This window comes from Lithobates pipiens, unplaced genomic scaffold, assembly GCF_037356315.1.
Source record: "Lithobates pipiens isolate NorthernLeopardFrog02 unplaced genomic scaffold, aLitPip1_a1.2 Scaffold_13, whole genome shotgun sequence".
NCBI classification, from domain to species: Eukaryota; Metazoa; Chordata; class Amphibia; order Anura; family Ranidae; genus Lithobates; species Lithobates pipiens.
Genome location: NW_027507718.1, coordinates 292811338 through 293964770, shown reverse-complemented (window position 1 = coordinate 293964770; position 1153433 = coordinate 292811338).

Sequence of the window (1153433 nt, the reverse complement as noted above, 5' to 3'; positions counted from 1 at the left end):
TGAAATGAAGACATCAGTTTCATCACAAAATATACACCAAGCTAGACAAGCTAACATAAAGGAAAAAGTAGGGGTGGAGCTTGGTGATGGACCAAAGGGAACATGCAGACTAAGAAGCTCCTGCATCACTGGCCTGTTTTTTACACCAGAGTGCCCACACAGTGATCTGCCAGCCACACCATGTATCAGGGAAAAAAACCAAAGCCCCAGAACTCCCATTTAGCCATTTACCTGTCCAGGATGAGGCTAAGATGCTATTTCCATTGCTTTATAGCGTCGGCAGGTGGCTCCTAGATGGTAACAGAATGGAAGGAGATGGAGCTGCCTTCTCCCTTGAACATGCTGGCTCCCTGGGGGACCAGGAGTCGCAAGTCTCAGATGAAAAGATGGACTTTCAGGACTATAAAGATGCATTTAAGAAGTATTTTGAAGTGCTCCCCACTAAGAGTGATGGTCAGGGTATGTTTTGTCACATGGAGCAACAACATGCTCAATGTGTCACAGAGCTCTATACTGACTTACATGGCTTCAATCAGCGCCTTGGCATTGTTGAGTCTGCTGTTACATCTGCCATCTCTGCTATTGTACAATTACAGGAAACAGAGAGTGTCCATTCATCAGTTTATTCAAGGTTTGTGGACTCAAATGGATGATATGGAGGACAGAGACTGGTGCAATAATGTCTGACTGTGTGGTATTCCCGAGGCAACTGGCCAGGAGGACAAGCTGGAAGCTACAGTCCAGGCCATCCTTAATTGTTTCCTAGATGACCCAGATGGCTCTCAGCTGGATTTTGATTGGGATCATAGAACCCTGAGCCCACTTAGTACAGACCCCTCTAAAGCCTGTGATGTCCTATGAAGGATTAATTTCTTCAAGAAAAAGGAACAATTCTTGCATAAAGTACATAAAAAGAGCACATTTGATTTTGATAGGGTCATTGTCCCTATTCTACATGCTTTATCTCAGAAACGGGGCAGGACCCTGTGCCCCCTTAGATGGTTGTTGAGGGAGATGGACATACTTTACAGCTGCAGCTATCCCTTTAATTTAGTAGTTCATAGAAATGGCAAGATAACCTTTCTCTCTACCAAAGACTTGCAGCTGGGGTCTGCGGACTTGGAGCTATAGCTGGACCCACCAGTTCTCCAATGTCAAGAGCTTTATGTTCCTGACCAATGGACTCCAGTCAAACCATCCAGAGCAAGAAACCTCTTCTGGGATTGCTACTTGAGCGATGTGACACTAAAGGTAACCTGGTTTACCTGTGTCTATTTTTATTTCAGTGCCTACTGTACCCTTTTGGGCTTGGACTGTTTTGCCCTATGGGTGACTTTATTTTGATGTTATAGGTTCTCTTACAAAGACCATTTTGTAGCTTGCTGCTTTGGATGCCAAAATTGTCTATTACTCTTAGTCCACATAACCCTTTAGTTGTGGCCTTCAACTGCTACATACTTTTCCCTGGGAAATTTTTTATTACAGTTTTGTCAAAATACAAAAAACAAAACAACAATAGAAGTACACAGTAGTGGTTAGAATACCACGTATATTTAAAGTTCATAATCAGTTCACACAGAAGAGGGTGTTAGATAAATTACCACTACCAATAGCCTGAGTAGTATAAAAAAATAAACAACAGATAGATTGGTTAGTTACTACAGGGTCCAAATAAGGTAAAAATCCGGTCGGCCAATATGGCGACCAAATGAGGCTATGGTTAGACAGGTGGAGTTCCTAATTTGATTCAGCTAATTGAACGACACATGGGATATTTATATCCCTCACACTGGCAATTCACTCTGCTTACTACAGGATAGCATTAGCACTGACTTTAGGCGCAGGGTAAGTCACTGGATTATTTTACTGAATGCTTTACTACTCTCCTTACTGCCTATATATAGCTCTGCTTGCAGGAGTTTAATACTATCTCTTGTTTATTTGCAGATAAAAGGTCTTTTCTGTCCTATGACAGTATAAGTATCTGAGGGGTCTGATTGGAAAGCTCATTATTTCTAATCAACCAATATGGCGACCAAATGAGGCTATGGTTAGACAGGTGGAGTTCCTAATTTGATTCAGCTAATTGAACGACACATGGGATATTTATATCCCACCTCCTCACACTGGCAATTCACTCTGCTTACTACAGGATAGCATTAGCACTGACTTTAGGTGCAGGGTAAGTCACTGGATTATTTTACTGAATGCTTTACTACTCTCCTTACTGCCTATATATAGCTCTGCTTGCAGGAGTTTAATACTATCTCTTGTTTATTTGCAGATAAAAGGTCTTTTCTGTCCCATGACAGTATAAGTATCTGAGGGGTTTGATTGTAAAGCTCATTATTTCTAATCAACTACTATTCTCTAGTGATGGACGAACTTCCGACGGGACGTTTCGCGAACGCGAAACGCGAACGGACACAAACGTTCGCGAAAACGACCGTTCGCCGCGGGCTCCATTGACTTCAATGGGAGGCGAATTTCGCAAACCTTTAGGTCGAATTTGCGGCCACGGGGTAATTATTAGGGGGTAGCACGTAGTCCCACCACCTGGACAATAGCATAATACATGTATGAGGTGAATTTGGGATCGATAACTACAAGCATTTTTTTTTTATTTGGGAAATTGTTCTGACAATTCAGGACTATGGAGCTAATGAAGGCAATGGAGGAGAGGGAAGGTCAGGGACCAGGGTAGGCAAACAAGAGGGTGCAGGAGATACAGAGCACTGACAGCAGCACCGTAATACAGAGCACTGACATCAGCACCGTGACATACAGCGCTGACAGCAGCTCCGTGACATACAGCGCTGACAGCAGCTCCGTGACATACAGCGCTGACAGCAGCTCCGTGACATACAGCGCTGACAGCAGCTCCGTGACATACAGCGCTGACAGCAGCTCCGTGACATACAGCGCTGACAGCAGCACCGTGACATACAGCGCTGACAGCAGCTCCGTGACATACAGCGCTGACAGCAGCTCCGTGACATACAGCGCTGACAGCAGCTCCGTGACATACAGCACTGACAGCAGCTCCGTGACATACAGCGCTGACAGCAGCTCCGTGACATACAGCGCTGACAGCAGCACCGTGACATACAGCGCTGACAGCAGCTCCGTGACATACAGCGCTGACAGCAGCTCCGTGACATACAGCGCTGACAGCAGCTCCGTGACATACAGCGCTGACAGCAGCTCCGTGACATACAGCGCTGACAGCAGCTCCGTGACATACAGCGCTGACAGCAGCTCCGTGACATACAGCGCTGACAGCAGCTCCGTGACATACAGCGCTGACAGCAGCTCCGTGACATACAGCGCTGACAGCAGCTCCGTGACATACAGCGCTGACAGCAGCTCCGTGACATACAGCGCTGACAGCAGCACCGTAAGCAGCCCCAGGAGGAAGTCAGCACAGCACAGGGATGGTGTGATCCCCTCATAATAAGAACCCCCAGGAGGAAGTCAGCACAGCACAGGGATGGTGGGAGCCCCTCATAATAAGAACACCCAGGAGGAAGTCAGCACAGCACAGGGATGGTGGGAACCCCTCATAATAAGCAGCCCCAGTAGAAATATGACACCGCTCAACCTCTTCAAAGAGGAGGGTAGGGGCATATAGTACGGTGTGCTTTTTTGGGTCAGGGAAGTGAGCCAAATGAATTAAGAAGGTCTGTGTGCTTGATTCCAAAAATTGTTTATAGACATATACATGGTCTACTGATCACATGTGTTGAATTCCTCCGAGATCCATGCCTCATTCATTTTTAGAAATGTGAGGTAGTTAACACTGTGGTGAGCTAGGCGAGTACGCTTATCGGTCACAATCCCCCCTGCTGCGCTGAACGTCCTTTCGGACAGGACACTGGATGAGGGGCAAGCCAACAGTTCGATTGCAAATTGGGCAAGCTCTGGCCAGAGGTCAAGCCTGCCCACCCAGTAGTCTAGGGGTTCATCACTCCTCAGAGCGTCCACATCGGCCGTTAACCCAATGTAGTCGGACACCTGACGGTCTAGGCGTTCCCTGATGCTGGATCCGGATGACACCTGTCGATGGGTCGGCTGAAAGAATGACCTCATATCCGAAGTCACCAACACATCTTCAAACCGGCCTCTTCTTGCAGGCGCTGTTGGATTGGTACCCGCAAATCCTTCTCTGGGAGTGGGAATTGCTCCTCTGCCAGCGCACGCAAAAGCAGAATGCAGCATTTCTCGAAGCAAGGCCTGGAAGTGCTGCATTCTGACAGCCCTCTGCGACGGCGGTAACATTTCCGCCATTTTGTGTTTGTACCGGGGGTCTAAGTACGTTGCCACCCAGTACTGGTCCTTGACCCTCATGCTTTTTATACGGGGGTCCCTATTAAAACACTGGAGCATGAAGGCCCCCATTTGCACTAAAGTGGAAGCGGTGTGGTGGCCTGGCTCCTGCTCATCATCCAGGATAATGTCGTCCTCTTCATTCTCCTCTCCCCATCCTCGCACAACAGGGATCCCAGAAAGGTTTAAAGCATGCTCTTCTTGCTCCTGCTCATCCGCCCCGGCACCATCCTCCTCTGACTCCTCATCAGACTCCTGTTGTTGACTTGTCTCAGATAGAGTAGCCCCCCCTGGGAATTCATCCAGCATTGCGACTTCCTCATCTTCCCGCTCCTGCTCCTCCACAGCCTGATCAATGACACGACGCAATGCACGCTCCAGAAAGAAGGCATAAGGTACCATGTCACTGATGGCGCCATGGCTGCGACTGACCAGTTTGGTGATCTCCTCAAATGGCCGCAGAAGTCTGCATGTGTCGCGCATGAGCAGCCACTGGCGCGGTGAAAAAAAACCCAGCTCCCCAGAACCGTTTCTTTCGCAGAGTTCATACAGGTAGACGTTAACTGCACGTTTCTGCTGGAGCAGCCTATCAAGCATATAGAAGGTTGAGTTCCATCGCGTCGGGCAATCGCAAATAAGACGTCTGACCGGCAGATGGTGTCGCCGCTGAATGTCAGCAAGGCGAGCCATGGCCGTGTAAGATCTTCTGAAATGGGCCGAGATTTTCCTTGCCTGCCGCAAGATGTCCTGGACCCCAGGGTATTTGACAAGGAATCGCTGCACGACCAAGTTTAAGACGTGTGCCATGCACGGCACGTGCGTGATTTTGCCCTGTTTCAATGCGCTAAGCAGATTGGCACCGTTGTCACACACCACTTTACCAACTGTCAAATTGAGCGGTGTTAGCCACTCATCTGCCTGTGAACGCAAAGCTGAAAGGAGTGCCGGGCCAGTGTGGCTCTTTGCTTCCAGGCACAACAGACGCAGCACGGCATGGCAACGTCTCACCTGGCATGTGGAATAGGTTCTGGGGAGCTTGGGCGGTGCAGTGGAAGAGACGCTAGCAGCGGAAAAGGAGGAGGCAGCTGAGGAGGAGAGGGAGGAGGATGGAGTAGGAGGAGGAGAAGAAGAGTCAGGCCTGCATGCAATCCGTGGCGGTAAAACCAAATCTACACGGGTGCCACGGGTTACATGCTTGACGGCCGTCAGAAGGTTCACCCAGTGGGCAGTAAAACTGATATACCTTCCCTGCCCGTGTTTGCTAGACCACGTGTCTGTGGTCAGATGTATCTTGGCACCGACACTGTGTGCCAGAGATACATTCACTTGCCGCTGAACATGGCCATATAGCTCTGGGATGCCCTTCTCTGAGAAATACTTCCTTCCTGGGACCTTCCATTGTGGTGTTCCAATGGCCACAAATTTGCGAAAGGCCTCCGAGTCCACCAGTTTATATGGCAGTAGTTGGCGGGCTATGAGTTCTGACAAGCCAGCCGCCAACCGTTGGGCAAGAGGGTTATCCGGCGTCATCATTTTTTTACGCTCAAACATTAGGCCCACGGAAGCCTGCCTTTTTGCAGAAAAATGTGAGCTTGGCGTGATGGAAGGTGGAGTGGAGGACAATTGTGAGGAGAGAGGAGAAGGAGAAGTAGAAGACGAGGCTGGACGGTGAGAGCCTGCAGTGTGGCTTTGTGTGTTCCGTTGCTCCCACTGGGCTCGGTGATGGCTGCTCATGTGCCTTCTTAAGGCGGTCGTCCCTAGGTGAGTATTGGGCTTACCGCGACTAACGCGTTGACTGCAAAGATTGCAGATGGCAACGCTATTGTCAGCAGCGGACACGTTAAAAAAAGCCCACACTGCGGAGCCATGTGCCGGTGTCCTGGGAGCGCCAGATGTGACCGTACATGGTCGATGACTCGCTCCTGATACATTTGCAGTCTGCTTTGTCCCTGCTGTGCAATGTAAGTCATTGCTGCTTCTCCTCCCTATCTGCTGGTCCATATCTCCCTCTGAACTCCCCTCCTCTTCCTCTCTTGTGGGCACCCACGTGACATCACTAGACACGTCATCATCAACGTCACCTTCCCCACCGCTATAAGTAGAGTAGGCAGCAACACCGGGGACCAACCTCCTCCTTGGGCTGATCTGGGTACTGGCGTCAGACTGCTGAGTAGCGCTTGTTGCTACCTCCTCTTCCTGATCCAATACCAAGAGTGGCTGCGCATCAGAAATGTCCTCTTGATATGGATCGGAAAATAATTCCAGTGACTCAAGCGGAAGGTATGTGGTGGTGGTGGTGGTGGTCGTGTTGTTGGTGGTAGTGTCTTTGGGGGTGCACATAGCAGAGAGTGAAGAAGAGGGTGCAGATCGAGAGGATGAGGAGGGTGCAGAAGAGTAAGGCTGAGCGAGCCACTCAACCAAGTCTGGTGCATCCTTTAAAGTAATTGAACGCACCTTCTGCAACTTCCCACTTTGGCTCAAGCCTGTTGCTCCTGCCCTACCCCTACCACCCCTGCGGAAGGGCCTGCCTCTTCCTCTGCATGTCATTTTTTAAATGACCCTGTGACAAAACTCTTAGTCCCTATACCGCTGAAGGACTGCTGCAGTATAGGTGAGCGGTCAGCAGTGGTGCACGTCAACCCTATCTATTGTGGACCTATAGCGGTCCTTACAGAACAGCAGACTGTACCGCACTCAAGCCTATGTACCGTAGCACCCTATACCAAGTTACCAGTCCTTATAAGAACTTTTGTGGACCAAGCAGGTTGTGTATTAGTGTTTAGCAGACTGTACGTCAGTCCCTATACCGCTGAAGGACTGCTGCAGTATAGGGCAGCGGTCAGCAGTGGTGCACGTCAACCCTATCTATTGTGGACCGATAGCGGTCCTTACAGAACAGCAGACTGTACCGCACTCAAGCCTATGTACCGTAGCACCCTATACCAAGTTACCAGTCCTTATAAGAACTTTTGTGGACCAAGCAGGTTGTGTATTAGTGTTTAGCAGACTGTACGTCAGTCCCTATACCGCTGAAGGACTGCTGCAGTATAGGGCAGCGGTCAGCAGTGGTGCACGTCAACCCTATCTATTGTGGACCGATAGCGGTCCTTACAGAACAGCAGACTGTACCGCACTCAAGCCTATGTACCGTAGCACCCTATACCAAGTTACCAGTCCTTATAAGAACTTTTGTGGAACAAGCAGGTTGTGTGTTAGTGATTAGCAGACTGTACGTCAGTCCCTATACCGCTGAAGGACTGCTGCAGTATAGGTGAGCGGTCAGCAGTGGTGCACGTCAACCCTATCTATTGTGGACCGATAGCGGTCCTTACAGAACAGCAGACTGTACCGCACTCAAGCCTATGTACCGTAGCACCCTATACCAAGTTACCAGTCCTTATAAGAACTTTTGTGGACCAAGCAGGTTGTGTATTAGTGTTTAGCAGACTGTACGTCAGTCCCTATACCGCTGAAGGACTGCTGCAGTATAGGGCAGCGGTCAGCAGTGGTGCACGTCAACCCTATCTATTGTGGACCGATAGCGGTCCTTACAGAACAGCAGACTGTACCGCACTCAAGCCTATGTACCGTAGCACCCTATACCAAGTTACCAGTCCTTATAAGAACTTTTGTGGACCAAGCAGGTTGTGTATTAGTGTTTAGCAGACTGTACGTCAGTCCCTATACCGCTGAAGGACTGCTGCAGTATAGGGCAGCGGTCAGCAGTGGTGCACGTCAACCCTATCTATTGTGGACCGATAGCGGTCCTTACAGAACAGCAGACTGTACCGCACTCAAGCCTATGTACCGTAGCACCCTATACCAAGTTACCAGTCCTTATAAGAACTTTTGTGGAACAAGCAGGTTGTGTGTTAGTGATTAGCAGACTGTACGTCAGTCCCTATACCAATGAAGGACTGCTGCAGTATAGGGCAGCGGTCAGCAGTAGTGCACGGCAACCCTATGTATTGTGGACCGATAGCGGTCCTTACAGAACAGCAGACTGTAACGCACTCAGGCCTATGTACCGTAGCACCCTATACCAAGTTACCAGTCCTTATAAGAACTTTTGTGGACCAAGCAGGTTGTGTGTTAGTGATTAGCAGACTGTACGTCAGTCCCTATACCAATGAAGGACTGCTGCAGTATAGGGCAGCGGTCAGCAGTAGTGCACGGCAACCCTATGTATTGTGGACCGATAGCGGTCCTTACAGAACAGCAGACTGTAACGCACTCAGGCCTATGTACCGTAGCACCCTATACCAAGTTACCAGTCCTTATAAGAACTTTTGTGGACCAAGCAGGTTGTGTGTTAGTGATTAGCAGACTGTACGTCAGTCCCTATACCAATGAAGGACTGCTGCAGTATAGGGCAGCGGTCAGCAGTAGTGCACGGCAACCCTATGTATTGTGGACCGATAGCGGTCCTTACAGAACAGCAGACTGTACTGCACTCAGGCCTATGTACCGTAGCACCCTATACCAAGTTACCAGTCCTTATAAAAACTTTTGTGGACCAAGCAGGTTGTGTGTTAGTGTTTAGCAGACTGTGCGTCAGTCCCTATACCGCTGAAGGACTGCTGCAGTATAGGGCAGCGGTCAGCAGTAGTGCACGGCAACCCTATGTATTGTGGACCGATAGCGGTCCTTACAGAACAGCAGACTGTAACGCACTCAGGCCTATGTACCGTAGCACCCTATACCAAGTTACCAGTCCTTATAAGAACTTTTGTGGACCAAGCAGGTTGTGTGTTAGTGATTAGCAGACTGTACGTCAGTCCCTATACCAATGAAGGACTGCTGCAGTATAGGGCAGCGGTCAGCAGTAGTGCACGGCAACCCTATGTATTGTGGACCGATAGCGGTCCTTACAGAACAGCAGACTGTAACGCACTCAGGCCTATGTACCGTAGCACCCTATACCAAGTTACCAGTCCTTATAAAAACTTTTGTGGACCAAGCAGGTTGTGTGTTAGTGTTTAGCAGACTGTGCGTCAGTCCCTATACCGCTGAAGGACTGCTGCAGTATAGGGCAGCGGTCAGCAGTAGTGCACGGCAACCCTATGTATTGTGGACCGATAGCGGTCCTTACAGAACAGCAGACTGTAACGCACTCAGGCCTATGTACCGTAGCACCCTATACCAAGTTACCAGTCCTTATAAGAACTTTTGTGGACCAAGCAGGTTGTGTGTTAGTGATTAGCAGACTGTACGTCAGTCCCTATACCAATGAAGGACTGCTGCAGTATAGGGCAGCGGTCAGCAGTAGTGCACGGCAACCCTATGTATTGTGGACCGATAGCGGTCCTTACAGAACAGCAGACTGTAACGCACTCAGGCCTATGTACCGTAGCACCCTATACCAAGTTACCAGTCCTTATAAGAACTTTTGTGGACCAAGCAGGTTGTGTGTTAGTGATTAGCAGACTGTACGTCAGTCCCTATACCAATGAAGGACTGCTGCAGTATAGGGCAGCGGTCAGCAGTAGTGCACGGCAACCCTATGTATTGTGGACCGATAGCGGTCCTTACAGAACAGCAGACTGTACTGCACTCAGGCCTATGTACCGTAGCACCCTATACCAAGTTACCAGTCCTTATAAAAACTTTTGTGGACCAAGCAGGTTGTGTGTTAGTGTTTAGCAGACTGTGCGTCAGTCCCTATACCGCTGAAGGACTGCTGCAGTATAGGGCAGCGGTCAGCAGTAGTGCACGGCAACCCTATGTATTGTGGACCGATAGCGGTCCTTACAGAACAGCAGACTGTAACGCACTCAGGCCTATGTACCGTAGCACCCTATACCAAGTTACCAGTCCTTATAAGAACTTTTGTGGACCAAGCAGGTTGTGTGTTAGTGATTAGCAGACTGTACGTCAGTCCCTATACCAATGAAGGACTGCTGCAGTATAGGGCAGCGGTCAGCAGTAGTGCACGGCAACCCTATGTATTGTGGACCGATAGCGGTCCTTACAGAACAGCAGACTGTACTGCACTCAGGCCTATGTACCGTAGCACCCTATACCAAGTTACCAGTCCTTATAAGAACTTTTGTGGACCAAGCAGGTTGTGTGTTAGTGATTAGCAGACTGTACGTCAGTCCCTATACCAATGAAGGACTGCTGCAGTATAGGGCAGCGGTCAGCAGTAGTGCACGGCAACCCTATGTATTGTGGACCGATAGCGGTCCTTACAGAACAGCAGACTGTACTGCACTCAGGCCTATGTACCGTAGCACCCTATACCAAGTTACCAGTCCTTATAAGAACTTTTGTGGACCAAGCAGGTTGTGTATTAGTGTTTAGCAGACTGTGCGTCAGTCCCTATACCGCTGAAGGACTGCTGCAGTATAGGGCAGCGGTCAGCAGTAGTGCACGGCAACCCTATGTATTGTGGACCGATAGCGGTCCTTACAGAACAGCAGACTGTACCGCACCCAAGCCTATGTACCGTAGCACCCTAGACAGACCAAGTTACCAGTCCTGATAAAGAGCTTTGTGGAACAAGTGAGTTGTGAATGATTAGCAGACTGCAGCAGAAGGGCAGCAGTCAAGTATAATATTCTTTCTATATTTGGAAGAAAGAATATTATACGTGTACAAGCCTATTACCGTACCACTGATACCAGTCCTGAAAAGAACCTTTGTGGAACTAATAGTAACAGCAAGTCTTTAAAATTATCCTCACTGCCTGACACACTGCTTCCTGCCTGTCCCTATACAAATTGGCAAAAAAGAGTAGGCTGGAACGATTAGCTGGAACAGCTCTTTTGTGGACCTGATAGTAACAGCTAATGATGATGATGATGATGATGATGAAGAAAGACTAATCTGGCTGAGCTGTCCCTAAAATAGCAGCATACAGCGCTCTGTCCCTTTATCTAAACTGACAAAAGAAACTCAGGCTGCTGACCTAACACCTATACCAGTCCTGAAAAGAACTTTTGTGTACCAAATAGCTAGCGTTTTCTCTGTCCCTACTCCACACAGGATCCTTTCCCTACAGTGACAGAAGAAAGAATGTAAAATGGCCACCGGATCGGGTGTATTTATAGGTTAGGGGGAATGTCCAAGTGTCCATGAGCTGTCATGTCTCAATTGGTTGTCCTGTAACACATGATAAACGTGTCACGAAAGGTTAAAGTTCTTGTATACATTAAACACGTAAGTCCGCCGGGGCGAACGACGGAAAAAGGCGTTCGAACCCGCGGACGGCGAAAGTCGGAAATTCGCCGCGAAACGACCGCCGGGCGAACCGTTCGGCCATCACTACTATTCTCATTATATTGCCCCTTTTTGGGCTCTGCTACATAATGTGCACTTACTTGATATTAACCACAGGTATATATATACCACCTTCTTCCACACTTACTTTTGTCACGCTGGGGCACGTTGGACTCCAGAACATGGTGTATTCTTATTTTACTTTTCACCATCTTACTTTCACCACCAGTCACGCTGGGGTATTAGATTTTGCACATGCTGTGTCTTTATTTCACTTATTTTCTTCTTTGTCATCTGGCGTTGTCTGTCGTTGCTGACTCATCACTGGGCACTTACAATGATCTTTAGCTTTTATTATCATCTGCTTAAACTCTAATCGTGTATGGCATGCTACACTCAAGTAGTATGGCTTACCTCTATATTTATATACCCGTCATATTACATGTGGGTATATTTTCTGTCCCCCTACACAGGGGGGACAGCCCCTGAATAGGGATTTTTCATATATATATATACATCCTTATATCTTCTTTTGTTTTTATTGTAGGTTGTCCCCCTCCCGACTTCTGTCTACCTATACCTATACCCTCCTCCACTATTTTATATTGGAGGTAGCAATAGCGATGTGATCCCCTGTAAGCTATTTATCCCTTGAACTCCGTTCCCTTGCTCTCCCTTTTCGGTAGAGCATAGCGACCAATTTCAACTATACAAGTTTGGCGCATCTGTGAAGGATATGGGAGAAATGGCGGAGCTTATTTCTGTCTTTTAAAGAGGATCTCCTACGTGAATGATATAGGTATCTATTATGCAATGTATACCAATTGACTGTTAATTATGTAACCATGCAATGTTTGGTGTATATTCTGCTTACAGCAGATTATTTCTAGTACAGTACAGTGCACCATGTATGGATATGTATTTATGTTTGTCTTCCTTCTGTTACAATAGATAAAAACCTTCTGAAGAAGACCCAGAGAGGGTCGAAACGCGTAAAGGGTCCACATTATCTATTTTTTATTGTATCTACAGTGGTATTATGGTCTAGGCATTATAATTGTATTCTGTTTATCCATGTAATATCATATATTCTTATTCACATAGTGGAGCTCAGTCCCTGACCACTGTGTCACCTGTTCAATCCTCTTTTTTACTAATAAACATTTGTATTATTAGTTTCTTGCCACATGTCAGTATTTATTTCCATATATACATAAACTAGCCTCCACAGGTAATTTACGCTGTTAAAAAACCCCACTTTGGGGATATTTTCGTTTTTTGTTTTCAACATACCAGGGGTGATCAGCGCCCTCTGACCCTGCATTGGGGTGTTACCGTCCATTTTTTCAAATAAGGTAAAAATAACCAATCACTAGTGTTACCCATAATCAGGAAATACAGCAGCAGAAATCACGTTGGGTAATTTGTAGGGACGAACAAACCTCAGTTCGGTTTGCACCAGAACTTTTGAACATTGCAAAAGTTTGAACCGAATAACAAAACCCTATTGAAGGCTATGGGACCCAAACATGAAAACTCAAAAGTGCCCATTTTGAAGGCGTATATGCAAGTAATCGGGGATACAATGGTTATGGGGTCCGGGTACTTTAGGGAATACAACACAATGTACCATAAGATTAGGGGTGGCAGATCTGCACATCAAATATAGTAAAGCTTAACTGAGGTTTGGGAAGAAGAAGTTGTAAAATTACTCAATAATTGAACAATCCCAATTTTCCAATATTTTTCTAAGGTGTCTCCCAAGGTGTCTCCCAAGATGGCAATTAGGTGCTACAGCACTCTCACCCCGTATATCTCCATAGATTTCCAATAGCATGGAATTCATCTCTTGGCCGCTGTTAATATATGAGCACTACGTGTTTTTAGAACTTGTAGATATGCCTGTAAAAGGCAGTCCCAGAAGACAGTGTAAACAGTCTACTGGCCTGGAAACCTCTAGGACCTGTTCCAGGACCTGTTGAATCAAAGCCCAGAATCTTTGGATCTGAGGACAGAAATGGAAGATGTGGACTAATGTGCCTCTATCCCCATCACACCTTCAACACACTTCTGATAGAAAGAAAAGGGGAGCAAGTGGGACTTTAAACGAAGCATGTCAATTGAAAATAACAATGTATGAATACATGTGAATAAAATGATTTAGATTTAATTTATAATCAATAGCCACTAGGGGTTGTCCAAGATCAGAATGCATACAATAGTAGTACAGTAATATAAATATGGATATACACTCAATATATTTTCATAATAGTAATCAGAGAATCTAGAAGTATAGACAAATCAATGGACATACATGGATGCAGTTCATAACAGAAATGCATAAATCAAAAATCATAAAATCACATGAACGAGTGCAAACTCAATAGGACAAAAGTTGATATTATCAAGAATTAAAATAAGCTTAGGTAGGCATCCTTAGTTTGAGAACCCGACGCGTTTCTTGGCTTCTTGCCAGTCATCAGGGGTGGGATGCATGTTTTTACTAAAAAAGCAAATAAATATGACAAATGTTAATATAGGTGGAACCTCAGTTAAATAGAGAAAGTATCAAATTGGTCCACTTGATTGATAAAGTGACTTACAAAATAGCCCAAAGATTGGGCAGAACTTCCAGCAATGGGAACTGCTAGAGCTGGGATAAAACCGTCTCATCCGGGGTTGAGGCAGGGTTCAGACCATCCCCCAACAATGTCAGGGGGCAGGCCAGGGGGAACCGAAACAGACATCCTCAACACAGGTCCACTAGGTACTAAATGTATATGTGTGTTACCCAAATCTGCGAAAAGAAAAAAAAAAAAAAAAAGGGAAAAGTGTGATGGGTCACAAAAAAAAAAAAAAAAAAAAAAAAAACCCAAAAGCAGGACACTGAGTGTTGGATTGAACGTGTTGAATGAATATAGCTAATTGCTGAAAAGTGTGTGTGAATGAGATATACATGAATGATTGGGAAATAGGAGAAGGCTAAATGTGTGTTAAATAAGTGGGAATGGATGATGGGGAAATACACAATCATCCAATTCAAATGTGTAAAAAAGTATGTGCAGTGCTCTGAATGAAACAATGTATGTGCAAAAAGGAGAGAAGAAAAAAAACGAAACAAAAACAAAAAAACATGCATAAAACTATTACCCATGTGTAGAGTTAAGGAGTGATCTCTTCCTAGTGGAGCACAGTGGAGGAGTGAACTGTCTGTCTGTCCCAGCTCATATACCCCAGGCCCTGGGCGGATCCCCGCCAGCGTCATGCATGATGTCTTTTGCAGCTGTGAAAAGATGAGGGAACACTCACAGCTGAGGATAATCCATACCTCAGTGGGTGCCCCTCCATCTTAGCTGCAGCATCAGGTGGAAAGACAGAAAAAAAAAAAAAAAAAACAATAGACTCCCACCTTGCAGTGTCTGTTGACACCACTCGAGGGGCCCCTTTATGCATGGCGCCGATGCGCTGAGATCGAACCCCACCACCCCCTGTGATCCACAAAGGGAGGTAGGGAGGGAGCTGAGCGCATCGCAACCCCGGAAAAATGACTGCAACATACCCAGCAAAAACAGCCCATATGTTCAATTGATTGATAGATACATTCCAGGAAAAACAAAACTGGAAAAAATAATATTAAAAAAGTTCTCAATAACTGATGGAAACACATATATAAATAATTTCAAACCGCAGGTTTATAAACCCAAAACTGGGATTATAAATGAATAGGGATATACATACAGACGAATATTTACTAAGGATAAGGATAATGAGTAATTGTGCAGCATGGTCACCAAAGGAGCAGGTGTCTTCCACCCAAATTATATAGTTTTAAGAGAAGTGACCTGCTGCAGTATCAAGTAGCAATGGCATGCTTCCATCCCGGGTACATTATGTAAAAAGAAAAGGGGAGCAAGTGGGACTTTAAACAAAGCATGTCAATTGAAAATAACAATGTATGAATACATGTGAATAAAATGATTTAGATTTAATTTATAATCAATAGCCACTAGGGGTTGTCCAAGATCAGAATGCATACAATAGTAGTACAGTAATATAAATATGGATATACACTCAATATATTTTCATAATAGTAATCAGAGAATCTAGAAGTATAGACAAATCAATGGACATACATGGATGCAGTTCATAACAGAAAGAAGCCAAGAAACGCATCGGGTTCTCAAACTAAGGATGCCTACCTAAGCTTATTTTAATCCTTGATAATATCAACTTTTGTCCTATTGAGTTTGCACTCGTTCATGTGATTTTATGATTTTTGATTTATGCATTTCTGTTATGAACTGCATCCATGTATGTCCATTGATTTGTCTATACTTCTAGATTCTCTGATTACTATTATGAAAATATATTGAGTGTATATCCATATTTATATTACTGTACTACTATTGTATGCATTCTGATCTTGGACAACCCCTAGTGGCTATTGATTATAAATTAAATCTAAATCATTTTATTCACATGTATTCATACATTGTTATTTTCAATTGACATGCTTCCTTTAAAGTCCCACTTGCTCCCCTTTTCTTTTTACATAATGTACCCGGGATGGAAGCATGCCATTGCTACTTGATACTGCAGCAGGTCACTTCTCTTAAAATTCTTAACACTTCTGATAGAGTCTGGTTAATTCAGCGTAAGACAGCTGGGGGTTTGTACCAGTTCATCAGGATTTTGTGAATTTTTTCTTCATGGGTTACACATCTAGATGTCTTGGCTGCTGTATCCTAGATTCTTTGCCAGCAATCCAAAGGTATGGGGTGGTTAAAGGGCCTTAGCCTATTTCCACATACTGCATATGGATGAGTATCTTTAGTCAAAGAAGAAGCCTCAAGCAGTAGCTTATATATAGTAGCTATTACAGTATCTCACAAAAGTGAGTATACCCCTCACATTTTTGTAAACATTTTATTATATCTTTTCATGTGACAACGCTGAAGAAATTACACTTTGCTACAATATAAAATAGTAAGTGTACAGCATAACAGTGTAAATTTGCTTTCCTTTGAAAATAACTCAACACACAGCCATTAATGTCTAAACAGCTGGCAACAAAAGTGAGTACACCCCTAAGTGAAAAAAAAAGTGGGCCCAATTGCCCATTTTCCCTCCCTGGTGTCATGTGACTCGTTAGTGTTACAAGGTCTCAGGTGTGAATGGGGAGCAGATGTGTTAAATTTGGTGTTATTGCTCTCACTCCCTCATACTGGTCATTGGAAGTATAACATGGCACCTAATGGCAAAGAACTCTTTGAGGATCTGAGAGAAATATATTGTTCTCTACATAAAAATGTCCTAGGCTATAAGAAGATTGCCAAGACCCTGAAACTGAGCTGCAGCATGGTGGGCAAGACAAAGGTTTAACAGGACAGGTTCCACTCAGAACAGGCCTCGCCATGGTCGACCAAAGGAGTTGAGCGCACATGTTCAGCATCATATTCAGAGGTCGCCTTTGGGAAATAGACGTATGAGTCCTGCATTTTTGCAGAGGCTAAAGGGGTGGTGGGTCAGCCTATCAGTGCTCAGACCATATGCCGTACACACTGCATCAAATTGATCTGCATGGCTGTCAGCTCAGAAGGAAGCCTCTTCTAAATATGATTCACAAGAAAGCCTGCAAACAGTTTGCTGAAGACAAGCAGACTAAGGACATGGATTACTGGAACCATGTCCTGTAGTCCGATGAGACCAAGATAAACTTATTTGGTTCAGATGGTGTCAAGCGTGCGTGACGGACACCAGGTGAGGAGTACAAAGACAAGTTTGTCTTGCCTACAGTCAAGCATGGTGGTGGGAGTGTCATGGTCTGGGGCTGCATAAGTGCTAACGGCACTGGGGAGATACAGTTCATTGAGGGAACCATAAATGCCAACATGTACTGTGACATACTGAAGCAGAGCACAATTCCCTCCCTTCGGAAACTGGGCCACAGGGCAGTATTCCAACATGATACTGAGTGCAAACACACCTTCAAGATGACCACGGCCTTGATAAAGAAGCTGAGGGCAAAAGTGATGGACTAGCCAAGCATGTCTCCAGACCTAAACCCTGTTGTGCATCTGTGGGGCATCCTCAAACGGAAGGTGGAGGAGCACAAGATCTCTAACGTCGTCCACCAGCTCCATGATATTGTCATAGAAGTGTGGAAGAGTACTCCAGTGGCAACCTGTGAAGCTCTGGGGAACTCCATGTCCAATAGGGTTAAGGCAGTGCTGAAAAATAATGGAGGACACACAAAATATTGGCACTTGGAGCACAATTTGGACATTTTCATGTAGGGGTGTACTCACTTTTGTTGTCAGCGGTTTAGACATTAATGGCAGTGTGTTGAGTTATTTTGAGGGGCAGCAAATTTGCACTGTTATACAAGCTGTACACTCGCTACTTTACATTGTAGCAAAGTGTAATTTCTTCAGTGTTGTCACATGAAAAGATATAATAAAATATTTACAAAACTGTGAGGAGTGTACTCACTTTTGTGAGATACAGTGAGTGCGTCTGAGCAGGGCCCTATATGCAAATAGATTCAAAACCAGTGGGGCAATCAAGTGCTAATGGGGGCTTTAGGGTGGAGAAGAAGTGTCAAAATTGGAGGTAAGAATACAAAGTGCCAGTAGGAAAAGATTTGATCTTAGCCTTTTGTTCTTTGAAGGATAAAAGCTTTTGAGACACTGGATTAATTACGTGTCACAATTTGAATATTACAGCCTGCACCCATGAGAGCATTTGGACTTATGATAAACTAACAAGGGTTGCTGGTCCCAACCATGACACTACCTAACTGGAGTTTGCATGCTCTCCCTGTGCCTGCATGGGTTTCCTCTGAGCACTCCGGTTTCCTCCCACACTCCAAAGACATGCTGGTAGGTTAAATGGCTTCTGTCCAAAATTGGCCCTAGTATATGAATGTGAGTTGGGGACTTTGGATTGTGGGCTCCTTAAGGGTAGGGACCGATGTGAGTGAGCAGTGTATGTGTAGAGTGCTGTATAAATTGACAGCGCTATATGGGTACCTTAAATAAATAGGGATAATTGTAGACATTCACCCACACTCACACTCAGGTTGAACTGGATGGACTGGTATCTTTATTCAAACTTACTATGTAACTATGTAACTATATAACTACCTGGCAAGGCATTATTGTACAAAACATTGGTCAAATACAAGCAGGGTATAGCAAGGTTGTATTTGTTATTATTATTGCCAAATCTTGACCAATAAATATAATTTAGTTTGAATGCAGGAAAGAAATTTAGTCACCTCTGAGTATGACAAATCTGTGAGGAGGAATGGGTGGGGCATAGCTGACACATTTCAAACTTCGACCATCTATTACTGGGCGGGGAATGACCGGATACTCTAGAGGGTGGACGTGTGTGACCCAGCCCCACCGTAGCTCCAGAAGAGATCCTGTCAGCTGCTGGTACTGATGGTGCTGATGCACAGACAAGGGACGGCTAACCCTTGGTTTAGCAGCCCTGACACTCCACTGTTCTGCTAGGGGAATCAATCCCCACAGTAGGATTGAGGGACTAGAGAGAGAGGAGAGCCGCCAATGCATCCGCAGTACATGCAGTACCCTTTTCCATAGTTTTTGGGACACCCCAAATACCCCAGTGCAGCATGGAAGTTTGGACACTGAGCAGGGGGAGAGCTTGCACAGCCTGGACACTAGGGATGAGCTCGGTGTTTGAGTTGAACATGCAGTTGTTCGCCCGTTCGGCGAAGCCAGAACTTTGTGGGCCGCTCGCACCATATTTGTGTGCCGCTCACAGCCCACAATGCACTGCAGCATTGCAGTGCATTGCTGGCTGATGATTGGCCAAGCATGCACTGTGACTCGCATGCTTGACCAATCACAGCACCGGCAGCAAGGAGAGCCATAGTTGGCCACAGGCAGGATGCCTGTGGCCAATTATAGATCAGAGGTTTAGTACAAGACCCACACTATATAAGGCCACCTGCACGGCAGCCTTGTGTAGTGTGTTGCAGCGTTCATAGAGAGACAGATCGGCAGGGACAGTGTCTTCATTTCTTGTGAACCTATCGCAATTACAGTTGGTGTATTGTGCCCCCTGCACAGTGTACACCTGAAGCTACCCCAATTGCTAGTGTTGTTCTGGTCCTATACCACAGGCAGGCAACTGCAGTAGTTACAGTTAGTGTACTGTGTCATCTGCTCAGTGTGCACCAGTGTGCACCACCCCATGTTCTCATCTCCCTGCAGGCCATTAATATGTCTGGAAGGCCAACAAGGAGAGGCAGGCAGTCACGAGCCAATAAAAGAGGGCAAGCAGGCTCTGTGTCTAGAGGCAACAGTGCTGGTCATGGACGTGGTGCATCGTCATCAGCACGTGGCCATGGGACATGCTTGTCCTTATTTTCGGCAGCTGGATGTGTTGAGCCGCAACATGCCGAAGACTTGGTAGAGTGGATGACCAAGCCCTCCTCATCCTCTCTCATCCAGGCTCAGGGTACTGGCAAAACAGCTCTTCCCTCGTCTCAATGCATCAGTCACTCCTTCCATAGACCCACCATGTCCTCCTGAGGAGTGCCACAAACTGTTTGAGCACAGTGTTGGGTACATGCTCCAGGAGGATGCCCAGCATTTGAAGGCTCTGATGATGATACCCAGCTAGAGGAAGGCAGTAGCGTGAGCCCAGAGAGAGGGGATGCCCAAGAAGGACAGCAATCTGGCAGTCATGTTCTACCAGCTGCAGCATACTGCCAGGTTTGCTCCAGTGATGAAGAAGGAGGGTATGATGAGGTCACCGACTCCACGTGGGTGCCTGATAGGAGAGAGGAGAAGGAGGCACATCTCCAAAGAGGCAGGATGCCCTCCAGGGGCCAGCTTAAGGACAGCACACCGACTGAATCACACCGCAGAGCTCCACCTGTGCAGGGCGCTGCCTCTGTGCATTATTCCAAAAGTTCTTTGGTGTGGGCCTTTTTTGAGACGAGTGCATCAGATAGCACCGCTGCTATTTGCAACATATGTCTCAAGCGTATCTCTCATGGCCAAAACATCAGCCGCTTGGGCACCACATATGTTAGCCTGCTATGCAGTTCATTGGCAAGCGTACCTTAAAGACCCACACCAAAGAAAAAAGCACACCTCTCCTTGCTCCTCAATCAGCTGGGATCTCCAACCCCACTATACCTTCAGTCCTCTCTGAAACCTGCACTAAGAGGAATGAAGGTGTAGAATTAGGTGTGAAAGCTTGTGATTTGATCTGCGCAGTGGAACTACTATGATACAAAAACCAATGAAAAAATCAGCCAGAACTGCCGCCCCTACTTACCACCACCCTAAGGTGGAGTAAAGAGAAAGGTATGATATAGTAGGTCTTGGCGCTGCTCCTTAGGCTGGTGAGAAAATATATTTTATATTCTTTATAAATTACAATTTTCACGAGGGAAAAAAACTTCTTTATTGGGTTAGGAAAATATCTCATAAACAATAACTCATTCCAAGGTTCCATATACCCTTATCTTACTTCCAATAGAGAAAAAAGGGATTGTGTACTCTAAGGTAAAAAAAAAACTATTCTTATTTATATTTTTATTTGTGTTAGAGCCTCAGCCTGCATTTGGCTGTTGCCCAAAAAGTATTTTAGGGCCTTTCCCTTATATTGGATTAAAGCTAGAGGCATCATTCAGATATCCCCGCACAAAGTTAAGGACGTCATATGACGGCCGACGGGCAGGAAGTGGTTAAAATGCATTTTTTAACACAAAGTTGCCCATTTATACAGTATTTCTAACACATAGCATGTACATACCAAAAATTACACCCCAAAATAGATTCTCTTACTCCTCCTGAGTACGGCGATACCACATGTGTGAGACTTCCACAGCCTGGTCACATACAGAGGCTGAGTACAGCCAAGAATGGCTGTGTATCACCGAGTATTGCAGGGTATCACCGAGTATGGCTGGGTATTGCAGGTTATCACCGAGTATGACTGAGCATGGCAGAGTATGGCTGGGTATTGCAGGGTATCACCGAGTATGACTGAGCATGGCTAAGTATGGCTGGGTATTGCAGAGTATCACCGGGTATGGGTGGGTATTGCAGGGTATCACCGAGTATGGCTGGGTAATGCAGAGTATGGCTGGGTATTGCAGAGTATCACCGAGTATAGCTGGGTAATGCAGAGTATGGCTGGGTATTGCAGAGTATCACCGAGTATGGCTGGGTATTGCAGAGTATGGCTGGGTATTGCAGAGTATGGCTGGGTATTGAAGGGTATCACCGAGTATGGCTGGGTATCACCGAGTATGGCTGGGTATTGCAGAGTATGGCTGAGTATTGCAGGGTATCACCGAGTATGGCTGGGTATTGTTGGGTATGGCAGTTTATGACAGAGTATTGGCAGGGTATTGCAGGGTATTGCAGAGTATTGGCAGGGCATTGCTGGGCATTGCAGAGTATTGGCAGGGAATTGCAGAGTATTGGCAAGGTATTGCAGAGTATTGGCAGGGAATTGCAGGGTTAATTGTTGGTGAGCAGTGTTGTGGGCACTGCAGATCCAGCCCACAGCGCTGCTGACACCAATCTCTCCCCTCTCACTTTTTCCGATCGGTACAGAGAGGGGAGGGAGGAACCGACACCGGTTTGTTTACAAGTGATCGCTCCGCCATTTGAACAAAAGGGGTTGCTATGGGGCGAAGTATGCCCCCAGTGTGGCTAACTTGTTTCTGAACCGCTGGGAGGAGGAACAAACATATAGCGTGCCAAGAAAGAATATCAAGTTGTATAGGCGATACATAGATGATATCATCATTATATGGAAAGGCACAGAGGACGAATTACAAAACTTCTTCAACGAGATTAATAAAATATTTATGGCATAACCTTTTCAGGGAATTGGAATAAACAGAGTATTGATTACCTGGACCTAAAAATATATAAAAATAATGGGCTCATTAACACTAGGACATTCTTTAAATCTACCGATAAGAATGGATATATTCCAACCAGCAGTTGCCACCACCCGTAGTGGATTAACAATATACCGAAGGCACAGTTATTGAGGATATACAGAAATTGTAGTGATCCAAAAGATTATGAGACCCAATCTAATACCATAATAAACAGATTTATAGAAAAAGGATATAAGAAGACTGAATTGGAAGGGATAAAATTAAGAAATTGGAGAGAAATAAAATAATTGAAGACAAACCAGATGAAAGAAAAAAGAAGAAGAAGAATAAAAACATAGATATGGCATTCATCACAGGTTTAGCAGACAACATAAATCTATGGAAGCAATAATTAAAAGACATTGGCCCATATTACAATCAGACAAAGTGCTAAGGCCTATACTACCAGGAAAACCTAGCTTCATCTATAGGAGAGCTCCAGCGTTAAGGAACAAATTAGTACATAATGCTTTGGATCCACCCAAAGAGATAAAAATATTTAATAGTCTGAAAGGTTTTTTCAAATGTGGCAGGTGTCTACCATGTAGAATTAGCAAAAAAACTGAAAAAAAGAAAACACATCTTAGTTCACAATCCAATGGTAGGGAGTTTAGGATTAGAGATGGCCTTGCGGTTCGCCCGGCGGTCGGTTCGCGGCAAATTTTGCGTGTTCGTGACTCGCCAAACCTTCAGACTTCTGGCGCTGTTCACCCGGCAGACATATGCATTTATATTGTGAAAGAACTTTGACCCATGATGACATATCCATCATGGGGTACAGGACAGCCAATTGAGACATTTCAGCACATGGACAATTGGACATTCCCCCTACCTTATAAATAGACCTGATCTAGCGGCCATTTTACATTCTGTCTTATGTCAGTGTAGGGACAGGACGCTGTGCGGAGCATGGAGAGACTGCAGTGACACAAATCACTAGCTATTAGGTCCACAAAAGTCCTTTTAACCACTACAGCCCCGGACCAATAAACACCTTAAGGACCAGAGGTCTTTTTCCAATTTCGCACTGCGCTGCTTTAACTGGTAATTGCGCGGTCATGCAATATTGCACCCAAACAAAATTTGCGTCCTTTTCTTCCCACAAATAGAGCTTTCTTTTGATGGTATTTGATTGCCTCTGCGATTTTTATTTTTTGCGATATAAATGGAAAAAGAGCGAAAATTTTGAAAAAAAAAGATATTTTCTTCTTTTTGTTATAAGAAAAATCGAATAAACTAAATTTTAGTCATACATTTTAGTCATACATTGAGGTCAAAATGTATTCAGCCACATGTCTTTAGTAAAAAAAATGTCAATAAGCTTATATTTTTTGGTTTGTGCAAAAGTTATAGCGTCTACAAACTAGAGTACATTTTCTGGAATTTACACAGCTTTTAATTTATGACTGCCTATCTCATTTCTTGAGGTGCTAAAATGGCAGGGCAGTACAAACCCCCCCCAAATGACCCCATTTTGGAAATTGGCCCCCCCTAAGGAAATTGCTGATGGGTATGTTGAGCCCATTGAATATTTATTTTTTTTGTCCTAAGGGATTGAATAATGACAAAAAAAACAAAAAACTAAATGAAATATTGCTCACACATGCCATGGTTATATGTGGAATTGCACCCCAAAATATATTCCGCTACTTCTCCCGAGTATGGGAATACCACATGTGTGGGACTTTTTGGGAGTCTAGTCGCGCACGGCCCCCCCGAAAACCAATCACCACCTTCAGGATTTCTAAGGGTGCACATTTTTGATTTCACTCCTCACTACCTATCACAGTTTCGAAGGCCATAAAATGCCAAAATAGCACAAAACCCCCCAAAATGACCCCATTTTGGAAAGTAGACACCCCAAGCTATTTAATGAGAGGCATGTTGAGTCCATGGAATATTTTATATTTTGCCACAAGTTGCGGGAATATTACAAACTTTTTTTTTTGCACAAAGTTGTCACTAAATGATATATTGCTCACACATGCTATGGGCATATGTGAAATGACACCCCAAAATACATTCTGCTGCTTCTCCTGAGTACAGGGATACCACATGCGTGGGACTTTTTGGGAGCCTAGCCACGTACGGGACCCCGAAATCCAAGCACCGCCTTCAGGATTTCTAAGGGCATACATTTTTTATTTTACTCCTCACTACCTATCACTACCTATCACAGTTTTGAAGGCCATAAAATGCCAAGATGGCACAAAACCCCCCCAAATGACCCCATTTTGGAAAGTAGACACCCCAAGCTATTTGCTGAGGGCCATGTTGACACCATTGAATATTTTTTTTTTGTCCCAAGGGATTGAATAATGACAAAAAATAAAATTTTTTTTTTTTTTACAAAAAGTTGTCACTAAATGATATATTGCTCACACATGCCATGGTTATATGTGGAATTGCATCCCAAAATATATTCCGCTACTTCTCCCGAGTATGGGGATACCACATGTGTGGGACTTTTTGGGAGTCTAGTCACGCACGGCCCCCCCGAAAACCAATCACCACCTTCAGGATTTCTAAGGGTGCACATTTTTGATTTCACTCCTCACTACCTATCACAGTTTCGAAGGCCATAAAATGCCAAAATAGCCCCATTTTGGAAAGTAGACACCCCAAGCTATTTACTGAGAGGCGTGTTGAGTCCATGGAATATTTTATATTTTGCCACAAGTTGCGGGAATATTACAAACTTTTTTTTTTTTGCACAAAGTTGTCACTAAATGATATATTGCTCACACATGCTATGGGCATAAGTCAAATTACACCCCAAAATAAATTCTGCTACTTCTCCCGAGTACGGGGATACCACATGTGGGGGACTTTTTGGGAGCCTAGCCATGTACGGGATCCCGAAAACCAAGCACTGCCTTCCGGATTTAAATATAAAATGCTACCAAAAAAACTGTTAGCGATCGCAGGGATCAGGCTTGACTCTGCGATCGCTGCAGTTATGTGTTTAGTGTTTTGTAAGTGACAGTGATCGATCGATAATGCACTTGGGTGGGCTGGTTAGAGGGGCAAAACGCAGGTGCTAGCAGGTATCTGGGCTGATCCCGCTAACAATGCATTTTTTTGGAACCCTAAACTGCTGGGGACGCTAGTATAGATCTGATCAGATCAGATATTGATCTGTTCAGATTCTATACCACTAAGGGAGGTTTATGCTTTGCGTGTGGGTGTTAGCGGTACTGGCACTAACCTAGCGCTGCCTGGGGTGACGCAGACCCTGACCCTAAAACCTAATTGATATCACCTGCCGGGTGATCAGGGGGTTAAACCTTTATTGGGTAATAAATGGTGGGTGCCCTGATGCTATAAAAAGCAAACTAACCAGAGTCACCCGTAACACTTATACGGTGATCACTGGTGAAAGAATTAACTAGGGGCAATCAGGGGGTTCAAATTTTTATTAGGAAGTATATGGGGGTCCCTGGCGCTATATAAAAACCTGACGGGGAACCTAAATAACTAACTGGCTAACCAGCGTCACCAGTGACACTTATACTGTGATCCCTGGTGAAAGGGTTAACTAGGGGCAATCAGGGGGTTAAAACCATTATTGGGTAGTATATCGGGGTACCTAGCACTATAAAAACCTGGCGGTGAACCTAAAAAAATAACTAGCTACCTAACGACACTAGTGACACTAATGCAGCGATCAGAAAAACGATCGCTTAGTGACACTGGCAAAAGGGGGTGAAAGGGTTAACTAGGGGCAATCAGGGGGTTAAAACCATTATTGGGTAGTATATCGGGGTACCTAGCGCTATAAAAACCTGGCGGTGAACCTAAAAAAATAACTAGCTACCTAGCGACAGTAGCGACACTAATGCAGCGATCAGAAAAATGATCGCTTAGTGACACTGGCAAAAGGGGGGTGAAAGGGTTAACTCTAGGGGCAATCAGGGGGTTAAATCTTTATTGGGGGGTGATAGGGGGCTACCCTGGACCTAACACTAACTGCCCTGACAGTTTTTACTGTTACAACTGACACTGAATGCAGTGATCAGTAAAGAAATGATCGAGGGGCGATGGGGGGGGGGGATCGGGGGGGTTTGTGTGCCTGTGTGTACCTACATGTCAGTGTAGTGTTGGTGTACACTTACTTTTAGTCTTCTCCTCGTAGTCCGGTCAAAAAAAACGCCCCGAGGAGAATGACATCACTTCCTCCTTCCTGTGTAAACCCCCACCCGCTGGAAGGCAGGCACGTACATGTAATGACGTACAATGGCAATACGGCGGTCCTTAAGTGGTTAAGGACTGGTATAGGTGTACAGTATATAGGGTTGTGGTGCACTGCTGTGCTGGTGATTGCTGAGTGCACTGCTGCCTGATTCTGCAGCTGTCTTTTGTCAGTGTAGGGACAGGGCACTGTGTGGAGCAGGGACAGTCAGTTTAATCACTAGCTATTACTATTAGGTCCACAAAGGTCCTTTTAAGGACTGGTATAGGTGTACAGTATATAGGGTATTGGTGATTGCTGAGTGCACTGCTGCCCGATTCTGCAGCTGTCTTTTGTCTGCAAGGGACTGGGGGCCAGTCTGCAAATCACTAGCTACTAGGTCCACAAAGGTCCTTTTAAGGACTGGTATAGGTGTACTATTTGGTGTGCAGTATACAGGTGTGTAATACACGTATAAAATACTTGCACATATAGAACGCATAGTATAGTGCATTTCCACTGTGCAGCATTGTGACTGCTGAGTGGTTCTGCAGCGATACTACAAAGAGTGACAAACACAATAAAAAAAAAGTATTATAACTGGTGTGCCCCCCAAAAGACACTACCACCAACACCACCACCACCATATACCTTCCGCTTGAGTCACAGGAATTATTTTCCGATCCATCACAAGACATTGCCGATGCGCAGCCACTCAGGATCAGGAAGAGAAGGTAGCAAAAACCGCCACTCAGCAGTCTGACGACAGCACCCAGATCAGCCCAAGGAGGAGGTTGGTCCCGCTGTTGCTGCCTACTCCGAGATCTCTAATTATAGCGGTGGGGAAGGTGACGTCGATGATGTCACAAGGGTGCCCACAAGAGAGGAAGAGGAGGGGAGTTCAGAGGGAGATATGGACCAGCAGATAGGGAGGAGAAGCAGGCGGAAATTAGATTGCACAGAAGGGACAAAGCAGACTGCTAATGTATCAGGAGCGAGGCATCAACCATGTACGGTCACATCTGGCGCTCACAGGACGCCGGCACATGGCTCCGCAGTGTGGGCTTTTTTAAACGTGTCCACTGCTGACTATAGTGTTGCCATCTTCAATCTTTGCAGTCAACGCATAAGTCGCGGTAAGCCCAACACTCACCTAGGGATGACCGCCTTAAGAAAGCACATGAGCTGCCATCACCGAGCCCAGTGGGAGCAACGGAACCCACAAAGCCACACTCCAGGCTCTCACCATCCAGCCTCGTCTTCTACTTTTCCTTCTCCTCTCTCCTCACAATTGTCCTCCACTCCACCTTTCCTCATGCCATACTCAAGTTTTTCTGGAAAAAGGAAGGCTTCCGTGGGCCAAATGTTCGAGCGTAAAAAAATGATGACGCCGGATGACCCTCTTGCCCAACGGTTGACGGCTGGCTTGTCAGAACTGATAGCCTGCCAACTACTGCCATATAAACTGGTGGACTCGGAGGCCTTTCGAAAATTTGGGGCTATTGGAACACCACAATGGAAGGTCCCAGGAAGGAAGTATTTCTCACAGAAGGGCATCCCAGAGCTATATGGCCATGTTCAGTGGCAAGTAAATGTATCTCTGGCACACAGTGTCGGTGCCAAGATACATCTGACCACAGACATGTGGTCTAGCAAACATGGGCAGGGAAGGTATATCACTTTTACTGCCCACTGGGTGAACCTTCTGATGGCTGTCAAGCATATAACCCGTGGAACCCGTGTAGATTTGGTTTTACCGCCACAGATTGCATGCAGGCCTGGCTCTTCTTCTCCTCCTCCTACTCCATCCTCCTGCCTCTCCTTCTCGGCTGACTTCTCCTTTTCCGCTGCTAACGTCTCTTCCGCTGCGCCGCCCAAGCTCCTCAGAACCTATTCGACATGCCAGGTGAGACGTTGCCATGCTGTGCTGTGTCTGTTGTGCCTGGAAGCCAAGAGCCACACTGGCCCAGCACTCCTTTCAGCTTTGCGTTCACAGGCAGATCAGTGGCTAACACTGCTCAATTTGACAGTTGGTAAAGTGGTGTGTGACAACGGTGCCAATCTGCTTAGCACTTTAAAACAGGGCAAAATTACGCACATGCCATGCATGGCACATGTCTTAAACTTGGTCGTGCAGCGATTCCTTGTCAAATACCCTGGGGTCCAGGACATCTTGCGGCAGGCAAGGAAAATCTCGGCCCATTTCAGAAGATCTTACACAGCCATGGCTCCCCTTGCTGACATTCAGCGTCGACACAATCTGCCGGTCAGATGTCTTATTTGCAATTGCCCGACATGGTGGAACTCAACCTTCTATATGCTTGATAGGCTGCTCCAGCAGAAACGTGCAGTTAACGACTACCTGTACGAACTCTGCGACAGAACAGGTTCTGGGGAGCTTGTTTTTTTTTCACCGCGCCAGTGGCTGCTCATGTGCGAAGCATGCAGACTTCTGCGGACATTTGATGAGATCACCAAACTGGTCAATCACAACCATAGCGCCATCAGTGACATAGTACTTTATGCCTTCTTTATGGAGCGTGCATTGCATCGTGTCATTGATCAAGCCATGGAGGAGCAGGAGCAGGAAGATGAGGAAGTCGCAATGCTGGATGAATTCCCAGGGGGGGCTACTCTATCTGAGACAAGTCAACAACAGGAGTCTGAAGAGGAGTCAGAGGAGGATGGTGCCAGGGCGGATGAGGAGAAGCAAGAAGAGCATGCTTTAAACCTTTCTTGGATCCCTGTTGTTGTAGGTGGATGGGGAGAGGAGAACGAGGAGGACGGCATTATCCTGGATGATGAGCAGGAGCCAGGCCACCACACCGCTTCCAGTTTAGTGCAAATGGGGGCCTTCATGCTCCAGTGTTTTAACAGGGACCCCCGTATAAAAAGCATAAGTGTCAAGGACCAGTACTGGGTGGCAATGTACTTAGACCCCCGGTACAAACACAAAATGGCGGAAATGTTACCACCATCACAGAGGGCTTCGACAACTGCTGCATTCTGCTTTTGCATGCGCTGGCAGAGGAGGAATTCCCACTCCCAGAGAAAGAGTTGCGGGTACCAATCCAACAGCGCCTGCAAGAAGAGGGCGGTGTGTTGGTGACTTCTGATATGAGGTCATTCTTTTAGCTGACCCATCGACAGGCGTCATCTGGATCCAGCATCAGGGAACGCCTAGACCGACAGGTGTCCGACTACATCGGGTTAACGGCCGATGTGGATGCTCTGAGGAGTGATGAACCCCTGGACTACTGGGTGGGCAGGCTTGACCTCTGGCCAGAGCTTGCCCAATTTGCAATGGAACTGTTGGCTTTCCCCTTGTCCAGTGTCCTGTCTGAAAGGACATTCAGCGCAGCAGGGGGGATCGTGACCGATAGGCGCACTCGCCTAGCTCACGACAGTGTTGACTACCTGACATTTATAAAAATAAATGAGGCATGGATCTCGGAGGAATTCAACACATGTGACCAGTAGACCATGTATATGCATAACTCTATAAATTATTTATTTAATCGAGCACACAGACCTTTTTTCTACCTTTGGCTCACTTCCTTGTACAAAAAAAGCACACCAGTGCTCTCTATCTCAGTGCTGGTGTCAGTGCTCTCTATCACAGTGCTGGTGTCAGTGCCCTCTATCACGGTGCTGGTGTCAGTGCTCTCTATCATGGTACTGGTGTGGTGTCAGTGCTCTCTAACTCGGTGCTGGTGTCAGTGCTCTCCATCAGGGTGCTGGTGTGGTGTCAGTGTTCTCTATCTCAGTGCTGGTGTGGTCTCAGTGCTCTCTATCACAGTGCTGGTGTGGTGTCAGTGCTCTCTAACTCGGTGCTGGTGTCAGTGCTCTCCATCAGGGTGCTGGTGTGGTGTCAGTGTTCTCTATCTCAGTGCTGGTGTCAGTGCTCTTTATCACGGTGCTGGTGTGGTGTCAGTGCTCTCTATCTCGGTGCTGGTGTGGCCTCAGTGCTCTCTATCAAGGAGCTGGTGTGGTGTCAGTGCTCTCTAACTTGGTGCTGGTGTCAGTGCTCTCTATCTCGGTGCTGGTGTCAGTGCTCTCTATCTTGGTGCTGGTGTCAGTGCTCTCTATCACGGTGCTGGTGTGGTGTCAGTGCTCTCTATCTCGGTGCTGGTGTGGTCTCAGTGCTCTCTATCACGGTGCTGGTGTGGTGTCAGTGCTCTCTAACTCGGTGCTGGTGTCAGTGCTCTCTATCACGGTGCTGGTGTGGTGTCAGTGCTCTCTATCTTGGTGCTGGTGTGGTGTCAGTGCTCTTTATCTCGGTGCTAGTGTGGTCTCAGTGCTCTCTATGACAGTGCTGGTGTGGTGTCAGTGCTCTCTATCTCGGTGCTGGTGTGGTGGCAGTGCTCTCTATCACGGTGCTGGTGTGGTGTCAGTGCTCTCTAACTCGGTGCTGGTGTCAGTGCTCTCTATCTCGGTGCTGGTGTCAGTGCTCTCTATCTCAGTGCTGGTGTCAGTGCTCTCTATCACGGTGCTGATGTGGTGTCAGTGATCTCTATCTCCGTGCTGGTGTGGTCTCAGTGCTCTCTATCACGGTGCTGGTGTGGTGTCAGTGCTCTCTAACTCAGTGCTGGTGTCAGTGCTTTCTATCACGGTGCTGGTGTGGTGTCAGTGCTCTCTATCTCAGTGCTGATGTCAGTGCTCTCTATCACGGTGATGGTGTGGTGTCAGTGCTCTCTATCTCGGTGCCGGTGTGGTGTCAGTGCTCTTTATCTCGGTGCTAGTGTGGTCTCAGTGCTCTCTATCACAGTGCTGGTGTGGTGTCAGTGCTCTCTATCTCGGTGCTGGTGTGGTGGCAGTGCTCTCTATCACGGTGCTGGTGTGGTGTCAGTGCTCTCTAACTCGGTGCTGGTGTCAGTGCTCTCTATCTCGGTGCTGGTGTCAGTGCTCTCTATCTCGGTGCTGGTGTCAGTGCTCTCTATCACGGTGCTGGTGTGGTGTCAGTGATCTCTATCTCCATGCTGGTGTGGTCTCAGTGCTCTCTATCACGGTGCTGGTGTGGTGTCAGTGCTCTCTAACTCAGTGCTGGTGTCAGTGCTTTCTATCACGGTGCTGGTGTGGTGTCAGTGCTCTCTATCTCAGTGCTGATGTCAGTGCTCTCTATCTCGGTGCTGATGTCAGTGCTCTCTATCATGGTGCTGGTGTCAGTGCTCTCTATCATGGTGCTGGTGTCAGTGCTCTCTATCACGGTGCTGGTGTGGTCTCAGTGCTCTCTATCACAGTGCTGGTGTGGTGTCAGTGCTCTCTATCTCGGTGCTGTTGTCAGTGCTCTCTATCACTGTGCTGGTGTCAGTGCACTCTATCACGGTTCGGGTGATCATCTCCTGCACCATCTTCATAGCCTGCCCTGACCTTTCCTCTCCTCCATGGCCTTCATTCGCTCCTGAATTGTCAAAATTTCACAGATAAAAAAAGAATGCTTGTCGTTGTCGATCCCAGATTCACTTAATACTTTTGTTATGTCAGTGTCCATGTGGATGGACTATGTGTGCACATCTAGTAAGTATTTTGTGGTTGAAAATATGACCTGTAGGTTTTTAAGATTCGCCTGCCATTAAAGTCAATGGGGCCCGCTGCAACCTTTGCGGTTCGCAAACTTTTGACCGTTTGTCCATCACTATTTAGGATCAAAGAATTAATCACATGCAATAGTACACATGTAACATACGTATTGGAATGCCCATGCCACAAGCAATATATAGGCAGGACTACCCGACAGTTACATGTTAGAGTTATAGAACATATATCTAACATAAAAAACGGATTAAAAAAACACAGTGTCTCGAGACATTTTAGAGACCACCACAATAGGGATCCCACTTGTCTGACTTTTTATGCCATAGACAAAATTAAAGGCCACTGTAGAGGAGAAAATAAGAGAATAAAAATTTTGCAAAATGAAACAAAGTGGATCTTTTTAATGGACACCCTCCAACCAAAAGGAATGAACATTGATGTCGATTTAAATTGTTTTCTCACACATTTTTAACTTATAGAAATATGTGAAAGAAAAGAGAGGAGAGAGAAAGGGAAGAAAAAAGAAAGAAGGAAAAAAACATTAATTTTTTTACTATTATTTCAGAATTTTTAGTTGAGATATTTTTATATTTTTTCTGAGATATTGATTTTTTCTGAGATGTTGATTTCTGAGAATTGGATAACAAATTTCTTTAGAGTAAGAAAACAGTATAAAGGACACTAAGATAAAGGTTTGGAGATTTCCCTATCAGGGTTTTTTCCCTCACAGATCCCCGTAATAAGTATTCATTTAATTATAATTTTTTCCAACTTTTTAAAAAAATGTTCAAATTTTTTCAAATTTTTCCCTTGAGCTTTTTTAGCGTGCAGCTTAATTAAAATTAATTATATGATCCCCTTTCAATAGATCAAGGGCACTCGGCCCAATCACCGCCGTAAAAAGTTTTTTCTGGAGTTTAAAATTTAAAACAAAAATTAATTATAAGGGTGTTGATGCATATATTTTTATAAATAATTTTTTACTTTTCATTAATTTTAATTTTTATTATTTATTAATTAATTTACAGTTTTTAGTATTTTTTTCCATTAATATATGGTATTGAGACTAATCGATTATATGTAATCAAAAATGCGGAGACCACACTTAATTTAGCGATGTCAACTTTTGGCCGATAAGTTGTTAATATATTTTGCTTCCATGGGTAAAATTACAAACCTTTTTTTTTCCTATTTATTGGCGATGGTTAATGTATAGGTAAAAGAACGACAGACTTTGGTCCTCAAAAGCTCACAACAAAATGGACTCCGCCAGCGCTGTGCAGGCGCAGTGAGGTCTCCCCACGCTATGTAAAAAAAGGAAGTGTAGCAGTGTTATGTTACAGTCGACGTCTGATGACGAAACACGTAGAACGGCATTGCGTCACTTCCGGTTTTCGCTGATACAGCGCTTATGTTTGATTATCGCTTGTACTCTTTTATGGAAATGTGAGTAGATTATTTTGCTAAAATAAATTTCAATTTAAAAAAAAAACGGAATTACGCTATGGGCATCCCCTTCTCTTTTATATGGTGAATACATGAGACTAATACTTAATAGTGCCACCACACCGAAGCCGGGGAATCCTTAAATTGCTACACAGTGGCACATACTGTGATGGTGCAATACCCCGGGAGGGGTTAGAGTTTCCAGGGAGTGCATTGGCAATAGGAGCACGGATCATATCACCACGCACGATTTATACGTGAACGAATCCTCCCTAAGAAGCTGCTTTTTTGCTCATGGGACTATTCTTAGTCACTTAGTCACTTTTTTGTCCTGTTGGTTTACATAGAGCACCAGTCACTTTTTACAAGCACGAGTCACTTTATGGTTTTGCTGTATGGTTTGTTTATGCAAAAGCTGCAACATTAGTTATGTTTTTTCATGATAGCACATAGTCACTTTGCTTATTGTATTGATGCGCCAGTCACTTTATATGAAAATATAGGGGGGTAGACGTGCTGTTGCTATCGTATTTGCATTTATATTTTTTCACAAAGGGTTTTAGCATTATTAATTACGTTTATGGTAGGCCCTTTTTGGACCAATCCCCAGTGACAGTATCAATAGAGGTGAGGGAGAGTTCTCGACCCAGGGAGTGGAAAATAAGCCCTTTTTGGATGGAACTAATGGGTGACCCAGATGAGGTGTTAGCAGACTTGAGAGAGTTTGCTGACTTGAAGAGAGGAACTGCCCAGTAATAGTAATCAGGGACACCTTGAAGGCCTTCCTTCATGGAATACTGATACAACAAGCATCAAAAAATCTATTACTGGGCGTTCTAACCGACCAGGAGAAAATTTGCTGTAGGCGAGAAGATAAGTAATACTTATTCAGGTCAGGTACTCAAATGCCCCCTCTTGAGCTGGGACAAAGAAGGACTGAACAGGACATCCTATGTGTCTTAAAATTAAGGAAAGATGTTTGTAGGGATGGAAGTTGATAGATAGGTACCAGGACAGGCAGCGTCTCGAATAAATATAACCATTTCGGCGTAATGGACATTTTTAATTCCAATCATTTTTATTAGGATAATCGGTATTTACACAATATCGGAGAATTGTACATACAATGAAAGAGCAAGAACATGAGCAAATCACTGTTTTGCGTGTTAAACAACATTTGTAAAGGAGTATAGCAAGAAGGAGAGGATTTCAAGCTTGAAAACTTCTATAAGTATTGATACGGGGCGTGGCTTGGCGCCGATCCGGAATGGCCGCCTAACTGCAGAGCTCCAGCAGCCAGAGACCCAGATTGAAGGCTAGCCGAGGGTATTAGCACCGCAAACATGGGGAAGCAGAAGGGGAAGAACTCCCAATCCCGCTCCCGTTCCCCGAGGGGACCCGAAATCGGCGCCGGGCGCAATATCCCGGACATGTTTAGAGCGCACTCACGCGAGGCCGGGGCTCCGTCTGCGGCCTACTCGGCCGAACGTTCGCCCAGCAGAAGTCCCTCAGAGAGGAGAGGCTCCCAGAGACAGGACAGCCCGCCCGCAGCACGCACGATTACGATGGCGGATCTAAGGTCAGTGGCTAATGACATTAAAGAGTCCCTCACATCGGTAATTGCTGACCTGAGGAGGGACGTCCAAGCCATGCATATACGCACGTCGGAATTAGAGGAGGCCGCAACCCGCCATGAAACCGCCATCCACCACCTACAGCAGACCTCCCAGGCGCACAATACACACATCAGAGAACTCCACAGACACATGGAGGACTTGGATAATCGCGGACGCCGCCACAACATCAGGGTAAGGGGCATACCTGAGTCGATTGAACAACCGCATATCACCCAAGCCACCACTCATATCTTTAATGACCTATTGGGGAGACCTCCAGAAGCTCCGATTGATTTTGAAAGGCTGCATAGAGCCCTTAGACCGAGGGGCAGAGACTCAGACCCCCCGAGGGATGTAATCTGCTGTGTGGTAAACTTCAAGTTGAAAGAAGACATCCTGAAAAGGGCCAGAGACAGGCGCAACCTGACCTTTCAAGGTGCAGAAATTAAGATCTTCCAAGACCTTTCCCCAATTACCCTGCAGCACAGAAGGGACTTACGCCCTCTCTTGGAGGTCCTACGCCGCAAGGAAATTCAATACCGCTGGCGTCACCCATTTTGTCTATCAGCCACAGTGGCGGGACGCACAGCACATCTCAGGGTCCCAGAAGATCTTAGAGAGTTTTGCTCTACGCTCCAAATACCCCTGATTGACTTACCGGACTGGTATAAAGCGTTCCGTACCCCGCGAATGCAGCGATCAAATTCCATGGATACCATCCCAGAAAGAGATGATTTTCAAATTCGGAGACGAAGATCCGCTTCCCCAAGACCGCCGCCTCAGAGGGAGCGTAGGGAAAGACCACATCTTAGCCCGACATCCTCCCCTGCACACAGGCGTGCACGACCGGACAGCTCCTGAACAGCTCCGCATTCCGTGAGTCCGCCCGGGCACTTGGCTAATGTGCTCCAATCGTTGTGCATACCACCCCTTACCGTTAACAGTGCATACTACTCCCCTGGCTTCTACAACAGCAAAATTCCGTAAAACAACCCCTTGTACTCTTACCCATTGGTTCCATGTCCTTCTCAAGAAAAGACTTTCAACACAGGACGGGCAACATGGACACCCACTACCTGCCAATCGCTTTAACAGGACGATTGACTAAGTATTGACCGCCTACGGTAACGTATAAATAGCCCGTCCAGTTTAGACGGTGTGGGCTAGCTACTGTTGCTGCTGCAAACCAAGGTAGACTCCTTACCTCTCCTGCAATCTTGTTGGCATACAGCAGCAGTTTCTAATTGATGGTGCATGGACACACAAGTCAGAGGCTCTACGGTTTTTGTTTCAGTCAGAGCCGCCTCTAGGGACCTGAGATGTCCCCTTAGCCCTTTCCTGAACAATGACAGAATGTATTTGAGGCATTGTTTGTTTCCTATAGTTTTGGGGGATTGTTTACATGCTTAAGGGGTTCTCCTCCTTGATGAACAGGGCTCCCGCATCTTTACTGTTAATGCTTGTTTGTCGGGGGAGGAGGTGCGGGAGGAGGGTCGCCTTGATCTATGGAGAGAAAAGGCCTGAATCCTGGGGTCACTGCCTCACAACCTTGCCTCCTCGAAGCATTCTATCGCCTTGGAGTCTTGAAGGGCAGTCATGCCTTTGTGAGCGTTGCCTGGCCCATCAGTGAGGCATTGGCCTCTTTTCCGCTATGCCAGTACTCCGTTCCTCCAAGGTGGAACGGTGTGCCTTGCTGTTATCTACTCCTTCGATAACCTCGGGATCCCTGATGCCTTATGGTGAACCAGGGCGGAGGCTTATTAGACGCCTCGCTACCCTCCTCCCGTCCCTCTACCACTCTCGCCTCCTCCACTTTTTTCTTATTTTATAGATGACATGAGTTATACGGGGTTCTAGCTTTCCACTTAGCATCTTCACAATGCTTAGAAACGTATATTTGCAGCTTACCAGTTCTTATTTTGTGCTATGTTGGTACAGTTTGGCCTAAGTTTTTTATTATTTTATACATGGCCTACCACATGTTGTACTACCCAAATGCTTAACAAACCTCTCCTCTCTACCCTCTCTCACTCTCTGTTCTCCCCCTACTACAGTAAGCAATTAACTCTTGAAAGTGAACTGTTTCACATGGTCTCGACACTGACTGGACATCGCAAGAACTTATATCGGACGACCTTCCACTCCTCCACAAAACGACAAAGAATTTCTTTTCGTTGACTTACACCGGACGCCAAGGTACATTTGGGTAAGGCAGCAGGTCTACACACCCCCGGTATCGTATAATGACTCATACCACCCCTATTCCTCTTTCCCTTCTTTCTGACCCTTCCTTCTGGCATCCACCCCCCCCCTCCCTCTACCTGTAGATATCCTAGTTCACATTTCTTTTCATTGCCTCTCCGGCTTTCGCCGGAGTGTGAACCACGGTTCCTTAATGGAGACTTCTAGAGTCTGACAGCCGGAAAAGGGCCCCACACGCTCGTAGAATTCAGGAGTCTCGTCCTTGCACGTATCGGAAACCAGAGCGTGCTCTTTCCACGCATACACCACTTTAGCTAAACTACACGAACATGCCTACTAATAACTCCTGCACCCACGATGTAACACTGAAGGTGGTCTCTCAGAATGTTAAGGGTCTAAATATCCCAGAAAAAAAGGTCCCAAATCCTGAACATGCTATCGAAACTGAAATCGGATGTGGCGTTTCTTCAGGAAACGCACTTCCACTCCAAAAAAATCCCTAAATTGTCCAACCACAGATTTCCCACTGGCTTCCATGCCACAAACCCACTGGCCAAGACGAAGGGGGAGTCCATTCTGTTGTCCAGAAACATTCATTGGCAGCTGGAAGATTCCCTGACAGACCCGGAAGGCAGATACATTTTTATAAAAGGTCTTATTAATGGCCATAGGTGCACATTAGCGAACATTTATAGTCCAAACACAGCCCAGGTTAGCTTCTTCCGCGCAATAACAGAACTTTTAGCGGGATTCCAGGCGGGTATCACTATTCTGGGAGGACATTTCAATGTTGCACTCCAGCCTCTGTTAGACTCTTCATCAGGCACCGCATCACTACCATATAGATCTCTGAGTAAGATTAAATCCCAACTGCAAGATCTCTGTCTCCATGACTCATGGCGCATAGCACATCCGAGCGAGAAGGATTTCACTTTTTTCTCGGCCCCCCATACTAAATACTCACGCTTAGATTATATTTTTCTCTCTCAAAAAGATTTACCACTATTACAGTCAGCAACTATTGAACCTCTTATACACTCGGACCACAACCCGATCACAATTACCCTGACACTTCCACAGACGAAAATGACCACTAAAATATGGCGCTTGGACTCCACCCTACTGTCCTCGGAGACTGACATAAATTACATTAAAACGAGCCTTACTAACTACTTCAGAGAAAACACTGATCCGGATCTCTCCCCCTTCACGATCTGGGAAGCACATAAATGTGTGATCAGAGGCGAGTTTATGACTCTCAAAGCTATTCGGAAACAAGCTCACACAGGGACTATTACTGACCTGATTAGTAAAATTAAAAGATTAGAACGCGCACATAAGCAATCGCAGGCTCAGGAAACTCTTCTGGCCCTCACGGACACTAGAAAACAACTCCTTGAACTCCTTAATTGCAAAACCAGACGTAAATTTATCTTGACCCAGAAACTCTTCTATGAGCAAGGAAATAAAAGCGGGAGACTATTGGCCAGGGCTATCCATTCAAGGAAATCCAACACCATAGTACACACCATAAAGGACCATGCGGGCGTCTCCCACCCGTCAACTGTAGATATAGCAGCCCAATTTGAAAAATACTATAGGAAGCTTTATCATATATCTGGGCAACAGGACAGCCTATCGGGTAACGACGATAGAGGAACCCTACTTAAGAAATTTTTACAAAAATTTGGCCCTTCCCCTATATCTGATGAGACAGCCAGTGATCTTAACAAATTTATAACTGAGGAGGAACTGAAAAGGGCAATTAAACAACTGAAACCGGGCAAAAGCCCTGGCCCAGATGGTTTGTCAGCCCCATATTATAGAACTTTCTCTGATATACTCAATGCCCCGCTTATGGCAGCCCTCAATACACTAGCCATCTCTCCCACCCCACCCACTAACACGCTTGCAGCACACATAACGGTCATACACAAGGAAGGTAAGGACGCCACCTCAGTCACAAATTACAGGCCAATCTCACTACTAAATGTGGACCTGAAGCTATACTCAAAAATTCTAGCTAACCGCCTCCTCCCCCTCCTACCCTCGTGGATTGGGAAGGACCAGGTTGGATTTGTCCCTGGCCGTGAGGCCAGAGACAACACCATCAAGGCAATTAACATTCACCACTGGCTATCTTCTAACAAGATGAAAGGCTTCTTCCTTTCCTTGGACGCGGAGAAGGCGTTTGACAGGCTGGCCTGGGACTATCTGGAAATGACCTTACGTCACCTGGGTATTCCTACTCACATGTTGAACTACATCCTATCTTTATACTCCTCCCCAACGGCGAGAATTAGAGTCAACGGCCACCTGTCAGACGCCTTCCCCGTGAAATGGAACGAGACAGGGGTGCCCCCTATCCCCTATACTGTTCATCCTCACGCTTGAGCCCCTCCTAAATAGCATAAGGGCGAACGACAACATCAAGGGGATACCCATCGCTGACCACTCATACAAGTTAGCGGCTTTTGCGGACGACATATTGCTGTTCCTCAGAGACCCCCTAACCTCAATTCCCAATCTACTGAAAGAATTCGACCTATTCCATCGTATTTCTAATTTAAAAATCAATTTTTCCAAATCCCATGCCCTCAATATATCCCTCCCGCAAGATGTCGTCACACTATGCCAAAATAACTTCCCATTCATATGGAAACACAACTCAATTAAGTACTTAGGGATACAACTCCCCTCGCACCTGTCAGACCTTTATACGAGGAACTTCGGCCCGCTTACTCAGGCTATTGCTTCAGACTTGCGCAACTGAGACAAATCACACTTTTCATGGTTTGGTCGCGCAGCTATATTGAAAATGAATGTCCTTCCTCGCATTCTATACTTATTCCAAACAATACCCATCAAGCTCCCTCGTTCCTTTTTTCAAGTAATGAGAAGATTGACCCAAAAATTTCTCTGGCATCACAAACGCCCCAGAATTAGTTATTCTCAACTTACTAAACCGAAACCAAAGGGGGGCATCGGTCTACCAGACCTCACAAAATACGCACAAGCCAGCCACCTATGTAGAGTAGTGGATTGGGCGGTTCACGATAACACTAAAGACTGGGTGAAACTAGAAGACTCCCTAACGGAGCTCCAAATCAAAAGTACCCCTTGGATACCCCCACACTGTATCCCCAAGACACTGAAAGAACACCCACTTATCAGTGCAACGTTATTCAGTTTCTGAGAAGCAGTCAAATGGGGTAAGATCTCCTCAACCCCGGGACCTCTCACCCCGGTAAGGCTAAACCCGGACTTCCAACCGGGAATGTCTACCCACTTCCTCAGGAATAGATGGCCATTTACTGACTTACAAGCCCATCAATTTTTTCAAAGTGGTAAATTATTAGAGCGCGACGCAATACCCAAGACTCCCGAAGCAGACCCCCTCCCCTATTGGGTTTACTTCCAAATTCGACACTTCCTCCAGAAGACAAACACGGACAATTCACTTGGACGCTCACTCACCCCATTTGAGAGTCTTTGCTCCCAAACCACGCCGCAACAGCATGTAATCTCAAACACATACTCACTTCTTTTTTCCTCGATCTCACCGAAAGAGGGGACAGCATGCAGGGCTTGGGAGAGGGACTTGCAGATGGAATTGACAGAGGAAAACTGGGAGAAGATATTCATACTTGCTCACAAAGCATCACTCAATGTCACAACACAGGAAAACAACTATAAGACAATCTCAAGGTGGTACAGGACACCAGCTCTGGTCATTGAAATAGGCACATTTTTGCATGTCTGGTGGTCTTGCCCCAGAATACAGACCTTTTGGGTTCTAGTTCACAACACCATATCCCAAGTCACGAGTGCCCAGCTAGACTATTCGCCCGCGAGCTTTCTACTCCACCACTCTGATATACCTGCTCTAGTTTACAAAAAAATCACTGTCCATGCATATGCTTAACGCAGCCAAATTATGCGTACCAGCTCACTGGGGATCCCCGGATATCCCTTCTATTTCAGAATGGTTTAAATGTATCGAGAAGATAGCAGAAATGGAAGAACTAATCCACATTGCGAAAGATACCCCACATAAGTTTGCCAGAACATGGGGACAATGGAACAACTTTAAAAACTCAGAGAGATATAAGTTGAGCCTGAGATCCACGAATTAAGTAACGAAAATAGCGCCATATTAAGGACTAGTACACTGACACCCGCACACCATATTTGGGTGCACACATAGACAATATCCCTCCTCCTCCTAATCTAGGACAGACTTGAAACTACACTGCTCCCTCCGCAATGCAAGAACTGCAGAGACCCAGACAGGCTGGGCCCAAGTGCCATGAACGGCGGAGGCCGGAGAGGCAATCATATACTCTATATCCTTCCCTCCTCTACCTCTCTTCTTTCTCTTTACCCCCCCTCCCTTTACCTCTCCCCTCCCTCCCTTCCTCTTTCTACCTGCGTAGATAATCCTCCCTTCATACTTAGCTACTCACTTTTCACTTCCAGTAGACTATAATAATTTGGATGGTCTAACAACTTGCCCACAAACGATCTCACGCGTGATGACTGACTGACTTTAGGACAGAACTCTATCTTACTTATTAGACATGACAGAGGATTTCCTACTTAATCCTATTCCAGTGAGGCATGTCAAGGATATCTATGACAGCTGACTGGATGGAAAGGGAAAGGCTGCTTTATAGATGATAGCAGAAGGTTAGACCTTCCCACGGTCTGAGTAGGTTCTGTTCCAGAAACTCAACCACAAAAACAAGATGTAGTAGGATGCATAATGAGAGTGCTTTGTTTCAATATATGCTATGCTCTGGACTGTACTGTTTTTGCACGCACGTTACGTGCTCTGTTACTGTAACCATTATATATTTCTAATAAAAAAAAAAATGTAAATGGAAAAAAAAAAAAGTATTGATACATCAAACCATGCAACCAAAATCAATGAGAAGTTGTGTTCACTAGCAAACTTTGGGACGCGTATCATACAGTCCACTTTGACCATTTAATGCTCATCTGCAGAAAGTTACCCTGGGAGGCTGCAAAAAGAATTTCATATGTGACATGTGTATTCGTTGTCTCAATGACTTCTTGGAAGGAAGGGGTGTTAGTCTCTTTCCAATGTCGCAGTATTACTAATCTAGTGCTAAGAAGAATATGTGTGGCTATAGTTCTGGTTTGTGGTGGTAATTGTTCTATACCCAAGGATAAGACCGCCATAGCTGCATTAGGAAAGATTAATTTCCCTGTGAGGGTAGAGATCAGATTAAATGTTTTAGACCATAGTTGCGGTAACTTCGGACATCCCCATATGACATGATAAAGTGTGCCAATTTCTCCACAATTTCTCCAGCAAAAGGGGGAAATCTGAGGAGAGAACCTGGAGATCCTGTAAGGTGTCAGGTACCATCTCAGCAGTAATTTATGGGTAATTTCCCAAAGGTTAGCACTTTTAGTCGCCTTAAAGGTAGTTTGTAAAGCCTTAATCCATTGGTCTGCAGGAAATTCTGCACCCAATTCATGCTCCCACGCCTTAATGTTAGTGGATTTTTCTAAATTTGTCTTAGAATGTAGAAGACAATAAAACATGGATATGCCCTTAATAGCGGTGTATTGGTTAGTAAGATAAAGAACTACTCACCACGGTAATTTTATGTGGAGGGTGGGATTTCTTGTAAGAAAGTGAGATACCTGCAATTATCTATAGCGGTCATTATCCTCTTGATCATATTCTGCTTGTAGTGCATCAAATGTTTTAGGGAGAGAACCTGCCATCAAGTCTGTTATATTATTGATGCCCCTGGCCACCCATCTGCTCATATTCAGATCTGGTATTAGCCATGGAATACAGGAGAGTGGGAGTGGTATTGCTTTTAAGACCTGTTCCGAAAAATTTGAAGATGCAAACTGCTTCCAGACGTTTAAGGTGGCCTCCATGGTGATCGATAAATGTGCGTGAATCTGAGAGGAAAAGGTGGAAGACAAAAGCAGGTCCACCAGTTCCTTCTCATTGATCTGTGATTTTTCCAACTCTACCCATCTAGGACTATGCAAGTGGGGGAACCAGGCCCTAGCTTGTGCAAGGACAGCAGCAGAATAGTAGTCTTTCAGTATAACATGACCTATACCCCCTGCATTTTTAGCCTTGATCAGTTTTTTAAAGGCACATCGAGCCTTTTTACCTTGCCATAAATATTTGTTTAACATAGATTGTGCTTTGGTAAAAAAAGGAGTTGGGGATTATGATAGGCAACGCTAGGTACAGGTACAACAGCTGCGGAAGCACTAGCATCTTAAAGGCTGCTAAGCGTCCTGTCCAAGATATTTCCACTTTTGAGACTTCCTGTACTTTTGCACTAAGGGCATCTAAAAAGGGAGAGTAGTTGGCTGCATATAAATCCGCTGTGGATGCCGTAAGGGTTATTCCTAAATATTTGATCCCATCTTGTTTCCATACGTAGGGGAATTCTGACATGAGTTTCTTTCGGACCTGTGGGTCCACCCCTAGGTCCATTATGTATGACTTAGTATCATTGACTTTGTAATAGGATATCTCGTTAAACATAACGAGGGATGAGTGTACCGAAGCCAGGGAAGTTTCCACATCTGTTAAAATCATTATGATGTCATCGGCAAATAAACTGAGTGTGTGGGTTGAGTTAGTTGTGCGAAAGCCTGAGATATCCGGGTGAGATCGGATATGACTCGCCAGGGGTTCCATCAGTAGGTTAAAGATTACAGGGGATAGGGGGCAGCCCTGCCTAGTGCCGTTCGTAATATCAAACAGCCTAGACAGGACTCCAGATGTATAGATTCGAGCTGAGGGCTTAGAATATAGGGCCAAGATGGCATTCAGGATACTACCAGAAAAGCCAAATTTCAGTAATACCTGGGTGAGGTAACGCCAATGAATGCGATCGAAGGCCTTCTCTACGTCCAAGGCCAGCAGCAGAGAAAGCCTCTTATGTATCCTGGCCAAATGAATAATGTTTGTCAATCTACGAGTGGCATCAGATGTCTGACGTCCCTTAGTAAAGCCTGTCTGATCAGGATGTATAAGCGAAGGGAGAAGATCTAATAATCGGAAGGAAATCATTTTAGCGTCAATTTTCAGGTCGATGTTGAGGAGTGAAATGGGTCTAAAAATTTGAGGGGTATTGGGATCCTTACCTGGCTTCAGCAATGTCACAATAACAGCAGTTAGCATCTCAGGGGGGAAGGAGGCAGAGGCAGCAGCAGTGTTAAAGATCTGTTCCAAATATGGGGTCAATACGAGTTTAAAGGTTTTGTAATAATCCCCTGAGAACCCATCTGGACCTGGTGATTTATTACACGGAAGGGAGTTAATAGCTCTATGTACTTCCTCTGTGCTGAATGGGCGATTTAGAGTTGTTAGGTGTTCCTGTGAGATAGTAGGTATGTTTAGTTTGTCCAGAAATGACTGAATTGCTTCAGGAGTGGGTTGGGCGGTATGCGGGTCGTTTTTCAAATTATATAGGGAGCTGTAATAATGGCTGAAAGCGTCCGCTATCTCCTGGGGATGGTAAAGCTTGCTACGGGTGACGGGATGTAGTATATATGGAATCCTAGTCTTTTGTCTCAACCCCTTTACTCTGTTCGCTAAGTTTTTACCTGCCCTATTCCCTGTAACGTAATAAGACATTTTGAGTCTCCGGGAAGATTTCTCAAAATCTCCCAAGAGAAGCATTCTCAGCTCATGTCTTAGCTTTCTAAGTTGATTGGAGATCATACAAGATGGGTTATGTTTGTTAAGAATTTCTAACTTAGCCCTTGTACACACGGTCGGAGAATCTGTCGGAATGAGTCTTATCGGACCGTGTCGTCAGATTATCCGACTGTGTGTGGTATGCATCGGACTGATTCCATCTGAATCTCCGTCCGACCCAATTTTCCAACATGTTGGAAATATTTCCCGACCAACTGGGCCGGACGGACCTAATCCGATCATGTGTAGAGCATTTTCATCGGACCAAGTGCCACGCATGCTCAGATCAAATTCCTACATCAAAGCTATTGGCTACTAGCCTGAATGTAGTCCCATCGTAACAAAATTACATCATCACGTTCTGAAAGATCGGATTTTTTGCCAACTTGGCCCGACCGTGTGTATGCAACAGTTTCGGACACAATCCGTCGGACTAAATCTGTTGGGCAAAATCCGACGGATTTGGTTGGCAAAATCTCAGACCGTGTGTACATGGGCTTAGAGATCTGCTCAGTTAGGTCTGTAATCTGTTTACGCTGCCTCTTAATCCTCGCCCCCATTTGCATGAATATACCTCGAATGAATGCCTTATGCGCATTCCAAAGTACAAAATGATCCTGTACAGAAAAAGCATTAAGATCAAAAAATTCCTTCAACTGCGATTCAATTCTTTCTCTATAGTCCTTCTTTTGCAGAAGAAATGAGTTAAGCCTCCATAATGGAGGTGGACCTCTTGTCAATGTCCCTGACAATGTCAATGTGATAGATGCGTGATCAGACCACGTAATGGTATTGATGGTCGTGGAGGCCACATCTGCTAAAGTATCCCGATCCACTAAAAATAGGTCGATGCGGGAATACGATCTGTGCGGAGACAAAAAAAAGTAAAGTCCCTTTCTTCAGCGTGAAAGCACCTCCAAGCATCAAACAGCTCTAGCCTGTGAATTGAAGGTAGTAAGGATGGGCCTGTGCGCCTGGAACCTGAGGTGGAGTCCGTAGTCGGATCAGGAGTTGCATTAAAGTTGCCGCAGATGATAAGTTTCCCCTTTTGATGTGCTCTCACTTTCCTCATCAAGCGATGGAAGAAGCTAACTGGGCGTCTATTAGGGGAATAAGCATTCACTATGGTGAAAGTGGCTGAATTAAGTTCGCAAATTAGTATGAGGAATCGGCCCTTAACGTCTTTAATGACCTAGAGTGGCGTAAAGGCTATTGAGTCCTTAATCCTTTAGTTTTAGTGGGAGCATTAGCAGTAAACACGTGGGGAAAATTTTTGTGCGAACAGTGTGGTGGAGCTGACAAAATAAAATGTGTCTCCTGGGTGCACAGGATATCAGCCTTGTTGGAGATTGCTTCTGTTCACATGGATCTCCTCTTAACTGGGGGGTTGAGACCCTTCGTATTGATGGAGATAATTTTAATACCCATAGTTAACTTCTGAGGGGACCTGTAGTGTAGCTGTAAACCTTAAGTCTATAAGGCGGTGAGTTCCCATCCCAAGGTCTAGTGTGGGAGAATACTTAAGGGTACTCGAGAGCTGTGTAGTGGATAGTAAGTACTCACTGTGCAGGGTGGATCTGCATTCTGTGTCTTTCAGCCGTTTGCGCTAGGAGGTATACTTGAATAGAAGACTCATCCTGGAATCTCCGAATTCCGATTAGTGTAACTTTAAGCAAAGAAGAGTAAGAAAAAACAGAGTAACATAAAAAAAACAAGAAAACCATAGAACCAGGTGACTTATCGTGAAGCCACATAACTTGACCACCCCTAACGGGGGCCGAAAAACTTATAGCACCGGTATGCAGTATCACACTGCTCAGAATCAAGAGGGGGAAAGTTATTTAGACTAAAGACAGTCCTGAGAGGCCCTTCAGGGATAATGTAGTAATCATAATACCCTTTTGGGCTATGCGTGGGAATGTGCATTCTTATGTGTGACGGTTTTCCACGTGAGGCTTGGTGTGCGTCTTGGGTTGCTCGCGGCTTCATGCGCTGTTCGCTCAGGGAGTATCTTCCATTGCTCCAGGAGGGACAGCCCCTTTTCCAAAGAGTCAATGATGTGCGTGCGGCCATCTTTCAGGATTGAAAGCTTGGTGGGGTATCCCCATTGGTAAATGATTTTATGGTTCCTGAGCACCTTGGTTATGGTGTTCAGATTTTTCAGTTTTTATAACGTATATTGCGAGAAGTCTGCAAAAAACTGCAAGTTGTGATATTGTGCAGGTATGTGCTCACCTTTGCGCATCAACATTGATAATTGTTCTTTCACATGGTAAAAATGAAGGCGCAGGATCACATCTCTCGGGATTTGATCCGACAAGAAAGATGGTTTGGGTAAACGGTGGATCCTATCAATAGTCAAATCAAGATCAGAGATATTAGGGTCCAGGGCTTTGAACAATGAGGAAACATAGGTGCGTAATTCATTCTGTTGGATCGACTCCGGGATCCCTCTGATTTTCAAATTATTCCTCCTGTTCCTATCCTCAATGTCAGCAAGTTTTGCTTTAATCCACTCATTATCCCCCCTCTCTTTCCTCATGTGAATCCACCAGATCGTTAATAGTGTTAGCAAACTCACCCATTTTCTGTTCAATGTGCTCTACCCGGGGTTTCCACTCCCTGTATAGATGAGTGAAACTTATGCATGCATTGTGCCATGTCGGATTGAAGCAAACTTCTCAAGGATAATAGCATATCTTTCAGCACAGTGTCCATGACAGGCTGATGCTGTGTTGGGAAAGATTCGATGGAGTCTGGGAGTTCATGTGTCTCATCTCCTGAGTCTGAGGCATGGCCGGTCTGCCGATTGCATCCATCGCCATCCAGTTTAAATTTAGCCTTAGCTGGGCTGCCTGATATGGGAGAGGGAGAGCTGAGCTGGGAGCTTGCCGAGGAGCTATCATTGTGATGACCATTAACAGATGAGGGGAGCGAGGAGGCCGCATTGTTCAGTGGTGTGGAAGATGGCCGGTGGCCATTTTGCTTACCCTCCTGTAGTTTGTGCGGGTAAAAGTCCGTCAGGCGCTGAGGCTTGCGCAATTCCTTGCGCTTCCGAGACGTGCCGCGGAGGTAGTTGCGGGTGTCTGGCTGTATATGAGGAGCGAAAGAGTCCCGGTGAGTCAGTTTGTGCCGCTATTTCCCCGATGTGCTCTGGAGCTCCGGTCTCAAGCTGCCATCCGCTACGCGTGCAGGCCACGCCCCCCCCGTAATGGACATTTTTAAGACATTAACCCTGCTTTAGAAGGAGATGTCATAGGAGTCCCAGTGTTTCAATAGAGTATAAATATCCCTGAATAAAGATGGAAAGCTGGCCTCGTATAGGGAGAAATAAGAAGGTGTCATTTTGGTACCCAAGTACTTAATGGAATGAGAACACCAGTGATAGTGATTCAGTAATTGTGTTGAAGCTGAGCAGGGGGCTATTAAGTGGGAGAGCTTCTGTCTTAGAGGTGTTAATTTTATAACCCAAAAGGGCACTGCAGTCATAAAGTGACTGATACAACACTAGCAGATAAGTAGGGGGCTCAATAATAGTTAGCAAGATTTTATCAGTGAATAGCAAAATTTAAACTCGTTCTGTCTTACCATAACCCCTTGGATATCAATCTGTAGTCTTATCGCAGCATCTAGGGGCTATAGGCATAAAATACACAAATCCCTACACTATGTAGGATTCCTTTAGCATGCATATGGCCACTAGACGGGTGTGCCTGTTTTCTCCTCTCCTATTTGTTTTATGTAATCAGGGGATTTTTTACTGTTGTAATCCAAAAACGAAGGTTACTGCATGTTGGGAATGAGAAATGCTACTAACTCTGGAAGTTATTTTATGTTATATTAGTTAACATTTCTTCATTACGTCTACCCACACAATAATAAGGCAATTATAGTTGACAGGTGTGAAACTACTAAGTATGTTACCAAATATCCCAGTTGACAATGTAATTCTAATTCTAACTAACAAAATAAAATTACAAATGACAAGTTGAGGAATTTTGGAGTGGACTTATGCCTGTAAAGTGCATGAAAATTGGCAAGTTGCCTTCAATTGACCCAACAAACAAGCCACAAATCTCAGTATACTTTAGTAATTTAATTTTACAAAATTATATACAAAATTACTCCCAGATTTACTTTATGTTTAATTGGCATTTTATACATGTGTTACTAATGAGACAGAGCACTTAGCTTTGCATGCTTTTCCTTATTTGTAAAATGTAATTTCTCTGATCAGTCACTAGATGGTAGGACACTAATAGAGATAAGCTATATTTGGTTAGCTTGTGCATTTGTTAGAAGAGGAGTTGTAATTATACATGAAAGAAAATCTCTCTAAAAGCACTATTTTCTCTTTTTCTCAAATCACCTTTACATTTAAAATGTATACATTTATACATTAATCGAAAATAGTTGCACTGGTTACAAAGCACAAACCTGTAGATAAAATAGTTTGACCGATTGAATGTACACACTTATTCACTGCAAATGTTACCTACAATTATTATGCATCAGCCAAGACTGTTTATGTGCATGACTATCCGTAAATGTTATTAGTTATCATACTATTACATTGCAACACATTTGAACCAGAACTCCAATCAAAAATGTCAAGATAAAATGAATAGGCCATTGAACCAAATCAACTTTGTGACCCACTACAAATACAGATAATCCAAACCAATATGCATAATTACAGTTACCTTTATTTAGTCAATTGAAGTTGATTTGATCACTACTCCTAATAGTGACTACTAAGATAGTCTTAAAGGGATGTAGAATGTAGAAGGGCTGTAAAATACAACCTACACCCAAGTTTGTTCTTATGAGCTTATAAAACATTAAACTGTATTTTTGGATGTCACTAAGAAGACTCAAACCATTCTTTTCTTATCCAATAAAGGATAGCCCATGAATTCTTTCACTTCAGACAGTATAAGGATTACATCAGTGCAGGGCCGATGCTACCACTAGGCAAACTAGGTGGCCGCCTAGGGTGCACTGCTGCCTAGGGCGCCCAGCCACTGATTTCCCTACTCTCTGTCTCCGCTCTATGTATGTTTTCGGGTGCTGTATTATAAATACCTTTGTAATAAATGTTATAACCTCTAGTGAGCGCTGCTGGGATAAAGTGTGCACATCTAGGGGGATGCAGGGAATGCCTCTGCTGCATGTTACTCAGGCAGCCACTCTGTAGTGTCAATATAGAGGTGCAGCACTGAAGGACATGTCCTGATGGAACGGAAGCAAACATTCCCTGTGCACCTCTATGGTCAATGCTTTCTGTTGCATCCGCATGCTTCCTCTAGCGCCAGCTCCTGTCACACTGATGCTCGGGCAAAGGGGGTGGATTCAGGGGTGGAGCCAGAGGGGGGTGTCAAAATGAGGTTTCGCCTGGGGTGACAAAAATCCTTGTACCAGCCCTGCATCAGTGGCAGCACCAAAATATTAACAGATGCTGGTATTGTCAATTTACCTTTTTACACTGAGCTGACGTGTTTCCTGTAGATGTAATTTGGTTCTAAAGCCCCTGATCACTTTTACATGTACAGTCATCTAAAGCCCCCCCCTCCGCAATGTGTGCTGGACTGACTTGTCCCTGTTTGGTGCCCAGGGTCTCCATGATGGGTGCCAGGATGGAGAGTAGGGGGATATGTTCCCTCTGAATAATCAGTACTTCTGGGTTCATAGCTATCAATAAGGGATGAGCCCGATGTTCGATTCATTCGTAAGTTCACCCGGGTGACCCCGTCCCCTCTGATGCACGGGGACATCCCTATGGATTTCCCGTAGCATCCGAAGGGGTGAGGTCACCCAGTGGCATCATTGTGTGGCCCCGCCTTCAGTTATAAAAGAACTATCACCTGAGAGACCAGTCATTATGGCGGGTGCCACCCATGGAGGCAGATCGGTGGCGGCATGCGTTTTTTTTTCTGTCCATCGCAGTGAGAGAAGAAGATGAATGGACTTTGTGGGACACAAATTTTTACATTTTTTAATAATTGTCCCAAGCCGTGTCTTGTGTTTTTTTTTACCATTTTCACACTTTTTTGTGAAATGGTAACGGGGTACATTTGTACCCCGTTACCATTTCACACAGGGGAAGGCCAGGATCTGAGGGTTCCATTGTTAAAGGGGGCTTCCAGATTCCAATAAGCCCCCGTCCGCAGAACCCCACAACCACCGAGCAAAGGGTTGTGGGGATGAGGCCCTTGTCCCCATCAACATGGGGACAAGGTGTTTTGGGGGGTACCCAAAAGCACCCTCACCATGTTGAGGGCATGTGGCCTAGTATGGTTCAGGAGGGGGGCCTCTCTCTCGTCCCCCCTCCTTTCCTCCTGCCTGCCATGTTGCTTGCTCGGATAAGGGTCTGGTATGGATTTTTGGGTGATCCCACACCATTTTTCTTTAAATTTTGGTGTGGGGTTCCCCTTAATATCCATACTAGACCTGAAGGGCCTGGTATGGAATTTGGGGGGACCCCCACACAATTTTTTTTTAATTTTGGTTTGGGGTTCCCCTTGATATTCATACCAGACCCGAAGGGTAATTGAATGTGGTGGAGTCCCATGCTGTTTTTTTCAATGAATTTTATGTGTATTGCTGGGGCCGACAATTCATTATAGCCACGAGTCCTTTTAAATTACTTTTTTTCCTTTAGAAATGTAATTTTGCTCTTGGACTGTTCTAAACACAGGAAACACCCCCAGGTACCAAATTTAAAGGAATATTTCACTTTTATTGTTTCACTTAAGCATTATTAAAATCACTGCTCCCGAAAGAAACAACCATTTTTAAAACTTTTTTTTGCATTGAATCATGTCCCCTGGGGTAGGACCCAGGTCCCCAAACACTATTTATGACAATACCATGCATATAAGCCTTTAAAATTAGCACTTTTGATTTCTACCACAGACAATTCATTATAGCCGTGAGTACTTTTAAATGAATTGTTTCCTTTAGAAATGTCATTTTGTTCTCTGAATGTTCTGAACACGGGAAACATGCGTCACTTTACAGGCTTACTATAGACAACCACAGGTATGAAATTGAAAGGAATATTTCACTTTTATTATTTCACTTTAAGCATTATTAAATCACTGTTCCCGAAAAATCGGCCTTCTTTAAAACTTTTTTTTGCATTGATATACAGTCAAGGCTAAAATTGGGGGGGGGGGGGGGGGTAAAACCGTGCTAGACCTAAAAAATAAATATAACAAAAAAAATTAAAAATCACAAGGCTGCTGCTCAACTGTGAGATACACACACAATCAATAGAAAAGGAAAATAGAGCTGCGCCAACAAATAAAAGTAACTGTCACAATTGTCAGTAAACAGTACTACATTCACCATAAAGTCTATCACTTATTGGGTTAATAAAAGTCCACAGTAAAAATACATTTTTTGTGTTGAAAGTGAATCTCTCAGCATCAAATAAATGCACCACGGTGATTCCACATAAGTATCAAAATGTGCCCAGCCACCGACAAAAGATTGTGCTTACCAAATGGTAAAAGCGTAAGGAGTGTTAAGGTATAAGCCAATCACAACCTCTCACTTGTACCAGATGTCTTGCTTTCCCAGGGGCGAAGCTACATATACTGTAGGTCACTACGGTGCTCCACACTCCCACTACCAAGCAATGAATATGCTCAGAAAAGAAAGAAAAACGTCCCATAGCATAAAACCATTAATATTTTTTAATCATAAAAAGAGATGCACTTACATAGAAACAGTATATCCAATAGTATAAATAAAAGCTGGCCGGCAAACTCGGGAGCCCGTCCTCCTCTCGTACAGCGTGGTGACGTCACAGTGTGCCCTGATTCATGGCTAAAATTGTTGGCACCCCAGAAATTTTTCCAGAAAATAAAATATTTCCAGTAACACAAGTTTTGCTATACAGATGTTTATTCCCTTTGTGTGTATTGGAACAAAACAAAAAAAGGGAGGAAAAAAAGCAAATTGGACTTATTTTCACACAAAATACCAAAAATGGGCTGGTCAAAATTCTTGGCATCCTTAACTTAATATTTGGTTACACACCCTTTGGAAAAAATAACTGAAATCAGTCTCTTCCTATAACCATCAATAAGCTTCTTACACCTCTCACCCAGGATTTTGGACCACTCTTCCTTTACAAACTGCTCCAGGTCTCTCTTATTGGAAGGGTGCCTTTTTCAAACAGCAATTTTAAGATTTCTCCACAGGTGTTCAATGGGATTTAGATCTGGACTCATTGCTGGCCACTTTAGAACTCTCCAGCGCTTTGTTGCCATCCATTTATGGGTGCTTTTTGACATATGTTTGGGGTCATTGTTCTGCTGGAAGACCCAAGATCTCGGATGCAAACCCAGATTTCTGACACTGGGCTCTACAGTGTGACCCAAAATCCTTTGGTAATCCTCAGATTTCATGATGCCTCCACCATATTTCACTGTAGGTACTGTGTTCTTTTCTTTGTAGGCCTCATTCCATTTTCGGTAAACAGTAGAATGATGTGCTTTACCAAAAAGCTCTATCTTGGTCTCATCTGTCCACAAGATGTTTTCCCAGAAGGATTTTGGCTTACTCAAGTACATTTTGGCAAACTGTAGTCTTGCTTTTTTATGTCTCTGTTTCATTTCATTTAAACGTAGACGGATAGTTTGCGCTGACACTGATGCTCCCTGAGCCTGCAGGACAGCTTGAATTTCTTTGGAACTTGTTTGGGGCTGCTTATCCACCATCCGGACTATCCTGCGTTGTAACCTTTCATCAATTTTTCTCTTCTGTCCACGCCCAGAGAGATTAGCTACAGTGCCATGGGTTGCAAACTTCTTGATAAGTTGCGCACTGTGGACAAAGGCAAATCTAGAGCTCTGGAGATGGACTTGTAACTTTGAGATTGTTGATATTTTTCCACAATTTTGGTTCTCAATTCCTCAGACAGTTCTCTTCTCCTCTTTCTGTTGCCCATGCTTAGTGTGGCACACACAGACAAACAATGCAAAGACAAAGTGAAATTCGCTCCTTTTTATCTGCTTTCAGGTGCGATTTTTATATTGCTCACACCTGTTACTTTCCCCAGGTGAGTTTAAAGGCGCATCACATGCATGAAACAATTTTATTTATCCACAATTTTGAAAGGGTGCCAAGAATTTTGACCAGCCCATTTTTGGAATTTTGTGTGACATTATGTCCAATTTGCTTTTTTTCCTACTTTTTTTTGTTTTGTTCCAATACACACATAGGAAATAAACATGTGTATAGCAAAACGTGTTACTGCAATACTTTTCTGTGAGAAATACTTGATTTCCTGGAAAAAACTATTTCGGCCATGACTGTATGTCCCCTGGGGCAGGACTCAGGTCTCCAAACATTTTTTTATGACCATAACTTGCATAAAAGCCTGTTCGTCTCCCATAGACTTTAATGGTGTTCATGTGTTCGAACAAATTTTTTGTCCTGTTCGCATGTTCTGCTACGAACTGAACCGGGGGTTGTTCGGCTCATCCCTACTGTCAATCTCTGGCTACTCTGCGAGAAAAGAGGCTAATCAAGCTTAGTCAGTGTTCAACTGCTTTCAACAGAGTTAAAGCATTAGTAAAGTCTGCTTTTTTATTTATACATACAGGTAAGCCTATAATAAGGCTTACCTGTAGGTACAGTAAATATTTACTTTAGTAGCAGCCAGTGACATCACCAGCTCATGCGCACTGGGCTTTGAATGGACGATGCTGTCCATTCAGAGCACTGTGCCATGACCGTGACTCCTGTGCACATGTAGGGGAGTGACGTAATCGAAGTTCAGCCATTTAAGCGGCCAAAGCCTTTGAACCCGGAAGACTGTTGGAGGACATTTAGCCATGCTTTTAGCCATTCATGAGAAGGCTAGTTTGCTTTCTTTAACCGCTTCATTACCCCACCTGGGGGCTATACCCTCAATCAGATGGTGACTACTTTTTTTGCGTATGCTCTTTTTTGATCATTTGGCAATAACCTAACAGGTTCAGCAATTAAGCACCCAAATTGTAGTGAGTTATATATCCCATGTTTTTTGTTCTTGTTTTGTCTTTTTACAGCTTACACCAGCATTCTGAGCTCTCCCAGACACAACTTGTCTGTTCCCCAGGGGAGAGGAGCAAATTCCGACCTGGACTGAAGATCAGAGATCTCTAAATGTGTATGAGAGAATCCTCTGAGATGTGTAAACCCCAAACAGGACTTTTCTAAGCTCCCTCTGAGGCACTTTGACATATCCCCTCTCCGTTGTTTCAACCCCAGGGTTGGAACACCTGTGGCCCAACACGAGTCAACCTGTGATATGGCATCTACATTTCCCATCTTAACACCTGGTCTGTGTTTTACTGTGATGGAATAGTCTTGTAAGGCCAACAAACACCAGTTTACCCATTTATTCTTTTGCCCATCCATTTGAGGAGAGCATGATCAGTTATTAGGTCAAACTGACATTTCCTAAAAAATTTGTATCTTAGAGCATCCAAGGCCCACTTTATGGCTAAACTTTCCTTTTCAATTATGGCATATTTATGTTCCTGTTCATTTAGTTTTCTGCTCAGCTACACTACAGGGTATTCTTCCCTGTTGTGTACCTGTAACAACACTGCCCCAATACAAACATCAGATGCATCTGTCTGAACCATAAAATACTTGGGAAAATCAGGGGAGCATAGTACTGGCAGTGCACAAAGGACCTTCTTCAGGACTTGGAAAGTCTCTGCTTCTGGGGACCATTTTACCATTACCTAGTCTCTCTTTTGTAAGGTCAGTCAGGAGCTGCTAGAGTTACAAAATTGGGATAAACCTTCTATAGTAACTCGTGAAACCAAGGAAGGCTCTGGCTTCTTGTTTATAGGGCATTGCTATTCTTGGATGACTTCTATTTTCTTCATCCAAGGTTTTACGACTCCTTGTCCAATAGCGTAGCCCAAATAATGGGCTTCCTCTAAACAAATTGCAATTTTTTAGGTATTTGCCCTAAAATGTTCCTTAAAGAGGGAAACCAAGACAGCCTGGAAACGGGGAAGTCAGGGGGATTTGCCAGTATCCTTTTGTCAAGTCCAAAGTGGTCAGATAACGGGCCTTCCCAAATCTGTCTATGAACTCATCTACCCGGGGCATTAGGTAGGTGTCAAATTTTGTCACTGAATTAAGCTTTCTAAAGTCATTACAAAAGCTCCAAGTACAGTACAGTAAAAAGACGGTACTAGACCAGTCACTATTGGCTCCTCAATGGTGTCTAGCGCGAGCATCCTTTTGACTTCATCAAATATGTCCTTTCTCCTAGCTTCAGGAATTTGGTACTGTTTGAGTTTAACACAGACCCTATGCTCAGTAATAATATCATTCTGAACCACTGAAGTTGTGCCAGGTAGCTCTGAAAAACTGTCCCTGTTCGTTATCGGGAACTCTCTAGCTTCCTGCTTTTGGTAATGACACAGTGTGTCTGGAATTGTAACTTTAGGGACCAGAGGGGAGTATTCCCAGCAGTTACAGGGGCAGACTCCACAGTTGCTGCAATCTTATCCTTTCAGGGCTTTGACAGGTTTACATGGTATATCTATTCAAGCTTACTCTTACCCAGTTGATATATTTTGTAGTTCACCTGTTCAACTCTTTCAACCACTGTCAAGGGACCCTGCCACATAGCCACTGCTTTTCAACAGTATGAACTAAAACCAGGACCCTATCAGGTGAGAAAACATGGAATTGGACCCCCTTGTTGTATTTCTTTGTTGGGCTTCTTGGGGCTGAACTAAGTGTTCTTTTACAATGGGCATGATTGTTGCAATTCTGTCCTGCATCTGAGCAATATGCTCAATAACACTTTTGTGGGGTGTCTGCTCCCCCTCCCAGGAGTACTTGGCTAGGTCTTGGAGTTCCTGATGGTGTCTCCCATAGGGCAACTCAAATGGAGAGTACCCCATAAAGGACTGGGTAACCTCCCTAGTGGCAAACATCAAGTATGGAAGCAAAAATGTACAGTTTTTCCCATCCTTGATAACAACCGTTTTCAATATACTCTAACCGCTTGCCGACCAGCACGCACCGATTCACGTCAGCAGAATGGCACTGGCAGGCAAAAGGGCATACAGGTACGTCCCCTTTAAGAAGCAGTGTCTGACGGGTGCCCATGATCGTATCACGGAGAGGAAGAACGTGGAGATGCTTTTGTAAACAAAGAATTTCCCTGTTCTGACTAGTGACAGGACAGTGATCACAGCTCTCTGTCATCGAGAGCTGTGATCACTGTCCTGTGTGTTAAAGTTCAGCCCCCCCACAGTTAGAATCACTCCCTAGAACACACTTAACCCCTTCACTGCCCCTTATTGGTTAACCCCTTTACTGCCAGTGTCATTTACACAGTAATCAATGCATTTTTTATAGCATTGATTGCTATATAAATGACAATGGTCCCAAAATAGTGTACAAAATAACTGATGTGTCTGCCATAATGTTGCAGTCCGGATAAAAATCAAATTTTTTTTTACATAAAGATTTTATTTAGTGTAAAGGTAACAGTTAACAATTCACATTAAATGACGCGATAAGGTACTTAGGAAGCATTGTATAAAGACAAAGACAAAAAGAGCACAGGATACAAATTATGTAGGTTATAATAATAGAATAACCTGCAACATAACCAGATAAACATTGTGGTAGAGGTGGGGTGGAGGGTCATTGTCCATTTTTCCCTCCCTATGTGGTATGGCCCAACTGAGGAAGGGAGGTGGCTAGTACGGTTGGGTACAGTAAAAACATCTTAAATGAGGTATACGTGAGGGTATGTGGGTAGGGCCTTGGTGAGATGTGATTGTGATGGTCAGCCATCAAGTAGCTAGCCAACAAAGAAAAGGTAAAGATACGGGGTATGGAGGGAAAGGGAGAGGAAGGGGCAAAAAGGTTAAGACAGCAAAGGTAGGACAAGCAGGGAGAGCAGGGAAAGAAAAGAAAAAAAATGGGGTGGAAAAGGGGGAAAGGGGTCAGGGAGGGGAGGGGTCGAGCAGGCGTGGCAGTTGATGCCCCTCGGAGGGCCCACTCCCCATCACATCCCCCTGAATGATAAGAGTACACAGTTAGGGTTAAAATTCATGTGCCCTCCTTTACGATACATGTTGGCAAAAGCGTTCAGTGGTCATGAAGTGGATCCAGCACGACCAGGTGAATGAGAATTTGTGTGTTCTTTCCTGTGAAATATGGATCAGTTCTTCCATTTCTTTTATTTTAAATATTATCTAAAACCATTCACCAATGATTGGAGTGTGTGTGGAGCTCCAGTGGATTGGGATACATAATCTGGCTGCATTCACCATATGCATAGCCAAGGACTTATAGTATTTTTTCTTTGATAAAGATGTGTGATGTAGGAGAAACTGTGCGGGGGTATAGTCCAGGGTATATGTAGTAACATGTGAAATAATTTCACTGAACCCTCTCCAAAAGGGTTGAAGGTGTTCGCAGTACCACCAGATGTGGAGCATAGTTCCTTCTTGTCTTCCGCACCTCCAACATGTGTTGGGGACGGAAGGGGAAAATTTATGAAGCCACAAAGGGGTCCTGTACCATCTTGTGGCAATTTTGGAGCCATTTTCCTGAATGGCTACATTTAGGGAGCATTTGTGGGCATATGCATAGATGGTATCCCACGTTTTCGCGGTGAGGTGTGCTTGAAAGTCTCTGCCCCAAGCCATCTGTGAGGAAGCTGGAGATGGGGTCAGCGTGGATGAAAGGAGAGCATAAAGGGTGGATATTAGGTGCCTTTGTGATGTTTTGTGATAGCAAAGGGATTCAAAGGGAGTGAGTTGTCTGGTTCAACAGGACCGGTGTAAATAGGATGAGAAAAAATTACGAATTTGTCTATATGACCAAAAGGAGAATGAGACAGTTTTGGAGATGTTTACGAGACTTTCGAAGGGGAGAGGGGCTCCCTTCGAGAAAAGTGGTGCGCTAGGACATCATCGTGTGGCCATTCGTGGAGCAAAAAGGAGCAAGAATCCCCCGGGGGGGAAGCTGGGTTCTCTTTTAGGGAAGTTAAAGGGCACTGAGGCAGATAACCTGGACTTTGTCACTCCACTAAAGACCAGAAGGGATGGGTGGATGAGAGAATGTGTGAAGGTCACCTGTGGCCAGTGTTTGTGAGATAGCCAGGGAAGTAGATGTAAAGGACCTGGTATAAGAGACTTTTCCAGGGCCACCCAGGTCTTTCTAGTGGTGTGTACATTCCAGTTCACTATCCTATCACTGACACGCAAGGTAGTATTTATATAGATCTGGAAGGCCGATGCCCCCATCCTTTTTCTGCAGCAAAAGGTGAGAATATTTTATGCGAGGTGGAGAGTTTTTCCAGATAAAGGCAGAACAAGCTTTGCTGTAGGCTGAGAAAAAAGCCAGGGTGAGATGGATGGGGATAGTTTGCGTAAGATAAAGTAATCTCGGCAGAATGATCATTTTAATCAATGTAGAACGACTAGACAAAGGAAAACTTTCAAGCCCATCCACTCCTTAAAATTGCTTAGAATTTTGGGGAGGGCTATGTGCAAGTTAGACATATAGAGGTCTGACAACCGGGTGGTAATTCTGATTCCTAAATATGTGATTGCCTCCTTCTCCCATCGGAATGGAAAGACATCCCGACATTGAAGTATCTCCTGAGTATGAAGCGTTACATTCAGAGAGTGTGATTTTGAATAATTGATCTTGAGGTTGGATAGACTGCCAAAGAGCTCAAGATCTTTCAATAAATTGAGATGCGGGGCAATTTCAGAGACAATAGGATATCGTCCACATAGGCCACAACCTTCAATTCTCTCCCATCGACTGTCAGACCCCCAATGTCAGGATTGGTTCTAATTCTGTTGAGAAGGGGCTCCAGAGTCAAAATGTAAATTAGGGGGGACAAAAGACATCCCTGGCGTGTACCATTACTGATGGAGAAGGCATTTGACAGGTGGCCATTAACGTTTACTTTAGCGGAGGGGATCGAATATAAGGCCAGCACATGTGAGAGCATGCGGGTGCCAGGCCTACTGCCACTAGCACTTCCTGCATATAATCCCAGGCCACTCTGTCAAATGCCTTCTCAGCATCAAGAGAGAAGAAAAACCCTTGTAAGAGGATTTGAGCCAGTGGTGGAGATTTAGGGTACGGATAGTGTTGTTCCTGGCCTCCCTACCAGGGACAAAACCTAGCTGATCTAAGGAAATGAGTGCGGGAATCAGAGGGAGCAGTCCGTTGGCCAAGATTTTTGCGTAATTTTTGATATCCACGTTCAGAAGAGAAATAGGACTGTAGTTTGAAACTTGGGCAGGATCTTTACCTTCCTTTGGGATTATGGCATTGTATGTCATAAGCATTCCTTCTGGCAGCACCTGGGGGTCTGCGAATGTATTAAAAGTGGAGAGAAGTCTAGGGGCAAGGGGGTCTGTGAATGATTTGTAATACTGGAGAGTGAAGCTGCCTGGGCCTGGACTCTTACCAGTTTTCATCTGTTTAATTGCCAGCTCCATTTCTCCTATAGTAAGGGGGGTCTCCATGTCCTGGGCTTACTGGGGTGATATTGGATTCGGAGAGTATTGTGAGAGGAATTCTTTAATGCGTTCGGCACGTGGCTAACGGAGATAATCCGGTATGATTCTGGTGTAAGTTATATAAGTTATAAGTTATATAAGTCAGAGTAAAAGCTCTCAAATTCCTTAGCTATATCATCGTTCCTGGACAAGAGTGTTCCGTGAACATTTCGCAAGTGGTGAATTGTGGATGAGGATTTGGAAGCTTGGATCGTACAGGCCAAAAGGCATCCGCTTTTATTCCCATGCTCGTAGAAGGCCTTTTGACTGAGAATATAGCCTCTTCTAGTTTGTTTGCCTAATTCCTCCAGGAGGAGAGAATGGGAATGTAATAATTCTTGTAAGGTAGACTGAACTGTTTGTGGGATGTTTCTAAATTTTAGATTTTCCTGATCAGAGAGGTAATGGTTCCTTGGTGAATCCTTTTGGCTTTCCCCACTAGTGTAATAAGTTCACCGCAAATTACACACTTGTGCGCTTCCCACAGGGATACAGCAGAGATGTCTGGAGTGGTTTTTCCTTAAAGTAAAGGTTTAGGCGGGTTTTCAAATAGTCTAGTCTCATTGGGTCATTGAGTAGAGAGGGGTCCAGTCTCCATCTTTTGGTTCTGGTGCAGGACTCGTAGTAGCAAAGGGTGATCGTGATGGAGTGATGGTCAGAAAGAAACATTGGTTCTATAGTTGTTTGTTGGAGGAGAGGTAAATTTGACTGGGAGAAAGTTCTGTAGTTGTAATTTAATTTGCCGAAGGGCTTGGTATGGCAAGGAAGAGGTTCCCAAAGAAGAGTCCAGAACCGGATTCAAAGGAACATTAAAATCTCCTCCTAGTAGAACCAGGCCTGATTGAAAAGATGAGAGAAGGTCGCATATTTTCCTAAAAAAGGAAACCTGGCATTCATTGGGGCAGTATATGTTGGCGAGTGTTATTGATTTTGAGGTGTATGTACCTTTGATAAAAACAAACCTGCCTTCTGGGTCAACAAGTGAATCAGTCTGGTGGAAGTTGGCATGTCTAGAGATTAATCTAGAAATGCTCTTTGTTTTAGCTTCTGAGTTAGTGGCATGAATTACCGTACAGTAGATGTGATTAGATAGCTTAGGAACCGCATCAGAGCGGAAATGTGTTTCTTGAAGGAAGGCGAAATGAGCTTTATGTTTGGTAAGGGAGGTCAAGATTTGAGACCTCTTTCTGGGAGATTAAGGCCCTTCATGTTTAGCGACACACACACACACACACACACACACACACACACACACACACACACACACACACTTCAATGTTAGGGATGGAGTGGGAGCCATGTTCTTTCTCATGGTTATGATGGGGGGGATTAATCAGGAAAGAACCTATGAGAGGTTGGGAGATCGGTGGGTGTGGAGCTCGGTCAGCCGGGGGGATATTCAGGGTGGGGGGAGCGAGACCTCCTCAGCGCTAGGGGAGGGTGTGAGGGGGAAGGACAGGGTAGTAGGGACCAGAGACGTGTAGGAGGGGTAAGGATTGGAAAGGATCTAAGGGGGGAAGGGTAGGGGAAAGAGGTGAGTGTATATAGAAGGCGTTAAGGGGAAGCACAGGGTCTAGGTATATACCAAAGGTGGAGATAGAGATACTATTCCACCTATAGAGGGGAGGGCTGGTACGTCAGCAAGGGCTCAAATGGGACCACTGTGACGGGACAGAAGTATTAATGGAAAAACCCATAGATAGTTATGCAATCTAGGAACCGTGGGAGATGAGTAATGCATGAAGTAGAAAGAAGTAGCATTGGGGAGCTACTACAGGTTATGAATGCATCTTTTAACCAGAAAAAATGGACATAAAACATATAACCAGTACCTTCATTTTTAACCATTGAAACAGAAGAATAGTACCTCTAAACCTTGTTTAAGATTTCGGCAAAACTTTGAGGGTTCAAGGGTGACACTCTGCCTGAAGGTTTTGTAGTATGCTTAAACTGAAATGTTTCATACCTAATTGAAACCTGCCCCAGGATCCACAGTGTCTTCCCCCCCAAAAAAAATATATATATGGGAGAGAGAAGGGGAATCAAAAATGGGGGATTTATATTGGTAGGATTGTATGCCCTGCACCCGATCCAGAACACTTGTTCCCATCAGTGCAGATCCTCATTTGATCTGTGATGCTAGACTTACATCTGCAGTTACCGCCACCATTATTGGTCTGGATGGGAGGGGCTGTACATGGTGTATCCAAGAATCCAGAGTGCTTAGGAAGGTCTAGAGGAAGAGTATCATTGACCAGCCCTGAAATATAGCAAGTCTAAATAGTTACGAGTGGACAAATGGGGCAGTCACAGATTCTCGGAGCACACCACGCCCCAATTGTCTGTGTAAAGTGTATTAACTGTCAGCAATAATTATAGAAAATGTACCATTACCTGTTAGTCCTGTTAGTCTAGAGTACATGGGCAATTTTCTCGCTTACTCATGGTAAAGCAGGATGTAAGGGTTAATAGGGTAAGGCATCCCACCTAATTCAGACTTAATGGGTGCCACGGAGAGCGTGCGTGTGTCCACATATTTTAAGCTTAGTTCATAAGAAGGTCACAGACAATATATATGGAGGTGGATCCACACATAACCCTGTGAGATCCTGCATTTTTTGTCATTATGCCTAACGCACTTATCCAAAGCAGGATAATTGAGATCAGTCCACGATCGTTAGCTTATGATGATGATGACCAGGGCAACTTTTAGATGGTTAATGGAGGTTGAGACTGTTAATGCGTATTAAATTCCTTGGGGTGATGGACCAGTGCCATAGGGTAAGGAGACAGGTCATCAAAACATGGGCCCACATTGCTGTAATTGGAGGTGAGTGCATCCAGCATTATGGCAACACTTCTCCGGCATTATGGCAACATTTCTCCTATCTTGATGAAACCGCTACCTAGGGGGAGGGAGGGATATGGTCTGATGGGGAATGCAGATTAAGACATCCTGGATGCAAAGTTCATCAAAGCTTACCTTCCCAATGCGGTTGTCTTACATAGGGGCAGATTGTAGCGCACATGTAGAAGGCTGAATGCCAATACCCAAAGTAGCCACAACTAAGTCCCGTGTGGCTGTTCCGTCTCTTCCAATCAGCAGCCGGCTGACCAAGCTAAAAAAAAAAAAAGGAAGGGGGGGGAGACAGATGTGATGACTGGTGTCCGGGGGCAGTTACATCGAGTAGGTTACTTCAAGGCAGAGTCAGAGTGGAGGTGTCAATTTTTAAGCCTCCATGCGATCTCTTCTGACTGATGGAGAGCCGTGGTTATGTTGATATAGGTCTCGGCGTGATAATTGATTGTTTGGAGCATATGGAGCATCCCAATGCCTCCTGAGTCTTTGTCGCTGGGCTTTCGGCGATGGGTTGAGAGTGACTGGTAACCATGGTTCCATTGGGTAGTAAAAGGAATACCATTCCAGAAGTTCGATGCGGGGGAGATCGAGCTGATCACAAAAGGCATGTAGGTCTTCCGGCATACGGAGCAGGGCCGTGCGCCCCCTGGCTGCCGCAGCTAACCCAAAAGGAAATTTTCAGTGGTATTGTATGTTCCGAGACCGTAGGGCTTCCAATAGGGGGCGCACAGTCCTCCTGTTCTGCAAGGTTATCTGGGATAAGTCCTGAATCAATTTAATTTCAGCACCATTGTGAATAATTTAACCTTTTTCCTGTGTTTTTCTAAGGAGTTCTTCTTTCAGGGGGAACTTCACAATGCAACAAATTATATCCCTGGGCGGTTTGTTGTCCTGGGGTTGAGGGCATTATGCTCGGTGAATTATTTCCATCACTATTGGAGAGTTTGTTTTTACAGTTTGTTGAAGGATCATTATTCTCAGGTACCCCGCATACCCTTATATTATGTTTGCTCCCACGGTTGTCTAGATCTTCCACATGCCTGTGGAGATCCAGAAGGTGTATGAGCTGTGCATCATACTGTATGTTCCCCGGACCTGACGAATGGCTGCAGCATAGATCTGTGTAGTTTCTTCCACATCACTGATGCGGTGTGTGCAACTGCCTGTATATCTGAGCGGAGGTCAGCAATACCGACCGTCATGGTGCTCTTGATATTTGTGGCGAATTTCTCTAGATCTAGTAGGCTGGGCAGTTGAGTCCACAGGAGGGAGGGTGTCTCTGCTCCTGACATCTGCGATGCGGGTGTCTCACCAGGTGAGGTCGGAGCTTGGACCTGTGAAGCCGTGTGTGTGGCAGCATGTGCCAGCTGGCGCTGGGTCCAAAACAGCTGTCAGCTTATAGTTTTCAAAGAAGTTCATTGATTCTTCCTGGCAACATGTATCGGCTTGCTCGTACGAGGTATGAGCAAGCAGATACACCGACGGGTCTGCAGGAGACCTGTATAGCATCAGCAAACTGCTTATTGCTGGTATAATGCTTTACAGTCCCCTGCAACAAAAAATAATAAATGCACATTTTTTGTCAAAAGGTAAACTTATCTTTTAATGTTTTATTAATGCGTTCCACCAAGCTATCAGTTTGAGGGTGGTCCACGGAGGCTCACAAATGTGTCACCTTAAATAATTTGCACAACACTTTGAATGGGGTGCCCTGGTCTGTAAGGACATCCTTAGAGACTCCATCGTGACTGAACACCATGAGCCACTCCTTGGACATGTTCTTAGAAAATGTGTTGTGTAAAGGAACTGCCTCAGGGTAACGGGTAGCATAATCCATAATCACATGAATATGCTAATGGCCTCGGACAGATTTTGGCAGTGGACCCACAATGTCCATGGCAATCCTCTCAAAGGGAAATTCAACAATTGGTAATGGCACTAGAGGACTGTGAAAGTGGGACAGGGGTGCTGAAATTTGACATACCAGACAGGATTGACAATAATTCTTAATGTCTTTCTGTACCCAAGGCCAGTAAAACCTTTGTAACTCTCTTCCAGTGTTTTTCTCAACAACCAAATAGTCTTCCAACAATTGTCCTTGGGCAAGTTCCAGTACCACCCTTCTGTACGGCTTAGGGAACACCAACTGTTTAATAATTTAATCATTGTTTTTATACACATGATACAGTACATTCTCGTTGCTACTGAAATAAGGAAAACAGAGCCTGTCCCCTTGTTTGACAGGTACATCATTAACCATTATCACATTTTCCTAAACCCTGGCAAGGGTAGGGCCCTTTCTCTGCTCAGTATTAAATGTTTCCTTGTGCACATTAAGATCAGCAAATTCTATTGCAGCCTCAGTGTCAGCAGAAGGCTGTCCACTCCCACTAGCTGTGGGAATTTCCTCAGTCTTCTCCAGTTCCCTGCCATAACAGAGAAAGGAAAACCTGGGGAGCCCTGAGAGGAGTCACCTGAGCCCACATTGTCTGTGCTTGCCAAGGATTCTTGCTCCACCTCTGCTTCAGCTACCGTGACTGAGTCTGGACAATCCCACAGTTCCCAAAATTAGGTAAATCCCTACCAATTATGGCCTCATGCACTCAGTGGGGTATGACTCCAACCAGATGAGTCACAGTACCTAACTCAGTTTCAAACTTGACAGTGGCTTTAGGATATTCTCAGATATCACTATTTACACAAATCATAGCAATTTTTCTAGCACGAAAATTCACAGCTTCCATCATATCAGATTTAACCAAAGTAACCAAACTTCCTCTGTCCAGCAAGGCCATAATAGGCTTATTATTTATAGTCATTTGACACATGTGCTTTCCTGTAAGTGGCACTGAAGTGCATTAAACAGCAGCAAACAGACTGCCGTCTGAAAAATACATCACATTGCATAGGTTCATCTGTCAATGGACAGTTTGCTGCAACATGCCCCAGTTCCTGGCAACCAAAACACACTTGTCATTGGCTCAGTTTGGTCTGCTGACAGGTATTGACTTCCCTAGTTTGGGATGCCCAGCTTCGGACCTGGCACCAAAATTTCTCCCCCCTGTCTCCTTGCCATGCTTACCACTCGCTTCCCCTGGAATAGTCTTACCGGTTGCCTGAGGAGACTGTGTCTTTGGGTGGAAAGTGAAGTTGTAGAGTAGGCAACCAGGCTTTCACTGGCAAAGTACCTCTCAACAAGCTCTACCAGATTATTAGCTGACTGGGGGTCCCCTTGGGCCATCCACTTCAACAGGGGAATAAGTAAAGACTTCAGGTAAAGGTCCATGACCACACACTCCAGTATTTGTGGCCCAGATAGAGACTATAGCCATTTTCCCTCCAGATGGATAAGGTCGACAATCAGTGATTGTGGAGGCCTCTCAACATGGAAGGACCAGTTGCTGACCCACTGTGCACGTACCACCAATGTAACACCTAGTCAGGCCAGAATTTCCTGCTTGACTTTTTCATAATCCCGTGAATATGTAGCTTCCAAATCATAATAGGCCTTCTGTGATTCTCCAGTCAATAAGGAGGAGACTAGTCCTGCCCACCTGGATTTTAGGTCAGCCTTCCTTCTCTGCAGTTCTTTTGAAGGTAAAAAGAAAGGCTTCTGGGTCATCATCAGCAATCATCTTGTATAAGAAGCAACCCACATGGATGGATGAAGAGCAGCCCAGAATACCTGTGGCTTTTTCCAGACACCTCTGTGCAAGCATTTGCACTTCCTCCATCAATGTCTTATAGTAAGTTTCCGCAGCAGTTACTAACTTTTCAAACAGCATCTGTGTCTATTCCTGAATGCCCTGATCTGCTGTTTATTCTGCTACATGCTACATAAGCACCTGTGTTTGCTTCTGCACTCCTCTGACTTGTTGTTTGTGGTTGTACAGTATTAGACAACATCAACTGTTTTAGGAAATCCTTCATGTTTAGTCACTCCAGGTACTGCCCCTTTTAAGTAGTAGCTTCTTGCGAAAACTGCTCGCAGTCCTCCATCATTTGGGAGCTGGGGATAGGCAGCAGGTACAAAGCTCCATGGGGTGAGCACACTTTCAGGAACAGACACAAGTCCAGTAAGGTAGTGACAAACAGTGATGTGTATTTGTGCTATTTACAAGTCTATTTACAGGTGCTGTACAGCATTCCACAAAGTAACAGGGCAAAAACTTCAAAACCAAAACTATAGCAGTGTCCCTGAACTAGTTAAACAAACAAGAATCCTATCAGGCTGAGCAAGCCTAGTGCTTGTCAGTCTCCATAGTTGCAGTTTTACAGCTTACACCAACCATTCAGCTCTCCCAGACACAACTTTTTTGTTCTGCAGGTTTGAGAGCACTGACTGTAGGTTCCAGGTGAGTGTAAACTTCCCCAGGGAAGAGGAGCAAACTCCAACCTGAACTGAGGATTAGAGATTCCTAAATGTATATGAGAGGAGCCTGAGAGATGTGTGAACCCAGAATAGGACTTTCCAAGTTCCTTCTGAGACACTCTGCTACAATATATATTATAAATTGTGATAATGTTAGTCCATGATGTACATAAAAGGCAAAGACAACACTGGGTTCTCATGTATGCAGAGTGAGGGGCACCAGAGAGTGTGGAGAAAGTTGTTGTTTTTCATGTCTCCAACCTTTGTAATTCCCAGATTAGGGTCTGGAGTCAAGAGGCTTTGAAGTGCTTTGGGAGGGAAGAAGCCTGCGATCCAGTGTTGTCAGGGACCAGCAGGCTGTGCAGGTGTGCAAACCTATTTTAGGACTTGATAGAAGGTCAGAGTTCCACCCCTCCCCAGGAGTCCACGAGGCTGCAAGAAGGAACCAGAGCTGTGGATCTCTGCAGCTCCTCCAGAGTTACCATGGGCTGCTTCCCCGAATAATGCTCTCCTTACCTGGCCTGTCAGTTTAGGTAGACAGCCATGTCTTGGTAGGTTTACAGTTGTGCCATAGGCTTCCCATTTTCGAATGATGGATTGAACAGTGCTCCATGAGATGTTCAAAGCTTGGGACATATTTTTTTTTATAACCTAAGCCTGTTTTAAACTTCTCCACAACTTTATCCCTGACCTGTCTAGTGCTTTCCTTGGCCTTCATGATACTGTTTGTTCACTAAAGTTCTCTAACAAACATCTGAGGGCTTTACCAAACAGCTGCATTTATACTGATATTAAATTACACACAGATGAACTCTATTTACTAATTAGGTTCCACTAGATTTTAGTTAGGAGTATCAGAGTAAAGGGGACTGAATACAAATACATGCCACACTTTTCAGATATTTATTTGTAAAACAAATGGGAAACCATTTTTCATTTTCTTTCCACTTCACAATTATGTGCCACTTATGTGCCTGCTTCCTCCTTTAAAATATTGTGATTAATGACTAAAATATTCTGTATATGTATGAATTTGTAGGATGTATCAGTTTTATCAAAATGTTTTATTTTTATGAGTTGCTATTTGTAATTTGGATTTAAGGAACCTATTCTTATTTAATCTCAGGAGATACGGAGGGTTGGTCCTGGTTAGTATGAAAGATTTCCATGAAATCTGATTTCCAGGGGCTGTCATTTTTTTTTTACTTGAATATACTGTTCTAGCGTTTATGAGGTCGGTATTATGCAAATATATTACGCTTTTCAAATAAATCTAACATAATCACCCACTAGCCCTTAAAGATGAACGATTGACTGAAGAGCTTTGGGGTAAGGAGTGATTAGGGATGAGCTTCGAGTTTGAGTCGAACTCATGTTCGACTCGAACATTGCCTGTTCGCCTGTTCAGCGAACAGTGAACAATTTGGGCTGTTCGTGGCAAATTTGAAAAGCCGGAACACCCTGTACAAGTCTATGGGAGAAGTCTAAAGTGCTAATTTTAAAGGCTAATATGCAAGTTACTGTCCTAAAAAGTGTTTGGGGACCTGGGTCCTGCCCCAGGGGACATGAATCAATGCAAAAAAAAGTTTTAAAATGGCAATTTTTTCAGGAGGAGTGATTTTAATAATGATTAAAGTGAAACAATAAAAAGTGTAATATTCCTTTAAATGTCGTACCTGGGGGGTGTCTATAGTATGCCTGTGAAGGGGCGCATGTTTCCCATGCTTAGAACTGTCCCTGCACAAAGAGTCATTTGTGGAGGAAAAAAAGTCTTTTAAAATCACTTGCGGCTATATTGTCGGCTCCCGTAATACAGAGAACACTCAATGAGTGTTCTCTGTATTAGCCGACAATTCATTCATTCATTGATTAAAAAAAAAAAAAAAAAAAAGCGTGGCGGTTCCCCTAAATTCAATTACCAGGCCCTTCAGGTCTGGTATGGATATTAAGGGGAACCCCGTGTCAAATTAAAAAAAAAATAGACGTGGGGATCCCCCTAAAAATCCATACCAGACCCTTTATCCGAGCACGCAACCTGGCAGGCCACAGGAAAAGAGGGGGGGACGAGAGAGCGTCCCCCTCCTGAACCGTACCAGGCCACATGCCCTCAACATTGGGAGGATGCTTTGGGGGTCTGTGACCCCTCAAAGCACCTTGTCCCCATGTTGATGTATAGAAGGGCCTCATCCCCACAACCCTAAGTGGTGGTTGTGGGGGTCTGCGGGTGGGGGACTTATCAGAATCTGGAAGCCCCCTTTAACAAGGGGACCTCCAGATCCCAGCCCCCCTGTTTGAAATGGTAAGGGGGTACAAAAGTACCCCTACCATTTCACAAAGAAAGTGTTAAAATGGTTAAATAAGACACACACTTTTGAAAGATTCCTTTATTAAAAATAAAAAAAAGATTCCAGCGGTGCTAATCCACTCTTGCTATCCAGCGACGGATCTCCAGGGTCCAGCGATGGATGATCATATCCAGTGGCGGGGGATCTCTCAGTCCAGCGCTGTCCATACATCCGTCTTCTGTGTCCACTGCAGAGACACTGCAGGGATCCCAGCGCTGACATTTCTTATATTAGGAGGGCGGGCCACCCGTCACCTGACCCCGCCCCTCTGAAGCTGGTGAGGGGAGCCAGGGATTCCCTAATGACGTATGGGTGACCCCGCCCCCTCTGATGTAACGGAAACCTGCGTTACATCAGAGGGGGGCGGGGTGCCCCATACGTCACTGGGGAACCCCATAGCTTTCCTCACCAGCATCAGAGAGGGTGGGGTCAGGTGACGGGTGGCCCCGCCCTCCTAATATAAGAAACGTCAGCGCTGGGATCCCCGCAGTGTTGACAGAAGACGGATGTATGGATAGCGCTGGACTGAGAGATCCCCCAGCGCTGGATATGATCATCCATCGCTGGACTCCAGAGATCCATCACTGGATAGCAAGAGTGGATTAGAACCGCTGGAATCTTTTTTTTATTTTTTTTATTTTTAATAAAGGAATTTTTCAAAAGTGTGTTTGTCTTATTTAACCATTTTTATACTTTCTTTGTGAAATGGTAGGCCCTTACCATTTCAAACAGGGGGGGCCGGGATCTGGGGGTCCCCTTGTTAAAGGGGGCTTCCAGATTCTGATAAGCCCCCCGCCCGCAGACCCACACAACCACCACTCAGGGTTGTGGGGATGAGGCCCTTCTCCACATCAACATGGGGACAAGGTGCTTTGAGGGGTCACAGACCCCCAAAGCATCCTCCCAATGTTGAGGGCATGTGGCCTGGTACGGTTCAGGGGGGGTGCTCTCTCGTCCCCCCCTCTTTTCCTGCGGCCTGCCAGGTTGCGTGCTCGGATAAAGGGTCTGGTATGGATTTTTAGGGGAACCCCCACGTCAATTTTTTTTTTTAATTTGATGCGGGTTCCCCTTAATATCCATACCAGGCCTGAAGGGTCTGGTATGGATATTTAGGGGGACCCCCACATCAATTTTTTTTTTTATTTGACAGGGGGTTCCCTTTAATATCCATACCAGACCTGAAGGGCCTGGTAATTGAATTTAGGGGAACCCCCACGCTTTTTTATTTTTTATTTTTTTTAAACAATGAATGAATGCATTGTCGGCTAATACAGAGAACACTCATTGAGTGTTCTCTGTATTACGGGAGCCGACAATATAGCCGCAAGTGATTTTAAAATACTTTTTTTCTTGCACAAATGACTCTTTGTGCAGGGACAGTTTTAAGCACGGGAAACATGCGCCCCTTCACAGGCATACTATAGACACCCCCCAGGTACGACATTTAAAGGAATATTACACTTTTATTGTTTCACTTTAATCATTATTAAAATCACTGCTCCTGAAAAAAATGCAGTTTTTAAAACCTTTTTTTTGCATTGATCCATGTCCCCTGGGGCAGGTCCCAGGTCCCCAAACACTTTTTAGGACAGTAACTTGCATATTAGCCTTTAGAATTAGCACTTTAGATTGTGAACGTTCGAGTCCCATAAACTTTTATAGGGTTCTAAAGTTCACAGGAAGTTTAGGTCAGTTTGCAGGTTCTGGTGCGAACCGAACAGGGGGGTGTTCGGCTCATCCTTAGGAGTGATATCAGTTGCTGGAGTAACGATGTGGGACTTATATCTATGCTGGGTAATTTTATTATAAGAGGTGATGTTTCACATCTGGATTTCTGTTTCCTTGTTCTGCCCTTGGGGTGATTAATCATGGGCAGAGTGTTGCCTTTGCTAAAACTGGTGGAAAGGGAGGCTAGATCAAGGTGGGTGACTGCAGAGGAGATACCACTGAGTCCAATTGCTGATTACAAAAATAAGCACTTTATGACCTTCACATGCGAGGTCTTGCAATCTGGAAAGCTGCTTTGTGTGTTTTTGTGTGGAGTGCTAATAAAGCAGTTCTTGGTAGAGATATACATTAATATACCTTTTGGACTTGTATATTAAATTCTTAGTATTGTATGTGTCTTGATTTAGAATATTTAACCTCTCTCCCTACTGTGGTAACATTCTGTAGAACTGTGAAAGTGGTTGTCACTGGAACAGAACATGAGAGGAAAATGTGAGGGTACAAAAAAATGTAAAGTACAATATGTAAGCACTTAAAGTGTACCTGTGAAGACAAAATTGGAGAACTATCATCACCAACTCTTGCCGGTTTCAGGACTGTCTTCCAAATCCTGATTTCAATACCTAAATAATCATTAGCACAGAACCAGAATGCAGGACAAAAGTTCAAACATTGAAGATTTCATTGGCTGCCCACCATAGGCCAGTGAATTACTAGCCCCCAGAACCTACACCTTTTTTTAAGCCAAGTCAGCAATGGCACTCATATTTTATATCCCTGAAGACCATTTCATTTTCACCAAACATTTTTCCTAATCATTTGTATGAAAGAAGGAAATCAACATGAATATAACTTATTTGACCTTGTGTTATAATATGTTATAATATTCTTGTGTTATGTTATTCTTGCACTACAAAAATATCTTTATAAGTAAATATCGTATTTAATGTAACACAGTTAATAGAAGCCTCCTGTAGCATATACAATTGTAGAAGGAAGAAAAATCATCAAATATTAAAACCTCCTAATAATTTATTGCAAAGAAAAAAAATACAAAAGAAATATCAGCATGCTTCAAACATTGATCTTATATTAATACTGCTATATTAGATGGATTGATACATCTGTTACAGGGATAGCAAAACCAACACATGCTATTCTATATTTGTCATAATGAAGACAACCAATGTGTAATAATTCCATAATTAAGGAAAAAAAGCAATTGCAAACTAATGATCTTGCCTATTATCAGAATAGTTTGTAATAATTCAGTCTATCTTTGCTTGTTTGTAGACTTAAAATGGACACAATATACTAAGTAATTTGAAAGCCACTTTATTTCTTGTTTGCACAAAATTAAATACATACATCATTCTAACAAATCTTTGCCACCAGATCATGAACTCTGGGAATGGGGGAAAAGAATTAATGGCAACGTATTTTATATTTGTGTTCCTACATTTACCAACTCAATTATTTTTCCTTACAGAATTTATAGCTTTAAAAAAAATGTTGGTCAACCTTTTATCCAGGCAGTGGAGCTATAACTGGAGGAATGACCTTGAAGTGCACAAAAACAAAGACAGAACCTATTATTTCTACAAGAGGATATCTGAATGGCAACAGGCCAGGTTGCAAGATATTTTTGATTCTCTAGCCGGGGGGCTGGTTTTATAAAGGTTGCACAAAGTCAAGAAAGCATCTGTAAAGAGCTTATATGACAAAACTTTTGTTGCATTAACCATTGTTTACCAAAATAAAGAAAAATTCCTTGCACAGTTCCTGTTTTTAAATCTTTGTGTCTGTATATGTTGACATGTTCTACTCTATGGAACAAAATCTTTTCCTGGCTTCTGGGCACTTGCACAGCTTTGTTACTGATACACAAGATACAATGTCCGGTTCATAATCAGTCCAGGTATCAAAAGTCTCACACATGTGATATTGCAATATTCGAGAGGAGTAGCAGAATGTTCCCCAATTCTCCAAAACATGCATTAGTCACCCCCATATTTAAAAAGCTTTCCTTGGACCCCACCATTCTGAACAACCCACACACCATGACCACCACATTTTGAATAACCTTCTTGATTCCCTTCAGTCTGGATTTCAACTTCAACACTCCACAGAAACTGCTCTCCTAAAACACACCAACAATTTACTAACAGCTAAAACCGACGGATGCCATTCTATACTCCTACTTTTGGACCTCTCAACTGCATTGAATACTGTTGACTAGGGATGAGCCGAAGACCCGATTTGGCTCGCAGCAGAACATGCGAGCAGGCAAAAAATTGGGCAGAACACACGAACACCTATAAAGTCTATGGGACACAAACACAAACAATTAAAAGTGCTAATTTTAAAGGCGTATATGCAGGTTATAGTCATAAAAAGTGTTTGGGGACCTGGGTCCTTCCCCAGGGGACATGTATCAATGCAATTTTTTTTTAAAATGCCTGTTTTTTGGGAGCAATGATTTTTTTTAATGCTTAAAGTGAAACAATAAAAATGAAATATTCCATATCGTGCCTGGGGGGTGTCTATAGTATGCCTGCAAAGTGGCACGTTTTTCCCGTGTTTACAACAGTATCACAGCAAAATTACATTTTTAAAAGAAAAATGTGTCATTTAAAACTGATTGTGGCTATAATGAATTGTCGGGTCTCGGCAATATAGATAAAACTCATTGAAAAAAAGAGCATGGGATCCCCCCAGTCCATTACCAGACCCTTTGGGTTTGGTATGAATATTAAGTGCAACCCCGAACCAAGATTTAAAAAAAAAATTGTGTGGGGGTCCCCTAAAATCCATACCAGGCCCTTTGGGTCTGATATGGAAATTAAGGGGAACCCTGCACCAAATAAAAAAAAGGGCATAGGGGCTTCCCCGTGGCATCAGAGGGGGATGGGGTCACCCGTTTACGTCACCATGTGGCCTCACCCTCAGTTATATAAGAACAGTCACAGAGAAAAAGTGTCAGTCAGCGGGAGCCTCCCATGAAGGCGGATCAGTTGCGGATTTTTTTTTCTTTCTTTTTCAGTCCATCTGGCAGCATGAACTTACATCATGGGACTTTTTTATTTTTTAATAAAAGACTTGTCCCAAGCTGTCTCTTGTCTTTTTTACCATATTTTACACTTTTTTTGTGAAATGGTAGGAGTACCCCATTACCAGTTTCACACAGGGGAGGCCCATATCTGGGGGTCTCCTTGTTAAAGGGGGCTTCCAGATTCCAATAAGCCCCCCACTCGCATACCACCACAACCACCGGGCAAGGGTTGTGTGGATGAGGCCCTTGTCCCCATCAACATGGGAACAAGGTGCTTTGAGGTCAGACCCCAAAGTTCAGGAGGGGGGGCGCCCTCTCCTCCCCACCTCTTTGGTATGGAATTCAGGCGGATCCCATGCCATTTTTTAAAAGATTTGCCACGGGGTTCCCCTTAATTTCCATATCGGACCCGAAGGGCCTGGTAAGGGTTTTAGGGGGACCCCCCACGCAATTTTTTTTTTACATTTTGGTTCGGGGTTCCCCTTGATATTCATACCAGACCCAAAGGGCCTGGAAATGGACTGGGGGGAAATCCCATGCTCTCTTTTTCAATAAGTTTTATCTATATTGCCGAGACTAAACAATTCATTACAGCCGCGATCAGTTTTGAATTAAAATTTTTCCTTTAAGGCAGGAAAATGCGCCAATTTGCAGGCATACTATGGACACCCCCAGGCACGATATTTAAATGAATATTTCATTTTTATTGTTTCAGGCATTAAAAAAAAATCACTGCTCCCAAAAAACTGACATTTAAAAAGATTTTGCATGTAAAAAGATTTTACATGTCCCCAGGGGCAGGACCCAGGTCCCCAAACACTTTTTATGACAATAAATTGCATATAAGCCTTTAAAATTAGCACTTTTGATTTTTCATGTTTCGTGTCCCATAGACTTTAACGGTGATCTGGCAGCTTTCGAATGTGCTGCGAACACCACATATTGTTTGCTGTTCGGTGAACACCCGATGTTCGAGTCGACCTTATGTTTGACTCGAACATCGGGCTCACCCCTACTGTTGACCACCCCCTTCTCCTCAAAAAAGTTACACCTGTGATTTCCATGACTATACTTTTGGTTGATTCTTATCCTACCAGCCCACCACACCTTCAGTGACACTTACAAGTCCACATCCTTTCTCCGGAGGGTTCCTCCAAGGTTCTGTTCTTGGACCTCTCATATTCTCAATCTACACCTCCTCCCTGGGTCAGCTGATAGCCTCCCATGGCTTTCAATATAATTTCTACCCAGTACCCAAATCTATCTATCTACCCCTCTGCTCACATCAGTCTCCTCACGTATCACAAATTTACTGCTAATCAGTCAGGATGTCACACCACTTCCTCAAACTCAATCTATCCAAAATCAAACGCCTAATATTTCCTCCCCCATGTGCCCCCTTCTCCTGACTTCTCCTTCAAGATCAATGGCACAACCGTCAACTTGTCCCCCCATGCCAGGCTGCTAGGTGTAATCCTTAACCCTCCTTTTTGGCTTCACATCCAGTCATGGTCCAAAGCTTGCCGCCTCAACCTCCGCAACATCTCCAGAATACGACCGTTCATAACCAATGATACTTCTAAGCTTCTTAATTCACTCTCTGGTCCTCTCTCACCTCGACTACTGCAACTCTCTCCTCATTGAATTACCTTTACATAGGCTGTCCCCTCTTCAGTCCATCATAAATGCTGCTGTCAGTCTCGTTCATCTACTACCCCTCTCATGCAATCTCTCCATTGGATGACACTCACCCAAAGCCAACCACAACTCGACCCTCAGCTATATCACTAACCTAGTCTCAAAATACCAACCATCTTTCTCTTTATTCCTTCTTCAAGCTCCTTCTTGGACACCTCCTGCTCTCTAGCTCCCTTGTCACCTCCTCCCATACTTGCCTCTAGGACTTTTCCCAAGCCTCTCTCACCCTATAGAACCCCCCTACCTCAATCTGTCTGGCTATCTCCTATTCTATCCACTTTTAGGCGCCCCCTGAAAACATTTCTCTTCAGAAAAGCCTATCTCACCTCCACCTAACAACCGTACTTCCACTTTCTCCATCACCTCACCCTCCACAGGTATCACCTTTTGTATCAATTGACCTTCCCTTTTAGATTGTAAGCTCTTATGAGTAGGGGCCTCTGGTCCCTCCTGTGTTGCATTTTTTGTAACTGTACTATTTGTCCTTATGTTGTAAAGCTCTGCACAAACTGTTGGTGTTATATAAACCCTGTATAATAATAATAACAATAATAATAATAATAATAATAATAATAGTATTATTAATGCATTTTGGGGACTAATTTTAAGTATTTCCATGCTACATGTGAGAAATATCTTATTAACCACTTCCTGCCCAGCCTATGGTCAACTGATGGCAAAACGGGACGTTTGTCATTCTGGCTGGTTGTCATATGCCATCTTCCATGCTGTGGCATGATCTGTCACCAGCCATGTCCATCGGACACAGCTGATGACTGATCAGTGTACCAGTACCATGTGATCATTGTAACCAATCACAGCAGGTCACATATCAATTGCAAAGAATAGGTAGCTTCCTTTCATACCATTCATTGTGCACAATCATGTTGCTAGCTGTAATTTGGTCACATTAATCACATGCAGACAGGGCCAATCATAGCCACATGTACCATGTGACTAGCTGTTTTTTTTTTCTTCTAAATTTCTTGGCTTTTTATTTTGTTTATTTAGCAAAAAACAGTGGCAATTAAATACCACAAAAATAAAGCTTTATTTGTGTGAAAAAAATGATAAAAATTTCAAATAGTTACAGTGTTACATGACAACGCAATTGTCAGCCACCAAATATGTATATAACACACTGCGCAGCACTGATTTATATGGAAGCAATACTAATATAAAAATATGAATCCAATAAAAACTATATATAACATAAATGTCTAAAGCATAACAACATATAAACACTATAAATAAAGTGCTTGTGCTCTGTGATATTGCACTCAGTACTCAATGAGGTTATTAAACTAAACAGCAACAGCTCATATATATGAAATAAAAAAAGTGTGCTCCGTGACTTTCAATTAATCCTTGATGAGTGGTTAAACTAAACAGCAGAAGTTCATATTAACTTATGACAAATAACATATTTTATATTAAGTATCAGAGAGTGAGAGCAATAACACCAAATTTAACACACCTGCTCCCGATACACACCTGAGACCTTGTAACACTAACAAGTCACATGACACCAGGGAGGGAAAATGGCTAATTGGGCCCAATTTGGACATTTTCACTTAGGGGTGTACTCACTTTTGTTGCCAGTGGTTTAGAAATTAATGGCTGTGTGTTGAGTTATTTTGAGGGGACTGTTATACAAGCTGTACACTCACTACTTTACATTGTAGCAAAGTGCCATTTCTTCAGTGTTGTCACATGAAAAGATATAATAAAATATTTACAAAAATGTGAGTGGTGTACTCACCTTTGTGAGATACTGTATATGAGGAGAGTCTCTGAACATACCAGGAGAAAATAGTGACCTCTGAGCTGGGTTATTATCTGAAGTAGCAGGTGGCCTGTGTTCCATACAGGGGGTGAATCCAGAGTCCAGTCTCGGCAGGGGCACTGCTATAAAATATGTTTTTTTGGGGGCAATTTATATGGGAAATGGCTGGTATTGGCGCTTCAATCATTACGGCACCATGGTTGTTATGGTGTCAGGATGATTGAAGGGCATCATTTCTATTATTACATTGTAATATAAAATTAAATGGTTCAACTCACCATAATGCAGAATCAGTGGGAGCCCTGAGGGTGTCACTTGCCATGTCCCCTACCACCAAATGCGGATTGTCACTTGCCACGTCACTTGTCACCAAATGCGGATTGTCACTCGTCACCAAATGCGGATTGTCACTTGCCACGTCACCTGCCACACATTGCGGATTGTCACTTGCCACGTCACCTGCCACACACTGCGGATTGTGACTTGCCACCTCACTTGTCACCAAATGTGGAATGTCACTTGCCACGTCACCTGCTACACATTGCCACTTGCCACGTTGCCTGCCACACATTAGATTGTCACTTGCCACATCGCCTGTGGTGGGTGGAGCAAACACTAACTCGGGGCGGTGGAGGCCTGTAGCGTGAATAAGATGGAGGGAGGAGGGTGCGTGCCAGTGGTTAGGGCCAACACAGTCAGGGGCGGACTCAGCGGAGAAAGAAGAATGCTGGCTCTGCAGTCACAGAATGACTGTGGATGTGGATGCCAGCCGCTGGATATGTGACTGCAAGTAACTTCTCTCCTCTCCCTCCCTGGCCTGTTCTCCAGCAGCTCCAATGCTCCATACAGTGACTGTGAGTCAAGTCGGCTCTGAGAGTGAGACTGGAGTCCGACGTGACTCACTGACGTCACTCGTTGCTAGATGCCAGACGGCCCAGGCGTTAGCAACGAGTGCAGGGGAAGAGGCTCCACCCACCTGTTTCTCCTGCTGTTATCAAGTCTCTCACTCTGCGCCGCTGATCGGCTGATGTGAGAGAGACTCAGCAGAGGCAGCGGCAGCCGCAGAGCACCTAAAGTGCGACTCAGACATGGCATGTCACTGTTGTCACATCAGTCAGTGCTATTTGGGGGGGGCAATTGCCCCGTTGTCCCCCGGATCTGCCCCTGGTTCCATACAAGTGTCCCAAACCTGCATAGGATAAAGGAAGCAAAGGAGGATCTCTGCAGGCTATTGCTATCAATTACAGGCCTGTTTTTTAAGCCCCCAAGGTTAGGGTACACCCAGTGGGGGTTGTGTGTGCACAACACATGAAGACACAATTATCACATGGTTGATGTTAATATGGACTTTTGCTGTTTAGCTTAAACACTCATCAATGAATAATTGAAACAGAGCATGAGCACTTTATCTTCATATATATGAACTGTTGCTGTTTAGTTTAATAACCTCATGGAGAACTGGAGTGCAATAACACAGAAAACACAAGCACTTTATTTATAGTGTTTATATCTTGTTATGCTTTAGACATTTATGTTATATATAGTGTTTATTTGATTCATATATTTATATTAGTATTGTTTTCAAATATATATAAATGTGCTGCACTATTGCATTATCACAATCTGGGGAAGTGTGGGAAGTGCGAGCCACTGATTATAGTTATATCTCCTGTGTTTATTTTAGGTTAATTTAGGCTTAGTGTGGCATCTCACAAGGTTTTTACCCATAATCACCAAATATGGTTATGACCATATTTGGTCAATAACCTCACCTGGGATTCCTGGCCTGTTTGTTGATATTCCCTTGCCTGGCAGAGTAGCTGTCACTTGTGATGGAATCCAATGACAAAAAGGTTATCCAAGGGGTTCTGGGACTTTGAAATTAGTTTAAACAAGATAGTGAGAGAGTAAAAAACAAAACATGACAGACAAGGCTACCCTCCAGTGAGTACTGCAGCAGATTACCTTGAGTGGAATCAAAGTAAGGCTTCCCCGTTTGAGTCTGTGCAGGGAAGCTGATTGCTGGATTAGGATCGTGACCTGCAATATCTACAGTATATCAGCATTCAAAATAACTGCTAACTGTTTTCAATTTCCTGACTCCATGACTACTCTGTGCCCCCTTTTAAAGTTACCAAATTAGCTTAACCAAGGAGCAATTTTTTGGGCATTTTAAAGTGTATGTAAAAAGAGGTGTTACACAAATTAATAAAATATGCTGGCCCTTCTAAGCCTGATGGACATAGTTCAGAGGCCATGCAGTGTAGTAATGTTCAGTTAAATTTACTCAGTAAAAAGACTAGTGCACATTATCTAATAATATTCAGGTTCTGTCATTTAAGTTCTTTTGTTTCTAGTTGAGAATTGCCCTCTTTAATTGTCCTGTGGACCCTTGTCATTGAGATAGAATGTGATTAGGGATGAGGTTTAGGTTTACTGCTACCATGGGTTGATGGTGATGCCATTCACAGACCGCATATTTTGGCCCGAAACTTTTGCATATTTACCATTAAAAGAAACAATAATTTGAAGGAATGGATAACCCAGCCCTTTTTCTATAAAAGAATGAGCTCACATAGCTATGTTGTCAGTGTTTGCTGGAGTTGTTAGGGAAAGCTTCCAATTCTGTTCAGAGAGAGATATTTCTTTATTTATTTTTTTCTATTTTGGAAATAGAACATGTCACTAATGGCACAGGTTTCCATGGCCTTTGACAACAGCTTGATTATTAGCACCTATACATTTCAGTGGGGCTTGCCACAAAGTTTGTGAGCTTAACAATTTGAGAAAGATTTTGCAAAACTAAATCCAAGAAGAGTCACTAATTCCTAAGCATAAGGTAACATATAAAATATTGGAGTTGTAAGCAGAACCTGAGGTGAGGGAATATCTTCCAAAAGGAACAACTGTCAGGGAGTCAAAGGTGTGAATGCCCCATAACTTTGTAGACATTTCTACAACCCGACAACCCTTTCCTTCTGTATCCAAAACTATTCTTTAATAGAAACGACCAACATATTTTAATTTGAATGTTACAATAATAGTTTTTTTTGTATTTCAATTTAGAAAAAGAAATACATTGAACACAATATATAATAACATATTGCTTGAGAAAAAAAAAAAGAGGTTACCTATAAATCTGTACAAATCCGTCTCTATTTTATTTACACTACCTGTAATGGATTTAACACTATCATTTTGGATAATTGTATTCATAGTATGTCATATACTCTAAACTGATTTATTACTTTGAAACAATGATACTTCTGGGATGAATTTTCAGACTTTATTGGAAGCCGTGTGTCTGCATTACATGGGGAGCTCATTAAACTAAGATAATGTATCATGAAGTTAAAGACATATAGAGTTAAAAAAAAATTTTTAAAACTCCTTTTTTTAACTAAAAACTTTAATATTTCTATGAACTTGCAGAAACACTTTCAAAATTGTGTTTCAAATGCTATCCAATGCATTTATTTCAATTTAAATAATATAGGAAAAATGTTAGCTATCTTTATCTCTAGTTAGAGTTGGGCAGAACATCCCCCCCCCCTCCCCAGTTTGATTCATGCCAGACCCCTCAAACTGGTTCGGACTCAAACAGCAAAACCCTTTTAAAGTCTATGGGACCCGAACTTGAAAAATCAAAAGTGCCCATTTTGAAGGCTTATATGTAGGTTATTGGACATAAACATGGTATGGGGACCCTGGTACTGCCTTGGGTGCCACATTTGTACCATGTATAGAACCTGCTGCAACAAAACTGATATTTATAAAGAAAAAAAAGACATTTAAATTCCTGGCAATACAATACCATTCCTGGCAATACAAAAATGTTAAAAAAAAAAATGGTGTGAGGGTCCCCCTCAATCCATACCAGGCCCTTTCCGTATCTTCCAGATGCCGATAAGCTCCCTGCCCTCAGCCTCCACAACCGCCACCCAGGGTTGTGGGGAAAAGGCCCTTGTCCCCATCAAACATCTATTCCTATGTATACAGGGATTGCAAGAAACCTTGCTTTAGGTAACAGGAGAGAAGGGACAGAGTGTCCCAGACAGAGAAGAGCAGAAAACGTGTGAAGGAGAAAGGAAAGAAAAGATAGTGTTAGAAAGTGGGTTCATGGTTTTCCAGAATCCGCTAACACTCTAGGTGGGATGCCTGGGAAGATCGAGATATTGCTATATGAGGCCCAGAGTTACCAGATGGCGTTACATTTCCCTACTGTATCGTGAAATTTTGCTATTATATTTTCTCGTGCCATTAGCCAAGAAACTTTCCGCTTGAACCCCTGGAAACATACTGTGGGGTTTTTTCAGGCTTTGGCTAACTTAATTTTAGCACCTAGTAAAACACAGAAAGTCAGTGCCTGCTGATGTTTTGGTAACCCACATATGGCGTGGTTTAGCAGTGCTATGTTGGGGTCTGGAGTGGCCGTGGTATTTGTCAGGACCCTAATGGTGTGGAATACCTTCCTCCAGAAGGATCTGATGCAGGGACATGTCCACTATACAGTATGTGGAACATTGAGCCCTCCATCTCACAACTCCTAAAGCACAAGGGATAGGTCCCTGGGTATATCCTTGCCAGTCTGGAGGGGACATAATACCACCTGGTCAGTACTTTGAGGCTGGTTTCTATGAGAGAAATGTTGAGGATACCTTTAAATGAGTGCTGAAACAAGTTAAACCAGTCCAATGCAGTCCAGGAGCAGCTGGTGTCTTCCTTCCAGGCCTGAGCATATGAGTGTCTTCATTTTTTGCCAGGGCTGAATAGATCAGTGAGATCCCTCCTCTATGATCCACCATGTTTGAGCACCAGTGTTCATATGGGGTAATCTGTTTTATTGGGCCAAATGGAGTGTAGGAAATGAGATATTTGGGAGAATTGAAATAGTTCCAAATTTGGCATTTCTAATTTCTTCCTGCAGTGAGTTAAGGTAAGAGGTGCGGCCTGGGAGAAAAAATGTCTTATTCGGTAAAGGCCTTTGAACGTCCACCATTGGAAGAATTTAATATTTAGGCCCAGGGGGAATGGAAGATGTGCAATAATTGCTTCAAGGGCAAGATCATAGAGTTTTGTATGTAGAGTGTGGAGCACAGGGCAACAGAATGGGAGCTGGTAGGTGACATGATTACAGGTCTGGATTTTGGTTCACACCAAAGTAGGTAATCTATGATACTTAAGGGAATGGCTTGACTTTTCCATGGATACCCAATCAGGCTTCGGACCCCCAGAAAAAACTGTGGATATTTGGGACAGTTGAGCGGCTTGGTAATACCACCATGGGTTCGTCAGGCCCACCCCACCCTGAGAAAGTGCACAAAAGAGGACTGGAATTTAGTAAGGACATTTTTCTATATAGGGATCGGGAAAGAGCGAAATAAATACAGTAAGTGGGGGAGCAGTCATCTTAACCACATGAACGCTTTCCAGACAGGATAGACCACACTTCGACCACCTCTCCAGGTCACCCATACATTTATGTATCATTGGGGGATAATTTGCTTGGAAGAGATTGTTGATATCAGAGGTGAGTTTGACGCCAAGATACGGTATCACGGTGGGTGCCCGGGAAAAGGCAAAGTTGTGTGTAAGCTGTTTAAGCAGGTCTGGGTCTGATATATTTAGAGCTATCAATTTAGACATGTTAACCCGCAACCCGGAAATCTTACTAAAGTTTTGCAATATTTTATAGACCGTAGGCATAGACGTCAGTGGGGAGGTGAGAAAAAGCAGTAGGTCATCCGTATACAGTGCACACTTATGTTTCTGGTTTCCGTAGAGTACCCCCTTGACGTCAGGACTCGTTCTTATTGCTATGGCCAAAGTTTCTATGGCTATCGTGAAGAGGAGGGGGGGCAGGCATCCCTGTCTGGTACCCCTTCTAATAGGGAAGGGTTCAGAGTATCTGCCCATTAGGTGAGTGTATTATGTTCAGGAAGTATGGGCCGAAGCCCTATTGACTCAGTATCCCAGAAATGTAGGCCCAATATACTGAATCAAAGGCTTTATGAAGGTCTATTGAGAGTAATAAAAAACCTTTTGAGGGGCCCTCCATCCCACTATCATTGTGGTAATGAAAATATATCTATTGCTCTCCAGATCTGATCCGTTCCTTGTCTCCCAGGGATGAAGCCCACCTGATCTCTGTGATTGTAGGAAGGTATAAAACTTGTTACTCTATTTTCAAGAATCTTGGTCATAATTTTTATGTCATTGTTAAGTGAGATCGAATGGTAGTTTCTGACCTCACTTGGGTCCTTTCCTGGTTTTGGGATGACCGATATATAGGAAGAGTTGAGATCAGTTCCTAGAGGGGCTCCATCCCTGAGAGAATTGAAGAACCAGGCCAGGTGCAGGGCCAGAGATTGTCCAAATTTCTTGTAATAACCAGTGGAGAACCCATCTGGTCCAAGTCAGGATCCTAATTTAACAATTTAAGGGACTTAATGGTGTCCGATACCTCCTTGGGAGTAAACAAGCTCTCCAATAGTTCTCTATGATCCTTGGCCAGTGACAGCAAAGGGAGGTTATCCAGGAAAGTGTCCTAAAGTGGTTGGGGGGGGGGGTGCCATAGCTTTGTACAGGTCAGAGTAGAATTGTAGAAATGTGTCCATTATTTTTGTCAGATTTTTGTCCCGAAGCCCGAAGCTGAGCAAATGTTTGGAAACGCTAGTGTTTGCGGCGATGTTTAGAGCTCAGCTTGATAGTAAGTCTGGAGCCAATCCAGTCTTTCAGAGAATAGTATGTAGCCCTAGACCATTTGAGGTGTTTCTCTGCTGCGGTCATAAGGGACAGATTGAGAAGTGCACAAGCTGTGTCTAATTTCGCCAGTAATTCTGGGGAAAGGTTGTGTTTGTGAGCTTTCGCTAGATGACGGATTTCCTCCGTCCATTTCTGGGTATCTGCCCTGTGTTCTGTTATAAGTTTTGATGTAAGTTGAATGACTTTCCTCCTGACTACCGACTTGTGTGCCGCCCAAACAGTCAACGGAGAGACCTCATTGTTGTCATTGTCCAGAAAGTATTTTTTAATAGCCTGCTCAAGTAAGGAGCATTGTACTCAGGAGGACCTCATTCAGACAGCAATGATAGGGCCCCCTGATTTCCGACGGTCTTTGCAAAATCAGTGTTACTATCCAGTGATCTACATGATCGATGATCCTCTGATTAATGGGATTGTTGTGGAGTGTGTGAAGATGTGGTCTATCCTGGTGAAAGGGCAGTGGGGAGATGAAAAGTGGGTGTAATATTTCATATGGAGATTCAATTTTCTCCAGCTATCCACTAGCCCAGCCGAGTGTAGCAAGTGGGAAATTGCTGTGCTTTGTTTAGAGGGGCATTTGGGTTTTGGTTTCCCGCCTGAAGGTTTGTTTAAGGAGAATTTAAAAGTGACATTAGAGTCTCTGCCAATGAAAACTATACCCTTAAAGTGCTTCTTTAGTTTAAGAAGCAGAGTTTCAATTAAATGTTTTCGGCCCTTGTTGGGGGTGTAATAGGTAACAAAAGTATATGTCTCCCTATTCATAGAGCCAGACACCTGAATTAAACAGTCATAATATAAACCATACAGAGTGCCCTATATCAGATGCTAATAATAGAAGAAGAAAAAAAACCCTCCCCAGCCTGTCGCTATCCAGGCCCCCCCAGCCCAAGGGGTGGGGGATTCAGGAGGGCTCTCAGACCCAACGATTAAACCCTTTTAGCCTATATCGGGCTGGCCCCCCATTAGTATAGTTGGTACGAGCTATTAACCGTAAAATAACTGTTTCCACCTAACGGTGGGTAAAGGCTGAGAACGGCTAAGAACTCCCTCTATAGGGGCAAGAAAACACACACAAAAAAAACAAGAAACTATGTTAGAGTGGGATGCCTTCTAGTACAGCCAGTCAGCAGTCAAAAGGAGCCCACACAGGGGCTCAAGGGGTAAACTCCTTATCCCTTAGCAAAGCCCAGTACTGGAGTTCTCATTCATCCTATTAGATCAGGATCTATAGGGAAGAAGGGAGAGAATTCCTGCTGGGTCAATGGGTAGGGTCAATCCTGGAGGGGGAACCACTGAAGTGTAGTCCCGGGATCTTACCCCAATCATGTGAGGAGATAAATTCACAGACCAGAGCCCTGGTCTAATTGGGGTAGCTTGCTCATCATGTTGGTATGTTTTGTTTGGATCTCTGAGTGTTGTTTGAGCCAAGTGGGTTTCAGCGTGCTTGCTGGGGGTGACCTCTTGGTGGAAGAGGTGGGTCCCTTGTTGGTGTGGATGGGGGGATTTCTTGAGCGATCAGGCCAAGGTGTAGCAGTATATGCTCTCGCTCTGAAAAAGAGAGAAATTGTAGCCTTTGTTCCTATAGGAGAAGTTCAGGCAGAGCGGGAATGACCATCTGTAAGCGATTTCCTTGTTGATAAGGATCTGGGGTAGGGGTTTAAGCAAACGTTTTTTTCTGCACTGTGTAAGGAGAAAGATCTGCGCATATCTGAATTTTGTGTCCATGTAAACTGAGAGGGTCAGAGCTTCTGGACTTCCTCATCACTTCCTCCTTTACTTAGTAAAAATGGGGCTTTACAATGAGGTCTCTGGGGAGGCCGTCACCCTGTCCAATTCCAGACAGTGCTCTGCAATATCTGGGATGAGACCTTTAATGAGTGATCTGACTGCTGATTGCATCTCCTTTTCAGATTCGGGGAGTCCCCTAATCCTAAAGTTATAGCGTCTTGATCTGTTCTCGAGGTCATTGATCTTTGTGAATGCAGTTTCTAATTAATTCTGCACATCCTGGAGTCTGGCAGAGTTTTGGTTAATTCTTTACATCAATCCTTATTCCTATTTGCTGAAAATCGACGTGAATAGATGAGGTGATTTAGGCTGCATTTAAAGCTAGGCTCTTTGAAAGGCAGCCAGTAGCAGGCCTGTGTGTGGGTCCATGATGGGGGTGGAGGTGAGCCCTGAGTTCAGTCTGCCCAGTAGGGATTCAGTGGATGAGGGAGAACTATTTGGGTGTAGGGGAGGCTGACTGGTAGCTGGAGATGATGGAGGGATTAAGTCCTGGTCCGCAATGGAGTCCTCCACATCCTCTTCGGAGTGTCCCCCTTCGTGGAGTGGCCACCATTTTGGTGTAGCTGTGCCGGTCAGCCGCAGCTGTCATCTGGCGATGGAGGCTTCTCATGGCTTGCGCTGATGACATCTGTGGATTCCCGGGGCTTTCCCCCACTCGGATGTCCCAGTGTGTTGTGCGGGCAGGTGCTCTGAGAGCTCCGGTGGCTGCTATGGGGCCGTGATGGAGCGGAGCTCTAGATGCTCGTGGCCATCTTAAGAGCTGCCGTGTATGCACCTCTGATTGACAAGGAATTTAACCTCCCACCATTCAGCCCGTTGGCAAGAGCACCTGAAAGCCACATAAAAAGGGATGCAATTCTTCTACTCCTCCTCACCTTTCAGGTCTACCCCCACTATATCTCATGACCTCTCAACAGCCTCCACTGACAGGGATGATGGTATAGTGAACAGCATCACAGATCCTTGCAGCATGTCTGCCAGCAGCACACCACCTGCTGTAGAGTAGGCAAATCTCTCTGCTACAGCTGCTGCAGTAAAAAGAAAAATACAGTCACTGCCACCAGCTGCTGGCTTTAGAACTTCTACCTTTCCATCTGGTGGTTTCTGCCCCTTCTGTGATTTTGCAGAACATGCTGTACCACAATGGCAAGTTCCCAGAAGCTATTTCTTTGCACGTAAGGCCATTCCAGCTATGTACCATCACGAATAAGGCAATTTTGTGGTATCATTGGGCAAGGCAGGCAGCCATCCCCAAGGTCCACTTTACTGCTGACTTGTGGTCAAGCAAGCACGGCCAGGTATGATATATTTTGTTCACAGCCCACTGGGTAACTTTGCTTGCAACTAAGAAGGATGCAGGACAGGGCTCAGTGCCAGTGCTTGTTTTGCTGCCATGTCTCCATACAGCTGGTGGTGATGATGTGAGATTTGTCAGTTCCACCCCCTCCTCTTCCTCCATGCCCTTCTCTGATGAATCGTCCTTAGAACCACCAATACCCCCTAAGCATTTAAGGGGCTATTCAATGAGTCAGGCTAAAAGATGCCATGCAGGGCTTTAGCTGGTCTGTCTATGGGACAGGAGCCACACCGGATTTGAGATTCTTTCAGCTCTGCAGGGGCAGGTCCAGAGGTGATTCATGCCATGCCAGCTTGAGCCAGGAATGGTGGTGTGTGATAATGGCTCTTGCCTCCTGTCCGCCCTTCGACGGGGAAAGTTGACACATGTGCCATGCCTGGTACATGTCCTCAATTTGGTGGAGCAGCTTTTCTTAAACAGGCACCCAGGGTTGCAAGATCTTATGAAGCAGGCCAGAAGAGTTTGTAGACATTTCAGGTGGTCATACACAGCCAGTATTTAGTTGGCTGAAATTTAGCAGGAATTTCACCTGCACATAAACAGACTGATTTGTGACATGTCTACCAGGTTGAACTCAACTTTGGCAATGCTACAGCGGCTGCGGGGTTCATTGTTCGGCTCTGAAACATGAACCCTAATAAAGTCTATGGGACCTGACTTGAAAAATCAAAAGTCCCTGTTTTGAAAGCTTATGTGTAAATTATTGGCCATAAAAAGTGTATGGCAGACTAGGTACTGCCCTGGGGACATGAATCAATTCAAATGTTCTTTTTTAAAAAAAAGAGTTTTTACATGAGCAATGATTTTAATGATGTGTAAAGTGAAACAATAAAAATGAAAAATGTCTTTAAATAAATATAGTGTCTAGAGGGTCCCCTAATGCCGCGTACACACGATCAAACAATCCGGTAGAAAAGTCCGGCGGACTCGGACTCGACAATCCCCCCGTGTGTGGGCTCCGGCTGACTTTTTTTACCCAAAAGTCCGGCAAACTAAGAAAGTAGTTTTGCACCAAAATATGTCCGCCGGACTCGCAGTCCAGCGGATAATATGGCCGTGTGTGCGCTATGTGCTAGTCCGCCGTACTTTTGAAATGAACAGACTTTTCCCGCACGAAGAAAAGTCAGTTCATTTTGAGCGTGGCTCCAGGTAGCCGGGACTAGTGAAGGAAACGTCGCTGGCCCCGTCACCTGGTATGGACTTAAAGGGAAAACCCTACACCGAAAAAACAACGTGGGGGTCCCCCTCTAGGTCCATATCAGACCCTTATCCGAGCACGCTACCCGCCCGGTCAGGAAAGGGGGTGAGGATGAGCCAGCAGCCCCCCACCTCCTGAGCCGTACCAGGCCGCATACCCTCAACATGGGGGTTGCTTTGGGGAAGGGGGGGCGCGTGCCCCCCCCACCCAAAGCCCCTTGTCCCCATGTTTATGAGGACAAGGGCCTCTTCCAGACAACCCTGGCTGTTGGTTGTCGGGAAGAGGCCCAGAGAATCCTCTGGGACTGTGACATCATAATGGGCGGGGACATCATCCGGCAATGTCCTATATAAGTCGCTGCATGCCGCGTGCCTGCCATTGTGACCGGAGACATCGACGAGTCAACAGCTCAAGAAGAGCAGAACAGAAGAACAGAAGGCGGTGACGAAGACAGCAGTGACAAAGACAGCAGCGACAGCGGCAATCGAAGACCAGGCCACGTCTTGTAAAAGAGCTAGAAGAAGGCGCGGAGGCCCGGCAAGAAGAACCGAAGAGGGGAACAAGGGGGACAAGACCCCCGAAGTCAGAAGAAGAGGGCGGCGACGAAGAAGAAAGCCGGGCTCCTCCGCTAGTAAAAGAGCTAGCAGAAGATAGCGGAGGAGTCCGGTGAGAAGACCCCCCAAGACGGAAGAAGCTGTGCAATAAACTATTTTAACCCTTGTGTGTTGTGTTTTTTTTACATTTTTTTTCACAGGTGAATGGGTAGGGGTACAATGTACCCCATACTCATTCACATAGGGTGGGGGGCCGGTATCCGGGGGCCCCCTTATTAAAGGGGGCTCCCGGATTCCGATAAGCCCCCCGCCCGCAGACCTCGACAACCAACAGCCAGGGTTGTTGGGAAGAGGCCCTTGTCCTCATCAACATGGGAACAAGGTGCTTTGGGGTGGGCGGCACACGGCTGGTATGGCTCAGGAGGGGGGGGGGGCGCTCGCTCTTCCCCACCCCCTTTCCTGACCGGCTGGGTAGCGTGCTCGGAAAAGGGTCTGATATGGACCTAGTGGGGGACCCCCACGCCGTTTTTTCGGCATAGGGCTTCCCCTTTCAGTCCATAACAGGTGACGGGGCCAGCGACGCTTCCTTCGCTAGTCCCATCTACCTGAAGTCGCGTCCAAAATGAACGGACTTTCCTCCATGTGTGTGGGCAAGTCTGTTCATTTCAAAAGTACGCGGATAGTCCGGCGGGCTAAGTCCGCCGGACCTAGTCCGCCGCAAAAGTACCGTGTGTGGGTAGGTCCACTCGTTCGGACAGTCCGGTGGACAGTCCAACGGTTTGTCCGCCAGACTAAGTCCGCCATATAGTCTGATCGTGTGTATGTGGCATTAGTCTACCTGTAAAGTGACACATCTCTATCATGTAAAGAACCAACTGCAGCAAAACTGATATTTATAAAGAAAAAAAAATAATGACATTTAAATTGCTAGCAAAACAAAATCATTGCCAGCAAAAGAAAAATGTATAAAAAAAAAAAGGCGTGGGGTCCCCCCAAAATCCATACCAGACCCCTATCCGAGCATGCAGCTTGATAGGCTGAACCATATCAGGCCACATGCTCTCAACATGTGACAAGGAGATGTCGCCAGATGACCCCACCTCTTACCTAAGAACTTTCAAATGGTGGAGCCTGCAGTCAGCGGTAAGCCTTTGTCATAGGTGACTTTATTTTTGACTATTTTTTAGGTGAATGGGTAGGGGTACGATGTACCCCATACTCAAGGGAAAACAAATAAAATGCAAAATAGATATCAACAGGTCGGACTTTTAAGGCATGGAAGCAAATAGGAAAGTGGAAAAAAATATTTATTTTATTGAAAAATACAATATCATAACAGTGTTCAGAACAATATAAAAATCATTTGAAATGATAAAATTTGTACATTGAGCCCTTGTGCGTCGCGTCTACGTGTTTCGCCATAAAGGCTTGAGATCATTAAAGATCTCTATTTATTTGCTAGGAAACTTACCTACAAATTTATGTTCGATGATGACAGACGAACTAAACAAACGGAAATCGCATATCAAGAGATCTGGAAAGATTTCACAGTGACGGGACCAGCGACGCTTCCTTCGCTAGTCCCATCTACCTGGAGCTGCGTTCAAAATGAACGGACTTTCCTCCGTGTGTGTGGGCAAGTCCGTTCATTTCAAAAGTACGGCGGATAGTCCGCCGCAAAAGTACCGTGTGTGGGCAGGTCCGCTCGTTCGGACAGTCCGGCGGACAGTCCGGCAGTTTGTCCGCCAGACTAAGTCCGCCGGATAGTCTGATCGTGTGTACATGGCATTAGTCTACCTGTAAAGTGACACATCTCTATCATGTAAAGAACCAACTGCAGGAAAAAACCATACTCATTCACATGGGGGGCGGGATCTGGGGGCTCCCTTTTTAAAAGGGGCTTTCAGATTCCAATAAGCAGCCTACCCACAGACTTCCCAAACCACATCCCAGGGTTGTGAGTAAGAGACCCTTGTTCCCCTCAACATGGGGACAAGGTGCTTTGAGGTAGGGGGATGCCAGGCTGCATGCTTGGATAAGGGTTTGGTATGAATTTTGGGGGGCCCCACACCCATTTTTTTTAATTTTGGCGTGGGGTTTACCTTAACCACTTGCCAACCGGGCCATAGCCAAAAAGCAGCTCACTGAACACTGAAGTGATCATATTTATGGAAGATACTGCTGCACAATTTACTTATCAGAACCTATGACGGAGGTGTGCTCCGTATGGTCGCTGCTGTCCCTGGTCTATCATTGACGTTTGATCAAGGAAGGGTGATGCCAGTGATTTGAATCCGAAATGTCTCTTGCCGCATGAAGAATAATATCCAGGTGGTCAGTGGAAGTGCTTTTACTGGGTTGATGTTTGGATCTATACAGGCTTCAATTAAGCTTGCTTCTGGTATTGTGGATTGTGATTAATGACTAAAATATTCTGTATATGTATGAATTTGTAGGATGTATCAGTTTTATCAAAATGTTTTATTTTTATGAGTTGCTATTTGTAATTTGGATTTAAGGAACCTATTCTTATTTAATCTCAGGAGATACGGAGGGTTGGTCCTGGTTAGTATGAAAGATTTCCATGAAATCTGATTTCCAGGGGCTGTCATTTTTTTTTTACTTGAATATACTGTTCTAGCGTTTATGAGGTCGGTATTATGCAAATATATTACGCTTTTCAAATAAATCTAACATAATCACCCACTAGCCCTTAAAGATGAACGATTGACTGAAGAGCTTTGGGGTAAGGAGTGATTAGGGATGAGCTTCGAGTTTGAGTCGAACTCATGTTCGACTCGAACATTGCCTGTTCGCCTGTTCAGCGAACAGTGAACAATTTGGGCTGTTCGTGGCAAATTTGAAAAGCCGGAACACCCTGTACAAGTCTATGGGAGAAGTCTAAAGTGCTAATTTTAAAGGCTAATATGCAAGTTACTGTCCTAAAAAGTGTTTGGGGACCTGGGTCCTGCCCCAGGGGACATGAATCAATGCAAAAAAAAGTTTTAAAATGGCAATTTTTTCAGGAGGAGTGATTTTAATAATGATTAAAGTGAAACAATAAAAAGTGTAATATTCCTTTAAATGTCGTACCTGGGGGGTGTCTATAGTATGCCTGTGAAGGGGCGCATGTTTCCCATGCTTAGAACTGTCCCTGCACAAAGAGTCATTTGTGGAGGAAAAAAAGTCTTTTAAAATCACTTGCGGCTATATTGTCGGCTCCCGTAATACAGAGAACACTCAATGAGTGTTCTCTGTATTAGCCGACAATTCATTCATTCATTGATTAAAAAAAAAAAAAAAAAAGCGTGGCGGTTCCCCTAAATTCAATTACCAGGCCCTTCAGGTCTGGTATGGATATTAAGGGGAACCCCGTGTCAAATTAAAAAAAAAATAGACGTGGGGATCCCCCTAAAAATCCATACCAGACCCTTTATCCGAGCACGCAACCTGGCAGGCCACAGGAAAAGAGGGGGGGACGAGAGAGCGTCCCCCTCCTGAACCGTACCAGGCCACATGCCCTCAACATTGGGAGGATGCTTTGGGGGTATGTGACCCCTCAAAGCACCTTGTCCCCATGTTGATGTATAGAAGGGCCTCATCCCCACAACCCTAAGTGGTGGTTGTGGGGGTCTGCGGGTGGGGGACTTATCAGAATCTGGAAGCCCCCTTTAACAAGGGGACCTCCAGATCCCAGCCCCCCTGTTTGAAATGGTAAGGGGGTACAAAAGTACCCCTACCATTTCACAAAGAAAGTGTTAAAATGGTTAAATAAGACACACACTTTTGAAAGATTCCTTTATTAAAAATAAAAAAAAGATTCCAGCGGTGCTAATCCACTCTTGCTATCCAGCGACGGATCTCCAGGGTCCAGCGATGGATGATCATATCCAGTGGTGGGGGATCTCTCAGTCCAGCGCTGTCCATACATCCGTCTTCTGTGTCCACTGCAGAGACACTGCAGGGATCCCAGCGCTGACATTTCTTATATTAGGAGGGCGGGCCACCCGTCACCTGACCCCGCCCCTCTGAAGCTGGTGAGGGGAGCCAGGGATTCCCTAATGACGTATGGGTGACCCCGCCCCCTCTGATGTAACGGAAACCTGCGTTACATCAGAGGGGGGCGGGGTGCCCCATACGTCACTGGGGAACCCCATAGCTTTCCTCACCAGCATCAGAGAGGGTGGGGTCAGGTGACGGGTGGCCCCGCCCTCCTAATATAAGAAACGTCAGCGCTGGGATCCCCGCAGTGTTGACAGAAGACGGATGTATGGATAGCGCTGGACTGAGAGATCCCCCAGCGCTGGATATGATCATCCATCGCTGGACTCCAGAGATCCATCACTGGATAGCAAGAGTGGATTAGCACCGCTGGAATCTTTTTTTTATTTTTTTTATTTTTAATAAAGGAATTTTTCAAAAGTGTGTTTGTCTTATTTAACCATTTTTATACTTTCTTTGTGAAATGGTAGGCCCTTACCATTTCAAACAGGGGGGGCCGGGATCTGGGGGTCCCCTTGTTAAAGGGGGCTTCCAGATTCTGATAAGCCCCCCGCCCGCAGACCCACACAACCACCACTCAGGGTTGTGGGGATGAGGCCCTTCTCCATATCAACATGGGGACAAGGTGCTTTGAGGGGTCACAGACCCCCAAAGCATCCTCCCAATGTTGAGGGCATGTGGCCTGGTACGGTTCAGGGGGGGTGCTCTCTCGTCCCCCCCTCTTTTCCTGCGGCCTGCCAGGTTGCGTGCTCGGATAAAGGGTCTGGTATGGATTTTTAGGGGAACCCCCACGTCAATTTTTTTTTTTAATTTGATGCGGGTTCCCCTTAATATCCATACCAGGCCTGAAGGGTCTGGTATGGATATTTAGGGGGACCCCCACATCAATTTTTTTTTTTATTTGACAGGGGGTTCCCTTTAATATCCATACCAGACCTGAAGGGCCTGGTAATTGAATTTAGGGGAACCCCCACGCTTTTTTATTTTTTATTTTTTTTAAACAATGAATGAATGCATTGTCGGCTAATACAGAGAACACTCATTGAGTGTTCTCTGTATTACGGGAGCCGACAATATAGCCGCAAGTGATTTTAAAATACTTTTTTTCTTGCACAAATGACTCTTTGTGCAGGGACAGTTTTAAGCACGGGAAACATGCGCCCCTTCACAGGCATACTATAGACACCCCCCAGGTACGACATTTAAAGGAATATTACACTTTTATTGTTTCACTTTAATCATTATTAAAATCACTGCTCCTGAAAAAAATGCAGTTTTTAAAACCTTTTTTTTGCATTGATCCATGTCCCCTGGGGCAGGTCCCAGGTCCCCAAACACTTTTTAGGACAGTAACTTGCATATTAGCCTTTAGAATTAGCACTTTAGATTGTGAACGTTCGAGTCCCATAAACTTTTATAGGGTTCTAAAGTTCACAGGAAGTTTAGGTCAGTTTGCAGGTTCTGGTGCGAACCGAACAGGGGGGTGTTCGGCTCATCCTTAGGAGTGATATCAGTTGCTGGAGTAACGATGTGGGACTTATATCTATGCTGGGTAATTTTATTATAAGAGGTGATGTTTCACATCTGGATTTCTGTTTCCTTGTTCTGCCCTTGGGGTGATTAATCATGGGCAGAGTGTTGCCTTTGCTAAAACTGGTGGAAAGGGAGGCTAGATCAAGGTGGGTGACTGCAGAGGAGATACCACTGAGTCCAATTGCTGATTACAAAAATAAGCACTTTATGACCTTCACATGCGAGGTCTTGCAATCTGGAAAGCTGCTTTGTGTGTTTTTGTGTGGAGTGCTAATAAAGCAGTTCTTGGTAGAGATATACATTAATATACCTTTTGGACTTGTATATTAAATTCTTAGTATTGTATGTGTCTTGATTTAGAATATTTAACCTCTCTCCCTACTGTGGTAACATTCTGTAGAACTGTGAAAGTGGTTGTCACTGGAACAGAACATGAGAGGAAAATGTGAGGGTACAAAAAAATGTAAAGTACAATATGTAAGCACTTAAAGTGTACCTGTGAAGACAAAATTGGAGAACTATCATCACCAACTCTTGCCGGTTTCAGGACTGTCTTCCAAATCCTGATTTCAATACCTAAATAATCATTAGCACAGAACCAGAATGCAGGACAAAAGTTCAAACATTGAAGATTTCATTGGCTGCCCACCATAGGCCAGTGAATTACTAGCCCCCAGAACCTACACCTTTTTTTAAGCCAAGTCAGCAATGGCACTCATATTTTATATCCCTGAAGACCATTTCATTTTCACCAAACATTTTTCCTAATCATTTGTATGAAAGAAGGAAATCAACATGAATATAACTTATTTGACCTTGTGTTATAATATGTTATAATATTCTTGTGTTATGTTATTCTTGCACTACAAAAATATCTTTATAAGTAAATATCGTATTTAATGTAACACAGTTAATAGAAGCCTCCTGTAGCATATACAATTGTAGAAGGAAGAAAAATCATCAAATATTAAAACCTCCTAATAATTTATTGCAAAGAAAAAAAATACAAAAGAAATATCAGCATGCTTCAAACATTGATCTTATATTAATACTGCTATATTAGATGGATTGATACATCTGTTACAGGGATAGCAAAACCAACACATGCTATTCTATATTTGTCATAATGAAGACAACCAATGTGTAATAATTCCATAATTAAGGAAAAAAGCAATTGCAAACTAATGATCTTGCCTATTATCAGAATAGTTTGTAATAATTCAGTCTATCTTTGCTTGTTTGTAGACTTAAAATGGACACAATATACTAAGTAATTTGAAAGCCACTTTATTTCTTGTTTGCACAAAATTAAATACATACATCATTCTAACAAATCTTTGCCACCAGATCATGAACTCTGGGAATGGGGGAAAAGAATTAATGGCAACGTATTTTATATTTGTGTTCCTACATTTACCAACTCAATTATTTTTCCTTACAGAATTTATAGCTTTAAAAAAAATGTTGGTCAACCTTTTATCCAGGCAGTGGAGCTATAACTGGAGGAATGACCTTGAAGTGCACAAAAACAAAGACAGAACCTATTATTTCTACAAGAGGATATCTGAATGGCAACAGGCCAGGTTGCAAGATATTTTTGATTCTCTAGCCGGGGGGCTGGTTTTATAAAGGTTGCACAAAGTCAAGAAAGCATCTGTAAAGAGCTTATATGACAAAACTTTTGTTGCATTAACCATTGTTTACCAAAATAAAGAAAAATTCCTTGCACAGTTCCTGTTTTTAAATCTTTGTGTCTGTATATGTTGACATGTTCTACTCTATGGAACAAAATCTTTTCCTGGCTTCTGGGCACTTGCACAGCTTTGTTACTGATACACAAGATACAATGTCCGGTTCATAATCAGTCCAGGTATCAAAAGTCTCACACATGTGATATTGCAATATTCGAGAGGAGTAGCAGAATGTTCCCCAATTCTCCAAAACATGCATTAGTCACCCCCATATTTAAAAAGCTTTCCTTGGACCCCACCATTCTGAACAACCCACACACCATGACCACCACATTTTGAATAACCTTCTTGATTCCCTTCAGTCTGGATTTCAACTTCAACACTCCACAGAAACTGCTCTCCTAAAACACACCAACAATTTACTAACAGCTAAAACCGACGGATGCCATTCTATACTCCTACTTTTGGACCTCTCAACTGCATTGAATACTGTTGACTAGGGATGAGCCGAAGACCCGATTTGGCTCGCAGCAGAACATGCGAGCAGGCAAAAAATTGGGCAGAACACACGAACACCTATAAAGTCTATGGGACACAAACACAAACAATTAAAAGTGCTAATTTTAAAGGCGTATATGCAGGTTATAGTCATAAAAAGTGTTTGGGGACCTGGGTCCTTCCCCAGGGGACATGTATCAATGCAATTTTTTTTTAAAATGCCTGTTTTTTGGGAGCAATGATTTTTTTTAATGCTTAAAGTGAAACAATAAAAATGAAATATTCCATATCGTGCCTGGGGGGTGTCTATAGTATGCCTGCAAAGTGGCACGTTTTTCCCGTGTTTACAACAGTATCACAGCAAAATTACATTTTTAAAAGAAAAATGTGTCATTTAAAACTGATTGTGGCTATAATGAATTGTCGGGTCTCGGCAATATAGATAAAACTCATTGAAAAAAAGAGCATGGGATCCCCCCAGTCCATTACCAGACCCTTTGGGTTTGGTATGAATATTAAGTGCAACCCCGAACCAAGATTTAAAAAAAAAATTGTGTGGGGGTCCCCTAAAATCCATACCAGGCCCTTTGGGTCTGATATGGAAATTAAGGGGAACCCTGCACCAAATAAAAAAAAGGGCATAGGGGCTTCCCCGTGGCATCAGAGGGGGATGGGGTCACCCGTTTACGTCACCATGTGGCCTCACCCTCAGTTATATAAGAACAGTCACAGAGAAAAAGTGTCAGTCAGCGGGAGCCTCCCATGAAGGCGGATCAGTTGCGGATTTTTTTTTCTTTCTTTTTCAGTCCATCTGGCAGCATGAACTTACATCATGGGACTTTTTTATTTTTTAATAAAAGACTTGTCCCAAGCTGTCTCTTGTCTTTTTTACCATATTTTACACTTTTTTTGTGAAATGGTAGGAGTACCCCATTACCAGTTTCACACAGGGGAGGCCCATATCTGGGGGTCTCCTTGTTAAAGGGGGCTTCCAGATTCCAATAAGCCCCCCACTCGCATACCACCACAACCACCGGGCAAGGGTTGTGTGGATGAGGCCCTTGTCCCCATCAACATGGGAACAAGGTGCTTTGAGGTCAGACCCCAAAGTTCAGGAGGGGGGGCGCCCTCTCCTCCCCACCTCTTTGGTATGGAATTCAGGCGGATCCCATGCCATTTTTTAAAAAATTTGCCACGGGGTTCCCCTTAATTTCCATATCGGACCCGAAGGGCCTGGTAAGGGTTTTAGGGGGACCCCCCACGCAATTTTTTTTTTACATTTTGGTTCGGGGTTCCCCTTGATATTCATACCAGACCCAAAGGGCCTGGAAATGGACTGGGGGGAAATCCCATGCTCTCTTTTTCAATAAGTTTTATCTATATTGCCGAGACTAAACAATTCATTACAGCCGCGATCAGTTTTGAATTAAAATTTTTCCTTTAAGGCAGGAAAATGCGCCAATTTGCAGGCATACTATGGACACCCCCAGGCACGATATTTAAATGAATATTTCATTTTTATTGTTTCACTTTAGGCATTAAAAAAAAATCACTGCTCCCAAAAAACTGACATTTAAAAAGATTTTGCATGTAAAAAGATTTTACATGTCCCCAGGGGCAGGACCCAGGTCCCCAAACACTTTTTATGACAATAAATTGCATATAAGCCTTTAAAATTAGCACTTTTGATTTTTCATGTTTCGTGTCCCATAGACTTTAACGGTGATCTGGCAGCTTTCGAATGTGCTGCGAACACCACATATTGTTTGCTGTTCGGTGAACACCCGATGTTCGAGTCGACCTTATGTTTGACTCGAACATCGGGCTCACCCCTACTGTTGACCACCCCCTTCTCCTCAAAAAAGTTACACCTGTGATTTCCATGACTATACTTTTGGTTGATTCTTATCCTACCAGCCCACCACACCTTCAGTGACACTTACAAGTCCACATCCTTTCTCCGGAGGGTTCCTCCAAGGTTCTGTTCTTGGACCTCTCATATTCTCAATCTACACCTCCTCCCTGGGTCAGCTGATAGCCTCCCATGGCTTTCAATATAATTTCTACCCAGTACCCAAATCTATCTATCTACCCCTCTGCTCACATCAGTCTCCTCACGTATCACAAATTTACTGCTAATCAGTCAGGATGTCACACCACTTCCTCAAACTCAATCTATCCAAAATCAAACGCCTAATATTTCCTCCCCCATGTGCCCCCTTCTCCTGACTTCTCCTTCAAGATCAATGGCACAACCGTCAACTTGTCCCCCCATGCCAGGCTGCTAGGTGTAATCCTTAACCCTCCTTTTTGGCTTCACATCCAGTCATGGTCCAAAGCTTGCCGCCTCAACCTCCGCAACATCTCCAGAATACGACCGTTCATAACCAATGATACTTCTAAGCTTCTTAATTCACTCTCTGGTCCTCTCTCACCTCGACTACTGCAACTCTCTCCTCATTGAATTACCTTTACATAGGCTGTCCCCTCTTCAGTCCATCATAAATGCTGCTGTCAGTCTCGTTCATCTACTACCCCTCTCATGCAATCTCTCCATTGGATGACACTCACCCAAAGCCAACCACAACTCGACCCTCAGCTATATCACTAACCTAGTCTCAAAATACCAACCATCTTTCTCTTTATTCCTTCTTCAAGCTCCTTCTTGGACACCTCCTGCTCTCTAGCTCCCTTGTCACCTCCTCCCATACTTGCCTCTAGGACTTTTCCCAAGCCTCTCTCACCCTATAGAACCCCCCTACCTCAATCTGTCTGGCTATCTCCTATTCTATCCACTTTTAGGCGCCCCCTGAAAACATTTCTCTTCAGAAAAGCCTATCTCACCTCCACCTAACAACCGTACTTCCACTTTCTCCATCACCTCACCCTCCACAGGTATCACCTTTTGTATCAATTGACCTTCCCTTTTAGATTGTAAGCTCTTATGAGTAGGGGCCTCTGGTCCCTCCTGTGTTGCATTTTTTGTAACTGTACTATTTGTCCTTATGTTGTAAAGCTCTGCACAAACTGTTGGTGTTATATAAACCCTGTATAATAATAATAACAATAATAATAATAATAATAATAGTATTATTAATGCATTTTGGGGACTAATTTTAAGTATTTCCATGCTACATGTGAGAAATATCTTATTAACCACTTCCTGCCCAGCCTATGGTCAACTGATGGCAAAACGGGACGTTTGTCATTCTGGCTGGTTGTCATATGCCATCTTCCATGCTGTGGCATGATCTGTCACCAGCCATGTCCATCGGACACAGCTGATGACTGATCAGTGTACCAGTACCATGTGATCATTGTAACCAATCACAGCAGGTCACATATCAATTGCAAAGAATAGGTAGCTTCCTTTCATACCATTCATTGTGCACAATCATGTTGCTAGCTGTAATTTGGTCACATTAATCACATGCAGACAGGGCCAATCATAGCCACATGTACCATGTGACTAGCTGTTTTTTTTTTCTTCTAAATTTCTTGGCTTTTTATTTTGTTTATTTAGCAAAAAACAGTGGCAATTAAATACCACAAAAATAAAGCTTTATTTGTGTGAAAAAAATGATAAAAATTTCAAATAGTTACAGTGTTACATGACAACGCAATTGTCAGCCACCAAATATGTATATAACACACTGCGCAGCACTGATTTATATGGAAGCAATACTAATATAAAAATATGAATCCAATAAAAACTATATATAACATAAATGTCTAAAGCATAACAACATATAAACACTATAAATAAAGTGCTTGTGCTCTGTGATATTGCACTCAGTACTCAATGAGGTTATTAAACTAAACAGCAACAGCTCATATATATGAAATAAAAAAAGTGTGCTCCGTGACTTTCAATTAATCCTTGATGAGTGGTTAAACTAAACAGCAGAAGTTCATATTAACTTATGACAAATAACATATTTTATATTAAGTATCAGAGAGTGAGAGCAATAACACCAAATTTAACACACCTGCTCCCGATACACACCTGAGACCTTGTAACACTAACAAGTCACATGACACCAGGGAGGGAAAATGGCTAATTGGGCCCAATTTGGACATTTTCACTTAGGGGTGTACTCACTTTTGTTGCCAGTGGTTTAGAAATTAATGGCTGTGTGTTGAGTTATTTTGAGGGGACTGTTATACAAGCTGTACACTCACTACTTTACATTGTAGCAAAGTGCCATTTCTTCAGTGTTGTCACATGAAAAGATATAATAAAATATTTACAAAAATGTGAGTGGTGTACTCACCTTTGTGAGATACTGTATATGAGGAGAGTCTCTGAACATACCAGGAGAAAATAGTGACCTCTGAGCTGGGTTATTATCTGAAGTAGCAGGTGGCCTGTGTTCCATACAGGGGGTGAATCCAGAGTCCAGTCTCGGCAGGGGCACTGCTATAAAATATGTTTTTTTGGGGGCAATTTATATGGGAAATGGCTGGTATTGGCGCTTCAATCATTACGGCACCATGGTTGTTATGGTGTCAGGATGATTGAAGGGCATCATTTCTATTATTACATTGTAATATAAAATTAAATGGTTCAACTCACCATAATGCAGAATCAGTGGGAGCCCTGAGGGTGTCACTTGCCATGTCCCCTACCACCAAATGCGGATTGTCACTTGCCACGTCACTTGTCACCAAATGCGGATTGTCACTCGTCACCAAATGCGGATTGTCACTTGCCACGTCACCTGCCACACATTGCGGATTGTCACTTGCCACGTCACCTGCCACACACTGCGGATTGTGACTTGCCACCTCACTTGTCACCAAATGTGGAATGTCACTTGCCACGTCACCTGCTACACATTGCCACTTGCCACGTTGCCTGCCACACATTAGATTGTCACTTGCCACATCGCCTGTGGTGGGTGGAGCAAACACTAACTCGGGGCGGTGGAGGCCTGTAGCGTGAATAAGATGGAGGGAGGAGGGTGCGTGCCAGTGGTTAGGGCCAACACAGTCAGGGGCGGACTCAGCGGAGAAAGAAGAATGCTGGCTCTGCAGTCACAGAATGACTGTGGATGTGGATGCCAGCCGCTGGATATGTGACTGCAAGTAACTTCTCTCCTCTCCCTCCCTGGCCTGTTCTCCAGCAGCTCCAATGCTCCATACAGTGACTGTGAGTCAAGTCGGCTCTGAGAGTGAGACTGGAGTCCGACGTGACTCACTGACGTCACTCGTTGCTAGATGCCAGACGGCCCAGGCGTTAGCAACGAGTGCAGGGGAAGAGGCTCCACCCACCTGTTTCTCCTGCTGTTATCAAGTCTCTCACTCTGCGCCGCTGATCGGCTGATGTGAGAGAGACTCAGCAGAGGCAGCGGCAGCCGCAGAGCACCTAAAGTGCGACTCAGACATGGCATGTCACTGTTGTCACATCAGTCAGTGCTATTTGGGGGGGGCAATTGCCCCGTTGTCCCCCGGATCTGCCCCTGGTTCCATACAAGTGTCCCAAACCTGCATAGGATAAAGGAAGCAAAGGAGGATCTCTGCAGGCTATTGCTATCAATTACAGGCCTGTTTTTTAAGCCCCCAAGGTTAGGGTACACCCAGTGGGGGTTGTGTGTGCACAACACATGAAGACACAATTATCACATGGTTGATGTTAATATGGACTTTTGCTGTTTAGCTTAAACACTCATCAATGAATAATTGAAACAGAGCATGAGCACTTTATCTTCATATATATGAACTGTTGCTGTTTAGTTTAATAACCTCATGGAGAACTGGAGTGCAATAACACAGAAAACACAAGCACTTTATTTATAGTGTTTATATCTTGTTATGCTTTAGACATTTATGTTATATATAGTGTTTATTTGATTCATATATTTATATTAGTATTGTTTTCAAATATATATAAATGTGCTGCACTATTGCATTATCACAATCTGGGGAAGTGTGGGAAGTGCGAGCCACTGATTATAGTTATATCTCCTGTGTTTATTTTAGGTTAATTTAGGCTTAGTGTGGCATCTCACAAGGTTTTTACCCATAATCACCAAATATGGTTATGACCATATTTGGTCAATAACCTCACCTGGGATTCCTGGCCTGTTTGTTGATATTCCCTTGCCTGGCAGAGTAGCTGTCACTTGTGATGGAATCCAATGACAAAAAGGTTATCCAAGGGGTTCTGGGACTTTGAAATTAGTTTAAACAAGATAGTGAGAGAGTAAAAAACAAAACATGACAGACAAGGCTACCCTCCAGTGAGTACTGCAGCAGATTACCTTGAGTGGAATCAAAGTAAGGCTTCCCCGTTTGAGTCTGTGCAGGGAAGCTGATTGCTGGATTAGGATCGTGACCTGCAATATCTACAGTATATCAGCATTCAAAATAACTGCTAACTGTTTTCAATTTCCTGACTCCATGACTACTCTGTGCCCCCTTTTAAAGTTACCAAATTAGCTTAACCAAGGAGCAATTTTTTGGGCATTTTAAAGTGTATGTAAAAAGAGGTGTTACACAAATTAATAAAATATGCTGGCCCTTCTAAGCCTGATGGACATAGTTCAGAGGCCATGCAGTGTAGTAATGTTCAGTTAAATTTACTCAGTAAAAAGACTAGTGCACATTATCTAATAATATTCAGGTTCTGTCATTTAAGTTCTTTTGTTTCTAGTTGAGAATTGCCCTCTTTAATTGTCCTGTGGACCCTTGTCATTGAGATAGAATGTGATTAGGGATGAGGTTTAGGTTTACTGCTACCATGGGTTGATGGTGATGCCATTCACAGACCGCATATTTTGGCCCGAAACTTTTGCATATTTACCATTAAAAGAAACAATAATTTGAAGGAATGGATAACCCAGCCCTTTTTCTATAAAAGAATGAGCTCACATAGCTATGTTGTCAGTGTTTGCTGGAGTTGTTAGGGAAAGCTTCCAATTCTGTTCAGAGAGAGATATTTCTTTATTTATTTTTTTCTATTTTGGAAATAGAACATGTCACTAATGGCACAGGTTTCCATGGCCTTTGACAACAGCTTGATTATTAGCACCTATACATTTCAGTGGGGCTTGCCACAAAGTTTGTGAGCTTAACAATTTGAGAAAGATTTTGCAAAACTAAATCCAAGAAGAGTCACTAATTCCTAAGCATAAGGTAACATATAAAATATTGGAGTTGTAAGCAGAACCTGAGGAGAGGGAATATCTTCCAAAAGGAACAACTGTCAGGGAGTCAAAGGTGTGAATGCCCCATAACTTTGTAGACATTTCTACAACCCGACAACCCTTTCCTTCTGTATCCAAAACTATTCTTTAATAGAAACGACCAACATATTTTAATTTGAATGTTACAATAATAGTTTTTTTTGTATTTCAATTTAGAAAAAGAAATACATTGAACACAATATATAATAACATATTGCTTGAGAAAAAAAAAAAGAGGTTACCTATAAATCTGTACAAATCCGTCTCTATTTTATTTACACTACCTGTAATGGATTTAACACTATCATTTTGGATAATTGTATTCATAGTATGTCATATACTCTAAACTGATTTATTACTTTGAAACAATGATACTTCTGGGATGAATTTTCAGACTTTATTGGAAGCCGTGTGTCTGCATTACATGGGGAGCTCATTAAACTAAGATAATGTATCATGAAGTTAAAGACATATAGAGTTAAAAAAAATTTTTAAAACTCCTTTTTTTAACTAAAAACTTTAATATTTCTATGAACTTGCAGAAACACTTTCAAAATTGTGTTTCAAATGCTATCCAATGCATTTATTTCAATTTAAATAATATAGGAAAAATGTTAGCTATCTTTATCTCTAGTTAGAGTTGGGCAGAACATCCCCCCCCCCTCCCCAGTTTGATTCATGCCAGACCCCTCAAACTGGTTCGGACTCAAACAGCAAAACCCTTTTAAAGTCTATGGGACCCGAACTTGAAAAATCAAAAGTGCCCATTTTGAAGGCTTATATGTAGGTTATTGGACATAAACATGGTATGGGGACCCTGGTACTGCCTTGGGTGCCACATTTGTACCATGTATAGAACCTGCTGCAACAAAACTGATATTTATAAAGAAAAAAAAGACATTTAAATTCCTGGCAATACAATACCATTCCTGGCAATACAAAAATGTTAAAAAAAAAAATGGTGTGAGGGTCCCCCTCAATCCATACCAGGCCCTTTCCGTATCTTCCAGATGCCGATAAGCTCCCTGCCCTCAGCCTCCACAACCGCCACCCAGGGTTGTGGGGAAAAGGCCCTTGTCCCCATCAAACATCTATTCCTATGTATACAGGGATTGCAAGAAACCTTGCTTTAGGTAACAGGAGAGAAGGGACAGAGTGTCCCAGACAGAGAAGAGCAGAAAACGTGTGAAGGAGAAAGGAAAGAAAAGATAGTGTTAGAAAGTGGGTTCATGGTTTTCCAGAATCCGCTAACACTCTAGGTGGGATGCCTGGGAAGATCGAGATATTGCTATATGAGGCCCAGAGTTACCAGATGGCGTTACATTTCCCTACTGTATCGTGAAATTTTGCTATTATATTTTCTCGTGCCATTAGCCAAGAAACTTTCCGCTTGAACCCCTGGAAACATACTGTGGGGTTTTTTCAGGCTTTGGCTAACTTAATTTTAGCACCTAGTAAAACACAGAAAGTCAGTGCCTGCTGATGTTTTGGTAACCCACATATGGCGTGGTTTAGCAGTGCTATGTTGGGGTCTGGAGTGGCCGTGGTATTTGTCAGGACCCTAATGGTGTGGAATACCTTCCTCCAGAAGGATCTGATGCAGGGACATGTCCACTATACAGTATGTGGAACATTGAGCCCTCCATCTCACAACTCCTAAAGCACAAGGGATAGGTCCCTGGGTATATCCTTGCCAGTCTGGAGGGGACATAATACCACCTGGTCAGTACTTTGAGGCTGGTTTCTATGAGAGAAATGTTGAGGATACCTTTAAATGAGTGCTGAAACAAGTTAAACCAGTCCAATGCAGTCCAGGAGCAGCTGGTGTCTTCCTTCCAGGCCTGAGCATATGAGTGTCTTCATTTTTTGCCAGGGCTGAATAGATCAGTGAGATCCCTCCTCTATGATCCACCATGTTTGAGCACCAGTGTTCATATGGGGTAATCTGTTTTATTGGGCCAAATGGAGTGTAGGAAATGAGATATTTGGGAGAATTGAAATAGTTCCAAATTTGGCATTTCTAATTTCTTCCTGCAGTGAGTTAAGGTAAGAGGTGCGGCCTGGGAGAAAAAATGTCTTATTCGGTAAAGGCCTTTGAACGTCCACCATTGGAAGAATTTAATATTTAGGCCCAGGGGGAATGGAAGATGTGCAATAATTGCTTCAAGGGCAAGATCATAGAGTTTTGTATGTAGAGTGTGGAGCACAGGGCAACAGAATGGGAGCTGGTAGGTGACATGATTACAGGTCTGGATTTTGGTTCACACCAAAGTAGGTAATCTATGATACTTAAGGGAATGGCTTGACTTTTCCATGGATACCCAATCAGGCTTCGGACCCCCAGAAAAAACTGTGGATATTTGGGACAGTTGAGCGGCTTGGTAATACCACCATGGGTTCGTCAGGCCCACCCCACCCTGAGAAAGTGCACAAAAGAGGACTGGAATTTAGTAAGGACATTTTTCTATATAGGGATCGGGAAAGAGCGAAATAAATACAGTAAGTGGGGGAGCAGTCATCTTAACCACATGAACGCTTTCCAGACAGGATAGACCACACTTCGACCACCTCTCCAGGTCACCCATACATTTATGTATCATTGGGGGATAATTTGCTTGGAAGAGATTGTTGATATCAGAGGTGAGTTTGACGCCAAGATACGGTATCACGGTGGGTGCCCGGGAAAAGGCAAAGTTGTGTGTAAGCTGTTTAAGCAGGTCTGGGTCTGATATATTTAGAGCTATCAATTTAGACATGTTAACCCGCAACCCGGAAATCTTACTAAAGTTTTGCAATATTTTATAGACCGTAGGCATAGACGTCAGTGGGGAGGTGAGAAAAAGCAGTAGGTCATCCGTATACAGTGCACACTTATGTTTCTGGTTTCCGTAGAGTACCCCCTTGACGTCAGGACTCGTTCTTATTGCTATGGCCAAAGTTTCTATGGCTATCGTGAAGAGGAGGGGGGGCAGGCATCCCTGTCTGGTACCCCTTCTAATAGGGAAGGGTTCAGAGTATCTGCCCATTAGGTGAGTGTATTATGTTCAGGAAGTATGGGCCGAAGCCCTATTGACTCAGTATCCCAGAAATGTAGGCCCAATATACTGAATCAAAGGCTTTATGAAGGTCTATTGAGAGTAATAAAAAACCTTTTGAGGGGCCCTCCATCCCACTATCATTGTGGTAATGAAAATATATCTATTGCTCTCCAGATCTGATCCGTTCCTTGTCTCCCAGGGATGAAGCCCACCTGATCTCTGTGATTGTAGGAAGGTATAAAACTTGTTACTCTATTTTCAAGAATCTTGGTCATAATTTTTATGTCATTGTTAAGTGAGATCGAATGGTAGTTTCTGACCTCACTTGGGTCCTTTCCTGGTTTTGGGATGACCGATATATAGGAAGAGTTGAGATCAGTTCCTAGAGGGGCTCCATCCCTGAGAGAATTGAAGAACCAGGCCAGGTGCAGGGCCAGAGATTGTCCAAATTTCTTGTAATAACCAGTGGAGAACCCATCTGGTCCAAGTCAGGATCCTAATTTAACAATTTAAGGGACTTAATGGTGTCCGATACCTCCTTGGGAGTAAACAAGCTCTCCAATAGTTCTCTATGATCCTTGGCCAGTGACAGCAAAGGGAGGTTATCCAGGAAAGTGTCCTAAAGTGGTTGGGGGGGGGGGGGGTGCCATAGCTTTGTACAGGTCAGAGTAGAATTGTAGAAATGTGTCCATTATTTTTGTCAGATTTTTGTCCCGAAGCCCGAAGCTGAGCAAATGTTTGGAAACGCTAGTGTTTGCGGCGATGTTTAGAGCTCAGCTTGATAGTAAGTCTGGAGCCAATCCAGTCTTTCAGAGAATAGTATGTAGCCCTAGACCATTTGAGGTGTTTCTCTGCTGCGGTCATAAGGGACAGATTGAGAAGTGCACAAGCTGTGTCTAATTTCGCCAGTAATTCTGGGGAAAGGTTGTGTTTGTGAGCTTTCGCTAGATGACGGATTTCCTCCGTCCATTTCTGGGTATCTGCCCTGTGTTCTGTTATAAGTTTTGATGTAAGTTGAATGACTTTCCTCCTGACTACCGACTTGTGTGCCGCCCAAACAGTCAACGGAGAGACCTCATTGTTGTCATTGTCCAGAAAGTATTTTTTAATAGCCTGCTCAAGTAAGGAGCATTGTACTCAGGAGGACCTCATTCAGACAGCAATGATAGGGCCCCCTGATTTCCGACGGTCTTTGCAAAATCAGTGTTACTATCCAGTGATCTACATGATCGATGATCCTCTGATTAATGGGATTGTTGTGGAGTGTGTGAAGATGTGGTCTATCCTGGTGAAAGGGCAGTGGGGAGATGAAAAGTGGGTGTAATATTTCATATGGAGATTCAATTTTCTCCAGCTATCCACTAGCCCAGCCGAGTGTAGCAAGTGGGAAATTGCTGTGCTTTGTTTAGAGGGGCATTTGGGTTTTGGTTTCCCGCCTGAAGGTTTGTTTAAGGAGAATTTAAAAGTGACATTAGAGTCTCTGCCAATGAAAACTATACCCTTAAAGTGCTTCTTTAGTTTAAGAAGCAGAGTTTCAATTAAATGTTTTCGGCCCTTGTTGGGGGTGTAATAGGTAACAAAAGTATATGTCTCCCTATTCATAGAGCCAGACACCTGAATTAAACAGTCATAATATAAACCATACAGAGTGCCCTATATCAGATGCTAATAATAGAAGAAGAAAAAAAACCCTCCCCAGCCTGTCGCTATCCAGGCCCCCCCAGCCCAAGGGGTGGGGGATTCAGGAGGGCTCTCAGACCCAACGATTAAACCCTTTTAGCCTATATCGGGCTGGCCCCCCATTAGTATAGTTGGTACGAGCTATTAACCGTAAAATAACTGTTTCCACCTAACGGTGGGTAAAGGCTGAGAATGGCTAAGAACTCCCTCTATAGGGGCAAGAAAACACACACAAAAAAAACAAGAAACTATGTTAGAGTGGGATGCCTTCTAGTACAGCCAGTCAGCAGTCAAAAGGAGCCCACACAGGGGCTCAAGGGGTAAACTCCTTATCCCTTAGCAAAGCCCAGTACTGGAGTTCTCATTCATCCTATTAGATCAGGATCTATAGGGAAGAAGGGAGAGAATTCCTGCTGGGTCAATGGGTAGGGTCAATCCTGGAGGGGGAACCACTGAAGTGTAGTCCCGGGATCTTACCCCAATCATGTGAGGAGATAAATTCACAGACCAGAGCCCTGGTCTAATTGGGGTAGCTTGCTCATCATGTTGGTATGTTTTGTTTGGATCTCTGAGTGTTGTTTGAGCCAAGTGGGTTTCAGCGTGCTTGCTGGGGGTGACCTCTTGGTGGAAGAGGTGGGTCCCTTGTTGGTGTGGATGGGGGGATTTCTTGAGCGATCAGGCCAAGGTGTAGCAGTATATGCTCTCGCTCTGAAAAAGAGAGAAATTGTAGCCTTTGTTCCTATAGGAGAAGTTCAGGCAGAGCGGGAATGACCATCTGTAAGCGATTTCCTTGTTGATAAGGATCTGGGGTAGGGGTTTAAGCAAACGTTTTTTTCTGCACTGTGTAAGGAGAAAGATCTGCGCATATCTGAATTTTGTGTCCATGTAAACTGAGAGGGTCAGAGCTTCTGGACTTCCTCATCACTTCCTCCTTTACTTAGTAAAAATGGGGCTTTACAATGAGGTCTCTGGGGAGGCCGTCACCCTGTCCAATTCCAGACAGTGCTCTGCAATATCTGGGATGAGACCTTTAATGAGTGATCTGACTGCTGATTGCATCTCCTTTTCAGATTCGGGGAGTCCCCTAATCCTAAAGTTATAGCGTCTTGATCTGTTCTCGAGGTCATTGATCTTTGTGAATGCAGTTTCTAATTAATTCTGCACATCCTGGAGTCTGGCAGAGTTTTGGTTAATTCTTTACATCAATCCTTATTCCTATTTGCTGAAAATCGACGTGAATAGATGAGGTGATTTAGGCTGCATTTAAAGCTAGGCTCTTTGAAAGGCAGCCAGTAGCAGGCCTGTGTGTGGGTCCATGATGGGGGTGGAGGTGAGCCCTGAGTTCAGTCTGCCCAGTAGGGATTCAGTGGATGAGGGAGAACTATTTGGGTGTAGGGGAGGCTGACTGGTAGCTGGAGATGATGGAGGGATTAAGTCCTGGTCCGCAATGGAGTCCTCCACATCCTCTTCGGAGTGTCCCCCTTCGTGGAGTGGCCACCATTTTGGTGTAGCTGTGCCGGTCAGCCGCAGCTGTCATCTGGCGATGGAGGCTTCTCATGGCTTGCGCTGATGACATCTGTGGATTCCCGGGGCTTTCCCCCACTCGGATGTCCCAGTGTGTTGTGCGGGCAGGTGCTCTGAGAGCTCCGGTGGCTGCTATGGGGCCGTGATGGAGCGGAGCTCTAGATGCTCGTGGCCATCTTAAGAGCTGCCGTGTATGCACCTCTGATTGACAAGGAATTTAACCTCCCACCATTCAGCCCGTTGGCAAGAGCACCTGAAAGCCACATAAAAAGGGATGCAATTCTTCTACTCCTCCTCACCTTTCAGGTCTACCCCCACTATATCTCATGACCTCTCAACAGCCTCCACTGACAGGGATGATGGTATAGTGAACAGCATCACAGATCCTTGCAGCATGTCTGCCAGCAGCACACCACCAGCTGTAGAGTAGGCAAATCTCTCTGCTACAGCTGCTGCAGTAAAAAGAAAAATACAGTCACTGCCACCAGCTGCTGGCTTTAGAACTTCTACCTTTCCATCTGGTGGTTTCTGCCCCTTCTGTGATTTTGCAGAACATGCTGTACCACAATGGCAAGTTCCCAGAAGCTATTTCTTTGCACGTAAGGCCATTCCAGCTATGTACCATCACGAATAAGGCAATTTTGTGGTATCATTGGGCAAGGCAGGCAGCCAGCCCCAAGGTCCACTTTACTGCTGACTTGTGGTCAAGCAAGCACGGCCAGGTATGATATATTTTGTTCACAGCCCACTGGGTAACTTTGCTTGCAACTAAGAAGGATGCAGGACAGGGCTCAGTGCCAGTGCTTGTTTTGCTGCCATGTCTCCATACAGCTGGTGGTGATGATGTGAGATTTGTCAGTTCCACCCCCTCCTCTTCCTCCATGCCCTTCTCTGATGAATCGTCCTTAGAACCACCAATACCCCCTAAGCATTTAAGGGGCTATTCAATGAGTCAGGCTAAAAGATGCCATGCAGGGCTTTAGCTGGTCTGTCTATGGGACAGGAGCCACACCGGATTTGAGATTCTTTCAGCTCTGCAGGGGCAGGTCCAGAGGTGATTCATGCCATGCCAGCTTGAGCCAGGAATGGTGGTGTGTGATAATGGCTCTTGCCTCCTGTCCGCCCTTCGACGGGGAAAGTTGACACATGTGCCATGCCTGGTACATGTCCTCAATTTGGTGGAGCAGCTTTTCTTAAATAGGCACCCAGGGTTGCAAGATCTTATGAAGCAGGCCAGAAGAGTTTGTAGACATTTCAGGTGGTCATACACAGCCAGTATTTAGTTGGCTGAAATTTAGCAGGAATTTCACCTGCACATAAACAGACTGATTTGTGACATGTCTACCAGGTTGAACTCAACTTTGGCAATGCTACAGCGGCTGCGGGGTTCATTGTTCGGCTCTGAAACATGAACCCTAATAAAGTCTATGGGACCTGACTTGAAAAATCAAAAGTCCCTGTTTTGAAAGCTTATGTGTAAATTATTGGCCATAAAAAGTGTATGGCAGACTAGGTACTGCCCTGGGGACATGAATCAATTCAAATGTTCTTTTTTTTAAAAAAGAGTTTTTACATGAGCAATGATTTTAATGATGTGTAAAGTGAAACAATAAAAATGAAAAATGTCTTTAAATAAATATAGTGTCTAGAGGGTCCCCTAATGCCGCGTACACACGATCAAACAATCCGGTAGAAAAGTCCGGCGGACTCGGACTCGACAATCCCCCCGTGTGTGGGCTCCGGCTGACTTTTTTTACCCAAAAGTCCGGCAAACTAAGAAAGTAGTTTTGCACCAAAATATGTCCGCCGGACTCGCAGTCCAGCGGATAATATGGCCGTGTGTGCACTATGTGCTAGTCCGCCGTACTTTTGAAATGAACAGACTTTTCCCGCACGAAGAAAAGTCAGTTCATTTTGAGCGTGGCTCCAGGTAGCCGGGACTAGTGAAGGAAACGTCGCTGGCCCCGTCACCTGGTATGGACTTAAAGGGAAAACCCTACACCGAAAAAACAACGTGGGGGTCCCCCTCTAGGTCCATATCAGACCCTTATCCGAGCACGCTACCCGCCCGGTCAGGAAAGGGGGTGAGGATGAGCCAGCAGCCCCCCACCTCCTGAGCCGTACCAGGCCGCATACCCTCAACATGGGGGTTGCTTTGGGGAAGGGGGGGCGCGTGCCCCCCCCACCCAAAGCCCCTTGTCCCCATGTTTATGAGGACAAGGGCCTCTTCCAGACAACCCTGGCTGTTGGTTGTCGGGAAGAGGCCCAGAGAATCCTCTGGGACTGTGACATCATAATGGGCGGGGACATCATCCGGCAATGTCCTATATAAGTCGCTGCATGCCGCGTGCCTGCCATTGTGACCGGAGACATCGACGAGTCAACAGCTCAAGAAGAGCAGAACAGAAGAACAGAAGGCGGTGACGAAGACAGCAGTGACAAAGACAGCAGCGACAGCGGCAATCGAAGACCAGGCCACGTCTTGTAAAAGAGCTAGAAGAAGGCGCGGAGGCCCGGCAAGAAGAACCGAAGAGGGGAACAAGGGGGACAAGACCCCCGAAGTCAGAAGAAGAGGGCGGCGACGAAGAAGAAAGCCGGGCTCCTCCGCTAGTAAAAGAGCTAGCAGAAGATAGCGGAGGAGTCCGGTGAGAAGACCCCCCAAGACGGAAGAAGCTGTGCAATAAACTATTTTAACCCTTGTGTGTTGTGTTTTTTTTACATTTTTTTTCACAGGTGAATGGGTAGGGGTACAATGTACCCCATACTCATTCACATAGGGTGGGGGGCCGGTATCCGGGGGCCCCCTTATTAAAGGGGGCTCCCGGATTCCGATAAGCCCCCCGCCCGCAGACCTCGACAACCAACAGCCAGGGTTGTTGGGAAGAGGCCCTTGTCCTCATCAACATGGGAACAAGGTGCTTTGGGGTGGGCGGCACACGGCTGGTATGGCTCAGGAGGGGGGGGGGGCGCTCGCTCTTCCCCACCCCCTTTCCTGACCGGCTGGGTAGCGTGCTCGGAAAAGGGTCTGATATGGACCTAGTGGGGGACCCCCACGCCGTTTTTTCGGCATAGGGCTTCCCCTTTCAGTCCATAACAGGTGACGGGGCCAGCGACGCTTCCTTCGCTAGTCCCATCTACCTGAAGTCGCGTCCAAAATGAACGGACTTTCCTCCATGTGTGTGGGCAAGTCTGTTCATTTCAAAAGTACGGCGGATAGTCCGGCGGGCTAAGTCCGCCGGACCTAGTCCGCCGCAAAAGTACCGTGTGTGGGTAGGTCCACTCGTTCGGACAGTCCGGTGGACAGTCCAACGGTTTGTCCGCCAGACTAAGTCCGCCATATAGTCTGATCGTGTGTATGTGGCATTAGTCTACCTGTAAAGTGACACATCTCTATCATGTAAAGAACCAACTGCAGCAAAACTGATATTTATAAAGAAAAAAAAATAATGACATTTAAATTGCTAGCAAAACAAAATCATTGCCAGCAAAAGAAAAATTTATAAAAAAAAAAAGGCGTGGGGTCCCCCCAAAATCCATACCAGACCCCTATCCGAGCATGCAGCTTGATAGGCTGAACCATATCAGGCCACATGCTCTCAACATGTGACAAGGAGATGTCGCCAGATGACCCCACCTCTTACCTAAGAACTTTCAAATGGTGGAGCCTGCAGTCAGCGGTAAGCCTTTGTCATAGGTGACTTTATTTTTGACTATTTTTTAGGTGAATGGGTAGGGGTACGATGTACCCCATACTCAAGGGAAAACAAATAAAATGCAAAATAGATATCAACAGGTCGGACTTTTAAGGCATGGAAGCAAATAGGAAAGTGGAAAAAAATATTTATTTTATTGAAAAATACAATATCATAACAGTGTTCAGAACAATATAAAAATCATTTGAAATGATAAAATTTGTACATTGAGCCCTTGTGCGTCGCGTCTACGTGTTTCGCCATAAAGGCTTGAGATCATTAAAGATCTCTATTTATTTGCTAGGAAACTTACCTACAAATTTATGTTCGATGATGACAGACGAACTAAACAAACGGAAATCGCATATCAAGAGATCTGGAAAGATTTCACAGTGACGGGACCAGCGACGCTTCCTTCGCTAGTCCCATCTACCTGGAGCTGCGTTCAAAATGAACGGACTTTCCTCCGTGTGTGTGGGCAAGTCCGTTCATTTCAAAAGTACGGCGGATAGTCCGCCGCAAAAGTACCGTGTGTGGGCAGGTCCGCTCGTTCGGACAGTCCGGCGGACAGTCCGGCAGTTTGTCCGCCAGACTAAGTCCGCCGGATAGTCTGATCGTGTGTACATGGCATTAGTCTACCTGTAAAGTGACACATCTCTATCATGTAAAGAACCAACTGCAGGAAAAAACCATACTCATTCACATGGGGGGCGGGATCTGGGGGCTCCCTTTTTAAAAGGGGCTTTCAGATTCCAATAAGCAGCCTACCCACAGACTTCCCAAACCACATCCCAGGGTTGTGAGTAAGAGACCCTTGTTCCCCTCAACATGGGGACAAGGTGCTTTGAGGTAGGGGGATGCCAGGCTGCATGCTTGGATAAGGGTTTGGTATGAATTTTGGGGGGCCCCACACCCATTTTTTTTAATTTTGGCGTGGGGTTTACCTTAACCACTTGCCAACCGGGCCATAGCCAAAAAGCAGCTCACTGAACACTGAAGTGATCATATTTATGGAAGATACTGCTGCACAATTTACTTATCAGAACCTATGACGGAGGTGTGCTCCGTATGGTCGCTGCTGTCCCTGGTCTATCATTGACGTTTGATCAAGGAAGGGTGATGCCAGTGATTTGAATCCGAAATGTCTCTTGCCGCATGAAGAATAATATCCAGGTGGTCAGTGGAAGTGCTTTTACTGGGTTGATGTTTGGATCTATACAGGCTTCAATTAAGCTTGCTTCTGGTAAGCGTGCAATCTATTTGGTGGTGGATCACGCATTGGTGGTGTCTGTACAATCACAGTTTTCATTCACCTCTTACTTAATTGGACTTTATTGGACTCTTTTTTTCACTATTGTATATAATATTGGATTGTTTCTTTATTATAGTATGTATATATATAAGCTAGCACAGCTTTTTTCCGTTATTACATTTAGATTTGTGCATATCTCACAAATTAGAGCTGCTGTTGGTAGGGGGTATTGTGTCTGTTTTGGTTTATCACTTTTTAGGTTTTTATTTTTATTTTTTGTATTTTTTATTTTTGTAGCGCAATTTCTTCTTGTTTGTTATATACAGAGTCATTGGGCTTGTCTGCTCCCCTGGCTGCACGATGTGGTAGAGCTGACAGTGCACCATCTTGGTGATTCAAGGTTGCTACCTCATTATTTCTTATAAGTCATTGTGCAGGTAGTGAAGGTCTGCAAAGGATCCAGGAGGATCTCTAAGCAGCTAGGATCTGGGCTGGTCTGGTAGCCGAGGGAAGGATCAATTTTGGATCTTCAGCGGGAGCTCTGTGAGAAGCAGCCGCTCACATGTTGGTCAAGGCCACACCCCCCACATTTTTACTTTTCAGTGTGTGTTCATCATTACTGGAAAACATGTTGGCCCAGCCAGAAACAAATGCATTCAGGAGTAGCATGAAAAGAAGGGAGGTGGTCCTTGCTTTGCTGTCTTGTGTACTTTTGCCACAGGAACGTGTAATTTGGTTGCATATGTATGATGACCAAGGAAGTGTGTAGATGTATATCTGATGTGTAGCTGAACTGCTGCAGCTTAGTCTTTGTTAGCATGCTTTACAGAAACATATAGCAATATTCTGAAGGAACATACAAAAAAGTCAAAACTAGAGAATTACATAATCCACCATACATGTTTTACAATAGCCCATGCCTCTTATGGGCCATACACATGATAGAATTTTCCAAAAAACAAATGTTCGAAGTGAGCTTGTTGTCGGAAGGTCCGACCGTGTGTATGTTCCATAGAACATTTGTTGTCGGAATTTCAGCCATCAAATGTTTGAGAGCAGGTTCTCAAATTTTCCGACAACAAGACTTGTTGTCGGAAATTTTGTGCGTGTGTACACAATTCTGACATACAAGTCCAGGCGTGCTCGGAATCAAGCAGAAGAGCCGCACTGGCTATTGAACTTAATTTTTCTCGGCTCGTCGTATGTGTTGTACGTCACCACGTTCTTGCAGTTCGGAATTTCCGACAACATTTGTGTGACCGTGTGTATGCATGACAAGTTTGAGCCAACATCCTTCGGAAAAAAATCCACGGTTTTGTTATTGGAAAATCCTATTATGTGTACATAGCATTACTTGTGGAGCAGAATATAACAATGGGATTGGTACGAGAGCCATCCACTTCCTGGTAGTATTTCCCAGTTAAATCTCTACTGAAATCTTTACTATTAGAATGTATGCCTATTCAAATGTCCAACATATATTTTGTAGTATACTGAGCAAATAAATGGATTATACCAAAATATGCGTCTAACATATTGTGCATGCTATCTAAACACTGCTAAAAATATTACCTTTTAAGTTCTGCAGCTGTCATAATGTAGACCTTGTCAGTCACTGTTATTAGTAAATAAACAGCGACAGATGCAACATCTTGCCTTTACATGCATCACTTGTTGTACAGTATATCATTAAAAACCAAGATGCTCTAGTTATGGCTGAGAAATACTCAAGAGTATATTTAAGCAAAAATGTGTTCAATACATAAATCTTATAGAAAACATATTTGTGCAAGTTGTACAGTACAGGGAACATTTTAAATTATATAGTACCATTCATAGCTTAGTGATTGAAAAATCAAATTTTTGTTCCTATAAAAATAAGAAACATGTTATACTTACCTGCTCTGTTGCAGTGGATTTGAACAGAGCAGCCCGGATCTTCCTATTCTTGGGTCCCTCTTCTGTGATCTTCGCCCCTCCCTCCTGTTTAATGCCCCCAGAGCAAGCAGTCCCCAAAGAGTCACAGCTCCCTGTGTTCATTCAGACATGGAGCTGTGGTTGGGCTCCGCCCCTCTCTCTCCTGATTGGCTAACTGACTTTGACAGCAGTGGAAGCCAATGGTGCCGCTGCTATGTCTCAGCCAATCAGAAAAGAGAATCTCAGATGGCTGAGACACTCGTGGACATCGCTGGACAGAGAGGGACCTCAGGTAAGTGTTAGGGAGGCTGAGGGGTGCTGCAGCACACATAAGGCTTTTTATCTTAATGCAGTATATCAAGTACTCAATAGGGATGAGCCGAACACCCCCCTGTTCGGTTCGCACCAGAACCTGCGAACAGACCTAAACTTCGTGTGAACTTTAGAACCCTATTAAAGTCTATGGGACTCGAACGTTCACAATCTAAAGTGCTCATTTTAAAGGGTAATATGAAAGTTACTGTCCTAAAAAGTGTTTGGGGACCTGGGTCCTGCCCCAGGGGACATGGATCAATGCAAAAAAAGTTTTCAAAAACGGCCGTTTTTTCAGGAGCAGTGATTTTAATAATGATTAAAGTGAAACAATAAAAGTGTAATATTCCTTTAAATTTCGTAGCTGGGGGGTATCTATAGTATGCCTGTGAAGGGGCGCATGTTTCTGGTGCTTAGAACTGTCGCTGCACAAAGTGTCATTTGTGCAGGAAAAAAAGTCTTTTAAAATCACTTGCGGCTAAATTGTCGGGTCTCCGTAATACAGAGAACACTCAATGAGTGTTCTCTGTATTAGCCGACAATTCATTCATTCATTGATTAAAAAAAAAAAAAAAAAAAAAAAAAAAGCGTGGGGGTTCCCCTAAATTCAATCAAAAGGCCCTTCAGGTCTGACATGGATATTAAGGGGAACCCCGTGTCAAATTAAAAAAAAAAATTGACGTGGGGGTCCCCCCAAATATCCATACCAGACCCTTCAGGTCTGATATGGATATTAAGGGGAACCCCGCATCAAATTTAAAAAAAAAATTGACGTGGGGGTCCCCCTAAATATCCATACCAGACCCTTTATCCGAGCACGCAACCTGGCAGGCCGCAGGAAAAGAGGGGGGGACGAGAGAGCGGCCCCCCCTCCCTCCTGAACCGTACCAGGCCACATACCCTCAACATTGGGAGGATGCTTTGGGGGTCTGTGACCCCTCAAAGCACCTTGTCCCCATGTTGATAAGGACAAGGGCCTCATCCTCACAACCCTGGCCGTTGGTTGTGAGGGCCTGCGGGCGGGGGGCTTATCAGAATCTGGAAGCCCCCTTTAACAAGGGGACCCCCAGATCCCGGCCCCCCCCCTGTTTGAAATGGTAAGGGGGTACAAAAGTACCCCTACCATTTCACAAAGAAAGTGTCAAAATGGTTAAATAAGACAAACACACTTTTGAAAAATTCCTTTATTAAAAATAAAAAATAAATTCCAGCAGGGCTAATCCACTCTTGCTATCCAGCGACGGGTCTCCGGGGTCCAGCGATGGATGATCATATCCAGCGACGGGGGATCTCTCAGTCCAGCGCTGTCCATACCTCCTTCTTCTGTCTCCACTGCGGAGACACTGCAGAGAGCCGAGCGCTGACATTTCTTATATTGGGAGGGCGGGGCCACCCGTCACCTGACCCCGCCCCTCTGACGCAGGAGAGGGAAGCCAGGGGTTCCCCAGTTACGTGTGGGTGACCCCGCCCCCTCTGATGTAACGGAAACCTGCGTTACATCAGAGGGGGCGGGGTCACCCACACGTCACTGGGGAACCCCTGGCTTCCCTCTCCTGCGTCAGAGGGGCGGGGTCAGGTGACGGGTGGCCCCGCCCTCCCATTATAAGAAATGTCAGCGCTCGGCTCTCTGCAGTGTCTCCGCAGTGGAGACAGAAGAAGGAGGTATGGACAGCGCTGGACTGAGAGATCCCCCGTCGCTGGATATGATCATCCATCGCTGGACCCCGGAGACCCGTCGCTGGATAGCAAGAGTGGATTAGCACCGCTGGAATTTTTTTTTTATTTTTTTTATTTTTAATAAAGGAATTTTTCAAAAGTGTGTTTGTCTTATTTAACCATTTTGACACTTTCTTTGTGAAATGGTAGGGGTACTTTTGTACCCCCTTACCATTTCAAACAGGGGGGGGGCCGGGATCTGGGGGTCCCCTTGTTAAAGGGGGCTTCCAGATTCTGATAAGCCCCCCGCCCGCAGACCCTCACAACCAACGGCCAGGGTTGTGAGGATGAGGCCCTTGTCCTTATCAACATGGGGACAAGGTGCTTTGAGGGGTCACAGACCCCCAAAGCATCCTCCCAATGTTGAGGGTATGTGGCCTGGTACGGTTCAGGAGGGAGGGGGGGCCGCTCTCTCGTCCCCCCCTCTTTTCCTGCGGCCTGCCAGGTTGCGTGCTCTGATAAAGGGTCTGGTATGGATATTTAGGGGGACCCCCACGTCAATTTTTTTTTAAAATTTGATGCGGGGTTCCCCTTAATATCCATATCAGACCTGAAGGGTCTGGTATGGATATTTGGGGGGACCCCCACGTCAATTTTTTTTTTTAATTTGACACGGGGTTCCCCTTAATATCCATGTCAGACCTGAAGGGCCTTTTGATTGAATTTAGGGGAACCCCCACGCTTTTTTTTTTTTTTTTTTTTTTTTTAATCAATGAATGAATGAATTGTCGGCTAATACAGAGAACACTCATTGAGTGTTCTCTGTATTACGGAGACCCGACAATTTAGCCGCAAGTGATTTTAAAAGACTTTTTTTCCTGCACAAATGACACTTTGTGCAGCGACAGTTCTAAGCACCAGAAACATGCGCCCCTTCACAGGCATACTATAGATACCCCCCAGCTACGAAATTTAAAGGAATATTACACTTTTATTGTTTCACTTTAATCATTATTAAAATCACTGCTCCTGAAAAAACGGCCGTTTTTAAAACTTTTTTTTGCATTGATCCATGTCCCCTGGGGCAGGACCCAGGTCCCCAAACACTTTTTAGGACAGTAACCTGCATATTACCCTTTAAAATGAGCACTTTAGATTTCTCCCATAGACTTGTATAGGGTGTTCCGGCTTTTAGAATTTGCTGCGAACAGCCCAAATTGTTCACTGTTCGCTGAACAGGCGAACAGGCAATGTTCGAGTAGAACATGAGTTCGACTCGAACTCGAAGCTCATCCCTAGTACTCAAGTTAAAGTGCACCAAAACCATCTTTCCATTGATTAAAGTGCATCCAATTACATATTTTCACATCTCTATTACATTTTGGTAATAAGCCTTCCACCCCCATCATGTCTGGGAGGCCAACAAGGAGAGACAGACATTCCCATGGCACTGTGAGTGGGCCAGTAGCGTATGTGTCCATCTATAGACAGGGCATCATTTTCTCTGTTTAGTAATGTTGCCCATGCTATCTAGCCACTGCATGCAGAGAAGGTAGTGGACTGGCTTACTAAACCATCCTCATCCTCTATGACCCAAGCTGAGACTAGTGTGCAGTCTGCCAGAGCTGCTTATTCTGCCTCCTCCTGCCATAGCCCCAGCATCACGTATGGTGGAGTCAGCTGAGTTATTTGAACACAGTATCAGCCACTTGTGCATTGATTCTGATGTTGTTTCTGACTCTGAGGTTGGGGAAGGTAGGAACATGAGCCAACAGAGAGAGGAGAACACTGATAAATAAATTGGCAGTCATGTTCACCTAGCCGAAGCGAATTGTCAAGTTGGCTCCAGGGATGATGAGGATGGAGGGGGTGATGACAAAGAAGTGACTGACATGGCTTGGGTGCCAGATAGAGCAGAGTAGGAAAGTGAGGGTGAGGCACAGCCCTAATGAGGCAGGATGTCCTCCAGAGGTAGCCATCATGGGGAAAAAAAAATAGGGAGTGGCCACCCTATTCCATCAGATTGTAGGCGCTGTTATCTCCAGGTGCATTTCCCACAGCTCAGCTGTCTGTGCCTTTTAAAGCACATATGTAGCTGATCATATTGTTGAAATTTGCATACTTTGACTGATGCAGATCAAGCATGGCAAAAACAACAGCCATTTGGGTACCACATGATTGACAAGGCATTTAACCTCCCACCATTCAGCCCGTTGACAAGAGCACCTCAAAGCCATACAAAAGGGATGCAATTCTTCTTCTTCCTCCTCACCTTTCAGGTATACCCCCGCTATATCTCATGACCTCGCAGCAGCCTCCACTGACAGGGATGATAGTAGAGTAAATGGTGTCACAGGTCTTTGCAGCATGTCTGCCAGCAACACACCACCAGCTGTAGAGTAGGCAAATCTCTCTGTTACAGCTACTGCAGTGAAAAAGAAAAATACAGTCACTGCCACCCACATGTCCAACTGCTGGCTTTACAACTTCTACCTTTCCATCTGGTGGATTCTGTGATTTTGCAGAACGCGCTGTGCCACAATGGCAAGTTCCCAGGCACTGTTCCTTTTCACGTAAGGCCATTCCATCTATGTACCATCACATGGAAGGCAATGTTGTAGGATCATTGGGCGTGGCAGTCAGCCCCAAGGTCCACCTAACTGCTGACTCGTGGTCTAGCAAACATTGTCAGGGATGATATATTTCATTCACAGCATACTTGCTAACTCTTCTTGCAACTAAGAAGGATGCAGGACAGGGCTCAGTGCTGGTGCTTGTTTTGCTGCCATGTCTCCATACAGCTGGTGGTGATGTGAGATTTGTCAGTTCCACCCCCTCTTCAATGCTCTTCTCTGATGAATCGTCCTATGAACCAATACCCCCTAAGTGTTTAAGGGGCTATTCAATGAGTCAGGCTTAAAGATGCCATGCAGTGCTATAGCTGGTCTATCTACGGGACAGGAGCCATACTGGATTTGACTTTTTTTTCAGGGGCAGGTCCAGAGGTGATTCATACCATGCCAGCTTGAGCCAGGAATGTGATAATTGCACTTACCTCCTGTCCGCCCTTTGACGGGGAAAGTTGACACATGTGCCTGTCAGAAACCATGAATCAGACTGAGACAGAAGTACAGTTAAATCACACTTGTTTAACCACTTGCCGCCCGCCCTATAGGCAATTGACGGCTGCAAAGTGGTTTCATAATCCTGACCGGATGTCATATGACGTGATCAGGATTATGAGCCGCTGCGCGCCCCCGGGGGCGCTTCGCGGCGATCGTTGTTGCAGGGTGTCAGTCTGACACCCGGCAACTACGATCTCGGTAAAGAGTCTCCGACGGAGACTCTTTACCACGTGATCAGCCGCGTCCAATCACGGCTGGTCACAGCGTAAATGGGAAGAGCCGGTGATCGGCTTTCCCTCACTCGCGTCTGTCAGACGTGAGTAGAAGAGAGCCGATCGGCTGCTCCTCTGACAGGGGGGGTCTGTGCTGATCGATTATAAGCACAGCGCCCCCGAGGATGCCCACACTGGACCACTAGGGATGCCACCAGACCACCAGGGAAAAGGTAATCCTCCCTAGACCACCAGGGATGCCAGTCAGCACAATGGAAGCCAATCAGTGCCCATAATGGATGCCAATCAGTGCCCACAATGGGCATCACTGATTGGCATGCATTATTGTTTGGCACTGATTGGCATCCATTACTATAGTATAACACCAATGCCGCCTATGAGTGCCCACCTGTGCCGCCTATGAGTGCCCACCTGTGCCGCCTATGAGTGCCCACCCATGTCCATCTGTGCCGCCTATCCATGCCCATCTGTGCCGCCTATCCATGCCCATCTGTGCCGCCCATCTGTGCCGCCCATCCATGCCAATCCGTGCCAGCTATCAGTGCCAATTTGTGCCACCTATCAGTGTCCGTCCGTGTCGCCCATCCGTGTCGCCCATCCGTGTCGCCCATCAGTGCCGCCTATCAGTGCCACATATCAGTGTCCATCAATGCCACCTCATCAGTGCCACTTCATTGGTGCCACATTGGTGCCCATCAGTGCCGCCTTATCAGTGCCCATCAGTGTAGCCCCATCAGTGCTTATCAGTGAAGGAGAAAACGTACTTATTTACAAAGTTTTGAAACTGAAACAAAAAAAACATTTTTTTTTCAAAATTTTCGGTATTTTTTTATTTGTAGCGCAAAAAATAAAAACCGTAGAGGTGATTAAATACCACCAAAAGAAAGCTCTATTTGTGGGAAAAAAAAATGATAAAAATTTCATTTGGGTACAGTGTAGCATGACCGCGCAATTGTCATTTAAAGTGCGACAGCGCTGAAAGCTCAAAATTGGTCTGGGCAGGAAGGTGTTTAAGTGCCCTGTATTGAAGTGGTTAATAATAATAATAAAAGGTAAACAGAGTAAATGTAGTCAAAACATAGCCAGAGTTCAGGAACCGAAATGGATAGTCAGACAAGCCAAAACGTCAGAGAGCCAGAGATGAGCGTAGTAGAACAGCAAGCAGGATTTGGAGCCAGAAGGAATGTCAGCCAAGCAAGTCTTTAACAGACAGATGTGACCAAGGCGAAGGCAGAGATAATCTGGAAAGGACAGCTTAAATAGGCAGGACTGATAAGCAGGATATCATCAACAGGTGAGTCACTGTGGAGAGAAAAGCTGGCAATTAGCCGACAGCTGACAGCTGACAGCGCTGAAAGCTCAAAATTGGTCTGGGCAGGAAGGTGTTTAAGTGCCCTGTATTGAAGTGGTTAATAATAATAATAACAGAGTAAATGTAGTCAAAACATAGCCAGAGTTCAGGAACCGAAACGGATAGTCAGACAAGCCAAAACGTCAGAGAGCCAGAGATGAGCGTAGTAGAACAGCAAGCAGGATTTGGAGCCAGAAGGAATGTCTGCCAAGCAAGTCTTTAACAGACAGATGTGACCAAGGCGAAGGCAGAGATAATTTGGAAAGAACAGCTTAAATAGGCAGGACTGATAAGCAGGATATCATCAACAGGTGAGTCACTGTGGAGAGAAAAGCTGGCAATTAGCCGACAGTTAAGCAGCCAGCTCAGAGAAGGAAGGGCTGAGCCCAGCCTTGACAGTACCCCCTCCTCAATGACCCCTCCCCCTCAGTGGACCACCAGGCTTGAGGGGAAACATCTATGGAAATCAGGGTGGAGGACAGGGGCATGTAAGTCCATGAATGAGACCCAAGAACGTTCCTCCAGACCATAACCTTTTAATTGCACCAGGTACTGTATGTACCCATGGAACCTACGGGAGTCGACAATGGACTGTACTTCATACTTCTCATGGTTATCAACCTGTTCAGGGTGAGGACAAGGCACGGAGGTGGTAAAGTGGTTTTAGACCAAAGATTTTAATAAGAAGAAATTAAATACATTCGAAAATACCCATATTAGAAGGAAGGTCTAATGCGTAAGCCACTGGGTTAATGCAGTGAAGAATATGGAAAGGCCCAATAAACCAAGGTGAAAACTTCAGAGGGGGAACACGAGGTCGAAGGTTGCAAAATGACAGCCAGTTTCTGTCCTCAACCTGGTAGGAATGCGCAGGCAGGCGCCTGTGGTCAACATGGAGTCTGTACCTATCATTAGCATGTCACAAAGCCTCCTGTACTTGTGCCCAAGTGAAACGAGGACTATGGAGATGTTCCTCCAATACAGGAATACTCTTTGGAACAAATGAGTCAGGCAAGGAGTCAGAATTCAAGGCACTATTGTGAGCAAACTCCACCCAAGGTAAGAGGTCTGACCAGTTGTTATGATGATAAAGCAAATAAAAATCCTAGAACAAGACAATAGGCTTGCCGCCTCCCCTAGTACGCCCCCTGCTGAGGGCTAGGAAATAATTAATGACAAAAAGAATGGGGTTTTTGGCGCTACCTATATATTCCCTTAACCACTTAAGCCCAAAGGACCGAGCCCCTTTTTGCGATTCGGCACTGCGTCACTTTAACTGACAATTGCACGGTCGTGCAACGTGGCTCCCAAACAAAATTGGCATCCTTTTTCCCCACAAATAGAGCTTTCTTTTGGTGGTATTTGATCACCTCTGTGGTTTTTATTTTTTGCGCTATAAACAAAAATAGAGCGACAATTTTGAAAAAAATGCAATATTTTTTACTTTTTTCTATAATAAATATCCCCAAAAAATATATAAAAAATTTTTTTTTACCTCAGTTTAGGCCTATACATATTCTTCTACATATTTTTGGTAAAAAAAAAAAAAAATCGCAATTAGCGATTATTGATTGGTTTGCGCTAAAGTTATAGTGTTTACAAAATAGGGGATAGTTTTATAGCATTTTAATTAATATTTTTTTTACTAGTAATGGCGGCGATCAGCGATTTTTATTGTGACTGCGACATTATGGCGGACACATCGGACATTTTTTAAACATTTTTTGGGACCATTGTCATTTATACAGCAACCAGTGCTATTTAAATGAGGTCACTGATCATCTTTCCCTATATCAGGGAACAGACGATCGGTGACAGCCACAGTAGGAAGCACCGGGAGAGGTTTGTTTACACAGACCTCTCTTCGTTCTTCAGCTCTGTGACCCGATCGCGGGACACCAGCGGCGATCGGGTCTGCTGGTCCCGCGGCCACGGTCACGGAGCTCAGGACCGGGTTGGGAGCATGCCGGCGGCGGCACGCTCCCGACCCACGGCTGGGCACTTAAAGAGCAACGTACAGGTACGTGCTTGTGCCCAGCCGTGCCATTCTGCCAACGTACATCAGTGTGAGGTGGTCCTTAAGTGGTTAATAACAAACCATACCCAAATTAAAGTGCATACAGTGAATGAGATTAAATTCCCATAATTGAAGTGACAGTAGTGTTAAATAATATGTGCTGCCTCCACTAAAAGGAGTGACCTGTGTTTGTATAAGATATAAGTAAACGTGATAAATACTGGAAAACTGTAAATATATGGTGCAATGGCAATGACCATGAGTTCATATAAACCAGAACAAAAAACTATATATATGACCAGTCCAAGAGTTCATAGGTGCTGAAAAAAATGTATATATCAAAAAATATATATATATTAGAAAAAAAAGTGACCAATGCTTGTAAATAAAGGGGTATCCAGGTGACTTTCATGCTCCCCCTCATGGGTCCCCACTCACCAGCTCCACTAACCCCTGCAGGGGTATCTCGCATGTAGGACAGACTTGGTGTACAAGTATAGATGATCCTTCCAAAAGCCGGTCAGTCAGCCAGAATCCTTCCTATTTCTCTATTTCCCTTCGATATCCAGACAAGGTGGTTCCTTCTATTGCTTTCAGTATTAAATATTCATGCAAAAAACTAGATATGGGCTCCCATAGTGTAGTATTAAAAAATTGGGAATGTTTTTATTTAAAATTTAAAGTTGATTAAAAACAAAAAATATATATACAAACATAAATTCCATGCAAGGAAAACTTCCCAGAAGAAACTACAACTAAGGGGTAATAGTCTCAGAGCTGTGGTGTTTCCCCCTTGCAGTGTGCGCTCCACTTGCATTCCACAGGCTCAGCGAGCGGCTATCATCTATCACACCTGGAAGTAACGTGTGTGCGTGGCTCCGCCTTACACGTTTCATCATTGACATCGTTTGAGGCGGCTCTTTTTGTTTTGTGAACTTGTTTTTCATTTTTTTAAATAACAAACATGTCATACTTACCTGCAATTGGTTTTGCACAGAGCAGCCTGGATCCTCCTCTTCTTGGGGCCCTCTTTGCTCCTGGCCACTCCTTCCTATCGAGTGTCCCCACAGTCAGCAGCTTCCTATGGGGGCACTGGAGCTGAGTCACAGCTCTGTGTGCCCATTCAGACACAGAGCCCCAGCCCAGCCTCGCCTCGCCCCCTCTCTCCCCTGATCGGCTGACTGACTTTGATTGACAGCAATGGGAGCCAATGGTGCTGCTGCGTCTCAGACAGACAATCAGGAGGAGTGTCCCGGACAGCTTAGACATTCATGGACATCGCTGGAGAGAGATGGGGCTCAGGCAAGTAATTAGGGGGGGTTCTGGGGAGCTGCTACACACAAGTTTTTTTTTTCTCTTAATACAAAGTGCACTTTTACTGCAGTATATTAACCGCTTCGTGCCCGCCCTATAGCTGAAATACGGCTGCAGAGCGGACGCTAACTGCCGGGAGGCCATTCCTGAACGGCCTCCTGTTTACTTCCGCAATGCGCGCTCCCGCGAGTGCGCATTGGGGAAGTTCTGTGCTGGCCATATGCCTCGGACACAGCCAGTCACAGATCGCTGTAAAAGGCCAATCACAGCGGCCGTTTACAGCGCGATCGGCATGTCCAATATGAGATCATCTCTCAGCGCAGCTCTCCCTCCTCACACAGACAGCGTGTGAGAAGGGAGAGATCAACGGCTGCAGCAGCCGTAAGTTAAAAAAAAAAAAAAAAAGTGCCATCCGCCTCAAGTGCCATCCGCCCCAGTGCCATCCTCGCCCAGTGCCATCCTCGCCCAGTGCCATCCTTGCCCAGTGCCATCCTCCCCAGTGCCATCCTCCCCAGAGCCACCTGCCCCCAGTGCCACCTGTTAGTGCCATATGTCCTCAGTGCCACCTGTTGTCAGTGCCATTTGTCCCCAGTGCCATCTGTCATCAGTGCCACGTATAAGTGCCATCTGTCATCAGTGCCACATAGTGCCATCTGTCATCAGTGCCACGCATCAGTGCCATTTGTCATCAGTGCCACCTATCAGTGTCACGTGCCATCTGTTGTCACTGTCACGTGTCATCAATGCCACTTATCAGTGCCATCTGTCATCAGTGTCAAGCGTCATTGGTGCCACGTGTTAGTGCCATCTGTCATCGGTGCCACGTATTAGTGCCACGTATTAGTGCCATCTGTCATCAGTGACACGTATTAGTGCCATCTGTCATCAGTGCCACGTATTAGTGCCACGTGTCATCAGTGCCACGTATAAGTGCCATCTGTCATCAGTGCCACGTATTAGTGCCATCTGTCATCAGTGCCACGTGTCATCAGTGCCACGTGTAAGTTTCATCAGTGCCACGTATTAGTGCCATCTGTCATCAGTGCCACGTGTCATTGTCCTGGTGCTCCAGGGCCTTCAAAAGTTTAATAGGTAGTCAACAAGTTAGATAATGTAATGTAATGTAATTTATGCTCCTAGAACATGTGACATGCTCCCTGCATGTTGGGCCTCTCTATGTGGCCAGGCTGTGAAAAAGTCCCACACATGTGGTATTGTAATACTCAGGAGGAGTAGAAGAATTTTTTTGGGGGTGTAATTTGTGGTATACACATGCCACGTGAGAGAAATAACCTATTACAATGACAATTTTGTGGAAAAAAAAAATCTTAATTTTGCAAAGAATTGTGGGAAAAAATGACAACATCAAAAAGCTCACCATGCCTCTCACTAAATACATTGGAATGTCTACTTTACAAAAATGGGTCATTTGGGGGGTATTTGTACTTTCCTGACTTGTTTGGGTCGCAAGAAGTGAGATAGTCCACCAGTACATCAGATGTGATCAATTTTGTGCGATTCGCACCACAGCTTGTGGACTTTCTAACTTTCTCAAAGACCAAATAATATCCACTAATTTGGGTTATTTTTACCAAAGACATGTAGCAGTATAAACAGTGGCCAAAATGTATGACGAAAAATTAATGATTTGCATAATTTTGTCACAGAAACAAAGAAATATGCGTTTTTTTCAAAATTTTCGGTCTTTTTTCATTTATAGCGCAAAAAATAAAAACCGTAGAGGTGATCAAATACCACCAAAAGAAAGCTCTATTTGTGGGAAAAAAGGACAACAAATTCATTTGGGTACAGTGTTGCATGACTGAGTAATTGTCATTCAAAGTGTGAGAGCACCGAAAGCTGAAAATTGGTCTGGGCAGGAAGGGTGTTTAAGTGCCCAGTAAGCAAGTGGTTAAAGTCCCTTAGTGCACTTTTACAGAAGTATATTAAAGTACCTTGGTGCATTTTGTCCTGCAGTATTTTGAAGTGCATTAGTGCAGTATATTGAACTGCAGTTTACTGCAGTATATTGAATTGCGCAAGTGCACTTTTACTACAGTAGATTGAATTGCATCAGTGCACTTTTATATTGAAGTGTGTCAGTGCACTTTTACTGCAGTATATTGTAATGTGTCTGTGTAGTGAGTACTCAAGTTAAAGTGCATCCACATACACCTTACTCCTTCTTTATTACATTTCAGTAATAATCCCCCCATCATGTCTGGTAGGCCAACAAGGAGAGGCAGATAGACACTGCTGGTCCCCTCACAGTGCCATGAGAACGTGTCCACAGGCAAAGATGGAAATGGTCTGTCTTTAGGCAGGGCACCATTTCTGCTGTTTAGTGATATTGTGCATGCTATCCAGCCACAGCATGCAGAGGAGGTTGTCGAATGACGTATTAAACCATCCTCCTCATCCTCTGTCATTCAAACATAGACTAGTGTACAGTCCACCATGATGATGATGCCAGAGCATCTTATTCTGCCCCCTTGTCCACAGCTACTCCTGCCATAGCCCTAGCATCAGGCATGGAGGAGTCAGCTGAGTTGTTTGAACAGTGTCAGCCACTTGCTCCTTGAAGATGCACAGGAATTACTTTGTTCTAATCTTGGTTCTGAGGTTGAGGAAGGTAGGATAATGAGCCTACAGAGAGGGGAGAAAAGTGGTAAATAAGAATTGGCAGTCATGTTCCCCCAGCCTCAGCGCATTGCCAAGTTGGCTCTAGTTGGCTCCTTTGATGATGAGGATGGGAGGGGATAATTATAATGAGGTCACTGATGCAACTTGGGTTCCAGATAGAGCAGAGGAGGAAAGTGAGGGTGAGACACAACCCCAATGAGGCAGCCATCATGGAAGAGTAGAGAGCAGAAACCCTATTCCAGCACATTGTGGAGCTGTTATCTTCCGCTCCACTTCCCACACTTAGCTGTCTAGGTCTTTTTTACACTTGTGCAGCCAATCAAACTGTTGCAATTTGCAAACTTTGCCCCGAGCAGATCTAGCGTGGCAAAAAACAAACAAACAGCCATTTGGGTACCAAATGCTTGACAAGACATTTGACCTCCCACCACTCAGACCATTGGCAAGAGCACATGAAAGCCACACAAAAGGGATGCCATTCTGCTCCTCCTCACTCCTCACCTTTCAGGTCTACCCCCTATATCTCATGAGTTCTCAGCAGCCTCCACTGACAGGGAGTATGGTATAGCAAAGGGTGTCACAGGTCCTTGCATTACGTCTGCCAGTAGCACACCACCAGCTATAGACTATAGCAGGCAAGTTTCTCTGCCCCAGCTGTTACAGGAAAAAATAAAAAAGTCACTGCCACCCACATGCCCCGTGTCTAAATTCAAGCTAGTCAAAGCTGATGGCTTTACAACACCTGCCTTTCTGTCTGGTGGATTCTGCCCCCTTTTCATGATTTTGCAGAATGTGCTATACCACAATGGAATGTTCCCAGTCACTATTGCTTTACACGTAAGGCCATTCCATTCCAAGGCAGTAAGTCACAAGGTCGAAGTTACTGCTGACACGTGGTCCAGCAAGCATGGTCAGGGATGCTATATTTCATTCACGGCACACTGTGTAACTCTGCTTGCAACTTGGAAGAATGTAGGACAGGGCTGTGCTGCAGCTTGTTTTGCCACCATGTCTCCATACAGCTGGTGGCGATGATGCAAGATTTCTTGCGAACCGCCAGTACCCCCTAAGCGTTCAAGGGGCCATGCAATGAGTCAGGCTAAAAAGATGCCATGCAGTGCTTCAGCTGGTCTGTCTAGGGGACTGGAGCTACACTGGTGCAGAGATTCTTTCAGCTTTACACAAGCAATTCGCCAGTTCATGCACTAATCAAAAAAGCTCCCAAGTCAAGCTGATGATCTTTGTTAAATAAAAAGAGCCTCTTCTGTCACTGCAGCTCTCTTTTTAATCCACTGGAAGTAGATCTATAGATCTATACACGCAGAAAAAATGAAAGAGCTCACGTCCACCCTAGTGTAATACTGTTTAATAAGGCACATAATAAAAACTTTTTGCAAGTTGCATTCACATTTGGAAGCACATATGAAGCCAGGTTATAAGCCACCTGACAACACCTCTGGCGTGCGCTGCGGACTGTGCAAGCGGCCGGGCCAGCTGGTGCCGCACTGTGATGATGTGACCCACAGCACAGGGAAAGTTGATAGAGATGGAGACCAGTACATCAGTCTGCAGGGTGGCTTTGACAATGGATTTCGAAGGCATGGAATCCTTTATCAAATCATGCCCATACCTTCAGTATATTGCTATTTTTTGGGAGTTGTGTTACCTCCCATCTATCCCATCTTAAAAAGGGGCCATACCAGGAGAGGAAAACTCATATAAATAACAGTAAATGAGGCTATAAGCAACCTTATCTCTACTGAATTCCTTCCAAAAAAGCACACACACAGATCTCTAGCTCTATCATAACAATTCTAAATAAAACCATGGCAGCTCAGCTACCTCTACCTCATTTTTATTTCCTCATTATTCTTCTATCATAGCAGTTTCCAACACTTACCGCCCACAGCATCTATTAGTGGAAATTGAAAAACATAAATAATATTACAAAATAAACAAATTTTTTAGAAAAATGTGATAATGATAATTCACCAAAACATTTTACAAAGAAGGGGAATGAAGTTGGAACCTGACCCAACCATTTGCCATAACCCCAATTCTGTGTAGATGGAATCCAGGGGTTATCCTAATTACTAGACATGTGCAGACTGAAATATTTTGTTTCAGAATTTTGTTTTCATCCGAAAAATTTATTTATTTAGTTACTCTCGAAATTCATTTTTATTTATTTAGTTTTTTGTTAAAAAATTGCATTCGTCCGAAAATCCAAATGAATTAAGGTCGAATCTGTCATTGAAGGCTTATGGTGTCTGTCGAATGTTTAAAGAAGATTTGACGGAGCAGCGAAACTTACTGTATGATGCCGCAATTAGTAGGATTAAGTTATAGTAGGATTCTAATGTTGTACATCTCCTATGGGTTTTTTAAGGCTATTTGCATTGCACACAGGTCATGTTAGCATTAGCGTTAAGAAAAAAAAAAATTAAGAAAAAAAAATGTGTGGGGGTCCCGAAGGGCCTAGTATGGATATTAAGGGGAACCCTGTGCCAAAAAAAATGGCATGGGGGTTCCCCTCAAAATCCATACCAGACCCTTATCTGAGCATGCAACCTGGCAGGCTGCAGGAAAGAGGGGGGACGAGAGAGCGGCCCCTTCCTGAACCGTACCAGGCCACATGCTCTCAAAATTGGGAGGATGCTTTGTGATCCCCCCAAAGCACCTTGTCCCCATGTTGATGAGGACAAGGGCCTCATCCCCACAACCCACAACCCAGGGGGCTTATTGGAATCTGGAAGCCCCCATTAACAAGGGGCCCCCCAGATCCCGGACTCCCCCCTGCATGAAATGGTAAGGGGGTACCCCTACCATTTCACCAAAAAAGTGACAAAAGTGTTAAAAATGACAGGAGACGGTCTTTGGACAAGTCCTTTATTAAAGTCTTCTTTCATCTTCTTTCTTCTGGTCTTCTTCCTTCTTCTTTTCTTCATCCTTCGGTTTCTTCACCTTCCTCCATCTTCTTCTTCCTCCAATCTGCTTCTTCTTGCTCCGGTGTTCTCGTCTGGCATCTTCCTCCATGGCATATCTTCTTCATTCTCGGGCTGCTCCATGTAATGGGAGGCTCCCGCTGTGTGGCGCTTCTCTTCTTCTAACAGTTCTTATATAACAGAGGGCGGGACTGTGACAAATGCGGGTGTCAGATCCCTGCCCTCCTCGCTAACTGGCAACGAAGGACCGCCCAACCTCACACTACGTTGTCACTTACGTAACAATGCCACACTCAGCTGCACCCAGCACAGCGATTTTCCAGCTAGCGGGACCACAATCTAGGTGCAGGCAGCCTGAGAGCAATTGTCACTGGGCTAATTACATAATTAACCCTTTAACTGCCACCATCCCCATTTTAAAAGACAGAGCCGAGGGGACTCGTAATTTTAGCAATACCAATTATAATTTTAGAATAAGCACCTGCAACACACACTGCCACCACAGACAGGCCTGCTCAGTGCCTTACTCTACCACAGTAGCGCCCTTTTAGAGACAGGGTCATTTATAGTTTGCATCAAGAGCTTTAAAGACAAGGTTAACACTTTCCAGCATAAGGATTTATTATGAAAAGGTCAAGGTTGGTGCGAATAAAACATTTACAGAAATAGGATGTTTCAAAAAATAAAGACAATATACAGCCACATGGAAATAAGGTAGAATTGGGAAGGAAGAATACTTGCAATTAATGTCCGAGGGTTGATCAGAGTTCGATCGATGAGCAAAGGTAATCGGTTCTCAAACTTAGCAGATGTTCCTGCTTGGATGGTAAAAGGAAAATTGACCATTGCCTTGGCCTCTCCTCTTTTCTGTCAAATCCAAGGGGGTCTTGACAGCAACCAGTGACCAATCGTCTGGTCATCTTGTTTAGGGGTTGGTTGCTGGGAGGTGCTTACACTCATGACCCTGTCCCAGGTACACTTTGTGATACATATTCATATCTCTGCCTCTCTACTGTTTATAGACTGCAGATATCCATTTTAGTGATCAGCGTGATATTTGCTTCAAAACAAGTACACACATGACAGGTTTCCCATTTCAGGGTTACTTAGGAGGAGTAAGGGGTCCCAGTGGATTCCCATATGACCTGACGTAGGGGTGTCTGGACTTAAAATGTTAGAAATTATCTGAAGAAACGAAATATGTCCATATTATGGCTGTGCTATGATTACTTTGGAAGTTATAAAACATGTTGAAGTTTCAAAACTATACTAATCTGTCTGCACTCTATGTGGTTTGAGGTATTTACAACAGGTATCTGTTGGTTCTCTGAATGGAGAGGGTGACAGTTTTACTACAGGCCTGAATATCTTGCCAGGCAACATGAGCCTTGTTTATTGACCTAGCCTGATTCTGCTTCCTCTGCTGAGATAACCTTTCTTTCCTTTTGAAAATTTAAAAGCTTTGGATTTCTAAGACAGGGAGGAGGAAGTTCAGATTCTTCTGTAATGTTACAAAGTAGCCAAGCTGTCATGGCTGCGTTCCACACAACATGGCAACTATTTACAACATTTCCTGTCCTGGCGTGATATCGTTACAGGGACCACCCGGTTCCATGCATCAGAGGGGGCGGAGTCACCGGGTGGCCCTGCCCTCCATTATATAAGAACTGTCAGAAGAAGAGAAGCGTCATACAGCGGGAGCCTCCCATTGCACGGAGCGGCCCGAGAACGAAGAAGAGATGCCGTGGAGGAAGATGCCGGACAAGAACACCGGAGCAAGAAGAAGTGAATCAGAGGAAGAAGAGGATCGGAGGAAGAAGAGGATCGGAGGAAGAAACTGAAGGATGAAGAAAGGAAGAAGGAAGAAGACCAGAAGAAAGAAGATGAAAGAAGACTTTAATAAAGGACTTGTCAAAGACGTCTCCTGTAATTTTTAACACTTTTGTCACTTTTTGGGTGAAATGATAGGGGTTCCCCTTACCATTTCACACAGGGGGAGGCCAGGATCTGGGGGTCCCCTTGTTAAAGGGGCCTTCCAGATTCCGATAAGCCCCCGCCCACAGGCCCCCATAACCACCGGCCAGGGTTGTGGGGATGAGGCCCTTGTCCTCATCAACATGGGGACAAGGTGCTTTGGGGGGACCCCAAAGCATCCTCCCAATGTTGAGGGCATGTGGCCTGGTATGGTTCAAGAGGGGGGCGCTCTCTCGTCCCCCCTCTTTTCCTGCGGCCTGCCAGGTTGCATGCTCGGATAAGGGTCTGGTATGGATTTTGAGGGGGACCCACACGCCATTTTTTTTTTGACACAGGATTCCCCTTAATATCCATACCAGACCTAAAGGGCCTGGTATGCTCTTGAAGGGGAACCCATGCCGTTTTGTTTTTACATTAAAGTTGTGTTGTAAGTTGCGCTGTGATTCACACTTAAGTCGTGTCCAAGTTGCCTCCCAAAGTCATGCTGGAAGTCGTGTTGCCCCTGTGTGAATGGACTGTTATGATACAAGTTCAATAGACACAGATTGTTATTGTCAGAGTCACGTCGAATCTCCTATCTGTATCGAACTGTGTCAAAACGAAAACGAAAATAAAGCATTTATTTATGTCAGATCTTTTGTTTTTCGGACTCTTTGCTTTCATTATCGTTTGTCAAAACAATAACGAAAATACCTGAAATTCAGACGAAAATTTATTCAGACGAAGACAAATGTTTTCATGTCTACTAATTATGTAGTACATGTCTACTAATTACTGACTCACCTCATTATTGGAAAACAACCATAGTTTTGGTATGTGTGGCCCTGGCTGAGGGGCAATACAAGCACTAGCCATGGGAATGTCTAAGCTATTTTAATTTTCCAACACCTAACCAAACCTAGATTCGATTTAGCTGCCACCTAGCTTTGGGGAGGATAGAGGTCTCTCGAACATCGATACTTCTTGCAGTTACAATCAGGGAGAGGGAAACATCCAGGAGAGGGGAACATGTGTACTTCATGCCTTCGTGCTTCCAAATGTGAGTGCAACTTGTAAAATGTTATTATGTGCCTTATTAAACAGCATTACACTAGGACGGTCGTGTGCTCTTTCCATTTCCATTTTTTCTGCCTGTATTCTTTCAGCTTTGCAGGCCAAGAAGTGGTTCATGCCATGCCAGCTGGAGCCAAGCATGATGGTGTGCGATAATGGTACTAACCTCCTGTTTGCCCTTAGACAGGGAAAGCTGAAATGTTCCCTGCCTGGCACATGTCCTCAATTTGTTGGTGCAGCATTTCTTAAGCAGGTACCCAGGGTTGGAAGATCTGATAAAGCAGGCCAGAAGAGTCTGTAGCTATTTCAGACAGTCATGCACAGCCAGTGTTTGGTTGGCTAAAATTCAGTGGGAATTCCACCTGCCCGTAAATCGCTTAATTTGTGATATGCCCACCAGGTGGAACTCAACTTTGTCAATGCTGCAATGGCAGCACATGCATCAGAGGGCAGTCAGTGAGTACCTGTGTGAGTATGGCACCACGATAGGTTCAGAGTGGCTCTGTTTTTTTTTTCACCACACCAATGGCTGCTGATAAAGGATCCATGCACTGTACTGTCACCATTTGAGGAGGGGGCAACAAGGATGGTGAGCCGTGACAATGCATGCATCAGTGACACAATCCCTGTTGTGTTCCTGTTGGAGCAGACTCTGCATGGCATTATGGACAAGGCCCCCAGAGCAGCGGGAGGAAGGGAATGACTTCCTTTCCTCTCAAGGCCCACTTTATGCAGACGCCATTCTTGTGATGCCATATAACACACAGGAGGAGGAGGATTCTGGCAGTTTTGGTGACATTGAAGCAGAGGAAGACTTACATCCAACTTTAAGAGATGGTTTTCCATCTCCAGAACCCATGGGAATAGTACATGGCCGGGAGGAGGAGGCAGTTCCAGATACTGTAATCCTCAGTGACCCAGAGGAGTCTGGTTCTCATGCCTCTGCAAACTTCTGGTGCATGGGCTCCCGCATTCTTCAAAGCCTGCTAAAGGACCCAAGAATTTGCGGCATTGAGGAGAAAGATTGCTATTGGTTGGCAACCCTCCTTGACCACTGTTACAAGGAAAAAGTTAGGGCCAAAAATAAGTTTAAGATGTGTGGGAATGAAAACATTTTAGCTAGTCAATTTCCTCAGCCCAAGAAGTTTGGATTTTCTGCAAGTCTTTATGGCTTCACTCTTTTATTTTCCATTTTAAAAATATATTATGCAGTGGGTAACAATAGATAGACGTACAATACTTTTGAATGCTATATGAATTTTGTAGTGTTAAAATAATGAGTTGTTTGTGTGGTTTAAAAAGAAATATAATCCTCATGGGCTGGAAGATTGTCAGCTTTCAAAATGCTAACCCTTCCTAAGCTGCTATACTTATACAGAGATTTACAGAAAAAGATCCCATCATCTTATTTTAAAACACTAAAACAGATGCTGAGATCCTATATCTGGCAAAACAAAATAACCAAGATGCTAATATAACATTTTGATCCAACACAAACGAGCAGGTGGTATGGGCTTCCTTGACACTCAAGATTATCACAGGTCAACAATCCTAGACCAACTTAGACACTGGTTTATGGCTAGCTCTGACAAACAATGGTAATACATACAGCAAACCTTCATTCCAGAAGGATTGGTGCAATCTATGCCAAATCTCCAACTTGTCACTGAGTATTCTACCATTGCCATTATCAGGATGGAAAATATTCCTTAACTCCTGCCCTGACAAACAATCCACCATAAAAGTATCCACCCCACTTGAATTTTTTTAATTTCTTATACCCAACATATCCCTTAAACATTAGTCAACACCAAGACATCATACCCTACTAGGAATGCTCTTAAAGGACAATAAACTTCCGCATTTTGCAGAACTACAAACTAACTTTCAAACTTCCCCGTCAAAGTTTGTTTGCTTAGAGACAAATAGCGTCATACCTCAACAAACACCCAACTCCAGCAGGTAACATACTGAATAAAGCATGGTCCTTTTGGTCATCAAAGTCCCCCAAAGTTGAAAGTATCACACTCTTTTACATGTTATAAGCTAAAGACAACTTTGCAAAGTCTTCTACCCCAGAGAGATGGGAACGCGAGTTAAACATATCCATCTCTGACACTCAGTGGCAACAGGCCATTCACTATAACCAAAACACCTCTAAATGCATAAACTACTTGGAACTGTCCCAACAACTCCACCACAAATGGTACCTAACCCCAGTTCAAATGCATACATTTGCCAATGTAGATGATGTTGGCGCGGATATTCCCAAACAGGATCCTTACCCCACGTATTGTGGAATTGCCATCACCTATGTAGGTTTGGAACCAGATAGTTACCTTTATATCTGGAGTAGGGATGAACACCCCCCGGTTCGGTTCACACCAGAACTTGTGAACGGACGGATAGTTTGAGCAAACTTTTGAACCCTGTTAAAGTCTATGGGACTCGAACGTGAGAAACCAAAAGTGTGAATTTTAAAGGCTAGTATACAAGTTACTGTCCTAAAAAGAGTTTGGGGACCTGGGTCCTGCCCCAGGGTACATGTATTAATGCAAAAAAAAGTTTTAAAAATGGCAGTTTTTTCAGGAGCAGCGATTTTAATGATGCTTAAAGTGAAAAAAATAAAAATGAAATATTCCTTTAAATATTGTTCCGGGGGGGGAGGGGTTATATAGTATGCTTGTTAAGTGGCACATGTTTCCCATGTTTAGAACTGTCCCTGCACAAAATTACATTTCTAAAGGAATAAAAGTCATTTAAAACTGCGGCTTTAATGTAATGTCTGGTCTGAGCAATATGGATGAAAATCATTGAGAAAAAAAGGCTGGGTACCCCCCCCCCCCCCCCCAGGCCATTACCAGCCCCTTTGGGTCTTGTATGGACATCAAGGGGAACCCTGCATCCAAATTAAAAAAAGGAAAGGCGTGGGGCCCCTATGCCCTATATACTCCGAACAGTAGTATACAGGCAGTCCAAACAAGACAGGGACTGTAGGTTTGTTCTTAAGTAGAATCTGTTTGTAATTTTGAACTGGTACATTTTTGTACATTGTGTAGCTAAAGCCAAAAAATCTATTTTTACGCTTTTTGGAAAACATAGGGAAGGTTTATCACACCTGTAAACTTTGTTTTGCAGTCTGTGCACCTATTCAGAAGATTTCACCTTTATGTCCCAATGACAATTGGATTTTGAAAATGTGTGTTTTTTAGTGAAACAAGGAACTCTTACAGGAGAGAATTTCCCTTCCTAGGGGTAGACTTCCTCTCACTTTCTATTGTATCCTTCTGTTTGAAAGTAGGAATCTTTGTAAGTTGGATGTTTGAAAGTAGGGGCCTGCCCTATATGCTCTGCAGAAATTTGGGTCTTAGGTGTTGGTATTGCCGCAACACTGTAAGCCCTCACAGTTACTCTTGGTGGGCGCAGGAATGGCCCCTGCTGTGATATATTAGATCAAGAATTGTAATTACAGTGGGGCAAAAAAGTATTTAGTCAACCATAAATTGTGCAAGTTCTCCCACTTAAAAAGATGAGAGAGGCCTGCAATTGTCACCATAGGTATACTTCAACTATGAGAGACAAAATGTGGAAACAAATCCAGACAGACAATCACATTGTCTGATTTTCGAAAGAATTTATTTGCAAATTATGGTGGAAAATAAGTATTTGGTCAATACCAAAAGTTCATCTCAATACTTTGTTATAAATCCTTTGTTGGCAATGACAGAGCTCAAACATTTTCTGTAAGTCTTCATAAGGTTGTCACACACTGTTGCTGATATGTTGACCCATTCCTCCATGCAGATCTCCTCTAAAGCAGTGATGTTTTGGGGTTGTCGCTGGGCAACACGGACTTTCAACTACCTCCAAAGGTTTTCTATGGAGTTGAGATCTGGAGATTGGCTAGGCCACTCCAGGACCTTGAAATGCTTCCCACGAAGCCACTCCTTCATTGCCCAGGCGGTGTGTTTGGGATCATTGTCATGCTGAAAGACCCAGCCACGTTTCATCCTCAATGCCCTTGCTTCCCCCCAAAGTCCATAGCAGACCCTTATCCGAGCATGCAGCCCGGCCGGTCAGGAAAGGGGGTGGGGATGCGCAAGTGCCCCCCCTCCTGAGCCATACCAGGCCGCGTGCCCTCAAAATGGGGGGTGCTTTGGGGAAAGGGAGGCCCTGCGGCCCCCCACCCCAAAGCACCTTGTCCCCATGTTGATGAGAGCAAAGGCCTCTTCCTGACAACCCTGGCCGTTGATTGTCAGGGTCTGTGGGCTTATTGGAATCCGGGAGCCCCCTTTAAAAAGTTCAAACAGGTGCCATTAATACAGGTAATGAGTGGAGGACAGAGTAGCCTCTGGAAGAAGATACAGGTCTGTGAGAGCCAGAAATTTTGCTTGTTTGTAGGTGACCAAATGCTTATTTTCCACCATAATTTGCAAATAAATTCTTTAAAAAAATCAGACAATGTGATTGAATTTGTTTCCACATTTTGACTCTCATAGTTGAGGTATACCTATGATGACAATCACAGGCCTCTCATCTTTTTAAGTGGGAGAACTTGCACAATGGGTGGCTGACTAAATACTTTTTTGCCCCACTGTACATGCCCCTGTTGAACAGGGGCAGAAAAATTGGGCCTTAGCCACTGGTGCTGGTGCCACAACACTGCAACCCCTCACAGATACTATAGTTGGAGCGCAGGAATGAGCCCTCCTGCAAAATATTGCATCAAAAATTGTAATTACACGCCCATGTTAAACAGGGGCTGAAAAATTGGGCCTTAGCCACTGGTGGCGGTGCCCAGAACCAAAAATGTTCTTACAAGCTATCAGCATGATCATAGAGGAGGAAGAGGATAGCCACTCAGCATAACAGGAAAGTCACTCAGCATCAGCATAGGCAGTCTTGAAGGGATCTGACATTAAAAAAAAAATTATTTGGTTACATCATCTTGGTGATCCAAGACGGATTCATTTTTATGAAGGTCAGTCGATCGACCGAGTTGGTGGACAGGTGCACCCTGTGATTGGTTAGAAAGCCTCCAGCAGCACTGAATGTAAGTTTGGAAAAAACGCTGGATACAGGACAGGCCAGTAGCTCAATTGCATAATGTGCAAGCTCTGGCCAGTGATCCATCCTCAAGACCCAGTAACCCAGAGGATTTTTGGTGGGAAAGGTGTCCAAGTCTGATCTTGCCCCTAGGTATTCCTGCACAATGTAAATCAGACACTGGCGATGGCTGCTGGAACCAATCATACCTTGGGGCTGCGGACTAAAAAATTGTCTGAACGCATCGGTCAGACAGCCACCTTCTCCACCGCTCCTTCTCTGACTAAAGCCTCAGCAACACGTGGTCCAGGACCAGAAATTTGTAACCTCCCAGCCTCTGGAAAAGCATTGCACAAACCTTTCTGCAAGGCCTCCCGAAGATGTTTCATCCTCTGCTCTCTCTGCGACGACAAGATAAGGTCCGCAACCTTACCCTAATGTGGATTAAGAAGGGTTGCCAGCCAGTAATGATCCCTCTACTTGATACCACGAATACGAGGATCCTTCTGCAGGCTTTGCAGAATCAGGGGGGCCATGCAGCGTAGGTTTGCTGAGGCATTCGGTCCGAAGTCCTCTGGGTCACTAATGATGACATGATCCGCAGCCACATCCTCCCAGCCACGTACAAGTCAATGGGTTTCTTGGGACTGTAAATCATCCCTTGAAGATTGCTGCTGATGCTAAGTGCTAGGCCCCATGCTGACACAATCTTCCTCCTCCTTCTTGTCTTCTTCCTGTGTGATCGGCAGACCAGCAGGAACACTGTCTGGATAAAGGGGGCCTTGAGAGGTAAGGTCCTCCTCTTCCTACCTCTGTTCTGCTTCAAGTGCCCTGTCCATTATTCCATGCAGTGTGTGCTCCAACAGGTGGACAAGAGGGAGATTGTCACTGATGCATGCACTGTCACTGCTCACCATCCTCGTGGCCTTCTCAAATGGTGACAGGACAGCGCATGCATCCCTGATCATGACCCACTGGCGTGGGGAAAAAAAGAGCTCCCCTGACCCTGTCCTGGTGCCATAGTCACACAGGTACTCATTGATGGCCCTCTGCTGCGTGTGCAGCCGCTGCAGCATGGCCAACGTTGAGTTCCACCTGATGGGCATGTCACACATTAGGCAGTTCTTGGGTAGGTTAAATTCCTTTTGGAAGTCAGCCAACAGTGCACTGGCATTATATGACCGGCGAAAATGCACAAGACTCTCCTGGCCTGCCTCATGAGATCCTGTAAGCCCTGGTACCTGCCCAAGAACTGCTGCACCACCAAGTTAAAGATGTGAGCCAAACAGGGCACATGGGTCAGGTGTAGGGCATAGAGGAGGTTGGTGCCATTGTCGCAGACCACCATTTCTGGCTTAACCTGGCGTGGCATCAACCACCTCTGAGCCTGCCCCAGTGTGGCTGTCCCCCAAGCACACCAGCGCAAGCATCGCATGGCATCTTTTTGTCTGCGCACTTGCGTAGCCCCTTAAACGCCTACGGATAACCGCTGGTTCCGAGGACAAATCAGCACAGGTAGAGGCCATGGAGGAAGAAGAAGATGAGGGGGTGGAGGAAAGAGGTGTGTCAGAATCACCACTAGTAGTATTTTGGAGTGGTGTGGTGGCGGAACAACCTCCAACAATACTGTACCCTGTCCTGCATCCTTCTCAGCTGCCAGCAGAGTCACTCAGTGGGCCGTGAAAGATAGGTAACGTCCCTGTCCATGCCTGCTGGACCATGAGTCAGCGGTAATATGCACCTTACCGCTGACTGCCCTGTCCAGCGAGGCAAAGACATTACCTTCCACATATCGGTAGAGAGCCGGAATCGTCTTCCGTGAAAAAAAGTGGCGTTTGGGAACCTGCCACTGAGGAACAGCACATTCCACAAACTCACGGAAGGGGGCAGAGTCTACTAACTGAAAAGGCAGCAGTTGAAGAGCTAGCAATTTAGTCAAGCTAGCATTCAACCGCTGGGCATGTGGATGGCTGGGAGCGAACTTCTTTCAGTGGTGCAGCAGCTTTGGCAGGGAAATTTGCCTGCTACAATCGGACGTTGGTGTACCGATAGCAGATTGCCTGCAAGTACTTGGCAGTGACACACCTAATTCTGCACCTTCATTCCTCTCAGTGCAGGTTTCTGAGAGGACTGAAGGTATAGTGGGTTTGGAGATCCCAGCTGAGGAGCAAGGAGAGGTCCGCTCTGTTCTTTGGTGTGGGTCTTTTATGTAAGCTTGCCAACTGACTGCATGGCAGGTCGACATACGTCTGGTCAAGCATGTGGTGCCCAAGCGCCTGCTGTTTTGACTGCGTGAGATATGCTTCAGACATATGTTGCAAATAGCAATGGTGCGACCATTGGGAATTCCCAGTCAAGAAGAAACTTTATGAGGTTGCTTATGAATTATCTTTACCTGATTCACTTAAGATACATCCTGTCTTCCATGTTTCTCTCTTGAAACCCGCAGTCCCTGACTCTTTTCCAGATAGAGTATCCAGCCCATCAGAACCTGTGAACATCAATGGCGAAGAGGAGCATGAGGTAGAGGCCATCACAGACTGTAGGAAAAGAAGGAATCAGGTACAGTACCTAGTTATGTGGAAAGATTATGGCCCAGAGGATAATTCTTGGGAGGCTGAACAGGATGTGCATGCCAGAGACTTGGTTAATGCCTTTTTCGCAGTCATCCACAGAAGAGAGACCTGCTGGGCACCCAGAGGTTGCCCGTAAGACGGGGGCAATGTCATGGATCATCTACCTAGGGGTTAAAATAGTGCAGACTAATTTCAGTGATTGGCAACAGGCTGCCTCATTTAAACACCTCAGCAGCAGTGTGTCTTTGCTGTCTGATCTGCAGCTCATACCTGTTCCCGTGACTTCCTGTTCTTGTGATCCAATCTTTTTCTTGTGGTTAACCCGGCTTGTTTGACTACAATTGATCTCTGTTATCCTGACCCTTGCCTGCCTTTTAACCACGCTTAGCTCTACACTGCTTGATATCCTGTTGCTGAACTTTGCCTGTATCCTGACCATTCTCTGCCTGTCGTCTATATCTACATCTGATCATCAGTGTCTCCCCAGCTTACCAGCCTGCTTCCTGTTTCCTGCTGCACCAGCTGAACTGACAAGACCAAAGACGAACCAGGCACACATACACCGCCAGTCTCTTGCAGCCACTGTTGCAACACCAGTGGCCCTTGAGCTGGGGTTGTACGAGACAGCCTTCCCACTGCATGTCAGGCTCATCTGGCAGGTACGTAACAAATGGGGAGATGCTAATGTAAACAAACATCTCCCCGTTCTGCCTAGTGACAGTGTCACTGATCTCTGCTTCCTGTCATCAGGAGCAGAGATCAGTGACGTGTCACACACAACCATGCCCCCCCCCCACAGTTAGAAACACGCCCCAGGACACACTTAACCCTTACACTGCCCCCTAGTTGTTAACCCCTTCAATTCCAGTCTCATTTACACAGGAATCAATGCATTTTTATAGCATTGATTGCTGTATAAATTACAATGGTCCCAAAAATGTGTAAAAAATGTCCGATGTGTCTGACATCGCCGCCATTACTAGTAAAAAAAAAAAATTAATAATAATGCCATAAAACTATTCCCTATTTTGTAAACGCTATAACTTTTGTGCAAACCAATCAATAAACGCTTATTGCGATATATATATATTTTTTTTTACCGAAAATATGAAGAAGAATACATATTGGCCTAAACTGAGGAAAAATATTTTTTTTTTTTATATTTTTGAGGATATTTATTATAGGAAAATGTAAAAAATAGTGCTTTTTTTTCAAAATTGTTGCTCTTTTTGTTTATAGTGCTAAAAATAAAAACCGCAGCGGTGATCAAATACCACCAAAAGAAAGCTATATTCGTGGGAAAAAAAGGACATCAATTTTGTTTGGGAGCCATGTCACATGACTACGCAATTGTCAGTTAAAGCGACGCAGTGCTGAATCACAAAAAGTGATCTGATCTTTGGCCAGCCAAATGGTCCGGGGCTTAAGTGGTTAAAATGTATGTTTTATTTTTATTTTTGTCAAACCTAAAAAAAAAATCAATAATACTTCAAAAAAAATAAAAAAAAAGAGCAAATCCTACAGACACATAAGAAAAGTTAGGTGTGTATGACGAGAATTGTTGCACGAACAAAAAAGTAGCATTCAAGTAAAGGATGCTAGAATTTGTAGTTTCACGGAGACAGAAGGAATGTAGATATTCCATGCTGGTTATTTTTTACAGAAATAGAACAGATGTGGGTATGTTATACTGGGTCAAAAGTGTTTCTGCTGTGAACTTTGATTGCATCTACAAAGGTCGGTGGGCCAGTGAAATACGTGTTTTTGGCAGCACACCATGATTTTGATTTTAAGAACGCTAAAATCACAAGAAGTAGTGATCTGGCAAGATACAGGATAAATTGACAGATGGTAGGGTTTCTTGTAAGGTGGTTGGATAATTATATGGAGTGGACTGCAAACATTCTGATTTGATGCTGGTGTCAGCATGACAGAACAGTAATGTACAGTATGTTCTCATATTATCTGAAAGTTTGGGCCTCTGCAACTATAATAGCCATTTATAAAGTTACCTTCTTCTTTAACCAATCTTATTATTGGTCCCATCAAAAGTTTACATTATCTATAAACGTCTATAGGTATTAAACACTTGATAGCAGTGTGAAAAGTGTTATGTGAACAATTAAAAAAAACTATGGAATTCTTACAACCCCCATGACCCTAACCCCCACTGTTATTAGGAGAAACTGTCAATGAAGTATCCTAAAAATCCAGCATTTCCAGGACTGTAAATTTCTGTTATGTTGCTTCTCCTGCCAGCCCGACACAGCTCTGACCGAGGTGCTGGTAGATTTAGCCACTGAGTGGAACTGGGTGCTACGAATCTGACACTCTTGAAGTGTATTTTAACCTCCATTTGACTAAACCAATTATTTTTCATATTTAAACAGTTCAGCAATTATGGACTCTTTAAACTTTTTTGGACATTTTAGCACTTTTTAAAAGGAATCATGCTTGATAGACGTAAATTTAAAGTGTATGTAAATTATATTAACTTGATTTACTTGCTTCCTTTTTATATATAAACTGTATATTAATACTTGAGTGTCTGGATCACTAGCCAGTAGGGATGAGCTTCGAGTTTGAGTCAAACTCATGTTCGACTCGAACATTGCCTGTTCAGCGAATAGTGAACAATTTGGGGTGTTTGCGGCAAATTCGAAAAGCTGGGAACACCCTGTACAAGTCTATGGGAGAAATCTAAAGTGCTAATTTTAAAGGATAATATGCAAGTTATTGTCCTGTTTGGGGACCTGTGTCCTGCCCCAGGGGACATTGATCAATGCAAAAAAAGTTTTAAAAACTGCAGTTTTTTTGGGAGCAGTGATTTTAATAATGATTAAAGTGAAACAATAAAAGTGTAATATTCCTTTAAATTTCATACCTGGGGGGTGTCTATAGTATGCCTGTGAAGGGGCGCATGTTTCCTGTGCTTAGAACTGTCCCAAAAACTGTCATTTCTGCAGGAAAAAAAGTATTTTAAAATCACTCGCGGTTATAATGAATTGTCGGCTCCCTTAATACAGAGAACACTCATTGAAAGTCATTGATAAAAAAAAAAAAGTGTGGGGTTCCCCCAAATTCAATTACCAGGCCATTCAGGTCTGGTATGGATATTAAGGGGAACCCCGCGTCAAATTAAAAAAAAAAAATTATGTGGGGGTCCCCCTAAAAATTCATACCAGACCCTTTATCCAAGCACGCAACCTGGCAGGCCGCAGGAAAAGAGGGGGGACAAGAGAGCGCAGGTTTCCGTTACATCAGAGGGGGCGGGGTCACCCATACGACATTGGGGAAGCCTGGCTTCCCTCACTAGCGTCAGAGGGGGGCAGGGCCAGGTGATGGGTGGCCCCGCCCTCCTCATATAAGGAACATCAGGCACCGGCATGCCGCAGTGTCTCCGACAGTGGAGACAGAAGATGCATGGATGGACTGCTCTGGACTGAGAAATCAACCGTCGCTGGATCAGATCAGCCATCGATGGACCTCGGAGAGATGATCATCCGTCGCTGGATAGCAAGAGTGGATTACCACCGCTGGAATCTTTTTAAAAAAAAAATATTTTTAATAAAGGAAATTTTCAAAAGTGTGTTTGTCTTATTTAACTATTTTTTACACTTTCTTTGTGAAATGGTAGGGGTCATTTTGTACCCCCTTACCATTTCAAGCAGGGGGGGCCGGGATCTGGGGGTTCCCTTGTTAAAGGGGGCTTCCAGATTCTGATAAGCCCCCCGCCCGCAGATCCCCACAACCCTGGCCATTCTCCACATCAACATGGGCACATGGTGCTTTGAGGGGTCGCAGACCCCCAAAGCATCCTCCCAATGTTGAGGGCATGTGGCCTGGTACGGTTCAGGAGGGGGGGCGCTCTCTCGCCCCCCCTCTTTTCCTGCGGCCCGCCAGGTTGCGTGCTCGGATAAAGGGTAAAGGGTCTGGTATGGATTTTTAGGGGGACCCCCACGTCAATTTTTTTTTATTTGACGCAGAGTTCCCCTTAATATCCATACCAGACCATGCGCCCCTTCACAGGCATACTATAGACACCCCCCAGGTATGAAATAGGAATATTACACTTTTATTGTTTCACTTTAATCATTATTAAAATCACTGCTCCCGAAAAAACTGCAGTTTTTAAAACTTTTTTTTGCATTGATCCATGTCCCATGGGGTAGTACCCAGGTCCCCAAACACTTTTTAGGACAGTAACTTGCATATTAGCCTTTAAAATGAGCACTTTAAATTTTGAACGTTCGAGTCCCATAGACTTTAATAGGGTTCTAAAGTTCACACGAAGTTTAGGTCTGTTTGCAGGTTCTGATGCGAACCGAACAGGGGGGTGTTCAACTCATCCTTACTAGCTAGCTGTTAAAAAAAAAAAAAGTATCTTCAGCATGAAAAAAGCAAAACAGTCCATAATTCTGGTACACAATATACAGTAAAACTTTTGCTCTCCACCAACAGTGGAGAAAAGAAAGGGTTTAAAGTACCTGCTTGCTTCAGGGGTTTAGAACAGTGATTGCCAACCAGGATTTCGTAGAACCCTAGGGTTCGTCCAACGGTTGCTTGGGGTTCCTTCAGCATTGTGCCATTTCTGCCTCTCCGATAAGTTCCCACCGACACTAATGATCTTTTTAGCTATCTGTAAGGAGGTAATTCTTCCCAATGACCACAAGTGTAAGGATCATTCTTCCCACTGACTATCAGACTAATGTATCATGAGTTGTAGATTTCAAATTTTTAGCAGGGGTTCCCCGAGACTGCAGAACTATGTCAAGGGTTCCTCTGTGTTGAAAGGGTTGAGAAAGGCTGGTTTAGAAAAAGCACAAGAGCCCAGAAGCATCTGAGTAGCCAGACAGTCTACAGCCCTCTAACAGCTGTATGCTGTTTCACACAAAACCTCATGGACACCTGCTGGCTGCTTCCTGATGTTTTCAGCTCTCTCTCACAAGCAGGCTAATGCCCCATACACACGGTTGGACATTCCGACCACAAAATCTGTCTGATATTGTCCAATGGATTTTGTCTGAAACTGGAGTTGTCGGAAAATCCGATCGTTCGGAACGTGGTGACGTTCGTTGCGTACAATGGGACTACATAGTAGCCAACAGCTTTGGTCTCGTAAGTTGATCTGAACATGCATGGCACTTTGTTCATCGGAATTCTCTACAAACGATCGGAAAAAGTCAGATCTGATTTTTTTGTCAGAAAATTTTAGATCCTGCTCTCAAATTTTTTCCGTCTGAATTGCCGACGGAAAAAATCCAATCGGACCTTTTCCGTCAGAATTTCTGACCGTGTGTACAGGGCATTACTCTTTCTCAGCCAAAGTACCCATAGTAAGGATTGAAGGCTCTTTCCCACCCAGTATCTCTCTGAGCTTCCACATTTCATGACCAATATCAGGACTTAAAGAGGAGGGCCGGGTGCGCATGCGCGAGCGCTCCGTGATGGCCGCTTAAGCCAGGAGCTCCGCATCACCCCTGCTCCATTATCGTTCGTGGCACCGCAGCAACAACCCGAACGGCTCCTTTTTACCCCGTTCGCTTCGGGGAACCCGACGGGAACACCCGCAGATGCCCGGTCCGGCGGCCAGACGAGATCTGGGTCCGGATTTCAGTAAAGAAAAATGGAGAGGGTGTACCAAGATGGCCGCCGTCCAGATTACCTCACAGCCTCACACAGCCACAGGGGACAAGCAAACTGAACACAGGCAAGTGTTAACCCCTGCAACTCTGTCATATTCACAAGTGGCCCAGGGCAGTCACCACTATCCCCAGACTCCGTCCCCAGCCTCCACAGAATCCCTCCTGAGCCGTCACATTGAGGATAATGCCCTGTCTCCATTAGGGCCTTTATCTCCGTGCCTCATGGCTACACCTCCCCCTCCCAGGCCTACACAGGACTCTGTCTCCCCGCAGGAAGACCTTTTTGTTAAATTGTCAGCCCTCCTGGAAAGGGGCCTGGCGAACACAGCAGCACAGATTACTAATGACATGAGGTCTGATTTTGCCAACCTAGGTTCTAGGATGGAAGCGATTGAAAGTAAACTGGACATTACTGTCTCACGCACGAATCAAAACGCAGCGCATATTCAAACCCTTCAGGAGCAACTAGATATGGCCCTATCTAGGATCGATGACCTCGAAAATAGGTCCAGGCGTTATAATATTCGGATCCGGGGCCTTCCTGAATCCTTTTCGGATGTATCGACAGTTGTCCAGGAACTGATTAAAGAATTGATTCCAAATATTCCCTCACATAGACTGGAACTAGACAGGGCCCACAGAGCCCTTGGACCCCTGAGAAAAGATGGCTCCCCCAGAGACATCATAGTGAAGCCACACTTTTATGCTGTTAAGGAAGAGGTCCTGAAGCAGTCGAGACTGAGGCAACAGCTCCAAATCTTTGCGGACCTGCCCCCTTCAACCATTCAGAAGAGACGAGCCCTGAAACCACTTCTCATGGCCCTCTCCAACCAGGAGATCAAGTATCGCTGGGCTTTTCCCTTCGCAGTCAAATTTACTCACAAGGAACGCACCTACTCGTTTTCCAGTCTGCAGGAAGGTGAAAAGCTTCTCCTCCACCTGAAGATTATCTCCCAGGAGGCTCCCATGGAAGTGTCGGCCAACGCAGCAGCTTCAGCCAAGCGTCCACAACCAACGAGCCCAGTCTCCCCCCTTTGGGCATCCGGAAAGAACAAGAAATCAAGGGATGGCAGACCCCCCTAACAAGGACTTCAGGAACCCCACACTTGTTTCCTCCATGTTTGGAATCTACTTCGGGACAGGTTTCCCTCTGTTGTTGTGAGCCTTAGGCTCCTATTACGCCTTGTCCCCCTACTGGACCTCTTCTGGCTCCTCCAGATTAGGTTTTCCCCCCTTCCCCTTTTTTTCATTTTTTAACTCACCTGTTTTTCATCTCAGTTTTTTTTTTTTTTTATTTTTTTTCTCTCGACGGCCAGGTCGGGTGTTTTTTCCCTTTTCTTTTCCCCTTCACAGGGGAGGTGTGGAGGATCTGTTCAACTGCACACAATCGTTCTCTTCATAGCCCCTCCTTCATGGTTCCTCCACGTTTTGATCTACCCATCGAACGTTTTTTCCTTTGGGCAGGACTGAATTGTGACTGGTACATTTTGCTAGTTTTGCCCTTTTTATCGCAGGTTGTTCAGGTTTACTTTCTGTTTTATACGACCTCTCATAAGTGGTGCCTTAAGCATATTTGTTTGATTTTTTTTTCTAATGATTTTTCAGTCAGGGGCAGGGGTGATCCCCTTGCGCCTCCATCCTTCCCGCGAAGACAAGTTTTTGTATTTGCGGGACGGACAGCCGGCCCTCAGTTAGGGAGCCGGCTCCTTTGACCGTTGGTCTATGGGGGGTAATTCCCCCGACCTTTACTGTACTTATTTGTCGTTGTCTTCTCATGTATGTTTTTTTTCTTTCTTTACCTTTCCTCCCGTCTTCCTTTTTCCCCGGAGCCAGCCGCCAGGTCATGCAGGGACCACGGAGCCAATTCTGCATTGGTCTACCTCCTCGACTTCAGCCAGTCCTCAGGGTGTGGGATCGACCTCGGGTAAGAGCAGCCTGCTTACACATCTCACCTTCCACAGGTTTCCATGACTGATTCCAATTGTCCTTCAGGGGCTCTCCGTTTTGCCTCTCACAACACTCAGGGACTAAACTCCCCCAGAAAAAGGAGATTAGCCTTTGACCACTATCGCTCCCTCAAACTCGATATAGTTCTTCTTCAAGAAACACACTTCCCAATTCGGTACAGCCCTAGCTTCCTCCATCCACACTACCCCAATTTCTTCTTAGCAAATGCTGAGAACAAGACTAAAGGGGTAGCCATCCTCTTTTCTAAAACGTGCAAGTTTGAACACTCTTTTACATATAGCGACCCCGGGGGTAGGTTTATACTGGTCAGGGGACTGATTGAGGGCAACATGTACTCCATAATATCGTATTACGCACCTAATACAGGACAATTGAAATTTTTTCAAGACCTCCTCAAAACCTTGCTCCCCCTGACGGAGGGGAAGGTGATTTTCGGAGGAGATTCGAATGTTGCCTTTGATCAGGGCCTAGACAGATCCAAACCTCCTAGTTCTCAATTAACGCGCCCCACCAAACTCAGCTTATCTATTGCAAGGTACCTCCACAAGCACAACTTAGTGGACATATGGAGGGAATTGAACCCTACCAAACGGGATTTTACACACTACTCTTCACCACATCAATCCTACTCTAGGATAGACCATATTTTGGTTCCTCCGGAGCTGATCCCTCCCACCCGTAAGGCCTCCATTATCGATGTGCCCTGGTCGGATCATTCAATAGTTAGCATCTCCATGGACAATACCATTACAAAAAGGCCAGGGACACACTGGAGACTCAACGAATCTCTCCTAAATGATTCTCTGATTACCAAAGAAATTGAGAGCTCCCTGAAAGAATATTTTAGCCTTAATGAGGTGGGGGGGATCTCTCCGGAGACCCTTTGGGCGGCTCATAAAGCTGTGGTTAGAGGTAAAATAATAGGTATAGCCTCGCGAAACAAGAAAGCTAGGCAGTTCGCCATACAGAAACTTGAAACTGAATTTAAAACCCTAAAGTCCCAGCATAAGAAACATCCCTCTCGGGCACTAGCCGAGCAGGTGGATGCGACCAGATTAGAACTAAACTTGGCCCTAACGGTTAGGACAGAGAAAGAGATCCGTTGGAGCAGTGCAAGATTTTATCACCAGAAAGACAAAATAGGATCCATGCTAGCGACCAAATTGACCCCTAAGTCTCGTTCTCACTACTTCCCCAAAATTAGGGTGGCAGGGCAAACGCTTTCAGCTAATCCTGACAAAATACTGAGGGCCTTCCGAGACTTCTATGCCAAACTTTACAGTTCAAACCAAGCAAGAGACCGCCAAGCCTGCAATGCCCTCTTCCGGGATTTGCCCATGCCTAAACTGTCGGCTGACCATAGAGATGTAATGGAAGCGGAATTCTCGACTGAGGAGATAAGGGAGGTGGTGAAATCCCTCAAAACGGGTTCGGCTCCGGGGCCTGATGGTCTTTCTGCCATATATTATAAGACATTCATAGACCCCTTAGCTCCTTACATGGCAAAATTCTTCAACTCAATCGATAAAGGTGCCCCATTAGATCCTCAGCTGAATTCCGCATTCATTACGGTTATCCCAAAGCCGAATAAAAGCCCGGAAGAGGTCGAAAATTACAGACCCATTTCTCTAATAAATAATGACCTTAAGATACTTACAAAGATCTTGGCCAACCGGCTAGCATCCTTTATTGGACGATATGTCCATAAGGACCAAGTGGGATTTATCCCTGGAAGACAAGGGCCGGATCTGACTAGGAGGGCAGTAGACATCATTTCTGTTCTTCAATCTAACTGGATAGGAGGTCCTAAACAAGAGGGTATGCTGCTGTCCATTGACCTACACAAAGCTTTTGACTCCATCGAATGGCCTTATATCTTCTCACTCATGACACAATGGGGATTTGGCAACAGATTTATGGGCATCCTTCATGCCCTATACTCGAATCCGACCGCATCTATTCGATTGTTGGGCCACTACTCCCAACCTCTCACCATAGCCAGAGGCACTAGGCAGGGGTGCCCCTTATCCCCCTTGATCTTTGCCCTAGCTATCGAAACTCTAGCCATTGCCATCCGCATGAATCCTGATATACAAGGGGTCTCCTGTGGCGCCCAATCTCATAAATGCGGTCTGTTCGCAGACGACCTACTGTTCTTTCTCACCTCTCCACTCACCTCGCTGCCCGTCCTCTATAAAACCCTAAAGACCTTTTCATTAGCCTCAGGCCTCAAGGTCAATTTCGCCAAATCTCATGCCCTTAATATTTCACTCCCAGGGCGGATTGTAAGCAGCCTTCGGGACAACTTTGAATTTGCATAAAAAGACACGTCCCTGGATTATCTAGGGATTAAACTCACTCCTAAAATAGAACAATTATATTCGGCCAACTTCCCTCCCACCTACAAGAAGCTAGAACTAGACTTACGAAATTGGGCTAAGCATGGTCTTTCATGGCTGGGCAGGGTTCATTCCCTTAAAATGACTCTCCTTCCCAGACTTCTCTATCTATTCAGAGCAATGCCAATTGCCATCAGGACTGATCACCTTAAATCTTTTCAGAGGAAGGTAACTCACTTTATATGGGGGAAAAAAGGTCACAGACTGCCCTGTAGCGCGCTTTTTCGGCTGCGAAAACAAGGGATCGGAGTCCCGCGGCTGCTTTGGTATTACCAGGCGGCCAGAATTGCACAATTATCCACTGTTTACTCCCGGCTTGAAAAACCGGAATGGGTGAATATAGAGCGACAGGCCGCCCCATTACATACCTTAGACTTCCTGCTCTGGGTCCCCGCCAAGGAGAGACCCCCCATTCTCTCGCCCACCCTATCACAATCCCTCTCCCTTTGGGATAAACTTAAAACAAACAAATCCTTAGTGTCAGACTCCCACCCGCTTGCGCATATTTTTAATAATCGGGACTTCCCTCCGGGAATGGATATTAAGTCATTCAAGTGGTGGTTGGATAAGGGGCTGTACCGAATTGGTCATTTCTTTACTCCCTCGGGCCCGATCTCCCTGCAGTTTTGTAAAAAGAAGCTAGAACTCCCCAATAAGGAACTATTTAGATTTTCTCAGATTCAACATTACCTTCATGGGCTCTGGAGGGAGAAGCCGGGTCCTCCGCGCTTTTCTTATTATGAAATTTGGTGTGGTCAAGCCACAGATCAGAGAGGAGGGATCTCGATTATTTACCAAGCTCTTGCCCAGAATGGTAGTAAATCACCCTTCATGATAGCCTGGGAAAAGGATCTTCTCATCCAATGGAAACCGGAGTCCTGGTTCTCCTCCTACTCCAGAGCCTATAGGGGAATTAAGAATGTTTCCCTGATAGAAGCTAACATCAAAGTGTTGACCAGATGGTATTTGACCCCGAACAAATTGGCCCGAATGTTTCCCTCGACCAGCCCCTTATGCTTTAGAGGTTGTGACATGGTAGGAACAATGGCCCACACTTGGTGGGAATGCATCAAACTCAGGCCATTCTGGCGGAAGATGTTCAACCTAATCTACCAGGTAACAAAAACTCAGATTCCTAGAACCCCTTCAGTGGCTCTTCTGAATGGCCCCATCCCACAAACGGGCAAGTATACTAGCATCTTGATCCACTTTATGCTGCTTGGAGCCAAGATCACCATAGCCAAATCCTGGAAACAGCCCAGGGTTTCCCTTCGGGCAGTCAAACATAAAATATCTTGGATTATGACCCAGGAGAAATTGACTAGCATTTTATTAGACTATAAAGACAAATTCGAATCAGTCTGGGAACCATGGGCCCAACATGTGGGCATCTCCCTCATCACTGGCATATGATGTAATCTGGATTTTTGGGCGCCTAGGTCCTGGCACTGGCTCTGTCGACTGTCTCTCTTCTCCTTCCCCTACCTCGGCTTTACCCCCTCTACATGATGAACACCTCCTCCTGTCAAATATACCAGGCGATTCTTATCTATTGACACCCATTGGGTGTTTATCAGCCATCTCTATCTTTCCTTTGTTGCCTTTTCTACTCTCTTCTGGGTCCCTTCACCCCACTGTCCCCCTGTCTTCGTCTTCTTTCAGACCCATAACATTTTAATCTCATGATAGATTCTGAAGATAACGGTATTTTTTTTCTTTTTTTGACTGGTCTCAAGAGTGTATAGGCCTTATCTATGTAGGTCTTAATCCGGTTTTATAACCTCACTAATCCCTCAGACCCTTCTGGTATTTTTTTTTAATACGGGGGGGCGGGGGGGGCCTGGGTTGGGCTTGCCTTGCACAGCAAGTTCCCGTAAGGGGTGCTGGGCTGGCCCCTAGGCCCTCTGGTCCTCCTGACCTTGGGATAGCCAGGGACTTTTATAGTCATACAGCATGTACTGTTAATGTTATGTTCCCTCTTTCTATTTGTATTGAGTTGGGACCCCCTGGGGTCACGACCTTGCTTCATTGTTCATAATATTTGTTTCACTGAAGGTCGATCAGTCTTTGATGTCTATCTTGAGATATTACTGGTACTTCTTTCTTGATTGTATACTTTTGTAACCAATAAAAACTTTGAAAGAAAGAGGAGGGCCGGTTTTGAATTTTTTTTTTTTAAAGTCAGCAGCTGCAAACACTGTAGCTGCTGACTTTTAATAAGTAGACTTACCTGTCCAGGGCGCCCGCGATGTTGGCCGCCATAGGCTGACCCCTCCCTCGGTCTCGGGTCCCGGCGCCACCATTTTGGGTAAGGGAAACAGGCAGTGGAGCCTAGCGGCTTCACTGCCCGTTTCCTACTGCGCATGCGCGAGTCGCGCATCACTTTGTGAATGGGACGCGCTGTGTTCTGGGACACACAGTTCCCAGAATACACAGCGCCCCATTACCCAGAAGACGCCGCACGGAGGAGAGAAGAAAGAAGATCTCCGCGTAGGAGGAAGAGGCAGATTAGGATGATGTGCCTAGCAACAGGCATTTCTGGTAAGTAAAAAAAAAAAAAAAAAAAATCATTTTTTTTATGATTTTTTTCTAATTTTTAATGTATTTTCTTTTTTCAGGGTGGCCCTCTACTTTAACAGTCCTGGGAAGACTGCAAATCAGCCTTCCCCTTTCTCAATGGATCAACCCAGAATGCCTCATCCTGCACAGGTGAGAATCCCTGAGCACTCCGTACAGTCTCTTATATTATACCTCCTAATATACTGTGTGTGTGTGTGTGTGTATAATATATATATATATATATATATATATATATATATATATATATATATATATATATATATATATATATCATTTTTTTTTTATTGTACAGTATCTCACAAAAGTGAGTACGCTGCTCACATTTTTGAAAACATTTTATTATATATTTTCATGTAACAACAAATGACACTTTGCTACAATGTAGAGTAGTGAGTGTACAGATTGTATAACAGTGTAAATTTGCTGTCCCCTCAAAATAACTCAACACACAGTCATTCATGTCTAAACTGCTAGCAACAAGTGAACCCCTAAGTGAAAATGTCCAAATTTGGCCAAAGTGCCAATATTTTGTGTGGCTACCATTATTTTCCAGCACTGTCTTAATCCTCTTGGTCATGGAGTTGACCAGTTGCCACTGGAGTCCTTTTCCACTCCGCAATTATATCACAGTGCTGGTGGATGTTAGAAACCTTGCGCTCCTCTATGTTCTGTTTGAGGATGCCCCACAGATGCTCAATAGGGTTTAGGTCTGGAGACATGCTTGGTCAGTCCATCTTTTACCCTCAGCTTCTTTAGCAAGGCGGTGGTTGTCTTGGAGGTGTGTCTTGAGGTTGTTATGTTGGAATACTGCCCTGCGGCCCAGTCTCCGAAGGGAGGGGGATCATGCTCTGCTTCAGTATGTTACAGTACATGTTGGCATTCATGGTTCCCTCAATGAACTGTAGCCCAAGACCATGACACTTCCACCATAATGCTTGACTGTAGGAAAAACACACTTGTCTTTGTACTCCTCACCTGGTTGCCACCACACACGCTTGACACCCAATGAACCAAATATTTATCTTGGTCTCATCAGACCACAGGACATGGTTTCAGTAATCCATGTCCTTAGTCTGCTTGTCTTCAGCAAACTGTTTGCTGGCTTTTTTGTGCACCATCTTTAGTAGAGGCTTCCTTCTCAGATGACAGACATTCAGACTAATTTGATGCAGTGAGCGGCGTATGGTCTGAGCACTGGCAGGCTGACCCCCACCCCTTTAACTTCAGCATCAATGCTGGCAGCACTCATGCGTCTATTTCCCAAAGACAACCTCTGGATATGACGCTGAGCACGTGCAGTCAACTTCTTTGGTTGACCATGGCAGGGCCTGTTCTGAGTGGAATCTGTCCTGTTAAACCGCTGTATTGTCTGGGCCACCATGCTGCAGCTCAGTTTCAGGGTCTTGGCAATCTTCTTATAGCCTAGGTCATCTTTATGTAGAGCAGCAGTTCTTTTTTTTAGATCCTCAGAGGGTTCTTTTCCATGAGGTGCCATGTTTAACTTCCAGTGACCAGTATGAGAGAGTGAGAGCGATAACACCAAATTTAACACACCTGCTCCACATTAACACCTGAGACCTTGTAACACTAACGAGTCACATGACACCAGGGAGGGAAAATGGCTAATTGGGCCCAATTTGGACATTAGGGATGTACACACTTTTGTTGCCAGCAGTTTAGACATTAATGGCTGTGTTGAGTGATTTTAAAGGGAAAGCAAATTTACACTGCTATACAAGCTGTACATTCACAAATTTACATTTTAGCAAAGTGTAATTTCTTCAGTGTTGTCACATAAAAAAAAAAAAAAAAATATTTATAAAAATGTGAGGCATGTACTCAGTTTTGTGATATATATATATATATATATATATATATATATATATATATATATATATATATATATATATATATATATATATATATATATATGGTATACACACACACACACACACACACTATAGATGCAATATACCAGTGTTGTGTTGAAAGACTTTTGTTATATCCATTCAATAAGTGCAAAAATAATACCCGCTAGCCATGCTAAAAATTCACTGAGCTAATAATTTTGTGTGTGTTCTGCCTGTATAGAGCTGTTATCAGATAGCATTTGTTCCCAGCTCTCCCACTGCAGTACAAAACACCTTCCACCACTATGCTAGGCAAATGAAGAGAGGCAGAGGTATCCTATAGTCCTGTCCTTGGGGGACAACACAGCTCCTTTATGAATAACCAGAGAAAATGATCTCTTCAACTCACTGCAGTTCCCTTTACTGCTCTGTATTAATAAGCATTAATAATAGGTCCAGGTGAAGATAAGGGGGGGGGGGGGGGGGGCTTGACAAAAGAAACCAAATAAAGTCAGCACATCTAAGGCCTAGTAGGCTGCAATGTATGGCATACAGTATTTGTTCTCAGGTTTAGATACACTTGAAATCTTCCCTTTTATGTTGCTACGTTACCAGTTCTAATAAAATAAGAGGCCTAACTGGTCTAAACTCATCATAGATCTTAGTCATAGATAATAAGAGATAACATTTTGGTAATACATGGCCTTGGTGCTACAGTAGGTGGATTCCAATGTGACTCCAAGACACATTGGGCTCTCTATATGCAAAGTTTTGGTCTGTCGATTGTATTTAAAAAGAATTTACGAAAAAAGTGTGTCTTATCTCTTCTACATGTAATGTAGAGAATAATATGACTCCACTCAGCAGTCCTCATGCCCACCCCTTTGGTTATGTAGCACTGACCCCCAAAGGAGTGGCTGAATCTTTCTGGGCTTACTGATTACCTCAGCCAGCTCGTACTCATTGTCCTTGTCTAGAAGTTCCCAGGGTTGATAAGCCAGTAACTGTAGAGACTGACACTTAAATTCCTTGTTAGAGATTGAGTTTTTTTCAACCGTTTTATGCAAAATAAAAAGCCTAAGTTGGGAACAGAGGGTATCAGGGTAGAGTTTAGCTCAGGTGCTTGGAACTACTGACTTCAAATACAGTCCCTCTCTATGTACACAATCCAGGGAACAGCCACTCGCAACTGGACTCTTTAACTGTTGGATAAATCCTTAAGTTTTGGGTTTAGCAGCCAACAGGTAATTCTAGCTCTTCAAAGTCTCTCACACAGACTTGGTTGGAAACTTGGTTACAACTGGAAGGATAGAAGTAGGAACTTTTCTTACTGTACCAGAATCTTTCAGCCGGTCCGGCAATACCGAAAGAATTGTGGATTCAATCAATGTCCATGGAAGCTCAGCTTCCAGGCTCTTAACAAGTAGCCAGCCTTGTGCGTGGCTCTCATACCGAACAGTCCTCCCATGGGCGCATGTAGAGTTGCTGGGCCTCTCCAAAACCTGAGATGGCACCGGAACACCTTAGAATCCTCCTTCCAGTTACTGTGCCTCGAACTAGCCAGTTCTGAGGCTCAGAAACAAATAGACCCGCACCCCAGGCCATGAGGGTCCCTGGGGGCTGGTCAGGAGGACCAGTCAGCAACAACTTCTGGACTGGAACCCCGAATCACTGACTTCAGCACCTTAAGTACCCCTTCCCGGATTACACAGTGAGACAAACTCCGACTGATTGGTACCCAATGTGTCCAACTAGACTGCATTCTCCAGCCTCCCACAGGTGTAAAACCCCACCTATGACCAGGCAGAACTTCTATACAGCCCAGCCAAACTGATGCCAAAGTAAGATTTAGCGCAATTAGTCCCAAAACTCATTACAGTTTTTGGCAAAAACTAAATTTAAACATATATCGCGTACTCCTTAGGAGTACCAGCGCTACAGTTATGATGCCAAATTTACATACAAGCATCCAAAATCCAAAGGCTGATATAGCTTAAGCTGGTTAGATTTAAATTTGGCCAATTCAGCAGGAACTGGCTGAATTTCAAATCATCTATGGACAGGCTGTTTGTACTGAAGTTGATCTATAGTACAACCAGCCTGTCAGGTTTTTTCATGCAATTACTAGACATGTGCATTTCATTTTGTTCCGAATCGAAATTCAGACACATTTTCATTATTCAGACATTCGGATGCATCCGAATTACAATGCTAACGAATTCAAATGAAATTCGGATCAAATTCGAAAAATTTAATTTTGTGACCGGAATTTGGGGACACGTATCTCGGGGTCACTTGTAGCTAGAGACACCAAATTTGGTGTGCAAACACAATAGAACTAGCACTACAACCTCTCTAAATTTGGGGTTTCTAGCACCAAGTGACCACGAGATACATGGCCCTAAAGTCGGGTCGCAAAATATTTTCGAATCCGGTTGAAATAGTTTCAAATGCGGTTGAAATAATTTCAAATCATGTTGAAATCATTTCGAATCCGGTAGAAATATTTTCGAATTTGGTTGAAATAACCCCAACTGGTGATTTTCTAGTGCTAGTTCTATTGTGTTTGCATACCAAATTTGGGGTTCCTAGCTACAAGTGGCCCCGAGATACGTGGCCCCAAAGTTGGGTCGCAAAAGGTCATTCTCTTCTGCAGAAAAGTACTTAACATATTGTCCATATCTTGGGGTCACTTGGTGCTAGGAACCCCAGAACTTGTGGCAGGTGACGTGGCAAGTGGACAATCCACAACTTGGTCATGTGGCAGGTCACGTGGCACTCATGGCCAGTCACGTGGCACTCGTGGCAGGTGTCATGGCAAGTGGACAATACACAACTTGTGGCAGGTGACGTGGCAAGTGGACAATGACATACAGCATATGTATTTGCCTTACGATCGACATTCGTGACTTCTTCAATCAGGCATGCTGACAACTTCATTGATGTGATAAATATAAATGAAATAAGATATGTGTGTTGAAGTTGATGTGACAGATGTATATAAGTAAGTAACTAACCATCTTCCAAAATTTCTAATTCAAATAGAAAAGATTATAAAAAAATATAATTTAATAGCATAAAATAGAAAGAATATACAACCATCTTCTGAAATTCAAATTTCAAATAGAATAAATTAGAATTTCGAATAGTATGAATTCAAATTTTTTAATTAATTCATTTTAAATTTGGATAGAAAAGATTATGATAAAATAGAAAATAGACTAGAAAAACGATAGAACAGAATAGAATATATTATATTTTATTCTGTTCTATTGTTTTTCTAGTCTATTCTTTTATATTCTATTAAAATCGAAATCATTATATACTAAATTTGAATTTCGGAAGATGGTGGTTTTATAATATATATATATATATATATATATATATATATATATATATATATATATATATAATATATATATATATATATATATATATATATATATATATATATATATATATATATATGTATTCATTTATTTACGACATTCGAATTTCATATAGAATGAATTCGAATTTGAATAGAAAAGATTTGAATAGAAATAGAGAATAGACTAGAAAAACAGTAGAACAGAATAGAATATAGATACTATCTATTTCATTTTTAATTTCTTTTGCAGATTACTATTTGTTACTATTAGACTATTAGCATCTATTTCATTTTTTGCAGATCTCCCTGCAGACTATTGATATCTATTTCGTTTTCTCACCAGATCTCCTGCAGACTATTAGCATCTATTTCTTTTTTTAGCAGATCTCCTGTAGACTATTAACAGCCATTTCACTTCTTTTTTTGCACATCTCCTGCAGACTGTTAGAATCAATTTCATTGTATTTTTTTTGCAGATTACTATTTATTTCCATCAGATCTCCTGCAGTATATTAACATCTATTTAATTTTTTTGCAGATCGCCTGCAGACTATTAGCATCTATTTCATTTTTCTTTTCTTATTTTGCATTAGAGCAGCCATTTCCTTTATTTCAGCAGATCTCCTGAAGACTATTAGCATATATTTAAGTTATGAATGGAGGAACGGTATGAGGAAGAGACAACTAGAAAGACATCACCGCTTATATCTCTATACACACGGAAATGGCTGCTAATAGTCTGCAGGAAACCAGTAAAAAATAAATAGATGCTTATAGTCTGCAGATCTGATGAGAAAATTAAATAGATACTAATAGTCTGCAGGAGATCTGCAAAAAAATATATAAATGCTAATAGTCTGCAGGAGATCTGATGGAAATAAATAGTAATCTGCAAAAAAAAATGAAATATATGCTAATAGTCTGCAGGAGATCTGCAAAAAAATTAAATAGATGTTAATATACTGCAGGAGATCTGATGGAAATAAATAGTAATCTGCAAAAAAGAAAATGAAATGTATAACAGTCTGCAGGAGATCTGCAAAAAAAATAAGTGAAATGACTGTTAATAGTCTACAGGAGATCTGCTAAAAAAAAGAAATAAATGCTAATAGTCTACAGGAGATCTGGTGAGAAAAAAATATAGATACTAATAGTCTGCAGGAGATCTGCAAAAAATGAAATAGATGATAATAGTCTGCAGGATATCTTATTAAAACAAATGGTAATCTGAAAACATTTTTTAAATGAAATAGATAGTATCTATATTCTATTCTGTTCTTCTGAAATTCGAATTTAGTATATAATGATTTTGATTTTAATAGAAAAGATTTTAATAGAATATAAAAGAATAGACTAGAAAAACGATAGAACAGAATAGAATATATTATATTTTATTCTGTTCTGTTCTAGCGTTTTTCTAGTCCATTTTCTATCCAAATTTAAAATTAATTGAATTCATACTATTCGAAATTCAAATTTATTCTATTCAAGTTCGAATTTAAGAAGATGGTAGTATATTCTATTTTATTCTATTAAATTATATTTTTTTCTATTCTGTTCTAAACTTTTCTATTTGAATTAGAAATTTTGGAAGATGGTTAGTTACTTACATATATATATATATAGATATATATATCGGTCACATCAACTTTTCATACTTGTCATTGTCCACTTGCCACAAGTTGTGTATTGTATTTGTCCACTTGCCACATCACCTGCCACAAGTTGTGTATTGTCCACTTGCCACGTCACCTGCCACAAGTTGTGTATTGTCCACTTGCCATGTGACCTGCCACGTGACCGGCCACGAGTGCCACGTGTCCTGCCACGAGTACCATGTGGCCTGCCACATGACCTGCCACAAATGCCACATGACCTGCCATGTGGCCGGCCACGAGTGCCACCTGGCCAGCCAATGGTGCCATGTGACCAGCCATGAGTGCCACATGGCCAAGTTGTGGATTGCCCACTTGCCATGTCACCTGCTACCAAGTGACCTCAGATATGGGCAATATGCCAAGTACTTTTCTGCAGCAGAGAATGACATTTTGCAACCTGACTTTGGGGCCACATATCTTGGGGCCACTTATAGCTAGTTACCCCAAATTAGGCATGCAAACACAGTAGACCTAGAACTACAACATCTCTAAATTTGGGGTTTCTAGCTCTAAGTGACCCCGAGTTACGGGGCCCCAAATTCAGGTTGCAAAATGTCAAGCACTTTTCTGCAGCAGAGAATGACATTTTGCGACCCAAATTTGGGGCCACATATCTTGGGGTCACTTATAGCTAGAAACACCAAATTTGGTATGCAAACACAATAGAAAAAGCACTACAACATCTCCAAATTTGGTGTTTCTAGCACCAAGTGACCCTGAGATACATGGCCCTAAATTCAGGTCGCAAAATATTTTCGAATCCGGTTGAAATAGTTTCCAGTGCGGTTGAAATAATTTTGAATCATGTTGAAATCATTTCGAATCCGGTAGAAATATTTTCAAATTTGATTGAAATATTTTCAAATGCGACCGATTTTTCGAATTCAGTAGAAAACGAAACGAAATCCAAAAACGAATTTAATGAATTTAACAAATATAACTAAACTAAATTAATTAATTAACGATTAAAACGAAACTAAACAAATGTTTTCCTTTTGCACATGTCTAGCAATTACCTGTGGTAACTTTAGCCGCCAGCAGTGCTCATTATATTCTGATGGTGGGGAAACCTTCTGCTGTTAGAATACAATAACACAGTGGGAGTGATTCCCCCCATCAACGCTGTGCTGATAGGGGAATCAAGCAATTTTGCGAAATCTATGGCCCGCCTTAGATTGAAAAAAAATAATAATAATGATATTCAAGGCTGATATTGTGCTTACTAACTCTCTTGGCAGTAGCACCACTAGTGCTTTATCATGAGTCCCAAAAAAGTTAACAATGCTGCAGAAAATGACCATGAAGAATAGCATAGTGTATAATTATTTTTCTTAAAGTAAGACCCATTTACCATTAACTTCCAGCCACTAATGCTGAACAACACAGGTATCCCTAATAAAGTAGCAAAGAACAATAGTAATAGGCATAGTATAGACAACCCTTGTAAATAATAAGATATGTTAACGCAATCTAGATCAGTAAAAGAAGAAATCTGTCTGGTTACTTTGGATTGTTATTGTTTAATAATTTAGTCGTGTCCAACTTTGCGTGACCTCGTGGACCATAGCACAGCAGGTTTTTCTGTCCTCCATTGCCTGCTGGGGCTTGCTTATTTTCATGTTCATTGTTTTGATGATATCTATCCATTCTTCGCATTAGGTGGCCAAAGTATTTGAATTTCAGCTTTAGGATCTGTCCTTCCAGTGAATAGTCAGGGTCGATTTCCTTCAGGATTGACTGGTCTGATCTCCTTTCCGTCCAAGGGACTTTAAAGAGTCTTCTCCAACACGATAGTTCAAAAGCATAAATTCTTCGGCGTTCAGCCTTCCTTATAGTGCTTTGGATAACTGTACTTAAAACATTGCTACTACTTTATTTAACACACATGATAGTATCATAGAAAGTTACACCAAATATAACAGTGAATTTAGAGCAACATTAGGCAGAATGTTGCAGATTTCCTAACTCCCAGATCTTGGTGCAGGATCATTGTTAAGGCTAAAACCAGGGCTCAAGTCCTGCGGGAACGCATGGGAAAGGCGTCCCTGCACTATTTTCACAGCAGAAACGTCGTTCCCTTTGCAGGACTAGAGCCGCCCGAATGAGATGTATGCAGAGTAGCGCAATAAGCTGTAGTAAGTTCTCCCTCACTTCACGCAGTGCTGTTCGCTCCCCGGCGGCCCCTCCTCTCTTCTCGTCTATCCCAGATGATGTCACAAGCCAATGGGGATAGACGAGAAGAGAGGAGGGGCCTCCGGGGAGTAAACAGCACTGTGTGAAGTGAGGGAGAACTTACTACAGCCAAACGCTTGCTGTGCTACTCTGCATACTGGTTAGTAAGATGTGCCCTATAATGTGCCCCCTGATGTGCTATGTGCCCCATGCCCTGATGTCCTATGTGCCCCATAATGTGCCCTGATGTGCCCCATGCCCTGATGTGCCATGTGACCTGATGTGCTATGTGCCATGTGCCCTGATGTGCCATGTGCCCTGATGTGCCCCGTGCCCTTATGTGCTATGTGTCCCATAATGTGCCCTGATGTGCCCTGATGTGCCCCGAGCCCTGATGTACCCAATGCCCTGATATGATATGTGACCCATAATGTGCCCTGATGTGCCATAATGTGCCCCCATGTGCCAACGTTTCCCCATGCCCTGATGTGCCATGTGGCCTAATGTGTCCCATGCCCAGATGTGACATAATGTGCCCTGATGTGCCCCATGCCCTGATGTGCCCCATGCCCTGATGTGCCATGTGCCCTGATGTGCCATGATGTGCTATGTGCCCCATAATGTGCCCTGATGTGCCATAATGTGCCAACGTTTCTCCTATGCCCTGATGTGCCCCATGCCCTTATGTGCTATGTGCCCCATAATGTTCCCTGATGTGCTATGTGCCCCAATGTAAATACAAAAAAGGGGGGACCTTTGCGGCAGCAAAAATCATCTCCTATCTGGCACAGTAAAAGGATCCCTCTGGTGGCTGAATATGAGGAGTGAAGTGGGATATCTTCTGATTTTGTGATGAGCCTGATTTTCCTTTTTTAAGGTGAGAGTTCTGTGAGCCCTTTCTTCTGGGATTGTTTACCACCGTTTGTTCATCCATTTTTCATCGTTGGTGTTTATGAATATATGGACTATTTATTTACACTTACATTGATTTACACGGTTTTTGCACTTAGCAATTTCTGGACTTTATTATTTTGACATAATTTGCGCAGGACTTTTTTTCATTTATCAATATTCCCCAATGTGCCACATAATGTGTCCCATAATGTGCCATAATGTGCCCCATGCCCTGATGTGCTATGTGCCCCATGCCCTGATGTGTTATGTGCCCTGATGTGCCACGTGGCCCGATGTGCCCCGTGCCCTGATGTGCCCCGTGCCCCATAATGTGTTCTGATGTGCCCCATAATGTGCCATAATGTGCCCCATGTCCTGATGTGCCATGTGCCCTGATGTGTCCCGCACCCTTATGTGATCACGAAAGCACAGAATCCGAAAAACGAAAGATCCGACATAAATAAATGCTTTATTTTCGTTTTAGTTGTTACAACAGTTCGATATAGAATAGGAGATTCGACGTGACTCTGACAATAACAATCTGTGTCTATAGAACCTGTTGTCGAATGTGCCTAACCTTACCTCTATTAGTCCAAGATTATATGGAGAAAATATTCAACGGAGAAAAAAAATTTGACAGAGAGAAAAGATTATGCAAGTTACTGTTCTAAAAAGTGTTTGGGGACCCGGGTCCTGCCCCAGGGGACATGTATCAATGCAAAAAAAAAGTTTTAAAAACTGAAGTTTTTTTGGGAGCAGTGATTTTAATAATGATTAAAGTGAAACAATAAAAGTGTAATATTCCTTTGAATTTCGTAGGGGGGGTGTCTATAGTATGCCTGTGAAGGGGCGCATGTTTCTGGCGCTTAGAACTGTTCCTGCACAATGTGTCATTTATGCAGGAAAAAAAGTCCTTTAAAATCACTTGCAGCTATTATGAATTGCCGGCTCCGTAATACAGAGAACACTCATTGAAAGTCATTGATAAAATAAATAAATGAATAAATAAATAAAAAAAGTGTGGGAGTCCCCCAAATTCAATTACCAGGCCCTTCAGGTCTGGTATGGATATTAAGGGGAACCCCGCGTCAAACTTTAAAATTTTTTACGTGGGGCCCCCCCTAAAAATCCACACCAGACCTTTTAGCCGAGCACGCAACCTGGCAGGCCGCAGGAAAAGAGGGGGGGACGAGAGAGCGGCCCCCCTCCCTCCTGAACCGTACCAGGCCACATGCCCTCAACATTGGGAGGATGCTTTGGGGATCTGTGACCCCTCAAAGCACGTTGTCCCCATGTTTATGTGGAGAAGGGCCTCATCCCCACAACCGTGGCCGGTGGTTGTGGGGGTCTGCGGGCGGGGGGCTTATCAGAATTTGGAAGCCCCCTTTAACAAGGGGACCCCCAGATCCTGCCCCCCCTGTTTGAAATGGTAAGGGGGTTTAAAAGTACCCCTACCGTTTCACAAAGAAAGTGTAAAAAATAGTTAAATAAGACAACACACTTTTGAAAAATTCCTTTATTAAAAATAAAAAAAAATAAAAAAAAGATTCCAGCAGTGGTAATCCACTCTTGCTATCCAGCGACGGATCTCCGGGGTCCAGCGATGGATGATCATATCCAGCGCAGCGAATCCATCCATCTTCTGTCTCCACAGAGGAGACACTGCGGGGATTCCGGCGGCCTGACGTTTGTTATATGCGGTTGGGCGGGGCCACCGTCACCTGACCCCGCCCCCCCTCTGACGCAAGGGGAAACCTGGGTTTCCCCGTGACGTATGGGTGACCCCGCCCCCTCTGATGTAACACAGGCAGGTTTCCATTACATCAGAGGGGGCGGGGTCACCCATACGGCATGGAGAAACCCGGGTTTCCCCTTGCATCAGAGGGGGACGGAGTCAGGTGACGGGTGGCCCCGCCCTCTGCATATAACAAACATCAGGCCGCCGGGATCCTGCAGTGTCTCCTCAGTGGAGACAGAAGATGGATGGATTTGCTGCGCTGATTCAGATCAGCTGTCGCTAGACCCCGGAGAGATGATCGTCCGTCGCTGGATAGCAAGAGTGGATTACCACCGCTGGAATCTTTTTTTCATTTTTTTTTATTTTTAATAAAGGAATTTTTCAAAAGTGTGTTTGTCTTATTTAACTATTTTTTACACTTTCTTTGTGAAATGGTAGGGGTACTTTTGGGGGGCTTCCAGATTCTGATAAGCCCCCCGCCCGCAGACCCCCACAACCACTGGCCACGGTTGTGGGGATGAGGCCCTTCTCCACATCAACATGGGGACAAGGTGCTTTGAGGGGTCACAGACCCCCAAAGCATCCTCCCAATGTTGAGGGCATGTGGTCTAGTATGGTTCAGGAGGGGGGGCGCTCTCTCATCCCCCCCTCTTTTCCTGCAGCCTGCCAGGTTGCGTGCTCGGATAAAGGGTCTGGTATGGATTTTTAGGGGGACCCCCACATCAATTTTTTTTTATTTGACGTGGGGTTCCCCTTAATATCCATACCAGACCTGAAGTGTCTGGTATGGATATTTAGGGGGAACCCCACGTCAAATTTTTTTTTTTAATTTGACGCAGGGTTCCCCTTAATATCCATACCAGACCTGAAGGGCCTGGTAATTGAATTTGGGGGACCCCCACGCTTTTTTTTAAAAAAAATTTTATCAACGACTTTCAATGAGTGTTCTCTGTATTACGGAGCCGACAATTCATAATAGCTGCAAGTGATTTTAAAGGACTTTTTTTCCTGCATAAATGACACTTTGTGCAGGGACAGTTCTAAGCACCAGAAACATGCGCCTCTTCACAGGCATACTATAGACACCCCCCCCCCCCCCCCGTACGAAATTTAAAGGAATATTACACTTTTTTTGTTTCACTTTAATCATTATTAAAATCACTGCTCCCGAAAAAAACGTCAGTTTTTAAAACTTTTTTTGCATTGATACATGTCCCCTGGGGCAGGACCCGGGTCCCCGAACACTTTTTAGGACAGTAACTTGCATATTAGTCTTTAAAATTAGTACTTTAGATTTTGAACGTTGGAGTCCCATAGACTTTAATAGGGTTCTAAAGTTCACACAAAGTATGCTATATACTAGCTCCGTCGAATCTTCTTTATACATTCGACAGACTCCATAAGCCTTCAAAGACAGATTCGACCGTAATTTATGTGGATTTTCGGACGAATGCAATTTTTGAATGAAAATTGAAATAAATAAAAACGAATTTCGGGAGTAACTAAATAAATTAATTTTTGGACGAAAACAAAATTCCGAAACGAAATATTTTACTCTGCACAATGTCTACTAGCTACTGTGTGCTTCACCAATAGCAGCCCCCTTTCCCTTAAGACAAGCAAGCCTACCGGTACTTGATTGCCCACAGAAATACTCAATGCTATAGTGCCTGGCCACCACACTAAAGCAGACGTGAACAGAGCAAACAGACTACTTGCAGTTTAGCAGACAGATGGTGTGGTTCTAAGATGGTCCTGGTTAGGGATGAGCTTCGAGTTTGAGTCGAACTCATGTTCGACTCGAACATTGCCTGTTCGCCTGTTCAGCGAACAGTGAACAATTTGGGCTGTTCGCAACAAATTCGAAAAGCCGGAACACCCTATACAAGTCTATTGGAGAAATCTAAAGTGCTAATTTTAAAGGGTAATATGCAGGTTACTGTCCTAAAAAGTGTTTGGGGACCCGGGTCCTGCCCCAGGGGACATGGATCAATGCAAAAAAAAGTTTTAAAAACTGATGTTTTTTCAGGAGCAGTGATTTTAATAATGATTAAAGTGAAACAATAAAAGTGTAATATTCCTTTAAATTTTGTAGCTGGGGGGTATCTATAGTATGCCTGTGAAGGGGCGCATGTTTCTGGTGCTTAGAACTGTCCCTGCACAAAGTGTCATTTGTGCAGGAAAAAAAGTCTTTTAAAATCACTTGCGGCTATTGTCGGGTCCCGTAATACAGAGAACACTCAGTGAGTGTTCTCTGCATTAGCCGACAATTCATTCATTCATTGATAAAAAAAAATAAATAAATAAATAAAAAAAAGCGTGGGGGTTCCCCTAAATTCAATTACCAGGCCCTTCAGGTCTGACATGGATATTAAGGGGAACCCCGTGTCAAATTAAAAAAAAAAAATTGATGTGGGGGTCCCCCTAAATATCCATAACCAGACCCTTCAGGTCTGATATGGATATTAAGGGGAACCCCGCATCAAATAAAAAAAAAATTGACGTGGGGGTCCCCCTAAAAATCCATATCAGACCCTTTATCCGAGCACGCAACCTGGCAGGCCGCAGGAAAAGAGGGGGGGACGAGAGAGCGCCCCCCCTCCCTCCTGAACCGTACCAGGCCACATACCCTCAACATTGGGAGGATGCTTTGGGGGTCTGTGACCCCTCAAAGCACCTTGTCCCCATGTTGATGAGGACAAGGGCCTCATCCTCACAACCCTGGCTGTTGGTTGTGAGGGTCTGCGGGCGGGGGGCTTATCAGAATCTGGAAGCCCCCTTTAACAAGGGGACCCCCAGATCCCGGCTCCCCCCTGTTTGAAATGGTAAGGGGTACAAAAGTACCCCTACCATTTCACAAAGAAAGTGTCAAAATGGTTAAATAAGACAAACACACTTTTGAAAAATTCCTTTATTAAAAATAAAAAAACGATGGATGATCATATCCAGCGACGGGGATCTCTCAGTCCAGCGCTGTCCATACATCCTTCTTCTGTCTCCACTCCGGAGACACTGCAGAGATCCCAGCGCTGACGTTTCTTATATTAGGAGGGCGGGGCCACCCGTCACCTGACCCCGCCCCTCTGACGCTGGAGAGGGAAGCCAGGGGTTCCCCAGTGACGTGTGGGTGACCCCGCCCCCTCTGATGTAACGCAGGTTTCCGTTACACCCCCGGAGACCCGTCGCTGGATAGCAAGAGTGGATTAGCACTGCTGGAATCTTTTTTTTATTTTTTTTATTTTTAATAAAGTAATTTTTCAAAAGTGTGTTTGTCTTATTTAACCATTTTGACACTTTCTTTGTGAAATGGTAGGGGTACTTTTTTTTTATTATTTGACACGGGGTTCCCCTTAATATCCATGTCAGACCTGAAGGGCCTGGTAATTGAATTTAGGGGAACCCCACGCTTTTTTTTATTTATTTTTATTTTTTTTTATCAATGAATGAATGAATTGTCGGCTAATGCAGAGAACACTCATTGAGTGTTCTCTGTATTACGGGACCCGACAATAGCCGCAAGTGATTTTAAAAGACTTTTTTTCCTACACAAATGACACTTTGTGCAGGGACAGTTCTAAGCACCAGAAACATGCGCCCCTTCACAGGCATACAATAGATACCCCCGAGCTACAAAATGTAAAGGAATATTACACTTTTATTGTTTCACTTTAATCATTATTAAAATCACTTCTCCTGAAAAAACTGCAGTTTTTAAAACTTTTTTTTGCATTGATCCATGTCCCCTGGGGCAGGACCTGGGTCCCCAAACACTTTTTAGGACAGTAACCTGCATATTACCCTTTAAAATGAGCACTTTAGATTGTGAACGTTCGAGTCCCATAGACTTTAATAGGGTTCTAAAGTTCACACGAAGTTTAGGTCTGTTCGCAGGTTCTGGTGCGAACCGAACAGGGGGGTGTTCGGCCCATCCCTAGTCCTGGTAATAAAGCAGGCTGAGTTCAGGGAATGGTCCAATGTCCGATTCAATGACAGTCTAGGTAATAAGGCAGGCTGAGCTCAGGGAATAGTCCTATAACCGATCCAGGTCATACACAAGGAGATCAAACAGCAAAGCAAGGCAGACAAATGGGAGGCTTGACCAGGAACAATGCAGGTAACTGTCTCTGTCACAAGCAAGGGATAGAGTGTTCGGTTTGCTTATATCAAGTGACTGATCAGATCAATCATCTTGCAGGTGAACATAGACAGAGGAATGCAACAGCCAAAACCCAGGTGCTGGGATGAGGAACAGGGGCACTAAGCGATCATGACATACTGCCACCCATGGACATTAACAGATGGGAGCAAATAGAACACTTTTTGTGAGCTGTCCACAAGAAATAAGGAAGGTAGGCAACCCTAATTCTGCCTTTTGATTAAACAAATACAGAACTTCTTGTGTACAGTTCAACATATCACATGGATACACAAATGAGGTATATATACTGTATATGTGTGTGTGAGAAGGAGGGCAGCACAGAGTGGGGGCCTAAAATGTTTAATCTGTCTTGGGCACAATTTTGGATTAATGTGGCTCTACTGAAGTCCAACTTTCTGATGCAATCATGAGATTTTGTAGAAAGGTTATGTTTAAAAATCCACATAATGATGTTTATAATTCTAGATGGTTTCCAACTCTCCCTGGCTTAAACAAAGGAGATGCTTATGTGCACAACTCCTGACAAGTACGGTATGCTAGAGAAGAGGTGACAGCATTCAAAACCTTTTTTTCTTGATCATACATCACGGGACACAGGAGCTTCATTACATAGTGGGTTATATAGGCACCTCTGGTGATTGGACACTGGTTGACCCCAATTAAGGAGAATTCCTCCCCTATATAACCCCTCCCATATGGGAGGCACCTCAGTTTTTTTCGCCAGTGTCTATGGTGGTTGGTCACGTAAAACTTTAGCTCTATGCAGGTCCCTGCGGGGGCCTAAGGGCTACAACAAAACTGGATCCATACCTCAGGCCGATATTTGACTCCCAAGATGGCATGGTACCCAGGCCTCGTCAGCCGAAGAAGCGAGGTTTGGCCTGTAAGTCCTCTCCTATTGGAAGACTTGGCTCTGGGAAAACCAGACTTGGTGTACTGTTTACACAGAGTGCACGAAAGTTTCTGGCAGAGTCTTTTACATGGTCCAGGTAGGAGGCTCTTCCGAGAAAGAGCCCCAGATAAACCTGAAGGTTGGCTAACACTACCCGCCGTGATGGGTGAAGGCTGGAATTTGTCTGTTTCAGCAATTCCTGCGGCGAGGACAGGTAAAGGAAGTTAATCCTATATACATAATTATGTGATGGATTTCTTTGTTTTGAGTAGTTGTATGTCTTACCTGGTTTCCACCACTAGAGGGAGTAAGAGCAGCCTGATGCATACTTACTTGCCTTTCAATACACACGCTCAGTGAAGCCTGGTTCTCCAGCCGTCTAACGTCTCCATTGCAGTCCCTGCCACATCAAGGTAAACACAGGGGTCCCACATAGTCTGGGGGTCCCACTCAGCTCCGGTGGGGTTCTCCTTTCCCCCCTGGATCCCGTGGTCCTCGTGCACGGGCGCGCCCCTGGCATAATGGAGGAGGGGGGAGTGTGGTTGTGAGCCGTGCATGTCAGTGTGCACGGCGCTGTATTGCGCAGGCGCCAGGCAGCAGTTTTAAAAAGCCCAGATTGTCAGGGGGCTGTAATTGGAGACACAGGAGCTGTGGGCAGTAAGCGTCTGTGGGGATTGGATCCAGGCAAACCTTAGCCACCTACTCAGCATCAGGTTGTGCAGTTTAAGCATTTATATTTATTGTGAGACTTTAAGCACAACAGTGATTGCACTTGTACTAGTACCTCTGCTTTGTAGCTTAGGACTATGTCTCCTCGTAAGAGGGTCTCAGGGGGAGGTAGCAAAGGCACTGGTAAATCACCGCCTAGGTCCAGGGGTTCTAAAAGTGCCTGTAAGTTACCATCCCCCCCTGCAAGACTGGAGCCAGCCTCTCAAGACGAGTCAGTGCCCCTGTCAGGTTTTGCAGCCTCTCCTAATGTGTCAGCCCCTGTTTATGTCACTGAGAACTCCCTTAAGGCTACATTGGAGGGTTTTGAAGGGAGAATAATGAATTTTATTTCTGCTTCCCTGAAAGATAGCAGGAAAGGGGGTAGATCCCCTCCCTCTGCTGAAATCCCTCTCTCAGATGATTCTTCTGGAAATGAGGGGAGATGCCTATCTTGGGATAGGGATCATGAGCAGTTGGATGAATCAGAGGAAGAGGAGAGAATCCCCTCCTCCCAGGCACTCAGAAAACAGGTGCAGTATTATACTGAATTGGTGCATACCACATTCAGAATGCCTGCTGCTGAAGTCGCTACATCCTCTGTTTCTTCCCTGGGAGTCAGGAAAGCCCCACAGACTGCCTATTCCTTCCCAATTCATCCCTTAATGTAGGAATTGTTGTATGAGGATTGGGGACATCCCGATAAACTGTTTTCTCCTCCTAAAAGGTTTTCTATGCATTATCCTCTGGAGGAAAGTTTCACCAAGAAGTGGGGGGTCCCATCTGTCGATGTGGCTGTTTCTTGCGTGAATAAAAACCTGACTTGTCCGTTGGATAATGCACAGGTATTTAAAGATCCAACTGATAAAAAGCTGGAAACCTTATTAAAAGCCTCCTTTTCCATGACTAGCGCCGTAGTGCAACCTACAGTCGCAGCCGTGGGGTTGTGTCAGTTCCTCAAGGAACAGGTTAAGCAGATGCTTGGGCTCCTTCCCAGTGAGGAAGTAGAAAATTATGCAGAATTGCCTCACATTCTGTGTTTCATGATTGATGCGATTTTGGATTCTGTCCAACAAGCATCACATTTGTCTCTCATGTTGGTTCACATGCGAAGGGGCCTATGGCTAAAGAATTGGGCAGCTGAGCTGTCATGCAAGAAGCATTTGATTGGATTCCCGTTCAAAGGGGAATGTTTGTTTGGAGAAAAATTAGATAAATTCGTCCAAAAAATCTCAGGAGGTAAATCTACTCTCCTTCCAGTCAAAAGGAGCAAGCATCCTTCATTCAGGTGTGCTCTCTCTCCCGGAGCATCAAGCTCTAAGCAGTGGCGACGGCCTTCTCAGCCCTCCTCTACAGGAAAGGCTCAGGGCCGAGCTCAGGGGCAGAAAAAGACTTGGGGGCGAAAGCCTGCCAAGCAGAGCCCAAAAGCTTCCTTGTGAAGGGGCGCCCCTGCTCGGCCGAGTGAGGGGAAGGCTCCTGCAGTTTGCAGGAGCCTGGCAGGAAGAGATCTGGGACAAGTGGGTAATCTCTTCGGTATCTCTGGGCTACAGGCTAGAGTTTTCAGGAGATTCCACCTTCTCGCTTTCTAAGGTCAAGGATCCCCAGGGATCCAGTAAAGCATAAACCGCTATTTCTGGCCTTGGATCACTTACTATCCCAGGGGGTGATAGTAGAAGTGAACCCAAAAGAACAGGGTTCAGGATTTTACTCGAATCTCTTCACCGTTCCGAAGCCAAATGGAAGTGTCAGACCTATCCTAGATCTGAAGGATCTGAACCGGTTTTTACGCGTCCGGTCCTTCCGAATGCAGTCAATCCGCACTGTAATTTCCTCCCTGCAAGGGGGAGAATTTTTGGCATCAATAGACATCAAGGATGCATATCTCCATGTGCCAATTTTTTCCGCAAACCAAAGATTTCTAAGGCTCGCGGTAGAGAAGCGCCATTTTCAATTTGTGGACTTGCCGTTCGGGCTTGCTACGGCCTCACGAGTCTTCACAAAGATTCTGGACCCTCTCTTGGCAAACCTAAGAGCTCAGGGTATAGCCGTCATGGCTTATCTAGACGATTTACTTCTCATGGAGAAAACAGTAGCGTTCCTGAACTGCAGCGTTACCAGAATGCTCGAACACCTGGAATGCCTAGGTTGGATTATAAACCTAGAAAAGTCATCCCTACAGCCTGCCTCCAGGTTGCCTTGGCCATTGAGCATCTGGTGCGCCTAATTCTGGGCAGGAGATCATCCCCCATTCGATTATGCATGAGACTGTTAGGGAAAATGGTCGCCTCCTTCGAGGACATCCCATTCGCCCAGTTCCACTCAAGGCCTCTGCAAAGATGCATCCTTGCGGCTTGGAACAGGAAGCCCCAATCCTTGGATCTTCCTATGCGTCTATCCCCAGGGACACGCAGGAGTCTCGTATGGTGGTTACAAACCAAGAATTTGCTGAAGGGCAAAACTTTTCTTCCTCTTCCATGGAAGATAATCACGACAGATGCCAGCCTGACGGGCTGGGGAGCAGTGTTGGAGGAGACGTGCTCGCAGGGGAAATGGTCTGCGATCGAGAGGCTATTGCCCATAAATGTCTTGGAGATCGGGGTAGTTTATATGGCTCTCATAAGGTGGTCTTACAGGCTACAAGGTCTCCCTGTTCGGGTTCAGTCCGACAATGCCACAGCAGTGGCTTATATCAATCACCAGGGCGGTACCAGGAGTCTGGTGGCCCAAAAAGAGGTGAATCGCATACTTGTCTGGGCAGAAAAGCATGTTCTGTGTCTTTCTGCAGTCTTCATTCCAGGAGTGGAAAATTGGCAGGCGGATTTTCTGAGCCGCCAGCAGTTGTGCCCAGGAGAATGGGCTCTACACCCCGACGTGTTTCGGAACATATGTCGCAGGTGGGGTACTCCAGATGTAGATCTGTTTGCATCCAGGTTCAACAGGAAACTGGACAATTTTGTGTCAAGAACAAGAGATGCACTTGCTCAGGGGTCAGATGCTTTGACAGTTCCCTGGGATCAGTACAATCTGATCTATGCCTTCCCCCCGAGCCCGCTTCTGTCGCGGTTCCTGGGAAGAGTCAAGAGGGAGACAAAATCGGTCCTTTTGGTGGCCCCGGCTTGGCCCAGGCAACCATGGTATGCAGAAATCATGAAGTTGGCAGTAGGCAGGCCATGGATCCTCCCTCTCCAGCCAGATCTGCTCTCACGGGGTCCAATTTACCATCCTGCTTTACGCAGTCTGAATTTGACGGTCTGGCTGCTGAGACCCACATTCTGAGAGATCGTGGCCTTTCGGGGCCAGTCCTTTCTACTCTGGTCAATGCCAGAAAGCCGGCCTCCAGGCTTATTTATTACAAAATCTGGAGGGCGTATGTTTCCTGGTGTGAACTCGCATCCTAGAAGGTATGTCATTAGCAGGATCTTGGCCTTTCTCCAGTCAGGCCTAGAAATGAATTTGGCCATAAGCACTATCAAGGTGCAGATTTCGGCCTTGTCAGTATTTTTCCAGAAGCCACTTGCATCGCATTCCCTGGTGCGGGCTTTCATCCAGGGGGCCATGCGGATAAGACCGCCAGTCAAACCTCCGGTATGCCCATGGGATCTGAATTTGGTTCTCTCGGCTTTGCAGGGTCAACCATTTGAACCTTTGCATCTGGCTTCATTAGTTCTCCTGACTAAAAAATTGGTCTTCTTGGTAGCCAAATCCACGGCTAGTAGAGTATCAGAGCTAGCAGCTCTCTCCTGCGAGGAGCCGTATCTAATTATTCATAAGGACCGGGTGGTCATGCGCCCCAACAGGTCCTTTCTACCTAAGGTGGTTTCGGGATTCCATTTGAATCAAGACGTAATCCTACCGTCCTTTTTTCCGGACCCACAGTCCGCAGAAGAAGAATCTTTGCACACTTTGGATGTGGTTAGAGCAATTAGTATATATCTTCAAGCAACTGCTCAGATAAGGAAAACTGATTGCTTGTTTGTTTTGCCAGAAGGCCCTAGGAAGGGCCAGGTGGCGTCAAAATCCACTCTCTCAAGATGAATTAGACAGGTTATTTCAGGCCTATAGTGTAAAAGGGAAGATTCCCCCTTTTCAAGTGAAAGCGCACTCAACGAGGGCTGTAAGTGCTTCTTGGGCAGTGCATCACCAGACCTCCCTGGCTCAGATCTGTAAGGCTGCAACTTGGTCATCAGTCCACACATTCACCAGATTCTATCAGGTGGATGTCAGAGGGCAAGAGGATATCGCCTTCGGGCGCAGTGTACTGCAGGCTGCAGTTTAGGTCCTCCGGTCCCTGGCGGTCTATAATTATGATCTGTGTCTCCCTCCCCTCAATCTGAGCATTGCTTTGGGACATCCCACTATGTAATGAAGCTCCTGTGTCCCTTGGTGTATGATCAAGAAAATGGGATTTTTATATACAGCTTACCTGTAAAATCCTTTTCTTGAGAGTACATTACGGGACACAGGGCTCCCGCCCCTCTTGGGTTTTACATGGTTTCTTATTGCTTTGCTACAAAACTGAGGTGCCTCCCATATGGGAGGGGTTATATAGGGGAGGAATTCTCCCTAATTGGGGTCAACCAGTGTCCAATCACCAGAGGTGCCTATATAACCCACTATGTAATGAAGCTCCTGTGTCCCGTGATGTACTCTCAAGAAAAGGATTTTACAGGTAAGCTGTATATAAAAATCCAATTTTTAACACAAAGCTTCACCCAGCAGAAATGTTCAATGTGTTTTATTTCTATTCTCAAGTTATGAAACCATGACAACATTGCAATAATACAATGCTATATATATATATATATATATATATATATAATACTATATTTCACTGTTCATTGATTTTGTAGCCTGAGAAAGGATGCACAGTGCTAAAAGTATTTTGTGTTTCTGAAACATTATATAATAGCAATTGTATGTGAACCAGCACTCTTTTTCACCCCATATCAACTCCTACTGCCTTTTCCGTTGTTAATCTTTATAAAATTAAGGCATTTCTGAGCCAGTCCAAAAAAAACATTCTTTATTGTTTCTGTGTTGTATAATTTTTCTGTTGTAGATGTATATTTCCATACTGAAAAAGAATACTACAGTTTTAGTAATGTCAAAAATGTAGGTCTCACCAGTAAAATATCAGCATCTGTCCCTTAAGACAACAAAGGTATTCATGGGATTTTCAAAGTGCATGATCTCTCAAATAATCAGCACACAGTGTTAAAATCCAGGTGTTAAGTTGGTCATATTAAAAAAAGAAATATAATATATATAAAATATAAATGATATTAAATCTTCATGAACAGAACCCGATAAGTAGGGCAGCAGAGTAGGCACCAGGTCCAATCTTCAAAAAACAAATCAATGACTACATTTGGTCTATTTAATTTTATTATTAAACAAGTGGGATTTAACTGTACTTCTGTCTCGGTCTGATTTCATGGTTTCTGACACTTTTACCTGGACCGTCATTGGATCAGATATTGGACTATTCCCTAAACTCAGCCTGCCTTTTACCTGGACTGTCATAGAACCATGCTTTCTGTCTGCTAAACTGCAAGTAGTCTGTTGTTTTCTCTGTTCATGTCTGCTCTGGTGTGGTGGCCAGGCACTATAGCATTGTGTATAAGTCCTGGGGGTAACCAAGTACTGTTAGGCCTGCTTGCCTCAAGGGAAAGGGGGCTGCTATAGGTGACACACACAGTAGCTAGATGGATTCTGCACAGGCTCGCTTATTTGCTGATTAAATTTGCAAACTGACATGTCGAGGTACTGTCTTTGCATGTAAATGCACCTTCAGTAGTAACACAGGAGCCAGAGCCCAAAGTTAACCTGCCTGACCATTTTTCTGGTGACCCTGATATGTTTCCCAGCTTTAAAAATAGTTGTATGCTATACTTTAAGCTTAAGCCACACTCCTCTGGTTCTGAAGCACAGTGGGTCAGCCTGATTATTACATGGTTGCAGGGAGATCCCCAGTCTTGGGTGTTTAGTCTCCCCACAGATGACCCAGTCAGAGGGTCAGCCTTTTTCAAAGATTTAGGTTTACTGTATGATGATCCTGACTATGCCCATTCAGCTGAAGCTAACCTTAGATCATTACGTCAGGATAAACACACCGCTGAACAATACAGTTCTGATTTCTGCCGCTGGGCACCTGACTCTGGATGGCATGACCCAGCTCTAAGAAACCAGTTCAGGTTAGGTTTATCAGACTCCATCAAAGACATACAGAGAGGTTTGTTTCTTTGCCCCCTAGTACGATGCCCACTTTTTCTTAATTTCCTGAGCCCTCTAAGTCTCCCCAGGAGAATGAGCCCATGCAAACTGGTGCTACCCATTTATCCTCTGGGGTAAAGGCTAGAAGGAAATCTCAGGGTCTCTGCTTATATTGTGGCAACCATTTCCATGTTGTTGCTAGCTGTCATAATAAGCCGAGAAACCCCAAGAGTCTAGTGCGGGTGGGGTCTGCTTCTATAGACCATACTGTGTCTGTTTCCCTCAGAGGTGGCTTATTTGTTCCTGCACAACTTAGTTCTGCCAAGTTTTCTCACCACCTCTCCGCTTTCATTGATTCTGGTTCTGCTACCAATTTCATTGATAGGGACCGAGCACACAGTCTATAGATTTGGGTGACTAAGGGGCACAGACCCTTCCCAGTCTTAGCCGTTGATAATTCTCCCTTGTCCATGGGTCTGGTGACCTTGTATATGGTACATATTACCCCTACCATTGGGGAATCTCACATGGAGACAATAGGCTTCTACCTGATCTCCTCTCTTATCCTCTTATCTTGGGATATCCCTGGCTTAAACTTCACAACCTGCACATAGATTGGGCTGCAGAGGAGATTGGGTAATTACATTAAAACTGCTGACCAGTTGCCCATGTATAACTCTTGTGTGGCCATTACCAGTCACATGCCTTTATTACAGCCCTATTCAGATCCTGATCATGACAACGTTTCCAAATGTGACTCCAGTTTACATAACCATGTGCCTTTATATGACTCTGTTATAACAAAGGAAGCTGACAAGTCTATTGAATGCTCTACAGGTTACTTCTCCAGCCAACTGCCACAGCCTAAACCCTCTCCTCCTAGAAACTGAGCTTATCTGTTGTCTCATAGCTTTGAGCCCTGTTTGTAAACTTCCTCTAAGTCCTCTGAAGTCAATCCCCTGTATTACCCATACCTTTGCCTGTCGCTAAACTCCCTTGGACACACAACCAGCCTAGCTTGTCCTCAAGTTCCACTGTGGCTACACCTGATGATGTGACTCAGACAGTTGCTAAACCGGGTGATGCGATTCAGAGAGTCGCTACACCTGGTGATGAGATTCAGACAGTTGCTATGCCTGGCGATGTGATTCAGACAGTTGCTACACCCGGCAATGTTGCCCAGTTGGCCACGGCATCAGTTATGCCGCCCAGCCCATGCCCATTGAACTTCCTGCTTTTTCTTATTCAGGACCCTCCCAGATGATGTGATTCAGACAGTCCAGCCCATGCCCACTGAACTACCTGCTTTTTTTTATTCTGGACTCTCACCTGACCATGTGGCCCAGTTGGCCACTTCATCAGTTATGCCAGTCCAGCCCATGTCCATTAAACTTCCTATAATTTCTTATTCAGGACTTTCTGGTGATGTGATTCAGACAGTCACTGCACTTTGCTATGTGGCTCGGTACGCCACTGCATCATTTGTGCCAGTCCAGCCCATGCCCATTGAACTTCCTCTTTTTTCTTATTGGGGGCTTTCTGTAACCAGGCCTCACCCTACTTCTACTACACCCATTCTGACCAGTCTAAGCCCTTGTACACACGGTCGGAGATTCCATCGGAATGTTTCCTATCGGAGCATTTTGTCGGATATTCCGACTGTGTGTGGTCTGCATTGGACTGTTTCTGTCGGAATATCCGATGGACCAACTTTTCCAACTTGCCGGAAATATTTTCCGACAAAATGCTCCGATCGGACATACTCCGATCATGTGTAGCCTACTCCGACGGACAAGGTGCCACGCATGCTCACAATCCAATTCGGACACGGAAGCGCTCGCTCAGGTAAAACTACTGCTCGTAATCGATATAGCACATTCGTCACGCTGCAATGTTAAAAATTCTTCCATGAAGCGCATTCTCTTGTTCTTTACAATGGTGTAAGAAGGAACTTCTTTTGATGCTCATAGTCACACACACTTCTCCTGAGCGTATTTCCTGACTCTTTTTTTACTCATTTCAGCAATACAATTTTTGAATTCGTCACATCTACACAATTTTATTTTTGGTTTATTGTTTTTTGGGTGAATTTTGTGTTTGTTTTTTTCATAAACATCTCCTTTTTTGACATTTTGCTCATCTTTCCATTTTTTGGGGTGTGTTTTGTGTGTAAACTTACCACAACAACATTATTATATTTTTTCTATTTTCTTTTTCTTTTTTAATCTACAGGAGGTTGTTTAGTGTTGGTGCCCCTTATTATTCATTTCACTTTGTATTTTTCAAATGTACCTGCCTGTTCACAAATAAACTGTCCTTTTGGAAGGAAAACACATACGCAAATATTTCTTCAAACAAGAAAAAACCTTTATTTAGGCCTCAAACAACTAAAAAGAGGAAGGCAGCGCTGGAGAAACTTGTTACTTTGGCGCAGCCTTTGGCCCCCAGGGCAGACATGAACTAATTAGAAAAAGAAAAATTGGTGGCCTGAGGAGTACATATCTCAGGGAGAGAAGTCTGGTCCAGAAGTCCTAGAGATCAGGAAAATCAGATGCCATCTATGTCCCCAGGATTTGGTTCTTCAAGAGGATGCATCTTCTTTCAGACCAGACTGAACCCAGGCCATCACTCTCTCGTCTTCCTTAGGCACTTCCCTCCAGACATCCTTCGAGGCTGTGGCTGGGCTCCTGTAGTTGTGGCAGGAGGAGGAGAAGGAGGGTGTTGGTCGACCTCCTGGCTGCCACTTGCCACAGCCTCCCCCCGACTGAGGTCTTCCTGTGTATGAAAATGGGACAAAGTTTTAGTTTTTTGCTCATCAATCACACTATTTTTAGCTAATGACTTTTGCAAATTGAATGTTACTAAATAGAACAGACTATCATTCTGAGAGCAGAATTTTTCATTCTCGTCCCAATCATTTTTGGTCACTACTGTCTATTGATATGTAAACCACTTTGTTAAATCACAACTTACTGATCAATAAAAACATCTAGTTAACATCATTAAATATACCACAAGAAATATGTTCAACAATGCAATACCTGTCTCAAGCTGGGCCCCACCACATGTTGCTGCCTGGAAGGCCCAGGTTGGACGTTGGAAGCCTCAGCTGGGGTGAAGGAAGCCTTGAAGGAAGACTGGAGAGTGGTGGCCAGGGTACCCCCTGGTCTACCAGAAAATGCAGCCTCTGGAAGTAAACCATCCTGGGGTAATAAATGGCATATGGATCTCCTGATCTCAAGGACTCCAGGTGCTTCTTTCTCTCCCTGAGATATATACTCTTCATTACACCAATTTTCCTATTCACATAGGTCATGTCTGCCGTGGGGACCATGATCCGCACCAAAGAAAGAAGTTTCTCCAGCGCTGCGTTCCTCTTTCTTCTGTCGTGATAAAACTGGTTGTTGATCTGCCACAGGCAGGGCATCTCCCTATACAGTTCCAGGAATAGACCCAAAAATTTGAGTTTTGGAAGGGATCCATCTTCTCTGCAAGACACAACACAAGACAAACCCTAAAATACTAATAATGCCATGATAAACCCTCATAATCTTGTCCCAACATCGGCCTAGATAGAAGCAGTCTAGTCTAATGATGTACCAAGTTCAAAATTTTACCTTCGTTTGCACGATCGTCGCGTCAGCTCCTCACTCACAGATCGTACGGACAACACACGCGTGTTGCGTTTTATATACAGTGCGCATGCGTGAAACTCCGCCCGCCCCTGACGTTCTTTCTAGACTATTCCCCGCCCCTTCGCTTTCGGCGTATTGGGGAGAGCACATGGCGGAGAGAACGCAGGTGCGCAATCAGAGTTCCACTAACGAGGAGGAGGGTGAGGAAAGCCCAGAGCCCGAAACGTCCCAATCCAGGAAGAGAAGATTTAAGGCCTCAAATACTGTATGTCTTTTGGAGAGATGTTGGAGATGGTGGACATATTGAACAGGACCGACTATGATGGGAAGTATGGACCTTACCCAAACCCAAATATCAGAAAGGCCAAGATCATGACTAAAGTTGTGAAGAGTCTTCATAAGAATTTTGGGGTACGCCGATCCAAGGATCAACTGAGAAAACGCTGGTCAGACCTGAAACTGAGGGAGCACGATCAGTACAGAAGGATCAAGCGTGTTCTTCAAAAAAGTAAGTAGTTGTCGTGTGTTCATATCATTATTCTTGCTTGCATACTGCTCCATGTGCTTTGATTTCATGTTGTGCATTTTAAAATGGCCACTTTCAAGTTTATGGTTTCAGTCGTTCGTAAGAAACATCGTTCTGCAGGTAAGTATTCCAGCTTAACAAAGTGTCCACAATAATGTTCTCACCTTGGAACTCGGCCAAAAAACACAATTGTACAACTCTTCCAAGCAATGTTTCATATTCCTATTTCTAATTATTCTTTTTTTACATTCTCATAGGGGAGAGAAGACTCGGCAAGTATGAGGACACCAGGGACCACACCCCTCCCAAAGAAGGCAAAATTCCAAAACCAGAAGCAGAGGAGCAGGAGGAGGAGGAGGAAGGAGAGATCATTGAATTTGGACAAATTGTCGCCAGAACAGGTGAGTGTCGGAGAACACAGCTTCCGGTAAGCTCATCAATGTATGTCACCATATTTATAATACATTGTGTGTTTTTTTGCTTTGTTTTGTAGGTGATGTGGAAGAAGAATCCCATTTTACCAGTGAAAGTGCCCAGATCCTGATTGGGGAGATAATGGGGTACAATCGGGATTCACAAAATATACAGCAAAACATCAATGATGTTAAAAATAAAATGAAGAACATCATTGATGTTTTGGGGAGAGTGTGAAACAGCCCAAACTAGCTAGGGTTTTATTTTTTGGCTTTTAAACCACAACTTTTGTATTTTTTGTAAATCCAAATTTGGAAGATGCACAGAGTGTGTCAACATGCGCTATCTCCCATCATGGGGGATCAATGTACGTGTTTTGTGGAAAGTGGCTGAGATGAAGGGGTTGCAGCCCCAAAACATGTACATTGATCCCCCATGATGGGAGATAGCACACATTGACACACTGTGTGCATCTTCCAAATTGGGATTTTCCAGGGGTGACACCCCATGTCATGAAGGCAATATCAGCCCAGTTTGTACATACTCATGTCTGATATCGTCTTCACTTTTCAAAGTTGAACTTTGTAAGTTCCTGTGTTCTGTATGTTACGCTTTGATATATGCCTGTTTACACAAAAACACCAAGTAAACAAAAATTACCCGAAATAATGTTTTGATACACCCAATTTGTTGGTTTGTTGTAAAACCCTTTTCTAAACGCACATGTGAGTGTGCTTTGATTAAAAATGTAAATTATCAACAATGTGTGGCTTTCTTTTTCATTGCGCAAATGATGTATTTGGAGTAAAATTGTTGTTTTCGGTGACAATGGGTGTTATTTACTAAAGGTAACTCCACTTTGCACTCCAAGTTCAGTTTCAGGTGCACTTTTGCAGTGCACTTGTAGTGCATAGTGGATGTGCCTTTAGTAAATAACACCCACAGTGATGTGTTAATTTTCACAATCATGCCATTTTCCTGCCATGGTGCTGAAAATGAGCATGATTTTGGTCAGTAATGCACTACATACATTAGTTACCAAAAACAAGGTGTGTAGCAGACCCACAACATAATAACATTATCTGAAGAAGAGACTGTCCCCTCATCTCACTCAGAACTTGGGTTTGCACTGTTGGTGAAAAAGGCACAACAAGAAAAAACATAAATTTACCTAGGAGACACCTAAAACCAAGCCAAGCAGTAAATGTAAACAAATATTGGAGTTTCAAAGAAAAATGTATTCATAAAATGCCGCTCAGACATTGTCTGGCATATCAATGGCCCCCCTACCCACAAAGTAGCCAATGTATTGGGTTCTAACCTCACGGGCGCTTTGGGGGGGCAAGCCAGGATGAGCAGCTTCAAGGCCCATGAGGTTATCATTTTCCAGAAAGTCTGCTTCTTGGACAACTGAGACCGCATAGTTTGCAGAATGTCTGTTTAGGAAATTGTGAAGAACACAGCAGGCCAGCACAATGTGATTTAGTTTGTATTCCGCCATATGGATAGGCGTTAAAAAAAGGCGGAACCAGCTGGCCAGTATTCCAAAGGTGTTCTCCACTACTCTTCAGGCTCTAGACAGGCGGAAATTAAAAATCCTCTGGTGCGGGGTGAGGGTCCTCATAGGGAAAGGCCGCATCAGATGGTTCGCCAGGGCAAACGCCTCATCCGTGACGAAGATGAACGGGAGCCCTTCCTGATTCTCCTCTGGGGGTGGCAAGCCCAGACTGCCACTCTGGAGACGCCAGTAGAACTCTGTCTGTGAGAACACTCCACCATCCGACATCCGTCCATTTTGCCCCACGTCCACATACAAAAACTCATATGTCGCAGACACCACCGACAACATCACGATACTATGAAACCCCTTGTAGTTAAAATAGTACGACCCCGAGTTGGGTGGTGGGACGATGCGGACTAGGCTTGTGCTTGTTTCGTAACGAATCGAAATTCAGCCGAATTTTGCATCTTTCGGACATTCGGATGCATCCGAATGTCCGAATAAAAAAATAACGAATAACAACGAATACGAAAGAAATATAACAAATTAATTTGAATGAATTCGAACGTATTCAAATGAATTAGATAATTCTTTAAAGATCTAATGAAACAAAAGGTCAGCTCAAAGTAAATCTTATAGTCCATTCAGCTAATTAATTTTGTGCCGGAGGACGGAATACTGGCAAAGTGCATTCCTGAGAACTGAGTTAGAAGGGTGTTGTGTTGTATTTGAGCCGAGGAGAAGAGATGTTGTCATTGTGTGTGTTAAAAGATTCAATAAACAAACAACTTTCCAAACTACGAATCATTATCACGAATGTCTATACATACATAAATAGCGAATTTCAGCGAATACAAACGAATGAATTCGACACTCTACGAATAATAACGAATGATCCGAAAACGTATTAACGTAACATAACGCATATAACAGAACGAAATGATGTATTTTACGAATGACAACGAACCAAAACTAAACGAAATTTTCCATTGTGCACAAGTCTAATGCGGACGTGCTTCCCATCAATTGCACCTCCACAATTGGGAAAGTCCCAACGACTGGCAAAGTGGGAGGCCACAGTCTGCCATTCCTGTGGCGTTGAAGGACACTGTTGAGTGAAACAAGACCAAAAATTAGTAATTTTACAAATCAACATTGCAAGCAGATTAGACACAAACATTTTTAGCCAAGATTAGTATAACATTTTGGGAACTGAGTATTTAAAGCCTAAAGTATAAGGTCCCCTTATCAGAGTCATCACCCCCCATCTGATGGGCCCTTGCTAAAAAATGAGGGGGGGGTGTTTTGGACAGGTAACCCTCTCCACTTGATTGAGAGCTGAATGCCTAAATAATGTGTGATACTTTACGAAGCCCCTTCTTACTTACACTATTGGCAGCCCACCGGACAGGTAATAAGTGTCATAATACCAAAAAGGAAACAAAATGGAAGCACATTTTGACATTCTGCTATTACATAGCAAGATAATAATAGGGTAAAAATTTTTAAAAATTATAGCATTTGAAAGTATTGAAGCAGGCCCTTGCACTACATGCTTTGGTGAATTCATCCATAAATGTGACCATAAAAAAGGTAGATATAGTGTGTATTGGGTTTTGGTGAAGTCAGCAGATATAGGATTGCTAGCAGCTGAGCTAGCAGTTGGGGGGGAGGGGGGTTCCTAATGAGTTTGGCACAACCAAAAAAAATGTCACTCTGCATGAATTGAAGCACACACATCACATTTGTAGACATTTTAGGGGGTGTTTAGGGGAAAGCAATACTATGGAGCTGACAAAAGACATTGGTAAGTGACTAGACTATAGTTTTATGGGCCAAGAAGAGCATGGTGTGGAAGTTAGTGAGGCAAATATGCATGAGGACAAAGGGGCAGAGTATATGAATTAGAGCATATTGCAATGATGGTAATTAGGGAATGAGGAAAGAAATGCAATACATTAGCAATCATTAAATACATAGGATGTGATGTTAAAGGATAAAACTTGCCTTCATGTAGTCCTTCTGCAGGACCTGAATGATGGCAGAACAGGTCTCTGGAATAATGATTCCCAGAGCCTGGGGGGAGATGCCTGTAGAAAACTTGAGGTCCTGAAGGCTTCTCCCAGTCGCCAAGTAGCGCAACGTGGCGATGAGCCTCTGCTCCGGAGTGATGGCTTGCCGCATGCAGGTATCCTGCCTGGTGATATAAGCGGTCAGCAAATTCAGCAGACGGTGAAAAACGGGGTCCGTCATCCGGAGATAATTCCTGAAATCATCAGGATTATTCTCCCGGATCTCACGGAGCAAAGGCATGTGCGAGAACTGGTCACGCTGTCGCAACCAATTCTTGGTCCACAAACTCCTCCCCTCCCTGTTCATGGACCGGGCTTGTGTCAAAGTAAAAACCCCAACATGAAGCCCCTGCACAGCACAAACTCTACGACGAGTACGTAGACGAAACATGGTTTGAAAACAGTCGGCTGGTCAGAACGGACAACAGAAAGCACCGATAAACAGCAATGCCTGAAAGAACGAACTGAATAGCAGAAGCAAGCAGACAATAAGCAATGCAAATCAAAGCGTACTATACCAAGATAAAGTCCACAGTGCGAAACAAATACTTACTGACTACACGCACTGTTTATCAGATACGCAAAGACAAGCAGAAACTGAAGAGCAGTAGCGAACTGAATCACAAATCTTAAAAGCGCGAATCGTCTCTCACCAAACTTCTACTAACATGCGATGCACATGAGATCAGCAGAAGGAGCCCAAAGGGTGCCAGACGTGGTGCTGAACTTCCCTTTTCTAGTCCCACCGTATGCAGCTTACGTCACCGCGTTCTTGGCAACCGGAAATTCCGACAACTTGGTCCGACTGTGTGTATGAAACATCACTTCCGGACCTCGCCCGGAATTAATCCGTCGGAATAACTCTGATGGATTTGGTTGTCAGAATCTCCGACCATGTGTACAAGGGCTAAGACGTTCAATCCACCCTTTGAATAATAAAGTGTGGTCCCTCGCACTATTAAAGTCAATCTATTAAATGAACAATCATATATCTAAAAATTGCAGCTAGATCTAAAGTGTATACAGTGCACTCATAACAGATAAATTATATAAAAAGTGATCAGCGCAACTATTTAAACTAAACAAAATTACAATCATGAGGTATAAATATAATCACTGTGCAAATAATTCTTGTATAAATAATCACTGTGCAAATGAAGCTAGTGAACAATGTAATAAAATGACTAAATATGTGTACCAGTGTCCAGTCAACCTGTGCAAAAATCAATCCAATAATCCTGTGCAAATTTTCTAAAGAGTGCACATATTGTGCATGATTTTCTTGTGGATGCAAGACTCCTAAAAAATCGTTTATTAGAGGCTATAGCCATAGATGCCTGAAGAGGGCGTTCAATAAAGTGAACAATAGAGACAGACGGGAACGTCTACACACACATAAAAAACCTCCGCCAGACAAACATACCTACACTAGGATTATAACTACGTTCTCTAATGAACATGTACAAATTAAGAAAATCTTAGACAAATACTTGCACATGCTGACCTGCGATCCGGTAATAGGCCCGCTTGTCCCTTCAAACCCGTTGATAACGTTTAAACGCAATACATCAGTAGGTGATCTCTTAGTAAAAAGTGAATTTAAAGGTCTGAGGCCACGTACACACGCGCGGACTGTTCGCCCAACTTTGTCCGTCCAACAGTTTCAGCAAACAGTCCGCTCAAAATTAGCATGGACGGACATGCCCACACACGACGAACGAACAGTTTGCTGAAACCGTGCGCGATGACGTGAACAGCACGTACGACGGGACAAAAAATACGACGTCCTATACACTGCATTATAGCTTTCGGCGTGAAAATCCTTTCTGAGCATGCGCGCAACTTTGTTTGACGAACAAGCCTACACACGAGCGGGCTGTTCGCTGAAACAAGGTTTCAGCGGACAGTTTTTCGGAATTTCCGAAAAACCTTGTCCGTCCAACTGTCCGCTGAAAGCCCACACACGAGCGGACTGTCCGCCCAAACACTGTTCAGCGGACAAAGTTGGGCGAACAGTCCGCGCGTGTGTACGCGGCCTAACTCTGGGCGATCCTTGCAATACCCTAGGCACGTTCCCTTGTGGAGCTTGCGGCTACTGCCGCTATATCAATACTGATAGAAATCCATGCCTCCCCAATGGCAATACACTAACATATAAACACTATGCTAATTGCCAAACAACCTTTGTCGTCTATCTAATACAGTGTGAGTGCGGATGCTACTACATTGGTAAAACAATTTAAAAATTGTGGAAACGTTTGTATCACCACATAACGGCTATGCAAGCTGCAGACCCTGTTTTCCCTTTGGGTCACCATGTTGCAACGGCTCACGATAGCCGTATGCCCAAAATCAAAGTCTTAGTGCCTGACAGACTGCACCAAACCTCTAGAGGTGGAGACCTTAATAAAAATTTTCTACAACGGGAAATGAAATGGATTTCAAATTTAAATGCAACTTTCCCTCCTGCCCTAAATGAAGTCCTTAGTTTCAAACCCTTCTTACAGGGCTTTTCATCAGGGGGTTATGAAGGTGATCTTTGAGAAGAATATTTATAAATATATAAATGTTTTTTTTTCTCGTTTTTTTTTTTGTCATTTATCCATTTATTTTTTAATATCTATGTATATTTATATATGGTTTTCTCTTTTTTCTTATTTTTTTGTACAGGGGGTCTCCATGGTCATAGCATCCAGAGTTGCTACATTAAGGACATGTTTGCATTGTTATGCTAAATTACTTTGAATATGAATATGATTTGACCTGGTTCATGGTGAGATTTCCTCTTGCAGGTAGCCTCAATCTTTTCCGTGTCCCCGGACACGCGGGGGCCCTGGGGATGTGTGTACATATGTCCCCGGGGCTACTTCCGGCCACATCTTCCACTCTGTGGGGCCACCATCCGCATTTAGGGGTGTGTGCACCCTGGAGGGGGGTGACCTTGCGACTGTTTTTTCCCGCGTGTTGGCGGCGCTCCGACGTCTGATGTCATCGCGCCGCATTAACTGCAAAATCCGGTCGTACTTAACGTGATGACGTTATTTCGTTAGGACGGGACTACGTTCAGGCTAGTAGCCAATAGCTTTGGTCTAGGAATTTGATCTGAACATGCATGGCACTTTGTCCGATCGGAATTCTCTACACATGATCGGACAAAGTCCGATCGGATCATGTTGTCGGAAAATTTTATAGCCCAGCTGGAAAACTTGGTCTGTCAGATACTCCGACGGAAACAGTTCAATGGAGCCCACACACTGTCGGATTATCCGACCACACGGTCCTATCGGACATTGTCCATCGGAATGTCCGACCATGTGTACAAGAGCTTAGAGGTTCAATCCACCCTTTGGATAATAAAGTGTGGTCCCTCGCGCTATTAAAGTGAATCTATTAAATGAACAATCATATAGCTGAAAAATTGCAGCTAGATCTAAAATGTATACAGTGCACTCATAACAGATACATTATATAAAAAGTGATCAATGATTCAGCACAACTAATTAAACTAAACACAATTACAATCATGAGGTATAAATATAATCACTGTGCAAATAATTCTTGTATATATAATCACTGTGCAAATGATGCTAGTGAAAAATGGAATAAAGTGACTAAATATGTGTACCAGTGTCCAGTGATCCTGTGCAAAAATCAAATCCAATAATCCTGTGCACAATTTCTAAAGAGTGCACATATTGTGCATGACAAATAAAATGACTGTTACTAAATAATCTGTCTGAGTGAATCAATAACAGGTGGATAGTCAATTCAGTCCCAGATGATCACAATCAAAATCAGAAACTATCAAAATGGATAGGCTTGTAGTCAGCTAATCCATAAAAGAGGAAAATAGGAGAAAAGGCGCAAATGTGCAAAAAGTGCATAAAGTGCATTCAATCGATATCTTCAGTGAATAATCTCCAATGTGGCATTTTCATATGTACCACACAGTGTTCTCTCTACACTCTTACCTCCATGCAGATGGTATATGGCTTTAAGGTTAATGCGACTGGGGGGGGGATCCCAAGATTCAATGATAGTGAATGGTGCCTCTCCTAGGCCTGCGTTCAAGTGCTGGCTCCCAGTTTATCAGCATGGATGTTCACACACAGTCAGTATCTGTAGGGGAATCTCCCATAGCATAGTAATGTATGAACAAGCAGGTTTATTAATTTAAAAAATGGCCAAGTGGGTGCTTACAATTATATAATAAAAAAACAGCAGATCTGTAATAACTACGGTGTTGGGCACACGCTGGGCCAATCACAGTGCCTGCAGCGAGGAGAGCCCAATTATAGCTCAGGGGGTTTAGTACATGCCCCACAGTATATAAGGCCGCCACCGCAGGGCGGTCTTGTGTAGTGTGTTCTGGCGTGCAGGGAGAGAAGGATAGGCAGGGAAAGGTTGTTATTTTCTAAGGCCTCTGCAGGAGTTAGTGGGTGTTGTGTGCCTCCAGCGCAGTATACACCTGTATCTACCCTGTATTGCTGTTGTTCTCTAATACAGCCATCTGCAGGAGTTAGTTGGTTTTGTGTGCCTCCAGCGCAGTATACACCTGTATCTACCCTTTATTGCTGTTGTTCTCTAATACAGCCATCTGCAGGAGTTAGTGGATGTTGTGTGCCTCCAGCACAAAACAATATACACCTATATCTATCCCTTGTTGCTGGTGTTCTATAATAAAGGCATCTGCAAGAGTTAGTGGGTGTTGTGTGCCTCCAGCACAGCACAGTATACACCTGTATCTACCCTGTATTGCTGGTGTTCTCTCATACAGCCATCTGCATGAGTTAGTGGGTGTTGTGTGCCTCCAGCGCAGTATACACCTGTATCTACCCTGTATTGCTGTTGTTCTCTAATACAACCATCTGCAGGCTTAGTGGGTGTTGTGTGCCTCCAGCGCAGTATACACCTGTATCTACCCTTTATTGCTGGTGTTCTCAAATACAGACATCTGCAGGAGTTGGTGGGTGTTGTGTGCCTCCAGTGCAGTATACACCTGTATCTACCCTTTATTGCTGTTGTTCTCTAATTCAGCCATCTGCAGGAGTTAGTGGGTGTTGTGTGCCTCCAGCACAGCACAATATACACCTGTATCTACCCTTTATTGCTGTTGTTCTCAAATACAGGCATCTGCAGGAGTTAGTGGGTGTTGTGTGCCTCTAGAGCAGTATACACCTGCATCTACCCTTTATTGCTGGTGTTCTATAATAAAGGCATCTGCAGGAGTTAGTGGGTGTTGTGTGCCTCCAGCACAGCACATCACACACCTATATCTACCCTTTATTCCTGGTGTTCTATAATAAAGGCATATGCAGGAGTTAGTGGGTGTTGTGTGCCTCCAGCACAGTATAAACCTGTATCTACCCTTTATTGCTGGTTTTCTATAATAAAGGCACCTGCAGGAGTTAGTGGGTGTTGTGTGCCTCCAGCACAGCACAGTATACACCTGTATCTACCCTTTATTGCTGTTGTTCTCTAATATAGCCATCTGCAGGAGTTAGTGGGTGTGGTGTGCCTCCAGCATAGTATACGCCTGTATCTACCCTTTATTGCTGGTGTTCTATCATACAGGCATCTACAGGAGTTAGTGGGTATTGTGTGCCTCCAGCACAATATACACTACCCAATTGCTGGTTTTTCCATCTCCCTGCAGGCCATTACTATGTCTGGAAGGCCAACAAGGAGAGGCAGACAGTCACAAGCCAATAAAAGAAGACAAGCAGGCTCTGTGCCTAGAGACAACAGTTCTGGTCGTGGACATGGTGCATCATCATCAGCACGTGGCCATGGGGCACGCTTGTCCTTATTTTCGGCAGCTGGATGTGTTGAGCCGCATCATGCCGAAGACTTGGTAGAGTGGATGACCAAGCCCTCTTCATCCTCCTCATCCTCTCTCGCCCAGGCTCAGGATACTAGCAAAGCAGCTTCCAACACATCCTCTTCCCTCGTCTCAATGTCATCATCAGTCACTCCTTCCCTAGACCCACCATGTTCTCCTGAGGAGTCCCCCGTACTGTTTGAGCACAGTGTTGGGTGCATGCTCTATGAGGATGCCCAGCGTTTTGAAGGCTCTGATGATGATACCCAGCTAGAGGAAGGCAGTAGCGTGAGCGCTGAGAGAGGGGATGCTCAAGAAGGACAGCAATATGGCAGTCATGTTCCACCAGCTGCAGCATACTGCCAGGTTTGCTCCAGTGATGAAGAGGGAGGGGATGATGAGGTCACTGACTCCACATGGGTGCCTGATAGGAGAGAGGAGGAGGAGGCACATCTCCAACGAGGAAGGATGCCCTCTGGGGGCCAGCTTAGGGGCAGCACACCGACTGAATCACACCGCAGAGTTATTCTAAAAGTTCTTTGGTGTGGGCCTTTTTTGAGATGAGTGCATCAGATCGCACCGCTGCTATTTGCAACATATGTCTCAAGCGTATGTCGCGTGGCCAAAACATCAGCAGCTTGGGCACCACATGCTTGACCAGACATATGTTGACCTGCCATGCAGCTCATTGGCAAGCGTACCTCAAAGACCCACACCAAAGAACAAAGCGGACCTCTCCTTGCTCCTCATCAGCTGGGATCTCCAACCCCACTAGACCTTTAGTCCTCTCTGAAACCTGCTCTGAGAGGAATGAAGGTGTAGAATTAGGTGTGTCACAGCCAAGTGCTTCCGGGCACTCTGCTAGCGGTACACCCACGTCCGATTTTAGCAGGCAAATTTCCCTGCCCCAGCTGCTGGACCGTCAAAAGAAGTTCACTCCCAGCCATCCACATGCCCAGCGGTTGAATGCTAGCTTGGCTAAATTGCTAGCACTTCAACTGCTGCCATTTCAGTTGGTAGACTCAGCCCCCTTACGTGAGTTTGTGCAATGTGCGGTTCCTCAGTGGCAGGTCCCCAAACGCCACTTTTTCTCACGGAAGGCGATTCCGGCTCTCTACCGGCATGTGGAAGGCAATGTCCTTGCCTCGCTGGACAGGGCGGTCAGTGGTAAGGTGCATATTACAGCTGACTCATGGTCCAGCAGGCATGGACAGGGATGTTACCTGTCTTTCACGGCCCACTGGGTCACTCTTCTGGCAGCTGGGAAGGATGCAGGACAAGGTGCAGTAGTTTTGGAGGTTGTTCCGCTACCACGCCTCCAAAATGCTACTACTGGTTGTGACACACCTCTCTCCTCCACCCCCTCCTCTTCTTCTTCCTCCATGGCCTCTTCCAGTGCTCTGTCCTCAGAACCAGCGGTGCTCCGTAGGTGTTCAAGGGGCTACGCAAGTACGCAGGCAAAACGATGCCATGCCGTGCTTGCGCTGGTTTGTTTGGGTGACAGGAGCCACACTGGGGCAGATATTTTGTCAGCTCTGCAGGGGCAGGCCGAGAGGTGGTTGACGCCACGCCAGCTTAAGCCAGGAATGGTGGTTTGCGACAATGGCACCAATCTCCTCTCCACCCTCCGACAGGGACAACTGACCCATTTGCCCTGTGTGGCTCAAATCCTTAACCTGGTGGTGCAGCGGTTCTTGGGCAGGTACCCAGGCTTACAGGATGTCCTGAGGCAGGCCAGGCAAGTCTGTGTGCATTTCTGCTGATCATTTAATGCCAGTGCTCGGCAGGCTGAGCTCCAAAAGGATTTGAACCTGCCCAAGAACCGTCTTATATGTGACATGCCCACCAGGTGGAACTCAACGTTGGCCATGCTGCAGCGGCTGCACATGCAGCAGGGGGCCATTAATGAGTACCTGTGTGACTACGGCACCAGGACAGGGTCAGGGGAGCTCGGTTTTTTCTCACCACGCCAGTGGGCCATGATCAGAGATGCATGCACAGTCCTGTCACTGTTTGAGGAGGCCACAGGGATGGTGAGCAGTGACAGTGCATGCATCAGTGACACTGTACCTCTTGTCCACCTGTTGGAGCATACACTGCGTGGAATAATGGACAGGGCACTTGAGGCAGAACAGAGGCAGGAAGAGGAGGACTTCCTTGTCTCTCAAGGCCCTGTTTATCCAGACAGTGTTCCTGCTACCCCACCCATCACACAGGAAGAGGAGGAGGAGGAGGATTGTGTCAGCATGGAGGTGGAGCATGGCACTCAGCTTCAGCAGCAGCAGTCTTTTAGGGATGATTTACAGCCCCAATAAACCCATGGACTTCTACATGGCTGGGAGGAGGTGGCTGCAGATCATGTTGTCCTTAGTGACCCAGAGGACTCTGGACCGAATGCCTCAGCTATCCTACGCTGTATGGCCTCCCTGATCCTGCAAAGCCTGCGGAAGGATCCTTGTATTCTTTGGATGAAGGAGAGGGACCATTACTGGCTGGCCACTCTCCTTGATCCACGGTACAAGGGTAAGGTTGCAGACCTTATCTTGCCGTCGCAGAGGGAGCAGAGGACGAGACATCTCGGGAGGCCTTGCAGAAAGGTCTATGCAACATGTTCCCAGAGACTGCGAGGTTACAAACTCCTGGTCCTGGACAACGTGTTGCTGGGGCTTCGGTCAGTCACAGAAGGAGCGGTGGAGAAGGTGGCTGTCTGACCGATGCGTTCAGACAATTTTTTTAGTCCGCAGCCCCAAGGTATGATTGGTTCCAGCAACCATCGCCAGCGTCTGATTTACATGGTGCAGGAATACCTAGGGGCAAGGTCAGATTTGGACACCTTAATAGGGATGTGTAATTACAATTTTTGATGCAATGCTTTGCAGCAAGGCTCATTCCTGCACTCCAAATAGAGTATATGGGAGAGGTTGCAGTGTCGTGGCACCAGCAAGCAGTGCATAAGGCCCAATTTTGTCAGCCCCTGTTTAACAGGGGCATGTAATTACAATTCTTGATATAATATTTCACAGCAGGGCCTGTTCCTGCGCCCACCGAGAGTAACTGTAAGGACTTATAGTGTTGTGGCACCAGCACCACCACCACAACCACCAAAGCCCCAATTTTTCTACCACTGTTCAACAATGGCATGTAATTACCATCTTGGTATAATCGTTCACAGTAGGGTGCTCCACCGCCCACCAAGAGTCACTTTGAGAGCTTACAGTGTTGTGGCAACACCAACACCTTAGGCCCCCATTTCTGCAGAGCAGATAGGGCAGGCCCCTACTTTCAAACATCCAACTTACAAACGTCTCCTACTTGCAAACAGAAGGAGACAACAGGAAGTGAGATGAAAAAAGCCGGATGGCAAAAAAATTAATACAGGGGTGATAACCCTTCCCTAGGTTTTCTAAAAAGCTTAAAAATAGATTTTTTTCACTGGAGCTACACTTTAAAAATGTACCAGTTGAAAATTACAAACAGATTCTACCTAACAAAACAAACCTACACAGTCCCTGTCTTGTTTGCACCGCCTGTATACTACTGTTCTGAGTATATAGGGCCTGGGGGCCCCACGCCTTTCCTTTTTTTAATATGGGTACGGGGTTCCCCTTAATAACTGTACAAGACCCAAAAGGGCTGGTAATGGGCAGGGGGGCTACCCATGCCATTTTTCTCAATGATTTTCATCCATATTGCCAGAACCAGATATTACATTAAAAACGCAAGCATTTTTAAATGACTTTATTTCCGTTAAATGTCAATTTGTGCAGGGACTGTTCTAAACACGGGAAACACGTGCCACTTCACAGGCATCCTATAGACACCTCCCAGGCACGATATTTAAATGAATATTTCACTTTTTTTCACTTTAATCGCTATTAAAATCGGTGCTCCCGAAAAAACGGCTGTTTTTAAAAACTATTTTGGCATTGACCCATGTCCCCTTGGGCAGGAGCCAGGTCCTCAAACCCTTTTTATGACAATATCTTGCATATTAGCCATTAAAATTAGCACTTTTTATTTCGAACGTTCGAGTCCCATAGACTTCAATAGGGTTCTAAAGTTCTCAAAAATTTTTGGTCTGTTCGAAAGTTCTGCTGCAGACCGAAATGGGGGGTGTTTGGCTCATCCCTATCCAAGAGCTAATTGGAGTGAGGTGTCATGCAACTAGAGTCCAATCAATGAGATGAGATTGGAGATGTTGGTTACAGCTGCCCTGCCCTATAAAAAACACACAGCAGTTCTGGGTTTGCTTTTCACAAGAAGCATTGCCTGATGTGAATGATGCCTCGCACAAAAGAGCTCTCAGAAGACCTATGATTAGGAATTGTTGACTTGCATAAAGCTGGAAAGGGTTATAAAAGTATCTCCAAAAGCCTTGCTGTTCATCAGTTCAAGGTAAGACAAATTGTCTATAAATGGAGAAAGTTCAGCACTGCTGCTACTCTCCCTAGGAGTGGGCGTCCAGGGAGGATGACTGCAAGAGCACAGTGCAGACTGCTCAATGAGGTGAAGAAGAATTCTAGAGTGTCAGCTAAAGACTTACAAAAGTGTCTGGCATATGCTAACATCCCTGTTAGCAAATCTACTATATGTAAAACACTAAACAAGAATGAATTTCATGGGAGGATACAACAGAGGAAGCCACTGCTGTCCAAAAGAAACATTGCTGCACGTTTACAGTTTGCACAAGAGCACCTGGATGTTCCGCAGCAGTACTGGCTAAATATTCTGTGGACAGATGAAAACAAAGTTGAGTTGTTTGTAAGAAACACACAACACTATGTGTGGAGAAAAAGAGGCACAGCACACCAGCATCAAAACCTCATCCCAACTGTGAAGTATGTTGGTGGGGGCATCATGGTTTGAGGCTGCTTTGCTGCATCAGGAAAAAATGAATTCCCAAGTTTATCAAGATATTTTGCAGGAGAACTTAAGGCCATCTGTCTACCAGCTGAAGCTCAACAGAAGATGGGTGTTGCAACAGGACAACGACCCAAAGCATAAAAGTAAATCAACAACAGAATGGCTTAAACAGAAGAAAATACGCCCAGTCAGATTCCTGACCTCAACCCGATTGAGATGCTGTGGCATGACCCAAAGAAAGCAATTCACACCAGACATCCCAAGAATATTGCTGAACTGAACCAGTTCTGTAAAGAGGAATGGTCAAGAATTACTCCTGACTGTTGTGCACGTCTGATCTGCAACTACAGGAAACGTTTGATTGAAGTTATTGCTACCAAAGGAGGTTCAACGGTTATTAAATTCAAGGGTTCACATACTTTTTCACCTGCACTGTGAATGTTTACATGGTGTGTTGAATAAAAACATGGTAACATTTAATTCTTTGTGTGTTATTAGTTTAAGCAGACTGTGATTGTCTGTTGTTGTGACTTCGATGAAGATCAGATCACATTTTATGACCAATTTGTGCAAAAATCCATACCATTCCAAAAGGTTTTTTTGCAACTGTACAATGGGGTGGATTTATTAAAAGAAAATAGTTTGTGCACTGCAAGTGTACTGCAATTTCAGTTGCTCTAGATCCAAGAGGAACTGGCAAGGAAAAAAAAAAAGCATGTTTGCTTGCATGTGATTGGATGATAGAAATCAGCAGTGCTTTCTCTCATTTCAAAGCTTACCCTCAGATCTTGCGCAACTGCACTTGCAGTACACAGTATATTTCTCTTAGAGGTGAGCTTTGAGTTCGAGTCAAACTCATGTTCGACTCGAACAATTTGCGCTGTTCGTGGCAAATTTGAATAGCCGGAACACCCTGTACAAGTCTATGGGAGAAATCTAAAGTGATAATTTTGAAGGCTAATATGCAAGTTACTGTCCTAAAAAGTGTTTGGGGACCTGGGTTCTGCCCCAGGGGATATGGATCAATGCAAAAAAAAGTTTTAAAAACGGCCATTTTTTCAGGAGCAGTGATTTTAATAATGATTAAAGTGAAACAATAAAAGTGTAATATTCCTTTAAATTTCGTACCTGGGGGGTGTCTATAGTATGTCTGTGAAGGGGCGCATGTTTCCCATGCTTAGAACTGTCCCTGCACAAAGTGTCATTTCGCAAGGAAAAAAAGTCTTTTAAAATCACTTTCTCTGTGTTCTCTGTATTAGCCGACAATTCATTCATTGATAAAAAAAATTTAAAAAGCGTCGGGGTTCCCCTAGATTCAATTACCAGGCCCTTCAGGTCTGGATATTAAGGGGAACCCCGCATCAAATAAAAAAAATTGACGTGGGGGTCCCCCTAAAAATCCATACCAGACCCTTTATCCGAGCACGCAACCTGGCAGGCCGCAGGAAAAAAGGGGGGATAAGAGAGCGCCCCCCCTGAACCGTACCAGGCCACATGCCCTCAACATTGGGAGGATGCTTTGGGGGTCTGTAACCCCTCAAAGCACCATGTCCCCATCTTCCTCCAACCCTGAGCGGTGGTTGCAGGGGGTCTGCGGGCGGGGGGCTTATCAGAATCTGGAAGCCCCCTTTAACAAGGGGACTCCCAGATCCCGCCCCCCCCTGTTTGAAATGGTAAGGGGGTACAAAAGTACCCCTACCATTTCACAAAGAAAGTGTAAAAATGGTTAAATAAGACAAACACACTTTTGAAAAATTCCTTTATTAAAAATAAAAAATAAAAAGATTCCAGTGGTGCTAATCCACTCTTGCTATCCAGCGGCGGATGATCATCTCTCCGGGGTCCAGCGATGGCTGATCTGATCCAGCAACAGGGGATCTCTCAGTCCAGCGCTGTCCATACAAGCATTCAAAAAAGTGAATCTTTTAAAAAAAAGTGCTCTTGTAAGACCACTGCGCAAATACTGTGTGAAAAAAAGTATTGAGATAACCTCCATTTTTTTCTCTAGGGTGTTAGAAAAAAAAAACAATATATAATGTTTGGGGGTTCTAAGTAATTTTCTAGCAAAAAAAAACTGCTTTAAACTTGTTAACGCCAAAATCTGAAAAGGAGGCTAGTCCTTAAGTGGTTAAGAGATAATACACCTTAAAAATCCCATATACCCCTTTGCTATTTTGAGGGACAGATGTTGATGTTTAACATTGTCGGAGTGAGGTGATTGGTAGCTCTTGTTGAATCCTTGGAATTTGACATATATCTCACCAGTGAAATGTTAATAGAGAATGTGGCTTTGCTGTTACATTTACATGGAAGTCTATACCGTTAAAAGCTATGCAAACAGTTTTGCAGAAAAAACACCAAGAACCATTATTGCCTATCAATGTTCTAACAAGTGTATAAACAAGAGCAAAAGAATACTGACACTTGATGAAGAATGATGTTCATTTTAAAATAAATATTTTACTGTCAGAAAATTGGCATGCAGAGAATTGTGTGTTCTTTTGAAATTGTGTTATATATATACAATTATCTTTCATAGCCTTGGGATATAATATTAAAAAAAGAGAAACAGATGAAAACAAACAATGTAAAATAAACAAATTGGAAAGCAAAAAATGAAAATATTATAAAGTTTGAATATTTGAATATATAGATGCTAGAGGCATAATATTTAAACTGCGACAAATAAAGCTTAAAATCTGAATAAAATCGTACATAGTGAAAACAGAACCTAGATTATAGTAGCTCAGCATAGCCAAAGTTTGTTTTAAATATGTAGAATATTACTGACATCTTCAAAATCCACAAGAAAAGCACAGAAATCTCAGCTATTTTCTGTGGAGAGCAGAATATTGGTAGCAGTCCAGCCTCTAATGGAAATACACAGCAGGTATTTCTAAAGCAGTTCCCCCCACTGTGTTATTGTATTCTGACAGCAGGGACTCCCCCCTACAGAGTACACTGATCAGATGGTTTTCCAGCAGGACTGACAGATGACAGCTTTTAGACCAGCTTCTGTTAAATAGACAGACAGTGGTACACACAAAGCAAAAAGTTGCCGATTCCTGCTGAACCAGCTAATTTTGGCCCGTGCATACCCAACTTAAACTATTAGAAACTGACTGAAACTCAGCTTTAGAGTATTTGTTGTGATCTTCGAGAGTTAATTAAATTGTTTTAAAACTTCTTTATTGCTTGTTAAGATTATTTAAAGAATAGTGATGGACGAACTTCCGACGGGACATTTTGCGAACGCGGACTGCGAACGCGGACCGCGAACGCGGCCGATAGTTCGCAAACCGTAACGTTTGCAGCGGGCCCCATTGACTTCAATGGGAGGCGAACTTTACAAACCTACAGGTCAAATTTGCAGCCACAAAATAATTACTAGCTGTGCACACATAGCCCCACCACATGGCCAATGACATAACACATGTATGAGGTGAATCTGGGATCGACAACTACAAGCATTCTTTTTTTATATGTGAAATTGTGACAATTCAGGACTGTGGAGCGCATGAAGGCAATGGAGGAGAGGGAAGGTCAGGGTAGGCAAAGAAGAGGGTGCAGGAGATGATCACCAGCAGCGTGACATACAGCAATGACACCTGCACCGTGATAGAGTGATCTGACACCAGCACTGTGATAGAGAGCACTGACATCAGCAGCGTGACATACAGCAATGACACCTGCACCGTGATAGAGTGATCTGACACCAGCACCGTGATAGAGAACACTGACATCAGCAGCGTGACATACAGCAATGACACCTGCACCGTGATAGAGTGATCTGACAACAGCACCGTGATAGAGAGCACTGACATCAGCAGTGTGAAAATACAGCAATGACACCTGCACCGTGATAGAGTGATCTGACACCAGCACCATGATAGAGAGCACTGACATCAGCAGTGTGACATACAGCAATGACACCTGCACCGTGATAGAGTGATCTGACACCAGCACCGTGATAGAGAGCACTGACAACAGCAGCATGACATACAGCAATGACACCTGCACCGTTATAGAGTGATCTGACACCAGCACCGTGATAGAGAGCACTGACATCAGCAGCGTGACATACAGCAATGACACCTGCACCGTGATAGAGTGATCTGACACCAGCACCATGATAGAGAGCACTGACATTAGCAGCATGACATACAGCAATGACACCTGCACCGTGATAGAGTGATCTGACACCAGCACCGTGATATACAGCACTAATACCTGCACCGTAAGCAGCCCCAGGAGTAAGTCAGCATAGCACAGGGATGGTGGGAGCCCCTCATAATGAGCATAGCACAGGGATGGTGGGAGCCCCTCATAATATGAACAGCAGAGGTACAGCCCCCGGAGTAAGTCAGCATAGCACAGGGATGATGGGAGCCCCTCATAATAAACAGCCCCAGGAGGAAGTCAGCACAGCACAGGGATGATGGGAGCCCCTCATAATAAGCAGCCCCAGGAGGAAGTCAGCACAGCTCATGGGTGGTGGGAGCCCCTCATAATATGCAGCCCCAGGAGGAAGTCAGCATAGCACAGGGATGGTGGGAGCCCCTCATAATGAGCATAGCACAGGGATGGTGGGAGCCCCTCATAATATGCACAGCAGAGGTACAGCCCCAGGAGTAAGTCAGCATAGCACAGGGATGGTGGGAGCCCCTCATAATAAGCAGCCCCAGGAGGAAGTCAGCACAGCACAGGGATGGTGGGAGCTCCTCATAATAAGCAGCCCCAGGAGGAAGTCAGCACAGCACAGGGATGGTGGGAGCCCCTCATAATGAGAATAGCACAGGGATGGTGGGAGCCCCTCATAATATGCACAGCAGAGGTACAGCCCCAGGAGGAAGTCAGCACAGCACAGGGATGGTGGGAGCCCCTCATAATAAGCAGCCCCAGGAGGAAGTCAGCACAGCACAGGGATAGTGGGAGCCCCTCATAATAAGCAGCCCCAGGAGAAATATGACACCGCTCAACCTCTTCAAACAGGAGGGTACGGGCATATAGTATGGTGTGCTTTTTTAGTACAAGGAAGTGAGCCAAATGAAGAAAGAAGGTCTGTGTGCTCGATTAAAAAAATCGTTTCTAGACATATACATGGTCTACTGGTCACATGTATTGAATTCCTCCGAGATCCATGCCCCATTCATTTTTAGAAATGTGAGGTAATTAACACTGTCGTGAGCTAGACGAGTACGCTTATTGGTCACGATCCCCCCTGCTGCGCTGAACGTACTTTCGGAGAGGACACTGGATGAGGGGCAAGCCAACAGTTCGATTGCAAATTGGGCAAGCTCTGGCCAGAGGTCAAGCCTGCCCACCCAGTAGTCCAGGGGTTCATTACTCCTCAGAGCTTCCACATCGGCTGTTAACCGGATGTAGTCGGACACCTGTCGGTCTAGGCATTCCCTGATGCTGGATCCGGATGACACCTGTCGATGGGTCGGCTGAAAGAATGACCTCATATCAGAAGTCACCAACACATCTTCAAACCGGCCTCTTCTTGCAGGCGCTGTTGGATTGGTACCCACAACTCCTTCTCTGGGAGTGGGAATTGCTCCTCTGCCAGCAAACGCAAAAGCAGAATGCAGCATTTCTCGAAGCAAGGCCTGGAGGTGCTCCATTCTGACAGCCCTCTGTGACGGCGGTAACATTTCCGCCATTTTGTGTTTGTATCGGGGGTCTAAGTACGTTGCCACCCAGTACTGGTCCTTGACCCTTATGCTTTTTATACGGGGGTCCCTGTTAAAACACTGAAGCATGAAGGCCCCCATTTGCACTAAACTGGAAGCGGTTTGGTGGCCTGGCTCCTGCTCATCATCCAGGATAATGTTGTCCTCTTCATTCTCCTCTCCCCATCCATGCACAACAGGGATCCCAGAAAGGTTTAAAGCATGCTCTTCTTGCTCCTTCTCATCCGCCCCGGCACCATCCTCCTCTGACTCCTCTTCAGACTGCTGTTGTTGACTTGTCTCAGATAGAGTAGCCCCCCCTGGGAATTCATCCAGCATTGCGACTTCCTCATCTTCCCGCTCCTGCTCCTCCACAGCTTGATCAATGACACAACGCAATGCACGCTCCATAAAGAAGGCATAAGGTACCATGTCACTGATGGCGCCATGGCTGCGACTGACCAGTTTGGTGATCTCCTCAAATGGCCGCAGAAGTCTGCATGCGTCGCGCATGAGCAGCCACTAGTGCGGTGAAAAAAAAAACAGCTCCCCAGAACCTGTTCTGCCGCAGAGTTCATACAGGTAGACTGCACATTTCTGCTTGAGCAGCCTATCAAGCATATAGAAGGTTGAGTTCCATCACGTCGGGCAATCGCAAATAAGACGCCATGGCCGTGTAAGATCTTCTGAAATGGGCCGAGATTTTCCTTGCCTGCCTCAAGATGTCATGGACCCCAGGGTATTTGACAACGAATCGCTGCACGACCAAGTTTAAGACATGTGCCATGTATGGCACATGCGTAATTTTGCCCTGTTTCAATGCGCTAAGCAGATTGTCACCGTTGTCACACACCACTTTACCAACTGTCAAATTGAGCGGTGTTAGCCACTGATCTGCCTCTGAACGCAAAGCTGAAAAGAGTGCCGGGCCAGTGTGGCTCATGGCTTCCAGGCACAACAGACGCAGCATGGCATGGCGACGTCTCACCTGGCATGTCGAATAAGTTCTGGGGAGCTTGGGCGGCGCAGCGGAAGAGACGCTAGCAGCGGAAAAGGAGGAGTCAGCTGAGGAGGAGGATGGAGTAGGAGGAGGAGGAGAAGAAGAGCCAGGCCTGCATGCAATCCGTGGCGGTAAAACCAAATCTACACGGGTGCCATGGGTTACATGCTTGACGGCCGTCAGAAGGTTCACCCAGTGGGCAGTAAAAGTGATATACCTTCCCTGCCCATGTTTGCTAGACCACGTGTCTGTGGTCAGATGTATCTTGGCACCGACACTGTGTGCCAGAGATACATTCACTTGCTGCTGAACATGGCCATATAGCTCTGGGATGCCCTTCTCTGAGAAATACTTCCTTCCTGGGACCTTCCATTGTGGTGTTCCAATGGCCACAAATTTGCGAAAGGCCTCCGAGTCCACCAGTTTATATGGCAGTAGTTGGCGGGCTATCAGTTCTGACAAGCCAGCCGTCAACCGTTGGGCAAGAGGGTTATCCGGTGTCATCATTTTTTTACGCTCGAACATTAGGCCCACGGAAGCCTGCCTTTTTGCAGATAAACGTGAGCTTGGCGTGATGGAAGGTGGCGTGGAGGACAATTGGGAGGAGAGAGGAGAAGGAGAAGTAGAAGATGAGGCTGGATGGTGAGAGCCTGGAGTGTGGCTTTGTGTATTCCGTTGCTCCCACTGGGCTCGGTGATGGCAGCTCATGTGCCTTCTTAAGGCGGTGGTCCCTAGGTGAGTGTTGGGCTTACCGCGACTAATGCGTTGACTGCAAAGATTGCAGATGGCAACACTATTGTCAGCAGTGGACACGTTAAAAAAAGCCCACACTACGGAGCCATGTGCCGGCGTCCTGGGAGCGCCAGATGTGACCGTACATGGTCAATGACTCGCTCCTGATACCTTAGCAGTCTGCTTTGTCCCTCCTGTGCAATGTAAGTTATTCCTGCTTCTCCTCCCTATCTGCTGGTCCATATCTCCCTCTGAACTCCCCTCCTCTTCCTCTCTTGTGGGCACCCACGTGACATCATTAGACACGTCATCATCGACGTCACCTTCCCCACCGCTATAAGTAGAGATCTCAGAGTAGGCAGCAACACCGGGGACCAACCTCCTCCTTGGGCTGATCTGGGTACTGTCGTCAGACTGCTGAGTTGTGGTTGTTGCTACCTCCTCTTCCTGATCCAATGCAAAGAGTGGCTGTGCATCAGAAATGTCTTGATATGGATCGGAAAATAATTCCTGTGACTCAAGCGGAAGGTATGTGGTGGTGGTGGTGGTGTTGTTGATGGTCGTTTCTTTGGGGGTGCACATAGCAGAGAGTGAAGAAGAGAGTGCAGATCGAGAGGATGAGGAGGGTGCAGAAGAGTAAGGCTGAGTGAGCCACTCAACCAATTCTGGTGCTTCCTTTGACGTAATCGCACGCACCTTCTGCAATTTCACACTTTGGCTCAAGCCTGTTGCTCCTGCCCTACCCCTACCACCCCTGCCGAAGGGCCTGCCTCTTCCTCTGCCTGTCATTTTTTAAATGACCCTGTGACAAAAGTCTCTCGAGAAGTGCAGTATGTATGTGGAAGAAGGTATATAACACCCCACTTCAATCTGTTGTTTTTGTGGGCCACTGGTCTGTCACACCAGTTACAATACTTTTTTTTGGATTGCGTTTGTCACTCTTTGTAGTATCGCTGCAGACCCACTCAGCAGTCACAGTGCTGCACAGTGGAAACGCACTATACTATGCTTTCTATATGTGCAAGTATTTTATACGTGTATTACACAACTATATACTGCACACCAAATAGTACACTCTTACCAGTCCTTAGAAGGACCTTTGTGGAACTAGTAGGTTGTGATTAGCAGACTGTACCTCAGTCCCTATACTGATAAAGGACTGCTGCAGAATAGGGAAGCAGTCAGCAGTAGTGCATCTCGACCCTATATATTGTGGACCTATACCAGTCCTTAAGGATTAGCAGACTGTACCTCATTCAACCCTATATACTCTAGTACGCTATACCTTACCAGTCCTTAGAAGGACCTTTGTGCAACTAGTAGGTTGTGATTAGCAGACTGTACCTCACTCAACCCTATATACTGTAGTACACTATACCTTACCAGTCCTTAGAAGGACCTTTGTGGAACTAGTAGGTTGTGTTTAGCAGACTGTACCTCAGTCCCTATACTGATAAAGGACTGCTGCAGAATAGGGCAGCAGTCAGCAGTAGGGCACCTCAACCCTATATATTGTGGACCTATACCAGTCCTTAAGGATTAGCAGACTGTACCTCACTCAACCCTATATACTCTAGTACGCTATACCTTACCAGTCCTTAGAAGGACCTTTGTGCAACTAGTAGGTTGTGATTAGCAGACTGTACCTCACTCAACCCTATATACTGTAGTACACTATACCTTACCAGTCCTTAGAAGGACCTTTGTGGAACTAGTAGGTTGTGATTAGCAGACTGTACCTCAGTCCCTATACTGATAAAGGACTGCTGCAGAATAGGGCAGCAGTCAGCAGTAGTGCACCTCAACCCTATATATTGTGGACCTATACTAGTCCTTAAGGATTAGCAGACTGTACCTTACTCAACCCTATATACTCTAGTACGCTATACCTTACCAGTCCTTAGAAGGACCTTTGTGGAACTAGTAGGTTGTGATTAGCAGACTGTACCTCAGTCCCTATACTGATAAAGGACTGCTGCAGAATAGGGCAGCAGTCAGCAGTAGTGCACCTCAACCCTATATATTGTGGACCTATACCAGTCCTTAAGGATTAGCAGACTGTACCTCACTCAACCCTATATACTCTAGTACGCTATACCTTACCAGTCCTTAGAAGGACCTTTGTGGAACTAGTAGGTTGTGATTAGCAGGCTGTACCTCAGTCCCTATACTCATAAAGGACTACTGCAGCAGAAGGGCAGCAGTCAAGTATAATATTCTTTCTATATTTGGAAGAAAGAATATTATACGTGTACAAGCCTATTATCATACCAATCCTGAAAAGGACCTTTGTGGACCTAATAGTAACAGCTACTGATTAAACTGACTGTCCCTCACTGCCACACACAGCTTCCTGCCTGTCCCTATTTAAACTGACAAAACACAGGCTGCTGCAACAATAACTTGAATAGCACTAAAAACTATATCCTGTACTACTACACCATACCAGTCCTGAAAAGGACTTTTGTGGACCTAATAGTAACAGCTAATGATTAAACTGACTGTCCCTCTCTGCAATACACAGCGTCCTATCTGTCCCTCTCTCAGCCCTGACAAAAGACAATCTGCAGCAACAATGACTTGAATAGCAGTGCCTCAACCCTATATCCTGAACTACACCTATACCATACCAGTCCTTAAAAGAACTTTTGTGGACCTAATAGCTAGCGATTTGGGTCACTGCAGTCTCTCCCTGCTCCACACAGCAACCTCTCCCTATAGTGACATAAGAAAGAATGTAAAATGGCCGCCGGATCGGGTCTATTTATAAGTTAGGGGGAATGTTCAAGTGTCCATGTGCTGTAATGTCTCAATTGGCTGTCCTGTACCCCATGATGGATGTGTCATCATAGGTCAAAGTTCTTTTACACAGTAAACACGTAAGTCCACCGGGCGAACAGCGGCAATAGTCCGCCGATCGGGCAGACCGCGAACAGCCGAAATTCGCCGCGAACCGACCGCCGGGCGAACAGTTCAGCCAACCCTATAAAGAATATCACTTGCTCATACCATGTCCACATTATTGTCTATAACAAAGTCTGTCTGCTATGTTAACCTTGTACTGATCTCTGTTGTTGTTCCTTGTATTCCTTCTGCAAATTGCTCCTCCAAATTCATTCTTTGATCTACGAGTACGTTTATTAGTATAAAACATATTACAGGTTGGCCCTGGGCGAAGTACACATTTTTATACAGTACATCGACTGGTGCAAAGATTTGGTGCACAATTAATGGTTTTTTTTTTACTTTTGGTGCATTAACCTTGACAGGGTTTTAGGATGGTTTTTTGGTTGGTTTCCTCTTTCTTTTTCGTTTGTAGTTACTGTCACACAACCTTTGTAGGTGCCTCAGATTAGGATCAGAGGCCAACCTTGTAGTAGTGTATTGATTTGGCAGCACCAAAGAGAAAGGTGTGGTGGTAGTCTGTGTATATAGTTCAGTTTAAGTGTGTAAAGTACAATATATAGATCAGCAGCACATCTATTAAAGCAGAGTTCCTCCCAAAAGTGGAACTTTGGCTCATTCATCTCCTCCCCTCCTCCGGTGCCACATTTGGCAACTTTCAGACGAAGCTACGTGATCCATTTGCAAAACACGTTGACGTCACCAGCGTCACATGACTCCTCTTTCCAGTGATCACAATACACTGAGAGTAATTATCTGGGGCATTTGGTCATTCAGTAACAGGAGTAAAGAGCAATAACTGTGAAAGTATAGTTTGGCCCTGGTGCTTGTGGCTGGTGAGATGCCAATAAGTGTGTATGACCTTTACATGAGGCATTTGGCTCTCGGAAGCAGCTTGTGTGTTCACTTGGTGGATGAAAGTGCACAAAAGTAGATGTGAAGAGGCGGCAGTAGATTCACTTTCACAGATGATCAGTGGATAGAGTTTATAATATGAAGTTTTAATTTATTTACAGCATAGCGCACCTAATCAAGTTTTACAGTACTTATTTCCTATATAGCCTGTTTTACATTTTATTAAATACTCACCAGTTTATAGTGGACAAAGGGAGTATTTTACAAAGGAAAAGAATTTGACTGTACAGAAAATAAATACTTGAGGTGACAGGATTTTCAGAAAAGGTAATATGCAGCATTTACAGAAGGGGCTTGATAGTTGTTCCTGATCCAGGACTGGTTCATTTTAATAAATGTTAGCCTCTATGTGTCCAAGGAGAGATGGATTCTTTTGTCTGTCACAAAGCCCCCCATAGCACTAAATGTAAGTTCAGAAAATATAGGGCCATATTTGGCCAGTGGTCCATCCTCATTACCCAATAATCAAGAGGGTCATCAAGTGGAAGTGTGTCACATTGTCCATAAGAGTGTACATTTAGCCTCCAGAATGGAGGTTACTTTGTCCTCCCAGGTGTTTTCATATTTTGCTTCCTCTGTGAGGACAAGTGACTTTTCCCTTGTAACATGGAACCAGGAGGGTTGACAACCACTAATGGTACCTCTCTTTGAGTCCACAAATTGCAGGCTTTGGAGCATTTGCCAGAAGTGGAGGAACCAGAATCCTCAGGTAGCCGCGGATGACACTGTAATCAGCTACCATCCTGCAGCCATGTACACTCCCTGAGGGAGAAACCCACTTCTGGAAGCCTGCACTACATCCTTCCCCCACCTAAATGCTGCAATAGCACCCATTCCCCTCCTCCTGATGTTCCTCCTGTACCTGCTGAGGTCTCACACGAACAGTATCTGAATATAGTGGGACTTAGACATCAGGAAGTCCTTCTCATCCTCCTGCTGCTGTGACTCCAGCAACCTGTCTATGTCATGCAGTGTCTACTCCAGCAGGAAAATAACAGGAATTATGAAATTGAGGCTGGCATTATCACAAGTCATCATTTTGGTTGCCTCCTCAAACAGTGACAATATGGCACATGCTTTCCTTATGAGAAGCCGCTGATGTGGGAGGAAGAACCCCAGCCCCCCAAGCCTTTTCACAGGTACTTATTTATGACCCATTAATGGATGTGAAGCTGCTGCAGCATGGCCAAGAGTACCCCTGTCCAATATAGGTGTAGCTTGGGGCAGTGCCACAGCATGTGGATCACGTCCCCGTGGTCCTTCGGACACTTAGAGTCTGGTCTTGCCCCCATTATGGCCAGCCTGGCTGGTGTATTATGCACCCTTAATATAATGTACAACTGAGATAGGCGCTGTGCTACATTTAGGGGTGACATTTGTACCGCCTGAAGTGCCTCTTCCCACTTTTTCCCCTCTAGGGCACCCACCTCATTCTCCCACTTAGTCATCTCCTTTAGGGGGAACCCTGTCAGGAATACCCAGAGTAGCATCGAGTAGCAGTTAAAAATAAAGCCTTTAATGAAATATAGGGGTCAGGGATAGAGTCCACGGAGTCCGGGTTTGAGCCCTCATCATGTGTTGTAGTTGAAGGTAATAGAAATGAATCCCCTGTCGGAGCTGGAATCGCTCTCTCAGATCGGAAAAAGGTGCTCAGTTTACCTGCCGTAATAGTGTGGTGTTAGTGTGTAACTCCATGCTTCCTCCACCGAGCCCCACACGTCAGTATCTGTAGTTCCGGTTAATACTCATTGTTCCATAGTGGGCTGTGTTTGGTGAAGCCTTCTACTGCCTGTATCTGTCTGGCCTTGTTCCATACTTTTTTGACTAGGACATATGTGGAAAACCTCTTATCGGACTTTGCGTAGGCCAGGCCTCTAGGCCCTCCATGACATCTGGGATCCCTTTAGCATGACACATCAGGGTTCTAATGGGGTTTGCCATGGTGTGGCCCTCCCCATCCAGCGGGTTAAGGGCTCAGGCCACATGCTACAGCTGGGCTACAATGTAGTAAAGCCATGGGTTAGGCAAAGCAAGACCACCCTCATCTTTGGGTTTCTGAAATTGTTCAAACTTAACTTTGGGGGGCCTGTCCTGTCACAGGAAGGACCTAAAAATTTAGTTTATTATGCAAAATAATTTAAGGGGAATCACCATGGGATTGTTGTGCAGTATATAAAGGAGCTGGGGCATGAACATCATTTTAATAAAGTTAACTCTTCCTACCAGGGACATTTTTAGTCTCGACCATACTTTTATTCTGATCTGGATTCGTCTCAGCAGTGGTGATAGGTTAAGGGGGATGTACTCTAGTATTTCCGGGGTGACCTGAATTCCTAGATATTTAAAATGAGATGTTATCAGTATTTGGAGTGCCGCAAGGTCCTGGGCATTTGGGTCAGCATCTAGTACCATTAGGGAAGATTTAGTCCAGTTGATTACCAGCCCAGAGTACGTTCCAAATTGTACTATGATCGACATCACTGTTCTCTGGGAATCTGATGTGTCTCCCAATAGCAGCATTGTGTCATATAGCATGATTTTTCTCTTGTAGTTCCCCAAACTTGAATCCCTGAACCTGTGGGTTAGACCTGATCAGGGCGGCCATAAGCTCAATTGCCACCACAAACAAAAGTGGGGACAATGGGCAGCCCTGTCATGTCCCCCTTTGGAGTCTAAAGGGTGGGGAGATGTGTCCTGACTCTCTTATAACCGCCTGTGGGGAGCTATAAAGTAGCTTGACCCAAGACAAAAACATGTTCCTGAATCCGAACTTTCCCATAACTGACCAGAGGTATTGCCATTCTATGCTGTCAAATGCTTTATGGGCATCTAATGACAGCAGTGCCCTGTCCCCCATATTATCTGGCTAGGCTTGAAGGTTAAGAAAAGTCTGCGGAAGTCTGGGTGTATGATGGAGGGGATCACCTTGTTAAGTCTAAGGGCTAAGACCTTTGTCAGGATTTTTATGTCACTTTGTAAAAGAGATATTGGCCTATATGAGCCCGGGTCTAAGAGGTCTTTCCCTGGTTTCAATATAAGGACAATATTTGCTCTTGTCATGGAATCTGGTAAGCTTTGGATGGTCCTAGCTGATTTAAGCACTCTAAGGAGATCGGGCAAGATAGAATTGGCATATTGTTTGTGTATTTCATCGGGAGAGCGTCGTCTCCCGGGGCTTTAGAGTTAGGGGAGAGGGCGATCTTCTCCTGTAGTCCCTCTATGGTAATAGGGGTGTCTAACAATGCTTTTTGTGAAGCAGAGAGGCATGGCAGCTCTACCTTCTCCAAATATGTCCCCAGTTCTGCCTCCATATAACCCACTCTGGACCGATAGAAGTCTGAATAGTATTCCACCAGCTCTTGCATGATTAGGTTAGCAGTGCTCACCATCTTCCCTGCTTTGTGCAAAGAGCACCAATTGAAGGGGAAGTCTGGGAAGACTTCACAATCTTTGCCATCGGGCGACCAGTTTGTTCCCCCTCCTGATAGTAAGCGAGCCTGTTAAAAAAGCTTATTTGTCAGCTGCTGATCTGGTGACCTGGACCACCGATTCCTGCGCCGTTAGCCATCCCTCCCTGTTTGAGCCCTTACAGTTATCAGTATCGTCTCAAGTTGGTGTACCAGCTGTTCCGCTTGTTCCCCTTGTGCCCTCGTTTTGGATTTAATGGTTGTCACTGCCTTAATGAGAAAGCCCCTCATGGTCACCTTAAAGGCATCCCAGGCGGTATTAGAATCAGGTCCACATTTTGCTCCCAGAATTCTCTAATTGACTCTAGTAGGACTTCATTGGAAGGGAGTAGGCTCAACCAAAAGGCATTGAGTTTACAGGGGGCCCTTTTCAGGGGCACGGTCTGTTTAGTGATTAATTGGATCAGGATGGGGGAATGGTCAGAGATGCCTCTGCCAAGGTATTGGATATCCTGTAGGATGCGGGACATTTGGGCTGTGCATAGGCACAGATATATTCTGGAGAGGGATAAGTGTGTGTTGAGAAACCGTCTGCATTGGGGTTACGGTTCTGCCATGGGTCCAACCATCCCACCTCCTCAGTGAACTTCCACAGCGTCGTTCAAGCAATTTTGCGTTTGTTCCCTGGGAGCGGGTGCTTGTCCAGGATGGGGTACACGTAGCAGGTCAAATCACCCACTGCTATTAGTGGAAGGTCAGGGTGGCTTAATTGGAAGGCCAGGAGGGCTCTCAATGGGGGGTGGGATATATAAAGCAGCTAAAATACATTTAAGTTGGTACACTTTACATAGTCTAACATATCTCCCTTCAGTGTCAATCAATTGGTCGTATACCTAAAAGTCCACCGACCTGTGCACTAGTACGCTCACCCCCCTGGAGTAGGAGGTGTGCATAGAGTGTTACCCCCCTCCCAGTCAAGCATATTTTACACATGATACCGTTTCTGAAACCAAATGAGTCTCCTGGAGGCAGTAGATTGCTGGGGTGTGTTTCCTAAGAACTGTGGATACCATGGTGCATTTGAATGGGTCCTGGAGACCTCTAAAGTTCCAGAACAATATTGGGACAGTATTCATCGGTAGGTAAAGAAGTCAACAATGAGGTAGTAAGGGGAGACCCAGCCCTCTAGTTCTCAGGGTGGTACTTGCTCTTGCGTGGCCACTAGTAGAGCAGCCGTAGAGTAGTCATTGGGCATGCACAACATTGTGGTACAGGCACGGTGGGTAGAGGTGAGGTAGATAGTTTTGGAACTGTAGCATTGGTTTGATTTGACCATGAACTGGATTATTAGGCAAAGAACTTTAGAGTCATCATCACACACGTCACACAAACTGTCGGCTGCCTGCGATTTCTGATTGAATCCGGCGGCTTGAACTGTATAAAAAAGCAAGGTGGAAGCCCAAACAACAAACTTAAGGTTTCCCCGGTTGGCATAGCTGCCTTCCCTCGTGGGGGGCCAAATAGTGCTTTCCAATTAAAGTGGTTGTATACTCAAATTTTTTACTTTTACCTACAGGAAAGCCTATAATAAGGCTTACCTGTAGGTAAAAAAAATATCTCCTAAACCTGTACGGTTTAGGAGATATTCCCCTCGGTATGCGCCGCTGACTGCAGCGGCGCATGCGCACAAGGGGATTCTCGGCCTGAAAATCCGGCAGTGGCCGGCCGGCCGGAATGAAATCTCTCACGCGCATTCACGGGAGTGACGATATCGCGGCTCCGGCCACTCACAGCGCCGGAGCCGCGATACCCGGAAGAAACACTGAAGGAGCATGTCAGCTCCCTCGGCGCGGATTGGGCCAGATGTCGGGGCCTCGTTCTAAGGTAAGTATTTCATAATGAGCTAGTATGCGGTGCATACTAGCTCATTATGCCTTTTGCTTTGCAGGTTTAAAAAAAAAAAAAAAAATTTGCGGGTTTACTACCGCTTTAAGGTTGTGTTAATTGCACAATTCACATTGCTCAAAACGCTTAGAGGAAAAGAGTTTTGAGGCTCCCAGCTGGGTTGTCGGAATCTTGTGCAGGAAACAGAATAAAGACATGGTCATATTGCTCACCTCTCTTTCAAGGTCCTGTTGGCAGTCAGTTACCCTCCGCTGCGACTCTCCTGGTCTGGCGGATGGTGTGTTCATTGGCATCTATCCATGAGGATGTGTCTGTCGCTGATTCAAAGAAGTGTGCTTGACCTCTAGCTGTGATGTGAAGTCGTGCCGGGAACAGCGTAGCGTACGGTACTTGAAGCTGCTGAAGTCACCTCTTAATGTCTCTTAGGCCGCGTACACACGCGCGGACTGTTCGCCCAACTTTGTCCGTCCAACAGTTTCGGCAAACAGTCCGCTCAAACTTAGCATGGACGGACATGGCCACACACGACGGACGAACAGTTTGCTGAAACCGTGCGCGATGACGTTTCGGCACGCACGACGGATCGAAAATTTCGACGTCCAATACACTGCAATGCAACCTTCCGACGTGGAAATCCTTTCTGAGCATGCGCGAGACTTAGTTGGCCGAACAAGCCTACACACGAGCGAACAGTCCGCTGAAACCTTGTTTCAGCGGACAGTTTTTCGGAATTTCCGTAAGACCTTGTTCGTCCAACTGTCCGCTGAAACTGTCCGCTGAAGCCCCACACACGAGCGGACTGTCCGCCCAAACACTGTTCAGCGGACAAGGTTGGGCGAACAGTCCGCCCGTGTGTACGCGGCCTTAATCTCGCTCTGCATCTCTGCACTTCTGCTAAGTAGTCAGGGTAAAAAAGAGATGCGCACCACATTAAAAGTGATAGTGTGTCTTTCCCTTGCTTAGCAGAGTATGATTTAATTGCCCTAATTGAGGAGCTTGGCCAGTAGTATGCAGGGTGGATGGCCAGGTGGGAGAGGTCTGGATGGTACCCTGTGGGCTTTCTCCACTGAATAAAGTGAGGTGAAAGCTTCTCTCCCAAAGATCTCCAGCAGACATGTTTCCATAAATTCTGTGGGGTCCCTGCCCTCCGTTTTCTCTGCAACCCCACTATGTGCACATCTTCAGACTTGATCCTTGGCCAATCTAGCTGTATTCTGGGAGTCCCTGAGTAATGGGTTCATATTATCTTCAATGTCACTGATGCGATGCTCTGCTGCGGTGGTGCGTTCCCTCATTTTCTGAATTTCATGGCGGATGTAGCCCAGTTCCTCTTTCATGCCTCCAAATTGCTCCTGTAATGTGTGCACAGAGGCTTTTCAATTGTGCACCCCTCTGAGGATGTCAGCAAGAGTGGGTTGCAAGGGTTCCTCTTCCGCCCTTCTTCCATGTCAGTGTCAGGTGTGCCAGAGTCTCCAGAATTTGCTTGTGTCTGTGAGCTCAGCTTTATTGCTAGAGCTGCATGCAGTATGGCTGGGGTGATATCCATGTCTTCCTCCCCTCTCTGTGTTTGCCCCACCATCTTCTGTGTGTAGTATGTCATGTCCCTGGGAAGTCTTTCCCGGGTTGTTTGGGGGTTTTGGGAGGCTTACTCACTTCTTTCTGCTTGTCAACTCCTCGTGAGGTCCTGGGGAGCAATGGCCTCCATCTGTTTGGGGGTCATCATAGCTGCCAGGGTGTCCAGAAGAAGTACCAATGCTTTCTGGGATAGGTCCTGCATTGTTTTGGGCCGAAATCCAGCGTTTTAGCTGACTGGGAGAAGGATCTGTGGAGGATTATGTGGAGTGCTCTGAAACACGTCCTCTCACATGCCACTCCTGGCCATGCCCACCAAGGTTTTTTACCTTAATGCATTCTCTGCATTAATATAAAAAACTTTCTGAGTGCAGTGAGGCTGTAAGTCACAGCCAGTGAGTGGGGAGAGGGAGGTGATGCCGAATCACTCTGTTTGTCTGTGGACAAACACAGGCAGCTCAGGAGCGAGCCCACACAAGTGCTACCATAGCAAGTGGCTTGCTATGGTGTGCACTCGGCGAGGGAAGGAGTCAGGAATGCCAGTGGGGAATTTAGGGAGAGGAGGATCTGGGCTGCTCTGTGCAAAAGGAAAAAGGTATAAAAAGGGAACCTGTCGTTTACCCACTCACTGCATTAGAGTGGGGCTCTATGACCAATACAAAGCATTAACAAAAGGCGTTGTATTATGCAAATATTATACTTACTTGCTCTGTACAATGGTTTTGCACAGAGCACATACAAAACAAAGGCAGATAAAGAACTGCCAACAAGACCATAATAATGAGCCTCCAGGGTATAATTTAGCATTTGCAAAAGATATCTTAGATTTCTTTGTATATACAATATGTTTTGTTTGAAAGGACTGTATAAATGTGAGTTTGGCATCTAGATGCACTTTTTTTTTTTTTTTTTTTTTTTTTTTAGACAATGTTGTCTTTTTTTAGGTGATGGAAAGTGGTTTTGTCTTTGTATTTTTTAGTCCCTGATTTGTGTAATTAAGGCTTTTTGTATTTTTATATATGGTTGTTTAAGATATCTTCATGCAATATGTCAATTATACCCTGAAGGCTCATTATTATGCTCCTGTTGGCAGTTCTCTTTATCTGCTTGTGTTTTGTATCTGTCATTGCACAGAGCAGGCACGTATAATATATTTTTTATTAAATAAAATTAAAGGTTTACAATAATTTAAACATGGCTGTTACCAGTACTTAGAGCACACGTTTCCCCTGAGCAGGGGCTAGGAACTGCTCCCCAATTAGTTGACATACTGTATGTGGGAAAAGGCAGCAGAAAGAATGTGTCATCCACCAACACTGCAGGGAGGAAATGCTAGGAGAATTAAAGAGTGTAGATGTTATGTGGAGAGAAAAGGCAGGGGAATTAAAATCAGGTAGGCTTAAAAGATGCATAGACTGATGAATGTAGGTGAAAAGTAGGTGAAAGCTAGATGGCAAATTGCTGTGAGTGGAAGTATCACCACATTATTTAGGTTAATTGATGTTTAAATTGTTTAAATTGTTTTCAACAACAGACAGTTTGCTTAACAAGTTAGATAATACTAGTCAGCAAGTTAAATGTGCTTTCCATTTTCTAGAACTTTAAATATAAGAGATGCAGGGTTACTAAAAAAATAAATACAACATATATAAATTATAAAAATTATAGTAAAAGATAAACACCAAAAACCTACCTATCCCAGAGGAGGTGAGCCCCTTTTCAGATCTATGGTGGCCATAGAGTATTCAACATCCAACACACTTCTTGGATCATTGTATGCCTGTGCCCCCAACTGCATGCTATGGTTTCACTCACCAGCTGTTATGCCAATACTATATTCTGTAGTGATGTGGTAACAGGTGAAATCGCAGCATGCAGGGGAGTATATCAAGTGTTGTAGCTTTACAAGAAAACCAAGAAAGGGGTCACAGCTTGCTGAAACATCTCAGTATTAGTCTATCTTAGTACCTTCTTTTGCAGGATGGCTTTTGACTGAGGCAGATTACTCAGTAAAAAACTCAAACTCAAAAAATAAAGCATTATTTTTCTATTGTGTTTTTTTTTTTTCTATGTCTTCATTTCTGATACCAACTAGGTCTGACGTTAATACACCAAATATATCCATATATGTAATTTGTGGAACAGTCAGTCATTTAAATTATGTGGTTTGCCTTAATAATTGTTTTGTTGGTGTTGTAGATGAAACACACACACACACACACACACACACAGTACAAAACAAAATAAAACAAACAAAAAATGCCTGATACATCTTTTACGGCTCAGATGTAAAGCAGTCATCTCTGAAATTTAAGGAACAAGTTTGAATTTCTTCTATCATTCCATTTTTCAATTCAGTTTATTTCTTTTGTTGATATTTCCATTCTCTGCGAAATGCATGTAAGTAAGGTTATAAGACACTGAACCAAATTACAGCATGTTTGCTTAGAAAATCTTGACACTTACAGAAAATGCACACATTTTCCATTTTCTGTACATGATCTAATTTCACAGAGCATTTACTTCAACAAAGAATAGACAGACAAAATATTAATTCAATTGTGCAACCAGAATCTTTGGAAATAAAGTAGACCATATAATTGCTCAGAGAATGAAAAGATTTCAGATTAACATGAGAAAAATGTAATTGCATTGGTAGGAGACTTGAGCAGATATATAGCTGAAAGGAAATATGATATAATAATAGTAATAACTATTAGTAGTAGTAGTAGTAATAGTAGTAATAGCGTTGCTATTTCTGTTATTTCTATTATTTATATTTGTGTTATAATTATTATTATTATTGTCGGGACAGGTGTATGGAAGGATGTTAGAACACAATCAAAGACCATAAACTAAAACATTTTTGTACTTTTGGAAAGAGTAGAGCAGATAATTTAACTAAATGTTAGATAAAAAAAAACAACCTGATTATCAGTAACCAGTATACAGAAGATCCCAGTGTGGGAACTTGAATGGAATAGTAGAGTGGAAGTGATGTGCTCTAATTACCACACATCTCACCCACTTGGGTCTAAAATGTAACTTTTATTTCAAAAACAAATTAAAAATAAATGTGAATATTTGTTTTATACCTATTAGGCTCCTCCCAAAAGAGTAATCATTTTAAAAAAATGCTCAAAATATGCTCAAAACATCCTCCAAATTTTGAAAGATAAACCCAACATGTTTTGTTTCCAAATAGGAGGCTTTGTCATGGGTGAGTCTTTTTAACAAAATAAAAAAGAACAATAAGTATCACAAAAGCCACATGGCAAATGACAGCTCCCTATTATGTTGCATTTGTTTTTTTATGTAGTAGCATGTGAGTGATGATGTCATCATATTATGCTATTATGTCATTACGTATTTCTTGTGCAATGTACGTGATGACATCATCACTCTACATTGCACTGCTTCAGCATACATATGCAATATCATCATCCCTTGCTAGAGGAATCTGCTCAGCAGTTCATCGCTGAGAGAGAGAGACATATAATATCTCCATAGGCATATGCAGGTGGCGTGCCAGGTGTGCCTTGGTCCTTCCTAATTACCCTGTGCCTCAGCAATTTCCCCTGCTGCTTGGAACCCCTCCCTCCCCGCAGCACTGCTGGCTTCCCTTCTCCCCCTCTCCTGCTGGCTGCTGTGGAGGATGTGTCAGGATGGTAAATATGTACTTTACCACTTCCTTCATTTTCTGAATGAATACAGTGAGTGATCAGTATCAATCTATCACATACCTGGTGCTGGAGACCAATAGAGAGAGGGCTTCCCTTACAGCTAATAATCAGATCCCCCCCCAAGGTTTGAGACAGGAGAGGTCAAGCCCAAAGTAGCATGGGTCGCCTGCTGAACTGTTAGCAGGGAGCTTCTGCATACAGCTGAGGTGCTGGAGAGGATTCAGCAGACAGGTGGCGCCTGTGAGACGTAGCAGATCTTGTGTAATGCGGAGCCATATCCATAAATTTTCAAGCCAGACTACAAGTTTAGCAATCTGACATATAAATGTAAACATCTTAGAATAGTTTATAGTTTTTTTTTAAAGGTTATTTAACGAGATTTTTGACATGTTAAAAAACATTCCAATATCATTTATTAGCCTGTAATGCCACCTTGTGGTAGTGGTGTAAGGTTAAACATTTGCCCTAGTAGTAATTATGTGTAAGGGCCCGATATTACCCCTATAGGTATGGTGCAGGAAATGACATGTATTTGGCATCATTCATGACGTGAAAGGCATAGCTAAAATTAAGTGTCCCTCATGCTACTTATGCCGCGTACACACGATCAAACAATCGGGTGGAAAAGTCTGGCAAACTCAAGTCCGCCGGACAATCCCCCTGTGTGTAGCCTCCGGCAGACTTTTTTGACACAAAAGTACGGCGGACTTAGAAATTAGTTTTGCACTCCAATCCTCCCGCCGGACTCGCATTTCGGCGGACAATCCGGCCGTGCGTATGCCAGTCCGCCACATTTTTGAAATGAACATACTTTTCCCGCCCGGAGAAAAGTCTGCTCATTTCGAGCGGGTCTCCAGGTAGGCGGGGCTCGCAAAGGAGACGTCGCTGGCCCCGCCACCTGGTATGGACTTAAAGGGGAACCCCAACGCTGAAAAAATTGGCGTGGGAGTTCCCCCAGGTCCAAATCAGACCCTTGTCCGAGCACGCTACCCGGCCGGCCAGGAAAGAGGGGGACGAGCGAGCGCCCCCCCCCTCCTGAGCCGTACCAGGCCGCGTGCCCTCAACATGGGGGTGCCTTGGGGAAGGGGGGGCTGCTTGCCCCCCCACCCCAAAGCACCTTGTCCCCATTTTGACGAGGACAAGGGCCTCTTCCCGACAACCCTGGCCGTTGGTTGTCGGGGTCTGCGGGCGGGAGGCTTATCGGAATCCGGGAGCCGCCTTTAATAAGGGGGCCCCTGGATACCAGCCCCCCACCCTATGTGAATGAGTATGGAGTACAATGTACCCCTACCCATTCACCTGTGAAAAAAAGTACAAAAAAAACACAACACAGGGTAAAAATAGTTTATTGCACAGCTCCGGGGGTCTTCCGTCTTCGGGGTTCTCCCCCCGGACTCCTCCGCTATCTTCTGCTAGCTCTTTTCCTAGCGGAGGAGCCCGGCTTTCTTCCTCGCCGTCGGCCTCTTCTTCCGACTTCGGGGGTCTTGTCCTCCTCTTCTGGGGTCTTGTCCCCCTCTTCGGTTCTTCTGCCGGGCCACCGCGCCATCTTATAACTCTTTTACAGGTGGTGGCCCGGTCTTCTGTTGCCGCTGTCGTTGCTGCCGCCTTCTGGCCTTCTGTTCTTCTCTTCAGATGTTGACTCGTCGCATCCTTCACTCACAATGGCTCCGACGCAATGCGCGGCAACTTATATAGGGACATCACCGGATGATGCTGGGACTGTGACATCATAATAGGCGGGGACATCATCCGGTGATGTCCCTATATAAAACTAGAGCTTGTGGTTATTGTCTCATGATCTGTATTACTCATATTATTTTTTTTCAATACATTTTTATTGGGTTTTTACATTTAGTACATGAATACAAATTCAATGCAATGGTAAGAAAGTAAGAAAATATTTGTGCGTCATAAGGTGGTATAACAACGCCATGTACAAGTTCGAGGTAGGTAACCGTACAGAACCTACATATTTGCATTCCTCATTGAACATCAGTATATGTATTAACTTATTGCAGTAAAATAGTGAAGGGAGGAACTGGTTCCCATCCCAGGCACCGCTTATGGGATCAAGCCTGTGCCCGGGACGGAAGCCAGCCCGCCCATCTTGAGATATAATTCAATCCATTTGAGATATAATTTAATCCATCATTAGTAAATTGTCTGGAAAACAAAGTACGAGAGTAACAATACAACTGTATCTAAGAAATGTATTGGAGAGGGTGAGTCTGCACCTTGACATCTGTATCTATGTTTATGTAGGTCAGGCTAATGATACGGGTATCACAGAGTTTCCATTGAACCATGCCGACCATGGGAGCCACATTAAAGGGGAACTCCACACTCCATTCTCCAATGCTCTTGTCTCCCCCTCTAATACACATGATTTCCTTGGGCTATCTTTTGCTTTTAAAGGGGAACTCCACACTCCATTCTCCAATGCTCATGTCTCCCCCCTCTAATGCATAAGATTTCCTTGGGCTAGCTTTTGCTTTTAAAGGGGAACTCCGCACTCCATTCTCAGAAGGCTGTGAGCTGCCTTCACCAATCCAAACCACATCCTTTTTCAGAGCATACAACAGGGCCAGCTTGGAAAGGTACTAGAATGGCGAGTGCCCAACCCCCTCCTGAATCATACAAGGCCACATGCACTGAATATAGCTGGCTGCATTTGGAGCATGTTGGGCTCAGCCAATACCAACCACAAAGCACCTTGTACCCACTAGTTTAAAGGGGGCTTTCCACATTCTGTAAAGCCCCCTGTCTGCAGCCCCCCACAACCTCAGCCTAGGGTTGTGTGGAAGAGGCCCTTGTCCCCCTGAATATGGGAACAAGGTGGTTGACTTTTGGGGTGTCCGAGCACCTCCTGCCCCCAAGCATCCATCCCCCTTTTCATGGGCTTTCTTGCTGTGTGTTTGGCTAGGGGTTTGTGGGAGGGGCACAATATTTTTTTAGTTTGGGGTGGTATTTTTCACGCAGCGGTTCTCATTTTATGCCTTAACAGACTTAAATGGGCTTGTATGTATTGGGGGGCAGGCTATTTATTTATTTTTTGGAGGTTAAAATCTTGCAGATGCAATGTAGATTTGTAAGTTTTCTCTAAAGCCGTAAATCTTTGAAGCAGCATTTTGGATACATGCTACAGATGCACCACTTAACAGGCAGAGTAAGCCCCTCCCCCCCCCCCAAGTTACAAGCTTTTAAGCAATTTTGCATTTTTAAAGGCACTTATCCTTGTTCTGTTTTGGGGTTGTCCAAATTGGTGACATTGATATATGTCCCTCAGGGTGGGACCTGGGTCACTATTCCCATTTTAAGGCCAATTGCTAGACTATAAGCCAGCCAAGTGGGGACTAGTAAAATTAACACATCAGTTCCCATAGACTGCAATGGTATTTGTTGTTTAACTTTTGCCCATGTTAGGCTCTTTGTTTGCCCCCCTGGACTGGGGGGGAGGGTTTTTCAATTCTGTAGCTTTGTAGCATGCTGGATGATGTGCTTAATTTTGGATGGGGGAGGCTTATTTTGTGCTGGCTGCATTTGGGTTGGTCTGGGCATGCTCAGGGACTTTTTTTTGTGTGTGAACAACGCTTGGACTTTTCTGGGCATGCTCAGAGAGTGTTTAATTTAAGGACATCCTTAACATATATACCCACTTTGAAGTAATGTCTCTACACTGGGTGAACTTGAATTTTGTGTGTTTCATGGGCTGTGCATGTGTTTTCAATTGCCTCATTAGCACACAAACCTATGTTATATAAAGCTTGCAGACGGCATTCTTTACCTTGCCCTGAAAAGAGGCAAGATTGCTTGATGGCCTGAATTTTCTTTGCTGAGCGTGATGGAGTGAGGGGGGATTCAGAATACCTTGCAGATTCAGATTATGCCTGGTCATTTGCATAAAGTGAATTTGGAGTTCCTTGTGCAGGATTTGCTGGAGAAATCGGTTGGAGTGGAAGCACAACACATCTATTGTATCCAGGACCATGCAACACCAAGGTATTATGATGTTTCTTGTGCATAGCAATTTTTGCACAGGAGTTTTTAAGAAGTTTAAGGAATTGATAAAAGCTAACCATGAGTCCATAAATCTTTTCATAGTGGAACCCTTGTATGCTATGGAGGAGAAGCCATTGGTTGTTCAACTGTTTAACCCCTTCATGGACATTGCCTTGGTACTGCTCTTCAGTGAATGGAAGCTGCAGGCTGACTAATCGTCTGGGGATCTGTAATGGCAAATTTAAGTTTTTTGTCAAACTGGATACCAGAGTGTGGAGGAGTGTGGATGAGAGAGTGGAGATGAAAGTAGAAGTGCCACCCACCAGTGTGGAGCGATTAACAACGGATAGTGGAGAAGAGGTGGAGTGGGCAGTGGAGTGGGCAGTGGAGGAGGCTATGGAGGAGTTGGCAGTAGCCTTACAATGGGAGCCGGGGGTGCAGGAAGCCCAAGAAGAGGAGGTGAAAAAGATGGATACACTGGGTGCCAAGACCGAGGTGGATGCTTTGGAGAGCCCTAAAAAGAGAAGGGCTAAGAAATTGAAAGTAGAGGCAGCTGGAATTGAAACAAGTGACCCCTTGTTTTGAAGACTTGAGGGTCAATGGAGGAGAAATCACCTGTTTACAGGTGGATTACATATGGTCGGCAGTTGGGGACAATAGGAATGCTGGGGTAGGCATTATCATTACAAATATAAATGTTTGCATTATGTCACATGTTGTGTTAGTGCCAGGAAGATTAATTATGGCAGATTTCGTTTTGTCTAACCAAAAGTTTAGGCTTTTTAATTTATATGCTCCTGTGAATAGACAGGAACATCTTGAGTTTTTTTGAAGTTTTGAAGTTACATGCAGAGGGAAGGAGACCTACTGTGATCATGGTTGATTTTAATATGATCTGTTTTTGTGAAAGATCGGATAGGAGTAGCGGAGACTAAGTTAGATGTAGGTAGCACCATGCTGAATGGGGTAAGTCAGGACTTACATTTCAATGATGCTCATAATGTTCTGGGTTTGGTGGATCCGTATTTCACTTTTTTTTCAGAGTGTTGGCGCACCAAATCCAGAATTGATTTATGTTTGTTTTCTGATGCGTTCAAATGTACTAATGTTAAGCACAGGCCGGTAATTTTTTCTTACCATGGGGCAGTGTATGTTGATTTGATTATGGGGGATAGTATTAGGTTTGGTTTAGGGCTATAGAGGTTAAATAGTTTATTGTTGCAGGACGAGCATGTCAAAGCCCATTTTAGTAATGTATATAGTAGATGGGTTAATATGAAAAAATATTTCAGCAATATTTTGAAGTTGTGGGATTGGCTCAAAAGGAAAATTAAATATTTTTTTCAAAAAAAGAGTAGGGATTAAAGTAGCAGCGAGAAAATAAGATATTCTAGGTTACAAGTCAGGTTGGCTACATTATATTCATTAAGTAATATGGGCTTTGACATGGTCGATGAAAAAGACCATGTCAGAAAGAGTATTAAGTGAAAGAGGAAAACTATATAAATTATTTTTCAGGCGAGAGTAAAACATCTGGAGCAGGATGAAAAATGCTCTAGATTTTTTTTCAAGAAGGTATATAAGGAAAAAGGAGTGTTTGAGGGTGTGTATGGTGAAGGGAGGGAATGTAAGGTTGAGAATGTGCTGGAATGCATGATTACATTTTATGAACGGTTGTATGAGGGAGTGTGTGTTGATGAGTCAGATACTAGAATGATTGATATGGTAGAGGATAATTCAGATGAGGATGATAAGGTTTTTTTGCAGAAAGAAGTGAACGAGGAGGAGGTATGGGAAGCTGTGACAAGCATGAGGGCTAATAAAACTCCAGGAGCGGATGGCTTACCAAGTGAGTTTTTTTTAATTGTTTTGGGATATTATTAAGAGGGAAGTGGTTGAGTTATTTAGTTACATGATGAGGGAAGGTATTATATCCGAATCTATGAGAGAAGGGGGTAGTGGTATTAATTTATAAGAAGGAGGACAAGAAGGATATTCGAAATTGGAGGCCTATCTCCTTGTTAAATTCAGACTACAAGGTATTTGCAAAAATGGTGGCGAGGAGATTATCTAAGGTCATTAGAAGGATAGTTAGCGAGACACAGACCTGTGCAGTGCTGGGTCGAATGATCTCAGAGAATTTAATTTTAGTTAGGGATATATATAATTTTTGTAAAGGTAGGAATAGTTTGATTATCCTGACATCTTTTTACCTAGAGAAGACATATGATAAAGCAAATCATGGGTTTTTGTGGGAGGTTTTGAAGCAGATGGGTATACGACAGCAGCTCATTAATGTAATAAAAGGGTTATATTGGGGGATCAGTAGTCGGGTTCTGGTTAATGAGAATTTGGGGCGGGCTTTTTTGGCTAAATCTGGGGTGAGACATGGGTATCCCCTCTCTCTTATTCTTTTCATTTGTTCTATTGATCCGCTGTTAAGGATGATACAGAGGGATAAGGTGGTGAGGGGCTTTTTGGGAGTTGGGGGAAAATTGTGAAATGTTTAGGTTATATGGATGACATGGTGGAAGTGTTTCAGTCGGTGGTGGGCGTAAGGAAGGTGAAGTTTCTTTTGTTTACTTTTTGTGTATGTGCGGAAATGAGTGTGAATTAGAATAAGTGTAGTTTGGATGTGTATGGTAGACAAGTGGAATGTGTGGATGATTAGATTGGGAAGGTTGAGGATGGAGTGAGGATTTTGAGTATTGTGTTTGACCATGGAATGAAAGGGGAAGCATGCGGGAATGAAGTGGGACAAAAGATAGCGAAGAAGTTGAGGTTTTGGTGTCTAAGAAAATTTTCAATTTATGGGAAAGTTTTGGTAGTCAAGGCAGTAATCTTACCTATAATTTTGTATGCAAGCAATATCTTCCCTCCTGGGGAGATGAAATTTAGGAAAATGAATGTTATTGTTTACTTTTTTATGGGGGTCAAAAATGGAAAGAGTCAAGAGAGAATATGTGTGTAGACGTGAATGTAATGGTGGGTTGGGTTTTCTGAATGTGAGAGTGTTTATGTTAATGCATTATTGGTTTTGCATGGTGAAAATTTTGAGGAATGGTGGAGTGTGTGCTAGGATGATATCTTTTTCGGGTGGGTGGTTGTTTAGGAGATAGGGGTAGGAAGGGATTCAAGGATACCGATGGCCTACATGGTGGTACACGACTACTGGATATTGGAAAAGTTTAGGGTAGAGTTTAAGTTGGCAGATTTAGGAGAAGGGGAGAAGGAGAAAGTAAAGGTGAGAAAGTGGTTGATAGTGAAGGAGTATGTGTGTAACCTTGAGGGAGTAAATTTGTCAGTGGCTGGGGAAGTATAGAAGAAAATTAGTGTATATGGGGTGAAAAATGTGCAGAGACAGATAGTATGGATGAGTTTGCATTAATGTCTAGCTACAAGGCTATTTATGAAAAGGAGGGATTTGTGTGCGTCTGATATTTGTCCATAAATGAATTGTGGGGGTGTAGAAGACAGTGAGCATGTGTTCTGGGGGTGTAGTGTAGCGAAAGATGTGATCAATAAGAGTCAAGATCTGGTGAAAGAAATAAAAGGAGTGAAGGTGAGTGAGTGGAAAATAATGATGTATGGCTTGGGGAAACTGGAAAAAGATAAACAGAGAGTATTGTGGTTAGTGTTATGAGCATTAAAGGAAGTGTTGTGGGATGACGCAACTTGTATGTATATAAAAAGGTTTCATTAGACAGTATGTGTATAGGATTATGGCTAAGAAAGCTATATTTCTTTTTTGTGCTGGATAAAAAAAAAGAAGGGTGTGGATGCCGAAGGCATCTGAAAGTTTAAAAAAATGGAAGATGTTGATTAAAAATTAAGTCTCTTCCACGATGATGTAAGACCTTGTTGGAGACAGTGAATGAGCGGCAAGCTGAATAGTCTCTTGATAGAGTTTTCTGAGGTGAAAAAAAAAAAGAGAGTACATTTGGATGTCCTTATAGAGTTTGTAACACATGTATTTTCTCTTTGTATTTTGTTTGTCTTTTCAAAACAGAAGTGTTTTAGAGCAAGTATTTTTTTACTTTTGTTTATTTTATTTTTTTGGGGGGTATATTTCCCTGAAATATTTTTGATGTTGTTAATGTGTGTCGTTTGTAGGTTGTAAGTTTCACTTTGATTTAATTGTCTGTGCCACATTATTTTGCCAAATCTTCTTCAAGATGTGACTAATAAATGTTTAAATCCTTAAGAGACTGTCCATTTGTGGGCACAGTCCTTTTAACGCTTCTTAATTTCCTCTGAAAAATGGTCAGACCTCAAAACCCTATTCTGTTAGTGTCTCAAATTAACATACATGTATGTTTTGATTTCCTTGCTCTTTTCCAGGTCCTGTTTTGTTGACCAATAAAACTTGTAGCAATTTTTTATTTTTTAAGTGTTTTGTTAAAAATGTATTTCGCAGATGCATGCTCAATCCAAGTAATGCATTTTACAACCCCCTCCCCCCAAACAATTTTCATGGAACAGATTTCCCAGCTGCAGCTTAACTAGGCTGACTGGCATGTCAAAACAAAAAAAAGGTATGATCTGTCTAAAAGCTGCTTTCCTGGTGCCTAATCCATGTGTATGCTGTCATGGATAGGCACCAGGAACGGAAAATTATGGAGAGGTAAGTTTCCATTTTAGCACAGTGGTTCTCAACCTCAGTCCTCAAGTACCCTCGACAGGACATGTTTTGGGAATTTAGCTTAGCTAAAATAGCTGTCCAAAATACCAAGCCATTGACTCTGATCTGCTTTTTTTTATTTCCCCTGCATGCCCCTCTCAGATCTCCAGCAACTGCACTTCCAAGTGCACTTGTAGTGCAAAGTGGATTTGCCTTTAGTAAATAAACCCCAAAGTTCAAGATACCTAATAACTTAAAGTGTACAGAAAAATGCTTGAGTGCCATTTGCCTAATGGGGAAATGATTTAGATTGACCTGTGTATCCCCAAGGAAAGGCATTGGTACAGTTTTACCCTCACTTCCTGTTTTGCTATGTGACAGGAAGTGAATAAATTTGAAGGAGAAAATGGAAACATTTGGACAGTTTCTTCACCCTATCAGGGGTGCAGACATCCCCAAAAACTGACTAAAGACTTCTAATCCCTCTGCACTCTATCCCCAAGCAGAAATAAGAAAGAATTTCATTTAGTTTAACTTTGTAAAGACACATTCCTAAGTTCAACTGCTGTGCATGTTAATGGCCCATTTAGACCTTGTTTAATAGAAAACATCAGTTGCCTTTCACTAGAAACATCTGTTATTCCAGTCCTGGAAATTTGCATCTGCTTCACTATTAATTTTCATAAAAAATATCTATATATCTATATATATATAGATATATAGATATGTAGGAAGGCCAGTATGGTGGCCTGAATTTATGTGAGGAGCCCGGGGGGTATTTAACCAGCCCGCTCGCCTGTGGTCTTTGTCGGTTTCCTGTGCACGGTACAACGTCACTAGGCCGACTCATCGAAACTCATCGATCGCATGATCGATTCGTGCCTCTGTCATGGCAATCAAAATCATTTCACTGTCACATATCGTGCTCTGATTTGAATCTAGTTGCATCCGTGATGCACCGATTCGTGTGCCCCAGTTGTCTGGCCTCATTTCAGTACATGCTCCAGAAATCTGGTTCTCTGTCAGTTGCAGATACGGTGCGACTGATCCGTATCTCTTTCATGGGAATCAAGTACCATTCATTTCACTCCCATGTATCTTGAATTAGGGTATCCCCGCGCTGTCGTCAAGGGCCTAAACTATTTATAAGGGTAGGTTGCAGCAAACTACCGGCAGGGGTATGAACCCTAACCCCCAGATAGTAAATTAGAAATCAAACAGATGGTGTTGCGCTACCTGAACTAAATAAAATTAAAGTGTCTTGTACTAAAAAGATATAAATTCTATCTAAAAACCAGCTACCCTATCTTAAGTGCAAATTAAGGTGCCTAGTGCTTTGTTGATAGTATTAAATGGGTGACATATTTATAGCAGCAAGAGAGAAAAAAAAAAAAAAAAAAAAAAACCTTTTTAAATTAAATTGTATCACCAAGTTAATCCAAATAACAAAGAGTATCCAATGTGTTATAAAACATAAATTCCAGAGATCATGTGTTATATATAAACATAAATAACTTCAAGTAGAAGGAAAAAATATTCCATAAAGTAAAAAATATCTTATATTAAGACGTGCAATTCATTATGTATACTTAAACACAAAAAGTTTGTAAAATACAATCTTTAGTGAAATTAAATAAAGTGACCAGTGATTGTTAAATCCGTAATCTTCTTAATAGATAAACAAAATTATATATAAGTAAATAAAGCAGTCTGTATGTGAACTGGAAAAAAGTGCTCAGTGACTTATTCAGTGCTTCTCAAAAAACAGGTGTCAGCAATCGTGTTTTGTGATTCCTGTGTCTCCAGTATACACGGCACACCAGGTAGAATGGCCCCTTACCTTACTGCTGTAAGGTAAACAGCAAATCAAGCAGTCAGAGAAAGGGGGGGTCCGGGGATTCTATCCCAATTCCTAGCCGATGAATATTGGCCCCCTCAATTAGGTTTTTTCCTCAGATAGTTTCCATATGGATCTTTGACTTCAATGTAACTCCCAGAGGTCTGCAATCCCCTAAGAATCCAGATCCACTGCCACCATATTGTTAATGCAGCTCATGTGTGCACACCAGAAGAACCTGGGAACGATCATCCTCCGAGGATGATCGTTCCCAGGTTCTTCTGGTGTGCACACATGAGCTGCATTAACAATATGGTGGCAGTGGATCTGGATTCTTAGGGGATTGCAGACCTCTGGGAGTTACATTGAAGTCAAAGATCCATATGGAAACTATCTGAGGAAAAAACCTAATTGAGGGGGCCAATATTCATCGGCTAGGAATTGGGATAGAATCCCCGGACCCCCCCTTTCTCTGACTGCTTGATTTGCTGTTTACCTTACAGCAGTAAGGTAAGGGGCCATTCTACCTGGTGTGCCGTGTATACTGGAGACACAGGAATCACAAAACACGATTGCTGACACCTGTTTTTTGAGAAGCACTGAATAAGTCACTGAGCACTTTTTTCCAGTTCACATACAGACTGCTTTATTTACTTATATATAATTTTGTTTATCTATTAAGAAGATTACGGATTTAACAATCACTGGTCACTTTATTTAATTTCACTCCCATGTATCGCTCCCCGTTTCGAATCCAGTCGCATCCGTGATGCACCGGTTCATCCGGAGAGGGCCCCAGTTGTTTTGGCCTTATCCAGTACCTATACCTCCTGATTCAAATCTTGGGCATTCATGAGGCATCGATTCTTCCCAGTAGGCCACAATGATGATTTCATGCCAGGCCTCAAAGTTTGATTCGTAATTATCACAGTCACGACATACCGGTTCGTGCCTATATCACGGCAAACATTTCATTCATTTCATTTCACACACTTGTCGCTTGAGTCTAGTCCACTCATACCAACAACCCATCGTTTCAGCATTACAGGTATCGTTCTCATGTTGCCTGTCATTCCCCCCAAGTCCGGAAGTCACTACAGAGCGAATCCTTCGTGCATTTCCTTTTTTTCAGAAATATGAGGCCACGGAGCTGCGACCTCTGACGCCCCTACGACGCTAAAAAGAAAAAGAAATAAAATACATTTTTTTTTAATAAAACCCCACACCCAGTCTTTCTTCAAAGTTCAGCCAGGGTCTCGATTCATTTGTTAAAAACCTTCGCCTCACTGCTACTTCCCCTTATAGTCGCACAATCCGATGCATGACGGTTTAGTTTCATCCACTTTACAACCGATTTGTATCAGGATTCATTACATACTTTTACAAAAGCTTAGTATTGGTTTCATTTCATACACACTATAGCCCGATTCTAATTCTAATTTCATACTGTCCACAGTCCGATTTATATCAGATTAATTTCATACACTCTGCAATCAGTTAGTATCAGATCCATTTCATACAACCGATTTGAATAGGATTAATTTCATACAACCGTTTCATATCGGATTCATTTCATACACATCCAAGAATCGTTGAAAGCACACATCCAATCAAAAACTTCTTGCAATCACTGCAAGTAGGCACCCAAGCCTAAACTCTCAGTAATTGTTGCAAACACATATCCAAGCAAAAAATTCTTGCAATCGCTGCAAGAACGCATTCAAGCATAGGCTTCTTGCAATCATCGCAAGCACGCTTTCAGGCATAGACTTCTTGCAATGGTTGCCAGCACACATCCAAGCATAAGCTTCTTGAAATCATCGCAAGCAGATGTCCAGGCACAAACTTATTGCAATCACTGCTAACATTCAGTTCTGGCTAGCTCAGTGGATTTCTTTGGGAAGGGACCTGGATGCTTTCCTAGATGTGCATAATATAGCGGGGTGCTGATATTTGTGGATGGAGTTGATCCAGGGAAAAAACTGATTGCCTCTCGAGGGATCAGGGAGGAATTTTTTCCTCTGCTGTAGCAAATTGGAGCATGCTCTGCTAGGTTTTTTTGCCTTACTCTGGATCAGCTGTGGGTGTAGAATTGGGTATGTTGGATTGTACGATATTTTATTTATTTATTTCAATTTTATGGTTGGACTGAATGGACTTGTGTCTTTTTTGACCTGACTAACTGTGCATCCTAGCATAACTTCTTGCAATCGTTGCAAGCACACATCCTAGCATAACTTCTTGCAATCGTTGCAAGCACGCATCTGAACATAACTTTTTGCAATCGTTGCAAACACACATTCAAACAGAACTCCTGCAGTCTTCGCAAGCACATGCAGTAATACAAACTTCTCACAGTCACTACGAACACATCTCCAGTGATATAAACTCCCTCGCAATCATTGCAAGCACATATTTAAGCACAACTTTTGCAAACGTGACAAGGCACGCAACTCAGCATAACTTCTTGCAATCGTTGTAAGCACATTCCCAGTGGCACACAAACAGCCACACATCATTTTAGCGGTACTTAATTGGCCACTTGTCTCCAGTGGCATTTTCATGTGAGCCACTCACCGTTTCCTGTCTGTCATTTCTCTCTTAGGACAGTTGAGTTCAGCTTCCGTCCTGCACCAGGTATCGAGTTGTCACACACAGCTGACTTCTTCTCGTAACACTATCAGGCTATACCTAGCCAGCGGCCAGCATTTCCTACCCTTACAGGACCCTGGAAAGCCATCTGTCTTTACGGCCCATACAGTAAGATCCCCTCTACATGGCATCCAGAAGCATCAGCCCATAGCCTACGGCAAACGCTCACCCATCACAACTGCCATTTTAGGGCCCTTTCAGATATTTAATTTAGACCCTGCAGCAATAGTGGACCTATCAATGTAAGGTTCCGTTCTATGTGAATCTGTATATCAATGTTTATACCATCTATGTTGCCCCTATCACCCCTGGTAGTGACAGATGCCGCAGCCTCCACAGGCTGCGCTGCAATTTTTGGTCACCATTGGTTTACAGCACCATGGCCTCAGAGATACTCCTAAACTCCGGGTTTACCAAGACTTCCTCCCTCTTCAAGCTATACCCATTCATGGCAGCTGTTCAACTCTGGGGTCATTTCTGGACAGGACAGGTCGTGGCTTTCACCACTGACAACCAGGCCGAGGCCGATCTTGTTGATGAAGCCAGGTCTGGATCGCTCTCAGTTATGTCCTTCCTGCGCAGGCTGCTGCAAATATCTTGGCAGCACAAGTTTAACATCCACTGTGCATTCATTCCAAGCTGCCATCTTCCAGGACATGTCTACTATCTTTACTAGTTCGCCATTTGGCCTTCTCCCCAGCCTGCTCCTACAAGCAGCCATTTACTTTGCCTACTATGGGTTCTGACGGCGTAGAAAATTCATCTGCAGCAATCCGCAGGCCAAGTTCTGCGTAGTGGTCACTTGCCTCGCTACCAACACCATTTCATCCTTCACCCTGCAGTGTCTAAAACCCAGCAATTAGGCTCCAGGATAGACATCCATCTCTATAAAACAATGTCTGGTGTCCAGTAACCATACTTGACCACCTACTGTCACTCCTACCGGAACACTCAAACTCTAGTCCCCTATTACCTTTTCCGGGCAAACCTTTGAGTGCCTGCCAGTTCATTAAACATGTGGGGGTTCTTCTACGCAACCTACACCTCGACCCCAGTCAATATTCCGGTCACTCTTTAGTATTGGAGTAGCCTTGGCAGCATCTCGGCATGGGTCCCAGATCACGTCATTAGGAGACTAAGCAGGTCGAACTCTGCCTACCTCGCCTGGGACATCCCCAATCCCCAGGTGGAAATGACACAAGCATTCACCAAACTTACTCAAAAATAAAGCTAAAACTAATGAAACCACACCCCTACCTGAATGTTTTTGCCCCCTTATTTTGGTATATCGACCATCAGACCAGGGCACACTTCAGGTCCATTTCATGTTGTAAGTCTCATGGAAAGTCTATTTGTTCATATCTGTATCGGCCATAGGGCTTTGACCATAAGTAGAAAGGCCAGTATGGTGGCCTGAATTTATGGGAGGAGCCCGGGGGGGTATTTAACCAGCCCACTCGCCTGTGGTCTTTGTCGGTTTCCTGTACGCGGTATCAACCCTCCCATCCCCTTTTCAGGGCATTTCTTAGAGAGAGAGAGAGAGGGAATATCTCTCTATAGATGTAGGTTCTTGTGTCCACCAGCAAAGAGAAGTAGGGTAGATGCCACACTTCCAATTCTGGAGGCATAATAATAGTCTAGCACAGGGGTCTTCAAACTATGGCCCTCCAGTTGTTCAGGAACCACAATTCCCATCATACCTAGTCATGTCTGTGACTGTCAGAGTTTTACAATGCCTCATGTGTAGTTCCGCAACAGCTGGAGAGTCGTATTTTAAGATTCCTTATCACTCTAGCGTGTCTTGAAAAAAAGGTGGTTTCTCATGTTCCTTGTATAATGCCCAATATTGTTTGGAAAATACAAGTGGGTCATGGCACATCTACATTCCAAATTTGGCACTTAACCACTTGCTTACTGGGCACCTAAACCCCCCTCCTGCCCAGACCAAGTTTCAGCTTTTAGTGCTGTCACTCTTTGAATGACAATTACGCGGTCATACAACACTGTAACCAAATGAAATTTTTATAATTTTTTCCCACAATAGAGCTTTCTTTTGGTGGTATTTGATCACCTCTGGGTTTTTTTTTGTTAAAATTATTTTAAAAGACTGAAATAAAAAAAATACAAAACCGTTTTATATTTTGTTAATACATTTTTCAAACAGGTAATTTTTCTCCTTCATTGATGTACGCTGATAAGGCTACACTGATGGGCACTGATGAGGCGACACTGATGGGCACTGATAAGGTGGCACTGATGGCCACTAATAGGCAGCACTGGTTGTCACTGATGAGGTGGTACTGGTGGGCACTGAGATGTGGCACTGATTGGTGGCACTTATGGGTGGCACTGAAGGGCATTGATAGGTGACACTGAAGGGCACAAATAGATGGCAATGATAGGTGGCACTGATGAGTGATAGTGATGGGCACAGCTGGGTGGCAGTGATTGGCACAATGGGATGCACTGCTAGGTGGTACTGATGAGCCACTGATTGGCACCACTGGTGAGCATTGCTAGGGGGCACTCATAGCCATTGATAGGTGGCACTGATGTACTGGTAGGCACTGATTTGTGGGAACTGTGGGCACTGATTGGTGGGCACTGTGGGCACATATGAGGCAGCTTCGCCTCACCCTGCTGGGGACCGATGTCCCTTCAACAGAAGCCGGTGATCAGCTTTTTTTTCTCCTCATGCTATCAGCGTGAGAAGAAAAAGAAGTTTACCAATCCTCTGTTTACATCATGTGATCAGCTGTCATTGACTGATTGACCCCTTACTCCGGTCTGTGACTCGGGTGATCACAGCGTGTGCGCTGTGCATGCCCTGCAGGGGGGTGTGGCCAGCTTGCAAAGGGGAGGATGTCTATTGACACCCTCCTGGCAAAGCAGATCCACACTGTAGCCGTCATTCGGCTATAGCGTGGATCTGAAGTAGTTACGATGGTCATGCACTATGCAATCTGATTGGCCAATCTCTGTACAACTTGATATTTTGGCAAAATGGGTAATAGGAGGATGCACTTGAACAATTAAGTCAAATTCAAATATAGGAAATCAAACAAACTCTTGTACTAAATCTAATTTATTTAAGATCTAACTAATTGCAGTGTATGGTCACCTTTAAAGATCAAGATCTGAAAATATAAATGTATTGGGTTTAGAAACACTTCTCTGTTCTTTGTAATGTATTGAAAGATTTTGGTAAATATATATTAAAAAAACACATTTCAAAGATATATTAGAAGTGATAGGAAAGGAATGAGATTAGCATCAAAAGGGTTAATTAACTGAGAATATCTACTAATTGCCTAACAAGACACATCCAATTAGATTAACTTAACCAATTGTATTGGGTGTGCGCTATTATCAATGAGAAAACCACAGTTACCCTAGCGCCAGTTGCAGTTTATATTTGCAGGTATTAATTATTGCTATTTGCGCTTCAATGTACGCCAGTTTGTACGTTTGATTAATGACTTTTCCAGCGCACCAATTAATGTATGAACTGGTGCAGCGCCCTCTTCTTAGTGAGTGACCCTCAATATCCTGCTATACATAACTTCCCCACAAAGCTCCCTTTCCAACCTGCTCATGCTTTTGCCATGGTTTTCAACTCTATGGAAAATCCACTCAAAATCCATAGCACTAAATGTTACTCCAATCCCTCCCCTGCTCCACTTTTTTGTTTGTACCTACAAACCCAATTCTCTATCAATGGACTCTCACCCTTCCTAATATATCGTTCCTGCCTAAACTACTTGGTCTTTTCATGCCCTGCTTATCTTTAATCCTTTATAGATACCATGGACCTTCCAATAATGAATCTTATAATTTATTTGGGACCATGTTAAATTCAGCATCAACAAGGCCGGTCTTTATAAACCTAAATTAAATGCAGGTCTGGCACTACATAATATTCCTCACTATTACACAGCAGCCTGAATTGCACCACTAATTCAGTTACACTATACTTCAGATGAGCCTCTGTAAACCTTCTTAGGCCCCTTTCACCCTGGGGCGGGGCAGGCATCGGTGGTAAAGCGCCGCTATTTGTAGCAGAGATTTACCACCGTTTTAGCGGCGGTCTGCGGCCGCTAGCGGGCCGGTTTTAACCCCCGCTAGTGGCCGAAAAAGGGTTAAAACCGCCCGCAAAGCGCCGCTGCAGCGGCACTTTGCCGGCGCTATAGCCGCGCTGCCCCATTGATTTCAATGGGTAGGAGCGGTTTAGGAGCGGTGAATACACCGCTCTTTTCACCGTTCCAAAGATGCGGCTAACAGGACTTTTTTCACCGTCCTGCTAGCACGCCGCTCTAGTGTGAGAGCCCTCTGGCTTTCACACTGGAGTGAAAGGGACCGTTTTTTTTCAGTCGCTACACAGGCGCTATTTTTAGCGCTGTAGCACCTGATAATTGCCCCAGTGTGAAAGGGGCCTTAGACATCCTAGTAGGGATGAACTAAACACCCCCTGGTTAGGTTTGCAGCAGAACATGAGAACAGGCAAAACATTTGTGCGAACACCGTTAAGGTCTACGGGACACAAGCATGAATAATCAAAAGTGCCCATTTTAAAGGCTTATATGAAAGTTATTGTCATAAAAAGTGTTTGGGGACCTGAGTCCTGCCCGAGGGGACATGTATCAATGCAAAAAACGTTTTAAAAATGTTTGTTTTTTTCAGGAGCAGTGATTTTAATAATGCCTAAAGTGAAACAATGAACATGAAATATTCCTTTAAATATCATGCCTGGGGGGTCTCCTTAGTCTGCCTGTAATGTCTTTCCCATGTTCCTAACAGTACCACAGGAAAATTACATTTCTAAAGGAAAAAAGTAATTTAAAACTGCTTGCATCTGTATTGTCAGATCTCAGCAATATAGATAAAAATCATTGAAAAAAAACAGCGTGGGTTCCCCCCCAAAATCCATACCAAACCCTTATCCGAACATGCAACCTGACAGGCAGCAGAAAAAGGGGGGGTGACAGAGAGCCCTCCCTCTCCTTAACCATTCCAGGCCATATGCCCTCAACATGGGGAGAGTGTTCCCCCCAAAACACCTCGTCCCCATGTTGATTGGGACAAGGACCTCTTCCCCACAACCCTTGCCCCATGGTTGTGGGGTTCTGCGGGCAGGGGGCTTATCGGAATCTGTAAGCCCCCTTTAGATCCGGCCCCCCCATGTGAATGGATATCAGGTACATTGTACCCCTATTCATTCACCAAAAAGTGTCAAAAAAGTAAAAATGACAGGAGACAGTTTTTTACAAGTCTTTTTTTTTTTTTAAAGTGACCCGCAATGTAAATCCATCTTCAGTCATATCGCAGATAAACCAAAAAATAAAGGAATAAAGGAAAATGTTTTTCCATTTTTTTTTTCTCGGAACGCTGTGATTGAAGATGGTCTCCCCTCCCCCCAAACACTTTCCTGCAGCCTGCCAGGTTGCGTGCTCGGATAAGTAAGGGTCTGTTATGCATTTTGGGGGGGACCCCCACGCCATTTAAAAAAAATTGTTGCAGGGTTCCCCTTAAAATCCAGACCTGAAGGACCTGGTAATGGATTGGGGGGGCCACACCGCTTTTTATGTATATTGCCAGGATTATGGCCGCAAGCAGTTTAAAATTAAATTTTTTCCTTTTTAGAAATGTCATTTTGCTGCTCTCATGTAAGGCCACTATGTAAGCAACCTTACCTTGTGGGACATGGACTTAGCCCCCTGAGCCATGATTGGGAAAAGGCACCCTGCCTTTGGCCAATCATGGTTCTCACAGCAGAGCGCACTGTGATTGGCCAAAGCATGCAGGTCAGGTGTATGCTTTGGCGACCTCACAGTGCATTATTGGGCTTTCCGCTGGCTCTTGAATTCCCTGCTAGTGTCCCATAATGTTGTAAATTCGGCAAACTGGCGAACACCCGATGTTTACGTTCGACTCAAACATCCAGCTCCTCACAAAAATCCTTGATGTTCACTCGATCCTATTCTCCTCTCTAATCTTTAACATCCAAAATCTCTTAAAGCTGAATTTTCTGCCTTTCCCTAAAAATCACTCTGTATGCTGATATGAAATCATCTTCAAATCATTGGTCAAGCAAACATTTTTACTTTTACCTACAATTACTGTACTTTTTCTTACTTCCCGGCCCTATGTTTATGATGTAACAGCTGTATCCTTGGAAGTTCCTGTCACATGTTCAAGGAGACAGAGCAAGAGTTTCAGAAATAAAAGGGATATTAACTCATCTGCCCCTAGTATAAATGGCCACGGTGATAAGAATGGGGAGGAAAGAAAAAGTATACAAATAATAAAAAACCTGCAATTACTGAATCTATACTGTAAGTATCTATTGTATATTGCCATTACTAACATTTCTAAATCTTCCTTTGTTGTAATGTTTGTGGTAAGGGAGACATTAATACAATAATGGCTCCAAACATTAACAGTCTGGGTTTCTGTTAAATATTGAATGGGTCTTATTTCCTCACATTTCCCCTTGCTCTACTTACTCCAATGTCCCCTGCTTCCTCTCTGACAAGATGATCCCCACAAATTTTGTTGGTTGATCTTGCAGGACTTTGGCTCCCTTATCACTATACAAGAGGTTCACACTTTCAAAAATGTACAACTTCACACAATTCTCAGAACAAGGGTATGGGGGGGGGGGGGGGGGCGGAAAGGTTCTGCTCTTAGGGACAAGTATCAATTCAAAAAATGTTTTTTAAAAATATTGTTTTTAAAGGAGCAGTGATTTTAATGATGCTTAAAGGGGTTGTAAAGTCAGATTTTTTCTTATCTTAATGCATTCTATGAACATGTGACATCCGCCCCCACATGGTCCGGTTTGTGGAGAAAACCAGCACCTGAACGCAAACGGCCTTGACGACGACGCAGGCCCAGACGCAAATCAAGGCTCCGGTCTCGGCCTACATGGACCCTCCTGCAGACATCCTGATGGCAGAAATGGAAGTAAGCGGCTGCTCGGCCTCCCCCTCCTCTCCACATGCCTCCCTACCACAGCACACTGGGGACAACAACACAGAGCGCATGGCGCAGGCTGTGGCTGCTCTCCTATCCCCCATGATAGCTGCATCTGTGTAAAAAGCAGTAAATGCAGGGATGAAACAAATCAAGCCCCAGCTAGGGAACACACCACCAGACTTAAAGCGGGGTTCCACCCTAAAGTGGAACTTCCGCTGATCGGAACCCTCCCCCCTCCGGTGTCACAATTGGCACCTTACAGGGGGGAGGGGGGTGGAGATACCTGTCAAAGACAGGTATTTACACCCACTTCCGGGCATAGACTCCCATGGGAGTCTATGTCATTTCCTGTCCTGCTGTGCTGTCTGCTGGGACACACACGGATCCCAGTGACAGCGCAGACAATTCCTATTGCGCTGCGCGACTCGCGCATGCGCAGTAGGGAACCGGGAAGTGAAGCCGGTTTGCTTCACTTCCTGATTCCCTCACCTAGAATGGTGACGGCAGCAGCCGAGAGCCGAGCGATCGATCGGCCTCGGCTGCCGGCATCGCTGGAACCCGGGACAGGTGAGTGTCCATTTATTAAAAGTCAGCAGCTGTAGTATTTATAGCTGCTGGCTTTTAATATTTTTTTTTTAGGTGGAATCCCTCTTTAATGATTTATGCCGCGTACCCTCAACCGGACTTTTCGAGGGACTAGGTCCGACGGTCTTTCCGACGGACTTTCAGCAGAGTTCCGACGGACTTTCCGAATGAACGGACTTGGCCACACACTAAAATAAGGAAGTTCATAGCCAGTAGCCAATAGCTGCCCTAGCGTCGGTTTTTGTCCATCGGACTAGCATACACACGAACGGATTTCTCAGTCCAGGGTAGTTTCGGTGGAAAAATGTAAAACATGTTCTATTTCTAAAGTCCACCAGATTTTTGGCAAGCAAAGGTACGATGGAGCCCACACAAGATCGAATTGTCCGACTGACTCATTCCGTCGGACCTTTGCTGTCAAAAAGTCTGGTCGTGTGTACGCGGCATTAGAGCACCGCTTATCTAGCATGGAAGGAGGCCGCGGAACAAGCTCAGGAAAAAACAAATCAATAAATGATTTAAAAGCTGGATGATTTAGAAAATAGGTCCAGAAGAAGCAACCTGCGATTCGTGGGCATCCCTGAATCTTTGCAAACACCTGCTCTCTGAATTCTGCTCCAGATGCATCCCGGAAGCACTAGGCCTTCTAGAGCCCTGCACAGTGGAACAGGCCCACCACATGGGGTCTTTCAATAATGAGTGCAAAACACCCCGACCAATGATCGCCCAATACCTGAACTATTCTGACAAGGCCCTTATTTTACAAAAGTTTTGACGATCCCGCTCCCTCCAAATAAGGGTCCTGATATTTGCAGACTATTCAATTGAGGTCTCAAAGAAAATGAAAGAGTTCTAGCAGGTTTGCACGGAACTTTATAAACAACAACTCAAATTCACTCAGGCGTTCTCGGCCACTCTCTGCCTCAAGGTCCCAAATGATGAACAATTATCTTTCCAAGACCCTCTGAAGCGGAAGCCTTCTTAGGTCTTTGCATGTAGGCCCACATCCCCACACTCCATCCAAGGCCGCACCAGTCAATCACTCACTGAACCAAAGGGGCCCGCAAAAATACTCCCATAAATGCTTCAGTCCTTCAGGCCCAGATCCTCAACACGTTACTCTTTGCGGAGATGGGAGTCGCAACTCCTGTTCATGTCTCTTACTCCCTCAACACAGTACCTCAGGTTTGACTCTGTTCTGTATCTGCATCTCAATGTTACTCCCTTCTTCCACCAGCTTTAACTGTTGCAGCCACTACCGTTATGGTGGCCACGTGTCTACTACTGTGCTCTATGTTATACTGTTTAACTAGTAATATCCTTTCTGAAATGTTTCCAAAATGTTCTACTACCCCTCCTGAACTCACTGTGTACAGCCTCATGATCTTGCCCCCAAACACGACCCAAGCTGGCTGCATAAAATCTTTCTTTAGAAATGGGCTCTCATATGCCATATTACCAGGGTCCTGTATTGGGAGCTGGCTTACACAGTGACTCCATGCGGAGAAAAGTGAAGTTTTTTTGATTGGATGTATTGGGTTTTTTTCAGGTTCCCCCCAACCTCTCTCCCCACCTCCTGTTATCCCTGGGCACATGTGTAACACCAGACTCCCTGACACCACACTCCTATTGTGAGAACAGTATCTTACCTCCTGCTATAGTAATATCCCACAATGCCAACTACATTGTGACAAATCTGTAACACCGGCCCAAATCTTTTTTTCAACCCCCCCAATATGATAATCATTTCCTGGAATGTAAAAGGTCTTAGATCCCCTAACAAAATAATGAAGATCCTCCAACATCTCAAAAGAATTAAAACTGACATTGTCCTGCTTCAGGAAACCCACTTACTAACCCCTGACTTTCATCGTATGAAAAAGCTCTGGGTAGGCACAGTCATAGGCTCAGATGCCATTAGGCACAAAGCAGAAGTTCTCCTGCTGACACAAAAACCTCCTCTGCACAGTATTATCTGTACAATATGACAGTCGGGGACATTTACTTTCAGTGCATTTACAAATAAGATCCAGGGATCTAGTGATATCAAATATTTACACTCCCAACAACCCCGGTAAACATTTTTATAGTGAACTATCTACATGGTTACTTCGTAACACACATCTCCCACACATAATTGGAGGATATTTCAATGACATCCTACACCAGACTGATGACAGATCATCCCCCAAATGCCCAGGTCGAGATCCAATCCTACCATTCCTACACACTTTGCATCCATCATGGAATCCCTCCACCTCCAAGACCTTTGGCACCTAACGCACCCAACTGACAGGGAATTCACCTTTTATTCCAACCCACATAATGTCCTCACCAGAATCGACTACTTCTTTGACTCTGACAACCTAATCCCCATCTTATCTTGTGCAGACATCCATGACATTGCCATATCCGACCACACTCGACAATCTTGACTTACCTCCACACCCCAAAATATGGCGCTTTCCTTCATACCTCCACAATAACACCGACTTCCAGCAATTCATGGAAAAAAACATGGACGGAATACTCCACGGCCAATGCACCCCACTCTGATGACCCAAACCTCTTCTGGGATTTCGGAAAAGCATACCTCAGTGGACGGATCATCTCTTGTGCCAACTCCTGTAAAAGGAATACTTTAGTAAATTACAAAATGGCCAGCTCGCCACTACATCAGGCGCAACAATCCTTATACACCATAGACTCCCCTGACAGTAGAAATTAATGGCTGGCAGCCGAGAGGGCTTTTGACTCCTGGGCAGACACCCTTGAGTTAACTAAAAAGGCACACTTGGATGCCACCCTCAAAAAATTCAGGAACAAAGCAGGCAAACTACTAGCCAGGCTATATAAGGGATCTTTCTGCCCGGACACACATTACCTCTCTGTGAGACACCAACAGCAACATAAGTACCACACCACAAAGGATAAACAGAGCCATGCTACAATACTACTCAGCACTATACGCTCCAGACCCCATAGACAAACAGACAGCCGGCTCCTTTCTTGAGAAAATAGACATACCTAAACTCACTCCCTTACAACTAGAGGCTCTTAATGCTCCTATCTCTCTATCCGAAATCTCAACCACCATCCGCAACTTAACACCCTCCAAGGCTCCTGGCCCTGACAGATTCACTAGTGAATGCTACAAAACCCTACAAAACATCACAGGACTCATTCTCCACAAGGTCTACAATGGCAAATGGACCGGTGGCCCATACCTACAAATGAGAAATCAGGCCATTATTAAACTACTCTCTAAGAAAGGTAAAGACTCCCAGGAAACAGACTCATACAAACCCATATCACTACTAAACCTGAATGTCAAAATCTAAAATCATCACCACTAGGCTTGCTGCCATCATCCCCTCTCTGATACACCCCGCCCAATCAGGCTTTGTGAAAGGTACAACAGCCACCATGAATATTCACAAAGGTCATGTTAGCCCTGGAACATGCTAAACATAACCCAGGTGAAGACTATTCCATCATCACGTTAGATTCTGAGAAAGCCTTTGACAATGTCAGCTTCAAATGGCTCTCCATGGCTATGTCAAAAATGGGGTTCACGGGCCCCTTTTGCCACCTCATCAACACCATGTATACAACCCCTGCAGCTAGGCTGGTGGCAGCAGGCCTACTCTCAGATGAATTTCACCTCCGCAAGGGTACACAACAGGGATGCCCCCTAACCCTGCTCCTCTTCAACATCGCACTAGAACCCCTATCCAGGTACCTAGCTCAAATAGCCCAATTATATGGCATTAAAATGGGCTAAAATGATTTACATACTTGCCTCTTTGTGGATGATGTCCTTATATTTTCCTCAAAGCCCTCCTCTGACATGACCACCATCAAGAAGGTATTTGAGGAATTTAGATCCTGCTCAGGCCTCCGCATTAATTATGGCAAGAATGAAATCCTGTCCATGGGAACTCTCTCCAACCCACCCTGGGCCCTACACTCCATCTTTTCAGTCGCTAAATTCCACATCACCTACCTAGGAATCAAAATAAGGAAACTACCCTCCTCTTTATACCATCTCAATTACCCTCCTCTGATCACAAAAATCTCTCAAGAATTAGATAACTGGATGGATCTGCCCCTCTTGCTCCTGGGAAGATGTCACCTGGTGAAAATAGTCAGTTTTGCTAGATTATTGTATCCACTGCAAACTATTTCTCTACTCCTTCGCCATAAAGATATCAAACGTCTTAATTCAGCCATCTCAGAATTCCTATGGCAAAACAAAAGCCCACATATAGCTTTAAAGAAACTATATCTTGCCAGATGCGAAGGGGGTATTCGTCTCTCAAATGTTAGAACTTATAATTTGGTGTGTTTACTGAGAACTGGCCTGGACTGGATATCGCAATCCTCCCGTTATTCCAACTATCCCATGCAGTCTGGAATATCCCACCCGTATTCCTTAGTGGCCCTTCTTCACTGCAAGTGGAAATCAATTCCACCTTTATACCAACACAACATCTTGCTGAGAGACACAGCTATTGCCTGGAGAGAAGCCAGGAAGAGCCTCAAGCTCTCTCCTTTCATGTCTAGACACTTACCAATACAAGGGAATCCTAACAACCCCCTGCACTGGAACAGAAACCATTCACCATCTGGCAAGAAAAAGGTCTTACAAAATTTTCCTCTCTATGCAACATGGAAACAGGGCGACCTCTATCCTTCTCAATAGGACCATAGTCTTGACTGGATACAACATGCCCCACATGTCTTTCACATGTTCTTCACCCACCATTTACAACCTTCTCTACCAACATCATGAAAAAAAAACGACTCCTCACAATAACTTTGCAACAAGCATGGTGCCCCCCCTCCCTCCCTTTACCTACATAACAAGAACTTATCATCCATCCCACCCCTCCCCCCCTCCCCTTGTTCAACAACCCTCCCTCCTCTTGTTGTTCTCTTTCAATCCTAGGGAATTTCGTAAACAGATCCATCCAGGTATTTATTGATGATAGTTACTGCTCTGATGTGTTATGATATATTTCTTTAGCTATCCCACCCAGGTACATATGTCCACGACCCCTAGATTACTTGGTTTACCTAAAATGACTCTGTAAAATGATCTTACAAATGCTGTTAATGTTATATATGGTTTTTATATCTCAATAAAAACTTTTTGAAAAAAAAGATAAAAAGCCTTCTGTGCATCCCTCCTCAGCCCCACTAATACTTACCGGATGTCCATCTCTGTCCAGCGATGTCCACGAGTGTCCTGGTAGTCTGAGACTCTCCCTTCAGTTTGGCTGAGACACAGCAGCAGTGCCATTGGCTCCCACTGATGTCAATCAGAGTCAGCTAGCCAATCAGGAGAGGGAGCGGGGATGGGTCACAGCTCTATGTCTGAATGGACACAGGGAGCTGGGACTCAGCTCAGGGGCTCCCAAAGCAAGCTGCTTGCTGTGAGTGCACTCGACAGGAGGGAGGAGCCAGGAGCACAGAAGAGGGACCCGAGAAGAGGAGGATTTGGGCTGCTCTGTGCAAATCCACTGCACAGGGCAGGTAAGTATAATATGTTTGTTATTTTAAAAGGAAAAAGAAAAAAAACTTTACAATTACTTTAAAGTAAAAAATTAAAAATTAAAAATTAAAAATTATTTTAAATATAGTGCCGGGGGGGGGGGGGGGGTACCATTAATATGCCTGTAAAGTGGTGCATCTGTACCATGTATAGAACCTTCTGCAGCAAAACTGACATATAAAAAGAAAAAAAAAAGACAATTAAATAGATGTTCCTGGCTGTAAGCTTTCTTTCCTATGCCACAATTTAAAAAACAATGGCATGGGGTCCCACCCAAAATCCATATCAGACTCTTATCCAAACATGCAGCCTGGCAGGCCAGGAAAGGGGGAGGACAAGCGAGCACCCCCCCCCCCCCCTCCTGAACCATACCAGGCCACATGCCTTCAGCACAACATGGCGGGTGCTATGACCCCCCCGCCTCAAAGCACCCTGTCCCCATGTTTGGAGCTGAACCAATGCTCAGCCTGAACAGTTTGCCCATCTCTATTTCCCATTAAGCCCCTACCTTTTGTACTTGTCAGGGTTTTAAAAATGAAAAATTCTCTTTCTCTCAATAATGGGACTGTGATTTGGCTCACAAGTCCTAGAAGTTCTTACAATGTGCAGACCCTAGAGAATTCCTATAAGTTACCAGACTATTACCTATGCGTGGGTGCCCCAAACTTTTTTTTATTTTTATTTTTACAAAAAATTGAATCTAGGGTACTCAATAAGAAACTGACTGCAATATTCTATGACAACCATAACAAATTGCTCTAGGTATAACAACCAGGTAAGGATTATACATCAACCAAGAAGCGTGCTGTACCTCTATTTCATTTATGAGTCTAGGTTACTGAGGCCTTTTTATGTTTCCTAACCCTGGGTTCCAGCCTCCCTCCCCTTGATAGCATATTTTCCTTCCTTGCTTCTGCTGTGTTGATGATACAATTAGTAATAGTGTAATAGTAAATGATAATAATATATCTTTAAAATATTAATATTTAAAGTAATAAACATAAAGGCTTATTTAAAAAATATTTTTTATTCAAGATAATCAAATAACGCAATTACATATGACAAATAATGAGCAGAATATATTATACAGTGTTGTCCCTAATTCGTTTTAATGGCCATAATGCCTTTATGTTTTCATGCATTCAAGAACATTCGGCATCCAATGTGTGATTAGCACAATTTAAAGAGAGATACATAAGAAAATATATTATTTCAATTAATTTTAATGACAAGAATTTAGCCACAGATGTTGAAATATTCACATAAGAATGACTTCTTTGTTGGTTAAAATTACTATTTTATACTAGCCTCTCTGACAAAACATCCAAGTAGATTTTGTAAGCACTGCAGTTGTGAAATTAAAACAATAGGCCATATAACTGTCCCATGTGATTATGTCACTTACATAGGTTACAATATGTCACTGGCTGAATTTCTGAATAATCTCACAAATTGCAGGTCATTAATTGTTTTGTATAATGTGCTTAATGCCTCCTTGACTGATTAAACATAATTAGGATCCTTCTTAAAATTGAAGTGTAATTACTTATGCACACTAATCACTTTTTATTGCTGACTATGTTTCTGATTGTTATACAATATTATGCTAGTTTTTCTGTTTTTATTAAGTTGTTAAAAATGTTGCATGTACTGAATATCTAAAAAATAGCTTGATTATTTGCACTCTATTGTACTGAAATTTTAATGCTTTTTCAAAATAGTATGTAGATGGTAAGTGGGTTGAAAATGCACTATATTATATTTCTATTTATTCATTTGTATGTCTGTGTATGTCTGGTGGAAAATTATGATCACATAATCTATTAAAAAATAAGCTTGTAAAAATGGTTACCACTTCTCCCCCCCCCACCCCCCCAAAAAAAGCCAATTACTATCAGTGAATTTATTGAATCAAGTATTATTATGTAGTAAGCGTAAGCAAACCTCAAAAGTCTTGATCAAATGATTTAAGTATTACAAGAATGAGCAGGAGGGAGGCAAGCAGGTGAGAAATAAACTTTCAATGAAACTATAGAGACATGTGGAACAGGAGGCTAGCTTTGGTGGGCATCATAGGTTGAATGTTCTCATGTCCTGAAATTAGGTGCACAAAGAATACATTTCTAAAGTAGAAATTGCTTGGGAGATTGGAGCAAAATCTTTAGTTTGCAGTCCTGTTTCCCTTCCCAAACATTTATTATTAATATTATGATCAGGATTTACATAGTGCCAACAGGTTACACAGCATTTTACAATATAAATGGGAGACAGTTACAATGCAATAAAACACAAGAGGGTCAAGAGGGCCCTAATCATAAGAGCTTACAATCTATCAGGGTGAGGCAAATGGTCTAGAAGGTTATAACTGTGTGGAATGAGCTGATGTAAATGATAAAAGATTACTTGAAGGCGTGATGGGCTTCCTTGAAGCAATGAGTTTTCAGGGATCACCTGAAGGCAATCAGAGTAGGAGATAGCTGGATAGTTAGTGGTGATTAAAGGTGACGGGTCCCACGTGGTCAAGTATATTATTTTTATTCAATCAAGTCACACTATCTGTTGGATTTTTTTGATACTTCTATGGACATTTATTTATGATTTATGGACTCATATATGAATACTTTTTTTATTAATTTTATTGCACATTTATATGTTAATATTGATTTCGTTTGAATGACACTTTATTTTGGTTTTGGATTATCTCTATTTTTGCACATTTCACTTGTGTGATTATTTAATCATTATTTGTTGAATAAGCGCTGCACTTTATTTTTTAATTTTTTTATTTTTTCATTACTGCAAGTTTAATGCCAAGTATTTCAGTGCATTGGTGCAAGTTTAATGCCATATACTTCAGTGTGTTATGTGCCATTTAACAAAGTATATTTCTGTGCATTAGTGCACGTTTTACGCAGTATATTTCAGTGCGTTACTGCAAGTTTAACATTGTACATTTCAGGTGCGTTACATGTCATTTAGCGCAGTATATTTCTACGTGTTAGTGCATGTTTAACACAGTATACTTCAGTACGTTCCTGCAAGTTTAACGTCATACAGTTGCAATAAAAAGTTTGTGAACCCTTTTGGAATGATATGCATTTCTGCACAATTTGGTCATAAAATGTGATCTGATCTTCATCTAAGGCCGCGTACACACGCGGGGACTGTTCGCTGAAACTGTCCGCTGAAACCAAGTTTCAGCGGACAGTCCACTCGTGTGTGGGCTTTCAGCGGACAGTTTCAGCGAACAGTCCGCTGAACAAGGTTTTTCGGAAATTCCGAAAAACTGTCCGCTGAAACCTTGTTTCAGCGGACAGTCCCCGCGTGTGTAGGCTTGTTCGTCAAACAAAGTTGCGCGCATGCTCAGAAAGGATTTTCACGCCGAAAGTTATAATGCAGTGTATAGGACGTCGTATTTTTCGTCCCGTCGTACGTGCCGTTCACGTCATCGCGCACGGTTTCAGCAAACTGTTCGTCCGTCGTGTGTGGCAATGTCCGTCCATGCTAATTTTGAGCGGACTGTTTGCCGAAACTGTTTGACGGACAAAGTTGGGCGAACAGTCCCCGCGTGTGTACGCGGCCCAAGTCACAACAATAGACAATCACAGTCTGCTTAAACTAATAACACACTAAGAATTAAATGTTACCATGTTTTTATTGAACACACCATGTAAACATTCACAGTGCAGGTGTAAAAAGTTTGTGAACCCCTAAAATAATGAGATCTACAAGAGCTAATTGGAGTGAGGTGTCAGCCAACTGGAGTCCAATCAATGAGATGAGATTGGAGGTGTTGGTTATAGCTTCCCTGCCCTATAAAAAAAACACACACCAGTTCTGGGTTTGCTGTTCACAAGAAGCATTGCCTGATGTGAATGATGCCTCGCACAAAAGAGCCCTCAGAAGACCCACGATTAAGAATTGTTGACTTGTATAAAGCTGGAAAGGGTTATAAAGTATCTCTAAAAGCCTTGCTGTCAATTAGTCCACGGTAAGACAAATTGTCTATAAATGGAGAAAATTCAGCACTGCTGCTACACTCCCTAGGAGTGGGGGTCCTGTAAAGATGAATGCAAGAGCACAGCACAGACTTCTCAATGAGGTGAAGAAGAATCCTAGAGTATCAGCTAAAGACTTACAAAAGTCTCTGGCATATGCGAACATCCCTGTTAGCGAATCTACGATACGTAAAACACTAAACAAGTATGGATTTCATGGGAGGCTACCACAGAGGAAGCCACTGCTGTCCAAATAAAACCATTGCTGCACGTTTACAGTTTGCACAAGAGCACCTGGATGTTCCACAGCAGTACTGGCAAAATATTCTGTGGACAGATGAAACCAAAGTTGAGTTGTTTGGAGGAAACACACAACACTATGTGTGGAGAAAAAGAGGCACACCAACATCAAAACCTCATTCCAACTGTGAAGTATGGTGGAGGCAACATCGTGGTTTGGGGCTGCTTTGCTGCGTCAGGGCCTGGATGGATTGTTACCATCAAAGGAAAAATGAATTCCCAAATTTTTCAAGACATTTTGCAGGAAAACTTAAGGCCATCTATTCACCAGCTGAAGCTCAACAGAAGATGGATGTTGCAACAGGACAACAACCCAAAGCATAGAAGTAAATCAACAACAGAATGGCTTAAACAGAAGAAAATATTCCTTCTGGAGTGGTCCAGTCAGAGTCCTGACCTCAACCCGATTGAGATGCTGTGGCATGACTTCAAGAAAGCAATTCACACCACACATCCCAAGCATATTGCTGAACTGAAACAGTTCTGTAAAGAGGAATGGTCAATAATTACTCCTGACCGTTGTGCACGTCTGATCTGCAACTACAGGAAACGTTTGGTTGAAGTTATTGCTGCCAAAGGAGGTTCACCCAGTTATTAAATCCAAGGGTTCACATACTGTTTCCACCTGCACTGTGAATGCTTACATGGTGTGTTCAATAAAAACATGGTAACATTTAATTCTTTGTGTGTTATTAGTTTAAGCAGTCTGTGATTGTCTATTGTTGTGACTTAGATGAAGATCAGATCACATTTTATGGCCAATTTGTGCAGAAATCCATATCATTCCAAAAGGGTTCACATACTTTTTATTGCAACTGTATATTTTAGTGTATTACATGTCATTTAACGCAGTATATTTCTGTGCACTACTGCACATTTGACACAGTATATTGCAGTGTGTCAGTGCAGTTTTACTGCAGTATATTATAGTGCATCAGTGGAGTGTGTCTATGTAGTGAGTACTCAAGTTAAAGTGCACCAAACACCACTTTCCATGACTTAAGGTGCATTCACGTTCACATTTCCACATCTTTATTAGCAGAGTTACCCAGTGTGCTGTGAATTAAATATATCATCCCTGACCATGCTTGCTGGACCACATGTCAGAAGTAATGTGTATTTTGCGGGTGACTGCCTTGTCCAGCGATGCCACAACATTGCCTTCCATGTGATGGTACAGAGCTGGATTGGCCTTAAATGAAATAAAATAGCAACTGGGAACCTGCCCTTGTGGTACAGCACAGTCTGAAATTTCACAGAAGGGGTCAGAATCCACCAGACAGAAAGGCAGAATTTGTGGAGCCAGCAGCTTTGACAAGCTTGCATTTAGACACTGGGCATGTAGGTGGCAGTGACTGTATTTTTTTTCCGCTGCAGCAGATGGGGCAGAGAAATTTGCCAGCTATATTCTACAGCTGGTGGTGTGCTACTGGCAGATGTGCTGCATGGAACTGGGACACCCTGTGCTATAAAATCATCCCTGTCATTGGAGACTTCTGAGAGGTCATGAGGTATAGTGGGGGCAGATTGAGGTGAGTAAGGAGGAGGAACAGAACTACACCCCTTTTATATGGCTTTCATGTGCTTTTGCCAATAGGGTGGTGGTGGGAGTTTAAATGCCTCGTCAAGCCTGTGGTACCCAATTGGCTGGTGTTTTTGCCACGCTTGATGTGTTTGAGACAAAGTTTGCAAATTGCAACAGTGCGACCGGCTGCACATGCCTCACCAATCTTGTTTCCAAATATCATCCAAACTGTCCTCTCCGCTCCTCTCAAGATCTCCTGCTCTCAAGCTCCCTTATCTCTTCCTCCCATGCTCATCTCTAGGACTTCTCCAGAGCCTCTCCCATCCTCTGGAACTATCTACGTCAATCCATCCAGCTATCTCCTATTCTGGTTGCCTTCAGGCGATCCTGGAAAACTCAAAACTCATCTCTTTAAGGAAGCCTATCATGCCTCCAAGTAATCTTTTATCACTTCCATCCGATCATTCCCCACAGTTATAACCTTCTGTACAACTTGCCCCCCCCCCCCCGATAGATTGTGAGCTCTTATGACCCCTTGTGTTTTATTGTATTGTAACTGTACTGTCTCACTTTTATATTGTAAAGTGCTGCGTAACCTGTTGGCACTATATAATTCCTGTATAATAATAATAATAATAATAAATGTTCTGAAAGGGAAACAGGACTGCAAACTAAAGGTTTTGCTCCAATCTCCCAAGAAATTTCTGCTTTAGAAATGTATTCTAAGAGGGAAAATGGAAGGGAGAGGGATGTATTAAGGGAAGGGAGGAAAGAATTGGAAAGGAAAAAGGAGGAGTAGGAAGAGGTAAAGGGAGAAAACGGGAGGGAGAGGACGTAAAGGGAGAAAAACGTGGGGTAATTAGAGAGAAAGGGAAAGGGAGGAAGGGAAAGGAAAAGGAAGGAGAGAGAGGGGGGGGGGAGGAAAAAGGAAGAGGGGAGGGGGGAAACTTGGCAAAGAAAGGAAGGGAGGGAAGGGGAGGGGAAAAGGAGAGAAAAATAGAGACAGAGGGAATGTGGAAATAGAAGAGGCGGGAGGAAAGGGAGGGGGGAAGAGGGAGAAGAAAATTGGAGAAAAAATTGAGGAAAAAAGGGGAGGAAAGGGGAGGACATAAATTAATATAATTATCCATCCAATAGAAAACCAACCTAGTATGTCTAGGTATCCGGTATAACACCCCAGGGATCGTAGATAAAAGGCTCAGTAGAATAATTTAAATTATGTTTGAGAGAACTTTCATGGTGTTATGATGTGAAGGTGCCACCAACACCCAAAGACCAGCTTTTCCACTCCTGTTCGACAGGTGCATATCATTTACATTTTTGACAGCAAGGCCAATTACTTGCATATAAGACTTTAAAATGGGCACTTTTGATTTTTCCAGTCAGGGTCCCATAGACTTCAATGGGGTTTGTTATTCAGTTCAGAACTTTCACAATGTTCAAAAGTTCTGGTGCAAACCGTACAGGGAGTTGTTCGGCTCATCCCTATAAAAAGCAAAAGTTAGTGATGGCCTTGTAGATGTTGGCCGGTCTTTTATAGTAGATGTAAAGCCTAACTGAATGTTTTTAGGTAGCAAAATTTTGTGTATCTTGGGGATGCTGGGGCAAGGGAAGAGAATAGTTTTAACATCATAATTCTGCTAATTTCTTACAGCCTCTGTGCACCCAGTCCCCATCCACATTTTCAACAGTGATAACAGGTTACATGTGTTTAAATGGCATATTTCCAATAGATTTTTTACAGGCTGTGGACATGCAGTAATTAACTGGCTGAATGCGCATTTTCACAGAGCGTATTTCATAACTGATGGTGGCTGCAATTTGTTCAACAATCTTTTTTCTTTTTTTTTTTACACAATGAGTGACAACAGAAGAATATGCTTGCCTGTGGAAGGTGTATCAGCAAAGAAATTATATGATATTTCCTTGGGGAGAGCATTGGACAGGCTGATATAAGTATGTAGAAGCACAAAAAAGAATGGTGACAGAAAAAAAGAAAAAAGTGGTCCGTTGAGTCTGCCTTTTTTCTTTTATTAAACTTACATTAACATTTATACATGTTTTTGTTATTTTTTTCTTTACTTACTTTTTTTTCTGCCCATTTTGTAATCCTCTGAAATAAGTACTCCCAAATCTTTTTCTGCTGTAGTGCTTGCTAACACTGTATATACTGTATACCACTTAGACAGGGGTGGACTGACAACTCACGGGGCCCCCAGGCAATAGGAGATCATGGCCCCCCCATGTGTCCCTGCCACACTGCCCACATTACATACATTGGTCTCTACCCCCTTTAGCTGCAGAGGCTGCAGCTGAGGATGTACACATGCTGCAGCAGGAATTATACCCCCTGTTGCTTTTGGTGGGTGATTGTGACCCAATCAAGCGAATAGGGCCACTCTGCAAACACCCAGCAACCATGTGTAATGCACACAGTAGCAGCATGCTAGTGTGGTATCCAGGGGTTAAAGCAGGTTATGTGATGAGCCAATACAATGCCTTCTTATAGCCTGCTTTAGCCCCTTGGTCACTGTACTGCATAAGGTTGCACAACCTTTTGCAGATCAAGCCCCATGCCAAGCGTGACAGGATGTGTAATTTCTGCTGAGGCTGCAACATGTGCACACCCCTGGACCCCTAGGATGGGGGCAGATAGGGACCCTTGGGATGGGACAGAGAGAGATCCCTGGGATGGGAGCAGAGAGGGGCCCCAGGATGGGAGCAGAGAGGGGCCCCTGGGATAGGGGCAGAGAGGGGCCCCTGGGATGGGGGCAGAGAGGGGCCCCTGGGATGAGGGCAGAGAGGGAAAAGTGGCAACTCTTTACTTTCCCTCAAAGACCCCCCCAGCACATTTTTTACTATACTCCCCTTCTCCATGCATTACCTGCCCTCATCCCCCTCCCCTATACACAAACTATACACAGACCTCAGAATCAGTGCAGCTCCTCCCCCTCCTGTCTGTGTACTGTGGAGCTGAGGAAGAGGATCTTCAGTGAGCCGTGTTCAGACTCAAGAGGGAGAGATGTCGGCTTAGCTGCTACAGTCAGAGGGAAATCACTGTGGGAGGGAGCCCAGGTAGAGAAGATATCCTGACTCACTGCCCGACACTAGCAAACCCCTGTCAGCCTAGATACCGGAGCTCAGTGCTGGGATTTGTTCCGGCACTTGACTCTGGGATAAGCAGAGATTGGGACTGACAGGGGGAGTCTCATGGGGCCCCAATGTTGCCAACCCCCCGAAGTGAAATTTACTGGTAAAACGACAAAATTTACAAACGGCACCAATTTTTTATTGGCAAAAAATCATGAAATTTACTGGCAGATCCACATTCTTTACTGGCACTGCAAAAAAGTACCTAAAATAACTGTTTTTAGTGCTAAACAGTGCAAATATCAATACTATAAACACATAGCTAATGATATTAGCAATGTGTTTACCGTATATACTCGAGTATAAGCCGAGATTTTCAGCCTCTTTTTTGAGGCTGAAAGTGCCCCCCTCGGCTTATACTCGAGTCATCGCTGTCTGCCCGCTCGATCAGCGTGTCGAGCAGACAGACAGCGGCCATTCTATTCAAAAGCCGCGCCTCCGGCTCCGCCTTCGCCTGTGATAGGCGGAACACTGAATTTCCCAGCAGCCTGTGTTCCGCCTATCACGGACATCGTATCATCCTCGTACTACGGACGAGGATGATACGACGTCTGTGATAGGCGGAACACAGGCTGCTGGGAAATTCAGTGTTCCGCCTATCACAGGCGAAGGCGGCGGCGCAGCTTTTGAACTTTACAATGGCCGCCGACGAAGAGGGCACGGGACGGAGGCAAGGGAAGGCACGGCACGGGACGGGACGGGACGGCGGCGGCAAGGCACGGCACGGCACGACACGGGACGGATGCAAGGAGGCAAGTCACGGCACGGGACGGAGGCAAGGAGGCAAGGCACGGGACGGAGGCTCGGGACAAAGGTAGGCTGGACACACACACACACACACACACACACACACACACACACACACACACACACACACACACACACACACGGATGGAGACACACACAGGGATGGATGGATGGATGGATGGAGACACACACACACACAGGGATGGATGGATGGATGGATGGAGACACACACACACAGGGATGGATGGATGGATGGATGGAGACACACACACACAGGGATGGATGGATGGATGGACACACACACACACAGGGATGGATGGACGGACACACAGGGATGGACGGACACACAGGGATGGACGGACACACAGGGATGGACGGACACACAGGGATGGACGGACACACACACAGGGATGGACAGGCATGTCTCACCCTCGGCTTATACACGAGTCAATAAGTTTGCCAGTTTTTTGGGGGGTAAATTGGGGGCCTCGGCTTATATTCGGGTCGGCCTATACTCGAGTATATACGGTAAGTTAAACAAAAGTCAAAAAACATATTTCTCAATTTACATGAAGGTCAGGCCATCCAGCACAGAATTCCCCCTTACATCAGAGTCTGCAGGATTCCCCCTTATACTGCAAGAGAACTCTTATGAAAAGGGGGACACTGCAGATCATGATGTAAGGGGGAACGCTGATGTGGAGGGGGGCTCTGGTGAATAGAGTCCACCTTCCACAGAGTGAATACACTATGGTAAGGGGGGTTTACTAATATAGGGGGAAACCTTTATATCAGTGCCCCCTTACATTATTGTATTTACTCCCTTCCTTACATCAGTGACCCCCCCCCCCCCCCAGACTGGTCTGGTGGCGCTGTCACTCTTGACTCATTTCTAGGATCCCCCTCAGGGACTGCATACATGACAAAAGACAAGAGATGGCTGCGGACATGATACATGAGGTGGACAGAGGCTGCGAAGTGCGAACATGATACAGGAAGTGGACAAAGGCTGCGGACATGATACAGGATGTGGACAGAGGCTGCAGACATGATACAGGAGGTAGACAAAGGCTGAGGACATAATACAGTAGGTGGACAGAGGCTGCATGCACGATACAGGATGTGGACAGAGGTTGCAGACATACTACAGGAGGTGGACAGAGGCTGTGGACATACTACAGGAGGTGGACAGAGGCTGTGGACATACTACAGGAGGGGGACAGAGGCTGCGGACATACTACAGGAGGTGGACAGAGCCTGCGGACATACTACAGGAGGTGGACAGAGCCTGCGGACATACTGCAGGAGGTGGACAGAGGTTGCGGACATACTACATGAGGTGGACAGAGGCTGAGAATATGATAGTGTCCTCCTCACCCCCTCACAGTAGCCTCCTCCTCTGTCCACCACCATATTACTTCTCCACATCATCAGTGTGCTGTGTCTTCCTCTTGTGCCCCTATCACCTCTCCACAGGTCAGGGCAGCACAGTGCTGCCCTGATCTGTGGAGAGGTGAAATGGGTACAGGAGGAGGACACAGCACTGATGATGTGGAGAAGTAATATGATGGTGGACAGTGGACAGAACACAATTTAGTCTCTGTCCCTCCCCTGTATGCCACAGCTTCACCCTCCATCGCCTCTGGGCTCCCAGCGATGTCATCCGCTCTCACTCCCCACAGTTTTACTCTCCTCCTCCTCAGTCCTCACCCCTGCTCTGCTCCTCTGTCTGGACTTCTGCCTATGAGGAGTGCACTGCACAAGCCACCGACTGCCATAGTGTCTCAATCGTCTATTTGAAAATGGCTCCAGGAGGCACTATTATGTTACTGCGTGTGCACCACTTGGCCGAGCGCGTACAAGCTTTCCCGAGCCCGGCTGGCTTCAGAGCGGCGCTTGCGCAGTTCCATGGTCGGCTCATGGCCATCTTTTTTATGGGCACCAATGCTCATAACAAACGGGGTTAATTCTAAGGGCAGTTGGCAACACTGTGGGGCCCCCTGCTGGACATCGGGCCCTCTGTCTGCGCCCGAGTGCCCTAATGGTCAGTTCGCCCCTGCACTTAGAAACAGATCACTCGTGTGATGTTGTGCTCTATTAAAACAGTATTAATCCCAAAACCAAAAATGCTATATATTGCAGCTCACCAATCAGATGTGGTAGCTGCAATCATATTTTTTTAAGCTTTTTCCATCAGTTTTCACCTGGTGATCTGGCCAGTAACATACCTCCCATAAAAGGACGAAGGAGCACAGGAGCTAGCTTTGCACGGCAGTATTGTTTTTTGTGGGGAAACGGGAGTGTTAGATGGACTAGCATATTTAGATAAATTAATAAATTGAAGTTGAACTTCAGCTCACACTTTATAAACAGTTACAGTACAAACATATTTTTTCTTTTGAGATAAAGGTTTTACATAAATAAATAAGCATTGATCATTATAAGCACCCCTGTCAGTAGTAAAGGGTTTGTCTCAATCCTATAACAGCAGTAGAGTTTGCTCTGTTAAAAAATAACAGACTTACTGGCTGGATCACCAGTGAAAATAAAGGAATCAAACCCTAAAATGAAAATGAATGCAGCCATCACATCACGAAACAGAATTTCTAGTTGAATAAATGTTTGCTTTTGGGTTTATTATCATTTTAACCATTTAGGGACTGGAAGATATGTCCCCTTAAAGACCAAGCCATTTTTTGCGATGCTGCACTGCGTAGTTGTAACTACGGTAGTATTTTATCACCTCTGCGGTAAATTTTTTTGCTATAAACAAAACAAAACTACAAATTTTGAAAAAAAACTACTTTTTTTCTACTATAAATATCCCCAAAAAAAAAGTAACAAATAAATTTCTTCATCAGTTTTGGCCAATATGTATTTTTCTACATATTTTTGGTAAAAAAACAAAAACAAAATCACAATAAGCCCTTGTACACACGGAGATTCCGTCTGAATGTTTCCTATCGGAGCGTTTTGTCGGATATTCCGACTGTGTGTGGTCTGCATCGGACTGTCCATCGGACCACCTTTTCCAACTTGCCGGAAATATTTTCCAACAAAATGCTCCTATCTGACATACTCCAATCATGTGTAGCCTACTCACATGGACAAAGTGCCACGCATGCTCAGATCAAATTCCTAGACCAAAGCTATTGGCTACTAGCCTGAACGTAGTCCCGTCGTAACGAAATAATGTCATCACGTTATGTACAATCGGATTTTCCGACAACTTAGTCCGACCATGTGTATGCAACATCACTTCCGGACCTCTTCCGTTTGACGGATTTGGTCGTCGGAATCTCAGACCGTGCGTACAAGGGCTAAGTGTATATTGATTGGTTTGAGCAAAAGTTATATCTTCTACAAAATAGGGGATATATTTATGGCATGTTTATTATTATTCTTTTTTTTACTAGTAATGGTGGTGATCTGTGATTTTTAGCGGGACTGCTACATTGCAGCGGACAGATCGGACACTTTTGACACTTTTTTGGGACCACTGACATTTATACAGCGATTAGAGCTAAAAATAACCACTGATTACTGTATAAATGCCACTGGCAAGGAAGCGGTTAACATTAGGGGGTGATTAAGGGGTTAACTGTTCCCTAGGGAAGTGTTTCTAACTGTGGGGGCAGTGTACTGACAGGGAGTAGAGGGAGATCGCTGTCCCTGATCACTAGGAACAGCAGATCACTCTCGACTTTCCTGACATAACTACGATCTGTCTGTTTACATTGATAGATCCCTGTTCCGTCTCTCTCAGAAGCGATCACGAGTCGCCAGCAGACATTGCAGCCATGTGCAGCGGCTTTGATGTCATGCGGAAAGAACGAGTGCCTTGCCCCTATACCCCTTAAAGAGGCCGCCGTACATCTAGAGCGATTCACGCAGGGGAGCAAACCTGCCGCCGTATAACTATGGCAGCTGGTCGGCAAGTAGTTAAGGGATTATTTTTCCTTTGGTGCATTATTTCACATTTAGAAATACTAACCTGCCATTTCCACTGCTATGACCAATCTTTCAGCAGTGTCAAATCACTTTCATGTTACAGACCCCTCCAGGCATATTAGCCCTATTGTGCACCTTTGTGTCATCAGCAAAAATACCTTACCCAATAAATCTTCGGTTATAAATAGATTACATAAAACAGGGCCTAGTACAGAGCCTTGTAGTACACCACTAATGCCCAGTCGAATGACCAGTCTCTGTTCTAAATGAACCCAACCACACTCTGGTGTCTATCCAGCCAACTACATGTCCACTGAACCACCAAAGGGTACATTTTTAGCTTGTTTAGATCATTAGGTGGAAATGTACCAAATGCATTGCTGAAATCAATATAGACTACATTCACATCACAACCCTGGTTTAAAACATTAGTTATATAATCAAATGTTTAGGCAGATTAGTCTGACATGATCTGCACTCAGTAAAGCCATGCTGCTTTGGGCTCTGCAAACTGAGTTTTTAAGTGATCTATGAGCCTTCTTTTCAGAAGTGATTCCATTAAATTGACTACAACAGATGTCAAACTCACTGGCCTGTAATTGCCAGCTTCTACCTTGCTTCTTGCTTCTACCTTGCTGACCTTCTGGTGTATAGGTACAATATTAACTGTTTGCTGGACATGTTAGAAGAGATTGATTAAAAAGATTAGTTAGAGACTTCCAGTTTCAGAGCCACATGTGAGTACAGAATGGCAGCTCGGGGACAAATTCTATGCAAAACCGACACACAACGCCCATGGGCAGTGAACGATCCTCGGTCCCCCCTCTCTCTGTCTTTGCAGCCACGCCGAATGGACAAATTCCTGGTCCACTGACCCACTGCAGCCTCCCGTTCTGAGCGCTCACCGCCAGGCTCCCACACAGCTAACATGGCGGACGAGGCTGATGTCCCAGCACTGCCTCCTGCCACAGCAGACTCTGAAATACGTGTGGACGTGGCTCCTCTCTTTCCTGAAGATTAATATGTGAGCCTGGCACAAGCTGTGGCCACTCTGCTGTCTCCCACCATAACAACAGCGGTAGACAGGGCAGTAGCTGCAGGGATAACCCTGCTTAGGGAAGAGCTGGAAGACCAATCTAAGAGGCTTATCTGAGCAAGAATTCCACATGTTTGACCTGGAGGATGAAGTCCAATCCTCTTATACAGCCAATCAGCAATCACAACAGACACAGAAATACATATTAGATAAGCCAGATGACCTTGAGAACCCCTCCAGATGTAATAACCTCGAGTTACTGGCCTCCCAGTATCTATTATTGAAGGATTTTTACATGACATCTGTGCCTCATATATTCTGGGTGCACTGGGAATATCAGCGCCATTTGTACATTGGAGAGGGCTCACCGGCTGGGAACACCCTCAAATGACAGGCGCACTCCAAGACCTGTCATTGTCATTGTCACTTTTTGAACTATGCTGACATACTAAACATTCTGAAATTGTTCAGAAATTCTAATTCTCTACAGCTGGACAGACACAAAATGGTACTATTTGCAAACTATTCTCAAGAGGTCTCCCGAAGATGCAAAGTGTTTGAACCCATATGTGCTGCTCTTTACCAAAAAGAAGTGAAGTTTACTCTGGCCTACATGTGAGGGAGTACAGAATGGCAGCTCTGGGACAAATCCTATACAAAATCGACACACAGCGCCCGTCAGCAGTGAACGATCCTCGGTCCCTCCTCTCTGTCTTTGCAGCCGTGCCGAATGGACAAATTCCTGGTCCACTGACCCTCTGGCGCTACTGCAACCAAAAGTCAGGGAAAACGCCTATGGAAATCATGGAGGAGGACAGGGGCATGTACAACTGAGGATAAGGCCCAAGAGTGTTCCTCCAGACTGTACCCTTTCCAATGCACCAGGTACTGTATGTTCCCACGGAACCTATGGGAGTCAACAATGGACTGTACTTCATACTCCTCATGATTCTCAACCTGTACAGGGTGAGGACGTGGCACCGAGGTGGCAAAGTGGTTGCAGACCAAAGGTTTTAATAAGGAGACATGAAATACATTCAAAATACGCATATTAGAAGGAAGGTCTAATGCGTAAGCCACTGGTTTAATCCAGCGAAATATACGGAAATAAACCGAGGTGTGAACTTCAGTGAGGGAACACAAAGTCGGAGGTTGTGAGATGACAGCCAGACCCTGTCCTCAACCTGATACACAGGCAGGTGTCTGCGGTCAGCGGAGTCTGTACCTATCATTAGCATGGTGAAAAGCCTCCTGGACTTGTGCCCAAATGGAACGAAGACTACGGAGATGCTACTCTAATGCAGGAATACTCTGAGGAACAAACGAGTCAGGCAACATGGAAGGTTGGAAACCATAATTCACCATAAACGGGGACAATCGGGAAGCAGAATTCAAGGCACTGTTTTGAGCAAACTCTTCCACGGTAATAGGTCTGACCAGTTGTTATGGTCAGAAATATAGCAACGTAGGAATTGCTCCAAGGACTGATTGGCTCGTTCTGCAGCCCCATTGGACTGCAGGCGATATGCAAAGGAGAAAGCAAGCTGAATTCCAAACTGTGCACAAAGGGCTCATCAGAACCAGGACACAAACTGACTACCCCTTTCCGAGACAATCCCCTTGGGTAGTCCATGTAAGCGAAAGATCTCCCAAGCAAAAATTCCAGTTCCTTAGAAGTGAGCAACTTCTTAAGTGGAATACAATGACACATGTTTGAGAACTGGTCAACCCCCATAGGAATAACAGATAACCGTGTTGCCTTGGGAGTTGGGTAACTCCACAATGAAATATATAGACAGGTGGGTCCAGGGCCTCTCTCCATTGGGTATGGGTTGTAGGAGGCCCACTGAAAGGCATCATGGAGTCTTACTCTGAGCACACACAGAATAGGCAGCTATGAAGGCAATTACATCAGCACGTAGACTAGGGCACCAGAACTGTTGGAAAATTGTCCAAATTAGTTGATTCTTCCCAAGGTGGCCAGCTGCCTTGGGAGAATGGTAAGTCTGGAGCAAAGCAATATGGAGACTCTCTGGGACAAAGCAGTGGTCACACAATTTCTCAGGAGGAGCATGGACCTGAGCAGCAAGAAAGGAGAAGTGAGACTGGTACGAACCATAGCCAGAATACGATCAGGAGGAATCACAGGAACCGGAACCGACTCCAACTTGGAAGTGGAGGAAAATCGTTGTGACAAGGCGCGAGCCCTTACATTCTTAGTACCGGGTAAGAATGTAATTGAAATGTGACAAAAAAAAGAGCCTATCGCACCCTTCTGGGAGAGAGGTGTTCAGCCTCAGACAAAAATGTGAGATTCTTATGGTCAGTAAGAATGAGAACCAGCACAATGGTACATTCGAGAAGATGTTTCCATTCTTTCAGAGCTAAAATGATTGCCAACAGCTCTCTGTCACCAATCTCTTAATTGCACTCCGCAGATGACAATTTCTTGGAAAAGTAGCCACAAGGATGCATAGCGCTCTCAGAGATAGGACATTGAGACAGAATGGCGCCAACACCAGTCTCTGAAACATGAACCTCATGGATAAAAGGATGTATCAATACAGGAGCAGAAAGGGGCTTGATCAGAGATGAGAAGTTAAACGTCAATAAACTTCCGATAATAGTTGGCAAAGCCCAGGAAACGCTGCAGAGGATGTAGACCCACAGGTCAGGGCCACTATAGGACTGCTGAAAGTGTCTCAATGTCCATCAAAAAACCAGCAGTGGAAATGACATAGCCCAGGAATTGAACCTGTTCATGATGGAACTCGTACATCTCCAGTTTACAATGGAGATTGTTCTCTCTTTGTTTCTTAAGCACACAACAGACATCTGTCTGGTGGTTCTCCAGAGACTTGGAAAATATGAGGATATCATTGCGATAAACCACCACACATCTCAGAGGACATCGTTAATAAATTCCTGGAAAACTGCCGGGGCGTTACAAAGGCCAAAGGGCATTATGAGGTACTCATAATGGCCTGTTCTGGTATTAAACACAATTTTCCACTCGTCGCCCTCCTTAATACTCATGAAATGGTATGCCCCTCTCAAATCAAGCTTCATGAAAACCATTGCTCCCTTGAGGCAGCCAAATAACTCTGTAATCAAAGGAATCAGATAGGCATTCTTAATCGTGAAATGATTGAGACCCCTATAATCAATACAAGGTCTCAGTTCACCACTCTTCTTCTTCACAAGGAAGAAACCAGCACCAGCAGGAGATGAGGAAGTGCATCTGCAACATACTCCTCCATAGCCTTATCCTCCAAGACTGACAAAGGGTAAACCCGACCACGAGGGGGTATGGCATCAGGTTGAAGGTCAATTGTACAATCATACAGCCGATGTGAGGGCAAACTAGCGGCTTGACCTTTGTCAAAGACATCACTAAAATCGCAGTACTCCTCTGACAGAGAGGAGAGTAAAGAGGTGCATAGGACCTTGGCTGCCTTCTGGAAGCATGTCTCACTGCATTGTGGTGACCAGGAGAGAACCTCAGCATGGAGCCAATCAAAAGAGGGGTGGTGCCTTTGTAACCAAGGATAACCAATAACCAGCGGAAACTTAGGCGAGGAAAGAACTTGGAATTGGATTGTCTCCTGGCGAAGTGCCCCTACAGCCAAGGATAAATGAACCGTCTCATGAGTCACATGGGCAGGCTGTACAGGTCTCCCGTCAAGAGCCTCAATAGCAAGTGGAGTGTCACACAGCTGCAGTGGAATCGCGTGCTTCGATACACAGGCAGCATCAATGAACAGGCCTGCAGCCCCAGACTCGATTAGAGCCTGTATCTCAATGGATGACTCAGCCCAAGAAAGGGTAACTGAAACCAGGGGCTTATCCTTCTGGATAACTGGGGATGAAACAATGCCATCTAAGGTCTGTCTGTGAAAGGACATCAATGTTCGGGCGTTCCCTGGATGGGTAGGACAGGACTTCAAAAAGTGACCTGCCTGGCCACAATAAAGGGACAATCTCTCTCTCCTCCTAAAGGCTCTCTCATCTGCAGAGAGACACCTGAAACCCAAGTGCATGGGTTCACCTTCACTGTCCAACTCGGTACCAGGAGGCATGGGAGGTGAGGGAGGCACAGGTGGGACTGCAAAGCTCAGAGACAAGCGTACAGGAGGCTTCTGCAAGCACTCCTTAAAAGAGAGTCTTCCTTTGAGTCTGGAGTCAATGAGGATAGCAAATGTGATCAACTTCTCCAGCTCAGTGGGTATATCTCGGGCTGCTATCTCATCTTTGATGGTATCCAAGAGACTATGAGAAAAAGCAGCCATGAGGGCCTCATTGTTCCACGCAACCTTTGCTGCCAGAGTATGGAATTGGCATAGTGGAGTAGTCAGCAACAGTTCTCGTACTCTGTTCAATGGACATGAGGCACTGGAAAGTAGAAGCGGAGCGTGTGGGAACGTCAAGTACCCTTTTAAACAAAGCCACAAACTCAGGGTAACTCAAGAAAACAGGTTTTTGTGTCTCCTATAGAGGGTTTGACCAGGCCAAGGCTCTCTCAGAAAGCAAAGATATCACAAAAACTACTTTGCTTCTGTCCGTGGGAAATGCCTGTGGCAACATCTGAAAGTATATCTCAACCTTGTTGAGAACCCCTCTGCATTGGACTGGATCGCCACCAAATCTCTGGTGAAGCAGACTGGAACCAGAGATACCTCTAATAGAGGTAATACTCAAGGTGTGTGCCTGCACAGAGACTGGAGCAGCAGCAGGGTCGGCATGCAACATAGGTTTTATCGGGGTGGCCACAGTGGGAGATTCCAGGTGAGCCTTGTAGTCCATGGAGCAGTTTGTGACGCCATGGTGAACTGATTCAATCAGTGATCCAGTTCATCCAATCTGGAGAAAATATTACCAATAAGTGGATTGACTGCATCTTCTGAATTCATGGCCTTCGCCTACTGTCAGAAACCATGAAAGCAGACCGAGACAGAAGCACAGTTAAATCACACTTGTTTAACCACTTGCCAACCAGCCACCACAGTTTTACTGTGGCAGAATGGCACGGCTGGCAGAAACAACGTTATATAACGTCGCTTTGCCCTGTGGTCACTAGGGGCATGCGTGCGTGCACCGCCGGAGGCATGTGCTAGCGCCTGCTGCTTACACCTGGAGCCAATGTGAGTGCCCGGCGGTAGCGATGACCGACAGGCTTCCGCGATCGCTCGTGACACAGAGAACCGGGATCTGTCTGGGTTAACACACAGTTTCCGGTTCTCTGAGGGGAGAAGTGACGGATCGTCTGTTCATGCAAAGTGTGAACAACAATCTGTCATCTCCCCTAGACAGTCCCACCACCCTTCAGTTAGAACCCACATGAGGGAACACAGTTAACCCCTTGATGGCCCCCTAGTGTGAACCCCTTCCTTGCCAGTAGGGATGAGCTTCGTGTTCGAGTCGAACATACGTTCGACTCGAACATTGGCTGTTCGTCCGATCGGCGAAGTCCGAACATTTTGGTCCGTTCGCGCCAAATTCGTGTGGCGCTCACGGCCCACAATGCACTGCGATGGCGCAGTGCATTGCTGGCTCATGATTGGCCAAGCATGCACTGTGACCCCGCATGCTTGGCCAATCGCAGCGCCAGCAGCGAGGAGAGCCATGATTGGCCACAGGCAGGATGCCTGTGGCCAATCATAGCTCAGGCTGTGTAGTGCACACCCCACACTATATAAGGCCGCCAGCGCGGCGGCCTTGTGTAGTGTGTTGGCGTCTGAAGCAGTGGGTGTTCTGTGTACCTTCAACACAGTACACACCGATCGTTTTCGGCCGATTTTCGATCTTGCTGTTGTGTAGTGGTTGTTGTCTGCGTGCCCTGACCGTAGTATACACCGCTATATTCACCTCACCTATATAGCTAGTGATCTATCTTTTATAATAGAGCTTGCAGTCAGTAGTGTTAGGAGATAGTGCGTGCTGTCTGCGTGCTCTGTACCCAGTACATACCGCTATATCCACCTACATAGCTCTTCTCTATTTGAGACCACTTGCCATCTGCAGGAGTTATTGGAAGTTGTGTGTGCCTCCAGCACAGCACAGTATACATCTGTATATACCCCTTTATCTCTGGTGTTCTATAATAAAGGCATCTGCAGGAGTTAGTGGGTGTTGTGTGCCTCTAGCACAATATACACTACCCAACTGCTTTTTTACCCAACTCCCTTCAGGCCATTACCATGTCTGGAAGGCCAGCAAGGAGAGGCAGACAGGCGTGAGCCGATAAAAGAGGGCAAGCAGGCTCTGTGTCTAGAGACAACAGTGCTGGTCGTGGACGCGGTGCATTGTCATCAGCACGTGGCCATGGGACACGCTTGTCCTTCTTTTCGGCAGCTGGACATGTTGAACCGCAACATGCCAACGACTTGGTAGAGTGGATGACCAAGCCCTCTTCATCCTCCTCATCCTCTCTCACCCAGTCTCAGGGTACTAGCAAAGCAGCTGCCAACGCATTGTCTTCCTTCCTCTCAATGTCATCATCAGTGACTCCTTCCCTAGACCCACCACGTCCTCCTGAGGAGTCTCCTGAACTCTTTGAGCACAGTGTTGGGTACATGCTCCAGGAGGATGCCCAGTGCTTTGTGGGCTCTGATGATGACACTCAGCTAGAGGAAGGCAGTAGCGTGAGAGCAGAGAGAGGGGATGCTCAAGAAGGACAGCAATCTGGCAGTCATGTTCCACAAGCTGCAGCATACTGCCAGGTTTGCTACAGCGATGAAGAGGGAGGGGATGATGAGGGCACTGACTCCACGTGGGTGCCTGGAAGGAGAGAGGAGGAGGAGGAGGAGGAGGAGGCACATGTCCAACGAGGCAGGATGCCCTCCAGGGGCCAGCTTAGGGGCAGCACACCGACTGAATCACACCGCAGAGCTCCGCCTGTGCAGAGCGCTGCCTCTGTGCGTTATTCTAAAAGTTCTTTGGTGTGGGCCTTTTTTGAGACGAGTGCATCAGATCGCACCGCTGCTATTTGCAACATATGTCTCAAGCGTATCTCATGTGGCCAAAACATCAGCCGCTTGGGAACCACATGCTTGACCAGACATATGTTGACCTGCCATGCAGCTCGTTGGCAAGCGTACCTCAAAGACCCACACCAAAGAACAAAGCGGACCTCTCCTTGCTCCTCATCAGCTGGCATCTCCAACCCCACTAGACCTTCAGTCCTCTCTGAAACCTGCTCTGAGAGGAATGAAGGTGTAGAATTAGGTGTGTCACAGCCAAGTGCTTCCGGGAACTCTGCTAGCGGTACACCCACATCCGATTATAGCAGGCAAATGTCCCTGCCCCAGCTGCTGGACCGGCGAAAGAAGTTCAATCCCAGCCATCCACATGCCCAGCGGTTGAATGCTAGCTTGGCTAAATTGCTAGCACTTCAACTGCTGCCTTTTCAGTTGGTAGACTCGGCCCCCTTCCGTGAGTTTGTACAATGTGTGGTTCCTCAGTGGCAGGTCCCCAAACGCCACTTTTTCTCACGGAAGGTGATTCCGGCTCTCTACCGGCATGTGGAAGGCAATGTCCTTGCCTCGCTGGACAGGGCGGTCAGCGGTAAGGTGCATATTACCGCTGACTCATGGTCCAGCAGGCATGGACAGGGACGTTACCTGTCTTTCACGGCCCATTGGGTCACTCTTCTGGCAGCTGGGAAGGATGCAGGACAAGGTGCAGTAGTGTTGGAGGTTGTTCCGCCACCACGCCTCCAAAATGCTACTATTGGTTGTGACACACCTCTCTCCTCCACCCCCTCCTCTTCTTCTTCCTCCATGGCCTCTTCCAGTGCTCTGTCCTCAGAACCAGCGGTGCTCCGTAGGCGTTCCAGGGGCTACGCAAGTACGCAGGCAAAACGATGCCATGCTGTGCTTGCGCTGGTTTGTTTGGGGGACAGGAGCCACACTGGGGCGGATGTTTTGTCAGCTCTGCAGGGGCAGGCCGAGAGGTGGTTGACGCCACGCCAGCTTAAGCCAGGAATGGTGGTTTGCGACAATGGCACCAACCTCCTCTCTGCCCTCCAACAGGGACAACTGACCCATGTGCCCTGTGTAGCTCACGTCCTTAACCTGATGGTGCAGCAGTTCTTGGGCAGGTACCCCGGCTTACAGGATGTCCTGAAGCAGGCCAGGAAAGTCTGTGTGCATTTCCACCGATCATTTAATGCCTGTGCTCGGCTGGCTGAGCTCCAAAAGGAGTTGAACCTGCCCAAGAACCGCCTAATATGTGACATGCCCACCAGATGGAACTCAACATTGGCCATGCTGCAGTGGCTGCACACGCAGCAGAGGGCCATCAATGAGTACCTGTGCGACTACGGCACCAGGACAGGGTCAGGGGAGCTCGGTTTTTTCTCACCACGCCAGTGGGGCATGATCAGGGATGCATGCACTGTCCTGTCACCGTTTGAGGAGGCCACAAGGATGGTGAGCAGTGACAGTGCATGCATCAGTAACACTGTACCTCTTGTCCACCTCTTGGAGCATACGCTGCGTGGAATAATGGACAGGGCACTTGAGGCAGAACAGAGGCAGGAAGAGGAGGACTTCCTTGCCTCTCAAGGCACCCTTTATCCAGACAGTGTTCCTGCTGTGCCACTCATCACACAGGAAGAGGATGAGGAGGAGGAAGAGGAGGAGGAGGATGATTGTGTCAGCATGGAGGTGGAGGCTGGCACTCAGCATCAGCATCAGCAGCAGCAGTCTTGTAGGGATGATTTACAGTCCCAAGAAACACGTGGACTTGTACGTGGCTGGGAGGAGGTAGCTGCGGATCATGTTGTCCTTAGTGACCCAGAGGACTCCGGACCGAATGCCTCAGCTAACCTACGCTGCATGGCCTCCCTGATCCTGCAAAGCCTGCGGAAGGATCCTCGTATTCTTCGGATCAAGGAGAGGGACCATTACTGGCTGGCCACTCTCCTTGATCCACGGTACAAGGGTAAGGTTGCCGACCTTATCTTGCCATCGCAGAGGGAGCAGAGGATGAGACATCTCCGGGAGGCCTTGCAGAAAGGTCTGTGCAACACATTCCCAGAGACCGGGAGGTTACAAACTCCTGGTCCTGGACAACGTGTTGCTGAGGCATCAGTCAGAAGGAGCGGTGGAGAAGGTGGCCGTCTGACTGATGCATTCAGACAATTTTTTAGTCCGCAGCCCCAAGGTATGATCGGTTCCAGCAACCTTCGCCAGCGTCTGATTTACATGGTGCAGGAATACCTAGGGACAAGGTCAGACTTGGACACCTTTCCCACCGAAAATCCTCTGGCTTACTGGGTCTTGAGGATGGATCACTGGCCAGAGCTTGCACAGTATGCAATTGAGCTACTGGCCTGTCCTGCATCCAGCGTTCTTTCGGAACGCACCTTCAGTGCTGCTGGTGGCTTTGTTACCGATCACAGGGTGCGCCTGTCCACCGAATCAGTTGATCGACTGACCTTCATCAAGATGAATCAGTCTTGGATCACCCACAGCTACCAAGCACCTGAAGCTGATGTAACAGAATAATTTTTTTTGAAATATCACATCCCTTCAAGACTGCCTATGCTGATGCTGAGTGACTGTCCTGTTATGTTGATTGTCTATCCTCTTCCTCCTCCGCTGATATGTTGGAAGAACATTTCTGGTTCTGGTTGATGCCATCAGCCCAATTTTTCTGCCCCTGTTTAACAGGGGCGTTTAATTACAATTTTTGATGCAATGCTTTGCAGCAGGGCTAATTCCTGCAATCAAACTAGAGTATATGGCAGAGGTTGCAGTGTGGTGGCACCAGCACCAGTGCCTAAGGCCCAATTTTTCTGCCCCTGTTTAACAGGGGCGTTTAATTACAATTTTTGATGCAATGCTTTGCAGCAGGGCTAATTCCTGCAATAAAACTAGAGTAAATGGCAGAGGTTGCAGTGTGGTGGCACCAGCACCAGTGCCTAAGGCCCAATTTTTCTGCCCCTGTTTAACAGGGGTGTTTAAGTACAATTTTTGATGCAATGCTTTGCAGCAGGGCTAATTCCTGCAATAAAACTAGAGTATATGGAAGAGGTTGCAGTGTGGTGGCACCAGCAGCAGTGCCTGAGGCCAAATTTTTCTGTCCCTGTTTAACAGGGACATGTAATTACAATTCTTGATATAATATTTCACAGGAGGGCCCCTTCCTGTGCCCACCCAGAGTAACGGTGAGGACTTATAGTGTTGTGGCACCAGCACCAGAACCACCAAAGGTCAATTTTTCTACCACTGTTCAACAATGGCATGTAATTACAATTCTTGATATAATCGTTCACAGCAGGGCGCTCCAGCGCCCACCAAGAGTTACTTTGAGGGCTTACAATGTTGTGGCAAAACCAACACCTTGTTCCGCCATTTCTGCAGAGCATATAGGGCAGGCCCCTACTTTCAAACATCCAATTTACAAACATCTCCTACTTGCAAACGGAAGGAGACAACAGCAAGTGAGATGAAAAAAGATGGACGACAAAACAAATTATACAGGGGTGATAACCCTTCCCTATGTTTTCCAAAAAGCTTAAAAATAGTTTTTTTGACTGGAGCTACACTTTAAAAATGTACCAGTTGAAAATTACAAACAGATTCAACTTAACACAACAAACCTACACAGTCCCTGTCTTGTTTGCACCGCCTGTATACTGCTGTTCTGAGTATATAGGGCCTGGGGGCCACACGCATTTCCTTTTTTTAATATGGGTACAGGGTTCCCCTTAATATGCGTTCAAGACCCAAATAGGCTGGTAATGGGCAGGGAGGGCTACCCATGCCATTTTTCTCAATGATTTTCAACCATATTGCAGGAACCAGATATAACATTAAAACCGCAAGCAGTTTTAAATGGTGTTATTTCCGTTTAATGTCATTTTGTGCAGGGACTGTTCTAAACACGGGAAACACGTGGCACTTCACAGGCATACTACAGACACCCCCCAGGCACCATATTTAAAGGAATATTACACTTTTTTTTTCACTTTAATTGTCATTAAAATCAGTGCTCCCGCCAAAACGGCCATTTTTAAAAACATTTTAGGCATTGACCCATGTCCCCTGGGGCAGGAGCCAGGTCCCCAAACCCTTTTTAGGACAGTATCTTGCATATTAGCCGTTAAAATTAGCACTTTTCATTTCGAACGTTCGAGTCCCATAGACTTCAATGGGGTTCTAAAGTTCGTTCGAATTTGGGGTCCGTTCGAAAGTTCTGGTGCGAACCGAACCGGGGGGGTGTTCGGCTCATCCCTACTTGCCAGTGACATTTTACAGTAATCAGTGCATTTTTATATCACTGATTGCTGTATAAATTCCAATGGTCCCAAAAATGTGTCAAATGTGTCTAATTTTTCTGCCATAATGTCGCAGTCCCTATAAAAATTGCAGATTGCCGACATTACTAGTAAAAAAATAATAATAATAAAAATGCTTTCAATTTATCCCCTATTTTGTAGACGCTATAACTTTTACGCATGCCAATCAATATACGCTTACTGCAATTTTTATTACCAAAAATATGTAGAAGAATACATATTGGCCTGAACTGAGAAAAAAAATAGCTTTTTAAAAAAAAAATATTGGGGATATTTGTTATAGCATAAAGTACTTGACTGCTGTATTGTTATTTTCCCATAACCATATAAATTTTTATAAAAAAAAAAAAAAAAAAAAAGATTAGTTAATGGTCCAACAACTATACTTCAAAGTTCTCCCATTGCTTTTTTAAGCTTTATCCCAGACACTTGTTATGCTACCTCCTAATCCTGAAAATTAACCCTCATTACCATAACCAATATGATCCCCCAAATTATAATTGTTAGTTTCATTTATTTCTGAGAAGATTGAACAGAAGTAATTGTTTAAATGGTATGCTACATCCCTCAACATAAGTGTAATGGCCAGTTTTCAATTTTGTGATCACATTGTATTTTTTCTTTCCATTACTGATGCACTTAAAGAAAGGTTTTGTCTCCTTTCATTTTGTTATTTCCTCCTCTTTCTGTGCTGTGGCAGCACTGATATTATGTTTGGTCTATTTTATATTATGTTAGTTCTCTTTATCTGCTACACTTTCCGTTTCTTTCAATCTTTTATATCCTTTTCTCCTTCACAATCTTCTTACCTTTTTGGTGAACCAGATGTTTTTTTTCTTCCATTTATGCTTACTGATTTGCCTGATATGTCATCTACAGTAGTTGCCTCCAGGATGGTAGACTTTAACACTACTGATAACTGACTCCTGTCATTTTACTCCAAACTTTTCAGTCAGTACTAGGTCTAGAATATGATCACCTTGGATTGGACTTTTTACCAACTATACCAGAGAAACAGCATTTGGCACCTCCGTTACATCCTAGGTTGTAATTGCAGTTTGCGAAATCCAGTTAATGTCAAGCATGTTGACGTCACCCACAATTAAAATTCTCCCTTCATTGTCATTTAAGTTGTCTTGTCAATTACCAAGCTATCATAAACTTCAGTCTGTCTTGGGGTCTGTATACTAGACCAGTTCTAAGGGAAGATTCTTCTATGGTTGGAAGGCAGACCCAGATGGTTTTTAGTATTTTTTTTATAATAATGTTGGCCTAATGCTATTTTTGACATACATGGCAACTCAACCCCCCCCCCTTTCCCACTCGGTCTTTCCTATATAATGTACCCTGGTATAGCTATTTCCCAGTCATTTTTAACCTTTGAACCATGTCTCTGCGATCACAACAAACTCCAAGTTGTCCCTAGACATAGGAGCTGTCAGCTCAATAAGCCTGTTGCCTAAGCTACCAGCATCAGTGCACATAATATGACAAACCGTGTATTGCTGTATTTTTAGCACCAGAAGCTTTAGCCAAATTAATTACCCTATTAACCAAGTTTTTAGTAACACAAACCCTCACAACAATTTTAACCTGCTGGGGACAGAAATGCTCCTCATCAATTAAAACTCTACCCCTGTTGTCAGGTTAAATTAATGATCAAAAACAGTTTCTTACTAAAACACTCTTTGCCCTTTCATATGGATTTTAGACCATCTCTTTTGTACAGCTCAATATCAGACCATCCACTAACATCATGACTAACATAACCAAAGCCTTTAGCTTTGCACCAATCTTTTAACCACTTCAACAGGGCACATTTACCCCCTTCATGCCCAGACCAATATTCAGCTTTCAGTTCTGTCGCACATTGAATGACAGTTGTGTGGTCATGCAACTCTGTACCCAAACTACATTTTTATCATTTTGCTTACACAACTAGAGCTTTCTTTTGGTGGTGTTTAATCACCACTAGGTTTTTTTATTTTTGCAAATAAACAATACTTCTTCATAAATTTAGCCCAAAATGTATTCTGCTACATTTCTTTGGTGAAAATAACCCAAATCAGTGTATATTGTTTAGTCTGTAGGAAAGTTATAGAGTCCACAATCTATGGTATATATCTGAAAATTGATCAATCCTGATGTACCGATGGACTATCTTATTTCTCGAGGCCCTAATATGCCAGTACAGTAAAAAATACCCCCCAAATGACCCCTTTTTTGGAAAGCAGACAGTCCAAGGTATTTAGTAAGAGGCATGGCAGGTTTTTTTTGTCATAATATTTTTACATATTGTCACTAGTGCAGAACAGTGTTATCATATACAGTAACTGGTGTGGCAGTGATCAGGGACACTGACTGGTGACAGTATGAAAAAAATGGGAATCATTTTTTTTAATACTTTTTTTTTATTTTTTTATTTGAAGATCCTAGAAAAAATTCTGAAAATCCTTCTGTACAAAATGCATTTCATTTCGAGTCAAATCATTGGCACCAAGAGGCACAACAACATTGACATTGCACTCTTGACTAGCTTTCTTGATTTAAAATTTAAAATGCACATTTTATCTCTCCTGACAGGAGCACCCTGTAAACACCAAATTTTCTTTGACACTTTCAGATGATTTCCTAAAGAAACACCTCTTGCAACTGAATCACAAACAAGAAGATGACTTCTCATTTTAGGAATCTTATCCACAACACTTGCCTGATTTGCAACATCATATACAAAATTTACTTTTGGCAAAGTAATTTATTTCTTCTGGACCTCCTTCTTATGGATAGAAGGGTTGTCGTTCCCTCAAACAGCTATGTTTGCAACCTTTATGTCTGATTTTAGCTCATACATAACATTATAATGCCCTGTACACTCGGTCGGACTTTCCAACGACAAAATCCATCAGATTTTATCAGACGGATTTTGACCCAACTCGTCTTGTATACACACAGTCGCACAAAGTTGTCAGAAAATCCGATCATTCAGAATGAGGTGACGTAAACCACATATGGCGGGACTATAAAGAGGCCAGTAGCTTTTGTCTCATAATTTATTCTGAGCAAGCATGGCACTTTGTGCGTCGGAATTGTATACACACGATCGGAATTTAAATGATCGGATTTTATTGCCGTAAAATCTTAGATCCAGATCTCAAACTTTTTGTGATAGATGGATAAAATCAAGTCATAGGTTGTCTAGAGGGTGATTTAACTGAAATAAGTTGAAGGCTTATTGATTTTAAAGGGTTCTACTTATTGATGAGAAAGTCTGAGAGTGAAGTATCTAATGAATTAAGGCATCCCTACTCATGCATCATAAAAGTCCTTGCAGGACTCTTTCGGTCTGGTTTTAGTATAGAAAAGTCGATTTAAAGTTTGTTGTTAGTATTGGTTGGGTGTGTGGTTTGAGCATGCGAGACCATCCCTTGGGTTCGCTGGGAATTTGTGGTGTAGTTTTTCACAGTTGTGTTAAGGCTTAGTGTGTGTGGTTTATTTTATTTAGGAAGTTAAAATCTAAATGCGCGATTAGGTTTCTGTATGACATTGAGTTGGATGGATTCCAGAGGGACCAAAAGGAGGGGGGGGGTCTCTCTCCCTCCGTAGAGTTGGGTGAGGGGATAGTTGGGTGTTTTGAATTCATATTTGCTAATGGTGGGTCATTTTGAGGATGGGGATATTTAGGTAGAATTATCCGTTTTGGAGTTGGTCTTGGGGAGAGCTAGTTTGTAGTATTATGCAAGAATAAAATAAGTGGGGTCGGGACATTATATGAGGCATGTCGGTGTGTATAATGATATATAAAATAAACATAAATGAGTTGAATGTCACAATCCCTTAGGGGTACATCGTAATAGATGTTAATAATTATAATAAAGCCGATAGTAACAAAACTGTTATGATACAAAATGTAATCATAAAGAGTCAATATATAATAATACATTTAATAATCAATGATTGATTAGAGAACATGATTTGTGCCAAGCAAAGTGAATAGTAAGCGATCAAATACATACAACTAATTCGTACATGATCAACATGATATAGGCAATTGATACAGATTGTAATATTGTAGTTATTAGGGCAAACTTGTATTTGGCATCCATAGATGAACACTCAACGAGTTTCATGGCCTCTTGCCAATCGTCAGGAGTTGGATGCATGAATGAACTAAAAATTAATAGATAGATAAATTATTATATTGTCTATAGGGATTCACTATTCCCCATAGTAAAAAAATAAATAAAAATAAAGCAAAAGGAGCACTATCAATGATACTTACAAGGAAGACCATAAGTTATGGTCAGTACCAAGGTATGAAATTGAGCGGTGGCCCAGCATAGATGGTCCCATGATGATCTACACATCAACATGGCTCATGTAAAGTCCCAACCCTACTTCTTTTTTTTCTCGCATAGCATTTAGAGATGGAGGCATCTTGGTGTTTCTACCTCAGGTTAAGACAGGCCTCATTAATTCCTAGTTTTCGATAACTTAGGGTGGAAGACACCGGCTCCTTTGTGACCTGTGTCACCTTATTTAATATTCATCCCCCTTTCCTTCCTTTTTGTTATTATTTAATACCTATATATACACCATTTTATTTTTATTAGTGCTCTCATCATTAGTACTTTCAATTGATCATCAGTCGATGAACCATTGTCCCATATATTTATCGCCATATAGACTATTCCATCAAGGAGTTTTCTCATGCACTCCAGTCTACCAATTACCCAGGTAATGAGGGGCAGGTCTGGTTTACTGTGTCTCATGCTTCCGGGGTTGTGATGAGCCCAGCTCCTTTCCCCCTGCTCATCTATTCTTTTCGATGGGGCGGGGTTGGACCCCAGCTCATCAACGTCATATCAGCGTTCCCCGTGCTCGGCACCATGTGGCGTCGTGGTGCAAAAGCGCACCTTTTCCATCCCATGTCTCAGCGGAAGGGAGCAGTGGTACTGGAAAAATGTGAATTTGTAAATGTCCTTCCCAACTCAGTAACCAGGCACTTCTCAGGATGCCACTTGCTGGCCCTCCTCCGAAGAGTCCTCCCCGGTCACTTCCACGAGCTGCGGCGCCTCTCCAAGCCGAGAGCACACCCGGACACCTTGAACTCTTTCTCAGTTACCGAGCCTCGGACCAGCAGGTTCGAGACTCGGGAACAGACTGTTATGTCTCTGGATGGTGAGTCTGACTTGGTGGAAGGAGACCTCTCTTACGGCTCTGGTTCAAGTCTCTCTGAAGTGGGGAACAGAGGAACAAGAGCACAGCGGGGTAGGAGCGTCTGGCCAGATGCAGCAGCGGACGCTGATGAGATGGAGATCTTCCAGATGCAGGAACTCTCCGCAGCAGATGGCAGCCGAAGATGGTTGGCAAGCTGGCTGTGAGATGGACAGTCCACGGACCTGGAGAGGTAGTAGCAGGCTCGGAAGGGTCTCTGAGCAGGAGGAAAAGCAGGACCAGCAGCAAGCAGGAACCAGCAGGGGAGAGGCAGAAGAATAGTCAACAAGCAGAGGTTCAGCAACAGGTATCAGTCCGAGAAAGGTCAAGCAAGCCGGGGTCAGAGCAGGAGAAGGCAGCGGAGTCAAACAGAAGCTGGGTCGGGTATCAGGTAAACTTTCAGGCAGATTAACAGGTTGCTTCAGGTACTAGCTACAGACGAACAGCACAGAACATCTGCAGCTGTACCTTTAAAAAGGGCCACTAGCGCCAATCGCGAACGGCGTGCACCCACGCGCGCCGACCCGCGGCGCGAGTGCACATGTGCGAGCGCCGATCCGCTCGCACAGAACGGACGGATCCCTGACATTGCCCCCCACACAAGGGGCAACCTCCGGGTGCCCCTAGCGACTCTCTTTTCCGGATGTGCAGAAAAGAAGGCCTGAATTAATCTATCAGCATGCAGGTTAACAGCAGGTTCCCATGAATTATTCTCCGGGCCATAGCCCTTCCATTTGATCAAGAACTGACCTTGTCCCTGTCGTCTTCTGAAGTCCAAAATGGCCTCCAACTCATACTCTTCATTGCCATTAATCAACACAGGCTCAGGCGGTCTCGTTCCTCTACCGGGAAAGAGATCAGGTACAGCAGGTTTGAGCAAAGATACATGGAAAACTGGGTGTATTTTCATGGAGTCAGGTAAGGACAGTTCATATGACACTTCATTAATCCTCCTCTTAACTGGAAAAGGCCCCAACAATTTGGGTGCCAGTTTCTTGGAGGGACAAACTAATTTCAAGTTAGAAGTGGAAAGCCATACCTGATCCCCGACTTGAAGAATCAATTCTCCTCTTCTTCTTTGATCGAAGTTCCTCTTACTGTCCGCCTGAGCCTTAGCTATGGCTTCTTGTAGGATCCAGTTGTTATGATGGAGAAAGGACACCGTGTCCTGGACTGCTGGAACATGGGATTCTGAAAGGATATCAGGAAGAAAAGACAGATGAAAACCATAGTTAGCAAAAAACGGTGACTGCCCTGTGGTAGCATGACTGGCGTTGTTATAGGCGAATTCTGCCAGGGGTAAAAGGGAAACCCAATCGTCCTGGACAAAGGACGTAAAGCATCTAATGTACTGTTCGAGGGTTTGGTTGGTACGCTCAGTCTGCCCATTGGTCTGGGGGTGATAGGCGGAGGACAAGGCCAGTTCTATTTTCAAGGTCTCACATAGGGCTCTCCAAAAACGAGAAGTGAACTGGACCCCCCCTATCTGATACGATATTAGCGGGTACCCCGTGAAGTCTGATTATCTCCCTAATGAAGATGTGGGCCTTCTCAGATGCGGAGGGGGTTCCCTTCAAGGGTAGGAAATGGGCCATTTTGGACAAGCGGTCACAAACCACAAAGATTGCTGTACAGTTTTCAGAGGAAGGAAGTTCTACAATAAAATCCATTGTAATCATCCGCCAGGGTCGATCAGGTGCGGGAAGTGGTTTAAGCAGACCCCAGGCCCGGTTTCTGGGAACCTTACTTCGATTACACACGGGGCAAGAGTCTACATATTGTTTGCAGAATTCCCTCATGCCTGGCCACCAGAAGGTACGCTGTACAAGCTCCAGTGTTTTGCGGAAACCAAAGTGCCCTGCGAGAGGGTGGTCATGAAGGAAACCCAGGATCCTCATTCGGACGTCTTCAGGAACAAAGATTAAATTGTCTTTCCAAAGCAGCCCCTCTCTGGATACCAACGTAATTCCTGGGGGACAGGAGGATATGAGGGAAGCTCCTCTTAACTGGGACAACAGGTCTGGCTGGACGAGCAAAAAGGTGTTGGCAGGAAGGATGGTGTCTGGAGGTGCGATGTCCTTGGAACTATCAAACATGCGAGAAAGCGCATCCGGCTTCACATTTCTTGAACCAGGACGATAGGTAATGTGAAAGCAGAACCGGGAGAAGAAGAGGGCCCAGCGGGCCTGCCGAGGCTTCAGGCGTTTAGCGGTACGGAGGTACTCAAGGTTCTTATGATCAGTGTAAATGAGTACGGGGTGGACCGCCCCCTCCAGTAAATATCTCCACTACTCCAAAGCAGACTTGATGGCTAGTAACTCTCGGCCCCCCACGTCATAGTTCCTCTCCGATGGATTATGTGCCTGAAGCCACGGTATGCCTAGGATCACTGGAAACAGTGGTGAAGAGATAACATCGAGTGTTAGCAGTTCCGTGTGCTGGCAGGAGGTGGTAGCTAGTAGTGGAAAGGTCTCCTGGGTGACTTGACCGGATTTAATTTGAGAACCGTCGGCCAAGAAGATGGAAAGTCCATGAGATTTTTTCCGAAGAGGTATGGAATGCAAGTCGGTGAAGGCAGAGTCAATGAAACAACCGCAGGCCCCGGAGTCAAGGATAGCGTTGACGCGGACTGTTCTTTCCTGAAGCTGAAAAGAAAGTAGAAGGGCAATATGGGAAGTGTTGGCAGGCAAGTTTACGGAACTGTTGGACACAGAAGAAAGGCACTTACGTGTCTTAACAGGGCAATTGGTCACGTAATGTCCGGATCCGCCACAATACAGGCATAAGTTCATCTGCCGGCGTCGGGCTCGCTCTTCAGGTGACAGGGTAGGCCGCAGTAGTCCGAGCTGCATGGGCTCCTCAGAAGTTTGAGCAACACTGGCAGGCCCCCCTTGAGGGGAAGGGGTGAAGAAAGGTGCCGGAGTAGGGGTTCTAGCGGTCATCCAGGCTGGTCTTTGGGGTTGAGAGGAGCGTTCGGCCCTACGCTCACGAAGTCTCCGGTCAATCTGAATGGCCAAAGCAATTAGACCTTCCAAAGAGTCTGGGGTACCAACACGGGCCAGTTCATCCTTAAGACCCTCAGACAGGCCCATACGGAATTGATGTCTCAGGGCCGACTCGTTCCACTGGGTGTCTGCGCTCCAGCGTCTAAAGTCCGAAACATAGTCCTCAGCCATCCTACGGCCTTGCTGGAGCGCAGATAATGCAGATTCCGCGGTGGCAGTCCGTTGGGGATCGTCATAGAGCTGAGCCATTCCCTCGAAGAAAGAAGAGAGGGTCTGGGTAAGAGAGTTGTCGTTTTCCAGAAGGTGATGGGCCCAGGACTGGGGTTCTCCTTGCAGAAGGGAAATAACGAATCCCACTTTAGTTGCTTCCAGGGAAAAGGTCCTGGGCTGAAGGGCGAAATACAACTGGCAGTTGTTGCGGAATGCCCAAAATTTGGAAAGGTCCCCTGCAAATCTTTCCGGGATGGGGACCCTTGGTTCAGGTGGAAGCATCATAACGGCAGAGTGGGTAGCTGGCTGAGCAGGAGGAGGCTGAGGTGCTGTGACTACTGGACTGGAAGCAGATAGATGCTGAACCCGCTCTTCCAACCTGGTGTAACCGTCCTGAAGGGATTTCACGGCCTGGGTGAGAGCCGCAAGGTGCGAGCAGATCTCCTTCATGACAGAGGCCCCTTCCGCAGACTCAGTCATGGCTGGTCGTACTGTTATGTCTCTGGATGGTGAGTCTGACTTGGTGGAAGGAGACCTCTCTTACGGCTCTGGTTCAAGTCTCTCTGAAGTGGGGAACAGAGGGACAAGAGCACAGCGGGGTAGGAGCGTCTGGCCAGATGCAGCAGTGGACGCTGATGAGATGGAGATCTTCCAGATGCAGGAACTCTCCGCAGCAGATGGCAGCCGAAGATGGTTGGCAAGCTGGCTGTGAGATGGACAGTCCACGGACCTGGAGAGGTAGTAGCAGGCTTGGAAGGGTCTCTGAGCAGGAGGACAAGCAGGACCAGCAGCAAGCAGGAACCAGCAGGGGAGAGGCAGAAGAATAGTCAACAAGCAGAGGTTCAGCAACAGGTATCAGTCCGAGAAAGGGGGTCAGAGCAGGAGAAGGCAGCGGAGTCAAACAGAAGCCGGGTCGGGTATCAGGTAAACTTTCAGGCAGATTAACAGGTTGCTTCAGGTACTAGCTGCAGACGAACAGCACAGAACATCTGCAGCTGTAGCTTTAAAAAGGGCCACTGGCGCCAATCCCGCTAGCGCGCACACGTGCGCGCGAACAGCGTGCACCCGCACGCGCCTGGGGCGCCCGGCGGCGCGAGTGCGCATGCGCGAGCGGCCAACCTGCTCGCACAGAATGGACGGATCCCTGACACAGACGGAGCCCTACCCCAGACCAGGCGGGTCTACTAGGGGCCTCTGACAGAAACATGTTGCGGGATATCAAACGCTCCGTGACCGGGACCCCTCACGGGGCTACCCCGGTCCTGGAACCAGAAGAGACCACACGGCCTCACAAACTCCTCTCCCTGAACACGTGACCCACACATTTTAAGTACCCCTTCCCAGACTCCCCAGCAGGACCCAGCACTCCCACTGATTGGTTCAGAGAAGTTTGATACTCAAAATGTCCAACCAGGCCTCGTTCTGGCCTGTCATGTGCACCCCACTGCTCACATGACCAGGCAGAACTTCCAACACAGCCCGGCCAGATTGATGTCAAGGCCAACCTACGTAATTAACCCTCAGAAACCCTACTGTTCTGAGGCAAAAGCTAAATTTACATGCATATGGCATTTTGTCCAAAATGCCATCCGCTACACTTATATACCAATAAATACACTCACTCACACTCACACACATACTGTATACACACATTTACACACACCTATACACACAACACACACTTACCGTATTTACTGGCGTAACACGCGCCGGCATATAACACGCACCCCAAGTTTAGGAGCGAATTGCCCCAGTGCAGCCTTGCCCCCAGTGTCTATTGCAGCCTTGTCAGTGCAGCCTTGCCAGTGCAGCCTTGCCCCCAGTGTCTATTGCAGCCTTGTCAGTGCAGCCTTGCCAGTGCAGCCTTGCCCCCAGTGTCTATTGCAGCCTTGTCAGTGCAGCCTTGCCAGTGCAGCCTTGCCCCAGTGCAGCCTTGCCCCCAGTGTCTATTGCAGCCTTGTCGGTGCAGCCTTGCCAGTGCCGAGCGAACGCCGCCGAGATCGCAGGGACTGGGCAGAGCCGAGATACACATAGCCGAGTGTACTCAGCTCTTCTCGGCTCCACTCACAGTCACACCCAGTCCCGCCCTATAATGGACATAACACAGGTCCAATGGTGGGACTGGACGAGACTGTAAGCAGAGTCGAGAAGAGCCGAGTGCACTTGGCTATGTGTATCTCGGCTGCGATCATTCCGCTCCACTCACAGTCAGAGGAGATTGGCGGGGGATCAGTGGGGATCGGCGTATAACACGAACCCACGATTTTCCCCTGATTTTAAGGGGAAAAAGGTGCATGTTATACGCCGATAAATACGGTACATACATTTACATACACATATATTAATATGCACACACATACCAGCACACATTTCCACTCTATGCATATCAATTACAGTATCTCACAAAAGTGAGTACCCCCTCACATTTTTGTAAATATGTTATTATATTGTTTCATGTGACAACACTGAAGAGATTACATTTTGCTACAGTGTAAAGTAGTGATTGTAAATTTGCTGTCCCCTCAAAATAACTCAAAACACAGTTATTAATGTCTAAATCGCTGGCAACAAAAGTGAGTACACTTTTGTTGCCAGTGAAAGTAGACAGTGAAAATGTCCAAATTGGGCCTAAAGTGTCAATATTTTGTGTACCCACAATTATTTCCCAACACTGCCTTAACCCCAAGAGGCATGGAGTTCACTAGAGCTTCACAGGTTGCCACTAGAGCCCTCTTCCACTCCTCCATAATGACATCACGGAGCTGGTGGATGTTAGAGACCTTGCGCTCCTCCACCTTCCATTTGAGGATGCCCCACAGATGCTTAATAGGGTTTAGGTCTAGAGACATGCTTGGCCAGTCCATCATATTTACCCTTAGCTTCTTTAGCAAGGCAGTGGTCTTCTTGGAGGTGTGTTTGGGGTCGTTATCATGTTGGAATAATACCTTGCAGCCCAGTCTCCAAAGGGAGGGGATCATGCTCTGCTTCAGTATGTCACCGTACATGTTGGCATTCATGGGTCCCTCAATGAATTGTAGCTCCCCAGTGCCAACAGCACTTGTGCAGCCCCAGACCATAACACTCCCACCACCATGTTTGACTGTAGGCAAGACACAACTGTCTTTGTACTCCTCACCTGGTTGCCACTACACACGCTTGACACCATCTGAACCAAATAAGTTTATCTTGGTCTCATCAGACCATAGGACATGGTTCCAGGAATCCATGTCCTTAGTCTGCTACTCTTCAGCAAATTGTTTGCGGATTTCTTGTACATCATCTTTAGAAGAGGCTTCCTTCTGGGATGACAGCCATTCAGACCAATTTGATGCAGTGTGCAGCATATGGTCTGAGCACTGACATGCTAAACCCCCACCCTTTCAACCTCTGCAGCAATGCTGGAAGCACTCATATGTCTATTTCCCAAAGACAACCTCTGGATATGACGCTGAGCATATGCACTCAACTTCTTTGATCGACCATGGAGACGCCTGTCCTGTTAAACCGTGGTATGGTCTTTCAGCATCTTGCCAATCTTCTAATAGCCTAGGCCATCTTTATGTGGAGCAACAATTTTTTTTTCAGATCCTCAGAGAGTTCTTTACCATGAGTTGCCTTGTTGAACTTCCAGTGACCAGTATGAGAGAGTGAGAGCAATAACACCAAATTTAACACACCTGCTCCCCATTTACACCTGAGACCTTGTAACACTAACGACTCACATGACACTGTGGAGAGAAAATGGCTAATTGGGCCCAATTTGGAAATTTTTACTTAGGGGTGTACTCACTTTTGTTGCCAGCGGTTTAAACATTAATGGCTGTGTTTTGAGTTATTTTGAGGGGACAGCAAATTTACATTGTTATACAAGCTGTACACTCACTACTTTATATTGTAGCAAAGTGTAATTTCTTCAGTGTTGTCACATGAAAAGATATAATAAAATATTTACAAAAATGTGAGGGGTGTACTCACTTTTGTGACATACTGTATCTATTGGCACACATTTTTGTACAGATATGTACATCTATATATAATATATATATATTAATTAACTCAATCAACTATCATCACTTCTGCACACACACTCACATTCACCTCACACTCACGACAATAATGTAGCATCTTTACCAACTTTCTTTTTGCTTTGTATTTATTTATATAAATATTATGTATTTTTTGTTGCACATTTTCACACAGATTTGGGCAGTAGGCATACATTCACATATTTCACATATATACATATCAATGTGCAGTAGACATGTGCGCCATCAATAAATTTGTTTCGTTTCATTTCGTTCCATATTAGAATTAATTTGTATTTCGTAATTCGTACGAAATATGAATTTTCATTAGGTTTGTTAACTTTTTGTAACAATTACAAATGTTGGTTATGATGAATTTATCATTTATAACTTTTTGTAAAAATTACAAAAAAAAAAAGTTGTTGTTCATTCCAGAGGGGAAATCAGGGTTGGGGAGGAAGGGGGTCAATGGGCCTGGTACTGAAGATAAAGGTTTATAAGGGAGTAGGAATTTCATGTTTCATAAAAACAGCTTAGAGTTGGGCCGGTTAACGGGCGAGTACAGATTCAATCAGTACATGTTTCGGGAGCATCCAAGGCATTTAATGGAGGGGGTATAGAAAAAAGGAGGCCTCCAGATTGAGCCAATGTTTGATTTTGTCATAGATATTCCAGTTTAGGATTCTGGAGATTTGACAGGCATTTTAGTAGTTCCTTAGATCTGGAAGGCCTATCCCACCTTTGTGCTTGGGAAGGCACAGGTGAGAGTAGTTAATCCTGGGTCTTCGGTTTCCCCACAGGAACCTAATGCATAGGCTTTTGTAGCTTTGGAAATAGGTGGAAGGGGATATGAGTTGGTATGGCTTGCAAGATGTAGAGGAGGTGAATAGGGCATTAATTTTTTTTGTTTACAAACGATTTTTATTATTTGCAAGGTCAGAGTAAAAGTGAAGGTACAGGTATAAAAGTATATAATAATAACAATAAATGTAGTACAGGAATATAACAAGGATTATGGTTAAATGAATAATAGAAAAGAATCTGTAAATTTGCACATTGTTGTATTATTGACTATATATAAGTGGTAGAAGTGGGAAGGGTTATATAGCGATTAATACTTAAATGTTGCGACGGGGGAGTGGAAGCTGAGCCTAGGTTCCCCTTTTCTCACCCTATATCTCCCATTCTCTCTTAAATTAAAAGAGCGGTATCCCATGGCATCCACTTCTTTTGGTAAAGGGGCATTGAGTCGTATAGCATGTGGTGAATTCTTTCTGAAAGTTTGATGTCCTGGGCATTAATTTTTAAGATGGTTGCTCTGCCATACCAAGAGAAAATGTGTTTGTTCCAACGTTTAAAATCAATAGCTAAGTTTTGTAGGATTGGTAGTTTTTGGGGTGTATGTCTTTAAGGTTTAGAGGGAGTGGTATTCCTAGGTAAGTTATTGCATCTTCTTTCCATTGGAAAGGAAAGTTTCCATGGCATTGGGTGGCTTTGATTAGGGAAGGAGATAGGGCAAAAGATTTGAAAAAGTTTATCTTTAGGTTGGAAATTATTCTAAATTGACCAAATGCTGTTAGGGGGTTGTGGAGAGAGATATGTGGCTCATTGAGAAAGAGAAGGATATTGTTAGTGAATGCAGCTAATTTGTATTCTTTTTTGGGCGTTTTAATACCTCTGATTTCTGGGTTGTTTCTAAGGCTGCATAGGAAGGGTTCTAGGGTGAGTGTAAATAATAGAGGGGAAAGGGGGCAACCTTGCCTCGTACCATTGTGGATAGGGAAGGCATTTGGCAGGAGACCATTGACTCTGACTTTTGCCATAGGGTTGGTGTAAAGGGCCATTATAAAGCCTAATATGCGATTACCCAAACCCATGTGTGTAAGAACTGCTTCCATTTAGTCCCAGGCCACCCTGTCAAATGCCTTCTCCACGTCCAGGGAAAGGAAAAAGCCTGCTTGATTAGAAGAGGACAGGAGATGGTGTAGGTTTATAGCTTTGATTGTGTTATCCTTGGCTTCCCTGCCAGGGACAAAGGTCACTTGGTCATGGTCAATGATGGATGGGAGAAAAGGGAGTAACCGTTTAGCTAGGATTTTTGCAAAGATTGTAATTTCTTGATTCATATATTTGTATATATTTGTCTATAGCTTGCTGTGTTGGAGGGGTCTTTTCCTTCTTTAGGGATGACAGAGATATGTGCTTCTAGTAAGCCTAGGGTAAGTGGGTTGTCAGCAGAGAAGGAGTTGAATGCTTTGAGGAAGGGGGCGGAAAGTGTATCTGAAAAGGTCTTGCAGTAGACAGCTGAAAGTCCGTCTGGGCTTTTCCCTGGTTTTAGATTTTTGAGAGCGATATCCCATTCTTGTGGTGTTAAAGGGAGATCTAGTCTGTCAGTGGTGCCTGAGGAGAATGATTCGGGACAGTTTTTCTCTATGAAGCTCTATATGAGGGCCGGTCTAGATGTTGACCTTTTTAACCATAATATCTGTTTCACGCTTGCCTATCCAGTTATGCTTAATTTCCAGTTATCCAATGGTCAGAAATATTCTTTTAAGGATTCAACTGTAGCAGAGAAACTCCTGAACAGCCTGCCACTACAAACATAGGATCCTTCACCCATACCAAGACTAAACCCAAGGACAAACCTCAGACCGTGACACAAAGGAGGAGAAAACTCCCATCTGACCCACTGACTCCTTCGGTTTATACTCTTCTGCAAGGCCTATTACTTGTAGTGGATAAATATACAACACTTTTGACTCTCATGTTTAAATAGTTTACAAATTTATTTTTCCCTTCATTTTACAAGCACTTGGTGGCTCCCTAGAAACTCTATTCTACAGGGCTATAACCATTCTATTTATTCTCATATTCACACCAGTGTTTTCCCCCAGAATAAGGGAAATACTTTGGTCTGCTCACCTACTGAGGAAAAAAGTGAAGTCACAATATGCCTTTAGTTTCTGTTCAGTTGTTTGTTGTACCATGGACTAGGCTCTCATGTGCTTTGCTCTCTATGTTATTCTGTTCTTTATTTACTAGTTTTTACTTGACTTTAGACACATTTGTATCTGATATATTACCCAAGTTTAATCTGGGGAGATCAAATCTATTCCATCCAATTAAGCAGCTATCTACTGACTTCATCACTTCCACTCCATTTAAATGCTGTAAAATATTTCCCAGTAATGTTATGAAATGTTAGGGGCCTTTGATCACCCACAGGCAGTCCCTGGGTTACATACATCTGACTTACATACAACTCATGCTTACATATGGAAGAAGACCACAGAGGAAGTGTGAGGAAATCTACCCCTAGGAAGGAAAATTCACTTGTATAAGAGTTATCACAGGAAAAAGGTGTCTCCACTGAAGATTTATCACCAATCCTAGTTTCCACCACAACCCACAATTTTTTAAATTCAATTGTCACGGAACAATAAGTGAGGTGCAATCTTCTGAACAGGGGCACAGACAGCAAAACAAACATTACAGGGGTGTTAACCCTTCCTTATGCAATCTGTTCAAAAGGCAATGTTATTTTTTGGCCAGAGTTACAGTACACGTAATTAAAATACTAAGACACTTAAAAAGACTTTATGCTGACATGGCCTTATTGGAAGAAACCTACTTATTAACCATTGCATTTGTAAGATATGGGTAGGTTAGGTGAGAGGCTCCACTTCAGACAGCAGTAGGGATGAGCTTGATGTGCGGGTCAGATATAAGTTTGACTTGAACATCAGGTGTTCGCTGAAGAGCATGAGGCGTTTTCAGCAAATTTGAGTGTCGCGGAGCGCCCAATAATACACTGTGAGGTCGCAGTGCATTGCTGTATGATGATTGTCCAAAGCATGCACCTGACCTGCATGATTTGGCCAATCACAGTACTCTCTGCTAAGAGAACCTTAATTGGCCAAAGGCAGTGTGCCTTTGGCCAATCATGGCTCACGGGGACTAAGTCCATGCCTTACACTGTGCTTAAACAGCGGCCGTGTGTAGTGTTGTTGGTGTGGACAGAGAGATTGCTTAATCTAAATCAAGCTGGCAGGTTATTCAATATATATATATATATATTGTAGACATGTCACTGGAGAAGTGATCGAGGGGGTGTACATCTCACCTAGGTTGCTACACAGTGTGAGATGGTAAATCCAGGATGGATCAGTTTCTCAGCAGCGATATGCTGCTGAGTTGTTATTTAATTTTGCCGGGCCTGGGTTTATATGGAATGGCAGGTAGGTTTGGTAGAGGGACCTGTCATTCCACATCCCCCGATCCAGTTCTGGGTTTGGGATCAGGTGAGCTTTGATCCTAATTAGCCTGGGAAGCTAAAGGCTCTGTAGGGTCTGCAGGTGATTGCTCTCAGCCAGGGAATGAACAATCTGTGTGTTGAAGGAAGCTGCAAGCACAGCCACTGCTGGAGCTAAAACTCACCCTGCGATATCCAGGCGAAAGACGCTGTGTTTGTAAGTGTCAGATAGGTGAGCAGAACCTGTTAGTAAGCGCCCAGCCGGGCTAGGTCTTTTATTTTTGTTGTACTTAAAAGCACGGTGTTGCTGTATACTTTTGTTTGCTGGACTGTTTGTACCACGAATAAACGCCAAGATCTGCTTTATAAATTCCAAGTCTGCTGTGAACTGTGTCCAAACACACCCTACCCCGGGAAGATCCCTTACAATTGGTGGAGGTAGCGGGCAACACGGTTGCTAGGGGCAACGGTGTGGACAGACTTGGCTACAGCTGCTGATGTCCTGGGTGAAAGCTGCAACTACACTCCAAGAACAGTCCAGCAACATGGAGGAGATGCTGAAGCAGTTTATACAAGTGAGTTTGCAACAACAGCAGGCTCAGACAGAGGCCAATAGACGACATGAACAGTCCATGGCGGCACAACAGCAGATGCATAAGGAAGAGTTGCAAGCTTTGCGCCAAAGCCAACAACAACTTATCGAGCACCTGATAGTAAATCGTGAGGCGCCTGTGGTTACTAATCCACCCATAGTGATGGGAGCCGCTCCAGAGATTTTTTTTGGGAGAAGGACTGTGCAGAAAGCGCTGCAAAAGATGACTGCTGAGGACGATGTTGAGGCCTTTCTAACAGTATTTGAGCGCGTGGCTGAGCGAGAGAAGTTACCAGCCGCTGAGTGGGCAGAGGTAATTGCGCCCTATTTAACAGGTGAACCCAAAAGGCCTACTATGACCTCAGTGAGCAAGAGGTTAAGGACTATACTCGGCTAAAAGAGGAGATATTTGCCCGACTAGGAGTTACTACTGCAGTCCGTGCCCGGAGGGTACGCAACTGGAGCTACAGTCTGGACAAATCAGCGAGGTCCCAGATGTATGACCTAATCCATTTGGCAAGAAAGTGGTTGGAGCCAGACACTTCTACTCCTGCACAAATCCTAGAGAAGGTCGTGATGGATCGCTACCTCCGAGCGCTTCCTACTGACCTGCAACGCTGGGTGGGACAAGGTGATCCTAAGAACGCAAACGAACTTGTCAACCTTGTGGAGAGGTTCCAGGCGACTGAGGACTACCTCCGTGATGTTCCTGCAGCATCTTCACCTCCCCGGAGCGCCAGATCTGTGCCGTCAGCTGGTAAGAGACTTCCATCTATTGGGGGAGTGTGGAGGGGTGCTGATGGGGGGAAAAGGGCTCAAGTGGTGTCTCAGGGACAAAAGACTGGTGATGGTCCCGGGTGGCTAAGGGGCTCTGAAAAGGACTCCTTGCCAAAGAGACCAGGCCCTATCCAGTGTTGGAGATGCCATGAGGCGGGACACGTGTCGGCCCATTGCCCTCTTACCTCTGAACCCATGGAATGTGACGCTAGCCGGCGTCAGTCGCTATTTGCGGAACCATCTTGTGCTGCAGTTCCTGGACTAGAGACTGAACCGCAAATCTGCGATATTACAATCAATGACTTTCCTGTTAAAGCGTTAATGGACTCAGGAAGCCTTGTAACCTTGGTGCATGCTAGCCTGGTGACTGGGGACTTAGAGTCTAAAAAGCATATGAGCGTTGTGTGTATACATGGTGATACAAAAGTGTACCCTATAGTGCTGGCTAAAGTCGGGACTGAACAAGGCACAGTACAATATGAAGTGGGTGTGGTTAAAAACCTCATGCATAATGTAATATTGGGGCGCGATTTTCCTTTATTCTGGGCTCTCTGGGAAAAAAGAAAAATCCCCAAAAGGAGTGAGGATACCTCTAAGGTGGTTGCCTTGTCCACTGTGAATGATAAAAGTGTACAGGATGAAAATGATTGTTTTCCTTTGCAGGTCCTGGCTGGGGAGGAGGAGGCTCCCCCCACTGAGCAAAATATACTAGACTTAGAGGTGTCTAGAGATAATTTTGGGGCTGCACAATTACAGGACCCCACTCTCAAAAATGCGAGAGAGCAGGTTGCTGTAATGAATGGGGTACCTCAGGAACCAGATGCTGAAAAAAGATTTCCACATTTTTCGGTGACTAATGATCTTTTCTATAGGGTTAATAAGGTTAAGGATGAGATTGTGGAACAGCTTCTGGTACCTAAGCCGTACCGGCATCAGGTGCTTGACATGGCACATAACCATGTTCTTGGGGGACACTTGGGGACTGACAAAACGCGAGAGAGGGTTCTCCAGAGTTTTTTTTGGCCGGCCATATATGATGACATTAAAAAATACTGTGAGTCGTGCCCCACATGTCAGGTTAGTGCCCCAGTGTCACATTTTCGCAGTCCTTTGGTTTCGCTCCCTATTATAGAGGTGCCTTTTGAGCGTATTGCCATGGATTTAGTGGGTCCCATTGTAAAGTCAGCTAGAGGACACCAGTATATTTTGGTAGTCCTGGATTATGCGACCCGCTATCCTGAGGCTGTACCCTTAAGAAACACTGCATCTAAAACAATTGCACGTGAGTTGTTTTATATGTTCTCTAGGACTGGGATCCCCAAAGAAATCCTAACTGACCAAGGTACGCCATTTATGTCGAAAGTAATGAAGGAATTATGCAGACTATTTAAAATCTCACACATCCGTACCTCTGTGTACCACCCCCAGACGGACGGATTGGTGGAGAGATTTAATAAAACTTTGAAACATATGTTGAAGAAAGTGGTGGCAAAAGATGGTCGTGACTGGGATCATTTATTACCCTACCTCATGTTTGCTATTAGGGAGGTGCCCCAAGCGTCCACAGGGTTCTCACCATTCGAGTTGGTCTATGGTCATCACCCTAGGGGTCTACTAGACATTGCAAAAGAGACATGGGAGAATGAGTCCACCCCATACAAGAGTGTTATTGAGCATGTAGCACAAATGCAGGACCGTATAGCCACTGTAATGCCCCTGGTAAGGGAACACCTCCAGAGGGCTCAAGAGGCCCAAAGTAGAATTTACAACCGGTCCGCAAGAATCAGGACATTCAACCCAGGCGATAGGGTCCTTATACTAGTCCCCACTGTTGAGAGTAAATTCTTGGCGAAGTGGCAAGGTCCCTATGAAATTGTTGAAAAGGTCAGTGAGGTGAACTACAAGGTGCATCAATCAGGTAGAAGGAAGCCTTTCCAAGTTTATCACATAAACTTGATCAAGCCCTGGAAAGACAGGGAATCCTTGGTGGCGACAAATACTGTTAATAATTTGTCACCACCAATCCCTCCAGTCAAGGTAGGTGATACTCTATCAGTGTCACAGAAACAGGAGGCTCAGGAATTTTTACAGAAAAACAAAAACAAGTTCTCTGACCTCCCAGGGCGTACACACCTCATCCATCATCACATTGAAACTGAGCCTAGAAGCAGAGTAAACCTTAAGCCCTATAGGATACCCGAGGCACGTAGGGAAGCCGTATCTGCCGAGGTAAAACGTATGCTTGCTCTGGGGGTAATTGAGGTGTCACAGAGTGAATGGTCCAGCCCAATTGTGCTAATCCCAAAGCCCAATGGAACTTGGAGGTTCTGTAACGATTTCAGAAAGTTGAATGAGATCTCCAAGTTCGATGCGTATCCTATGCCCAGGGTAGATGAGTTGATTGAGAAGTTGGGTAACGCCAGGTACATAACCACCCTCGATCTCACAAAGGGCTACTGGCAGATTCCACTTTCTGGTGAGGCTAAAGAGAAAACTGCATTCTCCACCCCTGATGGGCTATTCCAGTATGTAGTGATGCCATTCGGGTTACATGGAGCGCCTGCAACTTTCCAGAGGTTGATGGACTTGATTCTGCGACCACATCGTGATTACTCAGCTGCCTACCTCGATGATGTGGTCATTTTTAGCCCTGATTGGGAAAGTCACCTCTGTAAGGTACAGGCCGTGTTGGATGCCATAAGTGATGCGGGGTTGACCATAAATGCCGAGAAGTGTGCTCTAGCCCTAGAAGAGGCCAAATATCTAGGCTACATTATTGGGAGAGGGTTGATTAAGCCACAGCTAAATAAAATTGAGGCAATACAGAATTGGCCTAGACCCCTGACAAGGAAACAGGTTAGAGCTTTCCTGGGTATTACGGGGTATTACCGTAGATTTGTGCCGAACTTTGCCTCAGTTGCTGCTCCACTAACTGACTTGACAAAGGGCGGAAAGACAGCAATGGTCACGTGGACCCCAGAGGCCGAGAAGGCTTTCCAAAGCCTTAAGTCTGCCTTGTGCCAACCACCTGTCTTAGTTACCCCCGATTTCAGGCGAGAATTTCTGGTCCAGACAGATGCCTCTAACACAGGCTTAGGTGCAGTACTCTCACAAGTAGTGAATGGTGAGGAGCATCCAGTGACGTACTTGAGTAGAAAACTAACCCCGGCCGAGAAAAATTATGCCATTGTGGAGCGAGAATGTTTGGCAGTAAAGTGGGCCCTAGAATCGTTAAAGTATTACTTGCTAGGCAGGAAATTCAAGTTGGTGACAGACCATGCCCCCCTAACATGGATGAAGTTAAACAAGGAGAGAAATGCAAGAGTGACTAGATGGTTTCTCTCCCTACAAAACTTTAATTTCACTGTGGAACACAGGCCAGGGAAATTACAGGCAAATGCTGACGCATTGTCAAGGGTAAGTTGTCTGTGGGGACAAAAGGCTCAGCCCTCCGGTCTGAAAAAGAGGGGGGGGGATATGTAGACATGTCACTGGAGAAGTGATCGAGGGGGTGTACATCTCACCTAGGTTGCTACACAGTGTGAGATGGTAAATCCAGGATGGATCAGTTTCTCAGCAGCGATATGCTGCTGAGTTGTTATTTAATTTTGCCGGGCCTGGGTTTATATGGAATGGCAGGTAGGTTTGGTAGAGGGACCTGTCATTCCACATCCCCCGATCCAGTTCTGGGTTTGGGATCAGGTGAGCTTTGATCCTAATTAGCCTGGGAAGCTAAAGGCTCTGTAGGGTCTGCAGGTGATTGCTCTCAGCCAGGGAATGAACAATCTGTGTGTTGAAGGAAGCTGCAAGCACAGCCACTGCTGGAGCTAAAACTCACCCTGCGATATCCAGGCGAAAGACGCTGTGTTTGTAAGTGTCAGATAGGTGAGCAGAACCTGTTAGTAAGCGCCCAGCCGGGCTAGGTCTTTTATTTTTGTTGTACTTAAAAGCACGGTGTTGCTGTATACTTTTGTTTGCTGGACTGTTTGTACCACGAATAAACGCCAAGATCTGCTTTATAAATTCCAAGTCTGCTGTGAACTGTGTCCAAACACACCCTACCCCGGGAAGATCCCTTACAATATATATATATATATATATATATATATACTCTGCATTTAGCATAGATTATAATTCAGTGTTTACTCTGTATTCAGTCAGTCAGTGTATTAATATATATAATAATAATATATACTGTTTCTAATACACTTCAGGCGGTGTATTTTATATATATATATATATATATATATATATATATATATATATATATATATATATATATATATGTAGCGGGGTCTCTTTAAGGACTATAAAACTACTGTTCCCAGAACCCCGCTTGTTCCCAGGATGTTTTGAGTTATGCCCCAGAGACTTATGGGGGAGGGCATATAAGGAGGGGGAGAGGCCTAGTTCTCTCTCTTTGGACACCCCCTCTCTCCTAGCAAGAGGAGGTCTGTGCTGAGCTGCTGGAGGGACAAGGCCTGAAGCCTGGACCTTATGCTATTTTCCAAAGAGCTCTCTGCCAGCCTAGTTGCACCTGAGAGACATTTTCTCTTGCTGCAGTACACCAGAAGGATTGAAGACTCGGAGGTCGGTGGATTCCTGTTCCTTGACGAAAAGGCAGAGAAAACGGACTTGGACTTGTCCGGGTGGTGAGAGCTGTTTAAAGACAGATGCTTTATCTTTATTATTCGTTTGGATTACAAAGTTGTTCTTCAAGTGCACCACCGAAAGATTGCTAGCGAATATTGTTTCACTGGACTTCCATCTAGACCAGTCAGGCCTGACTGCATAGGTAGATAGTGCTGGGTGTTAGTTTACCCATGTGGGGAAGTAGCTGAAAAAGGGCAGCGTTAGAGTTGCATAGCAATACTTTATTATGCTGATTACTCTGTTTATCTTTATTACTGGTTACTGCAGGGACCTGCTTATGTGTTGCAATCCAAATGTTTGATTCATGTTATTCCTTTTATAAAAACAACAAGTAAAGTCAGTTATATACTTTCAAGGATTGTCTATGAGCTTGAGTTATCCACCCACGCACACACATATTTAGAGTATAAGTGATTTAATGTGTATTGCTAGATACTAACTGTGCCAAAGTGGGTAGAGCAGATTGCCGGGGGGTTGGCGGAGCTGTGCTCAGGACCCAAACCAAACTTGCGGCCCTCTTAAGTGAGGGTATCGCTATACGTGGGGGCTCGTAAATCCGGGATTTCTGAGACAGCGGTGAACACGCCAGAGGTACCGGCATGGACCCACAGGGAGTCAGAGCGTGGTGTGAAGCAGCTAAGGCCGACCCAAGTCAGTCAGTGGTCATTAGCCTCCCAGGGGAGAAATGGTCGACTGAGACCATAGAGGAGTTAATGAAGTCAGTGTCCCCAGACCATGAACCATGGGTGATGGAGATAAAATCAGACCCAGACGTCTCATATCAGTACGCGCTAGTGGAATACTGGGATGGGATGCCGGAGGCTTGCAAGCGCAACCGTGTACGGACACAAGACAACAGATCCTTTAGGTTGGCGCACGCAATAAAGGAGGAGCCATCGCCAATGGGATCACCGCAGGCTGCGGCCCGTACCTCACCCGAGAGTCTCAGATCAGCACCGGCCACCCTTAGCGCAGAACTGTGTGCTGTCCTGGGGGAGATTGTGGCCCAGTGCAAGAAGGATCCCACAGATTACCCGATGTCGGGGTACAGAAAACTCCAGATGTTTTCAGGGAGGAAACCTGTACCTTCAGAGAAGAGGGATTTGAAGATTGGTTAGATAGCGCAACTCAGGCACTAGAGGAATGGGAAGTTCCAGAGCGCAGAAAGAAGCAGAGGATTGTGGAAAGTCTAAAGGGGCCTGCTCTAGAGGCCGTACGCAACCTGAAGATGAGCAGGACAGACTGTAATGCGCAGGAGTACCTAGATGTACTACAGCCTGTGTTTGGTGGGACAGAGAAAATCTCTGAGCTTGCTTATCAGTTAGAGCATTGCTACCAGAAGAAAGGTGAAAAACTATCAAACTACATGGGACGTTTAGATAAAATCCTGCATAGGATGATCCTAAAGAAGGGGATCAGCCCAGGAAAAGTAGATGAGGCCCGTGCTCAACAGGTACTGAGGGGAGCTCAACCCATGGATCCTATTGCATGGACACTGCGTGCCCGACTGGATGGGAAGAATCTGGAGTACACTGACCTCATCCGAATGATCAGAGAGGAAGAGGCCCTACTGGAAGAGAAAAGGGAAGAACATCTCACCGAGCCTGTCAAACAACCGGTAGCAACCGGAGGTGGACACTTTGAAGTTACAGATGTCCCAGGTGATGGAGATGTTGACTGCTATGATGGCGAAAGGTCAAGGGGGAGCCGAGAAACCAAGTCCTAGGAGGGAGTTGTTTCCAGATACACCAACACCAAGCCCCACTCGAGACCGAGGAGAGATGCTATGCTACAACTGCGGGGGCAGTGGCCACTTCGCCAGTAGATGTTCCAGTCCCAAGAAGAAGAAGATAGATAACCGCCAGCCGGCGGGAAACTTCAGAGGGCCCCGGTGAGGGAGTCAACCGGGTGCCCATGCCTTTCAGTGAACTCCAAACTGAATAGAAGGAAGAGAGAGAGAGAAAACCAGACCCCTCAGAAGAAATGTCTACAAATAAGAGACAATAACATCCCTCAGCGGGTTTGTACTCCCATTACTGTGGGGAGGGTCAATGCATACCAGGCTCGAAAAAGAGTAAAGTCAAAAACCAACTGGATGAAGACGGGTCCCCAGAAGAGGGTGGCCTCAACCCGGCCCTACCCAGAAGAATTGGTCGGCCCGTCCCCCACTGTCTCCATCCAGGTGGAAGGAGTCTACACGAAGGCCCTCCTGGACACTGGAGCTCAAGTGACTTTGTTGTACAGAGACTTCTATGATAGGCACTTGAGCCAGTTGCCTATACAGAAGATAGAAGAGCTGGAGATATGGGGCCTGGGAGCTCAGAGTTTCCCCTACGATGGTTACCTGCCCATAAAGCTGACCTTCGATCCCTCTGTGGCGGGGAAAACAGAGGTATTTGACACCCTGGCAGTTGTGTGTCCTAGACCGCCCGGGGCCAGCAAGATGTCCCTCATCATAGGGACCAATACGGATCTGGTGCGAAGACTTCTGACCCCTCTAGTGGAGACGAGTAACCATCAAGATCCCAATATCCATCCCATGCTGAAGACAGCCTACCAACGGTTGGTCCTAGAGCAGAAGACCCCAGGAGAGGGGATAGGGAAGGTGTGGAGACTTGGGAGAGAGGGAGTGGTGCTGCAGCCCGGAGAGGTAGCCTGCCTCAGGGCCACGGTGAAGCTTACCTGGGAGCACTCAGACTCAGACCACTCAGGCCTGGAAGTGATACCGGAAGTGATTTCAATCAAGGCCCTGAAGAAGGCTCGAGGAAGAGTCCCAGTGAGTGTGAGAAACCCTACGGAGAGACCCATAGAGATCCCTGCCAGGATGCTGTTGGGGCAAGTGAGTCCTGCGGCCCCAGTCAGCTGGTCAGAAGTAAAAGGAACGGGTGAAGGAGGAGATGTTTGGGAAAAACTTTCCATGGAGAACCCGGACCTACCTGGAGCCTGGAAGGAGAGAGCCAAGGCCCAGCTGACTAGATGGGAGAGGATTTTCTCAAAGGATGAGTTTGATGTGGGATGTGCCAGGAGTGCCACCCACCGAATCCGCCTCCAAGAAGACAAACCCTTCAGGGAAAGGGTTAGGCGGGTCCCTCTAGCTGACCTGGAGGATCTGAGGGAGCAGCTTGCGGAGTTGAAAAAGACTGGTGTGATTCGGGAGTCTAGAAGTCCCTATGCCTCCCCCATAGTGGTGGTCAGGAAAAAGAATGGGTCGTTGAGGCTTTGTATTGACTACAGGACTCTCAACAGGAGGACCATCCCTGACCAGTATACCACACTGAGAATAGAGGATGCCCTACAGAGTTTGGCTGGTGCCAAGTGGTTCAGTGTAATGGACCTCAAGAGTGGGTACTACCAAATCCCCATGCACCAGGAAGACCGAGAGAAGACAGCTTTCATAACCCCAGTGGGATTCTTTGAATTCAACAGAATGCCTCAGGGCCTGTCTGGAGCCCCTGCTACCTTTCAACGCCTCATGGAGAAGACCGTTGGAGACATGAACCTCATAGAAGTCCTTGTGTACTTGGACAATGTCATTGTCTTCGGGAAGACTTTGGAAGAACATGAGGCCAGGTTGGAGAAGGTGTTGAGAAGACTCAGCGAAGAGGGACTCAAGCTTTCTCCCGAGAAGTGCCGGTTTTACCAATCCTCTGTGAACTATCTGGGACACATAGTGTCTGAAAAGGGAGTGGCTACAGACCCTGAGAAGTTGGAGGCAGTTACCTCTTGGCCAAGACCGACAACAGTCACAGAGCTCAGATCTTTCCTGGGGTTCTGCTCCTATTATAGAAGATTTGTGGATGGGTTTGCCCGGATTGCCAAGCCACTAAACGAATTGCTCAAGACTGAAGGAGAAGAGGATGGCTTGGGACCTAGGAGGGTCGGTGAGTCGGTTCAAGATCAGTGGAACCCAAGGTGTGAAGAGGCTTTCCGAACCTTGAAGAGGAGCCTTACCACGGCCCCAGTCCTGGCCTATGCCGACCCCACCAGACCATATAAGCTACATGTCGATGCCAGTCATGAGGGCCTAGGCGGAGTGCTCTATCAAGAGTATGAAGAGCAGCTGCGACCAGTGGCCTATGTGAGCCGGAGCCTGACTCCCTCGGAGAAGAACTACCCCACTCATAAATTGGAGTTCTTGGCCCTCAAATGGGCAGTAGTAGACAAACTGAAGGACTATCTCTATGGGGCGGAGTTTACCGTAAAGACAGATAACAATCCTCTGACCTACCTCTTCACTACTGCAAAGTTAGATGCAACCGGACACAGATGGTTGGCTGCATTATCCAGATTCAACTTCAGTCTAAAGTACAGACCAGGGGCTGGAAATAGGGATGCAGATGCCCTGTCCCGAAGATCTCATGTCATGGTCGATGACTGGGAAGACTGGACTCAGGTAGCACCGGAAGGAGTGCGAGCACTCTGTCAGGGTGCTGAGTTTCAAGCAAGAGGGGGCTCCAGAGCAGAGGAGATAGGAGTCACCGCAGTGGGAGTCCCCCAACCCTACTGTGGGGTAATTCAACTAGCAGAGGAACTCCTGCCAAAGCTGTCCAGAAAGGAGCTGAGCTATGACCAATTGGAAGACCCCATGGGGAGATTGGTCCTTGAAGCTTTGGAGAACAAGAATCCAGAGGGACTTCGACATCACCCTTCCAAGGAGGCTCGCCTGCTGAGGAAAGAGTTGGATAAGCTACAAGTACATCAGGGAGTGGTCTACCGAAGGGGCCCCTCTGATAACTCAGAAGATAAGTGGCAGTTGTTTCTCCCAGAGAAGCACCGAGAGACGGTACTAATTGCCTTACATGACCAGCATGGCCATCTAGGGGCGGAGAGAACTTTCCAGCTTGTCAGAAGCCGGTTCTATTGGCCCTGTATGAGGGCAGAAGTGGAGGAATATTGCCGTTCTTGTGCACGATGCATCCAGAGGAAGACTCTACCCCATTAATCTGCCCCAATGGGCCACCTACAGAGTCAGGGTCCAATGGATCTGGTGTGCATTGACTTTCTCTGCCTCAAACCCGATTTGAGTGGATTGGGAAATGTTCTGGTGGTAACCGATCATTTCACCCGTTATGCCCAGGCTTTCCCCACCAAAGACCAAAAGGCCTCCACTGTGGCCAAGGTGCTCATGGAAAAATACTTTGTCCACTATGGATTACCACAGAGAATCCACTCAGACCAAGGAAGGGACTTTGAGAGTCGTCTGATCCGGAACCTACTGGACTCATTGGGAGTAGAGAAGACCAGGACTACACCTTATCATCCACAAGGAGATGCCCAACCTGAGAGGTTTAATCGGACCTTACTAAACATGCTTTGGAACTCTAGAGACAGAGAAGAAGCAACACTGGAGCCAACACATATCAGCTTTGGTGCACGCTTACAACTGCACCACAAGTGATGTGACGGGTTACTCCCCCTACCGGCTCATGTTTGGGAGAGAAGCAAGATTGCCGGTGGATCTGGCCTTTGGCATTTCCCTAGACCATGCCTCTGCTACCTGCCACAAGGGATATGTGGACCGACTTAGACACAATTTGAAAGTGGCCCATGAACGAGCTCAGGCGGCCTCGGACCAAAGGGGAGCCCGCAACAAGAGGAACTTCGATCTGAAAGTTTGAGTGCAAGACCTGCAGCCTGGGGACCGTGTACTGCTACGCAACCTGGGGATCCCTGGGAAGCACAAGCTTGCTGATAGATGGAGATCGGAGCCCTATGTCATTTGCAGAAAGCTACCTGGATTGCCTGTGTATACGTTAAAACCAGAGGGGAAAGTCGGGCCCTTGAAGACTTGGCACAGGAATCATTTGCTCCCGCTTACTGAAGCAGTCAGAATACCTCCAGTGAGAAATCCACCAGAATCTGTTTCCATTCTGGATACCCCGGGACCTAGCACTCGGTCTCAGACCTCCCGGGTTAGAAATGGACAAGATTCCCAACGAGGTGAAGGTGGAAGAGGAGAGCTTGAGTGGCTGTGGCCTTCATCAACTCCAGGAAATTCTGCCATAGATCTCCCAACTACTGAGGATACACAGGATGGGACACTGAACCCAGAAGCTACAGAGTTCATTCCATCTGGTGGTGTGCCTGAAGGCTGGGAGGACTTCCCTAGCATTTACTCAGAAGAGGAAAGGACCGATGTTCCAGAACCAGTGATGCTGTCAGAGTGTGTTCCTGAAGTAGAGCCTGTGGCACCAGAGCCTGAAGTCCCAAGAGAACAGAGAGCTCGCCGAGTTGTGAGACCCCCCAAGAAGCTAACCTACTCTCAAATGGGGGAGAGCTCTGAGGACTCTGTTGTGACTGCTAGAAGAAGTGCTGAACGCTCTAATCCTTCCACTGACCATTTGGTGGAGGGCAACCCCAGCTCACTCTCTGGCACAGTTAGGCAGGCCACTCATGTCAGTGTGACCTGTGGGACAGGGAATCCCACCTCTGAGTTCTGGTGGAAATTCCCTGTACCAACATCATACCCAGCACTTTCAAAATTGGTACAGGATATGTGTTAAAAGTTTATCTTTGGGGACCAAAGAGTTTAAGTGGGGGGAGTGTGTAGCGGGGTCTCTTTAAGGACTATAAAACTACTGTTCCCAGAACCCCGCTGGTTCCCAGGATGTTTTGAGTTATGCCCCAGAGACTTATGGGGGAGGGCATATAAGGAGGGGGAGAGGCCTAGTTCTCTCTCTTTGGACACCCCCCTCTCTCCTAGCAAGAGGAGGTCTGTGCTGAGCTGCTGGAGGGACAAGGCCTGAAGCCTGGGCCTTATGCTATTTTCCAAAGAGCTCTCTGCCAGCCTAGTTGCACCTGAGAGACATTTTCTCTTGCTGCAGTACACCAGAAGGATTGAAGACTCGGAGGTCGGTGGATTCCTGTTCCTAGACGAAAAGGCAGAGAAAACGGACTTGGACTTGTCCGGGTGGTGAGAGCTGTTTAAAGACAGATGCTTTATCTTTATTATTCGTTTGGATTACAAAGTTGTTCTTCAAGTGCACCACCGAAAGATTGCTAGCGAATATTGTTTCACTGGACTTCCATCTAGATCAGTCAGGCCTGACTGCATAGGTAGATAGTGCTGGGTGTTAGTTTACCCATGTGGGGAAGTAGCTGAAAAAGGGCAGCGTTAGAGTTGCATAGCAATACTTTATTATGCTGATTACTCTGTTTATCTTTATTACTGGTTACTGCAGGGACCTGCTTATGTGTTGCAATCCAAATGTTTGATTCATGTTATTCCTTTTATAAAAACAACAAGTAAAGTCAGTTATATACTTTCAAGGATTGTCTATGAGCTTGAGTTATCCACCCACGCACACACACATATTTAGAGTATAAGTGATTTAATGTGTATTGCTAGATACTAACTGTGCCAAAGTGGGTAGAGCAGATTGCCGGGGGGTTGGCGGAGCTGTGCTCAGGACCCAAACCAAACTTGCGGCCCTCTTAAGTGAGGGTATCGATATATATATATATATATATATATATATATATATATATATATATATATATATATATAAAATAGAGAGAGAGAGAGAGATACTGTGCATCCAACGTAGCCTATATCTACAGTGCAGCCATAGTATGGTTGCTAATACAGTGCAGGCGGTGTACACAGTATCTAATACAATGTTTACAGTTTCTACTACACTTCTGGACTACACTTCTGGTGGTGTATACAGTACACAATACAGTGCAGCCATAGGACAGTTGCTAATACCGTGCATGTGATGTACACAGTATCTAATACAGTGTGTACAGATTCTACTACACTTCTGGTGGTGTAAACAGTATATAGTGCAGCCATAGTACAGTTGCAAATACAGTGCATGTGGTGTACACAGTATCTATTACAGAGTATACAGTCTCTACGGAGGACAATGCCCACCCTGCTCAAACTAAACCCAATGCAGTTCAACTCATTAGTAAAAGGCAATGTTAAAAAGCACAATTTCTTCAAATACCATTCTTTAACCTGCCTATGAAGTGGTTTACCTAAACGATGTACTAAAGCCAAAGTGACAATTATGATGTTTAAAACACAGTGGCCAGGGATTCTCTTCAACATACATATCATGATTAGGGATGGGCGAACGGTTTCATCTTTACATTAGTGTGAATATAGGGATAGTTCAGTCAGTGTATTGGTTTTATACACACCACTTCTTCAAATTCAACTTGTCCAAAACCGAGCTTATAATATTTCCTCCCCCATGTGACTTATCTGTCAAGAGCAATGGCACAACCATCCACCCATCCCCACATGTCAGTGTACTAGGTGTTATTCTGGACTCTGAACTCTCCTTTCCGCCCCACATCCAATCACTTTCCAAAGCTTGCTGCCTCAACCTCCGCAACATCTCTAATCTATGTCCCTTTCTTTTTTCAAATATAAGTTTTATTAAACACCAAACCAGGGAAGGTCCCGACAGAACAATCAAACAGAAGGTACAATCATGCGTAAATATCAGATTCATCAGTAGAGTAAATTGGCACATAGTACCCAAACGGTACACATTGCCTAACTAGTATCTAATAAACCGGTAAAGGCTATGTAATACCCTTTTTCATCAATATGGCTAGGGTCAATCGAGGTACCTCCCTACATTTTCCAAATTTTTTCTGTGAATCAGGGATGGAGAAGATAGGGGAAGGAGATATAAAAAGATTATGAATTGAAGTGGGGGAGGGACTGGGGGAGGGACAGAGGGAGGGTTGGGAGGGAAATGGTGGGGGTGAAGGAGGGAAGGAGGGGGAGTCTCAGCCGGAGTACAGGTCATCGCGGGCGAACGGCGTACTCTTTCCTGTGTCCTATTTGATAAATGACCACTTATGACCCTAACAGGGACTTTCCCTCATCCGAATATATAAAAATGTTCCAAATGGCCCAGGTAGAAGCATATTTGTCACTTTTTTGTTGTGCAGTGAGGACTAGGTCCTCTAGTTCCTGATTTTCTCCACCTTACGCATCCACTCTGATGCTTTGGGCGCACATTGTTGCTTCCAGTAAAGTGGAACGCATGCCTTTGCTGCGTTTAAGAGGTGGCAGAGCAACGATTTTTTGTATTTTTTAAGGGGAATCTGCGATAGGTGGAGGAAGAAGAATGCAGCGGCATTCGGTATTTCATAGTCTGTAAATTTGTGAGTAATATGTCTGACTGTGCTCCAAAAGTTCTGAAGATTTGAACAGGACCAGAAAAGGTGACGCATTGTGCCCTCCTCCTCCCCACAGTGCCAGCATCTATCTCAGGTATTGGGAAAGCATTTGTGTAGTCTGAAAGGTGTAAGGTACCAATGGGTCAGAGTTTTATAGTTTGTCTCTTGAATTCTAGCACATATGGATGTTTTTATAGCGCAACTAATAATTTTCTGTTTTTGTATGTCAGAGAACGTCCGTCCGAGATCTCTCTCCCATTTATCTACTCCAAGTAGGTGGGGCTGAGTCGAAGGAAAGTTAAGAAGTGTGTACATTTTGGAAATGATTTTCGCCAGGGGTTCTGTACCTGTGCAGTGCCCTTCAAAGGATGTCAGTTGGCGGATAAAGTCTTGGGATCTGGGATCGAGCGAAGAAAGTGGTGAAGCGGCACGGCCTTCCAAAAAGGGAGGCGATACGTGCCTGTCACTTCAGTCAGTTCCGGCAGGGTGGGCCATCGTTCCGTCACTGCAAACTTGGCAGCATGATCAAAGCCTGTACTCCTCAGTGGCCCGAACTCAGTAGAATGAAGGCCCGGGGTAAAGTCTGGGTGTCCCAGTATTGGATAGAGTGGGGACTTGTTCGAGGGGAGAGAGTATTGTGTAGTCGTTTGTTTTCCATGACGTAGTGTGGTTCCTAGGAGGGAGTGGGATTTCAGTGTCGAAGGGAGGGAGTCACAACAGCACAACGCACTCTTAAGTGGGATACCCGTCTGCGCTTGTTCTACCCGTACCCACAGCTTAGTTGTTTCGTTACATCTCCAGTTTAGTATTCGGCCTAATTGAGTGGCCTGGAAGTATTGTCGAATATCCGGTATCGCTAAGCCTCCCTGATCTTTGGGGAGTAACATCTGGTTTCTATTTAAACTAGGCTTTTTGTTGGCCCAGATAAAATGTATAAAAAGGTCTTGTATTTGTTTTAAGAATGAAAGTGGTATGTGGACGGGAAGGGCTTGAAGTAAATAAAGAATTTTGGGAAGGATACATATTTTTATGAGGTTGCATCTGCCGAACCAGGAGTGTAAGCCACTGTTCCACTTCTCCAGCAGGGAGTGAACCCTAGCCAGAATGGGAGGGAAATTCAGCTCATATGTGTATTTAATGTTTATGGGGATGAGGGTCCCCAAGTATTTTAGAGCCACCTTTGTCCATTTAAAGTGGAAGCGGGTTTGCATGGAGTTCATGGCTAAGGGAGGTATGTTTATTCCCATGTCTGCTGACTTACAGAAGTAAATTTTTAAGTTCAACAGCACACCATATGCGTCAAATTCTTTAAGAAGATTAGGCAGAGAAACCGTGGGATTGGTCAGGGGGCATAGCAGTTTGTCCGCATATGCTGATATTTTACAATCAATGTCCCCTATGCAGAGGCCTTGAAAGTCTGGGTTCCCTCTGATTTTGCATAAGAAAGGCTCTAGCGAGAGTGCAAAAAGTGAGGGTGATAGTGGACACCCTTGTCTTGTACCATTTGAGATGGGGAAAGGTGGCGACAAGAGGCCATTTGCCTTTACTTGTGCCGTTGGGCTAGAGTAGATTTTGTTAATCCAGGTAAGCATCCTGTCCCCTAGACCAATATGATGGAGTACTGAAAGCATGAAGTTCCAATTCACTCTGTCAAATGCTTTTTCAGTGCCCGTGCTTAAGAATACGCATGGGGAGCCCTTGGTGCTGGCAACGTGAAGGAGATTTAGAACTTTGATGGTATTGTCGAGTGCCTCCCTAGTGGGTATAAAGCCCACCTGGTCTAGGTGGATTAAAGACTGCAGATTATGTGCCAGCCGGGTGAAAAGTATTTTGGTAAATAATTTTAAATCTGTGTTCAACAGAGAAATAGGTTTATAACTTCCGCAGCTGGCAGGGTCCTTACCCTCTTTGGGAATTGAGGAGACTTGAGCTTTCAATATCTCCCTGGGAAAGACTGCTTCCAATCCGAAAGCATTAAAAAATGCCACAATATGCGGGCCAACCATGGGGAGGAACTTTTTGTAATATTGGATGGTGTATCCATTTGGGCCCAGGGCTTTACCTAGTTTCATGGTTTCCGATGGCCATCTGGAGCTAAATTAAAGTTATCGGTGCCTCCAGCTCATCTTTAACATCCGTGGGGAGGGTTGGCATTTGGGAGGTCCTGATGTAGTCGTCTACAACTGTTTGAGAGGGCCGTTTGTGTGGCAAATTATACAGCTTAGTATAAAAGTCGCTGAATTCTTGTGAAATTTGTTTCGGGAGAGCAACTCTCTGTCCATTTGGGTCTGCAATATGAAGGATGTAGGCGGCCTGCCTTTGTTCTCGGACCACTCTAGCTAACCTTTTTCCACATTGGTCACCAGATTCGTAAGTAATTTGTCGGCTGCGTTGTATTGCCGCCTTGGCCCTATAGTGCAACAAGTCTGTAATCTGTTTGCTTATGGTTCCTAATTCTGACTCCAGAGTTTGGGAAGGGGCATGTTTGTGCCTTTCCTCTACAGATGTCAAAGCAGTCAAAAGTTGGGAGAGCTATGCAGCCTGCTCTCTATTGCTACATGCTCCATGGCTAATCAAGAGTCCCCTAAGGACTGCCTTATGAGCCTCCCAAAGTGATCCAGGATCACAATCTGGGGTATCATTCTCCTAAAAGTATAGATTAACCACTTCAATACAGGGCACTTAAACACCTTCCTGCCCAGACCAATTTTCAGCTTTCAGCGCTGTCACACTTTGAATGACAATTGCGTGGTCATGCGATGCTGTACCCAAACTAAATTTTTATCATTTTGTTCCCACAATTAGAGCTTTCTTTTGGTGGTATTTGATCACCTCTATGGGCCTGGGAGAGAAAGTCCAGAGAGGCACTCGGTAGCTAGATCCCCAAACCAATGAGGGTAGAGTCAGCAAAGTCGGGGGGACACACATCCAGGGAAACAAAACAATTCTGCCAGGCAATAAGAGAGAAGCTGAGATTACCTGATGCGGCCGGGAAATAGAGAGAGGATCCCAATAGCTCACGCTTCTCGTCCGTCCTCTGGGGATGGAGCCCGTGACCGACGTCGGTTCCTCGGAGGTCTGGGGGGGCAGTCCTCCATTCGTGGTAGCGTTATTTCTCTGACCCTGATAACCAGGAAGCTAATCGAGCCAGTTTGTAATTTCTATGGGCTCTGTCCCAAGGAAAGTGAAAAGAGCCGGTAGGGAGTCCGGGGAGCGGAGTGTGAATGAACGCTGGTCGCTCCGAAAGGTCACAGAGAGGGGGAAGCCCCATCGATATGTGACAACACCTCTCCATGCCAGATCCAGAAGGGGCTTCAGCAGAGCCCTGTGTTGTAGTGTAGCCCTGGAGACATCCGGCAGGATCTTGAGGGGTGCCCCATCCAACTCCAGGTCTCAGACGTCCCATGCTTTGTGGGCCATGATCTCTTTATGGGAATAATGATGTAGCCGGCAAATCACGTCCGGTGGTCTGGCACGATCCTCTGATCTCGGGCCCAGCGCCCTGTGAATTTGGTCAAACTCCAATCGACCCTGCAATTGGTCAACTGCCACATGGCGAAAGATATCTGCCACTGTCACCTCCAGGTCAGAGGGGCCAGTAGCCTCAGAGAGGCCACAAAGCCACAGATTGTTCCTGCAGCTTCCGTCCTCCATTTCTTCCAAATGGAGCTGTAAGCTCATCGATCTCTCTGTTTGCAACTGGTGGAGTGCCTCTAAGTTGGAGACCCGGCGATCCAGTATCGACAGGGAGCTCTCACCTGCTGTGAGTCTATCCGACAAAAGATGGACTTCTTGCTTTACTGTATTAAGTTCTTTGCGGTGTGCTGCTTCCACTCATCCGACCAGCGCCTCTATGTCAGCTTTCATGGGGAGTGCTCGTAGAATGGCCCTTATCTCCTCATCAGCTCTGTAAGTCAGAGGTAGCCGTGGTGATTTCTCCAGGGCCGAAGAGAGAGCGAGTGGTATGCTGGGGTATATAACCAGGCTTTGGGAGCCTGAAGGAGAGGTCGGTTGGGTCGAGTGCTCCTAACTCAGGGAGTGTGAAGCAGGCGGCTCTGTCATTTTGGAGTCAAGAGAGCCTGATTGCAGCATCAGGAATAAGCATTGAATATCCCCCGGGGGAGAGGTCGAAGGGGTCTGTTTGGTGGTCTTCCTGTTTCTCTTAGAAGAGCGCTTCCTAGAAGGGGGCATCCTGTGGTCAAAGGAGTGAGTTAGCTCGGGTGGGAAAGGAGATGGCCGGGAGCTTCACACAAATGCCTCTCTACTCTGCCATGTCCAGGCCACACCCCTCTACGTCGCTTTCTAACCAACTAAACCACAAAGCTCATGATTCATTCCATAGTCATCTCTCACCTTGACTACTGCAACTCCCTCCTCATTGGCTTGCCTTTAAATAGACTACCCCCCCTTCAGTCCATCATGAATGCTGCTGCCAGACTCATCCACCTTACAAACCAAACAGTGTCTGCTACCCCTCTCCGCCCATCCCTCCATTGGCTGCCACTCACTCAACAAATTAAATTCAAAATACCAACAATAAGTTACAAAGCCATCCACAACTCTGCCCCCAGCTACATCACTAGCCTAATCTCAAAAGACCAACCTAATCACCCTTTTCGTCCCTCCCAAGACCTCCTGCTCCCTCATCACCTCCTCCCATATCCACCTCCAGGACTTCTCCCGAGCCTCGCCCATCCTCTGGAATTCCCTACCCCAATCTGTCAGACTGTCTCCAAATGTATCCACTTTTAGGCAATCCCTGAAAAGTTTCCTCTTTAAAGAAGCCTATCTTGCCTCCATCTAACAACTGCACTATTTTCTCCATTAGCTCATCCCCCACAGCTATTACCCTTTTGTATAACCTGACCCTCACTCCTAGATTGTAAGCTCTAAGGAGCAGGGCTCTCTGATTCCCACCTGTATTGAATTGTAGTTTAATTGTTCTGTCTGCCCCAATGTTGTAAAGTGCTGCGTAAACTGTCGGCGCTCTATACATCCTGTATAATAATAATAATAATAATAATATACAAGACAGGGAGGCAAGGGATAATGCCATCAAAGCCATCAATATCCATCACTGCCTATCTTCTGCCCACTACACAGGCTTCTTCCTTTCTTTGGACGCTTAAAAGGCATTCAATAGAGTGACCTGGGACTATATGGAGGAGAAACTAAAAATTTCATTACACAGACGAATGTTGGACTTCATCCTCTCGCTGTATTCTACTCCAACAGCAAGAGTTTGCTTGAACGGCCACCTATCGAATTCCTTCTCAATCACGAATGGAACGTGCCAAGGCTATCCCCTCTCTCCCTTGATTTTTGATCTCACGCCCCTACTTTTTCAAGATCTCACGCCCCTACTTAGTAGACACTGTACATTCGTTTTCATCCGAATGCATTTTCGTCCGAATTTCGGGTATTTTCGTTATCATTTTAACAAACGATGCCGAACGCACAGAATACGAAAACCAAAAGATCCGACATAGACAAATGCTTTATTTTCATTTTCATTGTGACAACAGTTTGATATAGATAGGAGATTTGACATGATGCTGCCAATAGCAATCTGTGTCCATCAAACCTGTGGTCGAATGTGCCTAACCTTAGCTCTATTAGTCCAAGATTATTCTACATAGAGAGAAAAGATTCGACAAGAATCGACATAGAGAGAAAAGATTCGACATTATAGAGACAATAGCAAAAAAGGTTGAATGTGCCTAACCAACTCTATTAGTCCAAGATTATTTGACTTAGAGAGAAAAGATTCGACATGAAGATTCGACAAAGCAGTCGCAGTGAGTGGACATTTATGGTCAAATGCTCCACCCATAGGCTATAGAAGAATTCTAATGTTGGTTGACTAGTAATAATAATTTAATAAATATAATTATTACTAGTGTCATACAACATTATAATTCTACTATAGCTTGTAGGTGGAACATTCGACTGGAAATGTATGATTGCAGCATTGTACAGTTTAACTGCTCCGTCAAATCTTCTTAGAACATTCGACAGACACCGTAAGCCTTCAATGACAGATTTGACCTTAATTATTTCGGATTTTCGGACAAATGCATTTTTTAACGAAACAAAATAAATAAAAACAAATTTCGGGAGTAACTAAATTAATGTATCTTTTGGACGAAAACGAAATTCCGAAACAAAATATTTCAGTGTGCACATGTCTACTATTTAGATGCCTTAGAACCAATCCAAACATTAAGGGCATATCAATAGCACACCAAACTTATAAACTGGCGGCATTTGCAGATTATGTCCTGCTTTTTCTTTCTGAACCATTAGTTACAATCCCCAATTTGCCTAAAGACCTTGCCGATTTTAAACTCCTATCCAATCTGCAAATTAACTTTTCAAAATCCAACGCATTAAACATCACATTACCCCAGGAAATACTCAATGTCAGGCTAACGTTCCATTTAAGGTAAACAGAGACACAATTACCTAGCTTGGTATTCAACTACCTTCTGTACTCTCAGATCTGTATAACAAAAACTATCTTCCACTAATACAGAACATACAACTTGACTTGAGATCATGGTCCACTGGTCTCTTTTCCTGGTTTGGTAGAGCTGCGATTATAAAAAAAATGAATGTTCTCCCTAGAATATTATATTTGCTATAGACCATACCTATTAAATTACCTACTTTTTCTCCATATACCGAAGAGCCTGTACAGACGTTATATGGAGCACCACTCGCCCCAGATTAAGCTTCCAGAGACTGGTGATGCCTAAATTAAAAGGTGGTATCAGCTTCCCAGACATCCTGAAATATGAAAATTAGCAAGAGTAATTGACTGGAACATCAACTCTGACATCAAGGCGTGGGTCCAGTTAGAACATACTATGTCCAAAATCCCACAACGTCATATCTCATCCTGGACCAGACAATAGACTACAAATTTTGAATAAATGTGCCTAAAAACAGAACCCCAAAGGTATTTGATCTCTGACATGTATTCTCTGCTATTTGCGGATCAAAACCCCAAATCTTATCTAGCTAGCTGCAAATGGGAGCAAGATCTGTCCATTGACCTCTCAGAAATAGACTAGGAAAATATCTACCCATACATACATAAGGGGACGGTCAACGTCTTTGTACAAGAAAATGCAGACTTCAGTAAATATTACCCCCCCCCCCCCCCGAATGCAGACGCTGTGCTAAGGAGTTGGGATCGCTCCTCCACATATGTTTGTCCTGCCCTCTCATACAACTGCTTTGGAAAAAAGTACACAGACTCGCAAACCAAATCACTACCCTTACCCTAGACTACTCTCCAGCCCAATTTCTACTGCACCATTCTACAATGCCAAAAGTTGTATACTTACTTTTGCTAGCCATTCATATGTAAAAAGCATCCAATATGTGCACTTCTGCCAAATGGTGCTCCTCAGACCCTCCAACCATAACAGATTGGGTCAGACATATACAGAAAACCTCGACAATGGAAGAACTAATTTATCAAGCGAATGATACCCCTTCCAAATTCAGGAAAATATGGTCCTACTGACAACATTTTATCACTACTGATGAATATACCAAACATACGGCGTAATCACTCCCAAAAGGGGCAGACAGGATTATAATTTAGAACTCTGGACCTAATATCTTTCCTTCTTCCCCCTCCATATAATGACCACTAAGGAAACCACCTACTCCTTCAAAACCTAATATAACCACTGTCACCACTCCCCTTTATCACTGGTGTTATAACCCTACTGGACCATACAAACAAATATATTTACGCTCTGGACACCTGTATGAAGACAAAGAATTTCACACCAATAAATGAGTTGAGGCAATGACAACTGCTATAATCAGCAAATCTTAGTTCTTTCTGGGGATTTTGTGTTTATTTTTTTTATGTTTTTAGTTTGACATGCACCATTAGGGAGAAAACTTAAAACTAGGTATACTGCCTATACCTTAACTACATCAAGACATTGGCTAATATGTTTGACAAGCTCTCTAATGAGATTTAACTCTTTTTTTGTTCTTTTCCTCTGTTACTATAGTGGCTGCATACACAACACTATGATTTTATGTATGCACCTTTTTATAAATAACAACACTTCTAATTAGAAAGGTCATAGAAACAGGGCATTATGGGGGGGGGGGGGGGGGTTAAATCAAACTTTATGAGGTATGTAAATGGCCTACACTTGTAGTAGGGGCATTATTATTCAACCTGGGTCAAAGCTTCACAGTTTGTTTTAAATCTACAAATGGCCCTTATCTGCATAGGCAGTTTTTGACTAAAGATGAACTATTCCTTTAAACCATGTGCTTAATAAGGACAATCACATAATGCAGTTATTTGTGTGTTAGTCATTTAAGTAGGATTTACTTGTATTACTGTTTAGTTTATGATCACACTGCAGTTTAGAGACACTCATGTCAAGTGAAGTACAGTAAAGGAAAGCTCATCCAAAGGTGTTATTACTCTCTTGATAAAATAACTATAGATTCATATGTGTATGGTCATTGATAGGCTAAAAGCACATACAACTTCCTGATGAATTTCTGTGATGAATGGTTTGGTGTCTTAACAAAACTCAGCAAAGTCAAATTTGGGGTATCATGACTCCTATGTAAATTGCATAGATGATACACCCAGAGAGCTACAATTCAAGAAACGAAAAAACAAGCATAATCTTCCTTTTGTATTTGCAAGATCAGAGAACTGTGAACAACTTGTATTATAATTATTACAGAGGTCAATGACTTGCTTGACATTGAGTTGAGTTAGAGTGTGTCATTTTTAAAATATAAAAGGGACATGCTACACTTAAAATATAAGAACACAAGCAGCACTGCTTATGTGTACAATTGTGTAAAAATGGCAATGGATGGGATAATTTGATGGACTTTAGAATATTCCATTTGATGTCAAATCTGTTGTGTAGGGCAAATATGTTAGCTCTGCTGCTTGCAAATTTAATTCTATAACAGCTTTCAAGAACTCTCTTTTCTTCCCAATTGAAACAGCTATTACAAAGGAAAATGAAGAGTCCAATTTCTTGATGGATTCTTTGTAATGTGAAATATTTCAATAAAGAACTGATACATTCACCAGCAATAGGTGACACCTTTTAAACCTGACACAATTTACAGAAAGAAAGTTTCCAGGCTAAAGTCTTTGAAAGATTTAAAAAGTCAGTGAGTGATTCAATCCATTGATAGCAACCCAAAACTCATTTTATGGGCAGGTTTTTAAAATGTACTGTCATAGCTTTTTTTTAACACTGTTTTAACTTCCACATCAAAGATAAATAGCTTTTTCTGCAACATACATGTATCATTATAAAGTTTAGATATTAATATTTTCATGAACTAAATTTGAAGAGCCAGTGTAAATATTTACTTTGAGTTTTTTACATTTGTGTCAATTGAATTGGGAATCCTACTTTATGTGCATTACCAAAGCTTGAAATGCATAAATGCTTTTGTAATAACCATCAGATATGCTTATTAGTGCTGTCTTCCTTTTTTAGTTTCAATATTTCTTCTTTTATTAAAAATATAAATGTAACATGTCCAAAATGTAATGGCGACAATGGCATTTTTAAACCGTATATCAAGTTATACAAAAAAATGAGACAAAATGCCTCCTCTTTCAGTGAACAGACCATCAGGGTAGAAGAGACTGTGAAAATTGATTACCTGAGTATAGTTATAGGGATATGGTAAAGTTAGGCCGCGTACACACGGGCGGACTGTTCGCCCAACCTTGTCCGCTGAACAGTGTTTGGGCGGACAGTCCGCTCGTGTGTGGGGCTTCAGCGGACAGTTTCAGCGGACAGTTGGCCGAACAAGGTCTTACGGAAATTCCGAAAAACTGTCCGCTGAAACAAGGTTTCAGCGGACTGTTCGCTCGTGTGTAGGCTTGTTCGGCCAACTAAGTCTCGCGCATGCTCAGAAAGGATTTCCACGTCGGAAGGTTGCATTGCAGTGTATTGGACGTCGAAATTTTCGATCCGTCGTGGGTGCCGAAACGTCATCGCGCACGGTTTCAGCAAACTGTTCGTCCGTCGTGTGTGGCCATGTCCGTCCATGCTAAGTTTGAGCGGACTGTTTGCCGAAACTGTTGGACGGACAAAGTTGGGCGAACATTCCGCGCGTGTGTACGCGGCCTTAGGGTTGTGGTTCCTGACTGAGGTGTATTTTGGAGAACATAAGATTTGAGGTATGCATGGTCATTTAGTATTTGTACAGTTGTTAGATGGGTAGGAGTTGTGGGCTATAGATAATCTGACTGCTATGAACAGGTAGGTAAGAATGATGCAAAATTTAGAGGGCATCTGTCTTCATTTTTGACAACCTTGACAAAATTAATTTCAGAGAGATGACATGATGATGACACAAATGAAAACATAAATAATTAGGTCATAATTAACTAAAATAATGGCATGTGAACTTTTGCAAAGGCAACTTATATAAACCTAGATGACTTCAACATAAAAAAGAATGCACTGTAAAATATATATTTTTAACAATGATTAAAATGCTGACATGTAGTAGCTTTAATACACTGGGCTGGAAAGAAATTTAGTGCAAAAGTATACCAGTTTATGGTGAAATCCATATCTACCAAAATAAAAACAATAAACAATAAATCTTTTCTTGAATAACTTTTTACTTCTAGACATTTTACTTTTCAGTTTCAGAATTTATAAATCTCATATATACAATAACATTCTAACTAAAAAAAATGTGAGTTATTTTCAACAAAAATATATTTTTCGAATCAGTTTCTCATTGCTTTGCACGTAACGTAACATAAAAGCAGTAGGTATTTAGGGATGAGCCCAATATACGTGGATTTGATTTGAGAGAGATTCCACAAACTGAGATGAAGTTTGAGCATAAATCCTAACCCCATTAAATGTTTAAAAGTCACTCTGGCCATTTTTAAGGCTAATAGGCAATATACCATTAAACTAGGATCAAACTAAGGATGTGGGGAGCTGAGCTATGTCAAGGTGAACATATACCAATAAAAAAAATGGAAAAAGTAACATTCAATGCTCAAAGAGTCATTTAGGTGGCTTAACCATTTCCTAACCCGCACACGATGATGTACATTGGCAGAATGGCACGGGCAGGCAAATTGGCGTACAGGTACGTCCATTTGTAGTCCGGCCAGTGTGTGCGCGCCGGCGGCTCGTGTGCGTGCCGGTCGGGGCCTCCCGTGAGTCCGGAAACGGGTCCTGCGGTCTCGATTACCGCGGGGATACCCGCGATCGTCTCACGGGGAGGCTGAACGGGGAGGTGTCGATGTAAACAGCATCTCCGTTCTGCCTAGCAACAAGTGACACTGATCTCTGCTCCATGTGATTGGAGCAGAGATCAGTGTTCACTAACACACAGCCCAGCCCCCCACAGTTAGTAACACATCCCTAGGACACACTTAACCCCTACACTACCACCCCCTAGTTAATCCCTTCACTACCAGTGTCATTTACACAGGAATCAGTGCATTTGTATAGCATTGATTGCTGTATAAATGACAATGGTCCCAAAAATGTGTCAAAAATGTCCGATGTGTCTGCCATAATATCGCAGTCACAATAAAAATCGCTGATCGCTGCCATTACTAGTAAAAAAAAAAAATGATTAATAAAAATGCCATAAAACTATCCCCTATTTGTAAACGCTATAAATTTTGTGCAAACCAATCAATAATCACTTATTGTGATTTTTTTTTACCAAAAATATGTAGAAGAATACGTATCGGCCTAAACTGAGGGAAATTTTTTTTTTTATATATTTTTGGGGGATAGTTATTATAGCAAAATGTAAAAAATAATGAGTTTTTTTCAAAATTGTCGCTCACTCCGCAGGGGTGATCAAATACCACCAAAAGAAAGCTCTATTTGTGGGGAAAAAAGGGACATCAATTTTGTTTGGGAGCCACGTTGCACAACTGCGTAATTGTCAGTTAAAGTGACGCAGTGTCGAATCGCAAAAAGTGGTCTGGTCTTAAGCCAGCAAAATGGTCCAGTCTGAAAGTGGTTAAAAGGCAAGACTGAAAATGCATAAATCATTTAACTGCTTCCCATCCAATGTATGTATGTATATATACAGTATCTCACAAAAGTGAGTACACCCCTCACATTTTTGTAATTATTTTATTATATCTTTTCATGTGACAACGATGAAGAAATTACACTTTGCTACAATGTAAAGTAGTGAGTGTACAGCTTGTATAACAGTGTCAGTTTGCTGTCCCCTCAAAATAACTCAACACACAGCCATTAATGTCTAAACCGCTGGCAACAAAAGTGAGTACACCCATAAGTTCCCTCCCCAGTGTCATGTGACTCGTTAGTGTTACAAGGTCTCAGGCATGTTAAATTTGGTGTTGTTGCTCTCATTCTCTCATACTGGTCACTGGAAGTTCAACATGGCACCTCAAGGCAAAGAACTCTCAGAGTATCTGAAAAAAAGAATTGTTGCTCTGCACAAAGATGACCTAGGCTATAAGAAGATCGACAAGACCCTGAAACTGAGCTGCAGCACGGAGGTCAAGGCCATTACAGCGGTTTGGCAGGATAAGTTCCACTCAGTCAGGCCTTGCCATGGTCAACCAAAGAAGTTGAATGCACATGCTCAGTGTCATATCCAAAGGTTGTCTTTGGGAAATAGACATATGAGTGCTGCCAGCATTGCTGCAGAGGTTGAAGGGTCAGCCCATCAGTACTCAGACCATATGCTGCACACTGCATCAAATTGGTCTGCATGGCTGTTGTTCCAGAAGGAAGCCTCTTCTAAAGATCATGCACAAGAAAACCCACAAACAGTTTGCTGAAGACAAGCAGACTAAGGACAGGGATTACTGGAACCATGTCCTGTGGTCTGATGAGACAAGATAAACTTATTTGGCTGCAACCAGGCGAGGAGTACAAAGACAAGTGTGTCTTGCCTACAATCAAGCATGATGGTGGTCTACAGACCTCAACCCTATTGAGCATCTGTGGGGCATCCTCAAATGGAAGGTGGAGAAGCGCAAGGTCTCTTACATCCACCAGCTCTGTGATGTCATCATGGAGGAGTGGAAGAGGACTCCAGTGGAAACCTGTGAAGCTCTGGTGAACTCCATGCCCAAGAGGGTTAAGGCAGTGCTGGAAAATATTGTGGCCACAAAAAATATTGACACTTTGGGTCCAATTTGAACATTTTCACTTAAGTATGTACTCACTTTTGTTGCCAGCGGTTTAGACATTAATGGCTGTGTGTTGAGTTATTTTTGAGGGGGCAGAAAATCTACACTGTTTTACAAGCTGTACACCCACTAATTTACATTGTAGCAAAGTGTTGTTTCTTCAGTGTTGTCACATGAAAAGATATAATAAAATATTTACAAAAATTTGAAGCGTGTATTCACTTTTTTGAGATATTGTACATCCTGGAAGGAAGCAATTATACCAGCTTTCAGGTAAAGCTGATCTGAGAGGGTTTACAGCTGTCTGATCACTTTTAAAGGGCTTGGAAGGGGGCCTCCTGCCACCATTCTCAGACTCTTCCATTCCCCCAGGGAACCTGAGAACATTGTAAGTGGTCAGGACAGCTGCCCACAGAGGAGATTGAGGGACGTTCCCTTCTGATCTCTTCTGTGAAGAACAATGTGGATTTAGCAATGAGGGTTTATTCACTTATGGTTCATTGCTGTGTTCTGGCCAGGGAGGCAGCTGGTCAAACAGATCTCTGCTTTATCAGCTTCCTTGGAGGGCAGAGGAGGGATCAGGGGTCTAATAGACCCCAATCTCTCCATAACTAGTACACGTTACTGTCCAAAGCTATCATAAGGGGTGTGCAACAAATTTTAATGAAGAAAACATTTAAAAAATCTCAAATTAATTTAAATCACCCCAGTCCCCATGTGCAAATGCAAATGCCTATGTAGGCCCAGCATGCATATGTAAACAATGTGAGGAATCACCACAAACATCAGAGTGAGAGCAATAATTCTAGTGTCATAGATCATAGTTAACCCTTAACCTATAAAGTATTTTAAAACCTATGGATAATTGGAGGTACCATAGCTTCTTGCCATTTCACAGGAGTGCACAATTTTAATTCTTAACACATTTGGTATCTACTGTATTTACTTAGCACAGCGCCATCTTTTATATTTGACAAAACAAATGGGTATGAATATTGTGCTACATGAAAAATTATGAACATTATTTTCTCTAGGGCTTCTGCTTTCAGAAAATATACCATGTTTGTGGGCCCAAAGTAATTTTCTAGCAACAAATGCTAATACTGGCATGCACGTGAAAAGTGTCAAATAGTTAACATGCATAGATGATACCTTAATGATGTAGATGGTTTTTCAAAACATTCTGGAGTTCTTTGGGACAACATCAGCAACAGCATTTTTCCTTCACTTACATACAGCAGAAGCAATCCAATATGACTAAACTGTATGTTGCCCCCTGTGTTACCTGGTAGTGCTATTGTTACATAATTGTTTTAAATGATAACTGCAATCAAAACGAAAGCGTGGAAAAACAAGAAATAGAAAAAAAGAATGCTGCAATACCTAATGTGTTCATAACTACACACTTTAGAAATTGTTTAATGTTTAAGCGGGAATAGCAGGTGCGTGTGCGCCACCGAACTGCGGGGGTGCCGATGCGAGTGGTTGGCAGTTGCGATGATTTACAAGGGGTGTTTTATGTGGCGCTAACTAAATTAATACTAAAAAGTAGTTTTACTAAAATAATAAATGTGTAGATGAAAAATAAATATATGTAAATTCATACAGTGCATAAAAATGTGTAAAAAGTAGCAAAACTAATACCGGCAATAAAGTGCATAAAATATCAATATGACATGAATAATAAAGTGCATCAACAATAACGAAATACAAATTATATCAGTTACAAAATGCATGCAGCAGTGCAAATAGTGCAAAATCACCTAACATATTACTGGCAAAATTCTAAAAAATATTAAATAACCAGGCAATGGAAATGAGGTGTATCAAAAATAACAATATAATAAAAAAATTATATATCGATCGCAAAGTCCATGCAGCAGTGTGAAATAGTGCAAAATAACATTACGACACACCAAATTTTTTTTATATATATAAACATTAAATATCCAGTGCAAAGTGAAAAAAAAAGTGTAAACAGTCCACTCAAAAATTGTGCAATCCGTTTAACAATTGATGGTATTCATGCAATGTGAGCAATCAGTATGGTGTTCACTCTTCCTTTAACTTTCAGTGCTTTACATGCACCCCTTGTTTCCCCCAGCCTCTCACCTCCAATAAAGGTCCCTACGGACCGGGTCACGCTTGAGGGGTGGTTAGTAAGTAAGTAATCTTCCACCATTAGCAATATAACCTCCAAAACCTCAGCTAATTCCTCCAATATCCGTAATTCAGGCAATATATAAAAGAGTAAGGGGGGGGCTCCAATGAGTAGTAACGCACAAAAACTTTATTTTCAATAAAAAATCCAAACTTACATTACAGTAAAATGATTCAGGAATGTAAACAGCGGTGCTTCCGGTCTCGGCCGCGACCGAAAGTAACAAACGACACTTCAACTCCTCCCTGACACGTTGTGTCACAACCTCGATGATTGCTGGCCACACGCAATAGCGGGTACGAGAGTCAGAACAGGGACTTGTGTGTGTGTGTGTGTTTGTCTATGTAAACACACACATCTCTGTTCTGTGAGGAGAGGAGAGGAGAGGAGAGGCAGATCGTGTGTTCCTTCTAGCTAGCAACAACGATCTGTCATCGCCTCTAGTCTGTCCCATCCCCCTACAGTTAGAACACACATGAGGGAACACAGTTAACCCCTTGATCGCCCCTAGTCTTTCCCTGCCAGTGACATTTATACAGTAATCAGTGCATTTTTATAGCACTGATCGCTGTATAAATGTCATTGGTCTCAAAAATGTGTCAAAAGTGTCCAATCTGTCCGCCATAACGTTGCAGTCCTGGGTGTGGAGCTGGACGCGCTTTATACAAAGGATTTTTCATGATATCCTCCTCTCTATCCACACGGATGGGTGTAACCTCTATGTTATTGTTATAACACATGTATTTGCTCCAATGTCCTATACCAAAACAAAAAAAATACAAAAATACACATCATGTGTCTGTAAAATACTAATATTGTATTTTTTGTGGCATTTTTTGCATTATAGAAATCAATTGACATAAAAAAAAAAAACTCTGAAGAAGGACATTAATGTGCCCATAACATGTAGGCGGTCTGCACCAGTATAGTTTATGACTAGTCCAATTTCGTCCAGGGCAGTGGGTTCACATACCATTGTGATTCTGGTTACCATGTTTTTAATTAAGTCATCATTGTTCTTAATTATATTCATTCTTGTTTATTGTATCTCTAATAAAATAAATACATTTTACAAACATACCTGGTCTGTCTATAATAGATCTAATAGGGATTTTCACAGTGCAGTTGTGCAGTTGTTCCAATTGTTTCATATCACCGGATCGGTCAGACCAGGTGTCTTGGTATACATACACCAATACCTATTCCATTGTTCAGTTAATATACACTTGTTAGGATTTTGTTTTACCAAAGACATGTAGCAGAATACAATTTGGCTTAAATATATGAAGACATTTGATTTTATTTGTGTTATTACAGAAATGAGAAAATATTGTTTTTTTGTTACAAAATGTTAAGGGTTTTTTCATTTATATTATAAAAAAAAGCAAGTGGTGATCAAATGCCACCAAAAAGCTTTATTTGTGTGAAAAAATTATATAAATTAAATTTGTGTACAGTGTTGCATAACCACACAATTTCCAGTTAAAGTGCTACTAAACCCACAACAGTAAAATGAGTCTGTATATGCAGTAAAGCATGCTTATTATACTCACTGTGGAACCTAACTTACTAATCCTGTGCATTGTGTAAAAAGGCTGTTTGGTCTCATCTCTGATCCTCCCCTTCTTTTACTGTCCCAATCCAACTGCTAATAGAATAGGGCCATAGGAGGCACTGTGCACATGCACAGTTTGGTGTGTATTGCTAGAGAGCTTTTTTTTGGTGGAGGGGGTTCCATGTAATCCGCACTCGGCCACTCCACACTCTCCAGACAGAAAGTCAGGGCTCAATAGGACAGTCAGAGAAGCTTGGATGGACACTGATAGAAGTCACAAGACTGCTATGTACTGCTGATGAGAAAATCTGTACCTTGTATAGAACCTGCTGCTGTAAAACTGACATGTATAAGGAAAAAAAATGGCATTTAAATTGATTTTACCTGCAAGCTTTTTTTTTATTTTGTGAACAGCTTGGCGATCCAGTATGTATGATGAGGCCACAATTTAGTGCCATCGGAACAAGCTTAGAGTTTATTTGGCAAATTCTGGTGTTTTTTTGGCAGACTTTGGTTGGAAATAACAAAGTTTTGCATCACAGTAGGCAAGCCTTATGGCAAGAAGCCAAATTATAGTACACTCAGGCCAAGATTAACATTTTTTCTTTAGATAAAGTCTGGTATCTTTTTTGCAGACTCTGGAAAGAAGTAACAGGTGCAGAAAAATAGGGCCTTGGGTGTTGTTGGTGCTTTCACAATGTAACCATATAGAAGCACTCTTGATGAAATCAAGAATTCGCCTTGCTGTAAAAATTGAAAAATGATGTCCTGATCAAACAGTTGCAGAAAAATTGGTTACATTGTTACATAGTTGGTAAGGTTGAATAAAGACAACAGTCCATCCAGTTCAACCTTTGTGCGTCTGGAACATAGTGTTTGGGCTTTAATTTATGTTGCCATGTCCAAGGTCAAGATGGGCCACTGTGGGACCCCTAAAAAATCCCTACTTGAAGGACAGTCCCCTACTGTTGCCAGGATTGCAGTTTATGCAGTGCTCCATCCTATCACAGCACAGAGCATCTCTGGGAATGTGAACTGACAGAGACATTGTTTGCTGTATTCCCCCAGAAGATAACCTATGAGTGGCAGTGCATAATCTGCTATGAACACAAAAATATTCTTTTTAACCACCTCCTGCTTGACCTTTAAACAAATGATGGTCAGACAGGAGCACTTGTATCCTGGGTAGATGTCATATGATGTTCTCCCTGCATTGCGCTTTATGCATGGCCCACAGGACACACCGGATGACAGATCAGTTTACCTAGCCTCTGCTGGTACCATGTGATTGTTGTGACCAGTCACAGCAGATCCATGGCAATTGTACACAAAGAATGGCTTCCATTCATATCATTCATTGTGTACTATTGTGTTGATCTCATAGTGATCATATGGTACAGACATGGCCAATCACAGCTCATCTGCCCAATGTGATTAGCTGTGGCCAATCACAATTAATCACAGTAGTACACACCGAATGAATGGATGTCATTTAAAAAGAATGATTGAACTGTGTTATTTATCTTTATTTCTGAATGCATTCTTTATGGACACTTTAATATGTCAGTTATTCACAACTTTATATATGGTTTTTATAATTGTAATTTTAAACGTATGTCACGAGTAGTTAATTGAATTATTTGCGCTGCTCTTTGTTTGCACTAAAAAAAATGCTTATAACAGTGATTATTATTGTTGGAAGCAACCATAGTGTGTGACATGGACATTCACTGTACTGTTCATTTAAGCACGAGAGACTCCATTTTGTTCTCGCTGCTGAAATGTATTCTGTAACCTTCACCTAACACACAGAAACATCTCCTGCTAAACACTCTCTACTCCCCCCTCCCTTCTCAATGTTTTACTTTTGCAATTGTTCTATTCGCTAGCTTTTAATAATATATTTCTATTTGATAGTTTTTAATAACATCTCACACCACCCTATATCTATATATAAAATAACATGTAATAATACATTTTGACACTGAACGGACATTTTAAACACAGTGATTGAGTCCTGTGAATCTGTTCCTGCAGCTGCAGTATAAACTTTATTTTAGAGTCCCAATCAGAAATTAGTCATAACAGTTTTGGCGAGTCAGATATCAGGAGGTTGGCAGAGTTTCCAGAAGGAAGCGCGCTTTGATCGGGATCATCGGGAACGCAGACATCTAAATGCCGGCTAGGTAAGCTGTCCTTAAGCTTGTTATATTTCTGCCTTTCCTATGTATCCTATCTGTCGGTTCTCAAGGAAACCAGACCACTCTCGGACCTTTCTAGTTGGGTAACGTGTGTGTGTGAATGTGTTTGTGTCCCCCTTCACGGGTTGGACTGTGTGTGGATAGGGAGAATCCTCTGCAGTTCCCTGCGTTTACTCCTTGTGGGCGACCTGGGTCAGAAGCGCATGGTAGAGTCAGATAAAAATCACAGAGAAGAAAAGAGACAAGGAGGGTCTCTTAATCAGTGTTTTGTCTATTGTCATAAACCCCTTCTATCCACGTAGATAAGTGGAGACTTTTCTTGTAAATCTGCAGATTTGCTGTACTATTTTTTTTTAGAGGCAAGAGTGTATAGGCACAAGTAGAGAAGACTGGCCAGTCATTATCAAAATGCTCAGCGCAAGATGAGCGCTAGAGAATATATGAACCGAAGGTACGGTTCCGCCTATACTGAGCCCCTAGATAAATGGGTAGAATAGACAAAGGGAACAGCTAAACCTTTAAAATCTGAAGAGACTTTTGATTTACAAGTATGGCAAACTTTTCTGCATGATTATGGCCCACTACTGTGCAGTGAAGGAACGTGGAGAATAGCTTGCACATGGGAGACAGAAGCTAAAGTAGATAATCAAACTGGCTTGATGGAGATGTTTAATAAATGTACTGCACAAATTTACTACATTTGGCCAGAAGACTCTATAGAGGAGGACCCCCCACCTTATGTGGCTGCCAGTTTGGTTTTAAGGGGTCCACGCACAAAAGCAAAAGAATTAGATTACATGGAACACACAAAAGGTGAGCTGGGCAATATAGTAGAGAGCAGAGGTTTAACAGCCCCATATCAACCTACAAAGAGGGATTGGGCTCGTATCCTAGAAACAGAAGATTGGCATAAATCCAAAGGCACATATGCAAAACTAGATCTCTCTGAACTTAAGGCTTTGGCCAGAGAAAGAGAGATAGAGTCTGAACTTCCGGAGCAAACCATAATTTCCAAATTGTGGCAACAAGATGAAGAGAGAAAGAAGGGAGATGCCACCCTTTCTGCCCTGGTCACAGAGCAATCTGTTGCAGTTTATCCTGTCAGAACCCAATTAGTTTTTGAAGGTAATGCTATTGACAGTAAGTCTCAAATTAAATGGCATGTACCTTTTAGTCCCCAAGATATGAGATCCATATTAGAGGGATTGGGAGATCCTAGAAAGAATCCAATTGGGTTTGCAAACAAACATAGCACTGCACAGGAAGCATATGAGGCTTCCGTTACTGACATTCATCAGCTTCTTATTAAAGCAGCGGGAAGCAACATGTTTGGCTATATACTCAAAGAATGTGGTGTAGATGTTAAAAATCTAGGTAAGATGATTAGTGGACGGGAGGTTTGTGATAAATTGAAGGAAAAATTGCCCCAAATATATGGACTAACCAGACATGCTGAATTTATGAATGCTAAGCAAGAGAAAGAGGAGGCATCAGGGGCTTATTGGAGGAGGTTAAGTGATATGGCTGAGGAAGCAGGCATTAAAATAGAGGAAGATAAGGCGGGAGAAACTGCAAGTCCATCTACACAACTGGTGAAACAAAGGTTTCTTGATGGTTTAATACCCCAGTTGAAAGAAAAGTTGTTCAAAGCAAGGCCTGAGGCAGGCAATATGTCTATTCGAGACGTCCTGCCCATCCTGTTATCCATAGAAAACAGGACTAACCAAAAAGACAGAAAACCCAAGGTTATGTACGTGGGGAAGCAGAGAGGGAGAGGAAGAGGCAAAGGCAATTTCAGAAATTGTGGCAATCGGGGACCAATTATATGCTACAATTGTGATGGGGAAGGACACATTCTGCCATCTTCCTGACCGTAGACTGGAAAAGAGCTTAGAAGCACCTCATGCCGATCCCAGTTCTCTGCCAAAAGCAGTGGATCAGGCATAGGAAAATGGCATACAAGTATCAAGCATGTTAAATAGGGGAAGACAATGGTCCAGAGGCCAGAGTAAAAGTATTTTTACAAGAACTCCCCTATCCTGGAGGAGAAACAGAATTAACCTGTTTAATAGATACTGGTGCAAGCCGAAGTGTTTTTAATATAGATGACTTACCTCCAGGATCATTATCTACAAATGTTATCTCTGGTGTTGGCCTAACCGGGCCATCTACTGATTTGATTGAGTCCAAGCCCCTTAAACTCAGGCTAGGACAGCAAACAGAAATTGTCACTAAAGTTTTAGTTTCAGATACAGTTCCTACCAATCTTTTGGGAGCTGACATTTTGAATCAAATTTTAGCAAACATAGACTACACTCCTTCAGGAGTCCAAGTGGTCAGTAGTCTGTCAGAAGAAGTTTTAAATACTGCGTGTGGAGTATTTTTAATCCAAGACTCCACTCCGCCATTTCCACCAGAATTGAAAGTGATTCCTGCTGAATTATGGGCCACCAGCAAATATGATGTAGGTCTGCTGGATTGCACCCCAGTCATGATAATTAAACCAGGAGCCCATCTCCCACAGATTAAACAGTACCCACTGAGTATTGCTCAGATTGAGGGGATAAAGGATCAAATCACTCAACTGAAAGCAGCAGGGGTTGTTGTACCAATTAAGTCCCAAGTCAATACACCCCTGTTCCCAATTGCAAAGAAGCCAGACAAGAAGGGTGGGCAGGTGTCATACCGCATGGTGCATGATTTGGGAGCCATTAACAATATAATTGAGGCAGATAACCCGATCGTGCCCAATCCCCACACTTTACTAAGTGGAATACCTGCCTCCAGCACCTGCTTTACAGTGATTGATCTTGCAAATGCTTTCTTTTTGGTGCCCCTACACCCAGATTGCTGGCACCTTTTTTCTTTTACCAATGATGGCCAAAAATTAGCATGGACAAGACTGCCCCAAGGCTGTGTGAGTAGCCCCTCTGAATATAATACTGCGTTAAAGCAACTATTGGACCAATGGTCCCCCTCACACCCAAACAGTCTTGCTTCAGAACATAGACGATTTGCTTATTTGTTCTGATACAAAAGACATTTGTAGCAGAGAAACAGTAAGCCTTCTCATGTTTCTCTATAACAGTAACAACAAAGTTAGCAAAGATAAGCTACAATACTGCCAAGAGAAAGTGATCTTCCTGGATCACTGCATTTCATATGGAATCTGTCACCTAAACCCAGATAGAGTTAAAACTCTACAAAAATTTGAAAAGCCAAGAAATGTACGGCAACTACGTGCCTTCCTGGGGTTAGTGGGATATTGTAGGGACTGGATTCCAAATGCATCAGAACTTATGGCTCCTCTATATGAGGCTACCATTAGAAACCCTTTCAAACTCACATGGGACAATGAATTGCAGATGAAGGAGCTTATTAACATCTGAAGCTCCCACCATTGGACTTCCTGACTATACTAAGACTTTCTTGTTGTTCTGTCATGAAGTCAATGGATTGCTGCAGGTGTACTCACCCAGCTACATGGAGACAAACAGAGGCCTGTGATGTATGTATCAGCCTCAATGGACCCTGTCATCAAAGGCTCCACCAGTTGTATGCGAGCCATAGCAGCCTGCATTTTGCTGCTAGACAAAGTAACTGAGCTTGTACTAGGTTATACTCTGATCCTGTATGTGCCACATGCAGTACAGAAAATCATGAATCAAGTAAATACCAGACATGCGTCTGCCAGTAGATTTGACAAGTACCAGTCTGCTCTTTTTGCTCCATCGAATTTAACAATCAAACGGTGTGTTACTTTAAATCTGGCTACTCTTCTTCCTATAATTGATGAGGAAGATGCAACAAATGGCACTGATGTAGAATCAGGAGAGTTTTTCTCATGATTGTATGGCTCTGATGGAGGTAGAAAGGGCCTCTGTCACACCAGCAAAAGAGGAGCCTTTATCAGATTGTGACACACACTTATTTGTAGATGGTTCCAGATTTTACACCGATGATGGTCAGCCACACACAGGTTTTGCTGTAACCACTACAGACACCATTTTACATCAGGAAGCATTGACACCCCAGATGTCAGCACAGGAAGCAGAGTTGTGTGCTGTAGTCAAAGCATGTCATCACCTAGTGAATCAAAGGGGAAACATTTACACTGACAGCAGATATGCATTTGGAATCGCTCACGATTTTGGACCTATTTGGAAAGCACAGAATTTCCTGACTAGTGCAGGGAAGCCAGTGAGACATGCAAAACGCATAGAGCGGCTATTTGAGGCCTTTCAGAAATCAGCAGAAGTTGCCATCTTGAAGGTAAAAGGGCATGCAAGGGGAAATGACATGAAAGCCAGAGGAAACGCTTTAGCGGACCAAGCGGCAAAGGATGCTGCCCTTATGGCATTTGGAGTCACACCCACTGTAGGGGTTGCCCAGGTAGCGGGGACAGATTCCCCTAATCAAGAGCAGTGGGATGTAGAAACTCTAATTCAGTTGCAGAACCAGGCCCCTGATGAAGAGAAGGATAAGTGGATCAAATGTAATGCTACCCAAAATCAGCAGGGCGGAGCGCTGACAACAGGTGGTGTCTACCCAGGAGTTTGTACCCAGTTTTAGCACAACTGGCACATGGCGTCAGTCATCTTGCTAAGGGCGCGATGGTGGCACTTACTGACTGCTATTGGATAGCACCTAGATTTAGTGCATTTGCATCCAGGTTGTGTGCTTCATGTCTCACTTGTGCTCTGTACAATGCAGGGAGGCCTGTCCATGTTCCCCAAAAGCATTCTCCTCAGCCAGATTTCCCTTTCCAAAGAATTTAAATAGACTACATTCAGATGTCCAGAATAGGCACCTATGAATTTCCTTTAGTTTGTATTGACATGTTCTCAAACTGGCCAGAGTGCTGGCCGGTAGCTAAAGAAAATGCAAAAACAACAGCAAAGAAAATTTTGAATGAAATAGTTTGTAGATATGGAGTTCCTGAAACTATTAAGAGTGACAGAGGAACCCATTTTACTGGGGAAGTAATGAAAGAGATAATGGAAGCCCTTCACATACAGCAAGCTTTCCATACAGCTTATCATCCCCAAAGTAGGGGTAAAGTTGAGAAACGTAATGGAATTTTGAAAAACAGATATGCAAAAATGAAAGCAGATACAGGAAAAGGATGGGTGGAAGCTTTGCCATTAGCTCTATATTCTGTACGAACTACCCATAAACAACCACATGGGCTGTCCCCCTATGAGATTTTATTTGGAGGGCCACCCAAAACAGGGCTATATTTTCCCCAACAGTTGCAGGCTTCTCACTCTAGTCTGTTAGAATATGTTCAGATTTTGCAAAGAACTTTGAACAAAATACATGAATGTATTTATAAATCTATCCCCGACCCAGATTCCGTTTCAGGTATTCACAGAATTCAACCAGGTGACTGGGTGGTGATCAAGCGGCACGTCAGAAAGCCGCTAGAACCAAAATTTAATGGACCACATTTGGTGCTTTTGACAACCGGTTCCGTTGTCAAGTTGGAGGGAAAGCACACCTGGATTCACACCAGTCACTGCAAGAAAATCCTGAAGTGATGATATCCTTTAAAAAAATGATGATGTTGTTCCTTTTCTTTTTGTTGTTTGTGAGAACTGAGACATGGAAACATAACCCTTTCATCCAAATGATAAAATTGTATGCAACCCATAGCAATGCTAGTGACTGCTGGGTGTGTTCTCACTTACATCCCCAAACAGGAACAATACCCATGATAGAAATGCAAATTCACTGATCTAAACAGGACCAGAATAAATGGCTCATACATCGTCTCCACAGCTAATGAGCACAGATCAGTAACTTTGATGGTTTCAAAACAGATAGATACTGCACAGATTTGTTTAAACATTACATGCCCGTTTAACACTAAATGTACACGGTTGGGCAATTCAGATTGCACCGGAGCAAAGATTACAGTTTATGGAGGAAACCATGGTCAATATTATATCCCAGATCCAGAACTAAATAGAACCCTTTTTAGTACAGATTGCTCACAGTTCCCAATATGTGAAAATATTGGTTACCTGAGATTCCATGTTATTGCTTCCAGTTTTTTAGGCACAGGCATACCGTCCATACGTAGAGGGTTATATTATATATGGGGAAATAAAGCTTACGCCTGGCTTTCTACTAATGTTACAGGTACATGTTTTATCGGGAAGTTAGCACCTGCTTTGGCTGTTCGCAAAGATACAAAGTCCGGAATACCCTTTAGTGTTCAAAAGAGAGATGTTCACTGAAGGTGACATGGCATGGTCATGGTTCCCTTCCTGGACAAGATGGGGAATTGAAGCAATGGAAAGAATAAATAATTACACTAGAATTGTAGATGAGATTATTAACCTTACTACCACTGATATAGGTTTATTAAGTGAAGAAATGGCTCAGATTAAAACGTAGTCTTAGAGCACAGATTAACGCTAAATTTTCTCACTGCAGCTCAAGGTGGGATGTGTAAGTTATTTCGCACCTACTGTTGTATATACATTTCTGATAATGAGGACATTATTAAAGGACATCTTGCTAAGATAAGAGAACTACAGCATAAGGCCAGAGATATTTCTAAAGATGGATGGAACCCCTTTAAAGGTTTAGGAGGTTTTGGTGACTTTTTATATGTCATAGCAACGTGGTTACAGAAACTAGTCGCTTACATTGTGATGTTCCTATTTCTCATATTTGTTATTTACTTCCTCATCAGGCTGTGCCTCTGTGTGACTACCCCCTGTACCAACAAATGGTCCACCAGCCCTGATGAACCCATTATTGTGATAAAGTTAGGAAAGAGCTGAACAGGACACCGTCTTTCTGCGCCAATGTAACTGGAGTTACCAGCAATCGGCTGAATGTAACGCGGAGAAGAATGGTGTCAAATAAACAAAAGGAGGGACATGACATGGACATTCACTGTACTGTTCATTTAAGCACAAGAGACTACATTTTGTTCTTGCTGCTGAAATGTGTTCTGTAACCTTCACCTAACACACAGAAACATCTCCTGCTAAACACTCTATACTCCCCCCTCCCTTCTCAATGTTTTACTTTTGCAATTGTTCTATTCGCTAGCTTTTAATAATATATTTCTATTTGTTAGCTTTTAATAACATATTTCTATTTGTTAGTTTTTAATAACATCTCACACCACCCCTTTCTTATCTATGCATAAAATAACATGTAATAATACATTTTGACACTGAACGGACATTTTAAACACAGGGATTGAGTCCTGTGAATCTGTTCCTGCAGCTGCAGTATTAACTTTATTTTAGAGTCCCAATCAGAAATTAGTCATAACATGTGTAAAAAAAAAATCATGTATATATACAGCGGGGCAAAAAAATATTTAGTCAGCCACCAATTGTGTTCTCCCACTTAAAAAGATGAGAGAGGCCTGTAATTGTCATCATAGGTATACCTCAACTATGAGAGACAAAATGTGGAAACAATTCCAGACAATCACATTGTTTGATTTTTGAAAGAATGTATTTGCAAATGATGATGGAAAATAAGTATTTGGTCACCTACAACAAGATTTCTGTCTCTCACAGACCGGTGTCTTCTTCTTTAAGAGGTTCCTCTGTACTCCACTCATTACCTGTATTAATGACACCTGTTTGAACTTGTTATCAATATAAAAGACACCTGTCCACAACTTCAAACAGTCACATTCCAAACTCCACTATGGTAGAGCTGTCGAAGGACACCAGACCAAGATTGTAGACCTGCACCAGGCTAGGAAGACTGAATCTGCAATAGGCAAGCAGCTTGGTATGAAGAAATCAACTGTGCGAGCAATAATTAGAAAATGGAAGACATACAAGACCACTGATAATCTCCCTCAATCTGGGGCTCCACGCAAGATCTCACCCCGTGGGGTCAAAATGATCACAAGTACGGTGAGCAAAAATCTCAGAACCACACAGGGGGACCTAATGAATGACCTGCAGAGAGCTGGGGCCAATGTAACAAAGGCTACCATCAGTAACACACTACGCTGCCAGGGACTCAGATCCTGCAGTGCCAGATGTGTCCCCCTGCTTAAGTCAGTACATGTCCAGCCCATCTGAGGTTTGATAGAGAGCATTTGGATGATCCAGAACAGGATTGGGAGAATGTCATATAGTCCGATGAAACCAAAGTAGAACTGTTTGGTGGAAACGCAACTCGTCGTGTTTGGAGGGGAGAGAATGCAGAGTTGCAACCAAAGAACACCATACCTACTGTGAAGCATGGGGTGTCAACATCATGCTTTGGGGCTGTTTCTCTGCAAAGGGAACAGGACGACTTATCTGTGTACATGAAAAAATGAATGGGGCCATGTATCATGAGATTTTGAGTGCAAACCACCTCCCATCAGCAAGGGCATTGAAGATGAAATGTGGCTGGGTCTTTCAGCATGACAATGATCCCAAACACACCGACTGGGCAATGAAGGGGTCGCTTGGTAAGAAGCATCTTAAGGCCCTGGAGTGGCCAAGCCAGTCTCCAGATCTCAACCTCATAGAAAACCTTTGGAGGGAGTTGAAAGTCCGTGTTGCCCAGCGCAAGCCCCAAAACATCACTGCTGTAGAGGAGATCTGTATTGAGGAATGGGCCAACATACCAGCAACAGTGTGTGACAACCTTGTGAATACTTACAGAAAATGTTTGACCTCTGTCATTGCCAACAAAGGATATATAATAAAGTATTGAGATTAAGTTTTTATATCGACCAAATACTTATTTTCCACCATAATTTGCAAATAAATTCTTTCCAAATCAGACAATGTGATTGTCTGGATTTGTTTCCACACTTCGTCTCTCATAGTTGAGGTATACCTATGATGACAATTACAGGCCTCTCTCATCTTTTTAAGTGGGAGAACTTGCAAATTGATGGCTGACTAAATACTTTTTTGCCTCACTGTAAATTACATACTGTCATCAGTCAGTGTCCCTGATTACTGTTATGCCAGTTATGTGATGACACCATACTGCACTGGTGACAGTAGGTAAAAAAAATAGTGAAAAAAACACATTTCCATATTCATTTATTTCTTAATTTCTCAACACATTTTGAAAAAAAAACAATAAAAAAAAACTTACTATGCCTCTCACTCTTGCCTCGTACATTGGACTGTAGACTTTGAAAAATGGGTCATGTAGGGGGTATTTGTGCTGCCCTGGCATTTTTGGGCCTTAGGAAAAGAGAAAGGCTGGCAATTATTCAGGATTGATCAATTTTAAGATACACACACACACGAATATATCAATATCAATCATAATTTGTGTACTCTATATCATTCCTACAGACTGATAAACTATAAACCGATTCTTTTTTTTTTATCAAAGAAACGTAAACGTATACATTTTGAGCTACATTTATGAAGATTGTTTGCAACATTTTATGAAACAAAGAAAAACAATTTTTTTTTAAATTGCTTTAGTTGATTCATAATTTTTTTTTAAAGAGCAACAGTGATTAAATATTACCTAAAAAAGACAGCTATATTAGTGTGAGAAATAAAATGAAAAAAATAAATAAATAAAAAATTATGCACAGTGTTGCATGACTGAGCAATTGTCATTCAAAGTGTGATCGAACTGAAAGCTGAAAATTGGCCTGGCCAGGATGAGGGTGAAAGCGTATTGAAACTGATAATTACAAGTTTGCTTTTCATAAGAGCCTTTAGAATTAGTGAACTGATTTAGCTATCTGTCAATGCTATATGTTTTAAGTGTAACATATGTTTTGTAATGTGGATTTTTTTATATATGTTTTATTATATGTATATTGATGGCAATAATTGTCAGAATGTGTTTGGTTTGAGATCTGAAGCTAATAACTCTTGACGTTTCATTGAGAGAGAGAGAGAGAGAGAGAGCATGCTGATTGCAGTGATATTGAGAGATCTAATCCACACCAGGTGAGGTGTGTTATTAACACTCCCAGGCTGAGTGGTGTTAAGGCATTTTTTATTAGAAATTAATCTCATGTTCACCTTCACTTCAACTGACTTCAAATATTAATAAACCAGAGCCCACATTTTAAAGATCCTGAGAGTTGCAAACCGTTCTTTACACTTTTACCACCATGTAAAATAAGCAAAAGCTATACTGTTTAATATCATACACATACTTTACTTACAAGATTAAACAAAGTAAAAACCTGGCTTTTTGAAGGTAAAATTTGAAGCAGAAATGCATAAAAGATACTCATTTTTATCCCCTCCTAATTCAAGGGAAAATAAATGCAGTACACAGTCCCTTAGGTATGACATGTTTTTCTGACAAAGTATAACATTTCTATGATTTACAAAGATATTAAGATGGAAATGATGATGTTGAACAATATTTTCAATAGCTGTAAGTGTGTTGTGGGAATCATGATTTCAGAGAAAGAAAATTAGTTATGTAGGTAACATTATTTTATAATTTCCCTTAGGACATTTACACTGGGAAGCATTTTATTATACTGTAAAATAAAGTTGTCTTGTGCTCACTTTATATATAATCTAGTACAGAACTATTCTCATCAAGGCAAATCACTGTTCAAGGAATACATTGTCAGTAGCATGAATTGTTAAAAAATGTGATGATGAAAAGATTCAGGTAGCAAAATAGTGTATGCTAATGCATTTTTTATTGCAAATGTTGTCTCTTATCTTCATGGTATAGTAGTTTGACTTTAAAATGTTTACTATGAGTCATTTTTAATATGTATATTGCAGTCAAAGGTCACTGGGTATAGGTTAATTTAAATATTTATTGCATGAGCAATAACTAATAAGAATTAAGCTAAATAAATTTGTATTTCTTGTTCATACCACATGGGACACAGATGCTTAGTAATTACTTTGTGGGTTAGATAGTACCTTCAGGTGATTGGACACTGGTAACCCTAATTGCAAAGGGAGTTCCTTCCCTACATAACCCCTCCCATATGGAGAGTACCCCGTTTTTTTTGCCAGTGTCTAAGGTGGTTGGTCACATTCAAGATGTGCTAAGAAGAAAGCTCTGCTTTATGGTCTCTCTGAAGGCCAAGGAGCTATACAACCAGATCCATGCCTCGGGCCTATACTAAAATGCCTAAGATGGATGGTCCAGGCATCATGATAAGCAGAAACAAGGTTTTGCCTGTAATGTCTCTCCTTGGAGGTCTGGGCTCTGGGATCCAAACCTTGGTGTACTAATATAACAGTGGCACGAAAGGTCCCTGGCAGAGTCTTTTACAGGTCCAGGGAGGAGATTCCTGTAAATAGGAACCCAGAACCCTGAAGGTTGGCACAACGCTACCCACCATGATGGGCGAAGCCTGGTATCTGTCTGTTCTCAGCAGTTCCTGCGGCAGGGATAAGGTAAGTGAAGACAATCCCAAAGTTTAAACATTATGGATTATCTTCTGTGAGTAGTTGCATGTCTTGCCAGGTTTCCGCCACTAGAGGGAGTAAGAGACAACCTGGTGTATACTTATATGCCTTCTAGGATACACGTCAATGAAGCTTTTCTGTGAATGCTGCTCACCTCCTCCGCTGCGGGCTCTGCCACATAAACACTAAAGAGGCATCCCACGCAGTCCAGGGGTCCCACGCAATCCTCTGATGGTCTCCTTTCTCCCCCCTTGCCCAGGCCACCGCCATGATGGTCCAATGCGCGCTTTTAAAGCGGGGGGCAAGGTTTCGGCATGGTGCGCCAGTGTACAGGCGCAAAGTGTCTTTTTTGAAAAGCCTAAAGCGCCAGAGCTCCTGTAAGCCGTGAGACACAGAGCTGTGGACTTAGTAAGCATCCCAGTGGATTGGATCCTGGCAAACCTAAGACACCTACTCGGCATCAGGTTGTGCAGCTAATAGCTAATGTTTATATTATAAGAATATAGCACAACAGTGATTGCACTTTACACTAGTACCTCTGCTTATCCCAGCTTAGGACTATGTCTCCCCATAAGAGGGCTTCAGGGGCAGGTAAGAAATCAGGCCTTGATCTAAAGGTTCTATCTGCCTGAAAGAATGGAGGCAGCTGCACTGCATAAGCCATTTCCCCTGGCAGGCTTGCAGCCTCTCCCAACATTGCAGCCATGCATAGGTCTTTTAACCACTTAAGGACCAGCCTCTTTTTCAGATTTGGCATTTACATGTTTAAAACAGTTTTTTTTTGTTGCTAGAAAATTACTTAGAACCCCCCTAACATTATATTTTGTTTTTTTTTCTAACACCCTAGAGAATAAAATGGCGGTCATTGCAATACTTTTTTTCACACCGTATTTGCTCAGCAGTCTTGCAAGCGCACTTTTTTTGGAAAAAAATCACTTTTTTGAATAAAAAAATAAGACAGCAGTAAAATTAGCCCTTTTTTTTTTATTTTGTGAAAGATAATGTTATGCCGAGTAAATTGATACCCAACATGTCATGCTTCAAATTTGCGCCCACTCGTGGAATGGCGTCAAACTTTTCCCCTCAAAAATCTCCATAAGCAACATTTAAAAAATTCTACAGGTTGCATGTTTTGCGTTAAAGAGGTGGTCTAGGGCTGGAATTATTACTCTCGCTCTACCGATCACAGCGATAACTTGCATGTGTGGTTTGATCGCCAATTTCATATGAGGGCGCTACTGTGCGTGAGCTCGTCGGGCCGGGGGGGTTTTAAAATTTTTATTTTTTTTTATTATTTATTTTACTTGATTTTATTTATTTAAAAAAAAAAAAAATGGATCACTTTTATTCCTATTACAAGGAATGTAAACATCCCTTGTAATAGAAAAAAAGCATAACAGGTCCTCTTAAATATGAGATCTGGGGTCAAAAAGTCCTCAGATCTCATATTTGGACTTAAATGCAATCAAAAAAAAAAATGTCATTTGAAAAAATGACATTGAAAAAAATATACCTTTAAGAGGTATGGGCAGAAATAACGTTTTGACGTCGCTTCTGCCCTCCTATGGTATAGAGACGAGTGGGGGCCATCTTAGCCTCACTCGTCTCCATACCCAGCCATCGTTAGGACCCGATCGCCTCAGCCGCTACCGACGGCTCCGGTAAGTGGCGGAGGGCGTGGGAGAGTGGCTGGAGGGGGGTGGCACCTCTCCTGCCGCGGAGAACACCGTTATCGTACACAGGACCACCTCCTGTAAAGAGAGATACCTCTGTTGTGGCAGCAGCTGCTGCCGTTACCGAGATATCCCTCTTCAAAAAAACAACGTATATTTACATGAGACGGTCCTGGTTGTTTGCATTTGAGAGAGTGGTATATTTGAGAAGTTAACTGTTTAATCACAGCATCCTCTCAAGAGGGAAAAAGATTGGGATAATTCCCCTTTCCTGCTCTAAATGCTCAATCAAGAGGATCTACAATCTGATGATGAAAGATCACCATCAGGGAACAGGTGCAATCTGATGCAGCAGAGGTATCACAGGCCTCGCAGGCTCAGGAGTTGTAGCTGCAATCTTATACAGAGATTCAGGATGTGTATAACTTACCCTCAGCCTAGACAGCCTCTGCCTCTGGCTTGGTTTTTTCTTAAAATTCCCATAAAGCTTCTTGTACCTGTCCAAGTCTGTCATCACTACAAGGTGTGGAACCTCTAAAAAATCCTCATGCAGGTGTTTGCTTATAAACTAGCCAAACGCACAACTGCTGAGCTGCCTACGGCTACATCACCCTGAGAAAGCCTGCTCTCATCTGATCTCATAAGCTAAGCAGGGGGAGGCCTGGTTAGTACCTCTATGGGAGATCACCTGGGAATACCAGGTGCTGTACATGGTTCTGGCCACATTGTTTCTAGCCCAAAATTACTAAACGCATGAGTGCGGGAACGCACATCAAGCAGAGGACAAACTTTCTTTGTATCAATCCATATTGCATGAATTATCTGAGTATGAGAATGTATAAAATGCATGTGTCAGAACATGTAATATTTAACACAAAGAGATACTTTTTTTGCTGTTTGTGGTGGACTTACATAGTCGCATGAGAATGTGCTTAAAAATAGCATGAATGCCTAAAATCGCATAATTGCCTAAAAAACGCATGAATACCTGTTTGTGTAAGGTCGCACAAGAGTGCTTAACCTCACAAGAGTCCTTGTTTGCCCGGGATACCTGCTCACACAGAAAGGCTTTTTTTCACAGAAATGCCTAAATTAGATAAGAATGCTTGGATGCATAATGTTGCAGGGTCACACAAGGATGTTTGACCTCTCAGAAGTCCTTGATTACCCAAGGATACTTGGTCACCCAGAGAGGCTTGTTTTACAGAAATGCCTAAAAAACGCACTGAGATGCATGAGTGCATAAAGATGCTGGATCGCACAAGGGTGCTTGAATTGGCAGCAGTGTCCAGGAGAATGGCCTCTACACCCCGACATATTCAGGAGAGTGCCCCGGATGTAGACCTGTTCACGTCCAGATTCAACAGGAAGCTGGAATGCTTTGTGTCAAAAAATAAAAAAGTAGGACCTGCTAGCTCAAGGGTCAGATGCCTTAATGGTTCTGTGGGATCAGTAATCTCTGATCTATACCTTTCCTCCAATTCTGCTACTTCCCTGGTTCTTTTGGAGGGTCAAAAGGGAAGCAAAGTCGGTCATTCTAGTGGCTCCGACTTGGCCCAGATGAGCACGGATGAGGTGGCACTTATGAGGAGGCACGAATATGCCACACTTATGGGCACTGATAGGTGGTACTGATATGTGGTACTGATAGGCGGCACTCATGGGTGGCACTGGCGGCCACAGGTAGGCAGCACTGGTGGGCACAGATAGGCGGCATGGATAGGCGGCACTGATAGGCATTGATGGACAGCAGTGATAAGCATTGATGGGCAGCTGTGATGGGCAGCACTGATAGCCAGCACTGACTGCCATCACTAATGACCACTAATTGCAGGCATTTATGAGCACTGATTGCTGGCACGTGTGGGCACAGATTGGTGGCAATTGTGGGCACTGGTTGGCACTGATTGCTGGCAGTAGTGGGCAATCATTGCTGGCACTGGTGGGCACGTAATTGTAATCAGGGCACTGATGATCAGTGCCCTGGTTATATACCTAGCTGTCCCCTGTGAGGAGATGCCGCACAGGGGACAGCTTGGCTCTCCTTCCCTCACACTCTGTCAGTGTGAGGTGAGGTGAGCCGATTACCATTATCTCAGTGTTTACATGTGACCGTCTATTTACACAGATCGGGATCGCGCTGTGTCCTAGCAACTCGGCCAGGCCACGCGGGAGCAGTCATTCTGGAAAGCCATCATATGACGTCCACCCAGAGCCGCACCGCCCAGCCATCATTTCACGGTTGGTGGGTGGCAAGTGCTGAATGAGCAGTGATTTTTAGATTTTTAAAGCGAAAGAATAAAAATGAAAACATAATTCCAATATAGTGTCTGGTGGGTCCCCTTCGTCTACCTGTAAAGTGGCACATCTTTATCATGTCTAAAATCTGCTGCAGCAATAATTGCATTTATAAAGCCAATGTAGTGCACTGGGAACAAGATTAGAGATATTTTGGATACATTCTGGTGTCAATTTGACTTTGTATAGAAGTAACGGGTGCGTAAAAATTGATCTTAGGGTGTCGGCGGCACAATTCCACCATAAACCTATAGAGGTAATCTTGATAAAAGCAAGAATTGGCCTTTCTGTAAAAACTTGCAATAATATGCACCTGTCAAACAGGTACAGAAAAAAAAAGTCTTTGGGTGTCTGTGGGGCATTCCCACCATAACCTTATAGAGGTACTCTTAATGAAAGCAACAATTGGCCTTGCTGTAAAAAATTTCAATGATATGCACCTGTCAAACAGGTGCAGAGAAATGACGTTTTGGGTGTCAGGGGCGCCTTCCCACTGTAACCCTATAGAGGTGCTCTTGATGAAGGCAAAAAAAAATTGCAATGATATCTACCTGTTAAATAGGTGCTGCAAAATTGGTCTTTGGTGTTAATTGTGCCCATGAAACCTGTACCAAAAACATTCTTCTAGATGAAATGATTGAACACCCTCAAAGCTAGGCAGCCTCGAAGTCCTGCGGAGATTCCACATCCCAAAAGACTCACTGACATCAGCATCAGGGGCTTCATAGCTGGTAATACAGGACTGATTCATTTTTATAAAAGGCAAATGGTCCACGTAGTCTGAGGACAGACACATTCTGTGATCAGTAACGAAACCTCCTGCAGCACTGAATGCCCATTCTGAAAGCACGCTGGATGCAGGGCAGCCCAACATCTCAATAGCACACTGGGCAAGTTCTGGCCAGTGGTTTATTCTCATGACCCAGTAAGTCAGTGGATCGTCGTCAGGAAAGCACTTCATCTCTGTTTTGGCCCCGGATAATCGTTCACTATATGATGCAGATGCTGCTGATAGGATGTGGAAGCTGACAGCCCTGGGCACCAAGGATTAAAATTTTTTTCGAAATGCCTCACTTAGGGGGTGTGGCCTGGAGCCGCATGAGATAGGATGCTAGAGACCTGAGCTCCGCTGGCAACACATCCTGTATCGCAGATCCTGACACCCCACACATCGCTAAAAGCCCACCGATCACAGTCGCAGCATGGGGACCTATCCGGAACATGTCTCCCACAAAAAAAAGTACAGATGCAGGGGCTAAACTGGGAAAATACCGGTGACTGGAACAGGACTCCTCAGACCTAAATAGCGGTGACCCGCCGGAGGAGGACACATCCTTGAGGCCAGACACTGCCAAGGTACTAGAAGCTATCACAGCCTGCCAGGCGGCGGTCACTGCTTGCCAAACAAATCTTACCACTAAGATAGAGGAGGTGAAGGTTGATATATCCCTAGTGTGGCTGGACTTTCAGAAGCAGAGGGAAAGAATCACAGAGGCAGAGGTTCATCTCGGCAGTGTGGAGGGTTTACTCCTCCCCCTCCAGAACTCCACAGACGCCATTGCAGCTACAGGTGAACCAGATCCTGCAGAAGCAGGACAACATTGAAAACAGATTGCGCAGATGTAGTTTCTGGTTCATTGGCATGCCTGAGGGGGAAGAAGGGAGAGACTCCCCTACATTTCTTGAAAAGCTGTTGTGTGACACATATGGAAGAGAGGCCTTCTCCTCACGTTTGTTATTGAAAGAGCACACCGTATGTCCGGCAGACCCCCCTCCTGGAGCCCCCCCCCCCCACACCCTCATTCCAAAGTTTCTCAACTGCAGGGACAGAGATGCCATTTTGCTCCTCAGTAGAGAGAAGGGGAATATTCCCCATGGAAACAAAATGATTGCCATATTCCCTGATTTTTCAGCAAAGGTTCAACGCAGACAGAAATCTTTTACTGAAGTTAAAAGGCGCCTTTGCATAAAAACTTCAAATATGCCATGCTATTTCCTGTTCGACTACGTGTGGAAGGGGAAGACAGAGCACACTTTTTTGAGGATCCTGAGACTGCCCTGGCATGGATTGAACAGCGGGAGGCGCACAGATAAGTACGCCCACACCACCATCTTCAGTTTTTTACTGTTTATGCTAGCCGCACTTGTGGTCACAGTTAGTCCGTTTAAAGTGAGGAGACATCTCTGATTATACTTCCCTCACTATCCTACTGTTAATACTGGATATCCCTGAAGCTCAATACTACTTGCTGCTATGTTTTCATGTATAAGGATTGAGCATGGAGGCATATTCTCTATATGTAAGGCTGATCAACAACACATACAATTTTCACCAGATCTGTGTTGTCACCTCTGGATATATGCATCCTAGCATAGGTCATGCCTAGCACCCTCAACACTGACATACGCTCTTCTTACTCACCTTGCCTTGCCCTTTTACCATTCCAGCAATAACTGTCAGCAAACGCCCGCCTAGGCCGGTGGAGAAAGACACTTACCTAGGGAGCTCACTAAGTAATGTGAGCAAAAGTCCCTCAGAATGCACCATTATGCAGCGAAGTTTCACTCCATTTTTTTTTTTTTATATACTTTTTCAACCTGAATGGAATAACAGGATCTAGCACCAAGTTGTACAGATTCTATGTACATGACACTGTGCAAACTACCTCTATACTAGAATCGCATATGTTGATAATGTTAACTCCTATCCCTTTTTTCACAGGTTGGACACTGTTCATGCCATGTTGGCAGTTAAGGGTACAGGCCCGCACAAGTTTGGGTTCGTGCAGGGCAGGAAGGGGGGCTGTAAGCCTAATTATGTTTGAAGACGAGTGCAGATGTTGTGATGCGAGACTACCTGTGTATGGTAATGACAATCTAGCTAAAATGTATGTACATGCTTTGAAAAGATATACGCAATCTGTGGGGCTGCTGAGTCCTGGATCTTTGCACTTTATTTACCACCAAACAATATGGCCTCCTTGAAATTTATAACGTGGAATGTTCTTAAGCGTTCTGCTATTTTAAAAAAAAAGAGCGGGCAGTTGTGACAATCTTGGTGGAGACTCATGCTGAGGTCCAATGTTGAGGGTGTTTAAGCATCTATGGGTAGGCTGAGCGTACCACTCAGTATATACTACTAGGGGTGTGTCAGTGCTTCTTTCAAAATACACGCATTTTGAGCTCCAGGACTCAGTGATCGACCCAGAGGGTAGATACGTACTCTTGAAAGTAAAGATAAATGGGGATGTGTTTCCACAAATTTTTTTTATTTATTATAACAGGCAGTACATAGAATAACATACGCAGAAAACTGGCACGAGTACATAAATCAGAATCAGCACTGTAGTAGTACAGGTAGCCTTAATAGTCCTTGGCTGTGCAATAAGTGCATCTCCTGTAACTTAAACTTGCGGACTCAAGAACCAAGTGATCTCGTGCATAGTGACTACGTGTGGTAGAGAGTCCCAAGTTTGTATTGTGTAGCAACAATTGGCGAAAAGAAGTAATTGGGTGTATGTGGAGATGGTAAGGTGATGAACTCGTGAGCCAAGCTCAATATTTGAAGTTGTGTGTAAGTAGTCTGAAGGAAAGTATAGTAGCTAAAGTGGTAAGTATACAGCTCAGTCGGATTGGGGGGGGGGGGGTGGGGTAAGGGGGGAGTGGTATTGACAGAAGGATAGGAGGACTAAGGGAAGAGGAGAGGGAGAAAAAAAAGGGTAAGGGGGGGTTTGTCTCTGACTAACTGTTTGCGGATAAGAGAATCTATTGTCCGGTTAACTAAAAGAATAAGGTGTAGGGTTAGGTGCCCGGATTTTTTTTTTTTTTAAGAAGGGATTGGAGAGGAGGGGATCGGCAAGTTATGGGTGTTGTTGATGATGTGAGTTATACGAGTTTTCAATCGCCCGCCCTTTGTTTCTCAAGTGTCGTAAACGATCTAAGTGGCGGAGTTACTTAATGTATCAAATTCAGTTGTTGTTTGGAAGGATATCCAACCAGCCCATCTTTTACTAAATTTGGTTGGGGTGTCATGGGCCGTGTGTATGAGCTTTTCTATGTCAGCAATTTTCCGGACTCTGGTGATCCATTCTTTGAGCGATGGTGTACGTGATGATTTCCAGTGTATGGGTATACATTGTTTAGCTGCGTTTATTTAGTGCATTGCTAAGGATCTATGATACTACTTATGAGGAAGTGGCGAGCGGTGAAGGAGAAATTGTACTGGTAAAAATGGTATGTCAAGGCAGGTAGTTTTGGAAATAATGTGATGGACTTCTTTCCAAAATGTCTGAAGAGATGGACATTCCCACCATATATGAAGTAGGGTACCCTTTGACTGCTGACATCGCCAGCAGGTATCAGAGACAGTCGGGTTAAATTTGTTAAGGAGAGTCGGTGTGCGATACCATCTGGATTGAAATTTATATCCATTTTCTTGCGCATGTACGTTTTTTCGAGCCCTTGTGGATGTTAAGGAAAATTTTGCTCCCAGTTCTCTTCTGAGATCGGGATCGAAAGATCCTTTTCCCATTGTCTACACGCTCTACTGTCATTCGCTTTTACATTCTCATAAATGAGATTGTGGGTGAGAGAAATAAGATGAGACTGGGGCGTCTGTTGCATACATAATCTTTCGAAAGGAGATAGTTGTCTTGAGTATTGTGCGTCTTTATCCTTTGATCTAAGATATTGCGTGAGGAGTAAGTAGCCCCACGGGGGGATTGGTGGGCATTCCACTGTCAGGGAGAATTGGTGAGCTAAAGGGAGTTTGCCTCAGAGGTACATTTGATGTGCCCTGTGGCATGTTCCTGGCCAGTATTTGGTCAGGTAGCGTTCGTGCATCCCCGGGGGAAAGTCAGGGTTTCGTTTTATTGGGGTCATAGGACCTGGAGTTGATGATAAAAAAGTTTTCCTACATGTTTGGTGGAAATAGGTCAGAGTTGGACCAATCAAAGGATGTTTGCGCACATCCTGTGGAATATGGTTTGGAGGTATCCAGGGGAGGGAGTTCAGGTTTAAGTCAGTGAAGGATGCTTCTAGATTAACCCAATCTTTGCAGGCTGAATGGAGATTCCAATCAAGTATTCTTGTGAGGTGTACTGCTGTGTTGTAGTTATGGAGGTGAGGGAGGCCTATTTCTCCTAGGTGTTTTGGACGGGTGAGTGTGAGATAATTTATTCTGGGTGTGTGGCCACCCCAGAGGAATTTGGAGCAAATACTGTTGTATGTACGGAAATAGGAGGGGGGAATCCTTATGGGAATAGTTTGCAAAATATATAATAATCTAGGTAATGCGTTCATTTTTAGAACTGCAGCCCCACCGAACCATGAGATGGTTGGTTTATTCCATAATTTGAAGTCAGACTCCAGCTTGGAAAGGAGGGGAAGGTGATTTTTGGTATATAAGTCTGAAGCCGCGTACACACGGGCGGACTGTCTGGCCAACTTAGTCCGTCGAAACACATTTCAGCGGACAGTCCGCTCGTGTGTGGGCTTCAGCGGACTTTTTCAGCGTGCAGTCTGGCGTACTAAGTATTTCGGAATTTCCATAATACTGTCCGTCATACTTTGGTTTCAGCGGACAATCCGCTCGTCAGTAGGCTAGTTTGACGGACTAAGTATGGCGCATGCTCAGAAAGGATTTACACGGCGAAAGGTTGCATTGCTGTGTATTGGACTTCCTATTTCTAGTCCCGTCGTACGTGCTGTACACGTCATCGTGCAAGCTTTCGACGGACTGTTTGTGCATCCGTGTGTGGTCAAGTCCGTTCATTCGAAAGTAGGACGGACTGTCCGTCGGATTGTCTGACGGACTAAGTTGGCCATACAGTCCGCCCGTGTGTACGCGGCTTGAAAGTTGTGAGGGGAGTTGAATCCCTAAATAAGTAATTGCGTCTTGTTTCCATTGAAAGGGGAAGTTAGCCTTGCATTGGTCTAAAATGTGTTGCGGGAGGGATATGTTAAGGGCAAAGGACTTTGAAAATTTTATTTTGAGATTGGACAGGACCTGGAATTCTTTGAATGTCTTTAATAGGATAGGAAGGGAGGTTATTGCGTTTGTTAATAATAGCAATATGTCGTCCATGAAGGGGACATACTTATATTCTTTGTTGGGTGCTTTCACACCTTGGATGTCAGGATTGAGTGTAAGCTGTCTGAGGAGGGGCTCGAGTGTGAGGATAAAGAGAATGGGGGAAAGTGGGCAGCCTTGCCTTGTTCCATTGCCGATGGGGAAGGCATTCGACAGGGTATGGTTGACTCTGACTTTGGCGGTTGGGTTTGCATATAGCGAAAGAATCAATTCTATCATGTGAGGTCCTAGACCTATCGCTCCAAGCACTGCCATATAGTCCCATGCTACCCTGTTGAATGCTTTCTCAGCATCTAGTGAAAGGAAAAGGCTCTTCTGTCTGGTTCGAGTGATAAGATGGTGTAGGTTGATGGCTTTAACAGTATTATCCCTAGCCTCCCGACCAGGGATAAAACCCATTTGGTCTTGTGAGATTAGGGAAGAAAGGTAGGGAAGTAATCTATTAGCCAATATTTTTGAAAATATTTTTATGTCTACATTCAAAAGGGAGATCGGTCTATAATTACATGGGCGGCTGGGGTCCTTATCTTCTTTGGGAATAACTACGACATGGGCTTCTAGCATTCCCCGTGTTAAGGGGTTGGAGTGGGAGATGGAGTTGAAAGCGTGTAGAAATGGTGTTTGTAAAATTTCCGAAAAGGTGTTGTAGTAGGTGGTAGGGAGGCCATCCGGGCCAGGGCTCTTGGCCACCTTTGATTGTTCCAGGGAGTTTTTCCATTCCTGTTCTGTGATCGGTGAGTCAAGGCTCGTGGCAACATCATCTGATATTTTGCCTGGAGCAAAACGTTCTAGGAATGAGTTTATAGCATGACACCTCCGGGATTGTGAATGCATGTTGGGTTCTGAGTTATGCAGGTTATATAGAGAGGAGTAGTACCATTCTAATTTGGCTGCAATGTCCTTATTATGTGTTATTTGGCTACCAGTAGGGGATTGGAGGTGGTGGATGGTGTTATTGGCTTTTTTTTGCGTAGCGCTTGCGCGAGAAGATGACTGCTTTTATTGTCGAACTCGTAAAATAATTTTTGGGAGAGGGCATAGTTTTTCTTAATTGAGCTGTTCAATCCTTCCTGTATGAGCTGGCGGGTTTCTATTAGGTCTAGAAAGGTTTGTTGAGCTAGGGATCGCTTATGGGAGGATTCTAGTTTCGCTAATTTTGCAAACAGTGCCGTAAGTTTGGCTCTTCTCTCTTTTTTAAGTGAGGCAGTAAGGGAAATCATTTTGCCACGAATTACACATTTGTGGGTCTCCCATTGGGTAATCCTAGATGTGTCAGGGGTGTCATTTTCCCTAAAGTAGTTTGAGGCAGTCGCAAATCTTTTGTTCTAATGAGGGATCCGTGAGAATAGTCGGGTCTAGTCTCCAGACATGTGATTGCTCAAGTTTGTCAGGGAAGGTGAGCGTCATGGTGATGGGATGGTGGTCAGAAAAAATCATCGGTTCGATAGTGGCTGTTGTTAAAGACGGTAAGTCTTGTTGCATAACAAAAAGGTAGTCTAAGTGCGAATATTTGTTGTGGGGTGTGGAAAAATAGGTATAGTCTTTTACAGCGGGGTGAGTGGTTCACCAGGAGTCGTGTAGCAGTAACTCCCAGAGACATTTTTTTATTTGTTTGAGTGCCCTGTAGGGTAAGTGCGAACTACCGGAAGATGGGTCTAGAAGGGGGTCTAGGGGGGCGTTCAGGTCCCCTCCAAGGATCAGGATTCCTTCTTGAAAAGAGTGTAATTGTCGCGTGATGGCTCGAAAGAAAGGGACTTGGCCAGAGTTTGGGCTGTAAATGTTCACTAACGTGATTGGTTTATTGCCTATATTGCCTTTGAGGAAGATAAACCTTCCTTGATCATCAATCAGTGTGTCTGATATCCCCATGGGGACTTTTTTTGAAATGAGGATGGAAACTCCTTTAGATTTAGAGATGGGTGAGGTCACATGAAACCCGTGGGGGTAAAGGCTGTTAGTGATGTTAGGGATTTTCTTGGAGCAGAAGTGGGTCTCTTGTAGGAAAACCACATCAGCTTTTTTGCAGCGCAGGAGAGAGAATAGTTCGGAGCGTTTTTCTGAGGTATTCAGTCCCTTGGCGTTAAGAGATAGTATTTTCAGCGATTGGTTTAGAGTATTTGTCTTCTGTGGAGGCATGGTTACGTGAATAGCGTCTAAATAGTAGTGTTGAATTGAGTTGGGTGGAGCCAGAGACAAAAAAATAAAAAGGGGGGGGAATCAGAAGATGAGATGGATATGTGGGGGGGATGGGTGAGTGGTATAAAGAGGGAGTGGTTAGGGAGCAGGGGGCTTTCCCGGTATGGGGAAGCACAGAAGTCGGAAGTGGGTATTGGCCTGCAAGCCCACTATATACAGATGGGGTACCGATGGGGGCAGCGGTTTCTGTTAGAGACCGCTTTGTGGGAGTATGGTAGGATACGTTCTACAAGATGGGTGAATTCCATGTTCCTATGAGGTCAAGGGGTTTAAGATGTGGGTTGATATACTAGTGCTGTAAGGGGCCAACCGAGAGACAAACCCTATGGTTGGTGTACCACAAAGTATGTTAATTAGGTGCCGTCATGGCGAGAGACCGGGGGATCATATTAGAGGTGTTGGGTGGGTGGCAAGGAGGTATGCCTCGAGGTGGAGGCAGGAATTAAGAAAAGTGTGGGTGATCTCAGTGTTGCTGAGTGTATCCCAATATAATTTGGTGGACCTACTAGCATAATGGATGAGGGGCGTAGTTGGAGTATAAGGGGTCTCAAATGAGTAAACTTGGGACAGCTGAGACCTGTTGAAATTGTATATTGTAACAGAATATAAAATCACAAACTGCTGAAAGCGACAACATGTCACAGACACTTAAGAGACCATACGGAAAGCTTTTAACTAAAGTATGGAATGGAACAGGCCATACACATATGAGTTAAAAACAGTCATAAGAAAATAACTTTCTTCAGGAGGGTGTGTGGACCCATATCAAGTTCTGTCAGCTTCAATAAACATTTAGCATCAACATTGGTAGTATCGGGTGGAGGGAGGTCTTTATAAAGCGAATTAGGGATGAACTCTCCAAATGGAGAGGTTCATGCCCATTCTGAAGGGCGAATGTAACTGCCCAGAGATATCAACTCCCCCCAACCGATTATAGGCAAAATACACTGTGATGGAATACCAGAAAGATTATCGCTTCCACCAGAGTGGGGTCAAACACAGGCAGTAATGATAGATACAGTATACCTGAAAAAAACATTTTCAAACATGTTTTACCAACCCTGTGAGTAAAATGAATAAGAGAGGTTGAGAGCGAAGAAGGAATATCAGGAGAGCAGGAGCAGGTGTGATTTAGAATAGAAAAAGAAAAGGAAAAGAGGGAGGTACTCGGTTAGCAAAGAGGGAAAAGTGGATATGGAAACCTTCTTGGGGAAGACATGAGGTTATAAGTGAAGTGGTCTACAAGGTTTGTATCGGAGAGTTAGATGAATTACCAATGCCTCAGGTGGCTTTGAGTCTCAACAGCGTAAACGTACACTTCAGAAAGGGGTCAACCAGTGTGACAGTATCAGATACATGGTCTCCGCTTTGGGTGTGTGGGACCAGATCTGGGATTAATATTGTGTGGAACGGAGCAGTACTAAAAGGTGTCTGGAGGTACCTCATAATATGGATCAGAGGAGACATCTCAATCCGATCGGAGCGGGGATAGTGGGCCCCTGGGGTAAAGTCTTGGTGGTAGGGGGTACAGCAAGAAGTATTCCCTCTGAGACAGGCGTGGGTAAAACATACGCAGGGGGAAAATACAAGAGTATCTCGGTGTGTCATGGGGCTAAGTCAAAAGGGGGACCAGATCACCTCAATGTACATGGGTTCCATAACACAAGTAAGCGTTTACTGTATAGTGGGTAGTGAGTACCTCCCTGAATTAGACGAAGCCATTTGCATGGTTAGTGGAGACGTGCTCTGCGATGTTCCGGTGAGGCAAAGGGACTGCCATTCCTCGGAGCACTCAGTTCTTTTGGTGGCGTGTGGGGCAATGGAGGGTGGGATCTCCTGCGACCGCCGCTGGTGATGCCCTCCTCGTTGATACCTTCCATGGAAGCGGCTCTCCTGGGTACCGGTAGGCGGAAATCACTATACCAGTCTGTTAGTTTAACAGGCGGTATGCCCACTACCTCACAGAAATGATCGATGTCTTCCGGTACTTTAAGGTTTGCGGTGCGGCCTTGGTGTGTCACTGAGCGGCAGAAAGGAAATTTCCAGGGGTAAACAATGGATTTGGACCATAGAACTTCTAGGAGAGGCTTCAGTTCTCTTCTGCGTTGCAGTGTATTGCTGGAAAGATCTTAATAGATTTTAATGGAGGCCCCTTGAAAGGACAACTGATTGCGGCTCCTCACTTTACGGAGTATTTCTTCTTTGAGAGGGTAATCCAAGAGACAGCATACTGTGTCTCTAGGTGGATCAGAGTCTCTGCCTCGTGGGCGTAAGACTCTGTGGATATGCTCAAATGAGACGGGGATATCAAGGGGTCTTTCTAGGAGTTCATTAAATAAGGTAGTGACTGACTGTGACAGCTGAGTGGGATCTATGGTTTCCGGGCTGCCTCTTACCCTGAGATTGCAACGTCTCCCGCGGTTATCAAGATCTTCCATGTGGCGATTAATCAGGTGGATGGAGTGAGAGTCAGTCAGTTGTTGTACATGACACAGCGTGGTATCATGGCGGTACTGTGCGGCTTCCACTTTTCCACCCTGATGGCGATGGCTTGCATATCCGCTCTCATGTCTGTGATAGCCGCCATCAGGGTGGATTTTATATCCGCCGCTACGCTGCAGAGGTCCTCTATGCTGACAGCTGGAGGGTGTGGATACTCCATCTCTGCTCCTAGGGATCTGCAAGCACCAGAGCGGAGCATGCTGCAGCTGGAAGCGCACGCACTCTGAGGGGAGGCTGTCTGTGAGACCTGTGACAGAGAGGCTTGTGCACTGTCTCTGGGCCGCGATCTGAAAATCGTGGGGATGTGGCGGCCGTGAGCGGTGTTGGGACCCAGCGGGGATCTAGATCATGTGGTGGAGGTGCTGCGGGCAGTTCTCACCATGTCTGACACGTTTGGCAGCTGTTCGCTAGTAAAGTTGGACCTCATGGAGCGGGAGCTCAGCACTTACGTGTCCATCTTGGAATGGCTCCAGGCCACGCCCCGTCCCCACCATTTAATTCTACCATATTGCCTGCAGGATTTGACTTTATGGCCGCCCACCCTTCCACCCGGCAATCTGGGAGGGAGACTTTAATAATGTCCTTGATCCCGGTTTAGATTAGGCTGTGTGGGGCCGCGTCCTTTACACCACCTGCCCGCCAGACTCGATTTGCCAGGATACAGTTGGGTTTCGGTCTGGTGGATACTTGGAGGATTGGAAACCCCACGACAAGGGCTTATTCATGCTTCTCACCTACCCACCACTCTATGTCATGTATAGATTTAATCCTTATCTCCAAGTCCCTCCAGCCAAGACTGATTGGAGCAGGATTCTCCCCTAGATCATTATTTGATCATTGCCCCTATTGGGCTATAATCTCCTTACCCCAAGAAAAGCCACCTACTACATGGCGACTGAACCCCTTCTGGTTGACTTTGCTCCCGGAGGAAGATGACATGGCCACAGACTGGAAACAATACTTAACTTTAAATGAGGGCATCTGCCCCACCACAGTCAGTCTGGGAGGCGTTTAAACTACATGCTCGCATGACTCTTACCATGCATATTAATCAGATTAAAAGAACCTCCACGCTGGCTCCAGACAAGGTGACAGAGGACCTGAGTATAGCTGGGACTGAATACCTCAGAAACTCCACCTTAGAAAAAGCCGCTGCTATTAAGCTAAGATCTAGGATGGCCGACCTACTGCATTATGAGAAATCCAAACGCAAAATGTTTTTTCATAAACAAAACTCATTTGAGCATGGGGAGAGGGTGGGGAAACTCCTAGCATACTTGGTGCATTGTGAGGAATGTCCTCCGGTAGTGGTCTCCCTGCGCTCCCCTGATGGAAACCTAGAGACAGAGCCTAGGAGGGTAACCGCACAATTTAAGGTTGAATGTTTGTTATTGTTAAAGTTCAGGTAACATTGAACACAGTAAGATATAAGGGAGGGAGGGGTGTACAGAATAAAGAAAGTTGGGGAGAGGGAACAGGGTGGGGAATGCATTGCATACATGGCATCTTCTAAGCATGTTAACAATTTGTACAGATACTTGACCAGTCCGAACTGTTCAGAAAGGTGATACATGTGAGGTCCACCCACGCAGTGTCATCTATCTATGGACACTACCTGGGATAATTGCTCCCTGGACCAGTTTTCAAGCCTAGGAGGATATAAAACAGGTATGGGGTAGGTCAACTGGACGTATCACATTGCGGGTCAAGGGTGTTGGGTGGGGAAGGGTAGGGGAAGCTACGAGACTCAGCAGTGAGAGTCTCGTAGCCTTATAATTAGTACATTCCATTTTGGATCATTTGCAGGGTCCCCAGGGTGAGGGGATTGTGTTTTTCAGTCCTCCGATACACCACAATTGTAGGGCTTCCCTCTCATGCAGCCATGCTGTTGAGAAAGGGGACCGATGAAGAGTGATGATTATTAAATGGGGTGTAAGTTGCGCTATGGAACCTTAGAATTAAATATGAGTAAAGATGAATAAAAACTGAGTACAAAGTAAAGGTAAGAGCAGCCTCTATTGATTTCCACCCAGATGGGTGGAAAGGTGCAAAAACAAAGAGAGAAAATGGATATGGCGCATCTGGAGGCTCCAGATGACGTCCGTGTGACGAAACGCGTTGGGGCGTGGCCAGGCAGCGTACACCTCGAGCTCAGACGGAGATAACAGAGCAGGAATTTTAAAGTTATATGCACTACCGCACTTTTAAACAGCCTGTTTGTAAGTAGTTTTAATCTATTTGCTGCAATAAAAACAAAGTTTTAAAACGGTATCACACTATGGATGTGCCTCTTCTCTACCTTATATAAACGTGGCACATTGCACTCACGGAGGAACGAGGGATCCCTAACTTTTACAGCTGAAGGAAGCCAGAGAGCGGCACAATAGCTAATATTGTGAAAGTTGATCCACCCCGAATGGGGTCCTTTTTCCGGTGAGAGCATAACAATATAACACACTAATAGCCACCGAATGTGAAGAACACAGCTGGAAACCATCACCCCCCTCCTTTTTTCACTTGCGGAACATTCCGTCACTTACTAGAGACTTGTTTCACCACGTTTAATGTTCACAATTCACCTGCATTTTTTGCACATCTTTTGCACATTTTTTGCACATTTTTATTATTTTTTATTTTTATTTATTTTTTATATTTTTATTAACTTTTTTCGTATCATATCTTTTTATTGCATTTACATTTTATTGCATTTAGTTTTTATGGTATTTTTATGTTTATTATATAGCATCACAATTGGACTAAATATTAGATTGTGCCATCACTGTGATATTCATCTTTGTATTTTTGCATATTAGTATAACACTCACGGTTATTTCACCAGTTACCACACCTAGTCCTATTTTCAGCTTTATATCTTTTTAAGGCACATATGAATTCATTTGCACTTGCACCTTACTATTAACCATATACTGTTATGATATAGAGATAAGCATTTCATAATAGGGTCACAAGGTTTTGTGATATCGTGACCTTTATTTTGTGTTTATTTTGTGATTTTTTTGTGGTTTTGGGTTTTATGAACCAGCACGCTGAGAAATATATACAATACGTGTTTCTGTGCTAAATCAACCAGCACGCTGAGAATTATATGTGCCCCCACTTATGTGATACTCACCAACACAATATAGCACATTTATGTCCACACTCTATTTGCCAGCATACTGAGAGTCCTCACATACCGGTATAGCGCCATATCTATTTTCTCTCTTTGTTGATGAAGAGTGATGAACCCAAGGATACCAAAGAGATGTATATTTATCCCACATATTTTGTTTTGCTTGCAATTCTTCCATGAGCATAATATCGTTTGTGGTTTCTGCCCACCTCGTAATTGGGGGATGGTATCTGTCTTCCAGAATTGCGATATAACATGTCGAGCTGCAGACAGAAAAAACTGAAATAGGCACTTTCTGTGTGAGCTTAGCGGCCCTGGGAGAATGGATAGCAATGCTATTTGTGGTGACGGTAATATAGCGACATTATGAAGATTATTGTAAATATTAAATACCTTATTCCAAAATGGGCGAACTCGGTCACAGTCCCACCACACATGTTTATATGTGCCCTCTCTTCCGTGGCAGTGCCAGCATCTGTCCGAAGTTCCCGGGTACATTTTGCTCACCGTGACTGGATCCCTGTACCATCTTGTCAGCAGTTTATAATTTTTTTCTCGTGAAAATCCGGATATGGAAGATTTGTGAGTTAGTATGAATGAGGTGTTCCATTGTGCAAGAGATATTTCCATTCCGAGATCTCTCGACCATTTTTGTGTAAAGTTTGGTGGTGTGTTGCATGTGTGTAGTTGTATGTCTTTATAAACCAGTGATAGCAAATGTTTAGGCTTTCGAGAGAGACCACACATATCCTCAAAGGTTATAGGAGGTCTATGGACCTGTCCAGAGAGATGAAGTGATTTACAGTGTTGTGTTAGGGCTAACATGGAGAGCCAATCTATTGGGGTGGATGGTTGGGAGTCTGCTTGTGATTGGAATAGACCTGTGGAGGCCTGTATGAATTGCCTAGTTGTGGTCCATTGTTCTCTAGTGTATGAACCACATTGCCTTCCCGCATGGTATGTCGGGAGTGCCAGGCTGTTAAATAAAGGCGGTAGTGGGCTAGGGTCTGTGGAGATAAAGAAGGTGGTTTGTTTGAGGTACCAGATGGTTAGCGCTGCCACCGTCAGTGGGGAGAGTCCAGTCATGTTGCGAAATTTTGTGTGGTAGCCCCATAGGAGAGCTCTAAGGTCTACCTGAGCCATGTTTTGCTCGATGATTATAGATGGTTTAGTCAGGGGGTGCGGGAACCATTCAAGGAGTCGTGAGAATACGGCCGACGTGTGGTATAGTTGAAAGTCCGGGGGACCGATGCCCCCTTTGTCTTTAGGAGCACACAGGATTCTATATTTGAGCCTAGATGGATGGTTCTGCCAAATAAACCTGACCGCTAGGGAATGGAGAGTGCATAAAAAAGCAGCGTGAAGGGTTATGGGTAACGTCTGAAAGAGATACAGTAACTTAGGTAGAATGTCCATTTTGAGTACATTCATGCGTCCCCACCAGGATAATTTGAAGTTATGCCAGGATTCCAATGAATGTCAGATTTTCGCCAATATAGGGCTGTAATTCAAGGCATAAATGTCATGTAGATTCCTGGGTATCTCAGTCCCCAGGTATTTAACTGAGCTTGGTTGCCACTGAAATGGAAACCTCTTCTTTAATAGTGATACTGTATGCGATTTCAGAGATATGTTCAAAGCTTCCGTCTTTGTAATATTTAGTTTGAAGTTACTGTCTGCCCCGAAGCGGTCAAGTTCCTGCAGTAAAGCTGGGATGCTGGTTACATAAGAGATGGCAAAAGGGGGGCTAGGTGGGTGGCTAATATTTTTGCGAATAGTTTGATATCGACGTTTAGGAGGGATATGGGTCTGTAATTGCTACATTGAGAGTGGTCTTTTCCTGGCTTGGGTAGTACAACTATCTAAGCTTGGAGGGCGTGAGAAGATAGGGGGTGTGTGTTGTCAATTTCTTCAAATGTGTGAGTTATTATGGGGGATAATTGCTGTGCGAATGTTTTATAAAACTGTGGAGTGTACCCATCCGGGCCCGGGCTTTTCCCCTTTTTTAGGCGCTTAATCGCTGTCAGAAATTCTGTTGTAGTCACGGGTAGTCCTAGGTTGTCGACCTCTGTGAATGGTATGGTTGGGAGGGCTGTATCTTGTATATAGCCATGTAGGTCAGGGGGCGCCAGAGTGTTTTGTGTGTCCTGGGTATTGTGCGGCTGGATGTTATAGAGAGAAGAATAATAATCTCTGAATTCTGAGACAATTTCGAAATTTTTGTATCTTTTTTTTTAGTTGGGGTCACTATGTAGGGGATATTTTGCCTCTGTTGCCTGGGGTGTAGGGTCCTGGCCAAATGTTTCCCGCATTTGTTCGCTTGTGAGTAATGGATATGATGGCCCTGTCAGTGAGCACCCTGTCAGTAAAAAGTTGCAATAGGTCACATCGTGCGTTCAATAGTTCCACTAATGTCTTGGGATCTAGCGACTTTTTATGTGTGGATTTGAGTGTGGATATCAGCTGAAATGGGCGTTTAATGTCATCCGTACGTGCTTTTTTCAGTCTGGTCCCATGTTGGATAAAGATCCCCCTAAGTACACATTTAAGAGTTTCCCATTTGTTCATGGCTGAAGTCTCGTTGTTAGCATGTGTTCGGACAAAGTAAGTGATGGGTGTCGACAGCGCTGCAGTGCAGACGATGTCCGTCAGCAGGTTATCGTTTAGTCGCCATGTAGTTCTGCCTGCATGTTGTGGGATTCTGCCCAGAGTGACATGTACGGGGGGAGTGGTCTGACCACAATTTCAAGCTTATGTTGTTCTGGGGTTCCAGGTCCAGTAGTGGCTGTGACAGAAATATGTTGTCAATCCTACTATAGGAGTTGTGAGCTGGTGAGTAATATGTGTAGTCTCTCTCGGAGGGATGTAGAAGTCGCCAAGTGTCCACTAAAGATAATTCCGCTAAGCGGGGGAGGTGACCGGATGTGTGTGGGGTGTAGTGTGAGCGGCGAGGATGGGGCTGGGCTGAGGTGAGTGAGACACCGCTGCGCTGTCTCCCCCTCGTCCTGTCTTTGAGTGCCACGCTGTGGAGGACTTGATGAATAGCCAAGGGAGGAGCTCGGTTTGAGGGCCCCAGGAAAACGGAGGAGCCGGCACATGCCGAAGCTGGCCGAAAGTGATGTAACCCGAGCCCGACCGAGGATTTCCCGGACAACGCGGAAGCGAAGGCGATGGTACACGCGCCGGCCGTTAGCGGCCGAAGATATACACATATAATACAAGTCGGCCGAGATCGATTTAGACAGCGCACGGATGCCGGCATCTCCCAGCTACCTGTAATGGTATCCGTGAGTAACCCCAGTGGGGGAAAATAGCTAGGAATAGCCCCTCCTGAGTCAAAGATAGTATACTGAATGTGTTTGTTTAAAGGACTGTGGTAGCTGTTTTGCTTGTTTTCTACCTGGCACATAGGAGTCAAGACAGCAGGATGTAATGTACACCCTTTATGCTTCTTATGTTATGCTATCCACCTCCTGCTGATGGGATTGAAATCATATATACGCCTATATTGCTATTTACTGAACTGCCATTAGATCAGTTATCTTTGATGTTGATAAAAACTTTTTTCATTTATAAACGTTCTGAATGAAACTCCGTGACACTCTAAAGAAGGAAGAGAAAGGGGAATATATATATATGTTTTTTTTTTCTCTCCTTCTTTTTTTTTTTTCCCCTCCAATTATAAGTCTATAACGACATGTCCACATTACATATAAAAGATTTTCAGATGCACCAACGGTGGATACAGCCAGAAACGTTTTAAATAAATATAGGGGGAAAAAGGGGGGGGGGGAGGCGGGGGCAAGGGGGCAAGGAAGGGAACGGTAAGGGAAGGAAAGGGGGGTAACAGGGAAGGAAAGGGAGAAAGGAAAGGAAGAGAGACTTGGTTATTCCTTGGGGGTAAGCTTTAGCATCATAATTTTCTCCCCTCTACGTAGTACGGATCTATGGGACTGTTTGAAAGGTCTTAACTTTAAGCCTCCATTTTCCCTGCTTTATTTGGGGTAACGGCCTCTATAAGTTAAAATGTCTAGGCGACGAGGGGAGGAACAGTCGCAGCATGAGGGGGCGGGGACACAACATCTCCGCTCCTCTAAAGAAAAAGAAAAAAATAATCAGGCAGCAATATCAGCTGCTGCAAAATTGGAACGGTTCGTGCATACCCCAGTGCATACCCCAGCCCAAACACCAATAAAAGGAGGACAGACGGCACAAACTAAATCCCATACTGGGGGTCCTGGCGACAGAAAAAGCCAAGGCCAAGCGGCCCCATTGACCATGCTGGCCCCAGAGGGTAAGAGCAAAAAGAACATGGGGGACCCCCAGGGTGACTTGGAGTCTGCTAGGCCTAGTAGGCCGCAAGAGGAGGAGGCCCCAACATTGAAGGATGTATTACAGGCGGTTAACGCATGTCAACAGTCTCTGGGAGACCTGGCAGCTCAGCTAATTGGAATGAAGGAGGATATATCGGTAGTGCGTCAAGACATCCAGAAAGTAATTGAAAGAACAGCAGAGCTGGAAGTGAGAATAAGCCAGCTGGAGGATGATTTAAACCCAATACAGCATACGGTTAAGAATATGCAAATGAATCAGGACAGCTATGCTACTAAAATGGATGAGTTAGAAAATAGATCACGCCGGGTTAATATTAGGCTGCTGGGCCTACCCGAGAAAAGCGAAGGCCCTGACGCAATACAATTTTTGGAGACATGGTTATTAGACAAGTTCGGAAGGGAGGGCTTCTCACCTTTCTTCTCGATAGAACGAGCCCACCGATACCCCTCTAGAATACCACCACCTGGGGGGCGTCCCAGACCCCTGATGCTGAAGCTTCTTAATTACAAAGATAAGGTGACATTAATGCGTAAGGCAAGGGAGATGGGGGACATTTCTTTTAATGGTTCAAGGATTTCTCTTTATCCAGACTACTCTCCCGAGCTGCAGAAACGTAGAGCGGAATTTCGGACAATTAAAGCCACTTTTCAGTCATATAATCTAACATATGCACTTTTATACCCAGCAAGACTGCGAGTGGTAACCCCGGTTGGGGTACAGATCTTTGACTCGGCAGCTGGAGCATCGCAATGGTTGGAGGATAATAAGGAGTCTTTACGGAGTAGCCGAGGAGAAAGGGAGGGGAGACAGTGAAGGAGGGCGACTGTAAGCGGTTTTGATAAACCCCTGGTTGGATACCGTAGTTAAAATTTTCAGGATGGGGGGGGGAATCACTGCTGCGGTGTTTGTGTGATAGGGTGTGAGGAGGGTTATGGATGGTCCGGTCACGTTAAACTCCCGTAGGGAGCACCTTGTTAGGTGGGGGGGAGGAAGGGAGGGATTGGTATTAAATAGCTGGGAAGGAGGGTTGGGGGAGGGACGAGGGTTTGGGGGGGTTGGGGTGGGTGGTCAGGAGGGGGGAGCAGGGTTGGGTGGGTTTGGGTTGGGTGGGGGGGTGAAATCATTTGGAAAATGTAAACATTTGAAGGTAAAACTCGAAAATAGCACAATAACTACACAAGAGAGTAAACATGAGAAGGGAAAATATGAAACTCACAGGATAAATGCACAAGAGAGAAAGAACACAAACACAAGCACTATTACAAGATATTTTTTTTTTTAGGGTCAAATTTAATTGTGAGTTATTAATGTACAAAGCTGGGAAACTTCAATGGATTATGATATTTTGTTGGGTGCACTTAATGAAGATAGGTATCCTAGTAGACTTTACATTCGATAAGCATCACGTAGTCGCTCCTTGTTTAGCCATGTGGCGTTTTCTGCTTGTTACCCTGCCTTCTTTTATAATAGATGGTAAATCTGATGCAGTGTAAATCTATTAATATCGGGTCCTGGAACGTAAGGGGCTTGGGCTCCCCGGCAAAAAAAGCGATAGTCTTTGCTATGTTGGAGAGATTTGACATTGGACTGGCATGTTTGCAGGAGACCCACCTAACCAATATGTCTAAATCATTGTTAAATAACAGGAAATATCAACAACAATACCACTCAGTTTACTCCTCCTACTCAAGAGGGGTAAGCGTGATAATAAAGGAGGGGGTGAGTTTCTCCTGCAACCAGGTCAGCATAGATGAGTTGGGGCGTTATGTTTTCCTGTATGGTAAACTTGAGGGCAATAGCTGCATTCTGGCAAATATATATATACCTCCACCGTTTAAAATGGAAGTTATGTACAAATTGATGGAATTTATTGGGGATAAAGAGGACATCCCAATTATCGCAATGGGAGACTTCAATGAAGTCCTAGATGTAAAATATGATAGGTTCCCCCCTAAGGCGCGGTCCGGGGACTTAGGCGAAACCAGGCTGAGTTGCTTCCTGAATGAAATAGGTTTGAGGGACCTTTGGAGAGAGAGGCACCCGAGAGTTAAACAATACTCCTGCTTGTCAGGATCATATGGTACCCTGTCTAGGATTGATATGGTTATAGGAAATATGGAAGTGGCACAAAACATAAGGGAGATAGAATATTTGCCAAGAGGGATCTCAGACCACTCTTTGGTGAGGGTTGTGTTTAACACGGGGATTAAAAAAATTCAAGGGTGTTGGAAGATTAGTCCCTTTTGGTTGGAACTTATGAAGGATGAAGTGGAAGTCAAATTAAGATTAAGAGAATTTATAAGCCTCAATGCGGGCTCGGCGCCAATGAGTGTGGTCTGGGATACCCTAAAGGCGTTTATTAGGGGCGTGTTGATCCAACAGGTAGCAAGAATGAAGAGGAAATCCAGAATATGGGAGGAGAATATTAGGAAGGATCTATTAGAAGCAGAGAATGCCTATGTCATGGACCCAACTCCAGAAAATCAAAAAATTTGGTTAAATAAACAACAAGGTTATAAAATAGCGATTGTAAAAAAAGAAGAGAGTAAACAAATTTTTGTGAAACAACGCTATTTTGGAGAAGGAGAGGGGGTGGGAAGATTGCTTGCACAGTTGGTTAAGACAAATTCTTCACCTTCACTCATCTCAAGCATTAGAAATTTAAATGGGGTGATAACATGCAACAGTGAGGAGATAGTAGAAACTTTTGGAAACTACTACAGGGAGCTGTATCAGTCACAATATACAGGTGAGGTAAGGGCAATGGATAATTTCTTGGAAAATCTAGAAATGGCGACCCTTACTCGGGAGGAACGGGATATTTTAGACGCCCCGATAACCTTTAGCGAGCTTCAACAGGCAGTGGCCGGGATGCCAAATCATAAGGCCCCCGGCCCGGACGGGCTCCCGGTAGAAATATATAAATATTATGGAGAGCTGCTACTCCCTGAGTTGCATAAAACTTTAATAGACTCAGTTGTAGGTAAACATTTACCTGCATCAATGACAGAGGCAACGATTATAGTGATCCCCAAAACGGATAAGGACCCGCTGGAAGTAGCCTCGTACAGGCCAATATCACTACTGAATGCGAATGAAATTTTTTTAGCTAAAGTACTTTCAAATAGGTTGAATCAATTCATGACAAAGTTAGTACACCCAGATCAAACGGGGTTTATTATGGGAAGATCCACTAGTATGAACATCAGAAGAACCTTCCTAAATATGCAGATCCCAGCAGAGAACGTAGGGGAGAGGGCTATAATGTCTCTGGATGTAACAAAAGCTTTTGACAGCTTAGAATGGAACTTTCTGTGGCGGGTGTTGGAGAAAGTAGGAATGGGCCCCATCTTTATTGGCTGGATTAAAAAAATGTATAACGCCCCTAGCGCTAGGGTAAGAGCCAATGGCAGGTATTCTGAAAAGATCGAAATGAGCAGAGGGACAAGACAGGGCTGTCCCCTGTCCCCTCTGCTCTTTGCGTTGGCCATAGAGCCTTTGGCCATAGCTATCAGGGCCAACTCTGGGATAAGGGGTTTTCAAAGAAGGGGAGAGAGACAGGAAAAGATCGCTCTATACGCAGACGATGTGTTACTGTTTCTGGGAGATACTGGTCCGTCTCTGACGCAGGCAGTCACCCTAGTAGAAGGTTTTGGAGATTTTTCAGGGCTGGCTATTAATTGGGCGAAATCCGAGCTGCTCCGGGTTGACCCCCCGGATGCTGCACTTCCGCCGCCGGGGATAAGGGTAAGAGAGGTAGACGCGTTGAAGTACCTTGGCATATATTTGACACGGAACCCTGATCAATATATTAATAAAAATGTAATTCCCCTTCTGCATAAATTTAAGTGCAAATGTGACGTCTGGAGTAAACTTCCGCTTTCAGTAATGGGTCGTTGCAGCCTGATCAAGATGATTTGGTTGCCGCAGTTGTTGTATGTTTTGCACAACGCGCCGGTATGGATTTGTAAAAAATGGTTTAAGAAGTTGGAGACCCTTTTTCGGGAACTTATCTGGAAGAAAGGCACGGCCCGGATACGACTCCAGGCGCTGCAGATGCCAATAGATAGAGGAGGTCTGGCAGTTCCTCATCCTAGGAACTACTACTTGGCGGCGCAGGTGCAGCATCTGGCGGGTTATGACTCGGAGCAGGGAAGGAAGCTAAAAGGAGGGATTAGAATGATAGGAACCCCACATGAGTTTATAGCTGAGGCCCTGGAGGCCGACTCCTTTCGGCATAACAACTCGATAACTAAAATGTTAGTTAAGGTTTGGAAAGCGGTGAAATTAAAATTGGGCTTTTCAGGGATGTTAGATTCTACACCCCTCTGGGACAATAAAAACTTACCTGAAATACTTATTATCGGTAAGATTAAATCATGGGAAAGGAAGGGTATAACTAAACTGATCCATCTCTATGATGGAGGGGTCTTAAGGACATTCTCGGATTTAAAAAAAGTATATGATATACCACAACATTCATTCTTTAGCTACCTGCGGGTGAGACACGCCCTAGCAGCACAATTTGGGAGAAATATCCTACCGTGGGATAAAATACCTCTACTTCAGAAGTTGCTCACCTCAGATGGGGTAAAGGGGTCTATTTCAGGTGTTTACAATCAACTGGGTATGGATCTTAATCAGGAAATTGCCCATCCGAACTTGAAGAGGAAATGGGAAGAGGATATAGGAGAAATATTAGATACACAGTGGAGGAGAATAATGGAATTAGGGCCAGTGAGCTCGATTTCCCCTTCCCAAAAGATCTCACAGTTGATGCTGGTGCATAGGGCTTATTATACTCCTAAAAGACTACATCAGTTTGGTAGGAGGATAGACGATAGGTGCCCTAGATGCCAGGGACAGGGAGATCTCTTACACATGTTGTGGCGTTGCCCGAAGCTTTTTCGTTATTGGAGAGAAGTGGTGGCGAGTATCAATGGGATCTTTAAGTTAAGAATGGTAATGGATCCGATTTTGTGCATATTGGGGTGTAGGCAAGAGCCGAGAGAAGGGAAATATATCACGGTGGCAGTGGTAAGATGCCTGTTTCAGGCACGTAGACTGATTATGCAAAGATGGCAAGCTGAAAGAGCCCCTACAGTAGGAGAATGGTCCCAAAGTATCAATGAACTAATCTGGAAAGAGAAGACATTGTATGTAAGGAGAGGAAACTATAGAGAGTAGAAGGCAATATGGACCCCATGGATAACCGAGATGGGATATCCCATAGACTAGACCGAATAGGAGATATAGTGGTAGCATAGTGATGTGTTTGTGCATATGGGCGCTTGGGAGGGGTATGGAGGGGGGGGTTGGGGGGGGGATTTGGACGAGTAGGGGTAGGGCGGGTAAGGGGTAAATAATATTGGTAGAGCGTTGCCGTTTAGATATGCTTTAGGAAGGTTTGTAACTTTTGTTGGATTATTTAAAGGAAAAAAAATAATAAAAAAAACAGTGAAAATAAGAATCATAAACCACGATGATGAGATATGGTGCTGAGATATAAATGAGAGGCAATATGAAAGAGTCTCTAGCACAGGACCTCTGACGTGGCAAAAAAAAAAAAAAAATAATAAAAAAATAAATAAAAAAAAAAAAAAGATAATTCCGCTAAGACTTCACGTAATTTAGATAAGGAGGAGGGGGTGATGTGTGACTTACCGATAGAGGAATTGAGCCTTGGTATGAGGGGAGCGTTAAGATCGCCTCCCAGGATTAAATTGGGTGAGCTGAAGGTCTGCAGGCGGGTCGCCACGGAGGAGAGGAATTGGAGCTGATCCTGATTCGGAAGATAAACATTGACAATAGTTACAAATAATTGTTGAATGGCAATTTTTAAGAACAAAAATCTCCCCATGGGGTCTATGTCTGATTCTAATACCTTAGGTGAGAAAGATCTGTGAAACGCTATTGACATCCCTTTTGTTCTAGCTGTGGGATTGGTGCTATCAAACCATGTGGTGTAGTGTTTGTCTGCAATTGTTGGAATGGAATCGGTGCAAAAGTGAGTTTCCTGCAGTAGCAGTATTGATGTTTTGGATTTGTGAAGTGGTATAAGTTCTGTCTGCATTTTTCAGGCATGTTAAATCCTCTGCAGTTAAGCGAGGATACCTTGAGTTCTAAGGGGGTCGCCATAATGTGGTGATGTGGGAGTGATGTGTCTTGTGAGGTCCGTCTAAAAGGCTAGTGAGCCTGGTTGCAAAGAAGAATGCTCAGAAGGATAGGAGGGGAAGAGGGAGGTAAGTGAGGCAGAGGATGAGGAAGGTGGGTGAAATTTTGTAGTAAAATGTTGTGGTTATGAGCATGTTATGCCCTTGAGAAGGGCTTAGAGGGGAGTTCTGTATATATTCAGGTATTCGTGTGTTATATAGCATACTATGGAGATGCTTGGGGGAATGGTTCCCTCCAGTGTCCATTTTGGGAGGGAGGACACCCTCTTAAACACTAAATTAAGTTGTAAATACAGAGTCAGTAAAGTCTCTGCTAGTCCTAAGGGGGGAAACGTGGATTGCTAACACAAAATATCCCACCCCCGTCTATGTCTAAACAATTTAAAGAAAAATCCCTACAAACAAGTAGGTAGGTAGTTAAGGCAGCACAAAGGTGCTAATGAAAGTGAGAGTAAAGGATAACTATGCATCGTTCAAAGAAACAGAGAAACACAAAAAAAATAAAAAGAACAGAAACACATTTCAAATGCTAATAAGGTCTAAGCTTCTGAGATGCATTGCATCAGAAATGATTGACTTGTTAACCTCCAACTTGTCCCTGAGAATCGTGGACCGAGAAAAACTAGATAGCAAGAACCCCGCCGGCCAGTGGGGAGGTGGGAGTCTCAACCCGCTGGAGATTTGGAAATGCGGGAGTGGGAGCGTTTTTTCTTGGAGACTGTATTCCATCCAGATGAGATGGGGAGGCATGACCTGGCAGAGTGAAGAGACCAGTCTGGGATCCGGATTTGTGGCAGTTCAAAAGTTCCAAGGAAGGTGGCTAGGTCTCCCAATGTGCGAAAAGTCGCAGTGTTGCCATTCTGAGTTGCAGAGAGCTGAAAAGGGAACCCCCAGTGATACTTGATCTGCTTGGCTTGTGGGGCATCAGTAACAGGTTTCAGGGCTTTCCTCATCAGTAGGGTTTGTTTGGAGAGGTCAGTCAACAACATGATAGGGGTATCATTGAACAGGATGGTCTCCTGATGTCGGGCTGCTTGCATAATGTCCAACTTCACATTGAAAAAGACATCTCTGGGGTAAGCTGTGTTAGGGTTGCGGGGACCCAGTGACCTGTGGATTCTATCTATTTCGATCGTGGTGTCAGCAGGATTATTTAGAAATTGGTTGAACACTTTGGTGGCTGCTGCGGCCAGAGTCTCTGGTAAGCCGTGCATGCGAATGTTATTATGTCTGCTCCTGTTTTCCTGGTCGTCTAAGCCATAGAATAGCTGCTGAATTTGGTTAGTGTGTTCCTGAAGTATGGCGTTATGTTCAGATAGTCTGGTTGTAGTCTCCTCTACTGTGTGTTCAATGTCCTCAATTCTGTGCCCTATATCTTGGTGGAGGTCATTCATCTTTCTCTCATATGATCTCTCCAGCCTGCTGATATATGATTCTATGTTCTGCTAGTAGGGAGAGCTTTGATGTAGGCCTCCATATCTCAACTGTCCCTCTGAGTGTGGCCATGGGGGGATGGGCTCCTGGGTTGTAAGGGGCTTCTGTGGGGGTCATATTCCGGGTCCGAGGACCTTGGGGAGTGGGGTGATTTATCCAGGGACAGTACCTTAGAAGTGGCCTGCACCGCATGTGCAGCCACGGAGCGGGTCGCCGCCATCTTAGGTGTTGAGGCTGCTCTGTTTCCTGCCCCCAGCTGCAAGTGGCTACTCTCTGGGTGATATTAGAGACTTTCTGATAACTAGCAGTTCAAGGTGCCTTCAGCCTTGCCCTCTGTTCCCCTACGAGACTGTGTTTATTGGATGTTACCCCTGCAAATAAAAACCTTTCTAAAGGACTTTTATGGTGTCAGCATCCAAAGTTGTTGGGCACTAACCCTGGGAACCCTTAGACGTGGAAGAACCAGCCAAGCGGAGGTAACCGGTAAGCTCAAAAGTCAAGGCCTCCCTGCCAAGGGTTATGGCCGCTACATATGCAATTTTTATATAGTTAATTTTTATCTCTTGAATTTTTTTTTTCCATTATGGGAGTGAGTGGGGCCCCATGTCTAGGTTTTGCCTAAGGCCTCACAAAGCCTAGAACTGCCTCTGCCAGGTAGCCTGAACTATCTGCATAGCTATACAGTGAGTGCAGACAATACAACATAAGGGATGAATTCAGTGGCACCCCACAAGCGCTTGGTTATATGCATGTATTCTACAATATTATATATATATATAATTTGTCTAACGTTACTGAACCTATTTAAAGGGACAGATTTGTATTTACAATAGTTAAGAGTTTAGCTTAAACTTTGTTGCACAAACACACAATACATAATAAAGGATTTCAATAGCACTATGGGCAGCTCAATGGGTGCTTCCTGTCCTGATGCACATATTATCTAACTGAAACATTGGACAAAATCATCTGATAAGGGATGGGCTACTGCTGCATTGACCTTTGTAAAAAATAGGCTTCTTAAATCAAAGAAACAAATTGGGGCACTTTAACTACCTCAATAGTGGACACGTTCACCCCCTTCCTGCCCAGGCCAATTTTAAGTTTTCAGTGCAGTCAAACTTTGAATGACAATTAATTAGTCATGCAACACCCAAACAAAATATTTATTATTTTTTTGAAAACAGGTAGAGCTTTCTTTTGGTGATATTTAATAATCACTTTAAAGATAAAATTGCTATATAAATAAAAATACCAAAAATGATGAAAAAAAAAGTTTTCTATTAGAAAACTTTACAAACAAATCTTTCCTCATAAATTTAGGTCAAACTGTTTACTGTTATATTTAAACAGACCAACTTTTATCTTCCTGGCTTAAAAGCAGAAACAAAAAGGCCTTAATTTGTTACAGTACCTAAATAAAAAAAAAAAATATATACATGTACATGTATTTTTAGTCACAACAAGAATAAACAAATAAATAAAAGATGTACTCTCTATAAAGTGATTGTGAAGTCAATTTTTTTATTAAAATAATAAACAGGTTTATATTTACCTGCTCTGTACAATGGTATTGCACAATGCCGCCCCAAACCCCCTCTTCTGGAGTCCCCTGCTGGCGATCTTGGCTCACCCTCTTCTGTGTCTGCCTCATTGTTGCCAACCTCAGTATTTTTACTGGCAGCCAGTAAAAAACTGTCACCTTTCTCCTGCCAGTAAATGCCAGACACAGGAAAAGGTTGCCAGTAAAAAATATGGCTGTGACTCTTGGCTTGGAACTGCATATGCGCAGTTCTGGTCCGGAGATGGCCAAGACCATCTGAGTGCCTGCTACAGTGTGTTCGGGTGGCACTAGTGGGGGTGGGGGGGGATCTGGTGGAGGCGGTTCCTGAGCATGTCTTGTGATGTCATGCAAGGGAGCTGAGTGGAGCAGTCAGAGCATCATGTATGGGTCTGCGAGACAGGAGTCAAGCCAGGAGCGAGACTGTCAGTGCTGTTTGGACTGGAGTGGACTGAAGGGACCACCTGCCCTGGAGAGAGACTGTCACTGTTACTCAGGAGGGGAAGTGTTGTGTTGGTGAGATGTCATCTTCATCATCTGTGCTGCTGCACATTGCTGTCAGTGTCACTGTGAAAATAAATTTCATGTGTGTGTGCACCCTTTCTAATTTCTGGCCCTCCTGTCCTGTCATAAACCTGCTTACTGGATGGCAAGCAAAAAGGGCGTTTGGCTGTAACCCAGCCATGGCTTTTAGCTTGCACCGATGACCACAGGGACCAGACCTTTAGATGGAAACATACCCTAGGCATCTCACAGGTTCGTTACGGTACTTGAATGATGTATTCAAAGTGTGCTCAGAGGAAAGAAAAGCAATGAATAGTGATGGATGAACTTCCAAAGGGACGTTTCGTGAACGAGATCCGCGAACGTGCCCAAATGTTCGCAAACCACAGGTTCGCGGCAGACCCCATTCACTTTAATGACAGGCAAGCCTTAAAAACCTCCAGGTCATATTTTCAGCTAGAAAATACTTACTAGCTGTGCACACATAGTCCCACAATGTGGACACAGACATACTAGAAGTATTAAGTGAATCTGGGATCGACAACGACTAGCATTCTTTTTTTATCTGTGAAATTTTGTCAATTCAGGAGCGCATGAAGGCCATGGAGGAGAGGCAAGGTCAGGCCAGGCTATGAAGGGGGTGCAGGAGATGATCAGTGCCACAGTCAGGGCAGCTCAGTCTTGTGCAAGTGTCCCAGTGTCCCAGTGTACCAACCTGTGCTTGAGCCCCTGACCCCTCCCTCTGCCAAGCCCTTACCCCCACCTATGCAGGGCTCCACTGCGGTGGTCCGGAGGTGCCAGTCCAGTGCTGATCCTCAACCATGGTGCTGGCACTGCCTGCTGATTGGCTTCTCCGCTGCTATCTCCCTCACTGACACCAGCACTGAGATAGAACACTGAGAACCAGCAACGCGATAGAGACTGAGCACCGACACCAGCACCGAGATCGAGAGCACTGACACCAGCACCCAGAAAGATAGCACTGACACCAGCACTGAGATAGAGAGCACTTACACCAGCACTGAGATAGAGAGCACTGACACCAGCACCATGATAGAGAGCACTGACAACAGCACCATGATAGAGAGCACTGACACCAGCACCGTGATAGAGAGCACTGACACCAGCACCAAGATGGAGAGCACTGACACCAGCAACTCACTGCGGGACCCAAAAATATGACACCGCTCAACCTCTTCAAACAGGAGGGTATGGGCATATAGTACGGTGTACTTTTTTTGTACAAGTGAGCAAAGGTAGAAAAAGGTCCGTGTGCTAGATTATATAAATCGTTTATAGAGTTATGCATATACATGGTCTACTGGTCACATGTGTTGAATTCCTCCGAGATCCGTGCCTCATTCATTTTTATAAATGTGAGGTAGTCAACACTGTCGTGAGCTAGGCGCGTATGCTTATCGGTCATGATCCCCCCTGCTGTGCTGAATGTTCTTTCGGACAGGACACTGGACGAGGGGCAAGCCAACAGTTCCATTGCAAATTGTGCAAGCTCTGACCAGAGGTCAAGCCTGCCCACCCAGTAGTTCATCACTTCTCAGAGCGTCCACATCGTCTGTTAACCCGATGTAGTTGGACACCTGTCGGTCTAGGCTTTCCCTGATGCTGGATCTGTCGGTCTAGGCTTTCCCTGATGCTGGATCCAGATGACACCTGTCGATGGGTTGGCTGAACGACTGATCTCATATCAGAAGTGACCAACACATCTTCAAACTGCTCTCTTCTTTCAGGCGCTGTTGGATTGGTACCTGCAACTCTTTCTCTGGGAGTGGGAATTCCTCTGCCAGCGCACGCAAAAGCAGAATGCAGCATTTCTCTAAGCAAGGCCTGGAAGTGCTCCATTCTGACAGCCCTTTGTGACAGCTCCATTTCTGCCATTTTGTGTTTGTACCAGGGGTCTAAGTACATTGCCACCCAGTACTGGTCCTTAAAATGTATGCTTTTTTAATGGGGGTCCCTGTTAAAACACTAGAGCATGAAGGCCCCCATTTATATTAAACTGGAAGCGGTGTGGTGGCCTGGCTCCTGCTCATCATCCAGGATAATGTCGTCCTCCTCGTTCTCCTCCCCCCATCAACGGACAACAACAGGGATCCCAGAAAGTTTTAAAGCATGCTCTTCTTGCTCCTCCTCAACTGCCCCGGCACTATCCTCCTCTGACTCCTCTTCAGACTCCTGTTGTCTCAAATAAAGTAGCCCCCCCCCCGGGAATTTATCCAGCATTGCGACTTCCTCATCTTCCTGCTCCTCCACGGCTTGATCAATGACACAACGCAATGCACGCTCCATAAAGAAGGAGTAAGGTACGATGTCACTGATGGCTCCCTGGCTGCAACTGACCAGTTTGGGGATCTCATCAAATGGCCGCAGAAGTCTGCATGCGTTGCGCATGAGCAGCCACTGGCGCAGTGAAAAAACCAAGCTCCCAAGAACCCGTTCTGCCGCAGAGTTCGTACAGGTAGTCGTTAACTGCACGTTTCTGCTGGAGCAGCCTATCAAGCATATAGAATGTTGAGTTCCATCACGTCGGGCAATCACAAATAGAATATCTGACCGGCCGATTGTGTCGCTGCTGAATGTCAGCAAGGCGAGCCATGGCCATGTGTTACGTACCTGGTGGAAGGAGCCCGGAGTGCAGGGAGCGGCCTCTCGTAAGCCTCTGGCTCGAGATCCCCTGAGAGTGGGAACAGGGACTCTAGAGGTCAGAGGGCACAAGTGCCAAGTCAGTGATGGTAGGTTTGGCCCTGGAGCTGGCGTCAGACAGCGGCAGGTGCAGGCAGGTGGTTCTGGAACAGCTGGTGAGCAGTCAGCGGCTGGCAGCAGGTGCAGGAGATAGTACAGGAACGGCTGGCAGGCGGGCAACAGGCAGCAGCGGTCACCGAAGGCAGACTGGAGCGGCTGGCAGGCGGCAACTGACGACAGCGGTCACAGATGGCAGACTGGAGCGGCTGGCAGGCGGCAACAGGCGACAGCGGTCACAGATGGCAGACTGGATCAGCTGGCAAACAGCAGGGTCAAACACAGGCCGGGTCGTCAACGGGCAGGCAGCAGAAGTACCGAAGGAGAAGGCAGAAGCGTGGTCAGGAAGTCCGAGGGTCAAGGCTGGCAGCAAGCAGGAGTAATCAGGAACAGGCCGGGTAGATCAGAGGCAGGAACAATCAGGTTAGCAGAGGTAACTCACAGGAACGCTGTAGACAGAACAGCACCGGGCCCCTAGAACGGATTCCTTAAAAAGCCCTCTGGGCGCCAAGAACGGTCGCACGGCGTGCCCGCGCGCGCCCACGTGAAACCGTGCAACCGTTCGTGACCCCACGCACCCGCGTGCGCACGTTCGCAACCTCGCGCACCCGCGTGCGCTCGTTCGTACCTGCTCGCACCCGCGTGCGTCCGTTCGCGCTAACGCGCGCCCAGGGAGACCTATTAGCGCTCAACGAACCAATTCTGTGAATAGGTCTTCCATGGGCCGCTGGATCTCGAGAACGACCATGACACCATGTAAGATCTTCTGAAATGGGCCGAGATCTTCCCTGCCTGCCGCAAGATGTCCTGGACCCCAGGGTATTTGACAACGAATCGCTGCACGACCAAGTTTAAGACGTGTGCCATGCCATGCCATGGCACATGTGTAATTTTGCCCTGTTTCAATGCGCTAAGCAGATTGGCACCATTGTCACGCACCACTTTACCAACTGTCAAATTGAGCGGTGTTAACTACTGATCTGCCTATGAACGCAAAGTTGAAAGGAGTGCAGGGCCAGTGTGGCTCTTGGCTTCCAGGCACAACAGATGCAGCACAGCATGGCAACGTCTCACCTGGCATATCGAATAGGTTCTGGGGATCTTGAGCGGCGCAGCGGAAGAGACGTTAGCAGCGGAAAAGGAGGAGTCAGCCGAGGAGGAGAGGAAGGATGGAGTAGGAGGAGGAGAAGAAGAGGCAGGCCTGCATACAATACGTGGCAGTAAAACCAAATCTACACAGGTGCCATGGGTTACATGCTTGACGGCTGTCAGAAGGTTCACACAGTGGGCAGTAAAAGTTATATACCTTTCCTGCCCGTGTTTGCTAGACCACGTGTCTGTGGTCAGATGTATTTTGGCACTGACACTGTGTACCAGAGATACATTCACTTTCCGCTGAACATGGCCATATAGCTCTGCGATGCCCTTCTGTGAGAAATACTTCCTTCCTGGGACCTTCCATTGTGGTGTTCCAATGGCCACAAATTTTCGAAAGGCCTCCGAGTCCACCAGTTTACATGGCAGTAGTTGGTGGGTTATCAGTTCTGCCAAACCAGCGGTCAACCGCTGGACAAGAGGGTTATCCGGCGTCATCATTTTTTTACACTCTGACATTCGGCCCACGGAAGCCTGCCTTTTTCCAGAAAAACGTGAGAATGGCATGATGGAAGGTGGAGTGGAGGACAATTCTAAGGAGAGAGGAGAAGGAGAAGTAGAAGAGGCTGGACGGTGAGAGCCTGGAGTGTGGCTTTGTGGGTTCTGTTGCTCCCACTGGGCACAATGATGGCAGCTCATGTGCCTTTTTAAGGCGGTCTTCCCTAGGTGAGTGTTGGGCTTACCGCGACTTTTGCCTTGACTGCAAAGATTGAAGATGGCAACACTATTGTCAGCAGTGGACACATTAAAAAAAGCCCACACTGCGGAGCCATGTGCCGGCGTCCTGTGAGCACCAGATGTGACCGTACATGGTTGATGCCTCGCTCCTGATACATTAGCAGTCTGCTTTGTCCCTCCTGTGCAATGTAAGTTCTGCCTGCTTCTCCTCCCTATATGCTGGTCCACATCTCCCTCTGAACTCCCCTCCTCTTCCTCTCTTGTGGGCACCCATGTGACATCCCTAGACACGTCATCATTGACGTCACATTTCCCACCGCTATAATTAGAGATCTCGGATTAGGCAGCAACAGCGGGGACCAACTCCCTTGGGCTGATCTGGGTACTGTAATCAGACTACTGAGTGGCGGTTGTTGCTACATCCTCTTCCTGATCCAATGCCAAGAATGGCTGTGCATCAGAAATGTCTTGTGATGGATTGGAAAATAATTCCTGTGACTCAATTGGATGGTATATGGTGGTGGTGGTGTTGGTAGTAGTGTCTTTGGGGGTGCACACAGCGAGAGTGAAGAGGGTGCAGATCGAGAGGATGAGGAGGGTGCAGAAGAGTAAGGCTGAGTGATCCATTCAACCAAGTCTGGTGCGTCCTTTGACGTAATCGAACGCACTTTCTGCAATTTCTCACTTTGGCTCAAGCCTGTTGCTCCTGCCCTACCCCTTCCACCCCTGCAGAAGGGCCTGCCTCTTCCTTTGCCTGTCATTTTTTAAATGACCCTGTGACAAAAGTCTCTAGAGAAGTGCAGTATATGTGGAAGAAGGTATATAACTGTCACGTACCTGGTGTTGGAGCCCAGAATGCAGGGAGCGGCCTCTCATAAGCCTCATAAGCCCCTATATAAGCCTCTGGCTCGAGAACCCCTGGTAGAGGAGACAGGGACTCAAGAGTTCAGAGGGCACAAGTGCCTGATAGATGGCAGGTGTGGGACTGGTCTGGACCTCTGAAGTAGCAGCAGAAAGGCCGGTAGGAACAGCAAGCTGGAACTGGTGACCGGAACACCGCCGACCACTCAGAGGAGTTCTGTAGTACAGCAGGAGCGCAGGATCTTCAGGCTGCAAAGTGGTGCACAGAAACTTGGCAGGAACACTGGAACAGCGGAGATATAGAGATGTCTGAGCTTGGCAGAAACTCTGAAACAGCTGAAAGCGAGGAGGTATCCTGTAGTATGGCAGGAGGCTGGAACAGCAGGTAGCAGGAAGGTACTCAGAGGTCAGGCAGGAAGACAGGTAGGGGTCAGACAGGCCGGATCAATACTAGCGGGCAGAGCAGGTACCACACAGAGGCAGAAGGGTAGTCGAGGTACGGGCTGGGTCGGTAACAGGCGGGCAGTGATCAATCCAAAGGAAGAGGCAGAAACATAGTCAGACAGGCTGGGGTCAGAGGCAGGCAGCAAACAGACGTCGTCAGGAGAGGGCCGGGTAGACAGGAATCAAGTAAACTGGTAACAGGTAGTAGAATCACAGGAAACGCTGTAGACAGGACAGCAAGGAGGCACAGTGACAGATTCCCTTAAATAGCCTTCTGGGCGCCAAAAACAGTCACACGGCGCATCTGTGCGCACCCACGTGCGTCCGTTCGTGTCATCGCGCACCCGCGTGCGCCCGTTTGCGCCATCGTGCACCCGCGCGTGCCCGTCCGCGCCATTGTGCACCCGCGTGCACCTGTTCGTGCCATCGCGCACCCGGATGCGCCCGTTCGCGCTAACGCGCACCCTTGTGTACCGGTTAGCTCTTAGGATAGGGATTCTTCGGGCAGGTCTTCCATATACCACTGGATTACCGGGACGTCCTTGACAATAACACCCCGCTTCAATCTGTCGTCTTGGGGGGCCACTGGTCTATCACACCAGTTATAATACTTTTTTCTAATTGTGTTTGTCACTCTTTGTAGTATCGCTGCAGAACCGCTCAGTAGTCACAATCCTGCACAGTAGAAATACACTTTACTATGCTTTCTATATTTGAAAGTATTTTATATGTGCATTACACCCCTATATACTGCACACCAAATAGTACACCTATACCAGGCCTTAAAAGGACGTTTGTGGACCTAATAGTAGCTAGCTAGTGAATTACAGACTCTCCTTGCTCCAAACAGCAAACTCTATCCATACACTGAGAAAAGACAGCTGCAAAATCGGTCAGCACTGCAATGCACTATAATATGCTTTCTAAATTTGAAAGAAAGAATATTATAAGTGTATTACGACCCTATATACTGTACACCTATACCAGTCCTTAAAAGGACGTTTGTGGACCTAATAGTAGCTAGCTAGTGAATTACAGACTGTACCTGCTCCAAACAGCAAACTATATCCCTACACTGAGAAAAGACAGCTGCAGAATCGGTCAGCACTGCAGTGCACAATAATATGCTTTCTATATTTGAAAGAAAGTATATTATAAGTGTATTACAACCCTATATACTGTACATCTATACCAGTCCTTAAAAGGACGTTTGTGGACCTAATAGTAGCTAGCTAGTGAATTACAGACTCTCCTTGCTCCAAACAGCAAACTCTATCCCTACACTGAGAAAAGACAGCTGCAGAATCGGTCAGCACTGCAGTGCACTATAATATGCGTTCTATGTTTGAAAGAAAGTATATTATAAGTGTATTACAACCCTATATACTGTACACCTATACCAGTCCTTAAAAGGAGTTTTGTGGACATAATAGTAATAGCTAGTGTTTACAGACTGACTGTCCCTGCTCCACACAGCATCCTTTCCCTACATTGACAAAAGACAGAATGTAAAATGGCTGCCAGATCAGATCTATTTAAAAGGTAGGGGGTATGTCCATGTGCTGAAATGTCTCAATTGGCTGTCCTGTACCCCATGATGGATGTGTCATGGGTCAAAGTTCTTCACAATGTAAATGAATATGGCCGCCGCGAACAGCGCCATAAGTCTGCCGGTTTGACGAATCGCGAACGAGCAAAGTTTGCCGCGAACCGACCGCCGGGCGAACCACAAGGCCATCTCTAGCAAAGAACTCCCTCTCCAATGAGGCGTAAACTTGTCAATGCCAAGAAAGAGGGTCTTAAATGGATCCCTATTGTGTGCAAGCAAGTAATGCTTGGACACAGAATGTTTCTTCCTAAAGCAACACCTTTGGCTTGCACACAATAGGGATCCGTCTAAGACCCTCTTTCTTGGCATTGACAAGTTTAAGCCTCATTGGAGAGGGAATTTATTGTTTTTCTTTCTTCTGAGCACACTTTAAATACATCATTCAAGTACCGTAACGAACCTGTGAGATGCCTAGGGTGTGTTTCCATCTAAAGGTCCAGTCCCTGTGGTCATCAGTGCAAGCTAAAGGCCGTGGTTGGGTTACAGCCAAACGCCCTTTTTGCTTGCCATCCTGTAAGCAGATTTATGATACGGTGGTTGGGCACTTTCATATTGTGTGGAGTCATTGCGGTGTCATTAGAGGATTAATCTATATGGACTATTGTTTTAATTAATGACTGATCTATATGGACTGTTGTTTGTATTAATGACAGTTTTACTTATTTCTATTGATGCAGCTCTTCTCTTTACTTTTTCTGATTTATTTGGGTGTATCCCACATTTGAGTTGCTGCCTGTGTGTTGTTGTTTTATAACATTTTGAGTCTAGCGCAGTTTTTGTTCCCTTTAGTTAAATCTGTGTTTTGGGGTATTTAGTCAAAAAAGGTAGATTTTCCACCATTTCAAACAGAAATCACATGGATCAGATCTGATTGACCTTTTAGCTCTGAAAAAGGTTTAGCCCATTCCAGAGAATGGAATATTTTTTTTTATCAGACAGGCCATTGGCCCCTTCTCCAAAGTCACCTGACAGGACTCTGGATGATGAAGCAATACATAATCTAAAAAAATTTCAAACTGCTTGTTAAGTAAAAATATGTAAATTTTGCAAGTTAGCTAACCTAGGTATAGAATAAAAGGCTTTCCTGCTGATAAGATTGCTACAGCTGTATCCCAACCTGCCTCCACCAAAGCCCCAGGCTGCTTTTAAATTCTATGCAACTCATTCTTATACGTTATTCCCCAAATTGTTAAACATATTCAACAATATTTTTGAATCCACTGTCCTCCCAGCTTCTCTAAGAAAGACCCTTATAATATAAATTATTATATAATTTATATATAATATTAAACCCACTGCTCCCAGAATCACATAGACCAATCTCCTTGCTCCAGGAGGACATCAAAATCCTAGCAAACGTGCTCACCACATGTCTTAGCCAGGTAATTTTGTCATTAATCCACCCGGACCAGACTGACTTTATGCCTGGTAAGAAAACTGGAATTAACATATGGCAGTCATTTATGAACCTTCAAGACACAAACAGTGGTGGTGGTACTGGATGCAGCCAAGGTGTTTGAATTGGGGGTGTTTGGTTACCTTTGGGAATGTTTAAAATGTTTTGGTTTCAGCCCTAACTTCCTCAAGTGGGTGAAGTTGTTTTACCAAACCCCGGTAGTGGCAGGTGTTTTACCGGGTACCTTATATCATTTACTATGAGCTTGCCCAGTAATTCAGTAATTTTGGCTTCAAGTGGTCCAATTCCTACATGCCCAAATGTGTTCTATGTTGACCTTACACCTTAAAAAATGCTTGCTAGGCCTTTTCCCTGTTCCAGATAAACACATGGCACATTTTTACATGAAACTCTCTACTGCGCAAGGAAAGTGATAGTTTGCAAATGGATGCAGAAACTTCACTCCATGTTCAAATCCTGGCTGGCAGAAATAAACTCCACTCAAATCCTTCCTGTGTCATGACCTAACATCTGTCCATAAAGTAAGACAGAAGCAATGGATATGTGTTTTTAAATTTGAAATAAGGTGATCTCCACGCTACAATGTGTTTTTTGCTTTATATAGACTGCTGCTGATAAAAAGGCATGTGTGTTCCTTTAAGGCAGGGGTCTTCAAACTATGGCCCTCCAGTTGTCGAGGAACTAAAATTCCCATCATGCATAGTCATGTCTGTGAATGTCAGAGTTTTACAATGCCTCATGGGATGTGTAGTTCTGCAAAAACTGGAGGGCCGTAGTTTGAGGATCCCTGCTTTAAGGTGTTCAAGTATATATAACCCGTGCTGTCTCTACAAAATAAAGAAAATTTATAATCTTAGATATGTTTAATACTTAAAATCCTGTGATTTGTTTTTAAACACCCATGAAGACAGTGAGGTAAGGGTGTGTAGAATAAACAGAACGCTGTTTTATATTTGCAAAAGAAGTACATTAATGCTATATTGATACATAGGAGAGCTGGGATTGAAAAAAAAAAAAGATGAACAAAGGTAAACTTAGCCTTTAATATTAAGTCATTATGTGTGTAAATCTGGATCACATTATACAATTTGAATGAAACGTGCAAGTATTTTGTTTTCTTATATTTTTTACTGGTACACTAACTGTTATAAAATATAGCCTGCGATTTTGCTAGTCTGTATACAACCCCTTAAAATTATCTAACACTGTTTCCATTTTTTTTTTTTAGTTCAGTGTTTGTGTTACTTAGTGACTCTGGCAAACAGCTTAGTTAACACTATTTTCCAGATTTATTGTTTCCCTATCTGTAGCAAAATAGGAGCAATGTCTCAGCACATAAGCATACCTCATGAATATGATAACGAAGCCAGCTGTTATATAAAAGGGTATGGAATCCTATAACAGAATTATACTGCTTGACAATGAAAGACCAGTTGAAAAAAAAGTGCAAATTTCCACTCTGCTTCTAATGTAGATATTGCATTGGCTATATTCCTGCTAAACATCTGTGTCATTCTGGGATAAAATGAACCCAACAATGACTGTCAACAACATTCATAAATTGTCTTGCCTTGGCTTAATGCCTAGATTACTGTAATCATTGTAGTCATTTAACAGAGGGAAAGTTAGTTGGATTTTCTATTTGAAGCAGTAGGACTGTCTTTGTATGCAGTGTGCAGAGGAGCTGATCTGTAGTCTGGGTTAATTTTCTTTCTACCTCCTGTTGCACTGAGCTTATAGTTCATATCTACTGCTGCAGCTGTGGCTCTATTATTCTTCAACATGCATTATTCGTTAAAACTTTAACTACAGGCCATTGCTTCTTAACCTGACTTATAAACTCATTGAGGTACAGGGACCAGACTCTTAATTTCATTTTAATTACATTGCTCTGAGAACATGCATGCTAAATATTGTATGTGGTTTTTATTAAGACTTTGCATTGCAAAAAAATATATTATACTATATTATTTACATCAAAGGGTACATTTTTCTGTTTTAAAGGTCTACGGGATAGAAATTATTTTTAGGATTTAATTCCAGTATGTGCACCTTTTGGGGAGATTACCAAATACTTCCTAGAAAAAAAAATATCTGTTGCTTCTTCATGATTGGATAATGGAAGTCAGCAGAGCTTCCCCTCATATATTAAGCTCTGGGGAAAACTTCCCTGCAAAGTTCAACTCCCTTGTAAATTGAACATTTTCCTTTAGTAAAGAAACCCCAGAATCTCTTTAATAGGGTTGGTGAACCCAAATCTTTTATTCCAGTTATTATTGGTGAATTCATTTGTATTTAATAACCAATGACTAGTTATTTCAGTAAGAAAAACTCCTTGCAAAAATTTCTAGCTTTTCCCAAAAATAGGAACAGTAACATTATGTATTCTGCATGTTAATCATAACAAAACAGAAAGCAAATTATCAAGGGTGACTTCTTTGCACTTTCCAGAGCAGGTTCTCGGGCCTGCAAAATCTTCCCACAGAACTATCATTGGTGGTTGATTCAGTTCATGGATACTGGAAATATAAGACTTTGGTGAACCGACCATATATACAGTATAACATTTGTACATTCATTCTGTTATTGTACAGAATATTACTTTTTAGATGTTTTTTCAACTAGTGCAAATTTATATGTTTGACCCACAGAATAATTCAGTGCATCCTTTATTATTTCAATATAAAATCTATGCATTATATTTTTTCTTTCCATAGCCATTTAAAATAATTAAATGTACAGTACTATGTACCATATTTTTATGTGTTTCATTACAAAATGTTTTTGGTTATTTTCAGATTTATGGTGATCACTCAAGTATGCAGAAGTCACTGCCTATCAACTACAATGGTACCCAACTGTATTGCATTGGGAAATAATACAAGCTTAAATTAGACAGACTACTTTACTGGTAGGTATACTGCCCAAGATCTGTTGGTGCAAGACAATTGTTGATGAGCATTTTGGCTCATTTACAATGATAGGATGGTCTCAACAACAGTGAAGGAAATATTAACCTCATTATTTAAAAAAAAATACTTTTTCTAAAAAGTAACATATTTGAAGTGGTTTATGCTCTTCAGCATTCTTTGCTTCTTTCTTAATTTTGTACTCATAAAATCAAAATGCATTTTTATAGTATTTTAGTATTTTTTAAAGACAAGCTTAGCTAGAAGGAAACATTCCTATGGGTTAATTAAATAACTAATTATCTCACAGAGAAAGACTTACATTATACCTTAGAGAAAGGCTTACATTATACATGGAGTGTTGCATATTAATATTTTAAAAGCATATTAAGACAACTCTACTTAAATTTAGGATACAGAAATAAAGTATACTGCTCTCTAAATGCGTAAGTTCATAAACAATTTTATATTTTAAAAAGATATTAAAATAATTTCAATCCATATTTTGTTATTGTAACTATTAATGCTTATTAGCCTACAGGGAAAAAGCAAATCCTATTTAGCCCACTGATATTAAAGTAGAACACATAGCAAAGATCTAAATACATAGTTGAAATGCATACAGTGCCTTGAAAAAAAATTCATACCCCTTGGCATTTTCCATATTTTGTCATGTTACAACCAAAAACGCAAATGTATTTTATTTGGATTTTATATGATAGACCAACACAAAGTGGCACATAACTGTGAAGTGGAAGAAAAATGATAAATGGTTTTACAAATATGTGAAAAGTGTGGAGTGCATTTGTATTCAACCCCCCTGAGTGAATACTTTGTAGAACCACCTTTCACTGCAATTACAGCTGCAGGTCTTTTGGGGTATGTCTCCACCAGCTTTGCACATCTAGAGAGTGACATTTTTGCCCATTCTTCTTTGCAAAATAGCTCAAGTTCTGCCAGATTGGATGGAGAGCATCTGTGAACAGCACATTTCAAGTCTTGCCACAGATTCTCAATTCGATTTAAGCCTGGACTTTGACTGGGCCATTCTAACACATGAATATGCTTTGATCTAAACCATTCCATTGTAGCTCTGACTGTATGTTTAGGTCCTGCTGGAAGATGAACCTCCACCCAGTTTCAAGTCTTTAGCAGACTCTAACATGTTTTCTTCTAAGATTGCCCTGTATTTGGCTCCATCCATTTTCCCATCAACTCTGACCTGCTTCCCCGTCCCTGCTGAAGAAGAGCATCCCCACAACATGATGCTGCCCCCACCATGAAACATTTCTGCCACACATAGTGTTTTGCTTTTAGATCATAAAATTACATTTTAGTCTCATCTGACCAGAGCACCTTCTCCCACATGGCCACATGGCTTCTCAAAAAACTGTAAACAGGACTTCTTATGGCTTTCTTTTAACAATAGCTTTCTTCTTGCCATTCTTCCTTAAAGGCCAGATTTGTAGAGTGCACAACTAATAGTTGTCCTGTGGACAGATTCTCCCACCTGAGCTGTGGATCTCTGCAGCTCCTCCAGAGTTACTGTGGGCCTCTTGGCTGCTTCTCTGAATAATGCTTTCCTTGTCCGGCCTGTCAGTTTAGGTGGACGGCCATGTCTTGGTAGGTGTGCAGTTGTGCCATACTCTTTCCATTTTTGGATGATGGATTGAACAATGCTCTGTGAGATGTTCAAAGCTTGGGATATTTTTTTATAACCTAACCTTGCTTTAAACCTCTCCACAACTTTATCCCTGACCTGTCTGGTGTGTTCATTGGCCTTCATGATGCTGTTTGTTCACTAAAGTTCTATAACAAAACTCTGAGGGCTTCACAGAACAGCTGTATTTATACTGATATTAATTTACACACAGGTGGATTTTATGTATTAAGTGACTTCTGAAGGCTTTTAGTTCCATTAGATTTTAGTTTGGGATATCAGAGTAAATGGAGATGAATAAAAAATGCATGCCACACTTTTCAGATATTTAGTTGTAAAAAAATGTGATAAACATTTTTCATTTACAGCACAGCCTTAATCATTTTCCTTTTCTGTTGGCTGTATTTGGGATTTATTTGTGTATTACCTGTATCATTAATAAGTAATTTCTTAGCTGTTGTGAGTTGTACTGTTTGCAAAGTATATACCTAGTTGGTTACATTTTTTGTCAGTCACCTTACGAAATGGGTCATTTTGGGCTCTAAAACATTGGTTGAAGCTATGTGGAAGCTACAATATGTGCCTGCTTATCCTTTTTTTCTATATGGTCAGTATAGCATTTTGATAATTTTTCTGTTTTGATGGTGTGCTGGTTATTTTTGTGAGTACATGAATCTGTTGCACACACCTACATTTGTTGCACTATTAAGAGACAGAATTAGAATGAGTATGTAGGACACTAATGGTAATTGTGCAGAATGCAGCAACTCAAGACAATGTGATTCAGATTGTATTTGGCCATATTAATGGCCATAAGGAAAAGCCTGAACCGACTGGCTATTATGCCAAAGTCATTCTCAACCACTTTTCTGGTGGCCCATTGGAAAAATGTTATGGTGGGGGGGATAGATGTTTTGGGCAGGTAACCCTCTCCACTTCATTGAGAGCTGAATGCATAAATAATGTGTTACTTTGGCCAGCCCCTCCTTACTTACAGAATTGGCAGCCCACTGGACAGATAAGAAGTTTCATAATCCCAAAAAAATTAATACAAGCTGTCCAAATTGAAGCACATTTTTACATTCTGCAATTACCTATCAAGATAATTGGAGAACAAAACTTTAAACAGTACCATTTGAAAGTATTCAGACAGGAACTTGCACTGCATGCTTTGGTGAATTCATCCATGAATATGAACACAAAAGAGGTAGGTATAGTGTGTATGGCTTTGGCGGAGTCAGCAGATAGAGTATTGGTATTGGTTGACTTAGCGGTTGGGGAGCAGGGTGGGTTAAAAATGAGTTTGGGCCCCCCAAAAAAACCTCTTGCACTCTGCCTAAATTTAAGGACAACAATAACATTTGGACACATTTTCGGGCTGTTTAGGGTAAGCACTACAATGGAGCTGACAAAATACATTAAGTGACTAGACGAGATTTGTATGGGCCCAGGATAGCATGCTGGGGAGGTTAGTGAAGGAAAATATGCATGAAGAACAAAGCAAGAGCATTAAAAGCTTACAGCATGCATGAGGACAAAGACAACATTCACAGCAAATTACAATCATGGTAATTATGGAATCATGAAATTAATACAATGCATTAGCAAACATTAAATACATAGAATGTGATGTTAAAGGATAAAACTTACCCTAATATAGTCCTTCTGCAGGACTTGAATTATGGCAGAACAGGTCTCTGGAATAATGATTCCCAGAGCCTGGGGGAGATCCCAGTTGTGAACTTAATGTCCTGGAGACTTCTCCCATTGCCAAGTACCGCAAGGTGGCGACTGGCCTTTGCTCAGGATAGATGACTTGCCGCATGCAGGTGTCCTGCTTCATAATATAAGGGCACAGCAAAGCCAATAGATGGTGAAAGATGGGGTCAGTCATCCAGAGATAATTCCTGAAATCATCAGGATTATTTTCCTGGAGCACCCACAACAAAGGCATATGACAGAATTGGTCACGATTAAGCAATTCTTGGTCCAAGAACTCCTTCTCCCCTGTTCATGGACTGAACTTGGGTCAAAGCAATAACTCCAACACCAAGCCCAACAACAGCACAAATGCTCTGACAAGTACGTAACCGCAACATGGCTAATAAACGAACGGCTGCTCAGAATGAACTGACAGAATGCACTGAAAATCAGAAAGAACCTGACAAGAACAAGCTGAAAATCAGAAACAACCGGATAAGCATGTACTGAAAATCAGATGCGAACTATTGATAGAATGCACTGAAAGAGAGAAACAAACTGACAAGCACACACTGAAGAACAGATACAAACCGACAAGTATAACCATGAAAAGCAGAAACCTACTGAGAAACGTGAATCGTCAATCACCAAACTTCTACCAACACGAGATAAACACGAAATTAGCAGAAGGAGCCCAAAGGGTGGCACGGTGGCTATTTAACTTCCCTTTTATCGGCTTCTTAAATGTCTTGTACGTCACTACGTCCGTAATTGTTGGCCAATTGTGTGTGACTGTGTGTATACAAGACAAGTTGGAGCCAACACCCTTCAAACAAAAATCACAGTTTTGTTGTCGGAAAGTCTGATTGTGTGTACGGAGCATAATGCCGCGTACACACGAGCGGACTGTATGGCGTACTTAGTCCGTCTAAACACATTTCAGCAGACAATCCGCTCGTGTGTGGGCTTCAGCGGACTTTTTCAGCGTGCAGTCCGGCGTACTAAGAATTTCGGATTTTTAGAAATTCTGTCCGTCATACTTTGGTTTCAGCGGACAATCCGCTCGTCAGTATGCTAGTTCGACGGACTAAGAATGGCGCATGCCCAGAAAGGATTTACACGGCGGAAGGGTGCTTTGCTGTGTCTTGGACTTCCTATTTCTAGTCCCGTCGTACGTGCTGTACACGTCATCGCGCAAGCTTTCGACGGACTGTTTGTGCATCTGTGTGTGGTCAAGTCCGTTCAGTCGAAAGTACGACGGACTGTCCGTCGGATTGTATGACGAACTAAGTATGCCATACAGTCCGCTCGTGTGTACGCGGCATAAGACTTTTTTATATATTCCCCAGTAGTCTTTGGAAAGTAAAATTAATTCAATAAATATCCACGCTAACTGCAATATAAATCAAATCCTGTGTATAGTTGAGTACAAAAAAATATAAAAGTGCAAACACAACTGAGTGCTAGTGTTCAAATATTATAACGTTCAATTTATCAAACAGATGTGTATTAAAAATATATATTCAATTTTATAAAAGTTCACCAAAGGTGAATATTGGTACTATTCCACTTTTCTCAAGTTATAAATGTCCTATTTACCACCTATCTTATTCAGAATTCCCCACCATCCAAATTGCTCACTCACTAAAATGACATATATTATGAGCGTAATCATCCAGTACACCAGGGATCCTGTGTCCACTTAAATGAGATGTCCCCTCTCATTAAATATTTATTAATTTATGCATAAAACACCTACTAATCAATTGCCAACTCACATTCAAAAGTACCTCCGACCGGCACTAAGTCTATCCAGCGGTCCATATCGATGGCTTGCAAGCCACTCGGTGCATAGGAACCGGTATGTATATCAGATCTCAAATTCTGTGATACCAAAGGCAGGAAGTGACTTTTGCGTTGCACCACTATGCCTCAATGCATTTTGCATAAATAATGCATCATCAGGAAGCATTATTCCTGATGACTTCCTGATGATGCATTATTTATGCAAATAATTAATACATATACATGTATATACACTATAATATGTATGTATATACACAGATCAGCCATAATATTCTGACCACTAACAGGTAAAGGGCATATATCATTACAATGGCATCTGAAAATTGGTGGTATATATTAGGCAGAAAGTGAACATGTTGTCCATGAAGTTGATGTGGTGAAAGTAGAAAAAATGGTTAAATGAGAATTGGAACTGGACTACGGAGCAATGGAAAAAAAATTCTGTATAAAAGGCATGTCATCCCTTTTGCTAAAAGCCCAATTTAATGCCACTAGTGCATACTCGTGTTGTATTATCGTGTACAACGATGACACGTCAGCAGTAAAACTAAAAACTTTTCAATGTCTTTGGTATAGTAATATTCCTTATCTTCTGTAGCAAACTCGTAGTGACTTTAAGATATGCCTTTGTGGTTATTACACTAGTTTGTAAAAAATTATTCAGATACTGGCTTAAACGAGATGTAACTGAGTCTATGTCATCAACTATCAGTCTAGCTGGCGGGTTTACCTGTTCCTTATGAATTTTAGGGACCGTATAAATTGTAGGTATTAGATTAAAGCTCGGACATAGGTACAATTTCTCTTTCTTCAAGATCATGTGCATATAATAACCATACTCTACTAAATTCAGCATGTCTATCCTGTATTGCTGGTGGGGTCCTTGTCCAATTGGAGATATGTATTATCATCAGTAGATATGTGCATTAGTTTTCGTCTGAATGCATTTTCGTCCAAATGCATTTTTGTCTGAATTTCAGGTATTTTCGTTATTGTTTTAACAAACGATAACGAAAGTGTAGAATCCAAAAAATGAAAGATCCAACATAAAATATGCTTTATTCTTGTTTTCATTGTGACAACTAGGGATGAGCCGAACACCCCCCGGTTCGGTTCGCACCAGAACTTGCGAACGACCCCCGCGTTCGGTACGAACGTTAGAACCCCATTGAAGTCTATGGGACTCGAACGTTCGAATTGGAAAGTGCTAATTTTAATGGCTAATATGCAAGATAGTGTCCTAAAAAGGGTTTGGCGACCTGCCTCCTGCCTCAGGGGACATGGGTCACTGCAAAAAAAAGTTGTAAAAACTACCGTTTTAGCGGGAGCACTGATTTTAATGACGATTAAAGTGAAAAAAAAAGTGAAATATTCCTTTAAATATGGTGCCTGGGGGGTGTCTGTAGTATGCCTGTGAAGTGCCACGTGTTTCCCGTGTTTACAACAGTCCCTGCACAAAATGACATTAAGCGGAAATAACACCATTTAAAACTGCTTGCGGTTTTAATGTTATATCTGGTTCCTGCAATATGGTTGAAAATCATTCAGAAAAATGGCATGGGTAGCCCTCCCTGCCCATTACCAGCCTATTTGGGTCTTGTACGCATATTAAGGGGAACCCTGTACCCATATTAAAAAAAGGAAATACGTGTTGCCCCCAGGCCCTATATACTCAGAACAGCAGTATACAGGCGGTGCAAACAAGACAGGGACTGTGTAGGTTTGTTGTGTTAAGTTGAATCTGTTTGTAATTTTCAACTGGTACATTTTTAAAGTGTAGCTCCAGTCAAAAAAACTATTTTTAAGCTTTTTGGAAAACATAGGGAAGGGTTATCACCCCTGTATAATTTGTTTTGTCGTCCATCTTTTTTCATCTCACTTGCTGTTGTCTCCTTCCGTTTGCAAGTAGGAGATGTTTGTAAATTGGATGTTTGAAAGTAGGGGCCTGCCCTATATGCTCTGCAGAAATGGCGGAACAAGGTGTTGGTTTTGCAACAACATTGTAAGCCCTCAAAGTGACTCTTGGTGGCCGCTGGAGCGCCCTGCTGTGAACGATTATATCAAGAATTGTAATTACATGCCATTGTTGAACAGTGGTAGAAAAATTGACCTTTGGTGGTTGTGGTGCTGGTGCCACAACACTATAAGTCCTCACAGTTACTCTGGGTGGGCACAGGAAGGGGCCCTCCTGTGAAATATTATATCAAGAATTGTAATTACATGTCCCTGTTAAACAGGGGCAGAAAAATTGGGCCTTAGGCACTGGTGCCATCACACGGCAACCTCTGCCATATACTCTAGTTTTTTTGCAGGAATTAGCCCTGCTGCAAAGCATTGCATCAAAAATTGTACTTAAACGCCCCTGTTAAACAGGGGCAGAAAAATTGGGCCTTAGGCACTGGTGCCATCACACTGCAACCTCTGCCATACACTCTAGTTTTATTGCAGGAATTAGCCCTGCTGCAAAGCATTGCATCAAAAATTGTACTTAAACGCCCCTGTTAAACAGGGGCAGAAAAATTGGGCCTTAGGCACTGGTGCCATCACACTGCAACCTCTGCCATATACTCTAGTTTTTTTGCAGGAATTAGCCCTGCTGCAAAGCATTGCATCAAAAATTGTACTTAAACGCCCCTGTTAAACAGGGGCAGAAAAATTGGGCCTTAGGCACTGGTGCCATCACACTGCAACCTCTGCCATATACTCTAGTTTTTTTGCAGGAATTAGCCCTGCTGCAAAGCATTGCATCAAAAATTGTACTTAAACGCCCCTGTTAAACAGGGGCAGAAAAATTGGGCCTTAGGCACTGGTGCCATCACACTGCAACCTCTGCCATATACTCTAGTTTTTTTGCAGGAATTAGCCCTGCTGCAAAGCATTGCATCAAAAATTGTACTTAAACGCCCCTGTTAAACAGGGGCAGAAAAATTGGGCCTTAGGCACTGGTGCCATCACACTGCAACCTCTGCCATATACTCTAGTTTTTTTGCAGGAATTAGCCCTGCTGCAAAGCATTGCATCAAAAATTGTACTTAAACGCCCCTGTTAAACAGGGGCAGAAAAATTGGGCCTTAGGCACTGGTGCCATCACACTGCAACCTCTGCCATACACTCTAGTTTTATTGCAGGAATTAGCCCTGCTGCAAAGCATTGCATCAAAAATTGTACTTAAACGCCCCTGTTAAACAGGGGCAGAAAAATTGGGCCTTAGGCACTGGTGCCATCACACTGCAACCTCTGCCATATACTCTAGTTTTTTTGCAGGAATTAGCCCTGCTGCAAAGCATTGCATCAAAAATTGTACTTAAACGCCCCTGTTAAACAGGGGCAGAAAAATTGGGCCTTAGGCACTGGTGCCATCACACTGCAACCTCTGCCATATACTCTAGTTTTTTTGCAGGAATTAGCCCTGCTGCAAAGCATTGCATCAAAAATGTTACTTAAACGCCCCTGTTAAACAGGGGCAGAAAAATTGGGCTGCTGGCATCACCCAGAACCAAAAATGTTCTTCCAACATATCAGCGGAGGAGGAAGAGGATAGACAATCAACATAACAGGACAGTCACTCAGCATCAGCATAGGCAGTCTTGAAGGGATGTGGTATTTCAAAAAAAATTATTCGGTTACATCAGCTTCAGGTGCTTGGTAGCTGTGGGTGATCCAAGACTGATTCATCTTGATGAAGGTCAGTCGATCAACTGATTCGGTGGACAGGCGCACCCTGTGATCGGTAACGAAGCCACCAGCAGCACTGAAGGTGCGTTCCGAAAGAACGCTGGATGCAGGACAGGCCAGTAGCTCAATTGCATACTGTGCAAGCTCTGGCCAGTGATCCATCCTCAAGACCCAGTAAGCCAGAGGATTTTCAGTGGGAAAGGTGTCCAAGTCTGACCTTGCCCCTAGGTATTCCTGCACCATGTAAATTAGACGCTGGTGATGGGTGCTGGAACCAATCATACCTTGGGGCTGCGGACTAAAAAATTGTCTGAAAGCATCAGTCAGACGGCCACCTTCTCCACCGCTCCTTCTGACCGATGCCTCAGCAACACGTTGTCCAGGACCAGGAGTTTGTGACCTCCCAGTCTCTGGGAACGCGTTGCACAGAGCTTTCTGCAAGGCCTCCCGGAGATGTCTCATCCTCTGCTCCCTCTGCGATGGCAAGATAAGGTCGGCAACCTTACCCTTGTACCCTGGATCAAGGAGAGTGGCCAGCCAGTAATGGTCCCTCTCCTTGATCCGAAGAATACGAGGATCCTTCCGCAGGCTTTGTAGGATCAGGGAGGCCATGCAGCGTAGGTTAGCTGAGGCATTCGGTCCGGAGTCCTCTGGGTCACTAAGGAAAACATGATCCGCAGCTACCTCCTCCCAGCCACGTACAAGTCCACGTGTTTCTTGGGACTGTAAATCATCCCTATAAGACTGCTGCTGCTGATGCTGAGTGCCAGCCTCCACCTCCATGCTGACACAATCATCCTCCTCCTCCTCTTCCTCCTCCTCACCCTCTTCCTGTGTGATGGGTGGCACAGCAGGAACACTGTCTGGATAAAGGGGGCCTTGAGAGGCAAGGAAGTCCTCCTCTTCCTGCCTCTGTTCTGCCTCAAGTGCCCTGTCCATTATTCCACGCAGCGTATGCTCCAAAAGGTGGACAAGAGGTATAGTGTCACTGATGCATGCACTGTCACTGCTCACCATCCTTGTGGCCTCCTCAAACGGTGACAGGACAGTGCATGCATCCCTGATCATGCCCCACTGGCGTGGTGAGAAAAAACCAAGCTCTCCTGACCCTGTCCTGGTGCCGTAGTCGCACAGGTACTCATTGATGGCCCTCTGCTGCGTGTGCAGCCGCTGCAGCATGGCCAATGTTGAGTTCCATCTGGTGGGCATGTCACATATAAGGCGGTTCTTGGGCAGGTTCAACTCCTTTTGGAGCTCAGCCAGCCGAGCACAGGCATTAAATGATCGGCGGAAATGCACACAGACTCTCCTGGCCTGTTTCAGGACATCCTGTAAGCCGGGGTACCTGCCCAAGAACCGCTGCACCACCAGGTTAAGGACGTGAGCTACACAGGGCACATGGGTCAGTTGTCCCTGTCGGAGGGCGGAGAGGAGGTTGGTGCCATTGTCGCAAACCACCATTCCTGGCTTAAGCTGGCGTGGCGTCAACCACCTCTCGGCCTGCCCCTGCAGAGCTGACAAAACATCCGCCCCAGTGTGGCTCCTGTCCCCCAAACAAACCAGCGCAAGCACGGCATGGCATCGTTTTGCCTGCGTACTTGCGTAGCCCCTGCAACGCCTACGGAGCACCGCTGGTTCTGAGGACAGAGCACTGGAAGAGGCCATGGAGGAAGAAGAAGAGGAGGGGGTGGAGGAGAGAGGTGTGTCACAACCAATAGTAGCATTTTGGAGGCGTGGTGGCGGAACAACCTCCAATACTACTGCACCTTGTCCTGCATCCTTCCCAGCAGCCAGAAGAGTGACCCAATGGGCCGTGAAAGACAGGTAACGTCCCTGTCCATGCCTGCTGGACCATGAGTCAGCGGTAATATGCACCTTACCGCTGACCGCCCTGTCCAGCGAGGCAAGGACATTGCCTTCCACATGCCGGTAGAGAGCCGGAATTGCCTTCCGTGAGAAAAAGTGGCGTTTGGGGACCTGCCACTGAGGAACCGCACATTGTACAAACTCACGGAAGGGGGCCGAGTCTACCAACTGAAAAGGCAGCAGTTGAAGTGCTAGCAATTTAGCCAAGCTAGCATTCAACCGCTGGGCATGTGGATGGGTGGGAGTAAATTTCTTCCGCCGGTCCAGCAGCTGGGGCAGGGACATTTGTCTGCTATAATCGGACGTGGATGTACCACTAGCAGAGTTCCCGGAAGCACTTGGCTGTGACACACCTAATTCTACACCTTCATTCCTCTCAGAGCAGGTTTCAGAGAGGACTGAAGGTCTAGTGGGGTTGGAGATGCCAGCTGATGAGGAGCATGGAGAGGTCCGCTTTGTTCTTTGGTGTGGGTCTTTGAGGTATGCTTGCCAACGAGCTGCATGGCAGGTCAACATATGTCTGGTCAAGCATGTGGTGCCCAAGCGGCTGATGTTTTGGCCACGTGAGATACGCTTGAGACATATGTTGCAAATAGCAGCGGTGCGATCTGATGCACTCGTCTCAAAAAAGGCCCACACCAAAGAACTTTTAGAATAACGCGCAGAGGAAGCGCTCTGTGCAGAGGAAGCGCTCTGCGCAGGCGGAGCTCTGCGGTGTGATTCAGTCGGTGTGCTGCCCCTAAGCTGGCCCCCGGAGGGCATCCTGCCTCGTTGGACATGTGCCTCCTCCTCCTCCCTCCTTCCAGGCACCCACGTGGAGTCAGTGCCCTCATCATCCCCTCCCTCTTCATCGCTGTAGCAAACCTGGCAGTATGCTGCAGCTTGTGGAACATGACTGCCAGATTGCTGTCCTTCTTGAGCATCCCCTCTCTCTGTGCTCACGCTACTGCCTTCCTCTAGCTGAGTGTCATCATCAGAGCCCACCAAACACTGGGCATCCTCCTGGAGCATGTACCCAACACTGTGCTCAAAGAGTTCAGGAGACTCCTCAGGAGGACGTGGTGGGTCTAGGGAAGGAGTCACTGATGATGACATTGAGAGGAGGGACGACGATGTGTTGGCAGCTGCTTTTCTACTACCCTGAGCCTGGGTGAGAGAGGATGAGGAGGATGAAGAGGGCTTGGTCATCCACTCTACCAAGTCGTTGGCATGCTGCGGTTCAACATGTCCAGCTGCAGAAAAGAAGGACAAGCATGTCCCATGGCCACGTGCTGATGACAATGCACCGCGTTCACGACCAGCACTGTTGTCTCTAGACACAGAGCCTGCTTGCCCTCTTTTATCGGCTCGCGCCTGTCTGCCTCTCCTTGCTGGCCTTCCAGACATGGTAATGGCCTGAAGGGAGTTGGGTAAAACAGTAGTTGGGTAGTTTATATTGTGCTGGAGGCACACAACACCCACTAACTCCTGCAGATGCCTTTTTTATAGAACAGCAGAGTTAAAGGGGTATATACAGATGTATACTGTGCTGTGCTGGAAGCACACACAACTTCCAATAACTCCAGCAGATGTCAATCGGGCCCAAATAGAGAACAGCTATGTAGGTGGATAATAGCGGTATGTACTGGGTACAGAGCAGGCACACAGCACGCACTATCTCCTGAGTGACACTACTGACTGCAAGCTCTATTGTTAAAGATGGACCACTAGCTATATAGGTGAGGTGAATATGACGGTGTATACTGCGGTCAGGGCACGCAGACAATAACAAGAGAACAGCAGAGTTAAAGGGGTATATACAGATGTATACTGTGCTGTGCTGGAAGCACACACAACTTCCAATAACTCCAGCAGATGTCAATCGGGCCCAAATAGAGAACAGCTATGTAGGTGGATAATAGCGGTATGTACTGGGTACAGAGCAGGCACACAGCACGCACTATCTCCTGAGTGACACTACTGACTGCAAGCTCTATTGTTAAAGATGGACCACTAGCTATATAGGTGAGGTGAATATGACGGTGTATACTGCGGTCAGGGCACGCAGACAATAACAAGAGAACAGCAGAGTTAAAGGGGTATATACAGATGTATACTGTGCTGTGCTGGAAGCACACACAACTTCCAATAACTCCAGCAGATGTCAATCGGGCCCAAATAGAGAACAGCTATGTAGGTGGATAATAGCGGTATGTACTGGGTACAGAGCAGGCACACAGCACGCACTATCTCCTGAGTGACACTACTGACTGCAAGCTCTATTGTTAAAGATGGACCACTAGCTATATAGGTGAGGTGAATATCACGGTGTATACTGCGGTCAGGGCACGCAGACAATAACAAGAAAACAGCAGAGTTAAAGGGGTATATACAGATGTATACTGTGCTGTGCTGGAAGCACACACAACTTCCAATAACTCCAGCAGATGTCAATCGGGCCCAAATAGAGAACAGCTATGTAGGTGGATAATAGCGGTATGTACTGGGTACAGAGCAGGCACACAGCACGCACTATCTCCTGAGTGACACTACTGACTGCAAGCTCTATTGTTAAAGATGGACCACTAGCTATATAGGTGAGGTGAATATGACGGTGTATACTGCGGTCAGGACACGCAGACAATAACAAGAGAACAGCAGAGTTAAAGGGGTATATACAGATGTATACTGTGCTGTGCTGGAAGCACACACAACTTCCAATAACTCCAGCAGATGTCAATCGGGCCCAAATAGAGAACAGCTATGTAGGTGGATAATAGCGGTATGTACTGGGTACAGAGCAGGCACACAGCACGCACTATCTCCTGAGTGACACTACTGACTGCAAGCTCTATTGTTAAAGATGGACCACTAGCTATATAGGTGAGGTGAATATCACGGTGTATACTGCGGTCAGGGCACGCAGACAATAACAAGAAAACAGCAGAGTTAAAGGGGTATATACAGATGTATACTGTGCTGTGCTGGAAGCACACACAACTTCCAATAACTCCAGCAGATGTCAATCGGGCCCAAATAGAGAACAGCTATGTAGGTGGATAATAGCGGTATGTACTGGGTACAGAGCAGGCACACAGCACGCACTATCTCCTGAGTGACACTACTGACTGCAAGCTCTATTGTTAAAGATGGACCACTAGCTATATAGGTGAGGTGAATATCACGGTGTATACTGCGGTCAGGGCACGCAGACAATAACAAGAAAACAGCAGAGTTAAAGGGGTATATACAGATGTATACTGTGCTGTGCTGGAAGCACACACAACTTCCAATAACTCCAGCAGATGTCAATCGGGCCCAAATAGAGAACAGCTATGTAGGTGGATAATAGCGGTATGTACTGGGTACAGAGCAGGCACACAGCACGCACTATCTCCTGAGTGACACTACTGACTGCAAGCTCTATTGTTAAAGATGGACCACTAGCTATATAGGTGAGGTGAATATCACGGTGTATACTGCGGTCAGGGCACGCAGACAATAACAAGAAAACAGCAGAGTTAAAGGGGTATATACAGATGTATACTGTGCTGTGCTGGAAGCACACACAACTTCCAATAACTCCAGCAGATGTCAATCGGGCCCAAATAGAGAACAGCTATGTAGGTGGATAATAGCGGTATGTACTGGGTACAGAGCAGGCACACAGCACGCACTATCTCCTGAGTGACACTGCTGACTGCAAGCTCTATTGTTAAAGATGGACCACTAGCTATATAGGTGAGGTGAATATGACGGTGTATACTGCGGTCAGGGCACGCAGACAATAACAAGAAAACAGCAGAGTTAAAGGGGTATATACAGATGTATACTGTGCTGTGCTGGAGGCACACACAACTTCCAATAACTCCAGCAAATGACAATTGGGCTCAAATAGAGAACAGCTATGTAGGTGTATATAGTGGTATGTACTGGGTACAGAGCACGCAGACAGCACGCACTAACACTACTGACTGCAAGCTCTATTATTAAAGCTAGATCACTAGCTATATAGGTGAGGTGAATATAGTGGTGTATACTGCGGTCAGGGCACAGACAGTAACCACTACACAAGAGCAAAATAGTAAATCAGCCAAAAACGATTGGTGTGTAACTGTGTTGAAGGTACACAGAACACCCACTGCTTCAGATGCTAACAAACACTACATGAGGCCGCCTGAAAGGCAGCTTTATATAGTGTGGGGCGTGCACTACACAGTCTGAGCTATGATTGGCCACAGGCAGGATGCCTGTGGCCAACCATTGCTCTTCCCGCTACTGGCGCTGCGATTGGCCAAGCATGCGGGGTCACAGTGCATGCTTGGCCAATCGTGAGACAGCAATGCATTGCGCCATCGCAGTGCATTGTGGGCCACACGAATTTTGCCGCGAACGGCCCAAACGTTCGGAATTCGGCGAACGCACGAACGACCGATGTTCGAGTCGAACATGCGTTCGACTCGAACACGAAGCTCATCCCTAGTGACAACTATTCAATATAGATAGGAGATTCGACATGACACTGACAATAACAATCTGTGTCTATCTAACCTGTGGTCGAATGTGCCTAACCTTAACTCTATTAGTCCAGGATTATTCTACATAGAGAGAAAAGATTAGACAGAGAGAATAGATTTGACATAGAGAGAAAAGATTTGACATAGAGACAACAGATTTGACAGAGAGAAAAGATTTGACAGAGAGAAAAGATTTGACAGAGAGAGAAAAGATTGCTGTTGGAATTGGGTGGGGGAAGTAAAATAAAAATAATGATGATGATGAATGTTATTGGCTGATTGTAACCAAAGAGCTAAGAACACAAGTACAGCCAACTTACTTTCACTAACGATTGCTAGAAGAGAGAGACACACACACACTAAATCATTTCAGAAGACAGTCAATCTTAGCTGGTCCGTTTGTCAGAGAACCTAAATTATTTAGCAATTAAGCATAAGCACAGCAGCAGAACAATAGTGAAGCAAGCTACAGTTTAACTTAACTTTTTCATAATAATCTGCTGCTATTGTGTTAGTGTTGTGAACTTGATAGTGATACTATTGTTGCTAGTGTTGTGATAGCCTCAGAGGCTGCCCTTGTTGTGGGGAGGGGGGGTTATTATTATAGATTCTATATTATAGTTTGAGATTCTATATAGATTCTTTATACCCTATCTTGTTACCTGTCTGATCAGTGATCACTATCATCAGTACATTTTCTGTTTGAACTATATAGATTCAACATGAACGACAAAGATTCGACAGAGCAGTGAAAAACATACAAACGTTGAATCTTTGGCTTATGGTGCCTGTTGAAAAGAAGATTCGATGAAGCAGCTAAACTATATGGAGTCATACGGTTTTGCTGCTCCGTTGAATCTTCTTTGAACAATCAACAGACACCATAAGTCTTCAATGACAGATTCAACCTTAATTCATTTGAATTTTCGGACGATTGCAATTTTTAACGAAAAAATAAGTAAATAAAAACAAATTTCGGGAATAACTAAATAAATGTATTTTTCGGACGAAAACGACATTCCGAAACAAAATATTTCAGTGTGCACATGTCTAATCATCAGTCAACATGTCCATTAGCTGGGAGTGGTAAAATGATTTGTCCATAATCACCACTCCCCCTCCTTTGTCTGCCGGATGAATGACCACCTTTTTTCTATTCTCCAAAGCTTTAATTCCATCCCTAATGTGTTTGGGATTTAGACTTCTCTTTGATGCTACTGCTTCTAAATCTTTGAGTGCCAATTATTTAAACACCTCAACCTGGTGGTTAGCAGGTGGTGGATTGAAGAATGATCTATTCTTATATGCGCTGTCAATTCCTACTGTCTCTGTAATTTTTTTGGTCCTTAAATTAAAATTATTAGACAAAAAGTATTTTTTTATATTCAACTTTCTAACATATGTATGTCAATATAAACATTGAATTTGTTCATCTGCTTTGTGGATGTGCATTACAACCCAGAATTTAAACATTTGTTTCTTTTTGTGTAAGTGTGACTTTGGAAAGATTATAAATTCCACTTAGTCTCGTTCCCTGCGCCTTTTTTTTTTTGCTGGATTCTCCTCTCAGCTCTGCAGCCTCTTCATGTTTTCTCGAAGTCTGGCTGGACTGTATTGCTCCTCCCATTCTGGAGGGTTCCACCATTCCTGTACATTGCTGGGATAATGTGATTGCATTGATCGGTCTCTCCAAGGTCGATTGCCTCGACTGCAACCCCTGGAGTGACCTCTCATGCCTCTCCCTAAAAAAAGGAGGTGGACGGGGAAACTCTGTGTTATATGCATTACTCATATTCATCTGGTCATTAAAGTGGAAGTAAACTCCCCTATCGTTTTCAGCCAAGGAAGCTGCCATCTTTGCCTCTGTTTAATCTTCAACTGCTATGGTGCTGCACATGTGATTTGTTATGACATCAGCCATTGGATGGGTTGATAGTTTGGCTGAGAGCACAGCCAATGTGCAGTTAGCATTCCCGGCATGCCTTTTTTTTAACTGTTTAAATCAGTGGGTTTACTTCCACTTTAATGTCTAAACCGCTGGCAACCAAAATACAAGAGTACACCCCTAAGTGAAATTGTCCAAATTGGGCCCAAATAGCCATTTTCCCACATGACTCGTTATTGCTACAAGGTCTCAGGTGTCAATGGGGAGCAGGTGTGTTAAATTTGGTGTTATCGCTCTCACTCTCTCATACTGGTCACTGGAAGTTTAACATGGCACTTCATGGCAAAGAACTTTCTGAGGATCTGAAAAAAACAACTCAACACACAGCCATTAGACATTAATGGCTGTGTGTTGAGTTATTTTGAGGGGACAGCAAATTTACATGGTTAGACAAGCTATACACTCACTACTTTACATTGTAGCAAAATATAATTTCTTCAGTGTTGTCACATGAAAAGATATGATAAAATATTCACAAAAATGTGAGGGGTGTACTTACTTTTTTGAGATACTATATTTACCTTAAAGGGAAATATTGTTTATAACAAATACAAGTATTTTCCACACTTGCTTGTTTTCAGGCTTAAAAATAATAATAATAATTTAGGACAACCCCTGTACCATTAAAGAAAAAACATCTTATGGAACTCAACAGATTATTGAGAATACGGATATGGCAAAACATGAAACCCCGCAGCTACCACACTCAGCTCCTAAAACATAAATATGCAGGAGGTATGATTGACCTGTAAAATGATTGGGTAGTGACACATATGTCCCAATTACATTGGTGGTTCCAACCTGATACGGACAAGAGATGGGTTGACATTGAAAAATCCTACACCTCCACCCAGTTTCTCAAAAATGTATTGATAGTAGATACCTGGAAACCTGGCTCATTAGAGCAGATGCTTCTCTCCACCCGGGCATCAATAGAAGCTTGGAGGATTTTCCAATCTCTAAAGTTTCCCCTAGCACAGAAAACCTTAATCTCCACTCCATTAGAAGCCCTGGAAGGGGCAATTCCAAATTTACCCCTAAATAGGTGGAAGGTGAAAGGAATCCTTAAACTAACCCAGATACTCAAGGGTATGTCCCTGCGACCTTTCAAAGAGATACAAACCCAGTTCGCCATACCTATCACAGAACATTTCACATATATTAGAATTTCATACTTTCTGAACTCTCTCACTTCTCCTGACATATACAGTATGTGCATACACAAAGCTGGCAATATCTCACAAATGCAATCTGTGCAAAAAAAGGAACCTCCCTCTTCTATAACCTTTTGCAATATAAACTTGCCTTCCACAAATCGACTCCATACTTAAAATGGGAATCAGACTTGGGAGCCTCGTTTACCGATGCCCAGTGGAAAGCAGCTTCTAAGTCTATCTATCAGGAATCTAAATGTGCCAACCACTGGGAACTTTCTCATAAGATCGCCTTGAGATGGTATCTCACACCATATAGAATTTAAAAGTTTGTCCCATCACACTCCCTACTGTGCTGGAGGGGCTGTGGAGGAGTAGGACAAATAATGCATATCTTTTGGTCATGTAGGCATTTAACGAGTTTCTGGAATAAATTGTTTTGTACGATCTCTGAGATAACTATGATAATCACCCCCCCTACAGCAACCTAAGCAATTCTCAACATTGGTATAGACTTTTTCCCTCCTGACTGTCGCAGAATAGTTACTCATATTCTGCTGGCTGCAAGGATGCTTATAGCCAGGAAATGGAAGACGAACCTAGCACCTAATATATCAGAAGTAATAGATATGGTGAAGTACAATTTTACTTTTGAGCACATACTGGCATGTAGACAAGGTACAAAAAGGTCCTTTGACTATCATTGGAAACTTTGGTTGTCCTAGGTGGAACGTCAATAGATTATATCATTTGGCCCAAAATTAGGGTAAGGCAGAAGCTCCCGAGATTGCCTGTGCAAACTTTCATCCTGAAATGTCGAGACTTCTTCAATAGTTTTAAGTTATGTTAATTGACTTTGTTATACTTTTCTTCTTTTTTTTTGCACCAATCAATGTTTTGCAATGAGGTCAGTGTTGTCACAAGACACCAATGGACATAACACCCTTGATGGAAATGTGTATAGCAAAATCCGAACAGTGTCCATTATAACCATATGAATGTGAATCACATGTAAATCCTCAATGTTTATGGTTTTGTTACTGTATGCACAAATTCTTTCAATAAAAACAAATGTTATTAATAATAATAATAGGGGGCGTGGCTTGGACTAGCTCGATGGCGGACGCATAACTCGAGAGCTCCGGCACCTCAGGCTATCTTACATCAGCATCCCGAGGTACAATCGTATCATTTACCCCCTAACGATGGGTACCGCTTCCCGGAACTCCTCGGCTTCACGGTCCTGCTCCCCGCGCGAACATACAGGCGGGCAGAGCCATATCATCCCTGAGATGTTCCGCTCACAGAGGGGGAACATGGCGCCGTCCCGTCAGGGTGCCTCACAGGCCTCCGCGACACATCCTCCCCCGCAGGCAACTATTGTCCTGTCAGAGACTTCTCCTCATATGGCCGCATCTGCACACAGGCCCAGCGGCTATCAGCGCTCAGGGGACACATCCTCACCTCAAATCAGCATGCAGGATTTGCGTCTGATTGCCTCAGACATAAAACACACCCTGTCGGCGGCCATTGCAGAGCTGCACTTAGACATTAGGGCTCTCTCCGATCGTGTGCAGACTGTGGAGAAAATGTCTGACCAACACGACATTGTACTGCGCAAAACAACCAGGAAGATAGATGGGCACACCTTACAACTTAGGGAGATGCAAAGGAGCATGGAAGATTTGGACAACAGGGGGAGACGCCATAACCTCAAGGTCAGAGGCCTCCCTGAGTCCATAGAAGGTGAGCACATCTCCTCAGCCGTGGTTTCCATTTTTAACAGTGTACTAGACAGACCCCCGCAAATGGCTATCAATATGGAAAGGATTCACCGTGCCCTGCGGCCTAGAGGGAGAGACACTGACCCCCCGCGTGACATACTATGTTGCCTGGTGGATTTCCAGCTCAAAGAAAGCATCTTAAGAAACGCCAGAACCAAGTCGCCAATTAAGTACAAATCTGCCCTTATTCAAATCTTTCAAGAACTCTCTGGTATCACACTACAACAACGCAGAGACCTGAGGCCTCTATTGGAGACGCTGAAAACCAGAGGTATTGTTTATAAGTGGAGGTTCCCATTCTGCCTCACTGCTTCTCATCAAGGCCGCACTGCGCACCTTAAAATGCCAGAGGATTTACCCAGCTTTTGTGCAACACTGGACATCCCAGAGATTGCAGTCCCCAACTGGTACGCCAATTTTCGCCCACTAGCTTACAAAGCGACCAAACATCTACCGGAGAGGATGGAAACCCAAGATTCCGGACACCGCAGGAGAAGATCACCCTCAAACTTCAGAGGATGCCGATACAGTGACCACGCTTCCAGAGACCTCAGCCCTTCTACCTCTCCACGTTCCCGGAGAGCTAGGAGGGATCGCTGAGTACCACAGCTCCTTTGAATAGAAGTGTTTGATTTCCTATCTGCCCGGAGCCTAATTCCTTTCCTAGGAACTCAGACACAAATGTTTCTTCGATGAGGACTCGCATTGCTATACCACCTCCCAGAGTCTTATATGTCCTGTGGCCTGCTTTATTATTATTCATCATTTTCCTCATGTGAATGTTGGCAAATACTATAAACTACACTTCCCTGATGGCCCCTGATAGGGGCGAAACTCTATTATATACAACCCCAAGAGGACAAGGTGAGGTTTGTCTGCTTTACCTTGCCAACCTCCAGAGTGATCTCCAGTACCGTTTGTATGGGCGGTCATGGCTACCGCAACACGCAACATGCCTTTCCTGACATCACATATTTTGGAGTTGTGGCGACACTTCTCTCTCGCACATGAACTTTGATCTAGTGAGCTCCATTTAACATATATGCAGAGGGATACTACAACCGACCGCTCGGAGTAGTTGTGGGGACCAACTCTTATAATGGCTGCTGTATATAAATGCTTACTCCACACAATTTATTTTGGCCACAACCCCCCCCTTTTTTTTTTTTTTGGGCAAGTTTCTGTCACGACCAGCTCCCCTTAAATGTGGCCTGACAGGAACCATTAACTTGTCCCCAATGGATTGAGTGGGCCAACCGCCTCCCCATCTAGTTGTGATACTTATGCTTAGTGGAGCTTAGCTGAATGAATGATGATTCGTGATCTAGTTGACCACCCTTGGCTCGACGCACTATACCCCTCTCTTTTTTTTTTTCCCATCCTGAGGGATGGTGGTCCATTGCAATGTGTGTCCTCATTATTGTGATCTTAAATAAGTTAATTACACCAGTTTTTGTTGTTGTAACACTCCTGTTCACCACGTACACGGCTTCTACCCAGTGATGGGCAGGAGTGCTGTTATACATTGACTAGCGGGTTATGTCAAACAAGTGTATAATATAGTTTGATAAACATGTGGTTTACTTTATTTACCTTGTATGTGGTGCAGTTTAACTTGGTTGATGCCATGGTTCTTGCCCTTGATTTTATATAGTAAAGGAATTTACCGGTATGAGGGGCACATGGGGAGTCCCCTGACCGCACGGACTATTATAGCCTATTACACACGCAGGTTTGTTATGCTACCAGGAGGAGAGCCCACATAGGGTTACCTAACTCAGGACTAAACCTACAGTGACGGACCTTAGGCCCCATAACATATATTCTAGGGGATCACTTTTAATTCCTACATACACAGATTATACCCCATCACATTTCCCATATCTCCTGAATCCTGGGGGGCCGAGCCACCAATCCATCTATTACTCTACTTTCCATCAGAGAGTATTGTACTCGCCAACCCCCATGTCTGGGTGGCCTGAAGAGATCCCAGCCCATTTTGGTGTGGGACCCCTTTAACCACTCGACATCCTGTATTGTACAAAACCACCTCAGACGGTGGTAAACTCTGCCATCTTGTGAGGATTATTTCCTCTTCTGCACGCTATCTTCCTGGATAGCCCTTCACCCATTATTAAGCGCCTCCACACCTCAGTCCCCTTTCCCTTTTCCTTACCTCCCCCCTTCCCAACATGACGGACGTTACATCTTCTAACTGCCCTTCCTCATCTCATGCTAGTATGCACAGCACCAATAACCTTTACTCACTCAATATTAGAGGCCTCAATACGCCCGAAAAGAGAGCTCAAATGCTATATACCTTACGCAAGGCTAAGGCTCATATAGCTCTTATACAGGAAACACACTTTAGGACAGATGTGGTTCCCAAGCTCCATAACAACTATTACCCGACGGTTTTTCATGCAACAAATGCCCAAGCAAAATCTCAAGGGGTCTCGATATTGATTTAGAAAGATTGCCCCATTACCATCGCAGATACTCAACGAGATCCACTGGGTCGTTACCTATTCATCAAAGGTACCATATATCAACGGCCCATCACTATAGCTAATATCTATGCCCAAAATTCTCACCAAGTGACCTTTTTTCGTGAGGTCATGCCCCAACTCACTACCTAATCAACAAGGGATTCTCCTCTTAGAGGGAGATTTTAATGTTCCGCTAACCCCTTCTCTTGACACATCCACTGGCACAACGTGCTTGAAATACAGCGCGTTGAGGGCCATAAAATTACAACTGCAAACATTGACTTTACACTACACGTGGCGTACTCTACACCCAACGGAGAAGGATTTCCCCTTCTTCTCTCCCCCACATCATAAATATTTGAGACTTGACCACTTTTTTATTTCCCAGGCTGACATTCACTGCCTAGAAAGGGCCACGATTGAACCTATGCTCCTATCTGATCATAACCCAATCACTATTTCACTACATCTTACCCACAGCCACCCCCAATCTAACATTTGGCGGTTGGACGACTCCTTACCGTTAGATGAGGAAAACAAAGCTTCCATTGTGGAATGCCTTTCTCATTATTTTAAGGAAAATTCCTCGGCTGAGACACCCCCTGCATCGGTCTGGGCAGCACACAAATGTGTAATACGAGGTTTATTCATATCCTTAGCGGCAAAAAGAAATAGAATTAGGAAATCGCGCGTGGACTCGCTCTATGCACGCATTCAGTCACTGGAACGAGCTCACAAACGCACATTAGCCGATACATGTCTCACTGAACTCACTAAAACCAGAGAGGATCTTTTAGACGAACTTCAAAAAACGTTGAAGCGAAAATTCATTTTATCAAAAGAATTGTTTTATGAGTTTGGCAATAAATCTGGTAAGCTCTTAGCGAGAGCTCTTCAAAAACAGAAGGCTAATCACACTATACATAAGATTGTGACCCCCACGGGAGATTCCATCATTGACTCTTAGACGCTTAAACGTTATTGCTCAGCACTTTGTGACCTATTTTCATCCATTGTATAACCTTCCACAACACCCGCCCGCAGACAGCAGGAACACTAGAGCCGACTTAATAACAGCCTTCCTAACTAAATATTCCCCTCCTCCCATACCTCCCGCCTCGCGGGCTAGTCTGGATGCCCCTTTGACTGTAGAGGAAGTGACTTGCGCCCTGAAACAACTAAAAGCGGGCAAGAGTCCGGGTCCAGACGGTCTAACAGCAGCATACTATAAATCTTTTTCGGAACAATTAATACCAAACTTGCTCAAGACCTTCAACACCCTCTCTTCTTCTACCAGACCCACGACTGACCTTCTAGAAGCACATATTACATTAATCCCCAAACCAGGCAAAGACACCACGCTGATTCCAAATTACCGCCCCATTTCCTTACTCAACGTGGACATCAAGCTATATGCGAAAATATTGGCGAACCGTATCTTGCCCCTCCTCCCGGAACTCATATCAACAGATCAGGTTGGATTCATCCCTGGCAGGGAAGCCAGGGATAATACCATAAAAACCCTGAACATTCACCACTGGCTAACCTCAACTCACACCAAAGGATTTTTCCTATCATTGGACACAGAGAAGGCGTTCGATAGAGTGGCCTGAGACTACATGATACCGGTATTGACACACCTGGGACTCCCCCCAATGATGGTCCAAATGATATCGATCCTATATTCGTTCCCTACTGCTAAAATACAAGTCAACGGCCGCCTATCGAACGCCTTCTCCATTGTCAATGGAACCCGTCAGGGTTGTCCCCTTTCCCCGATCATATTTGTGCTTACCATGGAGCCGCTCCTTCGCATGCTTAGGGACAATCCAAACATTAAAGGGATTAACATTAAAGACTCGCACTATAAAATTGCCGCATATGCGGATGATATCATGCTATTCCTCTCTGATCCCATAATCACTTTACCTAATCTTCTGAAAGTCTTAGACACTTTTCATATATTTTCCAATCTCAAAATAAATTTTGAGAAATCGAAAGCGCTGAATATCTCCCTACCTGACAATATTGTGGATCAATGCCGCCAAAACTTTCCCTTTAGCTGGGAACGACATGACTTAACATATTTGGGCATCACAATCCCTTCTGACGTATCGCAGCTATATGCTAAGAATTTTGGTCCAGCACTTTCCAAAATTCAAGAAGACCTTCAGAATTGGCACAAGGGTCACCTTTCCTGGTTTGGCAGAATAGCGGTTTTAAAAATGAATATCCTCCCTAGACTACTTTATTTGCTCCAAACTATCCCTATCTCGCTCCCTAAATCCTTTTTTAACACATATAAAACTATTTGTAGAAAGTCTCTTTGGTCCCTTCATCCCCCAAGACTGAGCTGGCCTAAACTAATCCTCCCCAAACAATGTGGTGGACTAGGTCTACCAGACATTCACACCCACTATAATGCCAGTTTACTCAATAGAGTAGTAGACTGGCACATACATCACGTAGATAAGGCATGGATTCATCTCGAACATGCTGTTACACACATCCCACTTTCCACTCTTCCTTGGCTCTGGAAACACACAATCCCTACAGATTGTTGGTCGCACCCTTTTATAGGCCCCACTCTTAAGGCATTCATGAACACATGTAAATCACTGAACATGACACAGCCGCACGGGCCTATGACCCCACTCTCGCGAAATCCTGACTTTCCCCCGGATCTTATGAGATATGACTCTAGTCTCCCATATCAGGATCTAACCTATAGAGCGTATCAATTTTTCGAACGGGGCAAATTACTCTCACACCCCGCAATGGTTGCTAAATTTCCAAATTTAAACCTCCCGTTTTTTAAATTTCTCCAAATTAGACACTTTTTGACTTCAGCGAAACCCCTTTCACAATGGCACCGGGATCTAATACCCCCTTCGAAACATTATGTAACATCTTGGAACCCCAAAAACACTTGATTTAGCTTATTACAAAACTATTGAGCTCTGACATCTCACCACATAAGCCTACTCTACGGCTCTGGGAAAAGGACCTAACGACCACGTTGACTGATGATAACTGGAGTATGATCTACGAACATACACACAAGGGCTAAATGTGTTGGCGCAAGAAAATAGATACAAGATCTATTCCAGATTGTACCGCACTCCTGACAAAGTACATAAAATTCTCCCGGAGGTTCCCCCAACATGCTGGAGATGCCAAGTTGCCCACGGTTCCTTCCTGCACATTTGGTGGGATTGTCCGCTACTCCAACCATACTGGAGAGAGGTCCATAGTACCATAATCAAAGTCACTACATACCACCCAGAATTCTCCCCAACCCAATACCTATTGCATCACACATCCCTATCGAAAATAACTTATCGGAAATCACTACTTTTACACATGATTAACGCGGCTACCCAATGTATCCCCAGACACTGGAGATCCACAACGCCTCTGACTATTGAGGAATGGTATAGACAAATTAACAGAACGGAAGAAATGGAAAGACTGGTTCACCAGGCACATGACAGACATTCTAAATTCACCAACACTTGGGCCTGTTGGATACATTTTAAAGCCTCCATGAACCAAACTTCCGCTATCACCTCACAACTGCCTTGATGTAAGGCTAAGATAGATGACTTGAAATTACTACTCAGGTTCCGTCTTCCCTTTACCCCGCCTTGTTGCTCCCTGCTCATATCCTTACCCCATCCTCTCCTCTAGAAGGCTTAGCCCCCTTCCCCACTTTCCCTTATGCTTTATCTCCACTTGAATCGAAGGGTCATATCCTTCCGCATGCTCCTATAGGAAAAAGCTTTTTATTTACGTCAACAAAATAAAACTCGGATGTGTCCATTAGACTGTGATTTGGTTTGACCTATTTCTTCAACTATGTCCAGTCTCTGAGTGAACAGCTCTATTTAATTGATAGTACCTTCCCATCCACAGTGTGCTCCCCTTTGGGGTGGATGGCTTGCCTGGAGACTGTGCATAGCGGCGGTTGACCAACTATAGATACATCCCATTATGCCAGTGTATCCGCACACACACCTAACCTGAGCTTTTGTCTGCAACAGTATATGCTACATAAGCTTCTGTCTCTTGTATTCCAGGTGATAATTGCAGAATCCCACAGTTAACTTTGAAATATAAGTTATCCCCCCTCCGGGCGTCTAGGCTATCTACCTTTGTAGTCCGTTATTATAGGCACGTGATAACTTAATCGAATATTCGCTTGAACGGACTACTATGGTTTTGATATGTTGTTTTTTATTTTCCTTCTTTTTCTCTTTTTGCCTTATTCTATATGCTATATATGGATTTAAGCTAAACTGTTGTTATCTGATCAATATTTTCTTGTAGTACTGCTCCATGTTTTAGTACTTTGTACAAGCTTACTACATGTGTTATTTGTAATTTCCACAATAATTTTCAATAAACTTCTTTGGAAAAAAATAAAAAATAATAATAATAATAATAATAATAATAATTAAAAAAACAGTGCAACTAAGAACAGACACATAAGACACCTACATATCTATTCATAGTGGAACTGTGACCATGCCTGTGCTTGTCTGTACTGTTGAAAAAGCCTTGGGGTTCACAGAGCTCGATAGCTGAAGCTCAGCTAAAAATGTCAGTGTTGACTCATTTCCTTTACCTACTCTACACGGAATAGACAATATATATGTTCGATGAGAGAAAGTCTGAAACAAAACAGGTTTTGCTGTTTTCCTTGCATGCATGTTTGTTGAATAAGTTCATATTTTTTTAAAACAGTAAAAAAAAATAAAAAACGATAAACTTGAAAAACAGTTGTTAAAATAAATTTAAAGTGATCCCAAACTATTATCATTTATCTTATAGATAATGTTGTTTGTCAGAGCTTGGTAGCTCAAGCCTAAATTAAAAAATACAACTAAAGATGGAGGGGTGACCTATCTCTCCTTCTAACCCCTCCTTAACTGCTCTAATCAAAAAGTCTGTACAACTAGGAATAGTCTAAAAGAAAATTACTTCTGCTTCTCACTAGAAAAACAAAATGCTTTGTTAATCATGTGTAATTGGTGCATGCTGTATTAAATATTTATTTAGTAAATAACGCTTTTATGTTAGTGAAATATAAAGTTTAAATATAAGTTTAAAATGATAAAAATTAAAAGGAACCAAAAACATTATAGTTGTTTGTTTAAAATGAAACACAACTAACCATCAACCAAAACCATGTTTTATTTCTACTTTTCTGCTGATTTCAGTGTGACATTAAAAAGATAAAGAAAATCACTCTATAACAACATTAACCCTTTGTTTAAAATTAATATATTCCACTGAGATTTGTTATAAATTAAACTAACTTCAACTTTAAAAGCTTTTCTAATGGCTTTATACGTTTATTAGAATGCTTTCTGTCTGCATTTTTGGCTTAGTGTGCTAAAGATGAGTGCATGTGTGAGCTTTTATGCTTTATCCATGGATTTACATTTTTAGCTCCTAAATGTTTTCAGCCCATAAAAATGGTCATCACTTGATTTTTTTCTTTTTATCAAGCTGTATTTTTTTTTTCAGAAAATCACGTCAAGGTTGGCAGGCAATATTTATGTTTATAAATTTCATCATTACTATTAACATTTTAGTAGCATTCTTACTATTTTAATATTTGCATGGATAGCAATTCTTCATTGGTATTTACTGTTTTGTCATTTAGTTAATTAGAACACAATACTACACTTTCCAGTAAAAGACATCAAGCACCGACAAAGCACAAAATGCTGCCACTATGGGGTGTCAGTATTGTTGCTATTTTTAAGAGACCATTCATTTTAACAACGATCTTCTCATAAGATTGATAGTGCATTCAATGCTATTTGTGCATGCTATTTACTTGTAAAAGCCTGCCTTGTGTAGACATCCAATAGTCTCGAGACTGTTGCTGGTCACCACCATTTTGCTGTGAGGACAGCCAGGCTTAGAGTTGTCACTCATGTGACACTCTATTGCATTTCTTTTTATTCCTCCCCAGCAGCTATATAAAGATTTATGTAGGGAGGTGAGGGACAGGGCAGAGATGCTGTCCCAGCCAAGGGAGCTATTGGACATCTAAAAAGTGAAGAGGGAGATGACATGCAGGAAGAAAGGAGGCTGTGATTGAACTGACTCTTCTGGGACTCATATTTTCTCGCAAATTCAAAGGTCCATTACAAGTGTAAAAAAAAAAAAATTATGGAAAAGCAAACAATACAAGAGGCACTGTTCCAGTTAGTGTCCAGGAGTAAAAAAAGAAGCCCTAAGTGAAAGTTACAAGACTCATTTGTAACACAGGACTTTAGACTAACCATAGGCTAAAAAATAAAATATTAACCACTTACAGACCGGACCATTTTGCTGGTCAAAGACCAGACCCCTTTTTGCGATTCGGCACTGCGTCTCTTTAACTGACAATTGCGTGGTCGTGCGACTTAGATCCCAAACAAAATTGATGTCCTTTTTTTCCACAAATAGAGCTTTCTTTTGGTGGTATTTGATCACCCCTGCGGTTTTTATTTTTTGTGCTATAAACAAAAATAGAGCGACAATTTTGAAAAAAATTCATTATTTTTTCCTTTTTGTTATAATAAATATCCCCCAAAAATATGTAAAAAAAACTTTTTCCCTCAGTTTAGGCCGATACATATTCTTCTACATATTTTTGTTAAAAAAATCGCAATAAGCGATTATTGATTGGTTTGCGCAAAAGTTATAGCGTTTACAAAATAGGGATAGTTTTATGGCATTTTTATTAATAATTTTTTATTATTATTTTTTTACTAGTAATGGTGGCGATCAGCGATTTTTATTGTGACTGCAACATTATGGCAGACACATCGGACATTTTTGACACATTTTTGGGACCATTGTCATTTACACAGCAATCACTGCTATATAAATGCAGTGATTCCTATGTAAATGACACTGGCAGTGAAGGGGTTAACCAGTGGGTGGCAGTCTGGGATAAGTGTTTCTAGGGGTGTGTTACTAACTGTGGGGGGGCTGGGCTTTCATTTAGTGAACACTGCTCTTTGCTCCAATCACATGGAGCAGAGATCAGCATCACTAGTTGCTAGGCAGAATGGAAAAAATTCTGTTTACAACGGCATTTCTCCATTCAGCCATCCCATGAGACGATCACGGGTATGCCCGCGGTGATCGAGTCCGCGGGACACGCGACTGGACTCACGGGGGTCCCAACCGGCACACGAGCGCGCCACCGGTAGCGCGCTCACGATGACAAGGCGGCATTGAAGATTGGACGTACCTGTACGCCAATATGCCTGCCCATGCTATTCTGCCGACGTACATTGACGTGCGCTGGTCGGGAACCGGTTAAGCAATAGTCAACATGGACACAATAGAGTGAAATTGTCAAACTAATCTAATCTCTTTTTATGAGGAGGTAAGCAAAAAGGAGTGGCTGCAAATATAGTGTACTTGGATTTTGCAGAAGCGTTTGGCACAGTTCCACACACATGGCTAATGTGTGAGTAAAAATCTAAAAGCTTCAGTTTCAGTTTGTAAATTAATAGAAAATGATCTAAAGGATTGTACTCAGAGAGTTTTGATTAATGATTCATACTCTGAGTGGTCTAAGGTTATTAATGTTGTACCTCAAGGTTCAGTGTTAGCACCCTTACTTTTTAATTTATTTATAACCAATACACAGTTTGGGATCAAAAGAACGGTTTCAGACAACAATCTATGCAGTGCATTAACATCTTTACAGGATATCTTCAATTTACAAACCAACTCCAATGCACTATTTGACTAAGATTAGTTTGGAAATGTCCTCCCGCTAGTTTGAGGGCATGTCCCCGTGTTCTTGACCTTGCCTTCATATTAAAAATATTGCCCTCATGAACTGTATTCACACACTTGATGTATTTAAAGCGGTAGTAAACCCGCAATTTTTTTTTTTTTTTTTTTAAACCTGCAAAGCAAAATGCATAATGAGCTAGTATGCACCGCATACTAGCTCATTATGAAATACTTACCTTAGAACGAGGCCCCGACATCTGGCCCGATCCACGCCGAGGGAGCCGACATGCTCCCTCGGCGTCTCTTCCGGGTATCGCGGCTCCGGCGCTGTGAGTGGCCGGAGCCGCGATATCGTCACTCCCGCGCATGCGCGCGGGAGATTTCTGTTCGGCCGCACGAGCGCTGCCGGATTTTCACGGAGAGAACCCCCTTGTGCGCATGCGCCGCTGCAGTCAGCGGCGCATACCGAGGGGAATATCTCCTAAACCGTACAGGTTTAGGAGATATTATTTTTACCTACAGGCAAGCCTTTATTATAGGCTTTCCTGTAGGTAAAAGTTAAAAAATTGACCATACTACCACTTTAAAGATTTCAATCATGTCTCCCCATTCCCTTCTTTGATCCAGACTGTACATATTAAGTTCCCAAAGTCTCTCCTACTATGTTTTATGCCTCAGACCTTTCACCAATTTTGTTGACCGTCTCTGATCTTATGCTGTCCTATCAAAATCCTTTTGTAAGTGAGGTCTCTGAAACTAGACACAATATTACAAATTATGTCTAACTAAAGATTTATACAGTCAAATCAGGACCTTCTTCCTCCTACTGGTGATCCCTCTATTGAGCAGGCTAGCATTCTATTTTCTTTTCCCACTGCTTGCTGTTTGCTCATTTGCAGTCATATGAAATAAGTAAGGAAACAGGTGTGTAGGCACTGCAACCTTCCCACTTAAAAGCTCCGCCCAGTACTCAGACCTTGAGGCTGTTGACACCTTCAATGTACCAGAATAAGGAAAGGGATGGTTGGCACTCGGGATGACATCCAAAATAGTATTTCTTTAAAGAGGAAGTAAACCCTGATGAGTTTACTTCCTCTTTCATTCCCTGCAAAGGTAAAGCATAATGGACTACTATGCATCACTTACCTGACACAGGAGCCAGCGATGTCACCGCTGTCCAATGTAGTCTGGCGCATCCATCTTCTCAGTGGGTCTCGCTGCTCCGCCGCTGTCATCCGGCGAAGCCGCGATGACGTCACTCCCACGCATGCGCACGGGAGCCGCCACGCGCGGCATTTCGCCATTGATGGGTGCTGCGCTCAGTGCGCCTGCGCGCCGCTGTCTACGGTGCATGCGCCGTAGACAGCGGTGCCTGTCTTTCGACAAATATCTCCTAAACCATGTAGGTTTAGGGGATATTTCTTGGACCTACAGGTAAGCCTTAATCTAGGCTTACCTGTAGGTCAAAGTGTGTTGTAAGGGTTTACAACCACTTTAATAAGTACATTTACAAAGCTGTAAAACAGCCTATGCAATTTCGGACGTTAGACCTTAGTCATGGCCATGTATCTATATATATGTACACTATATATTTATATAGGTACACTACTAGTGACTGGTTTCTGTTGCCAATGTTCACCATTTACAACCACATTCTGATATCTAACCTTTAGCCAAGTGCATATTGACTGAACGAAAGGGTTAAGTCGTAGCTTGTACAATTTTTTCATTGTGTGCAACTCTATCCAATGCTTTGCTGAAATCAAGATAGCCGATGTTCACAGCACCACTCTGGTATAAAACATTAGTGATATAGTTAAAAAATACAATCAGTTTATTTTGACGTGATCTGCCCTCAGTAAAGCCATGCTGCTTTTGGGTTTAATGTTGATAAATGTAAATTTATGCACTTGTGTGTTAAAAACATGCATGCATCATACATTTTAGAAGGAGAACAGCTGGGGACGTCAATGGTTGAGAAGGATCTTGGTGGTGTTGATCTTTAAGGTGAACCTACACAGTACCCCCTCCCCTCACCCCCCTACACAAGAGCCCCCCCAAGTCCCCCCCTTGCAGTGCGGTGATTTCCCGTTCTGAGCTCTGGTATAGCCATTTCACGGCTCTGGGACTTAGAAACCCCTGAAGCTTAATCACATCACAACATGATGGGCACTGCACATTACATGGGGGGAACTGAATGGCACAACACATGACATGGTGGGCACTGCATGACATAGAATGACATGGTGGGCACTGCACATTATATTGTGGGCACTGCATGGTACAGCACATGACATGTTGGACAATGTACATTACATGGTGAGCACTGCATGGCACAGCACATGACATGGTGGGCACTGCACATTACATGGTAGGCACTGCACATTACATAGTGGTCACTTTATGGAACAGCACATGACATAGTGGGCAAATAACATGGTGGGCACAAGAAAGCACATTACATAGAGGGGAGCAGCAGTCTGTCCCCTAGCACAATCATTACACCTCCCGGGTCAGTTTCTGCAGAAACCTCCCAAATAAGTTTACTAACTTCATCCTGGCAGCATGGCAGTTGGGGGGGAGGCAGAGGCTGGTCCATCCTTAACATGTTACATGTCATGTTTGGAAGCAAAGCCTATGTATACATCCCAAAAGAGAAACATACAACAAAATGGGATGCTTATGCAAAGGAAAGTATACTTGTGTGGTTCAGTGAAGGGATACAGAATTCATGAACACTGAGGGAAATTCCACATTAGTGTCACATCAAGATAAGCAACATAGTGACACAAAAATGAACACAGATGATCTAAATGCTGTAAAAGAAAAAAACAGGCCACAAGAGGCTACAACCAGGAAATCCACCAAAAGCAATAAAGGCATTCAAGCCAAACGTATGTCTTATGCTGCTCATGTAGCATTAAAACCAGAACTGGATTCATGGGGTAAATTGTGAAGACGTCCAACTCATAAGAAACAGAAGTGAATCAGAAGCTTTGACAAAACCACTTACAAGAAACAGATTAATATAACTGAGATCCAAAATGGGCCAATATAAGGAGTAATTGTTAAATGGGGGTTTCAGAATACAGAATTGTACTTGTGAAAAAACTGCTGTACTGCAGTATTTAGTAGAGATATATTTTTCAACCAGTAGATGGCAGTGTTTATAGGTTTGTAGCTGCATCTATGGTATGCTCTATATCTTTCCCTGAATAAAGTTCCTTGTTTCCTGTCTGCAGTTAAGCAGAATAACATATGTGGGCTGTGCACTGTGTGTTCTGTAGGGCTATATACACAATTTCTAACATGGTACACCCTGAATATGGGTGTGACATGTAACATTTTGCAAAAGGTCAACTTATCCTTTAACAGTTTCATGCAAGGTGAAGCTGCATTTTCTAAAGCTACCAAAATATTTTATGGTATTCAAAGAGGTATAGACCCCCAAAAGAAAGACATACTTTTTCTCCTGTATACATTATTAGTACAATCTCACCTGGAATATGCAGCTTAAAGCAGTTGTAAACCTTGGGTGTTTTAAAAAAAAACAACTGCAAGGCAATGGCATAATGTGCTAGTATGTATCTCATACTAGCACATTATGAAATACTTTCCTTGGAATGAAGCTCTCTAGCAGTGCAAAGAAACAGTGTGAAGGCTGACATGTTTTCCCTGTCTTTCTAGCAGGTTCACGAGCTCCGGCTATGTGATTGGTTGGAGTCCCGATGACATAACTCCCACGCATGACCTTGGTTCTGGAATGAAGCTCTGAAAATTCAGCAAGGTATGTTGGATCTTCAGAGCACATGTGCCAGTGATGTCACTGGCAGCATGCAGGATGAACATCTCCTAAATGGTGCATGTTTAGGAGATATTCATTTTACCTACAAATAATGCCGCATACACACGTAGCGGACTATCCGACGGACTTAGTCTGGCGGACTTCCCGCCAGACTGTCTGTCGGACTTTCCAAACAGGCTACTTGCCCACACACGGCACTTTTTCAGTGGACTAATACGGCGTACTAAGTCCGCCGTACTATCCGCCCTACTTTTGAAAAGAACGGACTCGCCAACGGCCAGGGTTGTTGGGAAGAGGCCCTTGTCCTCATCAACATGGGGACAAGGTGCTTTGGGGTGGGGGGGCTGCGCGGCCCCCCTTCCCCAAGGCATCCCCCCATGTTGAGGGTACGCGGCCTGGTACGGCTCAGGAGGAGGGGCGCTCGCTTGTCCCCCCCTTTCCTGGCCGGCCGGGTAGCGTGCTCGGACAAGGGTCTGATGTGGACCTGGGGGGACCCCCACGCCGATTTTTTTCGGCGTTGGGGTTCCCCTTTAAGTCCATACCAGGTGGCGGGGCCAGCGACATCTCCTTCGCAGGCCCCGCCTACCTGGAGACCCGCTCGAAATGAGCGGAATTTTCTCCGGGCTGGAAAAGTCAGCTCATTTCAAAAGTACGGCGGACTGGCACACACACGGCCGGATTGTCCGCCGAAATGCGAGTCCGGCGGGAAGATTGGAGTGCAAAACTACTTTCTAAGTCCGCCGTACTTTCGGGTCAAACAAGTATGCCGGAGGCTACACACGGGGGGATTGTCCGGCGGACTTGAGTTTGCCGGACTTTTCCACCCGATTGTTTGATCGTGTGTACGCGGCATAAGTCTTATTATAGGATTACCTGTAGATAAAAATGGCTAAGCGGGGTTTAAAACCACTCAAGCTCTGGCAGGTTTTACCCCCATCATGACCAGGCCATTTTTGCTATTCAGCACTGTGCTAATTTAACTGGTAATTGTGTAGTCATGCAACCCTGTACCCAAACAAAATTTCTATAATTTTTTCACACAAATAGAGCTTTCTTTTGGTGCGATTTTATCACCACTGGGTTTTTTTATTTTTTTTGATATAAATAAAAAAAGACCAAAATTTGGAAAAAATACAATATTTTTTTACTTTCTGCTATAAAACATATCCAATAACCTTTAAAAAAAAAAAACTATCAAATTTCTTCATAAATTTTGCCCAAAATGAATTCTGCTATATATATATATATATATATATATATATATATATATATATATATATATATATATATATATATATATCTTTGACAAAAAAAACAATAAGTGTATATTTATTGATTTGCCTGAAAGTTATAGCCTTTTAAAATATGGTATAGATTGGATTTTTTTATACTTTTAATAGTGGTGGTCAGTGATTTATATTGAGACTGTGATTGTGCAGTGGGAAATCTGACAATAACTGATAACTGACCCTGGGGGGGGGGACTGTCTAACTGCCACTGACATCACCAGTGACACTAATAGAGTGATCAGTGCTAATACTCTACACTGTTACTGCACTCATGACACTGCACAATGACTAACTATGTGAATGTGTATATTATGTTCTGCTTTTATTAACAGATCTTTGTTTATTTAGCTTTCCACTGGATTAAATGTGGTTATAGGATAGTGTATATGGAGGCTTTCTTTTCTTTATTTCTCTTTTTTTTTTTTATATTGCTTGAATTGGATAAATGTGTTTCTTTTTTCAACCTGAATAACGTTGTAACTGGGTGGCTCAACATGTAAACGTTTGACCAATGCTTCACACAGAATCATTTACATACTCCCCCATGCCAGTAGGTACTTTCCAATCTTAGCATTAAATGGAGCAGCAGGGAAATAAAAAAAAAGGAAAACGCATGCCCCAAAATGGGCAAAAGATAGGTTTACTTTAAGGCAATTGAAGGCATGATATAACCACTGAAGCAAAATGAAATGCCAACAAAAAGATTATTACTGAAAAGGAAAACATATAATCAAAGCAATATAATTACATAAAAACTATTTGGGTTTTAGCTATTTTTGGCACTCTTGTAGCTGCTGCCTTTCACATTTAAAGTGTTGATCCCCACAGCATGTCTGAAAAGATTTTTTGTTATCCACGTCATGTTATAACTAGTAATAGTTAGTAACATTCAACTGGACTTGCTCTGTAATGCCACGTACAGACGATTGGAATTTCCAACAACCAAACCATGGATTTTTTTGCGACAGATGTTGGCTGAAACTTGTCTTGCATACACACGGTCACACAAATGTTGTCGGAAATTCCGATTGGTATGAACGCGCTGACATACTGTACAGCGGCATTATAAAAAGGAAGTTTAATAGCTAGTGTGCCACCTTTTGGGCTCCTTCTGCTAATCTCATGTTAGTAGAAGTTCAGTGAGAGACTATTTGCACTTTTCAGCCTCATGCTTTTCAGTTCGTTACTGCTCTTCAGTTTGTGCTTGTGAGTTCATATCTGTTTTTCAGTGTGTGTTGTCAGTTGGTATCTGTTTTCAGTGCGTTCTTGTCCGCTCGTTTCTGATTTTCAGCTCGCTCTTCTCAGGCCTTTCTTATTTTCAGTGCGTTCTGTTAGTTCGTTCTGACCATCCAACCATTTTGAAGCCATGTTGCGGTTACGTACTCATCATAGGGTTTGTGCTATGCAGGGGCTTGGTGTTGGGGTTCTTACTTTGACCCAAGACCAGTCCATGAACAGGACAAGGAGGCGTTAATGGACGAAGAATTGGTTGCTCCAATTCTCTCACATGCCTTTGTTGAGGGAGATCCAGGAGAATAATTCTGATGATTTCAGGAATTATCTCCAGATGACGGACCCCATTTTTCACCGTCTGTTGGCTTTGCTGTCCCCCTATATTATGAAGCAGCTGCATGCGGCAAGCCATCACTCTGGAACAAAGGCTAGTCACCACCTTGCGGTACTTGGTGACGGAGAGAAGTCTGCAGGACATCAAGTTCTCAACAGGCATCTCCCCCCAGGCTCTGGGAATCATTATTCCAGAGACCTGTTCTGCCATCATACAGGCCCTGCAGAAGGATTATATTAAGGTAAGTTTTATCCTTTAACATCACTTTCTATGTATGTAATGTTTCCTGTGTATTTATTTCATCATTCCATAATTACCATGATTATAATATGCTGTGAATGTCCTCATGCATGCTGGAAGCTTTTAATGCACCTTTTTTGTCCTTCATGAATATTTGCCTTCACTGACCTCCCCAGCATGCTATCCTGGGCCCATACACACCTAGCCTAGTCACTTAACAATGTATTTTGTCAGCTCCATTGTAGTGCTTTACCCTAAACACCCCCTAAAATGTGTCCAAATGTAATTTTTGTCCTTAAATTCAGGCATAGTGCAAGAGGCTTTGTTTTAGTGGCCAAAACTCATTTGGAACCCTCCCTCCCCCTCAACCACTCAGTCAACCAATACCAATCCTCTAACTGCTTACTTTGCCAAACTCATACACACAATACCTAACTCTTTTGTGGTCAGATTTATGAATGAATTCACCAAAGAATGTAGTGCAATGGTCTTCCTGAATACTTTCAAATGGTAATGTTTAAAGTTTTGTTCTCCTGTTATCTTGTTAGGTAATTGCAGAATGTAAAATGGTGCTTCAATTTGGACAGTGTGTATTCATATTTTTGGATTATGACACTTCATACCTGTCCAGTGGGCTGCCTATAATGTAAGTAAGGGGGAGGCTGGCCAAAGTAACACACATTATTTATGCATTCAGATCTCAAAGAAGTGGAGGGGGTTACCTGTCCAAAACATCTCCCCCCACCATAAAATGTTTACAATGGGCCATCAGAGGGTGTGAGGAATATAATTTTGTCTTTAAATACTCCTTAAAATAAATATTATACTGATGTTGGCCAAGAATGTTTGTGTCTAATCTGCTTGCAATGTTTATGTGCAAAAGTACCAATTTTGTTTTCTTGTTTGACTCCACAGTTTCCTTCAACCCCACAGGAATGGCAGACTGTGGCATCCTGTTTTACCCAGCAGTGGGACTTTCCTAACTGCGGAGCGGCAATCAATGAAAAACACGTCCACATCGTCCCACCCCCCAACTTGGGGTCATACTCTTATTTTTATAAAGGGTTTAATAGTATAGTGATGCTGGCAGTGGTGTCGGGGACATATGAGTTCCTGTATGTGAATGTGGGGAAGAATGGCCAGTGTTTGGGCTGGGAGACCATCTGATGAGTCCATTCCCGATAAGGACCCTCACCCCAGAGCAGAGGTTTTTGAACTACTGGCTGACCAGAGCCAGAAGAGTGGTGGAGAATGCTTTCAGCATAATGGCCAGCTGGTTCTGCCTATTTCCAACACCCATTCACATGGCGGAATATAAACTCAACCATATAGCGCTTGCCTGCTGCATTTTGCATAATTTCCTACGTAAAAATGCTACAAACTATGTGGCCTCAGTTGAGCCTGAAGCTGGATTTCCAGATCAAGTAACCCTAGCGGTGCTTGAAGCTGGCCGTTCTGGCTTGCCCCCCCCCCCCCCAAAGTGCCTGCAAAGTCAGACAAAAATATCTTGAGTACTTTGTGGGTAGTGGGGCCATTGATATGCCAGTAAATGTATAAAACATTTTTTAAATACATTTTTATTTTAAAATTCACTAATATTTCATTTAACTTACTGCTTGTGTTTCTTTTAGCGGTCTCCTAGGTTCTCCAATTGGCTTTTCTTTTTGGACATTTTCTTCAATAATGCAAATGTATTTTATTTGATACATGAGGTGACAATCTCTTCTTCAGCTAACTATTATGTTGTGGGTCTGCTAAACACACACATTGTTTTTGTTGTTTAACCTCCCTGGCGGTAATCCCGAGTCTGGCTCGGGTTGGGATTTCACTAACAGGAGCGGTAACCCCCGAGCCAGACTCGGGATCGCATCGCTGGATACAGGGAGGATACAGGGAGACTTACTTACCTTGTCCCCTGGATCCAGCGATGTCCTCCGCGCTGTGTGATTAAGCTGTCCTCCGCTCGATTCACAGTGCCGAATGCCGCCGAGCTCCATTCCCTGCGACGTTACGGCGCATGGGAGCGGAGAACGGCGGCAAATTTTAAAAAGTAAAAAGACACAAAACACACACAGCACTGTAATCTTACAGATTACAGTACTGTATTAAAAAACACACACCCCCTTTGTCCCTAGTGGTCTGTGCAGTACCCTGCATGCACTTTTATATTATAAATACTGTTTTTTCTGCCTGAAATTTGGAGATTGTCCATAGCAACCAAAAAGTGTCCCTTTTTCAGTGTTTTAGGATTTGATTACATTATTGAATAATTTTTATTATTATTTATTATATTATAAACTTTATCATACCCGGGATGTCTACTAGACTCTGGTTTGAACAGATTTAAGAGAGTTATTCCTAAGAATTACAGGACTACGCCATAAAATGCCAAATTTCCATGCAAAATAATTGTACCCCTTTCAGCACCTAAAACCAGACTGAATCATACCACCAGGGAGGTTAATGTATGCAATGCATTAATGCTAAAAAATAATCATCCTTTTCAGCACCATGAATGAATTTTTTGGAGTCCCTAAAATTGCCTGATTGGGGCCAATTTTAGAGCACTGTGTGGGTTATTTACTGAAGGCAAATCCACTTTGCACTACAAGTGCACTTGTGGTGCAAAGTGGATTTGCCTTTAGTAAATAACCCCCGTTATCACTGTAAATACCGTATATACTCGAGTATAAGCCGAGATTTTCAGCCTCTTTTTTGAGGCTGAAAGTGCCCCCTCGGCTTATACTCGAGTCACCGCTGTCTGACTGCTCGATCAGCGTATCGAGCAGACAGACGGCGGACATTAAAATTCAAAAGCCGCGCCTCCTTCTCCGCCTCCGCCTGTGATAGGCGGAACACTGAATTTCCCAGCAGTCAGTGTTCCGCCTATCACGGACATCCGTTCATTCTCATACTACGGACGAGTATGAGAGGATGTCCGTGATAGGCGGAACACAGGCTGCTGGGAAATTGAGTGTTCCGCCTATCACAGGCGGAGGACGGAGGCGCAGCTTTTGAATTGTAGAATGGCCGCCGAGAAGAGCGGCGATCCATCGGCACGACACGGGACGGAGGAGGCACAGGACGGAGGAGGCACGGGACAGAGGAGGCACGGGACAGAGGAGGCACGGGACAGAGGAGGCTCGGGACGACGGCGGCTCGGGACGGAGGCTTGGGACACAGGTAGGCTGGACACACACACAAGGCTGCACGGACACACACACACACACACACACACACACACACACACACACACACACACACACACACACACACAGGGAGGGATGGATGGATGGATGGATGGATACACACACACACACACACACACACAGGGATGGATGGATGGATGAATACACACACACACACACACACACACACACACACACACACACAGGGATGGATGGATACACACACAGGGATGGATGGACGGACACACACACAGGGATGGATGGATGGATGGATGGACACACACACAGGGATGGATGGACGGACACACACACAGGGATGGACGGACACACAGGGATGGACAGCCATGTCTCACCCTCGGCTTATACACGAGTCAATAAGTTTTCCAGTTTTTTGGGGGTAAATTGGGGGCCTCGGCTTATATTCGGGTCGGCCTATACTCGAGTATATACGGTACACACTTACTCCAAAAACTGGTATTGAGCATCGAAAGAAGAAGCCACACATTGTTGAGTATAAAAACATTTTACTCTGTGCACATTCACATGTGTGTTAGAAAAGGGTTTTTGAACAAACCAACATCTTTGGTGTATAACATTTTTATGTTTGACATTATAAATATCCTTTTTTGGTTAAACAGGCATGTTTAAAACCATAACATACACAAGTTCAACTTTGAAAAAGTGAAGGCAATATCAGACATTAGTATGTTAAAACTGTGTTGATCTTGCCTTCATCAGATGGGGTGATTGATGACCAAAAAACTAAAACTATGTCCCATTTTTAGCCAGGAGGAGGGTGTTGAAAGTCTCAGCCAGGAGGAGGCCTTGGAATGTGGCAACCAGGAGGTGGCCGTGGAAAGTGGCAGCCAGGATTTGGCTGTCCCAGTAGCCTGACCGAATCACAGGTGCCTCCCCTCCGCCTTCAAACAAAAAGGCCCAGGGAGGGGAGTAACGTGGAGCAGTCAGCGCTTTCTTTGATTTGGCAGGCTACTGCGGCACTCAAAACCACCCCCAATCTTCAAGATTCCTATACCTGCATGGCAGCCAGCAAAATGCAGGAAATGGAGGTGGGCCAATGCATAATTTTTGAGGAAGTCATCTATCAGGCCCTAAATAAGGGGGTGATGGGCGAACGCACAAAAAAAAGTCACGTATGTAAGTTGGACCATACTCCTCCTCCACCTCCTGCCACATCTCCAACACCACAGCCACAGCCTGGAAGGAAGTGTGCAAGGAAGTCTTGAGAGTGATGGCCTGGGTTCGGTCTGGTCTGGCAAAAGATGCAGGCTGTTGTAAGACCACAGCCTGGGCACATATATGTCATCTGCTGCTGCTCCAAATCTCTCCTGGACCATATTGTGCTCCCTATTAAATTGACTTCTCAGGCTACTGTAAATGAAATTTGTAAGTTTTGTATATAATTGTATTCTCTTTTATATGTATTGCACAAGGCCCTCACTGTGTACACAGTACTAATAATGTTTTCAGTACATGTTTTGCATTCTTTCGAGTCCTGGTTAGAATTAGCCTGCCTATGTGAAGGCCCTTGTTACCATAAGTGTACAATTGTAATATTAATGTGATACATACATAATCATGTGTATAAAAACCTTCAAATGTGTCATAATAAAGGAGAACAGTTATTTGGAAAGATGCTGAGCGTATCTTTTGTGTCTGTTCCCTACTGCAGTAGTTATTAATTTGGAACCACTAATCAATATGAGGATAGGAGTTGCCTATCTATAAAATATCTACTTCAGGTGGTGAGCTTTGCTAAGAAGTTCCCAGGTTCCCAGGTGACCCTGAGTATCTGAAACGAGGAGCTTGAGACGATCCAGGAATTTCTGATAATCAGCCGGCTGAGGTAAGCCTTTTGCTTACATTTGAGTTATCAGACTTCCTTGATCGGTAAGGCATTTTCGGGACAAAGGGTTCCTATTTTACTCCCCTTAATCAAACTGTCTACTGTCCATTGGAGTGTTATCAATAAGAAAGGGAAGAATAGTGCTGTTCACAGGTATATGTAGTACATCTGCTAGATAAAGTCGTTTAGAGGCAAGAGGGTATAGGCACACGTAGAGAAGACTGACCAGTCATTATGGGCATTAAATTAAGTAAGGGAATGAAGGGTAAGAGACCCTCAAAAATGCAGAGAGCAAGAGAAGTGCTATATATGAACTGAAGGTGCGGTTCCACCTATACTGAGCCCCTAGATTAATGGTTAAAGTGGACAGGGATCCACAATGGGTTACCACCAAAGTCCACAGGGACTAAGAATCATGTAAACAGCTATCTATGTGAGCAGGATGGATCAAGGGTGACAATTAACACCAGACAGAAAGGGACATTTTAATGTTAAGTTTGTGGGATGAATTTGGGGTCAGGCACTACAACTAGTAAAGTCAAGAAACATTAATGAGAGTTAAAACAGAATGCTTTATATGTTTGGCTGTTAAATAATTGATGTCTTCCCTGGGGTACAAAGGCTTTGTCAATTTCAACAGTTTATCCAGCATTGCCGTCCTCTTTATTTTGTTATGACCCTTAACAAATGTCTATTTTATTTTCACAAATACTTGGCTATGTGTTTTAGTTCAAAAAGGGCAGTTTGTTTGTGAGTAGGCAGGTACATTTCAAAAATACAATCTCAAATACCAACACCAACCAACACCAACCAATCTCCTTGAGGTTAAAAAATATAAGATAATAATGGTGTTGTGGTAACTTGACAAAATGACAAAAATTATTATGGCGATTACTATAAAAAAAAATAAAAAATCAGGAGATCTTGATAAAAAAGGAGATTACTATAAAAAAAAAAAAAAAAAATAGAAACATTATTCTGGTGATCTGGCAAAAAAAAATAAAGACTATTCAGGAGATCACAAGAAATAATAAAGAAATACGTTTGTCAGAACTCTGTGTGAATATCAGCAGCAAAGCAACTTCATTATTCTAGCATTATAAAGAAGAAGAGAATGTGCTGCATTAAAAGATTAAAAAATTTGCAGCATAATTAATGCACTATCTCCATTACGAGTGCTAGTTTTCCAGAGCATACATGGAAATTTGTGCGTCGGAATTGTCTACATGTGCACGGAAGTTACGGCAGATTTTGTTGTCGGAAAATTTGAGATCCAGCTCTCAAATATCTGTTGTCGGAAATTCTGACACAAAATGTCCGATGGAGCCTACACACACAAACAAGCTCACATGGAACATTTGTGGTCGGAAATTCCGATTGTGTGTATGTGGCATTAGACACTTTTGATAGGACAATTTACAACTGAATAGAGGTCAAACCAGATCAATTATGTTCCTTGCTGGACCTATGTTTAAGCACCTATTTCAAGTATAAAGACAGTCTCTACAGGCATCGCTATTGTCTCTACAGTAGCAAAGCTGTAAATTGTGAAAATGAAGAGAGGAGTCTTGAATTGATTGAGTGAAACAACACTAGTGTTTAGCAGAAGTGCCCTGGATTCGGTTCCATCAGGGTTTGGTGAACGAAAAGTTTGGATGTCGAACCTGAACCCTAGCCCTATTGAAATCAATGGGAGTTAAATTTGTTAAATTAAAAATGCCCATTTTCTGGGCTAATAGGCAAGGCAGTGGCAAAAAAAAAAAAAAATAGCACGGGAATGGTCACTGCCCTGTACCAATGCTAAAAAAGTGTGTCTAGGAACAGTGTTTTTTTTTTTAAAGCACTGACATTTTTCACATCATCAAAGACATCTCCATCCTGGCTTCTTTTGTTAAAAGAAAAAAATGGCCTCCAAAATAACCACTAAATAAACCCCTATTAAAGTAAACCCTGTTCCAACACAAAACTACGTTTGTTAAAACTTTACCATTCCAGAAATGGGAGGCAGACTTGGGGACCACATTTACACCCCAACAATGGCAGACAGCCCTCAACGCGGTATATAAATCGTCAAAGTGTGTAAATCATTGGGAATTGACTCAGAAAATTACATTAAGGTGGTACTTGACACCATATCGCCTACATGGGTTCTTTCCGGGCCACTCTTTTTTGTGCTGGAGAGGGTGTGGAGAGGTGGGGAACATCATGCACATTATGTGGACATGTAAACATTTAACTAGTTTCTGGCATGCAGTGTTTCGTTTAATATCCTCTCTTACTGGGATGATCACTTATCCAAGGAAAAGCCTGGCTATCTTGAATTTGGGTATTGAATTGTTCCCACTAGATCTACGCACGGTAGTTACACACATATTGGTTGCTGCTAGGCTAATTATTACTAGGAAGTGGAAGAGTAATGTCCCCCCAAACATATCAGACATATATCCAATGATACAAATGCATTACAGATGCGAGACCCTATGGGCTGCAAGGTTGGGTTCTAGGGGGAAGGTTGAAAGTAAGTGGAAGAGCTGGAAGGAAAAATTCCCGGAGTAGACACTGAAATATAATCGTAATTACTGAAATTTGTTTAATAGAATCTGTCCACTATTCCCGAGAGAAGAGTCAAACATTAATGTATGCTTTATAATAGAGAGTAGGTAAAGCTAGGTCCATGCTGGAGGTTCAATTCTAGAGTCTATACTTGTACCTTGTTAGGTGGCCTCACTGTTAGGCCATCCAAATTGTGTTCCTGTTTTCTTTCAGTTTTCTTTTTTATTTCCCCTTTTCCATATATTTTCATTTCTCAACATAAGGACATATATACGTCCTTCTATATGGTTGAAAGACTATAATAGTTGCGCAATCTAATTATCTGGAGGTCAGATTATATGCTTCTGAATAGGTGCAGTCGACTGGCAGTTTGCCTGGCCCATATGTAATGTATACATAATGTCTCAAGGTCTAACCCTGATTTTCTGTACCATTAAGGTATTTAGAGATAATGTACATTTAAAATAATCTTTTGTGTCAGTTATGTATGGAAATTTACTTTTTTTGTTATGTTATGAAAAATCTTCAATAAAAAAACAAATTGAAAAAAAAAAAGTAAACCCTAAGGGTCTGTTATGTGTTGTGGGAGACCTTTGGATTGGTCTGTGTGCTGTGGTTTTAATTTAGTTATTTATTTTTTAAGAAGCTGCCAATGAAGTTGTATTTGCCAGCAATTTAAACTTGTTTTTTTTTTTGCTTTGTAAATGCAACTTTTGCTGTAGCACATCATACCACAGGAAAGAAAAATAAAGAATAACTCCCAGAATACACACCAGACTCTTTGATTCTTAAGGGGGTACATCACACACAAAAACAAAAAAGTGTGAGGTCCCACAGGAAATCAATCACAATTATTTCATGTCTGGTAAAGATTCTGAGCAGAACTCTGCACAGAAAACAATGTGTGAGGTCCCCCAAAAATCTATACCAGACCCTTGATGGCCAGAAAAGGGGGGAGTGTGCTGACCCCCCAACTGAACCATAACAAGCCACATGCCCTCAACAAGAGAGGTGCTTATCCAGTGGGCTCCCCTGGCAAACCACATTGTGCCCATGTTGACAAGTGCAAGGGCCCCTTTCTCCACAATCCTGGCCAGTGGTTGTGAGATACTGTGGGAGGGGGAATTTTTCAGAATCTAGAAGCCCCTTTAATGAATATGGTGTTCACAGTACCCCTAAGCATTCACAAAAAAGTGTAATCTAGAAATAAAGACACTCAAATATTTTCCTTTATTACAAACAAAATCACAAAAAAGTACCACTTTGAGATGGTGTAAATCCATCATCAATCACAATATGCAGCACATGCCAACTCTGAAAAGACACAGCCATGTGAGTGAATGGGTTAGCTGACATCAGTGATGGGTAAGGATGTGGTAGGTACACGCACCTGCTGCTTCTCTAGCCATCATTAACAGCCAGCTGTCTTGCTTGCCCACGCTGAATGCCTTAACCACTTTCAGACCGGACCATTTTGCTGGTAAATGACCAGAGGTCTTTTTACAATTTGGCACTGCGCTGCTTTAACTGGTAATTGCGCAGTCATGCAATGTTGTACCCAAACAAAATTTGCGTCCTTTTCTTCCCACAAATAGAGCTTTCTTTTGATGGTATTTGATTGCCTCTGCGATTTTTATTTTTTGCGATATAAATGGAAAAAGACCGCAAATTTTGAAAAAAAATGATATTTTCTACTTTTTGTTATTAGACAAATCCAATAAACTCAATTTTAGTCATACATTTAGGCCAAAATGTATTCAGCCACATGTCTTTGGTAAAAAAAAAAAGTCAATAACTGTATATTTATTGCTTTGCGCAAAAGTTGTCACATCTACAAACTAAGGTACGTTTTCTGGAATTTACGCAGCTTTTAGTTTACGACTGCCTATCTCATTTCTTGAGGTGCTAAAATGGCAGGGCAGTACAAAACCCCCCCAAATGACCCCATTTTGGAAAGTAGACCCCCTAAGGAAATTGATAAGTGGCATGTTGAGCCCATTGAATATTTTATTTTTTTGCCTCAAGTGATTGAATAATTTTTTTTTTTTTTACACAAAGTTGTCACTAAATGATATATTGCTCACACATGCTATGGGCATATGTGAAATGACACCCCAAAATAAATTCTGCTGCTTCTCCTGAGTATGGGGATACCACATGTGTGGGATTTTTTGGGAGCCTAGCCGCGTACGGGGCCCCGAAAGCCAAGAACCGCCTTCAGGTTTTCTAAGGGCGTAAATATTTGACTTCACTCCTCACTACCTATTACAGTTTTGAAGGCCATAAAATACCAAGATGGCACAAAACACCCACAAATGACACCATTTTAGAAAGTAGACACCCCAAGCTATTTGCTGAGAGGCATGTTGAGTCCATGGAATATTTTATATTTTGCCACAAGTTGCGGGAAAATTAGAAACTTTAATTTTTTTAAAAAATTTTTTCACAAAGTTGTCACTAAATGATATATTGCTCACACATGCCATGGGCATATGTGAAATGACACCCCAAAATAAATTCTGCTGCTTCTCCTGAGTACGGGGATACCACATGTGTGGGATTTTTTGGGAGCCTAGCCGCGTACGGGGCCCCGAAAGCCAAGAACCGCCTTCAGGTTTTCTAAGGGCGTAAATATTTGACTTCACTCCTCACTACCTATTACAGTTTTGAAGGCCATAAAATGCCAAGATGGCACAAAACCCCCACAAATGACCCCATTTTAGAAAGTAGACACCCCAAGCTATTTGCTGAGAGGCATGCTGAGTCCATGGAATATTTTATATTTTGCCACAAGTTGCGGGAAAATTACAAACTTTTTTATTTTATTTTATTTTTTCACAAAGTTGTCACTAAATGATATATTGCTCACGCATGCCATGGGCATATGTGAAATGACACCCCAAAATAAATTCTGCTGCTTCTCCTGAGTACGGGGATACCACATATGTGGGACTTTTTGGGAGCCTAGCCGCGTACGGGGCCCCGAAAACCAAGCACCGCCTTCAGGCTTTCTAAGGGCGTTACAGTTTTGAAGGCCATAAAATGCCAAGATGGCACAAACGCCCCCCAAATGACCCCATTTTGGAAAGTAGACACCCCTAAATTTAGGGGTACACTAGTGAGACTAGGTAATAAATGGCGGGTGCCCTGAAACTATAAAAAAATAACTAACCAACCAGCGTCACCTGTAACCGTTATATGGTGATCACTGGTGAAAGGGTTAACTAGGGGGCAATCAGGGGGCTTTATGCGGTAGTATATGGGGGTCCCTGGCGCTATAAAAAGCTGCGGCGAACCTAAATACCTACCTGCCTAACTAGCGTCACCTGTGACACTAATACAACGATCAGAAAAATGATCGCTTATTAGGCTGGGTTCACACTGGAGCGATGCAGGAACGCCACAAATGCGCGGCGGGTTCCCGCATCGCATGCCTCACAGCGGCAGTTCACACTGCCCTATGCGAACTGCTGGGAGTGTCAGTGAAATGTTAATGACACCCCCAGATGAGTTCGCATATCGCAGTGCGATCTGCAAACTCGGATCGCATGGTGTGAACACCCATGCGATCCGATTCTGCTGCGGACCAAAAAAAGGGTCCCGTGCGAGTTTGCGGCGGGTGCGGCGGGTGCGACACGAATTCAGCCATACTATCTGTATGGCTGAACTCGAATCGCACAGAGATCAGATGTGATTTGCACTGCAGTGCGGTGCGAATCACATCCGTTCTCAAACCGCTGCAATGTGAACCCAGCCTTAGTGACACTGGCGACGGGGGGTTATCACGGGGTTAAACCTTTATTGGGGGGGTTAGGGGGGTACCTTAGAACTAAAGGGGGCTAACCCTAACTGCCCTAACAGTTATTACAGTCACAAATGACACCCGCCGGGTGATCAGGGGTTAAACCTTTATTAGGTAATAAATGGCGGTTGCCCTGAAACTATAAAAAAATAACTAACCAACCAGCGTCACCTGTAACAGTTATATGGTGATCACTGGTGAAAGGTTTAACTAGGGGGCAATCAGGGGGCTTTATGCGGTAGTATATGGGGGTCCCTGGCGCTATAAAAAGTTGCGGCGAACCTAACCTAAATACCTACCTGCCTAACTAGCGTCACCTGTGACACTAATACAGCGATCAGAAAAATGATCGCTTATTAGGCTGGGTTCACACTGGAGCGATGCGGGAACGCCACGAATCCGTGGCGGGTTCCCGCATCGCATGCCTCCCGGCGGCAGTTCACACTGCCCTATGCGAACTGCTGGGAGTGTCAGTGAAATGTTAATGACACCCCCAGATCAGTTCGCATATGGCAGTGCGATCTGCAAACTCGGATCGCATGGTGTGAACACCCATGCGATCCGATTCTGCTGCGGACCAAAAAAAGGGTCCCGTGCGAATTTGCGGCGGGTGCGGCGGGTGCAGCGCGAATTCAGCCATACTATCTGTATGGCTGAACTCGAATCGCACAGAGATCGGATGTGATTTGCACTGCAGTGCGTTGCGAATCACATTCGTTCTCATAAACCGCTGCAATGTGAACCCAGCCTTAGTGACACTGGCGACGGGGGGTAATCACGGGGTTAAACCTTTATTGGGGGGGTTAGGGGGGCACATTAGAACTAAAGGGGGCTAACCCTAACTGCCCTAACAGTTATTACAGTCACAAATGACACCAATGCAAAAAAAATAAAAAAATGCAATTGGTGTCACTGTGACTGGGGGGGGGGGCAGGGGTAATTGGGGGGGTGATCGGGGGGTAAAGGGGGGGTGTGAGTGTGCCTGGCATGTTCTACTGTACGTGTGGTGTGTTGGTGCAACTCACCGATCCTCTCTCCTCGGTGCCGGAACGAAAAATACCGACACGGAGGAGAGATTACATCACTTCCTCTCCTGTGAGGAGAGCAAGTGATGTCACGGAGCATTTCTATTCGTCGGGAGCGATCGCGAGGGGGTGGCCATGAATGAATGGCCGCCCCCTCATCCCGGATCGCTCCCGAACGAATGCCGACCGCCGCAGGCACCAGGGGGGGCCCGATCGGGCCCCCCACCCGGGGGAAGGCAGGGACTTATATATACGCCCATATGCCTGCCCGTGCCATTCTGCCGACCTATATCGTCGTGCGGCGGTCGGCAAGTGGTTAAACGTTCAGCATTCATACAAACATCCAAACAGCCAATGTTAGGTTTGAGCTTACTACAAACCGAACACTGAGCTTATCTCTAAACAACAACTCGGGTCAAGATAGTTACACCCAAAGTATGAGCTTTGATAAGGGTAGGCCATACACGGTAAATATTATTTTCTTGCAGCCACGGGTTGCAGGAAAGAAATTTGCATGATTCCCCCATTAGCACAGACAGTGCTGACAGGGGAATCCCTCCTACTGAGACAGTGATTATCACTTGCAACTATTGCAGCTGCTAGTGATAATCATAAGTGAATCCAGCAGGCTGCTTGCAGATGGATCAGCTTGGTACATTTAGCCTGGTCATTAACGATTCGAATTTCGGACAGTTCAGCAGGAACCATGTATGGCCAATCTAACACACACAAGGGTTGATTAGCTAAAGACAAATGGGCTGTTCAAGTGAATTTTCACTTTGCAAGGAACATTTCCCTTAGCTTAGTAAATGTGCCACAAACAGCTTAGTTGCCTTTAATAATGCAATCCTTTAAATTAAATGGATGATAAGCCTCATGTTTATAAAGAAAGAGGCAAAAAAAAAAAAACAATTTTCCCTTTATGGTCTGTATTGAGCAGTACATTATTTTGCCCATCACTACCTAGCCTAACAGTTATTATAACACCACAGCACTGAAATGGTAAAAAAAAACACAGAGTCTAAACACAAATTCAGACATCTCAGGAATGTTTGGAAAGTTTGTGGTTGCCCAGAATTGGCTTATATTAAAACATCCACATTGTCAACTAAAGACACAGGACCATTGGACACAGTATACATTCAGAATATGTAGTAATTTTGTATGTGGGCGGAACATCACAACAATGTAGAATAATGTTTAAGCCTAGCAAAACACAGAGACAAAATCCTGTACATCCAAACGACCTAACACCCAGCCACTAGTGAAATATCCTCATATATGTACTGCAGTCTACCTACACCTTTAGGAAAAAAGGACATTTTCAAGGACAGTGAGGTCAGAGATGAAAACTGGATTGCAGGAGGTATAAAAGAGAATGTTGTCATCAATTTAGACCAGTGGTCCTCAAACACCAGGTTGTGGCATCCTTCTGTGCTGCAGCCTTCCTTTTCCAGGGCCTCCAGCCATGTGAAGATCCCTTAAGGCCAGGTTTACATCTCTGTGATGCAGTTTTCTGCACTGTTTTTAAAGCATGCTTTACATGCATTTCTAGCTGTGCCACCAATAAACTTTATTAGAATGCACATTTTATTTCATTAAAAGCATGTTCTAATAACGTTTATTGTCAGCACATCTAAAAATGTACGTAAAACATGCATAAAATCCCAATGCAAAAGAAATACACTGCACAGATGTGAACCCGGCCTAACCTCTTATGCCGCGTACACACAACCGGACTTTCCGGCAGACTAGGTCCAACGGTCTTCCTGACAGACTTTCGGTGGAGTTCCGACGGACTTTCCGTACAAACGGACTTGACGGCACACGAACGGACTAAGTCCGTTTGAAAGTCTGTTCGTTTTGAACGTGATGACATAAGACGGGACTAAAATATGAAGTTCAATAGCCAGTAGCCAATAGCTTCCCTTGCATCACGTTAGGGCGTGGCCTAACGTGAATGCACTCTCTCTCTCACAAGGTGGCGGCGGTGAATACACTATACATCTTAAAGGCATATTTTAAAGGCGCTCTTTTTCTTATCTATGTGAGTAACCACTTTGCACAACAATAAAGATTATAATTTTAAACTGTATTACACTATGGATATTTTATTTTCATTTAAAACGAGGAAATGAGTGAAAGGTAACCGGGCCAGCTCCATACAGCGACACAGGGGCTCACACTGTGGAGGCAATTTAACCCCTGCAGGGGCAGGGGAGCTGGTGAGTGTGGAAGTTTGTCCTATGCACAGGTTGCAAATCAGGATACACTAGACACTGAGCACAATGTCACTTTGATTGGATTATTGATGAACCTTCTGAAGTTATTTTTTCCTTTTGTTTTTTTTCTTGGATTTTTTTCTTGGATTTTTTCTTTTGGACTTTTTTTGTGTTTTTTGTCCTTTGCGATTTCACATTTCTGGATGGTTCTCTAAGGCTGCTTTCACACTGGGGCGGTATTCAGGCGTTACAGCGCTAAAAATAGCGCCTGTGTAACGCCTGAAAAAAACCGGCCCCTTTAACTCCAGTGTGAAAGCCGGAGGGCTTTCACACTGGAGCGATGCGCTGGCAGGATGGTGAAAAAAGTCCTGCTAGCCGCATCTTTGCAGCGGTGAAGGAGCGGTGTATTCACCGCTCCTATACCGCTGCTACCCATTGAAATCAATGGGACACCGCGGCAATACCGCCGGCAAAGCGCCGCTGCAGCGGCGCTTTGCGGGCGGGTTTAACCCCTTTTCGGCCGCTAGCGGGGGTTAAAAACACCCCGCTATCGCCCGCACACCGCCGCTAAAACGACGGTAAAGTGCCGCTAAAAATAGCGGCGCTTTACCGCCGACGCTGCTCTTGCCCCAGTGTGAAAGCAGCCTAATGGATTTTAATGCATTAGGATAATATAGAAACCTTATTAGCACGTTTTTGCACTAACACACACAGCACTTTTTATAGCACTAAGGTGTGGAACTTTGTGTAATTTTTTAGCGAGTATTTTTTATTTTTTATGCTGATTATTTCACGTGCAATTTGTAAAGTAATAATTATATAGCAATTTGGGTGGCACTAACACCCAAAAAACTATTTATACATTTATTTATTTTCAACACTCGTTTCCATATGTCATATGTGTTCAATTAAATGTAGGATAGCGCCGTAGCTACCACTTCAGTATTTGCATTTTCCCTTGCATCATATTTGGTCCGTCGGACCAGCACACAGACAAACGTTTTTCCTGATTTTAGTCCATCGGAATTGAGTCCATCGGATAGGTTTAAAACCTGTTCTATTTCTAGGTCTGTCTGATTTTTTATTTTTTTTTAAATGATCGGACTAGCCCACACATGATTGGATTGTCTAACGGACTAATCCCTTCGGACCTAGTCTGCAATCTACCACAGTTTTCTCCAGCCTTACATGGACATTTGGATATTATTATTTGAGTACAAATTAAATTTTTTCTGTTTGGACAAAATGTAGGTCCACACAAAGGAAAGTGCTGGGAAGAATCTGTCACCAAAACGAAAGGTTCACACGTACCCCTATGAGTGGACTACTTAATCAAAAGCAGTCAAACATGCTTGAAAATCCTCCACTTAGAATACAACATACACATGGGAAGATAGATTGCATGAATACCAATAGGAAACGCCTTAAGCCCTGTACACACTGTCAGATTGTCTGCTGAGTTTTTCCTTCAGATTTACCAAAACCATGTAGTAGAAGGGCCTGCCTGATTGCATACACATTGAAACTCCTAAGGTTTTTTTTTTTTTTTAATTCTTTATTTATAGGATTTTCCAAAATTTACAAAAAACCACGATTCATATATAAACTATTTCACATGTTAAATACAACATCATTTCTTATACAGGTTATCTTCCTATTCCCTCCCCCCCCCCCTTCCCACCCCTCCCTCACTCGATCCTACTCCATGGGACTCCTTTTAACTAGCTTTCAATCCTCTTCAGATAGCTTTCAGTTTTACCAAACAATACCCAAAGACGCCATTTATTTTGGTACCTTTCCTCCAAGTTATCCAGTTTGTACATTGACTCTTCTATGATTCGAGTCTTTTCTAACCTATCTGCCCACTCCCTCATTGAGGGCGGGTCAGCTCTTTTCCATCTAAGCGGTATCAATGATTTAGCAGCATTTAATAAAGAGGGTATCAAGGAATACGCATACTCCTTCTCTCCTTTTTCTATATCATGAAACAAACATACCCATGGATCCCTCCTAATCCTTTCCCCTGTTATTTCAAAAATAGTTTCTATTACTTTATCCCAAAATATCTGTATCTTAGGGCACAGCCACCATATGTGGGCAAAAGACCCCTCCCCCATGCAGCCTCTCCAGCATAGCCGGGGGGTCGCACTACATATTTTATTTCCTTGTTGTGGGATTATGTACCATCTTGTTAAAAGTTTATATGACATCTCTCGTGTTTGCGAATCTACGGTAACCGAGTAGGTTCGTCTAATTATCCTATTTCTATGGCCATCATCACCTAAGGACCCGATTTCGTTTTCCCATTTTTCTAAATAGGGAGGGTAATTTTGCTCTATTCTTTCTATTAGAATTTTATAAAATTTTGAGATTCTTTTTTGAAGGCACTGTCGGTTCACTAATAGCTTCTCCAACGGTCTAAGTTGTTCCATACCCCGTAGTGGCTGTGGTAAAGACTGAATAAAATAATATAATTGAAAATATCTCCATTTGTCTAATGGTTTATGTCCCCATTTCCCTATAATTTCTTCATATGTGCACATCCTATTACCTTCCATCACCTCCTGTACTTTAATATTATCTTTCTTAACCCAACTACTATAATATAAATATTCCTCTTGACCTGGGATAAAGAATTTAGTGTCCAGTAGTGGCATTAGTGGTGAGTTGTGTTCCCAGTTATGTCGTTTGTTTATTGTGTCCCATATCTGAAATAAATTTTTTGTGAGTGTGCTTGTGTTAGGGCCTAATTCTCTGTGTTTTGCAGGTATCCATACTATTTCCCCTAAATCCCTTCTACTTAACTTAATTTCTAATTCAGCCCAGTCCTTACCCTTTTTATTATAAATCCAGTCCGGTATTCGAGAGATTGCTATAGCCTCATAATACTTTTGGAGATCCGGCATTGCCAACCCTCCCCTTTCTTTACTTCTGATCAGGGTATTCCGAGCCACCCTTGCCGCTTTTTTTTTCCATATAAATCTGTTAATCAAGATTTTTAATTTATTTAAATAAACCTGTGGTAACACTATTGGGATCATTTGGCATGTATAGGAAAAGATTGGTAAAATAAACATTTTAACTACGTTTATTCTACCTGTCCATGATAGAGCTTTATATTGACACCTTTCCAAATTCTGTTTAATTTTATTTAATAAGGGTATATAATTGGCCTCAAACAGATCACTCACCTCTGCTGTCAGCCTTATTCCCAAGTAGACCAATTCCCTCCCACACCATCTAAAGGGGAATTTAGACCGAAGACGGCTCTGCTCTGTTATAGAAATATTCAGATTCAGAATTTCGGATTTAGATGTATTAACCTTGAAGTTAGAGACCTTCCCATAACTTGATAGTTCTTCCATTAGTGCTGGTATGGAAGACCCAGGGTTGGAGATATAGAGCAAAAGGTCGTCGGCAAACGCCGCAACCTTGAACTCCCTATCAGCAGCCCTTATCCCATAAATGTTTGAATTCATCCTAATGGCCCTCAACAGAGGCTCTAGTGACAGTATAAATAATAATGGGGATAGCGGGCAGCCCTGTCTTGTCCCATTGAATAACTCAAGGGGGCAGGACAGGGCCCCGTTTATTCTTATTCTAGCTTTAGGGTGGGTATAAAGGGCGTCTACCCAACCCCTCATACGGTCCCCCACTCCATACCTTTCCAGAACCTCAAACAAGAACCTCCACCCCACTCGGTCAAATGCCTTTTCCGCGTCTATTGACATGAGCACCGCAGGGGTGCCCCGTCTTACCGCTTCTTGGCATAACATAATGGTCTTTAATGTGTTATCCCGACCCTCTCTCCCCTCAATAAATCCAACCTGATCCTGCAATATCCATTCCGGCACATGTGGTCCCAATCTCTCTGCAATAATTTTTGCAAACAATTTAATGTCTGAATTTAATAAAGAAATTGGCCTATAGCTTTCTACTGCCGCCGGGTCTTTTCCCTCTTTTAAGATCAGGACCACATGTGTCAGAAGTGTTTCTTCACGAAATGCTTGACCCTTCCCCACTGCATTAAAATAGTCGCATAATCTTGGGACTAGCTGTTTTTGGAATTGTTTATAGTAGGAGATCGGGAAACCATCGGGCCCCGGGCACCCTCCTTTAGCTGTATTTTTGATCGCCCTCTCAACCTCCGCCCTTGTTATTGGGGTTTCTAATGCTTCCATTTCTAATTGCCTGGCCCTGGGGATATCTAACTGATTTAGATATTCCTTTATTCCCTCCTCTACTTGATTCTCACCCTTATCCTGTTGCCCGATATTATATAGGCCCTGATAATATGTGAAGAATGTGTTAACAATATCGTCTGGCATATTTTGTAAGTCCCCCGCAGCATTTCTTACGTTTGGAATGAAAGTTCTATTTTTCTTTTCCTTCACCCTCCTAGCCAGCCATTTACCTGATTTATTCCCCCATTGGTACCTTTCTCTTCCCAAAATATGATAGATCGATCTCCTATTCTGCTCTAAGCAATCATCTAACTCACGTTTTTTTGTTATTAAATCTTGGGTGTCCTGAAGCCCCCATGGTCTCCCCAACTGTTCCAATCTCTGAATTTCCTCGTATAATAGGGATTTCTTCTTCTCCCTCTCTCTCTTTTTCCCTGCACCAATCCCTATTAATACGCCTCTTATAACTGCCTTGTGCGCTTCCCATAATACAGGGCTAGATGTTTCCGGGATGTCATTCAGACTAAAGAATTGTATAATCTCCTGCTCAATCCTTTCTGCTGTATCTTTGTCCTGTAATAGAGATTCATTCAGTCTCCAATTCGTCCTCGGTCCATGGTCCCCCCCCGATCTCCAACTGAATCAGCACAGGAGCATGATCTGAAACAGTTCTTATCTTTATTTCAGCCTTCTTAAGTGCCCTTAAAAATGAATGCTCCAGGAAGATATAATCTATACGGGAAAAGGAACCATGGACCGAGGAAAAACATGTATAATCCCTATCTTTAGGGTGCAGTGTTCTCCAAGTATCATATAATTGGTATGCAGTTAATACTCTTGAAAATGACCTCAGTTTATGTTCAGATATCCTAGGCCCCACCCCTGTAGTATCTATTTTGGGGTTCATGCTCCAATTGAAATCACCTGCCAAAATTAATTTCCCTTCTTTAAAATCTTCTATTTTATTCAAAACTTTCTTCACGAATCGACCCGTATTCTTGTTTGGGGCATAGATATTAACAATTGTACATTTAGAATTAAACAGCATACCTTTTAGGCATAGGTAACGACCCTCCGGATCCACCAGTCGCTCTTCTAGGTTAAATCTTATTGTTCTACTGAACCCTATTGCAACCCCTCTCGAGAAGGGGGATGGGGAATCCCCGTAGAACCACACCGGGTAATTGGCCGAATTCAGTCTAACCCCAGAAGTGCATGTTATATGCGTCTCCTGCAAACACACTATATTTGCGTCCATATATTGCAGTTCGTCATTTACCCGGAATCTTTTCCTTTTTGAATTTAAACCCCTTACATTATACGTAACAACATTAAGGACTACCATACCTCTCTACTGGGGTAATTCCCCTCCCTATTTTTTTCTCTTTTTTTTTTCCTTTTCTTTCCTTCCCTTCTTTCTTTCCCTTTCTTCTTTCTTTTTTCCTTTCCTCCTAAGCGTCTAGTGGATCCAGTGGTGCCTGTACCTGCTAGTCCCATGGGAGGACCGAGTGAGAGCCCAAAAAAGCAACCGAAAACCACCCCCCTCCCTTTCCCTCCCTCCCTCCATCTCCCCTCCCAGAACCCCCTTTGTCCTATAACGGAACGTCTCATGAGACTGGGTAGGACACCCCCCTTCCCGTTAAGCCTATGGCATTGGTGGGCCGCTGTTTGTGTTCGCCTCACCCCCATAGTATCCCTGGAGCTTGAACCTTAATCCGCCCAAGACTCCTCTCGCCTACCCTCCCTCCCTCCCCCCAATTCCCCCCCCTCACCCCTCAACTCTCAGTGCAAATTCATCAGTTCAGCTCAATTCCAGTAATCTACTTTCGACTCCCCCTGATTGGTCGGCCCTGCCCTTTCCTCCCCCGGGTACTATTCCCTTCCGCCCCTAATACATCTTCACTACTCCATTCTATCTGAGGGGCAGGGATTATACCTAACTGCTCACAAAATTCTGGGAGGTCTTCAGGGTAGCGCAGAACTGCAGATCGTCCCTCTTTCTTTCCTATGAGGCATGCAGGAAATCCCCATTGATATGGGATGCCCGCCGCTCTCAGCAGTTCAGTAAGTGGTTTTAAGCATCTCCTCCTTCCCAATGTCTCACCCGCTAAATCAGGGTAGATCTGCAGTTCCGTGCCCTCATGGACCACCCCAGACTGTGTTCTCCCTCTTCTCATTACCTGCATTTTTTCTACTACATTGTGAAATCTCACTATAACGTCTCGAGGTGCTTCTGTTCTAATCCCCCGGGGTAGAGTCATTCTATGTATTCTATCAATTTTCAAAGGGGCTGTGACTTCCTTATCTAATAAAGGGTTAAAAATCTGTTGAGCTATCTCGCCCAGAGCCGACCCACCATATGACTCGGGGAGACCTTTTATCCGTATATTCTTTCTCCTACTTCTATTTTCTTGGTCCTCCAGCTTATATCTAATTGCTCTATTTGATTTCCGGAGAGCTGTTATCTGCTCTAAGATTCCCTCCATCTTAATCTCTTGAGACTCAACTCTGTTTTCTAACTCCTCAACTCTCCCCAATACCAAACCTATATCACTTCTTATTGTTGCGATATCTGCCCTTAGGGAGATCTCCATTCTCGCGAACATCTCAGAGAGCATCTCCCTGATTTGTGGGGGTTGGAGGGTTTCTCTATGGCTATCCGGAATCATTTCTTCTGTCTCCCTGTTAACCACCTCCCCCTCCCCCCGGGAATTATTCTGGTCTATTTCTACATTCTGTAAATTTACCCCGCTTTTTTTTTTAATCTCGCTTGACTTACTCGTGGTATTTTTTACCCCCCTTCCCTCTTCCCCCTTCTGTCTACTTGGGCCTGGGCGAATAGATTTATCTGTTCTGGGGCTGTCAGTCCCTTCATCCTCTCTTATACTAGAGTTTGCAGCTAAATATTTTTGGATCCCGACCGGACTTGTAGCCGGGGTGGCTGTCTTGTTAACTTTACTTGTCTTTCCCCTCATTTTGACAGGGTTGGAGACCCTCCTCCCTTTATCTAACGCTCGCCAAATATTCCTTTTTACTATCAGCCCCACTTCCCACTCTTCCCTCCTACCTTCAACCTAATCCAGTATACCTGCGTCCGAACCACTAAAGATCCCCCAAAGGCCCAAGATCACCCGTCATAAGATACAATTAAATCAAGAATAACAGTATCAACGGCTGCCTTATTCTAAAAAAAAGAAAAAAGACAAAAAGGGAGGGGGGGATGGGACCTAGTTCAGCTGCTTTCCATACCGTGGAAAAATCCTCTATCAAGGACCATGCCGTTAATGGTATACCGAAAATGTAATAGGCTATACGGTGAGAAGTTGTTGATAGTGATATTATTACGGCTGTTAAGCTGAATTCATCTTACTTTGATAGCAGCTTTTTCCCCCCAAAAAGACACAAAAAAAAAAATAAAACCAAAAAACAAAGATATGTCCGGTCCTACAGCTATTACATGGAGACAATCAAAAAACAGTCAAAACCGTCACACAGCCAGAAAAGGTTTTTAAGTGGGTCTTTCTTTGATGACAAGTTCTCCCACCCAAAAATCAAAAAAAAGACGAAAAACATGTATCCAGTCCTTTAACTGTTAAATAGAGGCAAACTACTCGGACCCACAGCCAGAAGAGGTTTTAGATAAGTTTTTCCTGCAAAAGAAACTCTTGCGTCAGATAACCAAGCATCAGAATATATCCAACCTCCTTTGTTCACAGCAGCGCACACTTCATCCTTAAATTATATGCATAAAAGTTCAGTTGTAATTTCAACTAGGAAAAAGGAAGGGGTCTGGCAGCTGAAGCGAGTTTCCATCAGCAAGCAAATTATTTTTCTTCCTTTTATTATGGCTTTAGATAGGTTTTTCCTGCAAAAGAAACTCCTGTGTCAGATAACCAAACGTCGGAGTATATCCAACCTCCTATGTTCACCGCAGCGCACACTTCATCCTTAGATTATATGGATAAAAGTTCAGTTGTAATTTTGTATTCAACTAAAATAAAAGAAGAAAAAAAAAAAAAAAAAAAGGAAGGGGTCTGGCAGCTAAAGCGAGTTTCCATCAGCAAGCGAATTATTTTTCTTCCTTTTACCGCAGCGCTCACTTCATCCTTAAATTATATGCATACAAATTCAGTTGTAATTTTGTATTCAACTAGAAAAGGGAAGGGATCTGGCAGCTACAGCAAATTTCCATCAGCAAGCAAATTATATTTTTTTTTTCCTTTTATTATTGCTTCCCCTTCTCCTCTCCTTCTCATCTCCACTCACATTTCAGTCCTTTAAGTGTTAAAAGGAAGCAAACTACACGGTCACACAACCAGAAGAGGTTTTAGATAAGTTTTTCCTGCAAAAGAAACTCTTGCGTCAGATAACCAAGCATCAGAATATATCCAACCTCCTTTGTTCACAGCAGCGCACTCTTCATCCTTAAATTATATGCATAAAAGTTCAGTTGTAATTTCAACTAGAAAAAGGAAGGGGTCTGGCAGCTAAAGCGAGTTTCCATCAGCAAGCAAATTATTTTTCTTCCTTTTATTATGGCTTCCCCTTCTCCTCTCCACTCACATTTATAGCAGCGGCACATTTAGAATATGCAAAGAGACACTGTCCTTCAAAGATAGACCTTAGGTGGCAGCCTTCTTATATCATTAAAAGGGAGGGAGGGGAGATACTCACAGGTAAGCCCGAGCTATAACCAGGGGGACAGAACTCTTCCTATCGGGTATAGTGTCTTTGAACCACCTCCAGCTTTGGGCTGCCTCCCTCCCCTTCAGGCCGCTTGTCTTACCGCTGTCATCGTAGACCGACCGCCAAGCGCCGACATGCGCAGACACAGATCCCTGGATAAACGGCTCCTCTCCTGACACCCAATTTCAGATGCAGCTGTCTGTCTGTCTGCCGATCAAAGGGCCTTCCTCATCGAAAGGTGAGCCTCCATCCGATCCTCCGCCGGTTCGCCGAGAGAGAGGTGGCTGTCCGCCTATGCCTAGATCGCGGAGGCCGCCGCGGCGAGATCCGAATCCCGCGGCGTTGCTGGAGCTCTCCGCGGGCCAGGGAAGTCACGCCCAGCCCCGCATCAACGAGAGCGTAGTGAGAGGGAGAGAGAGTGGGGATCTCGGGAGATCAGCGTATAGCGGCTCCTACGTCATGACGCCGCCAGCCGGACCAGCCGAAACTCCTAAGGTTTGACCTCATATTATATGGTTTTGGTAAATCTGAAGGAAAAACTCAGCAGACAATCTGATAGTGTGTACGGGGCTTTAGACAGACTCTTCTCACATCAGGACATCATGTAAATAGGTATAAAAAAATTAATTGCACAGTATTACTGACAAGTACAATTATTACGAATACTGCAAAGGCCAGAATACTCACAAACAACGCAGTAAAAAACGCATTTAAATCCAATAAAACGATCAATGTTTCCATCTAGTGTGATGGCCAGCTGTAGAGCTTGGCAACATCATGTAACCCAACTCCTCACACTGAGTTTCATCATAACCCGACGTCATCAGTGGCGCGGTCATGTATACAAGGGTTGCTATATATATATATATATATATATATATATATATATATATATATATATATATATATATATATATATATATATATATATATATATATATATATATATATATATATATATATATATATATATACTGCAAGCCAGAAATGGTATTAGAAAGCAATCACTGGTGTTTCGGAAACCGGATTGGAGAACCAGAAGTGAAAAACACCAGTGACAATAAAATAAAATAATGTATCTGAGTTACACTTGCAGGGAGAAAGGTACTACAACAACTTCCTGGTTATAAAAGACTAACCATCAATGAAGAAAAGCAGTCTTTATAATCGCACTTGATTAGCTAGAATAAAAAATCACCAGCCTAAAGAAAAAAATTTAAATAAAACAACTTTTTTTCTTTCATATGACACTACCATAATAGACCCATAATGGGTAAGGCTCACATTGCCCTCTAGTGGATGGAAACATTGATGGCAGGTCAGTTAGAACCAACCTTGCACAGAATAAAGGATATAGAAATATCACTACAAAATCTGATAGAAAATATAACACAATCGGTAAATAGACAAAAATTTACACAACATTCTATAATAATTTCATCATATCTTCCATCTCGGCTATTTTCCCTATTCTACAGAGCCATTTAGATGTACTGGGGGGAGAGGTAGACTGCCAATGAGCGGGAATACAATTTTTTGCCGCATTTATGAGGTACAGGGTAAGAGATTTTTTATAGGCCGATTGTGGTATGGTATAGGAGATATTGAGCTGTCGTGAAATCCGGGGTATACGTTGTAATTTGTGATGTGAGATGGGGAACTTCATTCCAGTAAGGTTGGATTAGGGGGCATTCCCACCAGATGTGGATTAAAGAGCCGTGAGTGCTGTTGCATCTCCAACAAAGTGGGGGGACACTGGGGTGGACTTTGTGAATTCTATCTGGGGTTCTATACCACCTGGAGTATATCTTATACCTGTTTTCTTGTGCGGAAATATTTAGAGAACCTTTATGAATGTGAGCATACATGTTGTGCCAGTCCTCCTGTGTAAGGTCTGTGGATAGTTCTCTCTCCCATTTTTGTCATGTCGCATCATCTGTGGTAGGAGTCTCGGGGAACATTAAAGAGTACACATCTGAGATAACGTGTCTTTGGGGGTCTTGTCTGATACATAGGGCTTCAAACGGTGTATGGTCTCTAAACCATTGAGATTGTGGATTCGAGCTTTGTAAAAAATTGCATATTTGAAGATACTTAAAGAAGGGGATGTCCATGTTTGGGAGCCGGACCGTAATGTTTTGGAAGGTCATTTTTGATAAAAGGTCATCTTTGATAAAGGTTTCCTTTATCAAAGAAGGATTCTGCTCTGATGGAATTTGATGTTGACTCATCATGGTCATCAAGGAGCTTGATACCTGGGGGAAAAACTGGGTTTTGGTTGAGCGGGGTCAGTGGACCAGGTGAGGAGGCAATGTTCAGTTTATTAAAAACTGTGTGAAAAACCCATATTGTGGGGCCTGTCAGGGGGTGGGATCTGTTTTCCTGTGGTGATTTGTGTGGGGTTATACAGGGCAGGGGACAAATAAGCAAGGAGGAGAACACCTCCTCCACGTCTATCCATGCTTTGGTCTTGGAATGTAAATGCCAATCTATGATTCTAGCTAGGTGACATGGTATATCAGGGAGGCCAATTCCTCCTTTTAATTTTGGGGTCACTAATTTCCCCCATCTAACCCATGCTTTATTTGGCAGACCAAATAAATTTTAGGCATAGCCTTTTATAGGTAAGAAAGAATGTTGGTGGCAGTTTAATAAGGATTGTTTGTAATAAGTAAGGAATTCTGGGGAGGATGTTCATTTTTATAATCGCTGCCCCCCCAAACCATGAAAAAGTACCTCTGTTCCATTCATGGAGGTCTTTCTGTATTGTTTTCAGAATGGGGGCAAAGTTTTAAGAATAAAGGTCAATTCGATTAGATGGTAGCTGAATCACTAGGTGGGTTATGGCGTGTGCGTCCCAACCAAACGGAAAATTGGTTTTGCACAAGGTCACTAAGGAAACTGGTAGAGATACATTCAGGGCCTTGGATTTGGTGAAGTTTATTCGAAGATTGGACAGCTCTTTTGAGAGGCAAACATCTTTCAATAGGTTGGGAAGTGTGGTAATGGGGTCCGTGAGGAATAATAGGACGTCATCGGCGTACGCTGCGATTTTGTAGTGTTTATTGGCTATTTTTATGCCTTTGATGTCTTGGTTGAATCTAATCCTACGGAGTATGGGTTCCATTGTGAGTATAAATATGATGGGGGGATAATGTGCACTCGTGTCTAGTTCCATTCGACACAGAGAAAGCATCCGACAGATGACCGTTAACCCTGATTTTTGCAGTTGAGCATGAATAGAGGGCTAGAATGTATTGAAGCATGCTTTCTTTAAATCTCAGTTTGCGTAGTACATAGTTACATAGTTACATAGTTAGTCAAGTTGAAAAAAGACACATGTCCATCAAGTTCAACCACACAAAAAAAAAAAGTTAATAATAATATCATACAATCCCATATACCCAATTCTATACCCACAGTTGATCCAGAGAAAGGCAAAAAACCCCAGCAGAGCATGATCCAATTTGCTAAAGCAGGGGAAAAAATTCCTTCCTGATCCCCCGAGAGGCAATCGGATTTTCCCGGATCAACTTTACCTATAAATGTTAGTACCCAGTTATATTATGTACACTTAGGCCCCTTTCACACACGCGGACAGTATGACCGTATTTCATACATCCGTTTGCGGATGAAATACGGACATACATGCATCCCTATGGGACAGCGGGTGTCTGCGGATGAACATCCGCAGACACCCACTATTGTCCGCCTCCGCAACTGTCCGATTCTGCAGACGGAGGAAAATCCTATTTTTCTATCCGTCTGCAGAGCTGATCGGACGAACACGGACAGACAGTCCGTGCTCATCCGATCCCCATAGAGGAGAGCAGAGAGCTGACAGGGCGGTCCCTGCACAGTGTGCAGAGACCGCCCTGTCCGCCGCCGGCTCAGCGGGGACAACGGAGCGATCCCCGCTGAGCGAGCGGATCATCACGGGGTGGATCATTACTGATCTGCCCCGTGTGAAAGGGGCCTTAGGAAATAATCCAGGCCCTTCTTAAAGCAATCCACTGAGCTGGCCAGAACCACCTCTGCAGGGAGTCTATTCCACATTTTCACAGCTCTTACTGTGAAGAAACCTTTCCATATTTGGAGATTAAATCTCTTTTCCTCTAGACGTAAAGAGTGCCCCCTTGTCCTCTTTGTTGACTGTAAAGTGAATAACTCAACACCAAGTTCACTATATGGACCCCTTATATATTTGTACATGTTGATCATATCCCCCCTTAATCTCCTCTTATCAAGAGAGAATAAATTCAGTTCCTCTAATCTTTCCTCATAGCTGAGTTCCTCCATGCCTCTTATCAGTTTGGTTGCCCTTCTCTGCACTTTCTCCAGTTCCCCGATATCCCTTTTGAGAACTGGTGCCCAAAATTGAACGGCATATTCCAGATGAGGTCTTACTAATGATTTGAACAGGGACAAAATGATATCTCTCTCTCTGGAGTCCATACCTCACTTAATACAGGAAAGGACTTTGCTCGCTTTGGAAACCGCAGCTTGGCATTGCATGCTATTATTGAGCTTATGATCTACCAAAACCCCCAGATCCTTCTCCACTATGGATTCCCCCAGTTGTACTCCCCTAGCATGTATGCTGCATGCATATTCTTAGCCCCCAAGTGCATAACTTTACATTTATCAACATTAAACCTCATCTGCCACATAGTCGCCCAATTAGACAGAGCATTGAGGTCGGCTTGTAAATTGGAGACATCCTGTAAGTAGGTTATTCCACTGCATAACTTGGTGTCATCTGCAAAGACAGAAATGTTACTTTTGATCCCAGAACCAATATCATTTATAAAGATATTAAAAAGTAAGGGTTCCAGCACTGAACCTTGGGGTACACCACTAATAACCTTAGACCATTCAGAGTAAGAATCATTAACCACTACTCTCTGAATTCTGTCTTTTAGCCAGTTTTCTATCCATTTCCAAATTGATAATTCCAAACCTGTAGACTTTACCTTACTCATGAGCCGTGTGTGCGGAACTGTATCAAACACTTTCTCAAAATCCAAGTATACCACGTCCACCGCCACCCCTCTGTCCAAGGTTTTACTTACTGCCTCATAAAAAGAAATCAGGTTTGTCTGACAACTTCTGTCTTTCATGAATCCATGCTGTCTGTTGCTTAAAATATTTTTTTCCTGCAAGAACTCGTCTATGTGGTCTTTTATTAATTCCTCCAGTATCTTCCCAACTATAGAAGTTAAACTAACAGGTCTATTGTTACTTGGTAAAGACTTTGTTCCCTTTTTAAATATAGGCACCACATTGGCTGTGCACCAATCCAGTGGTACTATTCCTGTCATTAATGAGTCCCTAAAAATTAGATACAATGGCTTTGAAATTACAGAGCTCAATTCTTTTAGGATCCACGGGTGGATGCCATCAGGTCCAGGTGCTTTATCCACCTTAATTCTATCCAAAAATTTCTGGACCATATCACTTTTGAGCCATTGTGGATTTGGGGGTGCGTCACTACCACCCCCATTATAGACATGAGCTCCCCCATGCTCCTTTGTATACACAGAACTGAAGAAAGTATTTAATAAGTTAGCCTTCTTCTCACCCACTCCAGATTATTTTGTAAAGGGCCTACATGCTCAGACTTGACCTTTTTACTATTAATATATTTGAAGAATTTTTTGGGGTTTTCCTACTATCTTTTGCAATCTGTCTTTCATTTTAAATTTTTGCATCCTTGATTTCCTTTTTACATATTCTGTTTGTAACATTAAAATGACACTAGCGTTCCTTCATTTTTATATTTTTTAAAAGCTCTTTTTTTATAGTTTATAGCTTTTTTAACTTTGGCCGTAAGCCACATCGGTTTTATTTTTAGCCTTTTAAACGTATTGCCCATGGGAATATACTTTGCCGTGAGATCACAAACAGTCTTTTTGAAGAATTCCCATTTCTGTTCTGTGCCCATTGATGCCAGTATTCCCTCCCAGTCTAAGTCCTGGAGAGCAGCCCTCATCCTTGTAAAATTTGCTCTCTTGAAATTAGGTGTTTTTATCTTCCCCGTATGTGAATTTTGCTTACAGCTAACATCAAATGAAATCATGTTATGGTCACTGCTACCCAGGTGTTCCTTTATCTGAACATTAGTAATACGTTCTGCATGGTTTGAGATTACCAGGTCCAACAGAGCATCATTCCTAGTTGGGGCCTCAATAAACTGGACCATAAAATTGTCCTGTAATAGGTTTATAAATTTTTGCCCTTTAACTGTCCCAGCAGTGCCATTACCCCAGTCAATTTCTGGGTAGTTAAAATCCCCCATTATTATCACTGTGCCAGCCCTTGCAGCCCTTTCAATCTGTGCAAGGAGCTCAGTCTCCACCTCCTCATTAACATTGGGTGGTCTATAACAAACTCCAATGATTAACTTTGAACTACGCACATCTGTATGCAGTTCCACCCATAATGCTTCAGACTCATCACACTCTCCGTCCACCAGATCCTCTTTCTCACTCGCTTTGAGATCACTTTTCACATAGAGACAGACCCCTCCACCTTTCCTTTTTACTCTGTCTTTCCGAAAGAGTGCATAGCCAGGAATATTAATAGCCCAGTCATGTGAGGAATGAAGCCAAGTTTCAGCAATACCGATTACATCATAGCTCTCCTGATGCACCAGAGCTTCCAACTCACCTATTTTGCTTGGCGGACTTCTGGCATTGGTGAACAAACATTTTAATGCATTAATTTATTTTGACCGGTCACATACTATCCTCTTGGGTGTTCCAAGATTATAACTAGGACTTGCTACTATGTTTACCTTGGTTTTATGTGCTTTGGTTACCCTACCACTAATGTCCCTAATATTACCCTCTAGAATATGCTCCATGCTGACTATCTCTATCTCTGGACCCTCCCCCCATTGCCTAGTTTAAAAACCCCTCTAGTACTTCCGTCATGTAGTCCCAGGCCACTTTGTTGAACGCTTTCTCTGCGTCGAAGGAAAGGAAGAAACCTGGAGTGTTGGATGATGATAGCCAATGATGGATATTAATTGCTTTTAGGGTATTATTCCTGGCTTCTCGACCAGGGATGAATCCCACTTGGTTCAAAGGAATCAAAGAGGGGAGTAGAGGAAGTATACGATTTGCTAAGATTTTTGCGTAGATTTTTACATCTACATTTATAAGAGAAATTGGTCTGTAGTTGGAGACTATGCTGGCATCTTTACCCGGTTTGGGTATCACCACAATGTGGGCTTCGAGGAGGTCCTTAAATTTGTTAGGTTGGGTGTTGAGTTGAAAGTTTTTAGGAACTGTGGTATGAGGGTCTCTACAAAGGTTTTGTAGTAACTGACGGATAATCCATCCGGGCCTGGGCTTTTGCCCGGCTTTATTTGTTTAAGGGCTTCCGCGGTTTCTTCCCATGTGAGAGGTTTGTCTAATTCATTAGCTTTGTCTTGGTGATGGGGTGTGGACTATATTGCGCTAGAAAGTAATCTAGTAGCTTTTTCCTGTCACCGTTTGGGTTGGTCGGCATTTGGGTATGTAGATTGTATAGTTTGGAGTAAAATTGTTTAAACTGGTTAGCTATACCATTTGATGATTCTATTTTGTTCCCCTGGGGGTCCGAGATATAGTGGATGGTTGACTTTGATTTTTTGTTTTTTTGGAGGGCCCTAGCGAGCATTTTACCAGATTTGTTCCCGAATTTGTAAAAAATTCTTTGTGACAGGGCGAATTTGTGTCTGGTTGATTTCCCTATTTCCTCCAGGAGATCTTCTCAGGCTTTCAATAGCTCTTGGAGGGTTTGTTCTGCTAGCGATTGCTTGTGCTTTCTTTCCAGAGGGTGGACTCTGTCCAATAGCTTGGATATAAGTGCTTGTCTGGCTTTACGTTGTTGTGTGGCTATTGAGATTAATTCACCTCTGATGACGCACTTATGAGCCGCCCAGAGGGTCAATGGTGTGGTGTCGGGGATGCATTTTCTTGGAAGTAATACGACAAGCAATCGTTGAGCCTCTTTGTGTGTGCAAGATTTGTGAGGAGAAAATTGTCTAATTGCCAGTTTGTATGTCTCGTGGAGGAAGGCGGGAATGTAATGGTGATGGAGAAAGTGTGGTGGTCTGATAGAACCATTGGGTCTATTGTAGCAGTCAGGAGTGAGTCTAAGTCAGGTTGGGACAAAAAAATAGTCTATCCTTGTATATTTGTGGTGAGGGGAGAATAAAATGTGAAGGCTTTAGCATTTGGGTGCAGTGTACTCCATGTGTCATGTAAGGCCAGCTTGGAAAATTGTGTTATGATTGCACGGAGTGCACAATAGGTGATAGAGGAGGTGCCTGTTGATGTGTCCAGAGATGGATTAAGGGCTAAGTTGAGGTCGCCACGACAACTGGCATACCCTTGGAAAAAGTGGTGAGGCTTTGGAGAGGGTCGCGTAAAAGGGAACTTGCTGTTTGTTGGGGGCATAGAGATTGGCCAATGTAACAGGCTTGTTGTGTAATTTGCCTTTAGAAATATGTATCATGTTTTAGTGTCAATCAATGTGTCATGGATCTGTATGGGGCAATTTTTGGATATTAGGATGGAGACTCCCTTGGATTTGGAGTCTTTATTTGTGGCATGGTATACCGTTGGGTAAGATAAATTGAAAAGTTTGGGAATATTGTCTGATCTAAAACGTGTTTCCTTGGCTTTCTGTATTAATAGAATCAGCTGTGATCTTTTCTCGGGGGTGTTCAGTCCCCTTATATTTAAGGAGTATAGCTTGATCTGGGAGAGGGGTTGCTTGTCTTGTACTGCTAGTACTGTGGATGTGGTTTGAAGAGTTAAGGAGGGAGGGGGGATAGGTGTGAGGGGAGTGTGGGGAAGGAGAACTTAGGTGGGTAGTATTCCTGGAATGTAAACCAAGAAGGTTAGGGGATTAATCCTTCATCTGTATGAGTAGGTTCGGTGAGGTACAGAGTGAGGATAGAGAGAGCCTGTCCAAGACAGTTAAACTCTGGTCCAGACTGCTGTGTGGGGATTGAAAAAGACCACACGTGAAAGAGGTGAATGAATATCGTGACAGTCCGCTACCATCATTGCCAATGACAAGTGAATGTAGGTGTATGGGAAGCCCTGGTAGTGTGTAGTTTAGTTCCAACCATGGGCAGGGCCGTTTTTAAGGCAGGGCAAAAGGGGCAGCTGCCCTGGGCCCTGTCATTGTTGTGGGGCCCAAAGCAGCTGCCTCATACTTGCAAACTATCCCAGTTTAAATTCCCTTGTCCCTTGAGGTTTTAGTCCTGTGCTGTGTCCCAATATCTCAGTGGGAAAACATGTTACTAATGATGCCCAGTTCTGCCCTATTGTTGTGTACAGATGACTCATCTGCAGACCCTGTGTTTACGTTATGTAAATTCTGACATTCATACGTAAATAGTGGCAGACCGACAGGATTCATATATAAATAGAGGCAGTAGTCATATGTATATCATGTCCTCCTGAGGTCGTATCCACCATCACCTATACTGAATGCTGCCCCCTGGGGCGGCAAAGGGGCATGCTTGAAAGTCCTGCCTACAACTGTGGTCATTAAGCCTACCATCAGCCTGTTCTGCCAAGGTAAGCAAATTAGTGGGGAGGAGGGTAGTGTGAGGTGTACAGAGGTAGGTAGCGAAGTGCACAGATGAGCAAGGAGGGGATGTACAGAGGTAAGTAAGGTGGGTGCAAAGCATGAGCAGATAGAGTTAAAGGAGAGGGGGGGTGGAGAGGATGGGGGAGGTTTAGGGTGCAGAGGTCAGCATGGGTTTAAGGAAGCAAAGGTGTACTGACAGGGTGGATGAAGATGTAGGTCATGTGTAGGGCAGCTTATTCATTTCAACGGGCTGCTCTATGTGCTACAAATGTGGAAGAAACTTCTAAACCCCTTTTCCAAAATCAGTGAGCAGTATTGATGTACAGTAATCTCTAGCAACCAATCAACAAGCAGAAATTATGTGCTGTAACCTCTAGCAACCAGTCAGTGAGTGGTAATGATACACTGTAACCTCTGGCAACCAATCGCATTCGCTGTCTGATCTGATTCAGTAAACTGATTTTGAGTCTAGCTGCTTTTTATTGTATGTCTCAAAGCAGGTGGAGAGCGAAACTACATGGAGGTCGGGGCCCAAATCTTTTTTTTGCCCAGGGTCCAATCAATATTAAAGATGGCCCTGACCATGGGTATGGTATAGATGTTGAAATATGTCCTATTGGTTGGTCTGATATACCATTGTGATCAAGTAGTAAGTGAGGATCTTACTTAGGGGCATGAGGTTGCTGCCTTTGTGTGTATAAATGAGACTGAATGGCCCATTGAGTCCAGACAGAATGGGGTGTATGCAGGTTAGTCTTACTAAAATTATCATTATCTTTATAACTGTATTAACATCTGGTAAAACAAGAAAAAAAATAGAACTCTGTAATCAGCTAGTGGCCTACTTCTGCATGCTATGGACGCAGTGTGAATGTGTTATTATCTGGAGGGTTCTAATTCTCGTCCCTTAAGTGATGACATACAGGATCCAAGTGGTCTATCATACCTCCACCCAGTACAATGGGTGGTGGGGTATTCTAAATGGGGTATGGTGCGTCCAGCATCGCCGGTTGTTGCACAGCCAGGGGTCTCATTCGTCCACTGGAGGAGCATGATATGGTCTCCTGCTTCTTGTATGAGATGTCTGTAGCATCTAGGCAGTATATGAATCATGCCTGGTTATTCAACAATTTGCATGCAGAATATTTAAAATGTCAGTGGTACGAGCCAATCTGAGCCTCCTCCATCATCTCCATCAGCCCTAGTTATGTCTAGTTTTTGTAGAGTGGGAGAAATGCTGAGTGGGCATTGTATTGTGTAAGGGGAACTACCTGTGGTGAAGCAGTCTAGTACCAGGGGGGCTCCTGAGCGGAGAGAGATATTGGGAGCATGCTATTGGGGCGATTGGTAGTAGGGAGGCTCTGGTTAACCCACATTTGCAAACATGTCATACATATTCCGTGCATGCATTAAGCATGTCTTTAAGTACCCTGCAATATGATGTATAAATTCGCCACATTCCTGGAGCGTCAAAACCAACATGTGATCAACATTTTAAAACACCTTTACTGGTTTGTGCAAAGGGAGAAAAAAAATAAGAAAAACTCACAGGTGAACCTGTGTCAAAACTAACTAAGTGGCTTTATTAGGACAATTAAGACTCTCAGCTAGCAAAGTTAAATGGCATTAATATGAGATATATACTGTCTCTTTTAGATGGTGGGAGGTGAGCAGAGTTTCTAAGTTGATGGAACAACTTAATTCATTAGCATGAGGGTGTGGTTCTTATCCCTCCTGTGGAAACGACCCGTCTCAAAGGTCCCAGTTGTGGAAGATAGACACTATCTGACTGGAATAAACATGTAGTCAAAAAGTACCTAGGAAAAAAAAATGTTTTTTAACCTGTGTTAACCAAAAAAAAGAAAAAAGAAAGAAAAGGGAGTTAAGCAAACAAGAGAATTGTTCTGTGGATCTGATGTGACCTGGTGCCTGATGTAGATCTGCGTCTGCGGTATCTGGGGTCTTAAGCTTCCATGGGTTCTTCGTGGTGTTGATCTCTCTTGGAAGAAGGATGGCGAAATTACCAGTTTGGGACTTCCATCATAGGAATGCCCATGGTGTCACAGAAGGATGGCAATTCTTCAGGTACTCTCAGTAAGGCTGTACAGCCTTGGCACATAGCAGAAAGACCAAAGGGAAATTTCCACCTGTATGGTATGGTTTTTGTCACAAAGAGTGTCCACAAGTGGCTTCAGGTCTCTTCTGTTCTACAAAGTAATGCTGGAAAGATCTTGATAGATGTGAATCTCTCAACCCTCATGTGTGAGAAGAATCCTGTTTCTCGCCTTGCAGAGTATGCCTTTCTTCAGTTTATAGTCCACTAGGCAACACACAACATCTCTAGGGGGGTTATTTTCTCTGCCTTTTGGTCTCTGTGCACGATAAATGCGCTCCATATCTATGTTGTATGTGCTGGTCTGTCTAACAAATTGTTGAACATGGCTGTAATGGTGGCAGGTAGTTGCTCATTATCCACTGATTCTGGCAGTCCCTTGACATGCAGATTGTGTCTTCTGCCTCTATTATCCAGATCTTCCACATGTCTCTGGAGGTCCCGGAGTTGTAGTGTGTGGGTATCTACCCTGTGGGTCGTTCTGCGGAGGATCTTGTGATGTTGGGCTGTAGTATTCTCCACATCCCGTACCCTGTCAGCAATGGTGCAGATGTCAAGGTGCAGGTCCACGATGGCCACTGACAGAGTATCCTTGATGTCCGCCGCCACCACTCTGAGGTCCATGAGGCTCGGGTGAAGCTGCGCTTGTGCTGTGTGAACATCCGGGTCTGAGGAGAGGAGACTGTGAGACGATCCAGGTAGTGGCGGTGTTGAGGTCTGTGAGGGAGGCTGATGAGACGCTGCCATGTTGGGTCTCTGAGAGCGGAATAGCTTGGGGATACTCCGACTTACCCTGCTTTGCTGTCTCCTTGGTGAGCGGGATTGTGAGGCGGAGGAGGTCCCTGGGGCATTCCCCATTGCAGTGTGACCAGCAGTGCGAGGAGAGGCTTCCCTGGAGCAGAGAGATTGTGAGGTAGCCAGAGCTGGTCTTCTAAGCATCCATCTTCCTGCGAGATCATGCCATGTCCCCCTATAGGTTATGTTTTTACCATTACAGAAGTGAGCTGACAGAAGGCAAGGCAACAACATTCCGATACAGGGTCCCTGGGTTCATGCCTTGCTTAGAATGCAGTATTATATGTCTTACAATTATGCAGAAGGCTCTTATCTAACAGTATGTATGCCAGGCTGTTGTAACTAGTGATTACACAAGTAAACGGATCAGACTAATGCTGCAATGATAAAGATGGGAAAGAGGCATCACACTGATTGATGGCATACTAGAAAGTTACTTCTCCTGTGGTTGAAATAAAATTTTTAGATAGTTCAATGAAATTGAAAATCCCTTTTAAAGAAAGCAGTGGTCAAATATATTGGACATGTAAACAAGAAACTGCAAAATCCCATGGAAATAACATTTAAATCTAGCTGAGAATGCAAAACCTATACATAAATTACACATTAAGGCTTTGAAAAGGTTGCCTTGGGCAAATAATTATGCTTGAAGTTATAGCCAGAGAGTACTAATAACATGTTTATAAAAAAAATTGATGAGTTTCAATGTATTTCATTAGCTTGTAGTGTTGGTCTTAGAATTCGAATACAGAAACACATCTAAAACATTGACATATAGTACTTAAAACATTATTTTGATACAAGAAAGCAAATTAATTTGAATAAGAAGAGCTGATAAAACTTGCAAATCAGGTCTAAGAACTTGCTTGTGAAACTGTTTATTACTATTTTTAATAAATCTCCCACTAATGTAAAATATCCTAAAGCATAGTTTATATGATTTACATTTTCAAAATAGCCATTATTCTTTCTACATATTACATGCTGTTAAAAACTGATATACTATTTTAAAAGGATATTATTTGCATTGTGTTGTATTGTTTTTATATTGCATGGTGTTGTAATACATTTGCCCAGACTCCCAGTTATTAATGCAATGAGACAATACCTGATGATCAAACAAATGAGAGTCCATTTACTTTTTCCTTTGCTTAAAAATCTGGGCCTCTCCAGCCAAAGTTTTTTTTTTTTTTTATCAGTCACCTTTTTCCCTTAGATGGATGTAAGGTTTCAACTCTGGTAAAACTGTGACGAGGGATTCAAAAGGGCACCCAACTAGAAATGAACAAATGTTTCAGACCAAACTTTGGCTGGGATGCCCTCTTGTCTTTGTGGCCTTTTGTTTGACAGGAACTGAAATTCATATATAGAAGCAATATTTCTACTACTTTTATGTATGACAATCACTGGTTTCTAAAGACACCATGGGTGCTTGCATCTGCTGCATCTCTAGGAACATTCTGCCATGCCTCCTGTGTATGGAGATACAGCATGTGAGACTTTCACAACCTAACCACATAGAGGGGCCAAAAATCTAAAGAGCACATTTAAGGCTTTCTAGCAAGATCATTTACATGTTTCATCTCTTGGCTACCGATCATATTTCTCAAGTCTCTAAAGTGCCAGGAATGGAGAAACCCCAACAAAATGGATAATCAAACACCCTAATGTATTTTCTGAAATTCATAGTTAATCTTTTAAAAATTGAATTTTTCTTCACAAGTTTTTGTAAAATCTAGGAAAAAATATGATTTTTTTTTACCCAAAGTTGACAATTAGAATTCCACTACAAAACACAATATTCTACTCCTCCCGAGTATGTGTGAGACTTTTTCACAGACACCCAGAAGGCCCAAAATCCAAGAAACACCTTCAGGCTTTCTAGGGTCATTCATTGCACATTGTCAGGGCTGGGCTCAGCCCTTCCTTCTCTGAACTGGCCGCTCAGTTGTCCTACCTCTCTCCACAGTTACTCAGCTGTTGATGATGCTGCTCATCAGTCCTGCCTACTTAAGTGCCAGTTCACACTGAGGCAGCACGACTTGTAGCGCGACTGCCTCAGGCGACCTGGACACGACCGATGCGGCAACTTGCAAAACGACTTCTCTATAGAAGTCAATGCAAGTCCTCTCAAGTCGCCCCCAAAGTTGTACAGAAACTTTTTTCTAAGTCGGAGCGACTTGTGCCGCTCTGATTAGAATGGTTCCATTGTACAGAATAGGACGTGACTTGTCAGGTGGCTAAGTTGCCTGACAAGTCATCCCCAGTGTGAACCGGCACTAAGCCGTCCAGTCCAGAGGAGCTCTGCCTCCACCTTGGTCACATCACAAGAAATTTATCTCCTGCATTCCTGTTTAAAGTGTTAGAAAAGGCTTGCTGAGAGCAACAGTTCCATGCGTGTCATGGAATGGCCACATGCGCCAGAAGCACTATTTAAACACTGTCATGACAGAGGAATCTTGCTGCCTGATCTACAGCATTCCCTGAGAGTTTCCTGTTTTCCTGATCCATTCCTAAGACTATCTGCTTGCCTTGTGACTATCCTTGCCATTCGCCTGCATCTGACCCCGGCTTGTCCACGACCTCTCTCCTGCCTGATCCTTTGGCTTATCTGCACCAGTCAGTTACCGACCCAGCTTGCCTAGTGACCTTCCTTCTGCCTTCTGTACTTTTTCCAGTACTGCTTTCTAGTGTATGACCCGGCCTGCCTGACCTTCCTGTGTCTCAATCCTTGGGACCATCCATCCGAATCCTGTGAGTGTCTGCCTCCCAGCTTTGGCACTCCAGTCTGCTGCATCCCACCTGCTGTTCCTGCTGTCCCAGCTATGTCCGGAGCACCAGACCTGCATACCAGCTGTTGATCCTGCCAAGCAATCGTGCTGTCCTGCCCTCCTCTGCCTCCTGTCAGCTCTCCCAGGGGCCATGAGTCAGGACTGTAAGGGAGACCTCCCTCTGCATATTGGGCTCAATAACCAGGTGCATGATAAAAGACTGGCTTTGCTGACATCCCTTCTGGCTCCAGATCCTGCTTGCTGTTCCACTATTTTGATCCCTGATTTTTGGCTTGGCTGACTATCCGTTCTGGTTACTGAACTTTGGCTATGTTTTGACTAAGTTTGTTCTTTTTACTTTTATTATTAAACAAGTGTGATTTAACTGTACTTCTGTCTGGGTCTGATTTCATGGTTTCTGACACACATGTAATTTCCTGACTATCTTTCACAACTTTGAAGGCTCCGGAGCACCAGAACAGTAGAAACACTCACAAAATGACCACATTTTGGAGAGTAAACACCCCAAGGATTTTTTTACAAGGCATGGGGGTTTATTTACTAAAGAAAAATCCCCTTTGCACTGCAAGTGCACTTGAAATTGCATCAAAGTGCACTTGGAAGTAAAGTCCAAGTAGATCCGAGAGGGACATGCAAGGAAAATAAAAAAAACTGCATTTTAGCCTGCACATGATTGGATGATAAAATCAGCAGAGCTTCAACTCATTTCAGATCTACCCCTTAGATTTAGAGTGACTGCACTTTCAAGTGCACTTGCAGTGCAAAGTGGATTTGCCTTTCATAAATAACCCCCATGATGTGTCTTTTGAAAACGTTCTTTTTTGCTACAAGATTTTAGAAAATGCAGACAGAAAATTAAAAGGATATTTTTACACAAAGTTGTCAGTGTATTGAAATATTTTTTACACACAGCATACAGAATTTCAATCCAAAACACATTCCGCCACTCCTCTTAAGTAAGCCAATACAACATGTATGAGACTTTTTCAATGTGTAGACTGATTATGTACCAGATATTGAATCTTGTTTATCGTAAAAATCAACCAACACTGTATAGAAACAACATTTACTGTAATTGTTGCTTCTCTACAAGTGATCTGGGAATATAGCTTAGTGTATTGTCATCTAGCAGCCCCCATTCCTAAAGGTCCAGCAAGCCTAGTCTACTGGTATGGAACTGCCCCAGGAATGTCATGCTCACTAGTCAGGAAGTACAGGAGGCTAAAAAAAGGGAAAATAAAAGAGTTCCTCTGGTTCCAGGAGTGCAGTTGTCTGAAAGGGATGGCTGGCTCTGGTGTCTTGCAGGAATGTAGTACATGCAGATGGGTCAGTTCAGGCAGCAGGTGCAAACATGGTCCTCAGACAGGCAAATAATCAGTCCAGGCAGTAGGCAGAAATGTGATTACTGTTGCTGGCTGCACTGGTCTGGTAGCACTGGGACTTGTGTAGTAGTGATCAAATACATTGGTCTGGTGTCACTATGACTGATGTGGTAATGATCAGAGACACTGTGATTGGCTGCTGTGCCATATGAAAAAATGTGTTTCATCTAGTTTTGTTTCGATTTGTTATTTTCATAAATTAGTTTGGTTAAATTTGTTTAATCCGTTTAATTCGTTTGGGAGATTGTTTTGTTTATTCATATTAAAATTGATTTGAATTTATGAAATAGAATTTGGATCGATTCGAAACGTTTTCAAATCAACTTTGAATGTTTTTCAAATTTGAATAGTTTTTAAATTCAAATAATTTTCAAATTCGAAAAGTTTTCCAATTTCCAAAGAGAATAAAATAGAATAGAAAATAAAGGAATAGAATAGAAAAAAATATAATATTATAGAAAATAATATAAAAGAAAATAAAAGAATATAATATAATAGAGTAAAACAGAACAAAATAGGATAGAAAAAAAAAAGAACACAACAGAATGGAATTGAGTCAAGTAGAAAGGAATAAACTAGAATAAAAAAAAGAATTAAATAGAATGATTATAACCATCTTCCAAAATTTGAATATAATAGAAAATAATAGAATACAAAAAGAATAGAATAAATATAATATTACCATTTTCCAAAATTCCAATAAATTCAATTTGAATTTGAATATAATAGAACATAATAGAGTAGAATAGAATAGTAAATAACACAATATTATAGAAAAAAACATAAAAGAAGAGAAAAAAGAAAAAGAAAAAAAGAAAGAATATAACCATCTTCCTATTCTAATCTATTATTTTCTCTTCTAGTCAAATTCAAATTGATTCTATTTAAATTTTGGGAAATTATTATATTCCTTCTCATCTATTCTATTTTTTTAATTGTCTTCTTTTCCTATTTGTTCATTCTAGTCTATTCAAATCTTTTCTATTCTATTATTTTATTTTCTATTCTATTCTTTTCTATTCAAATTTATTCTATTCAAAATTTGAATTCCCGAAGATGATTATATTCTTTGTATTCTATTCTATTCTATTGTTTTTTTTCTATACTATTCTGCTATTTTCTATTATATTATAATCTATTCTATTCAAATTAGAATTCATTCTATTTGAATTTTGGGAAATGGTTATATTCTTTCTATTCTATTTTACAATTTTTTTAATGTATTCTTTCCTTTTCTATGCTATTATTTTTTTTTTCTATTATATTAGAATCTTTGTTTCATTCTTTATTCTATTTTGTTCGATTTTATATATTCTTTTCTATTCTATAATTTTTTTCTATTCTATTCATTTATTTTCTATTTTATTCTATTTGGAAATTTGAAAACTATTCAAATTTGAAAACTAGAATTGACTGTATCAAACCACAGAGTGGTCCTGTGGATAAAGTAAAAATATAAAGTGACACGTCCTGATGTATTCAAAATATCATGAGAAAAGGTAGAACTTGGACTTTTTAGGCACAGTACGCAACTTATAATCAAAAATAAATTTTATTTAATACACATATAAAACATATACATAATCTCTAAAAAAAACATGCAAATAGTACAATTACAAAATAACTAAAAATTAAATACTACTACTGTATAGAACCAATAATACGAAAAGGAAACAGGGAAATGAATCAAGGTATCATCATGTATATAAGTCCAAATGCATGGTTTAGGAAACAGGTAGCTCAAAGCTTTTTTTTTTTTTTTTTTAGCTTTTGTGTCTATATTCCAACAATATTTAGCCGTCTACCTGTTTCCTGAACCATACTTTTGTACTTATATACATGATGGAATGACCTTGATTCATTTCCCTGTTTCCTTTTTGTATTCTGACATTGTTTTGAGAAGCACTCAGAATCATTCATATGAGCTGGAATTCCTTCAATCTCCTATCGTAATAGCCCACTCCTATGCTTAGCGTGATATAACACAAAACATTGCAGTATGCTGTGGTCTTCACTCCGCTGTTCTACAATGCCCTATACACATGAGTGGAATGTCCGACAGAAAAAGTCAGACGGGAGCTTTTAATCATATATTCCGATCGTGTGTATGCCCCATTGGACTTTTTATGTCTAAATTCTGACGGACCTAGAAATGTTCTAAATATTTCCGACAGAACCAATTCTTGGTAGACAGAACAAAACTCTGGATAGCCGCACACTGGAAAAAGACTTGAAATCCCGTGTTTTATTGAAAACTCGTAGCTCACATCACATCAGATAATCCCCACCAAAAAGAAAAAAGGGGGGTGCAAATAATCCTGACGCATTGCGCACTGGAATCAGTGCTTACTCATAGCTGACTATCTTTCAAGCAAACATCAAATATATAGCACAAAAAATATATTTGATGTTTGCTTGAAAGATAGTCTTCTATCATTAGTCTTCTGTGTTCACTAAACCATGTATGCATTGTTCTAAATGTGTATCCAACATAGTAGATTTCTCATGGGCATTTAAAAAAAAAATCTACAGATAAATGGTAATCACCCCAATCCATTTACTAGCCTTTACAGTAAGGAGCATGTGGAAAAGGCTTTGCGTGTTACCATTGGTGTGCGCAGCCTATTGCATTAGAGTGTGCACCCCAGAGCACAAACACACATGCATGTATATGAGCAGAGCAGTAGGCAGTGTCAGTAGAGTAGAGACTGGTGTCAGTAGGGCAGTGGATGGTGTCAATCGTTTTTTTATTTTTTATTATTTTTACTTCCATGCAAAATTACACTCCACATCATGCTTAAAACTTTTCTAAAACTTTATGCTGGAGCATGGATGAGCATGATTAAGTCAGACTAATGACGAAACATGTCGGGCGTGGCTATCTGGTGAACGTATAGTATTACTGTCTTAGAGCACTGGGCACTGTATGGTGACTGGTGGACGGAGGGAGCGGAAAGAAAGGGCACAGGACGCTGCAAACTCTGCCCTGCATCTGGATACAGCGAGAGCGGTGGCGAGGAGTAATTCGGCCACTTTACTGACCCTGGGTCCACCGCGACCATCCATGCTCCAGCATAAAGTTTTAGAAAACGTTTTAAGAGTGATGTGGAGTGTAATTTTGTTTGGCTAATTACTTTTGGAGTTCATGTGAGTGCATTGGAGTGGGATGTTTTAACCTGATTAAAGAGCTCTTAAAACTGTATTACGCTATTGGAGGCAATTTCTTTTTGCAAGGTTATATATGTTTGAACTACCAAGGAAGGGTTAACGAGTGTGGGTACTGCAAGCTTGGTGATCCTCCAGTTATAACCCCGATTAGAGGGTAAAAAGCCTTATCAGCCAAGCACGGAAGTGTGAGGCTTTGAAGCCGGTGAGTGTATTCACATTGGGGGATTCACGGACACTGAGGTGTGGTGAAGGATCAATCACAAGATTTGTTTTGGACACAGATCATCACTTTATTTGTGGACTATCACTTTTGGACTTTAGATCACCAATTGTTTTTTCACTTGAATTAATTTTGGCTGTAATTGAATATATGGACACGGGGTTTACCCATATTTCTTATTTGTATACTTTAGCACTTTATATGTAGCTGGTTCTACATATTCACTAGATTGCATGTTCAAATTGATTATGTTATGTGTTTCACATGAGATGAGATAGAACTATATGTGTGTTGCTAGTTAATCGCATATATGAGCGCTACATGTTTTTGATTCTATTTTCTATTTAAGGAAAGGGACATTGCACCAACACTGAAGTATATCCACATAAACACATTTTTCTGATTTTTTTATCTTTTGCTGGATTTTTGCTGAATCTTTCTGGATTTTTTCCTGGCTATTTAAGTCAATGTGTAGAGACTGTCGCATACATATTTTTGATTATAATGGTGTGAAGAGGCAGAGGTAGATCCACATAGACACATTTTTCAGATTTTTTTGCTGGATTTTTGCTGAATCTTTTAGGTTATTTTTTGAAGACTTACACTTGCCACTGATAGACTGTATATGATACACTATGTTTATATTATATGTGTAGAGGGTGTAGAGGCTAGCTAGACATATCTCTGATCACTCCTCTTTTTGGGTTGGGCTTTCTACACCTGCTTTCTATACTTGCTCATCTGAGACAGTCATGCTGGAAACTAAATCCATTCTGGCTGTCTTTGCTTCCAGATCCAGAACTGTTAGACACTTTTTTTAGGCAGAATTTGGATCAAGCTGAATTGGGCATGGTTTCAGATACCTCTAAAGCATAACTCTGGGGACAATTTATGAAACATATTAAGTATATTAAAACCAAAACAAAATCATGGGAAAATTGTATCTTACTGGAGGCTCAGAGAACGGAGGTGGCATATGTTGCCAATCCTTCAGATGACACTAAGTGGGTATGGTTAGCATCACAATCCCTGTCTTGCTTGACACTTAGCTCTATAGTTAGCTGAGAACAAGCGTTTCTTTTTACAGTACCAAAACATTTTGAAGAGGGGGAAAGTACAGGGCATATGCTGGCTATACTTACTAAAACGCATCAGGTCTCATCCCATATTAATGCTATAACAGGCCCCCAGGGTACAACATAATATTTCACTCCAGATATAGTACAGCCGTTTCGCTCATTTTTTATTGATTTATATTTCTCTAAAGTACACCCATCCACTGCACATCTCAATGGGTTCTGGGATGCTTACCCCTTACCTCAACAGTCAACATCAGATGCTAAAATACTCAACTCTCCATTAACAGAGGAGAAGCTTCTCCCAACCTTACCGCAAACACACTGTGGGGGGGACCAGAGAAGATGGCCTCCCATCTGAGATCTATAAACAATATGCAACTCAGCTATAGCCTGGTTCTCCTTAAGGTGTATAACGCTGCTTTCCAAATGGGTTCACTACAATCCTCTGTAAATGAGGCAGTTATAATTGTACTACTGAAATCTGGGAAGGGTACCTTGTTACCTGACTTCCATAACCTTATAGCTCCTCTTATGTCTGATGTTAAACCCCTGGTCAGGGTACTGGCAAATAGATTAGCAAGGGTAATTTACAAACTAGTCCACGGAGCTCATTCAGGATTTATACTGACAAGATCTACAGCTCAGAATTTACGCAGGTTATTTCTAACATATAGAGACATATTTTACCTAGATGCCACAAAGAAATTTGACAGCGTAGAGTGGCCCTAAACCTGTGGGAGGTGCTTCCAGTTTTGGCTTAGGCTTAATTTTTTTTAAGTGGATCCAGCTGCTGTATGCAGCCCCATTTGCCAGAATTCAAGGAATGGGCAGCTGTTCTTTTTCACTATATAGAAGCACTCGGCAAGGGTGCTCACTGTCACCCCTCCTGTTTGGCCTGGTGTTAGAGCCTTTAGCTATACATGGCCAAGCTTTCCCCAACCATCACTGGCTTTTTTCACTGCTAACAGGAGGATATAATTTCACTGTATGCAGATGACACGCTAATATATCGTGGAGATAACCGGGGGTCTTTGCAAAATGCTATGGCATTCATTAAGGATTTAGGAGCATTATCAGGATTCTCCATTAATTGCAGTAAATTGGTCCTTATGCCATTGGATCCACTTTCTGTTCCCATACCTGATTGTGTTGGTGCAGTACAGGTAGTCTCTTCATTTTAGTATTTAGGCATATAGGTGACCCCAGATACCGTTCAATACATAGATCCATACCAGACCCTCACCAAGGATAAAGGTCTGGTATGCATTTTTAGGGGAAAATCCACAACTTTTTTGTGTGGGGTTCCCCATTAACTGCTATAGCAAGAATTTTTCTATATTCTTTATTATAAGCATTATTAAAATTCCTTTCCCTCACCAAATAGAATTTTTTTTTTTTTTTTTTTGGTAGACGTTCCCAGGGAATTGCACAGCCCCTATGTATATTGTTTGATGTATTTTGCCTATCAGACTAGAACAGTTCCATTAGCATTTTTGAACACTTGACTTCTATTGACTTTAATTGGGTTCAGATTTGGCATCTGAGCTTTGTTAATGTTTACAGAACTCAAGTATTGTCCGCTGAAACCAAAGTACGATGGACAGATTTTTGGAAAAACCGAAAATCTTAGTACTCCGGACTGCACGATGAAAAAGTCCGCTGAAGCCCACACACGAGCAGATTGTCCGCTGAAATGTATTTCAACGGACTAATTACGTCAAACAGTTCGACCGTGTGTACGCGGCATTAGTCAACTTTTTTGTAGCTTTTACAATTAAACACATTTTACTGGCTGATCGGTAAATTAAAATGTAGGAGTGAGATAAAGGTATGGTACACGTAAGAAATACAGTATAATAACAAGCATAGATGGTGTTCCAAAACTATAATTGTGGCATTGTTGCAATTTGTTATCTACAGTTTTAAAATGCTTTGCTATATTTACAGTGGTCATAAAGAGTTCATTTAGAGTTGAATTACATTTTTGTATTGTATAATTTAAAATGCTGCCAGTGACCACGTGGTTATTATTGTATATCTTTACTGACCAATTATTGTTTCACCTGCAGGGAAACTTGTTGTTATTATGGCCTTGTTAGTACAAAGCATGTTCAGTTAAATAATATTAGACTCTTGCAAAAGATGCATAAAATATTTATTCTTGCAAATATCAAAAATAAAGAAGCAAAATGTGTCTGTAAATTAAATAGTAAAGGAGCACAAACAAAAAAGCAGTAAATAAAATATTTTTGTAGAGATCAACAACAGTCATTGAGCTGATTTACTAAAGAAGCTGAGAATTTTAACGCAATGAATTGTACATATATTCAATTTAAATGCCCAATCATGTGCAGATAAATGAAACAGGAATTTGTGTTTGACATTCTTGGATAATTGAAATAAGGTTTTCAATACCTTTTGTGAATCAGCTTCAGCTTCCCAACACCTTTGCTGTTACCATGATTGTTGATATCAGCTTGGTCATGCAAAGTTTGCTGTAGAAAAGGACCTGCCCATATGTATGAACATTTTGCTGCATAACATGATTGCACAAGTATGAGCGGTCCTGAGGACACACAAAATTCTGACGTATGTGTACATCTGTACACATGTGATTAAACCTAAAGCATAGATATACTGTTTAATACAGGCATGCACCGCAGATTAGGAAGTACATCTATGCCCCAAACCTCTAATGGGTTAAATACTTTTTCCATGGGTAAAATTCATATTTTCATACATTATCTAAAACAATGTTCATTCTTTAACCATTTCAATTCTGGACACTTTAACCCCCTTCTTGCCCAGGCCATTTTTCAGTTTTCAGTGCTGTCATACTTTGAATAGTAATTAATCAGTCATTCAACATTGTACCCAATTTTTTTTATCATTTGTTTGGACAGAAAGAGCTTTCCTTTGGTACTGTTGAATCATCACTGTTTTTTTTTTTTTTTTTTAAACAAAACAATGCCAAATCTTTTGAAAAAAAAAACATGGTTGTCTTAGTTTCTGTTATGCCGCGTACACACGAGCGGACTGTATGGCGTACTTAGTCCGTCGAAACACATTTCAGCAGACAATCCGCTCGTGTGTGGGCTTCAGCTGACTTTTTCAGCGTGCAGTCTGGCGTACTAAGTATTTCGTTTTTTTTGAAATTCTGTCCGTCGTACTTTGGTTTCAGCGGACAGTGCGGTCGTCAGTATGCTAGTTCGACGGACTAAGAATGGCGCATGCCCAGAAAGGATTTACACGGCGGAAGGGTGCTTTGCTGTGTCTTGGACTTCCTATTTCTAGTCCCGTCGTACGTGCTGTACACGTCATTGCGCAAGCTTTCGACGGACTGTTTGTGCATCCATGTGTGGTCAAGTCTGTTCAGTGGAAAGTTCGACGGACTGTCCGTCAGATTGTATGACGAACTAAGTATGCCATACAGTCCGCTCGTGTGTACGCGGCATTACAGGCATACCCCACTTTTAAGTACGCAATAGGTTTTATTTACTAAAGCTGGAAAGTGCAAAATCAGGCTCACTTATGCATAGAAACCAATGATCTTCCAGGTTTTATTACCAAAGCTTAATTGAACAAGCTGGGGTTAGAAGCTCATTGGTTTCTATGCAGAAGGGAGCCTGATTTTGCATGTTTCAGCTTTAGTAAATAAACCCCAATACATACTTAAAAGTGGGGTATACCTGTATAAAATTTTGCAAATAAATAATCTTTTTAAAAAAATGTAGGCCAAAATGCATTCTGCTACACTTCTATGGTACAAACAAAAATACCCAAATCAATGTACTATTTAGTCGGTGTGAAACCTTTAGAGCCTACAAACTATGGTATATAAAACTTTGAAAATTCATCAGTCCTGATGTACTGACTGCCTTTCTCATTTCTTGAAGCCCTAAAATGCCAGGGCAGTATTAATACCCCCCATGTGACCCCTTTTGGAAAGTATACAGTCCAAAGCATTTAATAAAAAGACATAGTGAATTTTTTGTTACTTTTTTTTTTTCAAGCAGTGCAGGGTTACCATATGACTGGTGTGGTGGTGATCAGGGACATTGATTGGTACAGCATGTAAAAAAATAAACAATAGTAACAATAATTTATTTCAATTTCTTTTTTTTTTCCTTTTTTTTTTTTACATACTGTGACCAGAGCAGTACCGTGCAATTATAGTGACACTGTTCTGCTCTAGGGAGGTTATCGTGATTTTTATACACTATGATTGCTTATTACATTGATAATCATAATCATTTTTATGAATAACATCCATGTGTATACTTGTGATAGCTGGCTCTGTATCCTGTGATCATTGTGACCAATCACAGAGATCACAATAGTACACAATGCATGGCTATGAATGAAAGTGATTGTGTACAACTGACATGTGATTGGTTACAGTGATCACATGGTATCAGAGCCAGCCCAGTACAGCAATCTGTTGTTGGCAAAGTGTCCACTGTAGCATTTGCATTTTGCAGAGCAGGTTAGGAATTAGCCGTAGAGGGTTTACGTTGACACAGTTGGGAAGCTTAAACATATATTGCAGTATGTGCGATCTAAAAATCCTTGTTTTTTATTGCATAGTTTTCTAGAAAAGGTATATAGCAATGTGCAAATGGTTCATCAAGAATTTCTAGTTTTCGTTCATATCAAATAAGGAGCTTACAATTTAAGGACCCTATCTTACATGATTACATTAACACATCCCCTGCCTTTGGAGAGTAAGGCCGCGTACACACGCGGGGACTGTTCGCTCAACTTTGTTCGTCAAACAGTTTCAGCGGACAGTCCGCTCAAAATTAGCATGGACGGACTTGGCCACACACGACGAACGAACAGTCCGCTGAAACTTGCGCGATGACGTGAACGGCACGTACGACGGGACGAAAAATACGACGTCCTATACACTGCAATACAACCTTCGGCGTGTAAATCCTTTCTGAGCATGCGCGGAACTTAGTTTGACGAACAAGCCTACACACGAGGGGACTGTCCGCTGAAACAAAGTTTCAGCGGACAGTTTTTCGGAAATTCCGAAAAACTTTGTTCAGCAGACTGTCCGCTGAAGCCCACACACGAGCGGACTGTCCGCCGAAACACTGTTCAGCGGACAAAGTTGAGCGAACAGTCCCCGCGTGTGTACGCGGCCTAAGGGAAACCCATGCAAATACAGGGAGAACTCCGTGCAAGTGGTGTCCTGATCAGGAACCAAACTAATGTTGCAAGACAGAATTTCTAGTCACTAAGCCAATGTGCTGCCCATTAGTTTTCATAATGAATGAGCTGATTCAAACTAACTTGAATCCAGCCCAAATCTATCTACATCTTTTTTTCTGTCATTCTGAAGCTTTTTTTTTTTCTATGCATTATTTAATCAGGTGGTTATTGTGAAAAGTTTGCTTACAAAAAACATTTTCAAACCAGTTTTTTTTAATGCAGGGCACTGATTTTAAAAACATATTGATCAAAAATTAAAGCCCACCCAGTGTCTTGTGAAAAAAAAAACTTTTACGCTGTATTAAACAATAATATTCTTCTCAATATTCATGAGTTCACCACATCACACTTCATGCTCAGTGTTACCAACTTCCTGCAGGACACTCACTCACCAAGTTTAAATGCCTCTCATTTTCATGATCGGCATACCAAGCTTTTTCTTTCAATATTCTACTCCACCTCAGGAACTCTCTACATCATTTTATTCATAGACAATGATGATTTTCTCATAGAAAAAAGCAACAGGACCTCCGATAGTGCAGTTTAGGCCCATGTTTAGTACAGTGTGAGTGTTTTCTTAAAGTATAATGCTAAATACCTTATTTGCACAGTGCTGCTGTACAGTTATGTGTCCTCCCTCTGCTTCCCTTCCCAATCTAAGAGGCTACAGTGGGAGGGGTTGAGATTTCCTCCTCATGTATGCAAGAAGGCATGGGGAGACACATAACTGCACAGCAGCACTGTGCAAAGAAGGCATGTAGCATTATAATTTTAAGGTAACACACACACTGCACTAAACATGGACCTAAAACAGAAATGATCAAAGTAATTACCGTATATACTCGAGTATAGGCCGACCCGAATATAAGCCGAGGCCCCCAATTTACCCCCAAAAAAACTGGCAAACTTATTGACTCGTGTATAAGCCGAGGGTGAGACATGCCTGTCCATCCCTGTGTGTGTGTCCGTCCATCCCTGTGTGTCCGTCCATCCCTGTGTGTCCGTCCATCCCTGTGTGTCCGTCCATCCATCCCTGTGTGTGTGTGTGTCCATCCATCCATCCATCCCTGTGTGTGTGTGTCTCCATCCATCCATCCATCCATCCCTGTGTGTGTGTGTCTCCATCCATCCATCCATCCATCCCTGTGTGTGTGTGTCTCCATCCATCCATCCATCCCTGTGTGTGTGTGTATCCATCCATCCATCCATCCCTGTGTGTGTGTGTGTCTCCATCCATCCATCCATCCGTGTGTGTGTGTCTCCATCCGTGTGTGTGTGTGTGTGTGTGTGTGTGTGTGTGTGTGTGTGTGTGTGTGTGTGTGTGTGTGTGTGTCCAGCCTACCTTTGTCCCAAGCCTTTGTCCCGAGCCTCCGTCCCGTGTCGTGCCTTGCCTTCGTCCCGTCCCGTCCCGTCCCGTCCTGTCCCGTGCCGTGCGTTGCCTTGCCTCCGTCCCGTGCCCTCTTCGTCGGCGGCCATTGTAAAATTCAAAAGCCGCGCCTCCTCCTTCGCCTGTGATAGGCGGAACACTGAATTTCCCAGCAGCCTGTGTTCCGCCTATCACGGACGTCGTATCATCCTCGTCCGTAGTACGAGGATGAGCGGATGCCCGTGATAGGCGGAACACAGGCTGCTGGGAAATTCAGTGTTCCGCCTATCACAGGCGAAGGCGGAGCCGGAGGCGCGGCTTTTGAATCAGAATGGCCGCTGTCTGTCTGCTCGACACGCTGATCGAGCGGGCAGACAGCGATGACTCGAGTATAAGCCGAGGGGGGCACTTTCAGCCTCAAAAAAGAGGCTGAAAATCTCGGCTTATACTCGAGTATATACGGTAATAGATGTTCCTTTACAAGCACTGGGCCCGCTGCAGAGAATAGTATTACTCAAGGCAGGAGGGGCAGGGAGGAGATCAGCTTCACAGTTCACATGCAAACTACGGAAGAGACAGGGCTAGAGAGAGGGGGAGTGGTGGAGATGCAGAGACACAGAGGAGAGCAGGATGATAGGGACATGTAATTTTACCATGCTATCATGGATCAGCAGCCATGATAAGTGGGGTCAGTACACACAGGGGAACACAGGAACAGGCAGGATCAACTAGGTATTGTACAACATGGAAAGAGCCAACTGTCACTGCAAAAACACTATGCTATATAATGTATTAAAGGGACAGGAGCATTTAAACTTGTGTGGTGAACTCATGAATATTGAGAAGTATATTATCATTTAATTTACTGCGGAAGTTGGACATTGATTGGACTTTGTGGACACTGGATGGACTTTAATTTTTGATTCTTTTTTTTTAATACCATTTTCCATTGGAATTTTTTTATGTTTATACTTCTATATTTCATGACAGCACCACTGTACTTTACTTTATTTTATTGGAATAGGTACACTTGAGATGGTAATTCTATGCTTAAAGTGGCAGCAGTCGATGTAAGGGAAATTTTTTTGATTTATTTTTATTTTATTTTTGTGTACATAGATATTTGTGGTGCAGTGCTAAATTTTTTGAGCATTGGGAGATGGTAAACAAGAATTCTTTTGAGTGCACTGATTTTGTCTTAATACTCCTTTACAATTTTTACACTTTGATAAATAACAGATACAATAATAGAGATTTAAATGCTCAAAGTCGAAAAACTATTTTTTTTAAACTGATAATAAAATTATGATTGATGAGGCCATATTAAAAACAACTTCAGCAAATAGAGTTCTATTAAATTGTTTTAGCTCTGAAGCATTTTCAGTTTTATATTGATTCAAAAACTTGTATAATTAATTTGCAAATTTCAGGATGAAGTGCCCGAAAGCCTTAATACAGACACTTAGATTTCAATGCCTAATGGAAATATTATTCATAATTTTGGTTGTCATTATAAATTACAAAGAGAAGCTGAGTGTGAATATCAGGAAAATCATCTTCAAATTTCTAAGTGCAAATTATTAGGAATGCACTTACTACAGGAATAATTGAAAACTTTTTTATGACATGAATACATTATGCACTTACAGCAGTTGAGGCTGGCCATACAATTCAAAGTTTATTTTTCAGTTTATTATAATGGTTATAGTTTTCTTCCACAATAGTATTAGAAGGATTACATCTCTTACAAAACAAGATGGTACCTCTTAAATGAATATGGTCCAAATCTTTTATTATGTCAATATAAAGGTATACAAAATACAATGCATATATTATGCATTAGTCATTGCATCATTTGTCAGGTCGAAAAAAGGCACCAATACAATGATTCGAATTAATAAAAAAATCAATACATAGATGAAAAACCTGCATATACAGAGCCCTAACCCCATGCTGGATTCAAAGGGAAGCAAAAAAAAAATAAAAAATAAAAAAAACGTTGAAAACAAATGGAAAACAATCTTTCCTGATCCCTTAAGGCAAATGGATATTTTTTAACAATCAACAGATCTGGAAATAACTAGCTTCTAAGAAATTCAACTGAACATTTTCACTGTTGTCATGCCTATAAAGTGGTAAAATTGTATCTCCATGGAGGGGGGCACTCTTGGAGCATGGAGAGGATCTCTCAACTCCCGCTCTGACCAGGCTTTTCATGGCTCTTCCATAACGGCATCTATGGAGAAATGTAACAGCAGTGAAGGTTGCTATTCCAGTGGCACCCAAAAGAGGGGTGAAATTGACAATTTTTTCACCCATTTCACCTCAGATACCAGGAATTCTCCAGCTCCCAAGATGGCACCAGTTCGCTTCTCAGCTACTATGCGACCTCTCAGGTGAGCACCAGGCACTGCGCCCACTCCCCACAAGACTCAGAATGCCATTAGGTCTGTTCTAGAAACCCTTCTCCAGCCTCACAAGGCTTTAGAAAGGAACCGGACATATGAGACTTATAAGCCCTGGCCCCCCCTGCGGGCTAATTGTCTACATATTTGATGGAGCGATCAAGTGGTAAATGGCTGCTACAAGCGGCCATTTACTGTGATTCGCCGGGGCTTCCGTACCCGGCCGTCATGCGGTCTCGAAAGACATCCATGGATGCCCTCCCAGAATAAGCCAACCTTGCTGTAGCCATCTTTCGGCTATGGCCCAGTGGGCAAGTGGTTAAATACTTAGGAGTGGTGGTCCAGCTCCCTATCTCTAGGTCCCTGGACCTTAATTTGGGGCCAATTATGGGGGCACTTTGAGAGAGGGTACAGAGATGGCAAAATCTACCACTTAAGTTGATGAATTGAATAAATTCGCTCAAAATGCTCTTTCTGCCTCCTTTTCTGTACATTCTATTGAATTCACCCATTTATGTGTCAGTAAAAATGTTCAGAAACATAAATTCCAGTGCGGTAAAATTTCTGTGGGGATCCTGTGCACCCAGAGTTTCTCTGGCTGTTCTTAAACTACCTTAAACAATGGGCGGGACTAGCCATGCCTGATCTATGCTCCTATTTCTTTGCATCTCAGCTGACCTTTTTGCACTGGCAATGTTTTCCCCAGGTTCCCAATGCCACCACTTTACTGGAGGTGGTGGTTGCTACTTCACAGGAAACTTTATTAAATATTTTGTTCAGGAGGGGGATCCTGGGTAGGAAGGTGGGTTCTGTAATGGTGCTACCTGGTAGGGTGTTTTATCAATGTGCTCTGAGGATGGGGGATGATCCTCTATGGATGTCCCCTAACAGCCCTCTGTGGTACAACAAATACTTGAAAGAGTTATTTAAATTAGAAAATGGATATAGATGGGCTAGATATGGTATTAAGTATCTACACCATATATATCAGAATTATAGGTTGTCCTCCTTTGCGCACCTGAGGGAACAGTTTGGCATACCTAGGACCTGGATATGCTCAACTGCACCATGCAGCTATGACCCAGTTTGGGAGAGAAGTTAGGGTACAAAACACTGCTTTATAAAAGGTCCTGATTGCCCCTGACCTAACTAAACGTGTTTCCAGATTCTACAGGGAAGTTGGCCCTGGGAACCCTGACTTGATTGCCAGGGCTAGGTCCGGATGGATAGCTGTTATACCAGAGTTGACTGAGGAGCTGTTGCAGGAGGTGTTGGACACATATCTTGTCTCGATTATTTCCTCCATGGATAGAATCATCCAGCTTAGATACCTACATCAGTTGTATTACACAATGACCAGATTGTTTCCAATGCACAGGAGATATTCCACAGACTGCCACAAGTACAAGGGAGCAGAGTGTGCGTTTATGCTCATGGTATGGGATTGCCCTAAAATACGTCCCCTGTGGTCCAGGGTGACTGAATTAATCTCTGATCATTTTGCCCTTCCTAATATATGCTCCCCCCTATGCTACCTCCTGAGTGTTTTTGACCAAGAGGAGGTAATTGTAAATACTAAATTGTTCCTCAGACTTCTATACTTCGGAGTGCGGAAATTGATCGCCAGTAGATGGACAACTGACATAAGGGATGTGGGTGAAGATAGTAAATGCTGATGTGCTTTTCTATCGGATGACATATGAGGCTAGGAGGGCTCCCAAGAATTTTAGGAAGGTATGGTTTAGGTGGACTGACTCAAAGAATACCTTAGAGGAGGATGGGCAACAAAGCAGCGAATGTAGTTAAGAGAATGAGTCAGCTGGAGAGATTGCAACGGAGGACGAGAGTAAGTGTATAAAACACTGGAAATATCGAGACTGATTGGGGGGGGGGGGGATTTCACGTTATCACGCTATGATCTGAGTTTCAACAATTATGACTCTGAAGTGGGGAAGAGGTGGGGGAGGATCTCTTTCTCAGGAAAGCGGAGGGAATGGGCCACCTCTTCTAACTAAAGATACTGCCGGGGATTGAAATGTCTGAGGTTCTCTCATTATGTTTGATGTCTACGGTTTTCACATTGTTTAAAAAAAAAACTGTAAATACTGTCAGAGGGTAGGAATGAGATTTTAGAATGTTTATCAACAGAATTCTAAGGATGATACAGTAGAATAAAGCACTCTTAATGTACTGATATAGATGTATCCCACCTACCTGATGTTCGTGTTGTAACATTTTGATATGCTAAATAAAAACTTTTTTGAAAAAAAATAATTAAGAATTCTTTCAGAAATAGAAGTGTTAATAGTTTATTTAGTATTTGGTGTGACCACCCTTTGCCTTCAGAACAGGATCAATTCTAGGTACACTTGTACACAGTTTTTGAAGGACCTTAGCAGGTAGGTTGTTGCCTCCCTGATGCTAAGGCATGATGGATAGACATCATTGATCATGACAAAATCTCAAGATCCACTTGCATAAATGCAGCCCCAGACTTGCAAGGAACCTCCTTTGTGCATAGTTGAGTCACTTAGCCTTGTTTCCAATGTTGGAGGCATGGCTTTTTGACTGCAAATCTTCCATGAAGACCACTTATGACTAGACAATAGATGGGTAGATGGGTATACTTTGGTCTCACTGTTTTTTTAAAGGATGTCAGAGATTTTTTTTCTTGTTGTCCATGGTGGTGTTCAGTTTGCTGCCATTATAGGGTATTTTGAATCAAGTATGTACCTATATTTTGTTGCACCTCTTGTCATTCAGTTTATTGCATAATATTAACTCCAAAATAGGAATTAAAATGTATTATTTTTCAATTAGATTTTTTTTTTCAATAAACACTTCTGAATATGGGGCAACACCATACCCATTACTGTGGCTTTGTTGGAAATAATATGCTACTACAAAGGATTTAGATTTAAATTGCCAACTGAAATGTTGAAAAGTATGCTCTTCATTAAAAGGAACATTCATCACAAACAAAGTGAGTGATAGTGTGCAGTTTTTTAAGGTTATTACAAAACCTTGTCGACACTTGAGATGTGTCAAGAAAGAATGTTCTGCATATCTTGAAGCCTCTGCAAAATGTGAAAGGGTTCATTACCTTACACAATTAATCTCAGTCAAACATACTCAAGCATTTTACTGCACAATATTCTTCTTAAGTTTCATCAACTTTGTTTTCCATAAATCATGACCAAATTAAAATGTTATTATCACTTTTCAAGAAATGTTCTTTGTAAAAGGTATTGAATGAACTTTCTTGATTGTTACAAATTAATGTAGCGGGGTGGATGTTTGTATGAAAAATATTTTGGCACAGTTTCCATAGCTCAGTGCTGTTCAGTTTCAATTAACATTGCTAATACTTACTTAGTAACTATTTTAGTCAACTGTTCATATAAAATTCACAATATCTCTTTATAAATCACATTTTGGTAGGAAATTGTGTGTGCCTAAACTATCACTGAGAACTGATGGAAGATACTGTAGCTGTATTTAAAAAAAAAAAAACAATAAATACCAGACAATGAAAATACACATTTGGGCTCAATCTGATATGGTATGCCAAAGCTAAAGCTGGTAACTAAAAACAATGCATGAACTACACAGGGTGTTTGCATTGGCATTATATTTGAGTGTATTTGCCTTGAGTCATTCTGGAACATTGCACAGACACTATCATGTTTTGTGACAAGGATTTTGTATTATTCTATGGTTATTTTCCTGTGAAATGCTACTAAAAGTAGTTTCAAATTGTTCCAGACTGTGTACATATTTCTATTACAAGAAAACTGGAATTATGAATTACGTATTTAACAAACATAAAATTGTGGGTTGGAGTAGAATAAGATGCAAGTACTAGTGAACAATAAAGGACAATCATTACATAAACCTCTGCAGTCTTTAGAAATCATGCAAAGTTGTGTAAACAAAATGTAAAGTGTATATCTAAACTACTTCCCGACCGCCCCATAGCAGATTTACTGCTACAGGGCAGCTGTTCTGCGCAGAATAATGTATATATTCTGGGTTTTGGGTGCGAGTGCATGTCGCTGGTGGCTGTGAGACCCACTGATCAGCTCCGGCTGTGTAAAATCACAGCCGGAGCTGATCAGTGGGTCTCACAGACTCCATCTCTGCCTACACCCGCTGATCATTCCTTACACTGACAGAATGACAGTCTGCCTATGTAAACAAGAAGACATGAATCCTGTGTTTCTGTGAAGCAGAAACACTGATCCATGTCTTTCACTATTATAAAGCCCCCCCACTACACTGAAACATTAGCTAAGCACACAGTTAACCCTTCACTCGCCCATGATGTTAACCCCTTCTGTGTCAGTGCCATTAATACAGTGACAGTGCATATGTTTAGCACTGTAATATTGTTACTGGTCCCCAACAAAGTGTCAAAAATGTCAGTTAGGTGTCCAGTTTGTCCACCGCTATAATTTGCTGAGTGCAACCATTACTAGTAACAAAAAAATATATAAAAAAATGTTTGTAGACACTATAACTTTTGCACAAATCAATCGATAATTGCTTATTGGGATTTTTTTTACTAAAAACATGTAGAAGAGTACATATTGGCATGAATTGATGAAGAAATTCAATTTTTTACATTTTTTTTATTGGATATGTTTTCAAAATTGTTGGTTGTTCTTTGTTTATAGTGCAAAAAATAAAAACCACAAGGTAATCAAATACCACCAAAAGAACTGTCTATTTGTGGGAAAAAAAGGACATAGATTTTATTTGGGTAGAGTGACACACAACCGCACAATTGTCAGTTAAAGTAACGATTTGCCGTATCCCAAATAATGGCCTGGTCAGGAAGGGGGGTAGTCCTTCCTGAGCTGAAGTGATTAAATATGTTTGGTGTTGTTTTGGATAAAGTATGGAATGGATAAATATCATATCATGTTTTTTTGTCCATTTCTCATCAGACAGATTTCCCTTTGCTTCCTGCCCCAGAGACACAGGGTGAAGTAGGTAGAAATCTATGTATGTAATGTAAAGGAATAGACGCCCAAGCCAAGTTTTCCAACAGGAAGACTTCCACCTCACCTCCTGTTCCTGTAGCAACTCAAAAATGTTAGATTTCCCATAATTATATTTTACTAGAGACATTGGTCATCAAGCCCAATAGATAGAGGGACTCTCCTCAGCACATACATTATACAGGAGTGAAAAACAGAAAAGGTTTTAACCCAATAGTAAGAAAAAAAATTGGCTCTACACTTTAATCCTAAAAGGCAAAACAATGTAATGTGTACATGCGTGCAAAGTAAAGGATGAATGAACAGTCTTCCAACATGCACAGAGTTTTATGTGGGCTGCTTATGAAGATAGGCAACATATGGCTATGATGTATGTATATATTTTATGGAGTATATTTAGCTAATCAATCTATGTTGTGTTCTTTTTGAAAGGCTGCAACAGCCCCCTTCTCCCTCTCCACCATATCTGTTAATCTTGTGACATAACCACAATTAGGGACTTTGGAGAAACAGAGTTGCTGGTCAACATAGATAAATTATAAAAGGAATTCTATTTTTATATAAACCCCTATTTTTTCTTTAAATGCACACAGGAGTTCTAAATAAAAGTGTAGCACATCCTATTTTTAAACTGCCGTTCTTCTTGTATACTAAGGAGACTTAGACATTAAGTGTACTATCTGTGCTTAATTGTACTGTATGTTTGATTAGATGATCTTGCGCTCAGCCATTTTTTATTTTTTTTGCTAAAGACACTTCCAAAATGTTGACGTTTTGCTAAACTTAAAACTCAAAACTTAAAAAATGTCACTCTTCTTTACCTGGAATGTATTTAGTTGATTTGAACTGAAGATTGCAGTTGTGATACAAAGATTTATCATTCTTATTTGTATTTATTTAAAAGGTTAATATGCTATTCAGTAATGACTAACAGTAAAATTAATTTATGTCATGAAATTCCTATAGTTTAAATAAATCAGGTCCATAGTGTATACTGTTCAAGGAGTTAGATAGATAGTAATAATTAATTTTCAAGCATCCCAGTCCTGACTCTTAATTTTGTTCTTCATTGAAAATAAGACAAATCAAGGTGCTTACATGTTTTGTAATGTTTCCTTTTAAAATAATGTTAACATGTCATGTCAAAAAAGGTGTCAGTTTAATTGCATAGCAACAAAAAGATATTGATATATAATGACGGTAGATATGTTATTTATGTTAAACAGACATGACTATGTTTCAGTAAATAACAAATACATTTCTGGTGAGAAAAGTAATTTTAAATGGTACATTCTTAAGGATTGTTGATTCATGAATAACTGAAAGGTCTTTGATGCCTAGATTCCCAAGCCAAATTTTACAATGTTAGTTCACCACAGATCCATTAACCTTACAATAATTCATTGACTACTTTGCATAACTAAATTCTTTTTTTTCCACTTTCAGTAATTTTTACTGCTGTATGCTGTATGTCAACTAGCAGATTGTTAATAAAAAATGTCCTAGAGAAGGAAACAAATAAGTCAAATTAAATAAAATGTATTCAAGATAACAGACATATATTGAGAAGTATTTTGTCCTTGAAGAGCAAACAAAAACATATCTCTCCAATCCCCAAAGGTATTAAACAAAAGGCACAAAAAATAAAAAAAGTATAGCTCAAGAAGAGGAAAAGTTAAAGTGTCCAGTGTATCAGTGTATATCCAGTGAGGAGATCAGCCCCAGGGACACAGAGATAAAAAAAATACTCTCATATAAGTTGCACCTGTCCATCTGCAGTGCTGTCTCCTCCACAGCTGGTCAAAGTACAGAATCCATACAGTCTGTCTGAGCTTTCAGAAAGCAGGGGGTGGGGAGCTGAAGACACTCACTGCAGATCCTAAAGAGAAGAGATCTTAAAGCCTACCAGAGGGAATGGACATACCCCCTTCTTCCCCCACACAGCTCACAGGAAAAGACTCAAGGATATAAATCCCAGGCTTTGTGCTGGAGGTCCCTCTCCTGTCACCCTTCCATCTCATCAGGAAAATATGCTAGAAGACTCATGCAGATAGCAGAGGAACAAGGCAGCAGACAGAAATGGCACCTGGTTCCCTGGTTTGAAACAAGCACATGCCACAGGAAAATATGCTCTGCCCACACTCCATGTCTGAGGTCTGCAAATACCCCAAGAAAGAAGTGAAGAAGACAACAAGTGCACACCATTCCAATATTTCAATTTAATTATTCTTATCTGCAAGATACTGTACCTAAGTCTTCCATGTTTCATTAAATTAAGTCATAGTCCATGACAAATTTGTTTTGATGAAATTCAAAGGGTTGGAAGTGGATTGCCCAGAATTTGGCAATTGCTATTCTAGCTGCTAAGAAAATAAATGAGATAAATTTCTTAGTATGTGCCAGTGTATATTGTTTTATAGATTTGTCTAAAAGGACTTGCCTACCAATGGGACATATTCAGATAAATATGTGTTAAAGAATTAGTAAGACTATATACAGTATTTGAGTTCAATATTTCTGAACCTCTGGGCATGTCCACAAAGTATAATATGTAGTCCCTTCCTTTCCACAACCTCTAAAACAATTAGATGAAGTATTTGAAGCATTAGAAGCTAATCTTGTACCATTTCACACTTTTAACACTTTGTAGTTAGCTTCTATATTGGAAGTGTTTAGAAAGATTTAGAAGCTAGTAAAGCTAGTGTAAGGCAATCAGAAAGGTCAAGATCTTATTCCAAATCCTGTTCTCATTTAAACCTATTTGGTAATTAATATGGAATACAATGAAGCATGTTCTATATCACAGAAATATCCCTTTGAATTTTGTCAGGATTTTTACATAAATATTCCATAGAAGTCATTGATGGTAATTTGTCTCATTAAAGTTTCTAAGAAATTAGTTCTAAGAATATTGACAATGGTTTTCTTGCTTTTGATATATTTTGTACATTACATTTTGTATAGTTTTTGTACTTAATAAACTATATAAGTTAAATCGTTTGGTCCATTATAGGTAATTACTTTTTGTGGCTTCTCTTAGCCAGTGTTGTCCCTGAAACGCATTGGATGTTTCTATTTGACTTTTTTTCAACAATTAACTGTTGGGTGCCCATCAAGAGAAGTATTGCTGTGTGGGATATTAAACGTCTTTGAAATTTTCCTTCATCTGGCCACACTTGCATGTGTAAAAATTCCCAGTGAGTATGTAATGTTGGAGTACATGTGGTGGAAATGTTCTTGTAATGTTTGAATAGAAAAACACCTCCATAATATTAAAAAACACTGCTCCTCTGGCTTGGCCTGGTCTGTTTCTTACGTCACCTCGTTCCAAAGATCGGATTTTCTGACAACTTTGTGCGACCGTGTGTATGCAAGACAAGTTTCAGCCAAATCTGTCTGAAAAAATCAGACGGATTTTGTGGTCGGAATGTCCAACCATGTGTATGGGGCAATACAGTTCAATCGGCTCCTCCTTCCTGAGAACTGAGTGAGAAGGGTGTTGTATTGTATTTGAGCAGAGGAGAAGAGATATTGTCATTGTGTGTATTGTCCGAAGATTCAATAAACCAACGACTTTCCAAACTACGAATAACTATCACGAATATAAATACATACATAAATATTGAATTTTCGACTAATATGAAAGAAATTATAGCGGATATAACAAATTAATTTGACATGATTTGAGATTCAGTATAACGAATATCAACACTCTACAGAAATAACAAATTATCCGAAAAGTAATTAACATAACATAACGAATATAACAGAACAAAGTTATGTATTTTATGAATGACAACGAACAAAGCTAAACAAAATTTTCCAGAGTGCACAAGTCTGCTTGGTAGCATCCTCTTGATTCCTGAGCAAAGACTTTCTCTGACTACTGGGGTGGAGCCAAGAATCTTAATCCTGACTCTACAAAAAACCCAGCACACACCAGTGCAATCAGTGTGCCAGTTATTCATAAAACATAGACCTAGGACTGGAGATTGCACGCCTCTCAAATCTCTAAGAAATTTGTGGGTCCAGGTCCCAAACCATGTTATACCAACGGATAAGGAAACTGAAAAAATGGTTTCCTCTGGATTAACTAACCCATTAAATAACCCCAAATGGAGCCCATCAACCTGTTTGGATGAGAATCCTGGGTCATAAAGTCTTTTTACCCTGTGGCAAGGCACAGCACTGTCATATTACATTATAAAAGTATTATACTGTAATAGACATACAATAGGGATACAATTTTGTGGGATCGATACAGTTAAAGAACATAGGAGAGGCTGTAATATGAAATAATAATTTATTCAGGCTATTGAAATGAATGAATGCTCAAGCACTAAATGCACCTAGCGTAACACAGGCTCAGAAATGTTAACACACATTTAGGCACATCAAGTGTTTTTTCTGCTAAAACGCTGACACCCCTAAATGCTCTGGCAGTGTTTTTTTTTTCTGCCTCTAAACATCCTCTTCTCTAAACACCTGTAAACACCTATGCATGCATGGACACGTAGGCCAAGATTAAGGGGCTTTTAGAGGCAGAAAAAAATTCAAATACTCCTAAAAGTGGTGTTTTTAATGCCCAGTGCGCATAAGGCCATACTCCCAAAGAAAAATTAAATGTTTGCTATAAAGTTTTAGCTGAAGTTTAGCTTCAATGTGTTAATCAAGTCCATCTAAGGTCAACCATACATGGCTCGAATCTCGGCTGGATCTGCAGGAACTAGGCGAGATTCAAACCATCTCTGGGCAGGCTGGATTTACCAATGTCGATCGATCAACTTGGGTACAATCGACCTGCTGTATTTTGCATACAATTATCGTAAGTGGCTAGTATAGCCACTGGCAAAAATCACTGTCATCTCCTGGGGAGGACGGCTTCCCCCGCTTGGTTTATGGTCTGCTTAAATATACTATTCTAACACTACCCTTTCTTCAGACTAACAACGCTTCTGTGCAAACGTGTCTGCTTTACTACTTCACCCAGAATGCAGACACCCTAAGACAAGAAGCATGTTACTGGTAGGATCACCAGGTTAAATAAAGTGAAAAAAGTTTAAAAAAGAAACAAATGCAGCCGCCACACAGGTTTTGTACACCATTTTAATGTTGAGTTGTATGTTAATTTTTTTATTAACAATATAAATATTGTTTATAGATTTATAAAAAAAAGATTAAGGGTCAGTTCACACCATAGAAATGCAATCCGGATGTGCTCCAGACGCTTTTTAGCATGCACGTTTTTGATGCAGTCCAGTGCATTCCCCCCCCTTTTTTTTCATAACCTTAAATAAGACAATGGGTGTTCCAGTGCATTGGGGGGGGGGGGGTTAAGTGTGTTCCCATTCGTTTTTGATGCTTTTTACAGCCTCAATTGAGAGGGAGCACACTAGTTAGGGAGATTTCTAAACTTGAAATGCAATAGATATATAAAGTAAAATCATTTGACCCTTTGGTTTAAATGCAGATGTTGATGTCAATGTAATTATAGACAATTCTTAATCCTAATGTCCTTATAGAGCTCACTGATATGATGTACTGTTTTTTCTACATTTGAGATATTTTGTATTCTCTGACCTGAGTCTCAGTCAGCTCATTTAGGGGTAAGGAGGACACTTTTTGAGGACAACTTAACTTGACTGAAGGATCCCCACTTACCATTATTATTCTATTTTATCTCTATAGTATTAGATTCTTAAAGCTTAATTGATATTTTTCTGTTTTTTTTTAAATGTAAACAAAAATTGTATTCTTTATTTTCCATTTATATTTTTATTTTTGAAGCTAGCCACTAGTTTATTTGTTGTTGCTGGCAAGTTCATAGGGTAGTTAAAGGATTGGGACACTAAATGACATGGAACAATTTGTTTGGCCTCATTACTATTTATTGTTTTGTTTATAAACAGTATTTTTTTTTATATTTTTAGTTGTGTTAATGATTTTCAGTTAGTGAAACGTATTGGGTGTTATATGATTATGTCCACTAGATGTCACTCTAATTGATTGTAGTGATGTGACCCCATTGATGCAATTGTGACACTTCTTGCCACTGAACATAGCCCTTAATATATTTTAGACGGCTTTACAAGCATTGTGGAAAAGTCAGTGCCTGCTAATGATGTTAATAAAACAACTTTTGAGGATAGTAATTATAATGATCTTTGTCCACTAGATACCACTTTAACCTCCTTAGTGATATTCTTGAGTGTGGCTCGGGGTGGATTTTTAGTACCAAAAGGATAACCCTGACCCACACTCGGGATTGCATCGCAGGATCCAGGTAAAGTTACTTACCTTGTCCCCAGGATCCTGTGATATCTCCCCGCTATGTGTGCGAGCTGTCCTCTGCTTGATTCATCACAACACCGAGCTCTGTTCCCTGCAAGCAGTGCAATGCACAGGGACAGAGAACGGCACCAAATTCTAAAAGTGTATTGATTACACTATACTTACAGTATAGTGTAATCTTACAGATTATGTTACTGTATCAAATAATTTCACATCCTTTTTGTCCCTAGTGGTTTGTCCAGTGCCCTGCATGCAGTTTTCTATTATAAATACTATTCTTTCTGCCTGGAAACTAGAGATTGTCCATAGCAACCAAAACTGCCCCTTGACATCAAAATCGGTTTTAGACAAGCTATAAAACAGCGATAATAAATTAGAATCACTCACAGAATTGAGCAATAGTGATTCATGGGGAAATCTGTCATCAAACACTGAAACTAACGACAGCGACAATTCTGCAACTGAGCAAATTTCAGTGTTTTTGATTTGATTACATTATTGAATAATTGTTATTATTATTATATTATTATTTGTTATAATTATTTATCGTTATTTATTATTTTATAATTTATGATTTTGTATTTCAAACTTTATTATACTCAGGCTGTCTACTAGACTCTTGTTTGGACAGATTTAAGTGTGTTATTCCTAAGAATTACAGGCCTGCAATATACTTAATGTGATTGTAGCCGTATTAGTGCAATTGTGACAGAGAAAATTGAGTACTGTCCGTGATACTTTTTTTATTTGCACTAACATACAATTTTTCAGGACAAGCTTTTGGGGTATGTCCACTTCTTCAAGGTCCAAGCAGTACTGATTTACAAATTTTTAAGCAGAATGTAAAAAAAAAAAATGTATGTGTTTTTTTGTTGTTTTTTTTCCTCCTCTTTCCCTCAGAGGTGTTTTTTTACATTCTGCTTAAAAATTTGTAACACAGTACTGCTTGGACCTTGAAGAAGGGGACATACCCTGAAAGCTTGTCCTGAAAAATTGTATGTTAGTGCAAATAAAAAAAAGTATCATGGACAGTACTCAGGCCTGCAATATAAAACGCCAAATTTCCATGCAATACATTGTACTGCTTTGAGCATTAAAAATATGAAATAATCATACCGTCATGGAGGTTAAACTAATATGGTGGTGTGACTCCATATGACTATTTTTGATGCTTCCTAGTGGTGAGTTCAGCTTTGGTGTATACTTGAATGGTGTGTGGGCGCTATGGAGGTGCCCGCTATTACTATTTTTGGGGGAACCTTTGGGAAAGGAGTGGTTTAGCTTTATTTTTAATATTTTTTACAGTTTAGGTTCATCTGCACTATAGGATGAGATTTCAAACATAGTTTGAGGAGCGGTCCCGCATTGATGATTTGATTGGCCATCAGAGACTCAGATCGAGGCTTGGTTAGCTTCTAGTGTATTTAAGTTATGACGCAGCATGCCACCCATGCCCCAGATGATGTTACCATATGATGAAACACATGGAGAGGAGCAACGTTCTGACCTCAACCCATTCCACGAGTCCCAGAAGGAGGGTCTGCTGCTGTATCGCCAGCCAACGAGATTGGAATTAAGGCAATTTTAAACCGTTCTTTTTTTTTTTTTTTCTCAAAAGATTTTATTCCGTTTTTCATAATACAATGAGTAGGTGACAGTGGATATACATTCATGTTTAACCAAACGGTAGCACATGTGATAAGTCACAACATCATAAGCGATATATCCATAGAATCTGGTAACCATATAGTCCAAATGAAGTTATACAATGAGTAATATGGTTCGTTTGTTCTTAAGAAATAGAACTGTTGAACATAGATAAACGAGAGAGAACATAAGAGAGGAAAAAATAAAAAACAAAAACATAGAACATCTTCATTGTTGAGAAAACACTAGTGAGACATAACAGGAGTTTTCTAGTCCGTTAACTAGGATAGTAATAATAACCTGGGACACACACAGTGGGGTGAGTATCACCCCTGAGATACAAAGAAGTGTTGATGAGCTAGCTGGTATCTAGGACAGTGGTAGACTGGGTCAGGAAAGCGGTGAAAATCGGCCATTACCTGAGAGAAGGAAGATGTTCGCCCGGGCACCCCCTAAAGGATCTATGCTGTGCCCGAGCGAGGTCACCCGCCTCTCTGCTTATGTTTGCTTTCGAAAGTCATTTCAAAGATTTAGGATTTAAAGAGAGAAGTTAGGTCAGAGGAGCTGACCCAGTCTCTCCACTGTTGCCATCTGGAAAAAAGTTTACTTTTAGGACCTTGTTTAATTGCTAGTATAGTTTCATGTGAGTAATGCGACTGGGTAGTTTGAACTACCTCCAGTAGCGTGGGAGGATCAATGTTCCTCCATTTTCGAGCTATAGTTAACCTCGCCGCTAACAGTATATGAATTATGATATTTCTTGTCGGGTTAGGGAATTGATCAATAGTCAAGGATAAGAGGGCTAAATGGGGAGATTCTGGTACAGATTGTTTGGTAACTACATAGATGAGGTTGAATACTGAGTGCCAGAAGCCCTGGAGTTTGGGGCAGCTCCAAAAGGTATGAATTAAGTTCCCATAGTGACCACATTTTCGCCAACACGTTCCAACATTGTTCGAGTCGAATTTAGAGAGTTTGTCAGGGGTCAAATACCAACCGTAGTTCAGTTTGTATGCTAATTCCCATAGGGAGGCACAACATGTGGCTTCATAGGTGGATTGACAAGCTATCTCCCATTGTTCCAACGTAAATGTGCGGTCCAGAATTCTTTCCCAGTGTAGTAGTGCCGCTGTTTTAATAAAAGTAGTTTTATGTTGGAGTAATTTGTAAAAGAGGGAGATACCTTTGGTACGTACCGTGGCGGATTTGTAGAAAAGCCATACTGCACGGGGCAGCGTACATTCCCATGATTTAAGTGACGCGAGGCAGTGTTTGGTGCGCAGATACAAGAAGATATCGGAGTTTGGGAGGCGGAATTCTGTTTGTAACGTCGGAAATGATTTTATGGTTTCGCCGTCGATAAGATCTGTTAGAGAAGTTATACCCTTGGACTTCCAGCACTCGTAGGATGTCGATTGCATCAGTAGATGTAGGGTTTCTATAGGGATATGAACTGTTACCCCTGTGGAGTGAGATTTTACTGATTGGGTGAATCTTATCCAGGTTTTAATTGTTGCTACCATGGGCAGAGAGATTTTGTTAGGGGTTTTGGCCCCTAAGCATGTGGCGAATAGCCACAAGGATAAGTTGCCTCCTGGAATCAGAGAAGCTTCCATTTTTCCCCATAGGGAAGAGCTAGGAGAGAGTGGGGACCATGCTTTGGATTGTGTCAGGATAGAGGCCATGTAGTAGTCCTGGAAGTCAATGTAGCCTGTGCCTCCAGCTAGGCGGTGTTTGATTAGTTGGGAGTGTCTGCATCTGGCACGCTTACCTTGCCAGACATATTTGGATAGTAGTGATTGGAGAGATCTAAAATAGCTAAGGGGAAGCCGGATGGGTAAGGTGCGGAATAAATAAATAATTTGAGGAAGGTGTAACATTTTGAACGCCGCTAGGCGCCCTGTCCAAGAAAATTCAAGGGTCGCTAATTTGGTGAGATCTGATTGTAGTTTGGTTCAGAGTGGTAAATAATTGGCAGCAAATAGAGATTTCGTAGTTTGGGTCAACTGGATACCTAAGTATGTTATGCTCTTTTCTGCCCAGGTGAAAGGGAAGGATGATTTAATACGGGTGCTAACGGAAGGGTCTAGACCTAAATCCAAGATATATGATTTGGATTCGTTTACCTTATAATATGACACAGCGCTAAACCAGGCGAGTGTCTTTTGGATGACCGGGAGGGATCGTTCAGGGTTAGTTACCATAAGAATCACGTCGTCCACAAATAGGTTAATTTTGTGGACCATTCCAGCGAGGGGAATGCCAGTAATTTCAGTATTCGTTCGAATTCTTTCGGCAAGAGGTTCCATAATTAGATTAAAAATGATGGGTGAGAGTGGGCAGCCCTGTCTTGTGCCATTAGAGATTTGAAAAGGTGCTGAAAGGACATCCGCAGAGAATACTCTGGCCGAGGGAGAAGAATATAGAGCCAGTATAGCATCTTGTATTGGGCCAATAATTCCAAACTTGGTTAGTACTGCTGCTAAGTAACCCCAATGGACCCTGTCAAAGGCCTTTTCGGCGTCAAGGGATAGGAGAATGGCGGGGAGTTTAGAGGATTCTGCGTGGTGTATGATATTAAGTAATCGTCTTGTGGCGTCTGACGTTTGGCGGCCCTTGGTGAATCCAGATTGATCTAAGAAGATTAAGGAGGGTAGGATGTCTTCAAGTCTATTGGCTATCATTTTTGCGTAGATTTTTAAGTCAATATTTAGTAATGAGATGGGACGGAAGTTCTTAGGAGATGTAGGTTCTTTCCCTGGTTTGGGCAAGGTCACTATCATGGCAGTAAGCATTTCTTTTGGAAAGGATGCGGACTTGGCTGCTAGATTGAGTGTTTGGGATAGAGCAGGCGCTAGTATGTCTTTGAATTGTTTGTAATATTCCCCCGTGAAGCCGTCCGGGCCTGGGGATTTGGCACAAGGAAGTTTGTTTATCACTGCTATGATCTCAGTGATCGAAAAGGGCAAATTTAATTCTGAGAGTTGTTCTGGAGACACAGTCGGGAAGGACAAGTTTTTTAGAAATGATTGAATTAATTCAGGGGTAGGTTGGGTGCTGCTTGAGTCTTCGCTAAGGTTATAAAGGTCTTGGTAGTAAGTGCTAAATGCATCAGCTATGGATTTAGGTTTAAGTAGCTTTTCGTTTGAGTGTGGATGGTAAAGATACGGGATTTTCGTTTTATCTCTATGTCCTTTGATTTTTAGTGACATTATTTTACCCGCTTTGTTACTGGTACTGTAGGATGTGGCCTCAAGTAATTTGTAAGTTTTTACCTGTCTTTCCAGTAACAGTGATCGAAGTTCGTTACGTAATGTAAATATTTTAGCTTGGATTGCTTGTGAGGGGTTGATTTTGTTTAGGGATACAGCGGAGGCAATGTCATGCGTGAGTGTATCTAACCTCTGGGTTCTTTGTTTTTTGGCTTTCGCCCCCAATTGGAGGAACACACCTCTCATGACCGCTTTGTGAGCATTCCACACCACCCCCGGGTCGGAAACTGAGGATTGATTAATCAGGAAGTATTCTTCTAAACTTTGCTTGAGTTGACCGGAGAATTGTGGTGAAGTAAGGAGGTAATTGTTTACTCTCCATATAAAAGAATCTGAATGGTAGGAGTCATCCGAGATGGTAATGCTAATGGGGGCATGGTCCGACCAGGTGGTGGTGTGGATGCTGGAACCCAAAGTTCTCTGGAGAACTCGTTTATCCGCTAAAAACAAATCAATACGTGAGTAGGTGTTGTGACGCGGCGAGAGGAACGTAAAATCTCTCTCGCTCACATGACAACACCTCCAAACATCATACAAGTCATTAGAAACAATAAAGGACTCCAAGGGGGAGTCATACCGTTTGGATCCCGCTGTGGAGTCCATTGAGTTATTTGGGACTAGATTAAAGTCCCCGCATATTAGTAAAAGACCTTTTTGCACTTTTCTTACTTTTTTAAATGTTTTCCTAAGAAAGGTCATTTGACCCTGGTTAGGAGCGTAAATTGTAACAAGAGTATAGGATACATTGTTAATTGTACAGTTCAATATAATATATCTCCCATCTGTGTCCGCAACGTAATCGTGCATCGTGAATAATACCGTGTTCTTTATAGCTATCAATACTCCCCGCTTCTTCTCTGAGGAAGAGGAGTGGAAGACATGTGGGAACAGTCTGTGTTGATATTTAGGTGTGGCGTCTGCAGCAAAGTGGGTTTCCTGGACACATAAAACATCACAGTTGTGTGCCAGAGCTGATTTCCAAAGAGAGTTACGTTTTACAGGGTGGTTGAGTCCGTTAGCGTTAAGAGAAAGGATGGTGATGCCCATGGTATGCTGGAGGGATGTGTGTTGTTAGCTTGAGTACTTACAGTAGCCGGGTGTAGCAGCTCCCAGCCTAGGGTAGTAGCTGGTAGTAGCGGATCCGATAGGAGCAGGTTCAAAAAGACCTAGTGAAACAAAATGGAAGAGAACGGCAGTGCAGTTGGAATAAAAATGAAAATACCAGGTAAGGTGTCAGGATAGTAGCAGGCCGTAGGTTTGGAGTGTGTATGTCAAACACTCAAGGAGGACCTTCGATATCGGCAGTTTCCGAATGATAAAAAAATGTACCAACGGAGAAGAAAACACTGGACTATGAACAAGTGATGAAAAATAAAACACAATAAAAACAAAAGAAAATGCAAGGATGTCAGTATCTAACCGCTTTCGCGAGCAACTGGCTATTTTGTGGGGAAAAGTTCAATAAACAGGTGTATAGCCGCAGCTCCAGACCGGACTATAATAGTCGTGGAACATAGTAGGGCGGACATGTCATTCACCGTCGTGCAGGTTTGTTTTTCTCCCGAGAGGGGCCAAAGACAAATGGATTGTGTTGGCCATCAGGACCCTGTTGAGGGCGAGGGGGGTCTAGTAGGATACCCTATGCGTGGAGGAGCTTCAATCCACCTTCTAGTGTAGAGATGGTGTGTGGAATACCATTATGGCTGGTCAGGATGGTCGCTGGGTGACGCCATTTGTAGGCTATCTTATGGTTGTTCAGGGCTTTAGTTATGGTACATAACTGCCTCCTCAATTGCAGTGTATACTGAGACAGGTCTGCATACAGTTGGATAGTGGAGTATGGCGCAGGTAATGGAGACAGCTCTCTAGCCTTTTGAAGTAATTGTTCCTTCGCCTGAAAGAAGTGGACCCTGAGGAGCACGTCTCGGGGTATATCCGCCTCAAGATGGCGTGGTTTTGGCAGTCTGTGAATTCTATCAATAGTGAGTTCAATAGGCGTGAGCTCAGGTTTAATGCTGGAAAACATTGTGGATGCAAAGTTATGCAGTTCAGTGGGTTGGATAGATTCCGGAATACCGCGTATTTTTATATTATTTCTCCGTGAGCGGTCCTCGAGGTCCGCGAGTTTAGCTTTGATCCAAAGAGCGTCATCTCTTTGTTCAGAATATGCATCAATCAATTCATTGTCCGTGTCAGTACATTCCCCCATCTTAGTCTCTAAGCACTGCATTCTATTGTCCACATGTTTCAGCTCTAGGGAGAAAGTATTGATCAGAGATGAGAGATTGGACATTAGGGACGATTGTAAAGATAAAAGCATATCTTTCATAGTCGTGTCAAGAACCGGTTGACCAGTAGTGGGGAATTGAGCAATGGATGATTGTAAATCTGATATAGCAGCTTCATTATGTAGGCCGGTACTCACTGTGCCTGAGGCCTGGTTGTGAGGATCCATCCGCATCTTCGATTTCACTGGGCTCTGCGATGCCGGGGTTGAAGGAGATGAGTCAGGAGGATAAGGCGTTTGCAGATCAGACGAAATGTCCTGAGGATGGTCATCAGGGAGGTCCGTGTAACTCAGGGCTGCCCGTGCTGTGCTGGCGGCGCCATCTTGGGCCTTGTTGCGCGGCTGAAAGGAGAAGGATTCCAGGCGTTTCGGGCCTCTTTCCTGGTACCGCTTGCGAGACATCGCTGTGGCGGAGGTCCGGGGGAGATACGTAGAGGCTTTTGGAGCTGATGGCGGCGAAGCGATCGTCCGGTAGTCGCTATTTGTCCGGTCTGGATAGCGGAGCTCTCAGTCTAAGCGTCCATCGCCGCGTGCGCTCAAGCCACGCCCCCCCAATTTTAAACCGTTCTTGATGTAAGTACAATTTTGAGATTTCAAATAAAGTTTTAAGGTTTTCACACTATGCAGAGCTTTTTATATTTTAGGGATGACCTATGAAAATACCATTTGGACGAGTTGCATCCTTGTTTTGAGAGTATACTCAGGCGGTACCAAAATTCCCAAGCTGGGTGTGCAGCCATAAGGTCCACTGGCCTTCTGTAATAGAAAGTCTGTGTGAGCTGGTAAACGAGCATTTTATCTGTATTGGTGGTAGTGCTTCAAATGATTATACACTCCAGGTGGCGGGTGGTGGCCTGGTTGATGCACTGACAAAAACACTCTCACCTTGAAATCTTACCCGGCAATCTCCCGCTATTAGACCTTGTATGGTTGCCTAACCGGTCCAGGGCTTATAAATCCCCTCAGCTTAATTTCCCATAAGGAGGTATGTTTAGGAGCATTCTAATTGGTCGGCGCCGTCACATGGGCAAAACAAAATAGAAATCTTTATTACAAAGAGTTTAAATTATGTATAACAAAGACACCCTATTAACAAACATGGTCAACATATACCCAAATTGACATGGAGTTTAGAATTGGAATATATTAAATATTGTGTAAACACTGATTGTGTGAGGATATCACTTGCTAGAATCCATAGACTCCTTCATGTTTTTGCGTCAACGTGTTTCAAAGAAATTTGCTTCCTCAGGACATTTTTGGGTAGATGCTAATGCATAATTAAAGTAATACAGAAAAAGAAAAAATGACATAAGTATTCATAGTATGACAATGTATGTATATATACAATGTATATATAGTTCAGACTGCAGAACCACGATCACTCCTTCCCACAAAATGGATAAAAGTAGTAAGGCAGTTGTATAGAAGGGAGAGAATCACGCCTCTAATACAGCCAGGGATACTGATGATTCTATGAGTAAGAACATGTAAGGCATTGTAAAAACAAACCTTTATTCGCTCTTAGCCCTTGTACACACGGTCAGACATTCCAACGGAAAATGTCTGATGGGACCATGTTGTCGGATAATCCGACCGTGTGTGGGCTACATCGGACTGTTTCCGTCGGAATATCCGACCGATAAAGTTTTAGAGCTGGGCTATAAAATTTTCTTACAACATGATCCGATGATTTGTAGAGAATTCCGATCGGACAAAGTGCCATGCATGCTCAGATCAAATTCCTAGACCAAAGCTACTAGCCTGAATGTAGTCCCGTCGTAATGAAATAACATCATCACATTACAAACGATTGGATTTTACAACAACTTTGTCTGACCGTGTGTATGCAACACCAGTTTCAGACAAAATCCATCGGATTTTGTTGTCGGAATGTCCGACCGTGTGTACAAGGGCTAAGATACTAGAATGGTAATTGTGTATTTTATAGTTACCTAATAGTAAATCAGTCTCCCCGAACCATGTGGGAAAAAAGGAAAAAGGTGCTTTATTTAGATATCCTATCAATATGATGACATCTGAAACATAGAAGAAGGAGGGCAGGGTCACACAGGGAAGTGAGAAGGTGAAGAGCTATAGTTCACCCCAAAACCATAAACCAAAATTAAGATTCAAATGTTCAATTCAGGGGCATCAGGAAAGTGCATCAAATATGCATCAATTCAATGAGCTTATAAACAGCAGCTTGTAGTGTGTATATATATAAAGACTAGAAAAACAGGCAATGAAATTGGAAGGGGAATATAATTAGCAAATATAGGTATAATGCGAATATTAAGCTCAATAGCATTACCCGTCTTATTAGCAAATATAAACTGGCTCACCAGTGTTTAGGAGAAGGGTGGGCTTATAGAGTAAAGCCACAACCAGGTAATCCCCCAAAGACAGTAGTAGATGCCTAAAAAGGTAGTAGCAAAAAATGTACAGATAGAAAGTGGATGTACATAATAGACAGCACCATAAAGCAGTGTCCCTCAATAGGTTGTCTCGTCTCTATGATCCCACCTCCTGAATAGCAGATCGCTGGTGTGGGTATCCCCAACGGTTCAACAGTGACTGACCAGTAGTCTATCCCTTTATAGGGCGTTTTGGTGCTAACGCGGCACGGCACCTGTAGGGTGAACAGAGCGGACAGACGTCACCGATGCTGCCGCGTCACGCTCCATCATCTCTTAGGGCATCTGAAGGAACTGCGCATAACTGGAAGTGTGCTGATATCAAAACATTGTGTCAGTGTCACATTCCGGATCACTCAAGATATAGCGCATATGCAGGGGAGTACCCGCAAGGAAGTGCGGTCCCAGGCATACGTGTAGCAAGCGGGTGGACACAGATGATCCATCCACATCGCCCGGCCATCACAACAAACAGCCAGGAGAGAACATGGCTCACACCAGGCACCATACCCAAGACCGATATGATCACCACTCCACTGTCTCAAAACAGGACAGCAAATCAATAAACAGGCTCACTGTGGAATCACCTACAGTCCAAACAACCTCCATAGACCCAAAAGCAATGCAGTTATCTTCACAATCGTGGCAGCATGATCAAAGGGGCTCCCCAGGCATAAGCGTTACACAGCCACAATTGATATATAAAAATTTATGAAAATTACATTAAAATTACATTCAATTAAATTAAAGCTAATATAGAATAAAATAAATGCACAGAAAAAAAAACATATATTAATGAAGAGGAGAAATATTTCTAATAAGGAATCGATTATCAAATAGATTCTTTCCATTGTCTATTCAAGTTAAATCTCGGTCAATCTTGGGGCATCTCTAACATCCAAAGAGGGAAACAAATCAGGAAAATGCAATATATCCCAGAACCCCCTAATGAATACTACCCCCTACAGAAATGGTTTGTAACTCATTGCATCTTTCAGACCCCGGGTGTATTAGCCCCCAGTGTATGAAACCAGCTCATCTCTCTCATACATCAAACTCAATAAAAATGATTGATGAAAAAAAAATCACCAATGCAAATCTTGCAATATCTTTTATGTAAAAAAGTCTTACAGAACATCCATGTTAAATGCCTAAGGCTAGGTTCACACTAGTGAGAATTAGATGCAGGTTTCCCCGCATTCAATTTGCTTGACAGGAGATTGGGAGTCCTGTGCAAATTGGCTTCATTTCAGGGCCGAATTCAGGAAAAGATTTTGCCCTGATATGTCCCTGAAACAGAAAACAGGCACGCACCAGACCCCTGCTGTGAGCCGCATCTGGCATCAGTGTGAACCCAGCCTAATAGTGGACAGCTTAATGTATAGTTTGTGACTAGCTGTAGGTCAAATTAAAAGAATAAATTCACCTTCTGAACATGTTACATCTATATTTAGGATGCAACATGTAACAGCAGGTGGGAGTTTCTATCCCCACACTCACTGTCATGTTTTAAAAATGGTGCATCTGTGTGCAGCTTTAACTACACAGTCTACACTTGTAGTTTTCAATAAATTAGCAGCTGAGTAATTTTCTGCCCATATGGATAGCTGTCAGCAGTGTCTGCAGGAGCTTGACATTGCACCCATGTTCCACTGATTGCTTTACAGGTTCCAGTGTAAAAAAAAATAATAAATGCACATTTTGTGCATTTAAAAAGTTAAGAGGTGTAAATTTGCCTTTAACCGCTAGCCAACCAGCCGCCACAGTTGTACTGCGGCAGCATGGCTCGGCTGCACGAATCGCTGTTATGCTATGTCGGTTACATAAATGGCCACTAGGGGGCACTTGCGTGCCGCTGGAGGCGCGTGCACGCACCCCCCGCTCACTGCCCGAGCCAATGCGAGTGACCGGCGGTCTCGATCAATACCGGGCTCCCGCGATCGCTCGGGGCACACGGAGAACCGTGAGCTGTGTGTGTAAACACAGAGTTTCTGGTTCTCTGAGCAGTGAACTGACAGATCGTCTGTCAGTCACACAGAGTATGAATAGCGATCCCTGCACAGTCCCATCCCCCCTTCAGTTATAACCCTCCCCAAGATACATACATACATATTAACCCTTTCACTGGGCCCTAGTGTTGACCTCTTCACTGCCAGCGACATGTTTACAGTAATCAATGCAATTTTAATCGCACTGATCGCTGTATTAATGCCAATGGTCCCAAAAATGTGTCAAAATTGTCCGACATGTCCACCATAATGTTGCAGTCATGATAAAAATCGCTGATCGCCGCCATTACTAGTAAAAAAAATATATTAATAAAAATGCCATAAAATTATCCCATATTTTGTAGACGCTATAACTTTATTGTGTTTTTTTTACCAAAAATATGTAGAAGAATATATATCAGCCTAAACTGAGGGAAATTTTTTTTTTTTTTTTATATATATATTTTTTGGGGATATTTATTATAGCAAAAAGTTCAAAATAATGCTTTTTTTTTCAAAATTTTCGCTTTTTGGTTATTATGGCGCAAAAAATAAAAACCACAGAGGTGATCAAATACCTCCAAAAGAAAGCTCTATTTGTGGGAAAAAAAGGACGTTAATTTTGTTTGGGAGCCATGTCACACGACTGTACAATTGTCAGTTAAAGTGGCGCAGTGCCGAATCGCAAAAAGTGGTCTGGTCTTTGGCCAGCTAAATGGTCTGGGGCTTAAGCGGTTAAAACTGTTCTTTTGGACAGTTTATCCTAACCGACTTCTGTAATGGCCAAACAGATGGCCACCAAATGTGTTGAAAATTTGTATTGCAGTACTGTATAATATGCAACAGCCTCAGACTGTATCAACATTGATCACAGTGCATGAAAGAGATTTATGAAAAAGAGGGCACAATAAAATAAAAAAGGAGTAACTCCTTATAAACTGCATGGTTGCTCAGGCGTAGATCCTAACATTGGTAATATAATATAACATAATATATAATAATAATATATAAGATAAATAATAATTACTAATTTACTGATGGGAAGATATAAATTCCCTCTCATATCCAGGTGCATTGTGAACAATGTTGTTATCAGTCTGAGGAATGACTGCCATGTAGCTGGCTGTATATTAGGGAAGACTGCTGTGTAAAGACATTTAGGCTACACCTCTGGCAGATTCCCTCAATTACCAGGATGCATCACGATCTATGTTGCTATTATTCTGACAGGAATAGCTGCTGTGTAACATGCTGTTTATAAGGAATGACTGCTGTGTGGAGTTATTGTTGCTGCACTTCTGGCAGATACTCTTTTATATGTGTAGCACACACAAACAAAATGAATCTCCAAAATTTCAATTAAATATTATTAGTGGAACTGCGCCAAGCAAATACATAACAAACGCAAATTGGTGAACCCTTAAAAAAATGTTTAAAAAAAATAGCAAATAGATAGCACATTTAAAACTTTTTGTATCTTATCAATATATAGTTAAAGTATATCTAAAGCCAAAAACATTTTCAGTTGTTGACAGAATAGGGGATGCTTAAATCCTCTTTGCTGTCTGTGTCCTTTTTTGAAGATTGTTCTCCCCTTTCTGTCTTGAGACGCAAAAAGAGTTAAAGTATTTCCCTTTCTTTGGAGAAATCCCTATTAGAAAGCTGTCTCTGGAACAAATGTTCCCATTTCATCTCTTTTCATGTTCTAGTGTAAACTCAAAGTTTAAAGGGTAACTCCATTTTAGTGGGCAAAAAAAAAATAGCAAATAAAGAAAAAAATAATATAGTGTATACAATTGTGATACAAGTCATATTGTAATTGGATGATATTAAAAATTACCTGTCCTTTTCAATCTGCAATTTTTCTATAAATGCAATGCATTTGGCTACAGGGAGTTGTTCTGCACACAGAATGTGTACTGACCACTCTCCAGAAACATAATTTCCTGCTTGTGTGATTGACTCAACAATTTTCCCAGATGTCTGCCTGAGATCCAAGTCAGATTTCAAAAATGCCATTTTTGGTGAGATATTACTAATATGAACACGTCTAAAGGGATGCAGACCCAACAGCTTTACTCATTAGTGCCCTGCAGCCACAGCTGACTGATAATTATAAAACCACTCCCATTAGACCCACTTGGCAAAGAGGCACAGACAAACACACAGGTATTTCTTCTGAATAACAAAAGATAGTAATCTCCAACAAAGGTTGTTATAATCCTTGCAATGTACATAGATCACCCAGGGGGATGTTTTTTTCTCAATAAAAGTGGAGTTACGCTTTAAAATTTTCCAGTGACACTGCAAACCAAAAAAAAAAAACTCTCAGCAAGAAGCCACTCTTTTAATAAATCTTAAATTGAAACATTAAAAATACAAAACTCCTTTAACCCCTTCCCAACCAGCCGCTACAGTTATACTGCGGTAGGTTGGGTCCCCTGCCGGTGTAGATATATGTCGGCTCTCCTTTTGACCACTAGGGGGTGCAGCTGAAGGTGCGCTCGAGTGCCCACGGCCCTATACCAGAGACCCGATGTGTGTGCCTGATGGTCATGATGACTGGCGCACACCCATGATCGCTCCACACAGAAACAGAGTGGATGTCTGTCAATGTAAACAGACAGATCTCCATGCTGTTACGGGTGAGGCAAGTGATCGTTGTTCATACAAAGTATGAACAAAGATCGGTCTCCTCACCCAGGCAGTCCCATCCCCCCACAGTTAGAATAACTCCCTAGGTAACACAGTTAACCCTTGGATCGCCCCTACTGTTAACCCCTTCACTGGCAGTGATATTTACACCGCAATCAGTGTATTTTTATAGCACTGATTGCTGTATAGATGCCAAAAATGTGTCAAAAATGTCCAATCTGTCCACCATAATGTTTCAGTCCCAATAAAAATCACTGATTACCGCCATTACTAGTAAAAAAACTAATAATACAAATGCCATAAATCTTTCCCCTATTTTGTAGACGCTATAACTTTTGCACAAACCAATCAATATACACTTATTGCAATTTTTATTATCAAAAATATGTAGAAGAATACATATCGACCTAAAAAAAATTGAGAATATTTTTTATAGCAAAAAGTTGTTTTTTTTTAGAGCAAAAAAAAATGCAAAGATGATCAAACACCACCAAAAGAAAGCTCTATTTGTGAGAAAAAAAAAAGGACACAAATTTTGTTTGTGTACAACAGCAAAGAACCGTGCAAATGTCAGTTAAAGCGATAAAGTGCCATATCGCAAAAAAATGGCATGTTCATTGAGCAGCCAAATCTTGAAGTGGTTAAAATAGCATGCTTTGGTATTGCCCTAAACCTACACGAGTGGCACACATGTAAGGTATATTACATCAAAAGTGACATCTAGAATTAATGAATTTTCCTGCTTGATCGTTTTTTTTTTTTTTTTTTTTATTACGTGGTGAATCCCATAGAGCATAGGATGCTGGGCACAGCCCTGAAGGGTATGTATCAATGCAAACAATAAATAAAAATAGCCTTTAGAAAGGAACAGCTTTTTTAAAGGATTAAAGTGAAATATTAAAAATATAAAAATCCTTTAAATAACATGTTGGGAATGCCCTAAACTTGAATGTTATGTGGCATACCTGTAGGACATTTTTGAAAGGAAGAAAAAAAAATTCTCTGCAAGCTTGTTTACTATAAAAAAAATGTTGCAGGGTCCTGCTCTAAAATGCATACTAGATCCTTATCTTTGTTGAGGGTTTGCTATGTATTTTAAAGCAAAACCCCACAAAATGGACATACAGCACAGAGTCTCCCCAAAATTAATACCAGACCCTTCTCCAAACAGCCTGGCAGGCCAGGAAGGGAGGGGGGTGAGCACTTTTAAACTTTACCAGACAACATACCCTTGACATGGGGGTACCTTGGATGTAGGAGTCTGCTGGGATGGGACTTATAAGAATATGGAAATCCCCTTTAAGTTAAGGGGCCCTCAGATATCTGCCCCCCTTTTCTTGTATGGTAACTCAATCACAAAAAAAAATTACAAAGTCAATAAACATTTATACTCAATGTGATAAAGTCTGTTATAAAGTCCCAGCAATGTGGATCCATCATAAATCAAGATGAACACCTATCCCACTGACACAAAAACAATGACTCATGCCAACAGTCTTCTCCCAATGGCCTACTCCATGTTCAAACAATAAAGATCAGGAAGAGGGTAACCAAGTCCCCAATATGCAGCATAGTGGGGTTAGAGTACCTCTGCACTGGAGCTCTGAAACTGGAAGTGTTTATCGCTGAATGCTTTTAAGTTCATTCACTGCAGAGAGTATAAGTAAATTCCCTGTCTTCTGAACAAAAACTGCTGGATACATTTTATTAAAACAAACTATTGCAGCTGCTAAAACTTTCACTGTGCCGCCATAATAGTTACAATGGCGAGGCATGTCTAGGCCTACTCTATATACATATCCATTTAGTCGACAGAATCAATAAGAGGCCAAGATACTTTGAATAAGAGAAGTAAATAAAAATGTGCTTTGCTGCTTAGCATTAAAGAAAACCTCTCTGGTAGTTTGAAAAATAAATGCTCTTTTAAACCGTTTTTACAAGAACAGATGCCCTAATTTTGGCTTTTGCCATATGTTCAGTTATGGTGACAATAGACACAAGAACAAACAGAAGAATGAATCTTCCCAGTAGAGTTGGGCAAACGCTTCGGGCCAAGCAAAAAAAAAGCATGCACCACTAACTTCTGTGATAGGCAAAGAATCTCAAGCAAAGTATTCTTGCTGGGTCAGAAGGATTTTTACCAGAGGGAATGATGTGGTAAATACTCTATTTACTAAGTGTATCTACTGTCCTTAGATGCAGCGTTCTTGGTTTGCCTTTCTAATTTACTGCTGGGGTGTTTTTTAAGTGATGGGGTCATCAAGTGTGATCTGCCTATTGCAAGGCATTATTGGGTAAAACATCTAGGAGATCAGGTGGACAGAAAGATATGAAATGGTACATCTCTATTCACAAGGCACAGACCACATTAATTCAGCATCCCCTCACTAACATATGCTATGAGGACTGATGAGGATACATAGTATACATAAAGTTTTATAGTTCACAGGATATTACTTGTTCCTAGTATTTTTCATGGAATGCAAATTAATGTTGTTATGTACTGTAAAAAAAACAATTGAGTGGACACGCTGGCACATATTAAAGATCCTGTTCTCACATAAATAGCAAAGACTTTAAGCATCCTTAACCACTTAAAGGCGGGCCTATTTTTTACACTTGGTGTTTACAAGTTAAAATCAAGTTTTTTTCCTAGAAAATTACTTAGAACCTCCAAACATTATATGTATTTTTTTTCAGACTCCCTAGAGAATAAAATGGTGGTTGTTGCAATACTTTATGGCACACCTTATTTGTGCAGCGGTCTTACAAATGCATTTTTTGGGGGAAAAAATACACTTTTTGGAATAAAAAAAAAAAAAAAACAGTAAAGTTAGCCCATTTTTTTTTACATTGTGCAAGATAATGTTACGCCAGGTAAATTGATACCCAACATGTCATGCTTCAAAATTGTGGCCACTTGTGGAATGGCGACAAGCTTTGAGACTTAAAAATCTCCATAAGCGAAGTTTAAAAATTTCTACAGGCTACCGGTTACAGAGGAGGTCTTTAGCGAGAATTATTGCTCTATCTCTAACAATCGCAGCAATACCTCACATGTGTGGTTTGAATACCGTTTACATTTGCGGGCGTGACTTACATTTGCTTCTGTGTGTGAGCACGACAGGATGGAGTGCTTTATTTATTTATTTATTTATATTTATTTCATATTTTATCTTTACACTGTCCCTTTAAAAAAAAAAAAAAAAAGGATCACTTTTATTCCTATTACAAGGAATGTAAAAATCCCTTGTAATAGAAACAAAGCATGACAGGACCTTTTTAAGAGATTTGCAGTCAAAAAGACCTCAGATTTCACATTTACACTTAAATGCAATAACAATTTTTCAATAAATTTTTTCCCCTTTAAGACCATTGGGCGGAAGTGACATTTGATGTCACTTCTGTCATCCAGTGGTATGGATTAGAGTGGGGGTCATCATTCCCTCACTCGACTTCATGCCTCTGAGGGTAAAGGATCGGATCATCTCCGCCGATACCATCAGCCATGGTTGCGGGGATGAGGCCCTTGTCCCAATCAACATGGGGACAAGGTGCTTTGGGACAGGGGGCAGAGCCCCCCTGCCCCAAAGCACCAATGCCCCATGTTGAGGGCATGTGGCCTGGTATGGTTCAGGAGGGGGGCACTCACTGATCCTCTCCCCTTTCCTAACCTGCCAGGCTACATGCCCAGATAAGGGTCTGGTACGGGAGGGACCCCAGTATGTTTTTTTCTTATTTTGGCGTGGGACCCCATGCAGTTTTTTTAAACATTTTTCTATTGCTGGGAAATTCCAGCATTCTTTACAATTATCTGTCAGTGTGGAAACCCATGACTCATTGTTGTTAAGGCTTCCCAGCCCGTTGCTTAATAACCAGCTATTTCTTCATACTGTCATGATTCTGCAGTAATACCTCCATGCCCTGTCTGTCTGCTTACCTCTGGTCTGTGTATCAGCCTTAGGCCTGCACTTTCACATCTGCATGGGTAAGTAATCTTCCCTCAGCTTGGCTACACCCTCGCCTCTGCAGGATACACTATTTAACACCAGGCTGTCCAAGCCTGCCTTACCCGAGCAATATTGTATGTTTGGCTTTCTGTGTGCTTCTTGCCATGTGTTCCACATCCGTCTCTGTTTACCGATCTTGGCTTGTTCTGTGATTATCCCTGCCTGCTTGTTACCCTGACCTTTGGCGTGTTCTTTGTCTATTGTCTGCTACTTCCTCTCTATCCTCCAGTAGCCTACCGTGAGCATGAACGTGAGCTGGAAGACCCTGGTGGTTGTGACCTGGAGCCAGTTGCAGTGCAGTCTATCCTCACCACTAGAGGCCCTGGTGAACACATGCTGGCTCTTATACTCCGTGCCCTGGGGAATCTTATGCTCTAGTCCCCAGTGGGATCCGTGTTGGTGCTCCAGTGGACCTGCTTTCCGAACCACCCAGAGTTCCATTCGCAGCAGTTAGCTATAGGGTCCACTACCTTAGCGGGGCACTCCTGACAACAATGATGTGCATCTGTCACCTGGCCTCAGGTGACCTGACATACACAGAATGGATTTCAACTAAATTTGTTACTATTCGTTAGTTTTGGTCCGATTGACCAAACATTTGTCCAAATTTGTTTTCAGAACAAAAAAAACAAATTGCACATGTTATATCACAATATTACATTGTTATTAGTATTATTATATTACTACAATATTAGTGAAGAATGGTGAATATAGTTCAGAATTTTTGCCATTTTAAACTTTTGTAACAATTTGCCTTTACACTGGCCCTGGATTGTTATTCTACCATGCCTCTGCCTGCCGCCTAAACTGACTATGCCTCTGCCTGCCACCTGCACGGACCCTCGCTTGTTTATCGACCATGCTTCTGCCTGGTTCCTAAACCGACCATGTCTCTGCCTGCCACCTAAATGGACACTGGCTTGTTTATTGACGATGCTTCTGCATTTCACATATACTGACTATGCCTCTGCTTGCCACCTGATTGGACCTTGGCTTGTTTATCGACCAAGCTCTGCCTGCCCCATAGATTTTTTATCAACCACATTTGTGCCTTCCACCTGAACTGACCTTAGCCTGTCAATTGACCATGTTTCTTTGCCTGCTTAGACTGATCTATTGCATTGCTACTGTAGTAGGGGGATTCAAGATAATAGAGGGTTCTCACTTATGTGAGAATCTTCAGAACATTTTTTTCAAATGGAGAAAACAACATTTTTTTTGGTTTCTCTGGGTTTTGTAATTCCTGGATTAGGGTCTGGAGACCAGAAGCATCAAAGAGATTTGGGTGGTGAAAAGCCTCTACCTGTGTGGAACAATGCTTTGGCTGTGCAGACAATATCGCTGCCTGCTTTCTGTACTGGCTATGGACAGTATTCCTGCCTGCGGACTGGATGATTCCTTTATGTACATGATATGTGTTAGAAAGATGAAGGGCCTTCAAAAATGTGATAATAGGTAATAGGTAATTTATGACCCTAGAACGCCTGAAGGTGCTACTTGGATTTTGGGCATCTGTATGTGGCCAGACTATGGAAAAGTCACAAACATGTGGTATTGCCCCGTTTAGGAGAAGTAGCAGATGTATATTTTTGGGGTGTCATTTTTGGTATGTATATGCGTTAGAAATATCTTATAAATGGACAAATTTGTGAAAAATTTGTGAAAAAAAACAACACATTTTCATTTTCTTTCCACGTTTTCCAAAAACTTGTGGAAAAAAATGTTTAAAAGAGTTACTATGGCTCATAGAATATACCTTGGGGTGCTTGATTTCAGAAATTTGGTAATTTTGTGGGTGTTTCTACTGTCATGGTTCTCCAGGGCCTTCAAAAATGTAATTGGTAGTCAGGAAATTAAATGTGTATTTTATTACCCTAGAATACCTGAAGGTGCTACTTGGATGTTGGGCCTCTGTATGTGGCCAGGCTATGTAAAAATTTCACACATGTAACAGAATGTATTTTGGGGTGTAATTGCAAGTATACCTATGCCTTGTGTGAGAAATAACTTGTTAATATGAAAATTTTGTGTAAAAAAATATATATATATCCTTATTTTCCAAAGAATTGCATGAAAACAATTACAACTTCAAAAAACTCACCATGCCTTTTTACTAAATACCTCGGACTGTCTACTTCATAAAACGGGGTCATTTGGGGGGTATTTGTACAGTCCTGACATTCAGGGCCTCAAAACTGAGATAGGCAGTCACTAAATCAAGATTAATTAATTTTAATGATACATAGCATAGCTTATAGACTCTATAACTTTCACACTAAATAATATACACAAATGTGGGTTATTTTTTTTTAACAAAGCTATATAGCAGTATTAATGTTGGCCTAAATTTATCAAGAAAAATTACTTATTTGCAAAATGTTATAATAGAAACTAATTTAATTTTTTTATATTGCAAAAAAATCTAAAACCCAATGGTGATTAAATACCACCAAAAGAAAACTCTATTTGTGTGATAAAAATGTAATTTGGGTACTGTGTGGTGTAAGTACGAGTAATTGTAATACAAAATGTGACAGCACTGAAAGCTGAAAATTGGCCTAGTCAGAAAGGGTTTAACGTGCCCAGTAGGCAAGTGGTTTAAATTGTTGCCCATTGGAATATATTTTGCAGTGTGTTCACATACAGTCATTTTGAAGAATTCTCATTTCTTTTTTGTGTGCTTTGATGACAATATTCCCTCCCAAGTATTGGAGAGCAGCCCTGATCCTTGGAAAATGTAAGACGGAGATGTAAAATGTAAATGTAAGGCGGCGTACACACGCGGGGACTGTTTGCCGAAACTAAGTTCGTCAAACAGTCCGCTCAAACTTTTGAATGAACGAACACGCCCACACACGGCACTTTTTGAGCGGACAAATACGGCAAACTTTGTTCGTCGTACTAAGTCCGCGCAACTTTTGAAATGAGCGGACTCGCCCACACACGAGGCAACAGTCCGCTCATTTCGAGCGCGTGTCAAGGTAGGCGGGGCCCGCGACGGAGACGTCGCGGGCTCCGCCGCCTGGAATGGACTTAAAGGGGAACCCCAATGCCGAAAAAAATCGGCGTGGGGGTCCCCCCAAAGTCCACAACAGACCCTTGTCCGAGCACGCTACCCGGCCGGCCAGGAAAGGGGGGCGAGCGAGCGCGCCCCCCCTCCCGAGCCGTACCAGGCCGCGTGCCCTCAACATGGGGGGTGCCTTGGGGAAGGGGGGGCCGCGCGGCCCCCCCACCCCAAAGCACCTTGTCCCCATGTTGATGAGGACAAGGGCTTCTTCCCGACAACCCTGGCCGTTGGTTGTCGGGGTCTGCGGGCGGGGGGCTTATCGGAATCCGGGAGCCCCCTTTAATAAGGGGGCCCCCGGATACCGGCCCCCCACCCTATGTGAATGAGTATGGGGTACAATGTACCCCTACCCATTCACCTGTAAAATAAAAGTACCCCCAAAAAAAACACAAAACACGAGATAAAATATTTTATTGCACAGCTCCGGGGGTCTTCCGTCTTCGGGGGTCTTGTCCCCCTCTTCGGTTCTTCTGCCGGGCCACCGCGCCTTCTTATAGCTCTTTTGCAGGCGGTGGCCCGGTCTTCTGTCGCCGCTGTCGCCGCCGCCTTCCGTTCTTGTTCTTCTTCTTCTTCTCCAGGAGATGTTGACACGTCGCTCTCTCCGGCCGGAATGCCAGAGCCGCGCTGTGCGGCCACTTATATAGTGACAATGGGGCGGTGTCACATGGTATATGTCACATGGGTTGGTCACATGGGTTGATGTCACATGGGGACTATGACATCGTAAGGGGGCGGGGTCACCATGTGACCAACCCATGTGACATATACCATGTGACACCGCCCCATTGTCACTATATAAGTGGCCGCTCAGCGCGGCTCTGGCATTCCGGCCGGAGAGAGCGACGTGTCAACATCTCCTGGAGAAGAAGAAGAAGAACAAGAAGAAGAACAAGAACGGAAGGCGGCGGCGACAGCGGCGACAGAAGACCGGGCCACCGCCTGCAAAAGAGCTATAAGAAGGCGCGGTGGCCCGGCAGAAGAACCGAAGAGGGGGACAAGACCCCCGAAGTCGGGAGAAGAGGCCGGCGGCGGGGAGGAAGAAAGCCGGACTCCTCCGCTAGCAAAAGAGCTACACGAAGATAGCGGAGGAGTCCGGCGAGAAGACCCCCGAAGACGGAAGACCCCCGGAGCTGTGCAATAAAATATTTTATCTCGTGTGTTGTGTTTTTTTTTGGGGTACTTTTATTTTACAGGTGAATGGGTAGGGGTTCATTGTACCCCATACTCATTCACATAGGGTGGGGGGCCGGTATCCGGGGGCCCCCTTATTAAAGGGGGCTCCCGGATTCCGATAAGCCCCCCGCCCGCAGACCCCGACAACCAACGGCCAGGGTTGTCGGGAAGAGGCCCTTGTCCTCATCAACATGGGGACAAGGTGCTTTGGGGTGGGGGGGCCGCGCGGCCCCCCCTTCCCCAAGGCACCCCCCATGTTGAGGGCACGCGGCCTGGTACGGCTCGGGAGGGGGGGCGCGCTCGCTCGCCCCCTTTCCTGGCCGGCCGGGTAGCGTGCTCGGACAAGGGTCTGTTGTGGACTTTGGGGGGACCCCCACGCCGATTTTTTTCGGCGTTGGGGTTCCCCTTTAAGTCCATACCAGGCGGCGGGGCCCGCGACGTCTCCTTCGCGGGCCCCGCCTACCTGGAGACGCGCTCGTAATGAGCAGACTTTCCTCCGAGCGGGAACAGTTTGCTCATTTCGAAAGTGGCCTACACACGGGCGGACTGTTCGCTCAAACAAAGTTTCAGCGGACAGTTTTTCGGAATTTCCGAAAAACTTTGTTCGTCGAACTGTCCGCTGAAACTGTCCGCTGAAGCCCCACACACGAGCGGACTGTCTGCTGAAACACTGTTCAGCGGACAAAGTTGAGCCAACAGTCCGCCCGTGTGTACGCGGCCTAAGATGTAAAATGGGACATTTTAAAACCTCTCCTGAACAATTTGACTTGACAGATAGTAACCAACGTTTAAAAATGTTCATTTTACTGTGTTTACATACCGTGTTTAGCCGCTTTTGCATTTGGAAGCATTTTTTTATTTTTTTGCAAATAGTCAAAAATGTATCTCCACTAGATATGTGCATTTGTTTTTGTCCAAATGCATTTCCGTCCGAATTTTGGGTATTTTCATTATCGTTTTAGCAAACGATAACGAACGTGCAGAATCTGAAAGCCGAATGATCCAACATAAACAGATGCTTTATTTTCGTTTTCATTGTGACAACAGTTCGATATAGATAGGAGTTTTGACATGACGCTGACAATAGCAATCTGTGTCCATCGAACCTGTGGTCAAATATGTCTAACCTTTGCTCTATTAGTCCAAGATTATTCTACATAGAGAGAAAAGATTTGACATGAAGATTCGACGAAGCAGTCTCTGCGAGTGGACATTTATGGTCAAATGCTCCGCCCACAGGCTATAGAATAATTCTAATGTTGGTTGACTAGTAATAATAATTAATAAATATAATTATTACTAGTGTCATACAACATTAAAATTCTACTATAGCTTGTAGGCAGAACATTCAACCAGAAATGTACAATTGCAGCATCGTACAGTTTAGCTGCTCCGTCAAATCTTCTTAGAACATTCAACAGACACCATAAGCTTTCAATGACAGATTCGACCTTAATTATTTTGGCTTTTCGGACCAATGTATTTTTTAACAAAACAAGATAAATAAAAACGAATTTCGGGAGTAACAAAATAAATTCAATTTTCTGACAAAAACGAAATTCCAAAACAAAATATTTCAGTGTGTACATGTTCAATCTCCACTAAAAATGCCTGTAAACAAAAATTTGGCTAAATGCGAGTTACCACATTTACACACATTTACAAGCTGTTACAGGCACTTGATGTTTCAAATGCCTCTGAACATCTGTCCAGAGCACATTTTTTTGCTTTCCAAAAAATGCTTCTAAACTCAGCTGCCTAAAAATTACTATAAACGACCATGTGTACATGTACTGATAAGATAACATAGAGGACAGTTCATGGGCTTTTGAAAAAAACAGCCCGTTAGTAGTGTACATGAAGTCTAATGCCCTGTAAACACGGCCGGAAATTCCGACGGAAAAGGTCCGATCGGATCATATTGTTGGAAAATCCGATCGTGTGTGGGCTCTAATGGACTTTTTCCGACGGTAATTCCAACAGAAAAATGTGAGAGCAGGATCTCAAATTTTCCGACAGCAAAATCCAATCGGACATTTCCAATCATTTGTAGAGAATTCCGATCGGACAAAGTGCCACGCATGCTCAGATCAAAGTACGAGAGCAAAGCTATTGGATACTATCCTGAACATAGTCCCACCGGAACGAATGAACATCATCATGCTCCGAACAATCGGAATATGTCCGACCATATGTATGCAACACCAGTTTCGGACAAAATCCGTCGGAAAAAATCAGACAGATTTTGTGGTCAGAATGTCCGACCGTGTATACAGGGCATAAGTGTTTTTTATTTCTAGTATGTGTTTGTTGTTAACGTTAAATAAAATCATGTTATGGTCACTGCTATTCACCTACAATTATCTCACCCCCACCTACATATGTCTTCAGGGGTTTGTGAGCTGTAAGACATATCCTGACCTAATTTCTCCTCCTCCTTACGGCCAATACCCCAACCTATCTTCTCATTATTGTACTCTTCCCCTGCTTGCTGCTGTCTCTGCCTCACAGAGATGGAGGTCAAAGACAAGGGATCCTCCTTACCCTGAGACAGCAGGAAATCCTCCCCTTCTTCCTGCTGCTGGGTCCGCAGTACTTCGTTTATTACACTATGCATTGTGTGCTTCATTGGGAACACCAGAAGGATCATGCCCCTAATCCCTACCTGGTTTGCTCTTTGGATGCTGGTAAAATGGTATTTGTATCCTGAACCAGGAGATACCAACATTATGCAAAGAACCCTAGGTCCCCAGAGCCAGTCCTTGTCACATAAGTACTTGTTGAAGGCTGCCACTGCTAGGCAGCCTTTGCAGCATGGGCAATGCAGCGTTTCATATGATGTGATTGACAGGCAACCGGTGTTGCATGAATATTCACTGGTTATGGCCACCTAAAGTGACTATATACTCTTCTGCTTGCTGAAGAACATCCTGGAAACCAGGTTACCCAACTGGGAACTGCTACACCACCAGGTTCTGAACATGAGTCATGTCAGGTACTGTATGTTTGTTGTGATGAAGGGTATAAAACAGGTTGATGCCTTTCTAACACATTGCCTTGCCTGGCACAGCATTGCATGGGGTCAGCCACCTCTTGACCTGCTCCTGAAAAGCTTGAATAATGTCTAATGTGTCTCCTATCCAAAGCATATCCACTGAAAAATGGCATGAAAGCATTTTGCCTTTTGCCTGGATTGTTGAATAGGCTCTTTGGCACGTATACGTAATTAGAAAACATTTTTTTCTTCTGTTCCAGCAGCTAGGGAAAAGGCACTTGCCTGATCAAGGATGCCACTGAAGACAACATGGTGGGGTTAAGAGACTTATGGCGAGGTTCAAGTCTACATTTGGCCCCACCCAGTGTGACCCCATGCTGGCTGTCTTGTCTGCTTGATGTGCTTTAATGTCAGCTTCTGAAACCCCTTCTCAGATATGTGGTACCCAGAAGATTGATAGGCTTACCACACTTCACGCACTGCAAGCAGAGATTGCAAACCACTTCAATGCTGCTGGCAACAGCTGTTTGAAAATTGCCCAGACTGCTTGTTTAACCACAACCGCCACAATCTCCTCCACATGCTCTAGCTGTATAGCATTTACATTTACAGAAATTAAAGTAAGATGTGTCTTGCCTCTCAAAGATGCAGCCTGACCACTGCTTTATTATGCAGTGGCAGAACCTTCTCACCTTCTAATAGTTGCAGATGAAGAACCTCTGTCGCTCCCTTTAGGCCTCCCAGACATACAGTATTTATTTGCCTAACATGATTGGCAGCTATGGCAATAGGTGGCTTGTGAATTTTGAGTTTTGGTCCACCTAACAATGTAGTTATTTGGTTCATTAAACTGCACAACACTATTATGCAATTATGCGCTGCAAACAAAGGGCAGCTTTGACTGTGAACAAGCAACAACCTCATGCTGAAAAAAAATATTTTTTTTCTAAATCTATTTCCGCGTACACATGAACGGACTTTCTGGCGGAATAGGTCCGCCGGTACGATTCCGTCGGACATTCCGATCATGTGTGGGCTCCATCTGACTTTTTTTTCAAAAAGTCTGAGGGACCTAGAAATAGAACATGTTTTAAATCTTCCCGCCGGAACTTCACCGAACTCAGTTCCTATCGGGAAACTCGTTCGTCTGTACGCTGGTCCGACAGACCAAATACAATGCAAGGGCAGCTACAGCACCTACCCATGAGAATGTTTCGAGCGCAATCCTATCATGCTGGTTCTCAGCTGCAGGGTACTGTAATCTCCCGCTCATTGCAATAGGAAAAACACATTTTTCTATTGCAGCGAGCATTAGAGAGAGAAGCAACAATGTCTCTTAGGTCTGGTATGGATTTTAAGGGCAACCCCCTATGCCGAAAAAACATTGTGGGGTCCCTCCAAAGTCCATACCAGACCCTTATGCGAGCATGCATCCCCCCTCCTGAACCGTACCAGGCTGCATGCCCTCAACATGGGGGGTGGGTGCTTTGGGGCAGTGGGGTGCCCTGCAGCTCCCCCACCCCAAAGCACCTTGTCCCCATGTTGATGAGGACAAGGGCCTCTTCCGGACAACCCTGCCTGTTGGTTGTCAGGGTCTGCGGGCATGGGCTTATCAGAATCCAGGAGTCCCCTTTAATAAGGGTACCCCCATATCCAGGCCCCAGGTGAATGAGCACCCATCCAACATGGGGACAAGGTGCTTGGGGGTGGAGGGGGGGGCTGCAGGGCGCACCCCTTCCCTAAAGCACCCATCCACCATGTTGAGGGCATACAACCTGGTACGGTTCAGGAGGGGGGATGCTCGCTCGTCCAAACCTCCTTTCCTGACTGGCCGAGCTGCGTGCTCGGATAAGGGTCTGGTATGGACTTTGGGGGACCCCATGCCATTTTTTCAGTGTAGGGGATTCCCCTAAAATCCATACCAGGCGACGGGGCTCACAAGGTGTCAATCTCGCCGATAAAAGCGGCAACATTTACTTCCTTTTCTAGTCCCGTCGTACCTCATCACATTCAAAATGAACAGACTTTAGTCTGTGTGTGTGCAAGTCCGCTCATTCTTAAGTCCATCATAACTCCGTTGGGAAGACCGTCTGACCAAGTCTGCTGGAAAGTCCATTTGTGTGTGGGCAAGTTCGTTCGGAAAGTTCGTTGGAACTCCACCGAAAGTCTGCTAGGAAGACCGTCGGACCTAGTCTGCTAGAAAGTCTAGTCGTGTGTATGCGGCATTACTGAAGGTAAACAAGAAATATGAAAACGTGAAACAAACAAAAAAAAAATACACAAAAAAATGCAAGGGGCAACCGAGCAGCTAAATAGCAACTATAGCTGTTACTGACACATCAAAAGGTTAGTCCTAGAAAGCACTGTTGGGTGCATTGTGAACAATAATATGTTGCCATCCACACTGAAATTCACACAGTTTTGCAAGTTGAAAAAAGACATCTAGTTCAATCAACTAAGGTGCACAGTACATCACAATACAGCACAGTATACAAATAATGTAGCCAACCGCACTGCAATTCCGTGTAATGTAGCACAAAACAGCACTGTGGTTAAAACTGTTTATAGCACCCTTTTAGCACTATATACAGTATCTCACAAAAGTGAGTACACCCTCACACTTTTGTAAATATTTTATTATATCTTTTTATGTAACAACACTGAAGAAATTACACTTTGCTACAATTTAAAGTAGTAAGTGTACAGCTTGTATAACAGTGTAAATTTGCTATCCATTCAACATAACTCAACACATAGCCATTCATTTCTAAGCCGCTGGCAACAAAAGTGAGTACACCCATAAGTGAAAATGTTCAAATTGGGCCCAATTAGCCATTTTCCCTGATGTCATGTGACACGTTAGTGTTACAACATCTCAGATGTGAATAGGGAACAGGTATGTTAATTTTGGTTTTATAGCATTCACTCTCTCAGACTGGACACTGGAAGTCCAACAAGGCACCTCACGGTAAAGAGGATACTCTTTGGATACTCTCTGAGGATCTGAAAAAAAATTTGTTGCGCTACATAAAGATGGCCTAGGCTATAAGAAGATTGCCAAGACACTGAAACTAAACTGTAGCACGATGGCCAAGACCATACAGTGGTTTAACAGGACAGGTTCCACTCAAAACAGGCCTTGCCATGGTCAACCAATGGAGTTGAGTGTATATGCTCAGCATCATATCCAAACATTGTCTTTGGGAAATAGACATATGAGTGCTGCCTCTTCTAAAGATGATGCACAAAAAAGCCCACAAACAGTTTGCTGAAGACAAGCAAACTAAGGACATGGATTACTGGAATCATATCCTGTGGCCTGATGAGACCAAGATAAACGTATTTGGTTCAGATGGTGTCAAGCGTCTGTGGTGGCAACCAGGTGAGGAGTACAAAGACAAATGTGTCTTGCCTATAGTCAAGCATGGTGGTTGGAGTGTCCTGGTCTGGCGCTGCATGAGTGCTGCCAGCACTGGGAAGCTACAGTTCATTGAGGGAACCATGAATGTCAACATGTACTGTGACATACTGAAGCAGAGCATGATTCCCACCCTTCAGAGACTGAGCCACAGGGCAGTATTTTTCAACATCATAACGACCCCATACACACCTCCAAGATGACCACTGCCTTGGTAAAGAAGCTGAGGGTAAAGTTGATGGACTGGCCAAGCATGTCTCCAGACCTAAACCCTATTGAGCATCTGTGGGGCATCCTCGAATGGAAGGTGGAGGAGCGCAAGGTCTTTAATATCCACCAGCTCCATGATGTTGCCATGGAGGAGTGGAAGGGGACTCCAGTGACAACCTGTGAAGCTCTAGTGAACTATATACCCAAGAGTAGGGATGAGCTGAACACCCCCCAGTTTGGTTCGCACCAGAACATGTGAACAGGCAAAAAATATGTTCAAACACCCGAACACCGCTAAAGTATATGGGATACGAACATGAAAAATCAAAAGAGCTAATTTTAAAGGCTTATATGCAAGTTTTGTGAAAAAAAGTGTTTTGGGACCTGGGTCCTGCCCCAGGGGACATGTATTAATGCAAAAAAAGTTTTAAAAACTGATATTTTTTTCGGGAGCTGTGATTTTAATAATGCTTAAAGTGAACCAATAAAAGTAAAATATTTCTTTAAATTTCGTACCTGGGGGGTGTCTATAGTATGTCTGTAAAGTGGCGCATGTTTCCTGTGTTTACAACAGTCCCTGCACAAAATTACATTTCTAAAGGAAAAATGTCATTTAAAAGTATTCGCGGCTATAATAAATTGTTGGTCCCAGCAATACACATAAATGTCATTGAAAAAAACAGCATGTGATTCCCCCACTGTCCATTACCAGGCCCTTTGGGTCTGGTATGGATATTAAGGGGAACCCCGAACCAAAACGTAAAAAAGAAATTGCATGGGGTCCCCCAAAAATCCATACCAGACCCTTATCTGAGCACACAACCTGGCAGACTGCAGGAAAAGAGGGGGGTGAGAGAGCGCCCCCTTGAACTGTACCAGGCCATATGCCCTCAACATGGGGTGTGTGCTTTGGGGTAGCCAAAGCACCATGTTCCCATGTTGATGGGGACAAGGGCCTCATCCCCACAACCCTTGGCTGGTGGTTGTGGGGGTCTGTGGGTGGGGATCATATCGGAATATGGAAGCCCCCTTTAACAAGGGGACCCCCAGATCCCGGCCTCCCCTGTGTGAAATGGTAACGGGGTATGTACCCCTACCATTTCACAAAAAGTGTGAAAATTTTAAAAATGACGTGACACAGCTTGGGGACTAGTCCCTTATTAAAATATAAAAAAAAATAAAACTGTCCCACTAAGTCTTTTTCTCTTGCTCCACCTATGGAATTAAAAAGAAAAAAGGGAGGCCGTATGATGCATCTTTGATTTGACAGTTCTTTTATAACTGAGGAAGGTGCCAAACAGTGATGTCGCCGGGTGACCCTGCCCCTCTCTGACGCATGGGGACATCCCTATGGCTTCCCCATAGCGCCAGAAGGGTAGGGCCACCTGGTTATGTAACCAGGTGGCCCCACTCTGATGCTACGGGGAATATATTTCACTTTTATTGTTTCACTTCAAGCATTATTAAAATCATTGCTCCCGAAAAAACTTCAGTTTTTAAAACTTTTTTTGCATTGATACATGTCCCCTGGGGTAGAACCCAGGTCCCCAAACACTTTTTATGACAATACCATGCATATAAGCCTTTAAAATTAGCACTTTTGGTTTCTCCCATAGACTTTTAAAGGGTGCCTGGCGGCTTTCGAATTTGCCGCGAACAAACCAAATTGTTCGCTATTTGGCAAACAGGCAAACACCCTTACATTCAACTCGAACATTGGGCTCATCCCTACCCAAAAGGGTTAAGGCAGTGCTGGAAGATAATGGTGGCCACACAAAATATTGACGCTTTGGGCCCAATTTAGATATTTTCACTTAGGGGTGTACTCAGCTTTGTTGCCAGTGGTTTAGACATTAATGGCTGTGTGTTGAGTTATTTTGAGGGGACAGCACATTGACAGTGTTATACAAGCTGTACAATCACAAATTTACATTTTAGCAAAGTGTAACTTCTTCAGTCTTGTCACATGAACAATAAAGTATTTACAAAAATGTGAGGGGTGTAATCACTATTGTGAGTCACTGTGTATATATATATATATATATATATATATATATATATATATATATATATATATATATATATATATATTACACAGTATATACAGCATGTTAGATTTCTTGTTAAGTAATTTTTAAATAGAAAGGCTTAAACTATTGCTTTGTAATTGATTGGAAAAAGGCAAAAGTTGCATGAAGGTCATTACATCTTTCAGAAAATGCCACTACTTCCTAAACTGAAAATAAAACAGCCGTTTATCAACTCTGAGTGCTTTATTATGACTGTATGCTGCAAATCAGAAACAAACCTTCAACTATTTTAATAACACATTATAAATTTTTAATAACACAATGTAAATTTTATTACCGAATAAGGTAATAGTATCTGATTTACAGTCGAGGCTCATGGTGTACTGACATTATTATCAAGGCTATACTGTGTAGAAACATTACATCATGTAAAGTGACTTTCATTTTGCAAAGGAGAAACACTTCAACTGAAACATCTACATCCCATAGTTGCCCAAGTCTTATAATCTATTAGTATACTTCTCATTCACAGCTGCTATACAAAATGCCATTAGCTTAGAATACCGTGTTTATGTTAAAGTGTATCTATAATTAGAGATTAGCGTTGAATTGGAGTTCAACATAAGTTCCACCTAAAATCAAGTAACTTGCAGTTCAGGAAAATGGCAAACTAATGCAGTCATTCATCACTATAGCCCCCAGTTACTAATAATGCACTTCCTGACCTTTGAACTGTTGTCAATTGTTTTAGAATGGTCAATAATAGGGGGTTTTATATGTGTCAACCCCCTCCCTATAAAAATCAGGCTTCCCAGAAATCTTTTGTCAGAGTGTGTTGAGGCTTGTGGTAGATACAAAAAACTGAGATATATATATATATATATATATATGTTGAACTTCCAGTGACAAGTAATTCAACACACCTGCTCCCCATTCACACCTGAGACCTTGCAAAACTAACAAGTCACATGACATAGGAGGGGGAAAATGGCTAACCGGGCCCAATTTGGAAATTTTCACTTCGGGGTGTACTCACCTTTGTTGCTAGTGGTTTAAATATTAATGACTGTGTGTTGAGTTATTTTGAGGGGACAGCAAATGTACACTGTTATACAAGCTGTACATTCACTACTTTACATTATAGCAAAGTGTTATTTCTTCAGTGTTGTCATGTGAAAATATATAATAAAATATTTACAAAAATGTGAGGGGTGTACTCACTTTTGTGAGATACTGTATATATACACACGGTATATATTGTATATGATATGATATGAAATCTCTTCCACCTTCTCCTTATTATAAGATCATTTCGAACATCAAGTTAATCCTAGGAAATTTACAATATAGTGTTGTCAAAAATTGGCCCAGTAGTGTAATGCATTTTGTGAAACAAAGTTTGCATCTACAGACACATAAGACAGTTGAAAAGTCTTTCCATGCTGCATACAACAATCTTCACAATGATTCCATTATTTAAATAATTATTATTCAAATGCATAAATATAAATCTTTCTGAGCATTCTCAAGCCTGGATTTTTGATCTCTCAAGACTGGAGATATGCACACCACATCCACATCTCCCCCCGGCATCAACAACAGTGAGGCATCATGCCTTGTTGACTACCTCATGTACCTAATGCTGGAAGCTTCCACCCATGTCATATCAGCCATGATAAAAAAAAAAAAATGAAAACCAAGTGACTGAGAAAACACAAAAGTATGCACCACAGAGCTCAGTGGAAGCAGCACCTCTGTCAGACAGGTCAGCACCAAAAGGCATATCTTCCTCTTTCCTAATGGATGCATAGCAGCCATAGCCAAAACGTATATTCCATTTTCCCCTGTTCTTCAAGGATGCATAGCAGCTATTTCTTTTGAGGACTTCTAATGCCCCCTTTTCCCCTACTACTCCTCCTTTTCAGCTAATCCTGCCATAGAAGCAGGGTTGCAGCACTGGTATTGAGAAGAAGAGATGTGGTGCTGACAACTGTAAAGGAAGACTGTAGCAAAAAAATAAATGTTATTTTTACACAATTTTCTTTTCTTCATTTTTATTAAATATGACTGCCCTGGTAATTCAAACATGGCATGAACAGTAATTTAACCCATGTACACCCTTAACAAAAAATTTCTAGGCCTATACATCACCTTGTCTCAATGCAAAAATAGAAAATATTGCCTACTTTTCCATGAAGGGGTAAGGACAGGCAACAAAACATGAAGGGGGGTATTTAATCCTGCAGCCATAACCATCCTGCTCTTCTCCAGATCTTTTTTTAGCCACATATAACAGAGAAGTGGAGTGGCAAGGCTCTGAGTAGTTTGGTTCTTTTTCACCTTGTCAGTGTGAATGGCGCAGAAGGTGATGTCCACAGAACCATTTGTCTTTTTTATTCTCCCAGGTGCCACTTGCATGGCTGCTGATGTTCCCTTTCCTGCTCCTCTCTTCGTTATCCAGGTGCATATATCAGCCTTTTTATTTGGTCTCCTGATATTAACTTTTTCTCCTCCTCACCAAAGGCTCATAGCAGCCATTTTATGGACTGATAAGGCCCCATGATTTGTGATCTCTGCTACTGAAAAGTGGTAGATACCCAGCTTTCCTTCTAGGACCAGAAGGACTTTCATTCTAGCACCATCATTTTACATGGAAGGCAACAGGAGGCATGGGAAGAATACAACAAGGAGTGTTAGTATTCTGGTGTTTAGGAGGAGAAGGAGTATTGAGGTGCTGGCTGTGAAGAGGAATCATTTTTTGGGGGATATTTAACCCTTCCCTTATACAAGGGAAGAAAATCTGTTGAGGTATCACTGTCTCCATCCAAGGGTGGGTTCAAAATTACCCATTCTGAAGAGGATGTGTAAGGAAACTATTTGCCTAATTTTTGATGGTGTCTGAAGCTAAGTTGCTTTGGCTTGACATCTCTGCTGATAAAGCTAAGCTGTGTGCTGTGTGCAGCACATGACCACAGACAGCCACGTGCACCAAAACACCCACTTTTTTCTCCCCTTTTGCTATAGCTGCCATTACACTGAGTAAAAGTGATGTTTGGATTCGCTGCACTGAAGGTAGAAATACAGGAAGAAAACCTAGGGCATAACTGGCCAGCCTCGTACAGGATGGCCTTGGTGTGACACTTGTTGTTGACACAGGCGAATGTCACTTTAATTTCTTTATAAGTATGCCCCCAAGTAAACCTTCAGTCAGTAAATTTCCCTGAATCCTTTACTACCGGCCTTATTCCTTTCCTTATTCCAGGTTGCATCTCTTGAGGTTTCTACCCCCCCTATCCCTGAATAATGCACAGTATCACCTTGTATCCATGCTTGATGGTCATTATGTGTAAGAAATTGTGGTATATAGACATATTAACAAATATGTAAGATGTATTATTCATTTATGTATGTTCCCTAGTATCCTGATTCAACCTATCCACAAGAGAAGCTAGGTCAAAGCTGCCAATTACAGGGCAGTGAGTTTAACATAATTTGTAGTCAATTAAACCACTTCAGCTCCGGAAGGATTTACCCCCTTCCTGACCATACCCTTTTTTGCGATACGGCACTGCGTCACTTTAACTGACAATTGCGCAGTCGTGCGACGTTGTAGCCTAACAACTTATTTTTTTCCCACAAATAGAGCTTTCTTTTGGTGGTATTTGATCACCTCTGCAGTTTTTATTTTTTGCGCTATAAAAAAAAGTGTGAAAAAAGCAATATTTTTTGCTATAATAATTATCCCTCCAAAAATATATAAAACAATGAATTTCTTCCTTAGTTTAGGCTGATATGTATTCTTCTACATATTTTTGATAAAAAAAAATCTATTTTTTTTTTATTAGTAATAGAGGCGATCTGCGATTTTTATCATGACTGCAACATTGCGGCATACAGATGGAACACTTTTGACACTATTTTGGGACCATTGGCATTTATACAGCGATCAGTGCTATAAAAATGCCTTGCTTATTGTGTAAATGTCACTGGCAGGGAAGGGGTTAAACACTAGGGGGCAATCAAGGAGTTAAGTGTGTTCCCTGGGCATGGTCTAACTGTAGGGGGGGTGGGCTCACTAGAACATGACAGAGATCACTGCTCCCGATCACTGGGAGCAGTAGATCTCTGTCATGTTGCTAGGCAGAACAGGGAAACAGCTTGTTTACATCTCCCCGTTCTGCCTCTCTGTGTCACGATTGCAGGCCACCGGCAGATAATTGCAAAATTAGCAAACAGTGTTACCAGGCAGTGGGAAAAGCAAATAGAATTCTAGGATGCATCACTAAAGGGATCACCAGTAGGAGATCCTGATTCCCTATATAGATCTTTAGTGATACCTAATTAAAACACTGTGTGCAGTTCTGGAGACCTCAGTTACAGAAAGATGATAAAATAGAATAGAAGTCCAGAGACTGGTAACACAAATGGGGGATAAAACATCGAGAGTGACTTCAGGAACGTATTATAGCCTCCTTTCCCTGTGGAAGCCTAATATGGATAAACGCAGCATCGGGTGGAGCTAGCAGAGTGGACGTTCTCACATATTACGCCCCAGTCAGCTGGCGTGAGTCGGGGCTGTGTGTTTTGTTTTTTTTGGAAGTGCTTGCTGCTTTTTTTGAAAGTGCTTGCTGTTTCATGTTTTAAAGTTTTAAAGTTATGTGGTGCAATGCTGTGCCATGCTTTTGTATAAAAGAACTTGGATTTTAAACATATTACGCTATGAAGCCCTCTTTTATTCTTCCCATGATGTTCCTCTTGCAACTGCCTTACCCATAAAACGTGGGTCCTAAGGAGTGCACCGGAGGCTGGTCCTATTAGCAGAGGAGTGGATCCAGATGGATGTCCTTGGCGTGTCAGCCTGAGTGATCTCTCCTGCTCTGTGCCTATCAGATCTCCGTAATAGAGATCCTACTTTTCTGGTAAGCGGCCATCTGGCTTTTTATTATCCTTCGGCTGTTACATGGAGGAGTGTTACTGTAAAGAAATCATCTTATTTGGGAATCTCTATTTAAAGAATTATTGTCAATGGACTTGTATTGTACCTTTCATGGACTTTTTTCTGAGTAAAATACTTTCTTCTGAGTAGAACAGTTTGTTTTTTGATTTTTGTATCATTTTTGTTTCATTATTTTTTTTTTTTATTTAAACTCTTGCTCACAATCAGTTAATTTGTTTCTTTGTGCATGTAGTGGCACAACTATTTTATTTAGGAGTGCACTTTTGGCTTTTTAGCACATATCAGTGTTTGTTTAAAGCCCCATACACACTATCAGTTTTTCTGCTGAGTTTTTCCTTCAGGTTTACCAAAACCATGTAGTACAAGGACCTGCCTGATTGCATACACATTGAAACTCCTAAGGTTTGACCTCATATTATATGGTTTTGGTAAATCTGAAGGAAAAAAATCAGCAGAAAATCTGATAATGTGTATGGGGCTTTACTGTCACTCATCAGTGCCCATAAGAGCACCTGTCACCCATCTGCAGTTTACCCATCTCCCATCAGTGACCATCAGCAGTGTAATTGTCACCCATCAGTAATCATCAGCAGTGCACCTGTCGCACATCTCCTATCAGTGCCTCCATCTGCAGTATACTCACCACACAGCTTCTCATCACCAGAGTACCCGTCACACAGCCACCATCAGCAGTCTTTCAGTCCCAGTGTCACCAGAGCCAGCCATGTCCAAAAAAAGGTTACACCAGTGAGGAGGCGTTTCAGATACTTAGCATGACTGATAAGAGCCACGGTGCCAGTCAGTGCCCATTTTTGGACACTGATTGGCACAGAATGGGCATAATCTGCACATGTGGATGGCCATGGAGTACATACCTGGCCATCCACATGTTGTCCCCTTCCCTGGTGGCCCTGGCTCTCTCCGTCTGAGGCTTTTTACCAAGATTAGTGTAGCGGTATGTCAGACTGACACACCACTCCCCCACAGGCGCGCGGCGGCTGTTATCCTGAAGGACGTCATGTGACGCCCAGTCAGGATAACTGAACTATCACCCAGCGATGGGAGACATGGGATGGGAAGTGGTGGGAAGTGGTTAAATATCATGCCTGGGGGGTGTCTATAGTACGCCTGTAAAGTGGCACATTTTTCCTGGGTTTAGAACAGTACTACAGCAAAATGACATTGCTAAAGGAAAAATTGTCATTTGAAACTGATTGCAGCTGTAGCTGCATCGCGCCGATCGGTGGAGTGGTGTGTCAGTTGATGGGGACAAGGGCTTCATCCCCACAACCCTTGCCCAGTGGTTGTGGGGGTATGCGGGTGGGGGGCTTATTGGAATCTGGAAGCCCCCTTTAACAAGGGGACTCCCAGATCCTACCCCCTTGTGAATTGGTAATGGGGTACCAATTTCACAAAAAAAGTGTCAAAAATGGAAAAAAAGACAAGAAACAGGGACAAGGGACAAGTCCTTTATTAAAAAATTAAAAAATAAAAATGTCCAGTGATGTAAATTCATGTCAACAGACCAAAAAAAAAAGCCTCAACAGTTCTGCCCCCATGGGAGGCTCCCACCGAGTGACGCTTCTTCTGGGGGACAGCTGTTATATAGCTGAGGGTGGGGCCACCCAGTGATGTAAACGGGTGACCCTGCCACCCTCTGACGCCACAAGGAAGTGTCAAGCATCACTCGGCGGGAGCCTCCCATAGATCGGAACTGTTACGGCTTTTTTTCCCTTTACTTTTTTTCAAAGCACCCTCCCCATGTTGAGGGCATGTGGCCTGGTACGGTTCAGGAAGGGGGGGATCTCTCATCCCCCCTCTTTTCTTGTGGCCTGCCATGTTGAGTGCTCAGATAAGGGTCTGGTATGGATTTTGGGGGGGACCCCATGCCATTTCTTTTTAATTTTGCCACAGGGCTCCCCTTAAAATCTATCCAAGACCTGAACGCCAGTTTGCCTGCTTGTGCCATTCTGCCGACTTACATCGTCGTGCGCCGGTCAGGAAGAGGTTAATATGGGTCTTCCACCACATGCCCATTTATTCTTCTGTAATGTCCATTTGCCGCTATGAGATGATCATGCGCTTCCTTAATTTCAGTGACAATACCCAGTGCCCTCCAGGGATCATCCCAGCTATGATGAATTATGCAAAATTTGCCCAATTATTATTTTTGCTACCAAATATTTGCTGAACTTTATGTCCCTGACCAAAATATATGGGTTGATGAGTCCCTTGTCCACTTCACTGGCTGGTTGGGATTCAAAAAATACATTCCAAGCAAAAAGGCCAGATATTGAGTACAAATTGACAAGCTTTGTGAAAGAGCCATGGGATATCTGTATGTGTTCCGCATATAGGAAGGAAGAGACTCCCAGCTCCAGTGCCCAACCTACATCGGCACATGAAAATCGTATAGGACCTGGCATATTTACTTCTCCAAAAAGGTTATCACATCTACCTGACTAACTTTTACACCAGTCTGCCTCTTTTCTGCTACCTAAACCATGAAAAAACCTTGACCTGCGGTACCTACAGATAAAACAGGAAGGGCTTCCCTCAAACTTCAGTGACCACAAGGCTAAAAAGGGTGGAGGTATACTTTTTTTCAGTTTTTTGCACATGTTAAAATCTGCATTTTTGGCTATAGATTTATTTAAAAACCCAATATCATTATATATTTTTTGAAAGCAGAGGATCTGCAGAATAAACAGACGCTAGTCACAATTTTTTATGTTGCACAATATTTGTGCAACTGTTACTCAAATCAATATTTTCAGAGAAAAATATAGTAAAATTATTTTTATTGCACAAAAAAAAACACAATTTGCTACACAAATGGGACCCTTCCATTTCAGAGAAATGCTGGAGATGCCAACAAACCCAAGGCACAATACTCCACGTCTGGTGGACATGCCCCTCTCTCCAACCTTTTTGGAAGACGATACACCAACTGATAAAAACCATAACGACATACGACGTACCCTACAGCCCGGCTCAATTTCTACTACACCACACCACTCTATCGCAAACTTCATATCGTAGATCCATCATAATCCATCTGATTAATGCTGCCAAACAATGCATCCCGATCCACTGGAAATCCCAAACCATCCCTACCGTCCAAACATGGCTTCAGAAAATACAAAGGATAGCGGACATGGAAGAATTAATTCATATAGCTAGGTACACCCCAAGTAAATATGGGCCCAAATGGGCCTGCTGGAAACACTTCATAACCACTCCTGATTTCGACCGCATTAAAGCTCACAATAGCTAGACCGGGACATAGATGAAGACTTACACTCAGCATTACAGCTTGTGACTTAACCTTTCTGATCTTCCTATACCCCGACATGACCCGGTTCCCCTTATTGTTTCCCCCCCTAGAGAATATCCGATATCCCGAATCTACTACCTTTAAGCTTCCAAAGATTATAAACCTAGCTACATCACCACAGAACCCATCCACCCACCATCTCACTTTTTTTGTCGCACATTCATGATAGAGGGCAACGGAGGCTAACCCATCACCCCTCCCTTCTTATCCCCTGCCCCCCCTTCCCCTACCTTTTGCTTCCCCCCTTTTTCCGCATCCCCTCCTCTTTGAGAGAAAACTATAGTCAGACGTTTTCCGATACAAAAAGAAATGCATCTAACGGACTACCATACACATGACTGTCTAAAAAACCTATACTGTCTAGTTGGACCAATAGCAGTGTTTAGAACTTTAAGGTTGTTGTTTGATATTTGCTGCCATACGAATTACCATACGTGTAACGGTTCTATGAGACTTACCATTTGTAACAGATGTTAATCATATGTTTCTTCTTGCTATATTTTCCTTTTATTCAATAAAATCTACTGGAAAAGAAAAAAAAAAACACAATTTAATCCCTATTGTTTTGTATAAAAAGATTTTAGTTTCAGTACATAAAAATATTTAAAAAATGAAAAGAAAAAAACTTAAAGGAAAATTGTGCATCACTGTAACTGACTTTTTCAACACAAGAAAGTAAAATTGTACACCAGACCAGCTTCTTGGCAAATGAATATGCAGGACAGATGGTTTTTCATTATCTGTTATACAAAACTACAAGACTTGCAACAGTGTGTTTTGTATTGATGCTTGTTTATCTGCAAGAGAGTCATTTTCAGGCCGCTTGTCCAGAACACATTTTAAATCTTTCTTTGCTTCAGCAGAACATCTGGTAAAACTAGGATTGTCAATGTCAATATTTTATTGGTAGTAAGCTACTGGCTGTCTTAATCCTCTTTCAATGCCAAAAGAAATGAGTGTAAAATAGGATTTTAGGGCCTGTGTCCAAAGTGTTCTATCTAAATATGTTCTTCACTTTGTCTGTGATCTAAAATCTTATTCAATACTCATTTGGTTGTTGATAACATATGGCGATAACAATTATCATTGGAAAAAGGCAATTTCTTCATGTAACAGTTTAAATTCAGTGCAATGGATATTGTGCTAAGATGTTTATTCAAAGATTATAAAGGCATTTTACATAATGATACATTCTGTCCTCAATGCTCTGACAAATTCTGAAATGTCATAAATAATTCTAGATGTGTCATTGACCACAATGCCTTAACATATATTGGATCTATAAAACTGACTACAGACAAAAGTTTGGGGGTAGTTAGGTGAACTGATTGATTGATTGTATTGAGTGATTTATGGTTTATTATTTAAGAAGCAAAAATATAGTATTTGGTATATTTGATAATGATAAACCTTTAATGCAATATTTTCTACAGATTCTCGGGAAAAGAGGCCCATAGGGGACCTAGCGTAACCATTTGAAACATGCTTTTATACTTTTATTACTCAATGAGGGTAAGGAATCATGTCTCCCAAAAAGACCTCTTTTGTTACATGATTTAGATATAGATGAAGATGAATTTATAACCCAACTGCAACCAAATTATTTTTAGTATTGGATGAATATGTTTTTTTTTTGTCCATTTCCCTTTGGAGAGTCAAATAAAGATAAAATTACTCAAGAGTACCAAGCTTTTCAGAAAAGGATACCCCACAATAAAGAGATATAATAGCTCATTATCAGACATATTGTTTCATTAGGAAGGTTCTGCTCCATTGGGTCTGGTTCAATGCTGCTATTGTGACTGTGTAGAGACTGCACACAGAAAAATGCTAAGCAAAATTTAGAAAACAGTATATGACTGTTACTAATCTGATACATCTGTTTGGCATAGGTATGATAGATTTAGGATTGAGTGTACCTGTGACTTTCGAAGATCTGCCAGCCATGATGTTTAATTGTTTTAGCCAATGCATGCAATTGTTTTCAAGGTCAAAATTAATAGCTGCACAATTTTCAAAGTGGCAGAAAATTGAAAAATGCACATAATGTATTGCTCAACATACTTAAATCAAGAGCGCTTGTTGAAAAGAAGGTTGGATATTGCAAACACTCATGCATTTGTAGCCAGTTAGCAAATTGTTGTCAGGTTTGGGCTCACCTGTGCTGCTCTAAATCTACACAACCTATGTGAAATGAGAAGTGAAATTTATGAAACAGTATATGACTGTCACTAATCTGACAAAGTTGTTTGACAGAGGTATGTTAGATTTAAGATGGGATGTGCATGGCAGCCAGCCAGTAGTTTAATGTCAAGTTTTGATTCACCTGTGCTGCACCAGATGGATCTTTAGATACATCTCCAGTGTGAAGGCTTAACATTTTACCACAAGGACTTTTGTTGATGGCATCTGATTGAGGAGTATATCTGTCGGTTTTTTATAGTTGTATCACTTAAACTTTTTTTGGAAGCATTGGCAGAAATGCTGTACCATTACATTGCCAGCAATGCTATACCATTAGTGACCTTTAAATATATGTAACCAACCTAGGGAAACAAGAAATCACAGCACTCATAATAATGTTTTATCTTTCAATGTACCCCCCCCCCCCCCCTTCCTATTAATTCCAGACAAGTCAGTTGTTGCACATATTTCACCCCCTAGTTTTTCAATGTTGCCTTATAAACTTCCTCATATCAAAGTGCTTCATTGCTATATATGGATGGCATTCCCTACCTGGTGTACATTGTTAACAATTATATCTGCATATACAGGTGTATTTACAGTCAATGTTTACTTCTCCTGTTTTGATAACATTACAATTTTAAATTCCTCTGCTGTCACCAGGAAGAGAGAGGATAGCTTTTCAAATTTACGATTAATCGCTCATAAACAAATACATATAAACAAGCATCACAGTCTAGCCTGCAGATTTCTGTTTGTGCATTTCTTACCTCCTTGCTGCAGTCTTTCTGCTAGATCTATGATTTCATTCACATGTACTGCTGGCTTCTCCGTGCACCTATGGGTGTCACCTGCTGTACGGTGGATTATTATAATTTTCCCTCCTATTACCTCCCTGTTTGCTTCTCTCTCGCTCTCTCTCTATATATATATATATATATATATATATTTTGTCTTGCCTGAGCAACTTCACAAATCTCTAAACTCCCAGTTGCTACTACTCACGTATCCTGTGTCTGACTATCCATGTACCTATCCCGCTTCATCTACCATCTATGCTTGTCTGCTGCCTGTCCTGACTTCGGCTTTTCTCCTGGTTTCCTTTTTTCTCTTGCTATTCTACTCTGCACATGCAAGTGGTCTCCACATCTTCAGCTGGGCATACCTTGGGGCGGAGATCTGATTCCAGCTTTACTGCAAGGCCACCTCCACCATCAAGGGCCCTAGCAAAGAAGCAAGGAGGGGCTTAGAATCTGCACCCTGGGGAACCCCGAGTTGGTGAGCCACAAGTGTTCACTACCACAGATGCTTGACAACAGGACTTTTTAGGTGTCACAAGTAACATACCATCACTACAGAAATAAGGTTAAAAATGTTGCGTTTTTCTATTGCACATGTATAAAAGTATCCTATACAGAATGTTGCTTAGATAAGTACAAAAACAAAGAAATCAAAATGTAGATGATACATTGCTTGCAGATGGATGGTGATAGATTCGTAATGTGTTTCTCAGTAATCTTGAATTGTGTCGTGCTTCTTCAGATGTCATATGAAAAGGATATATATATATATATATATATATCTATCTATATATATATATATATATATATATATATATAATGGCGTATGAGAGCAGGGTTGTGTATCTTAGGGAATAATGTTGAAGACACAAAATGGCACCAACAAGTTCTTGCCTCAGAGGTCCATAATCATTAATTAATTTGTCTGTTGAGTTTCCCGATTACTTGGATTACTGATTTTCAGATGAATCCAGGTAATGTGGTAACCCTCTCTTCTAAAGGGTACTGTATATACTCGAGTATAAGTCGACCTAAATATAAGCTGAGGCACCTAATTTTACCACAAAAAATGGGAAAACATATTGACTCGAGTATAAGCCTAGGGTGAGAAATGCAGCAGCTACTGTAAGTGGAAAAGAGGGTCAACAATGCTCATCTTCACTGTGCCCATCTGCATGCTTCACTGTGCCATCTGCATGCCTCACTGTGCCATCTGTATGCCTCACTGTGCCATCTGTATGCCTCACTCTGTCCATCTGCAGGCCTCACTGTGCCCATCTGCATGCCTCATTGTGCCATCTACATGCCTCGCTGTGCCCATCTGCATGCTTCCCTCTGCCATCTCACTGTGTCCATCTGCAGCCTCACTGTGCCATCTCACTGTGTCCATATGTATGCCTCACTGTGCCCATCTGCATGCCTCACTGTGCCATCTGCATGCCTTACTGTACCCATCTGCATCCTCACTGTGCCATCTCACTGTGTCCAGCTGCAGCCTCACTGTGCCATCTCACTATATTCATCTGTAGCCTTACTGTGCCATATCAGTGTGTACATCTGCAGCCTCATGTATCTGATCCCCGGCGCTGTGACATGCTGTCTAATCCGCAGCTGTCCAGTGGAACAAAGCCCTGCCTCCTCCTCATCTGTGATGGAACACTGATTCAGTTTCCTAGCAGTGAGTCAGTGTTCCGCCTATCTTGGACGAGGATGAGGAGAAGGCGGGGCTTTGTAACACTGGACGGCTGCCGACTAGACTGCATGTCACAGCGCCGGAAGATCCGGTGCATGAGGCTGCAGATGTACATAGTGATTCTAGTATAAGCCGAGGGGGCTTTTTCAGCACAAAAAAATGTGCTGAAAAACTCAGCTTATACTTGAGTATATACGGTAATTCAATACTATAGTGTCTTATAAAGTAGTATTTCGCACAAACAAATATCGAAAAAATCCCAAAGGGGAAATGGTCATACATTCAAGAAGGAATGAAACAAAAATAGCATCATCCCAACTCTATAATCAACAACTTCCCATATGGACAGGAGCATAGTCCGTGGCCAGTATCAATAGCACCCCAGGGTTAGGTGTCTCTCTACTCCACAAATGATGCTCAGCCACTCTTTCTTGTAATTCCTTTTTTGGAATCTACAACCTGATGCTAGAAAGCATTGAACATCTGGAAACATGTATGCATGTAGGTATGAATTGTTATCTGTGCTTCCAGAGCACCCTTGATTAGAAATGGCCTTGCGGTTCGCCCCGCGGTTGGTTCGCGGCAAATTTTGCATGTTCATGATTCACCCGATCAGCGGACTGTTGCTGCTATATGCCCGGCTGGCATATGTGTTTACAGTGTGAAAGAACTTTGACCCATGATGACACATCCATCAAGGGGTACAGGACAGCCAATTGAGACATTTCAGCACATGGACAATTGGACATTCCCCCTACCTTATAAATAGAACTGATCTGGCGGCCATTTTACATTCTGTCTTTTGTCAGTGTAGGGAAAGGTTGCTGTATGGAGCAGGGACAGACTGTAGTGACACAAATCGCTAGCTATTAGGTCCACAAAAGTCCTTTTAAGGACTGGTATAGGTGTACAGTATATAGGGTTCTGGTGCACTGCTGTGCTGGTGATTGCTGAGTGCACTGCTGACTGATTCTGCAGCTGTCTTTTGTCAGTGTAGGGACAGGATGCTGTGTGGAGCAGGGACAGTCAGTTTAATCACTAGCTATTACTATTAGGCCCACAAAGTTCCTTTTAAGGACTGGTATAGGTGTACAGTATATAGAGTGCTGGTGATTGCTGAGTGCATTGCTGATCAATTCTGCAGCTGTCTTTTGTCAGTGTAGAGACTGAGGGACAGTCTGCAAATCACTAGCTACTAGGTCCACAAAGGTCCTTTTAAGGACTGGTATAAGTGTACAATATATAGGGTTGTGGTGCACTGCTGCTGACTGCTGTGCTGATGCTTGCTGCCCGATTCTGCAGCTGTCTTTTATCAGTGTAGGGACTGAGGGACAGTCTGCAAATCACTAGCTACTAGGTCCACAAATGTCCTTTTAAGGATTGGTATAGGGGTACTATTTGGTGTGCAGTATATAGGTGTGTAATACACGTATAAAATACTTGCACATATAGAAAGCATAGTATAGTGCATTTCCACTGTGCAGCATTGTGACTGCTGAGTGGTTCTGCAGCGATACTACAAAGAGTGACAAACGCAATAAAAAAAAGTATTATAACTGATCTGATAGACCATTGGCCCCCCAAAATGGCAGATTGAAGCGGGGTGTTATATACCTTCTTCCACATACATACTGCACTTCTCTAGAGACTTTTGTCACAGGGTCATTTAAAAAATGACAGGCAGGAGCAACAGACTTGAGCCAAAGTGGCAAATTGCAGAAGGTGCGTGCGATTACGTCAAAGGACGCACCAGACTTGGTTGAGTGGCTCACTCAGCCTTACTCTTCTGCACCCTCCTCATCCTCTCGATCTGCACCCTCTTCACTCTCTGCTGTGTGCACCCCCAAAGACACTACCACCAACACCACCACCACCATATACCTTCTGCTTGCGCACAAGAATTATTTTCCGATCCATATCAAGACATTTCCGATGCGCAGCCACTCTTGGCATTGGATCAGGAAGAAGAGGTAGCAATAACCGCCATTCAGCAGTCTGACGACAGTACCCAGATCAGCCCAAGGAGGAGGTTGGTCCCCGCTGTTGCTGCCTACTCCAAGATCTCTAATTATAGCGGTGAGGAAGGTGACATCGATGATGACGTGTCTAGTGATGTCACGTGGGTGCCCACAAGAGAGGAAGAGGAGGTGAGTTCAGAGGGAGATATGGACCAGCAGATAGGGAGGAGAAGCAGGCGGAACTTAGATTGCGCAGGAGGGACAAAGCAGACTGCTAATGTATCAGGAGCGAATCATCAACCATGTACGGTCACATCTGGCGCTCCCAGGACGCTGGCACATGGCTCCGAAGTGTGGGCTTTTTTTAACGTGTCCGCTGCTGACAAAAGTGTTGCCATCTGCAATCTTTGCAATCAACGCATAAGTCGCGGTAAGCCCAACACTCACCTAGGGATGACCGCCTTAAGAAGGCACATGAGCTGCCATCACCGAGCCCGGTGGGAGCAACAGAACCCACAAAGTCTCGGTACTGGTGTGGTCTCAGTGCTCTCTATCACGGGGCTGGTGTGGTGTCAGTGCTCTCTAACTCGGTGCTGGTGTCAGTGCTCTCTATCTCAGTGCTGGTGTCAGTGCTCTCTATCTCGGTGCTGGTTTCAGTGCTCTCTATCATGGTGCTGGTGTCAGTGCTCCCTATCTCAGTGCTGGTGTCAGTGCTCTCTATCTCGGTGCTGGTGTCAGTGCTCTCTATCACGGTGCTGGTGTCAGTGCTCTCTATCATGGTGCTGGTGTCAGTGCTCTCTATCACGGTGCTGGTGTGGTGCCAGTGCTCTCTATCACGGTGCTGGTGTGGTGTCAGTGCTCTCTATCACGGTGCTGGTGTGGTGTCAGTGCTCTCTATCTCGGTGCTGATGTCAGTGCTCTCTATCACAGTGCTGGTGTCAATGCTCTCTATCACGGCTTGGGTGATCATCTCCTGCACCATCTTCATAGCCTGCCCTGACCTTTCCTCTCCTCCGTGGCCTTCATAGGCTCCTGAATTGTCAAAATTTCACAGATAAAAAAAGAATGCTTGTCGTTTTCGATCCCAGATTCACTTAATACTTTTGTTATGTCAGTGTCCATGTGGTGGGACTATGTGTGCACATCTAGTAAGTCAGTAGAGTAGAGGGTTTTTTTTTGGGACTTTACATGAAGCATGGATATGTGCCTCCATCCCGTAATTAGATTCAAGTAAACAGGGAGTTTTGGGACTTTGAATGAAGCACCTGGATAGTGGAGGTGAGTTTTAACCATATTTAGATGTTTATTAATTGTTTGTTCAGTGGAAGACCATAAATTTTAGAAATAGAACATATTCATAATATATATCAACATAAGTGTAATAAAAACACAATGTATAGTATCCACATAACAATATTTCACAATAATAGATACAAAAAATAAATAAGTGAAGTGGCATGGTATTGCCCAAGACTGCCAGCCCGGCATTGACAAGTAGGCCCACATGGTAGATAAGCATCCACTAAAAACAGTTATTATTTGATTAAATATACAATCTATAATAAAATGAATATAAATCCGTAAAAAATGTAGCTGGAACATCAAAATCAAAAGCTCGACGCGTTTCGTGGGTAACTTCCCACTCATCAGGAGCTGATGCTACCACAGAATTCCTATGAGATAAAAAATGTATAAATAATATAATACTTGTATTAATGGAAATTTCATAATTGTATATATATATGGTTTAAGCCAAGCAAGCTCAACGGCAAGTGCAGTGCATGGCGGTGGATGCTGAGCGGACCAGGGACAAGTTCCCTCCATGGGAACTGAGGCGACATAAAGATGGATGCGATGTCAGGCAAACCTGAAAAATGCACCAGCGTGGGAAAGTGTACCATAAAGTGGGAAGTGTAATGGTAGTTGAGATAAGAATATCAGAGGACAGAATGTGAAACGTAGGTGTGCTGTAAGAGATTGTGTAGTGACAAAAAGATTGAGAGTTGAGCCCCAAAGAATCCATAAAATTAAGTGAGCAAAAAGTAAAAAGTACTACATGGTGAGTGTGGAAAAATAAATATAACCTAGTGTGGTATGCAATTGAGGAGAGAAAGTAATGATCATGACTATGTCTATGAAAGTATGAGTGCATCGGTTAAGGTAGGTGAAAGAGATTGAGAAAGTGCTGTGTGTGTGTGTGTGATAGTGAAAGCTAGGGGAAGTGGTGAGGTTACTAAAGGAACAGTGAGATGAATCAAAGAAAAGAAAAAGAGAATATGTTTACCTGCATATCACCTAAGGGACAGCACCAGCAGACCAGAGGGCTGGTGTGTATAGACCCCATGCAGAGACCAGCTGTGACTTACCGCTGGCTCCGAATGGGGTTTAAGTATGCCGCCAACGCCACGCACGTGAGACGCAAGGGGAGGGACCACACCTGGCCTGGTTTAACAACCAGAGACAGGCGTGCCGTGCCCTCCCTATGGAAACACGGAGAAGGAAAATACCTAGTCGTCGGCGCAATGACGCCAGTGTGACGTCATGCGCACGACGCAGGAGGCGTGGCGCCGATGCACCAAGGGGAATCCTCCCAAACCTCCCAGTAACAGGTGAAGGGGGAGGAGGGGAGGGACCACTAGCGCATCGCAGTTCCCTGGGGGAAACAGAAGAGCCCAGCAGTGCCCAAACACCCAGTCGACCACCACAGAACAACACCGGCCGGCCAGTGAGCAAACAATGGGCCTAGGTAGCAGAGCATCCATGTGGGGCACCCGTACAGTGTCGGAGAAATGCTGGCAGTCTACAAAATTAAATAAAAACTTATGAAAACATAAAAAACATAAAGATAGAAAAATAGAACTACAGGAAATATCAGCAGTAAATGTTAAGATAAACCTCACACTGGGGGGGGGGTAGGGGAACACTACCAGCCCAAATATCCAAATGCTTCCATCCCGATATATATGCCAGTAGAGTAGAGGGTTTTTTTTTGGGACTTTACATGAAGCATGGATATGTGCCTCCATCCCGTAATTAGATTCAAGTAAACAGGGAGTTTTGGGACTTTGAATGAAGCACCTGGATAGTGGAGGTGAGTTTTAACCATATTTAGATGTTTATTAATTGTTTGTTCAGTGGAAGACCATAAATTTTAGAAATAGAACATATTCATAATATATATCAACATAAGTGTAATAAAAACACAATGTATAGTATCCACATAACAATATTTCACAATAATAGATACAAAAAATAAATAAGTGAAGTGGCATGGTATTGCCCAAGACTGCCAGCCCGGCATTGACAAGTAGGCCCACATGGTAGATAAGCATCCACTAAAAACAGTTATTATTTGATTAAATATACAATCTATAATAAAATGAATATAAATCCGTAAAAAATGTAGCTGGAACATCAAAATCAAAAGCTCGACGCGTTTCGTGGGTAACTTCCCACTCATCAGGAGCTGATGCTACCACAGAATTCCTATGAGATAAAAAATGTATAAATAATATAATACTTGTATTAATGGAAATTTCATAATTGTATATATATATATGGTTTAAGCCAAGCAAGCTCACCGGTCAGGACGGCAAGTGCAGTGCATGGCGGTGGATGCTGAGCGGACCAGGGACAAGTTCCCTCCATGGGAACTGAGGCGACATAAAGATGGATGCGATGTCAGGCAAACCTGAAAAATGCACCAGCGTGGGAAAGTGTACCATAAAGTGGGAAGTGTAATGGTAGTTGAGATAAGAATATCAGAGGACAGAATGTGAAACGTAGGTGTGCTGTAAGAGATTGTGTAGTGACAAAAAGATTGAGAGTTGAGCCCCAAAGAATCCATAAAAGTAAGTGAGCAAAAAGTAAAAAGTACTACATGGTGAGTGTGGAAAAATAAATATAACCTAGTGTGGTATGCAATTGAGGAGAGAAAGTAATGATCATGACTATGTCTATGAAAGTATGAGTGCATCGGTTAAGGTAGGTGAAAGAGATTGAGAAAGTGCTGTGTGTGTGTGTGATAGTGAAAGCTAGGGGAAGTGGTGAGGTTACTAAAGGAACAGTGAGATGAATCAAAGAAAAGAAAAAGAGAGTATGTTTACCTGCATATCGCCTAAGGGACAGCACCAGCAGACCAGAGGGCTGGTGTGTATAGACCCCATGCAGAGACCAGCCGTGACTTACCGCTGGCTCCGAATGGGGTAATCTAGTAAGTGTTTTGTGGCTGAAAATATGACCTGTAGGTTTTTAAGGCATTAAAGTCAATGGGGTCCGCTGCGAACTTTGCGGTTCGCAAACTTTTGGCCGCGTTTGCAGTTCGAGCTCACGAAACGTCCCGTCGGAAGTTCGTTCATCACTACCCTTGATATCTTTCAAAATAACATACATTATTTGGTGAATTTAATACTTAAGTATATGTAAATATTCACCTTGAAAAACAACCAATTCAGTTTATTTTCACAACTTAAAAAAACAATATAGCTTACTGAATCATTTACATCTTGAAGTTACATTGATAACATTGTGAAAAAAGAGAGAGAAAAAAGGTTTCTTTTAAACGAAGATTTATCATCAGATTTAACAGGCAATATTATATCAGGAACTATAAAAAATGCTTAATTAATAGTATAATATTGCATAAAAAGGGAAATGCTTTACAAAAATGATAATTTCACTTTCATATTGTAGATAGTGGATGAAATAAATCCAGGTCATATGTATATAATTAAGGCACAAAAGACATTGCTAAAAACAATTAAAATGTACAATTAAAAAGGATCTGGTGTGTATAATACAATATAGGTATTTATAGATAGTTGCATCTGAAATAAATGAAGAAAAGAAAAAGGAAGATCAACAAAATTAAAAATAGGAAAATTAAAATAAGCGACATATTTATTCAAAGAAAAGAAGTTACAATTCAGTATCTAGGACTGATCATGTATAGGGTCAGTCGACATCTTGATATTTAGAGTCAATGAAACTGCTGTAAGAAAGGATATCTAATGTAACAATAAACTCTACAGACAGATGGAAAATATATTTGTGTTGTTCAAGTGACCATCAAAGCCTTATAAACATCAGTGCATAATTATGAAGGTAAACCAATTAGACCAGATTTTATGACATTTGGTCAGTCTATCATTCCTCATGGCTAGGGTTTTTTTGAGGGACCATGTATATTTCACATATCTGGTCGCAAAACTGATGGACTATGAGACATTTTCCACTATCTTGGAGCTAGTGATTTCAAGGAAAATGTATATTTCTTGAGGGATTATGATGAGACACATGGTAAGCAACAGGCGAGGGAAACCTCAGTTTGGTATAGGTAATGCTGTATATTAGATCACAATCATGCCTCCACAAATTATCGAACACTACCACCAAATATGAGACACTGTACTCATATCTAAAGCATATGTCAGATGTGTGTGGATAAAAAAAATTGAGTTTTGTAGGTGTGATATATCAGTGTGTAAGTATTTTATAAGAGGTTTCCTGCAGTTGGGTACTAATGGAACATTTGTGTACTAGGATGCACAATATTTTCCATTGTTCCTCTGGAATAGTCACACAAAGAACATTTTCTAAGAGGGTTCTAATGTTATATTGTATTTCATTGTTTTTTTGACTGTAACCAAGAGTATGATGAGGTAACCTTATGGGTCTCAGAACCTTTGAAGCATATCACCTCTAGTTTCGGGTCTAGAGAAAAGTGTTTTCTGTTTATGGTTAGTGAGGTAATTGAGAATCTGAAAGTAAGTCCAGTATGAAATGTTAACAAATCTGCAAGTTTCTTGTAACAAAGCTTGGGATTTCATTACTTCCGATTGTAGGTAATGGGTAGCCAATAGAAAGGATACATCTTTTGTGTGTGGTATCACATTGTAATAATACCAGGGGTGAACTCTGGGTTGTTGCTTAAAGGTGTCAGAGGATCTGGTGTGGTAGAAATGCTATAGGTGAGAGAAATTTTATAAAATATTTCTTAGGTAGCACCTATAAAACATTGACATTTTAAGTTTGCAGGGTAGTTGGATTGTGAAATCCAATGAAGGTATCTTAATGGCAGTAACGTTTATATGCATTCTAAAGTTATCCAATCTTTATTGCTTGAGTGATAGTTCCAGTCCACTATCCATGAAATATGTTTGGCATAGTAGTACCCCCTAAAGTCTGGTAAACCCATACCACCAAATTCTTTAGAGAGTGTGATTAGATGGAACTGGATACAAGGTTTTTTATTTGCCCATACAAAGTTTTGTAGCACTTGTTGAAGTCATTATATCTATCTATCTATCTATCTATCTATCTATCTATCTATCTATCTATCTATCTATCTATCTATCTATCTATCTATATACTGTATATCAAATACATGTTCTTCCTCTTCTTTTTATACATTACATAACCTCTGTTCTCATCTGCATAAAGAGCTCAGAGAGGGAAGGGAAACAGCAGTACATTGGTCTTCCCAGTGAATGGCATTTCAGGACAAGTCTGACCATTATAGGAAGGCAGGCAGGAGAGTTCTCAGCACTGCTAGTAACCTGAGCACACTCTTGCGATATGGTCAGTTTTTCATAAAGCAGAAGGATTAGAAGGAACACCAAATATTCCACACAAAGGAATCAATACAAAGAGAACAGGATAATTCTTCATACACGTATATGGTAAAGCAGGCACATATCAGGAATTTTAATGTTGGGTATACAAATTCTTTAACCACCTCAGTACAGTGCAGTTACACCCCCTTCCTGACCAGACCAGTTTGAATGACAATTACTCGGTCATCCAACACTGTATCCATATGAAACTTGCGTCCTTTTTTTCCACACAAATAGAGCTTTCTTTTAGTGGTATTTAATCACTAGTGAGTTTTTTATTTTTTGTGCTATAAATAAAATAAAACGTAAATTTTGTGAAAAAAATGCCTTTTTCTTTGTTTCTGTCATAAATTTTTGCTAATTAGTAATTTTTCTTCATAAATTTTGGCCAAAATTTATACTGCTACATATCTTTGGTAAAAAATAACCCACATTAGTGTATATTAGTTGGTCTTTGTGAAAGTTATAGAGTCTACAAACTATGGTGCCAATCACTGAAAATTGATCACTTCTGATCAGGCCTTCAGTACATCAGGTGTACCTCATTTCTTGAGACACTAACAAGTCAGGAAAGTACAAATACCCCCCAAATGACCCCTATTTACAAAGTAGACATTCCAAGGTATTAAGTAAGTAGCATGGTGAGTTTTTTTAGTTGTCCTTTTTTCCCACAATTCTTTGCAAAATGAAGATTTTTTTTTTATTATTTTTTTTTTTACAAAATTGTCATATTATCAGGTTATTTCTCACACACAGCATATGCATACAACAAATTACACCCCAAAATACATTCTGCTACTCTTCCCGAGTACGGCGATACATGTGTAAGACTTTTACACAGCCTGGCCACATACAGAGCACCAACATTGATGTAGTACCTTCAGACGTTCTACGAGCAAAAATGACGCATCTCATTTCTCAACCACCTATTACACTTTTGAAGGCCCTGGAGTACCAGGACAATGGAATTTCCCATAAAATGACCCCATTTTGGAAAGCAAACACCCCAACGTATAATCTGTGAGGCATAATGAGTCTTTTGAATGGCTAATTTTTTTCCAGAAGTTTTTGGAATATGTGGAAAAAAATTAAAACGCATTTTTTTTTACACAAAATTGTCAATTTATAAGATATTTCTAACACATAGCATGTATATAGCAAAAATTACACCCCAAAATACATTCTGCTACTCCTCCCGAGTATGGCGATACCACATGTGTAGGACTTTTACACAGCCTGGTCACATAGAGAGGCCGAACATTGAAGTAGTATGTTCAGGTGTTCTAGGAGCATAAATGACACATCTCATTTCATTCCTACCCATCACACTTTTGAAGGTCCTGGACCACCAGGACAGTGCAATTACCCACAAAATTACTCCATTTTGGAAAGCAAACACCCCAACGTATATTCTATGAGACATGGGCTGCAAATAGGTACTCTGGTACTCTGATGGCCTGGTGACAGGTACTCGGGTACTCTGATGGCCTGGTGACAGGTACTCTGATGGCTTGGTGACTGGTATTTGGGTACTCTGAAGGGCGGTGACAGGTACTCATATGGACTGTGACAGGTACTCGGGTACTAAGATGAACTGTGACAGGTACTTGGGTACTCAGATGAACTGTGACAGGTACTCGGGTACTCAGATGGACTGGGACAGGTACTCGGGTACTCAGATGGACTGGGACAGGTACTCGGGTACTCAGATGGACTGGGACAGGTACTCGGGTACTCAGATGGACTGTGACAGGTACTCGTGTACTCAGATGGGCTGTGACAGGTACTCGGGTACTCAGATGGGCTGTGACAGGTACTCGGGTACTCAGATGGGCTGTGACAGGTACTCGGGTACTCTGATGGACTGTGACAGATACTCGGATACTCTGATGGACCGTGACAGATACTCGGACACTCTGATGGACCGTGACAGATACTCGGGTACCCTGATGAACTGTGACAGGTACTCGGTACTCTAATGGACTGTGACAGGTACTCGGGTACCCTGATGGACCGTGACAGGTACTCGGGTACTCTGATGGACCGTGACAGGTACACGGGTACCCTGATGGACCGTGACAGGTACTCAGGTACCCTGATGGACCGTGACAGGTACTCGGGTACCCTGATGGACCGTGACAGGTACTCGGGTACAGGTACTCTGATGGGCCGTGACAGGTACTCGGGTACTCTGATGGGCCGGGACAGGTACTCGGGTACTCTGATGGGCCGGGACAGGTACTCGGGTACTCTGATGGGCCGGGACAGGTACTCGGGTACTCTGATGGGCTGGGACAGGTACTCAAATACTCTGATGGGCTGGGACAGGTACTGTGTTGGACTGTGATTGACAGGTACTATGAGGGGTGGTGACAGGTCCTCTTTATTGGGGGGGCAATCAGTGTGTGTTGGTGTACACTGTAGGCGCTAACGAGATGTTACCGCAATCTCCTCCTCACACACGATCGGTGTGTGTGGAAGAGAACCCGGTAACATCTCGTTACCGCGGGTTTGTTTACATTTTAGTGATCGGCTGTGAAAGGATCACAGCCGATCACATGGGTAAACAGCCGGCCAATGGCTGTTTACCAGCATCGGTGACGAGCAGTGTTCCCGGGGAACACGCCGCCACCGACGTGCACGCCCAGCGCGCTCACGATCGCGCGCATGCGCCGTGCACGGGGGGGTGTGACCATCTGTGATCGGCCGTGACTTCATCACGGCCGATCACGTGGTAAACAGCCATAACCAATGGCTGTTCACCCCCTTCGGTGGCGAGTGGTGTCTCCGTGACACGCCGCCACCGAAGAAACAGGGATGCGCACATTCCCTGTTTAAACGGGAGGCTGTCATATGACGGCCTCCTGCCACAATAGGTGCGCAGCCTAGCCATCATTTGACAGCCGGCGGTCAGCATCTAGTTAACTGTGTTTTATTTCCCTTTATGTACTGTATAGAAGGACATTATTGTCCTGGTTTTGAACTATGGTTCCCAATGTATAATTAAAAAAAATAGCTAAGACCCCTCTACCCCTTGCAAGAAATCTTGTCCTAATGTTGCAAAAAGGCCTTTTCCCCACATGTTTTTTTCCATTACACTGAAGACACCTATATAACCCAACTTAAAAGATAAACATCTTTAACCAAGTGTAATCTCTGCACACAGATGCAAATGTGCTGGATATAAGTCAACTCACTTAAACCTGTAATCCACAATTTCGCAGTTAAGCCTTGGCTAGGACGGAGGTTCACCTTGCAGCAGAACAATGACCCCAAACACACTGCTAAAGCAACACTTGAGTGGCTTAAGGGGAAACATGTAAATGTGTTGGAATGGGGGGCGTGGCCAGGCAGTGGATGTAGCCGGATGCACACTCAGACAGCTCTGCCGAATCTCCATGACATTATCCTGGGAGCCCGCTCCACTCTGCCCTAAGACCCGCCGAACGGTGCCCGGTTGCCTCGCTGACCCTGACAGAGCCGCTCAATGCCCTCCGGGAGCCAGACATCTGCCATGAAGCGGCAAAATCCATCCAGCTCGGCGGACCTCATGGGCCAAAATGGCACTGCCTCGCAGCGCTCCACGAAGGACATCCACAGGAAGGCAGGCCGCAAAGCTGTTTTCCAAGCCGCTCTCCTCGGATCCAGCCATCTTCCCAAGTAATGCTGAGGAGGTGCCTGGAGGTACTTCGGAAGCAGATGACACAATGCTGCTGGAGGATTCGCATGGCGCCACACTACCATAGGACATAGTGAGTACTCAAAAAAATGCCTCAGTTGGGCCTTTATCCCAGAGCAGCCCTGACAGTGAAGGGGAACCTACGCTATGGGACATTTTCACGGCAGTGAACTCCTGTAATGTTTCCATTGCAGCCCTTACTACTGAGATAAAAGGGGTTAAAGTGGAGATTACTTTTCTGCGCCATGTCACACAGAAGTTCAGAGAAAGGACTTCTGCACTGGAGGGGAGAGTGAGCTCCCTGGAGGATGACATGGCGCCCATACAGAATGACCTTACTTACAACTATCACCTGCTCTCACAACATGTCGCCCGTTTGGACGACATGGAGAATAGAATGAGGAGGAATAATGTGAGGGCCATAGGCATCCCAGAATGCATGGAGGGGAAAAATCTGGTGGAGTTTATTGAAAGATGGCTGACCAACACCTTTGGCAGAGAAGCGTTCTCCCCCATGTTTTTGGTGGAACGTGCACACCGAGTCCCGGCTAGACCACAGCCACCTGGGGCTCCTCCTAGACCATTCCTCTTCATACTCCTTAATTATAAGGACAGAGATGTAATTCCCCTTAATGCCAGGATAAAGCCAGCCGCCCTGAAGTTGGAAAATACTAAGATTTCTCTCTTCCCAGATTTCTCCGCTGATTTACAAAAGAAACGTGCTAAATTCACAGATGTCAAATGACGGCTCAGAGAGCTGGATCTCAAGTATTCTATTTTATATCCCTCTCGACTACGAGTCGAGGCTCTAGGTTCTGTGCAGTTTTTTGATACTCCATCTCTGGCAGTGCAATGGCTGGACCGTGAGGAACAGTCTATCCGTGCAGCTCACACCAGGCGTGGTGCCCCTCCCTGAGGAACTTACCCTGAACACCATCTTATGTGACTCATTACACTTTTTCTCCCCACTTCCATCATGACAAGGCGGAGGTAACTTAACATCTGTCTGACTTTGTTTATGTGTCTGGAACCATGTGCAGCTGCAGTTCTTGCTGCTGAGAAGTTTGGGACACTACGGTGCACTTCCTCTGTTGCCCTGGCTTGGACTAGATCCCCATCAGAATTCCGGACAGTCTTTAAGGCTATGTTGGCCTACTGTTTATGGTCTTTATTTTAAATTTTTGTTTTTGTTCTCCTCCTCTCTTTCTATTATTGAATTACTTGCCATGACTTCCTCAATGTACAACTTGATAACTGTGGGACCCCCTCCCATAATGCCATTGCTCTGAGTCTATTTTTGCCCCTACTGATGCTGGACTCACCACCTTCCTTAAGGGGTGTTTTCCTAAGCTGGCCTCATCTCCAACTAAGGGATTATCTCAAACGTATGGGGTCATCTGTATATGCTTTGTTTATAACAATACTCTCTGTATATAATGTTACCCTGCTCCAATGTCTATAGTAACAAGAATATTGTCCTGGAATATCCGGGGCCTGAACAATCCGACCAAGCGTAAAAAAAGTAAAAAAAAACACAACACACAAGAGTTAAAATAGTTTACTGATTGCGGGGGTCTTCTGTCCGTCTTCGGGGGTCTTCTCGCTGGACTCCTCTGCTATCTTCTGCTAGCTCTTTTGCTAGCGGAGGAGCCCGGCTTTCTTCTTCGTCGCCGCCCTCTTCTTCCAACTTCGGGGGTCTTGTCCCCCTCTTCGGGCGTCTTGTCCCCCTCTTCAGTCTTCTGTCGCCACTGTCGCCACTGTCGCCGTCTTCTGTTATTCTCTTCTTCTCTTCAGATGTTGCCACGCCGCTCTCTCCGCTCACAATGACGGGAACGCGGCACGCGGCGACTTATATAGGGACATCACCGGATGATGTCCCCGGCCCATTATGATGTCACAATCCCAGCATCCTCTGGGACTGTGACATCATAATGGGCGGGGACATCATCCGGTGATGTCCCTATATAAGTCACCGTGTGCCGCGTCCTTGCCACTGTGAGCGGAGGCAGCGACGAGGCAACATCTGAAGAGAAGAAGAGAAGAACAGAAGACAGCGACAGCGGCGACAGAGCATACACACGGTAGGACTTTCCGCCAACAAGCTCACATCCAACATTTGTTGTCGGAAAATCCGATGGTGTGTACAGGGCATAACTCATCAACAGAACTCACAACATTATGAATTGCAACAGTGTCAACAGCTTTACCTCCAAAGTATCTAAATGCATTGAAGAATGAATCTGATATAGCTAAACCAGTTCCCGACCAGCGCACGCTGATGTACGTCGGCAGAATGGCAGGGCTGGCATATTGCGCACAGGTATGTCCAATCTTTAATGCTGCCCTGCCAGCCAGCTGGTCGGGACCCCCGTGAGTCCGGTCGCAGGTCCCGCGGACTCAATCGCCATGGGCATATCCGCGATCATCTCACGGGGTGGCTGAACGGAGAGATGTCATTGTAAACAGCATCTCCCCCTTCTGCCTAGCAACAAGTGACGCTGATCTCTGCTCCATGTGATTGGAGCAGAGATCAGTGTTCACTAAATGAAAGCCCAGCCCCCAACAGTTATTAACACCTCTAGGAACACTTAACCCCTACACTGCCATCCACTGGTTAACCCCTTCACTGCCAGTGTCATTTACACAGGAATCACTGCATTTGTATAGCAGTGATTGCTGTATAAATGACAATGGTCCCACACATGTGTCAAAAATGTCCAATGTGTCCGCCATAATGTCGCAGTCACAATAAAAATCATTGATCGCCGCCATTACTAGTAAAAAAATATTAATAAAAATGCCATAAAACTATCCCCTATTTTGTAAACGCTATAACTTTTGCACAAACCAATCAATAATCGCTTATTGCGATTTTTTTTTACCAAAAATATGTAGAAGAATACGTATCGGCCTAAACTGAGGATAAAAATTATTTTTAGATATTTTTGTGGGATATTTATTATAACCAAAAGTAAAAAAGAATGCATTTTTTCAAAATTGTCGCTCTATTTTTGTTTATAGCGCAAAAAATAAAAACTGCAGGGGTGATCAAATACCACCAAAAGAAAGCTCTATTTGTGGAGAAAAAAGGACATCAATTTTGTTTGGGAGCCACGTCACATGACTGCGCAATTGTCAGTTAAAGAGATGCAGTGCCGAATCGCGAAAAATGGTCTGGTCTTTGGCCAGCAAAATGGTCCGGGGCAGAAGTGGTTACGTGACAAGGAGGGTTTCATCACCAATATTGCAAGTCTTTTGGGAATCGCTAATCTAATTTCCACATCGTGGAGATGTGACTTTGGTGGCCACTTGAAGTTCTATCTTTCGGATGTTTCTTTGCATATGCAAATACTAGGGCTGTTACTGTTTAAAATTTTCATGTTTCGATTAATCTTTTTTTTAATCGATTAATCGACTAATTTTGATTAATTATAACGCACATACAGATCCAACTACTTTTAGCTGATCTCCTTGCATTGCAACTCTGAATTAGTCAGTGGTAAATGTGGTATACACTATATACAATCACCCGACACTAGTTAGTTTCCACAATCCATGACTTAACTTCACAGTTCACACAAATATGTTTTAACCCCTTCCCGCTGAGCGTACGCAGATCTGCGTACTCGGCTTACGGGGGTTATACCGGGATGATGCCCGCACCTGCAGGCATCATCCCGGTACCATTTTTTTCAGCGGGGGATTGGCTATCCAGCCATAACAACCGAAGCAGCTAAAAGCCGCTCGGCTGTTATGCCGGAGGAGTGGGAGGGGACGTCCCCCCCTCCCGCCGCCTCCCGCTGCTGTTACCGGTGCCCCCGCTCGATTGGGAGCACCGATTCAAGATCCGGCGCCTCCGGCTGCTGGGGAGGAACTGGAACTAAGCCGTAATCGTTTACTTGGCTGCCAATGGCGCCGGTTTTAAAAAAATATACGGTATTTAGAATCGCCGTTTTCAGTGTAAAGGAGGGGTGGGGGGTCTTTTAGACCCCCGATCCCTCCATAAAGAGTACCTGTCAACACCTATTACTGTCACAAGGGATGTTTACATTAGTTGTGACAGCAATAAAAGTGATCAATTTTTTTATTTATTTTTTTAAAAACAATTTAGTCATTTTAATATAAATAAAAAATAAATAAAAAATTAAAGCGCCCACCGTCCCCGTGAGCTTGCGAAGCAAAGAAAACCCATACGGAAGTCGCATCCACATATGTAAACGGTGTTCAAATCACACATGTGAGGTATCGCCACGATCGTCAGAGCGAGAGCAATAATTCTAGCACTAGACTTCCTCTGTAACGCTAACCTGGTAACCATAAAAAAAAATTAAGCGTCGCCTATTGAGATTTTTAGGTACCATACTTTGTCGTCAATCCACGAGTGCGTGCAATTATAAAGTGTGACATGTTTGGTATCTATTTACTCGGCGTAACATTATCTTTCACATTATGCAAAAAAATTGGGCTAATTTTACTGTTTCGTTTTTTTTAATTCATGAAAGTGTCCCTTTTCCAAAAAAGTTGTGTTTAATACACCACTGCGCAAATACTGTGTGACATAAAATATTGCAACAATCGGGGGGCGTGGCCGGCCGGAACCGAGGACGGACGCTTTTCAGCACAGCTCCGCCGGGCCTATACTAATCTACTGCCATCCTCAGCTCCAGAGTGCCCTAAGTGCCCGAAAACTGCCTCACCCTGTTCCTCACAAGGATCCCCACCAGCTGGGCTGCTTTTGGATGTCCTCATCCTCCCGTGCACTGCAGGATTCCGCCCGTTTCGGCCGCTGGGGGCCGCCTCGCCGGACGCCATTTTGCGGCCTACTAGGCCTCTAGAATCCCCGGACTTTCCTGCGGGACGTCCAGATCCGCCGCCGGATCGAACGCACCCCTCCGCCGAACCGCTACACCCGCCGCATGTGGGAACCTCCTGGGATCCTCAACTCCGCATCCATCCGGCCTGGTGAGTCTCCTGTGGGGATAATTGCACTGATCCAGAACTTTTAGCTGCCTGCTCCCCTCTAAGTCTCTCCTCCTCATCCCACATCCTCAAGACCCTGCTAACCCTGCTGGGACATCCCCACAGATCCCTAAGAACTGAGTCATTGCCACCTGTATCCCACCCCACCAGGCACACCTCATCACTGGAAACACTCTCCCAGCAAGGCCCTAGCTTCGGCCTACACTGGAGCCTAGTGGCCATCTTGCTACACCCTGCTACACCTTGTCCTTCATAGCCCATATTGCCACAACTCCGCAGGGTGTGGGCCTTGCTTCAAACTTAATTCATACTAACTCAGGGGCATGGCTAGCCCCTAATTGAGATGGCCGCCTGAGTCATCACCTCCATTCCATAGCGGGGAGACGAGCTACTCACAGCTACTATACACCCCGAATAGGCATACCGCCTTGACTGGGAAACACATCCGGACTCTGGGGCATGTCGAAGAAGCGACAGAAACCCCCTGCGCCGCGCCGCCTCACTCATTATTACACATCCGCCACCATGCAGGAGGCCCAAGATGGCGCCGGCTCCGGGAGCTCTCGCAGGTCCTCTCCCAGCCCTCAACGCTCGAACGGGCAACTGCGTCCTCGTCATGCAGAAGGGGAAAGCGTCACTCTCCAAGGGACCGAGATGGACACCCTCCCACCACCACCTATGCCGCAGGGCACACCTCACGCTGATAGAGGTAAGAGATTGGCCTCTTCCCCTGCACAATCCCCAGGCAAGGAACCTCACGCGAAGAAGCAGCTCTGGTCTGCAGTTGTAGCGGGTGGACAGAATGCAGACCGAACCCCCTCTCTTGCGGCAGTCCCAGTATCAGATAACCCAGTTTCAGAAGCCACGTTAAAAACCATGCTGCTCACCCTCCAAACAGATCTCCACAGAGAACTGCAATTCTCGATGTCCCAGATACACGACAGAGTGGATTGTCTGGAGGAGAGAACAGATGCCATAGAGGAGACGTTGCAAGACTACTCCAAAGCTCACAATGAGCTTTTGGATGCACATGACCATCACTCCGCAGAAATTCACCGTCTAAAGTTAAAAATGGCGGACTTGGAAGATCGCGCCAGGCGCAATAATATTAAATTCAGAGGGGTTCCGGAATCCGTTAAGCCACCGGACATTATTCCATACCTACAGCAACTATTCACCACACTGGTGCCTCATCTGAGCAACACTGACATTTTAATTGACCGGGCCCACAGAATTTCTAAACCCACTCATCTGCCTGATGACGTCCCCAGAGACATTCTAGTGCACATCCATTTCTTTCATATTAAGGAACAGATCCTTGCCACTACCAGATTATCAAAGTCTCTACCTCCTCCCTACAACGATGTCAAACTATTCACAGACCTCTCCCCGGCCACGATGGAACTTCGCAGAACTTTCTCTCCAGTCACATCCATCCTGCAACAAAAAAAGATCGCCTACAGGTGGGGCTTCCCCACGAAACTTTTGGTGAGCTATCAACAGCAAGTGATCCCCATCCTCAACCCCAAGGATGGCTATAAGAAATTGACCAACTGGGGTTTCCTCCCGCTGCCCCCGAGAGACACCCGCCGCACTAATGAGCATCTTTCTTCACTCCCTGCTGGAAAAGATACTACTTCACGAAGAGAACGCGAAACCTAACTCCGCGGTATACTCCGGTCCGAACATGGATCTCCCCGTTATGGACGGACTGACTCTTGCAAGTATACGAAATTACTACTGTTTGCTTTAGTTTCTTTGAACTTGAACAACGTTACTGTTTGTTTGTTGGTGCACCCTTCCTCTTTACACCCCCCAGATTAGAGTGTGCTAGGCACACGAACAGATACCCGTATTCGTACGGTTTACCCCCTTAACATTCCTGATCTCTTGTTTTGTGTTTATCCGGTTTTTGTTTTCTGTTTTCTATTAGAGGTTTGCAAACCCTGTTTTCACAGCACGCACTTGATACTTACTGTATTGCCTTTTCTTCATTTGTGTTTGCTACAGTAATCTCTTTCTGAGTCTCCCCTTTCCATTGTCTCCCTGTAGGCATGGCCCTCACGATCTCCACTATCAATGCCAAGGGCCTAAATTCCCCATTTAAGCGTAGCCTCCTCTGGAGAGAGGCGTCTAATCTCCACTCTGACATCCTCTGTGTTCAAGAGACTCATTTCACACAAACTGATCCCCCCAAATGTTCTAACAGACGCTACCCTCACACCTTCTTTGCGAATGCTTCACGGAAACAGAGGGGGGTGATGATAGCTGTCAGCGCCTCGGTAGACTTTGAGCTACACCAATTCGAGAAGGATGCAGAGGGGAGATATATAATTCTATCGGCCACAGTCAATACCCGTCCTCTAACCATTGTCAATGTATATGCTCCTCATGTTGCACAAAAGAAATTCTTTACTACCCTTATGGCCAAACTAGCCCCGTACAGATCGTCAATATTAATCATATGTGGAGACTTCAACGGTCTCTCTGACCCCGCACTGGACTCAACTTCACACGCCAAGCATAGACCCTCTGCCCTAGCAGCTATGCTTGCCCGCGAAGACCTTTATGACTCATGGAGGTGTATGCACGGCTCAGAAAGAGATTACACCTTTTTTTCCCCCCCCATCAGTCCTACTCCAGAATAGACCTGATTATCACAGATAAACACGTATTACAGTCAATTTCTGACTCAAGTATAGGAATTATCTCGTGGTCCGACCACGCCCCTGTCACTATTAAACTAGCCCCGCTATCACAGTCACCCAGGCACACTCTCTGGAGATTGAATTCATCCCTTCTTAATGACCCTAAACTTGCCTCCCAAATACATGCAGAAATCCTCTCCTACTTCCAATCCAATGACAATTCCGTTGATGACCAGGCTGTCATCTGGAATGCCCATAAAGCCTGCCTACGCGGCCTTTTTATCAAGTTGGGTGCGCAGCAAAAAAAGGCTCGTGCGGCCACCACGGTTACCATGCTCCAACAGATTCGAACCTTGGAAGCCATAAACAAATCCTCCCCTTCGGACATGATCTCCACTGACTTAAAAAACCTTAGGGCTAAACTTAGTGAACACCTTCACATGAAATTTGAATACTATATAAAACGCCTTAAGCTACAATCCTACTCCTCAGCGAACAAACCGACCGCATTTATGGCCAAGCAGCTCAAACGACAACTCACTCACAAAAAAATCTCCTTTCTGACAACCTCCAATAAAACACGTATTACTAATCCCCTCGATATTGCTAACAAATTTAGCAGCTTCTATCATGCTCTTTATAACCTCAACACCACCGACCCCTCCCCCCCACCTTCCCAAGCCGATATAGCTAATTTCCTAGCGTCTATATCGCTCCCTACGATCACCCCTGAACAACTAGACTCCTTATCGGCCCCCTTCCTCCCTGAAGAAATCCATTCTCTCATTAAGAAGCTCCCCCTACATAAAGCCCCGGGCCCAGATGGCATTACCAACGAGTACTATAAGAAATATGCTGACATCATCGTACCCTATCTCTGCAAAACCTATAACCAATTTGCGAGCACTGGACAGATACCCAAGGAATCCCTAGAAGCACTTGTAGTCACTATTCCTAAGCCAGGGAAACCTCCTGATAGCCCAGCGAACTACCGTCCCATATCACTCCTCAACACAGACACCAAACTTTATGCCAAACTTCTAGCCCAGCGACTGGCCGTAATTCTCCCAGACCTAATACATCGCGATCAAGTGGGCTTCGTCCCGGGAAGGCAGACAGCAGATGGAACCAGACGGTTTATCGACCTGATTCAATGGGTCGAATGTAAGCGAACGCCTTCTCTCTTCCTCTCTCTGGACGCAGAGAAGGCGTTCGATCGAGTCTCCTGGCCCTATATGGAGGCAGTCCTCCGCAAGGTAGGGCTTTCAGGCTCCTTCCTGTCAGCCATTCTGGGACTCTACACCCACCCTAGTGCACGTGTGTGGACCTCGGGCATAATATCGAACCCTTTTCAAATCACCAATGGCACCCGCCAAGGATGCCCTTTGTCCCCACTGATATTTGCCCTGGTAATGGAGCCCTTAGCGCAGACTATCAGACAAAACCCCCAAATTAAAGGCATCACGGTGGCAGACACAGAACACAAAATTGGCCTCTACGCCGATGATGTTATCATTGCCCTCACGGACCCACTTACCTCACTCTCTGAGGTTCAACGCACGTTGGACTCCTTCAGCGCTGTTTCAATGTACAAAGTTAACCATTCCAAATCTTTAATGCTGAATCTTGGCCTAGACCCACGCACCGTGTCCCAGATTTCAGTGAAGACCTCTTTCATGTGGGCCACCAACTCTTTCCTCCCGTACTTAGGTATACAACTGACATACCCCAGCTCCATTCTGGTAAGAACCAATCTTGAAACTCTACTGGGCAAACTTCACCGCCTAGCCAAAGACCTACTGACCACACCGGCTTCCTGGGCAGGTAGAATTGCACAAACCAAAATGTATCTACTCCCCCATATCCTCTACTTTTTCCGTTCCATCCCCCTCCCGCCCCTACAAGCCCATCTTAAAAAGCTCCAAGGGATACTTAATGCTTTCATTTGGCAGCACAAACACCCGAGAATTAGAAATAATATCCTCCTGACACCCACTCGCTTTGGTGGCATGGGGGCCCCTAATCTCAAAGCATATTACCGAGCTGTCTTACTAGATCAACTCAAAACATGGAGGTCCTCAGACCTACAACCTACCTGGAAACAAATAGAACTTGCTATCTTAATGACAGACCCAGTGAATATTTTGACAGCTATCTGGTTGCGCTTTAAACCTTCTCGTTACCCACTTGACTCAATTAACGCATCCCTTAGAGTATGGCAAACATACTTTCAAAACACTGCTCATGTCTCCCTGGCGCTTCTCCCACTGGTCCCCCTAGAAGCCCTCCAAGTATTCTCCCTGATCTCCCCATAGGGGTCTGGGTCGCAGCTGGGGTCACTAATCTGAACACATTATTTTCCTCAACAACTCTCCTGTCCTTCTCCCAACTACAACACAACTATCATGTCCCCTCCACAACATTCCTCTTATATCTCCAGATCAGGTCCATCCTAGCAAATCTCCCTCTTTCCTCCAAGAACCCACTCAAGGATCCCCTACTACAGTTCTTTGGGAATAAAACTCAAAAAAAGGGAGGCATTTCTCTCATCTACAGAATACTCACCTCACCAGACCCAGAAGTTGACCCCGCACGCACTGCATACTGGTCATCTAAACTGCAACACGTAGTTCCGCCAGAAACTTGGCAGAAGGCTCTGAATGCTCCGACACGCTTCTCTCACTGCATCTCACATTGGGAATCTCTGATGAAACTTTACCATGGTTGGTACTACACACCGACCAGACTGGCTAAAATTTTTCCCCCTTCCTCACCTAATTGTTGGAGGAACTGCGGTGACAGAGGCACATTACTGCATATTTGGTGGGGCTGTCCCCATATACAACCATTCTGGAAAAAAATTAAAAACCTAATACACCAGATTTGTAAAATAACTTTCCCGCTCTCTACCACTGACTTACTACTAGGTCTATCTGTCCTCTCGTGGCCGCACCACTTGCACGCCCTACTGACCCACATCCTTATCGCTGCCCGACTAGCTATTGCAAAAAATTGGAAATCTGTACATTCCCCGACCCTGAAACAAGTCCTCATACTGCTGAATACCCACTTTGGATTCGAATACGCCTTTGCTAAAGCTAACCTCACAACCGATAAGTTCCTGTATGCCTGGAAACTTTGGATAGCGGACCCCAGGAGTAGCCCATTGCACTGAGCATCCTGGGTATCATATTTATTTTATATCTGTTTCTAAAGCTTGATGTTACCCATAATCAAGAATATACCCAAAGTACATATACTGAACCTACCCGTATATTTTTCTCTTGTCTGATTTTTCTCCCTCATTCAGTTTTTGCCTATACCATGTCTGTAAATCAAACTATGGTTATACCTGTTTTTATATTTTTATATTTGTACTCTTATATGTCCTCACTCATCCCTTTTGCAAACCTCCCCTTCCTTCAAAACCGAGTATCCTGCTAGAATTTTGATGTGTTACTGTGTTATACACCATATCTGCATACCTGTATCTGTATGTACCCTACCTGTTTGACAAGTTTACTGCCAGGGTATGCCCGTTTGGCTATGTACCTTTCTTCTGATTTTTCTTTTCATTTCATAATACAAATTTACAGTTAAAAAAAAAAATATTGCAACAATCGCCGTTTTATTCTCAAGATTCTCTGCTAAAAAAATATATATAATGTTTGGAGGTTCCAAGTACTTTTCTAGCAAAAAGTATGGATTTTAACTTGTAAACACCATATGCCAAAAATAGGCTTAGTCATGAAAGGGTTAAATTCAAACTGTAGCACTGACATAATTTTTTTCCCCACAGTGGTGTGATAATCCCTCCACCTCCAGTCTATAACTAATCACTCTTACCTTATGGCATGGACCCCTGTACAAACAGGTGGTCATGCAAGCGGGTATCAAAAGTGTTAACACGGAAAATAAACTTCTCTTACTTCTCCTTAGATCTCAGCAAGGATGCCAGGTCATGGGTAGAAAGAAAAGATCTAAGTGCTCACTGCTTAAATATAAGATTTAATTTTTGTGTTCAAACACAAACTACTCACATAAAGATGATAAAAACACAGCATGTAAAGACAACAATCGTGTTAGTTCCATAGGGCAGCAGCGGGTGACATCATGCATAGCTCTTCCCTCGTACGTGTTACATTCAATCAGAGATTTGACATCACCGGACTCCTCCTCCCTTCCCTTTGTTAGCAGATGGAGGCACTTGGGGAAGGGGGGAGGAGTCCAGTGACGTCGATGTCCCTGACATCACCGGATCTCCAACAGAACTCCCTGAAGACTCAGAAGCAGATGAAGAGGTGAGTACTGATCAAAATAATTTTGATCGATCAAAAAAATGACTCGATTAATTGAGGAATTAATCTTTAATTTCCACAGCCCTAACAAATACTATAGGTTAAGTGGGTGGAGTAAGAGCAGCAGGTTGTTTTTAATTATTGTATGTGTTGTCTATGACGTACTTTTAACTTATATGAAATAAAGATTTTAACAATCTGGAGCTGATACATGCTTGGAATTGAGTAATTAATACATTTTACATACTATAGCAATACTTTATTATTTTCCTATTATCCCTGGAGGAGGGTGGTGATAAGTAGCCCACATCCATAGTATTTTTTTGTTTTCTTGTATTCAATGTTTTGTGGAGGGCTTGCTCGCCAGAAGATTTCCCTTTAAAACAAGTGATTTAGAACCTAATAGGGCAATTTTTGGTGTTGTTATAGTAAAAATGTTGTTACTGGGACAGGAATTGATGTGATATATCTATAATAGTGTCCCACAGAGCAGTTCAAAATTAACAGGTCCTTTAGGCCTTAGCTAAAAAAAATACTTTGGATGGGCAATGAATTTTAATTACACCCCTGCTGGTGTGTAACTTTTACTTTTAGATTATATTAGATTTAATTTGCCACTTGTTTTTTAAAGTTTGGAAAATGCTCTTAAAAAGTTTACCGTAGCTGTACAAAAAAATAACAATAATGTGTAAAAGTTTGTTGTTAGCACAAGTTCTGATCTTTCACTAAGTTAAGGCAAATTTTATTAATTTACTTAATTTGGTGATTCTGTGCTAATTTCAAACATCCAATATTATGGTAGCAATTGTAAAGCTTAATTTTTAGGTACTAGGTTTGGGTATTACTTTGTAAGTGATTATTCACTGTATTTCCAAAATATAAGTAAACTTAGCGAAACATCACTGAGAAACTGAACTTGGTCAATTTCTTTAGTCCGTAACAACCACTGAACATAACTTACACATGCTGGATACATGTATTATGGGGATTTATTCACATAAAATAGTTTAAAAGATTTAAGAAAACTAAAAAAAAATAACCAAACATAGCATAAAACAAACATTATGGATGGGTGGTGTGGTTGTAGGGTGGGGAAATGAGGAATTGTTAACAGAGGAGGGTTGATCAAGGTTGGTGGACATTGAGGAGGAAGCAAAGGGAGGAGGGTTTGAGGGCTAGAAAGAGTATAGTCAGATATGGTGGAGAGACAGAGGAGGGTTGTGTGGGATAGTATTCAAAAGATGATGGGTTATAGACATGTGCAGACTGAAATATTTAGTTTCGGAATTTTGTTTTCGTTCGAAAAATAAATTTATTTAGTTACTCCCGAAATTCGTTTTTATTTATTTTGTTTTTCATAAAAAAATTGTATTCATTCGAAAATCCAAATTAATTAAGGTCAAATCTGTCATTGAAGGCTTATGGTGTCTGTCGAATGTTTAAAGAAGATATGCGGAGCAACGAAACTCACTGTATGATGCTGCAATCATACATTCCAGGTCGAATATTTTGACTACAAGCTATAATAGGATTCTAATGTTGTACATCTTCTATGGTTTTTTTTTTAAGGCTATTTGCATTGCACACAGGTCATGTTAGCATTAGGATTAAGAAAAAAAAAAATAAGAAAAAAAATGCATGGGGTCCCCCAAAATTCCATACCAGGCCCTTCGGGTCTGGTATGGATATTAAGGGGAACTCCGTGCCAAAAAAATGGTGTGGGGGTTCCCCTCAAAATCCATTCCAGGCCCTTCAGGTCTGGCATGGATTTTAAGGGGAACCCCGCGCCAAAAAAAATGCAGTGGGGGTCCCCCTCAAAATCCATGCCAGACCCTTATCTGAGTACGCAACCTGGCAGGCCACAGGAAAAGAGGGGGGATGAGAGAGCGCTCCCCCTCCTGAACTGTACCAGGCCACATGCCCTCAACATTGGAGGATGTTTGGGGTCCACCCAAAGCACCTTGTCCCCATGTTGATAAGGACAAGGGCCTCATCCCCACAACCCTGGCCAGTGGTTGTGGGGTTCTGCGGGCGGGGGGCTTATCGGAATCTGGAAGCCACCTTTAACAAGGGGACCCCCAGATCCCGGCTTCCCCCCGTGTGAAATGGTAAGGGGGGTACAAAAGGGGGTACCATTTCACCAAAAAAGTGACAAAAGTGTTAAAAGTGACAAAAGTGTTAAAAATTAGACGGTCTTTGACAAGTCCTTTATTAAAGTCTTCTTTCATCTTCTTTCTTCTGGCCTTCTTCCTTCTTCTTTTCTTCATCGTTCAGTTTCTTCATCTTCTTCCTCCATCTTCTTCTTCCTCCGATCCGCTTATTCTTCCTCCGGTGTTCTCGTCCAGCATCTTCCTCCACGGCGTCTCTTCATAATTCTCGGGCCACTCCGCACAATGGGAGGCTCCCGCTGTGTGACGCTTCTCTTCTTCTGACAGTTCTTATATAATGGAGGGCGGGCCACCTGGTGACTCCGCCCCCCTCTGATGCATGGAACCATCCCACCCTCCGTTATATAAGAACTGTCAAAAGAAGAGAAGCGTCACACAGCGGGAGCTTCCCATTGCACGGAGCGGCACGAGAACAAAGAAGAGACGCCGTGGAGAAAGATGCTGGAGGAGTAATCCGAAGCAAGAAGAAGCGGATCGGAGGAAGAAGAGGATCGGAGGAAGAAGAAGATGGAGGAAGAAACCAAAGGATGAAGAAAAGAAGAAGGAGGAAGACCAGAAGAAAGAAGATGAAAGAAGACTTTAATAAAGGACTTGTCAAAGACCGTCTCCTGTAATTTTTAACACTTTTGTCACTTTTTTGGTGAAATGGTAGGGGGTACGTTTGTACCGCGTTACCATTTCACACAGAGGGGTAGGCCAGGATCTGGGGGTCCCCTTGTTAAAGGGGGCTTCCAGATTCCGATAAGCCCCCACCTGCAGACCCCCACAAACACCGGCCAGGGTTGTGGGGATGAGGCCCTTGTCCTCATCAACATGGGGGCAAGGTGCTTTGGAGGGACCCCAAAGCATCCTCCCAATGTTGAGGGCATGTGGCCTGGTATGGTTCAGGAGGGGGGGCGCTCTCTCGTTCCCCCTCTTCTCCTGCAGCCTGCCAGGTTGCGTGCTCGGATAAGGGTCTGGTATGGATTTTGAGGGGGACCCCGCACTAATTTTCTTTTGGCATGGGGTTCCCCTTAAAATCCATGCCAGATCTGGAGGGCCTGGTGTGGATTTTGAGGGGACCCCACACCATTTTTTTGGGGGTGTGGGGTTCCCCCTTAACCGCCCTGGCGGTATTCCCGAGTCTGGCTGGGTGGACATTTTATACCAAAAGCGGTAACCCCGAACCAGACTGGGAACCGCATCGCTGAATGCAGGGAGAGGTTAATTAACTTGTCCCCTGGATCCAGCGATGTCCCCCTGCTGTACGAGCGAGCCATGCTCCGCTCGATCTATCACGGAGCCAAATTCAAAAAGTGAAACACACAGTATACATGCAGTTTAATGTAATCTAACAGATTACATTGCTGTATGTAATCATTGCACATCCCCTTTGTCCCTAGTGTTCTGTTATAAAAACTGTTCTTTATGCCTGAAAACTGGAGATTGTCCATAGCAACCAAAACTGTCCCTTTACATCAAAAATGATTTTAGACCAGCAAGAAAACAGCGATAATAAATTAGAATCACCAGCAGAATTGCGGGATAGCGATTTTGTGGGGAGATCCGTCATTAAATACTGAAAAGTAATGACAGCGACAATTCTGCAACTGAACAAATTTCTGTGTTTTTGATTTGATTACATTATTGAACAATTTTTATTATTGTTATATTATTATTTGGTATAATTATTTATAGTTATTTATTATATGATAATTTATGATTTCATTTTTCCAACTTTATTATACCCGCAATGTCTGCTAGACTCTGGTTTGGACAGATTTAAGTGAGTTATTCCTAAGAATTACAGGACTACAATATAAAACGCCAAATTTTCATGCAAAATAATTGTACTGCTTTCAGCACCTAAAATCTGAAATAATCATACTGCCAGGGAGGTTAATATCCATACCAGACCTGAAGGGCCTGGTATGCTCTTGAAGGGGAACCCATGCCATTTTTTTTTATATTAAAGTCGTGTTGTAAGTCATGCTGTGATTCACACTCAAGTCGTGTCCAAGTTGCCTCCCAAAGTCGCGCTGGAAGTCGTGTTGCTCCTGTGTGAATGGACTGTTATGATACAAGCTCAATAGACACAGATTGCTATTGTCAGAGTCACGTCAAATCTCCTATCTGAATTGAACTGTGTCAAAATGAAAACGAAAATAAAGCATTTATTTATGTTGGATCTTTCGTTTTTCAGATTATGCGCTTTCGTTATCGTTTGTCAAAGCGATAACGAAAATACCTGAAATTCGGACGAAAATGCATTTAGACGAATGCACGTGTCTAATGGGTTATAGTGTTAGAGGGTAGAGGAGTTTTGGGATGAGTAGGAGAAGGAAGACAGTAGATTGTGAGGGGAGCCATAAGAGGTGTGGATGGTAAAGTATAAGTAGTGATAGGGAAGCTAGAAATGTGCAAGTTCAGGTTGGAGAAGATGGGGAAGTTGTAAATGTGTTTGGGGTTGTTGAAAAGCAAAGGTGGGGACAAAATGTGCAAGGTTAATTGGTGCAGGCTAGTGAGGATATGCCGGGGTAAGAATAGGCAAGAAGGGCTGGACAGTGGGGGGGGGGGGGGGGATTCAGAATGTGAATGTGGTTGTGTGCTGGGTGGGGTTTTGTATTTGTTCATGATGTAAGAAAATGGGGGAGTGGGACAAGGTGATGATTACCAAAACAGTTTTTAGGTGGGAGTGGATCTGGGGTTCTGATTCCAGTGTTGGGAGGGGTCTGGATTTGCACAATTAGGACTTGAAAAACAACCCTGAAAAAGAAGTTGCTTTATTGTACAATTTCATGGTATATAGTATAGATATGGGGGATCTGCTGCATGCATTCTTGCATTGTGTGAGCAATTTGTTGTTGGACCATTGTAATTAGTTGTTACATGTCAGCATGTACTTGGTGCTTTTCATGCAAAAAGCCAAACATGCCTGCCAGGTGTTGGTGATAAATATCACCGTCCTGCCTCAACTTTCTTGAATTTTTCAGTTGGAGCATTTAATTATCAATGTCAAATCAGGAGATTTATTGGACAGTCTCCTCTGCTTCTATAATCTATTAGCATGCAAAGCCTTACATCTACAATTTGACTTCAGACGCTTTGGTGAACAGCTCCAGCTGCATTGAATGTGGTTTAAAAGATAAAGAAAAATGAATGTTGATACACATTGTTTTGTACACATCAAGTAGACACTTGGGGGGGGGGGGGGGGGTAGTTATTAAAAGATTAGACAATTGCCATGGGTATTTACACTTAGGTTTGGGAATGTTTTGTAAATTGCAATTAGGAAAAAATACATTGCATGGCTGGAAATCTATTTTTTTTAACATGATTGTCTTATTGAGGTCAGCTAAGCTTTACTTTATTCACTAAACTAAGTACAGATTACCTTGCAAAGTAAAAAAAAAAACACTTTGCTAAATTAGCCTACTGTACTGCATATTAAAAAAAAAATCAACCCAATTAGAAGCAGGAAAAACTGGTTATACCCTTTGATACCCCAACAGTGACTACATCTGATTGGTGCTGTCACTGTTAGCCCACTAATTTTGAACCTAGCTCCTTGAATTTATAAATCCAGTTTATGTTTTTGACTGTTGCCAACAGAAGCAAGCATGGTTCAAATTGTGGATGATTCAGCAGGGTTTGGTAGGTTTTGGCTAAAGTTCAAGCTATTTTTGAGCAGCTTTAGTGAGGAACACATTTAGGTGTTAGGGTAAGCAAATATTGTAATTCAATTCTGTCCTTTTTAAGGAATAATATGCATACCATTGACAAAAAGAGCATGATGAGCTGGCAGTACCATAAGGAAAATGTATATGTACATACCAAAAAAAATTAAATTTAATTAAAACTCATTCAGGAGGAGACCTTTACCTTGCAGATTAAAGTTGAAACAACAGAAATTGTTTATATTACATGCTTTGGAGATGGCTAAGGAATGCATGTGCTGTAACAAAATGGTAATTCTTTGAAAATTATTAATAAATAAATAAAATCACATAATGTCACCCTACAGTTAAAATCTAGCACTTATCTATGTGAAAGCCACCGGGAAAAGGGAGGGCAGCAAGTTTGAAACCCCATCCCGTAAAAAATCAAGCCAAATGCCCACCAACAATGTGATAGGGGACCTAGTGAAGAGGAGTTGCTAGCCCCTTTCGCCTTAAAAGGCATCCTTACCACATGGTAGAAAAAAAGGACCCCATTCTTACAACCTGTTTATCCTATACCCCAAAAAGGGTGTGAAGGTTTTCAGAAGATACACAAAGCAGAAGTCTAACTCACAAAAAATCTGTATAGCTTCAGTCACACTTATCTGTAATGAATTCTGTCCCACATTATGTAAGCAGCTGGATCCTGGAGAAATCTTCATGCCTGTCCTCTCCCTGTTCATGTTCCTTCAGGTCTCCAGGCAGAACAGCACAACAGATGATCCAACTGGGACCTTCCTCATCCTCCTCCATTATGAAAAGTTCTTTCATTAATTGCACTGCTTGCAAAATGATCTGTGAATTAATGGAGAATACTATGAGATCCATCAATTACAGAACATGCCATGTGATCTGTGTAAGTCAGTATAAGAACACTACATCAGATTCTGAGTGTGTTTTATTTTGCCAGTCAGAGAAAAGTTGTAAAAGTGTATGCCAAAAGCAATTATTTTGAAAACACAAGACAAGGCATACAAAAGATACACTTCAGTTAGTCAAAAATATACACTGATCCACACACGTCTGTCAAGGTAAGAGATTTACAATCAGTTGGAGTGTAACATCATGCCACACATGCAAATATTTTAGATTCCACATATACTTTCAAGATTTACAAAAGTTTTTTTTTGGGATAGTAGCACTGTGCAGATGGGAATTCAAAAACTTTCACATGCATCCCTAGCTTGCCCCCCATAATTTGCAGTGATATGTTTGTGACTAGTGTTGAGCTGAACATACCTGGGTTCAGTGAATTTGTCAACTCTGATCTGAATCTTAGAAATCAATAATGGCCATTGTCTAAGCTAATAGAGAAGGGATTGGTAAACAAATGGTGTGGAGCAGCAATAGTGTTAGTAATACGGCTGTTAATTGTTAAACTTCCCACTGCAATACGAGGTTCAGCTCGGTCAAACATCCATTTAGTTCAACTGTTCGCTAAACCTTTAAACATGCAAAATTCTGTCAACATGAGTTCAAACCTAACCCAAAGCTCATCCCTATTGGTGACCAGAGGTGCAAAGGGTTTAATGTTTCAGGGAATCAACCCAGATTGCACTGACCCTAAAGATTTTCTTTATGACTTAAGTTGATATTAAACCCAAGAGTAAACATTTATTATATTGCATATTGCCAATCCTTAAATGTGACGGCTGCATTCATTTTCTTTTTTAGGCTTTCTCTCCTTTATCGTCACCTGGTCAGTAAGTCATTTGTTTTTCAACAGATCAAGCTTTCCTGCAAATATTGCAATTAGAGCATTGACACAAATCATTTACCACTGGCAGGAGTGTTTACAATGAGCAGCTTTTATTTGTCAATGTAAAACCTTTATTCCAAAATAAAACAAATATTGCTGTAACTGCTTGTGTAATTGCAGTTTGAGCTGGAGTTTGGCTTAATTTTTTAGTATATCTAAATTTGCTAGTACATCTAACACCCCCCCCACCCCCTCGACTGACAATCCTGCTATCCTAATACTGTCTAATCCACTTGTTTCCACAAAGTATGTCCTTGGAAGTGAGAAGAAGGGTTTGCAGTAAGCTTTCATGTTTTGTATAAAATTTGCAGGCCCCCTGACCTCCAATCAGTGAGTGATTGATAGTTAAATGTGACATTTTGTCTAACCTTAACTGCAATAGGGGCCAGTGGGGGGGGCACCCCTCCACCCTTGGTCAGTCAGTCACCCGCAACACTTACCCCAGGCAGCGCTTATTTCCATGCAATGGGTGGCTGGCTTTCCCTGCATCTTCTCCTTGGCATCACGCCGGTGTCCTCACCATGCTTCTCCTCCTCGGTATCATGGCGGTGTCCTCCCTTCTCCTCGCTCAGCCAATACGTTAGTTTCTCCCTTCGGCCAATCGGGAACCGGGTCTCAGGACCCAAGCCCACACTTTTTGAAGCCTATTAGTGCCTCTGGCTCTAATCACGTGCTTCAAAAAAAAAATACCCCCCCCCCCATTGGAATCAATACGTCCACTGCCCTGCATGGAAATGGGGGAGCAGCTCCCATGTGGCCTGTATAGATGGACCACTGTTTAACTGTCATATTGGCAATAAGGTGGGAAATTATGGATCAAAATGCTAATTTCCTCATTTACACCACTCTGTATGTCACATGTTACTATATAAAGTTTTGCTCTCATTATTGTATAGGAGAAAATACCTAAACAAGGGTGTCCAAACTTTTTACCTTTCTGCACCACATTGAAAGATGAGAATTGTGTTGGGCCAAACATAATATACACTTACAATAAGGATAGTTGATGAGCAGAAAAAGGCAGGCAGATCATATGTTATCAATAACCAATATACTCTAGATAATGTACCTATCTGAGTAATAATACCTAATTTGTCATTTTTTTTAATTATGCAAGTAAAAGAGAGCAACATAAAACTAGTGTGATATTTGGCACTGCTATTGACAAACTAACACATCGATATCTGGTTCAATGGATGTAGTAGCAATTCTTAATGAACTCTCAAGGTGCTCATCAGGTATTTTGGTTCTAATTTTTCTCTCCCTGGGCTTTATCCTTGCAAATAGGTGCTGCTGAATACTGATGACATGAATAAAGCATGATTGTGAAGAGTGAGATTTTTTTTTGGTAGAAGATAAAACTTATAAAAGCCCACTATAGAGACACTGTCAATGTTGTATTCAGCCACATGTGTTCACTAAGTGTAAACTGATTTTTTACAAAAAAAATCCCCCCCAAAAATGAACATTTTTAAGTGCATTTACAATTTTGTGTTGGGCAGCATTTATAGTTGTTTTTGGCCGCATGTGACCTGTGGGCCACAGGTTGGACACCCCTAACTTAAACCATTAATTATCTTTCTCCACATAATATACTACTCCCAGCCTCCTAATTATTACTGTAACTTTTTATACTTCAAAGGCCTGACCATTGTTATGTTTGCCTATTACATCTCACATGGGTTGTAAATGGCAAACTTATTTAGATCCTCCAATCAGGTTGCACACATGTACACTTGCTAGGTATATTGACCAACTGGTTTGACTTATGTTGGCCCAATACAGAAAGGAGAGGAGATATATTATGAATTGTTAGCAAGCCATGCTCTCTGCCTTTTTCCTGGGATGCAAAAGCACTAATTATGACCAGACTTGAAGCTGGGAAGTAAACTAACTCCATACTTGTACTGTACAGTGTATCACAAAATATAGTTTAGTCTGTTATTTGTAAATATTATGAAACCCTACAGAAGAATGTATGTAATATTGCAGAGTGACTTCTTTTGTCCAACAATCTTCAGATCTAGCTGTGTTTGTGTAAGCACTCCAATAGTGATGTGAATGTATTTAAAGATACACGTAACCTAGTCAAAAACATGGTAAGCAGTCAGGGCTCAAGTCCTGCGGGAACGCATGGGAATGGAGTTCCTGTACTTTTTCCACAACAGGAACTCAGTTCCCGTTAGCAGCCGCGTCCTGCAAGACTTTGAAGTATGCGAGCTGTGTGGCAGGTGCTACACCAGCAGCTGCCGACACAGCTCGCAATAGTAAGTGCCGCACACCTGACCATTCAGGCATTGCCAGTAGGGGGCCCCATGACAGCTTCCTCTCCGATCTACCTGTCAATCACAGCTAGCTGATGGGTAGATCAGGTCCCTGCTGCTAAAAGATTGTATTTAGTCAGACCTCTCGTGATGCGCTCCTCCCCAATGGCATCTCCTGATTTTCTGTCTCCTCATCTCCCCCCCTCTCCTGCATGCTTGCTCTGTATGTCCCGCTGAATCCCCCCCTCCTCTATCTTCAGTGCCATATGATGAGAGAACATCAGTTTGGGGAAGTAAGCTGAGCACAATACCTGGCAAAGTTTAATGCCAGGAGGGAAGTTTATGTGGAAATATGTGAAGGGTTGGAATAGCAGCGAGTGTGTGTTGGAGCCCTGCAGAGTTTGCAGCCCCCCAAGCTATCATACATCTCCTAAGCAGGAACACATCACTATCTCCCCAAGCATTCTGTCCAGATAATGTGCACTTAATTTATGACCTTTACATTTAACCCTGTGTTATCCAACCTCTGTTCAATGTAAAGTGTAAACTCACCACATAAACACTCTATATACAATACAATTCCCCAATAAAGTTTAGAACATGATGTTCACATTTGCATGGAAGCACAATTGAATGAATGGCGATTATTCAGAGAATTACTGTATTTATGTTTATTGAGGATTGTTTTTTTTTTTATGTACTAACAGTTTACGAAAATTGGATGAAAAATACCACTTTTGAAGCATTTGTGCATATGAGCGTATCCTTTTTTTTTTTTTTGGTGGGCGAGTGGATCTTGGGTGGGAGTTCCCCCACTTTTTTCCCCAGGACTTGACCCCTGTAAGCAGTGTAGTAATTTCTATAAGACATAAATGTTGTAATCCTCATTTAAAATAAGTAAGCATGTTGGAAAATACATGATGTCATAAGGTTGTGAAAAGAAGACCTTACAGTGCCTTGAAAAAATATTCATACCCCTTGAAATTTTCCACATTTTGTGATATTACAACCAAAAAGGTCAATGTATTTTATTGGGCTTTTATGTCATAGACCAATGCAAAGTGGCACGTAATTGTGAAGTGGAAGGGAAATGATAAATAGTTTTCACAATTTTTTACAAACAAATATCTAAACATAGTGTGGCATGCATTTGTATTCAGCAATCTTTACTTTGCTACCCTTAACTAAAATCTAGTGTAACCAATTACCTTCAGAAGTCATCAAATTAATAAATAGAGTCCACCAGTGTATAATTTAATCTCAGTATAAATACAGCTGTTCTGTGAAGCCCTCACAGAGTTGTTAGGGAAACTTAGTGAACAAACAGCATCATGAATCCCAAGGAATACACCAGACAGGTCAGGGATGACGTTGTGGAGAAGTTTAAAGCAGGCTTAGGATATAAAAAAAAATCCCAAGCTTTAAACATCTCACAGAGCACCATTCAATCCATCATCAGGTGGGAGGATCTGTCCACAGGACAACTATTAGTCATGCACTTCACAAATCTGGCCTTTATGGAAAAGTGGCAAGAAAAAAGTCGGTGTTGAAAGAAAGCCACAAGAAGTCCCGTTTGCAGTTTATGAGAAGCCATGTAGGGGATACAGCAAACATGTTGAAGAAGGTGCTCTGGTCAGATGTGATCAAAATTTAACTTTTTGGCCTAAAAGAAAAACGCTATGTGTGACCGAAAACTAACACTGCACATCACACTGAACACACCATCACCACCATGAAACATGGTGGTGGCAACATTATGTTGTGTGAATGCTTTTCTTCAGCAGGGACAGGGAAGCTGGTCAGAGTTAATGGGAAGATGGATGGAGCCAAATATAAGGCAATCTTAGACAAAAACCTGTTGTATTCAAAAGACTTGAGACTGGGACAGAGGTTTCACCTTCTAGCAGGACAACAGCTATAAATATGCAGCCAGAGATACAATAGAATGGTTAAGATCAAAGTGTATTAATGTGTTAGAATGTCCTAATAAAAGTCCTAAATCCAATTGAGAATCTGTGGCAGGACACTCTCCATCCAATCTGACAGAGCTTGAACTGTTTTGCAAAGAAGAATCTGCATAAATTTATTTTTCTAGATGTGCAAAACTGGTAGAGACGTGCAGCTGTAATTGCAGTGAAAGATAGTTCTACAAAGTATTGACTCAGGGGGGCTGAATACAAATACATGCCACACTTTTCAGATATTTATTTGTAAAAAAAAATAACCATTTTATCATTTTACCTCCACTTCACAATTATGTGCACTTTGTGTTGGTCTAGCACATAAGATCCCAATAAAATACATTTAAGTTTTTGGTTGTAACATGACAAAATATCGAAAATTTCAAGGGGTCTGAATACTTTTTCAAAGCACTGTACCTATTAGTATACCCTATTAAGTCCCTTTCACACTTGTACAACATCGTGCAACTTTGACATGACATTGATGCGACTATGGACCTCAAGTCGCATAAAAGTCAGACCAAAGTAGTGCAGGAACTACTTTGAAGTTGCTGCGACTTAAAGTCACACATATAAGAATGTCACTCATTGAAAATCCTGGGGTACAACTTGTCATGCGACTTTTCAGTCCCAAGTCAGAGGACAGATCGCACAAGTGTGAAAGGGGATTTAACCATAATTTCTTACCTAGCCATTTTTGCTTGAGCACAATAATTAGATATACATTTTTTTAAATAAGACCCCTTTCACACAACAAGCTCACTCGGATCTGCCTGTCTGTCTTTCAGGTGGATCCGAGTGGGCCATCAATTAACTCCTATGGGAAGACGGGTGTCAGTGGAGATGTGTCCGCTGACACACACCTGCCATCTGATCCGCTAAAACAGACATATGGCTATACATCTTGGCGGATTGGATGAGATCTGATGATAACGGACATGCCGTCCATTTTCGTCTGATCTCTCCATAGGAATTAGCGGTGCTCTGACAGTCCCCTCCCTACTCAGTGAGCAGAGATGGACCTGTCATCCACCACCTCAGAGGAGATCAACAGATCTACCACTAAGCTGGCAGACTCCGCTGAGCAGATCCGCCTGATGTGGAAGGGGCTTAACACTTGCATTCCACTTTCACACTTAAGCAGAAATGTGGAATTCCCAACACTAAGGCTAGCTAATGTTACCTGACCCACATACGTGTGAACCTAGGCTAGGGACTACCCAGGAATAGGTCACTACTTTCTTTTTTAACCACCTAAAATAAAAAAGCAAAACATATGCCTTATTTGTACATTTCTTGTCTTGTGTTCTGCATTTTAGTTATTTGTATTCATATTTATAGTATATGTTCAGTTAAGTTACTTGATTGTCCATTAAACAAACTAGTGGAAAAATATTACTAAAGCTACATATTCTCTGTTGGTTAGTAAAATGTTTTTTCATGTGATTTGATTACCCACTAGTATGCATTTTTTTTATTTTTTATTAAGTAACATTGTGTGCATCTCTGTGGAGTGTGTACATGTTTTGTATAAAAAATATAATTCTGAAATTATTTGCAGATCCTGTGCATAGAGTATTGCATTATACTTTGTAGATATAGCACTTGTTGCTCTCTTTTTTTATGCAAAAGCCATTACACTAACATATGGTTCAGAAAATATAGAGAGAACAAGTACATTCTGCATTGAAATGCTGTTGTAAAAATGATGTTCTTGTTTCATTAGTGAAGCAAATCAGTTGAATTACTTTTTCCACGAAACTAACTTCCAAACTCAACTATGGAAACATTTATTATTGTAGAACTACTGGTATGCTATTAATTACATATGTCATTGTGCATGAATTAAGATAAGGCTATACATGCAAATTGACAAACAATAACAAGGTGTAGTACTTGCATTAGATAAAAATTATATTGTAACATTTTCAGATGTGGCTGTCATCAGCATTATGTGGCTTATAGAAAATAATTCAATGTCTTATTATTCTCTTCTAGTTGAATGAGAACTTTCTGAGTTATTAGATATATACTTGCTACAAGTTTATTTTCGTATGTCTTTCTGAATTTGTTAAATTTACAGCCTCCACCAAATTCAATATTGTATATTTAAAACAAACTGCCTACACTCCCTGTTCTGCTGTTTACAATTCATTTGCTTATTAGTTTTAATGTTTTTTCTATAGATCATTCTGAATGCTATATTATTGCTTCAAGGACAAACAATAAACTGCATGCAAATTTAAACAGATCCATTATGCAAAGATATACCAAAAAGGAAGTGAATAGTGTGTGTGTGTTTTCATTGAATTAGATTCAGATTCAAAATAAACCCATTTATTTGCATATCACAATTATAGAATTGCTGGGTAAACAAAGCAATGTAACTAAAGGCCTAAGGAAATGTTTGATGAGAGAAAATCAAAGGATTTTCACTGAGTTCTATTTATTCCTTTTGAATTCATGTGATGCCACAGGGGCAAGCATAATAAAATGTTCTCTAAATTTAAAATGTTTCCAATATCAGAAAATTGTAATATTTTCCCTTTCCGGGGGACAATAAATAGTATTTAATTTTAAATAAGTTAAATGTGACTGTATTTCAATGTCATTAACAACTGTTAAAATAATGTTTACATATTGTTTTATAATTGTATGCATTTTATGGAATTATTCTATAATAAATGGTAATTAATGTTTTTAGAAGTAGAAGAAGATAGCAGTATTAGAGATTAGTAAAGCAGCATTTGGCCTAATACTTTTATTGTTTGCCATATTCCACAGCCATTCAAGCAGATGCATACATTTTGTGAGGGCACTCAAGTTGGAATCTTCATAGTACATTATGTGCACTTCCATTTAATGCCATCCTGGTTACTGACATGCCCTGCATCTGTTAATTGCATTGGCACACTACTAGCTGTAAGTCATTTTTTTCTTTATTTAGTAGCATAACCTTATCACCATTACTATTATCATGATAACATAATAGCTAATATAATTGCATAATTTATCACTGTTGACAACAATGAATTTGGCAACTGCTCACTCACTTACTCTGTGCTCTATAAGTAAATGGATTGGTGGGCATATGTACAGGCATACCCCACTTTTAAGTACACAATGAGGTTTATTTACTAAAGCTAGAAAGTGCAAAATCAGTCTCCCTTCTGCATAGAAACCAACTAGCTTCCAGGTTATTACCAAAGCTTAATTGAACAACCTGGGGTTAGAAGCTTACCGTATATACTCGAGTATAGGTCGATCCGAATATAAGCCGAGGCCCCTAATTTACCTCAAACAAAATGGGAAAACTTATTGACTCGTGTATAAGCCGAGGGTGAGACATGCCTGTCCATCCCTGTGTGTCCGTCCATCCCTGTGTGTCCGTCCATCCCTGTGTGTCCGTCCATCCCTGTGTGTCCGTCCTACCTGTGTCCTGTGCCTCTTTGTCCTTCTGCAGCCTGTGTCCTTCTGCAGCAATCTGCATGTAAAAACATGCCAGGATCGCCGCACCTCTTCTCGTCTGTGACAGACGGCGGCCATTCCACTGTTCAAAAGCCGCGCCTCCGTCTGTGATAGGCGGAACACTCAATTTCCCAGCAGTCAGTGTTCCGCCTATCACGGACATCCTCTCATCCTCGTCCGTAGTACGAGGATGAGCGGATGTCCGTGATAGACGGACCACTGACTGCTGGGAAATTGAGTGTTCCGCCTATCACAGACAGGGAGGCGCGGCTTTTGAATAATGGAATGGCCGCCGTCTGTCTGCTCGACGCGCTGATCGGGTAGACAGACGGCGGTGACTCGAGTATAAGCCGAGAGGGGCACTTTCAGCCTCAAAAAAGGGGCTGAAAATCTCGGCTTATACTCGAGTATATACGGTATTGGTTTCTATGCAGAAGTGAGCCTGATTTTGCACTTTCTAGCTTTAGTAAATAAACCTCATTGTGTACTTAAAAGTGGGGTATGCCTGTATTAATGGCCAATTCACTCCAGATGCAGTCCGGTGCATTTTTTTTCTGCATGAAAAACACATTGGACAGTAGATTATATGGGTCCCAATGGCATAGTTTACACCAGTGCAGTCAGTTTCAGTGTGTTCCAGTGCAGAAAAATGATAGGACATGCAGCAATATTTCTGCACAGAACTGTACTGAAACACGACAAAACACATCAAAATGTGCTGGAACAAATTGGAACGCATCTACATGCATCCAAATGCACCAGAACACATCACATAAAAATCAGAAGAAACTCTTGAAGAAAAAACAAATCTCCCTACTTATGTTTTACATGTATATCTGCTGTCTTCATCTTTATATATTATTTAGAAATGGCACATCATGTTAGGAGATTTTCTCTTCCTGGTTACCACTGCAGTGAAGCCTGGGCATACAACCAAGACAGCTGATTGGATAAAAGGCACACCCCCATCTCCTCATAGGTAAAGATTTTCAGCTCTCTCCCTTGAATCATTCAGGGCTCTGCTAATCTATTTATAGCACCCTCCCCAACACAAAACTCAGGCTGCTTTTATCATATGTGATGGAGAACCTGTCAGGAGTAATCAGGCTGATAACGATAAAGAACGGAGCAGGAGCTCAAATTTCATGAATCGGGTTTACATCCACTTTAAGATAACTTTAATTAAAGAATCTCTACACAAAACAGGTATAGGACTGATATACAGGACAATAGTACAACAAACATGTAATGGCAAGTATAAATGAACAGTCCTCACATATGCAAGTTATCGCCTCATGGTTTATAACCATTGGACAGAGGTGGAAAAACTTGGCACCTGTTCACCCAAATAGTCTCTTGTGGAGTACGAATGTGACCAGATGTCAGATGCTTCCCTCTTTTCTCTAAAGTGCCAAGTAGTCTGACCATTTTTATGATATCGCCTTTACTTGGAAATTGCTTTTGAAGAAATTCAACATAGGCATAATTTGCCACCCACGGCATGTTATGGCTGTTTACAGATAAGACACTACATACTTTCTTTAACCCCTATGCTACAGTTCTCCAAGCCAACACCCTTCAAAAGGTTACTTGCAGAAGGCACCTCTTGTAGGAGCCTTATTTCAGATGCCTATAAGCTTTTCAATGCTTATGCTATTCAGATGTTGGGTACTAAAGCCTATGTGCTTAAATGGGGAAATATTCTGGTGGAAGATCCCATGTCCTACATAGTACCATCATTCACCAAATAAATGCCAAAAGTGAATAAAAACACAAAACCATTTTTTTAACAAGTCCTTTATTAACCCCCCTGACGGTATTCCCGGGTCTGACTCGGGTGGATTTTTTATACCAAGAGCGGTATCCCCGAGTCAGACTCGGGACTGCATCGCTGGATCCAGGAGGAGGTTTACTTACCTTCTCCCTCGGATCCAGCGTTGTCTCTCCGCTGTACGAGCGAGCCGTCTCGCTTGATGCATTACATCGCCGATCTCCGTGCCCTGCGAGCGTTGCGACGCACGGGCACGGAGATCGGCGCCAAATTCAAAAAGTGAAACAAACAGTAAACATACAGTATAATGTAATCTTACAGATTACATTGCTGTATGTAAATATTTCACATCCCCGTTGTCCCTAGTGGTCTGCCCAGTGTCCTGCATGCAGTTTTATGTAATAAAAACTGTTCTTTATGCCTGGAAACTGGAGATTGCCCATAGCAACCAAAACTGTCACTGTACATCAAAAATGATTTTAGACCAGCTACAAAACAGCGATAATAAATTAGAATCACTCGCAGAATTGAGCGATAGCGATTTGTGGGGAGATCCGTCATCAAATACTGAAAAGTAATGACAGTGACAATTCTGCAACTGAGCAAATTTCAGTGTTTTTGATTTGATTACATTATTGAATAATTTTTATTATTGTTATATTATTATTTGGTACAATTATTTATAATTATTTATTATATTATAATTTATGATTTAATTTTTCAAACTTTATCATACCCGGGATGTCTGCTAGACTCTGGTTTGGACAGATTTAAGAGAGTTATTCCTAAGAATTGCAGGACTACAATATAAAACGCCAAATTTTCATGCAAAATAATGGTACCGCTTTTAGCACCTAAAATCCGAAATAATCGTACCGCCAGGGAGGTTAAAAAAAAAAAATGTAAATGTCCCCTGACGTAAGTCTATTGTCAATCATAATGAATGCCAGCCCCAGAGCCGCAAAAAAAAAAAAAAAACTGCCTGCCAAACACAACCACTCCTAGTGCTTAACACTCACTGAATGACAGCACAGCTTCCCTCTGCTGGTAAGTAAACCAGCATCATAGGGGGCGAGTTTACCCAGAGATGATACTGCTTAGGGCAAGCTGGAAAAGTGCCCCCTCATGTTGAGGGCATGTAGCCTGGTATGTTTCAGGAGGGGAACACTTATCTGTCCTCCTCTTTCCTGGCTTGCTGGGCTGCATGGATCTTGGAGAAGCCCCATGCCACTTCTTTTGGCATGGGGTTCCCCTTAAAATCCATACCAGGCTGAAAGGTGTATAGATGGGGGGCTATTCTCTTTTTGTTGTTATTCTCTTTTGTTTACATTCTGCTGCCAGTGGAGAAACCCCCCGCTGACAGCAGGGATGATTCATTGTTGTTAGGAAGTTGGTTGGTGCCAGCTCACAACATCATATGACTCATCCTTGCTGCTAACATCTGGGATGAATCACTTATTGCTAGAACATCGCTGGGTGCCAGCTCCTTAATGACCAATGACTCATCCTTGCTGGTTGACAGCAGGGATGAGTCACATAAGTAACACATTCTGCAAAAATGCATCAATGTTGCACTGCAGCTGTACTACAAAATTGCATTAACCCCCCTGGCGGTATTCCTGAGTCTGGCTCGGGGTGAAAATTCAGTACCATTAGCGGTAACCCTGAGCGAGACTTGGGATCGCATCACTGGATCCAGTAAGAGCTTACTTACCTTATCCCCTGGATCCAGCGATGTCCCCTTGCTGTGTGAGCAGCTCGTCCTCCTCTCGATCTATCATGGAACCGAGGTTAGATTGCTGTATGTAATTATTTCACATCCCATTTGTCCCTAGTGGTCTGCCCAGTGTCCTGCATTTGGTTTTATATTATAAAAACTATTCTTTCTGCCTAGAAACCGGAGATTGTCCATAGCATCCAAACTGTCCCTTTACATCAAAAGTGGTTTTAGACCAGCTAGAAAACAGCGATAATAAATTGGAATTAGAATTGAGCAATAGTGATTTGTGGGGAGATCCGTCATCAAATATTGAAAAGTAATGATAGTGACAATTCTGAAACTGAGCAAATTTCTGTGTTTTTGATTTAATTGCATTGTTGAATAATTTGTATTATTATTATATTATTATTTGGTATAATTATTTATAGTTATTTATTATATTATAATTTATGATTTCCTTTTTCAAACGTTATCATACCTGGCATGTCTACTAGACTCTGGTTTGGACAGATTTAAGTGAGTTATTCCTAAGAATTACAGGCTTACAATATAAAATGCCAAATTTCCATGCAAAATAATTGTACCAATTTCAGAACCTAAAATCTAAAATAATCATACCACCAGGGAGGTTAAAAGTCATATCAAAATCACACACAAGTGTAGACCTTAACTAAGTAGCTAATCTCAGAACTTATACCAGATACCGGAACTTATAAATTAGCATAGACCTTATAAAAAGACCTAGGATGAAGCCTTACTGCTCTTTTAATTTTGACACTAGTGGAATAGCTATGCAAAACTGACTTAAAAAAAGAAGAAAAAAAGGCCATACAGAAAGGCACTAAACGCCAGAAAGGACATTTCAGCCAGTTTTGTCAGATCACACACACTGCAGGGCAGAGGGACTCATGCCCTTTCCCCAGTAAATTGTATCATGTATAAGGGTTAGTGGTTACAAGCCTACAGAAGAAAATTTAAAACAATAAACCTGGTGGCATGGTGATGTGATCCCATGGTAATTGGATACCAAAATGGAAAAGGGACAGCTGTAGATGCAGATATCCAAAGAGTGTGTAGCAGTTTTGATGTAGAAACTGTCCAACACATTTACATTATCACACCTAATCAGGGGCAAAAGTACACACTGGGAATCATAGAGAGCTTAGTGGTTGCAAGCCTACAGATGAAAGTTAAAAACAATAAGCCTGATGGTCTGTTGATGTGGTAATTGGGTCCCAAAAGAGGAAAGGGACAGTTGTAGATGCAGAGATCCAGAGGGCAGTCCAAAATTGGTCCTTCCAAGAGCATGGCTCAGCCACTACACTCCATCACCAAATACATATTTGTTGATCTTTTTTATTCTGTCACGTGTCATGATGACATATGTCATAATTGCTAATAAACAAAAAGGTACTAAAGCGCTGATATGCTAAAAAATAGATGAATAATTAAAAGGTCTCTAAATGGTACAGCTGCGACCAATAAAGTGCTCTCACACTATAAATACAAGTGGTCAATGTAAACAATTTCTTGTTGACAATAGGTGCGCTATTACCAACCAACATAAAATTGCACAGTTATCCTTAAAATCCATGCTGACTCTTATAACAATGTAAATCATAAAAAAATTATGAACATATACAATCCGTGAAAAGGTGGCTATAAGTGTTAGAAAAAAACCTCCAATGTGCTGAGCAATATATGCAGTTATATATCCTTACTTAAAGTGCACAGTGCTTCTAAAATAAAAAAATATATAAATTAAATAAATTAATAAGTAAATAAGTGCTAGTTGCTGCACCAAACCAACCAAAACTGATTATTATATTCAATCCAGGGAGTTCATAAATATATATGTTAAAATGAATTGCATAAAGTTTACACAAGTCTGCATACAGTACATGCACCGATCACCTTGCTTCAATGAGTGGAGACAGACACAGTCAGAAATGCACACCCCTTTCAAGTATGTACTGCTCTTCAGATCATGTATCTTTTGCTCCTCACTATCAATCGAGGAATGCCAATCTCAAGAGAAAAGAAAAAACATACATCAAACAACACTAAAGTGAGGATCATTGAGGCTGTGGAGCCTATGAGCCTGCCTGTTCCACCCATGCTGGTTATTAGCTGGTTATATGTGAGTGCATGTCACAAACCATTTTTACAGTACATTTTAAGTCAGTGTTGCGCGATGTTCACAATTTTTTATGATTTACATTGTTATAAGAGTCAGCACGTATTTTAAGGATAACTGTGCAATTTTATGTAGGTTGGTAATAGCGCACCTATTGTTAACAAGAAATTGTTTATATTTACCATGTGTCATAATTAATTCTTACATTTTTTGTCAGAATTCAGAGCAATATTAGTGTTTACATTATCTTGCTTTTCTAAATGTTTTTCATTTAAGTTTTATTTTTGCCCCTTTCTCTTATAATGCCTGATGAAGGCGCACGCACGCATGCTCCGAACGCGTGCACATCATAGCTTCCCTCTACTGAAACCAGGAACTTCCTGAGTGACGGCTTCCTCCTGCTCCCTGTAAGCTCTAGCCTGGGACACTGAAAACCACTGGCACCACCGAGCAAGACACCACAGCGCTGCCTGGATGATCGTTTTGGATCCCTGCTGTCCATATGACACTCACCACAATGTGCCTGCTTTTATTCTGTTTCGTGTGAGTGCATTACTACTAGATTAAACATGTTACAATATTTCTGCACTTGGCGCTGCTTGCCTGTTTTGCCCCTGTCTCTTAGAAGGTGCAGGGACATGCCCTTGTGGACCCTGTTTGTCATCCTGGTAAGAGCATAATTCTCTCCTTTTCACAATTTGCAAGTCAGGGTAGTATTTCTGCACAATAGATCCTCACAATAACTTCATCCGCAGCACAATATTAGCAAGAGGAGAATGTCAGTCCATTGCAGATTAGCCTACAGGATATTATACATTACTAATGATGATGCATTTAATTCTTTCAAACTTTTGCAACATACAGTGGTGTGAAAAAGTGTTTGCCCCCTTCCTCATTTCCTGTTCCTTTGCATGTTTGTCACACTTAAGTGTTTCGGAACATCAAACCAATTTAAACAATAGTCAAGGACAACACAAGTAAACACAAAATGCAATTTGTAAATGAAGGTGTTTATTATTAAAGGTGAAAAAAAAATCCAAACCATCATGGCCCTGTGTGAAAAAGTGATTGCCCCCCTTGTTAAAACATACTATAACTGTGGTTGTCCACACCTGAGTTCAATTTCTCTAGCCACACCCAGGCCTGATTATTGCCACACCTGTTCACAATCAAGGCATCACTTAAATAGGAGCTGCTTGACACAGTAGGGTCCCCCAGAAGATCCTTAAAAGCTACACATCATGCCGAGACCCAAAGAAATTCAGGAACAATTGAGAAAGAAAGTAATTGAGATCTATCAGTCTGGAAAGGGTTATAAAGCCATTTCCAAAGCTTTGGGAATCCAGCGAACCACAGTGAGAGCCATTATCCACAAATGGCGAAGACATGAAACAGTGGTGAACCTTCCCAGGAGTGGCCGGCCGCCCAAAATTACCCCAAGAGCGCAGCGACGACTCATCCAAGAGGTCACAAAAGACCCCACAACAACGTCCAAGGAACTGCAGGCCTCACTTGCCTCAGTTAAGGTCAGCGTTCATGCCTCCACCATCAAGAAAAGACTGGGCAAAAATGGCCTGCATGGCAGAGTTCCAAGGAGAAAACCACTGCTGAGCAAAAAGAACATCAAAGCTCATCTCAATTTCTCCACAACACATCTTGATGATCCCCAAGACTTTTGGGACAACATTCTGTGGACCGATGAGACAAAAGTGGAACTCTTTGGAAGGTGTGTGTCCAAGTATATCTGGCGTAGAAGGAACACTGCATTTCATAAAAAGAACATTATACCAACAGTAAAATATGGTGGTGGTAGTGTGATGGTCTGGGGCTGTTTTGCTGCTTCAGGACCTGGAAGACTTGCCGTGATAAAATGAACTATGAATTCTGCTGTCTACCAAGAAACCTGAAGGAGAATGTCCGACCATCTGTTCGTGTACTCAAGCTGAAACGAACTTGGGTTCTGCAGCAGGACAATGATCCTAAACACACCAGCAAGTCCACCACCGAATGGCTGAAGAAAAACAAAATGAAGACTTTGGAGTGGCATAGCCAAAGTCCTGACCTGAATCCTATTGAGATGTTGTGGTATGACCTTAAAAAGGCCGTTCATGCTCGAAAACCCTCTAATGTAACTGAATTAGGACAATTCTGCAAAGATGAGTGGGCCAAAATTCCTCCAGGACGCTGTAAAAGCCTCATTGCACGTTATCGCAAACGCTTTGTTGCAGTTGTTGCTGCTAAGGGTGGCCCAACCAGTTATTAGGTTTAGGGGGCAATCACTTTTTCACACAGGGCCATGATGGTTTGGATTTTTTTTCACCTTTAATAATAAACACCTTCATTTACAAATTGCATTTTGTGTTTACTTGTGTTGTCCTTGACTATTGTTTAAATTGGTTTGATGTTCCGAAACACTTAAGTGTGACAAACATGCAAAGGAACAGGAAATGAGGAAGGGGGCAAACACTTTTTCACACCACTGTATTTACATTGGGTAATGTATCCCTTCATTGATGTGAAGAAGTTCAACTTCCAATCAATCTTGCTGATGGAGCCATGCTTGCCTCTGCATTCAATTCTAGAGTAAATTCACTTTACATTGCAAAGATTTCCTTTGTTTATGACATACTTTGTGTTCATTGTCTTGTGTACTTTGTGTTCATTGTCTAGATTTTTTTTTTTGTTTTTTTCGTTTTTTTAATTCTAATCACCAACACACGAAGTAGACTTGTAAAAAAGTTATGTAAGACTGAAATGCTTTCCAAATTCAAGACACCAGCATTTCCTGCCTGAGTGTCAAGCCTGCTTTTTTTAGAAGCCCTGCCTGTTTTTTATTATTCTCTGTGGCTTCATTACAGAGATGTCATCTCACTTCCTGCCTTGTTGACAAGGTTGTAACGCAGAGGAAAAAGGATACCTTCCAAAAGCAGCACACACAAAAATAGAAACAACAATTTTTAAGTCTAGTAGAGAAAGGGAAATTGGCCTTGACATTAACTTAAAGTGGTTGTAAACCCTTACAAACCACTTTGACCTACAGGTAAGCCTAGATTAAGGCTTACCTGTAGGTCCAAGAAATATCTCCTAAACCTATACGGTTTACGAGATATTTACCTGAAGACAGCCCCCGCTGTCTACGGCGCGCAGGCGCACTGGGTAAGCCGCAGATCGCGGCGATATGCCGTGAGTGTCGGCTCCCGTGCGCATGCATAGGAGTGACATCATCGCTGCTCTGACGAATCACAGCGCGGAGCAGTGAGACCCACCAAGAAGATGGACGCTCGGAACTACAGGGGACAGCCGTGACTTCGCTGGCTCCTGTGTCAGGTAAGTGACACATAATGGGCTACTATGCGATGCATAATAGTCCATTATGCTTTACCTTTGCAGGGAATGAAAGAGGAAGTAAACCCATCAGGGTTTACTTCCTCTTTAAATTCTGCCTTTGTATAGATACATCTATTTGTTTCCATCAGTACTTAGCAAAGTGTGACATCGCAGTTCTTCAAGTCACATCCTGGAACTGCCAATGGCTTAAAAATAGTTTCTAAAAATAGAAAGTATTCCTGCCTTGTCCTTCAGTTTGGTGGAAGATGAGGTAACGTTCTCTGGATGTAGCTGGAGGAAGAGAGATGTTACCCTATAATGTATAATCTATAATGTATGAGAGACAAGAGTAGGAAATATAAAGAAAAAAGAATGTGGCCCAGTGACTTATTATATTGTTCAATCTGTTAGGTGAATGGTCCTGTCTAATAATCATCTATCCTATGTTTACTTTCACAGTGCAATACTCTTTGTTCTTTATTTGCAGTACTTAACAGAGTTTTGGCATGCCTACATGGTTGATGAGTTTATTTACTAAACACACAAAGTGTGTTTACTTTGAAAAGTGAAGTTTCACTTTGCAAGGGGATTTTCACTTAGATAGGTATATAGGGTGAAGTTTTGCTTACCTCAATAATCCAATCAAGCTCAAGATTTTTTCTTTGATTGTGTATTTTCTCTAAACAAATGTTCACCACACTCTCTAAGTGAAGATCCCCATTGAAAGTGAAAAGTCCCTTGCAAAGTGAACATGCTTTATTCTTTGAATAAATCATCTCATTTTCTACTTGTGATGTGTCCAAAGAAATTTACATTAACATTCATTTTTCTTTACCTTTTAACCCACATTGGATGCAGCTTGTTCTGCTTACCAAGGCAGGTGCAGCCTGCTTTTAAAAATAAGCAAAAGGCTCTCTGATTCAATGAATCTCATGAATTAGCATGGATGGAGCTCCTACAGGAAACTCTCAGAAAGTTGAGTCTGGATTGTATAAGAATCACCAACACTTAAAAGGCAAGTTGCCATTTGTTAATGAAGAATGCAGATAACATTACACTGAAAGGCAGCAACTCGTTGAAAACCTTGCAACCATCAGACCTCCAAAATTGGTATCCTGCAATGTTGCAACAAAACAACATACTTTTCCAGGGAGTTTTTAAACCTTGGTTTTGCAGACCCAGACTCCACAAATATAAAAGAGTGGCAACAGACTGGACAGTAATTTCCACAATCCTCAAACTTCTTCACATCCTTATTACCTGCTACACTTGACTCACACTTTCTGCTCCACCCATCCCCAACCCCTTTTATGGTCCAACAATATTGCCACCAAATCAAATTTATTTGCTTAGTTTTACCACACAAATTATTAACAACACCCCAAACCCCTTTCCACAATCTCCATTATTCCCTACCTGACACTGACCATTACCAGATGCACAATCCTTGCTTCTCCTTTAGCCACCACTCCCCCTCTGCCCCTTCCACAATTCCCCATACTTCTCCCTCTCCTTAGGTCATTATATCATGTTCCAGACATTTTCCTTTTCTGCCAAACTCTTCTCTGGTACACTCTTCTCTGTCACCAACTCTGTCACTCGATGTTCCATCTTCCAACTACACAATAATGTTTTTAGTTGTTTTGCTTTATTGCTTATTTTTCACAAATATAATCCTTTTTATATGTTTAATAATGTAAACAAACCTCCTTTACACATTCACCTAACTTGTGTATGGAGTCTAATTTTTTTTAAATAGAAAGTTTCAATGGAGTTTATTTACTAATGTATTAGTGCAAGTTCAGTTTTAAAGTTGGTTTTCACTTAGCTTAGTGAATTTTAAGAAATAAAGTTAAAACTTGCTGCAAATAATAGCCAATCATAATCAAGAAAAAGTTAACAACAATTAGTGATATCACATTACTGGAAGACTGAGGTCAGCACACCTTCACCTCATTCACTAAGCTAATCGCAATTTTTCTTAGGCTCGAGAATAAGCATTTTTTTTTTGCTAACTTTGATCATCTTGTACAAGACTGTAATGTTGTTGCAAACATTTTTAACTTTATTCAGTAAGATAAAAAAAATCACTTTACAAAGTAAATGTTTTATTCATTTAGTAAATCACTACCAGTAGGAGGATAACTAGAATTCATAGTGCATCATAGAAGGCTTTTGATGGTGCCCCAACAACCTTTATATGTGGCACATGGCAGTGTTAATTGGGACAAAAATGTAATAGTTAGTGTATGCCCAGCCAAATGTTTTTTGCCTTAGTTTGGGTTGAAGTGAGCAAAGGATCAAATCCCCTGTCTGTTTTTTACTGCTATGCATGGCTCAGTAAAATACATTTTATCACAATTCTGTCCTGTTGAAGACATTTTGACAGATAGAAAGTGAAGTGAACTCTTCAATAACAAATGGACAAGAATATACCTTAGAGGCTGATATATCTTCACAAATTGCAATCAAATAAAGACACAAAGATATGAAAGCTCAAAAGAAACAATTGTCATGGATTGGGAATGCGCTCCCACTAGGGTCAGAGTGACTGACCAAGACTTTGTAGCAGCTGGGCAAACAGTGACAAGGGCCACATAGCTGGCACAGAGAGTTATTTTATTAAAAGTAGGGATAAAGTTTGGGTGAAACTTTACCTTGTAAAACAAGCCATTCAATATAAATATATATGTGTATACAAAAAACATTATAAATACCTTTATTTCTATTTTCATAAGTGATCACATATCCTCACTTCTCAACTGCATAAGGAGCTCAGTAAAGGAAGAGAGACACAGCAACACACTAGTCTTCCCAGTAACGACCTGTGTGGAAGGTGTGTGTGCGGGGGCGGGGGGGGGGGGTGGTGCATGTCAGCACAAGTCTGATCATTGTGGGAGAATGGGCTGAGTTTCCAGCACAGCCATAAAGCTGGCCATGCTGTGCTGTCATGCCCAGTGTTGTCAGTTTCATACATTTTGATTCAAGTAAATTGTACAGTAGGCACGTATCAGTTTAAATATTTCATTAACCTTTTCACTCAGGGTCGTAAATAATTTTTTTGTTTGCAGGGTGGTGGTGGGGTCAGGAGCAGGTACTAAACAAGTTGCATCAAATTCATAAAAACTGGAAAAATGAAAAACAATGTGTTGCTCATAGTAAGCAATCACATGATGGTTACCTTTATTAGCCATTCAAACCCTTTTGTGTCAACTTGTGTGCATGTTATTAGGCCAAAATCACAAGGGTATGTAAACTTTTGATCAGGGTCATTTGGGTAGTCTCTGCTGTGATTATGATTTTAAAAGAGTAAAAACAATTGATTGATAATAAATGGCTTCAACCAAACACTAACCACGAGTGAAAGAAATGTTTTGTGTTATCATTCATATTCTCTGAAAAATGGCCAAGAAATCATAAATTCTGCCAGGGTATGTAAACTTATAAGCACAAGTGTATGTACTTGACGCAAATTATCTTTTATATTTTTACCAAAAAACTGGAGTATTATATTGTTCCTGTTTGCCCTGAAATTACCTTTAGTGTATTGTTTACTTAAAATATGTATTTGATAGACAGTTTTGCTAATGTCTTGTGGCATAAAAAAATTAAAATAACAAAATTTTATTCGCCATGGTCTCTGCTTTCAAAAAATATATAATGTATGAGGTGTTTAACAAATGTGCATTTTAACAAATGTGCAAAAGTAGGCAAAATTGACTTTGGCAGTGAAAGGCTTAAATGTTAGCAGTAGGTTTAACCACCAACATCTTGCACAGGGAACTTTTGGTAACATACTCTGGGGATCAACAACCAACATACTAATCATAAAATCCTAACTATTTTAAAATATGAGTCATGTCTAAAATAATACAGGTTTTAACTGGTTTTACTGTATATAGTGAATTTAAATTTGTTGTTTCTTACCTAGTAATAAATAATTCTTTGACACTTAATATAAAGTGTCTTTCTTAGCAAGGTAATTTAAATGCAGATCAAAAATGACCTTTAGAATAAAACAATATGTATAGTTTAAAGTGCTTTGTTCACACTTATGACTACCTGCTGTGAGAATTGATGAAGGATAAATACAGGAGTGTCACTCTGATGTTACAGTTAGCTGTCATTGACATACATAATGGAGACCAACATGAGATCACCATGTAGGTCACATAGTAGAATAGCCATTCACTGATCACTTATCTCTGTGGGAGTCATGTGAAGGTACATTGCTAGACAAATCATTGGAAAAATGTATGAGTATTTATACAGTGGTAGCAAAATATGCTTGCAATGCTTATTTGTTTTGGCTTACTGTGTTATAGCAATGCTCATTTTTTTAAGGTAGTTTTTATTGAAATATTTTCAACATACAAAATTAAAATGCCAAGACTCAACATGTTCCAAAAGTATGGCACGCAGTATATTTATTCATTTATTTTTTAACAGAAAATCTTTTATTTATCTCCCCTCTGGGGGGAAGGGTGTATCTTAAGAGTAGGGGGAGGCCCTATACACAGTGTACTATGGTAGCTAGGCATGGGGCTAGCATCCCGGGGGGGGGGGGGACATGTATGACATCATCTCCTTGCACAGTCCCAGGCTCAATGGGATTTCTTCTCAGAATGGGGTGGCTTTTAGCTTTTGACCTAAGCGCCCCATATTTTCTCAATTTTTTTTTGGACATTTACGACTCGTGTATGTAAGTTTGTAGAGAGGTAGGGTGGAATCAATCAAAGCTCTCCATTGCGCAACCGTGGGAGGTCCCAGCTGTTTCCATTTAGTTAGGATAGCTTTTCTGGCATAGAACGAAGCGTAAAAAATTAACACTCTTTTGTGTGTGTTAGTCTTAACAGTGTCAGTGTCACAGATACCAAAAAGGAGGATGAGAGGGTCAACTCTTATGTAGGGGGAGGACCATGGAATGTCACTGCAACCACCTTACTGCATTGTTTAAGCGAATCTCATTTATCCATGCCTGTAATCCAGCACTAGTTGTAGTGCCCTGTATGTGAGTATCTGTCTTTTGGCAATAAATTTGTTTTTTATCTATATGGTCTGTACTATATATTTTTTTTTATTTTTAACATTTATGTGGGGAGTTTGAGCCATCATTGATGACAACGCTGTGATATCCAAGGAGCTGAGTTACACCCTTTTGATCCACCTGAATCCTGGTATATGACCACTGGCAGTCATGAATGCTCTATTTGACCTATCTGTTCAGTCAGGGGTCAATTTTTTAAGGTGAGCGATTTGGCTGTCTGGTGGTGGGAGCACCTGCTTTCAGTGATTAAGGATATCAGTATGCATTCTATCCACTGAGAAGAATGAAGGATTGTTGATCAGTATCATCAGAGACTGTTCATTCATTTTTTAGCATTTTCCTTTTTATGTTGTTGCTCATCTTGAGAAACTTTATATAATACCAATAGGGTTTTTTTCAGTGCTGCGCTGCTCTGTTTATGATGTTTCTTTGAGGTTTTTGTTATATTTACCTTCAGTATTCAGCTCCGTTACTTATATTTTAAACAGTAGGTATTGTTTTGCTCTGACTGAATTTGCATTTAATCATGCAGTATTGCCCACATGTGTAGGCCTTATAGGCATCTCACAACATTGGCAGGGGAGCCGTCCCCCTGTTGTGGTTCCATTAGGTGCCCATGTCTCCCACAATCTTAGGGGCAACACGTTCATCCGCCACCCAGAAACAAGAGAGCTGCCATAGGCCTGCCCCGCTGGTGAGTCCGTTGCAGCAGTAGGGGAGTGTGATCTGAAATACCACGGGGCAAGATTTTAACTTCCTGGCTGCGGGAAAGCAGGGGGCCACTCGCATAGAACAAGTGTATCCTGGAGAAGGAAGCATAAGTGCCAGAGTGGCAAGTATATTGCTCTTCTCTAGGGTTTTGCCACCTTCACACATCACTGAGAACATACATGTCTGCCCAGAAGGACAGTGGGGAGTCAGTGGCTAAGTCAGGGTTGAACTTGTCTAAGCTTGGATTTGGGGGCATATTAAAAACCCCACCAGCAGAACAGCAGCCGTTGAATAGCTGGCCAATACTGGGGTTAGTTTATGGAGGATATTGAGTGTGGCCCAGAGGGGGAATATAAATCCCCACAAGGAGCAACTCAAGCCTATCACACATTGCATGGAGAGCAACATATCTTCCCTCTGGATCTAAATGTAGATCCAGGAGAGTTTTGGCTTTTAAGAGCCAGTATTCTGCTCCCTGTTAGATGCGTCTCCTACAGTATACATATGTGAGGGCTGTATTTTTTAAGGTAGTTAAATACTAGGGATTTTTTGAGCTTGAAGTTCAAGCCATGAACATTCCAAGACAAGACATTAAGGGGAACCCTGCTAACCCTTCCTAAACTTCAATATTTGTAAAGAGCTTTACAGATAAAAATCCCATCATCTTTTTAAAAAAATACTAAAACAGATGCTAAGCACTTACATCTGGCAAAACAAAAAACCAAGATGATATAACATTTTGATTCGACACAAACGAGCTGGTGGTATGGGATTCCCTGACACTCAGGACTATCACACAGCAGTATTCCTAGACCAGCTTAGACAATGGTCCAAGCCTAGCTCTGACAAACAATGGCAATACATAGAACAAACCTTCATTCCAGAAGGCGATCTGAGCACTCTCCTAATGGCACAATCCATGCCATAGCCCCAAATTATTACTGAGCATCCTACTATTGCAGCCGCAATATTAGGGTGGAAAATATTGCTAAATTCCTGCCCAGACAAACAATCCCCCATAAAAGCACCAATTCCACTTGAAATTTTTACATTTATTGTACCCAACATATCCCTTAAACATTGGTCAAAACTAATGCCGTGTACACACGATCGGATTTTCCAACGGAAAATGTTGAATGAGAGCTTGTTGGCTGTAAGTCCGACCGTGTATGGTCCATCGGACATCTGCTGTCGGACATTCTGCTAATAAATGTTGGCTAGTAGATCCTCAAATTTTCCACCAACAAAATTTTTTTGTCTGACTTTCCAATCATGTGTACACAAGTCCGTCGAAAAGCCCACGCATGCTCAGAATCAAGTACGAGCCGGAATTGCTCGGTCTTGTAAAACTAGCATTCTTAATGAAGGTATCACGTACATCTTGTAAGTCACTAGGTTCGTAATTGTTGGCCAATATCTGTGTGACCATGTGTTTGCAAGACAAGTTGGAGCCAACACCCTTCAAACAAAAATCCATAGTTTTGTTGTGGGAAAGTCCGATCGTGTGTTTGAGGCATAAGACCCAATTAGAAATGTTCTTACAGGACAATAAACTGATGCCTTTTGCAAAACTAAAAACTGACTTTCAAATCCCCCAAAGCATGTTTGCTTACAGACAAATAGCGTCATACCTCAACACACACCCAGGTCCAGCAGTAAACATACTGTACCAAATAAAGTCTGGTTATTTTGACAACAAAGTCCCCCAAAATTAAAGGTATCACACTCTTTTACAACATGTTACAAGCTAAAGAATACTCTGTAAAATCTTCTGTCCTAGAGGGATGGGAACGCAATCTAAACATATCCATCCCAGACACTCAGTGGCAACAGGCAATTCACTATAACCAAAACACCTCTAAATGCATAAACTACTGGGAAATGTACCAAAAACTCCACCATAGATGGTACCTAACCCCAGTCCAAATGCATAAATTTGCCACCGTATTGCCCACACCTATGTAGTTTTTGGAACCAGATATTTACCCTTATATCTGGAGTCACAGGTTGCCTATCTACACCTTCACCTGCACTGGCTATACTCAGCGTAGGAATAGAAAAGTTCCCCTTTCAGTTCAGATAACTGGTTATGCACATCCTATTTGCAGCCAGATTAATAGTAATGAGGAAATGGAGAAGCACTACAACCCCAAATCTATCTGATGTTAAACTTCAACTGAACCTAATACTAGAAAATTAAAAACTCCTAGCTCTACAATCCAGCTCCCTTGAAAAATTCTACAAGGCATGGGATCCTTGCCCTAAAGCACAAACACCACAGTAAATATGGCATTTAAATATGATCCGTATAAGTCTCCAATGATTCACCTAGGCTCTGACTGCTGCACCGTGTTCTAATTCTAATTGTGATTGAACTGTTCAATTTCTTGTCACAACAATTTATGCATGTTGCTATTACTGCCATTGCAACTCAACTTACAGTGTATATTTTATATTTTTCTGTCAAACCTAATGAACATTATACTTAAAAAAAAGGTCTATGACAACAGGGGTGCATGAAACAGGATCCCCTTAATATATATATATATATATATATATACACACACAGTAGCATAATATGGAGTCATATCATACACACCTAGAATTTACTTCACAAACTGAAAAAGGTACATAGGCGGGGGAGCAGACAGGGGTCACATGAACCTATAGGTATTCAGATGTATATGGTCAATGAGAGGCCTAGGTATTAGAATATACTATAGTGAATATTTGACATCTACATAGAGGCTCACCCAACACTGACAGTTTAACCACTTCAATACAGGGCACTTAAACACCTTCCTGCCCAGATCAATTTTGAGCTTTCAACGCTGTCGCACTTTGAATGACAATTGCGCGGTCATGCTACACTGTACCCAAATGAAATTTTATAATTTTTTTCCCACAAATAGAGCTTTCTTTTGGTGGTATTTGATCACCTCTACGGTTTTTATTTTTTGCGCTACAAATAAAAAAATACCGAAAATTTTGAAAAAAAAAAATGTTTTTTTTGTTTCAGTTTCAAAACTTTGTAAATAAGTACGTTTTCTCCTTCACTGATGGGCACTGATGGGGCTACACTGATGGGCACTGATAAGGCAGCATTGATGGGCACCAATGATGTGGCACCAATGAAGTGGCACTGATGAGGTGGCATTGATGGACACTGATATGTGGCACTGATAGGCGGCACGGATGGGCGACACGGATGGACACTGATAGGTGGCACAAATTGGCACTGATAGCTGGCACGGATTGGCATGGATGGGCGACACAGATGGGCATGGATGGGCGGCACAGATGGGCATGGATAGATGGCACAGATGGGCATGGGTGGGCACCGATAGGCGGCACAGGTGGGCACTCATAGGCGGCACAGGTGCGCACTCATAGGCGGCATTGGTGTTATACTGTACTAATGGATGCCAATCAGTGCCAAAAAATAATGCATGCCAATCAGTGATGCCCATTGTGGGCACTGATTGGCATCCATTATGGGCACTGATTGGCATCCATTGTGCTGATTGGCATCCCTGGTGGTCTAGGGAGGATTACCTTTTCCCTGGTGGTCTGGTGGCGTCCCTGGTGGTCCAGTGTGGGCATCCTCGGGGGGGCTGTGCTGATAATCGATCAGCACAGACCCCCCCTGTCAGAGGAGCAGCCGATCGGCTCTCCTCTACTCGCGTCTGACAGACGCGAGTGAGGAAAAGCCGATCACCGGCTCTTCCTATTTACACTGTGATCAGCCGTGATTGGACACGGCTGATCACGTGGTAAAGAGTCTCCGTCGGAGACTCTTTACCGAGATCGTAGTTGCCAGGTGTCAGACTGACACCCCGCAACAACGATCGCCGCGATGCGCGCCCCCTGGGGGCGCGCAGCGGCTCATAATCCTGATCACGTCATATGACGTCCGATCAGGATTATTGTCTATAGGGCGGGCGGCAAGTGGTTAAACATGCAGACAGTTGCACATAGGAGGGATCCCAAATCACTGAAATGATCAAAGCCTCACTGAGCCCAAGAAGACGTCCAATCTTGCAAAGGTTAATTTAAGTGATAAGCCACACAAAGCCTAATTAGTAGATTTGTGCATGATGGAAAATTTTGTTTAATTTTCATTCATAAAATACATAATTTTGTTCTGTTATATTAGTTATGTTACGTTAATTCATTTTCAGAATAATTTGTTACTTCTGTAGAGTATAGGTAATCATTATAACTAATCGATTAGCTTTATTGTTTAATTGTTTCATTTTAGGATATTTGTTATATATCTATATATATATTGTGATAATGATAACGATTCGTAATTCAGACACACACACACTAACAATGTCTTTTCTGATGCTTCTCAAAACTTATTTCACTGTTTAAATAAAATACAACACCCTTCTCAGGAATGCACTTTGCCAGTGGTTGTGCGGTGTCACTGCTGCTGGTACTAGGAGGAACCTAATGTTGAGAGTCCATTAACACACACATATCTCTTCTGATGCTTCTCAAAACTCATCTCCTCTGAAGCTCTGCCCAAATACAACAAATACAAATACAACACCCTTCTCACTCAGTTCTCAGGAATGCACTTTGCCAGTAATCCAACCTCCAGCATCAAATGAATCATCTAATTGGCTGTATGGTTTACTCCAAGTCGACCTGTTGTTTCATTAGACCTTTAACGAATTAACGAATAATGACAAATTAATTCATTATTTCCGTTTCTTTCTTTCGTATTAGTTGAAATTCATTATAATTTTCTTCGGACATTTGGATGCATCCAAATGTCCGAAGAAAATTATAATATTATAATATTAAAATTATAATATGAAAGATGTACAATTTGTCCAAATTTCTATTTGTTAATAAACTAATTGCACATGTCTAGTAATTAGCTAGAATATACCACAAAGAGAGTGGTTCATGTATCCATAGTGAGACTTGCGGAAATTCAGGCAGTCAAACATCTAAAAAGAAGAGATAAATAATATAGCTCCAAATATAGCACAGACCAAGGATGCCTCTTAGCCCTCGTTCACACTGGGCCAATTTGACATGCAATTTGACATGTCAAATCGGATGACAAATCTGAGCCTATTACTGGCAAAAGCACCATCCGATCGGTGCGATGCAGATTTTGCGGCATTTGCACTGATTCCCAAAAGTAATTCCTGCACTACCTTTTGTGACTGTGGGGGCAATTTCAATAGACATCTGTGCATGAACCTGCACAGATGTCTCTTAAATTGCCCCCGAAGTCAGACTAAAATGCCGGTTTTAAATCATGCGAGTTCAGCTCATGAACTTTAATGGTAATGGTATCCCAGTCTTAGTCTGTAGGGTTCAATATTGAGTTGGCCCACAGCTTCAACTCTTCTGGGAAGGCTGTCCACAAGGTTTAGGAGTATGTTTATCAGAATGTTTGGCCATTCCTTCAGAAACGCATTTGTGAGGTCAGACACTGATGTGGGCAAGAAGGCCTGGCTCGCAGTCTCTGCTCTAATTCATCCCAAAGGTGTTCTATCGGGTTGAAGTCAGTACTCTGGGAAGGCCAGTCAAGTTACTCCACCTCAAATGCAAACAAAAAGAAGAGGGGCGCCTCTGGGTGCAGATTTTCTTTAACCTCCCTGGCGGTATGATTCAGTCTGGAATAAGGTGCTGAAAGCGGTACAATTATTTTGCATGGAAATCTGGCTTTTATTTTGTAGTCCTGTAATTCTTAGGAATAACGCTCTGAAATCTCTTCAAACCAGAGTCTAGCGGACATCCCGGGTATGATAAAGTTTATAATATAATAAAGAATAATAAAAATTATTCAATAATGTAATCAAATCCAAAAAAAAATGAAAAAGGGACATGTTTTGGTTGCTATGGACAATCTCCAAATTCCAAGCAGTAAAAAACAGTATTTATAATATAAAAGTGCATGCAGGGCATTGCACAAACCACTAGGGACAAAGGGGGTGTGTATTTTTTACTACAGCACTGTAATCTGTAAGATTACAGTGCTGTGTGTGTTTTGTGTCTTTTTACATTTTTGAATTTGCCGCCGTTCTCCGCTCCCGTGCGTCGTAACGTCGCAGGGAACGGAGCTCGGCGGCATTCGGCACTGTGAATCGAGCGCAGGACGGCTCGATCACACAGCGTGGAGGACATCGCTGGATCCAGGGGACAAGGTAAGTAACGTTACCTGTGTCCTCCCCTGCATCGAGCGGTGCAAGCCCGAGTCTGGCTCGGGGTTACCGCTATTGTAATTAAAATTCCAACCCGAGCCAGACTCGGGATTACCGCTAAGGAGGTTAAAAGTATAGATTTATTGTTATGCTGTTTAAAAATAAACTCACATTTTCCATGAGTAGTTAAGGCATTGTAATCCATCCACAATAATTCAGTCAGTCATTATATCCATCTGGTCCACAATTACTAGCTGCTCTTTCCTGTGTCTCCATTGTTAGGTTGGTAATGCCGGCAACAGTGGACGTAGTGTATGTTGAGCCAAAACGAATGACTGACTGAATTATTGCGGATGGATTACAATGCCTTAACTACTCATGGAAAATGTGAGTTTATTTTTAAAAGCATAACAATAAATCTATACTTTTAAAGAAAAGCTGCACCCAGAGGCATCCCTCTTCTTTGTGTTTGCATTTCATTGTCTGGAAATCTGGTTTCAGTTTCTTTTTGGTGGCAGCCCTGTGTGTGGAAACCCTTGAAAAAGAACCAACTAGTGCCTATGGGATTAGACGCCACAAACATAACTGGAGTTTTAATCTGTATATGTATTGTCTTGAACGAGGATTTTTTTCCCTTTTTTGTGGGTATTGTTCTAGGTGTTTTGCGCTTCTACTTGTCTTACTCCACCTCAAACCCGCTCATCCATGTCTTTATGGACCTTGCTTTGTGCACTGGTTCAACTCATTTCGTGGAGAAGGGATTGTGGTGTGGGGGTGTTTTTTAGGGGTTGTGCTTGGCCCCTTAGTTCCAGTGAAGGAAACTCTTAACCTCCCTGGCAGTATGATTATTTCAGATTTTAGTTACTGAAAGCGGTACCATTATTTTTCATGGAAAATTGGCGTTTTATATTGTAGGCCTGTAATTCTTAAGGCCCATACACACGATCAGACTTTTTGACAACAAACATGCAAATTAGCTGTTTTGGAGCAACATCCGACCGTGTGTACGCTCCATCGGACAAACTTTTTTGGTTTTCATCAGACTTTTGTTGGCTGTGCGAACGGACAAACTTTCTGGCAACAAAAGTCCGATGGAGCAAAGTTTGATCGTGTGTACAGAAACCCATAGGACTTTTGTACAAAGTACAAACAGGCATGCTCAGAACCAATGCAAAAGATCAGACAACAATACAGAAGTTGACCAAAGGTGGCGGTAAAGAGCAGAAAAACCACGTGATTTGGTGAAAGTTGGCTGAAAGAGTCCTGCCGTGTGTATGCAATACAAGTTCAGGGCCGACGCCCTTTGTACAAAAATCCAAGGGAAAGTTTGTACAAAGTCCTATCGTGTGTATGAGGCTTTAGGAATAATTCACTGAAATCTGTCCAAACCAGAGTCTAGTAGACATCTCGGGTATGATAAAGTTTGAAACACAAAATCATAAATTATAATATAATAAATAACTGTAAATAATAACAAATAATAATATAATAATAATAATAATAATACTTTTTATTTAATACATTTTAGTAAATAATATAATCAAAAACACTGACATTTTTTTTTTTGGCCAAACAAAGGTGCAATATTGGTAGTTATATTGCTTCAGTAAATGTCCCGGGTATGGAAATTTTTTAAAACATGGTACACCACAAAGTCCGATGTCACAGTCAGGACAGTAGAACCTGATTTTTTTTCTGATTTTCCTTCCAGTGTCGTCACGCTTAGAGCAGCAAACCACACACATCCTTGTGGGTGCTACCTTCTTTTCTGTTGGTGGAATGTGGTCCATAAAGTGCCAACCAGTCAGGCGTTCTGGGTTCACAACGCCAGCAGCACCACGTCCAGATCTGTTTACATTCGTTGGTGTTTGGTGCTTCAGAAATATAAGTTTGGTAACTTTACAAACAAAGTCCGCATGAACAACAGGCTTGTCACTCATTTTTTTATAAGAATGAAATCATTCTACAGGCACTGCTCCAGAAGGTGCCTGAAGATTTTTTTGTAATTTTTTTTTGTTGCTTTCTCATGGCTGGGTAAAAAGTCATGGCCTGGTCAGCTCGGTCAACATCTCCCATAGTATGGTTGTAGTCCATCACGACTTGGGGTTTCATTATGTCTTTTCCACCTTTTGTGTGTAACATGACAGTAGAGGTGTTGTGAATAGTACTCATTAGGCACACATCTTTTTTGTCGTGCCATCTCAGTGCCATCATTTTGCCTTTCTGCCAGGCAACTATTTCTCCTGCCTTGAGATTTTTATTGGCATTTCACGCTGGTTAGCTCTAACAGTCCTGTATGCATCTGTCTTGTGCTGTAAAAGGAACTCATAGAGTTCTGGAGAACTGTAAAAATTATTTGTGGTTACAGTAGCCCTGATTTAACAGTGGTTCAATCAAAGTAAGAACGGAAACGGTTGCCATTCCATAGTACTGAATATTTCATTGAACTTGGTTCCTTTCCTGGTGTAAAGTATGGAATTCCATATGTAACCAGTGCTGGATTCACAGAGCATGAATGATTTTACACCAAAACGTGCCCTCTTAGACTCAATATACTGTATCCAGCTGAGTCTTCCCTTGTAGGCCATCAGACTTTCGTCGATACTGATGTCTCTATCGGGTACATAGGTCTTCTGGAAATTTTACTGAATAATTTGATATACTCTCCAAATGTTTTTGAGTTTTGGTGCTGGATGAGAAGTCTCGTCAAATTCTTCATTATTCTCAAAGTGCAAATATTTCATAATAAGAGAAAATTTGTACTCCGACATGACGGTGCCAAAAAAATAGTGGCTAGTAATTTGTTGGTTGTCCAGTACCACTTCTGCAGGGATTTCCCCATCACTCCCTGAAGAATTATGAGGCCCAGAAACTTCCAGATTTCCTCTGTGGTTACTGGTTCCCACTTTCTACTCCTTGCAATCCTCTGATGCATAGCAGCTTGTTGTTCCTGGTACCAATTTGTCTCCCGAACAATTTTTTCTATAACCTCATCAGTCAAAAAGAGTTGGAGGTATGCCAATGGGTTGTCATCTTCCACATCCACTTTGCCACCAGGTGTTCCAGTAAATGTGAATCTTGGGGTCGCTGAATGGTCCGTACCTCAGTAAATCGAGCACCAAGTCCGCACATCACTGGGCAAAGTCGCAGGATCATCGCTAAAATCGCTTTCTGTGCCTGATGACGAACTTCCCCCACGAATCGCTATCACTCACTTCTGAAACCGATTCTGTTTTCCAGCAGGTCATATGCCGCTTTTGAAGTAGAGGCTCACTTTTTTGATGCCATGGTCACTCTGTTGTTTCCAGACACAAAGTACAGTAAAACTGCAGGCAAGGGCACTGGATAAAGCACTGGGGGCAAGCTAAGGTAAATTTTATTTTATTTAGTAATGTAATCCAATAGGATTACAAAGTATCAGTGTGTTTGTGTTTTATACTTTTTGAATTTGCCACTGGTTCCACCTCCCTGCGTCGATACGCTCGCAGGGATCGGAAGCCAGGGCACACAGTGCATCGGGCGGGAGACCCGGAAGATCCGGCCGCCGTACACAGCGGGAATACATTGCGGGATTCTGGGGACAAGGTAAGTAACGTCTTCCAGGATCCAGCGATGCGATACGGAGTGTGGCTCAGGGTTACGGCTAATGGTACTAAAATCTCACCCCGAGCCACACTCAGGATTACCACCAGGGGGGTTAAGGCGTCACCATACCAAGACATTTTGGACAATTTCATGCTCCAAACTTTGTGGGAACAGTTTGGGGATGGCCCCTTCCTGTTCCAACATTACTGTGCACCAGTGCACAAACAAGGTCCCTAAAGACATGAATGAATGAGTTTGGGGCGGAGAAACTTGACTGGCTTGCACTGAGTCCTGACCTCAACCCGATGGTATATATAGATAGATCTATCCATCTATCTAACTATCTATCTATTTTATATATATATATATATATATATATATATATATATATATATATATATATATATATATATATATATATATATATATAGTGTTATAACCATTGCACTGGAAGCATAGCTGGAGGCAAAAATAAAGCACATAATCCTAAGGCTATAGGCTTTTCACCCTTATTTCAACTCTTGCTAACCAAATAATACATACAAACAGGAGCAGGCTGCAAGTTAAAAAAGAAAGATGATTTTTTTTAATAATGTTAAATTACATGGCTTGTAAAACCACTGTATATTAAAATATAAATGCAGTATTTATACATTAATTATAGTCCATGTAAAGTGGCAAATGAAGAGATCTCATATGGGTCCAATAAGTGCAGGTCCACACAGGGGGTGCTAAGAAGGATTAGTCACCAAGAGCGGAAGTACACACTTACCCTAACAGATGGACTACTTAACAAAAAGCAAAATGCGCTTGAAAATAGTTAACTCCAGCCCTCCGCACATGTAGGATAAAAGGTTCCGTAAGCACTGACATGATCCAACAGGGGCAAGGTCTCACGGCAGAACTGATATGCCCCAGTGTATCCCAGCTCTTTGTCCTGCAGCTTCAAACACTGAAAGTCCAATCAGGAAGATAGTTGGCGCAACAGTGAGAGGTCCAATATAGTTGAGCAGTGCCCCAGGTAAACCAACAGAGCCAATAATGATTTAAAACAAACATGACACTATAATTGCCTCCTCTATATGATTGAGGACAATAAAAAGCATTCAAACTGCATGGAGCCTTGCTGGCAGCCAGCATCAGCTGGTGTGAAAGATGTCTGCTCTGCCCAACTAGTTTTGTGTCACAGCTCGTCATCAGGGGAACAGGATCGTAAACCAATACAAATGCAATATTATTATTATTTTTTTAGAGTTTAGCTGCTCGGTGGAACCTTCTTAGAACTTTTGACAGACACCATAAGCCAAAGATTTGATGTTTGTATGTTTTTCGCTGCTTTGTTGAATCTTTTTCGCTCTTGCTGAATGTATAGAGTTCAAACAGAAAATGGACTGGTGATAGTGATCACTGGTCAGACAGGTAACAAGATAGGGTATATAGAATATATATAGAATCTCAATCTATAATATAGAATCTATAATAATAAACCCCCCCCCCCCCACAACACGGGCAGCCTCTGAGGCTATCACAACACTAGCAACACTAGTATCACTATCAAGTTCACAACACCAACACAATAGCAGCAGATTATTATGAAAAAGTTAAGTTGAACTGTAGCTTGCTTCACTATTGTTCTGCTGCTGCTCTTACGCTTAATTGCTAAATAATTTAGGTTCTCTGACAAACGGACCAGCTAAGATTGACTGTCTTCTGAAATGATTCAGTGTGTGTGTCTCTCTCTGCTAGCAATCGTAAGTGAAAGTAAGTTGGCTGTATGTGTGTACTTAGTTATAGCTATTTTACTGCTCCTCCTCTTTCGTTACAATCAGCCAATAACATTCATCATCATCATTATTTTTATTTTACTTCCGCCACCCAATTCCAGCAGCAATGTTTTCTCTCTATGTCAAATCTTTTCTCTCTATGCTGAATCTTTCCTCTCTATGTCAAATCTTTTCTCTCTATGTAGAATTATCCTGGACTAATAGAGTTAAAGTTAGGCACATTCGACCACAGGTTCGATAGACACAGATTGTTATTGTCAGCGTCATGTTGAATCTCCTATCTATATCGAACTGTTGTCACAACAAAAACTAAAATAAAGCATTTGTTCATGTCGGATATTTCGTTTTTAGGATTCTTCACTTTTGTTATCGTTTGTTAAAATGATAACGAAAATACCTGAAATTCGGACGAAAATGCATTCGGACGAAAACTAATGCACATGTCTAATGTGCGGTGGCAAAGCTGCCTCCTTGTATTGGATCACATACCTAGTATGTGATCCGTGCACCCACAAGCCCAGCTGTGCTGATTCATGACAGCACAAGCTGGTCAGCAGGTCTCAGCCAATGATTGCCCACCGCCACCTGCTGATTAGCTCGGTAATTCATGGAAGAGAGCTCTGTGATTATGAACAATTCAGAGATCTGTTGACTGACATGAAATCTTGCTTTTTTTATTCTCTGCTAAGATCCTTAGTAAAAGCAGCAAATATGACATACATTACCCATAGTAAGGCACACATTTAACCCTTTGATCGTTCTAGATGTTAACCCCTTCCCATCCTGTGTCATTAGTGCAGTAATAGTGCATATTAGTAGCACTGATCACTGTATTAATGTCACTGGTAATGTCAGTGTCAGTCAGTCCCCCCCCCCCCCCCCACTGTTGCACCAGCAATCTTCCTGATTGGACTTCCGGTATTTGAAGCTGCAGGACAAAGATCTGGGACTCACTGGGGCATATCAGTTCTGCCGTGAGACCTTGCCCCTGTTGGATCATGTCAGTACTTAAGGAACCTTTTATCCAGCATGTGCGGAGGGCTGGAGTTAACTATTTTAAAGCACATTTGACTGCTTTTGGTTAAGTAGTCCATCTGTTAGGGTAAGTGTGTACTTCTGCTCTTGATGACGAATCCTTCTTAGCACCCTTTGTGTGGACCTGCACTTACTGGACCCATATGAGAGCTCTTCATTTGACACTTTACATGGACTAAAATTAATGTATAAGCGCTGCATTTATATTTTAATAATATTGCATATACACTGCCTGCCGCACTATTAAAGTCCCATTATAAGTCACTAATCACTCCCATTATTAAAAAAGAAATTCCAGTATATATCCCATAGTTTGTATATATTGTATATTTTACAAAAGACATGTAGCAGAATACATTTTGGCCAAAACTTATAAAGACATTTAAACTTTTCTTATTGGATATGTTTTATAGCAGAAGTTAAAAATATAAAAAAAATTTTTTTTTCAAAATTGTCAGTCTTTTTTGTTTATATCGCAAAAAAAAAATACTGTGGTAAACAAATACTACTAAAATAAAGTGCTATTTGTGTGAAAAAAATATATACACTTTGTTTGGTTATAGCGTTGCATGATCGCACGATTACCAGTTAAAGTAGTGCAGTGCTAAAATGGTCTGGTCATGAGGGGGGTAAAACCTTCTGGACCTGAAGTGGTTAAAGTATACAAGATACAGAACTAATTTATAATACAGATCAATAAAAAAGTTTAAAAAAATTAAATTTTTCCTGCTCTCACAATTCGATAATAATGCTTTTAGTATACACAATAAAAGACTTCTACATATCTGTCTTTGGCGTAAGACATATGTCTGATACTTTGCTCTCTGTAATGTAGACAATTACATAAGCCTTCATTATAGATGCAACAAATTCTTACAGTTCTTTAATCCCAAGTTATTTGTTCTCTCCAAAGACCAACGGCTAGGATCAAATAAAATCTTTTTAATACTCTGGTCTACACAGCTGGTTCCTTTGAAAGGGTAGCTCTAAAGCTTATGTTACATTAACCTTAACCAGAACCTTGCAGAAGACGGATTACATCCTGAAGGCATGCTTTAAGTTTGTAAACCAGCTTTAGTACATCTATATTTACAAGGAATGTCCAGAACTTTGAAGGTTCTGAACTAACAAACTCCTTTGTAATGATAAAATAGAACATGGCGAATAGAGCAGAGAAACTGAAAGTCAGTTTGAATAATAAAAGTTTTGGAGATATTTCTTAGCATGTATTGAGCACTGTTGTGTGTTGTACATGCTCCATTCTCTTGCTCTAAAACTACAATGTTCCCTTTAGCAGCCCTGTGTTGAAAAACTCTCCCATCCTTTAAAATAAAATAAAAATATTATTGCAATCTCAATTTTAGTTAGTTTTAAAATTATAGAAAGAGCTATGTAACAATAAAGGATATGTTCACCTACTATCGCTATTTCAGCTCCTATCACCAGCATTCCCGTCTCTGTGACAGCGGGTGGGGTATCCTTTCCCTGCACCCGCTGTCACTTTTTGAAATAGTGTGGCTGTGTGGGGCACCACCTACACAGCCTCATCACTCATTCACATATTCCTGTGAATTAAAAAAATAACAAGTACCATCTGCCACCTCGGCGGACGTACTTATAATTTGAATGAGCTATGAGCATGCTGCTCAGCATTCTCGTAGTTCATTCAGTCTTCTTCTAACTCTGTATCTGAAAGTATTAGAATATGGGCACAAAACTAGAGGAAGATTGTGAAGGAATCTGGCATTGCATTCACAATCTGGTGATCATGGGTGCAATGCTCTGCAAAAAAGAATAATAAATTCACTTTTTATCTGCAAAAATATGGGAATTATTTTGTTTATTTATATATATATTTTTTGACAATACAATATGAAGCTGTATACATAAGTGACAGTACATATCAGCGATAAATTGAAAGGTATTCCTCGTAAAACATGAACATGTCAAAAACACGATATGTAGTTATTACTATAGAACTGTAGATCAACAACTGTGATTAACCAATAAACCAAGGGTAGATATATATTATCCCTAAACTTGGATACGTAAGGAGTATGGAGGAGCAGAGAGAAAGTTATGATTGAAAAAAAATATGAAGGGTAAATGGGAGCAAGGAGAGCACAGGAGTACAGAAGACTATCAATTAGCACTCTTTTGATGATTTATTGATGCTGTTTATCATACCATCGTACCCAGGGAAGCAATAGCTCCTGTATCTTGGGGAAGGAAGGTTTGCTTCTTGAGAGAACTAATTCATAAATGTAGTGGTCGTGTACTAATGAGATGACTTCCGAGCTGCATGGGGTTTTTGGTGATTTACATTTGCTGGCTATGAGTAATTTAGTTGCTAATAATATATGGGAAGTGATGAGTCTGAGTTTAGGAGGGATTGCCTCTATGGTTAGATTCAGAATACCAAGTTGGGGTGTTAGTTCTACGGGGAATTGCAATATATTTAGTAAGATAAGCTCTATTTACGACCATAGTTTCTTTATAGAAGGACATGCCCATATAACGTGTAGGAGAGAACCTGTTTGGTTGCACCCACTCCAACAGAGAGGGGAGGTTGTTGCATGAAATTTCGCTACCCGAAGGGGAGTAAAGTACCATCTCATTGTAGTTTTATGCTCCACTTCCCATAGTGAGGTGCAGTTAGTAGCTTTGTAAGTTGCATTTATAGCTGTCTGCCACTGTAGGTCAGTGAACTGTTCTTGGAGATCATGTTCCCAGTCAGTGATAGGTTTAAATTTTTGAAATATGTTTTTTTCTTGTAGTGTAGAGTATAGTAAGGAAGTTCCCTTGGAGTGTGTGTTGGCTGTGAATAGGAAGTTCCAAACTTTAATAGGAAGTGCCATTTCTAAGTGGGAATGTGCCGCTAGGCAGCTTCGCAGTTTGTGGTAAATTAAGTAGTCTCTTGTGGGTGCATTAAGTTCCTCCTGTATTTGTGAGAAGGGTTTTTCCAGTATCATGGAACATAGAATTGTTACATGAGGTGCCTGTGTTACTAACCAGGTGGGTACTCGTAGGTCTGGGGAGAGGTGCGCGAGTGTAGTCAATGGAATTTGGACTATTTTGGTCGGTAGGTGAGACCATTTGAGATCGTATAAAGTCTTCCAAGCTTTGACAGATGTTCTGATGGTTGGGGAGTAGTGGTTGATGTATGCGTGGTTAGAGAGAATACTAAATAACCAGTCCCTGATATTGTTTCCTGGTGTTATGTTGTTCTCTATGTACCCCCAGAGGGTAGTGGGTTCGGCAGTTAGCCAATCTTTTAATTCTGCTAGTATTGTGGCTAGATAATAGTCTTTTAGGTCAATGTAGCCCATACCCCCCACAGTTCTGTGTTTAATGAGATTGCTATGTTTGCTTCTGGGTTTATTTACTTGCCATATATAATGCGATATTATTGACTGGAGAGAGAGTATATAAGAGTTAGATAGAGGTAGTGGCATAGTTCTGAATGTGTAAAGAAGTTTGGGCAGCACCAGCATTTTAAATGCTGCGAGTCGCCCTGACCATGAAAATTTGTGTTTGGTTAGATTAGCCGTTTCTCTAAGAAGCATTTGTTTGACCTTGATATAGTTTGCTGCGAAGAGCCCTTTTGTGGATTTGGTGAGTATGAGATTCCTTCGTCTGCCCAGAGATATGGGAATTTATTCCGAAGTAAATTGCTAGTGACTGCATCAAACCCCATGTCCAAGATATAGGACTTTTGTTCATTCAGTTTGTAATATGATATGGTACTAAATCTTTGCAACAACTGTTGTACCGAAGCCAGGAAGGAGAGGGGTTGGTGATCATAATCATTACATCATCCACAAATAAATTAATTTTATGCTCAGACGAGCCTAATTTGAATCTGGCGATTGATGGGTTCATTCTGATATGTTTGGCAAGTGGTTCCATTAGAAGATTAAAAATCAGTGATGAAAGTGGGCAGCCTTGGCGGGTGCCATTATTGATACTAAAAGGTTTGGATAGCATTCCAGAATTGAAAACCTGGGCATTTGGTGTTGAGTATAGTGCTAGAATGGCCAACAGAATAGGTCCCTGAAAATTTACAGAGTGTCGCCTTAAGATACGACCAGTGGACCCTGCCGAACGCCTTCTCTGCATCCAAAGAGAGGAACAGAGAATGCCTTCGGGATGTTTCAGCTGTGTGTATCAAATTTATTAATCTGCGTGTGGAATCGAAGGTTTGTCTACCAACCGTGAATCCTGATTGGTCTTTATGGTTCAACATGGGCATCAGGTTTAGTAATCTTGTGGCTATAAGATTTTCGTATAACTTGGTATAAAGGTTTAGGAGCAATATGGGTCAAAAATTTCCCTGGCTTCAGTATTGTGGTGATTAATGCACTTAACATTTCTCGAGGGAAGGAGGAGGAGGCAGCAACGTTGTATACTTTAATCGGGAACGGTGCAAGTGTGTTGGTAAACCTTTTATAATATTCGCCTGTAAGGCCGTCTGGTCCAGGTGATTTGTTAGGTGGTAGTGTGGCTATTTTGTTGGCCATGGCTTTTCCTGCTTTGTGACCTGTAGAGTAATGAGTGGTTCTGAAATGTATTTGTGTTTTTTTGTAAGTGTCTAGAAGGTGTGTTCTTAGTTCCTGTCTAAGACAGGTCAATTCATTTTTTATTAGGGGGTCTTGTTTAGACTGGTTGCTTTCCTCTAGTTTCCTGATACTAGAGGTGATATTATCTAGGTGCTGAGTCCTCCTCCTCCTTTCCCTTGCAAACACTTGTATCATGATCCCCCTTATGAATGCCCCGTGGGCATTCCACAACATAGTTTCATTAGATACAGTCCCTTCATTAAATTTGTAAAAATTCCTCTAGTTTATCCTAGATAAAGACTGAATGCTCTGGTGAGTGGAGTATCTGGGCATTAGCTCTCCAGATCGGTGGGTGAGATTTGGATGGGGTAGCCTCTGTCATTATAGTAACGGGTGCATGATCCGACCACGTTATAGTGGAGATCTGGGAGTCTGTTATTTTGGGTAATAGCCATTTCTCTACTAAGAAGAGGTCAATCCTTGTGTAGGAATTGTGGCGATGAGAGAAAAAGAGTACTCCCGTTCAGTGGGATGATGGAATCTCCAAACATCATATATGTCCTTAGCTCTAGTAAAAGTACCCAGTGGTGATAGACGTCTGGATTTGCAGGATGAAGTGTCTATGGAGATATCCGGTACCAAGTTAAAATCACCGCAGAGAATGAGATGACCAGGTTGAAAAGAGTCAATCTTTTTCATCAATTTCTTTAAGAATCTGATCTGGTTGGAGTTGGGGGCATATATATTCACCAACATGTATCTGTTGTTTAGGGTGCAATCCAGTGCCAAAAATCTTCCTTTCTTGTCTATCATGCTGTCATGTAGGGTGATTTTTTTAATGACTATCAGAACCCCATTTTTCTTTAGTGGCCCAGAGGCTTTGAATACGTGAGTGAAGTGGGTGTTTGAGCATTGGGGTTCTGCTATCTTCATGAAGTGAGTCTCTTGGATGCACACCACTTCACTATTAGAATCAAGTGTGGTGCACCACATAGACTTTCTTTTAGCTGGGTGATTTAACCCTTTGGCATTGAGAGATAGAAATTTTGGCATCCTGAGTGTATGTTCATGAGATCTATGTAAAGAAAATTTAACTTACAATTAGATGTGAGGAATGTGTCCTTCAAAGAAGCGTTGAGATCTTCTTGGTGGTTCAGCTGAGCTTCGAGGGGGTGTGGCTGTGGTTCTGTGGAAGGATGACTCCTGTGCTCTCAGAAGTGAGAAGGGATATAAGATAAGACGTGGGTTTAGAAGATATTAGAACAGGCAGAAACAACAGTGAGGGTGGGGAGATTGGGATCAGCCATATATTTGGGGCTGCTGGTGGTTGCAAGGGTAAAAGTTTGTGTGCTGTCAGCTACGGGCAGGCACCGAAACGAAGCATGGTACTTTAGAGTTCACTTGTGTATGGTTACACCACTAATCTGGTATTGAATCTGTAGAAGTAGCAAGATGGTTATTGCTAGCATTGTGGACGCTAGGGCAGTTTTGTAGGTTGGCATGGGGTGCCGCTTCAGGGATGATTCCCCAATTGCAGAGCAGTTGGATTCCTTCTCCTACAGTAGTGATGTTATGTATCACCCCATTTTTGTTCACTATTAGCTTAGTCTGGAAACTCCATTGATAGGGGATCTTGTGATTATTGAGTGGTTTAGTGATAGTGCTCAATTTTTGTCATTGCTGTCGCGTAAAGGCAGAGATGTCAGCATACAATTGCAATTTCGAGTAAGGCCGCGTACACACGGGCGGACTGTTCGCCCAACTTTGTCCGCTGAACAGTGTTTGGGCGGACAGTCCGCTCGTGTGTGGGCTTTCAGCGGACAGTTTCAGCGGACAGTTGGACGGACAAGGTTTTTCGGAAATTCCGAAAAACTGTCCGCTGAAACCTTGTTTGAGCGAACAGTCCGCCCGTGTGTAGGCTTGTTCGTCAAACAAAGTTGCGCGCATGCTCAGAAAGGATTTTCACGCCGAAAGCTATAATGCAGTGTATAGGACGTCGTATTTTTCGTCCCGTCGTACGTGCCGTTCACGTCATCGCGCACGGTTTCAGCAAACTGTTCATCCGTCGTGTGTGGCCATGTCCGTCCATGCTAAGTTTGAGCGGACTGTTTGCCGAAACTGTTGGACGGACAAAGTTGGGCGAACAGTCCGCGCGTGTGTACGCGGCCTAAGGCGATGGGAGTTGTCCTAGGTGTCTAGCCTTGTTTAGGAGCATGCACTTGGCGTGGTAGAAGTGAACCCACATTAAAACGTCCCTGGGGACACTTGTGGGCAGGTGAGGAGGCTTAGGGAGGTGGCGGATGCGGTCTATGATGGTTTCCATCGGGGACAGGTCAGGCAGGAGAGTTGCTATCAGTTTCCTGGCGTAGGGGTTAAGGTCAGGTGGTAAAATAGATTCAGGAATACCCCGTATCTTAACATTGATACAGCTGGACCTGTCCTTGAGGTCCGCCATTTTAGCTCTGACCCAGTGTTGTTCATCTCTGGCGTGATCATGAGCATCGACTAGGTCATTTACTGTTTCTGCCATCACAGTCATTCTGGGTTCAACCTGGTCCACTTTTTGGTCAATAAAGGACATTTCCTCTTTAAATTTTTTAAACATTGTGTAAATGTCACTGTGCAGCGAGCTGTGCAGCGAGCTGTGAAGCAACATAAGCATCTCTTTTAATGTGGTGTCCATGACAGGCATGTTTGCTGTGGGGAAAGCAACAATTGGGGACGGCTGGGCCTGCTGAGATATGATAGTGTCTAAAGCAGGGCTTACCTCCAGAGGCTGCTGTGTAGGATCCAAGCGCACCTGCGCTTTAGAAGGGACTATTGCTCACTGATGTCGGCTGTGGGGTTGAGGGGTAGAGCTCTCTGGTTGTAGTATTGTCTCCCCGTCTGTGTCTGGAAGGTCTGTGTATGCTGCATTGTTGTGAGGAGAGGCTCTGTGGGCTACATCTTGGTTTCATCCCCCGGCGGCATAGTGAAGGAATCCGTTCATTTCTTCGGGTGCCTGTATTGTTGTTGTTGGGTAACCCAGGGTCTGAGGTTCAAGTGCAGCCATCTAATTGCCGTGGATTAGTGGTGAATTCACTTGCTTCTACGCTCGGTGCGGGAGCTGCCTATTCAGCCATCCATACTGCTCAGCGGAAGTCACGCCCTCTGTTTATTTATATTTTAACCCCTTGCCGACCAGCCTCCACAGTTAGACTGTGGCAGGTTGGCTTGGCTGCACGAATTGCCCTCATTGTATGTTGGGCATGTACACGGTGATCTGTGGGCAAGCGTGCATGCCCATTCGCTAGCGGGGGAGCCAAACAGCATGTCCGGCGGTTGACTCCCCCCGCTAGCATCCCATGATCTCTCCAGAGAAAGGCAGAATGGGGATCTGCCAGTGTAAACAAACATCCCCATTCTGTCAGGGGAGTTGCATGAGATCATCTGTTCCTAGTAATTAGGAACAGCGATCTCTCGCCTCCTCCGGTCAGTCCAGCCCCCATACAGTTAGCAAAGCCTCCCAGGGAACACATTTAACCCCTCGATCACCACTAGTGTTAACCCCTTCCCTGCCAGTGTCGTTTATACAGTAATCACTGAATTTTTATTGCACAGATTGCTGTATAAATGTCCCTGGTCCCAAAAGTGTCAAACGTGTAAAAGTCCTGCTAAAAATCACAGATCACTGCCATTACTATTAAAAAAAATAATAATAAAAATTCCATAAATCTATCCCATAGTTTGTGCAAAACAATCAATATATGCTAATTGGGATTTTTTTTACCAAAAATATGTGACAGAATCCATATAGGCTTAAACAGAGGAAGAAATTTTATTTGTTTTTAAATTTTTGGGGATATTTATTGAAGCAAAAAGTAAAAAAATATAGTTTTTTGTTTTTTTCAAAATTGTCTGTCTTTCTTTATTTATAGCACAAAACATAAAAATCGTAGAGGTGCTTACCACCAAAATAAAGCTCTATTTTTGCGGAAAAAAAAACATCAATTTTGTTTGGGTACAACATTGCACGCCGCAACAATTTTCAGTTAAACATGCGCAGTGCCGTATCGCAAAAATGGCCTGGTCAGGAAATGGGTAAATCCTTCCGAGGGTGAAGTGGTTAAAGCTGAACTTAGCCTTTGAAACACAAAATTAGGTATAAGACAGCATTTTGTGGGGTTACCACAATATATGGGTTGTAATGTGATAAAGTTTAGCATTCATAAATAGATTGGGACTAAAATGTACATTTCAACTTTCTTAACAAAAGGCAGATGATCTATATAACAATCTTCCATTTTCTAGCTGGAACAGGACTTTAAGGATACGGTAGATCACATTGGTTTATTATGGGGAGAACACTGCATACTTTCATCACAAAAATAATTGCTGTATCTGCAGAGGAGGCATGAGTTATTTCGCAGTTAAAAAGGGGTCGGTGTTAAGGCTTAGCTTAGTTGTTTAAAAAGTTTATAGACTAATTTTAAGGGCAAAGTTAGGTATTAGGAATTGAGAAGGGTGGTTAAGTGTTAAGGGCTGACATTGTTGGCTATGTTTTGAAAAAAGGTTTAGATGTTAAGGGATTTTTTTAGTACATGGTTAAACCCTTCATTAACAAAAGTTACTTATGTGGAGATGCCTATATTTAGTCAGTTTTTTAATCAGTAAAATAGAGAGATGTTAGTGCTCAAATCCAAATAGCTTACATATGTTCCACATGAGATGCTAAAGGGGTGCAACCATAGATGTGTGCAGAAGGTGTGCCAGGTGTGCCTGGGCACACCCTAATCATTATGTGTGGTTCCCATTATCCCTACTGCTTGGGCTTCCCCAGTGTTAGCCCCCCACCCCTCAGTGCTGCTGGCTTCCCTCCTCTCCTCTCCCTTCAGGTGCTGCAGGGGATGTTTCAGGATGGAGAGAGGGTGAAGGGGCTCACTGTGTTCATCCATAACTGAAGCAAAGTAAACGGTGTTTACTATGCTTCAGTTTGTGAATGAACAGGAAGTCGCTCAGCACAAAACACTTCCCATTCATTCACTGTCCCGTGCAGCTGAGGCTGCAGAAAAAGGGATGAGGGTTCTGGTGTTCTTGTCAGTTTGGTTCCAGTCTTCTTCTTTTGTGGTATCTTTGAATGGCTCTCCAGTGGTCACCTCGGTAGTCTGCAAGAGCACCTCTGTGCCAGAAAAATCTATTAACAAACAAAAGTAAGTGTTAGCAAATTTTTCAGTCCAGTTTACCACATAAAATCACCAGATGTGAAGTCCACCAAAGCACCACATACTCAGTGGCCCTACTGCCATAGCTGGTAATGAAATTAGGTAATCCCTTGTCTGGGAGACCTAATGGAAGTGATAGAGGCTCTTCACATGCTTCTACTAGAGGCAATGCAGGTTCTGCATTTGCAGGCAAAAGCAGCAGACAGGCCTCCGAGACAATTGTTAGATGGGCTCATTCATGCTACAGTGCCTGTTCACGGACCCCATGATTTTAGATCTCAAGTAGTATGTTATGAACAGGCATTTTGTACAGTGAGGGGGTTTTGTGACAGAAGAAAAAGAATCTGCCTGTCCCTAGACACAACTTACTTTTATTAAGATGAACTAGTCATGGATCAGCAATGAGTATCAAACCCTTGAAGCTGATGCTCATGATTCATTTTTTTCCTTGCATTTGGCCCTAAAAACATTATTAGTGCATTACCATCTTATTCCAGTTGCAGTGCTGTTTAGGGTCAATCTGGAATTGTGACTAAAAGTTTATGGTGTATTATGATATTCCAACACAGTGAAGGTGTCACAAATCATGTTTCTGCAGGTGGTCCTCAGCTTCCAAATGTATGCATTTTTCTGCAGAGTCAGTCCTGCAGTGAGCCTCAAAATTTGTAACACATTCTGGTGTTTTGGCTCTGTGAAGGTGACACACGTAATGGTTCCACAACTGCTCCTTAGTTGCAATTTTTTTAGTGTTTGATGCAAATATGAAAAGAAAAGTATTTTCGGATCTAATGTTTAGATTGAAATTCTGCAAAGGACATGAGTACAAGTGTCACTGGGTTTACCAAGTGTCACAATTGGAATATCCCTGCTTGGGTCCAAGGTAGCATACAGTTATAGGATAAGCTTTCAGATGTCAGGTTTGAAAAGTATGTTTAAAAGTAGAGGACATGAGGAAGAGAGGGAATATCTTTCAGAGCTGTGTTTTGTGTATTGATAGAGTGAACAGCCTTGGAGTCAGGTAAAAGCTTCTCAATTGGGGCATGAATTTATCAGAAGAGGGCCATAACATTGAGCAAGGATGTACGGGAGACGTAACTCTCATTTCAATTTCAGACCATCGATTTGGAGGCATTCTGGATGTCCAAGAGGTGATTTACCTCAGATGTGTGGCATAGTAATATTTAACAAGGTCTGGGTCTTCTAGACCCTCCCCTAGGTCTTAAGGCTTGGAGCACTGATCCCGCAATTCTATGGGAGGCTCCATTTCAAATAATTTTAAGGCATTTCCTTTGAAGGTTTTTCAATTGAGGCATTGAAATCAGTATTGGAAGTGTCTCAAACAAATATAGTGATTTTGGAAGTATCAACATTTTAAGAACTTTAATTCTCCAAAGGAAATTAAAGGGGAGGGTAGTCCAATAACTTTGTGAACTGGTAATTTGTGCGAATATAGGGGGAAATTTAGCCTGATATAAAGTGGAATAGGAGGGAGTGAAATAGACACCCAAGTATGTAAGGGTGTGGGAATACCAATGATAAGTAAAATTCTTGAAAGGAGGTAAGTTGGGTCGATGGGATATTGATGGGGAGAGCTTCTGTTTTAGATGGGTTTATTTTAAATCTGGATATAGAGCTAAAAGATGTTAAAATGTCATGTAAAGCTGGAAGAGAGATGAGTGAGTGTTAATAGAATGTCGGGTAGCATGGCCGAGCGGTCTAAGGCGCTGGATTATGGCTCCAGTCTGTTTGGGTGCGTGGGTTCGTATCTCACTACAGCCAAACTCCTTTGGATGGCACAGTGGTGCAGTGGTTAGCACTCTCACCTAGCAGTAAAAAGGGTCACTGGTTTGAATCCCAACTACAACACTACCTGCCTGGAGTTTGCATGTTCTCCCTGTGCCTGCATGGGTTTCCTCCCACACTCCAAAGACATGCAGGTAGGTTAATTGGCTTCTGTCCCAAATTGGCCTTAGTATATGAATGGGGAACTTGGATTGTGGGCTCCTTGAGAGTAGGGACTGATGTGAGTGTGCAATGTACCAGGATAGGGACAATTGTAGACACTCACTCAGGTTGAACTGGATGGACTGGTGTCTTTGTTCAACCTTACGTAATGTCATCAGCGATGAGAGATAGTTTATATTCCCATTGTCACAATTATACTGCATGAATATCTGGGTGGGATCTGATGGCAGCTGCAAGAGGCTCCAAGCTGAGAACAAAAAGTAAGGGTGACAAAGGACAGCCTTGCCTGGTATCATTGCTCAAGGGAATGATTGTGATAAATGTGAATAAAGTTGTATTTGGGAGGTAGGTGTTGAATATAATGCTTGTAAAGCCTTAAAGCGGAGGGCCGGTTATAAAAAAAAAAAAAAAAAAAGTCAGCAGCTGCAAACACTGCAGCTGCTGACTTAATAAACACACTCACCTGTCCAGGGCGCCCGCGATGTCGGCCGCCCGAGGCCGACCCGTCCCTCGGCTCTCGGGTCCCGGCGCCGCCATCCCTTGTAAGGGAAACAGCAGCGGAGCATTACGGCTTCACTGCCCGTTTCCTACTGCGCATGCGCGAGTCCCGCAGCTACTGCGCATGCGCGAGTCCCGCAGCGCTTTCTGAATGGGACGCGCTGTGTTCTGGAACACACAGTTCCCAGAACACAGCGCGACTCATTACCCAGAAGACGCCGCGACGAAGAGAGAAGACAGAAGATCTCCGCTGAGGAGGAAGAGGAAGATTAAGATAAAGTGCCGAGCAACAGGCATTTCTGGTAAGTAAAAAAAAAAAAATTTTTTCATTTTTTTTTTTTTGATTTTTTGTAATTTTTAACATTTTTTTGTTTTTCAGGGTGGCCCTCCCCTTTAATAAAGGAACCTGAAAAAAACATAATGGGACAGGACAGCAAACATAAATGACCAACTAAGGCGGTCAAAGGCTTTTTGGGCATCTAAACTAAACAACTAAGGCGGGGTGATTAATTTTTAATCAAAAGGTCTATAAGATCTGTTGTGCATCTTGTCTAGTTGGGACAAAGACTACTTGATCTCTATGGATCCATGATGGTAACAAACATAACAGTGTATTCACTAAAATGTTTGTAAATATTTTATAATCTGAATTTAACAGTGTGATAGGTCTACAAATGTCGGGGACAGATGGGTCCTTGCCCGGTTTTGGGACAACCATAATAAATGCATGCTGGAATTGAGAGTTAGGTACGACGCCTTCCATGAGGGAGGCAAAGAGGTTTAGCATGTGTGGGGACAGAATCAGGAGAAAAGTCTTGTAGTAGGAGTAAAGGAGGCCATCAGGTCCTGCGGATTTGTGCAGTGGTAAATGTTTTATAACTTCTGCTATTTCTTCAGCGGTAATGGGCATATTGAGTGTAGCGCATTAAGCAGATGAGACCTTGGGTAATTGTAAAGAGGCAATAAAGGCATCACATTGTCTTTGTGTAAATTAAGAATGAGGATTTGAATTCAAGCAATTATATAGTTTATGATAGAAGTCACCAAAAACCTTAGACATAGCCTGAGGGCAATAGGCTGGGGTACCATTTGGCTATAGTAGAAAATAGGGGATAGAAATAAATGGCCGTGGCTTAAGCCTGTGGACTAGTATTTTGTGTGGCTTGTTGGAATACTCATAAAACTTCTGTCTAGCCCATAGAAGTGACTTAGAAATCTTACGCATATCTAATGACTTAAGATGATTGTTTCAAGGACCACAGAGCAAAGACGATCCACAGTGGGGAAAGAAGTAGACACATCTCTTCTACCCATAGCTAAGAGAGGAGTTCAACTCTTTGAAGAGCAGACTCACATTTCAGACGAGTTCCAGCAGCTATGCACTCACCCCTAAAAAAGTTTTATGAGCTTCCCACAGAGTAGAGGTCTCCGACACCGTGTCCTCGTTCAGTTGAAACAATTCTGACAGTTTGTGTTGCAATTGCCCCTTAATGTCAGGGATTCGCAGAAGAGTTTCATTAAGGCACCAATAGCAAGTTTTGGGTGTCAGAGCAGACAGGGTAAGATCAAAAACTACAGGTGCATGGTCAGACCAAGTGATAGGGTTTATATCTGAAGTTACTATGCTAGTCAGTAGGGGTACAGTCAGAAAAAAAATCCAATCTAGAATATAATTTGTGAGGGGGGGAGTAAAATGTATATTGTTTGTAAGTTGGGTGCTTTACTTTCCATGTATCAAAAAGATAATATGATTAAACAAATTTGCGAGAAAGAAATAGCTTGAATTGGTGGAGTGGTCTGAAAAAGGGCATATCTATCCTTGGTTGGGGACATGCACATATTAAAGGCTTCTCCTATGATCATGAAGGGCTGTGAGAAAGAGTGCATTTTCTCAAAGACCTTTGTTAGAAGTCCTATCTGCCCCGAGTTAGGAGCATATACTGTATGTTCACCAATATAAAAGACGTGTTCATGTGGACACAGTTCAGGAGAATGAATCACCCATGAGGGTCCAGGAATGAGTATTTAATATGTATTGAGCTGGAACATTTGTTCAAGATTGCTACCCCGGATTTTCCAGAGGAATCAGAAGCCACAAACTTAAAGGAACCCCCGGCACGAAAGTGATTCTCCAAAACAATGACCACATCCGCCTTAGAGGGTTTTAATTCCTTCAAAGTCAACCATTGCTTATGAATGGAGTTCCAGCACTTCACATTACATGAAAATACTCTTAAAACCATGATTTATCATTGAAACAGGCAGTGAGCAGACTGAGTTACCTGAGGGCGGGGGTTGTGACCTTAGCAAGAAGCACTCCTCTAGCTGTGAGAGCCGGGACTCGGTATGGAAGAGTGGTTCGTGCCTTTGATATTTGTACTTTTGGTAACCAATCTTATGCATGGGGTGCATGGGTGTCTTCAAAGTCGATTAGTGTGGCTCCTGAAGCAGTGGATGTGTTTTTAGAGGTGTAGGAGCCTCGGAAGGAGGAATGAGGATCGGAGCTAAGGTCCATGCATCCTCCATCTTACAAGCCATGCATGTGCCCACCCCCCCAGAAAAATATAAACTTTCATTTAATTTTCTTGACCTCAAAAGCTAAATGGAGATTTGGTTTAGCCAATAAGTTCTAGCAGAAATAGTCAGCATATGCCCTAATTTTTATAGTGCAAAAATACACTTAATGTAGTGTTTATTTGGCCTGATTAGTTAGTTGCATGTATTGTGTCAATTTTATAATGCAACCTACTATAATGGCTAAAATGTTGTGTATTGTGTGTTGCAAGTTGTGTATTTAATCTTCACAATATTTAGCTTTAACACACAGTTTATACACTTGGATGTCAATTTATGGAATGAAAACCTGCAAACTGTGTATTTCTTTCCAGTTGTGTACTACTCCAATCTCTTAAATGCTGACTATGGAGTTTGAACAATATGTCTAAAGAATACCCTTTAAATTGTATTTCATGATACCTGCCTAATCTCGTCATCTTCCATTACAGCATAGTAACACCGCTTATGTGATGTGTAGCATGTCTGTGCAATATTTTGGGCTTTTGTTTCTGACATAATACACAATCAATTTTATTTAATAATAACAAATTAATTTGTGCTCATAGGCACAGCTAAATATATAGCTGCTAGCACATCAATAGATATAAACAGGCAATTAGACAAGTGGAAAAATATAGTGCTGTGGTCCTTTGACTAATAAGAAATAAAAGAATAAGTGAAAAGTACAAAAACAGTGACAGTCCAACGTTACAGATGCGGAGGTAATCTGAAGCTGTGTGGCTCTTGTAAACACAATTAAAGTGATTGTTAAGTCTTGTTTTTTTAAATAGAAAACATGTCATACTTACCTGCTCTATGCAATGGATTTGCACAAGCAGCCTGGATCCTCCTCTTCTCGGGCCCCTCTTCGCTGCTCCATGCCCCTCCCTCCTGTTGAGTGTCCCCACAGAATTCAGACATGGAGCTGCAGTTCGGCCTCTCTCTCCTGATTGGCTAACTTACTTTGATTGACAGCAACTGTAGCCAATGGCGCCACTGCTGTGTCTCAGCCAATCGGAAGGGAGAGTCCCGGACAGCCAAAGGACTCGTGGACATCGCTGGATAGAGAGAGGGCTCGGGTAAGTATTAAGGGAGCTGAGGGGGGCTGCTGCACACAGAAGGCTTTGTACCTTAATGCATAGAATGCATTAAGATAAAAAAAAAAACCTTCTGCTTTTACAAACCCTTTAAGTGAGAGTTCAAAAAGAGTAAGAAATGACACCACGGTGATCCTCCATCATACATCAAATGGATATGATTACCAGACTTCTAATTAAGACGAGTCAATGTAGGCTCATGTCCAAAGAATCCTACATGGCATTGCATGATATCCCACACAGATCATCAATGAACATCCTTCATCCATAGCTCCTAATCTGAACATATGGGCCTATTATTGCAAATAGAAAAAACACACAAAACCCCCATTGGTGGATGGGACTTTAAAAGTGACCAAGAACAATATAAAGACTTAAGTAATCAAAGACAAAAGAATACATCAATATGGATACATTTGGTTGCATTTACAAAGTGCATACAGACACAAAAAGGCTTAATGGATGAACCCAATGTTTCCGGCTTGATGCCCTTCTTCAGGGATTTTTTTAATATTCAGAGCCTGGTGTCTAATAGAAAAATGTATATATACACATCATTAAGTAAATAATTTGTACAAACAGTGTATGTCTTCTCTTTATATCTCAATAAAGAAAAACTGAAGTAAAATTACATAAAAGCACACATAGTAAATAGCACGGGTAACAAAAGAAATAAAAAGAAATAAAACAATATGAAAAGCTGTCTTTGCATGACCCCAAATTGCTCCACAGAGATCCCCCAATGAAGGTCCGGAGAGCCCCCAGAGAAAAGTCAGATCAAAAGAGCTGAAAATAAATGAAGTAAAATGTAAAGGGATATAGACTGATATGATGTTGATATAATTTATGGAATTGCAAAACATCCAAGCAGAATCCACAATGGAATCCCCACCTATGGGGAAAGCATATCAGAAGTATCACCGCACAGCAAGAGCACATCCGATATTTGTAAAATGGCTGAAAGAGTGTGCAATGTTTGTCCAGCCCAGGAAGTATACCCGTAGGGGTGCATACAAATGAAGGAGTAGGAATTTAAAAGCCATCCATGAGGCTAAACAACATGGGACCATAGGTATCAAAATAATGTGGCTTACCTTCATTGAATGTAACACACGCTAGCATGCTGGTGATCAGAGCCATCGCAGCTGTGTTTACATGCTGCGATCAGCTCTGATAAACACCTTCATGATGTCTGTGCGTGCACAATAACATAGGTACGTCACGACACATGCTCAGTGACACAGAAAGGTCACCGAGCATGCACATTAACTGGGGTATTCAGACCACCTTTCCCTCAAGAGCAGGATGCCACCCCAAAGGGGCGTGGCGGTGCCCTGCGCACAAAGGACACAGGCGCATAGCCACGGCCAGCAGCAGTGAGCACAATGAGAGCCCGATCATGCCAGAGCCATAGAAAAAATATGGGGACATCAGCACTGAACAAACATCGAATGTCCCCCCATGTGCCGGGTGGAAGACAGATGAAAGAGCAAAAAGGAGACATTCACAAAAATAGGCTGGTAGCAAGGCTAAATAGAGAAACAGGAGGCAGAGAAAGCACAGCTAGGAAGATGTAATAAGCAAAACAGTATATGTGAAGCAACATTAATAAACCATAAAGGTATACATTTCCAATGGTGTGAAAATATAGGGATAACAAGACCACATATTAACCAGTTCCTGACCAGCTCACGCCGATGTACGTTGGCAGAATGGCACGGGCAGGCATATTGGCGTACAGGTACGTCCAATCTTTAATGCCGCCCTGCCATCTCTTGTGCTGGTCGGGACCCCCATGAGTCCGGTCGCAGGTCCCGTGGACTCGATCGCTGCGGGCATACCTGTGATCGTCTCACGGGGCGGCTGTAAACAGCATCTCCCCGTTCTGCCTAGCAACTAGTGACGCTGATCTCTGGTCCATGTGATTGGAGCAGAGATCAGTGTTCACTAAATGAAAGCCCAGCCCCCCACAGTTAGTAACACGCCCCTAGGAACACTTAACCCCTACACTGCCACCCACTGATTAACCCCTTCACTGCCAGTGTCATTTACATAGCAATCACTGCATTTATATAGCAGTGATTGCTGTATAAATGACAATGGTCCCAAAAATGTGTCAAAAATGTCCAATGTGTCCGCCATAATGTCGCCGTCACAATAAAAATCGCTGATCGTCGCCATTACTAGTAAAAAAAAAATTATTAATAAAAATGTCATAAAACTATCCCCTATTTTGTAAATGCTATAACTTTTGCGCAAACCAATCAATAATCGCTTATTGAGATTTTTTTTTACCAAAAATATGTAGAAGAATATGTATCGGCCTAAACTGAGGGAAAAAAAATGTTTTTATATATTTTTGGGGGATATTTATTATAACAAAAAGTAAAAAATAATGCGTTTTTTTCAAAATTGTCGCTCTATTTTAATTTATAGCACAAAAAATAAAAACCGCAGGGTGGATCAAATACCACCAAAAGAAAACTCTATTTTTAGGAAAAAAAGGACGTCAATTATGTTTGGGAGCCACTTCGCACAAGCGCGCAATTGTCAGTTAAAGCGACGCAGTGCCGAATTGCAAAAAGTTGTCTGGTCTTTGGACAAGCAAAATGGTCCGGGGCTGAAGTGGTTAAAATATCTTGTATTGGGGGCGTGGCTTGGCGCGCGACGGAGATGGCGGCTTGAAAGAGGAGCTCCGTGCAGCCTGAAGCCCTAAGCACCTCTCTGCCAAGCACCCTGCGAGGATGAACAAGCAGTTTCGCGGCTCACAGCACTCACGATCCCGCCGATCCACCGTGGTGTCCGCGAGCAGGAATATCTCTGACATATTCCAGAAACAGGCGATGGCACAGCGGGCCCCGGAGAGAGGCAAGATGGTGCCGGTCCACACAGACGGTGATCTCAGCGAGGACTCCCAATCCGCTACAGAGGATAACGGTAGGAGAATGGCACGACCCGACCATCCCCTCACATATGCAGACATGTCAGGCTTTGCAGCTGACATCAAGGCATCATTTTCAGTGGCCATCACAGATTTGAAAACCAACCTGCTTGTGCTCACTGAAAAGATGGCTACCGCTGAAACGGCAGGGAAGCTTAGAGACAAAGCAATACTCCGGTTGGACAGTGTCACCTCCACACATGCTCAGCACTTTATTGAGCTAAACAGGCACATGGAGGATCTCGACAACAGGGGGAGGAGGAATAATATAAGAGTCAGGGGAGTGCCGGAGTCAGTGACCGCCGAGCAGATAGTACCAGCTCTCCAGAGAGTCTTCAATAGTGTCTTGGAGAGACCGGAGGATTCTGCCATTGACTTCGTTCGGGCCCACAGGGCTCTCCGAGCTAGAGGCCCTGATACCTTGCCTCCGGGTGACATAATATGCTGCTTACAGAACTTCTCCCTGAAGGAAGAAATTATGCTTAAGGCACGTAGAAACGACCTGATTGTGTTTAACGGCGAAAACATTAAGCTTTTTCAAGATCTCTCGCAAATAACACTTAAAAATCGCAGAGCCCTGCGCCCTTTGTTGGAGATACTACGGGCCAGGGACCTCCGTTACACATGGCGCTTCCCCTTTGCGCTCCTGGTGTCACACAATGGCAAGCAATACACGCTCCGCACACCGAATGATCTCCCGGAATTTTGCAATGCCCTGCACCTAGATCCTGTGGATTTACCAGAATGGTACCAGGAGTATGCACTACCACCCAGGGAGAGGAGTCCACCCCATTCCCCCGTGTCGACGCCCGACAAGCGCCACACCAAAAAGCAACGTCAGGCCTGGCAGGAGAGCCCTGGTGTGGGCACACCACTCAGAAGAGCGCACTCCTCGCGGTCCCAGCCTGAAGACTAGAGTTTGCCATGTTGGATCCCTGAGTATAAGTTCCTGGTTTCTGTGGTCTGCCCTCACCACATATTTCCTGGGCAAACAATTTCTATTACTCCTGCGATATCAGTATTACTGTGGACGCTCTAGGGCATACTTAGACCCCAGCAACCTACGCCTTTCACTAGACTAATCTGAAGTGATGATTCGACATTTGGCCCCCCGGGTTTGTTGGTCACACACCCGACCCCGTTGACCAAGCTCTGGTTCCGCCCGGCAATATGGACTCGGTTTGCGGAACTGGGCCACCGCCTGCTGGATTTTGGGTGGGCCCGGACCACTGACATGGTCTGCCTCGGGCGCTGTTAGGTTTGAGGCGGTTTATTGCTCTACCACCGCTGGACCCTGGAAACGTCTCTATTGCTTAAACCGCAACGGGGCCTGAGTTGGCTTGGGATGGGATGTGGGGTATTTCACAAGGTGCCTGAACGGGGGGCACTGACTGGGGGGGGGGGGGTGTGTGGTGGTGGAGGGGTGGGCTTGCCCATTCTTTCTGCCCGCACCTCTGCCGGTGGTGCTCTCTGGTGACTAACTTTTATGTTTCGCAGGTTTGATTCTCAGTTATTTTGCCCAGATCTGGTTTAGTATGTTCACCCGTTTAACAGTTATGTTTTATACGTCTCCTCTTGTGGCAGAGAGGATTTTATAGCTAGTTGTGTACGCTACAAGGGCTAAGGCTTGGCTCCCTCCTGTTTATTGTTATTTCCCTTTGTTGGTATACCTTTTGCGTTCTGGCATTTACAACATTTTGTTTATGTCATTACGTACAGTGTTGTGACCGCAACTCCGATTGGGTGCCTCACTTGTCCTCACAAACAGTTAGGGGTCTGGGCGATACTTCTGTTCCCGCCCAGGCTCTGGATTTTTGACCTACTTGGACGACTTAGTAGCCCAGGTGGGTCGTTAACATTGACTCCCCCTCTACTTCTGACTCTCTTTTGCCTTTTTCTTTCTTTATTTCCTTTCCTGTACCTTGTTTGCCTCTCTTGGCCTCCTTTACGGTGGAATCGGTGGGGGTGTGTTAATATATAAGGTTGTCTTCTCTGCTCTCCACAGGTTGAGATTTCGGACACGGCCCCCCAACTCTCTCTGACCTAGACCGATGGCTTACTCGGCACTGGGCACAGCGCCTACGCTGGTGTCCCACAATGTAAAAGGGTTAAACATCCCAGAGAAGCGCTCAACCCTATTGAGGGAGCTGAAAAAAGGTAAGCCAAAGATCATCTTCCTACAAGAGACTCATTTTAGAACAAACCAGGTCCCTAGGCTCACCGACTCCTACTTCATAGAAGCACACCACTCCACTAATGATGCCTCTAAGTCGAAAGGAGTCTCTATCCTCCTAAGTAAGGGGGCTAACTTTGAGCTCTCTGACAAACTAGTGGACCCAGACGGGAGATTTATCTTCCTAAAAGGGACCTTGGCAGGGGTGCCTACCACGTTGGCGAATGTATATTTCCCCAATACCTCCCATCTAGCCTTCTGCAGAAGGATGATGAAGGAACTTGAGAGCTTTGGGTCGGGGTGCTTAATCCTAGGAGGGGATTTTAATATCCCGCTTGACCCCTTACTGGACACTTCTACCGGGAAAACTTTTGTCTCCTTCCAGACCCTGAAAACAATAAAAACTCTTCTCCACACTTTAGACTTGGTAGACACATGGCGTTACCTACACCCAGCTGACAAAGACTTTTCATTTTACTCGATCCCTCACGACAGACACTCGCGGATCGACTACCTGTTTGTCTCCCAAAGGGACCTACACATGGTACTCGCGGCCCATATAGGAATCCAATCTATTTCTGACCATGTCCCGGTGTCGCTCAGCCTTGATTTGGGGTCTAACACCAAAACGACCCCCATGTGGAGACTGAACTCCTCACTCCTGACAGATCCTTCACTGTTCCCAAAAATCGACGCGGCAATAAAGGAATTCTTTGAGCATAACGTGACTCCTGGTATTGACCCTCTATTGATCTGGGAAGCCCATAAATGTACCATTAGGGGGGTGCTGATGGCACTGGGGGCTCAGCGGAAGAGGGAAAGGGAGGAGGAAATTCGACAACTGACCCACACCATCCGTCGTTTAGAAACCCTCCATAAGCAGTCTCTGTCCGAACACTCAGCTACAACACTGTTAGAGGCTCGGATGACCCTTAAACATCTCTTTGACTCAAAAACCAAGCGTCTCCTGTTCCTACGGAAAAAGGTGTATTATGAACAGGGGGGCAAAGCGGGACGCATGCTCGCTAGAGCCCTGAGAGACCTTACAAATAACACCAACATACCGGGTATCCGTAACAACGACGGCCATGTTGACATGACGACTGACAAAATAGCCCAACACTTTCACGACTTTTATACTAAACTTTACAATCTCCCGCCACAGCATAAACCCCCAGACATACGGAGCGATAGAATACAAGCGATACGGGAATACCTGCGTGACTCGGGACCCCCTACACTTACACAGGAGGACTCTATTGCTCTTGACGTCCCCATAAGCCAAGCAGAAATCAGATTGGCGATCAAGGAACTTAAAACAAGCAAAAGCCCGGGTCCGGACGGATACACAGCCATATACTACAAGACATTCCAGGACATACTGGCCCCACACCTTCATGCCGCTTTGAATTTTTTTAACGGAGGGAGGGAGGGTCCCACCTGACTTTCTGTCCGCATATATTGCAGTTATTCTAAAACCAGACAAAGACCCAGTAAACTGCTCTAGTTATAGGCCAATCTCGCTGTTAAATTTAGATATCAAAATACTAGCGAAAATTGTAGCTACGAGACTGTTACCTTTTCTCCCTAAACTGATTGGCCCGAGCCAGGTGGGTTTTATGCCTGGAAAAGAGGCCAGAGACAATGTTACTAAGGCCCTGGACCTGATACATGCTGCCCATGAGCGAAAAATCGAGGGCCTTCTCCTGTCAACCGATGCGGAGAAGGCCTTCGATAGAGTAGCCTGGGATTACATGTTTGAGACTTGCAGACATGTGGGACTAGGGCCTGGCATGTTAAACCTGATAGCGTCCCTGTACCAAAACCCCTCGGCTAGACTTAAGATAAACGGCATGTTGTCTAGCAGGGGAAGCATAAGGAATGGCACTCGACAGGGTTGTCCCCTGTCCCCCTTATTATTCATTATTACGCTTGAACCCTTCATCAGAAAGATCACGGCCAACAAGTCAGTGAGGGGTTTCGAGGTCGAGGGGAGGGAGTTCAAGGTGGCCGGTTACGCCGACGATCTCCTATTTTTTGTCACCGAACCACACATAACAGTGCCATCCCTTTTAAAGGAGTTCACGACATACGGTTACATCTCTAACCTTAAAATAAATTACTCCAAGTCGGAAGCGATGAACGTATCATTGCCGGCGCCGAAATTGAAACATATTATGGAAAATAGTACTTTTAGATGGGTCACGCATGCCATCAAATATCTGGGGGTTTGGCTAACCCCCAAGGTAGATTCCATTTTCACCCATAACTTTGTGCCCCTCCTCCGGTCAATTGAGAAAGACCTGCAACACTGGCATGCCAAGCTCTTCTCATGGTTTGGTAGGGCTGCAATCTGTAAAATGAATGTCCTGCCTAAGGTACTATATCTAATCCGCGCCCTACCTGTCAGAATTCCCCAAAGTTTCTTTAGGTCCATGCAGGCTATACTGCTGAAATTTTTATGGGCTCGTATCAAGTTCGCCCTATTAATGAGGCCCAAAAATCTGGGAGGGTTGGGGGTACCGAATTTCAGGAATTACTATCATGCCTCCCACATCGCACGCATCATTGATTGGCACTGTCATGCCGATACGAAGGAGTGGGTGGTGTTGGAAAGGGAGTCTGCCCCAATACCTCTACTTTTTTCCCCCTGGATCTCGAAATCCATGTACCCTTCGCAACTAAAAAAACACCCCTTGATAGGGACAACGCTGGACATCTTCCATTTACTATCTAAACAGGACAGACTCACCACACCCATGGGTCCCCTCACGCCCTTACAAAATAATCCAGAATTTACCCCAGGACTGGGGAACCAATTGTTACGACCCAGTAACAAACAACTCCCTCTCCTTGCACTTCATTGCTTTGATAGGGGAGTCATGAAGGACTTCTCTGACCTGAAGGCTGACAACGACATACCCAACCTGCCCCTGTGGACATATTTTCAAATACGTTCATTCGTTAATCGACGGCCTAGCAAACATCTCTTTACCAGAGACCTCACGGAGTTGGAGTTGGTGTGCCTCAAAGGGGACAGGGTTCTAAAAACAACCCCTACAGCCTATGAGTGGTTACAGCACCTAAAAGCAGTAACGAGCGACCGGCTCAGAGAGAGATGGTCGGAGGACCTGAATATAGACATCACTAATGTCCAATGGGAAAGGGCTTGCTCACTGGCTCATAAGTGCTCCATCAGTACAAGAATGCAAGAGACAGCATACAAGGTACTTACCCGCTGGTATGCTACACCCGCCAAAATTCACAATTGGTATCCTCTGTCGAGTGACCTATGTTGGCGCTGTCACAAAGATAAGGGTACTATGTTACATATTTGGTGGACGTGTGAAAAGATAAGGCCATACTGGAGTGGCGTGATTGGGTTGGTGCATCGAATCACGGAGACCAGGCTTACTTTAGATGCAGCGTGTTGTCTGCTCAATATTTCCAACTTCTCTGTGAAGAAGTACAAAAATTCCTTATCTAGGCACTTGATTAATGCGGCTCGGTCGCTTATTCCTCTGCATTGGAAGACCACTCGCTCTCCCTCCTTGAAAGAATGGCTACTCAAAATTTCTTCCATTTGTGAAATGAAGGACACTAGAGCACAATCGGAGGAGAACATTGAACGCTATCACAAGACCTGGTCTCCCTGGTTCGCGTACCGGCTCTCACCAGAATTCAAAACGTTGGTCCTGTGACCTAGAGTTTGTTTAAGTGGCACTACAAAATCACCGTTGGCTAGCTAGATGACCCACCACTATGTGATGTATACTACATGCTGTATAAAGTGTCCTTAGTCCACCAGATCTCCCACCGCCTTTCCTGCTGCCTTTACTTTCCTTTTTCCTCTTTGTCCCCTTTTTCTCTGTTTCTTCCTAATCTCCTTTTATCTCACGAAGTACGGATATCTTTCGCAATTTATTGTTAGCTACAATCTGTGCGACCAATTAGCTGTGCTGCCAAACCTGGTTTGCAATCCTGAACAGATTTGAGCTGGAAGATAATTGTTTCTCTAGATATAACCTGTTGCACTTACTAACATGCAGTTTGTAACCTTCTGCCTTATTTTTGTCTGATTCAACTCCGAGTCTGTACTTTTCCTCTGTACTGTTAATATCTTTCAATAAATATATTTCTTGAATGTAAAAAAAAATAAAAAATATCTTGTATTGAGATGTAGAACAAAATCCTAATGCCCTGTATACACGGTCAGAAATGTGCGATTGGATTGTGTTGTCAGAAATTTAGATCATATGTGGGCTCCATCTGACTTTTTCCGTCGGCATTTCCTACACACAAAGTTTGAGATCTGGATCTAAAATTTTCAAGCAACAAAATCCGATCATTTAAATTCTGATCATGTGAAGACAATTCTGACGCACAAAGTGCCACACATGCTCAGAATAAATTACGAGACGAAAGCTATTGGCTACTGGCCTCTTTATAGCTCCATCGTATTAGTATTAGTACCATAACTAATATTATCAAATCAGGGGGAGTGTGTTTATTCCTCCCATCCCCCAGACGAGAAACCTTCCAGGAAGGAAAGATAACTAACCAAATCGTCAAGGTCTGGAGGTAAGGTGGCATTTAGGTTAGTTATCCAATGAATTTCACGCTGCAACAGAATTCTATTCCAGTCACCACCTTAGGCACTGGGGTGTATTCTGTCCAGGATTAAGAATTTTATCTGGGGAATTCTACTGTCATGGACATCTCAAACATGTCTGCCCAATGGAAGATCTGGGTTAGATTTTTTCATACTTAGAATATGTCTGTATGCTCTTTTGTAGAATTCTTGCTTGGTTTTGCCAATTTAGAATGAACCATACTGGCAAACCAGCATATAAACAACCCCAGATTTTGGTAAAATGTGCTGGTTTGAAAATCTTACCATTGGGCAGTTTGATGTTATTTCCAATGTACATGTATTTACAATGACTGTATCCACTGCATCAAAATGTGCCTAAACGTTTGCATAGGTTGTTACGAAATTCTCCTGTAAATTCACTTAGTGTGAATATGTCCTTTAAAGATTTGGTTTTACAGTAAGTAATGGAAGGACTAGTTGATAATAGATTAACTTAGACCCCTTTCACACCAGGGCGTTTTGCAGGCGCTATAGCGTTAGAAATAGCGCCTGCAATCCGCCCTAAAGAAGCTGCACCAATGTCTGTAGTGTGAAAGCCCTGAGGGCTTTCACACTACAGCGGTGCGCTGGCAGGACGTCAGAAAAAAGTCCTGCCAGCAGCTTCTTTGGAGCGGTGAAGGAGCGGTGTGTTTACCGCTCCTTCACCGCTGCTGCCCATTGAAATCAATGGGGCAACGCTGTAATGCCGCCGGCAAAACGCCGCTATTGCGGCGTATTGCCGGCAGGTTTAACCCTTTCGCGGCCGCTAGCGGGGGGTAAAAGCGCCCTGCTAGTGGCCGAAATACGCCGCAAATTTTACGTTTTACCGCCGGCGCAAGGTGCGGCGTGGTGTGAAAGGGGTCTTAATGAAGGATCAATACGCAAGGGGTGCCAATATATGGATATAATAGCCTTGGTCTGCCTGTGTTGTTTGGTATAATGTGTAATAATTCTAACACCATTCGATTGTTCCATATTCAAATTTTCCGTAATTTGTTTGTTGAAAAGCAAATAATGTCTAGGTCTGGAAATTACCCTATTAAAAGCCTTTTTAAGGTATGTGGGAGAGTAACCCCTCAATAACAGTCTGTCTCTCAATTTGTTTGCCTCTTTGCAAAACTTGCTCTCATCTGAGCAATTCCAGTGGATCTGCAGAAATTGAACATAGGGAATATACTTTATTAGCAGTGTTGGATGAGCACTACTGACGTGAAGTATCGTATTGCTTGCTGTCTCTTTATGTTACAAGGAACTAGCCAGTGTGTGATCTTGTAATTTATAAATAGTAACATCCAAAAAATAGATTTCCAAGGTACTGTGGTCATGGTAAGGTTTAAATTGCATGAATTTTGATTCATAGCTGTAATGCACTGATTAAGTAGTTTAGGTGACCCCCACCCCCCCCCCCCCCCCCAAAACAATCAAAATAGCATCTATATAGTGATACCATTTCAATATCCTCTCAGTTAGAGGAGAGTAGTTGTCATTGGTCAAAAAGGCCTGTTCCCAATCCCCCAGGTACAGGTTGGCATATGAGAGGGCACAAAAGGTCCCCATAGCCACACCCTGTACCTGGAGGTAGTGGGTGTCATCAAATGAAAAAACATTATGAACCAGAAAATCTTCCAATGCTGAGAGAATACATTTGTTAAAGGGACGATTGTCCTTATGTGACTGTGAAATGGCATGGCTAATGGCACTGATGCATGAGGCATGAGGCGGTAATACCATTTCCTATACATTTTGGAGAAGATGCAAAGTGTCTCTGATATATGAAGGTAAATCCATTACATATGGTCTAATTTGACAGAAAATGTAAGTAAATTTATCGATGAACAGAGCACTACAACCAGAGACTATAGGTCATCCTGGAGGATTACTTTTATTTTAAAGGCTCTTGGGTAAACTGTAAAAGGTTGGTGTTTTTGGATGAGGAGTATGTACAAAATCCCAAATCTGTTATCTATTACATTATTAAGGAAGGCATTATCTGCCAATATATATAATTCTTTCTCGTATTTTTTGACCAGGGATAAGTTGGCCTTCTGCAAATAGGTCAACTGTGCCTTCCCCTTTAAGGGGTCTATTTCCAAGGATCCTCCAATCTCTCCCTCCTGGATATCTCACCACTGGTTCTTGTATGAAGCTACACCATTCGCAATCTCCACTGGCCCCTGCAATCAAAGGAGAAAAACTGGCATAGTGTTTCACCGCATAACCCAAATCCCTTTATTAAAAGTAATAAAAATGTACACTCGCAAAATAAGTGCGCTCAAAACAGCAGTGAACCACTTCATCCACCATCTGGGTACAGTGTCCCCTTAAGGCTAAACTTCAGCATCACCTAATAACAGCAATCCCTGCGGCAGTTACTGGTTGTTGCAATGCATCATAGGCCCAGCCCTGACATGTTTCATCACACCCTCCTCACTTTATCAAAGGATACTATTTATGATCTGTGGGGGGTGTCCTACTTTGCCAAAAAGGATTATTTGTGCATGAGCCTACATGTCAGAGAATTACCAGGCTTCAACGTCGGTACTTCCCCGTGCGCCTGCGGGGAAGAGCTGCACAACGACGCATGCATATGCGTCGTACGACACAATGTCGTACACGCATGTGCAAGCCTATGCACACGGCTATGGGCCTTACCTGATTGGCCTGACAGTCCTATAAAAGGCATCAATGTGCTCTGTGTCTTTGCTGGTTTGTCTCCTCAGCTCACCTGTGTTCCTGTGTTCCTGTTTCCTGTTTCCTGTTCCTGTTGACCACTTCCTGTTGTGACCCGGCTTGTTTGAAGACCACTCTGCTTCTCTCCTGATCTGACCCCTGGCTTGTTTAAATGGACTTTCTGCACTTAGCCTTGCTGGCTCACGGACTGATACCTGTGCTTGACCCTCGGCCTGCCTCTGGAATATCCTTTATCTCACGGACTGATACCTGTGCTTGACCCTCGGCCTGCTTCTGGAATATCCTTTATCTCATGGACTGATACCTGTGCTTGACCCTCGGCCTGCCTCTGGAATATCCTTTGTCTCACGGACTGTACCTGTGTTTGACCCTCGGCCTTCACTCCAGGTGTTGGAACCCCTGGCAGGCGTTTACCTCTACCAGTTCCAAGATCTTCTGCACGGGCATCTCTTCCTTCAGTAGACCTGCTGCATTCCAGTCACCTGCTGGTAACCCGTGCCTCTCTGTGCCCTGTACCCACTGTTCCATCCTCAGGGGTACTGTGCACCCAGCTGCAAGGGAAGCCGCTCTCAGCACTTCGGCTTTGGTGAGTACCTGACACTACATCGACTTCTCTTCCATTCAATGTATGATGGACGATCACTATGGTGTTATTTCTTACTCTTTGAGGACCCTTACTTAATTGTGGTTACAAAACCACTTTTATTCATTATTAGTCTAAGGAGTGCAGCACTATATATTTCTACTTTGACTCTCCTGGCATTGCGGCCAGATACAAAATGCTTACAGAATGTGCAGCAAGTCTTTACAATATTTCTAACTGCTGTCTCTGAAATAATACATTCTAATTTTCTTTCTGAAAAACAAATAAATACTCATCTCTCCCTCTTGCATTGTTGCCCATTTAAACTGTTAACATACTCCCCAGCCACTGTGCTATATGTTTGTCTATTGTCTCTAAAATAAGGCACTATCATTTTTATTTCAGCATAACAACTGCCTTATCTCTAGAAATAGGAATGTAGTTTTGAAGTGTTTCTGTGCACTTTCTGTCCAAATGTATTTAAAGTTTGTAGACAATATAGCATGTGTCGGCACGGAAAAAAGGCAAGCTCTGCTATGAAACATATTTTCCCACTGTTTAGTAACTGTAGGGCAGATGGGGGCTTTATGTTTTTTTCTTGAGGAAGTTTAAAGATTCCCATATCTTTTAGATCTATTGCGTCTGCTGTTTCCAACTCTTGGTTCTGGCCTATTAATGCTAGATACAATGAGATACCCTTTGTTTGGAAATCCATTTTCTATTGACCTTGAAAATGAGAATTGATTTTCAAAATGTGTTCTCCCTCATCGACTTCAATGAGGTTTGCAATTTCTGTATTGACAAACAGAGTGAATAAAACCCATGCACATTAACTCATCACTACACATTAGTAATGCTTTTCTTTCTACTCTGTTTTTAAAGAGGTCAGTTAATTGCCCAAAAATCTATGGTTTCATTAAAATGCAACAAATATATGTTAAAAGAGTCTAAATCTCCCAAACTGTACTTGATACAAAAAAGTGTTATATAACAAAATACTTATTTCTCTTAAAAGTCCTCTGGTTATTTAATCTCTAGTCCACACAAATTACTTTACAGGTTTATCTCAAATGTACCGATTGATGTAAAATGACTAAGTAATGTTTTACAAACTCTTAAGGACTTATTGTTTTTTTTTGTAAGTCTGTCAGGACTAAAATACAAAGACAATGAAAATTGATGTTTATACAGTGTATATATAATTTTTACACTGGCTTATTTTTATTCTTGCACAGTACAAAGTGTATGTACATCATGTCACAGGTTACATTACAAATATGGTTTACATAATGCTTTGCATTAATCTTCCTTTTTTTGGATTTGTAAGCATTTCATTTTAAGCTGACCTTTCCAAGTATAATATATGTAATTTTTGAAAAGCTTTCTACAGTATTGCTGTCATAACCTTTTTTTTTCTTTGCAAAGTTCACTGCTGTCTTTTGATATTTTTTTAAATTTATATTTAAAATTACCATATTTGAAATATGTATTTTCCAATTAGTTAGGAATATTTTTTTCAGTAATACACAGTGTGTATCCAGTTCCATAAATGTATACATTTCTATAGCCTCCCAAAGAGTTATTCCTTTCAGTAGCCATCACCACACAATCTAGGTAAACAGGGCACCCCTAATCTACCTTATGACCTGGGATAGGCATATAATGCTGCTCAGTTTGTGCTTGTGGGTTTGTATCTGGTTTTCAGTGTGAGCAGTTAGTTTGCATCTGTTTTTCAGTGCATTCTTGTCCGCTTGTTGCTGATTTTCAGCTCGCTCTTCACAGGCGTTGTTGTTCTTCAGTGCATGTTAAGTTCGTTCTGACCAGCTGACCATTTTGAAACCATGTTATGGGTACGTACTCGTCATACTGTTCATGCTGCGTGGGGGCTTGGTGTTGGAGTTTATACGTTAACCCAAGCCTAGTCCATGAACAGGGCAAGGAGGAGTTTATAGACCAAGAATTGGTTACTCCAGCGTGACCAATTCTCGCACATGCCTCTGCTTCGTGAGATCCAGGAGAAAAATCCTGATGATTTCAGGAACTTTCTCCGGATGACGGACCCCATTTTTCACCAACGGTTGGCTTTGATCACCCCTTATATTATGAAGCAGGACGCCTGCATGCAGCAAGCCATCACTCCGGAGCAGAGGCTAGTCGCCACCTTGCAGTACTTGGCATGGGAGAAGTCTACAGGACCTCAAGTTCTCTACAGTCATCTTCCCCCAAGCTCTGGGGTTCATTATTCGAGAGACCTGTTCTGCCATCATTCAGGTCCTGCAGAAGGACTATATTAGGGTAAGTGTTATCCTTTAACATCACATTATCTGTATTTAATGTTTGCTAATGTATGGTATTGTATTTATTTCATCGTTCCCTAATTACCATGATTGGAATATGCTGATGTTGATTCCATGTCATTATGTCCTGGATTAGGAGTTGTGCACTTGCACTTGTGAATTTTGGAGCTTGCTCTTCCACAACCAGTAAATTTTAGGAAAAACATGTATTATAAATATGCAGGGACCCCTGAAGCTGGAGTGTCAGACACTCACCTGTTGTGGTGACAAGTTCACCCACTTCCTCCACCTCTCCTTCCTCCAGATCCTCGGGGTGTGTTGGCTTTTTGTGGCGTTCCCCTTCTTTGTCAGGTGGGGGGTTCCTGGTGTCCTCTGTTGAGAGGTGTCCTCCAAGTCTTTGGTCCCCTATGAGAATGAAACAAAAGGTATATTTTAGCACACATATATTTAGGCATGACAAAATGTATTTAACCTGTGTCTGCCCAAAACATCGTATTAAATGAGCCAACAATGTTTCCTTCGACCAATTACTGTGCCCACTAACCTGAAACTTGCCATTTTAAAATGTTCTACAGTAAAGTAAATCACAAAAATATATAGTATACCGTATCCGTACCCTAATTACCCCGCATATACTATATTGACAGCGCTAAAACAAAAAAGGGGAAATAATCAAAAAATAAAATATAATAAATATATAAAGGAAAAAATATAATAAATACATGGAGGATAATAACTCAGTGTCTAAAAAAAGTCACTAGCAAGTGTCCATAATATCTCCAAACATATATGACTCAATATTCAATTGAGCTATCACACTTTGGAAAAAAGTTCAGAAAAGCAGATCCATCTCCGAAGAAGAAAAAACCAGTGTGCGAAGGGTCTGACGGCCGGTGACACCCCTTATGGTAATTCACTCACCAGAACCCAAAGGGTTAACAGGCACTTCACTACGGCTGCAGAAGTAGTCCCACTAGTGTCCCTCCGGAAAATCGTCTTATCATAACACCATAGGTTCCTCTCTCTCGGGCTCCCTGCTCTCTCACCGATAAGAGTTCACTTAATTCTCATTCACAGCTCCAGATCCACATATAGAAAACAATAAAATATAGATTCCATAGTGCAACACAGCTTTATTCATTAAAAACACTCATGCGCTTAAAATCATACGTACACAATGTGCACAGCAAAATGTCACATTTGAAATGTCACTTGCAGCGATAACGAGGTGGTCTCACCGCAGTCCTGAGCGCGTTTGGTCGAATACTGCCTCAGCTTCCACGGCGGGTCCCGGGTAACCACTCCGAATAGCCTGCTCTGGTGACGTATAGCTGCCTGGTCACGCCCATACGCGTTTCGTCATCACGTCTTCGTCCGTGGGCGTGGCCAGGCAACGCAGCTAGTCAATTTAAATACCTTGCGGGGCGGGAAGCCAGATCAAAATAACGCCCACGTCCGGCCCCCTCTCCTCGCATTCGATGTGACAATGTAATGACATCGCCGTATAAGCGATCGTCATAACAACGGCCTGCTAAAAATCACTATCTAGCTTAAGGGGAAGGAAATGAAGAAAACCTTCTGCTTTGTTTATTGTTACATGATTAGGTCCCGCCGTGCAAGCCATCAGCATACCGGCCAGGATACTAATAACAAAACCTTATCCTTATTGCCTATCTAAAATACCTGTATGCCTACCCCATCACCTATATTAGTTTAAACAGGGCATATCATTACTATGATATAACAAATCCGGGGCATACTGCTGTAGATATTATGAGTCTACACTAAACCATATTACAATATACCAAAGTCACCTATGTGCAAACTATAAGTGATCAAAATTATCATTCACTGATCGACCAATAAGCACAAAATCCCAATTATCCAGTCTAGATGACAGAGGTGAGAAAAAATGAAAATGAAAATAAAATAATATGGTAAAAGAAAATATAAGACAAATAAATAAAATAAAAAATAAAAATAAATAAAAATAAAATTAAAAATGAAAATAAATATAAAAATAAAAATAAATATGAAAATGAAATAAAAATAAAAATAAATAAAAATAAAAATAAAAATAAAAATAAAAATAAAAATAAAATACACTCAAACTCAAATCCCAACTGTTCTATAATAGATAAAATCAGTAATCACTAATAAAGCAGTTAATATCTAACTCTATGTTCAAACCAAAAGGACTCAAAGTATTTGTACGGAAAATCCATTCCGTTTCTCGCTTGGATATCTCCCGGACTAGGTTGCTGCCCTTCCAATCAGGAAAGATCCTATCCACTCCCCAAAACTTGAGTCCAGTTGGGTCCCTACCATGTTCACGTCTAAAATGTAGGGAAACACTATGCTCTTTATAACCGATGGAGATGTTATAAATATGTTCTGCTATCCTGGTGCATAGCTTTCTTTTAGTACGTCCTACATACATAAGCCCGCATGGGCACTGAAGGACATATACTACATGCGTGGTAACACATGTAATGAATTGATCGATTTTGAAATTTTGTCCATTACCAGTGGAGGTGAACTGGACCAACCCTCTTAGATGATTACAAACTGATTTGCAAGCCCGGCAGTTGCGACAGGCATAAAAGCCAGCTCCATCCCAAAACATAAGCGGTTTAGAGGGAGGATCCAGTACCTTTTTAACTAATTTATCCCCAAAGGAGGAATTCCGCCTATATATAAACCTAGGTCTATCCGGAATGACGTCCCTGAGAGTCTTATCCAATTTAAGAATATTCCAATATTTTTGGATAATACCCTCCACCTCTTTATATTGAGTATGTAGAGTACTAATAAAACTCCATTCCTGTGTGTTTCCAGTTTTATTTTCTTTGGGTCGTAAACATTGTTCCTGAGGAACCCGAAGAACCCGTTGTAACTCTTGGTCCAAAATCTCAGCTGGGTAACCCTTTTCAACAAATTTGTCTCTAACTAGGGACACTTGTGTCAGGTAATCAGCATCAGAAGTACAGTTTCTCCTCACACGGAGAAACTGTCCCTTTGGAATCCCCCTTAACCAAAGGGGGTGATGACCACTATGAATGGGGATAAAACTGTTTCTGTCCGTGGGTTTGAAAAACACCTTTGTGGATAGGTTAGTCCTCTCTCTCATTACTGTTACATCGAGAAAATTAATAGTTTGTTTACTCCAACTGAACTCTAATTTAATATTGTTGTTAATTAGTAAATTAGAGTTCAGTTGGAGTAAACAAACTATTAATTTTCTCGATGTAACAGTAATGAGAGAGAGGACTAACCTATCCACAAAGGTGTTTTTCAAACCCACGGACAGAAACAGTTTTATCCCCATTCATAGTGGTCATCACCCCCTTTGGTTAAGGGGGATTCCAAAGGGACAGTTTCTCCGTGTGAGGAGAAACTGTACTTCTGATGCTGATTACCTGACACAAGTGTCCCTAGTTAGAGACAAATTTGTTGAAAAGGGTTACCCAGCTGAGATTTTGGACCAAGAGTTACAACGGGTTCTTCGGGTTCCTCAGGAACAATGTTTACGACCCAAAGAAAATAAAACTGGAAACACACAGGAATGGAGTTTTATTAGTACTCTACATACTCAATATAAAGAGGTGGAGGGTATTATCCAAAAATATTGGAATATTCTTAAATTGGATAAGACTCTCAGGGACGTCATTCCGGATAGACCTAGGTTTATATATAGGCGGAATTCCTCCTTTGGGGATAAATTAGTTAAAAAGGTACTGGATCCTCCCTCTAAACCGCTTATGTTTTGGGATAGAGCTGGCTTTTATGCCTGTCGCAACTGCCGGGCTTGCAAATCAGTTTGTAATCATCTAAGAGGGTTGGTCCAGTTCACCTCCACTGGTAATGGACAAAATTTCAAAATCGATCAATTCATTACATGTGTTACCACGCATGTAGTATATGTCCTTCAGTGCCCATGCGGGCTTATGTATGTAGGACGTACTAAAAGAAAGCTATGCACCAGGATAGCAGAACATATTTATAACATCTCCATCGGTTATAAAGAGCATAGTGTTTCCCTACATTTTAGACGTGAACATGGTAGGGACCCAACTGGACTCAAGTTTTGGGGAGTGGATAGGATCTTTCCTGATTGGAAGGGCAGCAACCTAGTCCGGGAGATATCCAAGCGAGAAACGGAATGGATTTTCCGTACAAATACTTTGAGTCCTTTTGGTTTGAACATAGAGTTAGATATTAACTGCTTTATTAGTGATTACTGATTTTATCTATTATAGAACAGTTGGGATTTGAGTTTGAGTGTATTTTATTTTTATTTTTATTTTTATTTTTATTTTTATTTTTATTTATTTTTATTTTTATTTCATTTTCATATTTATTTTTATTTTTATATTTATTTTCATTTTTAATTTTATTTTTATTTATTTTTATTTTTTATTTTATTTATTTGTCTTATATTTTCTTTTACCATATTATTTTATTTTCATTTTCATTTTTTCTCACCTCTGTCATCTAGACTGGATAATTGGGATTTTGTGCTTATTGGTCGATCAGTGAATGATAATTTTGATCACTTATAGTTTGCACATAGGTGACTTTGGTATATTGTAATATGGTTTAGTGTAGACTCATAATATCTACAGCAGTATGCCCCGGATTTGTTATATCATAGTAATGATATGCCCTGTTTAAACTAATATAGGTGATGGGGTAGGCATACAGGTATTTTAGATAGGCAATAAGGATAAGGTTTTGTTATTAGTATCCTGGCCGGTATGCTGATGGCTTGCACGGCGGGACCTAATCATGTAACAATAAACAAAGCAGAAGGTTTTCTTCATTTCCTTCCCCTTAAGCTAGATAGTGATTTTTAGCAGGCCGTTGTTATGACGATCGCTTATACGGCGATGTCATTACATTGTCACATCGAATGCGAGGAGAGGGGGCCGGACGTGGGCGTTATTTTGATCTGGCTTCCCGCCCCGCAAGGTATTTAAATTGACTAGCTGCGTTGCCTGGCCACGCCCACGGACGAAGACGTGATGACGAAACGCGTATGGGCGTGACCAGGCAGCTATACGTCACCAGAGCAGGCTATTCGGAGTGGTTACCCGGGACCCGCCGTGGAAGCTGAGGCAGTATTCGACCAAACGCGCTCAGGACTGCGGTGAGACCACCTCGTTATCGCTGCAAGTGACATTTCAAATGTGACATTTTGCTGTGCACATTGTGTACGTATGATTTTAAGCGCATGAGTGTTTTTAATGAATAAAGCTGTGTTGCACTATGGAATCTATATTTTATTGTTTTCTATATGTGGATCTGGAGCTGTGAATGAGAATTAAGTGAACTCTTATCGGTGAGAGAGCAGGGAGCCCGAGAGAGAGGAACCTATGGTGTTATGATAAGACGATTTTCCGGAGGGACACTAGTGGGACTACTTCTGCAGCCGTAGTGAAGTGCCTGTTAACCCTTTGGGTTCTGGTGAGTGAATTACCATAAGGGGTGTCACCGGCCGTCAGACCCTTCGCACACTGGTTTTTTCTTCTTCGGAGATGGATCTGCTTTTCTGAACTTTTTTCCAAAGTGTGATAGCTCAATTGAATATTGAGTCATATATGTTTGGAGATATTATGGACACTTGCTAGTGACTTTTTTTAGACACTGAGTTATTATCCTCCATGTATTTATTATATTTTTTCCTTTATATATTTATTATATTTTATTTTTTGATTATTTCCCCTTTTTTGTTTTAGCGCTGTCAATATAGTATATGCGGGGTAATTAGGGTACGGATACGGTATACTATATATTTTTGTGATTTTGTCCTTCTGTATGATAGCAGCTTGTTAGGGTGAGTTTTGACTTACTGCATAGGGCGCTGGGATCATTGTCTGTCACTTTCAATATTTTGTGTGCACATTCCAGTGATACTAGTACTTAGTAAAGTAAATCACATGGCGCAGCACGCAAATAATAATAAAGAATCGTAACACACGTCAACTACTTACTTTTTCTAAGCACTCTCTTGATCCTCCTATACTGATCCAGCAAACTCAGTTTCAGGTCTGACCAGTGTTTCCTTATTTTCTCCTTTCTTTGTCGCACCCCAAAATGTGTGTGCAGACTCTTCACAACTTTTATCATCATTTTGGCCTTTCTCACATTCGTTGATGTACGGGCCATTCTTGCCATCATAGTTGTTCCTCCTCAAGATGTCCACCATCTCCACCATCTCAAGAAAGGACATATTTGTAGCCTTAAACCATCGCCTCCAGGATCGTGACATTTCGGCCTCTGGCCTTTCCTCCTGCTCATTACGCTAATCAATAACAGACACCTGCTGTGTCTCTGCCATGTCGATCCTACTGCAAGCCGAAGAAAAGGGACAGGGAATACACTAGAAAGAAGGTCAAGGGCGGGCGATGTGGGCGACACATGCTCAATGTATATAAAGTAACATGCGTGTGTCATACCTACGATCGTTGTGCTGAGGAAGGAGGACGTTTTAACAAAGGTAAAATCTTAACTTTAGTGCATCAGTGGCCACTACTGCTTCAAAATTGAGGCTTACAGTAGGTGCCACCGATATTGTGTTTCCAGCGCGATACTGTCGCGCTCGTTCCCGGCAACAGGCTTCTCTAACCAGCGCGATACCATTGCGCTTGTTCTCGCGCTGGCTGCAATAGGAAAATGTAATTTTCCTATAGTAGCGAGAGAGCGGTGATAATGTCGCCTCACTCATGAAGCCTGCATGCCTTCTCGGGGGCATACCAGGCCCTTAAGTCTGGTAGGGATTTTAAGGGGAATCCCCTACACCGAAAAAAACGGCGTGGGGTCCCCCCAAAATCCATACTAGACCCCTATCCGAGCACGCAGCCTGGCCGGTCAGGAAAGGGGGTGGGGTTGAGCGAGCGCCCCCCCTCCTGAGCCATACCAGGCCACGTGCCCTCAACATGGGGGTGCCTTGGTGAAGGGGGGGCCATGCGGCCCCCCACCCCAAAGCACCTTGTCCCCATGTTGATGAGGACAAGGGCCTCTTCCCGACAACCCTGGCTGTTGGTTGTCGAGGTCTGCGGGCGGGGGGCTTATCGGAATCCGGGAGCCCCCTTTAATAAGGGGGCCCCTGGATACCATCCCCCACCCTATGCGAATGAGTATGGGGTAAAATGTACCTCTACCCATTCATCTGTGAAAAAAAAAAAACACAACACACATGGGTTAAAATAGTTTATTGCACAGCTCTGGGGGTCTTCCGGGGTCTTCTCGCCGGACTCCTCCACTATCTTCTGCTAGCTCTTTTACTAGTGGAGGAGCCCGGCTTTCTTATTCATCGCTGCCCTCTTCTTCCGACTACGGAGGGTCTTGTCCCCCTCTTCGGTTCTTCTTGCCGGGCCACCGCTTCTTCTTACAGCTCTTTTACTAGCGGTGGCCCAGTCTTCTGTCGCCGTCGCATTCCGTCGTTGTTGTTGTTCTTCTTCTGGAGATGTTGACTCAACGCTATCTCCGGCCCCAATGTGCGGCGACTTATATAGGGACAAGGGGCGGGTCACCGGTTGATGTCACATGGTGACCCTGCCCCTTACGATGTCACAGTCCCGGAGGATGCTGGGACTGTGACATCATAAGGGGGCGGGGTCACCATGTGACATCAACCGGTGACCCTGCCCCGTGTCCCTATATAAGTCGCCGCACACCGCACCCCTGGCATTGCGGCTGGAGAGAGAGTCGAGTCAACATCTCCAGAAGAAGAAGAACAACAACAACAATGGAAGGCGGCAGCGGCGGCGACGTCATCGACAGAAGACCGGGCCACCGCTAGTAAAAGAGCTGGAAGAAGAAGCGGCAAGCGGCAGTGGACAAGACCCCCCGAAGTCGGAAGAAGAGGGCGGCGACGAAGAAGAAAGTCGGGCTCCTCCGCTAGTAAAAGAGCTAGTAGAAGATAGAGGAGGAGTCCTGCGAGAAGACACCCAAGGACGGAAGACCCCTGGAGCTGTGCAATAAACTATTTTAACCCTTGTGTGTTGTGTTTTTTTTTCACAGGTGAATGGGTAGGGGTACATTGTACCCCTACTCATTCACATAGGGTGGGGGCCGGTATCCGGGCCCCCTTATTAAAGGGGGCTCCCGGATTCCGATAAGCCTCCCACCCGCAGACCCCGACAACCAACGGCCAGGGTTGTCGGGAAGAGGCCCTTGTCCTCATCAACATGGGGACAAGGTGCTTTGGGGTGGGGGGGCTACGCGGCTCCCCTTCCCCAAGGCACCCCCCATGTTGAGGGCATGTGGCCTGGTAGGGCTCAGGGGGGGGGGGGGGGCGCTCGCTCGTCCCCACCCCCTTTCCTGACCAGCCGGGCTGCGTGCTCGGATAGGGGTCTTGTATGGATTTTGGGGGGGACCCCACGCTGTTTTTTTTCGAAGCAGGGGATTCCCCTTAAAATCCCTACCGGGCCTAAGGGCCTGGTATGCCTCCCAAGGGGGAACCCATGCCGTTTTTTTTTATTTGGTGTGGAGTTCTCCCTTAGGATTCATACCAAACACAGTGCCTGGCACCAGTGTGAACCCAGCCAGCAATGCTTGTTGCTTATCAGGAAAGGAAAAGAAACATTTTTCCTTTCCCGATGCAAGCCAGCTCTGCGCTTGCTCCCGCGACGGGGCTCGTAGGGTGTCAATCTCACCAATAGAAGCGGCAAGATTGACACAATATCGCGGTCACCTACTGTATATTGGGATAATATTATGAGAATTTAGGCTGACATGAAATGAGGAATTTTTGGGAGGTGAAACACAGCTTATATTATAATAAGCTAAGAGATCAATGCTGGAGAAACTTCTGGAGTTTGCGAAGACTCTGGTCCCCGATGCAACCATCATGTTATTGGAAAAGAAAATTGGGATCTTGAGGAACATAGCATAATAAGATCCAGAAATCACTCTGATCAGGAGCATCAGTAACGCAAGTGTATGTCCCCAGGCTGTGGTACTCCAACAAACTGCAGTCTATGGATGACCAGACTGAAGGCAGGGAATCTTTTTCTACCCTTCCCTGCAGCCTTCCCACCACCCTTCCCTCAACCCCAGCAGAGGCTGAAGAGGAACAACCTGGACATTCCATCCTGGAAGAAGTGGATGTACAAAGCTGGAGCCAGGTATATTATTTTTAGACATATTTATTGTCCTAATATTAATGATGCTACTGTAGATGTTATAATTGCTAACAAATTAATGATTTAAAAAAAAAGTAATGTATACATATCAATAGACAGTAGTGGCCAGTATGTACAGTTTCTATTACACTTCTGGGGGTACACTTCAGTTTCTACAACACTTCATAATATCTAATACAGTGTAGTGGGGGGTTGTTTTTTTTAGGGAGCAGTGATTTTAATAATGCTTAAAGTGAAACAATAAAAGTGTGATATTCCTTTAAATTTCATACCTGGGGGGTGTCTATAGTATGCCTGTAAAGTGGCACATGTTTCTCGTATTTAGTCTGACAGCAAAATTACATTTCTAAAGGAAAAAAAAAGTAATTTAAAACTACCCGGACCTATAATGAATTGCCGGTCCGACAATACACATAAAAGTTCATTGATAAAAACGGCATGGGATTTCCCCATGGGGGAACCTTGAACCAAGATGAAATTAAAAAAAATGTGTGGGGGTCCCCTAAATTCCACACCAGGCCATTCAGGTCTGGTATGATAATAAGGGAAACCCCACGCCAAATTATTTAAAAAAAAATGGCATGGAGGTCCCTCTCAAAATCCACACCAGACCCTTCAGGTCTGGTATGGATTTTAAAGGGTACTCTGCAACAAAATTTAAAAAAATGGCACGGGGTCCCCCCAAAAATCCATACCAGACCCTTATCCGAGCACGCAACCTGGCAGGCCACATGAAAAGAGGGGAGCAAGAAACCCCCCTTACCATACCAGGCCACATACTCTCAACATTGGGAGGGTGCTTTGGGGTAGTCCCCCAAAGCACCTTGTCCCATGTTGATGGGGAGAAGGGCCTCATCCCCACAACCCTTGCCCGGTGGTTGTGGGAGTCTGTGGGCAGGGGGCTTATTGGAATATGGAAGCCCCCTTTAACAAGGGGACCCCCAGATCCTGGCCCCCCATGTGAATTGGTAATGGATACAAAATACCCCTACCATTTCACAAAAAAGTGTCAAAAATTAGACAAGAGATGGTTTTTGACAATTCCTTTATTCATTTCTTCTTTCCCCGCTTCTTCTTCAGTCTTCTTTCTTCTGGTCTTCCTTCAGTGTTCTTCTTCTTCCTCCATCTATTTCTTGCCTGCTAAAATCAGATTGTGGTGTACTGCTAGCAGATTGGCTGCAGGTAATTGGGACATCTATTGCTATACCTTCATTCCGCTCAGTGCAGGTTTTTGAGAGTACTGGTATAGTAGGGTTAGAGATCCCAGATGAGAAGCAAGGAGTCTGCCTTTTTCTTTGATGTCAGTCTTTAAGTGCTGTTGCCAACGGACTGCATGGCAGGTCATCATATGTCTGCTCAAGCATATGGTGCCCAAGTGGCTGCTGTTCTGGCTATGCTTGATCCACTTCAGACATAGGTTGCATACAGCAACAGTGCGATCTGCTGCACACATGTCAAAAAAGTCCCACTCCAAGAAACTTTTAAAAGTCAGTGGGCAGTCAGCAGCACCCTGCATCTGCAGAGCTCTGCAGTGTGATGCAATAGGGTGGCTGCCCTTAATCTGCCCTCTAGAGGACATCCTGCCTAGTTAGAGTTGTGCCTCCTCCTCCTCCTCTTTTGGAGGCCATGCGGTGCTGGAGTTGGTCTGTTTAGAGGACAGGAGCCACACTGGGGCAGAGATTCTGTCAGCTCTGCAGGGGCAGGCTCAGAGGTGGTTGACGACATGCCAGCTTTAGCCAGGAATGGTTGTATGCGACAATGGCACCAACATTCTCTTCGCCCTCCATCAGGGACACTTGACCCATGTTCCATGTTTGGCACATGTCCTGAATTTGGTGGTGCAGCGGTTCTTGAGCAGGTACCCAGGCTTACAAGATCTCCTGAGGCAGGCCAGAAAAGTTTGTGGTCATTTATGATGGTCATGCAATGCCAATGATCAATTGGATGACATTCAAGGGTATGCAACCTGCCCACCAACTGCCTCATTTGTGACATGCCCACCAGGTGGAACTCAATGCTGCAGTAGCTGCACACACAGCAAAGGGCCATCAATGAGTATCTATGTGAGTATGGCACCAAGACAGGGTCAGGGGAGCTTGGCTTCTTTTTGCCATGCCAGTGGCTGCTGACCAAGGATGCATGTACTGCATGTCATCATTTTATGAGCCACAAGGATGGTGATCAGTGACAATTCATGCATCAGTGACACTGTCCCTCTAGTCTTCCTATTGAAGCACACACTTCATGGAATCATGGACAGGGGCACTTGAGGCAGAACAGCGGGAGGAAGAGGAGGACTTCCTTTCCTCTCAAGGCCCCCTTTATCCAGATAGCATACCTATGGGCCTGCATGGATAAGAGGATAACACTGAGCAGCAATCTTCAAGGGATGGTTTTCAGTCCCCAGAAACCCAAGGAGTTGTACGTGCCTGGGAGGAGGTAGTTACGGATCATGTGATCCTTAGTGACCCAGAGGACTCAGATTCAAATGCCTCTGCAAACTTAAACTTCATGGCCTCCCTGATTCTACAAAGTCTGTGAAAGGACCCTAGGATCTGTGGTATCAAGGAGAGGGATCATTACTGGCTGGCAACCCTTCTTGATCCACGTTACAAGGGTAAGGTTGCAGAACTCATCCTGGCTTCGCAGAGGGAGCAGAGGAGGAACCATCTTCAGGAGGCCTTGAAACATGTTGCTGAGGCTTCGTTCAATCAGAGGAAGAGCTGTGGAGAAGGTGGCCGGCTGACCAATGCCTTTAAACAATTGTTCAGTCCTCAGTGCCAGTTTCTCTGGTGGGTAATGAGCCCTGTGTAATATGAATAATTGTGTTGAGTTTTGTGTTGAGGATAGGGATGACAGGGGTGGTGCCGACAATACCAATGCCCATTGTTCGTCTGAGACTGGCCCTATATCGCAAGACCAAGCTGACCTTGCTGGTATGTCCACAGCTCCTTTAAATTTATCATAAAATATATCATATAATTGTGATATCATACCCTTTTTTCCTTTCTGTCTTTTCCAACAAAGTTATTATCACTGATTTATTACATTTTAATTCATGCAATTGACCCTCTGCTTGTAATACATGCCTAAGCTGTACAAATTGAAATAAATCTTTGATTTGGGATATTGTATTAATTTCTTAATTCAGTAAAGGTTTTCATCTCATCTTCCTGGAATAACTGTATCATATACCTTAGTCCCTTAAACCTCCATTTCTCAATCTCTTATAGTTTCATCAATTCCCCATAACTTCTATTGTTCCATATTGGGGTATATAACGCGTAACCTTTTATTTCCATAATTTTTTTCATTTTCTGCCATACCTTATCAAATAATTTACCTGTAACAAATCTTTTATCGAACAACTGATTTATCATCTCCAACAAAGAAATCAGAGTATATAGGGAAGGCCGTATAGTATATATCCTGCTGTTCAGAGTATATAGTGCCGGGGGGGGGGGGGGCCCACGCCATTTTTTTTTATTTGGGCGCAGGTTTCCCTTAATATCCATACCAGACCCAAAGGGCCATGCCGTTTTTTCAATGATTTTCATCTATATTGCTGGGACCCAACAATACATTATAAGCCTTTAGCATGTTCAAACACATTTTTTGCCTGTTCACATGTTCTACTGCAAACCGAACCGGGGGTGTTTGGCTCATCCCTACACTACACTAACACACTACACTATAACCACACACTATGCTTTGAATGAATGAATGAATGAATGAAATACTTATATAGCGCACAATGCGAACTGAATCGCCTCTATACACTCAGAGTAAAATGTTATATAAAGCTTTGTTAACCGCTTCAGCCCCAGATGATTTTACCCCTTCCTGACCAGAGCACTTTTTGCGATTCAGCACTGTGTTAATTTAACTGACAATTGCACTACCATGCGACGTTGTACCCAAACAAAATTTACATTTTTATTTCTACAAATAGAGCTTTCTTTTGGTGGTATTTGATCATCTCTGTGGTTTTTATTTTTTGTGCTATAAACAAAAAAAGAGCTACAATTGTGAAAAAAAATGCAATATTTTTTACTTTTTGCTATAATAAATATCCCAATTTTTTTTTAAAAAAAGCATTTTTTTTCTCAGTTTAGGCCAATATCTATTCTTCTACATATTTTTTGAAATAAAAATCACAATAATCGTATCATACATTGACTGGTTTGCACAACAGTTATAGCATCTACAAAATAGTGGATAGATTTATAGCATTGTTACTAGTAATGGTGGTGATCTGCTACTGCAACATTATGGCAGACACATCAGACAATTTTGACACATTTTTGTGACCTTTGGCATTAATACAGAAAATATAAAAATGCATTGATTGCTGTAAAAATGTCACTAGCAGTGAAGGGGTTAACACTAGGGGGGTCAAGGGGTTAATTGTGTTCTTTAGTGTTCTAACTGAAGGGGGATGGGAATGACTAGGAGAGAGGACAGAACACTGTTCATACTTTGTATGAACAGACGATCTGTCACTTCTCCCCTCCCTACACACAGAGATCCTGGTTCTCGCCATGTTATGAGCGATACTGGGAGCCTGGAGGTTATCGAGACTGCCGGGCACTCGCATCAGGTGTGTGCGCCCCTAGTGGCCACCAGAAGGAGCGATGTAACATGATGCAATTCGCCTAACCATGCCATTCTGCCGCAGTATGACTGTGGTGGCTGGTCGTCAAGCGGTTAAACATTGCACTACACTAACACACTACACTGACACACTATACTCACACACTATACTAACACTAAACTAAAACTGTACACTCAGAGTCACAATAAGTGAACACACTCACTGTTAGTGGCAAACTAAGCCTTGATCTATCTATCTCCACTCCAACACACTACAAAAGATTTCTATGGGAAGTTACCTTTTATAGTGCAGGGTGGGACCATGAGCACTGAGCCGTCATTGGAGAAAATCATCATCATTTTGTCAAATCAGAGCTCTCACAGTGCTAATTGGCGAAGCCTTGCACCTGACCAGTAAGGTAAAGTTTCATACAATTAGGACCCTAGAATGCATCCCGCCAAGCTACCCACAAATTCGGGCATTAGCCGAGCGGGGACGAACAGGCGATGTTCGGGCTGAACGTTTGCTCAGATTGAACTGTTCGCCCAACACTATTCGTGGCCTATCAAATTAAGATTTTAGACGTGTGATGCAAATTAGTTCATTAGGTGTGCTGCAAATTTGTGCAATTTGAAATTGAAGCCAGTCCATACAGGCACAAGTCTGTGCCATTTTTCCATCTTCAGTTTCCTAAAAGAATCATTAGGTTTTAATTTCCAAATGCAATACACCAATTGCCTTGAGATCATTCACAAGCTCCTCTTGTGTAGTTCTGGGCTGATCCCTCACTTTTCTCATGACCATCCTTACCCCATGAAGCAAAATCTTGCATGGAGCTCCAGACCGAGGGTGATTGATGGTTATTTTGTATTTCTTCCATTTGTGAATAATCGCTCCAACTGTTGTCTCCTTCTTACCAAGTTTCCTGCTGATGGTCTTGTATCCCATTCCAACCTTGTGCAGGTCTACAATTTTGTCCCTGGCATCTTTTCACAGCTTTTTGGTCTTGTCCATGATGGAGAGGTTTGAAGAACAAGTTTCTGTGGCCAGGTGTCTTTTATACACATAACAAGTTGTCGTTAGAATCACCTTCTTAAATTGTCAGGACTGACTTGTTAGTATGGGATCAAATACTTATTTTACTCACTGAAATGCAACATTCGTATCATGTGTTTTTTCGGGATCTTTGGTTTATATTCTGTCTCTATCATTGAAAATACACCTATGATAAAATTATAGCCCTTCATTTTTTTTTGTAAGTGGGCAAACTTGCAAAATCTGCAGGGAATCAAATAATTATTTTTCCTACTGTATGCTTGCTCTCTCTGTCAGAAATCTTATCATAACTAAGAAAGTCTTAAAAGGTGTTTTGCAAATCCTTAAATCTTTTACATAGTTACATAGTAGGTGAGGTTGAAAAAAAAGACACAAGTCCATCAATTGCAACCTATGTGTGTGATTATATGTCAGTATTACCTTGTATATCCCTGTATGTTGTGGTCATTCAGGTGCTTATCTAATTTCTTGAAACTATCGATGCCCCCGCTGAGACCACTGCCTGTGGAAGGGAATTTCACAACCTTGCTGCTCTTACAGTAAAGAACCCTCTACGTAGTTTAGGGTTAAACCTATTTTTCTTCTTATTTTAATGAGTGGCCACAAGTTTTGTTAAATTCCCTTCTGCAAAAAAGTTTTATCCCTATTGTGGTGTCACCAGTACGGTATTTGTAAATTGAAATCATATCCCCTCTCAAGCATCTCTTCTCCAGAGAGAATAAGTTCAGTGCTCGCAACCTTTCCTCATAACTAATAACCTCCAGACCCTTTATTAGCTTTGTTGCCTTTCTTTGTACTTGTACATCCTTCCTGAGGACTGGTGCCCAGAACTGGACAGCATACTCCAGGTGCAGCCGGACCAGAGTCTTGTAGAGTGGGAGAATTATAATTTTATCTCTGGAATTAATCCCCTTTTTAACTTCCCTAGCGGTAATCCCGAGTCTGGCTCGGGTTGGGAATTTACTAGCAGGAGCGGTAACCCCGAGCCAGACTCGGACTCGCATCGCTGGATGCAGGGGAGGACACAGTGAGACTTACTTACCTTGTCCCCTGATTTCAGCGATGTCCTCCGCGCTGTGTGAGCGAGCTGTCCTCCGCTCGTTTCACAGTGCCGAATACCGCCGAGCTCCGTTCCCTGCGACGTTACGGTGCAAGGAAGCGGAGATCGGCGGCAAATTCAAAAAAGTAAAAAGACACAAAACACACACAGCACTGTAATCTTACAGATTACAGTACTGTATAAAAAAATTACACATCCCCTTTGTCCCTAGTGGTCTGTGCAGTGCCCTGCATGCACTTTTATATTATAAATACTGTTTTTTTCTGCCTGGAATTTGGAGATTGTCCATAGCAACCAAAAAGTGTCCCTTTTTCAGTGTTTTAGGATTTGATTACATTATTGAATATTTTTTATTATTCTTTATTATATTATAAACTTTATCATACCCGGGATGTCTGCTAGACTCTGGTTTCAACAGATTTAAGAGCGTTATTCCTAAGAATTACAGGACTACAAAATAAAACGCCAGATTTCCATGCAAAATAATTGTACCGCTTTCAGCACCTAATTCCAGACTGAATCATACTGCCAGGGAGGTTAGTGCATGCCAATATTCTGTTTGCCTTGTTAGCAGCAGCTTGGCATTGCATGCCATTACTGAGCCTATCATCTACTAGGACCCCAGGTCCTTTTCCATCATAGATTCCCCCAAAGTAGGAATGAACTGTTCGACTCGAACACCGGCTGTTCGCCTGTTTGACAAAGCCAGAACTCTGTGGGCCATTTGCGCCATATTCATGTGGCGCTCATGGCCCACAATGCACTGCGCGATCGCAGTGCATTGCTGGGTCATGATTAGCCAAGCATGCACTGTGACCCCGCATGCTTGGCCAATCACAGCGCCGGCAGCGAGGAGGATGCCAGTGGCCAATTATAGCTCCGGGGGGTTTAGTACATGCCCCACACTACACAGCACGGTGGCCTTGTGTAGTGTGTTGCAGCGGTCAGGGAAAGAGGACGATAGGCAGGGACAGTGTCTTTACTGCTTGGGAACCTAGCACTGTTACAGTGGGTGTTTTGTATGCCTCCTGCACAGTATACAACTGAAGCTACCCTTTATTACTGGTGTTATATTTCTGCAATACAGGCATCTGCAGTGCAGAAGTTAGAGTGGGTGTTGTGTGCCTCCTGCACAGTATACACCTAAAGATACCCCTTATTGCTGGTGTTGTTTCTGTAATACAGGTATCTGCATCAGTGTGAGTGGGTGTTGTGTGCCTCCTGCACAGTATACACCTGAAGATACCCCTTATTGCTGGTGTTCCGTTTCTGTACTACAGGCATCTACAGCAGTTAAAGTGGGTGTTGTGTGCCTCCTGCAGAGTATATACCTGGAGCTACCCTTTATTACTGGTATTCTGTTGTTTCTGTAATACAGGCATCTGCATCAGTTTGAGTGGGTGTTGTGTGCCTCCTGCACAGTATACACCTGAAGCTACCCCTTATTGCTGGTGTTCTGTTTCTGTAATATAGGTATCTGCAGCAGTTAAAGTGGGTGTTGTGTGCCTTCTGCACAGTATACACCTGAAGCTACCCTTTATTACTGGTGTTCTGTTTCTGTAATACAGGCTTCTGCAGAAGTTAAAGTGAGTGTTGTGTTCCTTCTGCACAGTATACACCTGAAGATACCCCTTATTGCTGGTGTTCTGTTTCTGTAATACAGTCATCTGCAGCATTTACACTGGGGGTTGTGTGCCTCCTGCACAGTATACACCTGAATCTACCCCTTATTGCTGGTGTTCTTAAGATCCTATACCACAGGCAGGCAGCTGCAGTAATTACAGTCGGTGTACTGTGTCATCTGCTCAATGTGCACCTAAAGCTACCCCAATTACTGGTGTTCTCATCTCCCTGCAGGCCATTAGTATGTCTGGAAGGCAAACAAGGAGAGGCAGACAGTCACGAGCCAATAAAAGAGGGCAAGCTAGCTCTGTGTCTAGAGACAACAGTGCTGGTCGTGAATGCGGTGCATCGGCATCAGCACATGGCCATGGGACACGATTATCCTTATTTTTGGCAGCTGGACGTGTTGAGCCGCATCATGCCGAAGACTTGGTAGAGTGGATAACCAAGCCCTCCCCATCCTCCTCATCCTCTCTCAACCAGGCTCAGGGTACTAGCACAGCAGCTACCAACGCATCCTCTCCCCTTGTCTCAATGTCATCAGTCACTCCTTCCCTTGACCCACCATGTCCTCCTGAGGAGTCCCCCGAACTGTTTGAGCACAGTGTTGGGTACATGCTCCAGGAGGATGCCTAGTGCTTTGAAGGCTCTAATGATGATAGCCAGCTAGAGGACGGCAGATAGAGGGGATGCTCAAGAAGGAGAGCAATACCAGACGAGATCTTCAGGATCTGGTGTATAAGGGGGTGAGGGCTCACTCTGATCTCCCTATCCCGACAAAAACTACTTTGAAGGCGTGGATTGTGGCTAGGCGTAGATTCTCGGTTGCCGCGCGATGGTCTCCTGCTCAGCCACTCTGGGGTAATCCCAACTTGCAACACTTTCGTACGGTTCCGGACCACCGGGTGTGGGCTAGGTATGGGATAATGACACTCAAGGATATTATGCCTAACGGCACCCTACTGACTTTTACACAACTGACTGGGAAACATGATCTACCGGGTTGGATGTATTTCCGTTACATTCAACTACGTCATGCAGCCAGGGCCCAATTCCCGGTTCCCCCCCTGCTCCAGTTGGACCCAGTGGAGGATCTTCTGTCTGATGGTGAACTACGAAAGCCCCTCTCCTCCTTGTATGGTGTTTTACTGCCAAAGGATATTCCCAGGATGGCTAGGTTGTGGGGGGCATGGCATGGTGATATACCGTCGCTCACTCGGGAAGATTGGGAGCACTGTTTACATCATGGTCCCAGGGTAATGATAGCGGCGGGTGACAAACTAATGCAGCTTAAATTCCTTCATAGGGTGTATCTCACTCCAGTTAGATTATCTAGGATGTATGCGGACAGGGACCCGTACTGCCCCCGTTGCAGGACGTGTCTTGGCTCGTTTTTGCACATGTTTTGGGAGTGCCCATCCCTAGCGCCCTTCTGGGAAGGGATTTTTGAACAGATGAATGTCCGTATGGAACTGTCGGTCCCTAGGACTCCGGAGCTTGCTCTCCTGGGGGTACAAGAGGATGATCAGAGGTCACACCACAGTAAGATCCTTATCTCTATCCTTTGTTTCTATGCTAGGAGGGAAATTCTGGTGCGATGGACATCCTCAGTGCCGCCTAGGGTGTCTGCATGGGAGAATAAAATCAATGCTGTGTTGCCTCTTTACAAATTGACTTATCTAAGTAGGAGATGTCCTTGGAAGTTTGACAAGGTATGGTCCCCTTGGACTGGACCTACCCTTGAATAATGGGCGGAGGGTGGCGAGGTGCCCTGTGTCTTACCCCTCTTGCGTTTTCTTGTCTCTCTCTGGTGAGCTCCCTCTCCTCCCCCCCCCTTTCTCTGGCATCTCCTCCCCCCTCTCTACTCTCACCCCCCCCCCCCTTTTTTTTTTTTTTCTGTTTTCTTTTCCTCCTTTCCTCTTTTCTTTTTCTGAATGGGCTGTCTTGCCTTCGCCCTTTTTTCCCCCCTAAGAGGGTTATATCATTGTCATAGCTATCCTTTGGCTCACGGATCCTCAGTGTTCACTATGATTGTTTTGCTGACCTTGGTACGATGTTACAGTATGCCTTGTATGCAGATTTTGTATTATGTGTATGTTTAATAAAGCACTCCTGATTGTTAAAAAAAAAGAAGGAGAGCAATCTGGCAGTCATGTTCCATCAGCTGCAGCATACTGCCAGGTTTGCTCCAGTGATGAAGAGAGAAGAGATGATGAGGTCACTGACTCCACATGGGATGCCTGATAGAAGAGAGGAGGAGGAGGAGGAGGAAAAAGGAGAAGGAGGAGGAGGCACATCTCCAACGAGGCAGGATGCCCTCCAGGGGGCCAGCTTAGGGGCAGAACACCGGCTGAATCACACCACAGAGCTCCACCTGTGCAGGGCGATGCCTCAGCCTGTTATTCCAAAGGTTTTTTGGTGTGGGGATTTTTTGAGACGAGTGCATCAGATCGCACCGCTGCTATTTTCAGCATATGTCTCAATCGTATCTCGCATGGCCAAAACATCAGCCGCTTGGGCACCACATGCTTGACCAGACATAAGTTGACCTGCCATGCAGCTCGTTGGCAAGCGTACCTTAAAGACCCACACCAAAGAACAATGTGGACCTCTCCTTGCTCCTCATCAGCTGGGATCTCCAACCCCACTAGACCTTCAGTCCTCTCTGAAACCTGCACTGAGAGGAATGAAGGTGTATAATTAGGCGTATCACACCCAAGTACTTGCGGGCACTCTGCTAACAGTACACCGATGTCCAATTGTAGCATGCAAATTTCCTTGCCCCAGCTGCTGGATCTTCTAAAGAAGTTCACTCCCAGCCATTCACATGCCCAGCAGTTGAATGCTAGCTTGGCTAAATTTCTAGCACTTGCAGAATTGCTGCCTTTTCAGTTGGTAGACTCTGCCCCCTTCCGTGAGTTTGTGCAATGTGCAGTTCCTCATTGGCAGGTTCCCAAACGCCACTTTTTCTCATGGAAGGCGATTCCGTCTCTCTACCAGCATGTGGAAGGCAATGTCCATGCCTCGCTGGACAAGCCGATCAGCGGTAAGATGCATATTACCGCTGACTCGTGGTCCAGCAGGCATGGACAGGGACGTTACCTATCTTTCATGGCTCATTGGGTCACTCTTCTGGCAGCTGGGAAGGATGCAGGACAAGGTGCAGTAGTGTTGGAGGTTGTTTCCCGTCACCACACCTACAAAATGCTACTACTGGTTGTGACACACATCAGTCCTCCACCCCCTCCTCTTCTTCTTCCTCCATGGCCTCTTCCAGTGCTTTGTCCTTGGAACCAGTGGTGCTCCATAGGCTTTCAAGGGGCTATGCAAGTATGCAGGCAAAAAGTTGCCATGCCATCATTGCGCTGGTTTGTTTGAGGGACAGGAGCCACACTGGGGCAGATATTTTGTCAGCTCAGCAGGAGCAGGTTGAGAGGTGGTTGACGCCATGCCAGCTTAAGCCAGAAACGGTGGTTTGCGACAATGACACCAACCTCCTCTCTGCCCTCCAACAGGGACAACTGACCCATGTGCCCTGTGTGGCTCATGTCCTTAACCTGGTGGTGCAGCAGTTCTTGGGAAGGTACCCGGGCTTACAAGATGTCCTGAGGCAGGCCAGGAAAGTCTATGTGAATTTCTGCCAATCATATAATGGCAGTGTTCGGCTGGCTGAGCTCCAAAAGGAGTTGAACCTGCCCAAGAACCGCCTTATATGTGACATGCCCACCAGGTAGAACTCAACGTTGGCCATGCTGCAGCGGCTACAAATGCAGCAGAAGGCCATCAATGAGTACCTGTGAGACTACGGCGCCAGGACAGGGTCAGGGGAGCTTGGTTTTTTTCACCACGCCAGTGGGGCATGATCAGGGATACATGTACTGTCCTGTCACCATTTGAGGAGGCCACGAGGATGGTGAGCAGTGACAGTGCATGCATCAGTGATACTGTACCTCTTGTCCACCTGTTGGAGCATACGCTGCATGGAATAATGGCCAGGGCACTTGAGGCAGAACAGAGGCAGGAAGAGGAGGACTTCCTTGCCTCTCAAGGCCCCCTTTATCCAGACAGTGTTCCTGCTGTCCCACCCATCACACAGGAAGAGGAGAAAGAGGAGGAGGATTGTGTCAGCATGGAGGTGGAGCCTGGCACTCAGAATCAGCAGCAGCAGCAGTCTTTTAGGGATGATTTACAGAACCAGGAAACCCGTGGACTTGTACGTGGCTGGGAGGAGGTGGCTGCAGATCATGTTGTCCTTAGTGACCCAGAGGACCGAATGCCTCAGTTAACCTATGCTGCATGGCCTCCCTGAACCTGCAAAGCCTGCAGAAGGATCCTTGTATTCTTCGGATCAAGGAGAGGAACCATTACTGGCTGGCCACTCTCCTTGATCCCCGGTACAAGGGTAAGGTTGCGGACCTTATCTTGCCATTGCAGTGGATGGGATATCTCCTGGAGGCCTTGCAGAATGGTCTGTGCAACGCGTTCCCAGAGACTGGGAGGTTACAAACTCCTGGTCCTGGACAACGTGTTTCTGAGGCCGCGTACACACGGGCGGACTGTCTGCCCAACTTAGTCCGCTGAACAGTGTTTCAGCGGACAATCCGCTCGTGTGTGGGCTTCAGCGGACTTTTTCAGCGGACAGTCTGACGAACAAAGTCTTACGGAATTTCCGTAAGACAGTCCGTTCAAACTTGGTTTTGTCCGTCCAAACTTGGTTTCAGCGGACAGTCCGCTCGTGCGTAGGCAAGTTGGACGGACTAAGTATGGCTCATGCTCAGAAAGGGTTTACACGGCCGAAGGTTGCATTGCAGTGTATAGGACGTCGTTTTTCTAGTCCCGTCGTACGTGCTGTACACGTCATCACGCACGCTTTCAGCGGACTTTCTGCTCACCGTGTGTGGTCAAGTCCGTTCATGCTAATTTTGAACGGACTGTCTGTCGGATTGTCTGCCGAACTTAGTTGGGCAGACAATCCGCCCGTGTGTACGCAGCCTGAGGCTTTGGTCAGTCACAGAAGGAGCGGTGGAGAAGGTGGCCGTCTGACCAATAGGTTCAGACATTTTTTAGTCCGCAGCCCCAAGGTATGATCAGTTCCTGCAAACATCGCCAGCATCTGATTTACATGGTGCAGGAATACCTAGGGGCAAGATCAGACTTGGACACCTTTCCCACCGAAAATCCTCTGGCTTACTGGGTTTTGAAGATGGATCACTGTCCAGAGCTTGCACAGTATGCAATTGAGCTACTGGCCTGTCCTGCATCCAGCATTCTTTCAGAACGCACCTTCAGTGCTTCTGGAGGCTTTGTAACCGATCACAGCGTACGCCTGTCCACCAATCGACTGACTTTCATAAAGAATCAGTCTTGGATCACCACCAGCTACCAAGCATCTGAAGCTGATGTAACCGAATATTTTTTTTTGAAATGTCACATCTAGGGATGAGCCGAACACCCCCCGGTTCAGTTCGCACCAGAACTTTCGAACGGATCCCAAATTCGAACGAACTTTAGAACCCCATGGAAGTCTATGGGACTCGAACGTTCGAAATTAAAAGTGCTAATTTTAACGGCTAATATGCAAGATACTGTCCTAAAAAGGGTTTGGGGACCTGGCTCCTGCCCCAGGGGACATGGGTCAATGCCTAAAATGTTTTTAAAAATGGCCGTTTTGGCGGGAGCACTGATTTTAATGACGATTAAAGTGAAAACAAGTGAAATATTCCTTTAAATATGGTGCCTGAGGGGTGTCTGTAGTATGCCTGTGAAGTGCCACGTGTTTCCCGTGTTTAGAACAGTCCCTTCACAAAATGACATTAAACGGAAATAACACCATTTAAAACTGCTTGCGGTTTTAATGTTATATCTGGTTCCTGCAATATAGTTGAAAATCATTGAGAAAAATGGCATGGGTAGCCCTCCCTGCCCATTACCAGCCCCTTTGGGTCTTGTACGCATATTAAGGGGAACCCCGTACCCATATTAAAAAAAGGAAATGCGTGTGGCCCCCAGGCCCTATATACTCAGAACAGCAGTATACAGGCGGTGCAAACAAGACAGGGACTGTGTAGGTTTGTTGTGTTAAGTTGAATCTGTTTGTAATTTTCAACTGGTACATTTTTAAAGTGTAGCTCCAGTCAAAAAAACTATTTTTAAGCTTTTTGGAAAACATAGGGAAGGGTTATCACCCCTGTATAATTTGTTTTGTCGTCCATCTTTTTTCATCTCACTTGCTGTTGTCTCCTTCCGTTTGCAAGTAGGAGATGTTTGTAAATTGGATGTTTGAAAGTAGGGGCCTGCCCTATATGCTCTGCAGAAATGGCAGAACAAGGTGTTGGTTTTGCCACAACATTGTAAGCCCTCAACGTGACTCTTGGTGGGCGCTGGAGCGCCCTGCTGTGAACGATTATATCAAGAATTGTAATTACATGCCATTGTTGAACAGTGGTAGAAAAATTGACCTTTGGTGGTTGTGGTGCTGGTGCCACAACACTATAAGTCCTCACCGTTACTCTGGGTGGGCACAGGAAGGGGCCCTCCTGTGAAATATTATATCAAGAATTGTAATTACATGTCCCTGTTAAACAGGGGCAGAAAAATTTGGCCTTAGGCACTGCTGCTGGTGCCACCACACTGCAACCTCTGCCATATACTCTAGTTTTATTGCAGGAATTAGCCCTGCTGCAAAGCATTGCATCAAAAATTGTAATTAAACGACCCTGTTAAACAGGGGCAGAAAAATTGGGCCTTAGGCACTGGTGCTGGTGCCACCACACTGCAACCTCTTCCATATACTCTAGTTTTATTGCAGGAATTAGCCCTGCTGCAAAGCATTGCATCAAAAATTGTACTTAAACGCCCCTGTTAAACAGGGGCAGAAAAATTGGGCTGATGGCATCAACCAGAACCAGAAATGTTCTTCCAACATATCAGCGGAGGAGGAAGAGGATAGACAATCAACATAACAGGACATTCACTCAGCATCAGCATAGGCAGTCTTGAAGGGATGTGATATTTCTAAAAAAATTATTCTGTTACATTAGCTTCAGGTGCTTGGTAGCTGTGGGTGATCCAAGACTGATTCATCTTGATGAAGGTCAGTCGATCAACTGATTCGGTGGACAGGCGCACCCTGTGATCGGTAACAAAGCCACCAGCAGCACTGAAGGTGCGTTCCGAAAGAACGCTGGATGCAGGACAGGCCAGTAGCTCAATTGCATACTGTGCAAGCTCTGGCCAGTGATCCATCCTCAAGACCCAGTAAGCCAGAGGATTTTCGGTGGGAAAGGTGTCCAAGTCTGACCTTGCCCCTAGGTATTCCTGCACCATGTTAATCAGACGTTGGCGATGGGTGCTGGAACCGATCATACCTTGGGGCTGCGGACTAAAAAATTGTCTGAAAGCATCAGTCAGACGGCCACCTTCTCCACCGCTCCTTCTGACCGATGCCTCAGCAACACGTTGTCCAGGACCAGGAGTTTGTAACCTCCCAGTCTCTGGGAACGCTTTGCACAGACCTTTCTGCAAGGCCTCCCGGAGATGTCTCATCCTCTGCTCCCTCTGCGATGGCAAGATAAGGTCGGCAACCTTACCCTTGTACCGTGGATCAAGGAGAGTGGCCAGCCAGTAATGGTCCCTCTCCTTGATCCGAAGAATACAAGGATCCTTCCGCAGGCTTTGCAGGATCAGGGAGGCCAAGCAGTGTAGGTTAGCTGAGGCATTCGGTCTGGAGTCCTCTGGGTCACTAAGGACAACATGATCCGCAGCTACCTCCTCCCAGCCACGTACAAGTCCACGTGTTTCTTGGGACTGTAAATCATCCCTACAAGACTGCTGCTGCTGCTGATGCTGATGCTGAGTGCCAGCCTCCACCTCCATGCTGACACAATCATCCTCCTCCTCCTCTTCCTCCTCCTCATCCTCTTCCTGTGTGATGGGTGGGACAGCAGGAACACTGTCTGGATAAAGGGGGCCTTGAGAGGCAAGGAAGTCCTCCTCTTCCTGCCTCTGTTCTGCCTCAAGTGCCCTGTCCATTATTCCACGCAGCGTATGCTCCAAGAGGTGGTCAAGAGGTACAGTGTCACTGATGCATGCACTGTCACTGCTCACCATCCTTGTGGCCTCCTCAAACGATGACAGGACAGTGCAGGCATCCCTGATCATGCCCCACTGGCGTGGTGAGAAAAAACCAAGCTCCCCTGACCCTGTCCTGGTGCCGTAGTTGCACAGGTACTCATTGATGGCCCTCTGCTGCGTGTGCAGCCGCTGCAGCATGGCCAACGTTGAGTTCCATCTGGTGGGCATGTCACATATAAGGCGGTTCTTGGGCAGGTTCAACTCCTTTTGGAGCTCAGCCAGCCGAGCACAGGCATTAAATGATCGGCGTAAATGCAGGACAGGACATCCTGTAAGCCGGGGTACCTGCCCAAGAACCGCTGCACCACCAGGTTAAGGACATGAGCTACACAGGGCACATGGGTCAGTTGTCCCTGTCGGAGGGCGGAGAGGAGGTTGGTGCCATTGTCACAAACCACCATTCCTGGCTTAAGCTGGCGTGGCGTCAACCACCTCTCGGTCTGCCCCTGCAGAGCTGACAAAACATCCGCCCCAGTGTGGCTCCTGTCCCCCAAACAAACCAGCGCAAGCACGGCATGGCATTGTTTTGCCTGCGTACTTGCGTAGCCCCTGGAACGCCTACGGAGCACCGCTGGTTCTGAGGACAGAGCACTGGAAGAGGCCATGGAGGAAGAAGAAGAGGAGGGGGTGGAGGAGAGAGGTGTGTCACAACCAATAGTAGCATTTTGGAGGCGTGGTGGCGGAACAACCTCCAACACTACTGCACCTTGTCCTGCATCCTTCCCAGCTGCCAGAAGAGTGACCCAATGGGCCGTGAAAGACGGGTAACGTCCCTGTCCATGCCTGCTGGACCATGAGTCAGCGGTAATATGCACCTTACCGCTGACCGCCCTGTCCAGCGAGGCAAGGACATTGCCTTCCACATGCCGGTAGAGAGCCGGAATCGCCTTCCGTGAGAAAAAGTGGCGTTTGGGGACCTGCCACTGAGGAATCGCACATTGTAAAAACTCACGGAAGGGGGCCGAGTCTACCAACTGAAAAGGCAGCAGTTGAAGTGCTAGCAATTTAGCCAAGCTAGCATTCAACCGCTGGGCATGTGGATGGCTGGGAGTGAACTTCTTTCGCCGGTCCAGCAGCTGGGGCAGGGACATTTGCCTGCTATAATCGGACGTGGGTGTACCGCTAGCAGAGTTCCCGGAAGCACTTGGCTGTGACACACCTAATTCTACACCTTCATTCCTCTCAGAGCAGGTTTCAGAGAGGACTGAAGGTCTAGTGGGGTTGGAGATGCCAGCTGATGAGGAGCAAGGAGAGGTCCGCTTTGTTCTTTGGTGTGGGTCTTTGAGGTACGCTTGCCAACGAGCTGCATGGCAGGTCAACATATGTCTGGTCAAGCATGTGGTGCCCAAGCGGCTGATGTTTTGGCCACGCGAGATACGCTTGAGACATATGTTGCAAATAGCAGTGGTGCGATCTGATGCACTCGTCTCAAAAAAGGCCCACACCAAAGAACTTTTAGAATAACGCGCAGAGGCAGCGCCCTGCACAGGCGGAGCTCTGCGGTGTGATTCAGTCGGTGTGCTGCCCCTAAGCTGGCCCCCAGAGGGCATCCTGCCTCGTTGGACATGTGCCTCCTCCTCCTCCTCCTCTCTCCTTCCAGGCACCCACGTGGAGTCAGTGCCCTCATCATCCCCTCCCTCTTCATCGCTGTAGCAAACCTGGCAATATGCTGCAGCTTGTGGAACATGACTGCCAGATTGCTGTCCTTCTTGAGCATCACCTCTCTCTGCGCTCACTCTACTACCTTCCTCTAGCTGAGTGTCATCATCAGAGCCCACAAAACACTGGGCATCCTCCTGGAGCATGTACCCAACACTGTGCTCAAAGAGTTCAGGAGACTCCTCAGGAGGACGTGGTGGGTCTAGGGAAGGAGTCACTGATGATGACATTGAGAGGAGGGAAGACGATGCGTTGGCAGCTGCTTTGCTAGTACCCTGAGACTGGGTGAGAGAGGATGAGGAGGATGAAGAGGGCTTGGTCATCCACTCTACCAAGTCGTTGGCATGTTGCGGCTCAACATGTCCAGCTGCCGAAAAGAAGGACAAGCGTGTCCCATGGCCACGTGCTGATGACAATGCACCGCGTCCACGACCAGCACTGTTGTCTCTAGACACAGAGCCTGCTTGCCCTCTTTTATCGGCTCGCGCCTGTCTGCCTCTCCTTGCTGGCCTTCCAGACATGGTAATGGCCTGAAGGGTGTTGGGTAAAAAAGCAGTTGGGTAGTGTATATTGTGCTAGAGGCACACAACACCCACTAACTCCTGCAGATGCCTTTATTATAGCACACCAGAGATAAAGGGGTATATACAGATGTATACTGTGCTGTGCTGGAGGCACACACAACTTCCAATAACTCCTGCAGATGGCAAGTGGTCTCAAATAGAGAAGAGCTATGTAGGTGGATATAGCGGTATGTACTGGGTACAGAGCACGCAGACAGCACACACTAGCTCCTAACACTATTGACTGCAAGCTCTATTATAAAAGATAGATCACTAGCTATATAGGTGAGGTGAATATAGCGGTGTATACTGCAGTCAGGGCACGCAGACAACAACCACTACACAACAGCAAGATCGAAAATCGTCCGAAAACGATCGGTGTGTACTGTGTTGAAGGTACACAGAACACCCACTGCTGGCGGCCTTATATAGTGTGGGGCGTGCACTACACAGCCTGAGCTATGATTGGCCACAGGCATCCTGCCTGTGGCCAATCATGGCTCTCCTCGCTGCTGGCGCTGCGATTGGCCAAGCATGCGGGGTCACAGTGCATGCTTGGCCAATCATGAGCCAGCAATGCACTGCGCCATCGCAGTGCATTGTGGGCCGTGAGCGCCACACGAATTTGGCGCGAACGGGCCAAAATGTTCGGACTTCGCCGAACGGATGAACAGCCGATGTTCGAGTCGAACGTATGTTCGACTCGAACACGAAGCTCATCCCTAGTCACATCCCTTCAAGACTGCCTATGCTGGTGCTGAGTGACTGTCCTGTTATGTTGACTGTCTGTCCTCTTACTCTCAATGATCCTGCTGATAGCTTGGAAGAACATTTTTGGTTCTGGGTGACGCCATCAGTGGCTAAGGCCCAATTTTTTAGCCCCTGTTTAACAGGGGCATGTAATTAAAATTTTTGATGCAATGCTTTGCAGCAGGGCTCATTCTTGCACTCCAGCTAGAGTATCTGGGAGAGTTTGCAGTGTCATGGCACTAGCACCAGTGCCTAAGGCCCAATTTTTCAGCCCCTGTTTAACTGGGGCATGTAATTACAATTTTTGATGCAATGCTTTGCAGCAGGGCTCATTCCTGCACTCCAACTAGAGTATCTGGGAGAGTTTGCAGTGTCATGGCACCAGCACCAGTGCCTAAGGCCCAATTTTTCAGCCCCTGTTTAACTGGGGCATGTAATTACAATTTTTGATGCAATGCTTTGCAGCAGGGCTCATTCCTGCACTCCAACTAGAGTATCTGGGAGAGGTAGCAGTGTCATGGCACCAGCACCAGTGCCTAAGGCCCAATTTTTCAGCCCCCGTTTAATAGGTGCATGTAATTACAATTTTTGATGCAATGCTTTGCAGCGGGGCTCATTCCTGCACTCCAACTAGTGTATCTGGGAGAGGTTGCAGTGTCATGGCACCAGCACCAGTGTCTAAAGCCCAATTTTTCAGCCCCTGTTTAACAGGGGCATGTAATTACAATTCTTGATATAATATTTCACAGCAGGGCCCATTTCCGCGCCCACCGAGAGTAACTGTGAGGACTTATAGTGTTGTGGCACCAGCAATGCCACCACCACCACAACCACCAAAGGCCCAATTTTTCAACTACTGTTCAACAATGGCATGATATAATTGTTAACAGCAGGGTGCTCCAGCGCCCACCAAGAGTCACTCTGAGGGCTTACAGTGTTGTGGCAACACCAACACCTTAGGCCCACATTTCTGCAGAGCCCCTACTTTCAAACATCCAACTTACAAACGTCTCCTACTTCCAAACGGAAGGAGACAACAGGAAGTGAGATGAAAAAATAGGGGCGATAACCCTTCCCTATGTTTTCCAAAAAGGTTAAAAATAGATTTTTTGACTGGCGCTACACTTTAAAAATGTACCAGTTGAAAATCACAAACAGATTCAACTTAACACAACAAACCTACACAGTCCCTGTCTTGTTTGCACCGCCTGTATACTGCTGTTCTGAGTATATAGGGCCTGGGGGGCACACGCATTTCCTTTTTTTAATATGGGTACGGGGTTCCCCTTAATATGCGTACAAGACCCAAATAGGCTGGTAATGGGCAGGGAGGGCTACCCATGCCATTTTTCTCACTGATTTTCACCCGCATTGCTGGAACCAGACATGACATTAAAACCGCAAGCAGTTTTAAATTACTTTTTTTCTGTTAAATGTCATTTTGTGCAGGGACTGTTCTAAACACGTGCCACTTCACAGGCATACTATAGACACCCTCCAGTCACGATATTGAAAGGAATATTTAACTTTTTTTTCACTTTAATCATCACTACTTTAATGGGGTTCTAAAGTTCGTACAAATTTTTGGTCTGTTCTAAAGTTCTGGTGCGAACCGAACCAGGGGGTGTTCGGCTCATCCCTACCCCAGAGTAAGGATGAGCCGAACACCCCCCCCCCCCCCGGTTCGATTCGCACCAGAACCTGCGAACAGACCTAAACTTCGTGTGAACTTTAGAACCTTATTAAAGTCTATGGGAATCGAACGTTCAAAATCAAAAGTTCTAATTTTAAAGGCTAATATGCAAGTTATTGTCCTAAAAAGTTTTTGGGGACCCGGGTCCTGCCCCATGGGACATGTATCGATGCAAAAAAAAGTTTTAAAAACTGCCGTTTTTTTAGGGAGCAGTGATTTTAATAATGCTTAAAGTGAAAAAATTAAAATTTAATATTCCTTTAAATTTCGTATCTGGGCGGTGTGTATAGTATGCCCGTAAAGGAGCGTATGTTTCCCATGCTTAGAACTGTCCCTGCACAAAGTGTCATTTCTGCAGGAAAAAAGTCATTTAAAAGCACTTGCGGCTATAATGAATTGTCGGCTCTCGTAATACAGATAACAGTCATTGAAAGTCATTGATTCCCCCAAATTCAATTACCAGGCCCTTCAGGTCTAGTATGGATATTAAGGGGAATCCCTCATCAAAGTAAATAAAAAATTACGTGGGGTCCCCCCCAAATATCCATACCAGACCCTTCAGGTCTGGTATGGATTTTTGGGGGGAACTCCACGCCAAATAAAAAAAACAACAGCGTGGAGTTCCCCCCAAAAATCCATACCAGACCCTTTATCTGAGCCCACAACCTGGCAGGCCGCAGGAAAAGAGGGGGGGTGAGAGAGCGTCCCCCCCTCCTGAACCGTACCAGGCCACATGCCCTCAACATTGGGAGGATGCTTTGGGGTCTGTGACCTCTCAAAGCACCATGTCCCCATGTTGATGGGGACAAGGGCCTCACCCCCACAACCCTGGCCGGTGGTTGTGGGGGTCTGTGGGTGGGGGGCATATCAGAATCTGGAAGTCCCCTTTAGCAAGGGGACCTCCAGATACCCCTACCATTTCACAAAGAAAGTGTAAAAAATGTTAAAAACACACACACACCATTGGGAAAGCCCAGCTTTCCCCTTGAGTCAGAGGGTGTGGGATCAGGTGACGGGTGGCCTCGCCCTCCTCAGCTAAGAAGTGTCAGGCTGTCGGGATTCCCGCAGTGTTTCCGGTGGAGACAGAATGGATGCTCTGCGCTGGAGGGAGAGATCACCCATCGCTGGATTAGATCCACCATCGCTGGACCCCGGAGAGATGATCATCCGTGACTGGAAAGCAATAGTGGATTACCACAGCTGGAATCTTTTTTTTATTTTTTTATTTTTAATAAAGGACTTTTCCCAATGGTGTGTGTGTTTTTTAACATTTTTTTAACACTCTTTTTGTGAAATGTTAGGGGTAGTTTTGTACCCCCTTACCATTTCAAACGGGGGGGGGGCGGGATCTGGGGGTCCCCTTGTTGCAAGGTTTCCACATCCTGTGGAGAAATTATTGCCCTGCTTAGCTTAGTATCATCCGCAAATACAGAGATTGAACTGTTTACCCCATCCTCCAGGTCATTTATGAACAAATTAAACAGGATCAGTCTCAGCACAGAACCCTGGGGGACCCCACTACCCACCCCTGACCCTTCCGAGTACTCCCCATTTATCACAACCCTCTAAGCTCGCCCTTGTAACCAGTTTTCAATCCATGTACTCACCCTATGGTCGATTCCAACAGACCTTATTTTGTACAGTAAACGTTTATGGGGAACTGTGTCAAATGCTTTTACAAAATCAAGATACACCATGTCTACAGGCCTTCCTTTATCTAGATGGCAACTCACCTCCTCATAGAAGATTAATAGAATTGTTTGGCAAGAAAAATTCTTCATAAATCCAGATACACCATGTCTACAGGCCTTCCTTTATCTAGATGGCAACTCACCTCCTCATAGAAGATTAATAGAATTGTTTGGCAAGAACAATTCTTCATAAATCCATGCTGATTATTGCTAATGATACTGTTGCCATTACTAAAATCTTGTATATAGTCCCTTGTCATCCCCTCCAAGAGTTTACATAATATTGATGTTAGGCTAACTGGTCTGTAATTCCCAGGGATGTATTTTGGGCCCTTTTTAAATATTGGTGCTACATTTGCTTTTCTCCAATCAGCTGGTACCATTCCAACCAGTAGACTGTCAGTAAAAATTAGAAACAACGGTCTGGCAATTACTTCACTGAGTTCCATCAGGGTGCAAGCCATCTGGTCCTGGCGATGTTAAGTTTCCAAAGTTTAATATAAATTTTTTCCTCTGTTAACCATGGAGGTGCTACCTGTGATGTGTCATGAGGATAAACACTGCAGTTTTGGTTACTGAAGCCCCCTGATTCCCTCATGAAGACTAAGGAGAAGAATAAATTCAATACCTTCGCCATCTCCCCATCCTTTGTAATCAGATTTTTTTTCCTCATTCTTTATGGGGCCAATATGGTCTGTCCTCCCTTTTTTACTGTTTACATACTTAAAGAATTTCTTAGGACTTTTTTTGCTCTCCTCCGCTATGTGTCTTTTATGTTCTATATTAGCCGTCCTTATTGCACCCTTGCATTCTTAATAGAGTCAGAATGCTGATGATGATCCCTCAAACTTTTTTTGAAAGCCTTCTCCTTTGCTTTTATATGCATTTTTACATTGGCGTTAAGCCATCCAGGACTTTTGTTTGTTCTTTTAAATGTATTATCTAATGGGATGCATTGGCTAATGCCCTTATTTAATATGCTCTTAAAGCAAACCCATCTCTCCTTCGTGTTCTTTGTTCCTAAAATTTTATCCCAATTTATGCCTTCTAGCAAGGTTTGTAGTTTAGGGAAGTTGGCTTTTTTGAAATTCAGTGTCTTTGTATTCCCCTTATGTTTCCTATTTGTGTGATTTATACTGAAGCCAATTGACCTGTGATTGCTGTTACCGAAATTGCCCCGTATTTCCACATCCCTGATTAGGTCTGTATTGTTGGTAATCAGTAGATCCAATAACGCTTCATTTCTAGTTGGTGCGTCTACCATTTGACCCATAAAATTGTCCTGCAAGACATTTAATAGCTGGCAAGCCTTAGATGATGCCTTAATGTGTGGTTCCCTCTGCCCAGTCTATGTCTGGATAATTAAAATCCCCCATTATGATAACACTTCCCATCCTTGCTGCTAATCCAAATTGTGATAGGAGATCTGTCTGCCCTTCCTCCCTCAGGTTAGGGGGCCTATAGCATACTCCCAGTATTATTTTCCTCTTATCTTCGTCCCTTCAACCCATAAGGATTCCACCTCCTCCCTAACTCCCTTAGTGATGTTATCTCTCACATTCACTTGTACATTATTATTGTTATATAGGCATACCCTTCCGCCTTTTTACCCTCTCTATCCTTGCGATAAAGGGTATACTCTTGAATGGTTGCCAGCCAATCATGAGAGCTGTTGAACCAGGTCTCTGAAATTCCCAAAAAATCCAAATCCTCCTCGTATAACAGTATCTCTAGTTTACCCATCATGTCTGCCAGGCTCCTGGTATTGGTGAACATGCCACATAGTTGAGAGCGGTCGCATATTATCCTCTTATTGGGTATTCTGATATTACAACTAGGACTTGCTACTAGGGATGAATGTTTGAGTCTAATGTAATTTTGACTCAAACATCGGGTGTTCGCCTGTTCGCCGAATAGCGAACCATTTGGAAAGCGACGGAACTGTCATGTATCTGGTGTGACCAAAGCTGTGTGAACAGCAACAGAGGAACAAACGCAGATAAGGTGAAAATATATAATTTATTAAGATAAGTGAATAAATACAACCACTTCCAATATACTATAATGTGCAGCCAACCATCAACAGAAACCCACAAATAGTAACAGACAAATATATACAAGTAAAGGGGAATACCAGAATCATAAACAGGGCCAGGCCAGGGTCAATAACGGGGGGTCAGAAGCTGGAGATGGAAGACAAACAGGACAAGGAGAGGATGGATGGGTCACAGGAGGGACGGATCAGGTACAAGGCTCAGCATCCAGGGTTCAGGAAACAAACAGGTTCACAGGTTCAGGGTGCAAGGAAGATACCAAAGGCAAGGCATCAGTGTGTCTGCTGGGTACTTATACACACCTCCTGCAATTACTCAGGTGACGCCTAATTGCAGGAGATGATGTCGGCCCCACACTGCTAGGAACCACCCGCTTGTGGACGCCAGTACTGCAGCCCAAGGATCATATAATACTATTAACAGGGGAAGGCTCCCCAGGCAGTTTCAGACTGCCAGGAGACACCTGCTGGTGGACCACAGTACTGCCTGCCAAATGCCAGACATTATCATCAGCTAGTGGAACCTTTCCTCACAGTACCCCCTCTCAAAGGAGTGGCCTCCAGATGCTCCAACTAGCCGTTGCTGAGAAAAGTCCATGATATCAAGCCGGACCATGGATGGAGGTACATTAAGCCGGGCAGCGGGCACATCAAGGCAGACAGCAGGAACATCATGGCAGATAGCGAAACAGGCAGAGGGTCATCAGGCTGGGCAGCAGACAGGAACACATCAGGCTGGAAAGCTGGCACATCAGGCTGGGAAGCTGGCACATCAGGCTGGGAAGCTGGCAGGGACACCTCAGGCTGGGAAGCAGACAGGAACACCTCAGGCTGGGAAAGCAGACAGGAACACCTCAGGCTGGGAAGCTGGCACATCAGGCTGGGAAGCAGACAGGAACACATCATGCTGGGAAGCTGGCACATCAGGCTCGGAAGCTGTCAGGAACACCTCAGACTGGGAAGCAGACAGGAAGACATCAGGCTGGGAAACTGGCACATCAGGCTGGGAAACTGGCAGGAACACCTCAGACTGGGAAGCTGGCACATCAGACTGGGAAGCAAGCACATCAGACTGGGAAGCTGGCACAAACACATCAGGCTGGGAAGCAGACAGGAACACATCAGGCTGGGAAGCTGGCACATCAGGCTGGGAAGCAGACAGCAACACATCAGGCTGGGAAGCTGGCACATCAGGCTGGGAAGCTGGCAGGAACACCTCAGACTGGGAAGCAGACAGGAACACATCAGGCTGGGAAGCTGGCACATCAGGCTGGGAAACTGGCACACCAGGCTGGGAAACTGGCACACCAGGCTGGGAAGCAGACAGGAACACATCAGGCTTAGACTGGGAAGCAGACAGGAACACACCAGGCTGGGAAGCTGGCATATCAGGCTGGGAAGCTGGCACATCAGGCTGGGAAGCAGACAGGAACACCTCAGGCTGGGAAGCAGACAGGAACACCTCAGACTGGAAGGCTGGGATATCAGACTGGAAGGCCGGCAGAGGGACATCAGACTGGAAGGCCAGCACTGGCACATCAGACTGGAAGGCTGGCACTGGGACATCAGACAGGGCAACAGGCAGAGGTTTGGCAGAATCAGGTGGGTTATCAGGTTCAGCTGGCATGCAAGTAGACTGGAGCAGGTTGGTTGGTGTGGAAGCAAGTTGGGTTACTGGCACGATCATGTGAGTGGGGAAGAACTTTAGTTTGTTCTTTGGCTTAACTGATGGAGATATGTAGGTGGCTGTAGGACTGTAGGTAGGAGGTGAGGCATACTGAAACGAAGGGCTGGGACATGGCAAGGAAGGGGGAACAGTGGCCAGAGGAATTTTTTGTGGGGAAGTTGCATGTAGTAGAGAAGAGGCAGGTGGGTTAAAGCCAGGATAGGTGCAGGAAGTAGAAACAGGGTATTGATACTTGGTGGGGAGCAGGGTATATTGGACTGTAGCTGAGGTTGCCACGGGTGATGGGAAACAGGGATGTCTGAGCAGGCAGGTGTTTAGTAGCAGGTCTGGGTTGTGGAGAGCTGACAGAAGCTGGGCATAACAGGTTTGACCATGCCTGAAGTACAGGTAGCACAAAAGTGGGCTCACATACCCTCTGTCTGACCAGGGACTGCACTTCATCTATACAATCTTTCAACAACTGTTTGGGACAAACTGAATAGTGCTCCAGAAAGGATGCAGAGTCATCCTCCAACAGCCATACTAAGGATGCAACCTGGTTAATGCTGAAGGGGGGAGAAAATTCATCATGGCCCTTTGGGATACAGGGCAGAGCCAGCTCTGTACACATTCCAAACAAAGGCTGAACATCCTCAAACAGTACACTGCCCTGATCAACCACAGAGTGAGCTAAACGAATAATCTCTAGCAGATGATCACTGGACCACCCCTTCAATGTCTGGCTGAGTTATTCAGAACTCTCTGTTGCCAGCATAGCATAATAAACAATTATATCTGAATTCATCCCAGCAGTGGGAAACAGAACTGAAATGGTTCCTCTGTGCCGCCACTTCTGGTCAGGAATGGCCTTGGTATACTGTCACATATCTGATGTGACCAGAGCTGTGTGGACAGCAACAGAGGAACAAGCACAGATAAGATGAAAATATATAATTTATTAAGATAAGTGAATAAATACAACCGCCTCCAATATACTATAATGTGCAGCCAAACAACCACCAACAGAAACCCACAAATAGTAACAGACAAATATATACAAGTAAAGGGGAATATCAGAATCATAAACAGGGCCAGACCAAGGTCGACAATGGTGAGTCAGCAGCTGGGGATGGAAGACAAACAGGACAAGGAGAGGATGGATGGGTCACAGAAGGGACGGATCAGGTACAAGGCTCAGGGTCCAGGGTTCAGGAAACAAACAGGTTCACAGGTTCAGGGCACAAGAAAGATACCAAGGCAAGGCATCAGTGTGTCTGCCGGGTACTTATACACACCTCCTGCAATTACTCAGGTGACGCCTAATTGCTGGAGATGATGTCGGCCCCACACTGCCAGGAACCACCCGCTGGTGCACGCCAGTACTGCGGCCCAAGAATCATATAATACTATTAACAGGGGAAGGCTTCCCAGGCAGTTCCAGACTGCCAGGAGACACCTGCTGGTGGACCACAGTACTGCACGCCAAATGTCAGACAGTATCATTAGCAGGTGGAACCTTTCCTGACAGGAACACCCTTTAACCACTTTCAGACCGGACCATTTTGCTGGTAAATGACCAGAGGTCTTTTTACACTTTGGCACTGCGCTGCTTTAACTGGTAATTGCGCGGTCATGCAATGTTGTACCCAAACAAAATTTGCGTCCTTTTCTTCCCACAAATAGAGCTTTCTTTTGATGGTATTTGATTGCCTCTGCGATTTTTATTTTTTGCGATATAAACGTAAAAAGACCGCAAATTTTGAAAAAAAATGATATTTTCTACTTTTTGTTATTAGAAAAATCCAATAAACTCAATTTTAGTCATACATTTAGGCCAAAATGTATTCAGCCACATGTCTTTGGTAAAAAAAAAGTCAATAATTGTATATTTATTGGTTTGCGCAAAAGTTGTCACATCTACAAACTAAGGTACGTTTTCTGGAATTTACGCAGCTTTTAGTTTACGACTGCCTATCTCATTTCTTGAGGTGCTAAAATGGCAGGGCAGTACAAAACCCCCCCAAATGACCCCATTTTGGAAAGTAGACCCCCTAAGGAAATTGATAAGAGGCATGTTGAGCCCATTGAATATTTTATTTTTTTGCCTCAAGCGATTGAATAATGACAAAAAAAAATTTTTTTTTTTTTTTTACACAAAGTTGTCACTAAATGATATATTGCTCACACATGCTATGGGCGTATGTGAAATGACACCCCAAAATAAATTCTGCTGCTTCTCCTGAGTATGGGGATACCACATATGTGGGACTTTTTGGGAGCCTAGCCGCGTACGGGGCCCCGAAAACCAAGCACCGCCTTCAGGCTTTCTAAGGGCGTAAATTTTTGAGTTCACTTCTCACTACCTATTACAGTTTTGAAGGCCATAAAATGCCAAGATGGCACAAAACCCCCACAAATGACCCCATTTTAGAAAGTAGACACCCCAAGCTATTTGCTGAGAGGCATGTTGAGTTCATGGAATATTTTATATTTTGCCACAAGTTGCGGGAAAATTACAAACTTTTTTTTTTTTTTTTTTTTTAACAAAGTTGTCACTAAATGATATATTGCTCATGCATGCCATGGGCATATGTGAAATGACACCCCAAAATAAATTCTGCTGCTTCTCCTGAGTACGGGGATACCACATATGTGGGACTTTTTGGGAGCCTAGCCGCGTACGGGGCCCCGAAAACCAAGCACCGCCTTCAGGCTTTCTAAGGGCGTAATTTTTTGATTTCACTCCTCACTACCTATTGCAGTTTTGAAGGCCATAAAATGCCAAGATGGCACAAAACCCCCACAAATGACCCCATTTTAGAAAGTAGACACCCCAAGCTATTTGCTGAGAGGCATGTTGAGTCCATGGAATATTTTATATTTTGCCACAAGTTGCGGGAAAATTACAAACTTTTTTTTTTTTTTTCACAAAGTTGTCACTAAATGATATATTGCTCACGCATGCCATGGGCATATGTGAAATGACACCCCAAAATAAATTCTGCTGCTTCTCCTGAGTATGGGGATACCACATATGTGGGACTTTTTGGGAGCCTAGCCGCGTACGGGGCCCCGAAAACCAAGCACCGCCTTCAGGCTTTCTAAGGGCGTTACAGTTTTGAAGGCCATAAAATGCCAAGATGGCACAAACCCCCCCCAAATGACCCCATTTTGGAAAGTAGACACCCCTAAATTTAGGGGTACACTAGTGAGACTAGGTAATAAATGGCGGGTGCCCTGAAACTATAAAAAAATAACTAACCAACCAGCGTCACCTGTAACAGTTATATGGTGATCACTGGTGAAAGGGTTAACTAGGGGGCAATTAGGGGGCTTTATGCGGTAGTATATGGGGGTCCCTGGCGCTATAAAAAGCTGCAGCGAACCTAAATACCTACCTGCCTAACTAGCGTCACCTGTGACACTAATACAGCGATCAGAAAAACGATCGCTTATTAGGCTGGGTTCACACTGGAGCGATGCGGGAACGCCACGAATGCGCGGCGGGTTCCCGCATCACATGCCTCCCGGCGGCAGTTCACACTGCCCTATGCGAACTGCTGGGAGTGTCAGTGAAATGTTACTGACACCCCCAGATCAGTTCGCATATCGCAGTGCGATCTGCAAACTCGGATCGCATGGTGTGAACACCCATGCGATCCGATTCTGCTGCGGGCCAAAAAAAGGGTCCCGTGCGAATTTGCGGCGGGTGCGGCGGATGCGGCGAATGGCTGAACTCGAATCGCACAGAGATCGGATGTGATTTGCACTGCAGTGCGGTGCGAATCACATCCGTTCTCATAAACCGCTGCAATGTGAACCCAGCCTTAGTGACACTGGCGACGGGGGGTGATCACGGGGTTAAACCTTTATTGGGGGGGTTAGGGGGGTACCTTAGAACTAAAGGGGGCTAACCCTAACTGCCCTAACAGTTATTAGTCACAAATGACACCCGCCGGGTGATCAGGGGGTTAAACCTTTATTAGGTAATAAATGGCGGGTGCCCTGAAACTATAAAAAAATAACTAACCAACCAGCGTCACCTGTAACAGTTATATGGTGATCACTGGTGAAAGGGTTAACTAGGGGGCAATCAGGGGGCTTTATGCGGTAGTATATGGGGGTCCCTGGCGCTATAAAAAGCTGCGGCGAACCTAAATACCTACCTGCCTAACTAGCGTCACCTGTGACACTAATACGGCGATCAGAAAAATGATCGCTTATTAGGCTGGGTTCACACTGCAGCGATGCGGAAACGCCACGAATGCGCGGCGGGTTCCCGCATCGCATGCCTCCCGGCGGCAGTTCACACTGCCCTATGCGAACTGCTGGGAGTGTCAGTGAAATGTTACTGACATCCCCAGATCAGTTCGCATATCGCAGTGCGATCTGCAAACTCGGATCGCATGGTGTGAACACCCATGCGATCCGATTCTGCTGCGGGCCAAAAAAAGGGTCCCGTGCGAATTTGCGGCGGGTGCGGCGGGTGTGGCGGGTGCGGCGGGTGCGGCGAATGGCTGAACTCGAATCGCACAGAGATCGGATGTGATTTGCACTGCAGTGCGGTGCGAATCACATTCGTTCTCATAAACCGCTGCAATGTGAACCCAGCCTTAGTGACACTGGCGACGGGGGGTGATCACGGGGTTAAACCTTTATTGGGGGGGTTAGGGGGGTACATTAGAACTAAAGGGGGCTAACTCTAACTGCCCTAACAGTTATTACAGTCACAAATGACACCAATGCAAAAAAAAAAAAAAAAAAAAAAAAAATGACATTGGTGTCACTGTGACTGGGGGGCAGGGGTAATTGGGGGGGTGATCGGGGGGTAAAGGGGGGGTGTGAGTGTGCCTGGCATGTTCTACTGTGTGTGTGAGTGTTGGTGCAACTTACTGATCCGCTCTCCTCCGTGTCGGAACGAAAAATACCGACACGGAGGAGAGAATACATCACTTCCTCTCCTGTGTTTACATTACAGGAGAGGAAGTGATGTCACCGGGGATTTCTATTCGTCGGGAGCGATCGCGAGGGGGTGGCCATGAATGAATGGCCGTCCCCTCGTCCGGGATCGCTCCCGAACGAATACCGACCGCCGCAGGCACCGGGCGGGGGCCCGATCGGGCCCCCGACCCGCGGGAGGCAAGGGACGTACATGTATGTCCTTATGCCTGCCCGTGCCATTGTACCGACGTACATCGGCGTGCGGCGGTCGGCAACTGGTTAATTGTCTATGGGAGAAATCAAAAGTGATAATTTTAAAGGCTTATATGCTTGGCATTGCCATAAAAAGTGTTTGGGGACCTGGGTCTTGCCCCAGGGGACATGTATCAATGCATTTTTTTTTAAACTGAATTTTTTTTGGGATCAGTGATTTTAATATTGTTTAAAGTGAAATATTCCTTTAAATGTTGTACCTGGGGGTGTCTATAGTATGCCTGTAAAGTGGTGCATGTTTCCAGTGTTTAGAACAGTCCCTGCAAAAAATGACATTTCTAAAGGAAAAAAGTAATTTAAAACTACTTGCGGCTATAATGAATTGTCGGGTCTCGACAATACAGATAAAAGTCATTGAAAAAAAATGACATGAGGGTCCCCCCAAAAATCGATAGCAGGCCCTTTGGGTCTGGTATGAATATTAAGGTGAACCTCGAATCAAAATTTTAAAAATAAATTGCGTGGGAGTCACCCCAAATTCCATTCCAGGCCCTTCAGGTCTGATATGAATATTAAGGGGAATCCTGCTCCAATTTAAAAAAAAATGGCAAGGGGTCCCCCTCAAAATCCATACTAGACCCTTATCTGAGTATGCAGCCTGGCAGGCCGCAGGGAAAGAGGGGGAGGCGAGAGAGTTGCCCCCCTTCTGAACCGTACCAGGCCACATGCCCTCAACATGGAGAGGGTGCTTTGGGGTGGCCCCCAAACCCCCAAAGCACCTTGTCCCCATGTTGATAGGAGCAAGGACATCATCCCCACAACCCTTGCCCGATGGTTTTGGGGGTCTGTGGCCGGGGGGTATAGAATGCATTAATATGAAAAAACCTTCTGACTTTAGAACCACTTTAAGGCTTTAGAACCACTTTAACTTCAGGTGATGCAACACAGGTTAGGTAAATGCTCCTTGTAACACCCCCAGATTTCCTCTAAGCAACAACAGATATAAAACAAATGAGAGTTCCTTATAGTGCAGACTTAACTTTATTAAATTGGTTGTAAACCTAGTTACATCCCTTGTACCTCAGGTAAGCATAAGGCTTATCTGTAGGTACTGTAAATAGGAGATATTTACCATATATGCTTGCGTCGACGCCATTGGCGCATGTGCACTGAAGAAATGGCCCGCTCGTCCTGTTTCTTCAGCAGCCGTGCCGTGACATGTGCAGGAGTGACATAATCGTGGCCAATCACAGCACCGGAGCCATATCGCGAACCCGGAAATAACTCCGGGAGACATGTCGCCGGTCACAACAGTGTGCGAGGACTGCTGCAACAGCTTTGATCTCAGGTTTTTTGAAAATGAGCTAGTATGAGATACATACTAGCTCATTAGGCCTTTGTCTTACAGTTTTTTTTTGTTTGTTTTTTTTTGGGGGGGGGGGGGGTGGTTTACAACCACTTTAAAAGGATAAAAAATACAAAATTAAAATAAAACTTACTCATGGTACCTCAGCACTTCAGGATCAAGCACATTGATCGATGCTACCCAAACACTACAGGATCAATGTGTATCATATCGCAATTTCAAGTGTGGATGTGCCTCATCAGTGAACATTGTAGATCACACAAAAATATATGTAGTCAATGAGCATACCTCTCTAACCAACCATAGCAATCACAAAATGCAAACAATAGTGGTTAGCAGCTATCTCTCACTATCCTTCCATACAACAATCAATTGTGAGAGGAAAGGGAAAGGTTCACACCTGATTACAGCCAGCACTCATAAAAGTGACATCCAGTATCATTGTCAGCCAGAACCGGTACCATCCAGTACCAGTGTCAGCCATTACCAATGTCAGCCTAAACCAATGTCATCCAAATTCAGTGCCAAAAAAAGGCAGAGCTACCTAGTAACGGCTTCACTGAGTACCAGTGCCAGCTAGAACCAATCCCATCTAGTACCAATACGAGTCATGACCTGTTCCAGCCAGAACCATTGCCCTCAAAATACAGTACCAGTGCCAGCCAGACCCAGTTATTGTACAGCCAGTAACAGTGTCTGCACAACCAATACCAATGCCGTTGCATTCCAGTGGCAACACAGTCAGTACCAGTACCATCCAGATCCAGTGTTATCCCAGCCAGCACAAGTGTCATCCCATAGTAGTGTAATCCAGTGCCAGTCAAATCCAGCACCATCCAGCACCAGTACTATCCAATACTAATGCCAGCCAGAACCAGTGCTATCCAGTATCAGTACTATCCAGAATCTGTGACACCCATAACCAGTACCAGGCTATATTTTGTGTTTAAATGATTAAGAAAAATCATACTTAATCATTGATGGATTAGTAGATTAAATCATGGCAGATAAAACTCATGGAGTGAAGCATGTATCTTGCTGTGGAGTAGATTTTTTGGGTTATTCACTATTCCCACTAGCATTTTACTTCTTGCATAGGACATAATACAAATACTGATTTACATAATATTTCACTGCTATCAGAAAACATTCAAGGGATAATTAGATTCAACTTCTACTTGTTTCTTGTTCCAGATGTATGCGTTTGGAATTGATGAATAAATAAATAAATAATATGCAACAGCTTTGGTTAGGTGGAAGAATTGAAGGATACCATTTTTTGTAAGCACTTTACACTAAGCTCATTAACAATATAGCATTTTTTTCAAATACACTTGCATAATTACTTCATGTTAGTCTACATGCAACAATAAGGAATTAATGATCATTAGTTTAATTGAATAGTAAAGAAGTTTAATGGTAATGAATTATATTATTATAGAATAATTATACACATGAATCAATATATTCAGCTACAAATGTGTAGCTTCGTAGGTAAAGAAAAATGCCATATAAACAGCTAAGTCTATATTGAATTCTTAAATGATTATCAAATAATTTGAAATAAATAATTGCACTGTAAGAAAAATAATCTATAAGTGGCATATATTTTACACAACTGCTAATTTATCCAGGACTGGCCAGCCTAGCAAATTCAACTTAGCATATGTTTACTTAACCACTTGCCAATTGTATAACTTAAATATACAGTGGCAAAGGGGCACAGCTATGCCGATCATGTACCTAGTATGTTATCCAACACTTCTGGGGGCGCGCATGATTGTACACAGCAGGGTACACAGCAGGAGCTGATCAGCGCGTACTGTGGACTCGATATCCACAAGAACCCACTGATCCTTCGGTACAGAGGGAGAACAGCAGTCTGTCTATGTAAACAAGGCAGATCGCTGTTCTGTTAGTATAGATGGCATGGATCCTGTGTTGCTGCAAAGAGGGGACATGAATCCATGCCTTCTAGTACAAGCAACTTCTCTACAGTAAGAAAACGCCAGCTAGGCACACAGTAAACCCATTGATCGCCCCTGATGTTAACCTCTTCCCAGCCAGTGTCGTTGGTACAGTGACAATTCATATTTTTTAGCATTGATCACTATATTACTGTCACAGGTCCTCAAAAAGTGTCAGTTAGCAATAGCACAGTCCCGCTATAAGTAGCTAATTGGCACCCTTACTAGTAAAAAAAACAAAAAAAAACCCAATAGTTTGTAGACAATATAACTTTTGCGCAAACCAATCAACATACGGTTATTGGGATTTTTTTTATCAAAAATATGTAGCAGAATACATATTGGCCCAAATTTTTGAAGAAATTCAATTTTTTTAATTTTTTTATTGGATATGTTTTATAGCAGAAAGTAAAAAATATAGTTTTTTTTGTTTTCAAAATTGTTGTTATTTGTTTATAATGCAAAAAATAAAAAAATGTAGAGGTGATCAAATACCACCAAAAAAAAGACTTACATTTTATTTTAGTACAACATCACGTCTGTACAATTGTCAGTTATAGTAACGCAGTGCCGTATTGCAAAAAATGGCCTGATCATGAAGGGGGTAAATCTTCCACAGGGCAAGTGGTTCATAGCTGATTGCATTCATATTTACACTTTTAATTCCCTTAAATAAAACAATGCAATATTTTGCTGCTAAATATATTCAGTTTAAATGACTGACAGTTAAGCACAGTGCATTTATAAATAATGAACAGAGATGCCTCAATTTCAAGGTATTGGGTATAGTTTATTCTTGCAAACAGGATAACAGATATGCTACTTGATACAGTGAAATGGCTCCACTGACCAGCAATAAAATAAAAGGACATCAATTTACTTTTAAGTTGCTTCAGTAACTGAATATTTTCCCATGCTTTAGTTTACTGGTCACATTTTGCTGATTGTAGACTTTACATTGTTACATTCAGCATGTAATATGAATCCTTTATTAATATTAGAATGCATAATCCATTAGTACCTATCACAGTAAAAATGTAACATTAAACCATACACTTTCAAAAAAGTGTCCTAATAAGCTATCTTTTTCAATAATCCTTTCTTTTCTTACATATTTTAAGGTCATGATAAGCTTGATACAAATTACAATATTTCCTTCTTTAAAAAATAAAAATAAAAATGACATGCTATTACTTTGGTCGAAGGATGATATTTGTATTGCTCATAGAAAGCACGGGGAGATTGGGGGGGGTTACTTTTTCATTTTAGGATAATCATTATTTTTTGATTTAATGTAAAGTTTTTTGCACTGGTGGTAGTTCTAATATTCTAATTAGAGATTATCTTAAAATTTGTTCTGCCAACTTTTTACATATGGTAATTCCTCCAGAGATCCAGTTTGTGCTGTGAAATCATCTACATCCCACCTCTCCCACAAATGTAGTTTTCTTTATTCCTTGGAAAATCAAAGAACAATTGCTCCCTAATGGGTTCTTAGACATGTCTCCCTTTATTTTTTTTCTTATCTAAATACACATCCAAAATAATAGGAAAAATATGTCCTGCTGGGGGCTTTGCTATGTCTTTAATTGACAATGTCCATCTTTGTTCTTGGCATTATACTTACAATAGTGGGCAACTTTTTTTTCTTTTTTTGGAGCAGCAATGCTGAGGAAAGACTAATACAAAGCCAAAATAAAAATGCTGCATAGGATACTAAAGCTACGGTGGAGGCAGAAAGTAAGTAAGAAAAATCAAGAGAATTCAAAATAGTCCTAAGGACAGTTTTCTGGTGGTAGTCCCCATAAAAACCACTTATTGTCTAATATAGGCAAGTGTTTGCACTAGCGTGGGTAACATTACCACCACGTGCAGCAAATTCAGTTAGCTCCTATTTCTTCCAACCTGTCATTACGGAAGCAAACAATTCTTGAATAATTACCACCAGTTTACTGATTAGGAAACTGGTGGTAAATAGTGATGGCCGAACGGTTCGCCCGGCGGTCGTTTCGCGGCGAATTTCCGACATTCGCGGTCCGCACGTTCGAACGCCTTTTTCCGTCGTTCGCCGCGGCGGACTTACGTGTTTAATGTATACAAGAACTTTAACCTTTGGTGACACGTTTATCATGTGATACAGGACAGCCAATTGAGACATGACAGCACATGGACACTTGTACATTCCCCCTAACCTATAAATACACCCGATCCGGTGGCCATTTTACATTCTTTCTTCTGTTACGATAGGGACAGGTTCCTGTGTGGAGTAGGGAGAGATAAACCACTAGCTATTTGGTACACAAAAGTTCTTTTCAGGACTGGTATAGGTGTTAGGTGTTGATAGGTTTGCTGTGCTGCTGATTCTTGCAGCAGCCTGAGTGTCTTTTGTTAGTTTAGAGAAAGGGAAAGGACGGTGTATGCTACAGGGACAGCCAGATTAGTCTTTCATCATCATCATCATCATCATCATCATTAGCTGTTACTATCAAGGTCCACAAAAGAGCTGTTCCAGTAACCACTAATCGTTCTCTTTTTTTGCCAATTTGTATAGGGACAGGAAGGAAGCAGTGTTGTCAGGCAGTGAGGGTAATTTTAAAGACTTGCTGTTATTATTAGTTCCACAAAGGTTCTTTTCAGGACTGGTATCAGTGGTACAGTAATAGGCTTGTACATGTATAATATTCTTTCTTCCAAATATAGAAAGGATATTATACTTGACTGCTGCCCTTCTGCTGCAGTCTGCTAAACATTCACAACTCACTTGTTCCACAAAAGTTCTTATAAGGACTGGTAACTTGGTATAGGGTGCTACGGTACATAGGCTTGAGTGCGGTACAGTCTGCTGTTCTGTAAGGACCGCTATCGGTCCACAATAGATAGGGTTGACGTGCACCACTGCTGACCGCTGCCCTATACTGCAGCAGTCCTTCAGCGGTATAGGGACTGACGTACAGTCTGCTAATCACTAACACACAACCTGCTTGTTCCACAAAAGTTCTTATAAGGACTGGTAACTTGGTATAGGGTGCTACGGTACATAGGCTTGAGTGCGGTACAGTCTGCTGTTCTGTAAGGACCGCTATCGGTCCACAATAGATAGGGTTGACGTGCACCACTGCTGACCGCTGCCCTATACTGCAGCAGTCCTTCAGCGGTATAGGGACTGACGTACAGTCTGCTAAACACTAATACACAACCTGCTTGGTCCACAAAAGTTCTTATAAGGACTGGTAACTTGGTATAGGGTGCTACGGTACATAGGCTTGAGTGCGGTACAGTCTGCTGTTCTGTAAGGACCGCTATAGGTCCACAATAGATAGGGTTGACGTGCACCACTGCTGACCGCTCACCTATACTGCAGCAGTCCTTCAGCGGTATAGGGACTGACGTACAGTCTGCTAAACACTAATACACAACCTGCTTGGTCCACAAAAGTTCTTATAAGGACTGGTAACTTGGTATAGGGTGCTACGGTACATAGGCTTGAGTGCGGTACAGTCTGCTGTTCTGTAAGGACCGCTATAGGTCCACAATAGATAGGGTTGACGTGCACCACTGCTGACCGCTCACCTATACTGCAGCAGTCCTTCAGCGGTATAGGGACTGACGTACAGTCTGCTAATCACTAACACACAACCTGCTTGTTCCACAAAAGTTCTTATAAGGACTGGTAACTTGGTATAGGGTGCTACGGTACATAGGCTTGAGTGCGGTACAGTCTGCTGTTCTGTAAGGACCGCTATCGGTCCACAATAGATAGGGTTGACGTGCACCACTGCTGACCGCTGCCCTATACTGCAGCAGTCCTTCAGCGGTATAGGGACTGACGTACAGTCTGCTAAACACTAATACACAACCTGCTTGGTCCACAAAAGTTCTTATAAGGACTGGTAACTTGGTATAGGGTGCTACGGTACATAGGCTTGAGTGCGGTACAGTCTGCTGTTCTGTAAGGACCGCTATCGGTCCACAATAGATAGGGTTGACGTGCACCACTGCTGACCGCTGCCCTATACTGCAGCAGTCCTTCAGCGGTATAGGGACTGACGTACAGTCTGCTAAACACTAATACACAACCTGCTTGGTCCACAAAAGTTCTTATAAGGACTGGTAACTTGGTATAGGGTGCTACGGTACATAGGCTTGAGTGCGGTACAGTCTGCTGTTCTGTAAGGACCGCTATCGGTCCACAATAGATAGGGTTGACGTGCACCACTGCTGACCGCTGCCCTATACTGCAGCAGTCCTTCATCGGTATAGGGACTAAGAGTTTTGTCACAGGGTCATTTAAAAAATGACAGGCAGAGGAAGAGGCAGGCCCTTCCGCAGGGGTGGTAGGGGTAGGGCAGGAGCAACAGGCTTGAGCCAAAGTGGGAAGTTGCAGAAGGTGCGTTCAATTACTTTAAAGGATGCACCAGACTTGGTTGAGTGGCTCGCTCAGCCTTACTCTTCTGCACCCTCCTCATCCTCTCGATCTGCACCCTCTTCTTCACTCTCTGCTATGTGCACCCCCAAAGACACTACCACCAACAACACGACCACCACCACCACCACCACATACCTTCCGCTTGAGTCACTGGAATTATTTTCCGATCCATATCAAGAGGACATTTCTGATGCGCAGCCACTCTTGGTATTGGATCAGGAAGAGGAGGTAGCAACAAGCGCTACTCAGCAGTCTGACGCCAGTACCCAGATCAGCCCAAGGAGGAGGTTGGTCCCCGGTGTTGCTGCCTACTCCGAGATCTCTACTTATAGCGGTGGGGAAGGTGACGTTGATGATGACGTGTCTAGTGATGTCACGTGGGTGCCCACAAGAGAGGAAGAGGAGGGGAGTTCAGAGGGAGATATGGACCAGCAGATAGGGAGGAGAAGCAGCAATGACTTACATTGCACAGCAGGGACAAAGCAGACTGCAAATGTATCAGGAGCGAGTCATCGACCATGTACGGTCACATCTGGCGCTCCCAGGACACCGGCACATGGCTCCGCAGTGTGGGCTTTTTTTAACGTGTCCGCTGCTGACAATAGCGTTGCCATCTGCAATCTTTGCAGTCAACGCGTTAGTCGCGGTAAGCCCAATACTCACCTAGGGACGACCGCCTTAAGAAGGCACATGAGCAGCCATCACCGAGCCCAGTGGGAGCAACGGAACACACAAAGCCACACTGCAGGCTCTCACCGTCCAGCCTCGTCTTCTACTTCTCCTTCTCCTCTCTCCTCACAATTGTCCTCCACTCCACCTTCCATCACGCCAAGCTCACATTTTTCTGCAAAAAGGCAGGCTTCCGTGGGCCTAATGTTTGAGCGTAAAAAAATGATGACGCCGGATAACCCTCTTGCCCAACGGTTGGCGGCTGGCTTGTCAGAACTCATAGCCCGCCAACTACTGCCATATAAACTGGTGGACTCGGAGGCCTTTCGCAAATTTGTGGCCATTGGAACACCACAATGGAAGGTCCCAGGAAGGAAGTATTTCTCAGAGAAGGGCATCCCAGAGCTATATGGCCATGTTCAGCGGCAAGTGAATGTATCTCTGGCACACAGTGTCGGTGCCAAGATACATCTGACCACAGACACGTGGTCTAGCAAACACGGGCAGGGAAGGTATATCAGTTTTACTGCCCACTGGGTGAACCTTCTGACGGCCGTCAAGCATGTAACCCGTGGCACCCGTGTAGATTTGGTTTTACCGCCACGGATTGCATGCAGGCCTGACTCTTCTTCTCCTCCTCCTACTCCATCCTCCTCCCTCTCCTCCTCAGCTGCCTCCTCCTTTTCCGCTGCTAGCGTCTCTTCCACTGCACCGCCCAAGCTCCCCAGAACCTATTCCACATGCCAGGTGAGACGTTGCCATGCCGTGCTGCGTCTGTTGTGCCTGGAAGCAAAGAGCCACACTGGCCCGGCACTCCTTTCAGCTTTGCGTTCACAGGCAGATGAGTGGCTAACACCGCTCAATTTGACAGTTGGTAAAGTGGTGTGTGACAACGGTGCCAATCTGCTTAGCGCATTGAAACAGGGCAAAATCACGCACGTGCCGTGCATGGCACACGTCTTAAACTTGGTCGTGCAGCGATTCCTTGTCAAATACCCTGGGGTCCAGGACATCTTGCGGCAGGCAAGGAAAATCTCGGCCCATTTCAGAAGATCTTACACGGCCATGGCTCGCCTTGCTGACATTCAGCGGCGACACCATCTGCCGGTCAGACGTCTTATTTGCGATTGCCCGACGCGATGGAACTCAACCTTCTATATGCTTGATAGGCTGCTCCAGCAGAAACGTGCAGTTAACGTCTACCTGTATGAACTCTGCGAAAGAAACGGTTCTGGGGAGCTGGGTTTTTTTTCACCGCGCCAGTGGCTGCTCATGCGCGACACATGCAGACTTCTGCGGCCATTTGAGGAGATCACCAAACTGGTCAGTCGCAGCCATGGCGCCATCAGTGACATGGTACCTTATGCCTTCTTTCTGGAGCGTGCATTGCGTCGTGTCATTGATCAGGCTGTGGAGGAGCAGGAGCGGGAAGATGAGGAAGTCGCAATGCTGGATGAATTCCCAGGGGGGGCTACTCTATCTGAGACAAGTCAACAACAGGAGTCTGATGAGGAGTCAGAGGAGGATGGTGCCGGGGCGGATGAGCAGGAGCAAGAAGAGCATGCTTTAAACCTTTCTGGGATCCCTGTTGTGCGAGGATGGGGAGAGGAGAATGAAGAGGACGACATTATCCTGGATGATGAGCAGGAGCCAGGCCACCACACCGCTTCCACTTTAGTGCAAATGGGGGCCTTCATGCTCCAGTGTTTTAATAGGGACCCCCGTATAAAAAGCATGAGGGTCAAGGACCAGTACTGGGTGGCAACGTACTTAGACCCCCGGTACAAACACAAAATGGCGGAAATGTTACCGCCGTCGCAGAGGGCTGTCAGAATGCAGCACTTCCAGGCCTTGCTTCGAGAAATGCTGCATTCTGCTTTTGCGTGCGCTGGCAGAGGAGCAATTCCCACTCCCAGAGAAGGATTTGCGGGTACCAATCCAACAGCGCCTGCAAGAAGAGGCCGGTTTGAAGATGTGTTGGTGACTTCGGATATGAGGTCATTCTTTCAGCCGACCCATCGACAGGTGTCATCCGGATCCAGCATCAGGGAACGCCTAGACCGTCAGGTGTCCGACTACATTGGGTTAACGGCCGATGTGGACGCTCTGAGGAGTGATGAACCCCTAGACTACTGGGTGGGCAGGCTTGACCTCTGGCCAGAGCTTGCCCAATTTGCAATCGAACTGTTGGCTTGCCCCTCATCCAGTGTCCTGTCCGAAAGGACGTTCAGCGCAGCAGGGGGGATTGTGACCGATAAGCGTACTCGCCTAGCTCACCACAGTGTTAACTACCTCACATTTCTAAAAATGAATGAGGCATGGATCTCGGAGGAATTCAACACATGTGACCAGTAGACCATGTATATGTCTATAAACTATTTTTTTAATCAAGCACACAGACCTTCTTAATTCATTTGGCTCACTTCCTTGACCCAAAAAAGCACACCGTACTATATGCCCCTACCCTCCTCTTTGAAGAGGTTGAGCGGTGTCATATTTCTACTGGGGCTGCTTATGATATCCCTGTGCTGTGCTGACTTCCTCCTGGGGGTTCTTATTATGAAGGGATCACACTATCCCTGTGCTGTGCTGACTTCCTCCTGGGGGTTCTTATTATGAGGGGATCACACCATCCCTGTGCTGTGCTGACTTCCTCCTGGGGCTGCTTACGGTGCTGCTGTCAGTGCTGTATGTCACGGTGCTGCTGTCAGCGCTGTATGTCACGGTGCTGCTGTCAGCGCTGTATGTCACGGTGCTGCTGTCAGCGCTGTATGTCACGGTGCTGCTGTCAGCGCTGTATGTCACGGTGCTGCTGTCAGCGCTGTATGTCACGGTGCTGCTGTCAGCGCTGTATGTCACGGTGCTGCTGTCAGCGCTGTATGTCACGGTGCTGCTGTCAGCGCTGTATGTCACGGTGCTGCTGTCAGCGCTGTATGTCACGGTGCTGCTGTCAGCGCTGTATGTCACGGTGCTGCTGTCAGCGCTGTATGTCACGGTGCTGCTGTCAGTGCTCTGTATTACGGTGCTGCTGTCAGATGCCTCTATCACGGTGCATGTGTCATTCCGGTATGTCACGCTGCTGGTGATCATCTCCTGCACCCTCTTCTTTGCCTACCCTGGTCCCTGACCTTCCCTCTCCTCCATTGCCTTCATTAGCTCCATAGTCCTGAATTGTTAGAACAATTTCCCAAATAAAATAAAAATGCTTGTAGTTATCGATCCCAAATTCACCTCATACATGTATTATGTCATTGTCCAGATGGTGGGACTACGTTTTACCCCCTAATAATTACCACGTGGCCGCAAATTCGACATGAAGGTTTGCAAAGTTCGCCTCCCATTGAAGTCAATGGGGCCCGCGGCGAACGTTCGGTTTCGCGAACGTTTGGGTCCGTTCGCATTTCGCTTTCGCGAAACGTCCCGTCGGAAGTTCGTCCATCACTAGTGGTAAATAGGTACAAACTCTAATCTGGTGTATAGTGGTACACCAGTACTCAGAGTTGGGCTATGCTTGTAAGCTGTCACGTATGCTTTTCAGGAATGGCTCTAACCCTGACTGTCCTCACCTGTGAGAGATTGACAGTTACACGTACACAAACGGATATAGGTAATATCATTACCTAAATATTGCAATGCCCATATCTAAGAAATTACTAGTCACTGGGTGGCTGAAGGATGATGGGGAACTGAGAGATTAGAGCTAATGACACCAAACTGAGTGAGAAGAATGGTAAAGTTGTATAGCTATCAGTGACACCCTTTTTTCCCAAAAAAAGGGCACATTGATGACAAAAAAGGTCAGACTCAAACCTTAAAATAAGTCTGTGTTGAACAGTTTGGCATGGTGAAACTGATCACACATTATACAATCCTATATACAGTGCCTTGAAAAAGTATTCATGCCCCTTGAAATTCTCCACATTTTGTCCTGTTACAACCAAAAACCTAAATGTATTTTACTGGGATTTTATGTCATAGATCAACACAACGTGGCACATACTTGTGAAGTGGAAGAAAAATGATAAATATCTGAAAAGTGTGGCGTGCATTTGTATTCAGCCCCCTCTGATAGCCCTAACTAAAATCTAGTGGAACCAATTGCCTTAAGAAGTCACCTAATTAGTAAATAGAGTCCACCTGGGTGTAATTTAATCTCAGTATAAATACAGCTGTTCTGTGAAGCCCCCAGAGGTGTGTTAGAGAACCTTAGTGAACAAACAACATCATGAAGGCCAAGGAATACACCAGATAGGTTGAGGATAAAGTTGTGGAGAAGTTTAAATCATGTTTAGGTTCTAAAAAAAATATTTCAAGCTTTGAACATCTCACGGAGCACTGTTCAATCCATCATCCAAAAATGGAAAGAATATGACACAACTGAAAACCTATAAGACATGGCTTTCCACCTAAACCGAAAGGCTGGGCAAGGAGAGCATTAATCAGAGAAGCAACCAAGAGGTCCATGGTAACTCTGCAGGAGCTTCAGAGAGCCACAGGTCAGGTGGGAGAATCTGTCCACAGGACAACTATTAGGCCGCGTACACACGGGCGGACTGTCTGTCCAACTTAGTCCGCTGAAACACATTTCAGCGGACAGTCCGCTCGTGTGTGGGCTTCAGCGGACTTTTTCAGCGGACAGTCTGGCGTACTAAGTCTTTCGGAATTTCCGTAATATTGTCCGTCCAACTTTGGTTTCAGCGGACAGACCGCTCGTGAGTAGGCAAGTTGGACGGACTAAGTATGGCGCATGCTCAGAAAAGGATTTACACGGCGAAAGGTTGCATTGCTGTGTATTGGACATCCTATTTCTAGTCCCGTCGTACGTGCTGTACACGTCATCGCGCAAGCTTTCAACGGACTGTCTGTTCATCGTGTGTGGTCAAGTCCGTTCATTCAAAAGTAGGACGGACTGTCTGTCGGATTGTCTGACGGACTTAGTTGGCCAGACAGTCCGCCCGTGTGTACGCGGCTTTAGTCTTACACTCCACAAAGCTTAGTCCGCTGAAACACATTTCAGCGGACAGTCCGCTCGTGTGTGGGCTTCAGCGGACTTTTTCAGCGGACAGTCTGGCATACTAAGTCTTTCGGAATTTCCGTAATATTGTCCGTCCAACTTTGGTTTCAGCGGACAGTCCGCTCGTGAGTAGGCAAGTTGGACGGACTAAGTATGGCGCATGCTCAGAAAGGATTTACACGGCGAAAGGTTGCATTGCTGTGTATTGGACGTCCTATTTCTAGTCCCGTCGTACGTGCTGTACACGTCATCGCGCAAGCTTTCAACGGACTGTCTGTTCATCGTGTGTGGTCAAGTCCGTTCATTCAAAAGTAGGACGGACTGTCTGTCGGATTGTCTGAGGCCGCGTACACACGGGCGGACTGTTCGCCCAACTTTGTCCGCTGAACAGTGTTTGGGCGGACAGTCCGCTCATGTGTGGGCTTTCAGCGGACAGTTTCAGCGGACAGTTGGACGGACAAGGTTTTTCGGAATTTCCGAAAAACTGTCCGCTGAAACCTTGTTTGAGCGAACAGTCCGCCCGTGTGTAGGCTTGTTCGTCAAACAAAGTTGCGCGCATGCTCAGAAAGGATTTTCACGCCGAAAGCTATAATGCAGTGTATAGGACGTCGTATTTTTCATCCCGTCGTACGTGCCGTTCACGTCATCGCGCACGGTTTCAGCAAACTGTTCGTCCGTCGTGTGTGGCCATGTCCGTCCATGCTAAGTTTGAGCGGACTGTTTGCCGAAACTGTTGGACGGACAAAGTTGGGCGAACAGTCCGCGCGTGTGTACGCGGCCTCACGGACTTAGTTGGCCAGACAGTCCGCCCGTGTGTACGCGGCTTTAGTCTTACACTCCACAAAGCTGGCCTTTATGGAAGAGTGGCAAGAAGAAAGCCATTGTTGAGAAAAAGCCATTAAATGTCCCGTTTGCAGTTTGTGAGAAGCCATGTGGGGACACAGCAAACATGTGTAAGAAGGTGCTCTGATCAGATAAGTCCAACATTTTACTTTTTGGTCTATAAGCTAAATGCTATGTGTGGAGAAGAACAAACAATTTACATCACCCTGAACACACCCTGTTCTTCAGCAGGGACAGAGAAGCTGGCCAGAGTTGATGGGGAGATGGATGGAGCCAAATACAGGGCAATCTTAGACGAAAATCTGTTAAAGTCTGCAAAAAATACTTGAGACTGGGGAAGAGGTTCACCTTCCAATTACCCTGAACATACAGCCAGAGCTACAATGGAATAGTTTAGGTCAAAGCATATTCATGTGTTGGAATGACCCAGTCAAAGTCCAGACCTAAATCAAATTGAGAATCTGTGGCAAGACTTGAAAATTGCTGTTCACATACACTCTCATCCAATCTGATAGAGCTTAAGCTATTTTGCAAAGAAAAAAATGGGCAAAAATTTCACTGTAGATGTGCCAAGCTGGTAGAAACATCCCCAAAAAGACTTGCAGCTGTAATTGCAGCAAAAGGTGGTTCTACAAATATTTACTCAGGGGGGCTGAATACAAATTCGCGCCACACTTTTAAACAAAAATGAAAAACATTTATCATTCTCCTTCCACTTCACAATTATGTGCCACTTTCTGTTGGTCTATCACATAAAATCCCAATAAAATACATTTATGTTTTTGGTTGTAAGTGTAACACGACAAAATGTGGAAGATTTCAAGGGGTAGGAATACTTCTTCAAGGCACTGTACATGCAGTCCCTTCTGTATTAAACTGTATTGTAATAGCGCTGCCCCCCTCTACATGTAAAGTGCTGCACAAACTGTTGGTGCTATATAAATATTGTATAATAATATTATACACAATCCTATAGCCACATTGATCCAGAGGAAGGCAACAATCCCCAATAAAGCATGATCCAATTTGCTCCAGTGGGGAAAAATCCATTCATAACCACCCAAGAGGTAATTGGATATTCCCTGGATCAACCAGCTCTTGAGGGAGACTATTCCACATTTTCACAGCTCTTACCATGAAAAAGCCTTTTCATATTCGTAGATTAAATAATTTTCCTCCATTTGTAAAGAGTGCCCCTTGTCCTCTGTAATGACCTTAAAGTGAATAACATATAGTGAACACCAAGTTCACTATATGGACCACTTATATATTTATACATGTTGATTCTCAAGAGAGCATAAACTCAGTTCAGATAATATTTCCTCCTTCATGTCTCTTATCAGTTTGGTCTCTGCACTTTCTCCAGTTCCTCAATTTTCTTTTTTTGAACTGGTGCCCAAAACTGAACTGCATATAACAGCCATAAGAGAATTGCAAGAGACTGTTACGCAGTTAGCATTTGCTCACCGTGCCTCCCTATATAAACTTGAAGATCTCGAGAACCGAAGTCGCAGAAACAATTTGCGTATCGGGGGTTGCCCGAGGCAACCGGAGACAACGATCTCGAACCATCGATCAGCGGTATTTTTAATACAATATTGGGTAACCCTGTCACCGACCCACTGCGATTTGATTGAATTCATTGGGCTTTGCGCCCTCACAGTATTGCATCGGACCAACCTAGATGTTATGTTATCTGACGTTTGCACTACTTTGAGGATAAAAACGCCATCATGATTAAAATGCAGAACACCCCTAGCATTGACTTTGATGGTGCAGACATCAGCATCTTTCCAGATCTGTCTAAGGAGACCCTGGACCGTCGTAGAACCCTTAAACCGCTCCTGGAACACTTACGTTCTGATGGGATCACATACAGATGGGGCTTTCTGGCATGCCTAATTGCCACTAAAAATGGCCGCTCCCACACTCTCCGGTTCCCCGAGGAACTATCGCCCTTTGTGAAGGACCTTAACTTACCACGGATGGAACTCCGAGGCTGCCAGGACCCCGTTCCTACGTTTTCGGCCATCCTGGATTCTCAATGGCGAAAAACCCAGTCTAAGAAAAGACGCACGTCAAATCCAGGATCCACACAAAAACATGGATGAGATACAGATTCATACTCCCACATTCTTTTCCTAAACACAAGTACTTAATGTCTCAGAGTTACACAAAATGTAACCAGACCCCTGGAATACTTTTGCATATTCCACCCGAGATTGCCTTGATGATATGTCTTTGGCGACACATTGGGTACCTCTCTTTATGTTCTTACCATGTTGGTTAGAGATACCTGCAAGTTGATTTGCTTATTTCATTAGGTATTAGGTGTTTTGGTTTTGTTTTATTAACATTTTCTCTTATTTTATTGGAGCTTATCTGGTTTATAACATCAGGCTGAATGCTGGCGGAGCACATTGCTCCCATGTGCCTCTCCTATGGTATACCCCCTGAACCCGCTCCTTCTGGGGTTGGGGAGAATGGGCGGCCCTCAAATTGTTCTATCCGATCCTTCTCTAGAGATCTGGATGGCTACCTGTTCTCTTTCTCCCCACAGGGACCACTGCAGATTTCTGCGTGATAGGCTACTGTTTCCCACAAGTGGACTAATATGTGATTATGGTCTCTACATAAACTCAATGTCCACACTTTCTCTTTTTCCATCAGTCTCTTTCTTCTACCCCCCTTCTCTCCCCTTCCCCTGTTGGCATGCATGGATGTATGAGCTAAAGGGTCATACCCCGATACCATAATGGCCACACTAACAATTACCTCATACAATGTCAGGGGCTTAAATGTAGCCGCAAAACGACACAAAGTAACCCGCGAACTGAAGAAGTCTGCTTGTTCCATTGATTTTCTTCAAGAAACGCACTTGACCCATTCAAATTGACCTCTCCCCAATTCCCTCAGTGGTACTATAGCCTCTCCAATACTAACAAGGCTAAAGGTGTGGACATTGGATTTAACGGTAATGTACCCTTTTGCCTCTCAGATATGTTAGCGGATGATCATGGCTGTTTTCTCTTTCTGAAGGGCTTTCTAGGTAACACCCAATGTACTTTAGCAAATATATTTTGCCGAACCACAAACAGCCTACCTTTTTTTCCCAAACTCTCACTAAACTGTCACACTTTGCTAAAGGAATTATTATTCTTGCAGGTGATATAAACATGCCACTGGATCCCACTACTTCCCAAGGCCGCTCAAACATTTCATTTAAACGCCTGTCATTCATTAAAAAAAGACTCCTAGATGACATGACCGAGTGAGGTTGTATTCTCTGAGAGCTCCCGGCCTGAAGCCTCACCACCCGGCAAAAATCAGCTATCTATACCGGCATGAGCTTTCACAAGCGATATAGGACCAGAGCGATTACATGGGGAACCCCTTCAGGCAAGAATTCAGGCGAGATTCAGCTTTATTTCAAGAGCTTACAGGGAATCTCCCCCGGCACCAGAGCACCAGCGCCACGAGGCTCCACATCCAGCACGGCCCAGTGAGACACCCCAGCAGACCCAGATGATTTGGTGTCCTGGAAGCTCCACAGGGGACTCACTTATGTCCCAACAGTTGGCGATGGCTTACCCCCAGCTCCCTGAGGCCTCCCCGCTAGATCAGGACATCAGGGAAATGTTACAGTCTCTCCCTACTCAGACCGCCATAGAGGCCCTGATCCTCCGGCTGGAGGAAATGCACACGGGGGACATTCAGGAGGTTAGGGGCGAGATCTCCTCTCTTGCGGAGCGGTTTACCACTGGGGAGTCCTCACTGTCCACTTCGGACGCAGGGGTTGTGGGGGGGGGGGGGGGTTGAGTCACCACAGAGCATAAAAGACTGAGGAGCTATGCATGAGTCCCACCTGAGGGTTGAACATGACCAACATGCAAGCCGCGGGGTCCTAGCCCCCCTTTTTTTTTACTACACCCATAGCCTGCATCTGATGGGGGCTACCTCCTTCTGGGGTTCGCGGGACTCCACCTCTATACCCTGCGGCTGCGGGGACTGAAGAGGAGTGGGGCATATGGCTCCATTACCTAGAGTGGGGAGGGGTTTGGGTTGGGGGAATTACGCTGCGAATAGCAGCACTACCTACTGTCAGGTCTGCCTGTTTTCTTACTGTTCTTGTTTTGGTTTACTTGATAAATGTTTACTGTTAATTTCTTGGATATGGCTCTAACTCAGACATACTCAGGATTGTTCAGCTGTTTAGATATTGGAGTTATCCCACGCCGGTATTAGTACAATTGCCCAACACGAAACACCGGGGATGAGTGGGGATGGACATGGGTATATCTCCTGGTTCTGTCTTACTACTCCCCAAATTAGGTTCATGCTCCATATCCAGGGTAAATCCTTGGGAGTACTCCAGCCACTTAGGCTATCTTAGTCTTATCTCTCCAAGCGGCACGTCTCTGTGTCGTTTTTTTCTTTACTTTGTCTGCTGTCTTCTTATAACTTCCTCTGCTTTTGTCAAACTCTCTACATCCCCTCCCAATTCCCCCATCTTCCCCCTCCCCTCCCGTCCCCCCCTCTGAACATGGATTCACTCCACATAGTGACGTTAAATGCAAAGGGCCTAAACACACCGGAAAAAAGACGGATGCTGTTACATGATATGCACAGGGCCAAAGCAGATATAGTCATGCTACAGGAGACACACTTCAGGGAGAATAACCTCCCACTGCTTAAGAACAGATTTTACCCCCTGGTCTATCACTCAAACTACACTGAAGCTAAGTCCAGACGGGTGTCTATCCTCATCTCAGCTAGGGTTCCCTGGACTCTCCTAGATTCACGGACTGACAAAAACGGCCGTTTTTTGTACCTGAAGGGGATGGTGGGTGACCAGAAGGTGACGCTAGCCAACCTCTATACCCCAAACGACCGCCAAGATGCTTTCATTGGAGAGCTCTTGAGATTCTCCGAGGGCCAGCTCATTTTAGGAGGTGACTTGAACATACCCCTTAATCCCATAGAGGACACATCTTTAGGCATGTCCTCTACCTCGCAGGAAACGCACAAACGTATCGGCCAGGCACTCCACACTGCACAACTGGTGGATGCGTGGCGTCTCTTCCACCCTGGAGAATGCGATTATACATTTTACTCTGCATCACACCAAAATTATTTGCGTATTGATTATTTCCTAATACCCCACACCAGACCACGCCCCAATTAGCATTTGCTACACCCTATCGGACACGAGATAGAGACAACGTCTACCATGGCGCCTTAACGAGAGTCTTCTACAGGATCTGATGGTCCTAACAAACGTAGTTACAGAATTAAAACACTACTTCGCCGCTAACAATACACCTGACAGTAATATGAGAGTGGTGTGGGAAGCCCACAAGGCAGTTATCAGGGGGATCCTCATTAAACATGGCTTCAGACTGAAACAAGCACAGACGGCCCAATTAGATTCACTACTCACTAAACTCCGGGACCTAGAATTAGAACATAAGTCAGCACCGACCAGGATCCTAGGAGCTGAGCTTGACACGGTTTGGTCACAAATCACAGACCTCTTACAATTTAAGGCCAAAGCGGCCTTGCAGGTATGCCGTAAAAAGATCTACGAGGGGGGAAATAAATGTGGGAAATTGTTAGCGAGGACCATACAGACCCAGCAAGCAGCAGCCTACATCCCACACATCATAACTGCCTCTGGACAGAAGCTTTCAATGCCCCAACAGATCATGCAGGAATTCAGATCCTATTATAGCTCCCTATACAATTTAACGCCACCCTCGCTCTCACAGACAGACATGGCCAGTTACCTTGAACTGGCCCAAATGCCTACACTCCCGAGGGAAACCCAGGAAGCCCTGGAGGAGCCTATCACCTTGCCCGAGATTCAGCACACTGTGAAAGATATGAAACCAGGCAAGGCCCCAGGTCCAGATGGTCTCACAACCTCTTATTACAAGATACTGCTACCCACCCTGGGCCAACACATGATGACCATGTTCAACAGTCTTGGCACTGGGTTAAAACTTCATGACACATCACTGCAGGCACAAATTACAGTTATTCCCAAGGAGGACAAGGACCCGAACCAATGCGGCAGCTACCGCCCAATTTTCCTCCTGAATACTGACCTAAAAATATTTACCAAAATTTTAGCATCCAGCAACAGCAGCACTTGCCCCATCTTATCCATCTAAACCAGGTAGGTTTTATCCCAACCAGAGAGGCCAGGGACAATACCACCTACTCCATCTGGCAATTAGCAGCAAAATGCCATGCCTCTTCTTGGGCACGGATGCTGAGAAAGTCATTTGACCATGTTAACTGGAAGTTCATGTTTGAAACCCTACGACAGGTGGGCTTGGGGAACAAAATGCTACACTGGATTGCTGCAGCTTACACTGCTCCATCAGCCAGGGTAAGAGCGAACGGCTTTCTCTCAGAGATATGCCCGATTACAAACGGGACAAGGCATGGATGTCCCCTTTCACCCCTGCTATTTGCCTTGACCTTGGAACCATTCTTGTGCCACATCCGACTTAACCCGGACATTACTGGAACTAGAATCAAGGAAACACAGCATAAAGTTTCTGCATATGCAGACAATCTCATGTTTTCTCTCTCAAATCCACTGGTCTCGACTGCAGAACCTCCTACGAGAATTCAACATTTATGGTCACCTTTCCAACTTAAAAATTTAAATCGGAAGCCATGGTAATAGGAATACCTCAGCACCAGCTCCAGCGACTCAGGGATAGCTTTAAGCTTAAGTGGACCGACATATCCCTGAAATACTTGGGCACTTTAATCCCCACTTCGCTATCCCAGTTGTACAACCTTAACTTCCCACCACTGCTGAAAACAGTACAAGGGCATGGATGGAGCAGTGGCCTCCACTCGTGGTTTGGCCGCTGCAATATGCTCAAAATGACAATATTAAAGTGAAGAAAACCGCGCTAAACAACGGTGGGGGTTGGAAATCAAAAAGGATAGTGATAACAATGGCTACAGACAAATACTAATTGTATCACTAGGTTGCTGCCACCCACAAGGAGAGAAACTCCAATTGGGGTTTCCTCCAAAAAATAGAACAATATGGTAACCGGGGTAATTGGCGCTACCTACAAATAAAACTCCTTACAAATAGAGTGAAGAAAAGTCCTTCTACCGGAATTCCTCAAATCCTATAAGGTCCTAATTATTTCTATTAGGATCAAGAAAAAAGGCAACAGAAACAGTTCCTACTAGAATCTATTACAATCATAAAGATGGTCTAATGTGTATCAGCCACACCCTACAGAGTAAGGTCGGTATATATAAAATATATAATCCCGAATAGATCATGTGTTCATCCTAAAAAATATATATATAATAAAAAAGGGGTATATGCCAAAAAAATGCTGCTATTATGCGATTTTCCAAGTTACAAGCTACTCAAATGTCCCAAAAAACAGCAATATTCCTACTGGAAATTCATTCCTGAGATAGACAGATAGATCCAATAAACGAAGGAGAAGGGAGAGAACTAAAAACCAAACAACAACAAACAAAAGACAAAAAATTGTATATATATATATATAAAAAGTGCATCAAAAAGTGCGGGTGAAAAAGCAAAAAATCAATTAGCCAACAAATTAAATGAACAATCCATAATGAAAAAATATAAATAAAAGATGAAAATAAAAAATATATAAAAAGCAAACAAAAATAAAAATAAAAATAAAAATACAAATAAAAATAAAAATACAAAAATAGTGTCCAATTATCCAAAAAAATCTTCAATAGTGCAAAAAAAGTTCAAAAGTGACTTTACTGCTTCTTGTGCAATCTTCAACTTGACTTCTGTGTTCCCCCACAAGGTACCCCACTCACCAGAAGAATACACCCCTGCAGGGGTAATTCGCCTTGAGATCAAAAGTCTGCCGATATCCAGCTCCTCAATCGCATCCAGAGAGAGATTTCTCAATCCCTGCCGATATCCAGCTCCTCAATCGCAACCAAGGGGAGATTTCATATGTCCTCATAAGAAAAAAATTGTAGCCTCCATAGTGTGATTTGTATAAAAAATCAATTTATTGCCACAAAAATATAAAACAATAAAAACATAAAAATAAAAATAAAAAATGGAAAAAACAAATCTCATATGTTGAGACAAGATATGGAAACACAGTCCACTAAAAAAATCACTCAGCCCCCATATATAAATAAATGGTAACGTTCCAGGAAAACAGATAGTAAATCCTAGAACCAAGCTGAGAGAAAGATAATGAACCATAAGCTAATGGCACTATATCCCAAAAAACAAAGGACTAAGAGTGCAAAAACCACTTAAAAACAATGTACCAGGATATACCCTGTTGCATATGGTCACTCCAGTTTATGTAAGTCCCCCAGGGATAGAGCCCTTCTAGCGTAAAAATCAATCCGAACGTGGAAGCCGCTCGGTAGATACGCAGCTGCGGCTTGCACTCCAACTGCGTTACTGACGTAATAGGCGTAACTCCATCGAACGCGTTTCGTCATTGACGTCTTCAGCGGCGGTGTCACGCTACTACGTCCTACATCTCAAATAGGAAAAACCCCAGATTAAACGGTATCTGATTGGCCATCAATCGTAATCGACACCCAAACAAACAACAATGGGCTGTACCCGGTGTCTGAAGGAGTGACAACCACCATATCCAATCCGCATGTTAGTACCACCCAATCCCAAGCCAGAAGGCGAGGGGAGGATATCCAGAAAAAAGGGGTTTCAAAACTTAACTTATAATAAATAATGGATAAATCCAAAAACCATCTATCGTCCACCTATTAGGTACACAGCATATGAGGGTGATCTATCCCAAGGGGAACTCACAAAAACTGTATACATGATAACAATAATTTTACTGCTGTAAACATAAATAACATTAATGACCCTTTTAACAAGTTATCATAAACAAAAGTATAAATAAATCAAAATAGGTGTTTAAAATTGAAAATCTGCCAAAAATCGGTCACTTATAGAGCTGAGATAGCTGAATGCAATGGATTTCACCAACAAAAGAAAAAGAAGAAGAAAAAGAACCACCCTATTTTGTTTCATTGCAATCCAGCTATTAACTGGTAAAAATACTAATACCAATCTAGTAAAGGTTTGTAATTATTCATCTCTCCACAGCCTATATGATGGGCTGTAAAAGAAACGACCAAGACTAGAATTATGGTATATCATACCCAATCAAAAATAAAAATAAAAAATATAAAATATAAAATATAAAATATAATGATTATATATACCTATATTTAGTGGGTCCACATTTATCTAGATGTCACAAAGAGGTGTTTAAAATTGAAAAATTGCCAGAAATCAGTCACTAATAGAGCTGAGATAGCTGAATGCAATGGATTTCACCAACAAAAGAAAAAAGAAAAAAGAACCACCCTATTTGTTTCATTACAATCCAGCTATTACCTGGTAAAAATACTAATACCAATCTAGTAAAGGTTTATAATTATTCATCTCTCCACAGCCTATATGATGGGCTGTAAAAGAAACAAACAGGACTAGAATTGTGGTATATCATACCCAATCAAAAATAAAAATAAAAAATAATAATTATATATACCTATATTTAGTGGATACGCATTTATCTAGATGTCACAAAGAGGGGAGAAACAAATCATGCCCATACGTATCAAAGTTGGCATATAAAATCATCACTCAGCAACACTTAGGATAATCCCAAATGAACATAAAGCCTTCAAACAAGTCGATATATATAAGATATATATAAGAGAACTTTGTCTTATAATCATAAATAAGAGATAAGTGTAATAGTACCAATCACCATTCTACTAACTTAATATAAATGAATATGTAAATCCTAATCTGTGGTGGATTGGTGAGTAACACACATATCCTAAAACAACAGTCAAGAAACCATCAGAGAAGAGAGGTCTACGGATTAGCTATGAAACAGTTTAAGTCTATATCCAGGTTGAGGCCCCGTGGCGCGAGAGACCCCAACCTGTATATCCATGCAGTTTCATTCTGCGAGATGAGGGTGGTCTTATTCCCTCCCCTCCAATTGCCTTTAATGCAATCAATCCCATGGAAGATTAATCCGGAAGGATCTCTTCTGTGGAACTCATCAAAATGGCGGGAAAGGTTGTGATTTGGGAACCCTTTTTTTATATTGTTAATATGTTCCCTGATCCTAACAAATAAAGGACGTGTGGTCCTGCCCACATACTGTAAATTGCACGGGCACTCTATAACGTATGTTACATGTGTGCTCCGGCAAGTGATTAATTCCTTTATTTTGTACTCTTTATGGTCTGTTTTTGCCTTAAATGTTTCTTTTTTTCGTGGCTGTTTCTTGCTAACTCTACATGGGAGGCATTTCTGGCACCTATAAAATCCCTTCATGTCATTAAAGATTTTGATTTGTTTTGGTGGGTCGATGGCATTATGTACTAGAAGGGAGCGTAAAGTGGGGGCCCTTCTGTACACAAAACAGGGCTTTTTTGGGAGGACCTTAGATAGCACTTTATCCTCTTGAAGTATAGGCCAATACTTTTTGATAATTTTTTCAAAGTCCCTATATTGAGTACTGAAACCAGTGATAAATGCCAGTTCCATCTTTCTATCTTTTTTACTCTGTTTCTCCAGTAGCGACTTTCTCTCCAAATTCCCAATGTTATTCTTTAATTGGAGTAGTGGTTCCGGCCTATATCCTTTTTCTTGAAATCTCTCTAGGATCATATCTGCTTGGAGATGGTAATCTTCTGCTGAGTGGCAATTTCTCCTCAATCTTAGCAACTGTCCCTTCGGAATATTATTTTTCCACTTAGGGTGGTGACAGCTTGTAATCGGGATATAGCTGTTTCTGTCAGTTGTTTTGAAGAATGTCTTAGTACTAAAAATTCCATCTATTTTTGAGATTTGGAGATCCAGATAGTCAATACTATGTTCGCTGTATTTACCAGTAAAGGTTAGACCATAGATGTTATTGTTTAGGTTGTTCAAAAATACTTCAAGGTCTGTTGGGGTGCATATCTGTGTTCTCATATAATGCCTTTTCAACTCCAATTAGGCCGTCACGCTGCACTATACTTGTGTACAGTGAATTTACGTCGATGGTTACCATCAAAAGTCTCTCAACGTCTACTACATTTTGAAGTTCTTTTAAAAGTTGTGTGCTATCCCTCAGATAGGATCTCCCTTTTTGTACCAGGGGTTTCAAGAAACTATCCAGATATTCCCCTAGACGCAAGAAAATTGAATTTATTCCACTAATTATAGGCCTACCTGGGGGCTTATCAAGCCTCTTGTGGATTTTCGGCAAATAATACATCACTGGGGTTTTGGTCGAATTTGAAATTAGATATTCTGCTTCACTGTCATTTAGAATTCCCATTTCTTTTCCTTTTTTCACAAAGGTCGCTAGTTTCTTCTCATATTCATATTTGGGATTTCCCTTCAACTTTTTATATGTATCTTCAACACTCAACAGTCTTTCCATCTCCTCTATGTAATCCGATTTGTTCAGAATTACCAGGCCCCCCCCTTTATCGGCTGGTCTGATGATTACATTTTTCTTCTCTCCTAGTGCCTTGATGGTTTTCCAAATATTCGTAGTTTTCTTATAATTCGTTCTCTCCATTTTTCTTAAATCTCCTTCCACCATTTTGCTAAATGCCCCTAAACATTGATTTCCTGGTGTGTTGGGGTTGAACGTAGACTTGTTTTTCAAATCCGTTTGTACATATAAAGATTCTTTTTTACTCTCTCCTCCTGCATTCATAGCAAAATGTTTTTTGATATTCAACTTCCTCATGAATTTCTTTAGATCAATATAAGTCTCAAACTTATCTAGTGCCTTATCAGGCGCAAATTTTAAACCTAAGTCCAAAATCCTCAACTCGTCGTCCTCAAACTTTATGTTGCTCAGGTTATAGATACCTTTTCCAATTAAGTTCTTCTTTTGTTTCTTCTTTCGTCCTCTACTTCCCCTGGTCCGTTTTCTCCTTCCCTGTGTCTCCACATAGTGGTTCCATCTCTTTCTGTATTGTTCGCCCATGGTGTCTCTAAAGGGCGTGGATCCATGTGATCTGGGTATTGTCCCTCTCTGTTCATTGTCCCATAAAAAGCTCCCTGGGGTCCCCCTCTGTTGTCTGCTGGTCCTCTCCATCTTGGATTCCTGTAGGGTGGTCTGGCGGTCCACCTTCCTGGGGGCCTGTCCCGTTGTCCATCACTGGAGAAATCCCTATAATCTCTAGAGTTCCTTCTAGGTTGGGGGAATCTATTTTCTCTATAGTTCCCTCTATCTTGCAAATATCTATATTGCGGGTAGTCCCTCAAAGGAGTGGGTCGGGGATATCTATTTCCTCGGTCCTGCGGATATCTATGTTGTGGATAATCCCTTAGAGGAGTAAACCGATTTCTTGTGGGTATGTTATACCTCGGTGTAATCGGGTCTTCCATTATATATGGTTCTTGCTGATAACTTCTTTGGTCATCTATCTGAACATTCCTACGATTGGATGGTTTATTCAGTAATCTACTGCCTTGCACTGGATTTGTTCTCATAATTGGTTGTGGCGTACTAGTTGGTTGGTCTAGATTCATAATTTCCATTGACCCATCTGGACTCTCATTATCATGGGCTGTATTTATTTCATCTAAAAGATCTTGAAGTCCTGATTGCCATTTGTACACTTTTAAGTCATTATAGTCCAGTACATCCCTCTTAAACTTTTTTAACGTTTTTGCTTGTATATCCAGATCGTACTTTCTAATTGCTTCCTGTAATTCTTGTAAATACTGTTATTTTTATGTTTTTATTGTTTTATATTTTTGTGGCAATAAATTGATTTTTTATACAAATCACACTATGGAGGCTACAATTTTTTTCTTATGAGGACATATGAAATCTCCCCTTGGTTGCGATTGAGGAGCTGGATATCAGCAGGGATTGAGAAATCTCTCTCTGGATGCGATTGAGGAGCTAGATATCGGCAGACTTTGATCTCAAGGCGAATTACCCCTGCAGGGGTGTATTCTTCTGGTGAGTGGGGTACCTTGTGGGGGAACACAGAAGTCACGTTGAAGATTGCACAAGAAGCACTAAAGTCACTTTTGAACTTTTTTTGCACTATTGAAGATTTTTTTGGATACTTGGACACTATTTTTGTATTTTTATTTTTATTTGTATTTTTATTTTTATTTTTGTTTGCTTTTTATATATTTTTTATTTTCATCTTTTATTTATATTTTTTCATTATGGATTGTTCATTTAATTTGTTGGCTAATTGATTTTTTGCTTTTTCACCCGCACTTTTTGAGGCACTTTTTATATATATATAATATATTTTTTATATATATGTTTATATTAGCATTTTGCACTTATAGCTTGTATATTTAAGATTTGAATTATAATTTCACAAGCACATTTATATACGCCTCTTACTGGGAATTTGCCTATTTAAATATATCTTGGCGATAATGCGATTTTAGGCAATATTGCACTTAGCAACAGATACACATATACAATTTTTTGTCTTTTGTTTGTTGTTGTTTGGTTTTTGGTTCTCTCCCTTCTCCTTCGTTTATTGGATCTATCTGTCAATCTCAGGAATGAATTTCCAGTAGGAATATTGCTGTTTTTTGGGACATTTGAGTAGCTTGTAACTTGGAAAATCGCATAATAGCAGCATTTTTTTGGCATATACCCCTTTTTTATTATATATATATTTTTTAGGATGAACACATGATCTATTCGGGATTATATATTTTATATATACCGACCTTACTCTGTAGGGTGTGGCTGATACACATTAGACCATCTTTATGATTGTAATAGATTCTAGTAGGAACTGTTTCTGTTGCCTTTTTTCTTGATCCTAATAGAAATAATTAGGACCTTATAGGATTTGAGGAATCCCGGTAGAAGGACTTTTCTTCACTCTATTTGTAAGGAGTTTTATTTGTAGGTAGCGCCAATTACCCCGGTTACCATATTGTTCTAAAATGACAATATTGCCCAAATTCCTTTATCTCCTTCAAGCGCTCCCGATCCACATACCCAGTAGTTACTTTAAACAAGTCCAAGCTAATTTTACGCGCTTCCTCTGGGTCGGGAAACATCCAAGACTGAGCGGGAAAATACTATCCCTCCCGAAATCTCGAGGAGGACTGGCAAATCTCGAGGAGTCAGAGCATACTATCAGGGAGCCCACCTTAGCAGGTTGATTGATTGGTGCCGACATAGAGACGTTAAACTGTGGGCACAGTTAGAACAAGACCAGAACGACATACCACTACATAGGACTCCTTGGTGCTTCACCGCAATACTGCCCGAAGTTTGCTCACAGATGTTGTCAAAACTCAACCTCTCAACGTGCAACTCCCCCTTAGGACCCATTATTGGCCACCCTCACTTCGAACCGGGCTTGTGGGACAAGAAATTTATAGACCTCCGGGTCTCAGGTCTATTTCAAGCTTCCCATTTTAGTACCTCGGGAAGGTGGAGGACACATAGGGAACTGTCTGATCCTGGTGTTCAATACAAACTGGACTTCCTGAGAGCTTCACAACTCAGCCACTTTCTTAACAGTATACTGCCCCCATCAAATGATACACAACAGCCCTTCACAACCCTGGAGGTGATTTGCTCAGAGACGGGGTAATTTCACATACCTTCTCACTGACCTACGCCATACTGATGGAAACACCTGGAGACTACCGACCCCCAGGCCTTCTCAAGTAGGAAAGAGATTTAGACAGCCACTTTACGACCCAAGCATCACAACATATCATTAACTTCACTCATAAATCCTCCCTTTGCGCTAAAACCCAGGAAACATTCTATAAGATCCTTACACGCTGGTCCAGAACCCCCGCCCTCTTATATAAACTCTTCCCAGCGACCCCCGACCGCTGCTGGAGATGTCAAACCAGAGAGGGTACCATCCTACACATTTTTTGTTCCTGCCTCTGATTGCGACACTACTGGACAGAAGTCTGATGGATAACCCAACTTTTTACAGACCGGCCAGTACCAGACAAACCGGCGTTCTTCCTTCTCCACGCGACGAGCATCCCGCCCCGAGCATACAAAAAGTCTGTGGTTTGCCACCTCCTGGACTCAGCCAATGCCTGTATTCCACTGAATTGGAAATCCCCCCACCCGCCATCCATGACCCAATGTCTTCACAAAGTAGAAGGCATGAAACGCATTTAAATATTCGGTTCAGGGTCAGAAACTTAGGAGGTCTGACTAGACAACTAGACCAGATAGGACCAGACTCCCTGCCCCGGGACAGCCAAGAGGACATGGCCCCGAGGGGCAGGTCCCACCAGACCCATGTTCACTGCACCCCCCTCCCTCCCCCCCATCCCTTTCCCTCCTCCCCTATATCTCTTTTTCTCTCTTTTCACTATTCTCCATTTCCCTTCTTCTCTGCTCTTTTCTTTCTTAGTGGTCCTGGACCACGCCTCTTGCTTTGATAAATGTTAAAATAAAAGGGATGTTGAACCCATGGGGCTAAAATCAAACTCCTGTGTTTGAGTGACTTTTGTCCCATAGAAATGGCAATAGAGCATTATATGCAAATGTTTTAATGTATATCTGTGACATCTGTTGTCTTATTCTTGTACTGTGATCCCTGTGGATCGATTTTCCCTGCCATCAAAAAAAAAAGACTCCTAGACCTTCAAATGCTAGATGTCTAGTGTTTTTTTCCATTTCTCTAAAACACACCAATCTTATTCCCAAATTGATAACATATTCCTAGATCACTACCATCTCCCGCTTCTGCAATCTGGCCATATAGGCACTGCCACCATATCAAACCATGCACCTGTATCGATGCGTGTGACCATGCCCACCTTGGCTCATCGCTCTAATAGCTGGAAACTCAATGATTCTCTCCTTTCTAACCAAACTGAGGTTTCCATGTTATACTCTTACTTAGAACAATACTTTAAAGAAAATAGATCCTCCGAGACCTTTCCCTCATTCATGTGGGAAGCTCATAAAGCTACCATGAGAGGTCGACTCATTGAACTGGGAGCAAGGAAAAAAAGGAACATGGTCAGGAAATCGAGCAGGTGTTACAAGAAATTGCAGATCTTGACAAGCAGCATAAACTTATCCTACACACATCTCACCTCAAAGCCCTCACACTGAAATGGGAGGAACTTAACAATCTCCTTAACTTACACACTAAAAGAAAATGTCAGCACTTTTCACAAAAACTGTATGAATGGGGGAATAAACCAAGCAGGCAACTAGCAAGATCTTTTAAAGCAAAACAGTCCAAGTCATTTATCCCTAAAATAAAACTCCCAAATGGGGAACTTGCACATGCCACTTCACATATCGCCAAAGCTTTCGGGGAGTTTTATGCAGATTTGTTCAAAGTGACAGGCGACTCACCCCTTTTTTAACATCAAAGTTTATTGAGAGAAATAAGTAAGTACAAAATTGAAGTCGCAGCTCCAAGTAATAAAAAAGTGAGAACAGTTAGATTCAGTTAGACAATTGCATTAAGGAGTAACAAGTTATAACTAACCAAAGTAAACAATTCAGGGTAAATAAACCCCAGGCCAGCAGTATCTCAGGGGGACACGTATGTCCCATATCTCGGGAATAAATTGCATTGTGATCCTGGTGGGATCATGGTGGGAATCTAACCAGTAGTAGATAAGTAAGCTTAGAAAGCTGAAGATGAAGAGAAATAAAGAAGGAAGTCTAGAAAGAATCTGAGTAGCAGGAAAGCATCTTAGAAGAGTTACATGCTCAGGGAGAACAACGTACTTATCTGCACTAAACAAAGAGTGCTGTTATGAAGCCGGTATGTAAATGCACACATTCAAGTAGGAAACCTTATAGAACCGTTTAACGCACCTTGAAGAGAGCAGTGTATGTCTGAGAATATACTGTATGAATTCAAACCAAGGAGACCATGTTGCATGAAAGCGATCAACTTTTTCCGTGGACTGGGCTACAGTCTCCTCCATTTCACAGATCTCTGATACTTTGCGCAGCCACTCCTGGACAGTTGGTGTCCGTGATGACTTCCTGTGAAGTGGAATCAGTGCTTTGGCCTCATTCAAAAGGTGCTTAGAGAGTGAGAATTAGTATTTTCTAATGGGAAAATTTGTAATGTGAAGAAGACAGTTCACCGCATCAAGTTTTAGTTTTGTATCCGTGATTTGAAACACTACCTTCCTGACAATGGACCAAAAGGGTTGTATCATTGGGCAGTGCCACCATATGTGTATGATAGAGCCTTTGTCCTTGTGGCAGCACCAGCAAGTGTCTGGGGTCAATGGGAACCATGAGTGTAGCTTCACCGTTGTAGCGTACCAGTGAGTTAACAGTTTGTATGCGGTTTCTTGCATTATGGTACTAATAGAACATTTATGAGCAAATATACAAGCTTTCTTACATTGTGTATTTGTGAGTGAGATGTTCAATTCTTTAGACCATCACTCTCTGAGTCCATCCCCCCCAGAGCACCACCCTCCTGAATCCATCTGTATGTAAGTGATGTCTCTTTAGGAATCGGTTCGTCTGCTAAACAAACTGTGTCCGGTTCAGTCAATTGTCTACTGAAGTTTGTCCTTATTGGTACGTTGTTAAGGTAGCTACGAATTTGAAAGTAAGTCCACAGGGGTGGATCAGGTGTATGGTTTTATGTCTTAAGTGCTGAAAAGTCTTTGAACCCACCATTGCTAAAGCACTGCTTAGGAGTGGTTTTCCTGTGGTTGGTGAGTAAAGGAATTTATTTCCTAAGCCTGGGGAGAAATCAGGGTTGTTGTATAATGGGGTTATTGGGCTTAAATGAGAAGAAAAGTTGTTGAGTCTCGTTAGTTTATGTAAAATTTCTAATGTGGTGTCTATGAGAGGGTGTGACTTTAAGGCAGTGGATTGGGTCGCCCAAAGAATCCAGGGAGAGAATCTGAGTAGAGTCGGGTACACTGCATCCTCTAGTTCCACCCAATCTTTAAGTTTGTAGTGACAGTTCCAGTCTATAATTCTGGTGACATGAGAGGCAAAATAGTAGTGTTGGTAATTAGGAATGCTCATTCCTCTCCTTTCTTTGAAAAGTGATAATAGCGCAAATTTTACTCTGGGGCGTTTGTGAACCCACACAAAGGTCGTCTGAATGGAGTGGAGGGTTCTGAAAAAAGTCTGTGGGATTCTTATTGGCATGTTCCTAAGTAAGTAAAGGACTCTTGTTAGTATGACTATCTTACGTATTGCCGCCCTTCCAAACCAGGAGAAGTATCTTGGGTGCCAATTTTGGAGATCTGTGGTAATTGCCTTCAATAAAGGTATGAAATTGCGCTCATATACTTGTGACAGCCTTGGAGTCAGCCAAACTCCTAGATATCTAAGACCCGAATCTACCCATTTGAAGGGGCATATTCATTTTATTGAGTTAATGGTGTCAGCAGGTATGGAGACATTCATTGCTTCAGATTTGGAGAAATTGATTTTAAAATTGGAAATCCAACCAAACAGGGAAAATTCTTCTAATAAAGGGGTAGTGAGGTAGTTGGGCTAGTTATAAAAAACAGTAGGTCATCTGCATAGGCCACTACCTTGTGCTCCTTTTTTACCATGGTAAACCCCTGTATTCTACTCTCTGCGACAACGTGTCTGACAAAGGGCTGAAGTGTTAGGATAAATAAGGGCGAGAGAGGACAGCCCTGTCTCATTCCATTGTGGATTTGGACTGGTTCTGATAGGGAGTCATTAATCTTAAGCCATGGGGTTTTATACAAGGAGGAAATTCAGGTCAGCATATGTTCCCCCAAGCCAATGAACCTGCACGTTTCGAGCATAAAATCCCAGGCAACTTGATCGAAGGCCTTCACCGCTTCAGTAATCTTAATTTTGCAAAGAATTGTGGGAAAAAATTACAACATCAAAAAGCTCACCATGCCTCTTACTAAATACCTTGAAATGTCTACTTTCCAAAAAGGGATCATTTGGGGGGTATTTGTACTTTCCTGACTTGTTCGGGTCGCAAGAAGTGAGATAGTCCACCAGTACATCAGATGTGATCAATTTTGTGCGATTCGCACCACAGCTTGTAGACTCTCTAACTTTCTCAAAGACCAAATAATATCCACTAATTTGGGTTATTTTTACCGAAGATATGTAGCAGTATAAATTGTGGCCAACATTTATGAAGAAAAATTAATAATTTGCATAATTTTGTCACAGAAACAAAGAAATATGCGTTTTTTTTCAAAATTTTGGGTCTTTTTTTCATTTATAGCGCAAAAAATAAAAAGCCCAGAGGTGATCAAATACCACCAAAAGAAAGCTCTATTTGTGGGAAAAAAGGACAAAAAATGTATTTGGGTACAGTGTTGCATGACTGAGTAATTGTCATTCAAAGTGTGAGAGCACCGAAAGCTGAAAATTGGTCTGGTCAGGAAGGGTGTTTAAGTGCCCAGTAGGCAAGTGGTTAAAAAAAAAAGTAGAAAAAATAGTTTTTTTTTTTTTTCAAAATTTTCACTTATATAGAGTCAACTATTACAGTACATTATAAAAGGGAAGAAAAGCAGCACTACAAATAGTTCAACTATATGTAACATTCAGTTGTACATAAAAAGTGAAAATGTGTCCATGTGCAAAATAGAACTCAATCGCAATAATGCAACAAAAAATTCAAAACACTCCATAAGTGCAAAACAATCCAATGAAGGAATGATCAGTGAAGAGTGAAAGTAAAGGGATCCATTAATTATAATGGTCAAACAGCGGCAAGTTTATCCAGGAGGGTAACTGTCGTATGTTTAACAGATCATATAAGGGAGACTCACAATGATAAAAAACAGAAAACTCCCATCATGATATAAAAACGATTTATTTTAAAAGATGGCTACAATTACCTTCATATAAAACATAGAAAGGCATTTAGCTTGTATAAAAGAAGAGCAGCAGGCTATCAGCTTCAAACACTACCGCTGGTAAGCCAACGGGCATGCATGATGTCATCACTGGTAGGCCACTTCCTAATGCGTTTCGCCATTAACAAGATGAGGACATCGTGCCCTGGGCCGATTGGGTGGGCCCCGAACATGCAGAGAGAGGGCCCTGGGTGGACGGACACTATTTGCGGGACAGGCCGCGGCTTCGGCCTACACCCAGAGCCCATCGGCCATCTTGCTACTCCAGGTGCTCCCCATTCACTATCATTGCAATTTACTGGAGGAAGGAGGATTACAAAAGAATTATGGATCCGCATCCAATATAAAAAATTACATTTAAGTGAGCTCAAGGTCCCATCTGCTCTCCGAGACCCCTGCAACGCTACCTTAGCCAGTTTAAGCTTCGGGGGTAAGATTACCTTTAAATTACATTACTTGGTAATCCCATGGGCAAAATTGGCCAACAGTAGGGAATACTATAAACCTCTCTCTGGACATTATAAAGGGCCTAATATGGACCGTTTGTTACCAGGTCCCAATTGCCATCCTCAAATCACCCCATAGACTCCTTTGCCACAATGGACCCATCCCTGGGATTGGAGAATCCTGGTAGCCCCTCAGTTGCCACCTCCCAAGGTCCTGATCTGGACCCACCCTCTCCACAGGTGATCCTTACCCTGGACATCCTAGACACTAAGTTAGATGCTAAACTACAGCTCTTATTAAACAAATTACAAGCAATATCTAGGCTGAGGTGAGCAAACTAGCTGTGGAGCTGAGAAGGGAAATAAAGCAACTCGGGGAATGCACAGATACGCTTAAAAACAAATTTGATGAGATGATTAACTATGTCCAGGCTATTGAGGAGGAAAATCATAACCTACGTCTCTCAGTTTCCCAGCTACAACTATAGCAGGAGGATTTGGAAAATAGAGAAATACGTCAGAACCTGCGCTTTAGGGGTATTCCTGAGATGGTGGGAGATCCATACCTGCGCGCCTATCTTCTGAGTCTTTTCAACACCCTAGCCCCCACGGTGGTGGATATAGACTAGCACCTGGACAGGGCCCACCGGTCACTGGGTCCTAAGCCTCCAGCTGGAGCTAGGCCTAGGGATGTTATAGTGCAGCTCAATTTCTTTGAAAGTAAAGAGGCGCTAACCCTGGCCACACACATCAAATCCAAAATTGTGTACAAAGGGGCAAAATTGCAGATTTTTAATGATCTTACTCCCATTACCCTGGCCAAGCGTAGGAACCTGCGTCCAATCACCTCCTACTTACAACATCACAAGGTTCCATACTATTGGGGGGTTCCCTTTTTGCCTCGTTGTATCTAAAAATGGAGTCCAATACACTCTACGTGATCTACAAGAGAGCAAAGCATTTCTTAAAAACCTCGGACTGCCTCCACTTCCGGAAGACGACCTGAACTCTACAGCCATCCAGACCCACCCTTTTAAACACCCCGAGCAGCATCTAGATACCCATGAGGGGCAAACCTAAGAAGCACCTCTCCACACCCCAGCATCTACTTCCCTCCAAACAACCACCTTGAATTCTTGAGCAGCTCTTCCGTGACCCATCCCTCAATGCTGCTTGCATTTCCGTTTCTTTACAAAATTAAAAGAAATGATCCTGTTGCTCTGGCTATATAAAGTTTGGTATCTACACTGCTCCTTGTTCAGGGTAGAGTTCTACTTTCCCAACCCATGGGACTTTTTTATATCAACGACTTTCTGTTGTCAAATTATTTTGAATGTTACCGAGTTCATAAGATGAGCAGTTGGACCTCCCCATCTATCCACCCAGAACCCTCTCATGGCCATCCATTCACGGCCCCTCCTGACCTTGGTTTGTATCCTGGGTCTCCTGAGGTGTATGTACCTCTCAGGCTCTCGAGACTTTCAGTTTATTTTTTTTCTAGTGTTTCTGTTTAATGTTATTTTTCTTACTATGTCCATCCCTATAGATCAGTTATACAGGCTAATAATGCAATGCTTACGTTGGTATAACCTATGGCTGCATCGTTACAGGGTATACCTAATTTCCTTCAGTTACCAAAAAGTGATTGCCACTAATGATACTTATAAACAGATAGACATCTGTTTCATTGTTATTTATGTTTTTCTGTTCTACAATTTTGTATCTTTTACCCAAGCATTCCTAATCAGTCTGTTTATATGGCTTTAAAGATTATGTCGTATAATGTGAAGGGCTTGGGCTCCATCCGTAAACGCTGGTTGGCCCTGAAGGAGTTCAGGACCTCAGGCGCGGATGTGATACTGATACAAGAAACCCATTTTAGGGCGGGTGGTTCTCTAAAATTTGCCTCCAAGCATTTCCCCATCTCCTTCCTTGCCTCTGATTCTGCAGGCAAGGTGGGAGTGGCGATTTTGGTTAAAAAGTCATGCCCTATTAAGGTTAGGGACTTTCATGCTGACCCCCATGGGAGATACCTCATTCTAGATTGCCAATACTTGAATATCTCCCTTACCCTTGTTAATCTATACGCCCCTAATACTGGTCAGATTGATTTCCTTAATGGCCTTTTTGAATCCCCCCCAATACCGAGCACAGCCTTTTATGATTGTTGGTGGGGATTTCAATCTGGTTATGTCTCCCACTAGAGATAGTCAAACACTGTTCTCTACCACACCCTCTAAGAAGCTTGCGTCCCAAGCTAACTCTTTCCGTCAATGCATAAGGTCCCATCAGTTCTTTGACTCATGGAGGATTAAACACCCTTCCGCTAAACAATTCATGTTCTACTCCTCAACTCATAAGATGTACTCATGGCTCAATCACTTTTTTATCTCGGCCCCACTTATCCCCTACGTGGTTGAGTCTGATGTGATGCCTATTACATGGTCAGACCATGCTCCCATCACATTAGATCTCATGCTCACTCAGGCCTACCCTAGATCCTGTCATTGGCGGTTTAACAACCATCTCCTTCAATCTGAAATCTCACGTTCTATTTTGGCAAAGGGTCTGACAGAATTTTTCCAACTAAATAGAGGGACGGTCTCTGACTTTTCTACTCTGTGGGAGGCGCACAAGGCCGTTTCGTCAGCTCTGCAGGGGCAGGCCGAGAGGTGGTTGACGCCACGCCAGCTTAAGCCAGGAATGGTGGTTTGCGACAATAGCACCAACCTCCATCCTCAAGACCCAGTAAGCCAGAGGATTACCGGCTTACAGGATGTCCTGAAGCAGGCCAGGAAAGTCTGTGTGCATTTCCGCCGATCATTTAATGCCTGTGCTCGGCTGGCTGAGCTCCAAAAGGAGTTGAACCTGCCCAAGAACCGCCTTATATGTGACATGCCCACCAGATGGAACTCAACATTGGCCATGCTGCAGCGGCTGCACACGCAGCAGAGGGCCATCAATGAGTACCTGTGTGACTACGGCACCAGGACAGGGTCAGGGAAGCTTGGTTTTTTCTCACCACGCCAGTGGGGCATGATCAGGGATGCCTGCACTGTCCTGTCATCGTTTGAGGAGGCCACAAGGATGGTGAGCAGTGACAGTGCATGCATCAGTGACACTGTACCTCTTGTCCACCTCTTGGAGCATACGCTGCGTGGAATAATGGACAGGGCACTTGAGGCAGAACAGAGGCAGGAAGAGGAGGACTTCCTTGCCTCTCAAGGCCCCCTTTATCCAGACAGTGTTCCTGCTGTGCCACCCATCACACAGGAAGAGGATGAGGAGGAGGAAGAGGAGGAGGAGGATGATTGTGTCAGCATGGAGGTGGAGGCTGGCACTCAGCATCAGCATCAGCAGCAGCAGCAGCAGTCTTGTAGGGATGATTTACAGTCCCAAGAAACACGTGGACTTGTACGTGACTGGGAGGAGGTAGCTGCGGATCATGTTGTCCTTAGTGACCCAGAGGACTCCGGACTGAATGCCTCAGCTAACCTACGCTGCATGGCCTCCCTGATCCTGCAAAGCCTGCGGAAGGATCCTCGTACTCTTCGGATCAAGGAGAGGGACCATTGCTGGCTGGCCACTCTCCTTGATCCACGGTACAAGGGTAAGGTTGCCGACCTTATCTTGCCATCGCAGAGGGAGCAGAGGATGAGACATCTCCGGGAGGCCTTGCAGAAAGGTCTGTGCAACGCGTTCCCAGAGACTGGGAGGTTACAAACTCCTGGTCCTGGACAATGTGTTGCTGAGGCATCGGTCAGAAGGAGCGGTGGAGAAGGTGGCCGTCTGACTGATGCTTTCAGACAATTTTTTAGTCCGCAGCCCCAAGGTATGATCGGTTCCAGCACCCATCGCCAACGTCTGATTAACATGGTGCAGGAATACCTAGGGGCAAGGTCAGACTTGGACACCTTTCCCACTGAAAATCCTCTGGCTTACTGGGTCTTGAGGATGGATCACTGGCCAGAGCTTGCACAGTATGCAATTGAGCTACTGGCCTGTCCTGCATCCAGCGTTCTTTCGGAACGCACCTTCAGTGCTGCTGGTGGCTTTGTTACCGATCACAGGGTGTGCCTGTCCACCGAATCAGTTGATCGACTGACCTTCATCAAGATGAATCAGTCTTGGATCACCCACAGCTACCAAGCACCTGAAGCTGATGTAACAGAATAATTTTTTTTGAAATATCACATCCCTTCAAGACTGCCTATGCTGATGCTGAGTGACTGTCCTGTTATGTTGATTGTCTATCCTCTTCCTCCTCCGATGATATGTTGGAAGAACATTTCTGGTTCTGGTTGATGCCATCAGCCCAATTTTTCTGCCCCTGTTTAACAGGGGCATTTAGGTACAATTTTTGATGCAATGCTTTGCAGCAGGGCTAATTCCTGCAATAAAACAAGAGTATATGGGAGAGGTTGCAGTGTGGTGGCACCAGCACCAGTGCCTAAGGCCCAATTTTTCTGCCCCTGTTTAACAGGGGCGTTTAATTACAAGTTTTGATGCAATGCTTTGCAGCAGGGCTAATTCCTGCAATAAAACTAGAGTATATGGGAGAGGTTGCAGTGTCGTGGCACCAGTACCAGTGCCTAAGGCCCAATTTTTCTGCCCCTGTTTAAGAGGGGCATTTAATTACAATTTTTGATGCAATGCTTTGCAGCAGGGCTAATTCCTGCAAAAAAACTAGAGTATATGGGAGAGGTTGCAGTGTCGTGGCACCAGCACCAGTGCCTAAGGCCCAATTTTTCTGCCCCTGTTTAACAGAGACATGTAATTACAATTCTTGATATAATATTTCACAGGAGGGCCCGTTCCTGTGCCCACCCAGAGTAACTGTGAGGACTTATAGTGTTGTGGCACCAGCACCACAACCACCAAAGGTCAATTTTTCTACCACTGTTCAACAATGGCATGTAATTACAATTCTTGATATAATCGTTCACAGCAGGGCGCTCCAGCGCCCACCAAGAGTCACTTTGAGGGCTTACAATGTTGTGGCAAAACCAACACCTTGTTCCGCCATTTCTGCAGAGCATATAGGGCAGGCCCCTACTTTCAAACATCCAACTTACAAACATCTCCTACTTGCAAACGGAAGGAGACAACAGCAAGTGAGATGAAAAAAGATGGACGACAAAACAAATTATACAGGGGTGATAACCCTTCCCTATGTTTTCCAAAAAGCTTAAAAACAGTTTTTTTGACTGGAGCTACACTTTAAAAATGTACCAGTTGAAAATTACAAACAGATTCAACTTAACACAACAAACCTACACAGTCCCTGTCTTGTTTGCACCGCCTGTCTACTGCTGTTCTGAGTATATAGGGCCTGGGGGCCACACGCATTTCCTTTTTTTAATATGGGTACTGGGTTCCCCTTAATATGCGTACAAGACCCAAAGGGGCTGGTAATGGGCAGGGAGGGTTACCCATGCCATTTTTCTCAATGATTTTCAACCATATTGCAGGAACCAGATATAACATTAAAACCGCAAGCAGCTTTAAATGACGTTATTTCCGTTAAATGTCATTTTGTGCAGGGACTGTTCTAAACACGGGAAACACGTGGCACTTCACAGGCATACTACAGACACCCCCCAGGCACCATATTTAAAGGAATATTTCACTTTTTTTTCCACATTAATCGTCATTAAAATCAGTGCTCCCGCCAAAACGGCCGTTTTTAAAACTTTTTTTTGCATTGACCCATGTCCCCTGGGGCAGGAGCCAGGTCCCCAAACCCATTTTAGGACAGTATCTTGCATATTAGCCGTTAAAATTAGCACTTTTAATTTCGAACGTTCGAGTCCCATAGACTTCAATGGGGTTCTAACGTTCGTACGAATTTGGGGTCCGTTCTAAAGTTCTGGTGCGAACCGAACCGGGGGGTGTTCGGCTCATCCCTATTTGTCAGTGTAGAGAAAGGGACAGGACGCTGTGTGCTGCAGGGACAGTCAGTTTAATCACTAGCTGTTACTATTAGGTCCACAAAAGTGCTATTCAAGTTATCGTTCCAGCAGCCTCTGTTTTGTCAGTTTAAATAGGGATAGGTAGGAAGCTGTGTGGGAGGCAGTGAGGGACAGTCAGTTTAATCAGTAGCTGTTACTATTAGGTCCACAAAGGTTCTTTTCAGGACTGGTATGGTAATAGGCTTGTACACGTATAATATTCTTTCTTCCAAATATAGAAAGAATATTATACTTTACTGCTGCCCTTCTGCTGCAGTAGTCCTTTATCAGTATAGGGACTGAGGTACAGTCTGCTAATCATTCACAACCTACTTGTTCCACAAAAGTCCTTATAAGGACTGGTAAGGTATAGGGTAATACAGTACTTAGGTTTGAGTGAGGTACAGTCTGCTATTCTGTAAGGACTGGTATAGGTCCACAATACATAGGGTTGATGTGCACTACTGCTGACTGCTGCCCTACTGCTGCAGTAGTCCTTTATCAGTATAGGGACTTAGGTACAGTCTGCTAATCATTCACAACCTACTTGTTCCACAAAAGTCCTTATAAGGACTGGTAAGGTATAGGGTACTACAGTACATAGGGTTGAGTGAGGTACAGTCTGCTATTCCTTAAGGACTGGTATAGGTCCACAATACATAGGGTTGAGGTGCACTACTGCTGACTTCTGCCCTACTGCTGCAGTAGTCCTTTATCAGTATAGGGACTGAGGTACAGTCTGCTAATCATTCACAACCTACTTGCTCCACAAAAGTCCTTATAAGGACTGGTAAGGTATAGGGTACTACAGTACAGAGGGTTGAGTGAGGTACAGTTTGCTATTCCGTAAGGACTGGTATAGGTCCACAATACATAGGGTTGAGGTGCACTACTGCTGACTGCTGCCCTACTGCTGCAGTAGTCCTTTATCAGTATAGTGACTTAGGTACAGTCTGCTAATCATTCACAACCTACTTGTTCCACAAAAGTCCTTATAAGGACTGGTAAGGTCTAGGGTACTACAGTACATAGGGTTGAGTGAGGTACAGTCTTCTATTCCTTAAGGACTGGTATAGGTCCACAATACATAGGGTTGAGGTGCACTACTGCTGACTGCTGCCCTACTGCTGCAGTAGTCCTTTATCAGTATAGGGACTGAGGTACAGTCTGGTAATCATTTACAACTTACTTGTTCCACAAAAGTCCTTATAAGGACTGGTAAGTTCTAGGGTACTACAGTACATAGGGTTGAGTGAGGTACAGTCTGCTATTCCTTAAGGACTGGTATAGGTCCACAATACATAGGGTTGAGGTGCACTACTGCTGACTGCTGCCCTACTGCTGCAGTAGTCCTTTATCAGTATAGGGACTGAGAGTTTTGTCACAGGGTCATTTAAAAAATGACAGGCAGAGGAAGAGGGAGGCCCTTCCGCAGGGATGGTAGGGGTAGGGCAGGAGCAACAGGCTTGAGCCAAAGTGGGAAGTTGCAGAAGGTGCGTTCAATTACTTTAAAGGAAGCACCAGACTTGGTTGAGTGGCTCACTCAGCCTTACTCTTCTGCACCCTCCTCATCCTCTCAATCTGCACCCTCTTCTTCACTCTCTGCTATGTGCACCCCCAAAGACACTACCACCAACAACAACACCACCGCCACCACCACATACCTTCCGCTTGAGTCACAGAAATTATTTTCCGATCCATATCAAGACATTTCTGATGCGCAGCCACTCTTGGTATTGGATCAGGAAGAGGAGGTAACAACAACCGCCACTCAGCAGTCTGACGACAGTACCCAGATCAGCCCAAGGAGGAGGTTGGTCCCCGGTGTTGCTGCCTACTCCGAGATCTCTACTTATAGCGGTGGGGAAGGTGACGTCGATGATGACGTGTCTAGTGATATCACGTGGGTGCCCACAAGAGAGGAAGAGGAGGGGAGTTCAGAGGGAGATATGGACCAGCAGATAGGGAGGAGAAGCAGGAATAACTTACATTGCACAGGAGGGACAAAGCAGACTGCAAATGTATCAGGAGCGAGTCATCGACCATGTACGGTCACATCTGGTGCTCCCAGGACGCCAGCACATGGCTCCGCAGTGTGGGCTTTTTTTAACGTGTCCGCTGCTGACAATAGCGTTGCCATCTGCAATCTTTGCAGTCAACGCATTAGTCGCGGTAAGCCCAACACTCACCTAGGGACGACCGCCTTAAGAAGGCACATGAGCAGCCATCACCGAGCCCAGTGGGAGCAACGGAACACACAAAGCCACACTCCAGGCTCTCACTGTCCAGCCTCGTCTTCTACTTCTCCTTCTCCTCTCTCTTCACAATTGTCCTCCACTCCACCTTCCATCACGCAAAGCTCACGTTTTTCTGCAAAAAGGCAGGCTTCCATGGGCCTAATGTTCGAGCGTAAAAAAATGATGACGCCGGATAACCCTCTTGCCCAACGGTTGACGGCTGGCTTGTCAGAACTGATAGCCCGCCAACTACTGCCATATAAACTGGTGGACTCAGAGGCCTTTCGAAAATTTGTGGCCATTGGAACACCACAATGGCAGGTCCCAGGAAGGAAGTATTTCTCAGAGAAGGGCATCCCAGAGCTATATGGCCATGTTCAGCGGCAAGTGAATGTATCTCTGGCACACAGTGTCAGTGCCAAGATATATCTGACCACAGACATGTGGTCTAGCAAACACGGGCAGGGAAGGTATATCACTTTTACTGCCCACTGGGTGAACCTTCTGACGGCTGTCAAGCATGTAACCCGTGGCACCCGTGTAGATTTGGTTTTACCGCCACGGATTGCATGCAGGCCTGGCTCTTCTTCTCCTCCTCCTCCTACTCCATCCTCCTCCCTCTCCTCCTCGGCTGACTCCTCCTTTTCCGCTGCTAGCGTCTCTTCCGCTGGGCCGCCCAAGCTCCCCAGAACCTATTCGACATGCCAGGTGAGACGTTGCTATGCCGTGCTGCATCTGTTGTGCCTGGAAGCCAAGAGCCACACTGGCCCGGCACTCCTTTCAGCTTTGCGTTCACAGGCAGATCAGTGGCTAACACCGCTCAATTTGACAGTTGGTAAAGTGGTGTGTGACAACGGTGCATGGCACACGTCTTAAACTTGGTCGTGCAGCGATTCGTTGTCAAATACCCCGGGGTCCAGGACATCTTGCGGCAGGCAAGGAAAATCTCGGCCCATTTCAGAAGATCTTACACAGCCATGGCTCGCCTTGCTGACATTCAGCTGCGACACAATCTGCCGGTCAGACGTCTTATTTGCGATTGCCCGACGCGATGGAACTCAACCTTCTATATGCTTGATAGGCTGCTCCAGCAGAAACGTGCAGTTAACGTCTACCTGTATGAACTCTGCGGCAGAACAGGTTCTGGGGAGCTGTTTTTTTTTCACCGCGCCAGTGGCTGCTCATGCGCGACGCATGCAGACTTCTGCACCCATTTGAGGAGATCACCAAACTGGTCAGTCGCAGCCATGGCGCCATCAGTGACATGGTACCTTATGCCTTCTTTATGGAGCGTGCATTGCATTGTGTCATTGATCAAGTTGTGGAGGAGCAGGAGCGGGAAGATGAGGAAGTCGCAATGCTGGATGAATTCCCGGGGGGGGGGCTACTCTATCTGAGACAAATGAACAACAGGAGTCTGAAGAGGAGTCAGAGGAGGATGGTGCTGGGGCGGATGAGGAGGAGCAAGAAGAGCATGCTTTAAACCTTTCTGGGATCCCTGTTGTTGTGCGTGGATGGGGAGAGGAGAATGAAGAGGACGACATTATCCTGGATGATGAGCAGGAGCCAGGCCACCACACCGCTTTTACAGTTTAGTGCAAATGGGGGCCTTCATGCTCCAGTGTTTTAATAGGGACCCCCGTATAAAGAGCATAAGGGTCAAGGACCAGTACTGGGTGGCAACGTACTTAGACCCCTGGTACAAACACAAAATGGCAGAAATGATACCGCCGTCACAGAGGGCTGTCAGAATGGAGCACTTCCAGGCCTTGCTTAGAGAAATGCTGCATTCTGCTTTTGCGTGCGCTGGCAGAGGAGCAATTCCCACTCCCAGAGAAGGAGTTGCGGGTACCAATTCAACAGCGCCCGCAAGAAGAGGCCGGTTTGAAGATGTGTTGGTGACTTCGGATATGAGGTCATTCTTTCAGCCAACCCATCGACAGGTGTCATCCGGATCCAGCATCAGGGAACGCCTAGACCGCCAGGTGTCCGACTACTTCAGGTTAACGGCCGATGTGGATGCTCTGAGGAGTGATGAACCCCTGGACTACTGGGTGGGCAGGCTTGACCTCTGGTCAGAGCTTGCCCAATTTGCAATCGAACTGTTGGCTTGCCCCTCGTCCAGTGTCCTGTCCGAAAGGACGTTCAGCGCAGCAGGGGGGATCGTGACCGATAAGCATACTCGCCTAGCTCACAGCAGTGTTAACTACCTCACATTTCTAAAAATGAATGAGGCATGGATCTCGGAGGAATTCAACACATGTGACCAGTAGACCATGTATATGTCTACAAACGATTTTTTTAATCGAGCACACAGACCTTCTTTCTTCATTTGGCTCACTTCCTTGTCCAAGAAAAGCACACAGTACTATATGCCCGTACCCTCCTGTTTGAAGAGGTTGAGCAGTGTCATATTTCTACTGGGGCTGCTTATTATGAGGGGCTCCCACCATCCCTGTGCTGTGCTGACTTCCTTCTGGGGCTGTACCTCTGCTGTGCATATTATGATTGACTCCCACCATCCCTGTGCTATGCTCATTATGAGGGGCTCCCACCATCCCTGTGCTGTGCTGACTTCCTCCTGGGGCTGCTTATTATGAGGGGCTCCCACCCTCCCTGTGCTATGCTGATATCCTCCTGGGGCTGCTTATTATGAGGGGCTCCCACCATCCCTGTGCTGTGCTGACTTCCTCCTGGGGCTGTACCTCTGCTGTGCATATTATGAGGGGCTCCCACCATCCCTGTGCTATGCTCATTATGAGGGGCTCCCACCATCCCTGTGCTATGCTCATTATGAGGGGCTCCCACCATCCCTGTGCTATGCTGACTTCCTCCTGGGGCTGCTTACGGTGCAGGTGTCAGTGCTGTATATCACGATGCTGGTGTCAGTGCTGTATATCACGGTGCTGGTGTGAGAGCTTTATGTCACGCTGCTGATGTCAGTGCTCTCTATCACGGTGCTGGTGTCAGTGCTGTATATCACGGTGCTGGTGTTAGTGCTTTATATCACGCTGCTGATGTAAGTGCTCTCTATCACGGTGCTGGTGTCAGATCACTCTATCACGGTGCAGGTGTCATTGCTGTATGTCACGCTGCTGATGTCAGTACTCTCTATCACGGTGCTGCTGTCAGTGCTGTATACCACGGTGCTGGTGTTAGTGCTTTATGTCACGCTGCTGATGTCAGTGCTCTCTATCACTGTGCTGTTGTCAGATCACTCTATTACGGTGCAGGTGTCATTGCTGTATGTCACGCTGCTGATGTCAGTGCTCTCTATCACGGTGCTGCTGTCAGTGCTGTATATCACGGTGCTGGTGTGAGTGCTTTATGTCACGCTGCTGATGTCAGTGCTCTCTATCACGGTGCTGCTGTCAGTGCTGTATATCACGGTGCTGGCGTTAGTGCTTTATGTCACGCTGCTGATGTCAGTGCTCTCTATCACGGTGCTGCTGTCAGTGCTGTATATCACGGTGCTGGTGTTAGTGCTTTATGTCACACTGCTGATGTCAGTGCTCTCTATCACGGTGCTGTTGTCAGATCACTCTATCACGGTGCAGGTGTCATTGCTGTATGTCACGCTGCTGATGTCAGTGCTCTCTATCAAGGTGCTGGTGTCAGATGACTCTATCACGGTGCAGGTGTCATTGCTGTATGTCACGCTGCTGGTGATCATCTCCTGCACCCTCTTCTTTGCCTACCCTGACCTTCCCTCTCCTCCATTGCCTTCATGCGCGCCACAGTCCTGAATTGTCACAACAATTTCCCATATAAGAAAAGAATGCTTGTAGTTGTCGATCCCAGATTCACCTCATACATGTGTTATGTCATTGGCCATGTGGTGGGACTATGTTTGCACAGCTAGTAATTATTTTGTGGCTGCAAATTTGACCTGTATGTTTGCAAAATTCGCCTCCTATTGAAGTCAATGGGGCCCGACGCAAACGTTACGGTTTGCGAATATAGGCCGCGTTCGCGAAATGTCCCATCGGAAGTTCGTCCATCACTACCTAGGGAGTCCTGCCTCCAATCCATACAGTAGTACTCACAGACTGAATAGCGGGGGGGGGGGGGGTATAGTCAAAACCATATATTATCCAAACAAGAGAAAACAAAAAAAAATGACACTAATACACACCCTGAAGAGTTAAACTACACACATTTATTAGCTATAAATAGCAAAAAATATTAACAAGCATATAAGATCCCTTAATCCCCAAAACGAACCCCATATATGAAATACCTATACAGAAATCCCTATACAGAGATTGTAAACTTAACCAATTCCCCAATAAACCATACCTTTACACAAGTATATCAAAAGTATTCTCCCCTCTAAAAAAGAGAGAGGGGTACGTTGATGCAGTGGATGATTACCACCCTCCACTAACACATGACACCGCCTATTTTACACCTATACAAACCCCCAACCTACCTATAATGAGAGCTGACCTGGACAATTTCTAAAGACAACAGCATAATTCCAAACCATGGAAATAAATATACGCTGTTGCCTTCCGAGATGGCCCAGGAGAAACAGTCATGATTACACAGTCGGCCTATCAATCAGTCATTTGTCCAAAAAAAATTGGGGAATATCTCCAGCTGGAAATTAAGGAAAAAATGTTTTCTGCGCACAACTAAACATAGTCATATCATACTATATGTGATGTTCTCTTTCTCTTCCTTTTATAGTCCTCTGTTATTCCAAGGAGAGGGAATAAAGGATTTTTATATATATAGCCAGAAATCATCCAAAGTTGGTTTCTTGTTAATCACATTAGACTGAATGAGTGAAAGCAGGCACTGGGTGGTTTAAATGAATGAATCATCACATGTAAGCTTTTCGGTTGGACAGACACCCCGGTGGTCTTTAATTCACCTCCCCTCAATCAAGACCAACTGTTATTACTTTGGGAGAGAACACTGGACAAAATATGATTTATTTGGAATGAACAGCATCAGATGACCCTGGAGAGACGTATATACGATCATTAAACATCAAACAAAGGCACTGAGGTCGGTGGGCGACTTGTGGAAAGTTTCAACACCATTCTATGGACTGGTAAACTGTTGGTCAGAGACTCAAGGCTGTTTGATATAGATGGGCAATTTAAATCCATTCTGGATTGGAAAAATCTGCGAGATCAACATCCAGTAAGTAACCGAGAAAAATATGTTACTTACTTTGCTGTCCCCTCAAAATAACTCAACACACAGCCATTGATGTCTAAACCGCTGGCAACAAAACTGAGTAAGTGAAAATTGCCAAATTGTGCCCAATTAGCCATTTTCCCACCCAGTGTCATGTGGCTTGTTAGTGTTACAAGGTCTCAGGTGTAAATGGGGAGCAGGTATGTTAAATTTGGTGTAATCACTCTCACTCTCGCATACTGGTCCCTGGAAGTTTAACATAGCCTCTACTAGCCCCTATCCAGAGGTTGCCTTTGGAAAATAGATGTATGAGTGCTGACAGCATTGCTGCAGAGGTTGAGCACGATCCCCTCCCTTCAGAGATTGGGCCACAGGGAAGTATTCCAACATGATAACGACCCCAAACACACCTCCAAGATGACCACTGCATTGCTAAAGAAGCTGAGGGTAAAAGTGATAGACTGGCCAAGCATGCCTTCAGACCTAAACCCTATTGAGCATCTGTGGGGCATCCTCAAATGGAAAGTTGAGGAGTGCAAGGTCTCTAACATCCACCAGCTTCGTGATGTCAGCATGGAGGAGGGAAGAGGACTCCAGTAACAACCCGTGAAGCTCTGGTGAACTCCATGCCCATGAGGGTTAAGGCAGTGCTGGAAAATAATGGTGGCCACACAAAATATTGACACTTACTTTTTTATGTACTCACTTTTTGTTTAACAAAAAGAAAAACTGCGCTGGACAGAAAAGACTAAATAGCAGCAACATCACGTGAGATACATACTAAAAGCAATAAAAATCAAAAAGGTTATGCTACTAAAATTAATTGATGAATTAATTGATTAAATAAATAAATAAATTGATTAATTAAGTGAATAAGCGAATCAATTAAATAAATAGATATCAATTGCTATAGGCAAAAAAAAATGATCTCATATATTCCAATGCCAGTGAAAAAGAGCTCATAAACAAATTCCTATGGATAAAAAATGTCCTGTAAATTTTTTTTATATATAAGTCCACACTCCGTGAGTATTCAAGTGACAACTTGTATTGAGTTCCACAATATGGTGACTCGTACTGAATGAATCCCACCACCAAGTGACAAGCACACTTACCAGCTGTGAGAATTTAAACACATATGGCCATTGCCCAGCCAGGGCCTTTTCCTCAGAAGGTTTTCACCAGACAATCCAGTCGCCCAATGATCTAATCGGCACATCTTCTGTAAAGGTCTCCCAGCCTTTTTGTTGCCAGCGTTTTAGACATTAACGGTTGTATGTTGAGTTATTTTGAGGGGACACCGAATATACTGTTATACAATCTGTACACTAACTACTTTATATTGTAGCAAAGTGTAATTTCTTCAGTGTTGTCACATGAAAAGAATAAAATATTTACAAAAATGGGGGGCGTGGCTAGCCGTGGAGCGAGATGGCCGCTTGAATACTGGGCTCCGCTCCACGGCAGGCTTAAACAGCAACCACGGACCGACGGACCTATCCTCTCTTACTCAAAAGAGAGGGGAAGGTTGTGGGACACACAGCGGCATGCCTGGATGCCGCCATCCGCCGCCACAACCACGCCACATGACCGAATATTTCGGCCGCATGGATCACAGCGGAAGCCAAGATGGCGCCGGCCGGACCGGCCACAACACCGTGCGCTCTGCTACATGAACAGTCTTTAGCAGACCGGACTGACAGAGAGGAGGCTGAGGAGATGGATAGCCTACCCCCTCCATTGCTAACCACAGGGGCATGCCACAAGAGAGAGGTAAGAGGCTGGCCTCCTCCCCCTGTAATTCTCCTCACAAAGCACACATTGCCAAAAAGCACCATGGAACTGACCCTGGCCCTGCTCCTGCTACTCCAGCCCCTTTATCCACCCTGGCTAATATACCCGTGACTGATAACCCTGTATCTGAAAGCATGCTAAAATCCATGCTGCTCACCCTGCAGAAAGATCTCCACAGGGAGCTGCAGCTCTCCCTATCCCAGGCCCATGACAGGCTGGACTGCCTGGAAGATAGAGCAGACATGACAGAAGAACATCTATCTGACATGAGTAAAGCTCACAACGAGCTCCTTGATGTGCACGATCACCACACAGATGAGATTAAGAAAATAAAATTGAAGCTCGCAGACCTAGAGGACAGGTCCAGGCGAAACAACATAAAATTTAGGGGGGTCCCTGAAACCGTGCAACCTAACGAACTTCCAAAATACCTGCAGCAGCTCTTCCTCACCCTGCTTCCTAACCTCACCCCCCAAGATATGCTCATTGACCGCGTGCACAGAATTGCGAAACCAGACCACCTCCCGGCCGAAACAGAGATGTCCTAGCCAGGATCCATTTTTATCAGATCAAGGAGCAGCTCCTTCATACAGCCAGAAATCTCAGGCCCCTGACGGCTCCTTACGGCAAAATATCTCTCTTTGCGGATTTGTCACCTGCCACCATGGAGCTCCACAGAGCATTTACACCGGTCACGTCTCTACTCCAGGAGAATAAAATCACATACCGCTGGGGATACCCCACCAAGCTTCTAGTCACCTACCAGCAAAAAATCATTCTGATTCCGTCCCCCAAAGACAGCTACAAGAAGCTAAGTAACTGGGGCCTGCTCCCTATCCGCGCAACCTCGCACAACTCGGAGAAACACCCTGCAACATCACCTCCTCCTCCTCGACGACCTTCAAACAGAAACAACAAAGCCTGATGTCCCCTACGAAAGACTTTGTCCCCAGCGTGCATAAGCCTGCACGGGCAACCTTTCCGTTCTCACCCCCCCACTGAGTTAGCATGTGCTAAGCACACTCCAGTAAGCTCTTTTCTTTACCTCAGGTACTCTACAAGTTTATTTTGACTGTTCCTTTTTGTGTCTTTTTTATTTTATTTTTATTATTTTTTATTTTTTATTTCTTACTCTCTCTCTCTCATATCGGTAACCCACTGGTGTCTAGCACTCTCTGAAAGAACTGCCAGTCCCTGAGGTTTGTTTAATCTTTAGAACACATACGTACTAGACGATACCGCGGTCTCCATCTTGATCTATGAAGACGGGGATCACAACGTGTAAATTGTGTGTGTTAAGGTTTAAGGTTGACTATATCTGCTTTTTGTGATACTTTGTTCTATACAGATTGTGGTCACACTCAGCGCCTGTACATTGTCTGCGTATCTCAACATCATGCCAATCAAAATAGTGTCCCTTAATGCCAAGGGGCTTAACTCCCCTTTCAAAAGAAACCTCCTCTGGAAAGAAGCTTGCATGCAACAAGCTGATATACTGTGTGTACAAGAAACACATTTTGCAAAGCCTAACCCACCCAAATGTACACATAAAAACTACTCCCACAATTTATTCTCCAATCACTGCAAAAAAAAGTGTGGAGTAATGATAGCCATCAATTCTAATAGGGCCTTTATCCCACACCAAATTGACACGGATGAGGAGGGCAGATTTATAATTATGTCAGCCACGATTGACAACCACCACATAACGTTGGTGAATGTCTATGCGCCCAACACATCTCAGATTTTTTTTTATAAACAACTCAAGACCAAATTCCAACTGGTCAATCATGATTCCCTAATTATCTGTGGGGACTTTAACGACATTCCCGATCCCATGCTAGACTCTACCAACCCTGGCAGGAAGGAGACCTCTGTCCTCTCCACGTTTATGGACAATGAAAATCTCTATGATCCCTGGAGATGTGCACATGATGTTGAGCGCGACTACATTTTTTATTCCCACCATGGTAACTCTTACTCTCGGATTGACCTTTTCCTCACGAACAAAAAAGCTCTACTGTCCACCTCAGAATCCCACATTGGCACAATCACATGGTCAGACCATGCACCAATTTCCCTGGTCCTGTTCCCCCAACATTGTCCCGCCAGCCATTCTGTTTGGCGCATGAACTCATCCTTGCTCACCAATCAGAGATATGAAAACGAAATTAAATCCGAGATTGAGAGTTTCTTTGAGAACAACTGTGCATCGGTGGCTAATCAAGCTACAGTTTGGTTGGCCCACAAAGCTTCTCTACGAGGACTCTTTATGAAATTGGGGGCCCAAGAGAGCAGGAGACGAAATGTAGAAATAGATAAAATTTTACAACAAATCAAATCCCTGGAATTAGTCCACAAAACCAACCCTACTAAACTAGTGTTAGACTCCCTTCGTGACCGTATACGGGAACTTACTGAATTACTGAACCACAAATTTGACTACAACATCAAAAGACTAAAATTAAAATCATACGCCTTCAGCAATAAATCTGGAGCCTTCTTGGCCAAACAAATTAAACAACAGCACCGCAGGTCGAAAATCCCATATCTCCTAAAGGGAGCGCGCATGACCAGTCCCCTGGACATAGCCAATACGTTTGCATCTTTTTACTCTGACCTTTATAACCTCCAAAAGACAATATCAGATCCTCCGATAAATACCGACGACAGCGATTCCTTTCTCGCCTCGGTTCAACTACCAACACTGATGCCGACGCAACTGCAAGACATATCCGCCCCATTCTCACAAACCGAAATTCAGTCAGCTATCAAAACACTTCCCCTACACAAAGCACCAGGCCCCGACGGATTCGTCAACGAATACTATAAGCATTTTACTGACATCCTCTCCCCTCATCTGTGCAATGCATTCAACCATTACGCATCCTCTGGCACAATGCCAAAGGAATGCTTGGAAGCCCTCAAAGTAACTCTCCCCAAGCCTGGTAAACCTTCGGATACCCCAGGGAACTTTATACCCATTTCACTCTTAAACACAGACACCAAGCTATATGCTAAACTACTGGCTCTCCGACTCTCCACGGTGATGCCCCAGCTGATCCATATAGATCAGGTGGGCTTCATCCCTGACAGACAAACTTCAGACGGTACCCAACGATTTATTGATATTATCCAATGGGCAGAACACACCAAATTGCCTTCTCTGCTCCTCTCTCTGGATGCAGAGAAGGAGTTTTATAGAGTTGACTGGAAATATCTAGACGCTGTCCTACGGAAGTTTGGCATATCTGGCACACTCCTACATGCCATCCTCTGTCTCTACACAAACCCCAGTGCACGAGTCTGGACTTCGGGAGTCATATCAGACACTTTCTATATCACTAACGGCACACGTCAAGGATGTCCTCTTTCACCCCTAATTTTTGCTATGGTCATGGAACCCCTGGCCCAATGAATCCGATCAGATCCCAAAATTAAAGGCATCACAATAGGCCCATCGGAACATAAAATAGGCCTATACGCGGACGATGTGATAATCTCGCTCTCTGATCCGCAACGGTCATTGAATGCAGTGCAACAACTCCTAGATCAATTTAGCGCGATCTCCTTATATAAAGTGAACCACAGCAAATCCTTAATGCTAGCATTGGGTTTAGACAAATTGACTATCCAACAAATATCTACATCCTCCCCCTTTTCCTGGTCTAAAAACACATCTCTGACTTACTTAGGAATTCATCTGACCTCTCCCTGTAAACATCTCCTGCGCATTAATTTATCAGCCCTCGTAGAGAAGCTTCAAAAGCTATGCCATGAACTGAATCACCCATTTATATCATGGGCTTGTAGGATTGCTTTGGTTAAAATGTTTATGCTACCGCATATTTTATATGTCTTCTGCACTCTCCCGGTACCATTCCTTCCGGTACATCTGAGATCTCTTCAATCCCTCCTCCACGCATTCATCTGGCATAACAAAAAACCCAGGATCAAAAAACAAAATCTGATGGCCCCAATCCGCATGGGGGGTCTGGGTGCCCCCAACATAACCCTTTACTACAAGGCAGTCCTTCTAGACCAACTTAAACTATGGTGGAATACGTCTACCCCATCCAACTGGGCACATATAGAGGCGGTAACACTGTCTGCAGAACCTAAACTACTTCTATCTGCCTCGCTCCTCGCACCCAGAGTACGATACTATCCACTGGACACTATCTCTGCCTCCCTCAGAGTGTGGGCCTCTCTTCCTCAAATGTCGAAAGGTCTACCCCATTCCATACTGCATTTTATCCCAACTCAGTCGCTCACGCTTGTTCTCCCTGACCTCCCAATACAACCATGGATTGACGCAGGCATCTCTGATCTCGGAAAAATGTTCTCTGCCTCGCACTTGAGCTCTTTCGCAGGGCTCCAATCCTCCTATAATATCTCTTCAAAATCCTTCTATATCTACTTAAGGATCAGATCCTTAATCAACAAACTCGAATGGAAAACCCATCATGGGATCCTGCATAGTACGATTACATATTTCGCCACAAAGGACCCTGCCTGTAAATGCATTTCATACATATATAAAGAGCTGTCTCGACCTACAGAGGACCCAATTCAATCACAAATCCTAAAATGGACTGCACATACTCCGTCTAGCCCACCTAACAATGTGTGGTACCATGCTCTCTCTCTACCTGCTAAGCTCTCACACTGTACAGCTCACTGGGAATCTTTACAAAAGCTCTTCCAACACTGGTACTACACACCCGACAGATATAACTAAGATATTCCCAGATGTATCACCCTTATGCCTAGGCTCTCTTTTTCACATCTGGTGGGAGTGCCCGAATCTTAAAGACTTCTGGACCCAAATTCGGTCCGTTCTTCACTCACTCACCCATACCACACTGACCTTCTCAACCGCGGACCTTCTTCTAGGTTTAATGATCCCATCCTGGCCAAAAAAATCCCAAACAGTGTCCACTCATGTTCTGATCACCGTGAGATTGGCAATTGCTCGGAAATGGAAAAACTCACAACCTCCCGATGTCCGAGAAGTAATTACCATCTTAAACTCCAACTTTCAAATGGAACACAGTTTCTCCAAAACTCAACTTACCACAAAGAAATTCCTCAGGGACTGGGACCCCTGGATCAACGATCTGAGAAGTGTGTAACTTGTATGATATATGGCACCAGTCTTACCCATTGAAAAATCTGTTCTGTACCATACCCTTGTTGTTCTACCTTATATATTGCTGATAGGCACACACATTACTTAGAATTGTGCAAATAGCTTATGTAACCCATATTACGTTCTACTAATATGATCGCCTATCCACTTTACCATGTTAATTGCCTCTGTTAATGTTTAATGTTTGCTCTTTCCACCAGTGACGTTTGTTACTATTCATATACCAACCCGTTGTTAACTTACACACCTATGTACTGAAGCTCATATGTTCTATTAATGTAACAGACTATACTATTGCATTATCTCTTCTGTAAAGCTCGTATACGTTTGTTTACCATGAAAAATAATAATAAAAAACTTTAAGTTAAAAAAATATTTACAAAAATGTGAGGGGTGTACTCACTTGTGAGAAACTTGATAGGTAGATAGATAGATAGATAGATAGATAGATAGATAGATAGATAGATAGATAGATAGATAGATAGGGAGAGAGAGAGAGAGAGAGAGAGAGAGAGAGGATTTTAAAACGTGCAATTAAATACTGTACATGTAATGTGTATCTCAGAAAGATAATCCCTGAGGGAATGTCTCTACAAACCTTCATTTCCCACAGATCTTTTTTGTTTATTTATTTATTTTGCTTTTGCGTTAATGGATGATATAACATTTCTCATTGTGTAATTAATTATTTATTTTACCTTTAATTGAAACCTCTAGGAAATGTTTAGCAGTGTAATATATATATGTTTACATCACTGTAGGGTCAAATTCTATAACACAAGCATAACTAGAGGGGATAATAGGAATGTAACTAATATGATAGTACACAGTGTTATTTTTGTTCCAATAATTGCTGTATAAAGAAAACAGTAGCCTAGTAGAGCTGACTGGAAGCTGAAATTATTAACTTAATATGTTTCTCATATTTAAAGAGTTATTTTCTTTATTCTGCATAATTATCCAATCAGGCATTGAACGTTTTTCAATTTTTTCAAATAAATTTTTGCAATGTGCAAGATGCTGCTTCCTATGCTTTTCAACTACTGTTGCTATGTCTCCAGCTAATATGTGCATCTTTCTGCACAACTGAGTTTCTTTTATTCATTACAGAAATATTAGCCCATAAACCCACTTAGGACAACAAGCACCTCCATAAATTAAAGCCTCGTACACACAATGCGATTGTTGGCAGGGGATTGTCTGTTGACAGACTGTTCTAAAATCTTACCGTTAGTATGCTCTTTTTGAAAATTGTTGTCCAACTTTCCGCTGACAAATGTTGGATGGCAGGCTAGTACAATTTCGGCGGACATCGTTTTGATGTCAGATTTTTGTATGGTCAATTCACAAATCCATCACACAAAGTCGAAAGTACAAACACGCATGCTCAGAATCAATGCTCACCGAACACAAAATTAGCAGAAGGGGCCCAAAGGGTGGCGCTCAAGAGCTGAAATTCGTCATAGTATGTCACTACATTTGTGTTTGTTGCATGACGATTGCGTACCATTAGTATGCAAAACAAGATCCTGGCACACGCCCTTAAGACAAGAATCAGACGCTCCATTGGCCAAAAATTGCATCCTTGTTGTATTTTACTTTGAAAGATGGAGGTCTGTACTTGCTGCATTTCACTTTAAGAGATGGGGTACTACAATTGCTGCACTTAACCTTGAGTGATGAAGGACTGCACTTGCTGCATTTCACCTGAAGAGATGGGTAACTGTAGTTATTGCATTTCATCTTAAGGGATAGGGGACTGTTCTTTCTGCATTTTACCCTAAGAAATTGGACCTGTGCTTCCTGAAATTCACCTCAAAGGAAAATTATGTATCTCACTGCATTACACTTTGAGGAAAGGGGACACCTTAAAGTTGTTGTAAATCCTTACATATACTCAATGAAGTGACAGGCCTCAAGTGATACACAGAGATGAAGCAAATCCTCCTACATAAGTTACACCTGTCTATCTTCAGTCTTATTTTCTCTATATCTGTTCAAAATTTTGAGTATTTAAAGCATGTCTGAGAGTACACAGGAACAGAGGTGAGGCTGTCAATCAGCTGGAGGTCCCTTCGCTGTCACAATTTATCTCTTGGTGTCAGGAAAACATGTCAGAAGTGACTGATGCTGATAGCAGAGGAATGAAGCAGCAGACAGAAATTACACTTATGCCCCGTACACACGATCAAACAATCCAATCCGCCTGTGTGTAGGCTCCGGGGGACTTTTGAAATGAACTGACTTTTCCCGCTCATTTTGAGCGTGTCTCCAGGTAGCCGGGGCCAGCGAAGGAGGTGTCGCTGGTGCCGTCACCTGGTATGGACTTAAAGGGGAATCCCAATGCTGAAAAATTGGCGTGGAGGTCCCCCCTAGGTCCATATCAGACCCTTATCTGAGCACACTACCCGGCCGGCCAGGAAAGGGAGTGGGGACGAGCGAGAGCCCCCCTCCTGAGCTGTACCAGGCCGTGTGCCCTCAACATGGGGGGTGCCTTTGGGAAGGGGGGCCACGCGGCTCGTCCTCACCCCTTTCCTGGCCGTCCGAGTAGCGTGCTCAGATAAGGGTCTGATATGAACCTGGGGGGGACCCCTATGCCGATTCCCCTTTAAGTCCATACCAGGTGATGGGACCAGCCTCCTTCGCTGGCCCCGGCTACCTAGAGACGCGCTCAAAATGAGCGGACTTTCCTCCGTGTGTGTGGGCCGTTCATTTCAAAAGTACGGCGGATAGTCCGGTGGACTTAGTCGCCGTATTAGTCCGCTGCAAAAGTACCGTGTGTGGGCAAGCAGCTCATTTGGAAAGTCCGGCGGACAGTCCGGTGGAAAGTCCGCCAGACTAAGTCCGCCAGATAGTCTGCTACTTGTGTACGTGGCATTAGTGATCTTAATTGAGACCAGTACATACTATAGAGGGATATGCTTTGTTCATATTTCATGTCTGAGGTTAACAACCGCTTTAAGGTTGGCTTTCATGCAGAGTAAACATAATTGATGGCTAACCTTAAAGTGATAATGTCCTTGATCGTAATATGTAATACAGTATATGTAAAAAAAAGTCTAAGAGTTTATAACTTTAAGATAGCCACCATAAATTAGCTGGTATCTGCATTGCATTTGTTTCGACTTCACAACCCACTTGGTGTTGCTTAAATTGTATGCCAAGAGGTACATTTTAACATTTTACTGCACAGGTACCTTTTAACCCAAAGAACTGTATAATTTTTATGTTTTAAGCAATTATTCTACAGGCTTTCAGATTTGTCCCTTTCATTTTCAGGGTGACAGCACTAATCTACTAGGTTTTTGTTTAGCAGTGATACAATCCCCCCTGTGCGTGGGCTTTTGCTGTAGAATCAGGGTGGGCCTGTAAGGCTGTTCAATAGAGGAGGAGGAAGAAATTTGGTACCAGGACCAGGGAGTACCATTACTGGAAGTGACACACTCAAAAAGAGTCTTACAACTCATGGTCCAACCCAACTCAGATACAAAGACTTAGTCATGTAAGCAGTTATATCATTATAAAAAAAAAACATTTAAAAAGGGTATTTATAAAAATTTACCTTTAAATTCAAAAACATTTTGATAATTAACAGGTATGTCACTATGCTTCCCCAGTTCAACAGAGCAACATAGGCGCGAAGGTAAGGGAAGCACTAGCTGTTTTGAAGCACTTTATAAAAGTTCACAAGGGTAATATGACAGGCTTTAGCTTTCATTAAACAGAGAGTATTAAAAGACCTGTCAGAAGATGGAATACACACAGACTTCTCTTGGAACGAGAGGTCTGGTGGATCCACAAATTTGATATCAGAATGCCTAATGGTATGCTTAAAGCTTAACTCCACTTTTGTTGAGAAAAAAACATCCCGCCCCGAGTGATCTATGTATATTGCAAGGATTATAACAACCTTTGTTACAGATTCCTACCTTTTGTTATTCTGAAGAAATCCATGTGTGTCTCTGCCTCTGTTCTGAGTGGGTCTAATGCGAGTGGTTTCATAATTATGAGTTCGCTGTGGCAGCTGCAGGGCACTAATGAGGAAAGCTAGAGGGTCTGCATCCCTTTAGTCGTGTTCCTATTGGAAATATCTCACCAATTACATTTTTGTTGCAGGGGTTGCCTGAAATCTGACTTGTACTTTAGGCAGACTTCTGGGAAAATTGGTGAGCCAATCACACAAGCAGGAAATTATGTTTCTGGGAAGTGGTCAGTACACATTCTGTGTACAGAACAACTCCATGTAGCCATATTGCATTTATAGAAAATGACAGCGGCTGCAGATAGAAAAGGAAAGATCATTTTTAATAACATTCAAATACAATATGACTTGTATCGCAATTATACGCGCTATATTTTTTTTTATTTGATATTTTTATTCCCCACGAAAGTGGAGTTAACCTTTAAAGTGGTAGTAAACTGTACTTTTTGTGCACCATTTAGGAGATATTCCAGTGAGCAGAATAGGTGATGTCACCGATGCATGTGCTCTGAAGGAACCCCATACACGTGTCATTCTTTCAGATCTTTGTGCTGCTACCGTGACTCCCACGCACATGTGGGAGTGACATCATCGTGGCTTGGCCAGTCAAGTGGCTGCAACTCAGAAGAAAGACCAGATGAAGATGGAAGCCTCTGCAAAGGTGACAGTGTGCTGCTGGAGGGCTTCATTTTCATAATAAGCGATGCATACTAGCACATTATGCCTTTACTTTGCAGGGGGGAATCGTCTTTTTTTTCTTAAGTCTACTACCACTTTAACAGTATGAAATTAAAATGGGTTGATAATTAGTTTTTAATTTTAAATTATTATTTTTTATCCAATGGGTATTCTGATTTTACCTAATTTTAAAGCATTTTGTTGCAAATTTATTTTCTCAAGAATCTCTTTTGTCTTGGTTTATGTATTTTATTTTGTATATGTCAGATCGTTTTTTTTTTATGCGATGGGGGGAATTTACTAAAACTGGAGAGTGCAAAATCTGGTACAATTCTGTATAGAAACCAAACAGCTTCCAGGTTTTATTTTCAAATTCTGAGTCCACTAGTTTTAGTAAATTTTCCCCAATGTCTTGCACTGTTTTGCTAATCAATACCCACCTGTGTATGATTGTGTGTCAGGGTGGAGGTTATAAATGGTGGTAATAGTTCAATATCTGACTAGCTATGATTAATGCCTTGTACACACGGTCGGAATTTCAGATGGAAAATGTGCGATCGGATCATGTTTTCGGAAAATCCGACCGTGTGTGGGCTCCATCTGACTTTTTCCGTCGGAATTTCCGATGCATGGATCTCAAATTTTCCGACAACATGATCCGATCGCGTCAATACCGATCGTGTATAGTCTAGTCTGATGCACAAAGTGCCACGCATGCTCAGAATAAGTTATGACACGGAATCGCTCGGTCAGGTAAAACTAGTGTTCGTAATTGATATAGCACATTTGTCACGCTGCAATGTTAAAAATTGTTGCTAGATTATGCTAAATAAATGCTAGAAGAATGGAGTTGTTTTGCTGCTCATATTCACACAGACTTCTCCAAAACGTATTTCTTTATTCTTTTTCCTGATTTCATGAATAGAATATTTTTATTAGTCAGATCTCCCGAATCATTTTGGATTTTTAATTTTTTGGAAATGTTGTGGTTGCTTTTTTAATCAAGATCTCCTTTTTTTTTATTTATGTGGTCATCTTCGTAATTTTTTTGTGTGTTTTGTGTGTTGACTTACCACAACACCATTATTATATTATATATTATGTATTGAAATGTACCTGCCTACTTATGACTAAACTGTCCCTTTTTTAAGCAAAACACATAGCCAAGTATTTCTTTAATCAAAAAAAACTTTATTATGTGTCAATCAAATAAAGAGGGAGCCAACGCTGGAGAAACTGGTGAAATTGGCAAAGCCTTTGGCCCCCAAGGCACACATCAACTATTTAAAGGCAAAAATTGGTGGCCTGAGGAGTCCATATCTAAGGGAGTACAGTCTGGTCCAGAAGACCAAGAGATCAGGAACAGCAGCAGATGACATCTATGTCCCAAGGCTGTGGTCATAGAAGAGCCTGCATCTTCTGTCAGACCAGAATGAACCCAGGTCATCACTCTCTGGTCTTCCTTCCAGGCTGTGGCTGTGGTGTTGGAGGTGTAGCAGAAGGAGGAGGAGGAGGAGTATGGTCCAAATCACACAGGTGGGTTTTTGGGGTGATTTGGCCCTTTACCTCCTTGTTTAGTGTGAGGTAAATTAGTTCCTCACACATGAGGCATGGCCCCTCCTCCATTTTCTCAAGTTTGCAAGCAGCCAAGGCAACAAAGGCCTCTTGATAAGTGAGGGTGGCTTTGAGGGCCGCAAAAGCCTCCCCAATCAGCCTGAGCGCTGACTCCTCCATGTTCCTCCCATTTCTGGCCCTTTTCGGTTGGAAGGAGGAGGGGAGGGACCTGGGATTCTGTCAGGCTCCTAGGCCTGCCCACCTCCTGGCTGCCACTAACCCCTGCCTCTTCCTGGCGGCCACATTCCTCAGCCACCTCCTGGCTGCCACATTCCACAGCCTCCTCCTGGCTGAGGTCTTCCTGTGTATGAAAAAGGGACATACTTTTAGTTTTTGGTTCATCAATCACACACAGTTTTCAGTGCATGACTGTTGCAAATTGAATGTTAACAAATAGTAAAGACTATCATTCTGAGCCCAGCATTTTTCATTCTTTTCCCAAATATTTTGGCCACTACTGTCTATTGATATGTAAAACACTTTATTAAATCAGCAATTAGTGATCAATAAGCACATTCATTTTTATGCCAAAAATATGTAGAACAATGCTATACCTGGCTCAAGCTGGGCTCCTCCACTTCTTCCTGGCTGGAAGGCCCAGGTTGGGTGTCGGAAGCCTCAGCAGGGGTGGAAGGAAGCGTAGAAGGAAGCGTGGAAGGAAGAGTGGAGAATGATTCTCTGACCTTAGTCTGGTCTGCCAGAAAATGCAGTCTCTCATAGTACCACAGCCTGGGGACATAAACGTCATCTGCTGCAGCTCCAGATCCCATGGACTTCTGGACCTTCTTGCGCTCCCTCAGATATGTACTTTTAAATAGGTGATGTCTGCCCTGGGGACCACCGGCTTCAAAAACTCCAGTAGTTTCTCCAGCGCTGCCTGCCTCTTTAATTTTTTGCTGTAATGCGGATGTTTCATTTGCTATAGACAAGGCAGCTCCCTGTACTTGTCTATGAATAGGGGGAGGAAGCTGTGGTTGTTGAACCCATCCATTTTCTCTGCAAGACACAACACAAGAAAAACCCTAATGTCAGGCTAAAATCTCCTAATCTTGTCCCAATATAAGCCTCAATCTAGAAGCAGTATAGGCTAATGATGTACCAAGTTAAAATTGTACCTTTGTTCGAATGATCAGTGCTTCAGTTACTCCTTCCTCTGCTCACAGATCGTATGTACGATGCAAGCGTGTTATGTTTTATATATAGTGCGCATGCGTGAAACTGCCCCTGGCGTTCTCTCTAGTCTATTCCCCGCCCCTCTTTCGGCACAGTGGGGAGAGCACATGGCGGAGACACAGCAGGCACGTGTTAATTATTCCAGTAATGAGGAGGAGGACGAAAGCCCAGAGCCAGAAATGTCCTGTCCCGGAGGAAAAGATTTAAGGCCTACTGTATATTATGTCTTTTGTAGAGATGTTGGAGATGGTGAACATATTGAAGAGGAACGACTATGATTGGAAGTATGGACCTTACCCAAACCCAAATATTAGAAAAAACCAAGATCATGACTAAAGTTGTGAAGAGTCTGCAGAAGAATTTTGGGGTATGACGATCCAAGGATCAACTGAGGAAACGCTGGTCAGACCTGAAACTGAGGGAGCATGATCAGTACAGAAAGATCAAGCGAGTTCTTCAAAAAAGTAAGTAGTTGTCGTGTGTTCATATTATTATTATTGCTATTATTATGGCCACTTTCATGTTCATGGGTTCAATCGTTCGTAGCAAACATCATTCATTCGCCCACTTAACCCCCCTGACGGTATTCACAAGTCTGGCTCGGGGTGGAATTTTTATACCAAGAGTGGTAACCCCGAGCCAGACTCGGGACTGCATCGCTGGATCCAGGAGGAGGTTTACTTACCTTCTCTCTCGGATCCAGCGTTGTCTCCCCGCTGTACGAGCGAGCCGTGTCTCGCTCGATCTATCACGGAGCCGATCTCCGTTCCCTGTGAGCGTTGTGATGCACAGGGATGGAGATCGGCGCCAAATTCAAAAAGTGAAACACACAGTATACATACAGTATAATGTAATCTTACAGAATACATTGCTATATGTAAATATTTCACATCCCCTTTGTCCCTAGTGGTCTGTCCAGTGCTCTGCATGCAGTTTTTTTTATAATAAAAACTGTTCTTTATGCCTGGAAACTGGAGATTGTCCATAGCAACCAAAACTGTCCCTTTACATCAAAAATGGTTTTAGACCAGCTAGAAAACAGCGATAATAAATTGTAATCACTCGCAGAATTGAGCGATAGCGATTTGTGGGGAGATCTGTCATCAAATACTGAAAAGTAATGACAGTGACAATTCTGCAACTGAGCAAATTTCTGTGTTTTTGATTTGATTACATTATTGAATCATTTTTATTATTGTTATATTATTATTTGGTACAATTATTTATAGTTTTTTATTATATTATAATTTATGATTTCATTTTTCAAACTTTATCATACCCGGGATGTCTGCTAGACTCTGGTTTGGACAGATTTAAGAGAGTTATTCCTAAGAATTACAGGACTACAATATAAAACGCCAAATTTTCATGCAAAATAATGGTACCGCTTTTAGCACCTAAAATCCGAAATAATCGTACTGCCAGGGAGGTTAAAATACAATGTTTTTGAAAGTTGCACTTAACTACATTTGTTCATGCCTATTTCTAATCAAAGGAAGTTTGTTGTCTAGACGGGTTTGTAATAGAATGAAATGCAAACTTGATTCGGTGTAAAGGAGAAGATACTCAATAACTGTTTACACATCTGGACTCAGGAGCACTAGTGTGGGACACCAGAACACCCTTTTTATTAGGATGTCCTACACACGTGGATACTATAGGGGTGTCTCCATCTGTGAAACTTGCACGAAACAGGTAAGTATTCCAGCTTTAGTCTCTAAAATAATGTTTTTAACTTTGAAATCTGCCAAAAAAGACAATTGTACGACACTTCCATGCAATGTTTCATATTCCTATTTCTGCCCTCAAATATCTGTGTGCTAAGTATTCCTTTTTTACATTCTCATAGGGGAGAGAAGACTCGGGATGTCTGAGGACACCAGGGACCCCACACCTCAAAAAGAAGAGGAAATTAAAAAACCAAAAGCAGAGGAGGAGGAGGTTGTTGAAATTGCCAAAATTGGCACCAGAACAGGTAAGTGTCTGAGACCACAGCTTCAGGTAATAAATGTATGCCTGCATTTTTATAATACATGGTGTGTTTTTTGGTTTATTTTTAGGTGATGTGGATGTTGTGGAAGAAGAATCGCATTTTACCAGTGAAAGCGCCCAGATCCTCATCGGGGAGATAATGGGGGGCAATCACGATTTAGAAAATCTCAAGAAAAACATCAATGATGTTCAACAAAAAATGAAGAACATCATTGATGTTTTAGGGAGAATCTGAAACACCCAAAACTAGCTAGCATTGATTTTATATTTGAAAAAACAGTTTTATATTTTGACAAAAGCCAAATTTGGAAGATGCGCACAGTGTGTCAACATGTGCTATCTCCCATCATGGGGGATCAATGTATGCGTTTTGTGGGTGCAACCCCTTCCTTGCTACTAAAGTGGCAGAGATGAAGGGGTTGCACCCCCAAAACATGTACATTGATCCCCCATGATTGGAGATAGCACATGTTGACATTAGGCATGGGATTAGAAGGAAAATGCCCAATTTGAATCACAATTTACGTGCATCTTCCAAATTTGGTTTTTTACTTTCAAAATTTTTTATTTGTTTCAAAGGAAAAATATAATCCATACAATAGAGCACGACAACCTGTCGTCTCACATATATATGAAGAACATGGAAAACAAGTAAGAAAGTACAGGCTAACAGCATAAGCCGGAGAATATACATTGCGAATTGTAAGGCATTAGTAATATTAACAACAAATGAGATGAAAGTGAGAGGAGTTCTTTTTGTCTGGAACGGAATGACATGACAATTGAGGGAAACCTAGGAAATATGGACCAGATGCCACCCAGTACCCCCGACACCCCAATTGGGAACACGCTGTGTCGAGGGCAATAGGCGCCCACAAAATATGAACATAAGAGGGGAGAAATGAAAGGGAGTTGTCAATCCAATATCAGAAAACTCCTGTTTTACCAGGCGGTCAGCCTCTAGGCCTAACTGAGGGTCCTCTGTTGGGAGAAGCAAATCAGAGCACATTGCATCAGATTCTTTATGTCAACCAATAAACAGTGCCTAGGCAACATTTAAACAAACTTTTATACCTTTCCGGACTAGCTTAAGTCCATAGTATGGAAACCAAGAGAACATATGCGAACAAGAGGAAAGAAAAGGGAAAGGTAAAGACAAAGAAAGAGGAGGGAGATAGAGGGGGGAAGGGGTGGAGAGAGCGTCACTACTTGCATCAAGATCATTAAGAGCAGTTCATACATATGGGAAGTTGGTCAGGCCCATTATTCGGGCCCAGGGTTCCCAGGTGGCTACAAACCTATCAGATGTGTCCTCCAACATACTAGCAATCCTCTCCTGAGACATGATCCAGGAGATCTTATTCTTGACTAGTATGAGAGAGACCCCTGTTTTCTTCCAATTCTTGGCTATGGAGATTTTGGCTCCCAGCAGCACAAATTGGGTCAACCTGCAGGCGGGTTTAGAGAGGTGGGGAATTGGATCATTAAGAAGAGCCACCGTGGGAACTCTGGGGACTTTGGCACCAATCAATCTTTCAATCAGGTTAAATACTTTCTTCCAGAAGGGGCGGATTCTTGGGCATTCCCACCAAATGTGTGACATCGTCCCCGTAAGCATGCAGCCCCGGAAGCAGAGCGGACTGGCTGTTGGGAACATGTGAGCAACTCTGGCTGGCGTATAGTACCATCTGGTTAGTACTTTTGTCCCTGCTTCCATAAGGTTTGTATTGAGCAGACCCCGAAAGGATCTAGCCCCTATTGAGTGCCATTTATCCAAGGACCATTGGAATGAGAAATCAGTTTCCCAGGCGACCATATAGGGCGCCTTTGTTTTGGGGGTGGTGAGAGACGTGTAGACTAAGGAAATCCCCCCCTTCTGGTCCATGGCTTGACCACACCAAAGTTCGTATTCTGTAAAGAGCGGGGGGTTTGATTCTCCTTTGCAAAGGGAGTGTAGGAAATGTTGAATTTGATGGAACCGAAAAATTTCGGTCTTAGGCAGGCTTAATTTCTTGATACAAAATTGCAAGGTAATAGGTCCTGTGGCTGTGAAAAAGTGTCCTATCCTGTAGAGACCCTTATCAACCCACCATTTGAAGGCAAGTACATTGTAACCTGGAGGGAAGCGCGGATTATTGAAAATATGAGTTAAAGGTTTAATTGCTGAGACCAAGGAGGTAGAGTAGCGCAGGGAATCCCATAGTTTAAATGAGTGGGAGAGAGTAGGGGACAAGATAGCGGGTCTATTTTTCTGAGAGGTCCATAGTAAAAAGTCGAGGGTAAAAGTGGGGACAGCCTGATTCTCAATATGGATCCAGTCTGGCTTCTCGTATTTTGAGTAAATTACGGATAACTGTGTTAGCCTAGCTGCTTGGTAATAACGGAATAGAAGTGGGAGGCCTAAACCACCCTTCTTCCTGTGAGCGAAGAGGGTATTGCGGGTTAGTCTATAGCCTTTCTTACCCCAAATGAATTTTAGGATTTTGTTTTGGAAGTTTGAGAGGTGAACCCTACGAATGGGGATTGGAAGGGATCTAAACAAATAAAGTAATCTGGGTAATAGAGTCATTTTGACAGCGTGTATCCTACCTAGCCATGATATGGGCAGATGGGACCACTTTTGTAAATCTGCTTCTAGAGTACGATACATCCGGGGATAATTATGACTGTATAAAGTCTCCACCTTAGCTGTGAGGTTTATACCTAGGTATCTGATGGAGGATTCGCTCCATTGGAAATTGAAGTTCTGCTTTAACAGTTCGACAGTGGGGGGAGTTAGAGAGACGTTGAGAGCCTGGGACTTACTGTAGTTCACTTGAAGACCCGACATCTTGGAGAAGGATTCTAGTATAGCGTTTAAATTGGGTAAGGAAGTTATGGGAGAAGTGATGTAGAGCATGATATTGTCCGCAAATAGGGCACACTTGTGGACACGAGAACCGCATACCACCCCTTTTATGTCTTGGTTTTGTCTAATAGCTATAGCGAGGGTCTCGATTGCCATCGCAAAAATTAAAGGGGACAATGGGCATCCTTGCCTAGTTCCTTTTCTTATGGGAATGGGTTTGGAGTAGAAGCCCTGTATGCGGATTCTCGCTGTAGGGGTTGAGTATAGGGCCTGTATTAAGCCAGTAAAGCGTTGCCCAAAGCCCCATTTGCGGAGGATAGCGAATATATAAGGCCAGGAGACCGAGTCAAAGGCCTTCTGTAGGTCAAGCGAGAGAAGCATGCCCGATTGTTGGGGTCCACCCGCCCAGTTTGTTTGGAGAATGGACATAATATCTATGGTTCTTCTTATCTGGTCTGGGCCTTGTCTACCAGGAATGAAACCCACCTGATCCTTGTGTATATACACATTAATGAATTCTGCCAACCTGGAGGAGAGGATTTTGGTTAGTATTTTAATGTCACAGTTAATTAAAGAGATAGGGCGGTAATTTCCAACCTCTTCTGGGTTTTTATCAGGTTTTGGAATGACAGTTATAAGTGCTGCATTTAGGTGGGGATCTAGTGGGTTTCCCTTCGAGGCGTAGTTGAAGAATTTAGAGAGGTAAGGTGCTAAGGTTTCTGCAAACTTTTTGTAATAAGGATTGGACAGGCCATCCGGGCCAGGGGCCGATCCCGGTTTTAAGGTTTTAATTGCTGCTAAAACTTCTGCCGTTGTAAAAGGGGCTTCTAGGCTGTCTCTATGGCTCGAGGATAGTTGTGGGATAGGAAGGTCATTTAGGAAAGCGTCTATAGAGTGGTCAACAGGGGCTGGGGATGGAGAGTAAAGTTTATTGTAAAATTCTGCGAATTCCCCCAGTATCTTTGTAGGGTTAGCTGAGGGGCCATGTCCAGGGATTATAATCTTTGGAATAGCCTGTGTTTTGAGTCTGGGGGATAATTTATTGGCCAACATAGAGTCCATCTTATCACCTTGTGTATAGAATCTATTTTGAGACCATCTCATTTGTTTTTCGGCTTTAGCTGTCAGAGCTAGGTTCAGTTCGAGCCTGGCCCTGTCCAATTGAGGGAGTAAATTAAGGGACGGGTCTAGTTTGTGCCTGGTTTTTAGGGACACGTAGTCGTTCTCTAGTTTTTTGATTGCTGCCTCTCTCTCCTTTTTAATGGCTGATGACAATCTGATAAGTTCTCCCCTTATAAAGGCTTTATGAGCCGCCCAAAGCGTTTCCCGCTGAAACATCATTTCCGTCGTTAAATTTAAAGTATTCCTTTAGGGAGTCAGAGATCGCAGAGACTCGGACAGGGTCTGATAGTATGGACTCGTTCAGCCTCCATTGCTTCTGGCCCGCTCTATTGTATTGTGACCGGATGGTCATGACAACTAAAGAGTGGTCCGAAAGGGAGGAGTCAATAATTTTTGAATGAGTTATGGCCGGGATAACTGAAGATTTCACTAACAGGTGGTCAATTCTGGCGTACGAATTATGGGGGTGTGAGAAGTGAGTATAGTCTCGTTTGGTGGGGTTTAGTTCTCTCCAGACATCAGCCAGGCCCTGGTCGTGTATTAATTTCGCCAGTTTAAGGCTCTCATTAGAGGGGCGGGTTAATTGGGAACCTGGGGGTCTAGTTTTGTCTAACCCCTGATCAAAGGCCACGTTGGAGTCTCCCCCGAGTATAACTGTTCCCTCTAAAAGGGGGGTAAGGTGAAGGATGAGTCTTCTGAAAAAGGCTGTTTGACCCTTATTAGGGGAGTAGTAGGAAATAAATGAGTAAAGGTGGCCATCTAGAGTGCCTTTCACTAGCAGATATCTGCCGTCAGGATCTTTAGTTTCGGATATTAATTGGAAATTGCAGGATTTAGCAAACACTATTGCTACCCCCTTGGTCTTGTTAGTTGCATTTGCTAGGTAGAATTTGTTGTAGTGGGAGTGTAAGAAAGAGGGGTTATACGAACTGGGAAAGTGGGTTTCCTGAATCAAAAGGACGTCTAGTTTGGACGATTTATATGAGTTAAAGATTTTCTTGCGTTTAAGGGGAGAGTTTATACCTTGAACATTGTGCGAAGCTACCCTCCAGGTATGTTGTGTGTGGTCAGCCATGGGTCTCGCAGTGGGGGGAACTACCTGTCAGCATATCACTCACCCTCCCAAGGTGCCCAATCGGGCACCGTAGCCGGACAAATTGAGTACGTTGGTGTAATGTGAGAACCATTGTGATGTTGCCAACTTCCTTCAAGTCTGAAAAAGAGAATACAAGTGAGTGACGCTCTGGAAAGGGTGAGGGAAGAGAGGGAGTTGTATAGAAGAAGTAAGAAGAAAAGGAAGAGGAAACATCCCCCCCTGGTGTACAGAAGAGCAGGAGGGGAGGTAGGAGAACCACGAACATCTCACAGACAAGTGTGAGATACGTAGAAAAAAGAAATAATGCCAACCCTGGGGTTGGTCTTCCAGCCTCACCGACCATTGACATGGTCGAGAAGGTAGGAGGAGGCGCATGTGGCTCACGCCGCGCCCCAGCACTTCTTAACCCGCTGGAAAAAAACAAGTGAAAAAACAACCATGCGCTTGTCAGCGGGTATGTATAAAATAACACGTAAAGAGCCACCCGAGAGGCTTTAAGCCTCAATTACTATAGTCTGGTGCACCACAATAGCGTACAAAAAAGGAAAAAGAAAAAAAAAGGGGGAAAAAAAAAAAAAAAAAAACAGGGGGTTTAAGGGGAACACAGGAGACGTCAGTGCCTCCATTGAGGGAGGACTGGTGGACCTTTCAGTCCTCAAGGTTCAGGGAAAATTTTCTTCCTGGAGTGGAATCCTTTCTGTGAACCGCTTGGAAAGTCTTGGATGAGTCAGGGGGGACCGTGATTGGAAGATCTTCGGGATTTGGTTTTGCTCCAGAGTGGATTGGGAGATCCGGTAGGTGGAGGGCGTTTGTTGGAAGTGGAGATTGGAGCGGCAGTCTCCATTTCCATTTCCTGGGCTATGATGTTTAATTTCAGGAGTAATTTTTCACCTGCGTCGAAGGTAGAGAAGGAGTAAGACCGGTCTTTAAGTGAAAATCGAACCGCAAATGGGAAGGCCCATTTATATTTGATGTCCTTTTGGGTCATGGCTGTCAGGAGCGGCTTCAGGGCTCTTCTCTTCTGGATGGTAGCCGGGGAAATGTCCGCAAATATTTGCACAGGGTGTCCTTGACATGAGATCTGCGGTAGGGTTCTGGCTTGTTTCATCACCTCTTCCTTTACAGCATAGTATAGAGGTTTAGCAATGACGTCTCTGGGAGACTCATCCTTCCTGGGGGGTCCCATAGCTCTGTGGACTCTGTCTAGTTCCAGGCGGGCTGTTGGTATATTGGGGACTAGAGCTCGGATCAAGTCTTGTGTTGCCGTGGAAACATCTGTAATGGATTCTGGTAAGCCTCTAATTCTAAAGTTCAGTCTCCTGGATCTATTTTCCAGGTCGTCAATGCGTGAGAATGCTGTCTCTAATTGATCTTGCAGAGTTTGAATAAGCCCGGTGTTTTGATGGGAGATGGCTACTGTTTGCTCAATTTTGTCTTCCATAGCATCCATCCTGGATCCTATGTTTTGCAAATCCGCCCTGATTTTGCCCGTTATGGCTGCAGCGTTAGCCGCCAGACCCCTATCTAGGAGTGTTGAGAACTTGAGGAATAGTTCTTCCATGGATGACTGAGTCATATGTGTAACTGGGCCCTGAGGGCCGGGGGTGGGTGAAGCAGGGGGGGCCGCCGGGGAGAGGGCCTGGTCACCAAAAGCTTGATTGAGTAGCGATTCTGTAGAGGTGGGTGAGGGGGTCCCCATGCTGTGAGGTCCTGCTGTGAAGGGAAGGATAGCCGGAGCTATGACTGATCTGTGGTCTGGAGTCAGCTCTAGATGTTGAGGTGGGGGCTGAGTGGCTGTGGTCACCTTGGCGGCCATCTTGTGACTCCCTGACGGTGTGGTGGAGTTAAACTCCCCGTGTAAGTTCCTCCTGGCCCTCGTTTTAAGCATACAAGGTATGGTGGAGGGGATTGAGGATTACATTCGGATGCAGTTTCTGAGCTCTTTGGTGCGGGGAAAACTTCACAGCACGAGCGCTTACAGTCCGGCGGCCATCTTGGTACACCCCGCGGAAACGGGATTCGGCCTCCACACAGCTTACACTCGTTCCGGATCGACGATTCGGTCTCCGGGTGATCCCCAAGGTATGTAGGGTCCGATGCACAGCGCGTGGAAACGGTAGCTTGGCTGGGTGGCCCGCTAGCAGTGCTGGAGAGACGGCGTGGCGCGAAGCTCCCGGCTTACGCGGCCATCTTGGAACTCTCGCGCATGCGCACGCCCCCAAATTTGGTTTTTACAGGGGTGACACCCCATGTGATGAAGGCAATATATACACAGTTTGGACATACTCATGTCTGATATTGCCTTCACTTTTCAAAGTTGAACTTTGTAAGTTCCTCAGTTCTGTATGGTATGCTTTGATACATGCCTGTTTCCTCAAAAACAAGTTATATTAATGTTACCATAAATAATGTTATATACACCAAATATGTTGGCTTGTTGTAAAACCCTTTTAAAAACGAACATGTAAATGTGCTTTGAGTAAAAAGTTTAATTATCAACAAAGTGTGGCTTCCTTTTTCAATGCGCAAAAGCAGTATTTGCAGTAAAGTTGTTGTTTTCTGTGGCAATGGGTGTTATTCACTAAAGGCAAATTAACTTTCCACTCCAAGTGCAGTTTCAAGTGCACTTTTGCAGTGCACTTGTAGTGCATAGTGGATTTGCCTTTAGTAAATAACACCCACACTGCTTTTAATTTTCCCCAATCACTCCATTTTCAATGGGAAATGTATGCTAATGAATATTTTTCAAAGAGGGGAAAACCTTTGTTCAACTTTGATAGTTAAAAATGGGGCAAAGGAGTTAAAGTGCACCTATCATGAGAGAAATACAAAGGTGATCATTGCTGTTCTGGGTGCTAGTTACCTGGTTGTTATGATTTTGGGACTTTCTGGATATGGATTATTGCCACAGAATAACTTACAAATCAGGAATGTACTGTAGAATTCTTTGTCTGAATACTTTTCAATGTCAGGGATTCAAAGTAATAAAGTCAGAGCGTCAGTTCAACAGATGTAGCATTTCAGAAGGAAGGCTCAGCAATGGCATTCTCAATGTTTCTACAATGATTGACTTTCTACAGTATACAGTAATGCCTTACAATAAAAAGGAACAATGCCATGTCATTTTTATTTAGTTTAACATTTTTACTTTACTAGTTTTACCCTTGTGTAACACATCTTGTATAATTATCATAAAATTAACGTAAGTAAACAAATCCATAAAAATTAAAAACATATTATTTTTATCATTTTTCATCATGTAAATGGATACTTCTAAACTGACACTTCACAAAAGCACTCAGAATAAAACTGAATATGCCTAGTTTGTCTTCATTAAAGATCTTTTTTCATATCAAATTCCATTAAGTACCATTTGAAGGTCATTTGATGTATTAGTTTACAAACAAGAGGCTTGAGGAGCTTTGAAAAAAATGTATACTTTAGCTGAAAAATATACATCACTAAAAGTGCACTTGTTTTTTTATCTGTCATACCAAATGAAGGATTAAAAATTCAATTTGGACTTAAACCGAATCAGTAATTTAATTGAAAGCAAATTTAGAGGGATGACGTTTATTTATTTTTTTCTTATTTTTTTTTTTTTTTTTAATAGCCTTCGATTTTCAAATATTGTAGAAAAAAGACAAGAACACTGCACCACAGAAAAGCTGAAAAAAAATAAATAAATAAGACTTTGAGACTTTGGGAGGCTGTTTTGATAGCTCATCAAAATAATCTAGTGCAAAAGTGAATGAACAGCACTCTATCCTATATCCCAATATATGCAATAAACCTTCCTATTCTCTATTTGTAATAATTACCTTAAACAATTGTGTATATGTGTCTAGTGCAATCATAAATATATAACAAACATCAAATTCATATAAAGGGCACACAGAAACCAAAAGTGTGAAATATTAAAAACGTGTATATATATATATATATACATATATATATATATATATATATATATATATATATATATATATATATATATATATATATATATATATATATATATATCAATGTGAATAACATCAACTTAAGCTGTAAAGCCTCGTACACACGATCGATTTCCGACGGGAATTGTGTGATGACAGACTGTTGGTGGAAAATCCGACTGTTTGTTGCTCCTTCGGACAATTGTTATGAGATTTTCCATGGACAAATGTTGGATGGCAGGCTTTAACATTTTCCACAGACAAATGTCTGTTGTCGGATTTTTTTTTTTTTTTTAATTAATGTTTATTGAAGAAGAGAAGCATGTACAATAGCATATCAATCAATACATAAACCATTACCGGGGGCAGTGTTATTACATCGTTAGTTACTATGGATCAGAGCAATCTACTGCCCACGAGGGTCCAGCCACCAGAGGTATAAAACACCGCTGCTGGAACGAACAACCTCCGCGGGAGTACAAATACACCCCTCTCTTCCATTATTAAGGAGAGAATACAATAGACAGAGATAGAGAAAGAGTAAAGAAAAGGAAAAAGGGAAGAAAGAGATATAGAGAAATAAGGGGGGATGGGGGAGAGGGGGGGGGGGAAGGAAGGCAGGTCCACCTCTGATAAACAACTCCAAAATTACAGTAGAAACCGTAAAAGCAAAAGTTATGGTCACATCACATTGGTTGAGACATTATGGCTGCATAACTAGAGGAATATTTAAAGGCAACCCAACAGGCCCAGATCTTCGTCGCCAGCTCAGATTTAGCCCGGAGGGAGAGAGTCATGTCCTCCATGTAATAGGTGGTATCCACGTTGAGTAACCAACGTCGGAGCGTGGGGATCTTCCTCAGTTTCCAAAACTGTGGGATGAGGGTTTTGGCGGCATTTAAAAGGTGTGGTGTAATCGACTTTTTATAAGGGCCCGTTGGCTTCCCCGTGCAGTGGAACAGAACATACCACGGGTCGTTAGGGACTTCCCAACCCTGGATCTCTTTAATCCAATATAGAATCGCCAGCCAGAATGGGCGGATCCTCGGGCAGTAGCACCAAATATGAGCATGAGTGGCTTCCTCTCCACACTCCCGCCAACACAGTGGGGAGGACCGGGGAGAAAACCTGTGTAATACAACAGGCGTGTAGTGCCATCTGGTCAAAAGTTTATACGCCATTTCTGATGCTTTAGAGGATCCGGAGGATGTATGAGCCAGGGTTAAGATTTGTGATTTTTGGGACGGTGAGAGATCCGTATGCAGTTCCCTTTCCCAGTACCGTAGGAATGTGGGAGTACTAGTAGAAGTGAGGGACAGTAGTGCTTGATAAAAGTACGAAACCGGCCTCTCAGTCGGGCTGGGTTCAGCAAATGCGGTTTCCACAGGTGTAAGCTCCGCCAAGGAGAGCAAGGGTTTTGGGAGCAAGCGAACAAAGTTCAACAGTTGATGATGTTTCCAGCGGTCCATATAGGATATGGGGGAATCACCCATGATGGAAGAAAGTGACAAAATGCCGGAGGGGCCGGCGAATTGATGTAGGTAGACGATATTGCCCAGTAGTGATGGACGAACTTCCGACGGGACGTTTCGCGAACGCGAAACGCGAACGGGCACAAACGTTCGCGAAAACGACCGTTCGCCGCGGGCTCCATTGACTTCAATGGGAGGCGAATTTCGCAAACCTTTAGGTCGAATTTGCGGCCACGGGGTAATTATTAGGGGGTAGCACGTAGTCCCACCACCTGGACAATAGCATAATACATGTATGAGGTGAATTTGGGATCGATAACTACAAGCATTTTTTTTTTATTTGGGAAATTGTTCTGACAATTCAGGACTATGGAGCTAATGAAGGCAATGGAGGAGAGGGAAGGTCAGGGACCAGGGTAGGCAAACAAGAGGGTGCAGGAGATACAGAGCACTGACAGCAGCACCGTAATACAGAGCACTGACATCAGCACCGTGACATACAGCGCTGACAGCAGCTCCGTGACATACAGCGCTGACAGCAGCTCCGTGACATACAGCGCTGACAGCAGCTCCGTGACATACAGCGCTGACAGCAGCTCCGTGACATACAGCGCTGACAGCAGCTCCGTGACATACAGCGCTGACAGCAGCTCCGTGACATACAGCGCTGACAGCAGCTCCGTGACATACAGCGCTGACAGCAGCTCCGTGACATACAGCGCTGACAGCAGCACCGTGACATACAGCGCTGACAGCAGCTCCGTGACATACAGCGCTGACAGCAGCTCCGTGACATACAGCGCTGACAGCAGCTCCGTGACATACAGCACTGACAGCAGCTCCGTGACATACAGCGCTGACAGCAGCTCCGTGACATACAGCGCTGACAGCAGCACCGTGACATACAGCGCTGACAGCAGCTCCGTGACATACAGCGCTGACAGCAGCTCCGTGACATACAGCGCTGACAGCAGCTCCGTGACATACAGCGCTGACAGCAGCTCCGTGACATACAGCGCTGACAGCAGCTCCGTGACATACAGCGCTGACAGCAGCTCCGTGACATACAGCGCTGACAGCAGCTCCGTGACATACAGCGCTGACAGCAGCTCCGTGACATACAGCGCTGACAGCAGCTCCGTGACATACAGCGCTGACAGCAGCTCCGTGACATACAGCGCTGACAGCAGCTCCGTGACATACAGCGCTGACAGCAGCTCCGTGACATACAGCGCTGACAGCAGCTCCGTGACATACAGCGCTGACAGCAGCACCGTAAGCAGCCCCAGGAGGAAGTCAGCACAGCACAGGGATGGTGTGATCCCCTCATAATAAGAACCCCCAGGAGGAAGTCAGCACAGCACAGGGATGGTGTGATCCCCTCATAATAAGAACACCCAGGAGGAAGTCAGCACAGCACAGGGATGGTGGGAACCCCTCATAATAAGCAGCCCCAGTAGAAATATGACACCGCTCAACCTCTTCAAAGAGGAGGGTAGGGGCATATAGTACGGTGTGCTTTTTTGGGTCAGGGAAGTGAGCCAAATGAATTAAGAAGGTCTGTGTGCTTGATTCCAAAAATTGTTTATAGACATATACATGGTCTACTGATCACATGTGTTGAATTCCTCCGAGATCCATGCCTCATTCATTTTTAGAAATGTGAGGTAGTTAACACTGTGGTGAGCTAGGCGAGTACGCTTATCGGTCACAATCCCCCCTGCTGCGCTGAACGTCCTTTCGGACAGGACACTGGATGAGGGGCAAGCCAACAGTTCGATTGCAAATTGGGCAAGCTCTGGCCAGAGGTCAAGCCTGCCCACCCAGTAGTCTAGGGGTTCATCACTCCTCAGAGCGTCCACATCGGCCGTTAACCCAATGTAGTCGGACACCTGACGGTCTAGGCGTTCCCTGATGCTGGATCCGGATGACACCTGTCGATGGGTCGGCTGAAAGAATGACCTCATATCCGAAGTCACCAACACATCTTCAAACCGGCCTCTTCTTGCAGGCGCTGTTGGATTGGTACCCGCAAATCCTTCTCTGGGAGTGGGAATTGCTCCTCTGCCAGCGCACGCAAAAGCAGAATGCAGCATTTCTCGAAGCAAGGCCTGGAAGTGCTGCATTCTGACAGCCCTCTGCGACGGCGGTAACATTTCCGCCATTTTGTGTTTGTACCGGGGGTCTAAGTACGTTGCCACCCAGTACTGGTCCTTGACCCTCATGCTTTTTATACGGGGGTCCCTATTAAAACACTGGAGCATGAAGGCCCCCATTTGCACTAAAGTGGAAGCGGTGTGGTGGCCTGGCTCCTGCTCATCATCCAGGATAATGTCGTCCTCTTCATTCTCCTCTCCCCATCCTCGCACAACAGGGATCCCAGAAAGGTTTAAAGCATGCTCTTCTTGCTCCTGCTCATCCGCCCCGGCACCATCCTCCTCTGACTCCTCATCAGACTCCTGTTGTTGACTTGTCTCAGATAGAGTAGCCCCCCCTGGGAATTCATCCAGCATTGCGACTTCCTCATCTTCCCGCTCCTGCTCCTCCACAGCCTGATCAATGACACGACGCAATGCACGCTCCAGAAAGAAGGCATAAGGTACCATGTCACTGATGGCGCCATGGCTGCGACTGACCAGTTTGGTGATCTCCTCAAATGGCCGCAGAAGTCTGCATGTGTCGCGCATGAGCAGCCACTGGCGCGGTGAAAAAAAACCCAGCTCCCCAGAACCGTTTCTTTCGCAGAGTTCATACAGGTAGACGTTAACTGCACGTTTCTGCTGGAGCAGCCTATCAAGCATATAGAAGGTTGAGTTCCATCGCGTCGGGCAATCGCAAATAAGACGTCTGACCGGCAGATGGTGTCGCCGCTGAATGTCAGCAAGGCGAGCCATGGCCGTGTAAGATCTTCTGAAATGGGCCGAGATTTTCCTTGCCTGCCGCAAGATGTCCTGGACCCCAGGGTATTTGACAAGGAATCGCTGCACGACCAAGTTTAAGACGTGTGCCATGCACGGCACGTGCGTGATTTTGCCCTGTTTCAATGCGCTAAGCAGATTGGCACCGTTGTCACACACCACTTTACCAACTGTCAAATTGAGCGGTGTTAGCCACTCATCTGCCTGTGAACGCAAAGCTGAAAGGAGTGCCGGGCCAGTGTGGCTCTTTGCTTCCAGGCACAACAGACGCAGCACGGCATGGCAACGTCTCACCTGGCATGTGGAATAGGTTCTGGGGAGCTTGGGCGGTGCAGTGGAAGAGACGCTAGCAGCGGAAAAGGAGGAGGCAGCTGAGGAGGAGAGGGAGGAGGATGGAGTAGGAGGAGGAGAAGAAGAGTCAGGCCTGCATGCAATCCGTGGCGGTAAAACCAAATCTACACGGGTGCCACGGGTTACATGCTTGACGGCCGTCAGAAGGTTCACCCAGTGGGCAGTAAAACTGATATACCTTCCCTGCCCGTGTTTGCTAGACCACGTGTCTGTGGTCAGATGTATCTTGGCACCGACACTGTGTGCCAGAGATACATTCACTTGCCGCTGAACATGGCCATATAGCTCTGGGATGCCCTTCTCTGAGAAATACTTCCTTCCTGGGACCTTCCATTGTGGTGTTCCAATGGCCACAAATTTGCGAAAGGCCTCCGAGTCCACCAGTTTATATGGCAGTAGTTGGCGGGCTATGAGTTCTGACAAGCCAGCCGCCAACCGTTGGGCAAGAGGGTTATCCGGCGTCATCATTTTTTTACGCTCAAACATTAGGCCCACGGAAGCCTGCCTTTTTGCAGAAAAATGTGAGCTTGGCGTGATGGAAGGTGGAGTGGAGGACAATTGTGAGGAGAGAGGAGAAGGAGAAGTAGAAGACGAGGCTGGACGGTGAGAGCCTGCAGTGTGGCTTTGTGTGTTCCGTTGCTCCCACTGGGCTCGGTGATGGCTGCTCATGTGCCTTCTTAAGGCGGTCGTCCCTAGGTGAGTATTGGGCTTACCGCGACTAACGCGTTGACTGCAAAGATTGCAGATGGCAACGCTATTGTCAGCAGCGGACACGTTAAAAAAAGCCCACACTGCGGAGCCATGTGCCGGTGTCCTGGGAGCGCCAGATGTGACCGTACATGGTCGATGACTCGCTCCTGATACATTTGCAGTCTGCTTTGTCCCTGCTGTGCAATGTAAGTCATTGCTGCTTCTCCTCCCTATCTGCTGGTCCATATCTCCCTCTGAACTCCCCTCCTCTTCCTCTCTTGTGGGCACCCACGTGACATCACTAGACACGTCATCATCAACGTCACCTTCCCCACCGCTATAAGTAGAGTAGGCAGCAACACCGGGGACCAACCTCCTCCTTGGGCTGATCTGGGTACTGGCGTCAGACTGCTGAGTAGCGCTTGTTGCTACCTCCTCTTCCTGATCCAATACCAAGAGTGGCTGCGCATCAGAAATGTCCTCTTGATATGGATCGGAAAATAATTCCAGTGACTCAAGCGGAAGGTATGTGGTGGTGGTGGTGGTGGTCGTGTTGTTGGTGGTAGTGTCTTTGGGGGTGCACATAGCAGAGAGTGAAGAAGAGGGTGCAGATCGAGAGGATGAGGAGGGTGCAGAAGAGTAAGGCTGAGCGAGCCACTCAACCAAGTCTGGTGCATCCTTTAAAGTAATTGAACGCACCTTCTGCAACTTCCCACTTTGGCTCAAGCCTGTTGCTCCTGCCCTACCCCTACCACCCCTGCGGAAGGGCCTGCCTCTTCCTCTGCATGTCATTTTTTAAATGACCCTGTGACAAAACTCTTAGTCCCTATACCGCTGAAGGACTGCTGCAGTATAGGTGAGCGGTCAGCAGTGGTGCACGTCAACCCTATCTATTGTGGACCTATAGCGGTCCTTACAGAACAGCAGACTGTACCGCACTCAAGCCTATGTACCGTAGCACCCTATACCAAGTTACCAGTCCTTATAAGAACTTTTGTGGACCAAGCAGGTTGTGTGTTAGTGATTAGCAGACTGTACGTCAGTCCCTATACCAATGAAGGACTGCTGCAGTATAGGGCAGCGGTCAGCAGTAGTGCACGGCAACCCTATGTATTGTGGACCGATAGCGGTCCTTACAGAACAGCAGACTGTACCGCACTCAAGCCTATGTACCGTAGCACCCTATACCAAGTTACCAGTCCTTATAAGAACTTTTGTGGACCAAGCAGGTTGTGTATTAGTGTTTAGCAGACTGTACGTCAGTCCCTATACCGCTGAAGGACTGCTGCAGTATAGGGCAGCGGTCAGCAGTAGTGCACGGCAACCCTATGTATTGTGGACCGATAGCGGTCCTTACAGAACAGCAGACTGTAACGCACTCAGGCCTATGTACCGTAGCACCCTATACCAAGTTACCAGTCCTTATAAGAACTTTTGTGGACCAAGCAGGTTGTGTGTTAGTGATTAGCAGACTGTACGTCAGTCCCTATACCAATGAAGGACTGCTGCAGTATAGGGCAGCGGTCAGCAGTAGTGCACGGCAACCCTATGTATTGTGGACCGATAGCGGTCCTTACAGAACAGCAGACTGTACTGCACTCAGGCCTATGTACCGTAGCACCCTATACCAAGTTACCAGTCCTTATAAGAACTTTTGTGGACCAAGCAGGTTGTGTGTTAGTGATTAGCAGACTGTACGTCAGTCCCTATACCAATGAAGGACTGCTGCAGTATAGGGCAGCGGTCAGCAGTAGTGCACGGCAACCCTATGTATTGTGGACCGATAGCGGTCCTTACAGAACAGCAGACTGTACCGCACTCAAGCCTATGTACCGTAGCACCCTATACCAAGTTACCAGTCCTTATAAGAACTTTTGTGGACCAAGCAGGTTGTGTATTAGTGTTTAGCAGACTGTACGTCAGTCCCTATACCGCTGAAGGACTGCTGCAGTATAGGGCAGCGGTCAGCAGTAGTGCACGGCAACCCTATGTATTGTGGACCGATAGCGGTCCTTACAGAACAGCAGACTGTAACGCACTCAGGCCTATGTACCGTAGCACCCTATACCAAGTTACCAGTCCTTATAAGAACTTTTGTGGACCAAGCAGGTTGTGTGTTAGTGATTAGCAGACTGTACGTCAGTCCCTATACCAATGAAGGACTGCTGCAGTATAGGGCAGCGGTCAGCAGTAGTGCACGGCAACCCTATGTATTGTGGACCGATAGCGGTCCTTACAGAACAGCAGACTGTACTGCACTCAGGCCTATGTACCGTAGCACCCTATACCAAGTTACCAGTCCTTATAAGAACTTTTGTGGACCAAGCAGGTTGTGTGTTAGTGATTAGCAGACTGTACGTCAGTCCCTATACCAATGAAGGACTGCTGCAGTATAGGGCAGCGGTCAGCAGTAGTGCACGGCAACCCTATGTATTGTGGACCGATAGCGGTCCTTACAGAACAGCAGACTGTACTGCACTCAGGCCTATGTACCGTAGCACCCTATACCAAGTTACCAGTCCTTATAAAAACTTTTGTGGACCAAGCAGGTTGTGTATTAGTGTTTAGCAGACTGTACGTCAGTCCCTATACCGCTGAAGGACTGCTGCAGTATAGGGCAGCGGTCAGCAGTAGTGCACGGCAACCCTATGTATTGTGGACCGATAGCGGTCCTTACAGAACAGCAGACTGTAACGCACTCAGGCCTATGTACCGTAGCACCCTATACCAAGTTACCAGTCCTTATAAGAACTTTTGTGGACCAAGCAGGTTGTGTGTTAGTGATTAGCAGACTGTACGTCAGTCCCTATACCAATGAAGGACTGCTGCAGTATAGGGCAGCGGTCAGCAGTAGTGCACGGCAACCCTATGTATTGTGGACCGATAGCGGTCCTTACAGAACAGCAGACTGTACTGCACTCAGGCCTATGTACCGTAGCACCCTATACCAAGTTACCAGTCCTTATAAGAACTTTTGTGGAACAAGCAGGTTGTGTGTTAGTGATTAGCAGACTGTACGTCAGTCCCTATACCGCTGAAGGACTGCTGCAGTATAGGTGAGCGGTCAGCAGTGGTGCACGTCAACCCTATCTATTGTGGACCGATAGCGGTCCTTACAGAACAGCAGACTGTAACGCACTCAGGCCTATGTACCGTAGCACCCTATACCAAGTTACCAGTCCTTATAAGAACTTTTGTGGACCAAGCAGGTTGTGTGTTAGTGATTAGCAGACTGTACGTCAGTCCCTATACCAATGAAGGACTGCTGCAGTATAGGGCAGCGGTCAGCAGTAGTGCACGGCAACCCTATGTATTGTGGACCGATAGCGGTCCTTACAGAACAGCAGACTGTACTGCACTCAGGCCTATGTACCGTAGCACCCTATACCAAGTTACCAGTCCTTATAAGAACTTTTGTGGAACAAGCAGGTTGTGTGTTAGTGATTAGCAGACTGTACGTCAGTCCCTATACCGCTGAAGGACTGCTGCAGTATAGGTGAGCGGTCAGCAGTGGTGCACGTCAACCCTATCTATTGTGGACCGATAGCGGTCCTTACAGAACAGCAGACTGTAACGCACTCAGGCCTATGTACCGTAGCACCCTATACCAAGTTACCAGTCCTTATAAGAACTTTTGTGGACCAAGCAGGTTGTGTGTTAGTGATTAGCAGACTGTACGTCAGTCCCTATACCAATGAAGGACTGCTGCAGTATAGGGCAGCGGTCAGCAGTAGTGCACGGCAACCCTATGTATTGTGGACCGATAGCGGTCCTTACAGAACAGCAGACTGTAACGCACTCAGGCCTATGTACCGTAGCACCCTATACCAAGTTACCAGTCCTTATAAGAACTTTTGTGGACCAAGCAGGTTGTGTGTTAGTGATTAGCAGACTGTACGTCAGTCCCTATACCAATGAAGGACTGCTGCAGTATAGGGCAGCGGTCAGCAGTAGTGCACGGCAACCCTATGTATTGTGGACCGATAGCGGTCCTTACAGAACAGCAGACTGTAACGCACTCAGGCCTATGTACCGTAGCACCCTATACCAAGTTACCAGTCCTTATAAGAACTTTTGTGGACCAAGCAGGTTGTGTGTTAGTGATTAGCAGACTGTACGTCAGTCCCTATACCAATGAAGGACTGCTGCAGTATAGGGCAGCGGTCAGCAGTAGTGCACGGCAACCCTATGTATTGTGGACCGATAGCGGTCCTTACAGAACAGCAGACTGTACTGCACTCAGGCCTATGTACCGTAGCACCCTATACCAAGTTACCAGTCCTTATAAGAACTTTTGTGGACCAAGCAGGTTGTGTGTTAGTGATTAGCAGACTGTACGTCAGTCCCTATACCAATGAAGGACTGCTGCAGTATAGGGCAGCGGTCAGCAGTAGTGCACGGCAACCCTATGTATTGTGGACCGATAGCGGTCCTTACAGAACAGCAGACTGTACTGCACTCAGGCCTATGTACCGTAGCACCCTATACCAAGTTACCAGTCCTTATAAGAACTTTTGTGGACCAAGCAGGTTGTGTGTTAGTGATTAGCAGACTGTACGTCAGTCCCTATACCAATGAAGGACTGCTGCAGTATAGGGCAGCGGTCAGCAGTAGTGCACGGCAACCCTATGTATTGTGGACCGATAGCGGTCCTTACAGAACAGCAGACTGTAACGCACTCAGGCCTATGTACCGTAGCACCCTATACCAAGTTACCAGTCCTTATAAGAACTTTTGTGGAACAAGCAGGTTGTGTGTTAGTGATTAGCAGACTGTACGTCAGTCCCTATACCGCTGAAGGACTGCTGCAGTATAGGTGAGCGGTCAGCAGTGGTGCACGTCAACCCTATCTATTGTGGACCGATAGTGGTCCTTACAGAACAGCAGACTGTACCGCACTCAAGCCTATGTACCGTAGCACCCTATACCAAGTTACCAGTCCTTATAAGAACTTTTGTGGACCAAGCAGGTTGTGTATTAGTGTTTAGCAGACTGTACGTCAGTCCCTATACCGCTGAAGGACTGCTGCAGTATAGGGCAGCGGTCAGCAGTAGTGCACGGCAACCCTATGTATTGTGGACCGATAGCGGTCCTTACAGAACAGCAGACTGTAACGCACTCAGGCCTATGTACCGTAGCACCCTATACCAAGTTACCAGTCCTTATAAGAACTTTTGTGGACCAAGCAGGTTGTGTGTTAGTGATTAGCAGACTGTACGTCAGTCCCTATACCAATGAAGGACTGCTGCAGTATAGGGCAGCGGTCAGCAGTAGTGCACGGCAACCCTATGTATTGTGGACCGATAGCGGTCCTTACAGAACAGCAGACTGTAACGCACTCAGGCCTATGTACCGTAGCACCCTATACCAAGTTACCAGTCCTTATAAGAACTTTTGTGGACCAAGCAGGTTGTGTGTTAGTGATTAGCAGACTGTACGTCAGTCCCTATACCAATGAAGGACTGCTGCAGTATAGGGCAGCGGTCAGCAGTAGTGCACGGCAACCCTATGTATTGTGGACCGATAGCGGTCCTTACAGAACAGCAGACTGTACTGCACTCAGGCCTATGTACCGTAGCACCCTATACCAAGTTACCAGTCCTTATAAGAACTTTTGTGGACCAAGCAGGTTGTGTATTAGTGTTTAGCAGACTGTGCGTCAGTCCCTATACCGCTGAAGGACTGCTGCAGTATAGGGCAGCGGTCAGCAGTAGTGCACGGCAACCCTATGTATTGTGGACCGATAGCGGTCCTTACAGAACAGCAGACTGTACCGCACCCAAGCCTATGTACCGTAGCACCCTAGACAGACCAAGTTACCAGTCCTGATAAAGAGCTTTGTGGAACAAGTGAGTTGTGAATGATTAGCAGACTGCAGCAGAAGGGCAGCAGTCAAGTATAATATTCTTTCTATATTTGGAAGAAAGAATATTATACGTGTACAAGCCTATTACCGTACCACTGATACCAGTCCTGAAAAGAACCTTTGTGGAACTAATAGTAACAGCAAGTCTTTAAAATTATCCTCACTGCCTGACACACTGCTTCCTGCCTGTCCCTATACAAATTGGCAAAAAAGAGTAGGCTGGAACGATTAGCTGGAACAGCTCTTTTGTGGACCTGATAGTAACAGCTAATGATGATGATGATGATGATGATGAAGAAAGACTAATCTGGCTGAGCTGTCCCTAAAATAGCAGCATACAGCGCTCTGTCCCTTTATCTAAACTGACAAAAGAAACTCAGGCTGCTGACCTAACACCTATACCAGTCCTGAAAAGAACTTTTGTGTACCAAATAGCTAGCGTTTTCTCTGTCCCTACTCCACACAGGATCCTTTCCCTACAGTGACAGAAGAAAGAATGTAAAATGGCCACCGGATCGGGTGTATTTATAGGTTAGGGGGAATGTCCAAGTGTCCATGAGCTGTCATGTCTCAATTGGTTGTCCTGTAACACATGATAAACGTGTCACGAAAGGTTAAAGTTCTTGTATACATTAAACACGTAAGTCCGCCGGGGCGAACGACGGAAAAAGGCGTTGGAACCCGCGGACGGCGAAAGTCGGAAATTCGCCGCGAAACGACCGCCGGGCGAACCGTTCGGCCATCACTATTGCCCAGCTGCCACGGATGAATCTGAGGGTCCATGTTACCCGGTGGGAAGAAATTGTGACCCACCAAGGGCATCAGGGGGGAGTTATACAACCAGCCATGCGTCCTACAGATAGAGTCCCATACCATCAAGGATGAGTGCGTTAGCGGTGACGTGGTAGGCAAAAGAGTCCGGAATTTCCTCGGGATCCACATCAGTGTGGAAGGTTCAGCGCCACATAGGTCCGTTTCTAAATTCACCCAGAGTTTCGTGTCTTTGCAATATTTCAAATCAGAAAGCCTAGTCAGCACAATGGATCTATAATAAAGTTTAAAGTCTGGCACTGCTAAGCCACCCTTACATTTAGGGCGGTTGAGGAGAGATCTAGGCAGTCTGGGTCTTTTCCTATTCCATATGTATGGATGTACCAAAGATGTCAAGATTGTAAAAAATCCCACCGGTATCCCAAACGGGACCATCTGAAGCATGAAGAGCACCCTAGGCAGCAAATTCATCTTAACCAGCCCAATTCTGCCCAACCAGGAATGTCGTAGCTGGGACCATTTCTGAATATCAGACCTAAGTGTTTTAAGCAGGGGTAGAAAGTTAGCGCGGAAAAGGGACGATAGAGAGGGCGTAAGTTGGATGCCTAAATATTTCATGGAGCTCAGCTGCCAAGTAAAGGGATAGTTCCGTTTCAGGTGAGACACCTGTCTGGCAGGGACAGAGATGTTTAACAGTTCCGATTTGGACATATTAATTTTAAAATTCGAGACCGAGCCATAGGCCGAAAACTCAGACATAAGATTGGGGAGGGTGATCAATGGTTGTTGTACATAAAACAATATATCATCAGCGTAAGCCGCGTATTTGTGTTCCGTCTTACCTATTGATATGCCATGTATACTCGGGTTTTGCCTGATAAGGGAGAGAAAGGGTTCCAGGGAGATCGCAAATAAAATTGGCGAGAGCGGGCATCCCTGGCAGGTGCCATTGTATAAGGTGAAGGGGTCACTAAGGGTACCATTAATCCGTATCTGGGCAGTGGGGCGGTGATATAACGCCGATATTTTAGAGCGCAAAGAGGGACCAATGCCAAGGTGCGCCAGCGTAGCCATAAGGTAGTCCCAGTCCACCCTGTCAAACGCCTTTTCAGCATCCGTGGAGAGTAACAGGGTGGGCTGGGAAGTCCGCCGCACATATGCCATCAGTGAAAGTGTTCGGAGAGAGTTATCCCGCGCCTCCCACCCAGGGATGAATCCCGTCTGATCCCACGAGATCCACTGTGGTACCAAGGGGAGCAGCCTGTTCGCTATAGCTTTAACATAAATCTTCGCGTCAGTATTCAAGAGCGAGATAGGGCGGTAGCTCGCGCAGTCACTAGGGTCCTTGCCCGCCTTGGGTAATACAGTGATGTGGGCATGAGTGGTCTCCGGGCGAAGGTCCCCGCCGGTCGAGGTCACGTTAGCGTAATTGGTCAAGTAAGGAAGCAGTATGTCCGCGTACGCTCGATAATAAGACACCGTGAGGCCGTCCGGTCCCGGGGCCCTACCACAGGCCATACTCTTCATGGCGCCCAGAAGCTCCGCAGCCGTAAACTCACCCTCCAAGGAAGCCAAAACCTCCACGGAGAGCGTCGGGAGGGCGGCACGGGCCAGATAATCCCTAATAAGGCGTCCCCGTGTGTCTCTATCTTGGACGTTGATAAAAGTCCCTGAATGTCCGGGCTATACGGGGAGTATCAAACACCAGGTCTCCCGAGGGTGTCTTAACTTTAGCAATAAACGCCGCATTTGTACGCTGTCGCACCGAGTTGGCCAACAACCTACTGGGTTTATCCCCCCACTCATAAAATCTGTGAGCTACTATCCGAGATCGTCGCTTTTGATCCAGGTGAAGGAGGGACTTTAGGGTCTCCCGTTTCTCCGTCATGGCGTGGAAAAGGGCCGGAGTCTGGTTCAGTTTATGCTGGCGTTCTAAGTCTGCGATGTCACGCAATAAGGTAGACTGGTGTAGCATGCGCTCCCTCTTTTTCCTAGATCCCAATTCCATAAACTTACCTCTAATGTACACCTTGTGGGCCTCCCATAACACTCCCGGTGAGATGTCAGGACTTACATTAGTCTTAAAATAAAACTCTAAATTGTCACCCATCACCTTTTTATCTGCCTCCTCTGCTATCAGGTCCTCGTTCAATTTCCAATTAGTGGATTTCAGGGGTATGGACTCTACTTTGATGGTCAGGGAGATCGGTGCGTGATCGGATAAGGGGGAGGAGTCAATGCTGGACTGCACTATAAGCGGTAGGTGTTGATGATCAATGAAACATAGATCAATTCTAGAATATGTTTGGTGTACGGAGGAATAGTAGGTAAAGTCCCTTTCCCGCGGGTGATTAATTCTCCAGACATCCATCAACTGCAGGTCATGGAGTCGAGAGCGTATAAACCTCAATCCTCTGCTGGATAGCGAGGAACCACCCCTAGAGGTGTCTAAAGTAGGTTCCAGGGGAACATTAAAGTCGCCCGCTAGTAGGATGCATCCACGGGCAAAACTCCTCAAGGAGCTGAGTGTGTAGGCAAGAAAACTCGCCTGGTTTTTGTTAGGGGAATACAAGGTGGCCAAAGTACACTGCATGCTGCCCAGGGTGCCCCGGAGAAACAGAAAACGTCCCGCAGGATCGCTCAACATATCTTCAAATGTGAACGCGGTTCCCCTACGAATCCCAATGGCCACACCTTTTGCTTTAGAAATGTCGGAGAGGCTGTAGTACCACGTGGGGTACTTCGCTGAGTGTAATCTAACCAGGGTCGTCTGCGTGAGGTGGGTCTCCTGGAGGAAGACCACGTCCCCCCGCAAACGGTCCAGCTCCCTATATAAGTTGTGTCTCTTCCCCGGGGCATGAAGGCCCCGTACATTAAAAGATAGAAGGTTCACAGTAGCCATGGGGTCTCAGGAGGAGGAACCGCGAACACCATAACATTACCAATGCAACACAGAGGCGGATCGCCACTGAATAGGGGGGAGGGGATCAGAGGAGGTGGAGGCAGTAGACAAGAGAGGGAAAGAAAGAAGGAAAAGAGAAGAGAAGGGAACAAGAAAATGAAAGACCCCACCGTAGTGGGAAAAACAAAATGAACCAGAAAAAATGCTGTCTGATAGCAGCTAGTAGTGCACGCATTTCCATGCCGTGCGCGAGCGGGCCACGCGACCGCCACAGGGCCCCCGCGCCCCCCACCCCAACAGGGGAACGGACGCCAGGGCCCCCCGCGCCGGGCAGCCCCCGCTCAAAAAGGAGGGGACGGGACTCGGGCGACCGAGCGCAAACCACACCTTAAAGGTCCGAAGCAGCGCCCCGCAGCCCGGTGCCGACACCAAAACATAAAAATATAGAAATCACATCATCCAATACATAGAACAGTAAAACGCCTGTATAGAACAATAGGAATATGAAGCTAGAGCGGTAAGGCATATAGGGGGGATACCGCAAGCCAATCACGTTCAAAAGGCAAGGGGAGGGAGAGGGAGAAGTGAAACGCCATTAAATGAAACATAGGAAAACACAGGTAACACCATCCGAGGACCCAGAACAAAAAAGAAAAAAGAAAAAGTAGCAATGTCCACTCTCGGGCAGGAGCCCCCAATGAGGCGCCAGGGTGTGAGCCACACGGCCAAGGGTGAGCCACCCGTGGCGTCGCAAGATCCAGTAGCCGCCAGAAGCGGTCGACGTCTCCGTACAGCCATGGTAGGGGAGCCCTCACATCCTCGTTAAGGCGGTACACCCCACAAGTGCAAGTAGTCATCCAGAACAGGGAAGCAAGCTGTAGGGCATATTGCCGTTTCAAGGGCGGTAATCAGGTGCAGAAGTGCGGCGGGCACGGCTCACTCTCTGCCAACCCTGGTCGGCCCCGGCGGGCAGGGGCGGAATGCCATCCTGCCAGCCTGGCAGTTCCGGAACAGTAACATTCATATCATTGCAGAATTTGGGCAGATCCTCCGGGAAGCGAAGTATTTCGGTTTTGCCATCCCTAGAAGCGATCAGGGCAGCAGGGAAGCCCCACTTGTATTTAATGGACGCCGCCCGAAGCAGTTCCGTGAGGGGACGCAGGGCCCTGCGTCTATCCAGGGTTTCCTTCGCCAGATCCGGGAAAAAGGATAACAGCGCCCCATCAAAATCAAATGGTGTAGCTCCCCTAGCCTTCTGCATAATCAGCTCCTTTTCGGGGTAATGATGGACCCGGCAGATGACGTCCCGTGGGATGTCCGTAGTTAAGTTGCGGGGTCTGAGCGCCCTGTGCACCCGATCAATCTTCAAGGGAGCATCAGCAGCTCGGCCCAGAAGACTCTTAAAAATGCCTCTGACGGACGGTAAAAGGTCGTCGTCCCCAGTCGCTTCTGGGAGACCCCGGATCCGAACGTTATTACGTCTGTTGCGATTCTCTTGGTCTTCGAGCTTGTAAACGGTCGTTCGATGCGAAATGGCTAGTTGACGTGTAGTCGCCTGCAAGGACCGAATAGCGTTCGCATGTCGGTCTAGACGTTGCTCCGATTCTTCGACTCGTAACAACACTTGGGAGAGATCCGATCGGACTGCGGAAACCTCCTTCTTAATGACCCGCTCGAGGTTCAGTAGCATAGAGGCCAGGTCAGAAGTGGTAGGTAGGCCGCTCACCCTCGGCGCCGCTCCGGCGGAAGAATGCTGATCCACTTCATCGCCCGAGCCCGCAGAAGACTCGGGCGAGCGCGACCTCCGGTCCGGCCCATCGCGGGAGGCGAGGTCCACTCCACCACACGGCTTGCGGCCTAGGTCGTCCTGCTCCTCCGCGTCGTCCAGTTCCACGGAGAGGAACCGCTTGATCGACCCCGTTGAGGCACCTTTCTTGGGCAGAGACTTGCCCGTCCGCCGGCCCATTGTCCAGGCAGGAAAATGAGGACTTATTGGATGATTTTATGCAGTTTAATCGATGTCGGCCCCGGAGCTCACAGAGCACACGTCTGCTCTAGCACATCGCCAGGCCACGTCCCTGTTGTCGGATTTTCTGAGCATGTGTACACAAGTCCATCGGACAAAAGTCCAAAGTACAAACATGCAGGCTCGTAAGCAAGTATGAGCTGGAAGCGGTCTTGTAAACTAGCGTTCGTAATGGAGAATTAACATCTGTGACGTGGCAAATTAGGAAATCTTGAAATGCAGCACATAATTCTCTTCTTCTTTAATGCAACAATAGTGAAGCTGATTTGCTGTTGATGCTGATGGAGTTATTGCAAACAAATTTTCAAAGGCTTTTTTTTTCTAGTGATATAAAGAATAATATTATTGTGCTTGTTTTTTTTTTTGTTTTTTTTGGTTGCAAGTTACCACAACACCATTATCCCGTTGTTTTTAAGATCAAAGATACAACTATGTTGGTGTCCCTTGTTAATTTTACATAGTATTTTTTTAAATGAAACTATCTATTATCAAACTGTCATTTGAAGTAAAACACAAAGCCAAGTATTATTCTCCACATTTTTTTTTATTGTGCATTAAAAAAAGAAAACAGATAAAATTAGACATGCAATAGAACTTAACCAAAAAGTGCATTCTATGCATCCAAAAATATAGAAAATATATCAAATCAAATCATTATTCAACCAAAAATAAAATAAAAGCCTCATGCATGTGCCCTGCTTCTTAATATAGGAGTTCAACATTGCCAAGAATGGGTGAAAGCAGGGGCCCGTCATCCAGAAATAATTCCCCAAATCATCTGAATTATTCTCCTGAAGCTCCTGCAGAAAAGGAATATGAAATAATTGATCATGATTAACCACTTCAATACCGGGCACTTAAAAACCTTCCTGCCCAGACCAATTTTGAGCTTTCAGCGCTGTCGCACTTTGAATGACAATTGCACGGTCATGCTACATTGTACCCAAATGAAATTTGGATAATTTTTTCCCACAAATAGAGCTTTCTTTTGGTGGTATTTGATCACCTCTACGGTTTCTATTTTTTGCTAAACAAATAAAAAAAAGACCGAAAATTTTGAAAAAAAAAAGTTTTTTTGTTTCAGTTTCAAAACTTTGTAAATAAGTACGTTTTCTCCTTCACTGATGGGCACTGATGGGGCTTCACTGACAGGCACTGATAAGGGGGGACTGATGAGCTGGCACCAATGAAGTGGCACTGATGAGGTGGCATTGATGGGCACTGATATGTGGCACTGATAGGCGGCACTGATGGGCACTGATAGGTGGCACTTATGGGCAACACGAATGGACACTGATAGGTGGCACAAATTGGCACTGATAGCTGTCACGGATTGGCATGGATAGGCGGCATGGATGGGCATGGATAGGTGGCATGAATGGGCATGGATAGGTGGCACAGATGGGCATGGGTGGGCAATGATAGTTGGTATGGATGGGCACTGATAGGTGGCATGGATGGGCAGTGATAGGTGGCATGGATGGGCACTGATAGGCGACATTGTATTGTATGGTTTTGTGCTGATGGATGCCAATCAGTACCAAACAATAATGCATGGCAATCAGTGATGCCCATTGTGGGCACTGATTGGCATCCATTGTGGGCACTGATTGGCATCCATTGTGGCACTGACTGGCATCCCTGGTGGTCTAGGGTGGCATACCTGGTGCTGGGCATCCCTGGTGGTCTGGTGGCATCCCTGGTGGTCCAGTGTGGGCATCCTCAGGGGGGCTGTGCTGATAATCGATCAGCACAAACCCCTCCTGTCAGAGAAGCAGCCGATCGGCTCTCCTCTACTCGCGTCTGACAGACGCGAGTGAGGAAAAGCTGATCACCGGCTCTTCCAGGATTTTGAAACCACTTTGCCGCCGTCATTTGACAATTGGCGGGCGGCAAGTGGTTAATAAAGCAACCAATTTTTGGTGAAAGAAATCCTCCTCCTGTTCCTGGACTGGATTTGGGTCAAAGCAATAACTCCAAGGCCAATAATAAATAACACGTTATCTCCTCCAATTCCCCAACATGGCTGGTTGATGAACGGCCGTTCAGAAACGAACTGAAAAGTGCAAACTGAAAAAAATTCAAACTGAAATCAGCGTAAATCAACACTCACCAAACTTCTACTAACACGAAATTAGCAGAAGGAGCCCAAAGGGTGATGCTAAAGAGCTGAAAAACCACGTAGTCAATAATTGTGTGCCGTTTGTATGCAAGATAAGTTTGGGGCCAACACCCTTCAGACAAACTTCTTACAGATTACATTGCTGTATGTAATTATTTCACATCCCCTTTGTCCCTAGTGTTCTGTCCAGTGTCCTGCAAATAGTTTTATATTATAAAAACTGTTCTTTATGCCTGGAAACTGGAGATTGTCCATAGCAACCAAAACTGTCCCTTTACATCAAAAATGATTTTAGACCAGCTAGAAAACAGCGATAATAAATTGTAATCACTCGCAGAATTGAGCGATAGCGATTTGTGGGGAGATCCGTCATCAAATATTGAAAAGTAATGACAGTGACAATTCTGCAACTGAGCAAATTTCAGCGTTTTTGATTTGATTGCATTATTGAATAATTTTTATTATTGTTATATTATTATTTGGTATAATTATTTATTATATTATAATTTATGATTTCATTTTTCAAACTTTATCATACCCGGGATGTCTGCTAGACTCTGGTTTGGACAGATTTAAGTGAGTTATTCCTAAGAATTACAGGACTACAATATATAACGCCAAATTTTCATGCAAAATAATTGTACCACTTTCAGCACCTAAAATCTGAAATAATCATAACCAGGGAGGTTAATGCGGTAAAAATTGCTATTATCCAACCAAGTATTCAAAAATAACTAAGAAAAAAAAGTCCATAAAACGTGCCAAACAGCCCCAACAACCACTAATGATTGTGATTAACCACTTCAGCTCCGGAAGGATTTACCCCCTTCCTGACCAGGCAATGTTGCACCCAAACAAAATTTATGTCCTTTTTTCCCACAAATCGACCTTTCTTTTGGTGGTATTTGATCCCCTCTGCGGTTTTTATTTTTCACACTATAAACAAAAAAAGAGCGACAATTTTGAAAAAAAGGCAATATTTTTTACTTTTTGCTATAATAAATATCCCCAAAAATATATAAAAAAAATTTCTTTCTCAGTTTATGCCGATATGTATTTTCCTACATATTTTTGGCAAACAAAAATCGCAATAAGCGTATATTGATTGGTTTGCGCAAAAGTTATAGCGTCTACAAAATAGGGGATAGATTTATGGCACTTTTATTATTATTATTATTTATTAGTAATGGTGGTGATCTGTGATTTTTATTGTGACAACATTATGGCGCATCTGACACTTTTGACACTATTTTGGGACCATTGTCATTTATACAGTGATCAGTGCTATAAAAATGCACTGATTACTGTGTAAAAGACACAGGCAGGGAAGGGGTTAAACACTAGGGGGGCGATTAAGGGGTTAAGTGTGCCCTAGGGTTTGATTCTAACTGTGGGGGGATTGTCTCATTAGAACATGACAGAGATCACTGCTCCCGATGACAGGGAGCAGTAGATCTCTGTCATGTTGCTAGCCAAAACAGGGACATGCCTTGTTTACATAGGCATCTCCCTGTTCTCCTGCTCCGTGACATGATCAGTAATCAGACCACTAACCAAGTGCCAAGTGCCTAATTATCAAAAGTTAATATTAAATTATCCAAATAATATATATCAAATAATCTCAAGAAAGCTATAACATATATTGCGCTTTCTTAAATATAACCACAACAACGGAAAGTGCTGAGTAAAAGTGCTGAATTAAAAGTGCCAAGTGCTAGAAAATCCCTAATATTATATTCTTAATATTAAAGCGGTTGTATACCTGCTGAAATTTTTATTTTTTTTACTCACCTGCAAAGGAAAAGGCATAATGAGCTAGTATGCACCGCATACTAGCTCATTATGAAATACTTACCTTAGAACGAGGCCGGACATCTGGCCCGATCCACGCCGAGGGAGCTGACACATTCCCTCTGCGTTTCTTCCTGGTATCGCGGCTCCGGCCACTCACAGCGCGCACTCCGGCAGGGTCCAGCATCAGCCAGACTTTCAGCCGAGAATCCCCTGTGCGCATGCTCCGCTGTAGTCAGCGGCGCATTGCGAGGGGAATATCTCCTAAACCGTACAAAACTGCACTGTGCGATGTCGGCTTGCATGGTGACAAAAGAGCCCTAGTCCCGTCCAAGCACTAGCACCTTAAGTTGATGTTATTAACCTTGATATATATACGTTTTTAATAATATTTCACACTTTTAGTTTCTGTGTTCACTTCAAATATTGTGATACGGTTTAATCACTTGACCTTCGGAGGGTTTTACCCTTCATGACCAAGGCATTTTTTGCTGTTTAGCACTGTGCTAGCTGGCAATATCACATTGATGCAGCACTTTACACGAATTACATTTATATATTTTTTTCCACACAAATAGAGCTTTCTTTTGTTAGAGTTTAATCATCACTTTTTTTTCTACATAATAGAAAAAATACCACAAATCTTAAAAAAGTTTTTCCAAGTTTCTGTTAAAAAAATTTGCAAACAAATAACTTTCTTCATAAATGTAGGCCAAAATGTAGTCTGCTATGTTTCTTTGGTATAAATAATCCAAATCAGTGTCTATTAGAAATAGAAGTGGATTTACTAAAGGCAAATAGACTGTGCACTCTGTGGTTACTTCAGAGATTAGTAAATGAGGTAAAGCTTCACTTTGCAAAGAATATCCAATCACAAGCAAGAAAAAACAAAACATAATGTTTGCTTGCACATGTTCGGATGATGGAAGTCAGCTGAGCTTCTGCTCATTTTCTAAGCTCTGGAGCAACTGCTCTTTGCAATGTGCACAGTCCATTTGCCGTTAGTAAATCAACCCCATAGAGTCTACAAACTATATATATATAACTATATTTAAAAAATGATCAGTTCTGATGTTCTGATGTACTGATGGTCTATCTCATTTCTTGAAGTCCTAACATGCCAGGACAGAGCTAATACCCCACAAATGACCCCTTTTTGGAAAGTAGATAGTACAAGGTATTTAATAAGAGGCATAATTTTCTTTCCACAAATATTTTTAATACACAGTCACCAGTGCAGTACACTGTCATAATATGACTGGTGTGTCAGTGATCAGGGATACTGACTGGTGGTAGTATGTACAAAAAAAATGAATTATTTGTTAATCAATTTTTCAAACTTAATAGTTGTAACTGGCATGAATGGCGTTCATTCATGGCAGCTTGCTTACTATTGTGATGCTGTAGTTGGCTATGGCTAATCACATGGTAAAGGGTGTTGTGATTGGCCCAGGTACCATGTGATAGTTGTGGGCCAATAATAGCATCACAATAGTAAGCAAGTTCATGACAGTTTTGCTTACATGTAATGATTGGACATAGCAATTACATGATACCTCGCTGATCACAGAGGCCAGGTACTGTATTGTGATCTGCTGTGTCAACCGTTAATGGGATTGCACCTCTGTTTGCCCCAGGGGGCACACCAGTGTGCATGTAAATGTACTGTGGGTGGCTGGTAAGTAGTTAACCACTTGACCGCTGAAAAGTTTTACTCCCTTTATGAACAGGGTATTTTTTGCAATTCAGTACTGTGCTACTTTAACCTCTCTGGTGGTAAATTCTTAACACATACAGTACACTGTAATCTTACAGATTACATTACTGTATCAAATCATTTCACATCCCTTTTGTCCCTAGTGCTTTGTCCAGTGCCCTACATGCAGTTTTATATTATATATACTGTTCTTTCTGCCTGGAAACTTGAGATTGTCCATGGCAACCAAAAAGTGTCCCTTTACATCAAAAGGTTTTAGACCAGCTAGAAAACAGCGATAGTAAATTAGAACACTTATAGGATTGAGTGATAGTGAATTTTGGGAGGAAATGAATTATAGTATTATTTTTATATTATTGTTTTTATTTAACTCGTTTTTTATTGATTATATATCCATAAGTAGAATTGACAAATCATTCTGATATGAACATTTGACAAACAAGAACATGGTACCATACATCATATAATAGGGACTATTATACGAATAAACAGGATTGTATAAAAACATCATATGACTTCGCTCACTTCATCAATAGATCATCAGTAAACTTTACAACCGATCAATCTATACTCATTCATTTCAGAAATCTTCTCTCACCCTGATATGTGTAAAATCTGAAAGATATAAATCAGCTTAAAACCAAACTATCAAAATGCAACAAATGAACTAGTCGACACTCCTGTAGTATTGTGCTGTGTAAGTTGAAACAAATAGTTTCGCTAGAATCAACCTTTCAACGATTTCCAAGGAGACCAGTTGCTATCAAATTTCTCTGCATTTCCATCTCTATAGGCCCGAATTTTTTCGTATTCCCTCATAGAATTCAATCTCGCTACAAGGTGTGCAATAGAGGGGGGATCCGGTGTTTTCCAATTGCTCAATATCAGGGATCTCGCTGCTAGTAGGACATGCATAATCACTGGTCTAAATTTTTGTGGGAATTCAGTTAGGTCCATACTTAATATGGCCTGTTCTTTCTTAGGGTGTACCTGTTTTCTCGAAAGTTGTGATATCATCGAAAACACCTCTATCCAGAAGGGTTGTAAGCATGGGCATGCCCACAGCATGTGCACCAAACTCCCAACCCTCCCGCAACCTCGCCAGCATAAATTTGAAGCGCTCTTAGAAAACTTTGCTACAATATATGGAGTGTAGTACCAACGCAGCATAATCTTTTGCATTAATTCATCATAGTTCGAACATTTGGAGTACATATGGCTATGTTTTATGGCAGTTTTCCATTGAAGATCTGTAAATTCCCTACCTAATTTATTTTCCCAACTAATAAAGTACGTAGATTTTGTAAAGGCATCCTTAGAGTTTAAAGAGTTATAAAGCACTGAAATACCCTTTGGTTTCAGAGAGTTAGAGTGTAAGTAGAGCCAGACTTTTTCAAGAACTGGAATACTCACCAATTGAAATGTTTGAAAGTATGAGGCCAGTTGTGTGTATGTTAAAAATTCGGAGTTAGGGAGTTGGAACTGCTGTTGTAAAATATGGAATGGAACAATCTTACCCTCTGTGGTTATATCTGACGTTTCCTTTAGTTGCTATTTCTTTCCAGGCTACCGCCGAAGCCTGGATAGTGGGGTGATTCGGGATTTCAGTACGTTTGTCAATGCATGCTGCAATTAGGAGTGCCAACAGAGGCGAATCTCGTAGCCAAAGTTTTTCCAACTTGCACCATGGTTTGACCTCCGCATCTGTGAACCAATATCTCAATTGGTCTAGTAGAAATGCAGTATAGTAGTCTTTCAGAACTGGGATTCCCATACCCCCTGTGGATTTATGTATATGTTGCATATGCGGGGAGCACCTAGATTTCTTACCATCCCAAATAAAGTGCATTCGTTGTTTTTGCAACCTAGCTAAAAAGGAGCTCGGGAGAGGGATGGGCAGAGCTCGAAAATAATAGGTTAAATAATAAGTTAAGGAAGCACAAACATTTTGTACGCCGCAATGCGGCCTGACCATGAAAGATAAAACTTCTGCAGTCTGCTGAGATCCTGTTGGAAGGTGTTTAGTAGAGGAGCATCATTTTCTTAGTATAGTGAGTCAGTAGGGAATGTGAGATTAACTCCCAGGTATTTAACCGAGGTGGCAGACCAAGGGTAGGGGAATTTACTCTTAAGATGTATTTCCGTCGATGGTTTAATGTTCATTCCTAAAATAAGCGACTTAGATGTGTTAATTTTGTAATATGAGATTTTGCTAAATTCGGTTAGGACTGAATGCGCTGCTGGTAAAGAGACTGTTGGATTAGAAAGGAACAGTATAACGTCATCTGCAAACAAGGAGACTTTGTACTGATTCTCACCCACGCGAATGCCCTCAACAAGTTGATTTTTCCTTAGTTTCTCTGCTAGCGGCTCCATTATGAGGGCAAAAATAATAGGGGAAAGGGGGCAACCTTGCCTGGTCCCGTTCGTTATAGCAAAAGGCTTTGAATACATGCCTTCCGTGTATACATGGGCCGAGGGGTGTGAATAAAGGGCCAGCACAGCGTTTCGTATCGCACCGTCCATCCCAAATTTGGAAAGCACCCACCTCCTATCAAAAGCCTTCTCTACATCTAGTGATAGAAGCAGAGAAGGTTCTTTTGTTTTCTCGACTAGGGAAATACGATTAATCATTTGTCTGGTAGCGTCAGTAGTGTGGCGCCCTGAAACAAAGCTCACCTGGTCGTAGTTAATTAACTTGGGAAGGATGGTTTTTAATCTGTTTGCTATTAATTTGGCATTTTCACATCCACATTTAGAAGTGAAATCGGTCAAAAGTTTTGCGGTACGTTGGGTTCTTTCCCCGGTTTAGGGAGGGTAATAATCATCGCCATAAGCATTTCTGGAGGAAATGATGCTACGGCAGTAGCTGCGTCAAATACCTGTGACAAATATGGAACCAAAATAGAACCGAATAGTTGATAATATTCTGATGAAAAGCCATCAGGGCCTGGAGCTTTATTTCGAGGGAGGTTGGCTATAGCCTTCATAATTTCTTGTAACGTAAAGTGTACGTTTAATTGGGTAAGGTCGTCTTTGGATATTGTGGGTAACTTGATCGACTCTAAAAATGCGTTAATAGAGGATTCGGTGGGTTGATGCGTGTCTGCATCTACTTGAAGATTGTACAATGACTCGTAGAAGTCACTGAAAATGTCTGCTATTTCCTTTGGGTTGGTGTGTTTTTTGTTAGTTCTAGGGTCCATTAAAAAGGGCAGTTTTTGTTGGATAATTTTGTCCCTGACTTGATTAGCCAATAGCTTACTCGCCTTATTACCATATCTATACATCTGGGCTTTTAGAGCTCTGTGATGTTTGTCATGTTGTACAAGTAACAAAGTTCTCAATTCCTGTCTGGCCGTAAAAAGATTCTCTCTAAGAAATTGAGAAGTTTGGCGCTTATTTTCAGTTTCCAACTTGTGTATTTTGTCTAGTAATCCATCCAATTGTTCCGTCGTTTGTTTCTTAACTTTACTACTCAATTGTATAAGTAAACCCCTAATAAAGGCCTTGTGGGAATTCCACAAGATAAAGGGATCGGACACAGAAGGCGCATTACGAGTAAAGTAATCATTAAGTTCCCTTTCAATGAACTGTTTGTGGCAGGGTTGCGATAAAGTATAGATATCGTTCCTCCATCTGTTAGCTCTTGTTTCCAGGCGGCGATCCACCACATCAACCGATATCGGAGCATGGTCAGACCATGAAATGCAGTGGATCTCTGACCTGGAAATTTGCTGCAAAGTAAACTTATCGACCAAAAACATGTCTATTTGAAAGTAGCTGTGGTGAACATTCGAATAAAAGGTAAAATCAGTTTCAGATGCATGTTGGCAGCGCCACACATCAAACAGATCAGATTGGGAAATGAATTTTTCCAACTTCACCCTGTTAGTTTGTTGTCTACTGTGTCCAGAAACATCCATTGCCCCTCCTGCAATCGCATTGAAGTCACCACACCACACTACTCGTCCTTGTTGCACCTTAGACACTCTTTTCTGCATTTTGTTCATGAAGGTAATTTGTTTGGTATTAGGAGCGTATATATTAATCAGGGTGAATCTTATGTTATTAATTTCACATATCAATATGATATAGCGACCCAATACATCTAAATGCGTTTCTATACATTTAAATTGCACCATATTTTTTTATGGCAATAGCCACACCTCTTTTTTTTATGAAAATCTGGCCAAATATACATGGGGAAATTGCTTATTTTGAAATGCAGGCGTTTTGTGGGCTGCAAAGTGAGTTTCTTGGAAACATACTATGTCACTACGAAGACGTTTAGCTTCTTTCCAAGCTAGCTGCCGTTTGAAAGGGCTGTTAAGGCCCTTTATGTTAAGAGAAGTTATACGGAAGGGCATGTTAATAGGGAACCCCCTACGCTTACTTTAGCTGGAATAATCAGAGCAGAAAGCTGCTTGCTTGAAAAAGCAGCAGGATACACCTGTAAAACTCCGGGCTTCTAAAACACTTAGTTGAAAGATAGATTGTTTGTGACTAATGAGGTACCTCTGAAAAAATATCTAGCTCAGTAACCTGAAACCTGTAGAGATAGTCGTTAGAAAAAAAACCGGGTTAAATCACACTAAGGGAAGTCAGGTACAAAGAGCAACAAGAAATTACAGAACCGTAATGAACTGACAAATCAAATCGGTCGGTAGAGACAATTCGCTACGTAGACAAGCGAATCGCTTTTAGACCTGTGCGCTGAGATTACCGCTCTACTCAAGGGGGGTAGTAGGACAACAGCTGTAGTCTGTTAAAGTTGACAGATAATGTAAATGGCTACATAACGGCCATGCACTTAGGGGGGGAAGTGGGGTATTACCCCCTAGTAACAAACTTGCTTGTGTCCATGGCTTGAACATGTGTAAGGGCGCAAAGTCATCCTTGGTCTGAGTCGTCTTCAGGCTCCGGGTCCAGGATCTTCCAATCTTGTAGAAGTCGCATTCCTTCCTTCAGGGTAGAAATTAGATGTGTAGCATCCTCTTTAATAATCTGCAGTCTTGCAGGGTATATCCACCGATAAGTTATTCGATGATTGTTTAGCACTTTCATGATTGTGGAAAGTTGCCTGCCTTGTTGCATCCTAAACGCTGATAATTTGGCAAAAAAGGATAATTCCTGAAGATCCTCCGGTAAGGAATCTCTGCGTCTGGTTGCAGCCATAAGCTGATCCTTAATGTGATAAAAGTGGATGCGAGCGATTGTGTCCCTGGGGAGATGAGCCGCCACATGTTTGGGTTTGGGGAGCCTGTGGATGCGATCCACTACAAGATCTTCCAGTGGTGCCTCCGGTAGAACCGCTTTTACGATCTGCAAAAAATTTTGTTTCAGGTCTGGAGGTTTAACTGACTCAGGTATGCCCCAGATTTTTACATTATTTCTCCTAGACCTATCCTCCAAATTTGCCAGTTTAAGCTTCATAAGCAGTAATTCCTCTTCCCTGTTATTATGGGCATCTACTAGATCATTAAAAGTCATTGCAAACTCCCCCATCTTGGTCTCCACATGAGTCACTCTGTTAGATACTGTGGCTATCTCTGACTTAAAGTTTCTAGTGAGAGCTTGAATATCAGCGTGAATAGTAGATCTTAGAGACACTAGCATGTCCTTTAAGGTCGTATCCATAATGGGGGCATTAGTAGTAGGAAACTCTGATAGGGAGTCCTGCAATTCTCTAGTGTCCTCCAACGAGGAGTCTAGGCTTACCTCAGCCTCCTCTCTGTCCGTGCTGTCCAGTCTGGGCTTGCTTTTAGCTGGGCTGTTCCCTCCTGATGGTGGAGGAGTGCTGGTAGTCTTCCCCATATAGCGGTGCGAAAGATTAGGAGAGCGTGAGACTGGTTGTTGTTTGCTGGACATGTTGCGTCCGCCCTGCTCTCCTCCACCGCGTGTACCGCCGCCATCTTGCTCAGCATACCGCCGCTGTGTGAGGAAATAATCCGGGAGTTTGTTCAGTTTGCCACCACTTTTTCTTTTGCGTTGAGGCATCCTCAGGCTTGCCCGCACCTCTTGGGATCAGTTTTGTCGAGAAATGAGGCTTGTAGGCTGTGAATTTTACCCCCTTTGGCCCGTAGCTGAGAGGAGCTCTTCACTGAGCGTCCATCCGCTCCGCCGGCTAGCCACGCCCCTCTATATTATTGTTTTTAAAATTATTTATAGTTATTTATAATAATATAATTTGTGATTCAAACTTTATCATACCAGGGATGTCTACTAGACTCTTGTTTGGACTGATTTAAGTGTGTTATTACTAAGAATTACAAGCCTACAATATAAATTGCCAAATTTCTATGCAAAACAAGTTATCTGACATAATCATACCGCCAAGGAGGTTAAAAAACCCTCATTGGACCCCACCATATTTTTTCATACAAATAGAGCTTTCTTTTGGTGCTATATGATTACCACTCTTTTTTTTTCTTTTGTATAAATGAAAAAAAAATCAAAAATTTTGAAAAAAAAAAACAATATTTTCTTCTTTCTGTTATATAATATATCCATTTAAAAAATAGAACAATCTAATTTTTTCATTCATTTAGGAAAAATATTATTTTACTACATCTCTTTGATAAAAAAGAGGTCCTGAAATGCTAGGTCCCCCCAAATGACCCCTTTTTCAAAAGTAGACAGTCTTAAGTATTTAGTGAGAGGCATGGCAAGTTTTTTGAAGTTGGCTTTTTTTGTCACAATTTTTTTGGAAAATTAAGAAATGAAATACATTTTTTTTTCAGAATTGTTTTTTTTTTACATACTTTCACCAGTGCAGTACAGTGTAATCATATCATCATATAACAAAAAAAATAAAAATTAACGTGCTTAAAGTGATTTTGTGGATATACCTGGATCCTTACATGAGATTTACTTGCCAAAAGATTTGTGTCTCTAGCCATCGAGTCCTCCGATTTTCACAGCCCTGATAGCAAATCCAGACTGTTGACCTGACGTTTCTCTGCTGTAGTTAAGCAATACAACAAGGTCATCTCCCTACCCCCAACCTATTTTTGTGACAATTTTTTTTGGAAAATTAAGAAATGAAATACATTTTTTTTTTCAGAATTGTTTTTTTTTACATACTTCCACCAGTGCAGTACAGTGTCATCATATGACTGGTGTGCGGTTATCATGGATACTGATTTTTATTAAATTATTATTTTTTTATATTTTTTTTACATCCGGTCATCAGAGTAGTTCAATAACACATACTGACACTGTACTACTCTGATGGGGGGTGATCAGTTATTTTCTTTTTTTTTTAGATTGTTATTGCTTATAACAGTGATGTTCCCTGTTATAAACAATAGTTTTAGCTGTCATGAATGGTTTAACATCCACGACAGCTTAGTTGCTGTTAACATGCTGTGGTGTACTCACTTTTGTGAGATACTGTATGTGACTGTGCCTGTACTTGCCACCTGCCCGCAGTATAATTACTGTGATCAATCAGCAGGTAGGTAAAAAATATCAAAAAAGTAACAAATAAAATATAACAAAAAATATATATATATATATTTTTAACGTGCTTGAAGTGATTTTGTGGATCTACCTGGATCCTTACATGAGGTTTACTTGCCAAAAGATTTGTGTCTCTAGTCATCGAGTCCTCCGATTTTCACAGCCCTGATAGCAAATCCAGACTGTTGACCTGACGTTTCTCTGCTGTAGTTAAGCAATACAACAAGGTCACCTCCCTACCCCCAACCTATCTCTAAACAGTGACGCAGCTCCAGCAGTTTACTCTTTGGCAATTGTCAGCATATTACCTAATTAAACATTTGATTGGTGCCTAGTGTTGTATCTCTGTCTCCCAGTCCTTATAATGCTGTACAGAATATTAGAAGAGACTAAAGTCCAATAAACAATTAAGCACCTGCCAGCATCCTGCCTGTGGCCAATCATGGCTCTCCTCGCTGCTGGCGCTGCGATTGGCCAAGCATGCGGGGTCACAGTGCATGCTTGGCCAATCATGAGCCAGCAATGCACTGCGCCATCGCAGTGCATTGTGGACCGTGAGCGCCACACGAATTTGACGCGAACGGACCAGAATGTTCGGACTTCGCCGAACGGACGAACAGCCAATGTTCGAGTCGAACGTATGTTCGACTCGAACACGAAGCTCATCCCTACTCCTCTCATACCAGGGTGCTAGGTGTCATCCTGGACTCTGACCTGTCCTTTCAGCCCCAAACCCAATTACTGTTCAAATCTTGCAGCCTTCACCTCCGTAACATCTCCAAAATATGCCCCTTTATAACTGTTGCAACTACTAAGCAACTTATTCACTCCCTTGTTATCTCTCGGCTTGAGTATTGTAACTCCCTCCCCATTGGCCTACCTCTCCACACGCTTTCCTCTCTTCAGTCTATATTGAATGCTGCTGCCACACTCATCCACCTTACCAACCATTCAGTGCCTGCCATCCCTCTCTGCCAATCCCTCCACTGGCTTCCCATTGCCCAATAATAATAATAATAAAATTCAAAACACTAACAATAACATACAAAGCCATCCACAGCTCTGCTCTGAGCTACATCACCAATCTTGTCTCCAAATATCACCCAAACCATCCCCTTTACTCCAAGACCTCCTGCTCTCTAGCTTCATTATCCCCTGCTCACATGCTCGTCTTCAGGACTTCAAACTCACTACCCCAATCTGTCCAGCTATCTCCTACTATGTCGACTTTTAGATGATCCCTGGCAAGGCACCCCCCCCTCCCCCCTATGTTAACAGGATGCGACCTGGTATAGTTCAGAAGGGGGATATGCACTTATCTTTTTTTTTCCATTTCCTGCATATATGGATAAAGGCTTGCTATAGATTTTATTGGAGGGCAGCCTCCAATTTTTGCATGGAACACCCATTGACATCAATATCAGAGTCTTATCAAGGATAAGGGTTTGATACGTACTGCCCACCAGTGCAGCCTATCAGTGCCCACCAATGTAGCCTATCAGTGCCCACCAATGCAGCCTATCAGTGCCCACCAGTGCAGCCTATCAGTGCCGCCTCATCAGCGCACTTCAATGAAGGAGAAAAATGACCTGTTTGCAAAATTTTATAACAAACTATTAAACATGATTTTTTTTTTTTTTGCATCTTTTTTTAATTGTTTAGCAAAAAATAAAACTCCCAGCTGTAATTAAATACCACCAAAAGAAAGCTCTATTTGTGGGAAAAAAATGATAAAAATTTCATTTGGGTACAGTGTTGTATGCCCGCGCAATTGTCATTCAAAGTGCATCAGCGCTGAAAGCTGAAAATTGGTCTGGGACTGAGGGGGGTTTAAGTGCCCAGTAAGCAAGTGGTTAATGTTTCACTTACACCAATATGTATATTGTTACTCCTAACCAAACAGAATGTGTTTATATTTTGTTTGCTTTGGTATATATCCCCAGGGCAATCCCAAGCCCCCCATGTGATTTGTGTGATATTCTGCTCCCATTGACTTTAATGACATTTTGAATTCAACGTCGGACCTTTAGCCATATTCTGTTAGAACATGTCCAGGGAACACAATTAATCTGTTGATTGCCCCCTAGTGTTTAACCCCTTCACTGCCAGTGACATTTAAACAGTAATCAGTGCATTTTTATGGCACTGGTCACTGTATAAATTCAAATGGTCCCAAAATAGTGTCAAAAGTGTCCGATCTGTCCACCACAATGTCGCAGTCACAATAAAAATGTCAGATCGCCGCCCTTACTAATAAAAAAAATAATAAAAATGCCATAAATATATCCCCTATTTTGTAGACGCAAAACCATAGTAGCAGCAGCACGCGTCTGGGGTCGCAGCTGGTCGGGTCAAACCGTGGCGTTCTCAACAGACAACTTGGCCACCTCAGAGATCATCAATAAGGGCAGGTCCAGGTCTCTAGCGGTGATGTCCTTCCTGCGTCGGCTGGTCCAGCTCTACTTACTACATCAATTTAATGTTTACTGCTCCTTCATCCCCGGTAAACGCAATTTTGCAGCAGATGCTCTCTCTCGGTTTAATCTGGTTTCATTTTTTGAACAGGTGCCCGAAGCCGAACCGATGTCAGCAGCTATCCCGGCCTAGTCTCAGCTGACCCTGGACTAGCCCTACACCTTCTAGCAGCAACGGACCTCATCAACCTTTCCCTTTCACGCAACACCCTCAAGGCCTACCAGACGGCCTTGAGGACCTTCAACCGTTTTTTGGCACGCCACGGTACAGAGACATCCCGTATCAAACAAATCCTGGCCTTCATCTCCTACTGCCACTCAGAACTCGCTTTATTCCACAATACAATCCAGCTGTATCTAGCCGGTGTCCAACATTTCACATCACTCCAAAACCCTACTGAACCCTCGTTATTCTCTTACCATGCCGTACGGGCCGTCTTGCGTGGCGTCCAGAGGCACCAGCCAGTGATCAGCACCAAACACCTGCCTATCACAGGAGACATCTTCAGAAACATGTCAGATGTCCTGGCCAGGTCACCTTTTGGTCTACATCCTAGCGTAGTCTTACAGGCAGCCATACATCTGGCTTTCTATGGCTTCTTACGGCCAGGTGAATTCACCTGTAGCACCCCACAGAACGCATGCTTCGCAAACACCACCTGGTCCGTTGCAAAGACCATTTTATCTTATACCTGGCAGTCTCCAAAACACAACAGGTTGGCTCTGGTACGGACGTTCATTACTATAAGACCAACAACAGCTGGTGTCAAGTCTCCACTCTCACCCGCCTGTTGTCCCTTCTGGCCGATCAACCAGACGCTAGTCCACTCCTGCCGTTCCATGCCAAGCCCCTAAATTCTGCCCAGTTCATGGAACATGTTAGAATACTCCTACGTATCCTCCAGCTCAACCCTGCTCAGTACTCGGGACATTCATTCCGTATCGGGGCAGCTTCAACAGCCTCCCGTCAAGGGGTCCCGGATCACGTGATCAAAAAACTGAGCAGATGGAAGTCCACCTGATTTGCCCGCTACATTCCCAATCCACAAGTGGAGATGGCCCAGGCCTTCATCAAGCTCACTCAGTAACTAAGTTGAGTACGTTAGACCAAGGCACACTTTCAGGTCCATTTCAAGTGGTTAGTTTATGTTAACCCTGTTTGTCATCCTTATCCATACTGGCCATAGAGCTCTGAACCATAAATAAGAAGGCCAACATGGTGGCCTGAAATTATGGGAGGAGCCCGGAGGGGTATTTAACCAGCCTGTTTGGCTGCGTTCCTTGTCAGTTCCTGTGCGCGATACCCACCCTCCCATCCCCTTTTTAGGACATTCCTCAAAGCATCATACTCCTCACGAGAGTACTCATTTCATTTAATTTCATGTTCATTTCATTTATCCTCATTTCTTATCTATGGTATGCCCCCTTATTTTGGTATACCGTACGTTAGGCTAAGGCACACTTTCAGGTCCATTTCAAGTGGTAAGTTTATGTTAACCCTGTCTGTCATCCTTATTCATACCGGCCATAGGGCTCTGAACCATATATATATATATATATATATATATATATATATATATATATATATATATATCGAGGAGAAAAATAATTTCTGGATGGCCGCACATCAAAAAAGGCATCTTTATTTTCAAATGATTAAAATCCAAGTACAGTCACCTCATAAAAATAGGGAAAACAAGACAAATACTAATGCGTTTCACGCCCCATCATGGCGCTTATTCATAGCTAAAGAAAAGAAGTGTGTTCATGATATATATCAAAACATTTAGACAATGCTATAAGCTAAGCAACCAATCAAAAAGAGCAGTCTCAATCCCATGAACACGCTTCAAAATACTTCCCTTAGCAGCATGGAAGACACCTGAACAACAAAAGGGTGGCCAACACTTGTACTTGTCAGCCATGCTCAGTGTGTGAATTCATAATCCCATGGTAGAAAAACATGATAAATACTAAAAGAATCCTGGATCTAGTACAAAATAACAACTTCAATATCAAAAGTATCTTATTGGACATTGTCTGCTGAAAAAACTGCCACAACTATGCATACTTCACTATAATTATTGGAACTATATAAAAAAGAACAAATAACATATATAGCATCCATGCATATTGTCATGATGACACATGTAAATTTGAACAGATCCAAAAAATTTGCTAGTGTTAGCCATATAATAAATTAAATTAAAAATATGTAAATGTATACCAGAATTCCCATATAAATACAAGCACTCAAAGGAAAAGCCAGTGCTCACACCAATAGTGGATGTTTCAGTTAACTACTTATGTGGCCACACTAGTAAAGATGTCAGGCTATGCTATCCTAATGAAATGAGCGGGTCTAGAAAGAGTAGTATATAGTCCTTCCTATAAGTAACAGCAAAAGAGTTCCACAATGCAGATCTGATGTTCTTCACTAGCTAGTTGAAGCTTGTTAACTATAATGCGTTTGGGTTTGATGAAAGGCTGTGCGTTTCATTCAGCATGGGAGATTTTCAACTTCAGGGTATGTTTGTCAGCAGGTGACATGGATTCCCTCTGCCTGGGGTGGGAGCTGCCAGAGAGTGAGTGCTCCCTGTAATACTGGAGCACTGTGCCTAGATTGTGTGGAGAGGAGGGGGCTAAGAATTTGTAAGAGACAGGAGGTGTGCAGGGATGGGGTGAGCTCACCAATCCCTTTTATATGTTTTCTGGCATCTGTGCAGCAGAAGAGTTGGTCTTGTCAGGTTGTCATGTGGAAGGAGAAGCCAGTGCCATCTTGGCTCCATCTGGACCCGCCGATTCTCCTTGTCCAAAGTATACAATTATAAGTGTTGAAGGTGCTGACAGAGAGCAGCTGGTGTGTACACAGGAAGAAATGTATCAACAAGGTATCAACAAGGTGCATGGCAATAAGATCATTTTTCATTTTGTTAGGGATTTGTAAAGAAAGGATGAATCGTTAGATACATTGAGTAAGGGATTGAGTGAGGTGTTAAAGTTCCTTCCAAGTATCAATATGCCTAGAGCAAAAGGCCTGGAGTTTGTTCAATATAGAATCTATGAACATTGCTTGTTTTTCATTGAAGAAACATATATTTACTAACCTTATCAGTGTTCAGTCTATGGTCCCCTTGAGAAAAAGTTGTCTGCCTTCCTTATCATTTTATTCACTGTCCAAATAAAAGTGGAGGTTCCTCACTCTTAAAATAAAACTCCTTTTGCTTTAGAGAAGGGTGTTAGGGCATGGAAGGCTATAGGGTAGTATTAATTATTTAGTTGGTTTATGATTGAAGCTGAGTTTCCTGGATGAATAAAATTGTTGCCCACTTCTAATTTGGCATCTGATAGTCAGTTCACTTTTCAGGGATGAATGCTTGTGTAGCAGAAAATGGGGGGGAGGGGTGTGGTTAGAGATAGAAATACTTCAAAAAGTATAGGGGGAAGGGTATCCAGACAGGAAAAAAAGAAAGAAAAAATCAAATAGGTAGTTTGGGAGATAAGAAGACATTAGGAAAAAGATAGCAGGAGCACCTAAAGGCTCACACAAAATGGCTAAGAAGAGGAGACATTCCCATTAAAAAAGTAATCTGTCCTTGGTTGGGGATTAGTGGGAGAAGAGTGGGTTCACTGTTCGCCAGGGAACTTAAAAAGCCAATATCGACAATGTAGGGACAGTATTTCAATGCTAGTTGCTGTAGGAGGGGAATTACAACCTCAATGGTATTAAAGTTTACAGGTCATGTGGAGAAGGCAAGGGAAGGGAGGCATATTTCACAGCTAGGTGTCTATTGTACATATTTACCTTATTATAATGTCATGGGTTTAAATAGTTTTGCTTCCTCCATAGACACTGTTACCAGTGATTAAATAGCTATTAGATATTGGACATTTGGCATAACAGATATAGTAATATATGAGGCTTTATTTACTTCTTATGCCGCGTACACACGGTCGGAATTTCGGCCAGCAAAAGACAGATGAGAGCTTTTCTTCGGAAAATGTGACCGTGTGTATGCTCCATCAGAATTTTGCTGGCCGAATTTCCATCAGCAAAAGATTGAGAGCAGGTTCTCAATTTTTCCGACGGAAAATTCTGATTGTGTGTATGCAATTTCTACACGCAAAAACTCACGCATGCTCAGATTCAACTATGAGACGGAAGCTATTGGCTATTGAAAGCTATTGGCTACTGGCTATTGAACTTCCTTTTTCTAGTTCCGTCATGCTTTCTTGATGGTCAGAATTTGGTGTGACCGTGTGTATTCAAGACAGCTTGAGCGAATTCCCGTTGGAGTTCCATCGAGTAAACCATCAGAGCTTTTTCAGACCAAAATTCCGATCGTGTGTACGGGGCATACAAGTCAAACAATAGAACATTACAGTAGTAACCGTAACAAACATAGTGCAAGTGTGAAAAAGACTAAAATTATAGCTTCAATAAAGCAGAGCCTGAGGCCGCGTACACACGCGGGGACTGTTCGCCCAACTTTGTCCGTCAAACAGTTTCGGCAAACAGTCCGCTCAAACTTAGCATGGACGGACATGGCCACACACGACGGACGAACAGTTTGCTGAAACCGTGCGCGATGACGTGAACGGCACGTACGACGGGACGAAAAATACGACGTCCTATACACTGCATTATAACTTTCGGCGTGTAAATCCTTTCTGAGCATGCGCGGAACTTAGTTTGACGAACAAGCCTACACACGAGCGGACTGTTCGCTGAAACAAGGTTTCAGCGGACAGTTTTTCGGAAATTCCGAAAAACCTTGTTCGTCAAACTGTCCGCTGAAACTGTCCGCTGAAAGCCCACACACGAGCGGACTGTCCGCCCAAACACTGTTCAGCGGACAAAGTTGGGCGAACAGTCCGCCCGTGTGTACGCGGCCTGAGAGTCAATGGGGCCAATATTAATCAAATAAGGCTGAACACAAGCCAACTACTTTAAATAATAACTTGGCTAATGCATTAAGGATAACAACAATGAATTATATCATCAGGCAAGAATGCGTTCTCTTGAATCCCAGATGCTGGGTATTCTATGTACACTGTAAATTGGTGATGAAAGACGCAGTTTGTGTTGTCTCTTCTTCCTGGGGGTACATGGGAAGTGACCTAATTTCTGCCTTGACTTGTGTTGCAAGTTACTATGGGTGTCTACAATCCCAGAGTCTGGAGGAGGAGACTGATGAAAGTTGCTTTAATGTTATGGCGGGGCCGATTCTGAAATGCTTTAGGTCAGGTATGTCCAAAGTCCGTCCCACAGGCAAATCGCGGTCCGCGGCCCTGTTTTGAATGGCCCGCATGGTTATTTAAACATGTATATCTTTTGTGGCCCCCGACAATCTCCCAGCGCCAGGGCCACAAAAGATATATAGGCTGGCTGCCTGCCTCTGAGGGAGGAGGCGGGACGGGTGCCGTGCACACAGGAGGAGTATTTCCTGATTACACGGCAGCCTCTGTAATAGGAAGTCCCGACTCCGGCACTGCCATTGCATGACTGTTCTGTCCATCAAAGGAGGCGGGACTTTCTCTTAAAGAGGATGTTGTGTAAACAGGAGATTCTCCTTTAGGATATCTTTGGCACTCATCCTGCCCCCTCCATGTCCCCTCCAAGGCTGCCCTGATGGTAATGGTGAGTGGATTCCTGCCAGTGGGGGGCACTGCATTCCTGGCAGTGGTGGGCGCTGCATTCCTGGCAGTGGTGGGTGCTGCAGATGGGCACTTATTTTGCTTTATTTAGTTCTTTATTTAAAAATGTAAGTTTTTTTTTTCCCTTAAACTTTCCTCTTAAAGTGAAGGTGTGTGCTATATGTCAATAAATATATTATTATATATATATTATAAGTATATCCAAATAATACACCTGAGTTCATCTCTTCAGCGCACACAGCCACAAAGGCAAGAGAATTCTTGTTGGGCAGTGTATTAGGGCTCGAACAAACACACATAGACCAAATTTTAATGGTTCAAAGAATGTCAGACAAAATAGTCAGCCCTCGCGCATGTTCACTTCATCAAATCTGGTCCTCTTTGAAAAAAGTTTGGACACCCCTGCTTTAGGCATAACCGGAAAACATGAGGTCATGCAGTGTGCAGAGCTGTAGACAGTAAATCAGCCTTCATGTTGTACAGCAATGCCAAATGGGAAGTGCCATATATAAGTTAAACCTCTCTCATGTAATTTGTTTCAAAACTCTCATATTTTCTAAGGTGATGGGAGAGCGATCTTAGAACAAGTTAACTTCTGTGCCATTAAAAGTAATATGTTTTTTTTTTCTCTTGTACTTTAAAGTTATTCTTCTTTTGGAGAGACGTTTTACAAACAGCAAATGATGTCCTGTGGCAGAGCAGCAGAGTGTGATTGACTCTATTAAATTCAATAGAAGATTCAGGGGCTGCTTTAGAAAATAGTTAAACACCCTAATAGAGAGATAAGTCATTTCATGAGGATGAAAGGGATAGATAGAGGAGGGCACAATGAACTCTGACAGGAATGGCTATGCACTGCTAGAGCTCCCCTCTGTGCGAGGAGAAAAGCTAATTAATAAAAGTAGCCCGTCAGTCCCAGACACACAGAAACACACCGGATATCCCCTGAAACACAGAGGTAACGTTTGGGGCAAAATGATGGTTTTGGGAAGCATCCGCACCAAAAACAAAAATCCCTCCATTAAAGAAATCAAAGCACACACTGCAGCTCAAATGGTGTTGACACCTTTCTCCTCAAAAGCCTCAGTGCTCTCACAGAAGCAGCAGCCTATACAAATAACTTCTCCTGGTGAGTCAGACTCATAAGCAAATGACTTACAGTCTATTTCCCATGATTCCCCTGCCTCTCCAGCACTTTTAGGGCAATTTTATTATTGTTAAGCAATTTAAGGCAAAAAATGCTTAACAAAGCTCCGAGGCAAACTTCAGAACATATCACTAAAAGCCTCACAAAAGAGATAAGAGAGCTGGGTAGCCGCACTGAAGCGCTGGAAACCAGAGTGGATGAAATAGAAATTTCAGCACAGGAATACATGTCTGAACTGGATAATCTTAAGAAGGAAAATCTAGCTTTACAATCAAAATTAGAAGATTTTAAGAATAGGGCTAGACGCTCCAATATTAGAATCAGAGTTATCCCAGAGTCAGTGACAGACCTGCAAACTACCATTACAACCTTATTTCAAGAACTTCTGCCTATATTGTCAGCAGAACGTTTTGAAATGGATAGAATCCATTGCACTCTTCAATCTACTCTTGCACAAAAAAAAGCAGAAGGTCCCCCAAGCGATATAATCGTAAAGTTTCATTTTTATCGTACTAAGGAGAATCTGCTTGCAGCAGCAAGAGAAAGAAATGAACTATCTTTTCAACTCAGAATTTTATTGACATTTTTCATAATACAGAGTTGTATACATGCCTTACAAGAAAGAGGGCGTAGTTGCAAGTCTTCGTGTAAAAGAGAAAAAGAAAAAACATAGGAGAAGAGTTTGGATACATCATCGTTTTCGTTAATAGCGATTGATAGTAGGTCTAACAGCAACAGTACTAATATATCAAGTAAACATAAGATAACAGAGATACAACTGCTCTTGGTAGACCTAGTGGCCAACTCATTTGGGTATAACACAAGATACATACGTTATGTAAAACAGTTATAAGGATTGTGATTAATCGATTTTATCGTATAGTAAAACAGTTAGAGTATTAACACATATCAGAATTATACGTTGAACAGGTTTGGTGCCAAGGGTTATGTCAGTCGAGTACTTCTCGGATCAGTGATCCAAGGTTCCCAGTCCCTGAGGAATTTATTCTTTGAGAGGTGAGCTTTGGAGAAATTGTGTTCCAGTTCGAAATTGGAGTTTAGAATGGAGATCACTTCTCGGAATTCCGGAGGTTGTATGGATTTCCACTTACGAGCGATAGCCAATCTTGCGGCTATTAACATGTGGGTGGCTATCGTTTGTAGCTTTTTGGGCCAAGATGGTATCGTTAGACCTAGAAGGATATCTAAGGGTGTCAGATTAGAGGTAGCACCGTTAAGTGTTTGGAGAGCGTTTCGAACATGGGACCAAAAATCTTTAAGTGATGGGCAATCCCACCAGATATGGAAAGGCGTTCCTATGGATCCGCATCCCCTCCAGCACAGAGGGGATACATCTGGAAAGAACCGTGCAAGTCTGTCGGGCGTGTAATACCAGTGATGGAATATTTTTTGTAATGTTTCCCAGTGTGTTGTACAGCGAGAGAGCTTAGCAGGAAGGGAGAGAGCTTGGAGCCATACATGGTTAGGTGGGCTACTTGGAACGTGTTTACACCACTTTAAAATACTGGTTTGTAGCGGGTCATCTGAGGATCGGGAAAGCTCTTTGTAAAAGTACGATATGCCCTTGCATGTGAGATCGTTCGAGGTGAAATATGCTACCGTGGCATGCAATATTCCGCGGTGGTGAGTCCATTTAATTTTGTTAAGTAAGGACCTAACCCTTAAATATATATAGAAGGACTTGTGAGAGATTAGATGAGTAGATTGGAGCTCTGCAAAAGATTTTAGCCGTGAGGCGGAAAATAATTTCCCTAGATCCGAGATGCCCGCTTCAATCCAGGGTTGTATGGGAAGGTCAGGTAGCAGGAGGGTCAGCGATTGAGTAGGAATAAGGGGCAATAAAGAATGTGGTATGCCTGTTGACATTTGTGAAAGGGATGACCATACTCTGATGGAGGCAGATACAGTGTCTAATGCGTAATGTCGAATTCCAGGAGCAAGAACATAGGCAGATAAAAGTAGTTTGGGTTTGGTAGGTAGTATTTCTGCTTCTATCTGTGCCCAGTTAGATGGGCTAGGTGTATTCCACCAAACCTTAAGTTGTTCTAGAACAACCGCTTTGTAGTATAAAGTGACATTGGGAACTCCCATTGAACTATCTTTTCAAGGACAGAAGTACCAACTATTTGCTGATCTCTCTCAACTCACTATAAACAAATGCAGAGCAATGAAACCCCTACTACTTCTATTACAAAATCATCACATAAACTATCAATGGGGATTCCCCTTTTCTTTACGATCCGCATGCAAAGGCTCAAAATTAATCTGCAGATCAGAGGCAGAACTACAGCAAACTCTACAAAATCTGCATTTAATGGATACCGTGTCTGATCTTGATTCCCCACGCAGCCAATCAGCGTCAGCATCTTCACAAAAATCCTCCAAACTTTCTGGAAACAACGGAAATCATTCCCACTCTCACAAAAGAAGTCGTTTGGATTCCTCTCCTCAGTAAACTGAAGAAACCATGGACTGAACAATTTAAGCTGTTCCCCTGACTCGCTATATATTATACCCACTATTCACCTTTTCCCATTAATTTTGAAACCCGGGTGAAAGCTTATTTGACTTCTTAAATTCAAAACATATAGCAAAAAAGGAAAAATGGCCCATGGGACTTTAAATGAGTAGATCACTGAGGTCAAAATGATTAAGTAGAGTAAATTTAATTAGAATTTATTACAGTTCCAAAGACTTAATCATAAAAGAGCGTACAATTATAATCAGTCATAATGCATCTTGATACAGTTTAAGAAATACATTAATATACATGGACATCTTTTGCACTCGACGCTTTTCGCGAGATCTGCTCGCTTCCTCAGGAGTAGATGCATGCATGATTATCTAAAAAATAGTAGAAATCAATAGGTATAAGATACAGTAATTGCTAGAGGTTGGAGAAGAAGCATGTGACCTCAAAAGAGGTACCCCATACTTACATTATGATTGGTTAATCCAAAAAAGCTGCTCCAAAATGGAGACCGTGAAAACCGATCTGTCCGGGAGCTGAAGAGGCGTAACCCACACACCCCAATCGGGGACCAAACAGGGGGCCGACCATGACAAAAGGAAAGTTGAACACTGTATGTGTTTGTATTCTGAATTGTCCCAGCAGCCTTACATGACAACTATAATAAAGGTATATATGTAAATAAATTAGTAAGTAGTATAATAAGTAATAACCTATAAATAAAGGTGGAGTATTGTTGTCGTGTAATAGAGTCAATGAGGATGTAAACGGGGACGTAAACAGAGGAAAAAAGGAAAGTGAAAGTGGTAGTATAGGGACCAATCAGAGGGCCGACCAAAGCAATAAGAAGAGTTAAAACCAGCATGTGTTTGTATTCTGAATAGTCCATATGGCCACTCGTATCATGACAGCTATCATAAAAGTATATATATATATATATCTAAATTAGTAGGTAGTAAATCCATTATAAGTAAACCATAATATAGCAGACCTAGTAATAATAGTGATGTAAATATCTATTAACTATACGTGTATTGTGTTGAAATAAAACACAGAACAAAAATGCATGATGAGAGAGTGAGATGTGCTTACCCCTGTGTAGTGCCTCTCGTATGTGAGAGAATAGTCCAAGTGAGAGAAAGAACATTTGCCAGGTGAGCCCCGAACTTAAATCCCGAGCGGAAGTGGCGGAACACACCCCTAACGCCATGCGTAACATGGCTGCGGTACGAGCCCGTACTGCGCCCGCTGAATGCGGGAAGACGCATGCGCAGGCTCGAGCCAGTGGAATGACGTACTATACACCCTGCGTGGAGACCCCGCGTCAGTCGGAGTCCCACTGTGGGTGTAGAAACATGGCGCCGATGTACGGGTGGCCCCACCCGTCCATCATGTGGAGGGGAGGGGACAGCACGGGAGAAACTCCTGATTGTACATCGCAGCTCCCGGAGAAGAACAACCCACCGCCATCCAACACGGGAACAGCACAATGGAGGCCGAACCACAAACTACCCCAACCAGCAGTATACATTGATCACATTCGCATATATGAAAATGCATTGACCATGAGGACAGTAAACAGACCAAAATGGGCACGTAGGTGTCTTCCACCTGGGTTCAATAGAAAGGGGGGCGGTCTGGATACTGCCTCCTAAGGTGATACAACTTCATCCCGAATATATATAGCAAAAAAGGAAAAATGGCCCATGGGACTTTAAATGAGTAGATCACTGAGGTCAAAACGATTAAGTAGAGTAAATTTAATTAGAATTTATTACAGTTCCAAAGACTTAATCATAAAAGAGCGTACCATTATAATCAGTCATAATGCATCTTGATACAGTTTAAGAAATACATTAATATACATAGACATCTTTTGCACTCGACGCGTTTCGCGAGCTCTGCTCGCTTCCTCAGGAGTAGAAACATGCATGATTATCTAAAAAATAGTAGAAATCAATAGGTATAAGATACAGTAATTGCTAGAGGTTGGAGAAGAAGCATGTGACCTCAAAAGAGGTACCCCATACTTACATTATGGTTGGTTAATCCAAAAAAGCTGCTCCCAAATGGAGACCGTGAAAACCGATCTGTCCGGGAGCTGAAGAGGCGTAACCCACACACCCCAATCGGGGACCAAGCAGGGGGCCGACCATGGCAAAAGAAAAGTTGAACACTGTATGTGTTTGTATTCTGAATTGTCCCAGCAGCCTTACATGACAACTTTAACCACTTCAGGACCGCCGTATTGCCATTGTACGTCAGCACAATGGCACAGGCAGGCAGAATCACGTACATCTACGTGATTGCCTTCCAGCGGGTGGGGGGTCCCATCGGACCCCCTCCCGCTGGATACGGCGGTCCGATTCGGTCCAGCAGCGATCCGTGATGAGGGGATGGCCGTTCGTTTTCGGCCACCCCCTCTGGATCGCTCCTGGCCAATGAGAAGCTTCCTCCCCTGTGTATTGTTTACACAGGAAGGAGGAAGTGATGTCATTCTCCTCGGGGCGGTCTTTTTGACCGGACTACGAGGAGAAGAGTAAAAGTAAGTCTGCACGAACACTACACTGACATGTAGGTACACACAGGCACACAAACCCCCCCCGATCCCCCCCCCCGATCGCCCCCCGATCCCCCCCCCGCCCCCCCTCCCCCCCCAGTCACAGTGTCACTGATTGCATTGATCATTTCTTTACTGATCAATGCATTCAGTGTCAGTTGTGACAGTAAAAACTGTCAGGACAGTTAGTGTTAGGTCCAGGGTAGCCCCCTATCACCCCCCAATAAAGATTTAACCCCCTGATTGCCCCTAGAGTTAACCCTTTCACCCCCTTTTGCCAGTGTCACTAAGCGATCATTTTTCTGATCGCTGCATGTGTCGCTAGTGTCGCTAGGTAGCTAGTTATTTTTTTAGGTTCACCGCCAGGTTTTTATATCGCTAGGTACCCCGATATACTACCCAATAATGTTTTTAACCCCCTGATTGCCGCTAGTTAACCCTTTCACCCCCTTTTGCCAGTGTCACTAAGCGATCGTTTTTCTGATCGCTGCATTAGTGTCGCTACAGTCGCTAGGTAGCTAGTTATTTTTTTAGGTTCACCGCCAGGTTTTTATAGCGCTAGGTACCCCGATATACTACCCAATAATGTTTTTAACCCCCTGATTGCCGCTAGTTAACCCTTTCACCCCCTTTTGCCAGTGTCACTAAGCGATCATTTTTCTGATCGCTGCATGTGTCGCTAGGTAGCTAGTTATTTTTTTAGGTTCACCGCCAGGTTTTTATATCGCTAGGTACCCCGATATACTACCCAATAATGTTTTTAACCCCCTGATTGCCGCTAGTTAACCCTTTCACCCCCTTTTGCCAGTGTCACTAAGCGATCGTTTTTCTGATCGCTGCATTAGTGTCGCTACAGTCGCTAGGTAGCTAGTTATTTTTTTAGGTTCACCGCCAGGTTTTTATAGCGCTAGGTACCCCGATATACTACCCAATAATGGTTTTAACCCCCTGATTTCCGCTAGTTAACCCTTTCACCCCCTTTTGCCAGTGTCACTAAGCGATAATTTTTCTGAACGCTGCATCAGTGTCGCTAGTGTCGCTAGGTAGCTAGTTAACTAGGCTCCCAAAAAGTCCCCCACATGTGGTATCCCCGTACTCGGGAGAAGCAGCAGAATTTATTTTGGGGTGTAATTTGACTTCTGCCCATAGCATGTGTGAGCAATATATCATTTAGTGACAACTTTGTGCAAAAAAAAAAAAGTTTGTAATATTCCCGCAACTTTTGGCAAAATATAAAATATTCCATGGACTCAACATGCCTCTCAGTAAATAGCTTGGGGTGTCTACTTTCCAAAATGGGGTCATTTGGGGGGGTTTTGTGCTATTTTGGCATTTTATGGCCTTCGAAACTGTGATAGGTAGTGAGGAGTTAAATCAAAAATTTGCACCCTTAGAAATCCTGAAGGTGGTGATTGGTTTTCGGGGTGCCGTGCGCGACTAGACTCCCAAAAAGTCCCACACATGTGGTATCCCCGTACTCGGGAGAAGCAGCAGAATGTATTTTGGGGTGTCATTTCACATATAACCATGGCATGTGTGAGCAATATATCATTTAGTGACAACTTTTTGTAAAAAAAAATTTTTTTTTTTTTTTTTTGTCATTATTCAATCCCTTAGGACAAAAAAAATAAATATTCAATGGGCTCAACATACCCATCAGCAATTTCCTTGGGGTGTCTACTTTCCAAAATGGGGTCATTTGGGGGGGATTTGTACTGCCCTGCCATTTTAGCACCTCAAGAAATGAGATCGGCAGTCATAAATTAAAAGCTGTGTAAATTCCAGAAAATGTACTCTAGTTTGTAGACGCTATAACTTTTGCGCAAACCAAAAAATATACGCTTATTGACATTTTTTTTACTAAAGACATGTGGCTGAATAAATTTTGCCCTCAATGTATGACTAAAATTTAGTTTATTCGATTTTTCTTATAACAAAAAGAAGAAAATATCTTTTTTTTTCAAAATTTTCGCTCTTTTTTCATTTATATCGCAAAAAAAAAAAATCGCAGAGGCAATCAAATACCATCAAAAGAAAGCTCTATTTGTGGGAAGAAAAGGACGCAAATTTCGTTTGGGTGCAATATTGCATGACCGCGCAATTACCAGTTAAAGCAGCGCAGTGCGAAATTGCAAAAAGACCTCTGGTCCTTAAGGTGTTTATTGGTCCGGAACTGAAGTGGATAATAAAGGTATATATGTAAATAAATTAGTAAGTAGTATAATAAGTAATAACCTATAAATAAAGGGGGAGTATTTTTGTCGTGTAATAGAGTCAATGAGGATTAGGGATGAGCCGAACACCCCCCGGTTCGGTTCGCACCAGAACTTTCGAACGGACCCCACGTTCGTTACGAACGTTAGAACCCCATTGAAGTCTATGGGACTCGAACGTTCGAAATGGAAAGTGCTAATTTTAACGGCTAATATGCAAGATACTGTCCTAAAAAGGGTTTGGGGACCTGGCTCCTGCCCCAGGGGACATGGGTCAATGCCTAAAATGTTTTTAAAAATGGCCGTTTTGGCGGGAGCACTGATTTTACTGACGATTAAAGTGAAAAAAAAAGTGAAATATTCCTTTAAATATGGTGCTTGGGGGGTGTCTGTAGTATGCCTGTGAAGTGCCACGTGTTTCTCGTGTTTAGAACAGTCCCTGCACAAAATGACATTAAACGGAAATAACACCATTTAAAACTGCTTGCGGTTTTAATGTTATATCTGGTTCCTGCAATATGGTTGAAAATCATTCAGAAAAATGGCATGAGTAGCCCTCCCTGCCCATTACCAGCCAATTTGGGTCTTGTACGCATATTAAGGGGAACCCTGTACCCATATTAAAAAAAGGAAATGCGTGTGGCCCCCAGGCCCTATATACTCAGAACAGCAGTATACAGGCGGTGCAAACAAGACAGGGACTGTGTAGGTTTGTTGTTTGAAATTGAATCTGTTTGTAATTTTCAACTGGTACATTTTTAAAGTGTAGCTCCAGTCAAAAAACTATTTTTAAGCTTTTTGGAAAACATAGGGAAGGGTTATCACCCCTGTATAATTTGTTTTGTCGTCCATCTTTTTTCATCTCACTTGCTGCTGTCTCCTTGCGTTTGCAAGTAGGAGATGTTTGTAAGTTGGATGTTTGAAAGTAGGGGCCTGCCCTATATGCTCTGCAGAAATGGCGGAACAAGGTGTTGGTTTTGCCACAACATTGTAAGCCCTCAAAGTGACTCTTGGTGGGCGCTGGAGCGCCCTGCTGTGAACGATTATATCAAGAATTGTAATTACATGCCATTGTTGAACAGTGGTAGAAAAATTGACCTTTGGTGGTTGTGGTGCTGGTGCCACAACACTATAAGTCCTCACCGTTACTCTGGGTGGGCACAGGAAGGGGCCCTCCTGTGAAATATTATATCAAGAATTGTAATTACATGTCCCTGGTAAACAGGGGCAGACAAATTTGGCCTTAGGCACTGCTGCTGGTGCCACACTGCAACCTCTTCCATATACTCTAGTTTTTTTGCTGGAATTAGCCCTGCTGCAAAGCATTGCATCAAAAATTGTACTTAAACGCCCCTGTTAAACAGGGGCAGAAAAATTGGGCCTTAGGCACTGGTGCTGGTGCCACCACACTGCAACCTCTGCCATATACTCTAGTTTTATTGCAGGAATTAGCCCTGCTGCAAAGCATTGCATCAAAAATTGTACTTAAACGCCCCTGTTAAACAGGGGCAGAAAAATTGGGCCTTAGGCACTGGTGCTGGTGCCACCACACTGCAACCTCTGCCATATACTCTAGTTTTATTGCAGGAATTAGCCCTGCTGCAAAGCATTGCATCAAAAATTGTACTTAAACGCCCCTGTTAAACAGGGGCAGAAAAATTGGGCCTTAGGCACTGGTGCTGGTGCCACCACACTGCAACCTCTGCCATATACTCTAGTTTTATTGCAGGAATTAGCCCTGTTGCAAAGCATTGCATCAAAAATTGTAATTAAACGCCCCTGTTAAACAGGGGCAGAAAAATTGGGCTGCTGGCATCACCCAGAACCAAAAATGTTCTTCCAACATATCAGCGGAGGAGGAAGAGGATAGACAATCAACATAACAGGACAGTCACTCAGCATCAGCATAGGCAGTCTTGAAGGGATGTGGTATTTAAAAAAAAAATTATTCGGTTACATCAGCTTCAGGTGCTTGGTAGCTGTGGGTGATCCAAGACTGATTCATCTTGATGAAGGTCAGTCGATCAACTGATTCGGTGGACAGGCGCACCCTGTGATCGGTAACAAAGCCACCAGCAGCACTGAAGGTGCGTGCCGAAAGAACGCTTGATGCAGGACAGGCCAGTAGCTCAATTGCATACTGTGCAAGCTCTGGCCAGTGATCCATCCTCAAGACCCAGTAAGCCAGAGGATTTTCGGTGGGAAAGGTGTCCAAGTCTGACCTTGCCCCTAGGTATTCCTGCACCATGTAAATCAGACGCTGGCGATGGGTGCTGGAACCAATCATACCTTGGGGCTGCGGACTAAAAAATTGTCTGAAAGCATCAGTCAGACGGCCACCTTCTCCACCGCTCCTTCTGACCGATGCCTCAGCAACACGTTTTCCAGGACCAGGAGTTTGTAACCTCCCAGTCTCTGGGAACGTGTTGCACAGACCTTTCTGCAAGGCCTCCCGGAGATGTCTCATCCTCTGCTCCCTCTGCGATGGCAAGATAAGATCGGCAACCTTACCCTTGTACCGTGGATCAAGGAGAGTGGCCAGCCAGTAATGGTCCCTCTCCTTGATCCGAAGAATACGAGGATCCTTCCGCAGGCTTTGCAGGATCAGGGAGGCCATGCAGCGTAGGTTAGCTGAGGCATTCGGTCCGGAGTCCTCTGGGTCACTAAGGACAACATGATCCGCAGCTACCTCCTCCCAGCCACGTACAAGTCCATGTGTTTCTTGGGACTGTAAATCATCCCTATAAGGTGCTGCTGCTGCTGCTGCTGCTGATGCTGATGCTGATGCTGAGTGCCAGCCTCCACCTCCATGCTGACACAATCATCCTCCTCCTCCTCTTCCTCCTCCTCATCCTCTTCCTGTGTGATGGGTGGCACAGCAGGAACACTGTCTGGATAAAGGGGGCCTTGAGAGGCAAGGAAGTCCTCCTCTTCCTGCCTCTGTTCTGCCTCAAGTGCCCTGTCCATTATTCCACGCAGCGTATGCTCCAAGAGGTGGACAAGAGGTACAGTGTCACTGATGCATGCACTGTCACTGTTCACCATCCTTGTGGCCTCCTCAAACGGTGACAGGACAGTGCATGCATCCCTGATCATGCCCCACTGGCGTGGTGAGAAAAAACCAAGCTTCCCTGACCCTGTCCTGGTGCCGTAGTCACACAGGTACTCATTGATGGCCCTCTGCTGCGTGTGCAGCCGCTGCAGCATGGCCAATGTTGAGTTCCATCTGGTGGGCATGTCACATATAAGGCGGTTCTTGGGCAGGTTCAACTCCTTTTGGAGCTCAGCCAGCTGAGCACAGGCATTAAATGATCGGCGGAAATGCACACAGACTTTCCTGGCCTGCTTCAGGACATCCTGTAAGCCGGGGTACCTGCCCAAGAACCGCTGCACCACCAGGTTAAGGACGTGAGCTACACAGGGCACATGGGTCAGTTGTCCCTGTCGGAGGGCGGAGAGGAGGTTGGTGCCATTGTCGCAAACCACCATTCCTGGCTTAAGCTGGCGTGGCGTCAACCACCTCTCAGCCTGCCCCTGTAGAGCTGACAAAACATCCGCCCCAGTGTGGCTCCTGTCCCCCAAACAAACCAGCGCAAGCACGGCATGGCATCGTTTTGCCTGCGTACTTGCGTAGCCCCTGGAACGCCTACGGAGCACCGCTGGTTCTGAGGACAGAGCACTGGAAGAGGCCATGGAGGAAGAAGAAGAGGAGGGGGTGGAGGAGAGAGGTGTGTCACAACCAATAGTAGCATTTTGGAGGCGTGGTGGCGGAACAACCTCCAACACTACTGCACCTTGTCCTGCATCCTTCCCAGCAGCCAGAAGAGTGACCCAATGGGCCGTGAAAGACAGGTAACGTCCCTGTCCATGCCTGCTGGACCATGAATCAGCGGTAATATGCACCTTACCGCTGACCACCCTGTCCAGCGAGGCAAGGACATTGCCTTCCACATGCCGGTAGAGAGCCAGAATCGCCTTCCGTGAGAAAAAGTGGCGTTTGGGGACCTGCCACTGAGGAACCGCACATTGTACAAACTCACGGAAGGGGGCCGAGTCTACCAACTGAAAAGGCAGCAGTTGAAGTGCTAGCAATTTAGCCAAGCTAGCATTCAACCGCTGGGCATGTGGATGGCTGGGAGTAAACTTCTTCCGCCGGTCCAGCAGCTGGGGCAGGGACATTTGCCTGATATAATCGGACGTGGGTGTACCACTAGCAGAGTTCCCGGAAGCACTTGGCTGTGACACACCTAATTCTACACCTTCATTCCTCTCAGAGCAGGTTTCAGAGAGGACTGAAGGTCTAGTGGGGTTGGAGATGCCAGCTGATGAGGAGCAAGGAGAGGTCCACTTTGTTCTTTGGTGTGGGTCTTTGAGGTACGCTTGCCAACGAGCTGCATGGCAGGTCAACATATGTCTGGTCAAGCATGTGGTGCCCAAGCGGCTGATGTTTTGGCCACGTGAGATACGCTTGAGACATATGTTGCAAATAGCAGCGGTGCGATCTGATGCACTCGTCTCAAAAAAGGTCCACACCAAAGAACTTTTAGAATAACGCGCAGAGGCAGCGCCCTGCACAGGCGGAGCTCTGCGGTGTGATTCAGTCGGTGTGCTGCCCCTAAGCTGGCCCCCGGAGGGCATCCTGCCTCGTTGGACATGTGCCTCCTCCTCCTCCTCCTCCTCCTCCTCCTCCTCCCTCCTTCCAGGCACCCACGTGGAGTCAGTGCCCTCATCATCCCCTCCCTCTTCATCGCTGTAGCAAACCTGGCAGTATGCTGCAGCTTGTGGAACATGACTGCCAGATTGCTGTCCTTCTTGAGCATCCCCTCTCTCTGCGCTCACGCTACTGCCTTCCTCTAGCTGAGTGTCATTATCAGAGCCCACCAAACACTGGGCATCCTCCTGGAGCATGTACCCAACACTGTGCTCAAAGAGTTCAGGAGACTCCTCAGGAGGACGTGGTGGGTCTAGGGAAGGAGTCACTGATGATGACATTGAGAGGAGGGAAGACGATGCGTTGGCAGCTGCTTTGCTACTACCCTGAGACTGGGTGAGAGAGGATGAGGAGGATGAAGAGGGCTTGGTCATCCACTCTACCAAGTCGTTGGCATGTTGCGGTTCAACATGTCCAGCTGCCGAAAAGAAGGACAAGCATGTCCCATGGCCACGTGCTGATGACAATGCACCGCGTCCACGACCAGCACTGTTGTCTCTAGACACAGAGCCTGCTTGCCCTCTTTTATCGGCTCGCGCCTGTCTGCCTCTCCTTGCTGGCCTTCCAGACATGGTAATGGCCTGAAGGGAGTTGGGTAAAACAGCAGTTGGGTAGTTTATATTGTGCTGGAGGCACACAACACCCACTAACTCCTGCAGATGCCTTTTTTATAGAACACCAGAGATAAAGGGGTATATACAGATGTATACTGTGCTGTGCTGGAGGCACACACAACTTCCAATAACTCCTGCAGATGGCAATTGGGCTCAAATAGAGAACAGCTATGTAGGTGGATTATAGCGGTATGTACTGGGTACAGAGCACGCAGACAGCACGCACTATCTCCTAACACTACTGACTGCAAGCTCTATTATTAAAGATAGATCACTAGCTATATAGGTGAGGTGAATATAGTGGTGTATACTGCGGTCAGGGCACAGACAATAACCACTACACAACAGCAAGATAGGAAATCAGCCAAAAACGATCGGTGTGTACTGTGTTGAAGGTACACAGAACACCCACTGCTTCAGATGCCAACACACTACACGAGGCCCCCTCAATGGCGGCCTTATATAGTGTGGGGCGTGCACTACACAGCCTGAGCTATGATTGGCCACAGGCATCCTGCCTGTGGCCAATCATGGCTCTCCTCGCTGCTGGCGCTGCAATTGGCCAAGCATGCGGGGTCACAGTGCATGCTTGGCCAATCATGAGCCAGCAATGCACTGCGCCATCGCAGTGCATTGTGGGCCGTGAGTGCCACGCGAATTTTGACGCGAACGGACCAAGTGTTCGGATTTCGCCGAACGGACGAACAGCCAATGTTCGAGTCACGCGTACGTTCGACTCGAACACGAAGCTCATCCCTAATGAGGATGTAAATGGGGACGTAAACAGAGGAGAAAAGAAAAGTGAAAGTGGTAGTATAGGGACCAATCAGAGGGCCGACCAAAGCAATAAGAAGAGTTAAAACCAGCATGTGTTTGTATTCTGAATTGTCCATATGGCCACTCGTATCATGACAGCTATCATAAAAGTATATATATATCTAAATTAGTAGGTAGTAAATCCATTATAAGTAAACCATAATATTGTAGCAGACCTAGTAATAATAGTGATGTAAATATCTATTAACTATACGTGTATTGTGTTGAGATAAAACACAGAACAAAAATGCATGATGAGAGAGTGAGATGTGCTTACCCCTGTGTAGTGCCTCTCGTATGTGTACAATCGGGAGTTTCTCCCGTGCTGTCCCCTCCCCTCCACATGATGGACGGGTGGGGCCACCCGTACATCGGCGCCATGTTTCAACACCCACAGTGGGACTCCGACTGACGCAGGGTCTCTATGCAGGGTGTATAGTACGTCATTCCACTGGCTCGAGCCTGCGCATGCGTCTTCCCGCATTCAGCGGGCGCAGTACGGGCTCATACCGCAGCCATGTTACGCATGGCGTTAGGGGTGTGTTCCGCCACTCCCGCTCGGGATTTAAGTTCGGGGCTCACCTGGCAAATGTTCTTTCTCTCACTTGGACTATTCTCTCACATACGAGAGGCACTACACAGGGGTAAGCACATCTCACTCTCTCATCATGCATTTTTGTTCTGTGTTTTATCTCAACACAATACACGTATAGTTAATAGATATTTACATCACTATTATTACTAGGTCTGCTACAATATTATGGTTTACTTATAATGGATTTACTACCTACTAATTAAGATATATATATATATATATACTTTTATGATAGCTGTCATGATACGAGTGGCCATATGGACTATTCAGAATACAAACACATGCTGGTTTTAACTCTTCTTATTGCTTTGGTCGGCCCTCTGATTGGTCCCTATACTACCACTTTCACTTTCCTTTTCTCCTCTGTTTACGTCCCCGTTTACATCCTCATTGACTCTATTACACGACAACAATACTCCACCTTTATTTATAGGTTATTACTTATTATACTACTTACTAATTTATTTACATATATACCTTTATTATAGTTGTCATGTAAGGCTGCTGGGACAATTCAGAATACAAACACATACAGTGTTCAACTTTCCTTTTGCCATGGTCGGCCCCCTGCTTGGTCCCCGATTGGGGTGTGTGGGTTACGCCTCTTCAGCTCCCGGACAGATCGGTTTTCACGGTCTCCATTTGGGAGCAGCTTTTTTGGATTAACCAACCATAATGTAAGTATGGGGTACCTCTTTTGAGGTCACATGCTTCTTCTCCAACCTCTAGCAATTACTGTATCTTATACCTATTGATTTCTACTATTTTTTAGATAATCATGCATGCATCTACTCCTGAGGAAGGGAGCAGAGCTCGCGAAACGCGTCGAGTGCTAAAGATGTCTATGTATATTAATGTATTTCTTAAACTGTATCAAGATGCATTATGACTGATTATAATTGTACGCTCTTTTATGATTAAGTCTTTGGAACTGTAATAAATTCTAATTAAATTTACTCTACTTAATCGTTTTGACCTCAGTGATCTACTCATTTAAAGTCCCATGGGCCATTTTTCCTTTTTTGCTATATATATTCGGGATGGAGTTGTATCACCTTAGGAGGCAGTATCCAGACCGTCCCCCCCTTTCTAAATTCAAAACATAATCCTGCAACGCCTAATCTGAGTCTACTTGTTATTATATAGAACATAATTATATATTTATATAATTTAAATATTAAATATATATATATTTATATATATTCATATACTTATGTATTGAACATGTTTAGTTCAACATATAAGTTGGCTCAAATACGAACATGATCGACTAAATGAACGTTTATTTGTTTACTGCTATGTTCACATTTATTTAATTTCCCTTTCCCCCATTCCCCCCATATATTTTCTAAATATATATGTTTATTTTTTTGTTTATTTATTTATTTATTTTTTTGTGACTAATCCCTTCAAGACTAATTGGAAGGTCTTATTTGATTTTATTCTATTTTATTTTATCTTTGGGGGTAGGGGGTAGGGGAAGGGAAAAGAAGGAAAAAATAAATAAATAAATAAAAAAGGGAAAAAAGAAAAAAGTTAAGGAAAAGAATAAAAAAAAAGAAAGAAAAGAAAAAATAATAATAAAAATAAAATAAAATAAAAAAATAAAATAAGGGGAAGGGGGGTTGAGGTGAAGAGAAAGGGATAGGGAGAGGGAATAGATAAGAAAAATAAAAAAACAGAAAGAAGGGTAAAATGAAACAGGAAAAGAGCTATCATCCAAGGTTGCTGACCGGTCTTTTCATTTAATTAAGTTATTAATAAAATTAAATAAGAATTTTTTGTTCTGCTCTGTTCTAATATATTTAGTCTGCTTTTCCCCCTTCCTCCATTCCTCCTCCTCTGTAAAAACAACGTGGAAGGTCTTATCTTATTTTATTTTATTTTATCTTTAAAATTATCTCCCAAGGTTACTGACTGGTCACCTTATTTCACAAAGTTATTAAGATTTACTATGAGATCTAGGTTTTGTTCTGATCTAGCATATTCAAATTTTTACTAGATGGTTACCTTAATTGAGATTCATTTTATTCCATCTATTCTAGGAATAATATATCCCAACACCAAGCGGGTTTTATTTTTATTAATTTTACATCAAATCATTCCGCATTTTCTTGTTTCTTGTTTTGTTTAAATAATGATAATAGGGCTTTTCTACCTCACACAGAAGTTCAGTGTGCCCCAATTAGTCCTCCGTGTCCGCCCATACATAATATGTGGGCGGATGACACAGGCTACATTCCCCCTGATGGTGGCCTATTGCCCTCCTTCACGGGTAAACCCTACTTTTCATTACATGCATTTATGTATCTTGTCTAACTTTATCCTTTTTATTTTCAGTTTTCTCTATCTCTCTATACTCCTAACAGCTTTAGTCCCTTCTCCTTATCCCCTCTTTGGGTCCACATGGGTCGATTCATCCAGTCAGACACTAACAGACAATGGTGAGCATAACCTTTTGAATCATTTATTATGGCACCCTTAAACATTCTTTCCCTGAATGTTCAGGGAATCAACATACCACACAAAAGAACAAAAGCATTTTGTTCCTTTCAAGCTAAGGCTCACATAGTATGCCTACAAGAAACTCACTTTACAGAAAATTCTACTATATATTTATATATACATATATATATATATATATATATATATATATATATATATATATATATATATATATATATATATATATATATATATATATATATATATATATATATATATAATATATGAGTCGTTTTTACCAACAAGTCTTTACAGCCTCGGCCAGCATAAAAAAAAGAGGTACCCTTATAGCCTTCCACAGATCTACCCCATTCTTAATCAAATCAGAAATTAAAGACCCTGAGGAGCGTTATCTCATTATTACTGGTCACATTATGGATAATGCGGTAACAATAGTATTATACTATGCTCCTAATAGACAACAACCCCATTTTTTTCACACTTATTACAAGTAGTAAATACTCATAAAATGGGTCCGGTCATCATATGCAGTGGCTCTAACCAGGTCCTAATCTCCTTATATGCCCTCTCGCAACTCAAGCAATCAATCATTTTCTAAACTACTCTCTCAATATAACCTAGTAGACCCTTGAAGAGAATGTAATTCATCCAAAAGATGCTTTACCTACTATTCTCACCCACATAAGATATTCACGCATATAGATCACATTTTTCTAACCACAGCTATGATACCTGAAATTCTAGATAATCGGAAAGAACACACTGCTACAAAGAGCTAGGAGAGTGCTGCTCACCCCTAACAGATCAAAAATGGAACAAGTTCCCCCACAAATGGGGTTTTTAGGCAGCAAAAAAACAATGATAAATGCATATCAAAATAATATGAAAAGTATTTTAATGTTTGGTAAAAACATGAGCTCCACCTGAACAATTAAAAACGGGCTCTTATATACAGAGTACAATGATATCAATGGATATACACTAACAGACTCAGCTATAAATAACACTGTATAATATGATAACAGTAGAAATATAGTCCGAACGCGTTTCAACCACTAGGGGTCTTCTTCAGAGAGATGGTCTGTTAATAAAAACAAAGTTACACTAAATAAATATATCAAATGTTGTTTGTACTGGGAATACCTTATATTTGTTAGCATAATTTACCCAATGGTGTACTTCCAAAAGAATAGAGTATGTTATGATACTTTTGATGGAGTTCCCACCATAAGATGATGCCTCAGTTTCCTTCACATATCTGGAATGTTACCCGGTCCATATATTCCGTCAAGATGCCAAGGGGAGAGAGTAGGATCAGAGAACCAGAGGCGTGGCTCGCGGGAGGTCACATGGATACCATACCCCCCATATAAATATAGGAAGTAGGTGCAGGTATAGGCAGCCGGACAGTGTGGTAAGTCACATCTGTGATAGAATCCCAACATAAATAAAATCAAAAACATGTATTTGGTATATAGACACAGGGTGTATATATGGTATGAAAATATTATCATACCCATAAACTATGTATATAGAGAATACATCCCTAAATATCTAAATACATATATGAAATGCTATAAGGAGGAAGAGAGAGAGAGAAAGAGACACCTTACCCAGAAACGGTTTCTGAAAAAAAAAAAAAACTAGGTTTATTTTGTATAAAGAGGAGTGAATGTATGCATGAGTGAGGGCAAAAAAATCAATCAAAAATAAACCAAAAAATTAGTTAATAAAAACTCAAAAAAGGTGGAAAGGATGAGAAAAACTGAAAAATACATGCTAAGAAAAAATTGCCAATTGAGAGGGGGAATCAATGGAAGGGTAGTCAGTGTGTATATAGATCGACATCGACATATTAATTACTAAAACAGATGAGTGAGGAAAGTATGTGAATTGGTGAGAAATGCGTGTAAAACTAGTGCCTAAAAGGGATCAAGTGTATGTGCGTAACCATAGTATAGGTGTACATGAATGATTACAAGAATGATGTGACAAGTGAAGTGCTTGAAGAAAATTGAGTGTATAGTGAATGAACAATGTTCCTAACTATACGTGAGGGGTAAACTAAGAGAGAAAGAAGTGCAAAAAAAAAAAAAAAAAATATATATATATATATATATATATATATATATATATATATATATATATATATATAAAAATTATATATATATAAAAAACAAATGAAAAAAAAACCGAACGGGTATGCTAACCTAATTTAGTGGACAGTGTCTATAGTAAGAATGGAGGCTATTACCTGAATTAATGGGCTTGATAAAAGGTTACCCAAGTGGGGAAGGGAAGGACTGTGACCGGAGACCTATCCCGGGAGAAGTAACAGGCGCAGTCGCTGACTCGTACTCTATGGAGTCACCCAATCTGAAATTTAGTAAGTCAATCAGAATACTCCTTTACAGGTTTCAAGATGTTACTTGAATGCAGTAAGTCAGTAAATACAAATCAAGAAGGAAATAGCCAAGCTTACCATCTGACAGGTGGAGGTTAAAAAGGTCCTTTCTCATAAAAGAATAAGACCCCACTACAACGTGAACAGAGGTGGATACATAAATTGGATGCCACCTCCTTTCCAGGTCTAAACGAATCGGTCTCCTTTGCCCCTTTCTTAAAGGGGTTTTCCTCTGGAAGGACACAGTAGAGACCATCCATTGAACCCCCCCCCCCCCCTTGCTTGGTCTTTTCTTCCCTATCACCTCTCAAGTAATTTCTTCTCTATTTCTCCTCTATCATCTCTCAAGTAATTCCTGAGCAATATTTCCCGGTTATGCCTCTTTATAAATTGTCAGAAACTCCCAGCCATTGTGATTACATGGGTTCTAAACAATGTACCATATATGGTTATTTTGTAATAGAATGTATCTCTATATGGCTAATTACTTAGAAACTTTATTTATTCTGTTGCTATATATTTGCTGTAGTTGTATACCTACTGTGGTCGTGTTCTAAGTAAAGACATGCATTTGCATGTCAGTAAATGCATGCCATATATATACGTGAAATAATATGAAATTACATAATATGACCGGTGAAACAAATGTATGTTATTGTGGTGTCATGCTGTGATTTGCCGCCTGCCCTCTCCCCCCCCCAGTCTTTCCCTTCCCCTTCCCCCCCCTTTTTTTTGTGTCCCTCCCTATGTCCCTCACTCCCACACCCCCAACCCGGTGGTCGGGGGGGGGGGTTTTTTGGACGGATCGGTATGTCTCGGCATTTGCACTACAGGATCCTTTTTCCCCCTGGGTGAATGCCTTTCCTCACTAGCATGGTCCTTCCGCCAGTTGCCTCTATGTGTGGGGGGGGGGTGGGTTGGTGCTCTGTCGTGACTCCCCGGCAAGGGCAGGAGAGGCTCCTGTTTGTTTTTACACATGAGCCTCTCCACATGCCTCCCTTGGTGTTATTGGGCGGGCTGGTCCCGCCCAGTTATGAGGGATACCTACTCCCTTGCCGGCGGCATCCTTGGACACTTCCGGACGCATACCTCACGCGCGTCCGCACTTTCTGCGGACGCGCGAGACGTACTGACATTGCGACGGAAGTGACGTCATTTCGGGGCCGTTTTGCGGCCTTCCGGGACACACGCGGCCGACCTGATTAGGCGGCCACGCGGTAATAGGCAAATACCGGTCATTAGGTGGGCGGCCTACACCTGCAAGGAATCCATGGGCTCTATAAAAATACCCTTCCCTGTAGGAAGTGCACACTCATTTTATGAGAAAGGACCTTTTTAACCTCCACCTGTCGGATGGTAAGCTTGGCTATTTCCTTCTTGATTTGTATTTACTGACTTACTGCTTAACCTTTTATCAAGCCCATTAATTCAGGTAATAGCCTCCATTCTTACTATAGACACTGTCCACTAAATTAGGTTAGCATACCCGTTCGGTTTTTTTTTTGTCATTTGTTTTTTATATATATATAATTTTTATATATATATATATATATATATATATATATATATATATATATATATATATATATATATATATATATATTTTTTTTTTCTGCACTTCCTTCTCTCTTAGTTTACCCCTCACGTATAGTTAGGAACATTGTTCATTCACTATACACTCAATTTTCTTCAAGCACTTCACTTGTCACATCATTCTTGTAATCATTCATGTACACCTATACTATGGTTACGCACATACACTTGATCCCTTTTAGGCACTAGTTTTACACGCATTTTACACGCATTTCTCACCAATTCACATACTTTCCTCACTCATCTGTTTTAGTAATTAATATGTCGATGTCGATCTATATACACACTGACCACCCTTCCATTGATTCCCCCTCTCAATTGGCAATTTTTTCTTAGCATGTATTTTTCTGTTTTTCTCATCCTTTCCACCTTTTCTGAGTTTTTATTAACACATTTTTTGGTTTATTTTTGATTGATTTTTTGCCCTCACTCATGCATACATTCACTCCTCTTTATACAAAATAAACATAGTTTTTTTTTTTTTCAGAAACCGTTTCTGGGTAAGGTGTCTCTTTCTCTCTCTCTCTTCCTCCTTATAGCATTTCATATATGTATTTAGATATTTAGGGATGTATTCTCTATATACATAGATTATGGGTATGATAATATTTTCATACCATATATACACCCTGTGTCTATATACCAAATACATGTTTTTGATTTTATTTATGTTGGGATTCTATCACAGATGTGACTTACCACACTGTCCGGCTGCCTATACCTGCACCTACTCCCTATATTTATATGGGGGGTATGGTATCCGTGTGACCTCCCGCGAGCCACGCCTCTGGTTCTCTGATCCTACTCTCTCCCCTTGGCATCTTGACGGAATATATGGACCGGGTAACATTCCAGATATGTGAAGGAAACTGAGGCATCATCTTATGGTGGGAACTCCATCAAAAGTATCATAACATACTCTATTCTTTTGGAAGTACACCATTGGGTAAATTATACTAACAAATATAAGGTATTCCCAGTACAAACAACATTTGATATATTTATTTAGTGTAACTTTGTTTTTATTAACAGACCATCTCTCTGAAGAAGACCCCTAGTGGTTGAAACGCGTTCGGACTATATTTCTACTGTTATCATATTATACAGTGTTATTTATAGCTGAGTCTGTTAGTGTATATCCATTGATATCATTGTACTCTGTATATAAGAGCCCGTTTTTAATTGTTCAGGTGGAGCTCATGTTTTTACCAAACATTAAAATACTTTTCATATTATTTTGATATGCATTTATCATTGTTTTTTGCTGCCTAAAAACCCCATTTGTGGGGGAACTTGTTCCATTTTTGATCTGTTAGGGGTGAGCAGCACTCTCCCAGCTCTTTGTAGCAGTGTGTTCTTTCCGATTATCATCAATACTGGGTGGTTAAACACCCCTTTTTTCTTTCTCTCCTTCCTTTTCCTCTTCCCATTCCCCCATTCCTTCCCTTTCTCTCCTTCTTTTTTATCCCCGAATCTGAACACAGGAGGGTTTAAACATGAGCTTGGCCTAGTAGAACTTTACTGAAGAATTACATTTTCTTTGTATATTTGTATACAACACGCTTACAGTGAATATGAATATGTTTCAGGGCAATGACTGGGATGCTTTGATGTTAGGGTATGAAACAGAGTTTGAGAAGAACGATCGAGTTGACACAGAGATTACCACTCTGTCTTCTAAATTGATGAGAACACTTGAGAAGAAATCAGCACTATTCTGGCACATAAAATCATTTGATAGGTACATTAATGAGAAGATTAACCCCTTAGGCCTCCGGGTTCAAATCTTTCCTAACATAAAAAATCAATTAGCAATGAATGCAAAATGGAATGGGAGGAAAATTTGAATGCCTGTTCCCAGCAAATGATGGTCATCCTCACCAAGGAATATACCAGGCAAATTGCACTCTTAGACAAAGAAATTCACACTCTAGAAACGGCTCTACAACCCTTTGCGCTACATACCCTATTTGTAGAATCCCGGACTAAACTCCGTGATGATTTATCAACCTACAATAAGAATATTTTGCGCAAAAAGGAGTCTAAATATTGGAGGGATAAATTTGCCTTCTCAAAAGGGCGAGCATATAAATGGAATACTAATACACAATCCCAAAAGAATGTCAGTGGGAAACCACACCCTGCCACTAAAAATATAATTAAATCTAAGGATATGTCCAACTCTAGTGAAAAAGTCAAACAAACGCAGAAACCACGGGGAAAGTTTAAAAGAAATCGTAGCAGTAAGGACTCCCCAGAGGGGAATATTAAGAAACGTATCACTGACAGTAATCCAACAGAGAGACCTGACAAGTATAGGGATCTGCAAATAGATTCACACGGTGTGACTGTGTCGGATGACCTCCCATGTAAGTACCCCGATGGGATGGTTGATTCTATCCGTGGTAATGGGATACGTATTGAGAGAGAAAGGGAAACTATGGTACCCCGTTTGGAATTAAGTCAGAGCGTCGATGCCATCCGTGGTAATGGGATATGTAGTGAGAGAGAAGGGGAAACCACAGTACCCTGTTCGGAATCATGTCAGAGCTCTTTAAACTTGAAGCGGGGATTTCCCTCACCCCGACTGAACAAGGGAGTAGGAAACTTGGACGCATTTGTCACACGGATTCAAGTGAATCCTTCAGTGTGATTAACCTTTCGTCCTACGTTTTGTCCCCGGCTGAAATTGGGGTCCTGGCGCGCGGCTTAACATTCTGCCCACAAGAAAGCTTTGATACCTTTGGGGTCATTATAGATATACAACTTTTTGCACGCAGGCTTTTGTTAAAGAGCCTGCATACCAGGAATGCCACTGATATCGATGCCACTGATTGGCCCAAGTTTAGTACGAGAGAATTCAAGGCCCTGCGGGATTTGACACTTCTATACGAAGAAAATAACACTTTGGACCTGATAGATCAGATAGATCTGGAAACGTTATTAGACAATGCAAATGAATCTACATGCACGACTCGGTTGACTTTCAAAAAACCTTCTGGTAAATTTCCACCCCTGAGTCTGAACTCAAACATTGATATATTTGTAAAACAAGTATCGAGGGATATTTGTAAGCTGTCATATGGGAAATTCCATCCTGACAACTTAAGTGAAGACGAAACTAAAGCCCTTGACATGCTGATGAAAAATGTCAACATTACAATAAAACCCTCCGATAAGGGGGGTAATGTGGTCCTTATGGACAACTCGGACTACGTACGTATGTGTCAAGACATTCTAGACAACAAAGAGTGGTATAAGACCATTCCAAGTAAACTAATACATATTTTTTATAACAAATTCTACAAATTGACAGATACAGCCCTTGTTAAGGGTGGTATCACAAAGGATCAACATGCCTTTATTAGAACCAAATATCCAAGGGCAGCCACCTTCTATAGTTTACCGAAGATTCATAAATGCCAATCACGACCTCCAGGTCGGCCGATCGTCTCAGGGAAAGGTGGAATAGCTGAAAATCTCAGCAAAGTTATCGATTCATTTTTACAACCATTTGTTATGTGTATGCCCTCCTATGTGAAGGACACCACACATTTATTACAGACAATTGAGAACTACACCTTAACTGCAAATTCCATCCTGGTGGCCATTGATGTGGAGGCGCTCTATAGCTCGATCCCACATATTAAGGGGATCGAAGTTATACAGAGCTTACTCCAAGCAAGTGGGAGATACAAACATGAAGTGAACGAATTCATAGTGGATGGATTGAACTATATTTTACATCACAATTTTTTTCTATTTAATAACTCCCACTACCTCCAGGTGCAGGGCGTGGCCATGGGCACTTGTTGTGCTCCGGCCTACGCCAATCTGTACCTGGGGGAGTGGGAGAAATCCCTCCTGGCTGATGAGGATCTTGTCGGGTACACGCGTCACATTGCTATGTGGCGATGGTATATCGATGATGTCCTCATCATCTGGGAGGGATCGGAGACTGCTTTATTGGAATTTAAATCTTGTATTAATATAAATAAATACAATCTGAAGTTCACCATGACATATGACACCCAGAACATCACCTTTTTGGACGTCATAATAGGCCGTACCCCAGAGAACTCAATTTTCACCTCACTGTACCGTAAAAGCACCGCGGGCAACACGGTACTGCATGCGGATAGTTTCCATCCCATTGCCTTAAAACGGTCTATACCCTATGGCCAATACTTACGTCTCCGTAGAAACTGTTCAAGTGACAGTCTCTTCAAAGAAGAAGCTTATAAACTTCAGACCAGATTCCTTGCACAAGGGTACAGCCGTTCATGCCTGCGTAGGGCTTATAACAAAGTTGTGATTTTATCTCGCAGGGACCTTTTGTTCTCTAAGAGGGAACGCGGCGATCCTACCGTGGATCTACCTAGGATCACTATGCGTTTCACCAAACAACATAATATTATTTATAATATTATTCAGAAACATTGGTCCATTCTAAAATATGATCCCAAAATCGGATGCTCTGTCCCTGCACGCCCCTCTATTTCTTTTAAAAGGGCTTCTTCGCTATATGACAAACTAGTGCAGAGTGAATACAGAAGTGAAACTAAAAGATCTAAACACTGTTCAGTTTTTGGCTCCTTTCCCTGCAATCACTGCTCGTGTTGTAAATATATTAGACGTGATAAGATCTTTCGCTTATCAAATGGTGTTACTTTTCGACCCATCCACTTTGTAAATTGTCAAACACGAGGTGTAGTATATCTTATGGAGTGTGAATGTGGGGCATACTATGTGGGTAAAACCAAACAAGAATTCCATCGTCGTATGTCCAAACATGTGTATAGCATGGAAATTGGTAATTATTATCTGCCAATTGGACGACATGTTGTAACAACACACGACTATAGAATGCCCAAATTCACTGCCCTAGATCGAATACATATACCAGCTCGGGGCGGGGGGGGGGTGATTGGAATAAGACCCTACTACAACGTGAACAGAGGTGGATACATAAATTGGATGCCACCTCCTTTCCAGGTCTAAACGAATCGGTCTCCTTTGCTCCTTTCTTAAAGGGGTTTTCCTCTGGAAGGACACAGTAGAGACCATCCATTGAACCCCCCCCCCCCCTTGCTTGGTCTTTTCTTCCCTATCACCTCTCAAGTAATTTCTTCTCTATTTCTCCTCTATCATCTCTCAAGTAATTCCTGAGCAATATTTCCCGGTTATGCCTCTTTGTAAATTGTCAGAAACTCCCAGCCATTGTGATTACATGGGTTCTAAACAATGTACCATATATGGTTATTTTGTAATAGAATGTATCTCTATATGGCTAATTACTTAGAAACTTTATTTATTCTGTTGCTATATATTTGCTGTAGTTGTATACCTACTGTGGTCGTGTTCTAAGTAAAGACATGCATTTGCATGTCAGTAAATGCATGCCATATATATACGTGAAATAATATGAAATTACATAATATGACCGGTGAAACAAATGTATGTTATTGTGGTGTCATGCTGTGATTTGCCGCCTGTCCTCTCCCCCCCCCCTGGTCTTTCCCTTTTTTTGTGTCCCTCCTTATGTCCCTCACTCCCACACCCCCAACCCCATCCAAGTCCCGGTGGTCGGGGGGGGGGGGTTTTGGACGGATCGGTATGTCTCGGCATTTGCACTACAGGATCCTTTTTCCCCCTGGGTGAATGCCTTTCCTCACTAGCATGGTCCTTCCGCCAGTTGCCTCTATGTGTGTGGGGGGGGGGGGGGTGGGTTGGTGCTCTGTCGTGACTCCCCGGCAAGGGCAGGAGAGGCTCCTGTTTGTTTTTACACATGAGCCTTTCCACATGCCTCCCTTGGTGTTATTGGGCGGGCTGGACCCGCCCAGTTATGAGGGATATGTACTTATCAGCAATGAGGTACTCACCGAGGCCAAGATGCAGAGAGCGGTGGCTGTTGCGACTCAGCGCACACCACCCCTGGAGGTGATACAGGGAATGGGTTGCACCAAGAGGCACAAGCCTCCAGCGGGATACCTGACTTGAGTGAAGGTCTGGAGGAAGGCTTGTGCAGGATGGACCGGACCAGAAGGTAAGCAGCCAGCAGGTCTGTAAAACAAGTAAAGAAAGTGCAGAAACAGGCCGAGGGTCAAACACCAGTAATCAGTCCTGGAGCCAGCAAGGCTGAGTGCAGAGGATAATCCGGAGGCAGGCCGAGGGTCAAACACAGGTGATCAGTCCTGGAGCCAGCAAGGCTAAGTGCAGCAGACAGAGAATAATCCAGAGGCAGGCCGAGGGTCAAACACAAGTATCCGTCCAGTGCGCAGCAAGGTTAAGAGTAGGAAGTCCGTTTAAACAAGCCAGGGGTCAGGTCAGGAGAGAATCAGCAAAGTCTTCAGGCAATCCGGGTCAAAGCAGGAAGTGTCAAACAGGAACAGGAAGCGGCAAACAGGAACAGGAAGCAGGGAAACACAGGTGAGCTGAGACAAACCAGCAACTTGTCTGTGTGCTAAGGATCCTTTTATAGGCTGGTCAGGGAGTTCACGTTATGCGTGTGCTTGAGCGCACTCGCGCACGCCTCTCAGTAGGGCTGCGAATGTGCGTGCGCCGGAGCGCCGATCCATGGCAAATTTGTGTGCGTCTATGCGCAGGTAGGTGGTGAGTTTGATTCAAATTACTTCCCTGATAGTGCCCCCCCCCAAGGGGCGGCCTCCGGACGCCCAAGCTGGCCATCAACTCCGGATGTTCCTGATGAAAAGCTCTAATCAATCTTGGAGCATGAAGGTTACCAGAAGGTTCCCAGGAGTTGTCTTCTGATGGGTACCCTTTCCATTTTACTAGGTACTGAAGTTGTCTGCCCGACTTTCTGCAGCTAAGTATGGCTTACACTTCAAATTCGTCCTCCCCATCTATTACAACTGGAGGCGGGGGAGGCTCCTCTCTTCCGGGAAATGGACTAGGAACTACTGGCTTTAAGAGAGATACATGAAAAACTGGATGTATTCTGTATGATCTGGGTAAGTCTAACTCAAAGGCCACAGGATTCACCATTCTCTTGATTGTGAATGGGCCTATGAACCTAGGACCTAACTTACGTGAAGGGCAGGGTAGTTTGAGATGAGTAGAGGCTAGCCAGACCTTCTCGCCAATTCCAAAAGCTGGATTCTCCTTTCTCCCTTTGTCGTAGTACTTCCTGTAGTCGTCTTGAGCTCTTTGCATGGTTGCTCGAATCTTTTGAAAATTTGATTGGATAGAGACTATCCGATCCTGAACAGCAGGGACTGACGTTTCAGGGATGGAGTTGGGGAGGAAGGAGGGATGGAATCCAAAATTCGACCAAAACGGTGTTTGGTTAGTAGCCGTGTGTACAGAATTGTTGTATGCAAATTCTGCATAAGACAGAAGGGAAGACCAGTCATCCTGGGAGCCGGAACAGAAACAGCGGAGATATTGTTCTAGAGATTGGTTTGTCCTTTCTGTCTGACCGTTGCTCTGAGGATGGTAAGCGGACGAGAGACAGACCTTGATTTCCAAGGCCTTACAGAGTTCTTTCCAGAATTTAGAAGTAAACTGAGCGCCCCTATCTGAGACGATGCTGTTAGGTACTCCATGGAGTCTGACTATTTCCTTAATAAAAGTATTGGCAGTGTCCAAGGCAGAGGGAGTACCAATCATGGGCAAGAAGTGGGCCATTTTTGAAAGACGGTCAACCACGACCAAGATGGTGGTAAACCCTTCTGAGGGTGGCAGATCCACAATAAAGTCCATAGAAATGTCTGCCCATGGTCGTTCAGGGATAGGTAGGGGTCTTAGTAATCCCCAGGGTTTGGCTTTAAATCCTTTGTTACGTTGGCACGGAATGCATGAGGAGACAAATTTCTGACAGTCCCGCCTCCAACCAGGCCACCAGAAGGAACGGGAAATCAATTCTGACGTCTTCCGTATTCCGAAGTGGCCGGCCAACTTGTGGTCATGAAAAGTCTTTAAGATTGCTGGCCTTACTTCCTGAGGGACAAAGATCTTATCATGTGCCCAAAGTAGATCATTGCGTTTCTTCAAGGAAGACACTACGGGATCAGTACAGTGGCTTGAGGCTGTTTTAATGGCGGTTACCAGGTCGGATTGTGTAAGCAGGAGAAAATTTTGCGGTGACAGAATGGTGCTGGGTTCAGTAAACTGGGGGGATTCAGGGAACATCCGGGAGAGTGCATCCGCTTTGCCATTTTTGGACCCGGGACGGTAGGAAATGTGGAAGTTGAACCTAGAAAAAAAAAGTGCCCAACGGGCTTGTCGTGGTCTTAAGCGCTTGGCTGTTCTGAGATATTCCAGGTTCTTATGGTCCGTAAAAATTGTAATAGGATGAGTTGCACCCTCTAAGAGATACCTCCATTCTTCTAAGGCAAACTTAATGGCCAATAGCTCTCGGTCACCGACATCATAATTCTTTTCCGGAGGATTTAGCTTTCGGGAGGCAAAAGCTACTGGATGCAAAAGGGCCTTGGGGCCCCGTCTTTGTGAAAGAATGGCTCCAGTGGCGGTTTCAGAAGCGTCAACTTCCAACACAAATGGCAAAAGTGGGTCTGGATGCTGTAGAATGGGTGCTGAAGTGAACAAAGATTTCAGTTTAATGAAGGCTTCCTGAGCTTCCTGGGACCACTGGAAGCGACCATGTTGACGGGTCAGCTGCGTAATCGGAGAAACAATGGATGAGAAGCCAGCAATGAATCTTCGATAGAAGTTAGCAAAGCCTATGAATCTTTGCACAGCTTTTTTGTCCCCTGGAGCGGGCCAATCAAGAATCGCCTTGACCTTTTGGGGGTCCATGGCGATCCCCTGAGTGGAAATGATGAATCCAAGAAATTGGACAACGGTCTTCTCGAATTCGCATTTTTCTGCCTTAAGGTATAGTTTATGTTTCCTCAGAATGGTAAGGACCTTTCTTACATGGTCTCGGTGTAGTTCAATGGTGGCAGAAAAAATGAGAATGTCGTCTAAATATACGACTACAAAGTCGTCAAGGTATTCTCTGAAAATGTCATTCACCAGGTGTTGAAAGGTGGCCGGGGCGTTGCACAGGCCGAAGGGCATCACTAAATACTCAAAATGCCCAAACCTGGACCTGAAGGCTGTTTTCCATTCGTCATTGGTACGAATCCGAACAAGGTTATAAGCGCCTCGTAGGTCAAGTTTGGAGAAGATCTTGGCAGTCCGAAAGCGCTGAAATAGTTCTGGGATGAGCGGGAGTGGGTATCGGTTTTTAACAGTTATTTTATTGAGTTCCCTATAATCAATACAGGGTCTGAGGGAGCCATCTTTTTTCTCAACGAAGAAAATACCCGCCCCGGCTGGAGATGAAGAGGGCCGAATGAAGCCTTTTTCCAAGTTCTCATCGATGTAGGCTTTGAGAGCCTTTAGCTCAGTCTCGGATAGAGGGAATATGCGCCCGAACGGAATTTCAGATCCAGGTAACAATTCGATGGGGCAGTCATAAGACCGATGAGGTGGTAGACAATCGGCCTTCTTCTTATCAAAAACATCCTTAAACTCGAGGTATACTGGAGGGACATGCTGAAGACTGTCGGATGCAGGAACGACTGCCATACAGGTAGCTGGAACTGGAGGAAAACAGTGTTGAGAACAGTAAGAGGATGTAAAAGAGACCTTCTTTTTGCTCCAGTTAACGTGGGGGTCGTGGGCCTGCAACCAAGGGAGTCCTAAAATAATAGGGAACATGGGAGAAGAAATCAAATCAAAGCGTAGGAGCTCCTTGTGGCCCGAGTCCGTGATGGTGAGAATCGGCTGGGTCTCTTGTGTAACTGGTCCGGAGCGAGGTAAAGACCCATCAGCCAAGTGGACAAGAAGATTTTGTTTTTTGTCTTGGAGAGGAAGGTGAAGTTTTTGAGCCACAGAGATGTCCAGGAAACAACTGCACGCTCCGGAGTCAATTACGGCCGGTAGTTGAATCCTCTCTTCCGCCAGCTGCAGAGAAACAGAAAGAGTAACATAAGACTGGGTGAGGTTTGTGGCTTGATAGTTCATAACAAATTGCGGAGGTGGCTTACAAGGTCTCACTGGGCAGTTGCGAAGGTAATGGCCAACCCCTCCGCAGTACAGACATAGGTTGGCCTGTCGTCTTCGTTGCCTTTCATCTGGGGTGAGACGAGGGCGAACAAGTCCTAGCTGCATGGGTTCCCCTTCCGTGGCCATGGGGCCAGCAGGGACTGGAATTGGAGGGTAAGGAGTGGTCGACTTGGGGAGCATCCAGCTGGGCCGAGGGGTCTGAAGGCGCTCAGAGCGACGCTCCCGCATGCGCCTGTCCAACTTGGTGGCTAATTGAATCAGGTCCTCCAAAGAGGCGGGGGTCTCCACTCTAGCTAATTCGTCCTTCAAAGTTTCGGAAAGGCCTTGTCGGTATTGGTACCTGAGGGCGGCCTCATTCCAGCCGGTGTCAGCTGACCACTTACGGAACTCGACGGTATAGTCCTCCACTGGTCTCTTTCCTTGTGTTAAGGTGTGCAGAGTGGCTTCAGCTGTAGCAGTACGTTGTGGGTCATCATATAACTGACCCATAGAGTTAAAGAAGGTTTCCACTGAGTTCAGGAGAGGACTTCTTTGTTCCATAAGGCTATGTGCCCATGCCTGGGGTTCTTCAGATAGTAAGGAGATGATAAATCCAACTTTCACTATTTCAGAAGAAAAAGTCCTTGGTTGCAGGGCCAGATATAAGGAGCAGGCATTTTTAAATGCCCTGAATTTTTTTCGGTCGCCCGAAAATCGCTCAGGCATAGGTACCCTTGGTTCAGGAGTCGCCATCACCAGGGCAGGCGGTGAATGGGCCTGTGGTAGGGAGGCCCCGCCAGGGGGCGCTGGTGCTGCGTTAACTGGTGAAGGTGTTCCTGCTAATTGCTGAAGACGGCTGTCGATTTGGGTGTACCCATCTTGCAATTTCTGCACAGCGTCTGCAAGGGCTGTAACTTGCTGGCACAACATCTCCAAAGGTGAACCCGCTCTGTTGGCCTCTGTCATGGCTGGTTTGTACTATCAGCAATGAGGTACTCACCGAGGCCAAGATGCAGAGAGCGGTGGCTGTTGCGACTCAGCGCACACCACCCCTGGAGGTGATACAGGGAATGGGTTGCACCAAGAGGCACAAGCCTCCAGCGGGATACCTGACTTGAGTGAAGGTCTGGAGGAAGGCTTGTGCAGGATGGACCGGACCAGAAGGTAAGCAGCCAGCAGGTCTGTAAAACAAGTAAAGAAAGTGCAGAAACAGGCCGAGGGTCAAACACCAGTAATCAGTCCTGGAGCCAGCAAGGCTGAGTGCAGAGGATAATCCGGAGGCAGGCCGAGGGTCAAACACAGGTGATCAGTCCTGGAGCCAGCAAGGCTAAGTGCAGCAGACAGAGAATAATCCAGAGGCAGGCCGAGGGTCAAACACAAGTATCCGTCCAGTGCGCAGCAAGGTTAAGAGTAGGAAGTCCGTTTAAACAAGCCAGGGGTCAGGTCAGGAGAGAATCAGCAAAGTCTTCAGGCAATCCGGGTCAAAGCAGGAAGTGTCAAACAGGAACAGGAAGCGGCAAACAGGAACAGGAAGCAGGGAAACACAGGTGAGCTGAGACAAACCAGCAACTTGTCTGTGTGCTAAGGATCCTTTTATAGGCTGGTCAGGGAGTTCACGTTATGCGTGTGCTTGAGCGCACTCGCGCACGCCTCTCAGTAGGGCTGCGAATGTGCGTGCGCCGGAGCGCCGATCCATGGCAAATTTGTGTGCGTCTATGTGCAGGTAGGTGGTGAGTTTGATTCAAATTACTTCCCTGATAGTACTCCCTTGCCGGCGGCATCCTTGGACATTTCTGGACGCATACCTCAGAAAGTGCGGACGCGCGCGACGTACTGACGTCACGCAGTTGCGACGGAAGTGACATCATTTCGGGGCTGTTTTGCGGCCTTCCGGGACGCCGGGGCGGCCACACGCGGCCGACCTGATTAGGCGGCCACGCGGTAATAGGCAAATACCGGTCATTAGGTGGGCGGCCTACACCTGCAAGGAATCCATGGGCTCTATAAAAATACCCTTCCCTGTAGGAAGTGCACACTCATTTTATGAGAAAGGACCTTTTTAACCTCCACCTGTCGGATGGTAAGCTTGGCTATTTCCTTCTTGATTTGTATTTACTGACTTACTGCATTCAATATATATATATTTTTTTTTTTTTTTTCTGCACTTCCTTCTCTTTTAGTTTACCCCTCACGTATAGTTAGGAACATTGTTCATTCACTATACACTCAATTTTCTTCAAGCACTTCACTTGTCACATCATTCTTGTAATCATTCATGTACACCTATACTATGGTTACGCACATACACTTGATCCCTTTTAGGCACTAGTTTTACACGCATTTCTCACCAATTCACATACTTTCCTCACTCATCTGTTTTAGTAATTAATATGTCGATGTCAATCTATATACACACTGACCACCCTTCCATTGATTCCCCCTCTCAATTGGCAATTTTTTCTTAGCATGTATTTTTCTGTTTTTCTCATCCTTTCCACCTTTTTTGAGTTTTTATTAACAAATTTTTTGGTTTATTTTTGATTGATTTTTTGCCCTCACTCATGCATACATTCACTCCTCTTTATACAAAATAAACATAGTTTTTTTTTTTTTCAGAAACCGTTTCTGGGTAAGGTGTCTCTTTCTCTCTCTCTCTTCCTCCTTATAGCATTTCATATATGTATTTAGATATTTAGGGATGTATTCTCTATATACATAGATTACGGGTATGATAATATTTTCATACCATATATACACCCTGTGTCTATATATCAAATACATGTTTTTGATTTTATTTATGTTGGGATTCTATCACAGATGTGACTTACCACACTGTCCGGCTGCCTATACCTGCACCTACTTCCTATATTTATATGGGGGGTATGGTATCCATGTGACCTCCCGCGAGCCACGCCTCTGGTTCTCTGATCCTACTCTCTCCCCTTGGCATCTTGACGGAATATATGGACCGGGTAACATTCCAGATATGTGAAGGAAACTGAGGCATCATCTTATGGTGGGAACTCCATCAAAAGTATCATAACATACTCTATTCTTTTGGAAGTACACCATTGGGTAAATTATGCTAACAAATATAAGGTATTCCCAGTACAAACAACATTTGATATATTTATTTAGTGTAACTTTGTTTTTATTAACAGACCATCTCTCTGAAGAAGACCCCTAGTGGTTGAAACGCGTTAGTACTATATTTCTACTGTTATCATATTATACAGTGTTATTTATAGCTGAGTCTGTTAGTGTATATCCATTGATATCATTGTACTCTGTATATAAGAGCCCGTTTTTAATTGTTCAGGTGGAGCTCATGTTTTTACCAAACATTAAAATACCTTTCATATTATTTTGATATGCATTTATCATTGTTTTTTGCTGCCTAAAAACCCCGTTTGTGGGGGAACTTGTTCCATTTTTGATACCTGAAATTCTTACATCCAACATAATCCCCATCCCCTGGTCAGACAACAATGCAGTATACACTACAATATCCTCTACCATCCCTAAAGCCCATGACCCAACATGGTACCTCCCTGACGTCATACTTAAAAACCCCTTACATAGTCAAATAATTGAACAAGGTATTAAAGACTATCTAGAATATACCATTAACCCAGAGGTTTCTCCTCTTACCTTATGGGAAGTGCATAAACCTGTGGTATGGGGATTGCTCCAACGACAAATGGCACTGATTAAAAGAGAACGTATTAGCCTAACACAAAAATTAAAAACCAACTTTAACACTGCTTTTGCTTTATTTCAAAACAACCCTTCCTCTAAATCAAAAGAACAATTGGAAAAAGCCAGAATAGAATATGATTTATTCTTAACAGAATCAGCAGATAAGACACTACACAGATCAAAACACATGTTCTACATGTAATCAAACAAACCTAATACCCTTCTAGCACGCGCGCTGAAATCTATTGACAGACAATCAAACTGAATCAGACTTAAACTATCAAATAATACTTACACGAGTAATCCTCTTAAAATCATTCAAAAATTCCGTAAATATTTATCATCATTATATTCAGAATCAAAGGAATTCAACCAGTCTGATGCTGATAACTTTTTCTCTAAAATAAATCTTACTAAACTTACACTCACACACAAAAATCTTGCTGGAAGAATACATAACATCAGCAGACGTTTTGAAAACCATAAAAGAATTGAAAATAAACAAAAGGCCTGGCCCAGATGGATATTCAGCCTTATATTATAAAACATTTTCTGAAACTCTTTCACCTATATTAGAGGAAGCATTCAACACTCTAATAGACGGCTATTCCTTTAGATGTGAATCATTATTATCTATTATTTGCATGATCCCCAAACCCGACTCAGATAATACATCTTGCACAAACTTCCATCCTATTTCTCTCTTAAATCAAGACATTAAAATCTTAGCAAAAATCCTAGCTACATGCCTTAACAAGCTAATTGGTAAACTCATTCATAATGACCAAGTAGGATTTATGCCAACAAGGCAAGCAAGTGATAATGTAGGTCGAGCAACCCTCTTGGCATACATAGCTAAAAAAGACGAATTCCTACATGCTTTCTATCTCTTGACATAAGAAAAGCCTTTGATTCAGTAACCTGGCCATATTTACATTACACTCTCCAGAAATGGGGATTTGGCCCCCACTTCACTAGTTGGATAACAGCTCTTTATTACAAACCCCAAGCCTACATAAAATATGCAGGATATAAATCGCAACAACTTAATATAGAAAGAGGCACTCAACAGGGTTGCCCACTTTCCCCCTTAATATTTGCCCTTTTAATAGAACCTTTAGCTCAATACCTTAGATTAGAGCCAACAGTCACTGGAATAGAACTAGGTGGAATTCATCATAAACTTAGCTTATTTGCTGACGATATCTTATTGTTCCTGTCATCTCCCCAAGTTTCAGGCCCAAATCTAATACCTATTCTCAACATATTTGATGCCATATCAGGGCTACAGATAAACTCCAAAAAATGTATAGCATTAAATATATCACATTCAACAATAGAACTAACCTCAGCAAAAGTAGCACTCCCTTTCACATGGGCAGTGAGATCAATTCAGTTTTTAGTCATTCACCTTACAACCTCTTTATCAGACTTATACACTGCTAATTACCCTAACATTTTAAAACACATTACAAACCTAATGAACAGTTGGTCCCACCTTCCCATCTCCTGGTTGGGGAAAATAAATGTTGATAAAATGTCGATTTTAGCCAAACTACTATATTATATTATATTGTATTACCGATTGCAGTCCCCACTCGCAACTTTATTATTATCCAGAAAAGAGTATCTAAGTTTATTTGGGGATCTTCAAAACCGCGTATCCCTCTAAAAATTTTTTACTGGTACTGGTGTTCTGGGAGTACCAGATTTTGCCACTTACTGTAGAGCAGCTCACATAGCTAGTTTAACTAAATATCACGCCCCTCAGGAAATTCCTTTATGGGTATTGATAGAGGCTTGTGATTGTGACCCTTTATCGATCTCCAATATATTATGGTTACATTACAAAAATCGTCTTGTCTTAAGTAATCTTATTACTAAACATTACTTATCTCTCTGGGACAGGCTTAAATTCAAATATAAATTACAATATTCACACAAACCCCTCCTCTCCTTCCTCAAAAATCCAACATTTTACCCAGCATGGATTTATCCTCTCTCTTTTAAAGCATGGTCTTCTTTAGGTATACTGAACTTCCAAACCTTTCTTAACTCTTCATCTTTTACCCCTCTCCATCTCTCTGTGAAGCACACAGTATTCCTCAATCAGAATTGTTCTGATACTTATAAATAAAACATTTCTTCACACCTAATACCATTTCTGATGTACCTTTGACCCACTTAACCAGTTTTGAATCCACATGCAAGAACGACTCACATGCTAGAGGACGAATTTCTTCCCTCTACTCTCAATTACTAATAAACTCTGATAAAGATATACATACTTATGTGCGAAAATGGGAGGAGGACTTGGAATACACTCTACACGAGGTAGAGTGGATTCAAATTTGGTCCACAATTAAATCTTCCTCCCCTAATGTACTAGCCATGGAAACCAACTATAAGGTACTAACTCGGTGGTACTTAGTACCTGCACAAATTGCTAAATTTACCCCTGGATACTCAGCTCACTGTTTTTGGGGCTGTTTGGAAAAAGGTACATATAAACACATTTGGTAGTCCTGTCCAATAGTACAGACATTATGGAAAGAAATATTTACACATGCCTCCAAAATGTACAATATTATCCTTCATCCTAACCCTACAATGACACTACTATGCCTAAAACCAGAGTGTCTAACTCATGCCCAATTTAAACTATTTGTATTTTTGTTCACAGCAGCAAAACAAACTGTGGCGAAAGCTGGAAAACCCCCTCTTTAGAGTTGGCCAAACCAAGAATGAATTAATTTTATGATACACGCTAAATGGCTGCTATTGAACAAAACCAAATACCTAAATTTCGTAAACTATGGCGGTCTTGGTTAGAATTTTTTTTACCATTATCATTCAATGATATTGTTTTATGGCCATGGTAGATGATTTAAACTCATGCTAACAATACTGATTGAACTGTGACTTCTGGATCGACCCGGTGGACCCCTTTTTTCATTTATTTTACCTTTTTCACTCTTCACTCTTTACCTTATTCTTCCTTTCTCTACTCTGTCTCTCTTTACACCTTATGATTTAGCTATACTTCGGTTACAAAGAAATCATTAGTAATGTAACATATTTCATTATATCCAGATTATTCAGGAAATCTTTATTTAGTTTTTTCATACTCTTAATAATAATAACTCTTACATAATATTTGAATGTCTTCATCAATATTCATAATTGTTAACTAATTACTTCAATTTTTCACAATGCTTTACCTCATGATCAATTCTATAATTATAAACACATATGATTACTGCATAAGTATTCTGAATTGTACAATACTCAATATTAATTTGTTGTACTCAATTTCATTGAACTTAATAAAGTATTTTTGACAAGGAGAAAATAGTTAAAAATAGACTGCACTGCATGTTTTGATTAATTTTGTAATATGAGATAAATGAGGTATAACTATGGCCTATGGGTCACCCACTCAGTGCCACCTCAATCCTACAGTGCCAGCAGCAGGTAGATGCGTTGTTGTACTATTCAATATCATATATTGATGTCTCAGATATTAAAATAAATAAAGAATTTAAAAAAATTATAGATAAATAAACATATAAAATTACCAATATAAAATAGAGATGAAATAATCAAAACCTAAAATAAGACTAAGCAGCTGTTTAAATAAATCTAAATAAAGTATTACAGTAGTATAACCAGAGCTAAAGTCCTCCTTGCATCAGATAAATACTGAAACAGCGCTAAAAGGAAAATAAAAATAGAAATAAAAAATTGATGGTAATGAAACCATATGGCAATGGCAAACACCACGGCCAACAGTCTTTATGTAGCAGATGGATATGTGGACAGTTCAGATAATTCACAGTCACTTTTCTCTTAGCATGCACCTTCCACCAGAGTAAGAATGCAATTATCCACCTCGTGAAGCACACACCCCTCTGGGGTACAAACTCACCAGACGCCGCTAGAAAGACAGCCTTGTATCAGTGTCCAAACACTGCTCTGTGCTGACACCCCACTTATCCAGAAGGTCCACTGGTACTCCGATTGTATCATAAAACACAAAGATAGATGTACATAGCGTAATCCTGTTTATTATAATGCAACATACCCATACAGCAGAAACCCCCCTTAATCCTAGCTGCTTACATTTAAAATGCAATCAACAAGCATAAAGAAATACGCTATCACCATCTCCAACCGCCCACTGGAAGTGTGCTGTTCCTTGCAGACACTGTATTACACTTCCGTGTAGAAGGCAGAGCGTGGTGGAGCGCACAATGTCACTTCCTGTTTCCTACCCAAGGTCTAGCCAGTCATTCATATATATATATATATATATATATATATATATATATATATATATATATATATATATATATATATATTTAAATAAATATAGGAATATGTGAAGACATCATATGACACCCGAACCCCTAAAAACAATTAAGAATCCCATGTAACTCATAAAGAAGCTTTCTGAAGTATAAATATCTGTATGAATAAATAAATTAATAAATATAAAACAGCTAGATCAAGGCTTGATCTAGGCCAGTATCAGATTCTGGATTAGGGTCACGATTAAGGTCACAATGAGTCTGTTTTAGGTAAGAGAAAAAAGACCTTTTATTTACTAACTAACATTAGTGTGTTTAGGTAGGAGAAAAAGAAATTCAAAATGTGGACTATTGTTTCTGGGCCTTAATACAAGTGCAAACAACAAATAACATGTGAATATTTGGTATCACTGCAATTGCCAGGAGTAGAAAAATGTGTTTGGAGTTGTTCTTTGATGGTCATTACAAGAAAAATAGGGGTTTGATTACAAGAAAAATACAGCTAAATGAAAAACAAAATTACCAGTTTTTGTTTCAAAATAAAATCAGGAGCTATCTATTTACCACCAAATGAAGGCCCAGTTTATCCTAAAAAATGCAAGGTATAACTTACCAGGATACAATAAGTAGACATGATTATATGTAATTTTATTAGGAAATGCCTACATTTCAAAACTGATTTCAGTCATTCAGATTTGTTTTACCTTCTGCCATGAACATGCCTGCTTGATCTTGAAATGTTGCTTTTCTATTTGATTATACAAGAATAAATCACTTTGCACTTTAAAATAAGCTTTGTTTCTAGGACAGTGTGTGAGAGAAATATACTACAAGTTGGTCATGAATGGGGTTAACCAATATACTGCAAACCTGTAATACTAACATAAAGGCAATAAGTACTGGTATTACAAAAAAAGTAGAAAGATAAAGTAATAAGGTCCTGTGGGAATCCATAGGGCTTCCACAGGATAGCTTTACCTAGTTTATGTTATGTAACCACTTCTTCAGAAGCCTCAGCAACTCCCTGGAACCTTATTAGGTTATTTTTCCACTTTTCTTTTTTTTTTGCAATGCCAGCACATTGTTTATGTGAAAAATATATGTGCAGCACCCAAACATGTGACCATAAAGATGGGAACATGATATATAGTGACTTTTGAATAATTCACTACAGATAATATAAATAATCATACAATAGCGTGAAGGAAACAATATGAATGTAGTAAAACTGTGCTGTTATGACACAATAAAATATAGGACCAAGTCCAAATGTTAAATACAGAAATGGTGGAAAGAGTTCTTACGGCCCCGCTTCCAAACAAGTTTAACTGGAGTGTAGTCTAAATGGACCGATTGGTGTGCCAATAAACGTATCCAGGGATAAATTGAACATGATAAGGTACTCTTAGCAACTTGGGTGGAGGCACAGTGAGTGTAATGCCGCGTACACACGTAGCCAACTATCTGGCGGACTTAGTCTGATGGACTTCCCGCCGGACTGTCCGTCTGACTTTCCGAACGAGCTACTTGGCCACACACGGAACTTTTTCAGCGGACTAATACGGCGTACTAAGTCCGCCGGACTATCCGCCATACTTTGAAATGAACGGACTCGCCCACACACGCGGAGGAAAGTCCGCTCATTTTGAGCGTGTCTCCAGGTAGCCGAGGCCAGCGAAGGAGGCATCGCTGGCCCCGTCACCTGGTATGGACTTAAAGGGGAATCCCTATGCCGAAAAATCGGCGTGGGGTCCCCCCTAGGTCCACATCAGACCCTTGTCCGAGCATGCTACCCGGCCGGCCAGGAAAGGGGGTGGGGACAAGCGAGTGCCCCCCTCCTGAGCCGTACCAGGCCGTGTTCCCTCAACATGGGGGGTGCCTTGGGGAAGGGGGAGCCGCGTAACTCTTGGTGGGTGCTGTGAACGATTATATCAAGAATTGTAATTACATGCCATTGTTGAACAGTGGTAGAAAAATTGGTTGTGGTGGTGGTGGTGGTGGTGGTTGTGGTAGTGGTGGTGGTGGTGGTGCCACAACACTATAAGTCCTCACAGTTACTCTCGGTGGGTGCAGGAATGGGCCCTGCTGTGAAATAAATATATCAAGAATTGTAATTACATGCCCCTGTTAAACAGGGGCTAAAAAATTGGGCCTTAGGCATTGCTTACTGGTGCCACAACACTGCAACCTCTACCATATACTCTAGTTGTAGTGCAGGAATGAGCCCTGCTGTAAAGCATTGCATCAAAAATTTTATTGCATGCCCCTGTTAAACAGGGGCTGAAAAATTGGGCCTTAGGCACTGGTGCTGGTGCCACGACACTGCAACCTCTCCCATATACTCTATTTGGAGTGCAGGAATGAGCCCTGCTGCAAAGCATTGCATCAAAAATTATAATTACACGCCCCTGTTAAATAGAGGCTTAAAAATTGGGCTAGTGGCATCACCCAGAACCAAAAATGTTCTTCCAAGATATCAGCGGGATCATTGAGGAGGAAGAGGATATTCAGTCAACATAACAGGACAGTCACTCAGCATCAGCATAGGCAGTCTTGAAGGGATGTGACATTTCAAAAAAAATTATTCGGTTACATCAGCTTCAGGTGCTTGGTAGCTGGTGGTGATCCAAGACTGATTCATCTTTATGAAGGTCAGTCGATCAACCAAGTCAGTGGACAGGCACACCCTGTGATCAGTTACCAAGCCACCAGCAGTGGCTTTGCAGTTCCGAAAGAACGCTGGATGCAGGACAGGCCAGTAGTTCAATTGTATACTGTGCGAGCTCTGGCCAGTGATCCATCCTCAAGACCCAGTAAGCCAGAGGATTTTCGGTGGGAAAGGTGTCCAAGTCTCACCTTGCCCCTAGGTATTCCTACAGCATGTAAATCAGACAATGGCGATGGTTGCTGGAACCGATCATACCTTGGGGCTGCGGACTAAAAAATTGTCTGAACGCATCGGTCAGATGGCCACCTTCTCCACCGCTCGTTCTGTGACTGACACGTTGTCCAGGACCAGGAGTTTGTAACCTCCCAGTCTCTGGGAATGTGTTGCACACACCTTTATGCAAGGCCTCCCGGAGATGTCTCATCTTCTGCTCCCTCTGCAATGGCAAGATAAGGCAACCTTACCCTTGTACCGTGGATCAAGGAGAATGGCCAGCCAGTAATGGTTCCTCTCCTTGATCCGGAGAATACGAGGATCCCTCCGCAGGCTTTGCAGGATCAGGGAGGCCATGCAGCGTAGGTTAGCTGAGGCATTCGGTCCGGAATCCTCTGGGTCACTAAGGACAACTTGATCCGCAGCCACATCCTCCCAGCCACGTACAAGTCCATGTGTTTCTTGGGACTGTAAATCATCCCTAAAAGACTGCTGCTGCTGATGCTGAGTGCCAGGCTCCACCTCCATGCTGACACAAGCCTCCTCTTCCTCCTCCTCTTCCTCCTCCTTGTTCTCTTCCTGTGTGATGGGTGGGACAGCAGGAACACTGTCTGGATAAAGGGCGCCTTGAGAGCCAAAGAAGTTCTCCACTTCCTGCCACTGTTCTGCCTCAAGTGCCCTGTCCATTATTCCACGCAGCGTATGCTCCAACAGGTGTATAAGAGGTACAGTGTCACTGATGCATGCACTGTCACTGCTCACCAGCCTCTTGGCCTCCTCAAATGGTGACAGCACAGTGCATGCATCCCTGATCATGCCCCACTGGCATTGTGAGAAAGAACCAAGCTCCCCTGACCCTGTCCTGGTGCTGTAGTCGCACAGGTACTCATTGATGGCCCTCTGCTGCATGTGCAGCCACTACAGCATGGCCAACGTTGAGTTCCACTGGGTGGGCATGTCACATATAAGGCGGTTCTTGGGCAGGTTCAACTCCTTTTGGAGCTCAGTCAGCCGAGCACTGGCATTAAATGATCATCGGAAATGCACAAAGACTTTCCTGGCCTGCCTCATGACATCCTGTAAGCCCGGGTACCTGACCAAGAACCACTGCACCACCAGGTTAAGGACGTGAGCCACGCAGGGCACATGGGTCAGTTGTCCCTGTTGGAGGGCAGAGAGGAGGTTGGTGCCATTGTCGCAAACCACCATTCCTGGCTTAAGCTGGCGTGGCTTCAACCACCTCTCGGCCTGCCCCTGCAGAGCTGACAAAATATCTGCCCCAGTGTGGCTCCTGTCTCCCAAAAAAACCAGCGCAAGCATGGCATGGCATCATTTTGCCTGCGTACTTGCATAGCCCCTTGAATGCCTATGGAGCACCGCTGGTTCTGAGGACAGAGCACTGGAAGAGGCCATGGAGGAAGAATAAGGGGAGGGGGTGGAGGAGAGAGGTGTGTCACAACCAGTAGTAGGATTTTGGAGGCTTGGTGGTGGAAACAACCTCCAACACTACTGTACCTTGTCCTTCATCCTTCCCACCTGCCAGAATAGTGACCCAATGGGCCGTGAAAGACAGGTAACGTCCCTGTCCATGCCTGCTGGACCATGAGTCAGCGATAATATGCACCTTACCGCTGACCGCTCTGTCCAGCGAGGCAAGGACATTGCCTTCCACATGCCGGTAGAGAGCCGGAATCGCCTTCCGTGAGAAAAAGTGGCGTTTGGGGACCTGCCACCGAGGAACCACACATTGTACAAACTCAAGGAAGGGGGCTGAGTCTACCAACTGAAAAGGCAGCAGTTGAAGTGCTAGCAATTTAGCCAAGCTAGCATTCAACCGCTGGGCATGTGGATGGCTGGGAGTGAATTTCTTTTGACGGTCCAGCAGCTGGGGCAGGAAAATTTGCCTGCTACAATCAGATGTGGGTGTACTGCTAGCAGAGTGCACGCAAGTACTTGGCTGTGACACAGCTAATTCTACACCTTCATTCCTCTCAGTGCAGGTTTCAGAGGACTGAAGGGAGGGTGGGGTTGGAGATCCCAGCTGATGAGGAGCAAGGAGAGGTCCGCTTTGTGATTTGGTGTGGGTCTTTAAGGTACGCTTGCCAATGAGCTGCATGGCAGGTCAACATATGCCTGGTCAAGCATGTGGTGCCCAATCGGCTGATGTTTTGGCCACGCGAGATACGCTTGAGACATATGTTGCAAATAGCATCGGTGCGATCTGATGCACTCGTCTCAAAAAAGGCCCACACCAAAGAACTTTTGGAATTACACGCAGAGGCAGCGCACTGCACAGGCAGAGCTCTGCAGTGTGATTCAGTCAGTGTGCTGCCCCTAAGCTGGCCACCGGAGGGCATCCTGCCTTGTTGGAGATGTGCCTCCTCCTCCTCTCTCCTATCAGGCACCCACGTGGAGTCAGTGACCTCATCATCCCCTCCCTCTTCATCACTGGAGCGAACCTGGCAGTATGCTGTAGCTGTTGGAGTGAATGATGATGACATTGAGACGAGGGAAGAGGATGCATTGGCAGCTGCTTTGCTAGTACCCTGAGCCTGGGTGAGAGAGAATGAGGAGGATGTCTTCGGCATGATGTCCTCAACACGTCCAGCTGCCGAAAATAAGGACAAGCGTGTCCCATGGCTGCGTGCTGATGACGATGCACCGCGTCCAAGACCAGCACTGTTGTCTCTACACACAGAGCCTGCTTGCCCTCTTTTATTGGCTCGTGACTGTCTGCCTCTCCTTGTTGGCCTTCCAGACATAGAAATGGCCTGCAGGGAGATGGGAAAACCAGCAATTGGGTAGTGTATACTGTGCTGGAGGCACACAAGACCCACTAACTACTGCAGATGCATGTATGAGAGAACACCAGCAATAAAGGGCAGATACAGGTGTATACTGTACTGTGCTGTGCTGTGCTGTAGGCATACAACACCCTCTAACTCCTGCAGATTCCTGTATGATAAAACACCAGCAATAAAGGGTAGATACAGGTGTATACTGTGCTGTGCTGTAGGCACACAACACCTACTAACTCCTGCAGATGGCTGTATGATAAAACACCAGTAATAAAGGGTAGATACAGGTGTATACTGTGCTGTGCTATAGGTACACAACACCCACTAACTCCTGCAGATGCTTGTATGATAGAACAATAGCAATAACGGGTAGATACAGGTGTATACTGTGCTGGAGGCACACAACACCCACTAACTCCTGCAGATGCCTGTATGATAGAACACCAGCAATAACGGGTAGATACAGGTGTATACTGTGCTGGAGGCACACAACACCCACTAACTCCTGGAGATGCCTGAGAAAAGAACACACTGCCCCCACCTATCTAGCTCTTTCCCTGCACGCCGGAACACACTACACAAGGCCACTGTGCTGGTGGCCTTATATAGTGTGGGGCGTGTACTAAACCCCCCTGAGCTATAATTGGCCACAGGCATCTTGCCGGTGGCCAATTATTGCTCTCTTCGCTGCCAGCGATGTGATTGGCCGAGCATGCGGGGTCACAGTGCATGCTTGGCCAGTCATGAGCCAGCAATGCACTGTGATGGCACAGTGCATTGTGGGCCGTGAGCGCCACATGAATTTGGCGCCAACGGCCCATACAGTTCAGTATTCGCCGAACGTGCGAACAGCCGATGTTCGAGTCGAACATACGTTTGACTCAAACACCAAGCTCACCCCTAGTCAGGAGTGGAAAAATGTAAAATATGAAGGGAATGAAAAACAGGTGCTCCACATGGTGCAAATCAACCAATTATGGTTTATTGGGCATAGAACATCTTACAACAACTTGCAAGATAATGATAAAAAAATATGATCATGAATACAAAAAAATTAATAAAAAGCAATGTCGGTGGCATAGATGTGCAAGCCCGACATGTTTCAACACAAGAGGTCTTCAACTGGGGCATCGGTCATGTTCAGTCCTCAGGCAGGGCATCATTTCCCTCTGTTTATTGATGTTGCCTGTGTTATCCAGTCACAGCATGCAGAGGAGGTGGTGGACTGGCTTACTAAACCTTCCTCATCTTTCTCATCCTGCTTGATGGGTATTACTTGACAAAGGAGCTCGGAAAGGCGTCACACTCGGGTGACGTCATCCCTTCTCGCCATCCAGCAACCTGTGCACCAAGCCTCATTTTGGCTTCTCCTCACCGTACGGCCGTCTTTCAAACTGTAATGATGGCCAGCGGGGTTTGTAGTGCCTTGCACAGAAAAGAGCATAGGAATCGAGGAATCTTGACTTGCTCACTCATATTTGCCCCTGGCTTGCTCTGTTAGTTGCCATCTATATGTTCTAATAAAGTGCTTTTAATGCATACACTTAGAGGTGCCTCTCCTCCTTGTTTATTTTCAGCTCGCTGGAATCTGGATTATATTCCCACATGGTGGCAGCCCTCAGTGTATGGACTTTATTTAATCTTTGTTTCATGGATTTTCCTATGGACTTTTAATTGGGTACCAATAGAGCTACAAGTATTTGCCCATTTTACTTGTTTTTTATCCTCAGTCATCATCCTTCGTTACCCAAGCAGAGACTAGTGTGTAGTCAACTGCAGCTGCCAGAGTGGCTTATTCTGCCTCCATGTACAGAGCTACTCCGGTCATAGCCCAACATCAGGCATGAATGAATCAGCTGAGTTATTTGAACACAGCGTTGGCCACTTGCTCTTTGATGATGTGCAGCCATTAGTTGATTCAGATCTTGGTTCTAAGGTTGATGAAGGTAGGAACATGAGCCTACAGAGAGGGGAGGGCACTGGTAAACAACAAACTGGTGGTAATGTTCTCTCAGCTGCAGAGTATTTCTAAGTTGTCTCCAGTGGTAATGAGGGTGGAGAGGATGATGATGACGATGAGGTCATTGGCATGACTTGGGTGCCAGATAGAGCAGAGGAGGAAAGTGATGGTATCAAGGAAGACTAGAGAGCAGCCGCCCTATTCCACCAGAATGTGGAGCTGTTATCTTCTGGCCCACTTCCCACAGCTCAACTGTTTGGGCTGTTTTTAGCACATGTGCATCCGATCACACTGTTGTAATTTGCAAACTTTGCCTCAAGCACATCAAGTGTGGAAAAAACACCAGACATTTGGGTACCACATGCTTGACAAGGCATTTAACCTCTCACCACACAGCCCATTGGCAAGAGCACTTGAAAGCCACACAAAAGGGATGCAATTCTGCTCCTCCTCACTCCTGACCTTTGTGGTCTACCCCCACTATACCTCATGACCTCTCAGCAGCTTCCACTGGCAGGAATGATGGTGTAATGCAGGGTGTCCCAGGTTGCAGCATGTCTGCCAGTAACACACCATCAGCTATAGACTATAGAAGGCAAATTTCTCTGGTCCCATCTGCTTCAGAAAAAAAAAAGAATACAGTCACCGACACTCACATGCCCAGTGTCTAAATTCAAGCTTGTCAAAGCTGCTGACTTTACATCTCCCACCTTTCCGTCTGGTGGATTCTGCCCCTTCTATAATTTTGCAGAATGTGCTATACCACAATGACAGTTTCTTAGTAGCTATTTCTTTTCACGTAAGGTCATTTCAGCTCTCTACCATCACGTGGAAGGCAATGTTGTGGCATCATTGGGCAACAAAGTCAGACGCAAAGTCCATGTCACTGCTGACATGTGGTCCAACAAGAATGGTCAGGGATGATATATTTCATTCACAGAACACTGGGTAACTTTGCTTGCAGGGAAGTTGACACGTGTGCCATGACTAGCACATGTCCTCACTTTGGTAATGTAGCATTTCCTAAATAGGTACCCAGGGTTGGAAAATCTGCTAAAGCAGGCCAGAAGAGTCTGTAGCAATTTCAGACAGTCATACACAGGCAGTGCTCAGTTAACTGAAATTCGGTGGAAATTCCACCTTTTCATAAATGTACTGATTTGGGACATGCCCACCAAGTGGAGCTCAACTTTGGCAAAGCTGCAGTGGCTGCACATGCAACAGAGGGCCTTCAATGACTACCTGTGTGAGTATGACACAATGACAGGTTTAGGTCGACTCTGCTTTTTTCCCCACGTCAATGACTGCTGATAAAGGATGCATGCACTGTACTGTCACCATTTTAGTTTGCCACAAGGATGGTGAGCCGTGACAGTGCATGCATCAGTGACACAATCCCTGTTGTGTTCCTGTTAGAGCAGACTCTGCATGGCAATATGGACTGGGCACTTGAGGCAGAGCAGAAGGAGGAAGAGGAGGACTTCCTTTCCTCTCAAGGCCCACTTTATGCAGACATCATTCTTGCCACATCACAGAACACACAAGGGGAGAGGGAGGAGGAGGAGAATTCTGGCAGTACTGGAGGCACTGAAGCAGAGCAAGACACATGTCAACCCTTAACAGATGATTTTCCATTTCCAGAACCCTTGGGAGTAGTACGTGACTGGAATAAGGCAGTTCCAGATACTGTCATTTCCAGTGACCTTGAGAAGTCTGCTTCTCATGCTCCTGCAAATGTGTGGTGCATAGGCTCTCTCATTCCTCAAAGGCTATCAAAGGACCTGAGAATACATGGCATCAAGGAGAAGGATCACTATTGGTTGGCAACTCTCCTTAACCATTGTTACAAGGGGAAAGTCTCAGAACTCATCCCGTCCCCACAGATGGAGCAGAAGATAAAAATCTCATAGTTTTGAGCCTTCTGTTGGTCAAGAGAGGAGTGGTGGAGAAGGGGGCCACCTCAGTGATGTTTTTGAAATTTTTTTTAGTCCTTGGCACCCAGGGCTGTCAGCTTCCACATCCAATCAATCCACTGGGTTACTGGGTCATGAGAATAGACCGCTGCCCAGAACTTGCCAAGTATGCAATTGAGCTGCTAAGCTGCCCTGAATACAGAATGCTTTCCAAATGGGCATTCAGTGCTGCCAGATGTTTTGTGACAGATAGGAGAGCAAATCTGTCCACAGACTCTGTGGATTGGCTGACATTTATCAAATTAATTAATTCTGGATTAGCAGCAGCTATCAAGGCTCTATCACTGATTACAACTGTTGTCTCTGAAGGACTGTCTAGGCTGCCTACAGTAGGTCCCGCCGATATTGTGTCTATCTCGCCGCTTCTAGCGGCGAGATTGACACCCTATGAGCTCAGTCGCGGGAGCCAGCGCCAAGCTGGCTCGCATCCGTAAAGGAAAAATGTTTCTTTTCCTTTCCCGATAAGCATCGCTGGCCGGGTTGACACTGGTGCGGGGATCCGAATTGAATTTCCGCCAAAACCAGGCACTGTGTTTGGTATGAATCCTAAGGGAGAACTCCACGTCAAATGTAAACAAAAATGGCGTGGGTTCCTCCTTGGGAGGCATACCAGGCCCTTAAGTCCGGTAGGGATTTTAAGGGGAATCCCCTTCTCCGAAAAAAACGTTGTGTGCCCCCCCAAATCCATACCAGACCCCTATCCGAGCACGCAGCCTGGCTGGCTAGGAAAGGGGGTGGGGACAAGCGAGCGCCCCCACCCTCCTGAGCCGTACCAGGCCACGTGCCCTCAACATGGGGGGTGCCTTGGGGAAGGGGGGCGCGCGACCCCCCACCCCAAAGCACCTTGTCCCCATGTTAATGAGGATAAGGGCCTCTTCCCGACAACCCTGGCTGTTGGTTGTCGGGGTCTGCGGGCGGAGGGCTTATTGGAATCCAGGAGCCCCCTGTAATAAGGGGGCCCCCGAATCCCGGCCCCCCACCCTATGTGAATGAGTATGGGGTACAATGTACCCCTACCCATTCACCTGTGAAAGGGCCTGGTATGCTCCCGAGAAGGCATGCAGGCTTCATGAGTGAGGCAACATTATCTCCTCGCTCTGGCTGCTATAGGAAAATGACATTTTCCTATAGCAGCCAGCGCAACGGTATCGCGCTGGTTAGAGGAGCCTGTCGCCGGGAACCAGCGCGATACTGTCGCACTGGAAACACAATATCGGCGGCACCTACTGTAGCTTTGTGGGTGTTGATTTCATCTGGAAGTAATGTTTTGATGTAGGTTTCATGGGCACAATTAACACCCAAGGACCAATTTTTCTGCACCTGTTTGACAGGTGCATATCATTTCAATTTTTGACAGCAAGGCCAATTCTTGCTTTTATCAAGAGTACCTCTATAGGGTTACAATGTGAAGGTACTACCAACACCCAAAACCCAATTTTTCTGCACCTGTTACTTATATCCAAAGTCTGTGAACGAGACACTAGAATTTATCCAAAAAATCTCTAATCTTGTTTCAAGCTCACAAAATTGTGGCCTCATCATACAGACGTGCTCTCCAAGCCATTGTTTATAAAATAAAAAAAAGCTTGAATGGAAAGGTTTTTTTTTTGGCCTTATAACTGTCATTATTGCTGCAACAGGCTCTATACGTGGTGATGATGTGTCACATTACAGGAAGACTAAGGGGACCACCCAGACAATATATTTAAAGACATTTTTATTGTTATTTCTCCTTTTTTATGCTTTCACTTTAAGCATCAGTAAATCACTGCTCATTTAAAAATGATGTTTTTTACAAAGTTTTTCATTGATACATGTCCCCCAGGGCAGTGCACAAACCCCCCATAACCATTGTATGGTCAATTACTTGCATATAAGCCTTTAAAATGGGCACTTTTGATTTTCTGATTTGGGTCCCATAGACTTCAGTCCTACTGCAAACTATACAGATGGTTGTTCGGCAAATCTCAAGTCATGAGGAATTATTGCAACACAAAGCTAAGAGTCTGTCCCAGAGGTACTTTAAACTTCTTTGTGACTACCTTCTAATGCAGTAGCACCTGTCATCCCCCAATTTACAAGCCATCTAGGTGTTAAAGTCCAACTCCGGGAACAACAAGAACCCCCCCCCCTCTCTCCCACACAATTCGGACTGATATAAATTCCCTTTTTTACTTATTTGAAGCCTTGGTCACAGGACTTTGGGTCCTAAGCTTTCTCCTTTTCTACAGTGGGGACTTTTTTGAGGTGTCCACATCACTGCCTGCAGAGCATGGACACCTTCTATTGTTGGCAGAGCACTTCCAGCAGCAGGCTCCCACTTTATGGGTATGGAGACAGTAATGGGACCAGTCCTAAAAGACTTACATAATATAGTTGAAAAGAACGGTTGAGAAGTCCATTCAGTTCAACTAACACAAAAAAATCACACACACACACGAATAGAAAACCTCGATATACACCAGCCATCAAAAATCGCACTCGCACACTCGTATTTTGCAAGTGAATTTTGAGGGTTGGTGAGAAGGGCTGTCTGGGAGCGGGGGGGGGGGGATGGGGAGCACCACCGATCACAGAGGGGAAGAGAGGAGAGCCGCCAGCTGGATGATTAGAGCAATGAACATCACAGCTTTTGTTTCAATAGCTGTGTGTTACCCCGGCATGCACCATCACATAAGCCCCTCCTCTTTTTCCGATACTTTGATAGACAGAACACCCGTCCAATCCTAGGACAAGTGACATGTATCAAAACTCCCCGGACAAGGGGAGAGGCTTATGTGACGGTGCGCAGTGTGGGAACACACAGCTATTGAAACAAAAGCTGTGATGTTCCCTGTTCTGATCATTTGCCAGCGGCTCTCCTCTCTTCCCCTCCACAGGCTACACATGGGACACAGGCAGCACACGGGACACAGGCAGCACATGGGACACAGGCAGCAAATGGGACATAGGCTGCACATGGCATGCAGGTTGCACATGGGACACTGGCTGTACATGGCCCACAGATTGCACATGGGACACATGCTGTACATGGCACACAGGCTGCACATGGGACACAGGTTGCACATGGCACACAGGCTGCACATGAGACACAGGCTGCACATGGCACACAGGCTGCACATGGCACACAGGCACATGGTGGACACAGGCTGCACATGGGGGACACAGGCTGCACTGTGGGACACAGGCAGTATGGTGGGACACAGGCTGCACATGGCACACAGGCTGCACATAGGACACAGGCTGCACATGGGACACAGGCTGCACATGGGGGACAGGCTGCAAATGGGGAACACATGCTGCACGGTGGGACACATGCTGCACATGGGGACACAGGCTGCATGGTGGGACACAGGCTGCACATGGGACACAGGCTGCACATGGCACACGGGCTACACATGGGACACAGGCTGCACATGGGGGACACAGCCTGCACATGGGGGACACAGGCTGCACAGTGGGAACAGGCTGCATGTATAAAGTTATTCATATTTTTATAACTTACTTGCATAAAACATGAATGTGTCATTTCATGAGATAATTTATGAGGGCAGGTTTAGGGGCGGGGCAGGGTAGGGGTTGGGCGGGGTAACTGGTAGTGAGTAACCCTTGAGGTCTTGAGTAGCTCAGGACTTTAAATTTTGAGCCCCGATATACACTATCCTATACCCAGTGGGACCCAGGCTGCACGGTGGGACACAGGCTGCACATGGGGGACACAGGCTGCATGGAGGGACACAGGCTGCATGGTGGGACACAGGCTGCACATGGCACACAGGCTGCACATGGGACACAGGCTGCACATGGGACACAGGCTGCACATGGGACACAGGCTGCACATGGCACACATGCTGCACATGGAGGACACAGGCTGCACATGGGACACAGGCTGCACATGGGGGACACAGGCTGCACATGGGGGACACAGGCTGCACGGTGGGCACAGGCTGCATTGGTGGGCATGGATAAAGTTGTTAATATTTTTTTAACTTAATTGCATAAAACATTAATGTGTCATTTCATGGGATAATTTATGAGGACGGGTTTAGGAGCCGGGCAGGGTTGGGCTGGGCAGGGCAACTGGTGGCGAGTAACCCTTGAGGCCTGGCTAGTAGCTCAGGACTTGAAATTTTGAGCCCCTATATACACTATCCTATACCCATCACGGCAATTTACCACGTGATCGCTCCATCAGATGACGGAGCATTTCACTTGTAAACAAACTGGTGTCATGTCATGACGCCGGTTCCTCTCTCTCCTCTCTGTGTACCGATCGGTACAATGTGAGAGGAGAGGGGAGAGATCGGTGGCAGCAGCGCTGTGGGTTGGATCTGTAGTGCCCACAGTGCTGCTCTGTGACAATTGCAGTCACATCCACAGTCCATCCATCCATGCTCAGCCATCCCTCCATACTCTGGACTACCCAGCAAATACCCTGTGATACTCTGCAACACCCATCAATACCTGCAATACTCAGCAATACCCTGCGATACTCTGCAATACCCAGCAATACTCTGCAATACCCTGCAATACTAAGCAATACTATGAAATACCATGCGATACTCTGCAATGCCCAGCAATACTCTGCGATACTCTGCAATGCCCTGCTATACTCTGCAATGCCCTGCGATACTCTGCAATACCATGCAATACCCTGCGATACTCTGCAATACCCTGTAATACCCTGCAATACTCTGCAATACCATGCAATACCCTGCGATACTCTACAATACCACACTCCATACTCTGGACTACCCAGCAAATACCCTGTGATACTCTGCAACACCCATCAATACCTGCAATACTCAGCAATACCCTGCGATACTCTGCAATACCCAGCAATACTCTGCAATACCCTGCAATACTAAGCAATACTATGAAATACCATGCGATACTCTGCAATGCCCAGCAATATTCTGCGATACTCTGCAATGCCCTGCGATACTCTGCAATGCCCTGCGATACTCTGCAATACCATGCAATACCCTGCGATACTCTGCAATACCCTGTAATACCCTGCGATACTCTGCAATACCATGCAATACCCTGCAATACTCTACAATACCACGCAATACCCTGCAATACTCTGAGATACCCTGCGATATTCTGTGATACCCTGCGATACTCTACCATACTCTGCCCTACCCTGCAATACCCTGCGACACCCAGCCATACTCTGCGATACCTAGCCGTACCCAGCCATACTCAGTGATACCCCGCCATACCCAGCCATACTCTGCAATACCCTGCAATACTCAGCAATACTACGAAATACCATGCGATACTCTGCAATACCCAGCAATACTCTGCGATACTCTGCAATGCCCTGCGATACTCTGCAATACCCTGCGATACTCTGCAATACCATACAGTACCCTGCAATACTCTGCAATACCCTGCAATACCCTGCAATACTCTGCAATACCATGCAATACCCTGCGATACTCTACAATACCACGCAATAGCCTGCAATACTCTGCGATACCCTGCGATATTCTGTGATACCCTGCGATAGTCTACCATACTCTGCCATACTCTGCCATACCCTGCAATACCCTGCGACACCCAGCCATACTCAGTGATACCTAGCCGTACCCAGCCATACTCAGTGATACCCAGCCATACCCAGCCATGCTCTGCAATACCCAGCCATACTCGGCCATACCCAGCCATGCTCAGCCATACTCAGCCATGCTTGGCTGTACCCAGCCTCTGTATGTGGCCAGTCTGTGGAAGTCTCACACATGTGGTATTGCCGTACTCAGGAGGAGTAGGAGAATCTATTTTGCGGTGTCAATTTTGGTATGTACATGCTATGTCTTAGAAATATTGTATAAAAGGACAGCTTTGTGTTAAAAAAAATGTGTTTTAACTATTTTCCTCCTGCCGGCCGTCTGAATGATGGGTGCAGCTACAGGCATCATTCAGATATGAGCTTTTTCAGCCGGTGATTCCCTACACCATAAGAATGATCATAATAGCTGTTCCGCTGCTTGATCGTTCTTACGGAGGCGAGAGGGAATGTCCCCCCTCCCCCCGCCCTATAGTGCTTCTACCGACTCACCTCTACGATCAAAGCCAGGATCGTTTATTTTTATTTTTTTATTTCAGGCTTTCCAGCCTAGAGGTGACATGTGGGGTTTTATTGACCCCATATCTCACTGTAAAGAGGACCTGTCATGCCATATTCCTATTACAAGGGATGTTTCCATTCCTTGTAATAGGAATAAAAGTGATCAAAAAAAATTTTTTGGTGAAAAAAGTGTCAAACTAAAATAAATAAAGTAAAATGAACAATGCATTTTTTTTTTCTAAAGTGCCCCTGTCCCCATGAGCTCGCATGCAGAAGCGAACACATACGTAAGTCCAGCCCACATATGAAAACGGTGTTCAAACCACATATGTGAGGGATCACTGCAAATGTTGGAGCGTGAACAATAATTTTGGCCCTAGATCTCCTCTGTAACTCAAAACATGTAACCAGTAAAAAAATTTAAAGCGTCGCCTATGGGGATTTTTAAGTAGCAAAGTTTGGTGCCATTCCACGAGCATGTGCAATTTTGAAGTGTGACATATTAGGTGTCTATTTACTCGGTGTAACTTCATCTTTCAATTATTATTATTGTTTTGCACTTTTTTGTAATTTATTTTTTTAATTATTAATTATTTCTTTTTGGATTCATTTGGGGAGGAAGCACTGCTTTTGTGCATGAAATGTGATGAAATGTGACATATAGGACACATGTATAACAAACATGTTATACTTACCTGCTCTGTGAAATGTTTTTTTTCACAGCCCTGATTCTCTGTGAAGCCAATTGGTATGGGGCACTCGTGTGTGCTCGCTCTCAAGCTCTGCTCAGTGTGTCCATAAGATACACATAATGGGGCTCAACCCCAATCTCCACTCCCTCCTCAATGGCTGTGATTGACAGAGCAGAAACCAATGGTTCTTGCTGTTGCATCTAAGCCAATGAGAAGGCAAAGACCCAGGAGAGCAGCCACTCTCATGCACATTGCTGAATCATGATCAGGCTCAGACAAGTATTAGGGGGGCTGAGGGGAGCTGCATACTGACGGTTTGTTTACCTTCATGCATAGAATGTATGAAAGTAAAGAAAAACCTTCAGCCATTAGAACCACTTTATGATTTAAACATTTTCATTGGAAAAAACATGGCTAAACAATTGAAAATATAACATGTCAAGCTAGCAAAAGGTAACAGTTCTTGGTGCTTTTAATTAAATTAAGTGTAAATTATAGTTATCTTATGTTTGGTTAGATTGTTTCATTATTTTACAGTCAAGTGTTTAATTGGTAAGTTTTCATTTCCATTAACTTGACTGCAATATAATAAGCACTATTTTGCATTTTTCTTTCAATTTCTAATTTAGTGGGTCACAAAATTAGTTTCAATATGAATTTTGCAGTTGCTAAAAAAAGCAATATTTCTTCTAATTTTACTAGGATGAAATGCATTTCCTCAATATACTACACTATGCATTCAAAAACTGAGTTATTAAGTTAATAATACAAAACTTGTATTCAAAATTACTTCTACACTTTTTATAAACTCAGAACAGAAGTAACAGTCAAACACAAAATTCCTGTCTGTATAAATCCTCTCCAGTTATTTCATCCATTCTTGTTAAAACTGAATCTTAGGCAGATAATAAAGATACACATTATTGCAGCTCTGTATTTATTAACATATCATTATTTTTTTATTTTCTTTTGCTACAACCAGTATAAGTACCTGAATCTGATTTGACATCTGCTTATTGCAATTTCTGTACAGCTGAGCTCAGGCTGTGAGATAAAGAAGCAGACTAGAAGCCAGTTAAAGCGTAATTCCACTTTTGTTGAGAAAAAAACATTCACCTCTGGGTGATCTACAAGGATTATAACAAACTTTGTTGCCGATGCCTACCTTTTGTTATTATGAAGAAATCCATGTGTGTTTGTCTGTGCCTCTTTTATAATTATCAGTCAGCTGTGGCAGCTGCAGGGCACTAATGAGGAAAGCTGCTGGGCCTGCATCCCTTTAGTATTACCCTTTGCTCCTATTGGAAATAGCTCACCAAAAATGACATTTTTGTTGCAGGGGATACCTGAAATCTGACTTATATCTTGGGCAGACTTCTGGGAAAATTGGTGAGCCAATCATGCAAGCTGGAAATTATGTTTCTGGGGAGTGGTCAGTACACATTCTGTGTACAGAACAACTCCATGTAGCAATGCATATATAGAAATTTACAGAGGCTGCAGATTAAAAGGGACAGGTCATATTTAATCATTTCGCACCCAGGCCAATTCTGACATTTCTCTCCTACATGTAAAATTCCAAATTTTTTTGCTAGAAAATTACATAGAATCCCCAAACATTATATATGTTTTTTTAGAAAAGACCCTAGAGAATACAATGGCTGTCATTGCAACTTTTTATCTCGCACGGTATTTGTGCAGCAATTTTTCTAACGCGTTTTTTTCAGAAAAAAAACAGTTTCATGCTTAAAAAAAAAAAAAACAGTAAAGTTAGCCCAATTTTTTTGCATAATATGAAAGAGGAGGATACGCCGAGTAAATAGATACCCAACATGTCACGCTTCAAAATTGCACGCGCTCGTGGAATGGCACCAAACTTTGGTATTTAAAAATCCCCATAGGCGACCCTTTCAATTTTTTTACTGGTTACATATTTTGGGTTACAGAGGAGGTCTAGGTATAGAATTATTGCTCTCGCTCTAACGTTCGCGGCGATACCTCACATGTGTGGTTTGAATACCGTTTTCATATGTGGGTGGGACTTACATATGCGTTCGCTTCTGTGTGCGAGCTCACGGGGACAGGGGCGCTTTAATTTCTTTTTTATTGTTAATTTTATTTTTATTTTTTTAGTTTTACACTTAAAAAAAAAAAATTATGACTTTTATTCCTATTACAAGGAATGTAAACATCCCTTGTAATAGGAATATGGCACGATCGGACCTATTTACAGTGAAATATGAGGTCAATAAAACCCCATATCTCACCTCTAGGCTGGGAAGAATAAAAAAAAAAACGATCCTGGCTTCCTAGCCAGATCGGCCCCGTTAATTTGAATACCGAGGCCGGGCGTGACGTCATAACATCGTGCCGGCCTCCGAACGATCATAGAGACTCCGGGGACAATCTAGTCCGCCGGAAATCTCTATGATTACTTGCTGGGGCCGGCGGATCCTGTGACCGACTCACCAATGGAAACGGTGAGTTGGTAGAAGCACCGGAGAGCGGCTGGAGGGGGGGCGTCCCCTCCCGCCGCCCGTAAGAACGATCAAGCGGTGGAACAGCCGCTATGATCATTCTTATGGTGTAGGGAATCGCCGGCTGAAAACGGCAATATCTGAATGATGTCTGTGGCCTCAGGCATCATTTAGATATAACCACCGAAACCCCATGACGTCAATAGACGTAGTGTGGGAACCAAGTGGTTAATAACACTCAATTGCAATATGACTTTTATTGTAATTGTGCAAGCTATATTATTTTTTCTTTATTTGAAATTTGTTTTCCCCACGAAAGTGGAGTTACCCTTTAACTGCTTCCTGACCGCTGCATGAAAAATATATGTCGGCAGAATGGCACAGGTGGGCAAAAGGGTGTACAGGCACGTACGTTTAAGAAGCAGCACTGCGGGTGCACCCGCCGCATTCTCCTTGACCATGACCTCAGGTCCCGTGGACTTGTTGTCCGCTGGGTGCCCATGATTGTGTTACGGAGAGGTAGAATGGGGAGATGCCTTTGTAAACAAGGCATTTCCCCGTTCTGCCTAGTGTCATGACAGAGATCACTGCTCCCTGTCATCGGGAGCAGTGATCTCTGTCACGTGTGTTGAAGCCTATCCCCCCCACAGTTAGAATCACTCCTTAGGACAAACTTAACCCCCTCATCGCCCTCTAGTGGTTAACCCCTTCACTGACGTTGTGTCATTTACACAGTAATCAGTATTTTTATAGCACTGATCAAATGACAATGGTCCCAAAATAGTGTCAAAAGTGTCCGATGTGTGCGCCATTATGTCGCAGTCATGATAAAAATCACAGATCGCCACCATTACTAATAAAAAAAATTAATAATAAAAATGTCATAAAACTATCTCCTATTTTGTAGACACTTTATATTTTGCGCAAACCAATCAATATACGCATATTGCGATTTTTTTTTACCAAAAATATGTAGAAAAATACATATCGGCGTAAACTGAGGAAAAAACAAATTTCTATATATTTTTGGGGGATATCTATTATAGAAAAAAGGTAAATTGTTGCTCTTTTTTTGTTTATAGTGCAAAAAAGAAAAAACACAGAGGTGATCAAATACCACCAAAAGAAAGCTCTATTTTTGGGGAAAAAAAGGACATACATTTTGTTTGGGTACAGCTTCGCACGACTACGCAATCGTTAGTTAAATCAACGCAGTGCCGAATCGCAAAAAGTGCTCTGGTCAGGAAATGGGCAAATCTTTCCGTGGTTGAGCTGGTTAAGTATAAGGCCGCGTACACACGGGCGGACTGTTCGCCCAACTTTGTCCGCTGAACAGTGTTTCAGCGGACAGTCCGCCCGTGTGTGGGCTTTCAGCGGACAGTTTCAGCGGACAGTTTGACGGACAAAGTCTTTCGGAAATTCCGAAAAACTGTCCGCTGAAACTTTGTTTGAGCGAACAGTCCGCCCGTGTGTAGGCTACTTTCGAAATGAGCAAACTGTTCCCGCTCGGAGGAAAGTCTGCTCATTTCGAGCGCGTGTGAAGGTAGGCGGGGCCCGCGACGGAGACGTCGCGGGCTCCGCCGACTGGAATAGACTTAAAGGGGAACCCCAACGCCGAAAAAAATCGGCGTGGGGGTCCCCCCAAAGTCCACAACAGACCCTTGTCCGAGCACGCTACCCGGCCGGCCAGGAAAGGGGGGCGAGCGAGCGCGCCCCCCCTCCTGAGCCGTACCAGGCCGCGTGCCCTCAACATGGGGGGCGCCTTGGGGAAGGGGGGGGCGCGCGGCCCCCCCACCCCAAAGCACCTTGTCCCCATGTTGATGAGGACAAGGGCCTCTTCCCGACAACCCTGGCCGTTGGTTGTCGGGGTCTGCGGGCGGGGGGCTTATCGGAATCCGGGAGCCCCCTTTAAGAAGGGGGCCCCCGGATACCGGCCCCCCACCCTATGTGAATGAGTATGGGGTACAATGTACCCCTACCCATTCACCTGTAAAATAAAAGTACCCAAAAAAAAAACACAACACACGAGAAAAAATATTTTATTGCACAGCTCCGGGGGTCTTCCGTCTTCGGGGGTCTTCTCGCCGGACTCCTCCGCTATCTTCGTGTAGCTCTTTTGCTAGCGGAGGAGTCCGGCTTTCTTCCTCCCCGCCGCCGGCCTCTTCTCCCGACTTCGGGGGTCTTGTCCCCCTCTTCGGTTCTTCTGCCGGGCCACCGCGCCTTCTTGTAGCTCTTTTGCAGGCGGTGGCCCGGTCTTCTGTCGCCGCCGCCTTCCGTTCTTCTGCCGGGCCACCGCGCCTTCTTATAGCTCTTTTGCAGGCGGTGGCCCGGTCTTCTGTCGCCGCTGTCGCCGTCGCCGCCTTCCGTTCTTCTTCTTCTTCTTGTTCTTCTTCTTCTCCAGGAGATGTTGACACGACGCTCTCTCCGGCCGGAATGCCAGAGCCGCCCTGCGCTGCCACTTATATAGTGCCAATGGGGCGGTGTCACATGGTATATGTCACATGGGTTGGTCACATGGGTTGATGTCACATGGGGACTATGACATCGTAAGGGGGCGGGGTCACCATGTGACATCAACCCATGTGACCAACCCATGTGACATATACCATGTGACACCGCCCCATTGGCACTATATAAGTGGCAGCGCAGGGCGGCTCTGGCATTCCGGCCGGAGAGAGCGTCGTGTCAACATCTCCTGAAGAAGAAGAAGAAGAACAAGAAGAAGAAGAAGAACGGAAGGCGGCGACGGCGACAGGACAGCGGCGACAGAAGACCGGGCCACCGCCTGCAAAAGAGCTATAAGAAGGCGCGGTGGCCCGGCAGAAGAACGGAAGGCGGCGGCGACAGAAGACCGGGCCACCGCCTGCAAAAGAGCTACAAGAAGGCGCGGTGGCCCGGCAGAAGAACCGAAGAGGGGGACAAGACCCCCGAAGTCAGGAGAAGAGGCCGGCGGCGGGGAGGAAGAAAGCCGGACTCCTCCGCTAGCAAAAGAGCTACACGAAGATAGCGGAGGAGTCCGGCGAGAAGACCCCCGAAGACGGAAGACCCCCGGAGCTGTGCAATAAAATATTTTTTCTCGTGTGTTGTGTTTTTTTTTTGGGTACTTTTATTTTACAGGTGAATGGGTAGGGGTACATTGTACCCCATACTCATTCACATAGGGTGGGGGGCCGGTATCCGGGGGCCCCCTTCTTAAAGGGGGCTCCCGGATTCCGATAAGCCCCCCGCCCGCAGACCCCGACAACCAACGGCCAGGGTTGTCGGGAAGAGGCCCTTGTCCTCATCAACATGGGGACAAGGTGCTTTGGGGTGGGGGGGCCGCGCGCCCCCCCCTTCCCCAAGGCACCCCCCATGTTGAGGGCACGCGGCCTGGTACGGCTCAGGGTGGGGGCGCGCTCGCTCGCCCCCCCCTTTCCTGGCCGGCCGGGTAGCGTGCTCGGACAAGGGTCTGTTGTGGACTTTGGGGGAACCCCCACGCCGATTTTTTTCGGCGTTGGGTGTCCCTTTAAGTCCATTCCAGGCGGCGGTGCCCGCGACGTCTCCTTCGCGGGCCCCGCCTACCTGTACACGCGCTCGAAATGGGCGGACTTGCCTCCGCCTTACGTGGGCGAGTCCGTTCATTTCAAAAGTTGAGCGAACTGTTTGGCAAACAGTTCGCTGAAACAGTCCGCTCGTGTGTGGGCAAGTCCGCTCATGCAAATTTTGAGCGGACTGTTGCGGCAACTGTTTGACGAACAAAGTTTCAGCGAACAGTCCCCGCGTGTGTACGCGGCCTAAGGGCCAGTTCACACCATAGAAATGCAGTCCGGATGCATTTCTGCATGCATGTTTTTGATGCTTTACACCTTTTTTTTTCCCTTTTTTTTCTTCACTGCAAATGGGGACATTTCCATTCCGGTGCCTTTTTGGTGTGTTTATGCGCGTTTTACTGCGTTCCAGTACAGTTCAGTGCAGAAAAAAATGCAACATGTTCTACTTTCTTTTTCTTTTCTTTTTCACACAGGAACTGACTGAACTGGTGTAAACTATGCAACTGGAAATTGTAGCCTTATGAGTTTATGTGAAATCTCCATTAATACCTGTACAATATTGTAATTAGAAATATATTTCTATTAGATTTAAATATATATTTAAAGTATTGAGTGTTTGTGTTGGTGTTACTGTAATTGGTTCAACTTCAAAGCTTGGCCTTTTGTTTTCCCTGATAACATCTCACCTGGGAAGTAAACAACAGCTTTCGTTGACTCATCCAATCAGGCTGTTCCCAATATACATTTACTAGGTACAGTGACCAATTAGGGAGAATTATATTAGCCACACTACAGAAAGTAGGGGGGGGGGGATATAATGCTTTGTGAGCAAGCCAACTCACTCTGGTGTGGGAGCACACGGCAGTCACCATGGGCTGACCTGAAGTTAACAGGTAATCTAACTCTGAACTTGCACCTTATATTGTATTGTAAATATGGTTCTGTGAGTAATTTGTAAATATCATGTAAGCCAGGGGACCTACACTGTATATTGTGATGTAAATACTGTCTGGTGTGTAATTTGTATATATTATGTAACCCTATAAATAAATGTGTATTGCTGATTGAACTATCTCTTTTGTACAAGATCTCTCAGATCTAGATATGTATATGTCCATACTACTACAATGATTGAGGGGTATGCACATAATCAAATACTAGTCAACAAATGGCGACCGACGAAGGGACAGGAAAAATTGGTGGTCTCTTTCAGCAATATCTCAAGGGGTTGCAATATCTACAAAAGGCACACTATGAAAGGGTTTTTCATCTGAATGCTAAAAAGTAACATTGGGTCCTCTATGTGCTCAATATAGAAATGGGCTATAAAAAATAGCTGTGTTGTACAGTGTGTGATCATTAGGAAGCCTACTGTTAGTATACTAAGGAACACATCACTTATGTTAAAAGCTAAATATAATATAGAATTTGTACATGAAGAGTCCAGATACATTAGAAGGAGATGAAAACAGCTGTTGCCCAATGTTTCTATGCATGAAGATTCAGTCGATTAAAAAAAAAAAAAAGTTTGAAAGATGGTTCCTGCAGTGAATGAAGTGCATGTAACAGGAATTGGTGTTTATCTTCCCCAAAGGATCAGAAGACTGCCATAAATATTCAAAGGTATAGGGTACAAGTGTTGCTTAGTACAGAAACTTACTCTTGCTTCAGTTTATTTTTATTTTTTGTTTTGGGTTGGTGTTCTTGGTTGTTGTTTTTTTTTTTTCTCTCTCTCCCGTTTGCAGAAACACATAACAATTAATTTGCAATTACCAAAGTGCTATCCAGGATGTATGGGATGCAATCGAAATGAATGTGTATGTTTGAGTGATGGAATGCATGGGTATGAACTGTCCATGTGTAAACAAAGATTTTTTTTGGGATGTACTCAACATTGCTTTATGGCCATAAATAAGTGTGATCACACTAATGCGCATGCGTTGTACTGTTTATGATTATTTTATAATTTTTTTTTCATTGGAAATGAGCTCAATACTGGTACCAGTTTAAATTTATAATTTTTTTTTACAAGTTTAAATGTACTTGCGAATAAATAACCTGTGCACAAATATGAAATCTCAATCCCTATAACTATGAGGAACTGTAGGGATGTTGTGTATATTTTTGTTTTCTCCTTTCCTGTGGCTTAGAGTGAAGGGTCTTTCACTCTGACACTCGGAAACTACATGATACATTACTTTGCACCTTGTGACATCTTATGGATTCAGTAGGTCTTGTGTTTTGTTTTGTTTTTCCTTCCAATTAACTCATGTGATGCTAATATGTGCGAAGGTTATAGATCTACATTTTGTCATTTTAGAATTTAAGTATTTACAAACCCTCCCAGTTTTTCCATATTTGGTCTGTCAAAGTATAGACTCATTACCTTGGCTGGAAGTCTGTTCCAAGCATCCACTACTATTGTAGACCATTATGAACCTCTCACAGAGGTACAGTGAGGTGTTATTAATGATTTTTAAGTTTTGTATTTTAGGGTAACTGCCCAAACAAGGATGGATGATCGGACCCAGACGGGGCAAAGTATTGTGAAACACAGATGAGGACCTTAAAACATAATTTTATGTTGGTTTTAAGGAGAAGCCTTGAATGGAATTAATTACAGTCAGGCCTAACTAAATTCTAATTTCTTGGGGGCGGTCTGTGTCAATAAACAGAGGTCCTACTCTCTCTAATACAACTTTTTGTGGCCTGCTTGACTTGCAAATTGTTTTGCACTGAGAGTCAATTAATATGTTAATCACCACCGAGAGAGGGTGTTGCGCAATGTTTGAAGGCAGATTCAATCATTTTGTTTAACACAATTACAGATTCAAGGCTCTTTAACAAATTAAAGGTTAGGGCAGCATTCAATCTGAATAGTTTTTTATTGTTTAGTTTTTTTTTTCTTCTCCTTTTTCTCTTAAGGAAAACTATTTTTTTTCTTTCTTTCCTATATCACCGTATTTTTTATTTTTTTGGTGATTCTTCAGTTTGGCTTGCCTATGGTGAAATAAAAAAAAAAAAAAGAGGGGAGTATGGGGAACATTATATGGAGAACATTTAAAGCAATTACAAATGTTGATATAGAATATTAAAAGCTTCCCTTTAGCATTTTGGGGATGGGTCGAGTATCCAACAGTTTTTGTTTTTCTCTTATGACATTGGATAATTGTTTTATATGAATTTAGGTCATTGTAGCTATTATCATGACAATAGTAACATTAGGGTTTAGCTACAACCATGTGACTATTTTCTGTGTATATGTGACATACAATCCTCTCTACAGTTCTAATATTGGGCAGTCATCAGATGTGGTCATTGATCATTTTTATTTTTTTTATGTTGCTCAGTTTTTCCTTTTTGTGCCATAATAAGTTCAAAGAGCATTGCGTGAATATCATAGATATACTGGGACTTGTGAGACTCATAGTGATTGGCAAATAGCAGGGAGTATAGTACATTTGTACTTAAGAGTATTTTAGTTAGATTTTTCCTGAAGCCACTAGTGACTGGTGACATCACACCTATCTGTATTCTGAAATCCAGTCATGTTTGTCTGCGTAGGCGACACTGCCTAATCTGCAATGAGAACTCTTAAAGTGATGACCTCTTCCGTAGCCTGCTAAAGGCAGGGCTCGTGCAGTAGCTACACATGGTAGCCAAGGACGGAGCGGTATGCCCAATGTTTGGGACCAGCACTGAACATAGCTTCAGTTAAAGGAGTTAGGGGTGAGTTGCGATGGCAACAAGAGCCCCCTGCACACTTGAAGGGTCATACACAGACACACAGTGGTATACAGCAGAAGACAGAGCAGAGTTACTTGCAGGCATATGACCATGGAGGAAGAAAGATGGGGGATGGAAATCAGACACCTGGCTGAAGGGCGTAACCAAATTGTTACACATGTCACTGAGAAAGGGGTCTCATTAGTATGTCGCAGTATATCTATGGTAATTCTAATAAAAGGTCCTAACTGCTCAGACTTACCAGACGAGCATTAATTTGAATGCATGTGTCTCAAATGTACTTGTGGTTTTCTTTCTCTACCTCTGTCCACATTAACAAAGTATAATCTTAGCCGGGAAAGCTGATCCAAAGGCCATTACTGTATGCGGTATCCAACGAGAATCACCATGGAAGGCTGTCCCAGAAGCAAGGGCAACATGACCAGATTGACATTATTGACTTTCACACTATCATTATTGGACGGTTGAAAACAAGTATCCTCATGGTTTTTTTTATTGTGTTTTATATCCTATGATTTTATTATGGACTTATTACATTCAGAACAAGTGAGGACTACCGATACTGGGATCCAGAAATGTGAACTGTAGAGATGGGGAGTTTAAAAGTTTTTTTTTCTTCTCAAAGAGTTTTATTTCATTTGAGAGGGCAAAGCCAAACGTTCAAAATATTAAAGAAGATTGCACATAAACCATTATTGTATGTGTGGCCGAGTCTCATATTCTCAACTGGCCACAAGGGGCCATCTGTAGCCTTATGAGTTTATGTGAAATCTCCATTAATACCTGTACAATATTGTAATTAGAAATATATTTCTATTAGATTTAAATATATATTTAAAGTATTGAGTGTTTGTGTTGGTGTTACTGTAATTGGTTCAACTTCAAAGCCTGGCCTTTTGTTTTCCCTGATAACATCTCACCTGGGAAGTAAACAACAGCTTTCGTTGACTCATCCAATCAGGCTGTTCCCAATATACATTTACTAGGTACAGTGACTAATTAGGGAGAATTATATTAGCCACACTACAGAAAGTAGGGGGGGGGGGGATATAATGCTTTGTGAGCAAGCCAACTCACTCTGGTGTGGGAGCACACGGCAGTCACCATGGGCTGACCTGAAGTTAACAGGTAATCTAACTCTGAACTTGCACCTTATATTGTATTGTAAATATGGTGGTTCTGTGAGTAATTTGTAAATATCATGTAAGCCAGGGGACCTACACTGTATATTGTGATGTAAATACTGTCTGGTGTGTAATTTGTATATATTATGTAACCCTATAAATAAATGTGTATTGCTGATTGAACTATCTCTTTTGTACAAGATCTCTCAGATCTAGATATGTATGTCCATACTACTACAATGATTGAGGGGTATGCACATAATCAAATACTAGTCAACAAAATCATATAACTTACTATCCATGAGTTTCTGATGCAGAAAAAAACATGCTTTCCGGGTGTGTTTTTTCCCCTCTTTTTTTCTTCACCCTAAATGGGGAAATGTACATTCCAGTTCATTTACGAAAAAACGCACTGGGCTGCATATGGTGTGAACTGGCCCTAAACCAATTCTGCGCTATGGAACAGGTAAAAAAGTAACAGCTGCCTTCACTGAGAATTCTACCAATGAGTAGAGTAACTAATGGGATTGATGTTGATGTGGCACTGTCGGAAATTATATAATGGTCCAATTAGGTCTCAGACCATATGGTGAACTACAGTACACCCCTCCCCCTGCTGGGTGTGCCATGTAAACAACCCTGGTATATTATTTTATGTGGAACAAAGTGAATAAGAAATAATGTGACAAAACAGAAAAGCACCCCCCCCCCCCCTTTAGGAATCCTCACAGGGTAAGTAATACAAAATGAAAAACATACTGTAATACACTTCCCCTCCTTATGGGGTTACCAACAATACTCACAAATATGTGCATCCAGTGAATACCAAAATCCTGGTGCTAGTAATAAAGTGCTAAAGTACAGATGATATTATGTTACTTGTATTGATTGTTCTTCCCAAATAATAAATATATATTCATTTTTGAATAAATAAATAGATAAAATATAACTACATTCATAGAAGATACATGACCCATAGTGTTAAACAACATGTGAGAAATCCATAGAACAACATAAAATGTCTTTAAAAGCCATAATTCTGGTATTCTTTAACAAGTGCATTAAAGCATGCTGTATCCTTGCTATGTGAAGGTGTATCCACTCATGCGCCCCCTCCAGGACAGCACTCACCAAAAGGTATGACCCCTCAAGGAGTTAGAAGTCACTGTGTGTATACACCTGGGGGCCTTGGCAATAGCATAGATACCTCCTCTCTCCTTTCTTTGGTCTTCTATTCACTCATGAATCATAGGATCATGCAGAGTAAACGGAGAGCGGAAACTCTCATAGTGTAAGTGTGTATGATGTATTTCAAAAGTATTAAAATATTACACTCATGCAGGAATTATGGAGTATATACAATCACTGTGTCCAGGAAACCCTGCATTCCGCGGCCCCGAACCGTAAGTGACGTAATGATGCATGAGTGTTCGCCTTACGTGTTTCATTGTTTTGACATCATCAGGAGTGGCCAGTTTGGGCAACCAGTTTATTAAATGGATCCAAATCCATATGCTCGGCTCTTAGAGCTTGTATACAAATAAACAATTCAATTACTGTACTTTTATTTCATGTTACCCAGTGGAATGCGGTGCCTATTGTCTCTACTTCTCTTTTGCACTCATGATTGAAACCTTGGCAGCATTCATGAGATGATTCCTGGATATTACTGGTTACAGGTAGAATAACAGGGAGAATAAAATGGCATTATATGAGGATGACACACTGCTTTTCCTGGGAAACATGGGCCGCTCACTGATATCCCTAATTACTCACTTTTAATATTTTTTCAGTGTCATTAGAAATTGGGAGAAATCAGTCCTTATGCCTTTTGATCCCCTTACTACAATTCTTCCTCCAGACACCTCCCAAATTAAATTTGTATCTTCCTTTTAAAGCCCCATGGCTTCAACTATATGACTTTTTTTTTGTTTTGTTTGGCCTCTTCTGTAAATTTCCCCCATATGTACAACATCTTTAAACGTCTATAAAAATTATAGGAATTTAAAAAAATGAAAAAAGATTCTCAGGATCATAACTCTTTAGATGAGTATACCCAGTTGAATTAAGTACCCTTTCTAACTAAGACTAGCATAAGCTAATGTATGTAACTCAATACTGTGGATTCCTCAGATCTAGTTAAAGAAGAATGATGCCTTATTTAGGGAACAAACTGGATTGGTAAACCTCCTCATATCAAAAGCTTGTCTCTTCAGTTGCCAAAAAAATACTTTGACTTTGCCTGGTGCTACTTAATGTAAAACAACTTTATTTTATAGCAGCACAATTGCACCATGCATTGGGTTAGGGAACCAATAATTTTGCAAATCCTATTCAGGGATTATTATTAACTTAATCAGATAAATTGACTCTTATCTCCCAATTAGAAGTAGAAGACTTGGGTGAAACTACAGGGCTACCACCCAGATACACCCAGATTATTAAATAGAAATTGGGCTGAAATGAAGTGGATAGTGCATTACATAACACTCTATATACCCCTATATGACATAATAGATATTTGAAGGAAGTTAAAAACATTATCAGGTTTTGATACGTGATTTACTATTCATATGAAATATATTCCTCAGCTCTTTGATAATGTTGACATAAAATCTTCTTTAACTTCAGCCCCGGACCATTTTGCTGGCCAAAGACCAGACCACTTTTTGCGATTTGGCACTGCGTCGCTTTAACTGACAATTGCGCGGTCATGCGACGTGGCTCCCAAACAAAATTGACGTCCTTTTTTCCCACAAATAGAGCTTTCCTTTGGTGGTATATGATCACCCCTGCGGTTTTTATTTTTTGCGCTATAAACAAAGATAGAGCAACAATTTTGAAAAAAACTTTTTGTTATAATAAATATCCCACAAAAATATATAAAAAAACATTTTTTTCCCTCAGTTTAGGCCGATACGTATTCTTCTACATATTTTTGCTACATATTGATTGGTTTGCGCAAAAGTTATAGCGTTTACAAAATAGGGGATAGTTTTATGGCATTTTTATTAATATATTTTTTTTACTAGTAATGGCGGTGATCAGTGATTTTTATTGTGACTGCGACATTATGGAGGACACATCGGACATTTTTGACACATTTTTGGGACCATTGTCATTTATACAGCAATCACTGCTATACAAATGCAGTGATTCCTGTGTAAATGACACTGGCAGTGAAGGGGTTAACCAGTGGGTGGCAGTGTAGGGGTTAAGTGTTCCTAGGGGTGTGTTACTAACTGTTGGGGGCTGGGCTTTCATTTAGTGAACACTGATCTCTGTCAATCACATGGAGCAGAGATCAGTGTCACTTGTTGCTAGGCAGAACGAGGAAATGCTGTTTACAATGGCATCTCTCTGTTCAGCCGCCCCGTGAGACGATCGCGGGTATGCCCACGGCGATCGAGTCTGCGGGACCTGCGACTAGACTCCCGGGTGTCCCGACCATGTCAGAGCGGCATTAAAGATTGGACGTACCTGTACGCCAATATGCCTGCCCATGCCATTCTGCTGATGTACATCGGCGTGCGCTGGTCGGGAACCGGTTAAGATTGGCATTAGTGTTCTTTGGTGGTCTTTAGACAATGTTTCACCATTTAACTGGTTGTTGGTATAATGTCTATATTGTCTGCACCTGTTAATTGATACAGGTGAGTTTAAATACAAATTACATTTTTGAGAAGGTGCCAATAATTATTTCCAGTCCATTTTTGGAGTTTTGCGTGGCATGTGTCAGATTTGGCTTTTTGTTCCTCCACTTTTTTGTGTCATACTAATACAAAAAAAAGAAATAAACATGAGAATGCCTAAACATTTGTAATTGCAATTTACAATTTGTAAATCTTGGGACTTTGAGTGAGGCCATGGCCTGGTGCCTCCATCCCTATCAATATATAGAAATATAAAAGGAGCAAAAAGGGTGGGACTTTGAATGAAGCATGTGGTTGAATTGAATGCAATGGTGGATATTAAAATGTTTACTATTCTGTAAATACATGATTACATACATACATTCCATATACATAGAAATACACACTAATCATGGTGTCATTTTCTAGAACATTGGTTGCTGATATTAACATGGTTAAAAAATGGTGGTTAAAAATATAATGTCATTAAGATCTGGTAGGGCTATAGTACTATAGTACATGGCAGTTGGTAGTTCAAAGCGCTCTGCGGCTTGGTGTCCCTCATTAGGAGCAAGCATACAATGTATCTGCAAGTAGGAAGGATGTTGGAATAAGTAAACATGTATCCATAAAGGGGGAAGATGGATGGGAAATCTCCCCAATAAATCACTAACAGAAATATGTGCAATCGGAGGCACAATGGCAGGGGCCGCGGGCCACCCAAGGGCATCAATGTCGGGAGCTGAGGAGGAATATCCAGCGGTGGCACCCACCATGGGCGGCAACACAGGCAGGACTGGGCACACAGAGCACTCATGGTAGGAACCTGTGACAAAATGGTGATGGAAGAGTGAATAAGCCAAACAATAGCAATGCAAAGGGTATGTTACCGGGAATGTGAATACAGTGAGGGCTGTATTCACATGTTGATGGGTACAAGGGCCTCTTCACCACAACCATTGCCCTGTGGTTGTGGGGGTCTTCGGGCGAGGGCTTACCAGAATCTGGAAACCCCACTTAACAAGGGGACCCCCAGATCCAGGCCCCCCCATGTGAATGGGTATCGGGTACATTGTACCCTTACACATGCACCAAAAAAGTGTCGAAATGGTAAAAATTACAGTAGACATTTTGGGACAAGTCCTTTATTTAAAAAAAAAATTTCCCATTATGTAACTCCTTCTTCGATGACAGTGCCCTGAGCCATGATTGGCCAAAGGCACCCTGCCTTTGGCCAATCATGGCTCTCACAGCAGAGTGTGCTTTGATTGGCCAAAGCATGCAGGTCAGATACATACTTTGGCCAATCAGCAGCCATCAATGCACTGCAATCTCGCAGTGCATTGATGGTCTCGCTGTTCATTATGAGGCGTTCCACGGGCGCTCAAATTTCCCGCGAACGCCCCATAATGTTTGGTATTTGTCAAAATGGGTGAACACCCGATGTTTGATTTGAATTTACATTCAACTCAAACATCAGGTTCATCCCTAACAGGAATATGCATCAATGATAAGATCCCATCATCAGTTATCATCCAACGTATACACACATGTTAAAAAAACAAAGGAAGCCAAACATTCCATATAGTGTGAAATCTGAAAAACGATTTTATTAAAAAAACAAGTAGATGCACCTACATAATTAAAAAAATGAACAGCACTATACAAAGAAACTATTTAGAATGATGAATAGAGACTTCCGAGGACATTTCTGAGAATGTGGTGACATCAAAGCATGCATGAAAAATTAATATTTATGTTTTTAATTTTATTTTTCCAATCAGGCATTCTGGGACCTCTCTACCTTATTTTAAATAAATATTTTAAAAAATAAATACATTTTTCTATACAAATTTTTAAATACATTTTTCTATACAAATTTTTAAATACATTTTTATGATTAATTTGTAAATAATTTGAACCTACTCTTTAACATGATGCCATTTATCTACAATGCAAGTCTAATATAAAACACTGTGAACCATAAAGATGGCCAAAGCCAAGGAGAAAGCATTGATTACTAAACTATGTTCTGGTTGTGAAGTTCTTACTCAAACATGGTAGTGAAAGTTAAACAGATTTGAAACAAAACATGAAATCAGCTTGATGTTCCCATGACTGTGATCCAAGATAATGTTATCAGTATTTAGAACTACATGAGAATTCCTTAAATAATCTCAAACAACATATGAATCTGTGTAGAGAGAGAGGGAGAAGGGAAGAGAGAGAGAGAGAGAGAGAGAGAGAGAGAGAGAGAGAGAGAGAGAGAGAGAGAGAGAGAGATGCATTCAAAACAAATCAATTAAATAATTAACTGCAATGATCATCTTAACTAAAGTATGTGTAGTTTATATGACTGTAAGAAGCTTTGTATTATATATTTATACTGTATTATATAGATAGATAGATAGATAGATAGATAGATAGATAGATAGATAGATAGATAGATAGATACCGACTAGTGAAATTATGTGAACAATTATTGAACTTTTTAATTGTCCAACACTACTTTTTAAATTACCAATACAACCAATAGAAATGAATAAATCAGCCTTTGGCTTTCTTTTTAATTAAAATGGCTTACTTCAGATATTTAATATTTTAGTTGGATCTACTGCTAAGCATTATAGAAGCCTAGGAGCTGTCAAATCACAGACAGATTATTAAAAAGCACTCTGATCAGAAGAAATTTCAGGCAAGCCAATATAATGCAGTAAATTGTGATTTTTCCTATGGAATCTACTATACACAATACCATAGAAATCACAATTACATAACATATGACTCTCCTTGATGAAGTCAAATTTGATCACAGTGTCTCCTATTAATATGCACATATATAAAACTTACATTTTTTTGCCAATATAAATGATAATACTACAACAGTCCTGTTTTTTTTTAGATTTCAGTAATATACAGTATCTTCAATACAAAACCTGATAAATGGAAAGCTAAATTACAGTAATTTCAGATTTAAACCACAACCAGATGGAGATGTTCTTTCTCTACTACATGTACTGTAGCCAATGTTGACTCATGAAAACCCTTAGCTAGCTGTCCTACTGTGATTATCTGAGGTTTACCAAAAGTAGAGATATGTATGTAGATTTACAAGCTTTTTTTTCTGCACAGATATTCTGGATAATGCTGATCCTATATAGATGACAGTAATCCTACAAATATGATTTGAGCTGTGGTAGAAAATCAAATATCATGATGAGCACATACAGACTTCATGAAGGCTGCATTCCTTGATGAATTTGAACTCAAGATCAAAATACAGCTAAATTGCAAACCACTGCACAACCTTGTTGTGCACTACTTGATATGAAAAGGAAAACAGATAGCTAAGGAAAACCCGTTGTTCGAAAAATAGGTAGACTTTAATTTTTGATCTGATTCTGAAAATACTAGTTGCCTTGGTTAGCTGGACGTTAACATATTCTGAGGTTTGGTTCTCTTGGCAATGACAGTGCATGAAAAAACTACAGTATACAAAAGTATTACCTCCACGTTTGTTTCCCCTGTGGTATTTCATATGGTGCTTTATTTTTTTATACTTTTTAGTAGGGTATCTTGTATCATTATTTTTTGAAAAATTTATGTGAAGCAATGGCATATTAAACTTGATACAGAGAGATAAAGAGAGACAGAGAGAGAGAACAAATATACAGTAGATTGTGAGTTAAAAGTCATAATTAAATTTATAAAAACTAAGCAGTACATAGTCAAATCCCCTTCTGATTATTACACTCCCATGATCTGATAGTTTATTTCGACAAATGTGAATCCAAATCCAATTCCAAAGACACACATGTAATACATTGCAGTTTTTCAATCTTTTAAGCTTAACTCCACTTTAGTGGAGAAAACAACTTTCCCCTCTGGGTGATCTATGTATATTGCAAGGATTATCACAACCTTTGTTGCAGTTGCCTACCTTGTGTTATTCTGAAAAATCCATGTGTGTTTGTCTGTGCCTCTGTACTGAGTGGGTCTAATGGGAGGGGTTTTAGAATCATCAGTCAGCTGTGGCAGCTGCAGAGCACTAATGAGGAAAGCTGCTGGGCCTGCATCCCTTTAGACATGTTCCTATTGGAAATATTTCACCAAAAATTACATTTTTGTTGCAGGGGATGCCTGAAATCTGACTTTTATCTTAGGTAGACTTCTGGGAAAATTGGTGAGCCAATCACACAAGCAGGAAATAATGTTTCTGGGGAGTGGTCAGTACAAATTCTGTTTACAGAACAACTCCATGTAGCCATATTGCATTGCATTTATCAGAAATTACAGCAGCTGCAGATTAAGAGGGATATATGACTTGTATCGCAATTGTACACGGTATATTATTTTTTCTTTATTTGCTATTGTTTCCCCTACAAAAGTGGAGTTACCCTTTAAATGTAGTGACCGCTTTCATTTTTGTTTTTACAGGCTCTACTTTTTTTTTTATCTGGTGATCCTGTCAGTAACACACTTCCGGTTCCATGATGAAAATCATTGTATTAATGAAACAATATTGTCATAGTACAGTAAGGATATTAGAACTACAGAACAACTGTAAAATAAAGTCTAAATCAAAGAAAATGTAAGTACATGTTCCGTATTCTGCATAAAAAAAAGAAAAAGACAAAATGGTACAATCTAAATGTTTATCTCTATACATTTTTTATTTCGTTGGATAGTTTTTAGAGGCTTTAAAAAGTATCCTACTGCCTTAACAGAGCTGGCTGAACTCTTGCACAGTGACTGTAAACAAACATGATCAACCTGACAGGCTTTTCACATGTCTGATTCTTCCATTTCAAAATGTGTATTTGCTAAAATAAAATTATCGATTTTTGTCCTTTTTACACAGAATGTACAAGAAAAAAAAATATAATCTGTATCAGGATCATTTGTTTTGGCACAATTGTGAAGGTCAGCTAAGTTTTTAGGCATGTGTCTGCAAAAAAAAAAAAAAACCTTGTTAAAAGGGTACATAGTCAATTCTAATGTGCTTATCAATTATTATACATAGAAATATATACAAAATATCTATATATAGATTTAGCTCAACATTTATCATGTAAAAAATACATTTTAAAGTGGAAGTAAACTCCCCTATCGTTTTCAGCCAAGGAAGCTGCCATCTTTGCCTCTGTTTAATCTTCAACTGCTGTTTGGTGCTGCACATGTGATTCGTTATGACACCAGCCATTGGATAGTTTGATAGTTTGGCTGAGAGCACAGCCAATGTGCAGTTAGCATTCCCGGCATGCCTTTTTTTTAACTGTTTAAATCAATGGGTTTACTTCCACTTTAACAGCTTACTGTCTGCACACAGCCTATAAACAGCGGATGGGAAGCAGTGCCAAAGAAGGTTAACATACCTTTACGTCAGCCCACGGCAGCTCACAGAGCATGCACCCAGGAAGCCGGTGATCGGTGTGTGTCCCAGACACAACAGATCACATTCCCACTGTACTGGTAATCACATAGTATTATCTAATCACAGAAATCACATAGTACTCAATGGAAACCTAAAGTAAACATCTCTGAGAGCAGAGATAACCTTCGCTGCAGTCTGTGAGTGTACAACATCTTGTCATGTACATTCACAACCTGTAGTGCCAGCCTGCCCTGATGTCTCCGATCACTTCCCCCAGGATATTACAAATAAAAAGCGCAAACCTGTCACAGTGTCACCAGTGCTCATAGTAACACTGCCATACCCCATACCAATGACCTGATCAATGTCACATCCCATACCAGCGTCCTGATTGATGCCATATGCCATACCAGCGTTCTGATCACCACTTTATGCGATACCAGAGTCCTGATCACCCCCATAACCCATTCCAGCATCCTAATCATCGCCCTATGCCTTACCATAGTTTGTAGACTGTAACTTTCACACAGACTAAACTGTTTTTGGTTATTTGTACTATAAAAAATGTAGCAAGATACTTTTGGCCTATTTTTATAAAGAAAAATGTTTTATTTGCAAACAGTGTTTTTTTTTTTCTTTCACAATTTTCAGTAATTTTTTTTAATACCAACAAAAGAAAGCTTTGTCTGTCTCAAAAAAGGATATACATTTCATGTGGGTACAGTGTTGCATGCCTGAGTAATTGTCACTCAAAGTGTGACAGCTCTGAAAGCTGAAAATTGACCTGGACTGGAAGGGGGTGAAAGTACCTGGACTTGAAGTGGTTAAAGATAAATGACAAAAGTTTTGGGAGTTTGAAAATATATCAGTACTGATGTACTGTCAGCTTCTCTCATTTATTGAGGACCCAAAATACCAGGAAGGTACAAATACCCCCCCCCCCCCCCCCCAGGTGACCCCTTTTTGGAAAGTAGACAGCCCAAGTTATTTAGCAAGACTCTTTTGATGTTGTAATTTTTTCCCACAATTTTTTGGACAATGAATAAATACATATTTTTGCACTGATGGTGCACAGTGACAGGTACACTGATAGGCTGCACTGATAGGTGCTGTGACAGGTACACTGATAGGCGCCACTAATAGGTACACTGATACAAAGATTCCTGTACCGATCACAGCTTCTATTCAGTATTTAGCAAGACCCAGTGATGTGCCCGATCAGCATGTGACAGCTGCACACTGTGGTGCTTGCTTGGGCCTCCCCTATTTACCAAATTTATTATATGAATATTGTTGCACATATACAAAAAAAAGTTATTTTTACAATATATTATGACCTTTTGGCAGCAATATGACGTCATACGACATCAGAGGAAGGGGTGTATCACTTTTTTTTCTTGATTTTGATTGGCGGTAGTACATTTATGTGTTCATTGTATACACTTTATCACATGCCTGATGAAGGGGTCCTGTGTGAATCTATCCTGTTGTGATGTGATCTTTTAATGTTTTGTACTGAAATTCAAGATCCATGATGTGCTGACGAACATGTGCATTTGCCTGTGATATAGGCAGTATCCAGCTGGCGATCGCTGCAGCACCCACTACAAAGGAGCCTTTTTTTCCAAGAATGTGTGCAAAGAGAATATACAGAAGTCATTTCTAAATACTCATACTTATGCATGTGAGTGTGTATGTATGGGAAGAAGGGTCTATTTATGTGTTAATATTTCAAATTTTTAAGGGAAGACAGCAAAGAGAAAGGAGAAATGAGAGAGAAAACATATAATATAGGTTAGAAAATAGGCTTTATTGCTTTTTGTTATGTTATGTTATTATCTCCACAGCATATACATAAATTCAGGTACCTAGGTATGTTCAGGGTCTTAGAGGACCATAACAAAACCCCTGTTGTAAATTCGGACCTGTCAGATCCTACTGTCTCCCATAAATAATAGATTTTTTGTTTTTATATAAAATAATTGTTTGTAACATTCCTGACTGATTCATAGTATTTTGTCCTTTATCTTTTTATACCTGTAAAGCCGCGTACACACGGGCGGACTGTATGGTCAACTTAGTCCGTCAGACAATCCGACGGACAGTCCGTCCTACTTTCGAATGAACGGACTTGACCACACACGATGAACAAACAGTCCGTCGAAAGCTTGCGCGATGACGTGTACAGCACGTACGACGGGACTAGAAATAGGACGTCCAATACACAGCAATGCAACCTTCCGCCGTGTAAATCCTTTCTGAGCATGCGCCATACTTAGTCCGTCCAACTAGCCTACTCACGAGCGGATTGTCCGCTGAAACCAAAGTCTGACGGACAATATTACGGAAATTCCGAAATACTTAGTCCGCCAGACTGCACGCTGAAAAAGTCAGCTGAAGCCCACACACGAACGGACTGTCCGCTGAAATGTGTTTCGACGGACTAAGTTGGCCAGACAGTCCGCCCGTGTGTACGTGGCTTTAGAATAACCACTTGAGTTCCCAGTGCCATTTTAAAATGGACTCAACTTTCCAGCTCGATGGAATGATCATCAGTTGGAGAGAAATCGAGGAGGTGGACTTTGAATTGTGTCAATAAACATTGGTGCACAAAATGTTCTCTGGTTGGTGGTCACTGCTCTACAGCAGTAGAACACCTAAAGACCACTTTATTTGCTACAGAATTTGACTGCACAGTAGTGCTTATTGTTACAGTCTATGTCCCCCTAAGTGATATAGCTAATGATGCACTGAAGGAGCTTTATGATAACATTGCTTACTTCAAAATAAGCACTCAGATCCTTTCTGTATGATTGCTGGTTATTTCAGCAATCAATTTCAGTAATTTCAGCTTGACAGACTTTCTACTAAACTTTCATCAGCAGGTCACTATTGCCACTCAAGGAGTGAACATACTTTATTGTGTACAATATATAAATATATGACTTACTAGAGCCATCATAGGGCTTTTTAAAACCATCACTCATCCCCAGTTTGGCCTTTCTGACCACATTTCCATCATATGTGTCCCTACTTACCATCCCTTGCTGGCAGTCAGTAAACTAACAAGAAAGCCTATCATAGTGTGGCCTAGTGATGCTACCTCAGTGTTACAGACCTATTTTGAATGGACTAACTGGCAGATCTGCAAAGAGACAGAAGTAAGTGTCAGGGATGTGAACCAGTAGGAATACTCATTAACTCTGTGGACTATATCAGTAAGTATATGTTGAATGTTACTACAACTAGAACAAGTACAAGGTTTTCTCTCTTCTGAAATTCCATACTTTCATGTTTGGGTCTGTTGATGCATTTAAACTCAGAGGAGCAAGTAGAAGCCTCATTGCAAGTATAAAGAGAGTCATAGCTTAATGTGCTCCCAAATTACAAAGCTACTGTTTACGATGACCCCTAGGGTGGAGGGGCATTAAAGTGGTTTTAAACATTGGGCTGTTTTTACCTTAATGCATTCTATACATTAAGGCAAAAAAAACCCTGCTGCCCTTATCTTGAATCAGCGCTGTGGACAAGGGCAGCGCCTCTGGTCAGACTTATAGCAGCAGGAGCCATTGGCCACTGTCAATGAAACCCTATGATGAGGAAGTTGGGGTGGGGCCGATGCAAAGCTATAACGCTGTGTGTGTGTTGACTGAGGAGTGAGCCCACATGAGTGCCCCCATAGAATGCAGCTTTCTATGAGGGCACTTGGCGGGGGAGGAGCCAGAAGCAGTACCTGAGAAGAAGCGGATTGGGGCTACTTGTACAAAGCCATTGCACAGAGCAGGTGAAAACCTGTCTGTTATTTTATTTTAAAAAGGAAGCTTTAAAATAAATTTAAAAACATCAAAGAAATGCAAAATGTCAGGGGTTGCTTCTATTGCTGATGCTCCTAACACTGTTTATGCTTGTTTTGAAGATCCCAATGCCTCCCATGGCTCCATGCTCACCCCTCCACCAGGTGAGCTGCTTATTTAAGTGACTGTAGCAAAGGCAAGGAGTCAGTCACAGTGATGGGAGCAGGCACAGTAATCCTCCATTCTGTGGCTCCTAACAATTGAAAACTCCAGTCACTTCTTCTACGCCAATCTGCCAGGGCAAGCCAGAACTGATTTTGAAAATGAATACATAGTCTCCTCTCTATCTGTGGCCCCTGCTGCTGAACTTATGAGGCCTAGGCAGTGACAGTGCAAATCTCACTGGGTACTGGCATTTTGTGGGTACCACCCGAACACCTGACATGTTTATTTTGTGTGTTGCTGTTAGACAGGCAGAAGGGAAGCTGTATTGCAGCACCACTTCTACCAATATGACAGTGGCAGGTTAGAGCCAAGATTAGAGCTCCTCCTCAACTCAAGTCACATTATACAGGTGAGAGAAGGATTATCTGGGGTTAGACTGGGGGATGGGTCTGTAAATGGGGTTGTTTGTACTGATTGGTTCAGCACTGAGGGTTGTCTGTACTAAGAGGTTAGTTTGGGGGCAGGGATCTGTATTGAGGGACTAGGGTAGAGGGAGGTCTGTTCTGAGGGGATAGACTGGGAGAGAGGACTGTACTGGGGGAGGGGTCTGTACTGAGGGGTAGCGTGGGAGCAAGGCCTGTGCTGAGGGTTGGATAGACTAGGGGGGAGTTTGTTTAGAGGGGTTAGGCTGGAAGGGAGGTCTGTACTGAGGCGTTAGTCTGGAAGGGAGATTGTACTGGAGGGATTTGTACTAGGGTGCTAGGATGGGAATATGGAAAGAGCTCTCTACGCACTGTTGTTGCGCTTATCTGAAGGCCACATGAAGTTTGGAGGTCTGTAACTATTGACTCTGCAGACAGTCTGTGATTTCTGAGCACTGTGCACTTCAACACCCTGCTTTATCATTTTACGTGGCCTACCACTACATGGTGGAGTTGCTGCTGTTCCCAGTTGCTTCCACTTTGTTATAACATCATTAACAGTCCATACTTAATTCCACTGACTCCCCTTTCAGGAGATGAGTGAAGGATTGAAGGGCACATCAGGCCGCTCGAAGTTTCAGGATATTTGAGCCCAGATTGTGAAGATGAGCATTCCACTTTCCTTGTACATGTTCTGACCTGCAGTGGGCTCCCCATCCAGCACTGTTGGAATTGGTCATGACCGTGACCCATGAGACGGGGCGATGGAGTGGCAAGTGAGTACATTTCTGCTCTGATGCCACCTAAAGAGCATGTTCCTCATCATTATTGTTATGCAAATGGACTGATGGATGTCCTCCGAATCCATTGCTGAAGGAACCCTGTCTGAAAGGGGCGTAACCTCCACAAAGACCATTTGACCATGGGGGTCGTAGAGACAATTGTGCCGATAATTCTTAGGCACTGTGAGGCCCTCAGGCATGAGGAGTTAAGAGCCCATGAAATTTTCTTTTGAATAACTAGGATCTTCTCCACAGGAAGAGAGATGATGCTTTCCACTGTGACGAACTGGGCGGGGGGCCCCAGGATATGCCCCAGTTGAAGACTATTTAGTCGAAATGCGTCAGTCCAGCACCTCCGGATTCCCACATTGCTTTTTATACAATTTTTTTGTGATCACTTTTTAATCTTTTACCTGCATTTCATTGTATGGTTATTTTTTAATAAAACAACCGTGGTTGACCTACGCTATGTGGAGCTTTTCATCCCTTTTCTTTCCATCACTACGCTTCAGCTTTGCTGGTTTCCCCCTGAGTACCCTACCCGAGACTGGTGTGGATCCTTTGGAAATTTCTTCTCTGGAATTATCGCTCTGGAACTATCAACTAACTCCATCCAAATTGGCGTTACATTATCTGTGCCTTTCTCCAGCCGGCCATCATCCTGCACTGGGAAACCAGTATTATAAGCCTTTTTGACGCACTGCCATATGGTTTGTGCGTCCACTTGTTCCGGTAAGAGTACCTATTGCTTTATCAGAACACGTTTTATGATGTCATCTTAGCCAGCTGTGGCCACATGTTATTTGCTTCCGCTTGGGACCTAGAGCTACTCCTCTACTCAGTGGACTTTTTATATATGTGGACATTGGCTATTTGATTTATGTGTGGCATTTGCACATCACTGTGTTATTATTTACCTATGTTTTTTAGGTTATCCTTGTTATACTTATTTTGACTCTTTTACTGTGTACACCTGTTTGGGTTTTTTTAGCGCTACACTTCTATATCAGGCGCTGAACTAATACTAGATGGCTTTTCTCCAGGTTCAGGAGCCACCCGAAGTCGACCAATGTGGAGATTACCTACTCCTTGTGGATCAACAATTGCTCCTTGTTCTTGGACAGCAACAGGATGTTGTTGAGGTAATGGTACAAGCGTATCCCTCTTGTTCTGATGAGGGGCACCACAGCCAGTAGAGCTTTCGAAAAGACTTGGGGTGAGGTTTTCAGCATGAAAGGGAGTCAGGTGAACTGCAGATGTTCTTGCAGACTTGGAACCGAAGGTATTTGCAGAATTTGTCTGCCACCTGCACATGGACGTAAGCATCTTTTAAGTTGACTGAAATTAGCCAATTGCCTGGCTGCATGGCTTGCAGGATGGTAGACAGGGTCTCCATTTTGAACCTTTCATATTTTATAAATTTGTTTAGGTAAGTTAGATCTATCACCGGGTGCCATGAACCATTTTTCTTCTGAACTAAGAAGATAGAGTACACCCCCTGGAACTCTTCGTCCTTTAGGACAGGCACCACCACTTCCTGTGTTCTTATCGAATCCACGTAGGATAGTAACACCTGCTTCTTTTCTTCTGACTGTGGTAGCAGGGTGGAAATAAATCTGGGGGAGGAATACTGGTGAAGGACCATGTGTGGCCTGAGGATATTGTCTTGATGGTCCAGTAATCCGAGATTGAGGCCACCCAGACGGGTCAGAAGAGAAGCAAATGAGCCTCCACTCGACCCGCCTGGGCAGGCCCAATCTCAAAATGACCTAGCCGGCTCACGTCCACTGAACACCTGGCTTTTAGTGGACTTTCGGAAGGGAGCCTGCCCTCTTTTCCAACTCCTTCTGAAGACCCAGTCGGACCTGTAAGAGCATGCTTCCCTTGAACGCTCTGTACTACATCTTCTAAGCTGAGGTCTCTTCTGCCCAAACAGAAGCCTATCCTGGGGTATGAAGCCCAATTTCCCCCCGGTGGCCTGGGCTCTAGCTCTGTTCAGCCTGTTACCAAATAGCGAGGAGCCCTTAAAGGGGATCCTACACCAGACTTGTTTGGATCACGGATCAATGACCCAAGGCCGTAACCCAGGAAGGCTGTTGCCAGCTTCAGTTCCTGAACTGCTGAACCTCTCGCTAACTCTTCTGAAACCCCCTGAGTATGGAGTCCACGTTCTCTGTCCAGGTTTCTCTAGCCTTGGACATAGCCACTAGGGCAAGGGTGGGTTGGCAAGTCATACCGGCTAGCCCATAAATTCTCTTGAGGTCTAGCTCTATTCTTCTCTCAAGACCATCTTTGAAGGATACAGCATCCCCCAAGGGAAGAGTGGCGTGTTTTGCCAGACGCATAAATGTTGCATCTACAAGGGGAGTGTTTTCCAGATGTTTCATTTCCTCTGCCTTGAAGGGCTATAGTCTGGTGGTTTTGCTTGACATAGAAACGTTCTTATCTATTTTGCGTCATTCCTCGTCAATAATATCCTTCAATTCCAAAAGAAGCAGGAAGTTAGAATGTTCCTTTCCCAGATGTTTAAAGAAGTTCCTTTGTTTAGTTGGCAGAGAAGGGTTTTCCCACTTCAGGACCTCTTTTACCGCCTTGACTAGTGGAGAAACAAGAGAAAAATTTAAACCCCCAGCAAATTTGTCTCCCTATAACTCACTGTCTGATGATATGGGAGAAGTATCATAGGGCTGGGATGGGTCTGGATCCTCCCGGGCCAGGGAGCCAGATAGTGTGGTGAACTGGCTCTGCGTGCGGGTTGTACCCCACTCCTTTAGGGATTGCTGCACCACACGCTTGACACGAGACTCCATCTGTTGGTATTCTGTCCCTTTTTCTCCAACCGCCCGGGCAAAACATTGGTCACACAGTGACTTGCCCTCTGGGACTCGTGTCCCACATCCCCAGCAGGCTCTGCGATGATGGCTGTGGGTGCAGTGACTGGAGGAGGAATGGGAACATCTCCTCTGTTTGGAGGAGGAATGGGAACATATCCTCTGCTGTTGGGTCCTAGACAGAGAATCACATTGGGACCTGGATAATGAGTGGTAATGTTGCAACCTGGCAAAGTCTCTGTTGTCCTGGATAGGGATGAGCCGAACACCCCCCGGTTCGGTTCGCACCAGAACTCTCGAACGGACCCCGCGTTCGTAACGAACGTTAGAACCCCATTGAAGTCTATGGGACTCGAACGTTCGAAATGGAAAGTGCTAATTTTAACGGCTAATATGCAAGATATTGTCCTAAAAAGGGTTTGGGGACCTGACTCCTGCCTCAGGGGACATGGATCAATGCAAAAAAAAGTTTTAAAAATGGCTGTTTTGGCGGGAGCACTGATTTTAATGACGATTAAAGTGAAAAAAAAAAAGTGAAATATTCCTTTAAATATGGTGCCTGGGGGGTGTCTGTAGTATGCCTGTGAAGTGCCACGTGTTTCCCGTGTTTAGAACAGTCCCTGCACAAAATGACATTAAACGGAAATAACACCATTTAAAACTAGACACAGAGCCTGCTTGCCCTCTTTTATCAGCTCGCGCCTGTCTGCCTCTCCTTGCTGGCCTTCCAGACATGGTAATGGCCTGAAGGGAGTTGGGTAAAACAGTAGTTGGGTAGTTTATATTGTGCTGTAGGCACACAACACCCACTAACTCCTGCAGATGCCTTTTTTATAGAACAGCAGAGTTAAAGGGGTATATACAGATGTATACTGTGCTGTGCTGGAAGCACACACAACTTCCAATAACTCCTGCAGATGGCAATTGGGCTCAAATAGAGAACAGCTATGTAGGTGGATTATAGCGGTATGTACTGGGTACAGAGCACGCAGACAGCACGCACTAACACTACTGACTGCAAGCTCTATTATTAAAGCTAGATCACTAGCTATATAGGTGAGGTGAATATAGTGGTGTATACTGCGGTCAGGGCACAGACAGTAACCACTACACAAGAGCAAGATAGTAAATCAGCCAAAAACGATTGGTGTGTAACTGTGTTGAAGGTACACAGAACACCCACTGCTTCAGATGCTAACTAACACACTACACGAGGCCGCCTCAAAGGCGGCCTTATATAGTGTGGGGCGTGCACTACACAGCCTGAGCTATGATTGGCCACAGGCAGGATGCCTGTGGCCAACCATGGCTCTCCTCGCTGCTGGCGCTGCGATTGGCCAAGCATGCGGGGTCACAGTGCATGCTTGGCCAATCGTGAGCCAGCAATGCATTGCGCCATCGCAGTGCATTGTGGGCCACACGAATTTTGCCGCGAACGGCCCAAACGTTCGGAATTCGGCGAACGCACGAACGACCAATGTTCGAGTCGAACTTACGTTCGACTCGAACACGAAGCTCATCCCTAGTCCTGGACCACGATTTGGAAGGGCTGAAGGAAGACAAAGAAAGGGGGAGCAAGATCTACCATTAAATGCATTTTCAACTAAATAAAGAATCTCAGCATCTCCCCCTGAGCTGCACATATCTTGAGCATGAGGGCTGGCTGCACGAAGGCGGTGACCTGTCCATGACCCCTGGATGGAACGTCAAACCAAATGAAGTAGTCGCACGAGATCTTGGGTGATATGCGGAAATTTTAGGATAAACTGGGAAGCAAGCAAATAGAAGCAACAAAATATTTTTTTTTTATAACTTCTCCTTTAAGATATGCAAAATTCCCCCACAGAGGCTCACCTTATCCCATGCAAACCCAGGCTCGGGGAAGCTGCAGGTATTCCTGACTTGGCAGGGGCTGACAGCCCTTTAAATCCCCCGCCTGAATGATGACACCGCCCCCCCCACCTCGTGCCTGCGCAGTGGAGGCCTGCCGAATGGCGCCTGTGCGACCACCGCGTGCTCTGCCGCTCTGTGCATGCCATGGAGGCTTCGTGCTTGCGCAGAAGCTTGCGATGACCGCAACCCTGGAGGCGCTGCATAGTACTGGAAAGCAGAATCATTCCAGACGCCATGAGAGGCTTCAGGAAGCTAACAGGGGGAGGTGTAGGAAGACAACAGATATAGAAAAACAAAAACAGCTGCCATGGGTATCTTATGGCTGAAACAGCCACTCACCCACCCATGGCTGGGCCCTGAGCTTGAACCACAAAGATAGTATGCCATAATCTGGAAAATATCCTGACAGGACGCCAAGCAGGAACAAAAAAAGGAATGCAGTCCCTAGTGGTGAGTTCAAATTTATGGGTATGGGGTCCTATAGCATTGGAGAGGAGGCAGGGTTAACCCACATGTAGGCTGCCATGGAGTCTGTCAGGAAAAGAAGATATATTTGTCCCAGATTCAAATCAAATACAGACTGTTTTTCTGTTTGTGCTGTGTAGTGAGCTTGTTTGGCTTGGGTTGGGTTAACAAGCTCAGCTTAAGCAGATCTGAGTACTCTGGGCTCTATAAAACAACTAGGCTGCTTAGGTAGAATTCTCCATCCTGGAACCAGATCTATGTGCAAGATAGACTGGGGAGTAGAAACTTGCTTGTGTGTTGAGTTTAAAGGGGTTGTAAAGGTAAATGTTTTTTCACCTTAATGCATTCTATACATTAAGGTGAAAAAACATCTGACACTGCCTGCGCCCCCAGCCCCCCCGTTTTACTTATCTCACCCTTTGAAAATCCCAAACTCACCCCCGCCTTCCTTTCCACTGTTCAGCCTGGCCGCTGATTGGCTGGAGTGGATGGATGGAAAGCAGCGCAGCCATTGGCTCGCGCTGCTGTCAATCACATCCACTGACGCGGAGCGCCGGGGGCGGGGCCATGTGATACAGCCAGCGGCTATAGCCGCTGGCTGTATCACGGGAGCGCGTCTGCAGGTGCGTCTCACCCTGCGAGGGAACGTGAGAAGCACCTGCTGGAGGAAGCCAAGGCAGCGGCCGAGGGACCCTAGAAGAGCAGGTTCGGGGCCACTCTGTGCAAAATGAGCTGCACAGTGGAGGTAAGTATAACATGTTTGTTATTTAAAAAAAAAAATCACTTTACAATCCCTTTAAGTCTGTGTGACTAAGGTCTATGATTTATTCTGTGTGACAGTCAAGTGCCAAGACAGTTAGTTAGGATTCAGTATTTGTAGTTAGCTGCCTGGTGTGGCAAGGATTTATTTTTAATTTTTTTTGTTTTTGCATAAACAACACTTGTGTTTTACCAAGATCCTGCTGTCTGCTTTGCCTTTTAAACCATGCTGTGAACTCATCCAATGAGTCACACACAACTCCCTGCTGATCAAATACCTCACAGTAGATATATATTTAGTGCACTGAGAATGAGAATGCTGCTTATATGTACAGATCTTCTGGTGTACTGTATACCCATTAAATATCCTTACTTATAATTTATGGGACTCACACAGGTTGTGTTCACTTTTGTGTAGTATCTTTTTTTCTGCGGATGTCTGCTTTACCATTTCATTCAGTACATTAAAAATTGTTGTTTTCAAGATCTGTTTCATTGTATTAGCCTAAAAGTATTTAGAAATGTCTCTATATTGAATAGTAAAAAAATGCTCACTAATAGTTTCATGAAACCTATGTATAGCTGATTGTTGAGGAGCGGGTTGGGAAGCTGGCTGTTGTGTCTTTAACAACGGATGAGTCATCAGCTGTCAACGAGCTTCCCGTTGAAAGCTGAATGAAAAAAAAAAATTGCCGGAAATTGGAAAAAAGTCAACACAAACCGCATGCCCCCCCAATCCATACCTGACTTTTTGGGTCTGGTATGGATTTTAAGGAAAACCCCACACCAAAAAAAACATACCAGACCCTTATCCGAACATGCAGCCTGGCAGGTCAGAAAAGGGGAGAGACGAGTGAGCGCCCCCCTCCTGAACCATACCAGGCCACATGCGCTCAACTAGAGATGCCCCCCCACCCCAAAGCACCTTGACCCCATGTTAATGGAGAAAAAGGCCTCTTACCGGGAGCTCTGGGTGGTGGTTGTTGGGGTCTCTGGGCAGGGGGCTTATCAGAAACTGGAAGCCCCTTTTCACAAAGGGGGCCCCCAGATCCCAGCCATTCCCCTATGTGAATAAGTAGGGGGTAAACCTATTTATTCAAGAAAAAAGTGTCAAAAATAAAGACTCGGGACCGCCAAACGGTTTGGCCCAAGCATAAGTTTGGGCCTAACTTTCGCTGTTTGGACATTCGGGGAACAGCCGAACAAACAGGTTGTTCGATCATTTGTTTAACCCCCCCCAAACCGGCAACGATGTATTGCGGCACTGAACAGTGCATTGCAAGCCCTGATTGGCTGAAGCAGTGAAAGCAATCAGGGCACAGAGCACTGTCAGAGTCATGATTGGACACTGTCATCATGACTTTATCCAATCATGGCTCTTTCCCGCCCCACAGTATAAAAGTATTCTTTCAATGGCAGACATTTTCAGTGTGATTTTGGTGTGGAGAGAGATAGAACAGTGCTATTAGTTAGTTAGTGTGCTATTTTGCTTCAATTGTGAGTGTAGAATAGTAGTTTAGTGTCAGTCTAAGGATTGCATGAGTGTAGTGAGGAGGACCATCATTCAGCTTTCTATAGTGTGCAGCTAGAGTAGGGACAGCTCAGATAGTTTCACTGTAGTGTAGTGAGACCATGTCATTCATACATACATTACTGTAGAGTAGGAACAGCTCAGATAGTTTCAGTGTAGTGTAGGGAGACCATGTCATTCATACATACATTAGTGTAGAGTAGGGACAGCTCAGATAGTTTCAGTTTAGTGTAGTGAGACCGTGTCAGTAATTTTTACTATTAGTGTATAGCTAGGGTAGAGATAGTTCAGATAGCGTCAGTGTAGTAATGGTTGAACAAACGTATTTGATTGTGTTACTGCCAGTTTAACATCATATAGTTCTGTGTGCATTACTGCCAGTTTAACACCATATAGTTTTGTGTGTTACTGCCAGTTTAACGTCATTTACTTCTGTGTGAGTTACTGCCAGTTTAACGCCATATAGTTCTGTGTGCATTACTGGCAGTTTAGGGACATATAGCTCTGTGTGTGTTACTGCCAGTTTACCCTATATAGTTCTGTGTGTGTTACTGTCAGTTTAACACCATATAATTATGTGTGTCACTGTATGTTTTGTGCATTATATTGCAGTATATTATAGTGTATATGTGGAGTCTGTCTGTATAGTGTGAATACTCAAATTAAAGTGCACCAACTTCTTCTTTACATTTGCTTATAAGCACTGCATCCTCTCTCCCAATAATGTCTGGGAGGACAACAAAAAGAGGCAGATGTTCTCTTGGCACTGTAAGGGGGCCAGCAACAAATGTGTCCACAGGCAAAGGTGGACATGGTGGTCAGTCCTCAGGCAAGGCATCATTTCCTCTATTTAGTTAGTCTGCCCGTGCTATCCAGCCACAGCATGCAGAGGAGGTGGTGGACTGGCTTACTAACTTCCTCATCCTCCTCATCCTCTTTCACACAAACAGAGACAAGTGTGCAGTTCTCTGCAGTTGCCAGAGTGGTTAAACCTGCCTCCTTGTCCACGTCTATTCCTGGCATTGCCCCGATATCAGCCATTGAGGAGTCAGCTGAGTTATTTGACCACAGCGTCAGCCACTTTCCACTTGATGATGCCCAGCCATTACTGAATTCAGATGTTGGTTCTGAGGTTGAGGATGACAGGAACATGAGCCTAGGGAGAGGGAGGAACACTGGTAGACAAATTGGCATTCATGTTCCCCAAGCCGCAGCATATTGCCAAGTTGTCTCCAGTGGTAATGATGAAGACGGAGAAGATGGAGATGATGATGAGATCACTGATGTGACTTGGGTGTCAGATAGAGCAGAGGAGGAAACTGAACGTGGGGCGGCATAACCTCAAGGAGGCTGATATCAGGAAAGAGTAGAGAGCAGCCACCCTATTCCATCACATTCTGCAGCTGTTATCTCCTGGCCCACTCCTCAAAGCTCAGCTGTCTGGACCTTTTTCAGCACATCTGCAGCAGATCCACTGTTGCTATCTGCAAACGTGGCAAAAACACCAACCATATGCATATAATTGCAATTTTTTTTTGCCTTCATCAAGAGCACCATGGGAAGGCACCACCGACACCCACAGACCAATTTTTCTGCACCTGTTTGACAGGTACCTATCATTGCAACTTTTTACAGCAAGGACAATTCTTGCTTTCATCAAGATTACCTCTACAGGGTTACGGTGGGAAGGCACCACCAATACTCAAAGACCAATTTTTATGCACCCGTTACTTCTATACAAATTCAAAGTGACACTAACATGTGTCCAAAAAAACTCTAATCTTGTTCCCAGTGCACTACATTGTGGCCTCATCATATACACTGGCTCCTCAGCAAGCTGAGCAAAATAAAGACAGCTTGCAGGGAAAATTTCATTTTTTTTTTGGGCTTTATAAATGCAATTATTGCTGCAGCAGATTCCAGGCATGGTACAGATCTGCCACTTTACACGTAGACCCAGGGGACCTCCCAGGCACTATATTGGAAGGAATGTTTAGGCTTCCACTTTAAAAAAAATCAACACATCACTGCTCATTTAAAAATTACATTTTTTACAAACCTTTTTTTTCATTGATACATGTCCCCCAGGGCAGAAGCCAGACCCCTTACAACCATTGTATGCCCAATTTCTTGAATATGAGCCTTCAAAATGGGCACCTATGATTTTTGACATTCTGGTTCCCATTCGAGTTCGAACTTTAGCAGTGTTTGAAAGTTTAGGTGCGAACTGAACAGGGATCTGTTCGGCCCATCCCTAACAGAGACACGTTTTTATTAATACTTATACATGTTCAATAACTTGCAATATCCAAGAACATAATTTTAAATTGCTATCAAGATGGTACTGCACTCCAGTTACCGTATATACTCGAGTATAAGCCGAGATTTTCAGCCTCTTTTTTGAGGCTGAAAGTGCCCCCCTCGGCTTATACTCGAGTCATCGCCGTCTGCCTGCCCGATCAGCGTGTCGAGCAGACAGACGGCGGACATTCTAGTATTCAAAAGCCGCGCCTCCGTCTGTGATAGGCGGAACACTCAATTTCCCAGCAGTCAGTGGTCCGCCTATCACGGACATCCGCTCATCCTCATACTACGGACGAGGATGAGAGGATGTCCGTGATAGGCGGACCACAGACTGCTGGGAAATTGAGTGTTCCGCCTATCACAGACGGAGGCGCGGCTTTTGAACAGAGGAATGGCCGCCGAGACGCCGACGAAGCATGGCAGAAGGACGGAGGCTCGGGACGGGATGACGGAGGCACGGGACGATGGAGGCACGGGACGGAGGAGGCACGGGACGACGGAGGCACGGGACGGAGGAGGCACGGGACGGAGGAGGCACGGGACGGAGGCACGGGACGGAGGCACGGGACGGAGGCACGGGACGGAGGCACGGGACGGAGGCTCGGGACGGAGGCTCGGGACACAGGTAGGCTGGACACACAAGGCTGCACGGACACACACACAGGGATGGATGGACACACACACAGGGATGGATGGACACACACACAGGGATGGATGGATGGACACACACACAGGGATGGATGGACGGACACACACACAGGGATGGATGGACACACAGGGATGGACGGACACACAGGGATGGACAGGCATGTCTCACCCTCGGCTTATACACAAGTCAATACGTTTCCCAGTTTTTTTGGGGTAAATTGGGGGCCTCGGCTTATATTCGGGTCGGCCTATACTCGAGTATATACGATCTGCACCAAATCTTCCTATCACAATCCAATCTATGTTGGCACTGCCATGCTTCTATAGGCAATCTTTCTCATCTTTGGTGTACTTGTCCTCCTATTTATAAATTCTGGGAACAAGTGATTAGTCCTTATAATTTCATCACGGATGAGTTAGTTTCTAAAGCCCCATTCACACATCGGTTTTTCTGCTGAGTTTTTACACATTTACCAAAACCATATAATATGGGGTCAAACTTTAGGAGTTTCAATTTGTATGCAATTTGTATGCAATCAGGCAGGCCCTTGCACTACATGGTTTTGGTAAACCTGAAGGAAAAAATCAGCAGAAAATCTGATAGTGTGTATGGGGCAACATTCTGCTTGCCTGGCTCTTTCTTCTCTCTTACCTCGACTATTGTCCAGAGCTAAAAAAAATCTCTCCTTTATTTCTTTCTTTGAATACTAGAAAAGAAATCCCCTGGGGGTGGATTTTTAAGGCACGTACAAACTAAAATGGTACAAAAATTATTTTATTACATAAAACAAACAAAAAAAGTTTAGTATACAGTATAGATCTAAAAAAATACATCAATGGGTATATGTACAACCAGTATTGATACTACACTTGATTATACCGAATAATCCATTTAGAAAAAATCATGCATAATCTCTTTTATCGGTGTCACACCTGCATGGCATTTACAATACTTGCCTGTATGCAGACAAATTCTGGGACGTGCCTTTAACACTGGCGGAGCCATTCATATTTGTATGGTCTTGTGTAACTATTTTTTTTTTTTCAAACAATACCTTTGGGATATTATCATCTTTATTACCAGTATTGTAAGTATCTGTGAATCTTTTCTTATAACCAATTGCTGTATCTATGTCCTATTTCCTGCCTGGGTATTATCTCATTTTAACATCATGTCCCCTGTTATTCATTAGATTCCACAAAAACGCTGTATTTACACCCCTGAAGAAGCATATGCTTTGTTAAGCTCCGAAAAGCGTAGGGGGATTTTTTCTAAATGGATTATTCGGTATAATCAAGTGTAGTATCAATACTGGTTGTACATATACCCATTGATGTATTTTTTTAGATATATACTGTATACTAAACTTTTTTTGTTTGTTTTATGTAATAAAATAATTTTTGTACCATTTTAGTTTGTACGTGCCTTAAAAATCCATCCCCAGGGGATTTCTTTTCTAGTATTCAGTTTTTTGGATATGGCACAACAAATTTATGTAGCCCTGCCATACCCTCCCTTCTGTTTATTTCTTTCTTTCAGCAGTTAGACAATACCCAAATATTGGAAATCCTCTACCATTCCTTCAATCCCAGAATAGATTGAGAGTCTCAATGTTATTATGTGTATGGTGGAATTGGCAGCTTAAACTTAAACATCTTTATTTATATAAAGATTTCGTCCATCTAAGACTCGTGGGAGAGGCAAACCATGCCTTAAGTTGGGTCAGTAATGTGGCCAAAAAGTAGTCTTTTAAATTTATCATACCCAGCCCACCCATGTTTCTGGGTGGTATCAGACGAGCGTAGGCACATCTCGCTCTTTTCCCTTGCCAGATATAACAATTGATGACGAAATGGGCTTCAAGAAAAAACGTGTTGGGTAAGGGTATTGGTAAGGTCCTGAACAGGTAAATTAGCTGTGGCAGTATAGTCATTTTGAAAGCCGCCAGTCTGCCAGTCCATGAGAGTTCAACCCGTCCCAGGTCTCGCAGTTTTGTCGGTAATTTGTCTAGAAAGGGGACATAGTTGGAACCAAAGAGGTCACTTAAATTAGGTGTCAAAGTGATACCGAGGTACTTTATGCCCGATGTTTCCCAGGTATAAGGATATTCAGCTGTCAGCTTCCATCTTATCTCTAAAGGTACATTCAGGCCTAGTATATAGGACTTGGATTCATTCACTTTATAAAATGATAGTTTACTAAACCACTGTAATGTTTGATGAACCGAAGCCAGGGAGTTCTCTATATTTGTGATCATCAGGATAACATCATCAGCGAAAAGACTGATGGTGTGGATGGAATTATTCAATTTAACTCCCGAGATGTTTGGGTGAGTACGAATGCGACACGCCAGGGGCTCCATCAGTAGGTTAAAAATCAGTGTCGATAAAGGGCAGCCCTGGTGAGTTCCATTCGTTAGGACCTGAGCCGAGGGACTGGTGTAAAGGGCCATAATCGCAGAGAAGATAGGGCCAGCAAAGCCAAACGCAGTGAGGGTACTAGCTAAATACCCCCCAATGTATACGATCGAACGCCTTCTCCGCATCCAGTGACAGGAGCAGAGAAGGCGTTCCCCCCATGTTGACACCGTGGATGATGTTAATTAAGCACCTGGTGGTGTCTGATGTTTGCCTACCCTTCAAGAACCCTGACTGGTCTAGGGGAATCAGACCTGGGAGAATATCTGTTAGACGTATCGCTATCAGTTTGGCATAAAGCTTCACGTCGTTATTAAGTAGTGAAACAGGGCGAAAGTTTTGCGGACTGGTCAAGTCTTTCCCTGGCTTGGGTATAGTTACTATTAACACTTTAAGCATCTCTGGAGGGAAAGAGGCAGAGGCAACAGCATCATTAAATACCTGTAGTAGATGGGGGGGGCTAGAATATGTCTAAACGTTTTGTAATATTCCCCTATGAAGCCATCAGGTCCCGGGGGCTTGTTAGATGGTAATGTGTCTATAGCTTTGTTTACTTCCAACATGGTGAAAGTTAGATTTAGCTAATGGAGTTGATCAGGAGTTAGCCTTGGGAGGGCAAGTTGTGTCAGAAAGGTAGATATATTGGCCGAGTCTGGTTGAGGGGTGGAGTGATCTGTTTTTAGGTTGTATAGGGAGCTATAGTACTCTCTGAATGCATTCGCTATTTCGTTCGGGTGATAGTGTTTAGTTCGGGTGATGGGATGAATAAGATATGGGATTCTAGACTTATATCTATGTCCTTGTAATCGTTGTGCAAGAAATTTCCCCGCTCTATTACCACTAGCATAGTGTGTCATTTTCAATCTCCTGGTGGACCTTTCAAAGTCCCCCAGGCGACTAAGCCTCAGATCAAGTCTAAGTAGTGAAATGGAGTTGGATAGGGCAATAAAGGTTGCTTTTTGTTTTGCGCTTCTAGGGAGCAAACCCTATCAGTAAGCTCTGTTATTTTCTGTTGCCTCTGCCTCCTCAGCCCCGCTCCTATTTTTATGAATATACCCCTCATAAATGCCTTGTGAGCATTCCACAATACAGCATGGTTAGATACAGAACCCACATTATCATCAAAATATGCATTGATCTGAGTCTCCAATTGCTCCCTGGAACCCTGATTCTGAAGAATATATAGATTCGCTCTACAGAGTGAGTTAGGCCCAGGGGCAAGTGGGTCAGCAATAGTTAGGGTAACAGATGCATGATCCGACCAGGTAATAGTATTGATCATCGTCCTGGTGGCCCACGCCAGAAGGGATCGGTCCACCAGGTAGAGGTCAATGCGAGAGTTGGATTGATGTGCTGCTGAAAAAAAAGTAAAGTCTCGTTCTCCTGCATGACAACAACGCCATACGTCATACAGATCACTTTTGTGGATGAAATCCTGTAACGAAAGTGCGGTGCGTCTCGTTGTAGAGGTGATGTCCATAGCCATATCCGGGGGTAGGTAAAAGTCTCTGCATATAATTAAAGATCCCCTCTTAACCGACTCAATTCTTTTCTGTAATTTGTTAAGGAATTTAATCTGGTGCGAGTTCGGGGCATAGACATTCACTATCGTATAGGTGTGTGAATTAATGTCACATACGATTATAAGATACTGTATCTGCCATTAGGATCTTTTACTTCCTCATGGACATGTAGGGAGACCGTGTCTTTGAACGCCGTGAGTACACCCCCTTTTCTTTGCGTCTGCGTTAGCTGTGAATATGAATGGGGTATTTTCTGTGGGAACATTTAGGCTGCGCAATGGCACAAAAGTGGGTTTCTTGTACACATAGTATGTCACAATTATATTGAGAGGTTTCAGTCCACAGGGCTTTCCTTTTAGCAGGGTGATTGAGACCCTTGGCATTGATAGATAAAAATGTCACTCCCATTTACCAGGTCTGGTTGTGCCTAGACAGTGCCCCTCTGCTAAGTACTCGGGGGCACATGATGGGCATTGTGTGCTAGGTGATAGTAAGGGGTGTTCCTGACAATAGAAAGGATGTAGATAGATGGAGTGTGAGCTACTCACATGTGGATGATCCTCTGCGGCAGTCGCGGTGTAGAAGGAGACAGTGGCATAGGGTATTCCTTTGTGGAAGATGGTGCTTCGTGGCGAGTCAGCTGGGGTAGGCAAGGAGAGTTGAGCATGGTCTGTGAAGTTTCCAATTAGCAGACATTTCAAACTGTGGTGAGCGGTAAACACAAAGAACAAAATAAAACAATAGAACCTCCGCTGTAAGCAGAGAACAAGGTAAAGCTGTAGTGGTATTTTCTGAACATTGGTGAACATTTCGGGCTTGTTGTCAGTGAACGGCCCAAGGCAGTCAACTGTCTATTTGAATGCAACTAGTGCTATTCAAACGTATATGTGGGGGTCAAGTTCATGGCAGAGAGGGTTAGTCCCTGTTGCAACGGAATATGTGTTATCCCAAGCATAATCTGTTGGTTAGGCATGTTTTTTAGTGTTGCCAGGCATGACAGTTTTCCATCCTACATCTAGTTGTTGTGTCTTCTTTGCAGGGTTGGGGTTGTTTGCCAGGTCAGGGACTATGTGCCAGTCTCGAAGCAGAGCAAGACCTTTCTCTAGAGAATGAACCACATGAGTAGCACCATCCTTAGTGATAGTGAGATTGGTTGGGTATCCCCATTTGTAGGAGATCTGGTGGTTTTGTAGAGCTTTAGTAATCGTCACTAGACTTCTCCTCTTTTTCAGTGTGTACTGTGAGAGGTCTGCATAGAATTGCAAGTGCTGATATTGGGCTGGGACAAGGTCTTTTTTCCGCATAGTGGCCATAAGTTGTTCTTTGACATGATAAAAAGTCAATCTCAGTATGACATCTCTTGGAGTATGATCGGGGAGGTAAGAGGGCTTGGGGAGGCGCAGTATCCTATCTATGGTGACATCCAACTGTGTCAGGTCAGGTAGGAGGCGAATAAGGTAGTGGCGAATGACCGTAAGTCGCTCTGTTGAACTGTTTCTTGTATGCCTCTGATCTTCATGTTGTTTCTCCTACTTCTGTCCTCCATGTCCGCCATTTTTGCCTGTATGTCCTCTATCTCCCCCCCCCAGCCTCCTCCTGGGCGTCTACTAGATCATTAATTGTGGTAGCGAATTCGCTCATTTTGCATTCAATATGATCAACTCTAGTTTCCACTTCTTGGATGTCAGTGTGAAACTTGTTCATACAAGTCATCATATCAGCCTGTATAGTGCTTCGTAGGGAGAGTAACATGTCTTTAAGAACATTGTCTATGACAGGTTGGTTGTTTGTGGGAAACTTCTCAATGCTATCAGGCAGATCCCTAGTGTCCTCCCCTGAATCATCCTCATGGCCGCTCAGCGAGCTGCATCCAGGGCCATCCAGCCTTGGTCTTGCTTTGGCTGGACTGGCCAGTTGTGGGGTATCTGGGCAGGAATGGGTGCTCTTCGGAGAGCCCTCATTTCCAACCTGGGTGGCCAAGGGAGAGACAGGGTCCCGCGTGCTGACAGCCGGCGTGGAAGTAAAGCCGGCGCCATTTTGCCTACCTCCATCCTGGCAGTACTGGTAGTATTCCGTCAGTCTCTGTGGTTTCCTTTCACCTTTCCGCTTCTTAGCCATGCTCTGCCGTGGTCCACCGGTGATCAGCAGCGAGTATATGCCTCCAGGAGAGCCGTTATGTGCCGCTGTATATTCCGTCACTGAGGAGCTCCGCTCTTACGCAGCCATCACAGTCCGCAGCTAGCCACGCCCCCTGATCAGTGATTTTTATTGTGACTGCGACATTGTGGCAGACACATCGGACATTTTTGACACATTTTTGGGACCATTGTCATTTATACAGCAATCAATGCTATACAAATGCATTGATTCCTGTGTAAATGACAATGGCAGTGAAGGGGTTAACCAGGGGGTGGCAGTGTAGGGGCTAAGTGTTCCTAGGGGCCTGCTACTAACTGTGGGGGGCTGGGCTTTGTGTTAGTGAACACTGATCTCTGCTCCAATCACATAGAGCAGAGATCAGTGTCACTTGTTGCTAGGCAGAACGGGGAGATGCTGTTTACAACGGCATCTCCCCGTTCAACTGCCACGTGAGACGATCATGGTTATTCCAGCGGTGATCGAGTCCGCGGGACCCGTGACCGGACTCATGGGGGTCCCGACCGGCACGCGATGGCAGGGCGGCATTTAAAAATGGACGTTCCTGTACGCCAATATGCCTGCCCGTGACATTCTGCCGACGTACATCGGCATGCGCCGGTCGAGAACTGGTTAAAGTGTTTAGGTTTGACCTCATATTAAATGGTTTTGATAAATTTAAAGGAAAAAAATCAAAATAAAATTGTATAGTATGTATCCAGCTTTACTGGCCAATAGGATTATGCAAGGAGCAGAAGGAGGTGAGCTAGTGTTAACGCTATCAGGTAATGTTGAAACTTTCCTTGTCAGAATAACCTGAAATGTTGCAATCAGAGGAAGGTTTGGGAGGCTGCTGCAGATATATGAAGACATCTTTAGGTGCTTGCACATTATGAAACTCAGCAAAAATACTGCAGATAAGTTATTTCAAAATAGATGCAATCATAACAATACATTTATTGAAACTATTTATATTGATGCATACATCACCTTTAATGGGATCATGTTGTACTTTTGTCCTCACTTTGTCTCTCTTGTCAATGTTACAAACAACAGCAATGCTAAATATTCTCTTTAGGAAGCAATTTGTATAACCAATGACTGCACTATAGGTAAAGGTTTACCAAATAAAATGCAGTTGTGTGCTTTGACTCAGACTATTTGCAAATAGAAGACAGTCATTTCAAAGCATTTTGTAAATGGGATGAAACGCAATACATAAAAAACAAACAAATCCTTTCCCCTTTGTGAAAAGCCTACTAGTGGTAAAGATGCTATTGCAGTGCTTCTGTAAATGCAAGAGGAGGCAACATCAAGAGAAGCACTATTTGCCCATGGCTAATGGCCACAAAGTCATCAAAGGAAGAATCAATTCACATTTATTCTGATACAGACACCAATGCATGGTGAAAATGTTTCTTTATTAAATATTCTTATGTAGTGCCGGCTCCTGAAGAGCACGCTCTATGTGTTTTTGTCATTTAATATTCCTGGGACCGTAGTTTGGTTTTGGGTTCAATTATACTACATTTTGATCACAGTATCAGTCTAGCTGGATTGCATTGTGTTCTGCTTGACTATAGGTGGCGCTGTCATCTCTGGCAGGTGTTAGAATGCAGTCCAGTTAGGTGCATTAAGTGTCAATTCTTTCTCAGAACCAGCCCAGTGGGAGTGTCCTCTTGCTGTGCATTCTGGGAGAGGGTACTTAAGGTACTGACGTCACGCGCTTTGGGGTTCCGGTCCAGAAATGTTTTCTGTCTGTTTGGTCCTGGTCTTCCTGACCAGCCCCCAGGGCTCTCATGGCCTGGGGTGCAGATCCACCCAATTCCGAGTCTCGGGGCTAGCTAGCCTGAGGCAAAGTAACTGGAAGGAGGATTCAGAGGTGGTCCGGTGCCATCTCGGTTTGAGGAGAGGTCCAGCAACTGGAGAAGTATCCAGGGGAGGACTACTCGGGAGAAGGCCACGCAAAAGGCTGGCTTCTCGGAAGGAGCCTGGAGGCTTAGTTGAAAGACCCCAAGTGAATCTGGCCTTGTATGGTATCGCCGGACCGGCTGCAAGATACTGGTACCGTACAAGGGTTTTCTAAGTTTGTTTGCATCCATCAGTTATTCAAGTGTTCTACAACAAGTCTGTGGAAGAGACTTTATTCAAGTGTCCTATAGCAAGTCTGTGGCAGAGACTTTGCTTTGTTTGAGCATTCTATCCGCTGCTAGGCCTAGTGAGAGAAGTACTATCCGTTAAGGGTGGGGATCCAGTTGTGAATGGCTATTCTCTGGATTTCCTACATATGAGAGACTCTTTTCTATTTGACTAAGTTCCAAGAGTACCTGGACTTTCTACCTAAACCCTGTAACCCTTTTTTGAGAGACTATGTTTTGTTTATTCCTTCTTGCAAATAAAAATCCCTCAAGTGGATCTGGTGTCAATCTCTACAGTTCTTGGGCCATATACCTTGGGAAACCCCTAGACATACACGAGGTCAAGAAGGTAACGGTAAGCCTAATTAAATCAGCCACTCCTTTGGGGGTCAGTGCTGCACTTACATACGTTGTAGTTCTAACATTATCAAAATATATCTACCAGTTACTGAAATAAATTTTAGAATAATAAAACAGATGCTTAACACACACAATAATGAAGGTCTGTATGCAGACTTCATGCATGATCCCATTAAATTGGAGGGGACCTGGGAATTGAACACAGCCCAGGTCTCACAGTACAATTGATAAACTGCTAAGAATATACAGTATATATATATATATATATATATATATATATATATATATATATATATATATATATATATATATATATATATATATCGGCAGGGCTTAACCACTTCCTGACTGGCTCCTGTACATATATAACGGCAGGATGGCTCTCCTGTGCAAATCTCCATATATGTACGGCAGCTCCTTTAAGAGCCATAGCAGACACATGCACTGCATGGCGGGGTAACCGATGCACAGTGGGCATGATTGCTGCCGGTCACCTGCAAAAGTATGAGGATTTGTGTGTGTAAACAAATCCCTGTTTTGGCAAGGGAGGAGGAACAGATTGTCTGTTCCTAATAAGTAGGAACAACGATCTGGCTCCTACTCTAGTCAGTCACATCCCCTCACAGTTAACAACACACAATGGGAACACAGTCAACCTCTTGATCGCCCCCTAGTGTTAACCCCTTCCCTAACAGTGACATTTATATAGTAATCAGTGGCTAATTTTAGCTCTGATCGCTGTATAAATGTTAATGGTCCCAAAAAAGTATCAAAAGTGTCCGATCTGTCTGCCGCAATGTTGCAGTCTCGATAAAAATTGCTGATCGCTGCCATTACTAGTAAAAAAAAAAAAAGCAATAAAAATGTCATAAATCTATCCCCTATTTTGTAGATGCTATAATGTTTGCGCAAACCATTCAATTACACTTTGTGTTTTTTTCAAAATTGTCGCTCTTCATTTGTTTAATAAAAACCACAGAGGTGATCAAATACCACCAAAAGAAAGCTATATTTTTTGGAAAAAAGGACATAAATTTTGTTTGGGTACAGCGTCACACAACAACGCAATTGTCAGTTTAAGCAACGTAGTGCCATATCACAAAAATGGCCTGCTCAGGTAGGGGGTAAATTCTTCCGGGGCTAAATTGGTTAACCAGCATACTAAAAAAGTGGGAGAAGTCAGGACACGTTGGTACGTAAACATTACTTTATATTGCAGAAAATGAATAATAACAAAAAGAAGGTAATTTGCAGAAATAACTCCAAATGTTGTAGGTTACACACTTTTTCAAGCAAAAAAAATCTGTTAACAAGACATTATCTTCAACAGCAATATACTGTTAATGTGTTCAGTCAGGGACATTTCCAAGAACCTGGCAAAATAGATACCCTGTAAGGGTAAACTTACTTTTTCCTTCCTCGTCAGGTACTTCTTTACCAAGCGGGGTTCTATCTCGGACCTACTCCTAAAATGCAGGTGTAATTATGTGTCAAGCTGACCAACCAAATTTCACAGGAAATGCCAACCTCCCTAAGATGGCTTCCGGGGCAAATTAGTCCCTAATAGCTTCCTGCCAGACTGAAGAAGCTTCATAGTGCCACCTTCATGTCAGCAAACAAACTACAGCCCAGCACCTTCCTTACATGCATTTTCAAGAGCACCATGTAAAATAGGTAGAAAGCATGCAAGTAGAGGAGGAAAGCAATGCCGACAGAGAGGTAAAGGCAAAAGATCCAGTATACTGCTTCTTTTATCTAATTTCCAAGATATCATTAAATCTTTAATTTGAACTTACTTTTTTGAACTTTATTAAAAAATTAAGCCATAGTTGTACTAACTTCAAATCATATTTGTTTTACTGTTCCAGTGCAAAAAATATTGTACATATAGGCAATACTTAGAAGATAAGATGTAACATTAAAAATCTTCTGCTATTAATATATTCTGTTATTTAGTAAATGTTCAGTTTACTATCTTATCTTTAATAAATCATTCACACAGTTTTATGTGCCTTTTAAATAAAAAGTGTCACAAGATTATCAGCAGCATCTGCTTTGAAATACTAGCAAAGCCTATGTACGCATGAAGTAGTTATAACTACAGACTTAACAGTCTCTGGAAGAGTACAGCTTGTAATAGAATATAGCATGCAAACATATAATTACTGTCAAATAAAGCCAAAAGTATGTTCTTCATGGTGTTTAAAACAATTCTTCAAGGTTAATGTGTGATAGAAATCAGTTCACAGAAAACCACTTCACCATTAACTGCTCGGCAGAATGAGTTTCTCATTTTAACATCCATCCATCAATTTTTTGTGTACTCTGAATCACAGTAAGCCAAAATAAGACAGTGTCTTTATATTCACTTAAACAAGTGTGAGCTTTAAAGATTAGAAGCAAAAATGTCAGGTAAGTGTGTCCAAAATTGTTTTGATGATAGAGGTTATTTTGTTTTATTTTTATTTCACAAGCACTGGTAATAAATATTCATTCATTCATACAATGTTTACACATTGGTGCACATCTTCTATATTTACAGTGAAGAAGCACCAAATTTGAAACATAATTTGCCAGTTCCGCGAGAACCTGCAGGCATGCAGAACTACTAATGGCAAGGCACAAACTAATCGTCAATGAGAAATTCTATGAACTTCAATCTGGGAAGTGATTTTATATATAAAACCTTTGTAAATGTCTGATGTAAATGTGGAAGCATATGTATTTTCACAAGTACTGTAGTATTGCACACAAATTGTTTGTAAATATCTTACCAGGACTGACTGTGTGTTTGTATCAGCTGTGGATGCCACATAATCGGCTATCTCAATAATGCAATTTTTTGTTATTTAAAGTGAATGGTTTTGACATAGACACTTTTCTAATGTCTATCTTATTGACATAATAACCCTTGTTGACCCTAATGAAGTGTACAAGGCCATATATATGGTCAAGCTGATGCATATGGGTGACGGGGAATGACCAATTACACCAATGTTTGGTATTGATGGATTTATTTGTGGAGTGGGTATTCCTTTTGGGAGTTCAGTACCCAATGGAGGCAAGGCAGGACTCAGGATGGTGGGGGCCCCTGGGCTTGAGTAACTTTTGGGCCCTACCTTCTATACATTACCGTATTTATTGGCGTATAACACGCGTCGGCATATAACACGCACCCCAAGTTTAGGAGGGAAGTTTAAGGAAAAAACTTACATTTAAATGCCCATCACTGCAGCCTTGTCAGTGTCCATCTGCAGCCTTGCCCATCCATCTGCAGCCTTGTCCAGTGTCATTGCAGCCTTGTCATTGTCATTTGCAGCCTTATCAGTGTAGCCTTGTCAATTGCAGCCTTGCCCCAGTGTCATTTGCAGCCTTGTCATTGCAGCCTTAAAGATTAAAAATGGCGCCACTGAGATAGAGTCATGTGTATCTCGGTGGCTCTCGGGTGCTCTCAGTGGCTCTCGGCGGCTCTCAGGTCCTCTTGGTGGCTCTCAGTGGCTCTCGGGTCCTCTAGCAGTCCCGAGCGGAGCCGAGAGTAGCCGAGTGTACGTGGCCCAGTCCCTGTGTTATGTCCATCATAGGGTGGGACTGGGCATGACTGTGAGCGGAGATGAGCTGAGTACACTCGGCTATGTATCTCGGCGGGGCCCCCTAGTGGGCGGGGCCCATGTGGTTGAGCCCAGTCAAGCCCAATGGTAAGCCCGGCCCTGAATGGAGGTCTAATGGTAGTAGACTCTGTTGAGCTATTATGCTGCTCCCTCTCTGATAAGCCAGCTAGGACGTTTCAGTGTGGGACACTTGGATGGGTATCAAGGAGTGTCTGGTAACAAAATATTGTCACACCTGAAGGTTTGTTTGAGAATCTCATTGAAGGTAACGGGTAACAAATATAGCCAACATCTTTTGGAGGAATTGCCTGCACCTTCCTTAGGGCTTAATTTCTGGATGAAATCTGAGTAGCAAATATATATGCCATTTAGTGTCACTTCATGTCACTTATTGTCAAAAAAGACACCATTTTTTTACAAATGCTAAATGCCTGCTTAAACTCTCAGAAATTGTCAACTGTTCCAACAGGCTTTCTAACTGTGGTATAAATCTGCAATTCCTGCGTGCCAGAGCAGGCATTTAGCATCAGGAACAATTAATGTGTTTTTTTTGTTTTGTTTTGTTTTTCTGCACATTGAGTATGGTAAAAGCATATACAGCTTAGCAGCAAAACTAAGGCTGGGTTTCCATTGCTATATGGAGCAGGGGTCTGGTACGCCCCTGTTCTCTGCTTCAGAATCAGGCCCATTTTTTCGGCTGGATTTGGACCTGAAACAGTCCAGAACTCACACAGGACTCTTCTACAAACTGCTCTGCAACCGTCCTGGAGCTGTGTGACCCGGCTCAATTGAGAGGTGATCACAATCTCCTGACACACAAATCGGATGCTAGTGTGAACCCAGCCTTACAAACTAGTGCAGACAGTTCACAATGTTGGAGAGATAAAGCAGGTAGGCAGTTTACACCAGAACATTTTATGTCAGTGTCTTTGTTTTGGAAAGTCAAGATGGAAAGAGCATACTGTATATCTTTGCAACACAACTTTGAAGCCTTCATTGTCAGGTCCAAACTTTGAGGGAGAGGGTAATCAGATTTTGCCCAAAAAAGGGCCTCCTTTCTCATAAAGCGATAAAGGACACATTTTACAGTTTTGATGCACCCCTTTGATGCAGTAGATTTTTTAAAGTTAAAGTGGAGTTCTACTCAAAAGTGATCGGATTCCTCGCCCCCTCCGGTGCCACAATTGGCACCTTTCAGGGGGAAGGGGGTGCAGATACCTATATAATACAGGTATCTGCACCCACTTCCAGGAATAGACTCCCGTGGGAGTCGCGTCCCTTCCCGCACTCCCCACCGCTGTCTCCTGGGAAACGCACAGGTCCCAGGAGATATCGAGGACCACTTGCAATGTGCAGCGCAACTCACGCATGCGCAGTAGGGAACTGGGAAGTGAAGCCACAACGCTTCACTTACTGATTCCCTCAATGAGAATAGTGGCGGCAGCAGCCAAGAACTGATCGATTGTTTGGCTTTGGCTGCCGACATCGCTGGACCCTGGGACAGGTAAGTATCCATTTATTAAAAGTCAGCAGATGCAGTATTTGTAGTTGCTGCCTTTTAATAATGTTTTTGTAGGTGGACTCCCTCTTTAAAGTACTTGCCAGCACCGTTTTATAACTTCTGGAGAGGCCAATATTGCTAAGGAACAAAGCAGGTATATTTAACTTTAATTAAACTGGACTGTATATTTGTGGAGATAGTGTGTATATAAATATTGTAAGGGGTTCAGACAAAGAATCTCATCCAGCCATTTCAGTCATGACACTGTAAAAAATGTATTTAGGTACACACTGATAATAGAAATAGGACACATTTTTAGAACACAATATATTCCTTCTTGGGACTAGGCAACTATAAAGGCAGAGAGTTGGTTTATTTGAGCTGTCAAACAAAACATGTTTTTTTAGGGCAGATTCACAGATTTGATGCACATTGATGCTTTTTTTTTAAGAAAAGGCAATTTAGGATGCAGGTAGATGATATATTTTAATCAGCAATAATCAATCAGATTGTTATTTTCCTGGAACATATTATTAATTATCTTCATCTGTAAAACAAAAAAAAAGAACATTTTATTCTCCCTGAGGCAAAGGAGAAAAATATTTTGAGGAATTCTCTGCACATACAGTATTTAAAAGCACATATTAAAGGCCAGAATTTCAGAGGTAAATAGTGTGCCTAGGGTGTGTATTACATTTTTTTCAACTGAGGAGCAGTATGATGAAACACAGTGGGGAAGGTTTACTAAAGCTTGTGCACACAGAATCTGGTAGAGCTCTGCATAGTATCCAATCAGCTTCTACGTTTTACTGTCAAAGCTTCATTGAACAAGCTGAAGTTAGAAGCTGATTGGTTACTATGTACTGCTGCACCAAATTCTATGTGCACTAGTTTTAGTAAATCTCCCCTACTGTGCCAACACAGTATTTACCCAGCCCCAAAAAATGTAACAACATCTACATCCATTAAAATAAGCTTAGTAAAAATTAAGTTTTAACCACTGGCCAACCAGCCGCAAGGGCAGGTCAACTCGTTCCTGCAAATTACCATACATTTATGTCAGCTCCTTTAAGAGCCATTGCAGGCACGCGCTGCATGGTGGAGGACCTGATGCACATGGCCGGTAGCCATGATATCCTACTAGGTAAAAAAGAATGGTGTTGCGCTCCACACAAAATAGATTAAATCTAGTAACAAAATTAATAAATAATCACATATAAAATCGAAAAGACGCACCTATGCAATTAAAATTACTTTAAATTATATCTACAACCTATGTGCAACAAATTAATACAAAGTGATTAATGGGGTGTTCAGAATATACACTTATTCCTAGTGTTATTCATAATAGAGAAATATAAATGATCTATACAATCGTAATAAAGTGCAAGTGAAGTAATAGAAATGAAAACGCAAATCCTGATAATATCAATTCAGACAGTCGTGAAATCAAGCAAGTGTATCTCAGTCCATAAAAGTGCATTCAAGTGTCAACGTGTATAAAGAGAATTGTGTAAGAGTAAAATCCGACAAGTAGATACACAATAAAAAATATATATATAAAGATATGTGTAAAAAAATATATATCAAAAAATAAATAAATAAACCTAAAAGACAGCAATTCAAAAGGGGTTCCTTAAAGTGTCTCTTAATTAACATAAAGGACTAGTAATCCATATCAGTTCATGCAAAAGTAGAGTGAATCCACGCTGTGCTATGTGAAGGGTTAATCCTGTGAATAAACACGGGATAGTTCCACCGGTGATCTTACAGTTCCTCAAACGTGGGTGCTCACACACTGAGTGCAGTGGGTACTTTACCTCACTGCTGTCAGTTAGACAGCAATATGCTCCAATATATAAGGTGTATCCTCGATTGGGATGTGTGTCCTCAGTTGGTGTAGGTACAGCAGTATACTCCAATGGTTTGCGGTGTGTATCCTAAGTGTAGTGCAAGCGCCCCAAATATTTTCCTCCAAGTACTCCGCAAAGGAACACAAGTCGGACCCAAGAAAGAGAAAAGGGGCTCCAATAGTGAAGTAAGTCACACAAATTCTTTATTATAAAAAGGACCAAGTCCTGGGTACTCACATTTAAGTAATAAAATTCAAACGTTTACAGCTAAAACAACGAACGGCTTCCTCGTTCGTACCCCGGACGTCACTTCCGGTCTCCTCCTAGGCCAATCCTACGCGTATCGTCATTGATCACGTGACTTCATCAGGATTTGCGTTTTCATTTCTATTACTTCACTTGCACTTTATTACGATTGTATAGATCATTTATATTTCTCTATTATGAATAACACTAGGAATAAGTGTATATTCTGAACACCCCATTAATCACTTTGTATTAATTTGTTGCACATAGGTTGTAGATATAATTTAAAGTAATTTTAATCGCATAGGTGTGTCTTTTAGATTTTATATGCGATTATTTATTAATTTTGTTACTAGATTTAATCTATTTTGTGTGGAGCGCAACACCATTCTTTTTTACCTATTATCACTTGAGGGGAGGGTTTGCCCCTCTGCCGGTGGTTTGCTGCAACCATACCAATTCCCTTTAATTCACCATTGTAGCGCGAGGATAACCCACTATTACCATGATATCCTACTGCACCCCGTGATCAGGGCAAGTGAGCCAGAACAGAAATGTGTGTATGCAAATACACACATCCCTGTTCTGACAGGGGAGGAGAGACAGATCTGCTGTTCCTAGTAATTAGGATCTGTCCCCTCCTCCAGTAATTCCCATACCCCCAGATTAGAAACACACGAGGGAACACATTTAACCCCTTGTTCACCCCTAGTGTTAACCCCTTCCCTGACAGGGACATTTACACAGTAATTAGTGCATTTTTATAGCACTGATCGCTGTATAAATGTCACTGGTCCAAAAAAGTGTCTGATCTGTCCGCCGCAATGTCCCAGTCTCACTAAACATCACAGATTTCCATGATTACTAGTAAAAAACCAAACAAAAAAACAGAGTTAGACTTACCAGTAACTCTGTTTCTATGAGTCATCCAGGACAGCACTAGAGAGAATAAGCTCCACCTCCGGAGGCAGAAAAGATAGCATCAGACCTTTAAAGAGCGGCTCTTGTCCCTTCTCCCTCAGTCTTTAACCGAGAACTTCCCCAGAACGGCTTCTGAAATAACAAAAACACTTATCCAACATTATAACAGCATATAGGGAGGGAATTCCTGCTGTCCTGGACGACTCCAAGAATCAGAGTTACCAAGTCTATGCCCTTGTACACACGGTCGGAGATTCCAACGGAATGTGTCCTATTGGACCGTTTTGTCGGATATTCCGACTGTGTGTGGTCTGCATCGGACTGTTTCCGTCTGAATATCTGACGGACCAAGTTTTCCAACTTGCCGGTAAAATTTTCCGACAAAATTCTCCTATCAGACATACTCCGATCATGTGTAGCCTATTCCGACGGACAAAGTGCCACGCATGCTCAGATCAAATTCCTAGACCAAAGCTATTGGCTACTAGCCTGAACGTAGTCCCGTCATAATGAAATAACGTCATCACGTTATGTGCAATCGGATTTTACGACAACTTAGTCCGACCGTGTGTATGCAATCACTTCCGGACCTCTTCCAGAATTAATCCGTCGGAATTACTCTGACGGATTTGGTTGTCGGAATCCCCGAACGTGTGTACAAGGGCTAACTCTGTTTTTCTCTAGTCGTCTGGCCAGGACAGCACTAGAGAGGATCAATGAGAACCTACCATATTATTGGGGGACTACCACTTGGAGGACTTTTCTCCCAAACGCTTGGTCTTGCACTGAGATAAGGTCCAATCTATAATGCTTCATGAAAGTCGAGTAGTTTGACCATGTTGATGCTTGAAAGATTTGTTCTGGTGTAGCTCCAGCTCGCTCTGCCCAGGAGGGAGTGTGGAGTGAGCCATGGGGGAAAAAAGGACATTCCATTTTCACAATTTTGTAAGCTTCCACAATAGCCTGTTTAATCCATCTTGCAATTGTGTTTTTTGAAGCTTGGGACCCCAATTTTTTACCCGCATGTAAAATAAATAGTGCATTAGATTTCATAATGCTTTTCGGCATTTCCAGATACTGTATAACACAGGCTCTCACATCCATTTGGTGGAATTCTACTTCCTTTGGATAGGTGGGGGAGCCACAGAATGAAGGCAAAATAATTTCCTGAGTTCTATGGAATTTTGTCACTACTTTGGGCAAAAATCCTGAGTCTGTGCGTAGCACCAGCCTGTCTTCAAAAATTAGCAAAAAAGGCTCTTTAATGGAAAGTGCCTGAAGCTAATGCGCCTAGTTGTAGATATAGCCACTAAGAGCGTGACCCATTTTAAGGAGGGCTCTTCTTCCTGTGACCATTTTATCCATCCCTGTAGCACAATTGACAGGCCCCATTTTGGTAAAATTTTAAACGGGACAGATCTAATTCTGGCTAACCCCTTAAAGAACCTGCTAACTAGCGGGTCTAACACCAGGGGTTGCTCTAGAAAAACAGATAGGGCTGCAACTTGTAACTTCAAAGTACTAATGGCCAGTCTTTTATCCATCTTGTAAAAACTCGGTACACACGGTCGGAGATTTCCACAACCAAATCCGTCAGATTCTGCCCGTCGGATTTTGTCCGTCGGATCTTGTCCGAAACTGTTGCATACACACGGTCGGACAAAGTTGGCGAAAAATCCGATCTTTCAGAACGTGATGACGTAATTTCGTTACGATGGGACTATGTTCAGGCTAGTAGCCAATAGCTTTGATGTAGGAATTTGATCAGAGCATGCGTGGCACTTGGTCCGATCAAAATGCTCTACACATGATCGGATTAGGTCCGACCGGCCCAGTTGGTCGGGAAATATTTCCAACATGTTGGAAAATTGGGTCCGACGGAGATTCGGACGGAATCAGTCCGATGCATACCACACACAGTCGGATTATCTGACGACACGGTCTGATAAGACGCATTCCGACAGATTCTCTGACCATGTGTACGTGGCATTAGACTGCCGGGATACTTACAGACACCTTCTTGGCATTTAACCATGAACAAAAAACTTTCCAAAATGTACCATGAATTGCTTGGGTTACCTTCTTTCAACTGGAAAGAATTGTATTTACCACTGTGTCTGAGATCCCTTTAGACTTTAAGAGGCTTTCCTCATACACCAAGCCGATAACTTTAGAGTCTGTATTTCTGGTAACAGAACTGGGCCCTGGGACAGCAGATCTTCCCTCTCGGGCAGCATGAGGGGAGGCTCCTCTGACAGGAGTAACAGCATGGAAAACCACAGCCTCTTCGACCAATACAGGACCACTAATATCATTGTGGTCCGTTCTTGAAGAAATGTCCTCAGGACTAGAGGAATAAGTTTGAGTGGGGGAAAGGCGTAGCAAGTGAGAAAGGCCCACTTTTGTGCCAAAGCATCTATCCCTTTTGGCCCCTGCTTCTCTCTCTAGTGAGAAGTACACTGAAACCTGGGCATTTGTTCTGTTGGCAAACAAATCCACCTCTGGGAGACCCCACTTCTGCGCTATCAGCTGAAATATTTTCCTGTTTAGGGATCATTCTGACTCACACACTTGGTGTTGACTCAGAAAATCCGCCAGCTGGTTGTCCACTATACTTTCAGATGGGCTGCCGAGACCGACCCAAGGTTTTTCTCGGCCCAATACAAGATCATCTTTGTTAGCCTGATTAAGGACGGGCATCTCGTTCCTCCTTGTTTGTTTAGATACGAGACTGCTACCATGCTGCTACCATGCTGTCCGAGAGGACCTGTATGTGGGGACCCTTCACATCTCTTGCAAATGTCCTTAAGGCTTCCCAGATCGCCTGCAACTCTCTCCAGTTGGCTGACCTTTGGGTCTGTGCTTTCTCCCAGCGTCCTTGGGCTATTTTTGACCACAAATGGGCACCCCAGCCCCAAGCACTGGCATCCGTAGTGATGCACACAGACACTGGAAGAGACCACTATAGACCCTGTACTAGGTTCTCCTCTTTTCTCCACCACCACAGAGACCTCCTGGTCTTTAAAGATAGGCAGTTAGTTGTGTCTAGGAATTCTTGTGCCCCATTCCAGCTGTTCCAGATGTCGGCCTTAAGGCACCTGAAATGGGCCCTTGCCCAAGGAACCGCAGGAATGGTTACAACCAGCAGACCCAGTCCTGGCTGAGCGAAGGGAAATTGGCCGATTATTTTGCAAAAAGGTTGCAGTTGCCTTCACCCTTTCTACTTTCTCCTCTGTGAGAAAGATTTTTTGCATCACTGAGTCCACCAAGAAACCCAGGTACTGTAAGGCCGGCATCGGGATCCAATGCGACTTTTCTTTGTTTATCAACCATCCCAGTCCTTTTAGAAAGGAAATGGCTGCCCGCAGATCTCCCTGTAGTTGGAGTTTGGAGGGGGCAAAGAATAAAAGGTCATCCAAATACGATATGACCGCTACCCCCTTCAGTCTTAGGGGAGCCAATGCTTCCGCCAGGACTTTTGTAAATATCCTGGGGGAGGAAGTTAGGCCAAATGGCAAGGCCCTGAACTGAAAATGTCGGGTCTGCCTTCCCCACTGAATTGCTATCCTCAGATATTTTTGAGAGTCCTCGTGAATGGGGACGTGTAAGTAGGCATCCCTCAGATTGAGGGAGGCCATGAAACAATCTGGGGGAAGGATTGATCTTACTGTAAAGATTGTTTCCATCTGGAATTTTTTGTATGTTACCCACTTGTTTAGTAACTTTAAATTCTGAATTAGCAGGAATTTGCCAGATGGTTTCTTCACTACAAACACATGCGAGTAGAAACTGCGGTTTACCTCTTGTCGAGGCACTGGAACAAGAACCTGCTGGTCTGCCAAATCGACAATTTGTGACAGCAAGGCCGTCGCCTTCTGAGGATCTCTGGGAGATTTGGTCACACACATGCTCATAGCGGAGTGTGCTTGAACTGTATTCGGTAGCCCTCCCTGATTATCCTCAGTATAAAAGTATTTAGGGTACTCTTTTCCCATCGTGGGAGAAACTGCCCCAGTCTCCCCCCCACGGGAACCAAGTCGCTGGGACGTAATGTTTTTTTAGGAGAGGAAAACAGAACACCTTTCACTGTTTTTAGGAGCTGACCCTTTAGAGGTCTGTCCTTTTGACTGCCCCTGCCTTTGGGGACAAAAAAAATGTTTCCCAGGTGCCTTTTTAGTCTTAGTAGGGAAGGCCTTTTTCTTCTCCACAATGCGATCCAGAACCTTTTCTAGATCCTGCCCAAACAAGAGGTCTCCCTCAAAGGGGATACCACATAGCCTCACCTTTGAGGCCGGGGTCCTCTGACCAGGATTTTAACCATAGTGCCCTGCAAGGTTAATTCACGAGGGTAGCTGTTTTTGCTGAAAGTTTGACTGACTTTGGAGAAGCATCTGCCATGTAGCCCACTGCTTTGGGCAGCATAGGAAGGGAATCCAAAATTTCCTGGAGGTCCCACTTTCTAAATGCCCTTGCAATTGTTCCAGCCAGACCTCCAGTTTACGAGCCACTATTGTTATGGCCATCGCAGGCTTTAAGTTTGTCATGGCTACTTCCCATGACCTTTTTAATAGCACTTCCATCCTTTTGTCCATAGATTTCTTGAGGACACCCATGTCCTCAAAGGCGAGGTCTGTTGATTTAGCGCACTGGGAGAAGGCTGCATCTACCTTGGGTACCTTGTTCCAGATGCAGGTGGGATCCTCACTGAAGGAAAATCTCCTCTTCAAACTTTTGGGAAAAAAAAGTTTTTTCTCTGGTTCCACCCACTCTTTCTTAATAGAGTACACCAGTGAGCTGTGAACCAGGAAAACCCTGGTTGGATCTTCTTTCAGGGTTTGATACATCCGGTCAGGCAAAGACAGAGAGACTTGCTCCTCTTTAATTTCGAGCATCTCATAAATCACCCCCAATAAGGCATCAACCTCCTCAAGTGAGAGCCTGTATCTGGGTGAGTTTGTCCCTTGAATCGGAATATCTCTGGATGAAGCCGCCTCACTTAGGCCATCCAGAGAATCAAATTCCGCTTCCCCTGATTCATCACCCTCCTCTGGGGCGGAAGCAGGTGGGACTGCAGCTGGTTGTTTTGGGGTCTCAAGGTTCGCCAGCATTGTCTTGATGGACTGCATTTCTTTCTGCACCCAAGAAATCAGTTCCTTACAGGCCCCTGTAGCCACCTTGTAAACCAACTTATCTATGCACTTTTTACAGAGGGCCTTAATCCACCCCTCCTTGAATTTGTGCATACACAATGGACATCTCTTCTTCCCCCCTGACCTCTCCAGTTCTTTGGGCAGAGCCTAAGACAAGAGAAGGAGAGAAGAAAAGGAAGGGAAAAACAGACAGGCTACCATCAGCGTAACCTTAGCAAAATAGAATGCCTTCACCAAACACCTATGTGCACCCCACCAGCTGCTAACAGGATTCACAAGACACATTAGTCTGTATCCTGTTTACATAGAGAGGGGGGAGGGGAACAAACAAATGGACCATCTAATCTGTCCACCACTCTCCCCCTCTCCCCAGCCCTGTAGGTACAAGACACCCTTGTGTTTGCCTACCTTAGCTGGTTTGGTTCCAATGCCACCTTCTGCTGTGTCCATGCTCCGTTCGGAGGTTAGCCTGACCGCCTGGAGGCTTTTCCCTGATCATGTGGTGCAACACAGTCTGCTTGTGGCTGGCACTTTTCAAATAAGGCACCCTGGTTCCGTCGTCCACACTCGCCGCGCAACCCGGAACAGGAAGTGGTTCACCGGAAGTCCCTGCCCTCCTCCTGCGTTCCACAGCCTGGAACTCAAATTCTTTCGGAGGAGAGGGTTGACCTTGGCCACAAATGTTATATTTTGTGCTACCATCACACAGCCATTTTGGGTCATGGTGGTTAGCCAACACTGTCACCCTACTAATAAAATCCTTCAGAGTCCAGAGTGAACCCCTTTAAACAAAATTCAAATCATATGCAACAGCTGCTAAAACTTGGAAAGTGCCACATTTAAATTGCTGTTGAAAAGAACAGCAGCTATGGCCCCATTTTTAGAATGTTTCACCCTATGCTCCTTCTGAGAGGGTAGGATGAGCTCTGCAACTTTCTATTTGTAACATAGATTAAGGTGAGTTGACAACCAGTGTGCATGCATTGTCATGGCTCATCATTTTTGTTGCCTCCTCAAATGCTGACAATACAGTGCATGCATCCTGTGTCAGCAGCCACTGATATTGGAAAAAAAGCCCTGTTTTCCCGAACTTGTCCTTGTGTCATAATCCTCCAGGTACTCATTGATGAATCTCTGCTGCATGTGCAATCGATTTCCATCTGGTGGGCTTCAATTCCTGCTGAATTTCGCCCAGCCAAGTACTGGCTTTGTGGGACCACCTGAACTTTTATAATATGCCTCAGAAGATCTTGAAACCAAGGACACTTATCTAGGAATTGCTGTACCACCAATTTGAAGGCATGTGCAAGTAAGGCAAATGTATCAACTTCCCTGCTGGAAGGTCGACAGCAAGGTGGAGCTGTTGTCCCACACCGCAAATCCTGCACAAGTTTCTGCAAGGCTAACCACTTTTGTACTTGCCCTTGCAAAGCTTAATGAATCATTGCTCCAGTGTGGCTCACATCCTCTAAGCATACCAGCTACAGCACTGCACGGCACCCTTTTGCCAGAGCCATAGAATAGGAAATTGGACCATGCTGTGCTTAAATAATTACGCAAAACAGCAGGAGTGGCTGTGAATGAGAAATCATACTCAGAATATGCTGTTTTGGCAACTGTAGTGTATTGCAAGCTGGTCTGAACCTTGATTAGCCACTCCACCACCTTCTCCACATGCTCTCTCTCTCTCTGTATAGCATGTTCAGCACCTGAAACAAATGACAATTGTATAGTTGATGTACCACATCCACAACCACCGCCTTATTAGTCTGTGTCGCTTCATGGCAACTTCTGCCCCTTCCTGTAGGCCTTCCAGACATGATGATGATAATGTAGGGCTTATTCCTTACTTTAATTTGCAGCTACTAAAAGAGCAGTATGGGGAAGGGAAGCTTGAGTGCACTGTACACCGTGGTTCTTAGGTGTATTGTAAACTGTGGTGCCCCAGTAAAAAAAAAAAAAAAGAATAAAAGACCTTAACAAATTTAAACTCCAAAAATGAAAACTCACAGCAAAGAAATTTTTTAAAAAAAGCACCCAAAAACACTACAAACAAAATAAAACGATGAACAAAAAAGTGGGAGACAGAAGCAATACAACAAAAGACCAGACCTATGGATTTTCATGTAATTGTCCTTGGCACTAACTGAGTGCTGATTTTATATTTGTGAATGTGGACATCCAATGATATAATGTATTGCAGAGGAGGCTCTTCCACTGGACACTGAGATCAAAGGCAGATCTGTCTACATGTGATTCACACCTGCAGGGGTTCTGCTATCTGGTGAATGTTGAACTGAGAGGGGAGCACAAGTGTTTTTCACTTCTCTGCACAGACGCTGTGATTAATTCTTCTGCGTAAGTCACTTTAGAAAGTCACCTATAAGGACATTATTTGCACAAGTCACTTTGAAAAGGCACTTTTCATAGATATTTGTAATTTTTTGCTGCCGCTATGTGGATTATTAAAATGTTTGCACTAGCACTGTATATATGTGGGTTTTTTATGAAGTAATGGGTTTTTTTATGAAGTAATTGTTGATTCCAATTTAATTTTTTTTTTTTAATGTATATTTATTGAAGATTTTTTAAACAGTACAAAAGAGTTGTAAATACAGTACAGTAGTCAGTAACATTGGTTAAACATATTTAGAGCACCACATTGCAGGTTTCAAAAAAGTTAAGTAAGAGAAAAAAAAAAAGAAAAGAAAAAACAATCGTAAGTACCTTACGAGACAAGAAGGAGGATACACCATGAATCTGTATACAATAATAATTGCGTAATTAAAAAGGAAAAAAAAACTGAAAACCAAACGTGTGGGTAGGGGTGGGAGGCATTGGTCTGATACGCTATGATATATTAAACATGATATCAGATCTCCCTGAGGCTACTCTAGAAAGGGCTGGCAGAAGGGACAACAGAGGGTTCTGGGTTGAATAGGGAAATATCCCAGGGATCCCATATCTTGGAAAATTTGGGCAGGGAATCATGAACTACTACCGTCAAATGTTCCATCCTACTCATTTGAGCAATGGATGAGACCACTTTTGCTTGTGTGGGAGGTATAGGAGAGAGCCAATGAGCTGGTATTACTCTCTTGGCAGCTAGGAGTATAAAAGCCATCAGTTTTTTAGCACATTTAGGGAGACCCAGGATCGGAAGGCCTAAAAGATAATGTGTTGGATTCAGTGGGATAGCTCTTTTCAATACTGATTGGAGAATGGATTGGACCATAGACCAAAAAGGCGTGATACGTGGACAGTCCCAGAAGATATGATAGTGTGTGCCTATATCCTGTAGGCACCTCCAGCATAGACGGGACAGTGAGGGATCATATTTATGTAGAACTTCAGGAGTCCTATACCAAAACATCAGTACTTTATAAGCAGTCTCTTTCTGCTCTACACATCTCGAGACTTTGGAGATGGAAGTCCAGATCTCCTGCCACTGAGGGAGAGATATAGCAGTGGGCAGAATCTTGGCTCATTTCCGCATATAGAGGTGAGAGTCTAGAGTTGGGGGTAGTGAGTCATGGAGAATCTTGTAAATAGCGGATATGAGACCTTTCTGGTGTGGGCCCTGGGTACACAGAACTTCAAAGGCATTAGGTTTCTCTAGGCTCATGGCAGGAGATATGAAGCAAAAGTAGTGTTTAAATTGGAGGTAGGCAAAAATGGACTGTTGTGGAATTTCAAATTTGTTTTGAAGGTCTAGGAAGGGTAAAAGTTTGCGGGTCACTGGGTGGACTAAGTGGCGAAGTTGGAAAATGCCCGCTCGAGTCCACGGAGTCATAGCCACCTTGGACAGGCTGTTAGGTATGTCCGGGTTGTGAGTAACATTTAAAAGGGGTGGGCAGGAGGAAGAGAGAGAGAATTTCTTGTGGCATTTTTTCCAAATATCTAAAGTAAATAGCATAGGTGCTAAGCAGATACTTTTAAGTTGTGACATAGAAGAGGATAGGTCAGACCATAGCATAGAGCAAGGATGAACAGGGTCGGTGACACTTATCTCTATCTCTGCCCAACGACTCGTCGCAGAATAAGAGGACCAGGAGACCGTCGCAGATAAATGGGCCGCGTAGTAATACCGTACAATATCGGGAGCTCCTAGACCTCTGTGTAAGCGCGGAGCAAAGACAACTGTGTGGGCAATTCTATGTGCTTTGTTTCCCCATATAAATTTAGTAAAGGCCCGCTGGATACTTCGAAGCTGAGGCATGGGAAGAGCAATAGGTAAAGTTTCGAAAAGATACAAAAATTTGGGGAGTATAGCCATTTTGAGAACATTTATCCTACCTAAAAGGGATAGAGGACATTCCATCCATTTACGGAGTAGACTGTGTGTTTCTGAGATTAAAGAGAGGAAGTTGGCCTGGTATAGTGTAGACATGTGCAAAATGAAAAAATTAGTTTAGTTTCGTTTCGTTTTAATTCGTTAATTCATTAATTTCGTTTAGTTATATTCGTTAACTTCCTTAAATTCGTTTTTGGATTTCGTTTAGTTTTCTACCGAATTCGAAAAATCGACCACATTCGAAAATATTTCAACCAAATTCTAAAATATTTCTACCGGATTCGAAATGATTTCAACATGATTCGACATTATTTCAACCACATTCGAAAATATTTTGTGATCCGAATTTAGGGCCATGTATCTCGGGGTCACTTGGTGCTAGAAACTCCAAATTTGGATATTTTGTAGTGCTAGTACTATTGTGTTTGCATACCAAATTTTGGGTTTCTAGCTATAAGTGACCTCGATATATGTGACCCCAAAATCAGGTCGCAAAATGTTATTCTCTGCTCTAATAACTAATAACATTTTGCGACCCGATTTTGGGGCCACATATCTCGGGGTCAATTATAGCTAGAAACCCCAAATTTGGTATGCAAACACAATAATACTAGCACTATAACATATCCAAATTTGAAGTCTCTAGCACCAAGAGACCCTGAGATACATGGCCCTAAAGTCGGGTCACAAAATATTTTCGAATGCGGTTGAAATAATGTTGAATCATGTTGAAATCATTTCGAATGCAGTTGAAATAATGTCGAATCATGTTGAAATAATTTCGAATGCATTCGAAATTATTTCAACATGATTCAACATTATTTCAACCACATTCGAAAATATTTTGTGACCCGACTTTAGGGCCATGTATCTCAGGGTCACTTGGTGCTAGACACTTCAAATTTGGATATGTTGTAGTGCTAGTATTATTGTGTTTGCATACCAAATTTGGGGTTTCTAGCACCAAGTGACCCCAAATTACATGGCCCTAAAGTCGGGTCACAAAATATTTTCGAATGTGGTTGAAATAATGTCGAATGCAGTTGAAATAATTTCGAATCATGTCGAATTAATTCGAATTCATTCGTTATATTTCTTTCGTATTCGTTGTAATTTGTTATTTTTTTATTCGGACATTCGAATGCAAAATTCGGCCGAATTTCGATTCGTTACGAAACAAATTGCACAAGCCTAGTATAGTGTGCGGTAGGACGCCGTTAAATGAATACCTAAATATTTGAGTGAGTCAGAGACCCACTGATAGGGGAAGGTGTTACGTAAAGCGACGAGAAGTGGGGGAGGGATGTGAATGGGGAGTGCTTCGGTCTTGGCTGTATTAAACTTTATATCCTGAAATACTGCCGAACGTATCTAATAGGGCGTGGAGGTTGGGGAGTGAGGTGTGAGGTTTTGTTAAAGTGAGCAGTATGTCGTCTGCAAATAAAGACAGTTTATATTCTTTCCGTCGTAAAGAGACCCCCCTTATGTCCGGGTTTTACCGGATGCGTGCTGCCAAGGGTTCGAGGCACAATATAAATAACAAGGGGGAGAGGGGGCAACCCTGTCTAGTACCATTACCGTGTGTAAATGTTGGGGATTTGAAGGATGCCAATTGAACTTGTGAGGTGGGGCGGGAGTAGAGGGCTTGGAGAGCCGATATAAAGGAGCCTGAAAAACCGTAGCGCGCAAGTGTGGCAAACATGTAGGGCCAACCAAGCCTTTCAAAAGCTTTTTGGGCATCTAAGCTGAGAATAAGGGCAGAGCGAGAGGTTTTATCAAGCATATCAATTAAATCAATGGTACGTCTAGTGTTGTCCCCTGCTCTTCTACCCAAAACAAAACCCACCTGATCGTTATGAACAAGGGTGGGGATTATAGAGGAAAGTCTGTTGGCTAAGATTTTAGTAAAGATTTTATAATCCGAGTTGAGTAGGGATATGGGCCTGTAATTATCTGGCAGGGACGGGGGCTTGTCTGGTTTCGGAAGGACTGTGATATGAGCGTGTAGAAATTGTGGATGTGGAACGACCCCTTTTTGTAGGGAGGAGTAGAGCTTTAATAAGTGGGGGCTGTGGATGGGAAGGAAAGTCTTATAATATTGATATGGTAAACCATCAGGCCCAGGAGATTTATGTAAGGGCAGTTCTTTCACTACTGCTGCTAACTCTTCTGGCGAGATACCCGCATTAAGGGTGGCTACCTGTGACGGTGATAGTTTAGGCAACTTTAAAGGGGAGAAAAAAGAGTCAAATGCCTCTTGAGTGAATAGGTGTTTAGGGTCGGAGGCCAAACAGTTGTACAATTTATCGTAAAATGTGCCAAAAAATTTGGACATCGTCAATGGACAATGAGTCGGGGAACCATCTGCCTGAAAGAGGAGTTCAGGATAAGATTGAAAAGGACGTGGTTTAAGCTTGTTCACTAGCATCCTATGGGGCTTATTAGCGAACTCATAAAACTTCTGCTTTGCCCAAATCAGGGCCCTAGAGCATTTTTGCATGTCTAATGATCTTAAACGCTCACGAAGGGATGTAACTTTGGGTAGGCGTGTCACCGTAGGGGAAGCTAGAAGTAAATGCTCAGCCTTGCGGAGCTACAAGAGAGTGTCCTGTCTCTGAGCTGCCGAGTCCCGCTTTAAGCGGGAGTCGGCAGAGATGCATGCACCTCTAAAAAAATGCCTTGTGGGCTTCCCATAGGGTAGACACCTCCGCCACTGAGCCCTCATTCAGTTGGAAAAATTCTGGTAAATTTTGGGATAATTGTGCCTCAAAAATAGGGTTGCGGAGAAGAAAGTCATTGAGTCTCCAATGACAGGTTCTCGGCGTGGAACAGGCAAGTGTTAAGTCAAGCTGAACGGAGGCATGGTCCGACCACGTTATGGGGTTTAGCTCTGACGCGACCGCCGATGTCAGTAAAAGTGCTGTTATAAAGAGGTGGTCAAGTCTGGAGTACATCTTATGTGGGGGGGAGAAAAAAGAAAATTGCCTGCTGGTGGCGTGCTTAATTCTCCAAATATCCAACAGGTTATGGGCCCTGATTAGTTTGCGAAATGCGGTGGACTGGCGTTCCACTTTAGATGAGGGATTGGAAGGAAAAAGTGTCTGTCTGTCTCTTCTAGGAGACATGATCATGTTAAAATCACCTCCCATAATCATGAAGGGTTGAGCGTATTTGCCTAAGCTGTCCAATAAGTCAGAGAGAAATTGGATTTGGCCCGAGTTAGGAGCGTATACATTAATCACAGTAAGAGAGCGCGAGAGATATTCGCAGTCCAGGAGAATATATCTACCCCGGGGATCTATAAACTAAGATTTTACCCTCAACGGGCAAGATTTCTTAATCAGGATTGCAACCCCCGCTTTGCCAGATGGGTCAGAAGCCATAAAAGAATTTGGAAAGTGCTTTTTTAAGAGAACCCCCGGGATGAAAATGAGTCTCCTGGACCAAAACTATGTCTGCAGCTGAAGATTTGAACTCTTTCAGAGCCAACCAGCGCTTGTGAATAGAGTTCAAGCCTTTAACATTATAAGTAAGAACCCTTAAAGCCATCTTTATGGATTGGCATTAGTGCAATGTAAGCATAACAAATACGTATTGACCAAAAATACCCGTATGAATTAACTAGGCAACATGTACCATGGTGTATCCTGCGGAAGAAAAGCAGACGTATGCATATAACATCAACCATAAGGAAAAAGGCTACAGAAGACCATGAGTAGCGTAAGTCAAAAATAGCAAATAGGCCAAAAAAAGGGCCTATAGCAAGAAAAAAAAAAGAAAAAACTGGAGAAAAAGAGCCTGGGGGGTAAAAACCACCCAGGAGTCCCCGGCCAAGGCCGTGGAACAAAAGGAGGCACACAAGGGGTTCCATCTCATCTGGAGTGGTCCCCCTCGCCGCCTTCCATCAGCGACTAAAGATAGCAAAAAATTAACTTAACTCTAGTCTGTAGGAATGGTGAAAAAACATAATTACGGTTGAGGATGACCCCAAAACAGGGGAAACACGGTGACACAAGGGCCGAAGCCAATCCCAGCCAGGTTGTGGGGATGAGTTCTCCTCAGGGAGGATGTCTGGCAAACGGAGAGCGTTGAGGGGTAGAAAAGTTCTTCTGTGACTTTTGACGAGCAGGGGTCCAGAGCCGTCCTGGGATGGATGTGGGTTTGGGCGTCATGGGAAGAGGAGTGGGATCTTCATCTAGAATTGGTGGAAGACCAAGGTTGCGGATAAATGCTTCGCTTTCCTGTAAGTCCCTCATGGAGTATTGAATTCCGTCTTTCGTGGCCGACAGGCGGAAGGGGAACCCCCATCGGTACAGGAGTTGATGATTCTGTAGATGCGTGGTCACAGGTCGGAAGCTTCGGCGTTTAGCAAGGGTGATTGGAGACAGGTCGCTGAAAATCTGTATCTTTGCCCCCTTAAACTCTAGGAGGGATTTGTTGCGAGTGGCCACAGTTAAAGCTTCTTTACTGTCATAGTAATGAAAGCGTACTATGATGTCTCTGGGATTAGCACCTGCTGGGGGCTTAGGGGCCAGGGATCTGTGTGCCCTATCCAGTCTCCAGTCAATGTCCGGAATCTGGGGGGCCACCACATTGAACAAGCTGAGAAGGTAAGGTCTGATCTCCCCTTCGCTAACGGTCTCAGGCACACCTCTGATACGTAAATTTTTACGGCGTTCCCTATTTTCCAAGTCCTCTTGCTGGGATTGAAACTGGGAAATTTATTGTTTCAAGCCAGCATTGTCCTCTTCCAAAACGTGAACGTATTGTATCAAATCATCAAACTTCGTGCGTTCACCGATTTTAGCTATCTCCCCCCGCAGTTCGTGTGCAAGTTTTCCCATTTCCTTAGAGACGTTACTGGTCAGATCTTGCAGGAGGGCCTTTAGTTTGTCATCCAGGACTTCTACTGTGACAGGGGCGGCCATTGTTTCTGGGGTGGTGTCCGAGGAGAGCTTAGAGGTGTTTTGCGTCACAGCTTGAGAAGATGCTTGTGTGGACGAGGTGGCTGCCAAGAGTGGGGGAGGGGATGCAGGTCTGCTCAGAAAGCGATCAAGTGTCTGTGAGGGTCGCAGGTCTGGAGATTGAGACTGAGTGGGATGTTTTGGCCCCGTATTTCACCATGAGGCGTTTGGACTAGGTATCAGACAATTGCGCTGTCCCCCGTTGTAAAGGTGCTTGTTATGCGTTGTAGGGGGGATAGGAAGGCGGCTTGGATCGACATAGAATGGTTACATGGCTCTCATCCTATGGGGCCAGATGTACGGCCCCCACAGTAGAGAATGTGACACATGAAGTAAAGGACAACACGGGGGGGGGGTTGACGTGAAGTCCCTAAATGAAGTAGAGGATTCCGGGGAGGACAGGAACACTACCAGGGAAAAGGGGGGGGGGGGGGATGAGAAGCTGGTGAGGCTAGGGAATCAGGAAAGGAGATAGGGACAGTTCTTACTGGAAAGGCCTCGAGAGTCCCAATATGGCCGCCAGCCAGGCCAGAGCCCCAATGTTCAGCAGAGGGTGGTTGAAGGGGGGGGAGACAGAGGTCTGCTGCCCTGCCTGTGTTGGCAAAGTTCAGAGCCAGGCCAGCGGGAACATCTGTGACATTAAACTCCCAGGGCGTCTTCCCACCTTAGGCCCTGGGTGTAGCAAGATGGCCGCCAGAGCTCACCTGGAGTCTGAAGAGCTGCCTCTCCTCGATGTCGCCCGACAACCCACTACAGGTTCCCCACCGTACGTGTGACCAGCCTCTGGGATGTGCGGTGGTCGTGGGGTGGATGGATGCGTCCGCCTGCTGGATGGAGCCCGTAGCCAGCAGGGCCTGATGAAGGAGGTAGGCCACAAGATGGCGGCGACGGGGCTCCCGCTGTGGCGCCGGCCGCGCACTAGGCCGCAGATGTTAGGAGCGCCGCGGAGCGAAAATTCCGCCCGCAAGTCGAGCCGAGTGATTCCCTCACTCAGGATGAGCCTTTTCAGGGCATTAGAGGACGTTCCTGAGTGTGGATGGAGGTGGATGGAGAAGGGGATACACAGAGCTCTTCTCCAATGCTTCCGGCCACGCCCCCTCCAATTTAATTTTTGGTATAAATAAAAGCACTTTTCACCTTTTTGATCAGCACTTTTGCTGAACTAGATGAAGGCTCATGTATATGAACATTTATGAGGAATTTGAATTGACCGACATTGGTCACCACATATTTGAGTTTTTGGAAGTGCCACCTACCCCTCCCTATCTACACATTAACACAACAACATAACCTGCTGCTGACACGCACAGAAAGAAGTAGTTCTAAAAAGCAAGGTCCTCGGAAGGCACAGTAAATGCATGTAGGCTTACACTCCACTCTCCCCAGTCACACAAACTGCACTTCACTGCAAAGTATCAGTATCACATTTACAGTATAGGATATAGGGCTTCATTCACAAAGCTGTATTTTCCTCTTTAAAATTTGCATTAAAATGCATTTTTGGGGCAAAAAACAATACTAAAATAAGGCATGTGGTATTTCATAGAAATATGTGATATTTATCTCACAAAACCATGCAGTATTTTATCTCACGTGATATGCAGTGGAATGGATACAGTGAAGAAGGATTAGAACCCATGTCAGTTTTTATTGCTAATAAATAGACATGTGCATTTGTTTTCACCTAATTGCATTTTCGTCCAAATTTCGGGTATTTCCGTTATCGTTTTAACAAATGATAACGAACGCGCAGAATCTGAAAACTGAAAGAACCGACATAAACAAATGCTTTATTTTCATTTTCGTTGTGACAACATTTAGATATAGATAGGAGATTCGGCATGACACTGACAATAGCATTCTATGTCCATCGAACCTGTGGTGGAATGTGCCTAACCTTAGCTCTATTAGCCCAAGATCATTCTACATAGAGATAAAATATTTGACATAGAGAGAAAAGATTTGACATTATAGAGACAAAAAAGGTTGAATGTGCCTAACCTTACTCTGTTAGTCCAAGATCATTCGACATAGAGAGAAAAGATTTGACATGAAGATTCAACTAAGCAATCGGCGCAAGTGGACATTTATGGTCAAATGTCCGCCCATAGGCTATAGAATTCTAATGTTGGTTGACTAGTAATAATAATGAATAAATATAATTATTACTAGTGTCATACAACATTAGAATTCTACTATAGCTTGTAGGATGAACATTTGACCGAAAATGTATGATTGCGGCGTCGTACAGTTTAGCTGCTCCTTTGAATCTTCTTAGAACATTCGAAAGACACCATAAGCCTTCAATGACAGATTCAACCTTAATTATTTTGGATTTTTCAGATGAGTGCATTTTTTAATGAAGCAAAATAAATAAAAACACATTTTGGGAGTAACTAAATGAATTTATTTTTCGGACGAAAACGAAATTCCAAAACGAAATATTTCAGTGTGCACATGTCTACTCATAAAGAGGTAAAATGGTTTAAACTGTAGAAATATGGCAACTCACTAAGTCAGTGAGGTCAATGCAGCATCTGTATTAATACAAAAGTCAAAAGGTGACTAGAAAACCAATCAAAGGGAAGCTGCTTTCACAAGACACACATGGTATATCAAAAACAACTAAGTTAAATTAGGTAAATAGAAAATATATTTCTAAATGTCAAATAATGTAAGAAAATAGTTTTAAAAGATCACACTCATACATAAATACACTTCTTCAACGTTGTTTATTTTATTGGTGGAAGAAGGGTATTTTTTTTATATGTGTGTGATTTTTGATATCTTTTTTCAATATTTGACATTTAGAAATATATTTTATATTTACATAAAGTATAACTAAAGGAAAAACATATACCTATTATTTTATTGCTGTCCGTGCCCTCATTAGGGAGATTTACCCTCTCTATTTGTTCTGTTTAACATATCACTTATAATATAAGTGAAATGGAAAGAAAATCCCAAAGGTGGGGTTGTATCCAGAAAAGTAATAGAAAAAAAAAAAAAATAGGTTTCTACCCCTCCCTATCCAAAAAAAAAAAAGTGTTGCATATAGTTACACTTTCAAGCAGCCTTTCTCAACCATTTAACCGCTTGCCGGCCGCCTCACGCCGATACACATTGGCAGAAGGGCTCATACAGGCAAACTAATGTACCTGTACATTGCCCTTTAATAGGTGGCATGCGGGCGCACACACACCATCGGCGGTGCGTGCGTGCGCCCCCAGCAAGCTCCGTGAGTCGGGTCACGGGTCCTGCGGAAACCTGCGATTGTCTCACGGAGAGGAAGAATGGGGGGATGCTAATGTAAACAAGCATCTCCCCATTCTGCCTAGTGACAGTGTCACTGATCTCTGCTCCCTGTGATTGGGAGAAGAGATCAGTGACGTGCCACACGTAGCCCCCCCACAGTTAGAGTCACTCCCCAGGACATACTTAACCCCTACACTGCGCTCTAGTGGTTAACCCATTCACTGCCAGTGTCATTTACACAGGAGTCAGTGCATTTGTATAGCACTGATTGCTGTATAAATGACAATGGTCCCAAAAATGTGTCAAAAGTGTCCGATCTGTCCAACCTAATGTCACAGTCACAATAAAAATCACTGATCACTGCCATTACTAGTAAAAAAAACTATATTAATAAAAATGCCATAAAACTATCCCCTATTTTGTAAACTAACTTTTGCACAAACCAATCAATAAAAGCTTATTGTGATTTTTTTTTTTACCAAAAATATGTAGAAGAATACGTATTGGCCTAAACTGAGAAAAAAAGGTTTTTTATATATATATTTGGGGGATATTTATTATAGCAAAATGTAAAAAAGAATGCGTTTTTTTCAAAATTGTCGCTCTTTTTTTGTTTATAGTGCAAAAAATAAAAACCACAGAGGTGATCAAATACCACCAAAAGAAAGCTCTATTTGTGGGAAAAAAAAGGATGTCAACTTTGTTTGGGAGCCACATCGCACGACCGCGCAATTGTCAGTTAAAGCGACAGAGTGCCAAATCACAGAAAGTGCTCTGGTCTTTGGCCAGCAAAATGGTCCGGGCTTAAGTGGTTAAACACAGGGAAACCTTTCAAATATTTTTCCAGTCTCCAGAAACCCCTGCTAAAAATTACTAATGATACATTAGTGTGATGGTCAATGGGAAGAATCACCCCCTTATAAAAAGATCAATGTTGCCAGTGGGAACATGTCAGTGGGAAGATATCTCAAAAAATAATAGTGAAAAATTTAAGTATCCCCACCACATTTGAAATATGTTCCAACAAGGCATTAAGGCATTAAAGTGATGGCGAACCTTAGCACCCAGATGTTTTGGAACTACATTTCCCATGATGCTCAACTACACTGCAGAATGCACGAGCATCATGGGAAATGTAGTTCCAAAGCATCTGGGGTGCCAAGGTTCGCCATCACTGCATTAGACCATTGTGATATACATGTATATTGTATTATGTTTGGAGTGATTGGGAGGTTTGCAGTAAATGTACATGTTTGTATATTTACTAACAAAAGTCTCTAAAAATATGGTGAAATGACAGGAGAAAATAAGTATATTTTACTACATGTAATAGGGTAAATATACTAAATGAATGAGATTGATTTACTAAAGGCACATCGACTGAGCACTTTGCAAGTGAAGTTGCTCCAGAACTTTGTAAGGGAGAACTCTGAGGGAGAACTCTGACTTCCATCATCCAATCATGTGCAAGCAAAGATGCTGTTTTTTTTTTCCTTGCATGTGATTGGGTATTCTTTATAAAGTGAAGCTTTACCTCATGTACTAAGCTCTGGAATTTGTTTGCCATCTGTGTCCCCATTGGAACATGTCCCATCTATTACTTTTCTGGGGACAACTACAAATTTGGCATTCTCTTCATTTCACTTTCAATGATAATGGTAAACAGGACAAATAGAGTGGGTGGACCTCCCTAATGTGGACACAGACAGCAATAAAAGCCTGACAAGTGTTTTTAATGTTTCTATGCATTACTGTTGAGAGAACTGATACAAAAAGGCAGAAACTACTTAAAATGGGCTATTATTATTTTTACATTTTTTAAATACTGCATGCCTGGAACATTACTTAACCTCCCTGGCGGTATGATTATTTTGGATTTTAGGTGCTGAAAGGTACAATTATTTTGCATGAAAATTTGCCGTTTTATATTGTAGTCCTGTAGTTCTTAGGAATAACTCACTTAAATCTGTCCAAACCAGAGACTAGCAGACATCCCAGGTATGATAAAGTTTGAAAAATGAAATCATAAATTATAATATAATAAATAACTATAAATAATTATACCAAATAATAATATAACAATAATAAAAAATGATTCAATAATGTAATCAAATCAAAAACACTGAAATTTGACCAGTTGCAGAATTGTCACTGTCTTACTTTTCAATAATTGATGACGGATCTCCGCACAAATCGCTATCCCTCAATTCTGCGAGTGATTTCAATTTATTGTCACTGTTTTCTAGCTGGTCTAAAAGCATTTTTGATGTAAAGTGGCAGTTTTGGTTGCTATGGACAATCTCCAGTTTCCTGGCATAAAGAACAGTTTTTATATTATAAAACTGCATGCAGGACACTGGGCAGAACACTAGGGACAAAGGGGATGTGACATAATTACATACAGCAATGCAATCTGTAAGATTACATTATACTGTATGTATACTGTGTGTTTCACTTTTTGAATTTGGTGCCGACCTCTGTCCCCGTGCATTACACCGAATGGGAATGGAGATCGGCTCCGTGATGAATCGAGCAGAGGACGAGCCGCTTGTACAGCGCGGGGACATCACTGGATCCAGGGGAGAAGGTAAGTAACCTCCTCCTGCATACAGCGATGCGGTCCCGAGTCTGGCTCGAGGTTACCGCTTTTGGTACAAAACTTCCACCCCAAGCCAGACTCGGGAACACCGCCAGGGGGGTTAATTACCACACACATTTAATGCTTTTTTTCTTTCAGTGAATTGAGTTTAATCCCTTTTCATGCTGTATTTACCGAATGCTTTGAGAGTTTTGCGGTAAATACTGCAAAAACGGTATAGTTAATTGACAGTTTTAGGATCACAAGCAATATGTAGGAAAAATGTGTTTGGACACCTAAATGCCACAAGCGAGTTGCTTTTGTAAATGAAGCCCACTGTACGTTATATAGCACTGATATTGTAAGCGCACAACACTGATAGCACATTGTAATACACTATCAAACTCTCTCTCCTTAAAAGCAATGTCATCTGTTCCTAAATCTCACTAAACTCTCACACCCTGACAAAGCCACTGGGAGAGCTGCCTTTTATAGTGTGTGAGCTAAAACCACCATTGACCAAAGTTTTGCACTTGGCCAGAGGTCCGGCCAATGATTGCTTTTGGAATGCGGTATTTGATGTTTGCTGAAAGCATTCACGCCAAACATCCTTAAACTTTGAGATTCAACTGAACATCCAAACAACAAATGTTCAGTCCAAACTTTGGTTTGGATGCAAAACTCAGCTCATTCCTAATAGATACACTATTCTGCTAGTTATCAAGTATAACACTTTAAAAAATACAGTATATACCATGCTAAAACACAAATACATAGAAAATGTGATAAAAGTGAACGTATTTATACAATAGATCCACAAAGCAATATGTTACAAGAAATGTCCTAAAAAACATGTTAAGAATAGGATACTGCTTCTATAGTGCTCTAAGTCTCAAATGTAAGAAAACACAAGATAATCTTTATTTAAGAAACCTTATGATTATAGAAAAAAAAACCCAAGCAGACTTGATCTGACCTGGTGAGATTGACCTTAAAATCATATCAACATTAACAACAAAAACATGCTTTTTGACACAACAGTATGCTGCGACATTCATGGCCCTGAGATGTGATTCCCTGGTACACCATGATATATTTATGGTTCAGATAAATATAGACCTTATAGTGCTTTCAGTAAAACCATGAATTCACTTTATTAAAAATGTATAAAAATCACACTAGGTATTAAAATGCATGTAGCAAAACTCCAGTCTGTAATAATACACCTAAACCTCACCAATGGAAAGCATTTCTTATGCATTATATCATGTAAACTTCATCAGGATCACTTGCCCCAAAGGCTTAAAATGACAGAGGAACTTAATTATTGGTGAAAACTAATCACAAAGTGTTTGCAGATTTAGGACTTACATGTAAGGAATTCAATTTGTATTTCTATAATACTATTTCCCTGGGAATTCAAAGTGCTTAGGGCAGCTATCAACATGCAAACTTCATGTAGATTATGACCTGGTCATGATTCAATTCAAGCAAAGTGGACGTGCTAACCATTAAGCCACTGTGCTGCCCTTGGTTAGGAATAGTGGTAAGCTGAACTGCCTGAGTTTGGTTTGGTGGGGGTTCAGAAAACTTTAAAGACATTTGGATGCTGAACCTGAACCCCACTGAAATCAATAGGAGCCAAATTAAAAATACCCTTTATCTGTGTTATTAGGGAAATGGGTGTCAAAAACTAGCATGTAGGTGTTCACTGCCCTGGGGAACAGGTACCAATGCAAAAAATGTTTTATAAATTCCATAGTGCCAGGAACAGGAGAGCTCTTTTAGCACTGAAATTCACAAAGAAAAAAAAATGTTTTAAAAATGCAGGTATCTGACAATTACAACAGTTATTGACAGCTTATTTGTGAACTGTTAGACAGAGTTAATTAATTTGCAGGCTGGCTGGTAAGTGAGGTCAGTATTTTCATCTGTTTTTTTGACATGAATTATCCTTCCATGTGCTCCTTGCTGCAAAGGCTAGTTATTGGTTGGGGTGGTTGCCATTTTTTGTACTGTTGATGAATTGGTGAGGGGACACACTGGATACCTTTGCTGCCATTGTGCTATTGCTGGGTGTTCAGTGCAATCCCTATATCTTTAAGGAGGGCTAGGCTCACTCCTGCCCTTAATCTATCCATTATTATATATGTGCTCCAACTTGGGAGACTCTCCAAATTATAGCATTAGGACTGCAGCACACTGGGGTGCCGTGACATGGCTGCTGCAGCTTATGTATATATCTGCAAATGTGTGCAAACAAAACCCCTTGATTTTAACGTGAACTGTTATGCCTTGTACACACAGTCGGACATTCTGACAACAAAATCCATTGGATTTTTTCCGTCAGATGTTGGCTCAAACTTATCTTGCCTACACACGGTCACACAAAGTTGTCGGAATTTCCGATCGTCAAGAACACAGTGATGTACAACGTGTATGATTGGACTATAAGTTCAGCACCACGTGCGGCACCCCTTGGGCTCCTTCTGCTGATCTCATGTTTATTGCGTGTTAGTAGAAGTTTGGTTAGAGACGATTCGCGCTTTTCAGCCTTGTGCTTCAGATCGTTACTGCTCTACAGTTTGTGCTTGTTGGTGCGTATCTGCCTATCAGTGCGTGTAGTCAGTTTGCATTTATTTGTTATTGCATGCTATATTTATATAGTACTCTTTGATTATCAGTGCTTATTGTCCGCTCGTTGCTGATTTTAAGTTTGTTCTTTCAGGCCTTGCTGTTTATCAGTGCTTTATGGTAGTCCATTCTGACCAGTCAACCATTTTGAAGCCATGTTCCGTGTACATACTCGTTGTAGAGTTCGTGCTGTGCAGGGGCTTGGTGTTGGGCTTTTAGCTTTGACACAAGCCCAGTCCATGAACAGGGTGAGGAGGAGTTCATGGAGCAAGAATTGGTTACTGTAGCGTGACCAATTCTTGCACATGCCTTTGCTTCGTGAGATTCAGGAGAATAATCCTGATGATTTCAGGAATTATCTCAGGATGACGGAACCCCATTTTTCAACGTCTGTTGGCTTTGCTGACCCCTTATATCAGCAGGCAGGATACCTGTATGAGGCAAGCCATCACTCCGGAGCAGAGGCTAGTTGCCACGTTGCAGTACTTGGCGACAGGGAGAAGCCTTCAGGACCTCAAGTTCTCTACAGGCATCTCCCCCCAGGCTCTGGGGGTCATTATTCCAGAGACCTGTTCTGCCATCATTCAGGTCCTGCAGAAGGACTATATTAAGGTAAGTTTTCTCCTTTAACATCACATTCTATGTATTTAATGTTTGCTAATGTATTGTATTTCTTTCATCGTTCACTAATTACCATGATTGGAATATGCTGTAATATGCGGTGCCCCCTTGTCCTCATGCATGCTGGAAGCTTTTACATTTATCCTTTTTTGTCCTTCATGCATATTTTCCTTCACTAACCTCCCCAGCATGCTCTTCTGGGCCCATAAACACCTTTAGCCTGGTCACTTAGCAATGTCTTTTGTCAGCTCCATAGTAGTGCTTTCCCCTAAACACCCCCTAAAATGTGTACAAATGTTATGTGTGTCATGCAGAGTGCCAGAGGCTTTTTTTTTGGTGGGCCAAACTCATTAGGAACCCCCCTCCCCCAACTGCTAAGTCAGCTGATAGTAATCCCCTATCTGCTGACTTTGCCAAACCCAATACACACTATACCTACCTCTTTTGTGGTCAGATTTATGGATGAATTCACCAAAGCATGTAGGGCAAGGGCCTGCCTCAATACTTTCAAATGCTACTGTTTTAATTTTTTTCTCTCCTATTATTATTTTGATAGGTAATAGCAGAATGTAAAAATGTGCTTCCATCTGTTCAGTGTTTTTTTTGGATTATGACACTTCTTACCTGTCCAGTGGGCTGCCAATAGTGTAAATAAGGAGGGGCTGGCCAAAGTATCACACATTATTTATACATTCAGCTATCAATGAAGTGTAGAGGGTAACCTGTCCAAAATATCCCCCTCCCCTAATTTTTGTGCAATGGGCCATCAGATGGGGTGAGGAATCTGATAAGGGGACCTTATACTTTTGGCTTTAAATACTCATTTCCAAAAATGTTTTACTGATTTTGGCCAAAAATGTTTGTGTCTAATCTGCTTGCAATGTTGATGTGCAAAATGGCAATTTTTTTTCTTATTTGACTCCACAGTTTCCTTCAATGCCACAGGAATGGCAGACTGTGGCCTCCCACTTTGCCACTCGTTGGGAATTTCCCAATTGTGGAGGTGCAGACGGAGTTCTACTGCCATCTCCAGAGTGGCAGTTTGGGCTTGCCACCTCCAGAGGAGAATGGGGAAGGACTCCCCTTCGTCTTTGTGGCAGATAAAGCGTTTGTGCTGGGGGACAATCTTATACGGCCATTGCCGATGAGTACCCTCACCCCGAACCAGAGGGTTTTTAATTACCGGCTGGCCAGAGTCAGAAGAGTGGTGGAGAACACTTTCAAGATAATGGTCAGCCAGTTCCGCCTATTTTTGACACCCATCCACATGGCGGAATATAACCTGAACCATATAGTGCTTTTATGCTGCATTTTGCACATTTAAAAAAAAAAGTACTCTCCAAACTATGTGGCCTCAGTTGGGCCTGAGGCAGATTTTCCAGAACTTGCCAACCTGACGGCACTTGAAGCTGACCATCCTGGCTTGCCCCCCAAAGCGCCCACGAAGTCAGAAACCAATACATGGAGTACTTTGCGAGTAGGGGGGCAATTGATATGCCAGACAATGTCTGAGAGGCATTTTTTAAATAAATTTCTCTTTCAAACTGCAATAATATTTGTTTTCATTTACTGCTTGGGTTTGTTTTAGGCCTCATGCACACGAGACGCAGATGAAACCTCTGTTAAAAAAAAGCTGAAACGCGCGTTTAGAAACGCGCGTTTTGCCGCGTTTGCATGCCGCGTTTAGACGCGTTTAGACGCGTTTGCGTTTAAACGCGTTTATAAAGATAACATCATGTAGACCCTCCCCAAGCTCTCAAAGCATTTTTTTTTAACTATTTCTGCTATTTTGATCAGAGTGAGCAGCAGCAGCATAGAGAGCAGTTGTACACTTGCATTTGCCGTGTCACTTGCCACGGCACCTGCCACAAGTTGTGGATTGTCCACTTGCCACGTCACTTGCCACAAGTTGGGGATTGTCCACTTGCCACATCACCTGCCATGTCACCTGCCACAAATTGTGGATTGTCCACTTGCCACGTCACTTGCCACATCACCTGCCACGTCACTTGCCACGAGATGTGGATTGTCCACTTTCCACATCATCTGCCATGCCACCTGCCACCTGCCACCTGCCACCAGCTGTGGATTGTCCACTTGCCACGTCACCAGCCACATCACCTGCCACAAGTTGTGGATTGTCCACTTGCCACGTGACTTGCCACATCACCTGCCACGTCACTTGCCACGAGATGTGGATTGTCCACTTGCCATGTCACTTGCCACGTCACCTGCCACGTCACTTGCCACGTCAGCTGCCACGTCACTTGCCACAAGATGTGGATTGTCCACTTGTCACATCACCTGCCACATCACTTGCCACATCACCTGCCACGTCACCTGCCACAAGTTGTGGATTGTCCACTTGCCACGTCACTTGCCACATCACCTGCCACGTCACTTGCCACAAGATGTGGATTGTCCACTTTCCACGTCACCTGCCATGTCATCTGCCACAAGTTGTGGATTGTCCACTTACCACGTCACCAGCCACATCACCTGCCACAAGTTGTGGATTGTCCACTTGCCACACCACTTTCCACGTCACCTGCCACGTCACCTGCCACAAGATGTGGATTGTCCACTTGCCACGTCACCAGCCACATCACCTGCCACAAGTTGTGGATTGTCCACTTGCCACGTCCCTTGCCACGTCCCCTGCCACGTCACCTGCCACAAGTGGATTGTCCACTTGCCACATCACTTGCCACATCACCTGCCACAAGTTGTGGATTGTCCACTTGCCACGTCACCTGACACAAGTTGTGGATTGTCCACTTGCCACGTCACTTGCCACATCCCCTGCCACAAGTGAATTGTCCACTTGCCACATCACTTGCCCCATCACCTGCCACAAGTTGTGGATTGTCCACTTGCCACATCACCTGACACAAGTTGTGGATTGTCCACTCGCCACGTCACTTGCCACATCACCTGCCACAAGTGGATTGTCCACTTGCCACGTCACTTGCCACGTCCCCTGCCACAAGTGGATTGTCCACTTGCCACGTCACTTGCCACGTCACCTGCCACAAGTTATGGATTGTCCACTTGCCACGTCACATGCCAGTCACCTGCCACAAGTTGTTGATTTTCCACTTGCCACGTCACCTGCCAAGTCACTTGCCGCGTCACCTGCCAGGTCACTTGCCACGTCACCTGCCACAAGTTGTGGATTGTCCACTTTCCACGTCACTTGCCACTTCACCTGCCACGTCACTTGCCACAAGTTGTGGATTGTCCACTTGCCACATCACTTGCCACCTGCCATGTCACTTGCCACAAGTTGTGGATTGTCCACTTGCCACGTCACTTGCCACAAGTTGTGGATTGTCCACTTGCAATTGCAATTGTTTAAAATATTTTTCTAATGGTTTTTCATCATTTGCAATCATTTTTGAGATTTTTAATGTAAAAAAAAAGGTCACCTTTAAAAACGCATATAAACGCAAACGCGGCTAAACGCGGGTGCCGCGTTTAGCCGCGTTTTGCGTCTGAAACGCAGAAATTTTTGTTTCTGAACGCATTTTTTTGCTTCTGGAAAAACGAGATTAAACGCAACTGCATATAAATGGAAAAAAACGAGACTGTGTGCATGGACACATAGGATAACATTGAATGAGTTCAGGTGCAGTTGAAAAAACTGTCCAACTGCATCTGAACGCGCGTTTAACTGCGTCTCGTGTGCATGAGGCCTAAGGTGTCTCCTAGCTTTTTTTTTTTTATTGTTTATTTTTTGGGCCTTTTTCTTCAACAGTGCAAACCAAATTTCTGTGCTAGATGAGGTGGCAGTTTCTTCTTCAGATAATATTATTATGTTGTGGGTCTGCACCTTGTTTTTGTTGTTAATGTATGTAGTGCATTACTGACAAAAATATTCCTCATTTTAGGCACCATGATAGAAATGTGTGAAGTCGTGAAAATGGCATGATTGGGGGAAATTAAAAAGCAGTGTGGGTGTTATTTACTAAAGGCAAATCCACTATGCACTACAAGTGCACTGCAAAATGCACCTGAAACTGCACTGGGAGTGCAAAGTGGATTTGCCTTTAGTAAATACCACCCATTGTCACAGGAAACAACAACTTTACTACAATTACTGATTTTTCACATTGAAAAAGGAAGCCACACATTGTGTGTTTATAAAAGGGTTTTACAACAAACCAACATATTTTGGTGTATATAACATTATTTTTGGTAACATTAATATAACTTGCCATTTTTGAGGAAACAGACATGTATCAAAGCATAACATACAGAACTGAGGAACTTACAAAGTTCAACTTTGAAAAGTGAGGACAATATCAGACATGAGCATGTCCAAACTGTGTTGATTTTGCCTTCATCACATGGGGTGTCACCTCTGTAAAAGCCAAATTGCGCACAAATTGTGATTCAAACTGTGTATTTTCCTTCTGATCGCATGCCTAATGTCAACGTGTGCTATCTCCCATCATGGGGATCAATGTGTGTGCTTTGGAGGTGCAACCCCTTCATCTCAGCCACTTTAATAGCGAGGAAGGGGTTGCATCCACAAAAAGCGTACATTGATCACCCATGATGGGAGATAGCACACGTTGACACACTGTGTGCATCTTCCAAATTTGAAAATCTAAAACAGTTTTTTAAAATATAAATTCAATGCTAGCTAGTTTTGGGTGTTTCAGATTCTCTCTAAAACATCAATGATGTTCTTCATTTTTTGTTGAACCTCATTGATGTTTTTCTTGAGATTATCTAAATCGCGATTGCACCCCATTATCTCCCCGATGAGCACTGGGCACTTTCACTGGTAAAATGTGATTCTTCTTCCACAACATCCACATCACCTAAAAAATAAGCCAAAAAACACACCATGTATTATAAAAATGCAGGCATACATCTATTACCTGAAGCTGTGGTCTCAGACACTCACCTGTTGTGGTGCCAATTCTGCCAATTTCAATAACCTCTCTTTCCTCCTCCTCCTCCTCTGCTTCTGGTTTTTGAATTACCCCTTCTTTGTGAGGTGAGGGGTCCCTGGTGTCCTCAGACATCCCGAGTCTTCTCTCCCCTATGAGAATGTAAAAAAAGAATACTTAGCACACTGATATTTGAGAGCAGAATTGGGAATATGAAACATTGCTTGGAAGTGTTGTACAATTGTGTTTTTTGGCAGAGTTCAAAGCTGAAAACATTATTTTTGAGACTTTCTAAAGCTGGAATACTTACCTGTTTTTTGAAAGTTTGACAGATGGAGGCACCCCTATAGTATCCACTGGAGCACATGTGTGGGACACCCAAATAAAAAGGGTGCTCTGGTGTCCCACACTAGTAGAAATTTGCAGACTGAAATATTTTGCTTCGGAATTTCATTTTAATTTTCATCCGAAAAATACATTTATTTAGTTACTCCCGAAATTAGTTTTTATTTATTTCCTTTTTCGTTAAAAAATTGCATTCATCCGAAAATCCAAATGAATTAAGGTTGAATCTGTCATTGAAGGCTTATGGTGTCTGTCGAATGTTTAAAGAAGATTCGATGGAGCAGCGAAACTCACTGTATGATGCTGCAATCATACATTCCCGGTCGAATATTTTGACTACAAGCTATAGTAGGATTATAATGTTGTACGTCTTCTATGGGTTCTTTAAGGGTATTTGCATTGCACACAGGCCATGTTAGCATTAGCATTAAGAAAAAAAAATGCGTGGGGGTCCTCAAAATTCCATACCAGGCCCTTTGGGTCTGGTATGGATATTAAGGGGAACCCTGTCCCAAAAGAAAAAAATGGCGTGGGGGTCCCCCTCAAAATCCATACCAGGCCCTTATCCGAGCACGCAACCTGACAGGCCATAGGAAAAGAGGGTGGACGAGAGAGCGCCCCCCTTCCTGAACCATACCAGGCCACATGCCCTCAACATTGGGAGGATGCTTTGGGGTCCCCCCAAAGCACCTTGTCCCCATGTTGATGAGCACAAGGGCCTCATCCCCACAACCCGGTGGTTGTGGGAGTCTGCGGGTGGGGGGCGTATTGGAATCTAGGAAGCCCCCTTTAACAAGGGGACCCCCAGATCCCCGGCCTCCCCCTGTGAAAATGGTAAGGGGGTACAAAAGTACACCTACCATATCACCAAAAAAGTGACAAAAGTGTTAAAAATTACAGGAGACAGTCTTTGACAAGACCTTTATTAAAGTCTTCTTTCATCTTCTTTCTTCTGGTCTTCTTTCTTCTTCTTTTCTTCATCTTTTGGTTTCTTCATCTTCTTCCTCCATCTTCTTCACGGTTTCCTGCATCAGAGAGTGGCGGAGTCACTGGGTGGCCCCACCCTCCGTTATATAAGAACTGTCAGAAGAAGAGAAGCTTCACACAGCGGGAGCCTCCCATTGCATGGAGCGGCCTGAGAACGAAGAAGAGACGATGTGGAGGAAGATGCCGGATGAGAACACCGGAGCAGGAAGAAAAGGATCGGAGGAAGAAGATGAAAAAACCGAAGGATGAAGAAAAGAAGAAGGAAGAAGACTTGTCAAAGACCGTCTCCTGTCATTTTTAACACCTTTGTCACTTTTTTGGTGAAATGGTGGTAGGGGTACTTTTGTACCCCCTTACCATTTCACACAGGGGGGAGGCTGGGATCTGGGGATCCCCTTGTTAAAGGGGGCTTCCAGATTCTGATAAGCCTCCCACCCGCAGACCCCCACAACCACTGGCCAGGGTTGTGGGGATGAGGCCCTTGTCCTCATCAACATGGGGACAAGGTGCTTTAGGGGGACCCCAAAGCATCCTCCCAATGTTGAGGGCATGTGGGCTGGTATGGTTCAGGAGGGGAGGCGCTCTCTCGTACCCCCTCTTTTCCTGGGGACTGCCAGATTGCGTGCTCAAATAAGGGTCTGGTATGGATTTTGAGGGGGGCCCCCACACCATTTTTTTTCTTTGGCATGGGGTTCCCCTTAAAATCCATGCCAGACCTGAAGGGCCTGGTATTCTCTTGCAGGGGAACCCATGCCGTTTTTTCTTTTTATATTAAAGTCGTGTTGTGAGTTGCACTGTTATTCACGCTCAAGTCGTGTCCAAGTTGCCTTGCCTCCCAAAGTTGTGATGGAAATCGTGTTGCCCCTGTGTGAATGGACTGTTATGATACAAGTTCAATAGACACAGATTGTTATTCATAGAGTCACGTTGAATCTCCTATCTGTATCAAACTGTGTCAAAACGAAAATGAAAATAAAGCATTTATTTATGTTGGATCTTTTGTTTTTTGGACTTTGAAATTCGTACAAAAATGCATTCAGACGAAAATGAATGCGCATGTCTACACACTAGATGAATATAGGAGTTATTCCTGCGCCTAATCAGGAAGGGGAATGGTTTTTTGTACCACTGCACACACTGAATAAGGGGTACCTGAACCCCAAAGAATCAAGAAAGGCAAGAGAGTAGTGGTGCGCAGTACTAGCTTGGGAAATATTGGCCTACAAGGTCTATAGATACCACAAATACAGGTATTTAAATGCTAGGTGTGTTGCCACCCAGACTAAAAGGGTAATGTGTAGGGAGCTTAATATATATGTTCTATGAGGGAACGTGGGAAACCCTCGCCACTATAACATAATAGTGTTTGGGATGAATATTAGATGGATGGAGCAATACGCAGAAAAGGAATATAGTGGTTAAAACCTAATAATTTCCAATGTGATTTTGGAGTTAGCATAAGACTCTAAAGTAGTAATACTAAACAGTAAGTAAATCCGTATTTACGTGTCTTACAGCATCCCGTGGATAAAATATATATATATAAAAAATGTGTGGTAATAACTAATGCGATTTATTACAGCTAATCCAATCGCATGAAAAGTGCTAGTGCTAAGTGATGAATAAATGTGTTACAATGTCTACTACACCATAAACAGCAATGTATAAACAAACAATTATTGGCTTAAAAACAGTTTAGTGCAAAAAAGTGGCTAATTGTGGCTAGCAAAAATCGCATAAAGTGCCAGTGTTAAACAAATTGGATTAGATACGTGTGGGTGTCTCTCCACCCTATAATAAATAATAAATGCAGTGAAGTGAAATAAGGTCATGCAAAATTGACAAAGAAGATAAATGAAGAGCGCAACATTAAAAACGCATAAGTAATATTTGTGTTGCAGGTGGAAAAATACTCTCTAAAAATAATACAGGTAAATAGTGCTCAGTAGTTGAAAACTATATAACATATAAGTTGCACAATGACATGTGTTAGAATTGTGTCCATTCAAAACTTGTGCGACAACCAATAGCGATTATATCCAAAATCGCATATGGCAAAAAAATCGCATGCGGTGCTGGTGTTTAGTTCTATGTGAACTATAACGATCTGATCGGTGGTGGTGGTAGTGAAAGTATCCCACGTGGTCCTGTGTACTCGAGATATGGGTGTCCCCTTACCTTACAGCTGTAAGGTAACAGCATGTAACATGTATATCCTCAGGATTCCTGGTGGTCTTTATCCCACGAGGTCTTGTTACTGTGTCCCCATCTCCTGCCTATTCCGCTGTGTAGTCTCTTTAAATGGTTGCTCAGCGATGTCCAGTGTGGGGGGAGGGGGTTGTTACCTCAGCAGGTTATGTAGGGGATTTAAGCAAATAAGGAGGAAGGGAACCCCATAGCGTAGTATTTATGAACAAAATTTAGGTTTATTCAAAAAGCAAAAAATACTCACAAAACAAACAGAGTTCAAGCATAGGGTATAAACGAGCTGCGAGCTCGATTGCGTCACTTCCGGTAGCGTCCCGACGCGTGTTCGTTACGGTCACGTGACTTCATCAGGGGATCCCCTGATTTATCTTCTTTGTCAATTTTGCATGACCTTATTTCACTTCACTGCATTTATTATTTATTATAGGGTGGAGAGACACCCACACGTATCTAATCCAATTTGTTTAACACTGGCACTTTATGCGATTTTTGCTAGCCACAATTAGCCACTTTTTTGCACTAAACTGTTTTTAAGCCAATAATTGTTTGTTTATACATTGCTGTTTATGGTGTAGTAGACATTGTAACACATTTATTCATCACTTAGCACTAGCACTTTTCATGCGATTGGATTAGCTGTAATAAATCGCATTAGTTATTACCACACATTTTTTATATATATATTTTATCCACGGGATGCTGTAAGACACGTAAATACGGATTTACTTACTGTTTAGTATTACTACTTTAGAGTCTTATGCTAACTCCAAAATCGCATTGGAAATTATTAGGTTTTAACCACTATATTCCTTTTCTGCGTATTGCTCCATCCATCTAATATTCATCCCAAACACTATTATGTTATAGTGGCGAGGGTTTCCCACGTTCCCTCATAGAACATATATATTAAGCTCCCTACACATTACCCTTTTAGTCTGGGTGGCAACACACCTAGCATTTAAATACCTGTATTTGTGGTATCTATAGACCTTGTAGGCCAATATTTCCCGAGCTAGTACTGCGCACCACTACTCTCTTGCCTTTCATGTCTACACACTAGTACTCCTGAGTCCAGATGTGTAAACAGCTGCTGAGTGTCCTCTCCTTTACACCCCTTTCACACCAGGGCATTTTGCAGGCGCTATAGCATTAGAAATAGTGCCTGCGATCCCCCCTAAAGAAGCTGCACCATTGTGTGTAGTGTGAAAGCCCCGAGGGCTTTCACACTACAGCGGTGTGCTGGCAGGACGTCAGAAAAAAGTCCTGCCAGCAGCTTCTTTGGAGCGGTGAAGGAGCGGTGTGTTTAACGCTCCTCCACCGCTGCTCCCCATTGAAATCAATGGGGCAGCGCTATAATTCCGCCGGCAAAACGCTGTTATTGCGGCATATTGCCGGCGGTTTTAACCCTTTTGCTGAAGCTAGCGGGGGTAAAAGCGCCCCGCTAGTGGCCGAAATGCGCCGCAAATCCGGCGGTAAAACGCCAACGCAAAGGGCGGTGTGGTGTGAAAGGGGTCTAAAGGCCCATACACACGATCAGACTTTTTGACAACAAACATGCAAATTAGCTGTTTTGGAGCAACATCCGACCGTGTGTACGCTCCATCAGACAAACTTTTTTGGTTTTCATCAGACTTTTGTTGGCTGTGCGAACGGACAAACTTTCTGGCAACAAAAGTCCGATGGAGCAAAGTCTGATCGTGTGTACAGAAAACCATAGGACTTTTGTACAAAGTACAAACAGGCATGCTCAGAACCAATGCAAAAGATCAGACAACAATACAGAAGTTGACCAAAGGTGGCGGTAAAGAGCAGAAAAACCACGTGATTTGGTGAAAGTTGGCTGAAAAAGTCCTGCTGTGTGTATGCAATACAAGTTTAGGGCCGACGCCCTTTGTACAAAAATCCAAGGGAAAGTTTGTACAAAGTCCTATCGTGTGTATGGGCCTTTACACTGATTCAGGTTTGCATGTCATTCTAGTTACAAACCCCTCTAGACAACAAACTTCTTTTGACTAGAAATAGGCATGAACAAATGTAGTTTACTGCAACTTTCAAAAACATTGTATTTTAAGTGCGCGAACGAACAATGTTTAAAATGAACGATTGTTGAACCCATGAACATGAAAGTGACCATTTTAAACTGTACAACACTAAAGAAAAGCACATGGAGCAGTATGCAAGCAATAATAATAATATGAACACACGACAACTACTTATTTTTTAGAAGAACTCGCTTGATCTTTCTGTACTGATCGTGCTCCCTCAGTTTCAGGTCGGACAGGTGTTTCCTAAGTTGATCTTTGGATCGTCATACCCCAAAATTCTTTTGCAGATTCTTCACAACTTTAGTCATAATCTTGGCCTTTCTGATATTTGGGTTTGGGTAAGGTCCATACTTCCCATCATAGTTGTTCCTCTTCAATATGTTGTTCATATGTTGTTCAAGTTGTTCCTCTTCACCATCTCCAACATCTCTACAAAAGACATATTTGAGGCCTTAAATCTTATCCTCCAGGATCGGGACGTTTCGGGCTCTGGGCTTTCGTCATCCTCCTCCTTGTTGCTGGAATAATTAGCACACACCTGCTGTGTCTCTGCCATGTGCTATCCCCACTACGCAGAAAGAGAAGGGGCGGGGAATAGACTAGAAAGAATGTCAGGGGCGGGCAGAGTTTCATGCATGCACACTGTATATAAAACCTAATACATGTGCATCGTACGTATGATCAGCGAGCGGAGGAAGGAATAACGGAAGTGCTGATTGTTCGAACGAAGGTACAATTTTAACTTGATACATCACTGGCCTATAATGCTTCTCGATTGAGGCTTATATTGTGATAAGATTATGTGATTTTAGCCTGACATTAGGGTTTGTCTTGTGTTGTGTCTTGCAGAGAAAATGGATGGGTTCAACGACCACAGTTTCCTCCCCCTATTCATAGACAGTACAGTACAGTACAGGGAGCTGCCCTGTCTATGGCAAGTGAAACACCCATATTACAACAACAAATTAAAGAGGCAGGCAGCGCTGGAGAAACTGTTGGAGTTGATGAAGCCGGTGTTTTACATATCAATAGACAGTAGCGGCCAAAATATTTGGGACAAGAATGAAAAATGCTGGGCTCAGAATGATAATCTTTTCTATTTGTTAACATTCAGTTTGTAACAGTCATGAGTTGAAAATTGTGTGTGATTGATGAGCCAAAAACTAAAAGTATGTTCCTTTTTCATACACAGGAAGACCTCAGCCAGGAGGAGGGTGTGGAATGTGGCTGCCAGGAGATGGCTGTGGAATGTGGCAGCCAGGAGGAGGCAGGGGTTAGTGGCAGCCAGGAGGAGGGCAGGCCTAGGAGCCTGACAGAATCCCAGGTCCCTCCCCTCCGCCTTCAAACCAAAAGGCCCAGAAAGGGGGGGAGTGGAGGAATCAGCGCTCAGGCTGATTGGGGAGGCTTCTGCGGCCCTCAAAGCCACCCCCACTCATCAAGAGGCCTTTGCTGCCTTGGCTGCCTGCAAACTTGAGAAAATGGAGGAGGGACAATGCCTCATGTGTGAGGAACTAATTCACCTACTGGGGTACCTGGGGATCAAAGGCTTCCCAATTTCACCAGTTTCTGAAGCGTTGCCTCCCTCTTTATTTGATTATGACACCTAATAAAGGTTTTTTTTGGTTAAAGAATTACTTGTCTATGTGTTTTACTTCCAAAAGGACAGTTTATTTGGGTAGGTACATTTCAAAAATACAAAGTCAAATTAACAAGGGACACCAACACCAAACAACCTCCTCGAGGTTAAAATATAGAATAAAAAGATAATAATGGTGTTGTGGTAAGCTGACACACAAAACACACAAAAAAAATTACGAAGATGACCAAAATTAAAAAAAAAGGAGTTCTTGATTAAAAAAAGCAACCACAAAATTTCAAAAAAAATTTACTTTCATTTTTTTTATTGACTTTTACAAAATACAAGAAAAACAAAACAGGCATTGGAGGAAGTATACAAATCCAGAAAAAAAAAAACAAGACAGGTCACGCATTACAGTATGGCTATGCTCTATATAACTGCCTATACTCCTTCCATCTTGGCTAACTAGTCCTGTTCGAGACAGGAATCCCTTCAAGGCCTGTTGAGGCTACACCCACACCCCTAAAGGGAGCATACTGTGCCAGGCGGAACCCCCTTGGCCCCTTGATCCCCCGTCAAAGCGGGAAGGACCTTGAAACTTGTGAATGAGTGAGAGATTATGGAGCTCATTCATAAATCTCCAACTAAGTAGCCCTCTGAACAAAGATTGAGTTTGCAAAAGTTCAGAAGAGATTCTCCAGAAGGCATGAGGGATAATTGGGAAGGTGTGAAAAAAAGGGGGGGAGGGGGAAAGAGGGAAAGGGGTGGGGAAAAGATTTAGATGAGCATGTCAACAGACGAGGAGTGCAATGCCCTGAGAAGTGCAGAAATGGTTAAGGATGCCCTCCAGGTATGAGAGAAATGCCCAGGTGATACTGGTGAGTTTCTCTTGCGACATTATCCAGGAGATTTTACCTATAGCTGCTTTAAAGGAAACCCTGGGATGTTTCCATGCCTTGGCTATTGTCAGCCTAGCTCCCAAGAGAATGAAATGTATTAGTTTGCGGTTATATTGCGATGTCTTGGGAAAGTTAACATTAAGTAGAGCAATGGCTGGGCTTCTCAGCAGTTGGAGGTTCATGATTTTTCAGATTAGGGAGAATATTTTGTTCCAGAATGTCCTTATTCTAGGGCATTCCCACCAAATATGGGCCATGGAGCCTATTAATTAGCAGCCTCTGAAGCATCTTGGGTCTGTTGTGGGGTACATTTTGGACAGTCTAGCAGGGGCCAAGTACCACCTGGTCAAGACCTGGAGGCTAGATTTGATTAAAGATATATTTCTGATGCCCTTGAAGGCTCTGGCGAATGAAGCTTGCCATCTCTCTACCTCCCAGTTTATTGAGATTTTGTTCTCCCAGGCTAACATATATGGGGTTTTATTCAGTTGTTGGGCAAGTGACTGGTATATAACTGAGATTCCACCCCTCTGCTCCATGTATTGCCCACACCGTATCTCGTATGGTGTAAAACAGGGTGGGGAAGGTTTTTCTTTCCAGATTTTATGTAAGAAGTGTTGGATCTGGTGATATCTGAAACATTCTGAGGGCGGCATCTCAAGTTTGTCCACACAAAATTACAAGGAGATTAGACCATTGGTGGTGAAGAAATTACCAATGCGATACAAACCCTTGTCTAGCCACCATCTAAAGGCCTTGATGTCCAGACGGGCAGCACAGTGGTGTAGTGGTTAGCACTCTTACCTAGCAGTAAAAAGGGTTGCTGGTTTGAATCCCAACCACGACACTACCTGCCCGGAGTTTGCATGTTCTCCCTGTGCCTGTGTGGGTTTCCTCCAGGTACTCCAGTTTCCTCCCATGCTCCAAAGACATGCAGGTAGGTTAATTGGCTTATGTGCAAAATTGGCCCTAGTATATGAATTGGCACCTTGGATTGTGGGCTCCTTGAGGGTAGGGACTGATGTGAGTGTACAATGTACAGGGATAGGGACAATTGTAGACACTCACTCAGGATGAACTGGTGTCTTTATTTAACCTTACTAACTATGTAACCTGGGGAAAAACCTGGGTTATGTGCACTAGTGGCTTGGTGTCTGAGGTCAAAGTAGGATTGACTCTCAACTTGTCCCATAGCTGCAATGATTGTGACAGAATTGGGGAGAGGATTGGAGGTCGGTCTCTGGGAGTGGACCATAACAAGAAGCCAAGTGTGAAGGCCGGGACTGCCTGCCTCTCTAATTGAACCCAGTTGAGTTTTTCCCTTCTGTTGTAAACAGTGGATAGCTGTGCTAATCTTGCAGCATGGTAGTACCATAGGAGACGAGAAAGTCCCAAGCACCCTTGTGATCTCGTGATATAGAGGGTTTTTTGTGGGAGTGTGTATCCTTTACCTCCCCAAATATATTTGTTAATTTTTCCGTGAAAGGCCTTTAGGTGGTCCAATTTAATGTTTATCGGAGGGCTCTGAAAAGGTAGAGAAGTCTTGGGAGAAGAGTCATTTTTATAGAATGGATTCTACACAACCAAGAGATCTCTCCCCTGGACCATTGTCCCAAGTCTGCTTCCAGCTTGTGATACATAGGGGGAAGTTGGCTGAGTAAAGTTGTTCTATTTTGGCTGTGAGTCTGATTCCCAAGTACTCGATGGAGGAATCACTCCACTTAAACTGAAAGGCGCTCTGAAGGGCCGCCATTGTTTCTGGCCTAAGTGAGATGTTGAGGGTGTGGGATTCTGAGTAATTCACCTCTAGCCCTGAGAACTCTTTTAGAAGTTTGGCAGGGAAGTAATTGGGGATGTAAGAAAGAGGAGCATATCGTCCGCAAATAGTCTGCATTTGTGGGTTTGTGTCCCGCAGGACATGCCTTGGATGTTGGGATTTGAGCAAATGGCAATAGCTATAGTTTCGATCGCAAAGATTAAGGGAGAAAGAGGGCAGCCCTGCCTAGTGCCCCTGGCTATGCTAAGTGGGCTAAAGTGTTGGCCTTGTAGTCGAATCATGGCCTTCGGGTTGGAGTATAAGGACCTGAGGACCCCCTTAAAGCGAGTCCCGAAACCTCATGTGTCCAGTAGGGTGAAAATGTATTGCCAGTCATTTGAGTCGAATGCCTTATGCAGGTCTAAGGACAAGAGCATTACTTCTTGTTTGTGGTTACCTGTCCAGCCAGACTGGAGGAGGGAGACTGTCAACCGCTCTCCTAATTTGATCTGGACCCTGTCTGCCTGAGATGAATCCCACTTGGTCTTTGTAGACATAACAATTAATGAAGGTGGTGTGTTGTGTTCAGTCCAAACCTTGAGCTCATCTCTGGTTAGAAACAGAAAAGTATATTATTTAATACTCGCCTAGAACAAGTTGTACATTACAAGTCATTTTAAGCATTTTCTTATTTAGGTTTACAGATTCAATGTACTGAAGCTAAAGGGCCAACATGCAAGGCAACTAGAATTGTCAAAAGGAGAATTCAAGAAAGAAAGTACTCCATGTTTTTCTTTTGCCAAGTATTTGAGTATCTGAAGCTATACTCATTCATTACTTTACAAAGGTACCCAATCCTCACTTGCTCTGGAAATAACCAAATTTTAAAATATATCTTCTTTTTGTTTGCAAATGTATTTGTCTTTTTATCCCTCAATCGAATGCCAACCCAATACATGAATATGATTTTTATAGTAAATTAAAGTCAAAATGGTCAAAAAGTAAAATCCTACATTAATTTTCACACTGAACAGTAATTATTTCCAGCCTTTTCCTACTAATCTGAATGATCTTGAAGGTTGAAGCTTACTTTGTGAAAATCCCCACACATTTATTTCCTTGAATTCTATGACACTTACTCATGCCCTGTGAGTAGGAACTTCTCACATTTCACTGCTGCTTGCCTTCTGAACTTCAGAGGTGCTGAGAGTAGGCTTTTCAGGAAGCAGAGTCAGTACAGAAATCATTATCTTGCAGGCAGCAAGATACCATGGGACATTGAGCCCTTTACAATTGAAAGGAGAAGCTGCAAAGTATGCAGGGATTTCAGGATGTTGTGGAAAGAGGTGGCCAGCAGACACGCCGCACTCATGAACAATATCAACATGAAAGAAGATTTTTTTAACTAAGCTTATATTGGATTGCCAATAATAATTATTGTTTGTATTGGTATTACAAAGCTGTTGTTATAAAATGAAAGTGTATGCTGTGAACATATATCTCTTTTAAACAACTCTATGTCACCACTTAAATATTTTGAAATAAACATTTTCCTTTGCAGGTCTAATATAACATAAAAAGTTAACAATACCCAAAGGTTAGGTTTTATTGGCCCTTGGTTAGTTATCAAAGTAAGTATCATTCTCTCTAGCTTCAGGCAACAGATGTTTTTAGAGATGAAAGTGGTTATGTATGCAACAGACAACAATAGGCCTGTTAACTGTCTATACTTGCATGTTTCCATAAATCAGAAATAACAACAATAATCCTGCCTTCTTTAAAATCTCTGAATCTCATTTGAAGTGCAGTTACTTGTTCTGTATCTGTTCGTCACTGCAGATGTTTGACAGAGTTTCATGGTTCCAGATGGCAAAGCTCACTCAAGCTATTAAAATAAATAAGAACATAAATAATAAATTATAAATAAAAACAAAGAATCCATTGCATATGAGGAAAATGTAAACCCACAATTTTTTATACATATTTGCTTGAATTAAAGGGGTAGTAAACCTTAATGTTTTTCATCTTAATGCATTTTATGCATTAAGATGAAAAACCTTTTGTAGAGCAGCAGCCCCAGAGCCCCCATTTTACTTACCTGAGCCCGGTCTTTCCAACGACGGGGATGAGCACAGCAGCTTCAGCCAGTGTCTCGGGTCCTCATTGCATAAATTGATAGCAGCAGGGACCATTGGCTCCTGCTGCTGTCAATCAAATTCAATGACCTGGGAATCGGGGAGCGGGGCTAAGTCCTACTGTCTGTGTCAATGGACGCAGCAGAAGGACATGGGAACACGCCTGCACGAGCGCTCCCTGAGGGAGAACGGCTCTCCAAAGGGGCATTCAAGAAGAGAGGGATCCAGGAGCGTCACTGAGGGACCCCAGAAGAGGAGGATTGGGGCCACTATGTGCAAAACCAACAGCATAGAGGAAGTAAGTATGACATGTTTGTTATTTTTGTTTTTTTAACCTTTACATATCCTTTAAGGCTGGGTTTGCACATGTCCATTGTAAATTGTATGTCTGTTTTCACTGCAAGTAAAAAAACACTTGTTCAGTGGTTCAGGTACATTTTTGATGTGGTTATGATGCAAAATTCAAGGCTCAGAACCATATTTTTGTCACAGCTGCATTTTCATTGCTGGCCAATACATAGAAGATAAAGGATGTCAACTTTTGTAGTAGGAGAGCAATTTGTGCCAAAATCCCGAAATTTAATCCACAACACATTCAGAAGCATTTCCATAGAATTCAATGAGCCTGGAGTTCGCACCTGAACCGCACTGCTGTGCTCAGAAAAAGCCCAGCTCATGTTTTAAATTTGCACTGCAAATTCACCACATATATGTGAACAGCTTCAATTGAAATCAATGTTATTTCACATGTCATGCGAATCGGATGCTGTTCAAAACACATCCAGTTCACATAAGTGAACCGTGCATTACCCATTTAACCAAAGTGGAACCTGTGAATGAGAGAGAAAATGTAGGAATTGTTACATTTTCTTATTTTATACTTTTTATATAATAACTAGTAGTTATTTCCTTTTGGAATTTATTTCATATATACGGTATTCTCGAATTTGAAAATAAATTTGAATTTGAATTAAAAAATGTATTTGAATTTGAAATGGAAACATATTGCAATAAATACAGTTAGGTATAAAAGTGAAATACGATGATGGCTCCTGCTTAGGCTGCTTAATAGAATAGAGTAAAACAGAATAGCCTAGAACAGAAAATAATAGAATAAAAAAGATTGGAATTGAAAATCATAGATTATATTTTATTTAATTATATTCTATTTGTTTCTATTCTATGCTATTCTTTTCTAATCTATTCCTTTATTTTCTATTCTATGATATTCTGCTTTATTCTAATCTTTTCTATTCTGTTTTATTCTATCCCATTATATTTTTTCTACTCTGTTATTGTATTCTCTATTCTGTTCTATTCAATTCTGTTTTATTATATTTCTTTATTTCCTATTCTATTCCTTTCTGTGCTATTTTATTCTATTTTAGTCAATTATTTTTCTATTCTATTTGTATCTATTCTAGTCTTTTCTATTCTATTTTATTCTATTCTGTTTTTTTCTATGCTATAAAGCAACCTACGTAGGAATTGTCATCCTATTTCACTTTTTTACCCTACTGTTTGTATTGCAATATTTTTCCATTTCAAATTCAAATTCATTTTGGAATCCAGGATCATTTTAAAATTTGGATAATTCATTTGGTTATCATTTATTTTGGATTCATTGAAATTCTTTACTATTGTGGTTTGGAAATTTGGATACCTCCAAATCTCCAAATAATGGAAATTTTGCCATATTTCAATTTGTAACAAAACAAATCGCATATGTCTAGATTTAGCAGAGATTGAATTGTCAGAGATTTGATACAGAGCAGAGATATCTGTCTGTTAAAAAGAGACAACATCACACCACTCTCTGAATATAAGAAAAGGATAATTGATTACAAGCAAAATTAGGAGTATCTCTCAATAATAGTTAAAGTCAAAAAAAGAAAAAAAAACATACCTACACACACAGTAAAACACAGGATATTCTAAATCTAGGCAGCTCTCCCCCTCTAATATACTCCAGTTATGACCTACCGTGCTATGATGTTAATAGTTCAATTAAATAACCCTGTTTCACCGGCTTTGCACAATGTTGTAAAGGGAATAAGCAGTATGCTCCCAGAGTTTATTAGTCATATGCAGAAATAGCAATGTAAACTTTGAATGTGTGGCCTGGCTACATTCTTGCAGTGTTTCCCACATGAACTCCATATCTGCAACTTCAGCTTGGAAAGAGCTTATTTCTAATATTGTTCCATTCAATGACCAATAGGTGCTCCTACAACTTAGAGATGTTCACCGGTCAGGTTCCTGTTCTTTAGTGCACAATTCATCAATCACTTAGAGGCTTTGTGGATTTAAAAAGCCACATGCTGTTCCTAATAAGCTGCTTTAAGCCACCCATGGCAAGGTAGGGAATGGCTGTGCCAAAACATGTATTATATAACCTTGTCATTGGTAGAGTTACCATCTAATCACTGAAGGAAATTGTAACAATTGTCTTCAACCTGTGCTGATATCCCCGAAAATGTTTAAAGAGGAAGTAAACGGTCATGCAAAGCTGTACCCAAACAAAATTGGCGTCCTTTTTTTCCCCACAAAAAGAGCTTTCTTTTGGTGGCATTTGTGCACTATAAACAAAAGAAGAGTGACAATTTTGAAAAAAAACACAATATTTTTACTTTTTGCTATAATAAATATCCCCATTTTTTTAAAAAACAAATTTCTTCATCAGTTTAGACCAATATGTATTCTTCTACATATTATTGGTAAAAAAAAAAAACACAATACGCATATATTGATTGGTTTGCACAAAAGTTATAGTGTCTACAAAATAGAGGATAAATTTGTGGCATTTTTATTATTATTTTTTTTTTTTACTACTAATCATGGCAATCTGCAATTTTTTGTGGGACTGGGACATTGCAGTAGACAGATAATAAATATCCCACATTCTTTTTTAAAAAAAACAAATGTTTTCCTTAGTTTAGGTCGATATGTATTCTTCTACATATTTTTTATAAAAAAATTGCAAAAAGGGTATAGTGATTGGTTTGCACAAAAGTTATAGCATCTATAAAATATGGGATAGATTTATGGCATTTTTATTATTATATTTTTTTTACTAGTAATAGGGGTGATCTGTGATTTTTATTGGGACTGCGATATTGTGGCAGACAAATTGGAAACTTTTGACTCATTTTTGGGACCATTGACAATTATACATCAATCGGTGCTATAAAAATGCACTGATTACTGTATAAATTTCACTGGTAGGGAAGGGGGCGATTAAGGGGTTAACTGTGTTCCCTCACTGTGTTCTAACTGTAGGGGGGTGGGACTGTCTAGGAGGAGAGAGAGATCAGTGTTCATACTTAGTATGAACACACAATCTGTCTCTACTCCCCTGAAAGAACCGGATTTGTGTGTTTACACACACAGATCTTGGTTCATACTCTGTCACAAGTGAACGCGGGTGCTCGGCAGTCATCGTATCCCTAGTGGCTAAAAAGAAAAGTGATGTAAGGTAATGTAGATTTGCCAGGCAGAGCCCATCTGCCTCAGTAAAACTGCAGTGGCAGGCCCAGAAGTGATTAAAGAAAGTGCTCCTAATCTCAGCTTGTTACCTGTATAAAAGACACCTGTTCACAAAAGCAGTCAGTCAGGTTCCAATCTTTCTACCATGGCCAAGACCAAAGAGCTGTCCAAGGATGTCAGGGACAAGATTGTAGACCTACACAAGACTGGAATGGGCTACAAGGCCATCGCCAAGCAGCTTGATGAGAGGGTGACAACAGTTGATGCGATTATTCACAAATGGAAAAAACACAAAATAACTGTCAATCTCCTTCGGTCTGATTCCACCTAGTGGAGTTTCAATGACCATAATAACAGTGAAGAATCAGCCCAGAACTACAAGGGAGAATCTTATCAATGATCTTAAGGCAGCTGGGACCATAGTCACCAAGAAAACAAATGGTAACACACTACACCGTGAAGGACTGAAATCCTACAGTGCCCTAAGGTCCCCCTTCTCAAGAAAACACATGTATAGGCCTGTCTGAAGTTTGCTAATGAACATCTGAATGATTCAGAGGAGTACTGGGTGAAAGTGTTGAGGTCAGATGAGACCAAAATTGAGCACCTCAGTTGGAGGAGAAGGAATGTTGCTTATGACCCCAAGAACACCATCCCCACTATCAAACGTGGAGATGAAAACATTATACTTTGGAGGTGTTTTTCTGCTAAGGGGACGTAACGATGGATGGGGCCATGTTCCTTCAAATCTTGGGTGAGAACCTCCTTCTCTCAGCCAGGGCATTAAAAATGGGTCATGGATTGGTATTCTAGCAATGACCTAAAACACACAGCCAAGGCAACAAAGAGTGGCCAAAGAAGAAGCACTTTAAGGTCCTGGAGTGGCCTAGCCAGTCTCCAGACCTTAATCCCATAGAAAATATGTGGAGGGAGCTGAATGTTTGAGTTACCAAATGTCAGCCATGAAACCTTAATGACTCGGAGAGGATCTGTGAAGAGGAGTGTGACAAAATCCCTCTTAAGATGTGTGCAAACCTGGTGGCCAATTACAAGAAAAGTCTGACCTCTGTCATTGCCAACAGGGGGGGTTTGTCACCAAGTACTAAGGCATATCTTGCGAAGAGGTCAAATACTTATTTCACTCATTAAAATGAAAATCAATTTATAACTTTTTTTTAAATGCATTTTTCTGAATTTGTTTTGTTATTATTCTGTCTCTCACTGTTAAAATAAACCTACCATTAAAATTATAGACTGATCATTTCTTTGTCAATGGGCAAATGTGCACAATCAGCATGGGATAAAATAATTTAGAGATATTTACTGTATACACTGCCGATGACGTCATTGGCACATGCTCTCTGAAGGAACAGCCACCTGTGCTGTTTCTTAAGATCCCTGTGCCATGACCGGCGTTACAGTGTGCATGCGCCAGTCACCAGAGTCCACGGGCCTGGAAGGAAGGTGGGTGAAGAAGGATGCAGCCTCCAGAGGTGGCAATGAGGGCTTCATTTACAAGTAAACTTCAAATAACGTGCTAGTATGTGATGCACACTAACACATGATGCCTTTACTTTGCAGGTAAGCAAAATGTAAAAAAAAAAAAAAAAAAAAGAGGCAGCATTTACTTCCTCTTTAAGATTTAAATTATACAATATTCAGAAAGTATCAAAAATGGTTCATCAACGATAACACTTTAACAAAATATACATATAATATAGTCAGAGCAAATATTCTTGTACAAGATTTTCAAAACTGAAATATAACAAGCAAAAAAAGTGTCAGTTTAAGTACCTGTTTGAATTTATTCTTTATAATATGATATCACTCTTATTTATACTTCCTGGTAGATCTAACAAGAAAATAAACCTCATGACTCATTTGAGAATTATGACTGCCTTTCAGCAGTGAGGATTAGTCAATATCCCATTTTTCAAATCCAGATTCATTATTGACCAGCGGGACATGATTTATAAAGCAAAACAAATCCCAACAAAATATATTTTTCCTTTTTCAGTTCTTATCGTTTACCCAACATTATTCATAAATAACTAGATTGTTAACTGCTTAGGCGTAGGTGCCTTTTGATGTAATCAAAACTGGTTTAGAAAATCTTACATGAAATGCTGCTTGATTTTCTTTTTAACTTTAAATCATTTGATAAGGTTGTTGTGCATCAATTTTGCAAAATGATGCACTCTTTAATGATGGAAGACCAATCATATGTAAATATGATAGATGGAAATGCTATTTATTAAAGAACACTGTAAGCAGGGATGAACTGAACACACCTGGGTTCAGTTCACCAAATGCTGAAACTGAAAGCCATTGAAGTCAATGGAAGCTGAATCTTACAAAGCATTTTTCCACATTTTTAAGGCTATTAGGCCAGGAATTCATAAAAAAAATGAATGAGAGTCTGGACATTGACCCAGGGGACACGTACCAATGCTAAAAATCTATTTTTAAACATTTTTATGGAGCAGTGAGTTTAATAATGCTGAAAGTGCAACATTAAAAGCACACCATTCCGTTAAAAAATGTGCTGGGGGAAGGGCACCTAAACCTGTCTGTGAAGTAGCACATCTCTACCATATAGAAAAAGCAATATAGCAAAAGTGAGATTTACACTCCCAGCAATATTCTTTTCTTTTACATTATTTGAAAAATAAAGAAAGCTTGCTGGTAAAAAGCAAATTACTCACGTCTTCCTTTAAATTACCTTTGCAATACATATTAGAAAATAACATAAGGATATCTCCAAAATCAATACCAAAACCCTGCGTGGTTGTGATGGTTCTGGGGGGACTTATTGGAATCTGAAAGCCCCCTTGGCCCAAGACAATCGCTCCCCCATGTGAATGAGTATGGGGTAAATACTATCCCTACTCATTCACAAAAAAAGTCTGTTGTAAAAAACAAAACACAAGTTCTTTGTTAAAAAAAAAAAAAATCTTCCCAAAAATTCAGGGACATGACCCTATTTGGTCTATAGCCATGGTCCTATTTGGTCAATGATGTTACCACATCCTTTGTTTACATGGCTAAATTTTCTATTGACAGCTGGGAGCTGTCATGTCTAATAGGAATAGTAATACCACAATTATACATAATAATGTTCAGCTTCTGCTTAATGGGTAAATGTTTGCATGTTTTTATTATTGCCTGAACAGACAAGGCTCAGTCTGAATTTGTGTTTGAACTGAACTAATTTTATGCCTAACTGTAATAGGTTAATTCATCATCAATTTTTTTTCACCACAAACACATTTTAGTGTTTTTTTCTTCATTGGTTATAACAGGGCTTTCCAACACATGTACACATTTTGAAGCCTCAAACCAAATTGGGTTGATTTACTAAAGGCAAATAGGCTATATACTCTGCAAGGGATTCTTCATTATCCAAGGGGATCTTCACATATCACAATATCCAAACACATACAAGCAAAATAAAAAATAAAATATTTTATGTTTAAAAATAATTGAGTAATAGGAGTGAGCAGAGCTTCACTTTATTCACAAAGCTAAAGGAAAATGCCCTTGCAATAGTAACAGCCTATTTGGCTTTAGTAAATAAACTCCATTTTGTTAACTTCAGAGATTACTCTATTATGTCTCAAATGGGCACACAGTGCTCATGTCCATGAATCATTTCCTGTTTCCTGATCCTGTTCACTCTAAAGGGGTTTTATAGATTTAAGGGATTTAATAGATGTTTCCTTTAACATGTGTTCACTATGGTAAAATTAACAATATTGTAAACTCTGATAGATGTACGGCTCTGATACTTTATCTTGCTTTCTTTTCTGGTAGCCCCATACCAGAAGAACATTTGACAGCATTTTGATGGCATTCCTTGTGTGTAAGAACAAATTCTCTGACTAAAGATATATGGCCAAAAGATTGACAGGCCAAGAACATTAAGACAACGTTAAAAAAAAATAGTTAGTAAACCCCTACAATACCTGCACATTTCCCCATGTTTTATCCCTTTTAACAAAATACAAGTACAGATAATTATTATTATTATTATTCAGGATTTATATAGCGCCAGCAATTTACGCAGCGCTTTACAATATAAAAGGGAGACAATACAGTTACAATACAATTAAATACAAAAGGATTAAGAGGACCCTGCTCAGAAGAGCTTACAATCTAAAAGGGTGGGGCAGGTGGTACAGAAGGTTATAACTGTTGGGAATGAGTTTATGGAAGTGGTAGGAGATTAGTTTGAGACGTGATAGGCTTCCCTGAATAGATGAGTTTTCAGGGATTGTCTGAAGGTAGCAAGAGTAGGGGATAGCCGGACCGGTGGAGGTAGCGAGTTCCAGAGGATTGGAGAGGCTCTGGAGAAATCCTGGAGACGAGTGTGGGAGGAGGAGACGAGAGAGCTTGAGAGTAGGAGGTTTTGAGAAGAACGGAGAGGACGGTTTGGGTGATATTTGGAGACAAGATTGGTGATGTAGCTCGGGGCAGAGTTGTGAATGGCTTTGTATGTGGTGGTTAGTATTTTGAATTTAATTCGCTGGGTGATTGGGAGCCAGTGTAGGGATTGGAGGAGAGGGTTGGCAGACACTGAGCGGTTGGTAAGGTGGATAAGTCTGGCAGCAGCATTCATGATAGACTGAAGAGGAGATAGCCTATGGAGAGGCAGGCCAATGAGAAGGGAGTTGCAATAGTCAAGGCGAGATATAACAAGGGAGTGAATGAGGATCTTGGTAGTTTTAATTGTTAAAAAGGGACGAATTTTAGAGATGTTACGGAGGTGAAATCTACAAACTTTTGACAACGATAGGACTTGGGGCTGAAATGACAAGTCAGAGTCTAGGATTACACCTAGTACCCTGGCGTGAGGGGAGGGCCTGATGGTTGCATTGTTGATTTTGATGGAAAAGTCATGGAGGGGGGCATGTGCAGGGGGGATTATTAATAGCTCAGTTTTAGAGAGGTTTAGTTTAAGGAAATGGTGTGACATCCATGCTGATATGTCAGTTAGCAGGTTAGTAATGCGAGAGGAGACTGAAGGAGTGAGGTGAGGAGTAGACAGATAGATTTGGGTGTCATCGGCGTATAAGTGGTATTGGAAGCCGTGGGCGGTTATCAGGTGACCAAGGGAGGAGGTATAGATAGAGAAGAGAAGGGGTCCAAGAACAGAGCCTTGGGGGACCCCCACAGAAAGGGGCAATGGAGAGGAGGATACAGAGTTGTAGGTGACACTGAAGGAGCGCTGTGATAGATAGGCAGAGAACCAGGAAAGCGCAGAATCTCGGAGGCCAAGGGAATGTAGTTTATTGAGGAGGAGTGGGTGGTCAACAGTATCAAAGGCAGCAGAGAGGTCAAGTAGTAGGAGTATGGAGTACTGGCTGTTGGTTTTAGCAGTTAGTAGATCGTTAGTGAGTTTTAGTAAGGCAGTTTCCGTGGAGTGCTGAGAGCGAAAGCCAGACTGTAATGGGTCAAGAAGGTTATTTTCACTGAGGTAGGAGCTAAGGCGGTTGTAGACTAAGCGTTCTAGAAGCTTAGAGGTGAATGGGAGCAATGAGATAGGTCTTAAGTTGTTCAGGTTGGTTGGGTCCAGAGAGGGTTTTTTAAGTATGGGGGTGATCTGCGCATGTTTTAGAGGGGAGGGGAAGGTGCCACTTGAGAGGGAGAGATTGTAGATGTGAGTGAGGGAGCATAGGATAGAGTTAGAGGGTGACCTTAATAGTTGTGAGGGAACAGGGTCCAAGGGACAATTGGTTAGGTGAGCATCTGAGAAAAGTTTTGCAACCTCTTCAGTAGTAGCCAATTCAAAAGAGGAGAGTGTTGAATGTGCTATTAGGCCAGGTATGTTGGGTGGGGAAGATGTACGCACAGCGGAGGTGTCCTCGCGAATTGCATCAATCTTGTCTTTGAAGTGATTGGCAATCTCTTGGGCAGTGAGTGAGCCGGTGGGTAGAGGGGGTGGGGGACGAAGCAGAGAGTTAAAAGTTGAGAAGAGCCGACGAGGATTGGATGACAAAGTATTAATAAGAGATACAAAGTAGGCTTGTTTGGCAGCATGGAGGCAGGAATTGTATTTTAGAAGGGCAGATTTATATATGGTGAAGTCTTGGAGGCATTTGGTTTTACGCCACAGCCGTTCAAGAGCACGGCAACGTCTCTTGAGATTTCTAGTGTTGTCAGTTTGCCAGGGTTGTAATGGTCGGGGCCTGATTCTGCGTGTGGTTAGAGGAGCAAGTGCATCTAGTGATGAAGAGAGTGAACTGTTGTAGACAGAGATGGCAAGGTCAGGACAGGACAGGGGAGAGATTATATCATATAGGTGGTCAGTAGCAGAATAGAGAAGAGAAGGCTTAAGGTGGCGAAGGTTTCTACAAGTGATAGTTTGCTGCTTGGAAGAACTGTTCATAGATATAGTGTACTTCTACCTCCCTGTTTGGAGGTAGAAGTACACTATATCTGTTGGAGCTTACAACACAATCTCTAGAATTTATAAAGAGTGTCATAAACACTCTTTGGAATTTTGCCATGCCTCCACACAATAAAAGTTGGCGCCTGTGACAAATTCATGTACCTTTTAGAAACAGGTACATGAAAAAGATTGGAGGCAATCTGAGAGTTGCAGCACTTAATCCTCAGTGCAGTCTCAGCTATCCCCACCCCCACTGTTGAGCATCGCTGGTTGCTAATATCCTGTTGGCAGTGCAGTCACAGGGGTGTGGCTGCTGAGCAGAAGAGAGATTTTATGTACTGCACAGTGTCATAGGTTTACAAGGAGACAGCAAGTAAGAGAGTGGAGATAAGTGGGGAGAAACCAAACATGAGGAACAATACAGCATTGTGGAGAGACTGTTACAGACAGTGCTAGCATAGAGAAGGGATGTTGAATTATCATATTTTCTGGAGAACATGGTACTGTGAGTTGTGGTGTGTCTGTGATAGATGTACATTTGAGTGCATTATTTGGGTAAGAGTATGAGATTGCTAGCTATACACAAAGACTACAGAGAGTGGAAGTGATGAAAAGATGCTGAAATTATTACCAGTTGGATAAGAGCTTCAGCATAAACTGTGAGTTAGTGTTACTCTTTTGCGGGGGGTGTGGGAAATGTTGGCTTAATTTATTCTGTCTTTTTGTGCACACTTGTGAAGTCACAGGAATGAGGAGCCCGCAGTTAGGAACACCAGTCTAAGCACAGTTTAAATAGAACGATTGACTGGAGGCTGGGCAGGGCATGGCCATGAAGCAAGCTACAGCTTCCCTTTCTGTGCAGAAAAGAGGTCAGATCAGACCATAGGTTTCTAGATCTATAAGTGACTAAACAATCCAATGATAGAGCTGATAATCCAAACCCTGGTTGAGCCCCACCCATTCCCTCTCCCGTGAACAGTGTCTCTTTTTATTATATGTTATTTATTTGGAACAATATTTTTATTGTAAGGCTGTCCCTGTGCTGGTCAAGTAAAGATTACAGGCTGGGATGGAAATACTGTAAATAAAATGCTTATAAGTCATTACATGCATGAAATTGTGGGTGTCCAGGCATGACCACTGTCTGGAGGTGGACCAACTGGTTTAGGTACTACCCTACTCTACTGCATGTGTCATGTCAGAGGGGGCCTTAAATGAAGTGGGGTAAATTTGTAATTGAGGGAATGCATTTTATCATGGAAAAGCAGATTGCACTTTTTCCCTTTGATTATAATCTATCTTAAATTTACCAAATATATAAAACAGACACCATTGAGTGGCAAAATTATGGCTGCTGAATGTTTCTTGTTTTTAAATACATTTTTCAATGAATAACAATTTCATATGAATATATTATTTATTAATAAATCTCCTTAAACTTTAGTAATCTGCAAAATATAACTTTGCTCATCCATAAATCGACTCAAGCACAAATCTCATAAATTTATAAATACCAGTCCCCAACCACCGGACTTGAATCTTGAAGTCCTGCCTCACTCCAAGGCTGTGGCCGACTCAGTACTAGAATATAACCCTAAATTAAAGATATCCAGCCCTCCCTTAGAAAAGTGCGCGCCATCTGATCTGTATAAGCCACTAAAGCCTCCTTCAAGATCTAGGTGTCTGTATGAAAATCCCCCTATAATAGGCATACATTTTTCCATTGTTTTATTTATTCTATGTCTAATTGTCTCCAAATTTTTTAACTTATTGCTTAACCACAAAAGTCTGGGAACAATTTCTGAAAAAATAGACGATAGAGTGAAATTGTGTAAATCCTGATTTATTTTATACGTGAGATCCAGGGTGTTGACTTTACACACATCATCCCCCCCCAAGGTGGATGATGACAATACCAGAAGTTGGCCAAACTTCAAACAACCTGCAAATATAAAAGAGCAAATTAGACCAGCAGAGGCCCCGGATTCCTTTCCAGAATTAGACAGATTAGATGAGTAGCAACGGAGTGCAGCTCTTTTAAATGCCCAGTAAATTAATGAGTGTCCTAGAATCTAAACATTTCTTCTATAACCTGGAATTTAAACAGGAAGGTAGCTCTCACATAAATTTTAAAACCTTGAGATTCCCATCTGCCCAATCTTTGTATGATGGAATCATCAAGTCCCATTCTTGTAGCCTCAATAGCTGCCCCGATAAGAAAAGAATGGGCCATAACTCTCAAGTGTTGTAGTCCTAACCTCTTCATGCAGCCTTTCAAAACAAAATTAAACTGGTACCCAGTCAGAGGAGAACTATCTGCATGAAGAAGAAATTGACCACCCTCCTGAGGCCTACTGAGAATGTATTTCTTTACCAGGCCTATAATTTTGTCACCACATGTATGTAGATTGATCCACTTACCCCTACCAATCCTGTTGGTCTTAGACAATAGGATAAACAATTTAATCCCTGCATTCATGACCTCATCATGCTGTAGCAAAAGACCAACAGGAGATAATTTATTATTTGGAAGCAGTTTTGAGATTCGTAGTGCTCCAAAACACGCTAATACAAATGCTACCTTAAATAGCTTAGATTTGAATTCAGAAAAACAAACTTCTGAAGTAATTATACAAATCGTTTTCAATAACTCAATTGAAATAGGTCTCCTATTATCTGCAGTATAATGGTTCTTCAGTGGGGTCACCAACAGAAATAAAACAATATAAAAATCATTATAGTGTTATTTATTCCAAGAAAAGTTCACAAAAATTGTATTGCCTATGTTACCAGTATAATTCATTTATTCTCCAGCCTCAGTCCATAGAGAGTTCCCAAAAATAATTTCTATCTTTTGAAATCCACACGGTATCATTTACTCTCAGAAATAAATGAATGCGACCTCTCTGTGGAAAACAATATTACAGTATAAGGAAATTTTTGAAATATCAGCCAAGAATGTGGGGAGCAAGGCACCACATCCCATACAATACAAGGTAAAGCCACGTACACACGTAGCGGTATGTCCGACGTACTTAGTCTGGCGGACTTCCCGCCAGACTGTCAGTCGGACTTTCCGAACGGGCTACTTGCCCACACACGGCACTTTTTGAGCAGACTAATACGGCGTACTAAGTCCGCCGTACTATCCGCCCTACTTTTGAAATGAACGGACTCGCCCACACACGTGGAGGAAAGTCCGCTCCAAGTCCACAACAGACCCTTGTCCGAGCACGCTACCCGGCCGGCCAGGAAAGGGGGGGGTTGGTGGCCCGGCAGAAGAACCGAAGAGGTGGACAAGACCCCCGAAGTCGGAAGAAGAGGCCGGCGGCGAGGAAGAAAGCCGGGCTCCTCCGCTAACAAAAGAGCTACAAGAAGATAGCGGAGGAGTCCGGCGAGAAGACCCCCGAAGACGGAAGATCCCCGGAGCTGTGCAATAAAGTATTTTATCTCGTGTGTTGTGTTTTTTTGTACTTTTATTTTACAGATGAATGGGTAGGGGTACATTGTACCCCATACTCATTCACATAGGGTGGGCGGCCGGTATCCGGGGGCCCCCTTATTAAAGGGGGCTCCCGGATTCCGATAAGCCCCCCGCCCACAGACCCCGACAACCATCGGCCAGGGTTGTCGGGAAGAGGCCCTTGTCCTCATCAACATGGGGACAAGGTGCCCCCCATGTTGAGGGCACACGGCCTGGTATGGCTCAGGAGGGGGGGGCGCTCGCTCGCCCCCCCTTTCCTGGCCGGCCGGGTAGCGTGCTCGGACAAGGGTCTGTTGTGGACTTGGGGGGGACCCCCACGCCGATTTTTTTCAGCGCTGGGGTTCCCGTTTAAGTCCATACCAGGCGGCGGGGCCAGCGACGTCTCCTTCGCGGGCCCGCCTACCTGGAGACCCACTCAAAATGAGCGAACTTTTCTCCGGGCGGGAAAAGTCCGCTCATTTCAAAAGTACGGCGGACTGGCACACACGCGGCCGGATTGTCCGCCGAAATGCGAGTCCGACGGGAAGATTGGAGTGCAACGCGGCATTCTAAGTCCGCCGTACTTTCGGGTCAAAAAAGTATGCCGGAGGCTACACACGGGGGGATTGTTTGGCGGACTTGAGTTTGCCGGACTTTTCCACCGGATTGTTTGATCGTGTGTACGCGGCATTAGAGACAAAAAAGGATGAAGACATTTTAGGTGTCAGACAAATACAATGTACTACAATATATTTAAAAAAATGACCACATTTTATTGAATACATTAAAAAAGTACTATACTTTCTTTTAAAACACATTTTCCAGAAATAAAGATCATATGTGATTCAAAATACTGTACAGTGATACTTGTTCAACATGTTTCGCCAGAGGAGGCTTTATGCTTTACTTTACAGGATATTTCACCCAGAGATAATCAACAGGTCAGCGTATATGTACACAGGGGCCAAAGGACCAACCTCAATAGGATATCAGTGTATCAAAGGGGGACCATAATATAGTCAACTGTCATATCAGAGTATGGATTCAAGGGATAATGTCTTCTGGAAAGGTCAGGAAATTTGTTAAATTGTACACTAGGGGAGTCCTAATCCACTCTTTTGGACATTCAGGGATGCTTCACATCGGAAGGAAATCTACCCGGAAACTTACAGAATTCCTGCAAGGCAAGTGGGATATGTCAGCTAGACTTAGAGAATAACACTCAGTTAACAGCAGACAGCTGAACTGAACCAGATCAATAAGAATGGCATGGAAAGTCCTTCACTTGTGGAAATCCAGAATGGCTCTGTGTTGCTGCATTAATTCAGGACAGCTGAGGAGAGAATAGCACCGGGGTCCTATGCATCTTCTTGTCAACTTCAGGTCCAAATTCAGCCAACAATTTGGCACTGAGATGTGAACCCAACTTCATAGCTGATATTTCTGTTGTAGCACACTTATTTGGTTATTTTCCAAGGCAAATGCCGCGTACACACAAAGCCAACTATCCGGCGGACTTAGTCTGGCGGACTTCCCGCTGGACTGTCCGCCGGACTTTCCGAACGGGCAACCTTTCCCACACACGGCACCTTTTCAGAAGACTAATACGGCATACTAAGTCCGCTGGACTATCTGCCGTACCTTTGAAATGAACGGACTCTCCCACACATGCGGAGGAAAGTCTGCTCATTTTGCGCGCGTCTCCAGGTAGCAGGGGCCAGCGATGGAGGCGTCGCTGGCCCCGTCACCTGGTATGGACTTAAAGGGGAACCCCAACGCCGAAAAAAACGGCGTGGGGGTCCCCCCAGGTCAACATCAGACCCTTGTCCGAGCATGCTACCCAGCCGGCCAGGAAAGGGGAGGACGAGCGAACGCCCCCCCCTCCTGAGCCGTACCAGGCCGCATGCCCACAACATGGGGGGGTGCCTTGGGGAAGGGGGGGCTACGCCCAGTATGATGTCACAGTCCCAGCATCCTCTGGGACTGTGACATCATACTGGGCGGGGGACATCATCCGGTGATGTCCCTATATAAGTCGCCGCACGCTGTGTTCCGGTCATTGTGAGCAGAGAGAGTGACGAGGCAACATCTGAAGAGAAGAACAGAAGGAGAGAAGAACAGAAGACGTCGACATCGGCGACATCGGCGGCGGCGGCGGTGACAGAAGACCAGGCCACCGCCTGTAAAAGAGGTAGAAGAAGGCGCTGTGGCCCGGCAAGAAGAACCGAAGAGGGGGACAAGACCCCCGAAGTCGGAAGAAGAGGGCGGCGGCGAAGAAGAAAGCCGGGCTCCTCCGCTAGCAAAAGAGCTAGCAGAAGATAGTGGAGGAGTCCGGCGAGAAGACCCCCGAAAACGGACAGAAGACCCCCGGAGCTGTGCAATTAACTAATTTAACCCTTGTGTGTTGTGTTTTTTTTTAGTTTTATTTACAGGTGAATGGGTAGGGGTACATTGTACCGCCGTTTTTTTTTTAAAAGCCATCAGCTACAAATACTGCAGCTGCTGACTTTTAAAATAATGACACTTACCCGCCCAGCGTGCCCGCGATGTCGGCACCCGAAGCCGATCTCTCGATCGTCTCTCGGGTGCTGCTGCCGCCATCTTGGGTATGGGAATCAGGAAGTGGAGCCTTGCGACTTCATTTCCCGGTTCCCTACTGCGCATCCGCGAGTCGCGCTGCGCAATAAGGATGGTCCCCGCTGTCTCTGGGATCCGTGTGTTTCCCAGCAGACAGCGGGGGACCTTTGGAAAGGGGCGTACCTTCTGCAGATATCTATGCCGGAAGTGGGTGCAGATACCTGTACTGTACAAGTATCTGCACCCCCCTCCCCCTGAAAGGTGCCAATTGTGGCGCCGGAGGGGGGGGAGGGTTCCAATGAGCGGAAGCTCCACTTTAGGGTGGACCTCCGCTTTAAAGGGGGCTCCCGGATTCTGATAAGCCCCCCACCCGCAGACCCCGACAACCAACGGCCAGGGTTGTTGGGAAGAGGCCCTTGTCCTCATCAACATGGGGACAAGGTGCTTTGGGGTGGCACCCCCCCATGTTGAGGTCACGCAGCCTGGTACAGCTCAGGAGGAGGGGGGGGGGCGCTCGCTTGTCCCCCCCTTTCCTGGCCGGCCGAGTAGCGTGATTGGACAAGGGTCTGGTGTGGACCTGGGGGGACCCCCATGCCAATTGTTTTCGGCGTTGGGGTTCCCCTTTAAGTCCATACCAGGTGACAGGGCCAGCGACGCCTCCTTTGCTGGCCCCGGCTACCTGGAGACGCGCTCAAAATGAGCGGACTTTTCTCCGGGTGGGAAAAGTCCGTTCATTTCAAAGGTATGGCGGACTGGCATACACAGATTGTCTGCCGAAATGTGAGTCTGACGGAAAGATTGGAGTGCAAAACTACTTTCTAAGTCCGCCGTACTTTTGGGTAAAAAAAGTCCGCCGGAGGCTACACACGGGGGTAATGTCCGGCGGACTCAAGTCTTTTCCACTGGATTGTTTGATCGTGTGTACGCAGCATTAGGGGAACAAACAGAATGTGTTTGATTTACTAAAGACATAGCGCATGTTCACTTTGCAATGTGAATTTACACTTTGCCTAGAAAATTAGGTAAGCTAAGTGAAACTTAATTTGCAAAGCATTCCCCACCATATGCAATTATGGTCACAATGTTTTTTTAATTTGGTGACTGAATAAAGTAAAGTTGTGCTGACTGGAACCAGACATGCATGTGCAAGCAAACAATCTGGTGTTAATTTTTTCTTGTACATGATCAGTGAATTTTCTTTAGCTTCATCTCATTCACTAAGGTGAAATTAAATTCACTTTAATAAGTGAATATTCTCTACTATTTTGGAAAACTGACTCCATTGTTTTATTTTGATGGCATGCTTAGTTATTTATTTATGTAACACCAGCTTTGGGTTCTGTAATCCTTGTAGTTGCTGTATGAGTTTAAACACCTATGCTTTTTCATTAAATATTTTTCTAGGAGTGTAATATGAAGGGAATTCTTAAAAATTTTCTCAACTCACTTGATGGCAATATGACAAATATTGTTATTACTTGGTATAATTAAGTTTACAATTGCTGACTTGTTAAGCTAGAACTAATTGCTATTACTTCTTTGTTTAAAGTTAATTAAACAATTTATCATTATCTTCCAGCCCACCTTCATCTCTCTTATGACTTCCATGCTTGTTCTGGCGCACAAATTAAATTTAGCAATGAATGCTTCATCTTTTTCTGTTATGCAAACATTGTTTTGATCATCAGCAGAGGGACCTGCAAACTAATTTATTTGATTACAGTAATTATTAAAAAATAAATAAATATGTTGTTAAAGTGTGTTAAACTATTGAATAGAAATAAATAGGCACAAGAAAACAAACAAACAAACAAGCTAGATGTTTGGAAGTGAATCATGTGTGGTGTGTTACTTATTTAAAAATGTATATATTCTGCAAAGAAAAAAGTTGTATAGTTTACACATACTATAATATATTATACTATTATATATATATATATATATATATATATATATATATATATATATATATATATATATATATATATATATATATATATATATATATATATATATATATATTACTATATACTATAACTCTAGGATAATATATACACACTACAATATATTGTATTATATTTACACAAAACAAGTATTAAAAAGGTGATAAAATACTATATGAATAGGTAAGCAAACACAAATATAAGTGTCCAATGCTGTAATAAAGTGTACCTGCCTCCGATATTGTGTTTCCAGCTCGCTGGCATCATGCTGCAAATCACTGAGGCTGTGCTTCTCATGCTCCCCGCCCCCACTGTGCATCCATAGGAATCCATTGTGGGCGGCGAGCAGGAGGAGTTATAGAGCTCGGCGCTGGCTCCCACGACGGCGAAATTGACACAATATCGGTGGCACTTACTGTAAATATGACACATAATCACATGCTGACATAGATTAGTAGTAATTTTATAACTGAGACTTGACCTTTTTCCTGTGCTGCAGTGCAGTAACACAACAGATGTGATATAACGCACATTTGTTAACACACTGCAATGCGGGGTAAAAAAGAAAAATTATTGTCTCTAACTAGACAAGAGAAATAGAAAAATGTCTAATACTATAAAGTGTTCCAAGCTGCTTCATTGCTGTACCCATTAAGGGATTTACTTTAAGTCAATTATAGTCATACCAATACATAGGGAAGAATGAAGCTAAAAGTGGTGTTGTATTTTGCTTTAGTACAAAAAGAGACTGGAATCTTATGTAAATGTTCATATACTAGTGCCTCTGTCTAAAAGGAACACTGTCATGTGAGAAGTATAAATGCTGCCTTTGCCTTAAGAAAATGCTAGTTGCCTCACTGTAAGGCTGGGTTCACATTGCAGCGATGCGGGAACGCCGCAAATCTGCGGTGGGTTCCCGCATCGCATGCCTCCCGACGGCAGTTCACACTGCCCTATGCGAACTGCTGGGAGTGTCAGTGAAACGTTAATGACACCCCCAGATCAGTTCGCATATCGCAGTGCGATCTGCAAACTCGGACAGGAATCAGATCGCATGGTGTGAACACCCATGCGATCCGATTCTGCTGCGGACCAAAAAAAGGGTCCTGTGCGAGTTTGGGGCGGGTGCGATGCGAATTTAGCCATACTATCTGTATGGCTGAACTCGCATCGCACAGAGATCGGATGTGATTTTCACTGCTGTGCGGTGTGAATCACATCCAGTTCTCGTAGTCGTGTGAACCCAGCCTTAGACCCCATTCACACCTGAGCGTTTTGTAGCTTGAAGCCTGAAGCTGCAAAACGCTGGAGGGGAAAAAATGTATTATTCTCAATGGAGATGGTTCACATCTCCACTCCATGTCGCCTGAAGCCGAACGCCTGAAGCTCAAACAAGTTCCGGACCCTTTTTTGTCGCTCAAATTGAGCAGATTTGGACGTTTTTCTACTTTTAACATTGGTGACCTTTTGCCCTGCACAAAATGGCCGCAAAAAACGCAGCAAAATCACGCATTTTTCTGCTTGAAAACGCTACCCTCAGGTGTGAATGCAGCCTTAAAGTGGAGCTAAACCCTTTAATCCTTTTCAGCCATGTAAGCTGCCATGGACTAAGCTGTCACCTTAATCTCTGTTTGATCTGCAACTGCAATGGTGCTGCACATGTGATCAGTTATGACACCAGCCATTTGATGGTTTGACAGTTTGGTTGAGCGCACAATCAAATATGACAGTTGGGATTCCCACCACACATGGAATATAATTGTTTTTTGAAACTGTTAAATTGATGGGCTTAGTTCTGCTAAGTAAAAAAGAAGAGCATTCAGAGGCGGCCTCTAAATGCAGACTGATAAAAATTACTTTATTTTATACATCACTATAGGAGAGAAACTCACATTTTAGTAGATAAGAAAAGGCATATAATGTAGTCCATCGCCCTGTGTTGCCACTCTGCTGGGTCTGGAAACCAGTTGTGCAGATAAGGGGATCAAGGAAAGAAGTCTGGAACTCTCTTGAGTGTTCCATAAGGCGCAGTGACTTCACTGGACAAACCACACCGTGTTTCTGGGCGTGCGCACTGGCAATGGCCAGTCAGTGTGAGCTCCTTTGTCAAGATTGACAGGTACCTCTGTATGCCCTTCTCTTTTACAAGCTATCTGGAGACTGCTGCTACTTTCATTTCTGAGGTTTGCCCTGAGTCACGGACATTTATATACTTACAGACTTTGCAGCAATTTCTATTACCTAAAGTACGTTTATTCCCAGTCCCCAAGTAAGCATGCTGTAAGGGAGTGTCAGAAAAGAGTCAGAGATCCTTTGCTCTATATTTGTCCCAACCTAAAGACTTAAATGTTGAAGCCAAAGTGTCAAAAAGCCAGGGAGCTAGCATTCTGAAAAAGAGAATTTGGAAATGGCAGCCTTCATGATTCTCACATAATTCCTAATGACTGCCTTTTTTATACCAATTAGAGTTATGTTGAAAACATTTTAGATGTCCCTAATGCATATTTATAAAAAAATAAAATAAAATGGACAGTTACAACCACATTTACATTTTCGGAAATTAATTGAATACAGCACCATATTTCTAACAAGCTGTATATTAACTGGTGCATAGAGGTAAATAACAATTAAGAGTTTAGGCTAAAATTGCACACAGTCATGAAAAATGAGTGTAAAATTTGCCATGTTAAATCAGTGATGGCTGATGCTAAATATTTTGGGAGGAGTGGCAAATTAACGCAGTGCCCTGCACCCTGAGCCCACCCTTTTTGGAAGCCAATTAGAGTATTAATTATGTGCTACAAAAAAAAATTGCAATCCATGCGTCCGATGCCCTGCATGTAGATTAGGGGCTGGGCACATAGTTTATGGGGGCGAGTGGCAGGCACCTGGGAAGATGACCGAGTTTTAATCTAGCTTTTGGAGCGCTCTTCCAGCTTGAGCACCCAGCGGTAACAAAGGCCCTCAGTAACCCACCACGGCAATCACATAGTCTACGCTCACTGTCAGGCTCCTAGTTATAGGGAAGACGAAGGTGCAGAATGGTCCAACTTCTTTCATTCCAAAGATGGCACCAATCCAAGATTAAAAAGTAAAAGAAATATCCGCGCTATGGTAACACAACAATATCGTACAGCAGCTAAGTACTATAACCCAGATAGTAGGCACAACAGAAGACATATAACAAAAAAGTGCAGCGCTATAAATAAAAATAATGTTAATTGATACAATTGTGCATGAACCACAACTAAATATTAAAGCCCAAAGGTGCAAATAATATACCATTAATCATGAAATAAATCAATGCAGTGAACAACAACAATTGGTTTAAACAAAAGTTAGATGAGTCAAAGGTGCACAAAATCTATACATTTATATATGATAGGTGACTTGAATTCATGAAATGAGATCCTGGTGCAATGTGAATTCAGTGAAGTGAGCAATTCATGAAGTGTGAAAGATAGAAATTAGGCTTAACCACGTGAAACCTGTCACCACGGAGAGACAAGAGGCTTACCAGAAAGCTAGCAACCACTGTTACTCAGGGGAGATTTAGCCATCTCAATGAGGTTACCGGCCTCCTCAGCCAGTGCTTCCCCTACCAATTATCGACAACACAGCACCATGCAGAGGGCTAATTCCACCTGTGCAGATAGGCTGCAGGATACAGATTTACCACTGTCCAGTCCTTCCTTGATTCCATCTGTAGTAAGTGAGCATAGTCTTCACTTTGGTGTTTTAGATGACACCAGGGAAGGGATCCCATTGAAAACGACCCTACCACAGATCAACCTATCTATGAAACCACTCTTAAAGACATTCTTGTGTCTCTGAGAAGGACCCTACATAATGGCATTAACGTTTTTATTAGAGAATCAAAGTCTCTGATATTGGTGATAGAATCAAACATGTAGAAAATAAAATGGGGAAAATTCACCACAGTTCATAAAAAGCTTGTAGATGCAGATGAGAAACTACAATAAACAAAAGTTCAAGATGAAAGACCTGGAGCATAGGTCATGCAGGTATAATATTAAACTCAGAAGTGTTGCTGAAGCAGTCCCTCCTGATGACCTATGCAATATATACAACAATTTATTTCTACTTTATTGCCAACTGTCCTGGACAGTTAAATAGTTGTCAACAGAGCCCATAGGCTCCCTAAGCCCCCATATACCAGAAAGACTGCTGAGAGATGTTATTGCCAGAATTGGCAAATCACAACTAATTACAATAATACTCACTACATGAATCAGTTCCGTATCCTAATGTGTAGAAAAAAAATTCTGATCACTTCCCCAGAGTAGTACAGTGTTACTATGGTAACACTGTATTGCTCTTATAGTAACACTGTATTGCTCTGGTTACAGTGTGTTTAAAAACTGTCTCCAGTAAGGATGAGCCGAACACCCCCCGGTTCGGTTCGCACCAGAACTTTTGAACGGACCCCAAATTCGAACAAACTTTAGAACCCCATTGAAGTCTATGGGACTTGAACATTCGAAATGAAAAGTGCTAATTTTAACGGCTAATATGCAAAATACTGTCCTAAAAAGGGTTTGGGGACCTGGCTCCTGCCCCAGGGGACATGGGTCAATGCCTAAAATGTTTTTAAAAATGGCCGTTTTGGCGGGAGCACTGATTTTAATGATGATTAAAGTGAAAAAAAAAGTGAAATATTCCTTTAAATATGGTGCCTGGGGGGTGTCTGTAGTATGCCTGTGAAGTGCCACGTGTTTCCCGTGTTTAGAACAGTCCCTGCACAAAATGACATTAAACGGAAATAACACCATTTAAAACTGCTTGCGGTTTTAATGTTATATCTGGTTCCTGCAATATGGTTGAAAATCATTGAGAAAAATGGCATGGGTAGCCCTCCCTGCCCATTACCAGCCCCTTTAGGTCTTGTACGCATATTAAGGGGAACCCCGTACCCATATTAAAAAAAGGAAATGCGTGTGGCCCCCAGGCCCTATATACTCAGAACAGCAGTATACAGGCGGTGCAAACAAGACAGGGACTGTGTAGGTTTGTTGTGTTAAGTTAAATCTGTTTGTAATTTTCAACTGGTACATTTTTAAAGTGTAGCTCCAGTCAAAAAAACTATTTTTAAGCTTTTTGGAAAACATAGGGAAGGGTTATCACCCCTGTATAATTTGTTTTGTCGTCCATCTTTTTTCATCTCACTTGCTGTTGTCTCCTTCCGTTTGCAAGTAGGAGATGTTTGTAAATTGGATGTTTGAAAGTAGGGGCCTGCCCTATATGCTCTGCAGAAATGGCGGAACAAGGTGTTGGTTTTGCCACAACATTGTAAGCCCTCAAAGTGACTCTTGGTGGGCGCTGGAGCGCCCTGCTGTGAACGATTATATCAAGAATTGTAATTACATGCCATTGTTGAACAGTGGTAGAAAAATTGACCTTTGGTGGTTGTGGTGCTGGTGCCACAACACTATAAGTCCTCACCGTTACTCTGGGTGGGCACAGGAAGGGGCCCTCCTGTGAAATATTATATCAAGAATTGTAATTACATGTCCCTGTTAAACAGGGGCAGAAAAATTGGGCCTTAGGCACTGCTGCTGGTGCCACCACACTGCAACCTCTCCCATATACTCTAGTTTTATTGCAGGAATTAGCCCTGCTGCAAAGCATTGCATCAAAAATTGTAATTAAACGCCCCTGTTAAACAGGGGCAGAAAAATTGGGCCTTAGGCACTGGTGCTGGTGCCACCACACTGCAACCTCTGCCATATACTCTAGTTTTATTGCAGGAATTAGCCTTGCTGCAAAGCATTGCATCAAAAATTGTAATTAAACGCCCCTGTTAAACAGGGGCAGAAAAATTGGGCCTTAGGCACTGGTGCTGGTGCCACCACACTGCAACCTCTGCCATATACTCTAGTTTTATTGCAGGAATTAGCCCTGCTGCAAAGCATTGCATCAAAAATTGTAATTAAATGCCCCTGTTAAACAGGGGCAGAAAAATTGGGCCTTAGGCACTGGTGCCACCACACTGCAACCTCTCCCATATACTCTTGTTTGATTGCAGGAATTAGCCCTGCTGCAAAGCATTGCATCAAAAATTGTACTTAAACGCCCCTGTTAAACAGGGGCAGAAAAATTGGGCTGATGGCATCAACCAGAACCAGAAATGTTCTTCCAACATATCAGCGGAGGAGGAAGAGGATAGACAATCAACATAACAGTACAGTCACTCAGCATCAGCATAGGCAGTCTTGAAGGGATGTGATATTTCAAAAAAAATTATTCTGTTACATCAGCTTCAGGTGCTTGGTAGCTGTGAATGAATGAATGAATGAAATACTTATATAGCGCACAATGCGAACTGAATCGCCTCTAGGCGCTGTGGCGAGCTTTGATCATCTGCTAAAAGAGGAAGGTCTTGAGTTTTTTCCTAAAAGCCAGGTGATTTTCTTCCAGGCGGATGTTTATTGGTAGAGCATTCCATAGCCGAGGCCCTTGGACAGCGAATCTCCGATCCCCCTTGGATTTATACCGGGCTTTGGGCATGAGGAGGAGGTTTTTGTTGGCTGATCGAAGACTGCGGTTTGGTGTGTAATGATTTATTTTCTCCATTAGGTATTGCGGAGCTTCTCTATGCACGCATTTGTGGGTGAGGCAAAGGGTCTTGAACGTGATCCGATTTTTTACGGTTAGCCAATGTAAGCTCCTCAGTGAAGGAGAAATGGATTCCCAGGGTTTTTTTCCTGTTATCAGCCTTGCCGCCGTGTTTTGGATCAGTTGTAATCGCGCAAGTTGATATTGTGGTAATCCTATGTAAAGCGAGTTTGCGTAGTCCAGTCGTGAATTAATGATTGTTCCAACTACCACTGCTTTGTCATTCTTTGGGATAAAAGGGGTGGGTGATCCAAGACTGATTCATCTTGATGAAGGTCAGTCGATCAACTGATTCGGTGGACAGTCGCACCCTGTGATCGGTAACAAAGCCACCAGCAGCACTGAAGGTGCGTTCCGAAAGAACGCTGGATGCAGGACAGGCCAGTAGCTCAATTGCATACTGTGCAAGCTCTGGCCAGTGATCCATCCTCAAGACCCAGTAAGCCAGAGGATTTTCGGTGGGAAAGGTGTCCAAGTCTGACCTTGCCCCTAGGTATTCCTGCACCATGTAAATCAGACGCTGGCGATGGGTGCTGGAACCGATCATACCTTGGGGCTGCAGACTAAAAAATTGTCTGAAAGCATCAGTCAAACGGCCACCTTCTCCACCGCTCCTTCTGACCGATGCCTCAGCAACACGTTGTCCAGGACCAGGAGTTTGTAACCTCCCAGTCTCTGGGAACGCGTTGCACAGACCTTTCTGCAAGGCCTCCCGGAGATGTCTCATCCTCTGCTCCCTCTGCGATGGCAAGATAAGGTCGGCAACCTTACCCTTGTACCGTGGATCAAGGAGAGTGGCCAGCCAGTAATGGTCCCTCTCCTTGATCCGAAGAATACGAGGATCCTTCCGCAGGCTTTGCAGGATCAGGGAGGCCATGCAGCGTAGGTTAGCTGAGGCATTCGGTCCGGAGTCCTCTGGGTCACTAAGGACAACATGATCCGCAGCTACCTCCTCCCAGCCACGTACAAGTCCACGTGTTTCTTGGGACTGTAAATCATCCCTACAAGACTGCTGCTGATGCTGAGTGCCAGCCTCCACCTCCATGCTGACACAATCATCCTCCTCCTCCTCTTCCTCCTCCTCATCCTCTTCCTGTGTGATGGGTGGCACAGCAGGAACACTGTCTGGATAAAGGGGTCCTTGAGAGGCAAGGAAGCCCTCCTCTTCCTGCCTCTGTTCTGCCTCAAGTGCCCTGTCCATTATTCCACGCAGCGTATGCTCCAAGAGGTGGACAAGAGGTACAGTGTCACTGATGCATGCACTGTCACTGCTCACCATCCTTGTGGCCTCCTCAAACGGTGACAAGACAGTGCATGCATCCCTGATCATGCCCCACTGGCGTGGTGAGAAAAGACCAAGCTCCCTTGACCCTGTCCTGGTGCCGTAGTCGCACAGGTACTCATTGATGGCCCTCTGCTGCGTGTGCATCCGCTGCAGCATGGCCAATGTTGAGTTCCATCTGGTGGGCATGTCACATATAAGGCGGTTCTTGGGCAGGTTCAACTCCTTTTGGAGCTCAGCCAGCCGAGCACAGGCATTAAATGATCGGCGGAAATGCACACAGACTTTCCTGGCCTGCTTCAGGACATCCTGTAAGCCGGGGTACCTGCCCAAGAAACCGCTGCACCACCAGGTTAAGGACGTGAGCTACACAGGGCACATGGGTCAGTTGTCCCTGTCGGAGGGCGGAGAGGAGGTTGGTGCCATTGTCGCAAACCACCATTCCTGGCTTAAGCTGGCGTGGCGTCAACCACCTCTCGGCCTGCCCCTGCAGAGCTGACGAAACATCCGCCCCAGTGTGGCTCCTGTCCCCCAAACAAACCAGCGCAAGCACGGCATGGCATCGTTTTGCCTGCGTACTTGCGTAGCCCCTGGAACGGCTACGGAGCACCGCTGGTTCTGAGGACAGAGCACTGGAAGAGGCCATGGAGGAATAAGAAGAGGAGGGGGTGGAGGAGAGAGGTGTGTCACAACCAATAGTAGCATTTTGGAGGCGTGGTGGCGGAACAACCTCCAACACTACTGCACCTTGACCTGCATCCTTCCCAGCTGCCAGAAGAGTGACCCAATGGGCTGTGAAAGACAGGTAACGTCCCTGTCCATGCCTGCTGGACCATGAGTCAGCGGTAATATGCACCTTACCGCTGACCGCTCTGTCCAGTGAGGCAAGGACATTGCCTTCCACATGCCGGTAGAGAGCCGGAATCGCCTTCCGTGAGAAAAAGTGGCGTTTGGGGACCTGCCACTGAGGAACCGCACATTGTACAAACTCACGGAAGGGGGCCGAGTCTACCAACTGAAAAGGCAGCAGTTGAAGTGCTAGCAATTTAGCCAAGCTAGCATTCAACCGCTGGGCCTGTGGATGGCTGGGAGTGAACTTCTTTCGCCGGTCCAGCAGCTGGGGCAGGGACATTTGCCTGCTATAATCGGACGTGGGTGTACTGCTAGCAGAGTTCCCGGAAGCACTTGGCTGTGACACACCTAATTCTACACCTTCATTCCTCTCAGAGCAGGTTTCAGAGAGGACTGAAGGTCTAGTGGGGTTGGAGATGCCAGCTGATGAGGAGCAAGGAGAGGTCCGCTTTGTTCTTTGGTGTGGGTCTTTGAGGTACGCTTGCCAACGAGCTGCATGGCAGGTCAACATATGTCTGGTCAAGCATGTGGTGCCCAAGCGGCTGATGTTTTGGCCACGTGAGATACGCTTGAGACATATGTTGCAAATAGCAGCGGTGCGATCTGATGCACTCGTCTCAAAAAAGGCTCACACCAAAGAACTTTTAAAATAACGCGCAGAGGCAGCGCTCTGCACAGGCTGAGCTCTGCGGTGTGATTCAGTCGGTGGGCTGCTCCTAAGCTGGCCCCCGGAGGGCATCCTGTCTCGTTGGACATGTGCCTCCTCCTCCTCTCTCCTTCCAGGCACCCACGTGGAGTCAGTGCCCTCATCATCCCCTCCCTCTCCATCGCTGTAGCAAACCTGGCAGTATGCTGCAGCTTGTGGAACATGACTGCCAGATTGCTGTCCTTCTTGAGCATCCCCTCTCTCTGCGCTCACGCTACTGCCTTCCTCTAGCTGAGTGTCATCATCAGAGCCCACAAAACACTGGGCATCCTCCTGGAGCATGTACCCAACACTGTGCTCAAAGAGTTCAGGAGACTCCTCAGGAGGACGTGGTGGGTCTAGGGAAGGAGTCACTGATGATGACATTGAGAGGAGGGAAGACGATGCGTTGGCAGCTGCTTTGCTAGTACCCTGAGACTGGGTGAGAGAGGATGAGGAGGATGAAGAGGGCTTGGTCATCCACTCTACCAAGTCGTTGGCATGTTGCGGCTCAACATGTCCAGCTGCCGAAAAGAAGGATAAGCGTGTCCCATGGCCACGTGCTGATGACAATGCACCGCGTCCACGAACAGCACTGTTGTCTCTAGACACAGAGCCTGCTTGCCCTCTTTTATCGGCTCGCGCCTGTCTGCCTCTCCTTGCTGGCCTTCCAGACATGGTAATGGCCTGAAGGGAGTTGGGTAAAAAAGCAGTTGGGTAGTGTATATTGTGCTAGAGGCACACAACACCAACTAACTCCTGCAGATGCCTTTATTATAGAACACCAGAGATAAAGGGGTATATACAGATGTATACTGTGCTGTGCTGGAGGCACACACAACTTCCAATAACTCCTGCAGATGGCAAGTGGGCTCAAATAAAGAAGAGCTATGTAGGTGGATATAGCGGTATGTACTGGGTACAGAGCACGCAGACAGCACGCACTATCTCCTAACACTACTGACTGCAAGCTCTATTATAAAAGATAGATCACTATATAGGTGAGGTGAATATAGCGGTGTATACTGCGGTCAGGGCACGCAGACAACAACCACTACACAACAGCAAGATCGAAAATTGTCCGAAAACGATTGGTGTGTACTGTGTTGAAGGTACACAGAACACCCACTAACTCCTGCAGATGCCTTTATTATAGAACACCAGAGATAAAGGGGTATATACAGATGTATACTGTGCTGTGCTGGAGGCACACACAACTTCCAATAACTCCGGCAGATGGCAAGTGGGCTCAAATAGAGAACAGCTATGTAGGTGGATATAGTGGTATGTACTGGGTACAGAGCACGCAGACAGCACGCACTATCTCCTAACACTACTGACTGCAAGCTCTATTATAAAAGATAGATCACTATATAGGTGAGGTGAATATAGCGGTGTATACTGCGGTCAGGGCACGCAGACAATAACCACTACACAACAGCAAGATCGAAAATCGGCCGAAAACGATCGGTGTGTACTGTGTTGAAGGTACACAGAACACTCACTGCTTCAGACGCCAACACACTACACAAGGCTGCCGTGCTGGCGGCCTTATATAGTGTGGGGCGTGCACTACACAGCCTGAGCTATGATTGGCCACAGGCATCCTGCCTGTGGCCAATCATGGCTCTCCTCGCTGCTGGCGCTGCGATTGGCCAAGCATGCAGGGTCACAGTGCATGCTTGGCCAATCATGAGCCAGCAATGCACTGCGCCATCGCAGTGCATTGTGGGCCGTGAGCGCCACACGAATTTGGCACGAACTGACCAAAATGTTTGGACTTCGCCGAACGGACGAACAGCCAATGTTCGAGTCGAACGTATGTTCGACTCGAACACGAAGCTCATCCCTAGTCTCCAGTCAGTGTCGCTGATCACCACCACAACACGTATATAATGACAATGTACTACACTGGTGACAGTATGCTAAAAAAAGTATTTATTTTACAAAATATTGTGACAAAAAATAACTTCAAAACACTTGCCATGCCTCCTACTAAACACATTGGTCTTTCTACTTTCTAAAATGGGGTCATAGGAGATATTTGTACTGACCTGACATTTTTGAGTTTCAAGAAAAGAAAGTGCATCAGGACATCAGGATTGATCAATTTTCAGATACTGTATATATACCATAGTTTGTGGACGCTATAAGTTTCCTACAGAATAAATAATAAGCACTGATTTGGGTTATTTCCACCTAAGAAATGGAGCAGAATAAATGTTGCACCAAATTTATAAAGAAATATTATTTATTTGCAAAATTTTATAACAGAAACAAAGAAATACGTGTTTATTTTCCAAAATGTTGGTCTTTTTTCATTTATTTAGCAAATAAAATATAAATATCAACAAAAAAAATCTCTATTTGTGTGAAAAAAATGATAAACATTTCATATGGGTACAGTGTTGCATGACCGTGCAATTGTCATTCAAAGTGTCAGGCCGCGTACACACGCGCGGACTGTTGGCCCAACCTTGTCCGCTGAACAGTGTTTGGGCGGACAGTCCGCTCGTGTGTGGGCTTTCAGCGGACAGTTTCAGCGGACAGTTGGACGGACAAGGTTTTACGGAAATTCCGAAAAACTGTCCGCTGAAACCTTGTTTCAACGAACAGTCCGCCCGTGTGTAGGCTTGTTCGTCAAACTAAGTTCCGCGCATGCTCAGAAAGGATTTTCAAGCCGAAAGTTATAATGTAGTGTATAGGACGTCGTATTTTGCGTCCCGTCGTACGTGCCGTTCACGTCATCGCGCACGGTTTCAGCAAACTGTTCGTTCGTCGTGTGTGGCCATGTCCGTCCATGCTAAGTTTGAGCGGACTGTTCGCTCAAACTGTTGGACGGACAAAGTTGGGCCAACAGTCCGCGCGTGTGTACGCGGCCTGACAGCGCTGGAAGCTGAAAAATGGCCTGGGTGAAAGTGCCCTACAAGTGGTTAAATACATTAAGGGGGTGATAAGGTTCAGAAGGGCAGTATTTTCAAAGTGAAGCCAAGATCAAGAACACAAAGACATGATCTCAAACTGTCAAAAGGAACATTCACAGCTTATCTTAGAAAGTATTATTTTACTGAAAGAGTAATTTATGCCTGACATTGTCTTCCAGCAGATGTAGTGAATCAGTCAACAGTAAGTATTGATCTAAATTTAGACAAAAGAAAGTAAAAAAAAAAAAAAACATATTCATATATATAAAAAAAAAAAAAATAGGGCAGACTCAATGGACCACTTAGTTTTTATTCTGCTGTCACTCTTCTATATTTCTAGCATCAGCTTAAAAACTGAAAATCACATACTTGTTTCCAAATCAAAGTCTGGTCATCATTATTCAAATATGCACATATTTGAGGACTCTGAGAAAATAATATATTCGGATAAAATATGTTGGTGTGCATTGTATTATAATACTTTTCAAGAAAATTACAAGTTATGTACAGTATAAAGCAGGCAAAATTTAATTACTTTTCCACTTCCATTTTTCCATTCATAATAAAATTGAACAGGTTTTTAATAAATTATTCTACTCCACCTAAATTTACTGAAATTTTCTTTACATGTTATGAAAAGATGCAAAAATCATGTGGGAATATAAAGCACTTAAAAGTTATTGTAAAACTATGAATACCAAAACTTGTGTCCAAAGTATTTCTACACAAACATTGAGATAGTACTAAGAATGTTATTCATTTAGCAAATAAACAAATGTGTATAACGTATTCAGTTCCTTAAAAAAAAAAAAATTGAGTGCTACTCTGCTGTTTACTGTTATAGAAAATGTTACTATTATAAGAAATGTTCTTACAATACATCCGAAAATTTCCTGGGGATTTAAAGGCCTTTTATAGTTCTCCTCCAACTCCTCAAGGAAGCCCTGCCCTTCCACCACCACCATCATATATACATATGTACAGGCATGTACTGGCCATTGGGACTACCGGGAGTTTCCTGGTGGGCCGATGGCTCAGTGGGCCACTCTGATGTAAGGGGGCTGGTGATGGGCCACTCTGATGTAAGGGGTTGCTGATGGAACACTCTGATGTAAGGGGGTGCTGATGGGACACTCTGATGTAAAGGGGTGCTGATGGGACACTCTGATGTAAGGGGGCTGGTGATGGGACACTCTGATGTAAGGGGGCTGGTGATGGGACACTCTGTTGTAAGGGGGCTGGTGATGGGACACTCTGTTGTAAGGGGGCTGGTGATGGGACACTCTGTTGTAAGGGGGCTGGTGATGGGACACTGTTGTAAGAGGGCTGGTGATGGGACACTCTGATATAAGGGAGTGCTGATGGGACACTCAAAATATATGTGGGCCGGTCTGGATGAAGTGCAGGGCCAAATTTCTGTCCCAGTCCAGCCCTGCATATGTATCTTTTGATTTAATTTTTTATGCTTATATTTTTACAGAGGTCTTCAGGCCAGCCATGCGACATGCAGGGTCTTCTTCCTCTGCACCATTGTACTGTGAGTGCAGGGCACCATGGTGATATCCCCAGGGATCATTTGTATTATGATTCTGAAGAAGTAGGATCAATGACAATTTGCAATCTGTGCTACCACAGTTTATGCACTTTTGATGTGACATGTGTGTCTTTTGTGTCAGTGGTAGGGTTTCCCTCTTATCCCAGACAGTAACTCAAAAAAGTAGTTTTACCACAATATGCAAAGTCCAGTTAACAGTGGAAAAATGTAATGGGTCATCACCTGTAAAAGCATCAGAGAGCAGTGGAGATGAATTGGATAGGTACTGACCACTATTTTAGCAAGTTTGACTTTTCACAGAAAAGCAATTAGCATCAGCTAGGAAAGTGGGAATTTGTCTGACAAACTCAGTCTAAACTTTATATGATACTGTATAGTGCTAGACAAAAATACCCATGTTTCACATCTTGCACCACAGTACCAATTTGCTTTTCAAACTACTAACAATGAACATAGTCTGCATTTTCCTGCATTTTTTTTAATAGAGCTACATTTTCAATCATGATTAATAGTTGGAAGCCCAGTAGCAGACTCAGGCCACTGCCATTGATGAACACCACCAGTGCCCACCCTGAGTCCAAGTGCCATTTTAAAATGATGCTGGGATAAAAAGCTGTTGTGCCAGCATTATCTTAAATAAGCACCGGACATTCAAGAGGTTAGTATACTGTTTTGTTTCAAAAAATTATTAAATTAAAATTGTTTCCCATTAATTGGTCATTTTCATTTAAAGCGGATGGCCGTTTAAAAAAAAAAAAAAAAAAGTCAGCAGCTGCAAACACTGCAGCTGCTGACTTACCACTGAAAATTAGGATTCAATGGCAGGTTAGTGAGGATAAAATCTTTCCAATAGGTAATTATTTGTGGGCAAAACTACCACTACTATTAATATTAATTTAACACATATAAAAAGCAAAGTAAAAACAATTACAAAACCCAGCTCTAGAATGCCTGACATGTTTGCCAGAACTATGCCTCTGAAGAAGTCAATAGTAAAAACATGCTAGGCATGCTAGAGCTAATGTTTGTAATTGTTTTTATTTTGTTTTAAAGAAATTGGCTTTGTGCCATGCTGATTTTATTTTTGTTTTAAACTCTACGACTGCTTATCAAGTTCCTGCCTAATATTGTCAGAGATTGTCAGATATTGTCAGAACCTGGTAGCACGGAGGTACCCAGAGCTAAAGGGAGCAATTCCAGTGGCCACCAGCTACTGTCTCTCAGCTGGGGAGGTATATAACTCCCCCCTAATTTGCATATTTGCTTCAGTGTTTTGCTTGTTAGCCAGATACCTGCTAGCTGATTTTTCCTGATCTTGATTCCTGCTAAGATCCTGTACTCTGCTACTTCTCATCTGACCCCCTTGTTCCTGATCCCAGTCCTATTTCCCTCGTCCTGACTGTTCTTTTCACCTCTGGTTATACCCTGTTATTCCGTGCTTCCTCGTTGTTTGTATATATTATATGATAATTAGGTTTGCTAGTAAGGTTTTCTGTCAACTGGTTACTATTTCCTTATATTTTCATATTTGCCTTGTATACAGTTTGCTGTTATTGGATGGTTTCGTTTTACTATTAATAAATCTCACGTAAATCATATTTGGTCTGATTCCTGCTACTTTGTATGTAGCTCACCGATCTGGTCATCCCTGTTACCCTTAGATACCTGCACTTGGTATGCCTTATCGATATACTGGAGGAGATGTGGAAAATTCAAAGTGATTTAAAGCTGTAATTCTGTTTAGCTGTGCTGCTGTGGAGCTCGAGAATGAGCACAGAGCTATGAGGAGGAAGAATTGCATAGGGAGGTTCCAGCATCCTGGTTTTGGTTGTGGCATTCTCCCTGTCTGTCCACCTGCAAGGTGACTGATGCGATCAGACTCTGGGTGGAGAACCAAACCTGATTTAAGCTAGCCAGGCCTGCAGTCTAATGCATGTTATAGCATGTGTGTGTAATATGTGTTCCAGGCTCCCTATTTCTCTGCCCTGCTCTGCTAGATTGTATTCCCTTATTGATGACCATGGATCAGATATTGACTAGCCTGCCTTTGACCCCAACTATTCTGAACCTTGCCTACCTTGTACTTGGACTGCCATTAGCCTACTCTGCCTGTCTGTCAACCACAAGTATATGTTTGCTTTGCTCAGTTCGCGCATGCCCTAACCTGGTAGCCAGGCCCTATAGCACTGTATATAAGACCTGGTGGCAACTGAGTACCTGTAGGCCTGCTTGCTTTATGGGAAAGAGGGCTGCTATAGGTGAAGAACACCGAAGGTGGTCAGACACCATCAAGTGTCTGACCACCTGCGTTAGGGATAAGAGTGACAGGGTGATTGCTGTTGCTATGGGCAATTACCTGGAGAAATGATGTCTAGAAGGCTAGAACACAACCAGTTATAGACCTTCAGAAATGCAGAAATAACGTTTCCAGTGAGTGCTAAATCTGATAGGTATTTGTGAGCAAAGGCATGGCTTTTGGAGTACTATTATTGTTAAAAGAGTAAAATGTCACATCTGTGTTAGAACATCTGAAACAGTGTTTGGAAACTTAACATATGGGCTTAAGGTATCACCTATGCAACCAGCTGAGGTTCCAGGTGATCATTTTATATAATTTCAAAGCTCACAATCATAAACAAAGCCAAGAAATGGCATTGTTATGCTTAGCCAAGTAAACAAGTTCTTGTATTTCCAGCTCAGTCATGTTTGACCGAATAAAGCTAGTTCAACTTACAGTCACAAAAGTGGTATGAAAATAAAAGACAAGTTTTTTTTTAAGTATTAAGCCCCATACACACTATCAGATTATCTGCTGAGTTTTTCCTTCAGATTTACCAAAACCATATAATATGAGGACAAACCTTAGGAGTTTCAATGTGTATGCAATCAGGCAGGCCCTTCTACTACATGGTTTTGGTAAATCTGAAGGAAAATCTCATCAGATAATCTGATAGTGTGTATGAGGCTTTAGTGTGTGTGAGCATCTGATGTGTGGTAATGTAGACAGCTGCTGTGGTGAAAGGTGCAGTGTCCTTTTTAAAATTAAGATATGTGAACCAAGCACTGTCTAACTAAATACTCCTGTGCTAAGCTACATATTATCACTCTGTGCAAATAATGTTGAAATCATCTACATAGATATAATAATACATCAATTCATAAAAAAATAAAATGCATATAATGTAACATATATATGTGTATCTGTTTGGTGCCAATAATTAAAAGTGTCCTTAAAATTGTGATCCATGCTTCAGTTTTCTTGTGCCAATGATGTTCAATAAACAGCAATAAATGACCGTGCTTCCCTTCGCACGTGCCCTCACTCACCAACTTCCCATAGGATAATGCCTTCTCATGTCTGATGGGCAATCCACAACTCTTTCATGTGTTCCAGCAGGGTAACAAATCTCTCATATATGTTATCGTGCAAGGAGAATAAGGAGATATCCATAGCATAATTCCATATTATTAAAAAACTTGGTTTAAAAACAGATTTAACACACACATGTATTATTCTTGTATCAATAGCATGCAATGCTGGCTTGGAACACAACTTCTGTGGTTTGCGTTCCAAACACTGAATGTGATGTCACCAGAAGTTCCCGCCTAATGCATTTTGCTCTTCCCCGGAATCATCAGAGGATGGCGTTGCTTGTCATTTCACAAACAAGTAGTATGTACTTCATACAATAAATCTGCACACTCTTCTTTAGGAACCTTGTTCCATCTTTATTTCACTCCACAACTCCAAATCAGGTGTTATTAGCTAGGGATAGCATGCAATGAAAAAACACTCCACAGTTCAATATAAGTAAAATCTCATCAGATATTTTCTTGTTACAGACAGGCACTCACCACCGTATTTGGTCACTTCCAGTACCACCACTGCTGCCGATCTCTCTTACTAGTTACACCGAGTGACATCTTGGGCAGCGTGCTTTGTGATCACTGTGTCTTTAGTAGTGTTAGATAAAGTCCAATCACAGCTAATCATGATGTAAACACAAAAGAGCTGATAACCGGCTTGTGTGAAAGAAACATCTACACTGATAACCAAGTCACTGATTATCAATGTCCTGATTATCAGTGCAGTTCCAACAGTCCCCACCAATGTTGCCTACCAGTGGTCACCAGTGCTGTCAATCAGTGCTCATCAGTGCTGCCAATCAGTGTCACCAATCAATGCTGCCTATCAGTACCCATAAGTGATGCCTACCAGTGCTCATCAGTGCTGCCTATCAGTGACTATCAGTGCCATCTATCAGTGTCCATCAGCATGCCTATCTGTGCCCATCAGTGCCTCCTTTTAGTGCCCATCAATGTCGCCTCTCCAGTACCCATCAGTGCCACCTATCAGGGCCCATCTGTGCCACCTATCAGTGTTCATCAGTGCAGCCCCATCAATGCATATTAGTGAAGAAGAACCATTACCTGTTTACAAAGTTGTATAGCAAACTATGAAAAACATTTTCTTTTTTCATTTATTTAGCAACAAAAAAAAAAAAACAGTGGTAATTAAATATTACTAAAAGAAAGCTCTATCTGTGTGAAAAAATGATAACAATTTTATATGGGTACAGTGTAACAAAACCACACAATTGTCATTCAGTGAAAGCTGAAAATTGCCCTGGGAAGGGGGGGGGGGGGGTAATTGTGCCCAGTAGGCAATCGGTTAATATCATTTGACTAAAACAAACATGTTTATATACAGTATAAGCATTGGCTTATATGATTTATTTACTTATTCATTTGGACGTTTATATATTTCTAGAGTTTAAACGCAATGCTTCTACTAACTTATCTTTATTGATTACTTTTTGTTTTTGTATAAGGGATTTACAGTGGCAGCAGTGGAGTTACACAATTGTTTTGGTTATTATCTAATATTTTGAACACTTTATAAAACACATTTAATATTTTAGCACATTTATTTCATTTTTAACACATTTTTTTATTGGGTAACTTTAGCACGGAGAAGGGGTTGTTTGTTTCAGATATATGTTTTTTTTTTTTACTTGACTTTAGCATGCACACTATTTATTTTAAGTTAATATTAACTCATTTTCATAGCCTTTTTTCCCTGCCAGATCACACGATACAAAAAGTCTCCTGGCTTTCAGTGATGTCTTTGGAGAGCATTCACTGTTATATTCCTTATTTCCAAGCTTTACAATACAGATTAAATCAGAGCACAAAATGCTTGTTGAACTGCATATCTTTTTCCCTATAGCAAGCTATTTTTATTTTCACATATCTTAAAAATGATCTATTCTAGCCCTTGGCAAGGTGAAAGCTCACTGAACATCTTTCTGTTACTGGTAGTATTAATAGTTGGAAGTGTGGAAATCCACTGTTTTCTTTACTAAAACAAAACTATACTATTGTATTTTAGCAAATCCCCAACGAATTCACATTGCAGCATATTAATATTATTATTCCTGTCAAGTTCTCAGCAACATACTGTGCTGGTTGTCAAATTGAAAAAAATGGAAGGACTGAACATACCTAGGGATACATTCCTGTAGATTTTTCAAGTTGCTTTAGAAAATTAGTCATTAAAATTAAATTAGAAGAAAAATGCTATAAGAAATGCAAGAACAAATGAAAGTATTGCATATTGCATTTACACTTTTTTTTCATGCATAAGTGCAATAATTACTAAAAACCAATCCAACGTATCATAAGCTGTAGTTTTCAGTTATATCAAATGTAAAGGTGATCTAAAATGTTACCATAAATCCTTATACATCTTCAAAATGTCACAGGGGCCTGTATCCCAAGTATGGGGCAACAGGTTCCACCCACGGTAGTAACAGTTTGCCAGGGTGAATGATATACAGTGCATGGAGCAACTTATGGTTGCCTTGTAGGACAAATATGAAGAAGACATGGCTAGATGGTTTCACTGTGTCTACTGAATATTTGCAATTCTAAGAAGCCCCATGCACTATTTTATTTGCACTACTTTCTTATGCACCCTCTCTGACTCAACCCCCTTCTCCCCTTTTTTAATATTCTTTCCTAAACCCTGAGAACCCTCAATCTATTTCTTTCCTTTCCCTCATTAATTCCTCCCCTCCATCCCTAGATATAAAAAATATAGAAAACTGGCGAGCTTCAGACTCGCACATGTAACCGATGCTATGCCCCTACCAGGAAAACAGAAGGTAACATTTAGTACTTTCCATAACACATTTAAATTTGTGCCAATCTATCTTTATTTAGATGTTTAATGCTATACAGGTCCACTTGAATCACCAAAAGATAATATTTTTTAATAATAAAATACATGACTGATAGTTAAGTCTTTTTATTTCGATCACAAAAATTTAAACTCATACTGCATGACTCCCATGCAGCTGTTTGTGTTCCCCCTTGCAATTATCATACAACTATTTAGTTCAGGGCTACAATAATATATTCCTTATGAATAATGTAAAAGTATTTTCTATATTGTGCTAGCTAGACATGTTGATTGTATCAGAAGCATCTACAACATAAGCTATGACCCACTACAGTATGTGTCCAATCACAGTGGGAGCGGGTCACCGGCGGAGTGCCACATGTCTTTGGTAAAAAAAAAAGTCAATAATTGTATATTTATTGGTTTGCGCAAAAGTTGTCACATCTACAAACTAAGGTACGTTTTCTGGAATTTACGCAGCTTTTAGTTTACGACTGCCTATCTCATTTCTTGAGGTGCTAAAATGGCAGGGCAGTACAAAACCCCCCTAAATGACCCCATTTTGGAAAGTAGACACCCTAAGGAAATTGATAAGTGGCATGTTGAGCCCATTGAATATTTTTTTTTTTTGCCTCAAGCGATTGAATAATGACAAAAATATATATATTTTTTTTTTTACACAAAGTTGTCACTAAATGATATATTGCTCACACATGCTATGGGCATATGTGAAATGACACCCCAAAATAAATTCTGCTGCTTCTCCTGAGTACGGGGATACCACATATGTGGGACTTTTTGGGAGCCTAGCTGTGTACGGGGCCCCGAAAACCAAGCACCGCCTTCAGGCTTTCTAAGGGCGTAAATTTTTGATTTCACTTCTCACTGCCTATTACAGTTTTGAAGGCCATAAAATGCCAAGATGGCACAAAATCCCCACAAATGACCCCATTTTAGAAAGTAGACACCCCAAGCTATTTGCTGAGAGGCATTTTGAGTCCATGGAATATTTTATATTTTGCCACAAGTTGCGGGAAAATTACAAACTTTAATTTTTTTTTATTTTTTTTTCACAAAGTTGTCACTAAATGATATACTGCTCACACATGCTATGGGCATATGTGAAATGACACCCCAAAATAAATTCTGCTGCTTCTCCTGAGTACGGGGATACCACATATGTGGTACTTTTTGGGAGCCTAGCCGCGTACGGGGCCCCGAAATCCAAGAACCGCCTTCAGGTTTTCTAAGGGCGTAAATATTTGACTTCACTCCTCACTACCTATTACAGTTTTGAAGGCCATAAAATGCTAAGATGGCACAAAACCCCCACAAATGACCCCATTTTAGAAAGTAGACACCCCAAGCTATTTGCTGAGAGGCATGTTGAGTCCATGGAATATTTTATATTTTGCCACAAGTTGCGGGAAAATTACAAACTTTTTATTTTTTTTTCACAAAGTTGTCACTAAATGATATATTGCTCACGCATGCCATGGGCATATGTGAAATGACACCCCAAAATAAATTCTGCTGCTTCTCCTGAGTACGGGGATACCACATATGTGGGACTTTTTGGGAGCCTAGCCGCGTACGGGGCCCCGAAAACCAAGCACCGCCTTCAGGCTTTCTAAGGGCGTTACAGTTTTGAAGGCCATAAAATGCCAAGATGGCACAAACCCCCCCAAATGACCCCATTTTGGAAAGTAGACACCCCTAAATTTAGGGGTACACTAGTGAGACTAGGTAATAAATGGCGGGTGCCCTGAAACTATAAAAAAATAACTAACCAACCAGCGTCACCTGTAACAGTTATATGGTGATCACTGGTGAAAGGGTTAACTAGGGGGCAATCAGGGGGCTTTATGCGGTAGTATATGGGGGTCCCTGGCGCTATAAAAAGCTGCGGCGAACCTAAATACCTACCTGCCTAACTAGCGTCACCTGTGACACTAATACAGCGATCAGAAAAACGATTGCTTATTAGGCTGGGTTCACACTGGAGCGATGCGGGAACGCCACGAATCCGCGGCGGGTTCCCGCATCGCATGCCTCCCGGCGGCAGTTCACACTGCCCTATGCGAACTGCTGGGAGTGTCAGTGAAATGTTACTGACACCCCCAGATCAGTTCGCATATCGCAGTGCGATCTGCAAACTCGGATCGCATGGTGTGAACACCCATGCGATCCGATTCTGCTGCGGACCAAAAAAAGGGTCCCGTGCGAGTTTGCGGCGGGTGCGACACAAATTCAGCCATACTATCTGTATGGCTGAACTCGAATCGCACAGAGATCGGATGTGATTTGCACTGCAGTGCGGTGCGAATCACATCCGTTCTCATAAACCGCTGCAATGTGAACCCAGCCTTAGTGACACTGGCGACGGGGGGTGATCACGGGGTTAAACCTTTATTGGGGGGTTAGGGGGGTACCTTAGAACTAAAGGGGGCTAACCCTAACTGCCCTAACAGTTATTACAGTCACAAATGACACCCGCCGGGTGATCAGGGGGTTAAACCTTTATTAGGTAATAAATGGCGGGTGCCCTGAAACTATAAAAAAATAACTAACCAACCAGCGTCACCTGTAACAGTTATATGGTGATCACTGGTGAAAGGGTTAACTAGGGGGCAATCAGGGGGCTTTATGCGGTAGTATATGGGGGTCCCTGGCGCTATAAAAAGCTGCGGCGAACCTAAATACCTACCTGCCTAACTAGCGTCACCTGTGACACTAATACAGCGATCAGAAAAACAATCGCTTATTAGGCTGGGTTCACACTGGAGCGATGCGGGAACGCCACGAATCCGCGGCGGGTTCCCGCATCACATGCCTCCCGGCGGCAGTTCACACTGCCCTATGCGAACTGCTGGGAGTGTCAGTGAAATGTTAATGACACCCCCAGATCAGTTCGCATATCGCAGTGCGATCTGCAAACTCGGGTCGCATGGTGTGAACACCCATGCGATCCGATTCTGCTGCGGGCCAAAAAAAGGGTCCCGTGCGAATTTGCGGCGGGTGCGGCGGGTGCGATGCGAATTCAGCCATACTATCTGTATGGCTGAACTCGAATCGCACAGAGATCGAATGTGATTTGCACTGCAGTGCGGTGCGAATCACATTCGTTCTCATAAACCGCTGCAATGTGAACCCAGCCTTAGTGACACTGGCGACGGGGGGTGATCACGGGGTTAAACCTTTATTGGGGGGGTTAGGGGGGTACATTAGAACTAAAGGGGGCTAACCCTAACTGCCCTAACAGTTATTACAGTCACAAATGACACCAATGCAAAAAAATAAAAAATTACATTGGTGTCACTGTGACTGGGGGGCAGGGGTAATTGGGGGGGTGATCGGGGGGGGTGTGAGTGTGCCTGGCATGTTCTACTGTGTAGTGTCGTGTTGGTGCAACTCACCGATCCTCTCTCCTCGGTGTCGGAACGAAAAATACCGACACGGAGGAGAGATTACATCACTTCCTCTCCTGTGTTTACATTACAGGAGAGGAAGTGATGTCACGGAGCATTTTCATTCGTCGGGAGCGATTGCGAGGGGGTGGCCATGAATGAATGGCCGTCCCCTCGTCCGGGATCGCTCCCGAACGAATACCGACCGCCGCAGGCACCGGGCGGGGGCCCGATCGGGCCCCCGACCCGCGGGCAGGCAAGGACGTACATGTAAGCCCTTATGCCTGCCCGTGCCATTCTGTCGACGTACATCGTCGTGCGGCGGTCGGCAAGTGGTTAAGGATTGTAACAAACTTTGTTGCAGATTTCTACCTTTTGTTATTCTAAAGAAATATCTGTTTTCTGTTTTTGTCCATGTGCAAAATGAATGTGAATAGGAATGGTTTCCTTATTATCAATTAGCTGCTGCACTTGATAGGCTCCAATGAGGAAAATTGTAGGGCCTGCATCCCTTTGGACATGATTTCACTTTCAGAGTTTCTTAATAAAAATTACATTTTTGTTGAAGGGGAAAGAGGATGCTAAAAATCTCACTTGTGTCATAGTGCAAACTTCTGGGAAAGTTAGTGAATCAATCACGCAAGTAGGAAATTACATTTCTAGGGGGTGTTTTGTACAGAGCGCCTCCAGGTTGCCATATTGCATTGCATTCTACAGATAATTACAAAGCTGCAGATTGAAAAAGAAAGGTAATTTTAATAATAATAAATCACAATATGACTTGTGTTGCAATTGTATATGCATATTATTATTATTATTATTATTATTATTATTATTATTTGCATTTTTTTCCCAAAGTGGAGTTACCCTTTTAGTTTAATTTTGGGCACTAGTTCACAACAAAGTATCTTGTAGAACCAGACAGTAGATTCACTGAATGCTTCAGATGAGTTAGATAGAAAATATACTGGAATGTTATTTACTTTATGTAATGCAGATCAGAAATATTAGTTTTTGGTGAAATAAAAAAGAATCTAAAAAAACATTTGTTGCATGAAAACTAATCAATAAGCAGTGTCAATAAGTTAGCTGATCTGTATAATTGACACAACAGGGAGTGATAATTTAAGGGACATCTGAAATAGGGATTTTTTTCAGTAGGGAGTACAAAATTCATTATATCCTGTACCAGGGCAAAGCCAGTCACCTCAGCACCACCAATTTGGGGGCTGAGTTCTCGACTGAATTTGAGGTACTATGTAAGATTCATATGCTGAGAAATAAGTGTCAGACTGTTCATCGTTTAGATCAGTGATGACACAGAGACGCTCATATCTGCAGGACTCACTAGGAAGAGGCTTGAGGAAGCTTAGAACTGCTTCTAGAATCTATGGAGGCCCAAAACTGCAGCTGAACCTCCAGGATCTTCCCCTCTGCCTGCCTTCACTAAGGAGCCTTTTTTGCAGTGCCACTTGCCCCAACTAATCCTTTGCCCTGCTGTGATTTACCCTACCACCCAGTGAACCTAATGCTATGGCAAGGGCACCTCAGCCTTTTCCTAGATCCAGCAACCTCTCTGAAGCAGGACTCTTGCCCTTGGCCCATTTTTTGTCCTCAGATCTTCATGCTGCCCTGCTGCCTGGGTGCACTCCTAGCTGTGGCTAGATGCCCAGGACCTGGTCTTTTTGCTTCTTTGGTTCCCTCTGGTGCACTGTGACCCCTGCCCTGTAACCTGTGTTCCTTGGATTGCTGCCTTGTGAATGATTGCCCTGTGACTGTTCATCTGTGCTTACTGCAGTGTGAAATATCACTCCATGTTGTGTCACATGGCTGCACTGTGATCTGAGAGCTGGTGATTCTGTGGTTCTCAGGGCTGATAGCTGCAGTTCCAGTATCTACAAGCAGGTGTCTCACAGAAGCCAGCAGGCTTAAGTGATCAGCTCCACCTAGTTTCAGCTGCTAGGTATATATATAAGGCTGTTCCCACTAGCATATAGCAGATCAGTATTTTGGTGGCTTCTGCCCTGTACTCTGTGTGCCGTGCTGCTCCCAGACTCTGCTGCCATTCATTCTTGAGCTTCCTCTTGCTCCTGCTCTGCACTAAGTACCCCACTGCCTTGCTCCCTGTTCCTCCAGTTTTCTCCTGCCTTGTGTGTATCTATTTGTGTATATTGTGTACTGTATATAGTTAGTTTGCTGGTTAGGCATTGTGTCATTTATTTTTTATTTTCATGCACTCTCATATTTATTGCTGTTGAGTGGATATTGTCCACTATAAATAAATCTCACTTTAAAGATATATATATATATATATATATATATATATATATATATATGCACATGGTCTGGTCCCAGTTTCTGTGTGAAGCTACATATCTGGTCATCTTCTGTGCTGACTCCTGACATCTTGGACTATTTATACTTGCTGTGCCATACTTGTTATAGAGGGTTAACATTATTACTTAAAAGTTCCTATGTTTAACCTTTCAGATATGCTGATGTAATGCAATAATTTCAGACTACTTGAAAGTACAATAATAAAACAAATTTACTGTACCGTGGGAGGGTGTTACTCATACACACTGTGCTGTGTCACAAAGGCCACAAAGACTTTTAGATTTCTCTGACTCGTTTTCAGCACTCTTAACCCTTATAATATTAAGAAAAAGTATCCTCCATGCAGCTAGAAATAATTTTTTACAAAAATGTTTATATTAAGTAAATATTTATTTTAAAAGCACTAATATAATTAACTTTAAAACTAAAAAAATTTAAAAGCCTCTGGTACGTGCACAGTATACTATATTACCCTCCTTAAAAAAAACAGGGAACATCTAACTTGACAATATGTGTATAAACAACTTGTTGATCTGCTACCAATCTCCCAACGAGTTTCAATTGTTTAACAGTCTTCTTCAGGGGATGTTGGTGAGAGTGCATGAATGTACCAGATTAGGGAAACACAGTATTACAATCCATCTTGGAAGGATCTCATGCTTAGGATGCCCTAGCCTTCGATCCTACAACCTCATTCGATCTGGTCAAGGATTCGTGATGTATAGGTCCTCACTGCGGGTCTGACATCTTGCATAAAAAATTTCCCTTGGTAGCTCTCATTTCTTTAAACATTTTTTTTTATAAATTGTCACCAGCATAATCTGTCTGGGGACTTTGCCAACCTTGGACCCTCCCGTGACCATCCATTCTGGCCCCTTGTGGGATCCAGGGCTAAGGCCATCATGAGCATGAAGCCCTTCCAGGACAGATTGTAATACTGTGTTTCCTAAAGAATGTGTATACACATATTGTCAAGTTAAATGTTCCTCCTTTTTTAAGGAGGGTATTATGGTATTCTGTGCATTTATAGAGACCAGAGTCTTTTTTATTTTATTTTTATTTAAATTTTATTGATTAAAATTTTTTAAAACAGACAAAGGAAGAATGAAATAAAAACAAAGAAAAAGCCTCATGCCCCTCCAACCATAATCATTTATCCCCATCTCCTCCCCCATTACGGAAGAGGAGGGGGAACTTGTCCCCCCAGCCATCTCCCCCTCCCCTCCACCCGCCCCCGCATTTAGATACATCCTTGGTATTGGAATATCAAGTTTTTTACAAAATTCTGTTATATCTTCAACCTGTCTCAATCTTACTGTCCAACCATTCTTTCTACCTATTAGGCATGCTGGGAAACCCCAATTATATTGCACCCCATTCTCAGTCAGCAATACTAATAGCGGTTTTAGTTCTCTTCTTCTCCTTAAGGTATCTGGGGATAAGTCCTGGAACATCTGTATGATCTTCCCTTCGTATTCTATTGGTGCATTTGCTCTTATATTCCTCCATATTTGGTATTTGTCTTCTTCGTTTTGGAAGCGCACTATTATATCCCGTGGCGTGTCCCGTGGCAGATCCTTGGGTTTCCTTAAACGATGAACCTTTTCGATATTTATTGGGTTTGTTATATCTTTATTCAACAATGGATTGCATATCTTTTTTATTATTTCTATTAGGTCTTCTCGCTGGGAAGTATCCGGGACTTCGCGTATTCTTATGTTTTTTCTTCTGTCCCTGTTTTCCTGGTCCTCTGCTTTATATGCTTGTTCTTGTTGTGCTTTTTTTAGGAGTACTATTTCTGCTTCTAATTTCTTCATTATATTTGCGTCTTTTTCCGCTTTTTTTTTTTTCATATTTTCTACTCGTTCCAGTATATGGGCGATATTCTTATGTAATCTTTCCATTTTCATATAATTTTCCAACGCTGCGAACATAGAAATTATTTCTTTTTTTGTGGCCAAAGATAAGGGGCTTTCGTGTTGAGTCGGGTAGGTCTGCGTACCTTCTGTTTCATACTAGATGGTCTGTCTCCACCTCCGACGGTATGTCTTGGTCCTGTAAAGAATTGTTTTGTGCTTGTTGCTTTCTTTTTTCCTTGTCCTTCTTTTCCTTTTCCTTTTTATCTTTATCTTTATTTTCAGCTTGGGCACTTCTTGTTTGTTGTTGTTTTTCTGGTTGTCTCCGCTCCTCCAAATTGTGTGACATATTTATTCATTTGACCGGGGCTAGTAACCAGGCTCCGCCGGGGTGATTTAGGAATAGCTCCTGATTTCAGTGTCTTTGTCCGCGTACCCTTGCTCAGTCCGGTATATCACTATTATATCTCTATTGTTTCTGATCTTATTTTTATTGTATTATCTGTTTAAAATATCTATTTTCGGCCGAACACTCTTTTCCCATTTCTCAGGGTAGGCACTTTTACTCTGCGACAGTATAAAGGTGTATTCCCGAGTTCTTGTGTCTAAAATTGCTGTAGTTTGTTTGTATATATATATATATATATATATATATATATATATATATATATATATATATATATATATATATATATATATATATATATATATATATATATATATATATATATTTCCCCCTTGTTTGTACACATTATATATATATATATATATATATATATATATATATATTTTTTTTTTTTTAAAGCCCTGGTTTTAACCGTCAACTGAGAGACATTTTTGTTTTCTTGTTAGAAACGCCAATACACAGGGGCGGTACAGACAGGCACAAAATATTCAATACCAATATTCAATGTTCAATGTCCCTCTTTAACCATACGGCCCACCTTATTCTTTGCAATACATTTACTCCATTTAGTGACGTTGTCGTACGTCCAAGTTGTTGCATACACAAGAGGTGGAAAAACAAAAGAGAGAGTCCAAAAAACAGGAAAACAAACCCCCTTTCCTTTTTTTCCTTAACAGTCTATCTTTGTTCGTAGAGCCCGAGTAATCTCACCACACCGTAAGTGAGCCCCTTTTTTTTCTCCTTCCCGCCACTTCCACTACTTTGCCATGTTATTGCTGACTCTGTTTTCTGCCTAGTGCTGCAGGCCGCCTCGGTATGTTATATTTCTGCTACCATTATCTGTTAGAGAGCGCCGCTGTACAGTTACTTTGAACACACAATGTCTCTCTTATTTCTTGTGTTGATATTAAAAGGTGCTACAGACCAGAGTCTTTTAATAAGGAATTGCATTATTGCTTGTATAACAAATATTTACCTTTATAAACTTTTTTTGCAAAAATCTTTTTTCTGCCTGCAAGAAAGTCCCATGGGAGGTGCTTCTTTGTTAGGTTTAATGTAAGGGACAGACCAGCCCTGAACTCATGTACCATTCATCTTACATCTTGATATAATAATATTGAACTTAGACCCACAAGCATTAGTAGCAAAACTTATTTTACACATTATCAATACTTAGGGTCACCTTTCTGTCTTAATTCAGATAACACATTTAACACAGACAAAACAACATGCATTCATCATATCTTCATACAAAAAACATTTCCTCATCAATAGCTAGCTAGCTAGCAACAGACAGGAGAGCACAATGTTTAACTTTGAACATACACACATATCTTACATTATGCAGTAATCACAATCTGAGCATTAGAACCCCATGTTTCCCCATCAACATGGGAACAAGATGCTTTGGGGTGGGGGCACTAAGCTTCCTCCCCATGTTGAGGGCATGTGGCCTGGTATGATTCAGGAGGGGGAGCGTTCGCTCATCCACCCTTTTCCTGGCCTGCCAGGCTGCAGGCTTGGATAAGGGTCTGGTATGGATTTTGGGGGGGACCCCACACCATTTAAAATTTTTTTAAATCTATACTAGACCTAAGGGTCTGGTATGGATTATGGGGGGCCCCACGCCATTTTTATTTTACATTTTGGCATGGGGTTCCCTTTAAAATCCATACCAGGCCCTTTGGGGGGGACCCCATGCCGTTTTATTTCGCATCTTTTTATTGTCGGCTTCCTGGCCTACTCCTTAACAACCGGCAGCTATTCACTGTGTTTGGCGAAAATCCCGCCGAATGCCCCGAAAATGCTGGTGTACGATGAAAAAACCCGAACGGGTGCTGTTTGGGATCAAACCGATTCTCAGTCTGAACAGTTCGCCCATCTCTGAAGGTCAGATGATCCCAACTCTCCACAGAATAATGTGACCAGAAGTCTCATTGTACATTATACATTATACATATATAAATCCATAACAATTAAAAGCCTACACTACAATACTGGTCAGTTGTAGATTTTGGTTGCCAGTTGTGAGCTTGAAGGTTAGCTGGTGGGCCCCAGAGTTAGTAAAAATATCCCGAGAAGTTAGGGGAAGCAGGAGATTGAGGGAGGTAAGATGGGAATAAGGTTTAAAGGAGGGCCATGCCCCAATGTCTTGGAAGTTTTGACATGTCCAGAAACAGAAGGTGGTGATGGGTGCAGTAATAGAAATAGGGCAGGTTGAGCAACCCTGCTCTATGGATTCCTGGGTCACTATGAAAGTCATCTGATTGTATGCTGTTACTCCACATGACTCTGGCAGCCATCTTTTGTCAGCCAGAGCCTACTTAAGGCTCTAACTCCCAGGCATGCATGCATTTCGCTTGTGGATAGTGTATGGACAGGTAAGCCACCTGACAGGAACAGTGATTAGTGGAAGGGAGGGGTTCCAAACAAGTAGGGAAAGGATAAGCATATGCCATCCTTCCCTGGATACCTCCCCATTTGGATAAGGACCAGCCAGGCCATATTCCGCTACGTTCCAAATTCAAGAAAAATACACTTTGCTAAGTAAATTGCAAAAAGGTGCAGATCACATTTAGCAATTGCCTAGTTTTGTCTAATTTTTATTTTAATTTAAATATTCCAAAATGTCTATGTTATCATCGCTTCTATTGTTTTGGGATAATTGCATACAGATCTGTAATATTTTAGAGATATCCGAAATATACCTGAAAGCAAATAAATGGCAGTAATATTTGTAGTATTTTATGTTGAAAACTTACTTTATATGGTGTTTCCTGTGAGAAACTTTAAATATTTTTTATCTGTTCTTTTTTGTTTGCTGATTTAACTATATTCTTGACCACACAATCTACTTAATTAATAGTTTTTGTATGCTTACAATATAAGAGTTTGTATGTTACCAGAAATGTTTGGCCCTTACTAAGTATATTTTTGTTTATCCTACTTTGGAAACATCACAATATTCCTATTATATCTATGTAAGCCATGCATTTGCTGTATTTACAGGACAGCTATATCTTACTAAAGAAAATAAAAAGATAGAAACCAGACAGTTGTATGACAACAAAAACAGCTCACTCTGCCCTGCTTTTGCTGTTTTCTGCTTGTAAACACAATACACAAAAAGTTTTCATTTAGTTACAGAATTTTAAAAGATGCAAACAAAATCTTTAGATGACAAAGCTAGACTGAACACAGTAATTAATTTTTAATTACATTTATTTCCTATCATTGTCTATTATTTGTCTATTGTAAATGAAGCAAAGACATGATGACTGCATTTTAACCAAAGAAGTAATGCAATTATGGACAATAATCATTATAGTTTGTGACCTTTATCTCTAACTCAAAACAGGAAATCCTAGGATTTATGGCATTAAGATATTTGGCATAAAATGAAAATGGTCATAGATTTAATTAAATTGTAAGCTATTGTTAAAAAGAAAGGTCATACCAAGAAAATGTCACTTCGGAAGTATATTAGTAGCTACCCTCCAGTGTTATTTGCATGTAAAATGTATACTTTGTACTTGACATTTAGGAAATTGGAATTGCTTATTATGGATGATTGAACACTTTCTCTTCTTGTGTTACATTTGTTCATATTACATGTTCAGAATCATTTGCATCTTACTGTACATGTGGTGTTGCCATGCATGATTGGAGAACACATTTAATGAACCTGAAAACATGCAATTAGGAACAATTATTATAATTATTTTATTATTATTATTTAAATAATAATAATATTATGTCTAACTGATCTAAACTGTAAAGTTTTATGTGCAAGACTATTACTTCTATTGGATTTTTCCTGTGTATGTCTTGCTATGAAACTGTCTGTAAGCACTCTTTAAAAATGTTTGTGTGTACCTATGTCATTTTCGCTTATGTACAGTATATTGTTTACCGTGTACAGAGTGGAAATCATGATAATGGCTCTATATAAATAATTACACACATATTTTAAGGCATTCGCCTATCTCTGTTTATGTATATTAAACACTCTATTTAAACACATATTGATTTAAATATAAAATGAACAGAACAAGTGAGAAGTTGTTGTTCACATGAGAAGCAGTCCAGTGCATCTAAACCGATGCCTTAATATGATGCAATGTGTATATATTAGTATATAGGGATGTTTTTCATATTTACAGAGGTGGACAAAATAAGAAAAGTAGTCTACATTTAAAGAAACTAAACACAAATTGCAATTGTAAAAGTAGATTTTATTACATTAATTAGCAATTTATAATATGCAGCAACAAAAACTTTTTGTCAGCTAGGCGCAAACACCACTGAGCTGGCAAAGCGATGGGACCTGTCAGCCCATATAAATTTTAGAAAACGTCGTCGGAGAAGTTTAAGCTGTGGGGTTGGTATGGCAACTGGCAGTGTCTCAAAGTGGTAGAGCAGTCTGGGCAAGACTGACATTTTAAGGACGTTAATCCTGTCCAGTAGGAATAAAGGGTATTTAGACCAGATCAGTAGTGAATTATTTATATCCTGAAACAGAGCAGGAAAATTCGCACAGAACAGGTGGGAGTAAGGAGTCAGAGAAACCCCCAGGTATTTGAGTGAGTCATTGCACCATCTATAGGGATAAGATTCTTTCAGTCTAGAGAGTTGTGTGGCGGGGATGTGTATGGGAAGGGCCTCAGTCTTGGAGGTGTTAACCTTGTACGCAGAAATACCCCCAAAGGATGTTAGTAGCTTGTGCAATGAGGGGAGGGAGATCTGTGGTTTGGTAATAGTTAGCAAGATGTCGTCTGCATAAAGTGATAATTTATACTCTCCCTGATGCATCACCACCCCACGGATATCTGGATGAGAGCGTACGGCTTCGGCCAGGGGTTCTAGACATAAAATAAATAACAGCGGAGATAGAGGACACCCCTGCCAAGTACCATTTAACAGGGGGAAGCGAGGCGACAGGAAGGACGACATCTCTACCTGGGCAGTAACCGTTGAGCACAAAGCTTCAAGTGCCCTCAAAAAGGGGCCCCTGAACCCATAGACTTTGAGCGTGGTGAACATGTAAGGCCAGCTAAGCCTATCAAAGGCCTTTTGGGCATCTAAACTAAGTAGAAGTGCTGGTTTGTTGGTCCTATCCAGAAGGTCGACCAGGTTGATCGTACGGCGGGTGTTGTCTCCGGCGTGTCTGCCAGGGACAAACCCCACCTGATCTCTGTGAATAAGTTTGGGGGTAAGAACCGATAGCCTGGAGGCAAGGATTTTCGTAAATATCTTGTAGTCAGAATTCAGAAGGGCTATAGGCCTATAATTGTCTGGGATGGAGGGATCCTTACCTGACTTGGGAATCACTGAGATGAAGGAGTGTGAAAAGTGGGGATGGGGAGGGGTGCCCTTTAGTAGAGAATCAAATAAAGTGAGCATGTGTGGTCCCAAAATGTCTAGGTAGGTTTTATAGGAGAAATAGGGGAGACCATCAGGGCCAGGTGACTTATGCGATGGAAGTTCCCGTACTACATCAGAAAGCTCCTCCGCCGTTAATGTCTTATTAAGGGCCTCTAATTCACTCGACGAGAGCTTAGGGAATTTAAGATTGGAGAAAAAAGCCTTAAATTTCCCTTGAGAAAAGTGAAAATGGTTTTCTGGGGATAGACAATTGTAGCGTTTATGGTAAAATTTTCCAAAGATGTTTGAAATTTCACGAGGGCAATAGGTCCTAGAGCCGTCAGGCCGGGAGAGAAATTCAGGAAAGGAGTTGAATGCGTGCGGACGTAGTTTGTAACATGTCTAACATTTTATGAGGTTTATTGGAAAATTTGTAGAATTTCTGCCTCATCCAAAGCAGCGATTTGGCTGCCTGGTCGAGTTGCGCTGTTTTAATCTGTTCTCTAAGGAGAGTGACCCTCCGCAGCCTCTCCACCGTGGGGCCGCCCAGGAGCTTCCGCTCAGCCGAGAGAAGAGAAGAGGTTAGTGATCAGATAAGTTCGGACCTGTCTCTCTTCAATCTAGAGCTCTCTGCAATACAGGCGCCTCTAAAAACGGCCTTATGGGCCTCCCACAGGGTGGAATAATCTGGGACCGACCCTTTGTTCAGTTGGAAGAATTCCGTAAGGCTCTTCGCAAGGACAGAGCGGGAGCTTTCAGAATTTAAGAGGTGGCTGTTAAGCCTCCAGTGACAGGATCTAGGATAGGCCTGAGTGAACAAGAGATCTAGGGTAATGGGGGCATGATCAGACCAGGTAATTGGCAACACCTCAGAATCGAGCCATGAATACATTTTATGAACTGGAGAATTAAAGGTAAATTGCTGAGCTGTTGGGTGTTTGATCCTCCATGAGTCGAAAAGCCGATGGGATCTAATAAGCTGACGGAATGAGGTGGCTTGGGAAGCCATCCTCCTGGAGGGTGTGGATGAGAACAGAGTTTTTCTATCTCTAGAGGGAGACATGACCAAGTTAAAGTCCCCTCCGACTATCATAAAAGGCTGGGATGGGCAGTGAGGGGAATCAAACAGGCCACTAAGGAAGTCAAGCTGACCAACATTGGAGGCATACAGGTTGACAAGAGTCAGGGAGGTGTTAAAGTGTTGACATTCTAAAACTAGGTATCTGCCATGGGGGTCTGCATGGGATTTTTTAACCTTAATGGGACACGACTTTTTTTTTTTTTTTTGAAAATGTTTTTTATTGAGTTTTAGACAGACAAACGAACATTCAACAAAAAAAAAAAAAAACAGTGACATGCCACATTGTTATGGTTAGACCCACGCAGGGGTCGTCAAGTGATTCTAACAGAATAATCGACACCTGTAGCACATCCACAACAACAATCACTAACTTAGTGCTCGGTTGGCTCCCGCTCCATATAACAACTTAGGACCAATTTCTGTAGTCGGGCCGCAAGGGGCACCAGAATAAGTGAACTAGGCACATAGGATTGGTAACACTAAAAAACCTAAGACATTGAAGTGGAGCAATGCCAGGGGGCCCTCCCCAACCACACTCCCATCTTCCCTCAGGATGACATCCCGGACATGTTAATCTGTAGTCACTGTGGAGGCATCAGCCAGCCACTTAGACCACACTTTCATGTATTTTTTGGGGCAACCCCTGTTATGATACGTTTCCTTATAATGTGGTAAGACTTTATTGACATGGGATTTCCACAGTTGTAATGACGGCGGGGCCTGCTTTTTCCAGCATAAGGTGATCATTTTCCTGGCATAAAAGAGTAGAAGTCCTATCAGGGTTCTGTCTGCTATCCTGGGGGCTACCCCTTCCACCAATCCCAGAAGGCATATCCGCGGGGTCTGGGCTACATCTATTCCTACCACTTCATGAATTATGGACAGTACCTGTGACCAGTAACGCTGAATTACCGGGCAGGACCAGAAGATGTGTATAAAGTCACCCGGATCCCCAGTACATCTCCAGCATTCCGAGGACAGGGAGGTTCTCATTTTATGTAATCTATACGGGGTAATATATGCCCGGTGTAGAATTTTGTATTGTATGAGGCGGTCACGAACGGATACCAGGATGGTGAAGGGAAAGTCCCACATGTCCTCCCAGTCCTCGGAATCCAGATCCGATATGTCTTGAGTCCATCTCTGCCGGAGCTTTGACAGATCTGGAAAAGAGACCCTAATAAGGTGCGCATACAGGACCGAAGTCGGCTTCCTAGTACATTCAGATCTTGTAATCTTTTCCAGGGTGGATTGCACAATTTGCGTGGTATTGGGTACCACTTGAGCCTTGAAAGCATGCGATAGCTGCATATAGCGGAATAGATGCGAGGGGGGTACATTATTGCGAGATACCAGGTGATTAAAGGGGTGTATAGTCGTACCGGACGTGAGGTCAGATAAGAGTTTTATGCCACATCTGGCCCAAATTTTGGGGTCTGGTAGTGAGTAGAGGTGGGGTAAGGTAGGATTATTCCATAGGGGGGTGTGTGGGGAGATTGCAGTCCCCGGAAACCCCTCCAGTCCCAGTCCCGCCCGCCAGGCCCTTAGAGTTGTGTGCATAGAGGGTGTCAGGTCATAGGGGGCCCTGGGACCCCGCAGGGGTAAGTGTGTCAGGGCCTCCACGGATCGGACCACCGCAGCCTCCAGAACCACCGCAGTGTTGGACAGGTCTGGTGTCATCCACCAGACTACCGTGACCAACTGTGCTGCCAGAAAATATTTCTGGCAGTCAGGAAACGCCAACCCCCCCCCCGCAGCACCGGACGCATCAGCGTGGATAGTTTAAACCTATGGGGGCCGGAGCCCCAGAGGAAGGAAGAGAACAAACGATTCAATTTCATAAAAAATGAGGAAGGAATCCATTGTGGGGAGTTACGGAATAGATAGGTAAATTTAGGGATTATCTTCATTTTGATGAGGTTAATGCGGCCTAAGAGGGATAGGGGAAGGTTTTCCCAGGCTTTCAACCTAGCCTTGACATTTTGAACCACCGGATCTAGATTGAGGGGGATAAAGCTGGATACGTCTCTCGAAACCCTCACTCCCAGGTACACCATGTCATCTACCCATTGCAGTTGGATATTTGGCGGGGCTAGTCGTTTTGCCTCAGGGTCAATAGCAAGGAACTGGGACTTCGTCCAGTTCACCCGCAGTCCAGTTATCCTAGAAAAGTCAGTCAGTACTCGCAGCGCTCCCCTAAGAGAAGGGCCTGCGTCATTCAGAAAAAGCAAGAGGTCGTCAGCATACAGTGCCACCCTCTCCTCCAGCCAGGCCATTTTCAGTCCCTTTATATGGGGCGAGACCCACAATGCTTCCGCCACCGGTTCCATAGCAATGGCGAAAAGTGCTGGAGAGAGAGGGCAGCCCTGCCTGGTACCCCTGGACAACGGGAAGGGAGCAGAAACATCCCCCGCCAGCCTAATGGCTGCCTTTGGGGATCTGTACATAGTCTGCAGCCACCCAATAAAAACCAACGGAAACCCCATCCTCCGCAGAACCTCCCAGAGATAAGGCCACTCAATCGAATCGAATGCCTTCTCGATATCAAAGGAGGCAACCGTTCTAGTGCCCACATTATCATGTTTGGCATGGAGATTGGTGAAAAGTCTGCGGAGGTTGATGTCCGTCGATTTCTGGGCCATGAACCCTGTCTGGTCAGGGTCTATAACGGAGGGCAGAAGGGGGTTAAGTCTAACCGTGATTAATTTAGATAAAATTTTAAAGTCAGTGTTAAGAAGAGCAATGGGTCTATAGGAGGCGCATTGTTTGGGATCTTTATTGGGTTTGAGAATTAAAATGACATGGGCATCTGCCATGGAGGGTGGGAGCGCTCCCCCCTCCAGACACTGGGTATACAGGTCAGCCAGTAGAGGGGCCAGGAGATCGCGTGGGATCGGTAGAACTCGACGGGCAGACCGTCCGGGCCCGGGGCCCTCCCAGCTGCGAGCGAGTTAATAACAGCATGCACTTCCTCCGCATTAATAGGTCGGACCAGATGGGACCTCTCCTCATCTGAGAGCCACCCCAAGGCCAGGGGGTCCAGGAGAGGCGCCATCCCGCCCGGATCCACAACAGGAGGGAGCGTGGAAGTGTATAATGTTTGATAGAAGGCCCGAAACTCCCTTAGGATGTCCTCCCGGGATGTAAGAGAGTCCCCGGTAGGAGAAACCAATTCGGGAACCAGGGTCATAGGGGTATCATGGTGAGACATCATTGCCAGTAGCCTACCATTCCTATCACCCTGCTCAAAAAACTTTTGTTTAGAGTGAAAAACCTCCAACCGGGTAATCTCAGAGAGGTGGAGGTGGAGACACCGTTTTGTGGAATGAAGCCGATCGAAATTGGAGCCCGAGGGGTCAGACCCATAGGCAGCAGCTGCCTCCTCAATCTCTCCCTCCAACTGGGTTTTTGTGACCTGCTGAGTTACCTGGACCGCCTTAATTTCTGACATATATTGCCCTCTACTGTATGCCTTAAAGGCATCCCAAACTGTGGGAGGAGAGGATGACCCCGCATTAAGTTCCCAGTATTCTCGCAGTGCATGTGGGATTCGCTCCGCTATCTCTTCATGGGAGATCCACTGCACCCCAAGGCGCCATAGGGATCTGTTGCGACGCTCCGTCGCCCGCATAGTAATTTTGAGGGGGGAATGATCAGATAGCCCACTAGGCAGGTATGTCGCCTCTACCACGTCCGATAACATATGTTGATTTGCGAACGCATAATCTATTCTAGAGGAGGTTTTGTAGGACGTAGAGAAGCACGAGTAAGCCTTAGTACGTGGGTGCAGCCATCTCCACACCTCCGTAACCCCCGCCGCGTCTGTCCACCCCATCAGGTCTCCCCTAGAGGATTGCGACGGAGTGGGCCTATCAAGATCAGGGGAGAGGGTGTTATTAAAGTCTCCTAGGATTAGTAATTTAGCTGGACAATACGGGGTAATCCTCCCCAAAATAGTGTACAACACTTCCGGTCTAAAAGGTGGCGGAATATATACCCCCACCAAAATATACCTTTGTTGCCAGGCCGTGAGTACCACAATTACATATTTGCCATGAGGGTCCGTGTGAACAGCTTCCACTGTACACATAAAGGATTTGTTTATCAGAATGGAGACCCCCCTGGCATATGAGGAATACGTGGCATGAAAAGTCTTCTGAACCCAATGTTTTTTCAGAGTCAACAACTTACTCCCCATCAGGTGGGTCTCCTGTAGGACCAATATGTGTGGGTTGTGCGTCTTGATATACTGGAACATCAGTGCCCTTTTAAACTTAGAGTTTAGGCCCCTAACATTCCAGGACACCACCGACCAAGTACCCAGATCATGTGACGCCATAATTCCAGGGGGGAGAGTTTAGCAATCGGATGATTGAGTCCCACCTGAGACCCACCCGACAAGCAGCGAAAGAGCACGAGCCAACCGCACATAACATATACAAACTACAAAAAACTTTACAACTTCCCAAGCACTGGGTGCTTTTCCTACCGGTACCCGGTGCCCCCCAAAAACACTGGGGGTGGACCAGGAACCGGTCTATACCCAAAACTAGCCGTAACATTGTGGAGTGTGAGCCCAAACTCTAGGCCACACTACAGTCTTCCGCAGAACCGCGGATTCAACCTTTGAGGCGTGTATTCGGTACCAACACACTGATGTTCCCTTGAAACATGGAAGTCCGCCGAAGGGCCTGAACCGCCCCCCTTGGTATACAGAGGCCCCCCAACGTGGGGTGGGGGGGGGGAGTAATATCCTTCCACGGCAAAAGGGTTCAGTGAGAATGCCTCCAAGGGAGTGGAGAGCAGTTAGTTCCCAACTTCCTGTAGATGAACCCAATCGTAGGGGGTTCAGTGGGGGGTCACCTATTCAAGTACCTGTGAAGTGGCTCCGGTATTAAGAGGAGCTTGCGCCAAGAAAAACAAGCCAGGTCCAGGGTCACACAGTGATCGTCTCAAGGATAGGCCATCAATGCAAGGTGGTCAGCCAGGCGTCCGCGTCCGCTGGGTTATCAAAGAATCTGAGTGTTCCATCATGTTGGACCCGCAGGCGGCTAGGGTAAAGCATACTATACTTTATGTTCTTGTCCCGGAGCCGTCTACGAACATCATTGAATGTTTTCCTCTTCCGCTGCAAGTCAGCCGAGAAGTCAGGGAAAAGATGAATGGATGCGTTTCCATATGTGAGAGTAGGATGCTTGCGGGCCTCCGATAGAATTCTGTCTCTGTCTCGATAATTGAGGAAGCGGACCAGGAAAGGCCTGGGGTGGTTCCCAGGGATGGCACGTCCGGAGGGCACCCGATGGGCTCTTTCCACCACATAGGTAGGAGGGACCTCGGTGAGATCCAGGAGATCTTTAAAGAACCCTTCCGCGAAGACAGCCGGGCGATCCCCTTCCTCTTTCTCAGGCAGCCCCAGGACTCTAACATTGTTCCGTCTGAGCCGGTTTTCGGCGTCATCTGACTTCGCGACAAGGGACTGTACTGTGCGCTGCAGCTCAGCAATGGAGGAGGTATGTGCAGCAGTAAGATCCTCCGTGACGGAGACTCTGGTCTCAGTTTCAGTCATTCTCCCTCTGATTTTATCAAGATCATTCCTGATAAAGTTGCACTCCTCTGCCAGGTGGTCAATACGCACAAGCAGTGACGTTCTGCTCTGCTCGATTGCAGCAAGGATGGTGGCCGTGCTGTCCTGCGGCGGGGGGCCGACCCCGTGGCTGCCGGTGCCTCCGTAGTGCCCATCTCCATCTCAGACAACAAGGCCCGGAGTCTCCCCACAATCAAGTGGTCCGACTGGCTAGGATCAGGAGATAGTGGAGGCAGGCGGGGTGGGGAGTCAGTCTCCACAGCCTTGAAGTGCTTTTTCCCTTTTTTGGAGGGGGGTGACATCTGACGGGACACAAAAAGGGGGGGGGGGAGACCCCAACACAGGAGCACGGGGGATCACCGCTCACAGCCCAGGGGAGCACGAGGTACCCAGCCAGGGGGGGGGGATGTCACAGTCCAGGCAGGCAGATAACAGTCCCTTGCAACCCCCCCACAGCAAACACCAGAGCAGAGGCAGATGGAGATGGAGATATAGCTGGTAGAATGGTCAGAGAAGGCTGCAGGCAGGGGGGGGGGTAGAATGGACGCTGGGGAGGGAGACACCAGGCCACAGTGCACACCCTGCAGCCCCCACAGCAGCCCCCTCCGCTCAGCACACTCAGTCACTACAGGAAGGCAAGTGGAGGAGAAGGTAGATGCAGGCCGGAGGATCCCCGAGCTCAATTTAGGGCTTGGCCGGCCGCGACACACTTCCGCGGGGCAGCCGTGCAGGAAACAGCGGTGTCCGGCGGGTCTCACTAGGCCGCAGTAGGCCGCAGCCGCCACGAGCGCGTCCAGCGGCCCAGGAGGTCCGCGATTTCGGCAGACGGGCGAAGGGGCAGGCAGGAGGGGGAGAGGGGCACCGGTAACTGGATGGATGGCAGTCTCTTACCCCAGGCCTGGAGCGGTTCGATGCAGGAGATCCGCAAGATGGCGGCGGTTGCAGGCCCGAGCGGTGCGCGGTCCCCCTCGACCAAAATTCCTCCCAATTTCACCTCAGGGCTCTGGAGGGGACAGAGAGGAGCAGTTTGCAGAGTTGGAGCGGTGTTTTAGGGCCAGTAAAAGCCGGGATGGCAAAGGATGGAGTGCAGGATTCCAGGAGCTCTTCACAAACACGTCTGTCGCCTCTCACATCCGGCCACTGGACACGACTTTTTAATCAAAATCGCAACACCTGCCCTGCCTGTGGGGTCAGAGGCTAGGAAGGAGGTAGGGAAGTGTTTGGAGCCAAACTTAAGGGGGCCATCTGCTTTAAAGTGGGTTTCTTACAACATAATCATGTCCGCACCGGAGGACCTGAATTCCTTCAGGGCCAGCCAGCGCTTACGTATGGATCCTAAGCCTTTTACATTATAAGACAGAATTTTTAAGGCCATAAGGGTGAGTTAAATAGATAAGCATTTGTAAGTACCTGGGAATTCTGGTACAGCCTATTGTAAGTAACATTAAACCGGGCATCATTTGACAGAATGTGTCTTTGGCGTCAGTTATACCCCGGCGATGGGAAAAAAGTAGGAGTACCCAAAGCCAGGATAGCCTGAGGCCTAACCAACCTATGTAGTGCATAAGAAAGCAATGAAACTGAGCTATAAAAGTGGACATAGTAGAACATAAAACTTTAGTAAAATACATTAACAAAAACATCAGAAAAATAATAACAAAAATAAAAAGAACAAAAAAAAAAAGAGAACATCTGCATGACCTGAGGGAGTCATGTGCCTCAGGGGACCCAGGGAGTCCACCCAGGTCAAGAGGGTCGTGGCCGGACGATCACCAGGGGTGGTCGGACTTAAAAGTGGAAGGGCCATCTACTCTCCTTATGAAATCGGAAATTAACAAATAACATTAACATCGTATAGTTCTTGTAGAAAAACGGAGTCCCATGGGATGGGGAAAAAGAGTCCCAGCTTGAAGAGTCAAGGCAAAGGACAAACTGAATGTTACCATAGCAACAGGAACTTCTCCCTTCCATTTCACAGGGGGAAGGGAAAAGATGAGGGATTATAAGCAGTAAACAAAACTAAACCACGAGGGAACTGGCGAGAGGGTTCAGGGGGGTTGTTTGGAGAACCGTGGTCGCTGAGGTGTAGAGAGGTGCCTCCTGGATTTGCTTCTCACGGGCGTCCAGATGCGGCTTGGAGTGTTGGGTAGCGGGCGAATCTGGACTTCGGCGGGGTGCATGTCCTCCTCAGGAAGGGGAGGGAGGCCAAGGCTCTTTAAAAAGGATTCGCTTTCTGGTAGGTCCCGTAGGGTGTGCTGAGTTCCGTTTTTTGACACCATCAGACGAAAGGGGAACCCCCAGAAGTATGGAACCTTGTGATGTTGCAAGTAGGAGGTGATCGGCCGAAGGTTCCTACGTTTAGCCAGGGTGATGGGAGAAGGATCACTAAAAATCTGCAATTTCACCCCTTGGTAGGTGATTTGAGGTTTTTTGCGCGTGGATTGGATCAATGCCTCTTTGTTTTCGAAGAAGTGGAACCGGACAACAACATCCCTGGGTCTGGCTCCAGCAGGAGGTTTGGGGGCCAGAGAGCGATGTGCTCTATCAAGGCACCAGTCTATGTCCACGACCGTGGGGGCCAGGGTGTTAAAGAGGCCCAGGAGGTAAGGACATAGATCAGAGTCTCCCACAGTCTACGGGATACCTCTAAAGCGTAAGTTCTGGCGTCTCTCTCTATTTTCCAGGTCCTCCTGTTGCAGCTGTAGTTGGGAGACTGAGAGGCGGAGGTTATGATTGTCCTCTTCAACGGCTTGGACATAGCTAACCATCTCGTCAAATTTATTTTCGAGTGTGTCCGTACGCTCTCCCAGCTGGTTAATCTCCTTTCTCAGTTCCACCGCAAGTTTATTTACCTCGGCCGAGACATTCGTTGTGATCTGTTGAAGCAAAAGGTGTAATTTGGCGTCCGACTTGGCATCCAAAATAGCAGGGGTAAGGATCCCCTGTGTTGGGGGGTACCCGGGGCAGGGGCCTGGGGAGCATCAGCTGGGGGGGTGCCAGAGCCCTCAATCCCCAGAGTTGAATCCATAATGGCGAAGGGATCCGGTGGGGAATGAGAGGGTGCAAGTTGAGATCTCGTGACAAAACGATCCATAATAGGCCCTGTCTGCTGTTCAGGGATTTGTTTGTAACGTTCCTGTTGCTGACCAATTTTTCCCATGGGGTGCTTTGGTACTGTAGAGATAAGAAAAACTTACCCCCGGATCTGTTAGTAGCTAGTGTTGCTTAGCGGGGGTAGTGGAGAGCAGATAGACCCCTTAACTCATTTAAGAGCCACGGTGGTTAAAGGTGACGGTGATCGTGTTGATTACTGGTGATGGGTGCAGTCAATGCCAGGAGGTTTTATTTCCCCTTCACCCTATGAAGCTGTGGTAATGGCAGCTATAAGAAACTGGGTGTAGCAGGGTGTAGCAAGATGGCCACCAGGATCCAATATAGGCTGGAGCCAGGGCCTTGCCTGGAGAGGGCTGCCAGATAGACTATTATTGCCTGCTGCCTGCTGCAGTGAGACATGGGTTTCAGTCCATCAAAAACTCTCAGGGGTGTCTCAATTAGGTATCCACCTGGGGGTGTGGAGAGGGGATTGGAGAGGAGAGTACAAGGGAGAGCACAAACAGCCCCTCAGGGGAATCACCAGGCCGGAGGGATGCAGAGTAGGGGGTCCCAGATGGCTCCTATACGCAGAGATGCAGCGATTCAGCGGCCGAGTTTGTCCCCTCCGGGTAGCCTGAATCCGCCGCTGGAGCGGCCCTCTGGGAGCTCCGCAGGATAGTAGGCCGCAAGATGGCGCCCGGCGAGGCGGCTAGCAGCGGCCACAACGGTCCGAATCCCGCGGTCCACGGACGGCGGATGACGGCCAAACTCGAATAGAGCTGTAGAGGAGCACCCGGTGAGCAGGATGGTCCAGGATATAGGTGCCTGGGGCGATCTGGAGCGGAGGATGGCACCAGATTGTCGGGGATCCGAAGGAGCTCCAGAGGAAAGCGTCCGTCCTCGCTTCCGGCCGGCCACGCCCTCGTCAGCTAGTACTTTTATCTGTACCATAACCTTTATCCAAACAACTAGGAGGAATCCTAAAAAAAAAAAAACGAATTAGTGCCTGAGCTGCAGATGCATTGGTCAGAATGCCCAGACAATTATTTATTATGTCAAGGGGGCTGGTCAAAAAATAATAGTAGTATATTCCAACTCCATGATCAAAGAGAAACAGAAGTTACAAGTTAAAACAAAATATGTTGCCCTATGTTGAGAATGTGTAAGGTTAGATTTAAAACTAACATCCATGGACAGGTGTCCCATCTTCTTTATAGCTTTACTTTTCTTTATGTTTGAGAAATGACAACACCAAGGGATTTGACTGTAGTTGTGGGAATTTTTTGGACTTGGCCTTGAACTTATGAGAGATGTTGTGAAATGTCTCACCATTCTCATCAGAGGAGAAAGTCCCAGAAACCAAACTACTTTCACCCAAAGCTGGAGCAATGATTTGAAATGACGAAAATCCTGGACTGTAAAGTCCTTCCCGGTTTCTTCATCATACGTTTATGTCCGAGACCTCTAGAATATGTAGTATAAGTAGAATGATATTTCCTGCTATATTGTGCACGCTTCAAATAATTTAATTTATGTGTATTTAAATGTGTCTCCTGCAGACAGATAATAGATGGAGAAAATAGTTTCAATGCAGTGAACATTGCTTGTCTCTTTACTGGGTCACTAAGCCCTCTAATATTCCAGGATACTAGAACTTGCATTAAAGTTGACATAAATACTATACTATCAAGCTTTAGGACCATATCCCTGGATTAAGTAATCTTTGCAATTAGGGATACAAAATGGAAGAAAGTCCAATCTTGTATCCATTTCAATAATATCATCAATCCAATATCGTTTAAGGTTCTTTGTGAAAAGGAGGTTTCTATATTCATTTTAATTATCTGGTTTGTGCATTTAAAAAAATCTATATAAAAAAAATAAAACAACAACAGAAAAAATAAAAGGAAAAAATAAAAGAAAAAAAACCCAAAACTTTTACAAATCTCACATAGACCCCTAAATAATTACTATCCGCCTCAAATGTCCACTTCCTGAAGGGTCTTACAGTATCTCACAAAAGTGAGCACACCCCTCACAGTTCACAGTTTTGTAAATAGTCTATTATATCTTTTCATGTGACAACACTGAAGAAATGACACTTTACTACAAAGTGAGTGTACAACTTGTATAACAGTGTAAATGTGCTGCCCCCTCAAAATAACTAAACACACAGCCATAAATGTCGTAACTTCTGGCAACAAAAGTGAGTAAACCCCTAAGTATATACTGTATGTGTAAAAACATCACAATATACACTTTTTTTTAATTATAAGCAAATATTGAGACCTATGTAAAAAAAAAAAGGCAAACAGTCCCCACAGTATCAAGAGCCCATTCTATCATTTTTACTGGACTCTCTCCTATGGCTCTTTTAAAAAGTATATATGGCTTCCGGTTCCGGCGCCACATGGAGTGACTGCTCTCCTCCTCCGCTCCCGCATCACCCCCGAAATCGGCATTAAAATCCTGCTGAGCGGCCGGGCTTCCGACGAAACACCCCCCGGAATCACCCCTCATAGCCATGGACCGGTTCCTGGAAAAAACCGGCGCGCGAACGCCTACGACACCGCCCGCGACCGTGGCGCGGCCGCAAATCGAGGCCCCGGCTTCGGCCTACTCGGCTCCCTTCTCCTCACAGCGCGCAGCGGACATGGAGGTGAGCTGTGACACTGCTTCTCCCCCCTCTCCACAATCACTGCCAACATCTCCAGCCCCTCCACTACAGGGCAGTCTTTCCACGCAGCCTGCAGGGGACTCCACCACAGAGCGCATTGCCCAGGCCGTGGCCGCTCTATTATCCCCCATGATAACGGCATCTGTGGAAAAAGCTGTAAATGCAGGTATGCAGCAGCTCAAGGCCCAAATAGGCGAACACCACACCAGATTAAATGACCTAGAACACCGTCTGTCAGATATAGAAGAGGAACTCTACCAGGCCCAAGCCACGGAACGCTCCCAGGACAGAACGAATCAATATGTTCTACAGAAACTTGATGACCTGGAAAATAGGGCCAGACGGAGCAATCTGCAATTCGTAGGGATCCCCGAGTCGCTACAATCCTCTGAGCTATCTGAATTCTGTGCAGTGCGCATCCCAGAAGCCCTGGGCCTTCCAGGCCCTTGCACGGTCGAACGCGCTCATCGTATGGGTCAACCTGCACCAGAACGCAAATCCCCTAGACCCATAATCGCAAAGTACCTCAACTACTCTGACAAGGCCCTGATCCTGCAGAAGTTCAGGCAAACGCGCTCTCTCCAAGTGGATGGGATCAAGGTCCTAATCTTTGCTGATTACTCCATTGAGGTATCCAAGAAAAGGAAAGCATTCCAGCAGGTGTGCTCAGAACTCTTCAAAATGCAACTTAAATTTTCCCTAGCCTTCCCGGCTGTCCTTCGCCTGAAGGCCCCAAACGGTGACCAACTATCTTTCCAAGACCCCTCTGAAGCTGAGGCATTTCTCCGCTCTCTGCACCAGGGTGCGCACCCTCACACCCCTTCCAAATCCTCACCGCTCAATCGCTCCCTGGACCAAAGGAGCCCCCGGAAGGACTCACCCAAACGCTTCAGGCCTTCTGCCCCAGACACCCACCACCGGGGTACCCCTCGCTGATGACATGTCGGTCCCCTTGGATCCTCCTCTCCTCACCTCACCGGTGACCCTCTCGCCAGGACCACCAGCCTGACTGGTTTTTGTGAGTTACTATGTTGTTTCTTATGCTGTCGTTCAGGCTTGGCCACTGTCTAGCCTGTTGACTTTTGGTTATATTGGCCTTAAGCTCTGCTCCCATCTAGCAGATGCACCATCGGTGCTGTTGACCGCCTCTGTTTTATTTGGCATCCTGGCCTAGGTTTTTCAGGAGTCCCCGCTGCTCTCGCTGCTCTTTTTTTTTTTTTTTGCTTTTGCGGCCACTTAATATTTTTATATTGCTATACTTTTATAATTGTGTATCCTGCCTTTTCTTATTTTTTTGTATTTTATACACTGTCTTTGATACTTTCTAGGGTCCTCTTACTGTACTGTTTTCTGTTAATGTGGGTCTGATACTTTAATCTCACGTGTCTATTTCAACTGTGGTGTACACCTCCTGGACTCACTGTGTATGTCTACTGCCTTAACATGACACGCGCCCTTTTTGGCTCTTGGTTCAATGACCGCACCCTTGTTCATATTCATACTCAGGCTCGCCGCCCGGACGCTCTTGTCCTATACCTCTGGGTCGTGCACTGGGGGCTGGCCTACACAGTGATTCCATGCGGAAAAAAGCGAAGTTCGCTCCAGTGTTTATGTTTTTGTTTATGTTCTTATATGTGTTTAAGTTTGCTCCCCACCTTCCCTGCACCCTCCCCCCACCTTCCTTCAGAGACAGAGTCTCCTTTCTGAATATCCTACTCCACATGTCCCACGGCCCTTCCGGGTCCCTCTTATTTAATCAAAAGCTTCTACTGCCCTGCCCACCGGCTGGCGACAAATCTCTAAACTCGGCCCATTTCCTCTTCCCGACACCCCTGACGTGAGAATAGTCTCATGGAACGTGAAAGGCCTCAGATCTCCTAATAAGAGAATGAAAGTCCTCCGGCACCTAAAAAGGTTGAAAACAGATATCGCCCTACTGCAGGAAACCCACCTATCCGCTCCAGATTTTCATCGCATGAGGAAACTCTGGGTCGGCAAAGTCCTAGGCTCCGACGCCGTTAGTCGTAAAGCGGGTGTTCTCATACTGATCCACAAAAACCTCCCGTGCGAGGTATTGTCCACGCACTCAGACTCACAGGGAAGGCTCCTCTCGCTGCACGCCCGCCTGGGGACCAAAGAACTAGTGATCACTAACGTTTATGCTCCCAATAACCCTAGCAAGTCTTTCTATAGTGACCTGACCTCATGGCTTCTCCGGACCACCCAGACTCCCCATTTAGTTGGCGGTGACTTTAATGACATCTTACACCATACGGACGACAGATCCCCTCCCCCACGCCACAGGGCGACAAGTGTTTCTTCTACTCCCTCCCACTTTGCATCCACCATGGAATCTCTCCATCTTCGTGACCTATGGCGCTTATCCCACCCAGCAGACAGGGAATATACCTTTTACTCACACCCACATAATATGTTCTCGAGAATCGACTATTTTTTTGGCTCTGACGATCTCATACCCAATTTGACTGAAGCTGAAGTGCTTGATATAGCTATCTCTGACCATGCCCCAATCTCAGTTAGTCTTGACAACCTAGATCTCCCACCTCACCCAAGACTGTGGCGCTTCCCCTCGTATCTCCATGGCAACCCTGACTTTCAACAGTTTATGGCGTACTCCTGGCGTGAATACTCGGAAGCTAACTCCCCTCACTCAGACTCCCCGAACCTCTTCTGGGATGCCGGTAAGGCATTCCTCAGGGGCCAGATCATTTCTTATGCTTCCTCCTTTAAGAGGAACGCACTGTCTCACTACAAACGGGCCAGTGCGCGACTACATCTAGCCCAAAGGTCCCTCTCCACTAACGATTCCCTTGTTAATAGAACCGAATGGCAGGCAGCCAAGAAAAGTTTCGACACTTGGGCAGATACTCTCGAACTAACTAAAAGATCCCAACTCGACGCAACGCTACACAAGTTTGGTAACAAGGCGGGCAAGCTCCTAGCGAGGCTGTGCAAGGGCCCATTCCACCCGACGCACATCACTTCCCTCAAAGACGCGAAGGGTGCTGTACAATCTACCCCACAAGCTATTAACAAGGCGATGTTAAACTATTACACGGCCCTCTACGCCCCAGACCCCATAGACAATACTGCAGCTCGTTCCTTCCTCGATAGCGTGGCGTTGTCTAAAGTTACCCCTGAACAACTTGAAGCTCTCAATGCCCCCATCTCCCTTGATGAAATTTCCACCACGATACGCAAACTAGCCCCGTCCAAAGCACCAGGCCCCGACGGGTTTACCAGTGAATTTTACAAAACCCTCTCCTCCATTACAGAACCCACTCTCCTGAAGGTGTACAATGGCATCTGGTCTGGTGGTTCATATCTCCCTTCTAGAAACCAGGCCGTTATAAAACTCCTTTCCAAAAAAGGGAAAGACCCACTTGAACCAGGCTCATATAGGCCGATATCCCTCCTCAATCTGGATGTCAAAATCCTGTCCAAAATCATAGCCACGAGACTAGCTGCCATTATACCCTCCCTTATTCATCCTGCCCAATCTGGCTTTGTGAAAGGCAGAACTGCCACCTTGAATATACGTAAAGTTATGCTTGCTCTGGAACACGCTAAAAATAATCCGGATGGGGATTTTGCCATCATAACTTTAGACGCGGAGAAAGCCTTCGACAATGTCAGCTTTGACTGGCTCTTTATGACTTTATCTGAAATGGGCTTCTCGGGGCACTTCTGCCATCTCATCAAAGCCATGTACTCCTCCCCAGCAGCTAAATTAGTCGCGGCTGGAGTTCTCTCGGATGAATTCCGCCTACATAAAGGCACTCGCCAGGGCTGCCCACTCTCACCGCTCCTCTTTAATATCGCACTAGAACCTCTATCCAGATATCTGTCCCAATCGGCCCCTCTCCACGGTATTCGCATTGGCCAACATGACCTGCGCACCTCCCTTTTTGCTGATGATGTGCTCATCTTCTCGTCGGACCCCGCTTCCGACATGACCGTTATTAAAGAGGTCTTTGACGTCTTTAAATCATGCTCAGGGCTGCGTATAAATTATGGTAAAAGCGAAATTCTCCCGATAGGGTCCTCTCGCAAACCCCCCTGGACACAACATTCTATCTTTTCAATCGCCAACTCATATATCACCTATCTAGGCATTAAAATTGGAAAAGTACCTTCCTCCCTTTACCACCTCAACTACCCCCCTCTGATCACGAAAATCTCTCAAGAAATGGTGAACTGGATGGATCTGCCTCTCTCGCTTCTGGGAAGATGCCACCTGCTGAAAATGGTTAGCTTTGCCAGGCTACTGTACCCGCTTCAAACCATTCCCCTTCTCCTCCTTCACAAGGACGTTAAAATTCTGGAATCGGCTTTTTCTTCCTTTATATGGAAGGGCAAACGCCCACGTATAGCCTTAAAAAAGTTGCATCTTCCCAGACGCGAGGGGGGTATCAGCCTGCCTAATGTAAGACTGTATAATCTGTCATGTCTGTTACGTACTAGTCTGGACTGGATCTCTCAATCCTCCAGATACTCCAACTACTCCTTGGAAGCTGCCATGGTCTCCCCACTCTCATTGACAGCTCTCCTCCACTGCAGGTGGAAGTCAGTACCGTCTCGGTTTCAACATAACCTCCTACTCAGAGACACTGCCATAGCTTGGAGGGAAACCAGGAAATGCCTCAAGCTCCCCCCTTTTGTCTCCAGACACCTTCCGATACAGGGGAACCCCACTTTCTCCCCAGGCCTACTCCACAAGCCATTCCACATCTGGAAAGAGAAGGGCATCACCAGTTTTGCTGCACTCTGCGATCTTGACTCTGGGCGCCCTATGCCCTTTTCCCTTCTAGCGGAAAGGTTCTCCCTCCCGTCAGCTCACGCTTTCCACTACAGACAATGTGTCAGTTACTTAAAGGATGTCTGCAGTGATGAACGTAAACGTTTCCCCCTAACCTTTCTGGACCGCCTGCTTAAAGATGATACCTATAAAATTTCAGACATCTACACACCGTTACTCCAGCAGGTCACTCCTCAATTGACATCCTCATCAGTCGCCAACTGGGAGAAAGACTTCCCTGACCCGGATATAGTAAAAAAAATCCTGCAAGGACTTAACAAAGTTTACCGCCTAACCCCTAACGAGATCTGGAGGGAATCGCAACTAAAAATTGCCCACAGGGCATACCTTCCCTTCCTTCCATCCAACTCAGATCAGGACAACACCAAGTGCCCCCTTTGTCTCCAGAACAGGCCCTCGCTGGCACACCGTTTCTGGTCCTGTTCCTTCATCTCATCCTTCTGGGATCGGATCCTCTCCTACATCTTTAAAGTTACCCTGCTGAAACTGCCAAAGGACCCCCTTCTTCTCATCTTTGGATACTGGGACCCTCTCCTGCTTCCATGGTCTTCCATCAACAACCGAGTGCCCTTAAGCGGCACGCCGTACAAACCCTCCCATGTGGACTGGTCTCTGCTGTGCCTACTCCTTGCCAGGAAAACCATTCTAAAGAGCTGGACTTCTTCTCTTCCCCCCTCCGTCGCCCAGACGCAGAAGGAACTCCTTTCACCCCTGTACAAAGATCGATACAACGCAAACTTCAGGGACGAAAAAGCGAAGTCTCGTTTCTACGCGCGATGGCTTCCCTTCATATCTGACACTCTCCCTCCGGTGGACATCATCAACCTGGACCACTTCACCTTCTCCTATTACGACACTCGACTACCAATCTCGGAGTCGGTTTCCCCCCCAGTCTAATATTTGAGCTACGCCCAGGAACCTACTGACCTCCGGGACTACCTTTTGGAACCCCCCTACCTTAGGGACTCTACATGAAAACCTCGTATTCCCCTTCCCCCCCTCTTTTTCACCTTTTTATTTTCCTTTCTGTATGTCTTCCCCTCTTCCCCTCCCCTCCTCTCTTTTTTTAGTATTTCTTTTTTTTTTTTTTTCTTCTACATCCATTCTAATACTCCTGCTCCTATGATCCGTTATTTTTCTTATTCTTGGGAAATGATATTATCCTGTTTTATATATATATTACTCTTGCAACTATTTCTCACGCAAGATCCATCCAGTCGCTGTCAGTTTGCTGCTTTGTTCTACTTATTTCACTGCCTTCCTCTCGGTTTAAGTATTACAGTTTATGGTCTTAGTTCATTACGATAAAGATACAATCTGCTCCTACTTTTATGTACCTCATCTGCGATGATGGTTCCGCAATATCGTACTTGTTACTGTTGCATCTGTATTTGTGTCTTTATTTATTTCTCAATAAATACTCTTAAAAAAAAAAAAAAAAAGTATATATATATCTCACAAACGTGAGTACATTCCTCACATTTTTGTAAATATTTTATTATATCTTTTCACGTGACAACACTGAAGAAATGACACTTTACTACAATGTAGTGAGTGTACAGCTTGTATAACAGCGTACATTTGCTGTCCCCTCACAATAACTCAACACAGCCACTAATGTCTAAAACGCTGGCAACAAAAGTGCGTACACCCATAAGTGAAAATGTTTAACAGGGCCAAATTTGCCATTTTCCCTCTCCAGTGTCATGTGACTTGTTAGTGTTACAAGGTCTCAGGTGTGAATGGAGAGCAGATGTGTTAAATGTGGTGTTATCGCTCTCACTCTCTCATACTGGTCACTGGAAGTTCAACATGGCACTTCATGGCAAAGAAGTCTGAGGATCTGAAAAAAAGAATTGTTACTCTACATAAAGATGTCCTAGGCTATAAGAAGATTTCCAAGACCCTCAAACTGAGCTGCAGCATGGTGGCCAAGACCATACAGCAGTTTAACAGGACAGGTTCCACTTAGAACAGGTCAACCAAAGAAGTTGAGCACACGTACTCAGCGTCATATCCAGAGGTTGTCTTTGGGAAATAGACATATGAATGCTGCCAGCATTGCTGCAGAGGCTGAAGGGGTGCTGGGGGTCAGCCTGTCAGTGCTCAGACCATATGCCGCAAACTGCTTAAAATTGGGCTGCATGGCTGTCATCTCAGAAGGAAGCCTCTTCTAAAGATGATGCACAAGAAAGGCCCAAAACAGTTTGCTGAAGATAAGCTTTTCATGTGACAACATGGAAGAAATTACACTTTGCCACTGAAGGAATATGTACATTCCCTAGAGCCAATGTGACTCCATTTTAAGATTAGTATCCATTTTGTCAGTATGCATATAGTCAAATATAACTTGTCTGTCTTGGGAACTTTTCCTCCGCAGATTCCCATGAAGCTATTTCTGTTAAGATTAGCTTGTTCTGTGATTTCTGAGGAATAGATACTGTTGTACTGTAAATCAGCTAAGTTTGTTATGTAGTATAGTTATTGTTATGAATTATATGTCTGGAACAGAATTGTTTTGCATAACTATGAAAAGTCCCATGACGCACAGGGGGTATTGTATAGCATTGTATGGTAATTTGTTTCCTATATAAGTGTTAGAAGAATAAAAGCGTATCAGATTTACTCTGACCAAACCCTACCCCTGGTTATCTGTGTCACATTTGTAATGAGTATATCTCCAGGCCTGTCGGTATAGGACGAAGGGAAATCAGACTCTGGTCTAGAATAACTGAACCCCAACAATTGGTGTAGTCGGCAGGACATTTGATTCGGTAAAGTATTCCTTGCTGTAATCAGATTCTGTGTTATTTTTATTTTATTTATTTTTTTAAAGGGGGAAATGATATAGACAAAAGTCCATAGGGGACTTATAAAGAGAATCCTTGGGAAGGATTCAGGAAAAAGGGATCTTGAGAAGATCCCTATAATAAACAAAGGTTCTTAGAGAACCTATAAGGAGAATCCTTGGGAAGGGCTCATAAACGGAACATTCTTAGCCCTTGTACACACGGTCGGTCATTCTGACAACCAAATTCGTTGGATTTTGTCCGACCGATTTTGTCCGAAACTGTTGCATACACATGGTCGGACAAAGTTGTCGGAAAATCCCATTGTACATAACGTGATGATGTTATTTCATTGCGACGGGACTATGTTCAGGCTAGTAGCCAATAGCTTTGGTCTAGGAATTTGATCTGAGCATGCGTGGTACTTTGTCCATCGGAGTAGGCTACACATGATCGGAGTATGTCCGATCGGAGCATGTTGTCGGAAAATTTTATAGACAAGTTGGAAAACTTGGTCCGTCGGATATTCCGACGGAAACAGTCCGATGGAGACCACACACAGACGGATTATCCGACAAAACGGTCCGATAGGGCACATTCCGTCGGAATCTCCGACCGTGTGTACAAGGGCTTAGAGAACTTGTTAAAAAATCCCTGGGAAGGATTCAGGAAAAAGAGATCTTGGAAAGATCACTATAAATAAAAAGGAGAAATGAAATATTGGGTGATCTGACAGAAGTCCTATACCGAAATGATTGCTTTGGGGCTTATTAAGTAATTAGCTTCTGTTGGTGTACTTATCTGTATAGAGTTGAATAAGAATTTTGGAGTTTATAAGGAACCCTGGATAAGGTGAGTATCCAGGTTAATTTATTTTATGAAACAAATCTCTCAAAAGTGTCCTGATTGAATTACTGGTTTGTTATTCTGTTAAACTGGTCCTTGGACATATTTTGTAGCCAGTGTCCCGGGAGGATATCATTTTAAACTAGGAAAGGGACCCTTATTTGGAGAAGGCAGACCACGGGTCCAAGTTTTAAGGTTTAATTTACATAACAAATTTGTATTTCAAGAAGGGTTGACAGTGAAGGGAGTAATGTCACGTATTCAAAGAGCAGGGGAAACTTATCAGGTCTGTCCCAGGTCTTTGATACATTATGACATCAGGGACGTTATAAATTTGTTTTAGAGTAATACATGGATTGGTGAGGCTAACTTTTGACCAAAACATGCTATTTGAAAAAATCATTTTGCTACTGACATATCTTGCACATGGGAAGTCAGGTGCACCATTATGATATTTGGTGTTTTGCCAACAAGGGTTCAAATGCTAATATCTCACCAATAGGGATGAGCTTCGAGTTTGAGTTGAACTCATGTTCTACTCGAACATTGCCTGTTCGCCTGTTCAGCGAACAGTGAACAATTTGGGCTGTTCGCAGCAAATTCGAAAAGCCGGAACACCCTATACAAGTCTATGGGAGAAATCTAAAGTGCTCATTTTAAAGGGTAATATGCAAGTTTCTGTCCTAAAAAGTGTTTGGGGACCCGGGTCCTGCCCCAGAGGACATGGATCAATGCAAAAAAAGTTTTAAAAACGGACGTTTTTTCAGGAGCAGTGATTTTAATAATGATTAAAGTGAAACAATAAAAGTGTAATATTCCTTTAAATTTCGTAGCTGGGGGGTATCTATAGTATGCCTGTGAATGGGGCACATGTTTCTGGTGCTTAGAATTGTCCCTGCACAAAGTGTCATTTGTGCAGGAAAAAAAGTCTTTTAAAATCACTTGCGGCTAAATTGTTGGCTCCCCGTAATACAGAGAACACTCAATGAGTGTTCTCTGTATTAGCCGACAATTCATTCATTCGTTGATAAAAAAAATTAAAAAATAAAAAGCGTGGGGGTTCCCCTAAATTCAATTACCAGGCCCTTCAGGTCTGACATGGATATTAAGTGGAACCCCGAGTCAAATTAAAAAAAAAATTGACGTGGGGGTCCCCCTAAATATCCATACCAGACCCTTCAGGTCTGATATGGATATTAAGGGGAACCCCGCATCAAATAAAAAAAAAATTGACGTGGGGGTCCCCCTAAAAATCCATACCAGACCCTTTATCCAAGCACGCAACCTGGCAGGCCGCAGGAAAAGAGGGGGGGACGAGAGAGCGCCCCCCCCTCCCTCCTGAACCGTACCATGCCACATACTCTCAACATTGGGAGGATGCTTTGGGGGTCTGTGACCCCTCAAAGCACCTTGTCCCCATGTTGATGAGGACAAGGGCCTCATCCTCACAACCCTGGCCGGTGGTTGTGAGGGTCTGCGGGTGGGGGGCTTATCAGAATCTGGAAGCCCCCTTTAACAAGGGGACCCCCAGATCCCGCCCCCCCCCCTGTTTGAAATGGTAAAGGGGTACAAAAGTAGAAAGAAGAAGAACTGCGCTAGCCACAAAATACCCAATATGATTAGGGTATATGAAAGTACCAGACCCACACTGTGGGTCTTAGTATCTAGTGTCTCAAAAGACCACCTCCAAAGTGTGGTATAAACCATATACGGATAAGTGCAATTAAATTCAAAAAACAAAAAAGTAAATGCGTATCAATAATGTGAATTCCCCAAACACAATATATGTGTATCAGACTCTGTGTATAAACCCCTAAACCATAAAGGTAAGAATATGAAAAAAATGTATATTCGCTATTAAGCATAAATGACCTATCGAGAAAATAATAAATCTGTGTTCAGAGACACTCTATGTAATGTCCATACAGTCATATATCAAAAAAATGAAAAAATAAAATAAAAATAAATGTCCATATAGTGAATGAACACCAGTGAAACAAAACTTCAAATGAGGTACGGCAGTGAAGAAAAGTTCCAAACGGCTGGATTGCAAATACACAAATTGAAAATCTTCTCCAAAGATGTGGTGTGCTTATCCCATCACCGAAATAAATGAATCAGCTCCTTACCAGATCCAAGCGACCCCCCGTTACAGAGGGTCACCACAAGCAGCAGCAGTCAAAGGGTATCCGGATAGCGCCTCCTCCTCAGATGGTCACGAATCTTCCACGCGATGGGGTTATGGCTGTTACTCACTCCCAACTCGACGTGGTGTCACATAAGGGAAAACATAGGCTCCAGATAGTGTAAAACCAAATGACTTTGATTCTTAAAAGCGAACGTAAACACTTACATAAAAGACTTTAAAAGCAGGTTCAAAACAAAGACGTGCACCGGCCGGATACACGCCAACGCAGAGACCAACCCGTCCTTCCTGGTCCACAGAAACGAACACGACTGGGGTGACGTCGACACGTTCGCACCGCCCTACGCGTTTCGTAATAATTTACGTCGTCCAGGGACATTTATTTTTATTTTATTTTTTCATTTTTTTGATATATGACTGTATGGACATTACATAGAGTGTCTCTGAACACAGATTTATTATTTTCTCGATAGGTCATTTATGCTTAATAGCGAACATACATTTTTTTCATATTCTTACCTTTATGGTTTAGGGGTTTATACACAGAGTCTGATACACATATATTGTGTTTGGGGAATTCACATTATTGATACGCATTTACTTTTTTGTTTTTTGAATTTAATTGCACTTATCCGTATATGGTTTATACCACACTTTGGAGGTGGTCTTTTGAGACACTAGATACTAAGACCCACAGTGTGGGTCTGGTACTTTCATATACCCTAATCATATTGGGTATTTTGTGGCTAGCGCAGTTCTTCTTCTTTCTACTTCTGTTTGGTGTATTTTTGGTATACATTTGAATTGCAGCTTCCGTTCAACACTATTTGTTTTTTTCCCGTAGCGCAGTTTTTCCCCTCTTTTTCCTGTTTTGGGTACAAAAGTACCCCTACCATTTCACAAAGAAAGTGTAAAAATGGTTAAATAAGACAAACACACTTTTGAAAAATTCCTTTATTAAAAATAAAAAAAATAAAAAAAGATTCCAGCGGTGCTAATCCACTCTTGCTATCCAGCGACGAATCTCTGGGGTCCAGCGATGGATGATCATATCCAGCGACGGGGGATCTCTCAGTCCAGCGCTGTCCATACATCCTTCTTCTGTCTCCAGTGCAGAGACACTGCAGAGATCCCATCGCTGACGTTTCTTATATTAGGAGGGCGGGGCCACGAGTGCCCCACGAGTGCGGGGCCAAGAGTGGATTAGCACCGCTGGAATCTTTTTTTTATTTTTAATAAAGGAATTTTTCAAAAGTGTGTTTGTCTTATTTAACCATTTTTACACTTTCTTTGTGAAATGGTAGGGGTACTTTTGTACCCCCTTACCATTTCAAACAGGGGGGGCGGGATCTGGGGGTCCCCTTGTTAAAGGGGGCTTCCAGATTCTGATAAGCCCCCCGCCCGCAGACCCTCACAACCACCGGCCAGGGTTGTGAGGATGAGGCCCTTGTCCTCATCAACACGGGGACAAGGTGCTTTGAGGGGTCACAGACCCCCAAAGCATCCTCCCAATGTTGAGGGTATGTGGCCTGGTACGGTTCAGGAGGGAGGGGGGCCGATCTCTCATCCCTCCCTCTTTTCCTGCTAAGTTTTAAATCAACCACACGTTTCTTTTCAAGATGGCGCACATTTATGGAACATGTCTTTGCGAAAGAGGATATACACAGGATTATGCAGCCATTCAGATACACAGAATGGTATCTGAAGAGGGATATTACTAATTCTTTAGGTGTACTAAAAATACCCAGGGAAACACTTAGGGAGGGGCCCCCCTGACTTGAACTTCAAAGTAATGACTCTTAGATTATATTCTATGCTGACTCTGTATTATTCTGCCATGCTCTTTTTGCTAGGTTGTGTTCTCGATCCCATAGATTCTGCTGTACGCATATAGGCTTTTAGGCATATGGCTGTTGGCTACGAAACATGTATCTGTATTCCGTGTTCCTTGTATATCTACTGTTTATGTTTATTGACTGCTTGTCATTCACAGTAAAAATAATAAAAATTTTATTAAAAAAAAACTACTGTTTTAACCTGTTGCCACTTTGCCAAGAAATTTGAAATATAAAATAAAAATTGTTTGGTTATAAAAATAAGAAAAGTAATAGCATACAAAGCATACTTATGATCAGGGGAACCTCTGGCCATAGGGAGTGTATTTTGGCATTTTGCCAAGGAAATTATTTTTTCTATTTGAAAAAAAAAAAAAAAAAATGGGTTGCAGGATAACTAAACCAATTCCACCCCCTGAACCGGGAGAGACATGCAAAGATTATGTTGCCTGAGTCTGTGGGACAGATTATGTGTACATTAATCCATGGGTAGACAATTTAGCCGGTTGAACCAGAGCCATGGGTAGCTGTGACCCCTTCCCCAGGGAAGGACAGAATGATACCTTCCATATGGATATGGTAAAGGGCTTATGTCTGGCCTTTCCGTATTTCTCAGGTGATCCCACCTGGAACATGGATTATATGAAAAAAGGGGGGGGGGGGAGAATTGGTTGACTTATGCGCCCTATTGGTATGATGGGTCAGATAAAAAGGTGAGAAGGAACCACCCTAATCCATGGAGAAAAGGAGGCGGGTGTGTCCTCCTACAGCTCCATGCCTTGCACCCATACCTCTTTTTCCCCCGCTCCCTATCCCTCCTCCCGTAATATTTAGAAATGGGGGTGTAAAGGGGAGACAAGGGAAAGCTAGTGGTAGCAATCCCCTGTTCCTCTATCAGGTTTTTTTACCAGAATCCTTCCATCCCATTAGTCCAATAGTAAAAAAACATTAAGAAGCAGAACACTCAAAATCTCAGCAGCACAACAGTATCCCTTCTTAACTGTAGGAGACACACTAGTAATCAAGGTATTGGAATTACATAAGATGAATTATATAGTCAAAAATTGTCCCAAGCCCACTACAGTCCCTGGGGGTACACTGAGTTACCTAAAAAATGTTTGTAGAGGCAGCAATTTTTTTTTTTTTTTAAATTGTAATTTTTATTGAGAGAATTTTTTACAGAAAATGAAAAGATACAGAACTGACAATAGTCAAAGAAAGTCTGGAGCATACCGTATTGGAGAGACTGATCATGGTGACTACAGATATACAGTAGCAATTGAATGATAAAAATACATAACTAAAAGAAAACAAAGCAAAATAAAATGCAGAAAGGAAATAAACAACAGAAAAGTATTACATAAAACAATATTAAAATAAAAAGAAAGGCTGAGAGACAACATATATGTCGTAATGCAGGGATTGGGGTCTTGAGCTGGTGCTTCAATAACGTGACTAATATCTGACAAAAGAGGGCTACATACCACTATAAATTTCCTCAGGAGGTAAGGTAAGCTTCAAGTGGCCGTTGGGCCAGCAGAAACAGACTTAAAGTACCGACAAGATATACAAAACATTGGGGAGCGAGAAGGTCAGGGAACACTAGGGTATGGACACCGACCGGGTGGTTAGGGGTACCAAGGGCACCTGTGGGAGCCCAAAGATCGAGGCATCCCAGGGGGCCCAAATCACGCCAAACCGGTCAATCCCATCCTCCACCATAGCCGTCAAATGTTCCATCCTGCGTATGTCCCCGATGGTTTGTATCAGCTGAGTCTGGGTTGGGGGCTGAGTAGACAACCAATTAGAGGGGATAGCTCTTTTAGTAGCAAGCAGCACATAGGAGGCTAATTTATTAGCTGCCTTCCCCAACTCCAGGAAGGGAAGGCCTAGGAGAAGGTGGACAGGATCCAATGGAATGGGGGTGTCAAAAATTTGCTGGAGCATGTGAGATACCATGGACCAGAAAGGAGTAATTAGAGCGCATTGCCAAAAAATATGATAATGCGTTCCCTTGGTCCTCCCACACCTCCAGCACATGGGAGAAAGAGAGGTGTCATACCGATGAATAACCTCGGGGGTCCTATACCAGAACAGTAGGACTTTATATGCTATCTCTCTCTGTGCCACGCATCTGGAAATTTTAGAGGTGGAGGACCAAATTCTGGACCATTGCGGGAGAGTGATTTGTTGATTAAGGAGCTGCGTCCATTTGTCCATGTAGGAGTGGGATAGGGCAGCGAGAGAGGACCTCTGCTGGAGTATATGGTAAATACTAGAGATAAGCTTTGCTTGGTAGGGGCCCTGGGAGCAGAGCAGCTCAAAAGGCGTCGGTGTGGTGAGGGAGAGAGAGGGGGAAAGAGTTGAAAAGTAGTGAGTTATCTGGAGGTATGAATACCGCATGTGGTTTGGGAGTTGACTGTCAGTTTGGAGGGCCGAAAAGGGCTTAAGTTTACGCGTGACAGGGTGAACGAAGTGGCGGAGTTGGAACAATCCCTCTTTAGCCCAGGGAAACATACGAACATGCGATAGACTGTCAGGAACTAAAGGATTAAACAGCACATTAGAGAGGGGGGGACAGGGTGATGACAATGCAAATTTGGAAGAGCAGGAACGCCACAGTCTAAGCGTGAACAACATGGGACCCAGGCAGAGATCCAGAAGCCCGGGGTCCCTCATTGTCCCCGGCGACCACGCCAAGGAGCAAGGATGGGTCGGATATAGGGAACCCATCTCAATCTCCGTCCAGCGATTCGGAGGTCTCAGGCAAGACCAAGACACTATCGGGCGCAAATGAGATGCCAGATAGTATTTGTAGACATCCGGGGCACCCATGCCCCCCTGATCTTTGGGGGCAAAAACCACCGAACCGGCCACTCTATGGGCCCTGCCATTCCAAATAAATTTCAAGAACCAGCGCTTAAGCAACTTAATCTGTGACATCGGGATGGGGACAGGCAAGGTTTCAAAATAATATAACAGTTTTGGCATGATGGACATTTTTAGCACATTAATTCGGCCTATCCAGGACAGGGGAAGGGAGGTCCATCGAGATAACATACTGTTGATAGACTTAAACAAAGGGATGTAATTGGTCGGGTAAAGGGCGGAGTAGGAAGTCGTTAGCTGAACCCCAAGATATTTGAGGGACGATGTGCACCATCGGTAGGGGAATGTATTTTGTAGACGCAGAAGTTCCTCCGGGGGAACATGGAGGGGGAGGGCCTCCGTCTTTGCCGTGTTGACCTTATAGCCTGATAGGGAACTAAATTGAGTGAGTAGGGCATGCAGAGAAGGGAGGGAAATGTGGGGACTGGTTAGAGTAAGGAGGACGTCATCCGCAAATAAGGATAATTTATACTCCCTTTGCCGCATGGGTACCCCCTTGATATCAGGGTGAGATCTGATAGCCTCTGCCAGGGGCTCTAGGCAGAGTATAAAGAGGAGCGGGGAGAGAGGGCAACCCTGTCTCGTCCCGTTTGTCATAGGGAATGAGTGGGAGGTGAAGGACACTAATCGGACCTGGGAAGAGGGGTTGGAGTATAGGGATTGTAGTGCGGAGAGAAAGGGTCCCCGCAAGCCAAATCTAGTGAGGGTTGCGAACATGTAGGGCCAGCTTAACCGGTCAAACACCTTTTGGGCGTCCAGACTGAGAATCAGGGCGGGGCGACGAACCCTGTTCAGCATGTCAATTAGGTCTATAGTTCGCCGGGTGTTGTCACCCGCATGTCTGGTAGGAACGAAGCCCACCTGGTCTCTGTCTATGAGCTTTGTCAGGAATTGGGACAAACGGTTGGCAAGGATTTTTGTAAATAGTTTGTAGTCTGAATTTAAAAGGGCTATAGGTCTGTAGTTGTCTGGTAGGGTCGGGTCTTTGTCCTGTTTAGGTATAACCGTGATGAAGGAGTGAAGAAAATGTTGGTGAGGGGACTTACCTAGAAGCAGCGAGTTATACAGGGTCACTAGATGAGGCGACAGGATGGGGAGGAAGTGTTTGTAATAGGAGTATGGGAGGCCATCCGGACCTGGAGCTTTGTGGAAGGGGAGAGCCTTAACGGTGCTGTCCACCTCATCCTCTGTAATGGGTGCGTTTAGTATATGCAGATCCGAATCTGACAACTGGGGGAGCTTCAGGTCCGACATGAACTCCTCAAAAGCAGCCATATCAAAAGTAGGATGTTGTAGGGGGGTTAGGCAATTATAGAGTTTGGTATAGAAGTCACCAAACACCTGGGTCATTGTCTGGGGGCAGAAAGTGGGGGACCCGTCAGGAAGTTTGACATGGTCCGGGAAGGCGTGATAAGGCCTAGGGTTAAGTCTAGAAACCAGCATCCTGTGGGGCTTATTCGAGTACTCATAGAACTTTTGTTTAGCCCACAGGATTGATTTGTCTATGTGAGACATGTCTAGGGATTTTATACGGTTCCGCAGGCCAGTGACCGTGCGCAGCCGATCCACCGTGGGGGAGCGCAGCAGAGCCCTTTCTGCTCTGTGAAGCTCTAGGAGCAAAGAAGTTTTCAAGAGAGCCGCATCTTTTTTCCTTCGAGAACCAAGGGCAATACATTGCCCCCGGAAGAAGGCCTTGTGGGCCTCCCAGAGGGTGGACGGGCTGGGCACGGAGCCTTTGTTCAGGAGAAAATATTCGTTCAGGGCCGCCTCGAGTTTAGCATTGGTTTCAGGGTGCTTGAGCAGGGACTCGTTGAGTCGCCAGTGACATTTCTTGGGGAAAGCAGCAGAGAGGCATAAATATAGCGTCAAGGGGGCATGGTCCGACCAGGTTATCGCACCCAGGTCAGACGACACTGCGTGAGATATCAAGGGGGCCGTAATTAAAAAATAATCCAGTCGAGAGAACATCTTGTGAGGAGGGGAGTAAAATGAGTATTGCCTACCCAAGGGATGTTTCAGCCGCCAAGCGTCGAACAAGTGGTGTGTACGAATAAGTTTCCTAAAGGAGGTAGCCAGGGTGTGAGAGGCCGGGGGGGGAGTGAGATTAAATAGAGATCGTCTGTCCCGGGCGGGAGAGAGCACAGCATTAAAGTCCCCCCCTAGAACTGTAAAGGGGGATGAAAGCTTATGCAGACGCGCCAAGGCATCTGTGAGAAATTTCTCCTGGCCTGAATTGGGGGTGTAGACGTTCATGATCGTCATAGGGTTAGATGGATAGGACCCCTGCAATATAATATAACGACCATGAGGATCCACGTGAGATGACCTAACCTGGAGAGGACATGAGTTTTTTATTAAAATTGCTACTCCAGCTTTACCCGGGGGGTCCGATGCCACATAAGACACCGGATAATGTTTAGATGCGAATCTAAAGGAGCCCCCGGCCCGGAAGTGCGTCTCCTGGACTAATATCACATCCGCGCGGGAGGCCCTAAACTCCCTCAACGCCAGCCATCTCTTCCTGACGGAGTTCAGGCCCTTTACATTATAGGAGACCAGTTTCAAAGCCATGTCGCGTCGGGGCAGTCAGGCCAGTGAACATGCAGGTCAAAGGGCGGAGGCCCAGACACAACACGGCTCAATAGAGGGCCAGGGAGGGGCCCCAACCTGCCTATCAGCACATTATAATTAAAAAAGATATTGCTAACAATAGAGGTAGTTGCAATATGGAAAGAAACACCTAAGGACATATGTAGACATAAAATACACAGGATAGTTATCGGCAAATGCATTAGAGGAAAAACCCCAATAAAAGCAATAAAATAAAAAATAAAAAAATAAAAAAATAAAAAAATAAAAATTAAAAACCAAAACACCAAGAAGACATCATAACAATAGTATGAAAAAGATAAGACACATATCAGTCCCCAAAAAAGGGGGTATGCGTGCAGGCCCAAAAAGGGGGCCACTGAAAATAGTGATGCAGAGCAACCATAAGGCCAGGACGGCCTAAAAAAAACAAAAAAGGTCAGCAAAGAAAAACCTGAGAGAGTCAAACCCCTCAGGGGTCCTTGGCCGCAGCCCAAGGACTTGGTGGGGAGCATGGCAGTTCCCAACATGGAAGGGGGTCCGTGACGTCCCGCCCCGACGATCCAGAGAGGTCGATGGCGTTGTAGGGGCTCCCCATGTCCTCCGTAACAAAGTCAGTAGCCGAGGGAAGCAAACATAAACTTAAGTATATAGCAGAACCTTAGAAAAAACAGCCCAACTGGGATCTCTGAACTAGCGGTGGAACCGCGCAGGGCCGAAAACCAACTGTAGAGGCATACCTCACTCCACGGGGGGGAACCATCAAAAAGGTCGCAAACCCCCTGTGTGAGGCAACAAGAAAAAAAAAGAAGGGGCAAATTCCGAGGGGACCCCGACAAGTCTTCAGGTGGGGGGTCTGGAGCGTTGAGAGTGTTGGGGTGTGGAGTAGGCCCTCGATCCTCTTCCCCTCACCGGGGTCCAGATCCTGGGAGGAAGAGAGTTGTGTCTTGGGGTAGTCGGAGGTGCTTGGTCAAATTCTGCAGGGAGCGGGGGAAGGCCCAGCTTCTTGAGGAAAGCCTCCCCTTCCTGGGGGTCCCGCAGGGTGTGCTGGGCCCCCTCCATGGTGACACTCAAACGGAAGGGAAAGCCCCAATAATAAGGGACTTTGTGCTCCTGAAGGTGGGATGTGATGGGTCTCAGAGAGCGACACTTGGCCAATGTGATGGGAGAAAGGTCACTAAACAGTTGAATTTTATCCCCCTTGTACTCAATGCTGGGCCAACATCCGCCATCTTGGAGAGCCGCACTTGCGACCTAGTAGAGATGTTTAAGGCATAACTCGGGTTGGTAGAAGGGCGAATGAAGGCCTTTGGGTGCAGATGAAGGGTTTGGGTGGTCCAAGATGGCCGCCGGCTAGGCCAAGGCCTTAGTCTTACAGTGTGGAGGTGACCGTGGGGCGAGTAGGAAACCTTCCTGGGGTGCCCAGTCCCCGCTGTGGCGGGATAATATGTCCTTTCCCCTGGGGGCAATGGTATTGGCGCTGTAGGGGAGCCAGACAGGAGATCCTCGGCAGGCCCTGGGTGTAGCAAGATGGCCGCCGGAGCACACCTCACTAACCTGTGATCCGATGGCCTCTCCGGTGTCCTGTGCTCGGCTCCCTTCCTCCAGCGGGGGGGCCCCGGGGACCGAGCGGTGCTGCGTGGTGCCGAGATGGCCGAAGGGCGGCCCGGATTCCGCCGTCCGGTGGTAGTGGGGATAGAGTAGGCCGCAAGATGGCGGCGACCGGCCTGATGTGTAGCTCGCGGCCGCGGGCCGGTTCACGGTGCCGAGGCCGGCCAAATACCGCCCCAGCCCGGAGCAGATGTGTCCCGCAAGGCAGATGGGTGGTCCAGCGGGCTCCCAAAATGTGTCCTGAGAGTGGATGGACACGGATTACGAGAGGCGCCAGCGGAGCTCCTCTCTGACACGTCCCTCTCCTTCCGCCGCCGGCCACGCCCCCAGAGGCAGCAATTTTACCCAAGAGGACATGAGATTAAACATAGATGGTATAGTGGGGATTGCATCCCAATGGCATTGGGCACATGTCCCCAGTATTAATATCCCTATTGCCCTTAATACACCAGTTACTGATTATCCCTTACACAAAGAAGGTAGGAGGGAAATAGAAAAGGAAATTAGTAGAGCATTTAAAAATAAATCCTCATTGACCATTGCAGAAGCCTGCAGACAGAGAGAAACCAATAAGTACCCACCTCCAACCAGACATGTACCAGAGGGGTAGGGGTAGAGGAAGAGGCAGATTTAGGGGTCAAGGACCTTATTCAAGATCGCCATATCCTAATAAGAATACACAGCCACAACAGATGGGATGTTTCAATTGTGGGGACCCTAATCATTGTAAAAGTGACTGCCATCATGAGGTGAGGCAGCCACGGGCAAGTGGGGGTTCCATATTTGACCCCAAACAGATGCCAGATTCCATGAAAAGACCTCCGAGACTTCAAGTTGACTGGGGGACTCAGGTCCCACAATGAAGTTGCCTGGAAGGTGGGGAACCAGCTTTTCTTTTGATTTCTCTCCGCTACAGGGAACAACCCATGATATCCCTTTGTGTAAATGGTAGGGAAACAATACCCTTTATCAAAAGAAAAGACAGAAGGGAGGCGACCAATTATTGCAGAATTTTTGTCCAAGGGAATTATAAAGCCCATTATTTCACACTATTGCACACCTATTAATCCAGTAAAGAAATCAGATGGATCTTACAGGTTTGTGCAAGACATTAGAACCATCAATAGTCTAATCATCCCTATTGCATAAACTGTACCTGATGTGCCATCTTTACTGGCAGCCATACCCTCCGATGCTATACTCTTCGCAATGATTGATTTGTCGAATGAATTTTTTAGCATCCCAGCAGACGAGGCGACACAACCCATCTTTGCATTTCAATTTTTAAACCAGACCTTAACCTGGTTTAAAATGCCTCAGGGCTTTGTGAATTCACCAGTAGTGTTTTCCATCATTTTGCAAACCACCCTCAAGGGGTGGACACCTGAATTTGGTTCATCCCTGCTGTAATATGTTGATTATATCCTCATATGTAGTCCTTCGAAGGAGGCCAGTGTCTGTGACTCAGTAAGTCTTCTGAAATATCTCTATGAATGTGGATACAAGGTATCAAAGGAAAAGTTACAATGGTGTCAGGAAAGTGTTGATTACCTTGGTTTTGTAGTCTCAAAGGAGGAAAGGAAAATCAGTCACAAAAGAGCCACAGCGCTTGTTTGTCTAGCTTGCCCACAGACCAAAAAGGACATGCTAACCTTCTTGGGGGTCATTGGTTACTGCCGCCAATGGATCCCTGATTGTTCCTTCTATGACAACATTCTGAGACAAGCCACAGGTTCTGAAATATCAGATATTGTATCATGGTCACCAGATATGTTAAACACATTCTTGTATTTGAAAAATGCTATGGTTGTAGCTCCAGCACTTGGTCTCCCAGATTATGGAAAAATGTTTCATGTATATGTAAGGGAAAATTGTAAAACCATGGCAGGTGTCCTCGCCCAGTAACATGGTGGCAAGCTCCGCCCTATAGCTTTTTTCTCAAAGGTGGTTCCAGTTCCGGCTCAAGGCATGCCTGCGTGCCTCCGAGCATTAGGCCCCTCCTACTGCGAGGGGTAATTAGCATCCTGTGCGATGGTTGTAGAAATTACCACATCACTTACACTCAATAGTACACTCACTTTGTACACTACACATAATTTGACCCTCTTACTTAAAGGGATCCATACCCAATACATGTCTTCACAAAGGTTGAGCGGATATGAGGTAATCCTACTATCCAATAGTGATCTAATTATCTAGTATGCTGCCCCAGCAGCTGGCCCAGCTCCAATTCTGAAGGCCCTGCTAGGTCTTAAAGGTGAGGAAAATGAGGTAGTGGATGTACATGGCTGTATGCAGATTGTTCAGGAGGATACTTCTCCTAGGTCAGATTTAAGCCCCGTACACACGAGAGGACTTATGTCCGACAGACTTCCGAAGGAGTTCCGTCGGAGTTCTGCCGGAGTTCCAACGGAGTTCTGACGGACTTTTCGGCTGAGCGGACTTGGCCACACACAATCACACTAAACTCCGACGGATTCGAACGTGATGACGTACGACTGGATTCGAATAAGGAAGTTCATAGCCAGTAGCCAATAGCTGCCCTAGCGTCGGTTTTAGTCCGTCGGAATAGCATACACACGAGCGAATTTTTCGAAGGGACCGTGTCCGGCGGAGTTCCTTCGGAAAAATTTGAAGCATGTTCCATATTCTAAAGTCCTTCGGACTTTGGCGAGTCAAAAGTCCGTTGCAGCCCACACACGATCGAATAGTCTGACGGACTCAGTCCGTCGGACTTTGGATGTTGAAAAGTCCGCTCGTGTGTACGGGGCTTTAGAATGAAAACCGATAGAGGGGGGTACAAAATGTTTTTATAGATGGTTCTTGTTCAAGACCAAATGACAACACATATCATGCAGGATATGCAGTAGTCCAGTTGCCAGACATAGTGATTGAAACCCAATCAATACCTTACCAATCAGCCCAGGCAGTAGAATTAATAGCCTTGAGAAGAACTTGTCTATTTTTTTTGAAGGCCAAGATGTTAATATCTTTACAGATTTCAAATATGGTTTTGGGGTCGTACATGACCTTGGGGTCATATGGTCAAGAGGGGGATTAGTAGCAGTTGATGGCAAGGGGATCTCACACTCAACGTTGGTAAAAAAAAAAATCTATTGCAGGCAAAACAGTTAACCAACAAAATAGCCATTATCCATTGCAGAGCACACACTAATGACACCACTGAACTAGCAAGAGGAAATGCTTTTGCTGATAAAGTGGCTAAACTTGCACAAGAAGCACAAATTGCCATGCCAATGTTAACACAGGAAATCAATCTTCTGAACCACACATTGATAGGACTCCAGAAACATGCCACTGAGAGCGATTTGAAAGGGTAGGTTAGGGAACCAGTGTCCGAGGATGGGAAGAGGACAGGTAGGAAAAGTCCATAGGTGGACTTATCCTCAAAGAGGGGAAGCCATGCATCCCTGCAGCGAATGCACCATTGTTCATAGCTCAGTACCATGGAGTTAGCCACAGAGGGTGAAAAACCACATGTGAGGTATTACTGAAGGACTTTTAAATGTCAGGTTTGCCCAAATTAGTATAAGATTATGTAGCCCGCTGCATTACATGCATTACAAAAAATATCCCCCACAAGGCAAAACATGGAAATCTTCCATATCCTACCACCCCCTTCACACATCTACAGATTGATTTTCCCCACATGCCCAAGAAAGGAACAAAACAGGAATATCTGTTTCCTGTTTGGTTTAGAGGCCTTCAGAACCACAAGAGAAGACACCCAAACAGTGGTCCACATACTCACAGAGGAAGTGATTTCTAGATGGGGATGCCCACCACAGATAAATTCAGACAATGGCCCAGCTTTCACATCAAAACTTTTCCAAGAATTAGTTAAAGCATTAAAAATACAGTGGAAGTTTCACATCCCTTATCACCCACAGAGTTCAGGAATAGTAAAAAGAATCAATAGAACCATTAAGGATAAAGCTTATGGAAGCTACAGGGGGTACTTTTCACAATAGGATAGGATGTTGCCTATAGTCCTGGCTGAGATAAGAATGACTCCCAGCAGGACTACAGGTTACTCTCCATTTGGAATCTTAATGGGTAGTCATTTTTCTACACCCTGGGCTAGAACACCTATAGTTTTAGAAACAGGAGATTTAGACCAAATTAGGGAAAAATATGTCCAAAAACTGATTAAAACTTTAGATCAAGTTAAAAGAAATGTTACTTGCACCTCTCCTCTTTCTCCACTGGATCTGCCTACACATCCCTTCTAGCCTGGTGACTGGGTCGTGGTGAAATAGTTGGCACAGACCAGAAAAGAAGGATACCCAGTCAGACCAGAAACCAAGGTGGTAGCCGTGATGAGTACTGCAGTCCTGGTGGAAAACCAACAAGCCTGGATCCATGCCAGCCGTGTAAAACCCTTACACATGTAGAGTGTGAAGCAAGCTGCTAGAACGTGATCTGACCAACCCTTACACAAGGAAATGCAAAGAATGCGAGCTGACCCAGAGATAAAAGACAAGTAAAAAGGAGGCACAGCAGGTAATTTTAGCCCTCGAAGAGCGAGTGAAGCAGGTGTTTTAGACTCGGAATCTTCAAAATGACTGTGCTCATAGCCAAGGACTCTGGCAAACTCTGGATGTTGCTCTTGACAACTGTAGTTGTTATTTTTGTCCCTGTCTGGGTCATAACGAACTGATCTACCACCCGGAAGATTTGGGTGCAATTAAAAGTATGTGTGGGAACACACACAGGACAATATTACAATGAACACAAAACAGTAATCCACCGAGGGAAGGCAAAATAAAAAAAAATTTAAGGGGGCTTAACCCCAGATTAGACATATAAGGAATTTTGCCTCTCCCTGTTTCGTTGACATTATGTAAAATTTGAGAAAACATATAGATTGATGATTTAAGAGGGGATGGAAGGAATATGTACATTCCCTAGAGCCAATGTCACTCCTTTTTAAGATTAATATCCATTTTGTCAGTATGCATATAGTCAAACATAACTTGTCTGTCTTGGGAACTTTTCCTCTGCAGATTCCCATGAAGCTATTTCTGTTAAGATTAGCTTGTTCTGTGATTTCTGAGGAATATATACTGTTGTACTGTAAATAAGCTAGATTTTTTATGTAGTATAGTTATTGTTATGAATTATATGTCTGGAACAGAATTGTTTTGCATAACTATGAAAAGACCCATGACGCACATGGGGTATTGTATAGCATTGTATTGCTATATAAGTATTAATCTGCGTACACACGGGCGGATTGAAAGCTTGCGCGATGACGTGTACAGCACGTATGACGAGACTAGAAATATGACGTCCAATACACTGCAATGCAACCTTCGGCGTGTAAATCCTTTCTGAGCATGCGCCATACTTAGTCCGTTCAACTTGCCTACACACGAGCGGACTGTCCGCTGAAACCAAGTTTGGACGGACAAAATTACGGAAATTCCGAAAGACTTAGTCCGCCAGACTGTCCGCTGAAAAAGTCAGCTGAAGCCCACACACGAGCGGATTGTCCGCTGAAACACGTTTCAGCGGACTAAGTTGGACGGACAATCCTCTCGTGTGTACGCGGCCTTAGAAGAATAAAAGCTTATCAGATTTACTCTGACCAAACCATACCCCTGGTTATCTGTGTCACATTTGTAATGAGTATAGCTCCAGGCCTGTAGGTATAGAACGAAGGGAAATCAGACTCCGGTCTAGGATAACTGAACCCCAACAGCCACAATGTAAAATACTGAGTGTACAGCTTGTATAACAGTGTAAATTTGCTGTCCCCTCAAAAAAATCAACACACAGCCATTAATGTCTAAACTACTGGCAACAAAAGTGAGCACACCCCTTAGTGAAAATGTCCAAATTGGGCCCAATTAGTCATCTTCCCTCCCTGTGATTCATTAGTGTTACTAGGTCTCAGGTGTGAATAGGGAGCAGGTGTGTTAAATTTGGTGTTATCGCTCTCATTCTCTCATACTGGTCACTGGAAGTTCAACATGCAACCTCATGGCAAAGAACTCTCTGAGGATCTGAAAAATTTTTTTTGCTCTACATAAAGATGGCCTAGGCTATAAGAGTCAGCCTGTCATTGCTCAGACCATACGCTGCATGCTGCATCAAATTGGTCTTCATAGCTGTCGTCCCAGTAGCAAGCCTTTTCTAAAGATGGTGCACAAGAAAGCCCGCAAACAGTTTGCTGAAGATATGCAGACCAAGGACATGGATTACTGGAACAATGTCCTGTGGTCTGATGAGACCAAGATTAACTTCAGATGGTGTCAAGAATGTCGGGCGGCAACCAGGTGAGGAGTACAAAGACAAGCGTGTCTTGCCTACAGTCAAGAATGGTGGTGGGAGTGTCATGGTCTGGAGCTGAATGAGTGCTGCTGGAACTGGGGAGCTACAGTCCATTGAGAGAACCATGAATGCCAACATGTACTGTGACATACTCAAGCAATGCATGATCCCCTCCCTTTAGAGATTGGACCCTAGGGCAGTATTCCAACATGATAATGACCCTAAGTATAGTGATGGACGAACTTCCAACGGAACGTTTCGCAAACGCGGACCGCGAACACAGCCAAAAGTTTGCAAACCGCAAAGGTCGCAGCCGACCCCATTGACTTTAATGGCAGGCGAACCTTAAAAACCTACAGGTCATATTTTCAGCCACAAAATACTTACTAGCTGTGCACACATAGTCCCACCACATGGACACTGACATAACAAAAGTATTAAGTGAATCTGGGATCGACAACAACAAGCATTCTTTTTTTTAATTCTGTGAAATTTTGACAATGAGCACATGAAGGTCATGGAGGAGAGGCGAGGTCAGGGCAGGCTATGAAGGGGGTGCAGAAGATGATCAGTGCCACAGTCAGGGCAGCGCAGTCCTGTGCCAGTGTCCCAGTGTGCCAACCTGTGCTTGAGCCCCTCCCTCTGCCCGGCACTTACCCCCACCTATACAGGGCTCCACTGCAGTGGTCCGGAGGTGCCAGTCCAGTGCTGATCCTCAGCCATGGTGCTGGCACTGCCTGCTGATTGGCTTCTCCGCTGCTATCTCCCTCACTGTCTGAAACCAGCACCGCAATAGAGACTGAGCACTGACACCAGCACCAAGATAGAGAGCACTGACACCACACCAGCACCTAGATAGAGAGAGAGCACTGACACCAGCACCGAGATAGAGAGCACTGACAGCAGCACTGATACCAGCAACTCGCTGCGGGACCCAAAAATATGACACCGCTCAACCTCTTCAAACAAGAGGGTACAGGCATATAGTACGGTGTGCTTTTTTGTACAAGGAAGTGAGCCAAAGGTAGAAAAAAGGTCTGTGTGCTTGATTAAATAAATTGTTTATAGAGTTATGCATATACATGGTCTACTGGTCACATGTGTTAGATTCCTACGAGATCCATCCCTCATTCATTTTTATAAATGTGAGGTAGTCAACACTGTCGTGAGCTAGGCGAGTGCGCTTATCGGTCACGATCCCCCCTGCTGCGCTGAACGTCCTTTCGGACAGGACACTGGACAATGGGCAAGCCAACAGTTCCATTGCAAATTGGGCAAGCTCTGGCCAGAGGTCAAGCCTGCCCACCCAGTAGTCCAGGGGTTCATCACTCCTCAGAGCATCCACATCGGCCGTTAACCCGATGTAGTCGGACACCTGTCGGTCTAGGTGTTCCCTGATGCTGGGTCCGGATGACACCTGTCGATGGGTCGGCTGAAAGAATGACCTCATATCAGAAGTCACCAACACATCTTCAAACCACCCTCTTCTTGCAGGCGCTGTTGGATTGGTACCCACAACTCTTTCTCTGGGAGTGGGAATTCCTCTTCTACCAGCGCACGCAATAGCAGAATGCAGCAGTTCTTGACTGCAAAGATTGCATATGGCAACACTATTGTCAGCAGCAGACACGTTAAAAAAGCCCACACTGCGGAGCCATGTGCCAGCATCCTGGGAGCGCCAGATGTGACCTTACATGGTTGATGCCTCGCTCCTGATACATTAGCACTCTGCTTTCTCCTGTGCAATCTAAGTTTCACCTGCTTCTCCTCCCTATCTGCTGGTCCATATCTCTCTCTGAACTCCCCTCCTCTTCCTCTCTTGTGGGCACCCACGTGACATCACTAGACACGTCATCATCGACGTCACCTTCCACACCGCTATAATTAGAGATCTTGGAGTAGGCAGCAACAGTGGGGACCAACCCCCTCCTTGGGCTGATCTGGGTCCTGTCGTCAGACTGCTGAGTGGCGGTTTTTGCTACCTCCTCTTCCTGATCCAATGCCAAGAATGGCTGCACATCAGAAATGTCTTGTGATGGATCAGAAAATAACTCCTGTGACTCAAACGGAAGGTATATGGTGGTGGTGTTGGTGGTAGTGTCTTTGGGGGTGCACAGCAGAGAGTAAAGAGGGTGCAGATCGAGAGGATGAGGAGGGTACAGAAAACTAAGGCTGAATGAACCACTTTCTCTGGGAGTGGGAATTCCTCTTCTACCAGCGCACGCAATAGCAGAATGCAGCAGTTCTTGACTGCAAAGATTGCATATGGCAACACTATTGTCAGCAGCAGACACGTTAAAAAAGCCCACACTGCGGAGCCATGTGCCAGCATCCTGGGAGCGCCAGATGTGACCTTACATGGTTGATGCCTCGCTCCTGATACATTAGCACTCTGCTTTCTCCTGTGCAATCTAAGTTTCACCTGCTTCTCCTCCCTATCTGCTGGTCCATATCTCTCTCTGAACTCCCCTCCTCTTCCTCTCTTGTGGGCACCCACGTGACATCACTAGACACGTCATCATCGACGTCACCTTCCACACCGCTATAATTAGAGATCTTGGAGTAGGCAGCAACAGTGGGGACCAACCCCCTCCTTGGGCTGATCTGGGTCCTGTCGTCAGACTGCTGAGTGGCGGTTTTTGCTACCTCCTCTTCCTGATCCAATGCCAAGAATGGCTGCACATCAGAAATGTCTTGTGATGGATCAGAAAATAACTCCTGTGACTCAAACGGAAGGTATATGGTGGTGGTGTTGGTGGTAGTGTCTTTGGGGGTGCACAGCAGAGAGTAAAGAGGGTGCAGATCGAGAGGATGAGGAGGGTACAGAAGACTAAGGCTGAATGAACCACTCAACCAAGTCTGGTGCATCCTTTAACATAATTGCACGCACCTTCTGCAATTTGCCACTTTGGCTCATGTCTGTTGCTCCTGCCCTACCCCTACTACCCCTGTGGAAGGGCCTGCCTCTTCTTCTGCCTGTCATTTTTTAAATGACCCTGTGACAAAAGTCTCTAGAGAAGTGCAGTATGTATGTGGAAGAAGGTATATAACACCCCTCTTCAATCTGTCGTTTTTGGGGGCCACTGGTCTATCACACCAGTTATTATTATAATTATTATTATTAAATTTTTTTAATTGCGTTTGTCACTCTATGTAGTATCGCTGCAGAACTGCTCAGCAGTCACAATGCTGCACAGCAGAAATGCACTATACTATGCTTTCTATATGTGCAAGTATTTTATACGTGTATCACACCCCTATATACTGCACACCAAATAGTACACCTATACCAGTCCTTAAAATTACCTTTGTGGACCTAGTAGCTAGTGATTTGCAGACTACACTGTCCCTAGACTGATAAAAGACAGTTGCAGAATTCTATATTTGAAAGAAAGTATATTATACGTGTACAACCCTATATACTGTACACATATACCAGTCCTTAAAAGGACCTTTGTGGACCTAATAGTAATAGCTAGTGATTAAACTGACTGTCCCTGCTTCACACAGCATCCTTTCCCTACACTGACAAAAGACAGGTGCAGAATTGGTCAGCAGTGCACTCAGCAATCAGCAGCACAGCAGTCAGCAGCAGTGCACCAGGACCCTATATACTGTACACCTATACCAGTCTCTATAAGGACTTTTGTGGACCTAATAGCTAGTGATTTGTGTCACTACAGTCTGTCCCTGCTCCACACAGCAACCTCTCCCTACACTGACAAAAGACAGAATGTAAAATGGCCGCCAGATCAGGTCTATTTATAAGGTAGAGGGAATGTCCAATTGTCCATGTGCTGAAATGTTTCAATTGGTTGTCCTGTACCCCATGATAGATGTGTCATCATGGGTCAAAGTTCTTTCACGATGTAAACGCATATGTCCGCTGAGCGAAAAGCGCCAGAAGTCTGCCGGTTTGGCGAAACGCGGACACTCAAAATTTGCCGCAAACCGACTGCCGGGCGAACTGCAAGGCCATCCCTACCCAAGTACACCTCCAAGAGGACCGTTGCCTTGTTAAAGAAGCTGAGGGTAAAGGTGATAGACTGGCCAAGCGTGTCTCCAGACCTAAACCCTATTGAGCATCTGTGAGGCATCCTCAAATGGAAGGTGGAGGAGCGCAAGATCTCTAACCTCCATCAGCTCCGTGATGCCATCATGGAGGAGCAGCAGAGGACTGCAGTGGCAACCTGTGAAGCTCTGGTGAACTCCATGCCCAAGAGGGTTAAGGCAGCACTGTAAAATAATGGTGGCCACACAAAATATTGACATTTTGTGCCCAATGTGAACATTTTCATTGAGGGGTGTACTCACTTTTATTGCCAGCAGTTTAGACATTAATGACTGTGTGTAGAGTTATTTTGAGGGGGCATATCAAACTATCCTCCCATCTGAGCAAATTCAAAAAGAATGAAAGAGAGAGAAAATAAAATCTCTTTCTATTTTATTTATAATGTCTGTGCAGCCATTCAGTGGCAGCCTGTGATTTATCAAAAAATGTGCAACATCATTTGACACCACTCTAAGTTTAGCAGGCTATAACATTATAACACTGAATATGGTAATTGCAGAGTCTGCAGTCTTTTTTTTTATATCTTGAAATTCAGCACGCTGTTTTTAAACTTCTGGAGAAGAATAACTTTAGTTCCATTAAAAAGAAATTCCTTCAATAATCTGACTCTTTTGAGAATAGAATCTCTATCTCATTGATTAAGTAGTCATATTAGAAATGGCCATGGAGGGGGGTTACTGCTCGTAAAGGCCTACTAGGTACTCGGTGTGCTCTTTCAACCTAAAAGAACATAGAAAGATGTTCTTTCCCAATTATCTCCCATAACCATGTTTCCGCACATTCTGTAGGGATTGCTCCTTTAGAATGCTCTGGGAGACCCACTAACCTAATATTATTACGTTAAAAGCTGTTTTCAAGATCTTCCAACTTGCGAGCATTAGGTCTGATTTTTTCTTTGCTTCCTTAATATCTATACCCAGTGGCTGTGAAACATCCTCTAATTCTTTAATATAACCTTCCAGAGCACACGTTCTTTGCCTTATTTTCTGTACATTTTGATGAAGAAAAGCAAAGAACAATTTGAATATGTTTTTATGATACAAATTGTATTGGGGTGGTTTTGAAGGATTCTTTTCATATAATTGTAAAATGTAAACTTTTTTTATTGAATTGTATTGCCCACACTCAGCACAAAGTCTTTAACCAGTTTCCGACCGGGCCCATAGCCTAATGACGGCTACAGCTTGGTCAGATAACTCTGGGAGGGCATTCTATGAAGTCCTCCCAGAATGGTGCACCTGAGAAAGTCTGTGACCACCAGGTTCGGCGGACTCAGCGCATCATGGAACGGGGTAAAGAGCCAATCACAGCGGCCCATTTTGACATGATCGCCCTGTCCAATGATGGAACGATCAGTTGTAAACAGACCGAAGCATGTCCAGTGCAGGTCCTCCTCTCTCCTCACACCGATCGGTGCAGTGTGCGAGGAGAGGAAGGAGCTGGGTGCAGCAGCACTGTGGGCTGGATCTAAAGTCCACAGTGCTGATCTCTGCCCATTCATGCTCCATCCATGCCCAAGCCGTGCCCAGCCATGATCATCCATGCTCCAGCCATGCCCAGCCATGATCATCCATGCTCCAGCCATGCCCAGCCATGATCATCCATGCTCCAGCCATGCCCAGCCATGATCATCCATGCTACAGCCATGGCCAGCCGTGATGATTCATGCACCAGCCATGATCATCCATGCCCAGCCATGTTCATCCATGCTTCAACCAGCTCAGCCACGATCATCCATGCTCAGCCAGTCTCACACATGTGGTATTGCCATACTCAGGAAGAGTAGCAGAATATATTTATTTTGGGGTGTAATTTTTCTATGTAGATGCTATGTGTTAGAAATATCTTATAAATGGACAACTTTGTGAAAAAAAGTGTTTTCATTTTCCCCCCACATTTTCCAAAGACTTGTGGAAAAGAATAACATGTTCAAAAGACTCATTATACCTCATATATTAAATATTTGGGGTGTTTGCTTTACACAATTTTTGGTCTTTTTTAATTTATAGCACACAAAATTAAAACACAGTGGTTATAAAATGCCACCAAAAGAAACCTCTATTTGTGTGAAAAAAAGGACAAAAAATTAATATGGGTACAATGCTGCATGTCTGAGTTATTGTCATTCAAAGTGTGATAGCACTGAAAGCTGAAAATTGGTCTGGTTAGGAAGGGGGTTTAAGTGCCCAGTGGGCAAGTGGTTAAAGTTCTAATTCTGGAAATGTTTTTTCCCTTTTGTTTTTTTCTAATAGACAGAATTTTAACTATGATGGAAATGTTTCTGATTCCTCAGTGGCCTCTTCAGCTTCCTCTTTCCGCATGTTTGGCACCTTCACATAGACAACACGTACACAATCTGATTCTTCCATGGAATGCAAGAAACAGGAAAACAAACATAAGTTATCTCAAGGCGTTGGAAATTCTGGTCACTTTACAAACTTTTCCCAGGCAGCAAAAATAGCCTGGCACTCTGTTTGCATGGTGGTGGAGGCTTCTTCTGCGACTCAGAGTAGTGGGGGTGTTTCACAAGGAGGTTCTCCATTATAAGTAGGTGGCACTCATTCTGGCACAGTTCCTAAAGCAAAGCATGTCTGATTTTTAGATTTAGATTACACAACACGCAGGGGACGGGAGAGAGGAAGGGGTCCACCATGGACCAGTATGTTGTGAAGGTCAACCCAGGAGAGAAGGGGAATTTTAGGTAATTATTCTATTGGGTTACACATTATCTCAGGACAAACTAGAGGTTGTACAGTACGGCCTTTCCACAAAAAAGGATTGCATTTTTTATGTGATTAAAGATATAAATACATTCACACTGTTGGGGAAACCCGTGTCGTTGGGTCCTTTTGGATCCCGCTGTTCTTCTCCTATTCTCCTCTCACCTTCTATCCCAAACCCCCACCTTCCCTCCAGCTTTTTTCTTTCTCTTTCTTTCCTATGCCTCTATAAACCCCTACCTGGGCTGGCTAAACTCAGCTCCTGGAATACCTGATATCCGGGAGGATCACATTGACCATTGTTGTTATTTACGCCCACATGGCAAATCTTTTTTAAGCCCTTCCTCTTTTTTCTGTATGTAATTTCCCTCTACCTAGAGATCTGTGGATACTGTACAAAATCCCAACACATCCTAACAAAGCGTAGGCTATGGGAACGTAACTGTGACCATATCATAGACATTGAAAATGGGGACATGATTGGTATAAGGGGATACCTATTGAAATACTAAGTCAAGTACCAATATGCTTAGGCTTGCATTTCAATAGGTATCAGAATTGCGTACGTAACATACTATGTACAAAATAACGTGACTAGATGACAGAGCATCTGTCTGTAGTTTCGTTTTCTATACATTGCTGAGAGACACAAAAGCTAGATAAGGACTGGTTACGCAAGAATATGGTCAGTTAGCAGATGCTGAAAGGGCAAAAATAACTGTCAGGAGATAACCTTTAACTTACATTTCAGGAAAGAGCTAATGTCATGAGTTAAATTGTTGATGTATGTGAAACTCACTGGGCAGGGCTTTGTAAATACCATATAAAAGAAGGTCCTCTTCCCATTAAACCCTGTAATCTTCACCACGTACAAATGGAGTGTATGTGTATTGATTAACCGCCGGCGTATGGGACCTCCATTAAGCCACTCCAGCCTAGGCTATCCAGGGGAATCTAGAAGATGAACACCTTACAGTTTTTGGTACCAGGAAGTGGGGTGTGTTTGCACAGGTAAGTCATTTACACCTTTACCTCTTTTTATGGTAATTGGCGTTTATGCTTGACCTGTCCAAACAACCATTATAAGAAATTTAATTATATATATATATATATATATATATAAAAACTGTGCCTTCGCAACGGACTAGGCTGGTCCCTTGGGGGGTAAAAAGGGTTCGCAGGTACTGAGGAGTCTGACTAGGTTGGTCCGACTATAAACTAAGAGAGGTATTGAGGAGTCTGACTAGGTTGGTCCGACTATAAACTAAGAGAGAGAGATTCATGATTATATTCTAACACGGGAGGTATCATATACGCCCGTGACATAAGGATTGGCTAAATGGACGCCCACTTTGAGAACTTTTAAAGTGCACTATAAATAATGAAATGCATCATGATGTGATTACTTGATAATGTACATATGAAGTTTTAAAGCTGAAATCTTAAACCATAAAAATATGTCTGTTTCTCTTTAGGTGCAAGCGTAAGTATATAGAGTATTAACGTTGTATAAGATATAATTATATAGAGTGGATATCTGTTTGAATAAACCCAACTGTTGTTAAATGAATACAAAGTATGAAGAACCAGATTGTAGTAAGGTAGCACCCGCCTGTTCACGCTGCACGCTAGGTTTACTTTTTCTTAGCATTGATGAAAGGTAGATTCTTTTGACCACTAGACCTACAGGCTTCTCTTGCAGACTTGGTGTAAGAGGGGTATATCCCGCCACCAGGAAAGGTACCCTTCATCGTATATTAAGGGTAAATCTTCACAGTTTTATTAGTCCTTCTGACCTGGAAGATCAGGGAACTTACCCCCGCATTAGGGAACAAATTATTGACCAAACAGGCTCTGTTATCACCTCTGCCCACATACCAGGCATACTTTACCCAAATTACTAGATGGGGAATTCTGCAGGCACCCAGCCCCAGAGTCCGGGAACTCCCACCCCGTATGAGTATGTTCAACATAACTTGCCGGGTCCCAAGGTGGAACCTTTCTGGGCACAAGTCCGGGAAAGGTGTCACCAATTGGGAATCCATGACCCTAATGGCCATGCAAACATATCCTGGTCCAGCTGTTGTTTATCCCCCGGACCAAGGTTGTTTCAATTGTGGACAGCAAGGACACTGGAAATCCCAGTGCCCTTATAGGACTGGACAGATTAGAGCAAGAGGCAGAGGCAGGGAATTTAACCCCCAGACCCGCCCACAGTATCCCCGTTATCCGCCATACCAGAACCCTCGTCAACCACTACCCCAATATCCTACACAGCCACAAATAATGCACCCTCAGGCCCCCAATAGACCACCACCCAGAATTCCTATGCAGTGGCCATCCAATCGGCAGCCACCACCCCAATAGGGATGCCTAGAGTATGTCCCTTCCCTCAGCCTAGTGTGTTACAATCCCTCATGGAGAAGTCTTCCTCAAGTTGTATTACATATAGATGGACAACGTGTCTGCTTTTTGATAGACACTGGCGCCACCTCTAGTTCAGTGAACGATGAGATTTTTAACACACCACAATGCACCGAGGGAAACTCTATTGGTATTAATGGGACACCTGTCACCCATCCCATCACTCCACCACAGACTGTAGCCACTCCAGAAGGACAGAAATTATGTACCCAAACTTTTGCCGTCTTGTCCTCATGCCCTGTGCCCCTTATGGGACGGGACCTCTTGGCACAACTGTGTATTACCATTAAGTTTGACAAAGACGGCTCCCTCACTGCAAGTTCCCCTCTTTGTGACTTACACAGCCCAAAAAGACATGCACACAGGAGTTTCTTTCTGATGATACTTTCCTCCCTTGACCATCACACAATTTGGGCAGAAAACAAAGGTAGTGTGGGCTTTATTAATTGCACACCATATGCACCCCAAATGCGATCAGATGCGGGGATACAATATCAAAAACAGTATCCCCTACCCCCAGAGAAAGTCAAAGGCATCTCCCCTCAAATTAATGATTACATATCAAAAGGTATCCTGAAACCAATCATCAGTCCCTGGAACACGCCCATTTACCCCGTAAAAAAGGCCAGTGGGGAGTGGAGACTTGTACAAGACCTAAGGGCAGTTAACAAACAAGTGATTCCACTTCCACCCCTAGTCTCAGACATCACTTTTATCTTCTCATGTATACCGGCAGACTCTCTATGCTACACAGTAATTGATTTAGCGAATGCTTTCTTTAGCATTCCCATTGCAGAGGAAGCCCAACCTATGTTTGCTTTCTCCTGGGCCGGGGGCCAACTAACCTGGCAAGGGGTATGTTGATAGTCCTGCTGCCTTCTCTATGGTACTCAACGAGACTGTCAAGTCTTGGACGCCTGAGCGAGGGTCGGTGCTAATACAGTATGTGGACGACTTGCTCTTGTGCAGTCGCACTGCTGAAGATTGTGCGGTCGATTCCACATCTCTGTTGAACCATCTAGCCCACATCGGGCATTTAGCATCCAGAAAGAAAATACAATGGTGCCAGCCACAGGTAGAATACCTAGGGTGCATTCTAAAGGAAGGGACAAGGCTAGTGTCCCCCAAACGTGCCGCAGCCCTTCGAGCTCTCAGTCCCCCAAAAGACAAAGCCGCCCTACTCTCGTTCTTGGGTGCAATGGTATATTGCCGCCAATGGATTCCTGACTGTTCTCATTATGATAGTATCCTAAGAGAGGCTACTGGCTCGACAGCCCCTAAATTAATAGATTGGACTGAAGACAGACTACAAGCTTTTCAAGCTCTATTAAACAGTCTGTCATGTGCACCCGCCCTGGGGTTGGTAGACTATGGTAAAGCTTTTCAACTATACTGTGTAGTCTCGGGGACCTCTTTTGCCGCGGTTCTCACACAACAACATGGAACAGGATACCGCCCGGTTTCTTACCTATCCAAGAAACTCCCTGTCCAGGTTCAAGGCATGCCGTCATGTCTCCAGAATTTAGCAGCCTGTGCTATGGCAGTACAGGACGCTAACAAACTGGTCTTGGGCCACCCAATGACACTTTTCACCACCCATTCTGTCACCCACCTCATACAGAACATGAACACCCAACACATGACCTCACAAAGGCTCAGCGGTTATGAGATTACCCTTATGAACACTGACAATCTATCTCTTTAATATGTTCCCGCTAGCAACCCTGCTGTCCGCCTCCGGCACTCCATGCTGCGTCTACCACAAGACCCAGACCAGCTTCATGACTGTGTGGAAAAAGTGGAATCCATCACATCCCCTAGACCTGATCTCACGGATACACCTATTATAGATGCGGAAGATGTTTTCGTTGACGGTAGTTGTTCCCGCCCCTCTGATTCCACTTTCCTAACAGGTTACGCGATAGTCCAATTACCAGACAAGGTGTTAGAAGCCAAACCACTGCCCCCCTCTTCGGCTCAGGTGGCTGAACTAGAAGCCCTCACTAGAGCCTGCATTCTATTCACTGATAAAAAGGTGAACATTTACACCGACAGTAGATATGCTTTCGGAGTGGTGCATGACTTTGGTGTGATATGGGCTAATAGAGGTTTCAAAACCGCAGACAATAGACTAATTGCCAATTCCACACATATTATGGCTCTTCTCCAGGCCATCCTCCTTCCAAAGGAAGTGGCTATTATCAAGGTAAAAGCCCATTCCTCGGACGACAGCAAAATATCCAAGGGTAACGCCCTAGCTGATAGAACTGCAAAGCAAGCTGCCGCCTCCTCCCCTAACCCCCCTGCCCCCACAACAGTTTTCTTTAACCACTTCAGATCCGCGCTATTGCCAAATGACGGCATTAGCGCGGACCTACATTTCCGGGACTACGTCTATTGACGTAGTCCCGGTTACGAGCGGCCTGCACGCCCCCTGAGGGGCGCGCGCGGTGCGCTCTGTGATCGGCGAGTCCGTGAGACTCGCCTGATCACCGATCCGTGTAAGGGGTCGATCCCGACCCCTTATCACGTGATCAGCTGTCAGCCAATGACAGCTGATCATGTGATAGAACGGAGCCGGTAATCGGCTATTATTCCTCCTCGCGCTGACAGCGCGAGGAGAGAAAAAAAAAGCCGATCGCCGGCGGCCGTGTTCGGGACATCAGTCCCGATCACGGCCAGCAATTCAAGCGGACACCTGCCCCCTGCCAGTGCCCACCTGCCACCCGCAGTGCCATCCTGAAATAAAGTAAGTGCCCCCCTGTCAGTGCCACCCAGCAGTGCCCATAGTGCCCACAGTGCCACCCAGCAGTGCCCACAGTGCCACCCAGCAGTGCCACCCACAGTGCCACCCAAAATCTGCCTCAAAGGTGCTGCACCCCAGCAGTGCCACCTATCAGAGCCACCTATCAGTGCCACCTATCAGTGCCCATCAGTCCCATCTATCTGTGCCCATCCGTGCCACCCATCCGTGCCACTTATCCGTGCCACCCATCCGTGCCATCTTATCTGTGCCCATCTTTGCCCATCAGTGCCGCCTTATCTGTGCCCATTGGTGCCGCCTTATCTGTGCCTATTAGTGCCGCCTTAACTATGCCTATCAGTGCCCACCAGTGCAGCCTATCAGTGCCCACCAATGCAGCCCATCAGTGCCCACCAATGCAGCCCATCAGTGCCCACCAATGCAGCCTATCAGTGCCGCCTAATCAGCGCACTTCAATGAAGGAGAAAAATGACCCGTTTGCAAAATTTTATAACAAACTATTAAAACATGATTTTTTTTTTTTTTTTTGCATCTTTTTTTGTTTGTTTAGCAAAAAATAAAACTCCGAGCTGTAACTAAATACCACCAAAAGAAAGCTCTATTTGTGGGAAAAAAATGATAAAAATTTCATTTGGGTACAGTGTTGTATGACCGCGTAATTGTCACTCAAAGTGCATCAGCGCTGAAAGCTGAAAATTGGTCTGGGACTGAGGGGGGTTTAAGTGCCCAGTAAGCAAGTGGTTAAAGAACATTTCACTTCATCCAACTTCAAAACAATTGTAGCACAAATACAAACAATGGCCACAGACCAGGACGTTCATTTCTGGGTCGCTGCAGGATTGACCAAAGACCCCGAGGGTCTTTGGACAAAAGAGGGGAAGGTATTGGGAATACCTGAAGCAAGTTGCATTCTCATACTCTCATACCTCCATGGCCCAGGACACATAGGAGCTGCCCCTTTAACCAACCTGTATACAAACAATTTGAATAAACAAATCCAACTTCTGACTAAAAGCTGCCTGACCTGTGCACAGCACAATGTCCAAGGAAAAAGACACGGCCTACACGGTCACCTACCTCCACCCTTAGGACCCTTAACAGACTTACAAATAAAGTCTTCGAAATCCTAATGGGTATCCCCGCAAATATAGAATTACCCCCATTAGACCCTAACTCTGACATTAACATTTATTCCCAACAGGAAATGTACGTGAAAAATCTGGTAAGTATGCTCCACGAAATAAACGAACAAGTTTCTGTCACCTTTTCTCCTCTTTCCACAGAACCAACGCATCCCTTCATCCCTGGGGATAAAGTGCTGATCAAACAATTAGCACAAAGAAAGAGTATCGGACCGGCTTTCTCAGGACCATGGAAGGTGGAAAAGGTATCGAGAACGGCAGTACTGACGGATATGGGGAGCACCTGGATCCACGCCAGCAGGCTGAAAAAGTGCCCACCGCTTCCCACAACCCCCGACCCCCCACCTATTGAAGGAGAACCCGACCCACCCGAACAGCTACCGGAACTGCAAGAGATTCAGGAAGGCATTGGACAATTAACCCTTGAAACCCTACACGATAGCGACGAAGAAGGACAAGCATAAGAACTTGTAGAAATGTTTTTACCTTCAGTGTCAGGGAAGGCTGTATGCCTCTGGGGTAGTCTGGTACTATTTGTATTCCTGCCCACATGGTTTATAGCCAACTGTATATATCATCCAGAAGACTTAGGTCTATTAAAAGGGATATGTGGACCACCTAAGATGAATAATACCCCCGGCCAAAGACATATTAGAAGTATTATACCCGTTAATGAGTCACCTAAGGGACTGACTGACAAGATGTTACTACTAAAATTCAAATATAGCTATGCTCAAAAATCCGGTTTTGAGAAATGCTGGATTTGCAGCAAGCTACATCCCAGTACAGCTAGAATCCCTCTCATGGCAGTCCCCTTGAATTTTACCCCCCTCCTTAATGGAACACCCTCTATCGTCCTAACGAATGTTACTAGGACCCTTTCAAATAAAACCCTCACTTTCCAAATTATAGGTAGAAGCCACTTCCCAGACTGGTGTTTCCGACTGGGAAACACCACAGATGGAGCCGAGGTTTGCAAACAAACAAAACTTAACATTTCGATGACATCGCTTAACAGTCCTTCTTTCTTCCATACTTCAGATCCCACCCTAAATGCCACCTTTTTAGACTTCCTTAGCTCCAGTACTAAGTCTACAATACACCAATTAATGTCAATTCTGATGCTCTCTGGCCTTTCTGATACTCTTAGGAACGTGTTCCATAAACGGCCCCTAGCTCTAGGAAATACCATATATATATGCTGCGGCAAACTCTGTCACCCCTGGATCCCAACCAAACCCCAGGGGTGGTGTTACCTTGCAGCCCTGGTTCCTATCATGGGGGTATTAGGGGATAACAAGGGAAGTCACCTCCTTGAAGCTAGCATGCATCCTAGATATCCCCTTAGACACCGTAATAAACGAGAATTGTTTTTAGAAAAAGATATGGCCTGGGCATGGTTCCCTTCCTGGACAGGGTGGGGAATTGACCTAATGAAAAGATTAAATAATTACACTGGCATAATTGATGAGATTCTGGAGGAAAATTCTGATGACATAACCAAACTAAATCTAGAAACTAGGGCAATTAGGAAGCAACTAGAACTACATGAGTTAGCTATAGAAAGTATGAGTGCAGCCCTTACTGGCCTCTGTGAGACTACTGAGGATTATGAGTGCTGTACCTGGATTCATAATACTAGCATCGAAGTCCCAGACTACTATGACGTTATTGCCCAACACAGGGAAGAGGTAAATAAACTACAGAAAGAGGCAAGGAACATAGGAAAAAACTGGGATCCCTTCTCGAGCAGTTTTAGTTTTGGGGGATTAATATCTTGGCTCCGAAATGCTGCCATGACAATTGTCACTGTGATTCTCTTCATTCTATTTTTATATGCCTGTTATAAGATAATCAAATGTTTATGTAAAAAGGGAAACACGGCCGCTCCGGAGGATCTGAAACTCACTTCCATTGTTAAAGGTCCAACGGTATGGTATAAAAACCAAGAGCACGAGGGTTCGGAGTATGAAGCCTGTGCTATTAAATTAGAAAAGGAATGATCATTATGTAAATCACAGAATGATCAAAGGGAGGATTATAAGGGGATACCTATTGAAATACTAAGTCAAGTACCAATATGCTTAGGCTTGCATTTCAATAGGTATCAGAATTGCGTACGTAACATACTATGTACAAAATAACGTGACTAGATGACAGAGCATCTGTCTGTAGTTTCGTTTTCTATACATTGCTGAGAGACACAAAAGCTAGATAAGGACTGGTTACGCAAGAATATGGTCAGTTAGCAGATGCTGAAAGGGCAAAAATAACTGTCAGGAGATAACCTTTAACTTACATTTCAGGAAAGAGCTAATGTCATGAGTTAAATTGTTGATGTATGTGAAACTCACTGGGCAGGGCTTTGTAAATACCATATAAAAGAAGGTCCTCTTCCCATTAAACCCTGTAATCTTCACCACGTACAAATGGAGTGTATGTGTATTGATTAACCGCCGGCGTATGGGACCTCCATTAAGCCACTCCAGCCTAGGCTATCCAGGGGAATCTAGAAGACGAACACCTTACAATTGGCTCGCCATTTCAGCAGAAAACATGGATACAAGACATTGGGTCTGCGTTTAATTCCTTTCCAGGTGGTGGTGGTGGTGGGGGGGGGGGGTAATTCTACAGGTCAATATTACGTAGAGAAAGTAGATGGATTTATTTTCTTAAGGGACGTTAAAAACCTGTTACAACAACAAAACGAAAACACTCCTGCGTGTAGGCGGAACACCAGACTGGCTATGGAAAAAATCAACACTGGCCTTGCTGCCCTCAAGGGTGGGGGACCCTAGAAGTCAAAGAGAGAAAGGAAAAGAGAGAGGGCGCACCAACCTTGTGCATTATCCTTTAAATATGTATTTATTGAAGACATAAAAAAGAAAAACACTCACAAACGATCTTTTACAGTCTTGCGATAAGACAGTAAAAGTAGTCATCAAATAGCAGCATCCAATACTAGGCAAACAGAACTCTCCAGAGGTCGCACCACTTTCTACCCGTTGATGTATTTCGAGGGGACCAACCCCTCTTCCTCAGGGCTCAGTAGTGGGCTCTCCTTCGGCAGTCCTTGAATTAATTGATTAATTCACCAAACCCCATATGGGATCAAGCTGGGCAGTCGGGTTCCTCAGTCTAAAACCTTAAACAAAAAAAACTACTTAGTAAAAAAGAAAGAAAAAAAAAACATGTGAAAGGTAAAGCAATCTATAACCACCTGTGAGATCAATATTGTAAAATTAGGTCGTGATTGTCCAAGGTAATTCATCCTAACCAAACATATCAGAAAAAATAAATTCTCAAAACTATTACTACATTAAATATTAAGAAATAGAAGAAGAGAAAATGTATAGTGCTTGTATTTCATTAATGACCATTTGCAAACCCTTGCTTTATAGATAAAAACAAGAATAGACAGAGGAGATCGAGAGTCAAAGGAGAGAGAGAAAAGCAGCATAAAAAAAGAGAAAAGAGGAGGGGAGAGAGGTGGAGGTGATAGCCACACAGATAAGAGATGGGGCGCAAGACACCTAAGTGCACTCAGGGCCCAATACCTGCTGAGAGGACTCAGGGCTATAATGATACCCCAATATAGCAAGCCCAGGGGTCCCATATGCATTTGAATTTCTCCATGGAGTCAAGTATGGCATTGGAAATACTCTCCTGGGTCATAATCCACAAGATTGTTTGCTTAGTAGCAAGGAAGGAGACAGAAGGAGATTTCCAGGCCTGTGCCATTGTGATTTTGGCTCCAAGGAGAATAAAATGGATCAGAATCTGAGTAGATTTTGGATAGAGGGGATCTTATGATTGAGAAGGGCTATTGCAGGGTGTTGGTTGACCGCAATGCCCGTGGTCCTCCAAATCAAGTGAAATACTTTGTTCCAATAGCCTCTATTTCGGGGTCATTGCCACCATATGTGTAGAACAGTACCTAAGTGGCCACAGCCCCTGAAGCAGAAAGGTAATAATTGTGGGTAATATTTCGTAAGTTGTATGGGGACATGACCTTGAGATTATCTTATATTAAGGAAATATTTAGCATCCCCTTGTAAGTGCTTGAGATGTGAGAGGGCCAATCCTCCATGTCCCTTTTAATGTCAAGGTCACTTTCCCATCTCAGCATGTATGTTGCTTGGCTTGATGCCATTTTCATTGTATGGCTGGATGTGAGAGGAAATGGGCTACAGGGGGCAGGTGAGATTTTTTTTAATACTTGTGAATTGGTCTGGAAGTACTGTATAATGTGGGAAGACCATTTCTTCTTTTTATTTTTATTATGATTTACAGTGGTTCCTTTGCTAAAGTATTGTGCTTCATCCAGATAGTGACTTATATCTATGGATTTATTCCAAGGCTTTTATTATATGGTGATAAGGATATACTAGCCTTTCTACAGCTGGGTATGTTTTGTATTGGTGTGAAACTTATATATGTTGATGACATTTATTTATGGATATTTTTTGTTGCAAAGGTATATAATTTTTGTTGCCTTGCGGATACACACCAATTAAATAATGTGATACTTGTCCTCATCAATTTTTGTATCATATAGCTTTTGAGGTAATATTGCGGGCCTAAGTCTGCATGCGTGTGAATCATGTTAGTTCCAGTCGGCATGACAAACCGATCCTGCATGAGGCACTCCACTTAAAGTGGAAGTAAACCCATCGATTTAAACAGTTAAAAAAAAAAGGCATGGTGGGAATGCTAAATGCACATTGGCTGTGCTCTCAGCCAAACTATCAAACCATCCAATGGCTGGTGTCATAACGAATCACATGTGCAGCACCATAGCAGTTGAAGATTAAACAGAGGCAAAGATGGCAGCTTCCTTGGCTGAAAACGATAGGGGAGTTTACTACCACTTTAAGATCAGCCGCACGGGGATTACGGATATTACGTCAGGCGTTCGGGTCTCCTCCAACGCTGGCTCACGCAGCATCGAGATCCCCCAGCGGGTTCAACATCATATTTTGGAGACAGTGACAACCCCGAACGGTATTACTCTATATCCTAATTGCTCCTACTGGCATATTGATCTGGAGAAGTCCTCTGCTTCTTTGACAGTGAGTCTTAAAAAAAAGATACCTTTTCACCATTGGTCTTGTGTAAGCATCAGACCCTGCCTCTTATCTTGGGCTATCATCTCACTTCGGACACTGAGATTTGAGATAGTATTAACCCCTTGTGTTCCGGCTGCTTGGTGGTATTGTTTCCATTTTAAGCTGAAGTGTTTTTATCTACACAAAGGTCTGATAATCACAATATGGATTTTATTTTCTTCATATAGACAACTGTGATTTAGATCCCAAGTTGGATTTTTTTCCTTTGTTTTTCCCTAACGTCTAATAAATGACTTTTTTATATGTAAAGGTCCCCTTAGTGCGCTGTGTTTTTCGGTTTTGATTGCTATTATGTTCCCCACTGCCTGTGTCTTAGAATCTGAATGTGTACAGGGGTGGTGGGGGGGGGGGGGTGAACTTAGGTTTATTTAGGTTTTTTTCTGCCTTCAATTGTTGTTGTTTTTTTTGTTAACCTCTCTCCTTTCCCCCTTTTCTCCTTGGGCAAGGGGAGTCATTTTGTGATAATTTGTTGATGACAATCATGTATGCTTCAATATTTACTGATATTGTTTCTGAACTTGTATGTTACCTCTGTATAGCCATATCACCTGGTAAAATATAAGCCTTAAATCTGAGGAAGCATATTGTATAATGCATTGATCCAGCGCCAGCCTGCAATCACTACAATGCATTTGTTACAGTTGAAATGAAATCATATGTCAATTTATGTATCCTATAGAGTGTGTTTCATATGTCCCTGGTAAGGCACACTTAAAGTGGTTATAAGGGGGGTGTGGTTTGGACATGGCAGAGTAGAGACGTGTGCTGCCAGAGCTCCAGCCATCTCTCCAGCATTTCATATATATATATATATATATATATATATATATATATATATATATATATATATATATATATATATATATATATATACGGGTTCTGGATGAATTCAGACACCGTCTTACTAAACTTTATTTAGGCCCAGATCACTCTTCCACCCAGGGTCTCGACGCCTTCCTGACACAACTTTCTTTACCCTCTCTATCCATATCCCATACGTCCCTTATGGACCAGGACGTACAAGTCTCAGAAGTCCTTCAGTGCATTAAAGAGTTGAAGGTAGGCAAAAGGCCAGGCCCAGATGGCTTCACAGCACTTTATTATCGGAAACTGGCAGACATCATTGCCCCCTACCTGACAACCATGTACAACTCAGTTAAAAAAGGTCATCCTTTCACAACAAACCTGCTGACTGCCAATATCGTAATGATCCCCAAACATGACAGGGACCATTCCTCCTGGGCTAATTTCAGGCCGATCTCCTTAATCAATATAGATATGAAATCTTGACGAAGATCTTGGCCAATCGCCTCAACTTCTTTCTCCCACATCTAATAAAAAAGGATCAAGTGGGCTTTGTTCCAAGGAGACAGGCCAGCGACTCTATCCGATGTCTCCTTCAGATATAATGTATCGTCCACAATAGGTCCCTAGAAAATGGAAAATTGTATACTTACCTTTCCGTAATTTTCCTTTCCTGTCGCATCTTCATGGCAGCATACACTCCGGGTTGTGACTCCGCCCCCACAACTTGATAGGACCACATAGCTATAAGATGAAGATACGCCCCCCGCCCCGGTATTCTCTGTATATATGAATCACCTTTGTGGGTGGGATATTGTATGCTGCCATGAAGATGCGACAGGAAAGGAAAATTACGGAAAGGTAAGTATACAATTTTCCATTTTCCTGTCGCATCATGGCAGCATACACTCTGGGGATTAACTCGCAGACTGGGTGGGAGATGCAAAGGTAAACGTTTATTAGCAAGGAATAGAAGAGTTGGCTTGAATAATGGACTTTCCCAATTCTACTGTTGATAGCTGAGCTGAGTCCACCTTGTAGTGAGAGATAAAGGTGTTCCTGGAGGACCAAGTGGCCGCTCTGCAGATGGTTTCCGCTGAGACCCTACAATACGCTGCCCAGGAGGTGGCCACTGCTCTGGTGGAATGAGCCCTCAGGTCTTCAGGAATTTGCGACTCACTCAGCAAGTAGGCCTTCACTAACCAGGAGGCAATGGTTCGGGCCGATGTTGCTTGACCTCTCCTAAGGCCATAGGGAATGATGAAGAGGTTCTCCGATCTTTTAAAGGATTTGGACAGGGAAAGATATTTTATGATGTTGCCCCTTACATCCAGAGGATGAGGGTCGCCCTGGTCTGTGTTAAGAGCTGGCAAGTTGATTTCCTGGTTGAAGTGAAAAGAGGATGCCACCTTTGGGATAACGTGATCCAAGGGTCTTAGAACTACCCTGTCTGGATGAATGATCAGATACGGCTCCTTAATCAGTAATGCTTGCATCTCTGAAACTCTCTTCGCTGATGTGATTGCGACCAGGAAAGGTGACTTTTAGTGTCAGGTGCCAGAGGGAGATGTTTTCCAGCGGAAAACAGGGTTCTTTGGATAGTACCTCTAAGATGACTGATGGGTCCCATGTTGGAAAGGAAGGCTTCCTAGGTGGTCTTAGTTTAAGACAGGCCTTCTGAAATTGCATAACAAGGGGATCGTGAGCCCATTTAACCCCTGTCAGGGCGGATAGAGCTGACACCTGAACTTTCAGAGTACTAGAGCTAAGACCATTGTCTAAGCCTGATTGCAGGAACTCTAGGATCAGAGGAGCCGAAAGGGAGGACAGATCCCGGCCACGGTCCTGAGAGAAGGCAACAAACTTCTCCCAGACCCTGCAGTAGGTGCAGTTGGTGGTAGGTTTTCTGGCCTGGAGCAGGGTATCAGCTACCTTCTGGGAGCAGCCCTGACATAGATACCTAGCCCTCTCAGCCCCCAAGCCATCAAGGGCAGCTTCCCCGAATCTGGGTGTAGTAGCTGGCCCTGGGAGAGCAAGTCGGCTGACAGGGAAGAGCAAGAGGGTCTGCCGTGCTCAGTTGTAGGAGGGTGGTGAACCATGGCCTCCTGAGCCAAAAAGGAATCACCGCTATCACCAATGCCGTTGATCTCTTGAGCCTTAAGAGAAATCTCGCATCAGGGGAGTCAGAGGGCAGATATACCCGAGATGGAAGTTCCAGGGATGCTGGAGGCAATCTGTCCCTTCCGCTAAGTGAAAGGGAAACCTCGACAGGAACCTTTGGCATTTGGAGTTTGCCAGAGTCGCAGCAAGGTCTATGTCTGGTTGACCCCAGGTCTGGCAGATGAGGGAGAAGGCCTGAGGGCTCAGGGACCACTCGTTGTTGAAGGCAAACTCCCTGCTGAGCGTGTCGGCTAAGATGTTCTCGAACCCCTGGATGTAAGTCGCCCTCTGGTTCAACTGTGCCCATTCAATCACAGGGAGAACTTCCCGCATCATGGAGGGACTCCTGGTCCCTCCCTGTCTGTTTATGTAGGCGACAGCAACCTTGTTGTCCATCGTTAAGAGGACCTGCTTCCCCCTTAAAAGGGAGCTGAAAGCCAGGAGAGCCTGGAGGGCCGCCCTCATCTCCAGCACGTTCGATACCGAGTCCCGTACTTCGAAAGGTCAACGGCCCTGCGCTGCATGGGACTGGTAGTGGGCTCCCAAACCTTCTAGACTGGCGGCCGTTGTCACTACCTCCTGAGGAGGGATGACTATGTGTTTTCAATTGTTTAAGTTGTGGGGGCCACAACGCAATGAGCGCCTGACTGTCTCCGAGATCCGGATCGTCTGGGTCATGGATGAACCATCCCACTGATGTAGGAAGGAGTTCTGCAGAGGTCTGGTGTGCCACTGAGCCCAACGGACCATAGGAATTGTCGCTGATAGGGAGCCTAGAAGGCTGAGGCATACTCTGGCCAAAAGGGATCTTGCTAGAATGGCCTTCTTCACCTTCCGGACCAACAGGACTTCTCCGGAAGCAGCTGCACTGTATTCAACTGGGCTCCTAAGAAGATCATTCTCTGGGTGGGCCGAGTCTGGCTCTTCCCACAGTTTATGAGCCATCCCAGATTCTGCAGAGTGGAGACGAGGATCTTTTGATGCTGTAACAGCGACTCCCGGCTGTCTGAGAGGAGGAGAATATTGTCCAGTTAATGGTGGACTCGCAGCCCCCTCTCCCTCAGATGCGCGATAACGGGAAGAAGGACCTTTGTAAAGGTCCTGGGAGCCACAGAAATTCCAAACTGAATACTTCAGAACTGAAAGTGTCTGTGGTTTAGCGAAAAACTGAGGAACTTTTGGAGTTCTGAATGGATAGGGATATGGAGGTAGGCGCCCTGCAGATCTATGGAGAGCATCCAGTCCCCCAGATTTATGGCCTGGAGGATAGACTGTAGGCTCTCCATTTTGAATGCTTCTACCTGGATAGAGCGGTTTACGTTTAGATCCAGGACTGGACGTAGGTCCCCTGATTTCTTTTTTACTAGAAATAGAGGGGAATAGAACCCCCGACCTCTTTGGAATAGGGGCACCTCGGTAATTGCTTCCTTTTGGAGCAGATCCTGAACGTATCGGGTCAAGGCTAACCTCTTTTGCCGGGATGACGGGAGGTTTGTTGGGCAAAAATGGTCCCCTGGGGGAAGTCACCTGAATGACCATCTGTGCCCGATGCGAACGGTGGTTAACGCTTATTGTTTCCCTCCAGACCAGCGTGAACTTTGAGAGTCTGGCCCCCACCACTGCTGGCTGGGTGGACGCACCTTCAAAAGGACTTCTGGTCAGTAGATGCCGGGGTCCTGGGCTTCTGGGAAGTCAGGAAGGACGTTTGATGGGCCTTCCAGTTCCTTCTGTACTCCCTACCAGGCCTGTAGGACTTGGCATCCCTGTACTTGTCCGGGAGGTTACGCCTAAAGGGAGGAGGCCTCTGAAGCTTTGGCTTTCTATCCAAGGGGATAAGCCCTGATTTTCCGCCAGTAACCTTAGAAATAGCAGAGTCCAATATTGCGCGGAAAAGGTTCTCACCATCATACGGGATGCGGCACCAATTGGACTTGGAAGCAGGATCTGCTGCCCAGGGTTTGAGCCAGAGAGCCTGTCTGGCCATTACCGAGGACAATATAACCCTGGATGCAGACTTAATAGCATCCACAGATGCCTCTGCCACAAAATCCCCTGCAAGGCTTAGTTCTTGCAGGGCCCTAACTATCCGGTCCTGATCAGAGTCTTGGATACAAGCTTTTCTGTGCTTGCTGACCAACTGGCAATAGCCTTACCCACAGCTGCAAGAACCACTGCTGGCCTGCATACGCCTCCTGCTGCTAAGTAAGCTCTTATGAGATCAGTATCGATCTTCCTATCCAGGACATTCTTGAATGACACAGCATCCTTGATAGGGAGCGTAACGTGTCTGGCCACGCACATGAGGGATGCATCCGCCACTGGCGGGGACACAAGAGATTTAATTTTAGCCTCCTTTAGAGGATATAGTTTGGCAAGCCGATTGTTAAGATTTGCTTTCTTCTCGGGTCTCTGCCACTCGTCTCTGATAAGTTCTTCCAACTCATCAATGAAGGGGAAGGCTTTGGGTTCTCTCATCAGGTTCGGGAAATATTTTCTCCTTTTGGGTTGGGCCTCCTGGGGTTCCTCCCAGCTAATGGCCCCCTTCACTGACCTCACAAAAGGCTCTATTAGGGAGAAGTCAAAGCCCGCTGAAGCCTCTAGTTCTTCCTCATCTGAAGGAGAATCATGCTCTCTGGAAGTACTTGGGGGAGCCAGCGAAGCACCCCGTGGAGATAACTCCGTGTCGGGAGTGACACGTGGGGCAGAAGACTCTGTGAGCTCTCTGTGTTCTTGCCCTTTCTCTCTGGTGGCTTCTTCAAAGCACCGGCGGCATGCCGACATATCTGGAAGGGCAATGGCCCCGCATACCCAGCAGGTATTTTCAGAAGGATGGCAGTGGCATGCTGGTGAATGGCGCCTCTGGTCAGGGGGATCTTCTTTGGCGCGAATGGCTGCGCCTTGAACAAGACCTGGAGCGACTCCTTCTGCGACTCCCTTTCCCTGAGCGACTTCCTCCACCCGAATGGCTCCGCCTATGGCCAGAGCGGCTTCTTCTATGCGAGGAATCTCTGCGAGATGATCTTGTGGACCTGATGGGGCTAACCATTTAGGTAGCGCTAGTGCGTCCTGCTCTCTTTTTCGATCTTCTCTACTTACCAAACTCCTCCCCTCTTACCTATTATGCTGGTGGTGATCTGCTGGAGCAGTGGTCTCCATGAATAGGGAACAGAGGAAGCCTGAAGACACAGGTAACACAAAAAGGGTAAGGAAGATAAAGCCATAACAGAAACAAGAGGGGAATAGATAGAAGAAAAATACAGGGGAGATACTTACCAAACAGAGAGGCAACACTGGGGTAGAAAAAAACAGAAATGCAGCAGTCATGAAATTCAGCTGAGCACAAAAAACAGGCAAAAAAAAGGCATCTGCGTTAAAAAAGGCATCTTCCCCTTTTAAAATTGGAGTCGGGGTCATGTCCCGCCTGCACATGCTCAGTAGTGCCATGCGGCCCCCGGCACCATCTTGGAAAAGGGAAAAGACATAGGACACAGGCTGCCCAAAGTGCACAGTGAGCATGTGCAAAGCGGCAGAGTTACCAGGAAGAGTGGTGATGTTGATGTGAGACTACAGAGCTAAGGAAAAGGAATTAAATATGGCAGAAAGGCAACACTGGGGTAAAGGCACCAGACAACCTAAGGTGACAAGAGATACTGAAGGCAGAGAGTATGCTGTCAGGTTGCAGACAGAGTGACACCAGGGAGGAACAGGAAACTGGAGACCACCGCAGGTACTAAGCCTGTTTAAGGCTTAAAGACCGATCTTTTTATTATATGCCTTCAGCCTGTTTAAGGCTTACTTTCAACGGCTATAGAGGCAATGCTCTGTTTGCAGAGAAAAAGTATTCATACCCCTGAGATCACCAGAGTGGGGTTCCTTCCATTTAGCTTCCTTTAGAGGCTGTACCGGTAAGGACTTCCACCCAGGAGAGGCTAGAACCTGGCTGGGGCGAAACGGTAAGAGGGTGATGATCCATGCGGTCCCAACAGGTGAGGAAAAATAAGAGAATACCGGGGCGGGGGGCGTATCTTCATCTTATAGCTATGTGGTCCTATCAGGTTGTGGGGGCGGAGTCACAACCCGGAGTGTATGCTGCCATGATGCGACAGGAAACAATGTTCCTGTCACTGGACATTAATAAGGCCTTTGACACCTTGTCCTGGCCTTACCTTTTACAGGTACTAAACCACTTTGGGTTTGGCACATCCTTTATGAGCTGGGTTTCAGTTATTTATGCCGCCCCCCAGGCCAAAGTAAAGTACTATGGATTTGAGTTGCCTACCTTCCCTATTAAAAGGGGAACCCAACAAGGTTGCCCACTTTCCCTGCTTCTATTTATCTTGGCACTGGAACCCTTGGCAGAGCTATTCGATCACCATCCAAATATAGCGGGGGTGGAAATAGCGGGTACCTCTCATAAACTGTCCTTGTTTGCGGAAGATATCCTGCTCACCATCACTAAGCCTAGACTCACCCCCCCTAAATTACTATCCCTTTTAACCACTTTCAGACCAGACCAATTTGCTGGTCAAAGACCAGACCACTTTTTGCGATTCGGCACTGCGTCGCTTTAACTGACAATTGCGTGGTCGTGCGACGTGGCTCCCAAACAAAATTGACGTCCTTTTTTTCCCACAAATAGAGCTTTCTTTTGGTGGTATTTGATCACCCCTGCGGTTTTTATTTTTTGCGCTATAAACAAAAATAGAGCGACAATTTTGAAAAAAACGCATTATTTTTTACTTTTTGTTATAATAAATATCCCCCAAAAATATATAAAAAAACATTTTTTTCCCTCAGTTTAGGCCGATACGTATTCTTCTATATATTTTTGGTAAAAGAAAATCGCAATAAGCGATTATTGATTGGTTTGCGCAAAAGTTATAGCGTTTACTAAATAGGGATAGTTTTATAGCATTTTCTATTAATAATTTTTTATTATTTTTTTTTTACTAGTAATGGCGGCGATCAGCGATTTTTATTGTGACTGCGACATTGTGGGGGACCCATCGGACATTTTTGACACATTTTTGGGACCATTGTCATTTATACAGTAATCACTGCTATATAAATGCAGTGATTCCTGTGTAAATGACACTGGCAGTGAAAGGGTTAACCAGTGGGTGGCAGTGTAGGGGTTAAGTGTTCCTAGGGGAGTGTTACTAACTGTGGGGGGGTTGGGCTTTCATTTAGTGTACACTGATCTCTGCTCCAATCACATGGAGCAGAGATCAGCGTCACTAGTTGCTAGGCAGAATAGACAAATGTTGTTTACACAGCATTTGCTCTATTCGGCCGCTCCGTGAGACGATCGCGGGGATGCCCGCGGCGATCGAGTCCGCGGGTCCCGCGACCGGACTCACGGGGGTCCCGACCAGCGCGGGAGCGCGCCGCCGGCGGCGCGCTCCCGATGGCAGGGCGGCATCGAATATTGGACGTACCTGTACGCCAATACGCCTGCCTGTGCCATTCTGTCGACGTACATCGTTGTGCGCTGGTCGGGAAGTGGTTAAACACCTTTGCTACATTTTCGGACTTAGCTGTCAATACTGCTAAATCTAAAGCTATGTCGATTAACCTTTTGCCCTTTGAGTTGGATGCCTTAAGGTCTACATTCTCCTTTCAATGGCTCAACTCACTACCCTACTTGGGGATCAAAATTACCCCAAAATACTCAGACCTATATCAAGCCAACTTCTCCTTACTTATGGGAAGCTGGCAGCTATGCTCACCTCCTGGTCTGCCCTCACGTTGTCCTGGTTCGGAAGGATAGCAACCATCCGCATGACCTATCCTCCAAAGCTACTTTACAATTTTAGAGTATTACCGGTCCACGTTCCACCCCACATTATACATATACATCAGCGTAAAATTATGCAGTTTATCTGGGGTTCTAGGCCCAGGATCAAAAAACAGGTTCTGTATGCCTGCAGGATCAATGGTGGCCTCTCGGTAGCCAATTTACACGCTTATTACACAAAGGTGACTATTGCCCCATTATCGCATCTCCATGAGAATCAGCGAGATGCTGTTGTGGGCCACCATTGATCTAGTGGACTCTCACCCAATACCACTGGCCTCCCTCCCTTGGCTCCCCAGAGTCCACCGTCCAAGTAACATTGGCCCATGTCTGGCCCACTCCCTCCGTATGTGGGACTCGATTAAGTATTCCGCAAACCTGATTTTCCCGCATCTCCCATTACTCTGTCTTCTTTATTGCCCACTATTTCCCCCTGGCTGCGATAACCTGTTGCAATTCGCGTGGTGGTCCGAGAATCGCTTTGTGGATATTCACTCCATGTTTACCTCCACTAAGTTTATCCCATCTGCATCCTTACGATCCTCCCATGACATCCCCCTTAGGAAGCACTATAGCTACATGCAAATCCGACACTTTCTTCAACAACTTCATAAATCTTGACCCATTTTGGGAGCATTTGCAGATCACGGCCCCAGTCTTCGGGTTTAATCCGTTTAATATATACAGCCATAATAGGCTAAAAAAAAACACCCTTGAGACCACATCATCCCCAGTGGAAGGCAGAATTGGGAAAACGATTGGACCCAGAGGATTGGCATGACTGCTACATTGTCGAAATGCTCCAAGAATGTACTATTTCTGGAAAATGCCTACAAAGTGCTATACTCCGGCCAGATTGGCGATTTTTATTCCATCCTATTACCCCCCTATGTTTTCGTGAATGTGACAAGAGGGAACAATGGCACACATTTGGTGGAAATGCCCCAGGGTATGCAGATTGTGTATCAGAATCTATGCACTTCTTTGTAACCTTTTTAACACTAACATAAAGAGATCCATTTGAGGCCTTTCTAGGGAAGCCAATTACAGAATCACTATGACCAGAACACCAGTTGGCATCGCACATTTTTACTGCAACTAAGTTGACCATAGCAAAAGCCTGGAAAACCCCGGCCCTCAGCTTCCAAGCAGTCAAAAATCATGTAAATGATATCATGGTTAATGAGAAGCTGACAGCCGTATTATCGGATACACATGATAAATTCCTCCAGACATGGCAACCTTGGGTGACGCATATCCACCCTTCCCGATTTGATCCAGTGCTACTCTTACTCTAATATGCCTCCACTCTGCTCACCCCGAGGGACCACCCCTTTTCTTACTCCTCTTTATTCCTCTGCACCATTCTCTCTACTTTTCCCTCAGCCTTTCCTCCTTTCATGCCCCCTATCTATACTCTCCTCTTCTGATTTTTCGACCCACAGGCCAGTTCCTGTTGGGACTGGACACATGGTGAGAAAGTGCTTTTATTGCATAGGAAAATATGCTACCCAACCACACGTAGTCTCCTGTAAAGTGTTCTGTTTCACATTCCTTTCTCAACCAATATACTACAAATAGCTATGTAAACTAAAGCACACACAAGCAAAGTTAAGGGTGCTACCACATGGGCAGGACCTGGTGGTCACAGGTGACCACCCTGAACCCTCAGGAATGTGTGCGAATGTCTGTGTCCAGAAATACCATATTCTTTTGATACCGGAAATGTAAGCAGATATGTTCACATGATGTGTCCACTACTATTTTTGTACGTTCTTTTTGATCTGTATATTTAATAAAATCCTTTGTACAATATATATATATATATATATATATATATATATATATATATATATATATATATATATATATATATATTATATATATCTTTCTATTAGGTATGAGCCAATGTTCGAGTCGAACGTAAGTTGGACTCGAACGTCGGATTTTCGCCTGTTCGCCGAATAGTGAACAATTTGGGGTCATCCCATGCGATTAACCTTTTTTAGTTCTATGGTTCTTCTCTTTTTTTTGTTTTAGCTTTAACCTGGCTGTTCTGCTTGAATATGTGATATTGATAATGCAGGGTACATTTTATGCAGAGAACTGGCATGGAATGATTATTCTTGGGAAGCAGGGATGAGCTTCATGTTCGAGTCGAACTTATGTTCGACTCGAACGTTGGCTGTTTGCCAGTTCGCCGAACGGTGAACAATTTTGGGTGTTTGCGGCAAATTTGAAAGCCGCGGAACACCCTTTAAAAGTCTATGGGAGAAATCAAAAGTGCTAATTTTAAAGGGACATGTATCAGTGCAAAAAAATGTTTAAAAACAACAGTTTTTTCGGGAGCAGTGATTTTAATAATGCTTAAAGTGAAAGAATAAAAGTGTAATATTCTTTTAACTTTTGTACCTGGGGGTGTCTACAGTATGCCTGTAAATGGACGCATGCTTCCCATGTTTAGAACAGCAAAATTAAATTTCTAAAGGAAAAAAAAGTAATTTAAAGCTACCCGCGGCTATAATGAATTGTCGGTCCCCAACACACATAAAAGTTCATTGATAAAAACGACATGGGGATTTCCCCACATGGGAACCCCAAACCAATATTTAAAAAAAATAAAGCGTGGGGGTCCCCCTAAATTCCATACCAGGCCCTTCAGGTCTGATATGGATATTAAGGGGAACCAAGCGCCAAAATTAAAAAAAAAAAAGGCGTGGGGGTCCTCCTCAAAATCCATACCAGACCTGAAGGGCATGGTATGGATTTTAAGGGGTACCCCACACCAAAAAAAAAAAAAAAATGGCATGTGGTTCCCCCAAAAATCCATATCAGACCCTTATCCAAGCACGTAGCCTGGCAGGCCATAGGAAAAGAGGTGGGGCGAGAGAGTGCCCCCCCTCCTGAACTGTACCAGGCCACATGCCCTCAACATTGGGAGGGTGTTTTGAGCCCCTCAAAGCACCTTGTCCCCATTTTGATGGGGAGAAGGGTCTCATCCCCACAACCCTTGCCCAGTGGTTATGGAGGTCTGCGGGTGGGGGGCTTATCGGAATCTGGAAGCCCCCTTTAACCAGGGGACCCCCAGTTCCTGTCCCCCTTGTGTGAATTGGCAATGGAGTTCAATTGTACCCCTACCATTTCACAAAAAAGTGACAAAAAAGGTTAAAAAAGACAAAAGACCATTTTGACAAGTCCTTTATTAAATTCTTCTTCTTTGCGCTTCTTCTTTTTTCTGGTCTTCCTTCGGTGTTGTTCTTCTTCTCCATCCTCTTCTTTTCCATCTTCTTCTGCATCTTCTTCTTCCTCCGCTCTTCTCATCCCGACTCTTGCTCCAGCTTCTTCTCTTCTTCTTCCGTTACTTAAGAACCGTCAGAAGAAGTGGAGCGTCACACTGCTGAAGGCTCCTACAGAGGCAGATCGTACAGACGGTGCAGAGGAGAAGCCGGAGCAAAATGCGGGATGAGAAGAGCGGAGGAAGAAGAAGATGAAGAAGAAGATGGCGAAGAAGAAGATGGAGAAGAACAACAACACAGAAGAAAGACCAGAAGAAAGAAGATGAAAGCCCAAAGAAAAAAAAATTAATAAAGGACTTTCAAAAACTGTATTTTGTCTTTATTAACTTCTCTGTCACTTTTTTTGTGAAATTGTAGGGGTATATTTGTACCCTATTACCAATGCATATGGGGGGCTGGGATCTGGGGGTCCCCTTGTTAAAGGGGGCTTCCAGATTGCGATAAGCCTCCTGTCCACAGACCCCCGCAACCACCGGTCAAGGGTTATGGGGATGAGGCCCTTCTCCCCATCAACATGGGGACAATGTTCTCTGAGGGGCTACCTCTACCTCAAAGCACCCTCCCAATGTTGAGGGCATGTTGCTTGGTACGGTTCAGGAGGGGGGGCACTCTGTCATCCCTCCTCTTTTCCTGCAGCCTGCCAGATTAGGTGCTCAGATAAGGGTCTGGTATGGATTTTTGGGGGGACCACAGTCCATTTTTTTTACATTTTGGTGTGGGGTTCCCCTTAAAATCCATACCAGACCTTAAGGGTCTGGTGTGGATTTTGAGTTGACCCCCATGCCATTTAAAAAATAAATTTGGCTCGGGGTTCCCCTTAGTATCCATACCAGACTTGAAGGGCCCGGTATGGAATTTAGGGAGACCCCCCACGCATTTTTTTCTTAAATATTGGTTTGGGGTTCCCCTGTGGGGAAATCCCCATGCCGTTTTTATCAATGAACTTTTATGTGCGGACCGACAATTCATTATAGCCGCGAGTAGTTTTAAATTACTTTTTTTTCTTTAGAAATGTAATTTTGCTGTCAGACTGTTCTAGACATGGGAAACATGAGCCCCTTTACAGGCATACTATAGACACCCACCAGGCACGAAATTTAAAGGAATATTACACTTTTATTGTTTCACTTTAAGCATTATTAAAATCACTGCTCCCGTAAAAACTGCCATTTTTTAAACTTTTTTTTTTGCATTGATACATGTCCCCTGGGGCAGGACCCAGGTCCCCAAACACTTTTTATGACAATACCATGCATATAAGCCTTTAAAATGACCACTTTTGATTATTCATGTTCTTGTCCCATAGACTTTAACGGTGTTCGCGTGTTCGAACAATTTATTTGCCTGTTTGCATGTTCTGGTGTGAACCAAATGGGGGGGTGTTCGGCTCATCCCTACTAGGGGGATGTTTGTTTATGGGACCCAGGCGACATGCCCTTGTGTCTATTGTAAGTAACTCCCCTCTAGGATTGGCTGCAGCCTCTTCTCCTCTCTCCCCTTCCCGCTCACTAAAACCTCTGTGTTCTTCATGAAGACCGCTCGGTTGTGTGGCTGGGGTAGGAGGAAGAGGAGGTGAGCGTGATTGGCGTTGGCTGTCATTGGGTGCTGGGGGGTGCTCTCACCCTGAAAGACTATTTTCTTTGTAAAACCCTCTCACAGCTTGTAGAGTTTGCAGAAGGCTAATTGGTCCTAGGAGGGTGTTTTAATGTTCATCTTGGCATTGATTAGGACACTTCACTACACGACACGCAGTTGGTGGGTGCATGACACATTTTCCTTGCTGGAGAGCGAAATTGCACCTTCTTTTCTATCTCCACCAACTATATTCTCATATAGACCTCTTTTTGGTGTCCAATCAACTTCTCTCTTCTGTTATGGATATTTCCATAGGGCACATAACTTGGTCTAACTATGCCCCGATCTTGTTACTCCTTTCACTGACTAACTTGACTTTTTCACCGGAATGGCACTGGCACTTGAATGGAAGCCTGTTACAGACCCCCAAAGTTCTAACTGATGTTACTAAAGGTGCAATAAAATAAATAAGATTGCGCTATGGACAAATTCTACCTGTTCACTACACAGGTTAGGAGGAAAACTGAGCGAGATCAAGTAAAATGAAAATAAATAAAAATAAATAAAAGTGAACTCCAAAGGTTAAAGCTGCCTGTGCTTGAAACCTATCCCTGGAAGTAGGGGTAGGCTAGAAATCTGAAGTAAGAATTGAGCTTTGGCGCTAAAACCTTTTTTTTATTTTTACGTGCACTGTGGGTGCCAAAATTATGTATATGTGTGAAGTGATCTGTAGTCTCTGCTAATGATCTAAATTATTGTGAAATAATGTGGGAATCTCCTAAAATCCACTGTATACGTGATGTCTACCAAAATACGTGTGTTGAAAGGAAAAAATAAAGAGAAAAAAAGGAGAAAACAAAATGTGTATCTGTTAACTTGCAGCTCAAAAATACATATATGTTGCAAGAAAATAGTGGATAAGTCGCATGAAGATAAACAATTAAAAATGATAATAATACATGCGTGCTTAGTGATCATACGCAAACCATAAACCAATGTCTATAATATATGCTCTATGTTCAGAATCCTCAAAAGTGACAGTCAAAAAACGTTTGTAAAAGTACCAAGAAAAAATGAAAAGTAAAAAATAAAAAATAAAAGATTAAAATTAAAAAAATTCTTTCACTGTCCAACAGAAATTTGTTCAAAATCGCATCATTTAGTTGCTGGAAAACGCATGGAATTTCTGTCAGGTGAGGGGGGTAGAGCAAGGTGACTAGTGCAGAAGGGTTAAATGCATTCCTCTCCGGTGCGCCACTCTGTGTTAAAAAAAAAAAGGTGTGTATATGCGCTCACCAGATCAAGAACCCACAAGGGGTTAACCGAGCAATCACAGTATGAGCCACTGTGCAGCTTTCCTTGGGCTCTGCTTCTGCTGTGCTGGGGGAATGCTTTTACACTTTTCCTTCCACAAATGGTCCGTTTAGCAATTAAACATAGGAGGAAACAGAAGTACAACCATAGTGCAATACTGTTGTTCAATGATTTATTTGTTTAAAAGTTAGGTTACTCACAATGTCCACTAAAGACAAATCGCCTTAAAAGTAACTGCGCCGGCGTTGCTGCTTGTATACCGATATGAGGTGCACGTCTTAGGCCACACCCTACGCGTTTCGTCAGAGCGACGTCATCTGGAGCCAGATGACGTCGCTCTGACGAAACGCGTAGGTTATCTATCTGTGAGTCTGTAACTTCTAAGGGTAGCCTATTGGATATTAAGATCAAGACACCTTTCATTTTCGCTAATGGATTAGTTGAGTGGAAGGTTTTTGGAAAGTCTTTGTTCGAACATTTAGGAATTTGTTCAGTTCTGAAATGTGTTTCCTGTAGTAGGATTATATCCGCTTTTAGTTTTCTCATATGTATTAAAAGTTGTGATCTTTTTTTCAGGTATATTAAGCCCTTTCATGTAAGGGAGACTATTTTGAGCTTCGCTCTCCTGAGTGGTAAGTTATTCTTGGGCATTATGGTGTGTGTAGTACACTCCTAGTTGTGATGGTAGTATGATTTTAGTTACACTTCAGGCAGCTGATGGTGTGCGGGGAGATTATAGAATAGCTGGTGTTTATGCTTGTATAGTTGAAGTGTATACCGGCGGTAGGGATAGACCCGCAATTCTGCCTTACAAAGGTTTGTTGATGCCAGGTAAGGTCAGTACAGTGGTAGGAACTGTACTGTTGTAGGGTGTGGTAGGATCGGAAAAAGATCGCTATAGGTGGTGTGTGGTCAAGATAGGTTCTATTCTTCATGAAGGCTGCTCATGCAGTCGCTATCTATGAGAATATATGTTAGAAAACAGCGTGTGGTGATAGTAGTGTATCTGCAGGGATGTTAGGATCTTATGGTTTTTCTGGAGTATTTTATATAAACTCGTTTTTATCAATGTTTTGGTTTTGTTTTGTTGATCTTTTGCCGTGGAGTCTATCTGTGTGGTGATTTGAGAAGAGGTGTGTGGACAAATGCATTATGTTAATAGGGCAGGGTAACATGGGGATCTTGCACTTATATATGTAATGTCTTAATTTCTCCAGTGTTTATAGGTTAGAGGGAATGCTCAACTTATGAGCATTCCCTCTAATATAATATAAACAGATAACACTTATCTACTCTACATTAATAGTAAATTGTTCAGTAAGAGAGAACAATTGTAAGGCGCATGCGCGGCGCCCTGTGATGGCCGCCTGAACACAGGGCTCCGCAACTTCCCGGCCTCATCGCTCTCTTAGCGGCTGAACACCGCCGTATATCCGAGCAAAAAGGATAGCGAAGGTATCCAACATCGTAGGGGCTCGAACGGATGCCAAAAGGAAAGGTGAGGAGAGGGCTGAACACCCGTCTCGCTAGCCTCCCCGGAGCGGACGGCTCACCTAAGATGGCGGCGGAGCGATCGCCTCACGAGGCCCTCGCAGACACGAGGGGATTGTCGCCATGGCGGGACAGACTCCACGACGAGGTATGTGGAGGGGATCTCACCCTTCCCATCAAGGGAGGTCCACAATCCCCTGCATCCACCATATCGCTGATTCAGCAGACTTTAGAGGACATCCATTGCTTATCTCCTGAGGGAGCCCACAGACCACAACTTGCAGAGGCCTTCATGGAAGCAGCACAGCTCATCCCTCACTCACCCCAGTCCCCTCAGTCTCAGGATATGTCCTCTATGTTCTCCAAATTTGCAGAGCTGCTTGATAAGGGGCTAGCGCAGACAGCGTCTAGAATTACTTCTGACATAAAATCTGATCTCCATATGCTGGGCTCCCGCATTGAAAGTATTGAATAATAAAATGGATGCCACGATCGATCGAGTGAACCAGAATTCCGATCGTTATCAGGAACTACACAAACAACTTGAGGGGGGCTTACGCCAAAATCGACGATTTGGAAAATAGATCCCGCAGACTTAATTTCCGCATCAGGGGGCTCCCTGAATCGGTAACAGATGTACATGACGCTGTCCATTCACTCATAAAATCCCTCATTCCTGATATCAGATCTCACAGAATGGAATTGGATCGGGCTCACAGAGCCCTGGGTCCCCCCCGCCAAGATGGACTCCCACGCGATATAGTGGTTAAGCCGCACTACTATAGTGTTAAAGAAGAGGTGATGAAGAAAGCCCGGTTATCTCCCCAGCTTCAAATTATGGGTCACCCAATTCAACTATACGCTGATATTTCTCCCTTCACCATCCAAAAAAGGCGATCTCTGAAACCTTTATTGACGATCCTGTCTCAGAAGAACATTAAGTACTGGTGGCTATTCCCGCTCGGCTTAAAATTTGACTTTGATGGTAAACCTTTCCGCTTCAACTCACTCCATGAAGGAGAACTACTGCTCCGCAAGCTCGGCCTTATCCCATCGGATCCACCATCCCCCATGCAGACCACTTCCTCTGGGTTGGCCAAACGCCCTCCGCCTTCCAGCCCTCTTACTTCACTCTGGATCTCCCCCAAACACAAGAAAGCTAAAGACGGACTTCCTCCATGATGATGACGTAGTCCTATTTTGGGTTCCGAAATTTTATTTTTCTGTGGGACTCCTTTTCCTTCTATTTTGGAGTCCGAACCTTACCAGGTTCTATTGTTTCTAAACTTTTGGTTAATTGCATTCACTCATTTTGCCCCCATTCCAATACTTGTGATGTGTGCAAGTTTTATATCACATCCATTAGCTATGTCTTGTTTTAGGTGTTCAGTTTTATCTGTGGAATTTTCATATATCTTGCCTTTAGGTGAGAGCAGGGGGGGCCGGGACGTTCTCCCTGAGCACTCTTTCCTTTCTGGGTGGGACAGTTCCTGGGGGGTCTGTGTCATCCAGTCTGGACGTCTCCTCCGTTGTGAGGATAGAAATGTTGGTTTCCTTCGGTTGGCGGAATTGCTATTATCCCCCACCTGGGAAACTTATGTCTTTTTTGTTTTTTTCTTTTCTCTATTTCATTTTCTTCTTTCTCTTCTTTTCTCTCCCTGATATAGCTTATGAAGCGGTCTCTCTTTCCCTAGCGTCTCATCTGGATGTTTGGGAGTCTCTCTTGGATCCTCGATGTATACAACTGGTCACCAGCGAGAGGGTAGGTCACAAGGGTATCCCTGCCTTCTGTTCCTTTCTGCTCCATGGCTGACATCCCACACCACAAACCTGTACTGCGGCTAGCATCCCATAATGTGCAAGGTCTGAATTCCCCCATCAAACGTAAGAAAATTTTCCAACATTGTCACTCCCAAAAAATTGACATCCTCTTTTTACAAGAAACACATTTCCCAAAATCTTATCAACCCTCTTTCATCCACGCAAAATTCCCCAAGTTTTATTTAGCCAATTCTGACAACAAGACCAAGGGGGTTGGTCTGTTTTTTTCGGGCAGAGTTAAATTTTCTTTGGTTTCTGAATGTAAGGACCCGGGCGGCAGATTTATTCTTCTTAAAATTATTATTGAAGAACAAATTTACTCTCTTATCTCATACTATGCTCCCAACAAGGGGCAGGCACAGTTTTTCCAATCCATGCTTAACACCTTGTCTCCACTGACGGAAGGAATAGTCATTTATGGGGGTGATTCTAATTTAGCCTTCGACTCTGGGGTAGACAAAACACGCCCTCCCGGAAGGGACAGGGTTCGTCCGACTAAGCAGAGCCTAAAGGTAGCCAGACAATTATATCACTATGGTCTGATCGATGCCTGGAGGGAACTTAATCCCAGGGTTCGGGACTATACTCATTATTCTAGTCCTCACCAAACCTTTGCAAGAATTGATCACTTCTTTATCCTCCAACAACATATCCCATTAGTGCGTCGGTCCTCCATTAGGGACTCTGCTTACTCGGACCATTCCATGGTCCTGCTTTCCATTCAGGGGGGTTCGACCCCCCCATCCGAGTTTCATTGGCGTTTAAATGCCTCCATTCTCAGCAATCCTGTACATGTCATGGAAATAGCACAACATATACAAGATTACTTCCTCCGCAACGATGTGGAAGACATTTCCCCGTCAACGCTATGGGCAGCGCATAAGGCCACCATAAGGGGCGTCCTTATCCAAATTTCTACCAGATTACGCAAGGCTCGTAAGTTAGAAATACTCAAACTGGAAAGGGAATTTTCTTCCCTGAGTAAAAGTCATAAAGCTAACCCCACACAACTCTCTGCAGACAAACTGGACGTAGCCCGTAATACATTAAACCTTGCTCTTACAGCGGTAGCAGAAAAAGAACTCAGATGGGAGGGAGGACGCCATTATCAACATACTAATAGTTTTGGTACCCGACTCGCTAGACGTCTTACCCCTAAAACCAAATTATTTTCACTCCCAAAAATCAGAATGGCTGATGGTTCACTATCCCAGAATCCCCCTAAAATTTTAGATGCATTTCAGGATTTTTATCTCTCCCTTTACGGTAATACAGATAGTTGCACACGTTCCGACGCCATTCATTCATTTTTACAATCGATTCAGATCCCCACACTGAAGGATCACCATAGGGACGATTTAGAGGCCCCTATTTCTGCAGAGGAAATAGAAGGGGTAATTAAGGACCTTAAGTCAAATTCGGCACCAGGACCCGACGGATTCTCTGTGCCTTATTATAAGCACTTCTCGCAAACTCTAGCCCCGTATCTTGCTCGGTTTTTTAATCACCTTAGATCTGACTCTCCTCTGGATAAGGCCCTCAATTCAGCTTTTGTTACGGTTATCCCAAAACCTGGTAAAGACCCTAGTAGCGTGTCTAATTATAGACCCATATCTTTGATCAACAACGAATTTAAAATCTTAACTAAACTCTTGGCTAATCGTCTTTCTAAATTCATTAACCAATACGTGCATGCTGACCAAGTGGGTTTTATCCCGGGGAGACAAGGCCCGGATCAAATTAGGAGGGCAATAGACATAATCTCACTGTTGCAGTCCCAGTGGGACGGGGGTCCCCCTCAACAGGGATGCCTCCTCTCATTAGATCTAATGAAGGCGTTTGACTCGGTGTCCTGGTCATTCCTGTTCCCCACTCTTGAAAGGTGGGGATTTGGACAATCCTTCATGAACATCATTCACGCTCTTTATTCGACCCCAGAAGCTCGAATAAAGATGCAGGGTTATTTCTCGAGCCCCTTCTCTATACGTAGGGGCACAAGGCAGGGCTGCCCCTTGTCTCCATTGATTTTCGCCATGGTCATTGAAACACTTGCTATATCAATTAGAGCGAACCCTGACATTAAGGGTATTAGATGTGGACCGAAAATTCACAAGTGTGCTCTATTTGCTGATGATGTTTTGCTTTTCATCTCCTCACCGACTACCTCGCTCCCAGTAATTTGCAAACTCCTTAATGATTTTGGCGATATCTCTGGGTTAAGGGTCAATTATACCAAGTCTTTAGTGCTTAATATCAACCTTCCACCCACATTGGTCTCCCAACTTAAACATAACTTCCGTTTCGAATGGTCAGATTCAAACATTCCTTATCTAGGGATTCACCTTACCGCTTCAATTGACAAACTGTACTCAACTAATTTCCCCCCGACATTCAGCAAACTGGAGGAAGATCTGGCCTTCTGGGATACCCTTAAGTTATCCTGGTTGGGCAGGATAATCTCGGTCAAAATGACACTCCTCCCACGAATACTGTATCTCTTCAGGTCATTACCCATCCCTGTCCCAAAGGACCGCATACGTAGTTTCCAGTCTAGGATCCTAAAATTTATTTGGGGTTCCAAGGGTCACAGAATCTCTAAAGACACACTTTTTCGTCATAGAAATCACGGGGGTCTGGGGGTCCCGAACATCCTTTCGTATTATCAGGCAGCGCAAATTTCCCAATTGTCTACTCTCTACTTTAAAACATCCCAGCCAGATTGGGTTCATATGGAGAGGCAGGCGGTCCCTAACTACACCCTGGATTATCTCCTATGGTGCGTTCCGAAGTCCAGACCAGCAGTTATGGCGCCTACTCTCTCCCATTCCATCGCCCTTTGGGACTCGTTGAAAAATAATCAATTTCTTATTTCACATTGGAAACCGCTCTCCCACATGTTCAGGAATCCCCTCTTCCTTCCTGGGCAGGATATTAAGGCCTTCCGTTGGTGGCTAGATAAAGGACTGTATAGGATTGGCCACTTTCTATCGCCCTCTGGTCCTTTCTCTTTGAAACACTATATTAAAAAGCATCACCTGCCAGATACTGAAATATTCCGCTTTAATCAAATTAACCATTTTCTACAGTCTTTGAGGCATCCTACTGACCCCCCTCTTTTCATCACTGAATACGAACTTTGGTGTGGTCAAGCCATGGAGCAGAAGGGAGGGATATCTGTGATCTATCGTGCTCTTACAAGGGTGGAAAGTAAAACACTGTTTATGCGAGAATGGGAAACAGATCTACAACAACAATGGTCCTTAGAGGAGTGGCATAAGGCGTCTCTCAAGGCCTTCAAAGGCTTTCTAAATGCAACTCTTATAGAAGCTAACTTAAAGATTCTTATGAGATGGTACATGGTACCTCTGAGATTAGCAAAAATTTATCCGAATGCCTCTCTCTTTGTTTCCGTGATTGTGGCCATATAGGGTCTATGTTACACATCTGGTGGGATTGTCCGAAAATTAGGTCTTTATGGAATAAGGTTTTCCACATTATTCGGAAGATCACTACCTCCCCCATTCAAAAAACACCTCAAATAGCTTTACTCAACTTTCCCTTACAAGGAATCCCGAAATTGACGCAACAACTCATTAGATTTATTCTGGTGGGAACTAAACTCACTATAGCCAGGGCCTGGAAAACACCGACGGTCTCCCTAAGAATGTTTAAAAGGAAAATTTCTTGGATCATGGTTCAGGAAAAAACTGTAAGCATTTTCCTTGATAAGCTAGACAAACATACAGCGATATGGGATCCGTGGATCAATTATACCTCTAAATGTTTACCTTGTTCAGGGACTCCAGTTTGTTGAGGGGCAAGAGAGGCCCGCTTCCATCTTAGCTATCTTTTCTCTATTTCCTTTTCTTTTTCTTTTCTTTCCTTCTTTTCTTTTTCTCATCTTTCTCTGATTTTGTGCTTCTTATCTAGTGTATTTAGGGTACACCGGGAGGCTTAAACCCCCATTAAGATCATAAACCTCTATACTCAGTTCTGTTTGCTGAAGTGTTTTTTTTTTTTTTTCTTTTTTTTCTTGTTTTCTTTTTTAAGAAGATGTATCATAAGAAGATGTAGCATAGGTCCCAGTTAGTGTGCTAGGTTGGGTCTTAGGGGCTCTGGCACAGCAAGATCCCTTTTGGGGTGCTAGGCCCAAGAGGCTCAACCTCACAGTCAATAGACGGGTTCCTCGGAACCATAGGTCGTACATCTATGGAGAGGCTTTTTCGTTGGTTATTCTTAACTAAAAATCTACATGTTATCCACCAGATAGCTTAAACTGTTTGTTCAAGCTCAATATTTCTCTGGGTTCATGTTCTGACTAAGCGGTACTCTAATATACTATGTAATACCTTTGTGTAAGGTGCATAGTGTTTTTTTTTTATTGTCTTTATGTTTATTCTTTCAATAAAAATCTATTGAAATAAAAAGAGAGAACAATTGTGTGCCAAGTATATCCCAACTCCTCTAGGATTTGCGTAAGTGATGTTTTACTCCTACAAGTGTAGAGATTACCTGTATATAATGGGCCTGGATGGTCAGGCTTTTTGGGTGAGTTGGATGTTTTGTCTCATTCGTTTTTGTGGGATGTTGGGATATACCTTTTTATGGCATGTCAGGCTATGTATAATATAACTGTGTGAAACATTTATATTCACATTCAAGGCGATCATATTTTCCTCTTGGCTGAGGTGCTTTTCCTGCTGTGTATCAAAAACCATTTTTGTGCTAACTGGGCACAGGCAGTGTTTGGGAATGTCCATGTCCGTAGGGGAATTATTGCTCCAGACAGAGTCTATGCTTGTTTAGATGTGCTTTCTTTGTAGGAATCAACATTGAATGATATGCCCTTATTAATCTGTTGACCTTTATGTCTTCATGTTTTGACGTCAAGGCCTTAAGCCGTTACCATTACAGCCAATAACCTGTAGTGTAAGTCCTTAGTGGTGCATGGCATGCTTATAAGCCAAATAAGTTTAGCACAACTAGAGTCATCTAAGCCTAGTATGAACAATCTATACTTAACACTTAACATATTTTCTTTTCAAATGTGTTGTTGGGCTTGTTGTTCTATTTCTACATTTTGTAACTCTATTTACACTTTATTTTACATGGATCATGAGAGAGATACATCCTGTCGTCTCTTGATTTGTCTTGTGGGTAACTGGTCATTATGCTTTTTTTTTGCTCAGTGGAGTATAGAGCATGTATCTGGTTTGTAGAAGAAGAGTAAATTAAGTTTGAGGGTAGGTGTGATGACACGATGTATCCCCAGCAACAGACATCATATTGAGTCTGTTTAACTTATCTGTTTCCTGGTGTAAGGTTTCCTGTGTTTATAAGCAATCATCCAACAGGCAAATTAAAACTTGGTGATGTAAAAGTCATAGTTAGCATAGCAAGTCTTGACTTGAGACTCTCTGCTTCTTTGGTAGGATTGACCTAACTCTGAACACAGTACTTGTGAGAGTTCTATAGCAGGCTTATGGGCTCTAATTAACAGTTCACATTCAGGGGGTCTGGTTAGTTCCCATGTGCTTCTGGTGGAAATATGTTAACAGTGTGTTTGTGATACTTATCTATCATACCTCATCATATCTATCATGTTAACTTACTCGTTGAGGTTTTTGTTTATACCGGTTTAGGTTGAGTGGTGCTATGTAGTACGGGTAGTGTTTCGCTGGATCCATATGTCGCATTCAATCCTTTCTTGCCTTCCTGTGTGCCCGTGAGGTTGGAACACTTCCTTCTCTCGGTGAGTGATGGTTGGCTGGTGTAGGTGATGCACGGGTGGAGAGTTGATGTCTTCTGGTTGTAGAGGAGTTCTTTCGTTGATGAACTTCCATCGGTTCAACCCGTGTTGGAGTAGCAGTACGTGGGTCACGTTTACAGTCTGTTATTGCAATTGGTGGGATTCCAAGGCTTTTGCAGAATGGGGTTGCTTCCTCCGGGTGATGTTGGAGGGAAATTCTTCCCCCAGAGCCTGCCTGTAGGCAGAAAGGGAACTTCCACCTATACAGGATATTTCTGTCCCTCAGCGCATCTAGAAGTCAGTGTAGAGCTCTTCTTTTGTGCAGGGTGATTTGAGACAGGTCTTGATAGAGTTTGATTTCTGTGCCTTGGCAATAAATGTGTCCTCCAAGTCTGGCTTGCCTCATAATTTCTTCTTTTAATCTGAAGTTAGTGAGACATGTTTCTCTATCTCTAGGTTGGAGTGCTCGGTGTAGGTGCTCCATGTCCACAGGTGTTTTGGGTGGGTGTCCTAAGAGGTCATTTTAAATGTTTGTCACTGCTTGAGGCAGGTGCTCAGAGTCAATCGATTCAGAGAGACCTCTGATTCTAATGTTCTGTGCTGTGGGCTGTGTTTCCACGCCATGTGCTGCCGTCTGTCTTGTGAGGTTCTCGCTTACCTCATTTGAGGCCTGTGCTGTTGGGGCTGACTCCAGCGAGCGTGTCCTGAAGATCTCTGGAATGCTGCCTGTTAGCTGCATCTCGTGATCATGCGGTGATCGGGATCTTGTGGCGGATTGCTCTCTGTCCATTTTGCCCATGCTGGCTGATGTAGTCCTCCTTTCAGGCTGGAATTTTAACCAATGAGCAGCAGAGTGAAGGTTTTAGGCTGCCATCTTCTGCTGTGTCCAGGCCACCCCCCCCCCCCCCCAGTTTATTCTGCTTACTTACTTTAGCTAGATTAAACAGGAATATTAAATGATTAATCAAGATGTTATTGCCTTAAATTGTACTTGATATGATGTGATTTGAGGTATTATACAAGGCTGAATCAGCCATTTCCTAATTATGTACACCCAAAAATATGATTATTAACATGATGTATACACCCATATAAATAGATATATAACGGCTACCATATGTATATTCCTAATTGTACAATTATTAATGAACATGTACACCCCTTTTTACCTGTATAAAAGAGACGACAAAGTAATCAATCTGTTGACACTGATATCCCATCTAACGTGAATTCTTTCTGCACTTTCAGACAAAGATCGATCCTATCTTATCTGTTGGCATTTCTACGACACCCCAAACTGCCAAACTGGCAATGCTGCCATCCAATTATATCTGCATTGCTACTTCATCCAGAATGCAGAGCAAAAATACAAAATTAATAGCAGGCAAGCACCTTATTAAAAATAGACATGATGTGTCTCTTCTGTAATTAAACAAATTGGGTTGCCTATTTGAAATCTTCTTTAAAATGTACACGGAGCTGCACATGTATGTGTGTAGCATTATCTCCACTGGCCAATCAAGTTGACCAAACACACAGCACTTATGCCCTGTACACACGACCGGTTTTCCAGTCTAAATAAACTCTAAAGGTTTTTCTGACGGAGTTCCGACGGAATTCCACTGAAACTCACAGTACACACGATCACACCAAAGTCTGATCATCAAGATCAAGAATGCAGTGACATACAGCACGTACAACAGGACTATAAAAAGGAAGTTCAATAGCCAGTAGCCAATAACTTCTGTCTCGTACTTGCTTCAGAGTTAGCGTCATTTTTGATCTGTCAGAAAAGCATACAGTCAAGTGGTTTTCCTGATAGGAAATATTTAGAACATGTTCTATTTCTAGGTCCATCAGAATTTTCAGAAAAAAAAAGTCAGATGAGGCATAGACATGATCGAAATATATGATGAAAAGCTTCCATCTCACTTTTTCTGTCAGACATTCCACTCGTGTGTATGCGGCATTAGAATAAACTGGGGAAAATATGTTGGTGCTGGCAGGGAAGCTCATGGATGTAGCATTGCTAGAACAGAGGTGGGTATTTTAAGATGTTAGTTCTGTGTCAACACACTACACATGATGTAAATGTGTCATTAAACTAGGACGAAATTAGCTTTTTATGAAAAAAGACCTAAAGAAGATAACTACAAAAAGCAGAAAGCTTTATTAGTTTTTATCTAGTTTTTTTTTTTTTCTCGTTTTATACCATGTTTTTGACTGTCTCTGTAAACACCAACATTTTTTAAAATTAGAGGTCTTCTGAAACTTATTTGGCTACTAAAAGACATTTTATCTTGTTTTAGATGTTCACTTTTGGATGAAACCCAATGATCAATGCAGAGGGCTAATTTTCAAACACTTTCATGTTTAAACATTTCTCATCAGCATATAAATGTTGCATATCAAATGTAAAAGGACAACTCTGCAATCAACCAGTACTAGGTGTCAGCTTTTGTAATTAGCAAAAGCCATTGTAACATCTGTCACTTTTTTTGCAACTGTGCTTCTTGTACAAGATATAGAAAATTAAACAAAAACCCTGTTAGTTGGAATAAATGTTTTACATTGGTATTTTAAGTGCAAAATAGTAATAACAAAAATATATATGTGAATATATAAAGTGACAAGTATTGGCACCAATAATTGTTAATAAGTACTATGAGTGCAGCTGCCCCTTTTTAAAGTGGAATGAACCACTCTAGAACAGTAAAAACAGTGAAGAAAAAGTGTGGCACTATCTCACATTCTAAATAAAATCATTATACAAATGAATCATTGACATAAGTGATAAAGTCCAGATGAGAAAGGTTCCATAGTAATAAAGTTCATCGAAATATGCAACATACAAAAAATAATAGTATATGCAATATTCATTAGATTCCAAAAAACTTCACAAAGTAATTCAGTCACCGTGATGTCAAAGAGAAGTGCAAGAACAAATGAATCCTTTAAATCATGCTCCACCATAAACCGTGTGTGAAAAATACACCTTACAACAATATTGTAATCTTTCAATCAACAATGTGTATGGAGGTGCTGCCTCTTAACCACAAAAGTATCACCTTGCAATTATCAAACATTAAGGCTTGGAAGAACCTAATTGACAATTATAGTGCAATTTGTTTATTAAAAGATAGGTACAAACAATCGAGTAAAAAATGTGCACTTACATTTAAGGGTGCTGTAAGTCAGCATCAACATGTACAGCTTTGGTTAGTATGCTCACCGTTTCTCCAGGCGTGCGTTCCAAATAGCAAGAGAAGGAAACCAAGAAACCGGATGTGATGTCAGTAAGGGTGGACGTGCAGCCTCAATGCATTTCGTCATCAACACGTCATCAGGAAGCTTATCACTTATGTCAATGATTAATTTGTATATTGATTTTATTTAGAATGTGAGTTAGTCATCACACCCTTTATATAGTAGTATACAGCAGAACCTGGAAAGGTCCCTCCCATGAAGCCCATGGAGGCTTGTCAAAGTGTTTCTTGACCATTTTTCAGTCTCTGATACTGATGCAACACTGAATGTCCTTTAGCTCAAGACCTGGCAAAAACCCTTGATAACAAAGTTCAGGTAGTGCCTGAAGCAAATACATAACAAATCCAGTCACAGCTCCAAATGATGTGAGTTCTGAGAGAAACAAAGTTTAGACTTTAGTGCTTGTAAAAGGATAATTTAAAGGTATAATTTTAAAAAATATCCTACTTGTGTGACTTGAGTCACATAGAATCGCATGATAATGAAAATCACATTGTTTTCAAAGGTGTAGGTTCACATCAATGCAACTCAGCATGGCGTAATTTTGGAAAAGATCCATGTACTACTGTACTACTACCAGCACAAATACGGCCACATAGAATATGCAAACCACTTCAAAGTAGCATCCAAGCTACATCCAAGTTGCACTACATAATCGCACAGAAAATTTAATCAAAACCAGAAAATCAGGTTCTAGCCTTCCCTCTGCTGAAGAAAACATTTTTTCTTATCGTTTTGGAGTTTCCTTGATTCCTATCTGGCAACATGTTTTCAGTGGAACAGAAATGGAGGAGAAACCTCTATAACACAGCACTGAAGAACAGTGCAAACTTGACAAGAGTTCTAACCCTCCCCCACTCTATACAAAACTGATAAAAAAGGTTTGCTTGAGACACACTTTAATTTACATTTCCCTTTATATTGTATGCCCTTATAGGTAGGTTTCTGTTTTTACATGTTGCTATATCTATCTATCTAGCTAGTGCCTATTTCAAATATACATGAATATGTGTTTATGTTGGCATCAAAGAAGATAATTGTGTCCTATATATGTCATTTGATTTTAACTGACATTGGATGTCCTGTCAATGGAAATACACAGGACCTGTGTAGTCTGCCCTCTCCTTTTGCCCCTCAGCCACTCCCCTCCTCTTCCCCAATTTAAAATAAATGTCTGGAGTTGCTATGTAAATACAGTAGTTCTCACACATTGTTTATATATAAACTCTTGAGATGCTTGATAGTGAAACATAAAGTAACATTGTTACTTTTGTATTCACCCTAATCAGCCCTAATTAACCTCTCCTTCCCATACTTCCCTTACCTATTAAGGGACTGGAATACTGTAATAATAATTTTAGTGTCATTTTAAATGGGAGAGATGAAAAAATAAAAGGTTTGCTGTTTTATCTACAGAAACACAATTTTGTATCGAACTGTGATCGAAGTAGAAGAAAACATCAAGTTTCTAGCTATGTTTTGCTTTTGTCTATGGATTTCATAACAAGTGCAACTTCCATATATATATATATATATATATATATATATATATATACATACCATAGTTGCAGGCTTTCACAAGACTTGAAACATGAGGGATGACAGTCGAAATATTTTTAAACAGATTAGTACATTATTCCATGTGTTTTGGGACCTATGAGTTATCTACCTTCTTCCTGCAAGCAAAAAAAAAAAAAAAAAAAAAAAAAATATTATATATATATATATATATATATATATATATATATATATATATATATATATATATATATATATATATATATATATACATATATACACAAACACACACACACACATTACAGTGCATTTTTTTTGCATAAACACAACATGCAAATAGATAGATAGATGCGGCAGACAGATTTTTTCAATACATCTACTTTAAACTATAGTTTCAGTGCATAATCGCTTCCCCTTCAACATTATCATATATTGATAATTTGTACTGTATTAACTTATTCCAGAAGGTGGCACCAAAACACTTAATCCTTTATTCCCCATTTACTGAGAGAAAAGATTTGGCTTTTTTTTTTTTTTTTTTTTTTGTGTGAAGCCATTTGTTCATTGACAGACAAATTGCATAGAAAGCTCAAGACAGGAAAACATTTTAATTTGGTAGACAATGAACAGCAGGCAATCTACAGCATGTGTTGGCATTTTCAAGTGTATGCAAAGCTTTGAAATTGTGCACACTAGAAACTAGAATGCTGTCTTTCATTAGAACTGCATAAATTAAGTAAAGCACCTTTACTTAAGAATCATCAGCTTAGAAAAAAAATATATATATTTTAGTTTTTTTGGAATTGTAGCTTTAAAAGGTACAAGATGTATTGTTACTTACAAGCATTGGTCCAAACTGTTTGATTACAACCTAAACATTATTCATGCATGCATTTAGAGTATGTATTTATGTTATTTATATGGCCATACAATGGTATAGTTTTATGATGTGATGTAAACACATAATTGTTTTCTTCTGCACTATAATAAATTGAAAATGGAAAATCAAAACTGTAAAAAAGTACACTGTAGAACATATTGCACAAAACATGTAGCTATTCTTCCAGTATTCTAATTAGCTAAGCATGTGTCAAGAATGGGAAGTCTCCCGGCGGCTGTTGTCTTTTCGCTTTGACAGCTCTTATATAGTTAAGGGTGGGGCCATCCACTGATGTAAACCGGTGACCCCACCCCCTTCGATGTCACATGATGTCAGAAGGGGGCGAGGTCACTCAGGTACCTCACTGGGTGGCCCTGCCCTTGCCTATATAAATGTTTTCTATTTTACGGGTCCGTCAAGCTATTGGCTACTAGCTATTGAACTTTCTTTTCTAGTCCTGTCATACGTCATCTCATTCAAAACGAACTGACTTTCGAACAGACTTTAGTCCATTCGCGTGTGGGCAAATCCGTTCATTCGGAAGTCTGTCATAATTCCGTCAAAAGTCAGTTGTGAAGACTGTCTGACCTGTTCTGACGGAAAGTACGGCCGTGTGTACGCGGCATGAGACTTTTTTCCATCAAAGCTATACATACATGTTTTACTCTCCAATCAATCCTAGGAAAGTTTTCACTGGATTGGGTAGTGATTGCAGAACAGATGCAGAGTTTCAGCAGGGAAAATTCTGATCTCATCTGAACATTTACAGTGGAGACAACTAGAAGCACATAGCTTCAGCAACCTCATGAATGTTCTTGCCGTGGCAGAATCTCTGGTCATTTAGAAAGGCAAAGCTTTTGCACTTCCTTATGTGCCACAACTTGCTAACCCCTTCCTACCTCTTGCACTATCTAATTGGTCAGTAGGGTGCGATTCATAGTGATGGGCCAATCGGAATGTGCGGGAGAGGGGTTTAGTCTCTTAGACTACCCGTAAGTGTCAGAGTTTTGCCTGTGTGGACATCATATTTTTAGCAGGTTTGCCTATCTTAATCTTCACCCAGTGACAAAATTTAAGAATTACAGTTATTTTTTTTGTCTTTTCTGGCAGCAGTAAAAACTGATCAGAATGGTTAGTTCCAGTTTCTCAGTTGTCTAGCGTGAAGTGAATGTTGTAGGATGGTAACAGTGAAAGGTGCACCGGTAGAGACACCTTCAGCTACTTTGAGTCTACATTTCTACTATTGTCTTTTGCCTTGCCTCCATCATCTAAACCCACTGCATTTGTATTCAGCAGCCATGGGCTCAACTGACTACTGAATACTGTAATCTGCAGGTGCCAAGCCTTCATCCACAATGTTTCTATAGTCTGCAAGAGTCAAGCCTTCCTCCTTACTGTTTAGGAAGAATTTATTAGAGTTCTTTGGTTCAGCTTATTCAGCAGACAAAACTTTGAATGTATGACCAGCTTTTTTGTGTGTGTAAGTGAGTGGGTTGGAATTTTTTTCTGAAAATGTTGGGTGTTGAAGAATTATATTTTCACTTAAGGGTGCATTCACACATGTAAATGCACGTGCAATTCAATTAGATGCGAGGAGATATCACCATTGAAAGTAATGAGAGGCTGCAAGCTCCTGAAGTTAATTGATGCCACACACATGTAATCTCTCATGCAGCGATCAAATGCGAGTGAATGACCCGCAGGCAGTCAGCAAGCAGGGCCAAGCATTCACAACATGCGATTGCTGCCTGGGCAGTTACATGCAAGTGTCCGCAAATAACTACAGGAGACAGACGCCTCACATTAATTTCAATGGGGCTGCCTCCTGCAGCTACAGTAATAGCAGGAAACGCCGCTATGGGCTAGTAGGCACAACACATTCAATATTCTTTAACTATAAATTATAAAATATAACACTGGACACATATCTGTGGATTCAAATGGACGCAGCCCTTTATTATAGGTATGAATAAAATATTAATAACAAATAACTTAATACTGATCTTAAGAGTGCATCAACAACATATTTTCAGCTCAGTTATTACAACTCGAGCTAATAAAAAAAATACAACTTATAATCCCCTTTCTTAAGAAAGGGACAATACCTGGCAGGGAGGGCGGGATGTGCTTCCTTCCTCAACCCCCGCCGACTGCCCCACTTACGATGCACTTTCTTCTTTATATAGGTAACTGCTCTTGCCAGGACCATTGAAGACAGCACATGACCAATCATAGGTAAGTATAACTGACATTTAAAGCTTTTAACTTTTTTTTTTCTTCAGGTCTGCCACCATCCCATATGTGGTGGTCGGGGATATTTTATGCCCAACCCTCCACTTCCAGGGATATCGCATATAATCAAAGTGCAGGTACATTCACAGGTGTGAATTCACCCTTAGAATCTTTTATATCTTTTATATTTATGCAGCAATATTGTAAAACATGTTTTTGCATGTGTTTCAAAAACATGCATTTGTATGTGCATTAACTAATAATTTTTTACAAACATGGAGGATAACTGCTTTTTACATCAACATAATAAATATTGCAGTCCATCCAAGGATATGTTTGAAATCTGTTCAATTTTAACCCTTTCACTGCCAAGTCCATACGCCGTACGGACCCAGAGAAGTGCTTGCAGGTGGCCAAGTCAGTAGGGTGTACAAACCTCCTTTCTCCCCCTTCTATAAGCTTGCGGTCACTTCATTGACCATGAGCTTCTATCAGAATTTTTCAGCAGACTCTAAACAATTCTATTACTCTGATCAGCGGATTACAACTCTCTGATCAGTGTTATTAACCCCTAATGTGACCGCCCCCACCTGTGCCGCTGCTTCCTTGTCCCCTGTCTTTCCACCCCCACCACACCCTTCCATCTAAAACTGCCCCCCCACTCTCCTCACCTATCCCCTTTCCCCCCAGTGCTGATTACCTCCTCCACCTGATCCGATCCCCCCGCAAACCTGCTCCCCAGAGCTACCATCATTAGCCAGCATCCCTCCTCTTTCAATTGCCCCCACACCCCCGACCAGCATCTCTCCTTCTCCTCCCGCCGCCTGCAGCTTCTCCCTGCACTAATATCCCAATCTGTCAGGTCGGGGAGAATGGCGGGGGAGTGGTGCGGGAGGGGGTGAAGTAGGGGCTTGGGAGAGTTAGGAAACATGTGTCTACTAAGGTCCCCCCTGTACTACAGTGGATATAGGCAGCGATTGCTCTATATATCCACTGACAGCTGATCATTTTAACACTCAGATTGTCATTTTAAGAATGAACAGATTCCTCATTCATTCAAGTAAAGTGATGCAGAGAAAAGGAACTATCTTCAGTCCCTTTCTCTGTCTCAAAAAAGAGACATGGGTGCCTGTTTAGACCTCTTATATCTCACCAAAGACACCACATCCCCCTCCCCCCAAAAAAATGTAAAAGCAAAAAAAAAAAAATATACATATATATATATATATATATATATATATATATATACACACAAACATAGCTACACTCACCCCTCCAAGTTGATGGTCTCCCCCTGCACTCACCCCTCCACGGATACCTCAGCTTCTCCTCCTGGCCAACCCAATCCATCCTAAATGGACAGAAGGAGAAGCCGTAAGATGATAGTGAATATTAATTTGCTATTGTCACAAGTGGGTGGGTTCGGGGTGCAATGCTCTGCTCCACAAGCCCAACCTTTTTCAAGCCAATTAGCGCCTCAGGCTCTAATCATGTGGCTTGAAAAAAAAACTCATACAAACATATGACTCTAATACCCTGCAGGGGGGCAGTGCCCCAGCACCCCTAATGAACTGGCCACTCCTGGTAAGATTTATTTCACATGGAGTGGACTTTGTCAAGCAGATCCCCCTGCTCAGTGAGGGAATCTGTTTGCTGATCCCTGCTGAGCAGGCGGATGACAGGTCCGTTTCTGCTCTGCTGATGCAGAGTGGACACGGACATGGACACAGCTTGCTATTCTCTATCGGGCAGCCAGATGGAAATAGACCATCTGTCCTTTTCCATCAGATGCCATCTGATCCGATCTGCTAGATGGATGGGGAATGGAATCCACATCCGTCTGTTTTTACCAGACTGGATCATGTCCATTTACATCAGTCTCTCCAAAGAGAACAATAGGTGGTCCAATTGGGCCTGCCAGAAAAATGGACAGGCAGACCCAATCAGTGTGCTTGAGTGAAAGGGACCTAAAGCCTTGTTCACACAGGACATACACAGCGTACCTTTACAGGGATGCACAGGTGTTCCATGCATCTCTGTGCAGGCAATCTCATTGATGTCACTTGGGATGTAGCACCTGCATGAACAGAGCCATTGCTCCCAATTTTACATCCATGTAGGTCCACATGCATGTCCCTGAGCTCACACTGTCTGCGTTCGGGGGCATGTACCCACAGTAATGTCAGATTGGGAACACCAGCTGGGACTGCCTGTGTGGGTAAATATGGCCCACCATGGGCGTACCCTTTAGTATGCCACATGTGAACGATGCTTTAGTACTAATTTAGTAGGAATTTTGTAAGCTATGTTGCGTTTAAGCAATATTAATGATTTTAGTGTATTTTTAGTGAAAATAGCGATATGATGAACATTTGCGCAATTATTGTGGGGCCCAAAAAATCAGTAGCACTTTTTTTATTCTACATGTCATGTGCTTCTAGAAGATGTCTAGTTTAAGCGTGCTTTTCAAATTCTGAAAGCTGTAAGCGAAAAAAAAAAAAACAGACAGTTTTGTAAAATGTGCTTTATTTTTATCTGACAATAATGGTTTTAGAGTATTTTTTGCAAATATATTGGTTTGATAAACATTTGTGCAAATAGCGCAGGCAATAAAAAATCAGAAGCACCTTCTTTTTTTTTCTAGAGGTCATATACTTGCATAAAATATATGGTTTTGTGGGTCTTTCACAAATTCTGGGAGCTGTAAGGGAAAAATGAAAACCTTCCGATTTTTTGAGAAATTTTGGATATTTACATTTGTGCGTACGTTCGATTTTCACAGTTTTGCAAAAAGGTGCAATGTACAAATTAAAACATTTTGTTATTTATTAGCTCCATACAGGTTAGGCTTTTATATTTAGCAGGAATTTAGCAGGAATTTTGTAAAATTAGCTGTGTTTTTATCTGATAATAATTGTTTTAGTGTATTTTTTGCCAATATATTGGTTTGATAAACATTTGCACGAATACTGTGGGGTCTAAAAAATCAGTAGCACCTTCTTTTTATTCTACTGATCATGTTTCGCAAATTCTGAAAGCTGTAAGGCCGCGTACACACGGGCGGACTGTTCGCCCAACTTTGTCCGCTGAACAGTGTTTGGGCGGACAGTCCGCTCGTGTGTGGGCTTTCAGCGGACAGTTTCAGCGGACAGTTTGACGGACAAGGTTTTTCGGAATTTCCGAAAAACTGTCCGCTGAAACCTTGTTTCAGCGAACAGTCCGCTCGTGTGTAGGCTTGTTCGTCAAACAAAGTTGCACGCATGCTCAGAAAGGATTTTCACGCCGAAAGTTATAATGCAGTGTATAGGACGTCGTATTTTTCGTCCCGTCGTACGTGCCGTTCACGTCATCGCGCACGGTTTCAGCAAACTGTTCGTCCGTCGTGTGTGGCCATGTCCGTCCATGCTAAGTTTGAGCGGACTGTTTGCCGAAACTGTTTGACGGACAAAGTTGGGCGAACAGTCCGCGCGTGTGTACGCGGCCTAAGAGAAAAATGAAAACCTTCAGATTTTTTGAGAAATTTGGATATTGACACTTTTGCATCTGTTCAATTTTCACCATTTCTCAAAAAGGCGCAATAAAAAAGTTACAAATATTTGTTATTCATTAACTCAATACGGGTTAAGCTTTTATATTTAGTAGGGATTTTGTAAAATTTGCTATGTTTTTATCTGCTAATAAGGGTTTGAGTGTATTTTTTTGCAAATATATTGGTTTGATAAACATTTGCACAAATACCACGGGGTCTAAAAAATCTGTAACACCTTATTTTTATTCTACTGATCAAGTTCTTTCAGAAAATATATGGTTTGGGGGGGTCGTTAAATTCTGAAAGCTATAAGTGAAAAATAAAAAAGCAAAGGAAAAATTGCAAAATTGGAATGGCCACCTGAGTGTACAAAATGGACCACAAGACCTGGCAGGGAAATAGTTAAAATCATTGTTTTGTTTTAAAAAATACAGAGAGAATTTTGATTCTTTATTCTCTGTTTTGTTAATTGTTTCAGTATGATACATAATATAATTTGACCTCATATTGCTTTTTTATGCCAAGGCAGATAACTGCGTTAAATAAGGGTTATGCAGAGTTTGTTAAGTGATGTTTATTTCCATGTTTTATGCTGTAGATTTGATATTAGGTTTCCTTTTTTTTTTTTTTTTTTTTTACATTGCCGAGAGCAAAGTAAAGAGTAAACTTTTTCATTACATTTTCAGCACAAGAAGCTTAGAATTTCAAATCCCAAACATGTTACAGTTTTTGAAAGCACTATATAAGAATTATGGGATAAGTCAACAACAAGCTCATAATTTTTCCAAAGCACAATCACTGAGATTGAGGAAAGACCATAAACTGGGCTTTATAAATCTGCTGTGCTAAGACAGATGAAAGATGTCTGTTGATCTATGGCAGGCATTGTAAATGATCTTAAAACCAAATGCACATTGGGAAAGAACTTATCAAATAAAGTGAAAGATAAACAATACTGATTTTGTTCTTGTCTATTTGAGATGTAGACATTACATATTCATTATTTTAACTCCAAGATAGAAAACATGTAAATGCATTGTTATTATACATATTGCTATTATTTACATTGCCCAAGTCAAGTAAATCCCAGTATATAGCCACTCTTTCCTGTGTTCCCTCATATTTTTTGCTTCTCTTCATGCCACCTGTAACAGACAGATTAATTGCTTCTGGACATCAGTGTACATTACTGTAAATAGCAACTACCACAATCCTATGCAAAAATAGATACAATAAAGCATAATTATGGAAGGCGCATGCACGGAACCCGGAAGATGGCTGCTTGAGCCAGGAGCTCCACACCACCCCAGCCCAGCGGCGCCTAGCACTAAGCTCACAGCACTCCAGGAATGGAGCCACCACCACCAGCGGCACCCCCAGACAGGCAGGGCATCTGTACTCCCTGGTCTCATATTACTCCCCCAATAAAGGGCAACAACAATTTTTCCATCTCATCTTAGATACCCTATCCCCTCTACTAGAAGGCTCAGTCATATGGGGGAGGGACTCAAATGTGGCCTTTGATCAGGTATTAGACAAATATAAACTCCCCTCGGCCCAACTCACCAGGCCCACTAAGGTGAGCCTTAAAATTGTAAAGCTCTTACATGACAGGGGATTAATAGATGTCTGGCGGGAATCCTACCCCTCAAAAAGAGATTGTACTCACTACTTCCATCCGCATAACACCTAAGCCAGGATTGACCATATTTTGATCTCTTCTAATATGCTTCCGGCAGTTCTAAAGTCCCAAATCAGAGACACAGTCCTATCTGACCATTCCCTGGTGATCAAGTCCATCCTCTCTGGTGTTAATTTGACAAAATGGGGACATTGAAAACTAAATGAGTCCATCTCTCCAATCCCATTAAAGCAACAGAGATTAATAAGGCACTTAAAGAATACTTTGCACTCAATGACGTGGAGGGCACCTCTGCAGAAACCCTGTGGACAGCCCACAAGGCCTTCATCATAGGTAAGATTATGCAGATAGCTACGCAAATTAAAAAAGAACATAGAGTGGATATTGAGCAACTGGAAAGGCCATATAGGAACACGAAGGCCCAAAACAGAACTCATCCCCAACCTTACTAGCTCAAGTCAACAAACTAAGACTAGAACTCACTCTGGTCCTTACAATGAAAGCGGAGAGATCTGTCAGCTGGAGTTGCAACAAGTTTTACACACAGAAAGGAATGATTGGCCCGATGCTGGTGGCCAAACTGTCCCCTAGAACACGTATCTCTTCCTTCCCCAAGATACGCATAGCGGGCCAGGAACCCACGCCCAATCCAGCCAAGATTCTGGAGGCATTCTAAAAATTTTACTCTGACCTCTATAGCGCCCCGCTCCAGCCTCCGGGGGACTCGGTAACCGAGTTCCTGGATGGCCTGCCCATCCCATCCTTGGCTGATGAACATAGAGAAATCCTTGAGGCCCCTTTCTTGGAGGTGGCAGCAGTGATCAAGGGCCTTCGAACGGGATCCACCCCTGGCCTTGATGACCTGTTGGCCCCCTATTATAAAGCCTTTGCAGACACCCAAGTCCCACACAAATGACGACATTTTTTAACTCCAAAACACAGGGCAGCCCTTTGGGAGCTCAGCTTAATACCGCATACATTATGGTCATTCCGAAACTAGATAAAAACCCAGAAGAAGTTGGTAACTACCACACCATATCCCTCATAAATAACGACCTAAAAATATTAACTAAGATTCTAGCGGACCGCCTCTCCTCATTTATCAGTAAATATATTCACAAGGACCAAGTGGAGTTCATACCTGGCAGACAAGGCCCAGATAAAGTGAGAAGAACAGTGGACATTGTCTCCATTCTGCAGTCTAATTGGGAGGGGGGGCCTAAACAACAGGGTTTTCTCCTCGCACTTGATCTGCAGTAGGCCTTTGACTCCGTGTCCTGGTTATACCTATTTCCCCTGCTTGAAACGATGGGGCTTCAGCCCTTGATTCAGGGGGGTGATACAAGCCTTTTATTTCCACCCTAAGGCCCAAAACCGCCTACAGGGACACTACTCCTACCCAATAGAAATTGCCAGAGGTACCAGACAAGGATGTCCACTGTCTCCGATCATTTTTGACATGGCAATAGAGACCCTTGCCATCGCTATACGATAGAATCCTGACATACAAGGGGTAAAATGCGGAGATCAGACCCACAAATGTGGTCTCTTCGCAGAAGACATACTCCTGTTTCTAACCTCTCCCATTACCTCCCTACCCAGTCTCTATAAAACCCTAATGGAATTCTCTAAAATATGAGGACTCAGGGTAAATTATACCAAATCATAGGCCTTAAATGTGTCTCTCCTGTTATCCACAGTATCCCTACTTCAACAATTCTTTCAGTTTGAATGGAGCTCTGCCTCCATCAGATATCTAGGGGTCACCCTTTACGTCAACACCTACCCACCCTTGTTTCAAAAACTGGAAGCTGATCTGCAGAACTGGTTAAAATATGAGCTATCATGGCTTGGCAGAATTAACTCTATTAAAATGACGCTTCTACCTAGAATTTTGTACCTCTTCCGCTGCCTCCCCATCTCGATCCGAAAGGACCAGCTGAGGCTCTTACAAAGTAAGTTACTGAAATTTATCTGGGGCAACTCGGGATACAGGATTCCCCAACACACCCTATATCTCCACAGAAGAAAAGGAGGGATGGGTTTGCCGCATCTATACAAATACTACTTAGCCGCCAGACTGCCCCAATTCTCTACAGTTTATTCCAGATTGGAAAAACTGGGTTCATATTGAACAACAGGCTGCTCCCCAGTTTATCCTAGACTACCTTCTGTGGTGCCCCCAACAACAAAGACCACCAGTTCTGTCCCCGTCCCTCTCCCACTCGTACGCTCTTTGGGATAGCATCCAAAATCCTCCGGCCCTAGTATCCAGGGGGAAACCTCTAGCCCATATATTTCACAACCCAAACTTCCCCCGGATTGGACATTAAAGCCTTCAGATGGTGGCTGGACAAAGACCTGTACCTCACAGGACACTACTTTACAGCTAAGGGTGCTTTTACCCTAAGTCCCTGTATTAACAACCTAGATCTTCGGGATTCTGAAAAATTCAGATTTGGACAGATCTCACACTTTCTATGCAAGATCTGGGTTGAAAAGCCTCTCCCTTCCAATTTTCACGGACTATGAGCTCTGGTGTGGGCAGGCCATGGGGCAGAGGGGAGGCATATCGGTCATCTACTTGTCACTCACCCAACCGACAGGAAAATCGACATATATGACAGCTTGGGAGGCCGACCTCCAACACGAGTGGGACCTGGAGACCTGGCAAGCGGCTTGCTCTAAAGCTTGCCAGGGTATCCTAAACACATCGCTGATGGAAGCAAATTTAAAAGTACTCATGCGATGGTATATAGATGTAAATGCATGTTTCCCCTGACTGAAAAACTTGAGTATTGATCCTATACTATAATGTATTGACTGCTTTATTCATTAATACCATCCTATTATAAATAGACTATGGTTGCAATCATACATTTTCAAGTATGTTTATTCAGGCCTTATGTTCCCCCAGTTTTGGTTATTTTTATTCTAGTTTTTGTTTTTTTTGTTTTATTTGGGGCAGTGTGTTGACAATGTTTTTTTTTTTTTTAACATGTAGGAGGTGATGGAAGTAGGAAGCATAGAACATGGTGACAGGTGGAACCATGGAATGCATGTGTAGCTTTAGCAGGAAGGAGGGGCTAGATCCAACCCTCCAGAAGTGGCCTTTACACATCAATAGTCTGATTCCAATAATTGTCTAGAAAAGTCTTGCCAAGATACACACTGCAATGCTGCTACATGAATACATTTTTACTCTCAACATGAATGCACCCCAAAAGTAAATCTAGGATTTGCAAACAAAATTTGGGTATATGACGCAATAGTACAAACAGTAACTCCAGCAAAAAAGGAGAATTTAGTAGTATAAAACAGTTTAGTGAGTCTTTTAAGAGGATGGATCTCCACTAATTTAAAGTGGAAGTAAACTCACATCCTCTGCTTCATTCAAAACTTTCCCTGACTTATGTGAAAGTCACAAACTTCCTAATTCAGAGCTCTTTTGATATCTACAGATTAAAACATTTTTGTATGCCCTATATACAAGGAAGAATTAATTTAGATACATTAACATGCTTTGAAATTATATGTAAACATGGCCCACACACTAAGGGACTTATTTCAACTCTATACACCTTATCATCTTATTACTAAACCCAACTAAGACCCACCATCATATGTGGCTAAGTGGGAGATGGATCTTGGGTTTTCGTTGGAAGCAGCCGATTGGTATATGATTTGGATCACAACTAATGCCATGTACACACGACCGGTCTTTCCATCAGACTAGGTTTGACGGTCTTCTCGTCTGACTTTTCAGCGGAGTTCCAACGGACTTCCAAACGAACGGACTTGGCCACACATGAACGGACTGAGTCCTTTCGAAAGTCCATTCGTTTTGAAGGTGATGATGTAAGACGGGACTAAAAAATAAAGTTCAATAGCCAGTAGCCAATAGCTTCCCTTGCGTTGTATTTGGTCCGTTGAACCAGCATACAGACGAATGGTTTTCCTGATAGGAATTGAGTCAGTCGGACAAATTTGAAACATGATCTATTTCTAGGTCTGTCAGATTTTTATAATGAAAAACAATTGGATTAACCCACACACGATCGGATTGTCCGACGGACTGATCCCATCGGACGTAGTCTGCCGGAAAGTCCGGTCGTGTGTACATGGCATAAGTCCTCCTCACAAAACATAACTGCCTTAGAGTCAAGTTACATAGTATTCACATGGTGGTATTGGTCCCTGTCAGAATTGCGAAATATGCTCCAAATTATTCCCCATCTTATTTTTGTGGCTTTGGTCATCTTGGATCACATCTTCATACTTGGTGGGATTGCTCGGTAGCAATTAATTTATGGAAAGATGTATTTCTTATGACTTTGACACTATTTGAAATCCCTATCATTCCTGACAATAGCACTTTTAAACTTAAAACCGGTCACACTCTCCTACCGCCAATACAAACTCTATTACAGATCACTACAGCCACAAAACAAACAATTGCCAAAGCTTGGAAATCCTCATCCGTAATAATTGCTGAAACTAAAAATAGAGTAAGGAGAACAGAAAAACATAGACGTGGCGGTGGTCCGTTTTAGATAAGGCACCTCATCCCAAGATGTTAAATTCAAAAATTGGAAGGAGGAAAAGGTGGGATTATCGCGGTGCCAACCATACACAATATACACCAAAATGTATAAAAAAGGATTATATTTTATTACATCATAATAAAGTACAAACAAAAAGAGCTAAAAATAAAGCACCGTTTGGGGGGCAATAAACAACCAACAATGGGCTAGACATGGTATAAGCCTTTAATCATAATCATTCACCGGTCAGGTCTTCCCTACATGTTTCGCCAAGTCATTGGCTTCCTCAGGGGAGTGTGCCAGACCGATGGTTGAAGAAAGCTCTATATGTTACACACATATGGTTTGAATTGATGGGGTAGGTTGTGAGGCCATGTTGGCCCTGTGTGCCTGGAATATAATCTTTTTGGTGTTTAAGGCTGAAAGATTCCAGGTTAACACACTAATATGATTTTCCGTCTTTTTTTCATTCTTTAGTGATTCGCCCGTCATTTGCCCCCTGCAGACACACTAAGGTGGTGGGGTATTTTAGTCCTGTCTTGTGAGATCTGTGCCCATTATGCCGTGGGTCTACCGGGGTAGGTACTGTTTACCTTGTTGTATGGGGGGTGTATATACAATTAAGGGTGGGGGAGGGGGCTTTAGATTTGAATATTGGACTTTAGACCACTCTATACAACACCAGCATTGTTTTATTTTGTAACATGTAAATATGTATATACATAATGAATCTATATGCTTTGTCATAAATGTATTTTTTTTTTTATAGAGCTTTCTTCAACCATCGGTCTGGCACACTCCCCTGAGGAAGCCAATCACTTGGCAAAACATGTAGGGAAGACCTGACCTGCGAATGATTATGATCAAGGGCTTATACCACATCTAGCCCTTTATTGCTTGTTTATTGCCCTTTCTAGCTCTTTTTTATGTTTGTACTTTATTATGATGTAATAAAATATAATCCTTTTTTTATATAGATTTTGGTGTATATTGTGTATGTTTGGCACTGCAATAATCCCTTATTTTCAATCAAGCAATGATCCATGCCAAAACAGGCTAAAACTCAAGATAAAATATAACATTTTGAGAATATATGGAATCCCTGGGTGACTGACTTTTTGCCTTCCAATTTTGATGCTTCCCTATTAAGACCTTGGTAACATCAATTTATACTTCCATTCTCTGCATTCATGGTATGTGTTTATTACCATGTACTACCCCGGGGTCCCCTACTACCTCTCATTTCTTTCTTCCCTATCTATTTTTTCTCCTACCTAAGATTACTTTTTCTTTTATCTTCTTTCTCTCTTCTACCTTTTCCCCCAATTCTCTCTCTCCTCTTTCAATTTACTCTTAATATGGCTCTGGTAGCAGAACTTTTATTTCCTTGGTTATCATTATACCAATTGTACATAGTTCCAATATGTAGTATAAGATTTTAGATTCTATAATAAATTATTATTTATTTATTTTTTATTTAAAAACTATACTCTTGATAATAATTGAGACCTTCTTTTATCTGAGGTCATCTTATATTAGCCTGGTCTAAGTTGGATTTATCCTCTCTTATACAATGTATGATGCAATTTTTTGAGTAGTTAAATCCATGCTAAAATAGTTTCAGTTTAACTACTTTTAGTTTATGTTGGAACTACAACTCAATATTATTACCATATACGTGATCTTTCTTTTGCTGCCACCATATGTACTTATGTATACTAATTGTTAAAATTCAATAAACAAATTTGACAAGAAATAAATAATTGCATTTAAAGGAATAAATGCACTATAGTAGTATTTCATAAACAGAATGAGTTTAGCTAAAACATTGAAACCCTTTGGATATAAATGTATTACATAATGCATTATTTTGTTCTCATTTGTTGGAAAATGGCAGACACAAAGCCATAAATATCATATAGGTCAGCTCTACATCAGATGAAACATGAAATAAATGTTTGTTTTGATGATCTCAGACCTAGCCATTTATTGAAAAACAAAAACAGGTCAGACTCCAGTTGTGTAATATAATTTAAATGCTGGAGCAGGGCAAGGATTATAGTTGAAACATCAATGATACTAGCACATTTTCCTTTGTATATGACTTATTTTTTTAATTATGTGACACTTCCATTCCAGCTACAGGCAGACTTATGACAGGCTGGCACTCTGTTACCATGTAATGTTGCTTGGAATGATATGGTTAAAGCATGATTTAGTAGCAAGGAGCCCATGACTGGGTGCAAGACTGATTGTCTGGTGGATGTTTCCCACAAAAATGGAGTCAGTATGTACAGCCAGTGTTCCTCCCTCCTACAGGGAGCAGCAGTATGTGTGAATGGACATAAGAAGAATTCAGCCAGGTGGCTGAATGGCATTTGTCTGTGGGAGATAGACTAAAGTCCTAATTGAGTCAGTGATAGCTAGGAAGCTGAACAATTTCTGTTGTATTGCTGAGACCCCTGTGTGAGAACTCTGCATGCGAATAAACGTTTTAATATAAATGTTGGTAGAAAAGCACTTAAAGAGGGATTCCACCTACAAAAAAAATATTAAAAGCCAACAGCTATAAATACTACAGCTGCTGACTTTTAATAAATGGACACTCACCTGTCCCGGGTTCAGGCGATGCCGGCAGCCGAGGCCGATCGATCGCTCGGCTCTCGGCTGCTGCCGCCACCATTCTAGGTGAGGGAATCAGGAAGTGAAGCGAATCGACTTCACTTCCCGGTTCCCTACTGCGCATGCGCGAGTCGCGCAGCGCAATAGGAATTGTCCGCGCTGTCTCTGAGACCCGTGTGTGTCCCAGCAGACAGCGCGGCAGGACAGGAAATGGCATAGACTCCCACGGGAGTCTATGCCTGGAAGTGGGTGTAAATACCTGTCTTTGACAGGTATCTCCAGCCCCTCACCCCTGAAAGGTGCCAATTGTGACACCTGAGGGGGGGAGGGTTCCGATCAGCGGAAGTTCCACTTTAGGGTGGAACCCCGCTTTAAAGTTGGCAAGTAAATCGAGTCCTTGAAAGCTCTACCCTTGATGATAAATCTTACATCCATTCAGTATGTCTATCTACTTTATTATTAATATTTTTTATCAATCTGGATAGCAAAATACCAGAAAGATACATAGATATTTTAAAGGCATTGGCCAAACTATGTAAGTGTCAGGAACGGTGTTGTTGCTGGGATCGCCTGCTGGTGTCACTGTTGCTTTTGCCATCAAAGGTTGCAGTTCTGGTGGTCACCAGCGGGTGTCTCCCAGCAAACAGACATTCTAATAATCCAGCTGCACCTGAAGTGGTATGGTTTGGAAGTATATAAGCCCGCCCTTCACTGAGGCTCATTGCTTCAGAATCCTTCCTGCTAGCCTTGTCCCTGCCTGACCTGTTGCCTGAGACCTGTTCCTGATTTGCTTCCTGTCCTGGACTCTGTTCCCTATACCTGTGACTTGTCCCCTGATCCCTGCCTTGGCTCCCCTTCCGCTTCCTCCACCTGGCCTCCTGTTCCCCTTGTCTCTCATCCCTGCCTTGTTATATATGTGTTCCCTTTCCATGTATATAGTTAGTTAGTTAGTTAGTTTAGGGTTTGGGGGTTTGCTGTGTATTATTTGTGTTCTTGCTTGTTTATGGTTTGCTGTGTATTATTTGTGTTCTTGCTTGTTTATGGTTTGCTGTGTTTGTTTGGTTTGCACGTGTGCCTTTTTCCTTAATAAATATTTATATTTTCACTTACCTTTCGAGCCTCATTCCTCAGTGCAGCCCATTGATCTGTTTATTCTGTGCTGGATGCCTGTGTTAGGCATCCCTCCCATGACAGTAAGGCTGCTTACATAGTGGCCGTGTATAGTGTGTGGAAGAAGATAGATTAAGCTAGATTAGGCAGACAGGTTAGTTAGTGGCAGTGAATTTGATATATATACATATATATATACAGTGCCTTGCAAAGTATTCGGCCCCCTTGAACTTTTCAACCTTTTGCCACATTTCAGGCTTCAAACATAAAGATATAAAATTTTAATTTTTCCCCAATCGTCTTTCAGGACAGCCACCTTTGAGAGACACTGGCTCCTCCCCTCTTAGGAAACACCGCCTTCATTTTCATGATTTAAGCCTCCTCCTCCCTTCGTTCCTCAGTTATGGTGTTTCCTCCGGTGGGGAGACATCGCTAAGGAACCTTAGCTGAATTCGGTTGGTGAGACTGAAGCTATCCGAGCGGAGCCCCGGCCCCACTCGGTTACCCGACCGTCTATCGGTCGGCCCTTGACAGTCGGATCAGCGGGGAGCTGAAGCGTTCGTACTGTCTTTACACCCTAAACTTCGCTTGGGGAAAGCAGGAAGTTTTACAGGGTCGTCCGTCCGTTCACCCGCGGGTGTTTTAACGGAACAGGCAGTCCGGTCGGCTGGGGAAGCTGAACTTTTGACTGACCTTTTTCTATATACGCACTCCAATCTTCGCTTGGGGAAAGCAGGAAGTTTTTGGGGAGGTTCATCCCTGCGTTTCGCCCAGTGGGGCGCTGCAACGAGGACGTCCAAGGCCCCCCTGTGTATCCAGTCGGCTGGGAGCCAGAGGCCGGACCGGTTGGCGGGCGACGTCAATTCCGGTGGGGGCGGACCTCTTCGTTGGATCCGCGTCTTCCGGTTCCGGACGCGGCACGTGGAGGGGAACCTAGCGTTCGGCTGGTGCAGCCTCTCTTTCTACAGTTGCACAGGTAGCTGTTGGAGGCACGTTCGTACCACTCTTCCTCAACAGGAGAATGTCCAAAGCAGTGGCTTCGGGAGCTCCAGGAGTAACGGCACCAGCCACTCAAAGGTAAAAGCCCTGGCGAGGGGTTCCCTTACCTTACAACCAGTAGCTCCACTGGTGTTTTTTCCCCCTAGGTGGTCGGGGGGGGAAGGGCAGTGCGTCTGGGATCCAGATGGAGATTGATCCTAGGGGAGGGCACTCCCGGTGGTCCTCTTAAGTAGTGCTGGTGTTTCTTTTGTTTAGGATTTTATGCTGCTCTTTTATCTCTAGGTCTCTGAAGGACATGAGCAAGTCTCCCCTTGGTTCTAGGAGGGAGCGTCCTTCATATAGAGCCTCTTTGGGGAATCCCTGGTTCAAAGGCACTTGGTAAAGAGTGTATTGAAGCACCGGATAGCTCAGTCAGACCTTTAACCTAAGGTTCCAGTGGCCTCAGAGGGTTCAGGTCCCTGTTTGAGCGCCATCAGGAAACAGGCAGCAGAACACGGTGCATATCTGGCGGCTTCTGGGAAGGTTCCAGTGGCCTCAGCTCCAGAGCACTCTTTCACCAGCACAGCAGAGTGTTCCACCTAACCCGATGGATGTTCCTCCTGCAGGGTAAGGGAGAGTCTAGAGGGTTCCAGAGAGGAAGTTGAGGAAGAAGTTGACAGTGCCGTCTCAGACTCCCAAGGGAATCTGATAAAGGTGAGGGCTTGGGTGGGGAACCCAAAAGAACCCCTCGATATAAACTTCCCCCTGGATGAAGTGGATAAGCTCTTGAGAGCTATTCATACCACTTTAGGAAGAAGGCATTGTCACCCCACGATCAGATGTACTAGGACCTGGGGGAAGCGGGTGTTCTCGGTTCATGATGTCTTGATCGATGCCATCAGGAATGGCGGGGTCCCGAAGGAAAACCTTTCTTTTCTGGTGCATTAAAGTAAAGGTTTTTTCTTGGGCGGAAGAGGAAGCTCTTGTCTGGAATAGAATCTCCCAGGTTAGAGACTACCTTTCTTCAGACGTCCAGGCATACTGACCTGTCCTCAGGGACATGGGAATGCTTTCAGACCCTATGTTTGAAATGATGGACTCACTTCTGAAGGATGCATGGGCTTTTTCTCTTAAGAAAATATCTAAGCCTGCCATAGCGGCCACAGTGGTGGCTCATAATATGAAGTGTCGGCTTAGCCAGATTAATGCATGAAGCAAGGACGGCAGAGGAGACTTTCTATCCTCCTTTCCCATGCTGCTTAAGGTGTTGGCATACGCTGCTTCGATTCAATCCAGGCGAATGTATGCAAGATCTTCGGCTCTGACCAACTCAGCCTGGAGGGCCTCAAGGCTGAAGACATGGCAGGGGGTCAAGGCATGGCAGGGGGACAAGGCGTCCAAAGCAAAGCTCTGGAATCTTTTTTACAGGAGGCTACTGTTTACTGCTGTTTGGGCCAGGTCTTGAAGCAGGGCTAGATCGCACGGCTGATAAGAAAAAGGCCTTTCCCCTTAAGAAGAAATATGGGGAGCAGTAAAAAAAAAAAAAGAGGCCTTCCTCCCCCAGTGGGAGATGATCACCTCCAATCAGTTTGTGTTGGGGATCATCGTAAGAGGTTACCGTTTGGAGTTTTCAGAACTCTCCTCTTTTGAGACTCCTTGTCACTGAGCTGCCAAAATGTGCCCTTCTTTCCTCTTCAGGAGTTAGAGGAACAGGAAGTGGTAATACAGGTCCCAGCAGGATATATAGAAAGGGCTCCTATTCTCACATTTTTGTGGTTCACAAGCCTTTGGGAAAAAAGTTCAGGCTCATCCTGAACCTGAAACGTCTGTGTGTCTTAGTCACCTACAGATGGCTTTCGTTGGTTTTGGTCACTGGGTGAGGGCACCTCTTCCACCAAAACTGTTTCAGGGCATGGATAGTATGGATGCATACCTGCATATTCCCATTGCAGAGAACCACCAGCGTTTCCTTAGGCTGGCAGTGATAACTTCTGTAGGGGTGCTACACATTCAGTTCAAAGCACTTCCCTTTTGGGCTATCCCTTTCCTCCTCCTATCTTCACCAAAGTGATGGTAGAAGTTCTGGCATTCCTGCGTCTCAGGGGAGTCTCGGTGATCGTGTGTCCTGAAGATCTTCTCCGGTTTGTACCTTCTCTGACGCAGTCGATTTGGGATCAACAGGTAACAAAAGACCTGTTAGTGAGCCTGGGTTGGCCTCTGAACCTAGAGAAACCCAACTTAAATTCCTTACCAGGGGGTCACCTTCCTGGGGTAGGTGCTGGGCTCAACAGAACAAAAGGTCTTCCCTCCTTGGAGAAGATCCAGAAGATAGACAGAGCACTGTTGTTTCTCCAGGGCAACTGTCAAAAACTCAGTTAGGCAGGTTGAGTTTACTGACAGCCACGCTCCTAGCAGTTCAGTGGACGGGGTCATGTTACCGTCCTCTGTAAACTATTCATCTTGAAGCTTTGGGACCACAGTCAGGGGTCTTGGGACTCTTTGGTTCCAACTCAGGTAAAGAGGTCCCTTTGGGAAAGGGAGCACGTTTGTTACAAGACCTAGAATGGAGTTTCCCAGTATCCAGGGTGGTTACAACCGATACGAACGGCTTAGGTTGGGGTACACACCTAGACTCCTGTTTGGTACAGGAAGGAATCTAAGAGATCCTCAAATTGGAGGGAGTTGAGAACAGTAGATCTGGTTCTCAGGACCTCTCAGAGTTCTCTGGAGACTTCATGTAAGAGTCATGGAAACAATCCCTTGGCAGTGGCTTGCGTCGACAGGACGGGGACTCCTGGAGCGGATCCTTATGGGTCCTGGCGAAGGCCATCCTCAGATGGGCCGAATATTAAAATCCTGTCTTTTCAGTGATCTGTCTTGAAGGAGAGCAAATCCTGATATTAGATTTCCTCAGAGCAACCAGGTTCTCAAGCAGGAGGTTCTTCGAATGGATCACCCAGAGTTGGGGGATTCCTTGCATAGACCTCTCTTTTTCTCAAGGGAAAACGCAAAGGAAGCCATCTTCTGTTCCATGAACAGGGGAGATGGGAGGTCGGGAGCAGACACACTAAAGCACAGAGTTAGGGTTTCTCTAAGTGCTATGCTTTCTCCCCTCCCGTTCTGATTCCTGCAGGGTCAGGGAAGTTTTCAGGTGGAGATTACTACCTATTTTCTAATCACACCTCTTGGGCCCAGGAGGCCGTGGTTCTCCATTCTGAAGGGCCTGTCAGTAGAACCCCCCCCCCCCCCGGGTTTTCCCGGTCTAGGAGTGTCCCTTCTCCCAGGGTCCAGTCTGCGGTCCCCAGGTGGATTCTTGCAGCTTGGCTACTGAGAAGGAATTGCTGAAGGGCAAAGAGGTCTCAGACTGTTCAATAGCCACTCTTCTGAATTGCAGGTAAATAGAAACTCAGACCATTTTCTTGAAGGTATGGAGACGGTTCAACAGCTGATGCTCAGAGAACTCCTTCAATGTGCACAGCCTTGTAGCCGTTCTAGAGTTCCTGCAGTCAGGGGCAGATAAAGGTTTAGCCCCATAAATATTGAAGAGTCAGGTTTTCGCTTTTAGCGTATTCCTGGAAGGGCATCTAACATCAGACCTTGGTATAGTAAGGTTCCTAGAGCCTTAAGTAGGCAAAGACCAAGCCTTTGGTCGCCCCCTTCCCAGTCGGGGTCACTCATTAGTTTTACAGGTTCCCACAAAGGAACCTTTTTCAGCAATTGGAATCTGGCTGGTTATGGTTGATCACTCTCAAAACTGTGTTTTTTGTGGCGATCACTGCGGCAAGGAAAGTGAGTAAACTCGAAACCCTTTCTGTTAAGGCACTCCCTTTCCAGACCATTCAGTTTTTAAGATCATTCTGGCCTTTTTACCTAATGGTAGTCTCTAATCCTCAGAGAGTCCGAGAGATTATGCTGCCTATTTTTCGTTCAAAACCAGTGAGCGAACAGGAACACATCTTCTTGGACGTGTCCTTCATTATTTTGGTTACACAAAGCCAGTTCAGGAAGTCTGATTTACCTTTGGTGTTACTTCCAGGGGCTAGGAAGGGTTCCAAAGCCTTTAGACGTACGCTAACCAGATGATTAAGGTCAGCCATTGGGCAGACTTGCGCGGTTGGGGTATTAAAGCCTCCAGTTAGAATTAAAGCACACTCAGCCAGGACAGCGGCAACTCCGCAGACAATGTGGGCTGGTGTGTCTCCTGAACAGATCTGTAGAGCCGCAACGTGGTTCAAGTTTTCTACGTTCGTGAAGCACTATAGATTGGATCTTCTCTCAGCCAAAGACCAAGCCCTTTGGTCACAAGGTGCTGCAAGCAGTAGGTCCCACCCTAAGACAGGGTACTCGCTTATCCTCTCAAAGGTGGCTGTCCTGAAAGACGATTGGGGAAAAATGGAATTACGTACCGGTAATGTCCTTTTCCAGGAGTCTTTCAGGACAGCACCGGTTCCAACCCAAGTTTTTTGCAGATAATCGGGAACTCATTACATGAGGCCGTCAGGTAAGACTTAAAGGTTTGTTTATTTGACGTGTTCTTGTGTCTCCCCAGTTGGCCGGAGGTACTCTGGAAGAACTGAGGAACGAAGGGAGGAGGAGGCTTAAATCATGAAAATGAAGGCGGTGTTTCCTAAGAGGGGAGGAGCCAGTGTCTCTCAAAGGTGGCTGTCCTGAAAGACTCCTGGAAAAGGACATTACCGGTACGTAATTCCATTTTTTGTGAAGAATCACCAACAAGTGGGACACAATTGTGAAGTGGAACGAAATCTATTGGATAATTTAAACATTTTTAGCAAATAAAAAACTGAAAAGTGGTGCGTGCAAAAATATTCGGCCCCTTTACTTTCAGTGCAGCAAACTCACTCCAGAAGTTCAGCGAGGATCTCTGAATGATCCAATGTTGTCCTAAATGACTGATGGTGATAAATAGAATCCACCTGTGTGTAATCAAGTCTCAGGGTTCTGTTGAAAGCGCAGATAGCATCATGAAGACCAAGGAACACACCAGGCAGGTCCGTAATACTGTTGTGGAGAAGTTTAAAGCCGGATTTGGATACAAAAAGATTTCCCAAGCTTTAAACATCCCAAGGAGCACTGTGCAAGTGATCATTTTGAAATGGAAGGAGTATCAGACCACTGCAAATCTACCAAGACCTGGCCGTCCCTCTAAACTTTCAGCTCAGACAAAGAGAAGACTGATCAGAGATGCAGCCAAGAGCCCCATGATCACTCTGGATGAACTGCAGAGAACTACAGCTGAGGTGGGAGAGTCTGTCCATAGGACAACAATCAGTCGTACACTGCACAAATCTGGCCTTTATGGAAGAGTGGCAAGGAGAAAGCCATTTCTCAAAGATATCCATAAAATGTCTCGTCTAAAGTTTGCCACAAGCCACCTGGGAGACACACCAAACATGTGGAAGAAGGTGCTCTGGTCAGATGAAACCAAAATCAAACTTTTTGCCCACAATGCAAAACGATATGTTTGGCGTAAAAGCAACACAGCTCATCACCCTCAACACACCATCCCCACTGTCAAACATGGTGGTGGCAGCATCATGGTTTGGGCCTGCTTTTCTTCAGCAGGGACAGGGAAGATGGTTAAAATTGAGGGGAAGATGGATGCAGCCAAATACAGGACCATTCTGGATGAAAACCTGTTGGAGTCTGCAAAAGACCTGAAACTGGGAGGGAGATTTATCTTCCAACAAGACAATGATCCCAAACATACAGCAAAATCTACAAATGAATGGTTCAAAAATAAACGTATCCAGGTGTTGGAATGGCCAAGTCAAAGTCCAGACCTGAATCCAATCGAGAATCTGTGGAAAGAGCTGAAAACTGCTGTTCACAAACGCTCTCCATCCAACCTCACTGAGCTCGAGCTGTTTTGCAAGGAAGAATGGGCAAGAATTTCAGTCTCTCGATGTGCAAAACTGATAGAGACATACCCCAAGCGACTTGCAGCTGTAATCGCAGCAAAAGGTGGCTCTACAAAGTATTAACGCAAGGGGGCCGAATAATTTTGCACGCCCCACTTTTCATTTTTTTATTAGTTAAAAAAGTTTCAAAAATCAAATAGATTTCGTTTCACTTCACAATTGTGTCCCACTTGTTGGTGATTCTTCACAAAAAATAAAAATGTTATATCTTTATGTTTGAAGCCTGAAATGTGGCAAAAGGTTGAAAAGTTCAAGGGGGCCGAATACTTTCGCAAGGCACTATATATATATATATATATATATATATATATATATATATATATATATATATATATATAAAATTAGTGTAGACTAGATATTTAGTCAATGCAGGCAGTGTAGTTTAATTAACACAGTGTATTGAAGTGGTTAAGGGGAATCCTGCGCCAAAAAAAAAAGCGTGTGGGCGGTGTGGCCCTTCAGGTCTGGTATGGATTTTAAGGGCAACCCCACGACAAAATGGTCCCCCCAAAATCTATACCAGACCTTTATCTGAGCGTGCAACCTAACAGGCCGCAAGAAAAGGGGGGGCAAGAGAGAGCCCCCCTCCTGAACTGTACCAAGCCACATGCCCTTAGCATATACAAATAATCACGACGCACGTGGACGGAGCCTGGCAGCAAATTCAAAAAGTGAAAAGAACAAAACACATATAGTACACTGTAATATTACAATACTGTGTGAAATCATTTTACATCCCTTTTGTCCCTAGTGCTTTGTCCAGTGCCCTGCATGCAGTTTTATATTATATATACTGTTCTTTCTGCCTGGAAACTTGGGACTGTCCATGGCAACCAAAAAGTATCCCTTTACATCAAAAGTGGTTTTAGATCAGCTAGAAAACAGCAAAAGTGTATTAGAATCACTGGCATGAATTGAGCAATAGTGATTTTTGGGGAAATTCATCATCAAACATTGAAGTAACGACAGTGACAATTCTGCAACCGAGCAAATTTCAGTGTTTTTGATTTGATTACATTATTGAATACATTTTATTATTATTATTTGTTATAATTATTTATAGTTATTTATTATATTATAATTTATGATTTTGTGTTTCAAACTTTATCATACCCGGAATGTCTACTAGACTCATTTGGACAGATTTAAGTGAGTTATTCCTAATGCCGCGTACACACGTAGCGAACTATCCGGCGGACTTAGTCCGGCAGACTTCCCGCTGGACTGTCAGCCAGACTTCCCGCCGGACTGTCCGCCGGACTTTCCGAACGGGCTACTTGCCCACACACGGCACTTTTTCAGTGGACTAATACGACGTACTAAGTCCGCCGGACTATCCGCCGGACTTTTGAAATGAACGTACTCGCCCACACACACGGAGGAAAGTCCGCTCATTTTGAGCGCGTCTCCAGGTAGGCAGGGCCAGCAATGTCTCCTTCGCGGGCCTCGCCACCTGGTATGGACTTAAAGGGGAACCCCAACGCCGAAAAAAATCGGCACATCACATCAGACCCTTGTCCGAGCACGCTACCCAGCCGGCCAGGAAAGGGGGGGGGCGAGCGAGCGCCCCCCCTCCTGAGCCGTACCAGGCTGCGTGCCCTCAACATGGGGGGCCTCTGGGAAGGGGGGGCCGCGCGGCCCCCTCACCCCAAAGCACCTTGTCCCCATGTTGATGAGGACAAGGGCCTCTTCCCGACAGCCCTGGCCGCTGGTTGTCGGGGTCTGCGGGTGGGGGGCTTATCGGAATCCGGGAGCCCCCTTTAATAAGGGGGCCCCCGGATACCGGCCCCCCACCCTATGTGAATGAGTATGGGGTACAATGTAACCCTACCCATTCAATTGTAAAAAAAAAACACAACACACAAGGGTTAAAATAGTTTATTGCACAGCTCCGGGGGTCTTCCGTCTTCAGGGGTCTTCTCGCCAGACTCCTCCGCTATCTTCTTTTAGAAGTCCGCTCATTTCAAAAGTACGGCAGACTGGCATACCAACGGCTGGATTGTCCGCGAAATGCAAGTCTGGCAGGAAGACTGGAGTGCAAAAATACTTTCTAAGTCCGTCGTACTTTCGGGTAAAAAAAGTCCGCCGGAGGCTACACACGGGGGGGATTTTCCGGCGGATTTGAGCTTGCCGGACTTTTCCACCCGATTGTTTGATCGTGTGTACGCAGCATAAGAATTACAGGTCTACGATATAAAATGCCAAATTTTCATGCAAAACAATGTACCGCTTTGAAACACAAAAATCTTACATAATCATCACCAGCCTGAACTTAAGACCCATCTCCTTGCTCCCATTTGCATCAAAACTTTTAGAACGCTTAGTCTACAACTATTTGAGCTCACTGACAACAACCTTCTTGACTCTTTTCAGTTCAGCTTTTGCTAACTACACTCCACTGAAACTGCCCTACTCAAACTCACTAATGATCTACTAACTGCTAAAACCAATGGCCACTACTCTATACTCGTACTACTAGACCTCACCGCAGCCTTTCATGCAGTTTACCATCCCCTCTTCAAAAAAAACTCCACTCTCTTGGCCTTCAAGACTCTGCTCTCTCCTGGTTCTCCTCCTACCTATTACAGCGCTCCTTCAGTGTTACATATAACTCTGTTTCCTCCTCTCCACTTCCTCTTTCTGTAGGGGTCCCCCAAGTTTCTGTCCTCAGATTGCTCCTCTTCTCTATTTACACCTCCTCCCTTAGTCAGTTAATGTTAATAAACTCCCATGGCTTCCAGTTCCACCTCTATGCTGATGACACCCACATCTACCTCTCTACTCCTCATCTCACTACTTCAGTCTACTCTCAAATTACTAACTTATCAACTGACATATCAGAATGGATGTCACACCACTGAATCAAACACAATCTTTTTAAAACTGAGCTCATCATTTTTCCTCTGGCCTGTGCCCCCTTACCCTAACTTCTTCATCAAGATGAATAATAAAACCATCAGTCCCCCCCTCATGCCAGGGTGCTAGGTGTAATCCTGGACCCTGTCCTGTCCAAATCCAATCATCTTGCAGACTTCACCTCTGTAATATGTCCAAAATAAGCTCCTTTTTAACCATTAAGACCGCTAAGAAACATATTCACTCCCTTGTAGACATGTGCATTTGTTTTCATCCGAATGCATTTTCGTCCGAATTTCAGGTATTTTTGTTATCGTTTTGACAAACGATAACGAAAGCACAGAGTCCGAAAAATGAAAGATCCAACATAAATAAATGCTTTATTTTCATTTTCGTTTTGACACAGTTCGATACAGATAGGAGATTTGACGTGACTCTGACAATAACAATCTGTGTCTATTGAACTTGTATCATAACAGTCCATTCACACAGGGGCAACACGACTTCCAGCCACGACTTTGGGAGGCAAGGCAACTTGGACACAACTTGAGTGTGAATCACAGCGCGACTTACAACACGACTTTAATGTAAAAAAAAAACGGCATGGGTTCCCCTTCAAGAGCATACCAGGCCCTTCAGGTCTGGTATGGATATTAAGGGGAACCCCGTGCCAAAAAAATGGCGTGGGGGTCCACCTCAAAATCCATACCAGGCCCTTCAGGTCTGGCGTGGATTTTAAGGGGAACCCCGCGCCAAAAGAAAATGGTGTGGGGGTCCCCCTCAAAATCCATATCAGGCCCTTCAGGTCTGGCATGGATTTTAAGGGGAACCCCACGCCACAAAAAAATGGCGTGGGGGTCCTCCTCAAAATTCATACCAGACCCTTATCCGAGCATGCAACCTGGAAACCAGAAGATGGAGGAAGAAACCGAAGGATGAAGAAAAGAAGAAGGAAGAAGACCAGGAGAAAGAAGATGAAAGAAGACTTTAAAAAAGGACTTGTCAAAGACGGTCTCCTGTAATTTTTAACACTTTTGTCACTTTTTTGGTGAAATGGTAGGGGTACCCCCTTACCATTTCACACAGGGGGGAGGCCAGGATCTGGGGGTCCCCTTGTTAAAGGGGGCTTCCAGATTCTGATAAGCCCCCCGCCCACAGACCCCCACAACCACCGGCCAGGGACCCCAAAGCATCCTCCCCATGTGGCCTGGTACGGTTCAGGGGGGTGCTCTCTCACCCCCCTCTTTTCCTGCGGCCTGCCAGGTTGCGTGCTTGGATAAGGGCCTTGTACGGATTTTGAGGGGGACCTCTATGCCATCTTTTTTTGGCACGGGGTTCCCCTTAAAATCCATGCCAGACCTGAAGGGCCTGGTATGGATTTTGAGGGAGACCCCCACGCCATTTTTTTTGTTGCCATGGGGTTCCCATTAATATCCATACCAGACCCAAAGGGCCTGGTATGGAATTTCGGGGGACCCCCACAGATTTTTTTTTCTTCTTTTTTTTTTCTTAATGTTAATGCTAACATGACCTGTGTGCAATGCAAATAGCCTTAAAAAAAACCCATAGAAGACGTACAACATTAGAATTCTACTATAGCTTGTAGTCAAAATATTAGACCGGGAATGTATGATTGTAGCATCATACAGTGAGTTTCGCTGCTCCGTCAAATCTTCTTTAAACATTCGACAGACACCATAAGCCTTTAATGACAGATTCAACCTTAATTAATTTGGATTTTTGGACGAATGCATTTTTTAATGAAACACTAAATAAATAAAAACTAATTTCGGGAGTAACTAAATTCATTAATTTTTCAGACGAAAATGAAATTCCGAAATGAAATATTTCAGTCTGCACATGTCTACTCCCTTGTTATATCTTGCCTTGACTATTGTAACTCCCTCTTCATTGGACTACCTCTCCACAAGCTATCCCCTCTCCCATCTATCATGAATGCTGCTGCTAGACTCATTCACCTTTCCAACCATTCAGTGTTCACCACCCCTCTCTGCCAATCCTTCCACTGGCTTTCCATTGCCCAGCAAACAAAATTCAAAACACTAACAATAACATACAAAGCCATGTACAACTCTGCCCCAAGCTAGATCTCCAAATATCACCCAAACTATCCTCTCTGCTCCTCCCAAGACCTCCCGCTCTCTAGTGCTCTCATCTCCTCCTCCCATGCTCATCTCCAGAACTTCTCCAGAGCCTCTGCCATCCTCTGGAACTCCCTAGCCCAACCTGTCTGGTTATCTCCTACTCTGTCCACTTTTAGGTGACCCCTGAAAACTCATCGCTTCAGGGAGGTCTATCCTGCTTTCGGCTAACAACCAAATCTTTGACTTTCCTCATCAGTTCACACCTCACAGTTACTTCCTTTTGTTTCATCTGCCCCTTCCTATTAGATTGTAAGCTTGCAAGAGCAGAGCCCTCCTAACCCTCTTGTATTGAATGAATGAATGAATGAAATACTTGTATAGCGCACAATGCGAACTGAATCGCCTCTAGGCGCTGTGGCAAGCTTTGATCATCTGCTAAAAGAGGAAGGTCTTGAGTTTTTTCCTAAAAGCCAGGTGATTTTCTTCCAGGCGGATGTTGATTGGTAGAGCATTCCATAGCCGAGGCCCTTGGACAGCGAATCTCCGATCACCCGGGCTTTGGGCACGAGGAGGAGGTTTTTGTTGGCTGATCGAAGACTGCGGTTTGGTGTGTAATGATTTCTTTTCTCCATTAGGTATTGCGGGGCTTCTCTATGCACGCATTTGTGGGTGAGGCACAGGGTCTTGAACGTGATCCGATTTTTTACAGTTAGCCAATGTAAGCTCCTCAGTGAAGGAGAGATGGATTCCCAAGGTTTTTTCCCTGTTATCAGCCTTGCCGCCGTGTTTTGGATCAGTTGTAATCGCGCAAGTTGATATTGTGGTAATCCTATGTAAAGCGAGTTTGCGTAGTCCAGTCATGAATTAATGATTGTTCCAACTACCACTGTTTTGTCATTATTTGGGATAAAAGGGATGAGTCTGCGAAGCATGCACAGCAGATGGTGAGATCGACTGACTACAGATCCTATTTGCACATCCATTGACATTTGTGCATCTAAAATAACACCGAGACTCTTCGCTTTGGTCTTTGGGGAGATAGTCTGCCCAAAGACGGTTGGTGGAGACCAGGAGGTTTTGGTTGCGGGCTTATGATTTGGGTGTAAGATAAGAAGCTCTGTCTTTGATTCGTTCAGCTGGAGGGAGTTGGTGGTCATCCAGTCCTTGATTTGAGGCAGTTTTCAAGTTGTTGTTGGTGATCTTTTTTTCCATTGATCCGGAAATAAAGTTGCGTGTCGTCAGCGTAAGAGTGGAAGCGTAAGAGTGGAAGCAGAGATCTGAGCATCTGATGATTTGAAGGAGTGGGCGAATGTAAATGCTGAAGAGAACGGGTGACAACGGAGAGCCTTGAGGGACTCCGCAGGTGACTGCCCGAGTTTCGGAGAGGAATTTTCCTAGTTTCACTGTCTGTGACCGATTTCCTAGGAAGGACACGAACCATTGGAGATCTATGTCTTGGACTCCGGCTACTTCTGTGAGGCGGACGAGTAGAGTATTGTGATCTACTGTATCAAACGCTGCACTTAGGTCTAGCAGTACGAGGAGACACGGCTCTCCGTCATCTGCTGCTTCGAGGGCGTCATCCCAAATCTTGAGGAGAGCTGTTTCTGTTCCATGACCCGGGTGGAAGCCTGATTGCAGCGGGTCCGAAAGTTTGTGAGTATCCAGGTGAAGTTGTAGCTGATGTACTACAGCTTTCTCCATGATCTTAGAAATGGTGTTGTGGCTTGTAATTGGCCTACGGTTGTTTGGATCCTGAGGGTCCAGGTTTGGTTTCTTGAGTAGAGGTTTGCCTTGTTTGAGGATGCTGGGAACAATCCCTTCATGGAATGATCGGTTTATGAGGTGGGTTATGGTTGGAGCCACGATGTCGGAGCATTCTTTCAGTAGTTTTGTGGGGATGATGTCAATAGGTGAGGTACTGTCACACAGTTTATTAATGATGTGTATTGAATGGTATTGTTGCTTTATTGTCTCCCTTTATATTTGTAAAGTGCTGTATATTGTGAAACTGTTGGTGCTATATAAATCCTATATAATAATAGTGGAATGCTCCCTGCCAGCACATTGTATTCTGACAGTGGGCCCCGCTGCTGCTGCTGCTGCTGCTGACTGACAAAAGTTTTCCAGCATGCCTCTTCTGAATTAAAGGAAGCCTTCCGTCTGCCTAAATCACGGTGAGTAGGCTGCAGAGAATCCAAAGAGAATGACATTTGCTTGTGCACCCTTTCTGGATAGAATGACTACTGTCTGAGAACTGAGTTAAATATGATGTGTCTGGCTGTTTGCTACAAAAAGGGCTCAAAACCTTGGATCAAACTGGCAGACCAAGTCAGGGGTTCGCTACATGAGTTAGAAAAATTAAGCAAATAAACTGGAGAATGCCAATGAAACTATTAAAAGACCAAAAATGTCACTTTTTTTCCCTTCAAACAGCGGGTTTAAAATAAAAGAGATTTGGTTCCCCCATTAACACACTCGGTGAGTTCCCTGCCATCAGAACACAATGATTAGTGTTGCTGGCTATGGCCAGTGGCACTGATTGGGTGAAAATAACTGACAGGCTGGTTGTATAAAAGTCAATCGAGAGATCGACTTATGTACATCCAACCTGTCCATGAATGATTGAAATTCAGCTGGTCCCTGCTGAACTGACCACATTTTAACTTTTAATTTTTTAATTTTTTTTCCAAATTCAAATAACAAGACAATGTCATAGAAAGTATATTCAATAAACAGTAAACCCTAGAGATATGAAATTAAGCATAAGCATCTGGATGTCCTTCCATCAGGATATGTCAAGATACAACACCTCAAAACTTTAAGCTGACAAATAAAATATATTTGGTGGAAATATTGGTGAGGTTAACAATATGTATTAACATAGAAGGATATAATTATTAGTGACCAGGTCATGAGATATGTAATGAAAAAATGGTGATCATCACATATAAATAATTAAATAAGCAAAATGAATACACAAATTAATAGTGGTGCTAATGAATAAAACATTTAAAATGAAAAGTTAATATTAATAAATAGTGTTCATATCAATAGCCGACCACCCGTGGTGAAAATGCATTAAAAAGCTGAATTACAATAAGGCTCTTCAAAAGTGCAAATCGTGCTCTCTCCACCACCAAATATATAGAGATTGACTCCTTACCAACTAGATATGACCCCCATTACAGAGGGTCACAACAGGTGTAAAATTGTAGTAAGTGGGCCCCTGGACGACGTAAGGTATTACGAAATGCGTAGGACAGAGCGACACACTGACGTCACCTCGTTTTTCCTTTGTCGACATACCAGGAAGCACGGGTTTGTTTGTTTGTGTGCGTCCGGCCGGCGCACACTTCTTAAAGCCTGATGCCATGCTACTCTTGTAAGTGCAATACTTTATATTTATTTGTATGAATTAAAGTCGAAGGTTTTACACTATTTGGAGCCTTTATCTTTTATGTGCTACCGCGTTAAACGGTAAGTGGTGCACGGGAGGGGAGAATCTGTGAGAGAGTGAGCCGGCTCCATCCTGTGGAAGATATAGGATCGGATGGATAGTCTGACAGCGTGAGAGCCCACTTACTGCAATTTTACACCTGTTGTGACCCTCTGTAACGGGGGGTCATATCTAGTCGGTAAGGAGCCAATCTCTATATATTTGGTGGTGGAGAGAGCACGATTTGCACTTTTGAAGAGCCTTATTGGAATTCAGCTTTTTAATGCATTTTCACCACGGCTGGTCGGCTATTGATATAGACACTATTTATTAATATTAACTTTTAATTTTCAATTTTTTATTCATTAGCACTACTATTAATTTGTGTATTAATTTTGCTTATTTAATTACATATATGTGATGATCACCATTATTTGTTATATATTAATTGGTACTTGTCACAGCACTAATCGTGGTTTTTGACTATTTTTCTGATCTGACGATTGGTGACATTGAGTTGTATTCAGCACTAGGTTGTTTTTTGATTTTTGTGTTTTACACGTGCACTCATATGTTTCCTTATTTATAGGTTAGCACAACTCAAATTTTTTTCATTTCTTCTTTTGTGTATATTTGGTGTACATTAGAGTTGCAGCTTCCGAATGGCCATGTCACGTACCTTAAGGCAGAGCCCGGAATGCAGGGAGTGGCCTCTCGTAGACCTCTGACTCGGGAGGCCCTGGTAGAGATGACAGGGTCTCGGGAGCACAGAGGAGCACAAGTGCCTGACTGGATGGTCGGTGTAGGAAGCAGAAAACCGTTGGTAATGGGAGGTGTCCTGTAGTCCAGCAGCGGAGTGCAGGTGATGGCAAGGTACAGCGGACAGCGAGAGGAGTCCTGTAGTCCGACAGCAGAGTGCAAGTGGCTGCAGGGTACAGCAGACAGCGGGAGGAGTTCTGTAGTCCAGCAGCGGAGTGCAGGTGCAAACAGGATATAGCAGGAAGTGGAAAGAGTCCTGTAGTCCGCAGCAAGAGATAAGAGGCAACAGGACACATTGGAAGACAACAGCCGGGTACGGTGGCGGACTGGGAGGTGTTCTGTAGTCCAGCAACGGTAAACAGGAAACTGGCAGGTAGCAGAGTAGTACAACGGTCCAGGTCAGGCACAGGCGAGCAGATCAGGTACAGAAACGAAATCCAGAAGAGTAGTCGGGTAGGAAGCCAAAAGTCGGGGGCAGGCAGCAAACAGCGAAGTCAGGAACAGGCCGGGTTTAATACGGATCAGGCTACGGATCAGGTGAATTCAGATACAGGATACCAGAGTACACGGGAACGCTGTTAATCGGGCAGCAAGGCAGCAAAGCAAGGATCCACTTTAAATAGCGCTATTGGCGCCAATTGCATCAAACGGCCGCGCGCTCTTCCGCGTGCGCGCTCCCGCCGCCGACCACAATAACGCTCTTCTTGAGCACAAATGATCTTCTGCGTCTTACGCCGCTCGGATGCCCGTGAGAAGGATCTTCCTGACAGGCCATCTTGGCCAAGTTTCCTTGCATAGTTCCCTGCACGCAGACATGATGGAGTGCATGAGAGGCTTCAGGGCTGATATGACTAAGCTGGGGGAGCGTGTAGATCATGTGGAAAATAAAAAGGGGGAGTTTGCCTCCACGTTTAACTCGCTTATTGACTCCCATAATGACCAAACTGATGAGGTGGAATGGCTAAAATCCAAAGTCGCAGACCTTGAGGATAAGTCGTGTAGAAATAACATAAAAATGCACGGCATCCCAGAGTCAGTGACAACAGGGCAGCTTCAGCAGTATGCCCAAGACTTCATGGAAGTTTACTTACCAGATATTTCTGCCCCTGACTTGGTGATAGACCGCATATATAGACTGCCAAAACCTGCCCACCTTCCTGAGGGATGTTTTAATGAGAGTTCATTTTTTCCATGTAAAGGAACGCTTCATGTTGGCTTTCCACAATAATAAACAACCACCTGAGAGGTTTGCCTCTGTTCAACTATTTGCGGACTTGTCACAATTTACTATACAAAAACGCAAAGCCTTGCTCCCAATCACTAAAGCACTGCGGAATCATTCTATAATTTACCATTGGGGTTACCCCTCTAAACTGACAATCACAAGAGATGACCACACGACCACTATCAACAACCTGCAAGAAGGACTCGCCCTACTCAGGACCTGGGACATCATTCCTGAGCAACCTGAAGAGCCCTCACAGACGACTTAGAAAGTGGACACACACGACTCCCGGCGTCTGGTCACCCACAAGAAAAAGAAAGCCCAGAAATGCGCTGGCTGAGCCTCTGGCAACTCTAAGCAAATATGACATACCAGATGCTCCTGGCATGAAGGAACGATATGCATTCTAAATTCCCCCCATGAATAGAGGCAGAAGCACTGCTGACAGATTCCTAGCGGAATCGCATCTTTTTACGAGTTGGTCTATTTTATGGCATTTACGTACTGTTTTTTGTTTCTTTCATTATATGTTTTTCTCCCTTATTTTCTTTTCCTTTGCTAGAGATGGTCTGATGACCCAACAAGCTGCCACAAGCAACAGCCACTGCTCCTGGTGGTTGGAGCGGTCATTCTGGAAGGCACACAGCAAATTCCAGCAGGTACTCATTGACTGCCAAAGGTAATAATAAATGATTCTCAAAATAGTTTCGTATAATGCGCACGGACTTAACCACCCTGAAAAAAGGGCCTTGCTATGGAAGTAGGCGCAGAGACTGTAGGCTGATGTACTATGTGTTCAGGAGTCACATTTCCTGGCCTCGGCCCCACCGTCTTTTAAACATAGGCATTTCCCACATATTTTTATGGCTTCAGCCTCACAAAAACGTAAAGGGGTAATCATTGCTATTAAAGATAGCGTGGCTTTCACACACAAAATTACATTCTCTGACCCAGAGGAAAGGTATCTGGTGGTGGTTGGAGACATAAACAACAAGACCTATACCATTGTGTGTTTATATGCACCCAACTCTCACCAGCAGAGATTTTTGAAGAGACTACTTAAGAAAATTTCTGATCTCAGGAAGGGGTCTTTGGTGCTCTGTGGGGATTTTAATCTCACTTCAGACTACACCATAGATAGGACCACCAAATCCAGATGCCCATTACCCTTGCTGCAATATATTCTCAATGCAGAAAATTTATATGATGTATGGAGATGTCAACACCCTGCTGAGAGGGATTTTTCCTTCCACTCCTCTAGACATAACTCCTATTCTCCTATTGACAGGATTATTGTAGATCAATATGTATTACAGGTGGTGTCGTCCTCCGCTATCCATGAGATCTCATGGTCTGACCATGCTCCGGTCTCGGTCACAGTGGAGGAGGGGAATGCTCCTAATCACCATTTGTGTGGAGAGCCAATTGCACTCTGTTTCAGACCCCAGCTTGGATGGCAGCTATTACTGATCATTTAAGAGAATATTTTATCCTTAATGAGGACTCTGTTGCAGACCCAATGGCACTCTGGTGCGCCCATAAGGCATTCATTAGAGGGATTTTGATTCAAATGAATGTAAACCTTAAAAGACAAAGAACTTTCAAGATAAACGTCCGTTTAGAGGAAAGCAAAACTGTAGAACTCATTAACAAGAAAACCCAGAGCGAGGTCTGGGCAGCTAAATTACTTAAGCTTCGCTCTGAACTTAGATGCTTGTTGTTAGAGCAGTATGACAAGTCTATTCAATCACTGAAGCTTCTTCACTACTCTGCTGGGAACAGAGCTGGGAAACACCTGGCTCGACGGTTACAAGAGTACAGGGCTAGGACGAAAATGCCCTATTTAATTAACCAATCAGACAAGAGTAAGATACTTGGCCTGAAAAAATAGCTGACTCCTTTGCTAATTACTATTCCTCCCTGTATAATATTAGAGACAATAGCGACACCCCACAACCCACAAATGAGAGCATCCAAACCTTCTTAGCTTACATCAAATTTCCCTTACTATCACAGGAACAACTTTCAACCCTAAATGAACCCATCACACAGGAGGAGATACAAAAAGCAATCCACTCACTCCCATTGGGAAAATCCCCAGGCCCTGATGGCTTATCAAATGATTATTACAAGACATGCAATAGTATCCCGTCCCCTACACTACAAACGACTATTACTTCCTCCTTTCCCACTGAGATGCTCAAAGCTTATGTGGTGACCATCCCAAAGCCACTTAAAAGTCCCGACACCCCTCCCAACTTTCGGCCTATATCGCTCCTTAATACAGGTGTTAAGATATATGCCAAAATCTTGCTTATCCTTCCTACGTTAATAAACACAGACCAAGCAGGCTTTACAATTGGTAGACAAGCGTCAGATGCTACCCGCAGAGTCATAAACCTTATTCATTATGCTAGAACCTGTCTAACGCCTTCTCTCCTCCTGTCCTTGGATGTGGAGAAGGCGTTCGACAGGGTACATTGGGGCTACATGGATCTTGTCCTTAAGAAATTTAGGTTTGAGGGCCCAATTCTGTCTTCTGTCCTGGCTTTGTACTCGTCACCTTTGGCCCAGGTATACACTTCAAATATGCTGTCCTGCCCGTTTACTATATCAAATGGCACAAGACAAGGATGCCCCCTGTCCCCCTCAATATTTAACCTCTTCATAGGGCCCCTAGCCGAAGCAATTAGATCCCATACGCAAATTATAGGTTTCTTTTTACATGACCAGACTCACAAAATTAATCTTTTTGCTGATGATATCATCTTATTCATAAATTCCCCATCTCAGTCTCTGCCACATGCACACCATATCCTAGAGAACTTCAGTAGGGTCTCCTACTATAAGGCAAACTACACTAAATCACTCATTCTGCACTTAGGAGTCCCCCTGGCACACCAAGGTAGGTTGTGTAAGCTTTTCTCATACTCGTGGAGTGTAGGAGGGATACCCTATCTAGGCCTCCAACTGACCCCTGATCCAAGTAAATTAGCGGATGCCAACTACTTACCATTGTTAAATAGAATGCAGGTGGAGACCAAGCGTCTTTCCAAGTTCGAATTAACTTGGTCGGGCTGATTAGCCTCTTTTAAAATGCTCCTACTTCCCCAAATATTATATATATTCAGGACCCTCCCAGTCCCTATTAATAATACGCATCTTAAGGCCTTAACCCGTCTTCTTAACAGTTATGTGTGGAGCACAATGAAACCTAGATATTCTAGGGCTATATTAATCAAACATAGGAGAGCTGGAGGCATGGGACTTATTGACCTACATGACTCGAGCCGCCAGACTCTCGAGCCGCCAGACTCACACAACTGAAAACATGGTTCACAAACACTTCTAGTACTGTATACCGTGGTGTAACTTGGAACAATCTCTTAGCCCTACCAGAGATCTTACCTTTTTACTCTTATTAGATAAGTGGAAACCGTTCCCGCTGCAACAGCTCCCCCTGACTATTCAAGCCTCACTGATGGCCTGGAGGGATCTTTGCAACAATAAGTCGCCTATTGAAACCCTAGTTGAAGTGCCTTTCCCTATCCACATATTAACCAAGGCCATTCTAGGTATCATGATCAGAGACTGGCAGTTAAAAGGTATCGTTCATGTCTTGGACCTGTTCCAGGACGGACAACTTAAACCTTTCCAGCAATTAAAGAAGGAATACTCCCTTCCACATAGAGACGAGTATAAATATTTTCAAATCTCACACCTGTTAAACTCAATAAATTCCTGGCATATATACTTGCCTGACTCTGCTTGGAGGTTCTATAGGAGTAAGCCTAGACGAACAAAGGGTATCTCACTGTTTTACAATATTCTTCAAAACAAGTTGATCTTTACCAAAGCATCCCCTTTTCAGAAATGGGAAGAAGACTTGCAAAAGTATTTCACCCAGCAACAATGGAAAATGGCCCAATCTATGGGGCTTCCAGATGTGTGAACCTTTGGGAGCTATCCCAGAAGATAACACTGATGTGGTACCTTACCCCATATAGGTTACAACATTTTTTTAATACCAGTTCTAACCTCTGATGGAGGGGTTGTGGAGAGGTGGGTAACATTAAGCACATCTGTTGGTCCTGCAAACACGTAACAAACTTCTGGAACAGTATTTTTCGCCTACTCTCCTCTGTCACAGGTGTTCTGGTACCCCCTACTCCTGAACTAGCAATACTGAACCTTGAACCTTGGTATAGAAACATTTCCCACACCTTTTAGGATAGTTGTTACTCATGTTCTCTTGGTGGCTAGATTGCTCATAGCTAGGAATTGGAAATCAAGTGTGGTACCCAATGTATCGGATGTAATCCCCATTATACCTATGAAATTCTGTTGGCCACTAGATCTGGCTCCAGGGGTAGATGTGAGGGGTGGTGGAGGGCTTGGAGACAGAGGTTTCATTGATGCTCGTGTGCTCAGAAATTAATTATTTAAATGTGATTGTGATGTAAATGATTGTATATCAGGAATTGCTGTGCTAAAATGTGCATTTTCAGATTATCTCTAGCTTTTGACTCTCTAGCTTTTGCTTCCCTTGCATTTTTGTTTGTTTTTTCCCCTTTATCAATACCCCACTACCCTTTTCACTTCTATCAAATCTCCATCTCAGCTATATCCCTAATTGTTTCTCCAGATAGGAGGTTTAAATGCATATGGCGTCACACAAAGATGTTCCCTTAGTGAAAGCTCTTAACAACAACAATTTTTATTTACTCCAGGTTAACTGGATGAGATATATTAAATGTAAAACCCCATGTGCAATGTGTATCGAACTTTAGAGTATCAGTTTGTTAGATAATACTCTTAACATGGAGACTGTTATACTGTATGCTTTGTAAATCTGTTTCAAAACAAAAACTTTAATACAAATTATTGTAAAAAAAAAGGGGGGGGTGGGGGTCAGGCAGAGGTGAATTGCAAGGGAGATATATATCGTATCTACGGATCCCATATCACATCAAATTTCTTGGTATTGATGCGGAGAATACAGGTGAGTCTATCATTAACCATGATCCAGTTAAGCTTATTCTTCACAGAGTCAATAGGAACCCACGACTGCTTCCAATATTTAGCAATGGTTATTCTGACAGCTAAGATTATGGATATGATTAGCTTCAGCATTTTTTTAGGGACTCCTTCAGGAAGTTTTTGAAAAAGTGCAGTTTCCGGGGATCTACAGATATTAATCCCTGTCACTGAGTACACCAGATTGAATATTCAAATTTCAAAATCTAGTGATCGTTGCACACTGCCACCAAATGTGGAACATTGTACCCACCTGGCCACACCGTCTAAAGCACATGGGAGATGCAGATGGATGCATCTTAGCTACCCTGGTTGGTACTAAATACCAGCGAAGGAGGGTTTTATAATTAGCTTCAATTAGTGTTGTGTTAATGGATACTTTAGATAAAGCATAAGCTATATCTTGCCAGTCAGATAATTCAAAAGTGATATTCAAATCCCGTTCCCATTGAATCATGTTGGGTAGTTTGGTATTCGGGTCAGTAAGAGTGTCATATACTGTAGATATTCGGCCTTGTAGGAGGTCCTTCGTTTGACAAGATTATTCAAAATTTGTAAGTGTAAGAGGTCCATCTAATAAATTGAGTTTAGAACATATAAAGGAAATAAACTGATTATACCTAAACAGTTCACTAGAGGGCATCTGCATTGTGTCTTTAAACTGTTTTGCAAAGAGTAAGGTTGATTTCCATCAAGGTAATCACCTATCCTAAGGAGTGCCTTATTGAGCCACCATTGAAATAACAGTGTAGTCAGGCCGGGGGAGAATTCTGAATTACAGAACAAAGGGGCTAGCAGGGTTTGTGGGGATGATAGTGATCTATGATGTCGCACCCTGTCCCAAACCGCTAGGGAGTAAGACAGGGTGGGGCACAAATAGGGGGGCGAAGGTGGTTCGGCAGCCACATTAGGGAGCCAATAGCAAAAGGGTGGCATGAAAGAGCTTCAATAGAGACACAGAGGGGCAGAGGACCCTTAGCCATTGTGTAGGAAAGTTGTGTTATTTGAGCTGCTTGATAATAAGCTTGTAAATTGGGGAGGCCAAGCCCACCACATGATTTTGAGGCATGTAACAGCAATTTGTTCATGCAAGATTTTTTATTACCCCAAAGAAAGCAGAGAACATCCAATTGTAGTCATTGTAGATCACCCCTTGGGACTGCAATAGATAAAGTTCTAAAATAATAAAGTATCCTGGGTAGAAATGTCATCTTAATAGAATTGATTCTACCAAACCAAGATAAGGGATAGTCTGCCCATCGTTGAAGATCTTCTCGGAGTCGGTGAAAGAGTGGGGGATAGTTAGGCCGATACAGAGTGTCAATCGTCAGTTGGAGGCCTAAATATGGAATGGGGCTTAATGCCCATTGGAAATTATAAGTGGTTCGTAATCTCCGTTCTGTCAAGGCGGGCAAGGAAATATTAAGAGCCATTGTTTTCTGAGTATTTAAAGCGAGCCCTGAGAGCTGGGAAAATTGATGAAACAGAGACAGCAGAGTAGGTAGAGTGACTTCAGGATTAGTAACATTCATGAGGACATCGTCAGCAAACAGAGAACATATATGTTCTTGTTGTCCACAACATACTCCATGTATTTTAGGGTGAGATCGAATTGCGACAGCTAAAGGTTCAATTGCTAATTCAAAAAGTAATGGGGAAAGTGGGCAGCCCTGTCTTGTTCCACGTTGGATAGGAAATGAAGGAGATCTATAACTCTGAATGTAGACCTGGGCCGACGGATTGCTATATAGTGTTTATATCAATGAAATAAAGGTAGAGCCAAAGCCAAAGGCCTCTAGAGTGGTAAATAAGTAGTCCCAGTTAAAGCTATCAAAGGCCTTATGAAGATCCAATGAAAGTAGCGACAGTTCCCTAGACCAAGGAGCATCCCATTTAGAATGAACGTTATAGATTGGGACTCTGGTCTAGCGTTTGGCATTGGTTTATAAAGCCAGATTGGGCTTTATGAATATACTGTGGTAGAAAAGCACCCTGTCACAACACTAAAAGCTTTGTAAGAATTTTGAGATCACAATTAATCAATGATATAGGGCGGTAATTAAGAATATCAGTGGATTCTTTATTTGGTTTAGGTATAACAATAATGTAAGCCCTATTTTCATCTAGAGGTATTTCGCCCCCATCTCACAAAGAATTGAAATAGAGAGCCATATGAGGAACAAATTGTTCAGAGAACTTTTTATAAAAATTATTGGGGAGGCCATCAGGGCCAGGTAAATTATTTAAAGACAATAATTTAATAATATTGTGTATTTCTTCACATGTAATTGGTTGGTCCATAAGTTTTTTATGAGATTCCATGAGAGATGGTAGTGACACAGTATGTAGGAAAACAATTACAAAGGTATCACCACAGAGTGGTACTGTAGATACTACTAAAATATTCAGTGCCACGTCCTGTAGTTTAATACATATATATATAGAAAAAAGGAGCTTGGACTTTATAGGCACGACCATATAGATATACTGGTATAAAAGGATCATTTATTAGACAGAGACAATCATTAAAATCAACACTAGATCAAGTCCATATAACACAATTTGACAATGTGTATTAAAACAGAGCCTATAAAATGAACAAAGACATCTCTTAAAGGGGTTGTAAAGTTAAATGTTTTTTCATCTTAATGCATTCTGTGCATTAAGGTGAAAAAACATCTGACAGTGCCGGCTCCCCCAGCCCCCCATTTTACTTACCTGACCCCTCGAAAGTGCCACGCTTGCCTCCGAAATCCTCTTCACTCTCCCTGGCTGTTGATTGGCTAGAGTGGATGGATTGAAAGCAGCTCAGCCATTGGCTCGCGCTGCTGTCAATCACATCCAATGCTGCGGTGTGCTGGGTGGTGGAACCGAGTGATACAGTGAGCGGCTATGGCCGCTAGCTGTATCACGGTAGTGCACCCGCAAGCACTCCACACTATGCGAGGGAGCTCGCATGAAGTTATGGAGTCCTCGCGGGAGGAAGCTGAGACAGCCGGAGGGACCCCAGAAGAGCAGGGTTGGGGCCACTCTGTGCAAAACAAGCTGCACAGTGGAGGTAAATTTGTTATTTAAAAAAAAAAAAAATTACCTTTAGTGATCCTTTAAAGGTGGAGAAACACTCTTACCAAAATCAAATACATGGATTTTCATTCATAGAAGTAGACACGCGGCACTGGGCTGGAGTGAACTGACCATCTATGGCCGGCTTTAGTATTCACTAGGGAAAACATGTTTTTCTGCTATAAACTGCATTTGCATGCATGTCCTGAAACTTAACATTTGACTTTATCTTACTAGTTATTACTTATTTAAAGTTTCAAGATGCAGGATAATTTAGCAGTTAGTGTTGTTCTTGGACTAAGCTTATGTTTAAGTTTTAACTTCTTGCTGCCTGTGCTATAGCCGAAAGATGACTACAGCATGGGCCTTAATTGCCGGGAGGGCATCCATAGACGTGCTCCCAAGCATGTGCTATCTGCGCGTCCCTGCGAGTGGTGCGTGGTGCACTCTGTGATCACTGAGTCTAGGATCTAGGATCATGTGATGTAAACAGAAGATCTGTAATCTGTTACAGATGCCGATCACTGGCTGCTGTCAGAGGGACATTGGTCCTTCACACAGAGAGTCGCCACTGCCTCTTCTGTGCCCACCAGTGCCACCTATTAGTACCAACCAGTGCTATCTACCAGTGCCCACCGTGCCACCTACAAGTGTGTTGCATGACCACACAATTGTCATTCAAAGACAATTGCGACAGGTGTTTTTTAAGTGTGATATTCTGTTAACACAAATGATTTCAGGAGCAATATTGTGTGAACAGTTACTGAAGTTTTACTGGTTAGAGAGAAGTGAATCTATCTGTGAAAATTGAAATTGAAATATAGCTGATTAGCTGTTAGCAAATATTTATAAACCCAGTTTGCTGATAGGGGTTAATTTGAGGTTCAACTGTGTGTATAGGTAAAACATTTTTAGACGACCCTAAAGCAGAAGAGGTGATGGTAAATTTTCCTATAGGGACAATTATTCCAGTAGCAGGGACAGAAAATTGAGGAGAAAATTTTCCAGTGGGACACAGGAAGTAAAAAATAGACTGACGTGGGGTTTAACCCTTTCCTACAGTATCCAATGCTAAAACGTTATTTTGGATATACAGTACCAGTAATTAAATTTTAAAGCATTGCTAAAGTATTTTTCTTTTCTTTTAAAATAACAAATATGTTAGGCAATGCATTAAGGTAAAAAAGGTTTAAGCTTTACAACCACGTTAAGATTAAGTAAATTACTAAGTATTATCTTTTTAATCTGTTGGAATTTTTTTTGTATGAAAATTTATTAATTTTGTTATGAATGGACTTTACTGAATGATGCTCACATACATCATTAGAAATCCATACGTTAAAAAAAAAAAATCCATCCTGCTCCTTTGAAATCACTGCAAATAAATGTTGATTTGACCTCAACAATGGTTAGAAAAATGAATGAACATTCTTAAGGCCCGTACACACGATCAGACTTTTTGACAACAAACATGCAAATTACCGTATATACTCGAGTATAGGCCGACCCGAATATAAGCCGAGGCCCCCAATTTACCCCCAAAAAAACTGGCAAACTTATTGACTCGTGTATAAGCCGAGGGTGAGACATGCCTGTCCATCCCTGTGTGTGTGTCCGTCCATCCCTGTGTGTCCGTCCATCCCTGTGTGTCCGTCCATCCCTGTGTGTCCGTCCATCCCTGTGTGTCCGTCCATCCATCCCTGTGTGTGTGTGTGTCCATCCATCCATCCATCCCTGTGTGTGTGTGTCTCCATCCATCCATCCCTGTGTGTGTGTGTCTCCATCCATCCATCCATCCATCCCTGTGTGTGTGTGTCTCCATCCATCCATCCATCCATCCCTGTGTGTGTCTCCATCCGTGTGTGTGTGTGTGTGTGTGTGTGTGTGTGTGTGTGTGTGTGTGTGTGTGTGTGTGTGTGTCCAGCCTACCTTTGTCCCGAGCCTCCGTCCCGTGCCTTGCCTCCTTGCCTCCGTCCCGTGCCGTGCCTTGCCTCCTTGCATCCGTCCCGTGTCGTGCCTTGCCTCCTTGCATCCGTCCCGTCCCGTCCCGTGCCGTGCCGTGCCTTGCCTTGCCTCCGTCCCGTGCCCTCTTCGTCGGCGGCCATTGTAAAATTCAAAAGCTGCGCCGCCGCCTTCGCCTGTGATAGGCGGAACACTGAATTTCCCAGCAGCCTGTGTTCCGCCTATCACAGACGTCGTATCATCCTCGTCCGTAGTACGAGGATGATACGATGTCCGTGATAGGCGGAACACAGGCTGCTGGGAAATTCAGTGTTCCGCCTATCACAGGCGAAGGCGGAGCCGGAGGCGCGGCTTTTGAATAGAATGGCCGCTGTCTGTCTGCTCGACACGCTGATCGAGCGGGCAGACAGCGATGACTCGAGTATAAGCCGAGGGGGGCACTTTCAGCCTCAAAAAAGAGGCTGAAAATCTCGGCTTATACTCGAGTATATACGGTAGCTGTTTTGGAGCAACATCCGACCGTGTGTATGCTCCATCGGACAAACTTTTTCGTTTTTCATCGGACTTTTGTTGGCTGTGCGAACGGACAAACTTTCTGGCAACAAAAGTCCGATGGAGCAAAGTCTGATCGTTTGTACAGAAAACTATAGGACTTTTGTACAAAGTACAAACACACATGCTCAGAATTAATGCAAAAGATCAGACAACAATACAGAAGTTGATCAAAGGTGGCGGTAAAGAGCAGAAAAACCATGTGATTTGGTGAAAGTTGGCTGAAAAAGTCCTACCGTGTGTATGCAATACAAGTTCTCAGCCGATGCCCTTTGTACAAAAATCCACAGGAAAGTTTGTACAAAGTCTGATCGTGTGTATGAGGCTTTAATTCTACTAATGTATACCCAACTTAATACTCCTATTAAAAAGCCACCATCCCAATTTTTACATGCTAAAAGACAATATGTTAAGATAATGATCCTGAAACAGGGTCCTGAATAGCCAAGGAAGATAGCCAAAGACAATCATGATATTTACTGTACATTACATAACATAAAGTGAATAAAAATGTCACAAATAACCCTCATACATAAAGTTGCACCATTAACATTCAACTTATGCTGGAGATGCAACTCCGAACCTTGCTCTCTTATCCACATCTGCTGGTCCTGTCCCACTATCCAAAAATTCTGAAATGAAGTTCATAACATAACTTCAAGGATATTCACCCTTGCTTTAGATTCCTCGCACAACTCCTACTGCACTATACCACGCTTTCTTTTTTTCTTTTTTTTTTATTTGTTTTTATTAAAGATTTTCACATGACAGAAATAAAAAGACAAGAATACACAACTTCAAAAATGAAAGAAAGTTACAATGTGAACAATAACATACGGTGCAATCATAGACTTAGACAAAAAAAAGAAATAAAAAGAAAAGCATAGTGATATAACCTCTGAGGTCTCAAGATAACACAAAAGTTTCAACCCATCATCATATATATTGTAACTAGACCTCATTTAGTAGCTACTGTCTATCCATTCACAGCTCTATCGAGAGAGGAATAGACTAGAATCTTCAAGAGACATAAAGAAGAGGTGGAAAGGGGAAGGGAAGGCTAAGGGATAAGGGGGAAATGAGGGAAAATGAGATGGACCCAATGGTGTAAGCATAACAACAATGTAGACCATTAATACAGAGGTAGCTCAATGATATTTAAGTTTCCATAGTTTCCAGTTATCAATACGTTTCATACCATTTCCCACTCTTTGTAGCAATAGGGTTTCATATACACAATTAGTTTTAACTATAGCAAGTACTTCTGAAAGATTAGGGACCTGGTCTGACTTCCATTTTCGAGTTATAAGGGACCTGGCCGCCAAGAGAATGTGCGTTACAACCGTACGGTACTGAGGAGGATAAGTCTCTATTCCCAAATTTAGTAGAGCTAGGCCTGGCTCGGAGGAAGAGATAATTCCGGAGAATGAGGATATCAACCGGAACACACTGTTCCAGAAACTGGTCAAGCTTTTACAGGACCAGAGAACATGTTTGAGAGTACCCACTCCCCCACAGCCCCTCCAGCACAAATTAGAGTGATTAGAGGAAAATTTGGACAGTCGATACGGGGTAAGGTACCACCTTAAGGATATTTTTTGGTGTAACTCCCAATAATTAACGCACCTAGTAGCTTTGTAAATTGAGTTAATGGCATATTGCCATTGTTTCGGTGAGTACACCTTCTCCAAGTCTCCCTCCCACTTCAAATATGGGGAGGACTTGGTGAAAACATTTTTATGCTGGAAAAGGCCGTAAAAAAGGGAGACTCCTTTTACCGAATTACATTTATGCATATAAAATTTCGAGATCTCTCCATGTAGGTTCAACTGGTACGTTGGTAAAGAGCGTAAAAAATGTGAAATTTGACCATATTTGTACACCTCCCCTGCCTCAAGACCATATTCCGCCCTGAGAGTGTTAAAGTCCTTAATTTTCCCTTCATAAAGCAGATCAGATATTAGAGTAATACCCTTTGTTTGCCAGTTCTGGAGGGAAAGATTGGGAATAGCTCTAGTGAGTATCTCAATGCCTAAAGGAATCTCGACTTCACCCAATTTTTTGTTTTCGATCCGCTCAAGACTTCTCCACGCCCAGAGAGACGCCTGAATTGTTAGGGGTAAACTATGTAGAGGAAAGGGCTTCAAGCGGTCTAGCCACAACAGAGTAAGAAGGTCTCCCGTCGGGGACATGGTTTGTTCAATATCCCTCCAAGGGGCAGATGCTTGTTTGTTAAACCAAGTTTTAAGTTGTGTGAGTACGACCGCTTGAAAGTAATCCTGTACCTCGATATATCCCATGCCCCCTACTCTTCTATGTTTTATCAATAAAGCTTTAGAACATCTAGGTTTCTTGTGTTGCCAAATATAGTTGTTGAGGAGCGAGTTAAGCGATTTGAGATGTGTGGCCTTAATGGGAATGGGTAATGTACGGAACACATAGAGAATCTGTGGGAGTAGTAGCATTTTGAAGGAGGCCAGACGCCCCGACCAGGTTAGTTCTGTTTTAGAGATACGTTTAGCTTCAGCGGACAGCTTTTGGAGCAACCGAAGATAATTGGTATCCGCCAATCTATTTGGGTCTGCTGTAATTTGGATGCCCAGATACGTTATGTTATCTTCCTTCCATGAATAAGGGAAAGATTTCTGTAGGTGAAGTTTAACTTCTTGTGGGATAGCTAGAGGGAGGACAAGGGACTTGGTATCATTAACTTTATAGTACGATATACGACTAAAATTATCTAGGACCATCTGGGCATATTTCAAGGACGTCTTTGGGGATGTAAGAAACAAAATAATGTCATCAGCGAAAGGGTTTATTTTGTGATCCTTGCTACGGAAGGCAAAACCATGAATGTCCGGGTGTGATCTAATTTTTTCCGCTAGAGGTTCAATCAATAAATTAAAAATTGAGGGGGAAAGGGGGCACCCCTGTCTCGTGCCATTTGTGATATTGAAAGATTCAGATAAGATACCCGAGGTATAAACTTTAGCTGAGGGGGTAGAGTAAAGGGCCAATATTGCTGTAAGGATTGGGCCTTCAAATCCAAATTTGCGCAGAACAGACCTCATATAGCCCCAATGTATCCTGTCGAACGCCTTCTCCGCATCCAAAGAAAGGAGCAGAGAAGGCGTCCGACAGGACCTCGCGTGGCACACCACATCAATCACCCTCCTAGTTGCGTCGGATGCCTGTCGCCCCATTGTAAACCCTGCTTGATCCGGGTTAATAAGTGAGGGTAAAACGTGAAGTAGTCTCTGGGCCAGGATTTTTGCATAAAGCTTAACGTCCGTGTTCAGAAGCGATATAGGGCGGAAATTAGGTGGAGTATCGGGGGTTTTCCCCGGTTTGGGTATGGTGACAACGTATGCACCTAACATTTCCGGGGGGAATGAAGAGGACGCAGCCGCCTGGGAGTAGAGCGTTTGTAAAGTAGGGGTCAGTAGGTCACCGAACTGTACATAGTATTCACCTGGAAGGCCATCAGGACCAGGGGATTTGCCCAAAGGCAAGGACTTGATGACTCTCTGTATTTCCGCTTGGGATATAGGAGTATTAAGGGCTGAGAGTTGCTCCTCCGATAATTTGGGAAGAGAAATATCAGCCAGGAAAGTTTGGATATCCGCTTCTACCGGTTGCAAAGTTTTAGGGTCCGAGTTAATATTAAAAAGGGAAGCATAATACTGGGCAAAGGAGTCTGCTATACCCTTGGGATTATATATTTTGCTTCCATCCGAAGGGTTGATTAAGTAGGGAATAGTGGTACGAATTCTATGATTTTTCAAACGTTGGGCTAAGAATTTGCCTGCCCTGTTTCCTGCCGAATAGTGTGTGAGTTTAAGATGTTTAATATATTTATTATGATCCTCCAATAGGAGGAGTCTGAGCTCGGATCTAAGGGCACCCAGCTTATGTGCTACCGTAGGGCAAGGGGTACGTTTATTTTGTTGGTCTAAAAGATCAATATCCTTCAAGATACGGTCTATATTAAGAGTTCTCTGCTTTTTAAGTCTCACATTAGCTTGTAATAAAATACCTCTTACAAAAGCCTTATGTGCACACCAAAGAATCATAGGGTCATCTACGGAACCCGAGTTTAGCAAGAAAAATTCTTTGAGACTATTAGTCACCTCTTTCATCTGAGCTTGTGATTTGAATAGTCCCGTATTCGCCCTCCAGACACCAGACAATTTATGAGTGCTCTCCTCCGCCACCACAGCTGAGACAGGGGCATGATCAGACCAGGTAATGCTGTGGATGGCGGAGGAGGAAACCGCTTGCAACAAATATCTGTCAACCAAGATCATATCAATTCTTGAATATGTATTGTGTCTAGAAGAGTAAAAAGAATAATCTTTTTCAGTGGAATGCTGACATCTCCAGACGTCGTATAACCCCTCCTCATGCAGCAAACGCCGCAATGAGGGAAGAGGTCTACGAGATCTGGTGGTGGTATCCATTTTGAAATCTACTGTGACATTATAGTCTCCACACATCAACAAGGCCCCTTGTCTCACTTCGTTGACTTTCGTAAGTAATCTTCTGAGAAACCTTGTCTGGTGGGAGTTGGGAGCATAGAGACAAACAATAGTATAAATTCTGTTGTTTAGAGAACCCACCAATATGATATACCTGCCTTCAGGGTCTGTTACTGTGAGACTATGTGTGAAAGCAACCGAGTCTCTGAGGGCAATTATGACCCCTTTGCGTTTTTGAGAGGCAGAAGCAAAGAAAAGGTGTGGATAATTTTTATGATGAAATGATGGAGGGTCCGAAGCCTGGAAATGAGATTCTTGTAAACAAAGTACATCAGCACGTAGTCTCTGTGCTTCTTTCCACACTGAAGCTCTTTTAGCAGGGTGGTTCAAACCATGAACATTAAATGAAACAACGTTCAGCATTAATAGCTATTCAAGAGAAAATGATGAAGAAGCAATCAATAAAATGAAATACTGCGTACCTCCCTATATTGGAGAACCGTTCAATGCTCGCATAGGAGTCCAATCTAAGGCGAACCCTCATCTCTTGACGGAGAGATCCACCTGTAGCGTAGTCCATCTCATGGGGGGAAGAGGTTAACTTGAGGAGGGGGGGATAAAACACAAAAAGAAAAATAAGAAAAAAGAGTACAAGTAAAAAAAGAGAAAAAGAATAGCTTCGAAATCCTGGCATCCGCCGAGGGAATAAGAAGGTCAATTCAACTTGGAATCTGTGGGCACTGTTACTGCCCGTCATATAACTGAGGGGGAAAAACGAGAACTAGCAAAGTCCCGCAGGTACCGAGAGCATCTCAAAAAGAAAGAAAGGTCTCACACCGAGGTATGATATGATCCGGGGTTTCAATTATTGCAGCTCGCAACCTTCTTTTTGCGCGACACCACCTGCCAGTTGTCTTGCGATGATACTTTAGACAATGAAGTGGAGGTGTTGTCTTCCTGGTAGGGGAGTATTTTCCACTGCTTGAGCAGGTCTAGGCCCTCTTCTAAGTTGTTAATCACTTTCGTTTGGCCTTCCCTGGATATGGTAAGCTTGCAAGGGAACCCCCACTTGTAGAGTATGTTGTGGTTGCGTAAGGCCTTTGTTATGGGCAGCAGTGCTTTCCGTTTCTGCATAGTGTGCTGTGATAAATCAGCAAACACTTGTAGATTCGCATAGCGCTCTGGTGGTTGATTGTTGGTCCGAAAGGCTAAGGTAAACTTTTCTTTAACCTGGAAAAAATGGACTCTTAGCAGAACATCTCTTGGGATGTTATCCGGAAGGTGCGACGGTTTAGGCAAGCGATGTATTCGATCGATTGCTAGGTCCGCGGCAGACAAGTCCGGTAAGAAGGCACCTATCAGCTTCTGGGCATATTGCAGTAATTGCCCCGGCAATACTAGCTCAGGGACGCCCCTGAGTTTGATATTGTTGCGCCTAGATCTGTCCTCTAAGTCTGCGATTTTCGCTTTTAACCATGCCACTTCCTCCGCTTGGTCATTATGAGCATCAACCACAGAATTGATGGTGGTCGCGAATTCACCCATTTTGTTTTCCACGTGGTCAATTCTAGCGCCCATTTCGTTCATATCAGATTTAAATCCTCTCATGCATTCCATTATATCAGAATGTAAAGTGCTGCGCAGGGAGACCAACATGTCCTTTAGTGTGGTGTCGGACACAGGCTGGTTAGACGTGGGGAACATGTCAATAGAGTCAGTAATTTCCCTGGTGTCATCTAGTTGTTCCCCTTCACCACTAACCTGCTCGGTGTGGAGGGTCTCCGCCATCCGCGGCTTAGATTTAACTGGGCTGAGGGAGAGCGGAGTAGACATCCCCGGAGATCTGGGCGATGAGCGCTTTTGTACTCCTGGGCTTGGTGTCTCCGATCCGGAGCCGCTGGAAGCCGAGGGTGAGGCGCTGCCGGCGCCATCTTGGGTTAGGCCTCGAGGAGTCCGCGGGAAGAACTGCGGCAATTTCTTCAGCTGAGGCATGCCCTTGCGCTTACGGGTCATCCCGGCGAGGTGTAGAGAAGTTTCGCCGTCAAGTGCTGCCTGTAGGAGTCCGTACGATCCCCCGGTATGTGCTGTAAGGCTCTCGGTGGTACGGAGCTAGTGCTTCACACGTCCATCCGACTGCGCGGTAGCCACGCCCCCCTATACCACACTTTCCATACGCTCCTACTTCAGATCCTTAGCGATGTACATGCTAAATGCAGCCAAGCTATGCATCCCAATCCTAAGGGGCAAATCTAGTTCCCCTTAATTAAAGAATGGTTCCTGAGAATCAATAAAATTGCTGAAATGGAGGAGTTCATAGCCATATCCCACAATAACATTTCCAAACATAACACCCTTTGGTCTTGTCAGTCCCACTTCAAGACTACTTCTGATTATGCTCAAATCATGAGCCTACATGCCAATTAAATTGGTCTTATATTCCACCCACTCTTCGACCCCACAAAACCTTGTTCAACACTGCTTGTGTGATGAACAAGGATAGACAGGCAAAAGTTCAGGGTCAGATCGGAGACTCTCTTCCCTCCCATCTCTACACTGTATTTTTTATTGAAAGTATAAAGATAACAGAACAATACACTTATAAAAGTGCGCAGTTCAACAGTAATAATTGCATATAATACAAATCATAATGGCGGGGAGAATGTAAGGAAAGGGGACGGGAGGGGGAAAGAAAAAGGAGGAAGAGAGGGACAAAAGAAGTTCCAGTACAGTCTTCATACCATCAAAATAATAGATGTTTACAGCACATATCACAGATCGCTATAGCTATATATGTCAAAGAAGGTAGGAAATAAGGATATTTCTCTCCTGCAGGAGGATATTTAACTGATAAGTATGCCAATTTAAGCATGTAACATGTCTTTAGAGGGCACAGAGTAAAAACCAGGATTAAGTTCAGAGTGATCCCATAGGTCCCAAGTCCTAGAGAACTGTGATAGAGTGTCATGAACTATTGCCGTGAGCCACTTCATACGGCAAATGTGTTCCAGGTTCTGTAAAACTTGGGAGAGAATGGGTGGAGTATGGGAGAGCCATCGTACAGGGATGGTTCTTTTAGCTGCTAATAGAATAAAGGCGGAGAGTTTCTGAGCATGTTTGGAGAGTCTAGGGATCGGCAGCCCCAGTAAAAAATGCATAGGGTCTAATGGGAGGGAAATTTCAAACAGATCTTGGATGAAGATCTGAACTGCCGGCCAAAATGGACGGATCAGGGAGCAATCCCAGAAAATGTGAAAGTGAGATCCTGTGTCTCCCTGGCATCTCCAGCATACCTCAGGGGTTTTGGGGTCATATTTGTGCATAATTTCAGGCGTTTTATACAAAAAAAGTAGTATCTTATAGGCCGTCTCTTTCTGTTCCACACAGCGTGATGACTTGGAAATGGCTTCCCATATTTTCTGCCACTGCAGGAGTGGTACGGGATGTTTTAGCACCTGGGACCATCTCCGCATGTAGGAATAGGAAGAGTCAGTAATGGGCGTAGAGTCATGGAGTAGTCTATAAATGTCAGAGATTAAATGGGCCTGATGTGGACCTTGAGCGCATAGAAGTTCAAATGGGGTTGGTTTTTCAAGACTTAGGGTGGGGGATTTTGAGGCAAAATAATGTCTGATTTGCAAATAGGAATGGAAAAGCTGTTTGGGGATCTGGTGCTGTTTTTGCAACTCTGCGAATGACAGAAGTGTTCTGGTAAGGGGGTGTACTATGTTGTGGAGTTGAAATATACCTGCCTGGGTCCACGGGAGCATTCTATCATATGCCAGGCTGTCGGGGATATCTGGGTTGAACAATATGTTTATCAATGGAGGGCACAGAGAGACAAGAGAAAATAATCTCAAGCACTTCCTCCAGATGTCCAGGGAAAACAGCATCAGAGCTAGACATATGCTTCTAAGTGGACCCATGAAGGTTTTAAGATATGTCCAAATCATGGCACAGATGTGTGCTGGTTTAGTGATGCTCATCTCAATTTCTGCCCACACAGTAGGGGCTTTCCTGGATGACCAGGTAATAATTGGTTTAAGGTGTGTAGCGTAGTAATATTTAATCAAATCTGGAGCTTCCAGTTAGACATGTGCAAAAGGAAAAAAATTGTTTAGTTTTGTTTCGTTTTAATTCGTTAATTAATTTTGTTTAGTTATATTCGTTAAATTCCTTAAATTAGTTTTCGTATTTCATTTCAACGAATTCGAAAAATCGGTCACATTCGAAAATAATTCAACCAAATTAGAAAATATTTCTACCGAATTCGAAATGATTTCAACATGATTCGAAATTATTTCAACCGCATTCGAAACTATTTCAACCGGATTCGAAAATATTTTTTGCGACCCGACTTTAGGGCCATGTATCTCGGGGTCACTTGGTGCTAGAAACCCCATGTATATGTTATAGTACTAGTTCTATTGTGTTTGCATACCATATTTTGTGTTTCTAGCTATAAGTGACCCCGAGATATGTGGCCCCAAATTCGGGTCACAAAATGTCATTCTCTGCTGCAGAAAAGTACTTTCATATTGCCCATATCTGGGGTCGCTTGGTGGCAGGTGACGTGGCAAATGGACAATCCACAACTTGGTCACGTGGCACTCATGGCAGGTCACGTGGCACTCGTGTCAGGTCACGTGGCACTCCTGGCAGGTGTCGTGGCAAGTGGACAATACACAACTTGTGGCAGGTGATGTGGCAAGTGGACAATACACAACTTGTGGCAGGTGATGTGGCAAGTGGACAAATACAATACACAACTTTTGGCAAGTGGACAATGACATACAGCATATGCACTTGCCTTGCGATCAACATCTGTGACTTCTTCAATCAGGCATGCTGACAACTTCATTGATACCATAAATATAAATTAAATAAGATGTGTGTGTTTTTTTGCACTGGTACACTGCAAGTATGAAAAGTTGATGTGACAGATATATATAAGTAAGTATAAGTAACTAACCATCTTTCAAAATTTCTAATTCAAATTGAAAAGATTAGAACAGAATAGAAAAAAAATAATTTAATAGAATAAAATAGAAAGAATATACAACCATCTTCTGAAATTCAAATTTGAATAGAATAGAATAAATTTTAATTTTCGAATAGTATGAATTCAAATTTTTAAATGAATTCCTTTTAAATTTGGATAGAAAAGATTATAATAAAATAGAAAATAGACTACAAAAACGATAGAACAGAACAGAATAGAATTTATTATATTTTATTCTGTTCTGTTCTATTGTTTTTGTATTAATCTTTTTATTGAAAATACAATTGTGGTACATACAGTAGGTAAGCATCTGAAAATGAACAAGTGAAATCCGAATACATTGAACATATGCATATCAAATCCAATCGATAACGGTCTGAAAATATTGAAAGTCATATCCATTTGTAATAAACGAGTGAAAACTCAATATCAAGAACATAAGAGAGAAAACAATCGTAAGGATCATATATAAAACAGTCATCCTGTTCATCTGTGTTAACTCTGATTTGAAATGAGTAGTGATGGCCGAACGGTTCGCCCGGCGGTCGTTTCGCGGCGAATTTCCGACTTTCGCCGTCCGCGGGTTCGAACGCCTTTTTCCGTCGTTCGCCCCGGCGGACTTACGTGTTTAATGTATACAAGAACTTTAACCTTTCGTGACACGTTTATCATGTGTTACAGGACAACCAATTGAGACATGACAGCTCATGGACACTTGGACATTCCCCCTAACCTATAAATACACCCGATCCGGTGGCCATTTTACATTCTTTCTTCTGTCACTGTAGGGAAAGGATCCTGTGTGGAGTAGGGACAGAGAAAACGCTAGCTATTTGGTACACAAAAGTTCTTTTCAGGACTGGTATAGGTGTTAGGTCAGCAGCCTGAGTTTCTTTTGTCAGTTTAGATAAAGGGACAGAGCGCTGTATGCTGCTATTTTAGGGACAGCTCAGCCAGATTAGTCTTTCTTCATCATCATCATCATCATCATCATTAGCTGTTACTATCAGGTCCACAAAAGAGCTGTTCCAGCTAATCGTTCCAGCCTACTCTTTTTTGCCAATTTGTATAGGGACAGGCAGGAAGCAGTGTGTCAGGCAGTGAGGATAATTTTAAAGACTTGCTGTTACTATTAGTTCCACAAAGGTTCTTTTCAGGACTGGTATCAGTGGTACGGTAATAGGCTTGTACACGTATAATATTCTTTCTTCCAAATATAGAAAGAATATTATACTTGACTGCTGCCCTTCTGCTGCAGTCTGCTAATCATTCACAACTCACTTGTTCCACAAAGCTCTTTATCAGGACTGGTAACTTGGTCTGTCTAGGGTGCTACGGTACATAGGCTTGGGTGCGGTACAGTCTGCTGTTCTGTAAGGACCGCTATCGGTCCACAATACATAGGGTTGCCGTGCACTACTGCTGACCGCTGCCCTATACTGCAGCAGTCCTTCATTGGTATAGGGACTGACGTACAGTCTGCTAATCACTAACACACAACCTGCTTGGTCCACAAAAGTTCTTATAAGGACTGGTAACTTGGTATAGGGTGCTACGGTACATAGGCCTGAGTGCGTTACAGTCTGCTGTTCTGTAAGGACCGCTATCGGTCCACAATACATAGGGTTGCCGTGCACTACTGCTGACCGCTGCCCTATACTGCAGCAGTCCTTCAGCGGTATAGGGACTGACGCACAGTCTGCTAAACACTAACACACAACCTGCTTGGTCCACAAAAGTTTTTATAAGGACTGGTAACTTGGTATAGGGTGCTACGGTACATAGGCCTGAGTGCAGTACAGTCTGCTGTTCTGTAAGGACCGCTATCGGTCCACAATACATAGGGTTGCCGTGCACTACTGCTGACCGCTGCCCTATACTGCAGCAGTCCTTCATTGGTATAGGGACTGACGTACAGTCTGCTAATCACTAACACACAACCTGCTTGGTCCACAAAAGTTCTTATAAGGACTGGTAACTTGGTATAGGGTGCTACGGTACATAGGCCTGAGTGCGTTACAGTCTGCTGTTCTGTAAGGACCGCTATCGGTCCACAATACATAGGGTTGCCGTGCACTACTGCTGACCGCTGCCCTATACTGCAGCAGTCCTTCATTGGTATAGGGACTGACGTACAGTCTGCTAATCACTAACACACAACCTGCTTGTTCCACAAAAGTTCTTATAAGGACTGGTAACTTGGTATAGGGTGCTACGGTACATAGGCCTGAGTGCGTTACAGTCTGCTGTTCTGTAAGGACCGCTATCGGTCCACAATACATAGGGTTGCCGTGCACTACTGCTGACCGCTGCCCTATACTGCAGCAGTCCTTCATTGGTATAGGGACTGACGTACAGTCTGCTAATCACTAACACACAACCTGCTTGGTCCACAAAAGTTCTTATAAGGACTGGTAACTTGGTATAGGGTGCTACGGTACATAGGCCTGAGTGCGTTACAGTCTGCTGTTCTGTAAGGACCGCTATCGGTCCACAATACATAGGGTTGCCGTGCACTACTGCTGACAGCTGCCCTATACTGCAGCAGTCCTTCAGCGGTATAGGGACTGACGCACAGTCTGCTAAACACTAACACACAACCTGCTTGGTCCACAAAAGTTTTTATAAGGACTGGTAACTTGGTATAGGGTGCTACGGTACATAGGCCTGAGTGCGTTACAGTCTGCTGTTCTGTAAGGACCGCTATCGGTCCACAATACATAGGGTTGCCGTGCACTACTGCTGACCGCTGCCCTATACTGCAGCAGTCCTTCATTGGTATAGGGACTGACGTACAGTCTGCTAATCACTAACACACAACCTGCTTGTTCCACAAAAGTTCTTATAAGGACTGGTAACTTGGTATAGGGTGCTACGGTACATAGGCCTGAGTGCGTTACAGTCTGCTGTTCTGTAAGGACCGCTATCGGTCCACAATACATAGGGTTGCCGTGCACTACTGCTGACCGCTGCCCTATACTGCAGCAGTCCTTCATTGGTATAGGGACTGACGTACAGTCTGCTAATCACTAACACACAACCTGCTTGTTCCACAAAAGTTCTTATAAGGACTGGTAACTTGGTATAGGGTGCTACGGTACATAGGCTTGAGTGCGGTACAGTCTGCTGTTCTGTAAGGACCGCTATCGGTCCACAATAGATAGGGTTGACGTGCACCACTGCTGACCGCTGCCCTATACTGCAGCAGTCCTTCAGCGGTATAGGGACTGACGTACAGTCTGCTAAACACTAATACACAACCTGCTTGGTCCACAAAAGTTCTTATAAGGACTGGTAACTTGGTATAGGGTGCTACGGTACATAGGCTTGAGTGCGGTACAGTCTGCTGTTCTGTAAGGACCGCTATCGGTCCACAATAGATAGGGTTGACGTGCACCACTGCTGACCGCTGCCCTATACTGCAGCAGTCCTTCAGCGGTATAGGGACTGACGCACAGTCTGCTAAACACTAACACACAACCTGCTTGGTCCACAAAAGTTTTTATAAGGACTGGTAACTTGGTATAGGGTGCTACGGTACATAGGCCTGAGTGCGTTACAGTCTGCTGTTCTGTAAGGACCGCTATCGGTCCACAATACATAGGGTTGCCGTGCACTACTGCTGACCGCTGCCCTATACTGCAGCAGTCCTTCATTGGTATAGGGACTGACGTACAGTCTGCTAATCACTAACACACAACCTGCTTGGTCCACAAAAGTTCTTATAAGGACTGGTAACTTGGTATAGGGTGCTACGGTACATAGGCCTGAGTGCGTTACAGTCTGCTGTTCTGTAAGGACCGCTATCGGTCCACAATACATAGGGTTGCCGTGCACTACTGCTGACCGCTGCCCTATACTGCAGCAGTCCTTCAGCGGTATAGGGACTGACGCACAGTCTGCTAAACACTAACACACAACCTGCTTGGTCCACAAAAGTTTTTATAAGGACTGGTAACTTGGTATAGGGTGCTACGGTACATAGGCCTGAGTGCAGTACAGTCTGCTGTTCTGTAAGGACCGCTATCGGTCCACAATACATAGGGTTGCCGTGCACTACTGCTGACCGCTGCCCTATACTGCAGCAGTCCTTCATTGGTATAGGGACTGACGTACAGTCTGCTAATCACTAACACACAACCTGCTTGTTCCACAAAAGTTCTTATAAGGACTGGTAACTTGGTATAGGGTGCTACGGTACATAGGCTTGAGTGCGGTACAGTCTGCTGTTCTGTAAGGACCGCTATCGGTCCACAATAGATAGGGTTGACGTGCACCACTGCTGACCGCTGCCCTATACTGCAGCAGTCCTTCAGCGGTATAGGGACTGACGTACAGTCTGCTAAACACTAATACACAACCTGCTTGGTCCACAAAAGTTCTTATAAGGACTGGTAACTTGGTATAGGGTGCTACGGTACATAGGCTTGAGTGCGGTACAGTCTGCTGTTCTGTAAGGACCGCTATAGGTCCACAATAGATAGGGTTGACGTGCACCACTGCTGACCGCTCACCTATACTGCAGCAGTCCTTCAGCGGTATAGGGACTAAGAGTTTTGTCACAGGGTCATTTAAAAAATGACATGCAGAGGAAGAGGCAGGCCCTTCCGCAGGGGTGGTAGGGGTAGGGCAGGAGCAACAGGCTTGAGCCAAAGTGGGAAGTTGCAGAAGGTGCGTTCAATTACTTTAAAGGATGCACCAGACTTGGTTGAGTGGCTCGCTCAGCCTTACTCTTCTGCACCCTCCTCATCCTCTCGATCTGCACCCTCTTCTTCACTCTCTGCTATGTGCACCCCCAAAGACACTACCACCAACAACACGACCACCACCACCACCACCACATACCTTCCGCTTGAGTCACTGGAATTATTTTCCGATCCATATCAAGAGGACATTTCTGATGCGCAGCCACTCTTGGTATTGGATCAGGAAGAGGAGGTAGCAACAAGCGCTACTCAGCAGTCTGACGCCAGTACCCAGATCAGCCCAAGGAGGAGGTTGGTCCCCGGTGTTGCTGCCTACTCTACTTATAGCGGTGGGGAAGGTGACGTTGATGATGACGTGTCTAGTGATGTCACGTGGGTGCCCACAAGAGAGGAAGAGGAGGGGAGTTCAGAGGGAGATATGGACCAGCAGATAGGGAGGAGAAGCAGCAATGACTTACATTGCACAGCAGGGACAAAGCAGACTGCAAATGTATCAGGAGCGAGTCATCGACCATGTACGGTCACATCTGGCGCTCCCAGGACACCGGCACATGGCTCCGCAGTGTGGGCTTTTTTTAACGTGTCCGCTGCTGACAATAGCGTTGCCATCTGCAATCTTTGCAGTCAACGCGTTAGTCGCGGTAAGCCCAATACTCACCTAGGGACGACCGCCTTAAGAAGGCACATGAGCAGCCATCACCGAGCCCAGTGGGAGCAACGGAACACACAAAGCCACACTGCAGGCTCTCACCGTCCAGCCTCGTCTTCTACTTCTCCTTCTCCTCTCTCCTCACAATTGTCCTCCACTCCACCTTCCATCACGCCAAGCTCACATTTTTCTGCAAAAAGGCAGGCTTCCGTGGGCCTAATGTTTGAGCGTAAAAAAATGATGACGCCGGATAACCCTCTTGCCCAACGGTTGGCGGCTGGCTTGTCAGAACTCATAGCCCGCCAACTACTGCCATATAAACTGGTGGACTCGGAGGCCTTTCGCAAATTTGTGGCCATTGGAACACCACAATGGAAGGTCCCAGGAAGGAAGTATTTCTCAGAGAAGGGCATCCCAGAGCTATATGGCCATGTTCAGCGGCAAGTGAATGTATCTCTGGCACACAGTGTCGGTGCCAAGATACATCTGACCACAGACACGTGGTCTAGCAAACACGGGCAGGGAAGGTATATCAGTTTTACTGCCCACTGGGTGAACCTTCTGACGGCCGTCAAGCATGTAACCCGTGGCACCCGTGTAGATTTGGTTTTACCGCCACGGATTGCATGCAGGCCTGACTCTTCTTCTCCTCCTCCTACTCCATCCTCCTCCCTCTCCTCCTCAGCTGCCTCCTCCTTTTCCGCTGCTAGCGTCTCTTCCACTGCACCGCCCAAGCTCCCCAGAACCTATTCCACATGCCAGGTGAGACGTTGCCATGCCGTGCTGCGTCTGTTGTGCCTGGAAGCAAAGAGCCACACTGGCCCGGCACTCCTTTCAGCTTTGCGTTCACAGGCAGATGAGTGGCTAACACCGCTCAATTTGACAGTTGGTAAAGTGGTGTGTGACAACGGTGCCAATCTGCTTAGCGCATTGAAACAGGGCAAAATCACGCACGTGCCGTGCATGGCACACGTCTTAAACTTGGTCGTGCAGCGATTCCTTGTCAAATACCCTGGGGTCCAGGACATCTTGCGGCAGGCAAGGAAAATCTCGGCCCATTTCAGAAGATCTTACACGGCCATGGCTCGCCTTGCTGACATTCAGCGGCGACACCATCTGCCGGTCAGACGTCTTATTTGCGATTGCCCGACGCGATGGAACTCAACCTTCTATATGCTTGATAGGCTGCTCCAGCAGAAACGTGCAGTTAACGTCTACCTGTATGAACTCTGCGAAAGAAACGGTTCTGGGGAGCTGGGTTTTTTTTCACCGCGCCAGTGGCTGCTCATGCGCGACACATGCAGACTTCTGCGGCCATTTGAGGAGATCACCAAACTGGTCAGTCGCAGCCATGGCGCCATCAGTGACATGGTACCTTATGCCTTCTTTCTGGAGCGTGCATTGCGTCGTGTCATTGATCAGGCTGTGGAGGAGCAGGAGCGGGAAGATGAGGAAGTCGCAATGCTGGATGAATTCCCAGGGGGGGCTACTCTATCTGAGACAAGTCAACAACAGGAGTCTGATGAGGAGTCAGAGGAGGATGGTGCCGGGGCGGATGAGCAGGAGCAAGAAGAGCATGCTTTAAACCTTTCTGGGATCCCTGTTGTGCGAGGATGGGGAGAGGAGAATGAAGAGGACGACATTATCCTGGATGATGAGCAGGAGCCAGGCCACCACACCGCTTCCACTTTAGTGCAAATGGGGGCCTTCATGCTCCAGTGTTTTAATAGGGACCCCCGTATAAAAAGCATGAGGGTCAAGGACCAGTACTGGGTGGCAACGTACTTAGACCCCCGGTACAAACACAAAATGGCGGAAATGTTACCGCCGTCGCAGAGGGCTGTCAGAATGCAGCACTTCCAGGCCTTGCTTCGAGAAATGCTGCATTCTGCTTTTGCGTGCGCTGGCAGAGGAGCAATTCCCACTCCCAGAGAAGGATTTGCGGGTACCAATCCAACAGCGCCTGCAAGAAGAGGCCGGTTTGAAGATGTGTTGGTGACTTCGGATATGAGGTCATTCTTTCAGCCGACCCATCGACAGGTGTCATCCGGATCCAGCATCAGGGAACGCCTAGACCGTCAGGTGTCCGACTACATTGGGTTAACGGCCGATGTGGACGCTCTGAGGAGTGATGAACCCCTAGACTACTGGGTGGGCAGGCTTGACCTCTGGCCAGAGCTTGCCCAATTTGCAATCGAACTGTTGGCTTGCCCCTCATCCAGTGTCCTGTCCGAAAGGACGTTCAGCGCAGCAGGGGGGATTGTGACCGATAAGCGTACTCGCCTAGCTCACCACAGTGTTAACTACCTCACATTTCTAAAAATGAATGAGGCATGGATCTCGGAGGAATTCAACACATGTGATCAGTAGACCATGTATATGTCTATAAACAATTTTTGGAATCAAGCACACAGACCTTCTTAATTCATTTGGCTCACTTCCCTGACCCAAAAAAGCACACCGTACTATATGCCCCTACCCTCCTCTTTGAAGAGGTTGAGCGGTGTCATATTTCTACTGGGGCTGCTTATTATGAGGGGTTCCCACCATCCCTGTGCTGTGCTGACTTCCTCCTGGGTGTTCTTATTATGAGGGGCTCCCACCATCCCTGTGCTGTGCTGACTTCCTCCTGGGGGTTCTTATTATGAGGGGATCACACCATCCCTGTGCTGTGCTGACTTCCTCCTGGGGCTGCTTACGGTGCTGCTGTCAGCGCTGTATGTCACGGAGCTGCTGTCAGCGCTGTATGTCACGGAGCTGCTGTCAGCGCTGTATGTCACGGAGCTGCTGTCAGCGCTGTATGTCACGGAGCTGCTGTCAGCGCTGTATGTCACGGAGCTGCTGTCAGCGCTGTATGTCACGGAGCTGCTGTCAGCGCTGTATGTCACGGAGCTGCTGTCAGCGCTGTATGTCACGGAGCTGCTGTCAGCGCTGTATGTCACGGAGCTGCTGTCAGCGCTGTATGTCACGGAGCTGCTGTCAGCGCTGTATGTCACGGAGCTGCTGTCAGCGCTGTATGTCACGGAGCTGCTGTCAGCGCTGTATGTCACGGAGCTGCTGTCAGCGCTGTATGTCACGGAGCTGCTGTCAGCGCTGTATGTCACGGAGCTGCTGTCAGCGCTGTATGTCACGGAGCTGCTGTCAGCGCTGTATGTCACGGAGCTGCTGTCAGCGCTGTATGTCACGGAGCTGCTGTCAGCGCTGTATGTCACGGAGCTGCTGTCAGCGCTGTATGTCACGGTGCTGCTGTCAGCGCTGTATGTCACGGAGCTGCTGTCAGCGCTGTATGTCACGGAGCTGCTGTCAGTGCTGTATGTCACGGAGCTGCTGTCAGCGCTGTATGTCACGGAGCTGCTGTCAGCGCTGTATGTCACGGAGCTGCTGTCAGCGCTGTATGTCACGGTGCTGCTGTCAGCGCTGTATGTCACGGAGCTGCTGTCAGCGCTGTATGTCACGGAGCTGCTGTCAGCGCTGTATGTCACGGAGCTGCTGTCAGCGCTGTATGTCACGGAGCTGCTGTCAGCGCTGTATGTCACGGAGCTGCTGTCAGCGCTGTATGTCACGGTGCTGATGTCAGTGCTCTGTATTACGGTGCTGCTGTCAGTGCTCTGTATCTCCTGCACCCTCTTGTTTGCCTACCCTGGTCCCTGACCTTCCCTCTCCTCCATTGCCTTCATTAGCTCCATAGTCCTGAATTGTCAGAACAATTTCCCAAATAAAAAAAAAATGCTTGTAGTTATCGATCCCAAATTCACCTCATACATGTATTATGCTATTGTCCAGGTGGTGGGACTACGTGCTACCCCCTAATAATTACCCCGTGGCCGCAAATTCGACCTAAAGGTTTGCGAAATTCGCCTCCCATTGAAGTCAATGGAGCCCGCGGCGAACGGTCGTTTTCGCGAACGTTTGTGTCCGTTCGCGTTTCGCGTTCGCGAAACGTCCCGTCGGAAGTTCGTCCATCACTAGAAATGAGGTATAAGCCTTAGACTCTATTGCTATACAATTTCCACGGGAGCCAATTCCTATCAAATTTTTGTATATTGCCATCCCTATATGCCAAGATTTGCTCATAGGTCATTACGGAGTTAATTTTTGCTTTGACATTGATAATGGATGGGGGTTCTGGTGTTTTCCAGTTACTCATGATCAGTGATCTAGCTGCTAGGAACGTATGCACGACCACTGAACGAAACTTTGGTTGGAAGTCGTTTAAATTTATACCTAAAATGGCCTGTTCTTTCCGGAGTGGGGCTCTTTGCATAGTAATCCTTGAAATCATATCAAATACCGCTGCCCAAAAGGGGTGTAAAATTGGGCAGGCCCACAGCATATGTAGCAATGTCCCCACATTCCCACATCCTCTCCAACATACGTTTGAGGCGCCATCAGCAAACTTAGCAACAAGGTATGGTGTGTAATACCATCTTAGCCATATTTTCCGCATTAAATCGTCATAGTTCGAGCACCTGGAGTACATGCCCATATGTTTAATAGCCTTTGTCCACTGGAGGTCTGTAAACTCCTGTCCTATTTCCTTTTCCCAATTTAAGAATTGCGTGGGTTTGGTGAAGGCGTCTTTAGAATTCAAGGACTGGTATATCACCGAGACACCTTTAGATTTGGTGGAGTTGGATCGTAAATGAAACCATATTTTTTCAGTAACTGGTAACCTTACTACTTGAAATGTCTGAAAATAAGAGGCTAACTGTGTATATGTTAAAAATTCCGAGCTTGGAAGATGGAACTTCTCCTGTATCTTACTAAATGAGAGTATTTTGCCCTCCACAGTTATATCTGTCCAGTTTACCACTTTATGCAATGCCCATTGAGATAGGTTAATATTAGGTATGTTCCATTTAGCTATGTCTAAAGGTATTGGCACTTTTTTCGATGGGTAGAATTCGTTCCCTTCAGATATTATTTTTTTCCATGCTTCAATTGAGGCTTGGATAGTAGGGTGTTTGGGGATGTTGTTCCGTTTAGTAACGCAAGCTGCCATAAGCAGAGCCAAGGGAGGGGAATCCCTCATCCAGGTCCTTTCCAATGTACACCATGGTTTGACGTCTAAGTCTAGAAACCAATGTCTCAGTTGGTCCAGAAGAAATGCGGTGTAGTAATCTCGCAGTACTGGAATGCCCATGCCCCCCGTTGTTTTATGTCTATGCTGCATGTTTGGGGAACACCTAGATTTTTTCCCATCCCATACAAAATTCAGCAACTGCTTCTGTAGGGTAGTGAAAAAGGAATGCGGAAGGGGAATCGGTAGGGCTCTGAAAAGGTAGGTTAGCTTGGGTAAAATAAACATTTTGTATGCCGCAATCCGGCCTGACCAGGACAGATAAAATTTCTGTAACTTACTAATATCTTGTTGAAGAGATGAAACTAGGGGAGCATAGTTCTCTTTATATAATTTATCAGTGGGGTATGTAAGGTTCACGCCTAAATATTTAATTGAAGTGTTAGCCCATACGTACGGGAAAGTATGTTTAAGGTACTTTGTTAGTGGCGGACTGATGTTTATTCCTAAAATAATGGATTTGGATGTATTAATTTTATAAAAAGAGATTTTGCTAAATTCCAGGAGTGCTGAATGAGCCGCCGGTAGAGAGATCGAGGGGTTAGTTAGGGACAGTATGACGTCGTCTGCAAACAGCGATATCTTGTACTGTTGCCCGCTCACCCGTATGCCTTCTATCAGATGATCCTCCCTCAATCTCTCCGCCAGGGGCTCCATCACGAGGGCGAAAATAATTGGGGACAGGGGGCACCCCTGCCTGGTCCCATTCGTTATGTCAAAGGGCTTAGAGTATAAACCCTCGGTGTACACATGGGCCGAAGGATGTGAATAAAGGGCAAGTATAGCGTCACGTATCGTACCCTCCATCCCAAATTTGGAGAGTACTCCTCGCAGGTAACCCCAGTGAATTCTATCGAAAGCCTTCTCTGCATCTAGTGAAAGAAGCAGAGAAGGCTCCCCCCTGCGCTCCACCATATGTATGAGATTGATCATGCGCCTGGTAGCATCTGTAGTCTGACGTCCCGCAACAAACCCAACTTGATCATAATTAATCAGCTTGGGAAGAACTTTGGTCAATCTATTTGCAAGCAATTTCGCGTGGAGTTTTACGTCCACATTCAGTAAAGATATCGGACGAAAGTTCTGCGGTACGTTAGGGTCTTTGCCCGGTTTTGGAAGAGTAACGATCGTCGCTGTGAGCATTTCTGGAGGGAAGGATGCCGCTGCAGTCGCGGCATCAAACACTCGGGACAGATGTGGTACCAGACTGGAGCTAAAAAGTTGGTAGTATTCCGACGAATACCCGTCGGGGCCTGGGGCCTTATTACGTGGGATGTTGGCTATAGCTTTCTCTATTTCCGATAATGTGAAGGGTGTATTTAGCTGCTCCAGGTCGTCAGTGGATAATTTAGGTAGATTAATCGAATCCAAAAATGTCGTTATGGAGGATTCAGTGGGTTGGTGCGTTTCTTTATCTGAGTGTAAGTTGTACAGTGTCTTGTAATACTCACTAAACAAGTCAGCTATTTCTTGTGGATTTGTGTGTTTCTCTTTAGTGCTGGGATTTAAGAGGTAGGGCAGTTTTTGGCGAATTGCTTTGTCCTTTACTTGCTTGGCCAATAGTTTACTAGCTTTATTACCAAAACCATAATTCTGGGCTTTAAGAGATCGGTAATGGCGGTCATGTTGTGCTACCAATAGGGATCTTAAGTCCTGTCTAGTTAAAAACAATTGTTCCCTAAGGGGTTGGGTGGTTTGTCGTTTGTTTTCAGATTCCAACTGGCTTATTTTTTTCAACAAGTTGTCTAATTTTTCCGATCGTTGTTTCCTGACCCTACAATTTAACTGAATAAGCAGACCTCTTATGAAGGCTTTATGGGAGTTCCATATTACGAAGGGATCCCTCACTGAGGGTACATTACGGTCAAAGAATGCCACAAGTTCTTCCTCAATATATTTCCTATGCTCTGGTTGTGATAACGTATAGATATCATTTCTCCATCTATTTGCCCTTGTTTCTAATCGAGTATCCCCCACATCAACCGAAATCGGTGCATGGTCAGACCATGTGATGCAGTGGATCTCCGATTTGGAGATTTGCTGTAATGTGAATTTATCCACCAAGAACATATCAATACGTGAGTAACTACGATGAACATTTGAATAAAAAGTAAAATCTTTTTCAGATGCGTGTTGACACCTCCATACATCAAATAGTTCTGAGCGAGAGATGAAGCTCCCCAGAGATACCCTTTTTTTTTGACGCTTACCAGTACTGGAGAGATCCATCTCCCCCCCAGGAACTGCATTAAAGTCTCCGCACCACACCACCCTCCCCTGTTTAATTGCAGACACCTTTTTCCATAGTTTGTTCAAGAAAGAGAGTTGTTTGACATTCGGTGCATACACATTAACCAGAGTTATTGTCACACTATTGATTTCACATACTAGCACAACATAACGGCCTAAGTCATCTAAGAGTACGTCTATAAGTTTAAATTGGACTGTATTCTTAATAGCGATAGCCACCCCTCTTTTCTTTTTGGAGAAATTCGCTAGAAAGACATGGGGGAATCGCCGGTTTTGGAACGCAGGTGCTTTGTGGGTAGCAAAGTGGGTTTCTTGAAAACAAATCACATCGCTATGTAAGTGTTTAGCTTCTTTCCATGCCAACTGACGTTTGAAAGGGCTATTAAGGCCTTTAACATTGAGCGATGAGATGCGAAAAGGCATGGGGTCAAAGGGGATTCACCTTCGTTTAGGCAAACTAGTAAAATTTATTACGATTTATATACCTACTCAAGAGGACCTGCGAAACTTCCCCGTATTTCTCACTTAGCGCTGGGGTAGCAAACCTGCTGTGCTTCTAAGGGTCGTTCGAAAAAACTGAGCCCGTATGAACACCGGAGAGAAGGTTAAGACACTGTAATTATGGCTCGTGTACAATACCACACAGATATAAGTGCAATAGAGATTATAAACTTATTAACTGACCACAGAATGGTTCAGAGTAGATCGGTCAATGGAAGGAATCTGCCACTTAAGTTAGCGAATTACTTGCAGACCAGTGCGGTGAATTTACCGCTCAACTTAAAGGGGACTCAAAAGGCAGTAAAATTCTGCAAACAGAAATAGAAATCCAACAAAGTAAACGTAGACCAACTGAAACGGCTACATGGCGGTCGGGCCATCAGGGGGAGAACATAGAGAAAATCTTAGAAACTATTGAGCTCGTGTCCTTTGCTTGAACACATGGCTATAAGCATACTCATCCTCAATCTGAGTCATCCGCACGTTCTGGATCTAGGATTTGCCAGTCCTTTAGGAGTCGCAGTCCTTCTTTCAAGGTAGAGATGGTATGAGTAGTGTCCTCACGAACAATTTGTAGGCGAGCAGGGTAGATCCACCGATAAAGAATGCGATGGTTGTTTAACGCTTTCGTGATGGTGGATAGTTGCCTGCGTTGTTGCATCGTAAACGCCGACAAGTCAGCAAAGAAGGATAGATCCTGCAAATCTTCTGGTAGGGATTCTCTGCGTCTCGTTGCTGACATAAACTGATCCTTGATGTGGTAGAAATGGATACGGACGATGGTATCCCTCGGAAGATGGGCTGCCACATGTTTAGGTTTAGGAAGTCTATGGATGCGGTCCACAAGTAAGTCTTCCAGCGGTGCATCTGGGAGGATTGTCTTAGCTATCTGTAAGAAGTGACGTTTCAGGTCTGGAGGTTTAACGGATTCAGGAATGCCTCGAATTTTAACATTATTCCTCCTAGACCTATCCTCCAAATTTGCTAATTTCAGTTTCATGAGCATCATTTCGTCTTCCCTATCATTATGGGCATCCACCAGGTCATTGAACGTTGTAGCAAATTCACCCATTTTAGATTCAACATGGGCCACTCTCTGCGACACTGAGGATAACTCTGATTTAAAGTTTCTAGTGAGAGTCTGAATGTCAGCATGGATCGTGGAACGCAGTGACACCAGCATGTCTTTCAATGTTGTGTCCAGAATAGGGGCATTCGCTGTGGGGAATTCTGACAGGGAATCCTGCAGCTCTCTGGTGTCCTCCAGAGAGGAGTCCAAACTTGCCTCAGCCTCCTCTCTGTCACCGCTATCCAGTCTCGGTTTGCTTTTGGCAGGGCTAGTCACCCCTGACAATGGAGGGGTGCTGGTGATTTTCCCTGAATAGCGGTGTGGATGGTCTGGGAGATGTGGAGCTGATACCTGTCTGTTGGGCGCTGTATAAGCGCCATGCTCTCCTCCACCGCGTGCACCGCCGCCATCTTGCTCCGTCTGCCTCCGCTGTGTAAGGAAGTAATCTGGCAGCTTGTTCGGTTTTCCACCGCTCTTTCTTTTGCGCTGAGGCATCTCCAGGCTTGCCCGCTCCTCCTGAGGTAAACTTCGCCAGGAAACGAGGCTTGTAAAACGGATAATCTCCCCCTTTTGGCCCGTGTGTGCGAGGAGCTCTTCACTGAGCGTCCATCCGCTCCGCCGGCTAGCCACGCCCCCTGTTCTATTGTTTTTCTAGTCTATTCTTTTATATTCTATTAAAATCTTTTCTATTAAAATCGAAATCATTATATACTAAATTCGAATTGCTGAAGATGGTTATATATATATATATATATATATGTATATATTTCCGACATTTGAATTTCGTATAGAATGAATTCGAATTTGAATAGAAAAAGATTAGAATAGAAATAGAGAATAGACTAGAACAATAGAACAGAATAGAATATAGATACTATCTATTTAATTTCTAATTTTTTTGCAGATTACCATTTGTTTTAAGATCTCCTGCAGACTATTAGCATCTATTTAATTTTTTTGCAGATCTCCTGCAGACTATTAGTATCTATTTAGTTTTTTTCACCAGCATCTATTTTGTTTTAGCAGATCTCATGTAGACTATTAACAGCCATTTCACTTCTTTTTTTGCAGATCTCCTGCAGACTATTAGAATCATTTTCATTTTTCTTTTTTTTGCAGATTACTATTTATTTCCATCAGATCTCATGCAGTATATTAACATCTATTTCATTTTTTGCAGATCTCCTGCAGACTATTAGCATCTATTTCATTTTTATTTTTATTTTTTTGCATTAGAACAGCCATTTCCTTTAGATATAAATGCTAATAGTCTGCAGGAGATCTGCAAACAATGAAATATATGTTATTATACTGCAGGAAATCTGATGGAAATAAATAGTAATCTCGAAAAAAAAAATGAAATTGATTCTAACAGTCTGCAGGAGATCTGCAAAAAAAAAGTGAAATGGCTGTTAATAGTCTACAGGAGATCTGCTAAAATAAATAGATGCTAATGGTCTGCAGGAGATCTGGTTAGAAAACAAAATAGATACTAATAGTCTGCAGGAGATCTGAAAAAAATGTATATAGATGCTAATATTCTGCAGGAGATCTTATGGAAACAAATAGTAATCTGCAAAAGAAATTAAAAATGAAATAGATAGTATCTATATTCTATTCTGTTCTATTGTTTTTCTAGTCTATTCTCTATTTCCATTCTAATCTTTTCTATTGAAATTCGAATTCATTCTATACGAAATTCGAATGTCAGAAAGAAATATATATATATATATTAAAAAACCACTATCTTCCGAAAATGTGAATTTAGTATATAATGATTTCGATTTTAATAGAAAAGATTTTAATAGAATATAAAAGAATAGACTAGAAAAACAATAGAACATAACAGAATAAAATATAATATATTCTATTCTGTTCTGTTCTGTTGTTTTTCTAGTCTATTTTCTATTTTATTATAATCTTTTCTATCCAAGTTTAAAATTAATTAATACAAATTTTTGAATTCATACTATTCGAAATTCAAATTTATTCTATTTGAAATTTGAATTTCAGAAGATGGTTGTATATTCTTTCTATTTTATTCTATTAAATTATATTTTTTTTCTAATCTTTTCTATTTGAATTAGAAATTTTGGAAGATGGTTAGTTACTTACTTATATACATCAGTCACATCAACTTCTCATACTTGCAGTGTACCAGTGCAAAAAAACACACACATCTTATTTCATTTATATTACTTTTCTGCACAAGAGAATGACATTTTGCGACCCGAATTTGGGGCCACGTATCTCGGGGCCACTTATAGCTAGCAACCCCGAATTTGGTATGCAAACACAGTAGAACTAGCACTACAACATATCCAAATTATGGGGCCCCAAAGTCGGGTCGCAAAATGTCAAGCACTTTTCTGAAGCAGAGAATGACATTTTACGACCCGACTTTGGGGCCCCGTAACTCGGGGCCACTTGGTACTAGAAACCCCAAATTTGGATATGTTGTAGTGCGAGTTCTACTGTGTTTGCATACAATTCTGGATTCCTAGCTATAAGTGGCCCCGAGATACATGGCCCCAAATTCGGGTCGCAAAATGTCATTTTTCGAATTTGATTCGAATTTCGTTTGAATTCGTTAGCATTGCAAATCGGTAATTCGGATGCATCCGAATGTCCAAATAATGAAAATTCATCTGAATTTCGATTTGGAACGAAACGGAATGCACATGTCTACTCCCAGTCCACCACGCCATCTAGGAGCCAGCATCACCAAACTTGCAACCCTATGGACCCAGTAGTGCCAGATAAAGTTGAGGAAAGTTCTCTGTATAGCCTTTAGTTGTGACATTGGGATAGGAATTGGGAGTGTGTCAAAGAGGTAAAGGAGTCTTGGCATTACAGACATCTTCAGGACATTGATGCGGCCTAGAAGAGAGAGGGTATATGAGTCCCATTGCTTCAAAAGTCTATCAATGTCACGAAAGAGTGGGGGGTAGTTAGCTTGGTACAGGGTCGGGTATGAAGGAGTTATATTAATCCCCAAATATTTGATGGAGCCTATGCACCAGTGAAAGGAGAAATTGTTTTGGAGTATGGTAAGATCAGGGGGTTGAATATGTAGGGGTAGGGCTTCTGTTTTACTTGTGTTAATTTTGTAACCAGATATTGAGCTAAAGTCTTTCAGCAGGGATATGAGGTTCGGAAGTGAGATGAGGGGTTTAGTCAATGTTAGGAATGTCGTCTGCAAACAGGGACAGTTTATATTCTCTTTGGCGTAAACATACTCCTCCAGTGTCTGGGTGCAAGCGAATAGCCTCCGCCAGGGGTTCTAGGCAGAAGATGAAAAGCAGGGGTGATAGGGGGCATCCCTGTCTGGTACCATTGGGAAGGAGGATGACAAGAAGCTAATTTAACCTGGGAGGAAGGGCGTGAATAGAGAGCCTCTAGGGCTGTCACAAAAGGTCCAGTAAAACCATAATTAGTAAGAGTGGCGAACATATATGGCCAGCTGAGCCGGTCAAAGGCCTTTTGTGCGTCAAGACTCAGAATTAGAGCTCGGCGAGAGGTTTTGTGTAATAGATCAATGAGCTCTATGGTGCACCTCATATTATCTCCTGCATGTCTGGTTTGCACAAAGCCGAACTGGTCTTTATGTATGAGTTTAGGGATTATATGAGTTAACCTGTTAGCCAATATCTTTGTAAAAATATTATAGTCTGAGTTTAATATTGCAATGGGTCTGTAATTGTCCGGTAAGGAGGGGTCTTTACCAGGTTTTGGAATGACGAGATATGGGTATGAAGGAATTGTGATTGTGGAGTTGAACCTCGAAGCAGAGAGATATAGAGTGATATCATGTGGGGACACAGGATAGGTAGGAATGTCTTGTAGTAAGAGTAAGGTAGCCCGTCCGGGCCTGAGGCTTTTTGGTTGGGGAGCTGTGTGATTACCTCTTCAAGTTCCTCGGGTGAGATGTGTGAATTTAAATCTGTAAGATGGTCAGGCAGGAGCTTAGGCAATCTTAAATGTTTAAAAAAAAGATCACATTTCTCTTGTGTAAAGTTATAGTTTGGGTCTGTCTGTAAGCAGTTATACAATTAACGATAGAATTCTCCGAAGATCTTTGACATAGTCAAGGGGAAATAGGTAGGAGATCCATCAAGATGTCGTAGAAAGTCAGGAGAGGGTTGGAAGGGGTGTGGTTTCAACCTATTTACTAGTAGTTTGTGGGGTTTATTTGAATATTCATAACATTTCTGTTTGGACCATAGAAGAGATTTGTCTATTTTGCTCATGGAGACCCAAGTTGGTTTTGCAGCGATACAACCACCCGCAGTCTGACCATTGTGGGTGAGGCCAACAGTATTCTCTCTGCTGAAAGTAATTAGTCACAATAGCAGAGTGTTGGGAGGCCACGTTTTTTTAAAGAAGGGAACCTAGGGCTATGCATTGTCCGCGAAAAACAGCTTTGTGGGCCTCCCACAGAGTGGAGGACTCCGTGACTGAGTCTCTGTTAAGTTGGAAGTATTCCGTTAGGCCATTAGCTAAAAGATTTTTCATTTCTGGGGAGTGAAGGAATGTTTCATTCAGCCTCCAGTGACAGGTCTTAGGAAAGGTAGATGAGAGGTAGATATCTAAGTGAACGGAAGAGTGATCTGACCATGTAATGGGGTTAATTTCGGAGGAGACCGCCGATGTTAAGAGGGGTGTGGAAATAAAGAAATGATCCAGCCTAGAATAAAGTTTGTGAGGGTGTGAAAAGAATGTATATTGTTTGTGAGTAGGATGTTTTATCCTCCAAATGTCTAACAAGCGTTTGTATCTAATTAGCTTACGGAATGATTTGGATAGGCGGTTGACTCTAGGAGGTGAGGTTGATGGGAATAGAGTATGTCTGTCTCTGTCTGAGGACATGGTCATATTAAAGTCTTCTCCTATTACCATAAAGGGTTGGGAGAATCGGTCCACCGCGTCAAATACAGAGGACAAAAATCCAATCTGACCTGAGTTAGGGGCATAGACATTAACAATTGTGAGGGATTTAGTAAGATAGGAACAGTTTAAGATGATGAACCTACCTTGGGGGTCTAAGTGGGATGACTTAACTCTTAGCGGGCAGAGCCGGTTAATCAGGATAGCTACGCCCGCCTTGCCCGATGGGTCAGATGCCAGAAAGGAGGTTGGGAAATGTTTGCTAGCAAATTTGGGAGAACCCCCAGCACAGAAATGGGTCTCTTGGACCAAAATCATGTCTGCTTTGGAAGCCTTAAACTCCTTCAAAGCCAACCATCTTTTTTGAATGGAGTTTAAACCTTTAACATTATAGGTTAGAAATTTCAGCGCCACAGCAATTCAATTAGGAACGAGAGCATTACATGAATCATCACATATGTAGTAAGGGAGACATATCGGAGAACCCAAAACAAATACATGTTAAATATCAGAGCAATACTCATAGCAATGATAGCAGTGTGACTGTTTAGGAGGAACTGTACAAAAATTAACCAGTACATGTGGAAAAAAGGAAAAAACCCAAGATCTTGTATGATAAAAAGAAAAAGAAAAAAGGAAAAATTGGGGTCAAAATAAGGGGGTCGAAGGTTAACGACCAACAAGTAGAAACCTGGATGGCTGAGTGCCACCAGGAAGCCCAGGTCTAAGCCATGGGTCAGGAGTGGAGACATGTATATCTCCAAAAACAGGGACCAGGCGGTCCCCCGCCTCCCCCCGAGGAAAAAGAGACAAAGTTGCCCTCGGTTGTAAACAAGAAACCTCGGTTGTGAAGCAAAGCTTCATAAAAGACCAGCTGATTTGAAAAAAATAAAATAAATTCAGATAAAAACGTCACAACCTGTTGAGGAAATAAAAAAAAAACTGATTAAACCTAAGGCAGCTATGGTAAGTTCAGCCGCCTACCCCTCAGGCCAGGGGGTAAATAAACCCGTTAAAGGGTGTTGACTACCTACAACAACAACTGGGAGTCAAAGTAAGTAATGCATCCAGAATGAACTTGGAGGAGAATGTTCAGGTCGGGAATCTGGAGGCACGGCGTTTCTGGGGTGTAAAATTAGACTTGGATGGTTTCTGCCTCACTGGGGTCCAAATGCGACTTGGGGCCAGCGGTGGTTTGGGTGTAGCTTGAAGAGATGGAGAGTCCTCCTCTGGAAGAGGTGGGAGCCCCAATTTGCGCAGGAAGGTGTCACTTTCTTGCAGATCACGTAGAGAATATTGAATTCCTTCCCTGGATGCAGAGAGGTGAAAGGGGAAGCCCCACCGATAAGCCACCTTATGGGACTGAAGATGCAAAGTTAGTGGACGGAGGGTCCTATCATAGTAATGAAAATGAACAATCACATCTCTTGGGTTGGCCCCCGGTGGAGGCTTCGGGGCAAGTGATTGGTGTGCTCTATCCAGGTGCCAATTTATGTCTGGGATGTTGGGAGCTACTAGATTGAAAAGGCTCAGGAGATAGACACATAGATCTTTATCTACTACAGTTTTGGGAATGCCTCTGAATCTCAGGTTCTGTCTGCGTTCTCTTCCAGATCTTCCTGCTGGGCTTGTAGTTGAGTTACGGTATTTTTATTGGCGGCATTGTCCTCCTCGAGAACCTCAAGAGAGTCAGTGCATTCCCCTAGCTGATCATTCTCCCCTCTCAGTTCTTTAGCCACTTTTCCTACTTCCTGTGCAATTGTATGAGTGATAGCTTGTAATAGGGAATGTAGTTTAGTGTCTAGTATCTCCGCTGCCAAGGGGGGGAGAGTTCAGACGTAAGCGTGGAGGTTTTATTAAAGAGTAGGCTGGTGCTTAATTCAGATTGCTCTGTTGTGATCTGTGAGCTTTCGGGGGCCCCCGAGGCCGCTTGAGAAGGCCTGCTCAAGTAGCGTTCCATCGCTATAGAGGTCTGTGGTTTAATAGAAGAGGAATAATTACATCTTTGATCCCCAATTTTGCCCATGGGGTGTATGGCTAGCCAAAATAATTTGTAGAAAGGACACCCGCGTATATAGAAGCTCACATAGTAAAAAGCAGGGGGTCTCGGAGAGATGACAGGGGGTCCAGGCCCCAGTCTCATCTGTCTGTCATATCTATATGCCGTGCATGACCAGTATTGGGTGCTATGGAAGCAAGTGTACAGACACTGGCGGAGTGCAAGACGCACTCAAGGCTATGAGGGGGGGTGGAGAGGGAGAGGAAGTCCCGTAAATGCTTGGCGCCTCTGTTTGCTTGAGAGCGTGGCAATAGTAGCAAGATTCCAGCAGTTGTGGAACACACCTAGGACATGTGCAACACACCTAAGACATATGTTTAGAGGACAGTTCAATAAACTTTGAGATAAATCTGTACCAGAAAGAGCAGTTGTAGCTGCACTGATATTAGGTGGAGCAAGACGGCCGCTGGGTGTATGTTATATAATGAGAGCCTTGTATAGTCCAGGGGACAGTAGAGGTACAGAAATCACTGCAGATGAATATTTAGAACTTTGTCTCTGGTAGTTAGATAGAGCAATTGAGTGTAGGTGGGTTAGGCAAGCTTGTAAGAGAGGGGGGAGCTCCGTTCAGGCCTAAGGTGTATCAAGATGGCCGCCGTCTCTCACCTGGATTCCGGCTATTCTTAGGGCTGCCTTTTAGCTCCTTCAGCTCCCGGGTGGTCTGCGTTCTGTGCCCCTCGATCAGGGGACCATCCGGGTGGTCTGCAGGGATAGCGGAGGCCTTGCAGAGCGCCACAGGCTAGCGGTGAGTCCCTCGGCCTAGAAGGCTGCAAGATGGCGGCGCCGCGCCTGGTGTTGCGGCTGGCCGCGGGCCGGGAGATGATGTCTAGGGGACAAAATAGGAGCACTGGGCTGTTCTACACCCCTTACCTTAAATCCCCCCTCCTTACCCTCCCCTTACTCCCACTTACCTATCACATCTCTCCTCTTCTCTTTCACATTCGCCTACATACAACCAATGCAATTAACCAAGGTTGCCAGCAGGACTGACAGACAGCCTTGAGACCACTCCTAACCATAAATAATCTTTACCCTTTGATTCCTGTCACACTGAAAAAATAACCACCATATCACCTCATAGAAACTAGCCAACCTAGCATATCTCAGGAAGCAAGCTCAAAGCACACTACAGTTAATTCCAACATGAATCTTACCTCTTCAATGAGTTAGTATTTCCTGACTCTAGAGAAACATAACTCATGCGTTCATTATAAATTGGAAAATGGGCTAATATATGCAACCAGTCATCGTTATGTACTATAATAGCTGCACATCTGAAACATACCTTTCATTCTTACTATGGTTACAGATTTTATGTATACTCTTATGCCGCATACACACTATAGACATTCCGACAACAAAACCGTGGATTTTTTTTCATATTTCAGGCCCTAAATAAGGTGGTGAGGGGTGAACTCACCAATAACAGCCACGTCTGTGAGTTGGACCATATGACTCCTCCACCACCTCCAGCAACACCTCCAACACCACAGCTACAGCCTGGAAGGAAGCATGCAAGGAAGTGTTGAGAGTGATGGCCTGGGTTTGGGGTGGTCTGGCAAAAGATTCAGTGAATATCAGCAACAAAGCAACTTCATTATTCTAGCATTATAAAGAAGATAAAGAAGAAGAGAATTCACTGCAGCATGACGAATGTGCTATCTCCATTATGAAGGCTAGATTTTCAAGACCGATCGCTTCCGTCTCATACTTGAATCCAAGCATGCATGGAATTTGGTGCGTCAGACTTCTGTACACACAATCAGAATTTCTGACAACAGGTTTTTTGTCAGAAAATTTGAGAACCTGCTCTCAAACATTTGTGAGCGGAAATTCCAACAGCAAATGTCTGATAGAGCATACACACAGTCGGAATTTCCGACAACAACCTCACATCGAACATTTCCCGCTGGAAATTCCGACCATGTGTACGGTACATGGGCCCATGTACCTTTTTGTTTTAGTTTCAATGATTTTTATTGAGATAAAGAAATGCAAAGTACAATTTTAAGGAAGACAACGTAATAAAATGGCTTTAACAGTACAGGGTATGCGATTATTACAACCATTTTTCAAATACAACAGAAAAAACAAAAACAAAAAGGGGTATAGATCATTGTGTAAGAGGCTATGACGTTAGTATTCCAAAGTGTAATATATAGGAGGGGTAGCACCCTGCCCCAGGTACCCCAAATGCGAACACACTGTACGCAAGAGCAAGGTGCCATCCCTGCCATCTGGGTAATGCTGGTAACAGATGAGTACAATAATTATACCATATTCTATCTCTGTTTTAGCAAAATGAACCAGTGTATCATAGAACAGAGACAGAAAATGGCAATAACATAGCCAATACAGTGTTGGCAACATGTAAACAGAAAACAGAACCAAGGAGGGTATCCAGTTGGTAATAGCCAGTAGTGAACAATCAGCTAGGATGAAGGCACACATAAAAAATTAAAAAAAAGGGGGGGGGGGGGGGGAGAGATATATCAGGGCAGGGACAAAATGAGTCCCTCTTGGAGTATCGATATTAGTCAGTGGAACAAAGGTTTGGACGATTCGTACCAGTTTAGCCAAGCTTCTCATCTGTGTGTCAGTTTAGAAAGAGATCCTTCTGCCAAGGCATACATGCGTTCATACATGCCGTGTATATGTGTTACTCTTATAACTTCTGTGTGTGAAAGTTGCTCATTGGATTTCCAGTTACGTACAATGGTTAACCTTGCAGCTAAGCATATATGTGTAACTATGCATTGAGAATTGTGGGGGTAGTTTTCGATTCCAATATTAAGGAGTGCCAGTTCTGGAGATGGAAGGGAGGCAATATGTGTAATTTCTGTTATGAGACGAAAGGTATTGACCCAAAACTGCGTTAGTTTAGGGCAGTCCCATAATACGTGGTATAAGATACCTGGGAGGCCACACAGTCTCCAACAGTTAGGATCTGTGGAGGGGCTGAATCTGTGTATTTGTGATGGAGTAATGTACCACTGATGGTTTCGTTTATGTGAGAGATCCCACAGGTTAGCCGATTTAGTTGCCATAAAGGTGGCACTGATTGCAGTGTGCCATTGTTGTGGAGAGTACGTGGTACCTAAGTCTCTTTCCCAGATTAGCATGGGAGGTAATTTTTCAAAAGTAGTTTTGTCATCTAGTAGGGCGTAAAAGAGGAAGATACCTTTGGTCGATGTGGAGTTGTTGGACAGGTAACGCCAAGCTGATATTGGTATGTTACGATGTAGGGAAGGATTTCTTATGAGACAATGTGATATTTGGACATATTTGAAGTAATCCGTGTGAGGCAAGGAAAATTTGGTCTGCAAGGAGGTAAAAGGGTGTATGAATTCATTGTCATATAAGTCTGAGATGTGGGAGAAACCCTTGTGTTTCCAAGAGGAAAGCTGTATGTCTTTAATCAGTAACTGTAACGTTTCTATGGGGAGAGGGATTTCGCAGGTATGAGCAGAGGAGTGCAAATGCTTAAAAAGGTATGTAAAGGCTGCCGCTGATGCTTTGATGGTCGGGGATAGATATTGGTCAGATTTTTTAAGTTTGGGTGCGGATAATAGCCAATTTTGTAGATTTTTGCCTAAAACTTGAGAGGCTTCCATATTGCTCCATTGGTTATTTGGGTCGGAGGTAAACCAAGCCTTGAGTTGGGTTAGGAGTGCTGCATTATAGTAGTGTCTCAGATCAATATATCCTAAGCCCCCTACTCGTCTGTGTTTCATAAGAATACATCTTGCCACTCTGGATTTTTTATCTTGCCATATAAACTTGCGAAGTATGGATTGAATTTGCGTAAAGAAGGAGGACGGTATGGGTATGGGCAGTGCTCTGAATAGGTAAAGCAGCTGGGGGAGTGAGCATTTTGAATGCTGCAAGTCTGCCTGAGGTGGATAGTGTGATTTTAGAGATGTTGGCTAAGTCTGCAGGAAGCTTGGCAAAAAAAGGGACGAAGTTCGCTTTGTATAAAGCAGTGGTTGTCTTTGTGAGAGAAGTGCCCAGGTAAGTAAGTGAGTCTGAAGACCAGGCATAATGGTATTGATTACGCAGGTGTTGTTGCTGCGAATGAGACATTGCTAGGGGTAATATATAAGATTTAGTTACATTAACCTTATAGTAGGATACACAGCTGAATTCATCAAGTAAGTTTTGTACCGAAGCCAGGGAAGAGGAAGGGTTGGTTAATGAAAAGATCACATCGTCAGCAAAGAGGCTGATTTTGTGTTCTTTGTTGCCCATATTCACACCTGAAATAGATGCTTGTGATCTTACTTTAGCCGCAAGGGGTTCGATTAACAAATCAAAGATTAGGGGTGAAAGGGGACAGCCTTGTCGCGTGACATTAGTTATATTAAATTCAGTGGATAGCATGGAAGAACAATAGACTTGTGCTGACAGGGTGGAGTACAAGGCCAAGATTGCCATCAAGATATGGCCTTGGAAGCCAAATTTTTCCAAAGTTTGTTTTAAATATTGCCAATGAACCCTATCAAATGCCTTCTCTGCATCCAGAGATAGGAGCAGAGAAGGCACTCGACAGGCCACTGTGTGATGGACAATATTGATCATTCGTCGGGTCGCATCAGATGTCTGGCGGCCTTTTAGAAATCCTGATTGGTCAGGGTGTATCAATTGTGGCAGTAATCTATTAGATATTACCTTAGCATAGAGTTTTACGTCATGGTTTAGTAGGGGAGATAGGGCGGAAATTTTGTGTTGATGTGGGCTCCTTCCCTGGCTTCGGTATCGTTATAATTAAAGCTTTCAGCATTTCTTGCGGGAAAGAGGCCGAGGAGGCAGCAGAATTGAACAATGGAGTAATGTGTTTAGTAAGGATCGGATGAAATTTTTGAAGTATTCTCCTACAAATAGGGATGAGCCGAACACCCCCCGGTTCGGTTCGCACCAGAACTTTCGTACGGACCCCAAATTCGAACGAACCTTAGAACCCCATTGAAGTCTATGGGACTCGAATGTTCGAAATGAAAAGTGCTAATTTTAACGGCTAATATGCAAGATACTGTCCTAAAAAGGGTTTGGGGACCTGGCTCCTGCCCCAGGGGACATGGGTCAATGCCTAAAATGTTTTTAAAAATGGCCGTTTTGGCGGGAGCACTGATTTTAATGACGATTAAAGTGAAAAAAAAAGTGAAATATTCCTTTAAATATGGTGCCTGGGGGGTGTCTGTATAATGCCTGTGAAGTGCCACGTGTTTCCCGTGTTTAGAACAGTCCCTGCACAAAATGACATTAAACGGAAATAACACCATTTAAAACTGCTTGCGGTTTTAATGTTATATATGGTTCCTGCAATATGGTTGAAAATCATTCAGAAAAATGGCATGGGTAGCCCTCCCTGCCCATTACCAGCCTATTTGGGTCTTGTACGCATATTAAGGGGAACCCTGTACCCATATTAAAAAAAGGAAATGCGTGTGGCCCCCAGGCCCTCTATACTCAGAACAGCAGTATACAGGTGGTGCAAACAAGACAGGGACTGTGTAGGTTTGTTGTGTTAAGTTGAATCTGTTTGTAATTTTCAACTGGTACATTTTTAAAGTGTAGCTCCAGTCAAAAAAACATTTTTTAAGCTTTTTGGAAAACATAGGGAAGGGTTATCACCCCTGTGTAATTTGTTTTGTCGTCCATCTTTTTTCATCTCACTTGCTGTTGTCTCCTTCCGTTTGCAAGTAGGAGATGTTTGTAAATTGGATGTTTTTTTTCCAATTCTGTTTTTATTTTCAATTATTATAAAGCATTATACATAATTAAGCAATTTCATACATATGAATATATATTGCTTGCATATATAATAATCACATTTATTATTTTATTTCCTCTTCCCTCCCTCCCTCCCTCCCTCCAAAGAGAAAAAAAAAAAAAAAAACAATAAGGAGGAAAAGGGGAAGAATATATATCTGGTTTCTCCCCCTCCTCCACTTCTCACTCCTCTCTCCTCCACAAGTCCCTCCCTCCCCCCTCTTCCCTCCTAATTCCTCAGTCCTTTACCAATTTCCTATGCTGACTCCAAGGAGTCCAGACCGAGAGACACCTTTCATATGTATCTAATTCTTGAGCTAAGAGTATCTCTATTCTCTCTATGTTATCCATTTCTAAAGCCCATTCGTTTATCGTAGGGGATTGGGATGATCGCCAGTGCCGCGGTATCACAGTTCTTGCCGCCGTCAACCAGTATCCCAGAAGATTCTTTTTAACGTTTTTATATGTTCTTGGTAACATAGAAAGAAGGGTGACTTGTGGTGTATTTGGAATTACCTCCCCAGTGATTGTTGTATATAATTGCATAAGCTTTTCCCAAAATCTGAAAATTAGGGGGCATTCCCACCAGATGTGGAGCAATGTACCCTTGTCTCTATGGCACCGCCAACATATATCAGATTTTTCTGGGTATATACGATGGAGTGTCACTGGGCTCCAATACCATCTTGAGAGCAATTTATAATTCGTCTCTTGTGCTTTAATCGACGGTGATAAACAGTGAGTGAAACTAAATGCCTTCTCCCATTCCCCAACCGTAATCTGAGCGCTGATCTCATTAACCCATTTGTTTATATATTCTGGGGGCTCCGGGTGATTTTTAATGATAAACATCTTATACAGTATTGATATAACATGCTTTGGTTTCTGATCTTGTGTCAAGAGGGTTTCAAGTTCTGTTAAATCTCTACCCAGAGACTTATTTGAATGAATTGTATACCAAAATGACCGCAACTGCCAAAACTCCAACATTTGCATAAGTGATGGTCGCTGTGTAGAGAATAGATTTAATAAAGACGGAATTGTCCCCTGGCTTAGAATATTGCTCAATCTATAATGGGATTCCCTATTCCATATAAGAAAACTTGTCCTATTTAATGCCGGTGGAAAGAAAGGGTTGCCAAATAGAGGTGTCATAGGTCCTTCATAGGAGGAAAGTTCCAATTTTATAGCTGTTTTTCCCCATATATTCAGCACATGGGATGTGAGGGAGGGCATAGACTCTTTCAACTCCTGATTTAAATTGCTATCAGACAGATCTAACCATGGTAACACCTTTAAATCCAGTTGATTTAACCCTTGTTCTATTTTTACCCATTGTTTGGTTTCCGAGCAATAAAACCAGTCCACCAGTCTAGTCAAAACAGCCGAAACATAATAATAATATAAATTGGATGTTTGAAAGTAGGGGCCTGCCCTATATGCTCTGCAGAAATGGCGGAACAAGGTGTTGGTTTTGGCACAACATTGTAAGCCCTCAAAGTGACTCTTGGTGGGCGCTGGAGCGCCCTGCTGTGAACGATTATATCAAGAATTGTAATTACATGCCATTGTTGAACAGTGGTAGAAAAATTGACCTTTGGTGGTTGTGGTGCTGATGCCACAACACTATAAGTCCTCACCGTTACTCTGGGTGGGCACAGGAAGGGGCCCTCCTGTGAAATATTATATCAAGAATTGTAATTACATGTCCCTGTTAAACAGGAGCAGAAAAATTTGGCCTTAGGCACTGCTGCTGGTGCCACCACACTGCAACCTCTTCCATATACTCTAGTTTTATTGCAGGAATTAGCCCTGCTGCAAAGCATTGCATCAAAAATTGTACTTAAACGCCCCTGTTAAACAGGGGCAGAAAAATTTGGCCTTAGGCACTGCTGCTGGTGCCACCACACTGCAACCTCTTCCATATACTCTAGTTTTATTGCAGGAATTAGCCCTGCTGCAAAGCATTGCATCAAAAATTGTAATTAAACTCCCCTGTTAAACAGGGGCAGAAAAATTGGGCCTTAGGCACTGGTGCTGGTGCCACCACACTGCAACCTCTGCCATATACTCTAGTTTTATTGCAGAAATTAGCCCTGCTGCAAAGCATTGCATCAAAAATTGTAATTAAACACCCCTGTTAAACAGGGGCAGAAAAATTGGGCCTTAGGCACTGGTGCTGGTGCCACCACACTGCAACCTCTCCCATATACTCTTGTTTGATTGCAGGAATTAGCCCTGCTGCAAAGCATTGCATCAAAAATTGTACTTAAACGCCCCTGTTAAACAGGGGCAGAAAAATTGGGCTGATGGCATCAACCAGAACCAGAAATGTTCTTCCAACATATCAGCGGAGGAGGAAGAGGATAGACAATCAACATAACAGGACAGTCACTCAGCATCAGCATAGGCAGTCTTGAAGGGATGTGATATTTCAAAAAAAAATATTCTGTTACATCAGCTTCAGGTGCTTGGTAGCTGTGGGTGATCCAAGACTGATTCATCTTGATGAAGGTCAGTCGATCAACTGATTCGGTGGACAGGTGCACCCTGTGATCGGTAACAAAGCCACCAGCAGCACTGAAGGTGCGTTCCGAAAAAACGCTTGATGCAGGACAGGCCAGTAGCTCAATTGCATACTGTGCAAACTCTGGCCAGTGATCCATCCTCAAGACCCAGTAAGCCAGAGGATTTTCGGTGGGAAAGGTGTCCAAGTCTGACCTTGCCCCTAGGTATTCCTGCACCATGTAAATCAGACGCTGGCGATGGGTGCTGGAACCGATCATACCTTGGGGCTGCGGACTAAAAAATTGTCTGAAAGCATCAGCCAGACGGCCACCTTCTCCACCGCTCCTTCTGACCGATGCCTCAGCAACACGTTGTCCAGGACCAGGAGTTTGTAACCTCCCAGTCTCTGGGAACGCGTTGCACAGACCTTTCTGCAAGGCCTCCCGGAGATGTCTCATCCTCTGCTCCCTCTGCGATGGCAAGATAAGGTCGGCAACCTTACCCTTGTACCGTGGATCAAGGAGAGTGGCCAGCCAGTAATGGTCCCTCTCCTTGATCCGAAGAATATGAGGATCCTTCCGCAGGCTTTGTAGGATCAGGGAGGCCATGCAGCGTAGGTTAGCTGAGGCATTCGGTCCGGAGTCCTCTGGGTCACTAAGGACAACATGATCCGCAGCTACCTCCTCCCAGCCACATACAAGTCCACGTGTTTCTTGGGACTGTAAATCATCCCTACAAGACTGCTGCTGCTGCTGATGCTGATGCTGAGTGCCAGCCTCCACGTCCATGCTGACACAATCATCCTCCTCCTCCTCTTCCTCCTCCTCATCCTCTTCCTGTGTGATGGGTGGCACAGCAGGAACACTGTCTGGATAAAGGGGGCCTTGAGAGGCAAGGAAGTCCTCCTCTTCCTGCCTCTGTTCTGCCTCAAGTGCCCTGTCCATTATTCCACGCAGCGTATGCTCCAAGAGGTGGACAAGAGGTACAGTGTCACTGATGCATGCACTGTCACTGCTCACCATCCTTGTGGCCTCCTCAAACGGTGACAGGACAGTGCATGCATCCCTGATCATGCCCCACTGGCGTGGTGAGAAAAAACCGAGCTCCCCAGACCCTGTCCTGGTGCCGTAGTCGCACAGGTACTCATTGATGGCCCTCTGCTGCGTGTGCAGCCGCTGCAGCATGGCCAATGTTGAGTTCCATCTGGTGGGCATGTCACATATAAGGCGGTTCTTGGGCAGGTTCAACTCCTTTTGGAGCTCAGCCAGCCGAGCACAGGCATTAAATGATTAGCGGAAATGCACACAGACTTTCCTGGCCTGCTTCAGGACATCCTGTAAGCCGGGGTACCTGCCCAAGAACCGCTGCACCACCAGGTTAAGGACGTGAGCTACACAGGGCACATGGGTCAGTTGTCCCTGTCGGAGGGCGGAGAGGAGGTTGGTGCCATTGTCGCAAACCACCATTCCTGGCTTAAGCTGGCGTGGCGTCAACCACCTCTCGGCCTGCCCCTGCAGAGCTGACAAAACATCCGCCCCAGTGTGGCTCCTGTCCCCCAAACAAACCAGCGCAAGCACGGCATGGCATCGTTTTGCCTGCGTACTTGCGCAGCCCCTGGAACGCCTACGGAGCACCGCTGCTTCTGAGGACAGAGCACTGGAAGAGGCCATGGAGGAAGAAGAAGAGGAGGGGGTGGAGGAGAGACGTGTGTCACAACCAATAGTAGCATTTTGGAGGCGTGGTGGCGGAACAACCTCCAACACTACTGCACCTTGTCCTGCATCCTTCCCAGCTGCCAGAAGAGTGACCCAATGGGCCGTGAAAGACAGGTAACGTCCCTGTCCATGCCTGCTGGACCATGAGTCAGCGGTAATATGCACCTTACCGCTGACCGCCCTGTCCAGCGAGGCAAGGACATTGCCTTCCACATGCCGGTAGAGAGCCGGAATCGCCTTCCGTGAGAAAAAGTGGCGTTTGGGGACCTGCCACTGAGGAACCGCACATTGTACAAACTCACAGAAGGGGGCCGAGTCTACCAACTGAAAAGGCAGCAGTTGAAGTGCTAGCAATTTAGCCAAGCTAGCATTCAACCGCTGGGCATGTGGATGGCTGGGAGTGAACTTCTTTCGCCGGTCCAGCAGCTGGGGCAGGGACATTTGACTGCTATAATCGGACGTGGGTGTACCGCTAGCAGAGTTCCCGGAAGCACTTGGCTGTGACACACCTAATTCTACACCTTCATTCCTCTCAGAGCAGGTTTCAGAGAGGACTGAAGGTCTAGTGGGGTTGGAGATGCCAGCTGATGAGGAGCAAGGAGAGGTCCGCTTTGTTCTTTGGTGTGGGTCTTTGAGGTACGCTTGCCAACGAGCTGCATGGCAGGTCAACATATGTCTGGTCAAGCATGTGGTGCCCAAGCGGCTGATGTTTTGGCCACGTGAGATACGCTTGAGACATATGTTGCAAATAGCAGCGGTGCGATCTGATGCACTCGTCTCAAAAAAGGCCCACACCAAAGAACTTTTAGAATAACACGCAGAGGCAGCGCTCTGCACAGGCGGAGCTCTGCGGTGTGATTCAGTCGGTGTGCTGCCCCTAAGCTGGCCCCCGGAGGGCATCCTGCCTCATTGGACATGTGCCTCCTCCTCCTCTCTCCTTCCAGGCACCCAAGTGGAGTCAGTGCCCTCATCACCCCCTCCCTCTTCATCACTGTAGCAAACCTGGCAGTATGCTGCAGCTTGTGGAACATGACTGCCAGATTGCTGTCCTTCTTGAGCATCCCCTCTCTCTGCGCTCACGCTACTGCCTTCCTCTAGCTGAGTGTCATCATCAGAGCCCACAAAACACTGGGCATCCTCCTGGAGCATGTACCCAACATTGTGCTCAAAGAGTTCAGGAGACTCCTCAGGAGGACGTGGTGGGTCTAGGGAAGGAGTCACTGATGATGACATTGAGAGGAGGGAAGACGATGCATTGGCAGCTGCTTTGCTAGTACCCTGAGACTGGGTGAGAGAGGATGAGGAGGATGAAGAGGGCTTGGTCATCCACTCTACCAAGTCGTTGGCATGTTTCGGTTCAACATGTCCAGCTGCTGAAAAGAAGGACAAGCGTGTCCCATGGCCACGTGCTGATGATAATGCACCACGTCCACGACCAGCACTGTTGTCTCTAGACACAGAGCCTGCTTGCCCTCTTTTATCGGCTCGCGCCTGTCTGCCTCTCCTTGCTGGCCTTCCAGACATGGTAATGGCCTGAAGGGAGTTGGGTAAAACAGCAGTTGGGTAGTGTATATTGTGCTAGAGGCACACAACACCCACTAACTCCTGCAGATGCCTTTATTATAGAACACCAGAGATAAAGGGGTATATACAGATGTATACTGTGCTGTGCTGGAAGCACACACAACTTCCAATAACTCCTGCAGATGGCAAGTGGGCTCAAATAGAGAACAGCTATGTAGGTGGATATAGCGGTATGTACTGGGTACAGAGCACGCAGACAGCACGCACAAGCTCCTAACACTACTGACTGCAAGCTCTATTATAAAAGATAGATCACTAGCTATATAGGTGAGGTGAATATAGCGGTGTATACTGCGGTCAGGGCACGCAGACAATAACCACTACACAACAGCAAGATCGAAAATCGGCCGAAAACGATCGGTGTGTACTGTGTTGAAGGTACACAGAACACCCACTGCTTCAGACGCCAACACACTACACAAGGCCACCAAAGCATCCTGCCTGTGGCCAATCATGGCTCTCCTCGCTGGCGCTGCGATTGGCCAAGCATGCGGGGTCACAGTGCATGCTTGGCCAATCATGAGCCAGCAATGCACTGCGCCATCGCAGTGCATTGTGGGCCGTGAGCGCCACACCAATTTGGCGCGAACGGACCAAAATGTTCGGACTTCGCCGAACGGACGAACAGCCAATGTTCGAGTCGAACGTATGTTCGACTCGAACACGAAGCTCATCCCTACCTACAAAGCCGTCAGGTCCACGTGCTTTATTGTTGGGCAAGGATTGAATGGCACGCGTAATTTCTGCCGTCGTGAAAGGTGCGTTGAGTTCCTCTAATTGAAGGGGAGTTAAGCTGGGTAGACTAGTTGAATCTAAAAACGTTTTGATTTGTTGGGGCGTAGGTTGAGGTTGGTGTGGGTCATCTTTCAAATTATAAAGAGTGCTATAATAGGTGCTAAAGGCGTCAGCAATGGCTTGAGGGTCATTCAGTTTGGCATTAGTAGTTGGGTGGTAAACGTAGGGAATGTGGGATTTAGAGGAGTAACCTTTAATCTGGCGGGAGAGTAGTTTACCTGCCTTATTGCTCTCAGCATAGAATCTCATTTTTAATCGTTTTTGGTATTTGTCGTGGGTTTCCAACAACAGGGCTCTGAGATCTAATCTGAGGGCAATGAGTTTCGATTTAAGTGCTTGTGTAGGAGTTTGCTTATTGAGGAGATCAGTCGATTGGATGTCTGCCAATAATGTGTTCATTCGCTGCCTCCTTTGCCTCTTATCTCTAGCTCCCAATTGAATAAAGAGTCCGCGCATATACGCCTTATGTGCAGACCATAGAACCTGCGGGTCAGTAACTGAGTCTGCATTTTGTTCAAAGAAAGAAATTAGATTATCCTGTAGTAGTTGTGCGTATGGTGGGGATTGCAGTAACCTGGTAAGCCCCGTACACACGAGAGGACTTATGTCCGACAGACTTCCGAAGGAGTTCCGTCGGAGTTCTGCTGGAATTCCGACGGAGTTCTGACAGACTTTTCGGCTGAGCGGACTTGGCCACACACGATCACACTAAACTCCGACGGATTCGAACGTGATGACGTACGACTCGGCTCGAATAAGGAAGTTCATAGCCAGTAGCCAATAGCTGCCCTAGCGTCGGTTTTAGTCCGTCGGAGTAGCATACACACGAGCGGATTTTTCGAAGGGGACCGGGTCCGGCGGAGTTCCTTCGGAAAAATTTGAAGCATGTTCCATATTCTAAAGTCCTTCGGACTTTGGCGAGTCAAAAGTCCGTTGCAGCCCACACACGATCGGATAGTCTGACGGACTCAGTCCTTCGGACTTTGGATGTTGAAAAGTCCGCTCGTGTGTACGCGGCAGTATTCAGCCTCCATAAGTAGGTTGGTGCACGTCTGATGGAATCTTCAATGGTTAGGCTGACAGGGGAATGGTCAGACCAAGAGGTCAAATGAATAGTAGAGGCAGAGACTTTCTGTAGAGTCCATGGGTCTGTGAGGAAGAGGTCAATACACGAGTAAGAATTGTGACATGGAGAGAAAAATGTAAAGTCTTTTTCATCTGCGTGGGTGCATCTCCAGACATCATAGAGTCCCAATTCATGCAGGAGTGAATTTAATTCCGGGCGGCGTCTTGCAGTGCAGGAAGATGAGTCTAGTGCTGGGTCAGGGGTGCAGTTGAAGTCACCACACCATATAGTTGCACCATGTTGTAGTGCTTCAACTTTTTTGTGTAGCTTTCAAAGAAAGCGGAGTTGATGGGTATTGGGGACATACACGTTAACAATAGTGTAGGGGGCATCATTGATAGGACATTTTAAGATGCTATAACAACCTCCTGGATCTAAAAGGCAATGGTCTTGGCGAAAGGTCAAAGAGTTGTGAACAGCTATTAGCACACCTTTTTTTTTCTGGTCTGTGCTGGCTGTGATTATCGTATTAAAGTTTCTATTGGTACAGGAAGGAGGGTTGTTGGCCAAGAAGTGCGTCTCCTGCGCACAGAGGATGTCGCATTTAGTTTGTTTAGCCAAAGCCCAGAGAGAGGCTCTTTTAGCAGTATGATTTAGACCTTTAGTATTGATTGTAACAATGGTTATAGTCATGGTGTGTACGTGAGGGACAACTGTGGTGGGTTCAGGTACCTTTGTTTACGTTGAGAGTTGGAAAGAGATCAGTTGTCTTCGCAATCTGAGAGGATCCGGGTTAGTAGGTGTTTCCGGGGAGAGGACGTCCTCGAAGTGCTGTGCGGTGATCTGTCGAGGGTGCAAAGGCGGACTGCGGGCGGAAATCCAGTAGGAAATCTTGGGTACCTGTAATAAAAAAAATAAAAAAAGGGGGGAGGGAAAGAGTTTTAGGTAGATCGATACCTTCAAGCGATAGCACGCCAAGTGCTGTGTGATCCAAGTGAGCAATCAGCTGAGAAGACCGGGGTGCCACCAGGTACTGGTTACTGAGACAATAGGTAGAAAAAAACAAAACAATGTAGGGGGTGGAATATGGCGAAACTGGAACCAAAAAAAAAAAAATTGTTCTCAGGGTGTAAGAACGACACAGCTGTGTCTAGAAAAGAGAACCCTGGATGGGGGTATAAGTCTTAACACGACCGAGTGTGAGCAGGAGTCACATCTACATGGTCAAAGGAAAGAGTGTACCCCAGCCCTTCAAATTGGTAGGACATTCCTGGGACCTCTCGGAGGGAGAGGCTGGGTCAGCATGGTGCCAGTATTGCTCTGGTCCATAGGCAGTACCTCGTTATTGGAAGGGACAATAGCCCAATCTTGTAATAGACGCAGTCCTTGTGAGACTGAAGAGATCACATGTTTGGAGCCAGCATGGCTGATGGAGAGTTTGGCAGGAGCAATCCATTGATATTGTATCTGGTTATTGCGTAAGGTTTTGGTGATATTATTTAGTTGCCTACGTCTGCTCAGGGTGTGCTGAGAAAGGTCATCGAAAAATTGGAGGTGGTTATAGGGTTCAGGCAGCATTTGCAGAGCTCTGACTTTTTGCATGAACTGCTCTTTGATATGAAAAAAATGTAGCCTGAGAATGACGTCTCTGGGAATTGAATCTGGCAGAAATGCAGGTTTTGGTAGTCTGTGGATACGGTCCACAAGTAATTCCATATTTTTTGCTTCCGGAAGCACTGATTTGAGTAAGCCCTTTGCAGAGGCAGGAAGGTCATCATGTTGCAACGATTCTAGCACCCGGCGGATTTTAAAATTATTGCGTCTAGCCCTGTCCTCCAGATTTGCTAATTTGTCAGTCAGCCATTTCGTTTCTTGGGCCTGTGCTTCTTGTGAGTCAATTATATCATTTATGGTGGCAGTCATAGCATCCACATTAGTTTCCAAATGAGTGACCCTGTCATCCATTACTGTCATTCAATTGCCAAAGCCCTGCATGACTGAAAGCAGGTCAGATTGTAGGGAACTGCGGAGAGACATTAGCATGTCCTTAAGGGTTGTGTCCATGACAGCCTGACCCACAGTGGGGAAGGAGGCAATGGCGTCTGGCTGAGGGCTCTGTAAGGGGAATCCATAGGGCACCTCCCCTGTGCTGTCTCCCTCCCGGATTCCCTCTGAGGCATCCAGCCTCATTTTGCTTTTTGCAGAACTGTGGGTGGTTGGAGTCCCGAGAGGAGAGCGTGAGGAGTCCCCCGATGTACAGGCACTTCCCAGTGTGGCCTCCGATGCGGCGCGACACTCACTTCTGCGGGGAGGGCTTGCAGACTTTGCCTGTGTGCTTCTCCCATCTGCCGCAGCGCCATCTTGGCCGCGCCGTGAGGACGGCTGGTACATGAAGGCCGTCAGCTTACGGGGTAGCCTGGGCTCCTTTCGCTTCAGCGACATGTTCCCGAGGTAGTGCGGGTGTTGGTGTCGCACTATATGCGTCTGATAACGGCTGGGGTATGCGGAAAGTAGCTAGTAGTCGCCGTGGATGCAGACAGCTCAGAGCTCAAGCGGCCATCTTAGTCACGCGCCGGCCACGCCCCCACCTTTTTGTTTTAATTGTTCATCTATATCTGATTTGCTTCAATAAAATATTAGGGAAAAAAAAAAATCACAAATAATATGGCAAATGAACAAACATATTGTGTAGCAGTTAGCAGTATCAATGGCAGACATAACAAAAGATGTGTTGCTTCTTGTTGAAATTAACAATATTGCCCTACTGTGCACAAATATATGGAACTAAAGCATTAGCCCTTGTACACACGGTCGGACATTCCGACAGAAAATGTCCGATCGGACCGTGTTGTCAGATAATCCGACTGTGTGTGGGCTCCAGCGGACTGTTTCCGTTGGAATATCCGATGGACAAAGTTTTAGAGCTGGGCTATAAAACTTTCCAACAATATGATCCAATCGGACTTTGTCCGATTGTGTGTAGAGAATTCTGATCGGACAAAGTGCCACGCATGCTCAGATCAAATTCCTAGACCAAAGCTATTGGCTAATAGCCTGAATGTAGTCCCGTCATAACGAAATAATGTCATCATGTTACGTACGGTCGGATTTTCCGACAACTTTGTCCGACAGTGTGTATGCAACACAAGTTTCGGACAAAATCTGTCGGACAAAATCTGACAGATTTTGTTGTCAGAATGTCTGACTGTGTGTACAAGGGCTAAGACTTATCTGTAACTCTT